This window comes from Dama dama, chromosome 29 (assembly GCF_033118175.1).
Source record: "Dama dama isolate Ldn47 chromosome 29, ASM3311817v1, whole genome shotgun sequence".
Lineage (NCBI taxonomy): Eukaryota > Metazoa > Chordata > Mammalia > Artiodactyla > Cervidae > Dama > Dama dama.
The window spans coordinates 33,886,687-35,040,119 of record NC_083709.1 but is presented as its reverse complement, the minus strand read 5'-3'; the positions used below and the strand labels follow the sequence as shown (position 1 = coordinate 35,040,119).

Sequence of the window (1,153,433 nt, the reverse complement as noted above, 5' to 3'; positions counted from 1 at the left end):
TTAATCATTTCAAATTGTTGGCTTAAGAAAAATGACATCTCTGCCTCTTCATAATGTCTAAGCTAGGATTACATGGAAGGCTAGCAACTAGTTAGTCCTTTTAAAATAAAGTGTTAATTTCTCAGTCGTGTCCAACTCTTTGTGACCCCATGGCCTGCAGCCCACCAGACTCCTCGGTCCATGGAATTCTATAGGCAAGAATACTGGAGTAGGTAGCCATTCCATTCTCCTGATCCAGGGATTGAACCCAGGTCTCCTGTGTTGAAGATGGATTCTTTACCATCTTAGCCATCTGGGAAACCCTTTAAAATAAAAGTACCTATAAATTACAAGGGTTAAATTAAATGACACATACAAATACTCAATGCTGTATATGCCATTATAGTAAGCACTTGATACAGGTTTTGTTGTTGTTGTTCAGCAGCTCACTTGTGTCTGATTCTTTGAGACCCCGTGGACTGCAGCATGCCAGGCTTCCCTGTTCTTCACTGTCTCCTAGAGTTTGCTCAGACTCATATCCATTGAGTTGGTGATGCCATCCAACCATCTCATCCTCTGTTATCCCCTTCTCCTCCTGCCTTCATTCTTTCCCAGTATTAGGCAGAGTCTTTTCCAGTGAGTCAGTTCTTTGCATCAGGTGGCCAAAGTATTGGAGCTTCCGCTTCAGCATCAGTCCTTCCAATGAATATTCAAGGCTGATTTCCTTTAGGACTGACTGGTTTGATCACTTTGCTGTCCAAAGGACTCTTAAGACTCTTCCCCAGCACCACAGTTCAAAGGCATCAATTCTTCAGCACTCACTCTTTTTTTTGTTGTTGTTGTTCAGCTCTCACACCCATACATGACTATACATAGACCATAGCTTTGACTCGACGGACCTTTGTCGGCAAAATAATGTCTCTGTTTTTAATATGCTGCTTGGGTTTATCATAGTAGCTTTTTTTCCAAAGAGCAAGAGTCTTAATTTCATTTCGACACAAGTTAGCTGTTGTTATTTGTATTATATTATGTTATTTTTGGAATGGGGGGGTTATTTAGCTACTAATGTCTATCAAGAAAAAGTTATATATTCAGCACACTTGAGGTCACCAGTTCTTGACTGTAAAATGGTTCTACCCTCTATTAGCCTGTGTCTAATCCTTTCTGTGGTTGGAACAGTCAGCATTCAAGTGCCCAGGTGTTGACATCTCTCATGCTGTCCTTCTGTATAACCTTGCCATTGATGGTAAGGATCAAGCCTGCCTTTGGAAAGGCATCCTGTGTGCCAGGCTATGTGCTAGATACTTTCACTCTCGTGGTTTCATTTCATCCCATCATCCTGACCACCTCATAAAATCAGGTCCTCATACCTTCATTTTAGGGATGAGGAACTAGAGACAAGGGACTGGGTGACTAATAAGTGGCAGGAGTGGAAATAAACTTAAGTTGTCTGATTCCAAGTTTCGTGCTACTTCTTAGGGTATGGTTGGAAGTTTAAAAAAATGGTTCCAAAAAATTAATGGTGCATTCACAAGGAGGAATTGCTTTTAGTGGTATTTTCTTTGGCCTTACGATCTCAAAAGAGCTGGTACTTGTTGATCTTTGTTTGATAGTTAAATCCATCACTGGAAGACAATTTCTGCACAAGCAAATGCCATGAGCCACAAGCCTTATTTGTAATGGGCATCAGGCATTAGCTTCACACTTGAAAACTTGTTTATTTCAATGCCATTTTAAGTTATTTCTATTTTCTTTGCTCAAATGGAAATCATGTGTTCATTCGGTAAGATGTTTAATAAATTAGGTATCTGGGTAAAGTGATTTTCTTCGTATCGTTCTCTCTTTATTCTTGGAAACTATTTTAGCTGATTGACATTGTCCCATGAAAAGTTAATACCATGTTTTTAAGCCTTAGGAAAAAAAGACTGGTCATATATCACTTTCTACTTTCTATTTAGGACCAATTAAATAGTTTGTATATTTTAGGAAATTGAATGTTGCATTCTCTGGATGGAAGTTTTGTAATAAAACTCAAATCCCAGGGATGTTGTCACTTATCCACAGCATAGAGCTTTAGTTCAGTTGTATGAAGTTAGAGTTCTCCAGATTTTATATTCCTTTTTCCACACCCCCTCTCAGGCCACTTTCTCTAAACTAAATCCAGTTGGCTGGGAAGTAGATGAGCTGCTGACGTGTGTAATTTAAGAAATAACATAAGTTAACTTGCATTTTAAGGTGTGTATGTGCATGTGCCTTGTTTTGTTCTTTGCCTTCTCATAGAAGAGTGTCTTTGAGTTAGAGTTCTGGGAAACTAAGCTCAGAGATATCAAAGGAATAGATGAATTCAAGCTCAGTTGTAGGAAGCTACACATTGAAGCCAACAAAACTGAGTAGCTGGGTCTCCTTAGAGATTCCTTGATAAAATTTTAGGAAAAGCAACCTAGTAGGACAGGGATGCAGATATCTGGGAATATGGAAAATAATCTGCATGAGTGATTCAGAGATGCTTTTGCTAAATCTAATTGCAAAAAGATTAGTGTACATTTAGCCTCAGTTTCCTCAATGGTCAAAATCTCTTTAATAATTACTCCCCCTAAAGAGTCTATACATGTCACTGAAATATTAGTTAGTGTTTATATATGTTACAATAACTGTTACTTTTATCCTGGGAAAGTATCTATCCTGATCAATAATGATCAAAAACCCATAAAAGTTATACCAAGGGAAACAAGCTCATAAACCTTTCTTGTTCTGTACTACTATAGCATTGAACTTAGCAGTAGCAAACATGGCTTTTGCACATATCACTTGACTTTGAGTCCTCTGCTATAGTAATTGCTCATACAGGTAGCAGACCTCTCATGATTTTGCTTTTCAGGGAAACAATGCAACATATACATAAATGTAAATTAATAGAGTACTACTTCAGAACATACTTTCTAAATGAATTATCTTTAAGTTGAAAACTTAGTCTAATGCATATTAAAAAATCACATATCTCTTTTTCCTCTTCTTCATGTGAGCCTAGCAATAGAATAAGAAGGTAAATAAAATAGAAGATTAATAAGATTGAACAGTCATGATGCCATCCTCTCTAAATGTACTTTTCTTATTCTCCAGGTGACCCTCAGAACCACATAAGTTACATGAATTAGAAACACAATTATGCTACCTCTAATGCTGGAGTCCTAGACTTCATTTCTGCTGATGTTTTTCAACACTGAGAAATTTAATCAAGCTATAAAATATTCAATCTGGAAAAGTTCCTGAGTGTATCACTCTGAAAGTTCTTTTATGTTGCTTGATGTACTATAACTTAAGATGACATTTTTACAAAAAGAAGGCATAGACAGTTTATCAGACAGTGTTTCAGAGTTTGAAGAAAGAAGCTGATTTCCCACAGAGAGTGAAATTTGGTCCAGAAATGAATTCAGCACATTGGCTTTATTAAGGAAATGCTTGGCTGTATCCATTTGGGAATCTCTTTGAGCAATAAATTTGATGATTTAGGCATGAACCTTCCAGTATGTCTACTATGTCTGATGATGTTATCTCTGACTAGGTGGAGCATGCATCATTATGCAACATTTCTTTCATCATTATTCATTTTTTAGCTGCTTTCGTGTGTTTTCTTGATATTTCTCATTAATAACCAAAGTCAACTCAGGTTTTGCCATGCATTTTTGAAAGAGTCCTCAGAATATTCCTCTTTCACTTTTTCTCTGCCCCCATTGTCCCTATTATGGTGGTAGTGGTTTAATCGCTAAGTCGTGTCCAATTCTTGTGACCCCATGGACTATAGCCCACCATGTTCCTCTGTCCATGGGATTCTCCAGGCAAGAATATTGGAGTGGGTTATCATTTCCTTCTCTAGGGTCCCTACTAAAGACTATACAATATTGCATCCTTAGAAGGAGCAGTGGATTCAAAACCTTTTGTTTTATTGAGATCAGAGCAAGAATTTAGGGAGTAGACTAGGACTTTGACTTTGTAAAAACCAAGTAAATAATAGAAAAGGTACCATTATTTCTAGTCTTGTTCTTATAGTGTAATATATAAGACAATGGGGCTTGGAATCTTGAAGACCTAAGGTTGAATTCTGGATCTACAACTTACTGCCTTTACACCTTTGCATATATTATCAGACTTACTGACCTTTAGTTTCTCAATCTGCAAACTAAGTGTAATAATATCCATATCTCTATTTTGCTTTGAGAATTTATTGTGAAAAATATAGACAAGGCAATTAGTATACATGACATGTATATATTTAACAGAAAGGGATTTTATCTTTTGTAAAAATCCTACATATTAAGATAATATACTTCCTAAAGGGAGAATTTTGTAAGAAAATCACTCAACATGATTTGCTATTGCCATTTTAGTCAGGACTGTGATTGTGTTCATTGTGCAATTTGTAGTGATTGTTATAGTATATGAGATGAGGTGGGTTATAATTAAATAGATAAAATCCATGTTGTTTCCAAGACAAACACAAAGTTAGAGAGGCAAAGTATGAATGTAGATTCTGATAGAGTTAAAGATGCTATTTCTAATATAAGCTACGCAAACAAGAGAAATTTAATTAAACAAGTTTATTTGGTCTTTAAAAGGACAAAAAAGATAAAGCTGTTCAAAACTCAAAGAATTGTTTTGAAGAGAATATGTCGCTAATACTTAAAACTAGTGTTTGGGGCTTAATATAAAACTCAGCTTATGTCCAAGTTCACTGTCCTCTCTTTACAAAGCAAGCATAGTATGGCCTTGTGGGATTCATAGGCAGCTTTGGAATCAAAGTCAGACTTGAATATAACCTGATCAGGAAAGAGCAGGGGAGGGTGGCCATCTGACACCTAGAGACCCTGACAGCCCCAGAGCCTTATGTCCCATAATAATTGAGTTTGTGTCTACCTGCTCCTATTGGGAGGCAGTACCCCTAGTTCCATTCAGGTATCTTTTAGACACTCTAGGAAGAACTCTTTTGAAATCGTTATCTGACAGTCTACTCATTTCTTACATCTATCCATCCATCCACCTGTCAACCCAACCCACTCAACAGGAGACTGAATGCCTATTCTGTGATAAACTTTGGAGACAAAAGCAGACTTGACCCTGAGATCCTCCAAGGAGTGGATTCCATCTTACAAAAGAATGAGGGGAGAATGAATAAGGGGAGAAAATTGTTACCAGTGCAAAGGCAGGGCTGTGTTCAGGATGTGGTAGAGACATAGAAGAGGAGTCATCCATTCTACCAGGAATCAGGAAAGGCTTTGTCTGGCTCTTGACAGGGGAGAGTGGGCATGCAGAGAAGCTTGGAAGACAGAATAACATTCCAGTGGGCAAGTGGGCTCAGAGCAGTAGATGAAGTCCAGTGATGGGGCCAACTTGAATAGAACTGGTATACAGTCCTACAAATGATGATCCTTAATATATCCTAATTATCTTTCAAGGTAGAAAAATATAAAATAATAGAAAATCAAGGATGGAGGAAAACACAGGCTATCCTGAATGACAAGTCTGCAGGAAATGAGCTGAGGATCACAGAATCTGAAGTAGTTAATGCAAGTGTGTCTCAGATTCAGTTCAAACTTCGCAGACAAACATTGTCAGTGAAAGAATCTGATCCAAAAGGAGTCTTTGCTCTATATTTATACATTAGAAATAGCGTTGAGAAAGAAAGAATGCCTCCTCCATGGTTGGCACATTAACAAAAAAAACAGCAGTGTAACTTACCTGAACTATTTCATAGATGTGAGCAGGAGAATCGGAGATACTGTCCTCTTTTTTGATCTGGGCACTAAGTATTATCTCTGATTCTTTTCATAAGAACCTGTAACAATACTGATAACACTCTTTAGGGTCCGCTGCAGAATAACTTCTCTTTGAATTTTCTCCAGTGTTCCTTAAGCGACCCTATGTGACAGATACAACAGGCATTTGAGAAAATGGAGAAATCTAGTGTCTTCTATGCTGAGCAAGTAGATGTACACAGATTCCTAGCTTCCCTGTCGCCATCTTACATACTGCTTCCAGAGAGACCTATCTGAACATCTATAGATTGATTTGCCAGAAACCTCCTATTGTTCAGCATGATGTATTTGGGTTCAACCAGAAATTTACAAGGGAGGAGACTCTGCTGGCTACAGTACAGCAAATGGTATCCAAAGTCAGCAATCCGATTGCCCTGAATGATAACTCCAACGTCAGACTTGAGAGGCACTCTCTGTTCAGACTTGTTTGTTTCTTCTAGAATAAGCTTGTGAGAGCATCTGTATCCATTTTAATGTACCTGTATTGTGATCCTGGTGAGGAGGAATGAGTATGATTGGGTTGATATTAGAATTGGGCATTTCAACAGGCAGAGTGCCACAGGCAGAGTTTTACCAAAGTTATATTTTGTAAGTTTCCCACAGACTGAGGAGGGTGGAGCCAGACCCACAGTGGGCCACTAACATGAGTTCGGAGTTGTGGGCTCACCCTGTGTCTTGTTGCAGGGTTCCCTTCCAAGGAGGGATCAAGCTCAGTGCTATCTTAAGGAGATCTGACAGAATTATTGCCTGGGGGCAGCATGTAAACACTGATTTTACTCTTTTAAAACAATTAAAAAGCCATCAAAGGACTTTAAGCATCTATTATAATTATATATACTATAATGCTCTTAGAAATACGACTTACCAGTCTAATTGATTTCAGAACCAGGAAAGGTAAAAATGAAAAAATACAGTGACTTCTTAGGAGATGATTTTTTACAGTTCTCAGAATTTGTTTTTCCTCAAACAAACATCTTTTATTGTTACTATTTTCAGTAAATACAATAATGGATTTATGACTTCCCTTTTTGTTTTGAGTTAGCCCCCCAAAAAACGTTCTACTGTCTTTTATATTTCATCTCTATTACATGATTTACAATTACTAGGCTTAATTCTCATGTCAGCCTTGAGGAGCCTGGGGCACAGAGAGGTCAGGAAACACGGTCAAGGTCCCACAGGGGAGAAAAATCACACAGATCTCTGGCCCCAAAGCCTGTTCTTGCCCCATACGCCATGCTCTTCTTCCCTGTGAATGTGTTCACCTCGTGTGGAGCAGGTAAACACTAGCAGTCTCTTCTGAAATCTTAGTCTCGCGACATTTGGAATCAAGAGGGTTCTTCAGAAAAGCCAAGTTCTCAAATTTTTATATGGGAACTTCCCAGCATTAGTTTTGTGATATCTTGATGTTCACTAAGGATCATGTGTTCATTGCAGAGGTCAAAAATTGGAACCTCTGGCCAAGAAGGTGTTCATTAGAAGCTGATACACCTTCCGTCCCTGCCTCCTGTCATCTTCTTTGATTTAAGGCATTTGCCAGTGTAAAGTGTCTAGTATACACTTGATTTAGATGCTCAGAACCCTGTAGGTGCTTGATGCGGAATCAAGGGAGCTGAGGATGCTGGCGTGTGTTTGCTGCCCACGACCCTACATTGCCTTCTTTCCTCCTACCTGTTTCTTCCTATCTTTCCGTCTTTCTTAAGTTACTTCTCTTGAAGTGCTTAGTAAAAACAAACAAAAACCCCCTTTTATTCTCTTTTGACTTTAACAAGTATGCTATTATAATTGTTCATTATTGTATGTGATCCTCTCATCTCCATGCTCCTGAAATACCCCATGCAGTTTCCTCGCCCTTCTTTCACTGTATTGTGTCCAGAGTTCAGTGCCTGTTTCCTTTAGTTTCTTTACTCTGTCTTATGTCCTCCGCTTGTAGGCATTAAAATGTCTATTTGTCCACTCCATGTTAAGAATATGAATTTCTTAAAACCAAAAGGCATGTCTATTTATTTTGCATCCTCACTTTTCTTTAGCTAGAACTTGGCTATCTTCAGGAGCACCTTAGACTTGATCCCTACAATATATAGCAATCTCTTGACCTGGATAGAATCAAGATAAATTATCTAGGGGATTGGCCAGAAAAGGAAGGAAAGTAAAAAGAAGGGAAAGAAGAAGGCAAGAGGGAGAGAAATAAAAGGTGAGAAGGAGGAAAAGATGCAGTTCAGTTGCTCAGTCATGTCCGACTCTTTACGACCCCATGGACTGCAGCACACCAGGCCTCACTGTTCATCACCAACTCCCAGAGCTCACTCAAACTCATGTCCATTGAGTCAGTGATGCCATCCAACCATCTCAACCTCTCTCGTCCCCTTCTCCTCCTGCCTTCAATCTTTCCCAGCATCAAGGTCTTTTCAAATGAGTCAGCTCTTCGCATCAGGTGGCCAAAGTATTGGAGTTTTTAGCTTCAACATCAGTCCTTCCAATGAATACCCAGGACTGATCTCCTTTAGGATGGACTGGTTGGACCTCCTTGTAGTCCAAGGGACTCTCAAGAGTCTTCTCCAACACCACAGTTCAAAAGCATCAATTCTTTGGCTCTCAGCTTTCGTTATAGTCCAACTCTCACATCCATACATGACTATTATCCTAATAACTAGTTAGCAATTACTGAGTTCTTATGTTATTTGTCAGATAGTATACTTTATAGTACGCCACTCATTTAGTGCTCTGAATCACCCTGTGAGATAAACATGGTTTTACAGGTGAAAAAGCTAAGTTAAAATCCCCCCGATAGTTAGTGGCCAAATTGAAATTAGGAGTCAGGTCTGCTTGGCTAATTAATGGTGGTTTTCGAATAGTTCAGCACTGCTGTATTCAACAGTAAGTTGTGTGTTCCTGGACCCACCTTCTGCCACATAATCTTAATGCTTCATGCTCCTCCCGCAGTAGAGGAGAAGGAGTTAATTCTTCATTGCTGATAGGAAGTTGAAGCATAGTCCAGTACTAGCCATTTTCACACACCTTTATTGCGTGTGTTTCATAGACTAACTTTTTATCTGGTTTCCACTCTTGTTTCTCTTTTCTGTTTTTCATCCTTTTAGAAAATTGATATTTGGTCCATATATTTGCATAAGGGGTCTCCAGTCCTTTTGGAACAAGGCAGAGCATAAAACGAAATAGGATCAGTTAGGTTTTGTCATAGGATAATGCAAGATAGGCTACATGAATATGGCACGATTTGGAGGAAGCACTGTATGATGTCAGGGGCAGGGCTTCTGGAGTCAGACAGCAGCTGTGAACCAACTAAATGTTGATTTTACAGCTTGCCATGTCTTTGGATAAATGGACTCTTTTGAGTTTTGCTTCTTAAATGGAGGTAATGATGCATACTTTGTAAGGAATTCAAACATGGTTGAAAACATCTAGGACATGTTATACATCTCATAGTTGCTCAGTAAGTGGCAGCTGTTATGTTCAACAAATTAAGATAGAAAAGAGTATGACTTCTTAAAATATACCATATAATTATCACCCCAGGCGGGAAGAAGGCTATGAGTCCCAAGTGGCAGAGTTCCTCCATGTCTTTGGATAGGACACTATGAAATTGCCCAATAAAAGGTAGAAAAGGAAGCTCCCCAACCCCTCGTGGCAGGATTCCTGGAGAGCATGCAGGCATCAGTGCTGGCAGTCCCGTCTTACTGCACCTGCTGCCCGTGAATCATCAGATACACGAGTCAGCAGACATCCACGTAGTGAACCAGGCATTTGGGGTCAGTGTTTCACTTGGGTATGCTGAAATTTGAAGAGTAGTATTCTCTTTACTAGGTGCCAGATACTGTTTTAAGTGATTCATAAATATTTTAATCCTTACGGCAATGCTTAGGATAGGGGATACTGTTATCTCAAATTTAGAGCTGGTGAAATAGGCACAGAGAAGTTAAGTAACTTGACTAAAAACACATAGCTAATAAGTGGTGTACTTGGGACTTTAATCCAGGGAGTATGAATTGCTTTCATCGCAATGGTGAACATGTCATTGTTTTTGTTTTACCTGAATGAGTTATGTTTAGAGAGTGAAACATGAAAATTGGAAACAGAAGAACTTAATTGATATATGACCTTGCCTCTTTTCAGTTCTGTGGCCACAAACCAGACTTCTAACCTTGATTTCTTCATCTGTAAGATGGGGGTGATAACAGTGAGTGACTTTATAAAATTGTGAGGAAGATGATGTACTCAGATATGTTGTATGAATTGTGAAATGCTGTCTAAAGGAAAGCATTACTTATTGCTTGTGGTTTAGGTTTATATTATGCCAGGATGCATGCATAAGTGTCTCAGCATGTTGCAAATTCAAATCTGTGTTACATGAGTTTGTAGGAACATTGTACAAGTTGCCTTTTTTTGCCTTTTGAAGTGTTATGTTTGCTTACAGTTGGAAAAAAAAAATCTTTGTGATGAAATTGAAACTCATGCCAGATAGACTTGATTGTGATGACTGCAAGAAACCGCTTGGGTTTATTATTATGTATTATATCATTGGTAGAATCTTCACTATTATTCTGCTGAATATGGCACATGTATGCATTTTATGTTACTGCTGGAATGTGTAGCAAATGCCTTTTTGTTATAGAATCAGTACCTTTTACTCAGAGTTATGTGAACTGTCATTTGAGACCTATTATAAATATTTAGACCATGGAACCGAAACCAAATTCTGCTCAAACTCTGTGTCCAGATTTGGTAAATGGAATTTAATTTTATAAAATTATAGGGAATCTCTGATTAACTTAATTTTGGAATTGAAATAAGCCACTTGAATTCTATTTAAGGATCTTAGCCATTCTAATTAACAGGTTGGTGGTGTTGAAGAAGTGCAAGTTTTAGCTTTACCGATGCCATTTTTTTTTCCTTAGTGAAAGATACCCTTGCTCCTTTAAACACACTTCCAATTGCTTTTTGCTAAATAATGCTGATAATCAGGGTTTCCCTGACAGCTCAAATGGTAAAGAATCCATCTACAGTACAGGAGACCTGGGTTTGATTCCTGGGTCAATAAGACACCCTGGAGAAGGGAGTGGTTACCCACTCCAGTATTCTTGCCTGGAGAATCCCATGGACAGAGGAGCCTGGTGGGCTACAGCCCATGGGGTTGATAAGAGTCATACACAACTAACACAACCAAGATAATACTGACTTCCATGTAGGAATTCTTCTGAACTCTATTTGAGTGACGTATCATAATGAATAATTAGTTAATATTGTTAGTAGTTGATTTTGGTGGGAACTGCATTGGACATATGCCTGTTTGCAGATAGAAAATGGAAAAAAAAAAATAGAACTTTCTCCTGAATCACCTCTGAACCTGTGTCAGGTCCTCTAGACTGTGGACTCTGAAAATGGAAAGCCTTGCCAGAATGTGTGGAAAGAACAGGTATTGGTTCCCACGTGTTATATTTTATTTAGACTTATGTCTCTGTTTACAACAAACTCTCTCTTGTAAAAGTGCTACATTGCTATCTCCTGTTAAGCTTATCAAATGGACCGTCTTTCTGATTGCTTCCTCTCTTCCTTTCATCAGTCTCTTCTCTTAATATAACCACAACTGGGTCACACCAGTCCTCAGCCATGGCCAAGTATCCTTTCCTGCTAGCCAAGGCTCCCTTTTCTTCCTTTCCTCTTTCCCCCCACTCCTATTAGAGTATAATTTTTTAAAGATGAAATCATGACTCTCATATAGTATAACTGGAGAAGACAATGGCAACCCACTCCAGTACTCTTGCCTGGAAAATCCCATGGATGGAGGAGCCTGGTAGGCTGCAGTCCATGGAGTCGCAAAGAGTCAGACACGACTGAATGACTTCACTTTCACTTTTCACTTTCATGCACTGAAGAAGGTAATGGCAACCCACTCCAGTGTTCTTGCCTGGAGAACCCCAGGGACGGTGGAGCCTGGTGGGCTGCCGTCTATGGGTCGCACAGAGTCGGACACGACTGAAGTGACTTAGCAGCGGCAGCAGCATACAATATAACATGAGCACATATCAAATATTTTTATAATATTAGTTTATGAGAGAAATGTGAACATTTTACAACTGGTTTAAAAAAAAAAAGAACTCAAAGATGACACCTATATAGGCAGTCAGGAATACTGAGATGAGCTTGTTAATAACGTAAACTAGTCAATATCCATGGGTATTAATCAGTTGCATATTCACCAAGACCACTTGCATTTCTATGGATGAGAATCATTTATATTACTTAGTTGCCTACAGTGTACAGGATTGAAAATGACTCATGCAGTGAACTGCTCAGAAAACACTGAAGGGTGTGCTGGACAGGAATGCCCCCTTGTCTTTTTGCCCATCTAAAGTCTTTCACCGTTTCTCCTGCCTCTCCAGTCCTTAAATGTGAATTTGCAGGCATTATGTAGCAATTAACAACAGAAGTGATACCTGACTATTGAGTTTAAAGTCTATTTAGAAACCAAGAGAGAAACAGAGGAACACGGATGAATATATAATTGTGACAAGTGCTAGAAAGGAAAGATGAAAGGCAGAATGAGAGACTGTAAATAGGGAAGCAGTGAGGAGGATCTGAGGGAGTGATGTTGAAGTCATTTTTGGTGCATCTGGTTGTACCAGAACTAGCTGGGCAGACAGAGGAAGACATCCGAGCTTCACAGATGGACGCTAGTTGAATAAATAATGTAGCCTGAAACCCATGAATACTATTGTGTGTGTGTGTGTTAGTCACTCAGTCATGTCCCACTCTTTTGCAACCCCATGAACTTTAGCCTGCCAGGCTCCTCTGTCCATGAAATTATCTCGGCAAGAATGCTGGAGTAGCTTGTCATTTCCCTCCTGAGGAGATCTTCCTGACCCAAAGATCAAACCCCGGTCTCCAGCACTGAAGGTGGATTCTTTACCATCTGAGCCCTGGGGAAGCCCAGATTGCTATTGAATGGTCCCAAATCTTTCAACCCTCTTCAGTTAATCTTCTGTCTCCTTTTCTCCAAAGCACTGAAGTTTTCATGTCACCACTCTCTCTTCATTCTTAAAATGTCTTCAAGTTTGTAATTCAGTGGCTTTTTGGTTAACTTCTATGTCAGCATGTTATCAAAAAATTTGTGACTGTGACCACTCATATAGTAAGAAATATGTTGCTCCCCGACTTCTCACATACACAAATTGAAATAGATATTTCACAAAATAACTCTTAATATGTGGGACATTCTCAGATATTTTCTCTCTGTTTCTGTTTTTTTTCCTATTTTGTTTTATTCTAAGAATGCCAGTCCTAAGGCCCACAAAATGAATTTCATAAGCCAAATGGGTAGAAGCTATTTCAAACATGAAAACCACTGTTCTCAAACAAATATTTTATTTATTTAACTTCAATATCTCTGTCATAGAATGTTTTATTAAAAAAAAAAACAACAAATAAAACAAAAACCCCTCTGGTTTTGGGATTGAGAATCTCCTAATCGATTTTTTTGTGAATGTCCTGCCTGGACTTCCAAACTGAATGTTCAATAGATATATGTCACAATTCTGGACTTGAGACTAAAAATCTAACCTTGATGCTAAAAGTCCCTCCTTTAACTTTTTTGGGGGCAGAGGAGAGATTCATTAACTTTATATTGAGTTATAAATTTATATCGAGTCTTCAAATTTATATAGTACATGGTTTTTCCTTTCATTTATTTATATCTACTTTTAAATTTTTAGCTATTTTTAATTGAAGTATAGTTAATTTACAATGTTCTGTTACTTTTGTGTGTAAAGTGATTCATATATATATACACACACACATACATGTGTGTGTATGTGTATATATATATATATGTACATACATACATATATATATATATATATATATATATATATATATATATATATATATATATATATATTCTTTTTCAGAATCCTCTTTAACTTCAGTTCCCAAGTATTACATTTACTCAAATGCCTGTGTGTTTGGGCATGCCCTTCCAACCTGTTGGACTCTCTCTACCTGTTATTCCACTGGATAACTCCTGTTCTATCCTTGAAGTTTCAGCTCAGAATGCTCTCCAAGCAAGACTGGGGCTTCCTCTTTGATGCTTCTTCTGTCCTATTGTAATAACTATGGCCCTCAGAGCAGCCTCAATCTTGTACCCAACATTGCCCATGGGAAAGTTGTCTCCCTGCTAGGAATTCAGGATTTGTGAGGCTGAGAATCAAATCTGTCTCCTACGATCATGGGTGAGTAGGGAGGAATGAAGGCCCCTCGGTCCAGCCCTCAGATGCTCAGAAACTTTCCCTAGTACCATCTTCTATTGTATGAAGTTCTATACACAGAGATACACTAAGAGAACTGAAAGATGTCCATTCTGTAACTGCAGATCTGTGTCCCTTTACTACATGTATAGTCGGTAGGGCACTATACAATAATTGTTTCATATACTATTCTGTAATTATCCTACAAATCGCATAATTACATTGTCAGTTTATGACTGTAATTTATGAAATGTAAAGATTTAAAATGCTCCACAGTACTGGCATTATTTTTTTTCACTTCTTCTTTTTTGAAAACAGAATGAGAAAGTTTAAAAAAATAGAAGTGAGCTGAGCCACTGTCCACCTCCTAACAGGGTAACTGAGGTTATTGTTGGTGAATGAATGATTCATAAATCACATCAGTCTGGTGTTGTTCAGGAAGCAAGGGTAATGGCAGGAATAAAGAAGCATTATTAATAATAATTTTCACCCTTTACCTTTATAGCAGCATTTCTGGGTACTGAGACTGTGATTTAACCTCCTGACCAGTGTTTCCTACATGATGTGACTAAATTCCACGTGTTCCCAAGATTTTAAATTTTGTATAGGTCATGTTTGGCAAAGGTATTTGTAACTAGTTCATGTTGACCAACCACCAAAAAAAACACACAAACCTTCATAGAAGTAATATTTTACCCAGCAGTTTTATCAAACACCAGGTTCATCTTGCTGGTCTTGAAGAAGATTGGAGCAATCAGGCTCAAGTATAATTTAAAAAGTTATTGTAATAACTTGGTACAATCTTCCCTTAGTAATTTTAACATAAGCAATTGCAAATAACTATGTAAATTGATGTTAGTCCTTTTTTAAGAAATGTACATATCAAAAATATAAGAAGCTACTAAATTATATATTTCCTGTAATGTGTAGTTTGTCTTCCATCCAAAGGCAAGACAACTTTTGGCTTGCAGCAGGTTCCACCTTTGTATTGTGGACAATGGCTCATAGGCAGTCAAGCAATGAATGCTGACACCAAGTGAGACATTTTTCAACATGAAAAAAGTTTTTACATCAGGCATAATGCTAAAAATATTCAGGACAGAATATCTGAAAGTCATATTTCCATTTGCCTTTATAAATAAAATTTGCAGCTCATGATTGTAAGTGCAAATTACTTGCCTTAGGATATTATCATATGAAACCTTATGTATTTATGGTAACAGTATTATGTATGACAGAATGATCTCTGTTCATTTCTAAGGCAAACCATTCACAGTAATCCAAGTAATCCATCACAGTAATCCAAGTCTATCCCCTACCAGTAACACTGAAGAAGCTGAAGTTGAACGGTTCTATGAAGACCTATATGACCTTCTAGAACTAACACCCAAAAAAGATGGCCTTTTCATTACAGGGGACTGGAATGCAAAAGTAGGAAGTCAAGAAACACCTGGAGTAACAGGCAAATTTGGCCTTGGAGTACAGAATGAAGCAGGGCAAAAGCTAACAGAGTTTTGCCAAGAGAATGCACTGGTCATTGCAAACACCCTCTTCCAACAACACAAGAGAAGACTCTACACATGGACATCACCAGATGGCCAACACCGAAATCAGATTGATTATACTCTTTGCAGCCGAAGATGGAGAAGCTTTGTACAGTCAGCAAAAACAAGACCAGGAGCTGACTGTGCTCAGATAATGAACTCCTTATTGCCAGATTCAGACTTAAATTGAAGAAAGTAGGGAAAACCAGTAGACCATTCAGGTATGACCTAAATCAAATCCCTTATGATCACACAGTGGACATAAAAAATAGGTTCAAGGGATTAGATCTGATAGAGTGCCTGAAGAACTATGGATGGAGGTTCCTGACATTGTACAAGAGGCAGTGATCAAGACCATCCCCAAGAAAATGAAATGCAAAAAGGCAAAATGGTTATCTGAGGAGGCCTTACAAATAGCTATGAAAAGAAGAGAAGCCAAAGGCAAAGGAGAAAAGGAAAGATTTACCCATGTGAATGCAGAGTTCCAAAGAATAGCAAGGAGAGATAAGAAAACCTTCCTCAGCGATCAATGCAAAGAAATAGAGGAAAACAAGAGAATGGGAAAGACTAGAGATCTCTTCAAGAAAATCAGAGATACCATGGGAACACTTCATGCAAAGGTGGGGTCAATAAAGGAGAGAAAAGGTATGGACCTAACTGAAACAGAAGATATTAAGAAGAGGTGACAAGAATACACAGAAGAACTATACAAAAAAGATATTCATGACCCAGATAATCACGATGGTGTGAGCACTCACCTAGAACCAGACATCCTGGAATGCAAAGTCAAGTGGGCCTTAGGAAACATTACTATGAACAAAGCAAGTGGAGGTGATGGAATTTTAGTTGAGAGCTATTTCAAATCCTAAAAGATGCTGCTGTGAAAGTGCTGCACTCAATATGCCAGCATATTTGGAAAACTCAGCAGTGGCCACAGGACTGGAAAACGTCAGTTTTCATTCCAATCCTAAAGAAAGGCAATGCCAAAGAATGCTCAAACTACCGCACAATTGTACTCATTGCACACACTAGCAAAGTAATGCTCAAATTTCTCCAAGCCAAGCTTCAACAGTACGTGAGCTGTGAACTTCCAGATGTTCAAGCTGGATTTAAAAAAGGCAGAGGAACCAGAGATCAAATTGCCAACATCTGTCGGATCATTGAAAAAGCAAGAGTTCCAGAAAAACATCTATTTCTGCTTTATTTACTATACCAAAGCCTTTGACTGTGTGGATCACAACAAACTGTGGAAAATTATCAAAGAGATGGGAATACGAGACCTCCTGACCTGCCTCCCGAGAAGTCTGTATGCAGGTCAAGAAGCAACATTTAGAACTGGACGTGAAACAACAAACTGGTTCCAGATTGGGAAAGGAGTATATCAAGGCTGTGTATTGTCACTCTGATTATTTAACTTATATGCAGAGTACATTATGTGAAATGCGGGACTGGATGAACCACAAGCTGGAATCAAGATTGCCAGGAGAAATATCAATAACCTCAGATATGCAGATGACCCCACATTTATGGCTGAAAGTGAGGAAGAACTAAAGAGCCTCTTGATGAAAATGAAAGAGAACAGTGAAAAAGTTGACTTAAAGCTCAACATTCAGAAAACAAAGATCATGGCATCCAGTCCCATCAGTTCGGTTCAGTTGCTCAGTCATGTCCGAATCTTTGCTACCCCATGAACTGCAGCACACCAGGCCTGCCTGTCCATTACCAACTCCTGGAGCCTATGCAAACTTCTGTTCATTGAGCCAGTGATGCCATTTAACCATTTCACCCTCTGTTGTCCCCTTCTCTCCTGCCCTCAATCTTTCCCAGCATCAGGGTCTTTTCAAACGAGTCAGCTCTTCCCATCAGATGGCCAAAGGATTGGAGTTTCATCACTTCATGGCAAATAGATGGAGAAACAGTGGAAACAGTGACAGACTTTATTTTCTTGGGCTCCAAAATCACTGCAGGTGGTGACTGCAGCTATCAAGTTAAAAGATACTTGCTCCTTGGAAGAAAAGCTATGACCAACCTAGACAGCGTATTAAAAAGCAGAGACATTTTGCCAAACAAGTTCCATCTAGTTAAAGCTATGGTTTTTCCAGCAGTAATGTATAGATGTGAGAGTTGGACTATAAAGAAAGCTGAGTGCTGAAGAATTGATGCTTCTGAACTGTGGTGTTGCTGACGACTCTTAAGAGTCCCTTGGACAGCAAGGAGATCCAACCAGTCCATCCTAAAGGAAATCAGTCCTGAATATTCATTGGAAGGACTGATTGTAAAGCTGAAACTCCAGTACTTTGGCCACCTGATGCAAAGAGCTGACTCATTTGAAAAGACCCTGATGCTGGGAAAGATTGATGGCTGGAGGAGAAGGGGACAAGAGAAGATGAGGTGGTTGGATGGCATCACCGACTCAATGGACATGAGTTTTAGTAAACTCCAGGAGTTGGTGTTGGACAGGGTGGCCTGGCGTGCTGCAGTCCTTAGGGTTGCAAAGAGTCGGACATGACTGAGTAACTGAACTAAACTATTATAAGGTCAACTCAGCCTGAGTTTAAATAATGCAGTACTTGACCATTAGCACCTGCTCTTAAAGGTAAGTTAATGTTTGATATTTCGGCAGAAATCCTCCTATACACACTCATCAGACCCAAAATTTACTAAGCGGCACAATTTGAGTGAAGGAACCTATAAGTTACCAGGTCTGTTCTTAAGCCTTTGCTCTCGTTCGGATCTGTTTAATATCTTTCTCACCTGCTTGGAGGATAGACTAGACTGTAGCCTACCTGCTGGAGCTGACAAGATGCTTGTTCTCTCTTCTTCTGAGGTCAAGCAAAATGTATTTATAGACTCATGATCTTATTTCATGGAGCTCTGATGGTTAAGGGACCTTCTTAGGGACTGAACTAAAGCTGTTGCCTGTCAGGTACAGCGCTGGGTGTTGCTGGCTGAATAGCCTTTAAGTTGCAAACTCCCGGCGCCCTCTTGTGGTACTTTGCCTCGGTGCTCCGCAAGAGGGGAAACTGCTGTAGTAGAAGAGCAATCTCCTCTGGCTGAAAAGGAGGTTGAGGTTAGAACTCTTGGAACCAGTGATTTGACAATAAGGCATGAAGATCTTTTTTTAATTTTCTGCTTCTCCATAGCTATAACTAGAAATTTAGGATATTTTCTGCCAAATTTTAAAAAATTCTAGTGAGTAAATCGGCAAGGTAGTACATGTGGGGATATCTAGGATAGAGGATATGGTACCTGGGAGACCTAGAAGATAGAATCTGCTTCCCAAGAATTTTAATTGCAGTTTTTAATTTATTTGCTGTATTAGGTTATATTACAAGATACATGGTTAAAAAAAAAAAGATACATGGTTAGCTCTTGAATGTAAGCTAGTTTTTTAGGGTCAAATTATCATCTCACATTTTCTTCTTCTCTTTCTAACAACCTTATGTCTCTGTTGTGTCCATCATTCTACCCAGAATCATGTTCACCAAAGTACATTTTAACTTTTCTTTTTTATTTGAAATATAATGTTGAACATAATTATACTATGTATTATCAGAAAAAATGCTCCAAAGTCAAGTATGATTTATTTCCAAGTAGCTGATTGAAAATTACTTAGTGTGTTTGTTACTAGAAGGTATAGATTCTAATGTGCTCATAGCCATGACATCCTTTGGAATAATCAGAGATTATGCACCATGTTTTTTTGGGTCTGTCCAAATATAAAACATCTTGATGAAACAAATATCAAAATTGACATTACAGCCACTACACCTGATGCCTGGCAATGGCAGCTCAATATTACCAAAACATTTAGATTAAATTTATAGAAGACATACTAGAACAGTTATGGGGCATCCCCAAAATGCATAAAGTAAAAAGTGAATCATGAAAAAAATAAAAGTGAATCATGGCCTTTTGCAGAAACTAATTTTGAATGTATGCTATACAGAATTAATTTAGTGCAACTCTTGCTCGATATTCATGTTTGCAGAAGTTTTATTTTATAAAATCTGCAAAATGTTAAAGTTTGTTTATTGCTACATTTGATAAAGGACTTAAAATATTTTGGGACTTTCCTGGTGGCTCAGATAGTAAAGAGTATGCTTGCAATGTGGAAAACCAGGTTTAAGCTCTGAGTTGGCAAGATCCTCTGGAGAAGAGAATGGCTACCCACTCCATATTTTTGCTGGAGAATTCCATGGACAGAGGAGCTTGGCAGACTACACTCCATAAGGTCTGTTCGCAGAGAGTTGGGCATGACTGAGTGACTAATACTTTTACTTTTTCACCTTTTTTTAAACTTCATTTGATAAAGGACTTAAAATATTTTATTGAGAAACAATCTTACTAAATAAAAATAAACTGGGAAGCTGCTTAACAAAAGTGGCACTCCAATAAATGTGATGAACATGCTGAAGTGAAGGATTTATGTTTATGTAGTCCTGAAACTAATTTCTGTCACCGTTATTTTCTGGCCACCATGGATCAAGGGGTAGTCTTAACTGTAAGATTTTTCTAAATTGAGAAACTTACTGCTGGCTTTGGTTTCTTTGTAATAACTCAGTACTGAAAAATTTGAAAGAAGAGAACCTAAATGCTTTATGGATGTAGATATTGCTTGAAGAGATAACGGAAGTTAAAAATGTGATGGTGTTTGAATGATGAAATTGTTGTTATATTTTCTACAAAAATGAAAAATTGTCATATCTGATTTTATTACAGTGTTTGAACATTAAAGCAATATATAAAACTAATGGAGCATTTAAAAATTCAATTTACATTAAGAATTTTATTGACAATTCCAAGTTATTGTCTCAGTAGAAAGAAATTTATCTGAAATAATAAAATGAATATAAGAAGTACCATGACTCAAGAAAGATGATTTAATTTAGCATTACTGTCAATATAAGAAAATCTATGTGAACATCTTAACCATAATTTCATATCATATTTTATAAAAATGGAGGCCAATAAAATGAAATTTTGTGCAATACACATATAATATCTATGAGTTATGTATGTGTTTATTTTATGACTCATCTCAGCATTGCTGACCCATCAACAGTTGGGACATACACAGTACTAATGAACATTAGTCATCTTTGATGTTCCACTGACTATCAGTCATTAAAAACATAGTTTTACACTTTTTCAATTTTGTTGTCATGGAGGTTTATTTATTGTGGTGGGGAGGTAGAATATTTTAATGGTTTATTAACTTGACTTAGAGCCTTTTAACCAAGTAGGTTTGTGGTGTGAGAACCCCTATGTGTTCCATGGGCCCTACTATTATAAATGCTAGAGTTGACCTGCAGAGGGAGCTTCTGACTTGCAGAGGGCAGGGCAACGGGCTCCTACTGTCCCCACAAATTCTGATTCACAGACGGAACAGCAGTCAAAGAGCAAGAGAGACACCTCAGGCAAGTTTTGTCAGTTCACTGAAAGTTCAGACTGTGCACTCTCTTCTTCCTGATTGGGAGACTCCATCACGAGAACAGAGTTAGGGTCTCAAACCCCATACTAAGAAAGGGTCTAAGGTAAAGTCATAGCAAACACCCTCTTCCAATATAGCAAACACCCAGGAAAAATCAGCGAAAAAGAGGGTCATAGCAAACACCTTCTTCCAACAACACAAGAGAAGATTCTACACATGGGGCATCACCAGATGGTCAATACCGAAATCAGATTGATTATATACTTTGCAGCCAAAGATGGAGAAGCTCTATACAGTCGGCAAAAACAAGACTGGTAGTTGACTGTGCTCAGATCATGAACTCATTATTGCCAAATTCAGATTTAAATTGAAGAAAGCATGGAAAACCACTAGACCATTCAGATATGACCTAAATCAAATCCCTTATGATCACACAGTGGAAGTGAGAAATAGGTTCAAGGGATTAGATCTGATAGACAGAGTGCCTGAAGAACTATGGATTGAGGTTCCTGACGTTGTACAGGAGGCAGGGACCAAGACCATCCCCAAGAACAAGAAATGCAAAAAGGCAAAATGGTTATCTGACAAGGCCTTACAAATAGCTGATTAAAGAGAAGTTTAAGGCAAAGAAGAAAAGGAAAGATATACCCATGTGAATGCAGAGTTCCAAAGAATAGCAAGGAGAGATAAGAAAGCCTTCCTCAGTGATCAGTGCAAAGAAATAGAGGAAAACAATAGAATGGGAAAGACTAGAGATCTCTTCAAGAAAATTTTAGATGCCAAGAGAACATTTCATGCAAAGATGAGCTCAATAAAGGACAGAAATGGTAGGGACCTAACAGAAGCAGAAGATGTTAAGAAGAGGTGGCAAGAATACACAGAAGAACTGTACAAAAAAGATCTTCATGACCCAGATAGCCACGATGGTGTGATCACTCACCTAGAACCAGACATTCTGGAATGCAAACTCAAGTGGGCCTTAGGAAACGTCACTACGAACAAAGCTAGTGGAGGTGATGGAATTCCTGTTGAACTATTTCAAATCCTAAAAGATGCTGCTGTGAAAGTGCTGCACTCAATATGTCAGCAAATTTGGAAAACTCAGCAGTGGCCACAGGACTGGAAAAGGTCAGCTTTCATTCCAATCCCAAAGGAAGGCAATGCCAAAAAATGTTCACACTACCGCACAATTGCACTCATCTCACATGATAACAAAGTAATGCTCAAAATTCTCCAAGCCAGGCTTCAAAAGTACATGAACCATGAACTTCCAGATATTCAAGATGGATTTACAAAAGGCAGGGGAATCAGAGATCAAATTGCCAACATCTGTTGGATCATCAAAAACATCTAGAAAAACATCATCCAGAAAAACATCTGCTTTGTTGACTATGCCAAAGCCTTTGACTGTAGATCACAACAAACTGTGGAAAATTCTTAAACAGATGGGAATACCAGACCACCTGACCTCCCTCCTGAGAAATCTGTATGCAGGTCAAGAAGCAACAGTTAGAACTGGAAATGGAACAACAGACTGGTTCCAAATAGGGAAAGGAATACATCAAGGCTGCATATTGTCACTCTGCTTATTTAACTTACATGCAGAGTACATCATGAAAAGTGCTGGGCTGGATGAAGCACAAGCTGGAATCAAGATTGCTGGGAGAAGTATCAATAACCTCAGAATGCAGATGAAGAACTTAAGAGCCTCTTGATGAGAATGAAAAAGTTGGCTTTAAAACTCAACATTTGGAAAACTAAAATCATGGCATCTGGTCCCATCACTTCATGGCAAATAGGTGGGGAAACAATGGGAACAATGAGAGACTATTTTTGGGGGCTCCCAAATCACTGCAGATGGTGACTGCAGCCATGAAATTAAAAGATGCTTTCTCCTCGGGAGAAAGGCTATGATCAACCTAGACAGCATATTAAAAGGCAGAGACATTACTTTGCCAACAAAGGTCCGCCTAGTCAAGGCTATGGTTTTTCCAGTAGTCATGTATGGATGTGAGAGTTGGACTGTAAAGAAAGCTGAGTGCCAAAGAATTGATGCTTTTGAACTGTGGTGTTGGAGAAGACTCTTGAGAGTCCCTTGGACTACTTAGGAGATCCAACCAGTCTATCTTAAAGGAAATTAATCCTGAATATTCATTGGAAAGACTTATGCTGAAGCTGAAATTCTAATACTTTGGGCACCTGATGCAAAGAACGGACTCACTGGAAAAGACCCTGATGCTGGGAAAGATTGACGGTGGGAAGAGAAGGGGACAACAGAGGATGAGATGGTTGGATGGCATCACTGACTCGATGGACATGAGTTTGAGTAAGCTCCCGGAGTTGGTTATGGACAGGGAGGCCTGGCATGCTGCAGTCCATGGGGTTGTAAAGAGTCGGACACAATTGAGTGACTGAACATAACTGAACTGATAATAAAATCCTCTGATAGTGCCTCTTAGAATTCCATGGCTTCTGGTTACACATATTAATTCATATTTAAATGCATTTTCACATGCATTCCATTGATTACTTGAATCAGGGTGTGTCTCTAAAGGATCCTCAAGGCAGCTACATCAAAAAAAATAAAACTAGGTTTGTGCTGAGTGAAAAAATGAGATCCAAGTTTTGTTGTTCCTTTTTAGGACTCCTTGCACACCCTCAGGCATGTCCTGTTTTGGAATAAAAAGTTGGCTTTAATCTGAGATTGGAACGCACCATGAAGTGTAGACATATATAGTATTTCATTTTAAGCAATTTGCAGGTAGGGCTGGAAGTAGAAACTCTTCCAGGTTATAGCTGTTGATCAGGCGGCTTTCATCACAACTAATTCTTTTGCACTTGCATAAGATGTCTCCAAAAGAAAAACATATAAGAGTATTAGCAGGAGAAGAATTTATCCTAAGCACGAGGGAAGCATGCACCATGACATTTGGAAGGTTGGCGGCAACATTGTATTCACTCTGACAGGTAAGCCCTTGAGCCAAAACAGGGAAGCCAGACACGCCAGCACTTCCCCAGGCTGATCTGGGCACGCAGCAGCAGTACTTATTTACACCCTCAGATGATCATCCTACGTGCTCTCCTTAAAAAAAAAAAATTATTGTTTTATTCCAAGAAGACAACCATTTCATAGTTCCTTTCCTTTCTCTGTTAGTCTTTTCCCATTCCTTTTTACTCCATCCTCGTGATGAATGATGAACCCAGATAATATTTTTGTTTTGTTATTTTCCATTTTTTATTCAAATTCGAGATCAAGTCTTAGAGCATAGGAGTTAAGAGCAAGGATGCTGGAGCCACACTGGCTGGGTTAACCCCTGACTTTATCTCTTACTTGCTGTGTGGCCTAAACGTTCCTTGAACTCAGCTTTCCCATCTGTAAAATGGGAGTATTGGTAGCACCACCTCTTTAGACTGTTGAGTGTTGAGGTAGGGCTATGAGGAAAACAAAAGGCCAAGAAGAGAATTATGGAAAATTACTCTAGGTAGATAATCAGGGAAGACTCTCCAAGGAAATATCATTTAACCTGGGCCCTAAAGGAGGAGAGAGGGGTCAGTTACTACTGTTCTGAGAGGTGTTTTTGTTAAGTTGTCTGTGTTTTCAATTAGAAAGATTAGTCATTGAGCTCCAGAGTAATGATAGCTATTAAGTTGCTTTCACATGTTGTATCTTTATACTATTTATTTTTCATAACAAGCCTGTGAAATTTAGACAAGGAAACTGAGATTCAGAGAAGTTCATTGTTTCGCTCATGTGTTGTTTATACAATCACTGTGGCTCCTCAGCGTATTTGCTCTTATGCAGATGCTTCCTTGAGCTTTGAAGAAGTAGCACTACCCTCACCCCCACCTACCTGGGGCTTTCCTGGTAGCTCAGTGGTGAAGAATCCTGAATCTGCAATTCAGGAGATGTGGGTTCTCTCCCTAGGTCGGGAAAGTGCCCTGGAGGAGGGCATGGCAACCCACTCCAGTATTCTTGCCTTGGAAATCCCATGGACAGAGGAGCCTGGTGGGCCACAGTCCATTGGGTCACAAGAGCAACTAAACCACCACCACTTACTCCACCTGCTCTCCTCCCTACCCCCCTTTCACTTCAGAAATCTTGGGATCTTGTATTTTCTTTCCTGCTTTCTGGAACCAGGGAAGGGCCCTATGACTTTCTCCTTTTAAAAGATTGGTGGTGGTTTAGTCACTAAGTCGTGTCTGACTCTTGTGACCCTCATGGACTGTAGCCCGCCAGGCTCCTCTGTCCATGGGATTCTCCAGGCAAGAATACTGGAACTCATCTCTCTACTTCTTATGTCTCTAAGGAGATGTGTGGATCACTGTGGACATGACTCATGCTGGCTAACATGTAGTTTGGGTTCCTATGCACTCAGCTCTTGTGTTAATTCGAAGGGCCATGCGTACCTGTCATTGTACCTCTTGATCTTAGCCAGGATGGATGCTGACTTCACCAGAAAAGTGAGGTTTTCCAGAAAATGTGACTGATGGCTGGATTCTTCACCACAGAAAGGCTTCTGTTTGATTTAGACTCAGGGCAGTGTTGTTTTTTCTCCTGTACCCTAAGGACACGCAGTGCTGAAAAGCATGTGGAGACCCTCAACTTCAAGGGGGAATAATTGCTGAGGGCTTGAATTTGAAGTTCTTTTTAGCACCCAACAACTTAAATCATTATCAGCTTTTATTATTCATGTGGAAGAAAAAAATACACTTCAAAGACATATGAAAAGTCAGAAAGTTTAATTGACTCTTTCCCAACATTTTCAAAATGCTTGCTTAGTATAAGTGAAAAAAAAGTTAAAAAATCTCTCCAGCTACAGCTGTCTTATACTTAGTCATGTTCAAAACTGAATCATAGGCTGAAGATCAATCTTATATGTTTATTCTCATTTTTTCCAACATGCCCAACTCTATAGAAAATACAAGTCCTACCAAATATCAGTGCCTTTCTTACAATCATATACACAACTTATCTGACATCACCATTGAAAAAGGCTTTTCATTTAAATCAATTTTAGATGTTAAATATATATTACTTAGCTGCTAATTTTTATTGTAAAGATTTTTTTCTGTCACAGATATATTGACTGTTCTTTCATTTTAATGATAAAACTAATCATTCCTTCAATTTTAAAAAAAGGCTCAAATGTTTACTTTTTATATTGCAGGCTATAGTATTAAATGCATACAAGCTTAGCATTGTATCATAAAACTTATATGTATCCTGTACCCTCTTTACGTCTAGTAATAATGTTGCCTTGAAGTGTGTTTTATTTTCCTTTTAAATAGCTATCTACAATTTATTTTTAGTGTTTTCTTGTTAAATTACACTGACCTTTAACTTACATTTTGTTTCCTTATTTTTAGAAGTGTCTCATATAGAGAATATAGTTAATTTTATTTTTTACTTTTCCTTTTATCTAGTCCAGTAAATCTTTTGTAAGTTTAGTCTTTTTATATTATTTTTATTTTATTATTGTCATTTTGACTCATTTATATTTTCTATTTTTTTCTGTTACTTTATATTTTTTTCCCATGCTTTCTTATCTTCTTATTTGCTTAATTCCTTCCATAGTTTGGAACTTAAAGTCTCTAGCCTTTTTTCTTTATTTAGTTATCTTGGAAAATGTAACATGTATATTTAAGTTCACAGGGTCTGGAGTTAATAACTTTAATCATCTCACAAACAAGGCCATTCAGAATGCTTTTCCTCCAGCCATCCCTCTCCCCATTTTTTTGCTGCTTTTGTCCAGTATCTTAGTTCTGTTTTGATTTTGTTTTTACTCCATGAATTAATTATTAGTATTATTATATAATACAGTCAGTGTTTCAGTTTATTCATGTACCTTTTTTTTTTTTTCCCCATGCCATTCCTTCTTTCTTCTTGATTCTGGTATTACTTTCCTTTTTCATGAAATAGTAAAAATTTCATGTATTGAAAATCTATGAAAGTGAAAGTGGCTCAGTCCTGTCTGACTCTTTGAGGCCCCATGGACTATACAGTCCATGGAATACTAGAGTGGGTAGCCTTTCCCTTCTCCAGGGGACCTTCCAAACCCAGGGATCGAACCCAGGTCTCCTGCATTGCAGGTGGATTCTTTATCAACTGAGCCACAAGGGAAGCCCATTGAACATGTATCAGAAATTACTAATAATACTTTCCTTATTTGTTTGCTTGCAAAGGTCTTTGTTTCACTCTGATTCTTGAAAAATTGCTTTCCTTGGTAGAGAAAGTAGGTTGACAATTATTTTCTCTCTGTCCGCTTTAGAATTTACAACAATGTGCTTTATCTCCCACTGTGGCTGCTGAGGATACAGCTGCTGGCTTAATTTTAGTTCCCTTAAAAATAATCTGTCTTTTCCCTCTGCTTTCAAGTCTTCTCTTTGTTATAGTTTCTTTGAAATCTCTCTGTGATGTATCTGGGTGAAGATTTCATTTTTATTCATTCTTTGTGGGATTTTTCTTTTTAGCTTCCAAAATTTGAAGATTTATTTTTAAAATAAATTCTGGAAAATTTTCAGCCAATATAGCTTCAAAATATTCCTGTTCACCAACATCTATATAGTCTTCTTTAAGAACTATGAGTATATAGATCAGAGCTTTTCATTTTATTTTCCATGTTCTTTTTTTTTTTTACCATATTTTTATTTTTTTCTGAGCCTTTGGTTTAATGTGCATTTATCTTTATTTCAGTTCATTAATCCTGTCCTCAACAATGTCTAATCTGGTCCTCAATCTGTAATTTGGATTTTTTAAAAAAATATTTATACTTTGCTCATTAGAAGTTCTTTTTGGCTATTTTTCAAATATGCTTGATCAATTCTGAACATATCTTGTTACTTAATACATTCAAGAGTTTTATTTCATTCCTTTCAATATATGAAACATTTCTGTTTTATATTTGTGCCTGAAAATTCTAATATATGCCGTGTGGCTGCTGCCGCTCTTCAGTTGCTAAGCCGTGTCCAGCCGTAGCCCACCAGCTCCTCCGTCCATGGGATTTCCCAGGCAAGACTAGTGGACTGGGTTGCCGTGTCCTTCTCCGGGGAGCTTCCTGACCCGGGGCTCAAACCCGTGTCTCCTGCTTGGCAGGTGGTGGATTCCTTACCGCTGAGCCACCTGGGAAGCCCAATATATGCAGTACATCTGACTTGAATTCCGTACATGTTATTTCTGACAACGCTCACTCATGGTGGCTTGTTTCCTCATAACTTCTGTGATTTTTTTCCACTCTGTGTTCATTTTCTTTTGAATTTATCGGTGAGGATTTTTTTGAAATCTAGTTTTAAAGTGCATCCCTCCACAGTGGTTCTGTATTTGCTTCCAAATCAGGGAGCGTTGCCATCCCAGGACTCTTTTGTGTTTTTTGATGTTGTTGTTTTGGTTTTTTTTTTTCCAGAATTTTGCGTTTTTGAACTCTTTTTTAAATTTTTATAGTGGAGTATAGTATTAATTTACAATGTTGTGTTGGTTTTAGGTATACAGCAATTTGATTCAGCTATACATATCTCACAGAGTTGGAAAGCAAACTTGCAGTTACCAAGACTCTTTTGTATTCATCTTTTTTTTTGTTTTAAGTCACAGAAGTATTACTAAGCCATGCTCCAAATCAGTGTGACTAAAAACTGTGTCCTACTTTTTTTTTCTTTTTCAACTCTTCCAAAGATGAGGCTAAGACTGAAGCATACCCTACGCACTCCTCAGAAGTAAGGTTTTTTTCCCTGGTTCATTTGTTAAGCAAACTCTAGGTGTCCATAGTTGGGTGAGGTTCTCCAGTTCTCTAGTTTATTTCCCTTGGGCCTCTGGCTTGGCCTTCGGTTATCAGAACAAATAGCTTAAAAAACAAAACAGTAACAGCAATGCACAAACACTCTCATGGCTATTAGCAGATACCTACATAATAAATACCAATTTCAGAACTTACTCCTCTTAGTTTGTGCTTTCTGAAGCTTCTGGTTTCTGGAAAATTCTCCTTTTTAAAGCCAGGTCAGCCTAACAATTAAAAAAAAAAGATTTATATGTATATGTGTGCGTGCTAATTCACTTCAGTCGTGTGTGACATTGTGGACGGTAGCCCGGCAGACTCCTCTGTCCATGGGATTCTCCAGGCATTTCCTTCTCCAGAGGATCTTCCCAATCCAGGTATTGAATGTAATACACACACACACACATTTGTCTAATACTTTCAGGCTTGCTGTACTAGGAGGGCATCACTAAACATTGTACTTAATTGCTCAGTCGTGTCTGACTCTTTGCGACCCCATGGACTGTGTAGCCTGCCACGCTCCTCTGTCTATGGGGATTCTCCAGGCGAGAACTCTAGAACATGTTACCATGTCCTCCTCCAGGCGATCTTCCTAACGCAGGGATCGAACCCAGGTCTCCCACATTGCAGACAGATTCTTTACCGTCCGAACCACCAGATGTCTACCAAATTGTTGGGAAGGGAAGTTCTACCCTCTTAAGTAGAATTACTCAGCACTGTTTGATCTTTTGTGTTGATACTTAGGGTTCCAATATAAATAATAGTTATGCTATTGCATCAAATACAGTGAGACACAGCACATAGTAGGAGCTCATTACATGACATTTGGATAAATGGCAGTCTCAAGATTGATTGATTTATGTAAACTACTTTCCACTATATTATATATATGCTTTCCTACTATTTATATATTACATTTCCAATACATTATATTGCCCTGGATTTCTATGAGTTTTGGATAAAATCAAATGCTTTTAATGCTTGTGGGCATGCCTACCTATATAGGAATACCCCACTCACTCCTTGACTCTAAAATTTACCAACCTTCCCTCATGTGTATGTTTAAAATAGTCTTGTATTCTATTTATAGAAGTAACACATTTTTAAAAGAGAATAGGTAGCCCTTGAAATTCCATCACCACTTATACTCAGATGACTTCCTGCACCCTTTCTGTTTATGTGTACCCCTTCTACATGTGATAGAACCTTTGGGCCATCAAAAGGGAAAGGAGAGTGCTTCACCCAGCGGGCTTTACCTGAGCTCCCATCAAGGGACAGAGGGAGGTGGAGCTTCTTCCCTTCCCAGAAAGCAAAACTGATGAAAAACCAGGTAGAACAACTCAGCTAAACAACTGCATTATTTATTTTTGTCATACAATTTATTAGTGGCGAAAAATATTTTAAACCTAGAGTAGACTCTTACACTGGCAGATTTCAAAGTACTTTTTATGTTTAATTCAAATTCTGCAGCTTCATTACATCATTCTTTGTAGTGTATATAAACTTCTCAGATCTTACCCTAAAATAGGCTACCAAGGACACAGTGGCCATTTCTCCAAATATTGCTTCATTGGCATATGGTTTTTCTATATTGTTTTCTATAATTTATTATAATACTAATGTCATAGGTGAGAGTAAAGTGCATGCATGGTTACATTCCTACCATTGGGCTTGAGATAGAGTTGATGTTTTGCAATACGTATAATCTTATAACCTACTTTTTTCATTTTACAACATATGATGTAAGAGTATCACAATATAATTATTTGAACAAATGTATAGCACTCTGCTGTATCGGTGTTCTGCAATTTATTTTCCTTTTTGGAAGGGGTTGATTTTTTTCCTAGTTGTTTACTGTTGCAAATATCTTATTATGAACCTCTTCCTGTATAAAGTTTAGAAAAGTTTCTGATCTTTTTAAAGCAAATGAAACTGTTCTGTAAATTACTCATTTGCTGCTTCTAACTACTCTGGGATAGGAAACCTGTAAAATAAGCTTATTAGAAGTAAACTTATGAGAAAAGGTAATAGGCTCCAAGGGAAGATTAAATCTATGGACCTTGTGACATTTTGATGTTATAAAAGCCATTTGTGGTTTTTTCCCTGCTTTCAGGCTGGTCCAGATGGTGAGTGTGGCCTAATCAATGCCTTCCTCCAAATATAAGGCACTGAATTTCTTTAGACTTAGCTGGAAAGCAGAGGATACTTTGCTCTATCTACTCTATGCTCAGTCATATCGGACTCTTTATAACTTCATGGACTGTACCTCACCAGACTCCTCTGTACATGGAATTTTCCTGGCAAGAATACTGGAGTAGGTTGCCATTTCCTACTCCAGGAGATTTTCCTGACCCAGTTGAATACAAGTCTCTTGTGTCTTTAAAACCCAAATAAGTTGTTAATTTAGTTTAGAAGAGGCAGAGATATAAAATAAAACTTCATTTCTGGTGATCCCATTAGGTCATTATATGTGTGTTTGTGTATATGTGTTTAATTATAATAGGCAAAATTTTACCTGTCCTAACAAGTGTCTCCATAATGAAAATAAATATTTTAAATGAGCTTAAGTATTTTTAAAATTTAACATTTGCAAAAGTGGCTCAGATGGTAAAGAATCTGCATGCAATGCAGGAGACCTGGGTTTGATCCCTGGTTTGGAATTATGGCAACCCACTCCAGTATTCTTCCCTGGAGAATTCCATTGACAGAGGAGCCTGGCAGGCTACAGTCCATGGAATTGCAAAAGGTCAGACACGACTGAGAGACTTTCACACAGACACACAATCATTTTTAAAATTTAGTATTTGCAAAAAGTGTATGTTTATTCAGTAGATACAACTTTGTTAACGGTTTCTACTAGGCAATTCCTTATTAGCACAGTTTGAATTATTCTTGGTATTTGAAAGCAATAAAAGCATACTTTATAAAATATTAAAAAATGCTGAACTGTGACCCATTCAGATGATCCTCAGTTATCCTAATTAAATGTTTACACTATTAGCTTGATAGAAATATTGCTTCATTTAGAAACACTTTTATTAATGCTGAGGATAATTAATGCCAATAAGAAAGAAAAATGAGTTTGGCTACTGGGCAGTTAGAATTAAATACTATCATATATAGAATAATTATTTTGTATAGTTTAGTGAAAATCTCTAGATACTTAATCTTGCTTAATTTTTGCCTGAGGAATACATTAAAGTAACAAGTCTTTGTGAATTGAAGCCATCTATTTTGGTTCTGTTTATGTCTGATTAATCTTCTTTCTCCCTTTTTCTAATTATTTGCTACACCAGATAAGTGGGTGCTGATTTTATGGTAAAGTGTGTATTTTGAGAGTAAAGATTTGTGTTAGGCACAGAGCTGTTTTCTTTAGTTGTGCCTTCCTTTTATCAAAGAGTGTGGAGAGTTCAAATTAGCAGCAGAGAGCTAAAGGGGGTGTCATTTTTAAGGCAGCCTTATATATAATATATTTAATAGTTTTTCTGACCTTGGAAATGTAATTTTACCATTCATCGTAGCAGACTGTCTCCGTCAAATCCACTCATCCTCTCCCCTTCTCTCTCTTGGACTTGCCATTCTTGTTGTCCCTCTGGTTTAAAAAGATAATTGTTTCTGAAGCTTCTACGCTTCCTCTCCCCACTCAATCTGGCTTCAGTTCTTGAGGTTCTATAATTTGTGTTCTTTTATAACTTGTCTATTCATCATAATCTCTACCAGCCAAGGGTCTTTTGCATTTTTCCTGGATGATTGCAAGCATATCCTAGTTGGTCCTTTTTATTTCCAGAACTTTCCATCTCTTTCTAGATATTTTCATATCTATCCTTTTTCTCTCATGACTCTCATCATGTCACTTGCCTACTTAAGTCTTTACTTGCCTTCTTTTGAGCTTAGTATAGCATTTGAGGGCCTCCTTTTTCAGTTTTAACCTGTCTTTCCAGGTTTATCTCCTCCTGCTCCATCTGTCCTGGGGCCACCTTACTCATACTGCTTAGTGCCTGAGCTACTTTTGGGGGGTCATGAAAAATGTTTTAATTGTAGCATGCTTTAAAATCAGAAGAGAAAAATGAATATAATGACAGTAATGATATTAATTATGATGCTAGGCTGCAAATATTTACCTTTATACCAACATAGTTATAAAATATAATTTTTCATGTGTTTCAGTGGAGAAAGGGGTCCACAAATGCAAAAATGCCTAGGGCTCAAGAAATGTATAATGCATTTCTGTTTGCATGCATTCCATTCCATCCTGATTTGATGTCTCTTTGTACCTTTCACACCTTTCCTGCTTCTTTGATTTCATCACTGTTTTTCTCTTTACCTAGAAGCTGTATCCAGAATTAACCCCTCCAGTTTTTTATAACAAAACCATACTCAGACTTCAAAGCACAAATGGCTATTTTTCCTCATCTTTTCTAATCTCCTTTATTTGCTCTTTTCCCCCTGATTTATTTTAATCCACCCCCAAACACTTATGCTCTGCACTGTTATCCATTTTTAACTCAGCAGTTATTTATTGAGTGTCTACTATGTCAGACTCTAAACAAGATGGTGGAGGCTAAGAAAAATTAGACGCTCACCTTTCAATGGATTCTCACCTTACTGGGAAAGCAAAGACAGGAAAGCAGATAACTATTAGACTGTCATGTGATAATGCTGTAGTAGAGCTTCATTCCAGGCGTACCTCTTATGTTGTGGAATTCGGAGTCGCAAAACACACGTTGGGGGACCCTCAAGACAGGGGGGTACAGTTTATTACGCCAGTGGGTCCAAGGGGGATCAGTTCCCAACAAGGACCCTGATGTTTCTGAGAGGCCCAGTTTTATACCCCCTACTGTGTGACTGGTTACATGTTAGCAACCTCTTTGTTGTATATGATTGAGTTTCACAACAAGTAGGTGCTAGGGGAACAAACAGGGTTAAAGGGGGGGAACAACGATTATTCATTAAGTGGGGATGTCTCCATGGTAATCTAACAGGGGCAGCCTGACCTCAACTACGATCTCCGTTTGTCATCTGTAGGGAGGAAAGTCTCTAGAATGGTTTTCACTAGCAACGGTTTCCTCACTCTTGGGCGGGGTTCAGGCCCAGTTCACATCCTGTCTTTAAGATGGATGACAGGCTTCAAGATGGAGTCTCTCTTGCTTTTCTCACACTGGCCCCGACACTTATGTTGTCTGTAGATTGTAAACTCGTGGGAAGCCACCCATCATACACATTAGTGAGCAGACAGTTATTACTGTAGAAAGGAGCTGTAGTCAACGTTACTTTTCAGCACTCACCTCATTTGCATACTAGACCCAACCCTAGGTAATGTGTCCATTTATCCCCTTATTTGGCAGCAAAAAAAATGCCTTGACATCAAACCTCTGTGTCTTTTTCATGTGAGAATATATGAAAACTCTTAGGTTCTTTGCTACCTATTGAAAATTTAGCTTGAAAATCTCTTTGAAATCTTCCCTAACACCCCAGGTAGCACTGACCATTTCGTCTCCTGTTTCTTATAGTGTGGTCTATGGGTGTATTAAAATGCGATATATCATAATTGTTTTAGAATGGGGAGCAAAAATGTGTGGTTGGTACTGTTTGTGGATACCTTTCCTTTCTCCCATTCCTTTCCTCCTTTCTCCATAGAGCCTGGTTTGTAGAGGGTACTCAAGTCATGTTTTGTACTTAGTAAGTTGCTCAAAGAATGATAAGATCAGTTGTTTGAAATTCAGAGTTTATTTTTCCATTTTGACATAGAAACATATTAATATTATATAAGGAGTTAGCTTTTCCAGTTCAGGTTACTCTTTAACCAATAATACAACTGCAAATCTAATAATCATATTCTATCTAAATACCATGGATTGAGAAACAGTGTTTCTAGGCGGGAGTCATTCAAAATGTCAGTGGGGAACACCAAAAGTCTCCTTTCTTAGAGAGAGGATATTGGCTTTAGCACTTTTATATTAAGTGAGATTTAAAAGGCTGAAGTTTACTAATGTGTTGAGGTAATTTCTTCCTGTTTCTAGTTTGTTGAGAGTTGTTAATCATGGAAAGGTGCTACATTTTGTCAAGGGCTTTTTCTGCATTTATTGAGGGGATCATACTGTTTGCATCCTTCATTTTGTTAATGTGATGTATCATGTTCATTGATGTTTCTATGTTGTTGAAATTTACTAAACTGTTAGACACAAATGTGTCCGACAGTCCCTCTTTGGGACATTTTCCTATTGTGCAACATACTTGTCCATTAAGTTATGATTTATCCAGATCAGGTCTACCTTGACTCCCAGGCAATTATTTTTTCTTCTCTTTGGGAAACTACTTGGAAACTGCCATTGCCTACCACACGTTCTGCCCACTTCTCTGTCCTTTTTGATACCAGCCCTTCCAAACATGTTCTATACTCACTGTTTTCATTTCTTCTCCTCTCTTTCTCTCTTAATCTCAGTTTAGTCGGGCTTTCAGCCCCACCTTCCCACCAAAACTGTCCTTGTTAAGGTCACCAATTATTTCCATGTTGTTAAAGCAGAAGGCCAGTTCTAGGTCCACATGTACTGTGACCTAGGGGTAGCATTTGACCAGTTGACTAATAATCTTTCCTCCCTGGAATCCTTTTGCACTTGCTTTCCAGGAAAACCATTGTTTTATTTTCTTACCCACCTCTCTGGCAATCCCTTCTAAGTTTCCTTTGCTTGTTCCTCCTTGTTTATAGGGCTCAGAACTTAGATCTTGTTCTTTACTCTGTATTCACGTGCTTGGGATCTTAACCAGTCTCCTGACTTTAAATGTAATCAGTGCACTGAAACTCCTAAAATTTCACTGTGCTCTGAATCCCCAATCTCCAGACTGGTCTATCTACTGCCTACATGATAAACACTTGGATATCTATCAGGGATCTCCTGCTGAACTGAACTCCTCATCTTCTCCCCGTGCCAGTTTTGGCCTTTCTATCCTGTTTGTTGTTGTTTAGTTGCTTGGTCGTGTCCAACTCTTTTGTGACCCCAGGGACTGTAGCGCCCCAGGCTCCTCTGTCCATGGGATTTCCCAGGCAAGAATACTAGAAAGTGAAAGTCGCTCAGTTGTATCTGACTCTGCGACCCCATGGACTGTTTAGTCCATGAAATTCTCCAGGCCAGAATACTGGAGTGGGTGGCCTTTCCCTTCTCCAGGGGCTCTTCCCAACCCGAGGAGTGCCCACATTGCAGACAGATTTTTTACCAGCTGAGCCACAAGGGAAGACCAAGAATTCTGGAGTAGGTAGCCTATCCCTTTTCCAGGGGATCTTCCTGACTCAGGAATCGAACCCATGTCTCCTGTATTGGCAGGCAGATTCTTTCCCGCTGAGCTCCCAGGTAAGCGCATCCTAACAGTTACTTAGGCCAATGTTTTTTCTAATTATCTTTGACTCCTCTTGGCCAGGCCTACAACACATCCTATTGTTTTACCTTTAAAGTATATGCTAAATCTTGTCATCATAACCTGAAGCACTACCACTTTGGTCTCAGCCAGTAGCACCTCTGCCGGCAGACAGTAACTGGTTTCTCCCAAATGGTTTCCACATTTCCATCCTTAGCCTTGCTGCTGAAGTTTGTTCTCAATACAAAAGCCAGAGTGTAACAGTATCCTATCAAAACACAAGTTGGGTCATGTCACCTTTGGATCTCCCATTTGACTCAGAGTAAAAGCCAAAGTCAAAACAGTGCCCTCAGGGCCCCATAGGAGCTACTGTCTTCTGTCCTCCCTGACCTTTTTTCTTCTTCTGTTTTTTCCCTGCTCACCATGTTCGAGTCCAGCTGGTTTCTTGGTTATTCCTAAATATTCTCCCGGGTCCTTTATATTTGCTGTCCCTTCTACTAAGACTATTTCTCACTAGATATCTGCATAGTTTGCTCCCTTGTGCAATTCAAATCTTCTTTGGTAAGTGGTCTTTTTGGTAAGGCTATCTCTGGCTACTATATTTAAATTGCAGCTTCTTACCCTGGGCTGCAATTCTCCATTTCCTTTTCTTCTTTTATAGTTCTCAATTCATCAGTTCACTCAGTCGTGTCCAAATCTTTGCGACCCCATGAATCGCAGCACGCCAGGCCTCCCTGTCCATCACCAACTCCCGGAGTTTACTCAAACTCACGTCCATGGAGTCGGTGATGCCATCCAGCCATCTCATCTTCTGTCATCCCCTTCTCCTCCTGCTCCCAATCCCTCCCAGCATCAGGGTCTTTTCCAATAAGTCAACTCTTCACATGAGGTGGCCAAAGTTTTGGAGCTTCAGCTTCAACATCAGTCCTTCCAATGAACACCCAGGACTGATCTCCTTTAGGATGGACTGGTTGGATCTCCTTGCAGTCCAAGGGACTCTCAAGAGTCTTCTCCAACACAACAGTTCAAAAACATCAATTTTTCGATGCTCAGCTTTCTTCACAGTTCAGCTCTCACATCCATACATGACTACTGGAAAAACCATAGCCTTGACTAGACGGACCTTTGTTGGCAAAGTAATGTCTCTGCTTTTTAAAATGCTATCTAGATTGGTCATAACTTTCCTTCCAAGGAGTAAGTGTCTTTTAATTTCATGGCTGCAGTCACCATCTGCAGTGATTTTTGATCCCCCCTAAAAAGAAAGTCTGACACCGTTTCCACTCTTTCCCCATCTATTTGCCATGAGGTGATGGGACCAGATGCCATGATCTTAGTTTTCTGAATGTTGAGCTTTAAGCCAACTTTTTCACTGTCCTCTTTCACTTTCATCAAGAGGCTTTTCAGTTCCTCTTCACTCTCTGCCATAAGGGTGGTGTCATCTGCATATCTGACGTTATTGATATTTCTCCCGGCAATCTTGATTCCAGCTTGTGTTTCTTCCAGCCCAGCATTTCTCATGGTATACTCTGCATATAAGTTAAATAAGCAGGGTGACAATATACAGGCTTGAAGTACTCCTTTTCCTATTTGGAACCAGTCTGTTGTTCCATGTCCAGTTCTAACTGTGTTGCTTCCTGACCTGCATATAGGTTTCTCAAGAGGCAGGTCAGGTGGTCTGCTATTCCCATCTCTTTCAGAATTTTCCACGGTTTATTGTGATCCACACAGTCAAAGGCTTTGGCATAGTCAATAAAGCAGAAATAGATGTTTTTCTGGAACTCTCTTGCTTTTTCGATGATCCAGCGGATGTTGGCAATTTGATCTCTGGTTCCTCTGCCTTTTCTAAAACCAGCTTGAACATCTGGAAGTTCACAGTTCATGTATTGCTGAAGCCTGGCTTGGAGAATTTTGAACATTACTTGCATGTGAGATGAGTGCAATTGTGCGGTAGTGTGATTTACTGTTATCTTGTTGATTCCATGAAGGTATTACATTTGTCCATTTGTTCATCACTGTATATCTAGAGCCCAGTTAAGTGTCTACCACAGAGTTGAAACTTACTAAATATTTGTTCATTGAATGAATTGGGTGAAATAGATGTTTGTAGTTATACCTGTAGGATATGATTCATTCACAGTCCTTCTTTATCAACTCTGAATCATCCTGCTAAAGAGGAAGTTTGGGTCACAAAAACCTTTGTTTCTGAATTTACATGATAGCAGTATCATTATTAACGTAATTGGGGGGCGGGGAGGAGATCTTTATTTAGAGAAATAGCGTCTTGCTCAAGTGTACGTAGCAATTGATAGAAAAGCCACATTGGATGTGGAGACAAGCTGCTTTCATATTTTGTTGTATTGATATATTTATAGGCAGAATATTTTCATCTCTTCTGAAAGGTTTTCGTAGCATACAGACCACACTAGAGGAGAATTATAACAACTAACTTTTTATGCTATTTTATAGTTCATCAAAGACAAAGATAGGGCAGTCATTATTATCATCATCCCTATTTCTCATCCAAGGAAATTCTGTAAGATTTCTGTTTGTCAAATATAGAGCGAGTCAGTGCTAAAATTAAAGCAATAACTTCAGACTGAAGAAACCATATATTTTACAGAATAAAATAACAAGAATCTCCTTAGATTGCAGCACACACTAAAAAGATTCACTTACCCAGAGAGTGCCTTATATTATTATCATGAATTCACTGTTTTCTATAGTTCAACATAAAATTTCTTTCCTAGCATGAATGTAATATTCATACTAGAGACATTTTAAAGTATAGAAATATGAGAAACAAAATCTAACTCCATCAATAAAAGGTAATAACCATAAGCATTTTAATAAATTTTGTCTTTTTAATTTACATGTATTTATCATATGCTTTATTTACATAGAATTAGGATCATGCCATGAGTCTGTATTTCTGTATTGCTTTTCAGGAGAATTGAAAGAAAGTTTATTTACCTATTCATGTATTAATTCATTCAATATGTTGGGCACCTGCGGTATGTCAGGCAGTTTTCTAGACACTGAGCTTGTATCAGTGAATAGAAAAACCCATTGTCTTCCCTCTAGAAGCTTAAAACAATTTTAAGGTTAGACAAACATCAAACAAGTAAAGAGATAAAGCATTATAAATTGTGAAAACTACTATAAAAAATGAACAGGGAACAATGAGAGAGAGGTAAACAACTCTTGAAAATGTTTTGGGAAGGGATGATAAGAGAAGCAGTCCATCTCTAGAGGTTGAGAAGCAGCCAGTTATGGGAGATGCTAGGGAAATAGCATTCCCAACAGAGGGGAGGGCACAGGAGGTTGAGAACAGTCCAGTGGCACTGGGTGGCCATGAGAGGAAGTGTGGGGTGCCGTGGTGCAGGGATTTAACTTCATCCTGAAAAGTCCTTGAACTCCGTTAAGAACGGGAATAGGACACATTGACGAATACTTTTCAAACTTCACTCTGCCCAGTATGTGGAAAATTGCAGAGACCTATAAAGGCATTAATTGCTCAAAATAGGCTGGAAGCAAGGCAGATAGAGAGAAGTGGACACGTCTGAGAAATATCTCACAGATGGGAAGGACAGGACTTGCTGCAGGATTGGATATGGCAGGCGAGAGTGAGAAAAAGGAAGGAATTGAGGACGACTCCTACACTTCTGGCTTGAGCAACTGGGTGTCAGGTGGGCTGGTGGTGCCATTTACAGAACCGGGTAAGTCTAGGAGAAAAACGTGTTGGCAGGGGAAGGGTGTGTGAGGGTGTAGGATGAGTCAGGAGTTTAGTTTGAAACCTGTTAAGTTGGAGATATATGGGAGATATCCAGGCAGAGATGTCAGAGAGGCAGTCAGATGGCAGCCGCTGAAAATAGAAGTGAAAAGGGAGGAAACTGACATTTCTCTAGCATCTGCAATGCTAGCTATTGTGCATATGTTGCTTAATACTGCCTGGAACCTTGAGAGATTCCTTGAGATAAACCTGTTTAACAGACAGAGTGGTGGAACTCACTTTTCCTAAATGGTAATAGTGTAAGGGCCAAGACTTGAATCCCAGTTTGCCTGGCTCAGGAGTCTTCTCTGTTTCCAGCCCACAAAGACTGACAATTGTTCTCATTGGACTGACATTTAACTGAGCTAGAATTGTCTAGACGGACATTCAACTAACCATGGTTTAGGAGTATTTAAGATGAGAGCAATATATTTACCATTTAATACAGCATAGTATAAAATATCAATCTGTGTATGATTGAGAAACAGATTTGTCCTCAGACAATCCCATCATTGCACTTGTCAGCCTTTTATGAAAGGTTCAAAAACATGCCACAATAGGTCAAGTACCAAATTTTCTATGGAACCTATTTTTACGTAAATATTTTGTTTCAGAACAGTTTTAGATTTATGAGAAAATTACAGTTAGTAAGGTTCCCATATACCCTGCTCATAGGCCTCTGTAGGTGACATCTTACATTGCTATGGTACATGTATCACGATTAAGGAACCATCATTGTTCCATAATTATTATTAATTAAATCTTAAGTTCTATTCAGATTTCACTAGGTTTCCCCTGATATCTTTTTTTCTGGTGCAGATTCCTACCTGGCATCCCCCAGTGTGTTCAGTCATCCTGTCTCCTAGACTCCTTTAGATGGTGACAGAATCTCAGACTTTCCTCATTTCTCATGACCTGGGCAGTTCTGAGGAGTACCAGATAGGATAGGCATTTTGGAGAATTTCTGCAATTTGTGTTTATCTGGTGCTTTTCAATTAATTAGAATGATGTTAGACTTCTTGGGAGGGAAGCGCCTTCTTCACCATGTCATGTCAGGGGTACCTGCTGTCAACAAAACTTACCACTGATGATGTTGACCTTAATCCCTTGGCTGTGGGGGTGTTTGCCAAGTTTCCCCACTGTAACATGACTACTTCTGTTGGAGCCTATTTTCATTGTCCCGGATTTCCTTCATGTGCTTCCAGAGTTGGTATGTTATGCCTACAAAGGTACTAGATCCAGTAATTAGCAGAATATTGAGTACTTACCAAGTTCCCAGCATTGGGCTTAGGGACTACCTTGAAATAATCCCATATGGAGTGTTAATAATATCTCTGATTTATCTGTGAGGAATAACACCTCTCCATGCTGAGAGAAGTTATGGAACTTGCCCATAGTTATCTGGTTGTCAGCTCCAGACAGTGGGACCCTGTGCATTTTTCAGGGGTGGAGCTGAGACTCCTGCTTGCCTCTCAGCACAGCCGAGGACCAAACAGAAAGGCCTTGCTGAAGGCCCTGCAGTCTTGCCATCCTCCCGCTGGGAGTTTCTCCCTGCCTTTGTTAAAGTCATTAGCTTTGATTTCTGTTCCTTTCCTTTAGCCTTGGTTGTTCATGACCACATTGCTAGAAACTAAGGAAAAAGCACTTTCATGGGGGGATATAGGACTTTTGCCTGATTTCTAGTCTGAGAAGAGAAGTCCAGGATCTTTCACTTTGATTTTCCTGACTAGCAGAAGTGAGTTTTTTTGGAAGCTCCCGTAGAGATTGTTGTCTTTCTATTTAAATTCCAAATAATGAGTACCCTCTTCCCAAATTAATCAGTGGTGTTCTGACTATGCCACTCACATTGTTGTGTCTAACTACCTCTGTGCATGTCAGATTCTAGGACCCAGTTAAATATCTTTGCCTGGAGAGACTCCTACTGTTCATATCAAATGCTGTTTCATCCTTGGCAGTACACAGACCTACTTCCCTTTCCTGTGATTATGATGGAAAATGTATGTTTGCACTTTTCATCAAAGTTCGGGAGAAATTGCATCCAGTTGTTATTTTTAGGTTGCTAAAAAAGATAAGCTACACGTCTGTCTACTAAATCTAATACCTATTCATACAGCCAAGATTAGATCTCTTTGGTTAATTTATTTCAGAAGCACAAGAATTAAATTAAAGCTTTGATATATTTTCAGGAGACTCTGAAGAAAAATACATATCTTATTCACATATGTTCTTTTGGAAAATGCAAAATGTAATGCAATGCAGACAATAGATATTCTTGACATTCCAGTGCTAGTCAGTTTCCCATAATGTAATACATATTTTATTTTCAAGAGTCATTAAGGATGTGGTTCAGAACACTTCCAGAGTTATGTGCCTCTAGAATTATAGAAGTAACTAGTTGTAAATATATTTTATTTTATGTAAATATATTTTACTCCAGTGTGAGGGGCTAAATCTTCATACAGTCTCTTTCAGAGACTGAAAGAGAGATGTATTTTGATCCTATGTATTTTTTTAAAAATATGTTGAAATATAGTTGATTTTTAAAAGTTCTGATTCAGATGTACAACAAAGTGATTCAGTTATACATTTATATATATGTATGTATAAATATATGTATTCCTTTTTAATATTCTCTTCCATTACAGGTTACTACAAGGTATTGAGTATAGTTCCCTATGCTATACAGTAGGGCCTTGCTGGTTATCTATTTTATATGTAGTTGTCCTATGTATTTTCAAACTTCTTAATATTTAGTGACATGTTTTGTATCTCCAAGTGAAAACAGATCCAGTTAACAAATAATCAATCACATTTTGATCATCTATACCCCCAACATATCCAAAAAGATGTCATGTGTCAGGACATGTGTCTTGCTGGGCAGACCATGAGCCCTCCCATGTGGGGGAAGGATCACCTGCCCGTTAGCCTCCCTGGAATTAGCACCTGTATCACCACACCCCTAAGTGGAGTGGTCTGCCGTGGCCTATCTGTTTACTAGCTCAGGAGTGACAACGTGGCATCGTGTTTACAGACAGGGGGCGCTGTGTGCAGAAGAGATGGGTTTACTTACTCCACACTGGCGCTTTTAGATTTGTTTACATCTACGTGTCTGCTCTTATTTTCGCACTGCTCTCATATTCTATGCTCTGCTGGTTACCTGACTTGCTGTTGGCATTTTGGGAAGCATTTGGCATTCTTTATGTGAATGTTTTGGATGAGGCATTTTGAGCTCTGCAGAGGAAAATCACTATAAAAAACAAATAACTCCAAAATCTTCCCTTGTACAGAAACATAACATAGACTGCCTCAAAGATACATATGCTTGATTGACGTCACAGAAGTGAAGAGTGGGTACTTGAAAAAAACCTAAACATAGGGGGCTTCCTACATGGCGATAGTGGTAAAGAGTCCACCTGCCAGTGAAGGAGAGGCAGGAGACCTGGGTGCGATCCCTGGGTCAGGAAGATCCCCTGGAGCAGGAAATGGCAACCTGCTCCGGTATTCTTGCCTGGAGAATGCCATGGGCAGAGGAACCTCCTGGTGGGCTACAGTCCATGGAGCTGCAGAGAATCAGACGACTGAGCAAGAGTACACACACACAAGGAAACACTGAATCGTCTCTGTTGCACCTTGATGCATTTGAAAAGATTCTGTATCCCTAATAAACTGTCCCATTCCATTTTACTCGGATCATCACCAAGTAATAGTACACTTCCTTCCTTTGTTAGAATTTTTAATTTTAAACTCTGTATTTGATGTATCCTTTAGTTAATACAAAGCAACATTAAATGTAATTATTCTGCTAAAGGTCTTTTTTTTTTTTTCTCATTTATTCTTTAAAACCTTCATGTACTAGCCCGTGAGCCAATCACACTGGAATATGTGTATGTGGAATTCCCAGGCTTGGCCATTGCTCGCACTTTATCGCCCTCTAGAGGCTTCCCTGAAGAACTGTGCACTTTTTATCTGGGCTCTAAATATTTGTCTGAAGAGAGCCACTTTTCATCTACAATTCTGATTTAGATTCAGAGGCCTAGATTCTGACTACAGCCCTCTATGAGAATAACTACCACACTATTTGCTTTAAGAGATTTAGAATGAATGAATTTTAGAATTGTGTGGAAAATCCCTGTGATGTTCAATATAATTTTGAAATGAGATAATTGCAAAAGAGAGAGAAATGAATTAGGACCCTGTCATTACACTTCCATCCTCTCTTGTCTGCAGTTAAGTGGATGGTTTATTCATCACACAGCGCCTTTGGGAGCAGGAAATGCCAGGTTTGAACCAGCCTCACTTGCAGGCAGCTGAGAATAGGTGGAAGGAACTGGGCTTTGGGGCTAGACCTGGGTGCAGATCTTGCCTCTGCCTTCCAGATATTAATATGAACACATTTCCCATCTGTAAAATTGGGATAGAATAGGATTATTAGGAATGTTAGATGAGATTAACCAACACAGTGCCTGATTTGTAACAGGTGCCCCAAAATGGATAATTCCCTTTTCTGACCCTTCTCTAATATTACAGAAAGAAGGGACGAGTCAAAGAAGAATGGTGATATAGCTCTAATGAAGAGAAATAAGGGGGAAAACATCCAAAAACCCTTTAAGAATCATCTGAAGTGTCAGGGAAATTAAAATGGAGGAAGTCTTGCCCAGGCTTCAGAAGCAGGAGACTAGGCCTCTGACACTGGACGCTGCCCAGATTCTGTGCCTGCCTGTAGGCACAGAAAGTCAGGAGGCACTTTAGATAAGAAAGGGAGTGGGTCTTGGAATTGTTGAGCCCTTTCTTCTATTATCTCCCCAGCCTAGGTGTATGAGTTATTTTCATTAGAGAGTCATTCCCAGCATTGTCTCCTTTTAGGAGATGTTAAAATTGCAAGGATACTAGTGGATATCATTACACTGATTTATGGTAAAGTGCTAATGCTGGTAAGGAATTTTCCAACTCACTTTCTTGTACAAACTGAGATTAGGATTGGGAGTGGTGGAGAAGAGAAACAGATCAAGTGTGATAAAGACATCAAATCAGGGAGTTGTAGAACAACAGACTGGCCTCCGTGTACTGTCAGATTGTTACCAATGATTTCTCTTCCTTATGCCTAATACGGTAACTACTAAGGAATAATTTTACTGGCAGTGAATTTTGTTGTTTTTTGTTCTGAATAACATAAATGTTTGACTTCAGTATTTTTTGTAAACAAAATATTTGGGAGAAGAAAAGAAGCCTTTTTTCTATAGTTTTAGTGAAGTGCTGTCTCAAACACTTTTTAAGTCACACAGTTACATTTTTAACACTCCTCCCTTTGAGAGCTATATAACAGTGTTGTTGGCATGAAAATGTGGGTGGGGGCTGATACTGAAATGAGCAGCAAAATAAAATACAATGGCGAAGGATAGACCATAGACATGTTGAATGAATATTGAAAGCTTTTTTCGTTCTAAGTTGTTACTTAATGTTGTATACAATAATTCAGTATCATGTGCATTCTATAAAAGTTCAGTGAACTGGTCTACCTCTGCCCTCAGCCTCAACATTGATGCCTATGTCATACATGTTTGTGCTTGCTAGTCACTTAACTCTGCTGTGTTCAGGGGTTCATGGTTGACCAATGGATGTGTGTGCAGTCAGGCTTTTTCACCTGATAGCCTGAATTGGACAGGCCCTGAACCAGGCTGAATGGCCAGAATGAGAGAACACTAGAGAATGATATTCCAGTAAGGAATAAACATGTTGCCCATGGTCTTATACCTTCTACATCAAAAGTATTGTGCAGTAATAATTGATAGTCACAATGATTTGGTCATTCATTAATTTGTATGTTCAACAAACATTCATCCCCTTTCTGTCTGCCAGGCTCTGAGATGGAGGGTGCAATTTAACAGCCTGAAGACTGAGGGTACTGGCCAGCTGACATTGCTTTGGACCCAGGTGGGCCTGGACTAGAGTCACAGTTCCCTAACTTATTTGGTGACTAATGATGAGTTGTTTACCTTCCCTGAGTTGCCACATATTCCGGTGTCTGTATTTTCTCTCTCTTTCCTCACTATTGGCTCAGAAGATCTGGCCTCTTCTAAGTTCACGCCACCAGTGTCCTTGATCACATTTCCTTAAGCTTCCTGAGTTTTGCTCCATCCATGATACCTTTTCCAGGTTATATTAATCTTGCCCTTTGCATCAAGGCCTTCCTTTCATCCTATGAATATACCCATTTCAAGTCTATTATAGACTACAAAAGTCAAAATACATTCCTTCTCTCTTGGAATTTTTTCAAAATAGTATTCCTTCTTCTGTTTTCTTTTGCTCATTGCTTTTATGCCCTTAATAATTAGCTCACTCCATTGTAGACTTGCTTGCATCTTTACCATCTCTAACTGAAAACTCTCCCAGAGATGACCAGTGATCCCCCAGTGAGCACATGTGGTTGTCATTTTACCACCTCTAATTATTCTGACTTTTGAAACAAAGTATCTCCTTAAAATTCTTCCCCCTCAGTCCCTATGGGACTCTATTAATTTTGTTCTCTCTGGGCCTCTGTGATCAGATGTGTGCTATACCCGCCCCTTCATCCTGCACACAAATGCTCTGAAATTCTCCCCTCACACCTTCCCATATAAGCCCATGTTTCCAATTCTGACTTCTAGGTAGAAGACTTTCCAGTCAAGTATATCTGACCCATCCTCTATCCACTGCCTCAGGACTACACATCCTAAAGCTTCCTGGGCTTATCTTTATAAATGATCCACGGCCACCTCATATGCAACAGGCCTACAACAAAGTTCATCATCTTTGGTGGAAAGACCATGAAAAGTCTTTCAACAAGCTTACAGTGAAACTTTTCATCTTGGATGGAAAGACCAGTCTTCAGGGGCAGCTCGGTTTCTATTGGTGGCACCAATACTATCCTTGTAAAGATGATAAGAATCCTTAGTACAATTATATTCCCTCTCTCTAATAAGATACTAGGTGTATGTATTCAGTCTCTGAGATGATTTTGTTTTTTTCCTCATCTGCCAACATTGCTACCACCCTAATTAAGGGTCATAACCCTTTTGCTAAATAAAACATAGAAAATCAGTTTTCTTCCATGTGCGAGTATATAGTATATAGTGAGTATAAAGCCCCACTGAGAAGAGTCCAGAGGTTACATCTGGGAAAGAATGTCATGATCAGCTGGCACTGTGTACCAGGAATGTGGAAGGGCGAATGACAACCTCTGTGGCACAGACTGTTCTCAGACTTTCCTAATTGATCTCTTCACTTCTAGCCTCTCTCATTTCACTTCAACTGTACGGCATGACTGTTCTCCCTAAAGCATAGCTATGGCGGCTCCCACTGTCAACCGCGCTAAGAATCCAGCCCAAAATCCAGTGTTCCCACATTCTTAGTCACAACCTTCACTACTCTCCGGTCTTTTGGCCCCTCTGCTGCAGCCAAACTCAATGACTCATTCTTCCCCAAGCATTCTTTACACCTTGCTGTCCTCTTCCTCTTTACCCCCAATACATGATCCTTCATTTTTCCACCCCAGCCTTCAAGCATGAGCTCATTTATCACTTTTTTCATAAGACTATTTCTGATGTCCCCACCTATCTGGATTTTCTCTCATTTCTAAATCCCTGTGGTCTCTTGTAACTTTCTGATGTAAACAAGTTATGGTGATGAATGGAGTGCTATGTAAGGACCACATCACCCAGGGAACTCATCTGCCTGTTGAATCATGCCTGTCTGCTTTGATTTGCCTGGAAGCTCATTGCTGACAGGGACTGCTCCTGAGCCCTACCCAGCTTCCTTATAGTCTATGCAGTGCCTCCCATCATTTCTGGTATGATAGGATCAGATAGAACTGTCACAAACAACTATGATAAAATAATGCTGCATATTGCTTTTCCTTTGCATTTCATTTAGAAGTTCTGAAATGGAGTACTTGTATCTGGCAAAGAGCCTGACCATCAAGGTGGGGGTGAAAAGGGGAGATCTGGTGAATTCCTGCTTCCTATCAAGGAAGCAAACATCCTTAAACCATCTGGAAAGCTGAAATCCAAAGTATCATTAAGGGAGCCTAGCACATCACTGTTTAATGGAAATATAATGCAAGCCACATATGTAATTTAAAATTTTCCAGTTGATAATGTTTTTAAAAAGGAACAATGAAATTAGTTGTAATAGATTTTCATTTTACCTCGTATGTTGAAAATATTGTTTTGACACTGAATCATTATTTTAAAGTGTTAGTGAGATATTTTATAATTTTTGTTGAAGTCTTAGACATCTAGTGTATATTTTACACTTACAGAACATCTGGATTTGGACCTCACGTATCAAATGCTTGGTAGCCACATGTGGCTGACAGCTCCCTTTTTGAGCAAAGCAAGCACACTGAAGGCACAGCCGGAGTTGAGAACTAGGAAGCCAGGAATGATGGGGATGAGAAAAAATGTGCCCGGATATAACTGGTACCCCAGTAGGGAAGTCAGGGCAGGAGAAGTGAATAAGGACCCATAGGCTCAGCTTTAAGTCATCTGTGTAAGTTTCTTCTAGAATTTGTATAGTGATCACATAAGCAGCTCATTCAAATTTTGAGAGCCAAGAAACCAAATTGACCCCAACCACTGATTCCAAAGTATCAGGCTCATGAACTCTATAGTATCTACGTTTTGTTGGAAGGTTAAAGAAATTCAGTAAGTGATTAGTTCAGTAAGTGAGCATTTTATTGGTTTGGAGAAACAGAACGAAAGACACTTGCAAAGGAACTGAACCCGATGTTTGATCAGGTTAGTTGAATTTTAAAGGAAAGGTTTGTCTGCTTATTTAAAGCATTTATTTTTTTTTTTGATATGTATTTATGTATGACTATAGGTCAGATTGGGCTTCCTAGGTAGCTCAGTGGTAAAGAATCTGCCTGCCAATGCAGGAGACAAGGGTTTGATCCCTGGGTCGAGAAGATCCCCTGGAGAAGGAAATGGCAACCCAGTCCAGTAATCTTGCCTGGGAAATCCCATGGACAGAGGAGCCGGGGCGGGTTACAGTCCATGGAATTGCAAGGAATCGGGCAGGACTTAGTGACTAAACAACAACAAAGTTAGATTAAAGGAAAAGAAATTTCATTAAAGGAAATGAAAAAGCAAAGCCTTCATTTTTCCTCGCTGGTATCCTTTTCTCCCTCTCACCCCCTCCCCTACAGGGGAATGAGGGTAGATTATGTTGCTTTCCAGGTGGTGCTAGTGGTAAAGAACCCACCTGCTAATGCAGGAAACCTAAGAGACATGGGTTTGATCCCTAGGTCAGGAAGATCCCCTGGAGGAGGAAATGTTAACCCACTCCAGTATTCTTGCCTGGAGAATCCCATGGAGGGCGGTGCCTGGTGGGCTACAACCCATGGAGTTGCAGAGAGTTGAACACGAGTGAGGCTACTTAGCATGCATGCACGCCCATCTGTTCTGTTCCCCATTGAGTCCCCAGAACCTAGAATAGTACCTGACACAAGTAAGCACACAACATTCTTTAAATGATTATTATTTGTTATTTTTTCACTGAAGGAGTAAAATAAAAGGGCAAAGGCATATGGTCTGATGTTCTTACTCAGCCCACATCTTGAGTAGCAGCATAATTTACCACTCTAAGTTTTTAAATTGAGCATCTACAAATACAATTTTACTGCTTTCATATCCTTGGACATCAACTAACCCCCACCTTAGAAATCCAATATCACCATTTCTCTTGTCTATTTGAAATCTTCCAATCTTTTTAGACAAATTAGCAGAGACTGTAGTTCTGAAAAGAATGGCAAATTGTTGCTATTACCATAAACTAAAATATATTTCACTCCTATAGCCCTCAATTGGTTGCTGTGGGTTACAGATACAGATTAGACACAGATTTTTGCCCTTGGGGGAACTATAAACAATCAGGACTCTTATTTTTTTAATAACCATGTCACCCTAGAGCCATCTGGTGTATATTTAAAGTAATGTAATTTCTACTCTTGCTTGGTGATACTGATGGTATGCAGCAAATATATTGCCATTTTGAAGAATAATTGAGTTAATGTCTGCTTATAATCCAACAATGATTTAATCTTTCATTCTGTGTGAACTGCAATAAATTGTGAATTAGTTCTATTTTTAGAAAAGTCATCAAAAGGCCAATGTATAGTTCTATGTGGAAACTCAAAATGACTTTTTAAATATGTTCATCTAGTACATTGGACTAAGGGTTCCCAAATAAAAGGGAGATGAAGACATCAGACCAAAAAAAAATGGTATCTAAGCAGGATTATAATAGTTATTTGCTCTGTGCTTACCTATGTCAGCTACATAGTACTGAAGAGATTTTACTTGTGTCTTCTTCTTTAATTTTTATAACAGTGCTCTAAGGTATATGCTATTTCCCTCCTTTTAAAGATAAGAAAAATGAATCAGAAACAAATTAAATTACATGCCTGTAGTCTAACAGCTGCAAGGCGACATAACTGATGCACAAACCAAGATTTCCCCCCTACTTTTTAATATGTTTTAATATGTGAGTCCTAGGGGAATGCATACACTTACACGCATATAAAACACATAAACCACTACTAACAACCACTATTGCCACCATCAACACGCATTAAAATGAAATATGTATTTCCAGAAAATGAATAGTTCAGTAGGTCCTATTTAAAGAATATACTGATGTGGAGAGAAAACTTTCTAATTAATAACTGCAAGACACCTACCTCTTTCTAGAGCTCAGTAACAGAAACATTTAACCGATCCTTGGTGACACTTAGGAGGGTTTATGAACCTGTCAATTTTCTAGAGAATTTAGGTGTTTCTGCATTTTCCTGGGTGTAGGATCCAATCAGATTCAACCAGACTCCCAAAGAGATAAAAGACAACAAAAAGGTTGAGATTGGCTGTTAACATATGCAAAGAATGGAGAGTGTTGCAGACATGAGCTGAATTGTGTAGCATTTTCTCCTCAAGTAATGAAGCATAATATCATTATCCCCATGTTCTAATATTAACAGTAACTAGTAATAGTATTAGAAACAGTAGTACTGACAGTTTGTTACCACCTATGACATGTATAAAATGCATTAGAGTGTCCTACTGAGGAGTGGGATGTAATCATTATCCTGTTGGCTCAAGTTTTGAAGAAACAGGAAGAAAGTGTCATTTATTCATTTTCTCCAACAATATTTCACTCACTTCGTGAATGAATACATATTGAGGGCTGGCGTTCTAGGTGTTGGGAACACAGGAGGACTCTTAGAGTCCTCCCTCCTGTAGAGTTTACCTTGACAGAAAGCCCAGATTAGAGAAGGAAACCCCTGAAGCTCTTTTGGCGGAAAGTGCTCAAACCGAAAGTGAGCAAGTGAAGTTCAGGGCCTGATGGCAGATGATGGTCTTGACTCGGTGGCCTGGGAAGTTCCCCCTGGTAAGGTGATAAGTGAGCAGAGACCTGGAGAAAGAGGGAAGGAACCGTGAGGATGAACAGCACAGATGGTGAGGGAGCCAGGGCAAGGAGAGAGAGGGAGGGGTGGAGGGAGGCACGATAGAAGAAAGAGGGCCTTGCTGAAGGGGCTTGCTGGCATGGTAGGAAATTAATATTTTCTACTAAAAAGGAAGGGGATGGAGAGTTTGTCCAGAAGAGTAACTGACCTGTCAGATGAGGTAGTGATTTTATTTTCCTTCTCCATTGATTGGGAAAGATATTCCAAAGCCAACTGTCTTATAATTTGAGGGCTGCAACTTTCAAAATTCTCTAGATACTGTCATTTCAATATTTTCAAAAGTAGTGAATCTGAGCACTCACAGTGCCCACTATGGATGGTAGTGTAACACGGAAGCTGTGATTCTAATACCTGGGAGGGTGGGGGCTGGCATATACCCCATCCCTTCTTTCTGAAAGCAGTGTCAGGTGAAATCAGCGATGCGACCATAGATTGTGGAGTATGTAAAAAGCGTGGCTTCCCACCCTGGTTCTTCCAGCCTGTTGCATAGGGACCTGTAAGCCAGGGTGTATCCAACCAGTTCAGGAGCCTCAGGGTGGTTTCCAAAACATGATTCTATCATATATTCAGAAATGCTAAGTCTGAATATTATGTAATGTCTTGAGTTCCTGACAGTGGTGACTTTTAGTATTAAAAAAAGGAACTAGTGGCAATTTAACTCAAAGAAAGAAAGAAAAGAAAATGAAGCTGTAGGATACAAATATCAGAGTCAGAAGATTTCAGAGCTACTGCAGGACCTGGACTCTTTCTAACATTCTGTTATATTCCTGAGCTGCAGCAAAAACATCTTCCTTTAGGGGGTCCCCTAACCCTGCTTTGGTCTGTGTGCCTTGGCGCTAAAGAGATTCCTATTCCTTCTCTCTCTTCCCTGCAGTTTCTCTCTTTCTCTCTCTCTTTTTGAATATCTATCTCCCTCACTCTAATTGAAAAATAGGGTGACAGTGTGTTCTGTGTCCATATTTTTTTTCCTGCATGGCTGTATAATTCCCATATTTGAACAAAGAAAATACAGTACAGTGTGAGACAGCAAGGAAAAATTATGAATGTGTCACCTTTATGTACACAGCCTGAGCGTTGACATACTTCTGCATACTTCTGTATGGATAGAGAGAGAATGAAACTGTGGAAAAGGAGCTTGGCTATTATAAGGACAGGACATGCTTGAGATTGCTAGGCATGGAAAGCTGTGTTGTGGTCGAGAGCCTTACTTACCTCCTTCATCTTCAGACCTGGAACAGGGAACCCAGCCAAGTGGTTGTCCCATTTACCCTGAGGTCAGAAGAGTGAGTCCTCAGCAAGAACTAAAAATTTCCTGAAGTATAGGCAGGAAAACACGGTCAAAAGACTTTCTCTTTGCTCACATCACAAAGTCACATTCTAGAATCGCCGAGTGGAAATTAACAGCTTATAAATGCATTTGTAACTGTTTGATTCTCAGTTTGTACTAGATCTGCTGAGAGTTATCAGTTCCATCAAGAAGAGTCTTTTGAATTTGAAATAAAATACTTCTAACCTGCAGAAGGGTATAGCGAGAGACATTACAAACACCAATGTGACCAAACCTAAATTTAACCAGTGCAATTTTTTTTGCCATATTTGCTTTATATTCTTTTTTAATGTGTTAAGGGTTTTTGTGTGTTTTTTTTTTAAAGAGTTTAGGCTACTTTGGACGACTGCTAATGTTTCATGCCTAGTTAGAAGATTTCACATTTAGTGGAAATTGTTATGTGATATTGCTAAGGCACTGTGAATCAAGAATAATCAAACATGATATTTCTTGAAAACCCTAAGGATGCATGGGTCTCAAGGCTCCTCATATTACCTTCACCAAAAGCCAAACCAAAAGGCATGCCTCAGAAACTATTAGACTGAAATATTCTTTGGAAGGAATAGCTCAGGCCAGAGAGGTTGGCCTGGACTCAGTGATTGACGAGGTTGTGAGTTAAGGTCAGGGAAGGGATTCTTTCAGGGGAAGTTGCTGTGCTGTTTGGAATCCCTGATATTGTCCCTGATGGGATCATATACGGTGAGGCTTCTCAAAAATGTATGCTTTCCACAAGTAAAATGGCATGTGCTGTGTGCTGAGTCGCTCAGTCGTGTCCGATCATTGCGACCCCATGGGCTGTAGCCCGCCAGGCTCCTCTGGCCATGGGATTCTCCAGGCAAGAACACTGGAGTGGGTTGCCACGCCCTCCTCCAGGGGATCTTCCCAACCCAGGGATCGAACCCAGGTCTCCCACATTGCAGGCAGATTCTTTACCATCTGAGCCACCAGGAAAGCCCACAAAATGGCATACCCATATTTATCTACATTAAATAGTGGGTTGGCCAAAAAGTTCATTCAGGTTTTTCTTTCACATCTTATGGAAATACCTGAACGAACTTTTTGGGCAACCCAGAGCTTCTTATCCAATCTTCAGTCCCTCTGTTCAGAAGTATGAAATAATGATGAAGTAGAAAAATGTTCCCAGCTTAACCGACATAAATTCTCACTCTGATTATCTGTGAATGGAAGATAAGTGTTTGACAGCAGCCCAGATGTCTACTGTTGGCTCTTTTCAAATCTAATAATGGGTCATGGGAGAAAATGATGGAACGCCTCTTCCTGCCTCCCTTTTCAGGAGGGGCTGCAGGGTACCTATGAGGCTGTGGTTCTCTTGGGTTTCCCAAGGACTAGGCAGGTAAAGAATGCTTATTCCTAGTGGCCAATGGGAACCTGAAGAAAGAAGCAAAGATTGCTGTTTTCCAAGGCAAAGCAAAGACCCAAACTTAGAAACTACAGTACCTTCTGAACCCTTGCGGTCCCGTCCCTGCAAACTGCTCCCCCCCACCTACCTGGTTACTCCACCTCACCTGGCTGGTAATACCAGAGGTGCCTCCGGCTAGAAGGTGACAGTGTTGCCAGGCCTTGTGAGTGGAAAAGGGGGTGCCTATCCTGGGGAGGCTGGGGGGCAGAGTGGCAATTCTATGTGTCACTCCTCAAAGGACTAACAGTTTCTGAACTAATTTACTATTAAATAGTAGTGGGCGAAACTCTTGTCTGCCCCCCCTGACTGGTTTCTCACTGCTGAAGAGCCTTTAGTAACCTGAGCTGAGAGTCCTGAAGGAATACAGAATCCCAGTCAGGAGGGAACATGACTCCCTGAAGAGAAATGCGATCTTGAGGGCATGGAGCCATCTAAGAACAGCAGGCCTCGACGAAGTACAACTAATGAGAGAAACAGGAGAGAACCCTAATCAAAATGACAGAGAAGTGTTGGGAAGATGTCATTCGGGCACCAAATTAAATTCTAAAACTAAAAAAATTACTACATAACCTGAACGGTAGAATGATTTGTGCTGAGAACTGAATTTGTCATGTCAAGGATCAAAAGGCAGAAATAGCCCAATCTGGAGTGAAGGCCTGAGGAAATTAAAGTCGTGAGAAAACAGGAGACTTGGAGAACATATTTAGAGGCATAACATGCAATCATAGAAAAATTCTGGGTTGAAAAAAATGAGACTAGAAGACAGATAATAAAAAACAATTTTCCTGAGCTAAAGAGCATGTTGAATCTCTAGACTAGAGAGAGTTATTGAGTCCTGAGAAAGAATGTACATTTCAGCATTTCCTAGTGACTTTCTAAACTCCGGAGTATGAAAAAAAAAAAAAATCTGCCTTCCAAACAGAAATCACAAGTTACTAACAATGGGCATTCCTTTATGGTGGGACATTTTGTAACTGTTATCCTTTTAAAAATTTTGCCTAATTGAATTCATTTTCCAGTAGACCATCAGTGGGCTTTTGCTTGTTGGTGGGAAGGGACTGTATAAAATAATTTCAAGACTCACATAGAAGAAAAAGAATGTGAGAAGAGCCAAGAAATTGATGGGAGAACAGTGGGGAAAACTTACTGGATGTCAAATGTTTCTTTTTTTTTTTTTTTCATTTATTTTTATTAGTTGGAGGCTAATTACTTTACAATATTGTAGTGGGTTTTGTCATACATTGACATGAATCAGCCATGGATTTACATGTATTCCCCATCCCGATCCCCCCTCCCAGCTACTGAAAATCAAACAGAATGGAACCAGCAAAGGCCTATACAGAGATGTTAGTGCTGCACGGTAAATGTCTGGAAATAGATACAAATAAATGTAAGAAATTACATTTGACAAAGGTGGCATTTAAATTTAGTGAGAAAAGTTTGGTTCAGCTAAACAAAAAATTGGATAGCATACTTGAGTATCCAGCATAGAAGAAAACAAACCAAAATAGCAAAGAAGAAAACTAAATACCAATCTGTTTTACAAAATGAATTCCAGATCAACTAAAGGTATAAATAAAAAATATGAAATAATGAAAATGTTAGAAAAACTTTCCTAGCAAGATAGACAACCATGAAACCCAAAGAAAAGATATATTAAACTGTGTAACTTTTTTAATTGGGTGGTAAAAGATATTATAGAAAGAAAAAATTGAGAGACTGGAGGAAAGTTTCAGTGGGTATGAAAAGCAAAGGGCTGAGATCCCTAATATTAAAATAATATTTAGAAATTTTTTAAAAAGACATGTAACCCAATAGAAAAACAGGCAAAGAATATAGATGTGAAATTCAAATAGACTATAGACAAGAACATATTCAATCTCATTTACTCATCATAGAATAAATGCAAATTGAAAATGAGACATTTCATCACATTGATAAAATTTAAGGAGTAAAAGTATCCATTACAGTTAAGAATATTAAGAAATGGTCAGTCTTACCCATTGCTGGTTGGATAGTCAGTTGTTACCATTTTTGCAAGTTATCTTGCAATGTCAAACAAAATGTAAAATGGTTTCCCTGGTGGCTCAGCAGTAAAGAATTCAGCTGCCATTGCAGAAGACGTAAATTTGATCCCTGAGTCAGGAAGATCCCCTGAAGAAGGCAATGGCAACCCTCTCCGGTATTCTTGCCTGGGAAGTCCCATGGACAGAGGAACCTGGCAGGCTACAGTTCATGGGGTCACAAAAGAGTCGCACATGACGGAGCAACTGAACAACGGCACCAATGCTTTGACTAAGGCAGAACAATATGTGTAGGGCATTTATTTATAAGACAAAACATCTTGCACATGTCTGGGAATAATGAAGACTGAGTAGATGGATATGACTTACTTTTCCTTTATACAACTTTTGATGATTTTACTGGTAGCAATAACCAAGCAGTAGTTTAGTAATAAATGACAAGAAAGTAAAAGAAAATAAAACTAGTTATCTAAGTTTATCAAAGACAATATAAAAAGTTGAGCCTTTGTTTCTTGTGTGAAGTCAGGGCTAAAACTCTGACACTCTCCATTATGACAGGAATTCCCTTGTCTCCAAGAACAGATGAGACTTGTACAGAGAAAAATCAAGTGTGTTCTCAATGATCTGGGCCATCATCTCAGATTGCTATACAGTACACTGAGAGAAAACACCTATTTCCAGAGGCCGTCAAGCTTCTCTGGAGTCAGGGCTCCAGTATTTTCAGCATGGGTTTAGCTGGCCTCTTGTTCCTAGCTAGAACTACTGTTCAATAATTTCTTTTTACCTGGATTTTATGCTTTTAAAAAAAATGCTAACTGGTAAGAGCAGCCCATAAATTCTACAGAGATCTCCCCTTAAATAACCTCCTCTTAAGTATCACATTAAGTAATCTCAACAGAGACTCTGATCTCAACAGAGCATTGTGAGGGTCTCAGCTATAGTTCAGAGGTGGTAGAATGAGGCAAGCACCAGTGGTACATAATGGCATCTGCTTGTCAAGGACAGTGTTGATACACAAATTCTCAAACACCTTACCATTCCCATCTTGGGTCCTTGGCAACAAAAGTACATGCCAGTTCATGTGCCCACCCATCTGTATCACCTTCCTCTGTAGATTTTAGTTCTACCACTGCATTTGCAAGATAGCTTACTCCAGAGTGATTCAGAGCAGGAGCCATAGTCAGACTTTCTGGGTTTAAATCTTTCTGCAGCCACCCCTGTCAGCTACATGGCTTTAGACTCGGTTTCCTTCCTCTTCTATAAAACACGGAAGCATATGCCCACCTCACTGGTTTGTTATGAGATCATTTCTGTAAAACTCCTTGCAGGAGACCTGACTTCGATCCCTGAGTTGGGAAGATCCCATGGAGAAGGCAATGGCAACCCACTCGAGTATTCTTGCCTGGAGAACTCCATGGACAGAGGAGCCTGGTGGGCTACAATCCATGGGGTGGCAAAGAGTCAGACATGACTAGTAACTAATGTGTTAGTTATCGTCATCAATATCATTATTATGTGGACATGAACATTTCTTGAGAGACAGCCAGCTTTTTTTTTTCACTAAGACCTTAAACAGCCATAGTTGTGGACTGACAGTTGACACGCTGATTAATAGACTTCTAATAAGGAGAAAGTACAGGAAGAAGGGAAATGTGAGAGCAGCATTTTTAAACCTACCAGGAGGCCTCGTTATTAAAAAAAAATATTGGAAGATGTAATGTTAACTAGCTATGTGACAAGAAGGGGAAAACTTGATCTTCTCTACTGATCTGGTGGTGGTTTAGTCGCTAAGCCGTGTCCGACTCCTATGACCCCACGGGCTGTAACCTGCCAGGTTCCTCTGTCCATGGGATTCTCCAGGCAAGAGTACTCGAGTGGGTTGCCATTTCCTTCTCTACTCTACTGATTTACTCTTTAATAAATTTAAATCTGATATAAAGGAACTAAATGTATCACATTATCTAGAGCAGGAATCAAATTAGTCAGCCCCCCTTATCCTGGCTCCAGGGACCCATTTTTTGAAAGCCAACTTACCTTCACCTGATAATGCATAGGTATATGTTGTTCCTGTATTGCAAATATTACTTTTTGTATGTGCAAGTAGCATTGCATTGATCTGCATCATAACTGTAAAAATTGCTAACTAAAATGTTTGACTGAAAGTTCCTAATTCTGATTTGCCTTCATTTTTCCTTTTGATAAAACTTCATATTGTTTGAGTTTTGGTAATTATCATGTTAACAAATCCAAGTTTTGGGGTTTGAGTGTTCAGTCAGTCTGGGGATGAGAATTGAAGGGTCTGATCGCGTCGCACGTTCCTGGACTGTAAATGGATACAGAAAGCGCTAGGGGGCGCTGCTATATTCTCTACCCAGAGCTGGGAATGTCAGTGTTGCTAGCATCTTTAAGCGTGATGTGTGCATGCACATACTTAGACAAAAAGAATGAGGCTTTCAGAGTAAAAACAGATGAAGCTCTCAGCAGGTTTCACATGTCAGTACTTCATTTCTGCAGAGTCAGAAAGAAGGCTTTGTTTTTTAGGCTGTACTCCTGTGACCAACTACTTATGTGAACTTCTCCTAGAAAAGCTTTGAGCTTTTCTGTGAATCCCCAGTGCATTTAGCATTTCCTATGTAATAAGAAATAGGCCTTTTACATTACAGGATATGTATGAATAAAGGTGTGAAATATGAACCAATCATAAATACTGTGGTTTCCTCTCCAAAGGAAATATCTGTGTTTGCAAATCCAAGGACAGGTGAAAATGAGGACTTTGTCTTTTCATACTCTGTTATTAAATCTTATTTATTTGGATGCAATTCATCGTCCTGTCAAAATCCTACTGTCTCTCTGCCCACTCTTTCCCACCTCCTGCCTCTTTCCTGGTCTCCCACAGGACTTTCATAAGCTTTGCCATCTACTCTATTTGCCAGCAGACCCATGGAGTCTTTTTGACAACAAAACTGAGAAGGAGAAATTATAATCTGTTTCTAAATCTGCTTGCGGGCTTGTTTGTCAGATGCCACTGACTTTGACTTCATCAAAAGACCCTTTGTTTGATCCTGTGTTTGATTTTTCCTGTCTGGTGACTGCAATACTACCTTCACCAGTATTTCTTGTTCCCTAACCTAAAATGTTCTTCCAGTCTAAAAGTATGATTTTTCATGTGCTTATCCCATGATTCCATTTCTTAAAACTTCCCTGGGGACACTGTATTTCTCTGAGCATTGTCTACATTCTGTACCTTTGCCCGGAAGATTCTGTCCCCAATTTCTAGCCTTCCTCAGCGTTCATGATACCTTGTACTTGGCCTTGAGATGGGACAAAGTTTTTGTAGAATTGGGACAAGGTCTAAGGGCACCATGCAGGTTGGGAGGTTTAGCTAGGCATGAGGAGCTTGATGATGAAGATGCTAGGCATGCAATAGATTGGTTATAATGAGGAGCAATGTGGACTCTTGAGATTTTGACGGGATTTCTGAGAGCTCCACAGAGGTAGGATGTGAATATAGGGAAAGAAGCCAAGTGCAAAATCTGATGGGCTCTAAGGTTGGAACATGTGGGTGCTTGTTGTTGTTTAATTACCAGCTTGTGTCCAACACTTTGGCAACCTTATGGACTGCATCCCATCAGGCTCCTCTGTCCATTGGATTTTCCAGGCAAGAACACTGGAGTGGGTAGCCATTTCCTTCTCCAGGGAATCTTCCTGACCCAGGGGTCGAAGCTGGGTCTCCTGCATTGGCAGGTGGATTCTTTAGCACCGAGCCACCTGGAAAGCCCTGTATAGGTGCTTCCAAAAGTTCATTGTAGACCTTCTCTGTCTAAAACACATTTCTAGATGATGGATAGTGTCCTAAAAACAAGGTAGGTATAGAAATGAGTAGAACATGATCCCTAATTTCCAAGGAGTTAACAAGCCAGTGGGGAAGACCAGAAGGTCAATAGAGGGGGAAGAGAGGGGTAGGGAGACTTGGAGCTAATTCTTGAAGCTACTAGCCTCAGGCAGTTTTACTTCTAGCCCCAGGATTCATTCTTACACGTGCTCCACAGGAGCCGGCCATGTTGCCCAGCAACCATAGTTATATACAGCCCCAGTGCTGTGATGGTGACATCCCCCTGTCAGCACTGCCTGTTCCCTGGGAGTATTTTCTTTGATTCATTTCCCAAGAAATTTCATTAAGGTATGTTCAAAGTAAAGGAGCTAAACCCCTACTGACTTTTAACCTTCTTCTGCCCTATACTTTATCTGCTGTGAGAAGTCCCAGAGACAGCTGTATCCCTGCCTCAACCTTTTGCTGATACATTTCATGAGACTGCATTTTTTATTCATTAAAAAGTATTTCTTGGTATCTATAACTTAGTTTTGAAATGTTCCTACAGAATAAGCTTGGCTGATAGACAGGAAGAAGGTTGGATAGATAATAGATAAGTATGAGGTTAAGTCAAATATATTAAAGTGTTAATTTGGAAGAATTATACTGCATTAAGTATAGTGATGTTCACAGTGTAATTCTTACCACTTTTCTGAATATATGAAAGTTTTTGTATCATCTTGGGGAAAAGAATCATTTCTTCATTCATTCATTTATTAATAGTACTTTACTATGGACTAAAGAGAATCTGAGAAGATACTACAAAAGACAAAGAGTTCCATAAATACAACCAAAACACTCAATTCAAAAAAGGGCATTGCAGATGTGTGCCTATGGTTGATTCATGTTGATGTTTGGTAGAAACCAACACAATTCTGTAAAGCAATTATCCTTCAATTAGAAAATAAATAATTTCTTTAAAACAGGGCAATGGACTTTAATAGACTTTCATCCAAAGATGATATACCAATGGCCAAGAAGCATGTGAAAAAGATGTTCAGCATCTTTAATCCTTAGAGAAATGCAAATCAAAACGACAATGACATGCTCCTCCACACTTATTACAATGGCTATTATCCAAAATAATAATAATAACCAAAAATAAAAAGTTTTGGTGAGAAAGTGGAGAAATTGGAACATTGCTGGTGGGAATATAAGGTATACAGCTACCATGGAAAATAGCAGTTTCTTAAAAAGTTAAACATAGAATTACCATAGGATCTAGCTACTCCTCTCCTCTATATATACCCAAAAGAATTGGAAGCAGACATTTAAGCATATAGTTGTACATCCATGCTATGGCAGCATCATTCACAATAGCCAAAAGGCAGACATAATCCAAGTGTCCATCAACAGATATGTAAATATACAGAATGTGATATATTCATACAGTGAACTATTATTTGACCATAAAAAGAAATAAATAAATTTCATCTCATTTCTAAAAAGAAATGAAATTCTGATACATGACACAAAATGGATAAGATTTGAAAACACACTAAATAACAGAAGCCATATATGAAAAGACAAGTATTATATGATTGCACTTATATGAGGTACCTAGATTAGCCAAATTCAGAGAGACAGAAGGGTGGTCACCAGGGTTGGGGTGGGGAAAAGGGCGAGTTTATGGGTACAGAGTTAATACTGTTTGGGGTGATGCAAATTTCTGATGGTGATGATGGATACACAGCACTGTGAATGAGTGTACTTAATGCCACTGAGTTTAATCACTTAAAAATGATTAAAATTACAAATTTCATATTATATATTTTACCACAATATTTTGAAAGGCAAGCAATTCCTTTCCCAAGTTGTATACCTAAGAAAAAATGAAAGGCAGTATGCTGTTATGCAAAATGACGTAAATGAGTATTTATCTGAAAGGACTGAGAGAAAATAAGCTGAAGGCAACACAGGAGCCAAAAAAACCCAGTGGGGGTTGTGGGTTCTGTGCCAGGCACCCAAGCGAGGGAACAGGACTGGGAGATGCAAGGAGCGATTTGCCACAAGAGCCTGACATCTGCAGCTCTGGAAGAGTTATCTGTTCTTTCCTTCATCTGCCCATCCTCACCTCTTGCCATCCTAAACAGAGCTCCCACCTAACGAAGGCAAAATTGCTGGTGTGTAGCTCGGACCTCTACACCTTCTTTAGGACCTGGGCCCCAGGAGATCCTCTCCCATCATCAGTATCTCCCTAGCTCTTGGATTCCTTCAACAATTCTTAAGTCTGCTTAGATCGTGCTCCAAATTAACAAACTAGTGAAGCCTGCAAACCTTTCCTGTGTACCCATATTTTTCCTCCTCTTCATAGCCAGGCATCTTCACTTGCCATCTACATTTCCTCATTTTTATGGCACCTTTAATTATTCTAATCTTGTTTCTCTCCGGACCATCCAGTAGAATTACCATGGCCCAGGTCAGCAGTGACCTTTATCTCACTAAGTCCAGTGAACACTTATCAATCCTTGTCTCATCAAAACTGCAAGAAGGATCAACACAATGTATGACTCCTTTCTCGAATATTCTCTGTCCTTGGCTTTCAGTAAAGCTGCCTGTTTTTCACTCTGTCTTCCTTACTAGCTTCTGTTTCTGCGTATTTCTCCTGATTGAATGTTATGTCCTCTTTACATTTCCTTCAGGGCCAATTTTATCTATTCACATCATTTAAAATACCATCCATATGCTTACCAAAGTCATAGTCCACTCCAAACTTTGCATCCAGAATATGAGCCCCAGGAGCCAAATTACCTATTACCCATCTCTATTTAAATTCTTTAGCTAGCATAGCAAGGTCAATGTGCTCTGCTGATGCAGGTTACAAGGTTAAGTGAGCACAGCCCTACCCTCTTTTCCTGACTCCTCCATCACACAAAAATACTTGGAGTAACAGTCAGCTTTGGCCTTGGAGTATGAAATGAAGCAGGGCAAAGGCTAACAGAGTTTTGCCAAGAGTGTATTTAGCTAACACACTGTTCCAACAATATAAGAGATCACTCTACACATGAATGTCACCAGATGGTCATTACTGATATCAGATTGATTACATTCTTTGCAGTCAAAGATGGAGAAGCTCTATACAATCAGTAAAAACAAGCCCAGAAGCTGCCTGTGGCTCAACTCATGAGCTCATTATTGCAAAATTCAGGCTTAAATTGAAAAAAATAGGGAAAAACCACTAGGTCATTTAGGTATGACCTAAATAAAAGCCCTTTGATTATACAGTGGAGGTAACAAAAAGATTCAAAGGATTTGATATGCTAGACAGAATGCCTGAAGAACTATGGACAGAGGTTCATAACATTGTATGTGAGGCAGTGACCAAAACCATCCCCAAGAAAAAGAAATGCAAGAAGGCAAAGAGGTTGTCTGAGGAGGCCTTACAAATAGCTGAGAAAAGAAGAGAAGTGAAAGGCAAAGAAAAAAGGGAAAGACATTCAACTGAATGCAGAGTTCCAAAGGATAGCAAGAACAGTAAAGAAAGCCTTCATAAGAGAACAATGCAAAGAAATAGAAGAAAACAATAGAATGGGAAAGATTAGAGATCTTTTCAAGAAAATTAAAAATATCAAGGGAACATTTCATGCAAAGATGGACACAATAAAGGACAGAAGCATCAAGGATCTAACAGAAGCAGAAGAGATCAAGATAGAGTGACAAGAATACATTAGAAGAACGGTATGAAAAAGGTCTTAATGACATGGATAACCACAACAGTGTGGTCACTCACCTAGAGCCAGACATACTGGAGTGTGAAATCAAGTGAGCCTTAAGAAGAATTACTATGAACAAAGCTAGTGGAGGTGATGGAATTCCAACTGAGCTATTTCAAATCCTAAAAGATGATGCTGTTAAAGTGCTGCATTCAGTATGCCAACAAATTTGGAAAACTTAGCAGTGGCCACAGGACAGGAAAAGGTGAGTTTTCATCCCAATCCCAAAGAAGGGCAATGCCAAAGAATGTTCAAACTACCACACAATTGCATTCATTTCACATGCTAGCAAACTAATCCTCAAAATCCTTCAAGCTAGGCTTCAGCAGTACATGACCCAAGAACTTCCAGATGTACAAGCTAGATTTAGAAAAGGCAGAGGAACCAGAGATCAAATTGCCGACATCCATTGGATCATAAAGAAAGCAAGGGAATTCCAGAAAAAACATATATTTCTGCTTCACTGACTACATGAAAGCCTTTGACTGTGTGGATCACAATAAACTGTGGAAAATTTAAGAGATGGGAATACCAGACCACCTTACCTTTCTCCTGAGAAACCTATATACAGGACAAGAAGCAATAGTTAGAACTGGATATGGAACAACAGACTGGTTCATAATTGGGAAAGGAGTATGTCAAGGCTGTATATTGTCTCCCTACTTATTTAACTTATATGCAGAGTACATGATGCAAAATGCCATCCTGGAGGACTCACAAGCTGGAATCATGATTGCTGGGAGAAATATCAACAACCTCAAATGCAGATGGTAACACTCTAATGTCAGAAAGCAAAGAGGAACTAAAGAGCCTCTTGAAGAGGGTGAAGGAGGAGAATGAAAAAACTGGCTTAAAACTCAGTATTCAAAAAATTAAGATCATGGCATCCAGTTCCATGACTTCATAGCAAAAAAATGGGGAAAAAGTGAAAACTTGGCAGATTTTATCTTCTTGGACTCTAAAATCACTGTAGACTGTGACTGCAGCCATGAAATTAAAAGATGCTCCTTGGAAGAAAAGCTACAACCAACAGAGACAGCATATTAAAAAGCAGAGACATTACTTTGCCAAAAAATGTCCATATAATCAAAGCTCTTGTTTTTCCAATAGTCATGTGTGGATGTGAGGGTTGGACCATAAAGAAGACTGAGTGCTGAAGAACTGATGCTTTCAAACTCTGATGCTGGTGAAGACTCTTAAGAGTCTTGGATAGCAAGAAGATCAAACCAGCCAATCCTAAAGGAAATCAGTCCTGAATATTCTTTGGAAGGACTGATGCTAAAGCTTAAGCTCTAATACTTTGGCCACCTGATGCAAGGAACCAACTCATTGGAAAAGACCCTGATGCTGGGAGAGATTGAAAGTAGGAGAAGGGGATGACAGAGGGTGAGATGGTTGGATGTCACCATAGACTCAATGGACATAAGTTTGAGCAAACTCCAGGAGATAGTGAAGGACAGGGAAGCCTGGCATGCGGCAGTCCATGGGTTGCAAAGAGTTGGACAGGACTTAGTGACTGAACAACCACCATCATACTACCTTTGCCTCACTGGGTTTCTGCCACCATATCCTTTCTGATTCTCAGATGTACCAAACTCATTTTCTCTGTAATTGGGGGTCTAATAATACCTAACCTCTATGATCTTTAAGCCAAAATTATATCTGAGATGCTTAGAGTAGGAAATATTACAATTTTTATTATCACTTATTATTCATGCTGGTCTGTTCAGATTAAAACACAAAGAAAAGCAAAACAATTAACATAGTAAATTCACAATTATGATTGTTTTCTAGTCACTGAGAGACAGGTATCTTGGATAACTGCTTGGTGTATTTTAGTCTTTAAAGGAGTTGGGAATAATTTGTTGATACTCCCTCCTCACTGGAAATCTTGGAAATCAATTTTTATCCATATTTTAACATTGAGAAACAGACTGGCAGTTAGGCCATCAAAGGGATCAGCTGATTCTGGGCAAATAGTCACACTATTATGTATTATTTAGCCTAGGGAAAAGCTTTAATTCCACTTCAACTTTCCAGCTAGCGATGCTGGCATTGTGCAGACACCAGCGTAGATGCTAAAAATGGGGACTAGCAAATTAAAGCCCCCTGCTGAGTCTTCCACCCACTGGACTGGATTCTTTACTCTTTCATGCAGCTCAAAGGAAGAATGTTTCAAGTACCAAATCATTTGGCAGTCTTCAGTGGCATGAAAAAACAACTATTTGTATAGCAAAATATTTTCCAGAACTAGAAGCCCATAAAGATTATTGCCGTCCTTTTAGTACACAGAAATATTCCACAAACATGACTCTCTCAGCTTTCTGCAATATGGTACCCAGGAGGGGGAAGATCCTCTCCTCCTCCCCTATGGCATTCTCTGTGGTGTCATCAGCTCTTGGGCTACCTGGGTCCAGCCTTCCATGGTACCTGATCACTCACGGCCTGTCCTCCCACCACTGGGACTGATTGCCATCCATCCCAGTTTAATGAGAGAGAACATCCAACTTGGCAAAGTCGGCCCCTCCCTCTGCTGGGGCCTTGGCATTGCTTGCACTGCCAGTCTGGTTGCTTCCTTGTTGCCTTTGGAAGCCTGCACTTTCTCTGTGGCTTTTGTGGTCGCTTCCATCCGCCAGTGTGGTCCCTCTTAGAGGCACTAGCGTGCCAGACCAGCCTATTTGAATGGGTGCCAGGCCACTTACTGGGGAGGTGAAGCCAAATCCCATATATTTAAAACTGTAATGCTTTGCTTGTCCACCTAGCTCCTGTCTCCTGAAGTCATTAGTTGTGGTTTTACTTTACTGTTAAAACACTCTTCTTTTTTTCCCCTTTCTCTCAGCTCTGGCTATTTTCAGCTCTATATATTTAGCAAGTTGTCTGTAGGTAGAGATTCTGCTCTTCTACTTAAATCCTTTTCGTTCTTTTCTTCTTCTTCTTCTTTTTTTTTTTTTGGTGTGTGTATCTGTATCTGTCTGTCTTACAGAAAGAGAATATGTTTCTTATTAAATGGGGGATGCTGGGGGGAGGGGGGAAGACAGAAAGTCCCGATATTTGACTAGAATAGAAAGTGAAGGAACAGTGGCAGCCTGTCTAGTAATACAGGAGTAGGAACGAGCCCATTTATGTGGCCTCAGGATGAATGTCATCCCTGATCTTAAATTTCTCCAGGAGAATAGACCTTTGGTTGCTGGAGAGAAGCCTTTTGTGCTCCGTTTTGCTTCACATATTGGAAGATCCTCACACTGTTATGGGATCCCCTTTGCATGATGCCATGTCCAAAGCTTTACAAAGATTGAGCATGATTGTACGACGTACAGCAGATAAATAATAACATTTCCACTCTGTAGCTGAGTGTAATGAAGTTAAGCCTTATTTGAAATCCCGCAGGAAGCTAGAGAACACATCTAAGAACACAAGCGTGCATTCTGAGTTGCAGACCTTTCACCCAGGGCTACACTGTCTGTCTCTATTTATTCTAGAATTCTGCACATATGTTTTTCAAGTAAATATTTGGTTCTGGGGAGATTTAGGATGGAACAATCTTCTAACCTTTGCCAGTTCAAGGTGCTGGATTAACAATGCTGTAGACTGAAGTCTGCCATTTATCAATACGTAACTACAATTTGAAAAGCAGCTGTCTCAGCACTCCTGGGGGGCTACACTGCAGTATTAACAGAATATACATTTACTAAAAGCAAAAAGAAAACTGTTGTCACTGTATTCATGTATTATGTGTTTTCTGGAAGTGGCCTAAATAAAATCAAGAATAGAACTCAGAGCATGGAAAAAATAGACTTCAACAGGTGACAGTGAAACAGCTTAGTAATGATTGGTAAATGTGAGTGCTCCATGAAAGAAGCAGGGGTTAATGAGTCTTTAACATAAAACCTCTGAAACTCATCCTTGGTAAAATATGTGAATTTCTCATCTGGCTTGAAAGACACAGTTATAATATAGATTATAGTTTTAAATGTGCTAGGATTTATAAAAAGTGAGAATTTGATTAAAGTATTGCATGACTGGTATAGCTGAGCAAGCCCTACAACTTCATTGTAGATGAGTCTCTCCAGAGTGAAGGTCACAAACCCAAATATTTTAAGAGCCCAATCGGATATGAAATGAGAATAATGACCAGCAGAGTATAAAGGAGCTGTGGGTTGCATGTTAGGAGTGGTAGAGAATGTGGCAAACCAGAGCACCTATGATGCTGGTAAAGGATGCAGGGCCAATGGCTCTAACCAGGGCTTGGCAGGCAGGATTGTGGTCAGATTGTCAGATTTTTCAAGAGAACATGGAAATCCAGATTTTTTTAATGCAAGAAATCCTGACTTTTAAGTGTTAGAAACTTTTTATTTTTTTAATTTACAATACAGTGTTGGCCAAAGAAAGCATATTCTACAAGACCTGTTCAATGGATAGGCTGCCAGTGAGTTTCTTTTACTCTTGAAGGTGACGATTTATGTGATGAAATACTGAAGCTTCTAGAGGGAGTGAGTGGAGAATCTGAGAACAGGGGGAGGAGTGAGATGATTTGGTACAAGTCAGAGATTCTCATAAGATACCTACAAGAGTTGTATTGGATGTTTAGTCACTCAATCATGTCTGATTCTCTGCGATCTCATGGACTGTAGCCTGCCAGGCTCCTCTGTTCATGGGATTCTCCAGGCAAAAATACTGGAGTGAGTAGCCATTCCCTTCTCCAGATAAGAGCTGTGTACTGATACACCAATAACAAGTCTACCAGAAATATTTCAAATAGGAGAGTGGAAGAAACCCAAGAGGGATCACTGGGGTATATGGGCCCTAAAAGATAAACTGGTTCTGGTCAAGAGGGGAAAGAGGGGAAAGAGACTATATGGATTATTTGGATGACTATGGAGAGAGTGCTTTCAACCAGAGTACACATGGATCCACATTAAAAGAGTATTTGATCAGATTAAGAGAAAAAATTAGAATTAGAAACTGAAAATATTTATAACTGCCTGCTACACATTTGATTAATGGTTAGACTGTGCCAGATTAGTTAGAACAAGGAGACTGCTTACAGGCCCTGAACCTTTGTGCTCAGGGCTTGTAGCCCAGAGCTCTCTGATGGCAGTAAAGTAAATGTTTCACTATTAAGACCTTGGAAGGCATATGTTGGAAGGGGACAGCATATGTTAGGGATCTTTTTCATCACTTCCCCTAGCCCAGTGGTTGGCACATGAGAAGCTCAGCAAATGATTACTCAATAAAGAAACCATAGCCATGGGATGGTGGCAAGTTGTGTTGAAGGGATGCAGGCTACTAATAACTCATTTGGTATTAGATCTAATAGGTATGTCTCACTGCACATTCTACTTAGAAAGGGGGTCTTAACATGATTCAATCTCCAGTCATCCTCTCCTTGAATCCCTCTCCTAGCATCCCTCTTGCCGGATCATACCTCTACCTTTCCATTTGTTTCCTTAATGTCCTGGCTCCTGCTGCTTCCTCCATGTGCTTGTTTAATTTGGCATTACCTGGAGTTCTAGAAGCCTTCTGCACTATCCTTTCTACAGTACTCTTCAGTAATCTCGTCAACATGAATTGGTTCAGCTCTCATTGATATGTTGACATTCTCTTTTCTAGCCTGAACTCAAATTCCAAACCAAAATCCCAGTTACTGGTGTGGACTGAATGTTTACCTCCCCATCCCCATCCCTTCATGTACTGATACCCTAACCCCTGTGTGGTTGTATTTGGAGATGGGGTCTCTAAGGAATTTAAGGTTAAATGAGGTCATAAGGGTCTCTGCTCTGATAGCATTAATGTCCTTATAAGAAGAGACATCAGAAAGAGTGCTTTCTCCCTCTCCCTTCTATTCCATCCCCAACCCCACACACCCATGCAAGAAAGGCCATGTGAGCGCACAGTGAGATGGTGGCCATGTGCAAGCCATGAAGAGTGCTCTAACCAGAGACCAAATTTGCTGGCACCATGATTGTGGACTTCTAGCCTCCAGATCTTCAAGGAAATATATGTCTGTTGTTTGAGCCACCTGGCCTGTCATATTTTATTGTGGCAGCCCAGGCCTCCTCATCTTTATTTCAGGATCTCATCATTTCTTGCCAGAGATTTCTCTAAATCGATCTCTGAGCTCATTCTCTACAGACTCATCTTCCACCTTTCCTCCAAAATTACTGCTCTAAAACACCTGATCATCTATCAGTCCTCATTAAAACACATGCATTCCTACCAAGTCTAAATTCCTGGGTGCAGTACAGGAGCACCCCCAGCTGAAGAGGTGAGTCATCCAGAAGAAGAGCCTATAGGGCTGGGAAATGATGTCCTCAGAGAAGCTGGGGAGGCATTCAGAAGCCAGGGGCACTGCCTAAGAAATCCCCTCCTGGCCTTCCCTTGCAGTCCAGTGGTTAAGACTCTGTGCTTCCAATGCAGGGGGCACAGCTTCAATCTCTAGTTGGGGAACTAAGATCCCTCATATTTTGTGTTGTAGCAAATAAAGAAAGAAAGATACCCTTTTCCAAGGCCCCTGAGGGAGCCAAGCAGCTCCTCATTTCCTTGGCCAGGAAGAATGAAGTGAAGGACATAAGAAAGTACAGTGTTCACCTGACATGATGAATTTCTATTTCCAATTTAATGACAGTATGTTTGAGAATTTTTTTAATGTTAATTTTTAACATTTGTTTCAAATAATTAAAATTATTCTTTAACATTAAAAAAGTATTTTATTGTGGTAAGAATTACTTAATATGAGATAATAATCCCTCTTAAATGCTTACATGTATAGGACAGTATTATTGACCACAGGCACAAGTTGTGGAGCATATCTAGAATTTATTCATCTTCTTCAACTGAAGCTTTATATTGATTTGACTGTGTTAGATATCTGACATAGTAGAATCATGCCGTATTTGTCCTTCTGTGACTTGCTTATTTCGCTGAACATGATGTTCCTGAAGTTCATCCCTATTGTTGCAAATTGCAGGATTTCCTGACTGAGTAGGATTCCATTGTATGTATAGACCACATTTTCTTTATTTACCCACTGATGGGCATTTGACCTAATGTTTATTATGGGTTATTTCTTGATTACTAGTGAACACACTTACCAACATTGATTTTGGTATACAAATGGTGGAAGTAGAAAAACTTTAAGTCTCTTTTACACATCAGTTCAGTTCAGTTTAGTCACTCAGTTGTGTCCGACTCTTTGCGACCCCATGAACCACAGCACGCCAGGCCTCCCTGTCCATCACCAACTCCTGGAGTCCACCCAAACCCATGTCTGTTTAGTCGGTGATGCCATCCAACCATCTCATCCTCTGTCGTCCCCTTCTCCTGCCCTTAATCTTTCCCAGCATCAGGGTCTTTTCAAATGAGTCAGCTCTTCACATCAGGTAGCCAAAGTATTAGAGTTTCAGCTTCAAAATCAGTCCTACCAATGAACACTCAGGACTGATCACCTTTAGGATGGACTGGTTGGATCTCCTTGCACTCCAAGGTACTCTCAAGAGTCTTCTCCAACACCACAGTTCTAAAGCATCAATTCTTTGGCACTCAGCTTTCTTTATAGTCCAACTCTCACATCCATACATGACCCCTGGAAGAACCATAGCCTTGACTAGACAGACCTTTGTTGACAAAGTTATGTCTCTGCTGTTTAATATGCTGTCTAGTTTGGTCATAACTTTCCTTCCAAGGAGTAACTGTCTTTTAATTTCATGGCTGCAGTTACCATCTGCAGTGATTTTGGAGCCCAGAAAAATAAAGTCAGCCACTATTTCCACTGTTTCCCCATCTATTTGCCATGAAGTGATGGGACCAGATGCAATGATCTTAGTTTTCTGAATGTTGAGCTTTAAGCCAACTTTTTCACTCTCCTCTTTCACTTTCATCAAGAGGCTCTTCAGTTCTTCTTAACTTTCTGCCATAAGGGTGGTGTCATCTGCATATCTGAGGTTATTGATATTTTTCCTGACAATCTTGATTCCAGCTTGCACTTCATCCAGCCCAGCATTTCTCATGATATACTCTGCATGTAAGTTAAATAAGCAGGGTGACAATATACAGCCTTGACATACTCCTTTTCCTATTTGGAACCAGTCTCTTGTTCCATGTCCAGTTCTAACTGTTGCTTCCTGACCTGCATACAGATTTCTCAAGAAGCAGGTCAGGTGGTCTGGTATTCCCATCTCTTTCAGAATTTTCCAGAGTTCGTTGTGGTCCACACAATCAAAGGCTTTGGCCTAGTCAATAAAGCAGAAATAGATGTCTTTCTGGAACTCTCTTGCTTTTTCAATGATCCAGCAGGTGTTGGCAATTTGATCTCTGGTTCCTCTGCCTTTTCTAAAACCAGCTTGAACATCTGGAAGATCACAGTTCATGTATTGCTGAAGCCTGGCTTGGAGAATTTTGAGCATTACTATACTAGCATGTGAGATGAGTGCAATTGTGCGGTAGTTTGAGCATTGTTTGGCATTGCCTTTCTTTGGAATTGCAATGAAAACTGACCTTTTCCAGTCCTGTGGCCACTGCTGAGTTTTCCAAATTTGCTGACATATTGAGTGCAGCACTTTCATAGCAGCATCTTTTAGGATTTGAAATAGCTCAACTGGAATTCCATCACCTCCACTAGCTTTGTTCATAGTGATGCTTACTAAGGCCCACTTGACTTCACATTCCAGGATGTCTGGCTCTAGGTGAGTGATCACACCATCGTGATTATCTGGGTTGTGAAGATCTTTTTTGTACAGTTCTTCTGTGTATTCTTGCCACCTCTTCTTAATATCTTCTGCTTCTGTTGGGTCCCTACCATTTCTGTCCTTTATTGAGCCCATCTTTGCATGAAATGTTCCCTTGGTATCTCTAATTATCTTGAAGAGATCTCTAGTCTTTCCCATTCTATTGCTTTCCTCTATTTCTTTGCACTGATCACTGAGGAAGGCTTTCTTATCTCTCCTTGCTATTCTTTGGAACTCTGCATTCAAATGGGTATATCTTTTCTTTTCTCCTTTGCTTTTCCCTTCCCTTCTGTTCACAGCTATTTGTAAGGCCTCCTCAGACAGCCATTTTGTTTTTTTGCATTTCTTGTTCTTGGGGATGGTCTTGATCCCTGCCTCCTGTACAATGTCACACGCCTCCATCCATAGTTCTTCAGGCTCTCTGTCTATCAGATCTGGACCCTTAAATCTATTTTTCACTTCCACTGTATAGTCATAAGGGATTTGATTTAGGTCATACCTGAATGGTCTAGTGATTTTCTCCACTTTCTTCAATACACATAGTCATACACATACAGAAGCATAGGGTATTGATTTGTATTGGAGGCTCTGTATTGAGATTCAAATGGCCTAGATTTAATGGCTCTACCACCCACAGTATACCACTGGATGAATGACTTTATTTTTCCAAGCCTTTGCTTCTCTTCTGCAAAATGGTTATAATAACTGTATGTTTTAATAATAATAGCTTGCTTTACAAGGTTGTTGTAAGGGTTAAATAAGGCAAAGTGCTTAGCACAGTGCCTGACTAAAAAGTCCTCAGTCATTTATACTGGTGTTACTGGTAGCCACTATTGTATTATTTTCTCATAATCTCATAGTAAAAATGTTAAAAAAAAAAAAAAAAAGAAGAAGAAGAAGAAGAAAGAAAGAAAGAAAAACAACCACTTTAGAATTCCAGGGATCAAGGAATCCAGTTTGAGAAACACTGACCTAGGCTTCATATACACTGATCTCCTCCAGCGCCCTGAATATACCAGGCCCATCCTACCTTGGGGCCTTTCTCCAGATACTGTTCTCTCAGGTATCTGCACATCTTGATCCTCAATTCATTCAGGTCTTCACTCATGACTCGTCTTCTTGGTGAGGTCTGCCTGACCAGCTCATCTGAGTGTCAGCATTGCCCTTACCCCCACTCCAGCGCCAAAGCTTTTTACCTCCCCTCCTATTTTATTTATTTTCTTGCATTCTTATCCCTAGCACATTTTTATTTTAATCATTCATCCTTTATTTTTGTCTTCTCCCACTACATGAAACCAAGGATTTTTTGTCTATTTTGTTTTCCATCACTAATAGGTTCTCAGTAAGTATATATTGAATAGTTGATTAAACAAGTTACAGTAAAATATTCCACTTATTCAATTCTGTGAACAAGCTGTGTTCATTTGACAGTCTGCAAAGATATGAATTTTTTACTATTCATTTTTTAAAAATAAATAGGGTATGTTAGCTACTGTATTTATATGAGCACTGGGAAGTTTTTACAAATGTGCCTTTTAAAATCATCTAAAACAGAATATTTTCACACACATGCTATACAGTTCTAAAGGGAAAGAGGATGCTTCACTGTTTAAGAAAATGAAATTATGGGAAAACCAGGCTGAACTACAATTTATTATTATAAATTTGCAGATATGAGAGAGGCAGGTTTATGTTACCTGAACTGTACCCATTATTCAGAGTGAAGACCTAGACTGTGCCAATAAGTACACTAGAGAGTTCACTGTTTTTAGAGTGCTATTTTTCACATTGAAGTCAAATACTTCAAATTTAAAATGGAAATAATTAAAATTTAAAGTAAAAATAGACTAATAACTTAAAAAACATTTAATTTTTTAAAAAATTACCACCTGGTTTGTAGCCTTATTAGGTATGGATATCCCTAGGGCTTCCTAGGTGGCACTAGTTGTAAAGAATCCTCCTGGCAATGCAAGAATCTCTCGGGTTCGATCCCTGGGTTGGGAAGATGCCCTGGAGGAGGGCATGGCAACTCATTCCAGTATTCTTGCTGGGAGAATTCATGAACAGAGGAGCCTTCTGGGCTACAGTCCATGGGGTCACAAAGAGTTAGGCATGACTGAGAGTCTGAACACAGCACAGCCCTAATATTTTGAAGGATAGCAGGAATCACTACTCTCTTTAATTGTGCACTTCTTATTGTCTTGCCTTTGCCTAAAAACCATTGATCATTTCCTCATTTGCATTCATTTTCTAGTATGACTTTTTCACCTGGGTAAATTGTGGTTTGAGAGAAAGGATGTTGTGACAAGGGAATGGGGGTCATCGAGGGGGCCATGAACTAACTCACTGTGAGCCAGTGTCAAGTTCTCAGTTTAAAAATAACTGTGTTGTTGGGACCACCCTGGTGGTCCAGTAGTTAAGACTCTCTGCCTCCAATCCAGGGGTGTGGATTCGATCCCTGGTCAGGGCACTAAGATCCCACATGCCACACAATGTGGCCAAAAGATTTAAATAAATACATAAAATGAATATGAGGAGGAAAACTTTTTCAAAAACTATGTAAAAGAATATTTTCTTAAACAAGCAAACTGTGTGGGATAATCCAAAGTCTATCATCCAAGAGAACTGAATGAGACTTACTGATCAAAGTGATTTAAGTAGTTAGAGGTAAATATGGGTATCCATTCATAATCAAAGATAATACATCATGAGTTTCTACTATTATATAAACTATCGTGTGACAGTGAGATATACTCTCCCTATATCTGGGAAAGCTGAAACTAGAATAAAAAGTTGTATTTGTTTATTGAGCTTATATATGTAAAGCCAGAATGGAGGAATCCAGGTGTCTGTAAGGGGTCACCCTCCAGAGAGATGATTTGTATCCATCTTCTTCACTAAGGTGGTGGTTTCACTTCAGGGACCATAGTGATTAACCCTGTTGACTACCCTTGGGTAAATGTGACTAACCTCTGATTCTGAAATTTTTCCATTGTGAGCCTCACATCAGTAATTCATGTTTTTATCTCATGTTTTATCTTGTCCTTTTCTCTGGACAAGTGAAATACAGTTAATGCGTCTTGGGCTTGCCAAACTGCAGTGACATTTCAGGCCCAGGGTCCTTGAGATGAATCCTCCTGGGTCCTCGCCATTGGAATTGGATGGCCTCCAATCTCTTCCGTTCCTACCTGCAGGCACTGTACACAGCAAGGCTGAGCTTACTCAGGCCCAGGGTGGATAGCAGCTGCAGTATCTTGCCACTGCTTGTTTTGATCTGATTTCGTTACCCTTTGCCTGAAGAATTGCAATGACCTTTAATGGCCTGCAGTGCGGGACCTTGCAAACATCAGTTTATACTAGTATTCTCCCAGGGGCACTGGAGCTATTTTGAATCATGTCTGGGCTCCCAAGGCCAAGTTAGGTGCGGTGTCGTTTGGGGACTATTTTTGGAGGCAATACAGTCAGTCATGCAGTGATTTCTTACCTCATTGTATGAGTATCAGCCAAGTTCAGTTCCAGATGGTATTTAAAAGGTAACATTTTGAGCTTTTATCTTTTATAGGTCTTTCAGGTGAGAGAGCTGGTAAACATGAGACCTGGGTCTTGCAAATGGCCAAATTGCATTCAGATTAGTTCTTACTCAGAAATTTATCAGAAACACATTTTTCTTGCCACCAGAAGAGAGGACAAATGGCAGGAAATGTAAAATTTGTGCATTACCCATACTTCAGCACGTGGCTTGCAGAAAGGAACCTGTCACTGTATTCAGTCCACAGGAGTTCTTAGTTAAGGGGTGAGCACTGTGAAAAGTAAAGAAAGAATAGACAGAATTCAATCTATTCAATCTGTAAATGTTCTAGATATAGAGAACTCGATCCCAAAACTACCTTTATATTTTTTAACTTTAGAAAAATAATAGGAAATTAGCTATGAGTTATAAGCACTTAAACTTTTCTTAACTTATTCAGGGGCTATCTCTCCCTTAAAATTTTTTAATCTTTTAAAGGTAGGACACTAATGAAAGTTTCCTTAGAAGTCTTCTTACCTTGAGTTCTAGTTTCTCATAATCTCACTCACTTTTCTCAAAGTAAACTCTAGAATCAATTTTATTTTTAAACATTTTGATCTAGCAATTTCTAAGTTGTATTTCACAAAATAAATGGTCAGATTTTTGAAACGCAAGCATTGCACTGAAGATTCATTTAAATAAGAAATAAATACTTCTTTATTAAATTTTTTAAAAGCCAGGAAGATGTGAACCTCTTGTTGGTTTAAATCACCACATTAAATTATGTGTCTTTTACCAGAAGCTTGGGAAGCTGAATCTTATGTCCAAATTTGGAATGCTTTTTCCTATATTCTTTTGGTCACTGTGTTTATTCTGATCTCTCTTTTTTCCCTTTCATCTATATTCTAGAGTCTGGGGTTGAAGTCACTGGTACCTGTATTGACTGTAACATTATAAATAAACAAAATAACCTCCCCTGGGTATTAGTCCCAAGACCAGTGGCTTATTTTCCCTTCTTGCCAGTTTCTTTCTAATTTGATTTAACTAATCCATTTTAAATTGCAGATCACAGCATCTCCACAAAAATACACATGATAAGGTTTCAGAATTGCTCTTATGTCATTTGGTCAGATATTAGTCATTTAAAAATATGTAGGGAAAGAGAGAGGAGTGGACATTAACAAGAAAATGATAAACGTGTCAAGCATTCCTATCCTCTCTGAGCTGACAATGCTTCCATTCATTTCTCTAGCCTTAGGGAATATGTTTTTCCTTTATTCCAGGAGTGTGGGTTGGCCAGAGAGAAAGTGGAAGAGAGAAGGGCAGTGGAATCCTTTTCAAATCATCAAATACCTTTTCAGCTGACAGACTGGCTCATTTTCATTATGTACTTTTAAAAGAAGGAAACCTGAAATAGGTTCTTTCTATACAGCACATAGTGATTCTTTTGCTAGTAATAATCTTTTGTCTATTCATGACATTGGAAAATAAGACTATTGAGTCATTCCTCACTGGGTTTTTTATGTTCTTTTTCTCCTATGGCATATAAAATTGAATACCCAACTCCTTCAGAAATGAACATATATCCCTCAATAAGCTCAATTTTCAGTAGCATTTAAAACTTCAAAGGATCCTAGAGAAAGAAGATAGTTGTCTAAAAAAAATGGTATTTCTTAGAGTTCTGAGATTCTATATAAAATGTTGTACATATCCTAGTCAGTCTATACTGTTACATAGCTATAGAAGAAGAAAATCAGGTATGTGTTAAAATGCTTTTGGTAAACATTTATAGAACAATAAATAATAATTCTTTTTGGATTCATACTGAAAAATAGTCTATGGAATGAGGGAATGTGATATGATATCATGCCCAATAAAGTATGTACACTCTTGCTTTATAGCTGCTTATATAAATATCTTCTTTCAGTTGAATGCCAGTAAAAACACCAAAAGGAGAATATGTAATTGTTTTCTAAGAACAGATCAATGTGGTCTCATTATTGGTAAATTTGGCAGTGGATTGCCATTAAAAGATAGGGACAATTAGAGCATAATCATCTTGGCCACTAATTGGTTTTTGTAAAAATGTCTCTTTTCATTTTATAACTGACCTACTTGAAAACATGATGAACCATAGAGTCATTTCCTTGGAAAAAAGTTTGGACAAGCCTCTTGCAGTTTTGTTTGGGTGCTGTTCAAAGCCATACCCTAAACTTTCCCCAGAACTGTAAACAAATTTAAGTGTTACCACAAACCAATGTGGGAAACTCCATAGAGAGATTGTTTCCTCTTCATCTTTGTGTGTGTGTGTGTGTGTGTGTGTGTATGTGTGTGTATCCCTACTGCTTTTTTAGATTTATCCTGTTTTCTCATGGGTGAGCATCTAGCTCTGTTCAGTGACATCTTAGGGACCAGGATTTTGGAAAAGCAACTTTTGGGAGATTTATAATCAAGTGTTGTCTGTAGAAGAGAAATTTCTAATGATACACTTCAATGGGAATAACAAAATCTTCAAAGACAGAATGATCTCACTGTCCTTCCTGAGAGCCAGAAAGCCTCTGTTGGAAGCTGAATTTCTGATAAGTTCTTTCTAGAATGATGATTGAGTGGAATGAATGCCAGCTGAGAAATGAGTATTAACTCAAAAGTGACTGATTCCTATGTAAGTCTTATTAATATTTCTATCATAATCCAATTGATCTATCGCTTTATTGAAACTTTTATCCAAAAATGCAAGATCATTTAGACATAATGACCCATATATATGTTTTTAGAGGTGCTGCAGGAGAAGTGTTTCCTTTACACAATGTTGAGTTGTCATGGGGAATTACCTGTCCAGCTAGGGACTCTATTTTCCAGCCTCCTTGCATCTAATTAGGACACTGTGACTGGGTATAGCCAAAGGACATATGAGTGGAAGTAGCAGGTCATTCTTTTTTGTTGTTGTTCAGTGGCTAAGTCTTGTCTGACTCTTTGTGGCCTCATGGACTGCAGCACACCAGGCGTCCCTGTCCTTCACTAACTCCTGGAGTTTGCTCAAACTCATGTCCATTGAGTCAATGATATCATCCAACCACCTCATCCTCTGTCACAGTCTAAGATCCTGGAAAGGAGTGGGACCACAAGATGGAAGGAGCCTGAGTTTCAGAACAATCAGGTGGTTGGTGGGAAGAAGGCCACCCAACTTGGAACATTTACATTAGTCTGTATTGTACGCAAGACAGAAATGTTTACTGTGTTAAGTTAATGAAATTTTGATGGTTCATCTGTTCCAGTATCTAGCCTCAGTTTAACAAATACAGGAGATAAATAAAAATGTCCTCAGCAAAGGTCATTGTAAAGTGGCTGATTTGTTACCATTCTCTGTTAATGCTTAAGTTTAGGATTTGTGCAATGAAGGTATCCTTTAAGAGTTGTATTAATATTGTAGGACTTAAACATGGAAAAGGCACACACATTCACCCCTTCCCCAAAATGGTTTTCCTAGACATCACTGAGGCCATCCTAGACCTCTATCTCTCTTTAATCTACTTGCCTCTTTCCTACCCATTTCCCACTCAATTCCCATCTCCTCCTTTAAGCTTTCTTTTACCACTACAGGTATCACTCCTTTCTTTGAACTCATGGCGATTAAACTCTGTACCAATCTTTGTTCTGTTTCATATGCTGTCCTAGTGAGAGCAGTCACATTGTTACATTATTTTTTAATGAGTAGAGGCATCATTTGTCTAAATTAAAAGGTAAAGGAATGAGAGAAGAATGTAATTTTAAAAACAGGATACTGAAAATAGACACACTTATTTTTGCCTTTAGGAAGATGATTATAGGGAGGAAAGGGTTCAGGATATGTACCTCACTGTAACATTGACCTTCACAGTAGAATATTTTTGGTGTTATATCTCAGAAATGATATATTAGTCACTGAGCCTTTCCTACAAAAATTAAGACATTTATTTATGAGCAGAGAAGTAGAAAATTAATCAAGTGCAGTGCAGACATCTCTGGTAATTTTGGTCATACAGGCCCTTTAACTGCAGTCATCTTCCACATTTGAGAGTGTATTTTCAGCTAATTTAGTTCTTGGCATCGTTTGCATTCTACCAGTGAGAATGTCATTGTGTACCGTTAGGATGGCATGTTTTTTGTGTTGATCCCACCTGAAAGTTGAAACCAGATTCATTCCACCCACAGTGCCAGCCATGTGATAAACCCCATCCCATTCCTTAGATGGGACCTAGATCTCAATGGACAAAATGTAATGTGAAGGCTTCACATCCTGTTGCTCAATTGTGAGTGATCAGTCCTCCATGGTTGAGTATCAAATGTCTGCATTTATCATACCAGATCTTAATCATTGTCAACTGTGCAGAAAGACCCTTAGAGATTTTTATATGCACTAAATTCAGGAAATTCTTATGTATGCTTCTCACAACAATGTAAGTCATGCCCCTTGGTGCACACATGCAAATCATATTTGAAAGACCTATTTAACATTTAGGCTTAAATAATTCAGAGGATGAATCCCAGATGAAATCATGGAAAAGAAACTTTAAATGAAAGGTTTAAGAATCTCACACATGCATTGCCAAAGTAAGAACTGTGAATTCTCTTCCTTGCAGTTTAGTCCAATAATTTCAAATATGTTATGGAAAAACCTGAATCATTAACACTCTCTAGACATGGTTTATTTGAGACATTTTAAAAAATGTACATGATATCTAGTGCTCTTTCCACCTATACTTTTTTCAGATTAACGTATGGTAATAATGTAACATTGTTTAATTGTGTAATTCTTCATATAGCAGGAAATATAGAGTACAAAAGCACACATGTGCAAACTCAGCTAATATTTCTTTCCCCAAAATAAATAACAGTTATTAATCTATTTAAATTTTTTTCAGACAGAAATTGATGTTGTCTTCATAGAGGGCACTAGTAGTTTAAAAAGAATCTTGCAATGTTTGAGTTATTTAGTAAAACAACAGGAGTGGGTAAAATGAAAAGAAAGTTTGTACTTGATGCAAAAAATAAAAGATTTTATTATGTCCATCTAGAGAGAATTTTCAGCACCAAGGTTAATTTTTATATATAAGTGCAATGAAATAAAGTATGGAAAAGACATGATCTTCAGTCACTTTTCTCACATAATTCTGCAGTAACAACAGAAACAAAAGTGAGTTGAATTGTTGCAAAGGAAGGAGACTATTATAAAAGATAGTAAGTGGATTTACCCACCATTTATTATATCATCCTGTTTGCAGCGCTACATTTGAGATTGTGTCAGCACTTCCATTATAAGCCTGAACTTTGAGGAATTTGAAATGTAGCCAATGAAAGATCATTCTGAACTAAAAGTTGGCACAGAAAATTTCCTCCCATGAGCAGAAGTTGTTTTCATTATTTCTTCTTCATTGTTGTCTTCTTCCCCCCCCCCTCCCCTTTACAAAATTCCATAAAACGTCATCTGGTTGCTTTTAAACTTGGATATCTGAAGTAAAAGTTAAGTACAAGAGAGCCAACCAAGTGGTTTGAAGACAATACATCTTTTGTCCATCTGGGCAGAATTTGTATTTGGTATTTTAGACGAAGGACCAATGTTATTCAGTTGGGAGTATTTAGAGAAAGAGTAAAAACTAATTTCAAAAGTCCTCTTAGTCATTGACTCTAATACTGAAGTTAAAAGTGATGAAATGAGGATAAGAGGGAGCTTGTTTGCTTATTCCCATTATTATGCACATTACTTTATAGCAATTTATAAAAACTGTTATTTACAGTGCTTCTGCATAGTTTCACACCTATTGATTTAGCAGTTTTATTGATGTATAATTTACAAATAATAAAATTAATTCAATTTAAGTGTACAGCTCTATGAGTTTGAATAAATACATGTAGTCATCCAGCTACCACCAACCACAATCAAGTTTCACAACGAGTCCATCACCATAAGCATTCTCTTATTTCATTAGCAGTTGACTCCCACCCCTAGCCTCAGGCGACTACTGATCTTTCTGTCACTATAGATTTGCCTTTTGTAGAATTTTAAATCAAGTCAGATGCTGTATAATTTCTGTTATTTCATTATTTCTAAGTCTGACTTCTTTGACATAGCATATTTTTGAGGGCTATTTATGTTCTTTCATGTATCAATAATCCATTCTTTTTTTTAAAATTCCTGAGTAGTATTCCATTGCATGGTTATACCAGTATTTGTTAATCCATCTCTGAGTCACGGATGTTTGAAGCTGTTTGCAGTTTGGGACTATGATTAATAAAACTGTGTTACATATTTGTGTACAGGTCTTTATGTAGGCATGTTTTCATTTCTTTTGGATAAATACATATGAGTAAGATTGCTAGATTTTATGATAAGTTCATGTTTAATTTTTATGTTGAACTGCTAAACTGTTTTCCAAGGTGCAGGCACTGTTTTTCATTTCCATCAACAGAGTATGAAAGTTCTGAATTGATCACATGCTCACTAAAAGTCATTTTCTTTGAGTTTTTCTGGTAGGTATGTACTGATATCTCATTGTGCTTACTGGCCATTTGTGTATTTTCTTTGGTGAGTTGTTTTTTTCAAAACTATCCTCCAACCCCTTTCTTATTGGGTATTTATGTTTTATTATTGAGCTATAAAATTTCTTTATATATTTTAGAAAATAATTCTTTGTCATATATATATATATATTTAGCAGGTGTTACCTTCCATTTACCTTTTCATTTTATTAATGATAGTTTTGATGAGCAAAATTTTCTGCTTGATGTCCAATATATAAGTATTTTTTTCTTTCATGATTCATTTATTTTCGTGTCCTAAGAAATCTTTGCCTAACTCAGTCTCTAAGATTTTTTCTGTCTGTTGAAAGTTCTATGATTTAAGCAGTTGAGTTTGGGCCTCTTAACCATTTCAAGTTAATGTTTATGGTATGAGGTGAAGATTGAAGTTTACACAGTTATGCCAGCAGCATTAATTAAAAAAGACTATCCTATCAATTACTTGGCACCTTTCTCAAGTAACGTTTCATATATCAAATCAAGTGTGAGTCCATTTTTTTATCTTAATTTTTGTTCCATTGATCTATGTATAGTCTCTTATTCTAAAATCACACTGACTTGATTATAGTAACTTTGTATAAACCTTTAAATCAGAAAGTGTAAGTCCCCTGGCTCTGTTCTTATTTTTAAAATTATTTTGGCTATTCTAGTCTTCTGAATCTCCATATTAATTTTATAGTCAGCTTTTCCATTTTACACACACATAAAAAGTCTATTGGACTTATATTGGGAGTGCATTGTATGTATAGAACAGTTTGGCAACGATTAACATCCAAACAATACTATCTTCCCATCTATGAACTTAGTATATATTTTAATTTATTTTAGTCTTCTTTTAATTTATCTCATCAATGATTAGTAGATTTTAGTGTTTGGTCTTCTATATCATTTTTTAAATTTATTCCTAAGTGTTTTGTTTGATTGTATTATTAATGTATTTTTAAATGTTATTATCAGATTAATCTTTGCTACCAAATAGAAATATGATGACCTTGCTAAACTCATTTTGTAATTCTAGTAGGTTTCTTTGGATTCCTTGAGACATTCTAATATAAAGATTTCAAGCAATAAATTTCTTCATAGGTACTACTTTAGCTGAATCCCACAGATTTTGATTAGGTATTTTGTTTTCTGTCAATTTAATATAGTTTCTTATTTCTTCTTTGACCCATGGGTTATTTTGAATTGTGGAAATATGTGGAAAATTTCCAGATTTATTTCTGTCATTAATTTCTAATTAAATTCTGTTGTTGTTGGAGAACGTAATTCCAGATTTTTAAAATATTTTCAGGCTTATTTTACGACCTAATATGTGGTCTATGGTGGTCATAAAATGAATAGAATTTTCTATATGTACTTTCAAAATGTATCTATTTATTATTGGAGCTTTCTATAGATGTCAGTTAGGTCAGATGAGTTATAAATATTTCAGTCTTCTGTAGTTCTATTTACTTTTCATCTATTTGTCCTAACAATTGCTTAGAGAGATGACAGTTTACATCCTTCATTTACAATCTGCTTGAAATTAACTGACTTCTGTTAAAATATAGGAACCGTATATCAGTATAGCTCTTTCTCTCCCTTTGCGTCTTTTTATTTTATACCTGTATAAGTTGTAAACCCAAAAGTACAATGTTAACCAATGTTAGCTTAAACAGCAATATATCTTTTAAAGTAATTAAAAGAAGCAAATAACACACACACATATGCATATACATATATACGCACATACACAGCCCATTTTTGTGGTTCTTCATTTTTACCTGTGAATCTAAGTTATAATCTGTTGTCACTTCCTTTATCTAAAGAAATTCCTTCAGCATTTCTTACAACATAGGTCTACTAGTGACAAATTCTCTTACATTTATATTTCACCTTCCTTTTCTAGGATATATTCAATGGATATCAAGTTCCTGGTTAACACTAGTTTTGTTCTTAAGCATTTTAATTATGTGATACAGTATCTTGCATCCTCTTGTGTCTGATGAAGAGTAAGCTGTTAGTCATGTCATTGTTCCTTGTATATGATATATTATTCTTCCCTTGATACTTTCAAGAACTTTTTTTGTAATTTTTGCTTTCAGCATTTTAGCTGAGATGTTGAACTAAGTGTGTCTTTCTTCAGCTTGTCCTCCTTGGGGTCTTTGAGCATCTTCAGTCAGTCAGTTCAGTTGCTCAGTTGTGTTCGACTCTTTGCGACCCAATGGACTGCAGCATGCCAGGCTTCCCTGTCCATCACCAACTCCCCGGGCTGGCTCAAACTCATGTCTATTGAGTCAGTGGTGCCATCCGACCATCTCATCCTCTGTTGCCCCCTTCTCCTCCTGCCTTCGATTTTCCCAGCATCAGGGTATTTTCCAAAGAGTCAGTACTTTGTATCAGGTAGCCAAAGTATTAGAGGTTCAGCTTCAGCATCAGCCCTCACAATGAATATTCAGGACTGGTTTCCTTTAAGATTGACTTATTTGATGTCCTTGTAGTCCAAAGGACTCTCAAGAGTCTTCTCCAACACCACAATTCAAAAGCATCAATTCTTTGGCACTCAGCTTTCTTTATAGTCCAATTCTCACATCCATACATGACTACTGGAAAAACCATAGCTTTGACTAGATGGACCTTTTTTGGCAAAGTAATGTCTCTGCTTTATAATGTACTGTCTAGGTTTGTCATAGCTTTTCTTCCAAGGAGCAAGCGTCTTTTAATTTCATGGCTGCAGTCACCATCCACAGTGATTTTGGGGCCCAAGAAAATAAAGTCTGTCACTGTTTCCATTGTTTCCCCATCTGTTTGCCATGAAGTGATGGGACCAGATGCCATGATCTTAGTTTTTTGAAAGTTGAATTTTAAGCCAGCATTTTCACTCTCCTCTTTCACTTTCATCAAGAGGCTCTTTAGTTTCTCTTTACTTTCTGCCTTATATAAGGGTGGTGTCATCTGCACATTTGAGGTTATTGATATTTCTCCTGGCAATCTTGATTCCAGCTTGCACTTCATCCAGTCCAGCATTTCACATGATGTACTCTTCATATAAGTTGAATAATCAGGATGACAATATAGAGCCTTGAGCATCTACAGTCGAGTTCAGTTCAGTTGCTCAGTCGTGTCTGCCTCTTTGTGACCCCATGAATCGCAGCACGCCAGGCCTCCCTGTCCATCACCAACTCCCGGAGTTCACTCAAACTCACATCCATCGAGTCAGTGATGCCATCCAGCCATCTCATCCTCTGTCGTCCCCTTCTCCTCCTGCCCCCAATCCCTCGCAGCATCAGGGTCTTTTCCAACGAGTCAACTCTTCGCATGAGGTGGCCAAAGTATTAGAGTTTCAGCTTCAGCATCAGTCCTTCCAATGAACACCCAGGACTTATCTCCTTCAGGATGGACTGGTTGCATCTCCTTGCAGTCCAAGAGACTCTTAAGAGTCTTCTCCAACACCACAGTTCAAAAGCATCAATTTTTCGGTGCTCAGCTTTCTTCACAGTCCAACTCTCACATCCATACATGACTACTGGGAAAACCATAGCTTTGACTAGATGAACCTTGGTCAGCAAAGTAATGTCTCTGCTTTTTAATACACTATGTTTGTCATAGCTTTTCTTCCAAAGAGCAAGCATCTTTTAATTTCATGGCTGCAGTCACCATCTGCAGTGATTTTGGAGCCCCCCCCAAAATAAAGTCTGACACTGTTTCCACTGTTTCCCCATCTGTTTGCCATGAAGTGATGGGACCAGATGCCATGATCTTAGTTTTCTGAATGTTGAGCTTTAAGCATCTTCATTAACATTAATTAACTTAACCAGTTAATATTGATTAATTTAATTAGTTGATTTAGTTCACAGTAGTTAATACAACAAATTTAGTAGGTTTTAGATATTATTTCTTTAAATATTTTTCTTCCTCTTTTTATATCTCTTCTCTTTTTGAGATTCCAATGGCATGCATGTTGGAATACCTCAGTTCTATGTTCATTTTCTTTAACATTTTTTCTCTGTGTCCTTCAAGTTGAAAACTTCCTATTGCTCTGTCTTCAGGTTTAATGATTCTTGTGCTTAGTTGCTCAGTCATGTCCGACTCTTTTCAACCCCATGGACTGTAGCCCACCAGGCTTCTCGGTCCATGGGGATTCTCTGGGCAAGTATACTGCAGTGGGTTGCCATGCCCTCCTCCAAGGGATCTTCCCAACCCAGGGATTAACCCTGGTTTCCCACATTGCAGGCAGATGCTTTACTGGCTAAGCCACCAGGAAAGCACTTAGTGATTCTTATTTCTTCTCAAATCTGTCAAGTTGATTTAGGTTCAGGTTTATGGTTTCTATTAGATTATTTCTCATTTCTATCTTTTGGTTTTAATCAAAAGTAAACACATTCTCTGTGTTTACTTAGTATATGTTTTCCTTAATTCTTTGGACATATTTTAAGTTTTAGTACATATTTATAATAGTTACTTTAAAGTTTTTGCTAACATATAGGCCAGGTGATGTCATTTTCTATTGAGCACATTATTCAATGAGTTTATGTTTTCTTTGAATATCTAGTTATTTTTGGTTGAAATGTGGACATTGAAGGCAATATGCTGTACCAATTCTGACTTTCATTGTGTATTAAGAGGAAACTTGTGGTTTTGTTTTGCTTTGTAGGTGATTAAATTTCCTGTGCTGAAATATGTATGAAAGAAATCTGTCACATTTATAATGAGCAGCCTCTCGTATCTCAGCTCAGCTTCCTTTTTTCCTGCTTCTTGTTTTTAGTATGACTTCCTAAGCATCTTCCTTGCACTTGTGTAATTTAGTGGCTATCCAGCCAATAATTAGGCATGGGTTATATTCAGACAGTCAAGCCAGTTTCCATTGTTGATATTAGGCTGTGTGGGGCTTGAAGACGTAAAGGCACAGCATGTTCTTATGTGTCCCCAGACTTTCAATTTTGGTCAGGCATGTATAGGTTAGCAGTCATCCAGCAGTGCATGGAGAATTTATTACCACAACACTTCTATAGCTTTCTCACTTCTAAAATCCCTTCTGCCTTAAATTCCTAGCTGCTCTATCCCCTAACCTAACTCAAGTCTATCATCTTCAACTGGTAAAGCTGTGGAGTTTTGCCATCTAAGCTTTAAGGGGATGGGAACACTCACAAGTAAGAAGGCTATTAATTCAGTTTTTAATCAAATACAGTAGCTGTTTTTCATGAATAAATACTTATCCAACTGTTGCCAATTTTTGGCTATTTCCACTTCTAAAACAGCTATATTGAATAATTTTATCCAGTTTTATACTTGTTTTCCACCAAGAGAAATTGCCCAAGTTCATTTCGCTACCCTTTTGCAGAGGCTGGACTTACACCTACTTTATAAGGTGAAGTAAAATAAGCTTATCCTTTCCTTGATATTCTTCAATAATCACTAGATGAAAACAGAGAAAGAAAAAAATACATAGTCTCGGATGAGGATGTAGGTAATAGGCACTGTTGTACATAATTTTGACAAGCTTTCTGAAGAGTGTCTTGGTTATAACCTTACAAAGATGTAAACCCCTTGATCCAGACTTTAAATTGTAAACATCCTTTGACCTAGCTATTATACTTCCAAGAATTATCCTGAAGAATAATTGGAAATGGTACCAAAATTACAAGTATAGACATACTTACTAAAGAAGTATTTATAAGAGTGGAAAATTGGATGGAACCCAAGTGTCCTACAATAAGATTTTCTGTGTATCTGTAAAATGAAATGCCATGTTGCCAGCGTAAGTAACAGTGTAGAGTAGTAGATGTACTTTAATTACTGTATGATGAAAGCAGAGCACAAAGCAATATAGCAATATAGTTCCACCATTCTCCTGCTTTTTAAATTTAGTGTAGATATATTATTTAAAAAATCTGTAAGTACATATATCAAAGTTTACCCTACATACTGAGTTTATAGGTAATTTTTGCTATTCTTTGTCTCTCATTTTATTTTTTATAATAAACATAATTTTAAGTATAAAGAAAAATGATGGCATTACTAGTTCTGTGATGAACCCTGTGGTTGTTAGATCTTATTAACTAATACATTTAAATGGAACCACTGTTGATTTCCCTATTGCATTGGGGACTAGAGTTGCTCTCTTTCTCGAAAGTAGCTCTGCTATAGAACAGGGTTTGCCAGGTGCTGCAGCAGGGTGGAGAACCTAGCAAGAGCAAGATGGCAAAACTGTGCTAAACAACAGCCAAGAGGAGTCCTGCATTCCCACAACTTGATGTGAGGAGGCCAAGTTCACCATTGATCACATGGACACCAAAGAAGATGGCTGGGGTTGAGCCATCTGGTAAGAATCTTTTCCCCTGTCATCCCTCTTCTCAAGCTACTAGCAGGGTAGAGGCTTGAGATAGGGTAAGGCAGAGGTCAAGCCTAAGATGAATCTCTCATATAGGGACTATGGAGTAAAAGGCCACAGTAGGATCTGCCCCAAAACTAACACATGTACTCTACAAAAGAATTAGGATTCAGAAATCAGCTACACACTTAGGTCCCATGCCATTCAATGTTAGACCCAGAAATGACAACAACCAAGTTATCACAGACAGTATTTTCCCTTTATCCTACTCCATCCTAGGGCTGTAAGAGTATAAGGTTGAAAGCTGACTTGTGAATTGGATGAGAGATCAAATTTTACCCCAGGTCATCTAGCCAGGGTGGTAGAGGAAGTGAGCAAGAGGATAAGAACAGAACTTAGAATTAAATTTGAGATTAAAGCTCTAAAATGAAACAGATTAAATTCTAATAACCAGAGTGAAGCTCTATGTCTACGCATTGAGAGTAGCTATTCAAAAATTAAAACTTATTCATATTTATACCTGAACAAGTTGAGACCCTTAAGTATCAAATGGTTCCTTGAGTGGCAGAAGACAGCATAAAAGCTAGAGGCTCTTATGCTATCATTCACTTATTTGTTCAACAAATATTTACTGAGCACCTATGTCAGCCATTGTTCTAGGTGAAGGTATAGCAGCCAATATGATCCTAGGGACTGTCTTTCCCAACCCACTATCTTAAAATATCTACTCCAGCCCCAATGAGCTTGAACCAGCACCATTTGTGGACTCCATGTTTCCTGTCTTTATACCTGCAGTTGATAAGCTATCTGCTGGATTCTTGCCACTATTAGGCTCAAAATCAAAAGACAACCTTCCCCATCCTCTGACACACAGACACTTCCATCTCCAAGGTAATCTCTTTAAATTCTCTTCCATTATCCAAAACACGTACCTGTAGATACTACAAATGACTTTGCCGTTTAGCTGAGACTTTTCCCCTTAATACAAGGATGTACCTTTACTCTTTACAGCCTATAAGTGTTGATCATACAAAATCTCACATTCATATTTCAATAATCATATACATAAGATAATGAGAACTGTGTGAGGTAGACTGTGGGCCCAGAGAAACTGGAACAAGTGGAAGAGAATGATACGACTGAGACTCAGAAGCAGGGCTTGGACCAGTCTGGGTCAGGCCAGCATTGGGCACACTGGAACATTACCCAAGTCAGGAACTAGTCATTTGATAAATGGGATATCAATCCCAAGAAAGATCTGGATTTAGATGATTAGTCCCTAGAGGAAGCTTCAGATAACTCCTGAAGAGCCATTAATGAGTGTGTGCTCAGTTGTTCAGTCATGTCCGACTCTTTTTGACCCTGTGGACTATAGTCCGCCACGTTCCTCTGTCCATGGGATTTTTCAGGCAAGAAGATTAGAGTGGGTTACCATGTCCCCCTCCAGGAGCTCTTCCCAACCCAGGGGTTGAAACTGTGTGTCCTGTGTCTCCTGAATTGCAGGCAGCTTCTTTACCCAGTGAGCCATCAGAGCCAAATTAATAAGAAATTTCAAATGAAGTTCAGATCCTAGACAGGGCTAGAGCACATGAACTCCAAGTAATCAGCAGAGCTGGTCCAGCTTGACATCTTGGTTGCTAGAGTTGCCTGAAAGAAATAGAGTGCAGAGCAATAGGATCAAATGGTAAGCAAAGCAGTCAATAAGAGACCAGGGTAGCAGGCATGTTCTCAGTCTTAGGGATTCAAGGCCAGTCATTATTGAGGATTTGGAAGTATCAGGAGTAGAATATAATTAGCTGAGAAGAATAGAAAACATATATATTGAGGGAGTATCCAGTCCCAGACATTCCCTCCTAACTTTTTTATTTTTATCTCTCAGAAACTTTGTAAAAAGATGCTACCTTCTTCCTTCATATACTTCCTCAAACATGATACAGTTATGCACCAAGCACTTTCTTTAGAGATGAACAAACTGTGCCCTAGGGAGGTTAATAACTAGCCAAAAGTCACACGGTCAAAAACTTATTAACCCTGAAATGCAATCCAGGTCTTTCTGACCCAAAAGTCAATGTCTCCCACTTCACCATTCTGCAAAGAGATGAAAACAGGAAATACCTGTCCGCTAGGCTCTTAGTCTGTGTGGATACAAATGGCATTAAGAAACTGGAGCCGGATAACGCTCTCAGTGAAGAGGTTCACAGGTATGCATGACCAGGTTATTATGTTTTCACACCAACCTTAGAAGGTGCCAATAGTTTCCTCTGTTGTAATCACTCCTTTAAGTTGGGATATGGCGAGTGGTACATAGATATGTTCATAAGGGGGATATACCAGTGAGAATGGAATCAATTGAAGTGACAAAATGCCAGATGGTTTGGTTCTGTACATCAAAAAGGAAGAAAGGAGTAGCTGTTATATAAATCAGGGTTGATCAGCAAGTTTGTTTTTTTTTTTTTTTCCTGTAACAGGCCAGAAAGTAGATATTTCAGGCTTTATAGGCCATGTGATACAATTTCCAACATAACTACTCATCACATTGTGGTATATAAGCAGTCGTAGTTTGTAAATAAACAGGTGTCCCAATAAAACTTTATTTAAAAAAACAAAACAAGCTATAAACTGGGCCTGGTCCACAGGTTTTAGTTTATAATCTCCTGGTCTAAAAAACCTCTAGTGTCCTCCACCAGCAGTGGAGTCATGTGTATTTAACTATAGACTTGTTAACTTATAAAACCAGGTTAACTGATCAGACAGACAGTCATCCACTTAAATAGGAAGTTGCCTGGACCAGCCCAGGGCAGTGTGGCTCCTGTTGACAAGGGGAACCCAGATTCATGCCTCAGAGGCAAACACTACAAGTCACACTTAAAGAGCTCTGTGGCTAAGAAGATGAACTCTGCTGTCCTCATGGTTTGTCTCAGGCTCTGCCAGAGTGAGCAAATGAACAATCGTGGGGAAGATCAGATTCTGAGAACCTCATATGGTCTTTGGACATTCCTCCCCTCTGCAGGTCTGTAATATGGACCCTGGCCCATAAAGGAAGGAGGATAAACTTCTGCTTAACTAGTTATTGTTGGGATGTATTACCTTCTGCCCAAGGAGCGGGTCTCCGTTTTAGACACTGCATGAGTTACTTATACAAATTCTACAATCAAAGGATTTGCAAATACTAAATAAGGGATATGGTGTTTCTAACCAGTCAAAAATGGGTTGGGGGCAGAGTGGAGGCGGAGGTGATATATTGTAATAGCCATATTAAACTGTACTAAACTTGAAATAACGGGGAAAATATTTCCTTAAAGCTAATAGGAAAAATCAGTTACCAGACTCAGAACCATGAATTTAAGTTGTCGTCCAGCTGCATGGGCTTACGGAGAGAGGTCCTGTGCTGAGGTTTTCATTATAAAACACAGAGGCATTATTGGGGGTAAATGAACCAATATGAATGGAATACCTGTAATTGCCAACCTGAAATTTCACGCCAAAAATCATCTGAATCCCAGGTTGATGTGGAGTGGTTTTTCTTAAAAGTTCAAAAAGACTCTGCTTTATTAGTGGAGGGGGATACTTAGCAGGAGTATGTTTATAAACCTGGATTCTTCAGGTTTCCTCTAATATTGGAAACAGAAGGAAAGGGAAGTTCTTCCTTGAATTGTTTTCTCTGAATCTACTTATTGGGGCCTTTTGCTTGATAGGCTAAAAATAACAATAATGGTGCAATAGTGCCCAATCAGTGGGGTGAAGGGAGCCAAGATCCTGCCAGGTTCTGGGGGCCAAGCCATGAGCCAATGAACTGTTTGCCCAGGATGGAGCCTGTGGTAATACTTGAAGCCTTTCTAGGGAAACCTCCAAGGAACATTCTGTGGGATCCAGAGAGGGAGCTGAACTGAGCCCTGCACCCCCTTCCCAGGAGCAGAACTTTGCACTATGAAGTCAGTGATAAATAAGACCCAATGGAAGACCAATGATAGGAGGAGGTTGACTAATCAAGTGTTTTAAGGGAATCCTCATGGGTTGTAAGAGGAGGAGGAAGGCCTATGCTGCTTCTCAGTTTTTCGTATTTGATAGATTTCTGTGCCCTTCTCTTCCCTTCCTGTCTCTTCCCTCCTCCTTTCCCCTTCTTCAGCATTCTCTGCTTCTCCCTTTCTTTTATCACTGCTGAGATCAGCTTAGATCACAGTATCTGTCTCTCTCCCTCTCTCATCTCCCCTCCTCTCATGAACTTCCTCTTCCTATTTCCCCTTGCTACACCTGCGTGTCATATTTCTGTTTCAATAAAGCTTTTAAAATGTCTTTATAAAGTACCAGTCTATATCAAAGTCATAATGGGAATGGGTCACACAGCTTTATGGTCCCAAAGTGATGAGTCCATTAATTATAGCAGTGAGGCCACACGTCAGTAAATCATCAGCTTTATTGAGAGGTTCCAGTGTAGGAAGCACCAACTTTCCCGAGGAAGAAGAAGAAAAAATGATGGTGTGTGTGCTCAGTTCCTCAGTCATATCCAGTTCTTTGCAACCCCATGGACTGTAGCCTGCCAGGCTCCTCTGTCTATGGAATTCTCCAGGCAAGACTACTGGAGTGGGTTGCCATTTCCTTCTCCCAAAATGGACGGTATTACAATATAATGCAAGGAGGAAGACTTTGATGTGCTAACACTGTTCCTGTCACCTTTGTGTCTTTATCCCCTTTGAAATTTGCATGGGTTTCATCACCCCTAGGCATAAGCATGTACATAACATTTTACAAGCAATTTCAAAGAGTTCATGTATATCCTCCAAGCTTATCCATGGGTCTGAGGTTAAAAATTCTTCAAGATGAAATGGTAATGATTTATACACAATATATTAAGTAACATCAAAATAGGCACAGATTTTTAAAAATGTAATAACAAAAAGGAGAAATGCACTTATCATGCAGAAATCAGTTCATTATCACCTTAATTAAACAATTAAACTTAGCATCACTAACAGTGGGCCAACCTGGCATTATGTGTCTCCTGATAAAGTTAAATGCATAATCATTGAAGTATGCCAGCCAAAATATGTTATTCATCTAAAAAAGCCTTTAGAACTAACTTCTAGTTGATAGAAAATTCAGGAACTAGAAAAATAAGCAAAATTATGTTTATTTCAAGGAAGCAATTGGACAAATTGAAAATACAAAACCTTCCAAGACAGCTAGTTTGGACCCTTGAGAAAGTCAAGATCTTTATAAACCAAACAAATAAACAAAACATTTGTGAGGACTGTTGTAAATTAAAAGAAACTATAGGGACATAACAACCAAATGCAAAATGTAAACTTTGATTGGATTCTGATTCAAATAAACAAACTAGATAAAAACAAACCAACAAATATTTTGATGATAATTAAGAAAAATTTAGTACAAGCTATAGTAGATGAAATTAGAGAATGATTGTCATTTGTATCAAATTAGAGAATAATTGTCAATTGTCATATATGTAATAGTATTTTACATATTTGATAGATATCAGTGTATATCAATATATATACATATAAATAAAGTATATATGGCAAAATCTTAATGTGCTATATCATTCTTTCAACTTTTCTCTATGCTTGAAATCTTCAAAATACAAATAGAAAAAAATGAATTAAATTTTTTTTAAGTAATAGCACAAGGACTTATGATTCTGAGTCATGTATTATATCAATTTATAACCTTTTGCTGAAATAGTTGGTTTTGAATAGCTTGGCCTCACAGAGCCAAGACCGAGCATTTTACAAAAGGTCATCCAGTACCAAGCTATCACAGTGAAGCTCTCTCTTTGTTTCTCCCATTAATACCAGAGGTAAACATGATTAAGAATCTGTGCTTTGAATACTAAAAAGACAGCATTGCTTTGAGGGACTTTGTATCTTGAAGGCTTCAATAATTCTTTCTGGCAAACGCTAAAGTTGAGTACTTTTTAAAAGAAAACATACCACAGCTGCCCCTGGCCACCACCTCCACCACCACCATGATCCTCTGATGTAATAAAAGGAGATACATAAAAGTTAAGGAAATGTTATCACCTGAGATCATATTTTCCAACTGGAATTCATTGAGAAATAACAAAGTTGGACTTACAGAGTCACGATAGGCCGGCATCCCCAAGTCTAATTAAGTCAGTCCATATTATCTCATGTCCCGTCCGGTGCAATACTATGTAATGCTTCAGATTACTGGGGATTGCCAAGGACTTACTGCACAGTATTAAATTGTATAGATAATGGCTTTTGGCATTTTTGTTAGAAGGGACTGGTTTCAATATGCAGTAAGGCAACATCGTACTTTCAGTGGTTAGTTCATCACCAACTTCTTTTTTTCTTTCTTTCTTTTTTTTAAGTCCTGAAAATAGCTTACCAAAGATTTGTCATTTCCTGCCTGGAGAAAGTTCTGGAGTATTTGTGTTTTTATAAATATCAGATGTGTAATCTCAGACATGAACTTATTATAACTAGCCCCAAGGCATCATGAGCTACAAGTTGCCACACGAAAATGAAAGGGGTCAAATTCAAAAGGGATGTGTGTCAGAAGGCTCTGGAAGAGGGCATGGGCTTAATAAGCACCCCTCAGATGAACTTGTGATTGCCACAGAGCCTGCCATCTGTCTTCTGCTGTTGGTTAGACTCCCAAATATCTTTTATAGTCCCCCAGTAGTGAATAGGGTCCCCTGGGCTCAATTGGAAGAAAAATATATTAAGTTGGCTCCTCTTAACTGAAGGGGAAGGGAGAGAAGTGTTTAAAAGACTTACTATCTCTTGGGCTCTATTTACTCTGTTAAAAAATATTGTACCTAGTATTTCAGAAATGGGAACTCTTTGAACCTCGGTAAAAGTCTTTTGGGGGTCATTTGGTATCGTTTTGGAGCAGGGGACTTGATGCTATTGTTTTATTGGCAGCATTTATCATTTAGTTCCACTTCCTCTTTTACCTTTTTCTTTAACGTGGAATGATAAAGTAGCATCATAAAAAGAGACCTGCAGGTTTGAATTAGTCTCCATTCTGCTAACCCATCGTTTCTCAATTGGAGTCGGCCACAACCAGACGTAGGTTCTCTGTGCTAGGATATAGTCCCAGGAGAGGAAAGAAAGCGGCTTAAACAAGTGGGATGAGGGCAGTGATTAGGAGAAAAAGGAAACTCCAGGGAGGCTAGAATTAAAGGCATGGAGAAGAGCAGGTACTTATATAAAAGAAAGTAGAGACCAAATCCCCAAAAGGCCAAAAAATGGTGTAAAAACAAAGAAATACATCCCATGAGTCGTAGAAAACAGATTCCTGTTTTATAATTGAAAGAGCTGCCAGAAAACAAAATCAGGTGACAAAAAAAGGTCATATCCACAATAAAAGGTGGGGAAAGTTACTCTGAATCCAGTAGCAGTAACCATGGGCCACAAGGCACTGAATTTTGATTCAGAGATATCATCTCCAGTGTGTGTGTGTTTATGTGTAGGTGGGTTGGGTGGGGGGTTGGGGGTGTGTGGGTAACTAACTCTTATTAAGTACTTAGTATACTGGTGCTGAGCTGAACTGTATGATCATTTAACCATTTGTTCTTCAAAATCACCCTGTGAAGCAAGCACTCAAGTATTCTCATTTTTCAAATGAAAAAAAAAAAAAAACAAGACTTGGGGTAAGCACTTTGCTCAGTCACAGAACTAGTGCCAGCCAAGAATAATAGTAGCTGGCATTTCTGCCAGGCAGCATGTATCCTTACTTCATTTAGTCCTCATAGTAACTGCATGGTATAAGCATTATTATTTTTATTGTCATTTGGTAGGTGAGGAAACTGAGGCTGAGAGGAGCTAGGTAAGTTTCTCAATATCTTGCAGCTAGGAGGTCGTTCAAACCTAGGAAGTTTGATGATAGTGCCTAGCCTCTGAGCTGCCACACTGTTCTGCCTTTTCATGTAGTTTTTGCTGTATACGTCTGAACTTTTTCCTCCTCGCTGTCCATCTATATCTTCTCCATTGGTTGAGAAAATGACCTGGTAGAAATAGTCTGATATGTCTCAAGTTAGGTTTTAAAGAAATGCCATAGAACAACTACTACTATCATCTGTTGAAATGGCAGTTAATGTTGCAGAGTAGATAAAGCTATTAATAGTCTCTCATACTGCTTAGAATTAGGTGTTCTGAATGCCATACATAAGAGGAACCTCAGAGACACAGCTCAAGAAACTGACTTATTTCTGAGTCCTGCCATGTTCTCTCTGAGGAAAACAATCATGGGACCAGGATACACACTTGCTATTTTCAAACATGGAATTCTTAGCTTGCATCCGAATTGGCTAAAAGCTGAAGATGAAAAACCTGAGTGATGAAGCAGAGAGTGGGTGTGAAAATTTTCAAGGGTCACAGGTAACTCACTGGAAATGGCAAACATAGATCTGGGGAATAAGAGCCAGAAAGAAACACGAGTCTGGAACCTGTAAAATGAAAAAGAAAAAAATAAATCTGCACCAAAGCATACTTTGACATTGATGAAATTTCAAAATCCCAAGGAAATTGGGGTAAGCCTAAAAATTTCCAGAGAACATGTCTTCTCATCAGTAAAATTGAAAACTAGAAGATAGTAGGACAATGCTTTCAAAATTCTAGATGAAAATGATTTCTAAGGAAATTCTTAGTGGGTGGTAACCACAAAACCAGAGATGAGATCCAGTGACCAGATGACCTAATAAAGGAGAAAGGCAAAGGAAACTTTTAAGGTGAAGACAGAGAACTAAATCCTGGGGTGACAGCTGAATAGCGAGCCTGAAGTACCCAGCCCAAAAGAGAGCAGAAGCATGCTGGGTTTCAGAGGGAAGTTTACAAAATTATTAAACTAAAGATTCCTTAATACTATGGGGCCATGTATAAAATTATATTGATAGACCTTTTACAGATATTTGGGGTAAATCAGCAATAGGTTAAAAAGAATTTTAATAACAAAAAATTAGACAGCTATGTCATTGTAAGTGAAAACTTGTAGAAGAAAAATATAATCAAGTTATTACTTAGCTCCACAGTATGTACTAATTTTGTAGTCATCATAATGAGGTAGGAATATGGATATAATACAAAATTGTTTTATCAGTCCGAGTTACCTTCAATTATAACATGCACCATTATCTTAGATACCCATAAGAAAGAAAGCAGAGTATACGACCCAAATTCATGACAAAGTGCCTATCAATTTCAGAGATATTAAAATGTATGAAAATAATGCAACTTAGAATTGATAAAATGCAGTTGACTAGAATAATTAGAAAGAAATATAAAAGAACTAAAATCCTCATGGAATATTCTCAGAAGCAAATATATGTTATTTTAATTTGGTGAATCGAGATATTACAAAACATATTTAGAAAAATAGGACAAAAAGCAGAAGAAATCACACAAAAAGTGATTATGTTATTTAGGGAAATTGGAGGACAAAGGAAACTGTGTTAGAGTCTCCAGATTTGGTTACAAATCTTTGAGCACTTTTTGTCTTTTTTGATGGTGTGCATACATTATTTTGATAAATATAAAAATTATTTAAATTTAACTGTTTCACATATTCCAAATATGTGAAAAAAGTTTCTCATTCTGTGCTAATGGCAGGCCCTCTAAACTTCAGACACATGATATGATCGTAGAGGCCTTAAGTTATATTCCACAGGAAAAGAATGGAAGATTGTACTCATTTGCAAAGAGTTAAGGCTATACCATCTTCTTTAAAAAAATTTTGTTTATTTATTTGGCTGCATCTCATCTTAGTTGTAGCATGCAGGATCTTTGTTGGGGCACATGGGCTCTAGAACACGTGGGCTTGGTAGTCTCCGCATGCAGGCTTAGTTGCCCCGCAGCATGTGTGGTCTTAGTTTCCCAACCGGGGATCGAAACCATGTCCCCTACCCTGGAAGGTGGATTCTTAACCACTGAACCACCAAGAAAGTCCCAAGGCTGTACCGTCTTTTAAAATTCAGTGGAAGTTCCATTTCACTGAAGCTCGTCCAAAGCTCTGATATTCAGTGACCTCCACCTTTTCTGAGTTTCTGCTGTACCTGAGCCACTCCAGAAACTCTCCAGGCCGGAGGAGAGGACAGAGTTTGGGCACAGGCACGTGAGTTTGAGCAAACTCCAGGAGATCATGGAGAACAGAGAAGCCTGGCGTGCTGCCGTCCATGGGGTCTCAAAGAGTCCAACACGACTTAGGGACTGAACCCCAACATCAAGAGAAAGCTCAGCCTGCTGGTGAGGACTATTATAACACCACACAAATGAGTTACTGATAGTAACAGTTTTCCAAGATAATACTCTCTACCTCATCAAGGCCCTGTTGCCTTGGGGCATTGCTATTATTACTGATGAAAGTATTATATATATATATATAATATATATTTTATATATTTATAAATATTTATATAAAATATATTATTTATTATTTATTAATTATTATAATTAAAATATTTATATATATTTTATATATATATATTTTATCGTGTTGGGACAAAAAAATTTGAGAGCCATACTACTTTGTTGTTCAGTCACTCAGTCATGTCTGACTCTTTGCGACATGGACTGCAGCACACCAGGCTTCCCTGTTCTTCACCAACTCCCAGAGTTTGTGCAAACTCTTGTCCATTGAGTTGGTGATACCATCCAACCATTTTACCCTCTGTTGTCCCCTTCTCCTCCTGCATTCAGTCTTTCCAGCCTCAGGGTCTTTTCTAATGTGTCAACTCTTCACATCAGGTAGCCAAAGTATTGGAGTTTCAGCTTCAGCATCAGTCCTTCCAAAGAGTAGTCAAGGTTGATTTCCTTTAGGATTGACTAGTTTGATCTCCTCCTAGCCCCAGGGAATCTCAAGACTCTTCTCCAACACCACAGTTCAAGAGCATCACTTTTTTAGTGCTCAGCCTTCTTTATGGTCCAGCTCTCACATCCACACATGACTACTGGAAAAACCATAGCTTTGACAATATGGATCTTGGTTGGCAAAGTAATGTCTCTGCTTTTTAAAACACTATGTTTGTCATAGCTTTTCTTTCAAGGAGCAAGCATCTTTTAATTTCATGGCTGCAGTCACCATCTGCAGTGATTTTGGAGCCCACAAAAATAAAGTCTCTCACTGTTTCCATTTTTTCCCATGTATTTGCCATGAAGTGATAGGACCTGATGCAATGATTTTAGTTTTTTTGAATGTTGAGTTTTAAGTCATCTTTTTCACTTTCCTCTTTCAGCTTCATCAAGAGGTTCTTTAGCTCCTCTTTGCTTTCTGCCATTAGGGTGGTGTCATCTGCATATCTGAGGTTGTTAATTTTTCTCCCAGCAATCTTGATTCCAGCTTGAGCTTCAGCCAGCCCAGCATTTTGTATAATGTACTCTGCATATTAGTTAAAAAAGCAGGGTGACAATAAACAGCTTTGACATACTCCTTTCCAAAATTTGAACCAGTCTTGTTATTCCATGTCTAGTTCTAACTGTTGCTTCTTGACCTGCATACAGGTTTCTCTGGAAACGTAAGGTGGTCTATATTGCCATCTCTTTAAGAATTTTCCACAGTTTGTTGTGATCCACATAGTCAAAGACTTTAGCGTAGTCAATGAAGCAGAAGTAGATATTTTTCTGGAATTCTCTTGCTTTTTCTATTTATTTCTCCCTTTTTTCCATATGTTTAGGTCTTGACTATAATAAAACTGTAAAATATTGAGGGTTTAGACTCCTAGTGTTCTTGTACTAAACAGAAAGAATATATGTATGTAAACAGTTTATCTAAATAGATAAATAGCTGGTACTCTATCAATATTTACTGGTTGATTTTATTATGATTTAAATGTTTTCCTTGCTTGAGGCTCCTGAGAGTTAATTGCATATATAACAGTCTAATAACTACTTACTTATATTTTCTTTTATGCCTAAGTATCAAATTTCTAACTAATAATTAATGAAGGCTTAGAGTTTTAGGCACCTTTTAAATGCTATACTTGTAATACTTATAATAAGAGAGTAGTCTTTGCAAAAGGCTATTTAATTTTTATTGTTAACAGATAGCCAAAGATATTTGTATCTTGGTTCCCACTTTTGGAATGAATGTGTGTAACTCAGAAAAAGGATCTGAGTTAATGAAATATCTTGGGCATGAAATGATCTGAACTTCATTCCCATGAGAGAATATTCAATTCACAAGGGTGATTTAATATATAAGGAAGGAGTCATAGAAACTCATACTTTTTTTCTTTTCATCAAATTTATCCAAACAATTAAAAAAGATAGAGTATGGGAAGGGTCTAGCATTGTCTAGGGAGTCAATCAGCACTTTTAAAAATTATCAACATAAATTTTTTTTTAATTTATTTATTTATTTGGCTGTGCCAGTTCTTCATTGCAGTATGCAGGATCTTTAGTTGATCTTTAGTTGTGGCATGTGGGATCTAGTTCCCTGATCAGAGATCAAACCCCCAACATATATAAATAGCTCATACAACTCAACATCAAAAAAAAAAAAAACCCAATTTAAAAAGGACAGAAGAACTGATAGACATTTTTTTCCAAGGAGAAAATGCAGATGGCCATCAGGCACATGAAAATATTCTCAATGTTGTTAATCATCAGAGAAATGCATATGAAAACCACAACGAGGTATATCACCTCACACCTCTCAGAATGGCTCCCATCAAAAAGAACACAGGTGACAAATGTCAGCGAGGATGTGAGAAAAGGGAACCCTCCTACACTGTTGGTGGGAATATAAACTGGTGAAGCCACTGTGGAAAACAGAGTGAGGGGTTCTCAAAAAGCTGAAAATATTTAGAACTACCATATGACCCAGCAATTTCGCTCTTGGGTATGTATCTGAATAAAACAAAAACACTAATTTGAAAAGATACATGCACCCTAATATTCATAGCAGCATTATTTACAATAGCCAAGATGAGGAAGCAACCTAAGTGTCCATCAACAGATGAACAGATAAAGAAGATGTGGTGTGGTATATGTATATGGTATATATATGTGGTGTATATACACACACACACACACACACACACATAGACCATGGAATACTATTTATCCATAAAAAGAATGAAATTTTGCCATTTGCAGCAACATGGATGGACTTGGAAGGCATTATACTAAGTGAGATAAGTCAGATGGAGAAAGAAAAATACTGTATGATATCACATACACCACATACAAGGAACACTGTAAGAATTAGTGAATATAGTAAAAAAAAGAAGCAGACTCACAAATACAGAGAACAAACTAGTGGTTACCAGGGAAGAGACAGAAGGGAAGAGTAGTATAGCAACAGGGGAGGAAGAGGTACAAATGATTAGGCGTAAAATAAACTAAGAGGATATACTGTAAAATGTGGGGAATATAGCCAGTATTTTACAATAACTTTAAACCTTTATAAGGGGAACCAATACAATACAAGTGTATTGTACACCTAAAACTATACTTCAATAAATAAATAAAATGTTTTCCTGGGGGTGGGGAGGGGGGGAAGGCATTAATAGGACTGTGAAATAACTGACATTCGAAACCAAAGAGAGGAAAGCAAAATCCTGTCTAATGAGGAAACGATGACATTTTTATGACCATGAATGGATTTAACAGCAAGAATTCACTTTTTCATCGTGATGGAGTCCATTTGCAGTTTTCACCTGGACTTAGACTATCCTGCAGTCCTCTTCTGCCCCCCCCCCCGCCCCCCACTAAGCTCACTTGCTTTCATCCTCCAGCCTTTGGTCTTCTTTCCTCTGGGGGCCTTCTCTGCTAGATCCGTGGGGAGATGACAGCTCTCTTCCCACAGCTCTCTACCAATTTAGACAGCTACATTGCTCCACACCAATAAAATACATTTAACCTTGGCCTGTGGGAGATGTAAATCTTTCAGGGTCTATTTAAGTGTCAGTTTAATATTTTTACTTTCCTGTCTGCGTGTCCTCTACATGTCTGTCACTGTTGTAAAACAGTGACTTTCAAACTTTTTTTTTCTGTTATAGAATAATTGGTTCAAATTTGTCTCACACAGAACCCAATTTGTCTGTAAAGCAACATGAACCTGGGCTTCTTGGATGTGAAGGTTGAAGGAAGGGGTCAGAAATTGGCCAGCTTCTCTCATTCCCATTCCTACCCCTAGCAGGTCCTGAGGGGTTTCAAGAAGCAGAATTTTGTAAAAACTACTTTCTAAAAAAAAAAGAAAGCATTATGAGCCCATGAACATTCAGTTCAGTTCAGTCACTTAGTTATAGCCAACTCTCCGCAACCTCATGGACTGCAGCGCGCCAGGCCTCCCTGTCTATCACCAACTCCTGGAGTCTATTCAAACCCATGTCCATTGAGTCAGTGATGCCATCCAACAGTCTCATCCTCTATCATCCCCTTCTCCTCCTGCCTTCACTCTTTCCCATCATTAGGGTCTTTTCATATGAGTAAGTTCTTAGCATCAAGTTACCAAAGTTTTGGAGTTTCAGCTTCAACATCAGTCTTTCCAATGAACACCCGGGTCTGATCTCCTTTAGGATGGACTTGTTGGATCTCCTTGCAGCCCAAGGGACTCTCGAGAGTCTTCTCTCCAAGACCACAATTCAAAAGCATCAATTCTTTGATACTCAGCTTTCTTTGTAGTCCAACTCTCACATCCATACATGACTACTGGAAAAACCATAACCTTGACTAGATGGACCTTTGTTGGCAAAGTAATGTGTTTGCTTTTTAATATGCTGTCTAAGTTGGTCATAACTTTTCTTCCAAGGAGCAAGTGTCTTTTAGTTTCATGGCTGCAGTCACCATCTGCAGTGATTTTGGAGCCCAAGAAAATAAAATCTGTCACTGTTTCCAGAAATGTCTATTTCATTTCCTCTGTCATATGTCTAGTGTTTGTTGTTGTGTGATATCAAGATAGCAAAACCTCAATTGGTATTTGGAATCAATAATCCTTCCCTGGTGGCTCAGTAGGTAAAGAATCCACCTGCAACGCAGGAGACCTGGGTTCCATCCCTGGGTTGAGAAGATACCCTGGAGAAAGAAAAGGCAACCCACTCCAGTATTCTTGCCTGGGAAATCCCATGGACAGAGGAGCCTGGTGGGCTATAGTCTATGGCATCAGTTATAACTTAGTGATTAACCACCACCACCAACCCTTCACAAAGCATACAAGCTCAAATTTATCTTTCATTAATACTATCAGTGAAACAAAGTATTTCCTCAGAAAAACACAATTATAAAAAAGTATAAGAAGGTTGTGTGCCTACATTGAGAAAATAAACTGCTTCCAAACACATTTAGAAAACGTGAGAGACATTACTTTGCCAACAAAGGTCCATCTAGTCAAGGCTATGGTTTTTCCAGTGGTCATGTATGGATGTGAGAGTTGGACTGTGAAGAAAGCTGAGCGCCAAAGAATCGATGCTTTTGAACTGTGGTGTTGGAGAAGTCTCTTGAGAGTCCCTTGGACTGCAAGGAGATCCAATCAGTCCATCCCTAAATGAGGTCAGTCCTGGGTGTTCATTGGAGGGACTGATGCTGAAGCTGAAACTCCAATACTTTGGCCACCTGATGTGAAGAGCTGACTCATGTGAAAAGAACCTGATGCTGGGAAAGAGTGAGGGCAGGAGGAAAAGGGGACGACAGAGGATGAGACGGTTGGATGGCATCACCAACTCAATGGACATGGGTTTGGGGGACTCTGGGAGTTGGTGACGGACAGGGAGGCCTGGCGTGCTGCAGTTCATGGGGTCGCAAATAGTCGGACACGACTGAGCAACTGAACTGAAACACATTCGGGGCTATTGATGTAGGCAAGCTTTGTAACAAAAGGGCCTAGGCTTTTGTGTGTGTGGTTTTTTTTGTTGTTGTTGTTTTTGAGGAAGCTTTAGTAGGCTAATTGTAAATCTTTTTTTCTAATCAATATTATGATTTCAAAAATGCCTTATCTCTCTAACTTGTATGGATTTTAGGACTATTCTATAATTCCTATTTGCATTAATCGAACAATCACTTTCTCATGAGTCTTAATTAGTGAAGTTTTACTGTAACTTAATTAAAAAAACATTTTTAAAGTTGGAGTATAACTGCTTTACAATGTTGTGTTAGTTGCTGCTGTAGACTGAAATGAATCATCTATACGTATACAGGGACTCCCCCACTTTCAGCTCCCTCCCAGTACAACCCCATCCCTCCACTCTAGGTCATCACTGTAAATTACTTTTATAAGAAAAATTCAGGAACACTTATAACACAGCTTGAATAAAGAGCGCCCTCCGCTTACGCTGGTAGTGGTGGTGGGGTGGGCTAGAAATTTGACCTAATGGCCAAGAAGGCATTTTCCATGGGGGATGTGAGCAGGCTTACATTCCAGGGACAGAATAGAATGGGGAAGGGCACAGGGAATTACATATTTAATCAATGCAGTGATCCAAAACAGCAAGTAAAACTAAGTACTAGTTCCCATGAAACTCATATCCTAATAGAATGAGAGAACTTGCAGTGTTCCGGTAATGGCCAGTCATTTAGTGTAATGAGGGGAAATCATGAAGATGAGACTGGTGAAACGGGTTAGTTCCCATCAGAAGGGTCTTGAAAGACAAACTCAGGAATCTGAACTTTCACCTGTAACATGGCTCCTCAGGGTGTTGACCAGTTGGCCTCTGGAGAGCAGGATGGATGATGACTTTCTGTGAATGAAATTAAAACCAGACAGCGTGCCTAAAAGTGCAACAGTGTTCATCTTGGCATTTGCTGGAGCAAAAGTCCTTGAGCTGGTTTCATAGGCTCCGTTGGGTGGGAATTGAAATGCCATACCATGGCATATAAGAAGATTTAAAGGGAAGAAAAATTGAAGTGAGAGAAGGAGTCACAGGAAATGGCTGCAAAGTGCACTGGCCTTGGACTTGAACCTGAATTCCTGTTGCCTGCCAGTGACTTGGAGTGAGCACATGGCTTCACCTGAGGTAGCCAGATGGATCACAGCAAATGCTATGCCAAGATGTTCCCACTGGGTACTTTAAAAATTCCTGGAACAACACAAGGCTTCTGTGCAAAGCCTGAAAATGGGTATTCTGGGAACCCATTTTTCACCCTCAGTTTGAAAACAGGAATCAAATCTGTTGATTCTTGTCTACCCCACAACCCTATCCACAACCTCTCCCACTGTCTTAAAGTTCCTTGAACGTGCTGCCATGCGACTTTCTGCAAAGATGATTGATCTCTCTCCCTTTTTTCCTAATGGCAGTCACACTAATAGCTTAGCCTATAATGGAAAGAGTGTTTTTAATGATATTTATATGAGTAATGTGCTGATTCTGGCCACCACTCGCTGAAGTGTACAATTCAGTTCTTTTGTGTGCTATGTAGCTTAAGTTGTATCCAAATCTCTGCAACCGCATGGACTGTAGCCCACCAAGCTTGCTGTGCATGGGATTCTCCAGACAAGAATACTGGAGTGGATTGTCATTTCCTTCTCCAGGGGATCTTCCCAACCCAGGGATCGAGCCGAAGTCCCCTGTGTCTCCTGCACTGCAGGCAGATACTTGACCACTGAGCCAGTTCTTTAGAACGGTAATAAGGGACACCGACCCTGCCTCTGACCAAAGGCCTTGGATTTAAAATAGGTCTGTAGCAGCAAACATCATCGCATGATGTTGATCTGACACAGCTTACTAATTGGTTTTCAATTTGGGGGTGGTTCTGAAATTTGGAGTGTATATCAGAATCAAATGAGACTTTTAAAAACACAGCTTGCTGACTTACACTCCAGAATTCCTGATTCAGCGGGTCTGGGTAGGGCCTGAGAATTTGCATTTTTTAAGGAGTTCTCAGGCTATGCTAATGCGACCCTGGATAACACCCTGAGAACCATTTATCTCGTATCCCAAATTTACCTGACCTACTGGAACAGAATCTGCAGGGGAGGGGTCCTCAGATGTTGATTTTTCCTTCTCCAAAAGGCCCAGATGATTTCATTCATCAGGGGAATTTAGACCATATTGTGACCATCGCCCAGGTGAATTATGTGATTGTTATATCTAATAACCTATTTTAACAATCATTTAGGGCAATAGTTCTCTTTACCCTAAATGCGTAGTAGGATCACTTGGAGAGGTTTTTAAAAATACTGATCTCTAGGTCATACTCCCAGAGATTCTGATTCAGCTGGTCAGTGTAAGCGCAGACATCTGTATTTCTTAAAAGCCTCTCTGGGTATTTCTCCTGTGCATCCAAGGTTTGGCTGAAAGCCTCTTAGAAGGCCCTCAGCCCCCTGCTTTCCCAGACTAATTACTTCAGCACCCGGCCTGATCCCACCTCAGGAAGGAAGGGTCCCTTACATGTCCACCCCCAGGCAGGGTGAAGTGCTCCTCCAACCTCCTTAAAATCAGCAGTTTCATTAAAACAGTGCTCACAATGTTTGCAATCATTGTGGACTTAATCAGTTGCTCCTATGAGAAGGTGAATTTCTTGAAGACAGACACCAGGTCTGAATTTTCTCTCAATCCCATGCCTGGAAAACAGGATGCAGTTGACTTTGGGCTTTGGAAGGAATGAATAGAACTCTTTCGGTTTTTTGTGGTGCTTCCTGAAATAGAGTAGAGGGCAAACCCAGCCTTGCCACTCACAGACTCTGGACATGTTATTTAGTCCAGTAGTCCCCAACCTTTCTGGCACCAGGGATTGGTTTCATGGAAGACGGTTTTCCTACGGACCAGGTTGTGGGGGATGGGATGGTTTAGGGATAATTCAAGCGTGTTACATTTATTGTGCACCATTTTTCTATTATTACATTGTGATGTATGATGAAATTATTATACAACTCACCATAATGCACAATCAGTGGGAGCTCAGATGGTCATGTGAACAGTGAGGGGTGGCTGTGAATACAGAAGATGCTCACTTGCCTCTTACTATGCTGCCTGGACCCCTGATTTAGTCTGTTTGAGCCTCTGTTTGCTTCTGTATAGAATGGATACCTCATGGGGGTTTTGTGAGATTTAGATCAGATGATCAATATAAAGCACATCTCACAATGCAATACATGTAGTCAGTCATTTGTCAAGGTCAGTGTCAATACTGATGTTCATTTGCACTGGTGAGTTCACTGCATGTTCTTCAACATCATTGCCTCTCAGGCAGGTCACAGTTCATCCAGACCCAGCAGTGCCTTTAAATGATGGTCCCAAAGTGTTCTTTATGGAGACACACCAGTTCTCTCATACTCAAGTTTCTAGACCAATAGTTCTCAAACTGTGGTCTTTACATGGATCAGCAGCATCAGCATCTCTTGGGAACATGTCAGACATGTACATTCTTGCCTCCTCCATCCCCACCCCATACTTACTGAATGAGAAACTCAGAATTATTCCCAGCTATCTGTGGTTCAACAAGCCCTTCAGATGATCTTAGTATACACAGAAGTTTGAGAAACATTGGTTTAGAAGAATAGCTGCTTGAAGAAAAACACTTTGAGTCTGCTACACATTCCTAAAATTGATTGAAACCACTGGTTCCTGAGCAGGGGAAAAGTTGTGTCTCCCCCTGCAGCATTGTGTCAATGCTTCCACGGGCATATGTGACCTGAAAAAGTGACCCAGAGGTTCTGATTCTCTAGAGAGTCTAGAGGCCATGGTGCCTGTAGTTGAAAAGTTTTTAAAAAAATATTTTTGTTTTTAGGCCATAATTTTAGGAGTGATTCAGATTCAGCCAACTCTTATTTAAAGGATATTATATTCCAAGTTCTATGCTAAGTTATTTTACTGAGTATAAACTATTGAAAGTATATTTTCATAACTTCATTATTAACACTTTACAAATAAAGGAAGAGGATCAAGGAATATAAGTTATTTGTCTTTGCTCACACTGTTAATAATGATAGAGTTGAGCTTTAAGCTTATTGTATCCTTAAACACTTGGATATTTTTCTTTAATTTTATATTCTATTTATACAGCAGTCTAAATAGTTAGTCTACTGATCTGTTGAGTGGATTTCCTTAAAAATGAAATCATGTTAATTGCCCTGTTATTATCATTTATTTCATGAACTGCAGCAATTTAGTATTTCTCTAACTTTTAAACTAAGGCAAGGGAAGGAGGAATTTCCAATCTGGCAGTAGTTGAGTCTCCTATGGCTAGCTATTTTGTTGTTCAGTTGCTAAGTTGTGTCCAACTCTTTGCAACCCCACGGACTGCAGCATACCAGGCTTCCCTATCCTTTACCATCTCCTGGAGCTTGCTCAAACTCATGTCCATTGAGTTGGTGATGCCATCCAACCATCTCATCCTCAATCTCATCACATGAACCTTTGAAATCAGAGTTTTCCAGCTGGAGTCAGAGAAAGAATGGAGAAGAGGCAAAGGGGATTTGATACTTGGAGGACTTAAACCCGCGCTGTGAGCTGGCTTTGAAGGGGGGAGTAAGAGGGCTCTAAGCCAAGGAATACAGAGGCTTCCAGAAGCTGAGAATGGCCCTCAACTGACAGTCAGCAAGGATAAAAAGGACCTTGGCCCTACAACTGCAAGGAACTAAATTGTGTCAGTGACCTGAATGAACAAGGAAATATACTGTCCCCAAAGCCTGCAGAGGAAGTGAAGCGGTGTCAATGCCCTGCTGCTGGTCTTGTGAGTCGCTAAGCAGAGGAACAGCTAATCCATGCTGTACTTGAACTTCTGACCTAAAGAACTGTGAAGTATATTTGTTTGGTTTTAAGCTACTGTTGGTAATAATTTTTACTGTAGCATTAAAAAAACTGATACTGAAGAAAATGTGTAAATATCTTTAAAGTCCTTTATAGGACTTGAAACTTCTCAGGTTTCCTTTATAGGAGAGTAAGTCCATGTATAGTTCTGTATCCAACAAAAATATCTTTTATATATGAAAGTGAAATAACCATATTTTCAGATAATGAAAACGGGTACAATTTGATGCCAGCAGACCTACACAATAAGAAATGCTAAAAGAGGTTCTTTAAGATGAAGGGAAATGATACCAGATGAAATTCCAGATTTAGAGGAAGAAATGGAAGAACACTAGAAATGGTAAATAAATGATAAATACAAAGACCGTTTTCTTAATTTCTTTAAAAGATAACTGATTTTAATACAAAATTCAAAAATTGCATTAGTTTATAAGTCAGTGGAAAAAATAAGTCAGCAGAAAATGTATAAAAATGATTATTACAGAATATGGGGGAGGTGTCTATAATTACATGTAGTATTTGCAAAATACTTATAGTATTCCACGTAAAATAATACAACATTAATTTTAAGTAAACTGATGATTTAAGGGAGTGTATGTAGAATTGATTAAAAAGCCTTTTGAGAAATTTAAATGGAATACTAAAAAAGGGTATCCAATAAGAAGATAAGAAGGAATATAAAAAAGAGGTGAAATAGAAAATAAATAACAAAAAAGTGGATATAATAAACTATCTATAATTACATTAAATGTTAGTTGACAAAATTCAGATTGACAGAATGAATAAAAAATAATGCTAATGTAGATTTATGAATTGTAACTCATGTACCATGCTGAGGGGGAAATGTTGGTAATGAGGTACCCTATGCCTATGTTGGGGAGGGAGTATGTGAGAGATCTCTGTAAGTTTGGCTCAATTTTGCTAGAACCTATAATTTCTGTAGTAAATCTGGTGGTTCAAATGGTAAAGAAACTCCCTGCAATGCAGGAGATCTGGGTTCAATGCCTGGGTCGGACGATCCATGGTGAAGGGAATGTCTACCTACTCCAGTATAAAGTCTCTTTGAAGAAAAAAAGTTACACTAAATTTTATGCTCTCTGCAAGAGACACACTTTAAATATAAAGCCACAGGTAAGTTTTAAGTAAAAGAAAAGAAAGAAGTAAAACTCTATTCACAGACAGCGTAGTTGTTTATCCTAAAGATTATACAAAACATTCATTATAATTAAGTGAAATTTAGCAGTCACAGGATACAAATTCAATACACAAACATCAATTATATTTCTAGATACCAATAACAAACAATTGGAAATTGAACTTAAAAAAACACTTTTATGATAGCATTAAACATGAAATACATAAGGAACGCATTTAACAAAATATGTGCAAAACCACATGCACAGCTCAGATAAATCAAATAAGGCTTAAATAAATGAAAAGATATGCCATGTGCCTGAATTGGAAGATTCAATATTGCTAAAGATGCCGGTTCTCCCCAATTTGACTTATAGATTCAGTGTCAATGCCATTTCAAATTGTAGCAGGCTTCTTTGTAGATACTGTCATGGTGATTCTTAAATTTACATCAAAATGCAAAAGGCCCAGAAGAGCCAAAAGAATTTTGAGAAAGAAGAAGAAGATTAAATAGGAAGCACACTACCTGATTTCAAGACTTAAAATAAAGGCACAATAATAAAAACAGTGTGGTGTTTGTACCAGGGTCGACATCTAGATAAATGAAACAGAATTGAGACCAGAAATAGACCCACACAGAAATGGACCTTTGACAGGTTTGCCAAGGTAGTGCAATGGGAAAGGCAAGTACTCCTACCGGGTATGCTGGAGCTCCTAGATAAATGTAAGGGGAAGCAAAGAACATCGATTACTGCCTCACAGTGCACACAAAATATAATTCAAAATGGACAATAGATCTAACCTTAAGAGGTAAAAATTGAAAGCTTCTAGTCACAGCATAGAAGAAAACCTTGAGTGTCTTTATAGCCTGAAATAGGTGAGGATTTTTTTAGAACGAACACATGAGTGCATGCTCAGTCACTTCAGTCATGTCTGACTCTTTGCAACCCTATGAACTATAGCCCACCAGGCTCCTCCGTTCATGGGATTCTCCAGGCAAGAATGCTGGAGTGGGAAGCCATGCCCTCCTCCAGGGGATCTTCCTGACCCAGGGATCGAACCTGCGTCTTCTGTGTCTCCTGCATTGCAGCTGCATTCTTTCACCCCTGAGCCACAGGGAAGCCCAAAGTGAACACTGCTGCTAAGTCGCTTCAGTCGTATCCAACTCTGTGCGACCCCATAGACGGCAGTCCACCAGGCATCCCCGTCCCTGGGATTCTCCAGGCAAGAACACTGGAGTGGGTTGCCATTTCCTTCTCCAGTGCATGAAAATGAAAAGTGAAAGTGAAGTCGCTCAGTCGTGTCCGACTCTTAGCCACCTCATGGACTACAGCCTGCCAGGCTCCTCTGTCCATGGGATTTTCCAGGCAAGAGCACTGGAGTGGGGTGCCATTGCCTTCTCTGAAAGTGAACACAAACAGTACTAAATGTAAAAAGAAATTACAGATTGTATCAAAATTTAGAATTCATCCTCATCAAAGGGTACTATTAAGAAACTGTAAAAGCAAGCCACATACTAGAAGGAAATGTTTCCAATCCATATATGACAAAACTGTTGTATCCAGAATATATGGGGAACTCCCACAAATAGATAATAAAGGGCAACTCAGTTTTTGTAATGGGCAAAAAGACTTGAAACGACACTTCACAGACGGAGAACTGCAAGTGGCCAATCAACACATGAAGTTCTCAATATCATTATCCTTGAAGGAAATTAAATTACAACCATATAAAGTTTACTACACATTCATAGAATGGATAAAATTTAAGACTTTGATGACACCAAGCATTGGCAAGAATGTGAGGCAACCACAGCAGCATCTTTTGATGATGACTGTGTGAACAGGTACAACCATTTTGCAGAAAGTTTGATGGTTTCTTACAAAGTCAAACCATATACATGCCCTGTGTCCCAGTAATCCTACTTCTGTGTATTCATCCAAAAGGAATGAAAACATGATTTCCACAAAAAAGGCATACACAGGAATGTTCACACCAGCTTTATTCAAGTTTGCCTCATTTTGGAATCATCCCAATTGTCCATCAGCAGTAGAATGGAGAACCGAGTTATGATGTTTTCATGCAAGCCAATACTACTTATCAGTTCAAAGAAGAACTAATATCACAACAGTATGGATGAATCTCATATTATATCAAGTGAAGGAAGTCAGATATCTACTAGTTCTATGATATACAACCATAGGCAAATCATATGTACAATGATAGAAATCAGTACTGGTTACCTCTGAGTGGAAGGCTTAACTAGAAGGAGACACAGGGAAATTTTCTAGGGTGATAGAAATTTGTATCAATTGTGGTGATTATATGGATGAATTCTTTTATCAAAATTTATCCAGTTACACACTAAATATGTGTGCCTTTTTCCTTCATGTAATTTTTCAACCTCAAGATAAAAGGAGCAATAATTTGAGGTTGGTTGCTAGATAATTACAGAAATTAGTCATAGTGTGTTTTGGATTTTCCTTACTCTAATAAAATTCATCTTATACATTGGATATTTAATTAAATTGGTCATCTTCTATATTAACCAAAAATTGATTCAGCGGTATTTAAGTATTAGCACATTTCTCCTGAGAAACTGGTATTCACACATTGGTCCTGCAGGGCCCCACTCACCCCCTCCACCATGGTAAATGAATGAAGGCTATTGAAACATTTTGAAGATCAGAGCTCTGGTTTCCATATACTTGACCTCTTTGTGGTAGTTCATTATTTCCCAGAATGCTTTTTTCCTTCTATGGAACTTTTATGTGACAATGTCTCTAACATAGGGCTGCCTGCCATTATTTAAGTGAAATATGACCTGTTGCTTACAATTGGATTTAAATGCAAAGTCAACCATGAGCAAAACATTGAGGCCAGTTAATTTTTTTTTCAAAAGCCTTATTTTTGCCAATACAAAGGAATAAAAAAAGAGCCAATAAATATATTCCAGATCTTTTTAGCAAACGAAGAGTGGTTTCTTGGTTTGGAATAGAGAAAACTTAGCAAAAGCTGATAAAAACCTCAAATTACTGATCTTCCACTTTTATTGAGTTTCACAGTAGGTCATTTTTAATTATATGCAGCTTCTTGCTAAATAGCAGTGACATTCCTGCTTTTGTAATAAGTGACTGGGCATAACCCTATGCTCTTCTAGTATTGCATTTTACCAAATTAACTGAAACATAGATGGAATTAGACTTATGGGTGTTTGGCATGATGTCATAGTGTGATTGTGTTTTTCTTGACTTAAATGACCTGCTCCAAAGAGTGAACTGAAGAGACCCGTTCATGAACCCATTTAGAGTCAGACCCTGTGGGCATATGTTCTCTTTTTATTTTGGGCATTTAATAACTGACCCTCTAATTTTAAACAAGAGTATTTGGGCTCTTTCCTCTGCAGAACTGAAAGTCAGTCAACCCATGTATGTGTTGATTCTCCCTTACCTATGGGAGATGGCAATACATCAGAAATTGCCTTCCCATTTCAAATGCACCTGCTAAAGAACAGAGCGGCAATTGGGTTTCTAAAGTCACAGTGTGAGGCAGAGAGGCAACAGTTACACCTCAGGTTTCCAAATCTTGTTTCAACATATTAATGTTCCTTTTGTTAGGCAAATGAATTGTGGTCTATTGATATGAATGCCTTTGGGCTAGTGTTAAAAATCACTACAAAAGATCTTGACCCAGAGATTAATATGTAAAGGAATAGAGGTATATTTTGTGTTCAGAGTAATCCTATGAGGAAAATACATGTTAGGAAGAAAAATAACTTGCTTACCAATCTTATGAACTTGGCTTCTCATTAATTTATTCAGTAAGTATTTTCAGCATGGTTTTTGATTGTGCGAGTTCCAAGATGTTTAAGATGATTTTCCTACTTTAAAGTAAATTAGGATCTAGTTGGAAGGGTAAGAAATACATGCTAGAAAACTTGAATTGAGTAACTGTACTAGACTCCAATAACAGAAGATATCTGTGAAAGAGGCATTATAACTCAATAAAAGTGTGAAAAAAGCATCATTGATTAAGATAACCCTGCAAGATTTGAGAAGGAAACTGAATATATAGGAAAAATTAAATCTTGTTTTAAGAAGGGCTTGCTTGGATGTCAGGTTAGCCAGTTAACCAGTTTGTTAGTTTTCACTGCTCTAGAGAGCAAATGCATGTCTGATCTCAGCAAAGTATCATCTCAAATTCACACAGTAGAAAGTGGTGAAGCTGGAATATGAATTCTTTCTTCAGAATCCAGTATCTAGTGACTCCCTACAGACAAAGTGATGAGATGGCTGGATGGCATCACGGACTCAATGGACATGAGTTTGACAAACTCCAGGAGACAATGAAGGACAGGGAAGCCTGGCATGCTGCAGTTCATGGGGTCGCAGAAAGTCAAACAGGACTTAGTGACTGAACAACAAACAAAATGAACAAGATAAATCCCAGCTGTAAAGAAATACAACCCTTAGGTGTAGCCCTAAGCAAGCAAATTGTTAGTGGCTATATTTTAAGAGATGCACGGCCTTCCTGGAAGCCAATTCATTAAATCACTGATTAACCAATATTTACTGAGCACCAGTTGCATGCTGGTGACTTCCTAGATGCTCAGTATTGGAGATGGGTAGGCATGCTCCTGTCCAAAGGCACTCATGTAAACGAGGAAGGGGAGTGAGGGGAATAGGAGGTGATTATGAATCTGAGGAAGAAATCATTAGTTCAGTCTAGATTGGGGATGGCACAGTCAGGGCATACTTTCTAAGCAGTTTTTACAGGCGGAGGAAGGAGAGGTGCATAAGAGATAAAAGTAAAAGGTATGACAAGGTGACAAATGTTTGAGAATACAGGAGTCAATTGAAGAGACTTCAGAAAAGAATGTGACAGATAGAGGAAAATAATCATGGAGAAGAATGAGGGATAAGGCTAAGGAAGGATGTTGGCGTGGGGCAAGATGGTAAGACATGTCTTTAATGCAAATACAAAAGCATCTGGACTTAGGTGTATAACTGATGAAGAGTCATGAAAAGTCTATGTTTTAAAATAATGACTGATCACAGATAGTTAGCTAAACTTATTGTGGTTATCTTTTTTGCAGTATAGACGTATCCCATACAAATCATCATGCTATACACCTTAAACTTGCACAGTGTTACATGTCAATTATATCTCAATAAAACTAGAAAAACAGAAAAATTAAAAAATGACTCTTGGTGTCGTTCAACCCCATCCTGTTAGCTATGGTTTCTAAGATACTACGGATCAAATCATGCCTTTCTCCTGGGTCGGCCATGGATAAAAGCTTGGTGTAACCCAATCTGAATGAACAATAGACACATAAGCGATATGAATGACTTATTGGGGTCCTTATGCTAATTGTATTGCTAATGTAGAGGTTGAACTATTCATTAAAACAGTCCTAGGAAGAAAACCAGGAATATCCCATTTACTACAAGACCCCAGATTTTCTTCCCTACTGCCATCTTTTCTTTCTATCGTGAGTTCTAGTTTAAGCTGTAACTTTCTTAAATCAAATGTTAAGAGTTTTAGGAGCTAAACGTCAGTAGCTCTGGCATGGCTTAGAGTCTTCCTCCATCCAGTCATGGAACTAAAATGAAAACGGAATTATAGAAAGGGCAGATGTAGTATCTTATATCACTTTTATTGCATTATATTTTAGCAGCTGAGACAGGAGGGGAGAATATTATAGAATCAGCTTGCTGCGGTCTCGCCTATAATTATATTTTTTCTTGATAAGGCATTGGCAAGGAGCCCACCAAAATATTGATGTGAAATTTGATCTCCCAGTGCTGTGGAATTTCTCCAGGCCTGGAATTGAGACTGAGAGGTTTTGGAAGTGTTTGGCAGCTGTAGTAAATTCAGGAGCTGGAGGCAAGGAACAATCCCTCTAGCACAAGCCCAAAGTCAATATATTATTTAACTACAAAAGGCACACTCCTCACTTTATGCTCATGGCTGGATCTCATCCAGCTCATGTATCCTACATAGGTGTAAACATACATTTTACACAATATCTGGGGGAAAGGCTGGGAGCCTTATAAAATGTTCATGGTTTTGTATTTAAAAATGAAAATATTACATATAAATAGAGATACTAGTTTTGAAGTTTTCCATAAACAAGCAGCAGGAAAAACCACATACCCCATGCTATCACATATTATAAGTTTTACTCTCTTGCTATCTTTTATTGATAAGCAGCAGGCCAGCTTTTCTTTTAAAAAAAGTTGTTGCAATATGAACATATAGCATGAGCATAGTTTGCTGACGACTACATACTTGTAAGTGAAATTACTTTAAGTTTTAAAATTTTTTTAATTAGAGGATAGTTGCTTTAGAATGTTGTGTTGGTTTCTGCTATACAACAGTGTGAATCAGCCTTAAGTATATATACCCCACCCCATCCCTCACCCCACCCCTCTAAATTAGAACCTATACATTTATTTCTATAGGCAAAGTTGAAAGGCAGTATGCTCTGGCCTGTTGGAGTACCTGAGTTCAGCATGACTCTATCAGGAGGCTGCTGGACAGAGTAAAAAGAATATAAGCTTAGGAATCAGACATACCTTAATTTAAAATCCCAACTCTGGGACTGATGAGGGTCCTGGGTTTAGTGATTACCAGAGTCTCTTTCATCATCTGTGAAGGTGTGAGGACTACAACGGAATTATGTACATGAAGCACCCAACCCAGCAGAAGCTTAATGATACATTATTTTTTCTCATATCTTCCTTTCTCTTTCCCATCTCAGAATGTAATTATTTGTGAGTGGACAGAATGCCTGGACATGTATATCACATTATCTGGCAAAGAAGGGATCTGGTTATGAAGGATTTTTAATGGCTTCAGGTGTGATTTTTTTTTTTTTTTATGTTGCCATCTATTTATTCCATGCCTTTCTTGCAAAAATGATTTCAGACAGCTTTCCAAATGAGACAAATGTAGTAACTATGTAAAAATGATAGTGGAGAGAAAAGATAAGGGAACAGGGACCAAATATTCTAACTCACTTGTTGTTGTTGTTGTTTAGGGGCTAAGTCACGTCCTATCCTCTGCAATGCCCTGGACTGAAGTACACCACGCTCCTCTGTCCTCCACTGTCTCCTGGAGTTGCTCAGATTCGTGTCCGTTGAGTTGGTGATGCTCTCGAACCATTTAATACTCTACTGCCCCATTCTACTTTTGCCTTTAGTCTTTCCCTCCATCATGGTCTTTTCCAATGAGTTGGTTTTTCACATCAGGTGGCCAAAGTATTGGAGTTTCAGGTTCAGCATCAGTCCTTCCAATGACTATTCCAGGTCAGTTTCCTTTAGAATTGACTGATTGGATCTGCTTGCAGTCCAAGGGACTCTTGAAGAGTCCTCTCCAGCACCACAATTCAAATGTATCAATTCTTTGGCGCTCAGCCTTCTTTATGGTCCAACTCTGACATCCATATTTGACTACTGGAAAACCCATAGCTTTGACTATTCAGACCTTTGTTGGCAAAGTGATATCTCTACTTTTTAATATGCTAAGTTTGCCACAGCTTTCCTTCCCAGGAACAAGCGTCTTCTAATTTTATGACTGCAGTCACTGTCTGTAGTGATTTTGGAGCCCCTCCAAAACAAAATCTGTCACTGCTTCCACTTTTTCGCCTTCTATTGCCCATGAAGTGATACAACCAGATGCCATGATCTTAGTTTTTCTGAATGTTGAGTTTCAAGCCAGCTTTTTTACTCTCCTCTTTCACCTTCATCAATTGGCTCTTTAGTTCCTCTTTATTTTTTGCCATTAAAATGGTATCATCTGCATGTCTGAGGTGGCTGATATTTCTCCCAGCAATCTCAATCTTGATACCAGCTTATGATTTAGCCAGCCCCGCATTTCACATGATGTACTGTACATATATGTTAAATAAGTAGGGTGACAATATATAGCCTTGTACTCCTTTCCCAATTTTGAACCAGTTTATTGTTCCATGTCTGGTTCTAACTGCTGCTTCTTGACCTGCACATAGGTTTCTCTGGAGACATGTAAGGTGGTTTCTGGTACTCCCATCTCTTTAAGAATTTTCCACAGTCTTCTTGTGATCCACAAATTCAAAGGTTTTAGTGTAGTCAATGAAGCAGAAGTATATGTTTTTCTGGAATACCCTTGCTATCTCCATGACCCAACGGATGTTGGCAATTTGATCTCTGGTTCCTCTGCCTCTTTGAAACCCAGCTTGTACATCTGGAATTTCTCATTTCACATACTGCTGAAGTGTAGCTTGAAGGATTTTGAGCATAATCTTATTAGCATATGAAATGAGTGCAATTGTACAGTAGTTTGAAAATTCTTTGGCATTGCTCTTCTTTGGGATTGGAATGAAAACTGATTTTTTTCTAGACCTGTGGCCATTGTTGAGTTTTCCAAATTTGCTAACATATTGAGTACAACACTTTAACAGCATCATCCTTTAGGATTTTAAATAGCCCAAGCGAAATTCAGTCACCTCCCCTAGTTTTGTTTTTAGTAATGTTTCCTAAGGCCTACTTGACTGCATACTCCAAAGTGTCTGGCTCTGGGTTAGTGACCATACCATTGTAGTTATTCAGGTCAGAAGACCTTTTTTGTGTAGTTCTTCTGTGTATTCTTGCCATCTCTCCTTAATCTCTTCTGCTTCTATTAGAGCTTTACCATTTCTGTCTTTTATTGTGCCCATCCTTGCATGAAATGTTTCCTTGATATCTCATTTTCTTGAAGAGATCTCTAGTCTTTCCCATTCTATTGTTTTCCTCTATTTCTTTGCACTGTTCATTGAAAAAAAAGGCCTTCTTATCTCTCCTTGCTATTCTCTGGAACTCTGCATTCAGTTGGGTACATCTTGCCCTTTCTCACTTGCCTTTTACTTCTCTTATTTTCTCAGCTATTTGTAAAGCATCTTCAGACAACCACTTTGCCTTCTTACATTTCTTTTTTTTTGGAATGGTTTTTGTCACCGCCTCCTGTATATTCTTATGAACCTCCATCCATATTTCTTTAGGTACTCTGTCTACCAGATCCAATCCCTTAAATCTATTTGTCACCTCCACTGTATAATCATAGGGGAATTGATTTAGGTCATATCTGAATGCCCTAGTGGTTTTCCCTACTTTCTTCAATTTAAACTTCAGTTTTGCCATAAGGAACTCATGATCTGAGCCAGTCAGCTCCATGTCTTGTTTTTGCTGACTGTATAGAGCTTCTTCATGTTTGGCTGCAAAGAACATAATCAATCTAATTTTGGTATTAACCATTTGGTTTTGACCACGTGTAGACTTGTCTCTTGGGTTATTGGAAAAGAGTGTTTGCTATGACTTCTGTGTTCTCTTGACAAAACTCTGTCAGTTTTTGCCCTGCTTCATTTTGTACTCCAAGGTCAAACATGCCTGTTATTCCAGGTCTCTCTTGACTGCCTACTTTTGGATTCCAATCCCCTATGATGAAAAAAATATCTTTTTTTTTTTGTCATTAGTTCTAGAAAGTGTTGTAGGTCTTCATAGAACCAGTCAACTTTAGCTACTTCAGCATCAATGGTTGGGGCATAGACTTGGATTACTATGATGTTGAGTGGTTTGCCTTGGAAATGAACTGAGATCATTCTGTCCTTTTTGAGATTGCACCCAAGTACTGCATTTTGGACTCTTTGGTAGACTGTGAAGGCTATTCCATTTCTTTTAAGGGATTCTTGCCCATAGTAGTATGTATATAATTTTCATCTCAATTAAATTTGCCTATTCTTGTCCATTTTAGTTCACTAATTCCTAAGATGTCAGTGTTCACTCTTGCCATCTCCTGTTTGACCACTTCTGATTTACCTTGATTCATGGACCTAACACTCCAGGTTCCTACGCAATATTGTTCTTTACAGCATCAGACTTTACCTTCACCACCAGAAACACCCACAGCTGAACATCCACTTTGGCCCTGTCACTTCATTCTTTCTGGAGCTGTTAGTAATTGCCCTTTGCTTTTCCCCAGTAGCATAGAGGACACCTTCTGACCTGGGGGGTGGTAATCTTCTGATGTCCTATCTTTTTGCCTTTTCATACTGTTCAGGGGATTCTCCTGGCAAGAATACCAGTGTGGTTTGCCATTTCTGCCTCTAGTGGACCACATTTTGTCAGAACTCTTCACTGTTACTCCTCTGTCCTGGGTAGCCCTGCATAGCATGGTTATGGCTGACTGAGTTACCCAAAGCCCTTTGCCACAACAAGGCTGTGATCCAGTTACTGTAAATGAGTATAATTTTTGGCCAAGAAAATTCTCACTCTATGTAGCTTTCAGTATAAGAGAGAGAAAAAAAAAAATAGCAATTCAGACAGAATTTTGCCTGGTATTCAAAAAAAGTTCTTCTTTTGGTGATTTCATTGGGACTGTGTAGAGACAGTATTTCTTTTATTATGATAGGTGATATTCTTAACTCATACCCTTGGGACTCCGACTAGTACAGTTAGTCCTGGCCAAGTGTGTTAGTGTTAGACACTCAGTTGTGTCCAACTCTTCATGATCCCATGGACTGTAGCCTGCCAGACTCCTCTGTCCATGGGATTCTCCAGGCAAGAGTACTGGAATGGATAGGCATTCCCTTCTCCAGAGGATCTTTCCAACCCAGGGATCAAACCCAGGTCTCCTGCTTTGCAGGTATGTTCTTTACCATCTGAGCTACCAGGGAAGCCCCAGTCCTGCCCAAGGCAGCAAGATGTACATAGTCTCTGGGCAGATCCTACATTGGAGGCCTTAACTCTGAGAATCAACTGGCTTCATAACCAACTCAGGGAAGACATTGGTAGAGCAGAGATTTCGTTGGCTTTGAAGTGAAGCTATCCTTGGTTCAATTTCAGCTCTATTACCTGCTGTCCCTTGAAGACTTGGGCAAATAGACTTAGGCTGTCAAATCATTGTTTAAAAAAAAAAAAAAAAAAAACAAGAGATAGTGATATTAATACCCATTTCTTAGAGAGTTAGTAAGCATTTCATGAAATAAAATATACAGAAAGGGAAAGAAGTGTGCCTAAACAGTCAATTTCAGGTCCCAGAAGTGCCATGTCATTCATTTTCTAAGCACGATACACATTTGTATTGTAAAGCTCTGACTTAGGTTTCATGCAGTCTTTTGCCCAGAGACTTCTCAGGAGAGATGCTTGTGAGCTATCACCTTCTTCATAAATGCTTGTGCATGTGTACACACACACACACACACACACACACACACACACATACATACACAAACATGCCTAGATTTAGTCCTTGTATAGTACTTTATGATTCATAAAAGATTATGCAGAAAGTTATTTCTCTCCTGCCTAAAGTGGTGCTATTTCCACTTTAATTCTGAAATTACATCATTGGCTAGTTTGTAAAGTTGAAGTTCATAGTCCTAATAGTGGTTTTATTCAGACAATATTTTCTTTGTTTTTTTTTAACATTTAACATACTTACAAATCATTTTCTAAATAAGCCAATTCATCTAGCTAATTTACACATTTCTTCCAAATTCATATGGTGGACAGAATAATCTTTAACAAATTAGAGTCTGTTATCAATTTAGGTCACAAGACTGAGGCTTGAGAAAAACAAATCCAATAGACTTAAAAGATTTCTCTCTTATTTATTTTCAATTTATTTTCATTTATTCTTATTTAAAACTACCACTGCTAAGTGTTCTATTCTCCAGTTCTTTATTCAGAACATTGTCTATTGTTCCATTAGCCAAGACAAATCCTCATGAATATAACCATCTATAGTTTTCAAAGAATTTTTAATGTATAATAAAAAGCTCTTGATAATTTAGATCTCTTAACCTGAATATTAAATAACACATTGTGAAATATGTCAGCATCTCAATATAATGACCCTCAGAGGGCTGATTGCCATAACAGACTTGTGGGAAAACGAAATATTCTTCTTATCCATGGGGCTCAAATTCAAATGCAAAGGGGCCTCAGATCTACACATATGTCTTTTGTATTAAAAAAATATTCCTGAAGTTGTTGGCTTAAGACAGTGAAACACAGTGAAAATATTCTAAGCAGATACTAAACTCATTTTTTTCCTGATTCTATATTTACTAACAACTAACAACCTACTGACCATTAATTAGTTCCAAACTGGGAAGGCAATATTCCAGTCTTCATAATGGAGTTACCACATGTTGTAATCTATACAGAGGTCTTTTGTGGGTTTGGTTAAAAATGTAACCAAATTTTCTGAACACAGATTACCCTGTAATAAAAAGAATAGATTCTGGACCTCCAGGTATTTCATACATTGTAAGGAAGGCCAATTTAAGACAATCTTACTATTCACTGTCACCATTAAATAACCTCATAGCTTTCCTATTTTAGAACCATGTATTCCAAAAAGCTTCAAAAATGAAAATCTGAACCATTTATACCATACCTATGTGAATTGGTATTAAAATATATTAATATCATTAGACTTTCAAAGTATTTGGATTTACTACCATACTTTAAAAGTTTTCTTTTTTTTCTTTAATACCTTCAGTGTTTCATAAAGTAGTAAGATAGTTGAAGATTTGAGGGTTTCCTGAATTGAATTTGGAAAATTGTTGAAATTTTTTCACAAAGAGAAAAGAAAATTCTGGCCCCCGATTTTAGCATCTGTGATCACGCTCAGTTGTTAAGTCATGTCTGACTCCTTGCTACCCCATGGACTGTAGCCCACCAGGCTCCTCTGTCTATGGAATTTTCCAGGCAAGAATATTAAGAGTGGGTTGCCATTGCCTCCTCAAAGGGATCTTCCTGACCCAGGGATCAAACCCGCATCTCCTGCATTTTCTGCATTGGCAGGTGGATTCTTTACCACTAAGATACCTGGGAAGCCTTGATTTTAGAATCTGTAAGAATGACTTAATTGACTATAGATGATAGTCTATAGGGGATACTGATAACCTAGTATAATGGGAGGGACTCTGAAGCGAGTCTTTAAGGCATATTCTTATTTGCATAAACAAGTCCAGGTTTTATTATACCATGTATAACATAATTACCTGGAATTTTACAATTTTACCTAAACTTTATACCTAAAATGTATGCCATAGAGTTCAAATAAATTCTAGTGAAATGCCTAAAGAGTTTGTGTTCCAGGTAGCTGGACCTAGAAAAAAACTTAGGGTTACTTTTGGAGAGGTATTTTTGTTTATAAGACAGACTGCAGGAAACTTTAAGCAACTTGTAAGGACTCGTAATGATCTTTAAACATTATGCTTTTAGGAAGTCATAATTTCACATTCTTTTTTTTTTTTTTTTTACTGCAGACACCAATTTCTCTACCCAAGAACTACCAGCCTTGTGCATTGATGAAAAGATCTAAGCTGAATTTTTTTTTTTAATGTTCTGGACATTTGAAATTATTCAATTAAGATGTTTATATATTTCATTTTTCTTAAGTGATAAAATTGCTCTAGAGTTGCCAGAGTAAAAGAGTATAATTTTCAAGAAATTATCTGCATGGTTAACTATTAAAAGCATGTGGTTTGTACCAAATTCTGCACATGATGCAGTTGTTTATTTTTTATTTATTTTATTGACATATAGTTGATATGCACAATATTGTGCTAGTTTTAAGTGTACAACAAATAGATTCAGTTTTATATCTGTAAATATACATATGTATATAAGTATCTATTTATATTCTTTTTTTGATTCTATTCCACCATACTTTATTACATAATGTTGAATATAGTTCCCTGTGCTATAGAATGAACTGGGTTTTTTATGTGGTAGAATTTTTAATTTTTAATGTAGCCTGATTTCTATGTTTATACCTAGGTGAAATTATTTGACCATACTTGCAAACAGAAGCAGATATTGGACTTTACTTGCCTTCCTCAAACTCTAAAGACACTTGAGATTTTTCTACATTGTTACTGGAACCTTTATATTTTTTGCTTTTAAAGTTAGGTCAGATTTTTCCAACATCACTAATTTTTTTGGTTTTATTCTGGTTTTCTGTTTGTTTTTTTCTCTTATTGACAGATAACTTTTTCTTTGCTTATTTCTGACAAACCAGCATTTCTCAGATTCTGTCATCAGCTACTTTTTCTTCTCGCTGTGCACATTTGGGTCCATTTTATCAAGGCCTTAAATAGTATCTAAATAAACTCTCTTCCCCTTGCCTGTGTTTCCTATAACCCAAGTATTCATCAGAGCTTCTCATTGGCTCAGTTGGTAAAGAATCTGCCTGCCAATAGAGGAGATGCCAGTTCAATCCCTGGGTCAGGAAGATCCCCTGGAGAAGGAAATGGCAACCCACTCCAGTGTTCTTGCCTGGGAAATCCCATGAACAGAGGAGCCTAGTGGGCTACAGTCCATGGGGTCACAAGAATCGGACACAACTTAGCGACTAAACCACACCACCAAATATTCATCAAGTTCTATCAAATTAACTTCCTTATCTCTCAGATCTGTCTATTTTTCCTTCATATCCACTGTCTCTGCTGTCATTACCCCAGACCAGACTCCCACCACCTTTCAAATGACTAACTACTAGTCTCCTAGCTGGTCGGCAGTGCTTACGTCTGTTCCAACAGACCTAAGCAGTCTTCTCCCTATCAGCAATATAATCTGTCTGAAGTACAAACTTGACCATTTCAGTTCTTATTTAGGTAAAATTTTATTCTATCATACTTCCCCCCTTGCTCACCAGTCCAATCCTATTCCCATTCCCTCCATTCCTATACATGTCTTTTTTTTAACCCCATTTTAGATACTTTGGACTTCCCAGGTGGCTCAGTGGTAAAGAATTTGCCTGCCAGTGCAGGAGCTACAGGAAACACGAGTTTGATCCCTGGGTTGGAAAGATCCCCTGGGGGAGGAAATGGCAACCCACTGCAGTATTCTTGCCTGAAAAAATCCCATGGACAGAGGGGATCTGGTCTCCAATGTAAAGAAGGCACAGGCCCAGTGAAGTTACAAGTTAATTACAACCTGGGAAAATTAGGATATTTTTTTTCTTCAATCTTCCTTTGAACCATTTTTATAACTGCTTAGGCAGTTCATAGATAATTTCCTTTAATTCTTTATTTCATTACTTATGTTGGTTTTGTAAGTTTCAGACAATATTCAAATGTATCACCTCAAATGGTAGAAGCCATTTGGCCTATAGAAATGGTGAAGAAGAATTAGACTAGCTTGGTATCATAAAAGGCACCATGAGGAGGACCCATTAGTTTTTGTAGCTCATCTTACTTTAGCTGCACCTCTCTATTTTAGATATAATATTAGAAAATACCATCCCTTTTTACTTATTAAATTACATGTATACAGTTTAATCTTTTAGACTTTACCTTTTAGCCTTTAAGCCTGATTATGGTTTAGTAAGATATTTTGTGTGGTAAGGAGGTGGCAAACATGGCCACTCTTGTCGAACCATTCTCTGTCCCAAGTGATTGTACCTATTTGGAGTAATCGAGGCCATTGAAAATGTGTGTGTTGATTTTTTTTCCCTGAGATTTGCATTAATTTAAAATACTTAAAGTTGTATCAAGCCTTGAGATACAAAAGAGTGCAGGACAGAGAAAGGTAGAACTCAGGATTTTCTACTCCAGGTTCTGCATCTAATATCTACTAAGGACCATATCTCTTACTGCCCTGTCCAATTAAAATAAATAAATAGATAAAAAAGAAAAGGAACTGGACTCAAGGAAGATTCCATCCCAAGCTTCTGATATCTTAACTTTTCCCTAGGAGCAAGCCCTTGCCTAGTGATCCTTCCTATAATAAGGTCACCAGTGGTGTACAGGTAACAAGCTACACTTTTATTTAGTGGAGGTGAATATAATTGTCACTAGACTGAATGTTTTTTCTTTTTAAAAAAAGTTTCTTCTTTAATATGTATATCAGTTAAGTTTTATAGGTCTTAGGGGTTTTAATTCTCTTTTAGGAAAGTTTCCCCTCCTCTTATATTTTTAAAGACTATTTCTACCTCCTTTCATTTTTCAAAACTAATCTTAAACCTTACTTCCTTGCTTTCTGTCACCTTCTCTCCTTTGCATGTTAATATCTATAAGTGAATTTCCCACTCCTTCATCTGAACCCCAGCAGAGATCAATAAAGAGAGTATCAGTTACAAACAGTCATGCAGCATGAGCTAGTTTGGCTTGAAATCAACCTTCTTTGGTAAACCAAGAGAATATATAATCCTGATTGATTGCTCCCAAAGAATATATTTATGTCATTGGTATTTGGTGCAATGGAACTAAAATAGTTCTCTAATTCTAAATCCTCCCTTAGATTTTTAACTTCTTACATGTCTATGCCACAGGTAAACAGTTGGGATGAAGAATGAGGAGGTGAAACCTTATTTCAAAGCTTTGTATGGTAGTGAATAGGTAATACAACCTAAGATCCTTAAGCTTCTTAGAATTTATCTTAGAAAATTAAAAAAAAAAAACAAACCTGTGATACATTTGATCTAGCCAAGGATTCCTGGGCATTCATGTTTGGGAATAAGAAATCTATTTATTGAGTCCTTGACTTTAATGCAGGAACTCCAAACTCAATCTGTTACCATTAATAAAAAAGCATTACCTCTAAAGAGTGTAATAGGCATATTTACTGTCTTGGGAAACAAATTTCATAATTCCTTATATGGAAGTCTCTCTTGAGGTCCAGTAGAATGTATCTTAATGGAATCAAACTTCATTTCTTCATGTTTAGTACAGAGTGCTAAACCATCCATTTCCCCCAAAAAATTACTTCATGTGTTTCAAGGAAACACTGGTAGTCTTAAAGAATGTCTGTGCAATGTACAACCTACTCTTCTTTTTTTTTTTGGATGATATTTATATTTTTTTTATTTTATTTTATTTTATTTTTTTAGTTGGAGGCTAATTACTTCACAACATTTCAGTGGGTTTTGTCATACATTGATATGAATCAGCCATGGATTTACACGTATTCCCCATCCCAATCCCCGCTCCCACCTCCCTCTCCACCCGATTCCTCTGGGTCTTCCCAGTGCACCAGGCCCGAGCACTTGTCTCATGCATCCCACCTGGGCTGGTGATCTGTTTCACCATACATAGTATACATGCTGTTCTTTTGAAATATCCCACCCTCACATTCTCCCACAGAGTTCAAAAGTCTGTTTTGTATTTCTGTGTCTCTTTTTCTGTTTTGCATATAGGGTTATCATTACCATCTTTCTAAATTCCATATATATGTGTTAGTATGCTGTAATGTTCTTTATCTTTCTGGCTTACTTCACTCTGTATAAGGGGCTCCAGTTTCATCCATCTCATTAGGACTGATTCAAATGAATTCTTTTTAATGGCTGAGTAATATTCCATGGTGTATATGTACCACAGCTTCCTTATCCATTCATCTGCTGATGGGCATCTAGGTTGCTTCCATGTCCTGGCTATTATAAACAGTGCTGTGATGAACACTGGGGTGCACGTGTCTCTTTCAGATCTGGTTTCCTCAGTGTGTATGCCCAGAAGTGGGATTGCTGGGTCATATGGCAGTTCTATTTCCAGTTTTTTAAGAAATCTCCACACTGTTTTCCATAGCGGCTGTACTAGTTTGCATTCCCACCAACACTGTAAGAGGGTTCCCTTTTCTCCACACCCTCTCCAGCATTTATTGCTTGTAGACTTTTGGATAGCAGCCATCCTGACTGGCGTGTAATGGTACCTCATTGTGGTTTTGATTTGCATTTCTCTAATAATGAGTGATGTTGAGCATCTTTTCATGTGTTTGTTAGCCATCTGTATGTCTTCTTTGGAGAAATGTCTGTTTAGTTCTCTGGCCCATTTTTTGATTGGGTCATTTATTTTTCTGGAATTGAGCTTCAGGAGTTGCTTGTATATTTTTGAGATTAATCCTTTGTCTGTTTCTTCATTTGCTATTATTTTCTCCCAATCTGAGGGCTGTCTTTTCACCTTACTTATAGTTTCCTTTGTAGTGCAAAAGCTTTTAAGTTTCATTAGGTCCCATTTGTTTAGTTTTGCTTTTATTTCCAATATTCTGGGAGGTGGAAACCTACTCTTCTTATCATGAGAGTAGAAAATGTATTAAGAACTAAAATGTAGGATTCCCACCCATGCTGAAATTCTTTTAACTGAAATATCTTAAACTGCAATTGATTTAATTTTCATTTATTCCCCATTTCCTTCTCATAATAACTATTTATATCCTCAAAGAGGTCATCTAACTTTTTCTGACTTTAGCTATTTGTAACATGTTAATTATTTCTATCAACATCTTTGGGACCATATCTATACTGTCTTTTAAATTTGGAAACTGAAGTGGCTGATACATATGTGAGATTCACAAATAGGTTTTGTTGATAGGAATGATAGAAGAAACTTTGGAATTCCATGCAGAAGGGACCCATCCTGAGTACTTGGGATGATGGGGAAAGGGGCGTTTAACCCCAGAGCTGCCTTTGGCCATTAACACTGATACAGAAGTAATAAGTTACAATCCTAGAAAAGGTGTAAGCAGATCCACAAGGCTGGGTAAATCAACTGCACTGAGGGAGGGGTGGGAACGACATGAATAGCGACAGGCGCCACGTCTGACCACACCACATACTTGCCATCTGAGCCTTGATCTGAATTCAGAGGCCAGGGGGCTTGGGAGGAAGCTCAGCAGGGGAGTTTGGAATCTCTCTAGTCATTCTGATGAAGCCATTTAAGTGGAGTTCTCCTTGGAGGGCCTCTTCTGAGGCCTGGTAGACATGTCTCCACTAAGCTCAAAGGTATGGTCCTGGCTTCTGACAGACATGATGAGAGTAGCCAGGTGACTCAGACCTTCCTGTTTCATTCCTGGAGCTGAGTCTTTTCACCCAGAAACAGTGCAGCACTTTCCTCATGAACAACTTCATTCTGATTTAGTTCCTCTATGAACCCAGTCCCCTGACAAGAGTATTACAGGTCAGACAGCACATCGACCACTGCCTAAATCAGGAAGACACACAAGTTCATGAGCCTGCATCTCAGAAGTGGAGGACCTGCTTCTGTGGTAGCTACCATTGGGTTCCACTTCACAGGTACCATGGCCACTACACAGAACTCCGAGCTAAGGAATTGGCCCTTCAGCATCTGGAAACCCAAGGGGCAGGTGACCCCAAATCAATGATAGAGAGGAGTAAGGAGACCCATTCAAGTATGATATGTCCAGAAAAAACAAACAAGCAAACACAAAACAAAACCACAGGTTAGGGACTGCAGATTATTTGATGGCAGTCAGCTGGCCCTCTCACTTCGCTCCTATTGTTGCTGCATTCTCCTGCCCCATTCCCAGCTTCCAATCCCTTCCAATCTGTAGCTCCCCTCTGGTTCCTTAAGACTACACATTCATTAGTCTTCTACTTCTTGAAGGTTCTTATTTATTTGAACTTGTATAACAAACACATCTATAGTTGTTATGTTGCGTGTATGCTCAGTCATGTTTGACTCTGACCCCATGGCCCACCAGGTTCCTCTGTCCGTGGGATTCTCCAGGCAAGAATACTGGAGTGGGTTGCCATTTCCTTCTCCAGGGGATTTTCCCCATCCCCACCCAGGGATCAAACCAGGTCTCTTGCATCTCCTGCATTGACAGGCGGATTCTTTTACCATTGACACCACCTGGAAAGTTTTTATGTTACTATATGCCATATACTGATCGAAGGACTTTACAAATCTTAAGTCTTGCATTTAAAAGGCAATCTCATTGTTACACTGCTTTGTAGATGAGTCTGTCCCTATCTGTGATTCTTCATGTTCCTGGACATGGCGTATGGATAGCCTGGTGGGGACCTGGGGTATTCCTGCAAATGGCTCCCTCTGAGCAGGTTGGACACTGGTCATTGTGTGGCAGCAAAACCACTTGAGCTTTGGGAGTAAGGACTGTTTGGGTTCCATGCCAGGCCTGTCACTTAACTAGTTTAGTGACTGTAAGCAAGTTAGAGTTTTCTCATCTGTAAAATAGGAATCATATCAACCTGAGAAGGCTCTGGGAGGTTAGAGACCACATAGGGAAAACTCTAACACAGTGCCTAGCACAGATATCATGTAAGAAATGGTAGCTACTGTAATTCACTCTGATTCAGCTAGGTATGTAGAAGTCCCACTTGATTAAATGCACCCAGCAGAAAGTTTAGAAATAAAGCAACCTTGTTGGTGAGTTGGATTCTCTCCTTTTCGAATGAGGAAACCGAAGTACAGAAAGCTTTAGATTTTCTTGAAATCTTCTAGCTAATTAACAAGAGGACGGGGAAAGAATCAAGGCTACCTGATTCCTACCTGAGTCTTTGGCAACCATCACACCTAGCTACCGCTGATGTACTGAGGGACTCAAGCCAACACTGACAGAGCTTGAGACTGGAGGTGATCTGTGAGGACCCAGTGGCCCTGGCACATTCTTCTACCTCCATTCATTTTCCCATAGAAGCGACTCCTCATCTCAGACTTCTCCTTTCAGGATCCTAGAATGAGAAAGCCATTGTTCAGAGGCAAACGCACAGAGCCCTTGCTGCAGAAGCCTGCTTTTCAGCCATGGTGGTTGTTTGACTCAGTTCTTCCAAGTTTTGTAGAGGTTCATCTTGTTTAAAACAGAAATACACCCCAGTCTCTTCTGCTTTTTTCTGCCCTATATATAAGTGGTTACCCCCTCTCTTCAAAAGGTACAATAGAGTACATTCAATAGAACATATTACTTTAGTTTATATCATATTTATTCTATCCTGATGATTTAGAGATTGAAATTTCCTACTTAGAGACAAGGAAATATCCTGGGTGTGGGGTGAAGTTAAACTATTTGATGTCTCTGGTAGCAGGAATTTGGTTGTGGTAATATTGTTACCATATGGATGGATGCATAACTATTGAAAACTGGGATGAGATTCCAGGGCAGTTTACTGGGACCACCAGGATGATGAATGACATATTTAAATCTAAAGAACTAAAGCAAAGAATTTCACATTTGAAATTGGAGTTATCATGTCAAAATGAAAACCTTTTTATAAATAAAAGAACATATATGAATAGGAACCAAGCCTTTTGAGCTCTGGGAAGGATCTATGGGACACCAACATAGTTAGAATGCTTCAGAATTACTTTAAAAAAAAAAACAACAGTGAATCAGCATGACTGTCACTGTCATTTATTCCTTTCTTTCTCTGTAATGTAGCACTGCTCTTTTTCTGCCACTAAATGAAAATCAGTTGTCCCTGCTTTGAAATATTGAACTCTTTGGGGGTTTTCAGGCCTCTTTTGCTCATGATATTTATCACTGAGGCCACTGATTGGTGAGCTGGATCCATCGTACTCTGAGTAGCTTTTTGTCTCAAGCCCTGCTTTGTTTTAGGTTAGGTGTTGAATGCAGCATCAAAGTTAGGCAAGCAGACATCCAGAGGCAGATGTGGGCACAGTCCCAAAAGTTCAGTGCCAAGGGCCTTGTGTTTCTTAACAGAGGTGACTTGGAAAGATTCCAAAAACAAGATGAAAAATACAAAGTTGAATTTAGTTAAAGGGAAGGAGAAAGGAAAGCATTGAAAGCTTGAGTCCCGTTAACTCGAAAAGTTGAGTTCTGGCCTTTTAAAAGCTTCCTTCCAAAACAGACCTGTGTTAGTTTAATCTCTGGCCATTTGTAGATTTAAATTGAGCTTCTCACACTTATTAATCTTTTTAGGAGTGAAAATGGCCATTGTGGCTAATAGGGAACTGATTTAGTATTTTCTGTTTATAATGGACTTTTACTCACTTGGGTGGTTAAAACAGAGACCATTGTTACTTCATTAATGGGTCCCCAGCTGAACACACTGGGAGCAGAGCCCAGTGATTAGTGCCAGCGCATGGAGTCAGTCAGACCCGATACAACTTCTGCACTGCCAGTTGGGAATTAGGATGGCAGGCAGGTTGCCTAATCCCTGTAAGTAAACCTCACTGACACCATCTGTAAAATGGGAATGTTTTTGTTACATTTAAGTAAGCAGATTCTTGTAAAGTATAATGCTTGCTACATAGGAAATAAATTCTCTATGTCATGGACACATTAAGTTGCAAATCCTTAAAAAGATCTAGAAATAGTATCAAGTATCAACAGCTTATTTCCTTTTACACTTGATAAACCTGAGATCAAAGAGGATCTCTCTCTCGTGGTATCATGACCCAAAAGCTGCAGAGCCAACGCAAGAACCCAGGTTCTTTTCTTCATCCAAGTCACTTCATATTAAGCTATTAGGCTGTTTTAAAGTAATTGTTGTTTAGTTGCTTAGTCATGTCCAGCTCTTTGTGACCCCATGGACTGTAGCCTTCCAGGCTGCTCTGTCCATGGGATTTCCCAGGCACAAAAACTGGAGTGGGTTGCTGTTCCTTCTCCAGGGGATCTTCCCACTCCAGGGATAGAACCCATGTCTCATCTTCTGCATTGCAGACAGATTGTTTACCGGTTGAGCCACCTGGGAAGTCCCATTTTAAAGTAGTTACTCTAAAATAATTATTTTATAGTTATATAAAATCACAATATTATACCTCTATATAGTAAAACAGTTCTGTAAAAGGATAGTCATCTTATTAAGCAAATATTGTTTTCCAGTCATTCTACTAAATCCTTACCTCTATTATCTCATTTAATCCTTGTAATGACCTTGTTCGGTAAGTACTACTATTGTACCTGTTTTTCAGAGTTGAGGAAAGTGAAGCACAGAGAACTTAAATAATTTGCTACAGTCCTACATTTTCCAGAGGCAGAGGCAAGGTTTGAAAGTAGGAAGCCTGTCCCTGGAATCAGCCTTCTTAACCAGCATTCTGACTGTATTTGTTGGTTGTACTCCTGAGTAAATAAGACACACATGATTCATGCCCCACTGTTATCTCCCTAGGCAACTTGAAAATTGATGCATGATACATGCTCAGGGCTGGTGCACTGGGATGACCCAGAGGGATGGGATGGGGAGGGAGGTAGGAGGGGGTGTCAGGATGGGGAACACATGTACACCCATGGCAGATTCAAGTCAATGTATGGCAAAACCAATACAATGTTGTAAAGTAAAATAAATAAATTAATTAATTAAAAAAAAAAAAAAGAGCACATCACGAAGAACTTTAAACTTGGACAGCTACATCCTGTTTATCACAGTATATGAATGTATTTAAATGAGTGCCCAGAGGCTACAGGTAGTTATGAAAGTGAAAGCGTTAATCACTCAGTCATGTCCAACTCTTTGCAACCCCATGGACTATAGCTCACCAGGCTCCTCTGTCCATGGGATTTCCCAGGCAAGAATACTAGAGTGGGTTGCCTCTAGCTAAAAGGAACTCATAAATTCAGGTGTCTGAAGCTCTGTATTCCGATCCTGCTTTTGTGTCTTTCTAGAAGGCTGCACTTTTGTCCTTACCTTGGTTGAGAACTGATTACCTGTTGTTGGTGGTGGTTTTTAATGAGAAGAGTGATCCTGAGGTATTTTTGTCTGGATTTAGTCAGGCATAAATGCAACTCCCTGGCGCATAAGAGGTCCCCAAAGGAGACCTCTGCCTCAGAGGAAAGTGGAGAGTGATGACTTGATATCCTTTCCTAGTGTCCTCTACCAGCTTCAGAAAAATCAAATCTAGGAACACATTTACTCATTTCCTCCACGTTAGAATACAATTGGGCTTCCCTGGTAGCTCAGCTGATAAAGAATCTGCCTGCAATGCAAGAGACCTGGGTTCAATCCCTGGGTTGGAAAGATCCCCTGGAGGAGGAAATGGCAACCTACTCCAGTATTCTTGCCTGGAGAATTCAATGGATGGATGAGCCTATAGGAGCCAGAGGAGAACATAATCATGGTAAAATTCAGCTATTCCTGTGTCAGCCTGCCCTGGGGCACAGACCCTGCAGAGAACTGTCGACCATGAACCACTCATGGGGCTGAGCTTAAAGGGGAGGATGGTTGCCCACCACCTCCTTGGTCCACATAGCTTTCAGAAAGACACTGGGCTCAAATGTAGTCTGAAGGAAGCTTTCTAACTTCCTTTCAGCCTAGACTCCTGAAGACAAAAAAAGAAAAAGAAGCCCACCACGGATGCTGTAACAGCCTGTAGTAACCTTGGACACAGCCCAAGTGGAAAAGACCCCCAAAGAGTTGGAAGAGAAGGAACAGATTTGAAAAGAGTTTTAACTAGTTGGCCAATGGTCCATCACACAGTCTCTTCTGTCCGCTTCTTTTGATACATCCCCACCTGGTCCCCAGGTGTGTAAGAACCACAGAATGCCGTTTGTGCTGCTGCGTGTGGCACAGTGGAAGCTGGGCTGCCCACCTTGGAACAACTGCTTTATTCTGTTAGGTGCCTGAAGAGAGGTCTGCTACTGTGAAAGGCAAGGGGAAAAAAGGCAGGGAGGGAAGGAAAGAGAGAGAAAAAGAAAGGCGGAAGGAAGGAAAGAAAGAAAAAGAAAAGAAATTCTACACTTGGAGGAATTCAGCCCCAATGAAAAACATCAGAAAGTAGGAAGAAATCCCTTGAAGAAAATGTGAAGCCATTTCTTCCCTCCTGCCTCCCCCACAACCCACACCCAATGTCTGAAATAAAGCTTAAGGTGAATTTGTTGCCTATTGAGAGAGGAGAGGAGCAGGGAGAACATGTATTTCTTCGAAAACCTAGGAGTTTAAATCTAGAAATACAAGACAGTTGCCAGAATGGAAAGTTGGGTGTGTTCTGGATTCCACATATGGATTTGGAGGAATAAAGAAAGCCCTGGAGAGTTTGTTTTGGCGTTAATTATCTCACACTGGAAGTCATCAAAATAAGATGGTAATTTCTGAAATTTCCACTTTTCCTTTACCTAAAGAGGATACAGGTTTACTTTTGGCCAGAGACCTCACATTATTAGAGATGTGAGTGGATTGGTAAGGAGTTTTTCATCTCACTCTTTTATGGAATTGGCAGGAAAACTTCATGGGTCTCAAGGCAAAATGCAGTCTGTGATAGTCTCAAAATTTTCTATAAGGAGAAAAGGTGGTGAGAACTTCATAGAATTGTGTCTGAGGAGCATTGGAAGAGCACCATATGACTGTGTGTATATTTGGAATTAATTTTCTTGTATGTACCTTTTAGCAATAGAGACACAAGTTGTATCTCACATGGGACTGGATTTCTTAGTCCATTTGTACCCACATTGCCTTGAAATAACTAAATTGAAGACATTAAATAATAAGCAGCCTGCCTAAACACAGATTGAAGCAAATACCTTGCATCGAGATTAATAAGGTGATGCAAGACACTACATCATCTGGCAGAGGAAGATTTAAAGCAGGTCAGGTTCCTTGGGAGGATTAAAAAAAAAACTTTCAAGATGAAAGACCAAAAAAAGTCTGTGTGTGGTCCAAACCTCTTCTTTTTTAAAAAACAATTTACAAAAGGTACTTAAGCTGCATGGTGGATGGTTTTCATAGAGTTTTAGTGATTCACTTGCAAGGCATGATTAGTCATATCTTTGACCAGAGGTGGAACACATAAATAAGAACTCTTTCATTTCATTAGTTTTTGATTCTAAAAGCATTGGGAAATATGATGAGAGAAGGTACACTTAGTAATACCAGTTCTCAAGCAGGGGCAAGGCAGTGTTGGCATGTTATAGCACGTTATATTTTTTAAATATAATTACAAATACTTAGTAAGTTTAGGCCAAAAGGGGAAAGAAGTCTGGCTGAAACAGAGGTTAGACCCCCCCAGAAAGCTTAAACTTGACCTTCCTTCTCCTCAGCTCCCTCTAGTTATAGACTTGGATATATAGGATCATACTTACTTACTGAACTAAGATTCAGTTAAATATTCTGAAGAAGAATATTTGCTGTATTAATAGTCCATTAAAAATATGTGTCCTAGTCTTCCTGACACCACATTCTTTAAAGCAACCAATGTAGTATAGAGTAACTTTGTGATAAGAAAATTAAGGAAATTTTTAAGAGAAAACATTTTATTTAAATATTCTTTTACATTTCACTTGGCAGTTAGGGGCGTGGACAATGGTTTCAAATGTCAAGGATGACCTAGTTGTTCAATTATAATCACTGTATTTGTAGCTTCTTTAAAAGCTGTGAGAAATAATAGATGGAATTTGTTGTCCTAGGACCTGTGTATTTGGTGGGATTTAACAAACTTTTTGTTTATTATGATGGCAAAAAACACTTAACATGAGACCTACTCTTATAACATTTTGAAGTGTATAAAACATTATTGTTGTCTTGTGGCTCAGATGGTTAAGAATACGCCTGCAATGTATTGCAGAGACCAGGGAGACCAGGGTTCAATCCCTCGGTCAGGAAGATACCCTGGAGAAGGGAAAGGCTACCCACTCCAGTATTTTTGCCTGGAGAATCCCCATGGACAGAGGAGTCTGGAAGCTTTCAGGTTAGGGATTATTTAAAATTTTTTCTTTTCTATATTCCAGTACTTAGGATAACTTCCTAAGTGTTCATGTCCCTCTACCTTTGTGCTTTGGTAATGTATCATTCTATTTGCCAGCCCCATCTAAAAATGTATACTGTATCAAGCAGTTTCAATGTATTCTGTATAAGAAACCATCAAAAGCTTTTATTTCATTTTTGATTAGTGATACAGACACAGGGTACACAAAATAAAAGTAACAAAAAGGTATGTAGGAAAAATGAAGTCAGCTTCCACCCCATTCCCTCGTCACCTAACTTCCCCAGCAGGATACAGCCTCTGTTGAACATCTTTCTTATGCCTGTCTAAAAGAGACATTCTTTGTATACAAAAGCAAATATATATATCTGGTAGGCTATGACCAGGCCTGCCATAGGCCCTTAATGAAGTGAGAAAGAAAATGTGGCCAGATGAAAATTCCTTATGTGATAATAGAGTAGACCCTTGAGTGTCAGCATGATGTGTTCAGCAGGCACTCCCAGAAGAGTAAGTCCTCCACTCTGGGTTCCTCCAATGTGGTGGCATCTCACTCGCTGCGGCTGTCCTTGACCACAGAGCATCAGATATGCCTGTATAAGGGAACGGGGAGGCACCAAGGAACTAATTTGTACTCTTTTCTCATGGATACCTTTGCAGGCTTCTTTATCTCAGATGTAAAAAGGTAGTTGTAGTACAGTGGTTAATACTCACATAACTTGGTGTGTACCAAATGTGGCTCCCAGGATGTACTTTTTCTAAACTCAAAAGTAACTGTAATTGTGCTCAGTTGTCAGTTGTGTCCAACTCTGTGCAACCCCATGGACTGTAGCCCACCAGACTCCTCTGTCCATGGCGATTCTCCAGGCCTGAATACCGGAGTGGGTTGCCATGTCCTCCTCCAGGGGATCTTCCCAACCCAGGGATCGAACCCAGGTCTCCCACACTGTAGGCAGATTCTTTACTGTCTGAGCCACTAGGGAAGCCCTGGTGAAATTAAAGTAAATCAGCCTTAATCCTGAACTTGTGTTCTTCTTCAGTGACCAAACCTGGAGCAGACATCAAGGCCTAAAATAGCTTGCTATGAGGAACTCACCTCCAAGTGAACAGGATTGATAGCTTTATGTAAGTTTTAGGTAAATTCAGGGACTTAGGTAATTGTTTATTGAGGATAAGTAGATGTTTCTTGTCTTAATCCACCAAATTAGGTTAGGATGAAATAGGCAAGCATTCCCTTGGTCATAAAGCTGGCTTTGATCTAACTTTGGATTCAAACATTTCGTGGGTTAAAATTAGCAGGTAAGGATACATGTAAAATTCTTACATTGCTCCACCAGGGGGCAATGGAAAGTCATAGTCATGGTTTCTGTTTTCACAGGTTATAAGACATAAACCTGTTGTTGCCATCTGTGTGTGTGTGTGTGTATAAAATTCAATTGCCTTTTCCTCCAAAATCAGAACAGCCTTATTATTTCTCCTGGTTATAAAAAGTAATATATGCCTTTTGCAAGAAAACTCAGAAGATGCTATCAAATATAAAGAAATATTGAAAAAGAGTCAAAATGTAATCTCATAAAAATATAAATTACTGCTAATAGTTTAAGGTATATTCTTCCAGACTTCTTCTATACCTTTATATAACTATAAATACTAATTTTCTTTTTTCGCTAAAATTCCACACAGTTTTCCTTCCACAATAAATATATCATGCACGTATGTTCCTGTTATAAATAAATATTTACATCACCTTTTAAAGTAGTTATATAGTATTCCCTTGTATGGATATACCATAGTTTAATTAACTAATCATCTATTGCTATACTTTTAGATACAGAGGTTTTGCTAGTATAAATAAATACTTAGTATACATATATCTTTGTCCATGCCTCTGGTTATGTTATATTCATTTCATTGTTAGGTTCTTTAGTAACTACTAACAACAAAATCCATAAATACATGTATGTCTTCATATGGAGAAATAGGTCAGACACTTTGTTGCTATGATGAATAGTCTGTTTATTTTAAATGAGAACTCATTTCCCTGACACAATGAGATCATTTGTATATTATAGATTCAAGATTTCATTATTCCTCTCTCCATTTTTAAAGAGGAAAATGGAAGATAAAACGTGATATTAGTGCAAAAAGGAAGCAATGCAGATGTAGAAGGTGGGAAGTAATGTGTGTCTAATGTGATTATGGGTTATAAATAAATATTTAGATTATGAAAGTGAAAGTGTTAGTCGCTCAGTCGTGTCTGACTCCTTGTGACCCCATGGACTATAGCCCGCCAGCTTTTTCTGTCTGTGGGATTCTCCAGGCAAGAATACTGGATTAGATAGCCATTCCCTTCTCCAGGGGATCTTCGCAACCCAGGGATCGAACCCAGGTCTCCTGTATTGCAGGCAGATTCTTTACCATCTGAACCACTGGGGAAGCCCATTTAAACTGTAGAAAGAGACAAATACCTTGATATTGCCCAGCTGTCCCTGCTGCATTCCATGGAGCTCCAGAAAGACTGAGTTTGGAAATCACTGGTTTAGAGGCCGGGTCTGGGAGACCCTCACTGATAAGGTTCCTGGGTCCTGCTGTTTCACCTCTTTGAGATGCTGCTTTCTTTGTAATATTGCCATCTTTCTCAGATGGTGCCATAAAAAATTAATCAAAACACGAGTCACTTGAAGATCCTTGAACTTCTAGAAGCAATTTTTAATGGAAGAAAGGTATAATATAAAGTATATAGAGATATATTTTGATTTCTATAGAAAGTCAAAAATAGTTTAATCAAATGACTTAGGATTTCTCAATATGTGTACTTTAGGAGTGCCAGTAGAACACTAAGCTGGCTCAAAAATTGGAGGTGGTGTTTTCATCCATCTCATTTGCTATTTCATAGCAAGAAAGATTCTTAAAATCTAAAAACCCCTTTTCAAATATAAATGAGAGTATTTCTAAAGCTATTCTGATGCATTTTTGTAGTTAGGGAAAGATACACAGTATCCAAAACTCCATTTTATTTTAGAGAAGTCTATGAATGTTTGGTCATGTATGGATGTGAGAGTTGGACTGTGAAGAAAGCTGAGTGCCAAAAAATGGATGCTTTTGAACTGTGGTGTTGGAGAAGACTCTTGAGAGTCCCTTGGACTGCAAGGAGATCCAACCAGTCCATCCTAAAGGAGATAAGTCCTGTGTGTTCATTGGAAGGACTGATGCTAAAGCTGAAACTCCCAATACCTCGACCACCTCATGCAAAGAGTTGACTCATTGGAAAAGACCCTGATGCTGGGAGGGATTGGGGGCAGGAGGAGAAGGGGGTGACAGAGGATGAGATGGCTGGATGGCATCACCGACTCGATGGGCATGAGTTTGAGTAAACTCTGGGAGTTGGTGATGGACAGGGATGCCTGGCATGCTGCGATTCATGGGGTTGCAAAGAGTCAGACACGACTGAGCGACTGAACTGAACTGATGAATATTCTTAAAGGGGGACTTGTTCCTGGACTTATTCAGTAAATGTTTAGAGTTTCCACGATCAGCCCAGACCTTAAAGGGTTGTTTGAATCAGGCTTAATTTTTTTTACTTTCCCTGACTAAGCTAAGTAATTACTCTTAACTGAAAAATTATTTTATCTCCACCCTAAAATTTTCATGCACCTACTCAATACTTGTGTGTGTGTGTGAGTGTCTGCGCTAAGTCATTTCATTCATATCCGACTCTTTGTGACCCCATGGACTGTAACCCACCAGCCTCCTCTGTCCATGGGAGTCTCCAGGCAAGCATACTGGAGTGGGTTTCCATGCCCTTCTTCAGAGGATCTTCCTGATCCAGGGATCGAATCCACGTCTCTCAGATCTCCTGCATTGGCAGGCGAATTCTTTACCACTAGCACTACCTGGGAAGCCCCTACTCAATATCTATTTCTCTTTAAAAAAGAGCATCTGTACTCCACTTTGCACTACTTCCTAGAAGATGTGAAAATGAATCAATAAAGTTGACACATTTCAGGAGGTAAGGAATAAGCTCCATCTTCAGAGAGATAAGGCAGCAAGAGGGGATCTGAGAGAATGAAGAATTTACTACAAGCTACTAATAGGCCTCACAGAGAAAGAAAGATTTGTAGCCCACTGATTCATGTTCCAAAAAGCATAAAAGTTTTCAGATACTACACACATTGAAGACCTCTGTGCTGAAATCTACTTTGACTTTAAAAGTCCACCACTCCCAGCACAACTTGCTCTGGTGATTCCTACAACTTCTTAGTAATATTTACATTAAGCTCTTTGAATACATATCAAACAATGTTATCCAAGCTGAGGGACCTTAAATTTGTCATTGACCCCATGTCCCCAGCCTACATACATGAGAGTCATACCAGGGCATTTTCTCTCCAAATTTCCAAGAAGTTATTGATGGTCTGAAATGTATAAGGGAATGTATTTTAATAGAAAGGGCCCTTGAGTATACATGCTTTAATGAGAAACCTCACCTTTGGGTGCTTTTGATCGAAAATATAAGTAGGGCCACTGTGCAATGTTTTTTTCCCCAGTTAATTCAGAAGAATCCTGCTGAGAAAACTGAAAACTTTGATTAAGACTTTAGTTAAAGATACATTGTGGCCCAACCGTTGGTAATTCCTTTGGTAGAAGTATTATTAACAAACTCTAGTTTACTTGAGCAGAAAGTTCATAAGGGATATGCCCATACCCATGGATTCCCAGAGGGCAAGAAGTTCTAGATCAGGGTTTTTCTAACTCAAGAATATCTCAAATGCTTCCTAGAGTTCTTTGCGTATTTTGTAACCAGAGATTCACCTTAAGGGTTCCTGTGACGTTGCTGGATTTTTTTTTTTTTTTTCACAATTTCAAGTTTCCATAAGGATAACATTTCAGAATATGAGTCTAATTCTCTTTCTTCATCTGAATTTTTTCCCTCAGTTATGTATTTGTTCCCAAGTAGAGTCAAATACAGTGCCAAAAGCACAGTTGTATAAGTATTGCCAGCTACAAGGTAGAATATGTATTTCATTTGTTTTTCCATAGCCTCAGAAAATGAAAATAAAGAAAAACATGAAAATGAAGAAGAGTTGTTATTCACTGCAATCTTGCAAGTTCATCTCTAAGTTTATTATTTTAGTAGAATGATCCTGATATCCTACTCCCCACACCTCTACCCCCCACACAGTGGATTAGACTCCAGAGAAGTAAATATTTTACTTCATTGTTGCTCAGTCTAAATCTCCTTTTCACACTGTTTTCCAAGGGGTTCAGTAGTGAATGAGGGTATTAGGCTTTGGGCTAAATAGACCTAAACAGGTCAAATCTTTCCTGTTCCATTTACTAGATGACATATGACTGTGGTCACATCAGTTCATCAGTTTTTTCATCTGTACAGTAAGGTTACCGGTAGCCTATTTAGGGTTGTTGTGAGAATTAAATGAGAAATACATGAGTCACGTTGCAGTGCCTGGCATGCAGAAGAGCTTAATCAGTTCAGTTGCTCAGTCGTGTCTGACTCTTTGCAACCCCATGGACTGCAGCACACCAAGCCTCCCTGACCATCACCAACTCCTGGGGCTTATTCAAACTCATGTCCATCGAGTCAGTGATGCCATCCAACCATCTCATCCTCCGTCATCCCCTTCACCTCCTGCCTTCAATCTTTCCCAGCATCAGGGTCTTTTCCAGTGAGTCAGTTCTTCACATCAGGTAGCTGAAGTATTGAAGTTTCAGCTTCAGCATCAATCCTTCCAATGAATATTCAGGACTGATTTCTTTGAGGAGAGCTTAAAGAATGCTAATTACCCTCAGAGCTATTTTTTCCCCATGTGTTGAAGAATAGAACATGGAAGAAATGATAGATGGCTTCAATGGTTTTTCCATTATTTGATCCCTCCATGGGAAAGTTAGGGACATTTGGGGGTAGTTTTTTAATAGAGCTAAAATTCATGAAAAACTCATGGTGTTAAGTATAAAATTCAGTGGTTTTTAGCATATCCAAAATGTTGCATAACCATCACCACGAATTCCAAAGCACTCTCATCACCCCCAAAAGAAACTCTATGACCATTAAGCAGTCCCTCTCAATTCCACCTCTCCCCCATTCCCTGGCAACTACTAATCTACTTTCTATCTCTGTGGGTTTGCCTATCCTGGATATTTCATATAAATGGAATCATATAACATGTGGCCTTTAGTGTTTAGCTTCTTTCACCTAGCATAGTGATTTCAAGGTTATCCATGTTATGTAATATATTATATACTTCATTCCTTTTTATACCTGAATACTACTCCCTTGCAGGACTATTAGGGCTAATGCTACTACAAATGTCCATGTATAAATTTTGGTGTGAACATGTTTTCAATTAGGATCATAAAGAATTTGATTCCCAATATCATGTGCTAAATAGTGCAGATTGTTGTCATCATCTAAAACAGGGATTTAGAGTCACAGCAGAGAGGAGGGGTTATTAAATTTTTGTGATTTCAGAAAATTTGAATCCTTCATTAGAGTACATGTCATAGTCAGATATACTGTCATGCTCTTAATCAATAAACTTTGGTAAATATCAACTCATTCAGTATTTCATTTTCATAGTAACTCTTCAATTACATGGCACACATACAAACACATCCATGCACCCCCTGGGCTGTAGGACTTTTCTAATACAAAATAAGGCTGGTCCTGGATGGAGTTGTTTAGGAGTTTTGTATGTGAAGTAACCCCCTTCCCTTCCCATTGGCCCTTCCTGGTTCCGTCATCCTCTATCTCTTCCATTCCTCTGCCTCCAGAGTCCAATGCTATTCTAAGAATGTTTGGCCTACTGTAATCTTTGATGAACAGTTATGTGATTAGATCATTCACTGGTGACCTGTGGTTTAATAATGTGCTATTTTTCCCCTAGAGATAGTTCCACATTAAAGAACAAAGAGTAAGGACAATGCTTAACATAAACATGGTCACTAAAGATGGTATTTTCCTTACAGGGATGCACTTGAATCAGAATCCTTGCCAGTATTCACAGCTTTTCATCAGGGAGGTGACTGCACCCTTTGCTTTCTTATGCACCAAAATCGGGTTTTCAGGTCTTTTCCTATCTTTGTGTGTTCAAACATTTTTGTCATGTATGATGTAGATTAAGCATGTGTGCATGTGTGCTAAGTCACTTCAGTGGTATCTGACTCTTTGCTACCCTATGGACTGTAGCCCACCAGGCCCCTCTGTCCATGGGATTCTCTGGCAAGAATACTGGAGTGGGTTGCCATGCCCTCCTCTAGGGGATCTTCCCAATCCAGGGATCAAACCCAGGTCTCCTGCATTGCAGGCAGATTCTTTACCAACTGAGCCACCAGGAAAGCCCAAGAATACAGGAGTGGATTGCCAGGCCCTCCTCCAGGGGATTAAGCATAATTCATACTATTTTGTGGCTTCCCTGGTGGCTCAGTGGTAAACAACCTACCTGCAGTGCAGTAGATTTGGGTTTGATCCATAGGTCAGGAAGATCCCCTGGAGAAGAAGATGGCAACCTACTCCAGTATTCTTGCCTGGGAAATCCCATGGACAAAGGAGTCTGGTGGGCTATGGTCCGTGGAGTCACAAGAGTCGGACATGACTTAGCAACTAAACCACCACCACCACATACTATTTTTAATCTGTCTAAGGGTGTTTCTCATAAAGTGTTGGCATCATACCAAAAGTCTCCACCCATCAGTGTTAATATCCACTACCCACCACAAACACACACACACACACACACACACACACACACACACACACACACACACACACACACACACACACACACACACACACACACACACACACACACACACACACACACACACACACCCTGCTTTGATATTAGATACATCTGGGCTGAAGTTTTAACTTAACCATCTGGGCCTCGGTTTTCTGAGCTCTAAAGCAATCATCATAATATAAATCCTCCAAATTATAGTAGGGGTTAAGATGAAAGCATCTAGCAGAGTATCTAGCACTTAATTAATGCTCAATAAGTGGTACTTTTATTATTGATGTTATTCCCAGTGAAGGGAAGTCAGAATGTGATTTCCCAGGCCTTGGGCAATCATGGATAGCTCATGTGTCTGTTGGAGCTTTCACAGGAAATGCTCCATCCTCCTGGTCCCTATGCATCTACCTTGTCTGCTCATCTCACTCAGTGGTTTTAAATCCAGATAGAACTGAGTTGAATTGAAAACAGTATGAAATAATAGTAAAGTTATATGATGTAGAAGCTACATAAAAACAAGTTGAAGGAATGATAAGGTGATTTCAAGAATCCTATCACAGTTTCTATGTATTGGTCTGTAGGAAGTCAGAAACCTGAGTTCCAGTTCTGGTTCTGTTATTTCATAGATATATGAGATATTCTGAGCAAGATTTTTAAACTCATTGATCTTCATTTCCCTCTTCTGTGAGATGGAACTTGTGGTATTTGCACTAATGATTTTGTGTTTTAGTGTAAACAAGTAAGATACTCTTTATTGATGGTGAGCAAAGAGCAGATGTGGGAAGATTGTAATTATCCCAATGACTGGGAGAGGGCATCACTGGCTAATTCAGGGTGTAGGAGCAGGGACACGCAGTACTCCACCATGTGGGACTTTCCCATACATCAAAGGACTAGCTCATTCAAAATGCCAATAGCACTACTATTTAGAAACATTGCACCTGATGAATATGTTTTGAAAAATCAAAGATCTGACATAAAAAGTTAGACAATACCCACTCATACTCATTAATTAATATGTGGGTTCAAATGGCAGGTGATGGGTCTCCTTTCGTATGTTCTATTACTAGCAAGTCTTGGACAGTGTCCTGATCTTTCTTTTCATTTTTTCCTTAGAAAAATGGATTAAAGGATATGTAATTTTACATTTCCCATATTTTGTCTTCTGTGCCACCAAATAAATCTGAATCTGAGTAAATCTCAGGGGTTAACAATTGGTAAAAACAAAAAAGTGATTTGAATGATGAAATGAGGAATCTTAAATGTGTGCTAGGCTCTTTGGAGTACAGGAGTTACATAAAATACAAGATGGTATTGCTTTCCCTGATTTGGGGGGCCTCTACAAGTCATTCTGTCGACAGGTTTACACTTACAGCAGTATGTGAATGGCATGAGAAGAAGCGAAACCATCTGTAAAGTATCTAGGGCTCTTTTCCAATAAATCTGTTTTTCTATTATAAAGAATATTAAACTTGCATTATAGAAAACTTAGAAAATAGAGAAAAGAAAAGAGAAATCATCTATAATCATTCCACTTCCCAAATAACCACTATTAAAATGTTGGTATATTTCCTTTTAGTAATTTTTTTTCACTTTATATAGTCTCAGTTGTTTACCAAGAGTTTCTTCATTGAACATTCCATCTAATATTTATATGACTCCTTTTGAAATTAGAAATAATTTTTCACTAAATGCCTTTGTGGTTGCAGGCTTTGGAGGGAATATTATAGATTCCCCCATTAAAATGATTTGAACTTAATGCTGCATTGTTTCTTGAAACTAATAACAAGAAAAATTCCATCTTCTTAGCATCTAGAGTTGTCTGTGTTCTAGTCCAAAGTTATTTCTCTTTTCCAACTTTTAATCCCCTAGAGTACTTCAAGGAGCATAACTGAAAAACAACATCAAACTGATTTTGTTTTCGTGTAGACAAGGGTTCTGGTACTGGATTCAGATATTTTTGTGAGCAAATAAAAGCTCCAGAGACTTTGTAGCTTAGCAAATAAAGGGTTGGCCTCTGACCAAACCCTGCTCAATGATTTTGGTGGTCTCAGCTGAGTTTCCAGCAAGTTTTAGCCTGTATTACAAATTCATCATACATAATTATGTTCAATTTGGCACAACTTCCAGTCCCTACTTAGGAGAAGCCCTCTGTTTTGAGGCTTAAGGAAAGAATAAAACACTTCTTGTTCCTAGTGGGAGCTGTTCTCTCAGATCAAGGTTGTATTACCTCTAGAAAGAGATGGGGTAGAACTATTGTCAATTACAATGACTCTGGTGATAAATGGATACTGGACATCATCTGTGCTTACCATTTGAAATTTCTCACTCTTAGAGACTTCATTCAAAGGATGTTGACAGTTCTAACACCAAGGTGCTCGTAGATTCTCTTCCAGCCACATTTGGCACAAGTGAGTTAAGATCCATGAAAATTTTCTATTCTCCTAACCTTGGAACATAGGGAAGGATACAAAATCAGTTTAGAAGGTAGTTAGGAAAAAATTCAGACTTGATGAGGTGCCTAATAAGTTGGAACAAATATATTATGAATCTCTAGAAATCTCAAATATGTCTAGTACTGCAGTAATGCACAATAATTATTTGATTGAACATAGGCCAACTCAGGAAATGAAAATTCTAGCAATTAACTTTTTCTTTCCATGGTCCATTCCTCTCACATTCCATATATTCAACTTGGATTTGTTTTAATTATTTAGAGAGAAGTATGCTGAATAGCAGAACGCTCCTTGCTTTGTGTTCTAATTCTTAAGGGGTTGGCATTTTATTGGCAAAATCATTGTGTGTACAACTAAATAATTTGACTCCTGCACAAATAATCATAACCCATTATCAGAGACTGGGCTGTAAGAATCCACTCAATGTCATTCACTAATGAAGCCTGGGTGGCAAGGTAAATCGAGCCTGGGAATTGTGCTATGGATAGATTGATATTTCTTTCTCTGAATGAGTCCCACATCAGTGGCTAAATTTATCAAAATATTGGAATTAGAGTTTGTTGGTAGTTGAAAAAAACCTAAAATAGTACCTAGTTATTGCTTTAGCACTAATTAAAACTTAATGAAAACCAACAAATTGTTGACTAATGTGAGCAAAGAAATCCAACCAAGTAGCCAAAGGCCAATTTGTATTATAAAAGCTTATTTGTATCTTAACTCTTTTCCCAAGAAACTGGCAGGGGTTTTAAACAGATTGTCTTTCTTATTAAGAACAAAAGGACCCAAGCTACTCAGACATCCTTGTGTTGGTAACAGAACTTCCTCTCTCTTCAGCCTCATACCTAAAAGCAATATTGGAGACAAAGCACCTGATGATGGGAATATCCCATCAAGAATATCCCAAGGCAGTTTGTTGAGTGGGAACTCCAGCCATCTTCCCCAGAATATCAGAGTCCTTCCCATCTAGATGAGGTGTTAAATGAGGGTCTCATACCACTCCCACCAATTCACCCATCAGGCATCCTGCCACAAATTTTTGGCAATAACTAATGTGATTCTTTTGAGGTCTGTCCTAAAGAGACAGTCATAAACTCAGCTGTGTAGGCAATCCAATATCTTATTTGCTTGTTATAAATTGACCAACATATACAGGAATTAATTAACTCAATTGGAAGGCAACATAGAAAGACCCTGGGCTTAGAAATCAGATTTAACATTCAGTTTTGATTTGCTATGTGACCTTAAATTACTCTAGGTTTTGTGGTTTGGCTTATTCATTCTTAAAATAGGAATAGATAATTCTTCATGCTTTTTGTAAGGAATGTTTATGAACCACTTAACATAGATTGACACACAGCTTCAATTACTAAAGATGATCTTTAAAATATTGCTGGTACTTGTGGTGAGTCTGTACTAGGGGTAAGGTAATGCATAACAAAGTTCCTCTGATTAATGTTTGAGGGAGGGGAAATCAGAGCTGCCTATTCCTCCCTTCTAACATGTTCCCGCTCTAAGTAATACCTGCTGCATTGGTTCAGGAGAAAAAAGAAATGAAAATTAAAGAAGTTATGAAGAAATTTAAAAAGAAAGATAAAGAGAAATCATAAATGGAGAAGTAGCAGAATTAAAACCACCAGAAATAGAAAAAGGAGTATAGTTGCTAGCAACATGGTGGTCTAGACATCCTGAATAGAACACATGAAGATACTGACTAAAATATTACAGTCACATTATTAAAGTATATCTGAGCTATAAATTAAAAGAAATTCTTAGAGGCTAATAATGAAGAAAAAGTGTGAATCCAGAGAGGAAAACATGGGCTAGAGCCATCTGTCAGGTCCTGACGGTGATATACTTTCTTGAACAAGAGACAAAGCCTAAGGACCAGAGAAGAGCAGGAGATGGAGTAGAAACTCCTTCATAAATCCAGGGCCTTGCCCATCTAAATAGCGGTACCTCCGCGGTACTCTCCATGGGAAAAACCACTTGTTAAAGGGACACCTTAATTCGCCGTGTCTTTGTTTGACTGTAAATAGAATGGGGAGAATCTAAGATGTATACTTACAAACACAAGTGTGGGGCCCCAGATAAAAACTCAGGTGACAATTCAAGTTAACGTGGGTCCATACTGATAATGCCACAGAATAGAAGCAAGCCCAACTAAAATTGAGTCTCTGACCTTAAAGTATTTCTGGAGAGAAAACTCCAAGAAATAGGAGTTCACAATCAAAGTTTATTAAACTCATGTATGTCTCTCTGAAAGGATTTCCCCCATGGCTCAGCAGTGAAGAATCCACTTGCAATGCAGCAGATGTGGGTTTGATTCCTGGGTCAGGAAGATCTCTTGGAGAAGGAAATGGCAACCCACTCCTGTATTCTTGCCTGAAAAATCCCATGAACAGAGGAGCCTGGTAAGCTACAGTTCATATGGTTGCAAAAGAGTTGGACTAAAGTGTAATAAGCAAAAACAATAAACTATATAAGCAGATCCTCAAAACCTACAGATATTGAAATTTTCAGATAACAGAATAACACGCCCATATTCTATGACATATACATACAAAGGCATGGCGTATACCCCCAGGAAATATGTATAAAACATCAATAGCAGGGATTTTCTTAATAGCTCCAAACTGGAATCAACCTAAAATTTCCATCAATAGTACACTAGATAGGTAAAGTATGGTGTATTTATTCAATGGAGGCCCTCAAAATTAAATAGTTAGATTATCAGCATGGTTATATGTCAAAAACAGTGAGGACAAAAAGTAAATCATAGAAAACTATATCAAGTACATTTCTACTAATATAAATTTCAAAAGCAACACATTATTTAGAGATGTATGCCAAAAAGAGCAATGGATTGATTAATACAAAATTCAGTGCCATGGAAGAAAATCTTGGAGAAGCCTAAAAGCTTGAATGGTGGCACAGAGGTATTTATTTTTTAAGCTCTATTCGAGATACATATGCATTGTATACATTCTTTGCATACATGGTAATTTCACAATAATAAACCGATGCAGATAGGAATTAGAAGAAAGAGGCAGAAGAAACAAGATTTAGGCTGAGGTAGAGGAGGTCGTGAATTGTAATTTGGAGATCTTGAAATGTACCAGATAAGAGTGAGAGAATGTGCACTGAGAGTATTGCTGCATATTTTGAGTATCATTTCCCTTTGACATTTTCTTGAGAGATAGTAATAATGATGTAAATTACTTTTTATTTATTTTTGGATGCCAGAGTGGAGTTTCTTTGAATGCACCCAAGGAAACAAGGCAGATCAAAGTTGTATGAGCTGTAGCCTTTCTTTTTGTGTTTGTTTGTATCTGTGTAAGTTTCTCATGGTAAGAAAAAATCAGACTTCTATCGGCTTTTTGTATATACATAACTCAAGTCATCACCATGCTCCATTTCATCATATTCCCTTACTTTCATCCCATTTCTATTTCCCATCCTCATTAGTCCCACATATCATAATTCTCCTTTATCATCACATACCATTTCCTTATTTCTGAGACACGCAGATTTTTCTTATTATTACTCTTCAGAAACTTGGAGGCATTGCAGAATTAGCACATACTTTCCTATGGTCTAGTAATTTTTCCTCCAAAAAACAAAAAAAGAGCAAGTTCTATTTTTAAAATGTGATGTCTCCTAAATCAACTATCATTAGAGTGGAAAAATATGAAAGTCAATAATTAACTCTTATACTTTTGTCTGATTCAGGTGTAGGTTCATATATTTTTCCCTCCTTGGATACAGTGAGTATTAAAATGGTAACATTTTCTCACTAAGCAGCTCTTTTGACATTTCCCTCTTTAATCCCCTCTGTTCATTATACTCAGAAAAACTCTCTTCACTGGCCAATGTAATCAGCTTATTTAAAGGTTTCTACCAACCTCCAAACTGACAGAGACAATAGCCAAAAAAATGAGATAAAATTGAGTTATAACATATATAACCATAGAATTTTTATTTATTTACTGTTTATGTACTAAAACAGAGAATTTTCTTTAAAAGAGACTGAATCCCCAGGAATGTGAAACTCATTCAAGCTTGTCCATTTATATGAATCATAATGATTTAGCTCTTGGAATTCAAATATTTTTGGATAGGTTCATTTTCAGATAATAGAAGATGAGTTTTCTTGTTTTCCAAAAAGATAGAAATACATAATAGGAATAATGAACTTGGACATGAAAAAAAAAAAAAACCTCCTGAGCCCCCAGGTCTAGGTTGCCATTTACAGTTTCTAGCTGAGAAACTCTGCTCAAGGGTTAGCATCTGGCTCTGTTTCTTTCTCTAACAATAACACTTTAAAACTTTAGTGATTTAATGAACTGCTAACCAGTTGTCTGCTGGGGCACAGAGATGCTCCCAGTGCATGACCAGGAGAAAAGGCAATGGAACTTTCATGTGTAGCCCAGGCACAACATGTTTCGCAGGGTGACCTTTTTACTATGTATTTTATTTAGAGTTTATTATCACCATTTCATACAATAGGAAATTGAGTCTCAGAGAAACTAAGAGATTTGCCCAGGGTCTCACAGTTCTTAGATGGCGTAGGTAGGATTGGAGCACAGAGTCAGTCAGCTGCTACTAGTTTATCTGAGCTCTTTATGTATCTGAGCTGCCTTCTGTGGTGAGACCAGGTCTGTGGATGGAAGGAGACATTCTGGAGGATAAATGTGTTTCATTCTATTAAAGATCAGTATATAAGCCATGATATGATCATTTCAGTAATATTCATTGATATAGCAGATATAATAAAATTGTGGACTTCAAGTAAGATAAAAAAAAAAAATTACTACTGAGACCTTAGGGAGTTACTGTTTGGCCTAAAATTTTGTAGGAAAAGCACAAAACAATATTTCATTAATGATTTAATCTAATATGTATTCTTTGTCCTTTAATTCTTGGTTAACTTTGTTTATGCCCAAAATAAGGCTTCTATTCAGGTGTTATTGGTCTTCAGTTAGAAAAAAAAATAGTCTAAATATGATATGATGAGAGAAATTAGAACTGTGTAATATTATAGGATAATTTAGACACTGATCAATTAACTGTAGTATATAGAAAAATGAGTTGCTAAATTTACTGTTTCTTAAAGGAGAGTTCACATTTTGGGTAAATATCATACTCTATTCACTAGGTAGTAGCTTGGGCTCCTGAGTCAGACTGCCATGGTGAACACACTTCTTAGCACTTACTATTCATGAGCTCTTGAGCAAGGTAATTAGCCTCACTAAGCCTTACATTTCTCATCTGTAAAATGGGTATAATAATGATATCTATTTTGTGAGGCTATTTATTAAATAATATAATTTATTTAAAGCACTTAGCATGTTACCTCATACATGCTAAAGAGTCAAGAAATGATAGCAGCTCATATCTATATCAATAAGGTAAATAACAGAAATTGCTATAGCTTTTATTTTACTTATTATTACTGCATATGAAAGCACTGTTTCCTTTTTGGGGTTGTATATGTGTTTTCATTTCACTTGTGAATAAGCTGTGTTTATAGAATGTCTTTATTTAAAAGAGAGCATAGCACTTTTACATTAAACTCAGTCACTATGAGCTAGACACAGTTTTCTAACAATTGGATGGAGATGGAGAAAAAAGATAATGATCTTGTGTGGTTTTTTTTAGGTGGATAAATTTGAGGGACTGTAATCTCACATAATTATGTCAACTCATAAAATTAGCATGTGAGTTCAGGGAAATATTTAGATGTAAATATTCTAGATAGAGCCATTTTTAAACATTGGCATGTGTTCTGACTGATACAAGATGCTACATTGAAAGCCATTGTTTAAAAGGGTAAATGCCTCTATAGGAATTCTTGGTTGACCTTTATGTCTGATTCTATTTTATTTGCTCTGTTTGGATAAAAACCTATCTAAATTTGGAAAGTGATTGCTTGCTTTAAGCAATGCATGTCTCAGATAGAATAAGGTCCTTGATTTTGCAGTGCTCATAGAAATTTTATTCATGTTCTAATGCTTTATATTTTGGGCCATGTATGTGTACATCCTGACCTTGTTAAAGGATCTCGATTTAGGTTTGTTTTTTGATATAAAACTCAGCATAGCTATCATGCATTCCATCATTAGAATAATACTTTATGACTATACACCAAATGTCTTTCCCCTGTAGTTGATATTTTACTAAGGGTGGGATACATCAGAAACTTATATCACGTTGCAAACTGCATGTTTTGCCAAACCTTAAAAATACACTAGGCACAAGAGAGAGGCTTTTCTTCTTAGTGGAATCTGATATTATCTGAGTTGCTTCTCTTCGGTTTACTAGTTATTTTTATGTGCTTTATAAATATATGTTTGCTGAAGCATAATAGTTTTATTATTGTGATATGTTTATGTAGTTCTTTAAACATACATTTTTAAACACAAAAGGAGAGTGAAATTATAATAAACAGGTTTTTAGAACCACAAATACATGACACTATAAAATGTATCAGCATGTTTATATGATGTCCTGAATTTTGAAAGTGTTTTTTGCAAACACAAATGTTGACATTAGGATGTAAAGAGGCAAATCTTATTCTAGTTTAGAATCTCTCTCTGGAACCAGATGTAGTCCTGATGAAACTTAGAACTCAAAAGGTATATATGTTGTGTAAATAAAGCTAAGCTCTTTCCACACAAGGGCCCTGGGCTCAGCTCTGGTGTTAGATCTCTGAATATGCATGACCTGTTCTTTCTCACCAGTGGGCACCACAGTGGGAATGATGCTCCAGGTAACTCCAAGACAAGCAAAATATCTGAACATTGTAGACAATGGAAATTTTTAATCAGTGCAAGAATAGGCCTGGACAGCAAAGCAACTTAAAAGTCAAATAGAGAATCCTCTAACTGCAATTCCCCATTTGATTTAGAGAACAAATCTGGGAACTTAGAAGTAGCAAAATAAGATGTGTCTGCCATTCAGCATTTAAAACAAGCGGGGATACATAATAAAAATAATCTGGAGCTAACTTTGAAATGGCAGCTCTCAGGACTAAATAACCAGCAAGAGAATCACTGAATATCATCACCAAGAGACATCGAGAAGGACACTCATGGACAATTAGAATGGTGAATAGCATTAAATGTTTTTTCTTTTAATTTTGGCTGCACTGGGTCTTTGTTGGCGTGCAAGGGCTTTCTCTACTTGCAGTGGCGCAAGGGGGCTTCTCTCATTGTGTGGCATGGACTTGAGAGCACTTGGCTCAATAATTACAGCATGCAGGTTTAGCTGCCCCATGGCATGTAGTATCTTTGTTCCCCAACCAGGGATCGAACTCACATCCCTTACGTTGGAAGGCGGACTCTCAACCCTTGGACCACCAGGAAAGTCCTAGCATTCAATGTTTGATTAGCTGTTACAGTTTGGTTGTTGGTTGTTTAGTCACTAAGTCATGCCCAACTGTTTTTCGACCCCATGATTGTCGGCCTCGAGATTTCTCTGTCCATGGGATTTCCCAGGCAAGAATACTGGAGTGGATTGCCATTTCCTTCTCCAGAGATCATCCTGACCCAGGGATGGAGTTCATGTCTCCTGCATTGGCAGGTGGATTCTTTCTCACTAAACCTGTTAGTGTTTACAAAACCCTTTAAAGTAAGTATCTGGTTTGATTGCCATGATCACCTTGGGAAAAGCAGAGCAAGAATCATCTACATTTTATAGCTGAGAAAAAGCTGAGGGGGAGGGAGAAGAATACAGGGTGGCCCAAAGTCTCAGTAGTGGACTTGGACTGAGGTCGTCAGACCCCTAGTCCAGGACTCTTTCCATTACCACACACCCGTATTCCAAATGTCACAAGTCTCATTTTCCTAGATTTAATGTGCATCCACCGACACTATAAAAACACATAATCACTAAACTCTATCATCGAGGACTTTTGGCTTGGCTCTTAATTGAAGGCTTACTCCCATCTATTACAGATATAATACAGTATTGGAGGATTTGGTTACATGTGGAGCTCTCTTAAATATATGCTTTCTGTGCACACAACCACTTCCTGATTCCATATTGAAATATGGGACAAAGCATAATAAAATCATAGCCATAGAAAAAGTAACAAAAATGAGACAAAGCAGCAAACTATGGAACCATTTCATTCACTTACTCACAGTGCTTGGGTGAGGTGGCGGGTGGAGGTGGGGGGAGTTGTGGAGAGAGGGTGGGTGACCATCTTATAAATAACATTTGCCGTCAACATATTGTGATTACTAAGTGAGAGTGGGCCAGGCTATCAGAAAGGCCTGGAGAAAGCTATCTGCATGATCCTCAGGGAATTCTTTATCTTCTGAAACTTGCTGCTGTGATTTCTAAAATTATACAGTTTAGTTGGATTGTTTCTAGACTCTCTTCACATCCAACTATAGTATTCAATGACCTTTAATTGAGCCTCCCAGTTCTAAAAAAATTTGATCATTAATCATTTTGACACACGATGACTTCTGAATCAACTATCTCAACTGTCATTTATTAAGAATTTACTCTAGGCTAAGCCCTGGCTAAAGAGTTTTCCATTTTTCCTGTGGGGTCTGGAATTTAGCCTAACACATACTTACTTGTAAAGAAAATGTAGTAGCCTCATTTTAGGAAATTATTTAATCTTGATTGTAAATACTGGATGGTTACTGGAGAAACTTCCACTTGCCTGATAATATTCTGTCTACTTTCAGTTTACAATCATCCTTTCAGATAATCTCTAATCCTTTTCTTCCCCAAGTAGTGCCTGAGTGCTTCGTGGTTTAATTTTGCCTTTGGGAGTCAGCAGAGGCATCAGAAATCTACCAGTCGGTTCTTGGCCCTTGTTTTCCTCTGTGATAATATTCCGTTAGACTTCTTGGCACTGCCAACAGGGAATCTTCTAGAAACAAGGAAGAATTTGGAGATCAAAACTTTCTACTCCATTTCACACTAAGGTGTGTATGGACAGCACAGCTATGAATTCCATCCCTGTGCTCATGAGATGAAGTGAACAGGATGTTTCTTAGCACACTGAGGCTGCTATGGGTACTCCCACCAGCACATTAGTCCTTGGTCTACAATGAGTCCCCTGAGTGATGGAGCATGAGATCATTGCTCTGAGAGAAAGAGCAATGCTTTCTTTTTCTTCTGAGCGAAAGAGTGGAGGGAGGAGGCAATAAAGATGGCTTTTCTTTACCCCTATTTGCTTGCTTGGCGTTATCTGTGTAAAGCCACTAGATGAAAGGAGAAGGGACCTATTTTAGTACTGCCTTTGGCCTAGGAAATAAGTCTTTAACCACATTAAAATGCAGGGGTGGTTATTTGAAGAATGAAGGAAATAATATCTGTGAAGCTAGGGATCTGGCACCTAGTAAACACAATATGAATGGTAACTCTTTTGAACTATTTTTTCGAAAAGTATTATGAGAGTCATTATACCTGATGCTGGTGTAATAAGACCCTGACGCTGGGGAAGATTGAAGGCAAAAGAAGAGGGTGGCAGAGGATGAGATGGTTGGATAGCATCACTGATTCAATGGACATGAACTTGGGTGAATTCTGGGAGATGGTGAGGGACAGGGAGGCCTGTCGTGGTGCAGTCCACAGGGTCACAAAGAGTAAGATACGACTTAGCAACTGAACCGCAGTAACAGTTAGAGTGAGCAAGCAGACACCTTGCCTATAGAAATCTTTCAAGATTCTGGTGGCAATACAGCCAGAGAGGGATGTCGGCTTGAGGGGTATTTTCAAATTTTGCTTGTTTTTACTTTTGTTTTAAAGATAGGGAGATGTAACTTAACTGAAGCCACGTCTCACACACTGAAAGTTTTCTAGTGTCACAGAAAAAGAAGCACATCCTAAGAGAAAAATGTGTCTTACTGACATCTCTTCCAGGATGCTGAAGTAGATCCACATCCAATCCCCTGGCTGGGTCCTGTTTCTCACTCCTCTCCTTCTTCAGAGCAAGACTCTCTCCTCCCTTACTTCTTGCCTTAAGACTTTTCCTCCCCTCACCCCACCCTCCTCCTTAATTACGTTCATTACCTTCATCTTGTTCATTAAGTTCTTTCCTTCCTCTCCCTCTTTGGTCATATCATTGTTAAAAGGTAAACTAAAGTATGCTAAAATTTTTAGAGAGTTCACTTGGGCAAAACTCCATTCAAATTGGGCAGTGTCAAACCAAAGAGGTTAGGAATGCTCTGTCAATAGGAGTCAGAGGAAGGAGAAAAAGCGCGGAAGCAAGAAAAGGAAGTGATTTGATTTGGCTATAGCCTAAAGCCTAGTTGGCTGTGATGGGTTGTCCTTGGGTTTCAATTTCTTAACTTTTAGCCATTTACAGGCTTAGGTTCTAATTTGTTTGTGTAGGTCACCAAAGAATTAGAGCCACTTCAGGCTAATGGCCTCCTTGTTTAATTAACAGCATCCTTTGACCAATCCCATATATATATGTGTGTGTGTGTGCGTGTGCGCATGTATATATTAATACATAAATATATATAGCACCACAAAGTCTAGTGGGATCAACACAGGAGTGGGACAGAAAATAATTGATGAGGTAGGGTGCTTAGAAAGGATGGGATTGCGAGTGCAAGTAAAAGAATTAGCTTTGGGCTATGAAACACTTGATCACAGAAGTGAGTGAGGTAGTAGATGCTCATGTGAATGTCGGAACTTGAGGGAGCTCCTGAGCAACGCCTCTACCTTTTTTTTTTCTATGAAGACAGAAGCAAAGTCATCTTCTGAGAGTAAGGATGATGGTTGTTGAGGTGAGAAGCTTGGTAGGGAAGAGCTGGGGCAACAGGACAGCTATGACTGGCATGAGTGAGGAAGCTGATGAGGCTGCCAGAGAATCTATAATTATCCTTAAAAGTTCAGAACAGGGACAGGGAAAAATGGATTTCTAAGAGGTGAGAGGATAAGAACATAAGCAACAGTGGATATGAGACTAAGGTAAGAAAAGGCATAAACTGAGTATCATGGAACAAAAAATAAAAGGCCTGGCTACTACAAAGAGGTGTAAATGTGAATAAGGGAATTAGGAAATGGGCAGCACTTCCCATATTTGCATTCTTGGGCCATTTCCTTTACTCCATCATCCCATTGGGGATTAAGTGCTTTCATGCAAGTCCCCTTTCCTGTTTTCTCATTCCATGGGCATAAAGAAATAAAGCATAGATTGAATGGGGGAGTTGAGTGTGGGGAGTACCTAGGGGCTTTTAAAATAAGAAATGTTGACTCTTTTCCTATTTTCTCTTTTTTCTCATGCTCTGTCTTTCCTTGCTGTTTCCTTTTCCTCCTGTGTTCTTATTTGTCACCCACTGCATCTGTTTTAAGATTTCTCACTATTTATTGTTGTAACAGCTTTTCCTCTGTTTTATTAATTCCTTAAGCTTCTCTTTTTACTTGACTTTGTTAGTATAAGAACTTAGAAAAAACAATATGAAGGAAGAAGGATAAAAAAACAGAAAAATACAAGAAACCCGAATTTATAAGAAAACTGAACTATAAATTTCTTCATTTATAAGAAATAAATGAGAACCTGAATGGTTCAGAAAGAATATGCAATTTATAAAACAGAAGGAAAGTATACAATAAGTGAGAGAAAAACAAAATGAATAGATATACAGGTGGAAGCAAAAAGTAAGGGAAGGAGAAAATTAAGGAGTATGTATAGTATTCTAAATGGATACTATAAAGCTAATTTGGATTTTCTATTCCCCCTATACCATACCAATAGCCCTAATAGTTATTTTGAGTTATAAATAATTTTTTACTGTTGACTTGACTCTTCTGGTCTTCTCTTCTGGGAGAAGAACATAAAATGCTGCTACTTTTAAACTGAAGCAAAGAGAAGTTTAATGAAAAACTTGGGGGAGGAAGAAAGTGAACGTTTTTATGAATAAACTTCCAAATGACTCAGTCAATCTGGAGAGTTCACATTTTATATATTAGCGCTTCATTTTTTAAAAAAAGAATTTTCATGTTTTTCTCATTAAGGCTGAACTTACCTCCATTTCTATCCATCTCATTTTCCTCACTTAGTCCAGTTCTTCAGGTAAATCCATGCCATAAATGAATGCACATGAGCCATTACAAAATGCAGTGAGAAGGGTGGGACATTTCCACCAGGGAGAGCCCTTTATTCTGAAATAGCATGGACCCTCCCGTCAGACGTGAGGGAAAACCCACATGGGTAGCAGGTGGTTCCTGCTAGTCTTTTCTCCCTTTCTCCTCAGCTCTTTTCTCCCACAAGGTGGGCTGACATGTTTACGTATTTATTTGCTTTTCTCTCATTTTCTCTAGATCTTTCAGTTCTCTTGGGTGAAGTCATGCAGGTGGAATGCATGCATCTGAATGGGTGAAAACAATTGAAATTAAATGTAATATTCATACACTGGACTGAAATAATGAAAGCTTACACTGATCTTAACATGGTTAAACTCTTTCTGGAGCTTGGCCTCCATGTCACCCCTTGACCCAAGGGAAATTAGACCTTCTTCAAGAAGTGGTTTTGATATGTGAAAAGGATAGAAAAAGTGTTTAGGTTAATCAGTAAAATGTTATTTCGGTTTGTCCATCCATCCATTCATTTTCCCCTCAAGTTTAAAGACTTACTTTGTTCCTGCTATGAAAAATTAGTAGCTTTTTGTATCTGTTTTCTTAAGGTGCAATAATAGTATTAATCATAGCTACCAATGATTGAGTGTACTGTTTCAGATATTTTACATTTAGTTTTTGAGCAGTTTTTGGAGGCAGATATAACTAGTCCCTGTTTACATATTGTGAAGCTGAGGCTTGGAAAAGTTAAGTTTCCTGCCCAGGATCATGCCTGTTTGGAATGGAGCCATATTTGAATCCAGGACCATGCACAGCACGCCGTCTCTCAATGTGGTATAATACCACGTTTCCTTGACAGTGGGAAGAGAGGGCGAAAGACTTCACTTGGAGAAAAAAGAATTGTCTTCTGCCTCATGGAGAATGAGAACTTTCCTTTAATGAAATGTGTGCAGAAATCTGGGATTTACACTTGATGACGGGCCATGGTGTCATTGACTCTGTAAAGAAGAAGGAAAAGAAAACTGACCTCCTTTTTAAACTCTACGAGAGCTTATTCAGAGCAGAGGAGGAGAGAACCAGACTTTGACTCTCTTCATATTCTCCCAGTGAAGTATTTCACCATAACCCATGAGAATCATTTTAAAGACAGCCGAAGGATGAAAGAGAAAAAAAAACACCAATGTTTGCACCTTTTATTTGAAGTATAGTGATTTTAGATGTTTCCTTTTTCCCTTCCATAGCCTGTAAAATACCGTTTCTAGACAGCTCAATGAAATATTTTTCCTATACTCTATCTTGGCTCCTTCCTGAGGATTTCTGCTTTTCCAATGACTGCTGGCATACAAAGGCAATAAACCAGGTTCCTGGTTTATTTACACAATGGTGTAGATTCTCAGCCTACTGCTGGAGATGTTTGCAGGTGGCAGGCAGTTTTCTCTTCCTTGCATAATGGCTTGGAAAAGGACTGGTTTTGAAAGCTAATAACTTTCCAAGATCAAGTGTGTGTTTTCTAGGCTAGCAAATAGAAAAGAGTAGCTCAAGATCAGAGATGGTTAAGTGTTTAAGAAGCTGATGGAGAAGCTTCCTTTCCTGCTCCAGTGATGTTCATATTGCCAGTTGCAAAGGCTCCTGCCACAAATCTCAGTCTTACCAGATGTGACTTTTTTCCCCAATTTTTTATTATTGAATGTTCTTTTATTTTTTTTAATTGAAGTATGGTTGATTTACAAGATTGTATTAGTTTCAAGGTTGTATTAGTTACATATATAAATATGTGTGTAATGCATATATTACATACATACATATATATATATATATATATTTTTTTTTTCCTGATTCTTTTCCCTTATAGGGTATCACAAAATATTGAGCATAGTTACCTGTGCTAAACAGTAGGTCCTTGTTGGTTACCTATCTGACTTTCTAATGCAGAATTGTTTGGAAATTTTGCCAGAGTCCTGGCAGGAGAGATGACGACAAAACTCGTGTCTAAATTTAGCCACTTTCCCTTTCAACTGTGGTAAGATGACTCTCTTCCTTTTTTAATAGTGAACAGTGCTTTAGATTGGGAAGAGTGAGAGGAATGTTTGTCTTGGAGAATGTCTGCAGGCACATGGAATCTTACAGTACAGAAAGGAAAGAAATATCAGTCTCTCCAAAGAAACAAAGGCGCCATAAAACCCAGAGTCTGTTTAGGGATATGTTAATAGCAGAAAGGAGACCTGTGCTTCAAGGATACATCCTGAATATGTGTGCAACTGCATTAGGAACAACATCACAGTGAGCTTCTTGTGGTTTCTTTGAAATTACCTCCCAGCCCTGCTGAACACCTGCTGGGGAGAGATTCCCTACTAACACAGTTCTAAGTTGTGATGAACAATGATCATTGTAACACAACTCTTCTAGGCTGGACCTCTTTATAGGATGGATTTCCAAAGGGTGGTCAGATGCCAAATAAAAGGATGGACGATATGTGGAGGGAGCGTGTGAAAATGGCCACAGGCCTGCACTGAAAAAGAACATTAAATGATGAGACAGAGCTGAGGGTAAATATGGATTAATAATGCTGTTGTTCTGTCCTTAGACATTTCCTTACATGAAGTAGAAATGGACAAATAGGCCAGATTCCATTTCTGGCCCCACCATATATATTCTGTCCCTGTGGGAAGTTCCTTAAATACCCTGAGATAAACTTTTCTAATCTGTTAATATCTTTATTACAAGGTGGTGGAGTTTTGTGTATGTGTGTGTGCCAAGTTGCTTCAGTCGTTTCTAACTCTTTGGGACCCCACGGACTGTAGCCTGCCAGGCTCCTCTGTCCGTGGGATTCTCTAGGAAAGCATACTAGAATGGGTTGCCATGCCCTTCTCCAGGGGATCTTTCCCTCTCAGGGATTGAACTTGAGTCCTTTATGTCTCTTGCATTGGCGGGTTCTTTACACTAGCACCACTTGGGAAACGCTTTTGTATGTATGTATGTGCATTAAATAGCTCATGTTAAGTTATAAATGTAATAGGTATTTTAAATTATTTGAAATGTTCCTTTCTACTTTCTCTTGCATTTCTGGCAGCTTGCTATACAAGCTGTTCTTGGCTGTAGAGAGAGCAGTGGGGAGAGCTGGTGAGAGGTCCTAATTCCCCTAGAACAAAGACATTGAGTATGTGTCTAAGGCCTTGAAATTCTGATTTTCATTGGCAAAAGTGGGGCCCAGGAGAGATCTTGCAGCTGTCAGCTGACCACAGAGATCAGTCAAACCAGTCTAGATTAGACACTGTCCAGCTGACCCAGAGAATTATCAGAAAATTTTCACAAGTGGTAGTTACTTTTAAGTCACTATATTTCAGGGTCATTTGTCACTGAGCAATAAATAATAGATGCGAGACTTCTGAGATGAGGGCACTGCTCTGATTGCTCTATTAGCTGAGACTGGATCTTGAAGGAATGACATATTGACCCCAGGAAGACACTGCCCCAACTGGAAGTGACACATGTAAATAGTCATTGTCCCCGCCAGATGGGAGCTTGAAGGTTTGTGATGAGGTCAAGTTCAGGTACGGAAGGATAAAGAATATTACACTCCTGTGCTTCAGGAAGTCTTTTAATGTAAATTTCAAATAGTACTTCTCTAGCTGTAGTGTGCATGCAAATTGCCTGAGGTCTAGTTAGATGCAGAGTCTTGTTTGAGTAGCTCTGGGTACCTAGATTAGGCTGCAGATGATGTGTTTCTACTGAGTTGCCAAGGAGTACCGAGGCTGCTGCCCTGTGGACCACACTCCTGAGTAGTGAGGCTTTGCATCATCAAATGCTTAGTAGCTGATCATGGGAGATGATGCTCTACACATGTCACTTCCTTCCTCCTTTGATGTCCTAATCTCTCACATCCCCAGGAAATCTCATATGAAGAGATTTGACTCTACAAAGCCCTCATATCAACTGGGAATGAACTGCCTTCACCACTGTAACATGTTTTCATTCCTAGTAGAGTACAGTACTACGTAGCCGATTGTGCTGGTTGGGTACCTAGGCTAAATTTGCTGGACTTACAAACAAATTGCATTTACAGATGTTCTCCAGAAACAGAACTTGTTCATATTTAGAGGACTTGTGTGTTTTCCGATTCTCCCTGTACTTGACATTTCTGCTCCGTATTTCACTGTTGACCATTTCTTTACTTTTGAACATACCTCCCTCTGTTCTGCTTATCGAGTTCCCTTGATTCTGCTTATACATCTCCTGGATCACGTTATTCTTTCCTCATCTGTTCTACCATCTCCCATACTCTTCCTATATTCCTTATAAACATTTTGCAAAGAACAAGTTCTAGGTACATCTTCTAAATCTATGCTTTGGGACTTTATCTCTCAGTGTTTTTGTCTCCTCAGAGATAAACTTTCCTTGATCTTCTATTTTGCCAGAATCACCAGGAATACACACATAAATCCTGCCTCCTAGCAGCACACAGCCAAATGGGGACAGGCTGCTGGCAAAATCTGGAGGGGCAGGGGCTTGAAATGATACTCTTATGGAGGCTCTGGGCAATTTTTCTCTTTTACCCATTGGAGAAAGTATGACCCAACAGCTTTTCCACCTAAATTCTTCCTCAGAGTTGACCTCTTGTCTACATTTCTTGGACACTTCCCTGGGCTTCTGGCTTTATCATCTCTCCAAATTCCCACACTAACCTCCAAGATGTACAGCTGCCAGATATCAGTTGAGGGCAGAAATGGTATGACTCATTCCATGGTGAAAAGCATTAAGTGTCTCCTTTGCAAGTAATGGGGAATTTACTTTTCGACAGGCTTAAAATATTTCACTTCATTTTTATGTTACTCCTTGAATTCACTTTGAATAATACCCTTGGTAAAATGACTTTATAAATATTTTACTTACCTTGAATTTGAAGACTATATAATAATAAAGAATAAAGCATCTTCCTAGCCCTTCCTTTTCCATTACCAAGTCCAAACAGGAATCCCCAAAGCTTAGTAATGTTAGCTGTAAAATGAATAGTAAGTTCTAATTTCAACAATGAAAAGAATAATTACCTACCTTTAAATTTTCAGCCCTCTTTTTTTTTAAAGCACAAAATTAATTTTTAAATCCTTGGTACATGATGAATTGTAGTTTTCACTATTCCAGTAGTATTTGGCTGAGATTTCATTTAATGCTTGTCACATTTATAGTCCCAAACTAGCAACACATGGTGCAGGAAGGGAAGTATAGGCAATTGGTGGCAGGATTTGTTTTAAATGATGTGAGAATATCATTTATTCACTCTTGTTTCTCAAGTAGCTTTCTCCCCACCTGCATCCTCTCTATTTCCCACTAAAATGATAGTAATAATTTTATGGCAGCACATAAATGCCAGTGAAGTCAAAGAATGTATAATAAAACCAGTATCCAAAAACCATTCATTCATGATATCTGTGCTTAACTATTATTTTTTTTTGAATCAGCAAAATATTATTATTTTAGTTCTGCTTCCCTCATTGTTGTAGGAATCGTTTTCTTTTAGGATTCCCTGTCTAAAATTGTTGTTTGATAAAGAGTGCTGAAAAATGTTCTTTTACACAAAGCTGAAAATACACTGTTGGTTCATGAAAAGCTATCACCAATTCTACCATTGCAAAATCATGGCAACAAAATAACAAATTGCTGAACCTTCCATTTGGCATGGTTCAGCTTTTCAGCTCTCCGAGATTCATGATTTTTCAACCATGCTGGTTAGTGGTGAGGTAATTATTGGAGCCAGGCATAATTGGGGACTGTATCACATTAAAGATGCTGAGACACTAGGCTTCAGAATTATTTCTCCATTCCAAGCTGACAGTATGCCTCCCTTCAAATTTGCTATCAGATTTCCCCAGACAAAATATTACAATATTTGTCTTTCTTCAGAAATTCCTTGGATTTTGCTTATTTAATAAGGAACTTCTCTTTTCCTTTCAAATTTCTCTTTATGGATGTTTACCTGTGCTCTTTCACTATTTTTGCTAACTGTATATGAAATTGCTTTTATTTCTTAGATGCTTAGCTCATAATATGATCCAGTTCAACATTTCTCCTTCACATTGAGACATTTTATTTTGAAGTATAGGGTATTCTGAACTTTTTCTGTATTTTCACTATTCTCCTTTTTTCTACTGTACCTATTTGGAAGTTAAATATTTTATTTCATTTTTGTTGTTGTTGGATAACATTAAATTTTAACACATATTTGATTTCAATAAGTTCAAAAACTAACATTTCTACATTTTTCCCAAGCAATACAAATAACTTAGACTTAGTTTTACCCCAATCACTTGTACTTCTACTTTTCTCTCTTTTTTTGAGAAACTGAAACAGAAATTTAAATTCTTTGCTTAATTACTGGAGTATAAAGGCCTTTTGAGGGCTGTATATTGGCTGTGTCAATAAATTATTCCAAGAATTGCTTTCTATGTATCTTCTAGGAAATGTAAATTGGTTAATGTACATAATCCAATTTCAATCCAGTCACTAAATTAAAATTTTGAAATGAGCATCAAGAATATTTCTAGAACTAACCAAGGTGTTCAGTGCATACTGAGGAATGTAAGGAAGCTGTTCATCTAGTTTCCTTTCTATCCTATCAAAATAGCTATCCTACACTCTAATTACTGAAATTATTTCACACCAACTTGGTTCAGCCAATTAGATTGTAGTTCTTAGGAATCTTGAGCTTCACAGTTCTTACATCTCTATCAGTATCCTAGATCCAAAGTCTTGAAGGTACACATTGCAATGCCTAGTAATAAAATTTGACAAGCCCATTGTAGAAAAAGTATATTTCAAATTATACATTCTTATCCATGTATTAAATTTTGAACACCAAATTTTAAATTTAGTAAGAGAGCAGGCTTCCCTTGTGATTCAGCTGATAAGAATCCACCTGCAATGAGGGAGACCTGGGTTTGATCCCTGGGTTGGGAAGATCCCCTGGAGAAGGGAATGACTACCCACTCCAGTATGCTGGCCTAGAAAATTCCATGGACTCTATAGTCCATGGGGTCGCAAAGAGTTGGACATGACTGAGCAACTTTCACTTTGCAAGTACAGGTACAGATGAGCACCATATTATCATTAAAATAAAAAGTAAAAAAGCATAAGGAAAAGAAATAATTGAAATTATAATCTTATATCAAATAGCTTTTAAGAGCATGTATTTCGAGACAGATGCAGCTGAAGACTTTCACGTGCGTGGGTGCTAAGTTGCTTTAGTCGTGTCTGGCTCTTTGTGACCCTGTGGACTGTATCCTGCCAGGTTCCTCTGTCCATGGGATTCTCTATGAAGAATACTGGAGTGGATTGCCATGTCCTCCTCCAGGGGATCTTCCCAACCCAAGGATTGAACCCACATCTCTTTTTTCTCCTGCACTGGCCCACGGGTTCTTTACCACCACTAGCGCCACCTGGGAAACCTGAAGACTCCCACAGAGAGATACAAATTGCTTGTTTACAGCAGTAGCTCTGATCTTACAGTCATGTGCAGTTTGCATCATTCCAAAAGAGCTTTAAATATATATACATATATATATTTAATGTACATATTATATGTAATGTGTATATAAATATATATATATTATTATAGGTTATATATAAATTAAAATATTTAATTTTATAAATTAAAATATAATACATATATATTTATATTATATTTTATTTTATTTATTTATTTTTTTTACATTGCTGGGCATAATGTTTATTTATTTATTTTTCTTTTTTTCTTTTTTAATTTTTATTATTATTATTTTTTTTTCCCAGTGGGTTTTGTCATACATTGATATGAATCAGCCATGGATTTACATGTATTCCCAATCCCGATCCCCCCTCCCACCTCCCTCTCCACCCGATTCCTCTGGGTCTTCCCAGTGCACCAGGCCCGAGCACTTGTCTCGTGCATCCCACCTGGGCTGGTGATCTGTTTCACCATAGATAGTATACATGCTGTTCTTTTGAAATATCCCACCCTCACATTCTCCCACAAAGTTCAAAAGTCTGTTCTGTGTTTCTGTGTCTCTTTTTCTGTTCTGCATATAGGGTTATCGTTATCACCTTTCTAAATTCCATATACATGTGTCAGTATGCTGTAATGTTCTTTATCTTTCTGGCTTACTTCACTCTGTATAATGGGCTCCAGCTTCATCCATCTCATTAGGACTGGTTCAAATGAATTCTTTTTAATGGCTGAGTAATATTCCATGGTGTATATGTACCACAGCTTCCTTATCCATTCATCTGCTGATGGGCATCTAGGTTGCTTCCATGTCCTGGCTATTATAAACAGTGCTGCGATGAACATTGGGGTGCACGTGTCTCTTTCAGATCTGGTTTCCTCAGTGTGTATGCCCAGAAGTGGGATTGCTGGGTCATATGGCAGTTCTATTTCCAGTTTTTTAAGGAATCTCCACACTGTTTTCCATAGCGGCTGTACTAGTTTGCATTCCCACCAACAGTGTAAGAGGGTTCCCTTTTCTCCACACCCTCTCCAGCATTTATTGCTTGTAGACTTTTGGATAGCAGCCATCCTGACTGGCGTGTAATGGTACCTCATTGTGGTTTTGATTTGCATTTCTCTAATAATGAGTGATGTTGAGCATCTTTTCATGTGTTTGTTAGCCATCTGTATGTCTTCTTTGGAGAAATGTCTGTTTAGTTCTTTGGCCCATTTTTTGATTGGGTCATTTATTTTTCTGGAATTGAGCTGCAGGAGTTGCTTGTATATTTTTGAGATTAATCCTTTGTCTGTTTCTTCATTTGCTATTATTTTCTCCCAATCTGAGGGCTGTCTTTTCACCTTACTTATAGTTTCCTTTGTAGTGCAAAAGCTTTTAAGTTTCATTAGGTCCCATTTGTTTAGTTTTGCTTTTATTTCCAATATTCTGGGAGGTGGGTCATAGAGGATCTTGCTTTGATTTATGTCGGAGAGTGTTTTGCCTATGTTCTCCTCTAGGAGTTTTATAGTTTCTGGTCTTACATTTAGATCTTTAATCCATTTTGAGTTTATTTTTGTGTATGGTGTTAGAAAGTGTTCTAGTTTCATTCTTTTACAAGTGGTTGACCAGTTTTCCCAGCACCACTTGTTAAAGAGGTTGTCTTTTTTCCATTGTATATCCTTGCCTCCTTTGTCAAAAATAAGGTGTCCATAGGTTCGTGGATTTATCTCTGGGCTTTCTATTCTGTTCCATTGATCTATATTTCCGTGTTTGTGCCAGTACCATACTGTCTTGATGACTGTGGCTTTGTAGTAGAGTCTGAAGTCAGGCAGGTTGATTCCTCCAGTTCCATTCTTCTTTCTCAAGATTACTTTGGCTATTCGAGGTTTTTTGTATTTCCATACAAATTGTGAAATTCTTTGGTCTAGTTCTGTGAAAAATACCGTTGGTAGCTTGATAGGGATTGCATTGAATCTATAGACTGCTTTGGGTAGAATAGCCATTTTGACAATATTAATTCTTCCAATCCATGAACACGGTATGTTTCTCCATCTGTTTGTGTCCTCTTTGATTTCTTTCATCAGTGTTTTATAGTTTTCTATGTATAGGTCCTTTGTTTCTTTAGGTAGATATACTCCTAAGTATTTTATTCTTTTTGTTGCAATGGTGAATGGTATTGTTTCCTTAATTTCTCTGTCTGTTTTTTCATTGTTAGTATATAGGAATGCAAGGGATTTCTGTGTGTTAATTTTATATCCTGCAACTTTACTATATTCATTGATTAGCTCTAGTAATTTTCTGGTAGAATCTTTAGGGTTTTCTATGTAGAGGATCATGTCATCTGCAAACAGTGAGAGTTTTACTTCTTCTTTTCCTATCTGGATTCCTTTTACTTCTTTTTCTGCTCTGATTGCTGTGGCCAGCACTTCCAACACTATGTTGAATAGTAGTGGTGAGAGTGGGCACCCTTGTCTTGTTCCTGATTTCAGGGGAAATGCCTTCAATTTTTCACCATTGAGGGTGATGCTTGCTGTGGGTTTGTCATATATAGCTTTTATTATGTTGAGGTATGTTCCTTCTATTCCTGCTTTTTGGAGAGTTTTAATCATAAATGAGTGTTGAATTTTGTCAAAGGCTTTCTCTGCATCTATTGAGATAATCATATGGTTTTTATCTTTCAATTTGTTAATGTGGTGTATTACATTGATTGATTTGCGGATATTAAAGAATCCTTGCATTCCTGGGATAAAGCCCACTTGGTCATGGTGTATGATTTTTTTAATATGTTGTTGGATTCTGTTTGCTAGAATTTTGTTAAGGATTTTTGCATCTATGTTCATCAGTGATATTGGCCTGTAGTTTTCTTTTTTTGTGGCATCTTTGTCTGGTTTTGGAATTAGGGTGATGGTGGCCTCATAGAATGAGTTTGGAAGCTTACCTTCTTCTGCAATTTTCTGGAAGAGTTTGAGTAAGATAGGTGTTAGCTCTTCTCTAAATTTTTGGTAGAATTCAGCTGTGAAGCCATCTGGTCCTGGGCTTTTGTTTGCTGGAAGATTTTTGATGACAGTTTCGATTTCCTTGCTTGTGATGGGTCTGTTAAGATCTTCTATTTCTTCCTGGTTCAGTTTTGGAAAGTTATACTTTTCTAAGAATTTGTCCATTTCTTCCAAGTTGTCCATTTTATTGGCATAGAGCTGCTGGTAGTAGTCTCTTATGATCCTTTGTATTTCAGTGTTGTCTGTTGTGATCTCTCCATTTTCATTTCTAATTTTGTTAATTTGGTTTTTCTCTCTTTGTTTCTTAATGAGTCTTGCTAATGGTTTGTCAATTTTGTTTATTTTCTCAAAAAACCAGCTTTTAGCTTTGTTGATTTTTGCTATGGTCTCTTTAGTTTCTTGTGCATTTATTTCTGCCCTGATTTTTAAGATTTCTTTCCTTCTGCTAACTCTGGGGTTCTTCATTTCTTCCTTCTCTAATTGCTTTAGGTGTAGAGTTAGGTTATTTAATTGGTTTTTTTCCTGTTTCTTGATGTAAGCCTGTAATGCTATGAACCTTCCCCTTAGCACTGCTTTTACAGTGTCCCATAGGTTTTGGGTTGTTGTGTTTTCATTTTCATTCATTTCTATACATATTTTGATTTCTTTTTTGATTTCTTCTATGATTTGTTGGTTATTCAGAAGCGTGTTATTTAGCCTCCATATGTTTGAAGTTTTAACAATTTTTTCCCTGTAATTGAGATCTAATCTTACTGCACTGTGGTCAGAAAAGATGACTGGAATGATTTCAATTTTTTTGAATTTTCCAAGACCAGATTTATGGCCCAGGATGTGATCTATTCTGGAGAATGTTCCGTGTGCACTTGAGAAAAAGGTGAAGTTGATTGTTTTGGGGTGAAATGTCCTATAGATATCAATTAGGTCTAGCTGGTCCATTGTGTCATTTAAGGTTTGTGTTTCCTTGTTAATTTTCTGTTTAGTTGATCTATCCATAGTTGTGAGTGGGGTATTAAAGTCTCCCACTATTATTGCGTTACTATTAATTTCCTCTTTCATACTTGTTAGCGTTTGCCGTACATATTGCGGTGCTCCTATGTTGGGTGCATATATATTTATAATTGTTATATCTTCTTCTTGGATTGATCCTTTGATCATTATGTAGTGTCCTTCTTTGTCTCTTTTCACTTCCTTTATTTGAAAGTCTATTTTATCTGATATGAGTATTGCGACTCCTGCTTTCTTTTGGTCTCCGTTTGCATGAAATACTTTTTTCCAGCCCTTCACTTTTAGTCTGTATGTGTCTCTTGTTTTGAGGTGGGTCTCTTGTAGACAGCATATATAGGGGTCTTGTTTTTGTATCCATTCAGCCAATCTTTGTCTTTTGGTTGGGGCATTCAACCCATTTACATTTAGGGTAATTATTGATATGTGTGGTCCCGTTGCCATTTACTTTGTTGTTTTGGGTTCACATTTATACAACCTTTCTGCATTTCCTGTCTAGAGAAGATCCTTTAGCATTTGTTGAAGAGCTGGTTTGGTGGTGCTGAATTCTCTCAGCTTTTGCTTATCTGTAAAGCTTTTGAATTCTCCTTCATATCTGAATGAGATCCTTGCTGGATACAGTAATCTAGGTTGTAGGTTATTCTCTTTCATTACTTTCAGTACGTCCTGCCATTCCCTTCTGGCCTGGAGGGTTTCTATTGATAGATCAGCTGTTATCCTTATGGGAATCCCTTTGTGTGTTATTTGTTGTTTTTCCCTTGCTGCTTTTAATATTTGTTCTTTGTGTTTGATCTTTGTTAATTTTATTAATATGTGTCTTGGGGTGTTTCGCCTTGGGTTTATCCTGTTTGGGACTCTCTGGGTTTCTTGGACTTGGGTGGCTATTTCCTTCCCCATTTTAGGGAAGTTTTCAGCTATTATCTCCTCGAGTATTTTCTCATGGCCTTTCTTTTTGTCTTCTTCTTCTGGAACTCCTATGATTCGAATGTTGGGGCGTTTCACAGTGTCCCAGAGGTCCCTGAGGTTGTCCTCATTTCTTTTGATCCTTTTTTCTTTTTTCCTCTCTGCTTCATTTATTTCCACCATTTTATCTTCTACCTCACTTATCCTATCTTCTGCCTCCGTTATTCTACTCTTGGTTCCCTCCAAAGTGTTTTTGATCTCATTCATTGCATTATTCATTTGTAATTGACTCTTTTTTATTTCTTCTAGGTCTTTATTAAACAGTTCTTGAATCTTTTCAATCTTTGTTTCCAGGCTATTTATCTGTAACTCCATTTTGTTCTCAAGATTTTGGATCATTTTTATTATCATTATTCTAAATTCTTTTTCAGGTAGATTCCCTATCTCCTCCTCTTTTGTTTGACTTGGTGGGCATTTTTCATGTTCCTTTACCTGTTGGGTATTTCTTTGCCTTTTCATCTTGTTTAGATTGCTGTATCTGGAGTGGGCTTTCTGTATTCTGGAGGTCTGTGGTTCCTTTTTGTTGTCGAGGATTAACCCAGTGGGTAGGGTTAGACGATTGGCTTGTCAAGGTTTCCTGGTTAGGGAAGCTTGCGTCAGTGTTCTGGTGCGTGGAACTTGATTTCTACTCTTTGGAGAGCAATGGAGTGCCCAGTAATGAGTTTTGAGATGGGTCTATGTGTTAGGTGTGACCTTGGGCAGCCTGTATGTTGATGTTCAGGGCTATGTTCCTGCGTTGCTGGAGAATTTGCGTGGTATGTCTTGCTCTGAAACTTATTGGCTCTTGTGTGGTGGTTGGTTTCAGTGTAGGTATGGAGGCTTTTGGACAGTCACTTATTACTTAAAGTTCCTTGTAGTCAGGAGTTTTCTGGTGTTCTCAGGTTTTGGGCTTAAGTCTCCTGCCTCTGGATTTCAGTTTTATTCTTCCTGTAGTCTCAGGACTTCTCCAACTATGCAGCCCTGATAAGAAAACTTCTAGGTTAATGGCTAAAAGATTCTCCCCCGTTAGGGACACCCAGAGAGGTTCACAGAGTCACATGAAGAAGAGGAGAGGGAGGAGGGAGATAGAGATGAACAGGAGGAGAAAAAGGGGGACTCAAGAGGAGAGAGACAGATCTACGCAGGTGTCTGTTCCCAGAGTGTTCTCCGTAGCCCAGTCACCTACAAAGATTCACAGAATTGGATTGGGAAGAGAAGGGGAAAGGAGGAAATAGAGGTGTTCTGAGGTAGAAAACAGAGAGTCAAGATTGGGAGAGAATAATCTTCGGTTTAAAAATAGGGCTTCTCTTCTTTTTTTTTTTTTTTTTTTGTAAGGTTATAGTGTATTGAAAATGAAAATTAAGGAGTAGTAGAGGAGTACTAGAGGACTTTAAAAGAAATAAGAGAAAAAGAAAAATAGAAAATAGAAGAGAAAAAGGAAAGAAAAAAAAAGAAAAAAAAAAGAAAAAAAAGGAAAAAAAAAAAGGAAAAAAAAAATTTTTTTTTTTCCCCCTAATTAAAAAATCGTAAAAGTCTATGGAAATGAAAGTTAAGGAGTAATGGGGGAGTAATAGGGGATTTTAAAGGAAAATAAAAGAGAAAAAATAAAAAAGAAAAAAGAAAAAAAGAAAAAAAAATTAAAAAAATAAAAAAAAGAGAAAAAAGTAAAATTATATCTAGGAGTTTCTCTGGAGCTGTTGCGGTCAGTGTGGGTTCGGCTCAGTTTCAGATAGCTCCTCGTTCCAGCTTACGCTTCTCGATATCTACAGGCTCCTCCGGTGTAGACAATGTTTCCTAGAGGGATTTTAATCTGTTGCACCAGTCCCTTCTGAAGCGGTTCCCTTTGTTTATTTGGCTTCTGTTTGCCGGTCTCTTCAGAGCCTCATTTCCGCCCTGACACAGGCGGGCGGAGGTGGACTCTTATTCAGGTAGCTAGTTCCGTCGCTCTGCGGGGAGAGGCTGGCACTGCGGGGCGGGGCTGGCGCTGCCGGGAGGGGCTGACGCTGCGGGGACGGGCTTGCGCCGCGGGGACGGGCTGGCGCTGCCGGGAGGGGCTGACGCTGCTTTCTCCGGCTGCGCCGCTCAGGCTCCCGGCTGTTCTATATGGAGCGCGCCCCGCGCTGCGCGAGGTTCCAGCCCTCGGGTGTTCCACAAAAGCGCGGAACGAAAAGCTGCGCCTGCTCTCTGTGCCTTCCCCGTCAGAGCGGTCCAGGCAGCCAGGGGCTTGGTGGGCGCACTCTCCCCAGGTGTGGCGCGCCCCCTCCCCTCCGCGGACCCAGTCTCAGTTTCCGCTGGCGCCAGTCGGGTGCGCGCGCCTTCTGCCCTCCGCGTCCCCAGCCCCAGTCCCCGCCCGCGCCGGTCGGGTGCCTGCGCCCTGGGTCTCGCCGCGACCTTCCCCTCCCCCCTGCCTCCTGCCTCCGGCGGGGCTGGGCCGGTCCGCAGCCTGCGAGCTCCTCTCTGGACCCTCTCGGTCTCTTTGTTCTGCAAACGGCCGGCAGTGTGTTCGGGCTGGTTAATTTACTCTCTCTCCTCTGGTCTCCCACAGTTCATGTTGGCAACTCACAGAAGCTCCCTCCGACTGTCCTCAGGGCACTCAGGCCCGGACCCTACCCCAAGCAATGCCGCCTAAGAGCTCCCGGGACGGATCTCCGTCCTTAGCTCTTTTGTCTCACTTTTTATCTTTTATATTTTGTCCTACCTCCTTTCGAAGACAATGGGCTGCTCTTCTGGGCGCCCGATGACCTCAGCCAGCGATCAGAAATTGCTTTGCGAAGTTTGCTCTGCGTTCAGTTATTCTTTTGATGAATTTGTAGGAGAGAAAGTGGTCTCCCCGTCCTACTCCTCCGCCATCCTATATTTTAATTTATATATATATAAAGGAAGACATGCAGTGACATAAAATAAAATATAAATAAGGTAGTAAAGTTTGAGTTGGTTCAAAATTGGAATATTTAAACCAGAATTTAGCAAAATATCTGTCTTGATGTCCTAAATGTGTATCAGAGGCTGGAAACAAATGCAGCTCTAGACTTCTTAGCAGCAAATGCAGAGAAGTTCGGAGGGGGTATCATTATAGGATTCATAGTGTCCATAAGATTAAAGAAAAGTGCTCAGGGAAACATACTATTTCTGGCACAGAGACTGGAAAGTAATTTCTTTTTCTAGGTAGACAGAACCCCTGAAATGTTAGACACAATTATCTCTATAACTAGCACAAAAAATTATGCTATGAGGTGCACAGGCATTTTTGGGGTAGACAAGTAGCTTCATAAAGTTCCCTGTGTTATTGTTCTCACTGTTGTTTTTTAGTTGCTCAGTCATGACTGACTTTTGCGACTCCATGGACTATAGCCCACAAGGCTCCTCTGTGCCTGGGATATTCCAGGCAAGAATAATGGAGTGAATTGCCATTTCCTTCTCCAGAGGATCTTCTTGACCCTGGGATCAAACCCACATCTCTTGTGGCTCCTGCATTAGCAGACAGATTCTTTACCACTGAGCCACCTGGGAAGCCCAGCTACTCGTGTGTGTGTGTGTGTGTGTGTGTGTGTGTGTGTGTGTGTGTGTCTGTGTATCTCAGTCCCTATCTCCCAATTCATTCTATCCCTTTAGTATCCATACATTTGTCCTCTACGTCTGTCTATTTCTGCATTGCAACTAGGTTTATCTGTACCATTTTTCTAGATTCCACATATGAAGTGAAGTGAAGTGAAAGTTGCTCAGTCGTGTCTGACTCTTTGCAACCCCATGGACTATAATCCATGGAATTCTACAGGCCAGAATACTGGAGTGGGAAGCTGTCCCCTTCTCTAGGGTATCTTCCCAATCCAGGGATCAAACCCAGGTCTCCTGCATTGCAGGAGGATTCTTTACCAGCTGAGCCACAAGGGAAGCCCTATAAAAGTGATATTATACGATATTTGTTTTTCTCTTTCTGACTTACTTCACTCTGTATGACGTCTCTAGGTCTGAATTTGTTGGACTATCCTTCAGGCAGCCTAAGCTTTCTTTTTCTTAATCAGTATTTTCTTTGGTACTGCCGGGCAAGTCAGCACGAGAGTCTTCACCCCGTGGCCAGCATCTGGAGCGCAGGCTGTTCTGCCTGTTAGTGACAGGGCGGAACCACCGGCTGTAACAATCATCTGCGCAGGGTCTGGCCAACATCCTCTCAGAAGTGTTGACAAATTCCCATCCAGAATATCTAAGGAGAAGCCTTTCCCTCTTCTCTCTGGACGAAAAACCATGATCTCTGTGTTTAGGACCAATGTTTCCTCAGGAAGCAACTTGGAGTTCACCTAAACACACAGACAAACATAGAAAAAAGACCTTGAAAGATTCACAGTGAAACGCACACAGAGCTCTAACCTTTACTAATGGAAGGAAGCCTATCCAAGGGAGCTCTCCAAGATAAACAGGGCTTCATAATGTATGCTGAGATAACTGGGGGTGTTAATTTGTTTATAGTTGTTAACTATAGGCTAGACATTGGGGTCATCTAGTGAAAATGATTGCTTTGGCTGTCAGATGAGTCATCTACACAAGCCCTTCTTGCTGGCAGGCGTAAAAAAGCTGAATCTCCTGTGGATCCACACCATTTCTAATTAATCACAGTAATAGCCTGCCCTGTTGGTGAGGATCTCATTTATTTTGTTGGATATGAAATATGGTGAACACTTTTGCCATTTAGATTTACTTTTTCAAAACTTTTCCCTATTAAAACTCTGATATTTTATTTATTTATTTAACTTTACAGCATTGTATTGGTTTTGCCATATATTGACTTGAATCTGCCATGGGTGTACATGTGTTCCCCATGCTGAATCCCCCTCCCAACTCCCTCCTCATCCCATCCCTCTGGGTCATCCCAATGCACCAGCCCCGAGCACCCTGTCTCATGCATCCAACCTGGACTGGCGATTCGTTTCACATGTGATAATTTACATGTTTCAATGCCATTCTCCCATGTCATCCCGCCCTCGCCCTCTCCCACAGAGTCCAAAAGACTGTTCAATACATCTGTGTCTCTCTTGCTGTCTCGCATACAGGGTTATCGTTACCATCTTTCTAAATTCCATATATATGCGTTAGTATACTGTATTGGTGTTTTTCTTTCTGGCTTACTTCACTCTGTATAATAGGCTCCAGTTTCATCTACCTCATTAGAACTGATTCAAATGTATTCTTTTTAATGGCTGAGTAATATTCCATTGTGTATATGTACCACAGCTTTCTTATCCATTCATCTACTGATGGGCATCTAGGTTGCTTCCATGTCCTGGCTAACAGTGCTGCGATGAACATTGGGGTACACATGTCTCTTTCAACTCTGGTTTCCTCGGTGTGTATGCCCAGCAGCGGGATTGCTGGGTCATATGGCAGTTCTATTTCCAGTTTTTTAAGGAATCTCAACACTGTTCTCCATAGTGGCTGCACTAGTTTGCATTCGAGGGTTCCCTTTTCTCCACACCCTCTCCAGCATTTATTGCTTGTAGACTTTTGGATAGCAGTCATCCTGACTGGCGTGTAATGGTACCTCATTGTGGTTTTGATTTGCATTTCTCTGATAATGAGTGATGTTGAGCATCTTTTCATGTGTTTGTTAGCCATCTGTATGTCTTCTTTGGAGAAATGTCTGTTTAATTCTTTGGCCCACTTTTTGATTGGGTCTTTTATTTTTCTGGAATTGAGCTGCAGGAGTTGCTTGTATATTTTTGAGATTAGTTCTTTGTTCATTGCTTCATTTGCTATTATTTTCTCCCATTCTGAAGGTTGTCTTTTCACTTTGCTTATAGTATCCTTTCTTGTGCAGAAGCTTTTAATTTTAATTAGGTCCCATTTGTTTATTCTTGCTTTTATCTCCAATATTCTGGGAGGTGGGTCATAGAGGATCCTGCTGTGGTTTATGTCGGAGAGTCAAAACTCTGATATTTTAAAATCTGTTTTCTTTGACCTTTCAGATTTAAAAAAAAATCTTTTCAATATAGTTCTTCAAAATTACTATATACAAAAATTTTACTGTGAATTATATTTGTATTACTATAGTTTGCTAAATATTATAGATTATATTGTATTCATTTACTCTAGAATCTCTCACTGAAGTTGTTAGTACTAAGCAAGATGTGCAGAGTAGTCTTTTTTTTTCCTAACATATTCTGAGTGTGGTTTTCTAACTCCCTAGGATAAATTATTTTTTGCATAATTCAGTGTCAACATTATCTTTACACTTAGATGAACAAAATGGTTAATTGGGGGCACCTCTAACAAGATATTTCTTTCTTTCACATATCACTGTTATGTTCATGAAACCTTAATCAGGGTACCCTCATGAGACAAATAGAAATACTCCATCATGTGTGTGCTGGAACCGGCCACTGAAACCTTTCATCATACTAGTTTTACTAAAAATTTTGACTTCATGGCCCTTAAGAAAGAAGTTTAAAACTCCAGGTTTCCTTTGCTTTAATAAAACCAGAAGTGTTTTCTTAGAAATATTTTAATTCCTTCCTAAACTTGAATACTAACAGGATTTCACTCAAATTTCCAGAAAGAAAAGTCATCCTTGGATGACTTGAATGGGAATGTTTGGAAATTTTCTGCAAGACAACCATATTAATAAGTCAGATATTAATACTTGAAATATGGGCTTCTCTGGCCATCATATTTATTGGCACAGGCATTATCCACATGCTTAATACCTCAAGCCTCATCCAAAATCAATGTTTAGGAGTACATTTCTGTCTTAAAACTGATTTTCTTTAGTTTTTAAAAAGAACCTTTAATTGAAAATGGGATATGGTTCAGCGGGGAAAAGACACTGACTAAAGACTCAAATGATTTTGAGTTGAAGTCCTAAGTCAACTACTTCCTAGCTTACTTTGGAGAAGTCACCCTAAACTATCTGAGTCTCCATTTATCAATAATAAATACAGTCATACCAGTTTCACTCTTAAAGTGTTGTTGTAAGGACTGAAATAATGTAATCCGTGTGAAAATATTTCATGCCGTCAACATGTTTCTATTAGTAGCATGTAGTCTGTGAGGTGGCATTAACCCAGATTTGCAGTACTGGAAAGAAATAGAACAGTGTAGTAAGTTGTTTTAAAAAAATAAAAAACCAACTTTTCTGCAAAAGTTTTAGGTTGACTTTTTATTTTATTGATGATTTTCTCTGCTGTGCAATAAATTTTTAATGTAATGTAGCCTCATCTGTTTATTTTTGATTTGTTGTTCTTGTCTCTGGTGTTGAACCTAGAAAAATATCACTAAGAGTGATGTCTATGATAATACTGCCTATGTTTTCTTCCAGCAGTTTTATGGTTTCAGGTCCTACATTCAAGTCTTTAATCCATTTTGAGTTTACTTTTGTATATAAAATAATGTTCTACTTTCATTCCTTTACATGTAACTATCCAGTCTCAAAATTATTTACTAAAAAGACTGCCTTTTCCCCATTGTATATTTTTACCATCTTGGTCATAGATTATTTGGCAGTATGTATGTGAAATGGCAACCCACTCCAGTATTCTTGCCTGGAAAATCTCATGAAGAGAAGAGCCTGGTAGGCTGCAGTCCATGGGGTCGCAAAGAGTCTGGCACGACTGTGTGACTAACACTTACGTGTGCATGCTAAATTGCTTCGGTTAGTCTGACTCTTTGTGACCCTATGGACTGTGGCCTGCCAGGTTCCTCTTCATGGGATTCTCAGGGAAGCATACTGGAATGGGTTGGCATGCCCTCCTCAGGGGATCTTTCCAACCCATCTATCAAACCCGTGTCTCTTATGTCTCATTCATTGGAAGGCAGGTTCTTTACCACTAGTGCCACCTGGGAAGCCCTATTGGCAATATATGTATGGGTTTATTTCTAGGATCTCTATTCTGTTCTGTTGATCTATGTGTCTTTTTTTGTGCCAGTACCATACTGTTTTAATTACTATACCTTTATAGTATAGTTTGATATTAGGGAGCATGATACATCCAGCTTTGTTCTTCTTTCTCAAGATTGCATTGGCTATTTGGAGTCTGTCATGGTACCATACAAATTTCAGAATTATTTATTCTAATTTTGTGAGAAATGCCGTTGGTAGTTTGATAGAGATCACATTGAATCTGTAGATTGGGTAGTGTGGATATTTTAACAGTGTTAATCCTTTCATTCCACAAACACAGTTTATCTTTTCATTTATTTGTGTTTTCTTAAATTTCTTAAATCAATGTCTTAGAGTTTTCAGAGTACAGATTTTTCATCTCTTTGGTTAAATTTATTCCCAAGCATTTTATTTTTTAAATGCAGTTGTTAATGGAACTGTTTTCTTAATTTCTCTTTCTGAAAATTCATCATGAATATATAGAAATATGACAGTTTCACATGTTAATTTTATTACCTGAAAATATGCTGAATTCATTTATTAGTTCTAACTGATGATTGCTTCAGCTTTAGAAGTACAACTGGAACAAATAATTTTCTAAAAGAAGAGGAAGGTGAAGTAATTGGATGGACAACTGAACAATCAAAATCAGCTGAGACTACATTATTTTAATCCCTCAAGTTGATTGGTAAAAAGAATAAAAACCTTTTAAAGACTATATGCCTGAACCACTACTGACTCCAATAACAAAATCTCTTCACAGCATTCTTTTTTAGTCCCATACCTCTTTAAGTTCTTTTTTTTCCTTTTTTTATCTTCAGATGTTATTTGTTGAATGGATATAATATCCCTGACAGTATAGATGTCAGAGCAGATCAACAAGAATAGAAATATAAATGAAGGGGATCATTCTGTGAGAGAGAGAGAGAAATTTGTGATAAACTATTCTGCTTTAAACTTACCACAGAAAGTCCATTTCATATTCTCAAGCTGCAAAGACAACAGGCTAAAATAATGGCCTTGAGGGTAGGTAAAAGAAACTGATTAGAAATTCAACATGAATTTAATTATTCATTTTGTGTCTCCAGATTACCCTCATCACAAAGGCACACCAACTCAGAAAATAGTTACTAAATCTCCATTTTCAACAGCATGAGACAATATGAGAACAGCAGGTCTGAAGCAAAAGAAAGCATTCTTTGCATTACACTGTTAAATGGAACACTTAATCAGCTCTTTTGCCAAGAGAGAACTTCCCATTATGTTAAGTTATAAATAGGGCTGTGGGGAAAGTATCTGCAAGCTGCAAGGATGTGGGCCTGTGTCTGTTGACTTTGGTTGTTTCATAAACTCTTGCAGAGGCAGCCTTTGTCAGAGAGAGTAATGCACAAAGACTGTTGGAAACCTTAGTTTTAAGTAGTTCTGTTTATCACTTAGTCTAAGGTTTGATGTACCAACTTGGTAAATAGTGCATTTTTCATGGCAGGTCTGTCATGAACTTTCCTCTTGCTCCTCTTTCAACCCGGCTTTCTCCTTAAGCCATTTCCAGGTGTGTGAGTATTATTTCAGCCTTCCTGTATTATGTCATGGAAAAGTAAGATTTGTAAACTGCATTTCCAAACAGTACTCACAGGAAACCAGACTGAATTTACTTAGGTTTTAAAAAGTGAGGCATATATTCAACCAGTGGTAGCTTTAAATCCTACTTTTTTCCAGTAGAGATAAAAAAAAAAAAAAAGAAAAAGAAAACCATGGGTATTGGTTGTTGCTAAGCCAGATCTTGACCTGAAGGGCATAGCAATTCAGGATAGAATTAAATTCCCATGCTTTATTCAATGGAAATGTCATCCATTGAGGAATGAGATCATTTAGCAACATGACTGGTGGAATATACCTGTTTTTTTCCTCCAAAGGAAGAACTTTGAAATTTTTACTTTAAGTGACATAATGGAAACTGACCCACTTTCTGACAGGGTACTTTATTTAAATTTGGCAATATTAAAAAATGGGTGGTTGGAGAGTCAATGCAGAAGAACCTGTAGTTTCTGGGGCATCCCTAAACCAAATTACATCTGTGTTGGATTCATCTGGACCTGTACATCTCAACTGTGAGTGGGCAAGGAGCTCTGAGCCTGTGAATCTGGAACTGAATAATGGTGGGAAGGGTAGTGAACCAGTCTCTATTCAGCCTGCTGTAAGTGGGACACATTTTAGTTTCTTAGGGTCTGTGACACAGATGCCTGTTGGGTGAGTGGTATGCTAAAAGCTAAACTAAAATTTACTAATGTGCCATTTCTCTGCAGCGGTGATTGTACATCAAAGAGGAAATGCACGATCCCTGTATGCTGTCTTCTGCGCTCCAGATGTTCCCCAAGTGACTCCCTTTCATACTGGCCTTTCTCGAAGAGGAAGCCTTTGATGCTAATCAACATTCGAGTTAGACAGTTGAGGTTGAATATTCCTAAAGCTGGGTCTTGTCTCTGAGAAAGTCTTTTGTAGATCTTCTCATGCAGCCTGTGAGGCAGGCAGGATTGTACTTTGTCCCATCTTGAAAGCACTCCTGTCCTTCTCATTAAGTTGGTGACTTGCTTCTCAGCTGTTTCTGACTTTACAGAGTCTCAGGTGATGCTAAGACAGTTGGTGCCCATGGATGAGAAAATGTAGCTCAACATGGAAGTAGTCAGGAGGTTGTAGGAGGTTGACTGAATCCCAGAATGTCAGGGTGAGTCCCTGGAAGAAACCAACCTGAAGTTAGATTCTGACTTAGATAGAAGAAGTCTGTTGTTACTCCTTAAAAGCTAGTCTCTTATGCTACAGTTATTGGTTTATGTTAACGTTATTTAGTAAAAATAAAAGACAAGCCTTTATCTACTTAAAGATTGTTCCCCTAAAGGAGACTGTACCTTTGTTTTGCCATGATAGTATTGATTGGCTCAGTTAAATCACTTTCTGGAAATTTTCAAATCCTCTTTTGTTAACTGTCATTTTTAGCTGTAAGCATCAGAACTCAGCACATTCATAAAGACGACCAGGTCCTAAGAAATATATGTATTGGTTCTATAGGCACTATGCCTCTTTGCATCTTAATAGTGATCTGACTCTTAACAGAATCTTTGATAATTATTTTTATTTTCCACCTCATGCCATTTAACGTGATCCTGGGATCTCTTTTACACTCATTTGCATATTGGACATTCTCACTGGGTTTGGGTTTGTTTAAATTTCTTATCCAATATTTCTTTCCTCTCTCTCTCGGCTGTCTTACTCATTCATAAATGGTGTTCTTGAATGATTTCCCAATGGTCTATAAACTTAAGTTATGAAGTTAGCCTTAGTTGAGAGTGCCTTGCTTCCTTTTCAATATGATATTATCATCCCAAAAGGAAATCCTGCCTTTTTGTATTACTCTTTCCTGGAGGAGAAAGGGGCAAATTCTCTGAGCTTTGTAAGTATTATATTTCTTGAATCCATAATACCTCGATGAAAAAGCACCATTGTTTTATGTGCACCCCCCAAAAGAAAAAAGTTCAAGACAAGGAATCTAATACAGTCTATAGTCTAGGAGAATCTAATAATATAAAAAACGTGTTGCACATGAGGGCTACACCCTTACTATATCAGTAAATGAAAAAACAAACAAACAAAACCACCATGAAGAAAAGGATAGCCAGAAAACGCATTTCTCAACATTAGCCCTGAGTAGAAGAAGAAAAAAACAAAGCCTCCCCTGATTATTTGAGCCAAAATCTAATACAAACACAGCTTTGCAGTTTGAATTCACAAAAGTGATTGTAAATCGTTATTGGATTATAAGACATATCTCAATTACAGAGACATTGATATGTGTAAGAAAAAGTTTGTTTTAGAAAGGAATTAATTTCAGTTGTTTTGAAGTTGGTGTTTATAGGTTCGCCTATATTTTCTTAAATTCTGAAATAGTAGGATAAGCATCTATACCTTATTGTTCTGTTCCAAACTGGATTTCCAGATGTCTTAAGGTCATTTATCACTGGATAAATCTCTCTGGGTTCAACGTGATGTTTTCTCCCAGCGTCCACCAAGATGGAAGATTTTAGAGGCTAATGTCCAAATGAGGTGTGTACATTTTAAAGACCCCTGGAGCAATGAAGTTTTGTCTTATGTTAAGGCAATGTGCATCAAAATGCAATTGTCAGATGTAAAATGACACTGAAAATATATTCAGTCTAACAGCTGGCTTTGTGGTATTGGTTTTCAACACTCTCTTTCCATCAGATACACAACAGACCGTCATCTCACTAAATTTCTCAAATTAAGTAGGATCAAACTTCTCATTCACATTGAATAGTTGACCCTCAAGAAATACCCTGATGCCTAATGCAACATATGTGCAGTTGAATGACTATTACTGACCTGTGTATCCTCCCATGGTGTCAGAGAAAATAATGTCATGATTGTAAAATAGAAGCATGAGATTGTATTGTGTTACAATAATTTAAGATGTTTCTCTTTACACTAAGAATGATGGAAACTTTTATATTTATCAGATACTAGATAAATGCAGGTTTTTCTCTATTTCGATTTGGATCAGGATTTTTTACTCTGGAACATTAGTCTAGTTAATGAATTATATCTGGAAAATTCTGCACACTCTGTTCCCCCCTTAAAAAGTCATGATACATAATTGAATATTAAATGCTCTGAGAAGCCCTGTTGTTAGGAAACCTAGTCAACATTTCCTAGACATTTTACCATGAAGCCATATCTTTCTCATAAAATCTGTTCTTCTTTGTGTTACAGTTAAGGTGCTGATCTGGATCACTATTATTCACTTTGACTCTATTAGCAGTGATTACAGACATAAGCAGGAGGCAGTTTGGATAGACTTGTTTTAAAGGGAATCCACTAAAGGGTTTTAAGTGAGGGAATAATCTAATATGACATGCCAAGAGGATAAAGAAATCAAACCTCCTTAATCAATAAAGTGTTCATTCCTTCATTGGTTCATTCTTTCAACAAATATTCAGTGAGTGTCTGTTATATGTCAGGCATCATGCTGGATGCTAAGAATGAGACTCAAGTGATAGAGTAGAGAGTAAATGTCAAATGATGAAATGATAGTCATCACCAGGGCCAGGATCTTAAGATAATATGTCAAAGGGGTGTCATGGTAGGAAAAGTCAATTCAGCACACATTCACTACACACTACCACTTACATGCTTGGTAACTATTCCCTCCAGGAGTTGCAGAGATGGATCTAGTACATTCCAGGCTGCTGGGGAGCCTATATGTTGGTGGTTGGAATTACAAGTGTCAGAAACATTTGTAGGGAAAGAACTGAAGAAACCATAGCAGTATTTTCTTTGCCCTGAGACAATTCATGAACTTAAAGATTAAAAGAGACTATACATTTCTATAGTTTCATTCTACACTTTAGCAACTGACCTAATATGTGTAAGTTCTCATTTTAGAATACACTGTGCCATAGCTTTACTAAGTAATATATTTTATTGTGAAAAATCATAGAAAAGCATGAAAATTCAGTGTAAGTAAACCATAATCATGGAGCTGGCTTGCTCTGTGACTGAGAGACCAAAGTTTCTAGGGATTGTATTGGTTCCTGACAGATTACTTGTTTTTGTTCCAGTCTACGTAAGTTCTTAAACTCCTTTATTATAGGAAGTAACTTGGGGAAGGGTCTCTGCTTTCAGTAACAGCAACCAAAAAGCCTAATTAGATGCATGATAGCACTATTTAATGGGACTTCTCAGGTGGTTCAGTGGTAAAGAATCCACCTGCCAATGAAGGAGACAAGAGATGCAAGTTTGATCCCTAAGTTGGGAAGATCCCCTGGAGGAGAAAGTGGCAACCCACTCCAGTATTCTTGCCTGGAAAATTCCATGGACAGAGGAGTGAGGAGCCTGGTGGGCTATAGTTCACGGAGTCTCAAAGAGTCAGACTCGACTGAGCACAAATGCAGTATATTGGTGATCAATAACAATGCTTTATTTGGAATATGTTTTTAGCTGTTGGTGCTAAAGGTGATATTTTCCACTGTGTTCTTGTACTTAAATCTAACCGTAACAATTCCTTTGTTTTCAAAGCCTTTGAGTTATGATATGTTTTCTGTGACAAAGAAATAACATTTTTAATTATTGACATACTTCTATAAAACTTTTTCTTAAATATGTGTCTGTACATTCTTAGATTATCCTATTGTATTTCAACAAATTAGTAATAATTTTTGTAGCAAGCTTAGCAATATAATTCAGTCTTTCCTCCAGTATGGTTGGTTAATCAAAACAATTTTATTGATGTTTTTAGAAGCTTCTTTTAACTGCACTTCTCAACATTGGTCATACCATTCTAGTTTTTAGGATTGTTGTCCAATTTAGAAAACCTTTATCCAGTTTCTTTCATAATATGCTCTTATGGAATACTTGCTGTTTGTGGAACTATGGTAAGTTTGTGCCTTCCAGACACAGGAATTCAAATAAATTCTATTTTGTACTCTCATAAAAATGTATGATGTTTATAATTATATACAGAATATGTTTCTTACAGGAGTGAATTTCCATTTTGACATGGTGTCAATGGAAACCAAATCCTCAGCTTAAAATTTTTATATGTCTAATGAATGGAAGAATTTTCCACAGACCAGAGTCTAGTTCCATACATTTCAAAACTTGTTTCTACTTATTATCCGCATACTTCTGGTGTTAAGTGCTCCATATATCAGGGTGAATTTCAATAGGACTTCTGGCCCTATACTTTTGTGTCATTGATACTGGGCAAGTCAACACAGTCAGAGTATTCCTGGAAGCCATTCATATACCAGAACAACTTGCAATGAGCAAACTGTAAACAATATAAATACACCTCCCTAAGTACAAACCGAATCTACCCCAATTTCAACTTCCCCTTAGCTGAATCTCAGAAATGCTCTTAATCACTCTAGTGAGACTTGACCAGAGAGAATATAACAAAGCCAAAATTGAAGTGACGAGAGACAGCAGGCTTAACAAGTTGTGGTTGAAATTTTATTTTTGCAATCTTATTTGTACAGGTTGTGCTCATATAAACACATTGGTAGGGCCCTTCCCAGGGTCTTAGAAAGGACTCATGCATTTGAGGAGTCTAAAGCTTAAACTTGTTTAGCTTTTTACCTCCGAGTTTCATTTTTCTCTTCTTTCCAGAGGACTTGGACTTCTTCTGTCCACACAGTACTATTTCTATTCTAGGCCTTCCTCTTACTCATAGATTCTCTTAATTCCCATGGAACCCAGTTCTACCTTCTAACTTCTTTTACTGTAGCCTTTCAGCTTAATCTCTCACTGCCTACTTTTTTCCCTCTAGGAATAGTTGCTTTTGGTTTGTACGAATACCTGGAATAGTTGCCTCTGATCACAGGGTTAGTGGGGGACAGTATTGAAAGTGAAAGTGTTAGTCGCTTAGTCGTGTCCAACTTTACGCGACCCCATATACTGTAGCCCACCAGGCTCCTCTGTTCATTGGAATCTCAGGAAAGAATACTGAAGTGGGTGGCCATTCCCTCCTCTTGGGGATCTTCCTGACCCAGGGATCAAACCTGGGTCAGTCTCCTGCATTGCAGGTGGACTTTTTACTGTCTGAGCCACCGGGGAAACCCTAGGGTACAGTATTACATGCTGTGAATAGGACTGCTCTGAGACACTTCCAGGTTCTAACATTAGAAAGTAGGAAAGTGAGTCAAGGAACTAGGCCAGCTTGGTTATGAGATTCCCCATACTCGCTTAATGATGGGGGGGGGGATTACATTTAAAGGAATTCCACCTCTTGATTACTAGGTTTCTCACAGTCTTTACATCACAGTGAATCCTTTTCAACAGAATAGTGATAAAAGTGTCTTTAAAATACTTACAAATACACCACTTTGGGAGAATGCATTCCGGGAGAGGAAGATCTCAGCTGTGATTCTGGGGGTTTCCTTTTAATGCAAAGTGCCATTTTCACACAAAGGGGGTTGGGGAGAAGTAGGATCCATGATGGCATTTCTGGGACAAATAAATATTTAAATATGAAATACACATTTATAATGTAGGATTTGTCATTTTGCAGAGTTAGTTATCTCTGAAGGAAAGTGGTATTATCGTGAGCTATCTGGTGACATGTGAAAGTTTATTTTCTTCTCAGTTTGCTCATTCCTGTGAATTATTTCCCAGATCTTTGCCTCCCCGCCAGATCGTCCTCCTCTGAGCTTCCCATGAAACTATCCAGAAGACCCATTTGTCTAAAACCAGAGTTATTCCAGATCTACTTTTGTTCTGTTATTTATTTTCACAGTAAATACCACCACTTTTTGGCCATACCAGCTGCCCATGACAATAAAGAACCCCTTTAAACATGACTTGTATATTGCCCTTCTCATTTAATTGGTCCATGAAAGTGAAAGTGTTACTCACTCAGTCGTATCCGACTCTTTGTGACCCCATGGACTGTAGCCCACCGGGCTCCTCTGTCCATAGAATTCTCCAGGCAAGAATACTGCAGTGGGTTGCCATTTCCTTCTCCAGGGAATCTTCCCAACCCAGGGATTGAACACAGATCTCCTGCATTGCAGGCAGAGTCTTTATCTACTGAGCCACCAGGTAAGACTAATTGGTCCATAAAATGTATCAATTATGAATCTGAAACATCTCTCAAATCCACCGACTTCTCTTAGGTCACCGCCACTGTCACTGATGTGGCCCTCAACATCTCATGATGAGTTAAGGCATCAGCCAACCCATTTTACCTCCCTCATTTCTGGCTTCAATTTTTAAAAATTACTACCTAAATCATCAATCTCTTATTGTCCTTTTTCTGTTGAGGATCTCAAGATAAAGTTCAGATTTCTTGGTATCCCTAAAATAGTTTTCAGCCCTTGCTTCCCACGTTTCTCCAGCTATTCTTTTTTTTTTTTTTTTTTAATAGCAAAGGCCACTGCTCTCCCCAGTGCCAACACACATGTCTATCTTAAAGTCCACTAACCGTGCCACGCTCTTTCTTATCCCTAGGTCTTCGCATCTTTTGGTTATTCTCTCCTGAAATACCTTTCTGTCCTTCATTATTCAGCTCAAGTAATATCTGTTCCAGAAAGCCTGCACTGACCTCACACTCTACCCAGCAGCCTGAATTAGAGATTCCAAATCTTCCATTGGACTATAATCACAAGTAGAATTGTTGTGGCTAATACTAACAAGAAGTAGACACTTATTGACTGCTAGTTTCTGTGCTTGATATGTGTTCTTTTATTTAATCCTCACAAAATGTTATAAAGTTGGCTTCATTAATTTACCATTTTACAGGTGAGGAAGCAGGGGTTTTAAGTTATTGACTTGCCCAAGATGACTCTGGTCATAAATAGTAAGGAGCAGAGATATGACTTTAGCCTGAGTTGATCTAATGGATTCCAAAGCTAATGATGTTCAATTTTGCCAGAAATTTCACTTTCAGGTTTGAAGGGTTTATTAACAAAGGAAACCACTGGTTACACACAAATAAACAATTTCAGTATTTAATAGAGGATTGAAAGTGAAAGTCACTCAGTCATGTCTGACTCTTTGCAACTTCATGGACTATACAGTCCATGGAATTCTCTAGGCCAGAATACTGGAGTGAGTAGCCTTTTCCTTATCCAGGGGATCTTCCCAACCCAGGGATAGAACCCAGGTTTCCAGCATTGCAGGTGGATTCTTTACCACCTGAGCTACCAGGGAAACCCAAGAATACTGGAATGGGTAGCCTATCCCTTCTCCAGCTGATCATCCCCATCCAGGAATCGAACCAGGGTCTCCTGAGTTGCAGGCAAATTCTTTACCAACTGAGCTATGAGGGAAGCCCTCATGAATAAATCCTCACAAATAGAGGATTATTTAACTTAATTTCAATATGCAGTCACTAAAAGAGAAGAGAGACAATAGAGAAGAGTAATAACATATACATCACCAAATTGGGCGAACCAGCATCCAGACTTAAATGGCATCCTGGGAAGTCTCACATTAACACAATCTGGAGTCCCAGTTGGGAGAAGGTCCTGGGTAGTGTGTCCACTCCATGGGTGAGACTTCAAATTGCAGTTTCAGTCGTTTGTGCTTATAATCCCAGGCCGCAAACTGATAGCATTATTAGGCTGTGCAAAAAAAAAAAATGCAGCTTTTTTTTTTTAAACTTGTACACTGCTGCTTACTTCTCTTTGTGAGTCATAGGATTTTGTTAGACTCCAAGGGTTGGGGGTGGGGGGTGGCCAAACCTCCAAGGGCTCAAGAATTCCAAGACCTTTCTTATCTAAAGTGTTACCTGACTTGCTGTGCCTGCTGACACAGAATCCGGGCAGTGTCCAGGCAGGTCAGAGGTCTGCTCTCCTGCTTCTGAAGCCTGAACAAGACTTTCTCCATTTTAATTTCCCTAATATTCAGCCTAATAGCCACTCATTCATCACAGTTGATTACAACCATCTTTAAAAATATTTTTATAATAGACTTTATTTTTTAGAGCAGTTTTAGGTCCACAGCCAAATTAAGGAGAATGTATAAAAATCTCCCATGTGCCCTCTGCCCCAACACATACTTAGCAGCCTCCATTATCAACAACCCTCACCAGAGTGGTACATTTGTCACAACTGATAAACCTACATTTATACACCTGTATCATCCAGAATACATAGTTTATATTTAGGTTCAGTCTTAGCGTTGCAGTCTCTGGGTTTGAACAAATGTCTAATGAAATATATTCATCATTATACTATCATACAGAATAGTTCTATTGCCATGAACATCCTCTGTTCTCTGCTTACTAAATGCTCTCACTCTCTGATTGTTTTACTGTCTTATTGTTTTGCCTTTTCCAGAATGTTATATAGTTGTAATCATACACTAGGTAGCCTTTTAAGATCAATTTCTTTCACTTTGTAAAATACAAAGTAATATACTTTGTAATATGTGATAAAAGACATTTCATCATGTCTTTTCCAGCTCATTTCTTTTTGGTACTGAATAATATTCCATTGTTTGAATATATCACAGTTTATTCACTCACCTACTGAAGGACATCTTGGTTGCTTCCGAGTTGTGACAGTATGGATAAATCTGCTATAAAAATCCATGTGCAGGTTTTTTTGTCAAAATAAGTTTAGCTTCATTAAGTAATTAAAAAGGAGTGCTCAATTGCTGGATTGTATGAGAATATGTTTAATTTTGTAAGAAGCTACTAAACTGACTGCTGAAGCAGCTGTACCATTTTGCATGCCCACCAGCAATAAATAACAGTTTATGTTACTCCATATTCTCATCAGCATATAGTGTTTTCAGTGTTTTGGGTTGGGACCATTCTGCTAGGTGTATGTATAGTGGTAAATTATTGTTGTTTCAATTTACAGTTCCCTAACGTCATATGAAACATCTTTTCACATGCTTGTTTTCTATCTGCATAACTTGTTTGGTGAAGTGTCTGGTAACATATTTGGGTCATTTTAAATTGATGATTCATTTTCTTGTTGTGTTTAAAGAATTCTTTGTGTATTTTTTGTAACAATCCTTTCCGAGATATGGCTTTCACAAATATTTTTTTTTCCATTCTGTAGCTTGTCTTTTCATTCTCTTGAAAATGTCTTTCACGGCAGAGCTTTTAAATTTTAATGAAGTTTGGCCTATCAGTTCTTTCTTTCATGGATCATGACTTTGGTGTTGTATCTCAAAAGCCATTCCTAAACCCAAGGTTATCTAGATATTCTCCTATGTTATCTTCCTCTGGTTTAATAGTTTTATATTTTGCATTCAGGTCTGTAATTCATTTTGAGTTAATTTTTGTGAAGAGTATAAGGTCTATACTTAGATTTATTTTTTTGTTTGTTTGTTTGTGGATGTCCAGTTGTTCCAGCACCATTTGTTGAAGAGACGGTCTTCTCTTCATTTTACGCCTTTGCTACTTTTTCAAAGATCAGCTGACTTGTATTTATGTGCCTGTTTCTGAGTTCTCTCTTCTTTCCATTGAACTATTTTTTTATTTTTTGTTTTTTTACCAATACCACATTGAGTTTGTAATCTATATCCTTTTCCTTCTCCCTGAAGAACTTCACAAATCATCTCCATTTTTGTTTGTCTAAGAAAATCTTTATTTCTCCTTCACTTTTGAAGGATAACTTTTGCAGTGTATGATATGCTAATGAGTGGTTTTTTTTTTCTCTCAACACTTTAAATATTTCACTCCATCGACAGATCTATGGACAAAGAAGAAGTGGTATATATATACATATACAGTGGGCTACTATTAAGTCATAAAAAAGAATGCAGTAATGACATTTGCAACAACATGGATGGACCTAGAGATTATTATACTAAGTGAAGTCAGACAGAGAAAGACAAATATCATATGATATCACATATATGGAATCTTAAAAAATAATGCAAATGATCTTATTTACAAAACAGAAACATTCATAGACACAGAAGAAAAAACTTGCGGCTACCAAAGGGGATAGGTGGAAGGGAGAGAAGTGATACATTAGGAATTTGGGATTAACATGTATACACTACTATATACAAAATAGATAACCAACAAGGACACACTGTGTAACTAAGGGAACTATACTCAATATTTTATAATAACCTATATGTGAGAATAATCTGAAAAAGAATATATGTATATATAGATTCAGTTATATGTATTGTTAATATGTATTGATAATATACACATTATTAATTATATATATATATATATATATATATATATAACTGAATCATTTTGCTATATGCCAGAAACTGACACAACATTGTAAATCAACTATACTTCAATAAAAAGTAAATAAATACTAAATAATTAACTCTCCCCTTGCTTTCACTGAATGATGAGAAATCTAATATAATCCTGATTTTTGCTCCTTTATAGATATTATTCCTTCTGGCTTTCTTCAGGATTTTTCCTTTACCTTTGTTTTTCTGCAATGTAAATATGGTGTGTCCACAGAGGTATCATTTTTATGCTTGTTTTGTGTTGTTCTTATTTATTTTTTTTAACATTTATCTTGCCTGACGTTTTTTGAGCTTCTTTCTGGCTCTGTGGTTTTGTGTCTGATTTGGGGACGACCTCAGTTACTATTGCTTCACATGTTGCCTCTTCCTTCTCCTCCTCCATTTCTGGTATTCCCATTATGCACGTGTTACATCTTTTATAGTTGTTCCACAGTTAATAGATATTTTATTCTGTTTTCCTCATTCTTATTTCCTTTTGCTTTTCAGCTTTGGTAGTTTATACTGGGATATCCTCAAGTTCAAAGATTCTTTTCTGAGCCATGTACAGTCTAGAATAAGCCCATTCAAGATATTTTTTATTTCTGTTCTAGTGTCTTTGATCTCTAGCATTTCTTTTTTCTTTCTTTCTTAGAATCTTCTTCCCTCTACTTACACTGCCCATCTTTTCTTGTATGCTATCTACTTTATCAGTTTTAGGTCTTAGCATATCCATCACTGTTGCTTTAAATTCCAGTATCCCTGCCATCTGATCTGGTTCTGATACTTGCTCTGTCTCTTCAGACTGTGTTTTTTGCCTTTTAGTATGCCTTGTAATTTTTTGTTAGAAGGCAGATCTGATGTACTGGGTAAAAGGGACTCCTCTACATAGTCCTTTAGTAACATAATAGTAAGATGTAGGGGAGAGGAAGCATTCAGCAGTCTCTGATGAGGTCTGAGCCTTTTAGTGAACATGTGCCTCTGAATTGTTAACTTCACATGCACTTTTCAGACCTCCCTTACCTCATGGGACAAGATGGCTACAGTAGGCTGGGGCCAGGTGTTTCCCTTCTTTCTGGTTAAGTTCTGTTAAAACCCTGGCAGATTAGGCTCTGGTTAAACAGTTTCTCCCAAGGGCAGACCTGGTTATATGAGAATAACAGAATGTTCTGGTGTATCTCAAAATGGTTCCTTTTCCTCTCCTCCTGCCAAAGCATGAGATACTTTTCTCTGCTATCTACTGTGAGAACCTGATTAAGCTCCTAGAGGTAAAACTCACTGATGCATAAGGAATGCCCTAGGTCTTCTTGACACTTTTTATTCTCCAAGTTGTTCACACAGAGCCTCTATCTACTCATCAATTACCGTGTAGGTTCTCCTACCCTGACACTACTTCCCATGGATGCCTCTTCTTGTGTATGTCTGTCCCAGTAACTGTGATACTCTATCTGCCTGTCTGTCTCTCCAATTTGGGGGAGAGATGTTTGTTTTGTGACTGTTCTCTTGGAGATCTGAGAAGAGTTGTTGATTTGTTCAGCTCTTCACTCGTTAGGATGGAGTGGTAACTTTCAAACTCCTTATTTTGAGCTAACTCCTCGAAAGAAGAGACTTGGCCTCTTGTCTCTGGGTCTCAGCGGCACTTAGCACAGAGCCTAATACACCGAAAGCCATCACTAAAAATGGGTTTATTGCCAGAGTGATGACTAAATTAATTAATGAGCTCGTGACATTCCATTGACACTGATTTTTTTGCTGTGGAGATCTGTAGTAGGTACAGTTCATGTCTCCTTAATCTATTGTCCCCTCTACCTCAAGCTTCTGTTTTCTAGCCAAATGGCACAATTTTGCCTCTAACAGCTTATGAAAAACCCAAATGAATTTTTTGGTCAACCCAATACTTCCTCTACCTGAAGTTTAAGAATATTTATTTTCACTCAATAAGAATTTAAATTCATATTTTATTATGTCTCTTTACACTTATTAGCTTTAAGTGCTTCTTTGTTTTTAGGGAGGGAGGGAGGAATTGTTGTAATATATGAATGAGCCTTTCATGTAAAAATAAACTTCCAAGGAATTTCTCAAATGTAGTTCCACCAGAAAAGATCAATAGAAAAAAATAATCATGAGGTTATGGCCTCCAGTTCCATCATTTTATGGCTTATAATAAAATAATGCTATATAATTTTTATAAGGGTAAGGTTATTTATTCTGTCTTTTCTCATAGAACATTTTTCAAGAACACCATTCTACGCTACCATGATATAGCTTCTCTAAATCTAAATCAACTAACCTTTATTTCAAGTATCTGAGATGAACTCAGGCATTTTTAAAGTCATTATCATTTTATAGAAACATTTTATCTTTTTGCCTCACCCTTCACTTTTTCATTAGCATGATTAACTCTCGAATACTTCAAAGCCTTTTTCCTTTTGTACCACCAAACAATGAAGCATAATCGTGGCAGTTAATAGTTGTAAAGGATTTTATGAATATTTGAATCTAAAAAGTCTCATTCTCCCTTTAGCTCAAAGAATGCAGATTTAATGGGTTTCTAGCTGCTTTGAACCCTCAGGAACGCAGATCTAAATCATATCGGGGTTTTGTTCACCAGGCTCATGTCAGCCTCTGAGGAGGTGCCCTGTTAATCTTGATCTCTTTCAGAATGGCCAGATGATGGATTCATCCAGGCTTTCCTTTTCAGCTATGTTTCTTTCAACCCACCTAAGCGTCTTTCAACAAATAGTCTGAGTATCTTAATCAGTTTTTCTCCTCTCTCGTCACCTCTCCTGTCAGAACCCTGGCACTGTGCCTGGTGGAAGAAAACAGTAAATTTCCATTTAAGCTCATCAGTGGGATTTCCGTTAGATTCCTAGGTGCCACCACTGAGAGCTCCCATTACAGAAGCTGAACAAACTAGGTGTTTTCAGCATTCCTGACTCCCTGGAATGGAAAACCATTACTCACCTCTTGATTACATTTTCTCCTTTTCCATATTGTTTCCCACTGCTCCGTGTACCCTGCTTTCCATCTTCTTTGATTCATCTCTCAGCCTCCCTCCCTTTGGGCCGTGGATTTAGCCTGCCATCAAGTCTGGCCAGCAATTTCCTCTTCCTTTCTTTCCAGAGCCCAGCTTCCACTCCAGCCCCTAAGTACCTTTAGTATTTGCCTCCCTCTGCTTCAAGACATGGGGTTCAACTTCCATAGCTGCAGCTCTTCCTTATGGTACCAGCTTCATCTAGAAACTGACCTCTGAGATATTGCAGATTCGGTTCCAGACCAGCATGATAAAGTGAGTAGGGCAGTCAAGGCGAGTTACGTATATCTTTTGGTTTTGTAGTGCACGTAAATTTATGCTTGCACTATACTATAGTCTATTAAGTGTTCAAAAGCATTATATCTGAGAAAAATCGTCTACCTTAATTAAAAAATACGTATTGCTGAAAAATATTAACCATAATCTGAACCTTCAGTGAATCATACAAGTGATATCAAAGATAACTGATCACAGATCACCATAGCAAATACAATCATGAAAAAGTTTGTACTATTTCTAGAATTACTAAAATGTGACTCAGAGACATAAAGCGAGCAAATGTGTTGGGAAAATGGTTCTAATAGACTTGTTTGATGTAGGGTTGCTGCAAACATTTTTCTTCTGAAGGCAAAGAATCTTTTGACTTTCTAACCCTGTCAGCTGCAGCAGACCCCTTTTTGTTCACCACCTTTAAGCATCTGCTCCTCACCCTCAACACATCTATGTTCTCTCCCCTTTCTTAGGTAGGCAGACAACTAGTTCAGTTCAGTCACTCAGTTGCATCTCACTCTTTGCGACCCCATGGACTACATGCAGCACACCAGGCCTCCCTGTCCATCACCAACTCCTGGAGCTTACTCAAATTCACGTCCATCGAGTCAGTGATGCCATCCAACCATCTCATCCTCTGTCGTCCCCTTCTCCTGCTTTCAATCTTTCCCAGCATCAGGGTCTTTTCAAATGAGTTAGCTCTTCACATCAGGTGACCAAAGTATTGGAGGTTCAGCTTCAGCATCAGTCCTTCCAATGAATATTCAGGACTGATTTCCTTTAGGATGGACTGGGTGGATCTCCTTGCAGTCCAAGGGACTCTCAAGAGACTTCTCCAACACCACAGTTCAAAAGCATCAATTCTTCGGCACTCAGCTTTCCGTATAGTCCAACTCTCACATCCATACATGACTACTGGAAAAATCATAGCTTTGACTGGATGGAACTTCATTGACAAAGTAATGTCTCTGCTTTTTAATATGCTCTCTAGGTTGGTCGTAGCTTTTCTTCCAAGGAGCAAGCATCTTTTAATTTGATGGCTGCAGTCACCATCTGCAGTGATTCTGGAGCCCCAAAAATAATGTTTCTCACTGTTTCCATTGTTTCCCCATCTATTTGCCATGACGTGATGAGACCAGATGTCATGATCTTAGTTTTCTGAAAGTTGAGCTTTAAGCCAACTTTTTCACTCTTCTCTTTCACTTTCATCAAGAGGTTCTTCAGTCCTTCTTTGCTTTCTGCCATAAGGGTGGTGTCATCTGCGTATCTGAGGTTATTGATATTTCTCCCGGCAAGCTTGATTCCAGCTTGTGCTTCATTCAGCCCAACATTTCTCATGATGTACTCTGCATATAAGTTAAATAAGCAGGCTGACAATATACAGCCTTGACGTACTCCTTTCCTGATTTGGAACCAGTCTGTTGTTCCATGTCCAGTTTTTTTTTTTTTTTTTTTTCCATGTCCAGTTTTAACTGTTGCTTCTTGACCTGCATACAAATTTCTCAGGAAGCAGGTAAGGACTGGTATTCCCATCTCTTTCAGAATTTTCCACAGTTTATTGTGATCCACACAGTCAAAGGCTTTGGCATAGTCAATAAAGCAGAAGTAGATGTTTTTCTGAACTCTCTTGCTTTTTCGATGATCCAATGGATGTTGGCAACTTGATCTCTGGTTCTGCCTTTTCTAAATCCTGCTTGAACATCTGGAAATTTACAGTTCACATACTATTAAAGGCAACCAACTAAGATGTCTCTAAACTCTGAATCTCTTGAGAGGATGGAAATGGAAGATGATAATGACGACACAGGATGGTCAGGCAGCAGATGACAAGGGCACCTTTCCAAACTACTATGAAAATCTACAGTTTAAATTCCAGAATTAACTTTACACATTAGGCCCTGGACCATCCTGTGTGCTGGAGATTGTAGATTCCAGTCAGGCCAATCTAAAGGTGAGATGAGAGTGGAAGATCCTTCTCAGATGAAGGAGAAAGGTCATGCCACCCTCGTGGTCCTCCAAGAGTTCCCTTTGGAGAGAAGAAAGGGGAAAATTTGGAAAAATAGGACAGGAAAAAGAGTTACATGTGACTCAATTATATTCAAAACTAGCCTAGTGATTCCAGTTAATTTGTAAATCATTTCTTGCTGTTGTTTAGTTGCAAGTCATGTTTGACACTTTTGTGGCCCCGTGGACTGTAGCTTGCCAGGCTCCTCTGTCCATGGGATTTCCCAGGTGAGAATACTGGAGTGGGTTACCATTTCCTTCTCCAGGGAAACTTCCCGACTCAGGGATTGAACCTGTGTCTCCTATATTGATAGGCAGATTCTTTTCCACCTAGCCACCTGAGAAGCCCATAAATTATTGCTAGCTAAAATTTTACAGAACAATGTATTATGTTTAGATAAAAGAGACTAAAAAGAGAGCATGAATGAGGCAAAATAACACTTGTGTCAGTTAATGTAATCTCATGGGTATTCCTCCTTGCCTGACGATGGCCCTGAATAGCTTGGTTTGGCTCTATTTCTTATTGAAAAGCAACTAATTTTGAAAAATGTTTCTGCTTTCTCTAAAGGATTATAAACAGAGAAGGTTACAGAGAAGTTACCCAAGTAATTTATCATAAATATCTTTAAATCTGTTGTTTAGCTATTGTTGGGAATGTTACGTCTTGAACAAATTTTATATCCATTATCAAATTGGTAAGACATGTAGGATGAAAACAATCTGCTCATGTTTTAGATATTCCCCAACACATCTTTTCTTTGCCAACTCATGAAGGTTTTGGTCTAAAGAACAATCCTATTTCCATTTCTGAAAACATGACCAATGAGAAGAATCACGTAGCCTTTGGTGAAGAATACACTGTTCAAAGAAATTACTATGAAAGTAGAAGGAAATGACAGGACTCATTTCTGTAAAAAACTTCCTCTTTAATGAAAAACTACTTATCTGTTTCTGTTAATCAGAAGCCTTTAACTGATTCAGAGAAGGAAAAGCTGTTGATATCAGTATCTGTTGTGTTCTACTCAAGCTGCCCAATTGTATTTTGCCCCAATAGAGTGACTAGAACCCTGGAGATAGAGTGAAGATTTGGGTTCATGCCCTTCATCTGCCATTTTCTACCAGTGCAGGAGATGCGGAAGACTTGGGTTCCATCCTAGTTGTGAAGATCCGCTGGAGTAGGAACTGGCAACCCACTCCAGTATTCTTGCCTAGAAAAGCCCATGGAGAGAGGAAGCTGGCAGGCTACAGTCCATGAGGTCACAAAGAGTTGGACATGACTGAGCAACTGAACACATGTGCACACACACACAATGTGGGAAAGTGCTGTTTTTTCCTCATTTGTAAAATAGGGGTCATAATAATCATATCTGCTTCTCAGTGAGACTATAAGAATTGACTTTGAGAATGAACATAAAAAGCAGGTTTAAAACAACAACACGAGATTTATTTATCCCCCCAACAAACAAATTTATTGAGCTCCTACTAGGCATCAAGCATTGTCCTAGGTACTAGGACTATAAAAATGGAAATTGAAAGCCATCTTTTGGGACTTTGCCATCCGTAGAGGTCAGATACAAACATTTAAACAATGAGATAATTGCTTTCATTAAGCTATATTCAAAGCGAACGAAGAGCAAAGAACTCAGATATGCCTGGGGGAGTGGGGGTGGGGGGTATTGAAAGGTGCTACACACTCCCTTCTTCAAAGGATCTTCCTGACCCAGGGATCTAACCTGGGTCTCCTGCATTGCAGGCAGATTCTTTACAGTCTAAGCCACCAAGGAATCCCAGAAATAAGGATTTGGGCTAATTGAAGGACATGTAAAATTTTTTCCAATGAACAAGCTGTGGGAATTGATCCAGGGAGAAGGAGAGAATGTATGCAGACACAAAAACAGGAGGGAACAAGGCACATTTATTTAGAAGATATCAACATATTAGGAACCGACTAAATCCAGGATTGAGAGGAGATGAGAGGTAAGGGTAGTTTCAGATGGATAAACGATAAGAAACCCATGTCACAGAATGAGAAGCAGCAGTGAGAGAAGTAGATGGAAAACCAGAGGAGAGTCATGATTTAGAAATTAGTAGGGGAAAGGATTGATTTTAAGAAGAATGGAATGGCAACAGTGAAATTATGCACAAGTGAGAGATCAAGCAAGAAAAAGGCTTAAATGTATCCACTGGATTAAAAAAAAAACCAAAAACCGGAAAGGCCTGAGAAGAGCAGAGGAGAGGGAATGAGCCCAGAACCCCCGGCAAAAAGGGTAACAGTTGTGACATCAGCGCGGCAGCAGGGGCTGCCCGAAGGTCGCTTCCAGTAATGGGGTAGAGAGTTTGGAGTAAACCATGCTCCCCTTTCGCTAGGCTCAACTTTCAGGTGTTTTTTGGTGTGTTTTAATAAGCTTCTACCAAAACTGGACATTGAGAGGAATGAACTTCACATGAGGGGCAGAAGAGAGGATGTAGGCAAGGCAGAGTGGCGTAGTTTCTTCTCAACCCTACAATCAGAAACGGGCTGGCACGCAGGGGAACACAACCACAGGCTGAGAAGAAAATCACCATGTCTTCTTGCCGAGTGGGGCTCCGTTTGGCTGCCTGTTTGTTAAACATTTCAGAAGCCAGAAAAAAGTACATTGTTGAGAACATAGCGAAAGCTGCTCTTCCTGAAGGAAATGGACAGAGACATCCTGAAGTATCAGTGCTTAATATATTTTCTGATCCGGAGTATAATAGATCAGTTATTACAATAGCAGCTTCTATTGAGGAGATAGGCAATTCCGTTCTGGCTGCCTGCTTGGAAGCCTTCCAGTCTATCGATATGGAGGTTCAGGAGGGGATCCATCCTTGCCTGGGAGCAGTGGACCTGATTCCCATTTACCCTCTCTCTGGTGTCGGAGTGGAAGAGTGTGGCGCTGTGGCCAGAAGCCTCGCTGAGAATCTGGTCCTGAGTATTCCTGGCTGCAGTGTGTTTCTCTTTGGTGAGGCTGACCTGCCCGAGAAGCGCCCCCTTGTCCAGAGAAGGAAGCAGCTGGGCTGGTTCACAAGGAGGGATTTCAGCGCTCTTAAGCCTGACCTGGGAGCTGCACCTGCCAGAAGATGTGGTTTGACGGGCATCGGCGCTAGCCCATACGTGATGAACTGCAATGTTACCATAGATTCTCAAGACTTGGCTCTGGGAAAAGAAATTGCTAGTGTCATTCGGGGCTCAAATGTGAATGGACTGAAGGGCGTCCAAACAATGGCTTTTCCTCATGAAGGGAAAATTGAGATAGCTTGCCATGTAGAGAGTTTTGAAGATCAAGAAGTTACAGAAACCTCTGAAGGCTCTCAATACATGGCTTACAGTGTCCTTGGGGACCATTTTTATTATGTATCTCCTCATTACATAGAAGCTCAAGATAAAAAATTGGAAAGTGATCGAGGAATCGGTACGATAGGGAGAGCATTAATTGGATTTACACCCCAAGAGTGCAAGAGCTGTGCTGAGTATGCAATAAAGGAAAGCATTGGGGAGTTCTGGAAGATACGTGGAGGTGTTTTCATGTGATCCAATCGAAGGTTTCATTGAAATTGTAAGAAAAAAATATCAGCCATTGCAAACTTTTCTTATCGGCCTGTGAAGACAAGGAGAAGATCCAAGAGCTTGGTTCCAGGTGTGAATTGGAAAACTAGAAGCATTCTCTGTCCAACGACAGCAACAGGTGTTTATAGATTGTAATTGCTTTATGATATTTCTAGTCATCGTTGAAACTTTGTGAAATCTTCCTCTGTATCAAGTTCATGCACTTGGGTGTACTAGAAGCCCCCCTGAATGAGCTGGATAAAATGGCCATCGTTACTGAATCATCTTTGATTATTGTGAACTCAACTAAAAACAGACTCCATTTGTTTGGTGTTCCTGAGCTCTTTATTCCAGAGTCCTGTATCCAACTCTCATTTTTTGAGTCATCATTTTTTTTAATGTGCACTTTTAAAAATCAAGTACTAAGTAACTAAAAAATGGGGAGAATTATAAATTAAAATTATCAAATAAAAGACTAATCATAAAAAAAAAACAAAAACAAAAACCAATGATCCTTTAATAACCTGATTGACAATCAAGGAAGAGATCAAGAAGCATTATCTCCATGTTTTGAGGTGTAAACAGCAAGTCCAAAGGTGACAGTAATAAGTAATTGCTCTCTTATTAGCTGAGAATAGAAAGAGAATAGAAAGGGTCTGAGAAGAAGGATCAAGGTGTCAAAGGTCTTAGGGAATGTTGATGCTTATCACCAGCAATTAGACCATGAAAAAAGGGAACTATATAGGGCTGTAGCCAGAGAAGACAATTATTGTCAAGGACATTTCAGTCCAAATAGAAAAGACTGGAACATATTTTTATGTTTTACATGTATATGTACATATGTACATATACATATGTATATATATATATAAAACATATGTATCCACGTAACTTAGAATTTTTTACTGAGTTCCTAGAGAATATCTTTTGATGGTTTAATCAATAAAATGTGAGTATGTTTATTGCAGGATATGGCTGAAAAATAAATTTGGGAAACATGGGTAATTTCCTTGAAGTTGAAGCTGGAACAGATAACCATACATCCTGTCATTTAAGAAGTATATTCAGCATCCACTATGTGTCTGTCACTGAATTAGGTCCTGGTGATACTTTTGTGGGCAAGGCAAACATAGTCCCTGCCATGCTAGAACTTATCAGTCTAACAGAGAAGGAAAACACCAAAGAAAAAAAATGTGGGAAACGATTATCAAAACATAACTGTGTTATATTCTTTCTTAGATGTGTGCCTCATGTTTCCACCTTTCAGCTTTCTCATATCAGAATTATCCCCATTACCAGCCACAAAGCTTTTACATTTTTATTACAATAGGTATTCATTGGGCATCAAATGTTGTCAAGCAATCAGGCATAAAAGGAAACAAGGATTTGCAAAACACATATCCTATCACATGTAGCTTATAACTAATTACGCAAACTGGACTGAAATCTTTCAAGAAATCCTTTCACATAATAAAGGATCACATATGATGTTTAAATAGAAATAAACACTTTTACAGGATTCTATTGGTTTGCTAGGCTATGCATAAAACATACATCTTAATTGCTCTTTTAATTAATGAAGTTCACATGACAGTAGGACTATTAAGAGATCCTAGCGATCAGGTAATCCATAATTTTACAGTTGAGAAAACTAAGAGCCAGCGAAATTAGAGACTTGACTAAGACCCACAGATGTAATTTAAAAATTGCAAGTCTAATCAAACACTCCTATTTGCATGCTATGCAGTCATTGATTAATGTTTAATGAAACAGGAAAATGTTTCTGGTCTAAGGATAAAGTTCTTTATTACCAATTCTCTGCAATATTTCTAGTCTGAACATGTTTTATTCCAGTACTCTCAGTACCTGTGGTAGCCAATTTTGGAGTTTTCTAAATAGACGTGGATAACATATACATATAATGAGATTTTCTTTCTTTCTTTCCAGTTTCTGTATTGTGCTCCTTTCACTCTTTTCAAATTATTCTGGCTGGGATGTGCATTGCAATAGAATACTGAAAACAGATATCCTTGTTTCCTTCCTGAGTTTAAATGCAATATTTTTAATATTTCAGTAGTAAAGATAATAATTATGTGCACTGTTTAGCTTCCCTCCATTACATTAAACACCTTTCCTTCTATCCTTGGTTGAAGTGTGTTAGTATGGAGAGCTGTTGAATTTATTAAATGATATTTCCTGAATCTAATGGGATCCCTAAATCTTTTCATCTATTCAAGCATTAAGTTACATTGGTAGATTTTCTAATGTAAAACAGACCTTAAAATGTTTTAATCACTTCAACTTGATTATAACATATTATCTCTTTATACTTTCTGGATTTGTTATCAGAATTTCCAAATATGCACTAAGAGAGAGAGAGTAGTAATATGCATCCTAATGCTATCATCACTGAGCCTCAAGAATTATTAACAATTTGCTCTTCTTGCTTTATCCATCCTTCTTTCAACCCAATTTTTTTAGGGTGGATTATTTAAAAGAAAATCTCAGACATCATGTCATTTCACCCATAAATAGTTCAGTATGCATCATTAACTGATAAAGGTATTGTTAAAATATGTAACAACCGTTTCAGTATTGCATCCAACAGAATTAATGGGAATTCCTTAGTATAATCTAATACCTATTTTATATTCGTATTGCCAGGAGAGTCTCAAAGGTATCTTTTTACATTATTTTGTTCCCCTCCAAATCATTATCTAAACGAGATCCATGCATTGCAAATTGCACATCATGATTATGTGTAAGTCTCCTTTATTCTATAACATTCTCCCCCATAAATACACACAAACACATGGTCCCTTTTTCAAGACATTTATTTGTTGAGAAATTTAGGTCATTTGTCCTAGAATATTCTATACTTTGGGCCTGGCTGTTTGACACATTCTTTATGGTGTCATTTCACTTACTCTTCTAGCCTCCACTTTTCCTGTTAACTAAAATTCAAATTTAGAAACATTATTGAATTTAGATGTATTTTTTAAGGCAAAAATACTTCATGGTGATGCCGTATCCTTCCTATTGCATCACATTGTGAGGTACAAACTAGCTGACTGTTCCATGCTTAGTGATGTTAAGATTGATCAGTGGACTCAGGTGGAGTCAATCTAATTCCTCCTTTGTGAATTTTCTTATCATCATTTATCTAATGATTTTAGCATCCATGATTCCTACCCACAGGTATTATTTCATTTGGTGTTACAAAAATAATGATCTAATTATCTCATTAATTTTGTATTTATTAAATGAATTCTTTTTCACAGAACTCTCTCATTGATTTTTTAGGTACAGTAAAATAGAGTCCATACAGAAAAGTAGGGGAAAATGTTTTATTCTTTCCCTCTATCAATTTTCAGACTATAAGGTTTTGTCCTGGCAACCACTACTGATTACCAGTGAAGTAGTTTTATTGTTTTGGGGATTTTAATGTCATTATTGTCCTCTGGATTTTATATTTTTGTTGTATTTTAGTTCTATATAGTTATTGTTTCTATTCTCAAATTGTCTCATCCTATACCAGTGGAAACCTGTTCAGACTTTATCCTGTACCCTTTTGGCATGATTCCACTCATGTTTAAAAGCCTCCTTCCTTTCTGACACAATATTTCCCAGATTAACCTTACTTATTTCCTTCACAAGATGTAGAATTATCCATTTCTCCAGGAAGCTTTGGTTCTTTCTTTTGGGTAAGATTTGCTAATATTTTGTATAGGATTTTTTTGCATCTTTGTTCAAGAATGACATTGGTTTTTTAGACACACACACACAGACATACACACACATGCTGTCTTGTTTCTTTATGATTTAGTAACCACACAGAAAATTTAAGGAGTGATTTCTCTTTTTTCCCATACTTGGAAAGAACTTGTATAAGAGAAGAGTGGAATTATTTGTTCATTAAGTGTTGAGCATATTTACTTTGTAAGCCTTTTCAGAACGGTGGTTTCTCTGTGAAAACATATCTGTCAACTGATTCCATCTCTTTACTAATTCATTTACCACCAGCTCAACTGTGATTTAAAGAAAGGAAGTAATTGTTAATATTTTCCATAGCATTTTTAGATGTTTTCTATTGGGAGGGTTATCTCAGCACATCTGGTACAATATATTGACTTATGATTTTTTTTAAGTGAAGGAAAGATGGAAGAAAAAGTTTCAATTACCCCAGAGCCCAACTCTTCATTCCCTTTTATTGTTGAATTGTTGTAGCTTCAAAGTATTGGTTGTAAAGTTTCTTTCCTCACACAACTTCCTGTCCCATTTTTCTTGCTTTCCATCATGGTAGAATTATTCAAGACATGTTTATGGGGTTTCCAACAGAGCTTTAAAATGGAAGATTGGCCACAGTATGATATCCTGGCTAAATTTTCAGTTTCTCAAATACTGGTAAAAAATGGCTTAATTCTGTCTAAACTACTAAATATTTCATAAAATTATAGGATCTGAATTGTTGGGGGATTATAGTGAGTGGCAATAAAGCAAAAGGAGTTGCCAGTTGATCGAGAGCAGTGAAGTGCTGGATACAGTTGGCATTTTTAATTGGTTCTACAAAAGATACTTTCTCAGCTGTTTAAGTATCAGTGCAATAAAGTCTAAAGCTTGTATCATAAAATTCTATCACTTCATCAGTTTTAAATTCTAATTCTTCAGAAGACATTTATGCTTCAAAGAAACTAAATCTGAGATGTCACATAAAATATGCTGATTAACACATTTATCAACTGGGATTTATAGAGTATTCTCCCTATTGATTGGTTCTAAAGATAGTCTGGAAATAGAACTGCCATATGACCCAGCAATCCCACTTCTGGGCATACACACTGAGAAAACCAGATCTGAAAGAGACACGTGCACCCCAATGTTCATCACAGCACTGTTTATAATAGCCAGGACATGGAAGCAACCTAGATGCCCATCAGCAGATGAATGGATAAGGAAGCTGTGGTACATATACACCATGGAATATTACTCAGCCATTAAAAAGAATTCATTTGAACCAGTCCTAATGAGATGGATGAAACTGGAGCCCCTTATACAGAGTGAAGTAAGCCAGAAAGATAAAGAACATTACAGCATACTAACACATATATATGGAATTTAGAAAGATGGTAACGATAACCCTATATGCAAAACAGAAAAAGAGACACAGAAATACAGAACAGACTTTTGAACTCTGTGGGAGAAGGTGAGGGTGGGATGTTTCAAAAGAACAGCATGTATACTATCTATGGTGAAACAGACCACCAGCCCAGGTGGGATGCGTGAGACAAGTGCTCGGGCCTGGTGCACTCGGAAGACCCAGAGGAATCGGGTGGAGAGGGAGGTGGGAGGGGGGATCGGGATGGGCAATACGTGTAAATCCATGGCTGATTCATATCAATGTATGACAAAACCCACTGCAATGTTGTGAAGTAATTAGTAGTAATAAAAAAAATAAATAAATAAATAAAAATAAAGATAGTCTGTATTTCAATATAATGAGAATATATAGTGAACATTTCTTCATTATGTTAGGATAATAGATTAATTTATTTGTGCATTTTTTCAACATCAGCAGCTTCTATTAAGCATTCAAATCAAGTTCAAAAAATAGAAAAAGAATAATACATTACAACCAAGTATAGCTTAATTCTGGATATGAAAGGCTGATACATTATTCCTTTCTAAAAATTAGAACAATCTACCACCTTAATAGTTTAAAGAATGAAGACTATAGGTTAATCCAGAAAAAAATTAACAAAATTCAACATCATTCATGATAGAATCCCTCAGCAAACTAGAAATAACAGGGAACTTTTACATAATAAGGGAAATCTTTAAAAAAAAAAAATCCTACAGGTAAAATCATACTTATTGTGAAAACCTGAATGTTTTCTCTCTAACATTGGGAACAAAGCCAGGCTGTACATTCCCATCACTCTTTCTTCAATGTACTGGCATCCTAGCCAGTGCTTGTATAAAATGAGAAGAAGAAATTTAAAAACATATATACCATAAAGGAAGCAATAAAATGATTTCTATTTGCAGAAGACATGATTATACTCATCTATGAAGAAAATCCAAAAGAATCTATTTTTAAAAACTTCCAAAAGTTTGTGAGCTTGTTAGCAAGGTCATAGGACACAAGGTGATCATACAACAATTAATAGTATTTCTGTATACTAGTCATGGAAAACTGCAAATTGAAATAAAAAACCAATAATATTTTAAATAATAGAGATAAGGAGTAAAAATGAAATGCAGTTAAATCTGATGAAATGTACAGCATCTGTTTGCAAAAATACTAAAAAATGCTGAATAAAATCAAATAAGGCCTAAGTAGATGGAGAAGAATTCCTTGTTCATGGATTGGAATACTTAATATAGTAAAGATATTATTTCTCCCTAAGTTGATTTATAGAGTTTATGCATTTCCAGTAATAAATCAAAGAGAATTGTTTGAATATATAGGCAAGCTGATTCTAAAATAATGTGTAAAGGAGAGAGAGTACCTGAAAAAATTGGGGGAAAAAAGGAAGTTGGAAAAATTACATTTGTTGGTTTCAATACTTGCTACAGTAATCAGGACACTATGGTACTGACAAAGAGAGAGACAGGTAGACCAATGGAACAATATAAAGTACAGAAATAGACCCGTAGTAATAAGACCAGTTGCTTTTTTGACAAAGTTACAAAGCAATTCAATGAAGAAAGCATACTCTTTCAACATATTCTGTTGAAAAAGTTTGACATTTACTAAATTGGGTTTCCCTTGTGGCTCAGCTGGTAAAGAATCTGCCTGCAATGTGGGAGACCTGGGTTCGATCCCTGGGTTGGGAAGATCCCCTGGAGAAGGGAGAGGCTACCCACTCCAGTATTGTGACCTAGAGAATTCCATGGGCTGCATAGTTCATGGGGTCACAAAGAGTCGGACACGACTAAGCGACTTTAGCTTAAATGTCAAAACCCACCTCAACTTTATACCTTATATAAAAGTTGACTTAAAATAGATGCTGTATCTAACTGTAAATTGTAAGACTATAAAACTTTTAAAAGAAACCAGGAGAAAATCCCTGTGACCTAGGACTAGGCAGAGTATTTAGACATGATACTGAAAGCACAGTCTGTTTTTAAGAAGGCTAATAAATGGACTTAATCAAAATGAAAGTAGCGCGTTGCTCTTATAAATACCCTTATCATGTAGCCTAGCAATTCCACTCCTGGGTATTTACACTAATGAAGTAAAAACTTTCATTTGCACAAAGACCTGGACTGGAATATTTATAGCAGCTTTATTCATAATTACCCCAAATTGCTCAGCAATAGAAAGAGACAGATTACTGATTCATGCAAAACTTTGATTGACATCAAAAGCATTATTCTGAGTTAAAGAGCTAGTCTCAAAAAATTACAGTCTATGATCCCATTTATTTCACATTCTTTCATAAAACATTATTGTGTTGGAGAACAGATCAGCAGTTACCAGAGGTTAGAAGTAAGGGGTGGAATTTGACCATAAATGAATAAGAATGAAGGACTATTGAACTAATGAAGAAAACGTTTTTTATCCTTAATGTGATGCTGACTATATAAATTTGTACATATATTAAAATTCACAGGACTGTAAGTCAGAAAGTCCTTTTTGATGTACAATAATTCAAAACAGGAAATTTTTAAAAAATAAAAATTAAAGAATAAATAAAATCCACCACTTTGAGGTAACCACTATTAATAGATTTTGGCCTATGTATGGTATACCCATTTTTTTTTTTTACAGAATAAATGAGTTCATAAAGTATAGATCATTTTATAATCTTATAACACAACAATTTCTTGCAAACATCTTTGAAGTGAAGTCATTCAGTCGTGTCCGACTCTTTGCGACCCTATGGACTGTAGCCTACCAGGCTCCTCAGTCCATGGAATTTTCCACGAAAGAGTACTGGAGTGGGTTGCCATTTCCTTCTCCAGGGGATCTTCCCAACCCAGGGATCGAACCCGGGTCTTCCACACTGCAGGCAGACGCTTTACCATCTGAGCCACCAGGGAACAGCAAAAAAATTGCAGAATAGATTAAAAATGTATAACATGTAAATGTACCTCATAAAGCTATTATAAAAAATAAATGACTAATACCACAGCTATGCTTACTGTAAGAAATATGCATGACTCAAAGAATGAGGCAATAACATTTTTATTCCCTCCCAAAGTGGATGGATCAGATGCAGCATGAAAATGGTACCTATCAAACTTCTGGGATGGGGGGTTCTTTATAATCAAGACAAGATGGTAGGCATGTGGTCCCTATTGAACTTCTGGAGGGGTGGGGTCTTTACAATTCAAAGCAAGATGGCAGGCATCGCATGATATGCTCACTTATGTGCACGTGTGGATGGAGGTGCAGAGAGAGGAAGGGAAGGGAAAGAGAAGACTAAAGAGGCTATTGTCATTGCAACTAAGAACTGAGGAGGAACAGAAGAAGAAATATCATGGATAAGTTGAATCAAGAAGGTTGAGACTTAAATTCCAAGTGATAAAATCTGAACTGCTTGCTGGGAAACCATTGGTTTAGGGGACAGAACCAGTGTTACAGAAGTAGTGTTTCAAGGCTAATCATCTGACCCTATGTCCATGTGTTTCATCCATTTAATAAATATTGAATCCTTAACCTATGGTAATTACAAGATGACCTGAAAAGTTGCAATTATCCATATGTGAGATGATAAGGACTTGAACGCAAATGGTGCCTTGACTATGACCATACCACTGTAACTCAAGATAAATTGGAAGTATGTGCGTCAGGCAAGGAATCGCTTATACAGTGAGTAGTAAGTAGGGTAGACTCCTGGGTGCTAACCTGGCTTCCCCTCATGCCTAGGTAAGAAAGGCAACAAGCCTACAGCTCTGAGTTTCTCTGACTTGGTGGCTGTCTTCTTCTTTGGCCGTCAGGACCTCCCAACTTTGGGCATGCCTCTGTGAGGAAGCTGGGGAATTGCATTCACTCACCTGTGTCATTGGGTGTGTATGCTTCTCATCCTCTGCTGGTATCATCGAAAGCTCAGACGTGTTGAGAGGGAGAGGGCTTGAGAGAGAGGGTGATACATTCAGCACGAGCACACAGAAAGTTCTTTACAGTTTGCTGAATGAAAAGAGCAGTGGAACTATTGAGTTACTTATAATGGTGTATTCCTTAGGGTGCTTCAGGAGAAAGGACCAGATCCAGAAAAACAAACAACTCTCGGCTCAAATGCCAACATCAGTTGAGTGATAAAGGTTGTTTGGAGCTCTGGGTTGAGTGGAAATTCGAGGTTGTATTCGTGGTTTAGAGAAAATGTAGTGGACATAATCACAAGTGTCTGCCTAGATCAAGGGAGAAAGAATGGCGGCAGGAGGTGAGAACGATAATGCAGCGGGAATTAAGGAAGAGGTCAGAATAGTAACTGGGACCTTATCAGCAGAGGTGAAAGGGGAAACCTCACCAAAAGATGAACACCTGGAAGAGGAAATGCAGATAGAGAGGTCAGCCACACTACCAGAATTCCTTCTCTGGTCCCATCTTGAACTCCCATCCATATTTGGGCTGAGCTGGATAGGAAACTTGGCTGTAGCTATTATATGTAGACACATTTAATATTCTAAGTAGAGATTGCCATTGATAACAGAAACAGCATGAACTTTGCAGTCCTAAGTCTGAATCCTGGCTCTCCCACTTACTAACTGTGTGATATTGGACAATTTTCTTAACCTCTCAAAGCTGGTTTTCTCACCTTTAAGAATAGAATCATAAAAACTGGTAAGACTTTTGCAATAATACAAATGAAATGTGTAGTAAAAGAGGTGTTCAGCAAATGGCAGTTATGACGAGTGTTGCACAGTTACTCAGACGCAATACTCTATTTACCAATGGAGTATTACTCTATAGTGGAAATAGATTATTATAAACAGTTAAGGGTTTAAGATTGTAGTATTTGCAAGATGTTTCTTTCCTCGGAATTTGCTCTCTAATGCTAAAGGAGTAGTTTTAGTATTAATTACCAGAATGTTGGAACTGGTGATAGCTTTGTGATATAGAACTAAGTAAAATAATGACAGCCATTTAAGTGTTATACTGCCTGTATCTGTTAAACAATGTCATAAAATTGACAGCTTATAACTATGCCTGGCTCATCTCCATTTCATTTCTCCCTAGTCTCCTATTAAGTTTCCCCAGTGGTTTTCTTCAGTTGAAGGTTCAATATATTCTGGCTATTGAATGAAATTTTATATACATACACAAGCAACCTTAAACACTGGAAGTGCATTTAGGATATCTGGCACTTTCTGGGTTTTGGTAAGGTCCATAAAATTTTTAGTCACGTCGCAACAATCTGTCTCTGATCTGATTATCTGGCATCCCCTGTGAATTGTTCATATACATTCACTGAATCCCCTTCTTCTAGATCAGGAAATGTACACTGACTTCTCTCTGAATAATGTTAAGCTGTGTTCCTATGACATTCAGATACATCCTCCCTGTGGTATTTGTGTGGTTTCTTTATCATCCCTCTCTTAACAAGATAAGCCATGATCTTGCCCCAGCTTCCCTGAACCTCATTTTTCATCCATGTCTACACTGTGTTCCAGCAACATCACTACTTGTTCTTCATATGCAGCATGTCCCTTGTTCCTCTCGGTCATTTCCTATCTTGCCCTACCACAAAGAATATCTTTTCCTGTCTGGTCCTCATAAACAACACAGTCGAGGCACACCCTGGGAATCCTGCCTGTGCGTCCATCAAAGAATGCAGAGCTTTCTTCCTTTCTGTTCCTCTAGCATCTGGTGTGATCTCTATCAATAAAGTCCTTATCGTATTCAGTAACTGGTTGCTTACCTGTTAATCTTCCCTAAACTCCATCTAAATAAAGACTTTATTTTCTTATTTTTGTATTCCAAACACTTACGACAGTGTCTTAAGCAGAACAAATAATACTTAAATGTATTTGAGTGACCAAATAAAATGGGCTTACCAGGTGGTGCTAGTGGTAAAGAACCTGCCTGCCAGTGCAGATGTAGAAGACTTGGATTTGATCCCTGGGTCGGGAAGATCCCCTGGTGGGAGGGTATGGCAACCCACTCCAGTATTCTTGCCTGAGACATTCCATGAACAGAGGAGCCTGGCAGGCTATAGTCCAGAGGGTTGCAAAGAGTCAGACACAACTGAAGTAACTTAGCATGCATGCATGCCTGACCAAATAAAATACCTTTCCCCTGCCCCCCAATATTCTTTTCTTTTTGACCACACCACCAACATGTAGACTTGTTAGTTCCTAGACCAGGGATCGAACACATAGCCCCTGCAGTGGAAGCACAAGTCTTAACCGCTATACCACCAGGGAAGTTCCCCACCCCTAATGTTCTTTCTCAGGGTTGACAGTTGTACTGAATTATTAAATAATGTTCATTGTTGAATCTTCTGGGAGGTCTGTGCTTTCCAGATTTTGGTGTGTCCTGCATTGTAAGACCTTTGCGTAGGATATAAAAACTCCTTCATGTTGAGGTAGCCAATTGCTTTAATTTCTTTCTCCTTCCTGGAAATCTCTTTAATTAAATTTTTCAGGTCCTTTTGCTAGTGACCTAAAGGTCTCCAGGGATTACATGTGTAGGAACTAACCTGGCTTCAAGCCTAAAAATGGTTTATTGCTTCAGAGAGAGAAATTACTTTCTGGACAATTTAAACTGGGTTTTCTTTCTATATATGTTTTAGATAATAATGGAAAAAATCATAAATTAACCAGAACTTAAGAAAGAGGGCCTTAAACTTGTTGTATGGCATAAGTCACCTGTGTAGGAAATGTGCATTTTAAGAGATGCCAACAAAGAATTGATTACCTTGTAGTCTGTGATCCAGTTGATACCCCTTTAGATCCTTACCCCCATTTCCATTAATAATCAACTTGTAAAATCATACATTCAGTCTTGCTCTTTTGTTGACATTTTTTTAGAGAGAAGTAGCTTACATGAATATATTATTTATTCATTCAACAAACCTTTATGGAGAATCTGCTAGAGGTGAGGCACTGTACTAGGAACTTGGAGAGATGAGAATATATTATCCTCAAGGAATCACAATTGGCAAGATGATGCACATCTGTAAACAAAGATATAAGTAGCATTACGCTTGATGAGAGGTATAGGGATGTGCGTTTAGAGAACAGAGGAAAGTGAAGGCACATTTTCCAGAGCTTCATTATAGAAGACTGGCTCTCGAAACCAAATCTTCTTGCAAAATGAATGTAGGATGGTTTCCATGGCCTTTGAGAAGAATTTAAAGATTTAAAATGTACACATATCTTCAGTCTTAAATTTCATGTCTTCATTTTTCCAGCATAGGGTTAAGATAAACATATCCCTTAATAGCATTTAGTAATATCCTCCAAGTCTTTATCCCTCAGGCTAATGGGTATGGTTTTGGTATGTAGATAATGCTTCTGAGGAAAGGGCAAAAATGTAGTTCAACATGAGAACATTTAAGCTAGTTCTTCAAAGATATGCTAAATTTAAGCCTCAAAGAAGTTATTACTTCATTGGTGTCTCTGAATGTCTTCTAAAATAAGATCAATTTTCCCCCTAGTCTGGGATGTTTTAGATATGGTCTTGCTTAATGGTGAGGAAGAGAACAAGAGGCTGAGCTATTAATGACTTGCCATTTTCAAAACTCTCTGATGAGCCTCCCAGCCAACCAAAGCACAAGCAAGAGAGGCTGAAGGCAATTGCCCTGTTGAACTTGTGCTATGAGAAAATTCTTGCCATACCCAGGAACGCATTCAGTGAGCCCTCGATACCAATGCTGTGCTAAGCTGAGGGACTGGAAAGATGGGTCTCAGACAGTCCCCACAACAGCACTCGTAGCCTAGTGGGACAACAGTGAATCTACACTACCTTAAGTCAAGACTTAATTTAATAGGCTTACATGACAAGTGACACAATTACTGTGAGGGGGGTAATTCTCCAGAAAATGTTGTACAGAAATGATGACACTTGAAATATCCCCTCATAAAGTGGTTGACCACTTATGGTTTGGACTCTTGTTGTTGTTCAGTCGCTGAACAACAGTCATGTCCAAGTCTCTGTGAACCCCCTGGACTGCAGTACACCAGGCTCCCCTGTCCTTCACTATCTCCCAGAGTTTGCTCGAATTCATGTCCATTGAATCAGTGATGCTATCTAACCATCTCATCCTCTGCTGGCCTCTTCTCTTTTAGTCTCCAATCTTTCCCAGCATCAGGGTCTTTTCCCATGAGTTGGCTCTTTGCATCGGGTGGCCAGACTATTGGAGCTTCAGCATTAGTTGGCAATTGCCTGAAAACAAGGCTGAACTACTAAAAGCTTTTTAATATTGAACTGTAGTTGATTTATAATATCATATTGGTTAGGGGTGGACAGCATTGTGATTTGGTGTTTTAACAGATTATACTCCTTTAGAAGTTATTTTCTTGCTGTTCAGTCACTCAGTGGTGTCTGACTCTGCAACCCCATGGACTGTCTCATGCCAGGCTTCCCTGTCCTTCACCATCTCCTGGAGCTTGCTCAAACTCATGTCCATTGAGTTGGTGATGCCATCCAACCATCTCGTCCTTTGTCATCCCCAAACTGTAATTCCCTTTGCTATATAGTATATCCTTGTTGCTTATCTATTTTATACATAGTAGTCTATATCTCTTAATCCCGTGCCCCTATCTTGCCCATTCCTCCTCAACTCTCCCCACTGGTAACCACTAGTTTGTTCCCTATATCTGTGAGTCTGCTTCTGTCTAGCTGTATGCATTTGTTTTATTTTTTTACATTCCACATTTAAATGACATCATACAGTATTTCTCTGTCTCTGATTTCATGAAGAATAATTTTCTCTAGGTCCATCTACATTGTGCAAGTGGTAGAATTGCGTTCTATTTTATGACTCAGTAATAGTCTACTAAAGTCTTTAATTACACTTTGTAAATGCTACTGAAAGTGCCAAGAGGAGGGATGGAGGTGGAAATTGGAAACTGATAATATCTGCATTGCAGTCTTGCTAATAGGGTTCCTGTGTGTATTTTCTCACTCTCTGACTCTCTCTCACTTTAAAAAGGATTTGTAAAATGATTGGCATTATGGGAGTTCCCATAGCAGAGTGGAACAACCTGGGCAAGATGTGTACTAAATGCACACATTCAGTCTTCTTAAAAATTTTTATTTTTGGCTGTGCTGGATCTTCATTGTTGCGTGGACTTCCCTCTAGTTGTGGTGATTGGGGGCTACTGTCTAGTTGCAGTATGCAGGCTTCTCTCCCGGTGGCTTCTCTTGTTGCAGAGCAGGCTCTAGGGCATGTGGGCTCAGTAGTTGCAGCAGGGGTTTAGTTTCTCCCTAGCATGTGGGATCTTCCCGGATCAGGGATCAAACTCATGTCTCCTGCATTGGCAGGCAGATTCTTTACCACTGAGCCACCAGGGAAACCTCACATTCTGTCTATGATAGCTATCCCTTAGCCAGATTTGCTACCTTGTCTAAGAATTCTCCCTCTCCACGTGGCCCCAAAATATACCCTTTAGCCAAACACCAGAAATTTATTAATCCCCAAATGTTGCTAAAGCATCCAAGAGAAATGCCAATGCCTGAGAGAATTTGGAAGGAAATAAAAGCCAACTTCTTACTTCACGATGGTTCTGACACAGATTGAATATAGTTATTAGTTTCACAGCAAAATTCATGTATGGATTGAAAAAGGAAACATTGTAGATTCTAAATAGTAAAGAGGTACAGGGAGTATTATTACTGAAAGAGGAGACAATAAAAAATTTCCCAAAAAAATTCTTACCCATCTGAGATAGCTCAAGCTTCAACATTTACTGTGGGGTATGTCTATTTTTTCCCATAATATGCTTAGTTTATCCCATCAAAGATGCTACTGAGATTCTAATTAGAACTCTTTAGCGGAGGGGCACTGACTCCTACATTTCTCAGAATCATAAATAGATCAGATGAGATAGCCCAATTCGTGGCACTACTCAATTAAGAACAAAAACCCAGGGCTGGGGGAAAGAATCTGTGCCAAGAGGTCAGTCTGCTGGCCAGCTGTGCTATGCCCAGGAAATCTCCATGACCCAGAGAGCAAAGGACTGGGGTAAAAGAAAAGTTGTTAGATAGCAGCTTTTAATTTTGCATTCAAGTTATGTCCCCTCGCTATAGGGACACCTGCATTTTCAACTTTTCTTAAAATAGATTGGCAAGTAATTCCCTGGGTGTAAGAAAAGAATGTGGTCAAAGGGCTATAAGAAACTCAGTATTTCTTTTGCATTTTGAGACTCAGTTCTTCTAGACTTCCTGATGGCAGTCATAATTATGAAATCATCTACTAATATAGTAGCTATTATTTATTGATTTCTTACAATGGTGAGAAGTTTTTCAAAGCATTTTAAACACACCTTCTGCTTCAGAGCTAATAACCCCTCAAAAGATGAGAATTTAGGTGACGTACCAATGGTCACAGAGTTCATGCAGGTACAGAGCTCTAAACCCAGGGATGTCCCACACTCAAATACAACATAATGCTGTCTCCTGTGAGGAAACTGAGGCCCAGAGACGTTTCTACTTGCTCAAGGTAACACAAGTTGGATACTTACTTGAGTCAGAATCCAAAGCCTGCATACTTCCTAAATTTCTGTTAGCCTGAAATGAACATCCATAGCCCTTAACCAAATGAAGAATAGAGAACAATTTACCTCTATTTTTTCCAAAGAGGCTATTCCTTAATAAATAGGTCAATATTATAAAAGGTTTTATTACTAGGCTTTGAGAATTGTAATATCTTGGAAGCATTTTTATCACTCAATGTGTATACCTCATATAAAACCTTGTTTTGAAATTATAGCTCTCTTGGAAGATTTTAAGCAGAATGACTATATTGATGCTTCTATGATTATTGTTCCCAAATGGCTTTTTCCACCTGCTTGTCTAGTCATCTAAGACATATTTTAAAACAAACTGGGAAAACTTAAAATTAAATCTAACTGAAGTCCAATACATACAATTCTTAGTTACTTAAGGACAAATTTGGTAGTTAACAGCTTTGGTTAGTAAGATTTAAGTTTATATTTGTATAATAATATATTTCCTTGACTTGCTGAATAGGGATATACTCAGTTAAATATACTTTCAATGGATTTTTCCATGAATCATTCTATATTTCAGAGATGAAAGCAAGTTGATAGATAGCAAAAACAGGTCCTCTGACTATTTTACAGATGTTGCTAAAATATTAGTTAGGTGAATTTTATAATGATTCACCATAAATGGATATTAAATGAAAGGAGGTAAATAAGACAGTAGGTGGTAAAGAGAAATCAAAACTTTTTTTTTAAATCTCAAAAGTTTTGTGCCTTACGACCCAATTTCCTTACAACTCTTTCTTCAGTGCAGTTTAACTTGAACTAGAGAAGCTGACTGGCCTTGTCCTCATTCTCTTCATTCATCTCTTAGAATCCTTAGAGATATTCTTGCTCAAGCAAGAGCCCAGGACCTGCCTTGACGTTTGAAGCTTCAAGAGGTAAGCACAAGGCCCTGCAGGTTATGTTTTCAAAAATCTTTCAATTAGATCAAAGGTTTTGCTTAAGCTTGTGGCTAAATGTTGGCTATTCATTCTCAAGCAGAGTCAGGGACTGCCATGACATTCACAATGAATTCAGAGATGATGAAACCCACTCAATCCCCACTCATTTCCCCATTTCCCCCTGACTGCCTTCAGGTGGATGTGGTTTGCACTGAGTACGTGGAAGAGAGCAGAGTCCCCGTCCTTCGTCTGTGGCTGGTCCAGATCTTTGATGTCTGATGTTGCAAAGTATTACAACGTTGAAGTTGTCAGGCAGTTTGCCACCCTCTTTCTATACCTACCCTGTTTCCCACCCCAAAAAAATGTTCTTTCTTGAGAGTTACCTTTTAAGATCTCACAGACATCCAAGCATAGTAAAGCAATTTTAGATCATTATACAGTTTTTCCACAAAATTCAGCAGGCTTTTATAAAATCTGTTATGTACCTGGTGTGGTACTTGGCAGTAAAGAGAACAGAAAAGATTGCAAAGATCTCTCTTGTTTGCAGAAAAAAAAATTATACAACAATTGCAAGACATTATAAGTCAGAGCACAGTAACACAGTAGCATGTACATAGGAGAGGAAAATTATGTTGTATATAAAAATGAGGTGACATACATGATTTTTGACGATTTCAACTGTATTTTTCTTTAATGTGTATAAATAAAAAGCCTCAGTTCTTTTGAATACCTTCTTTCTTACTCATTCTGATCTTTAGCATGTAATCCATAAAAGGCCATTGCTCCCTCCATAAATCTTCTTTAATTCAAAGCATAACTCTTAGAGTTCAAAAACTGAGCAGATTAGCTATTGCTGCCGCTCCTCACTGAAATCGTCGACATATAAACATCTCCCTGGAGTCACAACTACAGTCGGCGCAAAAATAAATCAAAAGTCAACTCTAAGTTCCAATGATTTATCAATGAGTTTTTTAATGATGTGTTTCTGAATTACAGCATTTTGCAAACCCCACTAGCAATTGCTATTTTCATTAGTTCATAACATTTTTCGAGTTTATGTATGTACATAAATATACATACACACATATGCATATTTGCATCTATAAATTTTGTGTTTCATAATGGCATATTCTTTGCCACAAGCTCACTGCACTATTTTTGGAAATATTACTCTCTTTACTTGGAAATCATAACCTTTTAGTCGATCTAAATATGACTTCATAACTTTTATAGCTTTCACCCCATGTTTTTGCAAAACCGTATTGTGATTGCAAAAGAGCTCTGTGTGGTTAAGGGGAAAAAAAGTTACTTGTCACGACGTACCCTAAAAAATGCTTTGGGTTTCTGTTTGGTGTTGGCATCTTAATGTGACTCATGAGTCTGTGTGCCAAGGAGAGCAGAAAATCTGAGAGGTTAAATACAGGAGCATTTTTTATTTGAACTGAAGCTTTGACTCTATTGCTTCTCTAGTCACTAATTAAATTAAAGTTGAATCACCCAGAACAATGCTTTCAGGGGTCTCTCTACTCTGAAGAAAAAATTAATGTTAATTTCAAATGCAGAACATCATTAATTTTATTCATTAGGCATAAGTAATTCTCTTACTAATTCATCATTCCCCTCTGGGGGTAGGGGTTCTAAAAGTTTTGTTTCTGCTTTTAAAACACAAAGGTTTTTTTTTTTTTTTCCATTAAGTGAAGTTTCATTTCAACTCTCAGTTGATCTGATCACAGTAAGTTTTAAAGCAGGACTTCTTAAGATTTAATACATATAGGCATCGTCGGAGGGTCTTGAACTGTGGGTATGGATTCAGAAGGTCGGGTGTAGGGCCTGAAATGCAACATCCTTAACAATCAACAGGTGACATGTTGCTGCCCCTGAGCTGCAGATGACACTTTGAAAGCACAGTATTAAAGGACCATAAGCAGGTGTTATTGCAAGCCTTCATCAGTAGTGTCATTTTTCGTCAATAATGTCATTTTTCACATCAATAGTGTGAACCCAAAGTTGCTTTCTAGGGTATATTTGCCTGAGGTCTCCTCCACATGCCAAGTTCAGTCTTTCTTCCTCTTTGCACTGCTTATGTTAAAGGTCACCAATCCTTAGGGACTTGGAATTGAGCTGGTTCTTACCTTTCTCCAGGTGTATGTTTGTAAAGAGTTTGAAAATGTGCTACCCTTGGGTAGAAAATGAAACTATGCTTTAGATGTATACATGTAACCGAGTTTAATGTGATGCCTGCAGTCCCATCCCAAACTTACCTTTACTCTTTCCCTGAGTCCCAAGCATCACAGATCTAAAAGCAGCTCTGTGAACTCCTCTCTACTACAGATACTAAGGCAAAGCCAATCCATCCTCTGTCAGCTGCTCTGGTCCCCAGAAAGCCCTGTGTACTAGGCTCACACCCCTCCAGCTGGAATGAAATTGTGTATCTCAAAATGGAAATAAAAGTTTACTGAATGACCTTGAATAGGAGGAACAATGATGCCACTTGTACTACTAACCAATACTACCTATAAGTACTTTAGCTGGGGTAAAGGGTAGATTAAAATTATCCACCCTGTGGTGGTTTAGCCATAAATTATCTACTGAGTGATAGAATAGCAGAATGAATGGGTCATGTAATATTTACATCTTTTAGGTCCCACAGAAATGGTAGGAAAGGGGTGCTAACCTGTCCAAGTGGATATGCTGAATGCCAAACAGACTGTATGTCCAGATATGCAGAATAGTTGTAACATGTACCCTACTAAGTGTACACGTGTGCCACACTATGCCACCAGCCCCTAGTCACCAAGAAAAGTAGATTTCAGTCAAGACTTAGGCGATCAAGTCAGTTTCAGAAATGCCCCAGAGGTGTTTTTATTTGTTGAGATGTTGAATTTCCAAGTCCAGAATATGAACTCAAAGGAATGCTGCTAGATGACTTCTAAGAACCTGGCACTGTCAGAAGCAAATCCCATAAAATATCCTATTTGTGGAAGAAGCTAAAAGAATATCAACGTGGCTCATTATTCACAAGTCTCTTTTAGACTAGCTTCTGCATGTTGGTTCTAGGTATTTTCACCATAAGAATTTTTGCCGCAAGCAGTTTTGCTGCACAACTAATTGGCTATAAGGCAGTTTTGCCATTAAAAGATAAAATAACAAAAAAAAAATTTTAAAGGGTCATTAAAAAGGACAAGATGGAACAGGAAAAATTGTTAAAAATTTAAGAAGCTTTTATTGTGAAAAAATGAAAATATTTGAATACATTTAAAATAGGTGTGGGTTCATGGTTATAGTTGTATTTGAATATATCTCAGAGAAAGCAATAACACTCCCTTTCTCCAAGTCAGTTACTAAAGATTCAGAGTCTAATGTAAGTTTATATATATATATATATAAGTTTATATATATATATATTCCATAAAAATTCCCAAAAAATCCAAAAAAAAGATTTATATTCCATAAATCTTTTCACCTTTCCCTAGAAATACAACACATAAAGGATGCTGATATTTCTTATCAATATATGTAATCCTTATAACTGGTAGTATATATCTGAACTACATTTAAATGTTCCATTATATGCACAGTCCTTATATTTTACCAAATCATCTAAATCTGATTCTGAGCCAAATACCAAAATTCTGTCCACATCTTGTTCTCTTCCATGTTTTGCCAAAAGTTTACTTTTGTTTTGGTTTGAAGGATTTGTTAACAAAAGAAACCACTCGTTACACACAAATAATTTCATCATCCACTATTTTAAGACCACTGCATCTACTGGTCACTGTATAGATGACTATATAACTTAAGATTTATATAACATAAAACCTATTTGGAAACTGTCAAACCAACCTGTCAACCAGTTATTTTGTCTTTTACAGCAAAATTGCCTTACAATCAGTAAGCTGTAAGGGAACCTGCTTCCTGCAAGGATAACAGAGAATACTGAACATGTTTATTCAGAGACAATTATGAACATCCTTTGAGATGTATAAAGACACAGATTCCTGAGATTTAGAACAAATTTCACAAGGTATAAGGATTTGTGCATAGAACACTATAGTAGAAATGCCAAATCTTAAGAGTTGGAAGCAATGTTAGAGGTCATTAGTCCAAACTCCCACTCGTAGCTGGAATCTTCTCTGCAGCATTCCTTGGTCATCCAGCCTCCATCTGAACATTTCCAGGGATGGGAAACACACCACTTTTCGAGATAACCCATCCCCTAATGACAATTCCAAATGTTGAAGCATTCTCCCTGACACAGAGTCCAAATATGCCTTTCTTAAATTTCCACTCATGAGTCCAATTTCTGCACATTGGAGCCATAAAGGATGTTTTCACCTTTTTCCACCTTGATGAAGATAAGCTCTCAGTTGCCCCAAAGTCTTCCCTGCCTCAATTTAATAGCCCCAATTCCTCCACCTCTTCTTCCATGACCAACCCTTAACTACCCAAATGAGCAGAAGATCAATACCCCCAAAATGTGATTCCCCAGAACTGAACACAATACTAATGTGATCAATCGATGCTGATACAGCAGAACTTTTGTCTCTATGTGCTAAAGTTTTATTTTTGTTCACGTGGCATAAAATTGCGCGCCTTTTTCACCAGTCACATGACCCTGCCGACTTTCACTGAGTTTACAAAAAACTAATAATCCACACATTTCCACATGAACAATGGATGGCCATGTTGGATGATAGAGATTCCCTTTTAACCTAAATTCAAAATCTAACATATATTATAGATCCTGGTAAGGCAGTTAACTCATTAATTTTGGTCTGTTATTTTAGCTCCTCAAAAGTTTTTTTAACTACTCATCTGAGCTAAGTTTTAAACACAGATTCCGTAAAAAATATCTCCCATGTTTTTAATCTAATCACTGATGAAAATGCCCTGACACTAATTTACTAGTTTCACAAGGCCTAGCAGGGAGCCCTAAGTACATGGTAATACAAAGTACATAGTAACTGCTCAATAAGTGTGTGTGGAATTGAATGTACAGGTTTTCTACCATCTGTTCAGCTAAAATCTCATGTGGTTCATATTCTTTCTTGCCCATTATATGTCACCAAAGATTATCAGATGCTTTGCTAAAACACAGTCATATAGTAGAAAAGAACACACTAGATTAAGTAGACCCAGATTTTAGTACTTGCTTGCTGTGAGTCTCAAATAGTCATTTTTAGTCTGTTTCCACTTTGTTTTTAACTGAGAATTATTATTATCTGGCCTGATACCCAAACAATTATTATAAGTAGCAACTGTAATAATATGCATGAAGATAGGCTATAAATTGGCAACTCCTAACTGCACAGTGTTAGCACTCATGATTGTGTTATGCCATTCTTCTGATCTACTTGTCAGTGTAGTATTGCTTAGGTCAAAGAAATAGGATTCAATTAATACCACTTGTCCCTAATGATGCCATAACGGATGCTAGTGATCATCACTTTATTTCTCTATGTGCTCACAAGGGACCCTCACCTATAGTAATTCTGAATCTGGGGCTTTTTGTTATTTTACCCTCGAGTCTAATTCTACTTCTAAAGCTTTTCTTCTTACGAGTCTTCCACTGATTTCCTTCACAGGTGTGAAACTGACACTTAATGTGTATATGAAATTGCTGAAGCAGTGTGAGAATGAGAGCCTGTTTTTGCTCTCCCATCATGCCCATCGTTCACAGCATTTTCAGTAGAATGCTTCTTCTAGAGTTAAAACTAATCAGAGCACCTTTAGTTGTGGATTTTGGTGTCTTCAGATACTAGCAGCTGTCCCTACCTTCTTTGTTTCCCATTTTGACTTAGCTTCCATAACCTTAACTATGTTGGAAAATTCAGTTTCTGATTGCATTTACTCAAACTCTGCAATGCTGTTTAGTGAATGGGAGTATAAGAATGTAAGTATATGAAAAAGTATAACATTTTCATCTCTGTCCTCCACTGTGGACACACACACTATTTTAAAACTTTAAAATAATTTTAGCCGGATTTTTTAAGCAACAAAACCTCCTATTAATTTTGTTTTAAAAAGGAGAGGAAAGCACAAATCATGCAAAATGGGGATAGTAGGGTAGGTCCTTATAAATCCTTACCATGCTGATTACAATGAAAAAGCCAAAACAAAAAACAAAAGCTTCATTTATGTGACTTCATCGCATGAAAGCTGTGAACAGTTTTAACAACCATGAATTGATTCTTTATATAACTCCCTTGACAGTCCATAATAATCAAAGAGGTATCAGTGTTTGTATTTCCCCTAGAAGGATGAATATCTTTATGAAATGAAATATAACAGCATTATTGCTTATCCCCTCTGGCCTGGAGAATTTTATCTATGGACTATAAAGAAATTATTGAAATTTCTCAGAAACTGTAATGAATTGATTTGATTTATTACTGCTATTTTTGTTTGTGTTCTTTTTTTTTTTTTAAAGAAAAGCATTTGAACTTCCCCCATGGTGCTAAAATTGGTGAATCCAAATCGCTTTTAATAGACTGGATCTGGATGTGTATAAAGATGGTGATACACCTCAGAAAAAACTGGGCTGCTACTCATACAGGTCAAATTAAAGGCACAATTTGAAAAGGAAGTCATGATTTTATAATCAGTTTTATAATAATCCCAGAGCAGAAAATTCAGTTTATTCACACAAAGCTAATTAAGCCTAAATACTGGCTAGAATCTAAACTATACATTTAATAGTAGACTAAGAGAACTTTCAAATAGTTCCACAAGTTTCAACAGAATAACTCATAACAAGTCTAACCGACCTGGTCCATAATTTGTGGATGTCCTGACAGAGAATGTGGAATTCCCACTGGATTCAACACAAAATATGTCCACATAATGCTTGGCTATTTAAGGGGATGTTAATTGCAATTCACATATCTTTCCACCATTCAAGGAAACGTTAGGAACTATAAACTTTACTGTTTCACACATTGGTTATGATTACAAGTTGTCTGGCAAAGAAATGCTGAAAGTTTATGTAATGTTTCCAACTCAGGAAAGGTAGCTGGTATATCATAGATTTAGTAGCTTAGAAAAGAACAATTACAGAGAGCAATACACATTTATATTTAGTCCCACTCTTAGTCCCATAAAGACAGAGCTATTAAAAGGTTTTCAAAAATCCCCTTGTTGAAAAGAGTGTCTTAAAAGCATCAGGCAAGGTCTTGTTAGCCCATTTTCATGGAAAAACTGGGAGACTCTGCTAAATTGGTAAAGAAGAATTATCATTCCCAGAATTCCAGGAACATGTCCCTCTGTGCAACCTCCCAACAACAAAAAATCAAATTCAATGTTGGCAAAATATTACAGACACTTGTTATGTGCCAGAAACAGTTCTATCCATTCTATAGGAAAGAAAGGGAGACAAAATTCCTGGCCTTCATGGGGCCTACATTCAACCACAGGAGGAGGCTGGGACGGAGAAGAACAGAAAATTAGAAAGAGGAAAGATGTACATTAGCGATAAAGGTTTTAATGAAAAAGAACACAAGGTGATCTGATGATGTGCCTGGGCGGTTGCTGTAGATTGAGGGAGTAGCCCCCAAATTCTGTGAGGTATGTCTCCTCTCCCATCCATTCTCCTCCCTGTAAACAGAGTGATACTTTGGAGATGTAGTTGGCTGATATCACTCCCACTCTGTCTCAAATGACTTTCCTTTGCTCAGAGGACCAAATCTACATCCTTAACATGACTGGATGGCCCTGAAAGGTCTGGCTCTACCTGCTTCTCTGTACCCTGCCTTCGTGTGCTACCTTCTCTATATTGGGTGTTCAGCTGACATGTCTTCATAATCAGTTGGAAATTTTCATCTATGGGCATGACTTCTGAGTCATCCAGTAGTAGACCAGAAGCCCCATGAGGATAGGGACCACACCTTTTCTTGCTCACCAGTGTTTCCTGAGCACCTGGCACAATTTCTGGGTACATGACAGATGCTAAACACAACTCTGGGAATGTCTGAATGCCTGAGAGAGCCATTTAGGGGTCTCAGATACCGATGTACAGCAGTTCCCAGTACCAGTCAGATCCATGACACAGGGGCTAGTGATTTTTTTCAAATATAGTTTAAAGCCTGTTGTTCCTCATCAAAGTATTTTGAGTAACTATTATGTACAGGGATTAATACTAGACATTGAAGAAATAAAAAGATGAGAATGCCCAGCTTCTGTCCTTGGGGAATTTGCATCTTGTTTAGTCTTTCCATAAGTCAGGTAATTCTTAGGTAGACTGTAGCAAGTATTCATTTATTTATCCAACCAAAGAAATGTTCCAGGAGGTACTCCATGAAGACCCTGCCTTTACACAGTCGTGGTCTAGTAGGGAAACCAGACTTGGTCCGATACTCACCGAAATATGTAAGTACCACTGTGGTATGTGTAGTGGGGTAAAGGACTGCTCTGAGACTATATAATGGGGCTTGGAGTGGGCATGTGATCTATATTTGGTGAACCTGGAGAACCGAAGTCCAGGAAAGGGTTCTGGAGGAGAGTGCGCTGTGTGCCAGGCAGAAGTGGATGTGAACTTCACCTCTAGGTTTACTTCGGAGACCTGAGGACAGGTCTCTATGGCCAGGACAAAGGCAAAAGAGGAATGTGTTAGATAGTATTTGACCTTCTACTTTAAAGAGCAGACAGAATTATGGTTTTCTCAGGGCATATGCCCAGTATTGGGTCATACGGTGGTTCTACTTTTTAAGGACCCTCATATGGTCATATGGTAGCTCTATTTTTAGATTTTTAAGGAACTTCCATACCGTTCTCCATAATGGCTGTATCAATTTACATTCCCACCAACAGAGCAAGAGGATTTCCTTTTCTCCACACCCTCTCCAGCATATACTGTTTGTAGATTTTTTTGATGACGGCCATTCTGATGTGTGGAATGGGGGCAGGGATGGGAGGGAGGCTAAGAAGGGAGGGGATGCATGTATACATTCAGCTGATCCACACTGTTGTACAAAGAAACTAGCACAACATTGTAAAGCAGTTATACTCCCCCCCCCCCCCCAAAAAAAAGGAGAGGTAGAAATTTAAGAACACATTACTCTGGGTAAATCCAGAAGGGCAGGCTAAGGAAATGGCAAGAAGAGGTCTAAGGGAATAGAATTGGGAGGGTCTGGAAGGGTTTGCAGTCTGGGTTGGTTTGAGAGTTTCAAGCCTGAAGGAGGTAGGAGGGCCACAAGGACAGAAATAGAAGTTGAAGAACCTTCTGCAAGACCGTAAGTGCTCAGAGATGGATGGATGCTCACCTTCTCCATCTCCAGCACACCTGTGACCACTATGTCAGAAAGACCAAGCCTGGATGGCATCCTACCCTCCCCTCAAACACATCTCTCTCCAGCAGCAGCAGCTGACTCTTTCCATTGGCTATTTTGCCTAAGGCGGTTCTTTTCTCTTCAAGGGGACTTGATCCTGTATCCTTCCCTAACGTCTACGATGTGGTCTCTCTTTATCTCTACAGACGGGTCTCCAAATGACAGTCTACATTGCCTCTGTCCACTTGCATGTGTTGCTTATTAAGGCTTCAACCCACTGCTACCTGTCTTCCAGGCACTATTGCTCCTTTGCACTGCCCTGGCCAAGGTTATCCATGACCCACCTCCTGGCTCTTCAGCATGCACTTTCCAGCCCTTATTTCACTCTACACCTGTCTGTGATGTTCAATACTACTGACTCCTATCTGCTCCCAGAAACTTCTTCTTTCATTAGTTTTCAGAACTCACATCTTTTCTCTTCTCTTAGCCGTCTTCATGGAATCCTTTTGCTCCAACCACATCCTCTCATACAGTGTCCCTGGAAACAGACTGGGCAAGGGGATGGGGGGCGGGTAGAGAGTTACCTGCAGAAGGTTTGTTGGGGAGGACCCTTGGGAGATGCACCCACAAGGAGGAAAGAAGACAGGCATGGGCAGAGGGGAAAAGCTGACCCACAGGGAGGCTGTAGCCAAGCCTGAGGGGAGCTCTAGAGCTGGAACAACCCTTGAGAGTTGTCCCAAACTGAGGCTAGGGGGTTGGACCTTTGTGTCAGCCAGTCACTGGCGATGCGCCACCGTCTGGGAGGGTTGTGGTGTTTGGCAAAGCGATTCCCTGGGCTGAGAGGGATTCCTGTTGAAGGACATTGGCCGCTATGAGGACCTCACACTCTGCACGTCAAAACTAAACTCACTACCTGTGCTCCAACACTCTTACAAACCTACTTCTTAATTTCCCATCTTTTTTAATGGCAGCAGCACTCACATGGCTGGATTTCTAGAGCCAGGCATGTTCCTCTCTTTCTCTTCATGTCCTGTTGCCAAATAATCACCTTGTCCTGTAAATTTTACCTTTTTAATACCTCTTGCATCTTTCCTTTCCCTCCATTATTACTGCTAACGCTTTGGTTTAGACCCTCATTTCTCACTGCCATTTCTCCTAATGGGCCCCTTTGTCCAGTCATGACAGACTGTAGTCTACGACTGTTTTGTACAAAGTTTAAAATCCCTTAACTGCCTTCTCACTGCTATGAGGTCAAGTCTAAACTTCTTGCATGCATGCATGCTAAGTCTCTAATTTGTGTCTGACTTTGTCACCCTATGGACTGTGGCCCACCAGCCTCCTCTGTCCATGGGATTCTCCAGGCAAGAATACTGGAGTGGGTTGCCATGCCCTCCTCCAGGGGATCTTCCCGACCTAGGGATAGAATCCTTAAGGTGTCACAAAAGTCATTTCGTGATCTGCCTTTCTTGTCATCTCCCTCCCTTTCTGAATTCCCCTTGAATACCGTTTTCCTAGCTAACTGACCCTCTAGAGTCTGATGAACACAGGCAACGCTTGAGGTTTTAGGAAGGCAACTCACACACCAGATCACATTATATTTGGAAGTGATTTCTTCTCAGTCAGAAACAAAGCCTTTGGCCCAGAGCAGTGATAAGCAAAGCATTTCATTATATGCTAGTATTAATCCCAGGGGGTCATGTGACCTTTGGAGCTGCCCAACCTTGGCAAGAAGACGACTCTTGCCTGCCTGCTGGGCTAATCTGAGACCAAATGTTGCCACTAAACCTTTATTGAGCATGACGTATGCACCCAGCTGTTAACACTGATATGTTCTCAATGCCACGATCAGGTACCATTCCCCGGGCATTTATACAGGCTGCACGCTGGGATAGACAAGAGAGAAGCAAGGTCACCCCCAAGTCGGCCGGGGGCACGGGGGACTCTTGTCACCATGTGCCTGGTGGCACTATGCTGTGCCCTGTTTATTCTCCACATCAGGCCAGATAACATCAAAAGCAGAATATAGACTCCCTTTATTGGTCTTATGTTACAGGAAGCATTCATTGCATATTTCTGGTCTTAATCGTGGGCAGAGAAAGAGCGGGTGAGAGAGACAGAATCAAAATAGGAATAATCAGAGACATAGAGGGAGAGAAGTACCCAAAACTTGTTATTTTTGAAAAATAACTTCTGGTGAAGGCAGAGCCTGCTCTCTGAAGAGTGCAAGCCAAGTTCTTCTTTAAGAGTAGCAAGTTCCCCTTTCGATCCTTGGTGGGGAACCCAACACCACCAGGACAGCCCCCAGCCGTGGACAGCTGATCTCAGCCTCCCAGCCCCTTGGGTGGTGAGGGATGTTTCTGCTTTGGCGTCAGCAGGACCTGACGGCAGGATTTTGGAACCACGGCTGGCTTTCTCCTCCTGTCCCCCCAGCCCAGTCCCCTCACTCGGATTTCAAGCCTGTCCCTCCTGGGCTGCCCTCTTACATGGGCTTTCTTCTGGCGCTCCTGAATGTTACCCTAGAGGGGGCTACAGCACCGCAGGCTTCCTCCTCGCCGCCACCATTTGCTGTTGTTGGCTCCAAGTCTCTTGCCTGGCGCCAGCTCTTCGGCAGTCAGCAAGGACCCTGCGCTCAGCTTATCCAAACAGACAAGCCAGCGCAGAGAGAATGTGGACACGCAGGGCAGCCCCCTCTCTCCCCAACCCCTGCCCCCGCCTCTGCATTCTGAATCTAGTCTGTGCATTTCACCAAATGTACATTTCACCAAATGTACATTTCACCAGGTAGGCGTGGTCTCTAGCGCCCAGGCAGTCAGAGCCCCCAGGGCTCCCTTCCGGAGCTGTTGTACCCCCTCCCGCATCCATGCACACTCCCCTGCTGTCCAGTGGTGATGAGGGTGCAGCTAGTCTTTTTCTTACTTATTCTTTTTAAATAATTTCATATTGATATTCAGCAGAGTTTCTTTTGGAAGCTCACTGTGCACTGCATTCAAGAAGATGATTAGGAAACAGAGCCTTCTTCCCTAGGTCATGACCGGACCACCCTGCCAGGGGCTTGCATAGCCAGCATTGGTAAATCCCTTGTCCCTTGGGCAGTGTGGTCCCCTCTGGTGCCTTTGTCTTCCTTTTCCTTGAAAAATGTGCTCTAACAATGCAGTAAAGAATACATAACTTCCTAACTGGATTTACTCTTTATTCCTTACTGGAGAGATTCAGTTTTTAGAAATACAGGGCAGATATGGGGAAATGAGAAACACCATCATAATGACCACATTTTTTGAAAAAATTGAATATTTACATTGTACTTTATTTGCAACTGTACCCTCAGTCTTCAGAGCCGTGAGTGCCTGGCTCCCAGACGCTTCATCAGTTCTCATTGAACAAATGCCAGGCAGTGTGCTAAGCACATTACATTATCATCTCATTTCATCTTCATTCAGTTTTGTCATTTGACAGATAATTAAATGGAGATGAAGAGGATGATCCGTGAGCCCCGGGTCGTATAATAAGAAAGTAGTCAACATTTTGACCTCCAGTGTGGTTTGAGCCTAGGCTCTTATTACATGACAGTGCTTCGTATCATCCAGTAACTTGTTATTTTTATTCAATTTTTAATCAACCCCTAAATCCTCAAGATCTCTTTTCTATAGTGTTGGCAAACTAACCACTTCAGATCACGCTTAGAATTTTCTTATATTCTCATGTAGTCCATTATACTTGGCATTATGCTTTTACATATCCAAGCATTTCTACTGTTGTTTGGTAGGCATTTTTGAAAAGGCTTTCATCCTGGGAAACATACAATAAAGCTAACAGGATTATAAGAAAATTAGATCGGGGCAGGCCATTCAACACTGGTGGAACTTGGGGAGTAGAACACCCACAAAAACAATAACAAACCTATAAAAACATTAGCACCATTTAAAGACTATGTTAGATTCCCAACAAATACCATGAGAAATATAGGACTTTACCTCCAAAACAAAAAGTAAAGGTAGCTTAATAGAAGGGGAGAAATGTTGGGTAATGGAGAAAGGAAAAAATGCACCAAGATGGGAGAACCAGCCACAAACATTTGCCAGCAGAGCACGTGGCCTGAGAACTGAGGGAGAAGATGGAGCGGGAGGTGTGGGGCAGAAGACCGCAGCCCTCCGCAGCTGGCCCAGGGTAGGTATGCGCTGTGTCCAACAAGAGGGGGGGGATTGTATGTCAACAACCAACCTTCTAATAATTCTGACTTCGTTCCTCCACCTCCAACATATAAACCATTCTGCAGTGGAGAAACAGGAGACTCTTCTTCCCCTAAGGAAGGTAAATTATTAAAGGGGCAAAGAACATTTTCTATCTCCCCACCACTCAACACTTTCCGTATCCCCAGCACCTGACGCTTAGTACACTTGCAAAGCATTAGTTTCCATCTCCCTCTCTTGTCAAAGAATGCATATGTGTACGTTACTACTATTTTTTTGTATAAAACCATATATATATGATTGACAGTATATCATTTATATAACTGACCCTGATAAATAATCAAGTCCTTGCTTCTGAAGGTATATAAGTGTTAGTAGTAGTAGATTTTTCTTAAATACACTTTGCTGCTGCTGCTGCTAAATTGCTTCAGTCCTGTCTGACTCTGTGCGGCCCCATGGACAGCAGCCCACCAGGCTCCTCTGTCCACAGGATTCTCTAGGCAAGAACACTGGAGTGGGTTGCCATGTCCTTCTCCATTAAATACCCTTTAGTTTTGTATTTTGTATATAGTATTGCTTAACATAAATGTGCAAACCATGACAAAATGGATCCTGTGATCAGTTTTATAGATTATTTAGTGTTAGAAAAGGAAATAGTTTGATTTCTGAATCAATATCCATCCTTCCATTCATTTATCTATCAACAAGCACCTATTCTGGACCAAACACCATGCTGAGAATTAGGTTATAGTGATCAGTCTAACAGAGTTAATTCATAAAATATTTTAGGTTAGATTTTTGGATGAATAAGAATGACACTGTATTTTAGTCAATAATAAACTGTTTCAAGTGTATATCGCTTCAATTCAAAGCCAAATATTTCTTATTTTATAAGTAACTTTTCTTAAAAATTGTCCCCAATTTAATATCTTGCATACCATCTGGAGAGATAATCATATTTTAGAGACTTTTCCATCAGAATTTCTTTTTTTCTAATGATCATTTTGAAAAGTAAAAATAGGAAAGGGGAAAATCAAAAGAAATATTGTTTTATTTACCAGAGTACTAGGAACTTCTTGCCTTCCAAATCTATTTGATTGAGCTCTTAATATTTTAGCATTTTATAATATTTTAGCCCTCAAGACTATTCTAAGACCTAAATTGGCAGCTTACCAAAGATGCGCAATAATTTATCATGGGCAATTGGAAAAGGAATTGTTAGGATACTATTCAACCAGAAAAAGGGATGTAGCATACTGATTATGCTACAACATGGATGAACCCTGAAAATATTATGCAAAGTGAAAGAAGCTAGACATAAAGGGAACATATTATATGATTCCATTTATATTTAGTGTCTAAAATAGGCAAATCCATGGTGACAGAAAGATTAATCAGTGTCAGGGGCTGGGTGGAGAGAGGAATGAAGAGTGACTGCTCATGGATATGGGGGTTTCTTTAGGGGGTGATGGGTATGTTTTGGTATTAAATGTTGATGAAAGTTGTACAACTTTGTGAATGTAGTTGATACTGAATTGCATACTGGAAAAGAGTAGATTTTGTAGCATGTCAATTAGGTCTCAATTTTTAAAAAGAAAGTGCTGACTCTATTCATTCTTCTACTATCTGATCTATTCTGTGGCGCAACCCAGACGAGAGAAAGATTCATATGGGCTGGCAAATATTAGTTCTTAATCACAAGGCTGCTCTAAAGTCTTAATTCTAATCGGTTTTAAAAATAGGACAGGATTTCAAATCCAGCCTTTTCCTTCTGGGGATAGAAGATCTGGGAAATTCACTGTAGACTAGCACAGGAAGGAAAAGAATTGACTACAGAAAATACAAACAAGCTAAAGCCTCATGTGTAATGTCAGAAGATGAAGAATGGCATGATGCCTCTTCAAAGATCTGCTGAGTTTGTAAAAGGAACTCATTTTTTTTCTATAATGGGAGATGCTAAGAAGAACAAAAAAAAAAAAAATCTTTAGATATGTGTGTCCCAGGAGGCTTAGAAATTAAAGAATTCAACCTGGGAGGGATAACATTTGAAATACAGTCTCTCCAAATGGTTGAACATAAAGTTTTGAGCTATGTTACCTGGAACAAAAGTCCTTAGTTAAATTTTTAAGAAAGTTTTTGGTGCTGTAAAAGTATACAAATATTTAAGAGGCAAAAAGTATGTGCCAAATCAAACCCAGTACATGGCTACTTTGGAATGGAAGGACTATAATGGCTATTACACTAGTATACACACACCGTTTGTGAATACAGTTTTGGCAATAGGGAAATAGCTGCTGGATTTTCACTGTGGCCTTGTGTGTTAGAAGCGGACACTTCTTTAACTCCCTTCATATGTAAGACTCAAAATATATGCTGAAGATGTCAGCTAGAGCTTTATTCTAAAACAGCCATTATATCCAAGAGCTTGATTTAAATTTCAAAGGTAGTGTTATACCTCCAAGTAACTTAGGATGTATTTAAAAATGTATATTTTTATCTACATAGCAGATCTTCAGCTTCAGTCTTTCAGTAGTCATATGTTGTAAGTGTGAGGAAAATATGAGAGAGAAAACAAAATATTCTATTCTCTGAAATTTTGCCAAGTATTTATTAAAGGTTTAACTTATATCTTGCATGGAGATTTTCCAGAGGGCATTATTCAAGTTCAAAGTTGAGAGACACTGCCTTCTAGATGGTTCCAGACAGACATTAACAGCTCAGCTGGATGTATGTCTTATGCTCTCTCAAAAAGGAAACAAACAAAAAATAAATCTGAGTCTTCAATTTAGTTCTTTTTTATTTAAAGCTTATTAAATCTCTTAAATGTGCTAGATATTTGTTTTTACAGTGCCAGAGGAGAAACTTAACTACAGGATTCTAAAACAGGTTTAATAACTCACCTCCAGCTGCTGTGATAAGGAGAAGAACCTGATACTTTATTCTTTTCCCTTTAAACTTTTTAATAAGATAGAGCTCAAGACAGGTGGCTTTGCCATCATGTTTTAATTTGGGAGGGCAAGAGGGTGCCATCTAGTGGCCATGCCGGTCATTGGGTCTGGGCCGTCCTCCAGGGGAGAGCCCAGTCAAGGAAAAGCGAATAGGAACTGAGTTTGTGTTCAGCTTTCTGCTACCCCACAAGGCAGCACAGTACCTGGTTTTACAGAACTGAACGGTGGTTCCGGCTCCCTCCCTGCCCAATCCCTCCCTAGTCACTGATGGTGTTAAGCAATCTTTACAAGCTTGTGCGTTCAGTTTCCAATCTTGCAGTTGCCCCTGCCATCTGCTTAAAATGAAGGCTTTGGGGGCCTGGATATACCTCTTTCCAAATGGCCAGCCATGCAGGGCTTTGAAAATCTAGCCTTTGATGTGTTTTATAGGGATAAGAAAACATATATTAAATTCAGCTCTGCTGTACACACTCAGCCACATAACCGAGTCAATCCTAAAGTTGTAATTTCATCTTCGGTTTTTTTGGAGCTTAACTGTTCTAGCTTTCCTGTTGCTGATGACATCATAGGAAGTCACTGATGAGCTGACAACCTTTTATGATCTAGCTGAGGATACATTACTTTTGTCTTTCTTTTTCAGTGTATAATGAATACCAGTGCCTGTGTAAATGTTAAAGAATTACCTGCAGAAGAAAACTGAAACTTCTTAGAAGTAGATCGAAAGGCAAAGCCAATGAGATGTTCTTTGAGGGTTTTATCTTTTGCCCCTTAATCAGCCATGAGAGTTATAGGAATAGAACTCATTCAAAGTTGAAAGGTGGAGGGGAGAGAAGGTTAGTAAGCAGATGAAAGCTGGAGATTATAGGAGAGAAAATTATTTCACCAACCAGCTTGGGGCGAATCAGAGGTCTGGTGAATCTGCAGTTCTTTCTCGCTGTAGACGTGTGCTATTTTTTAGTTTCTCAGTAAGGATGCGGAAGAACTCTGCTGTATATCTGTGGTCCAAATCGTGAATTCAGTGCGCATGCTTCACAGTTCCAGATCATCAGAGTTGGGAAGAAGGGGAACTACTATCTTAGAGGATGAAAGCTAGGACTTTTCTCTTAGTAGAGATTTTTAACATATTGCCAGTGTGCGTTTGGATAGATGGTTTATATATATATGCCACAAGCAGAAATGAATCTGGAGTGTAAAGTAACAAACCTTTTTTTGATCATAGAGGAAAAACAAGTGGTTGTGAAAGGGAGGGAGGTAATTTAGTGTTTTAATGACAGAGATGTAGATCATTTTCAAATTTAGGTAAGATGAAAAATTGTGTGGCCTCTACTATCAGAACACCATTGATATCATAGGTGAGTGTGTCCAGAAGCCACTTTATTTGGAGGATAAAATGGACAAAAGAAAGCTTGCAAGGGTTTACCATGGTATCAAGAATACAGGAGAATGGCTTCATGGTTTTAGAGAATTCTTCAAATCTTTTTTTTTTTTAATTGAGGTATAGTTGCTTCACAATGTTGTGTTAGTTTCTGCTCTACAATGAAGTGAATCAGCTCTATGTATACATATATCCTCTCCCTCTTGAGTTTCCCTCCTATCCTCTCCTCATCCCAGCTCTCTAGGTGACCACAGAGCACTGAGCTGACCTCCCTGACAATACGGCAGGCTCCCACTAGCTGTTCACACATGGCATTCATGTGTGGAATGAATTCATCCCACCCCTCCCCACATCCACACGTCTGTTTCCTACATCTGCATGCCTATTCCTACCCTGCAAATCAGTTCATCTGTACCATTTTTCTTGATTCCATATACATGTGATAATATACTATATTTGTTTTCCTCTTTCTGACTTACTTGACTCTGTATAACATACTCTAGGTGCATCCACATTTCTACAAATGACCCAAGTCTGTTCCTTTTAATGGCTGAATAACATTCCATTGTATATAGGTACCACATCTTCTTTATCCATTCATTTGTTGATGGACATTTACATTGCTTCCCTCTTCTGGCTATTATAAGTAGTGCCGCAATGAACATTGAGGTGCATGTGTCTTTTTGAATTATGGTTTTTTTCTGGATATATGCCTAGGAGTGGGATTGCTGGATCATAAGGTAGTTGTATTTTCAGTTTTTTTAAGGCATCTCCATACTGTTCTTCATAGTGGCTGTATCAATTTACATCCCCACCAACAGTGCAAGAGAATTCCCTTTTCTCCACACCCTCTCCAGCACTTATTGTTTGTAGATTGTTTCATGATGGCCATTCTGACCAGTGTGAGGTTATACCTCACTGTAGTTTTGATCTGCATGTTAGCTCAAAAGATCAATGTGAGAATTAAGTACCATTTGCAGAGCACTCAGCACAGTGACTGATCCTCTATAGGTTCTCAATAATTTTCCTTCCCCATTAGCTGCATATGCCAAGAACACTTAGGAGATTTAGAATAGTGATGTGAGTGAAGTGAGAGCCAAATGATGGTATGCAGTGATGAGGGTAGGCAAACAGCCTTAAAATTCTCATGCAAATATAAAAATGCCATATTTAATGTCTTACCTTCTATCAGTTAAAATAAAACATCTGTGAATTTTACCAAGGGACTAATAACATCAGCAACCACTAATGCTGAGCACTTTCTTTGTGCCAGATGCATCCTTTACACGTCTTATTTAATTTTCTCACAGTGATTCAGTAGGGTAGGTCCTGTGATTAGCTTCATTTCACAGGTGAAAAAACTGAAATTCAGGGCGTTTAGGCAGATTGTCTAAGATTAAATAGAATGTTCTGGATCCAGGATTCCAGTCCACTCATTTATATTCCAAACTTCAATTCTTGAACATTGTGCTGTCCTTCAGTCAAATAAATGCCTTGGTAGGAAAGGGTCCTTCTCAAGTTTGAAGTTCTCTTTGGGATTGTTCCAGCAGTGACAACCAGTTGTCTTCATAGTTCATCTAAATTCCTAAATATAAAAATGATGTCCTTGTCCTGCACCTTTAATCACAGTACGTGTACGTAAAATAGTTCTTCAGTCCTATTATTTATGAAATAGATAGTCAACAGTAATCTTTGGTATTTGTTTTATTCTAAGGTTTCAAAGTTTTTGTCATTCATTTTATCGATGGGGAAACTGAAGACATAAGAGATTCATGCTAAACAAAGAATTTTCCAAATGGATACCAAGAAAGAAAATACTAACCAAGACTCATATACAGAATATTAGAAGTATTTGACAATCTACTTGCTTGGAGACATCTTGAAAACTGTTTGCATTTTTTATAAACATCTTTGATTGCTCTTTTCTCCATGTATGTAGGAAGTCCAATTTTTTTAAACTACATTTTTAAAAAAATTTTAAAAATAACTCTTGTCAGAATAATCAGAACCAATGCTTACTATACACACTATACTGTATCAGGTGCTTTTTAGATATTGTTACATTTAATTCTTGGGTTTCCTTGGTGCCTCAGTCAGTAAAGAATCCACCTGCAATGCCGGAGACCTGGGTTCAATCCCTAGATTGAAGACCTAAACTAAATCTTACTTCCAAATTCTCGGTGGGAAGGTACGTACAAGGGAAGAAATGTTGATATACATATTAGTCTGGATTTGTGCTGGCAAAATGATTTTATGAAAGCCTTTAATAAGAACTAAAAATATTCTGTTGCTCTGGGTATATTTCTTTCTTTAAAATGCGAGAAATAAACTGGTACAGGGTTTATGTTAGTCGCTGAGTCATCTCTGCCTCTGTAATCTCCATGGACTGTAGCCCACCAGGCTACAGGTTTAGAGGTGAGATTTAAAGTCGGTCAAAAGTCTACCAAATTTCAAAAATATTAATCACAAAAAATCAAAGAGCAAGCATGCAGATGCAGGCAGTCCGGAGGGACGTTTATGTAAAGCTGGTCAAATGGGTCCATTTCAAGCCTGGACAATCTTTTACAGCCAATTAAGGTACTCAAGGCAGGCTGGTTCTAGAACTAAATGGAATCAGCAAAGTCAGTGCAACATATTTAAATATAGATAGAATGCATCTGAGTGCACCCATGTGTTTCTAACAGCATATGTTCTTACCTAGGTATTTACCTAAAATACAGCACTTGATGTTGCGGTAATACTATGTGTGTTAAAGCAGAATTAGGCCTCCCTTGGACTGTATTCAAAGAGGTTTGGATCCAAAAGTACCTTGAAAAGACTTCATTGTGAGGTGACTTCCCATAAAAGGCAACCACCAGAATAGACTAAAAGATAGCCCTAACGGGCAAAAAGTTGCTTGAAAATTTAAAATGGACCTGAACTTCTATAAAAAAAAGAAAATTTTCCTTTCGCTGGAAAGGGAGGTGAAGCAATCACAAGATCTGGGCCACACAATCACTCTGTGATTGTTTACATAGTTTGTGACTCGTTTGGAACAATCGTAGTAGAGAGTGTTTTGAACTCTGTTTACCACAAGGAACAAAAATCAAAATAAATATTCAGTTGGCTTCATAATGAAGCAAATATTTTCTGTATTATGTAGTAATAAAAGTCAGCGTGCACTGTAAATAAAGTTTGCTCACGGGCTTGTGAAAAAAAGCCAAATGTCGAATGACAGCCAGATTCTACTACAGAGCGAAGAGAGTTTAGAAATTAGTCGCAATCCCTGAAGCTGAAAGCTGCAGCATGTTGTGTTTGGTTTGGGCCTTTTTTCTTCTGTAGAAAGAGGAAAGTGTAAAGAGCCGGTGGGATTGGCTCTGTGCCCTGGGTGTCATTACTCATTGAATAATGGGGAAAATGAGTGCCAAACCTATGGGGAGGAGGGGAGGGGGGGACGCCACACAGACCTCAGCTCAGGGTTTTAAAGAAAGGGGGAGAAATAGAGCCATGAAAGAAAGTAAAGCAGTGGTATTGTCCTTCAGGTCGTTACTAGGGGGATCAGCCTGTTTGTTTCACCTGATGTAAAACAAAATATCCTGCAACTCTTAAGTGTATATTTGGGGAGTTAACAGTACATAGGGATAGGTGAGTTCTCCTGGATCATTTCACTAGACCCCCTTTGGATGCCTCTCTGTTCATTCTTTCTTAAAATAGACCACCTTCCTTCTGACAGCATGGCATACCCCTCTGCCACGTGAGTTTGCTCCCTTTCTTTACAGGCATGGCCCTGGAGGCCTGATAGCAGGAGCTCTTTTGAATGTTGAAGGGCACAAACTTTAATCTATTAAAAAAAAAAATGGCAGGTGTCAAGTACACAGGGCTCTGGACTTGTGGGATGTGAGCAGTACAGCTTGGTTTATAAATTTCTGTCCCAAGCTTTGAAGAGTTTGGAAAACACTTTTCAGGCCTCCAGCAAAACAAGAGATTTTCCAGGCTCTCTCTTGCGCTCTCTCTCTCACTTTTTCCCTCTCTCTCTCTCCCCATCCCTTTCTCCCTCTCTCCCTGCCTCCATCCCTTCCTCTCTCTGCTTGTTGCACCAAATATTTGTTTGACCAGAAAACAAGAGAGAACAAAAACCAATTAATAAACAAAACCTCAAGCCTCAATAATAAATCCTTTTAGAAATTTCTGAATACCCAGTTAAGAATCACTTTGAATGTTTAGTTCTTTTATGATGCTTTTGTTGAGCTGCGCAGAAAGAATGTCAAGGCTGAGCTCTGGAGAAAGGCGCTTGGCACGGACCACTAAAGGTCTGCTGCCAGCCAGCGTGGGAAGGACACGGGTTCTGGGTGAAGCCGTCATCCACTCAGTGTCCAGGGAAAATTATTGCCATTGTAATCGCACACTGAGGAGCTTAAAAACTAGAACAATGAAATCAGGGCCAAATGTCACAACTGCCAGGGAGAAAAGGGAAAGAATTATAAAGGTCATGACCTACCTTTCAAATTTTTTACTTTCAAACTCACTAAAAAAGAATTTAGAAAAATTGCCTACTAGAGGCATATTTTTAAAGTAATATTGAACATTTGTCACTGTAAGTTAAAATCATTGCAAAGGCTGTCCCTCTAGAGAATTATAAATATTGTCAATTGTAGCCGTTTCTACTGGAATCTTAACACTATACTAATTAGACACTTATAATTAGCCATTACAAATATGTACTGGACATTAGAGTTCATGTTATCTTAATACATTTTATGATTGAAAGTTTTCCTCCTTTAACATTTCAAAATAAAAAAGGACCAAATTATGATCACCAGCAAAAGGAAAACTAAGCCAAAAAGAAAGATGTGTATAAAATGAAACAATTTTTGTTGAATTTTCCATGTTCGCAAGTCTCTAGATTTGAAAAATGTCTTTCTGGGTGATATTATTTCAGTTATTATCAGTGTTCAAACAATAATACACATAATATAAATTTTGATAAGTAACGTGCTTTATTAATAATACTTCTCTAGATATATGATTCTTTTCTCGTTTCCTAAGTAGTCTGTCAGGGGATAAACATTACTTATTGCCAGAATGAGACAGGGTTACTCTTAAATCCTATTTCTTTTTTAAAAAAAGTATATCAGTGTATATTTATATATTTAAAACTTATTAAGTGTCTACCAGTAACTCTTCTAGGCTGTGGGGATACAAGTGTGAACAAAATAGACAATAATCCCTCCTTTCTGGGCTCACATTCTAGTGAAGGGTGGCAGAACATACAAAACTAAGTAAGCAAAACTATGTATCACGTGAGATGATGAGAAGTGCTATGAAATAACAGAACAGAAGAAGAATATTAATTGCCAAGAGCTGAGTGGAAGGAAAGCTACAGTATTCTAAATGTGGTCGTGGGAGGTTCGGATTAGGAAGGTGACCCTGGAACAAAGATCTGAAACAGAAAGAACAAGCCATGTATTGATTGGGGGAGTTGGGGACAGGGACATGATGGGAAGCAGGGAGGATGCAGGGAAGTGATCTTTTTAGGCAGAATGAAAAGCAAGTACAAAAGCTTGAGGTGGTACCATTTTCTTGCAGGTTTCATGAATAAGAGGCCAAAACAAGGAGGCCAATGCGGCTAGAGTGGAAGGATGGAGGATTAATAGGCAATAAGAATAGGAAGGTATTAAATCATATTTCTAATTTCACCATTATTTATATAAATGCTAAAAAGCATTGATTACATAAAGGGAATGAATTTGAGGGTTGAAGGGACAGATTTTGTAATAATGTAACTCAGTTCTTTGAACTCCTTCTGAGTTACATGTCAAAAAATCACTTAGTGATTACTCATCAAAATTTCTATTTAATAATTTATCAATTATTAATAATAGCTCAGTTATATCACTTAAAAGCAAAGAATTATAAATAGCTTGACCAGCAAAATGATTTGTAATGCAATCATTAGAACCACTTACCTTCTCTGTTTCTGGTTAACCAAGATGTATCAATTAACCATACCCGCTACTCTTTCTCTTTGAGGCACTTTGTTTAATTTAATATATTCAGGAAAAATTGGGAACATTGAAATATAGCCAATTAACTGTGCATGAGTGCATGCAAAGTCACTTTAGTCATGTCCAACTCTTTGTGACCCTATGGACTGTAGCCTGCCAGGCTCCTCTGTCCATGGGATTCTCCAAGCAAGAATACTGAAGTGGGTTGCCATGCCCTCCTTCAGAGGAGGTATCAAACAGACCCAGGTATCAAACAGAGGTCTCTATGTCTCCTGCATTGGCTGTGGGTTCTTTATCACTAGCACAACCTGAGAAGCCCCAACTTACTGTCCCTTTGCCAATATGTCTTGATAAAATGGTATTATCACATCCCATATTTAAAATAGACTTTTGTCAAAAACTTGAAATTGTGAAACACATCTGATAAAGAACTTATGTTTGGAATGTATCAATATAAGAACCTCTCACAACTCAGTGAGAAACAACCCCCCCAAAGTTGGACAAATGCTCTAAACAGACATTTCACTAGAGAATGGGGAAAGGTGGCAAGTTGTCACATGGAAAGATGTTCAGTATCATTCGTGATTGGGGAAAAGCATATTAAAAGCATAATGATCTACTACTTAATACCCTGTGGAATGACTAACATCTTAAAATTTGACAGTACCAAATGCTACAGGATGCAGAGAAACTGAAACTCTTATATGGTAGGAATGCAAAAAGGGACCACCACTTTGGACAACAGTTTGGCAGTTGCTTATATTAATAACACGAATTTACCATAAAATGCAACAATCTCCTTCCTAGGCAGTTACATGAGAAATGAATTATATGTACAGGGATGTTTGTAGCAGTTTTATTCATAATCACTAAATACTAAAAACAACCCAAATAGTCAACAACCAGTGAATAGATAAGCAAACTATAGTACATTCATACAATGGATGCATAGTCAGCAAAATAAAGTAGGGAGAAGGTTAACTACAAAGGGAACTTCATGGAGTGATGGAAATAATCTTGATTGTCATGATGTTTAGGCAACTGTATTATTTGTCTAAACTCATAGAACTGTATACCTAAAATGGATGAATTTTACTGTATACAAATTACACCTCAATAAACCTGATGTTTAAAAAACACAAATGCATTTTGTAGCTGCAGATTTCATGCCCTCAATTAATGGGAAAAATATTTGTCATGTACCTTAATAAGCAAAATCAGAAAAGATCTTACTTCACTTTTAATGAAAATGGATATGTTAATACTTAATTGCATGAAAATTATATCACTTTTTAATTCTAAGAAGACAGATTCATACATATATTTGTTCATACATAGATACGTGTATACATGCATATGGTAAAGAGTTTCCTGTGACCTGGATTAAAATAAGTCAGTGTCCCGTTAATATTCCTTACCAGAGTCTCTCTGTGTTGCTCTCATGCATGCCCTCTGGGATGATTCATTCTTTGATAATAGTTGGAGAATGGAAGAGGCAGTAACAATTGAATGAAAGTTGTTATCTCTCCCACTGCCCACTCTATCTGGATTCAGAATGGTTTTACATAGACCCAAATATTCTGTTCCTAAAGCCATGCTTTGTCTTTACAGAAAATTGCATAAAACAAAGGAAGACAGGAACTTTACTGTGGGTTGATAAGGCCTTAATTAAAGGAGGCTCCTCTGAAACCAATATTTTGAATCATTGTTTTGTTCAGTGCCCCTAGTTTTGGGATACTAGGCCAGTGTAAGTTTCAGGTACTTTTGAAAACCAAAAACATGTTTTCAAATTGGAGACTGGGATAGAAAGCCATCAGAACACTACAACTGCATGTGCAATGTCCCACAGTTTCAATTTTAGGGAAGAAATCTATATAGAAGTTAAGAATGTGGAGAGTCCTCCCCTTGAAACAATCATGTTTGTGTATTCCTTGGAAAGGCTTTGGGTGCCCTCATGCATACCTCAGTATGAAGATCATAGTAGTGCATCAATTTTTATGGCAAGAGAATCTGCTCTCATTTCATATATATATATTTTATCTGCTCTCATTTATATATATATAAAATTTTAACCTAGCTCACCATCAGTTTAGAGATGGTTTTATGTCTGTAATTTCCTATTTGATTTTATACCTGTAAGATCAAATACTATTTAAATGAGGCTCTTCATGTGTACCTACATTATGGTGATATGAATGGGTAGGAAAGAGGACTTATGTTACTGAAATCATTATTTGAGCAACTTTAAGAAAAGCTTATTGCCACTTACATAAGTAATAACTTAAAATTCATATGACTCAAACAGCTCTTGTGTAAATATATTTGTTTATCTTGCTACCCCAGAAATGAAACCTTATAATTTTCAGCTCCATGTGGTATTAATTTGCTGTATCTGAACTTTTCATTTTATTGCATGTAATTCTCCTTCAAGTCTGAAGAGGTTGGAGGCCAAAGATTTGATGTAAATGTCTCAAATATGCCCTAGATGTATGCACCTTTCACTGTTTTCACTCCGTCAACTCAGGCTCACGCTTTATGCTTCCAGTTGAAGAATCTAGAGAACAGAGTTCTAATTCAGTCTTCTCTCTCATTATTTCTGGTTCTGGTTTTCCTACTAGTTTGTATACTATTAATAAAAAAAAAAAAAAAAACAATAAAAAAAAATATATATGGATTACTGACTTAAACATAAAATATATTTGGAAATTAAATAAAAAATAAATAAATAAATAAAAAACAGAGTCAGAACAAAAGAGAATTTAAGATTTCATTGTGTTTTCATAAAATAATTGATTTATATTAAAAAAATGAAATGATTACTGGTGAGCAAATAAGAAAAAACAATGGCAAATTTATGCAAAATCAACCACATTGACTTTAAAGATACCTATGAGTTTTTTTGGACCTCATAAGCTTTCTACCTTTTATTATTGTTTCAAACATGGACATAAGAACGAAGTAGAATTTTGTGTTTTACCTGTTTCAGTGATGCTGCCATTTTTCTGTTTATATAACTCATAGGAGTGTGTGTGTATGTGTGTTATCTCTATGCCTGATTAATTAGGATTTTTATTAATCACTGCTTATGGATCTGTGAAATTTATACTATATTGAAAACTGTTTAATCCATCAAGTTAAAATGACTGTTCTTTGCAAAGTAAGCTTTAGGTATGAGAAATTTAATATGGAACCTGATAGCCTCCTACTTATAACATTATGATTTCTTTCAGTGTTTTACTGCTTGCTTATAAAAACATTTTTTGTTAAAACAGAATAGTGCATTCATAGTCACGATTGTATACAGGTACAAGTTGTTCACTTTTCTGAAACATTTGGAAGAAATACAAACAAAAACCATATGTTTTAAATATTCCACAGAATACCTTTCTCCCATTTGTTCCTATGTTGCAAACTTTTTTTAAGCTGGTACTATTCCTGAGACATACCACTAACTCTCCAGTTTTAAGACAAGTATCCCTATATATATTCATAAATGCATTTTTCACTTAAATGTGATTTTTAAAACTAAACATTAAACTCCCAATTTAAGAAAAATCTATACAGCAGTCATACATACAGGTCTCCAAGTCTCTTCAGCAGCTTATAAGATGCTAGGCAAACCTGAACAGGCATCTAGTCTACTCTCCTTCTTCAGACAAAGTGTTCTTCAGCTGATCCAAGCAGATGAGAATATAATTGATTTTTTAAAGCCATGATTTTTAAGCATTTTTAGGCATGAACACAATCTAATAAAAGTTATGAATCCTCTTCCCAGAAAAAAAAAAAATGTACATGTGCATACGTATACCCACAGCATTTTACATTGAACTTGGCAAGGATCACCAAACCCATCCATGTGAAAGGGGTCAAAATAGTCCCTATTTTAAAGAAAGAGACCCAACATTCTTGCTAGGTAACTCACTCTGTTTTGGATAGTTTATAATCCAAAAATTCTTATCTCTAACTAAAAGCCCTCCCATTTCAACTTGTTCTCTTCATAAAGGTCATAAAGAACAGTTAGTCACCATTACCTTTCATATTCTTGAAGGCCATATTAAGCCTTGGATATGTCTTCACCAAGATAAATAATCTTAGCTAAGCAATTCCAGTTTGGCTATTCCTTTTCTCAGAGGCCTCATTATTCAATTCTTAATCATCTTTGTTGACTTCCTCTGAATAGTCTTCAAATTTTCCATACTCCCCTGAGATTACTGAGCCTATACCTATTCTCAGACTGTGGTGAAGATCAACCTAAGAGGCCTTCGTGCTTAACAAACCCACTGTCCTGAGTTTGGTGGGTACATGCTTTTCCTGCCATGTTGGAAATCCCACCTTAACAAGTTGCTGCGAATTTCATCCGTGATACTCTTGATTGCTCAGTCGGCTAGATTTCCCTTTGGGGATACATGATAACTCTTCATCAGGCAAGCTGCACTGTTTAGGCATGCCATTTCCAGAACTCCAGGGGTATCATTAACAGCTTGTGCAGTGGTAAGTGGAGGCCCTTCCCTTAGTACTAATGGATTCATTTAAAATAAGCATCTCTGAACAACTTTTACTATCTAGATTTCTTTTCTTCAGTTAATACATCTCTGTTTCACTTTCTTTTCCATTCAAAAGATTTTTAAAATAATGGCTTACTAAATATCAGTGCTCACACCTACTTGCTTTAATCTCCCTGGAAACTCTTTGCTACCTCCTGGTTCATTGAGATATTGGTTCAAAGGTCAGTCAGTGATCAGTGAAATTCTGAAGTTCTGCACCCCAACTTCACCATGAGGTCACTTCTGCTTTTTCTTTATCATAGCAATTATCACTATCTGAAATTACCCTGTTCCTTTATTTGCTTAATATTTTTTCATACCTATCCCCCTGACTAGAGTAGGCACTGTAAAATCATGCATCTTATTTGCCTGTCTCATTCATCCTGTAGTATCTGAAACAGTCCCTGACATACCCTACACCTCCAGTAAACATGTATTTTGGGTGGTTTTCAATATAAACTGTCTCATCCCCTATTTGTCACACTTCACAGTCTTTAAATGCCATGTCCTTATGAAAAAATCTTTATTTTTCCACATACTTTATGTACATAATTACTTATTATTTTAGAGTGCTGTGGCCATCCAGTTATTGAGCTCACTTTGAGGTTTTACTTTTTAAAAAAACAGCAAAAAATGTTTTGATAAAAGGAGATGGGAATACTGCCTCATTACTTAAAATCAGATCACATGAAAACAAATTTTGATAGACATACACCTAGAAGAAAAGAAGACTTTCTAGATGAGGCATCTCCACTGCTGGAATACCCCTCCCCGCCCACCAGAAGCTGCTAGGGGTTCTGAGGAATCCCTTAGACAGAAATACAGAGTGCCAAAGGAGGAAGAGCAGTGGGAAAAAACTATAGTGCCTCTCCTTTTCCTCAGGACGAAGAACAAATTCCCATTTTCACTTTTCTGTGTGAATGTTATGCTTCCATCAAGTTGTTTTAAAAAATCCTTTGGCTGACCTAATCCCTGTCTTAATTACAGGCCCAATTACACTTAGGCATAACTAACATCCACCATCCACCAGAGCCAAAACAGGGGATGTGCCTGTGTGTCCAGTCAGATCCTTTAAATGGAAGACGTTGGTCTGTGACCTTGGCTTCTAGTGTTTAAAATCAGTGGGTCAGTTGGGTGCTTCTTTCCTCTGAGGAGAGAAATCCTTCTATGCAAACCCTGCCTCTTTTCCATGATTGCCAATGATGCCCATGAAATCTTTAGGATTTCCTAGAAGTAATTATATAGAGTATGAAGGGACTTCAAAAGGCTGTTTCCATTTCCATAGTTTTCAAACTACTTTCAATGTTTCCTACTGGAAGAAATACACTGTACATGGTCACCTAGTATGCATATGGCTACACTGAAACCTGCACGCACACACACACACACCCCCACACACACACACCCACCCCTCTGAAATTAAAGTTTCACCAAATAATGCTTACTCTCAGTACAGGAGATGTACTTAGTATTTTCTATTCTACTTTGATCTACTTCTTTTTTGCCTTTTATTTTTAATGCTGGTTGTTACACACTAAATTGATTTCATGACTTACTAGTGTGTTACTACCTCCAGCTGAAAACCCATGCTTTCACCATTCTGCAGTAAGGGCAGACATGAAATCTGATCACTGTACATAGTTTGGCCTTAACTTTCATGACATTTGGTGTCTTCTTTTCCTGGGGCATCAATTTCTGAACTCAATGATGGTTCACGTTAGGCTCTCCTCAGCTTATTTCAGAAGATTTCCAGAGCATCCTTAAAAGAGAAAGACTTTATCAAGGCTTAATATCCTATGAACAAGACTTGAGCCAGAATATGCTGAAGCAGTCTTCATTCAATGACAATGGAAATTCTGAGTGAATTACAAAGACACTGCTTCCTCATGGGTGTTTTTTGTTTTTTCTTCTTTAATCCAGAGTCATAAAATTTTAGAGCTGGAAGAGACTTTAGCAAATCTAGTCCAATCCTTTGATTTTAGGACTAAAACTTTTCCCATGCCCATTCTGAGGAGCTCAGAGCATGAGTCTCATTCCCTTATCAACAATATTTTTAAAAAACAGTTATTTACTGCCATGAGCAGATATATTTTAAGCAAATAGACTTTTTATGTTTTAAGAAAACAAAGGACTAAATTTGGGGGGTATTATAGAAATATTAGAAATAATCAATGAACTGTAGAGGCCATACTGTCACATTCTTGAGACAGTAATCTTCTGGGCCTGGATTTTCTGTTATTTAGACCTTCAACAAATATTATTTAAGAATGTAGTAGCTGAACTCAAGCAGCTTATATTATCATGAAATATAAAATGCTTGTTTTCTACACTACAAATTATGTTATCCAAGAATTCAGACATCATAAACAATATATCCTTTGTACTTCTTTGATCAGACTTTATTAGTTTTTTATTGGACATATTTGCTCTACTACTCTGGATCCTTGTTTCTTGGCATGGACTTACACCTTTTGACTTTACGTCCTCTGTTGCACTTTGGATCCTACCTCACTAGCTATTTTATTCATTGATTCAATAAATATGTATTGACTACCTTAGATATGTCAAGCATTTTCTAGACACTGAAGTTGCAGAAGTCAATAGGAAAAAACCAAGTCTTTGCACTTAGAGAATTTACATACCGGGGGTGGGGGGCCCATGATGAGTAGAGAAATCCCCCCTCACCCCCCATATCTGACTTAATTCATCAGACTCTTTAGGGAAGTATTGAATGGCATCAAAATTTTTAAAAAATTCCCAGATCTCCAACAGAACTAAGGAGACGAATATTTAAGAAGTTGAGTTCATTGGGTTATCTAAAAAGTTGTGAGCTCTTTAGCCCACGTTGCTGAGTGTTTTGAAGAGCAATCCCTGCATATGAGTCTCTCTGTTGATTTTAACCCCTCCAAGAATGATATTATTAACCAACAGTAATTGACAAAGAAACAAAAGGATGGAAGAGAGTGCTAGAAGGAATGTGGGAGGATATCAGGCTGTAGGGGAAGAACACATTCTGAAAATGGAAAAGCAAGCAAGTATCATATTCCAGCTTTGCCAAGAATATTTTTGGAGTCATGACTAGACATACTAACGAGCAAAGCTACTAAAGCTCCCAACTCTGATAGAGTTGGATCTAGCAGAAGTGGGGAGACTGCTGGCCCTCTCCTTCTAGAATTGCATTGTTTTGATGTTCTGACTCAAGTCTTAAGCATGACATTTCATGATTGACTAAGCCATGGAGCAACCACACCCTATTCTTGGCAAAAATATACATCATATTACATTACAAGGATAGCACAATGGAAAGTTTTAAAAATAATCAATAAACACCGTATCTTATTTGTAAATCTTGTCAAGATTTTCAAGGACTTGCCTAGCTCCCTGACGAAACCTCTTTTTGTTTGGTGAATAAGATGCGGCACGCAGAGTTACTGCTTCAAAAATAAGCTCCTTTTCAGTTTTAACTTCTTCAGCCCTAACCAAGGGGGGGACTCTCCTATTTAGTGGTAAAAGTAGGTCCAGGTTTTACAGCTGGAGAGAGTCCAGGGCAAAGTGAAGCAGACGGTTGTGAAGAATTATTTATGGCAGACTTTGTGATGCCTGTGTCGTACTTTGATTTAATAGGGGGGAAAATGAAATCTGAAGCAGAGTGAATTCAATTTCCAAATTTTACTAGGTGTACATGCCGGTTTTACACCAGGGTACTATCACTACCCCCAGCTTCTCTTCATGGCTTTCATTCTTTGCAGAAGTAAACTCTTCCTTAAAAAGACCTGTGAAAATACTGCATTGAATCATCCACAAAAGTCTCCAGAATAACACTTTGAAACCTTGACAGGGAACCTATTCAGCTATAAGACACGTGGTGGGTTACATCCTTATCATGATAAGCAAACTCACATTTCAGTGGAAATTACCCTCCAAAAGGAGAAATAAATACAGAGTCCTAAAGTTAATGGCAACACAGATCACTTTTGCCAGTTGTTCCTAAAAACTTGGTATTGGCCCATGAGTGGTAATATTGGCCATTTAAAGATTTCAAACATTGTCATTTTGCAATGAGAATGAAATACTTGTTTTCACTCTAATTTTTAGTAAGTATGACTTTTAAAATATTTTATTTTCCTGTATTTTCCAAAAAATGGCATAACAAGCAAACTAAACGTTTTTGATAAGAAAGATAATACATGAATGTGCAGGTTTTAATAAGTAGTGGCATCAAATTTTGTTAACTGTAAGATTTTAACCTATATTAAAATATATTATTATTGATAAAAATAATTTTCTCTTTAATTTGAAGAACAAATTATGTCGTTTTGGATCTTATCACTCAGTCAGTATGTGCTCAGTCGTGTCCGACTCTTTGTGACCCCGCTGGACTGTAGCCTGCCAGGCTCCTCTGTCCGTGGGATCCTCCAGGCAAGAATACTGGAGAGGGTTCCCATGTCCTCCTCCAGGGGATCTTCCCAATCCAGGGATCAAACTCGTCTCTTGTTTCTCCTGCATTGACAGGCAGATTCTTTTCCACTGTGCCACCCGGGAAGTCTTGGTTCTTATACCATTACTATAGATGTGTTTAGTGTATCATTTTTGTTTATATGTAAGGGCATCCCTGGTGGCTCAGAGAGTGAAGAATCTGCCTGCAATGCAGGACACTTGAGTTCGATTCCTGGATTGGGACAACCCCCTGGAGAAGGAAATGGCAACTCACTCCAGTATTCTTGCCTGGAGAATTCCATGGACAGAGGAGCCTAAAGAGCTGCAGTCCATGGGGTTGCAAAGAGTCAGACACGACTGAGTGACTAACACACACACCCGAGGTAGATGTAGATTAATTTCCCTTGCATTTTTATTAATCTACCAAACCACTATAATTATTAAACTGGTATCCTAGAACAAAACTTAAAGAAGAAATTGCATTTATTTGCAAAACAATGAGCTGTTTATCTTAACCTGTCAAACACAGATCTCAGGCTTGAGAGGAGAGAGAAATAGAACAAGATGCTGGAACACAATAATAGTCTTTTAAAATATATATATATATATTTAATTGGGGGTACAGATACTTTACAATGTGTTAGTTTTTACTATACAGCAAAGTGAATCAGTTGTATGTCTAAACATACCCCTCCCTCTGGACTTCCTTCCCCACCACCATCCCACCTATCTGGGTTACCACAGAGCTCTGAGCTGAGCTCCCTGCAGGTTCCCATTTGCTGTATGTTTTACGTATGGTAGTATATATACATCAAGCTTAGTCTCCCAATTCATCACACTCCCCCTTACCCCTCCTCATGTCCACGTGTCCATTCTCTATATCTGCGTCTCTATTCCTGCCCTGCAAATAGCTCATCTGTACCATTTTTCTAGATTCCACATATATGCATTAATATATGATATTTGTTTTTCTGTTTCTGACTGACTTCACTCCATATGACAGACTCTGAGCTCATCCTTGTCTCTACAAATGACCCAGAATCATTGCTTTTTATGGCTGAGTAATATTCCATAGTCTTTATGTACCACATCTTTATCCCTTCATCTGTTGATGGACATTTAGGTTGCTTCCATGTCCTGGCTATTGTAAATAGTAATGCAATGAATATTGGGATGCACATGTCGCTTTGAATTATGGTTTTGTTGAATACATTTATTTATTCAACAAGTACTTATTGAACTCTTATGTGCTAGACCCTGTACTAGATACTAGGATATGGTGGTTAACAAAACCAGCAAGGTTCCTGCCCTTATGGGACTTACAGTCTAATAAGGAAGAGAAAGACATTCAAATTGTAATCACACAAATAAATATAACTACAAATAAATAACTGTGAACTATGATAGATGCTGTGTAAGAAGCAAGAAGAGACAATTTAGATGGCCAGATATAGGAAGGCCGTTCTGTGGAACTTTTAAGATGAAAATGAGGCATTCAAGAAGCAGCAGGAAGAGTGCCCTGGGAGCCCAACCTCATTTACATTCAAACTGAGAGACCCAAATCTAAGCAATGTGAACACTTAGACCACAGACTACTTCCCTAATATTTGCTTTCCTTTACAGTGAAGGTGACATTTTGAAATAGCTCTGTAAAGCTTGTGCTTGCTTTGTTTTTTGAACTCATAGGAAACTTAATCATCAGGCATGGTTTACCATAACCATTATCACATTGAGTTCCAGTTATCTGGTACAAGGCTTCCCTGGTGGCTCAGTGGTAAAGAATCTGCCAGCAATGCTGGAGACCTTGGTTCGATCCCTGAGTCAGGAAGATCTCCTGGAGGAGGACATGGCAGTGCACTCCAATATTCTTGCCTGGAGAATTCCATGGACAGAGGAGCCTGGTGGGCTACAGTCCATGGGGTTGCAAAGAGTTGGACATGACATAACAACATTATTTGGCACGAGGATTTGGTATTTACATCAGAGCTTTAATTGGGATTGGTTTCACACAGGTAAATTACTTTTTATATTCTTTTTTCTCTTCTTTAAAAATTTTTATTGTAGTAAATATATATTGCCTAAAATTCACCATTTTAGCCACTTTAAAAGCATCGTCCTATAGCATTTGTTGTTTGTTGTTGTTTAGTCGTGTCCCACTCTTCTGCAACCCTATGGACTGTAGCCCACCAGGCTCCTCTGTCCGTGGGATTTCCCAGGCAAGAATACTGAAGTGATTGCCATTTCCTTCTAGAGGGGATCTTCCTGACTCAGTGATTGAACCTGCATCTCCTGCATTACAGGCAAATTCTTTACTACTGAACCACCAAGGAAGCCCTCCTGTAGCTTAAGTACATTCAAATTATTATGCAATTGTCACCACCATTCATCTCCAGAAATTTTTTAATTTTCTGCAACTGAAACTCTATACCATCATACAATATTAATTTCTCCACTTCATCCACCACCTCCCTCCTCCCAGCAACCACCATTCAACTTTATGAATTTGACTGCTCTATGTACCTCATACAAGTGGAATCATACATGTTCTCAACGTTTATCCTTTTTGTAGCTTGTGTCAAATTTCCTTCATTTTTATAGCTGCATAATATTTCATTGTATGTAGATAGTATGTATGTATGTAGATGCAGTGAAAAGAATATTTCATTTATCCATTTATCCTGGGTTGCTTCTACCTCTTAACCTATTGTGAATAAGACTGCTATGAACATAGGTGTGTGTATAAATGTTTGAGTCTCTGTGTTCACTTCTTTTGGGTATATATCTAGAAACAGAATTGCTGAGTCTTATAGTAATCCTGTGTTTACTTTTTTGAGGAATCAAACTTGTGCCTTTTGAATTCATACATTCAGCAAATATTTTTTTGACTCTTCCTGTGTGCCTAGTAGCCATACTGAAGTTGGGAATGAACTATGATGACACAGACATTGCCTTCAAGGCTTACAGTCTAATGTTTGAGTAATTTTTGTTCTTTCTTTTGATGGTGATGATGATTTTCAGTTGACTCATTGACTCTCTCCTGGTCTTCTTGAATTGGTAATATATTTGTACAATGTATAGCAAGAGTACCCTCGTGACTCCAAGTTTCACTAACTTGAGGCTCTGAGCAACTGAGTCAACCTTAGCCAGATGGAAACAGTACATCACCCAGTAAATCAGGTGATTCGGAACCTAGCCAACAATTCCCCTATATGCATTATGTGTAATAAGTAGCTTGAAGAGGAAATCAGTTTAGCTAAATCCAAAATTTGATTAATAGAACCTGCACAAATGAAATTGTAGTACTGTTTCATTTATTCTACTAAGGTATTAAATTTGATTTGGGGGAACTATTTTTTCCATTGAATGGCATTATACTAATGGAAGTAACATATAGGAAAGAATAATCCAGTTTGAGGAAGTTTTTTAATACAACTTTAAAGTTTCTCTAAATAACAAAGATAACAAAAGTTAGACTTTAGCGAAGGTAGGAGAGGCTTGAAAGCCTAAAAGCTCATGTCAGTAACAAAAATGAGTTTATTCACCTTAAGGGTAAGGAAAACAGTGTTTTTATCAGCACAAAATCACTCTTATTCCACCATCTCCTTCAGAGTGCTGCATAGCCAGCTTCCATTTTAAAATTACAGAGTTTTATTTCATATGTTTATGCCCAATCTTCTTCTAAACACATTGAAAAGTTGTTTAGAGTAAAATTGCAGTGCAAAGAGAAAAAAAAGAAAAACCACTTACATAAAATATCAAAAAGTAGGAAAATCAAGGAAAAAAGAATCAGGGAGTTTTAAAAAAAATCAGCTGAGGAAAGATTTAGCCCCTAAGCTCAAATTTTTATTTTGAGCTTCCTAGTAGCTAAAGCAAAGATGGAAACTCAGGGAGTTATATAAAAAATAAAACCTACCAGCCTGTTGGAAGAAATCTAAAAAAAAAAAAAAAAAAAAAAAGACATGCTTTTTGTATTTGACCATTATGTGCTGAGAATTTGCCATAGGAATTCTTATATAATTGAACTACAAAAGCAAAATTGTCCTAGATAAGTTTACAAGATCTCAAGAGCATTTCGCATACACACATTTCTATGTTGACCATTTTTCAAAGCCAGGGGCATAATGCTTATTCAGAGATCTATTAAGGCAGTTCTGCAAGAGGCCAGTATGAAATGGACCAGGCTTGTAGATTTCTGATGGTCTAAGCTGACAGAGGACTATATAGCTTGGCCTATATTTATTTGATAGTTTTGCATAGTCCTGCAACCCATAAATTATGTAAGAACATACAGGTTGGATTAAACACATTCTCTCATAGAAGTTTGGAGGTAGGCAGTCCAGGAGCATTGTAATCTTGCAGAGTATCAGGCAGCCAGGGCCTTTTCTCATGTGTATCATATCCACTCCAAGGTTATCTTAGTCTAAGATGGCTGCTCCAGCCTTCACATCGTCATTCCAACCACAAAAAGGAGGAAAGAGTGAAGCAGGAAATGCTCTTTTCTTTAAGGACATTACTTGGAATTGTACCCATGACTTCCACCTCCATCTCTTTAATGAGAATGTTGTCACGGTCCCAGAGAGCTGCAAGAGAGGCTCAGAAATGCCACTTTTGTGGGTGATGATGTATGTTCATTATCAAAGCAGAAAAGAGAATGGCAGATATTAGGAGACAGGTGATATTTCTGCCATAGATAGGTTATTTAAAATATCCTTTCCCTTTAAATGCAGGATAGTTTAAAAGCCAAGCTGACAAGAACAGAAAGTAAATGCGTAGGATTACCATAACTATTCTGCTTGCAAAGGCATTCTATTTATGATGCTACTGACAAGACCTTTTCTATCTCAGTACAAGTGATAGAAAGTGGCGGGGCAAAGAAGAAGTGGGCAAGGGGACAAAAGAAAGACATATAATAAAATACCAAAACAAAAAACTTAAGACTGTGTGACCATTTTGACTAGAATATACCTCTCTAGGATAGAGGCTTCCCAGGTGGTGCAGTGGTAAAGAATCCGCCTGTGGATGCAGGAGACCCAGGTTCCATCCCTGGGTTGGGAAGATCCCCTGGAGTAGGAAATGGTAACCCATGCCAGTGTTCTTGCCTAGAAAATCCCGTGGACAGAGGAGCCTAGTGGGCTACGCTCCATGTGGTCTTGGAGTCAGACATGACTGAGCATTCAATAACTCTAGAGTCAGTCAGTTCAGTCACTCAGTCGTGTCCGACTCTTGGCGACCCCATGAATCACAGCACGCCAGGCCTCCCTATCCATCACGAACTCCTGGAGTTTACTCAGACTCATGCCCATCGAGTCGGTGATGCCATCAGACCATGACAAAACCTCCCAGTCATGTGCCTTGGACCTCATTGCCTCTTTGCACATCCGAAATGTGCCCCCCTTGCTATTCCTCCTCAGAGTGCTCTCAGGTGACATGTAGCAATGCTCTTGGTGGCATTAAATGCAAGAAACCTCCAGGCTAGAACTTGTGTCCCTTCCAGACGCTTCCAAAGGCTTCCATGATTGGCTCCAACTCTACAATCATATCTAAGGAGAGGGGTTTTCCCCTTTATCCTTAGAACCCTGTAACTACTAGTTTCTGTGCTGAGAAACCGATACTGGACTTTAACTTCTAGGAAACGCACATGTAAAAAAGATAAATCTGTGAAGTCTTTTACTTGTTTCTGCCAATCACACCTCTTATTTGTCCCTCAGGACACCTGCATTTTAGTCATATTTTTGTTGTTGGCTTATTTTCAATTCTATATATTGTTATCCTTTTTTATTTTCCTCTGGCCATGCTTACCAAGTTCCATATTCCAAAGAAAGGCCCACCACATTTTCAAGTAGGAAAGATAAAGCAAACAGTTTTAACTACAAACCTCATGTCCTTTTCAGAAACTTAGAAAATAAAACTATTATATATTATTATTTTCAGTAAGAAGCTGATTTTTGGTATTTTACTTTGTCTTTGACATAGTATTTATCATATTTGTGATAAGAGATAATCTTTGTAACTTAACAGAGAAACTATTCATCTAGCTAGTGTTAGCAAATGTAACCAGCTTGTAACAGAAATAAAATTGAAGGCTACACAATGATCTATTTTAGAGGAAGATTTCTATGATTTTCCATGGTTTAATTGCTGTTCTGAAGTTCACATTTTATTTCAAATGTCATGTCATCTACAGTTTCTCTTAATGTTTGGAGACTATATTTTCTTTTCTTTTGTAATTTCTCTGCTTGCTTTTCTTCCTCTTGTTTTTATTTTTTCCTGCTATTTTATCTTTAAACAAAGCATAATGTTAATTAATGTCTGTATTAATTTTACAGATATTTGTCTGATGCCTATTATGTACAAGGCTTTGTGGAAGAGCTGACAATGTCTACACCTTTAGGAATAAAAAGGATTTTTAGGGAAGCAGAGGTGGGAAGAAGGAACTTCCAGGCAAAAGGGACAGGATGAACAAATGTACAGAAGCGGGAGGATTTGCGGAATTGGAGTAAAGCAGGTATTTCAGTTGGGCTGGAACATGAGTTTCTATTATCCTGGGACAGGAAGCAGATCAGGGAGGTCCTTGAATGCCATGCTGAGGAATTTGGCTTTTGCATTTTAATCCTGCTTTCTCTATTTTGTCTATAAATCTGTTCACACCCCTTCACCTTATTGTCTGGCTCTGGGATAATTATTTTATCTGCAGAGGATGATGTCATGGAAATAGTACTGAACTAAGAATCAAGGACCTTGGATTTATATATTACACTTGGGTTTAATATGTGAATATTACAACCATAATTCAAATCTTGAAGATTAAACTGGTATCTCCTTTTGTTAAAAAGGCTACAAAAGTCATTTTGCTGCTAGAATTCTCTATCATGCCTTGCACACAGTAGGTCCCTAGTACATGTTTTGTTGAATCTAATTCAGTAACGAGTCTCTGAGATCCATGACGTGAACCCCAGCAATGTAGAGAAAGGAGGATCAAGAACCACCAGTTTAAAAGTGATCGACAATTCTATCCTCCCAATGCAGTTCAGTGCTCTGTTAACAGTTTGCTTGCTTGTGTGTTCATTTGTTTTTTCAGGGGGTAGAATGTCCTCAAATAGAATGATTTTATCCCAGAATTTTATTAGAATTTTCAAGCACACAGAATATTCGAAAGATATGTACAATGGACACTTATATACATAGCACTGAACATGGTAAAAATTTATTGATTTCCTGTTTAGTACCAAGCTCTGAACCAGACTCTGCAAACCCCTCTCTCCACTGCCCACAAGAGCTCTGCAGTCTAGAGCTGTAGTCTCACCACTTAACAGCTCAGAATAAAAACCAAACAACAACAACAAAAAAGTGAGCTCAGGAACTTTTAGCAGTTTATGTCCTTAGAGTGCTTCTGTAGGAACTAGGACAGCTGGGACTGTCTGGTTCAAAAATCTGGGTTCTTTCCCCTCCACCAAGCAGCCACTAGAATTCTCTGCTACTGGCCAGGATCACAGGTTCCAGCCATGTCTCTGCAGTGTGAGAAGTCCTGAATTAAGTCTTGTAGAGATGTAAGCAGAGACCTGCTAGTGCTTCAGGAAGCTAGAGATGAGTCAAATCAGTTAAATTTTGTTGCATTCCTTCCATTTGTAACGTGCAGTGCTTGACATTTTGTAGGGAGAGATCACTGAGTATGAGATCTGAGACTATGGGACAGACAATTTTAAAAATATATCTTTCCCCTATAAGCAGCTTAAAATAGTGGATCAGAGTGAGTCAAGTCTGGGTCTCATGTGTTCCTGCTTTGTCTCCATTTACTAAGTTCTCATCACTTGCAAAGCCTTTTTTGCTTTGCATCCCTGAAAGTCTCCTTATATCTCAAAGTCTTTTTCAATTTCCATTTTTTTCTATTTGGATACTTACTCCTCACTGAGTCCTGAAACTAGTAATGATTCCTCCCTTCTCTGAACCCCTGTGGTCCTTTGTCTGCAAAAAGGCAGTGCTGTGTAGTGACTATAGACACAGATGACCTGGGTTCAGATCTTGAGTCTGGGAAATATAGTCTCTGAGTTTTAGGCCTCTGCGTTTCAAGAAGGCACTGGTTGATGAATTTTAATGGCTAATCTACCAGAAATAACATCCATATGAGGGTAATATGTACCTATTCGTAGAGTTGTGAGGATTATATGAAATCATAAATAGAAAGTACTCGGCACATGCCTGGCACATGGGGGCTCTCAGTAAATGTAACTATTTTCATCATCAACTTCTCAGAAAATTATCTAAGGAAAAGTCAAACCACTTTAGCTATAACTCTAATTTTCCACCTACATATAGGTAACTGTGATGAATCCACTTATCACGAGGGGTCCCAGTTTCCTCATATATAAATTGAATATAGAACTCATTCTCTACCTGATAAAATTTCTGTTCATATCACATTCAAGTCACATATGAAAGGTAATTTGAAAATGGTAGCAAATGCTCCAGTTGCTTGGATGTTAAATGGATATTAAGTGAAATGTACATATTTCTGCTCAAATCCCGTTCTGCCCTCTGATACTAGCAATTGGCTTCTGGTAGCTTTATCTCATTTACTTTGATTTTAAAGAAATTCAAAGAATTCATTAGCAAATTGTGTGTAACAACTACTTGTCACACAAAATAAGCAATTTCAATATTTAATAGAGGATTATTTGACTTAATTTCAATAAACAGTCTTTAAAACAAGAGAAATAGAAACAATAGAGAAAAGCAACAGCATATACCTACATCACCAAATTGGACTGACCAACATCCAGACTTAAAAGGTACTAGGACTGTCCCTTGTTAACAGCAACTGGGAGTCCCAGTTGGGAAAAGATGCTGGGCAGTGTGTCCACCCCACAAGTGAGACTTCAAATTGCAGTTTTGGGGGCTCTCGCTTATGATCCCAGGCCATGAACTGACATCATCAGTTTGTGCACAAAAAACACAGCTCTGGGTTTGTTTGTTATTTTTTTTAATGTTTATAATGTTGTTTGTTTCACCTTGTGAGTCACAGGTTTTTGTGACCTCCGGGGAAGGGGGGTGGGGCATTGGTCAGACCTCCAAGGGTTCAAGAATTTCAAGACCCACTCCTTTTCTTATCTAAGGTGCCACTTGCCTTGCTGTGCTTACAGACAGATGTGGAACCCAGGCAGTGCCCAGGCAAATTAGAAGCAGGTCAGAGGCTCTCCTGTTTCTGAAGCCTGAACAAGACTTCCTCCATTTTAATTTCTATAACACATCCCCACTCTGTTTTTTTCTTCCCTTTAATCTTCAGATCTAGACAGGGGAATCAAACCACTTTGACACATGCCCATGAAGATAGTAAGACTTGGGCACTGCCATAACCACCTCCTTCAAGGGGAGAGATGAGGCTCTACAGAGCTCGTCATCACTTCCTACCCCTGAGTTCTTTCCAGAAGGTCCCCTGCCCTGTCTTGACAACAGTCACTGCAACTAGAGGGCCAATGGAGGAGGCCCAGCCTCAGGGAGAGACAGGTGGCTCCGGAGTGAGCACTGTAAAGGCACTTTCCCCGGGGGGAGAAATTCCGAGAGTTGAGCTCACTCTTTCCTGCCATAAAGCACATTGAATGTTAACAGCTTGCTCCTGTCCAAGCTGGTGTTTTTTAAATTAAGTATTGTTAAATCCATACCATTTGGAATGATGCTTCAGACAGCTCTGACACTCTCTCTCTCTTGCTTCTGCTTTCATTTCACCTAATATATTGTGCAGGGGGCCCATAACCAGTATTACAGCAGCTGGGGCCCGCCGCCTCTGCTGCTGCAGCGGCTGCTGGTGCTCAGACGCTGGCAGATGGCTTTCATTTAGATACCTGGGGAGGAAAAAAGGAACGCAGCCAACGCCCTGCTCAGATGCCGTGAGAGGCTTTTCCCAGGCTGCTGCTAGTATGGATCTAAGTTACCTGGGGTTTTATGTTATTTTCCCTCAGCACTGAGAAAGATTTTAGAAACGACAAAGATGAGAGACCAAGGAGTTGGAGACTAAAATAAGGTCCTCTCTACTGTCAGGTAATATATACCCACCATCAAATCTGAGTAGCCTGCCTTCACTGCAGATGTCCATCTCTAGCCAGTAGGATATCAGTGCTGACATCTGCACACACACACACACACACACACACACACACACGCGCGCGCGTATACATACATGCCGACATACAGTGCAGGAGACATAAGAGACATGAGTTTGATCCCTGGGTCAGGAAGATCCCCTGAAGGAAGACATGGCAACCCACTCGGGTAGTCTTGCCTGAAGAATCCTATGGACTGAGGAGCCTGGCGGGTTCCGGTCCACAGGGTCGCAAAGAGTCGGACACAACTGAGGCGACTTAGCAAGCATGCAAGCATGCACACCTATATATTTACATATATGTATATGAAATGGAAGTGATTTACAGTCAGAAAACCTTGCTCAAAAGCTAGTTCTAATGGGTGGAGCACAAGGTAAGTCACTTAAGTTTTCTGAGCCTCAATTTTCAAATATATAAAATGGGGTGAGTTCTTAATCAATTTTGTGAGGAGTCAAAAAACCAAATGAGATTTTGAGTATAAAATCATTTTTTTAAACTTTGAAGATAGCACATAAACTTTATTATCAGAATGACCTCATCCCCCAAAACTAATCACCCTAACCCAAGTTAATTTTGTTCTTTTTCTGAAATTATAGTTAGCTGGTTGTTTGTCCTGCAGGGTATAATGCTTGACTGTATGTTTGCTTTTTCTATTTTCTCTGAGCAGCCACAGTGGGAAAGGAAATGTACTCACAGAGGGACCAGAATCATGATACTTTGTGGCAGGCATCCTCAGGGATTTCAACACATGACTGAGGGCTTAAATTAAAAATAATCATACTATTCAGTGACTTCATTGTGACCATCTTGCTGGACATTGACATGTTCATCAAAACTCTGAGGCAGAAATCTCTGACTCGAAATATCTAGCCAGCATATATTTCTAAAGCACAAAGGAATCTAGACTAGCATACAAGTGGCTATTGACTATCCGTTGACCATGGCAATTTTTTAAATCTGTTCTTCTACAAATGGTATTTTATCATAATCATTCTTGCTACTCTTCCTTTTCCCACCACCTATTCTTCCCTTTCGATCTTCCTGATGAGTGATGTTTACGTGCAGAAAGGGAGGAAGTGGTATTAGATAGAATATTCCATTTTTTAGAATGAGCTGAATCTCTTTAAGGTGTGACACTGATAGAAAAAAACACCCATAGCAGAAAGCTCCAATGCATACAGGAGAGATATATCACATAGCTTTATGAGTGAACGTTTATTTCAATCAAGCCATCTTTAATATGATCAGGATTTCAGATAATGCCAGTCAAGCATTTTTACATCTCCTTGTGAATACTCTTTAGCTTCTGAGCATTAGCTAGTTTTTGAGAGATTTGTAAAACTAATCTTTCTGAATGGGAAAAGCGTACATCGAGAATAGACCTCTTTGTTGTGGACTCATACTATCCATTTTCTTAAGTGATGGATCCTTGTATGCCCTGACTTTCCTAATAATTAGGTTGACACTGGGATGTTTTAAAGCTCTTCTGTCTTTCATTGATATTCCATATGAAATAAGGAATCTGAAGTTGAATAACCTGCTTTTCTCCACCTTTGTGAAGAGCAACACTACAGGTATGTAGAGAAGACCTGCCTGTATTCACATGCCTATTACAGCTTGTACAGATTTTCCCTATTTGTGTCTTTGATGCTTCTTGTCAGTATTTTTTTTTTTTTTACTAATGAAAGGAAAGAACATCAATTCTAAAAGTCTTCTACCTCCACCACCTATATTTCTATCAGGGCTATCAGGAGATCTACACGGGAAGAACTTCCTGGTGACACACCTATGGAAATGTAAGGTCAAGTTTGCTATTTCATTCTTTCAAAAATGCAATGATTTCCTTAACAGATAAGGTGAAAGGAGTCCCTGTTTGACATCTGACACTTTTCTAAAACTGTAATAAAACCCCCCTCTATTAGAATTCAATCTTGCTTGTTGGTGGTTTCACCAGACCAGAAACTTCCTGACCTCCTCTTTGCTGTTGCTGGCCTGGCCCTGTCATCATTTCAGCAGTCGTCAGTACTTCCTCCAGGGCTGCAGTGGACAGGAAAGGTCACCTCCTCGTCCAACGCTCACATAACAGCAGAAGGAAGAGGAGCTGAAACGCCCTTCAGCCCTCTCTGCTACCTTATAGCGGCTCCGATAAAGGCCATGGATAAGGAAAAGGCTGAAACTGTTGCTTAAAAGGTTTGGGAATTAATTGAGGATTTAATTCACCCTTTCTTTCTCTCCCCCTGCTAAAGCAGATAGTTGAGAGTTGGCACAGTGTCAAAACCAGGCTGTTTGTCAACCCGAATTTCAGCTCCATCCACAACATCTCAGTCTTTGTTAAGGGCTTCCTTTTAAACAGGGGACCTAAATTTCCACTTGTGCCTTGAGCTTTAGTAAACCTGGGCTACTTTAAATTGTCACTTTACAAAGAGGTAACCTGCTTTTTTTCTTCTTCTTCTTCATCTTCTTCACATCAAGTCCTGAGTACACAAAGTAACATGCCTCTGTCTAGGCTTAGTGAGGACCTTTCCACATTTTATACAGTCTCCCTTTTCTAAGTCAAGGAGGGAAGTAAAGAGGAACTTTATGGAAGAGGCATAAAGCAGTTGTACAGAACACGTTTAAAGGGCACGTTAAGTCCGTTTCTGTCTGTGGTTCTTTCCCTTTATGGCATATGTTATATATTGACAGGGATTAAGTTTCTCTCCTGAATGGAACAATACAGAGTCACAGGGCGCTACTGTACTTTAGAAAGCCCAGGCACCCTCACAGGCAAACAGCAAATAGAAACAAGCGTATCTCACAGCCTCTCACAAAGGACTAACCAAGTTAGTTCAGAGCACCGGGCTCTGCTTCATCTTTCGCAAGTCCGCATCTTTTGCATTTCCCTCCTGGCTCTGCCGCGGGCTGCTCCGCGCTCCTTTCTTTTTCGCCCTTTCCCCTCCCTCCCTCGCTCGCACTGTTACACTTTCTCGGTCCCCTCGGCTTTGTTATTCAGCATGTCTGATTAGCAGGAGCCTGATTGGCTGGCTGCCTGCTCCGAGAGAGATTCCATTCAGCTTACCCCCCACCCATCCACCCACCCACCCAGCCCTTGGTCAGGAAATGTGAGCGGGTCTGATGGAAGTTGATAGGCAGGGCTGGAAGTGAGCACCAGTCCTGGATGTGACAGCAAGCAGAGGAGCACTTTGCAGCTTATTCAGTGTCCGATTCGGATTCCGGCAAGAATCCAAGCATGGAATGCTGCCGTCGGGCAACTCCTGGCACACCGTTCCTCTTGCTGGCTTTCCTGCTCCTGGTAAATGCCTTTTCGTTTCAATACATCCTTAGTGGCCATTTAGTCTGGGGGCTGTTGGGGTGGTGTGGACGTGTGTGAGTGTGTTTCACTGTATCTTTCTCTTCAAACGCCAGGTAAAGTAATTTACATGGCTTAAAAAAAAAAAAAAAGTAAAAACTTTTTGCAGAAAGCTAACCCCAACTTCCCAAACAAAATAAAGTCTGCAAGACTGTGTGGGATTAGCTAGAGGCATATAGGATACCGAGACTTAAACTTTGGGATCTACTGCATGGAGTTTGTGTGCTGAGGGCTGTATAAATGGTGGTGTGCATGCTTGGAATTTAGGTAACAGACATCCTGAAATCCAACTCATTCAACTTATGGTGTTCCTGTAATTTGTTTGAAGGATGGGCTGTGAGGGGCTTTTCCCCCACTGCCTTTTATGAGTCCTCCTTCCTCTGTGCACATGTTCTAGGGAACCAGGTAAAAGAGGGAATTAAAGCCTCTCTATGGCCAACCCAGATTATAGTTCATAATTATGGCAAGTCATCTATGGATACAAGTTAATGCTAGTATTTATGAATTGAGGATTATGGTCTTTGATCTCAGATCTTCTCTTGAAGAAGGAAATGCTGACTTTGGGTTCGGCTGCTTTCCACAGTCACAGTGATAAGATGCTCTGCTCTGGAACGTCAGTACACACTGCATTTTTGACTCGAAGTAAATGTTCCGTTGTGACTCATACTTGGTTTTATGGGCAGAAAATGAACCTTTACTGTCCAAAAAAAATCGACACTGAAAATATTAATAGCAATGCACATTTTTTTAAACCAGAGTGTTCTGGGCAGGCAGCTTTGTAAACCTCATCTGCAGGTTTGATTCCAAAATTTGCACACACCGAGTCCAAACAAACGTGGTTGTAGCTCTCCTTGTCACATTTCTGGAGAGCCAGCCCTTCCTCAGAAGGTAACCAGGCAAGAAGGGAAAAGGGGGAAATTGTAACGCACCACACGTATAGGTCACATTGATTCATTGAAGATGAAGGAATGTTTGTTCTGATTAGACTCTGAAAAATTTGATCTGCACTGTAATTTTGAAGGAGGGAAGCAAGCTATTTAGCATAAATTTTAAAACTCCAGGAAGGCTCATCAGCTCATCAGACAGTGATTAAATATGTTAACATTCCCGCTTCTTATTTGCATCATTATAGCCAAGAAGTCATAATGCTACGTTGCAAAAGCTGTAAATACAGAAATATATTTTCAAGTGCTCATAGAAATTTAAAGGCAAACTGAATTTTAAGCATGAATGGACTGTAAGTTTGGGGCTGTTCTAAGGAATATAAAAAGCAGAATGTTTAGGTGTGCTTTATGACGAGTGGGGCAAGCAATTTATGAAAGGTGTCTCATTTTTTCCATATGGGACGTGTTACTTATATACACACCATTAGTTTGCCTCGTCTTTCCTTCTTTGTGATTTTTTGAAAGCATGGGTTATTTTCCCATTTAATTACATCATGAAGCAAAATTACCAGTACACAGTACTTTTTTGATATCTTCGTATAGAAGTATGATCTCATTATACTTTGGAAAAACTTGCCCATTCAGGAATAGATTGTTTTCACTGCCCACTTGGTAAAGTGCAGTATATTTCTCTTTGATATTTTTAATATTCATATATGTGTTTGAGCATCTAATGACACTTATGTGGATAAAAAGGAGTGTTTGCTTATTTCAGATTTGAAACATAACACATCTTTGGTTTAAATTACAATAATTATACTGTAAGGATAAAAGGAAATAAAACCCAGGCTTGTTTTATGCCTATATTTAAATCAGTTGGGATTCTGAAAGTTAGGCCAGAAAAGAAAGAACTGTCTGGTGAGTGCCAAGATATAACCCTGTACAGAGTAACAATGTTAGTAGTACCTGCCATATATTGTGTGTCTGAATGTGTCAAACACAAGGTCAGTTGTTTGAAAAGCATTGCAGTGAATTCTCACAATAATCTTGCAAATAAGGCATTGTTAAACCCATTCTGCAGATAAGGAAGCAAGTTCATATTTGAACTCAAAGGGGAAATAATGGAGAGAAAATGACTTGTTTGGTTTGTACTATGGTCACAAAATGTTTAGTAGTGATGGAAGCAATGACATAGGTTGGTCTCTAGTCTTTATTGGAGGTCTTTTTGCTTCACCTTGGCCACTAAAGATGTGCGCAACATTATGGGCACTTGTCACACTTGCTCATTCACTGTCCCATGTAGCTTTGGAGCCAAAAGTAAGTTATTGGCCCAAGAGAAAGTAACCTGGAACATGATCAGTAGTTGAACCGAAGTGTGACATTTTCAGCTCAACCTTCAGTCAGGATCTAGAAATGGAACTGGGTGGCTTATTTTTCTTATAACTGTTTGGTACATTTTAAGAGTCTGTCTAATCTTAGAATTAATTTAAGCACTTTTTAAAGCTCACTTTTTACTTAATGGAAAATAGTCTGTTTGTTTAGTGGCAGAGCCCAGTTTCTACTTCAAAACACAATGAAGTCCCTGTGTCATTTATTTCTATTTTTGGTTACCACCCACGTTTGCATGCAAAGCTCATACATCATAGACTGCTATTTTACTCTGCACACAGTAGGACAGTAGTGCTGGGCAAGAGATTTTATTCTGACATTCAGGTCAAATTAAGCCACAAAACTCCACGTCCCCCATCTCCCCACCCTGCTCCCCTTTCCCCACTCCCTCCTTTGTCCCAATTGTTTAGCTCAAAAGGAATGTGGGGGGAAAGCATGACCGGCCATTGACATATGTGTCCATCCAAACTTGAAGTCAAATCTCTTCTTGTCAGAAAGGCATTTAATCAAATTTGCATTTGCTTTTTGTTTCTTTTAAGTGGTTTTAAGCTTTTTCGCCTGCTATTGTGGGAGTTGCAAGGGTAACACTCAGAATTATAATAAAGTACATGTGTTTTTCTGTTGAATTTCTTTTTTTTCTCTGTACTAATTTATACATGGAAACCAGTCAAACACAATAGCCCATTCCCTTCGGTCGGTCTGGCACTCTCCTCCACTATTATCTAAGTGGATCTGTCTTGGATGGTGATAGCACCATTAGCTTGTGGAATGAATGTTAAGTCCCTTATTTATAGCAGACTGTGGCCTGCTCCAATAAAGTGTGTGTATGTGTGTATGCATGCATGCACAAGCACCTTTCTATAATTATTGACATCTATTTCTTACTATGATGCCTACATTGTCCTTAAATCAAACTTAAAGATATTTCAAGTAACCTGGAGAATGTAACGAGGCATTTCTTTAAACATTATTTACTTCATGTTTTTGAGTCGTTTCTTATCTAGACATAGTCAGCTTCATTTTTGTTTTCTCCTGTTTTAGCATTTCAATCTGTTTCAGAACCACTTTCCAGTCTCCATTATTATTTTCATGTGAACCAGTTCTAGAGCTTCATATAAGTTGAGAGAAGTGTGTCCAATAGTAGTCACTAGTGAACTAAAAACGAATCCTTTTACTCCAGGCAAGGTTTTCCTTGAAAAACTGTGGATATTTTAAAGACGTTTGAAAGAGAGAGAATGAATAAATAAATGTATTTGTGCATTCATAGGAGTGTTAAATACTCTTTACCTATATGTTGATTCCTCTTTACATATATATGTGGATAAAATGGAAAGCAAATCTCTAGCAGACCATGGAAGAGGCAATTACTCAAACTTAGGAGTGTACAGAGTTCATTCTTATATCTTTAAAACAAAATTAAAATCAGGGTATGTGTAGTTTTAATCAGTGAAATGTAGATAAACCCTGTTCTTGCTACTCATTTTTAAGCCCATTTTGTTGGCACATTTTGCACAGGATGTATGTTTGCATGGGACATGGTCTGCTATTTTGGTTCTCCCCTTTATTATGGCTTAATCAAAATATAATTTTAAACTCTTTCGGAAAAAAATGCAGTGTCCTGTGAATTTCTGCATGTCCTATAGTATCTACTAGGATATCTTGGATAGTACAGGCATTGTAACTGTTTGTGAACTAAGTTCAGAGAGCAAAGGATGCAAAGAGACTCATACAATTCTCCCTAATTCTCAATATATTCAGGGTTTCCTAACTTCATATATGTTGCCCAGTTTCTTTGGTGAAGTGACAGCTCTGCTTTTAATTTGTCTATTTCAGGTTCCAGGTCTCACTGGAAATAAGTTTCATTCTGCCCTTCTCTCATTGTGCATGTTCTATTGTTTCTTGCGGTCTCCTGAGTAGAGTGACTCGGAAGTAACCTCTTCGTAGCTGGAGGACCATAGTGTTTTCTTGAGTGAGAGCGTTCCTTAACTATAACCTACTGGTGAAGCATGTTGAGATACACACAGGAAAATGTGTCTAACTCCAGTTTGAGAGTCTTGCTGTTTGTACTGATTTTCTTCATCTAGAGAGCGGGCTTCAAACTTTGTGTTTTCACCAGAATGAGACAAGTTCATGTCATCTTCTGTCAGCGTCATAAAAGCCACACCATGTGGTTGAATTTTGGCTTGATTGGCAGGACAAGCTCATGAGCGGCTTAGGACTATGCTTAGGCATAGCAGAGGTGATGTAAGTCCGAAAGGATCTAATTGAAATAGGCCAGCGCAGCTGTGTGGGGAGCCTGCCTGTTAACTGGGTAAGCTGTTGCTATCAACCCCTTCTTTCCATGAACTCAAAAATAAATGACTAAATCTCCCCAATTCCCAGACTTCAAGGTGAAAAACTACATCAAATAAAGCTTAACTGTTCTGGTTCCTTCTCCCAGGGACTTTGCTAACTGGGAGCACCCAGCATGTCGAGCAGTTTTCTGGCCATGTCAAGAAGATGTCTCAATGGTAGTAGTCTGCAGCCAACAGTGACCTCTGGCTTTTTGTTCCTTGTATTTCCAGAAGCTCAGCATTTATAAATCAATTAGAATATTTTCCTATACTTGTTAAGAGTCTCTCTTCTAGTCATAGAAATATATCTTATCTCAGAAACCCCTGTAATCTTCATTTGAAGAAAAACTATAATTTCTTTTTAAAGTTGAAGATTCCAGTGTTTCTCTCAAGTATTTATTTTAATTGGAGGACAATCGCTTTATAATATTGTGCTGGTTTCTGCTATACAACAATGCGAATCAGCCATAAGTATGTGTGTGTGTGTATATATATATATATATGTGTGTGTGTGTGTGTGTGTGTGTGTGTATAAATCCTCTCCCCCTTGAGCCTCCCTCCCACACCCCCTCATCCCGTTGCTCTCGAGAAATGTGAGCTAAGCTTCCTGCACTTTACAGCAGCTTCCCATTAGCTGTCTATTGTATACAGGGTGGTGTATCTATATCAGTGCTACTCTCTCGATTCATCCCAGCCTCTATATTTTTTGTTTGACTACCCCACCCTAAATTCCATCAATGTATAGTCAGCATTTAGTAATTGCTTGTCAGAGGCATACGTAATTCATTGTATTCTCAATAGTATTTTAAAATGTAATTTCTTCTAGTCTTGTGCTTCCTTATATTTATTTCTGTCATTTGATTTCTTATATTGTACTTGTGTTTCCATCTCCATCAACAAACTTGTGGATGACAGCAGAAGTGACTTGTTCCTCCTACCTTTTTCAGAATAGCTGGTCTCAGTAAATGTTGTTGAATGAGCGAGTAAATGGATGAATAAGAATAATTTGGTAAGAAAATATGAGAAAAGGATACAGTACAAGTAGCAAGGGGAACATGTGAACGTTCATTTCACATGGGAGGAATTTCATCAATTCTGGTTTTAGTAAGACCAGATCCATAAACCTAATACATTCAAAAGAGAAGTTAAATATTTTGCTTTCTTTCTCTTCACACAATGAAAAACAATTGAATGACAGCCCTTTTTAGTGTTGTTAGAATGAAATTTGCACCTTTCATATCTTTTTGTAATCCATTTAGTTCTCAAGGAAAAAAAATGACACATTAGCCACAGTTTTATGAAACCAGAAGGTAGTTATAATTGCTCATTTTAGCACAGAAAATATCATGGAATCACCAAAATTCATTTCTTTTTACCTCTGGGCACAAAGATAAACTTTCTTTCCCAGCTTTGTCTGTAATTAGTTGTTCTATCATGATTGAGTTCTAGTCAATGGAATGTCATTCGAAGTGATATATGGCACTTCTCAGCTTGATGTCATCCACATAATCCTCTAAATAAGTAAGAACTCTCTTTATATACCTGCTGGATGCAGAGAATCAAGCAAAAACTTCAAGACTCTAGAAAACAGTAAAGGCACCAAATGTAAGGCCTCATCCCTGAATGACTACATGTGGCCGAGTCCTACAGTACCACTCTCACAGAACTGCATTTGTGAATGTTCATTTAACCTTGAGCAAGCAGTAAACCTTTGCTGTTTTAAACAGTGAGATTTGGGGCAATGTGTTGTTTGTTATACTGATAACCTTCTTAAACACCATATGCTTTATATTTAGATGGCATGCGTGCTTACAAATAGTACAAATATCACTTTCCATTTTTTTATATGGGAAAATTAAAATGAGGAGATGCCATGTCACCCTGATAGTGGTTTAATCTGTGTGGTTTGTGACTTTTACATACTTAGAGTCCTCTAAAATAGTTGAGGGTCTGTGGTAAAATAGGAAAATGGGTTCATGTCTTTTCTTCTTTAATTTAATTTATTATTTTTGGCTGCATTGGATCTTTCTTGCTGCGTGTGGGCTTTCTCTAGTTGTGGCGATTGGGGGTTACTTTTGTTACAGTATGTGGGCTTCTCATTGTGGTGACTTCTCTTGTTGTGGAGCACAAGCTCTAGGGTGCATGGGTTCAGTAGTTGTGGCACTCAGGCTTCAGTAGTTGCAGCACACAGGCTCTCAAACACAGGCTCAGTAATTGTGGCTCATGGGCTTTGTTACTGCACAGCATGTGGGATCTTCCCAGACCAGAGGTCGAACCTGTGTCCCTTTCATTGGCAGCTAGACTCCCAACCACTGGACCACCAGGAAAGTCCTCCATGTCCTTCTTCAAACAGGAGCGAATTGAGCAGTAAGAAATAAGGGGTGTGGGGAAGGCACAACTATGATAAACAGTTCAAATCTCATGGAACAGAACAGGATCACACACCCTGACCAAGAACACCGACCCTCACAGATGCAAGGCAAAGGCAAAGACTGAGGCACAGCTGATGTAGCTCCAAAGAGAGATGTCAGAAAATAAAGGAGTAGACGAGGACAGAACGGGGAACAGCCTCACACACACAAACACACACACACACACACACACACACACACACACACACAAAACATTTCACACAGTAACATAAAGTGAAACACACTTCTTGAGTACACCTAGCCTCAACCTACTTTGATACATTTTTATAGAAGGTGTCCAAGTGTCATGAAAGAGTCCATCCCACCTAACTCTCTAGGACACCGGGAGAGGAAAACAGAGCCCTGGGTGAAGTGTTTTTGTCATCTCCAAAGTAATATAAAACTTCAGGTGGTTACTTTCATTCATGTGAAAATCACTTATCTATCATCAGCTATATGCCCAACACAGAGCCAGGTTCCATGGAAGATAGTTTACAGCAGTCCTTGTAATGAGGAGCTTGTTAGTGTGTTGGACATTCTGTTGTCAGAGTTTTTTTTTTTGTTTTTTTTTTTAATTTTCAAAAAACTCTTCTGTAAGCAGAAGCTTTGTTATGGATATAATGATTTTCAGTTACCCCACAAGATGGTTCATTTTGCACTGCTCTCCCTACTTAGACACTGGCTGTTTAATCCCCTCATCCGGGTAAATGTGACTTATGACTTCCCACGGATTATCAATGTATTATCTTATGAATATTATCAGTCAGCATTTGACTTCAAACATAAAAAATTTTTGTCCAATTTCTGTAGTTCAGAATATGTACTTGTGTAGCAGTACGCACATAATAGTGTCTTAGTTAAGGTAAATTCCTTGGGAAAAAAAACTTTTCTCAAAGTAAGTTTTTATCATTGTGAAAATTATCAATAATTAAGTGTGACCAATACCTAAAGAGTTGCCATCTGCCCACTATCATTGGGGCATCATGATGACAGACTTCATTCTTATGTAGTTTTCACTCCATTGTGCTTATTTTATAGTAACCAAAATCCAGGCTAAAATAAGCATATTCCATTTGGAATTACATTTCTGTAAGTGCAATTAGTATAGTAGGTTACATCTCCCTATATCACTAGATTTTTATCTAAAGTTCCTATTAAAATAAGGTAATTACAACAAAATCCAAAAGGCCTCGTGCATAGAAGGGGGGGTGGATAGTTCAGAGAAAGGGAATAGCAGAGAAGTCACGTGTGAGCATATGCCATTTATAATTGGGAAGATTTATTCCACTTCTGAGGCAAGAAATTGCAGGACTCTAATAGTTTCACCACCTGTGAATTATTTGGGTGCACCCTCATAAGCGGGTTCTTTCTTCTGTTTGTTTAAAGAAATAAGTGGTATGTTCGCCAATTCTACACTACATTAATTTTCACAGAGTTTCCATTTTCATCTTCATTGCTTTTTCAGATTTTTTCCCAAAGCTTCTGCCATTCTCCAACTAAACCTTTGGGTATTTTCTCCTTCAATTTTCGTCTGGGGACTTTCTCTAAGTCAAGTCAGTCTGTTGGCATAAATGTTGCAACGAAGGAGGGAAGGAGTGCGATAACCTAAGACATCCTGGCATAAATCCCAAGAGCGCTAACGAAATGAGACAGGAAATTACGAGCAACCTATAATAAATTCAAACTGTCCAATAAAATAAATATACCTCACTTTGTTCCCTTAGTAAGGTATGGTAGGGTGTCTGATTTCTCAGCCTACACCGCCATTTGAAGTCTACCAGAGTGTTGTTCAAATATTGTACTTCATTGATAGAACCAGAAGTGAAAAAGGGTAATGGAAACGATAAGAACTCCTACTGTTCAGGTGCTGAAGTGAGATTTAGAGGAAAGCTTTTTTAGAAATAGTCTGGTTTTCTTGTTTTTTTCGTTCTAGTTATTATAACCATTTGGTATTGAGACTAGGTACCACATATATTTTTACTTTTACTTTGGGGCTTGTACCCAGTCTAAGATAACAAACATGCTTTGAAATTACTGTTACAGAGTGAATTTAACTGACAGTTGGATTCCCAGGACATATATTTATTGTGTTTTCAAGTTAAAAAGAATTTTTGAGGTAGCATAAAATTTGACCTCAGTTAACTGGGATCTCTTTGAAGGCAGGACTTTGGTTTTAGTATGTCTTGGATATCTTTATATCCCTAGTGTAAGACAAAGAGTTTGACATACACAAGGTGTTCAGTGTAAGTTTGCTGTTCAAATAAATGAATTAATAACCTATTACAGCTCTTTGATTTCACAGAATTGAATTTAAAATATAAATATTTGCAAAGAGGTTGGAGACTTATTTGCCAGGAACACCTAGTAGGTAGAATCCAGAGCTTGAAATCTGGATCTCTTTCCTTTGAGTCCATATACATTTGAATTTGAGGAAGAGGTCACTCTTTATTATACCGTATGACACTAGATGACCTTCATATGAGTCAGCTGAGCCAGCCTGGGTAGAGAAGTTGTGGTGTTGAAATGTCACCTCAGTAGATGTGAGGTGCAGTAGAAGCCAAGGAAGCCATGAAGCTGATGGAAAATAATTTTGAGTGAAAACTCAAGGATTGTTGTTGGTTTATATGTGTTGGGGTGACCTGGTGAGAAGAGGGGACTGAAGTTTGTTTCTTGCCCTAGTTGTACAACATACTGGGTTGGTCAAAAATTTCATTCAGCTTTTTCCATATCATCTCACAGAAAACCCAAATGAACTTTTTGGCCAACCCAATATCAATAAGATTCGTTTCTCTTTTTTTTCTTATTAATGAAAAATGTGAATGTGAAATACATAATGGTGATGTATATGTGAAAATAACTTCTTGGGGGACCTTGCACATAGAAGGTGTCCAAGAAGTTTTAGCTTCCTTCCAATCCCTCAGTGCAAAATACTATATTCATTGAGAGCCTGCTGTGTATGCCTGACTGTGCTGGGCACAGGGTATATTGTCTTGAACAAAACAGACATGGTTCTAAAGATGTGTCTTCTTACATGTAATATCAGAAAGGATTTGAGATTGGGAAGGAGGGCAGGAATTAACTGGCCAGTACATTCCATCGGTTTTATGTTGTTGTCATGGTATTATTTTCTTTAAACTGTATATTTAACTATTGCTGATGTAAGGAAGTCTCTGCCTAAAGAAATAGACACATCAATTCATTATTTATAGTGATTCCAAGAAAAATGTGTTAAAAAAAAAACTCTAAAACTCTAAAATTGTGTATTTAAGGTCACTTCTTGAGTTGTGCCTTCTGCCCCCGCCTTTTTTTTTTTGCTGCGATCTTCTTTTTCAGTCATACTGAAACCAAAACTTAATGAGTGTTTGACTTTGTCTTTGTTTATGTGGTCCATAAACACCTGTCTTTTCCATCTTAGAAATATGTTTAAGGAGGGAAACCTTTATACCAGCCCATCAATTCAAGTGAATAAAAGGCCAATCATAGCATATAGAGCACTAATGACAATAGGCTTCTTTCCTTAAAAGGTTTAGCTTGCTCTGTGGAAACCATTAGTGTGAAAGACCTTTAGAAATCTTCGAGCATTACCTGGTGACCACCCAGCATGTTCTCAGCTCTCTGTTAGTAGGGGTTCTGATTTTCTAGTACCTCTGCCAAGACTGGAAGCTGACTGTGGCACAGATCATGAACTCCTAATTGCCAAATTCAGACTTAAATTGAAGAAAGTAGGGAAAACCACTAGACCATTCAGGTTTGACCTAAGTCAAATCTCTTATGATTATACAGTGGAAGTGACAAATAGATTCAAGGGATTAGATCTGATAGACACAGTGCCTGAAGAACTATGGACAGAGGTTCGTGACATTGTACAGGAGGCAGAGATCAAGACCATCTCCAAGAAAATGAAATGAAAAAAGGCAAAATGGTTGTCTGAGGACAGCTTAAAAATAGTTGAGAAAAGAAGAGAAGTGAAAGGCAAAGGAGAAAAGGAAAGATATACCCATTTGAATGCAGAGTTCCAAAGAATAGCAAGGAGAGATAAGAAAGCCTTCCTTAGTGATCAATGCAAAGAAATAGAGGAAAATAATAGAATAGGAAAGGCTAGAGATCTCTTCAAGACAATTAGAGATACCAAGAGAACATCTCATGCAAAGATAGGCACAATAAAGGACAGAAATGGTAAGGACATTAAATAAAGGACAGAAATAGACCTAACAGAAGCAGAAGATATTAAGAAGAGGTGGCAAGAATACACAGAACTATACAAAAAGATCTTCATGACCCAGATAACCACAATGGTGTTATCACTCACCTAAAGCCAGACATCCTGGAATGCGAAGTCAAGTGGCCCTTAGGAAGCATCACTAAAGCTAATGGAGGTGATGGAATTCCATTTCAAATCCTGAAAGACGATGCTGTGAAAGTGCTGCACTCAATATGCCAGCAAATTTGGAAAACTCAGCAGTAGCCACAGGACTGGAAAATGTCAGTTTTCATTCCAATCCCAAAGAAAGGCAATGCCAAAATATGTTCAAGTACTACACAATTGCACTCATCTCACATGCTAGCAAAGTAATGCTCAAAATACTCCAAGCCAGGCTTCAAGGGTACACAAACCATGAACTTCCAGATGTTTAAGCTGGATTTAGAAAAGGCAGAGGAACCAGAGATTAAATAGCCAACATCCATTGGATCATAGAAAAAGCAAGAGAGTTCCAGAAAAACATCTACTTCTGCTTTATTGACTATGCCAAAGCCTTTGACTCTGTACATCACCACAAACTGTGGAAAATTCTGAAAGAGATGGGAATACAAGACCACCTGACCTGCCTTCTGAAAAAGCTGTATGCAGGTCAAGAAGCAACAGTTAGAATTGGACATGGAATGACAGACTGGCTCCAAATTGGGAAAGGAGTACATCAAGGCTGTATATTGTCCCTGCTTATTTAACTTATATGCAGAGTACATCATACAAAATGCTGGGCTGGGTGAAGCACAAGCTGGAATCAGGATTGCCAGGAAAAATATCAATAACCTCAGATATGCAGATGACACCACCCTTATGGCAGAAAGGGAAGAAGAACTAAAGAACCTCTTGATGAAAGTGAAAGAGGAGAGTGAAAAAGTTGGCTTAAAGCTCAACATTCAGAAAACTAAGATCATGGCATCTGGTCCCATTACTTCATGGCAAATAGATGGGGAAACAATAGAAATAGTGAGAGACCATTTTTTGGGGCTCCAAAATCGCTGCAGATGGTGATAGCAGCCATGAAATTAAAAGACGCTTGCTCTTTGGAAGAAAAGCTATGACCAACCTGGACAGCAGAGACATTACTTTGCTGACAAAGGTCCGTCTAGTCAAAGCTATGGTTTTTCCAGTAGTCACATATGGATGTGAGAGTTGGACTATAAGAAAAGCTGAGCGCCAAAGAATTGATGCTTTTGAACTGTGGTGTTGGAGAAGACTTTTGACAGTCCCTTGGACTGCAAAGAGATCCAACCAGTCCATCCTAAAGGAAATCAGTCCTGAATATTCATTGGAAGGACTGATGCTGAAGCTGAAACTCCAGTACTTTAGCCACCTGATGTGAAGACCTGACTCATTTGAAAAGACGCTGATGCTGGGAAAGATTGAAGGCAGGGGGAGAAGGGGATGGCAGAGGATGAGATGGTTGGATGGCATTACTGACTCAATGGACATGAGTTTAAGTAAGCTCTGGGAGTTGATGGACAGGGAAGCCTGACATGCTGCAGTCTGTGGGGTCGCACAGAGTTGGACACCACTAAATGACTGAGCTGAACTGAACTGCCATGTCCCTATGACCAGCCCCAACCTGCCTTAATCCAAGATGGGCCTTCTTGCCCCTGGTTGTTTGCTAATTGGTAACAAAGTTTTAAAAGGATAACAGACTGAGGCTGAGTGGAGGATAAAAGATGCTATGGGAGCAGGGATCTGGCATTTATAGTCTGCAATGCTCCAGTCTCTGTGCTAGGCAGAAAATCACTCTGACTTGAAGTGGATCAGTGAGGGTGACTAAAAGGCATTTGAAGTGAGTCGTGGGATGGGACTTCCCGGGTGGTTCACTGACTCCCTGCTTCCATTGCAGGGGGTGCAGGTCCAAGCTCTGGTCAGGGAACTAAGATCCCATATGCCACAAGGTACAGCCAAACAAACAAAAACAAAAAAGCTACTAAAGAAAGTGTTAGGAGATAATAGAAGTTCACCCGGTAGACAAGAGAGAGAAAGGGGCATTAGGCAGAGGGACCTGCGTGGACAGAGGCACAGCGGAAGGAAAAAGAAAGTTGAGTCTAAGGAGCAGTGAGTGAATCCCAGTGACTGAAACATAGCTGGTTCCTGCAAGGACTTGCATGCCATGCCCAGGAGCTTTGTCCCAGGATTGTGCTTTAGAAAGACAGCTATGCTGGCCACACAGAGTGGAGAGGCCCTGAAAATGGAGGCTGACAGGCCACTTGATTATGACACCACTCGTGAGAAGCCACGAAGACAGCAGTAACCCCAGTGATGGAAAAGAGGGGGGAAGATCCAGCTGTGTAGCAGAGCCCTGTGGTCCTCTGGACGCGGAGTGCTTGGGCTGTTTAGGTGCCCCTGCTCAGCAGACAGCCTGAGGCTGACGCTGAGTAGGTGCTCCATTGTGATACACAAGGCTTGTATGAAGGAGTGGATCATTTTATTCATGGCCTCCCTGTGCAAAATTGTGACCTACAGTCAGAGATTTTTTTTTTTCCTCCCTGTATTATAAAAGGACTTCCAGAGCAACAAACATCTCATTCTCTAAAACCTGAAGAACTTTCTGTCACTCTCTGAGGAAAGAGAGCTCAGGTCCACCCTTTCTGAAGAGATTGCCACACTGCTGTGACTTAACCCTTTATTCACTCTCAGTGAACCTTTCCAAACACATAGAGGCCATTTCAAAGGAGCACTCCTGCACTTCTTAGAAAGCTTTATGATCCTCCCTCGTGTAACACAAAGGTCATCATGAGGAGTCATTCTTGTACTTTGGGGTAATTATTGTTGTCCGAGATGGCAGTGTTGTCCCGTGTGTGGTTATTTATCTATTTTCTCACCAAACGGTGCCTCATTCAGCTCTTCAGATTCATGTCACAGTCATGAATCTTCCCATGGCAAGCCAGCAAATATCTCTTCCCCCTTTCTCGCAGCGCTCCACATTATCTAAAATGGGCTCCGCATGCAGAGTTCCCTTTGAAAGCAACTGAAACTCCAGTAAAAGATGCTACTTTCAGGGTCTAAATTTAAGTTAACTGCCCTGATGGAATAGTAATTATAATCTTCAGGAAAAAAAAAATCAAACCATATCTGAAATTCATCAATTCATCATTTTGTAATGTGACTGAAAAAAAAAAAACCCACAAGTTTTATTGAAGAAAGTGTGAGTTAAATGTCACGTAATTATATTCTTTCTATTTTTTTCTTTATGAATCCAGTTGCTAAGGCGTCAGATTTTTCATCAGGCATTGGAATTCTGTGGGTATATCATTTCTTCTTCTCCTAATTAGGAATAGTCTCCAATTTACTCAGCATTGGTACAGAATTGATTATAGCTTGGCCTCACCTCATAAAGTAGATTTGCTTTGGAACAGCATCAAACAGGTATTTATGTTTTAAATCATATGGTCCTTCTGACTTTAATTCTAATTTTCGACATTTACTACTTTTACTTTCCTTCCTCCTTCCCCCAACTTGAATGCAAACAGCATAGAAGTCTTGTCCTACTTAGCAAAGGGGGAAATGTGATTTTTCAGTGTCTTTCTATGTGCCAGGTACTGTGCTACTTGTTTCTATATGTCATCTCAGATATGTCTTACCACCTCTTTTATAGATAAGAAAACTGAGCACTAAAACCTAAATGGTGGTATGAATTCCTCTACTTGTAGTGTACGTGGACTCAATTCTTATAGCAAACAAATTATATTAAAATATGCAGCACAGACTCTTTTCCCTGTTGTTGGAACTATGTTATTTGGACTCTGTCAGCAGAAACCTCCCCAACTTGCCGAGTGATTTCCATGGTTTCAGCACCAAGTTTATTAGAGTTCACTGCTTGTACCGTATTTCATCAATCCTAAGACAACACAATTTTTTTCTGATTTCAGAAACTTTGAGTCTTATTTTTGATAGCAGGTCACAGTTTAATGGATTTGTCTTTTTCTTCTTAATGGTACATAAAATAGTGTGGCTTCAATCTGTGGCGTCTTGGAATCAGTGGTTTAGTGTACCAGGGTCTTTCCAGTATCTCATTGATGGGAGCGAAGCTTGAGATTCAGTTAAAGAAATAGGATTATAGACCCCACCCCCTTCCTGTTCACAGTCCTCCGAGGCAGATGGCTGCTATCTTTGTGTGCTAGTCTGAGACGCTGAGAGTTTGTACCCTGAACTCAACTTCCATCCTGTAAAAAGGTCAAAGCCCTCTTACCAAAGATCTCTTTTCTTCCTCATCGAAATGTACCTCAGTTTTCTTATCTGTAAGCAGTATAGTATTAGTATAACGCAGTAGCTGCTGATCTTTCTGCTCAATATCAGCATCAGCTGAGCACTTGTTAAAATTGAGAAGGCCCAGACTACTCCTACTTGAGTGGACCTGAGCCTCTGTCTATGTGTTTTAAGCTCTCCGGGTGATCCTGATAAACATGAGTGTGAAACCCACCGGTGTAATGTCGAGAGCAGGAACTCTTGAGGCCAGTTGCCTGCTTGGACTCAAATCCTGGCTCCACCAGTGCAACCTTTCTATTATTTTGTGTCTCAGATTCCGTATCTGTGAAACAGGGACAAACGATAGCGTCACCTCAAAGGATTATTGTGAAATTTAATCAAATGAGCCATGCAACCTACTTAGCCAATACCTAACACATGTAGCAAGTGCCCAATAAACATCAGAAGGTATCAATACTCCCTTCCTACAAGGCTGAAGTTTTCTATCTCTTTTTGAGAAACCGATCTTTTCTCTTTTCCTGGATTCAAAGCCACTGACAGCTTCACCTGGTAACCTGAGTCCTCCCATTGCAATCTCAAAGAAAGGGGCTGAGAAGGAGAGCTAGGATTTCTTTTTAATGAACAAGAGGAGATCTGGAGTCTGTTGAAACCAGGGAATATAAAACAGAACAAGGATAAAGTTTGTTTCAAAATATCCAAACTGTGAGTTCACTTGTAAATGCTTATACAGGAGGATTATAATTCAGGGTTCTATCCCTCTCCTACAACCAAATCACCCTAGGAACTGAGAACTAAAAATGTCTGGGCAGCCTCGATCTCCCTGCCACAAGAGATTCACATCAGGTGGTCTGGGTTCAGGTCCAGACATGGCAAGTTTTCTGGAACTCCCAGGTGATTTGAATATGCAATCAATTGATAGCCACTTATCCAATTGCATATTTAAAAGATTCTAAACACCTCTCACCTGTTAGGGGATTGTCTCTTAGTTAAAGATCCAGAACCCTCTCTACTTCAAAAAAAAAAAAAAGAAGAGGAAAACTTAGGAGCCCAAAATAAAGACACTGTACCAGTTCCAATAACTCACATAGTTGATATGAATGCACTTTTTAAATTGTGAATGCGTTTAGGCCACTTGATGCAAAGAGCCAGCTCAGAAAAGACCCTGATGCTGGGAAGGATTGAAGGCAGGAGAAGGGGACGACAGAGGTCGAGATGATTGGATGGCATCTCTGTCTCAATGGACATGAATTTGAGTAAACTCCAGGAGTTGGTGATGGACAGGAAAGCCTGGTGTGCTGCAGTCCATGGGGTCGCAAAGAGTCGGACACGACTGAGCGACTGCACAACAACATGTGTGTGTATGTGAGAGAGAGAGACAAAACCAGAAAGGGAGGATTGTGATGCATAATGAGAAGACAATTTTCCTATTATGTTAGGTAGCATGCACAAAGAGGCCTGGAACTCTTCCAGTTAATAGGATGTGGTGTAATCTGAAGTCTGACCTATCAGCCATTTGAATGCATAAACTTTTTATTTGAAAATAGGAACCATGCACCTTTTGTACAAGATAGAAATTAGAACCTTTCTGAGCCTGATATGAAGAAACAAAATAAAACAAAACAGATACCCTGAAGGTATCCAGTCTTCTGCCTATACTAGTCAACTAAACTTTTCTCTGTGTTTTTTCTGGATGGCCACTGTAATAGATTAAGTATTCATTCAGTCTTATATCTCCCAGATTTCCTTGAACAGCCAAGTTTAATTTCTGTTCAGATGACTGACTGACTCTTATTCACTGTTCTCCCCACTTATTTAATTAGCCATAAAGAGATTCTAAGGACTTCCCTGGTGGCTCAGTCAGTGAAGAATCCACCTGCAGTGCGGGAGACCTGGGTTCGATCCCTGGGTGGGGAAGATCCCCTGGCGGAGGGCATGGTAACCCACTCCAGTATTCTTGCCTGGAGAATTCTATAGACAGAGGAGCCTGGCAGGCTACAGTCCATGTGGTTGCAGAGTAGGATACAACTGAGTGACTAAGCACAAAGAGATTCTAAACAGAGAATCTAAACAGAGAATTCTAAACAGAGGAACCGATCTGCCAGACTAGCAGCAGCCTGAGGTACCAATTGTGTCTTATATAGCTGATATTAAGAAAAGCCCAGTTTAGGGGACCAGCAAGTGGAATGGAAAAAGGGGGTGGAAAGGAGACACATCATAAAAGTAAATTACTGATATAGGGTACAGGCAGTTGTTTGGATTTGTGTATATGGATAGGTGGCTTGGGCTAGGGTGAGATGGAGGATGGAGAAGCTGAAGGGAGATGTTTTACAGAAAAGTTGATGTGTTTGTAACTGGATTAAGAAGAAGGATTATTAAAGGAAGGATTGGGCCCCAAATGTTGTGTTTGGTTTTGGACTTGTTGCGTTTAAGATATTAGGGAGGCATCCAGTTGAGTGGAAACAGAAGCTTGGAGATTGAGGTAGGGATGTGTTTGTCTCTCATCTACAGAAGAGAAGTTTGCAAGCTAGGGAAAGTGGGTGAGATCGACCGGAGGGTAGCAGGAAGAGCAGGGGCCCAAGGAAAGAACCTTGAGGATTCCGGCATTTACTAGTCAGAATGAGTGAGAAAAGGCAGGGAGGAGCTGGCCAGGAGTCGCTGCCAAAGAAGCCAAAGGAGCATGTCCCACAAGAAGGTCGGGGGGGAAGGTCCTCAGATGTGGTAAGTTACAGGATCCCGATGAATTTCAGAGGAGCCATGTCACTCAAGGGGCCGCGCTGCAGCCAGATGATGAAGTGTTAAAGAATTTGGGGATATTGAGTGAGTGGGTGCTGTGGGTGTGGATTAGCCTTTTGAGAAGTTTAGAAGTGAAAGAAAAGGAGGCAGAAGACAATTTAGCTCTCACCACTAACAAAGTGGAAAGTGAAGGCAGGATAGCCCAAAGCTGGTGAGATAAAAGTGAGCTTGTTTTAATAAAAAGAGGAGAAAGTGCTTTCGTCTTAATAGCTCAAAGAATGCTGATAGCGGCCGTGTGTGAAATTGATTTCTGAGGCCCAGTGCCAGAGACAGAGAGGCTATGAGGCCAATGGGGTAGTAAACCATGATTTAGCACCTTCACTTTCTCCGCTTATTACAAAACAGGCTTTAAAAAGATGCCTGTGGTGCATCTCAGCAATCTTGATTTTGTATGTGGCCAAGATCCATTTTAATATATTCCTGAGGCATTTTAGTGATTATAACATTACTTGAAGCATCAGCCTATTAATTTTTCACATTACTGACCATGGTTAGTGCAATGAATATAGATACTATCCCTACCATTAAATAACATTAAATGATGCTAAGGGAAAAAAAATTCCTCTTCCTGAAAACCAAACAATGACATAGTCAAAATGCTTGCACATTGAAAGCAAAAGTTAAGCTTTATGAATTCTCAGAGAAGCCGTATTTGCTTTTACTTAATCAAGCATTGAGGGTCAGAGATGTGCTCATAAGAATCATAAAAACCATATTATGTTTCATATACTAATAAACATTTAAGAAAAGGTTTCACTAATGGCTCCTTGACATTGTCATTTAATTTACAGATGAATTGAAGACTGTATTTCTTCCCATATATACAATATTGAATTATATTTTTCGACTATGATTTCAAAATGCTATCAGGATAGGGAATTCAGCCAGCTTAAAAACATAAATACTTTTCATGAACTTGACTGGGAGATAGAGATAGCTGGTATATATGCCTTTAATCATCAATATTATATTCCATCTCAGTGTAAGTAGATCTGTTTTGTTTACAAATAATGATGACAAATTATAATTGACCAAGTAAGACAAGTCCTTTTAGAAACCCTCAGTCTTTCTTGCAGTGATTTAAAATAAAGGACTTATTCTACAGTCTACTTTGTACAATATTAAAGAAAAATTGTAGGCTATTTGTGAAATACCTTATCATTTCACTAAAGAATGTCTACTTTGCTGTAGTTAAGACAAAAACTAAGGCAACTGGGACTCTCAACTGTTACTGATAAAGTACTTAATAATATGTTGAAAACGAATCAAGAAATCAATGTTTTTAAAAATAACCACTAGAATTTTTACCCGTAGAGAACCACAGTAGCAATTTCTGTTTTGATACAAAATAAATTGTCATGAAAATTATTCACATAGTCATTAGTAGAAACAACATAAAATGAAAAACCATTATTCTTTAACACTTGGATTGGAAATAAGTCAATAATGAAAACCATCATATAAAGCCAACTTTTATCTCGTGATTTGGGAAATTTTTGCTTACAAGTACTTACTGATTTTTAAAGAATTAAGTAGTACATATTTATCAACAAAAATGTAGAATGTAATTTAGCGTGTTTTATTCAGGAGTCACTAGGATTTGATAGAAGTTTTGAATGCTGATAATTGTATTATAAAGGAAGAGTCCCCATTAATGGTTATTTCAAGAATTATTTAGAGTGATTCTTGCAGCTGATCATCTATCCTTGAATTTCACTTACCAATTTAGTACTGTGAACATTTTCATATTTTAGGACTTTTATTTTTTAAGTAATTTTTGTAGCAACCCTGAGTTAAATAGAGAAAATATTCATGTCTTATGACCAGGTTAGGAAATTGATTTGTAAATATGCTTGAGATGGACTCATTTAGAATTGTAGACATTTTTATAGCTAAGGATGTTTCAGAAAATATCTGGCCAAAAATTCCACAATGGCCAAGTCCTGACCTCCAGCTTGTGTCCGTATTTAGAAGTTTTGCCACCAGTATTATCCATAAATGTTCTCTGAAACATTTTAAAACTAAAGTTGTTCACAAAAATATCATTTAAACTGTACACATCCATTGAACATTGATCTCTGTATCAAGCCCTATGTTAGAAATTAGGGGTATCAAAGGGAATTCTCTGGCCACCCAGTTGCTAGGACTGCACCTCCACTCCAGGGGGCATGGGTTCAATCCCTGGTTGGGGATTGAACTAAGATTCTGCATTCCCATGGTGTAGCCAAAGAAATTAGGGATGTCAAGCTGAATATCACATAGCCCTTATCTTCAAAAGCTCCTATCAGTATTTTGCCTCCATTAATTTCTTTTAATTTCTCTGTGATTTGGCTTTTTAGAATTATTTTTACATGGAATCTAATAGAAATCTATTCTCCTCAGTCCAGAAACTTTACTTGAAAACTTGTATCAAAATTTGCTTCTATCAAATCATTTTTCCTAATTTGGCTAAACATTGAATTTTTCTGTCATCTATGGTTATATATACTATACTCATTCTTCCATTAATGAAAATACAATTCAATTAATCTTTCTTACTTTTTTACTGGTAGGAGCCTGTGCCTTTAATCAAGGCAGGACTCCCTCATCCACCCATCTTCATTCCCTCATCATCCACAAAGCACAGTTCCCAAGTGTTGCAGATGGACTGACTGTTGTTTGCTCAGTGATGAGAACTCTTTGGCAGATAGACATCTGGGAGTTGAATTAGACTAGATTAAGGCAAGATGTAACAGGTTAATCATCTTTCAGATTTTAACATTTTGGGTATATTTAAAGTTGGCATAAAAAGACATGTGAAGAAGCAGAAATGTGATCATCTTTTTCTTTCATGAGTCAGATTAATTTTATTCCTCTTCCATTCCCTTATCTGCAGCTTCTGCTTATATATTTTACCCCCTCTGTCTTTAGAGAATCTGAATGTATATAAATGAGAGCAAAGGCTGACAGCCGTTATAAATTAAGCACTCAACTACAACTTGTCCTGGCCTGCCTTGCATTAATTATTCATTCAATGAATATGCACTGAGGCGATTACATATCCGGAGTTCTAGGAGGCACTGGGGGTACAAAGGCATATTCATTTTTCCCTTATGAAACACACTGCCCATTCTTCAGGATAGATATGTAAATAAGTAACAAGTAAATAAATAAATACAGTACAGTGGCTGACAAATACTAAAATAGCCTTGGGTATCAAGTCCTAGCACTATGTTCAGAGTAGATAGGAGAGACAGTGATTGATTCTACCTGGAGATGAGAGGACATTTCACCAGAAGATGGCATGGGAGCCACAGGAGCAGAAGTACACATGTCAAAGAGAAAAATGCAAGGAATATGGAGAGGAAGGCAACTGAGGCAACAGCAGGCTCATGAACAGAATATCAGAGATGCCCAAGCAGCATGTCTGACTGTGCAACAGTGCTTTGTCACTGGAGCGTTGAGGACATTCATGATCAAGAGCAGCAAACATAAGTCTAGACCATTGGTTTAGGGTCAGGTTAGGAAGAGTTTATGTGACACCCAAATAGTTTGGACTTTGTCTTCTACCTTTGGAGACCATGATAAAAGTTATGAATCCTCTCTCCAGAAGCATGATAATAATACCCAAAGCATGATAATATTCACCCAAAATGTCACGTACAGTTTCTGAGTCCTCACAGCCCATCTGGAACCCATTACTGGATGCCACCAGCTCTAGGTAGGCGGTGTAACCACAGAACCCTCTTAGGGAGGACACAGTTTAGCTTTGCATTCTGAAAAGGTAGCTGGCAGCAGTGTGGAGGACAGGCTGGTGGGTGGAGAGGCTGGATGTAAAAAAAATCAGATGGGAAGCCTATTGTGAAATACCAGCATGAAATGTTGACACCATAATTAAGGCAGTGAGAGTAAGGTCTGGAGAGGAGGGAAATGGAAGAGACATTTCAGAAGGACAAGTGCCTGACCAAGTGTAGACAGGGTAGAACTGTCAAATGTTTTGTTGTTGTTTATCTTTATCTCACTTCCTCACTGGATTACAAAGCCTCTAAATGGTGTTGTGCATCAAGCTGGACTCCAGAGAGTCAGCAGAAGCAGAAACTTAAGCATACAGGATTAGAATTTAAGATTCACATGAAAGCAACAGGTCCCTTTGTGGGCCATGAGGCAGAGGGCTAAGGGGTAGTGGGCTCTGCTACTAGTTACTGGTCAACACTGAGAACCAAATAGGGAGCTGTTAAAAATGGTACACAGGGATAGAGACAATCATTTCAAAGCAACAAGTCAACTTGCTGGTTGCTACTTGTGCCTTACTGGCACAGAGCATTGAGTCAGCTATGAAGTCCATACCTGACTTCATACATGAAGCAGTTATGATGCTTCTGGATTTCTGGGATACTTGGTTGATTTGGTTTACATTGATGATGGAAAAGTATCATCAGGACCATAAAGTAGATCTCAAAATGATTTACTGCTGAACTGCGAGACTCGGGAAACTCTGCCAGTTATTCTGTTGTAGCCATGTGTTCTGGGAAACAAACTCACTCAGAAGGACAATGCAGATGTGCAGTGTAGTTTATTACACCAGTGGGCCCAAGGCAGAGTCTCCTCTTAGCCAAGGACCCTGACCAGTTTTTCTGAAAACCTTGTATACCCTAAGTGCCCAAACCCTCCAAATTCCCTGAAACTAGTCTGAACAAAGGAAAAGAAAGATACAGTCAAAGTTAACCCATGATTCATATGCCTTAAGCCTAGGTAGTTAATAGTGGACAATTATCAATAGGCCTGTGGTCATACCCCAATAAGCATAATAGAATGTATGATTCTATTCAGTTACACATATAATTACGGTATTCTTTTAGGCAACAGAGAGTCTAGGTATGAGCCCTGGGGCTCTTCCATCCAGAGGGCCTAGTTTTCCAGTTGGTATGTCGTTTTCACAGATACTGGGCATCTAGCTCAAAGTCCACAGTCTGGCCGAAAATGGAGTCCTGTTTTCAAGATAGAGCCTGTTCTGTCTGTTTCCTCCTTCATTCCCCACTCCTAAGGCTCTTAACTCATAGTATTGGCATCATTCATAGGGATATATTGCACCCTGACTCTCCGACCTCCAATTTGGGAGAACGACATCAACCTTTGTGTTACAAAGTTCATAATACATTGTAAAATAAAGGTTCCACAAAGCAGAACTATCAAGGCAAATATAACAATGGTAAATATAGTTTTCCACCAATCACCCTTCACCCAAGATAGGACCGAAGTCCAGAAAGGAAGATTATCATCAGACATAACTTTTACCTGACCTTTCATGTCATCTAGGGTGGCTGATATATAGCCAGATAAATCAGGAATATATACACAACTTTCAACTGTAATTATAGCCCAGGTCCCTCTTCGTACTGAAACTATGGTTAGTCTCAAGATGATACCAGCAAGGCCTTGTAGCAGCAGGGGGTTGTAGAGCTTCATCTCTTTTTCTTCTTTGAGATGATGTTGGTTTGCCGGGGATCCGTGGGGTCCTTTTGTGTAGTCCACTCGGCGTCCTCCAGGTCTGCGTGGTATGCGCTCTTCACCCTCGTGCGCTGGATCCGGGGGGTGACACCTGCAGCTTTAACTGCAGTAGGGCTGCTTAGAATAACAGTATGTGGGCCGACGAGTCGTGTTTCCAGTCCTTGACCACACCTGAACCCCGGGCACACATTTGTGAAGCTGTTCCCCAAGAGGGAATGGCACCCTTTCTTGTACAAACTTAGTAACCTGATTTATTGCCTTACCCAGTTGTTCCATCTGCTCTGAAATCTCATCTCCCCTTACCTGAGGCAAATTTGTTGACACCTGTTTTGTTATGGGAAGGGGCCTCCCGTACACAATTTTGTACGGAGAAGAACCATGGGAATGTGGGGTCATCCTGAGTCTGAGCAGAGCCGTCAGAAAAAAGTCCACCCAGGAGCAGTCAGTCTCTAAGACCCACTTGGAGAGTGTCTCTTTAACTGTCCGGTTGGTTCCTTCCACCATCCAGAACTCTGGGGCCTGTATGCGGTATGTAATTTCCACTTGACATTTAAAGTTTTGCTTACTTGTTATGCTAAATCCGCTCTGAAACCCAGGCCATTGTCCTATCCAATGCTGGTAGGGAATGCAAATCTGGGAACTATCTCCCTAAGCAAGTACCAGGCTACTTTCGATGCTCTTTCAATCCAAGTAGGAAAAACTTCTAACCATCCCGAGAATGCACATACTATGACCAGCAGGTAGTGGTAGTGTCGGTGAGGTTTCATTTTAGTGAAGTCCACTTCCAGGTGTTCAAAGGGCAGCGTGCCTTTGACCTGAATCCCTGGAGGTTTCTGCTGTGCCAAGAGGCAGCATTGACCTGTGAGCAGGCAGTGCAGTTCTGAGATTTTTGTCCTGCATAGGGAAGAGAGGCGGGGAACCAAGAAATATTTTCAAATTAGTTCTTCCAGTTTATCATGGCCTAGATGGGTTGCTTGGTGTGTGTGGCTTACCAGAGGGGGTGCCAGCTCCTCTGGTACCAATAATTTGCCACTTGGCAATTCCCACCGTCCCTTTTCAGATGGCCCCTTCTGCGTCGGCTAGTTGGTTTTGAGCATCAGTGTAGTTTGGAGAGTCTAGCATTAGCTCAGGTAGCTCCGCCAATATGAGAGCTTTAATCAGGGCTTCACTTGTCACCCCCAAGCCCTCGGCTACTTGTTTAGTGGTCTTATCTGCCAGTCTGTTCCCAGAGCCCGGGGGGTATCCTCTTTTTGACGTCCTCAGCAGTGTATGACTGCAACCCTTTCTGGTTCCCAGGCAGCATCTAATAGGGTCTTAATTTCTTCCTTATCTTTAATAACTTTTTCACTAGCTGTCAAAGGCCTCTCTCCTAATACAGAGCCCTGTAGTGTGACAAAAGCATACCTGGAGTCTCTGTAAATGTTTGTCTTCTTACCTTTTGACAGCTTGGAGGGCCTGGATGAGAGCATATAGTTCCACAAAGTCCCATTGAGTGGACCAGTGTGATGGCAGAGAGCTAGCCTCAACGATGGTTTCTTCCATGACTACTGCATATCCCGACAGTCACTGTCCTTGTTTCACCAGTCTGATGCCATTGGTGTACAGGACCAAATCTGGGTCCGGGATTGGCCAGTCTCTCAAGTCAGGTCTGCTGGCATATTTCCTTGCAATCATGTGAGGGTCCACCTCCTCCCACAAAAAAAGAGAGTGGCCAGATTCAGGGCCTGACAAGGCTCAGTAGTAACATGGTATTGAATAATCCGGGATGTTGACAGCCATTTATGGGGGTCCCCTCGCAGGAGAGGGTTGACCTCATGCGGGACTTTTATGAACAAATCTTGACCCAAAGTCAGCTTGGTTGCCTCCCGGACCAGTAAGGCAACTGCAGTAACTGCCCATAAGCATCCCAGCCACCCAGTGGCAACACCATCCAACTGATTAGAGATAAGTCACTGGTCTGTCTCATGTCCCCATAATTTGGGACAACACACCCGTAGCCACCTTGTCATTTTCAGCTGTGTAAAGAGTAAACAGCTTAGCAAGGTCTGGCAGGCCCAAGGCGGGTGCTGACTTAATTGTACCAGGTTTGAGTTCTATTACCAGTGGGACTTGTTTTGGAAGCCTTGGGGGGGGGGGGGGGGGGGGGCGGGGCGGCGGTGTTGTCTTCTGCCCAGGCCTCAGGGAATTGTTGAGTTAACTTTCTCTCTCTCCACTCTTTAGCCCGTCTGGTTTCCATGCTGGGAGGTTGTGCAACCTCCATTCATCCTGAGGGGTTACTGAGAGGAAGAGTAAATAGGTGGCTGAGCCCACTCAAACAGTGGGTCTTTCGTGGGGGGAAACGTCCCTTTGTGCCCGCAGTTTAGACAGCCAGTCTCTTCCTAACAAAGGTACTGGGCATTCAGGGATGTATAAAAATTCCTGAGTCACTTGATGTCCCCCCATCTGACATTTTCAGGGTAGGCTAGAGACACAAAGGCTGCATTTATCACCATCTGAGACCCAGCAGCCTCTGGCTGGGTCTATTGGCGTATTAAGTCTATAGGCCTCCCACAGTCTTTCGCAGAACTCAGAGGGTGGTGATTCGCTTTCCCTTTGAATCACTTCGGAGGGTTTTGCGATACTCAGCTTTTTGGTCCCCCCTGTTGAGACCTTGTAAAATAGCTGCCCGATATCTCCAGGTGGCCCTCCCTTCCTCTGTGTCACAGTCCCAATCAGGCCTCTCATCGGGGGTGGCTGGTTCTGCCCACCGCTGCAGGTTTGCAGTGCCCTCAGGTGCCATTTGTCTTAACCATTTTCTGGCCTCAGTTAGGATCCTGTGTCTTTCCTCAGCGCTGAAAAGGGAGACTAGTAGTTGGATTATGTCATCCTATGTAGGGCGGTGGGTTTGAACAATAGTCTCCATTAGCCTAATCCTGTCTTGTGGCTCCCTCGAGTATGGTGGAGCATGTCTCTGCCAGTTTAATACATCCGTAGAGGAAAATGGCTGGTAATAATAGGCTACAGGGGGCTGATGGTGGTGCCCCATGTGTCCTGGACTGGAGGATGCTGTAGCTCTCTGAGGGGCATCTGTAGTGGGATTCTTTCCCCCTGCTCCTTGGTGGAGCGCGGCCTGTGTCTTATTGCTGTGTTTTCTTCCCCCTTCCCATCAGTACTCACCAGGAGAGGTGGATACAATCTAGGAGGTCCAGCTGAGATGGAATTCTGGGGGCATTGACCAGAGGTCTCCATTGCTGGGATTGGAGCCTGCCGAAATGGCGGCTCTATGAACTCCGGGAGAGCTGGTGGAAGAGCAGTGGCTGCTGTAGGAACTTCACCCTGCTCTGGATCGGCCATTAAGGCGGCCTCCGGTCCTGGTGGAGCACTGGGAGGCAGGCTTGTCATTATCCAGTATGTGGGAGGAGTCAGGTCATCCCCATCCAAATCCTGTAGAATTTCCTTTTTAACCATCAGTCAATTTTTGTGCCATTAATATTTTTCCCTTTCCCTTCTGGATACAGAACCTTGTCCAAGTAGGAGGGTCTTGAGCTAACACTAGCCATGAGTCAATTTATGGATATTGATCCAGTTCTCCCGGCTCTCCTGTGACTACTGTATAGACTTCTTCCACTATTTTTAAGTTCCTGGTGTTCTCTGGTGGCCATCCTACTCCCATAGGGGGCCATTTGACCTCACAGAGTATGTGGAGGCAGTTAGGCTTCATCTTCACCCCATAGTCTCCCCCGAATCCCTTCTTTACATTTTTAATCATGCACTCCAATACAGTTGCCTTAGATTCACTCCCCCCATCTTGCTTACCTTCTCGGACCTTCTTCTACTTTTCCTTTTCGTTCTGTCTATGAAGTTCTCAGTACCCTATGTACTTCTGATGTTTCCACTCAATGACACTTACAATGCCATTCTGCCTCCTTCCTAACTGGGGAGAGAAGAGCCTTACCTGCCAGATCCCACAGGGAGAAGGGGGTTTGGTGTGTCTTCACCTGCTGGTCAGCACAGCCAAACCAGAACACCATGTGATCCAAGACTGTTGCTCTGTTCACTTTTAAAGTCCATTCTGTCTTGGTGGCCTGATCAGGTGGGGATGAAAATACAAATGGGTTAAATGTCCCATGTCCCAGGCTGTCTCCGGAAAAGCCAATTTGTACTCACTTATGTATCCCTCTCCTTCTAGCTTGGCAATTCTGCGGGGGTCAAGAACTTCATAGCAGACAGGACACCTCCTTAGGGAGGGCAGAATACGAGCACACAAAACCCAAGTTTCTTCTTCTAAAAACCCCCTGGCAATTGCTTGGTAATAATTTTCCCCAAGACAGCGTGGGCACCACCTCCTAAATGACCTTCACAAATTCGCTTCCTAAGCCCTAACATGCTTGTCAACCTGTGTACCAAGCAATCGTTGCCACCTGCCTATTCCAGGCTCCTGTGGGTCTGTGCCCCTTCTAATCCCTCCCAGGGGTGATCAGGCCCCCTCTTCCGCCCTACAGGCTGGGTTCCTCCTCACCTGAGCGCTCAGTTCTTCTGCTGTGGCCCACTAGCTGCTAACATGAAAGGTCCGGGCATTGAGAAGCGGAATCATTCCAGAAGGGCAAGGCGCCTTCCCTCCTCTAGAAGATTCGAGCCGCAAGGCCTTGCAGTAGTCCCAAATGGGACTTGTCTCCTCAAAGTGAGGAGTTTCCTGGCCCATGCACCAAATGTTGTAGCCACGTGTTCTGGGAAACAAACCCACTCAGAGGACAATGCAGATAGTGGAGTGCAGTTTATTACACCGGCGGGCCCAAGGCAGAGTCTCCTTTTAGCCAAGGACCCTGACTAGTTTTTCTGAAAACCTTGTATACCCTAAGTGTACATGCCCAAACCTACCTCTCCAAATTCCCTGAAACTAGTCTGAACAAAGGAAAAGAAAGATACAGTCAAAGTTACCCCGTGATTCATATGCCTTTAGCCTAGGTAGTTAACAGTGGACAATTATCAATAGGCCTGTGTTCATACCCCAATAAGCATAATAGAATGTATGATTCTATTCAGTTACACAGATAATTACAGTATTCTTTTAGGCAACAGAGAGTCTAGGTATGAGCCCTGGGGCTCTTCCATGCAGGGGGCCTGGTTTTCCAGTCGGTACGTTTTCACAGATACTGGGCATCTAGCTCAAAGTCCACAGTCCAGCCCAAGATGGAGTCCTACTTTCAAGATGGAGCCTGTTCTGTCTGTTTCCTCCTTCATTCCCCCCTCTTGATGCTCTTAACTCATAGTATTGGCATCATTCATAGGGATATATTGCACCCTGACTCTCCAACCTCCAATTTGGGAGAACAACATCAACCCTTGTGTTACAAAGTTCATAATACATTGTAAAATAAAGGTTCCACAAATCAGAACTATCAAGGCAAGTGTAACAATGATAAATATAGTTTTCCACCAATCACCCTTCACCCAAGATAGGACCGAAGTCCAGAAAGGAAGATTATCATCAGACATAACTTTTACCTGACCTTTCATGTCATCTAGGGTGGCTGATATATAGCCAGATAAATCAGGAATATATACACAACTTTCAACTGTAATTATAGCTCAGGTCCCTCTTCGTACTGAAACTATGGTTAGTCTCAAGATGATACCAGCAAGGCCTTGTAGCAGCAGGGGGTTGTAGAGCTTCATCTCTTTTTCTTCTTTGAGATGATGTTGGTTTGCCGGGGATCCGTGGGGTCCTTTTGTGTAGTCCACTCGGCGTCCTCCAGGTCTGCGTGGTATGCGCTCTTCACCCTCGTGCGCTGGATCCGGGGGGTGGCACCTGCAGCTTTAACTGCAGTAGGGCCGCTTAGAAATGTCTCTCTCTCTACCCCTACCCCACCCCACTCCTGTGGTTATCGCATATCCTATGTATTTTTTAAAGAAATAGATGACAAGTAAGCAAGCAATCTAGTATTTAAAACAAGACATACTTCCACAGCCTTTTATCCTGTCTTAATTATTTGTCCACATCTGTTACATTTTCTTCTAAAAAGCCTTTGTTCTTAACGTCGCTAAGTCGTGTCTGACTCTCTGTGACCTCACGGACTGGGGCATGCCAGGCATCCCTGTCTTTCAAACCAATATTTCCCAGGGTTTGCTCAATCTCATGTCCATTGAGTCAGTGATTCCATCCAACCACATCATCCTCTACAGCCCTCTTCTCCTTTTGCTTTCAATCTAAATGGCATGATTGGAATTATTGCGAAGCTAACTATCAGTTCAGTTCAGTTCAGTCGCTCAGTCGTGTTCGACTCTTTGTGACCGCGTGAATCGCAGCACGCCATCACAAACTGCCGGAGTTTACTCAAACTCATGTCCATCGAGTCAGTGATGCCCCAGCCATCTCATCCTCTGTCATCCCCTTCTCCTCCTGCCGCCAATCCCTCCCAGTATCAGGGTCTTTTCCAATGAGTCAACTCTTCGCATGAGGTGGCCAAAGTACTGGAGTTTCAGCTTCAGCATCAGTCCTTCCAATGAACACCCAGGACTGATCTCCTTTAGGATGGGCTGGTTGGATCCCCTTGCAGTCCAAGCTAAATATAGGTAGCTCAAAAATAGAAAGCATAATTCCCGCCTTCAGGGTGTTTACACTCTATCTGGGAAGATTATTGTTATGTAAAATGATCATCCTAAAGAGCTACAAAGTCTTATTTTCAGTTTCATATATTCTGTACTAATTCTTACAAATTGATAATGCCAGGATGGAACATCAAATAATTGCAGATTAAATAAAATTGAGATAGTAAGAGCCTATCATTCTAATATTTTTATGGATAAAGGGAATTTAATGTGAGCAAAAGTATAAAAAAGAATGTAGAAAAGAAGAAAACATAATATTGCATCAGAGAGAATGCTTTAGATTTCAATTCCAAACATTCATCCCGCAATACCTGAATGGCGCTCAAAAGAGAAAGCACCAAATCATGAGCTTTGGAAAGGAGCATAAATTACACACCCAGAGTCCTCTGGAGCTTCCTTCAGAACCATTTCAACAAATTTTCTTTCTTGGCTCAGATGGTACCATGATTGACCAAAGAAGAGTTAGGGAAGTTCTCCTAAAACCAAAGGCTTGATTATGGCAAGAAGTGAACTAGTCATTTCTTCCAGCTTCTCTATTATCAATTGTAGTTTGGGGTTTTTGTTCAGCAAACTTGAAGCCATATTAATTTATTAACTTTCCAGTTTCTTCAAGGAGTCACAAAATGAGCTTTTTCTCTGTCAGGAATTCTTTTGCCATGATTCCAAACCCCAAACATGTGCTTTCCAGAGTCACCGATGTTTCGTTCATTCTACAGATGTTTTGTAAATGCGTTTCAGCAAAATTTGCCAGTGCTGTAGAAAGTAGCTGTGGCTAATGGGAGTCTCAACTTGGATGGAGCGCAGGTTAGATGAGATGGAAATGGAAACTGAAGCTTCTGACTGGCTCACCAGGAAGTCAGGAATTCACAAAAAGAACAGAGAAGGAATTGCATTTGACGGGGTGTTTCATATATGTCTATTTTGGGGAGTGGAGGGGTGTGGACGTCCCAGGAGATAACTTGTCACTGTTTTCCTTGGTGCTTGGCCTATAGATTATTTTCCACTGGAGATTTTTTTCTTCCTTAGTATAGAAAAAATAGCAACCAAGAAGAGCAGTTTCATTTTTTAGAACTCCAGGTAAAAGGCTTAAGTTTCATACTTGAGGTAAAATAAAAGAAAGGCTTCAAAATATCCCTACAGTGCAAAGGCCAAGGAGGTTGCAACAGTCAGCACAAACATGGGAACAGATGAATTTTTTTGTAAATTACTGCAGTTTCTACAGCATACAATCCTCCTATTGTCCAATTTTCCTTTGTGAAAGAAATGGAATTACCAGTTTCAGCCTTCTACTCCTAATTGAGCAGCCCGTAGGTTTAGGAGTTTGGCTGCTACAGTTGTTATTAAAAAGAAAATTATTACAGTGGAAAAAAGAAACCAGACTGACAGACTCTTTCTAGTAGAAAATCTCTTTAAATCTTCCAGACCTTCTCTCAGAGTGTGTGCCTGGAAGATTCATATACATATATATATATATATACACACACATATATGTATATATACACACACACATATATATGTATCTGTGTATATACATAATCTACATATGTCTGTATGTATACACCAATATACGCACATTTATATATTTAGGTTTTCATCCAAACATTTGAAATCTCTCAGAAAAAAAGGTATATTAATATTTATGTTAATGTTCTATCAACATTACAACAAAACAGAGTTTTTCTATTTGTGAAGTTTATGCTTTTAAAGTGTAGAAACTGATAGTGATAGAATATTTTACCAGGTCGTTCCTTGAGATAAGCTGACTCAAAATGTTCCACGATCAGTCACAAATATCCTGAATGCTAATCTTTGCTCACATCAGCAAGTATTGATTTGATTTCAGCTGGCTGTGAAATTGTGTTCTGGTTGAGCCTCCCAAAGTGCCCAAAGGTTTCTCAGCAGTGTATGAGATGAGCTGTAATCTAGCCTGGGCCTTGGATGGAATACAAACAAATCAAGTTACTCTCACTCTGAAATGGAAATCTTCCTGAAGCATTTGACATTGAGCAGAGGCAGGCTCTCATTTCCTAAAAAGTAATGAAGCTGTCTTAATTCCACCTCCAAGTTGTTATTCCTAGATTGACAATGTATGCTGCGGACAAAATCATTTTTTTAACAAGACATGCAGCAACAGTAGTTCAGTAGTTCTTGTCATTCAATTTTTAAAAATCATGTACTGATAAATACTGTTTAAGATGGAAAGGAGGGTCAACATTTGAAGCCAGGCAGCACAAAAGATGGTCATATTATGGGTATAAAACCTGGTGCCACCAAGTACTATCTGTGTGACTTGGCAAGGGGAGAAAAGAATGGAGTGAGGGGGGCGAGGAGGTGCAGATATTTGTGGCCTGACTGGAAAGATGAAATAATTAATACCAACATGCTAGAAACTACGCTTAAACCTTACATGTGATTTCCCAGTTAATTTTCAACATCACCCTTGGAAGAGAAGCATTAATATTCCCATTTCACAGATGGGTGAAACTGAGACCCAAAGAGATCTGACAAAGGGCTCTAGTCAAGTTGACGTACATGACTAGGTAGGTCTGTCCCACGCCCAAGCCTGGGCTGTTTCTCCTGCACCATGATTCACGTTGCTCAACTTCTCTGACTCTTGATTTTTTTTTTTTTATCAGTGAAATAGGAAAAATGTTTCAAGTTGACATGGCTCTTCTTGAAGATTAAATGTGATAATTTGTGTAAATTCTAGCATACTTCCCAGCACATAGAGACTTGCTAAATCCCAGCATTTCTCCCTTCCAACCCCTACCCAGGTTTAGGTGCAGTTAAGTGCCTAGAAGCAGTGTGAAAGGGGTGCCTCTGTGTGTGCATGCCTGGACCGAGTGAAAGGAAAAGGAGGGGTGCCCAAAAGTCCTGCTGTGGCCTGGATAGCTTTTCCACCCTGTTATAGTACTGACTTTTCTCCTCAGTAGCAAGGGACAGGCTTCATGCAGTGGCCTCTGAAAGACCGTGCACTGTGTCACTGGCAGTTCATCATCTCCGCCAGCAGTGCAGCTGTGATAAGAACCAGATGATCTGAATTTCCTCAGCAAAGCCAGCAGCAAATATCTGGGAAGGTGCATGCCTCAGTATCCATCCATACATGCTGCTCTTTAAGAAAGTACATCAAAAAGCTAATGGACTTTTACAAGAGCCCAGTTACTGCTCAGCGTCTGTAAGCTCTCAGGAGCAGAGCATCACAACCCTGACCACGTACAGTTGGCAGCAGAACGCGTATTCCAAGTTGTTAAAGAAGCCAAGGATTAGATAAGATTTATAGGAACCTAATGGAGGGGGAGCTAAAAATGAAGTCTGCAGATTTGTTTCCAAAGCTTGGTACATGAACGGGACGTTCCTGTGTATGGACTTCTCCACTTTGCATGGGCACACTGCAGGAAAAATGGTTCTCTCATCACTGGAGGAGTTGCCCCCCCTTTTTAATTTTGAGGTGTGTGACATCCATTTAGTACAGTCACATACACAGATCCAGATGGCTTAAGCTAAATGCTCTCTGTCTGGGAGAAGAGGAAAACCAGACATTCAGGTGGTTCCTCACTGATCTTGAAAGAGTAAGAACCACTCTTCCAATTGGTCCTGTTACCCACTTTGCTACTTTTGAGACTCTGTTGGTGTCTGAAAAACACTTTGCTTATAATATAACTTCATCTGTTATATGACTTCAATTTTACAAAAAACCTATCATCTGTTTCCTCAGCACCTACTTTTGTTTTCATTTTGTTCTGTATAGTTTGACCCCTTCTTAAAACATTTGGAAAAAATATTTTCCAAATACCACATCTATATGTGTGTGTCTCAGAGCAAATATAACTCTTAAGTCTTCTTATTGCTAATTTGTTCTTCATTGTACAATACCTTTCCTAAGTCCTTGAACCTGTTCAGGTTCCAGTAAGAGGAAGGTTCTGGATAAGGAGGTATATAGAAGGTAATGTCTATTGGACTGTGAGGTACAGGGAAACTATTTCTTCGTGAGGTTACTCTAAGTGTATAACTACTTGTAGCTGTCACATTTAAACTTGTTCACCTGAGACTGTGTTGTTGAAGTTGCCTCTGAAATTAGCCACAAAATTATCAGATGAAAACCATGTTTAGATAAGTCACTGATGGTGAGAAAATGACACCTTTCTGAGGCTGATGGATTTAGAGATGTTCTTCTAATCTTTGAATATTCCTTCATTCGGTTCAATTCAGTTGCTCAGTCATGTCTGACTCTTTGTGACCCCATGGACTGTGGCACGCCAGGCCTCCCTGTCCATCACCAACTCCTGTTTACTCAAACTCATGTCCATAGAGTCAGTGATGCCATCTAACCGTCTCATTCTCTGTCATCCCCTTCTCCTCCTGCCCTCAATCTTTCCCAGCATCGGGGTGTTTTCCAATGAGTCAGTTCTTCACATCAGGTGGCCAAAGTATTGAAGTTTCAGCTTCAGCATCAGTCCTTCCAATGAATATTCAGGAGTGATTTCCTTTAGGATGGACTGGTTGGATTTCCTTGCTGTCCATGGGACTCTCAAGAGTCTTCTCCAACACCACAGTTCAAAAGCATCAATTCTTCAGCACTCAGCTTTCTTTATAGTATAGCTCTCACATCCATACATGACTACTGGAGAAACCATAGCTTTGACTAGATGGACCTTTGTTGGCAAAGTGATGTCTCTGCTTTTTAATATGCTGTCTAGCTTGGTCATAACTTTTCTTCCAAGGAGCAAGCATCTTTTAATTTCATGGCTGCAGTCACCATCTGCAGTGATTTTGGAGCCCCCAAAAATAAAGTCTGTCATTGTTTCCCCATCTATTTGCCATGAAGTGATGGGGCCAGATGCAATGATCTTAGTTTTCTGAATGTTGAGCTTTAAGCTAGCTTTTTCACTCTCCTCTTTCACTTTGATCAAGAGGCTCTTTAGTTCTTCTTCACTTTCTGCCATAAGGGTGGTATCATCTGCATAGCTGAGGTTATTGATATTTTTCCTGGCAATCTTGATTCTAGCTTGTGCTTCATCCAGTCCAGCATTTCTCATGATGTACTCTGCATATAAGTTAAATAAGCAGGGTGACAATGTACAGCCTTGATGTACTCCTTTCCCAATTTGGAGCCAGTCTGTTGTTCCATGTCCAGTTCTAACTGTTGCTTCTTGACTTGCATACAGATTTCTCAGGAGGCAGGTCAGGTGGTCTGGTATTCCCATCTCTTTCAGAATTTTCCACAGTTTGTTGTGATCCACACAGTCAAAGGCTTTGGCACAGTCAGTAAAGGAGAAATAGATGTATTTCTGGAACTCTCTTGCTTTTTCTATGATCCAATGGATGTTGGCAATTTGATGTCTGGTTCCTCTGCCTTTTCTAAAACCAGCTTGAACATCCAGAAGTTCATAGTTCATGTACTGTTGAAGCCTGGTTTGGAGGACTTTGAACATTGCTAGCGTGTGAGATGAGTGCAAATGTGTGGTAGTTTGAACATTCTTTGGCATTGTCTTTCTTTGGGATTGGAATGAAACTGAATTTTTCCAGTCCCGTGGCCACTGCTGAGTTTTAAATGTGCTGGCATATTGAGTGCAGCACTTTCACAGCATCATCTTTTAGGATTTGAAATAGTTGGGTGGTATATAATGGTGTCAGTCACAGACCATATTCCATGGAATTGGCATGGATAGCGGCTTGGAGACACTTAACTGACCAGGAACAAGGATGGATGGAGCCAGGGAGCTAATGGCTGAGTTTTCTAGCAAGAAAGTACAGTTGACCCTTAAACAACACAGGTTTGAACTGCACAGGTCCACTTATATTGCAAATTTTCAGTAGTAAGTAGTATAGTACTACATGGCCTGTGAATGTGGAGGAACTGCAAGGAGAGAGTGCTAGCCATAAATTATACTAGATTTTTGATTGAGTGCAGGGTTAGCACCCTTCACCTCTGAGTGTTAAAAGATCGACTGTAGTTGATTTAAGAATCATCCACAGTGCTACATTAGAAGGTCATCATGTAGCACCAAAGATCTAGAAATAGCTAGACTTTGTCTAAATTGAATAACTCAAGGGAAGTATTCAATTTCTATAGGATTATAGACCCAAGACTCAGGCCTTTCTCCTCTCAGTGTTCACTAGGTTTCTGAAATGTCAGGTACCAATTATTCATTCTAACCCTTCTAATGACTATATAGAAAAATAAGTGCTACACTAAGAAGGAGATTTATAATGAACTTCCCCCTCAAGTTCAATATCAGATGCAGTTTTGACCTTTCCTGATAAACCTATTGGTAAATCCTTGTCTCACATATAGAATTTAATGGCTGCTCTTTAGTTTTCTGTCTATCAGTAGCTAAAGATCATCCTTTCACCTGATACTGTCACTGAAATTTCCAGCAGTGGTCAGGAATGATCTCTTGATCACTCTGTTTCCATAGCATTCATGGCCTTGTTTCCAAGACACTGACATTAAAATATTAGGTTCAAGTGACGGAAATAAAATCGAGAAACATTGCTTAGAATGCAGGGGAAAAGCTTAGATTTTCTGTTTCAGAAACAAGCAGCATTGCTTGCTGACACCTCATTATTCCTGTTTTCTTCTGCCTCAGTTTTTCTTCCAAGATGCAAGGAGTTTTCAGTTTTAAAAAAATGCTACTGTGAAGTGAAGAATGCACATTCCGCAATGAGACAAAAATCTCACCTGGATAAGCACAAAAGTTATTTATCACAAAAGCTTTCTTAACAACTGGAATAGGCAAATGCTTCTAGGTCTTAAGTGACCTGCAAGGCATTGCTGAAATGTCATTTATGGTTATAGATGTAAAAATTTGGCACAGTTAAAGAGGAGGAAAATTACTTTCTCTGACATTAAACATGAATTCAGTTGAAATGAATTATGTTTATCCTGCTGGTTAAAAAAAAAGATTGGAGTTTGTTCCAGTTTGAAGAATAGGTCTGTGACTTGCTTCTGGACTAGCGTGCAATCTCCTTCAAAGAAATGTGGACACTTAATATGTCTAGTTGTGCTGAAACTTGTAGCTGGTGATGAGGTAAGATGTTTAGTCAGTGAGCCCTCACCTTAGAGCCATTTTAGTGCCTCCCCAGACAAGGCACTGTTTTGCCAAAAGTTTTCCCGTTGTTTTAAGTTTGAAGGATTCATTAACAAAAGAAACCACTCATCACACACAGTAAACAGTTTCAGTATTTAATAGAGGGTTGTTTGTTTGACTTAATTTCAATATGCAATCATTAAAAGAGGAGAAATAGAAACAACAGAGAAAAGTAATAGCACATTCATCACCAAATTGGGCTAACCAACATCCAGACTTAAACAGTGCTGAGAAGTCCCTTAATAACAGCAGTCTAGAGTCCCAGTTGGGAAAAGGTCCTGGGTAGTGTATCCACCCCATGGGTGATGACCTCCAGTTGCAGTTTTGGGGACTCCTGCTCAGGCCATGAACTGATATCATCAGTTTCCAAGAAAAATGCAGCTCTGTTTTGTTTTTTGGGGTTTTTTGGTCTTTTTTTTTTTTTTTTTTTTTTTTCGCTTTTACAATGCTGTTTCACCTGTGAGTCACAGCATTTCATTAGGCTCCGGGGTGGGGCTGGGGGGTTAGCCAGACCTCTAGGAGCTCAAGAATTCTAAGACCACTCCCTTTTGTGCTTGCAGACAGGCATGGAATCCAGGCAGTGTCCAGGCAGGTCAGAAGCAGGTCAGAGGCCTGTTTCTTCTGAAACCTAAACAAAACTTCCTCCATTTTAATTTCCCTAACAGTTGGCCTCAGGATTGTTTAGGCTGAAGAGCATAAGAATAAGGCAAAATAACATGAGCGGTCTTTTTAAATCTATAAGTCAAATAACAATTCCAGATAGTCAATAGAAATAAAGTGATCAAATAGACAAGTAGTGTATCAAACGATGCAGCAAACAATGTTCAGCAGTATGGGATTTAGTAAAGAAAACACCCACCATGAGTGAGAAGTATGTTTTTCTACATCAACTCTCACATCCATTAACTTATTGGCAGGAAGAGTAGTAACAGAGTGTTCTATCAAGGAACGTTTATCTGTGAAATTTTGTAACTGGTTCCTTGCAAAATCTTACATAAATGTTCTAAGAGGAAGCTAATGTTGGGAACAGAAAGTATAGGGAATAACATCTGAGTTCACAATACCTGAGTTCTCATGCGGGAGAAAGTAATGGATGATCCTGTTCCAATATAAATGATCAACATGTGTTAGGCATCCAGAAAAAGGAGTTCCTAACTGATATGTATAAGTATTTTCTACATCATTGGTTATAATACATACAAATTGAGGGGCTATTTCAAAAAACATAGCATTTAAGAAAGATAGTTCATTCACAGTGATTAATGGAATTCTCCAATAAGGCAGGTTCCCAAAGGCAAGACATTGGTCCACGTAGCAATCCCTTGGTAGCCTTGCCACAGTAAGTAGGTACAATGATTAAAATCCAAATAATTCCCAGTTCAGTGTGGCAACCAATACTCTTCTTCAAATACAGTGGGTAGCGCATGGAATTGGCATCTAATACTTATGTTATAATACTATGTTATAATTATATAAGGCTCCCTGGGACCAGGGTATCAGTGCCTTTGGTAATGCTTTTAGGGATTAATACCCAGTGATTGTTAGGAATCCATTCTCTAAATAATTTCTTCCATGCATATGCATTCGTAGACATTAAAATTCCTTGGGCCTTATACTTTTGAGCAAGGTCATATAACAGCTGCATGGAACAAACAGCCCAATGAAACATGTCAGTTAAGGATTCAGTTTGATGTAGCTGAAATGTTCTTGTTGTTTAATTGCTAAGTCATGTCCAACTCTTTTGTGACCCCATGGACTGTAGCCCACCATTCTCCTCTCTCCCTGAGATTTTCCAGGCAAGAATACTGGAGTGCGTTGTCATTTCCTTCTCCAGGAGATCTTCCCAACCCAAAGATCACACCTGTGTCTCCTGCATTGGCAGGGGGATTCTTTAGCACTGAGCCACCTGGGAATCCCAAGCTGAAATAGTTGTAACTGAGTTATTAAACAACTGCAAAAAGTTCTGCATCATATGTTAAGCTAAGTTAATGTTGGTTTAATGTTGTAGGGATCCATTTAGCATTAATGGTCAAGGCTTGAGCTATATCTTTACTAATATTATGTAATCTGGATGCTAAAATTTCTACATCAGTAGTATTTATCAGGTCCATTCCAGTGCCAGCAGTTCCTAATAGAGCATTAAACCATGCTCTCCTAATCCTACATTTAGGATGGGCTGGAAAGGTAATATTAAAATTTAATACAAATTTCTGATAATTTGGGGCTACCTGAGTACATTGTTAAATTCTAATAAGTGGGGAGTAACTTTTAGATGAGTCCCCCAAATTGTAAGGACATCTATCCCGGTACCTGTTCCAGTAATTTGAGAGTTATTGAAACATATTAACATAGGAACTTATGCTAAAGATACATTTTGTGTACATCTTCCACTATATGGTTTCAAAGTAGCATCACTTCTACAAGAGTTTATGATACTGTGCATTTGTTGGCCCACAGTCGGGCAAGAAGAAATTTCTGATATATTACAACACATTATGGAAGCACGAGGTTTTAGTTCTACTATCAAAGGGGAAGTGTTTGGAGATTGTACAAAAGCTCAATCCCAGAGGTTGTCAGGTCTTACTCCTGACCAGATAGAAATTTGGTCCATAGAAAGTCATAATTTAAGAAGGATAGGCCTCATTTACAGGGCAGGTGAAGTTATCCTGAGTTCAGTTATGGCTCCTATTTCTTCATCTGAATATTCCCCAATATTTTTTAAATTGTAGCATATTCTTGAAGGTTGAGGCATGAATGAAAATCCCCAATACAGTCAGGCTTCCAAGAATACTCTATTCATGAGAATAACAGTGGGTTAATAGCACATATTTCCATTTTTCCTGTCTGAGGATCGTCACTAATATGGTATTATCCTTCCTCTGTGCAATTACATCAAAAAATATGGGAGGACCATCAGGCTTCACCCAGACTTTAGTGTATTTCATTTGTGGATCTAAATCCTTCATTGTCCCTAACTGTGAATAAGGTGATAGGTTCTTATTTTTGTTCTTTGTCAGTTGCACCTGGCAAAATCAGCAACTGGGTAATTTGATCATGTTTATTAATAAACAAATCATCCTTTCCCTCATTTTGTAAAATTACTTGGATTTCTCCTTCGTGGTCTGGTTCTATAACTCCCCCACAGACACAGAGCCCTTTTAAGGCTAAGCAGAGACATTACTTTGCCAAAAAAGGTCCATCTAGTCAAGGCTATGGTTTTTCCAGTAGTCATGTATGGATGTGAGAGCTATACTATAAAGAAAGCTGAGTGCTGAAGAATTGATGCTTTTGAACTGTGGTGTTGGAGAAGACTTTTGAAAGTCCCTTGGACTGCAAGGAGATCTAACCAGTCCATCCTAAGGGAAATCAGTCCTGGGTGTTCATTGGAAAGACTGATGTTGAAGCTGAAACTCCAATACTTTGGCCACCTGATATGAAGAACTGACTCATTTGAAAAGATCCTGATGCTGGGAAAGATTGGAGGCAGGAGAAGAAGGGGACAACAGAGGATGAGATGGTTGGATGGCATCACCGACTCAATGGACATGAGTTTGAGTGGACTCCAGGAGTTGGTGATGGACAGGTAGGCCTGGGGTGCTGCAGTCCATGGGGTTGCAAAGAGTTGGACACAACTGGGCGACTGAACTGAACTGGAACATTCTTTGATTAATTCAAAGTGTCCAGGAGGGCATTTTAATTCTAATACTGGTTGAATTAACACATATCAATCTTTTAGTAAGTCTGTATTCAGATATAGAGTACAAATCCAGTCCAACAGCCTTAGGAGTAGCTCAGAAAAGAGCTAGTGCTCCTGGGCTAATTTATCAATACCCAGTTGTTTCAAGACTGAAGTCTGTTTTATGAATCTGTAAGTTTGAAATAGTCATTCTCATCAAAGGAATTTCTGATTTTCCTATAGGTCTATTACTTAAAATATTGAGGGCAGTATTCAAGTTAGTTCTCCAGTTTTTATAAGAGCCCTCTCCAAGTTTAATTAATTGCTGTTAAAGTGGATTATTCAATGGAAAAATCCATTGTGTATTATGTTCCGGGGCAAACTCTTGTATTAACTTACCTTTAAATTGTGACCCATTGTCACTCTGAATTTGAAGTGGGACACCATATTATAAATTATTTAGTTCTAGTAGTATTAGTCTGATTGGCTTTTCCAAAAGAAATGGCCACTAAATATCCAGAATAGGTGTCCACAGCAGTACATACATATTGGCATTCTTTATCTCAAATTAATGGACCAATATAATGAATTTCTCATATCTGCCCAGGCAGTTTGCCGGATGTCAATTGTCATTTGACTAGTTATAGCAAACTTCTATGCTTAATATGTTGCCAAATTGGATATTGTAAAATAACAGATTTAATGAGATCCATAGTTAAGGAAATACCTTGGTCCTGAGCCTGTGTGTTGCTTTTTCTCCCAGATGGCCATATTTTTGGTGTGCCCACAAAGTCAAACCTTTTAAGCTGATGGAGTAAGGATCAGTTTATACTGCTTGGATTCAGTTTTGTTCATCTGTAATAGAGTTATACCATCATTCCATAGAGTTCGGAACACTGTGAGCATCTACATGAAAGACTGAAACATTAGTGGTTTGAGCAATTTCCCTAATGTCAGACCATAATTCTTTACCCATAGCTCTTCGGAGTGAATTTGCCAGTTATTCTTTACCCGTTGGGGAGCCAAGTGGCCTATCCTTTGGCTACCAACCAAGATTCTGTGCATATATGGCATTCAGTTAAATCATCTTGCTTTAATACCTGATAAACAGCATGTGACTCAACAAATTGGCTACTTTAAGCTTCACCAGTAGTCAGCAATTCAGCAGAGACCGGATTATGTGCCACCACTTTCCAATAGTGCGTGGATCCTATATATGTAACTGATCTATCAGCAAACCATACATGTGGTTTTTCTTGTGCAGTTTAAGAGTCAAAAGGCTTTCGCCATTTTACAGGCGACTCAGTTATCTTGGACCTAATTTTAGCCTTGTTCAAGGCCTTCAATAGGAATTTCAGAAATCCTTTCATGTAAGGCAGCGACCCCACATGGCCCAGGTTTGGCTTGGTCTTGAATATATTATTTCTGTTTTATTATGCTGTGGGTTTTGGGCAAACTTTGTACCCACTGCATGATTGGCACTTGAGGGTTCAATATTAGGGTATGATCTACAGTCAGTTGTTCTGTGTCAGTCAAAGCCCAATAACAAGCCCATAACTGTTTTTCAAAGGTAGTATAATTTCTCCCAGCCTTTAGAAACTACTACTCTAGAAGCTCAAAGGCATTCTTTTGCCTTGATGTTTTTGCTGCAAGCTCCAATTAGCATACAAATCACTTATAAACACATACAATTCTGTCACTGGGTTGTAGTGGCATAGGTCTAAAGCATGCTATATTACACATTTAATAGCCTGTTGTTGCTCATAAGCCTATTGAAAGTCATATTTCTTCCTAGTTATTTTGTAAAGTGGACTCAATATCTGGCCCAAAGGTAGAGTATGCTATTGTCAGAAACCAAAGAGCCCTAATGACTTTCTGAGTCTTTCTTTTTTTCTGGGGAGTTTTATATTCCTATCTTTTGTTTAGCCTTAGGTAAAACTTTTCTGTGTCCTTTAGCCCATTGTATTCCAAAAATGTTGGGCAGGTTTCTGAATTTTGGAAAGATTAATCTCTCATCCTTTGTTTTTTAAGATACTAACACATGTTGGTTTAGGGTTTTAAACAATTTTTCCTTAGTTGGTCTTGTATCATAATATCATTGATATAATGAGATATTTGTACATCATCAGATATTTTATGTGATCTAAATGCTCAGCTACAAGTTGGTGACAAATAATAGGGCTGTGCACATAACCTTGTGGCAAGCAAGTAAAGGTATATTGTCACCCTCGCCATGAGAAAGCAAATCGATTCCATAATTGTTCTTTTGTGGGTATAGTAAAGAAAGCATAAGCCAGGTCATTTACTGCATACCATTGCCCCAGATGGCTCTGTATTCATTCTATTAAAGTTATCGTATCAGGAATTGCAGTGGTCAGAAGTGGAGTTACTTTGTTTAGTTCCTGGGAATCTACATTCTCCAAGAGCCATGGCTTTTCTTTACTGGCCATGCAGGGTTATTCCATTCAGTAGACATCAGTTCAGCTCAGTTCAGTTGCTCAGTCGTGTCCAGCTCCTTGCGATCCCATGGACTGCAGCATGCCAGGCCTCCCTGGCCATCACTAACTCCTATTTACTCAAACTCATGCCCATTGAGTCAGTGATGCCATCTAATGATTTCATCCTCTGTCGTCCTCTTCTCCTCCTGCCTTCATTTTTTCCAGCGTCAGGGTCTTTTCAAATGAGTCAGCTCTTCCCATCAGGTGGTCAAAGTAGTGGAATTTCAGCTTCAACATCAGTCCTTCTAATGAATATTCAGGACTGATTTCCTTTCGGATGGACTGGTTGGATCTTCTTGCAGTCCAAGGGACTCTCAAGAGTCTTCTCTAACACCACAATTCAAAAGCACCAATTCTTTGACACTCAGCTTTCTTTATAATGTAACTCTCACATCCATACATGACTACTGGAAAAACCATAGCCTTGACTAGATGAACCTTTGCTGGCAAAGTATTGTCTCTGCTTTTCAATATGCTATCTAAGTTGGTCATAACTTTCCTTCCAAGAAGTAAGTGTCTTTTAATTTCATGACTGCAATCACCATCTGCAGTGATTTTGGAGCCCCCCAAAATAAAGTCTGCCACTGTTTCCACTGTTTCCCCAACTATTTGCCATGAAGTGATGGGACCGGATGCCATGATCTTAGTTCTCTGAAAGTTGAGTTTTAAGCCAACTTTTTTACTCTCTTCTTTCACTTTCACCAACAGGCTTCTTAGTTCCTCTTCACTTTCTGCCATAAGAGTGGTGTCATCTGAATATCTGAGGTTATTGATATTTCTCCTGGCAAACTTGATTCCAGCTTGTGCTTCATCCAGCCTGGCATTTCACATGATGTACTCTGCATATAGATTAAATAAGCAGGGTGACAATATACAGCCTGTTGTTCCATGCTCAGTTCTTACTGTTGCTTCCTCACCTGTATACAGATTTCTCAAGAGGCAGGTTAGGTGGTCTGGTATTACCATCTCTTTAAGAATTTTCCACAGTCCGTTATGATCCACACAGTCAAAGGCTTTGGCATAGTCAATAAAGCAGAAATAGATGTCTTTCTGGAACTGTCTTGCTTTCTCAATGATCCATCGGATGTTGGCAATTTGATCTCTGGTTCCTCTGCCTTTTCTAAAACCAGCTTGAACATCTGGTAGTTCACAGTCCACATATTGTTGAAGCCTGGCTTGGAGGATTTTGAGCATACTTTACTAGCGTGTGAGATGAGTGCAAATGCGTGGAAGTTTGAGCATTCTCTGGCATTGCCTTTATTTGGGATTGGAATAAAAACTGACCTTTTCCTGTGGCCACTGCTGAGTATTCCAAATTTGCTGGCATACTGAGTGAAGCACTTTCACAGCATCATCTTTTAGGATTTGAAATAGCTCAACTGGAATTCCATCACTTCCACTAGCTTTGTTCGTAGTGATGCTTCCTAAGGCCCACTGGACTTCTTCCAGGATTTCTGGTCTAGGTGAGCAGTCACACTGTTGTGATTATCTGGGTCATGAAGATCTCTTTAATATAGTTCTTCTGTGTATTCTTGCCACCTCTTCTTAATATCTTCTGCTTCTGTTAGGTCCATACCATTTCTGTCCTTTATTAAGCTCATCTTTGCATGAAATGATCCCTTGGTATGTCTAATTTTTTTTAAGAGATATCTACTTTTTCCCCCATTCTATTGTTTTCCTCTATTTCTTTGCACTGATCACTGAGGAAGGCTTTCTTATCTCTCCTTGCTATTCTATGGAACTCTGCATTCAAATGGGTTTATCTTTCCTTTTCTCATTTGCTTTTCACTTCTCTTCTTTTCACAGATATTTGGAAGGCCTCCTCAGACAGCCATTTTGCTTTTTTGCATTTCGTTTTCTTGGGGATGGTCTTGATCCCTGTCTCATGTATAATATCACGAACCTCTGTCCATAGTTCATCAGGCATTCTGTCTATCAGATCTAGTCCTCTAAATCTATTTCTCACTTCCACTGTATAATTGTAAAGGATTTGATTTAGGTCATACCTGAATGGTCGAGTGGTTTTCCCTACTTTCTTCAATTTAAGTCTGAATTTGGCAATAAGGAGTGCATGATCTGAGCCACAGTCAGCTCCCAGTCTTGTTTTTGCTGACTGTATAGAACTTCTCCATCTTTGACTGCAAAGAATATAATCAGTCTGATTTCGGTGTTGACCATCTGGTGATGTCCATGTGTAGAGTCTTCTCTTGTGTTGTTGGAAGAGGGTGTTTGCTATGACCAGTGTGTTCTCTTCACAAAACTCTATCAGCCTTTGCCCTGCTTCATTCCGTACTCCAAGGCCAAATTTGCTTGTTACTCCAGGTGTTTCTTGACCTCCTACTTTTGCATTCCATTCCCCTGTAATGAAAAGGACATCTTTTTTGAGTGTTAGTTCTAGAAGGTCTTGTAGGTTGTCATAAAACCATTCAATTTCAGCTTCTTCAGCATTACTGGTTGGGGCATAGACTTGGATTACTGTGATATTGATGGTTTGCCTTAGAAATGAACAGAGATCATTCTGTGGTTTTTGAGAGTGTGCCCAAGTACTGCATTTCGGACTCTTTTGTTGACTATGATGGCTACTCCATTAAGGGATTCTTGCCCACAGTAGTAGATATAATGGTGATCTGAGTTAAATTCACCCTTTCCAGTCCATTTTAGTTTGCTGACTCCTAAAATGTTGACATTCATTCTTGCCATCCTCTATTGGAAAGTGAAGTTGCTCAGTCATGTCCGACTCTTTGTGACTCCGTGGACTGTAGCCCACCAGGCTCCTCAATCCATGGAATTTTCCAAGCAAGAATATTGGAGTGGGTTGCCATTCCTTCTCCGGGGAATCTTCCCTTCCCAGGGATCAAACCCGGGTCTCCCGCATTGCAGGAAGATGCTTTACCATCTGAGCCACCTGAACTATGAACTATGGTTATCCTCTGTTTAACCACTTCCAATTTGCCTTGGTTCACAGACCTAACATTCCAGGTTCCTATGCAATATTGCTCTTTATAGCATCAGACGTTGCTTCCATCACCAGTCACATCCACAACTGGGTGTTGTTTATGCTTTGACTCTGTCCCTTCATTCTTTCTGGAGTTGTTTCTCCACTGATCTCCAGTAGCATATTGGGCACCTATCGACCTGGGGACTTCATCCTTCAGTGTCCTATCTTTTTGCCTTTTCATACTATTCATGGGGTTCTCAAGGCAAGAATACTGAAGTGATTTGCCATTCCCTTCTCCGGTGGACCACGTTTTGTCAGAACTCTCCACCATGACCCGTTTGTCTTGGGTGGCCCTACATGGCATTGAGTTTCATTGAGTTAGACAAGGCTGTGGTCCATGTGATTAGATTGGTTAGTTTCCTGTGATTCTGGTTTTTAGTCTGTCTACCCTCTGATGGAGAAAGATAAGAGGTTTATGGAAGCTTCCTGACAGGAGAGACTGACTAAGGGGGAAACTGGGTCTTTTTCTGATGGGCAGGGCCATGCTCAGTAAATCTTTAATCCAGTTTTCTGTTGCTGGGTGGAGCTGTGTTCCCTCCCTGCTATTTACCTGGGGCCAAACTATGGTGGAGGTAATGAAGATAATGGTGACTTCCTGCAAAAGACTGCATGCAGGTACTGCTACACTCAGTGGCCCCAACCCTGCAGCAGGCCACCGCCGACCCACACCTCTGCTGGAGACTCCTGGACACTCACAGGCAAGTCTGGGTCAGTCTCTCGTGGGGTCACTGCTCCTTTCTCCTGGGTCCTGGTGCACAAGGTTCTGTTTGTGCCCTCCAAGAATCTACTTCCCAGTCCTGTGTAAGTTCTGTCAGCTCTATGGCGGGGTTAATGGCGATCTCCTCCAAGAGGGCTTATGCCGTACCCAAGTCTGTTGCACCCGCACTGCTGACCCATACCTCCACAGGAGACCCTCAAACATAGTTCTGTCTCAGTCTCTGTGGTGTCCCTGGGTCCTGGTGCAGACAGGGTTTGTGTGAGCCCTCTGATCATCTCTGTCGGGATATTTATTCTAAACGCAAATTCGCCTCTCCTACCATCTTGCTGGGGCTACTCCTTTGCCCTTGGACGTGGGGTACCCTCACAGCCACTCCAGCGCCTACCATCTTACTGGGGTTTCTCCGACCTTGGACTTGGGGTATCTCCTCACGACGGTCCAGCAAAGCGCAGCTGCCGCTCCTGACCTTGGATGTCAGGTAGCTCCTCTCGGCCACTCGCGGCTCCAGCGCCATACTGCATTCAGTAGACTTGGTAATTGATATTCCAGCCTCTAACAGATTTTGTATAGTTTTACAAATTTCAGCCTGTACCCCAGGAATTCAGTACTATTTCAGTTGAACTAATTTATTAGGGCCAGCAACTTTTTGGGGGTCATGCTTAACTTTCCCACAATTACAGGAGATGCCAACTTTAAAGCATGCACCCCAAATTGATATCTCCCCACTAAAGTATTCAGAGTCCTGCCAACCAAGTTATCAATCATAATTATATATTCTGGAACAGGAATGATCATTACTGAATAAATTCTTTGAGGTAATTGCCCTATTTTTAAATCAATTTTAGTTTGTATAGTTCCGATCCGTTTACCTCCAAGGCCAATTCCTATCACTTTCTGTTCTTTAAAATCCTTTGGATTCCATATTAACGAGGCCTCCACTCCAGTATCAGTTAATGCCCTCAGTCATTTGTGAGCTCTTTAAAAAAAAAAATCGTTACTTTAACATGAAGCCACATATCTTTTCTACCCCAACAATTTACCAGAGCTTGGCCACAACTCATTGTTTCATTTTATTTTTCCCCAAATCCTTCCAGGGATAAATTGGATTAGGAAAAAAATCTGAGTACTTAGATTCATCTTCACCACCATCATCCTAAATGTATTATTTCCTTTGGTCCCCTTTTTCCTTCCTCCTGTTCCTTATCCATAACAGTGTCCTGGGAAACCTTTCTTATATCTAATCCCTCCCTGCCATACATGTCCCATAATTCTGTAATAGTTACTCCATCAGTTTTCTCTCTAGGGCCTCCCTCTTTAAGGAAATTCCATCTCCTTTTTAGATACTCTGTTATTGATTTTATTCAGTTATCTATCCTCTGTCTTTTGGAAATTCACTTCTCCTAAGTCACCTAACTGCTGAACTTTATTAATTGCTTCATTAATGGGAGTGCCCATCTCATTTAACAAAAGGGTTAAAATGACATGCTTGTAGCTGGGAGGGGCTGTTTTAAAGATCTTTCTTGTTTGTACTGTTAAAGGCATTTGTGACATCTCATCGTCATGCTTCACATTTCATAGCCTCCTCCTCTAGTCTCTGAACACAGTCCTTTAAAGAATACCAAGAGCATTCACCCCCAGGTCATGTAGATTCTAAAGGTTATATCTTATCGCAGCCTTCAGCCACCACTTCTAGTAGATTTGAGTCTCTGGACTTTGACTTTTATTTCTAAAAGCTTGTTGCACAAAAGAATCATTACTGATGTACCAGATTTATTTGTGTTATCCTCATCTATGAGAATTCCAGCTACCTCAGTGTCATATATGCACCACTACTCAAGAAATAGGGGCTATCCAGACCTCTCAGTAAATGTGCTTAAAATGTCATTGATTTTGTGTAATCCTCAAGGGTATCTTTCCTTATGGTATTCCCCTGGGCATCCGTTTCCATTTTCCAATGCCATGCTGGCTGAGCGTATGGGTTTTGATTCCTCCTTGGCTTGCATAGAGCTAGGTTGTGCTCTCTAGTCTGCATTCTCATCTGCTTCTGTGTTCGAACTATCATTCCAGATATCCCCATCCCAAGCACTGGGGACCAAGTCTACCCCTGCTTTAGCTTTTGCCAGATGAACTTTCTTTTTGTTAACTTTGCCGTGCCACATTGCTGCTGATAATTTAGCTTGTGCAACCTCCACAGAAGCTTTTCTGGCTACCGACTGGAAAGTGGAGACTTGATCAGCTAAAATATAATTTTGACATTGGAACATGGACAATCATCCTTGCACATCACATGATTCTTTCTCTAATTCTGGCTTCCCTTCTGTTATTGCCATACCTTCAACTAATTTTAATTTAGCCTCATGCACCTCACTGTAGGCAAAGAGGAGGATCTAGCCTCTCCGAGCCTGCATGGTACATTCTTATTCTTTCTCATTTGGCATGACTTGCAAACATTTAATAACATCAAAAGCTTTGGCCCATTTTAATTTGGGATCCTAATTTTCACACAATCCAGTGGATATGCTCCATTCAGTAGCTAATGAGCAGTAAGGCAAATCTTCATATCAGGGAATAAAAACTTGATTAGTCTTAACCTCTTTGTTTTTAAAGAGTGGCATTTTGTTTCATGAACCCTGCTCAGAGTGCCAATTTCTGTTTTGCTGAAAGTTTTACTTTGGCTTTAGGTTCAAAGAATTTGTTAACAAAAGAAACCACTTGTCACACACAACAAGTTTCAATATTTAATAGAGGATTATTTGACTTATTTTCAATATGCAGTCATTAAAAGAAAAGAAATAGAAACAGTAGAGAAAAGTAGCAGCACATGCATCACCAAATTGGGCAGACCAACATCCATACTTAAACAGTGCTGGGAAGTCCTTCATTAACAGCAATCTGGAGTCCTAATGGGAAAAAGGTCCTAGGCAGTGTATCTGCTCCATGGGTGAAATTTCAAATTGCAGTTTTGGAGACTCCCACTTATAATCCCAGGCCACAAGCTGATACTATCATTATTAGTTTGTGTGCTGAAATGCAGTTCTGTTTTTTTCTTTTTAACTTTTACAATACTGTTTGTTTCACCTTGTGAGTCACAGGATTTCATTAGATCTTGAGGGGTTGGCCAGAATTCCAGGGTCTCAAGAATTCCAAGACCCATTCCCTTTCTTATCTAAAATGCCATCTTACTTGCTGTGCTTGCAGGCAGGCAGGGTATCTGGGCAGTGTCCAGGTCAGAAGCAGATAAGAGACCGGCTCTCCTTCTTCTGAAAGCTGAGCAAGACTTCCTCCATTTTAATTTCCCTACCAGGCACATGAAAACTACCAAGCAACTTTAGCACAGAGTCTGAAACAATTTCCTTCTCTAGAAAAGCCAGATTTCAACCAGACATTATTTTCTACATTTTTATTTATTTATTTATTTATTATTTCTTTTCTTTTTTTTTTATTAGTTGGAGGCTAATTACTTTACAATATTGTAGTGATTTTGCCATACATTGACATGAATTAGCCATGGATTTACATGTGTTCCCCATCCCGATCCCCCCTCCCAACCAGACATTATTTTCTAAATATCTTATCCAGAGAGCCACCAGGGAGAAATGACTCCAGGATTTGGCATTCATGTGTTCTTACCTCACATAAAAGAAGAGTTCACCTGTGAATACTGTGTGTGAATTTTTTTTTCAGTTGTGGTACCTGGATAGTATCATGATTTGTAACCACTCATTTTGCTTATTTTAATTACTTCATGCATGCTAGCATTTGTGACACTGGTTTTCATCTCAGATTGAATTTTAATAAAATAAAGGAAATTGCATTGTACAATGCATCTGTGCCACATAAATAATTGCTATATCAGTCAAATACACTCTCAACGGAACCATCTTCCAACCACACAGAGCAAACAAAAATGGAGTCAGGAGGTGCACAAAAACTTTTCACAAATCTAAGGAACGAACTTACTGGATGAGCAAGAGACTCAGTATGTATATTTCAATGCAAAGTGTCTTTTCTCTCTCACTAGGTAATTATGCTTGGAAAAAGAATATCCTGTATGATTAGAGATTGGTTTTATTAACCTTAAAAAACAGGCGTTGGAGCTCAGTAAATACTTTAGAAAGGACAGATTTGAGGGTAATCAATGGGTTTCTCTTTCACATTCTGTGCTGCATTTTATAGGAACCTCAAACTCCTGGCAGATCTTATCACCAGGTCAGTGTCATGTGACAGGTGACTGAAAGCTTTTGCTGTGGGAAAGTTGAAGTTTTAAGAAAGATGAAATTTACAGAGTGCAGTGTCTCAACTAAGCTCAGCAGAAAAAGAAAAAAGCATTGTTACCTTCTCATTGTACCTTTTAGATCCCATATGTATGCATAAATGATAATAATAATTAATATTAGATCAATAACAGTGGTATAAAATGCTTAAATAGTATTTATTATTTGGGGCTTATGAGTTTTTAAAAGTGTGCATATATGTTTATTTTTATTGTGGTATAGCATACATAACATAAAATATACCATCTTACTCATTTTTAAGTGTACAGTTCAATGGCATGAAGTACATTCACATTGTTATGTGGGCTATCACTAGCATCTAATTCCAGAATTATTTTCATCTTCTCAAATTGAAACTCTGTCCATTAAACAATAACTCCCCATTCTCTCCCTCCCCTCAGTCCCTAGGAATCACCATTTGACTTTCTGTCTCTTATTAATTTGACTACATACCTCCTGTAAGTGAATTCATGTAATAGTCATACTTTTGTATCTAGCTTATTTCATTTAGCATAATTTCCTCATTTATCCATGTCATAGCATGTGTCAGAATTTCCTGCCTTTTAAAAAAATGTTACTCTTTTTTATTTGGATATATTTGCTTTACATTGCTGTATTAGTCTCTTCTGTACAAAAAAGTGCGTTAGCTATATGTATACCTGTATTCTCTCCCTCTTGGACCTCCACCCCTCTAGGTCACCTCAGAGCATTGAACTGCAAGCTCCCTGCACTAATCAGCAGGATCCCACTAGCTATCTGTTTTACACGTGGAAGTGCCCATATGGCAATCCCAGTCTCCCAGTTCATTCTACCACCTCCACCCCGTGTCCACCCATCTGTTTTCTATGCCCGTGTCTCTATTCCTGCCCTGAAAAAGGGTTCATCTCTACCATTTTTCTAAACCCACATATATGCATTAATATATGATATTTACATTTCTCTTTCTGATTTCCTTCACTTTGTATGACAGATTATAGGTCCATCCACATTACAAATGACCCAATATCATTCCTCTTTATGTATGAGTAATATTCCATTGCATATATGTAGCACATCTTCTTTATCCATTCATCTGTTGATGGACATTTAGGTTGCTTCCATTGTCCTGGTTATTGTAAATAATGCTGCAAAGAACACTGAAGTGCATGGTGTCTTTTTGAATTACAGTTTTTTCAGGGTATGTGTCCACTAGTGGTATGACCGGGTCATATTGTAAGACTGAATAACATTCCGTTTTATGAATACAGCACGTTTTGTTTATCCATTCATCCTCTCATGGACATTTGGGTTGTTTCTGCCTTGTGTGCTTTTTATATATTAACTATTCTAATCCTCACAATGTCTCAGGAATATAGATAGCTTTATTCTTCCCAATCTATGATAAGAAAATGGAAGCATAAGTAAATTACAGCTGGGAAGCTCTAGAGCCAGTATTCCACTGTAGGCTAAGTAGGTCTACATTGTTATTTAGTCGCCAAGTCATGTCCAATTCTTTTGTGACCCCATGGACTATTGCTTGCCAGACTCCTCTGTCCATGTGATTTCCCAGGCGAGAATACTGGAGTGGGTTGCTATTTCCTTCTCCTGGGGACCTTCCCAACTCAGGGATCAAACCCATCTGTCCTACATTGTGAGGTGGATTCTTTACCACTCAGCCACCAGGGAAGCCCAAGTAGGTCTATGTCTCTGCTTTTAACCATTTCCCACTACTTATTTCAAATGATTCAGGAATGTAAATACAATATGTACCAGTTAGACATTCCTTGATATAATACTCTAAGGCCAAGTTTGTGACTTCATTTGTACAGGTTGTAAAAGTTCCAAGGAGTAGTCAGTTTGACAAATGAGTCCCATAGCTACATATTTGTAAAGAATCCCATTACTTCAAAATAAATAGTTTTCTAGGGGTGATACAATGTTCTTTGCCTTTTCAGGGACTCCTCCTAATTGGGTGATATAGCCTTGAGTATAACTAGATAGGGTGTGAGAAAGTCTTTAAAAATAATATTATTATTATTATTAAATAGAGCTACCATTTATACAGCCTACTATATGCTGGTCACTTTACCTGCATCATCTCAGGTTCTCACAATGCTTTAAAAGGTTGCCCTCCTGTTGCCTTTGTATTCCATGCTTTTTCTGCTTATGCTGTCTCCTCAGAGAAAACAAACTGAATGTGAAACCATCATATAGCCTATCATACACATTTTCTTTACAAATTGCTTTTTCCAAATATAGTTTTGAAATTTTAACATTTGTTATGTGTATGCCTTTGACATGAAATGATACCACCTTTATTATATGGATATCACCTGGTTTATTCAGTAAAGTAACTTGGCCACAGTTTCCGCTAGCTATTTGTAGAACTCCTGCTATGGACTGAGTATGTTCTCTCCAAATTCAAATGTTGAAACCCTCATGTTCAATGTGATGCTATTTGAAGATAGAGCCTTTAGGAGAGAATTAATTTAGATGAGATTGTAGGGGTGGGGCCCTCATGATGTGATTAATGCACTACCAACAAGAGACACCAGTGAGCTCACTCCCTCTCTTACTCACAGAAAGTGGAGGTCATATGACCACAAAGTGAACAGGCAGCCATCTGCAACCTAAGGGGAAAGTCTTCACTGGGAGCCAACCATGCTGGCATCCTGGTCTTGGACTTTGATTCCAGAATTGTGAAAAAATGAATTTCTGTTAAGACATCTAGTCTGCTAATTTGTCATGGCAGCATGAACAGACTAATACAACTGTGAACATACATAAAGACATGTTCTCAATTTATAATAACATAATAATCAGTAATATTTATTTGTGATTTACTCTGAAACTTGTCCTAAGTTTAGTTTATATAAGGAGTCTTTTTACAGTATGTGTGTGTGTGTGTGTGTGTGTGCGCGCAAGTGCGTGCACAGGGCCACACGTGGATATTGTGGCATGGTTATATTATCCCCATTTTATAGAAAGGAAAATTGAAATGTAGAGAGGTGGGAAATTACTTGTGCACAGACACATAATTAGTTAAAAAACAGAATCCATATCCAAACCCAGGCAGTTTCTAACTCCAAAATCTGTTCTGTTAACTATTATAAGACTGGCACCAATTTTCTCTTTAACTCTTCTAGGAAGTGTGAAGCACTACATGGACACCTACACATAATAGTTTTCCTTAGAGTATATGCAGATTTCACTAGGAAGTCTGTCAATAACTAGCAAATCTGTCTGTCTAGTCCTTGTATTACTACAGTTAATTCATAGAATTATTCTCATTGAGAAGTCTAAAAACCAAGAATGCTGCTGCTTCCCTAAAAAAAAAAAGTCCATTGTATAAAACAGTAAATTTTGGAAAGCAGTGACAGTATGCACATGTCAATTTTCTCAGAGCAGAAACATCTCTCGAGTGTAGCTTCTCTCTTCACAGAGCGGCGAAAAGTAGTCTCATGAAATTTTGACTTGAGTGCAGTTTACCTTCCTCTGACTGTTAGTTCTGGCCACCTTTTCCCATTCACTCCCATTCATGCAGGCCCTGGGCCTTTTTCAGTCACAGCCTGGGGCCCTTGCACTCAAATATTCCTCCGCCCAAACATAGGTACATGATTAAACTGGAAAGAATCTGAGACTCTGCGCTCAGCTTCGTCCTCCACAAGGCCCTCGTGTCCAGACACGCGGGCCCACCCACGGTTAGGACACACGCTTCCGGGTTCGCTGAGGACTCATACTGACCGCGCTCTCGTTCCTCGCAGAGCTCCAGGACCGCGCGCTCTGAGGAGGACCGCGACGGCCTGTGGGACGCCTGGGGCCCGTGGAGCGAGTGCTCGCGCACCTGCGGCGGAGGGGCCTCCTACTCGCTGAGACGCTGCCTCAGCAGCAAGTAAGTCCTGAACCCACAGGGTAAGGCTCCCTTGCAAGACCCCGCGGGAGCAGGTCGGAGCTGTACTTTGGGGGTAAAGCGGGGCGTTTTGTTGCACACAAATCCGGACTGAAGGAATGAAAGGCAGGCCCAAAGAATCAAATACGACCATCTCCTGCTAGGTATTTAGATACTCTTATGTGATAAGCTCCATAGAATTTATCTCATTCACCAAGCACATTTTCTCATCTGTTTTCATGTTAGAACTGGAAGGAAAATATATTATTAGAAATGAATTATCAAAAATGGATCTAGTATCTATAGCTCCATAATCTATTATACTTTTGGTACCATCCTAACAACTGTGGTGACTAATCACAATTATATTAACATTAGTAGCATATTATGTTGTATTCCAATGTTACCAGTAGTTTGAAAACGAAGGCTATATGATTTTTTAGACGTTGTAATGGTCAGAAGTTCCCCAAAGTCATTCAGTTTCCTGAATGGTGAGTTGTGCATATAAGGAGATTTGGAAGAATAGAAATGGCTGTGGAAATTCGGATGTGAATAGTGGGAGCGATGATGAAAGGGGAAGTAAGAGTGGCTCACAGTTCCTAAGCTGAAAGGAAAAGGCTTGAGGTGCTGGACTGGAAAGTTTTTACTTAGAATAATAATAAGTCAAAACTTCTTGAGTTGTGTAGTCTATGACTAGATTTTTCTCCAAACTATAAAACACAAAGTACTATGGTAATATTTTTAATGAAAGGTAATATTTTAATGAAATGTCAAATTTTATTTGACAGTGAAAAGTATTATATGTGGCAAGGAAGAGGTTTGATCAAAATTATTATATATTATAATATGTGAAACAGAGGAAGGGCAAGTTATGCATCTGCTGATTTGTCTAGACTTTTCATAAGCAACAGAAAGTGGTGAGAGGTAGTTTCAGGAAAACGTCAATTTATTCTGATTAGAGTGAGAATTTTTTGAAATCAGGGTCCAAGTCTTACTTTTTTCCGTATTCTCCAGGTCTGCGCAGAGTCTGAGAGATAGTGAAAGCTTCGATAGATGTTCCTCACTGGATCCATTGATACCTAGAGATCATTTTGGTTCCACAGAGGCCCCAGTGTAAATAACATACTCTGGGAAACATGACTAAAAGCTATATCTTGAAAGTTACCAGATCAGTTCTGGTATTTAGCCATTCTGGTATTTGGGTCTACTCTGAAGATGAGTCTGTTGGTTGAATCAACTAGTGAGTTCATCTGTCTTCTTTGGAGGCCAGCTTCATATCAAACCAGATCTGTGAGCTAAATAGAAAGAATAGATCTTTCATCCTTAGGAATTCACCTGTTCTCTTAATCTTGAATATCAAAACTTTGTAAATCTTCACTATATGTTGCTACATGGTGGTAACACTGTGAGACATAACTGAAAATAAATGTACACAGTAAAGTCAAAAGGTACAAATTTGGAATATTCCTATTATATAGTTTGCCCAGATTAGCATGCTGAAATATTCTATAGGGATGAGCCAAAACATGTGTCTCACAAAACTGGTAAGAAATGTATAGGAAATTTCATATTGGCTCAGTAATGTAAATGTTACATTGCGAGCATCTTGTACTGAGAGAGAGACTGAGAAACAGCTTCAGGAATGAATTAGAACCACAAGCAAAAGTCTGTCATTTGGCAAATCATCAAACATGGATGTCCTGTGAAATTCAGAACTACCATGTTTGTCACCTAGTATATTAAAACTCCAGTCATTAGGATTTTATTAAGATACTTCATTGTAAAGCAGAAACTAACACAACATTTTGCAAGGCACTCCAATTAAAAAAAAAACAAATTTCTTAAAGAGAAAGGGTGTGACCACTTTTCTTAAAAAAAAAAAAAGATACTATGAAAAATATTGGTTGTTGTCTACTTATAATGAACTGAAAAACCAGAATGAAAAGTATAAAATTTATAAACATATATGTCCTATTTGACTTTCAAATATTAAAAAAATGCATTCAATAAATACATACTGGGGTAGATAGGAAATAATAAAAAATAGGGAGAGGAGTGAACCACCTATTCTTTAGGGATTTGAAGAAGAAGAAAAAAGGTTTCAAACAAATGGCATTTCCAAATCTGGTAAGAATATAAAGAAATAGGAAAAAAAATGGACTGCAGAGCTGAATTCACCCCATGTGTTGTTTTTCTCAAGAGAATCAGAGTCAGTACAGTTCAGTATAAAGTCACTTCACAACACAAGCCCTATTGAAGAATGGTGTCCTACTGTATGTTGGGCACTGATAAATAGCTCTGTCATATTTTTTCTGAAGATGTACATTGACCAAAGTAAATTACCTGACCAAGTTCAAAGTCAGTGTGAGAGAGCAAAAATGTTACAAGGAAAGGCATTGATGCCAGGTTGGTAAAGAACTGGGACCAGTTTTGCAGTCTACCATAGATGGCCTTTTGTGGAAATTCATTAAAAAAAATCTTTTTTAATTATGAAACTATTATAACACATTTACAGGAGACGTTGAAAATACAGAACCAAGTTACATATAGTTGCACTATACATTACAATTATTTTTTAAGTAGATACATTAAGATTTTTAGTTGGTGTTTCAATATCAAACTCTAACAAATTAATAGAATGAGTATATAGAAAAATAGAAAGATACAGTAGACCTGAGAAGCACCATGAACCAATTCAACATAATTAAGATTTATACAGTTTCACACAACAGTAGAATACAAATTCTATTTAAGTTCCCATAGGCTGTAAACTAGGAGAGTCTAGAATATATCCAGGGACATAAAACAAAGTGCAAAAATTTAATGGTATAGAAATGAAATCATACAGAGTCTGTTCTCTTATCACTGTGGAATTATGTTAGAAATCAATGTCAAGATATTTGAAAATAACCCACATATTTTCAGGTGAAATGTGACATTTACCAAGAGAGATCTTTGACTTAGACATTGAAAGTCTCAATAAAGTTATTTTAGTGATATACGTTTAGTGTTAGTTGCTCAATCGTGTCTAACTCTTTGTGACCCCATGGACTGTAGCCCACCAGGCTCCTCTGTCCATGAAATTCTCCAGGAAAGAATGCTGGAGTGGATAACCATTCCTTTCCCCGGGGAATCTTCCTGGCCCAGGGATCAAACCTGGGTCTCCTGTATTACAGGCAGATCCTTTACTGTCTGAACCACCAGGGGAGCCCTTTCAATAAAATTCAAAGACTGAAAGGGTGATTGCAGCAAAGAAAGATTTTAAATGAGAAATTGATATCAAATAAAAAATTAATATCAAAGATACTTTAAAAACCTCATGTATTTGAAAATTAAATATCTAATTTTACTTGATGGGTATATCTAAGAATGTGGCAATTCATTTTTAACAGTTAACAGACTTACTGGGTTTTCTCTCATCTCTCCACTCCATATTTATACATCCAAGTTCAATTCAGTCACCTTATTAACTCTTGAGAAAGATCAGCAGTTATGAATGTATATGTCCTTATAGGCCCAGTAGGTAACTAGAATGTGTGTGGTAGTATAATGATCAGCATTCCAGTTCAGCCCAAGTAACTTCCATCCCCTGCTGCATTAATCCGCTAGGCTAATTTTCCAGTCCTAGTGATATGATGTCATTGTTCACATTAATGTCTGATATTTATAGTTTTAAATCTATCAGAAAACAATTATTCTATTCCCAATATTATAAAACTATAAAGGAAGCTAAAATGGATTTTATGGAATAGATGACGACTCTACTTCTGGAGTTAAATACTGTGTTCCCTGATGGACTAGAAGCTTGGAGGAGGCTTGGTTAACCCCCTGAGTGTAGAACATCTTCTCAAAGCGATCTTTTGAAAAAAAATCAGTGGAGAAAAAAACACAGTGAAATTATAAACAAGCATTACATATAAAACCCTTCATTCTCAATTGGCAGTGCTTAAGGCTGGGAAAGCAGCCCTGACCCGGAGAGATACTGAGCAGAATCACGTGCTTGGCTTCTCCCCTGTCTTTTCTCTACACTCAGAGAAAACAAGCAGTGCTTGATTTTCCCAGTTTCTGATATTGGAGCATTGATTATTGCATTTTGCTGTAAATCTTTTGTGACCTTTTTTTTTTTTTTTTAAGTTTTTCTAACCTTTTTTACTTTCTGAAATGCCAAATCAATCTCTAGACTAATTAACACTATGGATTAATAGATTAATAGAATAGATTATTTAATACATTTAGTATGAATACTTTATTAAATCCCAACTGATTAGATGAAAATCTTGTCAACTTCATAGATGGCCAAAGAACAAACAAAAGACATACCTATAAAGGTTGAAAACGCTTTTTAAAGTTAAAACATTTTGAATTGAATTCTTTTTTTTTAAAGTACTTATTTATTTATTTTTGGCTGCATTGATCTTAGTTAGAGCATGCTGGCTCTTTCTAGTTGTGGCTCACAGGATTAGTTGCTCCAGGGCATGTGGGATCTTAACTCCCCAGCCAGGACCAGGGATAGAACCTGCATCTCCTATATTGGAAGGCAGATTCTTAACCACTGGATCCATGAATTGAATTCTTGAGTTGAATACAATTTTTTTTGAGTTGAACAAAATTATTAAATGAACAAGAGATAAAAATCATCACACCATAGAGATGCCTAAAAAAATTAAGATTATGATATTATTCCAAAGGGATGTGGCTGCCAGAATGTTGTTAGTATAAACATAGAAAAATTAAAATAAATAGCCCCAAGGAGTCTTATCTCACGGGAATAAGGAAGATCATTCAACCTTGTCATTTCATAATAATCGTGCTAAGGGAAAATAAGCTAACTCCTCTGACTTTAATTGCAAACAGTTTTTCTCCCATAATAATGTTGATACTTACATGAATAGAAGCTTTAGTTATCAAATAATTTATAAACTTTATAATAATAAATACCAAAAGATATTTTTGATGTTAAGATTTGATGTGTAATAATACCAAAAGAAAAATTTTAATGTTAAGATATGGCTTCTTAAACAGAAATTTTCTCTCTTAAAAATTTCACCTCATCTCTGTCATAACATCCAATTAAGGTTCACAAGACTTGTTTTAAGAGGCTTTAGAACTTTCAGCCCAAATGAGCCCCAAAGCAAGATTTATCTGTTATTCCTCATCTAATGTTGTATGTTATCAGCCTTGTTTTTCTTGGACATGTCTGAGGTTTGTTTAACAGAAAGATACACAAATTCAGAAAGAGTCCGACTGGTCACGTCATTTATATTGAGGAGATTTCACATTTGGGGATATATATTTGAGAGTCTGTGGTTGCCTTCCTTTTACTTTTGGGTCAAAGCCTAGTCTAAATGTATTACCAGTACTTCTAATATTCCAGGTCATATATTTTAGAAGGATGTTTTGTTCCATGATCTGATCTTCCTTCAGGAGCAGAATATACTAAGGCCAATAACTGAATGTTTGGGGCCAATTTATGCCTGGTTTGTCCCATAAACCTGTTTGTTGTAATAAAAGATGGCTGGGAATGTGTTTGGTGTCCATAATCTTTACTAGCCATACTGGGACTCTGTTACTCCTGGCTGGCCTTTTCTGTTTATTTAAAAATTCCTTATTTGGTTAGTTCAATAGATTTTCTGAAGTTTTCATTTCTCCTCAGTTTTCTTTTTTTTAAAAAGCTAATTAATTGAGGTATTCTTGATACCTAAAAATAATATACATTTAAGGTGTACAACTTGATGTTTTGATAAATGAATACATCATGAAAAGATCACCACAGTCAAGCCAAGTAGTGTATCCATCCCTTCTATGTATTTAGAGTGTGTATGTGTTGAGAAGATTTAAATCTGTGTTCTTAGCAAATTTCAAGTATAAAATACAGCATTTTTAACTGTCATTATCATGCTGTACTTTAGATCTTCAAAACTCATTCATCTTGCCTAACTGAAACTTTATCCCCTTTCACCAACATTTCCATCTCCCCACCACCACCTGCCCCCCACCACACTTGGCAACCACTGTTCTGCTCTCTGCTTCAATGAATTTTACTATTTTAGATTCCACATATAAGCAAGATCATTTGGTATTTGTCTTTCTGTGTCTGGTTCATTTCAATCAGCATGATGTCCTTCAGGTTCACCTATGCTGCCACAAATCCTATGCTGGCAGGATCCCGATTTTTGTTAAGACTAAATAATATTCCATTGTATGTACATACCACATTTTCTTTATCCATTCATTCATCTAGGGACTTCTAAGTTGTTTTCATATCTTAACTATATTATGAATAATGCTACAATGGACATGAGTATATGCCTATTCAAGATTCAGATTTCATTTCCTTTGGATTTATACCTGGTAGTGAAATTGCTGGGTCATATGGTAGTTGTTTTTAATTTTACAAGGAATCCTCATACTGTTTTTCATAATGCCTTCACCAATTTACATTTCCATCAACAGTGCATAAGGCTCCCTTTTCTCTATATCTCCCACTTATCTTTTTGATGATAACCCTTCTAACAGATGTGAATGATGTCCCCTTGTGGTTTTGATTTGCATTTCTCTGATAGTTAGTGATGATGAACATATTTTCATGCATCTTTTGGCCACTTGTATGTCTTTTTTTTGTTTGTTTGTTTAAAAGGTCTACTCAGGTCATTTGACCATTTTTTTAATTGGGTTTTTTTTTTTTAACTCTTGAGTTATATGAGTTTTTAAATATATTTTGGATATTAACCCCTTATCAGACATATGGTTTGCAAATATTTTCTTCCACTAGGTAGGTTGACTTTTCACTCTGTTGATTGTTTCCTTTGTTGTATAGAAGCTCTTTAGTTTGATGCAACTTCACTTGTCAATGTTTGCCTTAGTTGTCTGTGAATTTGCTATTATGATCAATGAATTGTTGCTAAGATCAGTGTCAAGAAGCTTTATTCTCTGTGTTTTCTTCTAGCAGTTTTATAGTTCAATAAAGACATATTTAAGTCTTTCATCTGTTTTGAATTAATTTTTGTTACTTGGTATGAGATAAGGGTAGAATTTCATTCTTTTGCAAATGGCTATCTGATTTTCCTAATACCATTTATTGAAGAGACTACCTAGTCCCCATTGTGTTCTTGGCACTTTGTCAAAGCTTAGTTGACTGTATAGGCACAGGTATGGTTCCGGACTCTTTATTCTGTTCCATTGGTCTATATGCCTGTTTTTGTTCCAGTTCCATACTGTATGATTACTATAACTTTGTAATATAGTTTGAAACCAGGAAGTGTGATGCCTTAAGCTTTGTGTTTCTTGTTCAGGTTTTGAGTTTGAAAGTATTCCCTCTTGTCTTTTTGGAAGAATTTAAGAAAAACTGCATTAATTATTTGTAAAATGTTCTTTAGAATTCACCTGTGAAACCATCTGGTCCTGGACTTTCCTTTGTCATGAGGTTTTAAATTATTCCTTCAACATTTTTGTTTGTTATTGGTCTGAACTAGAAAATGGAACAAACTAAGCCCACATTTTAGCAGAGGAAAGAAATAAGAAGAATTAGGGCAAAAATAAATCAAATAGAATATAGAAAAACAATAGAAAAGATCAACCAAACCGAGAATTTGGTTTTTGGAAAAGATGAAATTGACAAACCCTTAGCTAGCCTGAGGGGAAAAAAAGAAAGAAGATGCAAATAAATAAAATCAGAAATGAAAGAGGAAACATTACACTATATGCTTCAGAAATTAAAAGGCTGATAGGGACTGTTATGAACCATTATGTGCCCAAAAAATAGGAAGACGTAGAAAAAAATGAATAAATTCTTAGAAACATATGACTTTTAAGACTGAGTCTCAGTTTTTATGCATTCAGTTAATATTTGTTGAACGTATTAGACAAGTTCCTAGGTATAACCTAGGATATAAAGTTCAAGGAACAGGCATTTGCTATTGAGAATTTATCATAATATTGAGTTTCTACTGCTTATAGTTGCAATGTATTTTAAGAACTAAGAGAATTTCTCCCATTTCTGTAAATAGGTAATACTCTGTGGGCTTCCTGGGTGGCTCAGTGGTAAAGAATCTGCCTGCTCATGCAGGAAACATGAGTTCAATTCCTGGATCAGGAAGATCCAGTGGAGAAGGAAATGGCAACCCACTCCAGTATTCTAGCCTGGGAAATCCCATGGATGAAGGAGCCTGGCAGGCCACAATCCAGGAAATCGAGAAAGAGTCAGACACCACTCAGAAACTAAACAACAGTAATCTGTAGCAGTGGTTCTTAACCCAGCTGTACTGTAGAGTCACCTGGAAAGCTTTATAAGTGATACAAATATCAGGGCTCCACCAAAGACCAATTAAAGTAGAATCTCTGGGGTTGGAGCCCTACTATCAGTAATTTTGTAAAAGCTCTCCTAGTAACTTGAATGTGTGTCCACTGTTAGAACTTCAGAACTGTTCTCTACTGAATGGCATGATAGTGAAATGATGACATTTGTCTCCAGCAATCTAAGAATTTAGAAGCTAGAGTAATGAAAAAAAAGAATATATTTTCTGGTAAAGAGATTTATTTATGTTTAACATTTCTCAGGTTTTTATGAAATGACTTAATCTGCAGTGTGGGAAAAAAAGTCATAGACACAAGCATGTCAGGATATAAAAGTAATGGTTTGCCACTGTACTCCTGTGAGCCATGGTGATAACCTTTCTGAGTAGTTCTCCAGTTGTCTGGTATTATTCAAAATCAAGAGAGCTTCCCTGGTGGTTCAGCGGTAAAGAATCTGTAGGAGACACGAGTTCAGTTCCTGGGTTAGGAAGATCCCCTGGAGAAGGAAATGACAACCTACTCCAGTATTCTTGCCTGGGTAAAAGCCATGGACAGAGCAGCCCAGCACGGCTGCAAAAGAATCAGACACTACTTAGCGACTAAAACCACCACCCTCTCAATATCAACCTTGCCCAGAGTGGTGAATAGACTTAGTATTTTCTCAAAAATTTTTCCATTCCATTATTCAGCCTATGGGTATGATTCTGTAAGCCTCCAGGTTTTTAGTGAATAACTAAGTTAATGCCCAGTAACTGGCGTGATTTATGCAAATTCTCTGAGATCAACTTTCCAAACTCAATTTTGTTAAAATTTCTTTCAGCAAATTTTTAAAATTTATTTTTAATTGGAGTATAATTGCTTTGCAATGTAGTGTTAGTTTCTGCTGTCCGACAACATGAATCAGCTCTAAGTATACATATATCCCCTCCATCTTGTGTCTGCCTCCCACCCAACTGTATCTCAGCCCTCTAGTCACAGAGCGCTGAGCTGAGCTCCCTGTGTTAATACATCTGCTTCCCACTAGCTGTCTGTTGTATACATGGCAGTGTATATATGTCATTGCTGCTCTCAATTAGCCCCACCCTCTCCTTCCCCTACCCATGTCCACAGGTTCGTTCACTACATCTTTGTCTCTATTCCTTCCCTGCCTACAGGCTCATTAAACTTCTCAATCATAGAGTTTAACTTTCCACCTTCAGTTCAGCATCTGTCATTATCCCTGTCCCCCACCAAAGACTTCCTTAATTCTGTTTCCTCTGTTTGAGCCCAGTTTGTACAACAGAAAAGGGGAGTTTACCTGTTCTGCTCCGTTTCAACCACTGAGTGTGGGGGGAGGGGAATAGAGGAAAGAAAGGGTGCGCGCGCGTGTGTGTGTGTGTGTGTGTGTGTGTGTGTTATTTATGTGCTTGTGAGAGAGATTTAAAGAAAAGGGGGCACCACATATGACCCAGCAATACCACTCCTGGGCATACACACTGAGGAAACCAGATCTGAAAGAGACACGTGCACCCCAGTGTTCATCACAGCACTGTTTATAATTGCCAGGACATGGAAGCAACCTAGATGCCCATCAGCAGATGAATGGATAAGGAAGCTGTGGTACATATACACCATGGAATATTACTCAGCCATTAAAAGGAATTAATTGGACTCAGTTCTAATGAGATGGATGAAACCGGAGCCCATTATACAGAGTGAAGTAAGCCAGAAAGATAAAGACCGATACAGTATACTAACGCATATATATGGAAGTTAAAAAGATGGTAACGATAACCCTATATGCAAAACAGAAAAAGAGACACAGATGTACAGAACAGACTCTGGGACTCTGTGGGAGAAGGCGAGGGTGGGATGTTCTGAGAGAACAGCATTGAAACAAGTATACTATCAAGGGTGAAACAGATCACCAGCCCAGATTGGATGCATGAGACAAGTGCTCAGGGCTGGTGCACTGGGAAGACCCAGAGGGATGGGATGGGGAGGGAGGCGGGAAGGGGGATCGGGAAGGGGAACACATGTAAATCCATGGCTGATTCGTGTCAATGTATGGCATAAACCACTACAATATTGTAAAGTAATTAGCCTTCAACTAATAAAAATAAATGAAAAAATTAAAAAAAAATTTTAAAAATAAAGAAAAGGGGGTACCAGATATTAAGAGCAGAAGAGAAACAAAGGGAGACATCAGAGTTACATACACTGGGGAATGAATTATTTACCTCGAGACAGGAAAAATAAGTATAGAACAATAAATAGCGTCATATTTATGTGTGATCATCAGCCGAAGCCCATAACTACATATGCCAAGTTCAAATAGCTTAAGAGCCAGCCTCTACCTTGCCTTTGGAGTGGGACTAAGTAGTCAAGATAAGAGATTGTTTCCTATGGGAAGCAGTCAACTACTTGGAAACCTGGATCTTAAAAAAAACAAAAAAAAACAATGTATTTCATTGTCTTTGTTAGAAGCTTTATCCTATTTTGTGAATTATCCTTTTTATTCTTTTATCAAACTACTAATTGTGACTCTTGGCCCTACTTTTTTCTAGCTGTATGACGTTGGATGTGGGATTTAGTGGCTCATCGATGATGTCTTGAGCTTCCCAGGTGATACTGGTGGTAAAGAACCTGCCTGCCAATGCAGGTAGATCTAAGAGACCTGGGTCAGGAAGACCCAGGAGGAGGGCCCTGGAGGAGGGCACAACAACCCACTCAAGTATTCTTGGCCTAGAGAATCTCATGGACAGAGGAGCCTGGCAGGCTACAGTCCATGGGGTTGCACAGAGTCAGACACGACTGAAGCGACTTAGCACACACACACTATCATGTCATGTGGGCAGTGCTTGGAACAGATTAGGTGTTCAATACATATTTATACTGAAAGAATGTCTAAGGTGCCTTTCAACTCCACATCAAATATGTGACCCACTTTGCTGTAAGACACGAAGAGGAGTAAAAACTGCTCTGAATATGAATAGTTTTCAAGAAAAATGTTGTGATTCTCCAGGCTCTCATTTTGCATCAGACATCTGGGTGATATGGGCGGATTGAAGAACTTTTGTCTCTAGCCAAAATAATTCATAAATTCCCAGCTCCAGGGTTGTATGGGGTGAGGTTGTGAGAGTCCTAGAGTTTCATAATATACATTTTCCTCATGGGAAAGATGGAAATGTTGGACTTGATGTTGCTAAAACACATTTGTTTTTATTCTCATTCTTTGCCTCTTTTGGCTACTGAGCAAGTGTAAGATCATTTGCAAACCTTATGGCATGTGTGTGTGTATTATAAAGAGCACGTCCTTCCTGCTGGTGGATCTCAAGCCAAAGGCAGCAGTCCCTCAGCCCCCACCCCTTGCCCTCTTTCCAAGGGGACAAATGCATTGCAGAGACAAATACAACTTTGAGTAAATATGTGAAAGTAAACATGTCTGTAGAAAAGAGCCAAAGTTTCTTTCCTTTGGTAGCTATTTAATTTCATTTTAAACTTTTTATCTTTAATTTATTTTAGAAAGATTTTAATTGGGTTTCAGGGTCAAAAATTAGATCAAACATGAGGCCAAAATTTCTTTGTGACCTGAAATTATCTGTATAGCATTTCCTTCTGTTCTACACCTTCATCCCTTATCTTCCTTCCTTCCTCTCTCCTTCCTTTCCTCTGTTCCTTCCTTTCTTCCCTCTCTCCTCTCTTCCCTCTTTTCTCTCTTCCTTCCCTCCCTCTCCTTCTCTCCCTCCTTCATTCCATTTTTCAAAAAAAGCTTGTGGAGTGCTAACGTGCTTCACTGGGCACTGGGGCTCAGAGATCACACAAATAAACTACAAAGCAGAAAAACAAATAGGCAAAAATACATTTAAAAAAAAAATTGTTTTCCGAAAGTGACAGGCATCCTGGGTGGCTGCAGATCTGTGTCCTGATCCTTTCAACTGGGGGCCACGCTACCAACTCTGTGCCTCTTCTGATGAGCCCTCTTCTTAAACGCCTCCCGCTGCCCCTGCGCACAAGCCCTCAGTTGTTTAAAGTTACTTCCAGCAGTGGCCCCCCCAGTCTCACTTTGCTGTATTTCTAAGGCATTGTTTTCACCATTTTTAGTGGCTTTTACATAGCTTGACTTGTGTTATAGCTATGTATAAGACCCTGTCCTCCACTAAACTATGAGCACCATGGGCACAGGTGGTATCTTGGCTTTCCTTTATAGCTTCCTATTTTGCACACAGTGGGTTCTCAGTCAAGACTGAATGAATTGACTGAATTGACTGAGTGCCAGAAACCTACTGCCATATTTTGAGAAGCTAGAGTAGGGAGGGAAGGCTGTTTAATTTTTTAATTAATTGATTAAATAATTTTTGGCTGTGCTGGGTCTTTACTGCTGTGAAAGGGCTTTCTCTTGCAGTGAGTTGCAGTAAATCGGGGCTTCTCTCTAGTTTTGGTGCAAGGTCTTCTCATGGTGGCGGCTTCTGTTGTTGTGGAGCACAGACTGTGGAGCACAGACTTCAGTAGTTGTGGCACATGGGCTCAGTAGTTGTGGCTCGCAGGCCAAGGCTGTTTCTTGAATTCTCCCTTCTCCCATCACCCTCTTGGGACTCAAATGGCCCATAATGACACCCCTCCTAAGACATCACCTTCATAGCTTACTTCTGTTTCTCATCAATTGGTCCCTCTGTGTTTCTCCGTATTTAGTTTCCCGACCATGCCCATTAGTTGCTGATCCTACATTGTACTGATATGTGTTCTATTTGGACTCATGGACTTCTTTACAACTAAATTATAGCTTTGAGAAGGGTCAGGGGAGTGCTCATTGTTGTACCTTTCACAATGCTTGGCTTAGTACTGGTTCCCATTGGATGCTCAATAAATGTGTGAAGTGACTATGAATCAGAAAGCATTCTACCAAAGCTCGTGAACCCAAGCATCTTGCCCAGGGGCTCATCTTCACTTTGAGATGGTGTGCTGTATATTGTCTCATTAGATTATCTGAGCAGTCTACTTGGAGCAGTTTCTGGTTTCATTAGAAGCTGGGCATGATCACTGTGGTTTCCAGTGTCATTGTTCTTGTGTTCTTCTCTTTTGATTACATGAGCACACTCCTCACTTTCATAACCCTAGCCCGTATTTGTGAGAACTTGATGCTTTGTTGTAGCATGTCTGCCTTTGAAGACCAGGCAGAGATATGTAAAATCATACTTGTTTGGGGAAAAAAGTTGGCACTTGTTTTTCTAGTCGTAATTTAGAACATACCAAACACTTATAATAGCGAATAAACCAGTTGTGAACTCACAGGACAAACTCCAAAATTCAGTCTATAATATCCTCATGGGTCTGACTTTTAATTGAACAGCTTTGCAGACTCTGAGCTGCTGCTCAAGAATCTGTAAAAGTATAAAGACACTTTCCTTACTTCCCTGGGGTCAAGAGAAGAGCAAATATCCAGAGATGTCATCTTAGACTGTTTTCCCTAAACCTACATGGTTTCCATTTATATTGAATTCAGTCTGCACATGAAGTTATAGTAACTGTCTCTGTATGCATAAATCAGAGTTTCCAAGCTGGCAGAGCCTTCAGAACGTTTTTATAATGAAAGATTAGCATAGAGCAGAAGTGTTGAATTGTAAAACTAAGGTTACAAAAATACATTACCTATGCCAAAGAAACACTTTCACATCGAGGACTCAATCTTATGGCACTGTTTTTCAGGGTGAGATTCCATTACCCCCTCTTCAGCTTAAAATTGTTTTCAAAATGCAGCTTTCGGGCGCACTCCTCTTTTGGTTCTTTAGGCCACATCAGAGTTCCTGGCAGATGGAGAAGAGCTGGTATGACACCAGGGCCATGTCTGTTCCCAGCCAGCTCACCTGATGGATGATGCCTGGCTGCATGCCTCCTTGTTGTTTGTTGTATTATTACAACAGAAAGCATTTTCAAAAGCTGCATTTATCAAGTTGTCATAATAGTTTGGCTTGTATATCTAGTTAGCCAGAAAAAAATAAAAAATAAAAATCTCTCCCTTAGCACTGATCTGTTTGAGCTACGTGATATATCACATGCAGGAGGCAGTGCAAAACAATGACATCCTTCGAGGGATTCAGGGACGTTTCAACTGAGTGCTTAATAGGGGAGATGTTTTTTATGTTTGCATTTGTATGTCTCATAGCACCAAAGACCTCTGTCTCCTTGTTTCAAAGGCCCTTTTCCACAGGAGGCTGTGTGTGTGTTGAGAATACATTACTCCTAGAATTTTGGTGGCTTTGTCTGATGAAGGAGCTTTAACCTTAAATGGGAGGGGGAGAAAATGAAGTTTGCTAGGAAGAAGGTCAGACACTGTTTTTTTAATATTTAAGATCAGTTTTTCATAGGCAAATGTTACCAGATTAAACATTATTTGTTATGGATACTCTTGTAAGTGAATTTCTTATTATTAGACAAAGGTGGTTGTCTGGGAGCACATGGCTGAGGGGGTTGGGTGCATAGAAGAGGATTCATATTCAGAGTCAATAAACATTCATTAATGTTTGTTAAAAATACTTGTATTAATATTGATAAACCACTAAGGATGCATACTAGAACATTTCTGTTATTTAGAGATATCGTATATCATGAATATACAATATAAGATAGTCATCTATAGATACTTTTTATTGGGTATAATTGACATAAAATGTTGTACAAGTTTAAGGTACACAAGTTGATTTAACTCATGATACATTGTTAATGTTTTCTATCATGTCACATAAATTATTGTTGCTTTTTTATATTGGAAACAATTAAGATCTAGTCTGTCAGCAGTTCTGAAGTTTATAATACAGACTTGTCTATCATCACTAAGCTGTTCTTTAGATCTCTAGGACTCATTTATCTACTAGTTGCAAGTTCATTCCCTTAAAAGACATCTCTCCAACTTCTCCACCTCCAGGATCCTGGTAACCCCCATTCTACTCTCTGTTTTTATGTAGATACTTTTTGAAGAAAGGACAGTGTTGAATTGACTCCTATTTGGACCAAGTGTCACACAAATTAAGTTTCTACATAAACAAGGCTCATTTTGATTCTCATGAAGGATATTCTGTTTTAAACATAGAATAAAACACAGAACATTAAAGAATGACTTTTTTAAGCACAAGAGTGAGACAGAGAGATCTAAGGGGAAAATGAGAACTTGAGACAGGAGAGTCACGGGGATGGCATGTCTTCTAACTCCTTTTCTCCCTCGTGCAAAGCAAGACCACTGCTAAACCTCTGCAGTGCATGCACCTCCAGTTCTAGTCCCTAGGTTTTATGCATCCAGCTTGACCCATGGATTAGGACAGTGAGCTTCTGAGGATAGCATTACACACAGTGTCCACAGGTTCATATAACTTCTTTTTTAATGGTCAAGTTCATTGGTATCAAATGTCAATTCCCAAAAGAAACACTTATGATAACGTGTCTATGGAACGCGAGGAGCAGCCCAACAGTGCATTTGCACTTGGTTCTCCTGGGTGTTCTCAGAATTTGTTATTCCTCTTGAGGTCTTTGTAAAAAGCCCCAGAAATGGAGAAGTATTTTAACTGGCTCCTAGGTGACCCGTTCCTGCTCTCTGGCTCCCGTGAACACTGAAAGTTTCACTTGAAGTGGAGGAGGAAAGCAGTGCTCTAGTACTCCATGAAGCCCTGGCTGGGGCTCTCAAACTGTTGGTCTTCTCCAAATCAGGGTCATTTTCGGCCCCACAATCTAAAGGACCCAGAGTTGTCCTGGCGTGAGTTGCTGACATGGTTTTAGGCCTGTTTTCTTGTAAAGAGCACATAGTTTCCTTTTGGATGATTAAAAAAGAGAGAGAGATAAGCAGATGAACACTCTTATTTCAAAATTCTTTGCCCATGAGTCCATATTTGAAAGGCAGGAGGTACTCAGAGAAATACAGTAACCTGTTCTTACTTAACGGCACTCTTTGGTTTTAGGTAATCAAAGGCAAAGCTTCACGAGCCTAATATAAGTGTTACTGTCCTTAAGAACTCTGGTATTGAAAGTACATAATTACCAGATTTTCTTGAAATGATACACTAACACCAAGGATGAGTCTGGTTATTCCACCAGAAGAATCTGTTTGCTTAGAGAAGAGATGAGAAGAATTTGTAATTTAAATAGATGTATTTTATCAGATTTTTAAAATTCTTAATGAGAGATAAATCAAATATACCTTCCTCTTTTAAAGACTTAAGAAAGCAGGGACAAAAAAAGCCAACAGATGGCTAAAGCCTAGAAAGGGAGCTTTTTAATTTTCTATGGCAAGTCATCTCTTCTAAGATTGTTAAGTTATGGTAATTGAAACTAGGATAACATCAGGATTTTAAGTACTGGAAGAGTTTGGATGGTTTGTTATGTGTTAATTGGAGACCAGTAAAGTATTCTTCAAGCCTATACTAATCTCATTATAAGTGAATTAAAGTTTGAATAATTCATAAGTAATAGCTTGTAATTGAGAAAAGGAACTTAAGTCAAAATTAATAAATGACTGGTTAGGAGTGAAGTGCTGATATCAATAAGGAAATCTCTGTTCAAATTTGGTTTCAAAATATACATTTTTTATATTTTGTTCTTTTATACTTGAACCAGTTTCTGATTCATTAATTGGTCCAATACTTAACTCACTAAATACAGTCCTGTAACTATTTCATAGTTTGCATTGAGCAGGCGTATTTACTTAAATCATTTGTTATTGATGGCCTATAACTTTCCTCGGAAACCATTTTGGACTGAAATTTCTAATGCTTATTTTCCTTTCCAGAGGTGAATTTTATTTTGTTAAAATGTGAAGAAAATCATTCAGCTGTTTTATATTAACAGACTATTTTTTAAAGAAGTTTTAAAAGGGAAGAAAATATTTTTTACTGCATAATTCTCACATGAGGCTTTTGTGCCCAGATAAATGCCTTGGATGAAGAAATTCATGCTTGGCAAGAATTAAAATCCTTGTGGTGAAATAGTCACTTTGTTACTTAAGTAAAATTTGTATTCAAATTTAATAAACTTGAACTTTTAAAAACTGCAAGTTTTTTTCACTAAAGTTCTTTCACACTACATTTTACTGAGGAGTGTGGTTCTCTTAGAGATGTTCTAAATGTACAGAGTGTATCTAGGTGTCATTTACTCTCTGGATTTCTCAGAATTGAGAAGCAGGTGATATACTGATGTGGAGAATAAGATGCAGTGAACCCCTCAGCTCAGCCTCCCAGATTTGATCTACTGTTAGTATTTTACACATCTTAAGTATATCTTGTTCCTTTTGTATTATTATTGTTTTATATACTTTGGCATTAGGCAAACCTGAGTTCCAATCCCTAGTTCTCTCTTTTTATGTATATGATTTTCAGCCTCCTAGTCTTTCTCAGCCTCAATTTTCTCACCTATTAAGTGGGAGTGATAAAACCTTCCAGTTGATGGAAGAGGTAGAAATAATGTGCACAGAATACCTAATACTGAACCAGATATCTATAGCACTCAGTATACATATAGGAGAGGTTAGTATTAATATTATTGTCCACAATTTGGTAATGTCTTTTAATAATAAAGACTTTTCCAAACTCAAATATTACTGCTTAAATATCATTGTTGTTCCGTCTCTCAGTCGTGTCTGACTCTTTGCGACCCGATGGCCTGTAGCCCACCAGGCTCTTCTGTCCATGGGATTTCCTAGGCAAAAATAATGGAGTGGGTTGCCATTTTCTTCTCAAGGGTTTAATATCATATTTCACTCAAATAATCTCTCACTCAAAAAGTAATATGATACAGTAAAAGGAAGACTTAATTTAGCAGCAGAATTAAATTATTTGCAAATCATTTTTAGGTGTTAGATAATTGCAGAATGTTCTTTAGAAATGATGGCAAGTGTTTTATTTACTGTCTTTGTTTTTGTTTTGCATTTGCTAAATGAAAAGCATTTAATTCAATCTTTTACATTGTATACTTATATCTCCTGTTATCTAAGGATGCCTTTTTAAAAAATTATTGAACTATAGTTGATTTACAATATTGTGTTAGTTTCGGTGTACAGCAAGGCATTCAGATATATATATATATATATAAGAGAGAGAGAGAGAGAGGTGTAGATATAGATGCTTTTCAGATTCTTTTCCATTATAGGTTATTAGAAGACACTGAATATAGTTCCCTGTGCTATACAGTAAATCCTTGTTTATTTTATATATAGTAGTGTATATCTGTTAATCCCGTATTCCTAATTTACCTTCCCTCTGCCTTTCCCCTTTGATACTCATCAGTGTGTTTTCTGTGTTTGTGAGTATGTTATGTTTTGTAATTTTTAGATTCTACATATAAGTGATATCATATATTTGTCTGTATCTGATTTACTTCACTTAGTACCATAATCTCTCATTCTATCTCAAGGATGCTTTTGAAACATGCATAGGTATTCATACTTTAAAATATCTAGGAAAAGGCTGATTTAAAGTATTGAAGTAGGTATTTTTCTGCTTTTTGGTGGGGTTTTTTATTTTTGTAAGCATTACCTCTATAATAACCCCTTGGTATTTGAATACAGCTTGTGTGAGTTATCTCGGTGATCACAGCTTTCAGCCAGTTTGGCTGCTCAGTCATATCTGACTCTGTTACCCCATGGACTGCAGCATACCAGACTTCCTTATCCATCACCAACTCCCAGAGCTTGCTCACTCATGTCCATTGAGTCGGTGATGCCATCCAACCATCTCATCCTCTGTCATCCCCTTCTCCTCTTGCCTTCAATCTTTCCCAGCATCAGGGTCTTTTCAAATGAGTCAGTTCTTCGCATCAGGTGGCCAAAGTATTGAAGTTTCAGTTTCAGTATCAGTCCTTCCAGTGAATATTCAGGACTGATTTCCCCCTTTAGGATGGACTGGTTTGATCTCCTTGCAGTCCAAGGGACTCTCAAGAGTCTTCTCCAACACCACAGTTCAAAAGCATCACAACTTTAGGCAGGGCCATTTCCAGATCCAGTGATATCTAGCTGACAGATGAGGAAGCAAAACCTGAGGGTCTGAGAGACTTATGCAAGGGAAAGAGCAAAATTTATGACTCACATCATCAAACTCCTAGTTCAGATGTGTTTCCATTATTCCTTTCAGGGAGATAAGGTTAGGAAAATAAAAGGAGGGTGAAAAACATAGCATTTTAAAGTCTTCATGATTAATGCCAGATTTCACAAGCAAGAAATCATCATTGGATCTCCTTGTTTTAACTGCCTCCGTGGGTCCCCTCTACCTACTGCAAAGTTCATGGCTAGAAGGCATTTTTATCTCCTGCAATTCCCTGTATACACCCAAAACTCCATAACTGCTTGAAAATATAGAAACATACCATATCTTTTCATTCCTCTGCATCTTTGCCTATGGTTTCTTCTCCACATATCTTTCATCTCTTTTAATATATATTATATTTTTACATCTTTTACACAATTACTTTGTTAAATGTCTACATAATGCTTCTATATGTGAAGCACTGTTTGAACTGCTTCACAAATATTAACTCGGTTACTCCTCATAATAATCCCAGGAGATGAGTACTATTATTCCATTTTAAAGATGACAGAACTGAGGTATAGAAACTAAGGAATAGGGGCAGGATTTCAGAAAGGAGACTCTGCTTTCACAGTGGTTACTTTTGACCACTACACTGTGTCACATATGCTCCAGGAATTTCAAAATCAAAAAACATACCACATTCAGCCAACACTGATGTCTACATGGCATGCTACTAAAGACCTCCAGGTCACAGAATTAATTACCATATAAAATTTATCATAAGCTGGAGCCTAGCTCTCATCTTTTTAAACTCAGAAACCTGATATATTTTTAGCAATCACACAAAGAACAGATCCTTCTCTTGGAGGTAGACTCACAGTGACTTGGCCTGTGAGATTAATATTTAATTAAAATGCTAATTTAATCACTTACAATGAAAATGATTTATTTACTTACATGTCCATAACATGAATCATACCCATTGCAGCATAACCAGCCCCTCTGCCTCTTAGCAGTCATATAAAAAAAGACTGCTTTTGGCAAATGGCTTAATCAACATAGTATTATAATGAGGGATGTTTCTGGAATAAGCAAAAAACTCACTGGCATCAGGTAGGTTGGAATAAGGCATCTGTGCTGTGATGGCAACAACCTGGCCAAGGGGATCAGGAGGATCATTGGACATTAGCCTGGGCCGTTGTTGGGCAGGGCACTGACAACCTAGTATCTCTTTCATTCTCCTTTTTTCTATGGTTCTGGCCAGCCTTGTCTTTCCTTGGTCCCATTCTGTTGTTGAGTGCATATTAATATAGTCAGTCTGGCTATAGTCAAGTCTTCAAGCCTAGGACCTTTCTATCTGTCTAAGATAGCCTTTGGGTAATTGTATTTTACCCAAAGGCTGAGTGCCAAAGAGTTGATGCTTTCAACTGGAGAAGACTCCAGTGCTGAAGACCCTTGTGAATTCCTTGGACAGCAAGGAGATCAAACCAGTCAATCCTAAAGGAAATCAACTTTGAAAATTCATTGGAAGGACTGATGCTGAAGCTGAAGCTCCAATACTTTGGCCCCCTGTTCCAAACAGCTGACTCATTGGAAAAGACTATGATGCTGGGAAAGAGAGAATGCAGGAGGAGAAGGGGACTACACAGAATGAGATGGTTGGATGGCATCACTGACTCAATGGACATGAGTTTGAGCAGACTCTGGGAGATGGTGAAGGACAGGGAAACCTGGCGTGCTGCAGTCCATGGAGTTGCAGAGTCAAACACAACTGAGCAACTGAACAACAGCAATCGTATTTTCAGATGACATTTTCTTTTTTGATAGTGTTCTGAAGACCTAACACAAATACTATCTAGCATTTCTTACACCAAGTCAGAATTGTATGAGTAATTTTCTTAACAGTGAAGACTAAGTCATACTCATTCTTCTTTGTATTCCCAGAGGTAAATGCATTGCCCACCTCAGAAGTTCAGTAGATGTGTGTTGAACAAACAAGTAAATTGGAACAGTGGGGCATCACAGTTACGTGTGTAAGCTTTGAATGGCTCAGTTTCAAATCTCAACTCTACTGTTTACTAGTTGTGTGATTTTGGCAAGTTACTTAAGCTCCATGATCTTATCCATAAAATGGATCCGATAATAGTACCCTGTCTCTTAGGGTTCTAATGTACAAAAAAACCTCAGAAATGTACCTGCAATTCCATAGTTATTTGTTATTAATATAATCATTCTCTCAGAATTTCATACTACATTTTACTTTTTTTTAAAAGTGTGACTTATTTTGAAAAGAGCAGAGTACTGCTGTTCTTATGCCATCATTGAATGATTCATCAAAAATTGATTGTTTCTGTTCACAAGAGTTCAGTAAAATGGAAACTCCCTTGTATTGCTGGTGGGAGTATATAGTAGTACAGCCTTTATGGAATACAATTTGTCTGTATTTATCAAGAGCCTTATAAAAGTTCATTTCTTTTAGTGTCATAATTCCACTTTTAGAAACTTATCTTTTCTAAAGACATAGTCAGAAACTTGGATAAAACATACATGGACATGATTTATCACACTATCATTTATCAACCTCTATGTTGGAAATTACTTAAATGACAAGAAATGAAAGAATGATTTTATAAGTTACACCACTTGATGGAATAGTATGTAGCTCTCAAAATGATGTTTTAAAAGTTACTTAGTAGTGTGAGAAATACTTCAAAAACTTTAAGTGGAAACAAAGCAGGCTATAAAATTGTAGAAGTACTGTTATTTCCTCTGAACTGGAAAGAAATTAATATATCAAAATAAGACTAATTATCTTTACATGAGACAACAATGGGAGTATAGGATTTTTTTCTTTGGAGTCATCTTTCATTTCTAAAACCTCTATAATGTGCATGTACTTTAGCACTGAAACTATTGCTCTAAGAATTATGGCTTTTTGTACCCTTAAATGTGTAATTTTAAGAAATACGTTGAATGTTAAGTCTAATTTTTATCATATCAAGACCTGAGATTTATCATATTAGTGAAATCTATCTTTAATTTTGTATCAGAAATAATTGAGATATTAAGAAATAATTAACATTAATATTTTTCAGGAAGTCTTACATTAAAATTAGATTAAATACATACTCACTGTAAGTACAGTGGACTTCCCTAGTGGCTCATTGGTAAAGAATTTACCTGTCAATGCAGGAGATGTGGGTTCGATCCCTGGGTTGAAAAGATCCCCTGAAGAAGGAAATGGCAACCCACTGCAGTGTTTTTGCCTGGGAAATCCTTTGGACAGAGGAGGCTGGCAGGCTACAGTCCTTGGTGGCACAGAGTTGGACACAACTTAGTGACTAAACAGCAACAAATAAGTACAGTAAGAGTCCCCTACATATAAGTAAGTTCTGTTCCCAGAGCACATTCATAAATCCAATTTGTTCATAAGCCAAACAAAGTTAGCTTAAGTGTCCAACTAACACAGTTGACTATATGGTACTGTACCATAAAAGGTTTATAATACTTTGCACACATATAATACACAAAAAAACAAACACAAGAAATAAAAAGTTTTTAATCTTACAGTGCAGTACCTTGAAAAGTACAATAGTACAGTACAACAGGTAGAATACAGGGCCTGGCATCTACTGAACAGGCAAGGAGAGTTATTGACCGGAGAGGGAGAAGAGGTGGGAGATAGGAGAGCCGAAGTGTCGTCAGTAATAGGAGATGGAGGGAAAGCTGCAATTTCAGTCGCCTGACATTGTTGGCACAAGTTCTGGTTCTTTGCTGGATTCAGTTCTATCTATCCTTTTGAAAGAAGACTCCAGTGATGTCTGGGTAGTAGTTCAGATGTGGTTTTTTCTCATCATAGATGACACAGTAGCACTGGATTGCATTCTGAATGACTGCTGCAACCTTTGTATATCATTCTATGTTCCAGTCCTGTGCCTCAAAAAACTAACAGTGCCTCCTCAGATAAAGAAAATCCCTTTGCCATTTACTCCATCATGACTCTGTCTGGTTCTTCAATTACTTCTTGTTCCACTTGTTTCTCTTTATCCTTTCTCTGGGCCTCCAGTTCCTGGTGCTTCTTAGCAGTACCAGCTACATCTCTGCTGTTTTTATGCTTCCTGACATCCTGGGCTTGAAATAAAGGTACTGTACTATTGTACTCTATACAGTACCATACAGTTAAGTACACAGAAGCACATGTGTAAAGGAGTCACACATGTGACAATGTGCACCAGACCCGTGAACTAACTTACACGATTGGCTGTGTGAACTCACGTTCGCATCTTTGCACGTGTTCAACTTGAAGGTTCGAATTTAGGGAACTTGCTGTACTTATTTTGACAACTTTTGAAGCAAGATTAATACTTAGTTTCAAGTCTAGTGGAGAAGTCAATCTGAGTATACAGCTTCTTTAGGTCTGCTCTATTTAGTATTTGATAGTAACTCCTACAAGGGCATACTCAAAAGAAGACAGAGGCTCTTATACTGGTATTAAAGAGGAAATTGACTTTCTAAGAAAACCATTGAAATTTGGGGCTTTTCATTGGTGGTAATGAGTTGTTTTTTTTCCCCTCCCCCAGGAGCTGTGAGGGAAGAAATATCCGATATAGAACATGCAGTAATGTGGTAAGCATTAACTTCTATGATTGTGATCATGTATTTTTTAAGCCCTGAATAATGCTAAGCAGTCTCATGTATCCTGAGCAGATATCAACTAATTAGTATATCACAAAGAGTTATTTATTTCATGGTATATGGAGTATATACATCAAAAAATAGGTATTTTTAACATTCCTCAAGACAAACTTTTAATCACTTGGCCAGATTGAAACTAACTACACTATTTAAAAATAAGAACTGTGTTTCCTCTCTGCTTTCTGGCTTCACGTCTAGGTCTCTTGAAAGCAAAAAGAGAAATGAGAAAAGGGAAACCACTTGGGAATCATGAAATAAACGTCAGTTCATCAGACTCAGATTTGATAAATTCACTTGTTTAACAAATACTGTTCAATACCAACTGTATGTGAGGCACTGAACTACTACAAGGATAAATAGCATGTGGTCGCTGTCTTAAAACATCTATGTAATGGTAAGGGATGTAGCAAGAGAAGACAGATGCTGACAAATGTAGAAAGAAAGGGATTAAGTTCTTATGGGTTAAAAGCAGAGAGAAATCTGAAGGTCCTTCTAGAAGGAGGTGATTTGACATAGGACTGAGAAGCCTAGAAAGGCTGTGATTGGCCCAGACTGGGTGGGGGGGGATGACAGCCAGTCCAAGTGGAGGAGACATAACAGGCAACTTTGGAGACAGGAATATTGAAGGTGTGTTCTGAACACGAATTTAAATAGGACTCTGCTTAGCAGTATCGAAGAGAAGAACTGTAAGATATTTTAAGGTTACACAATGAAGAGATTTGAATATTAAGCTTCCAAGTTTATATTCCTTCAGTGACTAATGGAGGGTCACCAGAAGTTGTAGAGTGAGAATAGGATATTGTTGAGTTCTGCTTTGGGAAGTTTAATTCTGTAATGGTATGAGGGATGCACTGGAACACGAAACAAGTGGAGAGCAAGAAGTAATGAGGGCTGAAAACAGGAGGAAATAGATATGAGAGATCAAAATTAAAGTCACTCTCTAAGGCTTCCCAAGTGATTTAATTAGAGTGAGGAGTTGGAGTGGGAGTAAAGGAATGTTTTACGTGCATGTTTAGAGCTCTAGTGCTTCTGAATCGCTTTCTTAAAGAAGTTCTTTTTTTTTTTATGTTCGCATGATGAGCATCTTCCTTATTCTGATCTCAGCTCAAATGCCACCTCTTCAAAGAGGTTTCCTTGACTACTTTATCTAATATAGTTGTCCCATTGCTTGGCCCCAACTCTCACAATAGTCAATCAATCATATTTAGCTTTTTTTTTTGACTGTGCAAGCTCTTTTTTGCAGAGTGTGGGCTTCTCTAGTTGTGGTGTGTGAGCTTAGTTGCCCCTAGGAATGTGGGATCTTAGCTCCCCAACCAGAAATCAAACCCATGTCTTCTGCATTGGCTGATGGACTTTTAACCACTGGACCACCAGGAAAGTCCCTGTGTTATTTGAGTACTTATTTATGTTCTGTTCCCCGACTCTGGAATGTAAATTCCTTAAGCATAGATAGAGCCTCATTTACCTTGTCCACTCCTTCATGCCCAGTGCCTAGAACTTATATATATATTAAGCATACAGTAGATATTTGTTGAATGCAAAATGAATACTGGTCTTCTAGAAGAATGGTGGATATCATTATCAAAAGTGTGAACACTGAGAGGTTTGAGAGAAAAGTGAAAGTGCAAGTCACTCAGTCATGTCCAATTCTTTGCAACCCCAGGCTCCTCTGTCCATGGAAGTCTCCAGGCCAGAAGCAGTTACTCTGGTGTATCAGGAATGAAATCAAGATGGCCGTACATAAAGCATATTAATAAAGAAGTGGAATCTATAGGTCTGTTGTTCTTATAAAGTGCTAACAGAGACACTTCATCATTTGTAGAGCCACAGAAGGGTGGGAGGATGTGGCGCTTTGTTTTGTTTGTTTAAATAAGAGAGCCCTGAGAGATGAGTTTGATCTGGAGGGCGAGCTTGATGATATTTGCAGGTAAGAGTAGACTTGATGCCACAGGTCCCAAAGCCAACACTGGGTGACAAGAAGAGAAGGAATCTTGATATAGGGAAAGGACATAAACTCTGTTCTTAAAAACAGACACAAATTGAGGATATAGAAAACTTTTGAAGACCACGTTGTTGTAGCAGAGTGGGTTCGACTGAGGTTAGAGACCTTGTTCTTACAGAGAACATGGTCCAGAGCGTGTTAGGTCTTAGTCTGGCAATACTGAGATGCCCCCAAAAAGTGGACAGTGGAGTCTACATATAAGCAATATCATACAATATTTGTCTTTCTCCGTCTGACTTACTTTACTTAATTTGGTAATCTCTAGGTCCATCCATGTTGCTGCAGATGGCATCATTTCATTCTCTTTTATGGTAAAGTAATATTCACTGTGTATATGTACCACATCTTTATCCAAATAGTACAAATGAACTTATTTACAAAGCAGGAATAAAGCAAACTTATAGTCAACAAAGGCAAAACAGAAGTAGAGGAGTAAATTAGGATTTGGGGATTAACATATACATATGACTATATATAAGATAACTAATAAGGACCTACAGTATAGCACAGAGAATTCTACTTAATACTCTGTAATAATCTATATGGGAAAAGGATCTAAAAAAGAGTGGATATATGTATAACTGGTTCACTTTGCTGTATGCTTGAAATTAACACATTGTAAATCAACTATACTTCAATAAATTTTTCTTGTAAAAAAACGAGATGGACAGTGGAGGTGACCCCTGGCCAGAAGACAAATAAGATGAAAAAGACTAAAATGAGTGAACAGTATCATTTTATATAAATGCCTGACCAGGAACATAAGTGACTAGAAGGCATGATAATTGGAAGCAGAAGCAATTGTTCAATAGAATATTTTGCCTAGTTCATTTCTCTATTTCCATTTAAGACACTAGTGACATATAACATAACCCATAGCATTGTCTTCTTCACCACACACACACCCCCTCACTCAACTGCTGATTAATTGAAAAGATCAAATAACTGTGGTGACTTTTGTTACATTTTTTAAAAATGGTATTGACAGTTTGTTGTAGTTACAGTATGAAAAAAGTTTGGTATAAATATGCTATAGCTCATTGGTTTTCTTTATGATCCTTTTTATTGTGGTGATATATATGTATACATATATATATATATATATATAAAATCATTTTAAAAGCACACACATAGAAAGCAAACTTATAGTTACCAAAGGAGGAGATGGGGAGGGATAAATAAGGAGTTTGGGTGTTAATATATATACACTACTATATTTAAAATAGACAATCAATGAGGACCTACTGTATAGCACAGGAAACTGTACTCAATATTTTATAAGTTGGAAAAGACCCTGATGCTGGGAGGGATTGGGGGCAGGAGGAGAAGGGGATGACAGAGGATGAGATGGCTGGATGGCATCACCGACTCGATGGGCATGAGTTTGGGGGAACTCCGGGAGTTGGTGATGGATAGGGAGGCCTGGCGTGCTGTGATTCACAGAGTCGCAAAGAGTCGGACACGACTGAGCGACTGAACGGAACTGAACTGATAAGGAAAAAGAATCTGCAAAAATAGTGATATACGTATGTATAACTGAATCATTCTGCTATACACCTGAAACTAACACAAAATGGTAAATCAACTGTACTCCAATTAAAAAAACACACAAAAGCAAACATAATGAAAACATTTTTTAATTAAATGAATTATAAAATATGAAAAACACACAGACATGATGTTTTTAAAGAAAACTCCTTAACTACCATTCCTTTTCTTTCCTGCTTTAAGGTTAATAGTAAGGGTCCAGACTATCCTAAGTAGATGTGAACGCTTAAAGCATCATGAGCAGATGTCTGCCTACTCTTTCCTTTAAGATCTTCAGAAACAGCCCAAAACTTCCTTGTTATCATTATGAGCATTTCCCTGGGCTAAGGCTGACCTAACATTACTTAAAATCAATAGCACGAGCCAACTCTTTGCAGCTTGTAGAATCAAACTGACACTGAATTTTTTATGAGAACCTAGAGTCTTCAAGTAATTCAATGCTTTTTTTCTGGCTTTTGGCCATGACAGAAGCAACACTGCCAAAAATACAAATGAAAAATTTCATAAGAAAGAATTTTTTCATAATCACATTCCAATTTTTTCAAACTAAGAAGTTCAGAACCATTCAATTAAATATTCCCCTTTTAGTTGCTTGTTTTGGAAAAACTTGAGGACCGCTTATTATTTAAGCCTCCGAGGTCACTTGTTAATCCCTGGACAGCTTCCTAGGCCTCTTCTGAGCCACTTCTCCTCCAGAGATTCACTCTCTATTTCTATTCTTTGTACTTGCTGTATACAGCATTTCTTGGGATTCTTGTTCCCCGAAACTGAGGAAGAGGAAAGATCTCCTTAGATTACCAGTTTTTCTGGCTCAACTGAATTATCAGCTCATGTGCTTTTAAGGTTTTATTGTTAATCACTGTATAGACAGAATATATCAATATAAGAAAGTTAAAGTGTCCATGAGATTCACATGGTTCTTGGAGTCATGGTACCTTCTTATATCATTTCTACCTGATCCAAGCAGGCTATTTTCATTCCTAAGGATGTAGTTCATCCAATTTTTCCCATTGGACAGTCCCTGCTCTTTTTAGGAAAAATGGCAAGGCTTTCTCTGAAAGAAAAAGCTAAGGATAGGGACTTCTCTGGCAGTTCAATAGTTAAGACAGTGCACTTCCAGTGGTTGGGGGGGCAGGTGGGCTCAATGCCTGATCGGGGAACTAGGATGCCACATGCCACACAGCACGGCCAAAAATAATTAAAAACAAACAAACGAACAAACAACTAAGGATCACATCAGGATAAACAGTGGGTGTAAACCCACCAGACCATTCAAGTGGGTTACTAGGTCTCAGATTGTCCCTGGATCCTCTCAAAGTTCTCCTTAGATCACATTTTCCTGTTTGTTCAAATAACCTCAAATCTGAACGCTTTGATCTTACTTATATGTTTAAAATTGACTTCCAAAGTGGTGAGAGGAATGCTACGTGTCTTATAAACCGTTTCTTCATCACTGTCCTTAATCTTCACTAGAACTGAGATTTAAGACATAGTGACCACAATTGGCATCCTATTAGGCCAAGGTGCCTGTAGTAGCTTATGGCACTCTAATGTTCTTATTGAGATTTTATTACTCCACTGCAACACTGTACTGTTCTTAAAAAATACCCTTGCAAGATTACAGTTGGTAAACCACATTTCCATATCTTTTCTAAAAACTCTCAGGGAACAATCAGAAGTAGGGGTGAGGTGGGTGGGCAGGGATTTCTGTCTTCTTAGGAATGGTTGAAATCATTAAAAGCCTTTTTAGCACATGGAGACAAAATGTTGTTCATTCCAAGAATAACTGACCATGAGAATTGTTCTCAGGACTGGGGTATATTGATGAATAGGACCAAAACCTAATTCTCCTGAAGCTTTCATTCTAATGGAGGAAACCAGAGACAAGTTATTTAAAGGAAACAATATCAGGTAGTGATCAGTGCTCTGCAGAGAATTAAATGATCAGTGGTGACTTCAGACTGTAAGGTTGGGGAAGTCCACTTGGGGACGGACATTTGAATGACAGGAAGAAATGAACTGTGGTAATATCAGAGGAAGAGTGAATCAGAGAGGAGGACCAGCTAGTACAGAGGCTCTAAAGGATGAAGAAATGTAGTGTGTTCAAGGAAAGAACAAAGTCAATGTAGAGACTAGTCTGCAAGGAGAAGCATTAGAAGATAAGAAAAATGAAGGTGCAGTTAGACAGGAGCTAGATCATGCTGGATGTCATAAAGCATTATAGTTTTAGAGCCAAGAGGAACTACTGAGACTTTTAGGGAGGGGAAAATAAAGTTGTACTCAGGATTTTAAAAAATAGGTTTGGCTGCAGGATCACTCCAGAGATAGAATGCACAAAAGAGATTGGAAGTGGACATTCCAGTTCAGAAATGATTCCAGTAGTTTCCATGAGTACTAATGGATGCTTGCAGTAAATGGACAATGGTAGGAAGATGTAGACTGTGTTTTAGAGGGAGAATGTCTTTTCCTAAGTCATTTGACTTTGTCCTCACTTGGATACAATCCACTTTTATGGTCTACAGCATCATTACTATGAAATGCCTTACATGCAGCATTTCAGCAAGAGACAAAGGCATCAGCTATAATGGTCAGATAGGACAGATTGGTACTGGGCAAGTTAATAACTTTGAAGGCTTCAGTTTCTGCACCTAAATAGCAAGAGGGTTGAACTAAGATTTCAAAGATCCCTTCCAGCTCTAAAATTCTGTAGTTCTTCAAAAATTTTATATCTGGGCTATAATATATTGGAGCTAAACAATGAAGATATCTGTATTGGTTTTGTGACTGACACTACTGCATTGAACAGATTTATCCAGCAATAAAGTAGGGTTAAATCAAAGTGAGCACACATGGACCGTAGAAGCAAAGTTCTTGTCTTTGCTGTAGACTGTGATAAGCCATCTTAACCAGTGATTCTCATCACTGAAGTTGTAAAGGTTCATGGCTTTCATAACATCCTTCATGTGGTTATTAATGATGAATCTAAAGTAAACTCCCATTTGATCCTGTGTCCATTTTTCTCACTGGGTCTTTGTACAGCATAAAGTAAGGGCACATTTGGTGCTTTATGTCAATAGTGGAATAGAAACTCATAGAAGGAAAGAACATTCTGCTATAGGACTTTCTTAGCCAGAATTTTCTTTTTTTTTTAATTTATTTATTTTAATTGGAGGCTAATTACTTTACAATATTGTGGTGGTTTTTGCCATGCATTCACATGAATCAGCCATGGGTGTACATGTGTTCCCCATCCTGAACCTCCCTCACACCTCCCTCCCCATTCCATCCCTCAGGGTCATCCCAGTGCACCAGCCTTGAGCACCCTTTCTCATGCATCAAACCTGGATTGGCGATCTATTTCACATGTGATATACATGTTTCAATGCTGTTCTCTCAAATCATCCCAACCTCACCTTCTCCCACAGAGTCCAAAAGTCTGTTCTTTACATCTGTGTCTCTTTTGCTGTCTCTCATATAGGGTCATTATTACCATCTTTCTAAATTCCATATATATGCATTAGTATACTGTATTAGTGTTTTTGTTTCTGACTTACTTCGCTCTGTATAATAAGCTCCAGTTTCATCCACCTCATTAGAATTGATTCAAATACATTCTTTTTAATAGCTGAGTAACATTCCATTGTGTATAGGTACCGCAGCTTTCTTATCCATTCATCTGCCGATGGACATCTAGGTTGCTTCCATGTCCTGGCTGTTGTAAACAGTGCTGCGATGAAAATTGGGCTACACGTGTCTCTTTCAATTCTGGTTTCCTTCGTGTATGCCCAGCAGTGGGATTGCTGGCTCATATGGCAATTCTATTTCCAGTTTTTTAAGGAATCTCCACACTGTTCTACATAGTGACTGTACTAGTTTGCATTTCCACTAACAGTGTAAGAGGGTTCCTTTTTCTCTGCACCCTCTCCAGCATTTATTGCTTGTAGACTTTTGGATAGCAACCATTCTGAGTGGGGTGAGATGGTACCTCATTGTGGTTTTGATTTGCATTTCTCTGATAATGAGTGATGTTGAGCATCTCTTCATGTGTTTGTTAGTCATCTGTATGTCTTCTTTGGAGAAATGTCTGTTTAGTTCTTTGGCCCATTTTTTGATTGGGTCATTTATTTTCCTGGAATTGAGCTGCAGGAGCTGCTTGTATATTTTTGAGATTAATTCTTTGTCCATTGCTTCATTTGCTATTATTTTCTCCCATTCTGAAGGCTGTCTTTTCACCTTGCTTATAGTTTCCTTTGTTGTGCAAAAGCTTTTAAGTTTAATTAGGTCCCATTTGTTTATGTTTTTTTTTATTTTCATTACTCTGGGAGGTGGATCATAGAGGATCCTGCTGTGAGAGTGTTTTGCCTATGTTTTCCTCCAGGAGGTTTTTAGTTTTTGGTCTTAATTTAGATCTTTAATCCATTTTGAGTTTATTTTGGTGTATGGTGTTAGAAAGTGTTCTAGTTTCATTTTTTAACAAGTGGTTGACCAGTTTCCCCAGCACCACTTGTTAAAGAGATTGTCTTTTCTCCATTGTATATTCTTGCCTCCTTTGTCAAAGATAAGGTGTCCATGGATACGTGTATTTATCTCTGGGCTTTCTAATTTGTTCCATTGATCTATATTTCTGTCTTTGTGCCAGTACCATGCTGTCTTGATGACTGTAGCTTTGTAGTATAGCCTGAAGTCAGGCAGGTTGATTCCATTCTTCTTTCTCAAGAGTGCTTTGACTGTTCAAGGTTTTTTGTATTTCTCTACAAATTGTGAAATTATTTGTTCTAGTTCTCTGAAAAATAACATTGGTAGCTTGATAGAGATTGCATTGAATCTAGAGATGGCTTTGGGTAGTATTTTCACTATATTGGTTCTTCTGATCCATGAACATGATATATTTCTCCATCTATTTGTGTCATCTTTGATTTCTTTCATCAACGTTTTCTAGTTTTCTATGTATAGGTCTTTTGTTTCTTTAGGTAGATTAATTCCTAAGTATTTTATTCTTTTCCTTGCAATGGTGAATGGAATTGTTTCCTTGATTTCTCTTTCTGTTTTCTCATTGTTAGTGTATAGGAATGCAAGGGATTTCTGTGTGTTAATTTTGTATCCTGCAACTATACTATATTCATTGATTAGCTCTAGTAATTTCCTGGTGGAGTCTTTAGGGTTTTCTATGTAGAGGATCATGTCATCTGCAAAAAGTGAGAGTTTTACTTCTTCTTTTCCAATCTGGATATTCCTTCCGCAATATGTAAGGCAAATGCTTTTATTTCTTTTTCTTCTCTGATTGCTGTGGCTAAAACTTTGAGTTTTCTCAAAGACTTTCTCTGTATCTATTGAGATAATCATATGGTTTCTATCTTTCAATTTGTTAATGTGGTGTATCACATTGATTGATTTGCAAATATTGAAGAATCCTTAAATCCCTGGGATAAAGGCCACTTGGTCGTGATGTATGATCTTTTTAATATGTTGTTGGATTCTGTTTGCTAGAATTTTGTCAAGGACTTTTGCATCTATGTTCATCAGTGATATTGGCCTGTAGTTTTCTTTTTATGAGGCATCTTTTGTCTGGTTTTGGTATTAGGGTGATGGTGGCCTCATAGAATGAGTTTGGAAGTTTACCTTCCTCTGAAATTTTTTGGGAGAGTTTGAGTAGGATAGGTGTTAGCTCTTCTCTAAATTTTTGGTAGAATTCAGCTGTGAAGCCATCGGGTCCTGGGCTTTTGTTTGCTGGAAGATTTCTGATTACAGTTTCAATTTCCATGCTTGTGTTGGGTCTGTTAAGATTTTCTATTTCTTCCTGATTCAGCTTTGGAAAGTTGTATCCTTCTAAGAATTTGTCCATTTCTTCCAAGTTGTCCATTTTATTGGCATATAGTTGCTGATAGTTATCTCTTATGTTCCTTTTATTTCTGTGTTGTCTGTTGTGATTTCTCCATTTTTCTAATTTTGTTGATTTGATTCTTCTCCCTTTTTTTCTTGATGAGTCTAATGGCTAATGGTTTGTCAATTATATTCATCTTCTCAAAGAACCAGCTTTTAGCTTTGTTGATTTTGGCTATGGTCTCCTTTGTTTCTTTTGCATTTATTTCTGCCCTAACCTTTATGATTCTTTCCTTCTGATAACCCTAGGATGCTACATTTCTTCTTTTTCTAGTTGCTTTAGGTGTAGAGTTAGGTTATTTATTTGATTTTTCTCCTGTTTCCTGAGGTAAGCTTGTATTGCTATGAACCTTCCCCTTAGCACTGCTTTTACTATGTCCCATAGGTTTGGGGTTGTTGTGTTTTCATTTTCATTCACTTCTATGCATTTTTTATTTCTTTTTTGATTTCTTCTGTGATTTGTTGGTTATTTATAAGTGTGTTGTTTAGCCTCCATATGTTTGTATTTTTAATAGTTTTTTTTCCTGTAGTTGACATCTAATCTTACCACATTGTGATCAGAAAAGATGCTTGAGATGATTTGAATTTTTTTGAATTTACCAAGGCTAGACTTATGGCCTAGGGTGTGATCTATCATGGCAAAAGTTCCATATGCACTTGAGAAAAATAGGTGAAATTCATTGTTTTAGGGTGAAATGTCTTATATATATCAATTAGGTCTAACTGGTCCATTGTATCATTTAAAGTTTGTGTTTCCTTGCTAATTTTCTATTTAGTTGATCTACCCATAGTGTGAGTGGGGTATTAAAGTCTCCCACTATAATTGTGTTACTGTTAATTTCCCCTTTCATACTTGTTAGCATTTGCCTTACATATTGCGGTGCTCCTATGTTGAGTGCATATATATTTATAATTGTTATATCTTCTTCTTAGATTGATCCTTTGATCATTATGTAGTGTCCTTCTTTGTCTCTTTTCACGGCCTTTATTTCAAAGTCTGTTTTATCTGATAAGAGTATTGCTACTCCTTTCTTTTGGTCTCCATTTGGGTGAAATATCTTTTTCCAGCCCTTCACTTTCAGTCTACATATATCCCTAGGTTTGAGGTGGGTCTCTAGTAGACAGTATATATAGGGGTCTTGTTTTTGTGTCCATTCAGCCAGGCTTTGTCTTTTGGTTGGGGAATTCAACCCATTTACATTTAAGGTAATTATTGATAGGTATGACCCCATTGCCATTTACTTTGTTGTTTTGGGTTCGAGTTTATAAACCTTTTCTTTGTTTCGTGTCTAGAGAAGATCCTTTAGCATTTGTTGAAGAGCTGGTTTGGTGGTGCTGAGTTCTCTGAGCTTTTGCTTGTCTATAAAGTTTTTTATTTCTCCTTCATATTTGAATGAAATCCTTGCTGGGTACAGTAATCTGGGTTGTAGGTTTTTCTCTTTCATCACTTTAAGTAAGTCCTGCCTTTCCCTTCTGGCTTGAAGAGTTTCTATTGAAAGATCAGCTGTTATCCTTATTGGAATCCCCTTTTGAGTTATTTGTTGTTTTTCCCTTGCTGCTTTTAATATTTGTTCTTTGTATTTGATCTTTGTTAATTTGATTAATATGTGTCTTGGGGTGTTTTGCCTTGGATTTATCCTGTTTGGGACTCTCTGGGTTTCTTGGACTTGGGTGGCTATTTCCTTCACGATTTTAGGAAAGTTTTCAACTATTATCTCCTCAAGTATTTTCTCATGGCCTTTCTTTTTGTCTTCTTCTTCTGGGACTCCTATGATTCGAATGTTGGGGCGTTTAACATTGTGCAGAGGCCTCTGAGGTTGTCCTCATTTCTTTTAATTCTTTTTTCTTTTTTCCTCTCTGCTTTATTTATTTCCACCATTCTATCTTCCACCTCACTTGTCCTATCTTCTGCCTCCATTATTCTATTGTTGGTTCTCCTCATACTGTTTTTTATCTCATTTATTGCATTATTCATTATTGATGGACTCTTTTTTATTTCTTCTAGGTCCTTGTTAAACTTTTCTTGCATCTTCTCAATCCTTGTCTCCAGACTGTTTATCTATAACTCCGTTTTGTTTTCAAGATTTTAGATCATTTTTACTATCATTATTCTGAATTCTTTTTCAGGTAGACTCCCTATCTCCTCCTGTTTTGTTTGGTTTGGTGGGCTTTTATCATGTTTCTTTACCTGCTGAATATTTCTCTGCCTTTTCATCTTGTTTATGTTGCTGTGTTTGGGGTGGCCTTTCTGGATGCTGGAAGCTTGTGGTTTCTCTTTATTGTGGAGGTTCCTCCTTGCGGATGGGGTTGGATAAGTGGCTTGTCAAGGTTTCTTGGTTAGGGAAGCTTGCGTTGGTGTTCTGGTAGGTGGAGCTGGATCTCTTCTCTCTGGAGTGCAATGAAGTGTACAGTAGTGAGTTTTGAGGTGTCTATGGGTTTGGTGTGACTTTTGGCCACCTGTATTTTTGTGCTCAGGGTTATTTTCCTGCGTTGGTGGTGAATTTGCCTGGTATGTCTTGCTCTGAAACTTGTTGGCTCTTGGGTGGAGCTTGGTTTCAGTGTAGGTTTGGAGGCTTTTGGATGAACTCTTGTCAATTACTGTTCCCTGGAGTCAGGAGTTTTCTGGTGTTCTCAGGTTTTGGATTTAAGCCTCCTCCCTCTGGCTTTCAGTCTTATTCTTACAGTAGCCTCAAGATTTCTCCATCCATACAGCACTGATGATAAAATATCTAGGTTAATGGTGAAAAGATTTCCATAGTGAGGGACACCCAGAGAGGTTCACAGAGTTACATGGAGAAGAGAAGAGGGAGGAGGGAGATAGGGCTGACCAGGAGGAGAAGAGGGGGAGTCAAAAGGGGGAGAGAACAATCTAGCCAGTAATCAATTCCCTATTTGCTCTCCACAGTCTGGAACACTCAGAGAAGTTCACAGAGCTCCATAGAGAAGAGAAGAGGAAGGAAGGAGATAGAGCTGACCAGGGGGAGAGGAGGGGAAGTCAAAAGAAGAGAGACCAATCTAGCCAATGATCAGTTCCCTAAGTGTTCTCCACAGCCTGGAACACCCAAAGAGGTTCATAGATTTAAGTAGAGAAGAGAAGGGGGAGAGAGAGGAGATAGAGGTGACCCATTTAGTGTCTCATGGCTCTGAAGGTCAGAAGTCCAGATGGGCTCAACTTGTTTTTCAGCTCAATCCAAAATGTCCAAAGTCCTCCATCTTCTAATAGGTTGCAGGGCACTCTCTTTGGGCTGTTTTTAAATATCAAGTCCACATTCAAAAGATAAAGGTTCAATTTCCAGTTGCAGTCAAGGTGGAGTAACAGGGCTTGGCTTATCTTCTCACTGCCAACCTGATGGCATCTTCCTCTCTCAGTCCTCCATACAAGAAAGGCCCAGAATTTTCTTTCATGAAAAAACTTTATCTGTTTATTAGTGATTGAATTGTAATTTGCTGAGAAACAAGGCTGAATTGTGTGTAAATACTGAATTATGATTTGCAGGTTTTGCCATCGAAAGAAACAGAATTGGTTCACTTAGGTGATATAAAGGTAGAAAATCAAGTTTGGGATGGAGAATTACAGAGAGTTTACTTTAAGACAAGGATAATTGGAAACCACTGCAGACTCAAATGGAGTTTTCAAGTATAAAGTTAGAGAAGTAGTATTGGAGCTGCTTGAAGGGGCTGAACTGGAGTTTAAAAATGGGAGTCATCAGTCCATAGGTAGAAGTTATAACTCCAGGAGTGAAGATATTGTCCATTCACTCATTTCAAATGAAGTATACATTTAAATTATTTTTTTTAATTGGAGTATAATTGCTTTACAATGTTGTGTTAGATCTTGCTGTAGAATGAAGTGAGTCAGTTACATGTATACATTTATCCCCTCCCTCTTGAGCCTCTCTCTCACCACCCTGCCCTGTCCTACCCCTCTAGGTCATCATAGAGCACCAAGCTGAGCAACCTTTATGTCAATACTATTCTCTTAGTTCCTTCCAATCTCTTCTTCCCCCCTGTGTCCACATGTCCTTCTCTACATCTGCATCAGTAAATCAGAAAGAGAAAAACAAATATCATATATTAATGCATATAAATGGAATCTAGAAAAATAGTAAAAAAAAAAAAAAATTAACCTATTTGCAAAGCAAGAATAGAGGCCAGAATTTTTTTTTTTTTTTTAATTTCTGGAACAACATTCAGATCTGTGAAATATCCTCTGGAGTCTAGACAAATGCTGTAGTAAATAACAAGAACTTTGGGCATCAGTCAGTGAGCCTGTGTCAGTTGGGCTATTTTCCAGCCAAGAGGCACATCTAAGATAAGAAAGAGGATCACTTTCTCATAATCAAGTCCTTATTCATTACCAGAAAATAAAAAAATTGTGCTGAGTGTCAGAGCCATTCATTTGTTCACTTATTCATTCTCTGGTTTAATCGTTCATTTATTTAGCCAACATTTATTGAGCACCCAACTGTTATTCTGTATTAGGGGTGTTAAAAGTCGGTACTATCAATAAAAAGACAGGGTACTTTCCTCGGGGAAGTCCAGAGTCTATTAGGAAAGACAGATACATAAACACATAATGAATTAATGTGTGGATAAACACTATTTGTGCGGAGGTAGATACAACATGCTAAGAGGTCATGGATGGACTATGCCTGGTTCTCTTACTGCTGCACATCCAGTACCTAAGATGAAGTGTAAGCACCATGTTTCTGATACTCTGTGCAGGGAACACAGCAAGTCCTCAGAGCTTCAGGGTGGTGTTTTAAATACTCAAGGGACAGCAACACTTGACATCTGATGGGCGCTGTACAAACTACCAGATCAAGTTTGGTTTTTCCCCTATGTCTTATCTTTGGAAAGTTGACATTTGCCTTGATAAAAAGTAAGTACTTTGAGAAAATCAACAAAGGACAGAAAATGAAGGTGGCATTTTCCAATCTGATTTCAGACTTTGAGAATATAGTGCCTAACAGCTGAATACATCCCATCAGTAAGAAAACATGGTTACTTATGATTGAAATAAAGGTTTTTTTGTAAAAATTACATGTATTATTTTTCCAATGACCACCAGGTTATTAGGACACAGATACTTATTAAGTTGCTTGGACTTAATTAATTAATAAATAGAACCAAAGGGTATTCCTTTTGGCCTAGAGGTACCATAGAAAAGATTACTGAGACTTTAAAAGGACTGTGAATAGATGAGGTTTGGCAACCTCTATCACATAGTAGACATTTAATATATATGGTGAATGAATGAATGAATGAATGACATCCTAAATAAGGTGACACTTGAGCTCAATCTTTCAAGATGATGGGCTCCAATGAGAAAGTGTTATGAAAAATGAGAATGGGATTCATTCAGCACTTTCTACCATGACCTACCATGTACCAGACACTTTTCCCTAAGTGCTGGGGTATCCTAGTGACAGAAAAAGATAAGGCTTCCGTTCTCACGAAGCTTATACTTTAGTGGGAGAAGGCATATGGTTAACAAGTAAATAGAAGTGTAACAGTTTCAGATAGTGAAAGACTATGAAGAAGAGAAAGCAGGGTAATGAGATAGTGACAGTGGGGAGATGACTTTTATGAGGCTGTCAGGAAATTCCCTCTGAGGTGATATTGGGGCCCAGGTGTACCTGTGAAGGGTGAGACATGACGTAGCTCAGCTTAGTTTAGGCTCTGCCAGGTCCTTTTATGAGGTGCAGTTCAAGGTACATTGTGGGGAAAGAGAGACTTATCTGTGCTAAAGAATCTGAACTTACCCCCAAATGTTATTTTGTGAGGGGCATTTTTGGCCTCTTACCAGAGCCTCATTGCTTGGGAGAGGAGCAGAGGCTGACAGAAAGCCAGTTGCTCTGACTACCCCACAGTGCACATGCCTCTTCTCCCAGAGTCAGTCAGCCCCTGACTAAAATATATGAAGGGCAGTAGAGGAACTTCTTAAGCTCAAGTTGAAGTGTCTTAAGTAGGAAAGTAATTCTGACCTGGGCCTCCTGGGTGGCTAACTACTCAACTCTGCGCAGCAGTGGACACAGAAAATGGACTTCTTGTCAGATCCATCCATAATTTCCTCCGTACTGACCCACCCAGCTGGAAGCAGAAATTTTCCTAAGTGTAATCTTCACTGAGAAGGAAAGTGCTCTCATTTTAAGGTCTGGTAGGACATATCTTTTCCAAGTTACTTTATTAGGACTTCATTTATTCTTTAATATGCATCAATTCACATAAAAAAATTGGGGCCAGGCTCTCCTGCTTTTTACATTCCACATGCATTTGTATCTGAGCAGACTCTAAGAGGCCATCAGGATGTATGGAGAAGTGCAGGGGTGAGAGATTCAGAGTGATTAAAAATTCAGATACCCTCTTCTTTTTTAATCCTGCATACATGGAGAACTAAAAACATCCAAATAGAGCAGAAAGAACATGGGCTTTTCTGAGTCTTGCCGCTTAGTAATAATGTACTTTTAAACAAAATTCATTAACCTGTTTCAATCTCATCTCTCCTACCTTTAAAAATATCCTCCTTGTATGTGTACAAAGAATGTTAATTTGATGTTTGTGGTAGTTTAAAAATTGGAAACAGATGGAGCCAGGGCTGGTTAAATAAATACATTGTGGTATATCCATACCATGGGACTGTATACAATCATTAAAAAGAATAGGGTAGATCTCCTGAGGAAATCAAAACTGAAAAAGACACATGTTCCCCAGTATTCACTGCAGCACTATTTACAGTGGCTAGAGCATGGAAGCAACCTAGATGTCCATCGACAGATGAATGGATAAAGAAGCTGTGGTACATTTATACAATGGAATCCTACTCAGCCATAAAAAGGAACACATTTGAATCTGTTCTAATGAGGTGGAAAAACTGGAACTCATTATACAGAGTGAAGTAAGTCAGAAAGAGAAATATAAATATCATATACTAATACATACATATGGAATCTGAACAGATGGCACTGATGAATTTATATTCAGGGCAGCAATGGAGAAACAGACAGAGGAGAAGGGGAGGAGGGAGAAGAGGAGATGTATGATAGAGTGACATAGAAAGTTACAACACCATGTGTAAAGCAGATAGCCAGTAGGAATTTGCTCTATGACTCAGGGAACTCAAACAGGGACTGGCTGAAGACGGGAGTAGGGAGGGAGATGGGAGGGAGGTCTAGAAGGGAGGAGACATGGGTGTGCCTGTGGCTGATTCTGGTTGATGTATGACAGAAAATCAGAAACTTCTATAAAGCAATTATCCTTTAATTAAAAAATTTTCAAAAAAGAATAGGATAGATCTCTAGGTAATAACCTAAAGTTCTTCCAGGATACAATAAATGTGACATAAAGCAAGTTGTGCAATAATATATTTAACATGATCTCAATCAGTTAAAAAAAAATCCTAAAACAGAAATGTACCTGGCATATCATAAATTTTGAAGGATACTCATCAAACTGATCACAGTGATTATTTGTGTATATAATGCAGAGAGAGAAAGAATTTGAGTGATTTAAGAGGGACTTTCCTTTTTTATTCTGCATACTTTTGTAGAGTTTTAGGTTTTTTACAGTGAGCATGTGTTCTATGATTGGTATAAATTTCAAACTACCTCCAAAAATGAGGTTGGGATAAAATATTTTAAGTCACTGAATATATATGTATTTTTGAAACGCTGAAAAAAATATCATCTCACAGAAGGTTTATGTGAGAAAATAGCTAAAATCAGGAGTGCCTGACTCAGTAATGTCAGGTTTGCCCTCCCTTAATCTTTTTTTTTTTTTTTAATCAACTTCCCCTTTTCTCTGGCAAAGTACCCTTTCCAGGAGAATATATTATTTTAAAAAGTGAAAATTTGATCACTTTAAATTTCTGAAAGTCAGCCTTATTCTTTGGTATCATGGGGGAACTTCTCCTGGTTATTTTGCTAAATAATAGGTTCCAGGTCTTTTACAACAAAAACATCAGACCTCATCTCTGGCAGAACTGTAGAATTATAATGCCTTTCTTTTGGAGAAACTATGGAAAACCAGACTTTCTCTTTTGCCCAGTCCTTAGGCTGGACAGTTAGGTCTCTGGCAGCTATAAAGCTTGGCTTTTCTTTGGCCAGACAAATACTTGGTTGGAATTGCTGTATATTCTCAGAAACATATACCAGGGGACCAATCAATATCACCCATAACGAGTCTAGCTTGCCACAAAGCTAGAACAAATGTGCACTGCAACTTAACTACTTGTAGAACTTTGTGGTTCTTGTGTGTGTTTTCCATTTTTAACATTGACAAGCATTGCCTCTGCTGAGACAAAAGGATATTCTCTAGGGAACGCATTTTCAAAAACATCCAAATTTCCCTGACTTGGGCCACAGTTCTTTCTGTTTATGCTGAAATTAGATAACAAAGGAAAATAACTTTTTAGGAAGTAAGAAATGATCGATGACTTTTATTGTTTCTCTGAGGACAGAGGTTCTCTCCAACCTATGCTAAGTGAGCTTTAGCCATCTTGCAGATGAACTCATCTCTAAATGCAAGTGTATAGCATGCCATGGGGATAACTGGAGATGGATTTTGGTACAAGACACCATTTCTTTCTCAATAGTGACGCACTGAGTATTCAGAATAATGGTTAAAAATATTTGCAGCAATTAATATGGGAAGGAAAAAATTTTCATGTTTTATGACTAACTGTTTTATCATTTGTGGCATAAAGAAATAAACATTTTTTTTATGATTCACAGATTCCTTCCTTTGGTGAATCTGGTGGATACAGTTCTCTCTGCCGTGCTCTTTGCCAGGCAACCAGCCAAGTTTTTTGGGTTTTTCCTCCCCAGCAGTTTCGGCCTTTCTGCTTTCCTTCTCCCCCAGGCCTTCTCCTGACTGCTGTACACATTTGTTTTATTTTTTTTTTTTTAATGCTTTCCTGACATGTCTTTATTGGACCCCTCCTAAGTCTCTCTGTTTTTCTTTTCTCCTTACTGTGTTCTTGACTTCTTATCCTCTTCCTCAACTGTTTTTTCTTTTTCAATTTATTTTTTATTTTATATTGGAGCATAGTTGATTTACAACGTTATGTTAGTTTCAGGTGTATAGCTAAGTGTGGAGGTTCCTTAAAAAAATAAAAATAGAACTACCATATGATTCAAAAACCACTCCTGAACATATACCCAGAGAAAACCGTAATGGAAAAAATGCATGCACCCCTGCTCTTAGAAAACTAGGGATAGAAGTGAGCTTATTCAACTTGATAAAGACTTCTTGTTTACTTGCTAGGCCATATCTGACTGTGCAGCCCCATGGACTATAGCCCACCAAGTTCCTCTGTCCATGGGATTTTCTAGGCAAGAATACTGGAGTGGGTTGCCGTTTCCTTCTCCAGGGATCTTCCTGACCCACGGATCAAACCCAAGTCTCCTTTATTGGCAGGTAGATTCTTTACTGCTCTCCCACCAGGAAAGCCCCTTGATAAAGAGTTGGTCAGTCACAAAGTCATGTCCTACTCTTTGCGACCCCATAAACCGCAGCATTCCAGGCTTCCCTGTCCATCACCATCTCCCAGAGTTTGCTCAAACTCATGTTCAATGAGTGGGTGATGCCATCCAACCATCTCATCCTCTGTCACCCCCTTCTCCTCCTACCTTCAACCTTTCCCAGCATCAGGGTCTTTTCCAATGAGTCAGCTCTTCGCATCAGGTGGCCAAAGTATTGGAACTTCAGCTTCAGTCCTTCCATTGAATATTCAGGATTAATTTCCTTTAGGGTTGACTGATTTGATTTCCTTGCTGTCTGAGGGACTCTCAAGAGTCATCTCCAGCACCACAGTTTGAAAAGCATCAATTCTTTGGTGCTCAGCCTTCTTTATGGTCCAACTCTCACATCCATACATGACTGCTAGAAAAACCATAGCTTTGACTAGATGGACTTTTGTCAGCAAAGTAATGTCTCTGCTTTTTAATACACTGTCTAGGTTTGTCATTACTTTTCTTCCAAGGAGCAAGCGTTTTTTAATTTCATGGCTGCAGACACCATCTGCAGTGATTTGGGATCCCAAGAAAATAAAATCCGTCACTGATTCCATTGTTTCCCCACGTATTTGCCATAAAGTGATGGGACCAGATGCCATGATCTTAGTTTTCTGAATGTTGAGCTTTAAGCCAACTTTTTCACTGTCCTTTTTCACCTTCATCAAGAAGATCTTTAGGTTCTCTTCACTTTCTGCCATTAGAGTGGTGTCATTTGCATATCTGAGGTTATTGATATTTATCCCGGCAGTCTTGATTCCAGCTTGTGCCTCATCCTGCCTGACATTTCTCATGATGTACTCTGCATATAAGTTAAATAAGCAGGGTGACAATATATAGCCTTGATGTACTCTTTTCTCAATTTTGAACCAGTCCATTGTTCCATGTCTGTTTCTAACTGTTGCCTTTTTATGCATACAGATTTCTCAGGAGGCAGGTAAGGTGGTCTTGTATTTCCATTTCTTTAAGAATTTTCTACAATTTGTTGTGATCCATACAGTCAAAGGCTTTAGCATACTCAATGAAGCAATAGATGTTTTTATGGAGTTCTCTTGCTTTTTCTATGATCCAACAGATGTTGGCAAAATTTGATCTTTGGTTCCTCTGCCTTTTCTAAATCCAACTTGTATATCTGGAATTTCTCAGTTCACATACTGTTGAAGCCTAGCTTGAAGGATATTGAGCATTACCTTGCTAGCATGTGAGATGAGTGCAGTTGTACTGTAGTTTGAACATTCTTTGGCATCACCTTTCTTTGGGATTGGAATGAAAACTGACCTTTTCCAGTAGTGTGGCCATTGTAATGATAAAGAGTAGCTACAAAGTAAATTACAGCTGTTGGTTTCACTTAAGGCAATAAGAAAACAGGACAATTCATGAGCAGATTAAAAATGTGTACCATAGAACTGTAGTTCTGAAGATATAGAATTTTTTTTAATGGGAGAGAGACTATTGTGAGATTATGAAACCTGGTTTATTTTCACAGGCTACAAAACCCCTCAAAATTATATCGATCAACAAAATTATCCCCAGTGTCACTTCTCAATCCCTTAAAGATGTTTTCTAGGATTACCTGTGATAAGATTTACAAGTGGTAATTTGTCATTACACGTTTAACTGTTTTGTGTTTATAAAACAATGCTGCAATAAAATTCGTGTTTTAGTAGCTAAAATAAAAAAAGACACATGCACCCCAATGTTCATTGAAGCACTATTTACAATTGCCTCAGCCTTTTATGCTGCAGGAGTCCTATGAGATAAGCTGTACTCTGTGGAGAGAAAACAGACTCAGGGCTCTGCTCCTCATTCCCTTTGTGGCTGGGCCAGCTCTTCGATTCCTCATCACCTCAGTTTCCTCAAGCAGGAAGTGGAAGCAAGAGTAATAGTCACTTTAGGGTCTTCTTTTCCAGGAATCAGTGTGATCGTGTAAATACAAGGGACATACTCAAGAAATTTTAGTTCTTTCTTCCACCATACTTTGACAAAGATAAGTAGGTGATGGTCTTACAGAAGACAGGGTTCCAATGAAACAGCTGCTCACAGCGTCACAACAACATTTAGCACTTTGTTCCAGAACAGCTGAATTCTCCCGCTGGGGACACTTGCCCTCTTGTCCATAACTCACGTTAATATGAAGAGTTCCAAATTTGGGGGAAATATACAAAGGGAGATATGTTGAGATGACTGACTTGGCATCCTTGGCTCCTTGGCATCCTTCCGGTATACTTAAAAGACCATGGGAGATTTTTGCCCCCCACTATGTTGATCATAGTTTTTTCTCCCCACTATGTCGATGATAGCTTTTTCTCCATCATCCCATGGAGACTATCAGATGCAGTGTTGGCACTACTTGTAAATGGCCTTTGAGGGATAGGAGCTGGCTCTTCTGACCTGAAGAATTGCACAAATTCCAGTTCACACATGTAATGCTGCCTGATAAGAAATCAAAGGGCCTCATATAGTTGCTATGCTCTTTTCATGTGGATCCATAGGCAGTGTGACACAGCTGCTTTCCTAAGACTGTTATTATGAACAGAAGGCCTACTTGGTCAACCCAGAGTTTGTTTACTTCAATATTGTCATGATCAATAACCATGTTGAAACTTTCTGAGAAAAAGTTCAGCTGGGTCTTTTGGAAGATGTGTGTATCATTATTAATGGCATGGTGCTGGCTTGATAGGTTTTTGAAGGAAAGAAAAATCCTTCATCAGTAACTGATGAAGAGGTTTGAAGGCTGAGTCCATCATTTTCTGTAGTGTTGGGACTTGTTATATTAGCAGAGAATAGCTGTTCTGAGCACCATTTTCCAGCAAGCCCCAGAACCTTGGGCAAACAGCTTTAACCTCTGTGTGCCACAATCTTCCTTATTGAAAGTGACTAGAACATTGATCATACACCTCAAGAGGGTCCTAGCAAAATCATAGACTTACAGGATGGTAGAATTAGAAAGAAGCTCATATACTTTGGGCATCTGACATGTGCCAGGCATGGTGCTAATGACTTTCCATTCCATAATTCTTTTAATTCTCACAACCACCTTGAAAAGTAAACATTACCCTGATTTTACAGATAAATTAGTTTGACTGTTTAAAGAAATGAAGTACTTTATCTAGGTCACACTAGGAGTGAGGCTGTGTGTTTTGAATAATGCCAAAGCCTATCATACAAGAGAGTATACAGATGATCTAGACTAACTCATTTAGCAAATAACAAAACCAAAATACAAAGAGTTTAAAAGCTCAAACATTTTTCCAACATGCTTTTTCTTTTAAGAAAACACATACTCAAAGAAGTTTACTATAGCAATTATCATCCTTTAAGGCTAGAAGTGTATGAACTGCTAAGAATTTTCAATGTGCAAATTAAATACAGCAGAAAAGGCAAACCCAAAAATGCTTGTTGAAAACATACCAAATTCCCTCCCCTTTGAGCTTCTCCGCCTGTCAAGAGGATATTAATTTATTGAGCCAATACTCCTTAAAATCTACTTTCCCAAGTCCCAGTTTCTGAATTGCATAAGATGTATGTTGGCCCCTGGTGACCCAGATAGAAGCTTGAAGCGGGAATTTGACAGTGACTTAAGAAAGAAATTACTACTGCGGCTCATCCATTGGCAGAGTGCCCCGTGGAATGAAAGGAAACAAGCTGCCATGCATAGATTGCTAAGCCTGCAAATACTTGTCTATGCTCAGCCTGGTTTTCATGAGACTAGATATGGTAAGCAGCAGCAAATCTTCCTGTTAATACCAAGTTGGGCTGAAACTCAAGCAATATAGATTCTTACGTGCTTTTTCCACCCAGAGATCACTCAGAGACCTTTGTGCTGAGTCCAATGAACTAGGGTCTTATTTCATTAGTTTTCTCTCTCTTGTATGCCATTGTCCTAGGAATCTTCTTCACATGCCTTTCTTTGCAGTTTAACCATTCTCCTCCTTTTCAAAGGAAATTGTGAAATTTAGGAAGGTTATCTTTCAGGTCCAGCTATATCTTCCTTTATCATCTTACTGTGAGGAGAAGTCTGCACATGGTTCTTACAGTCTGTCTGCTTTGGGTTTCAGATCCAGTTGAGAGTTTTGAGTGAAATATGGTCATCACAGAAAGAAGAGTAAAGAGACATTCTTTAGATTTCTTTTCCTTTGGATCTCAGGGGGAAAATATGCTTCAGAACTCATTTAGCACCAATATCCCAGCCTCCTTTTCCCAGGCCATTTTTCATTACAAAACCTCTTTTCCTCCTAAAACAGCAGTTTTAAAATGATGTATCGCTACTTTTCACAGAGGGTAATCTGTAACTTTTTAATTTTTCTTTTTCCCTCTTTATTTTTTTTCCCCTCTTTAAAATATTGCTGGGAGTTTGTTTGTTTGTTTTTTGCTTTGAATTGTTATGGAACTAATTCAGATCTCTCAATCCTTTTAGGGCTGTAGTTGGTAAAACAATTTTCTAACGAATTTCAGTGGAGCCACCTTGACATCTTTCCTGGGAGATGAAAGCTAAAGAGTCAGGTTTCTAGGTACATCACCCCTAATTTATCCGGAAGAGCTCTGTTATATCTGCTTTATTGATTAGCATCCTGAATAAAATTCTTTGGGGGGAAGAATAGTTATGCATAAAACAAAAAAGGGTACAAAAATTACTACTTTATAACAACCCTTCTAGATTCTGCCTGATTATTTATAGGGAAGAAAATTCTCCATGTTCTATATTTTTTGTGCAATGCTAATTGCCAGAAGGTTGTTTCTTAAAATAAGCCAATTCATACTTTCTTATTACTGTTTTATTCAAGAGATATTTCTTGACCATGTGAAAGGCAGTGCACTGGGAGTAATGGAACTGAAAAGATATATATGAGACAATTTCTACTCTCAAATGTTTGTTTTGAAATTGGAGGCAGAAAGACCAAAAAGACTCAAATACAGATATTTCTAATCCAATGTAGAATAAGATAAGTTGTAAAAGAAAAGTATGAGGAAAGAGCTAAGAGGATTTCTAATCAATCTGTTATTCCCTCTATCCCAAGACAACAAAGGTCCATCTAGACAAGGCTATGCTTTTTCCAGTGGTCATGTATGGATGTGAGAGTTGGACTATAAAGAAGGCTGAGCACTGAAGAATTGATGCTTTTGAACTGATGTGAAGAGCTGATTCATTTGAAAAGACCCTGATGCCGTGAAAGATTGAGGGCAGGAGGAGAAGGGGATGACAGAGGATGAAATGGTTGGATGTCATCACTGACTCGATGGACATGGGTTTGGGTGGACTCCGGGAGTTGGTAATGGACAGGGAGGCCTGGTTCATGGGGTCGCAAAGAGTTGGACACGACTGAGCGACTGAACTGAACTGAACTATTCCAAGACAAGCAGCAGTGTCAGATAAAATCTAAAGTGATAAAACAATGACACAGCCAGGTTCAAAAACAAGACCAAAATGTCCATGAATCAAAAACGAAGCAAAAAAGCAAGATGGTGGACCGGGCTGATATCAAAGGCTTTTTGGCTCTCTGCCTGGAAGTAAGCAAAGATTAGCAGTAGCTCAACTCCTGTGGGGTAACAGGAAGTAAACTTATTTTATAGAATAAGGGGCACTGAAGCCAGGTTGAGAACTCCATGTCAGGAGTTTGGAGGGCATGTCTGTGTGGAGAGAAGTTAAAGAATTAACTATATATATATATATATATAATGATTTACTGCTTTGGGTGAGAGCCTTATTTGAATCAGTGAGTCTAGAGAGATTGTTGGACATCTCAAATTGTGCTTGTCAGACTACATCTCTGTGACTAGACTTGAAATTTCCTCATTACAGATTAAAGCCCAAAATCCCAGTATTGAGATATAAACTGGGGACTGTGTGAACCACATGGGGAATAATCACAAAACTCTTAGAAGAGACAGAGACAGAGAAGCAAAGCTAAATCTTTCCTTTAAAAATAAGCCTACTTGAAAAATTCCAAAGTATGTACAAGAAACACAATACCAAAAAAACCAGCAAAATTAACACTCACTCCAGATAAAAGTATCTGAAACAGTTTGACAAAGACTTTAAAATGGGTACAGTTGATCCTCATCATTTGTGGGTTACAGTCATTGTGAATTCACCAGTGTTCAAATGTCCATCCATCCTCAGTTGTTTGCTGACAAGAGCAGAGCGGTCCAGATTTTCAGTTGCCAAGGAGCACTTTCCCAACTGAGGTGGAACAGGATGAGATGCTGTCTATATTTTTCAGCTCTCAGACTGTAAACAGGTATTCCTTTCTATTTAGTCTATTTAATGCCAAGTATTTCCCATCGTTCTGCTTTTTTTGTTGGTGATATAGCTCTTTAAAATAACCCCAGCCACAATGCTGAAGTGTGCCTGATATTTCTAGGTTCAGAAAGGCTGGTTAAGTGCTTATGGAGGAAATGAATGTTAGATAAACTTTAATCAGTTATCAGAGTGCTGTCAGCTATGAATTCAGTGTTAATGAATCATCATCATTGTATTTTAATTAAGAAGTCTTTAAATAGAAACACATAAAGCAAAGCTACATTATTGCCCTGTTGGCTAAAGTGTTGTGACCAGAAACAAAACCAACTGTATTCCTCCTAGGAGTAATGGTTCACAATTCACTAATTCATTGTTTGTGTCAACTTTGTCGTATATAACTACCACAAATAATAAGAATTGATTGGGTTTCCCTGGTAGCTCAGCTGATAGAGAATCCGCCTGTAATATGGGAGACCTGGGTTTAATCTCTGAGTTGGGAAGATCCCCTGGAGGAGGGCGTGGCAACTCACACTAGTATTCTTGCCTGGAGAATACCCATGGACAGAGGAGCCTGGCAGAGCCCATGGGGATCACAAAAAGTCAGACACTACTGAGTGACTAGGCACCGCACAGTGTGTTGAAAAGAAACTCGTTGAGACTTAGCTACTAAAAATAAAGAGTGAATGAGAGAGGAAAATTAGATAGAAATGAAATAATAGAAAACAAAAGACTATTAGAAATTTTGCAATAAAACATTGTAGTCACTGAAACAAAAATCTTAAGAGATAAATTGGTCACAAAGAGAAAAGAAATGAATTTAAAGATAGCAGTTAGAAATTTGTCTGAAATACAGCTCAGAATTCCAGAGAAACCAGACATGAAAGGGCCATTAAGAGAGAGACAGTGAATAAAAGCTTCTAACATGCATGTAAAAGGAGTTTCCAAAGAAGAGAATGGAGGTAACAACATTTAGAATATCCCAGAAAGAAAAAAAGAGACATGTGTCCTGAGACTAGAATTGCAATGAAAGTGTTGAGCAGAAAAAATACAAATATACACCCAAATATAACATAGTCCAGTATCAGAAGAATAGTCTATCATTAAAGAGGAAAATATTAAGAGCTATCAGAGAAACAACAGATGACCCACAAAGGAATGAAAATTAAATTAATGGCAGAAATTCTTAATCATAAGAGTCTGAAAGGTAATGAGCTAAATATCTTCAAAGTGGTTCCAGAAAGTAGCTCTCACTGTAGAATTTGGTACCTTCATCTATCAACCAAGAGTATAGGCAGAGGGACTTCCCTGTTAGTTCAGTGGTTAAGAATCTGCCTTAAGATACCGTATGCCTTGAAGAACAAAGCCCGCGTGCACAACTCCTGAGCCAACACACCCCAACTAGAGAATCTGTGTGCTGCAAAGATCCCACATGACCCAGCAAAGATCCCATCTGCCACAACTAATAGCCAATGCAGCCAAATAAATAAGTTTTTTTTTCAAATAGTATAGATAAAATCAAATCATGTTCTTATGTACAAAGACAAGAGAATTTACAACCTACAGATTTTCACTAAAATAATTAATGCAGGATGTGTTTCAGAAAGAAAAAGTTCAACCCCAAAACAGGTGGGCATAGAAGAAAACAGTGATGAGCCCAAAGTGGTGTGACAGTGTCTTGTCTATGCACACACATTACATTGCTGTTGTGCCCTAATATTCCCTGTTCTCCTTTTCTAATGAACATATGGGAGGAGTGAACTTTTCTAACCCCTTGAGGTTAGGCATGACCATATGAGCAGCTTTGGCCACTGAAATATGAGTTGGAGTGAGTGTATTACTTTCAGGATGAAAAGATCAAGGGTCAGTTTGATATTCTCTATGCTCTGTTCTTCCTTGTAGTACTGACCGAGGAGACTGTGTTCTGAAACTTGCCTTCTCAAAGGGTGGTTTAGGGACCAGCAGCATCAGCATTTGCTAGACTCCCATGAGAACTGGAGAATCAGGTTCTGTCTCAGGCTGAAGAGTCAGAATCTTGACTTTAACACAGCCCCCAGATGACTCATACGTACATTAAAGTTTGAGAAGCCCTGTTCTAACAGATAGTATTGGCTTGGTCAAAAAACGTTCATTTGATCTTACAGAGAAACCTAAATGACCTTTTTTGATCAACCTATTACATCCTCTGTCAGCCTGGATTACTCAGTTACCCTATAGATAACAACTGCTCTGGAGAGTCAGAGAGTGCTTGAGTAAAAAATAAATTTTGTGCCGTTGAACCAGAGGTTTGCATCTTTAGTCATCTGAGGTATCCTGACAGCTGTAGTCAGTGTAATCTGCTATGTTGTTGTTCAGTAGCTCAGTCGTGTCCAACTCTTTGCAGTCCCATAGACTGCAGCATGCCAGGCTTCTCTGTCCTTCACCATCTCACAGAGTTTGCTCAAACTCATGTCCATTGAGTCAGTGATGCCATCCAACCATCTCATCCATCTCATCCTCTGTCATCCCCTTCTCCTTCTACCCTCAGTCTTCCCCAGCATTAGGGTCTTTTCCAGTGAGTCAGCTTTTCACATCAGGTAGACAAGATATTGGAGCTTTGGCATCAGTCCTAACAATGAACATTCAGGGTTGATTTCCTTTAGGATCGATTCCTGGTTTGATCTCCTTGCTGTCTCAAGAGTCTCCTCCAGCACCACAGTTCAAAAGCATCAATTCTTTGGCGCTCAGCCTTCTTTATGGTCCAACTCTCACATCCATACATAACTACTCACAAAACCGTAGCTTTTACTATGATAGGCAGAATGGTCTCCCAAAGATATCCATGCCCTATTCCTGGAATCTGTGAATATGCATTATGTTACATAGTGAAAAGGAATTTGCCAATGTGATTGAGGTTACAGACCTTAAGACAGGAAAAGTAGCCTGGATTATCCAGGTGTGCTGACTCTAATCATGTGGAGACTTAAAAGCAGACAGCTTTCTATAGAGAGAGGCAGAAGAAATTAGACTCCAAGCCCAAGAAGCATTTCATGTGCTACTCATTACTGGCTCTGAGATACAGGAAGTGACAGCCAAGGACTAAAGAGAGACTTCCGGGAGCATGATGGCCTCTGGCTGACAGCCAGTAAGGAAAGAGGGACATCTGTCCCTCAGTACCATGTAACTGAACTTGGCCAACAACACAAATGAACTTGGAAGTGAACTTATCTCCAGATTCCAGAAAGGAACTTTGCCCTTCCAACACTGTGACTTTGACCTTGTGAAGGAAAGTTGAGCCACCATGTACCTGGATTTCTGTTTTACAGAATTGTGAGATAATCAACTTTTGTTTCAAACACCTAAGTTTATGGTAATTTGTTAAGACAGCAAGTAGAAAATGAATACAGTCAATAAACCAACTGTTGACCATTTGCTTTGTTTTTATTTCATATTTATATGTTACTGGAATTTCAGTATTTAGCGTATATTAAAATCCTTCCTTCCTTCAAGAAGATGATAGAGACATGAAATAAAGTTAGATTTTCAGAAACTTTAGATTTAATGTGTATTTAAAAAAGAAAATGCCTATTAAAAGACTAGAAGTATAATCACTAGTTTCCAAACTAGGAGAAGAAACACTTGAAAATCAGTTCAGTTCAGTTCAGTCACTCAGTCGTGTCCGACTCTTTGCAACCCCGTGAATCGCAGCACGCCAAGCCTCCCTGTCCTACACCAACTTCCAGAGTTTACTCAAACTCATGTCCATCATGTCGGTGATGCCTTCCAGCCATCTCATCCTCTGTCGTCCCCTTCTCCTCCTGCCTCCAATCCCTCCCAGCATCAGGGTCTTTTACAATGAATCAGCTCTTCGCATCAAGTGGCCAAAGTATTGGAGTTTCAGCTTCAGCATCAGTCCTTCCAATGAACACCCAGGACTGATCTCCTTTAGGATGGACTGGTTGGATCTCCTTGCAGTCCAAGGGACTCTCAAGAGTCTTCTCCAACACTATAGTTCAAAAGCATCAATTTTTCGGTGCTCAGCTTTCTTCACAGTCCAACTCTCATATCCATACATGACTACTGGAAAAACCATAGCCTTGACTAGACGGACCTTTGTTGGCAAAGTAATGTCTCTGCTTTTTAATATGCTGTCTAGGTTGGTCATAACTTTCCTTCCAAGGAGTAAGCGTCTTTTAATTTCATGGCTGCAGTCACCATCTGCAGTGATTCTGGAGCCCAGAAAAATAAAGTCTGACACTGTTTCCACTGTTACCCCATCTATTTGCCATGAAGTGATGGGACCAGATGTCATGATCTTAGTTTTCTGAATGTTGAGCTTTAAGCCAACTTTTTCACTCTCCTCTTTCACTTTCATCAAGAGGCTTTTTAGTGCCTCTTCAGTTTCTGCCATAAGGGTGGTGTCATCTGCATATCTGAGGTTATTGATATTTCTCCTGGCAATCTTGATTCCAGCTTGTGCTTCCTCCAGCCCAGCGTTTCTCATGATGTACTCTGCCTATAAGTTAAGCAAGCAGGGTGACAATATACAGCCTTGACGTACTCCTTTTCCTATTTGGATCCAGTCTGTTGTTCCATGTCCAGTTCAAACTGTTGCTTCCTAGAATCTTACTAATAAAAATTAGAGAAAAAATTTAAAAGGACAGTAAAGAAATACAAAAAAAACTAGTGCTTCTTCAGACTTTACAAGGTAATGCCAAAGTTTTTACAGTGATTGCTTCAATTCACACCCGTAACCAGAATTATATATGTTTTTGTTCCATATCCTTGCCAATGCTTGTATTATATGTCTTTTTAATTTGTGTCTAATCTTGTGGGTGTACTTCTGGAATATACCCAGCTTTGTCTTATTTATTTTTTACATAGCATCTGGTTTTGGTTTGCTAATATTTTGTTTAAGACTTTTGCATCTCTGTTTATGGGTAATTTTCTTTCTTACACAATCCTTATCTGGTTTTGATAGGATGAATTGGGAAGTGTTCTCTCTTTTTCTAGTCTATAAAAGACAAGACTTTTAAATTGACAAAACTTTTTTTTTTTTTAATTGACAATTGGCTTTTAAAAGGCAAGATTTAAATTTTAATCTTGCAGTTGTTTGTTCCTTACGTGTTTATTAAACTTTGCGTGTAAAATCAGGAGTGAATTTTTTTTGTAAGAAGATTTTTAAAGTATTGTATTTCTTTAATACAATACAATACAATATTGTATTTCTTTAATAATTTCTGATTGTATTTCTTTAAAGGCACACAAAATATAGCATAATGGACAAGAGGATGATCTTTGGAGCCAAGTTATCTAGATTCCATCTCAACTTTGATGTATTAGCTATGTAAAAGTCATTGAACTGCACTGTGCCTCAGTTTACTTATCTGTAAAATGGGACACATTGTTTTGAGGATTAAAGGAGTTGAAATATGTAAACAGTGTAGGAGACTGCCTGATATATAGTTAATTCTATGTACACATTTACTTTTATTGTTGTTATTTTTGTTCTTGAATCATTCCTTTTTTCTTGAATAATTTTTTTTCTGAGATGGGTTTTCAAATTGATTGGCTTAAAGCTGGCCATGTTTTTTCTGTTACTATCCTTTTAACTTTGTCTCGGGGGAGCTGCCTCCCTCAGCCTGATGATAAGGAGTTGTCAAAGAAGGAAACTAGGAAGTGATGTTGTTGTTTACTCGCTCAGTCGTGTCTGACTCTTTGCAGCCCCATGGACTGCAGCAAGCCAGGCCTCTCTGTCCCTCACCATCTCCTGAAGTTTGTCCAAGTTCATGTCCATTGCATTGGTGCTGCCATCCAGTCATCTTATCTTCTGATGCCCTCTTCTCCTTCTGCCCTCAATCTTTCCCAGCATCAGGGACTTTTCCAATAAGTCAGCTGTTCACATCAGATGACCAAAATACTGGAGTTTCAACTTCAGCATCACTCCTTCCAACAAGTATTCAGGATTGATTTCCCATAAGCTTGACTAGTTTGATCTCCTTGCTGTCCTAGGGACTCTCAGAAGTCTTCTCCAGCCCCATAGTCTGAAGGCATAGATTCTTTGGTGCTCCGCCTCATTTATAGGCCAGCTCTCACAACTGTACATGACCACTGGAGAGAGAAAGAAAAAAATAGAAAGTGACACTCAAGCTTTAAGGACTCAGCCAGGTAAAAACAGGGAGGCTATATTGGATAATGTCAGCCAAAGCAGCAAAGCCTTGAGGGGATAGATATTCTGATGGAAAGTGCGTGGTGGTTGAGGAAAAGCGGGAAGATCTGAGGCTATGGAACAGGCGAAGCTAGGTCAGCTCCCTGCAGAAACCTGCTGAGACATTTGTTGTGTTGTCACAGCATACAGACGAGAGAACACAGACTGAGCCTGTTGCAGTACTGAGGACATTCAGGGGGAGAAACAGTTTCAGCAGCCCCTTTCCTTCACTCCTTTTCCAGGTTCAGCCTTATAGGGAGACCAAATAAAAAGGGAGGTCACCTCTGTTCAAAATGTATCCTCCAGTTTTGAATTGTCTACCATTCTCCCCATAATTCTATCCTTAGAACAAAAGTTTGATTTATGGTCTCAACGTCTATCTTCCCCTTTTAAACAGTGAGCATCATTAAGGCAGAGAATATATCAGACCTTTCAGTATAGCCTAGTGTTTAGCTGCTGTCTCCATGCTTTGCGAATACATGAAATTAACAGCTATTGGGAGTGACTGTAATTCATCTAAATCTGACTGTAGATAACCTGAGTCAGTTTGCTTTCCTCTTTCATCTTCCCTAGTACAGTCCATGGAAGGAAATGGAAGTTTTCAGAGGAAGAGGAGAGGAAAATCAACTTGGGAACCTAGCACTCTTCAGCCCTCTGAGCTGGGGCTCAGAGGCTATGCTTTAAGTTTTAGAGGACAACCTGAAAATACTGGACTTCAGGGGTCAGGAAATATATTCCTCTAATTCTTTTTTGGTTTCTTAAAATATGTCCATAGTCCAAGATCAACAAACTAAGCAGCATGAGCGCAGATGAACAAAGTTGAGTGTTGTCATCCATTAAACTTATAACCCAGTAAATTTGGCACAGGATATTATTTGATTAGACTCATATGTTAAGACATTCATTCAAGTCCCTTTAATTAAAATTACATTTAAACAACTAAATAAAGTAGTTCTAGAAGCAGCAAGGCAATGGGGAAGGCAAAACTAGATGAAACAAGTACTGTCTCAGGCTCCTCTGAAGTCCCCAGGAGCTGTATAATTCTCCCCTCCATGGGATTGATAATAATAGTAATTTGTTGTTGTTGTTCCTTGTTCAGTTGCCAAGGCATGTCTGACTCTTTGCGACCCCATGGATTGCAACATGCCAGGCATCCCTGTCCCTCACCATCTCTCAGAATTTCCCAAGTTCATGTCCATTGACTTGGTGCTGTCATCCAATCATCTCATCTCCTGACACCCTCTTCTCCTTCTGCCTTCGATCTTTCCCAGCATCAGGGTCTTTTCCAATGAGTCTGCTGTTCGCATAAGGTAGCCAAAGTATTGAAGCTTCAGCTTCAGCATCAGCCTTTCCAAAAAAGTATTCAGACTTGATTTACTTTAAGATTGACCGGTTTGATCTCCTTGTTGTCCAAGGGACTCTCAAGAGAAATACCTTACATTTATTGAGTGTTTACTATGTGTCAATATTGATTTAAACATTTTACTGGTGCTAATTATTCATGTAGGTCCCATTTGTCTACAAAGCCAGCATATGACAGTACCAGTCACCCTTATGCAAGGGTGTAACTGAGATCCTTCAGAGAGATAGGCTTTGGGGCAGTTTTTTAGAAACTGACACCTTCCCCTATGTTCTGTAAAGAGTGTCCAGCAGTCCAATTAATAGCTGCAAATTAAGGAGCTGGTAAGAAAGGCATTAATGGATGACTGATGGACCCTTCCTCTCCTGCAGGGTGAAGAGATCTCAGATGTGAAAGAGCTAAGATGAGTGACGGCATATAGGTCCTAGGCTCCTAGGAATGGGGAAAATAAGGAAATTTAGAAAGAGAACAACAAACTAAGAAGCATGAACACATATGAATAACGTTGAGTGTTGTCAACCAGTAGACTTATAGTAAATTTAGCATAGGCTATTATTTGATTAGACTCATATGTTAAGACACTTGTTTAAGTCCCTTTAATTAAGAAAGAGACCAAAAAATTACTAGGTCCCACTTCATCACAGTAAAAGGAAGAGTAAACTCCTTCTGTATAAGGGAAGCTTTTACTCTACCCTACAGCAAACCTATGGTGGGACGGGTCTCCCTTCCACCCAGGGCCACTGCCTGACACCAACTGAAAAGAAACTCCACATCCTGCTTCCTTTACTTTCTCCTTTGTTCTGATTCCATGGCTATTCGATTTTCTAAGGTAATTCCATTTTCCATGATTTCCCTGTTTTCTCTGGTGTTGCCATGTATGTATTAGTCACTCAGTCATGTCTGACTCTTTCCAACCCCATGAACTGTAGCCCGCCAGGCTCCTCTGTCCATGGAATTCTCCAGGCAAGAATACTGGAGTGATTAGCCATTCCATTCTCCAGGGGATCTTCTTAACCCAGGGACTGAACCCAGCTCTCCTGCATTGCAGGCAGATTCTTTACCATCTGAGCCATCAGTTTGGTTCAGTCGCTCAGTCGTGTCCGACTCTTTGCAACCCCATGAATCGCAGCATGCCAGGCCTCCCTGTCCATCACCAACTCCCAGAGTTTACTCAAATTCATGTCCATCAACTCGGTGATGCCATCCAGCCATCTCATCCTCTGTCGTCCCCTTCTCCTCCTGCCCCCAGTCCCTCACAGCATCAGGGTCTTTTCCAACGAGTCAGCTGTTTGCATTAAGTGGCCAAAGTATTGGAGTTTCAGCTTCAGCATCAGTCCTTCCAACGAACACCCAGGACTGATCTCCTTTAGGATGGACTGGTTGGATCTCCTTGCAGTACAAGGGAATCTCAAGAGTCTTCTCCAACACCACAGTTCAAAAGCACCAATTTTTCGTCACTCAGCTTTCTTCACAGTCCAACTCTCATATCCATACATGACTACTGGGAATAGCCTTGACTAGACGGACCTTTGTTGGCAAAGTAATGTCTCTGCTTTTTAATATGCTGTCTAGGTTGGTCATAACTTTCCTTCCAAGGAGTAAGCGTCTTTTAATTTCATGGCTGCAGTCACCATTTGCAGTGATTTTGGAACCCAGAAAAATTAAGTCTGACTCTGTTTCCACTGTTACCCCACTGTTTACCATGAAGTGATGGGACCAGATGTCATGATCTTAGTTTTCTGAATGTTGAGCTTTAAGCCAAATTTTTCACTCTCCCCTTTCTCTTTCATCAAGAGGCTTTTTAGTCCCTCTTCACTATCTGCCATAAGGGTGGTGTCATCTGCATATCTGAGGTTATTGATAATTCTCCCAGCAGTTTTGATTCCAGCTGGTGCTTCCTCCTGCCCAGCATCTCTCATGATGTACTCTGCATATAAGTTAAATAAGCAGGGTGACAATATACAGCCTTGATGTACTCCTTTGCCAATTTGGAACCAGTCTGTTGTTCCATGTCCAGTTCTAACTGTTTCTTCCTCACCTGCATACAGGTTTCTCAAGAGGCAGGTCAGGTGGTCTGGTATTCCCATCTCTTTCAGAATTTTCCACAGGTTATTGTGATTCACACAGTCAAAGGCTTTGGCATAGTCGATAAAGCAGAAATAGATGTTTTTCTGGAACTCTATTGCTTTTTCGATGATCCAGTGGATGTGCTGGATAAGTATCCTCTAATTTATCAAGCATGAATTCTAACGTTCAGTATGGAATGTACTGTCACCATATTCATGACGAAGCTTCTAGCCAATTGAGGATACTTCTTTTAAGGATCAGTTTATATAGTAAATCATGAACTTGGGCTTCTAGAACTGGAATTCTGACCTAGAAGTTGGAAAGAGACGAGGGAAGGAAGAAAGAGAAAGTCATTAAACTCTTGATCATTTTATCTGTGGGAATTCATTTCACAGACTGTAAGGAAAGACCCAGCTAATGTTCACTGGTACCATGGATCATCTAAGGACATCTGATTTCCTCTCTTTGGAAAATATGATACAAGAGAGCATCTTGTCTCTTGCCAGGACTTCTTGTATTCTTGTAATCAGAGTTAGAACCTACCATCCAAAGAAGAATCTGGTTGAGAGGAGGCGCTATTCCATTCCACTGATTGGAGAAGAGATATCTATCTCCTCTACCTGTGGATCTGGAACATTTTCCAAATTGGGAAGCAGCTCTACTCCTAATATAAACTTCAGTGAACTGACTGTATAATAATTCAAATAGCAGGCTGATGTCAACTGTGTACAAACTAACATAGGAACCTTAAATTGTGTGCTACAAAAACTTACCTAAAGAGTGCCTAGAAGTATTTCAAGTACTCAAGTACAGAGGTATTTCAAGAAGTATTCATGGTACTGTATTACATAGCTCCAAAAAAGAACTTTGGTTAGATACAGTGCCAGGAAAACAGACAGCGGTCAGGATTCAATGACAGCTGAAAAGAGTTAAGCTTGCAGGCAACACTGGATACCTTGATATATAGACTGGGAGGTAGAGAACAGAAGAGAATAGTCTTCTCTGAATTGTCTAATGTGTGCTCCCTGTCCAAAAGTAGAGCATGACTGTGAAGCCTTTTCTAAGTTGAAATGGCATTAAATGAATAAGCAGTTACCTCAGGACACATCTTGCTCACAGATGGACAGAATAGAGATAAAGCACGATGCTCACAGTCACAGTAGGCTTGATGCTGAGGCTAGTTCCCAGGGAAGGGTAGTGCGACATTCCCTGCTTGGGGTGGGTGTCTAGGCTCGCTGCCAAATAAACACATTGCTTTTACCTTTTCTTGTAAAAGCAAAAATCCTCTTCAGGTTTCTTTCAGTTAGCGACAACAGAGGCAACAGAGGATGAGGTGGTGGATGACATCACTGACTCCATGGACATGAGTATGAGCAAAACCAGGGAGATAGTGAAGGACAGGGAAACCTGGAGTGGGGCTGCAGTTCATGGGGTTGCAAAGAGTCGGAGATGACCTAGCAACGAAACAACAACAGCATGTGTACCATCTTTTATAAAAGCAAAATGACATAAAGCAAACTTTGGATAAGTAGGGTATACCTGTCTTTATCTTTGAATTGCTCTGGATGGAGTCTTTTTCCAGTTTCCTTTAAGCAACTGGCATAAGCACCAGAAGACAACTTCAGTCGTCTGCCTTCACATTTGCTCTCTTGTCATGCGTCAAGCTTCATTACCTTTCAATTCAGGTCAATTCAGTCGCTCAGTCATGTCCGACTCTTTGCAACCCCAAGGACTGCAGCATGCCAGGCTTCCCTGTCCAACATCAAGTTGCTCAAACTCATGTCCATCGAGTCGTTGATGCCATCCAACCAGCTCATCCTCTGTCGTCCCCTTCTCCTCCTGCCTTCAATCTTTTCCAGCATCAGGGTCTTTTCCAATGAGTCAGTTCTTTGCATCAGGTGGCCAAAATGTTGGAGCTTCAGTCCTTCCAGTGAATATTCAAGACTGATTTCCTTTAGGATTGACTGGTTTCCACTTATAAATGGAAACATAATGAACTTGTGTACAACAGGCCCCAGTAGTTGTAACAGCTTAAGTATTTACATGCTAAAATGTTTCCTTTATAGGAGTCCTGCCTCTAACCCTACTCTCCACCACAAATATTTTGGTAAATACATTCTGAAAACAAACAATAAAAATCTTGTTGACTTGTAGGCCTTTAAAATGAAATTGTATGCCATGTTCCAAGAATGATTACTGATTATCACTTTAAATATGTTAATTTGGGGAGAGAGGAGAGTATTTATTTTAGACAAAAAATAGTGAAAAGTTAGAAATGCTGATTTAAGAAAAGATAGTGCTAAATTGTTGCTATTTCAGAGAAAGGGACTAAAAATAATAAAAGCCCTCAAGGAATGAATATTTTCAAAACTGAGAGAATTTAAGAGTCTAATATGACAAACAACAACCATTCCTACAAATACCTCTAGGGAATTGGATTCCAAAAGTCTGTATTGCTCAAAGGAGGGGAAAAGGAAAAATGCACAATAAAAGCTACCCATAGGGGGAAAAAATCCGAACTTTTAAAATAAAATGTTTTAAATGTTTTTACTTAGTTCAGCTCTCAAATGCCTGGAGACATTAAAAACTAGCCAAGCAGAGCATTTGTTTTCAGATAATAAGCTGTAATCGAGTAACTAGGGTGGGGTTAATGATTTTTTATGTCATACATTTTGACTCTCTTATGTCTGGACCAGGATAAACACATTTGGAGTAGTTTAGAGCTGTTTAATATACCTATAACCAGCATTCCCTTAAGTGGACCCAGAGTAGGACAGACCCAAAGCTTGAATAAGCTCAAGAGTTCCATATTATTTTATAGAATCACAAATCTGTAAAGATATTATTTTATTGGGTCCAAACGTGATCCATAGTCAGGCGTTAAAATGGATAATGATTAATTTTCATAGGCACTGATTTCCTTTAAATACATTCTTTTCCAGAAGCATTGATGGTTTGGAAGGAAAATAAAGAAAATCTGTAAATCTTTTACACCAGGAAAAAAGAGAACAAACCAAAGGACTCTTAAATGTGTCACATATACATGAAAACATAATATCCCAAGGACGTCTCTTGGTATTTTCAAATAGGAAGAAGAATGAGCCAAGAGTGGCATTTTCCTACTGTGGTACCACCCTCCAAAATCAACCCCATTTTCTGTTCTTTGCACTCATAGTGATGTGTTTGATATTTAAATATTATGCTCTTGAAATATAATAGAATTGTCTGCATACAGACTGTCTAGACAGGGCAGGGACTATGTTTAATTTCATTTTTCATAGCAGCTAGCAGTCTTGAACAAATAAATACTTTTGATGATGATGTTGATGTGAGTATAATAAGCAGGTGGCCAAAATGGGGGGATAAAGTTTGATATCTTAACGTTAGTGCTCTATAGTACATGCCTGTAACACTGAGTGCTATATAAAATTTATAAATCTCTAGCTATTTATGGAATAAGAAATTATTTTACCACATTTCATGTTTCATAATATTGCCTTGTTAAATTTGTTTACATGGAGAAAGAAATATCAGTCCACCTATTCAGAAAATAAGCAAGAATTCCTACTCACTTTTCCTACTGTCTGAAATGAAAAGTATTTTTATAAATCTGTGTTTTAAAGAAGAAAAGACAGATTATTCACAAGGTTTTGTAAGATTCCCTCATTAGGAAGCTATGAAGATTTAGATTTCCTGCAAGATTTTAAGAAAACAGAATAGGAGTTTCTACAATGAAAGACATGTGTTTCATTTAATCAATGTGTTAGTCATTCATTCTAAAAACTATTTGAGTACTGGTACATAACAGCAAGAAAGCCAAATAGTCAAGGGTCTTTATCCTCCTGGAGCTCATACTTTAGTGGAAAGGCACAGACCAAAATAAAAAAAAAATAAGTAATCATAATAAATAAATTATGTGATGTACTTGAAGGACATTAACTGTGATGGGGAAAAAAAAGTTGAGAGGATTAAAAGTAGTGGAAACTGCAATTTTGCGTAGAAAAGTCAGGGTAGGTCTCACTGAGAAGGTGATATTTGAGCAAGGACTTGATAGAGGTTGAGGTTAATTAGACTCTTGGAATCTGAGCAAAGAAAATTTCAGGCAACAGTGAATGTGTCGTGTAATAAGTATATTCTCGGAGTGTTCAAGGTGTAATGGGAATCCAGTGTGGCTGGAGCCTGGGGAAAAAGGAAGACAATATGAGATGATGGGGCCAGACTCTTAGCTCTGTCTGCGATGAGGGTTTTGGCTTTTAATCTGAGTGAAGCCATTGCAGTATCATAGCAGAGACGTGACACAATCTGCTTTCTGCTTTAATAAGATCATCGTGGCTGCTCTGACAGCAGTCTCTTGGAAAGCAATGGTGGTAGAAGGAAGATCAGTGAGGAGACTATTTAATAATGCTGGAAAGACATGATGGGGGCTTGGCTGAGATAGTGGTCAGCTTTTGTATACTTCTGTGGATAGAACCAGCCTTTCCTGACAGATTAGATGTGGGAGTCAAGGATTCTTCCAAGGCAGTGGTTCTCAAAGTGTGGTCATTAAATCAACAAAATATCCGCTTCACTGGGGAACCTGTTAAAAACATAAATTATTTTACTCCTGCCCCCCTCCAAATCTATTGACTCAGAAATTCTGGAGGGTGGAGCTCTAATAATCTGAGTTTTTAAAATTTACTTATCATCTATTTATTTATTTATTTATTTTTGGCCTCACCACGTGGCATGTGAGATCCTAGTTCCCAGACCAGGGATTGCATTCTCCTGAAGTGAGAAGCATAGAGTCCCAACCACTAAGCTACCAGGGAAGTCCCTGATCTGGTATTTCGATTAAGCCTTCTGAATGATTCTAATGTACACTCAAATGTAAGAACTGCTGCTTTAAGATATGGGGCCTGAAAAGGATGGAGTTGACATTGACTGGTATAGTAAAGGCTGAAGAGGATACAGGTTTGGGGGTGGGGGGCGAGGGGAATCGGGGATTTGGCTTTGGACATGATGAGCTTGTGATGTCTTAGACGTACAGGTGGTAAGGAGGCAGTTGTATATATGAGTCTGGCATTGGAAACTCATATATACAGGAGAGGGGAATCTGAGTTGGAAATAGAAAGTGAAACATTAATTATGTTTCTGAGCACAAAATATATTAGATTGGATAGCATCAGTGGATAATTACTGTTTAGTAGTTTCAGCTTAACTTCAAGTAAAAGAGACAGAAAGCCAAGTAATACAGCCAAATATATTTTTAAGGAAAGGTGTCTGCTTAAGGGTGCTAAGAGATTTGAGAACTTTCAGTTCAGTTCAGTCGCTCAGTCGTGTCTGACTCTTTGCAACCCCATGAATCGCAGCACGCCAGGCCTCCCTGTCCATCACCAACTCCCGGAGTTTACTCCGGGAACTTGAGGGGTATATTTTGAGAACTTTAGGGGGTATATTTTTCTGAGCTTCCATCTATTTTTTGTAGAGGAATCTTTTACAGTAATTTTTTCCCATTTTACCATCTGTACATTGAATTTTCCTAATGTTTTCAGGGTAAAACTCAGAACTACTAAAATTTTTCTAAAGTCATCAAGTAGCTGATGAATTTCTGTATACATTTTCATCATAGAATAGCAATCCCAAATTTCTAGAGGATAGCGTGGTGGTGGTGGTTTAGTTGCTAAGTCATGTCCGACTCTTGTGATCCCATGGACTGTACCCTGCCAGGCTCCTCTGTCCTTGGGATTCTCCAGGCAAGAATACTGGAGTGGGTTGCCATTTCCTTCTCCAGAGGATCTTCCCAACCCAGGAATCAAACCCAGGTCTCCTGCATTGCAGGCAGATTCTTTACCCACTGAGCTGTGATGGAAGTCCAGAGGATTGGGGAGACGCCTTATTAAGCAATGATAGTTTTCTTGCACAGTATCTTTTCTGGAGGGTAGGTGATTAGGGCAGGATGGAGGGGAGATCCAATATTCTGAGGAATATTTCAAGGTAGGGGATTGCAGTGAGAAGGATCAGTTTCTTTAGTTACCAAGTCCATGCAGTCACCTGCAATATAATTTCCAGGATTTTCTTGATACTGTCAGATATAAATATTGACTTTATGAATAACAAGCTTCCCCGGTGGCTCAGATGGTAAAGAATCTGCCTGCAATGCAAGAGATCCAGGTTCAATCCCTGGGTCATAAAGATCCCCTGGAGAAGGGAATGGCAACTCACTCCAGTATCCTTGCCTGGAGAAATCCCATGGGCAGAAGAACCTGGCCGACTACGCTCCACGGGGTCGCAAAGAGTCAGACACGACTGAGCAACTAACACTCTCTTTCACTTATATATAACACCATGGAATCAGAATATGGCATTTATATCATGCCACTCATGTAATACTTTAAACAGCAACATTAGCAGAAAAGGCCAACCACCAAATATTTAAGGATAGAGGTAAAACAGAAGGCCATCCCTCAGGAAGGTAAATGTCATCTTTAAAAAGAGAAAAAAATAAAAAGTCATGTTTTTCCTGACCCTAAATTGGTAAGCTGTATATTTTTTTCAAAACCATTTTAAAGGCCTTTCTGATGTTGCCACCTTAGCTGCTGCTATATAATCGTCCACATTTCACCCAGTGAATCAACTCTGGGAAGCCATACCCTCTCTTGTCCCACAGTGTAATCTGATCCACCTGTCATCATCAGGGGACATCTGGGATCCATCTTATCTTCCCCACTGGCTAGTTGATTAACCAGAAAATGTTTTGAATTGGATTCATATATGGCAGAACTCCACGAACTTTATGAATTATAATGGAAGCACATTAAAGGTCAGTTTGTATTTTTGTGCTTTTAAAGAAAAAGAAAAAACTCTGACGTGGTTAGAATTGAGTGCTTAAAACTTGGAGTGAAAAATATATTAAGTGGCTAAATACAGTAATTCATGGGATCATCCGACTATGTTAAATAAAATATTTTTCTTTTAGGGTGAGGAAGTTCTAGCTCAGTAGCCTAACACAGTTGTCAATATTCAGGCATTATAGTTAGTTGGAAAGAGACAGAAAGCCCAAAAAAATGTGTTCTTTTGCTCTCTCACACTCTAATTCTACTGGATGGTGTCTCTAGCTGAAAGCTGGTGATCTTTAGTCCAGAGTATCCTTCCCACACCATGCTTTTTGCCAGATTCTTGGTGGGGGATATATTTAGTTCAGATAGCTACTAGACTTCAGCAATTTTGCCTTAATCATTACTACCTATGAGATACTTCAAAGAGAATGCCCAGGATAGGATGTCAAAGCAGTTAGGGCATCAGTTTCTAAATCTGACTTTTAGGAGGATCAGAAATTATAGTGGTTTCATGGATCAAACTATAATTCAGAACTATAAATGATGTACATGATGAATCTGTATACAAGTAAGAGTTATTTTGCTGTAATTATTATTATGATACTATGGGACAAGAAACCATGATGACTTTGCTTGAGTTTCCACTCCTGCAGCTGGGTGATTCCAGATGCTTCAGGGGTTCAGTGAATGTCTTGAACTATGCTTGAGATGTTTTGGGTTCAACAAAAGAAGCTTTTGCCAAATCCTTCTTCCCTTAATTTTTAAACATGTGTATTTCAAGGGAAATTTGATTCATATGTTTCTGATTCATTTACACTTAAATCATCAAAATGTTATTTTGTAAGAGCTATTTGATGTCCAAGAAGCTTTCTGAACCTGTTTTATAAATCCTCTTAAGTCCTTTTTCTTAAAACAGGAAGTTGCATTTTGCCAAGTACAAATAAACTCAAACGTTAAAAAGGTTCAAGTTCAGTTTCCAATTCTGAACTCCAGGTTTTAAGTGCATTCTCAATTTAGCAAAATATATTTTCCCACCCCACAGAAGTAGGGGCAGGAGGAAAGACCGTAGTGATGAAAGTGAGTAGAGGTGTTCACAAACATTATTATTCTCAGAGGTATTTCCCTAGTTGTGAAAGTTTATAAAACCTGTGGCAGGTGTTCTTGGAGCTAGTAGATATAGGTGAATTGAGAACAGGAACATCTGTCTGCTTGTTGATTTTCTGTGATATGTTTAAATATGTCTACTTTTTGTCACAGAAAAGAAAACCTAGAAGTCTTAATAGTTTAACTTCACTTTTTAAAATTTTACCTTTGACTGACTTTCAGTCTTATTTATTTTAGTAAAGATGGGAAGACTCAAGACATTTTGTTGAGAAGGAGGGATTCATGAGACTCTATGTTTTATGTCTGTACTAAGGTGATGTAACTTCAATTTTAAAATGTTATTGACATTCTATTCTTAAAATTGGATAAATGCAGAAAATTATCTCAGGTTCATATTAAGAGGTCTCTTAACTATGTATTAGCCTTATAACTTAATGCAGAGGTGATTCAACCTGAACCTGAAATCCCCTTATGGCTGATTCACTTTCATTTATTAAAAGAAAGTAAGACCAATTATAATGGGGTTGGGGACAACTCTAAAACAGTTTGCTCGATATTCCACTTTATCACTATTTCTTATATTCAGTTCAGTTCAGTTGCTCAGTCGTGTCCAACTCTTGGCAACCCCATGGACCACAGCACGCCAGGCCTCCCTGTCTATTACCAACTCCCAGAGTTTACTGAAACTCATGTCCAATGAGTCACTGATGCCATCCAACCATCTCATCCTCTGTCATCCGCTTCTGCTCCTGTCCTCAATCTTTCCCAGGATCAGGGTCTTTTCAAAAGTCAGCTCTTCGCATCAGGTGGCCAAGGTATTGGAGTTTTAGCTTCAACATCAGTCCCTCCAATGAACACTCAGGACTGATCTCCTTTAGGATGGACTAGTTGGACCTCCTTGCAGTCCAAGGGACTCTCAAGAGTCTTCAGCACCACCACAATTCAAAAGCATCAATTTTTTGGTGCTCAGCTTTCTTCACAGTCCAACTCTCACATCCATACATGACCACTGGAAAAACCATAGCCTTGACTAGACGGACCTTTGTTAGCAAAGTAATGTCTCTGCTTTTTAATATGCTATCTAGGTTGGTCATAACTTTCCTTCCAAGGAGTATGTGTCTTTTAATTTCATGGCTGCAATCACCATCTGCAGTGATTTTGAACCCAAAAAGATAAAGTCTGCCACTGTTTCCACTGTTTCACTATCAATTTGCCATGAAGTGATGGGACCAGATGTCATGATCTTAGTTTTCTGAATGTTGAGCTTTAAGCCAAATTTTTCATTCTCCTCTTTCACTTTCATCAAGAGGCTTTTTAGTTCCTCTTCACTTTCTGCCGTAAGGGTGGTGTCATCTGCATATCTGAGGTTATTGATATTTCTCCTGGCAGTCTTGATTCCAGCTTGTGCTTCCTCCAGCCCAGTGTTTCTCATGATGTACTCTGCATATAAACTAAATAAACAGGGTGACAATATACAGCCTTGATGTACTCCTTTCCCAATTTGGAACCAGTCTGTTGTTCCGTGTCCAGTTCTAACTGTTGCTTCCTGAACTGCATACCGATTTCTCAAGAGGCAGGTCAGGTGGTCTGGTATTCCGATCTCTTGAAGAATTTTCCTCAGTTTGTGGTGATCCACACAGTCGAAGGCTTTGGCATAGTCAATAAAGCAGAAATAGATGTTTTTCTGAAACTCTCTTGCTTTTTTGATGATCCAGCAGATGTTGGCAATTTGATCTCTGGTTCCTCTACCTTTTCTAAAACCAGCTTGAACATCTGAAAGTTCATGGTTCACGTATTGCTAAAGCCTGGCTTGGAGAATTTTGAGCATTACTTTGCTAGTATGTAAGATGAGTGCCATTGTGCGGTAGTTTGCTCATTCTTTGGCATTGCCTTTCTATGGGATTGGAATGAAAACTGACCTTTTTCAGTCCTATGGCCACTGCTGAGTTTTCCAAATCTGCTGACATATTGAGTGCAGCACTTTCACAGCATCATCTTTCAGGATTTGAAATACCTCAACTGGAATTCCATAACCTCCACTAGCTTTGTTCGTAGTGATGCTTCCTAAGTCCCACTTGACTTAGCATTCTAGGATGTCTGGCTCTAGGTGAGTGATCACACCATCATGATTTTCTGGGTCATGAAGATCTTTTTTGTACAGTTCTTCTGTGTATTCTTACCACCTCTTCTTAATATCTTCTGCTTCTTTTAGGTCCATACCATTTCTGTTCTTTATTGAGCCCATCTTTTCATGAAATATTCCCTTGGTATCTCAAATTTCTTTGGAGAGTACTCTAGTCTTTCCCATTCTATTGTTTCCCTCTATCTCTTTGCATTGATCACTGAGGAAAGCTTTCTTATCTTTTCTTGCTATTCTTTGGGACTCTGGATTCAAATGAGTATATCTTTCCTTCTCTCCTTTGCTTTTTGTTTGTCTTCTTTTCAAGATATTTGAAAGGCCTCCTCAGACAGCCATATTGCTTTTTTGCATTTCTTTTTCTTGGGGATGGTCTTGATCCCTGTCTGCTGTACAATGTCACGAAGCTCCGTCTATAGTTCATCAGGCTCTCTGTCTGTCAGATCTAGTCCCTTAAATCTATTTCTCACTTCCACTGTATAATTGTAAGGGATTTGATTTAGGTCATACCTGAATGGTCTAGTGGTTTTCCCTACTTTCTTCAATTCAAGTCTGAATTTGGCAAACCGATTTCATGATCTGAGCCACGGTCCACTCCTGGTCTTGTTTTTGCTAACTGTATAGAGCTTCTCCATCTTTGGCTGCAAAGAATATAATCAATCTGATTTCGGTGTTGGCCATCTGGTGATGTCCATGTATAGTCTTCTCTTGTGTTGTTGAAAGAGGGCATTTGTTATGACCAGTGCGTTTTCTTGGCAAAACTCTATTAGCCTTTGCCCTGCTTCATTCTGTACTCCAAGGTCAAATTTGCCTGTTACTCCAGATGTTTCTTGACTTCCTAGTTTTGCTTTCCAGTCCCCTGTTATGAAAAGGACATCTTTTTTGGGTGTTAGTCCATCCATGGACCACATTATTTGGGTGTGGTCCGTTGACGGACCACATTTCTTCTATACTGCTGAGTAATTGATTCTTGGAATGACAGGTATTATGCAACTGAAAATGCTTTACTTAAAAATTATTAATTACACTCTCAGTTCAATCATGGAAGCCCCCTTGCAGCAGCCACCTTGGAAATATGTTAATTTTATAAAGCTGATTTTATTAAACTTGCTAAACAAGGGGAAAGAGCACCTTGACAGTCTAATTTCTCAAATGGGTAATTTAGGGAAGAAGATGTGCAGAGTTTAGGGGCCATAGTTAGTCACAGGATTGTTTCAGAATGGAAGCTAATTAATGAAGTCTAGTTGGAGAATGGTAGGATTTGTAAACTGGGCAAGTTGCGATATTGTTTTTGGAACATAAGTTCATGAATAATTAATATTAAATTAGTTTGTGCTCTTATCTTGGAACACATGGTTCTGAAAGGAGCTGGTGTTAAAACATTTAAGTTTAGAGAATTTGTGCTACATCATACTATCTATTGTTTTCTGACTTATAGCATAGGATTGCAGATTGTGAATTTTGTTTTATTTCTCACAACAAACTACCTATCACAACAAACAAAGTACAACACACACATATTGACTTGTTTAATGACCATTAACTTTTTTCATACAATATTCATAATCAATTAAGCCTTGTTGAGTACCTCTGTATCTATAAAATACAATAAAAGTTATCCTTTTCCTTTAATTCTACATCTTATTCACTCTCAGAATGTATATGATACTAACAATGAAATGCCTTTCAGAATTTATATTGTATTTTGAGCTAGTTTAATATCATCTGAAGTAAGTGTTTAGTTGTCTACACCCAGTTTTGCCTAGAAAGAATTTATGCCTTCTGAAATGTTAGAGCCTTATATGCTACTTAGTAGTAATGAGCGCTAGTGGTAAAGAACCCACTTGCCAACACAGGAGATGTAAGAGACGCGGGTTCGATCCCTGGATTGGGAAGATCCCCTGGAGGAGGGCATGGCAACCCACTCCAGTGTTCTTGCCTGGAGAATCCTATGGACAGAGGAGCCCAGTGGGTACAGCTCATACGGTAGTAAAGATTTAGACACAACTGAAGCAACTTAGCATGCTTGCAGTAACACTGAATTTTGAGAAAAAAGACAGTGTTCATTTTGTAAAATAGCATAATGCAATTCTCCCAATGCTTATTTACATGTAAATAGATTTTCAGAGGAAAAAACGTTGTTAAAGAGAACTCTTAAAAAGGATAATGAAGTAATCAGGTGTTGGCTCTGGTAAAGTATCTATCTGCAATGCAGAAGACACAGCTTTGATCCCTGGGTCAGGAAGATCCCTAGGAGTAGGAAATGACAGCCCACTTCAGTATTCTTGCCTGGAAAATCCCATGGACATTGGAGCCTGGCGGGCTAGTATCCATCAGATCTATTTCAAGCTGGTTTCTTTTCCATTTTACTTCTATCGGAAAATGTATTTCAAGCTGATGACTTTCTCAAATTTCTACATTTTGAGAGCCAAATAATCATATGACCTTTCAGATGCTATGGGAGGATCCACCTGTAGTGATAGAACATTTACTTTGTTTCCTATGACTTGGAGCATTCTGCTGCTCTAGGTTTCTGTTTGAGGCTTTTCTTTTAACCTATGTTTCTCCCACCCTTCTTTTTCTTCTCCAGGACTGTCCACCAGAAGCAGGTGATTTCCGAGCACAGCAGTGCTCAGCTCATAATGATGTCAAATACCATGGCCAGTTTTATGAATGGCTTCCTGTGTCTAATGACCCTGACAACCCATGTTCCCTCAAGTGTCAGGCCAAAGGAACAGCCCTGGTTGTTGAACTTGCACCTAAAGTCTTAGATGGGACTCGTTGCTACACAGAATCTTTGGATATGTGCATCAGTGGTTTGTGCCAAGTAAGTGCCAGCTTCTTTGCATTCTATTTTTCTGGAGGGATTTGTGTCAATAGCTTTTGTGTAGTCCTGCTATCTGAATAAACGTTTTCTAGCATTGATAAGCTATCTGAATTTCTAGCATTTCTAGCTATCTGAATTAACGTTTTCTAGCATTGATAAGTGATGACCCATTGGAAAATTGAGGTTCAACATCAGTTAAAACTATAAGAGCTTTATTTTATATTAAGGAAAAGTGGGCTAGAGTTTTTCTTTCTTTCCTGATGTCTCACTTGAATATAGTAGAATAAAACTTCAATATTGTGTATCACTTTTGTACTAGATTTTGAAATTACCTCTACTTTGGTTGTTCCTGAAATAATGGTGTGTGTGTGCGCGCGTGCGCATGCGCACGCATGTGCGTGTATGTGTATTTGTATTTGGAGGCATCAACTTTCATTTATTTGTAGCTTCAGAGTTTCTCAGGTAAGATTTCTTATAAAATGTCCAAGTATACTGTAGGAGAATTTGTTGTTTCTTTATCATGACTACAATTTTATTGAAAATTTAGACAACTGTAGGAAAAGGCAAGCCAGTGCCAACTTTCAGGTCAAAATTTCAGCCAGAAAAATCTTTTAAATGGAGATAGCAAAGAGATTTGATTTTTGGTGTAAATTTATCAATGTCTACTTTAGTGGAGGAGGATGGGGAGGCACTTATCTGGAGGCTCAGCAGTAAAAAATGCAGGAGACACAGAATCAGTCTCTGGGTTGGGAAGATACCCTGGAGAAGGAAATGACAACCCACTCCAGTATTCTTGCCTGGAGAATTCCATGGACAGAGGAACCTGGCAGACTACAGTCCATGGGGCCGCGAAGAGTCGGACATGACTTAGCAACTAAACTCCAACGACTTTAGTGGGGAGTTAGTAAGATGAGGGAGAGTTAGTACGTTTGCTGTCTTGATTTCAAAGTCTATGTTTTGGAGTAGGATGACAAGCCAAGTTTCAGGAACAAGCAATTGCTCCAGTGTCCCCTGTGCTATACTTCACCACATAATGTTATATTTCACAAAGTAGACATTTTGAGAATCTTTGCCTCTTCCAAGAAGACATTGTTTGAAATTTTTATGTCTTCAGAATTTCAGATATCACATTTAGCAATTTAGGAGTAAACTTAAAATGTGTTTCAGTAATTTGTTGTTTCAAATTCACGTTTCTTTAAAACCTAACTATTCAGACGTAAAAGGAGTAACTAGTGCAAATGACAAGAGATATGAGATGCCCTACGAGGTTCTGTGTATATGAGAGGGACACAGACATATTAAGCCTTCATGAGGTCTGGAATGATAAGGCAGGGAAATTTTGGCAAGTCCAAGCACTTCTTAGGTAACAAGATAGAGTGGTATTTACATATCTGAAGGTTTCATGTGAATTTCAGCTATGAATTTAAATATAGAATCTTACTGCTTTAAAGCTGGGAAAAACCCAAGAGGTGATCTAATCAACAACCTAAAAAGCGGTATATTTGAATATCATTTGTGATATTTGGTGTTAGTTTCTTGCTCTAAGACTCTCAGTTTCTGTTGAGATGGAGTTATGAAAGTTGCAAAAGCTTTGGGAATGACAGAATTGTAAACCAAATAGATACAGGAAAGAGACTGTGTTGTTGGGAATGGTAACTAATAATAATTTCTTTTGTATGTATACTGTTTGAACAAAACAAGACAGTTTTCCATTTTGTCAATGAGAAAAAATGAGGGATCAGAAAGTTTGTGTGATTTTCTGCAAGTTATATGCTTGGTCATGGCAGAAATTTCAGGCCCCTTTATATCTATTCCAAAGTTGTATGTCCTATATTACACTGATGAATGAACCAAAATAAACAAGATAGCCCGGCAAATTCGGTTTCATTTGTTTTTGTTGCATAGGAATTCAGCAGAGCCTCTTACTTTCCAGATTAATCCTGCCAACTGGCTTCATGTATGTTGGCAAATGAAGCAACAGTAAATATGCCTCCCCATTTTAGATTCTTAAAAGTATGACCTGTTAGATTTGGAGGCAAATGTAAATTACAGAATATCTGAAAAGAATGGTGGCTTATACATGGAAATTATAATCAGTTATTATTATTTACTTGTCTTGTTAGAGGCAATAGTAGGGTAAAGGAGATGGTAAAGTTCAGATTGTATCTAGGCACTAGCAAGTAGCAGAATATCCCCAGCTATACAGTAAAGAGAGAGAGAGGTATTTGGGGAGTAAATCATGTTGGCTTGAATGTTAGACAGGATTATGGGCAACAGTGGGTGGCCAAGAAAGAGTTTTGGTGGAAAATAGACAATCCAAGCTCTTTTTAGAAAGTTGAGTATAGCTACAGTTATAGGATGCTCAAAGTGGACCACTTACAGGAGCCTTGAGGTAAGGAGACCAGCTTGAAAAAGAGACTCTTAGAGCAGCCAAGATGAAGAAAAGCATGAGCCTGGACCAGGCCAGTGACAGCAGGAACAGAAGGGAAACAATGCCTAAAACCAGGAAGTTTTCATTTTGACTATGACAAGAGCAAGGGAATAGTTTTTTAAAAACAAAAAGAAATACATCAAATTAATCATGCTCAGGGAATCAAAAACTACCACTTTTATTATGAATTTATAAGGGATATCATTTTGGATCCTTGTTACCATTACCATAGTAGCCTGTGTTTTCATGATTAAAACCTACTTGGCTTTTATAAAAAGGAGGGAAGAAATAGAAAGAGACAACAATAAGAGAGGAATGTGATAGAAGCTTTCCCAAATGGTTAACAATCCTAAAAATGTGCATAACTTTGCAGATAAAAATTATAACATTATCCTTTGGTGGGGAAAACCCGTGGAGAAGGGAATGGCAATGCACTCCAGTATTTTTGCCTGGGAATTCCCATGGACAGAGAAGTCCATTCAGTCGCATAGAGTCAGACACAACTGAGCAATTAACACACACATGACATTATCAAAATGATGAAATAATTGTTTATCTACCCAAAGAAAAAATGATGATAGAGGAATAAAGATGGAATACTTAAATGCAGTATATACTCTTTCAGAAGAAGAGTGAAATTAGTCACCAAAAGAAAAGCCCTCACTGCTTCCTATAAAGAGTGGACATACATAAATTCTATTCTACTTAGAAAAAATTCCTTTATTCAGGCTGTAGCTGTATATTGGTGATTAGTATTTGTGATTTGTGGTAAGAAACATTCAGAAAAAAAATTTTCATAATTTTTAAAACACTGTCAAAAATCTTAATGCTTACTGAAATACACAGTTTTTATAAAGAGCTGCTCCTGGTTTCCTGAAAAATTCATCTCCTCTGCCCCATATTCCATTCTCCTCCATTTTTACCCCGTTTATTGGGAATTCTCAGCTCTATCTCTGACCTCATTGTTGTCTTCTTATCACTTTTTTTATTTTTTGGCCACACCGGCTCTTCACTGTCGCATGGACTTTCTCTGGTTGCAGCAAGTGGAGGCTGTTCTCTAGTTGCGGTGCACAGGCGTCTCACAGCACTGTGGCTTCTCCTGTTGCAGAGCACTGGTTTCTAGAGTGCGTGGGTTCAATAGTTGTGGCACATGGGTTTAGTTGCCCCATGACATATGGGTTCTCACTTCGCAGCTCAAACCCGTGTCCCTTGCATTGGCAGATGGATTCTTAACCATTGGGCCACAGGAGAGTCTTTTATTATCACTTTTTTTGTTTTTTGTAAGCTGCTTCAAATATTTTTGATGCTATTTGGTTTTTATAATTCAGATATGAATTATAAACTCCACAGAAGCAAATATCTAGCATTGGAGATCATCTTACCATGATAGAAAATAGCAGCATAACTAAGAGATTTTTCACTTTTAAATACCAGTTATTCCAGTTATGCCTGTCTAATACTCAACAAAAATCCACTTCCTCCAAACCATTTGAGACTTTCACTCAAATAAAATTGTGGCAATTTAGACTTCAAGAGATAAAAGCAATTTACAGATATTACTGTTCACAGAGGAGGGAACTGGGACCTGCCAGGAGTTCCAAAAGTCATAAATGAGGAGGTTTTCCATACTTGTAGTGAATTTGCTTCAGGAAAATGTTAGAATCATTGCTCCTTATAAGAGATACCTTAGACTTACTCAGTACTATCAAGCTTCGTATCAGGCAGTATATTCATTCTAATAGCATAGTAATATAAATATTAATCATCATAATAAAATATCTGCCATTTTTAGTAACTACCACATCTAGGCACTTTTCATGTATTTTACAGCTCTGCATATTAGATGACATTTTTCTCTTTTCACAGATGAAGGACGAGGCTCAGGTAGGTGATAGGACTCAATCAGAAATACCCAGCTCTGACTCTTAAGCCCCTGTTACTCCTGATAAAACTGAGTAGACAGTGGCAGTATTATGTTCAGTACTGGTCCCCAAACCTGACTGCCTTCCAGAATCACTTGGAGAGCTCTTAAAAGATGCAACTCTTAGGCTCTATCCTCCACAAATTCAGATTTATCCATTTGATGTTTTTAAAACATTCCCCTTATGACCCTAGTTGTTTGGCCAGATTTATGAATCACTTAAGAGCAGACAGGATTTAAAGTCAAAAGACACAGATTAGAATCTGAATTTTCTTTAATGATCTGTCTGTGTAATGTTGATCATGTTGCTTACCCTTCCTGAATTCTGTTTTTACTCTGGAAAATAAGATTGTCTCACAGACTGTAGAGCCGTGAGATAGTCGATGTGAAAATGCTTAATAAACTGCCAAATGCTATGACAAAGTGAAATACCCTGAACATTTTGCAAAATGTATTAACGTAGTGGTTCCCTGTGTGGAACTTCAGAACCTTGTAACAATTCAAAAAAAGTTTATAGAATGAGATAAAGTAACTTACTTCTTATTCTGCTAAGAACATTCCAGAAGAAAAGGAGACCTTCTATAATGTACTATCACCATCATCATTTCATAAATGAAATTTTAATAACAAGAAAGCAATAAGAAAAAAAAAAAAAGAAAGCAATAAGAACTTGCTTTCAGAATGAAGGATGATCCTTTAAATTTAGTCTGCCTTATGAGAAATTTACTACCCTGTACTTATTTTTTATCCTTTATCCAGAGCACAGAAATTGCTACTAACAGTGCCTCACAGCCCAGCATTTGGAAAGCACTGCCTTTTGAGATTATCTTGCCCAGCCCTGAGAAATATTGCTGCACGGGGTTATATGATTTTCCCAGGATCTACCAGCTACTTAATGGCAGGCTAGAGGTCATGGAATATGACTGTTTATCAGCATTTTTAAATTATGCCTTCTGTGTTATTTCTTCAGCCTCTCCCACTGGCCAAAACCTTGTCCAGCTTTAATTCCGTCATTTACACAAGAAAACAATCGGTTTGGTGAATCTCTTTTCAAACCACATGCTCCCCTTTCCATCCCCCCTAGAATCTGAGCATTTTCTGCAGTAGGAGTGGTCATGTTGGTGTCTCTCCCCACCTTGCATCTTGGACTGAGAAACACTGGGATTTCTGTTTGCTTATTATCTCTCTGAACTAGATGAAGTTGGAGATGAGGCAGAGCCAAGAAGGCAGTTGTCATCTATGAAGAGTTAAGAGCAAGTGCTCTGAAGTTGTACTGCCTGGGTTTGAATCTAAGCTCCACCACCCATTCATGTATGACTTTGAGCAAGTTCTTGAGCCTCAATTTTCTTATCTGCAAGATGAGGCTAATATCTGGAACTGCCTGATAGGAGCGACATGAGGATTATGTGATCAAATGCATTAAAGTGCTTACTGTGAGCTTGATCAGTACTAGCTTTTGGTAGGAGTAGTACTCAAGTTGTTTCTGTCTTTGACTTTTTCCTCTTTATGGCCTTTTTGAGCACATGGTTTAATGTGGTTATAATACTGAAAGGGATCCTAACTTCCCAGCGAATGAACAGACCTTCTGTTAATTTCCTATTGCGACCTTCTTTTGCTAATAGCTCCACATTGCACCATTATCAACTCCTGATCCAGGGCAGTGAATTGCGTCCTGTACAGAGTTAATGAGCCATCACAAATAGGATCAGCTCTATTAGTGCTGCTGTTATTCATTTATTTTCATTATCCAAATTACCCCATTTATATTTGTTATAAAGCACAAAGCCAGTTTCTGTTTTACATATAAAAAAAGAGTAGCATAAATTTACAGATAGAACATGTGCTGCTGTTAAAAGTAATTTTGAGGTTATTTTGAAGTCAAATTCAGAAGAGTGCATTTTATTTTCATAATTAATGAAATTCATCAGTTGATGTCTAATCTACATATATCAAAAGACAAAGTGCGATTATAAGCCAGCTCTTTTGTAATGAATGTGCATATTTATAATACTGCACAGTGCTCTTTCAGAAAACAAGGCATTTCATAAAGGAAAAGGAGAATTCCTTTCAAGTAGTACTTTATATAATGTTGTTGTAAAATGAATAATACAATAAAGAAATAAGCAATAACTTGGATCATGGAGTTTTGATGTCTATACTATGGTGACATAAAAATAAACCGTAGTTCTAACAAAGAAGTTCTTTCCATTTTTAATAATTCCTGTGGTGAGTAGTTGGAAATGAATTGAATGGAATGATTATTTCTCCATCTCTGTCTGTGACCTAAGTCACTAGTATCAAATGTCTACCAGTTATTCTAAAGGTGGTGATGTCAGAAACCTGGACTTGGCTGGTTTTCCTTCTGTTTTGTAACCTAATTCCACATGGAAGCATGGCATTGCTTTAGAGATTTAATGCACCACTTCTCTTTTTTTCCCCTTTGCGTGACACAGTAAAGTTGAACTATTTATTACCTACTAGTTGACTTTTAAGAAATTAATTTCTGATCATTATATATCTGTTCTCCTAATAGTCTGGTGGGTGCTGAGGTTATAGCATTAAATATCATCTCTCAGGAATGGTATCTTCTAGAGCTCTTGTGAAAAATTCAGTTCGTTTGTTTATTTAACAAATATTTACTTAGGAACTAGCAGTGTGCTAGATCCTGGAAATACAGGAATGGACAGGGAAAAAACACAGTCCCCTCCCTCAAAGAACTGACACTCAGAGGGGAGATGAACCAAGTGGACAGGAAAGTGTACAATTACCCTATATTGTATTCTCCTAACTGAACAGGAGTTTATAGTGAAAACAGGAGTGTTCTTTCTAAAATACAGATTTAACTTCATTTCTTGTCTGCTGGAAACATTCCAATTGCATTCTATCAATCACTTTCAAGAAGAAGAAAGCCCAAATTTCTTTACATGGCAGCTTTCTTTACTGGGTGGCTTGAAAAAATAGACATTTATTCTCCCACAATTCTGGAGGCTAGAAGTACGGAGCACTACTTTCTCTGAGGCTTTGGGTAGAATCTATCTTTGCCTCTCCCTAACTTCTAATGGTGGCTGTCGGTCTCTGTCTGTATCTTCACAAGGCCATCTCCCTTCTGCGTCTGTGTGTCTCTGTCTTTACATAGCACTTTCCTCCCCATGTCTTTGTTTTCTCTTCTTAAAAGGACATCAGTGATATTGGATTAGGGCCCATTCTAATTGAGTATGACCTCATTTTAACTTAATTACATCTGCCAAGGCACTATTTCCAAATAAGATCACACTCACAGGCACTGAGGGTTATAATTTCAACACATCTTTCCCTGGGGATACAATACAATCTGCAATAGCATAAATTCTTGTTTATTTTTACATAGTACAAATGTGTATATACATATATTCATATACATGCATGTCTATACACACACACACACACACACACACACATATAATTTGAATAGTTTTTAAGAACCACAGTGGGAGAAATTTAGACTGTGATAAATCAAAGGGATATTTGACCAAACATGGAATCAAGAAATGCTCAGAGGAAGAGGTAGCTGGAAACACCTAACTAGCACCTAGATTGGAAGAAATAAAGGGCTGGACATCAGGATCTATGTCATGAAGAGCTAAATAACCTATAGTACTGTATAATACTAAGAGCCAAAGAGTGCCAGGGAAGGAGTGCCAGTGCAAATGGAAAATAAAGTGAGATGTGTATTTTAGAAAGAGTACTCTATTTGCACAGAGGCAGTGGATTAGAACAGGCTCCAAATTAGTTGGATTAAAAGAAGAGATTTTAAAACAAATCAGGAGACAGATTCATTTAGACTTGGTGACTGGTGAAATATAATAGGAGAGAAAAATTGAGAGCTGAAGATGATGCTCGAGTTTCTAGTTTGTAGTTTAAGCAACATATGGTGCTGCTGTTCATTAGGGTAGAACATAGGAGAAAGGCAAGGGGCTGGTTTGGAGCAGAGATAAGGAGATGATATAATATGTGCAACGTGCTGTCTACCATGTGATGGTCACTCAGTGAATTCCTGTCCTTTCTTCCTCCCTCTTAACTCTGTCTTCTTAATTGTGATGGACACTTGTATTTCCAAGTTTGTATGATCACAGTCCTGTTTATGTATGTTTAAAAATCTGTCAGGGTAATCTTTTCTGTGACCACATGCCTGTTAGATAACAAGTCAAGTGTTTATCACTTTTAGGAAAAACTGAAGTGTACAGTGTATAGTATTTTGAAGTTCCTTGAGGTCTCTTCTATATTTGAGCAGGTAAGAGACAGGGAGGAGGAGGAAATAGCAACCCACTCCAGTATTCTTGCCTGGAGAATCCCATGGACAGAGGAGCCTGATGGGCTACTGTCCATAGAGTTGCACAGAGTTAGACATGACTGAAGTGACTTAGCATGCATGCATGCATTAGAGAAGGAAATGGCAACCCACTCCAGTGTTCTTGCCTGAAGAATCCCAGGGACAGATGAGCCTGGTGGGCTACTGTCGATAGGGTTGCACAGAGTTAGACCGACTAAAGTGACTTAGCAGCAGCAGCAGGAGACAAGGAAAGTGACACTCCACTGGGTTTCATTCTTCTCATAATATCTCCTACCTGCCACCCCAGTTGGGCTCTTTATTCATATATCATCTGAACTCATAGAAATAATTTCTTTGCTGTATCAGAAATTTTTTTCATCTTTATATATTCAGCTTCTTAGGTGGGAAATCCTTCTTTGCATAGCTTTCTTTAAAAATTTTTGAAAGTTTTATCCATCTCAGTTTTGCCTTGAAATTCAGTGTGGACTGGGAAAAATAGAATCATTGATTTTGTTTTCCCAAAGAGATTCAGTGAAGTTGATGAAGGCAGAGTGAATCTAATTACTTCAAAAAAGCTTTCAACTTTTATCATTTTTCATGCTGTGTAGTTCATGGAGTGCATCATATTGCATTGCTTCTTGTGCCAATTTGAGGGGGTATCTTTATTATTTCTTTATAATACCTTTATTATTTACATTTTATAAATGAGGAAATTGAGGCTCATAGAAGGTCATACAATTAGAAAAAAGGCAAAGCTATCACTTGAATCCTATTATTTCTATTATATGTTACCCTTTCCTCTGAGAAGATATTCTAATAATGAAGCAGAGTATCAGTATGCCCTGTGGAGGTGTGAGTTCGCTTAGTCATCTCCTACTCCTTGTGGCCCCATGACTGTAGCCCACCAGGCTCCTCTGTCCATGGAATTCCCCAGGCAAGAATACTGGAAGAAGGGTAGACATTCCCTTCTTCAGGGGATCTTCTTGACCCAGGACTCAAACTCAAGTCTCCTGCATTGCAGACAGATTTTTCACCATCTAAGCCATGTTGTTGATCGGGGTATGAGTTTTTATTCATCCTGTAATACTTTGTCTCATGAATGATTCTTTAGGCCACTTGTTTGTAGAAATGCTAAACATACTAAATTTTTTTTTCATTTATTTTTATTAGTTGGAGGCTAATTACTTTACAATATTGTAGTGGTTTTTGTCATACATTGACATGAATCAGCCATGGATTTACATGTATTCCCCATCCCGATCCCCCCTCCCACCTCCCTCTCCACCTGATTCCTCTGGGTCTTCCCAGTGCACCAGGCCCGAGCACTTGTCTCATGCATCCAGCCTGGGCTGGTGATCTGTTTCACCGTAGATAATATACATGTTTCGATGCTGTTCCCTCTAAACATCCCACCCTTGCCTTCTCCCACCGAGTCCAAAATTCTGTTCTGTACATCTGTGTCTCTTTTTCTGTTTTGCATATAAGGTTATCGTTACCATCTTTCTAAATTCCATATATATGTGTACTAAATTTTACCAAATCATCTTTAATAGTGTTTCAGCACTGTTAGTAACTACAAAGTTTGGGTTTCTACTTATTACCCTCACTTCTAACCCTAACTTCAAGTTGAGGCTCCTCAAGACTACTCTCAGGTTAGATAATTCGCTAGGAGGATTTATATAACTCACTTATACTCAGTTACAGTTTATTACAGCCAATGGATACTGATTAAAATCAGCCAAGGGAAGAGGTGCACAGAGCAGGGTCCAGAAGATTTCAAGTGCAGACCTTCTACTTGTCCTCTCCTGGAAGAGTGCTGTGAGTGGCACTTACTTCTCCCAGTAGCAGTGTGTGACAATACGCATGGGCTATTGACAACCAGGGAACTCCCCCAAGCCTTGGTATCCATAGGTTTTATTGAGGCTCCATCACATAGACTTGGTTGACCTCACGCATGGAGCTCTTTGATCTGGAGCCCCTCCAGAGCCTGAGTTGATACCACGTGGCCCAAAGCCCTCATCATAAATCACACTGCTAGCCTGGACTCTCTGGCGTGGCCCAAGGCCCCAGACAAGCAGAGACATCTTATTGGTCAGGAAATGACAAGAGCTTAGAAAGTGCCTCCCAGGAGCCAAGAGCAAAGATCAGACTCTTCGGGCAAAATTTGTCCTTAACCATGTAGGACTTTTTAAAGTTGTTTATTCATTCAATAAATATTTAATGATTATTGTTGGTCATTAGGCTATGCCCTGGGGTACATAGCAGTGAATGGAACTCAAGCCCTCCCCTCAAGGAACCCATGGCCTCAGCTTTCTGCAGCAATGGTAGCTGAAGAAAAACTGTGCCCTAGCTTTCCCTCATGTGCTATTTCTAACTTTGGAGAATCACTTTATTACCTACAAGAAGATTCCACAAAGATAATCACAACACTCACATTGACTAGACATTCTCTTTCTGTGTGGGTTGACTCTTGAAATGTGGTGCAGAATCATGCAGCTGCTTTGGAAGACAGCCTGGCAGTTCCTCAAAATGTTAAGCAGAGAGTTACCATGGGAACCAGCAATTCCACTCCTAGGCATATACCCACCAAAAAAAAAAAAAAAAACCTGTTCTCAGATGTTTATAGCAACAGTATTCATAATAGCCAAAAAGCAGAAACAACCTATCAACTGGTGAATGGATAAATGAAATGTGGTCTAATCATACTACGGAATATTATTCCACAATAAAAATTCATGAAATACTGATACATATTATAACATAAATGAACCTTCAAAACATGTTAAGTGAGAAAACCCAGTTGTAAAAGATTCCATATTCTGTTATCCCGTATATATGGAATGTGAGAATAGGCAAGACATTCCATATAAATGCAATAATAAAATATGTAAAAAAAAGTGAATTAGTGGTTGCCTAGAGCTGGAACTTAGAGTATAATAGGGGGTGACTGCTGATGGTTCAGGGTTTCTTTTGGGAGTGATGAAAATATTCTAAACAAATTTTAGTGATGTTTTCACAATTTATGAACTTATTAAAGCCATTGAATTTTATACTTTAAATGGGTGGATTTTAGAGTATGAGAATTACATCTCAAAGAAATATTTTTCAAATGTTCAAAGATTCAGAAATCTATACACTATAAATCTAAAGGCTATGTTAGCTGCAAGTGAGTGATCTTGCTCTTTGACAGAGTTAATAAACTCACCTATTAGTCTAGGTGGGTCTCCTCTTCATTTATTACTGTTCTAAGAAGTCATTTAGAATCCTAAGTATTCCTAGGTAGTAAAACTGCTTTGGAAACCAACAAAGAATATATTGTTAATAAATATATGCTAAATGAAAGTAATGAATTACTTTGCTGACAAAGATCCATCTAGTCAAAGCTATGGTTTTTCCAGTAGTCACATATGGATGTGAGAGTTGGACTATAAAGAAAGCTGAGTGCCGAAGAATCGATGCTTTTGAACTCTAGTGTTGGAGAAGACTCTTGCGAGTCCCTTGGACTCCAAGGAGATCCAACCTGTCCATCCTAAAGGCGATCAGTCCTGAGTATTCATTGGAAGGACTGATGCTGAAGCTGAAACTCCAACACTTTGGTCACCTGATGCAAAGAACTGACTCACTGGAAAAGACTCTGATGCTGGGAAAGATTGAAAACATGAGGAGAAGGGGACAACAGAGGATGAGATGGTTGGATGGCATCACCGACTCAATTGACATGCGTTTGAGGAAACTCCAGGAGATGGTGATGGATAGGGAAGCCTAGCATGCTGCAGTCCATGGCGTCTCAAAGAGTCAGACATGACTGAGCGACTGAACTGAACTGAATGGATAGTGGTATCAGTCTGGAAGTTTAACATCTTTCAAAATTTTTTTAGGGAAATAAGGTTGGATTTGAGAAGGTCTTTTCTTTAGTAAACTTCTAGGGTGGCTCAGCTGCCTGCAATGCAGGAGACCTGGGTTCAATCCCTGCGTTTGGAAGATCCCCTGGAGAAGGGCATGGCAACCCACTCCAGTATTCTTTCCTGGAGAATTCCATGGATGGAGGAGCCTGATGGGCTACTGTCCATGGGTTCCAAAGAGTTGGACACAGCTGAGCAACTAACACTTTTACTTTCTTTAATAAATTTTCAGCAAAGCATTATTCATTTAGCTACATTATGTATTAACTCTGCTACTGCATTCACTGAGGGAATTTGAAATCTTGCAGTTGAATCATTCCATTTTACATTTGAAGTCCAGAGAAGTTCAATCAGTTTTTAAGATATGACTGCCATGTGGTCCAGAATTAGGCTCTTGGAGAATATGAAAGTATGTGTCATAATCCCTGTCTTCAAGAAGCTTCCAGTCTATGGGTGATGAGGCTCAAACCCAGATAATGATAATCAGCAGCAGCATGAGACAAAAGGAGGAACTTTAGTTTGGGACTCAAGCAGATTGAAGTTTGAAGTCTGACTTCCAAATTTACTTTCTGTGTAATCACATGCTAATTTATTAGACTAATTAAGTCTCATATCTCATCAAAAATAGAGGTAATAGTACCCATGTTAGTAATAATAATGAGCTAATTTTTATTGAACACGTATGTGCCAGGCACTGTGCTATGTAAGCATTTAACATATATTATCCCCTTTAATCCTCACATGAACAAGTGGTCATGTTTTTACCATTTTAAAGAGGAGGGAAATAATGCTTAGAGAGATTAAGTACTGTTAATTTCATTCATTTAGTAAATTTTGATTGAGCATTAGCTGGGCATTATGCTAAACACTAGGAGTGCAGCTGTAAGTCCAAAATGCAGTGGGAGCAGGTTTTGTTTTTTTTTTTTTTACTATGTTTGTTTTCTTTTTCTTTTTTTCTTTTTTTTCTTTTTTTTATTAGTTGGAGGCTAATTACTTCACAGCATTGCAGTGGGTTTTGTCATACATTGACATGAATCAACCATGGAGTTACACGTATTCCCCATCCCGATCCCCCCTCCCACCTCCCTCTCCACCCGATTCCTCTGGGTCTTCCCAGTGCACCAGGCCCGAGCACTTGTTTCATGCATCCCACCTGGGCTGGTGATCTGTTTCACCATAGATAATATACATGCTGTTCTTTCGAAACATCCCACCCTCACCTTCTCCCACAGAGTTCAAAAGTCTGTTCTGTATTTCTGTGTCTCTTTTTCTGTTTTGCATATAGGGTTATCATTACCATCTTTCTAAATTCCATATATATGTGTTAGTATGCTGTAATGTTCTTTATGTTTCTGGCTTACTTCACTCTGTATAATGGGCTCCAGTTTCATCCATCTCATTAGAACTGGTTCAAATGAATTCTTTTTAACGGCTGAGTAATATTCCATGGTGTATATGTACCACAGCTTCCTTATCCATTTGGTTTAGTTGCTGAAAGGAGGAGCATTTGGAAGGAGCACTGTTATTCAGTTCTGGGCAGGTAGGAAGGCTTGGCAGCCTCAGGTCCCCTCTTTACCAACACCGACAGTCCCACAGTGAGATTCCACAGGGGAGCTGATACTCCCTCCCCTCTCTTGCACCTATTTTTCAGCTTATTTCCTTTGTCTTATATGAGTTTTCATAACCAACTAGCCCATAAGGTTGAGACCTCCTTACCGGCAGAGACTGTATCCTACTTACTCATCTTTAGTTTCTTTATATCGAGTTATTCAATGTAAGACTGTTGCATGGAATGATCAACGAATCAATAAATCTCTCTGTTGACTATTGCTGTCCCTTAATGACTGAGTCCTCTCTAAATCATGTAAATTATTCATCCTAAATGCCTTTTTTATCTTTTAATTTATTTGAGCCTTGTTCTCATTTCCTTCAGGCTGTCAAACAAAGTCCATTTATGTGAGTCTCAATTTTTTTGTTTTATGATACTAGGCTAGAAGTAATTTAGAATCTGAGGCCTCGTGCCATCTACTCTTTATTTACAATGGCTTAGAAGATGGCTCAGATCTACCCAGAACCTTCTCCATCAAGATAGCTGTTGGTTTCCTTCATATATCAACCAGATTCTCTGGATGAGCTCTCAGTGCTGAAGTCATTAGATCCTTCCCAGGATTAAACTCACAAAATGCTAACATTCCAAAGGCCATAAATATCAGTCAGGATTCCAGTGCTATATAGTTTCTTTCCCCAGTGTATATTAGAAAACAGGTCTGGAGATTGTTTGCTCCTACAGTATATTCCATGAGTAAATTAGATGATCTTCAGACATAACTCTAATTACTCCAACTCTTTGCATAACTAATATGGTTATCAAGTTTGGGGCCATAAAATGCTAATCTTCCCAAACTCCTGAAATGCAAGGTTTAAGTATGTCAGAAATTTGAAAGATTTGAAACTCTGCCTTATGTTTAAAAGAAATGTTTTAAATTTCCTTAAAAGTAGAATTGAGGAAGCCTTTTTGAAATTGAGTGTCTTAAGACACTGCATATAATTATTTTTAAATGTTATAGATTAAATCTAAATGTTGAACACAATTAGTAAGTAATTATCCTTTACCTGATTGGCATAGCTCCAAACCTATATCAAGTTAGCTAAAGGAATACTTTTTTAAAAGTGTTGTAGCTATTTTGTTTGTCAAATCCTTAATAAAAAACAATTTAAAGAATCAGGTACCTTCCAGATTTTGAACCATGAACATAACTTTACCCAAATTTTGTCATACTCATGGTTGCCAGACACCCTCTTGAAACATTCCTAGGAGGGGCCGCTTGCCAGCATCAGGAAAATCCACCCAAGTGTCTAAGGTTAGTGTAATAAACCCCACCTGTCCTTTCTGTCGCGTTCTGGGTTTGACTGCCCCTAAGGAATTCAAATCAAGAAGGAACAAAGTGTTATTGCTTTGGGCTAACTCCTTGTGATCCAAGAGAACACTTTAAGAATCTGCAAAATCTAGAGAGAAAGGCAAGAAATTATCTATGGTAGATAGCACACAGAGGCCAAAACAAATTCAGAGACTTGAGATATGTTGAATCTTTTTGCAAAGCTAATCACAAAACAGTGGCTTTGCAAAGAACCTTGGCAGTCACCAACTGAGTCTGCATTCTATTTCTGAGAACACAAAGTGTCAGAGTGCGTGGCACATGATTTTCCCAAGGTCTCCCAACTTGCAAGTGGCAGAGTCAAGAAGACTTGAAGCCAAGTCTTCCAGCTCCAGACCCAGTGCTTAATTTATATTAAGTGAAAATGCGTTTCATATGTGTGTTTCTCAAGAACCTTTAAGAGTTTAAAGTATTTTCTTTTGAGTTGGATTATTTACTCATTTGTTAGTCTCTTTCACCATCACTAAGTACATTTTGGTCCCTCAGCTAAATTTTCCTCCTGTATGGTCAAATTATCACAGAACATCCCATTCGCTTAAAAATAGTTGTACTATAAAAGAAAATACAAGTGGAAAACTTTGCCAACAATAAACATTCTAGAAAACTTAATGCACACCACTTTCATTCCTACAGAAATGCCAAGTAAAAACCCACAACACCTGCAAGCTGTAGCAACCACACAGTGGCCAAGAGCTGGTGGCTCGTTAGTCCTGTGAGCATTTAGGTTTACAATTGCCCTTGTGTACTCGTTTAGTTTCTTTGCCATCAGAATTATGGGTAATTTTAAGAAACAAACAGATACTTCAGGGGACAATGAGGGGGGAGGGAAGCTTGGGAAGAAGTAGCCAGATTCACATTAAAATGAAAGAACATAGCCAGTGTTTTGTTTTCTCAAGTTCTGAACTTTTCTTGACCGCTGTCCTTTCTCTGTCCTCTGGGATTCCCCTGGTGAGGGAGGAATTCCTCCCATTGGATGATTCTCAGCTTTTATGGCCAAAACCTCAGTATCACTGTTGATTGATAGGAGGATGGTTAATTTCTTGATTCATCCATCCAGGCAACAGTCTTTTACTGAGCAACACAGTATCTGTGCAGCCATTTCCACTCCTGATGTTATGAGAGCTGAGCCAGAGATAAAAGGTTTTTCTTTTTCTTCTTTTGACTAGAAATAGCAAGAATACCTTTTGTTTGGGTAAAAGATATAATTTGGTTAGTTAAGGCAAAGACGTACTCAATGGTGAAGGTGGGTACAGCTGTCCTGGCACTTAGCTTTTCCATCTCCAAGGTGGGCCCTGGGACAGGCATATATGGCAAGTGCTGAGGGGATGAGAGTTTAGAAGTGGGTAAGATCCCACCTGGCTAGAGGAGCTTAGTATCCTCACCCAGGTGCTTTTTTGTTAACTGGGAAAATATTTTTACATTTTGAGACATGCTCTCTTAGGCAGTGCGTATATGTAAAATGGTTTCATCAAGGCTTTGTCAGACCAGCCTATTTCCAAGTATTGTCCAAAGTTTCTCTTTATAGTTTGGCATACAGTTTTTTCATTTTCTCCCCAGATGGTTTTCATGGCTCTAAAGCAGAGGTTGGAAACTAGTAACCAAATATATCCCACTGGCAACTTTTGTTTGGTACACATAGTATGGTTTTGTGGAAATTTGAATTAGTTGCCAGGATTTAAATATATTGTTTCCAATAAAAATCCCAATGCACAACATAACCTTTAAGAACAATCAGATGTACTACATTTGGTCTGCACCCCAACATGGCGACCATTAGACAGAGCTGACTAGTTGCTGAGACCCCAAGATGGTGCCAACGCTTTCAAGTGTCCTTTGTTATCTACATAGCCTGAACCCTGTAGCTGTTTACATTCCTGACCCTTCCCCGAAGGATATGTAGGCTAGATATGTCTCAAAGAAAGGAATAAGAGTCAAAATCATCATCACAACTAGGAATAATTAAATCTACCTTATATATTGAATAGTAATCATGCCAGATACTTGGTTTTCTAGGTGGTGCTAGTGCTGAAGAATACACCTGCCAATGCAAGAGATGTAAGAGACTTGGGTTCGATTCCTGCTTTGGGAAGATCCCTGGAGGAGGGCACAGCAACCTACTCCAGTATTCTTGCCTGGAGAATCCCATGGACAGAGGAGCCTGGCAGGCTACAGTCCATATGGTCCAAAGAGTCAGACACAACTAAAGCAACTTAGCAGCAGCAGCATGCCAGACACTATGTAAAGCACTTGACATACCATTGAACTTCACAGGAACCCATTCTATAGCCCAGACATGCTGGTCTAGGGTCAGGCAGCTTGTGAGTTGCTTACCTGAGATTTTAAGTTAGGTCTGTTGGACCCTAAAATCTATGCTTTTCATGGTATCATAAAGCCTCTCAAAATCACTCCTGCCAGCCCAATTCCCTTACTGAATTTCAGGTTATGTAAGAATCCTAACTGGATGCCAAGGATTAGCTATCCTATTGGCCACTGGGTTTCGAGTTTCTATCAGGAAGAAAAAGGAAAACTTAGTGAGGTTTCTTCTGCTCAGATCTTACCCTTCAGTTAAGGAACAACTCTAGATACTAATGCATAGAGCTGTTCTCCTGGGTAAAAGGAACTATTGTGATGATGTATTCTAAGTCAATTTGAAACCACACGAAAGGCTTTTTAAAAAAACATTTAAATATCAGGTAAGGACCAACTAGACAGCATATTAAAAAGCAGAGACATTACTTTCCTGATAAAGGTCCATCTAGTCAAAGCTATGGTTTTTCCAGCAGTCATGTATGGATGTGAGAGTTGGACCATAAAAAAGGCTGAGTGCCAAATAATTGATATTTTCGCACTGTGGTGCTGGAGAAGACTCTTGAGAGTCCCTTGGACTGCAAGAAGATCAAACCAATCAATCCTAAAGGAAATCAATCCTGAATACTCATTGGAAGGACTGATGCTGAAGGTCCAATACTTTGGCCACCTGATGCAAACAGCCAATTCACTGGAAAAGACCCTGGGAAAGATTGAAGGCAGGAAGAGAAGGGGATGACAGAGGATGAGGTGGTTGGATGGCATCACTGACTCAATGAGCATTAAGTTTGAGCAAACTCCAGGAGATAGTGAAGGACAGGGAGGCCTGGTGTGTTGCAGTCCATCGGGTTACAAAGAGTTGGACATAACTTAGCAACTCAACAACAACAACAAGGAGCAGCAGAGATGGCGGATGAATAGGTGGACGTGGAGTGCCTCTCTCTCCATGGATACATCAGGAATACACCTTCAGACACAGAAGTACATGCAGAACACCAGCTGAGAGCAGAGGGTAGTACCTGCCCAGCGGAAAAGAATATATAGGACCACACAAAACTAGGTAGGACGAAGGAACTAGGGGAAAAATCAGGAGTGTTAGTGGGACAGGACCTGCCATCAGCGGGTAGGGGAACTGAAGCAGGGTTCACCACACTGGGGCAATTGCCTGAACAGAGAAGAAACATTTAAGGCTGAGAGTGGAACAGCTAATCTATGGCAGTCTAAATGGAATGAGAATCAGACAGTCCTTGCCACAACCATACATACCCTGGACAGGGAAGGAGGACACCTGGAAGGCACATCAGCTAGGAGATGTAGTTTAGGGATTGTGGAGCAATCCCAGGGCGAGGGCTGCTATCAACTCCAGAGACAGATTGAGGGGGTGTGAGGGAGGAGATTGTGGTGGGAAATGCCTGTGGAGGAAAGCCAGGCAGCCACGGAAGCAAGGTGATACTGCTGAGTCACGTGTAGGGGGTAGATCTATCACCATAGCCTCTCGCTCCCCACACGCCAGCATCGACTGCTGAACAATAGAGACATTGGTCCATCAAACACCTGACGCACTGAACTACAGAGTAGAACCCCACTCAAGGTGCTCCTTTAAGTGACTGAATCACAGAACTACAGGGTAAGACCCCACCCAGGATGCACCTTTAAGTGCCTGAAACACCCGATCTACAGAATAGGACCCCAGTCGGGGTGGGGGGCCCTGTATGTGCCTGATGCACCAAACAAGAGAAGGACCCCAGGCAAGGGAGCCCTCTAAGTGCCTGAACGAGTGGAGCTATGGAGAAAGACCGGCCAAAGAGGCCTTCTGATTGCCAGCTACAAGAGGCTCAAAGAAAGACCCTGATAGGGCCATAACTCCTGCGGCAGAGGTAGTCCATGTCCCTGCACACTTGCTGCCACCAGGGTCCCCTCAAGTCTAGCAGCTGCACCTTTCACACTCAACTCTCACTGGGGCAGAGCTGCCACAGGCAACTTTGGTCATGTCCAACTCTTTGCAACCCTATAGACTGTGGCCTGCCAGGCTTCTCTGTCGGGGGGTTCTCCAGGCAAGAATACTAGAGCGTATTGGCCAATACCGGTTGCCATACCCTTCTAGAGCACTATATTTCCTGCTTCCCTAGCCACCAACTCCCCTGAGTACCTAGTGCTGCCAGAACCCCTGTGACCCAAGCAGTTGTACCACCTCCACACCTGGCCCTCACAAACACAAGTCCTCCAGGGCAGCCTCAGGAGCAAACCCTAGTGGATGATCCACATGCAGAGGTGGAAATAAAACCACAATTGAAACCCAGGGGCAGCGTGGCTAAGGAATAAGACCCAAAACCTTCCCACCAGCTGTACAAGCTGCAGATTAAATCCACACAATCAACTAGGCAGACTCGTGTCTATGGAATATATAAAAAGACATTGAGAGCCCCAATGTCTTTTTTCCAATTTCTTTTGGAAAACACAAAAGAAAATGCACTAGTTTTCATAGCTGTGGACATTGGAGGCAAGAACACACAGGAGGAGGACCAGATTAGAATCTGAGCTGCCCCCACCCCAGGTCCAGAGATCAGCATGGAGTTGGAGGGCATCCTAGGAAGATGGACTGAATCACAGTAAGGGAAAGGATTCTGACAGCAGTAACTCAAGAAAAACATTTATTATTCTTATGTTTTGACTTGTTCTATGGATTCTTTTGGATTTTTTTTCTTTTTTTCCCCCCTTCTGTTGTCGATATTATTAGTACTATGAAATCTAATTAAGCTTTTAAGCTTTTTGGTTTTGTTACTCTCAGTCACATTCTCAATTGTTGTTATGAACCTTTGCCTCTACACTGGGCTTTTGCAGTTCTATGGAGTTTTCCTGTTTTTTTCCTTTTCTCTTTTTTTTAATTTTTAATTTTTTAAACCTATTCTTATTTTTTCAACATTTTTTCCTTTGTTTGCTTTTCCTACTATTCTTTTACCCTTGCAGTTAATCTTTAATGTATATAAATCTTTATCTATCTCTATTTAACTTTTCATATCTATTCTTTCTTTCTTTTCTTTCTTCCCTTTCCTCTCAACATATTTGTTAGTTTGTTTTCATTGCTTTATTCCCCACTTGGCACCTTGCTTTAGTTTTGTTTGCCAGTTTGTGCTTTTGTTAGTTTCGTTCTTAACTGATAAATATAAATTTTGATTTCGTTTGTTTGCCAGGTCAGTCTGCTATACTTTATTTTTGTTGGACTGCTTTGACTTCACTTATGGGTGTATATATATGTGTGTATATTCCATTAATTTAATTATTATTTGCCTGATTCCATGACTGCCATTTGTTTGGGGTTCATCTTTGGTTTCTCTATTTTGGGTGTTTGTTTTAATCTCACTTAATGCCACTTGTGTGGCAAACCACTTGTGGAATCTTCATTCCTGAACAGAGATCAAGCGTTGAGCCTTTTATGTGGATGAACTGACTCCAAGACCCTAAACTACCAGAGAACTAACCCTAGGGAGTATCAAATAGTCAGAACTCACACAAAGGAAACCTCTTCAATACAAGACCCAGCATCAGCCAACCACCAGTAGCACCCTGTGCAGGATGCCTCATCTAAACAACAAACAAAACAAAAATACAAACCCAATCATCAGCAAACAGGACTACCACCTCACTCAACCGTGTCCATCAAAGGAAGAGCAAACAAACAATAAAAAACTCAGCACAAATCTCACGCTATACAAAGCTTACACAAACCACTGCACCAACCTTAGGAGGGCAGAAACCAAAAGGAAGGAAGAATTCAACCTTGACATCTGGAAAAAGGAAACCTGAAACCCAATAAGTTAAAAAAAAAATAATGAAAGGGCAGAGAAATACTGCACAAATGAAGGAACAAACTGGAAACACAGAAGTCCAAATAAATGAAGAGGAAATAGGCAAACTACCTGAGAAAGAATTCAGAATGATGATAGTAAAGGTGATCAAAAACCTTTAAAACAAAATGGAGAAAATGCAAGAATCAGTTATCAGAGATTAGAAAAATTAAATAAACATACAAACAATACAATTACTGAAACTAAAATTATTCTAGAAAGAATCAATAGCAGAATATCTGAAGCTGAAGAACGAATCAGTGAGCTGGAAGATAAAATGGTGGAAATAACTTCTCAAGAGCAGAATAAAGTAAAAAGAATAAAAAGAACTGAGGATAGTCTCAGAGACCTCCAGAACAATATCAAATGCACCATTAGAATTATAGGGGTCCCAGAAGAAAAAGAGAAAAAGAAAGTGTATGAGAAAATTTTTGAAGAGATTGTAATTGAAAGGTTCCCCAACATGGAAAAGGAAAAGTCGATCAAGTCCAAGAGGCACAGAGAGTCCCAGAACAGGATAAACCCAAGTAGAATCATGCCAAGACACATACTAATCAAACCAACAAAGACTAAACACAGAGAAAGAATATTAAAAGCAGCAGGAGAAAAGCAACAAGTAACATACAAGGGAAACCCCGTGTGCTTAACAGCTGATCTTTCTGCAGAAACTCTGCCGGCCAGAGGGAATGGCAGGATATACTTAAAGTACTGAAAGAGGAAAATCTACAACCAAGATTACTGTACCCATCAAGGATCTCATTCAAAATTAATGGAGAAATAAAAGCTTTTCAGGCAAGCAAAAGTTAAGAGAATTCAGTACCACCAAACCAGCTTTACAACAAATGTTAAAGTGACTTATATAGTCAAGAAATACAAGAGAAGAAAAAAGATCTACAAAATCAATGCCAAACAATTAAGAAAGTGGCAATAGGAACATATATACAATAATTACTTTAAATGTAAATGGATTAAATGCTCCAACCAAAAGACACAGACCCATATATAATGCTGTCTACAAGAAACCCACTTCAGACCTCAAGACACATATAGACTGAAAGTGAGAGGTTGGAAAAATATATTCCATGCAAGTGGGAAGCAACAGAAAGCTGGAGTACCAATCCTCATATCAGACAAAATAGACCTTAAAATAAAGATTACAAGAGATGCGGAAGAAAACACTACATAATGATCAAGGGATCAATCCAAGAGGAAGATATAACAATTCTTAAATATCTATGCACTCAACATAAGAGCACCTCAATATATAAGACAAGCACTATCAGATATAAAAGGAGAAATTGACAGTAACACAATAAGAGTAGGAGACTTTAACACCCCACTCATACCAGTGGACAAATCATTAAAACAGAAAATTAATAAGTAAACGCAAGTCGTATATGATACATTAGATGAGATGGATCTCGTTGGTATATTCAGGACATTCCACCCAAAGGCAGAAGAATACACCTTCTTCTCAAGTGCACATGGAACATTCTCCAGGACAGACCACATCTTGGGTTACAAAGCAAACCTCAGTAAATTTAAGAAAATTGAAATTGTATCAAGCATTTTCTCCAACCACAATGCTGTGAGATGAGATATCAATTACAAGAAAAAACTGTAAGAAACACAAATACATGGAGATTAAGCAACACGTTTCTAAATAAACAACAGGTTACTGAAGAAATCAAAAGGGAAATCAAAAATTTCTGGAAACAAATGATAATGAGAATACAACTCAAAGCCTATGGGAGCAGCAAAAGCAGTTCTAAGAGGGAAGTTAATAGCAATACAATCCTACCTCAAGAAACAAGAAAAACAAATCGAATAGACAACCTAACTTTACATCTAGAACAACTGGAAAAAGAAGAACAAAAAAAGTCCAAAATTAGTGAAGGAAAGCAGTCATAAAGATCAGAGCAGAAATAAATGGAAAAGAAATGAAGGAAACAATGATAAAGGTTTATAAAACTAAAAGCTGGTTCTTTGAGAAGATAAACAAAATTGACAAACCTTTAGCCAGACTCATCAAGAACAAAAGAGAGAAGAATCAGATCAGCAAAATTAGAAATGAAAAAGGAGAGGTTACAACAGACAATGCAGAAATACAAAGGAATATAAGAGACTATTATGAACAGTTATATGGGAATAAAATAGATAACCTGGAAGAAATGGATAGAATCTTGGGAAAGTTCAACCTTCCAAGTCTGACCCAGGAAGAAATAGAAATGATGAACAACTGAGTTACAAGCACTAAAATTGAATCTGTGATCAAAAATCTCCCAAAAAACAAAAACCCAGGACCAGTTGGCTTCAAAGGAGAATTCTATCAGACATTAGAGAAGAGCTAATACCTATCCTTCTAAAACTCTTTCAGAAAGTAGCAGAGGAAGGAACACTTCCAAACTCGTTCTACAAGGCCAGCATCACACTGATACCAAAACCAGACAAAGACAACAACAACAAAAAGAAAACTACAGGCCAATATCACTGATGAACATAGATGAAAAAACCCTCAACAAAATTTTAGCAAACAGAATTCAGCAATACATCAAAAAGCTCATGCACCATGATCACGTTGGGTTTATTCCAGGGATGCAAGGATTCTTCAATATACACAAATCAATCAATGTGATATACCATATTAACAAATTGAAGGATAAAAGCCATATGATAATCTCAATAGATGCAGAAAAAGCATTTGACAAAACTCAGCACCCATTTATGGTTAAAACTCTTCCAAAAATGGGCATAGAAGTAACCTACCTCAGCATAGTAAAGGCCGTATATGATAAGCCTACAGGAAACCTTATTCTCAATGGTGAAAAACTGAAAGCATTCCCCCTAAGATCAGGAATAAGACAAGGGTGTCCACTTTCACCACTATTATTCAACATAGTTCTGGGAGTCCTAGCTATAGCAATCAGAAAAGAAAAAGAAATAAAAGGAATCCAGATTGGAAAAGAAGAAGTAAAGCTCTCACTGTCTGCAGATGACCTGATACTGTACATAGAAAGCCTTGAAGATAGTATCAGAAAATTACTAGAGCTAATTAGTGAATTTAGCAAGGTTGCAGGATGCAAAATCAATACACAGAAATCACTTTCATTTCTATATACTAACAATGAAAAATCAGAAAAATCAATCCCATTCACCACTGCAACAAAAAGAATTAAATATCTAGGAATAAACTTAACTAAGGAGACAAAAGAACTGTACACAGAAAATTATAAGACACTAATGAAAGAAATCAAAGATGACATAAACAGATGGAGAGATATTTCATGTTCCTGGGTAGGAAGAATCAATATTGTGAAAATGACTATACTACCCAATGCAATCTATAGGTTCAATGTGATCCCTATCAAATTACCAATGATATTTTTCACAGAACTAAAACAAAAAATTTCACAGTTCATATGGAAACATAAAAGATCCTGAATAGCCAAAGCAGTCTTGAGAAAGAAGAATGGAACTGGAGGAATCAACTTTCCTGACTTCATATTATACTACAAAGCTACACTCATCAAGACAGTATGGTACTGGCCCCAAAGCAGAAATATAGTCCAATGAAACAAGCTAGTAACTCATGCATTTGTGGGTACCTTATTTTTGACAAAAGAGTCAAGAATATGCAATGGGGCAAAGACAGCCTCTTCAAAAAATGGTGCTGGGAAAACTGGACAGCTACATGTAAAAGAATGAAATTAGAACACTTCCTAACACCATGCGCAAAGATAAACTCAAAATGGATTAAAGACCTAAATGTAAAGACCTAAAAGTGAATTAAAGACCAGAAACTATAAAACTCTTAGAGGAAAACATAGGCAGAACACCAATGTCATAAATCAAAGCAAGATCCTCTGTGACCCACCTCCTAAAGTAACAGAAATAAAAACAAAAGTAAACAAGTGGGCCTGATTAAACTTAAAAGCTTTTGCATAGCAAAGGTAATACAAGCAAGGTAAAAACACAACCTTTAGAATGGGAGAAGATAATAGCAAATGAAACAACTGACAAAGGATTAATTTCCAAAATATACAAGCAACTCATACAACTCAATACCAGAAAAACAAACAACCCAATCAAAAGGTGGGGAAAAGACCTAAACAGACATTTCTCCAAAGAAAGCATATAGATGGCAAACAAACACATGAAAAGATGCTCAACATCGCTCATTAGAGAAATGCAAATCAAAACTACAGTGAGATATCACCTCACACTGATCAGAATGGCCATCATCAAAAAATCTACAAACAATAAATGCTGGAAAGCATGTGGGGAAAAGGGATGCTCTTGCACTGTTGGTGGGAATGTAAATTGATACAGCCACTATGGAAGACAGTATGGAGATTCCTTAAAAAACTAGGAATAAAACCACCATATAACCCAGCAATCCTAGGCATATACCCTGAGGAAACCAAAATTGAAAAAGACACATGTATCCCATTGTTCATTGCAGCACTATTTACAATAGCTAGAACATGGAAGCAACCTAGACATCCATCGACAGATGAATGGATGAAGTTGTGGTACATATACACAATGGAGTATTACTCAGCCATAAAAAGGAATGTATTTGAGTCCATTCTAATGAGGTAGATGAATCTAGAACCTATTACGGAGTGAAGGGAGTCAGAAGAGAAAGACAAATATTGTATTCTAACGCATATATACAGAAGCCAGGAAAATGGTACTGAAGAATTTATTTACAGGGCTGCAATGGAGAAATAGACTTAGAGAATAGACTTATGAACATGGGGAGAGGAGAGGAGAGGGTGAGATGTATGGAAAGAGTAACGTGGAAACTTACATTACCGTATGTAAAATAGATAGCCAACAGGAATTTGCTATATGTCTCAGGAAACTCAAACAGGAATTCTGCAACAACCTAGAGGGCTGGGATGGGGAGGGAGATGGGACGGAGTTTCAAAAGGGAGGGGATATATGTATACCTATGGCTGATTCATGTTGAGGTTTGACAGAAAACAACAAAATTCTGTAAAGCAATTATCCTTCGATAAAAAATAAATTAATTTTTTTTAAAAAGGAGGAGCAGCTACTCAAATTTTTAAAAATTTTAAGATGTGAAAATACAATATCATAATCCATGTAGGTGGTTCCTTTTAAAGGAAAAAAGTAAAATTTCTTATTCTTGGAATGATATATTATCTTTCTCTCCTTTCTTTCCAATCTTGTACCATCTTTAAAGCCTACTGCTCTTCAAATCCAGAATAGTACAGATTTTCTGTTGCTTTCCTCTGTCATTATTCTCCATCACTTTTCTTTTGCTTCTGGATTTCTCAAAACCTTAAAATAATTTCTTTTGTTTTTCACTTTTTCCCTTTAAAAGTACTGAAAATATATACATCTTAAAGTTTCCTTCTACATATAATTATTAGCTCCAGGGTGGGAAAATAAATGCTCCTCCTGGCAAAATACATATGCTTGATGTTAAGGTTCTTTTGGTAACAACCAATAGAAACATACTTTTTTCAATCTGTATTCCAAGGAGAGGATTATTGAAAGGATAAAGGTCAGTGACAGGAACATAAACTTATTGAAATGGATACATGGAAATGTATGGCTGAGTCCCTTCACTATTCACCTGAATCTATCATAACATTGTTTGTCAATTGGCTATATCCCAATACAAAATAAAAAGCTGTTTAAAAAATAAAAATGACAGTGGGTGACTAGAAGCATAGAGCAAGCTGGAGGAACTGGCTCTGGAAGCATAGGAACCTGGGCAGGTTTGAGTCCTTAACCACACATGTGCGTCTATCTGGCAAAAGGTTAACTTAACTTAGCTCCAGCCATATCCTGTTTCCTTCTGTCTCCAGTCAGATTTTAAATTCTAGGGGACGACTGTCTGACTTCATCTGTATGTCTCTACTGTGGCACTGATGAGGTATATCCGGAGGATAGGGCAACTAACACAGCCATGGCCACTGGGAATGTCTTAGGGATGCTCTACCTAACTGTGGATATTGTCATTTTTTATTTTCTTATATGAGCTTCCCAGGTGGTGCAGTGGTAAAGAAACTGCCTGCCAATGCAGGAAACACAAGAGACATGGGTTTGATCCCTAAGTCAGGAAGATCTGCTGGAGTAGGAAATAGAAACCCACTCCAGTATCCTTGCCTGGAAAATGCCATGGACAGAGGAGCCTGGTGGACTATAGTCCATGGGGTTGCAAAGAGTTGGACATGACTGAGTACACACATGCATGTTCAGTTGCTCAGTCATGTCCAACTCTTTGCGACCCCATGGACTATAGCCCACCAGGCTCCTCTGTCCATGGGATTTCCCAGGCAAGGATACTGGAGTGGGTTGCCATTTCCTTCTCCACATACACACACATTTTCTTATTACATGTGTACACACATATGTGTGTACACACACACACACACATATTTTCTTATATGTTTATATCTAAATCAGGGCTTTCATCTACAAAAAAAGATTTGAATGAGTCTGTGTAGCTTCTGTAAAATATAGTGAAAGACCAAAGGCTCTTAGAACTTTTAACAGTCCAGCATTTTAGTTGTTTAGAGATTCACTCTGAGAATAGCCCAGATCTTTTTCTGTAATGGGACATAATTTATTAATAAGGCATTAGTTTTGCAAATCATATTAATATTCTTCCATCTTTATGATTATTCATAATAGTAACAGGATACTGAAGTGTGGACTTACGCATAAGAGATATCCTCCTGATTAGGAAATAGATATGATTTTGCTACTGCCTATGGGAGAACAGTTACACCTTGAATTTTCCTTCTGTTCCCTGGACTGTGAGGTACATCTTCCACCCATTGTTGGTTGAGTCTAATGGACTGGAGATGCTCAGAAGTTAATATTAATAGACCAGCTGTGGAAACCTCTGTCTTGTTTCACACTGAACTCTCTTTCTACTAGGACAAGATGAACTTCTGCTGCAAGCATGAGCATTCTCTCTTCTTTGGCCAAAAGTTCATCAGGGTTCAAATCATGTCTTAATGGATTCCAGCAAGATTTTCATAGGGCTGTAAGAAAGAAATTTCTGGTTTGCAGCCAGAAGGAATGTGTCTAGCAGGGTACCCGCACTGGAATCAGGACCCACCTGGATTCAAACCCCAGGCCAGCCTTCAAAGTCTGCTTCTGATTTGGGAAAGGGCAGGGGGCGGATTTGGCAGCCTGCCTTTATTGTTCCAAAGTGTGACTGCCATTCTTTAATTCACAGCTCACATCTCACCTCTTCCATCAACCCTTCCTGGACTGATGGGAAATCAGCCCCATCTGTACCCCCAAATCTAGTACAGAAGACCCTTTATTTTTCCTATTTAAACAAATACAGACAGACAATTCTCAGTTGTGAGTATTGATAAAGGAGTATGCTCCTGTAAATGATCTGTTACTATAGCTGGTCTGTCAAGACTTTTCTTCCTCATGGAGAGGTGTATGGCATGTGGAGATAAGTTGGTTGGATGCTGAGAAGCAGCAAGACTAGTAAGCTGACTAAGGGCACAACTAATGTATTTGTGATGATGAATTCTCTCTGAATTTTTGACATTTACATTGAATAACTCTATTTTTCTCCCTTATCTTAGATCGGTAGGCAACTTCTGAGAGGGCAAATTATGTCATTTGAATAATTATTTTTAATGTAAAATGAAGAGTTCCACTTTTGATTTTGAAAGAACAGTAGAGAGTAATTTTAAAAACACATATTAGCATCCACTTTCTTCCTTTTTCATTTCTTCAACTTCTAGAGTTGCTATAGTTAATAGTAGTAAGAGGTGCTCCTATTAGTGAACTCTGAGAGATTACCTTCTTAGAGTAATCCTCACAGCAGCTTTTGGAGGTGTGATTTGACTGGTACCATTTTATAGAAGAAGAAACCAAGGCATAATAGATGAAGTAACATGGACAAGATCAGTAAGTAAGAGCTTGTGTTCAAATTCAGATCCATTCTGCTCCAAAGCTGTTATACTACCCCATCTAATTGCAAACTATGTCACACTGTACTTTACCATACTGCCCTTGACAATATAGTGTGGTTATTCCATGTAGTTTGCTCAGTGATTCAACAAGGGGTGTAAGCACATGGGGCTTTGTCTGTGTCCAGGTAGAAAGAGACTATAGGATGAACTGAAGCTACAGCCATCAATAACAACAAACAAACATCATAGCATATGTTTACTTGTGTTTATGTGTTTCTTTACCCCATTCCATCTATATGCTCCTTGTGTTGATTACTTATGTCTGTTACTTTCCTACCTCCTATTTTTTTTGTTGTTGATGTGGTGGTGGTGGTAGTAAAACATACTTAAAATGTAGCATTATAACTATTTTTAGTTATATAGTTTACTGGCATTAAGTACATATATGTTATTGTGTAGCCATCACCCAGCTCTAGCACCTTTTCATCTTCCAAAACTGAAACTCTATACCCATTGAACAATAACTCTAATGAGGTAGATGAACTTAGAGCCTATTATACAGAGTAAAGTAAGTCAGAAAGGGAAAGACAGATAACAGATTTTAAGGCATATATATATGGAATCCAGAAAGATAGTGCTGATGATTCTATCTGTAGGGCAGCAGTGGAGATGTAGACACAGAGAACAGACTTGTGGACACAGTGGGGAAAGGAGAGAGTGGAACAAATTGAGCATTGAAACATGTAGCTTATCATATGTAAAATTAGATCGCCAGTGGGAACTTGCTGTATGGTGCAGGCAGCTCAAATCCAGTGCTCTGTGACAACCTAGAGGGGTAGGATAGGGTGGGAGATGGGAGGGAGTTTCAAGAGGGCGGGGACATACTTATGCCTATGGCTGATTCATGTTGATGTATGGCAGAAACCAGTACAATATTGTCAAGCAGTTATCCTCCAATTAAAAATAAATTTAAAGAAATAACAGTAACTCCTCCTCTCAGCCTCAGGTAACTATCTTTATACTTTCTCTCTCTTTGAATTTGACTGTATAATTGGGATCATACTATAATTGTCCTTCTGTGTCTTGTTTATTTCACTTAGCATAATGTCTTCAAGGTTGATCCCTGTTACATGATATGTCAGAATTTCCTTCCTTTTTATAGCTTGAATAATACTTCATTCTATGAGCTGTTAAAAGATAAATTTGAGAGATATTAAATATGCTGCAGTTTTTATTGAAGTATCGTTGATTTATAATGCGTTGGTTTCTGGTGGACAGTAGTGATTTATATATATATATATAGAGAGAGAGAGAGAGGGTGATTTATATACATATATAGAGTGATTCATATAGATATATGGGTCCTCTATATAACAAGGTCCTCTAAGTAGGACCTTGTTGTTTATCTGATTTATGTAAATTAGTGTGTATCTGTTAATCCCAAACTCCTAATTTATCCCTCCCTCCTTTCCCCATAAGTTTGTTTTCTATGTCTGTGACTTTGTTTCTGTTTTGTAAATAAGTTCACCTGTATCATTTTTTTAGATTCCACATATAAGTGATATACGATACTTGTCTCTCTCTGTCTGAATTACTTCATTTAGTACGATAATCTATAGGTCCATGCATGTTGCTGCAGAAGGCATTCTTTCATGCTTTTTCATGACTGAGTAATATTCCATCATGTACTTCCCTGGTGGCTCAATGGTAAAGACCCCACCTTCCAATTCAGGAGATGGGGGCTTGATCCTTGTATCAGGAAGATCCCCTGGAGAAGGAGATGACAACCTAGTCCAGCATTCCTGCCTGGGAAATCCCATGGACAGAGGAGTTGGCAGGATATAGTCCATAGGGTCACAAAAGGTTAAACATGACTTAGCAACTAAATAATAACAACAAATATTCCATTGTACATATGTACTATATTTTCTTTATCCAGTCATCTGTCAAGAGGCAGTTAGGTTGCTTATGTATTGGCTGTTGTAAATAGTACTGCTGTAAACATTGGGATGCATGTATCTTCTTGAATTAGAGTTTTCTCCAGATACCTGCCCAAGAGTGGGATGCTGAATCGTATGGTTACTCTATTTTTAGTTTTTTAAGGAACCTCCTTGCCACTGTCCATAATGGATGCACCAGTTTACATCCAAGCAACAGTGTAGGAGGGTTCCCTTTTCTCCACCCCTCTCCAGCATTTGTTATTTGTAGATAGACTTTTTGATGATGGTCATTTTGACTGGTACGAGGTTATACCTTATTGTTGTTTTGATTTGCATTTCTCTAGTAATTAGTGATGTTGAGCATCTTTTCATGTGCCTGTTGGTCATTTGTATGTATTCTTTGGAGAAATATCCATTTAGATCTTCTGCCCACTTTTTAATTGGGTTGTTGTTTTCTTCTTGAGTTACATGAGCTGTTTGTATGAGCTATTGTTGTATGAGCTGTTTGTGACCTTGTTGATCACATTGTTTACAAGTATTTTCTCCCAGTCTGTAGGTTATCTTTTCATTTTTGCTTATGGTTTCCTTTGCTGTGCAAAAGTTTATAAATTTGGTTAGGTCCCATTTATTTATTTTCGCTTTTGTTTTTTCTGTTGCTTTCAGAGACTGACCTAAGAAAACACTGGTATGATCTATGTCAGAGAATGTTCTCTTCTAGGAGTTTTATGGTACCCTGTCTTATATTTAATTCTTTAATCTTTTTTGAGTTTATTTTTGGTATGCTATGAGAGAGTGTTCTAAATTCATTGATTTACATTTGGCCATCCAGCTTTCTCAACACCACTTGCCAAAGAGCTTGTCTTTTCTCCACTGTATTGGGTTGGCCAAAAAGTTCATTTGAATTTTTCCATAATATCTCACAGAAAAAATTTGGACAATTTTTTTGGCCAACCCAAACAATATAGTCTTGCCTCCTTTGTTGAGAATTAATTGATTATAGGTATGTAGGCTTATTGCTGGACTTCCCCTTTTCTTCCATTGATTCATATGTTTGTTTTTTTGGCAGTACCATCCTGCTGTTTTGATTATTGCAGCTTTGATATTGTCTGAAGTCTAGGAGAGCTACACCTCCAGCTTTGTTCTTTTTCCTCAGGATTGCTTTGGCAATTCTGGGTGTTTTATGGTTTACATAAATTTTAGGATTATTTGTTCTAATTCTGTGAAAAATGCCATAGGTAATTTGATTGGAATCACATTATATCTGTAGATTATTTTTGATAGCGTAGCCATTTTAACAGTATTAAATCTTCCAATCCAAGAATTTGTGTCTTTTTATTTCTTTAAATCATCTGCAATTTCCTTTATCAGTGTTTTATAGTTCTCAGCTTATAAGTCCTTCATCTCTTTGGTCAGTTTTATTTTATTCTTTTTGATGCAATTTTAAAGGGGACTGTTGCTGTGGTTTTGTTTTTGTTTTTTTTTTTTACTTTCCCTTTCTGATATTTCATTGTTAGTGTAAAGAAATGCAACAGATTTTTGTGTGTTAATCTTGTATCCTGCTACTTTACTGAATTCAGTTGGACTATAAAGAAAGCTGAGCGCTGAAGAATTGATGGTTTTGAACTGTGGTGTTAGAGAAGATCTTGAGAGTCCCTTGGAAAGCAAAGAGATCCAACCAGTCCATCCTAAAGGAAATCAGTCCTGAATATTCATTGGAAGGACTGATGCTGAAGCTGAAACTCCAATACTTTGGCCCCCTGATGTGAAGAACTGACTCATTTGAAAAGACTCTGATGCTGGGAACGATTGAGGGCAGGAGGAGAAGGGGACAGCAGAGGATGAGATGGTTGGATGGCATCAGCGACTCAATGGACTTGAGTTTGAGTATACTCTGGGAGTGGGTGATGGACAGGGAGGGCTGGTGTGCTGCAGTCCATGGGGTCGCAAAGAGTCAGACACAACTGAGAAACTGAACTGAAAAGCATTTCTATGGAGTCTTTAGGGTTAGGGTTTTCTATACGTAGTATTACATCATCTGCCTATAATGACAGTTTTACCCCGTCCCTCCTAATTTGGATACCTTTTATTTCTTTGTCTTGTCTGATTGCTGTGACTGGGACTTATAGTCCTATATTGAATAGGAGTATAAGAACGATTATACTTGGTTTATCCTGAATTTTGCAGGATGACGTTCAGATATTCACTGTTGAATATTATGTTGGCTGTGGGTTTGTCATAAATAATTTCTATTATGGTGAGGTATGCTCCCTCTGTACCCACTTTGGTGAGGGTTTTTTATCATGAATTGGTGTTGAATTTTACTAAATGATTTTCCTGCATCTATTGAGATGATCCTGGGATTTTCGTCTTTTTGTTGTTGTTGATATGGTGTATCACATTGATTGATTTGCATATGTTGAACAATCCTTGTGACCGTGGGATGAATCCAACTTGATTATGCCATATGATTATCTTTATGTGTTGTTGGATTAGGTTTGTTAATATTTTGTTAAGGATTTTTGCATATATATCCCTCAAAGATCTTGCCCTATAATTTTCTTTTCTGGTAGTGTCTTTGTCTGATTTTGGTATCAGAGTGATGCTGGCTTTATAGAATGACTTTAGGGGTATTTCTTCCTCTTCAGTCTTTAGGAAGAGTTTGAGAAGGATCGGATAAGTCTTTCTTTGTATGTTTGGTGGAATTCTCCAGTGAAGCTCTCCAGTCCTGGACTTTTGTTTGTAGGGAAGGTTTTTGTTTTTTTTTAATTACAAATTCTGTTTCACTTATAGTGATCAGTCTATTCAAATTATTTATTTCTTCTTAAAAAACTAGTTTTTTTGAGCATTTATTGGTGAAGAATCAGGTAGCAACAAACCATATGTAGTTAGAGTGTTCCACTAACAGGAGCCAAGGGAAAGACTATGGAGAAAGTGCAGAAGCAAAGGAAGGACATTATTTGATTGGCTACAGTTTAAAGCCTAGTTGTCTATGATTGGTTGTCTTAGCTTTTTTATTTTGTAAGGTTGAGACATTTACTGACTTAGACTTTGGTTTGCTTACATAGTCTGCCATGATAGTAGAGCCATGTTAGTCTAATGACCTCCTTATTTAATTAATTTAACAGCATATACAATATTTTGTTTAACCTGTTGATAGACATTTGGGTTGTTTTCACGTTTTGCCTGTTGTGAATAACTCTGCTGTGAACATGGGCCTGAAAATATTGGTTCAAGTCCTTGCTTTCACTTTTTTACATATAGTCTCAGAACTAAAATTGCTGGGTCATATAGTAATTATATGTTTAGTTTTTTAAATAATCACCAAAATCTTTTCCATGTCAGCTGCACCATTTTTCATTCTTCCCAGCTCTGCCTCCTACTATTACATCCATACTTCTAGCTTCTAAAGCCCTCTAAAGCAGAGCTATGACTTTTTCAATCTTTTGTCCTTTAACAGTTCCTGTAATACTATTCCTATAAAAGGTGGTGAGTACAGGACTTGTTCATTGTGATGAAGATCAGGATTCTAAAACATGTTAAGCTTCTCTAGGCAATTTATAAATGTTTGGGTATGGAATTCCTCTAGCCCTTATTCTTCCCTATCGTTTTTCCTCTCTGCTGCTCCCAAGCTCAAATAACCATGAAAATATGAGATGCTGTCTGAAGGAAGGAAATAAAAGTGGAGCTGTGCCTCTTTTCATACCAATGAGGTATTTCGGAGTAGCATCCTGCTATGGATGGAGGTGTTGATTTAAGATAGTGAGTACCTGTTTGGCAGACTGAATCCACATTTGCAATTTAAATGACTGCTTACAAAATGGAAGCTTTTCTTCTTAACATCTAATTAGGCCCAAAGGTTAGCCTTGTTGTTGAGAAATTAGTTGTGTCTAAAACAAACTTCTAATCCCTTTGCAAAAGAAGTTATCACTTGTGGAACTGTCAGATAGGCACATGGTCTAGGAATATAAGCTTGACAGTGTATACGTTTTAACAATGCATGATTGTATTCAGCAGTGAATTCTGCTCTCACTTTAGAAAATTTGAATAGAAATGGGGGAGACCACTTTTGGCTCAGTCCTGGAGACAGTTGTGCCTTCAGGATTATATGTGGGATGTGATTTTCTCACATAACTCTCTCCATCTCACATAGATCATTCCTGCTACTGTAATCTTGAACATTGTTGGAGCTAAAACTATCAGTTTTTTTGCTTTGGGGAACTATGTGAGATTCCCAAATAAAAACGAATATGAAAATATTCCATTCCCTTGTTTCCAAATGTTTTTATTTGACCTTTGATGAAGGTCAGATAAGTGTAAAAATACTTCCATATTGGAATGTATTCTTGCCTCAAACCTTGGCCCTTGACCCAGGCTGGCTGGGGAAGGGAGGGCAGGTATTCAGTTGCTGTAGCATCAACAATGTGTCATTCTGGGTGTCCTCTTCCTTCCCAACACTGCGTTGCAAATCAAAAGTTCACATGAAGGTCTCCTTTGGCCACTGGCAGGGTTCGTGAGGTCTCTGACGGGTTAGGCCGCCCAGATGTAAGCCACGTTTGGGCTGAGTTCAGTGCATTTCCACTCTGTCACTCCTCACCCCTTCCTTCTTCCTTCTTCACAGTCTTGTCAGCTGCTACTGGAAATGTTTTTCCCTCTGTTCAAGGTAATACCTTACTAGTTAAGTGCTGAAGCCAGGCTAAAGGCAGCCTTGAAAATAAATTTACTGAAGACTGATTTTCATACTATTGGAGACAACCTTGGAATCTTTATGGAAGTTTTTGTTGCCTAAGAAATAGCCTTCCAAGAGCTTCTTTTCTCCCTTGAGTGCCCTTTGCTGGGTGCTGAGAAACAAACTTTAGGGACCATTATTGATACGTGGGATATACAGCTGACATACTATTGATGTACAGAGTGGTACATACATTCCCTTAGAACAGTGTATTCTCATGGGAGTAGCTGCTGCATACACATGATGCTACTCTACTGTTTTGAATATACACACCGTTGACTTAAAAGTCCTCTGGAATATCAAGTGACCCATAGTCGTAGGAACGGTGTGTTAGAGGTTGAAAATAACATAATATTGTAAGTCAGCAATATTTCAATAAACTTTTTTTAACTTTTAATACAATAAAAAGAAAGAGGTTGAAATTCAAATTCTGCCAATTTCCAGGTAGTGGCATAGGAAGTTGCTTGAGCTTTGTCACCTGTGTGGTCACAGAGTTTGTGTATAGACTTCATGAACTCTGCAAAAGCCTGTCAGTCCTTGGCCCAGAGTTGGTGTTTCCTAAGAATCTAGAGCCCTTCTCCCATCATGATTTATTTATTGTTGTGTCTTCTTGACATCAGAGATGGTAAGTGAGAATTATCCATTACCACAGCCTGTAATTATCTCATCTCTCTCTCTTCAGAATAATGGCAGCTGATGGCATTTGTTTTCTGCCTTCCTGCCAACTCAGATGCGACTGCCACTCACAAGCCACAGAGCAAGAGGCCTTTTGGGCTTCAGCCACGAGGACCACACCTCACTGAAACAAGCAGTCACTCTCATCTTAGAAAAGCCTATGTGTTCTTGCTTTTAACACATTCATTAGAAAGAATTCAAAACTCAAGGTTGGAAATCATCTTAGAACTCAATGCTCAGGTGTTCTGTGGAGCACCATGTTCAGGAAAATCTTCATATTTATACTAATAAATGTCTTCAGGTCGCAAAGTGTTGGACACAACTTGGCAACCGAACATCAACAACTCTTTGATAGATACCCCAGTAAGTGATTCCTTGTAACACATCTGCTCCTACAGAAAATAGTCTGAGTCATGTAAAATTGTAGTGTAGCAAAATGGCATGAAGACTAGGTCAAAACCAAGCCAAGAATCCATTTGAAAAAACACTTGAACATCTTAAAATTAGTGGTTAAATCATATTTTTTCAACAAATGTGGTGTTTGATAGACCCAGACTTGCAGAATCTGGGGGTTTTCCTAGTTGTATTCACATAGGTATATCGATAAAGATATACTGCATATTTTAAAAGTATGAACCAATTATCTCAAATTATATGCCTTGTATATTACATGCAGAAGAAATATTACTTGGTTTAGTATAGCAAAGTTATTATTGTTGCAAGTACCACAAACATTTCTTTTCTTCTTTACCCCTCATCCACCAGGAAGCAATAAGATGAGGGCAGTGAGGCAGGCGGGTCCTTTGGATACCTTTGGAGCAGTTAGAGGATAGTTTATACAGGGCTTCCCTGGTGGCTCAGGCGGTAAAGAATCCTCCTGCAATGCAGGACATCCATGTTTGATCCCTGGGTTGAGAAGATCCCCTGGAGAAGGAAATGGCAACCCCCTCCAGTATTCTTGCCTTGAGAACCCCATGGACAGAGGAGCCCAGTCCATGGGGTTACTAGGAGTCAGACACAACTGAGTGACTAATACTTTTCACTTTATATAGATAAGCTTTCACTATTAAGTTTTTAGGTAGTTTTTAAAAACTACCTTTAAAAATCAATTATAGCCATTATAAAATTTGAATTTTAAAATATTTCTAGATTAAAATGTGAATGTACTTTTTTCTCAAATTCGACATTTGCTGAGTGTTGAATTTTGTCAGATTTGAAATTTATAGATTTCAACTGGTTTTTTAAATTGGGCCTGCAATTAGGAAAGAGGCAGAATTATTTTTATGTATGTGAGTGAGTGGCTTGTGGAATTTTCTTAATCATTCTGAATGGGAAAAATGTATACAGTCTCTCTCTTTTTTTTTTTAATCTCAGGACCTTTGAATGAATTTGCTTTTGTCTAAAATGAAAAAAGCAGCAGTTCATTTTGCCATTGTCAATATTGCAGTGATACAGCAAAATGTTACTGCTTATCTCACACCCACAAGTCTGGAGTTTGAAAAGGATGGCCAGAATTGATCATACTCAGCCTTCTTCCAGCCCAGTCCAGCTGCTAACCTTTAGTCTGGCTCAGGAATTTTTTTGGCCCATTAAAAATCAGTCAGTCCACTTTTCTTGTAGGATGTTGTGACTGCTCTTTGATTTGTTGTTGTTAGGCCACTCAGTCATGTCCAACTCATTGTGACCCCATGGACTGCAGCACGTCAGGCTTTCCTGTCCTTCACAATCTCCCAGAGTTAGGTCAAACTCATGTCCATTGAGTTGGTGATGCCATCCCACCATTTTATCCCCTGTCGTCCCCTTCTCCTGCCCTCAATCTTTCCCAGCATCAGGGTCTTTCCAGTGAGTCAACTCTTCGTGTCAGGTGGCCAAAATATTGGGGCGTCAGCATCAGTCCTTCCAATGAATATTCAGAGTTGATTTCCTTTAGGATGGACTGGTTGGATCTCCTTGTAGTCCCAGCGACTCTCAAATGTCTTCTCCAACACCACAGTTAGAAAACATCAATTCTTTCGTGCTCAGCCTTCTTTATGGTCCAACTCTCACATCCATAGATGATGACTGGAAAAACCATAGCTTTGACTATACGGACCTTTGTCAGCAAAGTAATGTCTCTGCTTTTTAATATGCTGTCTAGCTTTTCTTCCCAGGAGCAAGTGTCTTTTAATTCCTCTTTGTTTTCTGCCATTACGGTGGAGTCATCTGCATGTCTGAGGTTATTGGTATTTCTCCTCGCATTCGTGATTCCAGCTTATGCTTCATCCAGCCTGGCATTCTGCATGATGTTCTCTGCATGTCAGTTAAATAAGCAGGGTGACAAATGCAGCCTTGATTTACTCCTTTCCCAATTTTGAACCAATCCATTGTTCCATGTCCGGTCCTAACTGTTGCTTCTTGACCAACATACAGGTTTTGCAGGAGGCAGGTAAGGTGGTCTGGTATTCCCATCTCTTTAAGAATTTTCCACAGTTTGTTGTGATCTACACAGTCAAAGGCTTTGGTGTAGTCAATAAAGCAGAAGTAGATGTTTTTCTGGAATTCTCTTGTTTTTTCTGTGATCCAGCAGATGTTGGCAATTTGATCTCTGGTTCCTCTGCCTTTTCTAAATCCAGCTTATACATCTAGAATTTCTTGGTTTATATCTGTTGAAGTCAAACTTGGAAAATTTTGAGCATTGCTTTGCTAGCATGTGAAATGAGTGCAATTGTGCAGTAGTTTGAACATTTTTTGGCATTACCTTTCTTTGGGATTGCTATGAAAACTGATCTTTTCCAGTCCTGTGGCCACTGCTGAGTTTTCCAAATTTGCTGGCATATTGAATGCAGCAGTTTAACAGCCTCATATTTTAGGATTTGAAATAGCTCAACTGGAATTCCATCACCTCCACCAGTTTTGTTCACAGTGATGCTTCCTAAGGCCCACTTGCTTGCACACTCCAAGATATCTGGCTCTAGTTGTTTGATTAGTTCATTGCTAATTCTGATTAATGAACAATTCAAATTCTCAGTTTCAGGAAGGCTACTTTTCCATTAAAAAAAATTAACTCACTTGTTTTTGGTTTTCACTTTCAGATTCATATTTCTTCCTATTCTAAAGAAATAGATTTTGAGTATTCCCTATACCAAGATGGATTTGCTGAGTACTTACTTTCTGTCATTAAACTCAGCTGTCACATAAACACATCCATATGAGTACAGGCTCCCATGGAGACAACAGGTCTCTGAGCTCTTACTCCAGCCCCTGGAAATGTACCTTTCCGTAGACTTCAGATTTCAAAAGAATGACTGTGAAAATCTCTGTTTTGTATTGTCATTTACATTTAATGACTATTAGTCACTTATTCAGGGCTTCCCAGGTGGCTCAGTGGTAATGAGTCCACCTGCCAATGCAGGAGGCACAGGAGACATGGGTGTGATCTCTGGGTTGTGAAGATACCCTGAAGAAGGGAGTGATGACTCACTCTAGTATACTTGCCTGGGAAATGCCGGGACAAAGGAGCCTGGTGGGCTACAGTCCGTGGGATTGCAAAGAGTTGGACACAACTGAACATACACACACATGCATGAATGCACATTTGAAAGAGGCCCTGGCAGTTGGTGATGGACAGGGAAGCCTGGCGTGCTGCGGTTCACGGGATCTCAAAGAGTCGGACACGACTGAGCAACTGAACTGAGCTGAACTGGATTAACTCCAGAGTAGAGGTCTGGAATAGAGATCTCAGGATCTTAAGAATTCTAAGCCTTCCCCTCTCATTTGAGTGTGCTGCAGAGGAGATGATATGCTACCCCACAGCAGTTCCAGAGAGGGTTTTTTTGTATCTATGAATCCTTAAAACTCTCAGAGATCATTTTCTAGAGAACCAAGCAGGCTTGTGGCTGGCTATTTCATCATCTACTTCAGCAGGCTAGAAGGAAGTTAAAAACCATCCTCCAATGAAGCTCCATCTATTCTGCCTGATAAAGGAGAATCTGTCCAGTATTAAGATTGTGACCTTACTTCATATGTACTATTGTCAAACCCAGAGGCTTGGAAATAAATCTGAGCTTCTACAAACTTGACCCTCTACATGGAGCTGTGGAACAACAGTACAGGTGCTCAAGTCACTAAGGAGTCCTTTACAGCTTTAGACACATTTTCACATGTAGGAGCAAATACCTCCTATTTGCACAATGACCTCATACCCACCCCCCCACCCTGCCAAAGTGACTAGGGCATATGGTCTTATAATTATGAGGACTATAAAATAGAAGATTTCAAAATAGAATTTTTAAAAAAAATTCCAGGGTGATTGATCAGAGTGGTTTATATGCTTGGCATCTTTTTATATAAGATATCACTTCAAATATCCTTACAAAAATATGAAGTAGATCTGATTATCCTCGGGAGAGAACTGAATCACACACTGAAGACATGTGATATCTACAAGCAGTTGATAATGGATCATCATATCCAGGTTGAGTCATTTATTCCACCCACAAGGTCATGCTGCCTTTTCTATGGTTAAGGGCTGTACAACGTGTAGATTCTTGGTTTAAGTAATGATGTTGCAAGGGTACGAAATGACTAGGGAAGTGAAAGCATGGCTAAAGGACTGAGATGGGACAGCATGAGCTGGTTGGCCTTTACAGAGGGAAAAAAGTACTTTGACTAACGGAAAGGCTCATGGTAGAGTTGAGGATTATGTCTCAGCCTCTATTTGTTCTGACAGAATTTTAAAAATTATATACTTTTTTTTTTCAATTAAAGAAGTTTGCCATCCCACCCAAATGTTTTGGGCTATGACTTATTCCTGTGAGATTAATAGCTTCTCAAGCTGATCTGAAATTTTTCTTCCTTGTATAAGTGTTAGAGTCACATGGGACAGAAATGTGGAGTTATTTTACAGATGGTATTGTTGCATCAACTGTTTTGGTCAATTTTCTGAGGTTTTACCTGAGATAGAAATCACAGTAGAGAAAACAGGAAAAGAAGAAAGAAATAAATGTATCACTTGATCATTTGAGGATATCTTTTTAGTTGGAGTATAATTGCTTTACAGTGTTATGTTAGCGTCTGATGTACAACAGCATGAATCAGCTATATGTATACATATCTTTGAAGGAGAATACTAATAGCACTGCCCGAGAGCTTAAAATTCGTATAAAGTAGTATGTTTGGGAAGTAACCAGGAATTAATTTGAAAGCCAAGGAATGCAAGCCCTCTTGACCAGGGACCTGAGCTACTTGAGCAGTTACAGTGGAGGAGAGCTATTTAGAGAGACAGATACATCTCTCCTTACCATTCCTTTTTCTTTACCTCCAGCCTCGACACACATATAGCCAGCATACTACTCTTTTTGGAATATTGACTTCAAATAACATATCCAGACATATAAATGAGAACTTTATCTTATGCAGAATTTTGCTGAGTTATGGCCCCTAGGTGGAATTTTGAACTCTGTAGATGTACATTTTTATTAAAGTTTCCAGAGCTATATGTGTGAGTACTAGTCATCATAGTTGAATGGCTACTTTGTGGTCACTTCCTAAACAGGCACATTCCAGTAAGATCCACATTTGTGCCAGGGCAGAAGACCAGCTGCTGTCCTTTCTTCTCAACAAAGGACTCTTGTGTTGGAACAAAAACTCTATACTGTGTGCCTAGCAGCAGAAGGGAGTCTGAGCAGTGATGTCAAAGTATACCATGATGTCACCACAGTTCACAAAGAATTATACTTAATGCCATGTGAAGTGAGGCCAAATTCAACACTTTCCCTCTTGGGTACTTCACAGTCTTTGAGACAGAAGCAGGGTCAGAGGTCAGGCCTTTGTATAATTTTGTTTTGCATTCTCCAGACACCCTAATTTTGGAAGTCGAGGAGGGAGAAGACAGCCTGCTAAAGAAAAGTTCTCTGACCATGTGTGGAGAATGAATTCTTGTGTCTGTATACACAGAGGTCTACATTAGGTTAATTCTTGGGATTTTTGCTGAAGACTAGTAGACAAACACATTTAACTAAAAACAATATGCTACTATATAGCACAGGGAACTATCCTCAATATTTTTAATAACCTATAAGGGAAAAGAATCTGAAGAAGAATATATATATATTAATATATGTATAACTGAATGACTTTGCTCTGCACCTGAAACTAATACAACATTGTAAATCAATTATACTTCAATTAAAAAATAAAAATAGCAGAAATAGAGAATTGGATTAGTATAATACCTAGGATCTCTTCCAGTTCCATGATTCTGTTAATAAAATAAAAGATATGCAGAAACATTTTTTTAAAAACCAACATGCCAAAAAAAAAAAAAAAGCCAAGATTCTTTTAGCCATAAATTTACACAAGAATTTTGCCCAGACCTTAAAATAAATAAGAAAGGAGCAAAGTAAAATCAGACTGGTAGCACCTGGGAAATTTAATAAATATTAGAAATAAGACTTAGTCATTCTTTTTTTTTTTTTCCCTTTCAGCGTGTTTATCCAGCCATTAGAGGGATCAGATTCTTAATCTTAAGAAAGGCAATACAGCAAAAACGCTTAAAAATGTTTATAATCTAATCAACTCGCTGCCCTTCCTATCAGCTGTTTCATACCTCTCACATTGACATCCCTCCATTTACTTTATAATATAAAGAGAAAAATACCACAGAACCAGTGGCAATCCCCCAACATCTCTAGAACCAGAGGGTAAGGAGGCTGTTAAGGAGCATGGGGGAATTGCAGCTCTTTATTTTTTTTTTAATTTATTTATTTTACTTTATAACATTGTATTGGTTTGCTCTTTATTTTTTTTTTTTTTTCTGAGTTGAGAAAGCTTTTATTCAGTTATTCAATGCAACAAAAGCCTAGAATGTTAACAAATGGAAATATACTATCTGTTATATTACTGAATATTTAGTATTTGCCCCCAAACTGCTTCCCACCATGGAAGCCCTGTTCATTGTCTGCTCTTTAAAAGAGCACCAAATCTCATTCCAAGGAAACCACGTCTTCCTTCAGACTTTAACTGCAGGGGAGGTTGAAGTCTGGACCTTGATGAGGGTAGGGGTGGATAGGTTGGAAGTGAAGAAGGACAGTGGCTCTGGTCCAGCCAGCCGAGCAGCCAAAGGGCTTGAGCTCACACAGAGAAATGGCAAGGGTCAGGCCGGGGGCTATGCAAGCTCACGTCCCTCCAGAAGAGCCAAGAATCAGACACTGCGGAGATCAAGTATGAAGTGAGCTTCCAGGTCCAGAGTTGGTGTCAGAGTGAGGGTGTGAAGCCCAGAGCACTGTGCCCAATGGAAAAGGGTCAGAGGAAGACTCACTCAAAAATAATAAGCATTCACAGCTCAAGGCCATTCCGGAATAGTGGATGAGAACAAAGCAGGTACAGTGACAAGTGGAAATTAAACTCACATATATGGTACTGTAAAATGATGCATCCATAGAGATCTTTTGTTTTTTGACCGAGAGCTTTTTGGTCTTTGTAAATAGTGGCAGAGAATATAAGTGATGGAAGCTGTTATTTTATTCCAGGTTAAGATGAAGAGGAAAGTTTTCTGAAACCACAATCTATGCCCATAGCCCATGGCCTTGCCTATATACTGAATTCATTCATTTGTTCAATAAATTGTATTAGTGGCTTATTATATCATTAGACACTATGACCTTGTGGTGTTACATTCTAGTAGGAGATAGAAAATAAGCAATACACTTATTATAAATAAGTAAATTATATTGTGCCATAATTATAAGTGCCATAGAATAAATACAAACAAAAATGGGACAGGGTAAGAGAACGTGGGTCGGGCGGGAGACAAAGGTTAAAATAGTCTGGCCAGGGTAGGCATTATTGAGAAGGTGAGAGTTTCCAGTAAAGACTTAAAGATGGCAAGACAGCTGTTCTAGAGATGTCTAAGGAAGAATGTTCCAGTCAGAGGCAACAACCAATGCTCTCCTAAGCTGAGAAAGTGCTTACAGTGTTTGAAGAACAGCAGGGATAAAGAGACAGAGAGAGATGAGGTCAGAGAGGTAACTCAGATGATTTTGTTACTGTTTCATTGCTTCAGTCATGTCTGACTCTTTGGACTATAGCCCACCAGGCTTCTCTGTCCATGGGATTTCCCAGACTAGAGTAGTGGAGCAGGTTGTCATTTCCTTCTCCAGGGTATCTTCCCAACCCAGGGATCAAACACATATCTCCTGCATCTGCTGCATTGGCATGCAGATTCTTTACCACTGAGCTACCAAGGAAGCCCAACTCAGATGATACAGGACCTTTTTTTTTTTATTTGAAGTCTAGTTGATTTACAATGGTGTATTAATTTCTGTTGCATAGCAAAGTGATTCAGTTATGCACATATATATTTAAATATTCTTTGTATTCTTTTCTGTTGTGATTCATCACGGGATATTGAATACAGTTCCCTGTGCTATACAGTATGACTTTGTTATTTACCCCTCATATATATACTAATTGCATCTACTAATCCAAAACTCCCATTCCTTTTCTCCCCTACTCACCCTTCCCACTGGCAATCACAAGTCTGTTCTCTATGTCATTGAGTCTTCTTCTGTTTCGTAGATAGGTTCAACTGTGTCATATTTTAGGTTGCACATATAAGTGGTATCATATGGTATTTGTCTTTTTCTGACTTATTTTGCTTAGGATCATAATCTGTAAGTCCATCCATGTTGCTACAAGTGGCATGACTGCATTCATTTTTTATTTGTTGTTCGGTCATTCAGTCGTGTCCAACTCTTTGTAACCCCATGGACTGCAGCATGCCAGGCTTCCCTGTCTTTCACAGCGTCCTCAAGTTTGCTCAAACACATATCCATTGAGTCAGTGATGCCATCCAACCATTTCATCCTCTGTCTTCCCCTTCTCTTTATTATGGCTGAGTAATATTCCCTTGTGTATACGTACCACATTTTTATCCATTCATCTGTCTGTGGACATTTAGGTTGTCTCTGTGTCTTGGCTATTATAAATAATGCTGCTGTGAACAAAGGAGTACATGTATCTTTTTGAATTAATGTTTTGTCTGGGTATGTGCCCAAGAGTGGGGTTCTGTATCATGTGGTAAGTCTGTTTTTAGTTTTTGAAGAAACCCCCGATACTGTTCTCCACAGTGACTGTATCAATTTATATTCCCACCCACAGTAGAGGAGGGTTCCCTTTTCTCCACACCTTCTCCAGCCTTTCTTTGTACACATTTTTCATGATGGCCATTCTGACTAGTGTGAGGTGGTATGTCACTGTAGTTTTGATTTGCACATCTCTAATTATTAGTGATGATAAGTATCTTTTCATGTGCTTGTTGGCCACCTGTATATTGACACAGAACCTTGCGGGCCATTGTAAGGACTCTTGTGAGTCCAGGAAGAAATTGAGAAGTCCAAGAAATGATTGGTAAACCCCAGAGAAGAGTGCTGTGTATGGGGAGATTCCCTTTGGAAAATCTTTGCTTAGAGGATAAAGAGTTAATGCCTTCACATAAACTTTTTCCAGATTGCGGTGTATTAGAGTGTAGGAGAGTTATGTCTTATCCATTTAGCTTGTATTTACCAGTATTTCCCAATAGCATCTGTGTATTGAACAAAAGCAACTAATTTTTAAAAATCAATTCAATTGCTCTCTCCGGAGAAGGCAATGGCACCCCACTCCAGTACTCTTGCCTGGGAAATCCCATGGATGGAGGAGCCTGGTAGGCTGCAGTCCATGGGGTCGCTAAGAGTCAGACACGACTGAGCGACTTCACTTTCACTTTTCACTTTCATGCATTGGAGAAGGAAATGGCAACCCACTCCAGTGCTCTTGCCTGGAGAATCCCAGGGATAGGGGAGCCTTGTGGGCTGCCGTCTATGGGGTCGCACAGAGTCGGACATGACTGAAGCAACTTAGCAGCAGTAGCAGCAGCAATCGCTCTCTCAAAAAAAAGAGATTCTGCTCATTAAATATATACTTTCTATTATACTATTAACACTAAATTTTACTTTTTTGCCTGGTGCATAAATTTTAGTGTTTACAGTGGTTGGTTGGTGTTTTTTTTGGCAATAAGGTTGTGGCTGAAGGAAACGCATTCCTCATTTTTCCTGTCTTTTCAGTGCCATTCTAACCCCTGAAAAGAACATTATACATCATAGAACAGAGGGGTCACTCATTGATTCATCTTTGACAACACCAGTTATAGTAATGCAATCTTGGGCAAATGGTTGAATCTTTCTGAGTCCAGTTTTATTTTTGTAAAATAGACATAAAGTTAGTTAATTTTAAAGGATACTGTGAGAATTAAGGAATGTTAACTAGACTCGTGGAAATCATTTTGCAGTATACACAAATAGCAAATCAGTATGATGTACACCTGAAATGAATGTAACATTAATATCAATTATATCTTAATTTTAAAAAATAATTAAATGAGACTATATTAATATATGTGGTATTAAATATAGCAAGTGTTTGCTACACACTCGTTTTCTTTACCTTTCTTAAGTGGCTTTTCCTTCTCTCTCCCTCCTCCTCCATACCGCTCTGACCTCAGTGTTCTCATTGTCTCAGTATTCTCATTCTCTTGCTGTTCTCACCTGTTTTGAGGAAATGATCTGATTAAACCCATTCACCCTAGATTGGGACCATGCCTATTACTTATGTGTATTCCCCACAGCATCATAATAGCCAGCATAATGCCATATGTTCAGTTGATTTGGTTTAATTTAAGCACAATCAACAACTTCATGTGTTACTCCTCCCAAGGGCATTTGAACAACAAACAAAGGGCTATACCAATGGTTCCCAACTTTTTGACACAAAAGGGTCCTTTATTATTTTTTTCATATGGGCCCTGTGTTTTGTAAGTTTCCATCAACTCAAAAAACTGCGTGTATTAAGCAATAATATGTTTTTACGTTTTATGCCTTAAAGACCTAAGTAAAATGTTAAAATAAGAACAATAAAGATCAGGATTTAGTTTATTTGCATGATGAGATGGTTGAGGTTTGGAGGACCTTATGTGGTTTTGTTTCAGGTAAAGTTATTTCCATTAGGCTTTTGGAAATATTAACCATAGCTTATGGACCACTATTAGCATCTTCATGAATGACCAGAGATGCTGTTTTCTTGTATTGGAGAGGTGTGGAACACAAGTGTAGATTATAAGTGGTTCCCATTTACTTCCTAAATATGCTGCCAAGTCATATACAGATGAAGCCTTCCATTCACCCCTACACATAAGTCTGGCTCTGGAGGCAATGATCTTGGTGAGTGAATGTTCAACCTTGTTATCACCACTGCCATTTTAAATACTGACTAGTGTATCTTTCCATGGTTCATTGGCATCCTAGTATAACTTATAATCAGTAATCCAAACTTGGAATTTTGGTTTTGTTAGTTACCACCAGCCATGTAAACTTAGGGAAGTTATTTTTCCTGAACCTCAGCATTAAAATCTGTCCTTGAAATCATTCATATTTTCCGAAAATGTTCATCATAAGAGAAATATTTGTGGAGATTATTGAAAAGATAGCCAATTCATTTCTCTAACTCTGGAATAGTAAATTGATTTGGTTGTCTTGCAAGACAGCCGCAGTCTAATGAATTTGGCTTCTAGATCACAGTATCATAGAGGATCATGGGCCACATATAAGTAGCAAAGAGCACTGCAGTTGGTTAGCAATATCTGCCACGGATCCTGCAAATAGGACAAATAGCTGCACATGTGCCGTATTTTACAGGCCATACTCTAAGTGTTGTGAAGTCTATCCTTAGATTAAGTCGACCATCACAGTGCTCTATACCTGGATGATTTGTTTTTGTTTCTTAAGAGTTGTTTTTAACAAACATTCCCTGACCATTAGGGTTCATCAGTAGTTACTGAAAAAACAATTTTATGAAACTTCTTGTATTTATCTGCTCAGATGTTCTTGGGACATTGTTACATGACATTGCCTTTCAGAAAATTCACAGCAGATACATATCTAGGGTTTCAGTACTTTGAGTTATTATGATTTTCCTATACCAGTTTGTCATTCATTCATTACACAAATATTTATTGAGTCCACTATAAATAGCATATTATCCTACACATTTTCTAAAAGATCCAGTAGATGCTATAACCCTTGTAACTGCTCATGTTTTCCTCTTTTCTAGGAAGGTCACATTCAGACCCATGACCCCTATCTAGAAAGTGTATAGGACTTAACAATGTGCATTTATGTGGTTCTCGTTTCTGGCTTTTTTATTATTATTAGAGGATAATTGCTTTACAAATTTGTGGTGATCTCTGCCATACATCAATGCAAATTTATCTCTGGCTTTTTGACCCTTATTTTTACCTTTGCCCTATTTTCTCTTTTTGTTTTAAATTTTATTGTGTTGTATCATATGTATGTGTGTGTGTGTGTGTGTGTGTGTGTGTGTGTGTGCTATAACATTTTATAAAAAGCTAAAGCATAAACCAATGTCTAAATCTTTTAAAGGCTAGGTTGGAGATCTACTATTTTCCCTATTGACATAGATAGATAGTAAATGAGTTATATGTAAAGCATACTCTTCTCCCCTAAAGGTCTATCCGAATTAAATAATTATAAATAAGAGCAGCTGTGATCAGATTTGCAGAGTTTCATTTTCCATATTTGTCTTTCCCAGTGCTGAAAATAAAGGGATTTAAAAATTTCTTACCTCATGGTGTTGGATCAAGAAAAGCTTGACATCACTGGCTCAGTATTTGATGCTAGAAGTTGAGGCCCTTACGGGAAACCATTTGAAATGGGGCCAGTATGAACCCATCAGAGCATGTCGTTCTGAGGAATGGTATCTGCTTATGGACTGTGTTTATTTACATTCTGCAAATTATCCATGCCGTGATCTCGCTTTCTCTTGTGGCTCCTAGTGAAGACATTTTATTATACATATTTCGGTGTCTAGAGAATTTCAGGCTTGTGTTCTGCCTGTTCACTTGCTATCAGCTATGTGAGGTGAGCAAAGAAGCATACTGTCACCACATACTGCAGGCTTGATGCCTAAAATCTGCATGTCATGCTCAAAGTCTGGTTGCCAACTTGGACTGGGTATTACAGTTCTAATTTTTTGTTCAGGAAGGGTTTTCTCCCCTCTCTGTAGTAAATCCTGAAAGAAAAAAAAATGAATAAAAACCAACAATGTTAAATGTATGTGTTCCCCTCAAGAGACGAAGAACTGTCTGTCTTCACGCATGTATATGCAGTGTCAGTCACTCAGTCATATCCAACTCTGTGTGATCCCATGGACTGTAGCCTACCAGGCTCCTCTGTCCATGGGATTCTCCAAGCAAGAATACTGGAGTGGGTAGCCATTCCCTTCTCCAGGGGATCTTCCCAACCCAGGGATTGAATCCAAGTCTCTTGCCTTGCAGGCAGATTCTTTACCATCTGAGCCACCAGGGAAGCCCGTGTTTACACAAGTGTATACAAAAAGCATGCATTCAAGACAGACAAACAAAAGGTGACGATGATGTCTAAACAACAAACACATCTGGAAGCTTCTTGCTTTTTATATCACCTGGGACAGAAGTTTTGTTTCTTTTGTTAAAGCAAAACTAGTCAATCATTTTGGATGGGGAAAAAGTTAGACCATGAAGCTGACACCTAGTAGCAGAATATCAACAAGCTGAATTAGGCCAAAATACTCAGTTTTCCACCCTTAACAAGATATTCCATGCAGTTGCCCAAAGTTATGAGTGGCCATTATCTCACTTTAATGTTTTGTCCAGAATGGGGTGGGTCTGGGAACTCAGTGACCTGAACGTTGCCTTCCATGACGTTTCATTAATAATGAGTGTAGGTGCACATGAGTCTCTTAAAAGTACTAGTCCTTCACAGTAATTATTGTTCATGCACCAGGACAGAGGTTAAGATTTAGTTTCTAGTTGTCATTTATAGTATGTCTGTTTCTCTGTATACACAGATATATGATAACACACATACATATATATACATTTTTGTATACATGTATGTCATCAGTGACTGCAGTCTAAGGTTGCTTATCTGTAAACTACACGAGAATTATGAGCAAACCATTATGTTTGATGCTGTGTGTTTCATTGATTCACTGACATTTATTGTGCATCACAAATGCCAAACGTTGTGCTAACCAGCAGAGATAGAAAGGTAATAAAACAGGGGCTCTCAGCACATGATCTGCTATGGAAACAGACGTGTTAATAGATTAAACTTAAAATGTTATACAATTGTTTGAATTGAGAATATATAAAAGAAACCCCCAATTAATAGTGGCTTAAACTCATAAAGGATTTACTCTCTCACCAAAAGAAAAAGAAAAAAAAATAGAAGTCAAAACATAATCTGTCCAGGGTGGGGTTCCATAACTGGGCTCGTTCTTTCTCTCTGCTCTGCCATCCTTTCATTCTCAAGGTTGTCTCATTTTTCAAGAAAGTGAAAGGCAGAAAGGCAGGCAGGCAGAAGGGTCCCTCTCCAACTAAGTCAGCTTCTTGTAAGGCAGCCTTTCCAGAAGTTCCACATAACATTCTCACTTTTATTTCACTAGTTGCAACTTGGTGATGTAGCCAATAAGAAATGTATTCTTTGAATTGGGTATCTGTGTGTGTATGCTCAATTGCTCAGTGGTGTCTGACTGTTTGTGACCCCATGGACTGTAGCCCACCAGGCTTCTCTATCCATGGGATTCTCCAAGCAAGAATACTGGAGTAGGTAGCCATTTCCTCCTCCAGGGGATCTTCCCAACCCAGGGATGAAATTTCACACGTCTCCTGCATTGCAGGCCAATTTGTTTACCGCTGAGCCACCAGGGAAGCCCATGGAATTATGAACAAAAGGCTGAGGAATCATAGACCATTAAGGTCCTTAACTCTGGAGTCTGCAAAAGGCCTTTTTGAGTAGGAGACAGCTAATTTGGGATTTGAAGGATGAATAGGAATTTGCCAAATGGAGAATTGGGAGAGCATGCCAGGCAGAAACAACAGTGTATGCAAAGTCACGGAGAAGTCTGGCATTATTTCTGCCAACTGAGCCTTTTCCTGTATTTCTGTTTATTTTATCTCTATTATTAATGATAGCACCTTTTAAAATTTATTTTTTAATTGAAGGAAAATTGCTTTACAATGTTGTGTTGGTTTATGTCATAATAGTTTTAATTAACAGTTACTCAGGATCAACAGATTGAGCTATGTCCACAATGATTTTCCTGATGCAACTGCAATTAATTTTCCACTTGGATCAAAATAAGAACATTTTATCTGATGATAAAGTATTCCACATCTTAAAAATAATTGAGTTAGAATATTTTGGCATCTTAAAAAGGAACTGCTACAGAAAGAAAAATAATATACTATTGTGTCAGAGAGATGTTTGTCTTTTCAATTCTGAAGTTAAACAAAGACCAGTTAGAACTGACTTGGTTCATATCATAGGGTCCATAAACCCACACTGGGAACACTGTTTGTGGTCTGGCCAAGTTACCCTTAAATATGTCACCTTCTATTTAGCTATTCCTAATATGACTGTTACTTTGGATCAATGAAGCTGGATTATACTTTTCTTAAAATGACTGTGGAACCAAAAGAAATCTTTAGTATTAGAGAGAGATTTTCATGATTATCTCCATTCTGGCTCCTTTAGAGATATCAAATCTCATTAAAAATTCTCCAGAGAAAGTAAATCCTTTGAGAAACCTGAAATTTCTTTGAGTACACCTCCTTAGATTTGAGATACCTGGGAATTTAAGTTTCCATGCCCACTGATCTTCCACAGAGCTGAGTATCTTATAAGATTAAGATTGTCTCTCTTCAACCCCAAACAAGAACACTAGGATCAATGATCCTTTGATTACTACATAAATTAAGGTTGCCATATTTTCTCAAAGGATTCAACCCTACTAAGGCAATCATATACTGTAGTCTTCTAATATCTTTTGAGATATAACTGACATAATATTATATTAATTTTAGGCATACAAAATACAAAATATTTGTATATACTGATAAATGTTCACCACAATAAGTTAATATCCATCACCACACATAGTTAAAAGTATTTTTTCTTATGATGAGAACTTTTAAGATTGACTCTCTTAGAAGCTTTCAAATATATGATGCAATATTATTAATTATAGTAATCATACTGTACATTGCATCCCTATGACTTATTTATTTTATATCTAGAAGTTTGTACCTTTTGATCACCTTCACCCATTTCACCTAGCCTCAACCTCCACCACTGGCAACTCCCAATCTAGCCTCCATATCTATGAGTTGCTTCTTCATTTGTTTGTTTGTTTTTGGATCCCATGTGTACATGAGGTCATATGATACTGCCTTTCTCTGTCTGCCTTATTTAAGGTAATGCCCTCAAGGTCCATTCATATTGTTGCAAATAACAGATTTCCTTCTTTTCAGGTAGATATCCATTCATCTGTCAACAGGCACTTAGATTAGTTTCATGTCTTGGCTGTTGTAAATAGTGCTGTGATGAAAAACGGGATGCAGATATCTTTTCAAGACAGCAATTTTGTTGCTTTTGGATAAATATCCAGAAGTGAAATTGCTGGTTCATATGATAGAACTATTTTTAATTTTTTGAGGAACCTCCATACTGTTTTCCATAGGGGCTACAAGAATTTACATTCTCATCAACAGTGCATGAGGGTTCCCTTTTCCTCCCCAAGACTTATGTATTGTATTTTTGATAGGTATGAGATGATATCTTATTTTGCCCTTGCTATGTGAATATTGTTGAGCATCGTTTCATGTGTTTTTTGCACACCTAGATATCTTCTTTGGAAAACTGCCTATTCAGATCCTCTGTTCATTTTTTCATTTGGTTGTTTGGTTTATTCTCTGTTGAGTTGCATGAGTTCTTTTATATTCTTGATATTAACCCTTTATCAGATACATGATTTACAGTTATTTTCTCCCATTCAATGGGAGAAAATGGGTTACCTTTTCATTCTGTTAATTGCTTCCTTTGCTGTGCATAAAATTTTTAGTTTGATGTAGCACCCCCCCCCCTTGTTTATTTTTATTTCTGTTGTCTTTGCTTTAGTTGTCAAATCCAATCTTGATTTTTTTTTTTTTTTTTTTTTGGCCAACTTTGATTTTTGCATATTTTTTATTTAGCTAGTATGTAGGCATAATGAAAAAGTGCAGTAAGCCTTATGGCAACACCTCCCCTTTGTCTAGTTAACTCTGACTCATTCAGTTCTCAGATCAAAAGACTTTTCCTCAGGAAAATCTTCTCTAGCCTTTGTTTCCTTGTTCTATTTTTGTTTTTGTGGAGCTTATAGGATCTTACTTCCCCAGCCAGGATTGAATCCAGGTCCATGGCCTTGAAAATCTGTGTCCTAACCACTAGACTGCCAGAGAATTCCTACTCTGGCCTTTCTAAACAGATCAAGTTATCCATATAACTTTATGCTCTCATAGTATCCTATTATTTGTGTCTTATAGATTTCATCATAATTATCACTCTGCCTTTACATTCTGCATGTGTGTGTTGATTTGCATAATATCTGCCTCCATCACTAAACTTTAAGTCCCATGAGGGTGGATCCATATGTCCTTCAACCCACCATTGGGTTTTGCTCCCAGAACAGTGCCTGGCTCAAAACAGAACTTCAATCACTATTGGCTGAATGGTTGAATAATTTTTATGTCTTTGTAAATAAGTTACTTCTGCACTCCATTTCACACTGTGCTTGAAATCTAAGAATCAAGGCAGAGTTGCTCCGCTCCTGTGTGGGTTCATTTACAGATAAGAATTTTGAAAATAATTTCACTGCGTTTATAGGAAAGCACATCAAAGAAGTCTTAAGCTGGGCTTTACATGCTGGGCTTTACATGGATGAAGTTGGCATAAATTCTGAAATGGCCTCACTGTAGCTTCTGAACATATTGAGGCCAATGCAGCTTGACCACAGTGAACACTCCAAAGATGGAACCAACTCCTTCACTCCCCACTTAAGAACTGGGCACTACATTTTCCTGACATCTTTACATTTCAAAACTGATAGAATTACTGAAGGAGTTGTTTTATTATCTATTTTTAAAGATGTCTGTATGATTTTAGGGAAGAGGTACACATAACTACATTTTTTAAATGTAGCACATAGACAGCACAGTATCACATAGTTGTGCTTTTCAAGCCTTTGCCTAAACATATGTTTGCAATTGTTAGTTGGAGTTACAAAAAAATAAAAATCAATCCTCAAAGAAAGTTCATGCTAACAACCAAACTTTGGAAAGACAGGATGGATTGTGGGGACATTGTGGAGATAAGCTCCTTCAAATGTCTCTACAGTTCTTATCTTATTTTGCCCATGACAGTAGTTGAAGTAGTTTAGGAGCAGGATAAGTCTTTTGGTATTAGATTTCACTAGAACTGTCAGGATACAACTGCTGTAGTTTAGTTTGGATTTGAATTTTTTTTTAACTTGAACATTGCCAAGAAAAGATTAAGGATACAAATGAGTTTGCCCACATAAGTGATGAAGACTTCTGACTTTGTTAAGCCTGATTTGGACATAGCACAAATGTTTTATTAGATGCATTTAGGACTCGGCTGCTTATTAGCTGAGTGACCTTGGTAAGATTCATGACCTCACCTATAAAACAGGAATAGCTTACATGATTGTCTTGAGAATGAATGAGATGTGTGTCTTGTGCCTGATACAGGACAGGGCCAGGCAACAGCAGGCACTCACTGTGGGCTATCTCTGCTGCCCTTTGGGTCAATCCTCGTCTTCCACCACACGCATGCACGCCAACCTTGTTTCTGTCTGCTGATTCTGTGCTTCTGTTTCTGTTTTCTTGGTTGAAGTGCTAGCTAGAAAAGGGAGTATGTTTAATTATCAGTTAGCAAACACTTATTGAAGTCCTATAATTTGCCAAGCACTGTTCTAGTTGCTTGGAAAACCCCAATGAAGCCAAGATACAGAACCCCACCTCTGTGCATCTTACATTCTGAGGAACTTATAGACTAACATAGAGATTATTCACAACATTTTTCCTGCTACATTTATCTCACAGTTGCATTTTTTTGTGATTTGGGTGAAGCATATTTACTGAAAGTAGAAATTATTTTGGAATTGAGGTTCTATAATATTAGTAGTTCAGGGTCTTCCTCTCTGCCTCTGCTTCTCTTCTTCCTCCCACCCACCATCCCTCCCTTTTGCCTCTGTCCCTCCCATCTTTCTTTCTCTTCGTATATTTCAGTATATTTGAACTATGAAAATGTCTTTACCCGTGCTACATTTTTGCCTTCTTTGCCTGATTCAAATTCCAGTTTGGTTTCTGTCATCGGAATGGATCTTCATCTCATCTTTATCTTCATCTCAAGGATGAAGGAGGCTGACTGAATGATGATGCGCCCCACCCTGCATCCCTTTAGCAGTAGGCACTGGGTTAAATTACACATCTCTCTTTTTTGTTAGATTGTTGGCTGCGATCATCAGCTGGGAAGCACCATCAAGGAGGATAACTGTGGAGTCTGCAACGGAGATGGGTCCACCTGCAGGCTGGTCCGCGGGCAGTATAAATCCCAGCTCACCACAACCAAACGTAAGACACTCCAGAGATGGGGCCATCTCTGGGCCTTCTGATTTGTTGTAGTCCCCTGGCTTAGCTCCTTGCAGCAATTAGGGAATGACATCTCCAACCAAATGAAGCCAAATATGAAAACCCTGTGGGAAGAGAGTTAGATTCTTTCTTTGTGGATTAGTTTAGGTAAGACAAGTCAGGTCACCCACTGCAATCCCACAGAGGAAACCTTTGCTTTAGAGGCACATTAGGAGGAAATTAGGCATAGATCTAGATATACTCAACAAGAAAGCCTGAGCTTTGCTATCCAGCATGAGGACAGGCTACATCCTGACCCTTCACTGATTCATAGCCTGGCGGAATAGCAGAGAGATTGGGCAGATTAGAACAAATGCTCTCCTGCCACTGTGAAATCACATGGTCTTCATTGACAAAGTGACCTTGGATCAGTGCTGATCACACGTGTCTCCAGAATGGATATTAGACAGTGATTATGTGAAGCCAGTTATAGACTGCTGTGTCCTAATCTGTCTGTAGCAGCTGAATACATGTGTGCCTGCTATACGTGTATGTGCGGGGAACTTTACATGATCATCTCATTTAATCCTTATAACAACTTTGTAGCAAGGTACTGTTTATCCCCATGTTATGAATGAGATAACTGAGGCTTAGACAGATTACATGACTTGCTCAGAGTTCCACAGCTATGAAGTATCAGAGCCAAGATGTCAGCCCAGAGTCTGATTCCAGAGCTTAAGCACTTATTTGTTCCTCTTGATTGTCCAAAACTCTGCTGTTTCCGGAGCATTTGTAAAGCAGTTAGATGGATCATGGTGAGGTACTTTAAGTGCCTGCCCAGCTGGGTCCTTCTAGGGTAGATGGTATATGTTCTCGAGATACTTGACCCAACAACAGACTCACCCAGCAAGCTAGATCATTTTACCATACATGATCCTCTGTGACTCACTGTTCTAGGCACTGCAGCAGATAGAGAGAGAAATAAAACAACCCTTGTACTCAAGACCGTGCACTTGTTAACATTTATTTATTTTTAATTGAAGGTTGATTGATTTACCGTATTGTGTTGGTTTCTACCAAACATCAACATGAATCAGCCATAGGTTTATCCATGTCCTCTTGTCCCTGAACATTCCTCCCATCTCCCTCCCCACCACACCATTTCTAGAATAACTTGACCTTTCTTGGCATATTTTCTCAATTTTGCCATTGTCTGGAATCCTCCAACAGATCCTTAATGAGGACTTCTTTGTACATGTCTTCTGTGATTTGGGAAACGAGAATGAATTTCTTTACTGACTATGGTTTTGTCCTCTTTACTTGTTGACTAGTTGGAGGAAAACACTTGATGTATGGGGGTTTTGTGGCTTTAAACTACAAGGGACTTGTAGTTCCGGGGGAAAAAAAAGAAAGCACTGTTTGCTGGAGAACTATTCCGAGAAGACAGGAAAAGGCAGCTTGCCCAAAGGACTAGGCTCTGGGGAAGAAGAGGAGGTGGGAAGAAAGACTAGGAACTTTTAAATGCATGAAACATCAGAGATGCCAGCTTAGGGAACTCGCCCCTTTCTAACACGCCTCAGGCAGTGAAAATGTGATTCTGAAGAAAAAAAAGAAAAAAGACCTGAGCAGGAAGAATGATGAAGGGCAAAGTAACTTAGACATTGATGTAGTATGTTCAGGTGAGATTTATTTTTCCTGTGGTCATGTGTTGGTTCTTCTATAAGATGAAAAATTAAACAATTTAGAAGATGAAAACCAGAGGAGGATAGAAGCATAATTCTTTTGTAAATCTCTGAAGTCATGGCGGGATATTTGCAGAAAAATAATTACATTTAAAAGGTACTTTGTGATTTTTTGAAGTATAGAATTTATTAAAACCCTAAAGTATTTCTTATTGAAAAATAAAAATAAAAGGTTACTTTGATAGAGCTCTTCAAGGAATACGAAAGAGTTGAAGTCTTTCTAATTATTGGTGTTAAATAATTGAATCAGTGTTTATTATCTAAGAATCTAAGGACTTCCATTAGGCACAAAAAGAGATGACAGACATTCGTGCAGTGACTGCTGTAGGGTAACTCCCAGGGACATGTTTTCATGATGAGAATCCTTCCTTTATTCCCTCTTCCTTTATTCCCTCACATCCCTCTGCCTTCCTGTCCTCATAGAAAAGCCTGCACACTCTGCTCAGATAGATATTCCCCCTACACTCCTGTTAAAGGGTGATCAGGGCCCTTTGGAGCCTGAATCACTGGAACAAAGTTGGAGAAGCCCTGAAAGGATGAACTGCAGCCAATTGAGAGCCATAAGTCATCTCTAGGTCTGCAGATAGATACCTCAGTGAACAGTGCTCTATTCAAACCAACAGTGGGTAAATCACATAAGACACAAGCCGATGATGATCCATAATGACCAAAGGCGACTGATTCGTTTGCCTTAGCACTGCCGATGCCTCATGACAAAATGATTTATATCAATAAAGCCCAGCCTATGCATGCACCTCACCACAATCTATAGCAGATGCTGAACAAGCTGCCTCATTTATATTTTCTCCACCCCCAGAAGAACCTTCCACCCTGTATTTACAGACTGTGAGATGACCCACAGGCAGGGGAGATGAAACTGCTCTGCGGAGCCCAGTGTACCGGCCAGGGGAGCAGCTCTGCACCCGTGAGGCCTGGAGGACTTCTGCAGGTCTCTCCCTATGCTCTGCCAAAAGGCACTAAAAGCCAGCCACACAATCTTTTCAAACTCCTTATATCCATACTCCCCACAATGAATTCATTTTCTTCTGAACTTATATCCAGATTTTCCCCGTATGTTATCAAACCTCAGGGGAATAAAGAAAAAAAGAGGAGAGTGGAGAAAGACCATGGTGGAAAGTTCCAGAAGGAAAAGGAGAAGTAGGAGAAGCTTATCAAGTGGCTGCCATTTGCTGATGAATAAAAAACAAACCATCTTTGTAATAAAAGACATTATTATTACCTAATACAAATGCAGAAAACAGATATAAGCTGGACCAAGGCACTCTTGCCCTCCTTTTGAAGGAAAAGGCTGTCTACTGAGAGCCTTCAGCCTTTCCACTTTTCCAGATCACTTTTTCCTACTTCCCCAACCCAATGAAAAAATTATCAAATTTAGCTTATATTAACTTACTTTTGATTTTTTAAATTAAAAACTCATTTTTTCTCAAATTTTTTGAACTTTTTATTTTGTATTGAAGTATAGCTGATTAACAATGTGATAGTTTCAGGTGGACATCAAAGAGACTCAGCCATGCATATGCATGTATTCATTCTCCCCCAAACTTTCTCCCATCCAGGCTACCACATAACATTGAGCAGAGTTCCATATGCTATATAGAACAACCTTGTTGGTTATCCATTTTAAACATAGCAGTGGGTACCTGTCCATACAATCAAAATATTACTGGTTTGTACTATATAGTGTATTCTCCATGTATACTCAGAATACACTTAGATCCAGAACCAGCCTATTTGGTATCAATCTGATGTCTCTAGTTTTGCAGACCTCTCAAGTGTATCTGCGTGTTTTGAAAATATCTTAGTATCTGTAAGTTCTCTTTCTATCTCCCTTGAGTGATGACAGCTAGGTAAACTAAATTATATCAAGATAAAATGAAGCTACTAATACCTAACTTTCTCTCTCAGACTCTGCTTATGCTGATTTATAATGGCTATAAGTAAATATATTCTGGGGTTATCATGCTGGCTCAAAGATATTGAGATAAAGGATATTTATAATAAAAGACAGGCCTAATATTGTCAAGTAAAAAATACATATGAATTTTTTTAGAAAAAGCACAAAACTCTAAAGAAATTTCACTTTGTATCTGACTTCAGGCTATACTCACAAGCCACTCATTCATTCATTCAGCAGCAATTCACTCATTCATTTATTCAGCACCAAATATTTCTTGGGTACCTGCTATGTACTGAGGAACTGTTACAGGTGCTGGAAACACAGGAAAGAGCAAAACAGACCAAAGTCTATTTTTCTCTTGGGGCTTACTTACTAGTGTTAAGGGAAGGCAAAGAGACTAAATGAATAATTAATTAAATGTATATGTGTCATGTGGTGATACATAGAAAAAAGTAAAACAGAGAAGGAAAAAAAGTAGAACATAGAAAAGTCATAGAAAAAAGTAAAACAGAGTAGGAGAAGAGTTAGAGATAGGGATGGACTGGCAGCCAAAGGTACTGGAGGGAATTGCAATTTTGCATAGGTTAGTAAGAAAACATTCGCTGATAAGATGGCGTTTTGAGCAAGGATCTGAGGGAAATACAGATAGAGTACCATGCACAAGGAAGGGGAAGAAAATTCTAGGCATAGACAAAAGCATGTGCAAAGGTCCTGAGGTAGAGACATTCTTGACATATTTCTTGACATGCAGAGAAGCTGATGTAACTGAAGTAAAGAGAGTTTAAAGAAGACTATAGGAAAAGAAGAAGATAGGACAACGGTGAGGTGGGATGAAGAATGGCACAGATGTTGTAGGATTTTATAGGGACTTTGGCTCTTAGTCTAAATAAGATGAGAAGTTACAGGAAGGTTTTGAGCAGACTTTTAATGACTTCATTTGATTTATGTTTTAAAGTATCACTCTATATGGTCTGTTGAAAATAGACTATAGTGGGTCTAACTGTGGATATAATAAGAGCAAGAAGTCTGGCTGGGTATGAGGATGACATGGACCATGGTAGTATATCCCATGCTGGGTAAACTGCATTTCTTTGAGTCCAAGACACCATTGATTGAAAGATGTGTCATTATCTTATGCAACATTAAGCGGGGGGAAAAAGCCTCTTGAAATTAAGAAACTATGACACAATGCCTTCTGACTACTTAGGGATTTTTGTTGTTCAATTGCTCAGATGGGTCCAATTCTTTGCAACTCCATGGACTGCAGCATGCCAGGCTTCCCTGTCCTTCACAGTCCCTCCCAGAGTTTGCTCAAACTCGTGTCTATTGAATCAGTGATGCCATCCAACCATCTCATCCTCTCTTGTCCCCTTCTCCTCCCGCCTTCAATCTTTCCCAGCATCAGGGTCTTCTCCAATGAGTCCACTCTTTGCATCAGGTGGCCAAAGTATTGGAGCTTCACCTTCAGCATCAGTCCTTCCAGTGAATATTCAGGGTTGATTTCCTTTAGGACTGACTGGTTTGATCTCCTTACTGTCCATAAGACTCTCAAGAGTCTTCTCCAGCACCACAGCTTGAAAACATCAATATTCTTCAGCACTCAGCCTTCTTTATGGTCCAACTCTCATATCCATGCATGACTACTGGAAAAACCACAGCTTTGACTAGACAGACCTTTGTCAGCAAAGTGATGTCTCTGCTTTTGAATACGCTGTCTAGTTTTGTCATAGCTTTTCTTCCAAGGAGCAAGTGTATTTAATTTCATGGCTGCAGTCACCATCCACAGTGATTTTGGAGCCAAGAAAATAAAGTCTGTCACTGTTTCCATTTTTCCCCCAACTATTTACCATAAAGTGATGGGACCAGATGCCATGATCTTATTTTTTTGAATGCTGAGTTTTAAGGCAGCTTTTTCACTCTCCTCTTTTACCTTCATCAAGAGGTTCTTTATTTCCTCTTGGTTTTCTGCCATAATGGTGGTGTCATCTGCATATTTGTGCTCTGCATTCTTGTCATCACTTGATATTGTCAGTATTTTTTATTTTAGCCATTCTGACTGGTGCGTACTGGTATTTCATCATTGTTTTAATCTGCATTATATATATATATGTGGATTTTTTATATATAAATAATGGCTTATGATTTTGAACATATTCTTAGGTTTTATTAGTTCCCAGTTGCTACTGTAACGAATTACCACAAACTTAGTGGCTTAAAGCAACACAATTATTTTATAGTTCTGGAGAGTCAGAAGTCTATAGTAGGTCTTGCTGGACTAAAATCAAGGTGTTATCAGGGCTGTATTTCTTCTGAAGGGTCCATTTTCTTCGATTTTTCAGCTTTTGAAGGCTGTCTACAAGCCTTGGCATCTTCAAAGCCAGTAACATAGCATCTTCAGATCTGTCTATGATTCTAACCACCTCTTTTTCCTCCCTCTTCCAGTTTAAAGAAATTTTGTGATTATATTAGGCCTACCTAGATAATCTAAGATGCTCTTTCTATTTTAAGGTGAGCTGATTAGCAACGTATTTCATCAGCAACCTTAATTCCCCCTTTTCATGTAACATATTCATAGGTTCTAGGGCTTAGGATATGGACGTCTTTGGCAAAAGGAAGGGTGAGGAATTATTCTGCTGGTCACACATGTGCTTATTTCCTCCTTGATGTAGTATTAATTAAAGTTACTTGCCAAGTTTTAAAACAAGCTTTTTGGTTTCCTGCTGTTGAGTGTTGAGAGTTTACATGTGCTGAGAACAAGTCCTTTGTTGGATTTGCAACTTAAAAATATTTACACCTTCTTTTTTCAAAGTTGCTCAACTTTATCTTTCACAAAGCAAAAGCTTTGAATTTTGATGAATACCCGTTTATTTCTTTCTTCCCATGAATGGTGCCTTTAATGTCATATCTAAGAACTCCTTGCCCAATCCCAAGTCACAAAACTTTCTTCTGTGTCTTCTTCTGAAAGAGTTATAGTTATATATTTTACCTTTAGATCTATGACCTCTTTTCAGTTAATTCTTATATAAAGTATAAGTTTTATGTGTAGGTTGAATTTTTTGTTTAAGGATGTCCAATTCTTTCAGCCATTTGTTGAAAAGTTGATCTTTTCTCCCTTGAATTGTTTTCAAAACTATCAGAAATTCATTGTCTCTTTCAGTGTGGGTCTATTTCTGGGCTCTCTCTTCTGATCTTTGTGCCAGTTCTTTCACCAATACTACATTGTCTTAGTTACTGTAACTTTAAGCCTTAAAATCAGGTAGTTTGATTTCTCTAATTTTATTCTCCCTTTCAAACTCATTTTTACTATTATATACTAATTCCTTTGACCTTCCATATAAATTTTACAATATGTCCATATATACAGAAAATCTTGCTGGGACTTTTAATTTTGTTAATTCTATAGGTTGATTTGGAGGGAATTGATATATTTTGTATGTGATGATAGCAACCTATGAGCACTTCATGTCTAGGCATTTATTTAGATCTTCTTTGATTGCTTCATTAGTCTTTTTTTAATTTTCAGCATATATTTTAGTTAGACTTACACCTCTTTCAACATTTTGCAGCTATTACAAAGGGCATCATATTTTCTATTTCAGTTTCCAGTTGTGTATTTCAGTTGTGTATTACTAGTTTATTTTGGCTATTTTGTGAACTTGCTAAACTCACTTAATAGTTCTGAGAGTTTTTTAATTTTCTGCATAAACAATCATGTTGTTTACAAATAAGGATGGCTTTAGTTTCTCCTTTTCTATTTGTAAACCACTTATTTATTTATGGCCTTATCATACTGGCAAGGATGTCCAATACAATGTTGAGCAGATATGGCAAGAATGGCTATTCTTAACTTACTGCCAATCTTAAGGGGGAAAGCATTCAGTTTTACACCATTGAGTATGGTGTTAGCTGTAGTTTTTTGGTAAATGCTCTTTATTACCTTGAAGAATTTCTGTTCTATTCCTAATCTGCTGAGCATTATTCTCTTGAATGGGTGTTCAATTTTGTCCAGTGCTTTTTCTACCTCGACTGATATGATCATGTGAAAGTTCCTTAAACTTTTATTATAATGGATAACATTAATTGATTTTCAGATAATCAACCTTGTATTCCTGAGATAAACTCAACTCAACTAAATCATGATGTGTTATTCTTTATACAAATTACTGAATTTGATTTTCCAGTATATTGTTTGTGAGTTTTTAACATCTTTGTTCATGAAAGATAGTTGTCCATTTTGTCCTTTTTTTATACCATCTTTGTCTGGTTTTGGTATCAGCATGTTGCTGACTTCATACCATGAATTGGGAAGTCTGTTCACTTCTCTTCTGTTTAGTGGAAGAGAATGTGTTTAGTGGAACAGATTGATGTTACTTCTTCTTCATGGGCTTGGTGGTATTTACCAGTGAAATTCTTTGGACCTGGAGTTTTTGTTGTTGTTATTGTTTTTACTTAAGCTTTTCGACATAAGGGATAAAGTTACAGTAACTGTTTTAATTGATTTATTTGTGTTTTCAAGTATGAGTGTATTTGAGGGAGTTTCTTTGAATGCTGGGTAATTTTTTACCTAATTTCAGACACTGCAAATTTTATCTTCTTGGATACTAGATATTTTCATATTCCTATAAATATTCCTGACTTTCACTCTAGAAGCAGTTACTTGTAATCAGTTTGATCCTTTTGGTTCTTAAAATTTGATAGAGGGACCAAAGCTACATTTGGATTAGTGGTAACTAACTAACTGAGACAAGACTCTTCTGAATACTCAATGTTCCATGAATTATTTAATTTTCCAGCCTGACTACTGGAAGAATATATTCTCAGTCGTAGAATTTGTGTTGGTTCTATTTTGTGTTTCCCTATTTGTGTAATTCTTTTCCTGGCCTCAGGTTGCTTTTACACATACATGTACTGAGTTTGTTTTTACACATACATGTACTGATTAGTATATTGATCACTGCTGGACACCTAAAAGGAATGGTCTTAAATCTCCAGAGTTGTCTATGTATTACTCTCTTCTCTCTGGACACAGAGGGATAACCTGTCCTTCAAACTCTAGTCACCTTGATGTCTTTGGACCCTTAGCTTTGTCTCCTTAACTCAGGGAAGCCTCCAAGCTCTATCCCAGTTCCCACTTCCATGGATGGCCTGGAAAAGTCTTTCAAGGCAGAATTCTGGCTGGGCAATGTTAAGGTTCTTCTCTTGTTTTCCTGAATCCCAGAAATTGCTGTCCTTTTTTTGCTTAATATTCAGAGTCTTGAAAGTCAATGTTTCATACAGTTTTCTTCTGACTTCTTGATTGTTTCAGACAGGAGGTTAAGCCTGGGCCCTGTTCCTTCATCTTGACAGGAAACAGAAGTTTTGACCCTGGGTTCTTGATTCAGTTTTGCAATTATGTAGAAATAGCCTGCTTTTGGCTCCCACTTTGGAAATGTTTTTAAGTGCTTTTGATTCCTTATCTCCTTACAACTCCCACAACAATTTGATTCCAAGAGGTTAAATACCGTCTTCCACTATTGTCTTGTCATCTTCTTCCAAGCTGCTGACATCCATTTTGCAAATTTGATGTATTGCCTGTTTTGATGTTGGTTGGTACCTGTGTAGGCAAAGATAACTGTGACAGGGATACTACCTCTGTGAGAGAGAATATAAATGCTATTGACGGTGCAGTGCATTCTGACTTTATATATATACATATGTCTATATTCTGATGTGAACAATTGTTCTTCTTAGAATCAATTAAATATGATATTTTGACTCTAGTAGCAATAGGACTTGGTAACTGATTAGAGGTAAAGGTGAATTCAAGGGTGTCTCCAAAGTTTTTGACCTAGGCATCTGTAGGGATGAAGTTCCTCAGCTGAAGAGAAGGCTACAGCTTCTCTGGTCTGTCCAGTATGCATGCTCCATTGTGCAAGAGCTGATAAACAGTGGGGGGGGAGAGGTTTTGAAAGACTCAAACCCTCAGTCTCACCTTAGTTTGTTGTACATATTTTAATAATAATAAAGTTGTCATGAAGAGAAAAAATAAGCCATTCAAATTTCCTCAAGATTGGCAGACTATTGGGAATTCCCTGGCAGTCCAGTGGTTAGGACTCCACACTACACTGCCAAGGGTGTGGGTTGGATCTCCCTGGTTGGGGAACTAAGATCCTGCATGCCATATGGTATGACTAAATATTTAAAAAAAGAAAAAAAAGATTGACAAACTATTGTTTTACTTAAGTATAGTTGATTTACAGTATAGTGTTAGTTTCTGGTATAGAGCAAAGTGATTCAGTTACACGTGTGTGTGTGTGTGCGCGTGCTGTGCTTAGCCGCTCAGTCGTGTCCAGCTCTTCGTGACCCTATGGACTGTAGCCCACCAGGCTCCTCTGTCCGTGGGGATTCTCCCAGCAAGAATACTGGAGTGGATTGCCATGCCCTCCTCCAGGGGATCTTCCCAACCCAGGGATTAAATCCAGGTCTCCCGCATTGCAGGTGGACTCTTTACATTTGAGCCCCCAGGGAAGCCTATATATGTATGTGTGTGTATATATAATATAAATATCATTTTATGTATGTGCATATATATTCTTTTTCATATTCTCTTCTATTATGGTTTATTACTGTATTGAATGTAGTTGCCTATGCTATACAGTAGGACCTTGCTGTTTATCTATTTTGTACATAGTAGTTTGTATCTGCTAATCCCAAACTCCTAATTTATCCCTCCCCCACCCCCTTTCCCCTCTGTTAACCATAAATTTGTTTTCTACATCTGTGAGTCTGTTTCTGTTTTATAAATAAGTTCATTTGTGTCATATTTTAGATTCCACATATAAGTGATATCATATGATATTTGCCTTTCTCTGTCTGACTTACTTTGCTTAGTATGATAATTTCGATATCCCTGCATATTGCTAAAAATGGCATTATTTCATTCTCTCTTATAGCGGTGTAGTATTGCATTGTTTTCATCTATATATTATACATCGTATTTATCCATTCATCTGTCAGTGGACATTTAGGTTGCTTCCATTAGCACATTATTTTCATCTGTAGCCAACTATATTAACAATGGCTCTTTCATTTAAAAAATAATAAGATTAACTATCAGCTTCATAAGCTTACAGAGAAGAAACTTTAAAAGCCTGAAACTTACCAACGGGTCTAAAAATAAGACAAGCTCAGATATCAGGATAGGAAATCCTGTCTTTTAAAAAATTATTATTGTCAATTTTTCTGATATAGCAATGGATCACATGAATAAATCCATATATGACAAAATTAAAAAATATATAAAATGTTTATTTTTTTTAATGTTTATTGAAAAATGTGAAACGTACATTCATTTGTAGATTTTTGAGGAAATATTTTAGGTAAAATTCTTGAGAACAGTTTTTTGAGAAAGCGATTTTACATCTTATAAATGTGAAATGACAGAATTTATGATTCCCATGGAAAAGTTGTCTCTTTAACTGAGAGAGATTATCTGATTTCTGAAGGAAGTCAGAATTGTTCACTAATAACCTAAAAATATGTTCCAATGATTGGCGTCATGGCTCTGTCAACAAAGCCAGAACAGATTAGAGCAGATTCATTTGATCGTAGGGCAGTGTGCCTTTGTGGGAAAGTCATCCAAAAAATGCACAGCACGGTAAGAAAGAATGTAGCCACCTACCTTACTAGCCATACCAACCAAATTAATTGTTGATGAGGCAGGTGATAAAATCAGCCTTCTCACACATTCTCCAGTGTCTTTTTTTAACCATTTTTAATTGAAGTATAGTTAATTTGCAGTGTTGTGTTAGTTTTATGTATATAGCAAGGTGATTCACTTATAGAGCAAAGTGATTCAGTTATACAAACACATACATATATATGTATTCTTTTTCAGATTATTTTCCATTATAGGTTATTGCAAGATATTGAATATAGCTCCCTGTGCTATGTAGTCCTTGTTGTTTATCTATTTTAAATATAGTAAGTGTGTATATATATATATATTAATCCCAAACTCCTAGTTTATCTCCCTCCCATACCTGCTATCCCCTTTGGTAATTATAAGTGTGTTTTCTGTACCTGTGAGTCTGTTTCTATTTCATAAATAAATTCATTTGTATTTTTTTTAAGATTCCATATAGAAGTGATATCACATGATGTTTGTCTGACTTATTTCACTTAGTATGATAATCTCTGGGTTCATCCATATTGCTGCAAATGGCATTATTTCATTATTTTTTATGGCCTAAGTAATAGTCCATTGTGCATTGGAATCTTCTTTATCCATTCATCTATTGACAGGCATTTAGTTGGCTTCCATGCTTTGGCTGTTGTAAATAGTGCTGCAGTGAATATTGAGTTGGTGGTGATTTGGTCACTAAGTCGTGTCCAACCCTTGTGACCCCACAGACCGTAGCCTGCCAGGCTCCTCTGTCCGTGGGTTTCTCCAGGCAAGAATACTAGAGTGGGTTGCCATTTCCTTCTTCAAGAACATTGAGTTGCATGTATCTTTTTGAATTTTGGTTTTCATTGGATATATGCTCAGGAGCAGAATAGCTGGATCATATGGAAGCTCTATTTTTAGTTTTTTAAGGAACCTCCATACTGTTCTCCATTGTGGCTGCACCAGTTTACTTTCCCACACAGTGGAGGAGGATTCCCTTTCCTCCACTCCCTCTTCTCCAGCCTCTTAAACACCTCTCTGTGCACCATACTGTATTAGACAGCAAGTAGAAGAATCTTCCAACTCATCCCTAATCATTGAGAATTTATCATCTAATGAGACAGTTATTAGTACAACTCAAAGACTGGCTTTTTATCAATATGTGGCAAATAAAATTAGTTTTTTTCCTATCTTGCTTTTTGCCAAATGAAGAGCACCATTTCTCAAAGTATATTCTGAGATGTATCAGCTAGTGTGAAGACGATACATAAAAAGTTTCCATGGGTAAACACATTGGGAACACACTAGTTAAACAGAGTGAAATGGAATTCTTTGGTTCAGGGATCTTAAGAAACTAATGTGCTTGGGAATTTCCATGATTGGACTGTGGTATGTGGTATTCCCCTGCATATTTTATCTTAGATCCCTTTTGTAGGAACCATAATGTAGGACTGATGGTTTGTCTTCTTTGTCACTGAATATGTGCCTGATATGTGGGCTTCCCTAATGACTCAGCAGTAAAGAGTTTGCTGCAATGCTGGAGATGCGACTTCTATCCCTGGGCTGGGAAGATCCCCTAAGGAAGGAAATGGCAACCCACTCCTGAATTTTCACCTGGGAAATCCCATGAACGGAGGAGCCTAGTATGCTTCAGTCCTTGGGGTCACAAAGATGCAGACACGACTTAGCAACTAAACAACATGAAGCCTGATACTAGGAGACACTCAAATAATATCTATGGAATAAAATAATGAATTTGGCAGTTGCCTGATGACCTCCTAGTTGTCTGCTCACCCTTTATAGCACCATAGGAGGATAAGTGAGGACTCTTCCTCCACCTGATGCTGGGTGCATTGCTGACTGTTCAAGCTGGCACTAGCCCAAGTTCTCTGTATTTCTCTTTGACATGGCAAGGGCAGAGGGCAATCTGGAGACATTCTATCTGGCCTGGTCTACTCTCTCCATCCTACCCTCTTCCCCCAACAACCTTCTAGGCTCTTCCCCATCTTCCTTGGGGAGTGTACAAAGGTGGCTGTGCCAGCCAAAAGCTTGGGTTAATTGGGTTAATGCCCCCGCATGTGGAAAGTGAGTCACTTCTCAACAGAACATGTGGGGGTCAGAAGCCCACTGCTGAGCACTGCAGGGCCAGAGAGCTTTCCTTTTACTTGCACTTTACTTGACCTGTGGATAAACAAAGACTTTCTATTTCTAGGAAGCCCATTGTTTTAACTGCTTTGAGTTTCTTTTATAAGCTTAAAAACCCATGGCTTAATGCAAGATGTTTAAAGGTCTATGGGCCCAGTCTCAACGTTTGTTTTCCTTTTCTGTATTCCCCTTAAGTATTTTGTTCTTCTGTGCCACAAACTCTTGGCTATCCAAAACCCAGCCTTTTCTTTAACAGTGCCTGGCATTAAAAAACAACTAAAAGGTTGTAATGTGTGTAGAATGTTCAGTATTGTAGAAAACTTGATAAATGTAACCTTTTAGGGAAGAAATTGAGAGCATATGATTCTTCTTTCTCATTCAGCTGGCTATGAGCTCTGGGCCTTGGAGCATTTAAAAACATCATCAAAGTAAACAGCATTTCAGTCGCTGTCCTTAAGGAGACTTGGAATAGACAGATAAAATGATATTTACAAAATACCTACTGTGTTCCAGACTATATGTCTGCTTAGTATACATATCTATAGTCATACTTACATCTGCTAACAGCAGTATTGTGAGTTAAGTGTTGGTTTCACTGTTTTACAAACAAAGAAACTAAGAGTCAGAGAAGTTAGAGAATGTCTGAAATTCATTTGTTGAAATTAAATTCTCCCAAAGACAGGATGATAATGTTAAGGTTCAGAGAAATTGGCTAGCTTTGGGGATTCTTTTACTTAAATGAAATTCTTTCAGTGATAGATAGGATGGTAATGTATAATGCTGGAAAGATGTGAAACAGAGAATCCCACAGAGTTTCTGAATATGCTGATGAGTTTGAAAATACCTGCCTTTCTGTTGTCTTCTGAAATGCCCTCCTGATCTTTGACCTTCCATTACTTAACTATACTTCTCAGAGGCCTCATTTCTTTGTCATCAAATCAGAATGGTAGCATCCTCTTTGCCCGTATTATAAGTTTGGGGTGATGGAATAGATAGTAAAGTTTAGGGGAAAGTGAAATTCTTCAGTGCCATGCAAATATAAAGGATTCATTTCACAAATAGAGTTCTAAATGAGCACGCCTATGATGTGTTTGGGATACATGTTATATTCCTCTAATTTTTTAGCAAATGTAGGTTTGGGGAGTGCTTCCACTGAATTGTGGCTCAGTTTTCAGATAGGATGAAAATCGAATAATTTCTAAAATAATCTCTAATTCAGTCAATTTCTAAAAATTTTCAAAATCAAGAGGAAATGTTGGGGGGATGTTAATAAACATTTATGGGACACTTATAAAATATAGTATTAGCTGTAGATAGTGTGAAGGATATTAAAGGATGGAAAGCATGATTTCTGACCTAGAAAGTTGAAAAAATACAAGATAGTGCCTTCTTATCTGTGGTACTCATCCAACATACTTTGCCCGAGGGAAATACAGATCAGATTTTAATATAATAAAATCTTTAGAGCATTAGAACTTACTTTCTTTTTGTAATTCTACACAATTGCTCCAGTTTAAAATATGAGGATGCAGGATCAGGTTTTAAAATTAGAAATGAACACTTGTAAATTCATTTTTCAATATGTCAAAATTCATGTATTTTTTTTCAAAGGCCAGATCCCCATGAATTAGCAAGTGACCAGCTTTTTCAACATATTTTATTTTGTAGAAAGTGGAAATTTTGATTCCCACATATTGGTGTTCAGATTTTAAACACATTTTTAAAAGATTGTCATTTGGGGGTGTTTGTAAATCAGTGCCTTACACAAGACACGATCAGTAATTTTGTATCAAATTATGTGCTTTAAGATTCTGCTTTGTTTCTCTCTAGTGGACAACACAGTGGTTGGTATTCCCTATGGAAGCAGACATATCCGTCTTGTCTTAAAAGGACCTGATCACCTGTGTAAGTAAACTCAGTTGTTGACTTTTGGATATGGGGAATTTTAGTCATTATTGTTCTGTTTTTTTTTCCCCCAGAAAAGATTAAGATTTAGGAATACAAATCTTAATTCTCTATCATAATATGATATTTTGAGTACTTCTATTTCTCTTTCAGTTACCTAGGAGATAGCAGAAACCTCTCTGGTAATTACCTCTAACCACAGTCATCCTGAAAGATACAAAATTGATGCTTCCAATAGATTGTTCCTGAGTTAAGCACATGTTTATGATTTTGTGAATGTTATTTCTCATTCTCTCTCTTCTTCCTCTTCAGTCAATCTCAGTCTTTTCCTTGCCTCACCTCTTGTTTTTCTTCTTCTTTCCAACCTTCTCTCCCTCTTCTTCATTCTTTTTAATTTCTACTGTCATGCTCCATTATGTCATCAACTCAGAGGAACATAGAAACTCCTCACAATCTTAACCCAATGGCATTTAAAGAGAACTATGTGGTCTCATTAAGCACACCAGGTAGAAAAGATAATGCAAGACCCTAACATCTTGAAGATAGCTTTTGGAATTCAGGATTGAAGGGTAATCATAACCCCAAAGATCAAATGGTAGCAGGGTCCCACCAGAGCCTGGGCAAGAATTGATCTCTAGTCATGCCAAGCCAGCAGTACATAGCCACATCTTTTTTTTTTTTTTTTTTGCCGTGTAGTGTTGTTTAGATGGAGACTTGTAAATCACAAGCAGAAAATTATAGGCTATAAACCCGGGAGAGAATAGGAGAGGATATGCCAGCATTCTCTGCAAAATTCACTTCCACTGAAAGACTTCTCTTCAGTTGGTCCCTTGAGCGTTTCTGATCTCCTCCACTGTGACTGTTCCTAGCTTCCTCCAGAGCCATCTATCATCTTCTGCTCTCTCTTCCCTCCCACACACTTGCCTAAGAAGCCAATTTAGGTAGCAAGCATTATCTTTTGGCAATTGGATTATAAATGAAATCATTCCAGAAAGACAAACAAGCGGGAGACAAATTGGAGCCTGTGAAAGTTCAGAGAGCCTACTGAAGTCTTTCTAAAAATAAAAATAATTGCATTTCATGGGAAAGGTGGGATGAGAGGTCATGTGACATAAAGGAATAAGTAAGGTACAGTCCAGGCAAAGTCAAAAGATTCTGGGAAACCACCTTATATGGATTCAAGTCCTTTTTTAACCCTGAACAACTCCCCAAAATATATTGTTCACATGTCCAAGGATGATATATGTTTGTACACTATTACCATTCAAATGATTTGTTTTTCCCCTTGAGAACGGGACAGAATTAACTGCTGGTATAACAACCTCAGTCAAAAAAAGTATTTTTCTGTGCAATGAGGGGCTAAAATAAAAAGTCTAGACCAGTCCATCGCCAAATGGGGGGACTTATTCCTCATTGCAGAAGAAAGGACCCACCCAAAGGAATAGATGTAAGAGGAAAATTCATTTTTGTAAATGTAGTGGCATCCCAGACTTCCTAATTATATGATTACTAAGAAGCTGAAGAACTGGCTTTGTTTGGTTTAATTACTCTAGAGATTGGATAGGTGAAGCTTCAGATGATAATCATAAATGATGAAAAGCAAAACAGAATCTGCTTTTTCTGCCAACAGGCATACTATTGATAGCATATGTATAACTAAGGAAGTTTTGGAATTTGGAATATAACTCAGTAAAATAAATGTGTGAATAAATGTTGCCCTGTTTTTCTTGCAAGCCTTTCATCCTTCAGTCCCAGAAGGTGGCCCAATGTGAGTCCAGTTGTAAATATTTAGGGGGCTTCCCTGGTGGCTCAGATGGTAAAGAATCTGCCTGCAATGCAGGAGACCCAGGTTCGATCCCTGAGTCAAAAAGATCCCCTGGAGAAGGGAATGGCTACTCACTGCAGTATTCTTGCCTGGAGAATTCCACAGAAAGAGGAGCCTAGCGGGCTACAGTCCATGGAATCGCAAAGAGTTGGATACAACTAAGTGACTAACACACACTCCAGGACATGAGTAGATAGTCTTTCCAGGCCCAGCCCATCTTTAGTCACAAGTATCTTGGGAAAGATAGCTGGGAGGCCTGGTGATGAAATTGAATCAGATACTCAGGCTTAGATCTTCATGAGTTTTCCAAAACTAAGTTAATTTATGTCCTGGAGATCCCTCCACAAATTAGCGAAGGCAGCTGGAGGAGGGAAGGCTAGGGAGAAGAGACACAGAGCTATTGCTTTCCTCTGATGATAACCACTATGCTTGTCCCCCTCCATGTTGTCTCATGTGCCTTATATTCTTCCATGAGGTCCTCCCTGCACTGGTGCCTGGGTGGAAGGCCAGACCTACTCCCAGAGAAGGGCTGCTTGACTTCATCTGGGACATGGGCATTAACTGGACACCATTTTCTACCCATTGCTATTCCTTCTGGTCGGAAACCTGAAGTAGGCAACATCTAGAGTAATTTAGTGTAACTATACTGGATATCTTAGTGCCTCCAGAGACCTCAAAACTGTCCTTAACTCCAAAACCTCAATCTGCAGAACATACAAGAGGGGAGTCATTCTGACTAAATGACCAGGGGACCCAGATCCCTACCCTACCAGGGGTTGTTTCTGCTAAACAACCCTGCCAAAAGCAAGGGTCTTTGTGCAAGTTTTAAAACCATTGTTAGTCCATCCATGTTTCTAGTGGAGGTCATGGAATTCCAGTTGAGCTATTTCAAATCCTAAAAGATGATGCTGTGAAAGTGCTGCACTCAATATGACAGCAAATTTGGAAAACTCAGCAGTGGCCACAGGACTGGAAAAGGTCAGTTTTCATTCCAATCCCATAGAAAGGCAATGCCAAAGAATGCTCAAACTACCGTACAATTGCACTCATCTCAAATGCTAGCAAAGTAATGCTCAAATTTCTCCAAGCCAGGCTTCAACAGTATGTGAACCGTGAACGTCCAGATATTCAAGGTAGATTTAGAAAAGGCAGAGGAACCAGAGACCAAATTGCCAACATCCATTGGATCATTGAAAAAACAAGAGATTTCCCAAAAAACATCTATTTCTGCTTTATTGACTATGCCAAAGCCTTTGACTGTATGCATCACAGCAAACTGAGGAAAATTCTTCAAGAGATCGGAATACCAGACCACCTGACCTGACTCTTGAGAAATCTGTATGCAGGTCAGGAAGCAAGGATTAGAACTGGACATGGAACACAGACTGGTTCCAAATCAGGAAAGCAGTGTGTCAAGCCTGTATATTGTCACCCTGCATATTTAACTTGTATGCAGAGTACATCATGAGAAACACTGGACTGGATGAAACACAAGCTGAAATCAAGATTGCCGGGAGAAATATCAATAACCTCAGATATGCAGATGACACCACCTTTACGGCAGAAAGCGAAGAAAAACTAAAGAGCCTCTTGATGAAAGTGAAGGAGGAGAGTGAAAAAGTTGGTTTAAAACTCAACTTTCAGAAAACTAAGATCATGGCATCTGGTCCCATCACTTCATGGCAAATAGATGGGGAAACAGTGGAAATAGTGACAGACTTTATTTTTCTGGGCTCCAAAATCACTGCAGAAGGTGACTGCAGTCATGAAATTAAAGATGCATACTCCTTGGAAGAAAAGTTATGACCAACCTAGACAGCATATAAAAAGCAGAGACATTACGTTGCCAACAAAGGTCCATCTAGCCAAAGCTATGATTTTTCCAGTAGTCATGTATGGATATGAGAGTTGGACTATAAGGAAAGCTGAGCACTGAAGAATTTGGTGCTTTTGAACTGTTGTGTTGGAGAAGTCTCTTGAGAGTCCCTTGGAAAGCAAGGGGCTCCAACCAGTCCATCCTAAAGGAAATCAGTCCTGAATATTCATTAGAAGGACTGATGTTGAAGCTGAAACTTCAATACTTTGGCCACCTGATGCGAAGAGCTGACTCATTGGAAAAGATTTTGATGCTGGGAAAGATTGAAGGTGGGAGGAGAAGGGGACGACAGAGGATGAGATGGTTGGATGGCATCACTGACTCAATGGACATGAGTTTGAGTCAACTCCGGGAGTTGGTGATGGACAGGGAGGCCTGGCCTGCTGCAGTCCATTGGAGTCTCAAAGAGTCGGACAGAACTGAGTGACTGAACTGACCGAACTGAACCATGTTTCTTCATGCAGCAGGCAATTATTCTTTTTTTTTTTTTTTTTTTTTTAATTTTTATTATTATTATTATTTTTTTTCCAGTGGGTTTTGTCATACATTGATATGAATCAGCCATGGATTTACATGTATTCCCAATCCCGATCCCCCCTCCCACCTCCCTCTCCACCCGATTCCTCTGGGTCTTCCCAGTGCACCAGGCCGGAGCACTTGTCTCATGCATCCCACCTGGGCTGGTGATCTGTTTCACCATAGATAGTATACATGCTGTTCTTTTGAAATATCCCACCCTCACATTCTCCCACAAAGTTCAAAAGTCTGTTCTGTATTTCTGTGTCTCTTTTTCTGTTCTGCATATAGGGTTATCGTTATCACCTTTCTAAATTCCATATACATGTGTCAGTATGCTGTAATGTTCTTTATCTTTCTGGCTTACTTCACTCTGTATAAGGGGCTCCAGCTTCATCCATCTCATTAGGACTGGTTCAAATGAATTCTTTTTAATGGCTGAGTAATATTCCATGGTGTATATGTACCACAGCTTCCTTATCCATTCATCTGCTGATGGGCATCTAGGTTGCTTCCATGTCCTGGCTATAATAAACAGTGCTGCGATGAACATTGGGGTGCACGTGTCTCTTTCAGATCTGGTTTCCTCAGTGTGTATGCCCAGAAGTGGGATTGCTGGGTCATATGGCAGTTCTATGTCCAGTTTTTTAAGAAATCTCCACACTGTTTTCCATAGCGGCTGTACTAGTTTGCATTCCCACCAACAGTGTAAGAGGGTTCCCTTTTCTCCACACCCTCTCCAGCATTTATTGCTTGTAGACTTTTGGATAGCAGCCATCCTGACTGGCGTGTAATGGTACCTCATTGTGGTTTTGATTTGCATTTCTCTAATAATGAGTGATGTTGAGCATCTTTTCATGTGTTTGTTAGCCATCTGTATGTCTTCTTTGGAGAAATGTCTGTTTAGTTCTTTGGCCCATTTTTTGATTGGGTCATTTATTTTTCTGGAATTGAGCTGCAGGAGTTGCTTGTATATTTTTGAGATTAATCCTTTGTCTGTTTCTTCATTTGCTATTATTTTTTCCCAATCTGAGGGCTGTCTTTTCACCTTACTTATAGTTTCCTTTGTAGTGCAAAAGCTTTTAAGTTTCATTAGGTCCCATTTGTTTAGTTTTGCTTTTATTTCCAATATTCTGGGAGGTGGGTCATAGAGGATCTTGCTTTGATTTATGTCGGAGAGTGTTTTGCCTATGTTCTCCTCTAGGAGTTTTATAGTTTCTGGTCTTACATTTAGATCTTTAATCCATTTTGAGTTTATTTTTGTGTATGGTGTTAGAAAGTGTTCTAGTTTCATTCTTTTACAAGTGGTTGACCAGTTTTCCCAGCACCACTTGTTAAAGAGGTTGTCTTTTTTCCATTGTATATCCTTGCCTCCTTTGTCAAAGATAAGGTGTCCATAGGTTCGTGGATTTATCTCTGGGCTTTCTATTCTGTTCCATTGATCTATATTTCTGTCTTTGTGCCAGTACCATACTGTCTTGATGACTGTGGCTTTGTAGTAGAGTCTGAAGTCAGGCAGGTTGATTCCTCCAGTTCCATTCTTCTTTCTCAAGATTACTTTGGCTATTCGAGGTTTTTTGTATTTCCATACAAATTGTGAAATTCTTTGGTCTAGTTCTGTGAAAAATACCGTTGGTAGCTTGATAGGGATTATTCTAAAATACTCAATCACATGAGAATTTAATCTGCTTTGAAATATATATCAAAATTACCCTCCTCCCTAGCATGCTCTGATTTCCTAAAACAAAAGATGCTGCCTAGGCTTTGTCACTGGGCAAATTCAGATTGGAATGCTCCAGGGATCCAGAAGTTCTTCTCTCCATCCTAAGTTCTTATGAGATGCCATATAAGTACCCAAGACTGAATTTAAAAAGGATTTTAAAAAGAAAGAAAAGAGGATAGTTAGTTTTCTGTCTTTAAGCCACTGTAGTTTTGTTTTTTTTTTTTTTTTCATTTTGAACAATAGCCCATGTGCAATAAGTAACCAGGAAGTATCAATAACTGCAAGGTAACTCATGAATATCAAATTACCCAGTGAGTGCTTAAGGAACTCAGAGAGGTACCCTGGGTCTCAGAGAGAAAAAAGAAAACTACTGGGTAAATTCAGGACTGAGGGCTGTAAAGACTGAAATCAATAAGATATATGGGGGATGAGATGGTTTAGTCCAAAGAATATGGTTGTGGTAAATTAGGGTACCCAAATGAAGTCATCCAGGGAATTGAAGATTTTTTGACAGGGAGCCCTGAATTCTTGGTTAATAAGTTTTAAAATAATTTCATTTGCTGCATCAATTCCTATGTGATCCAGCAGTGCCTATCTATTTTGTTTCTATCACATTTCAAATTTGTCAGCCATATAAAGAATGATACTTCTCCCTATTGTAGTTCTAGACATTGTATGGGATGTGCTTGCGTGTGGTCTGTGGTAGGCCTGGGAACATCTTTGTTACCTCTTCCTGTGTTTGATTATGTAGATCTGGAAACCAAAACCCTCCAGGGGGCTAAAGGTGAAAACAGTCTCAGCTCTACAGGCATCTTTCTTGTGGACAATTCTAGTGTGGACTTCCAGAAATTTCCAGACAAAGAGATACTGAGAATGGCTGGACCACTTACAGCAGATTTCATTGTCAAGGTGAGCCCATTTAGATACCTTGTTTTCAAGCCACATCTGAACTAGTATTACTTATAATCCCCTGAAGAAAGAGAGACTTTAGGCTTTGATGTAAATTTGGAAAGCTTGTTATCCAGGAAATGTTTAATTCAAGGGTGTTGAGCTACACCCTTGTTTAATTCAAGGTTTAATTCAAGGCACAGTGGTAAAGAATCTGCCTGCCAATGCAAGAGACTCAGGAGATGTGGGTTCAATCCCTGGATCAGGAAGATCCCCTGGAGTAGGAAATGGCATCCCACTACAGTATTCTTGCCTGGAAAATCACATGTACAGAGGATCCTGGTGGGCTACAGTCCTTGGGGTTGCAAAGACTCAGATGCAAATGAGCAAGCATGAGCTACTTTGTAAGAACATGCAATAAGAACATGGAATAATTTTAAGGTTCTAGGAAGAAAATATATACATACATAGTACATTTATATATATGTGTGTGTGTATAAGCTAGTAAAAAGACCTCCCCTCAAAAAGCCAGCATATGATTAGTTCAGGGATACGTACCATTTTTAAAACAAACTAGGATACAGTAATTGACTCATATAAGGTATCCTCAGTCAAAGACAAAGGGAAATTAATGATCCATAGACTTTATCATGCTTCCAATTACAAGTTGTTTTTTTTTTTTCCTCTTGTACTGGCAACAAAGCCAAGTTGTTTCCTTCTATCAGAGCTTCCCTGCTCTTCAAGGTAATATGAAACACATTGCTGGAAGCAACATACACATTCTATAGGGAAAATGTATATACTCAAAGAAATGTTTGGGAATCCCAATAAAATAAAACATATTTTCTTTCCTTCAGTAGGTCAGAAGGACTAGAAGGATTTCAGTTGTAAAGCTGTAAAACTTGTAATGTGTCCAGGACTCCATAAATTTTTCATCATGGGACCTGAAGCCAGAGGACATGTGATTTAAGCCAAGGCTTGATGACCCCATGGCAGCTGGAAGTAGGGATGCATTTAGGAAAATGTGATGGGCAATGGGATTGCATGAAAGAAGGGTTCCAGAGTTCTGTCCTCTGTCTCCATCTGTGGGGTAACCCTTTCTAATTCAGTCCAGACGCCAGCTACATGACCATGAACAAGCACCCACAAACCATCAGAGATAGCTCACAAAAGAAATGACGTTGTGGGTAGTTAAATAATTTCAGTTTAACAAACAAATACAGTAAAAGAATGAGAGCTATCTTAAGTTTTTGAAGCCCTTAGAATAAACCCCTTACACTAATTTACCTCGTGGCCTTGTAAGAGTTAATACACATACTGAAAATATAGAATTGAATTCAAGTAACATTATCCACATTGGAACAGTTCACAGAATTGTCAAATGCATTTCACATGGCCAGCTGCCTTCTGCACATCACCCACAGGGACAATGAGCTCAATGTGTCCAAAATTGGACTTGTTTAGCCCTAGAAACCTACTTTATCTTCTTTATTTCTTGTGGAATACCACACTGTTTACCCAGCCAAGTCAGAAACCTGTGATTCACACCATTTCCGTTCTCCTGTACACCCCTACTTAGACATTAAACTTTGTCAGCTCTACCTCCATGCCATCTCTCAAACTGTTCGTTCTCCGTTCTTGCCACCAGTCTCTTAATTTAGGTCTATGTGTTTCTCGCCTGAATTAATGTGATGGGCTCTGAATTAGTTTCCCAGCTGCTGAGCCATTGTCTATACTGCCTTCAGAGTGAGTTTTCTAAAAACCAGAGTGTTTTCCCTGTTCACGATCCTGCATTGCCCCTCACTTCCACTCATTGCTTTGGGACTAAAATGCAAAGCCATAGCCCAGCATGTGTAACTCTCAATAATCTGGATTCTGTCTACCTTTCCCACCTCAGCTTTGAGTTTCCCTCTCCTGTTTCAGTCAACTGTATGACTGACAAGTCCCCCAACATCTTGCACTCTTTACCTTCACGTAATGCTGTGTCCTTTATCTACAATGTTCTTTTCTTCTTGCATTCTCCTCCCTAACTCATATTTGTACCTCAGGACTTTCCCCTTCCAGAAGCATCTGTGACTCGACCCTAGATTCCAGTTTACATCACATCTCCCCTCTGTGTGTTTCTCAAAGACAGAATTATATCTGTCTTCATAGCTCCATGAAAAACCCAATAAGCACCAACAAGTGCTGGATGAATAAAGGACTTTCACCACACGGCAGTTGCTGAAGTGGGACAGAGGTGACATCTTCTTTCTGCCTGCAAGGACACTGAGCCTGAGGGAAGCTGAGTGATATTCCTTAGCTCAGGCCAATGACAAGCTGGGACCAAAGATCATGTCTCCTTACTTCCATCTCCAACTCTTTTTAGCCTTCTGCGTTGCTTCTGAGAGGGCTTCCCTGATGGCTCAGATGGTGAAGAATCCACCTGTGATGTGGGAGACTCGGGTTTGATCCCTGGGTCAGAAAGATGCCCTGGAGAAGGGAATGGCTAAGAGGGTATTTTTTTCCTCTCTGCGTATAAGTATATATTAAAGGAAAAATTAACTTTGGGGAACTTTGCAATAACTTCCCAGATCCTAGCAACCTGTAAATATCTTCTTTCAAAAACAGGCCAAGCTATCATTTTAGTGATTTTTTTCATTATATCCTGTTTGGTGACCTACCTTCAGGTTGCAGATGAGAGGAGATGAAAGTTTCATTAGAAAAGATCAGAATCAAATAAATGTAAAATTACTATAAAATAGATTATAGTTTTTAAAATCCTTTTACTCAAACTTGAAAATGAGCAAGATAATATAAGAAGATATAAATAAGAAGAAGAAAGTTACTTTTATTCCCAGTGATTTATAATGAAGCAACCTTTTCTTCCTTAATTTTCCCCAGGAAATAGCTGAAACTGCAAGATTACCTTTTGCTTATTTATCATCTTTCATGATTTCGATGCTTAAAAATTATATACACAGTTTGTAATTCAGTTTTTAGTGTCATTCAAAGTATAATCTCTTTTGCATTATACACTTATTTAAGCAACAACTTCCTTTCTGAATGAAATACATTGGGGTCAGAATGGTACTTTGTCAACATCTCCAAGGAAGTTTATTACCAAAATACCATTTTTGCTTTTTTAAAAGAAAAAGACTTTTTATGTGAAAGAAAGATTTTTCTCACAGTGAGAATTGCTATATATTATTTTTTGGAATCTCTTTTTCTGGCCACCTTTACAAATGGACTAAGCACCCATCTGTCTTCCTAGGGAAGCCATGTCTTCCAAAAATTTGTAATTCATACGTTGGCTGTACATTTTTGGCAATGCTAGTGTAGAAGGGTAAAAGAGGTAGACACTCTAAAATTGTGTATATTGTCCTGCTTACTGGAGGTGTGACCTTGAGTATGTTGTTTTACCTCCAAAACCTATTACTTATTTGAAAAATGGTAATAAAAATCTCTCCACATAGAGTCTTTGTAAGGAATTGAATGAGGTAGTGTGTATAAAAGCAAATTTAACTGAGTGACTTCCTTTCCATCTTTTCAAATGCTTTAACTTCTGGTCAAACTTTTTACAATACTCTCTGTACACCATGGCATACAACCACTTCTCTGAAGATGGTCAGAGGTTGGTTGATTTACAAGTGGTATACCCAGGAATAGTTTGGCAGGTGTAGCTATAAGACAAATGGATGTAGGCACACCTGTAATCACATTAATTGTTGAGGATGACTGGTTATTGGCTAGATAATTATCTAGCTTAGCATCCTTTTCTTCCCCTACCAGGCTATCTTTTCAGAAGCTACAGACCCAGTAAAAGATGAGGACCTTCCCAGATAGAAGAGGGGTTTTTTTAGTCACAGTCCATTCTTTTTCAGAACATTGAATTTAGCTCTTCTTGTGAAAGCAGCTAAAGATAAATATTCAGTTTGAACCATTTTTAAAATTTAAGAAAGCCATATTAGCAGAAGAAAAAAGTGATGAGTGAGTACTTAAGCCATCAAAGTAGCCAAAATACACTGCAGAATGGGCTTCCCAGATGGCACTAGTGGTAAAGAACCCACCTGCCAATGCAGGAGACGTAAGAGACGTGAGTTCAATCCCTGGGTCGGGAAGATCCCCTGGAGGAAGGCATGACAACCCACTCCAGTATTCTTGCTCCTCATGGACAGAGGAGCCTGGTGGGCTATGGTCCACATGGTCACAGAGTCGGACACAGCTGAAGTGACTTAGCACACACACACAGGCACTGCAGAATAGTAACCAATCCTCATACTCAGAACTAAGAACAAGAACACTGATTCACAATTCATATACTGACAACTAAAGAACAGTTATTTCCTAGAGAGGATAATTTTCTAAATGCATTACATTTTCATAGTTGGGGAATTTGATTAGGAAGATTGATAGCCTAATTTTTGCCTAAGTACTCTAAAGAATAAAAGGCTGGTGGTTTCTATTTGCAAAGTTAGGATATTTAAGCAGAGATGATACCTTCATATTTCTTTCTGGACAGACTTAATCATGAAAGTGAAAGTGAAAGTCACTCAGTCGTGTCTGACTCTTTGCAACCCCATAGACTATATAGTCCATGGAATTCTCCAGGCCAGAATATTGGAGTGGATAGCCATTCCCTTCTCCAGGGGATCTTTCCAACCCAGGGATTGAACCCAGGTCTTCCACGTTGCAGGCAGATTCTTTACCAGCTAAGCCACAAGAGAAGCCCAAGAATACTGGATTGGTAGCCTATCCCTTCTCCAGCAGATCTTCCTGATCCAAGAATCAAACCGGGATCTCCTGCATTACAGGCAGATTCCTTACCAACTGAGCTATCAGGGAAGCATAACCCCATACATAATAAAGCATCCCCCAAATTGGTTTTATTAAAGGCAAAACAATAGGTGGGGCTCCTAAGCAGAAATCACAAACACAAAGTTATGAGAGTTCACTTCATGAAGTAAGTTTACAGAACTTCCATGTGTATTCTTCTTTAAGGAGATACTTCATGCATGGGACAGCTTGACTTTGAAATATGGTATCCGCCCTTTCCTAGTTCATGATGCCATTTGAGAGAAAAAACACTGAATAGGAATTTTGAAATAGTGATGACTATAATTAAGTACCAAAATAAAATGAACAGATAGTAAAAGCTACAGATACTTGCTACAAGCTAATGTGATAAAGATAGACTTTGTGAAATTTGGGCAGCCTGTGAATCTCGGGTAGGATTGAAATCATCATTTCCTTTGTCTCGTGGAGGCTGAACTTTAGCAAATGTTTAAAAACAGATTGATTTCACCCTACCACCCAGCCTGTCTCTAGATGGCCACTCCATGCCTGTCCACCTATGTTCATACAAAAGGAAAATCATTTTTGTAAGCCAAACATTCTAGAGAGGAAAAGACTAAACTAACTATGGGGGAAAAGAAGAAGCATGTAATGAATAGTGATTCATTTTCCTACCCAACCGTTACAGGTAGTGATTCCTCCAATAAATATGCTCCTTTATAAAAGGCAGTCAATTCCAGGAGTTTAGAACTGAGCTAATTACTGTACACTGCATTTCTTGTTGAGTTCCCCACTTTGTTTTACCAGTGGTACAGCTAGATTGAAGACAGAGTCAGAGAACCAACTCCTCACCTTTCTCTGGCACTGAGAGTGGCAGGCCCCTGTCCAATTCTACCTCCTCTGGCTCCACTCTGCTCAGTTCTTCTCTGCCCTCCTTCTCTATAAGAGCACTGAGACCAGCCTTCCATTAGACCTTAGTTTGCCTGCCTCAGCATCTTAGTCCTGATACATTGCTTCCACCTCTTTGTTCCTTAGCCAACATTACAGTTATTATTTCCGAAGAAGCATCTCTGATCCACTACCCTACTCAAGTACTTTGGGCAGTAAATCCATAACCAACATCTCTCATGCAGCCCTGAGCCAAAGGCCTGTGGGCTGAACTGTTATCTGTATCTCCCAGTACTGAGGTCTGGCATTCTCGGAGGACTAGAAAACACTATAGGAAGTGTAAAAATAAAGTTGGGTGCTAACATTTTTTTTTTTCATTATTTTTACTGAATAACCTCAAATCTTAGCATTTCCAACTGTTAAAATAATGGAAAAATTGAGTCTATGTTTTATTCCAATAATAACTAGCATTTTTATAAGCCCTTTCTGCTACTATCCTGTTTAAAGCGATAGCTTTCATAGGAGGGCAAAAAGTACTATTGGGCAAGGGCTATGTTGTAACAATCTGCTTCTTTTTATGAATTATAATCAACATAATAAATTTTACCAACATTTTATCAATAAGAAATGATTGGCAAGATGTATGTAAAACGGTGACCTTTATTAAATGCCTTTGTGCTGTGCTTAGTCGCTCAGTCATGTCCGACTCTTTGTGACCCATGGACTGTAGCCCTCCAGGCTCCTCTGTCCATGGATTCTCCAGTCAAGAATACTGGAGTGGGTTGCAATGCCCTCCTCCAGGGGATCTTCCCAACCCAGGGATCTAACCCACATCTCCTGCATTGCAGGCAGATCCTTTACCGTTTGAGCCACCAGGGAAGCTCAAATGTCTCAGTCTACTATATTTTAATTTGGGGATGTTCTATCAGTTTGTGCTAAGTCGCCTCAGTCGTGTCCAACTCTTTGCAACGCCATGTACTGTAGACTTCTGTCCATAGGATTCTCCAGGCAAGAATACTGGAGTGGGTTGCCATGCCTGCCTCTAGAGGATCTTCCTGATCCAAGGATCAAAACTACATCTCTTATCTTTCCTGCATTGACAGATAGGTTCTTTACCACTCATGCCACCAAAATCTCAAGAAGCTGTAATGCTTCCAAGAATTTGTCACAGATAATAGTTTGCAATTCTGAAAATGCTTGAAAGGACCATAATCAGTATCATTCATTGGTTGGTTCATTCATACATTCATTCAGCAATTATTTGAATACCTGCTGTGTGCCAAGCACTGTGGATGATCCTGAAGAAAGAGGAGTTTGCAAGATGAATGATACTTGCTTTGCAGAATATGTAAGAGAAAGGCAATGGAATGACAACTATGTCAATATTATTTGTAGCCACCTAAGTGACTATTTTGGGGGGCTCCAAAATCACTGCAGATAGTGATTGCAGCCATGAAATTAAAAGACACTTACTCCTTGGAAGGAAAGTTATGACCAACCTAGACAGCATATTTTAAAGCAGAGACATTACTTTGTCAACAATGGTCCATCTAGTCAAGGCTATGGTTTTTCCAGTAGTCATGTATGGATGTGAGAGTTGGACTATAAAGAAAGCTGAGCACAGAAGAATTGATGCTTTTGAACTGTGGTGTTGGAGAAGACTCTGGAGAATCCCTTGGAATGCAAGGAGATCTAACCAGTCCATCCTAAAGGAGATCAGTCCTCGGTGTTCATTGGAAGAACTGATGTTGAAGCTGGAACTCCAACACTTTGGCCACCTGATGCGAAGAGCTGACTCATTGGAAAAGACCCTGATGCTGGGAAAGATTGAAGGCAGGAGGAGAAGGGGGTGACAGAGGATGAGATGGTTGGATGGCATCACCGACTCAATGGATATGAGTTTGGGTGAACTCTGGAAGTTGGTGATGAACAGGGAGGCCTGGTATGCTGCAGTTCATGGGGTCACAAAGAGTCAGACACAACTGAGTGAATGAACTGACTGACTGAAGTGCCGCAAAAAAGATCTTATTATCGTGGCATATTCTTGAAAGCCCACAAAAGCATTTAAAAATATTTTTACAGTTTCTTGAGGGTTTGCTATCACTGTCCACCACCAGAATAGCCCAAAATTAAAATATAGGAGACCAAGGCATTTAATAACCCTAACCTAACCTAACCCTAACCCTAACCTCTTTTCCATTTGATTCCCTTCCTAGACATACTGATTTATTTCCACCATTTCCAAACCCTCCTAAGTCATGACACCCCTGGCTGCCCTGAGAAGAGGTGACCAAGTTGAGCCCTGCTGTGGCTTCCGGCTCGTGGGTCTGCCCACAGCTCCCTTCTGCCCACCTCTCCTTATGCCAGAGCAACAACTCAACTGCAAGCAATGCGGGTGAGAGACCCGTGACTGACTGCCAGCTCCCCTGCTGGCCTTCTGGGGCAAAAGTTTCTACTACACCCAGAAGAGAAAGGAACCCAGTTGAGGAACATCCCAAGGTTCACAAATTACCTGTTTCCCAATGAGAAGGGAAAGTATGGCATTTCATAGTATGAAGAGCCTATGTGTACTTGATGTCTTCCATAGGTTTGTAATATCTCCTTGATTTTCACATGGGCTTAAAGCTCAGCAATTATCCATATACACATTTGTACTGCCCTGCAGCTCCATCATGACACCATCATCAATTCCTATGAAAAGTGACCAGTTTTTGTCTTCTCCTTGACTTCCAGTATGAGAAGTCATTAAATTGAGTTAGAAACACTAAATCATTGTAATTATAGGAGAAAAAAGTTGGTTCAGAACATTCTTCTTCCTTATTTACTTAAAGAGGTCAAAATTACATACACCAGATGATTTAGTTCCCTTAAACAAAATTCTAATGTGTCAAAATGACTCTTTCAATGTATACTTGAGAACCAAAATCTAATGTTGAGGATTTAGGGTTTATAAAGCTCTAGACCTAATGATAAAGAGTCCCAGTAGCCCAGAATTATTAAACCCAAGAAAAAGGGAACATTGTGGTTTATCTCTGTAAGCAACGATTAGGTCATAAAAATCAGACTTTCAGTCAGCCTCTTCTTTTTATTTAAAATATTTTTTTCTACTCTAAAGTGTAAATGTAAAATTAAGAAGATATTGAGAAGCATTACAAGGATACTACTAAAGAGGAAGGTCCATATCTTCACAATGCTAATAGGATTACTTGATACCATGAAGAGAATGGCAGCTTTAGAGCCAACCAGACCTGCATTCAAATCCCTGCTCTTCTGTTTCCTTGCTGTGTAGCCCTCAGCTACTCACTTCACCTCTAGGAGCCTTGTTTGTTTCATTGTAATGTAAATGTGGAAGGGAAGACAGAGTAGTTTTAAGATTCTATTTAAGGTAAATAAAATGTCCCTTCTTGGCCTTTAGGCTAAGATCAAGTGTGTGGGGTGGGGGTGGGGGTGGGGGGACTTCCTTGCTGGCTCAGTGGTAAAGAATCTTCTGCCCTTACAGAAGACTCATGTTTGATCCCTGCCAAGTCAAGAGATGCAGATTTGACCCCTGAGTAAGGAAGATCCCCTGGAGTAGGAGGAAATGGCAATCCACTCCGATATTCTCGCCTGGAAAGTTTCACGGGCAGAGGAGTCCATGGGGTCACAAAATCAGATGCAAATGAGCGATTGAGCTTGCACACACAAGATGTTTCCTGCACACAGTTAAGAATGTAGCACTGGTTGTTGTGGTAGTTGTAGCTGTTATTATTAAAAACCAAATGGCTGCTATTGAGAGGAGAGAAGCAGGAATGCTTTCAGGGTGAAAGGAACCAAGCAAGATAATGAGGTCAGAGATTTGGATGCACCATGATGGATTTCATCTATTTGAAATAAGACCTCCATGTTCTTTCCAGTGTCTTTTCATATCTAGGCAGAGAGTCTCCACATTTATGGTCATTGTCCATCATTTTCTTTGAACTCACTGAGAACAATATTCTTTCTAAGCTGCTGGCATTTTTCTCCCCTTCACCGTGGTATTTACCACCCTCTCTCTCAACACTAAAACTCCTTGTCATTCATGAGGTGGACATGAGGTGCTTTTATTGGTAATTCCCAGGGAGCTAAAAAAGGACCTGATCCACTTTTTTTTTTTTTTTTGCTTCTTTAAACAGACCAAAAGATAAGCCTGGACACTGTAGATGTCATAGAACAAGTTTTCTTCAAATATTTGGGTGTTATATTTCTCCTCATTTTGATCCCCTCCCCCCAACACACCCAGGGTTCCCAGGTGGCTCTGTGGTAAAGAATCGGAAGACATCGGAAGTGTTGGTTTGATCCCTGGGTCAAGAAGTTCCCCTGGAGGAGGAAATGGCAACCCACTCCAATATTCTTGCCTGGAAAATCACATGGACAGAAGAGCCTGACAGGCTACAATCCATGGGGCCACAAAGAGTCGGACACAACTGAGTGACTGGAACACACAGACACACACACTCCTAGACTTAGTTTAATTTCTAGCATCCTTAAAAGGACCTTAGCAAAATAATCTCTCTCCACATCTAAACAAACTTTCTGGCCTTTTCATTTTTTATGGAGCTTGTGTTCAAATGAAGTCCTCTTCTAATACCTTTCCAGCATGATAATCACACATCCCAAGAGAGCTATCAGTTTTTGTGACCTGGGGGAAGAAAAAAAGCTTTCCAAAGACTGTGATTAATACTCCCTCCCTAAACAAGCAATTAGATATCCTGTATCTGACACATAAGACTGAAAAATACTAATCTGTAGGCCATGCTCCCCTTCTGTGAAAGACATGGTATTGCTTCAGCTGTTTTTGCTTTAAAGTAGGGAATCGTATCACTGTTTATTCTAATTAGGAAAGACTGGGATGCTTCATGGGTCAGAATCCTAGCATAATGTGAGATATTCTATAGTTTTCCTCTCATCTTTGCCCTTTGCAATGCTTCCAGATTTTCTGAGGAACATCTCATGTTCTCATCCCAGTTCCAAAAACTGATATAGCAGTTAGCACCTGTTCCTTGTTTCTTTGTACCCGAGGTGTTTAATCGTTTCTAAACTCAGTAGGAAAAAAAAATAAAATAAGGCTATCTTAAAAAAAAAAAAAAACAAGCTGAAGCCCAAATCCATCAATTTCTCCTAGGTAAAGGGCACTTAGAACAATGCTAAGCTTGAAAACATTAGCGAAGACTTACGGCATGTGAATCTATGGACTCTTGCTTCCCGAACTGTCGCAATGGAGTTGGAATAATAGGTGGTCCTCCAGGCTGTCCATGGAACTTCCTTTAGTATAAGAAATAGCCCAAGCCTTGCCTTTGCCCAACTGTTCAAATATTGCATGTCATTTGTCTTTGTAAAAGCAATGCATTGTTCCTGTTGGACACTTTTCCTTCTCTTTCAGTTTGATTTTGTTTCCTCAACCTTGTACTTTTAAACTATTAAAGAATTATTAATAGTTTGAAAGAATTGCCTCACATTCCCCCCTTTTAAAAAAACAAAAGAGCTGTAATTCCCATAAACATATGTTTTATTTGAAGTAAATGCTTTTGTAATGTAAGTTGGTGCTTTTCAAAATTTGACTTCTGGACTCTCTACATTTGAATTGCCTGCATTTCTGGGCTTGAACTCAGGAATTTGCATTTCAGTGAGCTTCCCATTGGTAATTTTGCACATTAAGATCTATCAATCACTCAATTGCCAGGAAACTCCCAGTATGTCTTAGAGCGAGAGGAGCTCCTTAATTCTTTAGCTCTTTATTTCTCTGGACCAGTGACAGTATCTTTAGTTTTTTTGAAGCAGATCGCATTTATAATTTTCTTAGAACAAATTATCTATTTCTGAAGCTACACTGAAAAATTCGTATAATTTTACCTGTTGTACCAGAGAGGGTGAAAATAAAAGAGGGTGAGGGAGTCAGTGGCTTGGGATACAGTCTTGCTAGAATCACACGTTGAGACCTTGTCCTGTGGCTGCAGAACTGAAGTGATGATGCTGATGGTTTCTGCAAGGACCATTTACTGGTTAGATGGTAAGATGGGTGATGCTGCTATTGCCCCTTCTCTCCCAGTGCGGTCCTTGACACAACCTGAGACCATCATCACTACCACACATCCTTGTCCAAGCTACAAGGAGCCCAGAGGGCACCCCTCCGTCACACTAGTTCCTCTGCTTTGCCGTTGTCTCCTGCAGATCCGCAGCTCGGGGCCTGAGAACAGTACAGTCCAGTTCATCTTCTATCAGCCTATCATCCACCGATGGAGGGAGACGGACTTCTTTCCTTGCTCAGCAACCTGTGGAGGAGGTAATTCTGTTCACTTAGTCTAAAAGCTCTTGGCATCCCTGAGGGAAGACTCGGCTGCTTTAAGAATAGAGTTGCTTTAGCATATGCAAGTGCTGTGTGGACCAGATTCTTTCTTCTCAATGGGGCCAAATCCTGAAGCCTTCCCGTGAGGTGAGGTAGATACCTCACTCTAGATGCCCCATGCACATTTTCTGGCTGTAGAGTCCCATCAGAGGAAATAGTCTTACCTTCTTTCCTTGATTCATTAAAGTTCAGAACAAGCAATGTCATAGCCTGGCAACAACTTAGTCTGGAGGCAATTTTGTTCATCTGAGAACAAACTATTCCTCTGGCTGAATGAACTTATCTATTCAGGAAACAGGTGAAGACTGTCTGTAATCTTCTGCATAACACGATGTATCCAAGAAGATTCAGAGATTAATTTAAAGAAAATAGTTTATTACTAGAAAAAAAAAAAAATCACTGCACTGTAGACTTAGGCTCAGTTATTTTTTCAGCTCTACCCCGTCATCCATGCAATAAAAGGAATGCCACTTGCCTTATTTATACTTTAAAACACATCTCTCCTGAAAAGTCACCAGATGAATTCCCATCTCACTCCATCATGTCTGTAACATGAACAGTATTTTGTGTTACCGGAAAAGGTCCCCTCCCCACCTCTTTTCTTTAATGATTACTTAAATGGCTACATAATCATTTATTTTGATTATTTTATAATAATTTATTTAACTATATACTTACAGAAGATCATTCATTTCATTTAAACTTTTCTTTTATAATGTAATGAATAGCTTAATACCTAAGTATTTTTCTCCTTTCAAATTATTTCCTTGGACTAAACTCATAAGAGTTTCAGAATTTTTGTGGCTATTGGCATATGTTAACAGAATTCTTTCCAGAAGGGTAATCAGCAGTCTATGAATATTTTAGTTTCCTTGCCAAGTGAGCCAGTATTTGTGGAGTACCTTTTTGAAAATTTTGGTAATTTAATGGTTATAAAATTGTATGTCTATTCCTTTAAAAATGAGCACATAAATTGTAGCTCCATCTTCATGAAAACCTGTTAATTGGCACTGTTTAAGTAACTAATCCACACATGTATAACTGTATTATTTTGACAAGAAAAAAGGATAGAACCTCAAAATGAAGACAAATGACTCTCCATTAATTCTCAAAAAACTATAAGAACATATAAGTCATCTTTAGCTATGTTATCTATGTCTACATAATGTGAACAAACAGTTGAAAGTGAGGTTTTATAGAGCAGTGTTAGATTTTACCTTAAAAATAAGTGCTTTCCCTTGGTTGTTACATTATTATTAATTCAACGTTTTAAACATTTCAATAAAATAATGTTTCCAGTCGCTCTGTCTATGCTACATAGAAAATTTGTTTAAGAAAGTGCCAATTACTTTGATGTTTATGGGAATATGTTGTTTTGATACATCTGTTAATGACTAACACAGGAAGCACTTTCAAAAAAAGAAATCTAAGAAATTATTTTTCTTTCTTTCTTTTTTTTTAATAAAAGCCATGTTTTGAGAGAATAGCAGTTCAATAATAGGCCTGTTGTGACAATTTCACATAGGGCTGTTGTTGGAGTGCAATTACAGTAACCTTGATAATCATCTGGTCCCATCACTTCATGGGAAATAGATGGGGAGACAGTGGAAACCGTGTCAGACTTTATTTTTGGGGGCTCCAAAATCACTGCAGATGGTGACTGCAACCATGAAATTAAAAGACGCTTACTCCTTGGAAGGAAAGTTATGACCAACCTAGACAGCATATTAAAAAGCAGAGACATTACTTTGTCAACAAAGGTCTGCCTTGTCAAGGCTATGGTTTTTCCCGTAGTCAAGTATGGATGTGAGAGTTGGACTGTGAAGAAGGCTGAGCGCCGAAGAATTGATGCTTTTGAACTGTGGTGTTGGAGAAGACTCTGGAGAGTCTGTTGGACTGCAAGGAGATCCAACCAGTCCATCCTAAAGGAGATCAGTCCTGGGTGTTCATTGGAAGGACTGATGCTGAAGCTGAAGCTGAAACTCCAGTACTTTGGCCACCTCCTGTGAAGAGTTGACTCATTGGAAAAGACCCTGATGCTGGGAGGGATTGGGGGCAGGAGGAGAAGGGGATGACAGAGGATGAGATGACTGGATGGCATCACCGACTCGATGGGCATGAGTTTGAGTAAGCTCCGGGAGTTGGTGATGGACAGGGAGGCCTGGTGTGCTGCGATTCATGGGGTCGCAGAGAGTCGGACACGACTGAGTGACTGAACTGAACTGAACTGATTATCAGTTCATCAGTAAGCCATTATGGCTTACTATATAATAAGGCAATTAATGTTAGACTCATATATAAGTCAAACACTTTGGGCTTTATTTTCCTCACATCTAAGTGAAAAAGTAGAACCAGCAGCAGTTCACAAATGTGTTGAGCTCTCAAAGCCTTTCTTCAAAGGAAAATTGTATTAGGAAGCCAGATAAAGGAGCATTGCTCAGAGATCTGGAGGATGTAGAAACAAGCCTCTGGTTGCTCATACAGTAAAGAATCTGCCTGCAGTGCAGGAGACCCAGGTTCGATCCCTGGATCGTAAAGATCCCCTGGAGGAGGTAATGGTAACCCACTCAAGTATTCTTGCCTGGAGAATTCCATGGACAGAGGAGCCTGGTTGGCTAGAGAGTCGGACACAACTGGGCAACTAACACTTCCCTCACACTTCATGGACCATAGTTTGAAAATCTCTGAGGAAATGATCTCTGAATTCCTTTATATGTTTCTAGTTCCAGATTCAACTAGTTGAATATTTTGCTAAGTCTTAAGAATTGCTACATCAAATACCTTGTGAAACTTTAGAAAACACAATTACCTGACCATTTTGGTCTTTCATTTCATTTTTGTTCTAAGTTTTCATTTCACACACTCTAGAAGAGCTTCCCAGCTGCATTTTTAAGCTGACAAATTATGGTTTTTAAAAATCATAATCTCACATTCAGAGTTTACTTACTGCTTGTGCCCACATTTTACTACATGATAAAATTCTATCCTTAAGTAGAAATGGTTTTCTGGAAACCTTATAAAATAATTAGATTGTCATCAGATTATCTGCTTGAAGTATAATGTAATTGAAAAACAGAAGTATATTTACTTTTATAAAATATCGTTTTGCTTTTTGATTTTCTTATGAGACAAAAAATTAAGTGGAACATGTGTTTTTAGCCATTACTTTCCATACTTTTCATCCTTACAGTAAAGTTGTTAAAAGCTCTTTATTTAGGTCTTTAATGAACAATTAATTTTTGTGGGTGGTCTGAGAACACAGCCTCAAGTCAGGAAATCTGGTTTATAAGTCTCCCTCTGATTTCCTGAAATCTTTTGCAAGACTTTAAACCACTCTAAATCTGACTTTCTAACACATATTTAACAACAACAGTATTCAACCGCTGTCCAGGGGGAATACATTTTGGAGTTGATGAGGGTTAGACTGATACAAAAGCCCTAACTTTAAAAAATACTCCATCTACATTTACTTTTCACCCCAAGAATCTAAGTCTTCATCACCATACCACCAGAAATTCATAGGACAAAAAAGAGGCAGGTAGGAAAACTAATACATATTATGAGTAGAATTCAGTATTATTCAGCAGCATGATTTCTTTTTTTTTTTTTTAAACAGAGGATTTCTCTAAACAGTGGAAATTTGCACATGTAAATCAAGAAATATTGGCTACACATTTAGAAATGGCAAAGGATTTTGAAATAAAAATTGAACAGTAGGAAATTTTTGTTTTTGTTTTGGTTGTTTAGGAAAACTTGAGATTTCATGATGACCACTGTTTAGGTCTTAGTCATCAGTTTACATCCATTCAGTCCATTCAGGTTGAATTTAGGCAGTGGAAAACATGTGTTTCCAGGTAGGTAGCTGATTCTATATTATGGGTCACCACTGACCAAGAGGAACAGTGTTGGGATTTTTTTTTCTTTTAATTTAGGAGTTTATTCACCCTGATGCCCCAAGTACAAGGGAGGCAGTTTTGCACCCTCATATGAGATGGTTTGTAAATAAATATCTCTTGGATACAGAATTCTATGTTAGACTTTTAGATTATATAAAGCAAATTAATAAAAATAGTTCTTATGGTAGTCTTATAGCTTTACCCTTACGTAGTTCAAACCCGATGGTATCATTTAATTATTAAAAGTTGAGTGGAAAAACATAGCATTTGAGGCCTGTACAAATTAAAGAGCCTTCCATTTATCTCTCATTGGCCCTGGAAATGACTTGGAGACTGGGAAAGAATTTTCATTAATATGAGATGAACAAAATAGCCTAAGGGAATACATTGCATGGATGTATACATTGAAACTTGCCCAAATGGCTTGATACCACAGGTTACCAGCTGACATCGGCTGAGTGTTACGATCTTCGGAGCAACCGTGTGGTTGCTGACCAGTACTGTCACTATTACCCCGAGAACATCAAACCCAAGCCTAAGCTTCAGGAGTGCAACTTGGATCCTTGTCCAGCCAGGTCAGTCACATTTACCAGTTTGTTTACTGTAAACATAAATCAAGTTCAAATAAGCTTCTTGAATTAAAAAGTGTTTAGTTAAAAATAAGTAAGTACTGCTGCCCAGTGTCCATTCTTAGTCGTGGGTTGTTAGGACCCATGCCTCTTACTCTTGCTGCCGTAGAATGCCATCTCAGGGTCCATGGGTTTTCCATTGGTATTGCTGCAGGTAAAGCACTCTGCAGAGACATTTTCTCTTCTGATTTCATTTCATTCTGGTTACTTGTTTCTACTCTTAACAAAGTGATGGTACAGTGTTCTCAGGATTCTTTGAGATGATCAGAGCAGACCATATTTCAGGGTCACAGTTGACCCATTTTAGCCTGTGGTGGGCCACATCAATGAACCAGAATAAAAATCAGCCTTAGAACAGTTCTTCCACATTTGAATAAACTCAGCCTTTGTTAAATAGAAAGCAGGGCTTATTTCTAATAGATTTTTTTAAAGGTCTTTTTAATTAGAAGTCCTAAAGAAACACTTGACACTTTCCACATATGTTTACTTTGGAGAAACCATAGTTGGCCCTCAGTTATTTGCAGGATCAAGATTCAGACTGATGAATGAAATATTCCAGATGATAAGTAGTCATAGAAGTATGAGTCAGGAATATTTTCATGGTGAACATTTGTCTTTTTAATTTCAACACTTCCTGGTAATTCTCTTTGTTAATATGGCTTACTCATCCTCAACAAGTGGGAAAGGATGTATGAAAACTCTTCTCCTACAAAACTCATCATGTAGACCGAAAGAGAATCCTTTCTAAGAGCCTTGGATTTCTGAGGAACACCTCAGTTTGTTTGTTTTTTTAAATCATAGCTTACTAATTATATATTCATAAAACTTTGAATAGGTGAACTACTACATGAGCCAAGTGGATGAAAATTACTCTATCTTTGAATTGTAGGCAATTTGAGTTTTTTTTTTTTCTGCTGTTAATTTTCTAAAGTATATTTTCTTGTATTACTTCTGCCTCACATTCAGAAATTCTAAATTCTACTTGTGATGCGAAATTTCTAATGTTAATTTACTCATAGAAATCATATTATTCAGCTGGTAAAAGGGAGAAGGCAATGGCAACCCACGCCGGTACTCCTGCCTGGAAAATCCCATGGACGGTGGGCTGCAGTCCATGGGGTCGCTATGACTCAGACACGACTGAGCGACTTCACTTTCACTTTTCACTTTCATGCATTGGGGAAGGAAATGGCAACCCACTCCAGTGTTCTTGACTGGAATCCCAGGGACACGGGAGCCTGGCGGGCTGCCGTCTATGGGGTCGCACAGAGTCGGACACAACTTATGCAACTTAGCAGCAGCAGCAGCAGCAGCTGGTAAAAGTGAACTCAAAATAACAGGTTTTCATTAAAGAAATAGAAGAATAGATATTTTATAAATATATAATTTAGGTGAAGTTTAATTTTGCTTCATATTCCACCAGAAAATTACATTTTAAAGATTGGATATGGTATAAAAACTAAATGAGGTGTGAAAATTTTGTTTGGACCTCTTTATTTTGGAAATATTAAGGATATGAGGTATTTTAGCCAAGATAATTCTAGCTCATGCAATTCAACCCTAGTTTAAAGTTTTCTACTTATTATATGCATCTTTATCCATATCTATACCAGGAGGACCAGTGAGTGAAAAGCATAATTATCTCAATTCAAACAGGTTGACTTAGCCAAAGAGAGATTTTGAAGCTCTTATACATAGTTCCAAGAAAATTTATGTATGTATTTCTAGGAGAAATGAAGGATTCACTTCCCATAATTGCATGTAAAGCTTTTCCCTTCTACTAAAAAAAAAAAACTTCAGTGAAGAGATGGTCATGAAAAACAGCTGTGAAATAAAAGCATTTTTTAACAATTTTAAGAAACATGTTTATAGTCAGAAAAAAATCTACTCATTTTTTTCTGGCTTCTGATTTTTACTCATCTTTTCTGTTGGAGTAATATTTTTGGCCTATTTCTTATTATTCAAGAGCAAAAGGCTATTCTACATTGAAGGAATTTTGTAAAATTGATGCTTTTTCTATGTCTGTGTTATTTTAAAACATCTAATACAGCACATGTATAAATGTTAGGACAGGTGGCTATTAAAAAAGAGAGAAAAAGAAGTGGGAAAAGGAGAAAGGAAAAATAAGAAGTGAATGTCAGGATGCTGCTTTTTTATTACAGAGGTAATTAAAGAAAGCTGTAAAAATTAAGACTGAGCAGAAAGAGAAGTTTAAGAGAAAACTGCTTTAGGAAATGTAGATACTCTAGTCTGAGGGTAAGATAGTGCACAATTGCTATGAAATTCACTGAACTCATTTAAACACCTGGGATCAAAGCAACCTTTCTGAATTTCGAGAAAAAATAAGAAGTGAGAGTCTGAGGAAAGGAGTTAAAGAAAGTCAATAAGTCTGCCTTCCCATCAGACATAGCAGAATCAAACACTCAAAGAACTGTTTTCTAACTATAGATTTAACTGTCTAATAGTGACATTAAGGGCTTCCCTGGTGTCTCAGATGGTAAAGAATCTGCCTGCAATGTGGGAGACCCAGGTTCAATCCCTAGTTTGGGAAGATCCCCTGATGAAGGGAATGGCTACCTACTGCAGGTATCCTTGCCTGGAGAATCCCATAGAGTCTCCCATGGACAGAGCAACCTGGCAGGTTATAGTCCCTGGGGTCGCAAAGAGTTAAGACAGGACTGAGCGACTAACACTTTCGCTTTTCTAGTGACATTAAACCAACACCTTTATTGGTGACAATAAACTAAAATCTTTGTGTCCAAACTTAGAAGCCCCTAAAAGGGAAAACACAAGATGTATTTAGAACAGATATAAAGTCACATATTTTGGAATCAAAAGAAATTTATTAGTCATTGAGATAGTTCTTTACTTTTCCTGTATTAGACTAGGATTGTTAGCCTATTATTTGAAAGCAAATTCACATTTAGGTAGCCACATTTATTCCCTGTCAAGATTGGGAAGTACCATGGACAGCAAAAAGACCCTGCTAGACCTTATTTTTCTCACCCACTAGTGGGGGTGAGAAAGTTATTTGTTGCATTAAATTAGTGATTTTCCAACTGTGCCTATAAGCTGTTGTTCCATGGAGTTGCTTCATTAAATTTCATTTTATATATTTTGAAGTATCTTTAAACAATAACTCACAAAAACTATACTCAAACATAAACTAATTTTAACTTGTTCAGGCTAAGCTAAATTGTAAAAATTGTTGCAGCAATAGTAAAAATATTTCACTACCAAAGGAAATACTTTTTGCCCTCATTATTAAGTTCTTCTATTAGGATCTGTTTAATTGAAAAAAAATATCCTAAGATTAAGGTGAGCTATAAAAATTGTTAGCATTAGCAACTGCTTCTCTGGAATAAGAATTTTCTCATTACTACACATATAAAACCAAAATAACTCAGAAATAAACAGGATGTGATAACCATTACTATAACCCTTAACACCTGATTTTTCTGTTTATCAGAATAGCCTCACTGTCCTCATTAATTTGCTTTATAATTAGTAGATGTTATATATTTGAACTAATGAATGACATCACTTACTCATTTCGTTCACCAACAACATCCATAGGTCTCCCTGGTTGTAGATGGATTCATCTAGTCATTCTTGGGGCTAAAGATATGGTTGACATATAGTCTATTCTTTCCAAAATAATTTTTATGTTTTCATGGCTTTTTTCTGATCCTTCATGCACTAAATCAAAAATTTTGATAAGTTAAAAGACTATAATGAAAACAATAAAATTCACTAATAATTTCCAGTTGCCACAGATAATCACTATTAACGCTTTTGCTAGATTTCTTTCCAGTTTTATCTATAGCTCATAACATAGGTAAGGTCATTCTTATATGACAGATACTTAGAATTCAATGACTTAACATTCTTGGTTTCCATTATTCAAAAGCAAACCTGAATGTTTGTGACACGTAGTAACTTGACATTTTGCTGAGACAGGAATTTGAATTCCTCTCACTGTACAACCAACAATTGAGCTTACCTGGTGGCCAGCTGCTCCATCCCAGAAAAGCTGTATTGCTCTCTGCTGGTGTCGTTTATACACTTTAATGACGTGATAAAATACTTTGTTTCCAGGCCAAAGACAGTCTCTAAAAGGAAGCCAGAGCAATGCTTATAATGAGAAGGAAGAGAAAGTGAAGTTAAAAATTTAATGACATTTAGCTAAAATGAAGACTGTTTCTCACTGGTGCCTCAGAGCTATGGCATCTCATCATATTACTAATCTCATCAAATACTATATACACATATGCTATATGTTTTGGTAATGGTCCCTACATGGGCACTCCCAGAAGTCCAGAGGCATGTCACTTCTGGATATCAGAGATCTGGGCATGTTTAACTTGCAGGAGCCTGGTGGGCTACAGCCCATGGGTCTCAAAGAATCAGACACGACTGAGCACGCTGCTTCATTGATTGAACACTATAGTTCCTAAGATGCTTGTAATCTTATGAAATGTAAAATCCTTGTGCTTGTCATGCTATAATCATAGCTTCCATTTTACACAAGGGAAAATGTTGTTGTTGTTGTTGTTGTTGTTTAACACAGTGCCTGATGCTTTATGCAATAGTTTGTGTGATTGTTGCTTCTTGGTCGAAGGGTAAAGTCGATCAAGTGGCCAGAAAGTTTCCAAGTGTATGCCTGTGGTTCAGCAAAAACTAAAAAGACATAGTTTTAGTTCCACTAATAAGCACCTTATGTTTTCTGAGTGGCTTTCAGTGTAAAAAAGAAAATGCTACATTTGGCCATATGTATCTCAATCTAGGAGACTGGTGAGACTGTTAAGGCTGTCTGGGGTAAATTGTGCAAGACATTGTTTGTGAGAAGATCAGAGAACCACCTTTTCAGATTTTTTTTTTTTTTTTTTTTGGCACAGACTTCTGCTTTTCTCTCCAAGGCAGTAATGAAGGGGGCTTAAATTGGCAAGGGTTGTTCAAGCGAAAAATGCTCTCACTCATCACACTATCATGGTCACAGTCATTAGCAAACAAATCTGTTTTTTGCTGAAACTACATCCAGATTCTCCCTCCCCTCAAGGAATTCAGAGCAACAGTCCTGAGCAAATGCCCAAACTTGTATACCCCAAGCTGCAGTTCTTGGTTGAGTTCAACTGGACTTTTTTTGTCCAGCTCCATTTAATTTGACAGCAAATTGCGTAAGTCACCCCTGGCCATGGACCAAAGTGTGAACAAAAGCTCAGAATTGAATCCTAATGCAACTGAAATCCTGAGGCAAGAGAAATCTGCATCGTGAGTGGCAGTATGTGCAGTGGACGTGTAAAACCCACTTGTTAGTCCAGTGGTTATTACGGTACCATGGCGACTAGGAAGGCAGCTCTGGAGCGACACAGCTTGGCTTGAGATCCTGGCTCTGTCACTTACTGGTTTGAGTAGTCTTTGGTGAATTATTTATTCTCACTAAGCCTCAGTTTTCTCGTCCTCTGAAGTAAGGATAATAGCTACTTACCTCATAGAGTTGTCATGAGGAATAAATGGTGTAATACATTTAAAGAGCTTAGCAGAGTGCCTGACACATGATAAGCACTCAATAAATATTAGTGGCTGCAGCTATTATGGTTAAGATCACAGTTATGATAATGTTGATGTTACTTCAGAGAAACTCCTAAACTCACCAAAAAATCAGCTTTCTCCTCCATGGAAGGAGTTGGAACTCTAAAATTGTATATGGGTCTATAAGGGTAGTCCTTTGTTGTTGTTTTAGCAACAAGAGGCACAAATTCCTAGGAAGTACCTTCCTGAAAGCAATTCATAGTTATCAGATTTTTTAATAAACATGACCCTGAGAAATTAAGATAATTAGCAACTCCTAAAATCCCAATGTGTCATTATCTAAAATCCCCACTTAACCACTTAACCATCTGTGAGACATTGCCATTTAATCTGTGTGGGGTTTATGCCTTGTCTATCTCCAAAAAGGGAGAACTCAGTGTAAGGGCTAAAAAGCGGTTTTTTCAGTAAGCAGTTAAAGTATAATGAAATGTTTTCCTAGTCACGAAGCTCTTGTTTTATTAAAATAGGTAAATTATCTAGAGAAGTGACAACTTCCTTCTTTTCTCTCAGCCTCATTTAAATATACTACTTTAAGTAGCTAATGAATAAGCAATAAAAAATACCATTGTGAAATCTCATTTGCACTTTCATGCATTTATGATGAGATAAATAAAGCAGAGTTCTGTTGCTATTTAGAGAGCATCGTCATACCCTTCCCAAGTTTATAAACCTCATACCCATCATCAGACAATCCAGACAATCAGCTCTAACTCATTTATTGGGACAATTCAGTTATTCCACCAAGCCAGCTCATCACTAATAATAATGATCACTTTGTATATGTAAAGTATAATTATTTATGCAGTTCTTTTAATTAACTTGTAAGTGAATAGAACAGGTATTATCATTCTTCTCATTTTTAACTTCAATCTATCAGTTTGGCTTTATTGGCCTTACTAACTTTACTGAATTTCCCTAGGCCTTAGCTTTGCCATCTGTCAAATGAATGTAGTATACCTATCATAGAGTAACTATAAGGAGTAAATAGAATGATGCATGTAAAGCTCCTTGCAGGATGCCAAGCACTCAACAAAATTCAGTAATCGTTACTGAGAACCAATCCTACAAAATGGCTTCTTGCCAACGTTACTTCTACTTGAAGTGTCCACAGTATTTTCACAGCCTTTATCTCTATTCAGTTTTACCTTCTCTGGTGGGGGGGTTAGTATGACAAAGATAATCATTTATATTTCCAGACAAAAAACTAAAGCCCAAAGAGGTTATGAGACCCCCTCCAAGTCAGGGTGAGCAAAGAAAAGCTGGGTCATGAACCTAAGTGCCTCCAAATCCAGAGACGCTCCTGTATTACATGAACTCTGATCACCTGATTGCTGGTGTTGCATGATGCCTTCAGCAACCCATGAGATCTGGTTTAAGCCCACTATAGACCTCCACAGCCAGCAGAGCACTGCCAACCATATCAATGCAAAACTTGGTACCCTGGATCTTTGAATTGACCACATATGCCAATTAAGCAAGCCTCTCTTGTGTAAGTGTAAATACTGATATTTACTCAAATCAAACAATTAGCAAATCACTTAGGTCAGTATGAGAAGAGCTAAACAAAGTCCAAGGAAATATTAGTCCCTTTTATTTAAAAGCAATTATGAAATTACATTCGTTAATATCAAGAACATTTAACCATGGAAATATAGTTGTGAGGAAATTATGATATTTTGGATAAAATGATCAAAAACTCTCTATTAGTTGGTCCTATAGCAAGAAATTAATATATATGTTTAAAATGTTTTCAGATCCTGGACAATGAAGCAGGGTTCTTTTGGTCTGGTTCTTAAAGATAAATGAATGTTGACTGGTAGGTACCATGTTGAAAAAAGTTTTTAACCTATTTATAGAATGTTTCCTTGTTTTCTAGATCCTAATTTGCCTCTCTAAATGACAGGGAAACCTGCAGTGTTTCATAAATTTCAAATAGGAGAGCTTTTGAGTTAAGTACCTAGTTTAGTGGTTTTCAGCCTGTGGACCACAGAACTCTGAATTCTGTCCTCAGCAGCCAGTACAAACGGAACAGATAAGATAGAGCTCTGAGAGATAGGTTTCCAGGCACTTGTTCTTCATCATAAAACTCCTGACTTCATACAATACTTAGATTTTGCAGAAGACCAATGCAGAAATCCAAATGTAACGCACTCAAAGTCACTCAGAAAGATAATTAACAGAGTAGAGAACAGAGCTTGTATCTCCCAATTCCTCAGGGGGCCCCTGTCCTCATTACGCCATGCTATTTTGTATTCTGCCACTCATGAGAAAGCAGATGCTTGAGTCTCTTCCAACTTTTTATTACTTTTCTCCTCCCCCATTATAAACAGTTGCTTAGGAAGAGATTGGTTTCTATTGCCTTGTAGTTGTTGAGAGATTATTCTCTTCTGTGCCAGAACTGTTCCCACCACCCACAGTTTCATTCATCTTTTTACTGAGTACCAATCCTGTGCCAAGTTCTGTGCTTGGTACCATGGGGAAGGCAAAGTTAAGTCAGCCAGAATCTGGACCACAACACTGCCCAGAGGAAGTTGAGTTGTATGGTTACAAAACAGCATGCTCTCTGAAAAGACACATGAGACAAACAGGGAAGAGAAGATTGTTTTAAAAACTGTCATAGCTGTTTCTGGAAGATGCCCAACAGAAGAGATGTAGAGTCTAGCCAAGCAGCTTAGAAACACCATTGCCATTCATCTATCTTCCTCTGTCCCAGGTCGCCCAATCACCCCTACCTGCCAGAGCAGCCAAACCAGTCTCTAAAAGTCTGCCCTTCACACAGGTGACAGAGCTGGCAAAAAACAAGGAGTGGGACTAGAGATGTGCGTCATCTTTAGTGCAACTTGTTTAGGAGTTTTTTTTAACTCTTTTTTAACTCCTTTTAACTCTTGTTCATTTGCTTTCTTTCATTCAGGATGGTAGTTGTATTGCTTGCTTTTGTGTATGCACGTCAATGGCATGATTTCATTGGCTGATTATTTACTAATTGCCTCTGTGCAGAGAACTGTGTTAAAAGATAGAGTAAAGAACCAACATGGATTTTGTCCCATAGTGTTAAACTGAAGAAAACATTTTCATGGTTAAAAGTTAGTAGACAGTTAGAAGTGATGAGGGGAACTTGTGCTATGAGAGAGGAAGAGAGAATTGTCTGGCTACATGTTGAGAGGAAACATAAGGACAGGCTTTAGAACAGGTAGCACTTGATTTCACCAGGTGTTATGGACATCACTGGGAAATAAATTATCTGTTGCTATGACAACAGTGAGCTGGATTGGAGCAGGCAGTGCCTGCAGGCAGAGAAAGCTGTTAGGAGGATAATGCAAATGGGCCTAGATTCATGTCAGAGAGATATATTTGGCAGACATCACAACTGGAAGAACTCAGTGTCTGTAGGGAACATGGGAAAGAGAGGAAGCAACGATGTCCCACGGTACCCAGCCAGGGTGGATGGGAGAAGGGCAGTGTTCTGAACAGTAACAGTGATCACAGGAGAAGAGACAGTTTGCAGGGGAAGATAATGAATTGTCTGAAAACAGTGAGTTTGACAAAGTGAGAGCACATCCAGCTGTCAGAATGTCAGAAATGAGGCTCTGCAGCCCCAGAGAAGAGGCAAGAGGTTTTGAGAGAGGCATTGGAAGGGAGTGTTGAAGCCATGAAAGTGGCTCCTTATGATTCATTTCCAGAAGATCCCAGAACCTGGCAAATTAGATGCTCATGGAATTAATAGTTATATTAGGGCTTTTCTTGGAAAGAAAGATTTATCACAATAAGTAAATTTCACACCTGAATAGTGTGAGCCTGAATATGTCTTGATTTTTAAAGTCAAGAATATTGTTCTAAAATAGCTCCTGAGATGGTTTCAGGACACAGACTCAATCATCTTTAAATGACATGTGGGAATTGAGATGACAGCCTCATTTCATCCATTTATATCATGCTTTCAAATGTTTCTGTCTTTTGCTTTCTCAGAGTTTAATTTTGTTTTACTTAAATGTTCTAATTCCTGAAAATAGAGAAGCATAAAAAGGAAGAAAGGGAAGAAAACACTCTTAATCCAAACACCAGGAACTAACAACTGTTTTCAGTCCTTTTCTAATATATTTGTACAAACATACATATGCATATATATAGACTTTACAAAAATGATTATACAGACAATATATACATGAGTTTTCTTTATATTGTGGATTATATTGTCTATTCTATTTTGTACTGGATTTTTTCATTTGACATTGCATTTGAACATTTTCCATGTCATTAAAAATTGGTTGAAAAGGCTTCATGTTATATACTGCATACTATTTCTTTCTATGAATTTGTCATAACAGGAAGCATTCTAGTGTCATTGGACACAAGCTATGAAAGGATGATGTGCAAGTCTTTCTTCTACTTATACCACATGAGTCCATGGTGATCCCTTCTTCATCCTAATCCTCTCTTCCCATCACGACCCCTGATTTGGGGGACTTTAGATGGAATCGGATCACTGTCCTACATGACTCGAAAGTACATGAGCAGTCAGAATAGTGAAGGCAATGGAGAGAGCAGTCAGAATAGTGAAGGCAATGGAGAATGAATGGTTTTACCCCCAAACCAACTGTTCATTGTATTTTCCCTTGTGATCATTTTTTTAAAATTATTTTTGCCTCCTTCCCCACCCCCTCATATATTCAGACACATGTCTGAATACATACGTATATATGCATGCACACACACGCACGTGCAAAGCAAGACCTAAGCATGGAAGGAAGAACTTCTTAAAGTCCCTAAATGACATTCTTTTTCATCATTCTTCAGTAGGTACACTTTGTCTAAGAAAAAGATAAAGTGCCTTAAGAGTAAGCAATAGAAAGTTGAGTTTAGGCAGCACTGCCTGGCCCTCTGTGACAGTGTGGTGAAAGGCCAGGCCCATGGCATAAACCCCAAGAGAGAGCAGAGCCCATGCACATGAATATGCATCAACAGGACTGGACAGAGCACCATTGTTTTGATATCTTTCTGTTTTCACAGGTGCCATGGAGTCATTTTATGAGTCTTCACCATGACCTATGCCATAGAAAGACAAATATAGCTATAGTTTTGCTGAATCCAGATTTAAAGCTTCTTGTTCAAACAGAAACATAATTTCTGAATCAGTCCAATGTGAAGCCCAACATCTTGAATTCTATAACTCCCTTTTTTCCCCCTTCTTTTCTTCTAGCCTGTCTCCTTCAATATTACTACTTCCATTTTAAATCTCATCAGCTGGTAAATCAGTTGGCAGAGATCTGTAACAGTTCATTCTAATATTCAGAATGATAAATCATAACTATAAATCTTTCTAGGAAAGAAGGCTGCCATTCTACATTTAGATCTGGATATAGGCATGAGAAGAGATACTAGGGTTAGCAAAAGTATAACGGCAAAGTCAGTTCTATGCAGTCCTTAATTATCTATTATCAGACCTAGGTTATTAGAAGAACTTTGGAAGGTTGGAATTCTATCAAAAACAGTTCTTTTAGAAAAAAATTTTCCTTGATGATTAGGCAGAATTACTGGGAAGTGATCACATGATCCTAACAAAAGACAGGATTTACTTTTCACATCTGATTTCTTGTCAAAATAAGACCAAAACGAATAGGATGTTTCTATATCTTGGAAAAACATGGAGAAAAGTTTAATGTTACTTTTCATCCCATTCTTTTGTTCGTTAAGAGTCGAGGGATTTTGAGCTTCCTCAAAAGGCATCATTCATTTTCATGAACATTGTTACTGAAGGGTAGTGCACATAGATGTACCATGAAAATTTAATAATACAAGTGAATACCTTTAGTCATTCAGATCAGCTAAAGACAACTCAGTCATGTGAGATAACTAAATTAGTTCTCCAATGTTTGTACTTCTTGAGAAATCTACATTGAAAGATTTGTTTCCCATCTTCTCTCAAACTTGATTTTCCCTTACCTTTTAGTAATTTCTCCAGGAACTACTCTTTTTATTACTCCCTCTTTCCTCCTTGTCTGTCATGATGTCCACCCAGTACTATTTTTTTTTCTTTCTGTTCCATAATATACCTAGCTCACTGTTTCTACCCAAAAGCTTAGGTTTGCTGGTCATATTAAAATCACATGCTATATCATTCTGTATCAGAGGATAAGATCAAAGTGAGTCTTAATGTGTTCATTTTTATGTAATCATTTTACTGAATATGGATATATAAATATATACTCACCCATTCATACCAGATTGGAGAAGGAAATGGCAACCCACTCCAGTATTCTTGCCTAGAGAATCCTGTGGACAGAGGAGCCTGGTGGGCTGCCGTCTATGGGGTCGCACAGAGTCGGACACAATTGAAGCGACTTAGCATGCATGCATGCCTTGGAGAAGGAAATGGCAACCCACTCCAGTATTCTTGCCTGGAGAATCCTGTGGACAGAGGAGCCTGGTGGGCTGCCGTCTATGGGGTCGCACAGAGTCAGACACGACTGAAGCGACTTAGCAGCAGCAGCAGCATTCATCCCAGATTAGAATACATGAGTTCCTTCAGTTTTCAGAAGAGGAAGTTGCTGTCATTTGTCAGTTGTAAAATAAGTTCTCACGACCTACCATACTTTGCCCCAGCAAATACATGACATCCACGGATTGAGCTCAGTCTCCCACTCTTGATAGAGTCTGTTGTACTAGCCCTTCTATCTGAGATTCACGAGTCATAAATCTCCCACAAGTTAGGGGGCTCAGCAAGAAGAAAGTCTTGTCAATTGGAGGCTTTACTTGAAATCAGTGAGATAGGTTCATGTACTTTATTAGAGTCCTAAAGGCCTCCGAGGACTCCCACATAGCCTATAATATCATATCTTGTGAATCCATTAGCCATATAGCCTAAAATATCATTTCTTCTGGCTCCTTTAGTCTTTATCTCTAAATCTCACAGGTTTCCCAGGGCACCAGATATAGTAACAACAGTCAAAACAATTACAACCACCACCAGTTAACACCATATCACATTTTATAGACCACCAAAAAGATGTTTCATCTTTATTATCTCATTTTAACTGCCCTATCTTTGTTTTGGTAGGGAATGTGCTTTTGTTGATAGCTGCCTACTGTGTTCACTCGTTCCCCTTCCCTTTTTAATATAACCAAGTGGCTGCTCTCCAGATTTTACTCAGATCCTTAGATCTGCCAAAAGTGCATTACCTATTTGCTAATGCACGTTACATAGTATTGTCAGTCCCCAGGTACATACTCTTACATGTAGCTCTCTCTTTCATCAGGAGCAAGACAGTAACTATAAAATTGCTTGGTGAGCATCTGGAAATAACATTAATAATGATGATCATAATGACCTCATAGGATGTATAATTGGGGGGATTAAAGAACATTTATAAGCTTATTGTGTCATAGTTAATGATGAGGTGCCAAGTTTTCTTGCCACCACCCTTTCCCCTGGTATTTCCTGCTTGGATCAGAGAACTAATTATAGTAAATGGTGCCCTGTCAAAAGAACTTGCCCCATCCTCAAATGGATGCTAGCATAAAGATATTGAACTGTTTTAGTGTTGTTTTTTTAGAGACAATTTATTAATGTTATTTTGCATTTGTCTAAAAAATTGTTTAATGTAATCATTTAGTGTTTATTTTATTGTGTGTACCTTCTACTCAGAGGGTTGGCATTATTGTTCCTAACAGTGACGGATACAAGCAGATCATGCCCTATGACATCTACCATCCCCTTCCTCGGTACGTAAATCAATCATCCTGATGCTAGAATTAGTAACTCAGTCTTCTGCTTCTTATATATAATAGATTTTGTGTTTTTCTGTAAAAAAATTAAGATGGTAGATAGTATATTTTGCAATCCCTCCTGAACTTTGCTTTTGAATAACACTGGTCTGCTCAGACTGTAAGCTTGTCATTCAAAAACCGTTTTAAGATAGGATTGTATTACATTGCAGTGGACACAGTAATTCACTCTGATTAGATACAGTGTATGGGTTTATGTTATGTCTTTCTTTCACTCCCTTTGTCCTTTTCTGTGTTTCCTCTGCAATAGGACCCTAGTCATTAAAGCACTGTTGCTAACTGTTAAACAAACACTGCCTGAATTATTATCCCAATACCGCAAATGTGAAATTCCAGATGTGGTATTACTCTGCATAGGGGCTTTGAATATCCTTCTTTTTGTTCCAAAGAAATTATAATTAAATACAAAAAGGCAGTTTTTTCATATCCTTATTGTTCATAACATTTGATGGGGAGGGGAGTTTTGTTATTTTCCAAAACAGAAAATTCCATGCACTGCACTGCTTTTTTAAAGTACAGTATTTTCTAAAACTAGAAAATATCATTAAAGTGACTGAGAAACTTTTCAAAGAAGTTGTTCTCTTTATTAATATATTTATAAGAAAACTGGAGAAGCTGAAAAACATGCTAGCTACTGAGCATATTGCCTGCCACCTTAGAAACAGCGCCCCAGAGAGCAGAAATTAGACGGGTTTGAAGCCACCTCTGTGCTAAGCAAGACCTTTGCTCTGTTGTCCTCACTCACTGGGACTTCAGAGAGTCAGCTGCTGTTTAGAACCCAAGGTTTAAATCAGATCACAAATAATTGGAAATAATCCATGGTGGTTTGCTCCATCTCAAACTAAGCAAAGCCCCCAAAGTAATTGTATTTGGAACTGTAAAATAAAGCAGTTTGATTGAAAATCTTCAAATACTTTGAATTGAAGGACAAAAAGGGGACCTGGAGGTTTTTTAGTCCAGCTCCCAGTGATGCTTCTTTCTCCCACTCTTCACATCCACTCAGCGCACATGTGTAAACACATATATTTACACAAATAGGCATGAATGTGTATTTACTGCAGATGCTTCCCTCATAGCTCAGTTGATAAAGAATCTGCCTGCAATGCAGGAGACCCTGGTTCGATTCCTGGTTCAGGAACGTCCTCTGGAGAAGGGAAAGTCTGCCCACTCCAGTATTCTAGCCTGGAGAATTCCGTGGACTGTATAGCCCATGGGGTCACAAGGAGTCTGACACAACTGAGCAACTTTCACTCACTCACTGCAGATGCATTCCAACATGTGTCTACATACATACATATATGTACACACACACACACATGTACGTGGGCTTCACTGGTGGCTCAGCAATAAAGATTCTGCCTGAAAAAAAAAAAAAAAAAAAAAGATTCTGCCTGCAATGCAAGAGACTGGGGTTTGATCCCTGCATCAGTAAGATCCTCTAAAGGAGGGCATGGCAACCACTCCAGTATTCTTGCTTAGAGAATCCCATGGACAGAGGAGCCTGGCGGGCTACAATTCATAGTGTCACAAAGAGTCAGACATGACTGAGCGACTAAGCAGCAACATGCATACACACGCACACACATATAAACCAAGGCAAGGTTTATCCAGGCTCTACTTAAAAAAGTAGACTGGCATGAGACTTACTTTTCACCATTTTAATGGTAGCATAAAGAAAGGGGGCACTTGGTTAATGCTATATATAATTATTTAGGGATTTTTTTTTTAAGTGTTTTTCACTAAGGAGTTACTTCATTCATCAGCTCCCTCCCTTTTTCCTATGCCTATATTGATAAAGACAATAAATGACTTTAGAATGCTACTGTTGTATCATTTTGCTGGTTTGATCCAGAACCAAACATGAAAAAAAAAAATGGAATGAAAATAGAGAAATATCAATTTAACTGAACCAAGATTTAATTTCAACCCCCGTATCTGTAAAGTAAGTATTCATAGGACATATATATCTGGCTGTGCAAAGGCCATGTGATTCGAGATAAAGGCATAGTCGGGTGTCAGGGGTAAGAACATCAAGTTGATGTTTGTCCTGTAATGGCACTCCTCAATTTCTTTCATGTCTATGATCTCTCTATGTTTATATTTCTCTGGTGTGCCTAATCCCTGTCCTAAGTTAAACTTGATTTCTTATATATTCGAATGTCCCCCGAGTGCCTGAAGATTGGTATTCTCAATGACAGATTGAGATGAACCTGCTTGATGTTTGTTTGCGTCCTGTCTTATGCACACTGTGGCCTGTCCGTGCATCACAATGGGCAAAGACAACTAGACGATAAACAGACTATATTTCTTAGCCCATGCACTTCTGTTACTAAATTAATTCTGAAGTTAGATATTCTGCTTTACTGATAAAACCTTAGTAAATGGAAATTATTTCTATGAATATTTCCATGGATACTCTTCTTTCTTAAGAAGAATAAAGACTTAGAATGTTTCTCAGAGGGCAGCTACTTACTGATCAAGACTTTGCTTACTGAAATTATTTAAATGTGTTTAAGACCACAAGTATAGATACAAAACACAGTGAGTGAATTTTCAGATTGTTTTTTCTTGCTTTCAGTCTTTGACTATAATGCATATCTGAATATAATTTAAGAACACAGTCTGATTAATTATCTTTAATTTATAATTAATATTTGCAATTTTTCCACATAATCATTCATTTTGAGAATTTCTTAAACTAAATACACAATGGATTTTAAAAATTAAAAGCCAAAGGAGTTAAAATATATGACCTCATCTGTTATTCTTCTAGAGCAAGATTCTTGGATATAAATTTTTTTTTCCGAATCCTTACCTGGTCCCTGTTTTGAGATATCCTAACTGATGTCCTCTCTGAGCTTTTGTTATACTTTCTTTGAAGAACAGAGATGTTTTGCTTTGAAATTCCACATAATCCTATTATTACGCAAGGATTCGCATTATAGTTTTTCACATATAGAACTATAGTTAATCCTGGAACCATACTATAAATACCTGGAATAATATTAACATCATTTGTCTTTCCATGATCACTGACAGTGAAAAGGATACTTATTACTGTTTATGAAATTACACCATGGATCAGGTCCAAGTGTTAAGACAGAAATTAATCACTCTCTCTTCAGAAGGGTCAACTTTAGGGATGTTAGAGTACCAATTAGGAAATGTGCTCTTTTTATGGCATCTTAATGTTTTAAGAGATTAAATGTCCATTCAAAAGCAAATTCCCAGGTCACTGTCAAATCGAGTCTAATGTGAATTGGTACTTATACGTTTAGCTCAATTTTAGTCTGAATCAGACCTGTTACCCACTTCCAGCTCTCCAGAGATTTACATGGAGACAAATGAGAATTGGTCTCACCCTTTTGGAAGAGAAACTCTACAGAGCTGCTTCCTACTCTTGAAAGGGAGCAGAGATTCTCCAAAGGACTAACCAGAGGGCCTCAGTTTCCCCATAATAACATTTTCTTCTGTGTCTCCTGGGGAAATATGCAGAGGAAAATATTGTATTTGGCAGCATGTTTGGGCTGTTGGCAGTGGAGATAAGAGTTGTTGCCTAGACTTGAACAGTACAGAGAATTGTGGAGTAAGTGGGAAACACATGTTATCCAGGCTCATGCAAAAGAGAAATCAGGCTCACATGCACGTGAAATCCCATGTGGGGGATGGTTCGCATCTCCACGGCATGCCTCCGCAGTGTTTTTAGATTTAACTATTCAAGTGGATCAACTTGGTGACATTTTGTTTCTCTCTCATTAAAATGGTATCTCTCATAATTCTAAGAGAAATTCTTAGAGTTCCTTAGCAGTCCTCATAAACAAGCAGACTAGATAGGCAAGAAAGAAAAACTAGCTGCTGTGTTTCTGTTCTTACAAATTTGACATTCTCTAAACCTCCAAGAAGAATCGGGCAAAGATATCTCTCTGCCTCCAGTCTCAAATGCATCAAGCTGTGGAGAGAATTGAAAAATCAGTGAAATTCTCTTAAATGCTGTTGACAACATTGTTATTTTTCCCCTTACTTTACAGTAGATTCCAATGCCATGAGCTTTTGAACCAAAGCCAAACTTTTCACTGTTCCAGGAGTTCTTTATTGGAGGAGTGCTAACTGTCAGTACCTCACCCCAGCAACTAGGGAACATGTAGGTAACACCTATATTGACACTTTGGCTCCTTAATGATGATACAGTTTGAACATCAGAATTATACTGAATCCATGCAGTCCCAAAGTTGATGACCATAGAAGCAAGGGAGAAAGGGTGTTTAGTTTACCTTGATCTTTCATGAGCTCCTCATGTAAAAGTATCTAGAAGCTAAGTAATGAAGTATTGCCCTGAAATTGAAAAGTATTAGCCCAGGTACAAACTATTAGAGTTAACTGATTAACCAATTTTAGTCTTAAGATAGATATTTAGATACATACATGTTGGATAGATGCAAATATATATATTTATAAAATATAAAATAATATAAATATTATACATATATACACATATACCCACACAAATACACATACAGAGAGAATATATATTGAAACTATAAGGAAAAGTACTGAACAGCCCTCTTTTGAGTAGGTGATGGACCCCGCAGATAGCCTTGTACACAGTTCTCAGAGTAATTTCTTACATTTGTGTAGAGCTTCAAGGTTAACAGAGCACTTTTGCCAGCACTGAATCCTCTCTGACTCAGCAGACCTTGGGCAGTCGCTGGCTTTCGGTTCTCTGGAGCTCAGCCTCTCAGAAGCCGATTGCCCTGATGGGCACTGGGGAGGGAGTGGTGGGAAAGCTCACAGAGGAGGTGGGCAGTGTGTGGGTCTGGCCTAATGACTCCCCTTGCTTCTGTAGGTGGGAGGCCACCCCGTGGACCGCGTGCTCCTCCTCATGCGGGGGGGGCATCCAGAGCCGGGCAGTTTCCTGTGTGGAGGAGGACATCCAGGGGCATGTCAGCTCAGCGGAAGAGTGGAAATGCATGTACACCCCTAAGATGCCCACCGTGCAGCCCTGCAACATTTTTGACTGCCCTAAATGGCTGGCACAGGAGTGGTCTCCGGTAACTGCGCCCTCTTTCTTTGTTCATTAGGAGAGTAAGTCCATTCTTCCCTCTCCGCATCATCACCCCACCGGCCACTCTGTCCAGCTTCCCATTTCTGCATCTGAGGGGTCTAGATGCCTACCTGTGTAGACCCTGGAGTAGGCTTACCCCAAATCAAGTACAGCCAGAAGTAAATGAGTAGGAAAAAAAATATATATATATATAATATACATATGTATGTATATGTATATTTAGCATGCCATGCATGCATATACACACATATCTTTTTCTTCAAGTGACTTCAAGAAGCCACTATCACTCTCCATAATGCTCTCTTAAGTAACAAGGAGAGGCAAGTATCTGCCATGAGTGGCTGAGGCTGAATGAGCATGAAGCTATGTAAGCTTTTCTGATGGTTGAGCCCAGCAGACCAAAAGTTTGATTTCATTTTTTGTTTGTTATACTTTGTCTATGTCCAAAAAAGTGTCTTCAGTGGATTAAGATGAAAACTGTGTCTATTATTCATTGGGAAAAAAAGATGAAAATGGCAATGTAGTTAGAATGGAGGTGAAGCAGGATTAACTAAAATGAAAATAGTCTAGACGTTAGGAAAGACACTGCAGCAGCTTAAACATAAAACATTAATTGGGGGCGGGGGCGCTCCTGGATTCTAGTGCCAAAAGGTGTGAAGTGGCAAAGGAGATGGAAAGATGTGTCCTCAACCACATAGATGGCCACTGGTTACTCACATGGCCCTGTGGCTTTGTGGCTGCAGATTAGAGCTGTGATGTCTCTTTCTATCAGACTTGCTCCCAGGCATGTGGAACCACTGAAGGTGCTGTCTACATCTGGCCCTTGAATTAGTTCCTTTCAGCATTTTTTCCATGCCACTGTTATCAGTTGGATCAGCCATGCTGCAATATAAATTAGCTATGATGGAAGTTAAAAAAATTTAATGTCCACATGGGAGCTGGCATTTTTCATACTTTGGACCTAACAATCATTAGCAAAGTGACTGAATAAAATTAACATGCAGTCTTGGTAATCAAAATCAGGCACACTCTATCATTTCTTTTCTCCTTCTCTTTGCTGCTTGGTTTGGGACTTTGCACACAGTGTGTGCTTAAGAATGACTAACTGACTAATCCAAAGTGAAGAAACTGCAAATGATTTAATGTTCAGCTGCCCTCACCCCGAAATAGCCAAACAGAACAAAGATCCCATGACTAGTAAGAAGTGATATAAAGCCACCAGGAGTCCTTCTGTAAAAGCAGCCCTTTAAAGAGTCTCAGGTGGGAAATGAGGGACAGTAAGCAAGGCTTTGCCTATGAGTCTCCTTTCTTGCATTCTCTTTCCAGTGCACAGTGACGTGTGGCCAGGGCCTCAGGTACCGTGTGGTCCTCTGCATCGACCATCGGGAAATGCACACTGGAGGCTGTAGCCCCAAAACCAAGCCCCACATAAAAGAGGAATGCATCATACCCACTCCCTGCTATAAACCCAAAGGTAACTTGACAGGGGCTCTGTAACCAATCTTGTCATGGTCGTGAATATTCACTGCTGTTTTCAATTCCTTGGAATATTTTTAAGTATTCCGAGTGTTCTTTATAACTATTCTTCATAACTTAGACTCTACTAAATGGACTTAACTGTTTCTAAAAGTCTTTCCAATAGTTTTGCTTGCAAATTGTTTTTAGGCACTATGTATTGATGTAATTCTCTCCTGAGTAAGAAAATTAATGGAAGATTGCTGCTGGAAAAAAAAAAAAATCAGATCTACTTGAAGCAAGATATTATAAAGATATTATAGAAATATATGTGTGATTTACTATTCACATTGCTTGCTATTAAAAACAAGGCAGTAAGATTCATCAAGTAAAAAAGGGAGAGGGCTTAAATCAATTAATAAATGTGTGTATATATATATACATATATATATGTATGTATATCATTGAATCACCTTGCTATATACTTGAAACTGATACAACATTGTAAATTAACTACACCTTAGTTTAAAAAAACAAAAGCAGTGAATCCAAACTGTCTGCTTTGCTAAGCATGAAATATACCATACTTCAAACTAATAAAACAACAACAAAAAATTGTTGCTTTTTATATTGAAAGCTTTAAAATTAAAAATTAATATGAAACTGGATTCCAGAATCATAATTTGAAAGGAAAATTGGAATAAACCTACTGATGTCTACAACCCACTGCCTTGCCTGTTGTAAGTTTTCCAAGAATATTATCTTCAGCTCTTGAGTATCAGTAGCTTCCTCAAATATAGGAGGATCAGGGGCTACTGATACAACTGGCAGAGTCAATTCAAAAAGACAGTAAAATATTACAAGCCTGCTATTCATGCTAAGCTGAATGCTCATTATTGAAAACCAGGGATGGTTCAAGCAGTCATAGACACCTTCATTGACTGAGTTCCTTTATCTTGGAGAGGTGGGCTAGTTATAAAACTATGCATGTATATTTGGAACCATTTTGCCAGGTTCAAAATGTTAGCAAATCCTTTTGGCTTGGGGAGTTTTGTTTTCTAAATGGTTGTTGCACACAGAGGATAAAAAGTGATGCCCCAGGTTAAAATAATGCATTTTTTATTTGTTTGTCTTTACCCAGCCACTTCAGAGAAAGAAAAGCAGTTTGTGGGTAACTGTCAGGAGTAAAATCTGTATTTTCACAACTAGGTAGTGAGTCTGGCTCTCTAAACATCATTAAAATGCCATATATTTCTATGGTGTATGCATATATAGACATATTTCTTTCATCTTTATAATTATATGTTATAAAATGGTGATAGAGCTTCACTGGCTCATACTATAAAGGCAATATGCCTATAAATGACCCTAATAAATATGTCAAAGTGCAAATCTTGGCAGTTACTTATGTAGGAGCAGTTATAACCTCCCTCTTTCTTTTTCTCCACCACAGTTTTGTTTTTCTTTTTTCCAGGAAGTTGTTAGGAAGCTTATTTTGAATTGTTTGACCAAAGCTAGATAAATATGTGAAGCAAGCCAAATTATGGTTTGTGGACCCCAAGTTCCTCATATTCCAATTGTCAGTGAACCTCTGGTGGATATTGCATGAGTCAGGTGTCTAAAGCAACATTTTGAGAATTTCAGAGTGGCAGTTTTGTTAGTTTTTTTACATTATGGCATAGATCACACTTAGCCAAAAAGCAAAAGAAAAACAAGTTAGAATTTATGAAAATATCACAATATATTCCACTGTATTTTGTTTTAAAAGGTAAATAGTGCTCTATCTTTTCAAGAGGAAATAGTGAAAAGATACTTTGATGATTCTTTACATATGTATTGAGCTCCTAAAGTTATAACTTTCATAATAAAAAGACTTCACTCTTCAACATAATAAAGAGCACTCATACACAGAAATTAACCTGAAAACCTATTATTTACAGTTATCAACATCATAACTTTTAGGTAGTACAAACCTGAGAACTGGGGAGGAGAAAATAGCATTTCCTTGAAATCCTAAATTGGCTCTAACCTCTTCTTTTTTGTCTCTATGCGCTGAATTCTCAGAAAAACTTCCGGTAGAGGCCAAGCTGCCATGGTACAAACAAGCCCAAGAATTCGAAGAAGGAGGCGCTGTGTCAGAAGAGCCCTCGTAAGTTTTCAACCATGAGTTGTTTGGCTTTGGATGTCGATTGGTTTAAAGAAAGAGGTATCTCACCCAGGCTTTCATAGGTTCTGAACTAAGTGTACTCCTCTTACCAAGAGTAGAGTGAGGCTTTGGGGCTGTCAGATTGGAGATTTATCAAAGCATTTCTCAAAACATGACTGTTCTCTAAATCTTTTGAGTTATGAAAATGAAAATGTAGTGCCTACCCTCTTCTCCAAAATCTGACCTTCTCTTTTCTCTTGCCAAGAGGCTGAAGGTAAGAAAGTCCAGGCTGCATCTGATGATGTAGCATAGATTAGCCGTGAAAGCCTAGGAAGCTTGTTGTACTCCTTATCTCCCAGCTTTGCAGTGTAGCCACTCACAAAAATGAAAGGGGAAGTGAAATATATCTGAAAGCAAAGGAAACTCATTAGCTTTTCTTTCCCCTTTCTTGCTGGATCAGTAGTAGATGGATACCAGGTCTCTCCCCCACTGCTCAGTTTGATCAAGGCTGTGAAACCTGTAAGACCACTAGATACTTCACAAGAGAAAACAGGAATAGAGACAGATTGATCGATCAATAACTGCATACTGATTCTACTAGAATACACTGATAGGCCTCTCTGTTGCATCATTTTTAAAAATTCAGGAAAGCACTTTATTGATGAATTTCATCTATGCCCAAAGCAATTTCTCCAATTGATGATTGTCTAGTTTATTTAATACAAGCACTAGACTCAGTACTATGCATTAGTACATAAGACATGTTATGTGAGCTTCCAAGAGCTCACAGTATAGCGTTCAGGATACAAAATGGTTTCCAAATGTAGTTCTTGTTGTTCAGTTGCTAAGTCATGTCTGACTCTGCAACCCCATGAATTTCAGCATGCAAGGCTTCCCTATCCTTCACTGTCTCCCTGAGTTTGCTCAAACTCATGTCCACTAAGTCAATGATGCCATCCAACCATCTCATCCTCTGTCACCCACTTCTCTTCTTGCCTTCAATCTTTCCCAGCATCAAGGTCTTTTCCAAAGAGTTGGCTGTTTGCATTTAGTAGGCTTTACTAAATTTTACTAAATACATAAATTAACATTGTAATCTATATGTTTAATAGCAATTTAGACTCTCCTCTGAGTCATCCTGTTTGAATCAAAATCTAGTATTGTTTGCAAGAACACAAATTGTGTTCTGAATCACACCCTAAACATCAAGAGATTGAAAAAGAAACCCAAGATACAAATTGGTACAATGACCAAAGTTCATTTGTGAAGAAATGGTAGGTAGTCACTTGTTTCACAGAAAAATGGTTTATATATGAGCAAACAAATTTCTTAAAAGATAAGAAGCAAAACAGGTTATTTCTGTGTTATAGTTGCTGTAGCATTTTTTTTTCTACTTCTTTGAGGAAAGGTTTTAAGAAAAATCAACTAACCACTACAGAACTTTGGAGGAAACTCAGTGGTTAAACATTACAGTGCTACTTTTATGTGACTATATAAAGGCTTAAAACTTTTTGTTTCTCTCCTGCCAGTACCTGGCTTGACAGGCCTTCCTTTCCTGGAGAGGAAGGAAGCAGTTCATTTTAGAGGGATATTAACTCTTGAATCCACTAAGGTCCTATTTGAAACAGAAAGATTCCGTATAATTGGAGCTAGTTACTCCTTATATGTATTCTTAGGTTAATATACATTTAAAGCCAGTTAGGTTTTATTTTACCTAAATAAACTCTGCTCCCCTGTACATTAGATTCTGTCATGTGGTCTGAAGCATAATTCTGTATGTAATATTGCATTATGACCAATGTTAAGTAATATAGCAAAGTTTAAATTAGATCAAAACATCTTATACCAATAATTAGACACATTTCCCATTACTAGATACTTCTCAAATGAAAGCTCTAAATAAACTTTAATGCTTCTGCAAAAGCATTACATAGACCACAACATTATATATCCATATTTTGTAATGAGTGTTTTCCACTAAACTTCTGATTAAGATGCATTATGCTTAACTTTAATCCTAACAAATCCCTTAAGTAGTTAAACCCATAATTTTAACCATTGAAACTATAGCCATATATTAGATTATTAAATTTTACTCTTGGTATAATGGAATTGCCATCTTGGCATGATTAATCTGAACTGAAGTAGATTGTAATTAGAGTGCTAGTGCTGGGTAAAGGAAATGTGTACTATTAATATTATGCTCAGAACAATAATTACTTTTATACCAAAATGAAATAAATGACAGCTGTAGAATGCTGTAATGAAAGGTATATGGTTTCCACATTTTAATACACTTTACCTGTTTAATGCATTGAACCCTAGAAAGGTCCTATGTGTCACATTCTTTTTTTAATTGATTTTGAAATTTAAAAACATAATTTTGCATGGTCTTAATTCTTTTTTATGCCACATAGACTAGTTTCTAAGTGTATGGAGCAATCTATAATTATTTTCCATACTATAATGAAAAAATGATATACTGTCAGCAAGTCTTTCTTCTTCCCACAGAAGAGACACACATTGCTTAAATTAAACAGTAATGTTTAGAAGCTGCGGTTGTCACTTCTGAACTCATCAGAGAAGAGAAGCAGGAATAGTGGTCCAGGACTATTATCTCCTGCTTTGGCTCCAGTTAACATTCAGAGTTCTGTAGTAAAACAGCAAATATCATTTATTTCCCCTTGTGTAAAATAGAAAACATTATCACTAGCCTGTCTCATTGAATACTAGAAGAAAATCTGTAACTTTAAATCTTTAGTAGATGGGGATACCATTATTGAATAATAGATGCTTTTGGTAACCCCAAAATAGAAAAAAAAAATTTGGTTAGCGCTGTAGCCAAAAACATGTTGGAAAGCAACCACTCTAAGACATGTTTAGAAAAAACCTATAGTAAAGACTGAAAACTGAACTGCCAAAAAAATAACTAAATCTTTATAGACGTATATACCAGCATTGTTGTTCCACTAAACTAAATGCCCTGCAGAAGATACAAATACAGTTATAAGTTTCATAGAATAACTGAAATAAATATCAAAGTGGGTCACATGATGGTAATGTAATAGGCCAACCAAGAAAGTCATTTGGGTTTTCCCATATCATGTTATGGAACAATCTGAACAAACTTTTTGGCCAACCCAGTACATGGCTGTGGTGAGGTTTGTCTTATGAAGCTACAGCTTCATTTAGAAATGCATTTAGATGTTGCTGTTTGTTTTCTGCAGCAACAGACTGGTTTATTTATGATGTATTTGATTCATATAGTATGAGGGTAGGAATATCGCCTTGAGTCTATTTTCTTGATCTGCAGAAACTGATTTCCTAACCCACATGTAGAAATCTTGCTCTCTAAATTGACTTTTCACTGGTGGTCATAATTTGCCTTAATCCACACATAGGTTTTTATCAGGTTTCCCTGACAACCAACCTCAAAAATCTTTAAACAGCGTATGTTTATTTCTCTTGATTGAGCAGGACAACATGAACAAGATCCAACCCCAAACTGAAACTAAGAGATGGGGTTGGGGGCACTTTAGCTAGTGAAACTGATTAAGCACAGAAAACCTTATAAATTAATACAATAAAGTGAACTCGCTTCTGAGGATGTTGGCTAAGAAATCCATAGAAATCCTTGCTACCTAATTAATGCAGGAAAAAAAATATGATTTAAGAGAGACTTCTGCTAAAAGTAAAATTCTGGGAGAGTTGCATTTTTCTAAGGATAATAGCAGTGCCATTCTAGCACTGGAAAGGGGAAAATGGGAGAGGGACTTAGGGAATTCTCTTCCGCTTTTATTTAAATTATGTTTTTGCATTTGCTTTCAGTTGATGAGAGTATTATCAGGCTTGGGACACATCCTTGAAATGCCAGCTGATTGCTTCCACAAACAATATGTGGAAATAGCTTTCTAGATTTTTTTTAACCATCAAAATGTTACTTGTGTTTGGTGAGGGATCAGAACAAAACTGGTCATACAACTGTATTCATTAATTAGGTAGAGGCTAAAGAAATCACTTGACTTGATTTGCCGTCTCCTGCTTTTATACCTTCCTTTTAGTCTTTGTTGGGATGTGTGCATAAACAGCATGACCACCTCAAGCCACATACACCACATAGGCACTTTGACAGCTTAATTTCTTGAGCAAAAATGAAACGCTGGTGACTTCTGGGATCTATCAAGACAGCTCTCTGCTTCTGTTGTAGTTAATCAGCTGGCCTTAAAAATCCTAATCCGACTTGAAATAGGAAGGAAATTTTTCATTTTCTTAACTTCTTCAAGCCACTAATAAGCCACTCAATACCCTAGAGGGTATAATCTGTTAAGTGAGGGCTTAAGGCTTAAGTATGTGTGCTCAGTCATGTCCAACTCTTCCTGACCCCATGGACTATATAGCCTGCCAGGCTCCTCTGTCCATGGGATTCTCCAGGCAAGAAAACTAGAGTGGGTTGCCATTTCCTCCTCCACGGGATCTTCCAAACCCAAGGATCAAACCCGCATCTCTTGAGTCTCCTGCACTGGCAGGAGGGTTCTTTACCGCTGCACCACCTGGGAACCCCCAAGGCTTAAGAAAATGGTATGGCCCGGCAGCTCTTGATGCTTTGATTTTCTCTTTTTAGATTTTCTGCTTTCTGAACCCAGTCACCCCAGGAAGAAGAAGGCAAAACTAATTTGGCATCTAGGGAGCCAGGTATCCCCCCAGATTGATTTCAGTCACCACGAGTTCTGCTTGGATGGCTCAGAACAAGTGACAGGAGGCAGGTGGTTGGTTCCCTTAGATACCCCTTGACCAACATCACCATTTTAACCATCCATTCCTCCAGCTAACCCTGGCACATTCTGGCACACAGGTGGAGACCCTTACCAGTGTTTTGCTTCAAAGGTATGATTGGGTGGTCCTCTGTGCCTTGATCTTGCACTTAAAAAAGTCTTGACTTATCTTACTAGATTTTCATTGAACAGTTTGACTGCATGGTTTGGAAAACATTTTTTGGCTGCAACACAACACTCAAACCTTAAATATATTGCCATAAATAACCTTGGTGTGAGCCATTTTAAAAAGGAAGAAGGAAAGCAAGCAGGCAGAAAGCAGCGGTAATATCTGGATGCCAGATGGCATCAGCTTAGTGATGGGGCTGTTCAGAAAGAGGCAAAGAGGAATTCCTGTCATGCATCTGTGTGACGAGAACCCACAAGAAATTAAATACAGAAAGAAAAGCCAATAAGAGTCACCATGGTGATCCTGTAGTCATTAAACGGCTTGTTTACCTTGTTGAAAATAGTATTTAAATATATAATATTTAAGAATATGTTTACATTAGTCCATATTTATATCTAGTAAGTTGTCTGAGAATGTGGATGGCTTAACTCAGTGGTTAAGAATGTGAATTCATATTTTTTTTAAAGTGGTTAGAAATGTTAATTGGGTGACACATGTTTTTATATTTTCCCCCAAAGAATATTTAGGGAATCAAAAAATGGTAATGGAACCAGATAGTTTTGTTGTTCATACCCTTAATGTAAAATACCTCAAGTACATTCTCTTTGTGAATCTCGGGCCATAGAACACAAAAAGAAATATCTTAAGGGAGAAACAAATATATCTCTTAGGAATCAAGAGTCACCTAAGGTTAAGAATTGTAAACACTGTTTGCTGATCATTAAATCCTCCGAAAGGATGTTGAAGCAGAACATGACATTAGAATTAGACAGTAAAAACAGCACAACAGCATTTAATTTTGATTTGGCACCTGCAAAGTGAAAGCCTCCTACTGGCCAGAATGAATGAGCCCTGATTCCCATAACCATCATGACTTCCCTCCCTTCCAGCTCCTTCCTTTCTGGGCTCTTGGTCTACCCAGATTGCTCTCCTCCCTTATATCCTCTACAGAATGCTTAAATAAATTCTCTGGGTGATCATGTATTTTAGATAATATTCGACCTCCTAATTGTTCACATCTCCCAATGAAAGAAATTGAATTCACTCTTAAGTCACCTGCTCTAGGCCAAATTTTGTGCCAAGTGCAGGTTTTGTAAAAAGAAATCCAATAGTCCTTGCCTTCAAGAAACCTTGAGTGTGTGCTTACCACAGGCATGATAAGATTGTGACCAAAGTGTTGAGTATTGGCCAGTCATCCACAGATTGAACAAACGAGTCAGCTATTTGGAAGAAATGACATTTGGGGTTTGGGTATGCACAGCACAATCGTGTTAGTGATTTCACAAGAAGTGTAAGAGAATTTTTATTGAATTCCCGAACTCTCTCTAATCTTCTCTGTTCCTCTGAGCTCCAGTATCAGGATAGTTAAGCTAATACATGGTAAAAAGGCACAAATACAAGATATGAGAGAAAGAAGACTGTAATAAGAACCAAAGGTGTCGTGGGGGCGTAAATCTGGGGATTGGCCGATGATGATAAAATTTCTGTGTATCTGACTTTGACTCTAAAACTAGCACTTGAGGAAAGATTAGTTTATCTTTTTATATACCAAATGATTGGATATTTTATATCAGAAAATGTACCTCATTAATCTGTGTTAGGTATTGAAAAATATACTACCAAATTCCCAGATAATTTCCTGAAATTTGAAGTTTTTTCAGATACATCAGGTTGCCAACTATGTGAGTTGGTCAGGGGGGTGAGTCTCTGTATTTGTGTTCTCAAACAAGAAAACAGCCCTGCTGGAATCAAAGTAAAAAGCACTTTAACTATTGCTCACAGAGCAAGGTAACCCACTCCAGTATTCTTGCCTGGAGAATCCCTTGCACAGAGGAGCCTGATGGGCTATAGTCCATAGGGTCACAAAGAGTCGGACACCACTGAAGCGACAAAGCACCCACAAGCCTGGTAGCAGCATGCCCAGTGGTGGAAAGTGTGGGCTCCAGGGACAGACTCCTTGAATGTGAATCATGGATTCCCCCCAATAGTAACAGGGGACCCTGAAAAGTCACTTAACCCCATAGGCTTTAATTTTCTCATTTGAGAAATGAACATAATGGTATCTACATCATAAAGATACTGAGAGGATTAAGTTATGTGTAAAGTGCCTGATATGCAGGAAACTCTGTTTAAGTGTTAACTGTGGCTATGGTTCCACCTTTTCCAGTATCATTCATCTTTCTTGAAAACATTGAGAGCAAATATGTTTCATAATCATTCATTTACAAATGGAGAAATTGAGAGAGGTGGTACCTCTGCTTCATACATGTTATATCACATAGCATGTGAGACAACCACAAGTGACCACAAATACCCCCCAATTTCAGCTCATGGCTCTTAGCTAATACCACCTCTCTGCATCCCCTCTATGCTTTTGAGACTCTTTCAAGACTCACTTATAGGCATCTCACTTTGAATTTAGCCAGAAATTTATCCTAAAGGACAAGGGTTAGTTACCTTGATTTGAACAAAAAGAAATCTGTAACAAATGGCAAAAATAAGGAAAGTTTGGAATGTGCTCATCCTCTCTCAGCTCTGAGTTATATACAGTTGATCTCCCAAGCTTGCTCGCTGCATGCACTGAGACAAAAAAATCAATAACAAATTCAAGAGAGGAGACAGAGACATTTTTATGTAGTCACTAGAAAAGCCTTTCTTGCAAACCAATAAGTTTTAAATGTGTCAGCCCCTCCTACTGTCTCCACTTAATGCTTATTCTGTAGCTACTTTCAGACCTAAATCTGAACTGTTGCTCTGCTGAGCCCTAGAGAGTGGCAAAGACAAATTAACGGGATCCTCGTGTGCCAAAATAAAGTATGGACCCTGTCAGCACCAATATATGTTAAGTCCATTAAGGTCATTTTTAATGAACTGAACTTTTCATTGGAAAGCTTTGCCAAACTTGTTGAATTAAGGGGAAGAAACCTTTACAAAATTGCAAGATAAACTAATTCTGCTCTGTGTGAAGAAGAAATGGTTCATGACAAGTATTCTGAGTTTACAGTATTTTATATTTTTATCAAACTCAGGGAAAAGAATGTACATTAACATCTACATTCTGTTATTAAGCTAAGAACTCCAAATGCACTAATAGCATTGTATGCTCTGATGGCATTTTAGTCCCCGGGACCTGGTTTCTTAAATCATCAGACTAGCCTCAAGGAAAACCAAACTTTTAAATGATGTTCTGTTCACATAGGTCAGAAAAGCAGTGGAGAGAAAGATGGTCTGAAACAAGTGTCCTAGCTTCATTTTTCATTTGGGAAGAATGATTTGGCTCCATTTGTATCTGCAACAGTTAGAGGTCTATATTCTCTTTTCCCCAAATCTCTGTGTATAATGACTTTTAAAGAGGGGGCTTCTCTAACCTAGGAACACTTCCAGAATGCTCCAGAGTCTTCACTGATGGGTGGCTGGTTATAAAATAACCAGTGTTAGATCAGCATCATGTATAAATTACTGAAGGCAGCCTCTGGTTTAAAACTGCCCCCAAATCCTTTTATTCTATAAAATAGCATTTTTATTGAGATTTAACTGAAGTATGATAGACAAAGAATTTAAACTTGCTTCAAGCTGCATGATAACCCAAACCTCATCAAGATGAATTAAGGCCTCCCCATACTGCCCAAGGGCAGCTCTAAGAATATAAATAAGTCAGCCTATGATAGCCACTAAATCTGGGCACATTCACTTCTCGAAAGACCATAAGAAACTTCTAAATCAGGAAAGGTTTTTGGATTTTCCATGCCAATGCCTGGAAAGGTTTTAGGCTGTTAACTTTTTATCTAGCTTGGTTTCAATCTCTGGGGCCAAGAATAAACCCAATATCAAATCACTCATAACATCCATCTATAACCTCCTATTTATCCATTCACTCACTGATTATTTTTTAAGCGTATTTATTGAGCACCTGTCATGTGAAGTTCTATCTTCATGGAGGTTTAGTCTTAGGAAGAGAGTTATTCCATAAATAATAACACTTGATTATCAAAAACTGATCACTGTTATAAGAAAACGAATGAAGAAATACTCTTCATTTATTGGGGCTTTCAATAGGTCCAAGGTCAAGGATGTCTTCTTTGAGAAGGGACGTTTCAGCTGAGACCTGTAGGATGAATGGAAGTTATTCTAAACTGAGAGGAAGAGGAGATTCATCCAGGGAGTGACCCACACATTTCAAAACTTTGAGTCATGAAAGAACTACACACGTTTAAGCAAGTGAAGGAAGACTAGTACGTCTGGAAGCCAGTGATGAGGGGAGAATAGTAGGAGTTGAAGGTGGATAATGGTATAATGTAACCCTGGTAAGGAGTTTAGCTTTCATTCTGAATATAACAGGAACAATCAAAAGCTTTACATTTTAAGAACCTCCTGGCTACAGCATGAAGAATGAGTTAGTAAGGACTAACAGAGGAAGAAAACAGACCAGTGGCTATTGTGGAAGTTCAGGAGAGAGCAGATGTTAGCTTCAGTGATCTGGCTTATGTGGCAGTGTGAGAGCCAGGACAGTGAGTTGGTGAAGAGCACGGATTTTATAGTAAATGGCCATGGTTTAAATCTTGCCTCTGCCATTTATTTAGCAGTATGACCTTGGGAATATCTGTGTGTCAATTTTATTATCTAGAAGTGGGGATGAAAATATTGTTAAAATACAATCTTTAGAAAGTTAAAATCATGATTTCTGTTAATAAATATAAAATGAGCACATGTCAAATTTTTGTTTAACTCATGAATTATGAAGAAACCAGTAAAATGATAAAACAAGTTCTAATGTGAATTGGATTTAGAAAAGTTTGTATTTTCTATTGGGCAAAATTATTTCCATTGACATGAACAGAAAAATAATGTCCATCACTTTGAACTAAAAACATCTCCATCATTACAGGCCCCCTACAAGGAACCTTGCATCTCTATATAGTTGCAAAATAGACTAATTGCCTTAGAATTTGACAGCCCCTGTAAGTCTGCTAGACTTTCCATTGAAAGAAAGCCAGTAATCTTGTTTGCCCATTTAACAATGTTTCTGACAATACACATCTCCTAACAATGTTATAACAAGTTAATGTATAGAAATGCTTAAAACATATCAGTGAGCTGCTTGTGTATTTTGGAAATTAATCCTTTGTCAGTTGTTGCATTTGCTATTACTTTCTCCCATTCTGAAGGTTGTCTTTTCACCTTGCTTATAGTTTCCTTTGCTGTGCAAAAGCATTTAAGTTTAATCAGGTCCCACTTGTTTACTTTTGTTTTTATTTCCATTACTCTAGGACATAGGTCATAGAGAATCTTGCTTTGATATATGTCATTCAGCGTTCTGCCTGTTTTCCTCTAAGAGTTTTATAGTTTCTGGTCTTACATTTAGGTCTTTAATCCACTTTGAGTTTATCTTTGTGTATGGTGTTAGGAAGTGTTCCAATTTCATTCTTTTACATGTAACTGTCCAGTTTTCCCAGCACCATTTATTGAAGAGGCTCTCTTTGCCGGATGGTATATTCTTCCCTCCTTTGTCAAAAATAAGGTGCCTATAGGTGCATGGGTTTATTTCTGGGCTTTCTATCTTGTTCCACTGGTCTATGTTTCTGTTTCTGTGCCAGTACCATACTCTCTTGATGACTGTAGCTTTGTAGTATAATCTGAAGTCAGGCAGGTTGATTCCTCCAGCTCCATTCTTCTTTCTCAAGACTGCTTTGGCTATCCAGGGTCTTTTGTGTTTCCATATGAATTGTGAATTTTTTTGATATAGTTCTGTGAAAAATTCCATTGGCAATTTGATAGGGATCACATTGAATCTGTAGATTACATTTGGTAGTATAGTCATTTTCACAATATTGATTCTTCCTACCCAGGAACATGGAATATCTCTCCATCTGTTTATGTTGTCTTTGATTTCTTTCATTAGTGTCTTATAATTTTCTGTGTATAGTTCTTTTGTCTCCTTAGGTAAGTGTATTCCTAGATATTTAATTCTTTTTGTGGCAATGGTGAATGGGATTGATTCCTTAATTTCTCTTTCTGATTTTTCATCATTAGTGTACTGACAAAGGATTAATTTCCAAAATATACAAGCAGTTCATAGAACTCAATGCCAGAAAAACAAACAACCCAATCAAATAATGGGGAAAAGACTTAATCAGACATTTCTCCAAAGAAGACATACAGATGGCTAACAAACACATGAAAAGATGCTCAACATTGCTCATTATTAGAGAAATGCAAATCAAAACCACAATCAGAATGGTCATCATAAAAAGTCTACAAACAATAAATGCTGGAGAAGGTGTGGAGAAAAGGGAATGCTCTTGCACTGTTGGTGGGAATAAACATTGATACAGCCACTATGGAAGACGGTTTGGAGATTCCTTAAAAAACTAGGAATAAAACCACCACATGACCCAGCAATCCCACCCCTAGGCATATACCCTGAGGAAACCAAAATTGAAAAAGACACATGTATCCCATTGTTCATTGCAGCACTATTTATAATAGCTAGAACATGGAAGCATCCTAGGTGTCCATCAACAGATGAATGGATAAAGAAGTTGTATATATACACAATGGGATATTACTCAGCCATAAAAGGAATGCATTTGAGTCAGTTCTGATGAGGTGGATGAACCTATAACCTATTATACAGAGTGAAGTGAGTCAGAAAGAGAAAGATAAATATCATATCCCAATGCATATATACAGAATCTAGAAAAATGGTACTGAAGAATTTATTTACAGGGCAATAGTGGAGAAACAGACATAGAGAATAGACTTATGGACATGGGGAGTGGGGAGGAGAGGGTGAAATGTATGGAAAGAGTAACATGGAAAACTTACATTACCATATGTAAAGTAGATAGCCAATGGGAATTTTCTGTATTACTCAGGAAACTCAAACGGGACTCTGTATCAATCTAGAGGGGTCGGGGGGGAGGGAGATAGGAGGACGGTTCAAAAGGGAGCGGGTATATGCATACCTATGGCTGATTCATGTTGAGGTTTGACAGAAAACAACAAAATTCTGTAAAGCATTTATCCTTCACAAAAAAAAAATTTTTTTAAACATATCAGTGAATGTTAGCTGTTATTGTTGTAGTTGTTGCTGCTGTTATATCAAGGTAGATGTAGTGGAGATAGAAGTAAATGGATTTCAGATATATTTTCGAGGGAGAATTAGTAGAATTTGGAAATTGTTTGAAAGTGAGGAGTTAGGGAAAATGCAGGGTCAAGAGTAAATCCTAATTTTTCACGTGAGCAATTAGCTGTCCAGTTGAATCATTTGCTGTGATGAAGGTTGGAAGAGGAATCAGATGCTGAAGAGGGGACTCAAGAGTTCTATTTTGAACACTTTAAGTTGGAGATAACTGAAATATCCAAGTGAGCATGTCAATCAGGAGAGATGTCAATGTGTAGTGGTTAAGAGCATGAAACTCTTCTAGGTGTGTGGTTTATACCTGTTCCCTTATCTACATATTAAATGGAGATGATAATAATTCTTATCTCATTAGATTATTCTTGGGTTTTAACATTTATTTATAAAGCAGTTAGAAGTGAGACTTGTACCTAAGACACACTATTTAACTTTTTAAAACTTATTAAATATGTTAATGTTTATTCCTTTCAAAGAGTAAAAATGGCTCCCTATCCCAAATCTTAATTTAAAAAAAAAAAAGAACGTTTCAGTATGAAGCCCAGATAAAAGATCTAGACTGGAGAGTCAATACATAGAATTGCCTGAACTTTGGTGGTTTTTGAAACCAAGAATCACTGATGAGCACATCAGAAGACCACACCAAACTGAGCCTTCAGGCACTGCAATATTTAGTTTGAGGAGAGGAGGATTTAGAAAAGGAGTCTGAGAAGGAAGTGACCAGAAAACAAAAACAAGCAAAGTTTGATGCCTTGTGAGTTGAGGAGAAAGTAATTCAGGGAAAAAGGCACGATCAGGTGTCTCAGATGCTACTGGAAATAAGATAATTGAGGACTGGATATGTCAGGAATAGCAGAAATTTGGGGGCCAATACTCTGAAACGTATACTATCTACTGTCTTTCTCCTGGCTTTTCTCTTCTTGTTAAAGCAGAATAACATCCTGATGGTCAAGAGGGTCCCACTCTTAGTAAGATTCCTTCTAATGTCTTGTCTGGAACCACATCAGAGAATGCTGGCTCACACTCACAAGATGAGTTTAACAGAGTACTCAGATGTATGAGGTCCTAGACTTTGAAAGAGTCCAGTCATCTCTGGCTTCTTGGAACTTGGAGAGAGCTCTGATCTCCCACAGCATTTCCTTCTAGTACAAAGTCTCTTTGAAAAGAAAATGTGATTTTTAATGCAGTCAGCCTTTTTTCCCCTCCTTCCAGCACTGAGCATTTCTGCAAGAAAGCCATTGAGGCATTCTTGCAGAGGCCAGCTGCCTCTCAAAGAACTCAAAAGGGCATCATTATCATGAGAAAATGATGTCAACTACTTGGAAAATGCCACTAAAATAGCTTTCCCAGGATGCTTTAGAGAATTAGGGAACTGAGTCCTTTCTTCGCATCACTGGTTAGCACTACTAGACAGGGTAGTCACTGAGTTTTATTTCAAATAATCATACTGGTGACTGCACCAAAATTGTCATTTGTTTTGTCAGCTTAATTTCTAGAACCATTCTATTCTTGGTTATACTACTAGGCATTTTACACTGCTGAATACCCTCCCAATTCAGGCATGATATGGATGTGAAGAATCTATGACAAAAAAGTGGTGCTATTAGATGTTTTGTAGAGTGGTATCTTGGACATCTTTACAAAATTTTGCTTGGAGACTTCAGTATGCGTTGCATAACTAGCATGAATTATTTGCAGTTCCAGAAAGTTATAAGCTAACAGCAGCAGTTGAGAAATATTTTTATAATTCCACATGCAGATCAAGTATCCTTGACTAAAGAATTTTTACAATAAGTTAGATTATCATTTATTTGGAATGATTTAGGTATGGCTGTAAGTGAATGTAGAGGCATATCTTGGATAAGTATACTCTCAACACCTTAATGCTTTAGCTATATTTTTAAATAATCATTTTAAGTCTGTCTTAGTATGATGGATTTTATCTATAATTCTAAAACTCCTAAAGTGATACAGTTAAAGAATTGCCTTCCCTTTGTAGCATTCCCACATTTTATTTGTCTACTAGTTTGAAGGTTTTTATTAAAAAAGAAAAACAAACCTTTAACTTCCTAGAGACATTGAATAAATGATTAAGTAGATGAAAAAATGTGTTTCTATTTCCCTTTCTAACTTTCTTTCCCACCCAGCAGCAATGTTTTTTTCTTATAGATCCAAATGCCCAGCTAGATTTTAGGTAACTGTACCTTTTCCTAAAGATTTTACTCTCAAAGATTGTCCAAAATCAGAAGAACCAACTCTTTTAAGACTAAAGAAAAAGAAGAGAGAAAGACTGAGTTAAAAATAAGATGAAGTAACACAAAATACCATTTTTACCAATAACAAATAATGATTTTTTGGTCCCCAAATGACATATTTATGTAAAAGACTTTCTGGTTATTTTGGCATAGAATTACTTATACAATATTTTATTTTTCCAATACACTCTTCTCCAGATCCCTCTGTGGTCACTGTTAAATGAGAAAATTTTAGAAAGGGAATAATCATGAATCTCATGCAAATATAAAATAATCATCTGTCAAAGATTGTATTGACCTCAATAATTAATGAAGAAACTAGGAAGATGTTACAACCAATTCAAAGGAAATTTAAATGAGCCAAACAAATTCAGGCAAATAAGAATGCTGAAATGAATTTACAAGTAGATGCAAAATGGGTTTATCTACAGGACAACCAATTACATTCCACTAGACACAATTAATTCTCATTTCTATAAGCCTGAATCATTTTCATGATCAATTTTCTACAATTTATAGAGGAGTAAAGATAACTCATGGTTATTTTAAATCTCAGAGATTTTAAAATTTTGCAATAATCAGAAAGAATGCACTGAACAGAATATCCAGTAATATTTAGGGTCTGTTTTAAAGTTGTTATAATTTTTTCCTACACTATTAAATTTATTCCCTCCTCACCCTTCACCCTAAAACCACCAAAGAAAGAAGAAAAAGAAATCTATGGCCCCTATCAAATTATAATTCAAATGTTATAAGATTGAAAAGTAAACTAAAATTAAATATCTGTAACGTGATTTCCTGCAAGTTTCAGTTTGTATTTTGAAACTAGAGAATGAGCTGAGGCTCGTAACAGCATCAAAACAACACTCCAGAGCTACTATATTGTTCTACTCATATTTTGAATAATCCCAATGATTTTTTTAAACAAACACGCATGTGAAAGAAGGAGGGAGAAAAGAGGAAAAAAAAAAAGTTAAACATCAGACTGTGTGTATAAAACTAGAGCTAAGTGGTTAATACCTGAGGTGACATGAGACTTAAGAGTGAATTGTTTCTCCATAGCATCGTACAAATAAAGTGATAGTTTTTTTTATTTCAGTCCATGCTTCTGACTCCGTAATAGCCACTGATAAACTAAACTGCTTTGGGATTTTACAAGTGAATTTGATTATCACTTATCTATTTTGTAAATAGGGAATGTGGTTATACCTCTAATTAAAGGATAAGCATTTTGGCAGTGAAATGAACAATGAAACTTGCAAACAGAAGAAACATAAATAATTTATTTGCCAAGGTTCTGTTCATTTGTTTGTTTTATCCTGGAGATGGGAAAACTAAATGCAGAAATCATATCAATCAGTTCAGAAGCGTAAGCCCACCATTTAAAGAACTCGCTTATCCAAGCTGTTCCTCATTCTTCTGGCAGCAGTGCTGCTACCAAGAGAATAGTTAAGTTGCCTAAATTAAACTTCAATAAGACATTGTCCGTGTGTACATCCAGACAATTAACATGCAGATTTTTAAAAAGCACATTGACTCCATTTTAAAGGTCACACTTTAAACGTTCTAACTCAGCAAGAACTACTCAACTTCTAAACATTTCAGTTAAACCTCCAGGCTCATTTGACTGCCCGCTGCCTGACCTTTGTTCCTCCCACTTGTGGCCAGAAAGCTCAAGATAGTAAATACAGAGTTGGGAGATCCAGGGTTGTGGGGGAAGGTTTCATATGAAAAACAGTTATTATTCATTTGGCCATTTGCACTATTAGATATTTTTCTTTTGAAATACAATCTCCTGCCTTCAGTGAGAGAGAATATTATATCATCCAGTGTATGCACTAGAGAAATTAAACTGAGTGCCGAAAGACAGCACCACTTAAAGACCAAATTGTTCTTAATTGGTGTGAACTTGATGAAGACCTAAGGATAGTGGGTTGGGAGATATGCCAGTAAGGCTGTCTGACACTTGATAATGTTCTCACTTGGGAAACATAAAGTAGATTAACCCTAAGTATCCAAATAGTCAAAAATATACACATACCCACAACACACATAATTCTTTTTTCATTTAGATGCTGCTTTAAAATAAACAAGTCTCAATCATTGCAATGAATTCATGGGGCAGTGGCAACTCTTTCTACTTTCTGTGATTTTGGTGTATCTTCCCAGTCCTGGAGAGAGAACAAATGCAAAGTGATTGATGTTATAGGCAGGGAGAGCTGAGGGTTTCATTTGTGCCTCCTTCACATTCTAGATTGCATCTGGGACTCACTTTTAATCTAGGAGATAAAATATAAGTCAGTTTAGCTACTTGTCATTCTCATAAGTTTCTATATGTGGGAAAAGATGGAGACAGATGCCTAAAATCAGTTTTGAGAGAACTGATGAATCTCCATGTGCTTGACATGTCCACTAAATGTTCTATGGAAGGAGTTGGAAGACTACAACCCAATAGGCCAAATTTAGACCCTTCCATCTCCCTTCCCATTCCCCACCCCAGTTTTTATAAATAAAGTTTTATTGGAACACAGCCACACTCATTTTGTTTCATATTGCCTGTGGCTGCTTTCACAGAGTTAAGTTTTGCAACAACAAAAACCCACACACATAGCCCACAGAATCTAAAATCTTCCCTATCTGGCTCTTTACCAAAAAATCTATCTGATTCTTAGTCTTTTGTAATGGTCACTGAAAAGGGCTATTATAATCGACAGAGCAATAGTCCTTACTGGATTGGAAAAGCTAATAGGGTACTGTTCTTTCTGAGATCTTGTCATCTTTTTTATTTAAAAACAAAATTCTCAGAACCACATTATTAAAGAAGCAGTATTCATCACTGTTGTCAAAGTTTAAAGACTTATCACTTGCTTTGGGGTTTCTCTTATATATACAATAGCGTGGTATATATTTTCCTTTCTGTCCACACCTGGGTTGTAAAATTCAATGCTTGTATATTTGTTATGATTTTTATCCCAGGACTCAGGCAGACAGATGTGAATATATAATAAGAGGGTTAAAATTATTTTGATTGCAGAGTTTGGTTTTATATTCCTATAAGATGGCTACAGGTAGCATTATTTAAAGAGAAAGATATTTTAATCTTATTGCATGCATTTTCCCTACCACGTTCTAGAGGTGCCAGAAGATGGAGTCAGGAATTAAAAAATGAAAGGGGGAGGTGATCCTGTGATGAGAATTTCTTGGGAATAATTCTGAGTGATGCTTCCTCCTTAATCCACCTTCCTGACAAGATTGTGTATGACCCTCATCCTCCTCTCGGGCTTGGCTCTTCAAAGGTAGCAAGTGTCAAATCCTTACTCAGGGGACCCCTCCCTGCCTCAGACACTGTTGGCTCTGGGTCTCTGTTGCAGTCTCCCTGCCCAGGTTCAGACCACAACTTTGTTTTGCTTCTTTCAGTTTGAAAACTTGGATCAATTTCCTGTTAGAATTTCAGCTTCCCTAAACTAGATGGGAACTATTTTCACTTGCTGCGACTTAATGCTATAACCTTCTTATCACTTCTTTCCTTTTCTGCCAAAAGCAGGGTTAAACAGCCAGGTTTGCATGCCTCCTCAGCACGACTCCCAGTGCAAAAGCAGTAGGATCATAGAAAAAAATTTTTTTAAGATTTTTATTCCAAAGTCCTTTCTCCAGATTATTATACTAACTTTGTGAAAATATTAGTGGTGCCCTCAAGGCTTTTTTTTCCCTGGATACTTCTCAAGGTCATTTCAGATATGGCAATTGTTGATTAGTTGGAGGAAAACAGTCTTTTTATTTATTTATTTATTTATTTTTGGAATTTGGATATTGTCCTACCTTCTAGAGAAACTTAGGGACATTCTCGTTAATATGACTTTGCTCGGTGGGGAGGGACTGGAGGCTGTCAAACAAACATATATGGATGCAAAACCTCTCGTTTACAGTGAGATGCCTGTGGATTTAAATTTGTAGCAAGGGTTTTCTCTCAGATATAAAAAGAATCGCAGGCCAGACTAATTCAAAGAATGTGTGAGGAACAAGGCTTTGCTCCATTCTTGGAAACTTAAAAAAAAAAAAAAGAAAGAAAGAAAAAACCCTCTTTCTCTTTCTATATATAAATAAATCTTGGGAAGCACATTGAGCAAAAAAGCAAAGAAAGTTACAGAATCTGAAATCCAGACTAAAACAAAATATATATATATATACTTCCTTAAATATCTCTAAGGGCTTACTTTGTTATAGTTTTTAGCATCAGTATTAGTCTGCTGTAAGAATAGCCAACATCTCGCAGGAGGCACAAGGGCTGGAATTTAGATCAAGAGAGAAGAAATCAGTTCCCTGCTCTGAAGAGCCACCACTGTGGGTGCAAAGCTGGGAGAAAGCAGGTGGTCTGTGGCTGGAATATCTTCCAGCTGGGGGTTCATGTGACACTCACGAAGAAACCCATCCGGAGACTGGCAGATGAGCTCGTGAGCTGCCCTGAAGCACCCAGCACAGGCCAGGACAGGGTGGCAGAGCCCTGAGCACGTCCTGAGACGGCCCTGGGGCCCAGTGGCAGGGGGGATGCGGCCCCTCCCGGTGCCTGCGGTCTCCTGCCTGGGGCTTCTCATCCTGTCCTCTTGTTTGCTTGCGGACTGCAGGTTCATCCCAGAGGCCTGGTCGGCCTGCACGGTCACCTGTGGTGTGGGCACCCAGGTGCGAGTGGTCAGGTGCCAGGTGCTCCTGTCTTTCTCTCAGTCCGTGGCCGACCTGCCCGTTGACGAATGTGAAGGACCCAAGCCGGCGTCCCAGCGCCCCTGCTACGCAGGACCGTGCCACGGGGAGGCTCCCGAATTTAACCTGGAAGAGACAGATGGCCTCTTGGGTGGCCTGCAGGACTTTGACCAGCTCTACGACTGGGAGTATGAGGGCTTCACCAAGTGCTCTGAGTCGTGTGGAGGAGGTAAGAAGGGGGCTAGGCCTCAGATCCGTGCCGTCCTCTTGGCCTTTCGCTGTAGCTTCTCTCTCTGCGGGCAGTTGTGTCACGTGATTGTCTCTAGTCCAAGAAGGCTAAGTAGGGGGAAGAAACCCTTCTAAACGTAAAGCAGACTGAATGAAACATAGAGGTATTTCTCTCTGGGCCTGTCTCTCTTAGACTGTCAGCTGTGAGTAGCTAACACAAGGAATGCTTTTACTTTTACTTGTCCTTCTGATATTTTACACTACATCTCAGTATATCTGACCGAGAAACTCTGTTGACATGGGCCTGGCAATGCTCTTGACATTCACTTTTGTTTGTCTATGCCCTTGCCTCAGTGCCTGTGGTGTGAACCCAGATCAAAGACGACAAAACCGTCTGTTGTTCCCAAGGACGGAGTATGCCACCTCTGACTTTCTCAGCTGGTCTCCAAAGTAATATCTGTTGACAAAGGGAAAGAATGTATAATAACAGTTAACACTGAGGTTACCTGGAACTGGAAAGGAGTTTAAAGATTAAAGCCTGATCCCACTGCCATTTTATCAATGCGAAAACTGAGATACAGGGAGCTGAGTGATTTTTTTCAAGATCACACATCTAGTCGGTGAAATTGGGACTAGGCCTGCTGTTTATTTCTCTGTCTAGGGTCCTTGCATCATACCTCACTTCTTTAAACACTTAGAGACTTCTTGAAGCTTTATCATTGAATGAATGTTATTTAAATAATATTCAATGTTTCCATGTATATTAATCTGGTTTTCTTAGGTCTAGTCCATGGTGATAAGAGATTCAGTCATTTTTCTATTTCAGGTGTTAGTGATGAAACCATAGTGGGAGAAGAAGGTATTTAAGTCAACAATTAATTCTTTAAGATTATGATCTTTTGTACTACTGTAGAAAATACATTAGATGCATATGGTCACTGGGGTTCCCTGGTGGCTCAGTTGGTAAAGAATCCTCCTGCAATGCAGGAGATTCTGGTTCAACCCTGGGTCAGGAAGATCCCCTGGAGAAGGAAATGGCTGCCCACTCTAGTGTTCTTGCCCAGAAAATCCCATGGATAGAGGAGCCTGGCAGGCTGCAGTCCATGGGGGTCACAAAGAGTTGGACACAACTTAACGACTAAACCACCACCATATGGCTACTAACTCCCATATATACTCCCAAGAGAGATTTTGATAGGCAAGGAAAGGCTGGCTGATTTCCCGTCAAATCTCCCTCCATAGCTATCAATAACCCCTCTTGTCACGTTAAGGATCTGCATTCCCAGCAAAGTTTCTTTCTTAACTGGTATAAAAATATCTATATTAAAATGATTTCCCAAACTGTCTTCTAAACCATGACATCTTGGAAACTCTTTTATAAAAGCATCTTTTGTCATTACTGGGAATGTAAAAATATATGTGCCCAAATTGTTCATGTGTAGTTGAAAAGGAATGGATAGTGGAACAAGTACAAGCAGAGAATCAATTTTCTCTATCAGGTCACTTTGTAAGCATTTAATAGTCTTGACCTTGAGGTTCTCTTTTGTTTCTAAATCTTCCAATTTCAGACCATGGAGTTCTTAAGTGTTTTCATGGAGAGTCTGTTACTTTGAAACCTAAAATTTTCCATCTGGTTCTGGAAGACAGTTTCTTGGAACTCTACTCATCCATGTTGCTGGGGGCGCCTGCCACTCACAATGAGGACATCTTTTCTCCCATGTTTAATGAGGGAGAAGCGTTGAGTAAGCTTTGATGATCTCTGGGCCCAGGCAAGTTAAAAGGTCAGATGGAAAGGACATAGCCAGTGGCTGCAGTTGCTTCATTGTAATATAAGAAACCACTCAGGATTTCGGATGGTATGTTTTTATCCCCAGTTTCCATGATCATCTGAATTGAATGATCATGATCTTTTGTCTGAAACAAATGTGCCTTGAAAAAAATTATTTCTGCCCTCTATTACGATTCTCTAAGTCAAGTGGAACTTTATGAGCAGATGGGGAATATGTAAATAACCAGATACCTTTATCTTTAAGATTCTAACCATTCTGCTAACCAGGGGTATAAAATTCAAATCACTGACAGTGTGTAGACTGTTTATCATTTAAACTGTTTTCAGAATATATTGATTTGGAAATAATATTTTGTATGCTTCATATACAATTGATCTATGCTTATAGGAACTGAGGAGATATTTGTATAACATAAAGTGTACATCATTTATATCCAAGGCAGGGAAAGTTCCTGAAATGTCTTAGGTCTTTAACTGTCAACAACTGCGCATGCTTACCTATAGTTGTGTCACTGTACCAAGGTAATATATCTATGCCTAAAATGTTCAAAGTTGAGAATGCCAAAGTAGTGAAAAATATGCTTGGATCATATGATCCATATGATGCCCAGACACACTAAAAAATTATTTCAGTATACAAGACATGTATATTTAAATTTTTTTTAATTCATTTATTTTTAATTGGAGGATGATTGCTTTCCAATATTGTGTTGGTTCCTGCCATACATCAACATGAATCAGCCATAGGTGTACATATGTTTCCTCCCTCTTGAACCTTCCTCCCACCTCCCACGCATCCCACCCCTCTAGGTCACAGAGCACCAGTCTGAGCTCCCAAAGTCATTCAGCAAATTCCCGCTGGCTATCTATTTTACATATGGTAGTGTAATGTTTCCATGCTACTGTCTCCATCCGTCCCACCCTCTCCTTCCCCACTGTGCCCACAAGTCTGTCTCTATGTCTGCATCTCTGCATCTCTATGTCTGCTCTGCAGATAGGTTCATCAGTACCATCTTTATAGATTCCATATATATGTGTCAGTATACGATATTTATTTCTCTCTTTCTGATTTACTTCATTCTATAAAAGGCTCTAGGTTCATCCGCCTCATTAGAACTGACTCAAATGTGTTCCTTCTTATGGCTGAGTAATATTCCATTGTATACATGTATTACAACTTCTTTATCCATTCATCTGTCAGTGGACAATCTAGGTTGTTTCCGGGTACAGGACATGTATATTTTGAAATCATTGTTTGGCAGTAACATTTTATGGTATTGTCACCTTTGATCTTACATCAACATATAACCCACAAGGCTGAAGATTTTTTTAATCATTCTGCTGAAATCAATCAAAAATGTGCAGAATTAACAGCTTTTAAATCAATTTGAGGTTATTCTAATTTTATTGTTTTTGCCATCTCAGAAGATGAAATTGGATAGACACAGAAGATGCCTTTCACCCAGCAGAAGTAGTGACCAGAAGGAACCCGTTAGTAATTTAGGCTGTAGCTGGTGGCTGCAATTCCCTGAGTTCTCATCAAGTATTAGATAGCAGTTATGCTATTTTGGGAGATATAAACAATGAAAACTCCATTTTCTGGAAGATTGAAAGTGAGCCTAATCTGTTCAGACCTGTGTCCTGGGTCCCACTATCATCTCCTGGTTATATTTTAATTTCCCATATGTGAATGGATAGGTGTAGTCAAGGAGAACAGATCTGAACCTGAACAGCTTTATTATGTTGATCTCTTAAATGGTAAAATTGATATTAAAGTCTAGCTGAGGGAAGACTTGAAGCTGACATCAGTAAGCATTAATATTAAAAGGTCAAATCCTTTCCCTCTTGCTCCCTTTTCCTTATCAATCCTCTCCTTTTGCTCTGTCAAGAAAGAAAACTCAGATTCAGAAAGGATCTTAGGTACATGTGTGTTCTTTGTTGGTTTACAATGTCCTTCTGGGTGAGTAAGTTATCCCATTGGAAAAGAGTACACACTTGATGAGTTAACTTCTCTCAAGCCTGACTGCCCTGAGCCAAGTATACTGTGAGCTCAAGTAAAGTCTTCAGACATCTTCCCTCTTCACCTTCCCACACCGCCATCCCCAGGCTGCTCTCTCATGCTTCCTCCAGGCCTGCTTTCCTACCACCTTGGCCCAAATTGCGCACTGTGCTTTGGAATACCCTGTCCTTTAGGCATCTCATTCGTTCATGCCACAAAAATGTCTTGTTGTGTTGACCGCAGGGCTGGTCCCAGATCCTCCTTCATTACACAGAGCTCTGCCCTTAGGCTCCACCACCCTAGGCCCCACCCAGGAATGCTATGACTACAGACCCCTGAACCATCATGAGGCATCCTTCTAGAAGAAGGTAGTAACTCTGGAATGCTTCCTAATCTCAACAATTACTTACCCCAAAGGTGATTTTTAACCTGAGCTAGGATTATTGGGTGAAGTCATGTAAACATGTTCCATGTGTCTCAGAAGATTTCCTGTATAGAGACTTTAACCCTTGCAACCCCATTCCATGCAGGCTTGGAAGGACCTCAGTTCTACAAACCAGGGCTTCACAAAGGGGAAACGGGTCACATCACTTAATATACCCCTCCACACATGACCCTCCTCACAAAGCAAGCCCTTTCATATGAGGCAGGAGACAAAAGCTGTATAATCACTTCCTCCTTCAGGTACTGTTAACTCAAATTCATGAGCTTTTCGATAGCTGACTAAAGCCAAAATATCTTTTATTTTAGAGCAACATTTCGAATCTCTGAACTACTACCAGGTCGGCAAATGAATTGAAACCTTAATTTCTAACAGAATCACAGCTCTAGATTCTGTATGGAGTAGTTCGCCTTGTCCACACCTTGTCGTCATGACTTTAATAATGCCAGACTATTCCAGTGGGAAGTATCATCGATGATACCAATAATTTCTTATGAAATGTTTTGCGATATTATCATACCATGAATTTCAAATGGCTCATCCCAGCTGCAACCAGGAAAACACCCTGGAGTCAGCATTCCAAAGTATGATGGAATATCTTTAATGTCTAGCATAAATCTCCAATGCTCCACCCTGAACTGGCTGTGATATATTTAAATTAAATTTTTAAAGCTCATAAAATGGCTTAGAAAAAAGAAAACTGACATTCACAGCTACAGGGTAAATACTGTGACAATTTTTTTATGTTTGATTTGTCAGACTTAATCGAAAAAAAAAAAAAGCCAGTTCTGATTCTGACTTTAAAATGTCACTTTTTAAATGATGGTCTTGGTGAGTGACCTTTCTAAGTCAGTGTAACATCACCTTGGGAAGCATGCACCTGTGATCGGAGTGATAACTTCTTGGGGGAACATAGGATAGATAGGAGGAAGAGAGTAACAGGCCTGATAAGTGATAGGTCAGTTGTACTATAGTTAGGTACTAACTAATGAAGCAATGCAGAAAATTTTAAAAAGAAAATGTATGTGTATTTATATATATAAAAACTAATTTTATGGATTGCACATACTCTCCCATAACTATATACAAATGTTTAACAATAGATATCTTTATCTGAATATATATATATATATATATATATGCTTATACAAACACACACATGTGGCTATAAATGACTTACAGCAAACTATCAAGAATGTCCTGTTTCTCTTCTTTCAACTGAATTCTGCTGAAATGATTCCAGAGAAATGTCTAGGTTATTCCTGAAGATCTCCAGCAGATATAACAGCCTCATAGTATTTTTAAATGTCAATATTTTCAATCATTAAAGCTCCAGTGCTAAAGCACAGCCAGTGCCGCTTCATTGTCTATCAACTGTAAGCTTAGCAAGTCTTTTCACCCTTCTCAGTCTCAGTTTCCTTATCTGTAAAATGGGGATAAAGTAGAGTCTTGTGGAGTTATTGAGAAGATTAAATGGGGCATGTCAAGCTCCCTGCCTCAATACTTAACTAATAATGTGCACTCTATGAATTTTTCCTATTGCTGTCATGACTGTGGGAAGCAGGGTGAAATGTCTTGACACTGTATTACCAGGTTACATGTGTCCCTGCCCCATGAAAACCCACCAATTGACTGTATGCCAGTCACTCCTCAAACTCCTATTTTACTAGCTCTGTGGTCAGGGGTGTGTGGATAGTGGTAGGAACATTGTCTTCCATGAATGCCATCATTAGATGTCTTGTTCTCTCTCTCCGCTCCAACTTCCCAAGTGGCCCTGTGTTAGTTGCTTAGTCATGTCCAACTCTTTGTGTCCATGTGAACAGTAGCCCACCAGGCTCCTGTGTCCATGGGATCCTCCAGGCAAGAATATTGGAGTGGGTTGCCGTGTCCCCTCCTCTGGGGGATCTTCCTGACTCAGGGATGGAACTCAGGTCTGCTGCAAGGCAGGCAGATTCTTTGCCATCTGAGCCACCAGGGAAGCCCCCCAAACAGCTCTAGGTCACTAAAGAAATGAACCAAAATCAATAGGAAACCAGAAAAGCGCTGGATGCAAGGCCCCAGAAGCATAGCAGTTTACAGAATGCTGGCTATTCCAATGTGGCTCTGGGCCTGCCTTCCAAGTACAGTCATCTCCTGTTGATTAAAATACAATGTGTGAAGTCTTGGGGTCATTATTTTGGTCACCCTGCTCTCCTTCTGCTTTAAATTATCCTGTTTCAGCATGGGCAGCTGCATAACTGGGTGGTAGTTTTTCAAGCATTTCAGCAGTCCTGGTAGCAGCCTCGCCCCCATGGGGGAGCTGCCCTCCTTAAGGGGCACAAACTCCTGAGTGCTTTCTCCAGATAGACTGATACCTGACGAGATGGGCAGTCCCAAGCTTTCAACTGCCCGACACGCGGCTAGTCCTCCCAGTCTCAGAGACCTCCCACCAGCTGCCTGTCTACACTTGCTCAGCCCCCGCACGCCTGCTCTGGCCTTGATGGTGTCATCTGTACACAGGTGTCCAGGAGGCTGTGGTGAGCTGCCTGAACAAACAAACCCGGGAACCCGCGGACGAGAACCTGTGCGTGACCAGCCGGCGGCCCCCCCAGCTTCTGAAATCCTGCAGTTTGGATCCCTGCCCAGCAAGGTAAGGGGTGCGCCAGCCGCCCTGCTGCCCAGGAGCGTGATCAGAACGGGGCTTGTGTGTCTGTCCGTGGGCAGGATCAGAACGCTTATTGTTACCCAGTGTTTTGAAAACCAATTAGCATCAGTTCAAACTCTTAGTCAAATCCACTTAAAGTTAATTGAAACCAGGGCTTTGGAATTCTAGCCCAGTGATCATGCTCAGGGTCCAGAAGGCTCCGTGCACAGAGGAAAAGCCCTGTGGTGTGGCCGGAATGTGCCCGGGCCCCACTGATGCTTTCTCCCCAGGGGAATGTGAACTGACCACAGGAGGCAGGGTCTTTGCCACCTCTCAGCCTGTGTCCCAAGCCTTCCCACCCTCATAACAGATGGGCTTGTGGGTTGCAGGAACTGAAGGATCTGGGTGGTATCACTGAGCCACCATGAAATCCCTCTGCACACAGCATGAAGATTCATTATAGCATGCTCTGGAGTGTGTCATTTCACACGCAGAAAATCAATTCGAGCATTTCATTGTTCAGCCCTGCCTGGGTCTCATTATTAACCAACCTTGAGTTTTAGTTCATCAGTGCAGTCACTGCTTCAGTCCACACAAGTTTATGGTGTCTTGGGAGACTCGCCTTCAGATACTTGTTGAGAGCCAGTCTCTGTTAGAAGCTCAACCATCTCATCTATGATTCTGGTTTCCAAGGGGAGACATTTAAAGAACCAAAGCCAGTCTTGCAAGTCTGCTGATGGGATGAGGAATGTTCCCCGATCAAATCCTAGATGAGAAGGAGGTTGTTATTACTGAAGGATATTTCTTGTGTTTCAACAGAGTATCACACAAGAAGCAATGTGTTGCCTCTAGGAATTAATGATAGGTTTCTGGTCAAGCTAATACTGCTTATCTTACTTCTCAGTCAATTAGATGCCTTTCTTTGGGATTTAGAAGATACAGGTTGCAGGCCTCGTCAGATTATTTCAGGGCACACAATCCCACAGTGACACTCTCCTACTCATCGCCAGAGTTGCTCTGTCTGTTGATCTGAAAAGTTGTTCTGTCTATTGATCCCTCTTTAAGTGCAGAAGTGAAGGGGACCATTAATGCCATATCCTCTAAGGCAATCAGAAAATCAGCCAGCCACTGCTTGGAGCAGCACCTCACCCACGAGAACAGCAGCTGGTAAAATAGAGTCAAGGGCTGGGTCACAAAAAGCCTAGATCCAGTGCATGGAATTCTGAGAAAACTCTTTTTCTATGCCTGCCCACTTCTGTGTCCTGACCTCACTGTTTATCAGTGGACCCAAGACCTAACTGCATGGGCAAGAAGTCCAGACCCCCTCTATTTGACTACAGCCTCCTATATAGGAAGAAGCAGAAGGGATATAGGAAGAACGGCCTCTGGGGGCCTTGGCTACCAGATCAGGAAGCTCTGGTTCTCGTTTTAGCTCTGCCACCCACTAGCTGTGTGGCATTGAGCAAGATGCCTGCCCCTTCTGTGTCCACATCTGCAAAATGAGCTAGCTATACAAAATGATCTGAGGTCACGGTCCTGTTCAAATAATCCCATGGTTCTCCATGGTTCTTGTGCTGATAATCGATATCAGTGCTATTCTGCTTGTTTACCAACACTTTAAAAACAAGCATGAGGGTCTTTCTAACCACATCCCAGTGGTGTGATGACATCCAAATTCTGTGATGACCTGAGGCAAGCCCAAGAAGTCAGTACCTGGGACAAACTGAAAATCTTCTGGGATTTTCAGCCACTAAACCCCTGCCTTCCTGGGACAGCAGAAGAAATAGGACACAAGATGTTACTTCCCATCCTCCAAGTACAGACTACAGTTAAATTAGATAAGCTTACTTTACTCTATGACCTTTTTTTTACTGACTGGAAAACAAAGACTTTTGTTGGGCTTAACATTGTTTCATTTGCTCCAGTTCAACCCAGGGCTTTAATTTCCACCAGCAAACCATCAGACTGAAGGGCAGAACGTCTTACTGGGCACGGCCAGGGTTTTCTTCGGCCAACTGTACACAGCTGAGCTTTTGTGGAATGATGCTAGTTAAAACAACAAAGGGGGCCAGAATGGCCTGATATGACTCGCTCTCTTCACCTCCTGTCCAAGAGCCAAAGCAGAGTTTCATCTTAAAATAAGAACTGTGTAGAGGTGTATCTCCTGTGGAATATTTCAGTCTGACATGAGGAACAAAAAACCTCTCCTGCTGAATGTTTATGTCAGATGTATGTGAAAATGTGTTTAGTAGGGGTGTAGCAGTGTGTTGTTTTCCCAAGCACCTTCTATTCATTTGGGACTAATTTAAATCATTGATTCACAATTCTTCGTCTGCATGGATCAGCATTCCCTGCACAGTTTGAGGTATTCCCTGATGGGCTCCAAGTGTTTATACCCTGTCTTTTAGGCTCTTGACTCATGCTGATGTCCATGTATTCAAAATAGAAAAATCCATAGCATTTTTGGTGGGATATACAGAAGTGATGTTCAAGTCTTGGTCATTGGGCTTATGACTCTTAGAGGTGGTGCTGGTTAAGAGAAGTAGCTTTTCTAGGAAGTTATTTGTCTTATTGAGCACCAGGTAGGAAGCCACTTTTCTTCTCGTGTATGGTCGGAGTTATCTGATCACACAGAGAATACCAAAGGCCTAGGAGGCATGTCCCATCTGGGCTGTCTCTCTGAGATGAAACTCGCCATCTGATTTCCTCTGTGTGATTAGAGCTGGTATCAGAAGTACATTTCCAACTTTCACTAGGTTGAGGCAAATAAATTCTCATGCCTGACTGTGTTCTCAAGTAGGAGGTATTCCGATTGCTCCAATTTGTATGTGCGCACATGTGCACAGACTGCCTGGAGGACACTTAAAAAATTGTTAAGTCGCTAAGTCACGTCCAGCTCTTTTTCGACCCCATGGATTGTAGCCTGTCGGGTTCCTCAGTCCATGGGATTTCGCAGGCAAGAATATTGGAGTCAGTATTCTTCAAAAGTCATTGCCTTTTGAAGGGGATCTTCCTGACCCAGGGAAGATCCCAATGTTTTTCCTACATTGGCAGGCAGAATTCTTTACTGCTGAGCTACCAAGAAAGCTCACTTAAAAAAATAGTAGCTGTCTATTGGAGAGGACTAGGGTTTTTTTTTTTTTTTTCAATGCAAATTTAATTTTTTATTGAAGTGTAGTCAATGGCACCCCACTCCAGTACTCTTGCCTGGAAAATCCCATGGACGGAGGAGCCTGGTAGGCTGCAGTCCATGGGGTCACTAAGAGTCAGACATGACTGAGCAACTTCACTTTCACTTTTCACTTTCATGCTCTGGAGAAGGAAATGGCAGCCCACTCCAGTATTCTTGCCTGGAGAATCCCAGGGACGGGAACCTGATAGGATGCCGTCTGTGGGGTCACACAGAGTTGGACACGACTGACATGACTTAGCAGCAGTTAATTTACAATGTTATGTTAGCTTCAAGTGTATAGCAAAATGATTCAGTTATTTTATATATATATATGTTCTTTTCTATATGTTATTATAAGATTTGAGCATAGTTCCCTGTGCTATACAGTAGGTCCTTGTTGTTTATCTATTTTATGTACAGTATTGTACATCTCTATTTTCTGTATAGTAGTTGTTGTTCAGTCACTCAGGAATGTCCAATTCTTTGCGACTGCAGCATGCCAGACTTCCCTGTCCTTCACCATCTCCTGGAACTTGCTAAAACTCATGTCCACTGACTCAGTGATACCATCCAACGATCTTATGCTCTGTCATCCCTGTCTCCTCTTGCCTTCAATCTTTCCCACCATCAGGGATTTTTCTAATGAGTCAGCTCTTCGCATCAGGTGGCCAAAGCGTTGGAACTTCAGCTTCAGCATCGGTCCTTCCAATGAGTACTCAGGGTTGATTTCCTTTAGGATTGATTAGTTTGATTTCTCAAGAGTCTTCTGTAACACCACAGTTTAAAAGCATCAATTCTTTGGTGCTAAGCTTTCTTTATGGTCCAACTCTCACATCCATACATGATTATTGGAAAAACCATAGCTTTGACTACATGGATCTTTGTCAGCAAAGTGATGTCTCTTCTTTTTAATATGCTGTCTAGGCTGGTCATAGCTTTTCTAGCAAGGAGCAAGCATCTTTTAGTTTCATGGCTGCAGTCACCATTTGCAGTGATTTTGGAGCCCAAAAAGATAAAGTTTGTTACTGTTTCCATTGTTTCCCCATGATATGACCGGATGCCATGATCTTCGTTTTTTGAATGTTGAGTTTTAAGCCAGTTTTTTCACTCTCCTCTTTCACCTTCATCAAGAAGCTCTTTAGTTCCTCTTGGCTTTCTGCCATAGGGTGGTGTCATTGTATATATTAATCCCAAATTCCCAATTTATCTCTGCCCACCCTTTCCCCTTTGGTAACCATACGCTTGTTTCCTATGTCTGTGAGTCTATTTCTGTTTTGTAAATAAGCTCATCTGTATCATTTTTTAGCTACCACACATAAGTGTTATCATATGGTATTTGTCTTTCTCTATCTGACTTAGTTAACTTAGTATGATAATTTCCCAGTCTATTCATGATACTGCAAATGGCATCATTTCACAGCTGAACAATATTCTATCATATTTGTATACCACATATTCTTTATCTATTCATCTGTTGAAGGACATTTTAGGTTGCTTCCATGTCCTAGCTATTGTAAATAGTGCTGCTATGAATATTGGGGTGCATGTATATTTTTGAATTAGAGTTTTCTGTAGATACATGGCCAGGAATAGGATTGCTGGATGATATGGTAGTTCTATTTTTAATTTTTAAAGGAACCTCCATACTGCATTCTGTAGTAGTCATACAAGTTTATATTCCCACCAACAATACAGAAGTGTTCCCTTTTTTCCACACCTCCTTCATCACTAATTATTGCAGACATTTTAATGGTGGTTATTCTGAGTGGTGTGAAATGTACATCACTGTAGTTTTCATTCCCTTTCTCTAATAATTAGTGATATTGGGCATCTTTTTATGTGCCTCTTGGCCATCTGTATGGAAGAGGACTAGATTTTAAAGTCCTTGCTATCAGCAACATGTTTTAATCCTCCTTTGTATTCACTTTTCTAGAACCTAGAAGGTACAGTTTCTAGAACCTAGAATAATGTCTGACATATAGTAGATGCATATTAAGTGCTTATTGACGGGACTTCCCTGGAAGTCCAGTGGTTGAGATCGCCTTCCAATGCAAGGAGTACATTTTCAATCCCTGGTCAGAAAGCTAAGATTTCACTTGCCTGGCGAACAAGGAACCAAGACATAAAATAGAAACAATATTGTAATAAATTCAATAGAGACTTTGAAGATGGTTCACATTAAAAAAAAGTGCTTATTGAATAAATTAGTATAAGGATTAGGACTAAATTTTTACACAGTAAAAATTTGTTGTTGTTTAGTTGCTATGTCATGTTCAGCTCTTTTGCTTCCCCATGGACAGTAGCCTGCCAGGCGCCTCTGTCCATGGGACTTCCCAGGGAAGAATACTAGAGGGGGTTACCATTTCTTTCTCCCAGGGATCTTCCTGACCCAGGGATTGGACCCATGTCTCTTGCACTACAGGTGGATTCTTTATCACTGAGCCCCCGGAAAGCCCATAGTAATGCTTAGATCCTGATAATAGCTGGACCCCATTGCACTCTCTCCTCTCTATCCCTCCTATCCTGTCTCTCCCACCCACCAGGTAGTGCTAAAAATGCTATTATTAGTCTCTTCTTTATGTTTAAGGCTTTACAACTTAAAACATAAATAACCTTAGTATAAGTAACCCTTTAGGGTAGCAGCTATGTATGGCAAAATATCCCCAAAGTTAAGAATATGAAGATAAGCTTTATCAGAGGAGAGAGTGGACACGATGGAGTTTGAGTGCATGGTTAGCATTACCCAGGGAGGGGTGTGATTGTCAGGAGAATTAGAAGATAGTACAGCATGGACTGGTATTAACTCCTTAACAACCTGGCCTACAATTGGCCGGAAGAAATTAGGACCATTTTTGCCTGTGAGCTGACACCTGTGAGAATTTTGCATCCAAGTTGGTAGCAAGGAAGGTATCAATACAAGGAATAAAAATTATTTTAGATGTCTTTACCATCCTGTCAGTAGTGTGTGTCTAGAAGGCCATAGTCCACCACCACCACCCGCAACCCTGCCCACCTTCTCTGATAGGTTAGACCTGCTTAAGGGAGAAATATGCAAACAGGAACCAAGATCAGTCTTTAGGAAAGACATCTGCCCCCTGTTCCTAATTAAAAAGCTAAGTATTCGAATTATATAAGTATTTCATGAATATTCTCATTCTTTGACCATCAAACACTACAGAAGTAATCTAGAAATAAAGGCACATGCTGCCCTTTCACCACCATGCTCTGCAGCACCACACCCTTCTTCTCCCCAGAGATCATCACTGTTCATGGTTTGGTACCTTTCCAGACCTTTTTCTATGCATTTGTATACATACATGAACATATACAAATATATAAGATTCTTTTCCCTTTGTAAATGCGATCATATTACATGTATTGTTTGGCAACTTGATTTTTCCTTAATAACACGTACCAAACATCTTCTCCATCCCTAAGACCACCAAAATAAAACCCCACAGGTAGATTAAGACCTCTGTTCAAATCCTGCTATGTCATGGTTAGCTATGTGACCTTCAAGAGGTCATATATCTTTTTGGGTTCTCAAATTCTTCATCTCTAAACTAGGATCATAGTAGGCACTCAGAAAAATTAATCTTCTCTTTCCCTTTCGTTTTTATTAAGAAATATTTTTAGTTTGCCTTCAGGACTTCACCTCAAGTTTGATGTGCTTTACTTTCTTATTCAGTTGTCTTAATAATTAAGCTCTACTGACCATCTCCCCAGTTTATAATAGCTATGACATAAGCAGCCCAAAGAAAGGCAGAAAGCACTCCCTTAAAAGAAAAAAAAAAAAAAAGTAGTCTGACTGTTATTAATTATAAGCATTTGATAGCTCAGCCAGCGTGTGTTGAAAAGATTTGGTAAACGTACGTGGAGGAGGGGGGAGACGTCCACAATGAAAGCCAGATGGCTGAAAATGAAGGAAATTCCAGGCAATTTCTGCAGCTTTGTTCTAACATACTTTTTAAACTAAACTTTTATTTCTCTGCAACAGAGAACAGCTGAGTGGTGTGGAATAGATAAACAGTGAAGAGGGGAAAAAAGCTCATAATTCCAGGAACAGTACTTGGTTTCTGTCCCCCACCCCAACCCCATTCCCTTTTCTCAGACCTAGGGTGGTTCTGAGGATTGGCAAGAACCATGAAAGAAGTTTAAGGATCCTAAACTGAAATGAGAAAGTTAAGAAAAATCATCTTCAAGGTCACAGAGTCTCCCCTTTAAAAGCAAACTTGAGAATGCCTATTTTATTGCGCACTAACAAAATCCACACGGATGAGCCGCAAATGATTTCCAATGTCTAATTTTCTTTTACGTTAGCCTGAAATGGCTATAGCAGAAGGTGTTGCCACAACCACGTTATAATTTACATCATGGAACTTTCAAAGCTTTACAGGGACTGTCCCCTTAGACAACTTGCCTTAAAGGTTTCTGCTTCCACATGCTCTCCAAGTATTGGTTTATCTTCTGCTGAGTTCCCAAAGTTTCCATATGCTGCCTTTTGGCTGTGTCCATACTAACTTTTAAGTACTTACAGCAAAAGCACACCAAAGCTCACTGGCGTCCACAGAAATTGAGTCCAGATTTGGAGGCCATATTTAGGCGCCTTTAGAGAGCTAATACTATTACTATTGTCATCCTCTTTGGTAAATCCAGATGTATGATTATACTGTCTCTCTCTTTTCTTCCATTGATGGACAAGTTACAACAGAAGAATCTGCCAAGACCTGTTTCTTAGCAGTTGAGCCTGATTGGCCCAGTGGCAGTCTCTGCTACTTCCCTACCCAGGAATGTGTTGGCTTAGTGATCAGATTTGTCCCCAGCAGCACTTTGAGATCAGCAAGGGTAAGCATCCCATGTATGCTTGCCTTGGGGCGTAAATCTTCATTTTTCCTAATGAGAGCCCTCTCTCTGGTTACGCATCCCCTGTGATATCAGCAGCAAACCTTTGTGAAATGAGCTTTGCTGGTACTAGAAGTTATTCTATAAGAATAGATGTAGTTTTTGCATGAATATGGGGTAAAAATCAAGGGAATGGATCTACCTTCTCATCTTGTCACCAAAAAGCACAAATGGCTAATTCCATAAAGATAGAACCTCAGCCTTAGGAAAAATCCATTCAGTTAAGACAGGAGAGGGAAGCGTTCCTGGTTTCTTAACATCAGTGTGGTTGCACAGCCTTTTAGACCACATAATTCTGCCTGGACTCTGGCAAAATCCTTATACAAACCATTGACTGAAATTAACCTTCTGCCTAAAAAAATATGGCAGAAAGCATTTCACATCTCAATTCAGTAAAACAAAAAAAATGCACTAGGTATCTTCATGCATAGCAGTCTGCTTGTATTTGGTCCTCAGAAATGACTAGAAGACCCAAATCTCTTCTGAAGGAGTTACCAGTTATTGGAGGAAGATTTCAAAACAGTAACTGCTGTGATGGGGCAAACACAGGGTTCTGTAGGTGCAAGAGGCTGAAGGGAAGGCTTCCTGGAGGAGGCATTGCCCATGCTGAATCATAACACATAAGCAAGAGCTACCCAGGTGAAGAAGAGAGGGGAGAGATGTTACAGGCAGAAAGAAAATCATGGACACAAAGGAAAGAACAAGAATTGGAAGTTAGTGTTACAGAGTGGGCAGGGGCCAGCTCCAGGATAGCCCTATATGCTAAGTTGTTTAGACTTCTATGTCATACAGGCAGCAGAGAGCCATTAAGGAGAGTGAAATGGGAGGGAGACAAGACAGATTTGCTTGGAGAAAGATGGCTCTGGCTCTTCATCCAACAGAGCTAAAGTAGTAACAGTGGCTAGCTTTTATTATCTAATAGTCATCTGCTCTTTTTCTCACTCAGTATCTTAAATAAGTAGTGTGCTCTGCATCATTTTATTTTCATCAAAAGTAATAAAGACCTCTTGTCCTAGGTGTGTTAGCATTTTGTATCCTCCACATTCAACCCAGTGTGATGTGGGCTCAGCCTGTCTACCTGGCAGGAGAATAAAGCCTTAAGGAAGGGTGTCCCCAAAAGAGAGAACGAGAGGTACAGCCAGCTGATCCTTGAGGCCCTTCCAGTTCTGACATTCTGTGGTTCCTTGAGGGTTATGATAATTATCCACAGAACTGAAGCTTTTCAAGAAAGAAAGAAAAAGCGAATTGTATTAGGAAAATTACATTAAGTCCCCAAGACAAAGCACCTCTATTAGTCGCAAGACAGGAACTGGCTTTAACTATAAATGAAGGAGCCATAAGAAGTCTACTGGGAAACAAGAATTGGATTTCCGTAAGAAAAATGTAGCTGAGAGCATTCAGGCAGCAAGGATGGTGAAACACTGAAATGAATGTTTGTAGAATTCCTTAGGGCTTCCCTGGTGGCTCAGACGGTAAAGAATCTGCCTACAATTCAGGAGACCCAGGTTCAATCCCCTGGAGAAGGGCATGGCAATCCACACCAGTATTCTTTCCTGGAGAATTCCATGGGCACAAGCAGATTGGTGCACTACTGTCCATGGGGTTGCAAAGAGTCAGACATGACTGAGAGACTTTCACTCACTCACTCACTCACTTGTAGAATTCCTTAATGTTGCTTGTCCATATGTAAAAGAATACAAAATGTTCTTCATCCCTGGATTTAGAATTTTATAGCGCTCTTTACTGTAGTGCTTTGTAACTAGAACTTCTCTTCATTCAACGTGCACTAAACAAATATTTATTGATTGCCTACTTTGTGCTGGGCATTGTGCTGGGGAAACAGGGATGAACAAACCCACTTTGTTCCCTGAAGCAGGTACAGCCAGAGTTTGAGGAATGGTCCTGGAGAAGCCATTACATTTTTTTCATCTTGGGTACTTTAAGTGCTACCCTTCTAAAGATAGTTATTAAACTAAACTAGTGCCTGCGTTCTTCACTGCTTTAAGAGCTGACCTATTTGAACCAGTCATCCATCCCATTGCTCATAAGTACCATGGGGATGGAAATATCACCACCACATAGCTTTCTGCTGTGGATGTGGTGATGAAACATGGGAGTTTTACAGTTCACAAACCTTCCAGCTTACAAATCAATCAGCAGAAGAGTGGAGACTCTCAGAGCAAATCTTTTCTATTATTTTTTTTTCTGCCTTCCTCTATAATCCAGTGTTTCTAACATCCTGAAGTAACAATTTAAAGGCAAGCAACGATTCAGCCAAAGCTTTGAAATGAGAATTATTGCTGCCTAAGTGTACCCAATGCCTTCTTTGGAAATTTTGAAAGAAGGCCTCACGCAATTTGAGATGAAGAGCTTTTCTATGACCTTAGAGTTAGAAATCTGCTCTGTTGCTATGTTTCTTAAACTGGGAAAACAAAGAAGTAGGGAAAAGACTGGAGAAAGAGATAGAGAAAATGAGACATTTAGACGTAAAAATGAGGAATTGACGGGCTCCCCAGGTGCCTCAGCAGTAAAGAATCCGCCTGTGAGTGCAGGTGCCACGGGAGGTGCAGGTTCGGTCCCTGGGTTGGGAAGATCCCCTGGAGGAGGAAATGGCAACCTGACCCAGTATTCTTGCCTGGAACATTCCATCAACGAAGGAATCTGGCGGGCTACAGTCCTTGAGGTCACCTAGAGTCATAGGCAACTGAGCACAGATGGCTGCAGGGTTAATGCCTTCACACGCAAGAATAAACAATGAGGGCGTGAAAAAGAGAACGCTCTGATGTGTACCCAGTAAATCTGGAGGATACCATTCGGAAACAGTTTGTTACTCTGGAAATAGTATTCCCATCATGGCGCCAGTCCAAGGTCAGGAAGTTCTTGGGTTGTCTGCCACAATCACAGAAGATCTGTCCAAAGCAGAGTCCTGCTAACATACTACTTTTCCTGTGGTGAATTAGTATTCTTTTTTTTTTTTTTTTTTTCTTCATCACCATGCCTAATTATCTCTGCCAGGACTACAAGGAATTTTGATTGGTGTTTGTGTTAGTGACACAGAAAAGCCTAGAATGATTGTCACTGGTTTAACACAGATCCCAGTCACACCAAATGCTCATTGCTTTTTCATGAGGCTTCTAGGGTTTTTTTGTTGTTGTTGGAAGGGGTTGGGTTTTGTTTTTTTGTTTGGTTTTTTTTTTTGACGTTTGAAAGTATTCTTTTTAAATTTTATTTTTAACTGACAGTGTTGTGTCAGTACCAGGTGTACTGCAAAGGGAATCAGTTATACTTATATCCACTCTTTTTTTTAGATTCTATTCCCATGCAGGCCCTTACAGAGTATTGAGTAGGGCTTCTAGTTTTACTAGTGGAATCACTATCCATGGGGCCTAGACACACACAGACACAAGCGATTGGCTGTATATTAGAACCTTGGAAGGTGGTGCATTCTCTGTCACTTACTGCTGTCAACTCTGATTCCCAAGTGGTAGACACAACTACCTTTCTGGCCCATCATAGGTCACTGCTCACGTCATTCAAAGAGCCACAATGGACCCTTTACCCAGGTCACATAGAATTGACCCTTATTCCACTTTTCAGCAGTGGTGTTAAATAACAAAGCCATGGTTTGCTGTGATGGTATGTGCCTCTGGTAACTTATTATCATCTTAGCATGACTTCTTTTTTTTTTATCAGACACCATATTTTTCCTTATAGAAATCTTGAGAGTACTTGGGACGACTTCCGGATAAGAACCATAGGAGACTTGGCAGTGCCAGAGTTAAATATTCCCTACCAGGGATAGGGAGAAATCATGAGTTTTGAGGTCAGATAGATGTTGGCTCCCTTATTTGCTCTGTGGCCTTAGGTCAGCTCCTTTAACCTCTCCAAGACTCCATTGTCCTCAGCTGTAAAGCAGATATAATTGTCTGAACCAGAGTGGGGAGGAGTTGTGAGGATGGTCACGCTTGTAAAACCCTCAGCTAATTCTTACCTCATAAAATAGATGCTCAAAAAATAAGGGTTTGCCATCCCTCTTAGTTCCCTATTTGGGAAAGCATATGATATAAAAAGACCTTCATGTTTATTTCATAGCCATTGCAGTTTATTCCTACATTAAACCAGCTAGTATGGGAGCAGAGTAAGGTAGAGGGTATGGATAGAGCCAGGCTTTAAGGCATCTTTTGGTACAGCCCTCGCCCCATCTCTTGGTCATTATCTAGAACAGAAAACACAACAGCTGGTTCTCATGGTTTCTACTGCTCCTGCAAAAGGTAGCAATTATTGGGATATTCCACTTTATTTTAACACCTAATCCATTAAGATGTGTTCTGTAAGAACAGCAATGAGCTGATGAAGTGGGAGTGGAGGAGGCAGAGTCCAAATGTCCCTAAAAAGTTAATATCCTGTGTGACATGACTGAAGGAAGTAAGGCCCGTGGGCAAGTGAGGTGTGAGTCCTGGAAATGAGCAGCTGTGTCCTGGCGGTCACAAAAGCCTGTGAGAAGTCAGGGAGAAATCAGAGAGTTTAGGTAAATAGTGTTGTTTCCACCCAGCTGTCTCCTCAAATACTTGTGGGAGAGAGAAGGAAAGAAGTAAAATCCAGTCCAGGGTACAGAGAAGTTAAGGACATCTTGCCCCCACATCCTTGTTAATCTTCACAGGCCATCTTTGAGCAAGGTAGGGTTGCCCTAATAGCTTCCACTTATTGGGAGTTTGCAGTTTGTCAGGCACTGTGTTCGTCACTTTATATACATTATTTTGTTTAATTTTCCCCACAGTTTTATGAGGATTTACTATTCCTGTCCTGACTTTACAGCTGGGGAAACTGGGTCTTTAGAAGGATCATGTAACTAGCTGGTGGCAGGTTCATATTGGAGCAAAATTTAGTTCCGAAGTTGTTACAAAAGAGCTGTGATTCAGTCTTTGCCTCTGTTAATGATGTTTACATCCCCCATTCCTCCCTTCATTTCCCCATCCAGGCCCTCCATCCTTGCCTTCCTCCCATCGCTTTATCTAACCATCCCCTGTCTTATTCTAGGCATTAAGCTCCAGGCACGAAAGTTGACATGGTGAAGAGAACCAGTCCTCCTCACCCCATAGTATTGAATAGATTAAAGCATAGTGAAGATCACAGGCAAATTTACAGTCCCATCTTTCTTTATCTGCAACAGATAGCTTTCATCTCAGAGTCTCGGTTGCCAAGGGTAGAACTAGACTGTTGGTAAAAGCTAGCGCTTAAGGGATAGTGAAAAATTCTTTCAAGCACACATGTCTCAGGACATACAGGAAATGAACCATGTTAAAAGAAAGATCAAGTAGACCTAAAGTGAGTGTCTTAAAACCCAGCACTAAGTCATTAGGTAAAGCACTCAGTTCCTAAGAAAACACTTTTACAAAGAAATACTAAGTCATCCAGAGAGATTCAGCCTGGACATATGAATCTGGGAGACATCAGTGGCTCCCTTGGAGCTTTTGCATCTTTGCTGTGCCACAGGAACAGCCACTGGCTTAGCTTATGCTTAACTTATGGCCTATTTGTCTTGTAAATTGCCAACACCCTTACTCTCTTACAAACACACATACTTCTCTTTCCCCAGTGTCCTCTGTACAACCCTGGGTCCCCGTCTCCTTTTCTGTGCCACTGTCTTCTCTGCATCTCTTTCCTAGTACCTCTTCCTTCTCTCCCCCAGAGACTTAATCCTAATCACCTTGCCCTCTTAGCACCAAAATTCCCTAATGACCTTTCTCAACCACTCGTGCCAGGACCCCAGTTCTTTCAAGTCTTTTGCTCCCTGTGTCTGTGCAAGCCAAGTTGCTTCAGTCATGTCCAACTCTTGCGACCCTGTGGACCGTAGCCCACAAGGCTCCTCTGTCCATGGGGTTCTAGAGTGTTTTGCCATGCCCTCCTTTAGGAGATCTTCCTGACCTAGGAATCGAACCCACATCTCCTGCAGCTCCTGCATTGGCGGGTGGATTCTTTACCACTGAGCCACTTGGGAAGCTAACTGGGAGGCCAGTACACAAATGCATGCATAGGATCATGACAATGCACAGTCATAACAGCCATAGCAAAGGTGTGAAGACTGTCCTCGGGAACACTGAGAAGGGTCATCTAATCCAGATTGGGGAGGGTGACCCAGAGAAGGTGACCACGGAGCTCACTGAGTCTCATTCTTATAGATATCAAAGTATTTTCTCTAAAATTCTAGTCAAACAAACATATTACTGATATACTACTTCGATATTGCCCTTAAAGTCCTAATCCAGGTACTTCAGAAGCCATTTGGGCAGCTTTATGTCTTCCCTTCTGTCCCTTTCAGTCTTCTGGATGAGCCTGAAAGTGCTTGATTCCCCTGTCTTATCTCATTATTGAATAACTGTTAGTCGCTCAGTCATGTCTGACTCTTTGCGACCCAACGGAATGTAGCCCATCAGGCTCCACTGTCCATGGGATTCTCCAGGCAAAAATACTGAAGTGGGTTGCCATTTCCTTGTCTACATTATTGACTAAAGACATATGCTGTTGACTTGAGACATTTCAGTGCTCACATAACAGATCACCAGCCACAGGCATTAGTTTCTGAACAAGTTCCCTGGTCAGTAATGTGTTACTAGAGTATTTCTGGTTGCTCTCAATTAACAGGAAACTGACATAACAATGTAATACAGTAACAACTATTCCAACTATTTAAAATAGGTCAGATTATTTACTACCAGCTTTGTCGGATCACTGTCCCCGTGGGTAACACAGGAACTTGAACTTGATCATTTTTCTGTAATTTCCCTATCTTCTCCAAGGTACCATGATTCAGGAGATGCAAGAGAGGACCCAAGAACATAGAGCAATGTATTTGTGTTGCATCTTCAGGCAATGGTAGACAACTCTGAAAAACAGATGGATCACTAATGCCCTGCCATTTCCTTCAGCTGTAAACCCAGGGTCAAGAGCTCTTGGATTATACAGTTTTCCTAATTTCTCTGAATTCTGTGTAACTTAGGGTCATGTAAATACAAGATACTGAATATTTCTCTTTATTTCATCTTAATTTAAGCCACCTCTTCCTCTTTTGCCCTGTGAGATACTCCAAGCGTTGGTTTTCAGGGTCCCGCTATCTAATCCGTCATCCAGATACTTGCTTACTGTGCAGATGTCATTGGAAGATTGGCTTAATACACAGAAACAGCAATATCACAGAGAAATCTTGGTCTGGGAACTGACACTCGAGCTGTTTTGAGGTTTAAGGAGTAAACAAAAACAAGATGTGTACTCTGGCCTTGGCAGAACCCTACATGCTAGACACGGATTTCTCTTTTATTTCAGTCAAAAAGTGTTTGGGGGTGGACTCTGTAGATCATTGTCGAATGCATTCAGGATGCTTTTAGAGAAATTGAGTTAAGAATAATAGAAAATGAAGCTTGTGCATCACTGATACATTTGCTGGGGAAGTTTCCTGGAATCAAAAAAACCTCTGTGTGTGGTCTATCACCCATTCCAGCCCTAACTCCACTCCCAGCCAGGGACCATGCTTCAACTGCCTCAACTCCTTCTGCAGACAAGCAAGGCGGCAAAATCAAAGATTGCAATGCCCAGAGCTTGTACAATGGTAAGCTTCATCAAGCTATGGAAAATTCACAGAAGGAAGCTGTTATAAGCAAGGTATTTATTGATGTAAAACCCACCACAACTAGACAGATACCATTTATCAATGCTCTTTTTGTGAGGAAAATGATGCCAAAATTACAGTGTAGGGGAGAGGCTGATAATGGAGCCGAAGATGCTCCCCTCTGTCAGGTTAGATTTCATGGCTTTTTCTTTTTGGCACTAATGGTTGGCTATTTGTTTGCAACTGGGGGGAGACAGTAAGATGACAGTTTGGGGGCCCGGGGCGCTTCCATTTTTCTCCTATTTCTCCTATGTTACCTACTTGCTGCTTCCACAGGCCTTTTGACAGCCCATCCTTGGCACACCTATAAAGGCCTTCTGTGGAAATGGGCAATGTCCCGCCCTTCATCTTTCATTTAATGGAGGCCGACGATGTAACTGACCCATGGTGGTGTGAAGCAAAACCACCTGTGGGCTGGATTGACCCTCCCTTGATCTAGAAAAGAAAAGGGCTGTTTTCCAGCTCACCCCTGCATGCTTAACTCCTTCAGGAGGGTTGTTGTGCAGAACAAGGTGGGTAAGATGTGGACTACTTTTCACCACACGTGACCGTGCTGCAGCTGTGTATGTAGGTGTAGAAAGTGAGTCCATGGATTGTATTCCTCTTTCTTGATACACAGGCAGGTGGTGTATTGCTATCTTATATACTTGGTCACAACATCTTCCTGCGTCTTTTCATCCTTATATGTGTCAGATTCCCTGAGCATAGGTAATGTGGTGTAAACCTGTCCTGACATATATGCCGATTAGATAATTGTTTCATTATTTGCTTCTTATTGCATTTGGGAACCCCAAATCCTTCCCTATGGAAAGACCAGTCTCTGAAATGGATGGGTTTTCTGAACATCAAATGCACCTATTTGTTCACAAAGAACTCTCTCTTCCTGAAAAGCCAGTTGCAACGGTGATACGTGGGATGGGTTTCCAGTACAAATTCTCATGCCCAGATCCTTGGCAGATAATGCTGATGGATCGAGTCCACCTTCTTCAGGTATTATTGGGAGTCCTTGTGTGTTGTGGACAATTTTGCCAACCAGTTACTGGAAGCTGGATTCTTTCACTTCCGGTGACTGAGGCATCACGTCACATGAAGAGCTTGGTGGACATTGAATCCTCATCACTTCCCTGTCGGCTCCGTCAGTGTCAGCACCAAGAAATCACAGGGTTTTATTCGTCACACTCTAAAAAGCCAGAGAGTGGTAAGGTGTTTGGTTGACAGACTCGTCTAGAATCTAAAAATTTGGCAAATGAGTTTCTGTTAGTGACTGGGGTTGTACAATCCCAGAATGTAATCTTTTTTCGTCTTATCTGCGAAGGAAGACAGGTCAAAGGCGACTTGCCCAAGTAGTCGTGGCTAGCAGAGCTCAAACTAAAAGCCTGAAAATGTAATGAATGCTTCTTGACTTCGAGTTCAGTGTGTATCATAAACAGGTGGACTCCAGAAACTCATATAGTAGGTCAAAATGTATGGTCGAGAGCCAGGCTTCTAAGTTCAAATCCTGATTCTGCCACTTATCAACTATGTGCCCTTGAGTGAGTCACTTAACCCTTCTCTGTCCTTGCTTCCTTGTCTGTAAGATAAGAATGAAATAATACCTGTCTCAGTGGAGTTCTGTGCATATTAATGGGTTAATTTATGTAAGGTCCTTATAAGAGGGCCTGGTTGTAGGCCCTGGATAAGTTTTCCAGTGCTCAAAATGCACTAGAGCTGGAATCAGGTAACAAGAGTAAGAGACCCCAAAGGTCGAAGGTGAACAAATATACTCCTCACTACAATACGAAAGGATTTTCTCACCAAACTATTTTTTTCTTAATTAATTTGTTTATTTGGCTGTGTCGGGTCTGAGGTGCCACATGGGGGGACCTCCGGTGCACCGTGCAAGATGTTTTGTTGGGGCACACAGACTCTAGTTGGGGCACACAGGGCTAGTTGCTATGCAGCATGTGGAATTTTAGTTCCCTGACAAAAGATCCAACCTATATCCTCTGCATTGCAGGATGGATTTTTAACTACTGAACCACCAGGGACGTCCCCTCACCAAAATATTGAAATAAGTTTTTATTATTTCTCTCTACCTCCTGAACATGATAGAAATGAATTGAGTTGTTTGCATTTGGCTAAAAAGATACCGGTTACCTCGGAGAGAAATCTTTTATCCTTCCCAAAGAAAGCATATCGACCCATAAGAAAAGTATTCCTTACTCCCCGAGAGTGAAGAATAAGAGTTAAGTGGAAAATGAAAGGGAAAGGAAGAAAATATAGCTGCGTTCACAGAGCATGGCATTTTTCTAGTAATTTAGTATGAATGAATGATAGTCCACAATTAGGAACTCAGTTGGCCTCCATGTGAAATGGAGTAGAAATCCTCCCCATGGTTTTTTTGAAAGTCACATGGATTCTACTGTTTTGCTCAGAACTTAATTATTAGGTTGTCTCAAGTTCCTATTTTTTAACTGGAAAATATGTAATATTTTCTGAGGATCAGGGAGCTGCTAGAAAGTTCTCTGTGGCCTGGGGGATGTTGAGCTACCTGAAACCAAACTGTTATATTTATTGTAAATGTGCAATAAAGCAAGCACAATTGAATACCAAAGAGTTGCTCTGATTTGGGTATATTAGCAGTCAATTCAAGGAACAACGAATAGGCAAAAAGGAAAAAAAGAATACTAAATACCCTTTCTTCCTATTGGCCTCTCTTGTGTCAGACAAATTATATTATGAAAATAATAATAGTGATGACAGCTATCATGTGGTGTTGTGTTCCCAGCACCTGCACAAGCTAGAGGCCAGCAGGTAAGAACACAGTTAAAACTGGAAACCACTTAGGATTGAATCCTGGATCTCTACTGACTAGCTGTGTGACCTTGGTCCCATTACTTCAGTTAACCCATATATAAAGGGACATAATCATAGTCTGTCCGTCTTAGGTCGCCATGAGGATTAATGAGTTAGTAAATGTGAAGGTCTTACAATAGTATGTATGTGTAGGTGTGTGTCACTCAGTCATGATCAACTCTTTGTGACCCTATGGACTGTAGCCCACCAGGCTCCTCAGTCCATGGGACTCTCCAGGCAAGAATACTGGAGTGGGTTGCCATTCCCTTCTCCAGGGGACCTTCCCAGCCCAGGAATTAAACCTGCATCTCTTGTGTCTCCTGCATTGACAAGTGGATTCTTTACCAGTGCGCCACCTGGGAAGTCCATTCCTAGTACATGATGAGCATCCAATAAATCCTGAAAGCTATCATCACAGTTGCTGTCCCATTTTACAAATAAAGAAATTGACATTCAAAGTGGGTTACTTGCCCAAAGTTATAAAGTACAAGTGGAAGTAGGTTCCGTCCCTGACTTGCTGGAATCCAAAGTTCTAGATCAGTCTAATGCACGTGTGTCTCCTGCTTGGTGACCATTACTCAGGAATTCAGGGCAATTCATTAGTGCTATTCAGATCCCAGTGTGTTTAAAAATAGTGTTCCAGGGATAAAAGTGCTAGCAATAAATGAACATCATGGATAATCAAGAACAAATGATGGACTTAATAAGCCAAAATAAATCCTAATAGGAGGGTTTAAATTTATTCAGACTTCAGTCTGATAATAATCCTTTAACTCACCCTGAGATAACAAAACATCAAAGAGTAAAATGTGCATTCTACTTGAAGAGGTCTTTGAACCTCACTTGAAAAACAACTTTAGATCATTTTTGTGTTATCAAATATGAGAATATTTGTGCGTGGTCTCCCTCTTTCTCCTCAAGTAGACACCCCTCAGGGCTGGAGAGTGCACAAGCTGCCGTGTGAATAAAAATAGCCTTGGTTTGCAAAGAGCAGGTGCTGCCTGTCGCAGTGTGTGTGTGTGTTTATGTGTCCCCGTGCTGATGGATTTTATCACACCCTGCATCCATAGCTAGCTACTTATCCTGATTCCTCACGTTATCAAATTCTGGAGACTGAGCCAGAGACATCTCTCCAGAGGAGATTGCTCTATCTTTTGTTTCCCTCTTCCAAACCAGGTTTGAAATGAATTTCTGGTCTGATCAGACATGACAGAGGGCCTACTTGAAGTCCTGCATCGTTCTGTGCTGTGGGCCTGTTGGGATTCTCACCAAGGCTCAGCACCCCTTGGGATGAATGGAAAGGGAGTGTGCTGGGCATTTGGCTCTCTGCTGATGAAACGTGTGCTAGAGTGTTGGGGGCTGTGAGTTTGAACTGTAGTGAGCTTAGACCATATTTATCACTGGGGCTTTGGCTGCCCACTGTGCCTGTTTCCCAGGCTCCCTTACCCACTGTAACTATATCAAGGAAAACAGAGAGGAGTGAAAACCAGAATTTCCCAAGCATTTACTAGGCTTTCCAGTAAATATTCTTTCTAGCCCTGAGCATGAAAAGAGATAAACTGAAATTCTCCAAATGTATCACGCTTTCTTACAAATCACTCTACCTAGAATGCTTTCTCTTTACTTCTGCCTTTGCCTGGACACCTCTTATTCACCCTTCGAGATTCAGCCCACATGTCACTGATTCCAGGAAGCCTTCCATGACTATCACTAACTTTTTGATCCCCAATCTGTATTTTTATGCTTCCGTTTTTCTCATGGACTGAACTGTGAGTCCCATGAAATAAGGTCTATGTTTCTCTCCTCTACCACTCTGTCCATTCACATAGAGCCTGGCCACATAAAGTGCTCAACAAATGCTAGTTGAATAAATAAATAAATAGCACTTATTACAGTGTCTTATAGTTGTCTCTGAAAGCCGTTAAAGTCAAGAAATTTTTTAATCTCTGTATCCCCATCATTCAGCATAATACTTGGTACATAGTAGGTTTTTATCCAATGAATGTATGGTTATAGGCACATAATATATGTATATGAATGGCTGAATACATGGATGGAAGAAAAAATTTTAAATATGAAAGCTATTATGATGCAAGGGAAGAGGGGGGAGAATCTTGCAGGAGATAATAGAAGCAGATCTGTGGATGCTGACATAAAGGACTAACCTTCCCAAGCATTTAAGAGAAAACCCATGAATATAAATGGCCAGAAAGGTTTCCATTTACAACATAAATAAAAAAATTAAAAACTGCTCGGAGAGAACTAACTCCAGCAAGTGTATTAGTTTGCAAGGGCTACCATAACAGAGTACCATAAACTGGTGTCTTCGTAAGGTAGAGATTTATTCTCTCTTACTTCTGGAGGCTAGAATTCTGAAATCGTGTGAACAGGGCCATGCTCTCTCTGCAGTCTGTAGGGGAAGGAGGCTTCCTTGCCTCTTCCTAGCTTTAGCTGGTTTGTCAGCAATCTTTGGTGTTCATTAGCTTGTAGATGCCTCTCTCTCTAATCCTCCATCTTCCTGTGGTCACTTTGCCTGTCTATCTCCAGTTTTCTGTTTTTATAAAGACACCAGTCATAATGGATTAGGACCCACCCTCATGACCTCAGTTTAACTTGATCATCACTATAAAGACCCTATTTCCAAATGAGGTCACATTCTGCAGTACCAGGAGTTAAAATTTCAACATATCTTTTGGGGAGGACATCATCAACCCATAACAAGGAGAATTCTTAGGCTTTTAGGATTTAAGTGAGGAATGCCACCTGCAAGTCATTGAATAGATGGTGATCTTTATAACCTGATTTGATGGATGCCAAGCAATGCTCTTAACTCCAAAATACTTGGTCCTGAATCTTAAAAGCCTTATATTTTACTTGGGATGATAACTAGAGAAAAATACTTATGTAAATAGAATTATGTCAAATAAAATACTCTAGCCTTGGCTTAGAACAGCATCTTGGTCCATGTTACAGAACATAAACAAGGACCAAATGACAGTAAGTCCACAAAGACGGTGTAGTTGTTCTTGTTCAGTTGTTCAGTCTTGTCCAACTCTTGGTGACCCCGTGGACTGCAGCACACCAAACTTCCCTGTCCTTCACTATCTATTGGAGTTTGCTCAAACACATGTCCATTAAGTCAATGATGCCATTCAACCACCTTTAGCCCCTGTTGCCCTCTTCTCCTTTCCCGCATGAGAGTCTTTTCCAGTGAGTTGGCTCTTCACATCAGGTGGCCAAAGTATTGGAGCTTCTGCTTCAGTCACAGTCCTTCCAATGAATATTTAAGGTTGATTTTGACTGGTTTGATCTCCTTGCTTCCAAGGGACTCTTAAGAGTCTTCTCCAGCATCAAAATTTGAAAGCACCAATTCTTCAGTGCTCAGCCTTCCTTGTGATCTAACTCTCACATCTGTACATGATTACTGGAAAAATCACAGCTTTGACTGTTCACACCTTTGTTGGCAAAGTGATGTCTCTGCTTTTCAGTACTCTATCTAGGTTTGTCATAGCGTTCCTTCCAAGGAGCAAGTATCTTTTAATTTTGTGGATGCAGTCACCATTCACAGTGATTTTAGAGCCCAAGAAAATAAAATCTGTCAGTGTTTCCACTTCCTCCTCATCTGCTTGCCAGGAAGTGATGGGACTGGATGCCATGATCTTAGTCAGGTTCGATGCATGAGACAGGGTGCTCAGGGCTGGTGCACTGGGATAACCCAGAGGGATGGGATGGGGAGGGAGGTGGGAGGAGGATTCAGGATGGGGTACACATGTACACCCATGGCTGATTCATGTCAATGTATGGCAAAACCCACTACAATATTGTAAAGTAATTATCCTCCAATTAAAATAAACAAATAAAATGAAAAAAAAAATGTTGAGTTTTAAGCCAGCCTTTTCACTCTCCTGTTTCACCTTCATCAAGAGGCTCTTTCGTTCCTCTTTCCTTTCTGCCATAAGGGTGGTGTCATCTGCATATCTGAGGTTGTTGGTATTTCTCTTGGCAGTCTTAATTCCAGCTTGTGATTCATCCAGCCTGGCATTTCACATGATATACTCTGCATATAAATTAAATAAGCAGGGTGACAATATGCAGCTTGATGTACTCCTTTCCCAGTTTTGACCAGTCCGTTGTTCCATATCTGGTTCTAACTGTTGCTTCTTGACCCACATACAGATTTCTCAGGAGTCAGGTAAGGTGCTCTCTGCTACTCCCATCTCTTTAGGAATTTTCCACAGTCCATAGGCCAACCCTGCTACTATCTTTAATAGAAAATTTCCACCTAGAATTCTAAGCAACCCAGTTTGAAATCTCAAACTGCTAAAGGCACAGGTGATTTGGCAGACCATCTACCTCCCTAACCTGTGTTTCAGAAATCCTATCTGAAACATAACAGGCAACAGAAATTCTATCTCATTTTGATGTACTGTCCCCCAGAAAACAGGGCAATCAGAGAATGGGAGGCAGAGCTTAGAAGTTTTCTTTGAACTGAGCTGTCCATGGTAAATAGGCACATGGTGTTTCTTAGACAATGGGATGCCAGAGACAAGTTTCGGGGAGTGTTGGAGGGAGGGTCGGAGATGCACTGCACAACTGGGTCTAGTTTTGGGGCCCTTGTACTGTTTGACATCCCTGTGAAGGAAGTAGTTATTAAAAAAACAAAAGTGTGCTTGTAATGAGAAAGTAAATATATATCTTGCTGCAAGTGCTTTTTTTTTCAAGAGCTATTCATTAATCTGTTTTTTAAATAGAAAAAAAAAAAAAAGTACCAAAGAGGTTATTTACAATGTTGAAATCTTGATAGCCTTGATTTCTTTTTTTTAAAGAGATGATTTAGAAGGTGAGGTAAGCTGACATGGCCAGAGTTGTCACTTCCACCACACTGTTCTCCGATGGAAATAAGTACTTTGCAATCTCAGGTGTTTGGAAAACTTTATTATAAGTATTTTTATGGAGCCAAAGCCTCATGCCAAGCAGGCTGACTTCCAAGAGAAGCGTGGATCTATCTCCTGTTTTCTGAGCCACACAAGTTCCTCTTTTACAGGGAGCCCTGATTTTCACAATGCTATTTATCATATATGCTTTTGATTAATTTTTGGCCTTCAAAGAATATTTGTGCTCTCTATTGTCTAACATCTCCTTTGATCTTTTATTTTATTTTTCCTAGGCCCCTTTAAGCAGCTTTTTAAAACACAGAGGTTGCAGCAGATCCATCTGCCCCGGAGTATAAGTGTTTTTCTAAATGCGTCTTCCTCTCTGACCCTTCATGACTGCCTCCTCTATTGTTAGTGACTCCTCAGGATAGAAGTAATCTCAGTTCCCTTCCGAACTTTGGGGAAAGCACTGGAACCCTAACTTGCTGATCTGTAAAATGGAGGTAGTGATGCCTCCTTTGCTTTAGTTCCAAGTTAGGTGGATCGAGTGAGACAGTGTCGATGAACAGACTTTGTGATTTGTAGTCAGTCATATAAATGCAAGTCTTATGAGCACCACACTGCCTATCTTCTGAAATTCTATAGTGTTTATGCTTCAGCCTAGACGTTTAGCAATGAGCTCATTCCTCTTATCTAACAATGTTTGCTGGGTCTCCTGGGTGTTTGTCAGTTCTTTCTATCTTTGCTGCAATCATGTTGAAGGTGGCGAGCACATCCCCTACCTCTGTATTTGTCGCCGGGCTTAGCCAGCTATGCTTAAATGCTAAATTAATGTGGGCAGTCACAAATGTCCTTGTCCTCTGTTTCCATAACCTAGGGCAACTTTGACTCACTCCAGGAAGAATTCTCACTCTACTCATTAAACTCTCTTCCCTCAATCATCATCCATGCATTTACCAAATGTTTACTGAGCACTCAGCAAGAACTGTTCATATTAGCTAATGTTTATAGAGCCCATCCTCTGCGCCAGGCACTTTACTTAAGCCCTTTACATAGATGTGTTCACTTAAACCTCCTAACAGCCCTTTGAAGGGAGTATTGTTATTATTCCTATTTTACATGACTAAACTGTTGAGTAACTTGCCCTAGCTTGTGCAGTTAGAGAGTTGCAGAGCACAGGTCATTCATGCTGCATCCAATTCCAGATCCAAAGATCTTCTTCCTTAGGCTGTGATGCCTGGGCATCCTCGATGTGCCAGGCACGATAGTAGGTGCTGGAGATAGTAAGATGAATAAGTCTGGGCCATTAGGGTCTAGTAAGAGAGACAAATAAGTAGGTAAATGACTACACTATGATGAAAATGAGATTGAGGGGAGAAAAGAATGCCACCAGAGGAGAGACACAGTAGTGTGCTGCAGAGAAAAAGCGCTAGCTTCACCTTGTGGGAGGGGCGTTGGAAAAGTGTTTAGAGATACAGATGATGTTCATGATCTAACCTGAGAGGAAGAGGAGTCTGCCAGTCGAAAAGAGCAGTACCCCTCTGCTGGCTACTCAGCAAAGCTGATTATGGGGGTGACCACAGAGTATACCAGAAAGGTAAACTCAGACTTCTTTGGTAAGTACACTATGGGCCAGTTAAGGACTGGACCCTTGGCCTGTGGGTAACAGGGTGTTACCTGTTACCTGAAAAATGGATGGTTTTTTATAACTTCTATTGATAGAATTTCAGGGTTTGTTTTAGGTTGCAAAAATAAAACACAGAACTTCCTTTATACCTGTCCCCTCAGTTCTCTAGTTGTTAACATTTGGGGACCATTTGAGAATAATTTTAGGTATGTATCCCATATGCATCCTAACACTTGGGTGTTTATTGCCTAAAAACTAGGATGTTGTCATAAATACCCACAGTGTAACTAACCATCAATCAAGAAACAGCTGAATTCAGTAACACCATCTCATGCGCAAACTCCTCTCACATTTTGCCTGTTGTCCCAGAAATGCCCTTTTTAGATGCAAGGTTGAATCTGGGGTCTTGTATTTGGCTGTCATTTCTTCTACTTCCATCTGGATAGTCTCTTCCTGCCATTCATACCTTGGACATTTTTGAAGAGTACAGGCCAGTTACTTTGTAAAATGTCACTCTGTTTGGGTTTGCTTAATGTTCCCTATGAATTTTGACTTTTGCCAGAAGGATGCTGTATTCTTCTTAGTGCATTGTATCAGGAGACGTTGAAAGATGCCTCATTCCATTCGTTACTGTTGATGTTCACCTCGTGATTTGGTTAAGATGATGCTGGCCGGGTTTTCCACTGTAAAATTTGTAAGTAGGTTGATCATATTAATAGTAAGTAACAAGTATTTTATTGGGAGATAATCTAAAACTAAGTGAATACCCTGTTCCTCACCAAATTTTCACCCAGGGTTAATATTCATTGATGAGTCTTGCCTGAATCAGTTGTTATTGTTGCAGTTATTGTTGCCAAATGGTGACTTTCTAAACTCTTATCAATCCTTCTAAATTACTAGTGGGCATTCTACTGTTGAGTAGAGATTTCTCTTCATTTGTTTACCTTGAATATCTATTTTACTCAGAGGATTAAAATTCGTTACTATCAAGTTGTCCCAGACATGACCAGTGGGAATCCCTTCAAACTTACCTCTGTGTCCTTTTGATTTTTACCCCATCCGTCTTTGAGTACTTCCCAGTTTTCTATACAAGATATTTCAAGTTCATTTTTTATTTTCCCAGCTCCTTCTCCAGAACCATTTTTATAGGAACTGGCTCCTTAGTGGAGAATGATATTTACAAACTAAGATCTGGGCACTTTAGACTTGATACAGTTAGGATGACATTGCTTCCAGACCTTTTAGCAGAGAGAGCTAGGAAATATTGTAAACATATACATATGTACATTTGTATACACTCATGTATATCTGTTGACATATCTTTATCTAGCTATCTGTCAATTAAATATCATGAGTTCACATTGGTTTCAATACCAAATTTATATGATTTACTCTGGTCTTCCCCCTTTTCATGTGTGTAACCCCTCTCTCTGATAAGAAGAAGTCTGGCTCTCATTCTCCATAATGTATTTATATATTTGTTCAATCCTCCCTGAATGTTTGGTTCTCAGGTATCCTTGCCCAGTGGTGAGCCCAGTCCCATGCCTATGGACCACTCCCTACCAAACCTCAGGCTTAAGTTCACTCCTACAAAGTGGAAGAGGGAGGAAAGGTAGGAAAGCTAATTAGAAAGTACAGCTGCAGGCTGTACCTCCACTTTGCCCCCACTGGGTGGGTGCACTGGACCAAAACTGAACCCTGGACACACGGGTCCCCCTCCCCTGAAAGCTCAGCTCAGACCCCAGTGAAAGCTTATAATCAGAGGAAGTCAAGTGTGCAAATTCACATTTCAGATGTCATTTTGGAAGTTTCAGGCTATGGGTAGATTGGAAACTGGACGATGGGGAGATAAATTCAGAGCCACTAATAATAGTCCAAGAACCTTAAAGTGGGACAAGGTCATAGTGTCCCTGGTGAAGTGAGGATTCTCTCTATCCTACCTTAGGATTTCTAGAGCTGGCCATGCTCCATGGTGTCTGAGTTATTATTGCTGTCTTGCTGTGTACCTCCTGACCTCAGAGGCATTCTAAAGAAAGCAAATATCTTTAAGGGACCTTTCAAAAAAATCACAGGATAGAAATGTTGAACAAAAATGTTAGAGGATTATACACAAGTGTAAAGAATGAATCTGACAAGCAAGCAAAGTTCATAACGGTTTTTTGCCTCCCAATAAAATCTGCATTTTTAGTTTTGAACAGGAAACAGAGAAATAAACCAAGAGCCAAGCCAAGGTAAGAGGAGGTTCTCCCAATAATAGCTTGTGGCAGGGAGTCTGCCGTTAGAAATTACACATATTTTACCAGCAGCAAACAGTGAGTTGCCTTGCTGGGGGCCTCTCTGAAAGGTAGGGGAGCAAAACCACTCACATAATGTGCTCTTGTCTAAAGGAAGGCCAGAATTCCTCCCTTGTGTAGCAAATACACACACGAGCAGCTAAGAAGCGCCAACCTCTGTGGGTCCTGATTACCCAAACTGTCTCTGATGGCCACCTTCACATGCACTTGGAGGACCCACACTCTGTCTTTGCCCTTCAGCTGCCAGGTCACACTGCAGCTTCTCTGAAAAACAACCGCAAGTGTGTCCAGGACCGTTGGCGACATTGGTGTGGTTGATTCTGTGACTTAGCTATCGATCTGTCATTTTGTCATTTGTCATTTTCTGAAGTGGAAAGCATCAGGGACCCAGGAATTTACATCTCAAATCCAGTGTGTCCTGCTGTCTTCATTATTCTGGCCCTCAGAAGCATTTCCCGGGATGCCTGGATTTGATTGCTGATTCCCTCGTCATTTGTTTTGTTGTGTTGTTTGTTTGTTTGTTTTAGTAATATATTTATTTGTTTCATTGGGTCTTCTTTGTGTGCAGGCTTTCTCTAGTTGCCGTGAGTGGGGGCTACTCTTTATTGCGGTGGCTTCTCTTGTTGCGGAGAATGGGCTCTAAGTGCAGAGGCTTCAGTGGTTGCAGCACATGGGCTCATTAGTTCTGGCTCATGGGCCCCAGAGTGCTGGCTCTGTAGTTGTGGCGCATGGACTTTATCATCCCATGGCATGCGGAATCTTCCGGACCAGGGGTCGAACCCACGTCCCCTGCATTGGCCAGTGGATTTTTATCCACTCTTACCACCAGGGAAGTCCTCCCTTGTTTACTAGCTGTGTAAGTTTGGATAAGTTGCTTGGCTGGTCAGAGCCTCTGATGTATCACCTTGTAAAATGGGAGAACTGATAGTACCATCTTCATCGGGTTGATATAAGTAATGCATAAATTTAAGTATGTATCCCACACCTGGAGGGACCTTAGCCCTGAGTTCTGCTGGGATAATGCAGAGCTGGGGCTTCTAATATCGACAGTGCTGGCCTCTGTCATAGGGAACAGCCCCATTCTCAGCACCCACGTGTCCCAGTCATGGGAGACTTGGATGTGATACAAGTGGCACTGACATCAGTGTGAGGCCTGGGAGGGGACACTCTAGGCCACAACTAATTAATCATTGAATTTCTGCATGCCTCAGCTCCTTGCTGTTAAAATGCAAATAATAATAGTACCTCTTTCACAGGGCTGTGGAGAGGCTTAAAGGAGGCAACTCATTTAAAGCCACTAGCACAGTATCTGGCTCATTATAAACACTGGTAATATTAGCATCACTCTTGTTATTGGCAGTAATAGGTGATATCAGCTGGATATGTCGCTGTCACATCATGGTATGTGGCTCATGGCAAAGGGTCACTGCTCTGCCCGAGGCCAAGAACTAACCAGATACAGGCAGAGAGACAAGACCACATTCCAATAAGTTGGACTTTGGGCGGGACTCCAGCACCATCAGAAAAACAAAGCAGGAATTGGGAAACCAAGCCTAAAATTTTAAATCCGTTTATAAACATAGGGCCACCCAAATACACATGATGCTGGACAGAGGGCAAGAAGCCTGCTTCCAGCTTTGCAGAGGGCGAAGTGACCTTCTGTCTCTTGCCTACCCTTGATCAGGAGTAACTTGGCAAGGTCCAGCCTGAAGCTACAGGGCATCACTGTCATCTGTCAACTGCCGATGCCTTCCCTGCAAGCATGTTTTGGCAGAAAGAAATAGGACTGTGGAGAAGAAAGGTTCAGAGGGAAGAAAATAGTGTAGAAAGAGAATTCAAGGGGACCTGTCTCCCTAACATTTTGGCCATGAGCCCAACCATGAAGCCAACACCTGAAGCCCAGAAACAGAAACAAACCATAGTGCTCATATTTACCATTCTCTGTGTACAGAACCATAGATCCTTTAGCACAAACCACTGGGGCAGGTGTGTTTTGGAATTCAGAATTTGGAACGTTTTAGAAATATGTTATGATTACTAATACATTAAGTATATAACATCTGCAGTAAGTCCTGGTGAGGGGTGGAGGGTGGGGAGGGGTACCATAATCCAATAGGCTAATATGGCTGCAGTAAACTGTAAATGTTTACATCAAGTGAGATGTGGCCTGTCAAAGCATCATGTCTGTCCAGGTGCAGCTTTGTCACCAAAGAATTTGTACCACCCTGAAGAAAACCTAGAGCTTTGGGGACTCTGAAATTGGGGTGGGTGGTTTTTAGAGGATACAACGGGGATTCCATTAAATGTGAGTCCCCTCATTCTTCCGGAGCATCTGCTGTTTCAGGCACCATTCTAGGTACTGAGATCACAGTGGTGTATTGGTTTCCCAGGGTTGCCGTACCAAAGTACCACAAGTGGGGTGACTTAAAACAGCAGAAAAGTATTCCCTCACAGTTCTTGAGGCAAAAACCAAGTCCAAAATTATGAAGCCAATTATGAAGCAGAGCCATGGTCCCCAAAATATGTGAGGGAGAATCCTTTCCTGCCTCTTCTAGCTTCTGGAGGTTACCACAGTCCTCGACATTCTTTGGCTTGTGGATACTTCACTGCCGTCTCTTGTCTGTGTCATGACATGGCATTCTCCCTGAGTGTCTCCCTCCCTTCTTATAGGGATACCTGTTATATAAGAATCCACCCTACTCTAATATGACCTTGTCTTAAATGATTACATCTACAACGACTGTACTTTCAAATAAGGTCACATTTTGAGGTACTGGAAGTTCAAACTCCAACATATCTTTTAGTGGGGTACAATACAACCCATAATGAGTGGTAAGCCAAAATAGGCATAGCCCTGTGCTCTCACCAAGGTAATAGTCAAGTAGGATAGTCAGATTACAGGTATGTCCTAAAGAAGACATACAAATGGCCAACAGATATATGAAGAATGCTCAGTGTTGCTAATCATCAGGGAAATGCAAATGAAAACTACAATGAGATATCATCTCAGACCTGTCAGGATGGCTCTCATCAAAAAACCAAAGGCCACAAATCTTGGCAAGGATGTAGAGAAATTGGAACCCTTGCATGCTGCTGGGGGAAGTAAAAAATGGCGCAGCCACTGTGGAAGACAGTATGGTGGTTCCTCCAAAAATTAAAAATAGAACCATCACTCAATTCAGTTGAGTCACTCAGTCATGTCCGACTATTTGCAACCCCATGAACCACAGCACGCCAGGCCTCCCTGTCCATCACCAACTGCCCAAGTCTACCCAAACTCATGTTCACTGAGTCGGTGATGCCATCCAACCATCTAATTGTCTGTCATCCCCTTCTCCTCCTGCCTTCAATCTTTCCCAGCATCAGGGTCTTTGCAAATGAGTCAGCTCGTCTCATCAGGTGGCCAGAATATTGGAGTTTCAGCTTTAACATCAGTCCTTCCAATGAACACCCAGGACTGATTTCCCTTAGGATGGACTAGTTGGATCTCCTTGAAGTCCAAGGGACTCTCAAGAGTCTTCTCCAACACCACAGTTCAAAAGCATCAATTCTTCTGTGCTCAGCTTTCTCACATCCATACATGACTACTGATAAAACCATAGCCTTGACTGACGGACTTTTGTTGGCAAAGTAATGTCTCTGCTTTTTAATATGCTGTCTAGATTGGTCATAACTTTCCTTCCAAGGAGTAAGCGTATTTTAATTTCATGACTGCGGTCACCATCTGCAGTGATTTTAGAGGCCCTCCCCCAAAGAAAAACAAAGTCAGCCACTCTTTCCCCATCTATTTGCCATGAAGTGATGGGACCGGATGCCATGATCTTAGCTGTCTGAATGTTGAGCTTTAAGCCAACTTTTTCACTCTCCTCTTTCACTTTCATCAAGAGGCTCTTTAGTTCTTCTTCACTTTCTGACATAAGGGTGGTGTCATCTGCATATCTGAGGTTATTGATATTTCTCCCGGCAGTCTTGATTCCAGCTTGTGCTTCATCCAGCCCAGCATTTCTCATGATGTACTCTGCATATAAGTTAAATAAGCAGGGTGACAATATACAGCCTTGATGTACTCCTTTTCCTATTTGGAACCAGTCTGTTGTTCCATGTCCAGTTCTAACTGCTGCTTCCTGACCTGCATACAGATTTCTCAAGAGGCGGGTCAGGTAGTCTGGTATTCCCATCTCTTTCAGAATTTTCCAGTTTGTTGTGATCCACACAGGCAAAGGCTCTGGCATAGTCAAGAAAGCAGAAATAGATGTTTTTCTGGAACTCTCTTGCTTTTTCGATGATCCAGCGGATGTTGGCAATTTGATCTCTGGTTCCTCTGCCTTTTCTAAAACCAGCTTGAACATCTGGACGTTCACGGTTCACGTATCGCTGAAGCCTGGCTTGGAGAATTTTGAGCATTACTTTACTAGCATGTGAGATGCATGCAATTGTGCGGTAGTTTGAGCATTCTTTGGCATTGCCTTTCTTTGCGACTGGAATGAAAACTGACCTTTTCCAGTCCTGTGGCCACTGCTGAGTTTCCCATATTTGCTGACATATTGAGTGCAGCACTTTCACAGCATCATCTTTTAGGATTTGAAATAGCTCAACTGCAATTCCATCACCTCCACTAGCTTTGTTCGTAGTGATGCTTCCTGAGGCCCACTTGACTTCACATTCCAGGATGTCTGGCTCTAGGTGAGTGATCACACCATCGTGATTATCTGGGTCATGAAGATCTTTTTTATACAGTTCTTCTGTGTATTCTTGCCACCTCTTCTTAATATCTTCTGCTTCTGTTAGGTCCATACCATTTCTGTCCTTTATCGAACCCATCTTTGCATGAAATGTTCCCTTGGTATCTCTAATTTTCTTGAAGAGATCTCTAGTCTTTCCCATTCTGTTGTTTTCCTCTATTTCTTTGCATTGATCGCTGAGGAAGGCTTTCTTATCTCTCCTGGCTATTCTTTGAAACTCTGCATTCAAATGGGTGTCTTTCCTTTTATCCTTTGCTTTTCACTCCCCTTCTTTTCACAGCTACTTGTAAGGCCTTCTCAGACAGCCAGTTTGCTTTTTTGCATTTCTTTTTCTTGGGGATGGTCTTGATCCCTGCTTCCTGTACAATGTCTCAAACCTCCATCCATAGTTCATCAGGCACTCTGTCTATCATATGATCCTGCAATCCCACTTCTGGGCATTTATCCAGAAGAATTGAAATCAGGGCCTTGAATGGATACTCAGTTCAGTTCAGTTCAGTCACTCAGTCATGTCCGATTCTTTGCAACCCCATGAATCACAGCACGCCAGGCCTCCCTGTCCATCACAAACTCCCGGAGTTTACTCAAACTCATGTCCATCGAGTCAGTGATGCCATCCAGCCATCTCATCCTCTCTCGAACCCCTCCCAGAATCAGGGTCTTTTCCAATGAGTCAACTCTTCGCATGAGGTGGCCAAAGTTTTGGAGTTTCAGCTTCAGTCTAGCATCCTCATATGAATTCACTGTAGCACTAAGTATTCTCAGTAGCTGATTCCAAGATTGAAAACAGCCTAAACAACCATAAAAGATGTGATGTATACTTTTAAATAGAATATTATTCAGCCTTAGAAAAGAAAGAAATTCTGCAGTATGTAACAACATGGATGAACCTTAAAAGCTTTACGCTAGGTTAAATAAACCAGTCACAGAAGGACAAATACTCCATGGTGCCACTTATACAAGGTACCTAAAATAGTCACAGAATCATAGAAATAATAATTCATAGAATCAAAGAGTGGAATGGTGGTTGTCAGGAGCTCAGAAGAAGAGGAAATGGGAATTGCGATCAACAAGTGTAATGTTTCAGTTAAGCAAGATGAGTGTGAGATTTTTTGTACAACAGTGTACCTAGAGACAATAATACTGTGCATAGCACACTTAAAATTTTGTTAAGAGAATGCTTTTTCCACAATAAAACAAAAAATCAAGTGTGTTGAGAATTTCCAAATAGAGAACTATGCATGGAGCCATATCCTAGAGGAGAATTTCACCTAGTCGAGGGCTTCCTCCCTGAGGAGGTAATATTTTCGATGAAGATGAAAAGATGAGTTAAAGTCAGCCAGAAAAAGTAGAGAGGAAAAGCATGAATGCCCTCTCCCTCTGATGTCCAGAGCCCCAGTCCTCCTTAGCACTGGAATTAAGGGAAGCCAGAACCCAGAATCCCAGCGAAGGCCTTGTCTTTGTCTCCCAGGCTGCCAGCTACAGCTTGCCTGCAGGCTGGCTCCCAGGGGCCTACAGTCCCTCCCTCAGAAACAGCCAATGGCACGGAATCCAGGGAGGCAGCTACTGGCAGCCAGTGAAACCCAGTGCTCACAGCTGAAGCCCCCGTGCAGAGGAGGAGTAGCGGGGTCATCTCTCTGCTTTCCCTCTTTGGTCCTAACTTGATGAAAAATACTTGGACCCAGAATCAGCAAAGTGCTGAATGCACAGATAGCTTCTGCTGCCCTCCTTCCTTGAAGATGTACGAGTAAGCAGATATGTCTGTTTTGTGAGTTTTTCCAGCAGCATTGAAGTGGCCTCCTGGCTGCCAGATGCCTCTGCTTCAAGCTCCCAGTGACTGATTTTCTGCCAGAGGTGAGGGCAGGAGTGGGGCAGCCAGCAGTGTGGAGACTGTATTGGAGCAAATTTTACCCTTGGAACAGTGCTCACTGTGTAGGCAGCTCCTTTATGAGACACACATAGAGTGGTCATCAGCTTTGGGGATGGTGGTTGTATTTTACACCCACAGCATTTTAGTATTTCTCTTGAAAGTGGTTGGGTGGAGGGTGAAGAACATCCTTTTTTGAAGCATAACAAATGCAAAGAAACATGCACACATTCTGCATGTATGGCCTGGTGATTTTCACAAAGTGGGTGCACATCCAGCACCCAGATCAAGATAACATCCCAGAAACCCTCCCTCTCCCCCCACCATACCCTGTTTCTAGTTACTACCCACCAAGGGCATCCACCCTCCCCCCCCCCCCCCCCCCACTTCTAACATTGTAGACTAGTTTTGGTTTTTGAGTTTTAGTAAATGAAATCACACTATGAATTTTTGTAGCTGTGGCTTTGTTCACTCAATTTTCTGTTTGTGACATTCAGTCATGTTCCTTGTTGTTCTAGTTTATTCTCATTTGATAAAGCTTTATATGAATATATAATCATTATTTGTCCAATTACCTGTTGATGAGCATTTAAGTTGTTTTCCATCTGGGCTCTTAGGAATAGTGCTTCTGTGAACATTGATTTTTTAAAAGGAAGTATCTTTCGTTTCTATTGGCTGTGTTGGGTCTTCATTGCTGCTCGCAATGAAGCGTCTTGCAGCGAGTGCATGCTGCTCTGCAGTTACAGTGTGGGCTCCCCATCGAGGTGGATTCTCTTGGTGTGGAGCACAGGCTCTAGGGCACACTGGCTTCAGGAGTCATAGCTCGCAGGTTCTAGGGCACAGGCTCATTATTGTGGCACACAGACTCACTTGCCCTGCAGCATGTGAGATCTTCCCGGACCAGGGATCAAACCTGTGTCTCTTGCATTTCAAGGTGGATTCTTAACCACTGGACCACCAGGGACGCCCTGAACATTCTTGCATATGTCTTTTGATGAACATATACAACTTTTGGGGGAGGATATATACTTGTATTGCATGCATGCTAAGTTGCTTCAGTCATGTCCATCTCTTTGTGACCCCGTGGACTGTAGCCTTCCAGGCTCCTCTGTCCTTGGGATTCTCCAGGCAAGAATCCTGGAGTGGGTTGCTATGCCCTCCTCCAGGTGATCTTCCCAACCCAGGGATCAAACCCACTTCTCTTATGTCTCCTGAGTTGCCAGGGGGGTTCTTTACCATTTGTGCCATGTGGGAAGCCCAATTATATATATTTCAAGTGTACAACATGTGCTTTGAGATACATAATTAGTTTTCTGTTGTTCCACAGTAAATTTTCCCCACAAGTAAGAGCTCACAACAAAAATAAACATTTATTACTTCTTGCAGTTAAATGAATGAGAAATTTGGGAGCAGTTTGGAAAGACAGTTCAGGCTCAGGATCTCTTAGGAGGTTGGAATCATCTGAAGGCTGTACCTAGTCCAGTAGGACTGCTTTCAAGGTAGCTCACCCCTATCACTGGCAGGTTGATCCTGACTGTTGGTGAGCAGCCCGATTTCCTTTGCATATGGACTTTTCTCCACATTGTCTCGGGGTCCTCATGACATGCTGGCTGGCGTCCCCCAGAGTGGGCAGTCAGAGAGAGCCATGTAGAAACAATATCCTTTTTCTAATTTAGCCTTGGAAGTCACATAGAACCCCTTCTGCCTCATTGTATTCCTTACAAGTGAGCCAGTAAGTCCAGCCCATACTCACGACTCCATTTAGAATGGGGAAGAGGCAAAGATTGTGTGGACATATTTTTTAAACCAGTAGCCCTTTAATATTTTAAAGCTTGGAATTTACCCAAACTGGGAATCTAAAAATAAGTTTACAGACATTCATAAAAGGATCTAAAAGAAATATATTCAACTCAGCCTCTCCTCTTTTATTCATTTAAAATTCTGTGAATATTTATAGGGCAGTTTTCAAGGTATTTCCTAAAAATAAGATGGCATAATAGAAAGTACAAAGGCTTCAGAGCCAGACATACCCAAGTTTGAATCCTGGGTTCACTACTTACTAATTACGGGTATTTGGGCAAGCAACCTCTTAGATTCTCAGATTCCTTCAACTTTAAAATAGGGAAAATCAATACAGCCTATCTCATAGTGTTCTGGAAGTAATTAAATGAGATAATGTGTATACAGTGCCCACTATGGTGGTAGATCCCTTCCATTTGTTCATTTATTTTAAAAAGTAGTAACCATATATATTAACTGTTTAAAAGGAGCTATGATGAACCCTGTGAGAGACACAAGTATATATTATTCTACAAGTATATATTCTCATAGGGCCCTTGACAGGCAGAATAACTGTAATACTACTGAGAAAATATTTAGTGTCTGGAACAAATATAGATACAATTTATTTACAACTAAATAGGGATTAAGTTTGGATATATGGAAATGGAAGAAATTTTGAGGGGCAAGGAAAAGACCAGAAGTATTACAGATTAGGAGTAATCACTTGAGTAAAGATAGAGCTAGAAAACCAGGGGGCCTGAACTGAGAACAAGAAAGAACTTCATTACTGATGTGGCTTGAATCCAGGGTAGGAAAGGAAGTTGTGGAAATAGGAATTGGAAAGATAATTACCCTAACAGAGTACCTGGAAAGGATTGAGAGAGCTCCATTCAGCTTTACACTCTGATGAGAAACTTTAAAGCCAGTGACTTTTTTTTTTTTTAATTGGAGTAAAGTTGCTTTACAATGTTGTATTCATTTCTGCTCTACAGCAGAGTGAATCAGCTATGTGCGTACATATACCTCCTCTATTTTGGATATCCTTCCCCATTTAGATTACCACAGAGCATTAGGCAGAGTTCCCTATATTATATAGTAGGTTCTCACTAGTTACCTGTTTTATACATACTAGTGTATATATGTCAGTCCCAGTCTTCAAGTTCATCCCACTCTCCCCTTCCCCGTTTAGTGTCTCTACATTTGTTCTCTACATCCATGTCTCTATTTCTGCCTTGCAAATAGATTGATCTGTACCATTTTTCTGGATTCCATGTGTATGCCTTTAATGTAAAATATGTGTTTTTCTCTCTCTGGTTTACTTCACTCTGTATGACAGACTCTAGGTCCATAAAGTCAGAGACTTTTAAACCAGTTTTCAGGGCTGGCTACAAAAGTTAGGCAGTCCTAGCTACTGAAGGGTCTACTTGCCATGCTTTTCTTGGCTGGCTCCTGTAGAACCTTTGTGTCTCACTTTGTAAACAGAACTTTCTAAAACTGATCATTAAAGAACACTTGTCACTCTAAACCCAAGAAACTCAGTTTTTTATTTGGTATTCCCATTTTGGAGGCTGCATCAACAGGGAAACTGTTTTTATAGGCCCTTAGCTCACTATAAATGTACTTGTCAAGACTTGGCCAATTGGAATGGCCAGTTTATGCACTTAACTCATCTCTGTGTTTGACTTCCTCTTCCAGATAATAAGCTGTCCTCTCCACTTATTCCTCCTCAAGAAGGATGATATGTTTAGCAACTTTCACTTTTGTTACATTCTCCAGTCCCAGACAGTGATGATATTTATACATAAGACAGGGACATTTCTATGCTATGATGGCAGCTTGAAGGAAGTTGGAACTGGCAACCTTTCATTTTGAAGCCAAAGAAAAATAAACATGAATGTTTCAGTCTTGCTGAGAATGGAGGCTAGAGAGAGAAGCAGAAAGCCTTCTTCTAGACCTGCCATTCACTATATGGTGTCCAAAGTCTTTATGTGCACAACTTATATCTTATCTAACATACCCTCTTATTTTGATGACACTTACATGTTTCATCAAAATAGACATAGAAAGTGAAAAAAAGGTAGGGATTCCCTGATGGCTCAGATGGTAAAGAATCTGCCTGCAATGCAGGAGACCCAGGTTCAATCCCTGGGTCGGGAATATCCCCTGGAGAAGGGAATGGCTACTCACTCCAGAATTCTTGCATGGAGAAGTCCATAAACAGAGGAGCATGGCGGGCTCTAGTCCATGGGGTCACGAAGAGTCAGGCACAAGTGAGCAACTAATGCTTCCATCAAAATAGGCATGATTGTGACCATTTCTGGTGATTTTGTGGTAAAAATTGGATGTTTCATTTTATCACCCTCTTAGTTTACTCTAAATAGATTCTTGAACATGAAGAGAAAAGATGAGTTCTTGGCTTGGGATAGAATTCCCAGCCAAGCTTGGGCTGGACCTTCCGAAATAGCCACATAGGTGTTTTCACTCCATTAGGATAACACTTGGCGTCAAGGGAACTGTTCAGTGCACGGGTTCTCAGTGTATTCTCTTCCTCTGCTTTCTTCACAGGTGGGAAATTGGCAAGTGGAGTCCTTGCAGTCTCACCTGTGGGGTTGGGCTGCAGACCAGAGATGTCTTCTGCTCCCACCTGCTTTCCAGAGAGATAAATGAAACAGTAATCCTGGCTGATGAGCTGTGTCGCCAGCCCAAGCCTACCACGGTGCAAGCTTGTAACCGCTTCAACTGCCCCCCAGCCTGGTACCCAGCACAGTGGCAGCCGGTGAGTTCTGGGGTTACACAGTGTTGGAGCTTGTGTTTGCAGCAGGAGCCCAGGACAGGGGACTGTGTTGTCTGAGAGTGTTGTCCCATTAAAGGAACGTTCAAGATCTGCTCAGTCATGTCCGACTCTGCGACCTTGTGGACTGTAGCCCACCAGGCTCCTCTGTCCATGGAATTCTCCAGGCAAGAATACTGGCGTGGGTAGCCTTTCCCTTCTCCGGGGGATCTTCCCAACCCAGGGACTGAACCCTTGCCTTCTGCATCCCCTACATTGGCAGAGGGATTCTTTACCTCTTGAGTCACTGGGGCTTCCCAGTCCTCCTACAACCTTATTCAATTCAGATATTTTCATTACAAATAGCAAGCTCTTTCTATTCTACCACCCACAGTGATCTCCAAAAGCAACTCAAATGACCCATCTCTTAACCTGAAGATATTCCTGACAAAGTTTCCACTGAGCTAAAGAAAAATTTTTTAAATAAGGACTGTGTGGTGGGTAAATTTCCTTAAAGCTAACTTTTCTGAATGTGTGCTCTTTCTAGTTTTTTTTTTTTTCTGTTTAAAATTCTAAGAGATAAAGATACCAGGAGATGGGTTTTGTTTTCTTTTTTTTTTTTAAACATAATTCCTTAGCAAAATAAGATGTTAGAAATCAAGTCAATTCCAGACTTTTAAAATTTTCCTGATCCATGGGGAATTGTCATTTTAAAGCAAGGGCTGGCAAACTGCTGCCCAAAACCAAACCCAGTTCATGACCAATTATTGTAAATACCGGTTTTTTGGAATACAGCCATACTCTTGCACTACATGGGCATAACTGCTTGGTTGTGACAGAAACTATATGGTCCCCAAAAGCTAAAGCATTTACTCTACCTCTTTACAGAATAGATGGCTGACCCCACTCTAAAGCATTTATTATAATAATAAAAACACAATTATTTTATCCTCATATCCTATCTAAAATTAATATATATTTATCAAACTAAAGTTAAGTAACTTTTTTTGCATGCCTTTAAAAAACATAGGATTTTTTTTTTTAACAAAAACACTTTTAATCTTACAGTGCAGTACCTTGAAAAGTACAGTAGTACAGTACAACAGCTGGTATACAGGGGCCAGATTCAGGAGAATAGGCAAGAAGAGTTACTGACAGAGGAGGGAGAGAAGGTAGAAGATGGGAGAGCTGAAGGGTCGTCAGCAATAGGAAATGGACAGCAAACTGCAATTTCACTCACACCTTATGAAAAGACACAAGATTTTAGATTAATTACTTGGATAAAATCTTACTGTGCAATTGCCTTCCTATTAGAATATCCCTCATAGTTTTAAAGTGACAAAAAAAAAAGGTCATAGAAAATAAGCCTGAAAGGTGAGGGAGACATACATCCCAGTTTTACTGAAACAGTTTTTACTCTCAGAAGTGGCCCAATTAGAATGATAAATGATGTAGTCAGTCATCAGACTGAGAAGGAGAGAGAAGGCAGTTTTGATGATGAGACAAGGAGCTGCCATTTCCACACATCCTCTGTGCTTCTTCAAACCAGTGGACAGGACCCCTTCCTTCCTCCTTCCCTTTCCTGGTTCAGTCCCCAAAGAATCAAATAGTAATAAGTGAGCAAAAGACTAGGTGTAAAGCATCTAGAAGCAGGCATGGACACTATACTGTCCATGTCCGCTTGGATAAATATCCTTTTAGAACCTAAATGTATATGATTAAGTTCATAACTTCCATGCTACTGTGTCATGTGGAAATCAAGAGAATATTATGTACTTTGAACACTTTGTATACCATTGTTCTGTTGAGAAATATATATTATTATACACCTAATTGAAGTTAATCCTCATAACAGGCCAGTGATAAGGAGATTTTATTGTCTTCATTTTAGTTTTGAGGAAGCTGAGGCTCATAGAACTAGCAAACTTAGGAGTGGACATCAGCCCAGTTTTATGTGATCCTTCCCACGGTACCCCATTGTTGGAAACCACTGTGGCAGAAAAGGCCCTCAAGGGATTACATAGAAGCCCCCTTGTTTTATGGATGATGTAACTGAGACCAAGATATAGTTTTGCCCAAAATCACAAAGCCTAATCCAGAACGATGCTGAAGCTGAAACTCTAGTACTTTGGCCACCTCATGCAAAGAGTTGACTCAGTGGACAAAGCCCTGATGCTGGGAGGGATTAGAGGCAGGAAGAGAAGGGGACAGCAGAGGATGAGATGGTTGTATGGCATCACCAACTCGATGGACATGGGTTTGAGTAAACTCTGGGAGTTGGTGATGGACAGGGAGGCCTGGTGTGCTGCGATTCATGGGGTCGCAAAGAGTCAGACACGACTGAGCGACTGAACTGAACTGAATTCAGAACCCAGGTCTCCTGATTTCTGGTGCATTTATACTTTTACCTTTAACTATACTCCGGCTCCATACTGCACCACTAACTTATGGCCACACTAAGAAAGGATGAGGAATCAGCCTAGATCAACCTCTACTGTTGAAACTAAGCCCTGTATTTTTAGTTTGTGTTGCCATTAATTACCTAATAAGTTCTGGGTAAAATGTTTATTGAATAATAAAATGAATGAACAGATCAATAGTACCACCCACAAACCCTGAAATGTTTTTTACTTTATATCCCACTGATGGGTTTGTTTCATGATTGTAGGTCATAATATTGATGATGAAAGTCAGTGAGGCACAGCCTTTTTCAGTAGTTGCACATGATGCTGAGTAATGTCAGGGACCTATGCTGTTCTTTCAGTTTTTACAGCACATCCATATACATGGTCTCTTTTGGTCTATTGCCAACATTACCACCCCCATGCCCAGCGGTCCTATTGAATCAGTGGATTTCTAAAGAGTCAATTATTCTTCCATTGTCCATTGACCTTGGGCCTTTTAAGATATGTATTTATTTTGAAAGCTTTCTATTTCATTTCATTAGGAAGAAGCCTTTGAGATAAGTTGGATTTAAATTCACTTTTCAGATCAAGGAAGTAATAGTAAAGAACTCTTTGAAGTCTAGCCAATGAACCACTGACTATACTTTATCAGGACCTTTAAAAAGGTCTTGTTTCAAACCCAATACATAATCGTTGTGAAAAATATTCAATCATAATGAATAAAGAGCATAGAAAGTGAAAGCCTCTAGGGATTCTGTCTTCCACGGGAAAATTCCTGTTAAACACTTGATACATGGGAATCCTTGGTCACTTTTAGGAACCTCTCTGAACCTAGAGAAAACAATAGACTATTCTTCTTATATTATTTCTTAGGATCTTACATCTTTAGTTTTTTAGGCAAAATCAGCTACCACTGACCACTTACTCGGAGAAAGGAAGTCATTGTTTATGCTTATGGAATAAGTCAGGAATAATTTAAACATCTCCAGTCTAATTAGCAGTTGTCCTCAGACACCACTTGGTTGAGATATCAGCTATTGACTATCCATTTGCCTGGTCCCTTGGCAACCCTTGCTGGGACAGGGGACCCTGTAGTACACAGAAATGTCTTTTCTATTCAGCTGCCTAGATGCACCAGGAGAGAGGGCTGAGGTCTTTCATCCTTCAACAGCCAATGTACAGTTTTTTTTCTTACAAAAGAAAAGGAGAGGGTAGATAACTGCTTCATTTAAAGGAAGACAGATTACATCCTGATGAACACTGGCCTGTCTGAGGGGAGAAAGTCCCCCTCCTTGCTCTTTGAATATTGGGCTACCACTGACCTCATGCATATTGCATATGCTTTTCTTTCTGGGGGAAAAAAAACATAAATTATGTTAAGTTGTCATTTACCAACTAGGAATGCAACCTCCTTTGTCCTTCATAGAGCATTTACTAACAAGTAATATGTAGCCAATATTTACACGTTCTACAGGTCTGAGAAGTCCAAGGATTTATGTTAATATTTTAGTTTAGAAATAGTTATGCCAAAATGAAGCACAAATCTAATTCCTAATTCTAGCTTTGGTTTTTAGGGTTCCATCTTTATTTCATTTCTACCTCTTAGTCCCTACTGCATCTCTTGGTTTTCATCTTTGGTCTTGTGTGAAGGACTCAATATTTATCAATTTAGCTATAATGGCTCGTTGAGGTTTTATGGTTGACTTGGGCCCCAGTCCATGAGGTCGCAGAGAGTCGGACATGACTGAGCGATTAACATTTTCACTTTTGAAACACTTACACATTTCGTGCATTAGTCTCCTGAATCCTTTATAATTTATTAAACATGCACCCACACTCCTGCTTCTTCTCCTCCTCCTCATCTTTCATGTTGACTATATATATTACTTCTAATTCTTTTTATTGAATTATAGTTAATTTACAATGCTGCATTAGTTTCTGGTATACAGCAAAGTGGTTCAGTTTTTTTTTTTTTTTCAGATTCTTTTTCATTATATGTTATTACAAGGTAGTCCCCTGTGCTATACCATAGGTCCTTGTGTATGTATCTGCTAATCTCAAAGTCCTAGTTTATCTCTCCTCTAAACCCTGCTATCTACTTCAGTAACCATAAATTTGTTTTCTATGTCTGAGGCTATTTCTCAGTTTTGTAAATAAGTTCATTTGTATCACTTTTTGGATTCCATATATTAGTGATATCATATGGAGAAGGCAATGGCACCCCACTCCAGTACTCTTGCCTGGAAAATCCCCTGAATGGAGGAGCCTGGTAGGCTACAGTCCAAACTAAGTGACTTCACTTTTACTTTTCAGTTTCACGCATTGGAGAAGAAAATGGCAACCCACTCCAGTGTTCTTGCCTGGAGAATCCCAGGGATGGGGGAGCCTGGTGGGCTGCCGTCTATGGGGGTCGCACAGAGTCGGACACGACTGAAGAGACGCAGCAGCAGCAGTGATATTATATGATATATATCTTTGACTTCCTTCACTTAATATGATAACCTCTAAGTCCATCTATGTATATTAATTGCTTTTTATATATCTCATGAGAGATCATTTTCACATGTATGTTACACCACCATGATTGAGAACCTTTGATATATATATGCACGAGTAAGTGTGAGACACCTTGATCATGACAGTCTTCTGTGAGGATTTTTTTCTTTGACTCTCCATCAGTTCAGTTCAGTCACTCAGTCGTGTCTGACTCTTTGCAACCCCATCAATCACAGCACGCCAGGCCTCCCTGTCCATCACCAACTCCCGGAGTTTACTCAAACTCATGTCCATCGAGTCAGTGATGCCATCCAGCCATCTCATCCTCTGTCGTCCTCTTCTCCTCCTGCCTCCAGTCCGTCCCAGCATCAGGGTCTTTTCCAATGAGTCAACTCTTCGCATGAGGAGGCCAAAGTATTGGAGTTTCAGCTTCAACATCAGTCCTTCCAATGAACACCCAGGACTGATCTCCTTTAGGATGGACTGGTTGGATCTCCTTTCAGTCCAAGGGACTCTCAAGAGTCTTCTCCAACACCACAGTTCAAAAGCATCAATTCTCCTGTGCTCAGCTTTCTTTATAGTCCAACTCTCACATCCATACATGACTACTGGAAAAACCATAGCTTTGACTAGATGGACCTTTGTTGACAAAGTAATGTCTCTGCTTTAAAATATGCTATCTAGGTTGGTCATAACTTTCCTCCCAAGGAATAAGTGTCTTTTAATTTCATGGCTGTAGTTACCATCTGCAGTGATTTTGGAGCCCAAAAAGTAAAGTCTGACACTGTTTCCCCTGTTTCCCCATCTATTTGCCATGAAGTGATGGGACCAGATGCCATGATCTTAGTTGTCTGAATGTTGAGCTTTAAGCCAACTTTTTCACTCTCCTCTTTCACTGTCATCAAGAGCCTTTTTAGTTCTTCTTCACTTTCCTCCATAAGAGTGGTGTCATCTGCATATCTGAGGTTATTGATATTTCTCCCGGCAATCTTGATGACTCTCCATGGTCATATCATAAAGCCAAATGGCTTAGTCAGGCCGTCATTCCTCCGCATGTCTGCCCCTTCACATCTCTGACTCTGGTTCTCCCATCCCTGCTTGTACATTGCTTCTGCCCACATTTCTCTCTGCCTACCCGCAGTTTTCCTCCTGTCTACCTGTCAGAGCCCCCAGGAGTCCCACCTCTCCCGCCAACACTCCTCTCCTGTCCTGCTCTGCAGCCACATGCCGTTCAAGGTCAGTGCTGCTCATTTAACAGTGAGATCGCACAGTGCTTGGGCAGGTGAAGCATAGAGAAGGATGCAAAAAAGTACATGGCACGTGTGCCTGTTCATTTATTGAGCACTTGGTACATTTCAGAAGCTTCTTATTCTAATAAGAGCAGCACTTACTATGTATCAAGTGCAGTATCAAGGCACTTAATTTTATACTCAACTCATATAGTCCTCAGTAGCTTTAATGGGATAGTTACTACTATGATCCCCATTTTACAGATGAGGAAACTGAAGCACTGTGAGATTAATGTGAATTCAGGTTTTATGTAGTAGAGTTCATTCTACTGAGCTTCATTTTCTCTTTTAAATTTTTTGTTTGTTTGTTTGTTTTTGGCTGTGCTGGGTCTTCATTGCTGCACGCAGGCCTTCTCCGGTTGCAACGAATGGGGGCCGCTCTCTAGTCTTCTCATCGCGGAGCTTTCTCTGGTTGCGCTCACAGGCTCTAGAGCACTGGCTTTAGTAGTTGTGGCACATGGGCTCAGTTGCCCCTGTAGCATGTGAAATCTTCCTGGATCCAGATGGAACCTGTGTCCCCCCACGTTAGCAGGCAGACTCTAAACCACTGGAGTCCCAGGGAAGTCCTTCATTTTCTCTCTTAATCCTTATAGCAACCCCCTGAGTAAACAAGGCTCAGAGAAGCTGTGCTTGCCCCAGCTCACACAGCCCGTAAATGCAAGAGAAGTCTGTGTGCTTCAAAACCCGTTCTCTTTTCCACTGTGCTGTGCATCATTCCCAGAATGTCCTTGCTGTTTGCTCTAAAGTATTAAAGCGTGAGGAAATCTGATATCAGCCCTAGTATCAGTTTAGGTAAAAGTCAGGATTTGTTACCTTACCCAGAGTTGTTCATCTGCGTATGGCTCCTACTGCTGCTATAACAAATTACCACACACTCAATGGCTTAGAACACCATGAATTTATTATCTTACTTCTTGGGAGGTCAGAAGTCTGAAATCAGTTCCTACTGGCTAAAATCAAGGTGCTGATTTTAAAATCAGGTCTTCATTCCTTCTTGAAGCTCTACGGGAAGATGTGTCATCTTGCTTCTTCCAGCTTCTAGAGGATCCTGGCTTCCTTGGCTCATGGCCCCTTTCTCCAGCTTCAAAGCACTTCACTCCAACCTCAGATTCTGTCCTTATATCCTCTCTGTCTGACTCTGATCCTCCTGCCACCCTCTTATACCATCAAGACTACATCAGGCTCACTGTGATAACCCAGGTAATCGCCATGTCTCAAGAGAGTTAACTGAATCCCATCTACAAAGTCCCTTTTACCAGGTCAGGTCACATGTTCATGGGTTTCAGTGATAAGAATATAGGTATCTCTGGGGTCATGACTCAGCCTACTATAGTCTGCTAGACTGTGGGCTGACAAGGCCTATTAGTCTCCATTAGCGCAAGGTCCTTGAGATTCAAAGTTTGCTTTCTACTGCTCTTCCTCTTGTCACTGTTTTTGAGCCTTATATGCATCAATCTTCTTTGCTTTTATTCTAAAAAATAACTTTAAAACAGAAGTGAGAAAAAAAGAGAAAGATGCAGGAAAGATTAAACTGCCACGAGAAACTCCACTCTGAAGCATCGTTTATATTTATCTATATTACTTGTGTTTTATGTGCAGGATTGTATCCACCCACTGTACATACATATTGCACACATCTGTGTAGAGACTGAAAAGTCACCACAACCCCTATTTTCCTCCCTTGCTTAAAACTGTGAGTATGTGGTGATTTCCCTGTAAACCTTTTCTTTTTCTTTCTTTTTTTTTAATCAGGGTTACAATTCAAAATGCCTGTAGTTTAGCTATGTAAAAAGACATATGAGAGAAGAGGCCCTGCTGGTAATATTCAGGAAGAAAAGAGAGACTTTTAATGATAACCATAAATGCTTGTGAATTAAATTTTTCATTTTCTAGATCTAAACACACCACACAGAGAAGAATAACTTTGGTCTGGATTAGAGGGCTGAATTCTGGCAAAAAGAGTCAATGTGGTCATCAGTTTTGTTATATACCAGTGACTAAGATGTAAATCCTCATGAATCAGAGACATCTTGATTTAAAATGTTGTATCCAGAAAGGAAAACAAAAAAGCCTATTGGAATATTTATCTTATTTTTAGTAGTGTACTTCATAAAGAAATGGGTGTATGATACCTGGTAGCTCAGTGGTTTAAAAAAAAAAAAAACCTGTGCCAATGCAGGAGATGCTTGTTTGATCCCTGGGTCCAGAAGAGGACCCCTGGAAGAGGAAGTGGCGACCTACTCCAGTATTCTTGCCTGGGAAATTCCATGAACAGAGGAGCCTGGTGGGCTACATTCCAGGGGGTCACAAACTGTCAAACACAAGTTGCAACTAACAGCAAATGCTATCCATGCTCCACGTGGTAACAGGACTATTAAACCCAGAAGATGCCCTGCACACTCCTTGTACTTCCAAGATTAAGAAAGCTTAATTCATATTAGATGACCAAGATAATTTTAATTCACAAAATGATCCAGATAGAAATTCTGTTTTTATTTAATAATTTTATTTAGTAAGTGAGATTCCAGTCCTCATGTTCTTTGTTTTTCTGAGCCCTCCTGCAGTTTGACTCAGTTTTGACCCCTGTTATATACTAAGCGCTCTCCCTAACTGCCCTCTGAGCCTCTCAGTCTCATATATCACCAAGTTACCTCCAACTACAAAGGTCTAACACCAATCTTGATAACACACCTACCTGCCACCTTCCCCAGCAGACCTGATCTTCCCTCATGAGCCTGGTACTGTGAGTGACACCGCTGTCTAGCCTATCCTTTCGTGAGAACCTGGAGCTATCTCAGCCTCATTTGTCCTTCACGCTCATTCAACACACGAGTCCTGTTGATTCTACTTCCTGTATCTCCCCAGCCCCCATTGCTCTCTTCCTCTCACATCCTTCTTTCACTGCCTTGGTTTCAGTCCTCACGACTGGCCAGACCATTATAAAACATCCTTGTACTTGGTGTCCCTGTTCAGTCTTGCCTAACTCTGCTCCAATGCTTCATAACCTGGTATCATTGGTTTTTTACTATAGGCCCTCTGTAAAGCCTTTAAAATATTAACATGTGCCCGGAATCCCCAAATAAGGGAATGGCATGCACAGATGTTTTGACTTATTTTGGACCAGGTAACCTTGCACACCTGTGACTGTCTCACAGGGCAGTACTCGTTGGAACCCATTGGCCTTTGCTGCCTGAATTAATTTCTACAAATTAAATCATGTTACCTCCTGCTTTAAAACCCTTAATGACACCCCAGAGTCTTAAAAGTATATCCAATTATGTCCAAGGTCCTTCACTTTCGGCTGCTACTCAGTCTTGTTTCCCAACTACACATCCCTGTGAACTCTAACCTCTGTCTTCTCAGGACTGCTCAAAGTGTGAATATGCCATGTTCCTTCACAGACTATCTGCACACACATGGTCCGACTCTGCCAGCACTCCTGTTTCCCTGGCCATCCACTCCTATGTCACTTCCTCCGCAAAGCCTTCCATATTTTCCATAAAGACTGGGTTGCACTCTCCTCTTTTGTAAAACTGATCACATGCATGCTGCATGCTAAATTGCTTCAGCCGTGTCCAACTCTTTGTGACCCTATGGACTTGTGGCCCACCAGGCTCCTCTGTCCATGGGATTCTCCATCAAGAGTACTGGAGTGGGTTGCCTTGCCCTCCTTCGGGGTATCTTCCCAACCCAGAAATTGAACCCACATCTCTTACATCTCCTGCATTGGCAAGTGGGTTCTTTAACACTACTGCCACCTTGGAGGCCCAAAACTAATCTCACTTTATGGTAAAGTACAGTGACTGAACTGCAGATACCTGAAGCAAAGTGACCATCTCACAGTCATCTGTAGTCCCTAGCACCTAAGACAGTGCCTGGCAATCAGCAAGTACTCAGGAAATGTTTGAGGAAAGAATGGATGAGCAAATGAAGAAAGGCATGAAATGAATTAGAATCTATTAGCAGAGCACATTATATTAAAACTGGAAAGTTGACCTTAGAAACAGAATGTGGATATCACTTGTGTTGGGCTCAATAATGTGACTTGAGGTGCCAAGGAAATAAACTCAGCTCCCAGTGAATTGAACTACCAAGATAAAACCAAAAATGTCAAAGGAGGCAGAATTTATGACTGTGCTGATCATAGGGAAATCTTTAAAAATTATGGACATTGTATTTTTGTATAGAAACATAACTTTTAAATATTCCTCATATTGTATTGTTTTTACTTTTCTTATAAAACTAATGAATCCATGACCTTGTATCATGAAATATGCATGGCAACAAGGATAAGCAATATAAATGCTATTTTGGGTTATTTATTCTGTTTATGGCATATATTTTAAAATAATACCCATTACCAGAGATCTGCTTCTTCATACCACAATATTATTTTCAATGATGATTCATAAAGCAAACATTTTTCATTTTGTTTTATTAAATTTCTCTTGCCACTCCTTTTTAAATACTTTTCTGCTTTGCATTCTGCCTGTCACATCAGGACTGTCAGCCTCACCAGGTAACCTTGATCTGTTCACAAAGTCACCACAGACTTTGGAAGCTTTATTAATTTGAAATTTCATCTTCTACAATTTTTTTAAAAATTTGAAAACCACCTTTTCATCAGTGTACACACCAGAGAAGCTTTTTGAGCAAAGATGAGACAAGTATTTAAAAGCCAAATCCCTGATGACATTAACCCAGCCAGAGGGTTGTCTGCCATCCCTGGAGGGTCACAGTTCCCAGAAGAGCACTCAGTGCATCTGGCTGAAACCCATCAATGACTGATGTAGAAGGAGCATCTGGCTGATGATAAAACAGTCTGATAAAAGGTGGATATTCAGCCCATCAGCTGAATGTTTGTTTTACATCTTTTCAACATCTGGCTTTTTGGCTCTTTTGTTCATCCAATCATCAGTTCAACAAACATTTATGAAGAGTACACTCTTTGCCAGATGCAATAGTAGGCACTGGGGAATAGAAAAATGAGTGTGTTCCCTTTCCTCAAAGTCACATAATCCTGTGTACATGTAGGGAGGTGGAGGGAAAGATCAGGGCCATAAACGACCAGCCCTAACTGGGGAGGTGCAGCACCCTTCCAGATCAAGGTGGGGTAGGAGGTGACATCATACCATGAAGCAGAGGGGTTAGAAGAGGCTTTCCTGAAGCAGTGGCCTGTGAGCTGGACCTTCAAGGGTGTCCTGGAAATTTCTGGCTGGACAGAGAAGTGAAGGGCATTGCTCCCATAATGAACAATGTGTTCAAAGGCCATAGCACAGGAGGTATCTGTGTGCCCAGAGAAGGGCAGATTGTCCACCACAGCTAAGGCAGAGGCATGGCAGGCCGGCAAGACATGTGCTCGGGAAGCTCAACACAGATGAGAGTGTGAGGGCCCTGAAGGACATTCTCACCAGTCTGACTTTATCTTCAAGTGTTGAGACTTCCTGCAAGCTGTCTATATAGCATGCACGCTAAGTCACTTCAGTCATATCCCACTCTTTGTGACCCCATGGACTGTAGCCCACCAGGCTCTTCTGTCCATGGCATTCTCCAGGCAAGAATACTATAATGGTTGTCATGCCCTCCTCCAGGAGATCTGCCCGACCCAGGGATCAAACACGCATCTCCCTCGTTTCCTGCATTCACAGGCGGGTTCTTTATCACTAGTGACACCTGGGAAAGCCCATTTCTATCCAAATTAAACTTCAAAATAACAAGCTGATTGTTTTCTTTTGTTTGTTTGTTTTTACTTTTCTTGCAGGTATTTTGTCATCCAATTATCACGGAATTCCGTACAGTGTTAGGGGGAGTCTTCTGAGGGTTTGGCCCTTAAATTAGGTCCTATCTGAAAAGTGATATCCCAGCTCTGATATTTTGAGTGGTTACACTCTATATACATTTTATTACATCTCCACCCTTAAAATGAAGCCAGTTATCTTCATCCACTTCCTTAGTTGGAGAGAGAGAAAGTTTACCTGCGTCTTTTCCTTATCGTCGCATTCACTAAGATGCTTAAGTCTGAGAGCGGTTCTCATTCCGGCACCTGTTTATTTTGGAAGCATTTAGTCAAATTGAAAGAACCCCCATACACCTTATGTGATACTCCAAACAACCAGTGGTTCTAACAGAAGCTGCTCTGGGTGTCAGGTCCCCACGCCTGCCCTGTCTACCCCATGTTTATTTTATTCCCATTGGAAATGGTAGAGAGGCATTCATTTAGAGTGATGTTTCTGAGTCCTTGTTCAGACGCTATGATGTATCCAACTCTTTGTGACCCCATGAACTGCAGCATGCTAGGCTTCCCTGTCCTTCACTGTCTCTCAGCATCAGGGTCTTTTCCAGTGAGTCAGCTCCTTGCATCAGGTAGCCAAAGTTTTGGAGCTTCAGTTTCAGCATCAGTCCTTCCAATAAATATTCAGGATTGATTTCCTTTAGGATTGACTCGTTTGATTTCCTTGCAGTCCAAGGGACTCTCAAGAGTCTTCTCTAGCACCACAGTTCAAAAGCATCAATTCTTCAGAGCTCAGCCTTCTTTATGGTCCAACTCTCACATTTGTACATGACTGCTGAAAAAACCATAGCTTTGACTATAAGGATCTTTGTTGGCAAAGTGATGTCTCTGCTTTTTAATATGCTGTCTAAGTTTGTCATAGCTTTTCTTCCAAGGAGCAAGCATCTTTTAATTTTGTGGCTACAGTCAAGTCCACAGTGATTTTGGAGCCCAAGGAAATAAAATCTGTCACTGTTTCCACTTTTTCCCCTTCTGTTTGCCATGAAGTGATGGGACCAGATACCATGATCTTAGATTTTGAATGTTGAGTTTTAAGTTCACTTTTTCACCTTCCTCTTTCACCATCATCAAGAGGCTGTCAATCCTGGTCATACAGAATTACCTGGGAAGTTTTAAATTTTTTCTAAATTTAAAAAATTAATGTCTGGGACATATTTCCCAGAGTTTAATATATATGAAATGGGGCCCAGGACTCAGGACTTTTTAAAAGCTCCCAGGTGGCTTTAAAGTATATCAGGATTGGGAGCATTGAGTAAGAGAGTGACATCTGGGCCACAGCAGCATTCTGACTCTACTCAAGGACATTGTATCACCATCCTAACCTTGACTCTGGGCACACATCCCTCTTAGAGTTCTGAGTCCAGCCCACTGAGTACAGACCCCCATGAGTTCTGAGTGGCCACTGCTGCAACAGGAAAAGCTCCTATGGCACAAACACCCAGCCCTAAATTTTCAACAAGCACAAGGGCAGCTGATTCAAGAAAAGGGACTCTTCTTGAAGAAAACGGAGCTCTCCTTAGAGTTTTTACAATAAAATTACCCCAGCACAGAATAGTAATGATTGGTATATTATTTAAGGTTAGATTTTTTTTTCTTGTTTCTGTTTCTTAGCATTTGTGTCTATACCTCCTGTAAAATTTTTTATACAATTTTTAAAGTTTACTTGCCACTTACAGTACATGTTGTTCCATACATTCTTGAGCCTGCATTACACCCAGTAGTTGCTATCTCCCACTCCCCCACCTGTATATTGCCCCATCCCCCCCACAACAACTATTTTGTTTTCTATGAGTCTTTTTTGTTGTATTCGCTAGTTTGTTATATTTTTTATATTCCACATATAAGTGATTTCCTACAGTATTTGTCTTTCTAATTAGGGTTCAGTTCAGTTCAGTTGCTCAGTATGTCTGACTCTTTGCAACCCCATGGACTGCAGCACGACAGGCCTGTCCATCACCAACTCCAGGAGTTTACTCAAACTCATGTCCATTGAGTCGGTGATACCATTCATCCAACAATCTCATCCGCTGTCGTCCCCTTCTCCTCCTGCCTTTAATCTTTCCCAGCATCAGGGTCTTTTCAGATGAATCAGCTCTTTACATCAGGTGGCCAAAGTATTGAAGTTTCAGCTTCAGCATCAGTCCTTCCAATGAACATTCAGGACTGATTTCCTTTAGGATCGACGGGTTGGACAGATTAAAAAGAATAAGAAACCCAAAGTCACAATAGCTTAAGTAAGAGAGAAAAGCGTTTTTCTCTTATACACACACAGGCCATCCAGGGCCAGTATGGTGTCACCACCAGGAAGTTAGGCTGCTTCCATCTTTTTGCCTATCACTATCCAAGATGGAAGGTTAAATTTTAGACAACATGTTCATGTTGCATCCAGCAAGAAGGAGAAGGGGAGGGACAAATGCCACACTCTCTTCTTGTGTGTTTTTCCGTGAAGCTGCACACAACCTTCCATGTACATACCTTTGCCCAACACTTAGTCACATGGCACCTTCAAGGGAGGTCAGCAAATATAGTCTGTATGCCAAAGGGTCATGTGCCCAGCTAAAAACTGAGCATTTCTGTACTACTGCAAAGGAGGAGTCAAAATCTTAGAATAACAGCTTCCTGCCCCACCCCTACAAACAACTGGATGATATTCATTCAGTTACATGTAAATGACCTGTTTGATTGGGGGCCTGTTGAAAACCACTAAAATGGGGAGATTTTTCTTGTATCCCAAATTTCCATGGCTTTTGCTCCAACTGCCCAGAAAAAAAACACCAATCCTATAAGAAACATATTACAGGAAGTTCAAAAAACTAAGCCTCAGACCTGCTACCCCTCCAATAGGTTAGAGAGGATGGGCTCTCTACATGGAGAGAGGAAGGGCTGCCTTTTCTGCAGATTAATTCCTCCAGATTTACATAGATGCCAGGAGCTCTCTCTCCTTTATTCTAGAAGAAGCACAGATTATTTTCACTGCATTGTAAATATGTTTAACACTCTATTATATCACCTGTTAAACCAGTTGTCTTGGGTGACTGCAAATCATAGTTTAGAAACAACTCTCTAAGATTTAAAGGCTCTCAGAATTCCTGGATGCTCTAGTTAAATGTTTAAGATTAAGAGTAGAGGATATAGACCTTGCTACAAAATTCATTTCAAGGTGCGGAAACAATCTCCTTTGGGTTGGTTCCTGGGTTTTCTTCCCTATTTATTTATTTTTTCTTTTCTCACTCTGCAGTAAGCCAAGGCTAAGGTAAGGATTGGATTGGCAGTCAAACGTGCTACTGTCTTATGCAGAGTCTGCTTTCTCTTCCTCCCCCAGTGTTCCAGGACCTGCGGCGGGGGCATCCAGAAACGCGAGGTTCTTTGCAAACAGCGCATGGCTGATGGGAGCTTCCTGGAGCTTCCCGAGACCTTCTGTTCAGCCCCCAAACTGGCCTCCCAGCAAGCCTGCAAGAAAGATGACTGTCCCAGTGAGTGGCTGCTCTCCGACTGGACAGAGGTACGTGTGCTCCTCAGAAGGAGATAACAAAAGAGGCATAAAGAGGAGAAGGCACCCAGACTTACAGATACAGAAGGAGAGAACAGAACAAAAGAATCCTCCTGGCACTGTGGAACAGAGTTGTGGGGGGTGAGGAGTGTTGTTGTTTTGTTTTTTAAACTTATTTTCTGGGTGTCTTGGGTCTTAGTTGTGTCATGCGAGATCTTTCATTGTAACACACAGACTCTCAAGTTATGGCACATGGGCTTAGTTGCTCTGCAGCATTTGGGATCTTAGTTCCCCAACCAGGGATCTAACGTGTGTTCCCTGCATTGCAAAGTGACTTGTTAACCAGTGGACCATCAGGGAAGTCCCTGAGTTGTTGTTGTTGTTGTTGTTGTTGAATCTTCTTTGCAGTGTAGGTGATTTACAGTGTGGGGTTACTTTCAGGTGTAGAGCAAAGTGAATCAGTTATACGTGGAACAGAGTTTTTCTAAGCGTTGATACCATAGTGTGTAACTAGCTTTTAACTAGGCTGCAGGGATGGGAGTTGTTAAGCAACCAGCCCTCACTCAACAATCAGGAGCAGAGAATTGAAAATAGGCCCTTCATGGAACAAACCAGGCTGCGTTTGTACTATTTGGATCCAGGATTTTACTGAGAACACCGGGTCCCTCCGCTCCATTCACTCCCACCTTCCTGACATTCCCCCCTCCCCCTGCCGCCCGCCCCACATCTCTTACTCCCAGATGTTTCTAGTCTCTCCTCAGGAAAGGCAAAGCCTCTCTAGTTCTTCTCATCCAAGTTACTGGACAATGAGGCATATGATTTATTAGGAAAAGAAGGCCAAGGAAATCCTGCCTCCTTCCTGTCAGTTTCCTGGATCCAAAACGTCAACAGCTTCCCAACAGGAGAAGTTGATTTCCCCCGATGCCCTGCATCTGGGGAGATGACCACATCAGCATTACCATTCCTGACTTACCTCATCAGTTAAGGATAGACCCCCGACTAACCTGCTTCTCTAAATCATTCCTACTTCAACACTCTCCTGAACTAACTCATCGACACCCAGCTCCAACTTGTTTTCAGCCTCTACTCCTTCTTTGACTTGCGTGCAACTCCCCCAGCTTCATAGGCCCCGCGTCTTTCATAGAAACCACCCCCACCAAAAGTCTCGCCTCGCAAGTAGATTCAGCCAAGAACGGAATTGCGAGGCCTGAAGTGAAAATCTCAGGGCCCAAACCAGATTCAAAACCCTTCTCTTTCTTGCCTAGAAGCCTCTGGATTGGCCTTGTCAATCTCACTGCCTCCTTTGTAGACCATCCAACTCACAGGGCAGAGCCGCTGCTGCTGCTTGAAATCCATCACAGAGGTCCTTGCTGCCCCAGAGGGGAATGCAGCTGCCTCTAAAAATGAAGATGCCACGTTGTTCAGCCTGTGTTCTGAGAATTCTCGCCCCGTGTTTTATTAGCCCATGCAGAGGTCCATCAGATGACACGTTCTGAGTACACTGCAGTTGAGATTTAACCTATGTCATCATAGGTTTTGCAGTTTGGCAGTAAAATTTGGTCTTCTGATGGTAGTTCCCTGCAAATGTCTCAGAACAGAAGGGGGAATGATTTTTATCATCTTTTAGAAGTAATTTTGTTTCAGAAGGATGAAGGATTTAATGTGTGGGATGAGCGTATGTGCATGTGTGAACATGTTCAGTTCAGTTCAGTCGCTCAGTCGTGTCTGACTCCTTGCGACTCCATGAATCACAGCACGCCAGGCCCCCCTGTCCATCACAAACTCCTGAAGTTTACTCAAACTCATGTCCATTGAGTCGGTGATGCCATCCAGCCATCTCATCCTCTGTCGTCCCCTTCTCCTCCTGCCCCTAAACCCCTCCCAGCATCAGGGTCTTTTCCAATGAGTCAACTCTTCACATCAGGTGGCCAAAGTACTGGAGTTTCAGCTTCTGCATCAGTTCCTTTCAATGAACACCCGGGACTGATCTCCTTTAGGATGGACTGGTTGGATCTCCTTGCAGTCCAAGGGACTCTCAAGAGTCTTCTCCAACACCACAGTTCAAAAGCATCCATTTTTCGGCACTCAGCTTTCTTCACAGTCCAACTCTCACATCCATACATGACCACTGGAAAAACCATACCCTTGACTAGATGGACCTTTGTTGGCAAAGTAAAGTCTCTGCTTTTTAATATGCTGTCTAGGTTGGTCATAACTTTCCTTCCAAGGAGTAAGCGTCTTTTAATTTCATGGCTGAAGTCACCATCTGCACTGACTCTGGAGCCCAAAAAAATAAAGTCTGACGCTGTTTCCACTGTTTCCCCATCTATTTGCCATGAAGTGATGGGACCAGATGCCGTGATCTTAGTTTTCTGAATGTTGAGCTTTAAGCCAACTTTTTCACTCTCCTCCTTCACTTTCATCAAGAGGCTTTTTAGTTACTCTTCATTTTCTGCCGTAAGGGTGGTGTCATCTGCATATCTGAGGTTATTGATATTTCTCCCAGCAGTCTTCATTCTAGCTTGTGCTTCATCCAGCCCAGCATTTCTCATGATGTACTCTGCATATAAGTTAAATAATCAGGGTGATAATATACAGCCTTGACATACTCATTTTCCTATTTGGAACCGGTCTGTGGTTCCATGTCCAGTTCTAACTGCTGCTTCCTGACCTGCATACAGGTTTCTCAAGAGATAGGTCAGATGATCTGGTATTCCCATCTCTTTCAGAATTTTCCACAGTGTATTGTGATCCACACAGGCAAAGGCTTTGGCATAGTCAATAAAGCAGAAATAGATGTTTTTCTGGAACTCTCTTGCTTTTTCGATGATCCAGCGGATATTGGCAATTTGATCTCTGGTTCCCCTCCCTTTTCTAAAACCAGCTTGAACATCTGGAGGTTCACAGTTCATGTATTGCAGAAGCCTGGCTTGGAGAATGTTGAGCAGTACTTTACTAGCATGTGAGATGAGTGCAATTGTGCCGTAGTTCAAGCATTCTTTGGCATTGCCTTTCTTTGGGATTGGAATGAAAACTGACCTTTTCCAGTCCTGTGGCCACTGCTGAGTTTTCCACATTTGCTGGCATATTGAGTGGAGCACTTTTATACCATCATCTTTCAGGATTTGAAATAGTTCAAGTGGAATTCCACCTCCTCCACTAGCATCAGAGTGATGCTTCCTAAGGCCCAATTGACTTCTCATTCCAGGATGTCTGGCTCTAGGTGAGTGATCACACCATCATGATTATCTGGATCATGAAGATCTTTTTTGTACAGTTCTTCTGTGTATTCTTGCCACCTCTTCTTAATATCTTCTGCTTCTGTTAGGTCCATACCATTTTTTTATTGAACCCATCTTTGCATGAAATGTTCCCTTGGTATCTCTAATTTTCTTGAAGAGATCTCTAGTCTTTCCCATTCTGTTGTTTTCCTCTATTTCTTTGCATTGATCACTGAGGAAGGCTTGAACATGTTAGTGACAGTTTTTCTGTGGAATATTGATTTGGGGTTTAGTATCATATAGGAAATATAGATCAATGGAACAAGATAGAAAACCCCGAGTTAAACCCACATACCTATGGGCACCTTGTGTGTGTGTGTGTGCACACATGCGTGCTCAGTTGCAAAGTCATGTCCAACTCTTTGCCACCCCATGGGCTGTAGCCTGACAGACTCCTCTATCCATGGGATTTTCCAGGCAAGAATACTGGAGGGGGTTGCTATTTCCTCTTCCAGGGAATCTTCCCAACCCAGGGATCAAACCCATGTCTCCTGCAGCTCCTGCATTGGCAGGTGGATTCTTTACACCTGAGCCACCTGGGCAAGAGAAGATGAAATGGTTAGATAGCATCACCGACTCAATGGATATAAATTTGAGCCAACTCCAGGACATAGTGGAGCATAGAAGAGCCCAGTGTGCTGCAGTCCATGGGGTCACAATGAGTCAGACATGACTTAGCAACTAAACAACAACAACAATCATGTATGAAAAATCATTACCAGCAGTGCAGATGAGAGCACTGATGTATTAGCCGAGTAAGTGGCTCTGGATGAAGGCTGCCTCCCAGGGTTGTATTGCAAAAAGCATTGCTCTTCTAAGCCTGTCAGTGGCGGTCTTCCATGAGTGGGATGCCAAGAAGGGGACTTGTGTATATTAGAGTTGTCCTTCCAAGTTCCTGGAGTTTGTGACCTCTGAGCACATAGAACTCAGAGAGGATCTAAAGGAAGGATTCTTGTGGTTAGGCACTAAGGTGCCAGTAAGTAAAGGAGACCTGTAGTATCATGTGTACTTGAGAGTTCAGACTCACAGACAGGCAAACAGGTTCAAATCCTGACTCTGCTACTTATTGGCTGTGTAACCTTGGGCTGGTTACTTGACCCTTCTAGGCTTTAGTTTGCTGAACTTGAATATTGGCGATGATAATTGTGTCCACTAACATGGTTATCAGTTATAAACGATGCATATAAAGTACTCTGTGCCTAGTAAAAGTTAACCCTTATCATGGTTGTGATTTTCTTCTATCCCTCCTTATTGTTAGGAAAAGGAACAGAAATAAAAGAAAGCTCATAACTTGACTGTCTGGACCCAGGATTATGATCAAGACCTCCCACAGACTCTGCTGGTCTTCCTAGGAGGCAGAAGTTACATTTTTAGAACTAGGACTAGTTAGCCCTTATCCAAGGATTGTTACCAGGTTCTGCACTATCTAGGTTGATGAATGGAGATTCCAAACATTGAGATGGGGCTGGGAGTGGTGGGATTTTAACCCCTGTTCACTGGGGATAAACTCAGTATGGCTGGTGCCATACAACAGTGCTCCTGGGGGTGTTCACAAAGGCTTCATTTGGCCCTGTTATCCCCACAACCCTTCCTTTGGCCCTCTGGCTAGGATAAGACATGCATTCCACATACCCCACATGACTCCCTTTGGAGAAAGGAAGACCTGGATAATCTATGGGTGTTTTTCATCCTCAACTATCTGGGCTTAATCTCACGGTTACTGCACAGAATCCCTTAGAGACAGAATTAAGCCAAAGTTTTAAACACTTCAAGTAAAATTACTTTCAGATTCTATTCTGAGAAAAGGTCTCTCAAAAGACCTTACTTCTTTTCTTTAAAAGAAATACTTGGATCTCTTGAAAGAGTTGGCTATTCAATATTTTTAAGTCATATTTTTATGGAAATTCCTTCCTCCCCCAAGCATAAAAGAAATTAAAGTCAGAGCAGTCAATTTTAAAGCTAGAAAGAACTTAGGAGATCTTATAGTCTAGTGGTTCTTTAAAAAATTAAAGCCACAAAACCCTTTTTTTCCATTGAAATGTTTCAATGAAGTCAGAAATCTAAAACAGAACGAATCAGAGTTATTTGGTGGAAGTGTGGGTAAGGGTCCCAGGTCCCCAAATGGTTGGGTCTGTAGATCACCTGAGAAGCCCCTAAATCACATCCTCAACATAGTTAAAGAACACACTTTGAAAATCCCTGCTCGAGTGTAGTTTCCCTGTTTCAGAAATGTGGAAATTGAGCCTAGAGAAAGAACTAGATTTGACCAGAATCATAAACTGATCTTCCAACACTTGGTCCATTTTTCCATTTCTGTACTTGGCAACACTCAGATGACCAGGCTTTTAAAATTTCCAGGCTCTCTACCCCCATTCCACCTGAGCCCTGGATTTGGTGCTGTCATTTACAATAAAATAAGGGGTGGGTGGAATCTGGAATCCACATTCTTCAGGGAACAAAAGCAATGGGCTTGATTCTCATCTCCATTTTTTGCATCTTAAATGTCTTTTAGGGTGGTGGATATCTCAGTGTATTGCATAGAATAGTTCATTTCCATGGGCTAGCATATGAAACTTGGAAACCTAAGATACTATTTTTTGGTTTCTACTGTCATTTTTCAAGTTAACGTGGCATGCTGCCATGACCCTAGTTCAGGCCTTTATCATCTCAACCCTGGACTACTGTGGCAGCCTCCTTAACTGACATCCTTGCCTCCCATCCATCTCCTACTCCTATCCCTCCCAGACACTGTTGCCAGATTAACCTTCTCAAAACACCTCCTTCATCATTTCACTCCTCCCTTAAATGGCTCCTTATTGCCTTATGGACCAATTCCAAACCTTCCGTCTGAAAATTAAGTCTCCAACATCTGGCCCCAAACTACCTCTTGAGCTCCTGACACTCTCCACTTGGCCTCTCTCTTCAGTCAAACTGGTTCAGCTCTGTCCCTAAGCCTGCCTTGGCCTTGAGCACTGAACTCTTCCACCTTGATTCTGGATAGTTCCCTGACTGCCATGCTTACTCTGGGTTCTCTAAACCCATCCAGACTCCAACCATCTTCCAGACTAGGCCAGGAAATCACTGGTATACCATGAGCATTCACCAACTGTTAGCATTCATTTTATGATATCAATACTTCACTTACAATCTTGTATTTTTACTAAGTTCTTTTATTGCTATTTCTTTAAACAGCTTTCAGTTCAGTTTAGTCGCTCAGTTGTATCCGACTGTTTGCGACCCCATAAACCGCAGCATGCCAGGCCTCCCTGTCCATCACCAACTCCCAGAGTCCACCCAAACCCATGTCCATTGAGTCAGTGATGCCACCCAACCATCTCATCCTCTGTCGTCCCCTTCTCCTCTTGCCCTCAATCTTTCCCAGCATCAGGGTCTTTTCAAATGAGTCAGCTCTTCGCATCAGGTGGTCAAAGTATTGGAGTTTCAGCTTCAGCATCAGTCCTTCCAATGAACACCTAGGACTGATCTCCTTTAGGATGGACTGGTTGGATCTCCTTGCAGTCCAAGTGACTCTCAAGAGTCTTCTCCAACACCACAGTTCAAAAGCATTAATTCTTCTGTGCTCAGCTTTCTTTATAGTCCAACTCTCTCATCCATACATAAATCTATTGTTTTGCAGGCAGAAGACCTGGGTTTGATCCCTGGGTTGGGAAGATCCCCTGGAGAAGGGAATGGCTCCCGATTCCAGTATTCTTTCCCAAACAAGTCCATGGACAGATGAGCCTGGTGGGCTACAGTTCATAGGGTTGCAAAGAGTTGAACATGACTGAGCAACTAACACACACATGATAAATATATGTTTCTTAACTTTTTACGAAACCATCAAACTTTTTCTAAAAGGGCTGTATTTTACATTCCCAGCAGCATTACAGGAAGGCTCTAATTTTTCCACATCCTCACTTATGATAATAACACTTATTATTGTCATTTTGATTACTAAAATTCTAGTGAATATAGAGTGCTATTTCATTGTGGTTTTAATTTCCATGTTCCATAATATACCATTTCATTTTAATAATGCATTTGGATTTCTTCTCATTATTTGATAACATCCCTTTGAGGTTAGGAATCGCCTTACACATCTTTGTCCCATAGCATTTAGCATCCCATCTCAAACAAAGTAGATACATAAGAATTATCTGATACTTGACATTAAAATATTATAATTAATTTGTAAAGGAAGGAGAAAGGAATTAGCATTAGTTGAATGTCATTTCTGTGTGTGAAGTTTTAAAATATATTATCATTGAATTCCCAGCCTTGCCAAGTAAGTTATAAGAAGTGGAAACAGAGTTTAAGTGACTTGCCAACTAGTGACAAGCAGTACTGAGCTGGAATTTGAACAGTGGACTCTATAACTCTAACTCTAAAGCCCAGACCATAAAAGTAAAAATAGGTGAAATGTCCACAGGAGACCTGAGACCAGAAAAGAGTGTGGCTACAATATGGATGTGTCTTTTCATACTGTAACATAATTAATTTCTCTCTTTCTCAGTTGCTATTGCTTTTCCAAGCAATTTTTCTCATATTTTGGTGAGTTTGAGAGTCCATACAAAATCCATTAGCCTCCAGTTCTCAGCATTTACATGCATTTGGCCTTTCTTCCCCCACCAGTGTTCCACGAGCTGCGGGGAGGGCACCCAGACACGAAGTGCCGTTTGCCGGAAGGTGCTGAAAACCGGTGTCTCAGCAATTGTCAATTCCTCCCTGTGCCCGCCCCTGCCATTCTCTTCATCCATCAGGCCCTGTATGCTGGCCACCTGTGCAAGTGAGTACGGCAGTGCTCTGGGATGGGGAGAGAGCAAGAGCGGTAGCTGACCCTGAGCCCGAGAGCAGTAGGGATGGTCAGGCAGTAAAGCCCTCAGAGGGCATCAGGCTGGTGATCTCAGCTAGAGATGGGAAAGGAATCTTAATTACACGTGGCCAGGCAGAAGGCTCTTCTCCACTGGGGGGAAACCAGTTTGCAGGAGGTAAGGCAAAGTGCACTTGCTGGCATAGGGAGATCTGGAGGCTGGAGTCAATATATTACTAATGAAGTCTAATGTGACCCACTCCAGGATTTTACACTTAACAGTGTGTTCTGTTTACTAGTAACCCCTAGAGGTATAACACTTCTGAGGTCTTCTCTTCATGTATATGGGGGCCGTGATGCTCTGTAGGACCCAAAAGGGAGACATTCTCCTTCTCTTTGTCCTCTGCCTCTTTTTATGATTCTGATTTCTTTCTTTTTAAAAATTTTTTTTAAATTATTTATTTTAATTGGAGGCTAATTACTTTATAATATTGTAGTGGTTTTTGCCATACATTGACATGAATCAGCCATTGGGTGTACATCCCCCGTCCTGAACCCACCTCCCTCCCCATCCCATCCCTCAGGGTTGTCCCAGTGCACCGGCTTTGAATGCCATTTCATGCATCAATCTTGGGCTACCGATCTATTTCACATATGGTAATATACATGTTTCAATGCTATTCTCTCAAATCATCCCACCCTCGCCTTCTCCCACAGAGTCTAAAAGTCTGTTCTTTATATCTGTGTCTCTTTTGCTGTCTCACATATAGGGTCATCGTTACCATCTTTCTAAATTCCACATATATGCATTCCATATATATATATACTGTATTAGTGTTTTTCTTTCTGACTTACTTCACTGTATAATAGGCTCCAGTTTCATCCATTTCACTAGAACTGATTCAAATGTGTTCTTTTTAATAGCTGAGTAATATTTCTTTTTTTAAAAAAGTCCTTTTAAAGAGAGGAACTGTCTTTCTCCTGGAATCCCCCTCCATCTAGAACCCTTCCTCTCAGTTTCTAGGGGTAGAAAGCCCCAAGAGAGTGATCGCAGGTTGCCCAGCTGCACCTCCTTAGCTCTCCCGTGCTTGATTGTGGCAGCAGCTTGATGGTCCACAGTTGGTAGCCAGCTCCTCCCTTAAAACAAGTCAGGAAATGAAGGCCCTGACCAAAGCAAACTCTGAAGCGCTTTCCCTCTTCTTTCTTTGGTCCCCCATCTCTCTTTTTTCTCTCCACCCTGACCTCTTCCCCTCTCTCTTGTCGCTGCTCCTCACTCTACCTTTTCTCCACTCTCTGCTTCTCTTTCTCCATCTGTCTGCTTCCGTTGCTTTCATTCCAGGGCCCGGGCGGCCATCCACGAAGCATAGTCCTCACATCGCGGCAGCAAGGAAGGTCTACATCCAGACGCGCCGGCAGAGGAAGCTGCACTTCGTGGTGGGGGGCTTCGCCTACTTGCTCCCCAAGACCGCGGTGGTGCTGCGCTGTCCCACGCGGCGCTTCCGCAAGCCCCTCATCACCTGGGAGAAGGACGGCCAGCACCTCATCAGCTCTGCCCACGTCACTGTGGCCCCCTTTGGGTACCTAAAGATCCACCGCCTCAAGCCCTCTGATGCGGGAATCTACACCTGCTCGGCCGGACCAGCCCGGGAGCAGTTTGTGATTAAGCTCATCGGAGGCAACAGGAAGTTGGTGGCCAGGCCCTTGAGCCTGAGGAGCGAGGAGGAGGCCCTCGCGGTGAGGAAGGCCAGCCCCAAGGAGGCCCTGCAGACGCACAAACACCAGAACGGCATCTTCTCCAACGGCAGCAAGGCCGAGAAGCGGGGCCTCCCCGCCGACACCGGGGGCCGCTATGACGACCTGGTCTCGCGGCTGCTGGAGCAGGGGGGCTGGCCGGGAGAGCTGCTGGCGTCGTGGGAGCTGCAGGACTCCACGGAAAGGAACGCGTCTTCAGAGGAGGACCAGAACGCCGAGCAGGCCCTCCTGCGTATGCCCTTCACCATGGTGACGGAGCAGCAGCGCTTGGACGACATCCTCCGAAACCTCTCGCAGCAACCCGAGGAGCTCCGCGACGTCTACAGCAAGCATCTGGTGGCGCAGCTGGCGCAGGAGATCTTCCGCAGCCACCTGGAGCACCAGGACGCGCTCCTCAAGCCGTCGGAGCGGAGGGGCCCCCCGGTGGCCATCCCTCCCCATAAGCACGTGTCTGGCTTCAGCAGCTTCTCCCGGATCTTGTCCACTGGGGAGGGCGGGGGCGGCTCCCGCCGGCCGTACCGCAAGCCTGTCATCCTGCGCAAGATATCCGCCGCCCAGCAGCTCTCTGCCTCCGAGGTGGTCACCCATCTCGGGCAGACGGTGGCCCTGGCCAGCGGGACACTGAGCGTGCTTCTGCACTGTGAGGCCATTGGCAACCCGAGGCCCACCATCAGCTGGTCCAGGAATGGAGAAGAGGTTCAGTTCAGCGACAGGTGAGTTCTGCAGTTACCTGGTCTGGGAAGAGCTGCGGGGAAGGGGTCACCTTGTGTGGGAGGCACCCTGTTCATTCTTCCTTCAAGGTGTTTGCAAGGGTAGAGCTTAGAGTACTGGGCCTCAGGGACCGCTCTCACCCTGGGTTTCAAGCTCTCTCCATACTGATGGACTGTTAAAGCAAAGACAAAGTATTTAATTTCTCTAAACTGTATGCTCTCATCTTTGTAAGATAATATTAAGAATACCTACAACCCTCAAGCCCCATAGGATCGCTGAGATTAATGAGATTCTCTCCGGATAGCTCTGAACCTTTGGCAGGAAGCTATCATTCCAGACCAGAGCATTATTGCATTACCGTTTTTGTGAGATAAACCGCTGAAAAGCTTGTACACCAGGATACTGTCTCTGTGTGTGTGGTCCCCCAGGGTTGGGGACAGAGTGCAGCCAGCACCTGCTGCTCCCAGTGGGTGAGCCCATCCTCTGTCTGCGCTGGACAAGGCTGTTTGTTCAGAAAGCTTTTATTCCCGGTTGAATCTGTGATTAATTATCCTATTATTTCTTGGTGTCTCTGTTTTGATGTGCCTTTACTGGGATGACAGCATGCCTTTGCTGGTTTTCTTGGGCCATGGCCATTCACAATGTAGAATCAATAGTGATAGAAGAGGTAATAATAGTATTTTTTTTAGTACTACATGTGTGCCAAAAACATGCCATGCTTCCTACACACCTCCTCTGTAATCTTTATAAACAGCCTTGTCCAGCCCTTACAACAAATAGAGCCGGCATTGACTGAGTAGTAAGTGTCTTCGAGGCCGGTGTAAATGCTCTTTGTGCTTTATCTCACTAAATTCTAACAGCAGCCCTAAGAGGCAGTATAATTTTTATCCACACTTTACAGAAGAGAAAACCAAGCCTAGTAACTTACTAAAGATCACATTTATTAGGTGGCAGAGCCAAGATATGTGACAGAAATAAGAAAGGCAGCCAATGGAAGAATCATGGTCTATGGATGAGAGAGGAACTTTAAGGTCTGTGCTTCAGAGTTCTCGTTTTAACTTATTATCTTCACTGAGTTCATGAAGCATGCTCTTTTCATTAAATGTCCTTTTAAATACTGTTGTTCAGTTAATCCTCTTTGCTGGCCTGCTTATGAGTAAGGAAGGAAAGAAGGCAAGATATATTATGTCAGGCAGTGTGCCAGGTTTATTTATGTCACTACATTTGTTCTTCTGACAGTCAAGCCACTAGATTGACATTATCCTCCAGTTTCGCATAAGAAATTGAGGTTCGGCAGCTCACTCACGGTCACACTTTAGGAAAGGCCTGATTAAAGGATTCAATATCAAGTTTATTGGATTCCAAAGAATAGTTCTGTCTGCTCTTCCGAAACTTGATGAACAAACATGACTTTGTCCATCCTGCCTACACCTTTTGTGTTTTTGAAATGTCGTCAATATTGCTTCTCAACCTGAGCTCTTACAGATCAAATAGCTTTAATAACAACACTAAGCATTTTCTCTGTGACACTCTGCTCAATGCTTTAAAGGTATTATCTTGTTTAATCTTCAAAAAAAAAAAAAGCCTTATGAGATAAGTACCATTATTGTTACAACGTCAGTAATAAAAAAGCTAAGGCACAGTTGTTGGACCCACACAGAAGCACTGGAGACAAGGATTGAATGCAGACAGTTTGTTCAGAGAGCCTATGATGGTAACCTCTCCTCTTGTTTGCTTCTTGATCCTCCCCAGCATAGACTTTCCTTGATGAGCTTTTCTGCTATGATCCCTGCAGTTCTTTCCATAAATCTTTGTAGGGAGTTTGTGGGCTAGGCTAAAGTTGCAGTAAATCCCATTGAGGTCATTGGGTCTCAGGGGGCAGTTCCAGCCTCAGACCCCCAGAAGGATGGGTGCTGACTGAAACTTGTGCCCTGGTACTCAGGTGGGTGGTGCACTGGGACTGCCTCTGTCATTGCCCCTGTCACACCCATTATGCCCAAATCGTGCCATGCCTGCCATCAGCCAGTCAGTTCCTATTTTATTCATATCCTCTGGGCCTGTTGCCCGAAACTGGTGTTATTGAGATCAAAGGGAGTAGCAGTTGGCTGTGTGAGGGAAAAGATGGGAATTAACATTTCTCGGCTAACTCCAGCTACTGTATCCGCATGCCAGCAACTTCCACAGACATCATCTCTTAATGTCCACTGCCAGGTATAACATATGTGCTGATAGCCCTATTTCAGAGATGAGGAAACCAAGGTTCACAGTAGTTAAGGAAGCTGACCCCTGTTAAATAGCTAGTAAATAGCAGAATCAAGAAAATAAATTAAAATTCAGTTCTGCCCAACACAAGCTCATGCTGTTTTGAGTGATTAAGTTCATGTTTTCATGCATCTCCTATATTTGACTCAGGATACCAAGTTGCCTCAAGACCCCTGCTGTTTTCTCCTAGCCTTTTCCAGAGTCCCTTCCTTTGAATAGTGACTACTTCCTCCTAAAGGGTGTACAATGATGTAGGCCACTGAGATGGGGAAGGGGATGATCAGAACTCTGTTCTGCCTGGAACTGCAGGGAGAATATTGAGGCCATGGCTTAGTCGGGGGTCCCGACAACTTCCTTGAGTTCTAGAGTTTATGAAATCCAAGGATCATGCCTCAGTCTTGGTCACTGGTGACTGCAGGAAAAATGTGGGAGGAATTAGAAGGACTGAGGTCTTTGGGCTGGTCTTGCCAAGGCCTTTCACTTTCCATGGCCTTAGTCCCTTCATTTAAAAAGTGAGGGAGCTTGTAGCAAATCATCTCGGATCTACCATCTTAATTCCTTGATAGAAGGTCACAGAAGGTTAAAACCCACATGTTGATGGAGAATGGGGAGAGCCTTGAGCATGTCACTTCAAAATTTGCCCTACAAGTTATCTTCCAAGTGGTTCATAGATAGAGAGGTTCACTGATCACATGAGTTTGGGATATGCTCGCTTAAAGTTAAACATATGTATTTACTGCTGGACTTTCTTTTATTTTTTAATATAGTATTTGATTTTTTCTTTTTTTATAAAAATAGTGAAAAGGCTATAAAACAATTCAAATAATACCTGAATCTATAAAGTAAAAATTCAGATCTCTTTCATGCCCCCAATTCTATTCCCCAGAGGCTGTTAGTATACACCCATTTGGAATTTTTATATATTTTACTGTATTATATATTATATATGTCACATACACACATAAGATTTGTGTTTTTTTAATGCAATGTTATGTTTACAAATTTGACTTAATTTCTATTCAATGACATGTCCAGGAGGCATTTAAGAATAGTATGTAGAGGTCGATATCACCTTTTTTAACCACTGATTACTGGTCTTGAATGTATTTAACTAACCCTCAAGGGAAATTATTTTGGTTTTTCCATTTTCAACTCCTATAAGCATTCCAACATGTATAGCATGCAGTGTTTTCCAAGTATTTCTTTGATCAATGAATAATTTTTTGGTCTAATAATCTCAAGGACATCAATAATTCTTAAAAATACTACTTTTGCCTTTTAATTTTTACCTTAATGGGCATTAGGAGTCTAATGGCTTTAAGGTGAAGAGTCGTCAACAAACAGAATCTTGCTAAAAAAAGAAATGTGGCAGCCAGTTGCTCAAGATGAAAAGTTGTAGGCCTAGGACAGAAGAGAGCAAATTCTAGGTCATGAGTCACCAGGACATTGGTGGGAACAGGGGATAACATTAAGAAGGAAAGCCCAGGGACTTACCTGTGCTTAAGGAATGTACTTCCACTGGTTAAGACTTCTCTTTCCATTGCAGGGTGTGTGGGTTCGATCCCTGGTTGGGGAGCTAAGATCCTGCATGCCTTGTGGCCAACAACACAAAGCATAAAACAGAAGCAATATTGTAACAAATTCAATAAAGACTTTTAAGAAATGGTCCACATTAAAAAGAAGAAGAAAAAAAAAACCACATGGGGGTCATGAGCAGACAGTATTACAGTTTTTGCCACTATCAAGATATTTTTTTCCAGATCTAGCCTTAACAGAACTGTTTAATGCAAGTTAATGGCATGCAGTAGGGAAAAATAAGAGATTTCCGTTTCTGATCCTTGACATCATAATTTTTCCATTTTTCTTAGCTAGCCAGTAAGAAATATGGCTGGAGCTTAGTGTTTTATGCAGTTTTCCAAGTGCTGTTTGAGAAAATAAAATGGTTGCATCTGTACAGAACACACAGGAGGCACAGAACTGCCATTGGGACTGCTCTGCTATGGCTGTTGGTGACCTCTTTTGTGTTGGATTTCATTGCTTGTCATCATTCCTGTGTCTGGTAGCGCTTCAGAAATGCTCATTTATTTTTAAAGAGAGAAGTGCTGAAATGCTCAGTGTTAGAGTTCACTTAGTCTGTTTTTGCTTAGTACCCAAATCCATCTCTCCGAAAGAGTCTGCAAACTTCAGCCGGCTGTTGGTCTGAAGGACTTTGCAGATATATTCAAGTACACTCTGAATAGCCTGAGCCACCAAGAAAGTGACTGAAGTCTGTTATGTCTTGGCTTTTAAATATGCCAAAGCTTGACTTAAAAGAAACTGGCTTTCAGAAAGAATCACTAACAATTCAGATACTACTGCATCTCATCAGGTGTATAACTTACTAGTTAAAAGGAATTCACATCATTCTTAGAAGCACATGTCAGCTTCTTAAGCAATCATTTACAGGATGTCCCTCGGTGTATTAAAACATTCTGGTTCTTCCTAATTACTACTTCTTCCTTTATTTCACATACATTCCCATGCTTACTCTGAAGCAGACCCCATGTTAGATATGAGGGATGGAGGGAAAAGAGGCTCATTCCCTGTGAGGGCAACTCAAAGCCTAGTTTGGAAACCAGAGAAGTAAATGCAGGGTGTAAATGCTAAGTGAAAGGAAGGCATATTTCTTTATCTCATAAGTATTCCTCTATCTGTCATATACCAGAGACGCACCTACTTGCTGAGAGTATTGTGGTGAATGAAACACAAGTCTGTGTTCTCTTGCACTTCATGTGCATTTAGATATCTGCTCAAATGGCACACGTCGGAAAGATCTTCCCAGCTCATTCTGTCTAAAAGAGCACTCCTTATCATTCTCTGACCCTTTAACTCTATTTGACTCACAGAATTTTATCATCCTCTGACATATTGTATATGGATGTGTTGGTTTCCTGTCCATGATGGTAGAAATTTTCTTTACTGCTGTGTCCCCAGTGCTGGAAAGAGTACCTGGCACTAAACAGGTACTAAATAAACAGTGAGTGAATTAATGAGTGAGTGTGAAGCAAGACTGTAAACACAGAAAAGGATACAAGAAAAATATCAGATGGTGATGAGTGCTGGGCAGAAAATGAAACAGGGCTTTGAGAAGGAATGATCTGGTGACCTCAGTAGGTGAGTTACTCTGAAGAGGTGACCTGAAAGCCGAGAGCTGAATGATGACCAGGGTCCAGCAATAGAACATCAGAAGGAAGAGCCTTCCTGGGCAAGAGAGAAGCAGTGCAAAACTCCCAAAGGGAAGATGAGTTTATTGTGTTGGAAGAACTCAAAAGAAGGTCATTTGGCTGGAGTGTGGCAGGCTGAAAGAAGAGGTGATATGGGATGCCATGGCGGCAACCAGAGACCTGGATGAGAAGTTGGGGTTTCGATCTGAGCACCACAGGGAGATTTTAGAGGCTATTAATCAGGAAAGTAAAATGATCTGATTTCCATTTTTGTTGACCCACACTGGCTACTTTGTGGTGAGTGGATTATAGCCAAGCATGAGTAGAAGCTGGGGAGCGATCAGGGGGCCCTTTGCATTGTCCCTTCAACTCCCTGAGTATCTCTGTTGGCCATTTGGTAGTGATAGGTGCCAGAGAATGAGATCATAAGTAAGGAAATGTCCCTGCTCTCCAGAAACGGAGATACACTGGAGGGCTACTAGAGAATACTACACTCCAGTGGTTTGAAAACAGTAATATTATCACTCTCAAGTAGCTAATTTATAACTTGGAAATATTTCACACACAGAAGACTATCTTAGGTCCCCCACCAAGGTTGTTAATTATTAGTTTTTAAAATCCTTACCTGATATTTCCACTCAGTTCATGATGAAGTTGTCTTCTATTTGCCCACCTTGCATTCTGAGGCCACATGCAACATAGAACATACACTCCTCTTGTGTAAAGCCTCCTCCCCCACAAAAAGTTTATTTCACGTTTGTTCAAAAAGAAGAAAGTTGTCTCACAAAACATGCCTTATCTAATCTGAACTCTCAACAACATTCTACACAGGCTGAAACCATCTTTCTAAAAACACTCTCTTACTACTTTGGAAGCCACATGTACTTGGCTTGCTTCCTACTTCTCTGGTTATTCTATCGCAGCATCTTTGGGATTCTTCTTTCTCTACCCGCCTATTAGCTACCCGCTTAGAAGTCTCACTCTGTATACACTAGTGACCCCTTGGCTCCGGGACCCCTCTGTATGCTGATTCTCCCGTATCTAGCACAGAGTACACCTTTCTTCTGATTCAGATGTAAAATTGTCTGCTAGACATCCTAACCCAGATGCCCCACAAAAGGTCAACTCAGTATCTCTAAGGGCTTCCCAGGTGGTGCTAGTGGAAAAGAACCTACCTGCCAATGCAGGATGTGGGTTCGATCCCTGGGTTGGGAAGATCCCCTGGAGGAGGGCATGGCAACCCACTCCAGTATTCTTACCTGGAGAATCCCATAGACAGAGGAGCCTGGTGGGCTACAACCCATGGGGGTCACTAAGAGTTGGACACAGACTGAAGCAACTGAACTCACATGCACATTATCTCTAAAACTAAACCCCTCAGTCCTTATCTCAGTAAAGAATACCTCCAGCCATCCAGCTTTCCAAGCCAAAATATAGGTATGCCTTGGAGATACTGCAGGTTCAGCTCCAGATCACAATAAAGCCAATATCACAATAAAGCTAGTCAATAATTTTTGGTTTCCCAGAATATATAAAAGTTATGTTTATACTACACTGTAGAGTGCAAAAGCATTATGTCTTAAATACCAATCTGTATTCCTTAATCTAAAAATATTTTCTTGCTATCATCTGAATCCTCACAGAGTCACAGGAGTAACATCAAAGATCACCAATCACAGATCACCATAACAAATATAATAATGATGAAAAAGTTTGAAATATTGCAAAAACTACCAAAATTTGACACAGAGGTGTGAAGTGAGCAAATGCTATTAGAAAAATAGTACCAATACAGCCTAGATATGAGCGGAGTTTGGTGGAGAACGGATACACGTAGATGTCTGGCTGAGTCTCTTTGCTATTCACTCGAAACTATAACAACATTCTTAATCTATTTTTGTTCAGTCACTAAGTCGTGTCTGACTCTGCAACTCCATGGACTGCAGCACACGAGGCTTCCCTGTCTTTCACTATCTCCTGGAGTTTGCTCAAACTCATGTTCACTGAGTCAGTGATGTCATCCAACCATCTCATCCTCTGTCATCCCCACCTCCTCCTGCTCTCATTCTTGCCCAGCATTAGGGTCTTTTCCAGTGAGTCGACTGTTTGTATCAGATGGCCTTAGCATCAGTCCTTCCAATGAATATTCAGGATTGATTTCCTTTAGGATTGACTGGTTTGATCTCCTTGCTGTCCAAGGAATTCTCAAAAGTCTTCAGAAAGCATCAAAGTCTTCAGAAAGTTCAAAAGCATCCATTCTTTGACTATACTGATCTTTGTTGGCAAAGTGATATCTCTGCTTTGTAATACATTGTCTAGGTTTGTCATAGCCTTTCTTCCAAGGAGCAAGTGTCTTTTAATTTCATGGCTGTAGTCACTGTCTACAGTGATTTTGGTGCCCCAAAAAATAAAATCTGCCACTGTTTCCATTGTTTCCCCATCTATTTGCCATGAAGTAATAGGACTGAATGCCACTGTCTTCATTTTTTGAATGTTGAGTTTTAAGCCAGCCTTTACACTCTCTTCTTTTACATTCATCAAGAGGCTCTTTAGTTCCTCTTTACTTTCTGCCATTAGGGTGGTGTCATCTGCATATCTGAGGTTATTGATATTTCTCTTGACAGTCTTGATTCCAGCTTATGATTCATCCACCCTGGCATTTCGCATGATATACTCTGCATATAAGTTGAATAAGCAGGGTGACAATATACAACTTTGATATACTCCTTTCCCTATTTTGAACCAGTCTGTTGTTCTCTGTCCAGTTCTAACTGTCACTTCTTGACCTGCATACAGGTTTCTCAGGAGGTAGGTAAGGTAGAGATGGTATTCCCATCTCTTTATGAATTTTCCACAGTTTGTTGTGATCCACACAGTCAAAGGCTTTTGTGTAGTCAATGAAGTAAAAGCGGTTGTTTTTCTGGTGATCCAGTGGATGTTGGCAATATTTTTAGTTAATTTATTTTTTAATTGAAGGATAATTGCTTTACAGAATTTTGCTGTTTTCTGTCAAACCTCAACATGAATCAGCCATAAGTATACATATATCCCTCCCTTTTGAACCTCCCTCCCATCTCCTACCCCATCCCATCCCTCTGGATGTTGACAGTTTGATCTCTGGTTCCTCTGCTTTTTCTAAATCCAGCTTATACATCTGTAAATTCTCAGTTCACATACTGTTGAAGCCTAGCATGAAGGATTTTGAGCGTTATCTTGCTAACATTTGAAATGAGGGCAATTGTATGGTAGTTTGAACATTTGCCCTTTCTTTGGTATTGGAATGAACACTGACCTTTTCCAGTTCTGTGGCCACTGCTGAGTATTCCAAATTTGATGGCATATTGAGTACAGCACTTTCACAGCATCATCTTTTAGGATTTTCAATAGCTCAGCTAGAACTCCATCACCTCCCCTTGGTTTGTTCATAGTAATGCTTCCTAAGGCCCACTTGACTTTACAACAACAGGGGTGAATCTGACTCTAGGGAAGTGACCACTCCATCGTGGTTATCTGGTTCATGAAGATCTTTTTTGTATAGTTCTTTGTATTCTTGCCACCTCTTCTTAATCTCTTCTGCTTCTGTTAGGTCCTTGCTATTTCTGTCCTTTGTTGTGCTCATCTTCGCATGAAATGTTCCCTTGGTATCTATCATTTTCTTGAAAAGATGTCTAGTCTTTCCCATTCTATTTTTTCCTCTATTTCTTTGCATTGTTCACTTAAGAAGGCTTTCTTATCTCTCCTTGCTGTTCTTTGGAACTCTGCATTCAGTTGTGTATATCTTTCCCTTCCTTGTTTCTCTTCCTTTCTCAGCTATTTGTAAGGCCTCCCCAGACAACCATTGTGCCTTCTTGCATTTCTTTTTCTTCGGGATATTTTGGTCATCACCTCCTGGACAGTGTTTACACACCTCCATCCATAGTTCTTCAGGCACTCTGTCTACATATCTAATCCCTTGAATCTATTTGTTACTTTCATTGTATACCCCAAAACAACATAAAAAGTTTTTAAAATGTTCAATAGAATCCACTGGATCCTAAGGAAAAGAAAACAAACAAGGAAAAATAGCACCAATAGGCTTGTCCCATGCAGAGTTGCCACAAACCTTCAGTTTATTTAAAAAGAAAAAAAATTAGTATCTCTGAAGCACAAGAAAGTGAAGTGCAATAAAATGAGGTCTGCCTGTATTTCTAGACTGTTCTAGTTCTTCAGTGGCTCTTTCACCCTCCGCTGGTCTCCATTCTCACTGCCTGTCCTTGGCTTACGTGTCAGCTGTCAATGATTGCAGCAGCCTCTTAACTCTATATTTGCCTTCTCAAGACGAGGGATTGGCAAATTCCAGCTAGTGGCTTTACATTTTTTAAAGGGCGTGTTAAGAATGGCTTTTAAAGGATTATTAAAAGAGCCATTGAAATTGAGCCCAGAGCTGTTTAATTAACTTGCTTAAGATCCCTCATTTAATAAGTCGTGGAGCTGGGATTTGAACCCAGGTAACTTAAAGGATTATGAAAGGAATGGCTTTTGTATTTTTAAAGGATTGTTAAAGACAAATAAAAAGTGGAATATACAACAGAGACCATAGGCGGCCCTGAAAGTCTAATGTATTTGCTATATGTCCCTTTAGAGTAAATGGATTCTCACTTCTGCCCTAGATCATTGACATGCTACTGCCAGAGCACCTTTCTAGCAGTTGTCCGTGATGCTCCCAGGCTTAAAATTTTTCCCTTGGCCTGCCAGCATTTGAGGGTAATTTCCAAATGCCCTAGCATGATATACAGTGTCCTTTATCCTCTGACATCCACCTACCTTTCTGGCTTCATCTCTTACCAGACCCCTCACTTCACCCCACTGAGCTCTGCCCTTCCACAATACCCAGTTACTTGCTGTTTATGAGTTTGTCTGGGAACTTCCAGCCACTAGAAGTGAGTAAGAGCAAAGAGTCAATATCTTGTGGTGCCTTAATCGCCCATCACGTCCAGGCCAATGGAGAAATCCTCCTCATCATGGCCATCATTGCTAACAGTTATTGAACACTTGCTTTGAGCTACAAGATGTTCTCAGTGTTTTATAGATGTCCATTTATTTTGTTGTTATTGTTTAGTTGCTAAGTCGTGTCTAACTCTTTGCCACCCTATAGACTATAGCCCACCAGGCTCCTCTGTCCATGGGATCTCCCAGGCAAGAATACTGGAGTGGGTAACCATTTCCCTCTCCAGGGGATCTTACCAACCCAGGGATTGAACCCGCATCTCTTGCATTGTCAGGTAGATTCCCTACCATTGAGCTGCCAGGGAAGCCCGCCATTTATTCCTAGAATAACCCTTTCAGGTTACTATTCCAATTTTACAAATATTAAAATTGAAGCACAGAGATTGTTAGATTCAGTCTGGCTCCAGGGACCCTGTTTCTTTGTATTGATTTTAACCTTAGTTGAATACATGGGCTTGCCCCTGTTTTAGAAAGAAGCCACTGGGGTCAGCTGAACATAGCGTAATCCAGCATTCTGTCCTCTAGCCAACTGGCTTCCAGTTTGTGAGGCTTTGGTTTTTATTGTGGCATATCTGTTTCAGGGAAAGACTTTTCTTCTCTGTCTCTCTGCCTTTACATGTACACACCCAGCTGTGAATACGCACAGTGCTCGGCACATAATGGGCACTCAGTAAACATTATTATTGTCACATCTGTGTTTGTGTCTCTAATCATGTATGTTTACAGCACTGACAGCCTGTGCATATATGTGTTTAGATACCTCGACCACAAACAAGATGAAACTGAACCATTTCTTGCTTTTCAGTCATTCTGATAAATATTGAACACTACCTCGGGCCTTTCTATTCTGCACCACACTTTGAGTTGAGATTCAGGCAAAAGCTGAATTTGCATTTGGAGATGGGGCATGCTAGCTGAAAAATCTTGTAACTCCACCCCACATCTAATAGCAGGAGGCTTATGTCATTATGGACAAATATATGTCCAGTATTCCTCCATCTGAATCCAACTCCAGAAACAATACCTATAAGGATGTTCAGATTCTCCCAAATTGCCACAGGGAGCTGGGTTACCAAACTGAAAAGGAAGGCTGCATGAAGATTGATCTTTTCCTCTGAGAAAGATCTACGTACTGCTGATAGTCCCACACTGGCAAGGAAGCCGCCACTTCCTACCCAACACCTTTGGTCTAAGAGTGAGCCTGTAGTCACATACTCGTCGTAGCTCAGCTGATCGAAGTCTTAAAGCATTTAAACAAGACTTTCCTAAAGGTCATGTGACTTTTCAGAGGAATGCAGATGAACATAAAGACAAATATGAAATTAGAGACTTGGGAGAAAATACTGATTCCTTCTTCAGTTCAGTCGCTTGGTCCTGTCTGACTCTTTGCAACCCATGGACTGCAGCGTGCCAGGCTTCCCTGTCCATCACCAACTCCTGGAGCTTGCTCAAATTCATGTCATCGAGTCAGTGATGCCATCCAGCCATCTCATCCTCTGTTGTCCCGTTCTCCTCCCCTTCTTAGGGATGGAGAAACAGCTCAGAGGTGCCATTCCATCTATATGGAGCCCTAGGGAACAGGCTAATGCCAAAGAGTCTCTGCCTTTTGATCCCTAAGCCAGTCCCTGCTTTCTTTCTGTTGTGGGTCTGGGTGCACCCACCTCACTCCACCATCCCTTTGGTCAGGAGGAGCAAGCTAATGGTACAGCAATTAACCCTGAGGACAGCCCACAATGGTAGCGAACCGGAAGCCTAGAATCATAGCATCTTAGTTCTGCTGCTTAATAACCACAGGAGTCTAACAGCTCTGAACCCTTGTTTTCTCATTAGTTAAAATCATCATAACCACCCTGCAGAAAAGCGAAGGAGTAAAGAAGAGAAATATCTGTAGTATGCCTGGCACACAGTGGATACACATTTGATAGTATGATCATTGTTCTTAGAGATGAGGCCAGTGTACCACACACCATCTTCCAGGATGTCACAACATCAGGAGCATTACTCTTATTTTGAGGAACCCCTGGGCAGTTGTTGGAAGACTAGCACTAGAAAGGTGTCTAGGAAAACACAGTGTGGTGGAGAATTGTCAGCCTGTATCCAGACAACAGGAGAGTGTCTTATACTCTATGGACAGTTTTTTCTGATGTTTTTGATCTGGTAGGATAGAGAGAGATGTATGCTCTAAATGTTTATACTTCCCAGAAAGCTCTGGACAGTGTTCCAAAGTGGTGTTGAATAGAAGATGAATTAAGGAGTATTTGGAAGGCTTTAGCTCGGGCAACACAGAGTATCCACAGATGGAAACTTATTCGAATGGAAGAGAGAATCAGATGGAAAATGCCTCCAGGGTCAATTTCAGAACCACAGTTGTGAATAATGCTATATGTAAAAGTCATAAGCACATGAAATGCAGTTTCTAAGTTTGTAGATCATATAAAAACTGGAGGCTGGGCAGATAGTGAGAGAAGAAGAAACCAGTTTCAATTTGGTTTGGCTTGTTTCCTTTTAGAACCAAAGGAAATGGAGATGACAAATGTTTTTCTCAGTTGAAAAGTATAAGAAAAGCAAGTCAGAGAAAAAGGAGCCATCTCAGTAAACAGGTAAAGCTTAGCCAAAAAAAAAAAAAAAAAGATAGATCAGTGCAAGGTCACAGAAGTGACCGGCATGAATCAGAGAACATTAGAGGACACAAGACAATTAGTGACAACCAGTCACTGTTTACTCTCCGAAAAGCTGGAGAGTCTCCAAAGATCCCCCTAACAGTTAATTTATTCTTCCTAGAAAAGTGGTCCTAGCAAATAGCATTTCTGAAAAAATGGTTAACATTTTAGTATAAATGAGGAAGACACCAGAACAAACCAGAAATGAAAGTGCTTCCGTGTTCTAGGTTGGGGTCAGCAAACTTTTCTTGCAAAAGGCCAAACAGCAAACATTTTAGCTTTGCGGGCTATCCCATCTGTCTCAACTATTCAGTTCTGCCAATGGAGCATAAAAGCAGCCATAGATTCTTAATCTGCTATGGCTGAGTGCCAATAAAACTTTATTTACAAAAGCAGGTGACAGCTGGCTACAGTTTGATGATCTCTATTCAAAGTAAATAGGAAATCCAGTCAGTCGTTTCATGCAGAGGTCTGCAGTTTGAAATGAATTACCTGGCAGGAAGATAGAACTACTCATATTAGCAAATTCAAGACTTTATGAATTTGTTAAGAGAAGGAAGCTTAAGGGTTTGGCAGAAAGTATTAGGACAGACTTAAGAATGTGTGGTCAGTTGACCTTTCCCATTCCAAAAATATTTTCTATACTTCCACCTGGAGCAGTCATATGGAGCTTCCAGCATTAAGTTAAGTAACTTTTAGTTGGCAATTAAATTAAAAGCAGACAAAGTTAAAAAAAAAAAAAAAAAAAGTTGCCCTTGCCAAATGGTGATACAAAAACTCTTCATGAACCTCAAGTCTGTTCCCCAAAATGTCTGTACAAAATAAAACTCTCCCTTGCAAGTGTCTGGGCTACTATAATTTTTGGTTTCAGAAAAACATTCTTGCAGTGTCTTCTCACAATATTCTTTCTGTCCTCTAGCTTCAAGCTGCTTAAAATCTAGAAAATTCTTGTTCTCAATTGTCCATTTCCCTGAGTAACAACAAACCTTGGCACAAATTACCCCCCAACAAAATTGAGGCCAAACCACATGCCTTCCAGCTATTTAAAATCCAGAATATTCTTATTAGTGATTGTCCATGTCCCTGAGAAACATTGGCATATATTACACTCAGCCAAAAATAAAGCCAAACCACATGCCTTCTTACTAGGCCCCAGTGGATGTTTGAATAGAGTCAGTTTTTTTAAGGTCAAAGGTCATTCCCCATTCCCAATTCCCTGCACCAACTGAGCAAGTTACTTCTCAGAGCTTTTTGTGTCCTCTCTAAAATATGATAATGTCAGACCAGTAACAGGAATGAAATTGTATGAAGCTCGTACACTTGTCTACTAAGTACCTGTTTCCACTCTCCCTTTGTGGTAGATTTGATTATCCTAATCTTAGGAATCCCTAAGCAGAAAAAAAGTCTGCATTTCAGGGTAAGGCAAAGACCTCAACACCACCTCCTTGGAGTTGTGAGCTAATATTCTTTGCACAATATTCTTTAATTGCTTCTAAGCTCACTTTTTCCCAATTCTTATTCTTTTACTCATTTTTTTTTTTTTTTGCAATTGCAGAATTTTGGCATTTTTAAAAGTGTTCTAAAATATCAGTATCTGGTCAATAGTGTTAAAACAGTTATGGAAATAACTAGTTGTCTTTATTCCGAGATTCCTGAGTCAAGAATAGAATGGAGGCTGTTGCCAAGCCAGTGTGCCACGTGGCCTCGGTCCTCCGCTTGTCTTTCCCACCCGCAGGGCTTCCACCAAGATAAACACACTGTGGCCCGCACCCTGCTCGCTCACACAGCAGACCCCTCACCTCTTCCCCCGTGGCCCTGATTTATGTGTTTTTTTCTTGAAAACTGTTCATTTCTCAGTCATTTACCCATGTCTAAGCAGCTCATCACAACATCCAGATTACATAGGCTCAGAAATGAAGAGTGAATGATGATGGCAATGGTAATGTTAATGTTGTTCAGTCGCTTAGTTGTGTCTGACTCTGTGACTTCATGGACTACAGCACATCAAGCTCCTCTGTCTTCCACGGTCTTCTGGAGTTTGCTCAGGTTCATGTCCACTGAGTCAATGAAGCTACCTCATCTATCTCATCCTCTGTCGCTCCCTTCTCCTTTGGCCTTCAGTCTTTCCCAGCATCAGGTTCTTTTCCAATGAGTCAGCACTTCACGTCAGGTAGTCAATTTTCTAATGAATAGTCAGGGTTGATTTCCTTTAGGATTGACTGGTTTTATCTTCTTGCTGTGCAAAGGACTCTCAAGACGCTTCTCTAGCACCACAGTGCGAAAACATCAATTCCTTGGCACTTAGCCTTCTTTATGGTCCAATTCTAGCATCCGTAGGACTACTAGAAAACCCATAGCTTTGACTATATGGATCTTGTCAGCAAAGTGATGTGTCTGCTTTTTAGTACAGTAGGTTTGTCATAGCTCTCATTCCAAGGGGCAAGTGTCTTTTAATTTTATGGTTGTGGTCACCATCCTCAGTGATTTTGGAGCCCAGGAAAAATAAAGTCTGTGAGATTCTATTTTCTTGGTTATATCAAAAACAACCACTAAATATTAATAATAACCTGTACTTCCCTAGTATTTACTACTTGTCACAACTTTTCTATGTTTTTGAAATACTTGGGCTCAACATAGAATATTCACAACACCCCTCAGTTGGTGTAGTAATGCTCCTCATTCTGTGGTTGAGAAAACTTTGCCACTCAGAAGTAAATTACTTGTGCTAGGTTACAGAGATACTGAGTGGGACAACTGGGGGTTGGGGCCTAGTCCCTCTGGCTCTGGAGTCTGTGCTCTTATCCACTGTGCTATATTGTCAAAATGATCATTTTCAGCTCCACTGCTTGGAAGGTCATTAAACAAGTGTTTTGGCTTCCTTGGTAGCTCAGATAGTAAAGAATCCACCTGCCATGAGGGTGACCTGGGTTTGATCCCTGGGTTGCGAAGATCCCCTGGAGGAGGGCATGGCAACCCACTCCAGTATTCTTGCCTGGAGAATCCCCATAGACAGAGGAGCCTGGCGGGCTACAGTCCACGGGGTTGCAAAGAGTCAGACATGGCTGAGCGACTCAGCACAGCACAAATGTGTTTATTAAGTACCCATTCATTGTGTGTGCATGCTCAGTCCTGTTAGACTCTTTGCAAACCCATGGACTGTAGCATGCCAGGCTCTTCTTTCCGTTGAATTTTCTAGGCAAGAATACTAGAGTGGGTTGCCATTTCCTACTCCAGGGGATCTTCTCGACCAGGGATCAAACCCAGGTCTCTTGCATCTCCTGCATTGCCAGGCAGATTCTTTACCAGCTGGGAATCCCCACTTATTTAGTATGTCAGCACTACACTGAATACTGAAGTGACAACTATAAAAAGGAATCCTTGAAGTATTTTTTTATTTATTTTTAATTGGAGGATAATTGCTTTATGGTATTGTGTTGGTTTCTACCATATATCAACATGAATCAGCCATAGGTATATGTATGTCCCCTTCCTCTCGAACCTCCCTCCCACCTCCCACCCCATCCTACCCCTCTAGGTTGTCACAGAACACCAGATTAGAGCTCCCTACATCATACAGTAAATTCCCACTGGCTATCTAATTTTACATGTGGTAATGTGTATGTTTCAATGCTGCTCTCTCAATTCATCCCATCCTCGCCATTTCACCCTGTGTCCACGAGTTTATTCTTTATGTCCCTTATCTCCACTGCTGCCCTACAGATAGGTTTATCAGTACCATCTTTCTAGATTCCATATATATGCGTTAATATATGATATTTTTCTTTCTCTTTCTGACCTACTTCATTCTGTATAATAGGTTCTAGGTTCATCCACCTCACTAGAACTGAGTCAAATGCATTCATTTTTATGGCTGAATAATATTCCAATGTGTATATGTGCCACAACTTTTGAGGTATTTGTTTACAATCTAACTGAAGGGATGAGATGTGGTAGAGTGAAAGGACTTCATAGTACAAGGTAAAACAACTCTGTAATGTCAAGAAAAGAAGGGATTTTTGTGGACTGTGGGAAAACAGAAGGTTGAACTAGAACTTGTTCTTTAGGGATGAGGAGAATTTGAAAGAATCAACAGGAGGAGGAAGAAAATGAACACTGCTCAAAACTAATGACAAGGAGAGTGAACAAGGCCATATTGAATGGAAAGATAAGTTTGTGCTAGAATGCGGGACAGATAAGTTTGAAAAGATGAAGAAGACACTATTCTAAAGAGAAAGGATGTACCTATAATTTCCAAGTTCTAGTTGAGAAAATGGGTTTAAGAATGATTTGTTAGGATGAGAGTCTTGAGATGGTACATCATGGTCCGTGTAGCAAATGAGTATTTCTGTGTCTAGAGCTTGAAATTTTCCTCTGACAACTGGAAATTCCAAAGAGGAATTTCAAAATGGAAATGTAGATTACCCCTACCTGTACCACTAAAAATTACTAATTTATTAGCTGTATCTGGTGCTTAAGCTGATGCCTTTTTACTTAGAAAATAGTGAGAAACTACTTCTTAGAAATAGTTTTCCAAAATTGTAGGCTCACTCCTTTGTTTGATCCTCACAAGATCTCTCTGAGGTATTCTGCTCAATATGCAGAAGGAACATAGAGACTCACAGAGCTAAAACACTTGCCCAAGACTACCACCTAAGTCCAGGTCTCTTGACTGTAGTTGGGAATCCTTTTCCCCCCACTGCAGTTTCACATGGTTGGTTGTGGACATGACTTTGAGAAGTGGGTAGTTACATACAGTGGTGTCCCCACTGGGCCAAGGATTTTGAAGGCATCATGATACCACCCCACACACAAGATTTCTAGACCTTTCCTCAAGACACCCAGAGAAACCTCCTTGCAAATGCAGAAGAGAGAACTCCACCTCCAGCAGCTTGTGCTTGGTAGGACTGGTCCAGGAGCACTTTGTCCATAACCTGCTCATTTGGACAATGAAGGCTTGTGTAACTGAAGCAATTATTTGTACTCTCACAGGTGGTCTTTAATTGTAGAATGCTTGAGAAGGCAAGCTGTCACCTTTACAAGTAAAGGTCACCAAAAAAAGCAAAACTGCTCTTTCATTTCCTAGCTAAAAATAATGGGCAAAGAAATTAAGCAATAAGTTTTAACCCAGTAAACCAAAAGGGAATGTAGGTGTAGAAGGAAAGCAATGAGTAGTAATATACCTAATATGACCACAGCGCCATTTGCTATGTAGGTCTCAATTATGCCCTATTCCATGTCCCCTCGTCCTCTAATTCCATAAATTCCAAAACAACCCCAGAGAAATCTTTCTGGTTTTGTTTGGAAAGCAACACTATGTTTCTGTGCCTGTGCATTCTAAAACAGGTCTGTCAAATCTGAAACCTAAATACAAACTGACAGAAATCAGCTACCAACAAATTAAGTTAAATTAATAGAGGAGATGCCTGAAATACAAAGGAAGTGTTTTTCCCCCAGGAGTCTCTCTCTCTCTAGATGCCAGACTAAATAGATTAAAGTAAACCTCAATCTCCAGCAAGCCCTTTTCTTTGCCTTGTCACATTTCCTAGAGAGTCCTGCATGGGGGCCCTCTCCAGAAGTATTGCGCCCCCTAGTGGCAGCCTCCAAACTCCCATCTACCAATTTTATGGGCGTATTAAAAACGTGACTGAAAAAAAGTACTGGACCAAGAAACTTTATTTCAAATCCTGACTTTGATGCCAAATAGCTATGTACCTCCTTGAGCTAAAGAGTTTAATTTTATGACTATAAGCAATTTCTAAGTATATGCAGTAAACAAGAAATTCAGATTCATCCCGTGTAGATTTTGTCTTAAGACAACATTTAAGACTGTTTTATGACGGCAAATACTTCAGTTTCTTTATCTTTGTATGCAGTCTGTGGAATAGAAGACTATATGAATGCCAAATATTCAGATCTAGATTCTCTTGTTTTTCCATTCCCATTATTCCCATCTTAGTTCACACCCTTATGGCTTTGTATCCAGTGTAATCGATCGCCCCACTTCTCTTCACCAACTTTGTGGGAGTTCTTTTCCAGGCTTATATAGTCGGGAAGCATCATGGCTCACTCAGTAGCCTGGAGGAACTGATACATGTATAAAAGCTTACCTCCACTTTACAAGAGTAAGTTAGGTCAGGCCCAGTGTGAGAGTAGAGTTTACAGTCTCTGCATGAGATCAGGCAGGTACAGTAGTTCTATGGGAAGGAACAAAATGATCTGACTATAGAAGCTAATAAATTACCTGGGGGTTGGGGGTAGGGGGGGATTGGTCAGTATCATGAACCCCTCTCTCTTCCTTCCTCACAATCTTTTCACCCCCTGTCCTTCCTCGGTTTTAATTCTCTATCTCAGTGTGCAGCATTACCAATGGAAGGGTCACTGGATATACCAAGAGGAGGTCTGCAGCTTCCTTATATACCTCATTTTAACAGTTCCCTCTGCTGGATAGGAAAACATACTTCAACTGGGTTTTAGAAATTGATATGCTGAAATGTAGAAAAATAAAGGGATATGCCAATGGTAGCTACATAAATCTTAGAAACAAAATCAAATTCGGAAGACCTATCTTCTAATCTCCTTCTCTATATATTCTCTTCAAGAACCCCTTCTGATAGAACTCTGATAGAGAAGCAACTACCCCAACAGACTTGGGAATTTAGCAAATCTTCATCCCTGCCTTTTGAGGATGGTAAAACTGAATAATGATCCACTGAGTCCAGGAGATAGCAGAGGACAGAGGAGAGTGGCGTGCAATAGTCCATGGGATTGCAAAGAGTTGGACAGGACATAGAAACTGAACAACAGTAACAAGTTCAGTCATCTTAAGTGATCAGTTTGTTAAGCCTGCTTTGATTATTCCTGTTTGGAAATTGGTTTGGAGGCATCCATATTCCTGAGAGATCATAAAAATTTAAATCATCAAGTCAGCGTTTCATTTTTTTAATCTAAAACAGCCTGAATACATGAAAAGATTTAGCAATAATACCATGCTGCATCTATTAAGATTCCTACTTAAAAAAAAAAAAAAGGATATTACCTAAAATATTGTATGGCTTAGCAAAGATAAGCAAATTATACAATCATCTTTCTCTTATTATCTCTTTGAAATAAACTAACCAATTAGAGTGTAATTGTTGATTTTGAGAGAAAACACCTAACTTGGGTGGATGAGTGAATGAATGAGTGGATGAGTTCAATCATAGTGTCTCATAGCCTCTCTGTCATCCCTCACAAAGTTTCAGCTCTCCTTCAATGCCACGGAAGCCAGACTGTTCCTGTAATAGCAGTGATGATCTAAAATGGCAATGAATCAAACACAGTCATCCAGAAATTTCCCTTTAGCTAAGGTTTTCAGTTTCCTTCCTCATTGTCACGAGAACTGCCCATACACAGTGAGATTGGAGAAGGATTGATGCAAGCCCTGATTTTCCTCTCTCCTGCCTTTCCTCCAACAGGAGGTAAGAAAAAGCAGTGCAGTACGTCCAAGGCCGAGAACAGATTTGAGAAGGCCTGATTCATTGCCAGACTAGTCACCCACTTCAGAATAATTAAGAGCTGACTAGAAGCGATGCCAAACTACACATACCAGTAGAGTCTGGAGAGGCCCCAGCAGAGACTTAGTGAAGAAAAAGAAGTGTGTGGTGGGAGACTGCCAGTGGGACAGGAGATCTGATTCCTAGTCTTAATTTTATCATTAAATCTTGTTTTCTGCCCTACCTGAAAAGCAACCCCTTACCTGCTTGACTCCCATGGATGGATGCCAACATATGAGGTTTTGGAAATTAATAAGGGGTGGAAAGAATCACAAAGATGGAAGTGACTAACTCCAGGAATCGCAAAGCCACCACTCACTAATTTCCATGCTGTTGAATGAAGTATTGACCTAAGGCCTGGTCAGGTCCAGCACTGGACCTCTAAAGTTCCCATCCAGTCCTCCCCCAACTCGTCTAGATTTCCCACCTCCACATACACACTCCAGTTATCAGCCTCACCATGACATCAGCTTAAAGTCATCATTAGTCATTCATCTGCTTAACTACCATAAAAGGTACTTCTTAGAAATGGCATCCATCTAGAAAAGAAAAAAATAGACTGAGATAGGTGTGGATTTTGAAGCTCATAGTATGTACTCACCATTTGATTCTCATAATTCCTTTCAGGTAAAGCAAAGTATATGAACTCCATGGTGATTATTCTAGAATTATCTCTACCATGACCCTGTAGGGCAGGCTTTCCCTTCATTATTCTGGCATCTTCTCTACAGAGGGCCCTCTGCCAAGAATTGTGGGAAATGAAACAATAAGTAAGATCTAATTTTTATGCCCAGTTATATTTATCGACTGATGAAGACAATAGAATTGAGACATGGTTACACATACAGCTTCCTTCAGCATCCTCTCGTCAGCAGTCACTTTCTGACTTCCTCTCTCCCACCTCCAAGCCTTAACAGATGCCTTTCTCCATATCTGGAAGCTCTGCCTACTCTCCACCATCCAGAGCATTAATAACTCTTCCTTTATAACTTTGCCTTTTCCTGAAGCCTTCCCCAAATCCCTCTGCACCATTCATTCTAACGTCTCCTCTCACCCCCAGTGTATGTGTTATGTGTATTCAGTGTCCATACGCTGTCTGCTCCAACTATCAGCATTTAGCCCAAGCAGTCAACAAACTGTGTCAGCAATCCAAAACTGCCTTAGTTGGGCTCGCTTCCAGAATCACACTCAACAAAGTGGCAAAAGAGGCTGGTTTCCCGTATGTCACTGTGGCTAGTTTGTGCCTGTTGTTAAACAGGGTTCTGTCTAATATCGCCTGGGGTTCCTTCCAGCTTTACCCATGTCCGGTGCCAAAAAGGAGTCAACTGACCTGACCAGGTCTACATTTCTTTTCTGTTGCTCCAGGATTCTTCTGCAGCCAGATGATTCCTTACAGATCCTGGCACCTGTGGAAGCTGATGTGGGTTTCTACACTTGTAATGCCTCAAATGCCTTGGGATATGACTCTGTCTCCATTGCCGTCACATTAGCAGGTAATGTGGAAACCCCTGTTCAGTTTGGAAACTGCTGAGTCGGTGCCTACAGCGTGCTCAGTGGGGTCAGGGAGACAGACATAAATGAGATCCATTCCCTGCCTTTGGAAGTTTGTGACCTATAATTGTAATTAAATAAAGAGAGCATGTAATATGAGATAGAATGAATGAAATAAGTTTTGATAACCGAAGAGGGTGCAGTTTCATTCTACCTGAGAGGTCTTAGACTTGGGGTAGAATTTTGATAACAGAGGTGCAGGGAAGAACATGAGCATGGGTATATACAAGGAAGTAGTCTATGGGGGAACATGACTCATGACCTAAGGTCATCAAATGATCTCTTCGTTTCTCCTCCCACCTATTACAAAGGGAACTTTAAGACCCTTGGGTAGTTGGAATTCTGTGACTGTGGGCTAGAGCACAAGTGTTCTTCTCTCCGACTGTTTATTTCAACCTTTTGCTCTAATGCACCTGCCAGTACTTCAGCTTTATTCATAGAGCTTAGGCAAACCATTCTATATGTGGCCACTTCAGAAAATTGCAATTCAGAGTGCACTGCCTCCCAAAGTTGCAATTTGGGATTTTTTTTTAATTATTAAAAAATTTTTATTTTATGTTGAGGTATAGCCAATTAACAGTGTTGTAATAGTTTCAGGTGAATAGCAAAGGAACTCAGCCATACATTTGCACATATGCATTCTCCCCCAAACTCCCCTCGCATCCAGGCTGCCACGTAACATTGAGCAGAGTTCCCTGTGCTATACAGTAGGTCCTCATTGGTTATCCATTTTAAACATAGCAGTGTGTATATGTTAATCCCAAATTCCCTTACTATCCATTCTCCCACCCTTCCCCCTGGTAAGGTTGTGGTCGTACAGTAAAGCACTTTTATAAAACCTTCCTTACATAGGACGGATCCTTGCCTTTAAAACTAAGAGACCTTAGACACCAGCTGAACGCTGAACCAGGGCCCACAGTTCTTAGGGACCAGGCAACCTGAGGTCACACAGCCACTCAGCTGGTGGCAGAGAGAAGGAAACTGAGGTCTCCTAACCTCCAGATCATTGTCCCCTCATCTCCCCACTGATGCTTTCAATCTGGGCTCCCTTTCCTCAGGTCTGGGCCATGCAGCCTTTGTGGCAATGTGTTGCATGTGTTTGTATTTATTCTTTTCAATTGCCGCTCCCATGAGATGATTCAATCGTTGCTAGAAAAGCCGACATCACCCCACACTGACCTCATCCATCCACGCCGGGATTATGTTGTCACACTGTTTTCCAGTCACACATGCTACTCCCTTGCATATCTGTTTGGCAACAATATTTCTACCCCCATGACCTAAGGCTGATTTGGGAAGGGACCCTGAGCAGGACGCTCTGAAGAGAGGATGAAAGTCACCAGAGTGAGGCCAGCTGAGGGGCCCTGAGGTGGATTACAGACTATTATTAATGCCTATTTTTTTGTGAATAGAACATTTGCTTTGCTCCTAATGTATTCCAGTCATAATCTTTATGCCTCTCTTTGTACAGAGTCCAGATGCTTGGCACCCATCTGGTTAATTCTCTTCTGCCTTACCTGCCCCCCAACACAGTCTGCCTTGTTCAGGGCAGCACAGACACCCTTCCAACTCTTACAGGATTAAGTCTCTTGTTTATATTTATCCAGATACGGTTCAGCTCTGTCACAGACTAAATACCCTTTGTTCACCTGAATTTAATACAATTCATGGAAACCTGTCTGGGATTAAGCAAAGCAATTGTAACATCAGGCTTGTCTTCAGCTCTTTGAAGAGGAGCTATTGGAGGCTGCCAAAAAGTTCAAAGCCAGGAAAGAGAGAGAGCAGCCAAAGAGGCACCGGGGAAGAAGGAGGAAAGGAGCTGAGCGATGAAGTAGTTCACGGACACCACACCCAGAGCTTAGGGAGCTGTGTCTTTGTCTTCGGTGGTGGGGTTTGTTCAGGTCTGCTGGCAAGTCTGTCAGACAATCCCTCTGAAAGTTAAGGATCAAAATAGAGATGTTGCTCTAATATTGTATTTGTATCCTTACCTGGGATTATCACCTAGCCCGACGTCAACATCTACACTCACAGTTTTAAAGTGACTCACCAGCTACTGTTCTGAGCATATCCTCTGCCAAGTATTATCAGTGTGGAGCAGTAAGTTAGACCTGAGTTTTGTGATCTGTGATGCTTACAGACTAGTGAAGGCAATAGATGTATACATGACCACCTAGAATCAAGAGAGAGAGTTTCCTTCAAATGTACCCATTAAGACCCTGCGTAGCCATGTATAAGATACAACGCAAATACCATGTAAGTGGTGGTGGGAGGGGCACTTTGCAGGGGGGGAGATGTGAGGCATTTCTAAAGGATACAGTTCTACTGTTCGTTAGCTCTGTGACCTTGAACAAAGGGTATAAGCTCACTGAATCTTCCTTCTCATCTGTAAGAGTGAAATTAATCATATTTTACAGGATTGTTGTGAGGGTAAATAAGATTGCACATGTGAAAAAGCCCTGAGCCCAATGCCAGGCACATAGTTCACACCTAATAAATATTTCTCTTTCTTTCTCTAGCTCTTCTAAGATGAAACATCCTGAAATCAATTCTGAAATGTGTAAAACATCAGCCCAACTTTGCATCCATGCGTTTTTTCAGTGTACATCTTCACACGGAAAATTTGCAAGTATTGGGTTGGCCACAGAGTTCATTTGGGTTTTTCCAGAACTCAAACCCAAATGAACTTTCTGGCCTAATCAATACTTTATAAGTGTTAGTTGCTCAGTCATGTGCAACTCTTTGCGACCCCATGGACTGTAGCCCACCAGGCTCCTCTGTCCATGGGCTTCTCCAGGCAAGAGTACTGGAGTGGGTTTGCCATTCCCTCCTCCAGGGGATCTTCCTGAGCTAGGGCTTGAACACAGGTCTCCTGCATGGCAGGCAGATTCCTTACCCTCTGAGCCATCAGAGAAGCCCATTAGGAGCTAATTCAGCTCTTTGTGCTCATGCTCAGTTCAGCCACGTCCAACTCTTTGGAACCCCCTGGACGGCATAGCCTGCCAGCTCACTTTTGATCAGACCCTCATGGTAAACCTCAGTACCTCTCTGCTTTAAAAGACATTGTAGAGTGGTGGGTTTTGTTTTTTGTTTTTCACCTCGACTTCAGTATAAATGTAGGCCCCCCCCAAAAAAGGATTTTATTTGAGGCTCAAAGCACTCAGGTGTCCCCTTGACATTAGCAAGACTTGGGTCTTGCTAATGCACCTGAATTGACCAGATGTGGGGAAATTTGTTCATAGTAATTCACGAGAGCAAGCATAGTATGGCAGTTAAGCCCGCAGGCTCCAGAGCCTCCCAGTCTGCATTTGAATCCTGACTCTGTCACGTCCAAGCTACATATTCCTGAGCAGCTTCTTCATACTCTCTGACTCAGTTTCTTTATTTGACTTATGGTGATAATAATAGTGTTTGACTCAGAAGGTTCTTGTAGAGATTAAATGCCTTCCTTCATGTAAAATGCTTGTAAGTATGCCTGGCATGTAGCAAGCACTCAATACCTGTTCACTCTTATTATTATTACTGTGAAGATAAAGCAAAAGCCAGGTTATTTTTACAGTAGGGGAGATTCCTTTTCAGAGACTGGAACGCTCACAAACCCTTTGTAGAGCACCTCTGTCTAATATCTCAACGTCTCAATGTCAAGGGGAGAGCTGAATTCGCTATCTGAAAAGTGGTTTGAGTGTGCCTGGATTCAGAGCAAGGGAGGTGGCTACACGAGGACTATTTCACATGGGAGAGGAAGGGAGAGCTGGTGAACCCTCCTTGGCCCATACTTAGAACATTCCTATTCCCCCATCCTCTGAGTTGAGTATGTTGTCAGTTCTGCTGCTCAGATCTATGGTAGGTTCATTGGTACTCTCTACAGTTTTTGTTTAAATATAGAAACACCATTTAGTTTTAGATATACCAAACCTTCCTACTCTGCCCTATTTAAGCCTGTAAAGTATTGTCTTTAGAGCCCTTTGCTTCTCTCTAAACTCATCAGTATGTGTTGATTTTATCTTTTAAGTCCCAAAGGTTTTGAGAGTACTTTACGAGTGCCTCTCAGGGTGGAGATGCCTAAGGTTTCCCTACCTACCTCCCTGGTTCCAGAAACTCACAGCCATGTAGACCCAGTGGCACAAAACTTTCTGTCCTAAACTCGACTCAACTGGATGCTTCACTGGATGTTTCACTGCTCAGAAGGTAGATGGGAGGGTAGCAGCGGCTAGGGAGGAGTTTAAGAATGTCACCAAAGTGTCACATACCTAACATGTTGAAGGACAGTTGACTGTGTGCATTTGTAGCCATAGGTAAAGGAGAATCTCTGGTGTGCGCGAAAATGAGGCACGGAGATTGGAGAGCCGTCTTGACTAGTGAGATTCCGCATTCAGCCAACATTGCTCAGAAAACTGCCAGATCCGAATGCTGTAGGCAGCATTGTGAAGGAAAGCAGTGGTTTCCTGGTAAATTGCTTCAGTCTGGAGGGGAGCTCTGCTCACCAATGCAGATGAGGCCCGTCCAGGTGTAGCCCAATGATGAGGTCATAGCCACAAGGGAAACGCTTTTGGTTGTCATTGATTTTATAAGATCACAAAAGAGATACTGTAAGGCCTGCTTGACATCATCAATGGAAAATGAGAAGAAGATGGGGGCTGAGGGATGAGTGTATCTTTCATTGAAAGGAGAGAACACAGATGAGCTCATCCCAAGTGTTCACAGGAAGAAAGAGACAGAAAATATTTCTCCTTTCCTGGCATGTTTTTCTGCTTTTCTATGAGTTGAATAGCTGACACATATTGTGTCTAACAAAGAGATCACAGAAACCTCACTGGGAAAATAAAAATAAAAGGCAGTTGGGTTGGTTTTTTTTAATTCTCCTGTCTCAGCCCCCTCCTCATTATGATTTAGTAGCTGCAATAAAGACAAGCCGTTTTGTAAGCTTTTCATAATGTAAGTCATTTCGAATTGGCATTTCTGAATTCTTCATCCAGCAACTCTGTTCACCAGGGGAGGGTTCTGCTTCATAGAGAGTTGGGCTCAGAGAGGACTTTGTCACCGTGGTGACAACCAGCAATGAAAGATTTGCCCCAGTGCACCAGATCAGAGGGAAAAGCACAGAAGTTTACCTTTGTTCCTAGTGATGCTCTGAGCACCAGGGTAATGGCCATTGATTCATTCAAGCTGCTATCAAGGGATTTCATTATCTGTTACAATACTGAGTAACCAAGATTCTAAAGTTTTCCTCAGTATGTATAGATGTGTAGCATGCCCACTGAGGAAGCCTAGCTTTCATAGAATTCAGATGAAAGGGATGAGAGTACAGCAAGAGAATTCAACTTTCTCTGCTCCCCAGCAGAATAGAGGAAGCAAACAAGAAAATGATCTAGTCTAGCCCATCTCACATCCTGAGAAAACAATTCTCACATCTGTTCAATGGAATGAAGGAAGCATGGGTGCTGAGACAGGTTCAGTTCAATTCAGTTGCTCAGTCGTGTCCGACTCTTTGCAACCCCATGAATCTCAGCATGCCAGGCCTCCCTGTCCATCACAAACTCCCGGAGTTTACTCAAACTCATGTCCATCGAGTCGGTGATACCATCCAGCCATCTCATCCTCTGTCATCCCCTTCTCCTCCTGCCCCCAATCCATCTCAGCATCAGGGTCTTTTCCAATGAGTCAACTCTTCGCATGAGGTGGCCAAAGTACTGGCATTTCAGCTTCAACATCAGTCCTTCCAATGAACACCCAGGACTGATCTCCTGTAGGATAGACTGGTTGGATCTCCTTGCAGTCCAAGAGACTCTCAAGAATCTTCTCCAGCACCATAGTTCAAAAGCATCAATTTTTTGATGCTCAGCTTTCTTCACAGTCCAACTCTCACATCCATACATGACCACTGGAAAAACCATAGCCTTGACTAAACGGACCTTTGTTGGCAAAGTAATGTCTCTGCTTTAAAATATGCTATCTAGGTTGGTCATAACCTTCCTTCCAAGGAGTAAGTATCTTTTAATTTCATGGCTGAAGTCACCATCTGCACTGACTCTGGAGCCCAAAAAAATAAAGTCTGACACCTCTTCCACTGTTTCCCCATCTATTTGCCGTGAAGTGATGGGACTGGATGCCATGATCTTAGTTTTCTGAATGTTGAGCTTTAAGCCAACTTTTTCACTCTCCTCTTTCACTTTCATCAAGAGGCTTTTTAGTTACTCTTCATTTTCTGCCATAAGGGTGGTGTCATCTGCATATCTGAAGTTATTGATATTTCTCCCGGCAATCTTGATTCCAGCTTGTTCTTCATCCAGCCCAGCATTTCTCATGATTTACTCTGCATGTAAGTTAAATAAGCAGGGTGACAATATACAGCCTTGACGTACTCCTTTCCCTATTTGGAACCAGTCTGTTGTTCCATGTCCAGTTCTAACTGTTGCTTCCTGACCTGAATATAGGTTTCTCAAGAGGCAGGTCAGGTGGTCTGGTATTCCCATCTCTTTCAGAATTTTCCACAGTGTATTGTGATCCACACAGTCAAAGGCTTTGGCATAGTCAAGAAAGCAGAAATAGATGTTTTTCTGGAACTCTGTTGCTTTTTTGATGATCCAGCGGATATTGGCAGTTTGATCTCTGGTTCCTCTGACTTTTCTAAAACCAGCTTGAACATCTGGAAGTTCACAGTTCACGTATTGCTGAAGCCTGGCTTGGAGAATTTTGAGTATTACTTTACTAGCGTGTGAGATGAGTGCAATTATGTGGTAGTTTGAGCATTCTTTAGGATTGCCTTTCTTAGGGATTGGAATGAAAACTGACCTTTTCCAGTCCTGTGGCCACTGCTGAGTTTTCCACATTTGCTGGCATATTGAGTGCAGTGCTTTCACAGCATCATCTTTCAGGTTTTGAAATAGCTCAACAGGAATTCCATCACCTCCACTAGCTTTGTTCATAGTGATGCTTTCTAAGGCCCACTTGACTTCACATTCCAGGATGTCTGGCTCTAGATAAGTGATCACACTATCATGATTATCTGGGTCATGAAGATCTTTTTTATACAGTTCTTCTGTGTATTCTTGCCACCTCTTCTTAATATCTTCTGCTTCTGTTAGGTCCATACCATTTTTTTATTGAGCCCATCTTTGCATGAAATGTTCCCTTGGTATCTCTAATTTTCTTGAAGAGATGTCTAGTCTTTCCCATTCTGTTGTTTTCCTGTATTTCTTTGCATTGATTGCTGAGGAAGGCTTTCTTATCTCTCCTTGCTATTCTTTGGAATTCTGCATTCAAATGGGAATATCTTTCCTTTTCTCCTTTGCTTTTTGCTTCTCTTCTTTTCACAGCTATTTGTAAGGCCTCCTCAGACAACCATTTTGCCTTTTTGCATTTCTTTTCCATGGGGATGGTCTTGATCCCTGTCTCCTCTACAATGTCACGAACCTCTGTCCATAGTTCATCAGGCACTCAGTCTAGACAGGTAGTGGGTACCATATCCTTCGAGTGTTGTTCCTTGAAGAGGCTGTAGCATCATGCAGCTGTCCTGGGTATGGGGTCCGTCTTCTAGGACTCTGCAGTGGAACATGCTAAAGAAGTTGCTGCCTTAGTGTCCTGGAGAGTTGTTAACTTCAAATGAATAATCTGTAGAGGTAATGGTAGTAATCTGACATACTGGCATTGGTAAAAAAAAAATATGTTTAGGGAATGATGATTGAAGCAAGGGAGGAAAAAGAAGCCAGGCAGCCTGGGGATATGTAAGTAAGGATAGTCTAAGCCCTAGACTTCCTTAGATCCTAGTATTAGTCACTCAGCCATATCTGACTCTTGAGACCCCAGGGGATCTTCCCAACCCAGGGATCGAACCTAGGTCTCCCACATTGCAGGTGGATTCTTTACCATCTGAGCCATCAGGGAAGCCCTTGGACCCTAAGGGCCCTGCAATATTGATACCAAAGGCACACCAACTAAACAGAATCGCAAAGGCAAAGAAATACCAAGTCCTTCTTATTTTTTGTGTAAGATAATTAATTAGTAGTCACACTGTTGACCCTGACTCCTCAAGAAAAGGTTAAATTAGATTTAAATTGTTTTATCAATTTTCTGGAGCCATAATTTACATCCCATAATATCCACCCGTTATAAGTGTTCAATTCAGTGATATTTTAGCAAATTTTTTAAGTTGTATAACCATGATCACAACAAACTAAGATTGTTGTTTTCTTAAAAACACTGTTGAAGTGTAATTCACATACTGTACAAGTCAACTGTTTAAAGTATACAATTCAGTAGCTGTTAGTACATTCAGAGTTGTACATTCATCACCAGACTCAAATATTTAGAACATTTTCACTGTCCCGAAATAAATTCCACACCTCTTAGCCATCACTTCCCAATCCCCTCATTTCCTGGAGGCCTCAGTAACTACGAGTGTACTGTATCTTCATAGACCTGCCTATTCCAGATACTTTAAAAAAGTGGGGTCCTACATGGTCCTTTGTTAGTGACTTAGCATAACGTGTTCAGGATTGACCCATGTTGTGACATGTATGCTGCATTCCTTTTTGTGGTGGAGTAATACTATTCCATTGTATGAATATACCACATTTTCTTCCATTCACTAGTTGATGGACATTGGGCTTATTTCCAGTTTTTTGGCTATCATGAATAGTGTTGAAGTGACCATTCATGTGCAAGCTTTTGTGTGGACATCTTTTCATTTCTCTTGGGTGTATATACCGAAAAGTAGAATTGCTGGGTTGTATGGCACATTTACGTGTAACTTTTTAAAAAACTGTCAACTGTGTTTCCATCAGTAGTATAAGGATTTCAGTATCTACATCCTCACCACATCTGTTATTGTCTATTTTTTTTAATCATAGCCATCCTCATGGATGTCAAATGATCATTTATTGTGACTTTAATTTACATTTCCCTGGTGACTAACAATGTTGAGCATCTTTTCTCCTGCTGATTACTCGTTTATATGTCTTCTTTGTCAAAGTAGTAACTTTGGTGATATAAGCAGTGTGTATGGCCTGCAGATTATTCTTTTATTTTTCCCTAACAAATTTACCACAAACTTAGAGTCCTAAAACACAAATATTTTGTTTTAGAGTTCTGTAGGCCAAAAGTCCAGTACAGTCTTACCAGGATAAAACCAAGGTGTCAAAGGGGTGCACTCCTTTCTATAAACTCCAGGAGAAAAAGCTTTTCCTGTTCATTTGCATTGTGGGCAGAATTTAGGTCACTGTGACCTAGGACTGAGATCCTGATTTCTTGCTGGCTGTAGACTGAGTGTCATTCGCAAATTCTAGAGGCTGTTGCATTCCTTAGTTTTTGGCCCTCTTCCTCCATCTCAAAGCTAGCAGTTGGAGATTGAGTCTTTCTCATATTGCCTCTCTCTGACAAGCTCTCTAGTATCCCTCTTTCAATTTTAGGAGCTCAAATAATTAGACTGGCCCACCTAGAGTAATCTCACTATCTTACTGTCCATTCATTAGCAATCTTAATTGCAACTGCAACTTTAATTCCTTTTGTCATGTAATACAACATAGTGACAGATCCCAAGGATTAGAGTATGGACAGCACCATACCCTATCTGAAGGGCACAACTCGTTTTTATCTTTCTATTGCCAAAGAAAATCACAAATCTAATGTTGGTAGACCTTCCAGTTTTTCCATATAAGCCAAATCAAAACACACACACACATACACACACACTTTTTTTTTTTTTTAATTTCTCCTTTCTTTCTTTTTTTAACTGAGTCCAGCAAGTTCAAATTTTTAAAAAATTCTTTCCAGACCAAACATGTGAGTGGACTGAACATAGCCTGGAGGCTACAGTGCCCTCTGGTTCAATCATCCATTTTCTATATTCTCTGCTCAAATATTACACCTCATTTTCCAGCATAGTCAGAGTGTCACTGAAGTATAATAATTTATTTTATTAGATTACACTAAGTAAAACCATATAATGATTTGGATGGGAGAGAAACATTTACTTTTTTTCACTACTACTAAAAGGGAGACTTATTGTAACAATAGAATAGGTAAGATTTTAGGGTATTTGTCTCATTACAAAACTTAGAGCAGATTTAGAACTATAAACCTGTGTCCTTATTGTAAACAGAGGAGTTTTAAATAGATGCACTCTTGGGTCTTTTTTAGACCTAAAAGTCCTATGAATCTCTTATATACAAATAAAGTACAGTAGTCTCCACCCACCACTACCAGCTATAAACTCCCCTTACTTAAAATTCTAACATTTGCAAATTTATTTCCTTTATCTTTTGGAGACTGGAAAACTAGATGGCAAAAAAGGATAGCTTTTACAATGAAATCTAGGGAAAATTGCAGATGAAGGGGAAAAGTATCAGAGAATTGGTGAAGAGAAAGGGTGTGGAGTTGACCGAAATGACAAACACTGATTCAGGAGACAGGAAGTAGAAGTGAAGGAGACCTTGCAAGAGAGACAGCAGGACAGGAAGGAGTTAAAAATTCCTGAGCTATAAAATGTGAAAGGCACTTGGAAGGAGACCCAGACTAAAGAAAATATCATGCATTTTAATATGACTGTTATCCGTAACAAAGAAACTCTTGTTGAAACTGCCAGGTAGCCAGATCCTGAAAAGTTTCTGGACAGCAGGAGATGGTAACTGGACATTAACAATCAGGATCCAGCACTACCGATGTCAAAGGTACAAGATGGTGTTGGTGTTTTGAGAAAAGCTTTCATAGGTTCATGTGGATTGTGGTCCCTTAAATTTTGACTCATGAGTTCTTCAGTTCTTCAACTGAGAATTCTCATTTCAGGGAATTTTCACAGATTTCACTCTGGTGGCCCTTCTGAGAAACCTATGATCATTGCAGTGTAAGCAGAGGCTAATATTCCTTAAAGCATTCTCACTAATTACAAGGCATTATGCATTGATTAAATCTGGAAAAATACAGCTTGCTTAGTGTTAGAAAGTGAAAGCAGGTGAGATTTATAACACCTTACTGCTGTGTATGCAAATATTTTAATTATTTGGCATCACTGCCTTATTCACTTTTCTCTTGAATTAAGATTTGGGTCTTTGTGGATCTGACTACAATTTTCTCGAATAGAGTCATGAGGGCACCAGCAAGTTACCCTGGCATGCATTATTTCACCATTTCTCTGGAAGTAGTTACTTTCTGAGGTCTCCAGTATGTGACTTGACACCGTCTGTCCAGAGACTAATACTACTTTCAGGAGAAGCCAAGTGAAAGTCGCTCAGTCATGTCTGACTCTTTGCAGCCCCATGGGCTGTATATTCTCCAGGCCAGAATACCGGAGTGGGTAGCGTTTCCCTTCTCCAGGGGATCTTCCCAACCCAGAGATCAAACCCAGATCTCCTGCATTGCAGGAGAATTCTTTACCAGCTGAGCCGCAAGGGAAGCCCTAGGAGAAAATAATTTCTTCTGGTTAGCCTGAAACCCTCACAGTTCTTCAAAATAGAGACACCTGAGTTCCTTCTCACTAAAAGATTTGTTCCCTCTCCTCTTTCTTGTTTTTCCCTTTCTTTCTTTACACTTGTCCTTTCTGTGTGTTTTCTTGGTTTATCAAAAGTCCCAGACACTGTTCCTCAGTGTTTTCTCCCTGTATCATACCAGGGATCATGCTGATGATAGCTAGCATATATTCAGACCTCATGTTGTGCAAACAACTTTACAAGCATTACTGCTTTCAGCAACCATAGAAGTAGAAAACGAAGGTATACAGAGACTAAATAACTCTCCCGAGGCCACTCAGCTATCGAGGGATGGAGTCTGAACACCTGCCATGTAGGCACCACTTCCTACACCCATGCCCCCTGGAAGCATCATGATTTATCACATTCTTTTGCTGCTGTTCAGTCTTCCTGGGTGTGTCTTCCTGGGTAACTCAGTGGTAAAGAACTAGCCTGCCAATGCAGGAACCACAGGAGACAGGGGTTCGATCCCTGGCCTGGGAATATCCCCTGGAGGAGGAAATAACATCTCACTCCAGCAATCTTGCCTGGAGAATCCCATGGACAAAGGAGCCTGGCAGGCTACAGTCCATGGGGTCCCAAAGAGACTGAGTGGTAAAACATGCATCCCCTCCTGGATGTAACCCAGAATCTCTATCTGAGCAGTGTTCCATCTTCTCAAACCTATTTGCCATTTTTACATCCTTCCCAGAGCTCTTGTGTTGTCTCCAAACCTGCCTCCTGCAGTCCTGGTTTCCAATATTGCCGAGGTTCCCAGTCACCTTTAGCAAGTCTTCTCATTCTCCTTGCTAATGAATATACATGCACACTTCCTGGGGTAGATTGCCTCTTACTCAACAGTGAGAATCTGAAGGGTTCAAAGTACAATTCATTCTTTCCTCTTCATTTTTCAATTTTTATTTTTTTACTGAAGTATAGTTGCCCTACAATGTTTTGGGTGTACCACAAAGTGATTCAGTTATATTTATAGAGAGAGAAATGTATTCTTTTTCAGGCTTTTCCATTATAAGTTATTACGAGATATTGAATATAGTTCCCTGCGCTATACAGTAGGTCCTTGTTATTTTTGATGGCTAATGATTGTAGAGAACCATTTTCAAATGCCATTTGTGACTCATAATATTAGAAGAGGGGAAAGAAGATTAAACATGGAATAATTAGCATGTGCGCTTACTAGGCACTTTTTTCTATTTGCCTGCTTAACAAACCAAACCATAAGTATATGATAGCTAAAATAGATTTTTTTTTTTTTCTCACTCACCTAACATCTAAAACAAATTATTTCACAAGAGGGTTTTTGTGGTTTGGGTCAAGAAATGGCACAGTTGACTTCTGCTCACATTTCATCTGCTAGAGACCAGCACCCTGCCCACATCTCACTGCAGAGAGGCTGACAAATGGCCTAACTGTGTGCCCAGGAAGGAAAAGAAAAGGATCTGGTTGATAACAGATCTGTCTCTGCCATCCTGCTATTGAAAACAAAGTTGCTGTTAGCAGAGACCTGGACTTCGGACCTGAGAAAAAGTTGCTTTCAATGCTCTCTGTTCTTGGCTGCGCTCAAAAAGAGAAACCTTCATCTCCTCTGGCTCCTCTCTCCATCACCTTTATACTGGGCCAAAGATATTTTTCAAGCACATATGTTCAGATTTTTTCCCATTGGATTTTGATTTTACCCAGAGTCACACATGAGGGAAAGAGGCGTGAGCCAGAGCCCAGACTATGCACAGGAATGTATTAATGGTTCCAAGCATTTGCTCCCAGGGCTGCTCATCCGTCCCTGCCTGTCTCTCCCGCTGCCTGTCCTCCCAGGTCAGGACAGTGCCTATTTGGTCGAATGCCTCTACTGTGAAGGCAGCCCAAGGTGGCACTCCCCCCCATCACTGGATATTGATTGACAGGCAAGTATTAGCTAACCCAGGTTCATCCTGTGCCCGGGCTGCCCTTGCTTACCACTGAGGCTCTGGAACCCCTGTTCCATCTCATTTCAACAGGAGCCATGATCCAAAAGCTAAGCAGTTTCATGAGGTCTACAGGAAATGATTCTCTTAATGCTCCTATTTCTGACTCTTGAAGAGGCTTGCTTCCTTATATTGGTTGTGATAAATTGAAACGCTTGCCTTTGTTTCTATTTCCTTGTTCTTCCTGTATTTGTATATATGACCAGTTTGCAGATTCAGTGACAGAGTGATCTATAAACCCTGACAGTTTCCAAAAATCAACACACATGTAATCTGCTAGCTGATGCTGACCTGCAGAGATGACCGGACTACAGGTGAATGTGGTCCTGACAGTGAGGCTCCACCCACACTGCAGAGGCTCCATGATTACATTCAGCCTCTTTTTTTTTTAATTTAGGGTAATGTTTTTGTTTATTGGAAGGAAAGCATTGGCCCTTGTCCTGTCCATGCCTCCTGTCACTTCTCTGGATCTGGCCAGAAACATTGGTGGCTGCCCCCTCCCTCAGGTGGCCCCATCAGCTCCAACAGTCAGGGTGTGTGCCCCATGCTATGGGAACAGAGAGTTCCAGCCCAGGGTCTGCTCAGGTATATCTACACCAGCTCTCTGAATCAGTCTCTTTTTTTGTTTTGTTTTGCCCGTTGTAAAAGTCTTTTTGGTCAGACCTTTTTTAACATTGTCTTAGTACAAATACATAATTTATCATCTCACTCCCTCTCTGCATCTCTCTTCTTTTTCTTCTAATTAACTTCCATAATTAAAGTAATACTAGCTGATGGGATTGTAATCAAGCACAAACACAGGCGTGGCATTTCTCAGCAGTACTCACCTCACTAGGTGACTATCTAGGTGATCAAAAGTGGACTTAAATTATTTTTCCTTTGTTTTTCTTTTTTTTAATTTTTATTGAAATACAGTTGATTTACAATGTTGTATTAGTTTCAGGTATACAGCGAAGTGAATCAGTTATACATGTCTGTGTATGTGTGTTACCTACTCATTTCCCTCCCTGTCTCCCCTTTGTTATCCTTAACTTGATTACAAGATCTATGAGTCTGTTTCTGTTTTGTAAATACGTTCACTTTTTTTTAGATTCCACATATAAGTTATATCATATGATGTTCATCTGTCTTGACTTATTCCACTTAGTATAATGATCTCTAGGCCCATCCATGTTGCTGCAAATGCCATTTTTTCCTTTTTCATGGCCGAGTAATATTCTGTCATAATATGTACCACATCATCTTTGTCCATGCCTCTGTTGAGAGACACTTAGGTTGCTTCCATGCCTTGGCTGTTGTAAATAGTGCTGCAGTGAACTTTGGGGTGCATGTTTCCAACCTGAAATTTTCTAATATTGAACTAGTGGGCTTTCAAAAAAACTTCAGCTCTCACCAGGACTCAAGAAAAAGTAACACAGTGTAATTCATTAATGAACAAACCTGCCTACGTGTCAGAATTGCCTCAAAATTTGTTCAAAATAGAAACTAGAGCTTCCATCCCACCACCTGAGAGTCAGGTTTAGGAGGTCTCACTGTATGACTCAATAATATGTACAAGCTTTTCTAATAGATGTAGGAGGGTCAACTGATTAAGAAGAACCGTGTGTTCAATATAAACTTCTATTAATTGTAAATGCTTTGGTAACTGTGCTTTTTCTGATAGATGTAAGAGGGTCAATTGATTAAGAAGAATCGTGTTTAATATAAACTTCTGTAAACTGTAAATGCTTCAGTAACTCTGTGCTTTGTCTTTATAATGAAGGTAATAACACCTAAGTAGCCTGTGCTAACAAAAGTGCCTCTCGTGACAGGATGCACAGTTGTTACTTTCAGCAAAACTCAATGTAATTAATTAAGGGCTGGTTTTAATTCGGTGACATTTGAATTTTATAGCTATACACTTGCAGCTATAAAACCACCTTTATTATTAAAATTCCTGTAGGAAAAATAACTTGGTAATTGTGAGTCTGAAACTCTCTGGTCCCTAACCTGCTTTTCCCCATTGGCACAGTTGTTTTTATTACATAGTGAGACAGCTATATTATATACAGCAGGACAGATTATGTTTTTAACAGGTGTCCTGGGGGTTCTGAGGCAGCCAGTCCACAGACAAGGATTTGGGATCTCTGGTTACAAGGACCGAACTTGAGGTCAGAGTTCTGGGATCCAGTTCAGCCCTACTCTTTGCTTGCTTTCTGGCCTTGGGCAAACCCTGGGGCCTTTCTGAGCCTAAGTTCCTTGCATGTGTGAGTGCTAAGTCACTTCAGTCGCGTCCAATTCCTTGAGACCCTATGGACTCTATCCTGCCAGACTCCTCTAGCCATGGAATTCTCCAGGCAAGAATACTGGAGTGGGTTGCCATGCCCTCCTCCAGGGGATCTTCCCAACCCAGGGACTGAACTTGTGTTTCATGTCTCCTGCATTGGCAGGGAGGTTCTTTACCACTAGCGCCACCTGGGAAGCCCTTATCTATATAAAAGATGGAAATTCTTTACCTGCCTCTCAGGGTTATTCTGACAACAAAAACAAATTCAGGTAATGTACATACTATCCTATATGCACATATATATTCATTTACTAGATATTTATCAAGGACCTACAGTGTGCCAGGACTAAGTGGTAGGAATAAAGACGAGAACAGAGGGATGTGATCCCTGATTTTACGGAATTTACATGATGAGGAGTGGGAGGCAGAGAACACACAAGTAAGATGATTTTAGGTAGTTCTCGTGCTTAGGAAGAAAATAAAATTGGCAGTGAGCTATGTAATGACAGGCAGGAGAGGGGTGGCATGCATGCTTTAGATGGCGTGGTTGGGAAAGGCCCCAGTAGGAGGAGACATTTGTGTAGAGACATGAATGACCAGAAGATAACTGTGCAGAAGTCTTCAGGTGGAGGATGTCGGGGAAAGGGAACAGCTGGGACAAGTGGGCTGATGTTCCGGAGGAAGGGACTGAAGGCCAGTGTGGCCAGAGCCACAGCAATCCATGGGGAGTGTGACCTCAGTGAGGTAAGGAGCTGGGATGTAGGCAGCTGGCCTGAACACCTAGAGGATTGTAGGTCGTGAAAGGAGGCTTGAAGTTTTGTTCTAACTACACTGAAAAGTACTAGATAGTCTAAGCAGAGGCACTGTGTGATCTGATTCATGTTTTAGAAAGATCACCCTCAGTTGAGTTCAGTTCAGTTCAGTCACTTAGTCGTATGTGACTCTTTGTGACCGCATAGACTGCAGCACGCCAGGCCTCTCTATCCATCACCAACTCCTGGAGTCCACCCAAACTCATGTCCATTGAGTGAGTGATGCCATCCAACCATCTCATCCTCTGTCATCCCCTTCTCCTCCTACCCTCAATCTTTCCCAGCATCAGGGTCGTCGCAAATGAGTCAGCTCTTGCATCAGGTGGCCAAAGTATTGGAGTTTCAGCTTCAACATCAGTCCTTCCAATGAACACCTAGGACTGATCTCCTTCAGGATGGACTGGTTGTATCTCCTTGCAGTCCAAGGGACTCTCAAGAGTCTTCTCCAACACCACAGTTCAAAAGCATCAATTCTTCGGCGCTCAGCTTTCTTTATAGTTCAACTCTCACATCCTTACATGACTACTGGAAAAACCATAGATTTGACTAGATGGACCTTTGTTGGCAAAGTAATATCACTGCTTTTTAATATGCTGTCTAGGTTGGTTATAACTTCCTTCCAAGGAGTAAGCATCTTTTAATTTCATGCCGGCAGTCACCATCTGCAGTGATTTTGGATCCCAAAAAAATAAAGTCTATCACTATTTCCATTGTTTCCCCATCTATTTGCCATGAAGTGATGGGACCAGATGCCATGATCTTAGTTTTCTGAATGTTGAGCTTTAAGCCAACTTTTTCACTCTCCTCTCTCACTTTCATCAAGAGGCTCTTTAGTTCTTCTTCACTTTCTGCCATAAGGGTGGTGTCATCTGCATATCTGAGGTTATGGATGTTTCTCCCGGCAATCTGGATTCCAGCTTGAGCTTCATCCAGTCCAGCATTTCTCAGATGTACTCTGCATATCAGTTAAATAAGCAGGGTGACAATATACAGCGTTGACATGCTCCTTCTCCTATTTGCAACCAGTCTGTTGTTCCAGGTCCAGTTCTAACTGTTACTTCCTGACCTGCATACAGATTTCTCTAGAGGCAGGTCAGCTGGTCTGGTATTCCCATCTCTTGAAGAATTTTCCACAGTTTATTGTGATCCACACAGGCATAGGCTTTGGCATAGTCAATAAAGCAGAAATAGATGTTTTTCTGGAACTCTCTTGCTTTTTGATGGTCCAGCGGATGTTGGCAATTTGATCTCTGGTTCCTCTGCCTTTTCTAAAACCAGCTTGAACATCTGGAAGTTCATGGTTCATGTACTGTTGAAGCCTGGCTTGGAGAATTTTGAGCATTACTTTACTAGCATGCGAGATGAATACAATTGTGCGGTAGTTTGAGCATTCTTTGGCATTGCCTTTCTTTGGGATTGGAATGAAAACTGACCTTTTCCAGTCCTGTGGCCACTGCTGAGTTTCCCATATTTGCTGGCATAGTGACTGCAGCACTTTCACAGCATCATCTTTTAGGATTTGAAATAGCTCAACTGCAATTCCATCACCTCCACTAGCTTTGTTCGTAGTGATGCTTCCTGAGGCCCACTTGACTTCACATTCCAGGATGTCTGGCTCTAGGTGAGTGTGAGTGAGCATACCATCATGATTATCTGGGTCATGAAGAACTTTTTTGTACAGTTCTTCTGTGTATTCTTGCCACCTCTTCTTAATATCTTCTGCTTCTGTTAGGTCCATACCATTTCTGTCCTTTATCGAACCCATCTTTGCATGAAATGTTCCCTTGGTATCTCTAATTTTCTTGAAGAGATCTCTAGTCTTTCCCATTCTATTATTTTCCTCTATTTCTTTGCACTGATCACTGAGGTAGGCTTTCTTATCTCTCCTTGCTATTCTTTGGAACTCTGCATTCAAATGGGTATATCCTTCCTTTTCTCCTTTGCTTTTTGCTTCTCTTCTTTTCACAACTATTTGTAAGGCCTCCTCAGACAACCATTTTGCCTTTTTGCATTTCTTTTTCTTGGGGATGGTCATAATCCCTATCTTCTGTACAATGTCATGAACCTCCGTCCATAGTTTATCAAGCACTCTAGCAGATCTAGTCCCTTAAATCTATTTCTCACTTCCACTGTATAATCGTAAGTGATTTGATTTAGGTCATACCTGAATGGTCTAGTGGTTTTCCCTACTTTTCTTCAATTTAAGCCTGAATTTGGCAATAAGGAGTGCATGATCTGAGCCACAGTCCACTCCCAGTCTTGTTTTTGCTGACTGTATAGAGCTTCTCCATCTTTGGCTGCAAAGAATATAATCAATCTGATTTCAGTGTTGACCATCTGGTGATGTCCATGTGTAGAGTCTTCTCTTGTGTTGATCAAAGAGGGTGTTTGCTGTCACCAGTGTGTTCTCTTGGCAAAACTCTATTAGCCTTTGCCCTGCTTCATTCTGTACTCCAAGGCCAAATTTGCCTGTTACTCCAGGTGTTTCTTGACTTCCTACTTTTGCATTCCAGTCACCTGTAATGAAAAGGACGTCTTTTTTGGGTGTTAGTTCTAAAAGGTCTTGTAGGTCTTCATAGAACCGTTCAACTTCAGCTTCTTCAGCATTCCTGGTCGGGGCATAGACTTGGATTACCATGATATTGAATGGTTTGCCTTGGAAACAAACAGAGATCATTCTGTTGTTTTTGAGATTGCATCCAAGTACTGCATTTCAGACTATTTTGTTGACCATAATGGCTACTCCATTTCTTCTAAGGGATTCTTGCCCACAGTAGTAGATATAATGGTCATCTGAGTTAAATTCACACATTCCAGTTCATTTTAGTTTGCTAATTCCTAAAATGTCTGTATTCACTCTTGCCATCTCCTTTTTGACCACTTCCAATTTGCCTTGATTCATGGACCTAACATTCCAGGTGCCTATGCAATATTGCTCTTTACAGCATCCGACCTTGCTTCTGTCACCAGTGACATTCACAACTGGGTGGTGTTTTTCCTCTGGCTCCATCTCTTCAGTCTTTCTGGAGTTATTTCTCTACTGATCTCTAGTAGCATATTGGGCAGCTACCGACCTGGGGAGTTCCTCTTTCAGTATCTTATCATCTTGCCTTCTCATACTGTTCATGGGGTTCTCAAGGTAGAAATACTGAATTGGTTTGCCATTCCCTTCTCCAGTGGACCACATTCTGTCAGACCTCTCCACCATGACCCGTCTGTCTTGGGTGGCCCCACAGGGCATGGCTTAGTTTCACTGAGTTAGACATGGCTGTGGTCTGTGTGATTAGAATGGTTAGTTTTTTGTGAACCTGTGTTACTTTTCTGAAGATCACCCTGGCTGTCACCAGAAGAGACTTAATATGAAGGGGCAGTCAGAGCAAGGAAACCAGTCAGGCTGACTGACCAGACTGACTGGTAGAGTGGTCCAGCCAGAGAACATGGCAACATCAGATTATAGCAGCGGAGGGGCTGGTGAGATTCAAGGTACTTTTAATGTTAGGGCCAGGAGCCTCTTAGTGTCAGGAGGTAAAGTCAGTAGGCCCATATTAATTCAGTATCATTCCCACTGCATTCTCTGATTATCAACATGCATTAATTAGTCTCAGCATTAAGTATGAAATCACTTATCTTCACATCAGGTCATAAATAATCTCAAACATATTGAATACCAGTTAAATAAGGGAAAAGGCACATACATAATCTCAAACACATTGAATATAAGTGAAATAAGGGGAAAAAGTGCCTAAACAATCAGAACAGAGAGAGCCTGTGCATATATTCAAAGGTGAACTTCTCAGAACATTCTCAAGTTTCTGTCCTTAGACATAATCCCAATAAGCTGATAACCTATGCCTAGAAGGCAATTAAAAGGAAGGAAGAGGAGAAAAAAGAATGGCTTCTGATATGAGGCCATGTGGTAGTATACACAGGAAGGAAAGGTAAATAGTTGATGAAGAAAACAAAACATGAAAAGCAGGTGTGAGACTCTGAAGGGCATTGGAGAATTATGGTTTTCTTCACAGTTAATGAAGGCACAGAGGAGTAAATGCCATTGTAGATTGTCTTGCCTATAAAATCGATGAAGGAAAATTAAATCCATTTCACTTACAAAAGTTAAGCTTTGAGTATATGAAAATGATCTCACGTAGACCCTTATTTCCCCAAGGTGCTCAATAAATGTATCTTTTCATTGTGTTTAATGATCATATACATGAAGTGCTATATTGTTAGCCCCACCTGATAAAGGCCTATTAAAGTATAACGTACACAGAACTGCTACATCTGGGAAGATGGTATAGATATATTTTCCCCTATTCTTCCTGGTAAATGCAAGTAAAATCCAGACATTCTATACAAAACATAAGAAGACTGAAAGTGGAGAGAAATAAGCAGACTGGCTAGGGTCCATGGGTACTGAGGAAGAACACAAGTGTGACTTCACTGGGTTGGGGGGTGGCTTGTTTGTGTGTTTGTTTGTATCATAAATCTCAAACTTGGAGCTGAAGAAGGTGGCTGTCAGGAAATACACAGAAACAGAAAAAAAAAAAGTCCCCACTAAAGCTTGCTCCCTCTACCCAAAAGACCAGGAAAGGGACAGCCTCGCAGGGCAGTGAACTCTTAGAAAATGTTGCTCTATTTCAAACACCACAGAAAACCGTGTGGTCCACCACTACCTATACCAGCAAAGCCTGAATGGAAAGATTGGACTCCTCATCAGACGGGAGCGTGGTTCCCCAAGACCCCTGGACAGAGAAGATGGATTTAATCCCCACAGGGTGCAATGTGGAGATCACACGGGGGCCTGGGGCCTCTCCTCTCACCCTGCAGTGCCCCTTCCCTCTGGGTAGAGGAAGCCTCCTGGAGAGTTAGGACTTCAGCCCACCACCAGCAGCAACAACACCCTTCTGGCAGCAGAGTCGGTGGGAAGCCAGAAGCTCCGCCCAGGCCCAGCAGTTAAGAGGCGCCCCCACATAGGTCACAGAGGAGGCCAAGGGGAGAACGTGGACTTCTGCCTCCACTGGGGGGTAGCCAGGTGGCACCTCCGTCTCCCCCACCCGAGTGGTTTCAGAGAACAGCCGCTAAAACAGATTTTAATAAGGTCCAAAGTTGCAGAGCATGATATGAAAATGTCCAGATTCCAAATGAAAAATCACTCATCATACTAATATCCCACTTTTACCAACACTTTTTATTCAACATAGTGATGGAAGTTCTATCTAATGAAATAATCTGAGAAAAGGAAATAAAAGGCATATACATCAAAGGGAAGGACTAAAATTGTTTGCAGAGACATGATTGCCTTCTAAGAAAATACCAGAAATTCTAAAAAGAAAAAGTTACAGAACTAACATATATTAGTAAGGTTACATGCTGTGTAAAACTCAACTGTTTCTATATACTAGCAATGAACATATAAACACTGAAATTAAAAATACAGTATCATTTACCATCCCTTGAAAAAAGAATAATTGGGTATAAATCTAACAATATGCAAGACTTGTGTACTGGAAACTACAGAACTCGGATGAAAGAAAGGAGATATAAATAAATCGACACACAATGTTCATGGATTGGAAGACTCAACACAGTAAAGATGTCAATTATCTCTAAAATGATAGATGTTTATGTATTTCCTATCAAAATCACAGCAAAATTTTATAGCTGTAGATAATATTATTTTAAGATGTATGTAGAAAGGCAAAGAAACTAGAATAGCAAAGAAGAATAAAGTGGGAAGAATCAGATTCAAGAATAAATTTCAAGATAATTATATAATTACAGTAATTAAGACTGTGTGGTACTGGTATCTTGAAATTGGTTGGAACAGAAGGAGAATGCAGAAGTAGAACCACAGAAATATACCCAGATGATTTTGACAAACATGCAAAAGCAATTCAGTGGAAGAAAGATAGCTTGTTCAATTAATGATCATGGAACAATTGTGTATCCATAGGCAAAAAACAAACTTTGACCTAAATCTCACACCTTACACAAAAATTAACTCAGAATATATCATAGACCCTGCATGTATTTGTATGGCTGAGTCCCTTAGCTGTCCACCTGAAACTATCACATTGCTAACTGACTTTACTCCAACATAAAATTAAAAGTTCAAAAATAAAAATAAAGGTAAAACTCAAATGCTGACAAGAATGCAGAAAAACCACATCACTTACATATTACTGGTGGAAATGTTAAATGATACAGCCACTTGGGGAAACAGTTCAGCAGTTCCTTAAAAATCTAAACATGTAACTACCATGTGACCTAGCAATTACACTCCTGGGCATTTTTCCCAGAGGAAATGAAGACAAATGTTCACACAAAAACTTGGAGAGGAATGTTTTTATATGCTTTATTTGAATAGCCAAAATGTGGACACAACCCACGTGTCCTTCAGTAAGTAAATGGCTGAACATACTTGGTACATCCATCCCATGGACTACTCCTCAGCAATAGAAGGGAACAAAGTGCTGATACATGCCACCATACTATGTCAGACCTGGAAGAATCTCCTGAGAGTCATTCTGAGTGAAAAAAAGCCAATCAAGAAAAGTTACATACTGTATGATTCCACTTATGTAACATCCTTGAAATGACAAAAGTGTAAGAAATAGAGAACAGATTAATGGTTGCCAAAGGATTAAGGCAGGGCTGGGATCAATATGAGGGATCCTTGTAGCGATGGAAATGTAGTATCGATGTCCTAGTCATGATATCATAAGATACCAGTAAGATACTGCCATTGGAAGAAACTGGGTAAAGCGTACACAGTATTGCTCTATGTTATTTCTTATAACTGAATGTGACTCTGCAACTATCTAAAAATAAAAATTTAATTCCATGAAAATGGAATCTACTAAACCTTGGTAGTTTAATGGTAAGATGTACAATCATCCCAACTGTTGCCTTGCTCCGGCCTCAGATTCTTCAATCCTTGTTCTTTTCTGACAATTCTGTAGTAGCTAGATAAGCAGATGGGTGGATGGTTTTTATAGTTACAGTTAGAAAAGGAAAACATGGTCAGTGGAAAAAGATGGGTATATCCCTTGTTCATTGTCGATCATGTTTCAAGGGAGTGTCCAAAGCCCCCCATCTAATAAAATGCCACATTCTGTCTCACCCTCAGGAAAGCCACTAGTGAAAACATCCCGAGAGATGGTGATCAACACGGAGGAGCCTGCAATCACAGTTGATGTAGGAAGCACTATCAAAACAGTACAAGGCGTGAATGTGACTATTAACTGCCAAGTTGCAGGTAAGAGATGCATTCATTTGTTAATTCATTTGTTCAGATATTAATGGAGCCCTGTGCTAGGTTGGGGGCTGAAAAGATAGCACAAATTCTGCTCTCAGGGAATTGGGGCTACTAGAGCAAGTCAAGCACACTCAGTCACTCTGAAAGTGGAAAGTGCTACTGAAGCTGATCAGAGGAAAACTGGGATAAATGTGGGGGAAAAGGTGGTTTTTATCTCCATCCCACATACTGATAGAACATGAGCATGCAAGGATGGGGACAAAGGGTGTTCCAGTGGCTTAAAGAATGTGAGAAAAATCATTTAAGTAGGGGAGCTGCAGGACTTCAAGGGAAATGTGACTGCTTTGGTCTAGTGGGAACACGGAGCTCAAAGATGGGGTGGGTAGAGGGGCTTAAACTTTAGTCACGTGGGTTGCAACTGTGCCATGGGAGACTCTGAACACTTAGATGAGGCATTCAGACAAAGCAGGTTGGAAGTGGCATTAGGGGTTGTGCAGTGTATAAAATAGGTTGAAGAAAAAAAAAAATACTGAGAGGGGCCAGTTAAGAAGCCATCATAGTTTAGGGACTTCCCCAATGGACCACTGATTGGGAATTTGCCTTGCAATGCAGGGGACATGGGTCTGATCCTTGGTCAGAAAACTAAGACCCCACATTTTTGTGGGGCAACTGAGCCCACATGCCACAATGAAGACTTTGTGCAGCCAAATATATATATATAAAAGAACCCACAGTAGTTTAGATGGAACAGTGGTAAAGAATCTGCCTGCCCAGCAGGAGACATGAGCTCTACCCCAGGGTGGGGAAGATCCCCTGAAGAAGGAAATGGCAACCCACTCCAGTATTCTTGCCTTCCCAGGGAAGAATACTTAGTGTAGACAATAGCGATGAACAGCAGTAGTTGAGAGCAGAGGTACCGGGGGCCTAAACTCAGGACAGTGGTGGGGGAAAGTTCAGGAGTGGATGGCAGGGGTAAGAACAACAGCAACCTGGAGCTTACATTCGAAATGGGTGGGTGGTGGTGGTTTAGTGTCTGACTCTTATAACCTCATGGACTGTAGCCCACCAGGCTCCTCTGTCCATGGGATTTCCCAGCCAAGGGTACTGGAGTGGGTTACCATTTCCTGCTCCAGGGGATCTTCCAGACCCAAGGATCAAACCCAGGTCTCCTACCTTGCAGGCAGAGTCTTCACTGCTGAGTCAGCAGGGAAGCTCCTTTCAGAAGTGTGTAGGAGTTGTTTATGAAAACAGCCACTGCCCTTGGACGTGTGATATAGATGTTGCCTTTGGGTAGCTCTTGTAAACTCAGAGGCCTCTAGGGACCAGGAAGTCAGAAAGTGGAGGAGGGGTAGACCAGAGGAGGTGGTAGTATGCCCTTCATAAAGGCATTTACGTTCAATTTAAAACAGAAAACACCCACATAGAATGACACAAAGCTTAGCTACCAATCTCCCTTCCTGTGAACTGCTGGCCTGTCTGCCCTAAGGGTTTTCACTGCCGCGACACAAAGGGGAAATAGATGACTCCCATGCCAGGGCCCAGCAACAGTCCCCTGATTGCTGTCCTCCTCAGATATACCCTCCCATGGCACCCCAACCAAGTTTCCCACGTCATACCCTGTCTGAAAAGAGGACAGGCATTGGCAGCCCCTGTTCTGGGTGTTTCTTCATCTTAGATCTCAGCCCCAGCTTTGGAAAGTTTACCTCCACCTGTGATTTATAAGGCCAGAGAGAATCCATTTTAGAAGAAGTAGGAGGAAGATCTTCATCTAGAGCATGTTGTTTCCTAAGAACAGGGAGGTCTGGTTTTCCCTGAAGTGTTCTGGTAGCTCTAGGAAGCCCAAAATATAAGTCTCTCTCTGTCATAATACATTAGCTTCTTCTTGGTAAAGCTTCCCTTGGCCTGTGCATCCAGCCGCCTCAGTGAAAGCCTGTAGAACTAAATCCCTTCAAGCTCTATAGTCTCAATCAGGGTGTCCCATGAATGAGTTGCCCCTCTGTACACAGACTGATGGCGAAGGCCAGATCCTTTATGCAGGACCATCACTCCCCATCTGATCGCTAGGAACATGTGCCTTGAAGACAGAACACCAACTGGAGATAAGATGGGTCTCCCAATATAATGGACCATATTGGGTCTCCTCTTGAGTGTTGGGAGTGGTAGGACTAAAAGAGTGGGAAGCAAAGGGCAGCAAAACCAGGACTTGAGCATCTGAAGGAGGTTGAAAAAACCAGAATTCAGGTGGAAAAGTATTTATCACAGGAAAACTAGAAAAGTCAAAACAGCTTTGGTCAGCTCTTCTGGGCCACCCAGCGCCATGTCTCCAACTTCATCCAGAGATTCACTCTTGGTAACTGATAGTGAAATCCTAGGTTGTAAGGTCCAGTTTTTGCCTGGCCATGCACATTGCATTACTAAAAACTTAGTTTTATTCATAGGACCGTTTGTATTAATCATAGTTAAATAAAATAAATTTGTGTCTCTGTCACTATGCCTTTTATTAAATAAAGTTTTTATTCAACATGGGCTTCCCTTGTAGCTCAGTTGGTAAAGAATCTGTCTACAATGTGGGAGACCTGGGTTCAATCCCTGGATTGGGAAGATCTCCTGGAGAAGGGAAAGGCTTCCCACTCCAGTATTCTGGCCTGAAGAATTCCATGGACATGTATAGACCATGGGGTCACAAAGGATTGGACATGACTGAGTGACTTTCACTTTCACTTTCACTTTTACTCAACATAGATGGGAAAGAGCCTGCTTTTGATTAAACTGTTGGTCTGTGAATTTACTGGACAAAGAAATCATTCTTGAGCTGAGTCTCCAGTCGAAATACTGACAGCTATAATACCAAATAGCAGAAGAAACTATTTTTACTTTGATGCTACAAGTGGCTTTTATGACTCTCTTGTGATATAATTTTAATGGCTATATAATAGTATATTTTAAGAATATCACATAATTTACATAGAATAACTCATGTCCTTACATGTTTGAGTTGTTAGCAGTTTTTCATTAAATAGCTTTTGCACATGTATGCTTTCAACATGTAAAATGCAGACTCACAAATTATTCCCAACCCTTAAACATAAAAACCATTAAACAACAAGTCTGATGAGGCTTTTTCTTGACAAGTGATTCAGTCTCCTATACCACTCCCATACTTGTTCTCTATTGGAGAAGAATTCAGAAAACTGAATGTGAGATAAGGGGTTAGAGGAGGAGGAAGAGTTTCAGTCATTGGGAATAGGATGTGCAAAGGGCCTGAGAAAAAGTATGTTGCATTTAAAGAAGTGAAATGTGGCTGGCTTGGCTGTAAGATGGAGAGGCTAGAAGACAGTAGGGTGACTTGTGGTTGAGAGGTGGGGGATAGTAGGCAGGAGCTAAATCTTATGCTTTCCTAGGTTATGGTACATTTTGGAACAGGGGAAGCTTTTGAAGACCTACTTAGGATATAAAATTGTCAGGACTAGTCATGTAGAAATAAATAGTTGAGGAGTCAATGATGGGCAGTGTATTAGCCAGGAAGGCTAGCCTATGGTAACAGGTAGACCCCCAAATGTATAATGATGACTCAAACACAATAGAAGTTTATTACTTGCCTACCTAGGAGTCCAAAGAGTGGTCCTGGTCAGCTGGAGGGGAAGGGATCTGCCCCCAACAGTCCTTCAGTATCCCTGGACACTGGTGGTTCTATTTTCCTGAATACATGCCTTCCAAGGTCTCCCCAGAGGTTCTTTCTACCCTGTGAATAAGACAAGGGGAAAACAAAGTGTAGAGGATGGTTGAAATGGTTTTAAGGGAGATACTTGGCAAACCAGAACAAACTTTTTTTGGCCAAGCCAGTAGCACACATTACTGCTTCTCAGATTCCTTCTTAGTCACATGGCCACTCACAGTTGCCAAGGGCTGTTGGGGAATGTTGCCAGGCTGAGGAGGAGGAGGTATTAGTCGCTCAGTTGTGTCCGCCGCTTTATGATCCCATGTACTGTAGCCCGCCAGGCTCCTCTGTCTGTGGGATTCTCTAGGCAAGAATATTGGAGTAGGTTGCCATTCCCTTCCCCAGGGGATCTTCCCAACCTAGGAATTGAACCCAGGTCTCCTTTCATTGCAAGCAGATTCCTTACCATCTGAGCTACCAGGGAAGCCCAGGCTGGGTACCCAGGAAAAAGAAGGAATAGCTGTCAGCATCTGCCACAGTTAGTGTGAAGAAATGTGGAAGACTAAAAGCCTCCTTATGAGACTGCCATGGTTCTTTAGAATTGCTCAGATTGACATTTAAGTTACTATATTCTTTCCTTGTCTTGCACCAAGCCTTTAAAGAAACTTCTAGAACTTATCATGTCAAGGTGTGCTTTTCAGTGGATGCCCCACCTCAAGATGTTGACAAGGTGTCATGGTGCAGGCAGCCTTCCAAGTATAACAAGTGGTCTAGTTAACAAGCATATCCTATCTGGGATTTTTAAAAAAAGATTATTATAGCATCACCCTACCTGGCAGCTCAGTGGATATTAAAAGCACTAATCCTCATAATCAAATCAAGTTACAGCCCATTATGACTACACTCATTTATTGATCCTTTCAAGCAGCAGGGAGACCACTGTGTTGTTGATAAGATATGCCACAAAGCAGGAAAAGTAAAAGCAGGTCCTTTTACTTCCTATTTTAGACACAGATCATACCAGGGAGTCCAGAGTGTGGAGCCAATCCAACTAACTTGTCAACAGTATAGCTTTGGACTTTGCTCTGCAGTAGAGTGTGTTTTTTGTCATTTTTCAAACATTTCTTTCTGTAGAATGTGCTGTCATATCACAACAGGCTAGGGAAAAAATCATCTTCTACAACCTGATATGCTTCTCACCAAGTGAGAAGTGCACCAAGTGTACTAACAATGGATTCTAGAAACTTCCCCCCTAACAATAATCTTGATGTTACAATTACAGTAGAAAGGTTAATTCCAAAAGCAGAGAGTGTTTAAGGATTGTCACCAGAAATAACATACAGCAATTCAGAGCTTCTCAAAGGAGGCAGTCTCGTATGATGGCAGACAGTGTCATGTACTTGTTAGAATGGGGTTTCATGGCATCAAATGTACTGAGTTTGGATCCCCTGGGACCATTCGTAGGTCCCTGATTGGTGGCAAAGTAGAGATGGACTCTGTTCTCATGTAATCATTCGGGAATCCAAACTAATGTCTCTTTGGGCAGATTTCATAATCTTTTTGAGTCCCAATTTCCTCATCAGTAAACTGGGGTTAATAATAATGCTTCATGGTAACTCTGTGATTATGTATGATATGTTTATTAAATGTTTGGCTTATAGTAAATATTCAGTTAATGTTCTTTCTCCCTCTGATGTGTTCAGGATATGTATAGCTTCTGACCTCAGTGCATTCCTGATGTCTTAGTATTCTAAACATCAGGGTTAGGCGTGTATATATAGTACCTTTTCAAGGGACTCTGGCGTGTATGAGGGCTGATGATATTTTCTGAGGCATCATTGTCATGTCTTGAGAGAAAAAGAAAAAAGATGCCTCATTTTTCTTTTCCCTGTTCCCTTGTTCCAACTTTGTAATACATCACAATCAGTCATGGCAGGGCTGGCTGTCATTCCAAAGCATCTTTTTCGTGTCATTCTCTTTAAAGCACACAGTCCCAGGCAGGAATCCTTCAAAATGTGACACCAGCAGCATTGGTAAATTATTGATGCAGGTCTGTGTTTGAATGAGTCTAAGAGAGGTTTGCTAATCTGTCTATCACAGAATGATCCTTATAATATTTGGCTTCCCTCAGCACTGCTGTCTCTCTGTGGTCCCAGTTTTAGAGATTGGAAGTCCCTTCCATCTACCTTCATTATCCTGAACATGTCCTTTTCTCCCATGAACTCCCCTGCTCTCAATTGAGGGATTCAGCCCTATTGGTAAAGACTCTGTTTTGTCCTGTTAAACAGACTTGATTTCATAAGGACATGAGGCCAAGAGTGATGACAAAAATGGAAGAAGCTTACCCCCACTTCCTGGAAACATGAGAAATGGCTGCATCCCTGGGTCATCTCTCTCCCTCCTCCTCCTTCTCTTTCTCACCATCCCTGTCTCTCTCCCTGGCTACCCTGACCAAAGAAGGTCACACAGGGGGGCTGCAAGTCTGGCTGTGGCAGCTGACCATGTAAACACAATGTTGGCCCTGGAGGCACACAAGTCATGGCCTATGGGCACCATCATGGAGACAGAGCATTCACCCCTACCATCTGCTTGTGGAACTGACAGCCCACTAGTCCATGTCTCTTACTCTGCCTCCTCGCTCTAGAACAGCCTCAGTTCCTATCAGGGACTGTGCGCTTGCTGCCCACAGACCTCCTCCAAGGCAGGTGCCATTGACAGGTACTATGTGTGAGCAGTTTATGGTGACAGGAAAAGGGTGAATATTTGCAGAAGCTGGTTTGTAGAACCTCATTTTTCCTTGCACTTTCAGGAGAGAATTGATGTGGGGGCGGGGGGGGGGGGGTTGTTTTCAACTTACTTTACAAAGGCTTTCTCCTAAAGGGTATGGATTTTTTTTCCCCCAACATGAAATCGGAGCTCAGAGTCCACAGTCTAAACTGGCATGGTGGGGCATTGTGATGCTCTTGCTCTCTCTAGTGGTGTTGCAGTGAAAAATCAGCCTTCCTGCCTCTCACCTGCATCTTTACTCCAGGTGTGTTTAGAGACAATAATACCAGCCTGGCCCCTCTCATGCACCTGAGCATCAAGTTTCACAGTGTGTGCACCTCTCTGATGGATCAGGGCTGCGGTACCCAAGTCTCTCCCTCTTTTAACAGACCTGCCTCCTTCCTCCAGCCAGTCCACCAGCCCCTAGGGATCCACAGTGAATTATGGGTAATCTGCGCCTTGACAGAAAAAGAGGACCAGAGAGTCACTCTCCTGTTCCTTATAGACAGGGAGAGAAAAGCTCTATAGCTTGGCCAAACGCTTGGGCCGCCCACCATAGGCGACCATTCCACCACTGGAAACCATGCCTGAAGCAGCAGGGCAGCCAGGACACCAGTGAATTCATGCAGAATAATTCATTGTTAATGAGGCAACAAGAGAGCAGTCTCCCACACAGCCCCACTTCCTGCCATTGGGATCCCGGGAGCAGCAAGTGCTCCAGGGCTCAGGATGAGAGCTGGCTGTTACAGAGGAGACACTGAGTACATTTTATTCATCAGAGACAAGCAGTGGGCACACAGGTGATGCCACGACGGTGTCTGCATTCTCAGCTGTAGGCTGCCCACGAAGGGTAAGGCTGCCCCTGCCCCAAGGGCAAAATCCATCCCCAACTCTGAGAAAGTAGAGGACTAAAATTCCGGCTCTGCCTATTCTGGGTTTTGACCCCGTTTACCTGATTTGACTTTCTAAACATGCCCTGGATACATGTCCACAAGTTTCATGAGCAAACATTGTGAGATGGGTCAATAAGCTAAAAAGTACAAAAGCGGAGCTGTCCATTCCCTGGAGACTGAATTCACGCCACATCATTCCTGTCTCTCAGCTCACTAGAGCCGGGCTTGCCCTGGAGCCTCCTATGGAGACCATCTCAGCAGGCTTGTCCTAAACTGAGGACTGCTTGCAGGCATGCCACCCGCAGGGAAACGCCCTCAGGAATGAAAGCCATTCCCTTGTCTCAGTCACTCAGGCTGCTGTAACAAAATGCCACAGATTGTGCAGCTTAAACCACAGAAGTTTGTTTCTCATGGTTCTGGAGGCCGAGAATTCCGAAATCAAGGTGCCAGCCCATTCAGTTCCTGAGGAGGACTCTTCCTGGCTTGTAGATAGCTATCTTCTTGCTGTGTCCTCACATGATGGAGGGAGGGAAAGAGAGAAAAAAGGGAAGAAAAAAGAAAGAGAAAGAGAGGGCCTCTTCTTATAAGGGCACTGATGCCATCACAATGGACATTCCCTTCAGGAGGACTTCATCTGAACCTAAAAATTTCCAAGTCCTCATCTCCTACCACCGTCACACTGAGGTTGGTTAGGACGCCAACATGTGCATTTGTAGAGGTCACAAAGACCGAGTGCATAACAGCCCTTGAGAACAGAGCCTAACTTCCGAAGACTGGAACCCCACCCCAGTTCAGATGTGCGCACTCTCCCCAGCTCTCTCACAATAATAAACTTGAACTGAGGAGAGAGCAGAGAGCTCCCTTTTTGTCTCTCTTTTTTTCTGTGGTGATGAACCTCATGCCATGGTTCCATCTTCTCTTTTTCTAAGAAAATACTTAGGCCTCAAAAAATACACCCTTGTTTTCTACATAGAGTGCCAACTCTGGTAAGGATCTAGCAGCTTTCATTTGTCTGGCTCATGAATATATTAATATTCTATAGATTTTACCTTTCTTGTTCAGTCGCTCAGGCATGTCCAACTCTTTGTGACCCTATGGACCCCATTTAACTTTCTACTGAGGTATAATATTTATACTGAAAAGTGCATATATTGTAAAGGCCCCAAGCCCACCAAACATAGCCCCCAAGTCAAAAAGCAACTACTAGCAGCCAGGTTCTTTGTGCCTACTCTCAGGGACAGCACCTCCCTTCCATCCCAGTCCCTCAGAGGAACCCCCCATTCTGATTGCTGACAACAGGGCCTGACGTTACCAGTTTTTCTTTTCTATGTTCAGAAAGGAAATCATACAGTGTATGCTGTTTCGAGTCTGCCTTCTCTTATTCTGCATTAGGTTTGTTTCATTTGGTTCTCAAGTTATTCATTTTCACTGATACATAGATTTCATTCTTGGGTGTTTTCTCCAAAGGCTTTTGGTTCACTCCTTCCACCCTGGCTAGTGCCTTTCTCAGCTGCCCTCTTCCTCTTCTTTTAACCAGTCTTTCTCTTCCTGCCTTATCTCTGGAAGCTTTTAAAGGCAAAAGATCTCAAGACAGCTGAGAGGTCAGAGACCTTATTTAGTTTGGCCGAAGGAGCATAGAAGACGCCCAGGCAGATGCTTCCTGCAGAGCAGCCCTGGGGCGGGTCCACCAAGAGGCTATAAGTATCTCCAGGTCACCTGAATGTGGTGGCTGATGCATTTATTTTATTTTATTTTTTCCTCCTAGGTGTCCCTGAAGCTGAAGTCACCTGGTTCAGAAATAAAAGCAAACTGGCCTCATCTCCCCCTCTGCAGGAGGGCGCCTTGGTGCTTACAGCCGTGTCCTCCTTGGATCAGGGCCGGTACTCCTGCAAGGCGGCCAATCTGCACGGGGAGCTGACTGAGAGCAGCGAGCTCTTCATCCTAGGTAAACACCGTGAGGCTGGCTGCCCCTGGTGGGCCCCACTGGGGTGACTGTCTGACCCACCCTCACCACCTCCTGCCCTGATCCAATTAAATGCATGAAGGTAAAATCGACATCCCTTCCCTTCTCCCCACCTTAGGGCCTCCCAGTGGAGAGAACACAAACCGAGGGGCCAAGAAACCAAGCAGAGGTCAGCTAGAACCCTGGGTCTACATTGTGTGACCTTGGGCAATCACTTAACCTTGCTAAGCCTTAGATCCTGGTCTCTGTGTAGAAAACAAGATTGCCCATCGTGGGCGGGCAGGGGAGGTACAAATAGAGGTAACAGGCAGTTTTTCTTAACTCCTTCTATATTAAGGACTGCTTTGAGATTCAGACAAAAACTACAGACTACCTTGTTGAGAAAAATTCATAAGTACAAAATTTCTCATATAATTTTAGGAAGTTCGTATATACTCTAGTCCACCTTAAGTCCACATGTGTACCCCTCTTCTTAGTCCGGTCCAGCTGCTATAGGAAAGCAGCCACAGATTGGGTGACTTACGTGGAGAAGGAAATGGCACACTCCAGTATTCTTGCCTGGGAAATCCCATGGACAGAGGAGCCTGGCAGGCTACAGTCCATGGGGTCACAGAGAGTCAGACAGGACTGCCCAACTGAGCGCAGGTGGCTTTTAGACAACAGCAGTTTGTTCCTCACCTGTCTGGAGACCAGAAGTCTAGAATCCAAGTGCCGTCATGGTCAGACTGGTGAAGGCCTTCTCCATGGCAGCAGAATGGTGGCTTCTTACTGCACCCTCGTATAGCAGAAGGGACAAGCAAGCTCTCGGGGGTCTCTGTTATAAGGATCCTAATGTCAATCAGGACTTCCCTTGGTGGCTCAGACGGTAAAGCGCCCACCTGCAATGCGGGAGACCCAGGTTTGATCCCTGGGTCAGGAAGATCCCCTGGAGAAGGAAATGGCACCCCACTCCAGTACTCTTGCGTGGAAAATCCCATGGACAGAGGAGCCTGGTAGGCTACAGTTCACGGGGTCGCAAAGAGTCGGACACGATTGAGCGACTTCACTTCTCTTCACTTCACTTCAATGTCAATCATGAGCGCTCCGCCTTCCTGACATAATCATCTCCCAAAGGTACTCTTATCATTACCTTGAAGGGATTAGGATTTCAACATATGAATTTAGGGGACACAAACATTCAGACAGTAGCACCACCAGACACAAGGACCCCTGATTAAAGAGTCTAACACAGTTCCTGGCATAAAATAGTTATTTAAAAATAATAGAAATTGCCAGGACACCATCCAGCATTCACTGACGCCCAGGGCTGGACTCAGTCATGTTGCATCTACACCTCTTTGGTTTCCTGAGATTCAGACTCTATACTTCTCTTCCCAGCAGAGTCTGGGAATTGTTGGGGGGGGGGGGGGGTGGCGGGGGATAAAGAAGCTTGTTTTTGTCTTTCTTTTTTTTAAAGGCAGTTATTAGAGGGGACTTCCCTGATGGCCCAGTAGTTAGGACTTCACCTTCCCGTGCAGAGGGTGCAGGTTCGATCCCTGGTCAGGGACCTCAGATCCCACATGCCTTGCAGTCAAAAAACCAAAATGTAAAACAGAAGCAATGTTGTAACAAATTCAAGAAAGACTTTAAAAATGGCCCACATCAAAAAAAAACTTTTAAAAAAAGGCAATTATTAGAGCATGTATGCTAGTTATCTCACTAAGAGAGAGCTATTATTCTTGGGGGGTGAGGAAAAGATGAGAAATATGAATAATTACATACCGCACATACATATATTATGGCCTTCCACAGGGGAAAGTAAGTAAACTTTATTCATATTTTCACACCCCAGTGATGATATAGCAAAGCATAGAGTCTACCCCTGCCCACTCAGATTTCACAGAGACCCACGTGGGTCTTCATCTCAACAGTGGCTGCATAAACCTCCAGTCATATTAGGAAGCCACAGAAAATCAGCTCCGTGAAGGATGTCATTTGTTTTGTGTTGGGTTTTTTCTGGCTGAGCTGCTCGTCTGGAGCCTGGGGCCCCAGACTGTTGCCCCACACTGAGTTATGGTGCTTACTGTGGGGATTTCCTCTCTAATAACCTTCCTGATCACCTCTGCTAACAGAGATGAACGTGTAGGAAGTGTGGCTGCTAATGTAGCTCTGCCTATGAAGTGTGTATGCTCTGGGAGCCAAATCTGCAGCATTCCAACGCTAATTCAGTATGACCATGAACGCGGAGTTTGAAGAGCATGAAGTCTTCCCATTTTAATCAACCTGGATGGGGGAAAAAAAAAAAAAAAACACTATTTAGATTCTTAACTTCCTCAATTAGAAGTCCTGTTTATTCATCAAAGTTTGTTAGTTTTTATGGAGATAGGAATGGTATTTCCTATTATGTTTGGTCCTTTATGGATATAGGAGTAGTATTTCTCTTTTTTTTTAATCAGCCTCAAATGTGGCTTAATGTTTAAATGAGGGATTTCATGTGTAAAGCTGAGGTTTCATGAGGCCCATGGCTTAACCTGTATTGTGGAGGATTGCATTGTCATGAGGCCAACTTTCATTCATGGGTTCATATAGCCACTGAATGGCTGTTCATTAAGTGTTGCCACTGAGTCCCATGTAGAGCTTTAGGATAAACACAAGAGGTGACTTCTGTCCTTGGGGAATTGACAGTTCCCTCAAAAGATTAGCTGGACATTCCCTGAAGAAGTAAACTATGACAGAAGCTGTAAGGACATTAGGAGGGACTGACATTTGGCCCAGAAAGATCAATGGGTTTAAAGATGGGCCATAACCTCCCCTTTTGGCTATTAATAAATAAGCAAAGCCTTCTTGAATTATAACACTCTTGAAGGAATATTCCATTTCTGTATTATTGAGGGAACTCCATTTCCCTCAATATTCAATTTCAATGTTTTTGAAAGAATATTAAAAAGGATGAGAGAGAGAGTCTAATTTTGAAGAAACTATCAGTATCAATTCCTAAAACCATGGTATATCAGAGTAGAAAGAGACCTTGGAAATGATGAGGGTTATTTTTTTTTTTTTAATCATTTTTAGATGAAGAAACTAAAGCTTAGAGGGATTGTGACTTGCCCAAGTTAGTGAATGAAAGAGCCATGGCTCAAATCGAGTTCCTGAATCCAATCATGATGTTTTTACCCTATACGACATAAAGAATATTTTCAACTTATATAGACTATATATAGTGTCTTTATAATGTTGTATTTTTATATATAAATATGTAAGCTCATCACTGTTTTCTGTATGTGATGGTCTTTGCAGTCAAAGGCAGGTTTCTGAAGTAGATCCAGGCCCCACTGTGACTCACTTATTTACCATTTCTAACAAGTACTGAACACGGTGACAAGCACACAGCAGGCCCTTTCTGAACACTGCTCAAATGACCATCAATTACAAGGACAACCTTTCTGCTTCTCTTTCCACTCCAACAAGTGCTCTAGAGAAAAAGGTGGGAGTTGGCGTTGGAGTGTGAATTGCCGTGCGCCAGGAGACTCGGGAGGAGCGGGGAGCAGAGTTCTGCTTCTTTCCCAGCAGAATCTGGGATCATCCTACCACTGCATTTAGCAGCTGCTTGCCTCTTTATTTGCTCAAGGAAATTAATAAGCACGCCACTGTGCTTCCCTTTCTGTCACATTTAGCTCTGGTTAACTGATTCCTGGTTACATCAGCCCTGACTCATTACAAGATTTTCACTAACACATCATCCCTGAACTGCTTCTCTGGTCTTACTTAGACATAAAAATCCAGATCCCAAAGTGAATCCCTTGCCTCACAACTGTACCCCTTCCTTCCCAGAAAAAAGCCACTCACATGATCTTAGAAATAAGAAATTCATGTAACTTATCCCTGCCTGTGGGGACAATAACAAAGTTCTTCCCTCTAAAGGTCGTTTTAAGAGTTAAATGAAACAAGGAATGAAAATTATTTTAGCACAGGACTTGGCATATAGTTCTGAAGAAACTTTGGCTTTTTCAAAGTGTCTTTTTAATATAGTTTCATTTAGCTATGTGTTTATAGAGCACCTGTGGTAGAAAGTGGTATACAGTAAGGAAGGAACTCCAGAAATCAACATGCCTGATTCTTATCACTGACTGTACAGTTTCGGACATCAAATATTGTGTTTGAAATTCAGACTCACCTTGATGGGAACACCTTCTCTCTAGGCAAAGTGATGTTAGAGGTAATAACAGTAACACCTGCCTTACACATGGACACACTTCCATGCATGGCTGCCTCTCCCTCTCCCCTTAAAGCCTTTATGCTTTAACCTGCCTGATGCCCCGTCCTCCTTCTCACAGAATCCCCCCACGTCCCCACACGGTTGGACGACATCCGGGCCCTGCTCTCAGCCACTGGACCGAACCTTCCTTCAGTGCTGACGTCTCCACTGGGAACACAGCTGGTCCTGGATCCTGGGAATTCCGCTCTTCTTGGTGAGTCCAACCCTCTGGAACACTGGGCAGAAATCCAGGGCTGGACAGGATTTATGGATGGGTGACTACTCGCAGGTGGGAGGGAGGCAGCAGTGGGGGGTGGCCAACAGGAAATCACTAAATTGTGTACAGAATCCAGATTTACCAGTGGAAACTTGGCTGACTTTCCGTATGAGGTGAATTCAGTTCTTAGTTTGGACCTGAGCCTGTCCAGAGTCCAAAAGGGCTCCTCTCTGAATCCTCTTGGGCTGGTGCCACAGTCCAGATCCACTCAATCAGACTGATGGTGCTGGACTTAGAGAACAGATACAGCAGTGGAAAACAGTTCCTGCCTCTCTTCTCCCCATCACCAGCTGTATCCCAGTGCTCCATGACCCCTTCTTACCTCAATAGAGCTATAACCAGCTTTCAATGAGAAAACTGCAGTATCAGTACCTCCCTTAACCCAGGCAATCTACTTAAACCTCCTTCTGTAGATGGGGCCTAAAAACAACCCAGACAGACTCCTCAAGGCAAGTGTTTCAGTAACCCCACTAGGTGCACTTTCCCTGTTGTCTGTCGTTGGGAGCCTACACCCAGTTATTGCCCATGAGGTTGGCACCTTCTTGTAGCAGAAACTTGCTCTAGGGCATCCACGTTCTGGGCCCCTCACTCCAGAGCCTTGGAGATGCCAGAGCAACCTCCACCCCCAGCATGACCCCTAGATATGGTCAAGACGGAAAAGAATTCTTCTGCCTTCAAAGGCCTGGGGAAAACAGGCCTACAAAATGGAAGAAGTCTCCATGCTCACTGTATGTGGCCCCAGATGTCGGTCATGGCAACTAGAATTCTTCCCTTGACTCAATGTTGAAGTTTCCTCTGCTCTTCTCTGTGCCAGCTAACAAGGGATAGGAAGCCAGTGGTTTCTCAGTAATATTGATCATAACTTATCAGCATGGCCACAAGGCTTGGTATCTTTAGGGTTATAGCACAGAAAGATTACCTTCAGTTTTTTGTTAACATCTAAAATTAGCAAAGAATGCATACAGGCATATGGCAAAAGCTTCTGGTTTTTCTGTTTCTGATCTGGATAAAACTAAAGCATAGATATAGTAATGAGTAGCCCTATTCTGTTTCTCATAACAAACTTGGTATTGAATTTTTTCCACATCACGTTGATCAGAATTCATAGGCATTTAAACCTGCTTCTGTTTTTTTATCTTGGCATTATGAATGGTAAGTTTATTCCAGATTAAATGTGTGCATTGTAAACTTTTATTTTAGGTTCATCACCATGGGAGAGTGTCATAACTTACTATCATTGCCCAGTCATTAGCAGGGTGTACAGCAATTGCTTATTTTCAAGTACAATAACTCTTGGATTGCTCAGGTGCCATTCAGCATGCTGGAAAAGTTAACCTGCTCATATTTTTCCATGATAGCTTTACTTTCTTTCTCCCTTATTCTGGAATAATATTTTGTGTCATTTTCGCCATGGGCAGTAAGAATTTATTGTGCTTTAAGCTGCTGAATTCCATTCCTAGTTTGTGGTGCTTTGTTGCCTTAGACTGGTATTTAAATCTAATGGTTAAGAGACACCTTAATGTCCTCGTTCACATTTAGACCACTCAACCTGAATAGATCTCAGAGGCAGTATCCATAAAGTCCCTGAGTGTAACTGCATGGGCAATATAGACTTGGGAACACCATAGAACTAGGAGAGATCCATGTGGAATTGTGGAGATGAGTTAGGGAATGGTGTCAGGTATCAAGACCCTGAGAAACAGGTCGCTGGAGACAGGCCAGAGCCTCATTGTTCTGCTTTGATGCTGAGCACTGAAGGATGGGGGTGGGGATTCAAATAGACACAAAGGGAAAAAAACAGGCCCTGAAGTGAGGAAGATGCCATGAACCCAGAGATTAAAACGTGTGGGATATGCATCAGGTGTCTGTTCAAGAACAGCTGTAAGACCCTACTGCTTTAAGGCAGCTCAACTGGGATAGAAGCTAGGCCTTCACACAGAGCAAGCCTCAGCCAGAGCTTGTCCACACAGGTGTGACTCCAACCCTTACCACAACAGCCTCCCGTCCATCATAGGCCTCCCTGGCTGACTAGTGACTCAGCATGATCTGTTCACCCATATGTTCCCCTTTGATCTAGCTCCCATCCCTAGCTCCTGTTGCTGGCTCTTTCTGACCAGAGTGTGTATTCTGGGTATAGGAAATAAGCCAGAGGCCAGAGAGGGTATTCTGTGAAGGGTTGCTCAGAGTGATAAATAGCATCAAATTATGGAGGACCTTAATTATTAGGGGCTTCCCTGGTGGATCAGACGGTAAAGAATCTGCCTGTGATGCAGGAGACCCAGGTTCAATCCTGAGTCGGGAAGATCCCCTGGAGAAGGAATGGCAACTCACTCCAGTATTTATTCTTGCCTGGAGAATTCCATGGACAGAGGAGCCTGGCGGTCCACAGTCCATGGGGTCACAAAGATTCAGACACAACTGAGCTACTAACCGTGTAATTATTAGATTATTAGATATAGGGGGTAAATTTTCTAGGTGAGAAATGAGGAGAGAACTTTAGAGTTTTTTTAAGTAAGAAGATGATAAAGTAATATTTGAAATAATTAATCTGACATTCTGTAAGAGTGAGTTAATCAATAGTGGGAGAGACTTAATGAAGAAACACTAGGTTGAGGGTAACAGATTTTCTAGATCAAGATGGAAATATGTGGTAAAGATATTTGTTAATCACCCCTTCCATAGCCCAGACACCTCTAATCAATCATGACACTCACTCAGTCCAGGCTCTGCCTTGGAATTCGTTTTAACATTCCAACCAAGCGTGTGGCGATTGATATATAGGATAAAAGCATTTGCTAACCCCATCATAGCCAGTAAATGTGGAGATTCATGTGTATGTAGTTCTCCCAACTACAATCTGCTGCAACAGATTCAAAGAACTCCATGGTTCTGTGACTCAGGGACAGTAACTCATGGGCTGGATTCTCGTGTTTTCACGAGAGGAAGGGGAGAAGGGAGATTTGGGGGTTTTAAAGCCATATGTCAGCATCAACTCTTCTCCATAACAGTTTGAGTGCTAAGATTCCCAGAGGGTGAGTCTGCTCCAGAAATGGCTGTTTTGGTTTTCAGATAGTCTAGCATTGATTTCACTTCAAGCCACTGTTAGAGCTTTCAAGAAGGAATGTTGATTGAGTGATAGGGCAATGAGCTCATTTGAGCCTCACTTTCTATAACTGTAAATGAAGTCTTCGGACGAGCGGGTCCCTTGCTGCCCTCACACTCTTCGCTGTCTGACCCTGACGTGGAAAATGTCCAATGGAGGCTTGACCGAGCAGAGTTGACCCAGTCTAACTGAATCCCTTGTCCCAAGCAAGGCAGATGCTAAATTTTTTGTCCTTGTTTTTCATCTGTTCTTTGTGCAGGGAGGCCTAAAGTGCCAACTGTTCTGGGAGGCAAGGCCAGCACCCCAGCCACCACCTGTGATGGTCAGACCCAAGCAGTAGCCTACAGGGTTCCATTTTCAGAGCAGCAGCGTCTCAGGCCTCTCCACAGCACCTAAACCCTTTTGCAGCCTTCTGTTAAATATTTCTTTTGGCCACTAAGGCCCAAGACTAATATTCCTCACAGTATCATTTATAGGGCATTAGCATCGATATTTTTTGAAAACTAACTTTTGTTGGAGTTTTTATTATATCCGTGATACATCTTCATTGTAGAGCAATTAAAAAATAGAAGCAAAAAGAAGAAAATGAGCATCATCTATAATTACCTAGCCCAGAAGTAACCAGCACAAGTATCTTTTCCCTAGTCATTAATATATACATTATATAGTTTTATCTAAAATGAAACTGTACTCTAAGTACTGTTTGCAACATATTTCACTTAATGGTGTTTATACATAGTAATTTGTACCTCTTAATCCCCTGGTGGTGGTTTAGTCACTAAGTCCTATGTGACTATTGAGACCCCTTGAATTTTAGCCTGGCAGACTCTTCTATCCATGGGATTCTCCAGGCAAGAATACTGGAGTAGGTTGCTGTTTCTTTCTCCAGGGGATATGTGCGTGCGTGAAGTTGCTCAGTCGTGTCCGACTCTTTGCAGCCCCATGGATTGTAGCCTACCAGGCTCCTCAGTCCATGGAATTTTCCAGGCAAGAGTACTGGAGTGGGTTGCCGTTTCCTTCTCCAGGGGATTGTCCCAACCCAGGGACTGAACCCAGGTCTCCCTCATTGCAGGCAGATGCTTTACCTTCTGAGCCACCAGGGAAGCCCTCCAGGGGATATTCCCAACAAATTATCACATTCCTTTCTGTGAACCTAGAGAACCAAACGTATACACAAACAGGTGCATGCTAAGTCACTTCAGTCATGCCCGCCTTTTTTCGACCCTGTGGGCTGTAGCCCACCAGGCTCCTCTGTCCATGGGATTCTCCAGGCAAGAATACTAGAATAGGTTGCCATTTCCTCCCCCAGGGGATCTTCCCAACCCAGGGATGAACCCAGGTCTCCTTTGTCCCCTGCACTGGAAAGTGGGTTCTTTACCACTAGCGCCACCTATAATCCCCTACTCCTATCTTGTCCCTCCCCTCCACACTCTCCCCATTGGTAACCACTAGTTTGTTCTTTATATCTGTGAGTCTGTTTCTGTTTTTTTATATTCACTTTTGTAAGAGATAACATACAATATTTGTCTTTGACCCATTTCACTAAGCATATTGTCCTTCAGGTCCATACATGTTGTTGCAAATGGCAAAAATGCATTCTTCTTTGTGGCTGGCTAATATTCCATTGTATAGACATACAATATTTTCTTTATCCATTCATCTGTTGAGGGACACTTAGGTTGCTTCCATGTCTTGTCAATTGTAAATAATAATGCTGTAAACACTGGGGTATGACATATAAGTTTTTTAATAACCTTCTTAAGAGATAATAGACATATAATAAGTGATACATATATAAAGTCTAAAATTTGATGTTTTGATATATGGATGCACCTATGAAGGTGCATTGTTCTCTAAAGTTACCTTGTGCCCCTTTGTAACTGTTCTTTCACACCCCTAGCCAGCCCCAAATATCTACTCATCTGCTGTCAGTATAGATTAGATTGTTATTTTAAAAAAAGGAATCATACTTTGGGGAATTTGGCTTCTTTCACTCAGGACAATTATTTGGACATTCACCCACATTGTAACTTGCATCAATAGCACATTTCCTTCTATTGTTGATTAGCGACCGTTGAACAAATACACTGCAGCTTGTTCAACCACTCACCTGTGGGAGGACAGAACAGTAATTTCCCATTTCTGGGTATTACAAATGAAGCTGCTGAATGTATTAAAGGGCTAGTTTTTGTATGGACACATGCTTTCATCTCTCTTGATTAAATACTTGAGAGTAAAATGGCTGCATTATATGGTCAGTGTAAGTTTAACATATTAAGAAACAGCCACACTGTTTTCCAGAGTGGTTGCCTACTTTACGTTCCTCTCAGACGTGTATGATGGTTCCAGTTTCTCCACATCCTTACCTACACACAGTATGTGAAAATCGCTCAGTTCTGTCTGACTCTTCACAACCCCATGGACTATAGCCTGCCAGACTCCTCTGTCCATGGAATTCTCCAAGCAAGAATACTGGAGTGGGTAGCCATTCCCTTCTCCAGGGGATCTTCCCGACCCAGGGATCAAACCCAGGTCTCCTACATTGTAGCAGGCAGAGAGTATAGTTGGCCATTTTAATTTTAGACATTCTGCTAAGTTTATAGTAGTTTCTTCTTGTAGTTTTAATTTGTCTTTTCCTAATGACTGATAGTGTTGAGCTTTGTATGTGCATATTTGCCATCCTGATTTCTTCTTTGGTAAAATGTCTCTTTAATTTTGCCCTGTTTATTTTTTTTAAGTTGAGTTTTTTTTATTTAATTATTATTGAGTGTTGAGCGCTCTTTTTATATATTGGATATGTGTCTTTTATCAGAAATATGATTTTGGTCAATGGCTGTCTTTTCAGTTCAGTTCAGTCGCTCAGTCATGTCCGGCTCTTTGCGACCCCATGAATCCCAGCACACCAGGCCTCCCTGTCCATCACCAACTCCCGGAGTTTACTCAAACTCATGCCCGTTGAGTCGGTGATGCCATCCAGCCATCTCATCCTCTGTCGTCCCCTTCTCCTCCTGCCCCCAATCCCTCTCAGCATCAGGGTCTTTTCCAGTGAGTCAACTCTTCACATGAGGTGGCCAAAGTACTGGAGTTTCAGCTTCGGCATCAGTCCTTCCAATGAACACCCAGGACTGATCTCCTTCAGGATGGACTGGTTGGATCTCCTTGCAGTCCAAGGGACTCTCAAGAGTCTTCTCCAACACCACAGTTCAAAAGCATCCATTTTTCAGCACTCAGCTTTCTTCACAGTCCAACTCTCACATCCATACATGACCACTGGAAAAAACCATACCCTTGACGAGACAGACCTTTGTTGGCAAAGTAATGTCTCTGCTTTTCAATATACTATCTAGGTTGGTCATAACTTTCCTTCCAAGGAGTAAGCGTCTTTTAATTTCATGGCTGCAGTCACCATCCACAGTGATTTTGGAGCCCAGAAACATAAGGTCTGGCACTGTTTCCACTGTCTCCCCATCCATTTCCCATGAGGTGATGGGACCAGATGCCATGATCTTAGTTTTCTGAATGTTAAGCTTTAAGCCAGCTTTTTCGCTCTCCTCTTTCACTTTCATCAAGAGCCTTTTTAGTTCTTCTTCACTTTCTGCCATATCAGTGGTGTCATCTGCGTATCTGAGGTGATTGATATTTCTCCCGGCAATCTTCATTCCAGCTTGTGCTTCATCCAGCCCAGCGTTTCTCATGATGTACTCTGCCTATAACTTAAGCAAGCAGGGTGACAATATACAGCCTTGACGTACTCCTTTTCCTATTTGGAACCAGTCTGTTGTTCCATGTCCAGTTCTAACTGTTGCTTCCTGACCTGCATACAGGTTTCTCTGGAGGCAGGTCAGGTGGTCTGGTATTCCCATCTCCTTCAGAATATTCCACAGTGTATTGTGATCCACACAGTCAAAGGCTTTGGCATAGTCAATAAAGCAGAAATGGATGTTTTTCTGGAACTCTCTTGCTTTTTCGATGATCCAGTGGATACTGGCAATTTGATCTCTGGTTCCTCTGCCTTTTCTAAAACCAGCTTGAACATCTGGAAGTTTACTGTTCACGTATTGCTGAAGCCTGGCTTGGAGAATTTTAAGCATTACTTTACTAGTGTGTGAGATGAGTGCAATTGTACGATAGTTTGAGCATTCTTTTGGGATTGCCTTTCTTAGGGATTGGAATGAAAACTGACCTTTTCCAGTCCAGTGGCCACTGCTAAGTTTTCCAAATTTGCTGGCATATTGAGTACAGCACTTTCATAGCATCATCTTTTAGCATTTGAAATAGCTCAACTGGAATTCCATCACCTCCACTAGCTTTGTTTGTAGTGATGCTTTCGAAGGCCCACTTGACTTCACATTCCAGGATGTCTGGCTCCAGATGAGCGATCACAGCATTGTGATTATCTGGGGCATGAAGATCTTTTTTGTACAGTTCTTCTGTGTATTCTTGCCACCTCTTCTTAGTATCTTCTGCTTCTGTTAGGTCCATACCATTTCTGTCCTTTATTGAGCCCATCTTTGCATGAAATGTTCCCTTGGTATCTCTAATTTTCTTGAAGAGATGTCTAGTCTTTCCCATTCTGTTGTTTTCCTCTATTTCTTTGCACTGATCACTGAAGAAGGCTTTCTTATCTCTCCTTGCTATTCTTTGGAACTCCACATTCAAATGGGAATATCGTTCCTTTTCTCCTTTGCTTTTTGCTTCTCTTCTTTTCACAGCTATTTGTAAGGCCTCCTCAGACAGCCATTGTGCCTTTTTGCATTTCTTTTCCATGGGGATGGTCTTGATCCCTGTCTCCTGTACAATGTCACGAACCTCCATCCATGAACCTCCAACTGAGAGTTCATCAGGCTCTCAGTCTTTTAGTGTCTTTCAAAGGGAAGAAGATTTTAATTTTGATGAAGTTTAGCTTAATATTTTTCTTTTATAGATGGTTCTTTTGGTGTTATATTTTAAAATATTTACCTACTCCAAGGTTTCAAGGTATTTTCTTCTAAAAGTTTTCTTTTACAGTTTTACAGAGAAGAAACATAACTTACAGGAGTAGACTTCTTCAGGAAGGCCAGAAAAGAGAATTTTATTTTAAAGTCCCTGGATTTTTGTCTGAATTAGATGACCTTAGATGCCTCCAGTAACAAAATAACAACATATAGTTATATGTGGCTTGAGAACAGCAGTTCATACCTTCTTTAGGTCCAGAACCTGTTAGAATTTCTTATAGGGTATACATAAGGTTTGGTCCTTTGTGAATGAGTAAGCTCCATAGCCCAGTCAGAGAGACTCCCTATGGCATCTCTGCTGGAAGTCATGTCATGCCAGCCCCACAGAGAGTCACTCTACACAAGCCTTTTCTCATGACTTGCGATTTACCAGGAAGAAAGTAATTCAGGGCCTAAAGAAGACAGTATCTCACAGATAGATGTACTTAACTCATTTATTCAGTATTTGTTGAGAGCCTGTTATGTGTTAATTTGAATTCTAGTGGTGAAGAAAATAATTCAAGTTAAGAAGACTATGATAAAAGGGGGAAGAACTGGGTGCTTTGTGGGGCCTGTGACAGGATAGCACCCCAGTCTGAGGTGTAGACAAGGCTTCTCTGAGGAGGGGATATTTGGGCTGAGGTTGGGAGAGTGGGTGGAAGCTCTCCAAGTGAAGACAGGGCATTTCAGACAAAGGAATTCCAGAGCATTTCAAACAGAGGGACCAGCAGAGGTTTTGAAGCAATAAAACCAAAAGTATTTGAGGAACTGTCATAAGAATAACTAGGGGCTTCCCTGATAGCTCAGTGGGTAAAGAATCTGCCTGTAATGCAGGAGACCCCGGTTCGATTTCTGAGTCGGGAAGATCTGCTGGAGAAGGGATAGGCTACCCACTCCAGTATTCTTGGGCTTCCCTTGTGGCTCAGCTGGTAAAGAATCCGCCTGCAATGCAGGAGACCTGAGTTTGATCCCTGGGCTGGGAAGATCCCCTGGAGAAGGGAAAGGCTACCCACTCCAATATTCTGGCCTGGAGAATTCCATGGATGGTATAGTCCATGGGGTCTGAGAGTCAGACATGACCGAGCGACTTTCACTTTCACTTTCCTAGGTGGCGCTAGTGGTAAAGAACACGCCTGCCAATGCAGGAGATGTAAGAGACACGGATTCAGTCCCTGGGTTAGGGAGATCCCCTGGAGGAGGGCATGATAACCCACTGCAGTATTCTTGCCTGGGGAATCCCATGGGCATAGGAGCCTGGTGGGCTGTAGTCCATGGGGTCACAAAGAGTCTGACACGACTAGATTGACTTAGAGTGCACAGGAATAACTAAACAGAGCGGCCTGAGATGAGTCTGAAGAGGATGCACTAAGCCATGGTAATGATACCAACCAGGGCTCTTGGCCTTCCCCAATCAATAGAAATTGACTAGAGGCCAGAGAAGAAATTCCAGCAGGGCTTTATTGGGACCCCTGCTGCCGCAGGAGGGAGCAAGAACAACAGGTTCCCTTGTTTGCTCATTGCTGAGTGGGGAGTGAGCTGGTTCCTTACATGGGGTGAGGGTAGGAGTATGTCCAGGTGTTGGGCTGGAGAGGTAGCTTACATGTTTTGCCCATCCCTCTGGTGGTGGTGAGTGCAGAGGGCATGCTCAGTACCCTGCTTTTGCTCCCAACACCCTGTTTTTGCTCCAGGCTCTTTAGAAGTGGCAGATGGGTTTTGTGGTCTCTTTGTATCTTTTGTTGAGAATTTGCTCTAACTGCTGCATGTATGTAGTTATTTTTAGTCCCAGACAGTTTCTTTATATTTTGCTGCTGAAGGAGAGGTTTGTCCAGGTGCAAGCATTACAGCACTGCAGCAAAGACTCCCAGATCCCAGCCTGTTTCAGTAAAACCTTGACACTTTGCTCCAAATGTGACGGGAAGTCTCTGAATGGTTTAAGAGTTGGAGCGAGACATCCTCTGATTTGTGTTTCTGAAAGCTTGTTCTGGCCACTGTGTGGAGGGTGGATTCTGGGAGAAGAGACTAGATAGAGTACACCATACCACTTAGGAAGTGGTTACAGTTTTGTAAGTAAGAGATTGCCATGGCTTAGATTAGAGAACTGGAGAGAACAGAAAGAGTGAATGAATTCAAGAATGTGTAGGAAGTAATGTGGACAGGACTTGGTCAATAGATTATCGTAGGAAGGGAAAGATAATCCATACAACCAATAGATTCTCAAGCATCTGATTCTTTAGGCTTTTCTCACTGCAACTCATGTACCTCCCATGTGGTGAGGACTTCTCAGACAATTCAAGTCAAAATGTTCAAATAAAATGGCGAACTACATAGGCATAGAGCTGCAGAAAGTGCAGTTACATATGGGATGGTCCAAAGCTTCTGTTGCTCAATCCTGATTTATTTCCTTAACAGATATCAGTCCAGCCTCCATTGATGCTAGGTCCTCTGCCTCCTCCCAGCCTTGGAGAAGCTCAGAAGTAGAAGGAGAGACAGAAAAACTTTAAAGAGTTGCAGAAGAAATCTGAGGGAAGAGAGGAGGGAAGTCTCCTTCTTTGGGAAAGGGGAAATTGAGAAGGCTTAACAGAGAACTTTATAAACTTAGCCCTGAAGGATAAGCATTCCAAGCACTGTTGTCATGAACATGTACTTACTGAATTCCTTCTATGCTCCGGGCACCATTGAAGACACTGGGGATGCAGCAGAGAACAAAATAGATAAAAACCCTTTCTCTCATACTTCTTACATTACAGTAGGGGAAACAGAAAACAAACAGAATGAAGTGAATGGCATAGTATGTTAGAAGGTGGTAAGTGCCATAAGGAAAAAATAAAAGCAGGGGATGAAGGATAGATAATGCCTATATGGGAAAGAGGATACAGTATTAAAATAGATGGTTGGGAGAGGACTCACTGAGACCGTTCTCCTTGAGCGGAGACTTGAATATGAACTTGAGCCTTGTGTATGTCTGGAGGAAAAGAAGACAAGAGCATACCACACAGGAAAAGCATGAGCTTGGGGTCCTTGAGACAGGCACATGTGCTCAGGAGCAACAAGGAGGCTGTTGAGAGGTGGCAGGAGCAGAGTCATCAGGGTTGTGGGTAGAGAGAGATCAGAGGCAACAAGGTCGAGGGGAAATTGTGTAAGGCCTTGTAAATATTCACATTAAAGTAACAGAGAGAGAAAAATCTATAAATGCCCAAATTTATAAACAGACTCAATATTGCATCAAGCACCATAGGCTTTTCCAGGATTAGGCAAGGGCGGGCAGAAGTGTTTTCTTTTATTGGCAACCATGTGGCCAACTGAATGTTATAGCACGGACTCTAGTAAAACCTGGGCTTATCGGGCTGGCCCTGCTACAAGCCATTATTACTGGCTTAATTTGTCGTACATGTGTTGTGCACCTGCTCCATCTACCTGGCCCTGAGTTGGGCTTCTGCAGGCACGTGCCTGGCCATTTCCTCCATCGAGGGAGGGGTTCCCAACTGCACAATAGAGACACCTGGGAAGTATAAAGTTCCACCTGAAACCAATTTTGACAAAATCTCTGGGGGTGGAGTTAGGCATCAGTACTTTTAAAAATGGATTCTCAGAGCGTGAATGGAATTTAAAAGTCACTTCTTGATCCTCTTTCACCCATGGAAGAGGCTGGTGTGGGGAAATGGTATGTTTCATCAATTAGAATATTTTATCCTAGCATCCAAGGCATTGTGCTATTCAGACTTAGCCTCTATATCCATCCTTCCATCTTATTCCTATCTCAAATATAGTTGACCTTTGAACAACACAGGTTTGAACTGCACAGGATCCACTTTTCATTTTGATAAATATATCATTGGTCCTATTCACTGGTTTCACACCCACAGATTCAACCAACCACAGATCAAGATTTCCATCTGCGGTTGGTTGACTCCCTAGATGGGGAATCCAAGACATGGCTGGCTGGCTGTGCCATCCCATTTTACCTAAGGAACTAGAGCCTTGCGGACAGTGGGTTAGGGGGATCCTGCAACCATTCCAATGTGGATACAGAGAGCTGACGAGAGTCCCTCTATTCCAGGCAAACTTTTCCCTAGTAATTGCTGCGGTCTTGAGCCTTCCTGGCCTGGAATACTGTCTCCTGTGCCCCTTCCTCTCTAGCTCAGTCCTAGATGTCTTCAAGGCACAGTCAAGCCCTTCTGTGCAGCCTCTCGGTAGCAAACCAGCCTGCGTGACCTGTCCCTGCCTACTTCCTGAGGCACCTGCTCTAGAGCAAGGTTGGGCAGGTTCTGCTGGTAAAGGGCCAGATAAGAAACTCTTTATGTGTTGAGGGCCACATGTGTTCCAGAGACTCAAGTCTGCCCTTGTGGAGTATAGCACCACAGACAGTAAGTAAACAAATGGATGTGCCCATGGACTAGTAAAACTTTATTTACAGAAACAGGGCTGGACTTGGTATTCAGGCTAGGGTTTGTTGACCCCTGCTGTAGATCACTGATGAGAATCTTAACCTACTATACCCTGGATTTTTTTTTAAAGAATTGCTTATTTATTTACTTATGGCTGTGCTGGGTCTTTGTGACTCTGCGTGGACTTTTCTCTAGTTGCTGCAAGCAGGGCTTACCCTCTAGTTGTGGTGCATGGGCTTCTCATTGTGGTGGCTTCTCGTTGCAGAGCACAGGCTCTAGGGCATGCAGACTCAGTAGTTGCGGCGCACAGGCTTTGTTGTTCCGAGGCATGTGGAATCTTCCCAGACCAGGGATCAAACCCAAGTCCCCTGCATTGGCAGCGGATTCTCAACCACTGGACCACCAGGGAAGTCCCATACCTTGGATTATTAAAGGTATTTCTCACCCGTGTCATGTCTACCGGTTAGATTCTAGGTCTGGGGGAGAAGAAAGGGCTGCATAGATATTCTCAGGTGATTTGGAACAGGGCTAAGGTAGCAGAGCCTTGGCTTGATGTCCTCTTGAGTCATTTCCATCTCTCATTTCTATTATAACCATAGCTTTATTATCTGTTCCACGTACTTCCACCCTCACCCCACCCTGTGCACTTCCTGATTCTTCTGGTAGAAACTGGATCGGGCACTTCCTGAACCCAGTTATAAGGAAATTCACATGGCAAGGGTCAGCAAATACCCTAGGCCACATCTGTTGGGAAAGCACTTTCCATGTGACAGTTCGGAAGACTAAGATCGTCACTACTTCCCCTCTATAGATAGTTGTGACAACAGCAAATTCTGATGGTCAAAGGTTAGGTAAAAATTAATCCACAGTGGGGGCCACACCCCAGCAGAAATTGCAGGTGTGGCAAGGAAAGTGATGTAGAGGAAAGACCAAGAAAAAAGAAAAAACGTGGAGAAGAAGGCTAGCATACTTGATGAGGAAAGGGAAAAAAGAACTTATCCTGACCTTTTTCAAAGAGACATAAGTTGGCATCTGTTTCCTCATTTATACTGGAAGCCTGAGGTTTTATGTCACATGGAAAATGCTTTTGAATTTCTATAGCTTTGCCCACAAAGAGAATATGCTTTGCTATTAAGAAAGAGGGTCAGCATTTTGAGGTTGTTTATGGCACATGTTTATGTACTCTTGTGTTTTTTCTTTTTAATAAAACCCAAAGTAGAAAACAGAGCCCCATAGGAAGTGCAGAAAGTGCTATAGCACATACAGTGTAAAACTAAATCAGTATTTCAGAGGGCATTTATGAGGAAGCCACAGGAAGGAGTAGAGCAGTTCTTTGGACTGGAGTGAACATCCATAAATTTAAAAAGACACCAGAGCATAAGTGACCCTTAAAATAGTTGGACACAAGAAGCAAGGCAGTAAATCCCCCTGCCTAGCCACTGTTCCAAGCCGCAGCAAGCATTCAGGCATGGTCTTAGTTTAAGACTCCAAATAGTCAGGAAATGGGGACCTTGAAACACTCCCTCACCCTCGCCCCTGCCCTTTCCTGGCACCAGGACACCATTCCCAGGCTCATGTGCCCTCCTCACCATGTTTAACAAGAATCACTTGAATGAGTTGGACGCCCCTGAAATAGACAGGTATTAAAAGTCCATCAGTGGGAAAATGAGGAACTCTACACTTTCCCTAATAAATCCTTCCTCAACCCTGAACCGGCTCTTGAAAACATCCATGCTGGTTCTGTGCCACCTTGTGTCTGGAGGCAGATTTACAGCAGTCTCAGGACCCAGGGGAACATGGCACAAAGGAAGGCAGCATCAGGACCGAAGACCTCCTACCTTGGTTCCCAGGACACTTTGTCGAGCAAAGGAGAGGGTGCCTCAACCAAAAGACCCATTTTCAAATGCTTAGCATCTGCTTCCTCTTTTATAAATAACTGTCTCAGTCTGCTTGGGCTGCTGTAACAAATGCCACAGAGGGGTAGCTTGTAAACAGCAGAAATTTATTTCTCACATTTCTGGAGTCTGAAAGTTCAGGATGGTGGCGCCTGCATGGTCGAGTTCCAGTGAAGATCCCCTTTCTGGTTCATAGCCCACACCTTCTGGTTGCATCTTCGCAGGGATCTCTGTGGAGTCTCTCATAAAAACTCTAGCCTGTTCATGAGGGTGCCACCCATATGACCCTAAGCAAAGGTCCCGCCTCCTAATACCATCACATTGGGCATTAAGATTTCAACATATGAATTTGGGGAGACCCCAACAGTCCGTTCAGTTCAGTCGCCCAGTTGTGTTCGACTCTTTTCGACCTCATGGACTGCAGCATGCCAGGCCTCCCTGTCCATCACGAACTCCCAGAGCCTACTCAAACTCATGTCCATTGCATCAGTGATGTCATCCAACCATCTCATCCTCTGTCATCCCCTTCTCCTCCCACCTTAAATCTTTCCCAGCATCGGGGTCTTTTCCAAATGAGTCAGTTCTTCATATCAAGTAGCCAAAGTATTGGAGTTTCAGCTTCAACATCAGTCCTTCCAATGAACACCCAGGACTGATCTCCTTTAGAATGAAGTGGTTGGATCTCCGTGCAGTCCAAGGGACTCTCAAGAGTCTTCTCCAACACCACAGTTCAAAAGTAGCAAATTCTTCAGCGCTCAGCTTTCTTTATAGTCCAGCTCTCACATCCATACATGACTACTGGAAAAACCATAGCCTTGACTAGACAGACCTTTGTTGGCAAAGTAATGTCTCTGCTTTTTAACACGCTGCCTAGGTTGGTCATAGCTTTTCTTCCAAAGAGCAAGTGTCTTTTAATTTCATGGCTGCAGTCACCATCTGCAGTGATTTTGGAGCCCAAAAAAATGAAGTCTATCACTGTTTCCACTGTTCCCCCATCTATTTGCCATGAAGTGATGGGACCAGATGCCATGATCTTAGTTTTCTGAATGTTGAATTTAAACCAACTTTTTCATTCTCCTTTTTCACTTTCATCAAGAGGCCCTGTAGTTCTTCTTCACTTTCTGCCATATGGGTGGTGTCATCTGCGTATCTGAGGTTATTGATATTTCTCATGGCAATCTCGATTCCAGCTTGTGCTTCATCCAGCCCAGCATTTCGTGTGATCTACTCTGTAAATAAGTTAAATAAGCAGCATGACAATATTCAGCCTTTCCTGATTTGGAACCAGTCTGTTGTTCCAAATTCTAACTGTTCCAGTTCTGTTACTTCTTGACCTGCATACAGATTTCTCAGGAGGCAGGTCAGGTGGTCTGATATTTCCATCTCTTTAAGAATTTTCCACAGTTTGTTGTGATCCACACAGTCAAAGGTTTTGGCATAGTTAATAAAGCAGAAGTAGATGTTTTTCTGGAACTCTCTTGCTTTTTCGATGATCCAGCAATTTGATGGCAATTTGATCTCTGGTTCCTCTGCCTTTTCTAAATCCAGAACATAGCAATAATGCCCATGTCACCAAATTAATTAATGAGATTCCATTTGCAACCTGCCCGGTTTAGTGCTTGATCTAAAGTGGATCCTAATATTTATTCACTCCTTGCCTCTGTCCCTTACATTCCTGTTGAATCTGTGAACCAAGAAGTCCATTCTCTTCTTCACTATGATCTGCCACAAGTTCTTCCTTATAGGATCAGAACTTTTTGCTGTTGCAAGTGTAAATTACTGGTGAGAATCCTGTAGGAGACAGGTGCCCTGTTGAAGGGTTCAGCCTGTACCAGGTTCTTAGTCGGAGCAGAGAAGCATAGAGGGGTGACCCCTGAAGTCAAGGAACTTCTTATCTAGTTTAAAGAAAAACATTGACATAGAAAGAATGGTGAGATAGCAGTATGAAGTAGATGAGGAGAAAGAACAACTCTGAAAGAACATCCTTGACATACTCCTTTCCCAATTTTGAACCAGTCCATTGTTCCATGTCCAGTTCTAACTGTTACTTCTTGTCCTGCATACAGGTTTCTCAGAAGGCAGGTAATGTGATCTGGTATTCCCATTTCTTTAAGAATTTTTCACAGTTTGCTGTGATCCATACAGTCAAAGGCTTTAGCATAGTCAGTGAAGCAAAAGAAAATTTTTTTTTGGAATTCCCTTGCTTTTTCTATGATCCAGCATACATTGGTAATTTGATCTCTGGTTCCTCTGCCTTTTCTAAATCCAGCTTGTACATCTGGAAGTTCTCAGTTCATGTACTGTTGAAGCCTAGCTTGAAGGATTTTGAACATAATCTTACTAGCATGTGAAATGAGTGCAATTGTACGGTGGTTTGAACATTCTTTATCATTGCCTTCCTTTGGGATTGGAATGAAAACTGACCTTTTCCAGACACCTACCCCAAAAGAGAGACAAAAAAGGAGTAGGTGTCCCTTTTGTTACTTTAAAATTTTGAATCATTTATTAACTGTTCAAGAATAAATGAATAAAATCAGGATTGGAGACTGGCTTAATTCCACTTTGTCCTAAGAACTTCATGATTTCTTAACCATCGCAGAGCTTATGGTCTGGGCCTCCCATCTCAGGCAAATATAGGGCTAACCACTTGGGAAACCTTCCTTCCTTTGCTGGCAGAAAGGAGAGCAGGGGAGGGAGCCAGAATTGCATTTCAGCACCCTTAAAATCCCAATAATAAGGATCACATTGGTAGAGCTGGGTTTTACTTTCCTTTCAGTGTTTTCATGAGCATCCTGAGACAGACTATGCCAGGACACCCCCCAAGCTAGGAATACAGGTAACATTCCTGAAAACGGAGAAGAATTTGCACTGTTTTTGAAAACATGTACAGCTTAAAAAGGATTTTGTCTACCATCTGCTATTCCCTACCCACCTGAGCCTATGAAAGCACATTTTAGAAAGTGGATCAGGCTGGAGAGAGGTTAGGCCAAAGGAAAAAATGATGATAACAATAATTGTACTCTTATTCTAGAAACATAACCTAGTCATATGTCTGTATCTGTTTGAAAGTTCAAACTCTCTTTTATCCTTCACCTCTAATACTTTATCTCTGAGAGGTATGTAGAAAGACAAGTTTCATTCCAAAACCATCATTCTTTCAAGCATCTTTTTATGTGAAAATCCATTATGATTATGGAATTCTGCATTTCTCTGGTGGCAGTGTCTGCTCAGAAATAATGAGCTCCCTATAACTTTTGTTGCCAAGGAGATAAGACCAAGAATTCATTCAAGGCCCCTTCTGGAGCATGGCAGGGACTCTTGTATCTAATGTGTGATGCTTTGAAATGGTATCAAGAGCGATAAGCCAGCACAAGACTGTGTCTGTTGTCCTGCCAGCTTCCTGAGCCCAGAAAAAGAATTAGGCGCACAAGAAAATGACTACAGTGTTCCTATATGCATAATAAACACTGTACCTCCTCTTAATTCTTCTCCTTGTAATCCTGCTGTTCTCGACTTTAATGAATTTTTGCAGCATCTCAGATCCTTGCTGAAAGCCACAGTTCAGACTGACTCATCATTAGGAGTCAGTCTAACAGGGAGATACAGAATGCCTGGAGACTTTGCTGAATATTTATCTTTCTTTTTTATTTTTTTAAATTATGAACATATTATAACATATTTACCGGATGAATATTAATCTGTTAAGCCCACTAAAAACATTCCTAAAATGGTGTGGTTGCAGTGAGAAAAAATATTATACAAAGTTAAATTAGAGGTAAAATAAAGTAAAACAAAGGGTTTTTCTGGTGGCTCGGAGGCTAAAGAGTCTGCCTGCAATGCAGGAGACCCGGGTTTTATCCCTGGGTAGTGAAAATCCCCTGGAGATGGGGTGGCAACTCACCTCAATATTCTTGCCTGGAGAATGCCATGGACAGAGAAGCCTGGTGGTCACACAGGTTCACAAAGAGGCGGACATGACTGAGTGACTAACACTTTCACTTCACTTTCGAAGTAAAACAAAATGTGCTAAGCAGGCTTTACAGAGCTTTAAATATGAACTTTTTATATCTTAAAAATGCCAACAAATACATCCTATTCCATGACTTTTTTTTCCTGTTTGAGGGTTTTTTTCCATTCATTGTTATTGGAGTATAGTTGTTTTACAACGTTGTGTTCATCTCTACTGCACAGCAAAGCGAATCGGCCACACATATACTTTTCATATGTCCTCTGCCTTCTGGACTTCTTTTCAATCAGCCCATCACAGAGCATTGAGTAGAGTTCCCTGTGCTACACAGTAGGTTCTCCTTAGTTATCTATTTCATATGTAGTATCTATAGTGCAGACGTGTCAATCCCAATCTTCCAGTTCCTCCCACCACCAGCCCCCCTTCCATGACTTTTGAAAGATTTTCCCTCTCTTCTCCACCTAATTTCTCTTCTGAAAATGGTTCCTCTCTCACCATTAAACACCACAGACAACTCAACGTCTGTAACATAGTATCTGTTTTATTCAAATGCTGATGATTTCTTCTCAAGTCTTAAAAAAAATTAAAATCTGATTAAACATGTATAAAATGAAACTCTAACAAGCTCATTTTCTGAGTTACCAATAATTTTGCTGCTTTGAATGTTCACATTTATCAACTGCCAATGCTGTAAATCCTAAGGTCTTGGCGGATAAAGCAGGTTTTTCTCTCTCCTCTCCCATGGTGTTTTATTTCTTGATTTGGTATAACAATTTCTTTTGTCGTTGTTTAGTCCCTAAGTCATGTCCAACTTTTTTTGCAACCCCATGGACTATAGCCCACCAGGCTCTTCTGTCCATGGGATTTCCCAGGCAAGTAGGAGTAGTAACTGGAGTAGGTTACCATTTCCTTCTCCATCTTTTTCCATCACCATACTTTTATTTTGAAATAATCTCAACTTTATGAAAAAAGTTGGAAGTGCAATACAAAGAACTCTTTCTACCTGATCCATTTGGGAGTGAATTGATGACATGATACCCCATCACCAGTGTATATTTCCTTCAAGTTTTGCCAGTTGTCCCGAGAATGTCTCTGATAGCAAAAGCAGCCAGTCCCTAATTACACACTGCGTTTAGTTGTCATGTCTCTTAAGTCTTTTTCAGTCTGAAGAAGTTCCTCAAGCTACCCTAGACTTTCACGACCTTAACCATTCTGAAGATTATGGGCCTGTTGTTTTAAAATATGTTCCTCAATTGGCATTTGTCTCATATTTCCTTAACAACTATATTCAAGTTGGGCATCTTTGACAGGAACACGATAGAAGTGATGCTGATTTCTTGTTGCCCCTAATCCCATGACCATGATTGCCACTGTACCATTACAGCTGGTATTAGTTCCAGTTGCTTGATTGAGGTGGTATCTGCCAAGCTTTTCCATCATAAAGTTACTTTTCCCTTGTAATGAGTATTTTGTGAAAGGGTGCTTGGAGACTATGGTGAATACCTTATTTCTTGCTGAACTTACAGTGTATTCATTTGTTTATCTGCATGCACTCATGGATTGCTGTCATATCCAGTGGGCTATAATCTATTGATACCCTTTTACTATTTTGATGTAAAAAAATTTTTTTTCCAGATTTGGTCCTTTAAAATGACTCCTATGTCTTTTGGCATGTCCATATCATTCTTTTGATAACTTCATTGCTTTCTGGCCTAATAAGATATTCCAGACTCATCTTGAACTTTCCCTGCCCCAATCTTAGGGAATAGTATTTAGGAACCAAGATTTCAAGGTCAGGTCTATTCATTGTTATTGCAGCATCACTAACCTCAAGCCCTCTCAGTGCACAGAAGTAAAGAATATTTAAGTATGGATTTGCATACACACATGCTCACCCTACATTTCTGTGTTTATCTATACATTGGACCCATGAGTCCTTTCTTGTATCACCAATTCTTATCCGACACCACAGAGTTTATTCTATCTTTTACCCTTTCCATATTTGTAAATCTCTGGCTCCCATCTTCCTTAATGTGTTTACTTATTTAATCAAGCCCTCTCTATATAGCCAGTCTCCTATCACCACTGACTTGAACTCCACACAGTGCTGTTGTGAGAATTTCTAAAGAGCAACCAAATTGCTTTCAGACTTAGAAGCTAAAGAATGAAACAGGTGGAAAGCAAGAGGAGTGCCCAGCCTTCATACTTCGTGCTCTATGAAGGCTCAGCTTGACCGGGTTCCTTGGCTACCCTCTAAAAGGCCACTTGTGCTTAGTCCAAACTGACTCTTTGCAGCCGCATGGACTGTAGCCTGACAGGCTCCTCTGTGCATGGAATTTCTCAGGCAAGAATATGGCAGTGGGTTGCCATTTCCTCCTCCAGGGGATCTTCCCAACCCAGGGATCGAACCCATGTCTCTTGCATTGGTAGGCAGATTCTTTAACACTGTGCCCCAGGGAAGACCATCTACCCTCTAAGTTCAGTTTAGTCACTCAGTCATGTCTAACTCTTTGCAACCCCATGGACTGCAGCACGCCAGGCCTCCCTGTCCATCACCAACTCCCAGAGTCCACCCAAACCCATGTTCATTGAGTTGGTGAGGCCATCCAACCATCTCATCCTCTGTCATCCCCTTCTCCTCCTTCCCTCAATCTTTCCCAGCATGAGAGTCTTTTCCAATGAGTCAGCTCTTCACATCAGGTGGCCAAGGTATTGGAGTTTCAGCTTCAACATCAGTCCTTCCAGTGAACACCCAGGTCTGATCTCCTTTAGGATGGACTGGTTGGATGTCCTTGTAGTCCAAGGGACTCTCAAGAGTCTTGTCTTGAGAAGTTCAAAAACAGCAATTTGTCAGCACTCAGCTTTCTTTATAGTCCAACTCTCACATCCATACATGACCACTGGAAAAACCATAGATTTGACTAGATGGACCTTTGTTGGCAAAGTAATGTCTCTGCTTTTTAATATGCTATCTAGGTTGGTCATAACTTTTCTTCCAAGGAGTAAGCGTCTTTTTTATTTCATGGCTGCAGTCACCATCTGTAGTGATTTTGGAGCCCAAAAAAATTAAATCAGCCACTGTTTTCACTGTTTCCCCATCTATTTACCATGAAATGATGGGACCAGATGCCATGATCTTAGTTTTCTGAATTTTGAGCTTTAAACCAATATTTTCACTCTCCTCCTTCACTTTCATCAAGAGGCCCTTTAGTTCTTCTTGCCTTTCTGCCATAAGGGTGGTGTCATCTGCATATCTGAGGTTATTGATATTTCTCCCAGCAATCTTCATTCCAGCTTGACCTTCATCCAGCCCAGCATTTCTCATGATATACTCTGCATATAAGTGAAATAAGCAGGGTGACAATATACAGGCTTGACGTACTCCTTTTCCTATTTGGAACCAGTCTGTTGTTCCATGTCCAGTTCTAACTGTTGCTTCCTGACCTGCATACAGATTTCTCAGGAGGCAGGTCCGGTGATCTGGTGTTCCCATCTCTTGAAGAATTTTCCACAGTTTATTGTGATCCACACAGTCAAAGGCTTTGGCATAGTCAATAAAGCAGAAATAGATGTTTTTCTGGAACTCTCTTGATTTTTCAATGATCCAGCGGATACTGGCAATTTGATCGCTGGTTCCTCTGCCTTTTCTAAAACCAGCTTGAACATCTGGAAGTTCACGGTTCACGTATTGTTGAAGCCTGGCTTGGAGAATTTTGAGCATTACTTTGCTAGCATGTGAGATGAGTTCAATTGTGCAGTAGTTTGAGCATTCTTGGATATTGCCTTTCTTTGGGATTGGAATGAAAACTGACCTTTTCCAGTCCCATGGCCACTGCTGAGTTTTCCAAATTTGCTGGCATATTGAGTACAGCACTTTCACAGTATCATCTTTTAGGATTTGAAATAGCTCAACTGGAATTCCATCACCTCCACTAGCTTTGTTCGTAGTGATGCTTTCTAAGGCCCACTTGACTTCACATTCCAGGATGTCTGGCTCTAGGTGAGTGATCACACCATTGTGACTATCTGGGTTGTACAGATCATTTTTGTATAGTTCTTTTGTGTATTCTTGCCACCTCTTCTTAATATCTTCTGCTTCTGTTAGGTCCATACCATTTCTGTCCTTTATTGAGCCCATCTTTGCATGAAATGTTCCCTTGGTATCTCTAATTTTCTTGAAGAGATCTCTAGTCTTTCCCATTCTATTATTTTCCTCTATTTCTTTGCACTGATCACTGAAGAAGGCTCTTATCTATCCTTGCTATTCTTTGGAATTCTGCATTCAAATCGCTATATAATATTTCCTTTTCTCCTTTGCTCTTCGCTTCTCTTCTTTTCACAGCTATTTGTAAGGCCTCCTCAGACAGCCATTTTGCCTTTTTGCATTTCTTTTTCTTGGGGATGGTCTTGCTCCCTGTCTCCTGTACAGTGTCACGAACCTCCGTCCATAGTTCATCAGGCACTCTGTGTATCAGATCTAGTCCCTTAAATCTACTTCTCACTTCCACTGTATAATTATAAGGGATTTGATTTAGGTCATACCTGAGTGGTCTAGTGGTTTTCCCTACTTTCTTCAGTTTAAGTCTGAATTTGGCAATAAGGAGTTCATGATCTGAGCCACAGTCCACTCCCAGTCTTGTTTTTGCTGACTGTATAGAGCTTCTCCATCTTTGGCTGCAAAGAATATAATCAATGGTTACCGCTCACTGGTCTACCCACTAAGCCAGGCATCTAATCTCATCTGGCCAGAGAATGCTATTATGTTTCATGTTTCTGACTTTGAATGAGAGATTGCTATCCCTGAGACCCCTTTCCCTCTGTTCTCTAGCTCAGGAGTTCATAACCTGGGGTCCATGAACTCTGGGGACTCTATAAGCCCCCAGTGTATGTGCAAAATGTGCTTCTCCCTGGTGACAGATTACAGCTTTCTTGAGAGTCTTAGAGAGATCCATGACCCAGGAACATTAACTATTTGCTGTACACCCAAAGGTTAAAAACAGATTCCATCTTACTAATAATCAAAGAAAATAAAAATGAGATTTGTTGATAGAAAATTGGTAAAGATAAAAAATATTTATGAAATCTGTATTAGTTTTTTATTGCTGCTATAACAAAGTACCACAAATTGAGTGGCTTAAACACCACAAATTTATTCTTATAGTTGTGGAAGTCAGAAGTCTAAAGGAGTCTTACTGGGCTAAACTCAAGGTCGGTCAAGTGAGTTTCTTCTGGAGACTCTAGGGGGAAAGCCATTTTCTTGCTTTTTCCAGCTTCCAGAGCCACCAGCATCCTTTGCCCCATCTTCTGTCTTCAAGACCAACAACTGCTATCTTCACACCTCTCTCTGATTCTGATCCTCTATTCTCTCAATTGTTAGGACCCTTGTGATTACATTGGGCCTCCCTTGATTGGACAATCAAGGACAGTCTCCCATCTCACCATCCTTTCTTATCACATCTGCAAAGTCTCTTTTGCCATGTAAGGTAACAGATTCATAGGTTTCAGAGATTAGCATGTGGACATCTTTAAGAGGCTATTCATTATACTTCCCACCAACCACAATAGCCAAGAATTGGTTGACATGTACTATCATGCATTTTTACCTAAAACATGAATTAGTGTAGCATTTCTGGAGGGCAGCTTACCAATATATACTAGTATTTTTTTTTTATTTTATTGAAGTATAGTTGATTTACAATGCTGTGTCAGTTTCAGATATACAGAAAAGTGATTCAGCTGTGTCTATATATAGATTGTATCTATCTATATATATAACTTGTCACAGAATATTGAGGAGAGTTCCTTGTGCTGTATAGTATATCCTTGTTGGTTATCTGTCTTATATGCAGCAGTGCATGTATGTTCATCTCAAGCTCCCGATTTATCCCTCCCCCTCGTGTTTCCCCTTCGGTAACCATTAGTTTGTTTTCTGTCGGTCTGTTTCTGTTTTGTAAATAAGTTCATTTTATCAGGTTTTTTTTAAAAGGAAGGCTTAACAGCTAAATTCCCTGTCCTGTTAGGTTCCACATATAAGTGCTATCATATGCTATTTGTCTCTCTCTGTCTGACTTCCTTCATTTAGTATGACAGTTTCTAGGTCTATCCATGTTGCTGCAAGTGGTATTGTTTCATTCCTTCTTGTGGCTAAGTAATATTCCATTGTCTGTACGTACCACATCTTCTTTACCCATCTGCCTCTTGATGGATATTTAGGTTGTTTCCATGTCTTGGCTATGTGTACCAATATTTTTAAATGATACTCATTAGCCCAGTAATATCACTTCAGTAATGTAACCTAAGGAGATTTTTGGATACAGAGATGTATATACTAAAAAATGTCACCATACCATAGTTTATAATGCTGAAAAACTGAAACTGCAGTCATTTATAAATAGGGAATTGAACAAATAAAAGTTCTGCTACACTCATGTATAGAATCTTAAGCAGCAATTTAAAAGGATGATAATATATTTCCATTCATTATTGAGACTAGCCAAAATTTTTCAGTCTGTCCAGTGATGTGTGCATGTATATTTGGAAGCAACACTCCTAAAGGTTAAGATTTTTTTAATATTTATACTTTTCTGAACTTTTAATCTATCATGAACATGCACTGGTATTTTTTTAAGACAAGTTGAGCCTATTAAAAGGCAAAAAGGTTCCGGATTTATCTGCCTTCTCTTATGAAAATGGCATTTGTCTTTGGAGGTAAAAACATATCCTGCACAGGCATTTAGTGATTTTATTACACTTTGTACTCACAGTGTACAGAAACTGTAACGATCTCTTACCCTAGACCAGGGGTTGGCCCTTGGGCCTAGTCTAGTTACCACTTGTCTATAAGTAAAGCTTTATCTGTGCACAGCCATACCCATTTCATTGATATATTGTCTGTGACTGCTTTCAAGTTACAATGGCAGAGCTGAGTAGCTGTGACAGAGACCATATGCCCCATAATGTCTAAAATATTTACTATGTGACCTTTCACTAAAAACGTTTGCCAACTCCTGCTCTAGGCTTCCTTACTGACGACAATGGCAAAGGTCTTTCTACCGCTTCATTTTTAAACAACTTTTTGTTTATTTACTTATTTGGCTGTGCTGGGTCTTTGTTGCTGCACAGGCTTTTCTGTAGTTGTGGCGAGCAGGGGTCCTCTAGCTGTGTTGCACAGGCTTCTCTTGTGGCGCACAGGGCATTTGGGCTTCAGTAGTTGCAGCGCCTGGGCTCTGTACATGTGGCGCATGGGCTTGGTTGTCCCCTGGCATGAGGGATCTTTCCAGACCAGGAGTCAAACCCATGTCTCCTGCATTGGCAGGCTGATTCTTTACCACTGAACCACCAGGGAAGCCCCTCTACTGCTTCATCTTTAAGAAATTTTTTTATCAAGGAGTTAGACAATAATATGTGAGCGCCTTCCTGTAAGCACTCTTATTTCCTGCTACCCCTCCAAAGTCAGAAATGCATTTTAGGGGGAAGAAACCTCCTTACTTTAGGAAAAAGTTATCTTTCCTTCTCTGTTTTCTGAAGTTTCCCAGTTTTAGTCTTTCAAACAGCTCTAGGAGAAAACCTCTTGTGGAATGCTAATTGCACGTTGTAAAATAGAGTACAAATTACTGCATGTGGTACATAACCCCACCCCACTACTGAGCACCCTTGCTCTGCCCAAGCCTGGACATCAAGGCTTTCATCTCTGATGACCCTGGGATGCCTTGGAGAAGTTTAATGGGAACATCACTTCTCACTTCCATCAGTTTTCAAGAGGTTAGGTAAATGACCCTGTTTCAAAAGGCATTTTCCTTTCTAGATCCTCTACCTTCCCCCAGTATAAGTATTCTGGAGAATGTGGAAGCCCCCCAAAAAGAAAAAATTTGAGCAAGAAGTGATCTGTTCCCAACAGAACACCATGTGTTCTGCCTCACCCGTTCAGGCCTAGATGGCCCTGAATCCTGGGTTTCCTAAGGAAACTGCATTGGTTTTGGGGGGTCTCGAAAATCAGATGATTCTCCCAAAGATCCAAATTGGCCCCGGAGGTCTGACCCATACTCCTTCTCCCTTACACCTTTATGGAGCTCACTAAATGCTCCAAGGGGAGTCTCCAGATATACACAGAACCAAAGCACTGGGAACCAAATGCAGAGAGGATTAGGATCCAGAGCAAGTCAATGTAGGAATGTTCCAAAGCAAAGAGGAAGCATTTGGATAGCTCCTCCCTCCTCTTTAGATGCAAGTGACATGGCTGTCATGGCTTTTCCTGTTAGGATAGTAGGTTTCTGGTCTCTTCTTCAGAGGACACCTCTATTTATGGGCCCTTGACAAACCACACCCTCTTCAGGCTCACCTGCCAAAGGCCAGACATCACCCGCTAGAACCTACGATTACCCCAGCAGAGTCAGCCAGCAGCATCCTCACCGACACTCAGCAACAACACCTCGCCTCACCCTTCCTCTCCAGGGCTCCTGTCCCTACTTCAGCTTGCCTGCTTCACCCCCACCTTTTTCACTTCACTCACACTGTTTATTATTTTCTTTGCTAAGCTGAGAAGTTTCTGGAGCCTTGACACCCAGGAGACGTATACGGGGATAATAAATTCAGGAGAGGTCTCTGTGCTCGCCCAGCCACCCCACCCCTGCCGCTGGCCCTGGAATTCCTCGTCAGCAGTTGCTCCTTCCTGTGACTCGCCGCTGAACTCTGCGGCGTGCCCCAGTGAGGCCTCTCAGGATACCTGCTATGAATATTAGCCATTCTTCATCTCCACTGCTGTTCTGTGGCTTTGTTTCAACAGAAGAGAGCTGAAATGGGGTGTGTACAAGGCCATGAGCGAAGGCTCTTTTTTTTTCTTTTCTTTTTTTTTTTTTTTTGAGTGTGTGGGGTTTTATTTCTTTTACAAAGGCTCTGGCCCATAAACAGAGCCAAACCTAGGCTGAGTTCATGAAGGCATGTTGGCTCTGAGCTGCTGCTGGCTTTTCCACCACCTCCCCCCAAACTAATCTGGATATTTTCTAGCTTGCCTGCCATTGGCTGGAGTGAGGGGGTAAGTCGGTTATATTACTTCAGGGAAGAGAATAAATATTCATAGAGTCCACAACTTTTACCCTGAAACCGTCCTTCTCACAACAGTAGCACCGTGATAACACAGAGCACTTCTTCAAGTCCTGAAATATTGACCAAATGTGAACCATCAGTCTCCTTATTCACAGAATCTAGACTCGGTGGGTGTCATCAGTAAACATTCACAGAGAGGGGAGTTCTGTCTTAGAACCGTCCTTGGAAGTATGGTATGACCCAAGTATGATCCACGTTCTAGGGTTCATTCAACGGTCATCATATCAGTAGATTGAAACTCCTTCCTCAACCCCAGGCAGCCTGCAGTCAGGCCTCCTCTGGGGTCATCCCCATCTTCCTTCCCGCAGGCCAGGTAGCACCTGCCAGCAGCCTGAGGGTAGATACAACCAGGGACTTATAAACCCAGAAATCTGAAACTTTAAAAAAAAAAAAATGCTGATGTATTTTTAAAGGCGTTTTTTATGCCAAGAGCCTGCTGACAGAGGAGGACACCTGGGAACTCTGTGTATTATACACTTAAGATAGCCTCAATCCCAGTGAACACTACTGAGAATTTAAAAGAAACTGGGCCGGTTTCCCAGAGCCCCCTGCCCCCACGGTGGCCCAGGCAGCCCTGGATAAGCTCGTGGCCCAGCACTGCCAGACTCAGACCACGCGGTCATACTCTCTCAGCCAAGACTGTATGTACATGCACATACTAGGTGGCACCTCAGCTTCCTTACCTCTAAGAGAATAATCAGGTCCTAAGGTATGGATGAGGGCAGTGACCAAGTAATAAGCAAATCATTTTGGAGAAGCCAGGACCTTACTCAGGTTACTAATCTGGATGGTGCTGCTTTTCATGCTGAGAAATATAATAGGTTCTTCTACCAGATGCCCAGGGACCATGGAGACATTAGCATGCCCCCTGCCAATGGAAACCCAAAGCTTGCCCTAAGGGTAAAAAAGACATTTTGGGGAATGGAAAACGGGCTTGTGTTTTTCCTTTTTTCCAGGAATGTTTTAATGTTCGTTTTCTTTGGGCAAATGTACATGGGAATAGTCTTGGCCTGGTTACTTTACCAGCTTATTGGGAGGTCCCAGAAATCAGAGTGAAAATTGAAGTCACTTGTCTTCTCCCACAGCCTTCTGGGGTCCAGCTGACAAATGGGGAGTGAGGAAGGGAGCTTTTTTGCAACGTGAATTATTTATGTCTCAGCCTGCTGCCCACTCCCATTCATTCAGTGGGAGCTGCTTCAGAGACCAGCTCTGTCACCCAGTGGGGATACCACACCTGAAAGGAGAGGGAGCCAGGAAATGCAGTGAGGCCCACCCCGGCCCCAACCCTATACCAGGCACAGAATGGAGATCAGCCACCAGTGGTAAATGGCTGAGTGAGCGTTTTCCAGTGGTGCAAAATTAAATTAAGGAAAGGACTCTCAGATTGGCTCCACTACGTGCCAAGTTTCATCCCAGCACACATCATTTCTATAGTAAGTTTTAACTCGTCGAAAAACTACAGGATTATTACGGAAATGCTGACAGGCATGGAGCCAGCCTGTGAAGTCATAATGCCACGTCTCTAATATTCTTACACAGCATGTCCTAATCTGCCACAGCTTTCTTCTCCTTTAGACAGCAATCCAGTAAATGAAAATTCTTAGAGCACCGCTTCCCTTTCCTCCTCCTTTACGTGGTATAGCCCCATTTTCCAGCCATCCTTCCTTGGGAACCTCTTTCAGTCTATTTACACCTTCTGTATAATCAGTGCGTCAAGCTCAGCTGCCTTTTTCTGAGCTGTTCGGCTGTGTGGGGAGAAGAGGAGGGAGAATATGCAAGTCTGAACTCTTGCCTTCTGCTCATTAGGGCTAAGAATTCATGAAAATAAACTCCGGATGTGTAACTCACATAAGTGACAGCCAGCTAATGAAGGCCTGGATCAGCTTGAGCTATCCTACAAGGAGGTCCACAAATCAAGCTGCTTGCAGGCCAGAAATCCTGTTGATTTTCAGCCTTTCCACAGAAAGGTCCAGTGAGTGATGACCATCATGAGTTCAGAGCTTCTTTCTAGACAGGAAACTCAAAGGCGGCCCTGTCCCGCCTCCTGTGAGGTGAGCCAGGCTCTTTCACGTACGGTGCAAGGAGGCTGAGGTCAGGGGCCACCAGTCCTCCCGCTTTTCCATCTCCCCTGTTTCCCTCACCTGTTGAACTCAAGCTGTTTCCCTGAGCGAGGCTATTTTAGTTCCAGAAACTCATGTGAAATAGGAGACAATGGTGAGGAAAGTCAGTGAGGTCAATTTGACTTAATCGGGGATATCAATGCATGGCAGCTGACAGCTCCACTGACTCCCAGCTGATACAATTTCATATATAATTTGATTTCTTAATGCACACATCTCCCCCGTTCCAAACTTTTATCCTTCTCCTCTTAATGTGGTTGGGGGGGAAAAAAAGAAACAGAAAAATAGGTGAACCTAGGAGGAAACCCTCACATATGTGAATCCCACTGGGCTCTGGCTCAGCGTGGACCCGCAGCAGGCTCAGGAATGGAGGCCTAAGCACGGTATTCTCTTTCACTGGTTAAGAAGGGTTGATAGGGGCTTCCTGTTGCCAGAACTCTTAGGATCCAGGCAGCCTTCCCAAGCACTGCTTCCTCCTCAGCCACCTACCCAACCCAAGACCTGTGCGAACTGAGGTCTGCAGAGAGAGAGCACTGCCCTTCCCTGGTGATGGACTATTTCCTGGGCTGGACATTGAGGTTGGGAGGATGGAAATGGTCAGTGTTCGTGTAGCTGGGAGGGAAACAGAAGAAGAGATGCCAGCCCCTGTGGAAGATGCTGTTAATGTGCCCATGAAAGCCAAGGGGGAGGAGGCATGGCTCCTAATTGAGCCTCTCTAGAAGTGGGGAGTGCAGTTGCATACCACATGCAAGGGGTGTCCTTGCAGATGTCACCCGGAGAGATTGCTCACTTTCAAAGAATGATTGATATGCCTCTTACTTTAACAAATGAGAAATGTCCGTGACAGAAAGGAACCCCTGTGACAAGCCAGGTTTTCTCATTAGCAGTGAAACATGGATAATTATTCACTGTGAACATACACAGTGGGAATTCATGTGAGATTCCTTCTTTTGACTCTTGCTGCTGGCAAACCTCAGAGACCACTGTGTACACACAGAGACAAGCACATAAATGTGTACATAAAAGCACACGGGCTTGCACTCCATGTGTGCTGAGGGGATACCAATCCTGAGTACAAAGGAAGTTTTTAAGGAGTTATGTGTTTGGTTAAAAGCATTGAAAGACAGATATGTGATGGAAAAGACAGGTGACCTGCAATATGAGTCATTCACTTTAGTTATAATTAGTTTATTTTGGTCTTTACTTTCCCTTTCCTAATGAAAGTAGACTTTCCTAAGAGCATTTTCAATCCAAGAGGAGTCATTACACACATTCTCTGTGGTCAGTGTCCAGATGTGAAGGGAAATAGAACACCCTATCTAGCAGATGGAGACTGCCCCAGCAAGGAAAGAATATTTAGGACTGTCATAATTAGGATATACATTTAGCAACCTACAGCAAAGATCCAGCTGATACAATACAAAGAGAACAAGAGAGGAATATAGTCCTATCTCACATAGAAGTCCAGAAAATAATGTCCCAGGCATTGTGGCAAGTTACCATGTCACCTAATGACCCAGGCCAAAAAAAAAAAAAATCACTTTAAATCCTGTTGCTCTACCATCCTAGAATGTTGCCCTCATTGACCTAAGCCAGCCAGTTCACTCCACGTACATGCTGTCAATAGCAGGATGGAGAAAGGGGTAAGAAAGGCAGGTCTTTTCTTTGAAAGCCATGTCCCAGAAGGTATACATATCACTTTCCTTCTCATGTCACTGAATGGAATCACACGGCCCACATTTTATTTCAAGGGGTGACGGGAAATGTCTCTCTTCCATGCAGGTATGTCCCTACCTAGAAACCAAGGGTTCATTTACACTAAGAAGGAAAGGGCAGATATGAGGGGATAACTAGCCGTTTCTGCCATACAGAGCAACCACACTGAAGTTGTTGCAGTCGAGGGTGACATAAGCACAGGGAAAATGATGTCTGACTGCAAGGGAGGTAAATGAATGAAGGAATGAATGAAACTACTAGCAGGAAGTGTTTTTTTTTTTGTACTTTTTTTTACAAAAAAAAGTTTTGTTTTTTTTTAAGTATAGTTGATTTGTAGTGTTATGTTAATGCTGTACAATGAAGTGATTCAATTTTATATATATATATATATATATATATATACACATTCTTTTTCACAATGGTTTATCATAGGATATTAAATTTAGTTCTTGTCCTGTATAGTAGAATCTTGTTATTTATCCATCCTATAAGCTTATGTCAGCTAACCCCAACCTCCCACTCCATCTGTTCCTCATAGCCACCACCAGTCTGTTCTCTGTCCATGTTTCTGTTTCATAGATAGGTTCATTTATATTGATTTTAGATTCCACATATAAGTGATATCATATAGAAATTCTTTCTCTTTCTGACTTACTTCATTTGGTATGATAATCCCTAGGTCCATCCATGTTGTTTCAAATGACATCATTTCACTCGTTTTTATGGCTGAGTAGTAGTCCATTGTATATATGTACCACATATTCTTTATCCATCCATCTGTCAATGGACATTTAGGTTTTTTTCCATGTCTTAGCTATCATGAAGAGTGCTGCTATGAACATTGGGGTGCATGTATCTATTTGAATTATAGTTTTGTTGAGATATAGGCCCAGGAGTGGAATTGCTAGATCATATGGTAATTCTTTTTTAGTTTCCTGAGGAACCTCCATACTGTTTTCCACAGTGGCTGCACACCAACAAAATTGGAGGGTTCCATTTTCTCCACACTCTGTCCAGCGTTTGTAACTTTTTGTAGACTTTTTAATGATGGTCATTCTGACTAGTGTGAAGTGGTCCCTCATTATAGTTTTGACTTGCATTTCTCTAATATGTAGTGATGTTGAGCATCTTTTCAAGTGCCTATTGGCCATCTATATGTCTTCCTTGGAGAAATGTCTATTTAGGGCTTCTGCCCATTTTCAGATTAGGTCTTTGTTTTTTGTTGTTGAGTTGTATGAGCTATTTACGTATTTTAGAAATTAAACCTATGTCAGTTACATCATTTGCAAATATTTTCTCCTGTAGGTTCTCTTTTCATTTTCTTTTATCATTTCCTTTGCTGTGCAACAGCTTGTAAGTTTACTAGGTCCTGTTTGTTTATTTTTGTTTTCATTCCTATTGCCTTGGGAGACGGATGTAAGAAAACATGTGTATGATTTATGTCAGAGAATGTTTTGCCTATGTTCTCTTCTAGGAGTTTTATGCTGTCACATCTAATGTTTAAGTCTTTAAGCCATTTTGAGTTTATTTTTGTGTGGGGTGTGAGGGTATGTTCTGACTTCACTGATTTACATGTGGCTGTCCTGCTTTCCCAACACCACTTAATGAAGAGACTATCTTTTCTCCATTATATATTCTTGCCTCCTTTGTTGAGGATCAATTGACTCTAGGTGTGAATATATGAAAAGCAGTATTTTTGAACACTGAGCCATTTCTGATGATCAATAATTTCATGTTTTTTTCTCTTTTTTATGGGTAATTTCATATACATACAAAGTAAACAGAGCAGCGTAATGAACCCCAGACACTTGTCACCCAGCTTTAGCAAACAATATCCTGCCATTCCTATTTTGTTTTTACTTCCATGAACTTCCCACCACCCCCGTACCAACTAATTTTCTTTTAGGTAAAATTTACATTTATTAAAATGCCCAAATTTTAGCCATTCAGTTTTTGCAGATATACCTGTATAACCACATCCTTGACTAATATATGTTTGACCACTTGATTTGTTTTTCAGTCTTTTTTCTCTCTTTGCTTCATTCTGGATAATTTCTACTACTACATCTTCAATATCACAAATCTTTTTTCCATAATATTTAATCTTCTAATCCTGACTAGTGAAATTTTCATTTTATAAAATATGCTTCATTTCTAGAAGTGTATTTGATTCTTTTTAAAACTTCCATTTTCTTACTATGTATATATTTTCCTTTAAATATTTATTTTTAATACCCTGCTTTAATATCTTTGTCTACTAATTTCATCATCCCTGTTGTTTCTAGATCTGTTCCCACTGAATGATTTTTATCTTGATTATGGGTCACATTTTCCTGCTTCTTGACTTATGCAAGTAATATTTGATTGAAAGCTACACAATGTAAATTTTATACCAGGTGTTTAGATTTTGTTGTCTTCTAGCAATTGTTGGATTTTCTTCTCTTAAGCAGTTAAGTTATTCAAAGTTTAATTTGATCTTTTTGAAGTTTGTTCTGAAGTTTGATTAGGAGCTAGTCTATAGTAGGCTTTACCCTGGGGCTCTTCTAGGATCTCTATTGAGTTCCTCTCATGGTGAACAAGGATGTTGCACTCTGGCTGGTCAGAACTTAAAGCCCTTCTAGCCCTTCTGGAGCTTTGGGAAATAGTAAACTCACAGCTCTCTGGTTGATCTTGAGTCAGTGTAGAGTTTTACTCTATAGGTGCATACATCTTTATTTGGGCAAAGACTCAAAAGGAATTTATGCATATTTCTGGAGCTCTTTTTCTACATAACACTCTCATTTCCAGAATTCTGCTCAACTTCCAGATGCCTCAACCTCACTGAACTCTGTTTTTTGTCTCATTCATTAGTCCAAATTGTCATGCTCTGCCTGGGATAGTCCTTTTGAATTGTAGCCCCTCAAAAGTTGCTGAAATCTCTAACCCTCAGTACCTGTGAATGTGACCTTATTTGGAAATAGAGTCTGGGCAGATGATCAAGTTAAAACGGTGTCATTAGGATAGGCCCTAATCTAATTTGACTGGTGTCATTATAAAGAGGAGAAAAATTGTACACAGAGACAGGCATGCACTCAAGGGAGAAATCCATGCAAACATGAATGAAGAGATTGGAGTGATGTATCTACAAGCCAAGGAACACCAAAGGTTGCCAGGAAACCACCAGACGCTAAAACAGACAGAACAGACTACCCCCTCACAGCCCTCAGAAGTAACTAACACTGTTGACACTTTGATCTCAAACTTCTAGACTCCAGAACTGTCAGACAATAAATTTTTGTCATTTAAGTCTACTAGTCTGTGGTACTTTGTTCTGGCAACCCTGGGGAATGATTACATCCTCCCTACCCTGCAGCTCAGAAGGTCCCTCCAAGCAGGAAGGCAGGGAATTCATTGGGTTCACTAACCTATTTCTTTGCTTTCAGGAATCACAGCTATCTACTGTCTGTTATCTAATGTCCAAAAACAGTCGTTTCATATATTTTTGTCCAGTTTTCTAGGTGTTTATGGCAAGAGAATGAACCCAGTCCTTATTACTCTACCATGCTTTCAAGATTTTTTTTTAGTATACTAATTTCATCACTTTGAGTATGATGTTTCTAGGTGGTTTGTTAACCTTATTGAAACTTTAAGGTTCTCTAAGTTTGGGAGATTTGTTATTTTTCTTTCTTCTGTTTGTCTCATTTTTTCTTTCCTTATTGGGCTTCAGTTACACATATACTAGACTTCTTTTTCCACAGGTCAGTGGAGCTCTGGTTTTTCTTTTCCTTCTATCTTTTTTCCCTCTGTTCTTCATGTTGGATAATTTCTGCTGAACTATCTTCATGTTCATTGACACTTTCTCCTGCCATCTCCAATTTTCTGTTAGGCCCATCAGATGAAATATCATTTCATTTTTGTTGTTGTTTCAGCTCTAGAATTAGTTTTCATAGTTTCTACTTCTTTATTGAGATACTCCATCTTTTCATTATTATGAGCAGACTTTTCTCTAAGTCCTTAAACGTATTTATAATTGCTGCTTTAAAGTCACTGTCTGCTTGTTACAACACTTGCATCATCTCAGGATTGGTTTCTTTTGACTGCTATTTTTCTTGAGGATGGGCTACATTTTTATCTTACATAGTGGTTTTTAACTGTATAATGAAAATCATAGATGATATACTAGAAAGACTTTAGATTCTGTTATATTCCTCTGAAGAGTGTTTGGTTTTGTTCTAAAAGGCAGTTAAATTGGCTGGACTCAACCTCTGTCTTCCCTGCTGTGGGAGCTGAATTCTCCACTCATGTCAGCTTCTGGCTGCTGCCCTTTTGCTGGGATCCTCTGGGGTCTGCTAAAAAGAATTTGGACAGGATTTATACAAATTTTAAGGTTTATCTTTAAAGGATTTTACCCCTTAATGTTCCAGGTATTCTAACAGTCCCCAGACACTATCCTCTGACATCTCAAGACAATAAAGTTATACATTTTCCAGCAACCTGGGTCATATGGGGATTGAGAAATTTCCTCAGCAAAAAGCCATTAAATAGCAAATCACTCCTGTTGCAGTTCCTGGGTTTCTAGGACAGACTCCTCTTTTGTTTCTGCCACTGCTTTTGGTTACTCTTCAGTGCTCTCTGAGAGTTGTTGTTTTGTGTATTTTGCTGTTGTTGTTTAAGTTTTAAGATAGTCCAACCAAGTTATTCACCATTTTTTGGATGCTACAGTCCCTAGTCAGTCCCTTGTTTTGAGAGTTTTCTGGCCAAGATCTATTCCATTCCTGTCTTGCAACATTCAAAGCATTCTCATTCACCCTCTTCTTTAATCCTTTATCTTCTTAATAACACAGTTGTTGGTATACTTCTAAAGATTCAAGGCCCAGAGGTAAATTCTGTCTTTAAAAAAATATGTGTACATAGCACTGAATGGGATGTTTTGACTTTGCAGAACACTTTTATTTCCAGTTGCACTAACTTGGAATTCCTGATCATTATTAAAACAGGAGTTGGAATGAAGTTTACCTTTTGTTAGTTTACTTTTGTTACCTGGGCTCAGAGTGTGGATATGTTTGGTTTGTTGTTTTCATTTGGAGAAAAAAAAAAAAAAATGAAATCACTCATTCATTCCACAAGCTCTTGTATAACTCAGTTATTTGCTAGCAACTTGTTTCTTTAATCCCTTTCCTTTCTGGATTCCCATGACATCACATGGTCTCAATTTTTCTCTTATCTCATAGACCCCTTTAATGCCTCCTCTCCCTTCTTCAATCAATGAACATTAGAGTTCTCCCACTGTCTTCTACTGAGACCTGGCCTCTTTTCACTGAAGACTTCTTCCACACATCTATGAGACTGGTTCCCAAAATCTGTCTGCAGTTCTTACCGCTGACTTCCATTTTAATCATGTCAATGAATTTTTCCATCCTTTGATTCTGTCACAACCTTTAAAGTCAATATGCTTAAAACTGAATTTATCCATTGCTAGGGGTGGAAATAAGGAATAGTTTCTTTTCCTGATTTGCTTGCTTCTGTTAACAATTCCACTAGTGTTCCAGTCTCTTCAGCTTCTCTTCTTTGTCTCCATCCACTTCCACTCACATCCTGTCAGAGCTACCTTTGCAAATATGTCTCATTTCTTGCCATCCCTAAACTGATATCCAGGATTCTTTCACCCAAGCCAGTACATCTTAGAAAGAACCATGTTAATGATTCTTCTAAAGCCAGCCTAGATCACCCCTCTCTTCAGAAACCTGTAAGGGTTCCCAAAAGACCGTATTTTGTCCTTTAAGATCCTGTCTATTGCAACTCCTACCACCATGCCAGCATCATCTTTGTTCCCCATGTTCCAATCAAGTCAACGTAGTTTTTTCTCTAAGACACATCACCAGTTTTTTCATCTTTGTACCTTTGCTCATACTGTCTCTTCTAGACTGCACGCCTCTCCTACTATCCATGATCTCTGTTTTTCTTAGCCCTCAATAACCTCCATATGTAACTTCCCTTCCAGGAGCCTTTCATCAGCATAGTTCAATTTTACTACATATTGATCTAAGCAATATAGACTGACTAATTCTTCTTTGCCCTTTACACTGGTATATCTGAGAAGAGGGGTAAGAACAATGAGTTTGAGATGATGTTGAGAACCTAAAAGCACCTTAAAAATCTCCTAATTCACTGGTTACCAATAAAAGAATCTTCTTATGCAGAAGTCCAATATATTAATTCTGCTGTAATTGAAATGAGGATCAGTCACTTCAGTTCAGTCACTCAGTCGTGTCCGACTCTTTGCGACCCCGTGAATCACAGAAAGCCAGGCCTCCCTGTCCATCACAAACTCCTGCAGTTTACTCAGTCTCATGCCCATCGAGTCAATGATGCCGTCCAGCCATCTCTTCCTCTGTCGTCCCCTTCTCCTCCTGCCCCCAATCCCTCCAAGCATCAGGGTCTTTTCCAGTGAGTCAACACTTCGCATGAAGTGGCCTAAGTATTGGAGTTTCAGCTTCAGCTTCATTCCTTCCAATGAACGCCCAGGACTTATCTCCTTCAGGATGGACTGGTTGGATCTCCTTTCAGTCCAAGGGACTCTCAAGAGTCTTCACCAACACCACAGTTCAAAAGCAATTTTTCAGCACTCAGCTTTCTTCACAGTCCAACTCTCACATCCATTACATGACTACTGGAAAAACCATACCTTTGACCAGACGGACCTTTGTTGGCAAAGTAATGTCTCTGCTTTTTAATATGCTCTCTAGGTTGGTCATAGCTTTCCTTCCAAGGAGTAAGTGTCTTTTAATTTCATGGCTGCAATCACCATCTGCAGTGATTTTGGAGCCCAAAAAAATAAAGTCTGACACTGTTTCCACTGTCTCCCCATCTATTTCCCATGAGGTGATGGGACCAGATGCCATAATCTTAGTTTTCTGAATGTTGAGCATTAAGCCAACTTTTTCACTCTCCTCTTTCACTTTCATCAAGAGGCTTTTTAGTTCCTCTTCACTTTCTGCCATAAGGGTGGTGTCATCTGCATATCTGAGGTTATTGATATTTCTCCCAGCAATCTTGATTCCAGCTTGTGCTTCTTCCAGCCCAGCGTTTCTCATGATGTACTCTGCATATAAGTGAAATAAGCAGGGTGACGATATACAGCCTTGACGTACTCCTTTTCCTATTTGGAACCAGTCTCTTGTTCCATGTCCAGTTCTAACTGTTGCTTCCTGACCTGCATACAGGTTTCTCAAGAGGCAGGTCAGGTGGTCTGGTATTCCCATCTCCTTCAGAATTTTCCACAGTTTATTGTATTCCACACAGTCGAAGGCTTTGGCGTAGTCAATGAAGCAGAAATAGATGTTTTTTTGGAACTCTCTTGCGGATATTGGAACCCCAGCGGATATTGGCAATTTGATCTCTGGTTCCTCTGTCTTTTCTAAAACCAGCTTGAACATCTGGAAGTTCTCAGTTCATGTATTGTTGAAGCCTGGCTTGGAGAATTTTGAGCATTACTCCCAAACCCCATCTAGAAAACCCAGATTCCCTATCAAGTTTCCTCAACCCTCTCCCCCTCCCCATACCTCTGCAAAACCTTAGGGCCCCAAGGAACACCAATTTGAAAAGTGTTCATTAAATCAAAAGCTCTCATTTATAGATTGGAAAACAGAAACCAGAGAACCTTATCAAAATCTAGAGTTCTCTTTTAAGAGTCATGTATCTGTGTAACTACATGTGAAAATAACAAAACTGCTTTTCCTTTCAAAACTTCCTACAAAACAGATCTTCACCCTGATAGGTTTCAGAGTGAGGCATTACTGTGAAGGTAGCTTCTCAAATACTCAAAGTCTTAGTCACTGCTCCTCAAGAGTCTTTCTCACGTTCAGTTTCAAAAACTCCACATCCATTTGAATCAGTTCTAATGAGATGGATGAAACTGGAGCCCATTATACAGAGTGAAGTAAGCCAGAAAGATAAAGACCATTACAGTATACTAACGCATATATATGGAATTTAGAAAGAAGGTAACGATAACCCTATATGCAAAACTGAAAAAAAGACACAGATGTACAGAACAGAATTTTGGACTCTGTGGGAGAAGGCGAGGGTGGGATGTTTCGAGAGAACAGCATCGAAACATGTATATTATCTAGGGTGAAACAGATCACCAGCCCAGGCTGGATGCATGAGACAAGTGCTCGGGCCTGGTGCACTGGGAAGACCCAGAGGAATTGGGTAGAGAGGGAGGTGAGGGGGGGATCGGGATGGGGAATACTTGTAAATGTGTGGCTGATTCACATCAATGTATGACAAAACCCACTACAATATTGTAAAGTAATTAGCCTCCAACTAATAAAAATAAATGAAAAAAAATAAATAAAAAAGAAGTAAACTTAGGAGAAACTGGAAAAAAAAAAAAAACTCCACATCCATGGCAGCCCTCATGCTCACTAGGAGCACCAAGCTGAAAGGCCCTAGAAATGGGTCCTACATGCAGGACCCAGATGGGCTAAGAGAGAGAGCCTGGCTGTACAGTCTGACCTCTGATTCCAGGAAAGAAAAAGGATTTTAAATGTAACTGTTATGCAAATGTGCCATTTAGCTGACTAAGATTTCTGGCTCCTGGATAAGTAACTTTATCAGCCATAGAAAACAGCCTGTGGCTGCTACCACTCCTTTCCCTGCCTAAATGGTCTCTCAGAAAACTAATCCTAATGGAGTTGGAAAAATGAAGATTAGAGCTAAATTGAGAGGTTCCCTGGCCAAATATCTCCTGTTTCCTTGAGAAGAGCAAGGTTCTTATTTTTCAATTTGGAATCTAGTCAGCCTCACCGCACTCTGTCCACAACAATCAAATGAAGCAGTTATTGCAGCCAGCATCTCAACAGCATATGGCACCTTTTCATCTTTAAAGCAAATGGGATAGGAAGACATAGATCTGTAGATCTGTCTGTTTCAGTAAGTCAAAGAAGCTGTACTTGTTTCAAACTTCAGTTTTGAAATCATGCTATTTGCCTGAACAAACATACAGCTTCCCTGCCTTTTATTAGAAAATTAAACCAACGTCTGACTCCAGAAGACATTTGGGACTGGAGGGAGTGGGTGCTGCTGGGTCCCTAGAGGTCCCCAATGGCTTGATCTCTCTGCACCTCTCCCCAAGGCCATTCACACCCTCATTTCATAACAGGGGTACAGTGACACCGCCATGAACCTCATGGCATATAGATGCCTAGATGCTACCAGAAGCATGTGGGGAGCCTGCTCCTCTGAGATGGTGATCCAGGTCAGGTGAGAGCTGGGTCAGCACAACAGGTAGAAACTCCATCCTACTGGATGCCTTGGATCCACGGGTGATCTGGAAGCCCCTGTTCCCTAAATGTATCAGTTACCTCACCCCACCCCTGAAGATGCATTAAAATAAACCCCCAAGACACAGTGGCTTAAAATAACAATCATTTATTCTTACTGATCTTCCTTAGTTCGGCTGATCTAAACTGGGTTTGGCTAGAGTGACTTGGCTCTTCTCCACATTTCTCTCATCTTCCCCTTGGGACCATCAGGCCAGTCCAGGCATGTTCTTCTGCAGTGATGCCAAAGGCACAAGAGCACGAGCAGAAACTCACCAGGTCTCTCGAGGTCTGGGATTGAAACCGACACCCAGCACATCTGCCGCCTCAGTTATTTTATTATGGAAAAATACACGGAATTTCCAACTTTAACCATTTTTAAGTGTAGGACTCAGTGTCATGAATTACACTCTTACTGTTGTACAATCTCACACTATCCATCTCCAGAACTTCATCATCATCTTAAACGTAAACCCAAACGGTTTAATAATAATACTCCATGGCCTCCTTCCTCCAGCCCCTGGTAATTACAATTCACTTTCTGTTTCTACAGATTTGGCTCCTCTAGGCATCTCATGTAAGGGGAGTCACACAATATTTGCCCTATGCTATCTGACTTCCTTTACTTAATGTTTTCAAGTTTAATCCATGTTGTCACATGTATCAGAATTTTATTCCCTTTTAAGGCTGAATAATATTCATCATATATATTGATCACATTTGCTTATCAGTCCATCTGTTGATGGCCCTCTGAGTTGTTTTCACCATTTGGCTATCATGAATAATGCTGCCGTGGACACTGGTGTACAAATACCTATTGAAGTCATGCTTTCACATCTTTTGGATATGTAGCCAGAAGTAGAATAGTTCAGTTCAATTCAGTTGCTCAGTCATGTCTGACTCTTTGCAACCCCATGAACCGCAGCACACCAGGCCTCTCTGTCCATCACCAACTGCCAGAGTCTACCCAAACCCATGTCCATTGAGTTGGTGATGCCATCCAACCATCTCATCCTCTGTCATCCCCTTCTCCTCCCACCTTCAATCTTTCCCAGCATTGGGGTCTTTTCCAATGAGTCAGTGCCTCGCATGAGGTGGCCAAAGTATTGGAGTTTCAGCTTCAGCATCAGTCCTTCCAATGAACGCCCAGGACTGATCTCCTTCAGGATGGATTGGTTGGATCTCCTTGCAGTCCAAGGGACTCTCAAGAGTCTTCTCCAACACCATAATTCAAAAGCATCAATTTTTCGGCACTCAGCTTTCTTTATAGTCCAACTCTCACATCCATTACATGACTACTGGAAAAACCATACCCTTGACTAGACGGACCTTTGTTGGCAAAGTAATGTCTCTGCTTTTTAATATGCTGTCTAGGTTGGTCATAACTTTCCTTCCAAGGAGTAAGCATCTTTTAATTTCATGGCTGCAATCACCATCTGCAGTGATTTTGGAGCCCCCAAAAATAAAGTCAGCCACTGTTTCCACTGTTTCCCCATCTATTTCCCATGAGGTGATGGGACCAGATGCCATGATCTTAGTTTTCTGAATGTTGAGCTTTAAGCCAACTTTTTCACTCTCCTCCTTCATTTTCATCAAGAGGCCCTTTAGTTCTTCTTCCCTTTCTGCCATAAGGGTGGTGTCATCTGCATATCTGAGGTTATTGATATTTCTCCCAGCAATCTTCATTCCAGCTTGACCTTCATCCAGCCCAGCATTTCTCATGATGTACTCTGCATATAAGTTAAATAAGCAGGGTGACAATATACAGCCTTGATGTACTCCTTTCCCTATTTGGAACCAGTCTCTTGTTCCATGTCCAGTTCTAACTGTTGCTTCCTGACCTGCATACAGGTTTCTCAGGAGGCAAGTCAGGTGGTTTGGTATTCCCATCTCTTGAAGAATTTTCCACAGTTTATTATGATCCACACAGTCAAAGGCTTTGGCGTACTCAATAAAGAAGAAATAGATGTTTTTTCTGGAACTCACTTGCTTTTTCGTTGATCCAGTGGATGTTGGCAATTTGATCTCTGGTTCCTCTGCCTTTTCTAAAAACCAGCTTGAACATCTGGAAGTTCATGGTTCACATATTGCTGAAGCCTGGCTTGGAGAATTTTGAGCATTACTTTGCTAGCGTGTGAGATGAGTAGAGAAGTAGAATAACTGCTGAGTAATTCTAAATATTTTTTAGGAATTTTGATATTGTTTTCCACAGTGGCTGCACCATTTTACATTTCCACCAATAATACACAAGCATAATAATTTTCCCACATCTTCATCAACTCATTAATTTTTTTCTCATTTTTAAATAATAGCCATCCTAATGGTCATAAAGTGGTATCTCATTGTAGTTTTGATTTGTGTTTCTGTAGCAATTAGTGATGCTGAGCATCTTTTCATGTACTTACTAACATTTGCCTATCTTTGAAAAATGTCTATTCAAGTATTTTGCTCATTTTTAAATTTGGTTGGTGGTTTTTGTTGAGTTGTAGGAATTCTTTCTATATTCTTTATATATTAATCTCTTAGCAGATCTGATTTGTAAATATTTTCTCCATTTGTGTGAGTCACCTTTTCACTCTGTTATATCCTTTCATTCATTCATGTTTTTCTTTATTTTAGCAGTGTTTTGTAATTTTCAGTGTACAGGTCTTTTGCCTACTTGGTTTAGTTTATCCTTAAGTATTTTATTCTTTTTGATAGTCGTATAAGTGGAATTGTTTTCTTTTTAAATGCTATTTATTATTTTGTCTGCTCTGCATCTTTGTAGCTGCACATGGACTTTCTCTAGGTTATGGCAAGCAGGAGCTACTCTCCACTAGAGAGTACTCTAGTAGTCTCTAGCTACTCTCTACTCTCTAGTTGCAGTGTGCAGGCTTCTCATTGTCGTTTCTCTTGTTGCAGAGCATGTGCTCTAGGAGCATGGGCTCAGTTTAGCTGTGGTACAGGGGCTTAGCTGTCCTGCAGCATGTGAAATCCTCCCAGACCAGGGATTGAACCTGTGCCCCTTGTATTGGCAGGCATATTCTTAACCACAGGACCACCAGGGAAATCCTGGAATCGTTGTCTTAATTTCCTTCTCAGATTTTTCATTTCTAGTGTTTGTTAGTAGCCATTTTATCAGCCAGAGTAGTCACATGGCCAAAACTAAAGTCAGGAGGAGGGGAAGTACAGTCCACCCATCATGGGAGGACCCTGCAAAATTACGCTGCAGAATGAGTCCACATAGGGAGGAGTGAAAAATTGGGTCCTGTAATGATATTCCAGACTGAACTTCTGAAGGTCAATTTTAGCGTTGTTTTTCCAGGGCCCTTCTGCAAAGCAGTCTGTTGCTACTACTTCAACCTACACAACCACAGTGAAAATGTAAAAAGGTGAGGAAATAAAGGGAGTAAGCAGACAACGGAAGGAGGTATCAAAGTGCCTAAGTACTGAGTTGGCCAAACACTCAGACAAACTTTTTGGCCAACCGAATAAATTGCTGGGGCCCAGCCAGACAAGTAGTAGGTATGGAGGAAAGAACAGAAAGCAATGAGTCAGATAGAAGGTTTGGCTTTGATCTTGGAATGGTCTCTTAACACTTCTTAACATCGCTGGGCCTCCGGCAGTAAGCTAGATCATTTCTTTAAAGACCTTTGCTGTGTTAACACTGCCATCTTATAAAAATCCTAACAGTGCTGCCCCCAGAACACAGGACAAGTCAACGTCAGGAAATCCATTCTCCATACAGATCCATAAGGACACACATCCATGCACATGACCATTTGTGTGTCTCACTGATCCCATCTTCTGCCTACATCTCAGCTTTATTGGTGTGCTATTTTGCATCCCATACCAGTTGAGAGCTCCTTGAAAAAGAGAAGACAGTCATAACTTACTTAACTGTCCCCAGAACACTAGGCATCAGATACATATTTTTTAAGTGAACTGTGCAGTCCATGGGGTTGCAAAGAGTCGGACATGACTGAGCAACTGAACTGAGCTGAGTAAAAAACTTCTAATATCTTTATTTTGAATGATTTATCTTGTGTTTTGAAATTTTCAAATAATTTTTCTCTGGAAGCTAAATTTCTGGAGTCATAACAGCAAATTCAGCAAGTACAAATTTAGAGGTAATGAGTTTTCTCTCACAATTGCAGTTTATTTGACTAATTTTATGCTGCTAAACAGACACCATATCTCAGTTTAATATTTCAGAATTTTAATGTAACAAAGTAAGTTAAATGACTATGTAATAAGTATGACATTGTACATGTCCAATGCAGGCTTAGTTGTCAGAAGAGCTGTCAAAATACCAAAGTTCCTGACTTACAGAGAAATGAGATCAGTGTTTAAAATTGTTTTTCTAGTCTCTGTTGAAAATTTGGGGCTTGAAGTTTGGATGCATGAGACAAGTGCTCGGGCCTGATGCACTGGGAAGACCCAGAGGGATTGGGTAGAGAGGGAGGTGGGAGTGGGGATCGGGATGGGGAATACATGTAAATCCATGGCTGATTCATGTCAATGTATGACAAAACCCACTACAATACTGTAAAGTAATTAGCCTCCAACTAATAAAAATAAATGAAAAAAAAAGAAAATTTGGGGCTTGAAAATCACATAAAGAGTAAAATGGAGGCAAACATTAGACATTTACCAATTAAAGTTTGATTCTTAATCATCACTATTTAGTACATGGGGTTTTTCCCCAAAACATTGCATTTGAAGAAGTGACTTCTTTTAGTATAAGAGCATGTTATACAAAGTGAAGTAAGTCAAAAGGAGAAAGACAAGTATTGTATATTAACATGTGTACAGAATCTAGAAAGATGGTACTGATGAACCTATTTGCAGGGCAGCAATGGAGATGCAGACGTGGAGAACAGCCTTGTGGACACAGTGGGGGAAGGAGTGGGTGGAATGAATGGAGAGAGTAGCATTGAAACATAATATTACCATATGTAAAACAGACAGCCAGTGGAAATGTGTTCTTATGACACAGGGAGCTCAACCCACTTCTCTGTGACAACCTAGAGGGGTGGGAGATGGGAGGCGGGCTCAGGAGAGAGGGGACATATGTATACCTGTGGCTGATTCATGTTGATTTATGGCAGAGGCCAACATAATATTGTAAAGCAATTATCCTACAATTTTTAAAAATGGCATAGGAACTAATTAATCTGTGAGATCACATTTAATGAGTAAATCTAAATTGCTTCATTTTTTTTAAATTATTACTGGGACATAGATTAAAATAGGTACTTCATGTTCCCCAGGATTTTTTCCTTTAGTTTAATGAGTAATAGTCACTTTCCCAGTATCCCAGAAAACGGAAATATCTCCTATTTGCTTGGGAATGTCCTAGGGAAGCGACACTGAATGTATGGCCTCAAAATCCATGGACACAGTCAAGCAGCTTATCAGGAATGTGTCCTTTTTGGCTGTATCCATGACTTAACCTCTCCTCTGCTCTCCTTCTAGGCTGCCCTGTCAAAGGTGACCCTACTCCCAATATTACCTGGTTCCACGGTGAGCAGCCAGTGGCCAACGTCACAGGACTGATGTATCATATCTTGGCAGCTGGACAGATTCTCCAGGTTGCAAATCTCAGTGGCGGATCTCACTGGGACTTCAGCTGCCTTGCTCAGAATGAGGCAGGAATGCTCGTTCAGAAGGCCTCTTTAGTGATCCAAGGTAAGAAACCCTTCAGGACCTGGACGCCAGGCTTGCTTCTTGAAAAAGAAAGTCTACTTGGGAATCTAATTCTCTAGCAGAACAAAGTGATTTCTGATCCCCAGTGGTTCTTAAGAGTGTGAAAATGGAAACCCAACCACGTTGTCATACCATGAGGCTCTCTCCAGTTTTCTGCATCTCACTTGTCTGCATCTCAGCAGAACCTGGAAAAGTCAGTGCTACTTTCATAGATGTGCCCTTCTGCTCATCATGTTACTGCTGCTTAGGACCATGGAGATAGCACCATATAGGAGAGCAGACGTTTCTTTTATGCTGGCCCAACCACTAAAGAACACACACACTTGCCTGTTAGGAAAATACAAGTTTTCTCTGTTGGGTTGGTTTAAAATTTCCTCTTGATGTGAACCATATGGTTACTGCCCCCTGCCTTGGAGAGCGGGGCTGGCACCAGGACTGGTGGGTCATGCAGAAGTCTTCGCTGCAGTCACATGCCGAGTGCTCGCCTGGCCCCCGCCCTGTGGTCTGTCCACGCGCAGACTGAGGAGTCTGTGTAGCTCACACATTCACGTGCCAGGCACACGGGCGGGTCCGAGAGCCTTTGGATGGGGCCTGCATTCGCGGCCCCAAGAAAGGGTAGCAAATGAGCCCAGAAGAGTGGGAAGGGAGCCCAGACTGGCCTTGTTATAGAAACTTAAGTGAGGCCTTTGAGTTTTTCATAGGCTGGTCCTACCTGTGGCCTGTATGTAATACTTAGAAGGAAAGCAAAATTCTGCTGCACATATCCTAAAATGGAGGTTTCCGTGGGAAGGGCCAGAGTTCGTTCCACAATAGCACATAAGGATGGAGATTTTTCTGAGTCTGTAGGTTTTCCCCTTAAACACCCTCCACCATCATTTGGCCTTCCAGATAGGAAAGCCAGTGTTGCGTTTTCTTGTCAGCCAGCCAGTCTCTGCTAAAAACCAGAAGGCAGTGTCCATCTGCAAGTTTTCTAAAACACAACTGTACAAATAAGCACTCAAAATTTACCAGCCCACAGTTATTTTTAACAGTTCTCTTACCAGTGAGTCCCAGACCCCCCAGTAGAAAACCCAAAGACTGACTGACGTCATAGTCTCCATAAATGAATATTCTCTGAATAGACTATTTTTCTGTAACATATACAAAGTCCAGCTCCAATATCATTGTTGAGTACCTCGTACTTTTATATCTCTTTGTTGAAAAATAAAGTCACCTTCTGGTAAACCAACAGGGGGAATAAAAGTACTTTAGGAAGTAGGTTTAAAGATACGAGCGCTATAGCCACTGATGAAGTTCTATGTGCCAGGTCCCGGGCTAGACCCCGTGCTTCATGCATGCTCAATTGCTTCAGTCATGTCTGACATTTTGCAACCCCATGGACTGTAGCCCACCAGATTCCTCTGTCCATGGGATTCTCCAGGCAAGAATAGAGTGGGTTTCCATGCCCTCCTTCAGAGGATCTTCCTGACCAAGGGATCAAACTCACATCCCTTATGTCTCCTGCATTGGCAGGCGGGTTCTTTACCACTGGCACCAGCTGGGAGGCCCAGGGTTAGGCCCTGAACTTTCTTTATATCCTGTTCTCCAGTAGCATGATGAGATAAGCGAACTGTACCCACTTTATGGATGAGCCAGCTGAGGCCCTTGGAGACCGTGTGACTTGCCCAGATCTGTTGGGAATGGAGCCCACTGAGGGGCACTTTTTTTTAATCACTAAGTCATGTATCCAACTCTTTGCAACCCCATGGATGTAGCCCATCAGGCTCCTCTCTCCATGGGATTTCCCAGGCAAGACTACTAGAGTGGGTTGTCAGGAGATCTTCCTGACCCAGGGATCAAACCTGCATCTCCTACATTGGCAGGTGGATTCTTGACCACTGCACCACAGGAAGCATCATGGGGCACAGCCTCATTCATAACAGCATCTCGTACCCTCCCTGCCCCACCCCTGCTCAGAAGAAACAGCATGAGCATTGATGCTACCTTCTTTTCACCTCTGATTCTCCTCCTGTGACAGATTACTGGTGGTCTGTGGACAGACTGGCAACCTGCTCGGCCTCCTGTGGTAACAGGGGGGTTCAGCAGCCCCGCCTGCGGTGTCTCCTAAACAGCACGGAGGTGGACCCCACTCATTGCGCAGGGAAGGTGCGCCCTGCTGCACAGCCTATCGCCTGCAACCGGAGAGACTGCCCTTCCCGGTGAGTGCACCAGCCCCTCCCCAGGATGGGCCTGGACTTGCAGCCAGGCTCATGGCCAGCCCTGGTTACGCACTGTGAGCGTGAGAGATATTGAGTGCCAGTGAGGGAGCCTGATGGCCGAGGAGCCACGTTTTCTGTCGGCCCCGGCCCACCAGACTTCCTACTGCACAGAAAACATCCCCCAGGACAAGCCTCCTTTCTCGGTTGTTTGTCCCCTCATCACTCAGTTAAAGCTGCCTGGGCTTCCCAAGGGCCTGAAAAGGTCAGTTTAAGGGCTGAGAACATCCCAGGCCCTGGCAAGAGAGAGTTCCCATCCTGCAGCAAGAAGGCTGGTTTTAAGAGGAAAAACAACATGTTGCAGTTGAAGTGCTTAGGGGATAGCGATCACCTGTCTGTACCCCAACCCCTCCCCTTTCTTCTAACTATATACCTTTGCTCATCCATTTTAGCTGAGGAAATCTTTCCCTCTCTTCTACAAAGGCTTGCTTCTTGCTAACGTTGAAATAAATTTTCATTTCCCATATTTGCTTCAACTTTGGGTTTACAGTTGACCCTTGAGCTCCACAGAGGTTAGGGACGGTGACCTTGAGCAGTCAAAAATCCATCCATAACTATACAGTTGGTGCTCCCAACTATAGATGGTGTAGTACTCTAATAGGTATTTAGTGAAAGAAATCTGAGTACAAGTGTACCCATGTGGTTCATACCTGTGTTGTTCAGGGGCCAACTGTACATTCTCTGCATTTGAGTTCCTTATATAACCCAGAACAACACCCACAGTCTCTGCCTCTTCCACCTTCCTTGAGCTTTGAGCAGCCGTGAGTCCCACTGAGCCGTGCCCTTCCCCCCTACCATGTCAGGCAGCAGCTAAAGGAATAATGGGTGGGCTTGGAGTTGGCACCTACATGGCGCCCTGAGCCTGGGGAGACTTGGCTGAGCCCTGAAACACCCCTTCACTGCCTATCTGTGGGATGTTCACCCACTCCTTAGGCAACCACTTTGTGTTTTTCCAGCTGAGTCATAAGGAGCAGCTGAAACCAGGAGAGCCTCAATGAAATATGAAACACACTCATTAATATCAGCAGTTTGACTTGCTGACGGGAAGGTTTCCACGGGAATGATTAATGTCCTTTTATACCCTTCCTGAACTGTAACATAGCCCGTAGCTCTCCTTTCTTAAAGCCCCCACCCCAGCTCCTGAAAAATTGCTGAAATGTATATTTGGAAATAAAAGTTGATTGAAAGGCAGGCCTGACATTCACCAGGGATACGAGAGGCTGGAAGACTGCCTTTGCCAAGCTGTGTGAAATGAAGAAGAGGTCATGGACATGCCAGGGACATTTTGATTTGCTGTGGTGATAGTCAGAGTCAATCAGCCTCATTTACTTCTGCAGATGAAATAATGGCCGGGTCTGCTTGGGTTTCAGCACCCTCAGGGGCTTTAAAACACCTTCTGTCTGCTTCCTAAGTGGCTCTGCTCCTGTGGGTTAGGAATCTGCACACAGTCATCTCTCTCCAAGGCGAACAGAGCAGAGAAGTTCCACCAAACTAAATAAGTCACAGATCCAGATTCAGGAGAAATTTGCTCCCTGTTCCTACTACTTACCTCTCCTGAAAGCCAGATGTGGCACCATTGGACTAGGAAGTGGCCACAGGCTCATCTTTGACTGGTTTCCCCACCAGGCTTCCTGGGCATGTCAACCCCCTCCTCTGCACACAAACAAGTGTGGCCCTGGTTGTCTTTTTGAATCACACTATGAAGTCACACTTTGTCCCAGGTAGCTGTGTCAGCCACTTCATTTAAATCATTTCCCCCCCAAAGCAATAAAGTAAAAATGATTATTCTAGGTTGAATGAAATGGCTGGAAAGAACCAAATCTTTTCCCCAAACTACACCTCCTTCCCCTTCTCTTTGAGAATTAGCACAGGGTACACACATCCAAAAAGAACCCCTCCATATCTGTATACAGTCCAAGGATTTCAGAGTGTTTCCCAGCTTATAGCTTGGCTTTATGAGGAAAGCTATTTGTCACAGTCCTGGTCAGTCTCACTTCTGAGGATCCAAATTGCAGCTGGAACCTAACATCCTGAGAACAACTACTGTCACCACATAAACCACCCTCTGAGAGGTATAAGACCTATGGACTGTGACTCATGGAGGTGGGAAATTGCTCCAGAAAGCTGGAAGGAACTTTGTAGGCTTCTGGGGGATTAAACAAATCAAATGAGACGTGGTTTAAGGCGAGGTAGGAACAACAGTGAGTACTAGCAGACAAAACTTGGCTTAACTGAGACCCAGACTGCCTCTGGGGTCAGGAGGCGACCCAGGTTTGGATCTGATCTTCCCTGGAAAACAGGCCCTTCTCTGCCCCACACTTGAATGCCTTTAGGAAGAATCAGAACTGCAGTGCAGTGTAACCGGTTAAAGGACTGCCTTCCCTGAGGGTTTCATCTGCAAGCTCACAGCTTTGGGGGCCAATATTAAGATAAAGTAACTGATCTTAACAAAGCTCTTTCACAGTCTGCCTTTTTAATCAGTTTCCAAAGGGTATTTATTTCCTGTAGCTGCCATAGCAAATTACCACAAACATGGTTGCTTAAAATGATAGACTTTTATTCTCCTAATTATGGAGGCCAGAAGTCCAAAATCAAGATGTCGGCAGGGCTGCACATCCCCTCCATAGACTCCAGGAGAGAATCAGTTCCTGGGGCCTTGTAGCTTCTGGTGGCTGCAGGCATCCCTTGGCTTGTGGCCACAGCACTCCAACCTCTGCCTTTGTGGTCACCCTGTCCTCTCCTCTTCCACGTCAGAGCTCCTTCTGCCTTTCTCTTACGAGAACACGTCATGGTATTTAATGCCTAACCAGATAATGCAGGACAAGCTCATCTCAAATTCTTTAACTCTTATCTATAAGCACTCTTTGTCCAAATAAGGTAACATTCACATGCTTCCAGGGATGATTTCATGTAGCTATCTGGGAGGGGTGGGGGTGGCATTTTTAGCCTACCACCCCAGGTATATTCTGTGAAAAGAGACACGGCCCCACAGTTAGCTGCTCTGTGGTAAGAACAGGAGGGTGCCATGGGGCTCCTTTCCTGAGTGTGTATGGCATCATTTCTTTGCTCACGGCTTGGCCCTCTGCACTCACCCTCCTTCCTATTCCAGGTGGATGGTGACCTCCTGGTCGGCCTGTACCCGGAGCTGTGGGGGAGGCGTCCAGACCCGCCGGGTGACCTGCCAGAAGCTGAGAGCCTCGGGGGTCTCCACTCCTGTGTCCAGTGACATGTGCACCCAGCTTGCCAAGCGGCCAGTCGACACCCAGGCCTGTAACCAGCATTTGTGTGTGGAGTGGGCCTTCTCCAGCTGGAGCCAGGTAAGACAGCTTTGTTTTCTTAATTTTTATTTTGTATTGACATATAGTTGATTTGTGGAGTTCATAGTATATAGCAAAGTGATTCAGTTGTGCTTATATATTCTTTTTCAGACTCTTTTCTATTATGGGTTATTGCAAAATATTGAGCATATTACCTTGTGCTATGCAGTAGGTCCTTGCTCATCTATTATATATATAGTAATCTATATCTTTTAATTCCAACTATATCCCTACCCCTTCTTTCCCCTTTGGTAACCATAAGTTTATTTTTCAGGTCTTGTGAGTCTGTTTCTGTTTTGTAAATAAGTTCATTTGTATCATTTTTTTAGATTCCACATATAAGTGATATCATATGGTATTTGTCTTTCTCTTTTTGACTTTCTTCACTTAGAATGATCATCTCTAGTTGCATTCATGTTGCTGCAAATGGCATTATTTTGTTCTTTTTTATGGCTGAGTAGTATTCCATTGTATATACATACCACACCTTCTATACCCATTCATCTATAGTGGATATTTAGATTATCTCCATGTGTGGCTATTCTAAAGAGTGCTGCTATAAACATAGGGGTGCATGTACTTTGCGGGTCTTTTTAATTAATTTTTATTGGAGTATATTAGATTTACAATGTTGTGCCGCTTTCTGCCATACAGGAAAGTGAATCAGCTACACATATACATACACCCTTTCTTTCTTAGTCTTTTCCCTTATAGGTCATTGCCTGATTTTGAGTAGAGTTTGCTATGCTATACAGCACGTTCTTATTAGCTAGCTATTGATGTTTTATATATAGTAGTGTATATATGTCAATCCCCAACCTCGCAATCTATCCTCCTCCCCCTTTTCCCTGTGGTTACCACAAGCTTGTTCTCCACATCTGTGACTCCATTTCTGGTCTACAAACAAGTTTATCTGTACCATTCTTTTAAATTCCACAAATAAGCAATATAATATATTTGTCTTTTTCTGTCTGACTTACTTCACTCAGTATGAAAATCTCTAGATCCATCCATGTCACTGCAAATGGCATTATTTCATTCTTTTTTATAGCTGAGTACTATTCCATTGTATATACGTGCAACATCTTCTTTATCCATTCATCTGTTGATGACATTTAGGTTGCTTCCATGTCCTGATTATTGTAAACAGTGTTGCAGTGAACATTGGGGTCCCTGTATCTTTCTGAATTATGGTTTTCTCCAGATATGTACCTAGGAATGGGATTTCTCAATCACATAGTAATCCTATTTTTAGTTTTCTGAAGAATGTCTATACTACTTTCCATAGTGACTGCAAGGACGGTTCCCTTTTCTCCACACCCTCTCCAGCATTTCTTACTTTGTAGACTTTTTCATGGTGGCCATTCTGACTAGTGTGAGGTGGTACCTCATTGTATTTTGATTTGCATTTCTCTTATATTTAGTGACATTGAGCATCTTTTCATGTGCTTATTGGCAACCTGTATTTCTTTAGAGAAATGTCTATTTAGGTCTTCTGCCAATCTTTGGATTGGGTTGTTTGTTTTTTGTGGCTGTATGAGCTGTTCGTATATTTTGGAGATTAATCCTTTATCAGTTGCATTGTTTGCAAATATTTTCTCCCATTCTGTAGGTATCTTTTCATTTTGTTTATCATTTCTTTTGCTGTGTAAAAGCTTGTAAGTTTGATTAGGTCCCATTTGTTTATTTTTGTTTCTATTTCTAGTGCCTTGAGAGTAAGAAAACATTTGACAATTTATATCAGAGAATGTTGTGCCTGCATTCTCTTCTAGGAGTTTTATGGTTTCATGTCTTATAAGTCTTCAGGGCTTCCCTGGTGCTCAGCCATGCTTGCTCCTTGGAAGAAAAGCTATGACCAATCTAGACAGTGTTTTAAAAAGCAGAGACATTACTTTGCCAACAAAGATCCATCTAGTCAAAGCTATGGTTTTTCCAGTAGTCATGTATGGATGTGAGAGTTGGACTATAAAGAAAACTGAGTGCTAAAGAATTGATGCTTTTGAACTGTGGTATCAGAGAAGACTCTTGTTGGAGAGTCACTTAAACTGCAAGGAGATCCAACCAGTCAATCCTAAAGGAATTCAGTCCTGAATATTCACTGGAAGGACTGATGCTAAAGCTGAAACTCCAATACTTTGGCCACCTGATATGAAGAACTGACTTATTGGAAAAGACCCTGATGCTGGGAAAGATTGAAGGTGGGAGGAGAAGGGGACGACAGAGGATGAGATGGTTGGATGGCATCACCAATGTGATGGACATGAGTTTGAGTAAGCTCCGGGAGTTGGTGATGGACAAGGAAGCCTGGCATGCTGCAGTCTGTGGGGTCGCAAAGGGTTGGACATGACTGAGTCACTGAACTGAACTGGTAGCTCAGACAGTAAAGCATCTGCATGCAATGCAGGAGACCCAGGCTTAACCCCTGGGTCAGGGGAGGAAGGAAATGAGAAGCAAATGGCAACCCACTCCAGTACTCTTGCCTGGAAAAATCCCATGGACAGAGGAGCCTGGTAGGCTACAATCCATGGGGTCGCAAAGAGTCAGACACAACTGAGTGACTTCACAAGCCATTTTGAATTTATTTTTTGTATGATGAGGGGGTTTGTTCTAACTTCACTGATTTACATGTAGCTGTCCAACTTTCCCAATACCACTTGTGAAGAGATTATCTTTTTCTCATTGTATATTCTTAGATTCTTTGTTGAAGATTAATTGACCATAGGTGTGTAGGTTCGTTTCTGGGCTCTCTATTCTATTCCATTGATCTATACGTCTATTTTTATGCCAATACCATGCTGTTTTGATTACTGTTGCTTTGTAGTATTGTGTGAAGTCTAGAAGGGTTATGCCTCCTGCTTTGTACTTTTTCTTCAGGACTGCTTTGGCAATTCTAGGTCTTTGATGGTCCCATATAAATTTTAGGGTCATCTGTTCTTGTTCTGTGAAAAATACTATGAGTTATTTGATGTAGATCTCATTAAATCTGTAGATTGCTTTGGGTAGTATGCCATTTTAACAATATTAATTCTTCCAATCCAAGAGCATGGGTTATCTTTGCATTTCTTTGAATCATCTTCAGTTTACTTTATTAATGTTTTATAGGTCTCAGTGTATAAGTCTTTCACATCCTTGGTGAAGTTTATTCCTAAATACTTTATTTGGGGGTTGTGATTTTAAAAGATTTTGTTTTACATTCCCTTTCTGATATTTTGTTGTTGGTATAAAGAAGTACAACATTTTCTGTATGTTAATCTTGTATCCTGCTACCTTGCTGAATTTATTTATCAGTGCTAATAGCTTTTGTGTAGAGTCTTTTGTAGATAATTTGTGTAGATATTTTTCTATATACAGTATCATATCATGTGCATATAAAGACAATTTTACTTCTTCTCTTCCAATCTGGATACTTTTTATTTCTCTTTCTTGTCTGACGGTTGTGGTTAGGACTTCCAGTACTATGTTGAATGGAAGAGGTGAGAGTGGGCATCCTTGTTCAGATTTTAGTGGGAAGTCTTTCAATTTTTCACCATTGAGTGTTATATTGGCTGTCGATTTGTCATAAATAGCTTGTGTTATCTTGAGATATGTTCCCTCTGTACTCACTTTGGTGATATTTATCATGAATTGATGTTGAATTTTGTCAGATGCTTTTTCTACACCTATTGAGATGATTCATGTGTCTTTTGTCTTTTGTTTATCTTGTGCATCACATTGATTGGTTTGTGTATGCTAAACTATCCTTGTGAACTTGGAATGAATCCCAGTTGGTCATGGTGCATGATATTTTTTATGTGTTGTTGGATTTGGTTTGCTAATATTTTATTGAGAATTTTTGCATCTATATTCATCAGATATTGGCCTGTAATTTTCTTTTTTGGTGGTGTCTTTGCTGGACATTGGTCTTAAAGAAATTTCTCCAGTGATTCTAAGTCAGTTTTGTTCAGGAGTGGGATCTAAGCATGAACATATTTTAGAAGCCACCGAAGTGATTCTGATGTGCAGTCCATTGTTCCAAGCCAGGAAGAGTTGAAGTCTAGCTGGTACCAGCAACTCCTTTCTTAATTCTTTGCTGGAGGTTAACCAAAAAAGTTCCAGGTTAGCTCAGCAGAGCAGAAATGGGGGCTCAGCTGGATGTAGGGAGAAATCACATTGACTCTCCATTTGGAAAGGAAATTTTATGTTTAATTATAACTTAAAAAGAAAGACCAACACAGATAGTGACACACATCAGGCCATGACAGATGCAGCCCAGGGCTGTGGGGTGCTGACAGTGACTTCACCACTGTCATCATTTCTGGTGAGACTGAGGACAAGTCAGGAACTCCCATTTGTAATTAGAGCCTAGGTTTTCCCCAGTGCTGGTAGATAGGGCCTCTGTTTAGACAAAGTGTAGTTGTCCTACTCATCTGACCCCTTCTATGATTTAGAATGTTGTTAGCAGCCCTGCCCTGCTACAAAAAATGTCTGGTGTGCCACTTGAGAGAAATGATAATAATTGTATATGCTGTTTCTCCTAAAGTCTGTGTTCAAAACCTGCTGGAGACATTGCTGTTGTTGCTGCTGTTTGGTCACTCAGTCATGTCCGATTCTTTTGTGACCTCATGGACTGTAGCCCACCAGGCTCCTCTGTTCACGGGACTTCCCAGGCAAGAATTCTGGAGTGGATTGCCATTTCATTCACCAGGAGGACTTCCCGACCCAGGGATTCAACCCATGTCTCCTGCACTGGCAGGCAGATTCCTTACCTCTGAGTCACCAGGGAAGCACTGGAGACCTACTGAGCCTCTAAGAGCTGCCTGCAAAGACAGATAATCAGCTGCGACCTACCAGCTAGGCAGGAACAACGGCTGTGGTTTGTCAAAAGCCAGTGCTAACTGGTAGGATGACCATTCTGATTGATCAGGTATAGTTTCTGAATGGTCAGTATCTGAAACATACCATTACGCTTGGCCTGCAAGGACATCCCAAAGCACCCACATGGCTCTTAATTCTTTGCATTAACTGTATGAACAAGCATGATCAAATGTTTGGGGGCAGTTAACAACTTGAACTTATTGGAACTGGCATCTACATGTCACTGCATTTGTCTTCCTTCATCCCCACCCTTAGGTGTGTTCTTTGGAAAATAATCACTTGGAACTTCCTATTAAGTTAATACACTGTGGCCATCTCTGATGAAGATGAAATGTTATTTGGAGGAAATGTGGCCACAGAATTTCTTTGCAACTGAAAAGCCATTTGTGTCCAGGTGAGCCCAGGGATAATGCTCCATGCTAGCAAATCAACACACTCAGCCAGAGGCTCCTTTCTGGGGCCTCTACCAACCCCCCTTATTTTCAGTGACCTAATACATGTAGTTCATAATCAAAGAGGCATGAGCTCCCCCTTGCTCCCATGCCTGGGGGATATCATCTTTCTCTTACCTGGAAAAGCCCCTTCTGATAGCTCTCATTCCACCCAAGGTAGCTCTGCCTGTAGGCCCTCAAGGCTTATTGGCAGTTTGCGAAACTACAATTGGGAACAGACCTGGCTACACATGGGAGATGTTTCTGCATGTATCACAGAGGTCACTCAAGGGCATATACATGCACATTGATCATGCTCAGTGATTATTTTTCCTAAGAGACAGAAAAATAGGTCTTTGCCCCATTCCTTCCTCTCAAATACTCTCACCACCTTCTTTCTTCTAAACCCCTGTAGGCAAATATGTCTCTAGCTTTAATGTGAATCACTTGCAAGTCTTATTAAAAATGCAAATTCTCGTTGAGGTTTGATAGAAAACAACAAAATTCTGTAAAGCAATTATCCTTCAATAAAAAATAAATAAATTTTAAAAAAGAAAAAAAGTGCAAATTCTCATCTAGGATGTCCAGAGTAGAGTTTTGGATGCTGAATTTTTTTAATGCATGTAGAGTTGATTTACAATGTTGTGTTAGTTTCAGATGTACAGCAAAGTGATTCAAGTATACATTTTTTCAGATTATTTTCCTTTATAGGTTATTACAAAATATTGAGTATAGTTCCCTGTGCTATACAGTAGGTTGTTGTTGGTTATCTATTTTACATATAGTTTATCTTTATGTTAATATCAAATTTCTAATGTATCCTTCCCCCCTGCTCCTTTCCCCTTTGTTAACCACAAGTTCATTGTCTATGTCTGTGGGTCTATTTCTATTTTGCATATAAGTTCCTCTGTATCATTTTTTCATATTTCACATATAAGCAATATCACATATTTGTCATTCTCTGCCTGGCATACTTCATTTAGTATGATACACTTTAGGTCCATCTACGTTGCTACAAATGGCATTATTTCATTCTTCTTATGGCTGAGTAATATTCCACTGTATAAATATACCACATCTTTTCCATTCCTCTGTCAATAGACATTTAGGTTTAGACATTTAGGCTTCCAGATCTTGGCTATTGTAAATAATGCTTCAATGGACATTGAGATGCATGTGTCTTTTCCACCTATGGTTTTCTGCAGATACATGCCTAAGAGTGGGATTGCAGGATCATATGGAAGCTCTGTTTTTAATTTTTTAAGGAACCTCCATACCGTTCTCCATAATGGCTTCATCAGTTCACATTCCCACCAACAGGATAGGAGGCTTCCTTATTCTCCTTCTCCACCATTTATTATTTGTAGACTTTTTGATGATGGCCGTTCTGACCACTGTGGTGTGATACCTCATTGTAGTTTTTGTTTGGCTGCGCTGGGTCTTCATTGGTGAGTGGGCTTTTCTCTAGCTGCAGCACGCAGGGGCTACTCTCTAGTTGTGTGCAGGCTTCTCACTGCAGTGGCTTCGCTTGTTGTGGAGCATGGGCTCTAGGGCTTGCAGGCTTCAGCAGGTGTGGTAGACAGCCTCTGTAGTTGCAGCTTGCGGAATCTAGGGCACCAGCTCAGTAGCTGTGGTACACAGGCTTGTTGCTCTGTGGCATGCGGGAGCTTCTCGGATCAGGGATTGAATTTGTGTCTCCTGCATTGGCAGGCAGATTCTTATCCACTGTGCCACCAGGGAAGCCCCCTCATTGTAGCTTTGATTTCCATTTCTCTAATAATTAGTGATGTTGCTCATCCTTTCATGTGCTTTTAGCCATTCTGTATGTCTTCATTGGAGAAATATCTATTTAGATCTCCTGTCCAGTTTTGTGATTCGGTGGTTTGTTTTTTTGATGTTGAGCTGTATGAGCTGTTTGTATATTTTGGAGATTAACCCCCTGTCAGTTGCATCATTTGCAGACATTTTCCCCCATTCTGTAGGTTGTTATTTCATTTTACTTATGGTTTCCTTTGCTGTCAAGAATATTTTAAGATTAATTAGGTCCCATTTATTTTTATTTCCATTACTCTAGACAGTGACAGACAGTGAAAGTCGCTCAGTCGTGTCAGACTCTATGCGACCCCATGGACTATACGTGCATGGAATTCTCCAGGCCAGAATACTGGAGTGGGGAGCTGTTCCCTTCTCCAGGGGATCTTCACAACCTAGGGATCGAACCCAGGTCTCCCGCATTGTAAGCAAATTCTTTACCAGCTGAGCCACCAGGGAAGCCCATTACTCTAGAAGGTGTATCCAAAAACATATTGCTTCAATTTATGTCAGAGTGTTCTGCCTATGTTTTCCTCTAGTGATTTTCTTGTAGCTGTCCAGTTTTCTTAGCACCACTTACTGAGGAGACAGTCTTTTCTCCATTATATAGTTTGCATCATTTGTCATATATTAATTGACCATGGGGTTGTGGATTTATTTGGGAGCTTTTTATCCTGTTCCATTGATCTATATTTTTGTTTTAATGCCAGCACCATTCTATTTTGATTGCTGTTAGCTTTGCAGTATAGTCTGAAGTCAGGGAGCTTAATTCCTCCATTGAATGCTGAATTTTTAATGGAAGTATAATTCATAAAATATTATACTAGTTTCAGGAGTACAACATAACTTGATATTTGTATATATTTCAAAATGATCACTACAATAAGCCTAATTAATATCCTTCACTATACAGTTACCAAAAATATTTTTTTCTGATGAGAACTTATAAGATCTATTCAACTTCTGAATATGCAGTACAGTATTAACTATAGTCATCATGCCGTATATTAAAATCTACATAACTTACTAATTTTATAACTTGAAGCTTGTACCTTTTGATTCCCTTCACTATCTCACCCACCCCTTAACTATGGCAACCACCAATCTGTTCTCTGTATCTATTTTGCTTTTTGGTTTTGTTTCAGTTCCATATGTAAGTGAGACTGTATGGTATTTGTCTTTCTCTGTCTGACACATTTTACTTACTTAGCATGATGTCTTAAGGTCCATAAGTGTTGACACAAATGGCAAGACTTTATCCTTTTTTATTGATTAATACTCCTCTATATATGTGTATGTGTATATACGTGTTTGTGCATGTGTATATATGCACACCTACCACTGTAAGTGGTATATACACATACAGCATACATATCACATCTTTATCACTTTATCCTTGGATGGACAGTTAGGTTGTCTCCATATCTTGGCTATTATAAATAATGCTGTAATGAACATGGAGGTGCATATATCATTTCAAATTAGTGTTTTCATTTTCTTTAGATAAATACCTAGAAGTGGAATTGCTGGTTCTGTTTTTAATTTTTTCAGACCCCTCCGTACTGTTTTTTAAAGTGATTGCACCAGTTTACATTGCCACCAGCAGTTCACAAAGGTTTCCTTTTCTCCACATCCTCACCAACACTTACTTCTTGTCTTTCTGATAATAGCCATCCTAACAGGTATGAAGTGATAGTTCACTGTGGTTTTGATATGCATTTCTCTGATGATTAGTGATGTTGAGTATCTTTCTTTTTATCATGTACCTGTTTGCCATTTGTATGTCTTCTTCAAAAAAAATGTCTATTAAGATCCTCTGCCCCTTTTTAAATTGCCTTTTTTTCTATTGAGTTATATGAGTTCCTTATATGTTTTAGATATTAAACCTTTATCAGAAATATGATTTGAAAATATTTTCTCCCATTCAGCAATTTGCCTTCTCATTTAATTGAAGGACTTCTTTGCTGTGCAGAAGTGTCTGGATTTAATGTAGTCCCACTTTTTTGTTTTAAAAATAATCATCCCAAAATAATGACAAGGAACCTACCACCTATGTTTTCTTCTAAGAGTTTTCTGGTTTCAGGCCTTCTGTCAAGTCTTTAATCCATTTTGAGTTAATTTTTGTGTATGGAGTAAGGTAGTGGTCCAGTTTCATTCTTTTGCATGTGACTGTCACATTTTTCCAGCATTAATTGAAGAGACTGTCTTTTCCTCACTGTATATTCCTGGTTCCTTTGTTGTAAATTAATTGACCATATATGCATGGGTTTACTTCTGGGCTATTCTTTTCCACTGACCTGTGTGTCTGTTTTTATGGAAAACTACTCTGTGTTCATTGCTATAATTTTGTAATATAATTTAAAATCAGTGATGCCTCCAGATTTTTCATTCTAAAGCATGCCTTGGCTATTTGGAGTCTTTTGTGATTTCATACACATTTTAGAATTATTCTGTTTCTGTGAAAAATGCCATTGGAATTCTGATAGAGTTGGTAGTGAAACTGTAGATTTCTTTGAATAATATGGACATTTTAACAATATTGATTCTTTCAATCCATGAGCATGGGATATCTTTAATTTACTTTTGTCATCTTCAATTCTTTCATCAATGTCTTATAATTTTCAGTGTATAGGTCTTTCATCTCCTTCATTAATTTATTTTGGGGTATTCTTTTTGGTGCAACTGTTTTCTTAATTTCCCTTTCTGATAGTTTGTTATTAATCTATAGAAATACAATAGATTTCTGTATGTTGATTTTGTATTCTGCAAATTTGATTAATTTATTAGTTCTAATGGACTGTTTTGGTGGAGTCTTTAGGAGTTTCTATAAATAGTATGTCATGTGCAAAAACTGACAGTTTTACTTCTTTCCTTCCAGTCCGGATGCCTTTTTCTTCTTGCCTAATTACTCCTGCAAAGACTTACAATACGATGTTGAATAAAAATGGCAAGAGTGAGCATCCTTGTCTTGTTCTTGATGTCAGGGGAAAAGCTTTCAGCTTTCCACCTTTGAGTATAATGTTAGTTGTGGACTTATCATATATGACCTTTATTACATTAAGGTAGTTTCCATCTACACACACTTTGTTGAAAATTTTTATCACAAACAGTTTTTGAATTTTACCAAATGCTTTTTCTCTGTCTATTAAGATGATCATGGCACGTATCCTTCCTTTTAATGTATTACATTGATTGCTTTGTGGATATTGAACCATCATTGCATTTCGGGGACTAAATCTCATTTGATCCTTTTACTGTAATACTGTTGAATTTGGTTTGCTAATATTTTGTTGAGGATTTTTGCATCCATGTTCATCAAGAATATTGGTCTGTAATTTCCTTTTTTGTGTCATTCTTGTCTGTTTTTTTGTTGCTATTGTTCATTCACTCAGTTGTGTCTGAGTCTTTGCAACCCCATGGACTGCAACACACCATGTTTCCCTGTCCTTCATTATCTCCCGGAGTTTGTTCAAATTCATGTCCACTGAGTCAGTGATGCCAACCAACCATCTGGTCCTCTGTCATCCCCTTCTCCTCCTGCCTTCAGTCTTTCCTAGCACCAGGGTCTTTTCCAGTGAGCCAGCTCTTTGCATCAGGTGGCTGAAGTATTGGAGTTTCAGCTTCAGCATCAGTGCTTCCAATGAATATTGAGGATTGATTCTCTTTAGGATTGACTGGTTTGATCTCCTTACAGTCCAAGGGACTCTCAAGAATCTTTTCCAACACCACAGCTCAAAAGCATCAATTCTTCAGTGCTCACCCTTCCTTATGGTCCAGTTCTTAGATCTGTACATGACTACTGAAAAAACCATAGCTTTGAGTAGACAAACCTTTGTCAGCAAAGTATTGTCTCTGCTTTTTAACAGGCTATCTAGGTTTGTCAGCGTTTCTTCCAAGGAGCAAGCATCTTAATTTTGTGGCTGCAGTCACCATCCACATTGATTTTAGAGCCCAAGAAAATAAAGAATATCACTGTTTCCATTGTTTTCCATCTATTTGCCATGAAGTGATGGGACCAGATGCCATAATCTTTGTTTTTTGAGTGTTGTTTTAAGTCAGCTTTTTCACTCTCCTCTTTCACTTTCATCAAGAGACTCTTTAGTTCCTCTTCACTTTCTGCCATAAGAGTGGTGTCATCTGCATATCTAAGGTTATTGATATTTCTCCCAGAAATCTTGATTCCAGCTTGTGCTTCATCCAGCCTGGCATTTCGCCTAATGTACTCGGCATATAAGTTAAATAAACAGGGTGACAACATACAGCCTTTACGTACTCCTTTCCCAATTTTGAACTAGTCCGTCATTCCATGTCCGATTATAAGGGAGTGACAAATAGATTTAAGGGATTAGATCTGATAGAGTGCCTTAAGAATTAAGGACAGAGGTTTGTAACATTGTATAGGAGGTGATGGTCAAAACCATCCCCAAGAAAAAGAAATGCAAAAAGGCAAAATGGGTTGCCTGAGGAGGCCTTACAAATAGATCAGAAAAGAAGAGAAGCAAAAGGCAAAGGAGAAAAGGAAAGATATATCCATCTGAATGCAGAGTTTGAAGAATGGTAAGGAGAGATAAGAAAGCCTTCCTAAGTGAACAATGCAAAGAAATAGAGGAAACAATAGAATGGGAAAGACTAGAGATCTCTTCAAGACAATTAGAGATACCAAGGAAACATTTCCCTGGTGGCTTAGAGGGTAAAGCGTCTGCCTGCAATGCAGGAGACCTGGGTTTGATCCCTGGGTCGGGAAGATCCCCTGGAGAAGGAAATGGCAACCCACTCCAGTACTCTTGCCTGGAAAATCTCATGGACGGAGGAGCCTCGTGGGCTACAGTCCATGGTGTCACAAAGAGTTGGACACGACTAAGCGACAACACACATGTATAATCATAAGTGATTTGATTTAGGTCATACCTGAATGGCCTAGTGGTTTTTCCTGCTTTATTCAGTTAAGTCTGAATTTGGCAATAAGGTCTCGTGATCTGAGCCACAGTCAGCTCCTGGTCTTGTATTTGCTCACTGTATAGAGCTTCTCCAGTTTCAGCTGCAAAGAAAGAGGCAGGGACAGGGACAGGGAGACCATCACCAGATGGTCAATACCAAAATCGGATTGATTATACAATCTGATTTTGGTAAGACCATCTGGTGATGTCCATGTGTAGGGTCATCTCTTGTGTTGTTTGAAGAGGGTGTTTGCTATGACCAGTGCGTTATCGTGGCAAAACTCTTTGTTAGTCTTTGCCTTGCTTCATTTTGTACTCCAAGGCCCAACCTGCCTGTTACTCCAGGTATCTCTTGACTTCCTACTTTTGTATTTCCAGTCCCCTATGATGGAAAGGACATCTTTTTTTTTTTTTTTTGGTGTTAGTTCTAGAAGATCTTGTAGGTCGTGATAAAACCGTTCAACTTCAGCTTCTTTGTCATTAGTGGTTGGAACACAGACTTGGATTACTGTGATGTTGAATAGTTTGCCTTGGAAACAAACCGAGATCATTCTGTTGTTTTAGAGATTGTATACAAGTACTGCATTTCAGACTCTTCTGTTGACTATGAGGGCTACTCCATTTCTTCTAAGGGATTCTTGCCCACAGTAGTGATATAATGGTTATCTGAATTAAATTCACCCATTCCCATCCATTTTAGTTCACTGATTACTAAAATGTCGGTGTTCACTTTTGCCATCACATGTTTGACTGCTTCCAATTTACCTTGATTCATGGACCTAACATTCCAGGTTCCTATGCCATACTGTTCTTTACTGCATCGGACTTTACTTTCACCACCAGATGCATCCACAACTGTACGTTGTTTCCACTTTGACTCAGTCTCTTGGTTCCTTCTGGAGCTATTTCTCTGCTCTTCTCCAGTAGCATATTGGGTGCCTACCAACCTGGGGAGTTCATCGTTCAGGGTCATATCTTTTTACCTTTTCATACTGTTCACGAAGTCCTGATGAGGGTCTGGTTTTTAGTTTCAGGGCAATGCTGGCCTCATTAAATGAATTTGGAGAAGTTCCCTCCTCTTGTATTTTTTGGAAGAGTTTGAGATGGATTGATATTAATTCTTCTTTGAATGCTTTGAAGAATTCACAAGTCAAGCTGTCTGATCCTGGATTTTTGTTTGTAGGGTGATTTTTGATTACTGATTCAATCTTCTAACTTTTATTGGTCTGTTCAGATTTTCTATTTCATCATGATTCAGTTTGGATAGGTTATATATTTCTAGGAATTTATCCATTTCTTCTAGGTTGTCTAATTTATTGGTGTATAATTGTTCAGAGTAGTCTCTATGATCCTTTGTATTTCTGTGGTATCAGCTGTAATATCTTCTCTTCCATTTCTGATTTTATTTGAATCCTGTGTGTCTCTTGCTTGGTAAATCTGGCAAAGGCTTGTCAATTTTGTTCATCATTTCAAAGAATCAACTGTTGGTTTCATTGATCTTTTCTATGGCTTTTTAAAAAACTAATTTATTTGTTTTAATTGAAGGCTAATTACTTTACAATATTGTAGTGGTTTTTGCCATACGTAGACATGAATCAGCCATGGGTATACATGTGTTGCCCATCCTGAACCCACCTCCCTCCCTGTCCCATTCCCTCAGCGTCATCCCAGCACACCAGCCCTGAGCACCCTGTCTCATGCATAGACCCTGGCCTGGGTCTATTTCACATATGGTAATATATATGCTTCAATGCTATTCTCTCAAATCATCCCACTCTCACCTTCTCCTAGAGTCCACAAGTCTGTCCTTTAAATCTGTGTCTCTTTTGCTGTCCCTCGTATAGGGTCATTGTTACCATCTTTCTAAATTCCATATATATGCGTTAATATGCTGTATTGGTGTTTTTCTTTCTGACTTAATTCACTCTGTATAATAGGCTCCAGTTTCATCCACCTCATTAGAACTGGTTCAAATGCACCCTTTTTAATAGCTGAGTAATATTCCATTGTGTATATGTACCACAGCTTTCTTATCCATTCATCTGCCAATGGACATCTAGGTTGCTTTCATGTCCTAGCTATTGTAAATCAGTGCTGCAGTGAACATTGGGGTACATGCATCTCTTTCAATTCTGGTTTCCTCGGTGTATATGCCCACCAGTGAGATTGCTGGGTCATATGGCAGTTCTATTTCCAGTTTTTTAAGGAATCTCCACACTGTTCTCCATAGTGGCTGTACTAGTTTGCATTCCCACCAACAGTGTAAGAGGGTTCCCTTCTCTCCACACCCTCTCCAGCATTTATTGTTTGTAGACTTTTTGATAGCAGCCATTCTGACCAATGTGAGATGGTACCTCATTGTGGTTTTTATTTGCATTTCTCTGATAATGAGTGATGTTGAGCATCTTTTCATGTGTTTGTTATCCATCTGTATGTCTTCTTTGGAGAAATGTCTGTTTTGTTCTTTGGCCCATTTTTTGATTGGGTCGTTTATTTTTCTGGAATTGAGCTGCATGAGCTGTTTGTATATTTTTGAGATTAATTCTTTGTCCGTTGCTTCATTTGCTATTATTTTCTCCCATTCTGAAGGCTGTCTTTTCTATGGATTTTTAATCTCGATTTCTGCCCTAATTTTTGTAATTTTTTTCCCTTCTACTAATTTCGACCTGCCGGGGTCCAGCCCCAGCAGGATCCAGGGGGTTCCCTTAGGATGAACGGCGTCGGCGAGTGATAGAAGACACGTGAGACCAGCCTTGATAGGGCCAATTCTGTCTGTATTTTTTGACAACAGTTTTTATACCGTCACTCAGAGTGTATCCAGGATACAAGATGCTCACTCATGTCTATACAGGGTTAGTTTACATTACGTCAGTTTGTCCTTAAGGAAGAACAAGATGCTTTCTGTATTTTGTTTCTATAATAAATCTTTACACATTATCTTTTGGCCTTAGGGCTTATTAACATTTTATGTAAGTCAGGTGAGTGTAGACCTGTTTTCTGTTTCTGTGGTGACCTTAACAGAAAAGTTACAGTCTCATAGGGCAACAGTACAGCATGTCACAACATAATAAAAATATGACCCCATTAATACCAACATCAATTCTTCTGCAAAAGTTGTCAATTAAATTTATCTAAAAGTTTTACCCCATACAGACTTTGTGGCTGTAATAAGACGGCCTCTGCCTAGCACTCCTGGCTAATAATTAACTATTTCATTGTTACAATACTAGGGCTAAGCTCTTATTTTTCTAGATCTATAACTATATTAACAATGATTACCATAGCACAACCTTAGCACACTAAAAGCAAAAACACAGCAAGCAAACATTAACCCAATAACCACTTTTATAATAATTTTTCTTATATTTTTTAATTAAACTCCTTTATCCCTCAAAAATGCTCTATATCTATTAGGGCTTTTATATAATCAGGTTCTTTATACTATTCTATGATTAAAATATCATAAGCAATCATGCATATTAGTACCAAGGGCATAAATGCATTTGACTAACAAACTACCAGCAAAGGAGCTCAAATTAAAACACTCCTTTCACCCTAAATAATCTCATAAAATACCACCACCTAAAAAACTTATTGATTAAAGTTCTAAATTGATTCTTATTTGGGAAGAGATCGGGGAAGGCCTTCCTGCCTGTGTCAGAGAAATTAGGGAGTAGTCCATTGAGGCAGGCATCAGAAAGACAGACATCATCTTTAAGGTGAGTGCCGGGGGCAGCTTTGGGGCAGCTTTTCGGAATCCCTGAAAACCTGATCCGCCTTGCCCATCAGGTTTTCTCCCTCATGACTTTGTCATGGGTAGGATCTCGTGTGCTGGCTCCCGGCATTGACCTTCATTTATCTTTCTTTTTATATTTCTTTCAGGAAATATATAGTTAGGTTATTTGAGACTTTTCTTGTTTCTTGAGGTAGTCATTTATCACTATGAACTTCCCTCTTAGAAGTGTTTTTGCTGTACCCCACAAGTCTTGGTATGTAATATTCCCATTTTCATTTGTCTCAAGATATTTCTCCTTTGACCCATTGATTGTTTGGTATAATGTATAATCTATACATATTTGCAAATTCTCCAGTTTTCTTCTTGAATTTGATTTCTAACTTTATACTCTTGTGGTCAGAGATGATGCTTAATATATGATTTCAGTCTATAAGGATGTGCCAAGACCTGTCAGTGTCCCTAATTCTTAAGATTTGTTTTGTGGCGTATCACATGATCTGTCCTAGGAGCTGTTCCATGTTCACCTACGAAAAATGTGTAGAGTTGCTATTGGATGGAATGTCAAATCATCGGGTCTTACATACTGTTTAAGCCTGATGTTTCTTTATTGATTCTCTGTCTGGATGATCTATCCATTGATATAAGTAGGATGTTAAAGCCCCCTGCCATTTTTGTATTGCTGTCTATTTCTCCTGTTAGGTGTGTTAATAGTTGACTTTATATATTTAAGTGCTCCTATAGGGGAGCATAAATATTTATAAACATTATACCCTCTTGTGGACTGAACTCTTTATCATTACTTCTTAGTCTCTTATACTAGATAAATTATACCTTTTTAACAAAGACTGTCATAAAAATATAGCTACCTTCAGTTTCTTTTGGGATCCACTTGCATGAAATATATTTTTGCATCTTTTCATTTTCAGTTTGTGTATTCTTACATCTAGAAGGGAGTCTCTTCTGAGCAGTGTATACATGTTTTTTTTTTAATTCATTATTCAACTATTCCATTCAACTATTTTGTCTTTTGAATTGCGAATTTAGTCTATTTACATTTAAAGATATATTGGTAGGTATGTACCTATTGCCATTTGCTAATGCTTTCTGACTTTTGTAGTTCCTCTCTGTTCCTTTTTTCTGCTCCTGCTCTCTTCCTTTGTGATTTGATGACTTTCTTAAATGGTATACGTATATTCTTTTATTTTTTGTGACTATATTTTTGCTTTCTGGTTACAATGAGGCTAACATATTATAGAGTATATCCCTAACAATCTATTTTAGATTGATAAAAACTTATTTGTTCTAAACTTGAACCACTGTAAAGCTCAAAATTTTTAGTCTTCCCCCTTCCCCATGTTTTAAAATTTTAATGTCACATTTTGTATCTTTCCATCTTGTGTATCCTTAATTATTGTAAGCATAGTTAACTTTTACCACATATGTATTCTTACCTTCATATTAGCTTTATAAGTGATTAATCTACTACGTATTCTGTATGTTTTCCTTTCCATTGAGGTTTATGTTTTCTTGTTACTAATTAGTGCCCTTTCTCTTCAGCCTAAAAAAGTCCCTTTAACATTTCTTGTAAGGCCAGTTTAGTAGTGATGAACTCCTTAGACTTTTGCTTATCTGGAAAACTCTTTATGTCTCCTTCAATTCTGAATGATAACTTTGCTGGGTAGAGTAGCTTTTGGTTGAAAGTTTTTTTTCTTTCAGCATTTCAAATATACTTTGCTGCTCTCTTCTAGCCAACCAATTCTGCTGAAAAATTTTGTTTATAGTCTTATGGGGGTTCCCTTGTACCTAAAAAGTTGTTTTTCTCATGCTGCTTTTGAAATTCTCTCCTTGTCTTCAACTTTGGACATTTTAATTATAATATGTGTTTAACTATAATGTCTCCTTAGGGCTTATTTTACATTCTGGGCTTTCTGGAATTAGATTTCCATTTCCATTCATTTCCATTTCCTTTCAGGTTAGGAAAGCTTTTAGCCATTGTTTCTTCAAATAAGTTTTCTGCTCCTTTCTATGCTCTATCCTGTGATCCCTGTGGTCTGAATGTTAGTGTGTTTGCTGTTGTCCCACAAGCCCCTTAAGCCGTCTTCACTTGTTTCTCTTCTTGTGGGAGGGGGTTGGGGGGATGGGAGCAGGGCTGCTCTAATTGGATGAGTTGGGTGAGTTCCACTGCCTCGTCTTTGAGTTGACTGACACTTTCTTCTGCTTCATCTAGTCTGCTGTTGAACCCCACTAGTGTATTTTTCAGTTCAACAATTGTTTTCTTCAGCTCTGTGACTTCTATGGTACTTTTTTTTATATATTTTCAAACTCTTTGTTGACGTTCTCACTGTACTTATCCATTTTTCTCCCTAGTTTTGTGAGAATCTTTATGACCACTATTTTGAACTCTTTTTCAGGTAAATAACAGCATTATTTCATTGAGGTCTTCCTCCCACCCCACTGTACCCTGAAGAGTTTATGTCTTTAATCTGGAACACATTTCTTCATTTTGCGTAACTCTCTATTGGTTTCCATACTTTAGATGAAACCACCATCTCCCCCAGTCTTGAAACAGTGGCTCCTGTAGAAGTGAACCTTGACTTTCAACCCTGTCCCAGCTCTGTTATCACCAAAACCTTTGTACTTGTCCAAGCAGCCTATTATATTTTTAAAAGCTCCCAGTGGTTGAGGATATGCCAAGACCTGTCAGTGTCCCTAAGGAGAGGATCTCAGCATCTAGGTTCATATTGTTTTATCTTTTTTTAATTATTTATTTTAATTGGAGGCTAATTACACTATTGCAGTAGTTTTTGCCATACATTGAAATGAATTAGCCATGAGTGTACATGTGTTAAAAGCTGCTGCAGGAGAACTTGACTTCCAAGGTACACAGATATATATAGTCTTATGGGACTGAAAGTGTAAGCTCCACTGGCCAGGTGATGGGGTAGTAGTCCTTGAACAGCAGTTGCACATGTTGAAGCTCTAGATGAGAGTATAAGCTCTTTCCTGGGAGATACTGGAGCAATGCAGAGGGACTGTCATGTCAAAGACAGCATCCACACCCTACGTTCCTTGAGAAAAGTCTTGTAGTCCACTGGATGTGTGCCAAACCTGGAACCTGCCCCTCAAGCCAGAGTTCCAGTACAGACAGAAAGCCAAAGGGATGTGCCATAGCTTGCTGTCTGCGCAGTGCCCTAGGGGTGGCAGCCTGCCAAGAACTAGGTATCTGATTGCCACAGTCCCATGGGACACAGGAATGCAAGCTTCCCTGACCACCCAAGTCAGGCAACCAAGGGGCATCCCTGGAGTGGCCACTGCAAAAACTAGGACACTAGACATAAAAGTCACGGAGCCAGCTGCATGTAAACTCCACTCCAGAAAACATGTGCTCTGGGGCAAAGCAGAGAGAGGGTGCAAGTTCAGTGCCTACCCTCTGAGGTCTCTGGAAAGTCTCTAGAAAATTATAGTCAGTCTTTAGATGCAAGTTTAATTAGAAGTCTACCACTCAGGCTGTAGCCATGATGATTAGCTAAGAGGCCTCCTTCACAGAAATACCAAGCTTCTATGTTTTTTACCTCCTCCTGAGCCCTAGGAGGGGGTGATAGCTGTTTAAGAATCCTTTTCTCCATTGGTTATAATCCTGTAGGACCTGCAAGCATAAGGCTCCACTGGCTTCCAGAGTTGGCTATGTAGTTATGTCTCCTAGCAGCAACTGAAAAAAATCAGGGCCACAGAGAGGGGTATGGGCTCCTTGCTGATTTTTACACCCCCTTGAGACCAAGAATTCAAACTCCCCTAGCCTCCAGAACCAAGCAGTCAAGAGGCCTCCTCTGGGCAGCAACCACAGAGACTAAGGCACCAAATGCATGTGAAAACTCCCTTCTAGGAGACACTGGTGCTCTGGAGGACGGCAAAAGGGCTATGTGACATTGGTGCCCGTGATGCTCAGTCCTGGAAAATGCTCCAGCAGGCTTCTAGGTTTGTGTTTTAAGTGAGATGTCTGCTTTCAGTCCGATGCTTTAATACAGCAGGTGAGCTTCCTTTTCTTTGAGTATGACCAGCTGTCTCAGAGTCCTGGGACGTAAGCCATGAGCCCCATTAGGGTTTCAAGTTAGATGTTTGGGGGGCTCGTCTCTCAGATACAGGTTCCAAAAGTTAAGGTGTCCAGTGTGGAGTCTGAACCCTTCGCTCCTTAGGGAGAGGCTCTAAGTATTGAGTTTTATCCGGGTTTATGGCAAGATTATGTCTCAGTTCCTCCTACCTGCTTTGATGTAGTTCTCTCATTGGCCTGATGTGTAGTTGTAACTCAGGCAGCCTTTAGGAATTTTTTTAGAAGTAATTTTTCCATATGTAGCTGTAGACTGCATATATCTGTGGGAGGAGGTGAGTTCAGGATTTTCCTATATCACCATTTTTAACTGGAACCCTAAATCTTGTGGTTATTGACATTTTTTTACCAAGAGGCTCCAGGTTTCATCAGATGTTTGGAGAGCTTTGAAGGATATGAACCAGTGAAGGAGAAGGATATTAGGTAAAAGCAGTCCTCTTAGGTCAGGTAACTATGTCCATAGCCAGTTACTGTTGCTCCTGCTATGGCCAAATATACTAAAGTCTCGCCAACCACATCTGTTTGAGCAGGTGATGCTAGAAAGTGTGAACTCAGAAGATAAAGAGTAAGGCTTTGAGGCTCCAATGCAACACTACTATTCACAAACACACAAGGGTAGGAAAATATAAAAATATCCCCTTGACACTGACAGCTGAAAATCCTTTTTTTAACTATTGTGATAAAATATACATAACAATATTCTCAATTCAGTGACATTAAGTACATTTGTATGGTTATTCAACTATCACCACTATGCATCTTCAAAAACTGTTTCATCATCCCAAGCTAAACTCTGTACCCATTAAACAATAATTCCCCATTATCCCTTTCTCCCAGTCCCTGGTTGCCACTATTCTACTTTATTTCTATGAATTTGACTATACTTGTCAAATCATACAGTATTTGTCCCTTTGTATCTGCCTTGTGTCATTTTTATTAATGTTTTCAAGGTTCATCTATGTTGTAGTATGTATCAGAATTTCATTCCCTTTTAAGGCTGAATAATCATTCAGCATTAAGTATATACCACATTTTGTTTATGCATACATCTGTCATTGGATGTATGGGTTTGGTTCCATCTTTTGGCTGTTATGAATAACACTAGTTTGAATATGCATGTATAAATATGTATTCAGGTGTCTTCTTTCATTCTTTTGAGTAAATACCCAGAAATGGAATTGTTAAATCATATGGTAATTCTGTGTTTAAGTTTTTAAGGAACTGCCATACTGTATTCTATAGCAGCTATATCATTTTACATTCTCACCAACAGTGCACAAAAGTTTCAATTTTTCCACATTTTCAATGATTGTTATGTTCTGGGTTTTTAATGATAGACATCCTGGTGGATGTGAAGTAGTATCTCATTGTGGTTTTGATTTGCATTTCCCTAATTACTAGGGATGTTGAATATAGTTTCATGTGTATGTTGGCCATTCATAGATCTTCTTTAGAGAATAGTCTGTTTAAGGCTTTGTGTTTTGTTGAATTGTACTTGTTGATGTTTTCTGAATATTAATCCTTTATCAGATTTTTCTCCTATTCTGTAGGTTACCTTTTCACTCTGTTGATAGTGTCCTTTGATAAAGAGCTTTTAGTTTTGATGATATCCAATTTATCTAATTTTTGTTGTTTTCTATGCTTTCAGTGTCATATTCAAGAAATGATTGCCAAATCCAGTAACATGAAGCTCTTCCTCCTCTGTTTTCTTCAGTTTTATACTTAACTCTTACATTTAAGTCTGTGATTCATTTTGAGTTCATTTTTATATAGTGTAAAGTAAGGCTCCAACTTCATTCTTTTTTATGTGGATATTCCGTTTTATCAGAACCATTTGTCAAAAAGACTGTCCTTTTCCCATTGAAAGCCCTTGGCATACTTCATCTGACCATACATGCAAGAATTTGTTTCTAGGCTCTCTATTCCATTCCATTGGTCTATATATCTTTCTGCAAGCTAGTACTACTGTTTTGACTACTCCAAATTTATAGTAAGTTTTGAAATCATGAAGTATAAAACCTCCAACTTTGTTGTTTTTTTCGCAGAATGTTCCAGCTATGTGACTAATTTCTTTTTGTAGTTTTCCATGTGTAAGTCTTTCACCTCTTGATTTATTCTTAGGTATTTTATTCTTCTTAGTGCTATTAAAAATGGGATTGTTCTCTTAATTTCCTTTTCAGATTGTTCATCAATCATGTATAGAAATGCACCTGGTTTTTTAAATGTTGATTTTTGTATCCTTCAACTTTGAGTTCATTTATTGGGATTTTAAGAGTTTTTATGTATCTTTGTAAACTGAACAGAGGTCATTTTGCTGCTTCTCCTTGCCTAATTGCTCTGAACTTCCAATAATATGCACAAGAATGCTGAATGTTGCATTCTTGTTCATCTTAGGGGGAAAGTTTTTTAGTCTTTACTATTGAGGAGGATGTTAGTTGTGGGTTTCTCATGTATGGTCTTTATTATTTTAAGGTAGTTTCTTTCTACTCCTAGTTTTTTATGTTTTATTATGAAAAGCTGTTGGATTTTGTCATGTGCTTTTTCCCTTCATTATGCTAATATGGTATTATAGACCAGTGACTGATTTTCATATGTTGAATCATCCTTTCATTCCAAAAATAAATCCTATGACTTCCTGGCATATAATGCTTTTATTATGCTAAATTTGGTTAGCTAGTATTTTGTTCAGGATTTCATCATCAATAGAAGGGCTATTGTTCTTGAGTTTTATTATAGTGTTTTGGCATCAGGGTAATACTGGCCTCATAGAATGAATTAGGCAGTGTTAGTATTCCCTCCCCTTCCGTTTTCTTGAAGAGTTTGACAAGAATTGGTATGAATTATTTTTTTACTACCAGGTAGAATTACTAGTGAAGCTTTCTGATACAGCGCTTTTCTTTGTTGGGAGGTCTTTAATTACTGAGTCAATCTCATTACTAGTCATAGACCTAGATCTAGTCATACTTTTAGTTCTTCATGATTCACTCTTGGTGGGTTGTATGTTTCTAGAAAATTGTCCACTACACCTAGGTTACCCAATTTGTTGGTGTACAATTGGTCATAGTACTCTTTTCATCTTTATTTCTATAAAATCAGTAGTAATGTTGTTACCACTTTCATTTCAGATTTTAATAATTTGAGTCCTCTTTTTTGTAGTCAGTGTAGCTAAAAGTTGTCTATTTTGTAGATCTTTAGAGAGAGCAAACATTTGACTTCACTGATTTTCTCTATTCCCTTTTCTCCATTCTAGTCTTTATCATTTCCTTCCTTCTGCTAGCTTTGGATTTAGTTTGCCCTTCTTATTTTGGTTCCTTAAGGCCTGAGGTTCGGTTCTTTGAAATCTTCCTTTTTAATTTTTATTTTATATTGGAGTATAGTTGATTTACAGTATGATGTTAGTTCAGCTGTACAGAAAGTGATTCAGTTATAAATAATCTGTATATGTTAATCCCAGCCTCCTAGTTTATCTCCCCCGCCTTTCCCCTTTGATATACATGTTTGTCTTTGAAAATAAGTCCATTTTGTATCTTTTTTAGATTCCACAGCAAGCAATATCATATAATATTTGTATTTCTCTCTCTGACTGACTTCATTTAGTAAGATAAATTCTAGGTCCATCCATGAATGATATTATTTCCTTCTTTTTGTAGCTTTTTATACCTTCTTTTTAATCCATTCCTCTGTCAGTGGCCATTCATGATGCTTCTGTGTCTTGGCGACTGTAAGTACTGCTGCAATGAACAATGGGATGTATGTATCTTTTTGAGTTATGGCTTTCTACAAATATATGCCCAGGAGTGAGATTACAGTATAATATGGTGGTTCTACTTCTAGTTTTTTAAGAAATCCCCATACTGTTCTCTATAATGCTTGTACCAATTTATATTCCTACCAACAGTATAGAAGGCTTCCTTTTCTCCTCACCCTCTCCAGCATTTATTTTTTGTGGATTTTATATGATAATCATTTTGCTAAAGTGATCTCTCATTGTAGATCTGCACTTCTGTAATAATTAGCAGTGTTGAGCATCTTTTCATGTGCTTTTTGGCCAGCTGTATTTCTTCTGTGGAGAAATGTCTAACTAGAGCTGCCAGTTTTTTGATTGAGCTGTTTGTGTGTTTTGGAGATGAATCCCTTGTTGGATGCATTGTTTACGAATATTTCCTCCCATTCTATGGGTTGTCTTTTCATTTTGGCTATGGTTTTCTTTGTTGCACAAAAACATTTAATTAGGAACTACTAGGAATTAGCCCAACATTTAGTGGGCTTCCCTGGCAGCTTTGATGGTAAAGAATCTGCCCACAATGTGGGAGACCTGGATTTGATCCCTGGGTTGGGAAGATTCCCTGGAGAATCCCAATGGACAGAGTGGGCTACAGTCCATGGGGTCACAAACAGTTGGACATGACTGAGCAACTAAGCACATTTTTATTTTCGTTGCTCCTGAAGGTAGATCCAAAAAGATATTGCTGCAATTTATGTTAGATTTTTGCCTATGTTTTCCTCTGAGAGTTTTATAGTATCCAAGCTTTTTTCACATGTAACTGTCCAGTACCATTTATAGAAGAAGCTGTCGCTTCTCCATTGTATAATCTTGCCTCCTTTGTCATTGACTAATCAACCATAGGTGCATGGGTTTATTTCTGGGCTTTCTATCCTATTCCACTGATCTATATTTGTTTTTGTGCCACTACCATATTCTTTTGTACTCTGTGAAGTCGCCCAGTCGTGTCCGACTCTGCAACCCCGTGGACTGTAGCCTACCAAGCTCCTCCGTCCATGTGATTCTCCAGACAAGAATACTGGAGTGGGTTGCAATTTCCTTCTCCAGGGGATCTTCCCGACCCAGGGATCGAACCCGGGTATCCCTCATTGGAGGCAGATGCTTTAACCTCTGAGCCACCAGGGAAGCATCCTTTGTATTAATGGTATAATCTGAAGACAGAAAGCCTGATTCCTCCAACTCTGTTTTTTTCTTTCAAATGACTGCTTCAGCTATTCAGAGTCTTTTGTGTCTTCATGCAGATTTTAAGATTTTTTGTTCTAGTTTTGTGAAAAATGCCATTGCAATGTAATTTGATAGGGACTGCATTGAATCTTAGCAGATTGCCTTGTAGATCTGCAATGGCAGTCTTACTTCTTTCCCAATTTGAATTCCTTTTATTTCTTTTTCTTCTCTGATTGCCATGGCTAGACTTCAAAAACCATGTTGAATAAAAGTGGCAAGAGTGGACATCCTTGCCTTCTTTGTGATCTTAGAGGAAATGTTTTCAGTTTTTTGAAACTGTCACTGTGTGCAGGTAACATACTATACATAGACAATTCTAAAGATGTCACCAGAAAAGTACTAGAGCTAATCAATGAATTTAGTAAAGCTACAGAATACAAAATTCCTATACACTAACAACAAAAAATCAGAAAGAGAAATTAAGGAAACAATCCTATTCACCATTGCAACTCAAAGAATAAAATACTTAGGAATAAACCTACCTAAAGAGACAAAAGACTTGTATGCAGAAAACTATAAAAAAAAAAAAAAAAAGATGAAAACTATAAGAAAAATGACACAAACGGAGAGATATAGCATGTTCATAGATGGAAAAATCAATTTGTGAAAATGACTACAGTACCCGAAGCAATCTACAGATTCAATGCAAATTACCAATGGCATTTTTCACAGAACTAGAACAAAAAGTTCTTTTCAGTTTGTATGGAAACACAAAAGACCTCGAATACTCAAAGCAGTCTTGAAAAATAAAAACAGGGCTGGAGGAATCAAGCTCCCCGACTTCACACTATATACTACAAAGCTACAGTAATCAAGATAGTATGGTACTGGTGCAAAACAAAAATACAGATCAATGGAACATGATAGAAAACCCAAAGATAAACCCAAGCACCCAAGGGCACCTTACCTTTGACAAAGGAGGCAAGAATATACAGTGGAGACAAGACAGCTTCTTCAGTAAGTGGTGCTGGGAAAACCGGACAGCTACATGTGAAAAAATAAAATTAGAACACTTCCTAACACCATACACAAAAGTAAACCCAAAATGGCCTAAAGACCTAAATGTAGGCCAGAAACTATCAAACTCTTAGAGGAAAACATAGCTAGAATACTTTCTGACATAAATAATAGCAATATTCTTTTTGACCAGCTTCTAGAGTAATGAAAATAAAAACAAAAATAAGCAAATGAGACCTAATTAAGCAAGACAAAAAACAATCCTCAGAATGGGAGAAAATACTTGCAAATGAAGCAACTGACAAAGGATTAATCTCCAAAACATACAGACAGCTCATGCAGCTCAGTATCACAAAAACAACACAATCAAAAAATGGACAGAAGACCTGAATAGACATTTCTCCAAAGAAGACATACAGATGGCCAACAAACACAAGAAAAGATGATCAACATCGCTAGCTATTAGAGAAATGCAAATCAAAACAACGAGATCTCACCTCACACCGGTCAGAATGGCCATCATCAAAAAAATCTACAAACAATAAATGCTGGAGAGGGTGTGGCAGAAAGGGAACCCTCTTTCTGGGAATGTAAAATGATACAACCACTATGGAGAAGAGCATGGAGGTTCCTTAAAAAACTAAAAATAAAACCATATGACCCAGCAATCGCACTACGGGGCATACACTCCGAGAAAACCATAATTTGAAGATACATGCACCTTAGTGTTCATTGCAGCACTATTTACAATAGCCAGGACATGGAAGCAACCCAAATGACCATCAGTAGAGGAATGGATAAAGAAGATGTGGTACATATATACAATGGAATAGTACTCAGCCATTAATATTCTGAGTACAAAATATTACTCTAGAACAAAGCTGGGTCATTTGTAGTGATGCGGATGGACCTAGCATAAGTCAGAAAGAGAAAAACAAATATCATATATTAACATATATATATGGAATTTAGACAAATGGTACTGATGAACCTATATGCAGGGCAGGAATAGAGACACGGACATTGTGGACACAGGGAAGGCGATGGTAAGATGAACTGGGAGAGTAGGACTGACATATATACCCTCCCATGTGTAAAGCAGATGGCCAGTGAGAAGCTACTGTATAATCAGGGAGCTCAGCTCAGTGCTCTGATGACCTGGGGTGGGGGGCGATATGTGTGTGTGTGTATCTGATTCACACTGTGTATAGCAGAAACTAACATGACATTGTAAAGCAATTATACTCCAACTGTAGAAAGTAATAGATAGATAACCAACAGGACCCACTGTATAGCACAGGGAACCCTGCTCAGAGCTCTGTAATAACCTAAATGGGAAAAAACTTTGAAAAAGGATAGATAAATATATATGGATCCCTGAATCACTTTGCTGTACACCAGTAACTAACACAACATTGTTAATCAGCCATGTGAATGTGAAATATATAGTTGGTGTACAACATTATATAAAGTTACAGATGTATAATAGTGATTCACAACTTCCAAAGGCTATACTCCATTGATATTTATCACAAAACATTGGCTATATTCCCTGTGTTATACAGTATATTCTCATAGCTTATTCTCCATAATAGTTGCTATCTCTAAATTCCCTACCCCCATCTTGTCCCTTCCCCTTCACTCATCTGACTGGTAATCAGGAGTTTGCTCTGTAAATCTGTGAGTCCGTTTCTTTTTTGTTATATTCACTAGTTTCTTATATTTTTCAGATTCCACATATAAGTGATATCATACAGTATTTGTCTTTCTCTGTCTGACTTATTTCACTTAGCATAATACCCTCCAAGTCCATCTCTGTTGTTTTATTGCTTCAAATGATGTGTCTTGATGTGGACCTCTTTGGGTCCATTATGTGTGAGAATTTCTTCAATTTCAAGAAGTTTTCAGCCATAATTTCACCAAATATATTTGTAACGCTTTCCTCTCTCTTCTCCTTCTAAAAATGAGAGAAAAATGAAAGTGTTAGTCACTCAGTCGTGTCCAATTCTTTGCAACCATGGACTGTAGCCCACCTGATTGCTCTGTCCATGGAATTCTCCAGGTAAGAATACTAGAGTGGGTAGTCATTCCCTTCTCCAGGGATTGAACCTGGGTCTCCTGAACTGCAGGCAGATTCTTTACCATCTGAGCCACCAGGAACCCATATCCAATATAAATAAAAATTTCAACTAATTTTAAAAATAGATGAAGGACCTACAGTATAGTACAGGGAGCTATAGTCAATATCTTGTAACAACCTATGATGAAAATATGAAATATATAATATACAACACATGTATGAATCATTTTGCTATATACCAGAAGCACAACACTGTAATTTTCAAAATTATATTAAATAGTGGCTTGTAGATAGATTGCCAACCTGTGCCTTTTGATTGGAGAGGTTTGTTTTCTCCATTTAAAATAATTATTGATAAGGAAGAACTTACTTTTGCCACTGTTCTTTGTTTTAGGTGTCTTATAGCTTCTCCTACTCAGTTTCATTACTGCCTTTTTTTGTGTTTAGGTGATGTTTTTTTATTCTTTTTGTTGTTGGAATACAGTCTACAAATATTTTATTTGTGGTTGCTCTTGGACTTACGTATAGCATTCTAAAGTTATAACAACCTAATTTTGATTTATAGCAACTTCAAGCACACACAAACTATTCCTATAGAACCTTTCCCCTTTGTTAATAATATAAGTTACATCTTTTTACATTGTATATCAACTAACAGATTTATAATCATTTTTAATGCATTTTGTCATTTAAATCCTATAGAAAATAGTGCAGTTACATAACAAAAGTATAATACCAATTTTTATATTTCAGCATGTCTTTATATTTGCTGGCCATGTCATATGGTTTAGAGTTACTATCTCACATCTTTTCATTTCAACCTAAGGATCTCTCATGTATCTTACTTTCAAGTAAAGTGGTTAATGAACTCCCTCTGATCTTATTTGGGAATATCTTAACTTTACCCTCATTTTTGAATGACAGTTTCACTGGATATAGAATTCTAAGTACATAGTTTTTTTTTTTTTTTTCTTTCAGCACTTTAAGGATATAACTCTATTACCTTCAGGCCTGCAGGGTTTCTGCTGAGAAATCATCTGCTAAGCTTGTTGAGAGGATCCCTTATACCTGATGAGTCTATCTTGTTGATTTCAAAATTCTTTGCAAGACAATTTTATTATAATGTCTCAGATTTGCAGTTCTCATCAAATTTGGGGGTTTTTCAACAATTATTTCTTCAAATGACTTCTCTGCCCCTTTCTCTCTCTCCTCCTTCTAGGACTCATAGAGAGAGAGAGATAAAATCTGTAATACATTGGTCCCATTTTCTTAATTTTCTTTCTTTGAGCTCCTAAGACTCAACAGCATCAATTGAACTGTTTTCAGGCTTGCTAATTGTTTTTTCAGTCTCCTGAAGCCTGCTATAGAACTCTTTTAGTGAAATTTTCAATTCAGATAAGTATTTTTTAGTTCCAAATGTTTTTATAATTTGACTTTGTCAATATCCTCATTTTGTTCACATAACGTTTTTCTGATTTCCTTTATTCATGTTTTGCTTTAGATCTCTGAACATGTTTATGACAGTTGTGTTAAAGTCTTTGTTTAATACATGTGATGCTCTGTTGCTTTAGGGCTGGTTCTGCCACTTTACTTTCTTCCTTGAATGGGCCATGATTTCCTATTTCTTTGAAGTGCTTATGACTTATTATGGGAAACTGGGCATTGAAAAAAACAGACATCCCTCCCAGTCTTTGAATACCCTTTCTCTGTGCCTGTGCACGGATTAGCTGGGTGTTCTCTGAACCTAGGGATCAGCCTGAGATGAAAGCTTAAGGCCTTCTGAGGTCTTTTCTGAGCATATGTCTTACCTGGGCCTGCTTCTGGCTTTCAGAATTCCTCTTTATGTACAGCTGCTCTTGAACATCTTAATTTCCAAGATGGTCTCACCTCAGGTTGTCCTCAGGGCCTTAGGTGGTCTAGTGCATGTCTCTATCTGTGATCTCTTGCCCCAAGCGTCCCCAGTCTCCTTGCAGCTTTCACACGTGGAGGATGGCACTTGATGCCTGAGTTAGGAGAGACACAGACCAGTCCTTCAGGTAGCCCTTTGATAGGTTAGAACCCTGCACACTGCAGATAGGATCTTCTCTGCTCCCTACAGATGGTGGAAGAAAAATGGGCTGCTGCTACTACGTCTAGACCAAAACTGCCTTGCTGGGATTTGGGCACAGGAAAAGACAGACATCCCTCCCAGTCCTTGAATACACTTTCTCTGTGCCTATGCACACATTCACTGATTTCACTGGGTGTTCTTTCAAAACTCCACAATTTTTCCTAGTGTTTTGAAGACGGATTTTTCTTTATTGGGTATTTCTAAGTTGCTGTAGGCCTTTAACTTTTTCAGAATTCCTGTGAGATTAGTTTAGCCAGTTTCTGGCAGCTTTTTGATGTTTGTGTGCAAAGGAAGACTTAGAGCTACCTACCCTGACATTTTGCTGACATCCTCACAATCGGGAATTCTTGAAGGAGTGCTGTCTCTCTAAGAGCCCTATTGCCTCCTCTCTCATTTGTATCTCTATTCATTGCTGGTTTGACTTCAATGCCAACTGCCACATTGAAACAGCCCTTTCCAGGATCACCAGTGCAGCCTATAAGTTCCACTGGGTCCTGGCCACTTCTTTGTTCTTGTTGATGCATTTTGATTTTGATACCACTGACCCCCTTTCCTTTCTGGAAACTCCTTTACTGGTCTCTGAATACATTTTCTATGTTCTCTTTTTCTCCTCTTCCCGCAGTTTAATTAGTGTCCCTTGCAGTTCTGCCCTAAGCCTTTTCTCCATCTCATGCTTTCCCCGACCTTGGGTTATACTACTTGTGACTCCTAGCCACTACTTGTCCACTGATGACTTTCAAATGGATAGTGCTCAGTACAGCTCAAATTTTAAGTCACAGATCTATATACCCACCTGCTTAATGAACATACATATTTGCATATGTCACAAACATCTCATACAAAACATCTTCAAAACAAATTCTTATCTAGTTGTTCAGTCCTTCAACCTGAGACTCAGCTGGCTCCCTGTCTGTTACTGAGAGTCAAGCAACACTGAAGCCAAGCGAATAATACTTCTGTAGAATCACCTCTCCATTTCCACTGCCCTCATTTTGGTCAGCACAATTTGTTGCCTAGATTTCTTTCTCCAGACTTTTCAACTCAATTACTATACTGCTGACAGAATAATCTTTTTAAAGAGTAACTCTGATCATGACCCTCGCACTTTTTTTTTTTTTTTTTTTGACACTCCCACTTAAAAACCATTTTAGGTACCTCCCCTCCCCCACCCCAACAAAGTAGCATTCATAAGAAAATTCAAACTCCTCAGACAGCATACAGTACTTCTCATGATGTCGCACATGTTTTACAGCCACATTTATAATTCTACCTCTCATATAATTCTCCTGTAAACATTCCAGGGCTGTTTTTGCCATCATTCCTTCACACATGCTTTTATGGAACACATTCCCTATCCACGACAGGTGCCTCATAAATTTGTTGGATAAAAAGAGTAAAGTTGAATTATACATGAAGCCAGGTTGTTAGAACTGAGAAGGTGGTCTTAGTTCTACTTTGACTAAAACCAGCATGGTTTTCACAGACTTCAAAGAGATAGGAAAATGAAGGAATAGATCTTTGCATGACACTATTTCAAAAGAACTTTCTTGTCAGAAACTCACCATTTTCATTCTTACAGGAGAAGAATATGGAGGTTTGGTGGGACTTTATGGTTTGAAGCCAATCCAAACAATATCACCAATGCAAAAATACTAAAAAGATCTTGAGATCAAGCAGTTCCCTATTCTTTGTAATGCCGTAAGCCTTGTTACTGTTTAACATGAGGTTCATGGACCAATGATATTGGCATCACCTGAGAGCTTTTAGAAATTCAGCATGGGTGAATAAAAAGATGTGTGAACAGAATGAGAAATTCAACCAAATGATAGAAAATATAAGAAGGTACCAAATAGAAGTCACAGAGCTGAAGAACACATTAACTAAAAATTATATTAGAGGTGTTCAACAACAGACTAGATGAAGCAAAGGATCAGTAAATGTGAAGTCAGGGCAGAAGAACTCATCCAATCAGAGCAGGAAAGAAAGTTAAGCTAAAGGGCTTGTATTATATAGGTCCCAGAAAAAAAGGAGCAGAAATCCTGTTTTAAGATATAATACTGAAAAATTTCTAAACCTGGGGAAAGAAACAGACATCCAGGCTCAGGAAACCCACGGGGTTCTAAGTAAAATGAAGGCAAAGCAATCAGAAATAGTTCCACAAATATATGATCAATTAATTTACAACAACGGAGCGAAGAACATATGATGGGGAAAGGACAGCCTCTTAAATAAATGTAGTCTGGAAAATTGGACCACTACCTTACACCGTATACAAAAATTAACTAAAAATGGAGTAAAGACTTGAATGTAAGGCCTGAAACCATAAAGTTCCTAGAAGAAAACATAGGTGGTATGCTTCTTGACATCAGTGTTGGTGTTGATTTTTTAAAATCTGACACCAAAATCAAAAGTAACAAAAGCAAAAGTGAAGCTACATCATACTTAAAGTTTCTGCACAGGAAAGGAAATATCAATGAAATGAAAAAATAACCTACTAAATGAGAAAAGAGTTGCACATCATATATCCAATAGGGTTTAATATCCAAAATAGATAAAGAACTGATATAATTCCACAGCAAAAAAAAAAAATTTTCCATTTTAAATAAGCAGATTTGAATATATATTTTTTCAAAGACATACACATGGCCAAAAGGTACATTAAAAGGTGCTCAACATCAATTATCAGAGAAATACTAATCAGAAACACGTTGAGATATAGCTTCATACCTGTCAAATGGTTATTATTGAAAAGCCAAGAAGTAACAAGTGTTGGTGAGGATGTGGAAAAAAAGGAGGCCTCCCACACTGTTGTTAAGAATGTAAATTGGGGCAGCCACTATGAAAAACAATATGAAGATTCCTCAAAAAATTAAAACTACCCTATGATTCAGCAATTCCACTCCTGGGTATTTACCTAAAGAAAATGAAAATGCTAAGTTGAAAATGTATCTGCACCTTCATATTTTACTGCAGCATAATTTACAATAGCCAACATATAGAAACCACCTAAGTGTCCATTGTTGGCTGAATGGATAAAGACAACATATGTATATATATATATGTTTGTGTTGTGTGTGTGTGTATATATATGTGTGTATGTGTGTATACACACATCATCTTTATATATATATACACACACACACAATGGAATTTTATTCAGCTATAAAAAAGACTAAAATCTTGCCGTTTGTGACAATATGGATGGACCTCAAGGGCATGCTAAGTTAAATAAGTCATACAGAGAATAATTAGGAAATGGCAACCCACTCCAGGATTCTTGCCTGGAAGATTCCCATGGACAGAGGAGCCTGGTGGGCTACAGTCCATGGAGTCACAAAAATTGCATGATGGCGCATGCATGCACACACACACACATACACAGAAAGATAAATACCATATGATCTCTCTCATATATGGAATATAGTTTTTTAAAAAAGCAAGCTCACAGATACAAAGAACAGATTGGTGGTTGCCAGAGGCAGCGGGTGGAGTGTGGAAATAATGGGTGAGGAGGTCAAAGACTAAAAAGAAAAAATAAAATTTAAAATAAAACAGGATTTCCGCTTGTAATTTTAAGGGTTAACAGCTCCCCTGTGAATCCCTAGGAGTCCAGATACTTTCAAGTTAAGAGCCTTTGTTCTAAAATGACTTCCAAGGGGGTATCTGTCCCCTTACCCTACTCAAATAGCAGATGTTGGCTAAGGGCCTGCTGCTTTCTCATTGTACAGACATCGCTGTTGGTGGGAATATTTACCATGATAGGCTGGCTCTGCCAACCCTGGGAAAAGCTTAACCATCTCCATGAGCGTGGACTAACTATACACACTTAAGTCTACTTTTGCTCCAGCACCTTTGGTTTATCCTAGAGGAAATGAAACCAGAGAAAGGAAAGAAATGATCATTACTTTAATGAATTCAGCAAGAAAATAATAAACCAGATTACCCTCTGGACTGAAGGAGGGAAGGGGGCCTTGTTTAGAGGTCTTCAGCTCTCAAGTTTACCACGACATCCCTAGTACATGGTGTCAAGTCAGCTTGCATATGGTTCCTCTGGGAGGCGGCTGACATCTCTGACCACCTCCACACTACCATTAGCCAATTGCTCAGTGGTAAAGAATCCATCTGCCAATGCAAGAGACAAAGGTTCAATCCCTAGGTTGGAAAGATTCCCTGGAGGAGGAAATGGCAACCCACTCCAGTATTCTGGCTTGGGAAATCCAATGGACAGGATCTTGGTGGGCTACAGTCCATGGGGTTGCACAAGAGGCAGACATGACTTACCAACCAAACAGCAACAACGATGTGAGAATGCTCACAGAATTCAGCAGAGCCAACCATCCCACTGTGGCACTAAGAAAAGGAAATGTGATGGATAACCTTTAAACTGGCCTAAAGAGAGGCAGAATCAGTGACCTGATGACCTCGAACAAGCCCCTGCACAGGGATCTTCTGCCCCACGCAGCCTGGGTGTGGCAGCCTGTCCCATGACTGGCTAACATCTATGTCACCTTTCTCTGCTTCCCAGTGCAACGGGCCTTGCATCGGGCCTCGCCTCGCGGTGCAACACAGACAAGTCTTCTGCCAGACGCTGGATGGCATCACCTTGGCATCAGAGCAGTGCAGCGCCCTTCCGAGGTAAGGGAGAGCCACGGACTACCCCTTCCCCAGCCCTTGTGTCAACAGCGCGGAAAGACGACGGCGAGTGAACGTGTCTCCTCCAACCTCCCACGGTCCCAGCGGTCAGACACTCTCCCCTTTCACCTCCACCCTCTCCAGACCATTGGACTCCTAAAGGTAGACAGCTCAGGGTGGCCTCATGCTTACTGGATGGATCAGGCTGGGCTTTCCTCATTCAGAGATGAGAGCACAAGAGGGTGCTGCTCTTCTGAGGAGACTAGCTGGCACAGAGACTGGCTCTGGCCCCAGGGTGGACAGGAGATCAGGTCCACAAAGGGGACACCAGACCTCAAGGGTTCCACCAGCCTCACTCTTGTCCACTTCCCTTTAGAAGTTACACTGAGACCCTTGTCTCCGGGTCTCCACCTACCATTCCTACCCAGCCCCCAGCCCCTCTCCTCCTTCCTTCCCTGGGGGTGAGGGCTCATCACCCCCCTCCGCAAGGTCCCAGGCCCTGAGTGCAGCTCTGCTGGCCCCAGCCTGGTGGAGCTCATTCTCAATTCCTGCAGTGACAGAGACGCTGTAGGGATGAGCAGACGGAGGCCCAGTTAGAGGAAGGGGTCTTCTGAGACCCTGCAGCCGTTCAAAAAAAGAGATCAGAACCCAGGGCTAGCAGCACTGGAAGTTCTTGATGGATGCCTGACAGTCTTGGGTTTATAGCAGTGTGTTCACATCTGCCTCCCCTGATCCGGCCCCCAGAGGCGCAGACCCTAACCCTGCCACTCCCCCTCCCCTGGCACAGGCCTGTGAGCACCCAGAACTGCTGGTCAGAAGCCTGCAACGTACACTGGAGGGTCAGCCTGTGGACCCTGTGCACGGCGACCTGCGGCAGCTACGGTTTCCAGTCCCGGCGCGTGGAGTGCGTGCACACCCGCACCAACAAGGCAGTGCCCGACCACCTGTGCTCCTGGGGACCTCGGCCCGCCAACTGGCAGCGCTGCAACATCACCCCCTGTGAAAACAGTAGGTTCCAACCCCACAGAGCCATCTGCAAACTCCCCGCCAGGCGTCGGGTGCAACGGGCAGTCCCAGGGACCGAGCCTGAACACAGGGCAGTAGTCCCACCTTCCCAGGGATCCTGAGCCAGGGCCGGAGTCAGGTATTTTCAGAGGGGTGCAGGCGTGCGAGGATGTGGATACATGTGTCGAGGCCACAGAGGATGGCTGGGTGTGGCCCAAGGGCTCCATACTGGCCCCTGAGAGGGCCAGGTGCATTTGACTAAGCGCTGGATGCAATCAGCCTCCAGCTCACCTACAGTAGTTTGGCTACGAGTACTCCCTCGATGGCTTAGATGGTCAAGAGTCTGCCTGCAGTGAGGGAGACCCGGGTTCCATCCCTGGGTCAGAAAGATCCCCTGAAGAAGGGAATGACAACCCACTCCAGTATTGTTGCCTGGAAAATTCCATGGACAAAGGAGCCTGGGGCCTGGCAGGCTACAGTCCATGGGTCACAAAGAGTCGGACACGACTGAGTGACTAATACACACACACAGACACTCAGAGAGGACGACGAAACCGTGGCTCTTGGGGAGAAAGCACTGTTTATACCCGAGCAGTGAACAGCACTCCTCCCACTCAGCCAACACTGCAGCCCTCGCGGCTCTGCTTCCCACAGAACAAGGACCTGCCGACCCGTGCCCTCCCCCGCCCCGTGTACACCCAGCTGGTTGTGCAAGAGCCACACCCAGGGTCTGATACTCATTCCCTCCCTCAAGTTTGGAGCCTCCTCCTCAGCGCAACACCACATTTGTATCCCAGTTGGGTGGGGGACATATGTTTTCTTCCTTTGGACCCAAAATACATTGGAGGTGCTTCCTCCCAAGGACAGAGACACAGCATGAGGCCAAGAATAGGAAATTTTTAAGTCTTGCTGTGCAGTTTCTCCTCAGTCAGGGCCTCACTGAGTCTCAGATTCCCCCTGCTGAAGAGATACCCTCTAGACAGACAGTCCCGTTGCTTCTTCTACATGAGCAGGGATTACCTATGTCCTCCTGTGTGGTGCTGACCCATCTTTGCCAGCTCCCACACTCGGGGCCACTGTTTTCCATGAAAATAGTTCAGACTTAGCACGTTAACCACCGATGTGCACAGCCCCAATCCACATCAGTACTGAAGAACCATGTAGCCGGTTCTGTACTGAACTAGGACGCCACGGTGTAGGTGAAGAGTAGAGAGGCTGGCGGGAGATTATAGCAAAAAAGCTTCACAGGGAAGGGAAGATTCACATTTCAGGGATGAGGCCACCACAGGCAGGCCTCACTTGCATGCCCCCCGCCCCGAAGTGGAGCAGAACTTAGTCCTCCTGGGAACCATCTCAAGGAGGAAGAGCTTCAGGTACTCAAATGCCATGGGAAAAGGGCACCTTGCCTAGGAGGTGAGGCGGTCCCGACCACCCGCAGGAAGGAAGGGGGCTGTCAGAAAGGCCGCAGAGCCCCAGCATTCATGCCCAGCTGCAGCCTGGGGAGCAGATGGCCAAGTTCTGCCAGAGCAAGGCCATTTCAGAGGTGCCGGGCAGCGGTGGCCCTTCCAGCACAAGAGTCTGACCCCAGAAGGCACCTGGTGGCCACGGCCATGACTGAGTCTGTGTTTCACATCTCCTTTCTGCCCCCTTTCCCAGCGGAATGCAGAGACACCACCAGGTACTGTGAGAAGGTGAAACAGCTGAAACTCTGCCAGCTTAACCAGTTCAAATCTCGCTGCTGTGGAACCTGTGGCAAAGCTTGAAGACAGGGCGAGGCGAGACTACCCTGGCCGCACAGAGGACTCATGCAACCACCTCGGGCAGAACTTAAGCTTTCTTCGTTTTATTTATTTATTTTCCCCTCCCCACCCCTACACACACAACCCTCTTCGACCTCCTTCCTTGCCCCCTCCCCAGATGTGAGGCCCCAGCTGTCTGCTCTCAGCTGGCTGGAGGACAGAATGAGGGGACAGGACAAGGACGGAGGTCTGAAGGAGGCTGCAGAGCAGAACGGGCCAGACAGCAGAGCCCCCTGGCCAGCCGGCTCCCTCCCAAACCTGGGTCCCAGAGAGACCCAGGAAGAGGCCAGCGTAGGCCCCAGGACAGCAGGGAGCCAGAGCCAACAGCAGACGAAAGAGAGGGGCAGAAGGGTAGGTGCCTGAGAGTTTGTAAAGCATCGGTATTGACTCTGGACAACCAAGGCGCCTCTCCTAGCCAGGGATGGTCAAGACCGGGGAGAGGGGACATCAGCCATGCTAAAGACCCAGCCCAGAACTCAGCTCTTCCACTGGAGGAAGGGGGCTTCAGAGAAACAAGAACTCAAAACACTGTAGGGGTAAAGGGAAGCCAATCCAAGTAGCTGAAGTGGACGGTGATGCAGAAAATGAAGTAGGCAGGGCAGGGACAGAAGCACAAAGAAAGTGGTGTGTGTTCCTGAGAGGAGGGGACAGCAGGGAATGAGCAGACAGCTGGTGAGGTTCTGAACCCCAAGCTCACATGCCTGGTGGACCTCGGTGGGGTCAGGGGAGGCCCTGGGGCTCCGAGCTTTCTGCCCTTGGGCCCAGGCTGCATGCAGGAGCCATGCCCTCCCCAGGGTGGAGAGGAGTCCCCGAGGCAGCTCCGTGAACTTTCTGCCCACACCCCAGGGCAGAGCTGGTGAGACAGCAGGGCCTAGCTGTGCAGTCATGCCACCCCTGACGTCTCTTCTAAATCAAGAGTCCCCCAGCCCGGAGCTAACTGCTCACACAGGCCAAGGTGTTTTGATCTGAATAGACTGGGTTTCCTACCTATAAGGTTTTTAATGCGTCACTGAAGGGCCAGGGACTAGGGTCAGCTTGTCAAAAATCAAGCCATTAATCGACTTGTCAGAGCATCCATCAGATCAGAGCAACCACTTCCTTCCAGAGCTGACCAGGTGTGGGTGGGGCCAAGGGGCACAGCAGCAAAGCTGAAGGGTAACTAAAGCTTCCCAGAAGGTCCTTGAACGCTTTTCAACCATACCCTCCATACAGTGAAATATGATATACTCTACCAGAATTAACATACCTCGGTTTTGCTAATTCAGTGTGGGCAAAGCAGCATACACACCTAGTCATGCCATCAGCTATGGTAGAGAGGCTGTAGCAAGTCCAGTGGCAAAACTGAAAATCTGGGACATTTTGGCAAATTGCTCGTTCAGCAGAGTGGTTTTGGGCGAGTGATTGTGTCCGCCCCCCACCACATGGCCCCCATTTAGTAGAAGCTAGAGCAGAGCCGAGTGGCCAGAGTCACTCACCCCTCACACAGACTGCCCCCGGCCACGTATACAGACTCGCAAAATGCCACTCACCTCAGAGGCCACCACTGACATCAGGGCTGCATTTTCCAGCCAGCCTGGAAATACAAGTTGGGGTGGGGGGAAGACATTAAGCTTTGTGTCCGCCCCAGGTGAGCTGTGGACAGTTAAGGCGGTTTCCTCACCATAGTAATGGGCTCTGAGAAATCATGTTACTAAAAATCAGTGTAATTTTTATTTAAAATAAAAGAGAATGTTTTCTATGTCTGTATATCTTTTGTGAATATTTATTAGGATTTCTTGTATAAAAAAGTGCAATATTAATAATTGTACATTGTCTTCCAGAAAAAAAAATAAAATATTTGGGGGACTTTTTATTAACTTCCTGCAGTTGTGTTCCTGTAAACTCAGTGGCGATTATTGTATTGTTCCTATTTTTAGATGAAGCTGATGTTTAACTCTGGATCCACCCACTGTGTACAGAATACATTGTAATAGTCGGCACGGGATGATGGGGCAATAAGAGGGGATTCGTTTGTGACACAACAGTCATGCACGGAATGCAGAAGACGGATTCCATACTGGTACTAATGCAGTTGGTTCTTTCTAGTTCAATAGTTCTAGAAACCCAGTGGCCAATATTTACAGTTCCTGAACAGTGGAGGTCCTCTAGCTTGTCCACGTGTCAGGGTGTAGCAGGTGAAGATGGCTTTCAGAGCGAGCCCAGAGGACCGAGGTTTGGGGTGGGAAACAGCGTGCTCCTTCCATGAGATGAATGTACATTTACTGTTTGTTCTGTGAATCATGACTCAGCAGCACCACAAGATTATTAGGGCTGCTGAAGAATGTGGGAGGAGGCACCTCCTCCTCTAAAACACAAAACTGTATTTATATATTTTTTTTGTACAGATAATACAGCTTATTTATTTAAATCTTGTCGTCCGAGTCTCTATTAAGTTCAGCCTTCCTATCTTGTTTTGGGCAGGAGGGGAGGGGGTGAGGCTGGTTCCCAGCAACTAATGTGAGTTTGGCCAAAATGGATGAATTGCAGTTTGGGGCTTTGCCTAGAAAGCTGGGGGGCCCATGCCTGGAAGAGTCAGTCCTGTAAGTGAACCCGGAGGAGCTAAATATCCACAAATTGAGACAAGTGCTGCCTTTCACGATCAGCTCATTTACAGCCCTATGGATAGGTATACCTCAGAGATTTAGGATTTTGTTCCAGACCACTGCAATAAAGCAAATATCACAAAAAAAAGGAATTCCCATTAATTATTTGGTTTCCCAGTGCATATAAAAGTTATATTTATGCCATCCTGTAGTCAATGAAGTGTATAGTAGCATTATATCTTTAAAAACAATGTACACACCTTAATGATAAATCTGTTTTTGCTAGAAAATGCTAAAGATCACGTGAGCCTTCAGCAAGTCATAGTAGCAACAAAGATCACTGATCACAGAGCACCATAACAAGTAATGATGAAAATTCTGAAACATGGTGAGAATTACCAAAACGTAACACAAAGACGCAAAGTGAGCAACTGTTTGAAAACTGGTGCCAACAGGCCTGCTCAGGGTGGGGTTGCCACAGACCTTCAATTCTAAAACACAGAGTATCTGCAAACCACAATAGACCAAAGCACGATAAAGCACGGTATGTGTGAGAGGGAAGACGGGAGCCACGGCACCTTCAGGAAGAAGAGCAAGCGCAGGCATCTCTGGGGTGTATGCAGACTTGGGTGCAGGAGGAGCCTCACTCCCGGTCAGGCTTCCCGCCCCCAGGGGCATGCACCCTGGGTGTACACCCTCATCAGGGCTCCATCTAAAGATCATTACCACATTTCAATCCTCACATGAACCCTATGATTATCTCCACTGACTTACGGGTAGACAGAGGCCCAGAGAAGCCCAAGGTCACCCAGGATTCAAACCTGAGCAGTTTGGCTTTTTAGCCAGAGCCCTGCCCTTCCCTCGGAGGCCAGCCGCAGCTCCTCTGTGCAATAGCCAACATGTGTGGCCACTCTGGTGTGGGCATCGTTCTCTCCTGCTGCTTGGAGGTTGGCAGAAGCCAATGGTGCGACTTTTAAAAGAGACGTTGCTTTTGCACCCTCTAAAACCAATGCTCCTGGCATTCAAGGACTCCTAGCTCCCCCTCTTTTTTAAAGCATTTTAATAAAGCTACTAGAGAAAGTGCAAAAGAAAACAAAAGCCTGCTTGTAGAGTTCTTTATAAACAGGCTCTGGTGAAAGAGCAGCGTGTCCCCAGGCCCAGAAGACACCCACACAGGGACCTTTGTGAGAGACACTCCAGGGGACCCCAGCCTGCAAGCCCAGCTCCAGCCTCTTTCAGCCACTCAACCTAGCATGTGACAATCTGTTCTGCAGCATAAAAGTATGCCAGCAAGCTCTTCTTGAAATTCCAATTATTTTCTAAGGAGTTGTGGGTTTCGCTTTAAAGAGAAGACCAATGCTAGCGCAATAAATACTCACATACCAGCAACCAAACAATGTCCCCCAGAGACCCCCATGGAGGGTGGGGGGAAGGAGAGACGCCAGAGAGAAAACCTAGGACGGCTCAAAGAGTGGGGAGGCCTCAGACAGAATGTATGGAAAATTTTCCAGCCAAAATCACAACGCTCAGCAGGGGGAAATGAAGAGATCCTGACCAAGATGCCACCAACGACAGTGTAAGAGTTTAGAATCTTAACCACGGGCCAGTCCTGGGATTGTGACTCCTCATGTGAGGGTCCCCTGCTTGGCCTCAGAAGTGTCCATCTTTGACAGGATAAGCTGAGAAAATCTGTGGACCCATCGAGTCCAGGATGATCAACAATCATCAGAACTCTCTTGTACCCCAGCTTCCTCACCTTTAAAAGAAGATACCTCACGTGACAGGTTGTTGTAAGGAACTGGTTAATTCCTGTTGAGGAAACGGGTGCCTCGCCTATCACTGACACATTCCTTGAATGTTAACTGCTATTACCATCATCCAGGCTACCTTAGAGAAACGCAGAGATGAAGGGCAGGGCTGGCAGAAGGTTTATCTCACATTACTTCCCATTGTCAGTTTTCAAAGACTCTTGCCTATGTTTTCATTTTCAACTGAGAAAGACATCAGCCATTCCTTCAAAGTTCAATACCAGCCAATAGTGTAAACGAGAGGTATTAGGAACCAAGCTCTTCATCATGGAAGAAAACCGATCCCTCCATGTAGCAAACTCAATGATTCACCAAAATACTGACAAGCTCCCAGAAAAACATCCCAAGACAGATATGATTTTATAATCCCAATGGACAACCTAGTCTCAATTCAAAATACTCAAATGTGCACATAATTGCCATTTCCTTCAGTTTAAAAAGATGGAGAGATAGTCATTCATGAGCAAATATACAAGTTAAAGTAAAAGCTAAAATTAAGGATATCTTACTTACCAAGTTGAGGGCCATAAACAGCATGGTATTATCCTCTCACTTCATCCTGCAAATAAGATCAAAGGAAATAATCCAATTTTATTAATGCTTTTCAGCTAAAATGAGACAAGACAGACCTAAATAACTTGTGAGACTCCCCCAAATAGGCAAATTCATCTACAAAGGGCAAGGGAAGATTGAGGTAGAGAGAAGGATGAAGCTTTGGGGAAATAACCCAATGAAAAGCTTGATCTGTTTGGCAAAATAACCCACAGAAGAATAAAAGAGGAAACAAAACAAGGTGACACCCCCTTGATGTTTTCTGTCTGTGTCCCTCATTTTGTTCAATGAATGAGCTGTGATTTAAGGACTTCAAGATTCAGAGTCAGAGTGCATTAAATGTGAGTGAAATCAGGGTAGGTTACGTATCCATGTCCTATACTGCCAATTAGGAAAACATCAGTGTTGATGCAAGCCTTGAAATAAATAGTGAACAGTTGAATACCCAATGAGTTCTACCAACCCTCTGAGGTTAATCTAAAATTATTGTCTGCCCCTCACATACCCCTCCTATCCACCTGAAGATGCTTTCACAGGTCACATTTGTGTGAGCTGATGAGCCAAACCTTAGCTTCTTCCTCATAGCACCCCAAGGTTTTCAACTGTTGCCACCCCCAAAACTGGAAGGCAGGTATTTGCAAACAAGCCTCTGCTAAGAAGAACTGAGCCGTCACCTCCTCCATCGGCGAGAGGTTTACAGCTTCAATCAGATGGATTCCGTGAAGCACCTGGACCCCATCAACCACGTGCGTCACGCTTCTGATAACACAATATACAGATGTCACTCACCTCTGCGTTTTCCAAAGGCAAAATCCATCTTCAACCGACCATATCCCAGGCTGCTCCTACAGATGTGGTTTATATATGGATAAACAGAAATTAAATGTGTAGTTTTTATGTGAGTGAAGAGAAAGCAGACAGTGGGGAATGGTTCTCCTGCTGAACATAAATAATGTTTGCTTAAGCAGAATGTTTAGGAGGGCCTGAGAGAGATCGCACGGTCAGCGTCCAGACCAGAAAGCATGCCTGGGAAACCTGCCCGCCTCTCCAAGACGACATAAACAGCTTTCCTCCAGGCCTCTGTGATGGCCAGGGGTGACCTCGTTCCAAATCCCACAAAGGAGAGTAGACAAGCTGTGAACTGGTTGCCAGGTGAGCAACTCTAGGAAAGCTTGAATGGTCAAGGCAGGGAGGCGAAGTGAGTCAGGAGCTTGGTTTTCTTCCCTCAATCCCCACCACCATTTTTAAAATAACAATGAAAGGGCCAGGAAATGACTTAGCGGAGGTCAGTTGGAGGATGATGAAGTTGGTCATCAGTCATCCAGGTGGCCCGGTCCCACAGCCAGAGCCCAGCACATCACAGTGGCAGACACACAGAGGTGCCACGTTCATGGCCCAGTCACTCCTGAATTGCCTTTCTTCCCCTGCACTGGCCCTCCCTACAGGAGCAAAAACAGTCAAGGTCACCACCGGAGAACAAACCCCCTCGACTTGGATCCTTCTGCACCATGAAGTTCCTGGGCTCCACTGGGATGGAAAACCATCGACCTGTCCATCCAGGCCTAGTGGGCCTCACTCTGCAAGCCCCCACCAGGCAGTCCTCCATCTCTTCTCATCTCATCTCCTTCTCCCTCATCTCTTTTCCTGTTACATACCTTTCCTTTTCTTCAGAGTCTGACCAACTCTGGCTATGCACCAGCTCTGTGCCAGGCCCAGGCTGAGCCCTGAAAACACAGGGGTGAAAGCCTTCTCCCTGTCTTGAGCCCCAAGGAGTTCAGAGTCCAACCAGGAAAGCAGATACACCCCACCACAGACGCCAGTGCGTCCTGCTCCTCCACGTTTGGGGAAATCTCCAGTCCAGTGTTCTTCCTCATTTGGTTCTTTCCACAGTCAGCAGGCATGAGTTTCTTCTTTTATTCCTGACTCTCTCCCACTGGGGCTTTTGCAAAGGTATCCTGACTGGACTCCTTAAATCTGTCCTGTCTCCTCCAATTCACTTCCCATATAGCAGCCAGAACTAATGTAATATTGCCTGCAAACACATCAATGTAAACTGATGGCTGTGGGCGAAATAGACTTAAATCACACCCTAGGGCCAGCTAGCTAATATTTAATTATCTAATCATAAATCTACTCTCCAAAAGTGACCACTGCAAGCATTTCAACTATTGTTAACTTAATCTGCACCAGAGGGTCTGTTAATTACACAAGGTTCATTAATTACACATCAGTGAAATTAGTTGTATGGGCAGATCGGAAAGGGCACACAAGCACCACAGCCCTTGTCCAAATAGTCTAGGTATCCAGCAAACCCAACAGCCTGGAGCTCCAAGTCTACCCCCCAGCTCCCACCCAACTCTTGCTTGATCTAACTGGAGAAGGCTTTGGCTGATCTTACCATAAGAACATCCACCTTGGAATAACTCTCAGAGTGACTAGGGCTGGAACAACAGGACTTATTCAAGTTCACAGAGCACTGGGCCAGTTTGTGGGCATTTTATGCTCATACCTGATATGCTTCCCTGGTGGCTCAGATGGTAAAGAATCCGCCTGAAATCAGGGTCTGACCCCTGGGTTAGGAAGATCCCTGGAAAAGGAAGTGGCTACCCACTCCAGTATTCTTGCCTGGGGAATTCCATGGACAGAGGAGCCTGGCAGGCTACAGTCCATGGGGTCACAGAGTCAGACACGACTGAGAGACTGACACACAAGCCTAATATCAGAATTTGGCGTGAGACTGTTTCCACTGAAACACACCACCTTAAGGAATGAGGCGGTGTAGGTGGAAACTCAGAGCTCCAGCCTTTTTTTTTTTTTATAATTTTATTTTTAGCTGAGCTGGGTCTTTGTTACTTCACGGGCTTTTCTCTAGTTGCGATGCTCGAGCGTCTCATTGCAGTGGCTTCTCTTGTTGCTGAGAACTGGCTCTAGGACATGTGGGCTCAGTAGTTGCAGCTCCCAGGCTCAAGAGCACAGGCTCAACAGTTGTGGTGCACGGGTGCTGAGAACTGGCTCTAGGACATGTGGGCTCAGTAGTTGCAGCTCCCAGGCTCAAGAGAACAGGCTCAACAGTTGTGGTGCACGGGCTTAGCTGCTCCATGGCATGTGGGATCTTCCCAGATCAGGGATCGAACCCGTGTCTCCTGCATTGGCAGGTGGATTCTTTACCAGTGAACCACTAGGGAAGCCCTCCAGCCTCTCCTGATGGAGCTCCTATTTTCCCAAGATAGCCTGGAAAGTATTGGTCAGCCAAAATGGCTTAAATTCATTCACCAAGAAATCTCAAAAGACAAAAGGGTTATACCAGTCCTCTGTTCTAAAGCCTTCTACACCTTCCCACTGTTATCAGGATAAGGAACAGACTCGGTGAAATGCCCCAAGGCACCCTGCAATAGCACCGCCTCATCTCTACGTGACTGACCTCAGCTCCCTAGAGACTCCATGTTCCATCTTCCTTCCCCTTCTCACCTTCCATGAGCCATGGAATGCCAACCACCACAGCCACCACCACTTTTCACTTGTGAGTTGTCTTGGCACCCAGGGCAGGGAAAACATGGAGGCTTTAAGATGTTTGCTTCTTAAAGATTTCCTAATTTCACAGCACTTTCCCCCACTGCCTTGCAGCCAAGGTAGAAAACTGAGGCTCTCAGTCCTTCACCAGCCCACAGAGATACAAAGTCAAGGCCAAAGGTAGGAAACCCTGTGTTCACAAAGCATCTCTTCCCCCTCTGCCCCTCTTCTCCTCCCTCGTTGCACACATCCACTTATTTCAGGGCCAAGTTTGAACTTGGCTCCTGCAAGTGGCTGAAAAAAATGAAATGATGATTATTTATCATACCCCCTCTTCTAAATAGAGTAGCTGCCCACAAATGCTTCTTGTTTCACTGAAAAGATGATGGGTGAAAATAAAGAAGACCACAACCAAGAGAAGACGACACTGTGTAACCCTATAAAAGGATGAAGAAATCCTGAAAGACAAGATCTGGGTGACTGTGGCTGGAGAGGCTGGGGAAGGGGAGACAGAGGAGCGAAGTGGGAAGGTGAGGGGAGTCGCCTATCATATCAAGATAGTCACAACCTCCAGGGAGCCATCACCATCTTCCAAGCTGATCCCCATCCTCCTCCTCCCCCCTCACAGCACCCAACACAATTATAATTACCTGTCCAATCCTGGTGCCTGGGAACTCAGAAGATCTTTCCTTCTGTACTTCAGGAAAGAACCCAATCTCCCTAAAGTTGTAGCGGAGAAAGGAGAAACAGAAAGAGGACACATTTCTAGAAAACCCTAGGATGCTCGGGTCACCCCTGGGCCATACTGGGTCCACAGTGGTGAGTGGAAGTGCCAGGCCTGCCTGGCTGCAAGAGCCCCACTACACCCCACTGGCCATGTGAACGATGGTCCCGCACTCAGACGGCCCAGCCCAACTCTCCTTGACCTCAGTGGATGGCAGCTCCATCCTTCCAGCCACTCAGACCGAAGGTTCTGGAGTCATGCTTGATTCCCTCTTCATCTCACTCTACCATCAGCCAGAACGTGCCAGGATGGGCCACTTTTCTCACTGCCCCCAACTCCACCGGCCAGGCATCTTTCTCTAGGTAAGAAGCCCCCTACCAAGCCCTGCTTTTACCCTGGCCCACTGCTGCCCCCTTATAGCACGCGACAGGGCAACCAGAGCAACAGCCGTAATGGAAACCTGATCCGGCACTTCCCAGTTGCAAGTGTAGCGCTGGCTCGCCCTGGAGTAAAAGCCAAATTCCTGGCAGTGGTCTCTGCACTGGCCTGGCAGTGGCCTCAGGACCACTCCCTGGACACACCTGGACCGAAATATGCTCATGTCAGGGCCTGTGCTCCAGCTATTCCTAAACACCCTCTCTCTTCCTTTGAGACTCTCCAATCTCCCTTTCTCAGGGAGGCCCACCCTGACTACTCCTTTCAAGACACCCTGGGCCTCCCAGAACTCCCAGGTCCTCTTTGATGACTTTTTCCTTTTTCCATGGCTCTTATCACCGTCTAAGTTACCATACATATGATACTTTTTATCATGTGTTTATTATTACATTTATATTATATATTATTAGATACACTTATATATTTGTTGTCGTTTAGTCACTAAATCTGGAGAAGGCAATGGCACCCCACTCCAGTACTCTTACCTGGAAAATCCCATGGACGGAGGAACCCGGTAGGCTGCAGGCCATGGGGTCGCAAAGAGTCAGACATGACTGAGCGACTTCACTTTCACTTTTCACCTTTATGCATTGGAGAAGGAAATGGCAACCCACTCCAGTGTTTTTGCCTGGAGAATCCCAGGGACGGGGTCGCACAGAGTCGGACATGACTGAAGTGACTTAGCAGTAGCTGCAGCAGCAGTCACTAAGTCGTGTCCAACTCTGTTGCAACCCCCGTGGACTATAGCCTGCCAGGCTCCTCTGTCCATGGGGTTTCCCAGGCAAGAATTCTAGAGTGGGTTGTCATTTTCTTCTCCAGGGAAACTTCCCAACCCAGAGGTCAAACCCACATCACCTACACTGGCTGGCAGATTCTGTACCAGTGAGCCACCATGGAAGCACATGTTAGCTGTACAGTATATTTATTATTGAGTGTTTGTCTCTCCCCGACTAGACAATAAGCCCCACGAAGGGTAGGATCTGCATCTGCTCTGTTTACTGATTAGCCTAAAGCATCTAATAAATATTTTCTGAAGGAATGAATAAATCTATATGTGCATGTATTTACAGATGGCAGGAAGAGGAGGAGAAGTGTGGCCAATGCTGTGACAGATGGTGCGTCCTGTCCCTCCTGGTGCTGGGGCTGAGACAGCGGTTGTGGGGCGGAGGGGAAAGAGAGGCGTATCTAGGGAGAGGCACACAGGATGCGCGGTGTGGAGGGAGAAGGCAAGCTTCCTGAGCAACCACCCACCAGACAAGGGACTCACTGGACGCAAACTCGTTGAGAAACTGGAGAACGCCTACAGGCTGTCTGGATGGGTCCCCTAGAGGTGCCCCCGGGGCAGGAGGGTGGTGAGAACTGTCGCTGACCCAGGAGTCTGGGCAAAGGGCTGCACAAACCCTGTCATAACCTCAAGTCCGATGGAGCCCGGGGCAGCCGGGAGAGCAGAGGTAGGACACACAGCAATCACCGGAGCCCAGGACACTGCCTCCCTTTGAGAGCTTGTAACAAAACCAACACAGTAGACGGGCTGTATGTTAGCAGATCACAAGGTGAAATTATCTTTTTCCTTGAAAAATCCCAAGGGATCCTTTTCTAGAGGCTAAAGTGATTATTTTAGACCGAAAGCTTAAAATGTAAAAATCTCTGCAAACAATCTTTATCTCTGGATGTAATCATTCCTTTATATATATATGACTTGTAAAGCAAGCAAGCATCATGGAAAGAAGCCCTATTGCAACTTAATCAATATTTTTATATCTGTGTGTGTGTGTGTGTGTGTGTGTGTGTGTGTGTGTGTGTGTGTGTGTGTGTGTGTGTGTGTGTGTGTGTGTGTGTGTGTGTGGTGTGTGTGTCCAGGAGTAATTCATAAGTCTGAATGCTAACTCAGTACTAGGTACAGTGAAGAATCACTCATACAGACATAGTTCTTTCAACCTTATTATTTCAGAAGCCACACCTGCAAACTGAATGGCCCCTTAAAAACATTCCAGGGACCTCCCTGGCAGTCCAGTGGTCGTGATTCCTCACTTCCAACGCGAGGAGCATGAATTCAATCCCTGGTAAGGGAACTAAGGTCCCACATGCTACACAGTGCGGGCAAATAAAAACTTTTTTTACATAAAGCATTCCAAATTGTGTTCTTTTCTCTCAACCTCCAGAGTCTCCTACCTCTAGCTAGCTAGCATCCTCCTTCCTCCAAATCCAAGGCATCATTCAAAAACATCTTTGCTGTTCACAAGATTTGTTTTACAAATGTCATTTCCTCCAATGTCCTGAGCAAGGCTGTGAGTAACTCGCCAAGTTGCTTTACCTCTCTGAGCCTCAGCTCCCTGCCTGGACAGGAGAATAACACACACAGAAGGGTTGCATGTGGATAAAATGAGGTGGTGTGTGCTGGTGCTGTGGGAAATTGACACAGGAGATAGGGAAACTTTCCCAGGCGCCTTGGGCCTTGCACTTAGCTGTGCCAGAACCTCCCATTTATCAAGAAGCCAAACAACATCAGTGGATGGTGAGTAGGATGTTTCAGCACTCAGAGCTGACCCCGAGGCCCGGCAGAATCCACTGGGTTTCTGCATCATCAAAGAAAGGTCCAACCACATGTTTGCATGCGTGTGTTTTACTACATTCTAAACTTCTTTGGAAAAAAATGTGCAATGATCTCTTGGCAGTGTTTCTCCATGTACGCGCCAATGAGTCTTGCAAAACAAAAGGACTCTGCTGTCAGAGTTGGAAACTGTTGTTTCCTGCTCAGCATCCATCCCTTCCTTCCTTGGAAACCACGTCCCACTTTTCTCTGGGGCAGCCCCCTCACCCCAGCCTCCTACAGTTCATGTAGTTTGCATGGGATTGACCCCACATGTATATACACTGCTCAGTCCAGGGGTGTCTGGGTGATCCTGGCCCAGAGAATGAGTATTTTCCATCTCCCTGGCCAGGGCCATCAGTTCGGGGATCAGCAATGAGACTCAGTCAAGCAAGAGAAACTCAATTCAGGGATGTTTACTGGAACCACTGGAAAGGAGAAGCACTTTAGCTAAAAGGATGCTGTAAACTCACAATTGCTGTAAACTACCATTTAGAAAGGGCCTGCTTGAGATGGCAATGCAGAGAAAAGGAAGCGCCTATCACAGCATCCAAGCCTCTGGATCCAGCTACGCCTGAAGGCCACAGACAAAGCTCTGGTCTGCTCAACCGCCTGAACCAACAGCTACTCTTTTTCAGTTTGAGTACTTGGAATTACTAGAATGCTAATTCACGGCCTGGAATAAACAAAGTTAAACAAGGTGCCTTTACTATAGGGCTCCACAAAGACTTCAAAGGATCAAAATGCATCACACATCTCCAACAGGAGGATATAACAGGCAGCCTCTCCCTGATCTACATGTCCAGTGACCATATCCCATATCCCAGGGCTGGTATTCCACAGACATTGGGCTGATACACATTACCTGTAGGTTAACCTTATATTAAAATACTCCAAATCCCCATTCCCTTATTATTCTGAGACAAACGGGAATTTATTTTTCCAACACTGTTGATGCATTTACCCAGACTTTAAAAATGTGTATGATTTTTTCTTCTTAATAGCACAAACTGTGGTATATTTTCCAGACTCAATAAAATATGTATGCACATACGTGTGTGTGTGTGTGTGTATTATACTGGGATGATTCATGAGCTGCCATGCTTTTGAATACTGCATTTTTTAATAGTCTTCTTTTTTTTTTTTTTTTGGCCTCTAATCCCAGTGCCAAGCTATTAGTTGTCAGTGCTTTCTGTTCTAAATGTGTCAAACTAGCAGCAGTCTCTCTTACTCTTCTGAGGGCTAATAAACAGGGAAAAAAGCTCATTGGAAATCTGTGTTTAAAAAAAAAAAAGTGGAGGAGAGGGGCCAATATGCTGAGAGTGAGCGCTGTGTGAAGTACCTGAGTTTCCACACATGAAATGCATGTCAATGACTTTGGCAGCTTACAAGATGCTTATTTCCAGGTCTTGCCTCAGATTTGGACAGCTGAAGTTTCCAAATAATTGACCTCTGAATATAAGAGGTGTTATAATGCTTAGCCAAGAAAAGAGTCCCTCCAAGTCAACAGTAAGCATTGTGCCCTGCTTAGAAACTTTCAAGTGAAAAGTTTTGTTGTTTTTTTAAGCCCAAGAGAGCCTATTGTCCAAAAAATTCCATTTCTTAGTTTATAAGTCATCCACTGGCATAGATGTGTCAAACTGCAGTCATTTTACAGGTATTTTGTCTGCCTTAAGTAGCTGCTTGCCTGTTTAAAGGGTGTTTGTAGGCTCCTTCATTTTCTGCTCCTATAACATGAAATGGCCTTCCCAGGTGGCACTAGTGGTAAAGAACCTGCCTGCTAATGTGGGAGACACAAGAGATTCTGGTTCGATCCCCGAGTCGGGAAGATCCCTGGAGGAGTGCATGGCAACCCACTCCCGTATTCTTGCCTAGCCTGGCAGGCTACAGTCTATGGGGTCGCAGAGAGTTGGACATGACTGAAGTCAAGTAACACGCATGCATTGCGGTCACATGTAAGAAACCAAGCTTCACCCCATCATTGAAAGAACAACCTTGGTCCTGATGAGGTAGGCAGGTCACAGGTATACAGGCAGGCTGTCTGGTTTGGGCAGTAAAAGCCCAAGAAAATCAGTGTTTCAGATTCAACCACAGGAGTGGAAAGTTCCTGAATCCTTTCAGTTAGCATCAAGCTGTGTTTGCTGCCACACCTCAAGACCTAACAAGGAAAAGCCATCAGTACATCTCATATCAGCATCCGAGGACCCAGAGGCAGGGACCCAGGCACCTGTGGCCCAGAAGTGTGACTTAAAGAGGAGCCCAGCTTAGCACTACCTTGATGCCTTTTCCAGAATCCAGAGCACATGTTCTAAAAGGTTCACAGGCTCCTAGGCTCCCCCAGGGCACCCTCCAAGTGGGAAGGAGACCAGCACCTGCTCAGCCAGCCATGTGGAAACTCTGAGCTTGTCCGGCCAAAGAAAACACCTCTGCTGGCCTCCACCCCCAGCGCTTATGCTCAGAAGGGCCTCTGTCCTCCGCTTCAAGGTCTGAGGACCAGATGTGGGCCTGGGGGATGGCCTGGCAGGTCTGAGAAGCCAGGGGGCCATTTAATCCTCCATTAGGACCTGTACACACCCCGCCAGTCCAGCTACTTCCTCACAACAGCTGCACAGCTGAAAAGCCCTTTTGGAGAATCTGGATCACTCAGTACATCTTCAGGCCCTAAATGACCAGATCCCCAAAAGAGAGCACCCCTATGGGAAGGATCTGTTGTGCTGATCCTATTGCCTTTGAGCAATCTGCTTCCCTCCTGCGTTACAGGTAGAAGTGTGGAAGAGGGTGGGGAGGACAACTGCACTGTGTACATTACTGCAAACACTTTTAGGGCAGTGTGACTACAAATGAAAAGGTATTTGGAGACACAGCAGGGAGGACTGGCTCCCTCGCCACCCCCAAGCAAGGCCCCAGCCAGGACTGATCCTCCTGGTGTCAGGACTAGGCTGTGGTTTCTGCTTCAATAGACGGCTCTCTCTGAGCCCCCAGACCCTCCTCCATGAAACCGCTGGTGATGTCTGAAAGGGGTAAGGAGGACAGCAGTTGAGGCCCGAGGATGGAGTGGGAAAATGCTATCCAAAGCCACATGCACAGCCTTGGGGAACAGCCTAGGGTTTAGAAGGCAGTGGCCCAAGATCCAGGACTCTCTTCACTGCAAACACTAGTTGACCTGGTACTTATTCCATGCTGACTGCCCACGTTTGCCTTTCAGTCCCTTCAGGGGAAAAAGTCACCCTCCGGGTGTGCTTCCCAGTGGAAAAGACCCCAAGAAAGTCCATTAGTCTTGCTCCACCTTCAGTGGGCTCTCTGCCCAGGCAAGTGGTGCCAACTCAAGCTCATCTCCAGCCTGCCCCCTCATATACACCATTCAACTCTTTTAAGCAATACTGAAATTATAAAATACCGTAGTGAAGAAGATGGGAGGAGGGTCATCAGTGAACGAGGGTTTTCAAGAAAATGGAAGAAGACAGGAGAGAGATAGTAGAACAATGACTGACAAGCATGGAGCAGACAAGCCCAGAATAAAAATACCACAAGAATGCTGGGGCTGATAAGGAGTGGGTCTGACAGGCAGAATCTGGCAGGAGCTCAGGATCTGAAATAGCAGGTACCACAGAGAGCAGAGTGACAAATGGTGCTAAAAGTGGGAACTGCTGAAAGAATCACTGACAACGGGCCCTGCCTTCCCCAGCCTCTAGTCACTGCCTGGCCTAAGATCGTGGAGCCAAGGCCTAAAAAGGGAGGCCCATCTTCAAAGACATTGACTCCTGTGAAAATGCAACAAGCGGTATATTGGAGATTTTTCAAGCTACCCTTGGTGCTGTGTTTTGATCATAATTGGGAAGCCAACTGGAAGCGGGGGGGGCAGTCCTGACCTTCAAAAAATACAAGTGATGTGCCAGAGTCTTTAACCACACAGGCAGCCCTCATTGTAAGGTGAACCAGGGAATGAGAGGTGCCCTGGCTATCTAGGCTGCTGACACAAGGCTGCCCTCTGCAAAGCACGGGCAGGAAGACACCGTCACTGGGAGTGGCACATCCCAGTAGATGCCCCCGGTCACCATAGCACAAACCAGCAGGCCACACTACTCCACCAGAGTCTCCACACCAACTAACCCCACCACCTCCAGGCCATCAGCCTCACCCTGAGATCCCACTTTCTTTGAGCAGAATAGAGCTTTCCCATCTTTGAACTTTAAAAACCCCACCTGTTTGCATCTCCAGAGCCTCATCCCAGAGCATATTGGATTCTGCACTGGAGCAGGTTCCCTGCTTGGCCATACTTTTTTGTTTGCATTTGATTTCTGGTCTCTAATAATTTTTCTTTTATAACGTGCTGAAAGCCTTGGAAACCCTGGAATGTGGTAGGTGATTAAGCTCCCACTTCATTCCCACAAGTGAGAAAGGCATGAAATAAATAATGTGTGTGTGTTTCTAGACAAGACAACACGTTTGAAGTCTTTCACCATCAGAGTTTGTTAAATAGGATGCTATGGGGTCTTAAAGCAGTGTGTGCACACATGTACATGGGTTTTCGTAACTGTAAAAGAATTTTTCTCCAACAGTCTTTTATAGGGGAGCCCAATACATAGAACTGACTACAAGAAGCTGCCATGGGAGAACAGGGGAGGGGAATCAAGGCCCCATCAGCTCAGATCACTGTCTTTTTCCATTCTTGTGACCCAAGTAATGCTCTTAAATGACATTTCCAGGGAGCACAGTTATCAACCCCAACTCAGAACAACTAAAAGTAAATGAACTATAAGAAAAAAGGAGGTATTTAAAACTACATAAAATACACAAAATTTAAAATATGAGCAGTGGGACTTTCCTGGCGGTCCAATAGTTAAGAATCCACCTGCCAGTGCAGAGGACAGAGGTTCTATCCCTGGTCCGGGAAGATCCCACATGCTGCAGAGCAACTGAGCCCATGAGCCACAACTACTGGGTCTGTACTCTAAAGTCCACGCTCCACAACAAGAGAAACTGCGGCAATGAGAAGTCCGAGCACCACAACTAGAGGGTAGAGCCTGCTCGCTGCAACTAGAGAAAGCCCATGTGCAGCAATGAAGATCCAAGGCAGCCAAAAATAAATAAATATTTTTAAAATGAGTAAATAAAACACGAGCAGTTGTCCTTACCTGCACACTTGTGAACACTGACCAATAAAATCACAGGTAGTTTCAGCGGCAGAATCCAGCAATCTTCATCATCATGATCACCACCATTGTTGTCATCCTCATCTACATTTAATAAGTTAAAGATAAGCCATGCCTAAGTGATTGATATATACTCAATCATTCAATCCAAACCACAAAACCATGAGACCAGTATTATCCACATTGTAAAGAATTTGACCAAGGCCCCATAGCTAGTGGGTGACAAGGACCAAGATGCAAACCCAGGTCTGCTGGACTCTCCTCGTATGCTCTTAGCCATTGTGTTCCACTAGCACCCATAAAAGCCACTTGTGTCCTTCTTTATGTATTTTATGAATTTATTTGTATTAACTACTGTCATAAGAAGAACTAAGAGTAGGGGAGAGGCAATTCCTCAAGTCCTAGAGAGATAGATAAGGCAGAGATGCCCTGGGTGGGTCATCAAGCCTGGAGTCACCGTGGAGATGATTCCAAATGTCACAAAGAAAGGGCTCAAAGGAAATTTCTCACCCCAAGGGGACTCAGTGCTCCTAAAACAGTCAGATCTATCAATCTTTCTTCAGTTTCTTCCCTTCCTACCCATCAGAAAAGCTTGTTAGTTTTGACATTACTACACACTCTCATATAACTATATTAAGAAGGGGGAGGGAAGGAATTAAAAGAATTAAAGAATTAAATGTAAAAGATTAAAATACCTAATTTACCAAAACAGACTAGGTCTAAAATCAATGAGTCAGCAGACACCAGTACACACACACACACACACAGACACTATTATAGGGGGGCTTTCCTGGTGGCTCAGAAGGTGAAGAATCCGCCTGCAATGCAGGAGACTCGGGTTTGATCCCTGGGTTGGGAAGATCCCCTGGAAAAGGGAATGGCTACCCTCTCCAGTATTCTTTCCTGGAGAATTCCATTGACAGAGGAGTTTGGCAGGCTACAGTCCACGGGCTCACAAAGAGACACCACTGAGCGATTTTCACTTTCATACTAATATATTAGTATATATACTATGGACTTCCCTGGTGGCTCAATGGTAAAGAATATGTCTCCCAAGAAGGAGATGCAAGTTCAATTCCTGGGTTGGGAAGATCCTCTAGAGGAGGAAATGGAAATCCACTCCAGTATTTTTGTCTAGGAAATCCCATGGACAGAAGAGCCTGGTGGGCTACAGTCCATGGGGTCACAAGAGAGTTAGACACAACTTAGCAACTAAAACAACATTATTAAGGAATTTGAGGGAAAATATTAGTAGAAACAGATCCAATTATTTACAATTGTTCTCTGGGGAAGTTATAATAGAGACGAAGGGGTGGCTGCTTAAGAGACTGCTGCCGTTTTATAAGCATTTTAATACCATTTGGTTTTTCAAATCAAGTGCCAATATTCCTTTGATCTGTGAAAAATGATGAAACAAAAATAATAAAACCTACCCTCCTAAGTGGACTCCTTTAGCTTAATGGCCTCCAGAAAGGAGTTCAAACAGAGATAGTACAATTTGATGCGGTTGCTGGAGCCATGAGATCTGAGCCACTGCAGATGGGAGGTGCCTGGTGTTGAGTCAAGAGCCCTGGATCTGGAAACAGAAGACCTGGGTTCCAGTCTTGGCCTTGGTGCTCCAAGCTCTGTGGCCTTAGGCAAGGTGCATCATCTCTCTGAGCTTCTTTATCCCATAAGGGCAGTCATCCACACCTGATACAACCAAGATGATTAAATGCCATAAATACCAATCCAGTGATGCAAACTAACCTCACGGTAAGAAGACAATGAGTGGGGACCTGAAAGTCTGGGCCAGGGAGGTGAGAGCCATGGAAAGATAGACTTGAATAAGAGATACAGGCTTCTCGCCCATGAACCAGGCACTGAACTGAAATTTCCTCTCCCCTCCATGCTCTTCCCCAGTTCCCTGATACCATGGAGTATATTTTAAGGTTCTACAGACTCAAAAGAGAGGCAGATAACCGAAGTGTCAATCTGCATCCCCCTGGATGAGGCTCACACAGACCTTGAACCCAGCTGATCCTGGCCTGGGCCCTCTTGAACAAAGTCCCTCCTTGATTCTTCCTAAAAACAAAACAAAAAAAACCTCCAAATTACTTAACCTTAGGATCAAACCTTAGGCCCCAAAGAGGAACCTCCAACCCTTTCTCCATTATCACTATATCATACTTTATGAGAGGCCTGGTCATAGCTGTCATTTTAGGACAAGCGGATCCAGGCTTCCCAGGAATCAGCCCAATGTGCAGCCATTTTTTCCAGGTTCTGAGCATTTAGAAGTGCTCACAGCTTAAGAGCCAGCTGCCAACTGCCTGGTTGCCGAGGGCTCCCTTTCTCCCCGCTCCGCCCCTCCTCTCCCTGGACTCAGAGCCTGCACTGGTTTGGGAATGAGAGAGGTCTGGCCGTCCATGCTTTCCTAGGACTGCCATAGAACTTTGTCCTTTCCCTCCATCTGCCTCTGTTTTGAGTCGGTAGAACCCGAAAATACACTCCATGGTATCAGAGAACTGGGGAAGAGCACGGAGGGGAGAGGAAATTTCAGTTCAGTGCCTGGTTCATGGGCAAGACTCGTGACGAGACTCATACCCCATCAGACAACACTGTTGTTACTGGTATGTTGTGATGTGAAGAGGTAGAAAGATGCCCTGTGAAGCAGCCCTGTGTAGAGAGGCCCCAAAACAAGACTCCAGATCAGGCCTGAGGCACCCCTACCAGGATGAGGAAGCAACGAGAGAGTTAGGCTGAAATATCCCCAGAGGTCGCAAGAAACATGGCCTGCTCTCTGCATAGACAGCACGTGGGGTGAACAAACAGACCTGCAGATTCAATCCCCCCAAAATGAAGTTTATTCTTTGGCACTTCATTCTTGGCAAGGGATGATCATGATGTCAATTTATACAATGATTAAACTAGTAAAATACATCTGGATGGGAAGGAAACCTCAGAGACCAGCTTTGATTCCATGAGCACAAGATAAAGGGCCCAAGAGGGGGAGACAGAAGAGGGAGGGTTAGGGGACTAATTAGCCAGTGATTAAATGTCATTTTCCTTGAGTCAAGTGATTCTCATTTTATTCAAGTGTCCAGGAAACGACGATGAAATTTTTTTTTTTCATTTTTGGGGAATTCCTTTTTTTTTTCTTTTTTGGTCCAATGAATAGCTCAACCATATGATTTTATAAGTATTGTGCAATTTCTAAATTACAATCTTTAAAAATCAGGCTGACACTGTCAATTCCTGCTGGTTGGGATTTTCTGAATCACCTACAGAAAAACGGCTGCTCCGCCGAGAGCCTGTCTGAGAAATGGGCCTGTATATCCTGTGCCCCAAAGCATCTATTTCCTCAAAGATGTAGCCAGGAGGCTCAGGGTACGAAGCCAGGCATCTGCTCATTTCCTTAGGAGTAAAGCTGATGGTATATGTGGTCTGGCCCTCCACAGGGATATTTCCTTGGGGCCCAGACCAGAGGGGCTTGCAGCTTTTGGTCATCATGGGCAGGTGGGGCACATAGTGGGCTCGTGTGGTGGTCAGGCAGTCCAAGGGCTCAGAGGGAAGGTTCAGCTGGGGGATGGGCTTGACCGGCTCTGTCCGCATGCTGGCCCACTGCTTGTAGTCCTCTTTGGTCGTGGTGGAGCCTTCAAAGCGGCCACCCTTCTTGACCGAGGGCACGGGTCGGCAGGACTCAGCCGGGGCGCCCTTAGGGAACGTGTAGTGGGCCTGCACTGTTGTCAAAAGGTCCATCTTCTCTTCAGGAGGGACATACATGGCAGGAGGTTTGGAGAACACCTGGGGCGTTGGCCAGGCTTGGTACTTATCTCGAAACTCAGTGGTGTTGGAGAAGGGCAAGAGCCCGCAAGGCCTAGCAGGAGGTTTCAAACTCTTGGCTGGCTCCCCCATCAGACCGCGGTATGACTCCTTGTGGGTGGTGAGGCTTTCAAAGGGGATTTCACAGGGCCTGAACTTCTCTGACTCATGCACAAAGCGCTTCTCCAAGGGGTGGGCCACGTAGCTCATCTTGTAGTTCGTCAGATCCTCCAGGGGGATGTTACAGAGCTTGGGCACAGCTGGAGGCTTACAGCTCCTGGTGTTCACCAGGCCCTTCATGGAATAGTCATCCTGCTGTGTAGTGCGACTATCAAACTTGGTCGATGCCGGCCGGTAGTGGTGAGGAGGACGAAGCAACTCTCGTCTTGGTTGGTTCCAGGGTAAATAGTCAGCTGAAAAAAAAGCAGAAGTGGTGATTATTCATAAATCCAATCACTCAACCTGCATGTATTCCCAGAAGCCCCAAAGCCACAGGCCAGACTTCAGGGAGATGTTACAGGAGACAGAGGAAAACCAGACTAGATCCCTGCCACCACCTCAACCAAGGGCCTGATGTTTCAACTTTGTGGTATTTGCAGGTCATTGTGCAGCAGAAGGCTTCCCAAGTGGTGCTAGTGATAAAGAACCCCCCTGCCAAGGCAGGAGATGTAAGAGATGCAGGTTCAATCCCTGGGTCAGGAAGATCTCCTGGAGGAGGGCATGGCAGCCCACTCCAGTTTTCTTGCCTGGAGAATCCCCACGGACAGAGGAGCCTGGTGGGCTACAGTCCAATAGATCACAAAGAGTCAGATACAACTGAAGTGACAGCACACACACACATGCAGAAGAGACTAATTTATAGGAGTCTCATCACACCCACAATGCTGCATGTGGGGATTTTAGAGGGTCCATGGCCATGAGTGGACCCACGGAATGGATTCCAACAGAGGAGTCCAACTGCTGCTGCTGCTAAGTCACTTCAGTTGTGTCTGACTCTGTGCAACCCCATGGGCTGTAGCCTACCAGGCTCCTCTGTCCACGGGATTTTCCAGGCAAGAGTACTGGAGTGGGGTGCCATTGCCTTCTCCAGTCCAACTACTGCTTTTCCCTTATCCAAGAACAGCTCCATTCCTCTAAGGGAAGGTGTCCTCTGTGAATCATCAAAGAGTGACTGGGAAGGTATATGCAGAGCAGTGAGACCAAGGATTCATAACCCAGCCCTACTGGGCCACCAGCTAGACCTACCAGGCCTCCCTTGGTCATCCATGGGGTAATCGCCATTATGTTCCTATCATCACACATACAATCCACATACATCAAATATGGCACTCCAGGGGAATAAGGGGGACTATGTTGGCTAACCAACTCTGAATCCACAGGGAATTCTCTTGCCTACAACTTTACAAAAAGAACAAAAGCAGTCTTTGAGGTATATAGCCAATACCAGTGGAGTCCACAGGCACACGTTTTAAACAGCTTTCTTGAGGTATAATTTGTATAAATATAAAATGCATCATCTTACACACATAATTTAATAACTTTTACAGAGTTGTGCAACAATCTATAATCAAAATCTAGTTACGCTGAATCACCTTGCTGTACCACATAAATTAACAAAACATTGTAAATCAACTATACTTCAATAAAAAAAAATTTTTTTTAATCTAGTTATAAAACATTTCCATCACCACCCTAAAAATTTAATCAAGCCAACTTGCAATCTTCATTCTCATCCCTGGGCAATAATTAATCATTTCTTGGTCACTATAAATGTGCCTTTTCTGGACATTTTCTATAAATAGAATTGCACAATATATAGTGTTTTGTATTGGCTTCATCCACTAAGCACAATGTAAAGAAGGCTCATCCTGTCACAGCATGTATCAGTCCACTCCCTTTTATTGTTGAATAGTACTAGGGTAAATTTTGTTTATCCATTCATCATTTGATGGGCATTTGGATTGTTTTCATCATTTGGTTATTATGAAAATTTCTGCTAGGAACATTTATAGACAAGTGTTTGTGAGGATATATCTTTTCATCTTTCTTAGGTAGATACCAAGAAGCAAAATTGTAAGTTATATGTTTAATTTATGTTTAACTTTTCAACATACCGCAAAATTGTCCAAAGTGGGTGTGCCACTTCATGTTCCTACCAGCAATGTATGAAAGTTCTCATTTCTCCACATCTTCAAAACTTGTTATTACAAATTGTTTTTTAATTATAGGCATTCTATAGTGGGTGTTTAATGGTATCTCATTGTATTTTTTTTTCATTTATTTTTATTAGTTGGAGGCTAATTACTTTACAATATTGTAGTGGTTTTTGTCATACACTGACATCAATCAGCCATGGATTTACATGTATTCCCCATCCTGATCCCCCCTCCCACCTCCCTCTCTATATTTTAATTTACATTTCCCTGATGATGAAAGTGAAAGAGGAGAGTGGAAAAGTTGGCTTAAAGCTCAACATTCAGAAAACTAAGATCATGGCATCTGGTCCCATCACTTTATGGGAAATAGATGGGGAAACAGTGTCAGACTTTATTTTTTTGGGTTCCAAAATCACTGCAGATGGTGATTGCAGCCATGAAATTAAAAGGCGCTTACTCCTTGGAAGCAAAGTTATGACCAACCTAGACAGCATATTAAAAAGCAGAGACATTACTTTGCCAGCAAAGGTCCGTCTAGTCAAGGCTATGGTTTTTCCAGTGGTCACGTATGGATGTGAGAGTTGGACTGTGAAGAAAGCTGAGCACCGAAAAATGGATGCTTTTGAAGTGTGGTGTTGGAGAAGACTCTTGAGAGTCCCTTGGACTGCAAAGAGATCCAACCAGTCCATCCTGAAGGAGATTAGTCCTGGGTGTTCATTGGAAGGACTGATGCTGAAGCTGAAACTTCAATACTTTGGCCACCTCATGCGAAGAGTTGACTCATTAGAAAAGACCCTGATGTTGGGAGGGATTGGGGGCAGGAGGAGAAGGGGATGACAGAGGATGAGATGGCTGGATGGCATCACTGACTCAGTGGACATGAGTTTGAGTAAACTCTGGGAGTTGGTGATGGACAGGGAGGCCTGGCGTGCTGCGATTCATGGGGTCGCAAAGAGTCGGACACGACTGAGAGACTGAACTGAACTGAACTGCACCTTAAACTGCATTGAATCTTCAATCTACAAACATGGATTCTCACTACCTATTTTGATATTATTTCTCATTCTACAAGGCTACCATCACCCTGATAACCAGATAACCAAAACCAAAGTTATTACCAAAAAAGGAAATTACAGGCCAATATCACTGATAAACATAGATGCTAAAATCCTCAACAAAATACTAGCAGACTCCAACAACACATTAAAAGGATCATACACCATTGTCAAGTGAGGTTTATCCCAGGGATGCAATGCATATACTGATTCTTCAGTATATGAAAACCTATCAATGTGACGCACCACATTAACAAACTAAAGGATAAAAACCATATGATAATCTCAATCGATGTAGAAAACAATTTCAACAAAATTAAACCAATTTATGATTTAAAAAAACTTTCCAGAAAGTAGGCATGGGGGAACCTATCTCAACATAATAAAGGCCAGATACAACAAACCCACAGCAAACATTATTTTCAATTTTTAAAAAACTGAAAGCATTTCTTTAACATCAGGAACAAGATGAGGGTGCCCACTCTCACCACTATTATTCAACATAGTTTTGGAAATTCTATCCACAGCAATCAAAGAAAAAGAAATAAAGGCAATCCAAATTGGAAAAGAAGAGGTAAAACTCTCACTGTTTGCAGATGACATGATACTATACATAGAAAATCCTAAAGATGCCACCAGAAAACTACTAGATCTATCTCAATAAAGAATTTGTTAAAGTCACAAAACAAAAAATTAATACACAGAAATCTCTTGCATACTTATACACTAACAACAAAAAAATCAGAAAGAGAAGTTAAGGAAACAATCCCATTTACCATTGCAACAAAAAGAGTAAAATACCTGGGAATAAACCTACCTAAGACAAAAGAGCTGTACATAGAAAACTATAAGACGCTGATGAGAGAAATCAAAGATGACACAAATGGATGGAGAGAAATACCACGTTCTTAGACTGGAAAAATCAATATTATGACAATTATTATACTACCCAAAGCAATTTACAGATTCAATGCAATCCCTAGCAAAATTACCAGTGGTATTTTTCACAGAGCTGGAACAAAAAATTTTATAATTTGTATGGAAACACAAAAGACCCCAAACAGCCAAAGCAATCTTGAGAAAGAAAAATGGAGCTGGAGGAATCAGGCTCCCTGACTTCAGACTGTGGTTATTGCTTGGTTTCTAAGTCATATCCAAATCTTTGTGACCCCGTGGACTGTAGCCCACCAGGCTTTTCTGTCCACGGGATTTTCCAGGCAAGAATACTGGAGTGGGTTGCCATGCCCTCCTCCAGGGGATCTTCCCAACCCAGGGATCAAACTCATGTCTCTTATGTCTCCTGCATTGGCAGGAGGGTTCTTTACCAATAGAGCCACCTAGGAAGCCTTCAGACTATACTACAAAGCTACAGTAATCACTATAGTATTGTACTGGCAGTTTTTTCTTTTTAATTTATCTTACTTTTAGGCCTAGATTCCTAAGAGCTACCCTCTATCACAGCATAGTTTAGTAATCAGCCTCTGATTAACCAGAAGTTATACATAAGCACCCTCCTCCTAGTGGCTCAGATGGTAAAGAATCCACCTGCAACGTGGGAGACCTGAGTTCAATCCCTGGGTTGGAAAGATCCCCTGGTGGAAGGCACGGCAACCCACTCTGGTATTCTTGCCCAGAGAATTCCCATGGACCGAGGAGCCTGGTGGGCTACAGTCCATGAGATCACAGACTTGGACACTAATGAGTGACTAAGCACATATACTTAGGCACCTTAAGCCACTAAGGTTTTCACCATTTGCCAATGAATCTGTGTGTGAGTTGGAGAATACAGTCAAAGATCGTACAGCTTACAACTTTTCCCCAGCTTTTATTTTCTACCAGGCTGTCTCATATCTCCTCTGCATATGCACCAGGCATCATATTCAGCCAGGAAAGATGAGTAAATAACTAGACCCTTTCTCTGATCTCTTGAGCCTGCACACTGCCTTGCCCATATGCACAGTCTTTAAGACCATCAGGAATATATATGAGCTTATCAAGGCCCACCTCTGAGTCTGTCTCATTCTCTGAGTCTCTTTGGTCAATTTCTCACTGATCTGCTGGTCTGTTGCTTGTTTCAAGTAGTACTGCAACCTCAAACTAACCGCAGAAACTGTCTTCCCTAATTTTTTTGCCATTAATGTCACTATTGTTTTTACTGAATTGCCTGAGTGTGCACTTTTCTCCAATCAGCCCTCACTGGCAGCAAAGTTTCTGGTTTTCGCAGCCTAGCCTGCCCAAGCAGAACTACCACACAGATGGAACTTGAGGGAGGGGTGATGGAAGCAGCCCCAGGATAAAACACCACACACTCCCACTGTTCATAACATGGTTTAGTAGTTTTTCTTGAATAAATGGTTCTCAATTTGTTGTACCCCTTTGGTTGAGTTCCAGAGTCCTAAAATGGTTGGTTTTTACTATTTTGTCCAGTTTTATTGTTGCTTTTTTGGGGAGAGAATTTGTCAAGTTCCTCACTCTGCCACGCTGTAAGTCCTGACATCCCCACCCCCAGGCACACTCTTAAGCTTAGTTCAAGCTAATAATACTACCAACTATTTATTTTAAATTGGCTTCATTTTAATTGAAAATCTAATCTCTCTCCAAGAGCTATTAATGGCTCTATCAGCATCTTGAAAGCATTAGGGGGCCTTAGAGGGAACCATCTTGCTGAATATAAACCACATGTTTCCCCCTCAGACTTCAAGCCTCACTGAAATGGGGGCATCTACCTGTAGATGCCTACACACTGCCTCAAGGTATAAGGGGGTGGGTAGGACAGGGTTTTCTGGCCCTCTCCTGTGATGGATGGAGTGTTAAGAAAACAGGTTCCTAAACTGAGAGTTGCCTCATGTGATTTCTGATACCCAACAATACAGTGGAAACCACATTATTATCCAACCTCCTAACTTCCTCCACCCAGCGTATATTACAAAAAAACCTCAGAATTCCACATGACAAACTATTCACATGCCTGAAAAGTCATCAGTAAAAGCCCTTCAGGGCCAGGGTGTCATGTGCGTAATTGGCAAGAACCATTTTAAAAGAGATTCCATTCAATAATGTGTCTTAAAAAAAAAAAAAAAAGCTAAACCTAAAGCTGAGCATCAAGTAATTACACTCTCAATCTTTCCAATTGCACAGTGTTTTGAAAATGTCAAAATTACAACCAAATGCTGCTGGAGCAAATTTTACTAGTGGTTTTCTGGAGGCCAGTAAAGGCACTGGCCATAAGAGTAGTAAGAGAAAAGTTTGCATATTTTTCCTATGCAACAATAGCAAGCAGAGCATATAGACATAATATAGATGCACCCGTTGAAATACATCTATTTAATGACCTTGATCTTTGGTTTCTACCCCACCTTCCCTTTGGAAGGAGAATCAATGTATAGACACAAAACCATAAACACTGCTACAGAAGACTTATTAAAGACTTATTAAGTATTAAAGCAATACTATTTCCATAAGAGAAACAAGTCATCACATGAGCGATAAGCCAACTGATAAGGCAAGGATGTGGCCCCTCAAATATGCATGAGGTTGTGCAGGATGCAAAGAGCAAATGTCCTGGGCCTTCCCCAGGCTTCATTCTTGCCCTTGCCCTGCACCCACCGAGTAACAGACCTGGTGGGGATATGTGCAACTCTAATGCCAAACTATGGCACCGGGAGCCCTCGTAAATAGAGATCTAGAACTACTCGTTCATTTATTACCTCACTAAACACATCTTCACTGCAGCATCCCCTGTGCTAAAAGTGGAAAATAAATGTTTGGCATTTAAGGCCAAGTTTTGGAAGCCACTATACCCTAGAGGAGTAATGGAAAAAATTAACCACTGAGATTATATGATATGGTAAGTATTATTCAAAAAACTAGGTTACACATAGGTTACAACTGACACCGAATGACAGATGTTTTCTTTGACTACAAACCGAATTGATTTTAAACCTGAATTTCAGAGGAGAACTATGAAACCTACCCTCAGGTACATATGTAGCCAGAATAAAACCAAAAGGTCTAAGCATGCCTGGTTCAGAACAGTTCTGTTAAGTCTGTGTAAGTACACTTTTGGTAGGAATGTAAACTGGGGCAGCCACTATGAAGAACAGTATGGAGGTTCCTTAAAAAACTAAAAACAGGGCTTCCCTGGTGGCTCAGTGGTAAAGAATCTGCCGGCCAATGCAATAGACATGGGTTCGATCCCAGATCTGGGAAGATCCCACATGCCTCTGAGCAATTAAGACTGTGTGCCAAAATTACTGAGCCTGTGCTCTAGAGCCTGAGAGCCGCAACTGCTGAAGCCCAAGGGCCCTACAGCCCATGCTCCACAACAAGAGAAGCCACTGCAATTAGAAGCCCACACATTGAACTGGAGAGCAGCCCCTACTTGCTGCAACTAGAGAAAAGCCTGCATAGCAATGAAGACCCAGAACAGTCAAAAATAAATAAATAAAATTATTTTTTTTTAAAAGAATGAGAACAAATCTTTTGGGGAAAAAAAAAAACTAAACTAAAAACAGAGCTACCATTTGATCCAGCAATCCCACTACTGAGCATATATCTGGGGGAAAAAACCAATTTAAAAAGATACATGCACCCTCAATGTTCATCGCACCACTATTTACAATAACCAGGTCATGGAAGCAACCTAAATGTCCATCAACAGAGAAGTGGATAAAGAAGATGTGGTACATATATACAGTGGAATATTACTCAGCCATAAAAAGGACAAAATAATGCCAATTGCGGCAACATGGATGGACCTAGAGATGATCATACTAAGTGAAGAAAGTCAGACAGAGACCATATGATATCATTTATATGTGGAATCTAAAGAAAAGCATACAAACAAACTCATCTATAAAATAGAAATAGAATTACAGATGTAGAAAATAAACTTTGTTACCAGGGGGACAGAGGGAAGGAATAAACTGGAATATTGGGATTGACATATATACACTATTATATATAAAACAGATAACAAAGAAGGACCTACTTTACAGCACAGGGAACTCTTACTCAATACTCGGTGATGGCTTATATGGGAAAAGAATCTAAAAAAGAGTGGAGTCGATATATAACTGATTCACTTTGCTCTATAGCAGAAACTAATACAACAGTGTAAATCAACCATACTTCAATTTTAAAAAAATTTTAGGTCTGTGTCAGCAGACAAATTTCTGGTGCCTATTGACTGCTTTAAAAAAAAAAAAGAAAGAAAGAAAATAGGGTTTTCTCAATATTAACTTTTTCAGTAAGGCAAAGTCAGCCACGACTCAGTTTTAACAGCAGAATACTATTCTCTGGTTTGCAGAGGGCAATTTGAGATGTAAATGTTTGGAGAAGGGGAAGAATACTGCAGAGATTAAAGCTTAAGTATTAGATTTTTTTTTCTGTGTGTTGATTTTGGGGGGGATTATTTTGTGGGGAGTGGAGGGAGATGTCCTTTTAAATAATACCACTGGAAAACTCCATCCTTGCCAACCACTAAGGAAAGCAGGGAGTATTTCTCAGCCCTAGATCTCTCCTTGCACCCAGGGCAAGGTGGAGAGGGGAAGTTGAGCTGAGCAGACAGCTGCTCTGAGGAGCCTCTAACTCTGTCAAGACTTGTAAATCAGGAAGCCCACAGGGAGGATGTAGAGAGGAGAGGATGCAGTCGGATGAGCCCTACCAGAAGCCCTGCCTCCTCACCGTCAAAGGGAAGTGCTCATTTGGGCTCTGTTCTTTTCTGCGTGCTCAGTGTCCATTTTTTGCCCTCCTATAAACACTGGATGAAAAGGGAAACAGAGGAGCCCTGCAGAGGCCAAGTACCACCCCATAACATGCCTCGTTGGGCTGACTCCTTAGTACAACATCTGCTATGGTGCCTACCTTGTTGAGGGTAACAGACAAAGAAAAAGGCAGACCCTTGCTCTCTTGTAGCCTGCGATCTAGCCAAAGAGACAAATGTTAAACTAAATTACAAAATGAATTATGAAACAAGGTGGGACAAGTCAGCCTTCAAGCACCTTACGGGATGTGTCTGGTCTGGCACGGGGCAAGGTCTGGGGCACCTTTGGAAGGTGTGATGCTTCTGCCCTTCGCAGAAGGATGAGCACTGGAGAGGGGACGGGAGGATGGCTCTCTAACGAGGGAAGGGCAGTGCAACCTGCCCTGAGACAGAAAAGGGGAGCAAAGCAACTGAAAGAAGCTCCTGTGGTCAGAGCAGAGGGGCCCAGAGAGGAGGAGCCCCAATCTTCAAGGCAGCAGAGTGGGCAAAGGTGGGGGAGTTTATCCTGAGAACTGGAGTGATTATTTGAGGAGTTTTAGGTAAAGACGAGGTCAGGTGAGATTTCTGTTTTCAAAAGATCTCTCTGCTTGCTTTCTGTGGCCAACAGAGATGAGCTGATAAGGTTGGAGGGATGTGCAGCTGGGCATCCAGTGGTAGACATGGAGAAGGCAGGGTTTGGTTGTTACCAGGAGGATGCAACAGAAGGACAGAAGAAAGAGGGAGTTAAGAGAGGGGCTGCAGTGATACAACGTGGAATAAGCTGCATGGGAACAGACACAGGAGAGGCTGATGATGATGAGAAGGAAGGTTGAGGCATCAGTGGGCTGGAGGTCCCAGTGAGGCCAAGGACTGTCACGGTGGGAGTAAATACGAGAGCCAAAAGGACCGGATGGTGGAGGGCACGAAGGTGGAGCTGTTTGGGGATTTGACGATGTCCAGAATGTGGCTTGGCAGAAGGTGGCTATGGAAGAGTAAAAGATAATAGGTGACACTAAAGAAAGTAAAAGGACAAAAAAAAAGCAAAAGCAGAGATACTCAGCCACATTTAGAATCTTCCAGAATGACAGATTAAGAGCTCCTGGAAGGGCTTCAGGAACATTCCTACATCCCCTCAAGCCTCTCCACCTCCCCATGGCCAAGTGTTAAGCTTGACTAAATAAGAGCCACTACTGGGGACTTCCCTGGTGGTCCAATGGTTAAGACTCCATGCTTCCAATGCAGGGCTGCAGGTTAGATCACTGGTTAGTGAACTAAGAGGCTTCCCTGATAGCTCAATTGGTAAAGAATCCACCTGCAATGCAGGAGACCCCAGTTTGATTCCTGGGTTGGGAAGATTCACTGGAGAAGGGATAGGCTACCCACTCCAGTATTCTTAGGCTTGCCTTGTGGATCAGCTAGTAGAGAATTTGCCTGCAATGCAGGAGACCAGGGTTCAATCCCTGGGTTGGGAAGATCCCCTGGAGAAGGGAAAGGCTACCCACTCCAGTATTCTGGCCTGGAGAATTCCATAGACTGTATAGTCCATGGGGTTACAGAGTGGGATGCGACTGAGCAACTTTCACTTTCACAGGGAACTAAGATCCCATGTGCTGCATGATGCAGCCAGATTTTTAAAATAATAATAATTTTAGAAAGCCACCATCACCACAGGCATGCAGACATCCACAGACATGTGACAGGGACAGTTCTGCACATTTTCTTAGGACAACCATGTACACCACAAGCAGCGCAGTTACTGATCACAAACCTGGCCTCCATCCCCATGGCGTCAGTCCTGTGGTTCATGCTCCATAGAGTAGAGTGACTGCTACCTGGCACACACACCACTTGATAATCCTGTCTCTCCTACCAGACTACAAACTCAAGGGCAGGTCATTATGCTTCCTTCACGCGTCCTAATACCATGCCTGGAATGCAGAAAATGCCCAGTAAAGAAGGAACCCATCTCAATAAAATGAAGTTCAAAACTAGCAAAACTAATTTACAAAGTCAAGAGTCAGCACAGTGGTTCTCTCCTGGGTGGGGACGGTAACTAGAAGGGAGTATCAATGCTATACATTTCAATCTGCATCCTCTTTCCATGCCTATTCACTCACAATTCATTGGTCTAATCTGCCTTTGTACTGTCAGCTATCTGGCAAGTCACCAAGGGATTCTCACTTTCCTCTAGAACTTTCCTAAAACTTTTGCAGTCCAATGGGAATTAAAGATGAACAGGTCCTCACTGGTTATCTATTCTACCTATAGCAAATACAGCACAAGGAACTCTACTCAATATTTTATAATAACCTAAATGGGAAAAAAAATTGAAAAAGGATATATGTATACATATAACTGAATCACTTTTCCATACACCTGAAGCTAACACAGCATTGTTAATCAACTGCACTCCAATATAAATAAAAAAAATTTTAAAGATTAAAAGGATTGATGTATATAGCAAAATAGTTATTCAGGGGGAGGTACTCAGCCCATTAAAAAATAATACAATTTTTAAAAATCACCAGTCTCTATCATTATATATTTGCACATTTTTCTGTATGTTACATTTCCATAGTTTTTTAACAAATGAATGAATCAATCAGTGGTGAAACCCAACTTGGCTTAAACTTGAACTGCTTGCCCAATACAGGACGGGAATGGCAAGCTGAGGCAGGCAACTAGCAAATATTTTTTTGTAGGAGGCCAGATATTAAATGTCTTAGGCCTTGCATGCCATATGATTTCTGCCACAGCTATTCAACTTTGCTGCCGAAGCACAAACTTAGCCATAGATAATATAGAAAACCAATGGAAGTGGCCGTGTTCCAACAAAACATACTTATGACACTGAACTCTGAATTTAATATTCACATACCCTAATGTAATAGTCTTTCTCATTTTTTTTTAATCATTCAAAAATTTAAAAACCATCCTTACCTCTCTAGCTGCACAGAAACAGGCTGAAGGCCAGATCTGGCCGCAGAAAAGACTGCCCAGCCTGTGCACTGAGGGCGTGTGTGCATAAAACCCACTTCCCAGTCAGCACCTAGGCTCAGCCCGTCGCCCCCAGCCCTGCCCCTCCAGCCTTCTCCCACCTTTGTAAGTAGGCAGACTCTCCATCTTGTCCCCACAAGGGTATTTACTGTCCCGAGGTTTGATGGGATCCACTCGACAGAGGGGGTAAGGGTTGTAATCTTGTTTATACGTGGTCTGCAGATCCATGTTCTCTTCACTTGGGACGAACGGATTGGGCTGGTGGATCTTCACTGGTAACACTTTGTGAGGCCCAAAGTCTCTCCTGTAGGAAAATAAGCAGAAGCCTTGGGAGCCCTTGCCTCAGAATAAGGCTCATGGTTTCCATTCAACCCAATTCTATAGGCGCTGGCTGAGAAGTCATCCTCCCCTCTCTGCCTTCACTGCTCTGCCTCCTGTTTCCCACTTCTGACAAAGACATGGCCATTCACGTCTCACTCAAGTTACACGCCGTCAAGGGCCAGCCATTCACCAAGTGCGTGCTCCCTACCTCCACGCTGCAGCTCATCAGTTCCTCTTTCCTCCTCAGTTCAGACCCTGGCCATTTCTCATGTGGGTCATGTTATAACCTACAACCTGGGCTTCCTGCATGATTGCCACCACCTGCCACTCTCCTATCCTGGAGAGCCAAAATCAACTCTATAAACCCAAAATCTTACCCTTTTACTCCCTGGCTTTAAAATCTTCCAGATAAAGCCCAACTTTCTAGCACAGGATATAAACCTTCCTGCACCTGCCTCGGCCTTCCCTCCCTGGCCGCGCCCCCCTCCCCCTCATTCCCACCCCCATCCCACTGCAGCCACCCAGGACCACTGAGAAGGCCTCTCCTGTGCTTGCTGTCTCCACCTTCCTCCCCCAACCTGTTCACGGTGGAGCTGACTTCTATTTTTCCGGTCCCGCCACCTCCTTCTCTGTGCTCCCAATAGTTCATGCTAAGATTCATCTCCTTCCTCTATTTAACTGCATAGAAAACCCAGAAGAAAAGGCCAATAAATGCAGACAATGAACCTTTCACTTCTCAGCTCTCTGGCATCAGCACTCCCATCATTTCAGGGTATATGGAAACAATGGAATAGAAAAATGAAGACATTTTATGAAAAACAAATGCATATATATAGAATCTAGAAAAATGGTACAGATGAACCTATTTGCAGGGCAGGAATAAAGTCCACTAACTTAGAAAGCAGATATGTGGACACAGGGCAGAGAGAGAAGCGGAGGTGGGGGGGCACGAACTGGGAGAGCAGCGCTGACCTATACATAGTGTGTGTGTGTAAGTCTCTGTCATGTTTGACTCTTTGCAACCCCGTGAACTGTAGCCTGCCAGGCTCCTCTGTCCATGGAATTTCCGAGGCAAGAATACTGACGTGGGTTGCCATTCCCTTCTCCAAGGGATCTTCCCAACCCAGGGATTGAACCTGGGTCTCCTACACTGCAGGCGGATTCTTTAACTTCTGAGCCACCAGGGGAACCCACGTGTAAAACAGATAGCGAGTGAGAAGCTGGGGGTGTCACAGCAATGAGCTCAGCTTGACGCTCTGTGATGATGTAGACGGGTGGGATGGGCAGACAGAAGCTCGAGAAGGAGGCGATAAATGTATACATATAGTTGATTCACTTTGTGGTACAGTAGAAACTAAATACAACATTGTAAAGCAATTTATACTCCCAACTTAAAAGAAAGAAAAGAAAAAGCATGACACTTTTTACTATACACTCTCTTCCCAAAGCACCCCAGTTCTACAAAGACCAAGACACTGTGGCATCGCTACCAGCACGAAGTACCCTGGCTCAGCCCGGGCGCCCACTGCCCACCAGCTGCCCAGGGCAAACTCTCTTCAGCATACCTTCCCCCCTTCCTCCGAGAACTTCTGCTTCACACAACGGGCTGTTCTTGCCTGAAACTCATTTATCTAACTGGACAGGGGGAAAGTGGCTTTTCCCTAACGGCACTTCCAAAACGACCTCACCAAGGGAAGGGGAAGGCTTCCAGACAGGAAGACGTTGGGCCCAAACACCAGTAAAAACCTACTTCCCCGCCAAAATCTGGAGCAGTGTTACTGAGCCATGCTTGACTAGCAGAGGCAACACGCTCCACTGTAGCCTGTCTTGCATGAATTATACATATGGTTGTCAATAAACCCAAACCAGGGACTGAAAGCGCTTGGTGGGAGGGGAGGAAGGAGTTAGGAAGCCAGAGAATTAGTCTCCCTAGGGCTCCAAGGGGGAAACAGGAGATGCTTCAGTTGAACTCCCTGTAACACCCTCTGGGTAGGTTTAAAAATACATCTCAGCAGCAGTTACCGGGCCTGCAGCCTGGGCTCTGTCCCCAGGGGCCCCATGTTGGCAAATAGCAAGAGGAAGCCAAAAGACCTGAGGCAGCTGTTTGCTGACAGTGTAAGTCAGGGTTTATGGAGGGAATGGGCGGAATAAGGACCCAGGGACCAGTCCGCGCTCCTACCCTTCTACGTGTGCAAGTACCTCACACTGATGTCTGTTCAAAGCTAAACCAGCTGCAGCAGGGAACTAGGACAGTCAGGCCTCTAGGCTGCCAAGAGAAATGGGAAGGCCCAGAAAACACTGGCTGATAACCGGTTAACTGCAAAGTCGCTTTCATCAGAAAGTTTGTATTCTCAAGGAGGGCTCCCAAGGGGAGGTGGCTTTCCTCACTCCCCAGGGGGCTGGAGTGGGGTTGGAGGCAGCCTGAGACCCTACAGCTCCATACAAATCTGTGGTTGACTAATGGCTACCCAAGAGTTCAGCCCTGTTCACTTCCAAGAATGTGTATCAGAAGATACCAGGCGGCAGGTGATGAGGAACAAAGCCGAATGCCCACACTGCCCCGCAGAGCCCTCCCAAGCCCAGAGCAGCCAGGGCTGCCTTCCTGTCATGGGCCCATCACACCCTGGAACCTGCACACAGGACACGAGACATTCTCTTCTGCTGTTACTTCTACTGAGGGAACCAACTTCCCCTCAGAGATGCTGTGAAAACCTTCCTACAAGGGCGGCCAGGCTCTATGATAACTAAAATGTGCTTAATGCCCCCATTTCCTGCTGCTACAAGATAAAAAAAAAAAAACAGGACTTCCCTGGTGGCGCAGCGGATAAGAGTCCACGGGACGACAGAGAGGGTACAGGTTCAATCCCTGGTCCAGGAACTAAGCCCTCAGCAACTGGCCTCAGCAACTAAGCCCATGCACCACAACTAACTGAAGCCCTTGCTTTCCAGAGCTGATGCTCTGCAACAAGAGAAAGCCTGTGCATGGCAACGAGGACCCAACACAGCCAAAAATAAAAAATTTTTAAACAGAAAAGCACAGATGACTGCCTACAACTAACCGTATCAATTCATGGACTTTTCCTGAAATTGGTTTCTCAATAGCAAAAGGTGATGTGGCAAAATCCTCATTTACCATGTTCAAGGAACGAAATTCTTAACCGAATCTTCCTCTCCAACACAAAATTCAAGACAGTTTATGAAAGAACATCAATGGATTGAATTTACTGATCAGTTATAACCAAGACAAATGATCTTGGGGAGGGGAGCAGTGATCTACCTCTGAAGAGAGGAAAGTAGTTTAAATTTTAATTCATTTATCCTCCACCCAAAATTATTTATCATGGCTTAAGAATGAATTGAATCAGAATTTATATGTTTCCTCATTATGTTTTTTATGTTCAGAACATTTACTGAAATCTATCGTTAACCACAACATAACTACAGGTCCCCAACCTCTCATAATCTTACAGCCCTTAAGTTCACGTAAAAGAAAACTATTTTATCCTTCCCAGAAATTGCTCAAATTTAGTAGGTTGTTTTTTTAATAAAACTCCCTTCTCTTCCTGGGGTACATATCCTAGCTCCTGGTGCCCATTTTGACTCTGAACCAAGGAAAAAAAATGGTCAAAGATGCCAAGTTTCTTTTAGGTGCATAGTCATAAAAGTTATCTGGTATGGAAAGTCCTGAGTTAAACTCTGAAGTAAAGGTTAAAGAGAACCTGCTGGGAAGCCAAAACAATTTGACTTCCCATCATTAGGCAAAGTTAAAGGAAGGCATTTGACAAGAGTCTGGCAAAAGGAAAGAAGCTATAACGTAACAGCTAACCAGGGTCATGAGCCTGGAAGAGGGAAAAGGATATTTTCATTATGATAAAGGGGCTACACAATACTTGGTTCAATCTATTTTTAATTTTTAAAAAATGCTTAATATTTGTATAACCTTGGCATGCTAGAGAATTTTTTTTTAATCTGGCCATCCCACTCGGCATGTGGGATCCCAACCAGGGATCAAACCTGTAGCCCCCATCTTGGAAAAGTAGAGTCTTAACCACTGGACTGCTAAGAAGTCCCTATTTTTAATATTTAGCTGGACAAACTTCAGAATTTGTTAGTATGCCCAATCATATTAATAAGCAGAAATAATTTTAAGAGCTCCTGCCCAGAAATTAACCCATGCACTTATGATCAATTAATCTACAACAAAGGAACCCAGGATATATACAATGAAGAAAAGACAGTCTCTTCAGTAAGTGGTACTGGGAAAACTGGACACACACATATAAAAGAATGAAGTTAGAACATTCTCTAACAATAATACAAAAATAAACTCAAAATGGATTAAAGACCTAAATGTAAGACCAGAAACCGTAACATCCTAGAAGAAAACAGAATATTCTGACATAAATCATACTAATTGTTTTTTTCAATATGTTTTCAATCTCTCCTAAGGCAAAGGAAATAAAAACAGAAATAAACAAATGGGACCTAAATAAAGTTGAAAGCTTTTATACAGTACAATGAAATGAAAAGACAACCTACAATATGGGAGATAATATTTGCAAACAATATGAGCAGTAAGAGGTTAATATCCAACATATATAAACAACTCATACAACATAAAAAAATTGATTATAAAACAGAAGAGCTGAACAGTCAAAATTTTTCCAAAGAAGACATGCAGATGGCCAACAGGCACAGAGAAATATGCTCAACATTGCTAATGATCAGGAAAACACAAATAAAAACCACAATGAGATATCACGTCAAAATGACTATTATCAAAAAGAACACAGATAACAAATGTTGGAGAAGAAGTAGATAAAAGCGAGCTCTCCTACACTGTTGGTAGGAATGCAAATTGGTGCAGCCAATACTGTGGAAAACAGTATATAGGCTTCTCAAAAAGCTAAAAACAGAACTACCATATGACCCAGCAAATCCACTCCTGGGTATATATCTGAAAGAAACAAAAACCCTAATTCAAAATGATACATGCACTTCTAGGTTCATTGCAGCACCACTTACACAACTGGCAAGATATGGAAGCAACCGAAGTGTTCATTAACTAATGAATAGAAATTGTGTGGCGTGTGTACACCACACCTTTTCTGATACACACACACACACACACAATGGAATACTACTCAAACATAAAAAAGAATAAAAGTTTTGCCATTTGCAACAACATGGACAGACTTGGAGGCTATTATTCTAAGAGAAATAAAACAGAAAAAGAGAAATACTGTGTGATATCACGTACATGTAGAATCTAAAAAATACAAACTAGTGAACATAACAAAAAAGCAGCAGACTCAAACCAATGATTACCAGTGGCGAGGAGGAGGGAGGAGCAATGTAAATAAAAAGTAGGGGATTACATTATAAATAAAAAATAGGGGATTAAGAGGCATAAACTATTATGCATAGAAATCTACAAGGATATACTGTACAAAATAGTAAAGCTAATATTTTACAATAGCTATAATGAAGTATAACCTTTAAAAGTTGTGAATCACACTTCCCTGGTGGTCCAGGGGTTAAGAATCTGCCCTTCGCTGCAGGGGACACAGGTTCTGTCCCTGGTCCTGGAAGATCTCACATGCCTCGGAGCAACGAAGCCTCTGTGCCACAACTACTGGGTCCTCACTCTAGAGCTTGTGCTCTGCAACAAGAGAAGCCACTCAATAAGAAAGCCACACACCACAACTAGAGTGGACCCCATTCACCACAACTAGAGAAAAGCCCCACACAGCAATGAAGACAGTGCAGCCAAATAAATATATAATTTTTTTAAAGTTGTGAATCACTACATAGCACACTCATAACCTATATAATAGTATACATCAACTATACTTCCATTCAGGGGAAAAAACAGCTCCTCCTCTTGGCCCAAAGGCAATCCTCACACCCCGCCCTAAATCTCCTCCCTCTTCCTCAAGGATCAGTGGTTTCACCTTTTCCTCTTACTGGCTGCTTTCTGTCAGTATTTAAACATGCTTCAGTCTTCCCCATTTTCAAAGAAAAACCGCAAACAACAACCCTCACTGCAGTCCACTCCGCGTCTCTCCTCTAGAAAGTTATCATTGTTGGTTAGTTGCTAAATCCTGTCCAATCTTTAGCAACCCCAATGCAAAATTCAAGTTAGTTTGTGAAAGAACATCTATGGATTGAATTTACTGATTAGTTATAACCAAGACAAATCATCTTGGGGAGGGGGGCAGTGATCTACCTCTGAAGAGAGGAAAGAAGCTTAAAGTTTAATTCATTTATCCTCCACCCAAAAATATTTACTGTGGCTTTAGAGTGAATTGAATTAGAATTTATATGTTTCCTCATTATGTTTTTATGTTCGGAACATTTACTGAAACCTATTACTAACCACAACATAACTGCAGGTTATGTTCCAAGGCATGTGAGGTTTTTTCCAATCAAAGATTGAGTCCATGTCTCCTGCATTAGCAGGCAGATTCTTTATTGCTGAGTCACCAGGGAAGACCCCTCTAGAGAAATGTTGTTCAGTTGCCTAGTCATGTCCAACTCTTTGTGACCCTAGAGAGGCAGCCAGGCCTCCCTGTCCCTCACCATCTCCTGGAGTTTGCCCAAGTTCATGTTCATTGCATTGGTGATGCCTTCCAGCCATCTCACCCTCTGATGCCCTCTTCTCCTTCTGCCCTCAATCTTTCCCAGCATCAGGGACTTTTCTAATGAGTCGTCTGTTTACATCAGATGACCAAAATACTGGAGTTTTGGCATCAGTCCTCCCATGAGTATTCAGGGTTGATCTCCCTTAAGACTGACTGGTTTGATCTCCTAGTGGTCTAAGGGACTTTCAAGAGTCTTCTCCAGCACCAAGTTCAAAAGCATCAATTCTTTGATGTTCTGCCTTCTTTACAGTTCAGCTCTCACAACCATGTGTGACTACTGGGAAGACCATAGCCTTGACTATATGGATCTTTGTCAGCAGCGTAATGTCTCTGCTTTTCAACACACTGTCTAGGTTTGTCATCACTTTTCTGCCAAGAAGCAATCGTCTTCTGATTTCATGGCTACAGACACCATCTGCAGGGATTTTGGAGCCCAAGAATAGGAAATCCGTCACTACTTCTACCTTTTCCCCTTCAATTTGCCATCCACTAATGGTGTCGGATGCCATGATCTTAGTTTTTTAAATTCTTAGCCTTAAGTTGGCTCTTTCACTTTCCTCCTTCACCCTCAAGAGGCTCTTTAGTTCCTCTTTGCTTTCTGCCATTAGAGTGGTATCATCCACATATCTGAGGTTGTTGATGTTTCTCCCACTTATCTTGATTCCAGCTTGTAACTCATCCTGCCCAGCATTTCTCATATTGTGCTCAGCATGTAAGTTAAACAAACAGGGCGACAGCAGACAGCCCTTTCATACTCCTTTCTTGATCTTGAACCAATCAGTTGTTCCATACCAGGTTCTAACTGTTGCTTCTTCACCCACATACAGGTTTCTCAGGAGACAGGTAAGATGGTCTGGAATTCCCATCTCTTTAAGAGCTTTCCACAGTTTGCCATGATCCACACAGTCAAAGGCTTTAGTATAGTCGATGAAACAGAGATAGATGATTTTCTAAAATTTCCTTGCTTTTTCTATAATCCAGAAAATGCTGGCAATTTGATCTCTAGTTCCTCTATCTTTTCTAAACCCATCTTGGACATCTGGAAGCTCTTGGTTCACATCATGCTGAAGCCTAGCATGCAAGATTTTAAGCATGACCTTAGTAGCCTGGGAAATGAGTGCAAGTGTCCAATGGTTAGTACATTCTTTGGTACTACCCTTCTTGGGAAGTGGAAGGAGGATTGACCTTTTCCAGCCCTGTGGCCACTCCTGGGTCTTCCAGATTTGCTGACATAATGAATGCAAAACCTTGATGATATCCTCCTTTAGGGATTTGAATAGTTCTGCTGGAATTTCATTGCATCCACTAACTTTATTGACAGCAGGGCTTCTTAAGGCCCAATTGACTTCATACTCCGGAATCTCTGGCTCTGGGTGACTGACCACACCATTGTAGTAATCCAGTTCATTAAGATCTTTTCTATATAGTTCTTCCATGTATTCTTTCCATCTCTTCTTGATCTCTTCAGCATCTACTAGGTCTCTACCATTTTCACCCCTTAATTGTGCCCATCTTTGAGCTGAATGCTCCCTCGATGTTTCCAATTCTCCTGAAGAGAGCTCTAGTCTTTCCCCTTTTGTTGCTTTCTTCTGTTATTAAACACTGTTCGTTGAAGAAGGCCTTCTTGTCTCTTCTAGCTCTTCTTTAAAACTATGCATTTAATTGGGTGTACCTTTCCCTCTCTCCCTTGCTTTTCACTTCTCTTCATTCTTCTGCTATGTGTAAAGCCTCCTCAGATAACCACTTTGCCTTCTAGCTTTTCTTTTCCTTTGGGATAGTTTTGTTTACCACCTCCTGTACAATATTATGGACCTCTGTCCATAGTTCTTCAGGCATACTGTTATCTAGATCTAGTCCCTTGAATCTATTTGTTACCTCTACTGTGAATTCATATGGGATTTAAGTCATACCTGGCTGGTCTAGCATTTTTCCAGTTTTGTTTAGTTTAAGCCTCTAGAGAAGGGGCTGTCTACAAATACAGGCTTGCCTTCCTCACACCCTACTCAGGCTCCGCCCATCAAATCACTCCTTGCTTGAGCCAAGGCCTTCAAAGCCCCACCTTATTTCTCCAGGCCTTTATCCTTATGCCACCAGATACTCTGGCCACCTGATGCAAAGAACTGACTCATTAGAAAAGACCCTGATGCTGGGAAAGACTGAAGGCAGGAGAAGGGGATGACAGAGGATGACATGGTTGGATGGCATCACCAACTCAATGGACATGAGTTTGAGCAAGCTCCAGGGGTTGGTGATGGACAGGAAATTCTGGAGTGCTGCAGTCCATGGGGTCACAGAGAGTTGGATGATACTGAGTGACTGAACTGAACTTATCCTTATGCAGCATCTCCATGGCATCCATTCTCTCCTTCAATTTTGTAGTAATCTCTCCCTCGACTCCTTTGATACCTCTCCTCATCATTTGACCTCTTAATTGCTTCTATGGGGTTTTGTTCTTTGTCAAGTAATTTGATTTCATTATTTCTGCATGTAGTTCTGAAACTCCTGGCATACAGGAGCCCTCTGAGGAAAACATAATGTCTCCGCAGGCAGATCAGGTAGGCCATTCCAGCCCACTGAGAAAGACCCCTAGGCTGGGTCACAGGGCTTGATTCGTGCCCTTACCCTGGTAAAGACACACTAAGCCCACGTTATCTTTGCTACAACAGACCAGATTCCAAGAATATGCCTCTAGTACAGAGATTCCTTGGTATCCATTATTCGTGGAGGATCACCCCCAGCCCACGGATACCGAAATCTGTGGATACTCAAGTTCCTTGTATAAAAGGGTGTAGTATTTGCATATAATCTATGTACATCTTCTTGTATACTTTGTATCATCTCTAGATTACTTATAATACCCAACATTATGTAGTTTCTAGTGCATGGGAAATTCAAATTTAGCTTTAGGGAACTTTCTGGAATTTTTAAAGATATTTTTAATGCACAGATGTGGAACCCACCGATATGGCTGTACCTATCTACTCCTCTACTCACTCATCTCCTCAAACCCAACCAAAGCTGAGGGTAACATCTGTTATTGCCTCACATAAAGTCTGGACAAAATATAAAAATCAACTACCTGTGAGCACTAAAGGGCAACCAAAACAGGAAGATTCTAGAGCAGAAGCAACAGGTGGAAGAAGGGAATGATACTGGATGAGCCTATGCATCAACTTCCCTTCTTTTTCCAACATTTCCAGTCTGTAGGCAGGCTCCAGTCTGTGCCAGGTAGGGCACATCTTCTTGACTGAAAAACCAGAAGGCAAAATTTGAAGCAACCACAAATGCTGGGAAGTGAGAAAGGAATCCTGAAAAGGGGAGACCGGAAACAGTAAGGCTTAAATTCTGTTTGTAAACTGGGCCCTTATCTCTGGCTGACATTGCCTGCGTGGGACAGACTTCAAGCAATTGTGCTAAAGATAAGTGAACGGAGGTGAGAATTGCCACACAAAACACAAGTTTGCATTTTGAGTCCAATCAACTTGTGGTGGTGGTCCTTTAGTCACTAAGCTGTGTCTGACTCTTGCAACTCCATGGACTGTAGCTCGCCAGGCTCCTCTGTCCATGGGATTTGCCAGGCAAGAGTACTGGAGTGGGTTGCCATTTCTTCCTCCAGGGGATCCTCTCAACTCTCCTGAATTACAGGTGGTCTCCTGCATTGTAGACAAATTCTTTACCACTGAGCCACCTACTGTTTGCTTTAAAACCACATTCTTCAGAGGAATGTAATAAAATCTAGATCTTCCACAACATAACATTAACAATGCACAGGATCAATCCAAATTTACTGACATACATAGAGAAAACGTGACCCATTATCAAGGGGGAAAAAAGAAGATAATCATGAAGACCAGCCCCAAGCAGTCCCAGATTCTGCAATTAGCAGAGAAAGATTATAAAGTAGCTATTTTAGCTATGCTTACTTACAAAATGGAAAACAAGATCACAATAAATTAAAAAAAGGAAATCACAGAAGAAGAATAGAAACTATATATAAAAATAACTACATGTAATTTCTAAAACTAAAAAACATAATATCTAAAATGAAACACTCACTGGATGGGTATCAGCAGAATGAAGACAGAGGAAGAAAGACAGACTTAGCAAACCTGAAAACAGATGAATATAAGCTGTCCAATCTGAAAGACAGAGAGAAAAAAAGACTGGGTGAAAGAAGTGAACAAAGCCTCAGGGGCAGAAAAAATACTTAAAGGCCAAAATGTCCCCAAATTTAAACAAAGACGCCCTGATATCTCAGTCGGTAAAGAATCTGCCAGCAATGCGGGAGACCCCGGTTCGATTGCCAGGTTGGGAGATCTGCTGGAGAAGAGATAGGCTACCCACTCCAGTGTTCTTGGGCTTCCCTTGTGGCTCAGCTGGTAAAGAATCTGCCAGCAATGCGGGAAACCTTGGTTCGATCCCTAGGTTGGGAAGATCCCCTGGAGAAGGGAAAGGCTGCCCACTCCAGTATGCTGGCCTGGAGAATTCCACGGACTGTATAGTCCATAGAGTCACAAAGACTCAGACACGATCAAGTGACTTTCACTATCACTTCACAGAAAGGCTCTTAAACTACCCAGGCACATCTAGCACCGAGATCTATTATAGCATGTCTTCACTAATCCTTAGATCCAGTCTATCAGTTCAGTTCAGTTCAGTTGCTCAATTGTATCTGACTCTCTGCAACCCCATGGACTGCAGCATGCCAGGCTTCCCTGTCCATCACCAACTCCTGGAGATTGCTCAAACACATGTCCATCGAGTTGGTGATGCCATCTGACCATCTCATCCTCTGTCATCCTCTTCTCCTCCTGCCTTCAATTTTTCCCAGCATCAGGGTCTTTTCCAATGAGTCAGTTCTTCGCATCAGGTGGCCAAAGCAATATATTGGGAGTTTCAGCTTCAGCATCAGTCCTCCCAATGAATATTCAGGACTGATTTCCTCTAGGATTGACTGGCTGGGCTGCAGTCCAAGAGACTCTCAAGAGTCTTCTCCAACACTAGTTCAAAACCATCAATTCTTCAGTGCTTAGCTTTCTTTATAGTCCAACTCTCACATCCATACATGACTACTGGAAAAACCATAGCTTTGACTAGATGGACCTTTGACAATAAAGTAATGTCTCTGCCTTTTAATATGCTGTCTAGGTTGGTCATAACCTTTCTTCCAAGGAGTAAGAGTCTGTTAATTGGCTGCAGTCACCATCTGCAGTGATTTTGGAGCCCAAGAAAATAAAGTCACTGTTTCCATCGTTTCCCCATCTATTTGCCATGCAGTGATGGGACCGGACGCCATGATCTTCATTTTTTGAATGTTGAGTTTTAAGCCAGCTTTTTCACTCTCCTCTTTCACTTTCATCAAGAGGCTCTTCAGTTCTTCTTCACTATCTGCCATAAGGGTGGTGTTATCTGCATATCTGAGGTTATTGATATTTCTCCTGGCAATCTTGATTCCAGCGTGTGCTTCATCCAGCCTGGCATTTCGCATGATGTACTCTGCATGTAAGTTAAATAAGCAGGGTGACAGTATACAGCCCCGACGTACTCCTTTTTCAATTTTGAACCAGTCTGTTGTTCCATGTCCAGTTCTAACTGTTGCTTCCTGACCTGCATACAGATTTCTCAGGAGGCAGGTTAGGTGGTATTCCCATCTCTTTCAGAATTTTCCACAGTTTGTGGTGATCCACACAGTCAAAGGCTTTGGTATAGTCAATAAAGCAGAAATAGATATTTTTCTGAAACTCTCTTGCTTATTCTATGATCCAACAGATACTGACAATTTGATCTCTGGTTTCTCTGCCTTTTCTAAATCCTACTTGAACATCTGGAAGTTCACGGTTCACACACTGTTTAAGCCTGGCTTGGAGGATTTTGAGCATTACTTTGCTAGCTTGTGAAATGAGTTCAATTGTGCAGTAGTTTGAACATTATCTGGCATTGCCCTTCTTTGGGATTGGAATGAAAACTGACCTTTTCCAGTCCTGTGGCCACTGCTGAGTTTTCCAAATTTGCTGGCATATTGAGTGCAGCACTTTCACAGCATCATCTTTTAGGATTTGAAACAGCTCAACTGGAATTCCATCACCTCCACTAGCTTTGTTTGTAGTGATGCTTCCTAAGGCCCATTTGACTTCACATTCCAGGTGTCTGGCCTTAGGTGAGTGATCACACCATCATGCGTATCTGGGTCATAAAGATCTTTTTTGCACAGTTCTTCTATGTATTCTTGCCACCTGTTCTTAATATCTTCTGCTTCTGTTAGGTCCAAACCATTTCTGTCCTTTATTGTGCCCATCTTTGCATGAAATGTTCCCTTGGTATCTAAATTTTCTTGAAGAGATCTCTAGTCTTTCCCATTCTATTGTTTTCCTCTATTTCTTTGCACTGATCCCTGAAGAAGGCCTTCTTATCTCTCCTCGCTATTCTTTGGAACTTTGCATTCAAATGGGTGTATCTTTTGTCTATAGAGGTGAGACAGTGTATCCCCACTGGGACAACTCTGAGTAAAGAAATAAGTATTTGAACAGGAAGTGTGTAATCAATTGGTAGACACAAGCCTACTACCAACTTTATTGCTTCTCTCCTGGCTCTTTGGAACAGATTCCAAAAACCCTTCCCTGGACTTCCCTAGTGGCACAATGGATAAGAATCTACCTGCTAGTGCAGGGGACATGGGTTAGATCCCTGGTCCGGGAAGATCCCACATGCCGCGGAACAACTAGGCCCAGGTGCCACGACCACCGAGCCCATGTGCCTAGAGCCTGTGCGCCACAGCAAGAGAAGCCACCGCAATGAGAAGCCCACGCGTCACAACGAGAGTAGCCCCCGGTCCCTGAAACTAGAGAAAGCCCGCACATAGCAACAAAGCCCCAGTGCTATCAAAAGTAAGTAAACACAAGATCTCTCCCTTTTAGCTCTTTCTCTTTACTCTTCCACTTACTAAGGAGTCTTGTCAGTAAACAAAGGAATCCGTGCCACTTCCTACCCTTTTCGCTGCAGCCAAATTCATCACATGAACCCAATTTCACCCACCCCCTTGCACCTCTATCTCCCCCTACCCACAGCCTCACTCCCTTTAGAATAAAGGTCTAACACCATTGTAAAGACTCACCTCTTTTTTCTGAGGCTATTCACTTTGCTCATCTTCAGGGATTGCACTTAGCTAACAAAACAATGTCCAAAAATGGGGCCCAAGTGTCTAACGTGGTGACAGGCCTAAGAGGAAACAAGGCTTGAAGCACAAACCTTTTGCTCATAAATTGATCTCAGGTCTATCCAGACTAAAGGCAGATCCTCTGTGAGAGAACTACCAAAGGGCTGCAAGAAACCACTCAATATCAAGAAGGGCTGAAAAGCACAAGCGAATATTCGCCTCGTGGCACCTGCTGTAAATCCCCAAGACTTACAGTCAGTAAGAGCGGCGTGCAGCTGCGATCATGCCTCATGCTGGGATGATAGCTGTTCTAGAAACCAGGTGTTTTTCGTGTCTGGGATTCATCACCAGACCCAGCCAAGCCTCGGGCCATGTGACTCTGTCATGCAGCAGGTGGCATGTCAAGCAGTCCCACATCCAACCTCAGAAACTAAGCCAGGTCCTCCTTTACATAGCGAAGTGGGTCGGACATTCTGACCACCAGATTCCACGGGCAGAAGGATGATGACCTGCATGGACACAGAGGTGTGCAGACACAAGGCCGACCCACCCCTTCCTCACCAACCTCTGGTGGAGCGCCTAGATGACAGCATCTCTACAGTTCCCTATGGGGAATGGTTTTATGTATTCAGAGATATGGACCAGAGTCTCTGCTGAGTTTACAAGGTTCAGAAAAGATGGTTAGTAAAAATCTTGATTTTTGTTGATTTATGTCAGTAAAATCCCACCAAAGCTAAAAGAAAAAAAAAAAGGCATCCTGATAGTGGCATGGTTGTTTTGTTTGTTTTTTTCATTCTACAAAAATGTGCCCAGCAGGGCAGGCATGGGACTGAGAAATGATGAAACTGAGGGACGGGGGAGAGAAGAGATGCCTTCTGCTCATCTCCCCTTAGTCCTCTTTTTGGGGAAGAAAATAAAGGAGAGGAGAGAGGTATTTCTGTTCTTTTTCCTTCCCATGGGTAACCGTGATCCTGCCACTTCTTGTTTTTAAGGCCTGTATGATCATTAATAAGTTATTTTGGAAATTCTTTTACTATCTGCATTCCTCCGCTTTGGCCACAACTTAACATGAATGATTTTATTATTCTGGCCTTGCCAGGGACAGAGAGGATTTCTGGGTGATATGTTTATTGTTGTAAGTAACACAAGGCAAGGATAATTTAGAACAGGTCAAAGGGCTGGTTTTTGTTTTGCAAAGAGGGAGAGCATATGGGGAAGGCAGGCATGATGGGGAGGAGAGAGGGAATGTGGGGCTCCATTGGGGGCTCATAGCTCAGGGATGGGGCAGGACTACTGCTCCAGAGAAAAGGTTTGTCTTCATTTGTCCTGAGCTTGCGGGTAACAAACAAAAAGCATCCTTCAACATCCAGCCCTCCAAGGATTCAAATATTTCCAGAACAATATCTGAAGCCACGCTGCACTCTACATTCCATGAGGCGCTCTATATACTTGGGTATAAAGAGAAGTGCAGACTAGTATCTTAAAACCAAATGTGATATGCACAAGCCATTTCTCCATACTGCTCTTATCCTTTCCTACCAACTACATGTCTGTTATACACAAGCCTCGTTCTTTTCATGAGTATCGACCGTAGTTTCTTCAAACGAAAAGCAACATTCGAGAATGATCCACTTCTCTCTCTTGTTGAGGTCTTTAGATTCTTAGAAACAAAGGATGCTGTTTTCTTGGTAAAATGAAGCCCAAACCTTAAGGTTTATATTGTTTAGTAAGTCATAGGTTGAAAAGCAGGTTGCATAGATTACGTTTTTTTCATGAATCAGGACCCAGAAACCCTGTGCTTAAATCAAATCATTTAATAGAACTACTCAGCATAAAGGTGGCCTGATTCAAGAATCAGATAGAACCCTTGACTCCCCCCCATTCTCAAACTGCCTCTGTCCACCAGTTCCCACTAAGTCCAGCAATCACTTGGCTTCTACCTTGCCTTGTGGGTCTTTTCTACCCCATCACCCAGACATGGACTTCTTCCTTTGGATATACAAGATTAGCAGCATTTAGTACATGACTCCAACCCATGTTCTCAACAGAGGATGTTTCCAGGCCTATCCTGGAGGAAACCCAGAGGCAGAAGCAATGGTGTTCTGCTTAGTCTGGGCCATCTGGGACCTTTATCAGAAAAGCATAAAATTGCAAGGCAACGGTGGGGGCAGCATGCAATAGGAAGAAAATTTACCAGATCTTGAAAACCTATAATATGTGGGCATCATACTAGGACTATTTCCTCTCCACTGCACAGCAATCCTGCCCCTTAGGGATGAGGATCATCAGAGGCAGAGAAGGCATCCAGCTCTCAGGTCTTATCTGGGAACTAAGCTATACAGCCTGAAACACCGCCCAAGTAACTCCAAGGTATTGGTACTCCTCTTGGTCATCAGGCACAGGACAGAAGTCACTCACTGAATTGTCAACAACCCAATTCTGTGAGAGCCTTGCAACGCAACGTGTAGAACAATCCTGGGATTGACCATGTGTCCCCACCCCCTCAATACAGATAACGCTGCAGCCCTGATGTGTTGACTCATCAGGGACTCAGTCTCTGTACAGAGCTGGACCTCAAGAATCAGAGTTTCTAAGTCAAGAGTAACTTAAAAGGAAATATTCTTTGCTTACATTCTTGATGTATGTTCAAGGGGACCTCAATTCAAAATCTACAGCATAACTTCAAAAACGCTCAAGTTCTCTTTCACCACTACCAACATCACTAACACCACCCAAGCTGACCTGGAGCTTATGTGCAAAAGCCCAAAACTCTTTTTTCTGCAGCAGCCCTCACCCCTTTCAAGTTATTATTTCCCTTTAATACTTTAAGCCTTTCCATGTAGATCAATTTGCAATTCCTGCCCCACGGCCCCACCCTTGCCCCAAGCCCCAAGCAAGAATCCTTTCTTGCTAAAAGAGGGCTGGGGAAAACTAAACTGGCTAATAAATGCAGGATTTTCTTTCAGAGATTCTCTGAGTAAATTAAGGCATTAATAGCACATATTGATAGTGCACATTAATGTAATATTGAACATTAACTTAATGTACATTACTCCATCAGTGTTGTACACTCCTACATTTACACCACACCCTCACCTCGATGTGGTCAGGCCTTCCATCGGCGTGCACGCTCTCTGGTAATCCATCTTGGGCTTGAAGGACTCTCTGGGTAGGTAAGAGTGATGGACAGGGTAGTTCTCGGTATATTCGGAGAGAAGACATGGTTTCTCTGTTTTATCATAAATCTTGGTAGGGAGGTGTGGACAATGATGTCGCCTAGTTAAAAAAGAAAAATGGAACATGAGGTTGGTTACCTTCTTGCAAAGAATACATTCAGCCTGCTACCTACTCAAAATGTGACCCAGAGTATAGAATCATGACAGCCAACATTGAAAGCAGGAGTTTAACCCTTCTTTTTCTCTACTGAACTATATAAAGTGGCCAGAATTTTTTAAATGATCTGTAACTGCAATTGGTTAACTGTCAAAATTCCTTGGATCATAAAGTTACAAAAGCATAGCTGACAACCAGCCCTCACATGCATCACGCTTCTCATTTAAATACTGAAACACTCCCATACTGTAGCGAAATGGTTGTAGCCACGGAGGCATCTGAGTGCCAACCCAGTCCCTCCCAAGACCTTCCTGCACCTCCCAGTCGCCCAGCAATCAAGGGCTTAATATCTGACCTAATAGGGGGCTCCAAGGCTGTGCTCAAGGGCCAGGTTATTATCTTTCCTCATTGGTTCCTGGGTAAATTAAGAATACCACCCTCACACACAAGCGGCATCACATAGAGCAGAACCACCCCAGTTTTGAGTATACACCGCTGACGACGTGAAAACATTTTTGCATTGAAAGTCTGGTTCCTTCATTCTTTCAGGTCTCATTTCAAGTGTTGCCTCCTTAGACTTCCGCTGATCATCTTAACCTAAAAGACACCCCACCAGCCCCTCCCATCACTCACAGAGTTTCTCTCATCACATGGATGACTTTCCCATCACTTCCTATTATCTGTAACTTGCACTTTTGTTGATGAGTTTATTATCCATCAAGCTCAGCACCATTTTCTGTCTTGTTCACTGCTACATCTCTAGTACCTCTCATATCCTGCCTGCCATATAGCAGGCACTCAAAAAAACATTTACTAAGTAAATACTGGGGCTTCCATGGTGGCTCAGCAGTAAAGAATCGCCTGCCAATGCAGGAGACATGGGTTCAATCCCTGGTCCGGGAAGATCCCACATGCTGTGGAGCAACTAAGCTGATGCACCACAACAACTTGGCCTATGCTCTAGAGCCCAGGAGCCGCAACAGGAGAAGCCACTGCAATGAAAAGCCCGTGGGCCACAGCTAGAGAGCAGCCCTCGCTCTCCCCAACGAGAGAAAAGCCCACACAGCAATGAAGACCCAACACAGTCAAAAATAAATTAAAAAAGTTTAAACACAAATATTGAACATATGAATGAATTATTAAATAAAGTTTACCCAGGTTGATGACTAATAGACAATAACTTGAATTTATAGTGTATAGTGAGTTTTTCCATTTATTATCATTTCCATTTATAGTTTATAGTGACTTATTCTATTACCATAAGCACGGTAATAAACAACCTTATTATTCTACTTACAGGTGAATAAAGGGCAGCTATTTGAGCTGTCAAAGCTAAGCAGTATATCAATTATTTGTACACCCACACACAATCCTTACAAACCAGCTGGGTATCTCTATCATCAGACACCAGCACATCAACAAAGCTCCGTATTAGTGATCTCCAACTTAGAGATCAGAAATGACACCCAGAATGTATATCCAGAAATGACACTGAATTTTTTTAATGACTTTTTTATACTAAACCAATTCTAAGATCAAGGCATCTGGTCCCATCACTTCATGGCAAATAAATGGGGAAACAGAGGAAACAGTGACAGACTATTTTGGGGGGCTCCAAAATCACTGCAGATGGTGACTGCAGCCATGAAATTAAAAGACGCTTACTCCTTGGAAGAAAAGTTATGACCAACCTAGACAGCATATTAAAAAGCAGAGATATTGCTTTGTCAACCAAGGTCCGTCTAGTCAACACTATGGTTTTTCCAGTAGTCATGTATGGATGTGAGAGTTGGACTATAAAGAAAGCTGAGCGCCGAAGAATCGATGCTTTTGAACTGTGGTGTTGGAGAAGACTCTTGAGAGTCCCTTGGACTGCAAGGAGATCCAACCAGTCCATCCTGAAGGAGATCAGTCCTGAATATTCATTGGAAGAACTGATGTTGAAGCTGAAACTCCAGTACTTTGGCCACCTGATGTGAAGAACTGACTCACTGGAAAAGATTGAAGGTGGGAGGAGAAGGGGATGACAGAGGATGAGATGGTTAGACGGCATCACTGACTCAATGGACATGAGTTTGAGTAAACTCCGGGAATTGGTGATGGACAGGGAGGCCTGGCAAGCTGCAGTCCATGGGGTCGCAAAGTCAGACACGACTGAACGATTAAACTGAATTCTAATAACAGAAACTAAAATACACATACTCTGGGGCATCACATCAGAGAAAAAAGAAACAGACATACAGAGAACTCATCACTGCTCCAACCAAAAGCTGGTTTCCAGGCAACAGTTAGCATGCTGCTCCTGTTGTTAATAAGTTCAACCCTCTACATAAACATTGCTGCCATCACTATAGCTACTATGTGCCTCTCTTCAACCTCTAACCCCCAGGGAAAATGATCAACACCTGTATTGTTTATATGGCTAGAACTGCACATGGACACGTGTCTCTAGAAATATCCCTATTTTCATTTCACATGTAGATTTGTCTATCAGATTAGGATTCCCTCAAACCTCAAATCAAAAGCCAAGAAGTGCGGGTTACGCAAAAATACCTCTGCAGATATATTTTATTCACCCGCACTCTGAGGGAAAAAATCAAGATATTACTAAGGGTAACTTAAGAGGGTACAAACTTACCATATTTACTTTTCACTTCTGTTATAAAAGTACTATTGGTTCTAAAAGATGCTTGTTCCTTGGAAGAAAAACTATGACCAACCTAGACAGCATATTAAAAAGCAGAGACATTACTTTGCTGACAAAGGTCTGTATAGTCAAAGCTATGGCTTTTCCAGGAGTCGTGTATGGATGTGAGAGTAGGACTATAAAGAAAGTTGAGCACCGAAGAAGTGATGCTTTTGAACTGTGGTGTTGGAGAAGACTCTTGAGAGTCCCTTGAACTGCAAGGAGATCAAACCAGTCCATCCTAAAGGAAATCAGTCCTGAATATTCATTGGAAGGACTGACGCTGAAGCTGAACTCCATATTTTGGCCACCTGATTTGAAGAACTGACTCACTGGAAGAGACCCTGATGCTGCGAAAGATTGAGGGCAGGAGGAGAAGTGGACGACAAAGGATGAGATGGTTTGGTGGATGGCATCACCAGCTCGATGGACAGGAGTTTGAGGAAGCTCCGGGAGTTGGTGATGGATGGGGAGGCCTGACGTGCTGCAGTCCATGGGGTCACAAAGAGTCGGACATGACTGAGTGACTGAACTGAACTGATAGTATGAGTATCTGAATTTCAGTGTTAAATACATTCAAAAGTTTTTCTTTTTAATTAATTTATTTATTTTGGCTGCACTGGGTCCTTGTTGCTTTGTACTGCTTTTTCCTAGTTGCGGAGAGCAGGGCCATTCTTCACTGTAGTTCGAGGGCTTCTCATTGCTGTGGCTACTCTTCTTGTGGAGCACAAGCTTTAGGCATGCAGGCATTAGTTGTTGCAACTCAAAGACTCAATAGTTGTGGCACATGGGCTTAGTTGCTCTGCAGTATGTGGAATCTTCCCGAAATCAGGGTTTGAACTTGTGTCTACTGCATTGGCAGGCAGATTCTTACCCACTGTGCCACCTGAAAAGTCTCCAAAGTTTCCTCTTTTAAAAATGTACAGTATTGGCATTTAACATATGAAGATGCATATTTATATTTTATATATATTTAATAAGGCTTCCCTGATAGCTCAGAGGGTAAAGAATCTGCAGTTATCTCCTAAGTGTTGGCACAAAAATGATTGCTCTATTTTGTTTTGTTTACTATGAAACATTTCCCACAGTATATGTTAGATATCGTTAGCATTGCTAGGCTCAGAATCAGTCCAATTATCTGAGATTTCAATTTGAGCCAATTAGTACCCTATCATTTTGGGATTCCTACAAACCTCAAATCAAAAGCCAAGAAGTGTTGGCTACCCAAAAATACCTCTGCAGATATATTTTATTCACCCACACTTTGGAGAGAAAAATCAAGATTTTATTAAGGGTTACTTTATTGCAAGTGCCTGAATCTAACTCCAGACTTAAAAAGGATTTTCCCTCTCTAGTGTTCTTGCTTTTTAAACCAGTAAAACTTTGCTTTTATATAACCTCCTTTACATATTGTTACTTTTTCAAATTGTAACATGTTATAAAGGTTCATTACTACAGAAAAATAAATGTAATGGCAAAAAATACATTATAGCTGGCATCATGAGAGAGGATTTCGGTATAGCAATACACTTGCCTCCAGGCATTGATGTTCCATTAAATGGACTTTACATATATATTTACAGGGAAGATTTTATTTATTTGAGATGTTGCTAGTTAACTAGAACTTCCCTGGTGGCTTAGACGATAAAGCATCTGCCTACAATGGGGGAGACCAGGGTTCAATCCCTGGGTCAGGAAGATCCTCTGGAGAAGGAAATGGCAACCCACTACAGCACTCTTGCCTGGAAAATCCCATGGACAGAGGAGCATGGTAGGCCACAGTCCATGGGGTCACAAGAGTCAGACACGACTGAGAGACTTCACTTTCACTTTCTTTAGTTAACTAAGACCTTGTTTCACTTTGAAATATCAAAGACTCGCAGAAACTCAATGTTTCATCACCTGAGTGTGCTCATGGAGGGACCTTCTTTTCTCATCTGTACCCACCCCAAACTGAAAGTCCCTCTCAAGACCCCAAGTACTGTGTCTCCACCTTATTGATGTTTATCCAGGAGTTCCTCAGGGATAAAAACCAAGTCTTACACATCTGTGTTCTGGAAACTAGCTAGCCTGATATTTCATATATTTTAATAGCTGGATGGACAATGTATAGGAGGATAAACTACTGGAGAAAGATATGGACAAAGAGATGACTGATTTGTGCTAATATTAGTAGAGCCAAAAGGGAAAAGGCAGAGCAGATTCTTTTTTTATGGACCTAGTGTCTAAATACAGAGTGTGGGATCACTATGCACGGTGTATTTGAAAGTGGTCTTAATAGTCATGGACCAAAGAAACATGACTCTTCGTTCCAGCTCTCTGATACCTGTTCCAGTTACCTCAGTCACCCAGCTCAGGAGCACATTCAAACAAGCCTAGATGGGCCAGCAGACCAAGAAAAGAGAGAAAGAGTAAGATCTCCTTAATCTATCAGAACTCTGAAGTTTTTCCACTCCAAGCATTACTAAAGGACCAGCAATAAAAGGAAATAATCCTAACATATTCTGCATTGGTAAAGGGACAATAGAGACCTTTCAGCAGAATCCAGAAAAAAAGTTGTTAACAACAGTTGATTCCAAATTAGAATTACAGAATTTTAAAATTTTTAAATGGAAAACATCTGATCCAACATCCCTGCTATGCAGATGAAAAATCTGAAGCTCAGAGAACTATGCATGTAACCTAGCCACAGACCTAACCTAGACAGCATATTAAAAAGCAGACACATTACTTTACCAACAAAGGTCTATCTAGTCAAAGCTATGGTTTTTCCAGTAGTCATGTATGGATGTGAGAGTTCGACTATAAAGAAAGCTAAGTGCCAAAGAATTGATGCTTTTGAACTGTGGTGTTGGAGAAGACTCTTGAGAGTCCCTTGGACTGCAAGGAGATCAAACCAATCCATCCAAAAGGAAATCAGTCCTGAATATTCATTGGAAGGACTGATGTTGAAGCTGAAACTCCAATACTTTGGCCACCTGGTGCAAAGAACTGACTCATTGGAAAAGACCCTGATGCTGGGAAAGATTGAAGGTAGGAGGAGAAGGGGACGACAGAGGATAAGATGGTTGGATGGCATCACTGACTCAATGGCATGAGTTTGAGCAAGCTCCAGGAGTTGGTGATGGACAGGGAAGCCTGGCGTGCTGCAGTCCATGGGGTCAAAAGAGTTGGACATGACTGAGTGACTGAACTGAACTCTTACTACATTCTCAAAATCTAATGTGTGTCTCACATTGACAGCACATATCAGGACCACCACATTTCCAGGGCTCAAGCCACATGTGGTGGCTTCCCTGCTGAGAAGGGCAGGCCTAGAATCTGAAAGTACAGACAAAAGAACTGCAAGCACGTGGGTGCTGAAAGCTCTCCCAACAAATGCTTAGAAATACTTTTGTTGACAAATAGGGTATTTTGCCTCTTAGACTCTCTGGCCTGCCTTCATGTAACACAATCCAAGGCATATATTAAAAGACATGAAAAATTAGTAGGCGGATTTTTTCATCATCTCCTCACTCCACAGAGCCATCTTCAGTTTTCAGCACCCTAAGTTAACTTCTTTCCTGCCGCCTCCACTTTTTCAAAATGTTCCCCTTCCTTCAAGGCCAATCATGAATGCCACTTCTACCACCATCACCACCGCCACCACAGGGAGCTACTGATGATCCCACTGCACTCTCTTGCTGGCCATCACTTTCCTTCTCTGTGCCTGGCGTTGTGTCCCTACCTCTTTGAGGACCCCATTACTGTCTGCTCTGCCTTCCATGTTTCTCTACTTATAAATTTTGACGTTAAGAATTTTCATGGTTGCAAACGAAGCTGTTCATGAGGGAGAAAGTATGGTAATTCTTCTTGCCACCAAGAGGCAGCATGATATTCAAAGTGGATAACCAACAAGAACCTAGTGTATGGCACAGGGAACTCTACTCAATGTAATATCTCAGCCTGGACGGGAGGGGGGTGGTTGGGAGAATGGATATATGTATAGGCATGGCTGAACCCCATTGCTGTCCTCCTGGAACTACCACAACATTGTTAATCGGCTATACCTCAACACAAAATAAAAAGCTTCAAGTTTGAAAAAAGAAAGAGAGGCAGCATGAATAGTAGCTGCTATAACTTTAGACTTTTCAAACAAATGAACTTCTAACAGTTCTTTAGAACCCAGTCTATTTGTAAGCAGGACAGCATTTAGTGGGTATCAGCGACTCATCTGGCCTCTACCGTGGTCTTTTAGAATCCCTCGCTAAACCCTGTGGGCAGTGAGGAGGACTCTCTACTCCAAGGTGCAGACAGCATGGCAGAAAGGGACTTTGCAAGGAAGATTGTTTTCCAGTCCTAGCTCTGTCATTGACTGCTTCTATAAAGTTGAGGAAATTACTTAACTCTTCTGCACTTTGATTTCCTCCTCTATGGTGTGAGGATAACAACTTCTACTTAGTGTCATTGTGTGGATTAAAACAGATAGCTGGAGGGAAAATGTCTAGCCCAGACTAAGGCAAGCACTCTGTGATTAGTAGGCTATGTTAATTGAGCAATTATTATACATCACATGGGCTAAGAGCTCTACATCTCATCCTGTCTAATCCTCACAGCAGTGCCATAATGGAAGCCCTCTTATTTTCCCCATTTTACAAACATAAAAATTGAGGCATATCTCACTCAAGGTCACAGAGCCAGAAGGTAACAAAGTCAGGACTAGAACTTCAAGCCTTCTGCCTGGTTCCAAAGCCTGTACTCTTAACCACAGCCATACACACTGTGTGGCTTAATGGGATGCCAGCCTATACCAAACACCTGTTTCCTGGCTGCTCTGCCCCTGCCCTGTTGTCTTAGCTACACTCGGCCTTCCAAGAAAGAATGCACTCCCCTTTCCTAAGGATCCCAAAACCTTTCAAATACAAACCAAAAAGACGCAATTCCAAGTACTTTTTAAGACTCTGATCTCTCAACTTTTTTTTTTTTTACTGTCTAAAAAAACAGTCTCATTACATAAAATAATAGTAACCACCAGGAAAACAAAGAACACGGAATGCTGGGTCTAAAAGGACGCTTGAGATCAGCCAACCCCTTTGGCTTCATCAGTCAGATGTGGCTACTGAGACCAAGACACACCGAGCTTCTGACCCACGTCACACAGCCAGTCAGCAGCAATATCCGCCCCAGGTCACATATCAACTCCCACATCATTGACTTCCATTTACAACCCGATTTAAAACTCGAAGTGCAGGCTCTTAAAGGATTTGCAGCACATTTTCCCTTTTGCCCAGTAGTTGGGAGCCTGTGACCTGTCATAGCTGCTGTGCGAGGGAGGAAATGCTTTGAGCAGAAAATGCATTCTTGGTCTAGAAGAGGGGAAGGTGCTAACCATCACCAAATCTCAAGTCAAAAAGTCCTCATTCTATACCAATGATTTAGAATTATTCCAAGGTAGAGTAAACTCCAGGAGATGGTGAAGGACAGGGAAGCCTGGCGTGCTGCAGTCCATGGGGTCACAAAGAGTCAGACGTGACTTAGCGGCTGAACAACAAGATATCTAGAGTTAACAAGAACTCTGAGACCCTAGAGGCAGGGTCTTCTCAGAAGAGGACCTACATCTCTGAATGGTCTTCTCCTGGACAGTTCACAAAGCCAACCCAATTAGCCTCCAAGCATGGACAAGGCCAGTGCTTTTACCAAAGTGCACCTGTATCTGCTTGCAGTGGTTTATAAACTTTTAAAATATTTTATAAAATTTGTTCTCTCATATCTATAAAATACCTGGATCCAAAGGGAGAAGTGAGAATGCTTTTATGAACTGAAAAATAAGACCACTGTTGAACATACATATATTTCATACCAATCTTAAGATGACTTACATTTCCCCTACCTACCTCTTCTACATAGATCTTTAAAGAACATAGCGGTGGGAGAAATCTGAATTACTCGAGCTTTTATCCTGCCTGTGGTGCTAGGGAACTGAACAGTGATTATAAACTAAACCTTTGGTAATGACTAATACCAAGGGAAAATTTCATGCAAAGACAGGCTCAATAAAGGACAGAAATGGTATGGCCCTAACAGAAGCAGAAGATATTAAGAACAGGTGGCAAGAATACACAGAAGAACTATACAAAAAAGATCTTCATGACCCAGATAATCATGATGGTATGATCACTCACCTAGAGCCAGACATCCTAAAATGCAAAGTCAAGTGGGTCTTAGGAAGCATCACTATGAACAAAGCTAGTGGAGGTGATGGAATTCCAGTTGAGCTATTTCAAATCCTAAAAGATGATGCCGTGAAAGTGCCACACTCAATATGTCAGCAAATTTGGAAAACTCAGCAGTGGCCACAGGACTGGAAAAGGTCAGTTTTCATTCCAATCCCAAAGAAAGGCAATGCCAAATAATGTTCTAGTTAAACTACCGAATAATTGCACTCATCTCACATGCTAGTAAAATAAAGCTCAAAATTCTCCAAGCCAGGCTTCAGCAGTACATGAAGTGAACTTCCAGATGTTCAAGCTGGTTTTAGAAAAGGCAGAGGAACCAGAGATCAAATTGCCAACATCCGCTGGATTATCAAAAAAGCAAGAGAAACATCTATCTCTGCTTTATTGACTATGCCAAAGCTACTGACTGTGTGGATCACCATAAACTGTGGAAAATTCTTCAAGAGATGGGAATAACAGACCACCTGACCTGCCTCTTCAGAAATCTGTATGCAGGTCAAGAAGCAACAGTTAGAACCGGACATGGAACAACAGACTGGTTCCAAATAGGAAAAGGAGTAAGTCAAGGCTGTATATTGTCACCCTGCTTGCTTAAGTTATAGGCAGAGTACATCATGAGAAACGCTGGGCTGGATGAAGCACAAGCTGGAATCAAGATTGCCAGGAGAAATATCAATAACTTCAGATATTCAGATGACACCACCCTTATGGCAGAAAGTGAAGAAGAACTGAAGAGCCTCTTGATGAAAGTGAAAGAGGAGAGTGAAAAAGTTGGCTTAAAGCCCAACATTCAGAAAACTAAGATCACGGCATCTGGTCCCATCACTTCATGGCAAATAGATGGGGAAACAGTGGGAACAGTGGCTGACTATTTTTGGCGGCTCCAAAATCACTGCAGATGGTGACTGCAGCCATGTAATTAAAAGATGCTTACTCCTTGGAAAGAAAGTTATGACCAACCTAGACAGCATATTAAAAAGCAGACACATTACTTTGCCAACAAAGGTCCATCTAGTCAAGGTTATGGTTTTTCCAGTAGTCATGTATGGATGTGAGAGTTGGACTATTAAGAAAGCTGAGCACTGAAGAATTGATGCTTTTGAACTGTGGTGTTGGAGAAGACTCTTGAGAGTCCCTTGGACTGCAAGGAGACCCAACCAGTCCATCCTAAAGGAGATCAGTCCTGGGTGCTCATTGGAAGGACTGATGTTGAAGCTGAAACTCCAATACTTTGGCCACCTGATGTGAAGAACTGACTCATTTGAAAAGACTCTGATGCTGGGAAAGATTGAAGGCAGGAGGAGAAGGAGATGACCGAGGATGAGATGACTGGAGGGCATCACTGACTCAATGGACGTGAGTTTGAGTAAACTCTGGGAGTTGGTGATGGACAGGGAAACCTGGCATGCTGCAGTCCATGGGGTCACAAAGAGTCGGACACGACTGAGCGACTGAACTGAATCCTTCAGGGGACCAGATTCTCGGTAAGAGAAAGCAGGGCCGTCTGGTACAAATACGACGAATAGATACAACTGATGTACCAACTAGCAGTGGCTACCTGGGAGCCACAATAAAAAACTATACGTCTCAACCAACTGAGTGAGAATGACCATCTTGACAGACAGCCATGTCTGTCAAGGGTACTGAGTTAGGGAAGTGGGGGTAGGGGATAAATGTATGAATGAACCTATCAACAAAAAGGAAGGAAAGAAAGGGAAAGAATTCTGGTTGAAATGTCCACCAACTGTTGAAAATGGTGACATACAGGAATCAAACTTTGGAAGACATCTAGAAACAACAAAGCCATACAAATATGAAAGGAGTTGCCAAGATGAAAAAAGAGGACTAAAAACAAGGCCAACGTTTTGAAGAACACCAAATTTAGGATGCAAGATAAAGTTTAGGAGGAAAACACTGACAAAAAGAAGATAATTCAGGGGCAGGTCAAATAAAGGATTTTAAATGTTCAGCAGTTAAATACCACAGAAAAATCTCTTATGGTGACTAGAAAGCAGCTTTAGTAGAGCATTTGGGCAGGAACCCAGAAATGGATGCTGCTGACGAAGTGGAGGAGGGCAGAGAGGCCATATTGAAAAATCTGGTGACAAAACCAACAAAAAAGTCCATTAGGAGAGACATGATTACAGCAGATATGATTAAGGTTGGGGGGGGGGGGGTTGTGCCCAGAGGGGACATGGGTGGGGATCAAGGGACAATTTGGTTTTGTTTTTTTTTTTTTAATTTAAATTATTTACTTATTTTACTTTACAACATTGTATTGGTTTTTCCATACATTGACTTGAATCCTCCATGGGTATACATGTATTCCCCATCCTGAACCCCGCTCCCATCTCCCTCTCCATCCCATCCCTCTGGGTCACCCCAGTGCACCAGCCCCAAGATCCTGTCTCATGCATTGAACCTGGACTGGCAATGATTCGTTTCACATATGATAATTTACATGTTTCAATGCCATTCTCCCATATCATCCCACCCTCGCCCTCTCCCACAGAGTCCAAAAGACTGTCCAATACATCTGTGTCTCTCTTGCTGTCTCACATACAGGGTTACCGTTACCATCTTTCTAAATTCCATATATATGCGTTAGTATAATGTATTGGTGTTTTTCTTTTTGGCTTACTTCACTCTGTATAATAGGCTCCAGTTTCATCCACCTCATTAGAACTGATTCAAATATATTCTTTTTAAAGGCTGAGTAATATTCCATTGTGTATATGTACCACAGCTTCCTTATCCATTCATCTGCTGATGGACATCTAGGTTGCTTCCATGTCCTGGCTATTATAAACAGTGCTGCCATGAACACTGGAGTACACGAGTCTCTTTCAATTCTGGTTTCCTCAGTGTGTATGCCCAGCAGCAGGATGGCTGGGTCATATGGCAGTTCTATTTCCAGTTTTTCAAGGAATCTCCACACTGTTCTCCATAGTGGCTGTACTAGCTTGCATTCCCACCAACAGTGTAAGAGGGTTCCTCAAGGGACAATTTGAAAGGAGAGATGTGAATCTGAGCAGCACCAGTCTGGAGGCCTTGATGCAAGGCACAAAGGCATCAAGACAAAGCAAACAGAGGAGGTGGAAGGCTCAAAGCATGCACAGGGCATTCTAGGGAGAGCGTTGAAGCGGCAACTAGAAAGGATGCAGGCTTGATTCCGAGGACTAGTGATGCCAAGGGAGAAAGGCCCAACCAGGATGGTGTAGCAAGGTTCAGAAGCTCTGGGGTAAGATACTCCGCTTCCGCAGAGTGGGAGGCAGAGGGTTTGTGGGGTGGCAGGCACCAACGAGAGGAGGTCTGCTGGGATGTGCAGCCACCAGGCTGAGTGGGCAGGAAGGCGGTCGGCGAGAACCAGTGGTCCATGGGGAAATCAAGAGCCTGGAGAGAGGGGCAGAGAATACGTTCAGAGCCATGGAGGGGATCCCAGAGGCTCTCCTCACCCATTCCTCCTTGGCAGACAAAAGAAAGAAGAGTTTCTTTTATGGAAAAAAATGTTAGATGAATTGAGGAAATCCCTTCAATAAGGTGCAGTTGGAGCCTAGAGCCTGTTATACAGAGTGAAATCAGTCAGAAAGAGAAAAACAAGTATTGTATATTAATGAATATATATGGAATCTAGGGAAATGGTACTCATGAACCTATTTACAAGGCAGAAATAGAGACTCATACATAGAGAACAGGCTTAAGACACAGCAGGGGCAGGAGAGGGTGGGAAAAATTGAGAGTAGCACTGAAATATATACATTACCATAAATAAAATAGATAGCTAATGGGAATTTGCTATATAACACAGGGAGCTCTAACCCAGTGCTCTGTGACAACCTAGAGGGCTGGGAGGTAGAAGGGAGGGAACATATGCACACCTAAGGCTGATTCTTGTTGTTGTATGGCAGAAACCAACATCACATTGTAAAGCAATTATCCTCCAATTAAAAATAATGTTTTTAAAAAATAAAATAAAATATCAAAAAAAAAAAAAAAGGAGGAGGAGGTACAATTGGTTAAGGCATCATCCACAAGAGATGTAGGGCAGTCATTTCAGCAATGGCCCCAACTGAGTCTTGAAGAGACATGCAGAAATAAGCATGCCAGTCAGCAGGGCACCTTCTCTTTCCATTTCTTTAACAACCAACCCTCCGGGGGAAGGCAGATGCCACCTGAGCTGTTCTAACTTGGCACATCTCCTCCCCATCAGCTCTGGCAACAGTGCCAAGACCCTATTCCCACCTAACCCCCTTCACGTCCTTCAGATTTCAGCTCAAAAATCTCTCCTGCAGAGGACTTCCCAGATCCCTGATCAGATCATGTTCACTCTGCTCCTCGCCCCATTCACGAATCACATGCTGGCAGCGTCCTGTTCAGTTTGACACCCTGACAGGCGAACCTTGGCTGTCATTGCCTCAGTGCCCAGCACACGGTGGACATTCAATATACGATTGCTGAAAGAAGGCAAGAAGAACAGGCATAAGTCCTCCATGTGGCTAAACTGTGTCCACTATGGTCTGACCCAGCAGACCACTTATAAACTGTTTAAAAAAAAAAACAAAAAACAGCAGCTTAGACTCATATTTTAGCAGTTTAGCCATGTCCCGTGGCACTTTCTAGGTAAACAAAGCCTAGAAACTTATTTAAAAAAACAAAAAAAACAAACCCAATCTCAAGTCACATATATACATAATTTAAGATGGATCACAACAAACCTTAATGTGAAAACTAGAATTATAAAGTTCTTAGAGGAAAACACAGGGTAATGCCTTTTGTAGAGTAGAAGGCAGATTTCTTAGGTAACAGGAAATAATAACCATAAAGGAAGGAATTGGTTAAGTTATTCAGACAAAGTCAAAAGCTTCTGCTCATCAAAAGATACAACTAAGAAAATAAGCAAGCCACACATTTGTAAGTAATACTTGCAAAACAGATATCCAGCAAAGGACTGGTAGCCAGGATATATAAAGATCATCAATAACTCAATAAGAAAGACACAAAAATAACAGACAAAAATCTGAACAAATACAAATGGTCAATAAACACATACAAAAGTGCTTAACATCATGAAGGAGGGCATGGCAACCCACTCCAGTATTCTTGCCTGGAGGATCCCGTGGATAGAGAAGCCCAGCAAGCTACAGTGCATAGGGTTGCAAAGAGTCAGATATGACTGAAGTGATTTAGCATTACAAGAGATACCACTCTACACACACAAGAACAGCTGAAATTAAAAAGACTAACAAAACCTACTGTTGGTTGTTGGAATAACTAGCACTGTCATTCACTGTTGGTAAGACTGTAAAAAAGTCCAAACCAATTTGGCAAAAGCTATGGCAGTTTCTACATGCTGATCTACCTACTAGTCCAGCAATTTCATTCCTAGGAATTTATCCAAAGAAATAACAGCCATTCATTCACCCAGAAAAAAAAAATTGGACAAGAATTTTCATAGGAGCTAATTCATATAAACAAAAAAGTAGAAACAGCACAGGTGTCCAGCAATGAGAGAATAGATAAATCATGGTAGCATCATTTAATGGAATACTACTCAGCAATAAAAAGATAAACTACTTGCAGCCACAGAGTAGCAGTCACATAACATGAATGAAGCCCATGAACACTTTTGCTGAGCAAGCAAATTCAAGAGTACATACTTTATGATTCCATTTATATGAAATTCTAGAACATAAGGAACTAACCTCTACTAGGAAAAAAAATCCATTCAGTGGTTACCACAAGCAGACAGAAAGAAGGGAATGACTGGGGAGGAGTATTCAGGAATTTGCCAGAGTGCAAGTATGGTTCTACAGTTTGTTAGTGATTGAACCCACCAGGCTCCTTTGTGCATGGAACTCTCCAGGCAAGAATACTGGAGTGGGTTGTCCATTCCCTTCTCCAGGGGATCTTCCTGACCCGGGGATCAAACCCAGGTCTCTTGAATTGCAGGCAGATTCTTTACCATCTGAGCCACACCAGGAAGCCCTGGAGTTACACAGACACATGAATTTGTCACAATTAAGCCAACATCTCAAGATGTGTGCATCTCATTATAAATTTATCTCAAAAGAAAAAGTTAATCAATATTGAACTGTTAGTGATATGAATCTTTAACTATTTAGGGGAGAGGTTTACTGATGTGTGTGAGTTACTTTGAAATACATAAAAAAGATGGATGGATAGATGGTCAGAGGGGTAACAGGAAGACCAGATGGAGAGATGCGTCAAAGTGGATGAGAGCACCTAGGCAGCAGATAAATAGACGTGCATATTAAATTCTCAACTTTGTCACATGCTCAAAATTTTTCATCAACAAATGTTGGAAAGTGAAAGAGCAAGAAAAAGTTCCTAAAAATCCTCTGCTTTCAGATGTAATCACGCATTATGGTAACATAATAAAGTGTCCACAAACTTAGAGAAGCATAGTGAAGTACACAGGGGTAAAATGACAAGACACCTGGAGTCGATGGATGAACCAAACATGACAAAACCTTTACAATCATTGATGCTAGGAGACAATTATTGACAGGGAGGGGTTCATCACGCTTCTCTTTTTTGCAGTTATAATTTTTTTTCTAATTAAGGAAATATTAGACACATCCCTAAGAGGCAGGGCCTGCATGAAACAAGCATGTATCTGCTTCAGCAAGAGCTCCCCCGAGGCCAACAAGGCTTTAGTCCAACCACCTGGGACCAAACAGGATCTTGATTTAGGCTGATGATAAGTGCAGAGCCAGCAACCACAGGCAGCTTCCCTTCTCACACTCTGAAGTTTGTGTCAGCTGCACCGGGCTTGTTCCCACACGGCCTTTTAGTGTCCTCCAGCCAAAAAGCAGTGAGCACACATACCTAACCAGAGTTTCATTCTCTTCTCAAGAAATCAAGTGAGCATCCCGTGCATTTCGGATGAGATCCGACAGCTGTGCTCAACAAATCTTCCCAAGGCACTCATCCAGGCATTGCAAAAAAAAAAAAAAAAGCCTCTTTAATCCCTATTTTAAAACAATAACTGTCTCTGACCCACCACCTCACCCCTAACCCAAGATTGCATTACCGCCAGAGCTCTGTGTAATTATTCTTATCACAGTATTTAATCAATGGTATTTTTAAAAAATGCTTGTTTTTGCCCAGACTATGCTTCTTGGTGTGAGGACAGGGAGGGTATCTTGTTCACTATTATATAACCAGCTAAGCTATGCTCGGAACACCTACATGCTTGCTAAAACCGTTTTGGGCAGCTGGGTGAACAGTTGTAAAACACATAGAGTTTACACAGCCTCTCCATTCAGTCTCCTTCCTCCTGCAAACCTAAAAGCTAAGGAGGACAGAAATGATCCCTCTCTCAAAATATCCTTGCAGATGAAGGAGCAAGGCCAAGAGGGTGCTCAAGACGTGCTTCAATCTCACAGAACAACCAGTGGTAAAAGCAGGACCAGGGCTGGTTCCGCTAACTGCCCAAGATGCTCTCTCCATCATATCAAATTCCTTTCTGAGGAAAAACCAAGCAGATCACTCAGAAGACCAGACATTTCTCTACCCACCAAAGAGCTCAGAGTTAGGGATCGTGTGGACAGGACCCAATGAGCATGGCTCTTCCTCAGAAAGCAGGCAGAATAAATAGCTGGATAAACTCCACTACCCATAAAAATCCAGATGTTTGGCTTGATGTTTCAACATGATAAATGTCTCATACAATTAATTAAGGTAAAAGAACAACAGTGACGCTCTCCACCATGTTAATTTCCACCAGCCAGCTGACATCAACTGCTCAACATGCATTAATTTGTTGCATAATTTCTCCTGCCAAACATGCCCTTTCCCTCATTTTGCATAAATAACAACCAAGTGCTGTCTTCACAGCCCCTCTGGAAGGATCAGGAGCTGGTTAAGATTACCCTGAGCTGTCACCTTTGAGGTCAAACTACCCCCAAGCACTGTTAGTTCATACAAGACTTGTCCTCCTCTCTTAACTTCAAGCTGGGGGAAAGAACTGGAAGTTCTGGTGGGTCTATAAATAAAGCTGGCCATCCACCTCAGCACGCCCTTCCCAAACCCATCCATGCACACATACACTGCAGTCCAGGATTTGAGTTTGAGTTTCAGCAGGTGAACTGGCAACAACTTGCACAGGAACAAGGGTCCAAAGGGCAGATCTCCAGGCACAGCCTCGCTCCCTCCCCTTCAGAAAAGCAGCCCAACATCCCGTCACCAGGACTCAGCATGCCCTTTATGCCCTATACAGTGTTACTATATGGAACAACAGACTGGTTCCAAATCGGGAAAGGAGTACGTCAAGGCTGTATATTGTCACCCTGCTTATTTAACTTATATGCAGAGTACATCATGAGAAATGCTGGACTGGATGAAGCACAAGCTGGAATCAAGATTGCCAGGAGAAATATCAATAACCTCAGATATTCAGATGACACCACCCTTACGGCAGAAAGTGAAGAAGAACTAAAGAGCCTCTTGATGAAAGTGAAAGAGGAGAGTGAAAAAGTTGGCTTAAAGCTCAACATCGAGAAAACTAGGCTCATGGCATCTGGTTCCATCACTTCATGGCAAATAGATGAGGAAACAATGGAAAATAGACTTTATTTTGGGGGGGCTCCAAAATCACTGCAGATGATGAAATTAAATTCATCAGGCATGAAATTAAAGCCTACAGCCATGAAACTAAAAGATGCTTGCTCCTTGGAAGAAAAGCTATGACCAACCTAGACAGCATATTAAAAAGCAGAGACATTACTTTAACAACAAAGGTCCATCTAGTCAAAGCTATGGTTTTTCCAGTAGTCATGTATGGATGTGAGAGTTGGACTATAAAGAAAGCTGAGCACTGAAAAATTGATGCTTTTGAACTGTGGTGTTGGAGAAGACTCTTGAGAGTCCCTTGAACTACAAGCAGATCCAACCAGTCCATCCTAGAGGAAATTTTGAATATTCACTGGAAGGATTGATGTTGAAGCTGAAACTCTAATACTTTGGCCACCTGATGTGAAGAACTGACTCACTGGAAGAGACCCTGATGCTGGGAAAGATTGAAGGTGGGAGGAGAAGGGGACGACAAAGGATGAGATGGTTGGATGGCATCACCAATGTGATGGACATGAGTTGAGTAGGCTCCGGGAGCCGGTGATGGACAGGGAGGCCTGGCATGCTGCAATCCATGGGGTCTCAGAGAGTCGGACACAACTGAGCAACTGAATTGAACTGCACAGAGTTACCAACAGGCCTGGGAACTGTCAAGGGCCTTGTGAATTACTGTGGAATTACCAGGCACTTCACTGTATTTATCGATGTCCCATTGCCTTGGGCTCCAAAACTTGGTACTGAAGAATCAGCCTCCACCTGACTTTCAATGTCAAGGTCCTGCTGTGTCAAGATTCCTGGAAACCTTCCCTTCTATAAATGTGGACCTGTCCCATGCTGTGGGTAATGAGGAGGAAACAGCTCCCACCATCTCTTGCCAGCCCCAGCCTTCCTCCCGAGCTGGGCCTTCCCAGGTGGCTCAGTGGGAAAAAGAATATGCCTGACGACGCAGGAGCCGCAGGAGATAGGAGTTCGATCTTTGGGTTGGGAAGATCCTGGAGGAGGAAATTGCCACCTACTCCAGTATTCTTGCTTGGGAAACCCCATGGACAGAAGAACCTGGTGGGCTATAGTCCATGGGGTCACAGAGAGTCTGACACAACTGAACAACTGAGCATCCACTGCCCACCTCCCCAATACTGTTGCCCACCTCCCCAATACTGCTTCCCACCTGAGCAGTCACAGAAAAGAGCACTTTCGTCCTTCACAGCAGCACGTGGCCAAGCACATGCAGACAGAGCAGATCTGAATCTAGTAGCCAATGCCCAATTTCAACAGTGAGAATTTTCTCCACTGCTTATTTGTAAGCTACTGGCTTTACCCTCATAAACTGAGCATTCCCCAAGCCCCACTGCTGCTTGCTTCAGTGCTGGGAACCTTTGGTATTTCAACTGATACTGAAATTTCAACAACTGTTATATCCTCCATCAAAAAAGATTTACCAATGCTAATCTATGCTTTTTTCCCTCTGCCTCTAAGGAGCTTTTCAAAATTTGAGCCAGATCTTCTAAAATGTCATTAAAGTGAAAGAAACATAATTTAAACAATGAGGGGAATAATTTTAGAAAAATAGCCTTATTGCATTATATTTATTCCTTTGAGTACCATAAATATTTTTAAACAAGCATCTGATTCTTAGGGACTGAAGTCAGTGTTACAAGACACCCCCCTACCCCAAAAAAGCAGAAGGCTGAATTTCTAGTTTAATTATGACTACAGCTGAGCAGCTGGAATGAAATTACTTCACTCTGCTGTGTGTTCATAATTCATCTGTCCAAGTGATCTCTGACTTCATTAATGATTTTTCTCTACTTCTACTCAGATGTTTAGCTTAAAGGGAAGTTTTTTAAATTACCTCTTTCCAAATGTACTTTTTCAATATACTTGTCTCTCTGGAAATTTAAGTTCACTGATATTAACTTTATACCGATGGTGTGAAACCCACCCCTTCAATAAAAAAACATGACCTTATAAATGTTAAAGGCAACCCACTCTTATCTCTGAACAAATATCCTGCTTTATATCAACTGCCCAATAGCCAATAACAAAAGATCCAGGTTTTATTATACTTTTACTTGACAAACACACAAAAGATTTCTGGCATAAAGAACCGAGTTACAGAAATTGTATTTTTTTTTTCTTTTTTGGTTTATATGTTTTAGCTAAAATCAGAACTTGTTAAACCCCTTGGGCTTCTGGAAGAATGCAGAGGATTTAAAGAGCATTTCTTACTGGACCTCCCAGATGCTGGCAAAGTCCTAGGGAATGAGGAGGTGTTAGGAGAGAACAGGCAGATATACACACGCAATGGGTGTTAATTCCGTTCTTGATTTCTGGTAGAACACAGTGCTTCACCAAAAAAAAAAAAAAGAGAAATTCACAAAAATAAAATTCTTGGCTATCATCTCTGCAAAGTGACCACCTCTTTCTCTTCTCAAATCACTAAAGAAATAAACACCATACATTTCCATTAGCCCAGATGAAATCTCTTCTCCATGGGGCCCTCGGCTTTTCATAAAGGTAGAAAGTCTGTCCATTGGTAGATTTGTACACCCTCAAAAAAAAGGTAACGATATGAATACTCAACACTGAGAGAGCACTGACTATATACGGGGCGCAGCTCTTAACTCTGTATCTGTATTATCTCAAACTTCACAATAGTCCTTAGATGGAAAGGCTTACAAAGGGCTCAGATCCTCGGGCTGAGAGCCCTGGGCTGCAAAGGGGACCAGCTCCACACAAAAAGCACAAAGGCATGAATGAGGAAGTGGACCCGAGTGTCCACCTCTGAAACTCCAAGAAGCCTAAGGTGCTGAGGGCCCTCCTCCAGTTTCCTTGAGACCCCATCCCTTTCCTCATTCTCTCCCTTATGCTCTTCCCCTCGCTCTTCTCCTCTTGGTGCCCACGCAGTACTCCAAACCTTGAATCCTTCAGGCTGAAAGCCAGAGCCCATTCCCAACCCAGAGGACACTCTGGCAGGCAAAGACCGCTAAGAGAACACGGTATCAGCAGCCCTAAGTACTTAGGAATCCAGCCCTCTCCAACCAGATAAAAGAAGAGTGAAAGACACTTCCTGTAAAACTTTCACTAACTGGAATCAGGTCATAAACCACACCCAGTGGCAAGGGAAGCTGCGAAGTCAAGGGTCAGGCTTCTTCAGTCACCACAGTGGGCCACAAACCAAAGAGAGAGGGATAACTGCGAGTGGTCACCCAACAGAATCTGTGGTCAAAGTGATTCTAACAAAATAAGGCCTTTTCACAAACTGTCATGTAGTACATGCAGGTACCATGTAAGAGCTAGTGAAAACTAATGAAAGGGTAATGAGTTTCAAGTATTCACAAAACTAGTATTATGCACATTTACTTACAGTTGCAGGCTATCAGAGAGCATTCTAAAGTACTAGCATCTTTACACCAGCAACTGGTTAGCAAACGTCCCAATGCATGCTCAGTCATGTCTCTTTGCTACCCTTCGTGGATTATAGCCTGCAAGGCTCCTCTGTCCATGGGATTCTCTAAACAAGAATACTGGAGTGGGTTGCCATTTCCTCCTCCAGGGGATCGTCCCGATCCAGGGATCAAACCCATGTCTCCTACCCTTGGCAGGTATATTCTTTACTGTTGAGCTACCTGGGAAGCCTGCAGATCCCAATAGAGTTGGACAAAAATGACATAAAACACTGCAAGCTCAATAGAATTTCAGGACACACATAAATGAGCAGGAACTATTTACTCTGGGTGCTGCCTTGTATTAGCTCTAACACACAATCACACTTACACACATGAATCTCAAATAAAATGAAGCAGCCTAAAGATCTAAATGTAAGACCAGAAACTATAAAACTCCTAGAGGATAACATAGCCAAAACACTCTCCGACATAAATCACAGCAGGATCCTCTATGACCCACCTCCCAGAATATTGGAAATAAAAGCAAAAATAAACAAATGGGACCTAATGAAACTTAAAAGCTTTTGCACAACAAAGGAAACTATAAGCAAGGTGAAAAGACAGCCTTCAGAATGGGAGAAAATAATAGCAACGATGCAACAGACAAAGGATTAATCTCAAAAATATACAAGCAACTCCTGCAGCTCAATTCCAGAAAAATAAATGACCCAATCAAAAAATGGGCCAAAGAACTATACAGACATTTCTCCAAAGAAGACACACAGATGGCTAACAAACACATGAAAAGATGCTCAACATCACTCATCATCAGAGAAATGCAAATCAAAACCACAATGAGGTACCATTACACGCCAGTCAGGATGGCTGCTATCCAAAAGTCTACAAGCAATAAACGCTGGAGAGGGTGTGGAGAAAAGGGAACCCTCTTACACTGTTGGTGGGAATGCAAACTAGTACAGCCACTATGGAGAACAGTGTGGAGATTCCTTAAAAAACTGGAAATAGAACTGCCATATGACCCAGCAATCCCACTCCTGGGCATACACACTGAGGAAACCAGATCTGAAAGAGACACGTGCACCCCAATGTTCATCACAGCACTGCATATAATTGCCAGGACATGGAAGCAACCTAGACGCCCATCAGTAGATGAATGGATAAGGAAGCTGTGGTACATATACACAATGGAATATTACTCAGCCATTAAAAAGAACTCCTTTGAATCAGTTCTAATGAGATGGATGAAACTGGAGCCCATTATACAGAGTGAAGTAAGCCAGAAAGATAAAGACCAATACAGCATACTAATGCATATATATGGAATTTTAAAAGATGGTAACGATAACCCTATATGCAAAACAGAAAAAGAGACACAGATGTACAGAACAAACTTTTAGATTCTGTGGGAGAAGGCAAGGGTGGGATGTTCTGAGAGAATAGCATTGAAACAAGTATACTATCAAGGGTGAAACAGATCACCAGCCCAGGTTGGATGCATAAGACAAGTGCTCAGGGCTGGTGCACTGGGAAGACCCAGAGGGTTGGGATGGGGAGGGAGGCGGGAGGGGGGATCAGGATGGGGAACACATGTAAATCCATGGCTGATTCATGTCAATGTATGGCAAAAACCACTACAATATTGTAAAGTAATTAGCCTCCAACTAATAAAAATATATGATAAATAAATAAATAAATAAAAGGTAAAAGAAATAAATAAATAAAATGAAGCAGCCAAAGTTTAGACTGTTTCTTGCACTTGTTCCCATAACTGTATCTCCTGGTTAAAGGGGTCCCTGAAGCTGTGCTGGATACAAAGATAAGCTGGTGGCCTCATCTGTCAACTGACTCCAGAGTTTCATTCAGCTCCTCTGGCTCCTTGAGCAGGTATTCCCAAATCTGCCCCTTCCCCCTCCCTCACCCCACCCCCCGACCTTAGTCTTGCAAAGGTGAAGGGACAAAAATGTCCCTAGACAGAGAAGATGCTTTAGTCTTACCTATCCTGTTCTCATCCTGATAATCCCAACGTAACATCCACAAGTTAAACAATGAACAATCGCAGAGGAAAATCGTTTACTCTCTAATTTGTTCATTGGTTCATTTATCTATTCCTTCATACAGCATTCATAAATCTCCTATTATGTCATGTACCATGTTGGATGGTGAAAAGAGAAGGCACATATCTCCTGCCTAAAAGCACATATCCATTACTTCTTATCTCCACTTCTTGACATTGGTGCTCAGATTCAAAAACATGGGGAGACAAAAGAAGCCTTTATGCCTTATGAAGACATTGGTGCAATGTCCCCCCAAGGGTCAAGGAAGCAGGCAGGAAGAGGTTGGATACAGAGGTGGCAGACAAGAGAGGCAGCCAGAGTAGTCAGGAAGCCTGGTGACACTGAACAGATATGTCAATCTAGTGAGAATAAAAGGAGTGAGATTTCCCGCTCTGAGACTTCTCAATATGGAAAGAAGGTTGGAAAGACCTCTGAGATGTAGGACTGGAATTAGGAGTATTGGTATGAAGTGATGGGTTTTTAAATAAGAATTGGCTAAAATATTTATTTTCTCTATTTGTGAGTGTCTCATATTTGTATGTATAGCTGTGTGTGTGCATACAGAAGCTATGAGCACAGTGAATAATCAAATTTTGGTTTGCAAATATCATCCTCCACGAAAATGAATCAGAACACTTTGAAGAGAAGTTGATTTCAGGGCTGGAGAAGAGAAAATACAAGATGATTCTGGAACATCTTGTATTGGAACATAAGGAAGTGCTTAACAGATGATGGGCATCTGTGAAGAGGACGTAGGAACACCTTGAAAATAATCAGGAACAATCTGAGGATTAAAATTCTAGTTAACAGATTATAATCCATTGTTTAAAATAGAACCATAAGTCCATACTTTACATATATAAACAGAGGAGAAGGGAACCCTCTTACAGTAGAAAGCCAAGTAATGAATGTAGAAACGGTGGAAACAGATCACTGCCATTCAGCATCCATGGTAAGGGTGGATGCAGGTGGGACTCACCCATTAAGCTAAGGTTCTTGGGTGATATTTTGAGGAGGAACAGGATATTAGTATAACACTATATACCACAGTGATGGAACAGTGGTCAAATACAAAGGGATATGACAACTCTACAGTAGAGACACCTGGCCAACCCCATCGTGATCAAGGTAAACGTCACCAGGGATAAGATGGGTCATCATGTGTCTCTTGACGGGATACACCCAGAAGAGCTCACATCATGGCCTGAGTCTAATCATGGAGGAAGCACTGGACAGATCCGAGTGAAAGGCTGTCCTATAGAATGAAAGGCCTATCAAGGGCATGAGTCACAGGAAAAGACTGAGAAATGTTTCCAGGTTAAAGGATCCTGATGCAGTTAGATAATTAAACAGAATGCATGTTCCTAGATAGGACCCTGGACTAGAAAAGAGAAAGGTCATTTTCATAGTGCTTGGATAAGTCTGAATGGAGTCTGTGGGCCATGTTATCGTTGCTGTTCAGTCACTAAGCCATGTCCGACTCCTTGCGACCACAAGAACTGCAGCATGCCAGGCTTCCCTGTCCTACATTACTCAAACTCAAGTCCATCGAGTCAGTGATATCATCCAACCATCTCACCCTCTGTTGTCCCCTTCTCCTCCTGCCCTCAGTCCCTCCCAGCATCAGGGTCTTTTCCAGTGAGTTGGTTCTTCGCATCAGGAGGCCAAAGGATTGGAGCTTCAGCTTTAGTCCTTCCAATGAATATTCAGGACTGATTTTCTTTACGATTAACTGGTTTGATCTCCTTGCAGTCCAAGGAACTCTCAAGAGTTGTCCCCAACACCACAGTTTAAAAGCATCAATTCTTTGGCACTCAGCCTTCTTTATGGTCCAACTCTCACATCCGTACGTGACCACTTGAAAAACCAAAGCTTTGACTAGACAGACTTTTGTTAGCAAAGCAATGTGTCTGCTTTTTAATATGCTGTCTAGGTTAATCATAGCTTTTCTTCCAAGTAGCAGGCATCTTTTAATTTCATGGCTGCAGTCACCATCTGCAGTGATTTTGCTGTCACTCTTTCCATCCTTTCCCCATCTATTTGCCATGAAGTAGTGGGACCGGATGCCATAATCTTATAGTTTTTTAAATGTTGAGTTTTAAGCTAGCTTTTTCACTCTCCTCTTTCACCTTCATCAAGAGGCTCTTTAGTTCCTCTTCGCTTTCTGCCATTAGAGTGGTGTCATCTGCATTATCTCAGGTTAGTTATTTCTCCTGATAATCTTGATTCCAGTTTGTGCTTCTTGCAGCCCAGCGTTTCTCATGATGTACTCTGCATATAAGTTAAATAAGCAGGGTGACAATATACAGCCTTGACGCACTTCTTTCCCAATTTTGAACCAGTCCATTTTTCCATGTCTGGTTCTAACTGTTGCTTCTTAACCTGCATACAGGTTTCTCAGGAGGCAGGTAAGGTGGTCTGGTATTCCTATCTCTTTAAAGAATTTTCCACAGTTCATTGTGATCCATACAAAGGCTTTAGTGTAGTCAATGAAGCAGAAGTAGATGCTTCTTCTGGAATTCCCTTGCTTTTTCTGTGATCCAACAGATGTTGACAATTTGATCTCTGATTCCTCTGCCTTTTCTAAATCCAGCTTGAATATCTGAAAGTTCTCAGCTCATGTAGCTTGAAGGATTTTGAGCATTACTTTGCTCATATGTGAGATGAGTGCAATTGTGCAGTAGTTTTAACATTCTTTGGCATTGCCCTTCTTTGGGATTGGAATGAAAACTGACCTTTTCCAGTCCTGTGGCCACTGGTGAGTTTTCCAAATTTGCTGGCATATTGAATGCAGCACTTAAACAGCATCATCTTTTAGAATTTGAAATAGCTCAACTGGAATTCCATAAGCTCCACTATCTTTGTTCATAGTAATGCTTCGTAAGATCCACTTGACATCACATTCCAGGATGTCTGGCTCTAGGTGAGTGACCACACCATTATGGTTATCTGGGTCATTAAGACTGTACAGTGAGTATTGTGGTATTGATGCTAATCTCCTGATTGGGATGCTTGTATGGGAGAATGCAGGAGGAGAGGTCCTTGTTTAGGGCAACATTAGTGGTGATCAGCATGTGAGAAAAAAGATGCACGTCATGTGGCCACATGCACGTGTAGAAACCAAGAGAGAGTGACCAAAAATTGAGGTGAAATATTAAAATCTAGGTGAGATGGAGGGGATACAGAATCCATTGTACTGTTTTTACATTTTTTGTTATGTTTGGGTCCATTGCCAATTTTCTTATAAAATCAGATGATATAAGACAATGGACACTGGCCCTGACATCACTAGGATCTGAGTTTAAATTCTAACTCAGTAATATATTTGATTTATGACTCTAAGGAAATAATTTGAAGTTCAGTTACAGTATTTAAAATTAATTCCTACTGTGCCTCACAAAATTGAAATTAAAGTAGATAACCAATTATAGTCACCATTTACTGAGGACTTACTGTATGCTCACATTTTAGAAATACTATTTCTAAACCACTCAACAACCTGACATAGTGTTATGATTCCCAGTTTACAACATGAATAGCCTAAGACTCAGAGAAATGGCATGCAAAAAAGGAGGGCTCAAGCCAGGAAACCAGCTTCAACATCCCACCCTCATTCTGCTCCACTGGGCTTTTCAGACAGGCAGCTCTTCTTCCCAGTGTCTTTAGGACACTGAAGGAGCTCAATCAACATTCATTTTCCCACCAACCACCTAGTAGAAGAGCAGATAGATGACTAAATGATCATAGCATAAAGTGTTAATGCTGAATGCAATGAGTAACTAAAGAAAGAACAAGGTGATCTTGTGCAATCTGGTTATGTGGCAAAAAGGAGAGGAGGCTTCTAAGGCAGTAATAGTTGAACTGGGTGTTAAAGAATGAGGAGGCAATGGAGAAACAAGAGGTAAGGGATCTCAGGCAGAAGTTCGGCACATGCAAAGCCATGTTGGTGTGTGAGCAGGGGTGCTGGGGAAGCAGCACATGAAGGGAGGAGGCAGCTTGGGGAGGGGTCAGCGACAGGTGGGCAGAAACCAGATCAGGGAAAGTCTGATGTGTCCTGTTTAGAAGTTGACATAGGACTTTTCTGGCTGTCCAGTGGATAAGAATCCACCCGCCAATGCAGAGGATACGGGTTCAATCCCTGGTCCAGGAAGATAAAGATTCCACATGCTGCAGAGTAACTAAACTCATGTGCCACAACTATTGAGCTTGTGCTCAAGAGCCCAGGAGCTGCAGCTACTGAGCCCCTCTGCAACAATACTGAAGCCCGCGTGCCCTGAAGCCTGTGCTCTGCAACAAGAGAAGCCACCGCAGGGAGAAACCTGCATACCACCACTAGAGAAGGCCCACATGCAGCAGTGAAGACCCAGTGCAGCCAAAAATAATAAATTAATTTTTAAAAAGGAAGCCGACACGTGGTTCTCCTGGCTAGAGAGGACACGGCACGTCTGCTCCCAATGCCTCTCCCCACACTTGTGAGACATTACAAATCACAGCGCTTTATGACACTTCGGACAGCCTGCACTTCAGAAGGCCACTACCTAACCTGAATTGGCACCCTCCTGCTGTAGGCAATGGGGAGGCATACAAGGGTTTTAACAGGTAGCTGGTAGGATTGGCTCTGGTGTTAACAGACTACAACCAGCACAGCAGTGAGGACTGGCCAGGAACCAGACTGCAGACCTCATGACCCGTGAAAAGGCTGCCACCACCGTCCTGTGCGATGTATAAAGGCAAGGGGCACCTCCAAGCGAAGTCAGGATTGGGTCAAACTCCAGGCTTTTCTCCAGGCACTGTCACAAAGCATATTATGGTGGAGGAAGCATGCAAAGTGGTCTACAAACAACAAAATCCAGGGCAAGTTGGAAGTTATGCTCAGGAGACAGTGAGACTCAGGAAACAGACTACAGTAGGATTGGAAGCAGGCAGACCAAGAGAGATGCAAGTTTCACTACCCTTGACAGTCCACATAAACGTGGTTGCAAAGCGGCCACAGCAGTACTGCAACACCTATGTGGTATCGGTACTACTGGACAACCAGTTATTCCCTGCAACACTAAGGTGCTCAGCGAAAGGATGCACGTTGCTGCTCAGTCGCTAAGTCGTGTCCAACTCTTAGTGACCCCATGGACTGCAGCACACCAGGCTCCCTCGTCCTTCACTATCTCCTGGAGTTTGCTCAAATTCATGTCTATCAAAAGACAATCACACTTTCTGTATCTTGAGGGGAAGAAACATGATACTTGAGCACTTAAAACACACATGCACAAATAAAGCCCGGTGTGCACAGAGACCTAGAATACAATGAGCAAGCATTTCGACGCAGGATGTGGGTGAGAACCTGGCTTAAGTTTGAGAAGCAGTGGAGCGCTGGGTAGAACTGGGTTTCATCTCTTCTCAGGACCTCGGTTTCCCCGGCTGACAAATGAGAGGATAGAAGTATAATCTCTTCACACATAATAATGCTGACTCTGAACTCTCCTCTTAGAATGAGAAGAGCAAGGAAGTTTGGGAGAGTGTTCTTGCAACAAGCACAAGAATGTCGGGCTAAATCCTCCTGAGTGCCTGCGAATCTGGTGAAGGTAGCAACTCATACCACATCCAGAAACCCGGTAATATGATTGAGAAAACGGGAAACATGTTGCAAGTGAAAGCCTGGGGAGCGCACTACATGCTGCTTTAAGATGCTGACTGTTTTTGAAATAAAACTTTAAAACACGCTGTAAAAGGCAACTATTCCTCTGGGGAAAGAGTGGCCTAAAGTGTCTTTGATTGTAACTGTGGGAAAGGCTTTCATCTGTGCTCTTTACGAGGTTAATTGTAACTCTCCCCCAAGCTCAGAAACCCCTTTCTGAATCTTGTGGTTGTAATCTTACACTCTGTATGATAAATCTTCATTTTCAACAGGCACATTCCAAAATGTTCAAACTCGTGGCTCAGAAAGCAGTCAAATGTGGGAAGGCTGATAAAAAGGAGCTCTGTTCTTGATAGCCTGCACACACATGTGCCCACGTGTGTGCACACACACAGCCTGCTGACCTCCAGCTACACCCAGCGGCAGTGCTTTATCTTTGACTTCTGCTCTTCTAAGTGATCAAATTTTATCAGAAAGACACCACAACCCACGCAAATGTGAGGTACAAGGCAAGCCCTCCACAGCTCCTGTTATCATGTATCCTTCTTTTCCTTCATTATTGCTGATGGATTATAGCACTAAGCATTTAGCAGTCATTGAGAGAGTTATTCCCTACAATGAGGCCATCTTCAAGGAGTATATAGTCACAGAAACACCCCTGTGGAATGCTGTTGTGGTTGCCTTCTTTTACTAATGGACAGAAGACAGTTACCATAAACGTGTTGTTTATATAGCAGACAAAACCCACCATGTTGTTTTTCACATTCTTTTATATACAAACACCTCAACTGAAAACTATGGTTCATATTTTCCTCACAGATGCTACAGGAATTTATCTCCTGCTATATTTTCATGACTCCCTTCTATCAATAACAGGCTCACTAGTAATAATTACGTGTTAACATTTATAGAGCATTTGCCACATGCTAGGCATTGTACTGATTATTTTGTTTATTATTTCATCTTCACTGCAACCCCATGAGATGCTGCTGTTATTTCCATCTATGTGAGATGTCTGAGGCTTAGAAAGGTTGAGCTATTCAAGATCATTCTTCAGTGAGACACATAGCTGGCAAAGGGGTGGAACCAAACTCAAACCAGGTGTTTCTGAACCCAGTGTCTATGCTAATGTTTTACACAAGACTGTAATTACTAAATAAAGGGTTCTTAACTTAGGTTCCTTAAATGAACTTCAAGAGACCCATGAGCCAGCCCCTTGGAACCGTATGTAAAATGGTATGTGTATGCATGCATTTTCCTCGGAGAAAGTTCAAAACTTTTACCGTATTTCCAAAACAGTCCAGGACTCAAAAAAATATTTTTTTTAAACAGCCCAGACGCAGGTGGGACTACATCTTACCATCTTTATATTCTGGACCATCATTCCTCTCACTGCCCTCAGCACCCAAAAATAGTGCCTAGTACATGACAGGTTATCCAATTGACCCCATTCTCTTCTCTGGTCCTTTCTTAGTCTTTCCCCCCATGGAGATGCAATCAGAGTGATTTTTTTTTTTTTTTTTTTTTTTACAGTTCTGTTTTTTAAGCCATGCACATGTGAGAGCTGCATTAGCATAGTTCCAGGGCCCAGGCTGTCACACTATTGCCCTTCACAGCCATGTGCTCTGAAAGAGCACACAGCACCCCCATTCTGCCTTCTCATCCCAGAAAACCGACATCTGCCTGCTCCGGCCTGGAGGGCACACCTGCAGAGGAGGAAAAGCCCAGCAGTGCAGAGCAGCACACCTGGCCCTTCTGTGTGAGCTCCAGCCTCATTTTCAGGGTCAGCTGTCAAGTAATCCTCTGCTTTATAAACAATCTCACATTTTTAATAAAAGCCACTGTGCACGGTGAGCTCTTGAAATATGTAAAGTTGGTTTGCAGTCTGCAGCTGCACTTAACAGATGCCCCAATTTCTAACTGAACTGTGTGTAACGGCCAGGAAAATGATGACCCATCACTGCACTTTGGGCATGCCTGTGTGCCAGGCTCTCTTCTAGATGCTTCCATCCATCATTCTGCCATCCTCACAATAGCTTAGGTAGACAATATCAACATTTTGCAGATGGAGAACCTGAAGTTCTATCAGAAAGGTTCAATAAGTTCTCAGGAGCCAAGATCTGACCCCGTGTTGGGCCAACACGAAAACCCTTACACATCCCTATCCCTCCATGGTCCTGTCTTCTCATGGAAGCATTATTACTTTTTTTTTTTTTTTTTAAGAAAGTTCACTCAAGTTGGGAAGTAGCAAAGATATCCAGGCCTCAATATCTTCAGCAGCTACAGAACTATCATTTCACAGCACCATACTAAAATGGGTTAGTATAGAATGTTTTCCATGCTTCATGAGTAGGAGTATATTTAGCATATTTCTTAAGTCTATTGTAGATGCCTCATTAAAAGTCATCTTTGATTCTTGTTATTCAGTTATCCAATGATTCATTCATAATACATTCAACAAAGAGAGGAGGTTCAAGGCACTCAGCTAAAGAGTATGAAGAAACCCCAAAGAGTAAGGGAGTCTTGGCCCCTCCATGGATCTTCCAATCAACTGAGCAGACTACTCCCCATATTGTTTAATGTATTACTAAAGCAAGAGAGCAACAATTTCCTAGCAAGCTAATAAGACCTTAACAGAAGGAAATAAGGATGCGTTTGCTGTCCTGGGGGTGGGTTGAGGGAAGGAAGGGGTGTGATAAGTACAGAATTCACAAGGAGACAGCATCCAAGCTGAGAAGAAGCAGGCTTTGGCATGTGAGGGATGTGTGGACTCACGTGAAGGGGGGTGTGTGAACAAACGCTCAGGGAGAAGGCACAGGCCCTTGACGGGACTAGCCACAGCCACCCCTGCCAGCAGTGCCTGGCCTGGAGGTGGCCAGCAGGCTGGGAGCTGCACTGGGAAGGTCTCGACGACCTGCTGCACTCAGAGACAGCAACGGAGCTCAGTGAAGGTTCTGGGTTGGGAGTCACCCAATCGGCTCTATTTTCCATAAAAGACTGACCTGGCCAAAGTATACAGAGTGAAGACAGATTAGAAGCGGGGAGACCAACTACAGCCGTCTAGTGATGAGACGATGAGGCCTCAACTAGGATGTAGAAGCAAGGAAGCAAGGAGTTAAGTGGCAGCTCTATTGGAGGAATGCGAGGAAATTCCCCACCGGAGAAACAGTCTGAAATGGGGTGCTTAGAAAGGAAGTCTTGCCTGAGAAAGGGAAGAATTTCTGGTTTTTAACAGCCTGATTCTGATTGTTTCAAGTATTTGCACTTTAGGATTAACCATTTAGAATAATTTCAAAGTTTAATTTGTGCAGAGGCCTGAAAACAGGGTTATTCTTGGGTCACTTTCATGCCCTGAGGTTGCTGAGCTCTTTCATAGAGCTGTTTTCTGGCACCTTTGGGCTCAAATTCTCTAAACCAACAGTAGGAACAGAGGTGCTGCTTGGGAGTGTGTGTTTAAGCAAACGAATTCAAAGTCCAGTGGGAGGTGGCACATGTGGCTGTGGCAGGTCGCATTTGGGATCTGTCGTTTGAAAGGAGGCTTCAGGAGAGGAAGACGGGGACTTTTAGCCGCTCGTTAATCCTCCAGACCCACTGAAACTGGTATGTGAGGCTCACCAAACACCCTGCTCTCACAAGGACAGGCTGGCCTGGGGAGGAGCCTGGTGGCCTCTGCCCAGGTTCAGAGCAGCTGCTCGGATGATGGAAGGAGCCCTGTGCTGGCTCTTGAGGGAAGTCTCCAACTGGCTGGGCCCAGCTTGCCTCTGGGGGCCCTCTGGTCCTCTTCAGTTGTGTGTGTGTGTGTGTGTGTGTGTGTTTATATAAGTCACTTAGTTATGTCCAGCTCTTTGTGATCCCATGGACTGTGGCCAACCAAACTTCTCTGTCCAAGGGATCCTCTAGGCAAGAATACTGGAATGGGCTGCCATTCCCTTCTCCAGAAGATCTCCCCAACCCAGGGATAGAACCCAGGTCTCCTACACTGCAAGCAGATTCGTTTCCATCTGAGCCATCAGGGAAGCTAACGTGTAATGGTGAATCACTAACTTTCCAAATCCCTAACTTTCTAATCTTAAATAGCACTATATTCAATTTGTGTGAGGAGATACATATATTTTTTGGATTGCCAAAGCAAAACTCATTCTTGAATGGTTGCCAAGTACAAAAGGATAGAAACGGGGGGAAAAAAAAAAAAACTCATTGAGAACTCTACTAAGAGCCATCAGTCAACATTTTGATACATTACCTTCCAGTCTGTTCCACCTGCATTTTTAACATAGCAAAGAGATTTTCACCTTACAAAATGTGTTTTTCCTGCAGAGCATCATCTAAGAGCTGAAAAACAAATTGACTCACGGACTTGTGAAACACATCTGACCAGTGCCCAGCCCAGCGTCTGACAGCAGAGCAGGCGTTGAGTGTTAAACCAGCTTCAAAGTCTCTCCTAAGAACCTCTGGAAATAAATATGATGACATCAATGGACAACTGCTTTAACAGAAATGCTTCTCCCCCATGCTTCTAGGTTATTTCTTTGTGGCTGTAATAATTAAACAGCTTCCTAATGGAAGGAAGGGAGAGAGAGCCGACAAGACTGGCCCCACTCACTCTCATTCTCAGTCATAAGATACCCCGTGGTGTTCTCGTAATGACACTTGCACATCTACATTATTTGCTATTATGTCTACAAAGATCGTGGGAGGTGAGCAAGGCTGGTCCTCACCAGCTTCCAAGAGAGTTTGGAAATTGAGGCAAATGGAGGGCAAGTGGCTCACCAGAGGTCATACAGGTGGTTGGGGGCAAAGCCTGAACAGAACTCAGGCAACGTGCCCCCTCCACCCTTTCCAGAGGGGCCCCTGAGCAGATCCTCTGGAGAAGGGAGCAGAGGGAAGCTCCTCATGCAGCCAGGAGCCCCCCCTGAGCCAGCATGTTACTAGTCTCTGCAGTCATCTCACTACTCCAGTGTGCGAAACCCAGTCACTCTCCCTTTCTTCACCACCATGGACTTCTCAAATGTACTGCAAGAGTAGATACTTGCAATCAGGAGTAATAACCTCTGAGCTCCTGACAGGTATCACATTTCCTCTCACAAGAACCCACAAGGAGCCTGAGCCCTATTTTATAAGTGTTAAAAACCCAACTTGTCCAAAGTCCTGGAGTAAGTTCCAGAAACAGGATTCTTAGTGCAGCTCTGCACAGCTCTGCATTTTGCCGCACTCTGGAAGTTTCAAGGCATCCAGCTCCCAGAGGCTGGGTGAGCCGGACCCTGTCACCAGGGGAAGAGGAAAACCCCATCCCAACAGCAGTTCCCTGGTCCACGTGCCTCTCAGATCTCACCAGGGCCAGCACCGGGACAGCCCCCTCTCAGGCATCACCCATGTCCCCACTGTGGCCAGGCAGGGCTTCCTTCTAAGGACTGAAGACCCTCATTCCCAAGGGAGGCCTGCCAGATGGAGACACAGAGCCCTTGCCACCTCGCTCAGCCAAAACTGGTAATCTTTTTACCTTGGTAAATCTTTCCTTCCTTCATTCACGGGGCTTCTATCTACCCAGTCTGACGGTTTAGGGAGATATGAATTAAAAGCTATGATCTTCAACCTCAAGCAGCTCCAAGTCCAGTCAAGTTCAACAAGTATTTATGCTTTGAGGCAACTGCTTTGATGGCTGTATTTACATAAAGCTCAAAGGGAAAACAGAATGCTGAGAACCTGAATCAGGACAGGAAATCAGGGAGGGCTTCCAAAATGAGGTGGCATGGGGCTAAGGAGAGTCAGCCAGACCAACCGTTCACAGGGAGGACATCCAAGGAAGAAAGAGCAAAGGTATGAGAAGAGTGAGAGAGCAAGGTATATTTCTAGGGACTTCCCTGATGGTCTAGTGGTTAAGAATCCACCTTCCAAAGCAGGAAAAGCAGGTTTGATCCCTGGTCAGGGAACTAGGATCCCACGTGCCTCGGAGCAATTTTGTCGACATGCCAGAACTAGATGAGAAGTCCACACACCACAACTAAGACCTGATGTAGCCAAAAATAAATACATACTTTAAAAAGGTATTTTCCATGGCAACCCACTCCAGCATTCTTGCCTGGGAAATCCCATGGACAGAGGAGCCTGGCAGGCTATAGTCCATGGGGTCGCAAAAGAGTTGGACACAACTTAGTGACTAAACAACATGTATACAGCACAGTAATTTTACTTTCATCTGAAAGGAGATCAGTCCTGGGTATTCATTGGAAGGACTGATGCTGAGGCTGAAACTCCAATACTTTGGCCACCTCATGCGAAGGGTTGACTCATTGGAAAAGACCCTAGTGATGGGAGGGATTGGGGGCAGGAGGAGAAGGGGACGACAGAGGATGAGATGGCTGGATGGCATCACCGACTCGATGGACCTGAGTTTGAGTAAACTCCAGGAGTTGGTGGTGATGGACAGGGAGGCCTGGCATGCTGTGATTCATGGGGTCACAAAGAGTAGGACACGACTGAGTGACTGAACTGAACTGAATTTTACTTCTGCTGACTCTGCTTTTGTTGTTTTGTCAGTTCAGAAATAGTTGAATAAAGTATCATTTATCCACATGACAGATAACAATGCAACCATTAAAATGTTTACAATAGCAAATGCTTCTTGTAAACAAAAACAAAATATAAAAATATTTATATATAATCCAATTACACATGTAAGAAAGTAGAGAATAATAAAAACCCAAGAAGAAAGCCACCAAATATTATTTTTTTGGTATTGAAAAAGAAAAAAAAGGTCTTTTACAAAATTATCATCAGTCCTATATTCCTAGAGCAAAAAATGACAGGTGAGAAAGATTGGGAGATCAGGCTGGACAAGGCAGCAGAAGCCCCACCTTGAAGGGCCTTCAACAACAGGCAAAGGAGTTTTCATTATATGCTGGAGGTGGAAGACTGGGAGAAAATATTTGCAAATTATGTGACTGATAAGGGATTAGTCTCCAAAATTTACAAAGAGCTCATGACGCTTAACACATCATCAAAACAAAGAACTCACTCAAAAAAGGGCAGAAAACCTAGACATTTCTCCAAAGAAGACATACAGATGGCACATGAAAAGATGTTCAACATCATTATTAGAGAAATACAAAACTATAATGAGATTACCACCTCACACCAGTCAGAATGGCTATCATCAAAAAATACACAAACAATAAATACTAGAGAACCCTCCTACACTGTTGGTGGGAATGTCAATTGGCACAGCCACTATGGAGAACAGTATAGAGGTTCCTTAAAAAACTAAAAATAGAGTTACCATATGACCCTATATTCCCACTCCGGCATATATCCAGACAAAAACATGATCCTAAAGGACACATGCACCCCAATGTTCATTGCAGCACTGTTTACAATAGCCAAGACATGGATGCAACCTAAATGTCCATCAACAGAGGAATGGTTAAAGAAGATGTGGTACATATATACATGGACTATTACTCAGCCATTAAAATGAATGAGATAATGCCATTTGCAACATCATGGATGCACCTAGAGTGTCCTACAGAGTGAAGTAAGACAGGCAGCAAAGGAGAAATATCCTATGACATCCCTTATGTGCGCAGGCTCAGTCACTTCAGTCATGTTTGATTCCTTGAGACCCCATGGACTGTAGCCTGCTGGGCTCCTCTGTCCATGGGATTCTCCAGAAAAGAATGCTGGAGTGGGTAGCCATTCCCTTCTCCAGGGGATCTTCCCGACCCACGTGATCTTCCTGAACCATGTCTCCTGCATTGCAGGCAGATTCTTTACCACTGGGGGAAAGCCCATGACATTCCTTGTATGTGGAATCTAAAATTAAATGATACAAAGGAACCTACAAAACAGAGACAGACTCAGACTTAGAAAAAGTGAAAGTCGCTCAGTCATGTCCGACTCTGCGTGACCCCACGGACTGGAACCCGCCAGGCTCCTCCGTCCATGGAATTCTCCAGGCAAGAATACTGGCGTGGGTTGCCATTCCCTCCTCCAGGGGATCTCCTGACCCAGGAGTTAAACTTGGGCCTCCTGCATAGCAGGCAGATTCTTTACCATCTGAGCTACCGAAGAACCCCACAGACTTAGAGAATGAGCTTAATGGTGGATAAGGGGAAGCATGAGGGGAAGGGATTGTTAGGGAGCTTGGGATGGACATGTACACATTGTTATATTTAAAATGGATAACCAACAAGGACCTACTGTATAGCACATGGAACTCTGCTCAATGTTATGTGGCAGCCTGGATGGGAGGGGAGTTTGGGGAAGAATGGATACTTGTCTATATACGGCTGAGTCCCTTCATCGTTCACCTGAAACTATCACAACGTTGTAATCAGCTCTACTCCCAATATAAAATTAAAAGTTAAAAAAAATAAAATATGCTCAAAAAAAAAGGTATATTTCCAAAACCATCATCAGTCCTACATTCCTGGAGCATAAAATGACAGATGAGAAAGGTTGGGAGATCAAGCTGGACAAGGTGACAGAGGCCACACCTCAAAGGGCCTTCAACAACACGGAGAGGAGTTATCATCATATGCTGGAGGTGACAGAGACCCCAAATGAGCCCTGAGCAGGGAAGAGAAGGTCACAGGTCTTTAAAAGATCTCTCCAGTTAGGGCATACTGGCGAGCCCAGGGAGGCCTACCCAGAAGGTCCTGCACAGGTTTCAAGCAGGATTCATGGGATGCTGAGGCAGGCAGGGGGTCTCTCCAGCACAGAACAGAAACGTTAGCAAGTAAAACTGTCAGGACTTGGAATGTGGGGACACTCTTCAGTGCTCCGGCTGTTAATGAACCCAGGCAGGCCTCGGGCCTAGCGGGTATTTCCAGCAGAAACCCCAGTGTTGGATGTTTAATTACACACAGTATGACGATAGTAGCTGGATTGCAGAGAGGAGAGATGCATTTTGTTATTCGATTTGTCAGCAACACAGAGCAGGGCTCCCTGACCACACCTTCTGGCACAGCGGCCCAGGGGACAGCCAGGCTCCTGCAGCTCAGAATAGAGCCTTGAGGTCTCCTGCCAGCAGCGCCGAGCGTATTCGTGGCCACCGCTCCATCTCTGCCTCCCCTGCCCCTTCTGTTCCGGCAGCTGCCTTCCAAAGACTAATGAGAACAAGGTGCAACCCGGTTCAACAGCTCTGATACATTCCTTAGCAAAACCTAATTTCTTTCAAAACATATCGACTGCTTTACAGTGACTCCATCAGGCAAGACACATGTCAGGGGGGAAAGCAAGAGAAAATTTGGCAGGTACGTGTAACGTGTCAATAAATTAAACGAAGTTTATTTTCACAAAACCAAATGGTCAGACTTGCTCGTGGTTTCCTACCGAGCTCTAAAAATTACTCCCTAGAGAGAGTAATCAAAGCACAATTAGGGCAGTCCTGGAATTTTTTTTTAAACATACCATCCTTTCTTCACACATGGCTGCTCCTGCATTTGTAGCAAGGGTCCTTAACTCAGAGAAATGGGCTTTTCTAGGTTTGGGTCCTTCTGTGATAATATGCAGTCATAAAACTGGTTTTCTGTTGTTATTTTTTACAAAAGCAATTGGTTTACAGTTAAGACTAAATGTCCTCCACAATGTATCCATTCATTCGTTCATTTAACAAATAATAGCACTGCCTGTTGGGTTGCTCTATTTCAAATCCTGGAAAACAGAAAATCTATTTTCCTAATAATGGCAATAATTTTTAGCCCCTGGGCAGGAATTTTATCACTCTGAGGATATTTCATTAAAGTCCTAAATTATTTCAATAAAAGAGACTATTGTACCGGAGTGACTCTGTATTTTCAAAATGCAGCAAGTGGTCAAAGAACAAAGAAACCATCAATGGAGGAAAGTAAATATAGTTTTAAAACAAATCAGACTAAAAACAGTTGATATGTGTCTCAGAAAATGGCATAGAGACTTGGCCTCATGAATAGAAGTGACACTTTTAGAGTCATAGACTTAGAAAACGAAATTATGGTTGCCAGGGGAGAAGGGATACTTAGGGAATTTGGGATGGACATGTACACACTGCTACATTTTAAATGAATAAGCAACAGGGGCCTCCTGTATAGCACATGGAACTCCACTCAATGTTATGTGGCAGTCTAGATGCAAGAGGGGGCTTAAGGGAGGATGGGTACATGTGTATGTATGACTGAGTCCCTTCTCCGTTCACCTGAAACTAGCACAAATATTGCTAATTGGCTCTACCCCAATACAAAGTTCAAAGTTCAAAAGAAAATTTTTAAAAATAACCTTAAACAAAATGAAGAAGCGACACTTTTTTTCCCCCCTGTGGCCTAACAGAACTGAAATTATCTTCTTCCAAAACAGAATATCCTTCCAGGTTTACAAAGATTTTAAAGCTTCTTACCGAGAAATATCTGTGGAATTTCAATAAGATTCATTAGTAAGAGGCAAGGGGAACAAAGACTGCTATACACAGTTATACAGGTCTTGTACTGCACAAGGGTGACATCTAAGAGGGCACTGTCACTTCGGAGACATTGTCAATTTGTGTAGTTAAACAGTTTTTCAGGAGATAGTAATGGAGGGTATTGCTCTGAAACCCAGCATGACAATATTCTGATAAGTGGAAGTAAAACACACTGAGGAAGCCATGTCTGTTTCTAATTTGCACAAAGGCTACAGCGGATAACAGTGGCTCTGCTGGTGAAGTTATGATTTGTAGATGACACCATTCAAGTGATTCTTTGGAATGAACTGCTGCTTTGAGTCAACTTTCCAACCTAGTGACTTGCACACAGCACTCCATAAACATTTACTAAATAAGCCATCAGCATGATTGTCAGGTATGCTCAGCTCGGGTGATTGACCAGGATGTTAACACAAAGACAGTGTCATGATTCAGCTGCTAAAGAAGCCATCATCTCAACACAGAGAATTGCTCTTCCTGTGGAGAGCATGAAACTGCTCTCCACATCTCTTTTTTATTTTTTAACTCCACACCTCTTAACCCAGGAGCAGCCACGTTGCCTCCTCCTTCTCCTCAAACCTGGAAACGAGGAACTCCAAGATCGCAAAGCAGCAGCATGGCAGCAGTCCTGATCTCTAGTCACTACACAGAAAAGAGCCTCCAACTTTGACAAACCTTTGTCATAACTAATGAGATCGCAGATCACTGCAGCACTGGCTATATTACTTGACTAATACACTAAGGCAAAGACACGGGACCCATTTCCATGTGCTTCCCTCAGGCAGTCCCCCTGCCCAGCCCGCTGTGAACACCTGTGTTCAGTAATGCTATGGGAGAGGGCGAGGGAGAAAAGAGAGCAAAGACTGAAGAGTCTCTTCCTCTCTGAACCCTCACAGCCGAAATCTCCTCTGAAGCCTCCGCGCTTGCAGACACTAACAGTTCCCCCTTTGAGAGTGAACCCAGATTTAAACATTGCTCTAGGATCCCTGAAATAATCTCGATACCATCTGCTTATCCCAAGGAAAAGTGTCAGGACCTCACGATGTATTTGAAAGAGTGCAGAAGGAGGAATTAGGAAGAATGGATTTTAGTGCGGGTTTTACAATTTCCTAGCAACACCGACGCTGAAAGCACCACTGATCCCTGATCATCACTTCTTCAAAAGGGAGCTAATGGAAGCCTCTCTTAAAAGGTGAAAATGAGGACACCAAACACATGTGAAAAGAACACTTGCAACAAAGCACACAAGCAAAGGAATATTAACAAAAGAGGAAAAGCATGCACTCAAACTTCCCCACATAACCTAGCTCAAGAGTCACTTAAACCCCCAAATGTCCTTCCAAATTCTAAGGAGAACAAAAATATTCCTAACTAGACATTTAGGAATGTCTTATTGCACGTGTATGATGTTAGGCTATATGCACAAGGCTAATAAAATTTCAGCTTACATCTGTATAGCACCCTATAGTTTATTAAGCTCTTTCATATACATGAAATCATGGCAGAGCTGTGCATTTTATATGCTGAATGCCTGTTTTATAAAGCACTTGGGCCTTTGGATAATCAGTGTATATACTATACGCATGCCCGTTGTATGTAACTAGGAGTATAATATTATTTAAACTATTACACAATGTATATTGTTGTATCTTTACTTTTACAACATATTAGTGGCAATATGTATGATTTATACCATGCTGAGCACTTTGTGAGGAATAAAACCCCTAATTAAAACTAGACTCCTGTGGGAAAACATGAATTGCTTTTATGATGATTCATTTTACCCTGATTTCCAGATCATATAACTACTCAAACCAAGGTCTTACCTGAACATAGTTTGTGAAAATAATTAGCAAAAGGGGGTATTAAAACCTCTGGAAATTTCCTCTGTGTCTTGTACTTTCCCCTGTGGAATTTGTTAGTATTTTTATTTTTAAAAGGAAGTAAGATCATTCAATTTCAAGTGCACTAAAAGTAGTTACAGAACAAAGTTATATTGATTATAATAAGACATGGATAACCTCTCTCCCATCATCTATCATTACTTTGCTGGAAAATGACAAAGAACCCACATCTTTATAATGAAATCATCTGAGAATGGCCTTGAGACTAGAAAATTAATAAAACAAATAAAGCGATTCCAAAACCTAACCTTCTATGCCTCTCTCTTCCCCTACCCCATTGCTTTTTAAGTGAAACTAGAGAGTAGACTCTTCATCTGATACCAGAGGACTAATTCAATTAAGCTTAAACTGAAGTTCTGTTTTATATGGATATTAATACAGTCTGCATTGATGTTTATAAAAAGCTTTTTAGGTTATTGATGTTATCTGAACCCTAAGTGCTCAAATAGCCATAGTTAATAATGCAGATTTATCTTAGAGAACTTCAAAAATATACATTTAATTTCTGGAGATAACCAATTCATAATTAAAGAATACTGGCTATAGGAAAATGTACTTTTTTAGCCATCATGCACACACACACACACACCCCTGTTTCATGATACCGCATTCCTCAAATGTTTAGTACTTTCTGACTTTTTTAAAAAATAAGCAACTCAAAAGTTATGTCACCAAAAGAAGAATATCAAATTCACTGTGCACCATGCTGAAATAAAGTTTTACATCTGAATTATGTCACTCCAAGTTTCTCAGCATGGAAGTGGTGGGCAGCTTTCTGCAGAATATAATTGAAGAAAAACAATGAGCTCTATCCCAAAGCCACCTCCACATCATGCCTGGAGCCAGCAACAGGTGAGCGACTGACAGCTGAGGAGTGGGGAAGAGGCAAAGAAAGGAACTTTGGGATAGTATGTACCACATAGAGGAGGCATTTCTTTACCTACATTATCTTCTTTAAACCTTAAAACAGCCACTTGGCAGGTAGCATCAGTGGATGCCCAGAAAGAGTAAGTAACTGGCCCAAGGACACACACAGGTACAAGCATCCGACTGAAGCCCACATCTGATTTCAGATGTCAGCCAACCACACACTGAGAAGGATTTTAATTCACAGATTTTAATGTTTTTCTTCTAAATATCACCAAATAATCCAGGCCTTACTTCCTATGACCTACAATGTTGTTTTGTTGCTAAGCCATGCCTGACTCTTTTGTGACCCCATAGACAGTAGCCTGCCAATCTTCTCTGTCCATGGGATTCCCCAGCAAGAATACTGGAGTAGGTTACCAGTTCCTTCTCCAGGGGATCTTTCTGACCCAGGGATTGAACCTGCATCTCCTGCATTTTCTGTATTAGAAGGTGGATTCTCTACCTCTGTGCCACCAGGGAAGCCCTATAAAGACCGGGATTCAAAAGTAAGACAATCAATCAATAGGTACGTAAAGGTTATAGGTACTAAAGGAAATCATTCCTGAATATTCACTGGAAGGACTGATGCTGAAGCTCCAATACTTCGGTCACCTGATGTAAAGAACTGACTCATAGAAAAAGACCCTGATGCTGGGAAAGATTGAAGGCAGGAGGAGAAAGGACAACAGAGGATGAGACGGTTGGAAGGCATCACTGACTCAATGGACATGAGTTTGAGCAAGCTCCGGGAGATGATGGACAAGGAAGCCTTTTGTGCTGCAGTCCATGGGCTCACAAAGAGTTGGACATGACTGAAGAGACTGAAAGGTTATCATATAATATAACAAAGACTCTCAGATATAATGGTTAACAGGGAAGGGTCTCAGCCTGTTAACACATACTAACCTCTTAGGATGGGATAGTTTTGCAGATTATCTGTAGCTGAGCATATTGTCAGGAAATAAAACCCCTAATTAAACTAGATTCCCACAGGAAAAAATGATTTGCTTAACATTAAGTTTTCTAGATATTCTGGCCACAGAAACTAGAACCCAGCTCGACAGCTTCTGAAAAAATGCAAATTTAAAAGTGGCCCAAGGCTGAGGAAGTCTGGGAATTGGTGGAAGAACAGCAAAGGGATACCGTCAATAAACATCTTTTCAAAATGCCAGGGGCTCAGGAAGATCACCTGAAAGAGGCTGTGGCAACCCATGCCAGCATTCGTGCCTGGAGAATCCCGTGGACAGAGAAGACTGGTGGGCTGCAATCCATGGGGAAGCACAGAGTCAGACACGACTCAAGCAACTTAGCTTGCAGGCACACAGACGCTATTTAACCCTCAGAAGAATCCTATGAGGTAGGTATGATTTGCCACAGCATCCTGTTCTACAGGTAAGGAAATAAGGCTGAAAAGTTGAGCAAACTTGACTGCTTCACATAATATATTTGTTCCCTCCAGAACAAAGTACCACACTCTGGGTGGCTTAAACAACAGAAACTGTCTCACAGTTCTCGAGGTCCAACATCAAGGTGGTGGCAGAGTAGTTCCTTCTTACGCCTGTGAGGCAGAATCTGTTTGTTGCAGGCCTCTCTCCTGGTTGCTGGCAGCCTCAAGCATTCCTTGGCTTCTAGATGTTCTTTCTGTGCCTTCCCACCATCTTCCCTCTGCATGTGCCTGCCTCTGTCCAGATCTCCCCTTTTAAAAAGGACACCAGTCATGCTGGATTAGCGCCCACCCTAATGACTTCATGTGACCTTGATTTCCTCTGTAAAGACCCTATTTCAAATAAGGGCACATTCTGAGCACTAGGGGTTAGGACTCTGACATCTTTGGGGCGGGAAGACACAGTCCCACTCATAACACACAGCTATTAGGCAGTCAGGCTGGCTCCCTTTAACCACTCATCTATAACCCCTCCTTGAGGAGCCATGTCTGCTCAGGGGACAGAGCAGAGCCTTCCAAGTAAGAGGGCTGCAGAGAGAGATGGGCGGCAGGAAGCAGCAAGGATGAGGAAGACAGGGACCACCTCTTGAACTCCCTACACATCCGTTGAAAGCTTATCCAAGATCCCACCTGCTGTGTGTGCCATGCGCGTTAATGTCCTGTAGGAAATGCAGGGCTCGGTGAGATCTCAGCCTCTGTCCTCAGAGAGTCTTCATTCAGCAACTCAGCCAGAGCAGGGGAAGTGGGGACATACGCGGACAACTCCCCTGTAATCACCGCACTGAGACATCACATCCAGGACCACGTGGGAGGGGCGGAAGGTACAGTGCATTATGGAAACACAGCAGTGAGCCTTCATTCCAACTGGGGACGGCTCCATGAGAGGACAGGCTTTGCTATTGGCTAGTTTCAACAAGAGGAGATAAGAAGACATGTAGAAGGCAAACAGAGCCAACGCCTGCTGCAAGTTTAGATGGAAGGCCTATGCTGGGGGAAGCTGACACCCTCCATCTTTACAATAGCCTATGCAATGGATATTCTCCCCAGTTTACAGGTGAAGAAGCTGAAGCCTGCAGATTTCAGGGAGGGGAAGAAGGCCAGGATCCTAACCTCCAATGCATCTAGAAACCCAAGGATCTTAGCACAGGACTCAGCTGGCTCTCAAGAGCTATAAAAGCAAAGAATGAGTAAAGCGAGGCTTCCCTGGTGGCTCAGTGGTCAACCAGTAAGGAGACATGGGTTCATTCTCTGGTCCAGGAAGATCCCACGTGCTTTGGAGCAACTAAGCCCATGAACCACAACTGCTGAGCCCACATGCTACAACTGCATGCCCTAGAGCCCGTGCTCCACAGCAAAGAGCAGTCACTGCAATGATAAGCCCACTCACCATGACTAGAGTAGCCCCGCTTAGCCACAGGCTGGGGAAAACCCTGGGCGGCAACAAAGACCCAGCACAGCCAAAATAAATTATTTTTTTTAATGAGTAAAGCCAATTCATCATCTTGTTTCTGATTCCAAAACAAAAGCAAAAGTACAGTTCAGCATGCAAAAATCAGAGGGATTTTATTTCAAAAACACCAAGTCTGCTCAAATTCACTACAGTATAAAATAAGATTATTTCCTGTAGCAAAGGTAGAAAAAAATTCAGAAAGTTGTAAAACTGGTGATTTCTAATAACAGAAGTGATCATATAGCCAGCTAGGGCAGCTACATGCATATGTGGGTGTGTTTGTGTATGTGTGTTTTTATGTGTACATTTTTTTCCTTTAAGCCATTAGAACTTTGGAAAATTTTATGACAACAATGTGTCATGTACGTGAAAGACGGATGGGTTAAAGTTACTGTTTTCTTAGGATCTGTCTGGAGTTTGACAGCCATGCACCGGTGCACTATCTGGAAAGATTTAAGACCTCTGCTGTAAAATTATTTATTAGTTGTTATTTATACTACGTGCTCACTAGCAGACCACCCAGTGCTGTAACAACAAAGGCAGTCACGCTGTGTCTCTCCAAAACAAGCAAGAGACCACAGGGGCCACCTCTGGGTGTCACCGCTGAAAGATGTGGCTTCCGGCAGGGAAGTAGGTTCTATATTTGAAGGTGCTGCCGTGCTAACAGAGATCGAGAAAATGGAAAACGCCAGGCTCAGCACGAGAGGGCTCGGGCTAAGCCACCCCTTTAGAGGTCTCCGTTCTGTCATCTGTAAAAGGAAGGGCTGCTTCGCTTTTTGCCTGAAACTACAACAACATTGTTAAACCCAATACAAAATTAAAAGTTTAAAGTGTGGGGGGAAAAGTGTTTTTAAATAAAATGAAGAAAAACACACAAAAATAAATAAGAAAGAAACTAAAGGAAGGGCTGCACCAAAAGTCTCTCAGTTCCCGTCCCCTCTGAACCCTGGATTTTAGGAAGATAAATCTGTGAGCAGTTGCATGCTAACCCTGGGGTGTGATCTGGGGCTAATCTCAGTGCCTGGAGCCTCAGGATCCAACAGGCTGCCCCCTCCATCCTTCTGACCCCCCACTTTGGCTTGAGTAAGCTAACAAGGCATATCTGAACATTCTTAAAGGCCTCAAAAGAAAAGCTCTTTGTTTAATGCTTAATTGGGACATATTAAATATGTCAAGATGTGGTTCCACTAGACCAAGAAGAGATCGAGTTTTTCTTTTTAATATAGGAAGTAATTGTTTCTACCACTTATAGTGAATTAGTAAATATAAAAATAAATGAATAGTGCTCGCTTCGGCAGCACATATACTAAAATTGGAACGATACAGAGAAGATTAGCATGGCCCCTGCGCAAGGATGACACGCAAATTCGTGAAGCGTTCCATATTTTTTAAAAAGAAAAAAAATAAATAAATAAATAAATGAATAAAGCAAGCATCTCTCCCCAAACCCCCACCCCACCCAAAAAAACAATCCTTTGGTAACTTGTAGTTTTTTTCCTTTCGAGATATTTGTCTAAAATTTAATCAACCAAATACACAAATATCTTCTTCAGTACAAGGAATTAATCCCCTCAGTGGTCAATTAATCCCCTTTAGTGGTCAATATCTCTCTCTCAGGCTGAAGCTCACATCAGGCAAAGTTTCATCATGTAATAACTCATTCAGGGAGCTCATTACTGGTATAGTTCAGTCTTCCTATTTTTTCCAAGAGTCAAGTTCAACCAAAGTCATCTACGGCTATGAACTGAAATGGAACTTCTAATTCTAAGCCCTGTTCTCTTCCCATTAAAGCAAGAAATCCTCTAGGCTGAAGGGCTCCCATGCCCGAGTTCTGAAGTCTTGCTCACATTTAATGATTCCCAAACCTGGCTCCACAGAAATCATTTCTGGGGATTAAGTCCCAAGTGTTCACAAGAATCATGGAATATTACTCAGCTATCAAAAAGAATGCATCTGAATCGGTTCTAATGAGGTGGATGAAACTGGAGCTTATTATACAGAGCGAAGTTAAGTCAGAAAGAGAAATACCAAAACAGTTAATATACTGTATTATAACAATGCATTAATATACACATACATATGGAATTTAGAAAGATGGTAACGATGACCCTATATGCGAGACAGCAAAAGAGACACAGATGTAAAGAACAGACTTTTGGACTCTGTGGGAGAAGGCGAGGGTGGGATGATTTGAGAGAACAGCATTGAAACATGTATATTATCATATGTGAACTAGATCGCCAGTCCAGTTTCAATGCATGAGACAGGGTGCTCAGGGCTGGTGCAGTGGGATGACCCTGAGGGATGGGATGGGGAGGGAGGTGGGAGGGAGGGTGAGGATGGGGAACACATGTACACCCATGGCTGATTCATGTGAATGTATGGCAAAAAACACCACAATATTGTAAAGTAATTAACCTCCAATTAAAATAAATTAAAAAAAAAAAAAGAATCACCTTTACTGACTTCTAGAGGAAAGAAGAGCACTTTAGGCAAGAGTGAGACTCTTAAAAACAGAAAAACTGTTAACAGATTCTTCTTCTACCTTGGGAAAAGGCAAAAGCATAATATATCTGGATGTTACAAAAGCACAGAGTATACCCTAAAAACAAGGGGAAAGTGAAAGTAATCAAAACAATAATGACTTTAAGTAGAAATTTAGTAAATGAGGGCATTAAATAATTTAAAATTAAGTAATTTAAAACAGTCCTTTAAGATTGACTGGTTTGATCTCCTTGATGTCCAAAGGACTCAAGAGTCTTCTCCAGAAACACAGTCCAAAAGCATCAATTCCTCAGCCCTCAGCTTTCTTTATGGTCCAATTCTCACATCCATACATGACTACTGGAAAAACTACAGCACTGACTAGACGGACCTTTGTCGACAAAGTAACGTCTCTGCTTTTTAATATGCTGTCTAGGTTGGTCATAGCTTTTCTTCCAAGAAGCAAGTGTTTACTAAAAAGTAGAAATAATCATTTAATAAATCTGCAAAGCATCATCCATTCTCCACAACTATCCAGATTTTGCCACACTTCAAATCTCATTTTTTTGCTTAAGTATTTTAAAGTAAATGTCAGACATTACTCTTGTATATTTCAATATGCATGCCTACAGAAAAGGCTTTTCATAAAATTCAACATCCCTTCTTGATTAAAAAAAAAAAAACTAAGACCAGAAGGAAACTTCTACAACATGATAAAGGCCATATATGAAAAAACTCATAGCCAACATGATACTCAACAACGAAAGATGAAAGGCTTTTGCCCTAAGATTAGGGAAAAGACAAAGATGTCTACTTTTACCACTTTTGTTCAATATAGTATTAGAAATCCTAGCCAGAGAATTAGTCAAGAAAAAGAAATGTACCCAAATCTAAAAGAAGTTAAATTACTTCTGTTTGTAGATGATATAATCTCATATGTGAAAACACTAAAAAAATTGTGTTCACTGTCAGATCTAATAAACTCCACAAAATTGCAGGGTAAAAAGATAAAAACAAAAATCAACTGAATTTCAATACACTAACAATAAATAATCCAAAAAGGAAATGCAAATTGGTAAAGATTTTGCCTGCAATGCAGGAGGCCCTGGTTTGATTCCTGGGTTGGGAAGATCCCCTGCAGAAGGGAAAGGCTACCCACTCCAGTATTCTGGCCTAGAGAATTCCATGGACTGTATATCCATGGGGTCACAAACAGTCAGACACAACTGAGCGACTTTCACTTTCACTTTTCATTCTAAATGGGAAAACGATCCCATTTAGAATAGCGTCAAAATAAGAAAAATATTTAGGAATAAATTAACAAAGGTGACAAAAGACTTGTACACTAAAAACAAAACTGCCTGGAAATAAATTAAAGACAACACAAATAAATGGAAAGATACTTCCATTTCTATGTTCATTATTTGGAAGATTTTAATATTACTAAGATAGAAATAGTATACAAAGCCATCCACAAATTCAAGGCAATCCCTATCAAAATCCCTGGCATTTTCTGCAGAAATAGAAAAACTCATCCTGAAGTTAATATGGAATCTCAAGGGTCTCTAAACAGCCAAAATAATCTCAATAAATAAGAATGAAACATTCACATTTCCTGATTTTTAAACTTTATACAACAGTAATCAAAAGTGTGGTACTGGCAATAAGAACACACATATAAACCAATGGAACAGAATACAGCACTCAGAAATAGACCATCATATACACAACCAAATGATTTTCAAAGGTTATCAGGACTACTGATGGTCCTCAGAAAAATGGCACTAGGCAAACTGGACATCCATATGCAAAGGAATTAAACTGGACAATTACATCATATAGAAAACTTAACTCAGTTCAGTCGCTCAGTCGTGTCCAACTCTTTGCCACCCCAAGAAACACAGCACACCAGGCCTCCCTGTCCATCACCGACTCCCAAAGTTCACCCAAACCCATGTCCATTGAGTTGGTGATGCCATCCAACCATCTCATCCTCTGTCGTCCCCTTCTCCTCCTGCCCTCAATCTTTCCCAGCATCAGGGTCTTTTCAAATGAGTCAGCTCTTCGCATCAGGTGGCCAAAGTATTGGAGTTTCAGCTTCAGCATCAGTCCTTCCAATGAGCACCCAGGACTGATCTCCTTTAGGATGGACTGGTTAGATCTCCTTGCAGTCCAAGGGACTCTCAAGAGTCTTCTCCAACACCACCGTTCAAAACCATCAATTCTTCAGCACTCAGCTTTCTTTATAGTCCAACTCTCACATCCATACATGACTACTGGAAAACCTATAGCCTTGACTAGATGGATCTTTGTGGACAAAGTAATGTGTCTGCTTTTTAATATGCTATCTAGGTTGGTCATAACTTTCCTTCCAAGGAGTAAGCATCTTAATTTCATGGCTGCAATCACCATCTGCAGTGATTTTAGAGTCCAGAAAAATAAAGTCAGCCACTGTTTCCACATCTATTTGCCATGAAGTGATGGGACCAGATGCCATGATCTTAGTTTTCTGAATGTTGAGTTTTAAGCCAACTTTTTCCACTCTCCTCTTTCACTTTCATCAAGAGGCTCCTAGTGCTTCTTCATTTTCTGCCATAAGGGTGGTGTCATCTGCATATCTGAGGTTCTTGATAATTCTCCTGGCAATTTTGATTCCAGCTTGTGCTTCCTCCTGCCCAGCATTTCTCATGATGTACTCTGCATATAAGTTAAATAAGCAGGATGACAATATACAGCCTTGATGTACTCCTTTTCCTGTTTGGAACCAGTCTGTTGTTCCATGTCCAGTTCTAACTGTTGCTTACTGACCTGCATACAAGTTTCTCAAGAGGCAGGTCACGTGGTCTGGGATTTCCATCTCCTTCAGAATTTTCCACAATTTATTGTGATGCACACAAAGGCTTTGGCATAGTCAATAAAGCAGAAATAGATGTTTTTCTGGAACTCTCTTGCTTTTTCGATGATCCAGCAGATGCTGGCAATTTGATCTCTGGTTCCTCTGCCTTTTCTAAATCCTACTTGAACATCTGGAAGTTCACAGTTCATGTATTGCTGAAGCCTGGCTTGGAGAATTTTGAGCATTACTTTACTAGTGTGTGAGATGAGTGCAATTGTGCGATAGTTTGAGCATTCTTTAGCATTGCCTTTCTTTGGGATTAGAATGAAAACTGAGCTTTTCCAGTCCTGTGGCCACTGCTGAATTTTCCAAATTTGCTGACATATTTAGTGCAGCATTTTCACAACATCATCTTTTAGGATTTGAAATAGCTCAACTGGAATTCCATCACCTCCACTAGCTTTGTTCGTAGTGATGCTTCCTAAGGCCCACTTGACTTCACATTCCAGGATGTCTCTAGGTGAGTGTGAGTGATCACATCATCGTGATTATCTGGGTCATGAAGATCTTTTTTGTATAGTTCTTCTGTGTATTCTTGCCACCTCTTCTTAATATCTTCTGCTTCTGTTAGGTCCATACCATTTCTGTGCTTTATTGAGCCCATCTTTGCATGAAATGTTCCCTTGGTATCTCTAATTTTCTTAAGGAGATCTCTAGTCTTTCCCATTCTATTGTTTTCCTCTATTTCTTTGCACTGGTCGCTGAAGGCGGCTTTCTTATCTCTCCTTGCTATTCTTTGGAACTCTGCATTCAAATGGGAATATCCTTCCTTTTCTCCTTTGCTTTTCACTTCCCTTCTTTTCACAGCTATATGTAAGGCCTCCTCAGACAGCCATTTTGCTTTTTTGCATTTCTTTTTCTTGGGGCTGGTCTTGATCCCTGTCTCCTGTACAATGTCACAAACCTCTGTCCATAGTTCATCAGGCACTCTGTCTATCAGATCTAGTCCCTTATATCTATTTCTTACTCCCACTGTATAGTCATAAGGGATTTGATTTAGGTCATACCTGAATGGTCTAGTGGTTTTCCCCACTTTCTTCAATTTAAGTGAATTTGGCAATAAAGAGGAGCTCATGATCTGAGCCACAGTCAGCTCCTGGTCTTGTTTTTGCTGACTGCATAGAGCTTCTCCATCTTTGGCTGCAAAGAATATAATCAATCTGATTTCAGTCTTGACCATCTGGTGATGTCCATGTGTAGAGTCTTCTCTTGTGTTGTTGGAAGAGGGTGTTTGCTATGACCAGTGCATTCTCTTGGCAAAACTCTATTAGCCTTTGCCCTGCTTCATTCTGTACTCCAAGGCCAAATTTGCCTGTTACTCCAGGTGTTTCTTGACTTCCTACTTTTGCATTCCAGTCCCCTATAATGAAAAGGGCATCTTTTGGGGGTGTTAGTTCTAGAAGGTCCTGTAGGTCTTCATAGAACCATTCAACTTCAGTTTCTTCAGTGTTCCTGTTCGGGGCATAGACTTGGATTACCATGATTTTGAATGGTTTGCCTTGGAAACGAACAGAGATCATTCTGTCATTTTTGTGATTGCATCCAAGTACTGCATTACAGACTCTTTTGTTGACTATGATGGCTACTCCATTTCTTCTAAGGGATTCCTGCCCAGAGTAGTAGATATAATGGTCATCTGAGTTAAATTAGACTTTATCAAAATTAGAAACTTTTGTCATCAAAATACACTGTCAAGGTGAAGAGAGAGCTCACAAAATGAGAGAAAACATTTGCAAATCAAAAATCTGATAAGGAATTAAAATCCAAAATATATAAAAGAACTTCTACAACTCAACTACAACAACAAAGAAAAACACAATTGTAAAATTAGCATAGAAAAAAAATAAAATAAAATTGGCATAGGACTTAAATAGGTATCTTGCAAAGGATTTATATAAAATGATCAATAAGCAAATGAAAAGATGCTCAATATCATCAGTCATTAGAAAATGCAAATCTAAACCACAATAAGATGCTACTTCATGCCCAATAAGATGGTTATTATATAAAAAAATATTTTAATGACAAGCATTGGTGAAGACGTGAACAAATTGGAACCTTTGTGCATCACTAATGGGAATGTCACTGCAGATGGTGACGGCGTCCACGAAATCAAAAGATGCTTGCTCCTTGGAAGAAAAGCTATGACAAACCTAGGCAGCATATTTAAAAAGCAGAGACATTACTTTGTTGACAAAGGTCCATCTAGACAAAGCTATGGTTTTCCCAGTAGTCATGTATGGATGTGAGAGTTGGACCATAAAGAAAGCTGAGCACTGAAGAATTGATGCTTTGGAACTGTGGTGTTGAAGAAGACTCTTGAGCATCCCTTGGACTGCAAGGAGATCCAACCAGTCAATCCTAAAGGAAATCAGTCCTGAATACTCATTGGAAGGACTGATGCTGAAGCTAAAACTCCAATACTTTGGTGACCTGATGCAAAGAACTGACTCATTGGAAAAGATCCTGATGCTGGGAAAGATTGAAGGCGGAGGAGAAGGGGATGACAGAGGATGAGATGGTTGGATGGCATCACTGACTAGATGGACATGAGTTTGAGCAAGCTCTGGGAGCTGGTGATGGACAGGGAAGGCTGGAGTACTACAGTTCATGGGGTCACGAAGAGTAGGACATGATTGAGCAACTGAACTCAACTGAATGGGAATGTAAAAAGAACTACAGTCTCTGTGGAAAACAGTATGGAGGTTCCCTAAAAAGTTAAACACAGAATTACCATTCAATCTAGCAACTGCACTTTCAGGTATATAAACTAAAGAACTGAAGTAGGAGATCAAATCATATTTGCACACCAATGTTCAAAGCAGCATTATTCACAATAGCCAAAAACTGGAGACAACCCAATATCCATCAAGAGATGGATGAGCGAGCACCTTGAAAAGGAATGAAATTCTGAGGCGTGCCACAACATAGGTAAATCCTGAGGATATTACGCTAAGTGAAATGAGCCAGGTAAAAAAGGACAAATAGTGTATGATTCCACTTATGTGGGACTTAAAATAGGCAAATTCTCAGTGACAGAAAATAGAAGTTATAAGACACTAAGGAGTTGGGATAGTGGGGAGTTATAATTTCACAGGTACAGAGTTTCTGTAGGGGATGATGAAAATTTTGTAGACCTGGACAATGATAATGTTTGAATGTGTTTTATGTCACTGAATTAAGCACTTAAAAAATGGCTAAAATGAAACTTTATGTTACATTTTGTCATACTAAAAAACAATGCATGTCTTTGAAATATGGTTATTGTCCTAATCTAGCAATCTATTTTTAAGCATTTTAAAATATATGGCCCCGGGGGAGGCCGGAAGTTGCACCCTCACTAGTCACCGTTTCAAAATGCTGCTAAGACCTTAGGGACAGTTGAGTGACGCCCCCTCACCCCCGGGCTCGGCGGAAAGCGACTCATGGAACGGCCGTGAGACTTCACATCACTTCACTGCCAAAATGACATCATTTTCCACCTCTGCCCAGTGTTCAGCACCTGACAGTGCTTGCAGGATCTCTCCAGAACAAACCAATCAGGTACAACCAAAACTGCCTCTTTTGAAGATTTTGCAAGCAGCAGGTGCACAAGGTGAAATGTTCACTGTTAAAGAGGTTATGCATTATCTAGGCCAGTATATAATGGTGAAGCAGCTTTATGATCAGCAGGAGCAGCATATGGTATATTGTGGTGGAGATCTTTTGGGAGAACTACTGGGTTGTCAGAGCTTCTCTGTGAAAGATCCAAGCCCTCTCTATGATATGCTAAGAAAGAATCTTGTCACACTAGCTACTGCTACTACAGATGCTGCTCAGACTCTCGCTATCGCACAGGAGCACAGTATGGATATTCCAAGTCAAGACCAACCAAAGCAAAGTGTAGAGGAAAGCCCCAGTTCCAGGAAAAGAACTGAAGAAGGCAATATTCCCACACTGCCTACCTCACAGTATAAATGCAGAAGTTCTAGGGCAGATGAAGACTTGGTAGCAAATTTAACTCAAGAAGAGATGTCAAGACTGGATCTCGGGTTTGAGGAGTGGGATGTAGCTGGCTTGCCTTGGTGGTTTTTGGGAAACTTGAGAAATAACTATACACCTAGAAGTAATGGCTCAACTGATTTACAGACAAATCAGGATATAGGTACTGCCATTGTTTCAGACACCACAGATGACTTGTGGTTTTTGAATGAATCAATGTCAGAGCAATTCGGTGTTGGGATAAAAGTTGAAGCTGCTGATCCTGAACAAACAAGTGAAGAAGTAGGGAAAGTGAGAGACAAAAAGGTGGTTGACATGGGAAAAAATGATGACCTGGAGGACCCTGAATCCATAAGTGATGATACCGACACAGAAGTTACCTCTGAGGATGAGTGGCAGTGTACTGAGTGCAAGAAATTTAACTCTCCAAGCAAGAGGTACTGTTTTCGTTGCTGGGCCTTGAGGAAGGATTGGTACTCAGATTGTTCCAAGTTAACCCATTCTCTCTCCACATCTGCTATCACTGCCATACCTGAAAAGCAAGAAAGTGAAGGAATTGATGTCCCTGACTGCAGAAGAACTGTATCAGCTCCAGTTGTTAGACCTAAAGATATTTACATAAAGGAAGAAAACTCTGAACATTTTGATCCTTGCAACTCGGTGGAATTCTTGGATTTGGCTCATAGTTCTGAAAGCCAAGAGACTGTATCAAGCATGGTAGAACAATCAGGTAACCTTTTTGAACAGAGAAAAGATACAGAAAACATGGAGGATTGCCAGAATCTTTTGAAGCCATGTAGTCTGTGTGAGAAAAGACCACGAGACGGAAACATCATTCACGGGAGGACAGGCCATCTTGTCACTTGTTTTCATTGTGCTAGAAGACTAAAGAAGGCTGGGGCTTCTTGTCCTATTTGCAAGAAAGAGATTCAGTTGGTTATTAAGGTTTTTGTAGCATAGCTGAATCGGTGAATTACAGACACATATTAACAGAGCTGGTCATGTATCCAAATATCAGTATTGAGCATCTCTACGCAGGGTGACTCATTTCATACTTTCATTTATTCTTGTAAACTTTTATGTTCTAAGCCATTTTTACCTCTAAACTTATAGAATTTGAGAATAAGTTCTTTAGAACTACATTATCAGCATGGAGACTATTAACATTAAAAGAGAAGTTAATCATTCTGTCTTCAAAGATGAGGCTCTGGGAGGGAGCAGTACAAATAGAAATACATTCATTCTTTCATTTACCAAATTAAAAAAAATAAATAAATAAAAAATAAAATATATGGCCCCAAAACTTTGTCAATTTTTCTAAGTACTTTTAGATTCCCCATCCCCCTGCACCATTCTTAAATCTCACCGTAGTTGACCAACTTCTATCTCGAACAGCAAAACATTGCTTTCTTTTCTTAGAGCTTATTTATAACAATCATCATCTAAATTGGAAATCAGCATACTATAGCCTTGGAGTCAAATTGGGCTCACCACCTGTTTCTGTACAGCATTAGAGCTAAAAATGAATTTTACATTTTAAAATAGTTAAGAAAATTAAGACAAATATTTCATGACACATGAAAAATATATGACTCAAATTTCAGTGATAATAAAGTTTCAATGGAACACAGCCATGCTCATTCTTCTGTGTACTGTCCACAGCTGCTTTCATACAACAAAGGCAGAGTTCAATAGTTACAACACAGAAGCTATGTCTGGCGAAGCCCCAAATATTTACCATCTGGTCCTTTGCAGGAAAACTTTGCCAATACCTGATCTAAATGATTGATTCACAAAAGGCCAAATGGCTACATCTAACCAGACTGAATTTTCCACTGAGCTAATACAGCACTTGGTCATTTTTTTTTAATAGATCTGACATGGCCATTTTCAGACTGAACTGATCTTTACTTTCACAAATCAAAGATTTCTGAAAGAAGCACAAAAGTTATTTTGAAAACTATGATGAAGAAGATACTGGTGCAGGGAGAGAGTCACTATATTTGAAGAGCTGAATGTGGCAGAAAATGCTAGCTACCTACCTTGTTACCTATATTTCCCTTCTTCTGCGGTAACAGAACCCCCATTTTTAGCTGCACCAGTCTTGTGTGACACCTCTGTGAGGCATACATGATTTGGGGGTTAGGAGAGACTACTCTTTCTTGCTTCCTAGAATATGGATGCAATGGCTGGAGGTTAAGCAGCCATGCTGGATTATGAGGCAAAGCACGAGAGGGTTAGTCATCAAGCCAGAAAGTACCTGGGTCCCTGACATTGTGAGCTGCCCTACCAGCTCTGGACTTCTCTTAGGGGAAACACATTTTCTAACACATGTGGTCAAACTTTATCCTAAATATCACAGAGGTATAAAAGAAATAATGGTAAAGTTAACCCTAGAGCACAATTCTGAATGAGATGAATTTTAAGGACAAGTATATTAGGGGATGGCTGAGAGGGAGTAGTCAGGAGGCCACAGGCTTCCCTGGTGGTTCAGATGATAAAGAATCTGCCTGCAATGCAGGAGACCTGGGTTTGATCCCTGGGTCAGGAAGATCCCCTGGAGAAGGAAAGAGTGACCCACCTCCCTTGTGGATCAGCTGGTAAAGAATCTGCCTGCAATGTGGGAGACCTGGGTTTGATCCCTGGGTTGGGAAGATTCCCTGGAGAAGGGAAAGGCTACCCACTCCAGTATTCTGGCCTGGAGAATTCCATGGACTGTATAGTCCATGGGGTCACAGAGTTGGACACAATTTTGAGCAACTTTCACTTCACTTCAGTATTCTTGCCTGGAAAATTCCATGGACAGAGGAGCCTGGCAGGCTACAGTCCATGGGATCACAAAGAATCGGACACGACTGAGTGACTAACTCTTTCACTTTACATTAACAGAGGATAAGAAAATAGGCATATTATCTGTCATAGCATGTTAAAAAGTAGGCTGCACAAAAGAGATACACATGTAAAGAGCAGACTTTTGGACTCTGGGAGAAGGCGAGGGTGGGATGATTTGAGAGAATACCATTGAAACATGTATATTACCATATGTAAAATAGATGACCAATGCAAGTTCGATGCATGAATCAGGGCGCTCAAAGCCAGTACTCTGGGACAACCCAGAGGGATGGGATGAGGAGGGAGGTGGGAAGGAGGTTCGGGATGCAGGAACACATGTGCACACGCAGCTGACTCATATTGATGTATGGTTTGCCACCACAGTATTGTAAAGTAATTATCCTCCAATTAAAATAAATTAATTTATTTTAAAGTAGGCTGCAATCTATACATATCCTTGTATATTTATAGAAACTCTCAGAAAAGATATATAAGAAACCAAAAACAGTGGGGCCTTAAATAAAGGGAACTGGGGGCACTATTTAAACTTTTTAACCATGAACTTGTATTTCCTTTAAAAATTTTTTCTTAAATTTTAAATTTTTGAAAAATAGAACATTAATGGCACGAATGCTGCAAACTCAAGCCTCAGTTCCCTAGAATGCTTGAAATGATAATGACAAAAGATGTGGGGCAGTCATTTGTATTTTAAAACAGATTAGTTTAGTCAGATTGCTTTCCATCAATAGACTAAAATAATTATTCATTTATTCATGCAAATACTTATTAAAAGGCTATTATGTGCCACTGTCCTAGGATATATAACAATAAGCCAATCACCAAACAATTAAAATCCAAATTGCAAATAATAGAAGGCAGTTTCGAAGTCAGGAAAGAAAGGAGAAGTAATGGCAGCACCAAGGACAGAGGGGAAGGCAGGCCTGGGCCTCAGGGTGGGTTTTTGCCACAGGACACTGAACTTGAACTCCTGAGGGGTAGGATAGCAGACAGTTAGGAGGCAGATGTGATGGAAGGACCTCAGGGGCTTCAAGAAATGTTCTCAGGTCTCATGTCCAACCTCTCACCTCCTGTCAATCTGTCAATCCAATGACAGTCAGCCCATCTGTGGTGTCATGGGGTGAAGAATGGGACACATGTGGGGTGAGAGGGAGATTTAAATGGAATCCTGCAGGGAGGTTCCTCAAAAAGTTAAAATAGACCTACCATATGATCCAGCAATTTCACTACATCCAAAGAAAATGAAAACAGGATATCGAAGATATCCACACATCAAGATTCACGACAGCATTATTCACAATATCCAAGGCATCAAAACAACCTGTGTCCATCAAGAAATAAATGGACAAAGAAAATGTCATATCAATATACAGTAGACTATTACTCAGCCATGAGAAAAAGGGAAACCCTGCCATTCAAGACAATGTGGATGGACCTTGCAGGTGTTATGGTCAGAGAAGTAAGCCAGGTATAGAATAAGAAATAACGCTTATAACATGTGGAACAACAAAGTCAAACATCAAACTCATAGAAACAGAGTAAAGAAGTGGTTGCCAGGAATGGGAGGTGTGAAAAATAGGGAAAGGTCCAAACCTCCAGCTATGGAACGAATAAGTCCTGAGGAGCTCAAGTATAACATTATGACTATAGTTGATAGCACTGCATTGTGTATTGAAATTTGCTAAAAGTGGAATGCAATGTTTTACAAAAAATAAATATGTGAGATGATGGCTATATTAATTAATTAGATGGGAGGAATCCTTTCACAATGTGTTATCAAACCGTCATGATGTATACATACTTCATATATCTCAGTTTTGTCAATTATACTTCAATAAAGTTGGGGGGGGAAAACTATAAAAAGAAAAACATCTCTTTGGAAAAGATGGGGGAGTGCTGGGCACAGGACATGGCACCCCACCCACTGCAGAGACTTTCTCAAGGACAGACCAGCTCTCTGGAAGAACTTTTGAGCACATGTGCAACTTAGCCCCTCAGCCAGGTGAATGCTGATCAAGACCCAAAATTCAAAAATCCCAAAATCAAAAGCAATTCATAAACCAGCTGACTGATAGATCAATGTAGTAAAAATGGCCAAATTTCATACATGCAAACTTAGCTCCAAACAAAAATCCATATTTTACCTTCAGATAAACAAAAATGCTTCATTTTCATCAGTACCACACAGCTCTGGCATAGGGAACTGAATCTATCTTCACTGCCTGTCCTTTTCCTGTCTTCAGAGAATAAAAGACTGAAGCTAACACAGCTACACTAAGGCTGTTTTCTGTATCTTCAGAGGAAAAAATAATCTTTATATTTTTAACATCTTCCAAGTTTACTAAAAAGAAAAAAAAAAAAATCCCAGCAGAGATCAGAAAGGTCAAAGGGTATTTTCAAAAGTAAGTCACCCCAAATCAGTCACAGTTGAAAACTTTCCAAGATGAGGTTGGTTTTTAAGCACGGGGAGACCCGCCACTTCTAAGATTCCAGCTTCAGTTGAAACTAAAAACTCAATGATGACATAAACAGCTCACAAAGAAGTCCCCAGTTCTAAGATGTGGCAGAAGAGGGGAAACGGCAGATGCTTTTTTGGCTCTGTGCAAACTCCTGAGACCCCAGGTGGAAACTGTGAAGTCAGAGAAGCAGTTTGGTATTTAAATCTGTGAGGAGAGGAGTACACAGAATAAAATGGAACAAATATCAGGGGAAAAAAAATCAAGATTTCTTGCAGTGTTATTCCCCAAATGCAAGCCCTCTGCCTACTAAAACAGCTGTGAGAAACCCAGACTTTCTTACACTCTTTCATTCCCAAAGCTGGTCAGATTTTCCTTTACTTGCGCAATTTCTGTCACCTTCAAAAGAGAAAATTCACTCTTTCAAGAAGCAAAGTCCATTAAAGCTTGCTGGGGTTGAGGTTGGGGGGTTAAAGGGGCACTGTTTCCTTAAAAATAAACATTATTAACCTAAACAAAAAAATCTTATATGAGGTTGAGACCTAGTAAGTTGCTTTTCACTCACTCTGCACCTTACTCTTCCCAGGAGAGTCTGGAGACCTTTGGTAGCTCTGAGACCACCTTGGGCAGCAGAAACTGAATTCCTGGAGAGGGGACCCTGACAGCATGAGGAAGTCATAAATTCCCTGCTGTGAATCAGGTTTTCCATCACACTCATGTCACATGGGAAATAAGGATGATCCAGGAGCCACTCACTGTTTCTTTGCATTCCTGGTCCTACTAAACAAACACTCCACGTGGTCAGGTTCCACACTTCCAGAACCCTAAAAAGCATGGCCAAGAAGGTGGGGACAAAGAGAGTACCCCCAACCCTGGAGAAGCCCCAGAGTTGACTTATGAGGCCCCCTGCAGGCCCTCTTCTTGACTCCTTTGTATACATCGTTTGCTTAATTCACTCTTCAGAATAGAAGCGGTTTATTTAAAAAATTTTTTAAAAAAAGGAATTTTTTTTTTAAGGGACTTTCTCTGGTGGTCCAGTGGTTAAGAGTCTGTCTTCCAATGCAGGGGACTCGGGTTCAATCCCTGGTCTAGGAAGATCCTACATGCCACAGGGCATCTAAGTGAGTGTGCCACAACTAAGACCCAATGCAGCCAAATAATTTTTTTTGGAAAAAAAGTCATTGTAGGCAGGCACACTGACTGCAAGCAATATACGTTTTAAGAAAAGATCAATGGATTCATACTTCTACCAGAAAACAGTTTTTATTAAAGAAATCAAAATGGTATATAGTAGTATTTTAAGGAATTTTCTTTCAGAGTAATTTATCTAAGCACTAATATGGAAATATGGAAATACAGTTTTATCAATAAAACTGTAAAAAAGACCATTTTATTAGACCCAATTACTATGATTATCTACCAAATACTGAACCTTTAACCATACGCAGGCTCTGGGCTAAATACTCTACATACACTATGTCATATAATCTTTTTTTCCATATAATCTTCACCATACCAAGGAACTAAGGCTTAGAAAGGATAAAAACAAATGCAGGTCTGTCTACCCCAGAACCCCTACCCTGGTCACTACACTTCATCATCCTGCATTGCTCTCACATCATTTTAGGTACATGCCCAATTACATCCATTTTAAACTCTGTCAAAACAGGAATTAGGTCTTCCACTTATCTACACAGTACCATGAAACTCAAGCACAGGTCAGAGCATTAAAAAGCATTTAAATTCATGCTGACTAAACTTCAGTACCAAATAATTCATTGTTTAACAGGCCTATCTCTGCAAATGCTATAGAACTTCGTAAGGAGGCATTTGAGCCCATGGCCACCCTTTTCTGACGAGGGAGACGGGATGGGGACAGCCACACATGTGTCTCCTCCCCGCTTTGCAAGGAGAACCCAAGGCCCATGAGTAATTCTAACAGCAAATGAACTGAAGACACACCCCGGAGCCTGCGGAGATGCCCCCTCACCTGAGCACAGGCATGAAAACAAAAATGTTTCCGGGAAAGCATTCATGTTTGTCATGTGTCCAGAATTAAGTCTTAGATTGTAAGACCTGAGGCTTGGTCAACATCCTTTCTGACTGAAGACAAATTAGTGGAAACTAAAGTAAAAAATAGGATTCATAGGCTAGTATGTATGTATCTTTAATTCAGTATTAACTTTATCTAATGTTATGTGACTATTTATTCAACCCAAACTGACACAGAAAAAAAATTTACAAATTTAACAACCAATCCAATTATAGACCTAAGACCTAATTATTCCATTTATGCTCTCTTCCCTCAACTTTCCATAATTCCACATTCTTATTAAACAATTTCAAATCTTACCAGTATTAAGGATGGATAAAAAAGAAATGAGAAGGGAAAATGAGGCAAAGATGAGCCATCTTGTTGTTTTAACCAAAGGCAAGCAAAGAGAAGAAAGCCAATAGAGAAAGTGAGATTTAGAACCTTTGTTTCCACTTATCTGTACTTAGTCACCATGTGCAGTTAAGAGCCAGTTTTATTTTCTTAAACCTTTTTGATGTCTTCAGGCACAGTCAAAAGTGCTAAGGGGCCTCACCTCTAACATCCCCCCTAAATACTCAGGCCTAAAGTTATTAAAATCATCTGTAATAGATAAAATGTAAACAGTACCTAAAGTGAAAAATGGAACATGTGAATGTAATCTAATGATTTATGGCATTATCCACTGACTTGTAAGTCTGGCATGGACAACAGGGAGCAGGGCAGGGACCAAGTCAAAGGCACACCAGGAAGGCGCCCACCGCATTGCTCCCGTTAGGCAGCAGGGCACTTTCTCCTCCCAGCCAGCCCCTCACCGCAGGCAGGGGCGTCAGAACATCACAACGGACCTCCAAACCCGCGATTCATTGCACTCTCCTTGCTCAGAACTCATACAAGCAACCTGGCAACTATATGTTGGCTCCTACTCTTAATTTTTCTAAAAGAAAAGTACACTCTGGCCAGCAAAAGTGAGTTTCTAGGCCTCCTCAGCAGATGTGTCTCATTCTAAACTGAGAAACAGACATTTTGGTTAACACACCAGTCTCCCTTGGCCTGGTTAGAGCTAAGGCACGCCCAGGGGTGACGGCTCTACTCTTGGGGTGCTGACAAGCAAGATCCTCTGCCAGCGAGACGCACTGCCACAGAAAGCAATGCTGTCTCTACGAATCAGGCATTTTCCCAGAAACAATGCTGTCCCATCAGCCTCCATCAGACTTCCAAAACCTCCACCTAGGCTGAAAGGTGGCTCCAGAAGCTAACTGTAGGTCCTGCCTGCACACGGTTTAGCTCAAACTGGCTTTCAGATGAGCTAAGATCTGGAGACAACAGTGTTTGTGACAGTGTGAGGAGCACACAGCCCATTCAGCATGCAAAACACAGGCGGGCACCCAAAGAACTGTACAACAGTAATGCCCAGGCTAGTAGCTTTTGCAACTTTAATCCCTTTCACTTTTTGAGAGACTATATTGCCCTCTTGTGGGAAATGGGAAGGTAAAGTTTCACGAAGTCTCCTTTATCCAAGGATACCACGGAGAGAACAAGCCCCCGTTTGGGGCAGGAGCAGATGGTCACCACTCAAATGTGGGCAATGGTAACTGTCACATCTTTTCACTTTTCTACAGAAACAAGTCCAGACTTCTTAAAAATCAGGAAATATCACATGCTAGCAATCAACTCCTTTTTAGATTTCTTTTATAATGTGGATCATTTTTTTAAGTCTTTCTTGAATTTGCTACAATATTGCTCCTGCTTTATGTTTTGGATTTTTGGTCCCAAGGCGCGTGAGATCTTAGCTCCCCACCCAGGGATCAAATCCGCAACCCCTGCATTGTGAGGCGAAGTCTTAGCCACTGGGCTGCCAGCAAAGTCCCACCCAATTCTTTTTTGAGGGAAATATTTGGCAAGCTCCCCATTTGTGAACTGGGTATTGCACACTCGTTTGTAGAATAGTCTGGTGAGCCTGGAATACAGGCTGGTAGAATCATTAGCACACCAAGGATAGTTAGTGTACCGGTGTCAGCACAGCATGGGGAGCTTGGAACTCAGGGTGCAGGTAGGGAATAGCTGGAAAGGCAGGGTGGGCTCTTGAGTGATAGTTCGTCCTTTATTGATGGACAACTATCAAAGTCTTTGAATGAAAGCCACAGCATGATCCGAGTTGTAGAAAAACTGCTGTTGGAAATAGCACTGTGACTAGTCCTAGCTACAGCAGAAGTGAAGACAAAACCAAGGAGCTCAAGTAGGCACCATCTCCCCACCTCCACCCCAGACACGGTAGGATGCTGTATCCGTGGGTGGAATCGTCTTGCTCAGACTTAAGGCTTCCTGAGAGAAGAGCACAGAGGTTCAGGAAGCCCACAGCGCTGTCTCAGGTATTACCAGATGTCTCCTCCACCCACAATCAGAATATGAGACCTCCCACCATGGAGCCTCCACAGGGGAAGTGAAGCCAGTGATGCTGACTGTGCTCCTGCGGAGGTGAGGGCCTCCGTGAACAAGACCACGAGACAGACCAGGGAGACCTGGAAAGCATTAAAACCTCCCAGCAAGATTTGACTCACACTTAAGGAGGGGCCAGGAGGGAGGCAGGGAAGAGGGGCTGAAGTGAAAGGTCCTGTCCCAAGGGGGACTGAGAGGCAAGGCAGAGCTCCAAACAGAAGACACTTCTTGCTGATGGTGATGAAGGCTGATGAGTGCCGGCATCACGTGTCAAGGCGGGTCCAAACAACCCTTGCCAAAAAACTCCTGGAAGAACAGACCACATCTTTACCTTGCTTCTTTTTAATCAATGACTGGAAAGATCTGAAAGGCTCAAAACCATGTCTCCTCTCCTTAAAGAAACACATGCCTTTTGTTTTTGAGGCCAATTCGCCACGAAGGAGCTGTATGTTTCTTAACGTGTACTCTACAGCCCACCTGCATCAGAGTCGTGAAGGTTTAGTGTTAAAACTTGCAGATTCCAGGACCTCAGTCCCACAGAGTCAAACTATATGGAGGCAGGGCCCAGGAATTCATGTCTTTCAAAGAGCTCTCCAGCTGATTCTTAAGCACACTTAAGCTGGAGAGCACTGAAATTTCAGACCTTCGCATGCAAGGGAAAGGCACCAGGTGGGGAAAGCTGTGGGTCTCTCCAAGGACAATAGTATAAGATCCATCCTGTGATGCAGCCATCACTGCAAGGCGATCAAGTCATAATCCGTGGTTTGAGAATGCCTCTAGCCAAGGGATTCTCAACTGGAGTGATTTTACCACTCACCCCGCCCAGCAAACATGTAGAAATATCTGAAAACATTTTTTATTGTTCCCCACTGGGCTGGTACCACTGGTATCTAGTGGTTAGAGGCCAGGATTCCAGCTAAACATCCAACCATGCACAGGACAGGCCTCCACATCAAAAATGCCAAAATGGGCCACAGCTGAGAAAAGGGAAAATGTTAGCCGCTCGGTCGTGTCCGCCTCTTTGCAATCCCACGGACTGTAGCCCACCAGGCTCCTCTCTCCATGGGATTCTCCAGGCAAGAATACTGGAGTGGGTAGTCATTCCCTTCTCCAGGGGATCTTCCCAACTCAGGGATTGAACCCACATCTCCTGCATTGCAGGCAGATTCTTAACTGTCTGAGCTACCAGGGAATCCCTGCTCTAATTTTATTTTACTATGTTGGTACAGAAATGTAAACAAACTAATTTGCAGCAATTTTTTTTTAACTGACTAACATCTGACACCCTTCCTTTGAGAGATTCCCAATGATGTTCACCTCGTGAGTGGTACCCACCTCCAGAAACCAAAGAGTAAAACATCCTTCCCAGCCCTCAACTCCACAGAGAGGCCTGAGCACGTGACCACAGCACAGCACATCAGAAATTCCCATCTGGGGACTTGCAGGGTGGTCCGGTAGTTAAGTATCCACCTTACAATGCAGGGGATGCAGGTTCAGTCCGTGGTCAGGGAACTAAGATCCCACGTGACATGAGGCAACACTGCTGCAATTGCGAGCCCGCTGGCTCCAGCGCCCACGCGACACAACTAGGGAGTCTGTGCCTGACAATGAAAGATCCCACAACGAAGACCAGACACAACGAAATGAATAAATAAATATTTTTTAAAAAGAAAGAAACTTCAATCTGGAAATTTTAATGTAGAAAAAGTGATGCAAAAAATAAGTAAAAAGCGGAGTTAAAGTGAAGAACTTGTTCCAAAGGAGGGGCGGTGACAGGGCAGGACTGTGTCCGGGGCAGTGGCTACACCAGCAGCGTCCTCACCAGGTGGTTTCTGGAGAGTGATTTGGGCTGTGGCTCTGACCTCCTGGCCTCTTTCCCTACCTTCCCATCTGCCATCCGAGGCTCTTCACTCTTCCCAGTTATTTATTCTGTTTCACTGCACTATAGCTTTTGTTTAAACCTGCTTAAACCAGCCTATGCCCATTTCCATTGCTTCAACCGGGAATTCTGTACACTAAAACCATTCTAAAAGCTCTTGTTGGTACCAACAGCATCACTAAAAGAGGATGGAATCACACCAAGTTCCTACACCTCAGGCAGAGACTAGAAGCTCCAGAAGCAAAAGGCAGCAGAACAGAAAGCCTCAATCTGCACACGATGATGACTCCGAGCAGGCACCATGGGGATGGAAGACCTGGACCTAGTCACTGAGGCTTGCTTTATTGTACTGTATTATGTGAGGTTATTTAAGATTTTTCACGTTCCTTTTGGAGAAGAAAGCATCTTAATAAAACCTATTTCTAGACTGAGCAGTGGAAGCGAAACAGGAAGGCTTGAGTCATGCAAGTGTCAGAATTTCAGGAACTGCCATCATTGGCAGCAAACAGCAAGAAGAGCTTTCAAGCCCACAGCCCAGCTTAGAAAAGGCCTGGAGGTGGCGTGCAATGGAACGTCACAAGACAAGAGACACATGGATCACCCTAGCGCAGGAATGAAACACATCTCAAGAGTCCATCTGCTGGGACTTCCCTGGTGGTCCAGTGGTTAAGAATCCACTTGCCAATGCAGGGGACTCAGGTTCGATCCCTGGCTCAGGAAGATTCCATATGCCATGGGGCAACGAGGCACCTGGCCACAACGACCGAGCCTGTGCTCTTCAACAAGAGAAGCCACTGTAATCAAAAGACCTCGCACCATAACTGGAGAGTTGCCCCCACCCGCTGCATCCAGAGAAAGCCTACACACAGCAACAAAGACCCAGCACATTCAAAAAAAATTTTTTTTAATTCCATATACTGGCTGTTAGACTTGAAATACATTTCCCATAGAAGTATTTCTTCACATGGAGGCTAGAGTCCCAGACTAGCCCACATAAGCCTCCCATACATGCACTCCTATATGTGGACATAACCAGGGAAAGTTATGGAAGTGAACGACGAAGCTTCTTTATATATTACCCGAAGGTTATCAGAGGGCTCTCAGAAAACCAGGGGTACCAAGTACAGAGGCAGGTGCAGTGGATGAGGACAGGAGGCGCAAGCATACTGCACCGATGCTTTAAGCATTAAATATAAATGCCTTAACTGTCTCAACTTCCTTGGTTTTCCAGGCACATGTGGATCTCAGCTTATTCTTCATATCACATACACCCATCGTTCTTTCCTCTGCAGTAGTCTTTCAAGTTCAATCATCATATTAAAATAAATGCTATTCTCCCCTTCCAGAAATCTGGGTTTTCCATGCTGAAAGGGACCCTAGAGATCCCTTCATCAAAGCTCCTAAACCCTTTCGACAGGACCCCAACAGGTACATGCCCAGCTCAAGGGCCAAAGACTGTTCCCTTCAGGTCCCTAAGGTTCTAACTGCTGCAAAATTCTTCTCTGTATTGACCCCAGTTCAGCTGTCCTGAAGTGACCACACAGTGATCTTAAGTCCACCCTCCGAACAACCCAGAACAAGCCTAAATGACTATCTATCCACCCCTGATCTTGTTAAGTTCAAGTTCTCTCACTTCCAGAATGTATGAACTCCCCATAACCTGACCTTCATGATCACTTATTGGTATTATTAAAAAAATACAGTGCCCAAATGGACAAGCGGCCTTCAGTTGCCGTCTGATCAAGCCCAAGTCCAATGACGTAATTACATCTGCTGACCTGGACACCCTACTGCCATTCGACTTGAAACAAAGTTAACATTTCTTATCAGTCACATCACACCATTAAGATCATACTAAATGTGGAACTTCCCTGGTGGTCCAGGGGCTAAGACGCTGCACTCCCAGTGCAGGGGGCCCTGGTTTCATCCCTCATTAGGGAACTAGATCCCACATGTCACAACTGAGAGTTCCCACGCCACAACTAGAGATCCCGAACGCCGCAATGAAGATCGAAGATCCCGTGTGCTGCAATTAAGACCTGGCACAGCCAAATAAATAAATTTTTTCTTTTAAATAAATATTTTTTAAAGGATCATATTTAATTGTGGTTAAGCAAAACCCCCAGGACCTTTTCACAAACTATGGCCAAGATAAACGTCTCCCATTATGAATACATAGAACTGATTTTTCATCCCAACTGTAGACCTTCATGTTTACTCTTATTAAGTCTCAGCTTGGTTTTGGGCCCTGCATTCCAGCCTGTCAAGATAAGTTTGAATCTTGATTCTGTCGTCTATCACTTGCTCTCTTCTTCTCATTTTGTGTTTTCAGTACATTTGATAAGGATGACTTCTATGTCTTCATCCAAGTTTTGATAAAAGTGTTGGACAGAGCTAATGACAGAGTCCTGTGGCATGCTGCTAGTGATGCTGTTCCAAGTAGGCAAAAAGCCATCAGTCAACACTCTAATGGGCCTGCTTGTTCAATGAGCTAGGAATCCACCTCGTTATACTATCATCTAATCCATCTTTCACCAACTTTATCTACAAGGATAACTTGGCAAGAGGCCAATCATTTCTCCTATCATTTTTTTCCTTCCCCTACCTTCTTACACAAAATAGCCCCTTCCTCTAACTGCTCAGTTTAGATCATGTAACTCCCACAACTCAACTGATTGGACCAAGGGTAAGGACCCCGGATGCCAGAGGAACCAGGTCATAGGCCAATCCAACCAGGCCCTCTTCCCCTTGAAATGTGGAGACAGTACACTGAACTCTTGGTAGCCTCTTTGGTTAACGAAAATGGTAAGCAATGCAAAGTTAGGGCTAGGCAGCTACACATACTTCAGACATACCCCCAAGACCAAACATCATGAGGCCTGAGAAGGACACTTAATCATTCTAAGCAGCTACTCAGGAAGTGTTGGCAAAGTCTAGAGGACATCTATCCACCCTCAGCTCTGTGACACATCTCCACTTTCCCCTCATTTCTCCAAGATCACCAACAGAGGCACCAGGAGACCTCTGCACATGCCTTCAGAACCCCGAGACGTTTTTCTAGACAGGCCTAGAAAAAAAGCTATTATGGGCAAAAGGGACTACTTCATTGTCTGATGATCACTAACTTTTTTTATTTTAGTTTTATTGTGGTAAGAACACTTAACATGAGCTCTATCCTAATTTTCAGTGCACAATGACAAATCCATTCATCTTATACAACTGAACAACGTGTGCTGATTAGTAAACTCCCCATCTCCCCCTTCCCTCACCCCCGGGGCAACCATCATTCCACCCTGATTCTATGAATTCACAACTATTTTAGACAAAAGGATGAATACAATCACATCTGTCTTTCTATGACTACCTTATTTTACTTAGCATAACATCCTTGAAGTTCGTCCCTGTTGTCCATATTACAGCATTTCCTCATTTTTTTAAACTAAAGAATATTTTCCTGTGTGTATATACAACATATTCTTTACCCATTCATCCATCAATGGACATTCAGATTGCTTCCACACCTTGGTTATTGTGAATAATGCTGCAACAAACAAGAGGGTGCTGAGAGCTCTTCGAGATCCTGATATCAACTCTTGTGGATTAAAACCTAGAACTGGGATTGATGGATCATACAAGTAGCTCTACTTTTGCTCTTTCAGGAACCCACCATACTGTTTTCCATGGTGGCTGCACCATTTTGCATTCCCACCAACAACATGAAAAGGCAACCTACAGAATGGGATAACATATGTCCAATAAGGGGTTCAGTTCCGAAACATCTAAGGAACTCATCTAACTCAACAGCAAAAAGAAAAGTTTGATTTTAAAATGGGCCTAGGACTTTCCATAGGCTTATGGAAAAAATGTCCACTATAGCAAATCATCAGGGAAATGCTCAAAGCTACAATGAGATACCCCCTTCACACTATTATTAACAAACAAAACTGATGATCACTGACTTGGAGAAGTTCAAAGATGATAAAGGACCTGAACAACTTCACAAACCTCATCATTCATCAAAACCAGGACTAGAATTCAAACATACTGCCTCATTGTCTCTAATTCTTTCCCTATCACTATCCCCTGCCTTCCCATTTGAAGCAAGATACAAAACAAACAGGGGATTCGATCAATGCTTTGCTTTTCATCTTGAGCTCTTGTTCTCAGATATTATATAGACTTTATTTGGAAAACACAGTTAAAGTATACTTGAAGGAGAAAATGGACAGTTTAAGGGGGAAAATTCTGTTGTTGTTGTTGTTTTTAATGATACTGTTTTTAAAATTAACTGACCAGTACAAGCAGAAATTTAAGGTATTCCTTATCTTACAACTTAATTTGATTAAGCATGAGGGACACGGAACTTTCCTGGTGATCCAGCAGTTGGGAATCCGCCAATCCGAGGGACACGGGTTTGATCCCTGGTCTGGGAAGATCCCATGTGCTGTGGAGCAACTAAGCCTATGTGCTGCAACTACTGAGCCCACATGCCAAGGGCCCATGCGCTGCAATGAGAAGCAGTGCAATGGCTGAAGCCACTGCCTCTGCACCACAGTGAAGAGCGGCCCCCATTCACTGCAACCAGAGAAAGCTGGTACACAGCATTGAAGAACCAGCACAGCCGATAAATAAATAATAAATAAAAGAATAAGGGACTTTTGGGTACCTGGATATCTAAACTACGTGGATAGATTTGGCTAAGTGGTTAACTTGACAGCCATTCAGAAACACTGCCATTTCCTTTTAGAGACACAATCACAGATGCTTCAAAGTTATTCCGAACCAGCCCATAAAGAAAACTCCAGAATAGAATGGTAGAGAATGTTACACAATAAGGATGCCTTTAATGCCCGGGTCATTGAACTTAAGGCTTGGAAAGCTCTAAACCGAACAGAAACTTAACCTTAAAGTTTGTTAACGTCAGTTGGAACTTGAGAAGTACAGTCATTGCTGGACTCAAGTGTAGACAGCCCTGCAAGGGCTGAGAGCCTCCCAGCTGTGTCAAGGGTAGATTCGATCTTTGCAGACGATCCTTATCTTCCACATTTAATCGAGTTTCCCAAGAACTTCAGCACATCACTCAGTTTTCATTCTCTGCAGAGCATTTAAGTACCTACCAGTTAACAAGGACTTCCCAGGTGGCTCAGTGGTAAAGAACCTGCTTGCCAATGCAGGAGACATAGGTTCAATCCCCAGGTCAAGAAGATCCCCTGGAGAAGGAAAGAGCAATCCGCTCCAGTATTCTTGCCTGACAAATCCCATGGACAGAGGAGCCTAGTGGGCTACAGTCCATGGAGTCGCAAAGAGTCAGACACGACTGAGCAACTAAACAACCAGTTAATAAACAAAATTAACACTCTCTTCTAGAGTGCAAGCTCTCCATGAGAGAAGAGATCTTGTTCACACTTCTCAGCGCCTCACAACCTGGCACACAGACTGACATCTTATTTATATTTATAGAATAACACTTATCTGTGCTCTTTACAATGTATGCCAGGCCTTGTTCTGTTTGCTTAATAAAGACACAATCCTCACAAAAACCCTCTGAGGCAGGCTCTGTTGTCATCTGCATTTTTTTTTTCTGGCCAAACCATGCAGCATGTGGGATCTTAGTTCCCCGCGCAGGGATCTAAGGCATGTCCCCTGCACTGGGAGAGCAGAGTCTTACCCTATCGTCACCTGCATTTTACAGATGCGGACACGGCAGCACACAGGAGGGAACTATGCTGTCAGATGGTTCAACAGGACACCGCTGCTGAGCGGAAAGGCTGGGAATTGAACCCACGGGGTTTGGCTTCACAATCTCTGCTAAGTCCCGCACGTGGCTGGCTCTCACAGTAAATCATCCTAAGTTATTTGGTGAATTTCAAAAAATGCCAAGAATGGAACGGAGACTACACACTTTAAAAATATGTATATTAACAACTATAAATCCACTCAGCTCTAACTGAATAACAGGCTTAAGTGTGGCCTGATTCAGATACTGGATATTTATTTTAACAGAAAAAAGAAGAGGAAAATGCTCCTCCTTTAAGTACTTCTTTGAGGGAGAAGAGTGTTTTATCTGTTATTTGCCTGTTCCAATCCATCAACAGCTCTCTCTGCCCTGAGAGCTCACGTTCTGAGGCCCTGACAGGCCCCCGAGCGCTCCGTGTGGGTGTGATGCTCCACATCTCTGTCTCCCAGGCTCCTGGTGCAGACATCCCCCCGCCACCAGAGCTCAGCAGAGCCCGTCATACCATGCCAGGCCTGTTAACACAGTTTTCACCCCTGTCTTCCACTTGCACAGGCTTCCCTGATAGCTCAGTGGTAAACAATCTGCCCTCAATGCAGGAGACACAGGAGACTCCGGTTCGATCCCTGGGTTGGGAAGATCCCCTGCAGGAGGAAATGGCAACCCATTCCAGTGTTCTTGCCTGGAGAATCCCATGGATAGAGGAGCCTGGCGGGCTACAGTCCACGGGGTCACAAAGAGCTGGACACGACTGAGCACATTCCACTTGCACAAGCTTCCACAGCTCAAAGCAGCAGAGTCAGGATTCAAAACCAGGCCGTCTGACTCTGGCACTGACCCTCCTGACCACCCCAGGAAAGCAATCTCCCCTTCCTAGAGCTTGCATGGCACCCCTCCCAGGGATCTGTCCCCCTCTGCCGTCCTGCATCACTCACTTTATTCATCCTGTGCATTTGTGGCTTAGCTACTCCCACCCCTCCCCCCAAGAGATACTTCATTTCCTCAAATGAACTTTATCATCTGAAGGCCAGTCTGAAATATTTGTTACCGATGGAGGGAACAGTGCTTAAAACTACCCAGGGCATGATGGAATTGGAGCACAGTTTCTCTAAACTCATCCACTTAGAAACTCTTAAGACTGAGTAGATCATTTTAACTACTGTAATTTGAATTACCATGAAGTTGTACTCGGCAATTTCCTAATATCTGAAATTTGACTAATAATACATATTGACTTATAAGATTAAAGGTATTTATGAACAAACACTAATTCCGATATGACAAAAATACCATTATTTTTAAACAGGATATAACATTTGAATGCATAAGGTCTATAACAAAAATAATTCAATGTTAAAGGTTCCACCCCCACCCCCCCACTCTTGGCTTCTCTATCTGGATTCTGTTAAAGATAAAAAGCCACCAGCAAGCATCTATTAAAAGCTGCTCTTTGTCTTCTTTTCTTAATAAGAATTTATGAAGTCAATTTTATTTAAATTAAAAACAAGAATTCTTCTTGAAACATGTAATATCAAACCAACTCCTCGATTTTTTTTCCCCCTTCCTCTTAATTTGTAACAGAGACTCTAAGAAAATAAAATCTAAGGTTAAGGAAATTTCCATCGATGTGAAGAAAATATTTTCCAAAATTAAAATAACAAGTTCCTCCCTGGTTAACATAACTGATTTAAGTTGCAGATACATGGCTGCCCCTGAGATCACCTTCCTCCCCAGCCCCTTGCAAGGGCCAAATCCACATCCTTTTCAGCAATTTGCAAGTCCTCTATGGGACTACCTTTTTTATGAAATGCTGCACATACTACCATTGCTACATAAATATTTCATGATACATTACCCAGGCCTGGAATTTCCTGCAAGATTGCATGAAGTCTTTAAAACAGTGCACTGCAAGTCATAAAATAATCAGATATAAAAGTAAGCTGGATCAATCCCTTGATTAACCACAATTTAACAAGAATTTCAGAAAAAATAGTGTTACTACAACTTAATCTCAGGAGAGAGATTTGCTATTTATATTACTTTACTAAAAGGCTTTTAGAATTATACTCTTTTAACATCAGGTAATATTTCTCAACTGGACAGGAGCCTTCCCATTATCATCTACAGTCAAAAATGATCCAGTGTGACTTGAACCCAGATGGCAGACTGAATTGTAACATCCAGCAGTCTGATACACAGTAAAAGATGAATAAAATTTAATTGTTGACCTAATTGTCCTTTAATCTTAATAAAATATGTTCTCGGATATTAAAATTAATGCTTCAAATTCCTTGTCGGTAAAATAAAAGCTAGGAACAATTAAGATCCCTTCTAGCTTTAAAAAGCTGATTAACAATTTATTTTATCCTCAGCCCTCCCCCACCCCTTGCCCCAGAATCCTTTAGTCCCCACCCCCAGTTGCAAATTTAGTCATCTGGGGCAAGAACATCTCTGTAAACAGAAAACACCCCCAGGGAAAATGAAGGCTAAGATCAAGGAATTGAATTTCCAAACTAAGCAACGCTCCCTTTGTTGAGAGACAAAGGTAATAATGTATGAGAAAATGGTTTTAAAATTTTTAAATTTTCAAAACACTACAGAAATGTAAGGTGGTCTAATACTGAAGACTGTGAAAGTTTGGCATTTTTTTCAGGAACAGGAAGTGCTGAGAACATTCAGGCAATCTTAGTATGTACAAAAGTAGGGTCTCTACACTCAAACACTCAGACACTTCAATGTAGCCATCACAAGAAAAGTGATGAGATGGTTAGAAACAATTTTTAAATGCTTACCTTGCTGTATATTTCCACATCGCATGAATATGTTTGGTTATCTGGCATTGACTGTATTGAAAAAGAAATTATAACACTTCATGGTAAGAAACCAATTGTCAGATTTTTTGTTGCCAGATTTTGGGGTACTGTTGTGGACAGAAAACCTTGGGCTTAATTCAGGAAATGTGTCTGGTTTTTTAAAACCAGCAAAGCTCATTAAAAAGTTTTATGAGGGGTTGGAGTCTCCAGATTTAGATACTTGCAACACCTCCTGGATCATCGAAAAAACTAGAAAATTCCAGAAAAACATCTACTTCTGCTTCATTGACTACGCCATAGCCTTTGACTGTGTAGATCACAACAAACTATGGAAAATTCTTCAAGAGATGGGAATACCAGACCACCTGACCTACCTTCTGAGAAATCTGTATGCAGGTCAAGACCAGTTAGAACTGGACATGGAACAACAGATTGGTTCCAAATCGGGAAAGGAATACAAGGCTGTATATTGTCACCCTGTTTATTTAACTTATAAGCAGAGTACATCATGAGAAATGCTGGACTGGATGAGGTACAAGCTGGAATCAAGATTGCTGGGAGAAATATCAATAACCTCAGATATGCAGATGACACCATCCTTATGGCAGAAGGCAAAGAAGAACTAAAGGGCCTCTTGATGAATGTGAAAGAGAAGAGTGAAAAAGATGGCTTAAAACTCAACATTCAGAAAACTAAGATCATGGCGTCTGGTCCCATCACTTCATGGCAAATAGATGAGGAAACAATGGAAACACTGAGAGACTATTTTTTTGGACTCCAAAATCACTGCAGATAGTGACTGAAGCCATGAAATTAAAAGACGCTTGCTCCTTGGAAGGGAAGTTATGACCAACCTAGACAGCATATTAAAAAGCAGAGACATTACTTTGCCAACAAAGGTCCATCTAGTCAAAGCGATGGTTTTTCCAGTAGTCATGTATGGATGTGAGAGTTGGACTATAAAGAAAGCTGAGTGCCAAAGAATTAATGCTTTTGAACTATGATGTTGGAGAAGACTCTTGAGAGTCCCTTGGACTGAAGGAGATCCAACCAGTCCATCCTAAAGGAGATCAGTCCTGAATATTTATTGGAAGGACTGATGCTGAAGCTGAAACTCCAATACTTTGGCCACCCGATGAGGACTGACTCACTGGAAAAGATTCTGATGCTGGGAAAGATTAAAGGTGGGAGGAGAAGGGGATGACAGAGGATGAGATGGTTGGATGGCATCACTGACTCAATGGACATGAGTTTGAGCAGGCTCCGGGAGTTGGTGATGGACAGGGAAGCCTGGTGCAGTCCATGGGGTCCCAAAGAGTCGGACATGAATGAGCAACTGAACTGAATACTTTCTCCTTGTCATCTGTGATCTACCCTTCAAGGTCTACCACTTCCTGAGCTCTGCTGGATCCTAAACTCTAACTGCTCATTTTAGAAAACGTAAGGTAAATCTCTTTTTAAAAAAAGAAAACAAAAACCCAGAACAAGGTATTGCCGTCCTTTTACGCTGATCTGGCAGAGTTGGTCGGGAGAAGGCTGCCATCTTGTGGCTAAAAGTAAGAACTGCCTCCAAGAGTTCCATTCCTCCAGCCTGCGGCAGTGGCTCCCACGGAAGTCCACCTGTCCAGGGGGGAAGCCTACCCACCCAGGGCTCCACGTACATCCTGAGCCTCCCCAATAAGAACAAAGTGTTCAAAAATCAAAGCTTAAAGGACATTAAAGGACAATTTGCTCAAACAAAGCCTTAGGAGGAAAAGCAGAAGAGGAAAGAAGAGATAGGGGCTTCCCTCCCTGGCTGGCAGGCCCACGGGCCTCCACAAGCCTCCTGATTTCAAAAACATGGGGGAACTGAAGCCATGGGAGGGCAGGTGACTCACTCAGAATCAAGGCCGCCCTCTCCCACTGAAATGCTGTCTCATCTGACCATAGGGTTCGTCTTCATCAATGAATTTGGTAATGTTGCAGAATACAAAATTAATACACAGAAATCTCTTGAAGCCCTATGCACTAACAATGAAAGATCAGAAAGAGGAATTAAGGAAATCCCATTTACCATGACACCAGAAAGAATAAAATATCAAGGGATAAACCTACCTAAGAAGGCAAAAGACCTGTACTCAGAAAACTATAAAATGAAAGAAATCAAAGATGACACAAACAGAGAGAGATACCATGTTCTTCGACTAAAAGAATCAACATTGTCAAAATGACAATACCCCCCAAAGTAATACACAGATGCAATGCAATCCCTATCAAATTAATGATAGCATTTTCCACAGAATTAAACCAAAACTTTTACAATATGTATGAAAGTACAAAAGACCCCAAATAGCCAAAGCAAACTTAAGAAAGAAAAATGGAGCTGGAGGAATCAGGCTCCCTGACTTCAGACTGTACTATAAAGGTGCCTCAAAACAGTATGGTACCAGCACAAAAAACAGAACTATAGCTCAATGGAATCGGATAGAAAGTCCAGCGATAAACCCATGCATCTATGGTCCCTAATCTACGATGAAGGAGACAAGAACATACAATGGAGAAAAGAGAGTTTCTTCAATAAGTGATGCTAGGAAAACTGGACAGTTACATGTAGAAGAATGAAATCAGAACACTCACACTATACACACACACACACACACACACCTCAAAATGGATTAAAGACCTAAATGCAAGACTGGAAACCATAAGACTCCTAGAAGAAAACACAGGCAGAACACTGACATAAGTCACAGCAAGATCTTTTTTGATCCACCTCTTAGAGTAATGAAAATTAAAATAAATAAATAATAAACAAGTGGAACTTAATTAAACTCAAAAACTTTTTGCACAGCAAAGGAAACCATAAACAAAAAAAGACAACCCACAAAATGGGAGAAAATAATTGCAAATGAAGAGACCAACAAGGGATTAATCTCCAAAATTACAAATAGCCTATGCAGTTCAATATTAAAAAAAACAAACACCCAATCAAAAAACAGGAAGATCTAAATAGACATTTCTCTAAAGAAGACACACACAGGTGGCCAAAAAGCACATGACAAGATGCTCAACATCACTAATTATTAGGGAAATACGAATCAAAACTACAATGAGGAATCATCTCATACCAGTCAGAATGGCCATCACCAAAAAAATCTAAAAACAATAAATGCTGGAGAGGGTGCGGAGAAAAGGGAAACCTCCTACACTGTTGATGACAATGTATGTTGGTGTGGTTGCTATGGAGAACAGTAAGGAGGTGCCTTAAAAAACTAAAAATAGGGCTACCATATAATTCAGCAACCCCACTCCTGGGCTTATATCTGAAGGAAACCATAATTCAGAGAGATATGTGTACCTCAGTGACCACCGCAGCACTGCCTACAATAGCCAGGACATAGAGGCAACCTAAACGTCCATCTACAGAGGAATGGATAAAGACGATGTGGTACATATATATACGACAGAACATTACTCAGCCATTAAAAAAAAGGACATTTGCAGCAACATGAATGGATCTAGAGATTGTCATACTGAGTGAAGTCAGCCAAGCAAAGACAAATATCATGATACTGCTTGTATGCGAAATCTTTAAAAAGTGGTACGAATGAATGTATTTACAAAATGGGAATAGCGTCACCAACATAGAAAACAAACTTAACGGTTCCCACGGGAGGAAAGAGGACATTGGGTTTGACATAGACACACTACTACACATAAAGTAGATAATAAAAATCTACTGTATGTATCACAGGGAACTCTACTTAATACTCTATAATGCCCTATATGGGAAAAGGATCTAAAAAGAGTGGATATATGTGTAACTGATTAACTCTGCCGTACAACAGAAACAATACTGTAAATCAACTATACGCCAGTAAAAAGTAAATTTAAAAAAATAAAACCAGTGTAAATGGACCATCTATGGCAACATTAATGGGGCAGATACTGGGAGAGGGGGATCATGCCGACTGTTAAAAGCTGAGGTTGATGAAATAAAGAGATGAACCAACAAGCACTCTGAGAACTGAAATGAGACTAAAAGAAGAGAAAGGCTGATGGATGTGAGAGTCAAACCAGAGCCCCCTGACTGAAATCCGAGTGGAAGGGTAGGTACAGGAGCAGGAGGAAGGAAAGGAGAGGCCCACGGACGGACTCTGCATCTGATGGGAAATAAGCTATTTTCAGGGACAGAAGAGAAACAGAGAAGGAATATCCCCTACGACAGAATTAGGACAGAGACTTCTCTCTGCATATCCTCTGCACCTCTTAAATGAACATTCCTGCCTTCCTAACTGGAATGGATACTGTGCAAAGACGGAGATTGTATCAGATATTTCAATCCCAACAGCCACAAGAGAACAAATTAAGCCCCAGTCCTAACTGAATAACTCAGTATCTTAAGAGAAGATGAGAGAGTATGTAAAGGGCCCCGGGAGAGGGTGTCGTAGAGGTTTTCCCTCACTAGTGTGGAAAATTAGCCCCAGATTACAACACTGCTCTGGATCTGCCTAACAAAGCTTAAAAACAAGACCCATGCTTCTACTTGATCTAGCTCAGCGGTTCCCAATCCTGGCAAATGGGAAAATTGCCAAAAGACTGCTGGTGATTTAACAGCCTGGGCAACCAGTATTGTTTTAAGCTCCCCAGGTGACTCTTGTGAGCAGCCGAGGTTGAGAACCACCCACTGATGCCCGAGATGTGTAAGGCTGCTAACCCAGTTTCTAGAATCCCTTTTAAATCTCCCCAATCCTGATGCCATTTTTAATATTCAAGTAACATAGCTGGCAAACACCTATTGCAGCTTCCAACATGATAACACATTTCTAGCACAATCCAGTGTCTCACACACACTTTCTCATTGAAACCTTAGAGAATCCTGGAGAAGATGGGTTACCTGCCCAAGACCCCACAGTTAGCAACCATCCAGGAGGGCTGACCCCAGGGCCGCCCCTCTTTGCTGTTGCTCCTCTGTTGTTCTCAAGCACGGCAATTTCTAAGATGTCCTTGGGAAGCCGGTGAAAGAAGCCACCTTAGGCATTGTGAGACATAGGAAAGAAATCAACAACTCTGACTAAAACCCACAATCTCTCCAAGACCACGAGCTTCATCCAAGTATGGTTCTTAAAGGCAATGGCCAGGAGAGAACAGTGAAAAAATAGCTTCTTTTCCTCATTCTTGTTCAACTCTACACCACTGTGAACACGAGTTTTAGAAATACCTTACACTTCTAAGTAGCGACAATGTCTCTGAGTGAGAAACTCCAGTTACATGAAAGGATTCCTCTTCCCCATCATAGACTCTTCCAAAAGGAAACCAACAAAAGATGGAAGACTTTACCCGACCTGGCCAGGGGTTTTCTAACCTCGCCCAACATGCCCTGGGCTGCAGCGGGGTGCACACAAACTCTACAGATCCGTGCCCACTTTCAGCCTCCATGCAGTTCTGCGTGGCAGGACCACAGAGACGCCCTGAGGACCAGCCACCGTCACTGGGACTCACTCATCGCGACCGCGGTAACTGCTAGTTGGCAACACGACAGTCTACAGGACAGCAACAAGAGGACGCACCCACCATGGTGCTACCGGAGCCCAGGGTCAGGTCTCACTCGACTTTCGGAGTCTGAAAATCCAGGCTCGTGGGCCCTGGGCGCGCAGCAGCCTTACCCGCAGGAGCACAGTTCGCACACACATTTCCCCTTCGTGGGGGCCATCCTGAGGCCTGGGAGTCCACGCCGAGCATCCGCCGCCGCCACCGCCGCCGCCGCCGCCGCGACCCCGACTGCCTCGCAGGGAGCGTGCCAAGTTTCGAGGGCCTTGGCAAATACTCTGAATACTGACCCCAAAGACAACGTAAGCGGCCCTTTTGCCAAGTCCGGTCTTGCGTTTCCTTCCCTGAGCGGGCCTCGCACGGGAGCAGCACCGGGCGTGGACCGCGCCGGCCGGGCGACCTCCAGCAGCCCGGGCCTCCGCCCGCCCCACCCACGCACAGGCCGAGCATCCCGGCCGCGGGGCCTCTGTGACATCAGCCGGCTAGGGAGGGACACCGGTGGGTGGCAGTGATGACACAAGCACCCGCGCCTGTGAGGTCAGGAAGCTTCCCGCAGCTTACCTGGGGGCCCAGGACCAAGGTCCCCCACCGGGCCTTGTTGAAATCTCAGGAAAAGCGAAGGATAGAGGACTTGGAAAAGTTTCTGGGTGTGCAAGTCCTCAAGCAGCCTGCTCACTTGGACAAAAAAAAAAAAAAAAAAAAAGCTGAAAACCCCACTGTCATCACACTAGGTGGCATTTTTTATCTCTAGAACCTATGGTGCCCCTAGGTATAGAAAGGCACCCACTGATTTCCAGAAGGCTGGACGAAAATACCATTTCCAGATCTCTCTTGTGGAAATCATGCCTGCAGCTCCCCCCATAGACCTTGCTCTCTGAGAACAAAGCAGTTACAGGGCACCTGGGGCTTAACTGCTCACTGGGTGCTCAGTCACTCCCCCAGGTGCTAGTAATGATGCTGGGCCGTGGTCCTCAAGTTTGAGCCTGCATCAGAATCACCTGGCTTGATGAAAGCCAGATTGCCCAACCCACCCCCAAGTTTCTGATTCAGTAGGTCTCAGTTCAGTTCAGTCGCTCAGTCATGTCTGACTCTTTGCAACCTGCAGCATGCCAGGCCTTCCTGTCCATCACCAACTCTTGGAGTTTACTCAAACTCATGTCCATTGAGTCAGTGATGCCATCTAACTATCTCATCCTCTGTCATCCCCTTCTCCCACCTGTAATCTTTCCCAGCATCGGGGTCTTTTCTAATGAGTCAGTTCTTCGCATTAGGTGCCCAAAGTATTGGAGTTTCAGCTTTAGCATCAGTCATTCCAATGCATATCAGGACTGATCTCCTTTAGGATGGACTGGTTGGATCTCCTTGCAGTCCAAGGGACTCTCAAGAATCTTCTCCAACACCACAGTTCAAAAGCATCAATTCTTCGGCGCTCAATTTTCTTTATAGTCCAACTCTCACATCCATACATGACTACTGGAAAAACCATAGTGTTGACTAGATGGACCTTTGTTGGCAAAGTAATGTCTCTGCTTTTTAATATGCTGTCTAGGTTGGTCATAACTTTTCTTCAGGAGCAAGCGTCTTGTACTTTCATGGCTGCAGGCACCATTTGCAGTGATTTTGGAGCCCCCCAAAATTAAGTCTGTCACTTTCCCCATCTATTTTCCATGAAGTGATGGGACCAGATGCCATGATCTTAGTTTTCTGAATGTTGAGTTTTAAGCCAACTTTTTCACTCTCTCACTTTCATCAAGAGGCCATTTAGTTCTTCTTTGCTTTCTGCCATAAGGGTGGTGTCATCTGAGTAGCTGAGGTTATTGATATTTCTCCCAGCAGTAGGTCTGGGGTGAGCCTAACAAGATCTGAGCCACACAGATGCTGCTAGGCCAGGGACCACACTTTTTGTGTGAAGCACAGTTTGGGAGATTATTTTGCGCTCTCTATAACTAGTCAGCCCCTGGTATGGTGTTTCTTCAGCTATCCTCACCCTGAGAACCACTACAGATCCTGCCCAGAAGCCACTGGTATCAGACTTTCTAACCTGGGACCCTAGTTTCAACAAGAAGCCTGGTGATTTGGATCAGAAGCAAGCTGCAGAGGCACTGCTCTAGCAGCTGGTATGGAAAGAAGCATGCTTTTCCAGTTAGGAGACATGAGAGCTTGAAGTATTGACAATCCCATGCTTTTCTTCCCCACACTTCCTAACTCTTGCATTAGTTGTTTGGGTTTTTTGTTTGTTTATTTATTTGTTTGGCTGCACTGGGTCTTGGTTGGGAGCACTAGGCATCTTTGATGTCGTTGTAGCGTAAGAACTCTTAGTTGTGGCATGTTGGATCTATTCCCTGACCAGGGATGGAACTCAGGCCCCCTACATTAGGAGCACAGTCTTAGCCATTGGACCACCACGGAGGTCCCACCACCACCACCATTAGTTTTTATGAAAGACTGCTTCAGTATGTCAGAGGCGTTTTAGACTGCAGAAGACTTCAGAGTGTTTTTGGATTTTTTTCTTTCATGTAAGGCTCTAGAATGTGTGTGCTAAGTCGCTTCAGTCATGTCCAACGCTTTGCAACCCTGTGGACTATAGCCCACCAGACTCCTCTGTCCATGGGATTCTTCAGGCAAGAATACTGGAGTGGGTTTCTTTGCCCTCCTCCAGGAGATTTTCCCAACCCAGGGATCAAACCTATGTCTCATGTCTCTTGCATTGGCAGGCAGGTTCTTTACCACTAGCGCTATCTGGAAAGCCCCAAAACTCCAGAATAGAGGTCAGCAAACTATTTCCAACAGGCCAAATTCAGCCTGCCACCTGTCTTTGTATGACCAGCAAATCAAGAAAATTTTTTTACATTTTTTAATAATAGTTATGTATTTATTTATTCACTGGGTGTTAGTTGTAGCACATGGGATCTTCTATCTTCATTTCAGCATGTAGGATCTTCAATTGCAGCATGTGCAATTTTTTAGTTGCAGCCTATGAACACTTAGTTGCAGCATATGGGATCTAATACCCTGACCAGGGGTCGAACCCGGGCCTCCTGCATTGGGAGTTCAGAGTCTTAGCCACTGGACCACCATGGAAGTCACCCTCATTAGTTTCTGTGAAAGAGTGCATTAGTAAGTCAGAGGCATTTTAGACTGCAGAAGACTTCAGAGTTTTTGTGGATTTTTTTTCTTTCATGTAAAGCTCCAGAATAGAGGTCAGCAAGCTATTGCCAACAGGCCAAATTCAGGCAGCCACATGTCTTTGTATGGCCAGCAAACAAAGAATGTTTTATATATATATATATATATATATATATATATATATATTTTAAATAGTTACATATTTTCTTACTCATTTTGCTGTGTTGGGTCTTAGTTGCAGCATATGAACTCTTACTTGTGGCATGTGGGATCTAATTCCCTGACCAGGGGTCTGGGTCCCCTGCATTGGGAGTACAGAGTCTTAGCCACTGGATCACCTGGATCACCAGGGAAGTCCCTCCATTTTTTTAATGGTTGAGAAAAATTGAAAGAATATTATATGACCCATGAAACTAACATGACCCACTAAACTATAAAATTGAGTTTCAGCATCTATAAATTAAATTTTGAATTTTGTCCAAAAATTTGTGGAAATATTCCTGATTTTTGCCTCTTGGCCCATGAAGGCTAAAATATTTACTGTAAGACTTCTTACAGAGAAAATTTGCTGACCCCAGTTCTAAAAAGTCAAAGCGGGAGATCCAGAGGGGAGCAAAGCTTACCCATCATTCTTTTTTTTTTTTTAGCTGATTTACTTTGTATTTGTCTCCAAATCACATGCTCCTTAATAGTGTTTCAGTTTTAGGTATTTTCTTTTGAATTTCCATCATGGAAGGGCTTTCTTTCACCTCCCTCTCCTCTGCACACACTTCCATCTCTCCATCCTCCCAATATTCTTTCAATTTGGTTGCATCAGTATTCATTGTTTGGTATTATGACTGTAAGTGCTACTCACAGCTTTATCACATTGTGTACTGTGGTGACTTTCTGTATAAAATGTATTTTTTGTGCATTTCAAATTTGTCTTTTCTGCACGGGGCTGTGGGGACATTGATTTTGTATATTTTATTGCTAACCTGTAACCAACCCTTCTCCCAGCTGTGTAACCTTCTCTCGGTATTCAGGCGCATTGCTGCAGCTGCTGCTGCTAAGTCGCTTTCAGTCGTGTCCGACTCTGTGCGATCCCATAGACGGGCCCACCAGACTCCGCCGTCCCTGGGATTCTCCAGGCAAGAACGCTGGAGTGGGTTGCCATTAAAGCTTACCCATCACTCTTAAACAGGGAAGTGGAAGCTGCTCCTTGCCTTCTCAGTAGGAGGTCAGGTCCTGAAAGGGGAGGGTGGAAACCTGAGGGGACAAGATGGAAGTGTGGGAGATATTGGAAGCCAGGGAAAGCCTGCATGCCATCCCTTGTCATTAACAGAGAACATCACATGGGCCTTACAGAGGAACTACAGGGATGAACACCAGCCTTCCCTTGGTGCTTAAAGATTATCTATGAATCTTCCAGAAGAAGAATGGCATACTCATGCCCCCAACCCCCATTCAGGCCACCCTTACAGGTAGCAACTCTGTCAATAACCCATGGCCCTCCCAACCTCCCCCATCCCTGCTCTCAACAGAGGGTGGAGATCTTAAAAGATGAAGATGGTAAGGATAAAACTGGCCTCAGCACCAGTACTTCTGGAGAGCTGGTGCTGTTACAAGACCACCTTTCCTCCCCCTCCTTGTGACATTACTGCTCATGTTTCATCGGTTCCAGCCAACGCAGCCCTAACTTGTATAAACACCTCTCTAACCATGTTCCCAAATGTCCCTTCCTATGAAGAATTTACAGTCACTTGCTATGCATTATCACCTTTGTGTTCTTTCCCATAAGTTCTCTTGTCTGTCTTTAAAACTGACATAAATCTATCATACCCATGTTACAATTAAGGAAACTGAAGCTCGGTGGTAAACTCACCCAAGATAACACAGCTAGAAAGTACTAGGGTTGAGATTCAAGCCCTTGAATCCTTCTTTTCATACTTTTACACCCAGGAAAAAGAATGAATGGGTAACCTGGCGATCTTAAGGACCACTGCAAATGGTATTTTATTTTAAAATTTTGTATTTACTTCTTAATATTGAAGCAGAGAGGAATATATGGTCCTTGCCCACTGCCACCCACCCTACCCCCTCACACCATGTCCTCTGCCTGCCTTTTGTCTGTGGAAAACTTTAGTCAAAGAATAAGTTTAATCAGAGAAGTGAGAAATGCAGAAACAAAGGGAAACAGTCAAAAGAGACTAAATAATAATAATGTAGTCACTAAGCATAGTTGAGGACCTTTGGTTCCTTCTCACGCACTATAGATAATATTCTGAGCCATATCCTGTGAGCTGTCTTACAGATACTAAAACACCAGGTGGAGATGTTAACTACATAAGGACCAGACTGTACCCAGGACATGAGCTGCCACAGTTCCAAGAATTGGCCTCAAGGAAGTGGGAACAAACTGACCTTGGAACTGAAAGTTAACTGTACCTAAAACTGCCCAGATGACCAACTGGAAGATGACTGTCAGAGCCATGTGCTGTTTCTGCATGAAGTCCCACTAGAAAGTAGCCCCCACTCACCACAACCAAAGAAATGCCCACGCACAGCAATGAAGACCCAGAACAGCCAAAAATAAGTGAATTCATTTCTTTTTAAAAGAAGGGCGATTCCTCAACCTGATAAAGAACATCTGCAAAAAAGTTACAACTCACATCATGCTTAGCAGTAAGGCAGAGAGCTTAGTTGCCCCACTGAGATGCAAGGCTCTTTTAACATCTGAAAATTAGTCAGTGTGATACACCACATTAAAATGAAACATCAGAATCACATGTTTATCTCAACAGGTGCAGAAGAAGCATTTGACAACGTTCAACTTCCATTCATAATAAAAATTTTCAACAAAGTAGATGCAAAAGGAAATTTCCTCAACATAATAAGGCCATTTATGAAAAGTCACAGCCAATATCATAAACAATGGGGAGAAAACAGAAAACTTTTTTTCTAAGATTCGATACAAGGCAAGAATACTCACTCTTGCCACTTCTATTTAACACAGTACTAGAAATACTGTAAATATCAATCAGACAAAAAAAAGGGATAAAAGGCATCCAAATCAGAAAGGAGGAAGTAAAATTCTCACTGTACAGTGACATGATCTTATACATCGAAAACCCTAAACACGCATACACACACACACACACATACACACATATCTTAGGACTATTAAACAAATTCAGTAAAGTTGCAGGATGCAAAATTCATGCATAAGAAGCAGTTATGCTTCCAAAAGCAGACACGCAGATCAACGGAACAGAAAAGAGAGCCCAGAAATAAATCCATGCACTAAGACAAAGGAGGAAAGAATAAAAAAAGGAGAAAAATCAGCCTCCTCAATAAGTGGGTGCTGGGGAATCTGAACAGCTATTTGTAAAAGAATGAAATTAACATTATATATGAAACTAACACCATATACAAAAATAAACTCAGACTGAATTAAAGACCTAAATGTAAGACTGACTAGAAACCATAAAACTCCTAGAAGAAAATAAAGGTAGAACAAACACCTTGGACATAAATAGTAGCATAAATAGTAGCAATATTTTTTTGGATCTAATTCCTAAAAGCAAAGGAAATAAAAGCAAAACTAAACAAAAAAACTCAAAAGCTTTTGTATAGCAAAGTGAAAGTGAAAATCGCTTAGTCGCTTGTCTGACTCTTTGGGACCCATGGCCTATACAGTCCATGGAATTCTCCAGGTCAGAATACTGGAGTAGGTAGCCTTTCCCATCTCCAGGAGATCTTCCCAACCCAGGGATGAAACCCAGGTCTCTGGCATTGCAGGCAGATTCTTTAGCAGTTGAGCAAAGGAAACCATCAATAAAACAAAAAGGCAACCATTTGCAAATGATATGATTGATAAGGGGTTAATACCCAAAATACTAACCCCTTATGTTAAGCTCATACAACTTAACATAAAAAAAAAAAACCTAATTTTTAAAATGGGGCAGAAGACCTAAATAGATATGTTCCCAAAGAAGACATACAGATGGCCGACAGACATATGAAAAGATGCTCAACATCGTTAATCATCAGAGAAATACATAGTAAAACTATAATGAGATATCACCTTACAATGACTATCATTAGAAAAACCACAAATATCAAATGTTGGTGAGGATGCAGAGAAAAGGAACCCTTGTACTGTTGATGGAAATGTAAATCAGTGCAGCCACCGTGGAAAACATTATCGAGGTTCTTCAAAAAATTGAATATGGAAATTGTCGTATAATTCAGAAATTCTGCTTCTAGGTATATAGTAAAAGGATAGAAAATCACTATCTCAAAAAGGTATCTGCACCCTCATGTCCACTGCAAGATTATTTACAATAGCCAAGAAGTGAGAATCAGGGACTTTCTGGCAGTCCAGTGGTTAAGACTCTGCACTCCCAATGCAGGGACATAGGTTCAGTCCCTGATCAGGGCACTAAGATCCCTCATGCCATGCAACTTGTCAAAGAAGGAAAAAAGAGGTGGAATCAACCCAAGTGTCCACTGATGGATGAATGGATAAAGAAAATATGGTTGACATTAATATACCAATAAACATCAAGGAGAGGAAATTCATCCATAAAGATGAAGAAAATCCTGCCTTTTGCAATAACAAGGATAGACCTTAAAGGCTTTATATTAAGTTAAATAAGTCAGACACATGATCTCATCTATATGTGGAATCTAAAAATCCAAACTCATAGACACATATTGGTTGTTGCCAGAGGTGGGGTTTTAGGAGGTGGGAAAAATGGGTGAAAGTGGTCTAAAGGTACAAACTCCCAGTCATACATAAATAAGTCTGGGCATGTAACGCATTGTTAACTAAATAGTTATAGTCAATCATGGTGACTATAATTAACAATATTGTATTGTATATTTGAAATTTGCTAAAAGGAATAGATCTTAAAAGCTATTATCACAAGAAAAAAAATATAACTATGTGAGGGGATGGGTGTTAACTAAACTTACTGTGGTAATCAGTTGGTAAGATATACATATATCAAATTATTGTTTGTATAGCTAAAATGAATATCAATGTCATATCTCAATAACACTGTGGAAAGGGGGTGAGGGGAGTCACCATAATCCAATGTAAGTACTAGAAGAACTTAAATAAACTGAATACTAAAACCTCAGATATGCAGATGACACCACCCTTATGGCAGAAAGTGAAGAACTAAAGAGCCTCTTGATGGAAGTGAAAGAGGAGAGTGAAAAAGCTGGCTTAAAGCTCAACATTCAGAAAACTAAGATCATGGCATCTAGTCCCATCACTTCATGGCAAATAGATGGGGAAACAGTGGAAGCAGTGTCAGACTTTATTTTTGTGGGCTCCAAAATCACTGCAGATGGTGATTGCAGCCATGAAATTAAAAGACGCTTACTCCTTGAAAGGAAAGTTATGACCAACCTAGACAGCATATTAAAAAGCAGAGACATTACTTTGCCAACAAAGGTCCGTCTAGTCAAAGCTATGGTTTTTCCAGTAGTCATGTATGGATGTGAGAGTAGGACTATAAAGAAAGTTGAGCACCGAAGAATTGATGCTTTTGAACTGTGGTGTTGGAGAAGACTCTTGAGAGTCCCTTGGACTGCAAGGAGATCCAACCAGTCCATCCTAAGGGAGATCAGTCCTGGGTGTTCATTGGTGGGACTGATGTTGAAGCTGAAACTCCAATACTTTGGCCACCTGATGTGAAGAGCTGACTCATTTGGGAAGACTCTGATGCTGGGAAAGATTGAGGGCAGGAGGAGAAGGGGAAGACAGAGGATGAGATGATTGGATGGCATCACCGACTCAATGGACATGGGTTTGGGTGAACTTTGGGAGTTGGTGATGGACAGGGAGGCCTGGCATGCTGCAGTTCATAGGGTTGCAAAGAGTTGGACACGACTGAGCGACTGAACTGAAAACCCCAAAATGTCCAACTTCCAGCAGGAATTCTTTTTTTGATATATTTTAACTAAAATATATGTCACTATCCACTTGTAGAATATGGTGTTAGAAAATACTCTTGTTGGTTCAGAAAATGAAGATATGTTGTTTTAAACATAAAAACAAAAGAAAAATGTTTACGTTGAAAAATAAAAAAGCAGAAATGGTGATTTACATATGTACAACGGGAATACTACTCAGTCTTTAAAACGAAGATCCTGTCATTTGCAACACCAGGGATGAAAGTGGAGGGCATCAGCCTCGAGTGAAACAAGCCAGACATAAAAAGGAAAAAACTTTGCATAATCTCACTTATCTTTAAAATCTAAAAATGTCAAACACATAATAGCAGAAAGGAGAATAGTTATTACCAGGAAGAGGAAACGAGGGTGATGGGGAGATAATAGTCAAAGGATACAAAGCTGCAGTTACGCAGGAAACTCAGTAAGTCTAGAGATCTAAACACGATGACTAACAGCACTGTACTGAATGCTGGAAATTTACTAAGAGAGTAGATTTAAGGTACTCTCACCACATTGGTTTTTTTTTTTTAGTCCATCAGTCGCGTCCGACTCTTTTGCGACCCCAACGACTGTGTAGCCCTCCAGGCTCCTCTGTCCATGGGACTTTCCAGGCAAGAATACTGGAGTGGGTTGCCATTTCCTACTCCACGGGAGGTTGCTAAGTCACTTCAGGGGAGGTTAAAACCACCCAAAAGCACACCGCGCATAGTGGTGTGCTGTGTTTTTTCGGCCACGAGGTGGCAGCAACTCTCCCAACTGCCCACGCACGTACAATTTTGCTACCGTAAGCTCAGTTTAAATAGGAGAACAGAACACCCGAGTCCTATGTTCCCCTTCCAATTTCTCTTTCGGGTGGGCTGTACTGGGTCTTATTAATAGAGCGGTTTTTCAAAGCTCTTCCGGCAGCGACGATCGAGAGCGCGGGTTCTCGCGAGATCGCCGCCGGAAGTGGGTGGCTGCGGAGGCTCAGAGACTCATCTCCCCGGAAGCCGTTCGTTTCTTCGGAGCTGCTGCAGCGGTCCGCCCCGTGGCGCTCTACCCAGAGAAAGAGCTCACCGGACGCGGCCCTTCCCAGCGCCGAGCTCGCTCCTTCGGCTTCCCCAGCTGTACAAAGGCGCGGCCCAGCCGACAGAGCCGCCGAAATCCCCGGCTCCTCCCTCCCTCCGTCTGCGCTGCAGTTAGGCCGCGCCCAGAGGCCCAGTCCGCGGCAGCTCCGGCGTGTAATGCCAAATACAGCCATGAAGAAAAAGGTGCTGTTAATGGGGAAGAGCGGGTCGGGGAAGACCAGCATGAGATCGATTATCTTTGCCAATTACATCGCTCGCGACACCCGGCGCCTGGGTGCCACCATTGATGTGGAGCACTCCCACGTCCGATTCCTGGGCAACCTAGTGCTGAATCTGTGGGACTGTGGCGGTCAGGACACCTTCATGGAAAATTACTTTACCAGCCAGCGAGACAACATCTTCCGTAATGTCGAGGTTCTGATTTATGTGTTCGACGTGGAGAGCCGCGAACTGGAAAAGGACATGCATTATTACCAGTCGTGTCTGGAGGCCATCCTCCAGAACTCTCCTGATGCCAAAATCTTCTGCCTGGTGCACAAGATGGATCTGGTTCAGGAAGATCAGCGTGACCTGATTTTTAAAGAGCGAGAGGAAGACCTGAGGCGTTTGTCTCGCCCGCTGGAGTGTGCTTGTTTTCGAACATCCATCTGGGATGAAACGCTCTACAAAGCCTGGTCCAGTATTGTCTATCAGCTGATTCCCAATGTCCAGCAGCTGGAGATGAATCTCAGGAATTTTGCCCAGATTATTGAGGCCGATGAAGTTCTGCTGTTCGAGAGAGCCACGTTCTTGGTCATCTCCCATTACCAGTGCAAAGAGCAGCGTGATGTCCACCGATTCGAGAAGATCAGCAACATTATTAAGCAGTTCAAGCTGAGCTGCAGTAAATTGGCCGCTTCTTTCCAGAGCATGGAAGTTAGGAATTCTAACTTCGCTGCTTTCATCGACATCTTCACATCAAACACGTACGTGATGGTGGTTATGTCGGATCCGTCGATCCCTTCTGCGGCTACTCTGATCAACATTCGCAATGCCAGGAAACACTTTGAGAAGCTGGAGAGAGTGGATGGTCCCAAGCACAGCCTCCTTATGCGTTGAATATTGCCAAAATGCGCTCTCAGAAAATGCTCAATTGCCTTTCTCCTCTTTTTTTTTTAATATTCATAATGTCGTGTGCTTATAAGTGGGCTTTGAAATGTGTGCTGCTTATCATTTTCATCTCTTTCTTCCCTTCTCCCCAGTCTTTTGGACGCTATTTACTCAGTTATCCAGTAGAGCTTTAAGATGGCCTTTCTGAAAAGTTGGTATGGGGTAACACTAAAGTAGGTGGTGGTGTATGTGTGTATGTGTGTTCTGATTACCTGGTTATAGTAGATATACACATCAAAGCCTTTACAATATCTTCTGTATTCCTTACAAGGTTGCAAAGACGGAATGTTATTTTATCAGCAAGGTATTAAAATGCATTTATAAATTCTTCCTGGCTTCAATTGTGAATAAACATTTGCTGTTAGCAGTTTAAAATATGGTCTTATTTGAAATAATTTTAAGGTGGTGAATATTAAAGCTGTAGATTCTGACTGCCCACAGGTATTGCTTAACTGGTAAATTTGATTGTGTGATCTTGGCTCCCCCATTGCCTTAAGGGTGTTACTTAGCAACTGCAGCAGTGTGGTTAAGAGAATGATCTCTGGAGCTAGATCACCTGAGCTGAGTTAGTATTCTAGTATTAGTATTCTGAGTTAGTATTCTAGCACTAGTATTCAAGGGCCTTCACTTTAACTATCTCCATGAACTGAGCAAAGTACTTAATTTTACTGTGTTTGTTCCCTTATTTGTAAAATGGGGTTAAGAATAGCACTGCTTCCCTGGATTAAAACAATAAGGAAAGCATTTAGAATAGGGCCTGGCACAGACTAACGAGTCAGCTGTCAATACCACCTACTGAGCCATTCTTCCCCCCCACTGCTAAATTACTGGATGTGAACCCTAGCAAAATATGAGCTACCTACTAAATCCCAGGTATTCTTAAATACTTAATGTGCATTTTCTTATCTAACCTTCATAATTGGTGAGGCAGATTACTTTTATCTCTGTTAACAGATGAGAAAACTGCCATGACCTTATTAAGGTCATACAGCTGCAACTTAGGCAGTGAAATTGCAGATCCTCCCCCCTTACATGTCACTACTTCCTCCATTGACAGAAAAGTTAAATTGCAGATCCTCCCCCCTTACATGTCACTACTTCCTCCATTGACAGAAAAGTTTAGCTATACATTATTCCTTCATATAATTTCTCAAATTTCATAGATTGTGTAAACTGAAGCCTAGTAAGTTAAGTGACTTCTCTTAAAGAATAGTGTTTCACCTTGGCAAGATCATTTTCCCATCTGTATTTATCTGGAAATTGAATAATTTTTGATCCAATTCTTAGATTACATACTTTCAGGGAAGAATTCTAAGGTTCCTGTTTTGAGTTGGCAATGTGATATAGTGAAATAAAAAAGACCTAAAATGCCCTGTTTCAGCTGCCTCATATATTGTTTTAAATGAAATCTAAGTATCTTAGAGACAAAACACCTCTTCTCACCTCTCATTTTACAAATGAGGCATTATATATACAGACATGAAATATAAGTGATAGGGAATTTCCAAACCTTTATAAAGTTATTTAACATTTATTAAATCCTTTATAGCAGTAACTGGATAATAAGGTCCCTACCTATGAAGAGCAAGAAGCTATTCAGACACATTATTAAACTAATAGAGAGTACAGATGTACTTTTAAGTCATTTTAAATTCCACATTTAATAATCTAGAGCTAGGTGGTGGTAATAATGTTTATTCAAGACTGCAGTATGTAAAACATTTACAAATAGTCCCATGGAGGACTCACAGATACTTTAAATTTAGGATGTGGCTTTGACATTGACAGTGCATAAGGAGAAAGGTATATCAACTATATATTGGCAACAATGTGAAAAAGAATTCTACTTTAGCAAATACTTTTACATTAAGGAAAATGTCCTTAAAACATATTTCATTTTAGTATACTTAGGGGAAAAAATAGTGATTCCTTCTATATAGTTCTCAAGGATTAAGTAAATTTACTCCAAAGATCATGGTTAAGAAATACATGGTAAAGAATGGTTTCAAAATACTTGTATTTTTGTTTTCAATTAAATTCCCCCAAATTGATTTTCTTTAACATGATATAGTATTTATTCCACTTGATAACAGTTTTCATGTTGAGCAATATTATATGCTTGTCCTCTTTAAGCATTTAAAATAATTAGGACATGTAGGCATTATCTTAAGTTTCATACTAATACGGAAGTCAGTTTATACACCTTCATCTTACGAATAGTGAATAAAAGTACATTCTGTTGTAAACATAATGAGAACAAGTACTCTTACAGCAATAAAGTAGCCCTCCCTCTTTACCATTACTTTAATTCCATCATACAGAAGGCAAAGGAAGCAATTCCAACACTTCAGTATCAGTTAAGAAGGTATGTATGGACACACCCCACACACACATCTACATAGGTATATGTGTATTTAATCAATACAACTGGAGAAATCACAACCACGAAAAAATATGATAAAAGCAATAAATGAAAAATACTAAGTGAACAAAAATTAGCATAAGCTATAGGGGATTTTAGAGGGACAGGACCATGGATAAGGAAAGAGATATGACTTCAAGGTGAATGTGAGATTTGTTCTGAACCTTAAAAGACAAAGGGCTTCCCTGGTGGCTCAGCTGGTAAAGAATCCGCCTGCCATGAGGGAGACGTGGGTTCAATCCCTGGGTTGGGAAGATCCCCTGAAGAAGGAAACAGCTACCCACTTCGGTATTCTGGCCTGGAGAATTCCATGGGCTATATAGTCCATGGGGTCCCAAAGAGTCAGACAAGACTGAGCAACTTTCACTTTGTAAAGGACAAATATAATTGTGATAAGCTGGGAGATGAAACTAGGATATTTCAGCTTCAAAATTGTGAATTAAGACTTTTAAAAAGACATGCTGACCAAAGCACTTCAGTTATAAAACAGAAAATAGAGGGGAGACTATACTGGAAGAGGAAATAGAGGAATCTATGGAGGGAACCTTGTATGCCTTTAAATTTGAACTCAATTCTGGAATTAAAACAAAATGATATGATCAAAGCAGTCCCTTAAGGACAAAAGGCATGTATGCAGGCAATAAGGGACAAGGAAGAGACTGAAAGCAGTAAGTCATAATCAAATTGTTTACGAGAAAGTGACATTTAATACACTTTTGTTTATACAACTAGCATACAAAGGACAGGGAAGAATGCCAAAAACTCTCAGCCTATCCCAGGTATGACTCGTTTAACAATGTGGTTTTTGTAAATCCATTACTATCTAGAGATATTTGATCTTCGGATTCTCAGCAATTTAGGGCCTACACTTACTGTTAAGCTTCAGCTTCCTTTCAGTTCAGTTCAGTCACGCAGTTGTGTCCGACCCTTTGCAACCTCACAGACTGCATGCACCACGCCAGGCTTCCCTGTCCATCACCAGCTCCTGGAGCCTCCTCAAACTCATGTTCATTGAGTCGGTGATGCCATCCAATCACCTCATCCTCTGTCATCCCCTTCTCCTCCCACCTTCAATCTTTCCCAGCATCAGGATCTGTTCCAATGAGTCAGCTCTTCACATCAGGTGGCCAAAGTATTGGAGTTTCAGCTTTAGCATCAGTCCTTCCAATGCATATTCAGGACTGATCTTATAGGATGGACTGGTTGGATCTCCCTGCTGTCCAAGGGACTCTCAAGAGTCTTCTCCAACACCACAGTTCAAAAGCATCAATTCTTCGGCACTCAGCTTTCTTGATAGTCCAACTCTCACATCCATACATGACTACTGGAAAAACCATAGCCTTGACTAGACAGACCTTTGTTGGCAAAGTAAAGTCTCTGCTTTTTAATATGCTGTCTAGGTTGGTCATAGTTTTTCTTCCAAGGAGCAAGCATCTTTTAATTTCATGGCTGCAGTCACCATCTACAGTGATTTTGGAGCCCAAAAAAATAAAGTCGGTCACTGTTTCCATTGTTTCCCCATCTATTTGCCATGAAGTGATGGGACCAGATGCCATGATCCTAGTTTTCTGAATGTTGAGTTTTAAGCCAACTTTTTCACTCTCCTCTTTCACTTTCATCAAGAGGCTCTTTAGTTCTTCACTTTCTGCCAAACAGCTTCCTTATCAAACAGCTAAGATCTATAAAGCAGTATGGTGTGAATAGTGTATCTAGCTTCTTTAAGATACCCCAGGACTAAAGGTGAACCTACATCCCCTGGCACTGACTCTCAAGCTTCTTATTAAGCCTAACAATTACCAGGGAAGCATATTTAAAAGTGGAAATTTCTAATCCTCATTTTAGACCTACAGAATCCACATTTTTTAAGATGTATCCTAGGTAATTTCTTGAGTCCATCTTAGACAAGTCATTTAAAGAAGGTCCCTAGCTTAGGTATCATTATAAAATAAGTACAATATCACTATCTTACACAGGTTTAAGAATTAAATGATATAATTTGTATTATTAAGTATCTAATACATATTATTAGGTATCTGGGCTTCCCAGGTGATGCTAGTGGTAAAGAACCCACCTGCCAATGCAGAGGACATGAGAGACTCGGGTTCAATCCCTGGGTGCGGAAGATCGCCTGGAGGAGGGAATGGCAATCCACTCCGGTATTCTTGCCTGGAGAATCCCACAGACAGAGAAGCCTGATGGGCTGCAGACCATAGGGTCACAGGAGTCTGATATGACTGAAGCAACTTAACATGCACACATATGAAGTATCTAGGAACGGCCCTGGCAATTTGTAGATGCTAGTATGATAGCTGCACCTTCTCCTTAACATGTTAATTTTGAGCTTACCAGTACTGGGTTTCTTAAGACTAGAGAACAGTTTCCTAGTAGACCTGCAGAGTCCCTATTTGTTCTATTAACTAATAAAAGAATATGGCACCTGAGGAGAAGCTTTTCTCTTCCACTTTCTTTTCCACTGCTAATAAAGTAATTGTAGGTACTTTTCTTCTGTCTTTTCTCTCTCACACACACACATGACTGGCCTTCAAACTTGGATCAAACAAGCAACACAAAAGAAAATAAGCCAAGATGAGTAATGAAAGATGAACTATTAAGCCCATCTACTTCCAGAACTCTCTCCTTCAACTTTTCTCCTCTTCTGGCCAATTTCTTGGCAAATGGACAAAGCTGTGATGGTTAAGAGCTGGCGTTAGACACAGGGGTGCTGTAGGTGCTATAACTCTTCCAGCATGTACTTAACCTCCTGGTTCACAGAGGGTAATGGCATGTATTCACCTGAATGCTAAATACAAGCCTTTCTCTCGGCTGCAAGGCCTGACTAAATCAGGCAGGACACTGTACAAGAGACCTCACATCTGACTCCCATTTAGAGTCCAAAAGGCCCACTCCTGCAGCCATATCCTACACCTTGGCCTTTTAGTTCTGAGAGGTCTTGTTGGTTTATTAAGGAAGGAAAATAGGGTCAAACCCTAGCTTCATCACTGACTTAGCTGTATAACACTGAACAAGTTATTTAACCCCACATTCAGTTTTTTCAAGTTAATTTGAAGCTGTTCTATAGGCAGTTGGGGAACTTATGGTTTTTGAGGAGGAAAGTAACAATACAAATTAGCTCCCCCCAAAATGGTGCCCCTCCAAAAATATAAACACAAACTAATTTTTTAATTTTTTCTGTTAAAATAAAAAACTAGAGTTAAATTCTTAAAGTCTAAATTAGACTAAACATAAAACAGCTATACAACCCACTGAATGGATTTATAGTTATTGTCCCTCAAAAATATCTAGTCATCTTCCACCTTTTTCTTTTTTTCTAAATTCATTCTACCCCAGTTTTCACTATTATCACATGCACTTTATTCCATCAAACATCATTTTCAGGATCAACCTACTTGAATAATCATTAAGCCTCTTTAGAGCTTTCCCAAACTTAAACTTTGTCATTTTGACTATACATTACTCTCCTCACTTAATAAAAGTTATTTCCCTAAAAAGAAAGATCAGTATACCTAATAGCTATTAAGTTAACCACTTGATAAAATTACATCAAAAACTACTCATCTTTATGTTAATTAACTGAATTAGGACATAATAAATTAGCCTACTACCTTGTCATTTACTTCATGCTTACAATATTACTCGGGCTTCCTGGGTAGCTCAAATGATAAAGAATCTCAAGATTAGTCAAGAAACCAAAATGGCTTCACATAACTTGATATTTGCTTTCCAATACTTCACATTTCAACCCCCTATCCATACAAAGAAAGAAAATCCAAACACACTCTCCTTACCTAAAAACAGTAGAAAAGGCTAACAGGTGTTATTTAAGACTTTTTAGACCTTGAAAAACAGTTACACTTCCCATGTGTATTTAAACTGCAAATTAGTTTTTATTTTGTGACATTGCTTCAACTTGTGCATCATAGTTAAACTGACTGGACTACTGCTTCATCTTGTCGAGTCAGATGGAGATACTTTTGCATCAAGGCTCTTATTCAAGATTTCTTCTTCTGCAAAATTGATTTTAAAAAGAGAAAAAAAGGATAAACATTATAAAGAAAAAGTATGTCAAATTCCATGTAATAGCAAACTTCAGTCTTCAGAAAAAGTTCACAGGCATATACGTAACTGTGATAAAATTACCATTATTCTCACTGAGGTACCTCTTTGCCAGAGGTACATCTCTCCTAGAATACTTTTAAACACACTAGTCTTTAATTATCATGGGCAAATCAGAATGATTTATAATCTCTCTTACCAGATCTATATCTGTTCTAGCATGCTTTAAGAGCAGTTTTTGTTTTGTTGAAGTACAGGTGATTTACAATATTGTATTAGATGTAGGTGGACAAAGTGATTTATATATTTCTTACTACCTATATTATATTGATTTTCTATTTTTATAACATATACATTATACATATTTTATACTATATTACATATTTTTATTATTTCCCATTATAGGTTATTATAAGATATTGAATACAGTTCCAAGAGCAATTGTTTTTAACTTTTTATGATGAGCCAAACTTCTCTGCCATCCAGCTTAAATAATTATTAATACTAATTGTTACAAGTTGAACTGTGTCCTTTCCAAAAGAAGTTCTAACTTCTGTACCTCATGTTGAGGTACAAGTTCTGTACCTGATGTTGAAGTTCTAACCCCTGTACCTCAGAATATGGCTTTATTTGGAAATCGGGTCACTGCAGATATATTCAGTTAAGAGTAGGATGGGAGCACAATGGGCTGTTAGTCTATATGACGAGTATCCTTATAGGAAGGTACATAGAACACAAGGGGAGAATGCCATGTGCAGATGGAGGCAGAGATGAACTATGCTGCCACAAGCTAAAGAACACCTGGGAGTATCAGAAGCTAGAAAAGTCAAGGATCATCCTCTGTGATCTCAGAGGGAACATGGTCATGCCAACACCATGAGCCTGAATACCACCCTCCAAAACTCGTTTCCTCCAGAGACAAAAAAATTTCTGTTGTCTTAAGCCACCAAGTTTGTGGTACTTTGTTATGGCAGTCCTAGGAAAGTAGTACACTGACCCATCTTGTCACCACACCCCCATCAAATTACTTCAAAGCAAATCATAGATACTGTAAGTTTTGAGATATTTCTCAACATTTTTCGAACCATCTTCCATTAGCAAAGATTTTGACATGATCTATTTTCAGTAGTTTGTATTACAAAAGCAATAGGTTCCAGGTTTTTGGTTTTGTTTTCCATCCCTGTCCCATAGCAGTTGTAAGCTATATACATCATCTCATCACAAGAGATTCTGAAAGTACCCATAAAAATGATGGGTTCACTTTTCTCATCCTGACTGAAGGAATAAGGAATATATTCTGTCACATTAACAAGATCGTGTCACATTCATAGAATACTATTTTTACAAGAAACTGAGAGAAAACTTTCAGCAGGTCAATATGCCCACATCTAGTTAAATCTTACCTGTTAAATTAGGTAGAAGTTCTCCAAGGTTACATGGTATTGTGGTCTTCAACCTTTGTTCCACTGGAGAAAACTTAATTAGTGGTGAAAGAGACCGTTTTCTTTCACCAAGGGACATGCGTGAAGATGGTTTTGTATAGTCAATGTGCAAATCATGAATGCCCAAAAAATTAAGCATATCATCAGTCTGCATGTTTTGGGGAGTAAGGTTCAATTCTGGTTTGTGTCTTTCAAGTATTTCAGGATTAGAGAGGTAAATTTCCTCCCTTTGCTTGGACGGAGAATTCTTCAGAGCCTCATATCCACTGCAAGTAGCCTGTAAACTGAAGTCTGATTCTGGAGTAGTCTGTCTTTCTCCCACAACATCTTCTGTGAAAATGCCACTGTGAATAGGACTATTTGGTTCCAGTTCAAAAGTGGCCTCTGTACTACTGGGGCTAATAAGACTTATGTGACCAACTTCTGGAAGAGTTTCATGTAATATGCCAAAATCACCATCTTTAAAACTGGAACTAATTCCACTTGATACCTGAAAACAGTTCCATAACATACTGTTATGCATGGAAAAGTCTTCGTAAGAAGCTTTCGATTGGTCTAATATTTTAATATTATCTTCTGCACTGCTACCTAACACATTTCTTCTATTGCCTACAGCAGGGGAAAAGGTCTCTATTTGTCTAGTTTCTAAAAGTTTGTTCTGTAAAGTTGTACAGTCCAAATCTCGTATACAAATTATATCCTGATTTAACAAATCTGATGGATCTTGTGTTGTTTGTTCACCTATGCAAGTGGTCACCACAGGTTTCTGAGGCACACACTCGAGACAATCTGAAACAACTTTCTCTTCAGGCAAATGAGAATGACTAGAATCGGATACAGTGGCTGCTGACAAGAAACTGGCCATGCTAAACTCTTTTTGATTATGCACCACAGGTAAAGATTCTGGCAATTCTTCTCTATGTTCAGTATCCACTTGAATTGGTTCTGTACTTCTGTTATCTTCTGTTTCAACAGCTTTTCTCCATGAGCTCCGAATTTCACTTACTAATTAAATGAAGAGGGAAATAACACAAGTTGCTAATAAATTCCCAAATAGAACATGCAATTAAACATTTCATTTCTAGTGCTCACGATAAAGCTGCTGACTCAGTATATGTTCATAGGTACGCCAGCTGAATGACAAGACTCCACAATATACCAAAGCCCAACAACCTCAAAGAACCCCATCTCCAAATGATCACACAAAAAACAAAAGCTGTTCCTGAAATATGTATATACTTTCACACAGCACACACAAATTACATGTGTTAAAAAGATATTTTCTTGTCCATCTAGGCCAGGGCTCAGCAAACTTTTTCTATAAAGGGCCAAATAGTAATACATCAGGTTTTGCACAGCATCTTGTCAGTGGCAACTCTTCAGTTCTGTCACTGTTGTGTGTGCGAAAGCAGCCATAAAAGATATGCTGACAAATGAACAAAGAAACAAAGAAAGTGAAGTCGCTCAATCGTATCCGACTCTTTGCAACCCCATGGACTATAGCCCACCAGGCTTCTCCGTCCATGGGATTCTCCAGGCAAGAATACTGGAGTGGGTTGCCATTTCCTTCTCCAGGGGATCTTCCCAACCCAGGGATCGAACCCAGGTCTCCCGCATTGCAGGCAGATGCTTTAACCTCTGAGCCACCCGGGAAGCCCAGCAAATGAACAAGGTTGTGTTCAAAACAACTTTATTTATAAAAACATACAGTGGGCCAATGCAGTTTGCAAGATGTAGTTTGCCAAACACCAACCTATACAGTGGCTAGGTTCAACCTGAACTGAATCCATTTAACTTTCAATATGTCATTTCTAGTAGTATAATGGAAATTACACTTACTCACTCAGGATGATGTGCCTACATGAGGACAGGAATATCAGAACTTTGCCCACACAACACAGGTTGTTAAGAAGAGACTACTGGAGTCTGCCTAGCTCGGGAGCAGTAGATGGGATCTCTGTACACACAGTTTTTGGCTGATGCTGCTGGTTGTTGACTAGAAGAATATAGCCTCCATACTCTCTAAGTGGGCTTCCCAAGTGACTCAGTGGTAAAGAATCTGCCAATGCAGGAGACACAGGTTTGATCCCAGGTCAAGGAGATCCCCTGGAGAAGGAAATGGCAACCTACTCCAGTATCCTTGCCTGGGAGATCCCATGGACAGAGGAGCCTAGCAGGCAACAGTCCAGAGGTCACACAAAAGAGTCAGACACCACTTAGCAACTAAACACCTCTATAAATGTTGATCACAAATCAGATGTGGAGGCAGAGGATTTTTTTTAAGTAATCAACTAAAATATTTTCCAGGAAAAAGCCAAGTAAAACAACAAAAAACAAAACTGTATAGTTATCAGGGCAAAATAATACTGCTGAAGGACCGCCATATAAGTGACAGTGCTCACAGTATTTCAATAAAAGTCCCCCACATCAAAACAAACAGAGCCAATGCCACTAAACTGAAAGATACAGAAAACAAGTTTAAAGTGAATTTCAGCAGATCTGTCAAACCATGGTTCTAACAATAGTATATCTAAGAAAGAAAAATAACCAAAAGCATTATTAACTTACTCAAGTTTTCTGGAGTTCGAGGAATTTGACTCCTTGTTATGAATGGGTTAGATATTAGAGAGTCAACTAGTTCCTCTAATTTTACTTCTTTTCCTTCAGAGAGCTGTGGTGAATTAGATAAAACTGCCCTTGCAACCTAAAACAGAAAAGAAAAAGTAAAGCAAAAATATAAAGCCCACTGGTAGACTACAACAAAAGCCATAATAACAGCAACATGCACAAAAATAAGCTCAACAATGTAGCTCCCAGACACCATAAAGACTATATAGGCACAATCCTATAAGGTGAAATCAAACCCCAAACCCATTTCCTCCTTTCTTATCTTAAGTGAATATCCTGTTACACTGAGAAAAAGATAAATGTTTATACCTAGAAAGATTTAGACAGAGATAGTTCTGACTGCAGTGATCTGAGCTATCTGCCACACTTATGAGCTTCACAATTCCATATCTGCTAAAATGACTAGTTCTAAAGCATACAGGTTCTTCTTAAAGTCCACTGAACAGTAGCATCTCTATTAACAGAGTACATTATGGTGACAACATACTTCTTTCCCAGAACCTCATCATCAGACATAAATTAGTGAACAAAACATAGGAATATATTTTTAAAATAAAGAAAAGTACAATATGAAAATAGCACTCTATACTAAATTTTAATAAAACCAGAAAACAAAAATAAGCAAAATAAAATCTCTGTGCCCTGAGATCCCTAAAAAAGAAACTGCCTACAACCATAATCAAACTGACTCCAGTTCACCCTCCTCCCTGAAAACAGATGGCTTCTCAGAATTCTAACACTAAATATTCCTTGTCTTAAATACCACAATGGTTGTTGTTTAGTCACTAAGTTGTGTCTGACTCTTCTGCAACCCCCTGGACTGTAGCCCACCAGGCTCCTCTATCCGTGCGATTTCCCGAGCAAGAATACTAGAGTGGGTTGTCATTTTCTTCTCCAGGGGATCTTCCCAATCCAGAGATTGAACCCGCGTCTCCTGCATCGGCAGGCAGATTCTTTACCACTGAGACACCAGGGAAGCCCTGTCATAAACACTATTAGAAGTAATTTCACTTCTCAGAGCTTTATGAGATGTTAGGACTCTCCTCTTCCATCCCTTCTCATACCACTGCTACTATCAATTCCTTTAGCCAAAAAATGTGCCTTTCCTCCCACATTAGGAAAGAAAAAAAGAATGACTAACCATCTTTTCTTTAGTACAGAGTCAATCATCTAATACAGAGAAACAACAGAATTTTAGAGATTTAAAAATATTTAGAGACCATGAAACAATGAATGAATCAATATGCACTAAACCAAAATTTTCTTTCAGTTGCTCAGGAATGTAAAATAGCTGATATACTTTCTGTCTGTTTATCCAAATTCAAATAATGGGAAATATGTAACAAAAATAACATTAAAGAATAGCCTAGCCATTTAATTTATGTAAACTGAGTTCTAATACTCAGCATTAGTAGTATTATATGGTCACTTACCAGTGAAAAGTAGAAAAGTATTAAGGAACAGAGCTAGTTAAGAAAACTGAGATCATAAACAATCATGTATTTATTCACTTCTGAAATATTTGAAAAGCAGAACAAAACCTTTGCTTAGTGATAATATATACTGTATAGCCTTTGTTCTAAAATTCAAAAACAGACGAAGCTCAGCTAAGAAAGAGATAACAGAGTATTTTAATAAAGTATAATCATCAGGTGTTATCTATCCAATAATTTACATAATGATTAATTCAAAAAATATTATACATGTATTATTTTTACACTTTTGAATAGTTATAGAATGGAACATTCTATACCATGCATGTAATCTTAACTAAGTAAGTTTACTTCATTATATCTTTCCTACTTTAGGAGAGGACAAACTTTGCTTTTTTTATTATCTGTGACCTCCTTTCCAAAAATACCCCCAGTAAATCAGTAATTAACTATACTTCACTTACAATTCCAACACCATCAAGAAAATAACATATTTCAGTATACTTATTACAATCTTTTTCTAACCTCTTCTACCAGATGATCTTGCTCTTTCTGGAATGGATTGCTTTTTTTAGCTGGCAGAGACCTTCCACATGCACTACTATCTGTATTCTTTGCAATATTTGATGATGAAGAGTATTCCACTTTAAATTCTGGTGTTTTCTTAGGAACTGTTTCATTTTTCTCTCTAGGAGTTATCAACTTCGTGTCCTGAAAAAGATAGATGTGTAATGTTAAAAACTTAATAATGGTACCTGATCTTGATTAGAGGTTCTAGAGTTATCATGAACCTATAAAAAGTTGTTAACGTTACTATAAAAACTATGTTCACTAATACAATTTAAAAATTCCAATATTCCCATTTAGAAGTAATAAAAAATGTATAAATAGGAATGGTACATAATGTTCACAAACAGGGAAGTGTGAAAACAGAAATTTAATTTGAGAGATCAACAAAAGTAAATAATATTTTATCGTAAATAATTATGGTCAGAATTAATTTTAAATTGTTTTAAAACATACCTTTGCAAGTAACGTAACAATGTCTCCACCTAATGGTGAAACCGGCTGTAACAGAAAAGAAGCAGGGCTAAAAGGAAAAATATTATTAAATCCAAGTTATGAATAAGAAAGAATTCCATTCACTTGATATATCTGAATATTCTAAAGAAACTGTCTGCCCCGTATCTGTCCGTTACGATTTCTCTCAATTCGTCCCGGTCATCAAAAGGCAGTGTGTTATTCTAGGGAGGTATAGTGACAATTAGAGCAGTACTTCAGCCCAATTTGTGTATCAGCCTCCCAAATTTGAACATTTTCCTTACCCATTATGTATTTTAAGTCAATAGCATTTTTTACACAGGTTAGATGACTTGATGAACACTCAGAAACTTGAGTACAGGGTAAAAACAAATTCAGTTAACTAGAATCACATTATTACCATGTCCTCAGGTTTCAGATAACAGAAGGATTGTAGCAGAGACTGTAAGCTTCTTTGGATATTTCAGGTCCAAAAGCAATTTCTCTTATGTTGAATTTTCTGTGGCAAATGTATTATAGTAAAGTCATAAAACCTTAATTTGTGACATTCTACACTTGTGTGCATGCTAAGTTGCTTCAATTGGATCCAACTCTTTGTGACCCCGTGGACTGTAGCCTGCCAGGCTCCTCTGTCCACGGGATTCTCCAGGCAAGAATACTGGAGTGGGTTGCCATGCCCTCCTCCAGAGGGATCTTACCAACCCAGGGATCAAACCAGCATCTCTTAATGTCTTCTGCATTGGCAGGTGAGTTCTTTACCACCGAGCCACTTGGGAAGTCCTATTCTACACATTTTGGCTTGTCTCAGGTCAGATTTGGAGAAGGAAATGGCAACCCACTCCTGTATTCTTGCCTGGAGAATCCCATGGACAGAGGAACCTGACAGGTCATGGCCCATAGGGTTGCAGAGAGTTGGACACAGCTGAAGCGACTAAGCATGCAAGCACTCATTCTACACATAGTGTTCCTTAATCTCTTAGATTCTCTTGCTCCTTTTGGTAAACATGAAAACCTTCCGTATCTTTTCACTATAATTACAAAAGAGGGTATTAAATATTTTTTAAGCCTTCAAAGTAATGATAACTTTAATCATTTATCTTCATCTTGAAAGTGCTTTCAAATTCAATCATGGCTTGGGTCTGCTCACTGACCAAAAGCTTTACAGGTAAAATGAAAGGTAGGATTACCACTTTCAATATCAAGCATGCTAATTTTTTCCTTTCTGTTCATAGAAAAGGACAAAACTAACAGCTTTGCAAATATTTTACAAAATAGCAAATATACCTTTCAAACTTTTTCAAATGTGCCCTTCTCGAAATCTACCTTCCAAACATAATTCAAAAATCACTGAAATTGCTCAAGCTTCAACTTTGTCTTGACAGGATATAATCTAGATATCTAGAGCAAAAGATGAGTAATTACTATCTAGTGTGACTTCATCCAAATTCTTCACCAAACTTGACATGAAAATGATCAGAAAGCCCTTTAAAGCATGGCCAGCAAGTTATGGACAAACACCACTAAGATGCCACCAAAAGACTGGTGAGCTCCTTGAGGACAACGACTATGTCTTACCAAAGGCTATTCCCAAGTCCTAACATAGTGCCTGGCACTTGGTAGTACCACACATACTTGTAACTGATTAATGGATGGATTGATCAATGAATAAATGCCACTTGAAGATGAGGTTCTATAGATGCCACCAAATTTTTCTACTTGAATCATTCTTGCAGAGTCTCATAATAGAGAAAAATGGAACCACATTCTACACCTCCTCTCTCTGATTTCTGAAGTGGCAACATGCTGTTAGTCTTGCTAATACCTCAATTCAACTTTAAATTGAATTGAGCCCTGGCTCAGTCCTTACTCTCTACCCACTTGCAATGCCAAAAGTGAGGCCCAAGAAATCCAGATAAAAAGCGTACTGACCCCGTTGTGGAAATTTACCCTAAAAGCACTTCCAAAAGAAAAAAGACACACTTTTTAAAGGAAAACCTAAAGTCTAAAAATAAATGAAATATTACAAAGCTATTTTAAGTGGTTATACAATGTTAAGCACATACACAAACTTTAAAAAATGCATTTATGCTATGATAATGTTGAGAAAATTTTGTATTTTAGAATACAAGACTATATTCATGCTTTGATTAGAACTAAAATTATAAGTGAAGTCTAAAAAGAACTTGGGAAAGAATCTGAAAAGTGATTTGTTAGAAATTTTAGCTGGTTTTTTAAAATTTTCATTTGTTGTTGTTATTCCAATATGTCTACAATTAACAGAGAAATAACTAAAGAAGAAAATAATAAAATGAGATTAGAATTCAATTTCTAACTCTAAGGATGTTCATTTGAAATGCATGCAATATCACACTGCCCTATCTTTGAAATGCAATAAAGGAAAAACTCTAGAGGTTAATGGTCTAGAAGAACTGCATCACCACCACTAGAAATATCATGGAAACCTCCTTTCCAGAAACCATTGCAAAGAAAGATACTACCCACAGTGTGCAGCAAAGGCATCACCAATTATTGAATTCTGATTGTAGGTATAGTGAAGCCTCCATCACTCTGATCAAAACCAAGCCAGGAGATTCATGGAGAGACTCCTTATATTTTAGTACTTGTGAAAAGTCAAACAACACACTTACTCTAAAAACTGCATTCATTTCATGTTTTTTAAGTGATAGCTTAACCATTTTCACATATGAATTTCCCAATTAACTACATTGACATTGATGTAAGATGATGCCTCTATAAATATTTAGTGTAACAGCTGTTCTCTATGCCCAAAAGGGATATTTCTTTAAGTGCAATCTACCCTCATTACACATGAAACATTTTATTACAAAATACCTTTTTTAATAAACAATCTTCTGAGAAGAAATTTTACTTCTACATCTCAGTAACTCAACTCTTCACCTCTCTTCTGTTCCTCTCTTAAGCAGTAATAAACTTTCATTTCCCATTAAGCATTTATCCTTCATCACCAAAAGCCTTCCTCTACCTTCTTTTAATATCCCAACCTATAAGTAAAATTAAGTATCACAAGACAGTTAAAAGCTCCAGTAGCTTGAAAGAGGATAAATGAGGAACTGAAAATTATTTAAAACAACTTTTTCCTATTTTAAGAGAATTCTATTTGAATCAAATTTTTAAGGGCTAAGTGTCTGGCTCCTGTAGAATTCTGATAGTACATCTTAGTACAAAATTCTACCTCAAGAAAGAATTTTAAGGTTCATGTTGTTCAAAAATAAAATCAGATTTGTAAATTAATCTACTAACTCCATAATCTTTAAGTCCAGCAAGAGACATTAATCAAAATTAATTTGCTCAAGAAAAGACACGAAAAAAATAACAGACTGGGAGCACCAACTATTTCCCTCTAAGAGGCATGCTTTAGAACAATTGTGATAAGAGGATAAAATTAGCAAGCCCAATAACTTCAGTTTCTTCAATACCAGGTCTTCACTGAATATTTCATTATATTTCATTAGGTACTTAGAAAATCAACATCACATCCATATGTAAAAACAAAAATAAAATTCTTTCACAAGTAGCCCTGACCTTCTATGAACAGAAAATTACTGCAGAGGAAACTGCCAATAGCATAATTTCACATTTAAGTTTTGACTCTGGTTATGGTGTTTTCTTTGACTGCGTGGATCACAATAAACTGTGGAAAATTCTGAAGGAGATGGGAATACCAGACCATCTGACCTGCCTCTTAAGAAACCTGTATGCAGGTCAGGAAGCAACAGTTAGAATTGGACATGGAACAACAGACTGGTTCCAAATAAGAAAAGGAGTACGTCAAAGCTGTATACTGTCACCCTGCTTATTTAACTTATATGCAGAGTACATCATGAGAAACGCTGGGCTGGAAGAAGCACGAGCTGGAATCAAGATTGCCAGGACAAATATCAATAACCTCAGATATGCAGATGACACCACCCTTATGGCAGAAAGTGAAGAGGAACTGAAGAGCCTCTTGATTGAAGTGAAAGAGGAGAGTGAAAATGCTGGCTTAAAGCTCAACATTCAGAAAACTAAGATCATGGCATCTGATCCCATCATTTCAAGGGAAATAGATGGGGAAACAGTGGAAACAGTGGCTGACTATTTTTGGGGGCTCCAAAATCACTGCAGATAGTGACTGCAGCCATGAAATTAAAAGACGCTGACTCCTTGGAAGGAAAGTTATGACCAACCTAGATAGCATATTAGAAAGCAGAGACGTTACTTTGCCAACAAAGGTCCGTCTAGTCAAGGCTATGGTTTTTCCAGTGGTCATGTACAGATGTGAGAGTTGGACTGTGAAGAAAGCTGAGCGCCGAAAAATGGATGCTTTTGAACTGTGGTGTTGGAGAAGACTCTTGAGAGTCCCTTGGACTGCAAGGAGATCCAACCAGTCCATCCTAAAGGAGATCAGTCCTGGGTGTTCATTGGAAGGACTGATGCTGAAGCTGAAACTCCAATCCTTTGGCCACCTCATGCAAAGAGTTGACTCATTGGAAAAGACCCTGATGCTGGGAGGGATTGGGGGCAGGAGGAGAAGGGGACGACAGAGGATGAGATGGCTGGGGCATCACCGACTCAATGGACATGAGTTTGAGTAAACTCCAGGAGTTGGTGATGGACAGGGAGGCCTGGGGTGCTGTGATTCATGGGGTCGCAAAGAGCTGGACACGACTGAGCAACTGAACTGAACAGATGGTGTTTTTGAACTGAGAGTCCCTTGGATGGCAAGGAGATCAAACCAGTCAATCCTAAAGGAAATCAGTCCTGAATATTCACTGAAAGGACTGATGCTGAAGCTGAAACTCCAGTACTTTGGCCACCTGATGCGAAGAACTGAAAAGACCCTGATGCTGGGAAAGACTGAAGGCAGAAGGAGAAGGGGACGACAGAGGATGAGATGGCTGGATGGCATCACCGACTTGATGGACACGAGTTTGAGCAAGTTCCGGGAGTTGGTAATGGACAGGGAAACCTGGCCTGCTGCAATCCATGGGGTCGCAAAGAGTCAGACACGACTGCACAACTGAACTGATGGTGTTTTAATTTATTATAACTTACTAAGAGCATACAAAATGCAGGAGGCCTGAAGTCACTTAAAATTTAGAATCTTATTTTTAGAATTATTCTAAGTATTTTGTTTCCGTACCTGTGCCTCATTAATATGGGGAAAGTGAACTAAAAGACACCCATTTAAATCAAATGGTAATCAGAAAAACAATAAAAAAGGAATCTGTCTAGCATGTCTATGTTTGACTACTAGTTAATAATGTTTATTAAAGGAGAAACATATACACATTTAGAGATTTTTGCTTTTATAATCTGACGTCAGTTTATTTAAGGGCAAAAATAGAATAATACAGAAAAAAGGCGATAAATAAAATAAGACTACTACTAGTTAGCTACAATAAACTAACTAGGTTCAGCTTAATCATGCTAAACTTGGGGATTAGATTAAATCAGAAGTCTTCCCCCCAAAAAAAATTTTTAAGCATAGAACTCTTTTTATCAAATGGCATATAAAACCCCAATATACAATACAGATAAGAGTAAGCTGCTCAGGTTGAAGTGGCAAAGGATGGAAAAGCCACAGACTAAGTCTGACTCATCCTTAGCATCAGAGGGCGCTGCAGAACACAGACTGAAAACCACCAACCAGGTAATTTCAGAAGTCCCTAAACACTTGGATTTAGTCAACAGTCACAAGTGATTTCAAAGTTCACAGACACAAAAATGCAAAAATTCCCAAACTTGTATTAGATAATTTTCATATATATCTTTCTCTTCAAAAATTAGGTAATCCCCATGAGTCTCAACATTTAGATAAGAATAGAAAAGGAAAAAATGCCCATGCATCAGAAATGTTGACTCTGTCCAGAAAAAGGGGCTCCACAGTGGGAAAACACCGTCTGATTAAGAGAAGAAAGTTATAAGCTATCCCATACTAGCGAAGCTTGAAAACTGGCTGAAGATGGAACTAAAACTAATGAAGATGAAAAAAATCAATACGAAAATCAAATCTGTTTTACCTGTTGGCTGGATCAGATTTAGTTTCCAGGGTATCACTTGCTCTTCTGCAATTATTTTCCTGGATATGTTGCTTAGGTGTAACTAAAGGAATAGAAAAATTAATTACTCTTTAATTACACTTGTACATTCTAATATTTAGAGCTTTCTTAAAGTTCTAAACAGAAGAAAACAAAAAAATATATAAATGTTAATAGGAAAAGATAATTATTCAATTATTAACTATAAAGTAATACACATGACAGTGATGGAGAATATGTACAATAGGCTCTCCTAAAAATATAGCTCAAAGTATCCCCAAAAGGGACAATCCTCAACTCTTTAGTGTTATATATAGCCATGTTTCATGTTTAAGTACACAAACAATGCACTTATCAAATAAACCAGTCAAAAAGTTACAATACTTAGCACATTTTAGCCCAGCACCTACAACATCAACTGCTATGTATTTATTCTACAACATACCATTTAATAACTATGTCACTGCAGTACTAACAATGGGGAAAAAAATTTTTTTAATGGAGACCTGCCTTCAAGAAATCAGTAGAGGAGAGACTATTGATAAGAAAAGCATTATGACATACTGTTACAGTATTATAACACAAGTATGCACAGAATGCAAGAAGGCAGAAAGGCACCTGGTCCAGAGTAGGGAACATGAAGAAGCCACGAAAGTACCAGGAGAATAAGGTGCCCGTTTGGTGTACCAGAGCATAGCATATATCTAGTGGAGAAGCATGACAGGAAATAAAATTGAAGGAAGTCATGGCTATATTTCAGAGGATTAGATATTCCAGAAGCTCCTCTTCTTTCAACATGTTTGATTCTGAAAGATTATACATGTCCAAAGTGTTATTGTATAAGAGACCAATGTGTATTGTAAAGTTTTCTTTTAATTCATCATAATGCCACCTTTTAACATTTTCAATATCCTAAGCTTTTGAACTTACTAATGATGATGTAGTTTCTGTTATTTATAAAACATTCCAGGGTTTCCCTGGTGGTTCAGCAGTTAAGAATCTGCCTTCCAATGCAGGGGACATTGGTTTGAGCCCTGGTCTAGGAAGATCCCTGGTCCAGGAAGATCCTACATGTTGTGAGGTAACTAAGCCTGTGTGCCACAACTACTAAACCCACCCTCTAGAGCCCATGAGCAACAACTGCTGAGATAATGTGCTGCAACCACTGAAACCCACATGCCCTATGGCCTGTGCTCCACAACAAAGAGTAGCCCCCGTTCACTGTAACTGGAGAAAGCCAACACAGCAACAAAGACCAAATGCAGCCATAAATAAATAAACAGACAGCTAGAAAACTCTTTTAAAAAATAAATAAATGAAAGTCTTAAAAGCAACCAGAGATCAAAAATTACCTACAAATGAATGACAATTAGACTGACAGCAAATGTTTCAAACAGAAGGCATTAAGTAATGATGGCATATTATCAAAGTCTCAAGGAAAAATTAGTCCCTGATCTTGAATCCTATAACCGATCTATCATTCCTGAGTAAGCAAAGACCTTTCTCCAAAGAAGACATAAAGATAGTCAATAGACACATGAAAAGATGCTCGACATTGCTAATTATTAGAGAAATGCAAATTAAAACAACAATATCAACCTCACACTGGTTAGAATGGCTACCATAAAAAAATCTACAAATAATAAATGCTGGAGAGGATGTGGACACAAAGGAACCCTCCTACACAGGGGAATGTAAACTGGTGCAGCGACTATAGAAAACATATGGAGATTCCTTACAAATCTAAAAGCAAAACTACCATTTGATCCAGCAACTCCACTCCTGGATATATATGCAGAAAAAACAAAAATTCTAATTTGAAAAAACACATGCACTTCAATGTTCATAGCAGCACTATTTATAATAATTAAGACACGGAAGCAAACCAAGTGTCCATCAACAGATTGCTGGCTTAAGAAGTGGTATAAATGTGCATATATATGTATATATGTGTGTGTGTGTGTGTATGTATATATATGTATATATACATGTATAGTGGATATTTTGGACTTCCCCAGTGGCTCAGCAGTAAAGAATCCGCCTGCAAAGCAAGAGCCGCAGGAGACTCAGGTTCATATCCTGGGTGGGGAAGATCCCCTGGAGGAGGGCATGGCAACCCACTCCAGTATTCTTGCCTGGAGAATCCCATGGACAGAGGAGCCTGGCAAGCTACAGCCCATAGTGCTGCAGAGTCAGGCACAACTGAAGCAACACAGCACACACGCAGACATAATGGATATTTATATGAATATTTCTCAGCCATAAAAGAGTAAAACATTGCCATTTCCACAACATGGATGGACCTAAAGAATATTAGGTTTAGTAAAATTAGTCAGAGAAAGACAAATACTATATACTATTACTTATATGTGATTTCTAAAAAGTAATGGAAATTTCATCTAACTCAATGAAACTATGACCCATGCCGTGTGGGGCCATACCACTGGAGAAGGGAATGCAAATCACTTCAGTATTCTTGCCTTGAGAACCCCATGAACAGTATGAAAAGGCAAAAAGATACAACACTGAAGGATGAACTCTGCAGGTCAGTAAACGCCCACAGAAGTGTGGAGAATAACACCAGAAAGAATGAAGAGACAGAGACAAAGCAAAAACAACACCCAGTTGTGGATGTGACTGGTGATGGGAGAAAAGTCCAATGCTGTAAAAAACAATATTGCATAGGAACCTGGAATGTTAGATCCATGAATCAAGGTAAATTGGAAGTGGTCAAACAGAAGATGGCAAGAGTAAACATCATTTTAGAAATCAGAGAACTAAAATGGACTGGAATGGGCGAATTTAACTTAGATGACCATTGTATCTACTACTGTGGGCAAGAATCCCTTAGAAGAAATGGAGTAGCCATCATAGTCAATAAAAGAGTCCAAAATGCAGTCCTTGGGTGCACTCTCAAAAACCACAGAATGATCTCTGTTCATTTCCAAGGCAAACCTTAAATGTCACATTAATCCAAGTCTATGCCCCAACCAGTAACGCTGAAGAAGCTGAAATTAAACAGTTCTATGAAGACCTACAAGACCTTCTAGAACTAACAACCAAAACAGATGTCCTTTTCATTATAGGGACTGGAATGCAAATTAGTAAGTCAAGAGATACCTGGTGTAACAGGCAAATTTGGCCTTAAAGTACAACATGAAGCAGGGCAAAGGCTAACAGAGTTTTGCCAAGAGAATGCACTGGTCACAGCAAACACCCTCTTCCAACAACACAAGAGACAACTCTACACATGGACATCACCAGATGCTCAATACTGAAATCAGATTCATTCTATTCTTTGCAGCCGAAGATGGAGAAACTCTATACAGTCAACAAAAACAAGACTGGGAGCTGACTGTGGCTCATATCATGAACTCCTTATTGCCAAATTCAGACTGAAATTGAACAAAGGGAAAACCACTAGACCATTCAGGTATGACCTAAATCAAATCCCTTATGATTATACAGTGGAAATGACAAATGGATCAAGGGATTAGATCTGATAGAGTATCTGAAGAACTAAGGATGGAGGTTCGTGACATTGTATAGGAGGCAGTGATCAAGATCATTTCCAAGAAAAAGAAACGTAAAAAGGCAAAATGGTTGTCTGGGGAAGCCTTAAAAATAGCTGAGAAAAGAAGAGAAGCCAAAGGCAAAGGAGAAAAGTAAAGATATACCCATCTGAATGCAGAGTTCCAAAGAATAGCAAGGAGATAAGAAAGTCTTCCTCAGCGATCAATGCAACGAAATAGAGGAAAAACAACAGAATGGCAAAGACTAGAGATCTCTTCAAAAAAATTAGAGATAGCAAGGGAACATTTCATGCAAAGATGGGCTCAATAAAGGACAGAAATGGTATGGTCCTAACAGAAGCAGAAGATATTAAGAGGCGTCAAGAATACTCAGAAGAACTATACAAAAAAGATCTTCATGACCCAGATAACCACGATGGTGTGATCATTCACCTAGAGCCAGACATCCTGGAATGCGAAGTCAAGTGGGCCTTAGGAAGCAACACTATGAACAAAGCTAGTGGAGGTGGTGGAATTCTAGTTGAGCTATTTCAAATCCTAAAAGATGATGCTTTTAAAGTGCTGCGTTCAATATGACAGTAAAGTTGGTAAACTCAGCAGTGGCCACAGGACTGGAAAAGGTCAGTTTTCATTCCAATCCCAAAGAAAGACAATGCCAAAGAATGCTCAAACTATTGCACAATTGCACTCATCTCACACACTAGCAAAGTAAGACTCAAAATTCTCCAAGCCAGGCCTCAACAGTATGTGAACTTCCAGGTGTTCAAGCTGGACTTAGAAAAGGCAGAGGAACCTGAAATCAAATTGCCAACAACTGCTGGGTCACAGAAAAAGCAAGAGAGTTCCAGAAAAACATCTATTTCTGCTTTATTGACTACACCAAATCCTTTGACTGTGTGGATCACAACAAACTGTGGAAAATTCTTAAAGAGATGGGAATACCAGACCACCTGACCTGCCTCCTGAGAAATGTGTATGCAGGTCAAGAAGCAACAGCTAGAACAGGACATGAAACAACAGACTGGTTCAAAACTGGGAAAGAAGTACATTAAGGCTGTATATTGTCACCCTGCTTATTTAATTTATATGCAGAGTACATCATGCAAAATGTCAGTGTGGATGAAACACAAGCTGGAATCAAGATTGCCAGGAGAAATATCAATAACCTTAGATAGGCAGATGACACTACCCTTATGGCAGAAAGCAAAGAAGAACTAAAGAGCCTCTTGATGAAAGTGAAAGAGGAGAGTGAAAAAGCTGTCTGAAAACTGAACATTCAAAAAACAAATATCATGGCATCCAGTCCCATCACTGCATGGCAAATAGGTAGGGAAACAATGGAAACAGTGGCTGACTTTATTTTCTTGGGTTCCAAAATCTCTGCAGATGGTAACTACAGCCATGAAATTAAAAGACGCTTGCTCCTTGTAAGAAAAGCTATGACCCTCCTAGACAGCATATTAAAAAGCAGAGACATTACTTTGCCAACAAAGGTCTGTCTAGTCAAAGCTATGGTTTTTCCAGTGGTCAAGTATGGATGTGAGAGCTGGACCATAAAGAAAGCTGAGTGCCGAAGAACTGATTATTTTGAACTGTGGTGCTGGAGAGGACTCTTGAGCGTCCCTTGGACTGTAAGGAGATTAAACCATCAATCCTAAAGGAAATCAGTCCTGAATATTCATTGGAAGGAATGATGCTGAAGCTAAAGCTCCAATACTTTGGCCACCTGATGCAAAGACCTGACTCACTGGAAAAGACCCTGATGCTGGGAAAGATTGAAGGCAGGAGGAAAAGGAGACGAGGGAGGATGAGATGGTTGGATAGCATCATCAACTCAATGGACATGAGTTTGAGCAGGCTCTGGGAGTTGGTGATGGATAGAGAAGCCTGGCATGCTGTAGTTCATGGGGTCGCAAAAAGTTGGACACGACTGTACAACTTTCACTCAAACTAAGTATGCTGAGAGTAAAAAGGCCCTTTCCAAGCTGAAGTGAGAACATAATGCCAACCAAATATGTCAAGAACTATCAAAGTAATTCTGTCGTCATGAATAATGCTCTGAATCTGAAAGTCTTTATTCATCAAACTATGAAGTCTTTTCTGTCTACACTTCTGCTGGCTCCTATCCTTGACCCATGCTCTCTGGTCTATGATGTTTCCCAATTAGTGTCCTCCTCACATACACCTGACTCTCAAACAAATCACCTATGCTAGTTGTGGTTATCCTTTTCTTCCTAAGTCCTGTGCTGATTGCTGCCATGATCGAATAGCTGCCTGAACTCCCCTGTGACCTACTCCTCACTGGCTACATATTTCAACGTTTTTTTATACACTTATTCCTCTACCTATCTATCTTACATTCACTGAACCCAGTAACAATTTCTTGTACACAAGCAGCAGACAACTGGGGAGACTAAGTATGAAATGGCTATTAGATATTGCAGAGAAATTAACTTTGAGGTGTGACAATGGTATGATATTTGAGGAAACTGGATAAGATATTATAGAACTATTATTAATTTGAAGTATAAAATTAATGGTAATTAAACAGGAAAAAGTCATTATTTTCATGGGAGTGCATGCTAAAACACTTAAGAGTCAAGTGTTAACATTTCAAATGGTTTAGCAAAGAAAAATACATATTTAAAGCAAAAATCTCAACTGTAGAAACAGGCAATGGTTAGGTATTCAAGTAATTACTGAACTATTCTTTCATGTTAAAAAACTGTGGGCTTCTACACAAAAACTTATAAACGACTATTAATAGCAGCATTACTCATAGTAGCCAAATGGTGGAAACAATACAAATGTCCATCAAAAGACAAATGGATAAACAAAATACAATTAAATCATACAAAAGAATGCATTCACACATAGTAATGAAGTATAGATAAATGCTACAACTTGGATGAACCTTGAAAACATTGTGCAAAGTAAAAAACTGTGCAAGTAAAGAAAGGAGACACAATAAGCCTCCTATTATATGATGTTCTTTACATGAAATATCCAGAATAGGCAAATTCACAGAGACTGGAAGTATTTAGTCATTGTCAGGGCCTGGGAGAGGGGAAAATGAGGAGTGATGGCACAATAGGTACCAAGTTTTCTTTTGAGGTAATAAAAATCCTCAGAATTAATTAGTGGTAATGGTTGCACACTTTTGCGAATTTACTAAATGCCACCGAGTTGGACACTTTGCAATGACCGAAATGCTATATGCATTTCATCACAAAATATAACTGGGAAAAAAACATGAAAGAATATGTAAGAACTATTATTATAGTGAGAAACATTAATGAGAGGCAAGTTTAAAAGAGAAAAAAAGTAAAAAACCAACCTGGAAGTGAAGCAGGATACTGTAAAAGAATGCTCCTCGCATATGCTTCTTCTGAGGCAGGGTCAAACGAAAGTGGAGACATAGGCGGTAAAAGATCCACAGCCTCAAAACAAAGAATTTGTTATTTTGAAATATACACATTTTACTCAGTACCACAATAACAATACTAAATTAACCTATGAAAGGATGATTTTTTTTCCATAATAAAGATAGAATTACCAAACATACAAATTATACTATAACTGTTTCAAACTAAAGAATACAATATTAGGAATAAGAAGACTCTTTGTCCTCCAACTATGCCTCAAATGTAACAGAATCTAACATAAAGAGAAATGTCTCATTTTCTTTTTAACACAATCCATTGAATCTAAAAATATTAACCATATCATAACAACACCTTGATGAACATTCTAATATGTATTTAGAAAAATCAGAGAAACCAAAATATTTGAAATTTAGGCTCAGATGCAAAGCATACACACATACTGCATTTCTAAGTCACTTGTTACATGATAAATCAAGAGATTACAAGAGATTAAACTATTCTCCAAAAGGCAAGTCAATACTACTTACTGGAGTAGAACTCTTAATTATACTGAAAGGAGATAGGCCGAGAAACTCTTTCCACTTTTTATGCCATTTTTCTTGTTTTTCAACAATAGAATGTCTTATAGTTTTGAGATCTTCTGTTATTTTATACCTATGACGGAATAAAAAATAACTTCATTCAAAACATAAATATATAAAAAGAAGGACTAAGAAAAAGTACTGAAATAAGAATTTGTGGTGTATCTGGGAAACCTCTGTAACTTCTCCTCAGTTTTGCTGTGAACCTTAAACTCTTCTTTAAAAACCTCAATCTAAAAAATTTAAGAGCCAATTTTAAAAATCGAAAAAAATGAACAAAAATAAAAAAGAATACAGTGGGGCATTCCAGGTGACACAGTGATAAAGAATCCACCTAATAATGCAAGAGGCGCAAGAGACGCAGGTTCGATCGATCCCTGGGTCGGGATGATCCCGGGGAGTAAAAAATGGCAACCTGCTCCACTAATCTTGTCTGGGAAATCCCAAGGACAGAGGAGCCTGGCGGGCTACAGTCCATGGGATGGCAAAAGAGTCAGACACAACTTAGTGACTAAATACCACACCACCACCACAAAACAAAGCTAGAGAAAAGCTTAAATTATTTCATTAAGAATTATCATTCAGCGCAAGTATTATACACCAGACAAAAGAAAACTATATTAATTTTCCTTTCTACTTCATGTGTCTCTCTAGGAGTTGATGATATGGTTTTTGAGTACCAGTAAAATTTTCACATTTGTTTGCCAAAGCTACAGAGGTGTTAACTAGAGTTGTGCTGAGAAATTATCAAAACCACCCTACTCTTCCCCAAATGAAATGACAGGTCTTTTTAGTGTACCTCATATGCTTCAGATCTGACAGTCTTTCTCTCTGAAATCTGGTCTCTTTTTCAAGGAAGTGTAGGTCTACTGTCAGTCTTGCTTGGTCAGTCTGACAACATTCACATTTCATTACTTTCAACACTTCATTTAATAACCAAAAAACTGTTAAGATGTTCAATTTTCCAGCCTCATAAATATTTCCTATGTGCGACTAAGGATTCAGAAAGGAAAAAAAGTGGTGAATTATAGATTCTTAAAATAATAAAATGCTATAAGAACATATTTATGTCTTTCACTAATATATAAAAAAGCTACAAGAGTGAAAAAAAAAGCTATACAAAAATGAAATTAGTAAATACTTCTGATCCAAAGAAAACTACTGTGGAAGAATTAACACACTGTTTTTTATATCATGCAAAAAAAGTTGAAAACTAGAATAAAAGAAATGCAAAGAAATGGAAAGTAAAAGAAAGATTGAGAAAGATAAAGCTTAGATAAAGATAATAAATTCATGTTTTAACAAAAGTTGCAAAATTGAAGGGCCCCTAAAGACTGATTCCAAACTTAGACATTTTTATTTGGCTTGCACAGTTCCAAAGTTTTAAAATCATTTGAATTAGTTACCAATATTTCTAAAAAAGACTTCATCATTTCCTGGTGCTTCCCTGGTGGCTCAGTGGTTAAGAATCCGCTTGCCAATGCAAGAGACACAGGTTTGATCCCTGGGTCGGGAAGATCCCCTGGAGAAGGAAATGGCAACCCACTCTGGTATAATTGCCTGGAGAACCCCATGGACAGAGTAGCCTGGTGGGCTACAGTCCATGGGGTTGCAAAAGAGCCAGACATGACTTAGCAACTATACAACAACTTATATAAATTTATATAAATTATATATAAATATATAATTTTTATATATTTATAATATATATGTTATATATTATAATATATTATAATATATAATTATAATACATATTATATAATATATAAACTTATACATAAATATATATAAACTTATATAAATTTAACTTTATCCCTATTGTTACACATAATTTTGTACTTAATTTATATATTACCTGCCTAGCCCCTATAGGAATCTGTGTTTACAGATCCTAATTTTTTATGTACTCTGAATTTGAAGTGCCTGACATATTACCCGTTAAAGTTCTTCAGGGTCACAATATTTTATCTTTATATCCCCTTGTTGTGTTGTTTAATCGCTAAGTTATGTCCAACTCTTTGCAACCCCATGGACTGTAGCCTGCCAGGCTCCTCTGTCAAGGGGATTTCCCAGGCAAGAATATTGGAGTGGGTTGCCATTTCCTTTTCCAGGGGATCTTTCCAATCCAGGGATCGAACCCAAGTCTTCTGCATTGGCTGGAGGGTTCCTTACCACTGAGTCACCTGGGAAGCCCTTATATCCGCTACATGACAATAAAGTCAATGCTTAATAAATTTTAATTTACTAAGAAAAAAAAAAGTAGTGATTCAGATGTAAATGTCCTATAAGCAAGTGGAAAAATTTGATACAGTTTGCATTGAAGGGGAGGGACTGGAAATAACAATTTGGTAATATTATTGTACAGGAGGCTGATGAGACCATGGAACTGGGTAAGAATTTACAGATGAATTTATAACATGAGGAAGAAATGAGAGCATTAAAGGAATAATAGGGAACACATTCACTTAAAAGTGAGAGAAAAAGAAACCACTGGAAAAATGGAAACAGTAGTCTGAAACACCATAGGAGGGCACCGACACTAGGGTCACAAAAGCTAAAAAAAAAGACTTTAAAATAACAGAATCAAGATCAAAGGAAAATAAGAAAATGGAGAGTTTTTAAAAAGAAATTTTTAAAGAATTCATTTGAATCAGTTCTAATGAGATGGATGAAACTGGAGCCCATTATACAGAGTGAAGTAAGCCAGAAAGATAAAGACCATTACAGTATACTAACACATATATATGGAATTTAGAAAGATGGTAACGATAACCCTATATGCAAAACAGAAAAAGAGACACAGATGTACAGAACAGACTTTTGGACTCTGTGGGAGAAGGTGAGGGTGGGATGTTTTGAGATAATAGCATCGAAACATGTATATTATCTATGGTGAAACAGATCACCAGCCCAGGTTGGGTGCATGAGACAAGTGCTCGGGCCTGGTGCACTGGGAAGACCCAGAGGGATTGGGTACAGAGGGAGGTGGGAGGGGGGATAGGGATGGGGAATACATGTAAATCCATGGCTGATTCATGTCAATGTATGACAAAAACCATTACAATATTGTAAAATAATTAGCCTCCAACTAATAAAAATAAATGAAAAAAAAAATTTAACAAACTAGTGAATAAAAAAAATAGAAATTTTTCAAAAAAATAAATAAAAAGAAATTTAGCTATCAGAGATCATTATTGCTCTCTTTGAGAATTTAGAAAGAATTATGTACCATATCATCTTCCTATTAAGTACCTCCTACTCTCTACACTGTACAATGTAGTACCATAAAGTGAAAGTGAAGTCGCTCAGTCGTATCCGACTCATTGCGACCCCGTGGACTGTAGCCCACCAGGCTCTCCGTCCATGGGATTCTCCAGGCAAGAATACTGGAGTGGGTTGCCATCTCCTTCTCCAAGTACCATAAAAGGTATGGACAATTAATAAAAGTTGATAGATATAAATATACACACCCTTAACAGTACCCCTCATTATGAAAGATTCACCAGATACACGCACAAAAGTAAATTCTGAAGACAGTAGAAAAAGACTGTAAGAAAAATCATACACAATACATAAAATAATTAAGTGAAAGGAGTTTTCTCAAAAGCTTCCTTAATTATCAAATGCTTACCTGACACACTTGTTTCTCAATTTTATCAAGTAAGAGGCTTGGAATATTGATAGCAATGTTAGTTCCATCTAAAGTATAATTGTTATCAAGACTAAGGACTGAACTAACAATTTCTCTCTCTTTTTCCAAAAATCTAAGTGTTTCATTCACTGAAGTCCACAAAGACCGAACCTTTGAAAACAGAGACAAACAAATATTAAAGTCTACATATAATCAGTCTATACATACATTAAAGAAATGTAAAACACAAATATATGTTTTTTCCCAGGAACAAATGAAATATTCCTGGAATGGCTTCTGATAAAAAAATTAACTATTTTAACAGTCCAAAAGCACTGATACTACTTTCAACATCACTTTAAAGAATTTCTAAGGAGAATCTAGACCATTATGATTTGGGAAATATACCTAAGAAACCTTACATTATCAAGATGCAATTAGCATTTCCTGTATTCTGATATGCCATCAATCTAAAGGAGATTTTTCAAGAAGAGTCGAAGATTTTCAGGAGAAAAAAGAAAACACTATATATCAACTTTTAAGAGTCATTCAAGTTTCAAAGAGTTAAAATGTCAAAAACTATGTATTAACCTATGTTTATTAAATTAATTATAAGAATGTTCATAGCACTCATTTGTAATAGTCAAAAACTGTAATAAATTCAAAGAATTACCTTGAGTAAAAAGAGTATGTTTTGCTATACTCATAAAAGAGAAAATTAGACAGCAAAGAGAATGAACACATACAACAGCATGGATAAAACAGCATTAAGTGAAAGAAGCTGAATACAAAAGAATGTATTTTATACACGCCCATTTATGGGTCAAACAGGCAAAACTAATCTTTAGTGTAAGAAGTGAGGACAGCCGTTTATTCTTGGAAGGAAACAGCCGTGAATGAAAGAGGGTTCAATGATCCTGGGATGATGGTAACATTCTGTTCCTTAAGTTAAATGCTGGTTACATGGATGTGTTTCGCTTTGCAAAATTTTGTCAAGCTACATACAACGATTTTTGCACGTTTTTGCATGTATGTTATTATGCCTTAAAAGAATTTACAAAAGTAGAGAGGAGGAGGGAAAATATAATAATTATATTTGTGTTAGTGTCTGTGTCTTCTCACAGCACAAAGAAAAGCTGTTCCACAAAGGAAGTCTCATTGACTGGCCAACTAGAGATCTCACAGGATGGCATTTTCTTGGTGAATGTACAAAGATCCAGGATCCGGGTCTCAGATTTTTCAAGTCTAAAAATTTTATCTTGTCAATGGCTCAAAGTTGACTCAGGGAAACTAAATATTACCTAAAGTCAAGAGAGATAGCTGTGAATTTAAGACTCTGCACTCCCAATACAGGACCCCAGGTTCAATCCCTGGTCAGGGAGCTAGATATCATAAGCCACAACTAAAGATTTTACATTCCACAACTAAGACAAATAAATATATAAATTTTTTTGCTATGAAAACTCTTAATGGATTTCATACCAACCAAACCTATTAAGCTTACAATCAAATATACTACATTCAACAACAGGAATATTCATATTCACTGAACTAGAAGCTCCATAAAGGAAGTGACTCTGCCTGTTTTCTTCAATGCTCCAGCCCATAATATCTAGAAGAATGTCTAGCAAGTGATCAATAAATAGTCACTGAATTAATGAATAATTATTTCCTATTGTTGTTTAGTCACTAAGTTGTGTCTGACTCTGCAATTCCATGGACTGCAGCACGCCAGGCTTCCCTGTCCTTCACTATCACTGGAGTTTCCTCGGATTCATGTCCATTGAGTCAGAGATGCCACCCCAGTCTCCTCTGCCATCAATCTTTCCCAGCATCAGAGTCTTTTCCAGTGAGTCAGCTCTTTGCACTATGGGGTCAAATTACTGGAGCTTCAGCTTCAGTCCTTCCAGTGAATATTCAGAGTTGATTTCCCTCAGGATTGACTAACTTGATCTCCTTGTAGTCCAAGGGACTCTCAAGAGTCTTCTCCAACATCACAGTTCAAAAGCATCAATTCTTCAGCGCTCAGCCTTCTTTATCCTCCAACTCTCACATCCATACATGACTACTGGAAAAACCACAGCTTTGACTATCCAAACCTGTGTTGGCAAAGTAATGTCTCTGCTTTTTAATATACTGTCTAGGTTTATCATAGCTTTTCTTCCAAGGAGCAAGTGTCTTAATTTCATGGCTGCAGTCACCATCTGCAGTGATTTTGAAGCCCAAGAAAATAAAATCTGACACTGCTTCCACTTTTCCCCCGTCTATTTGCCATGAAGTGATGGGACCAGATTCATGATCCCGAGGAGGGCACTCACCTCTTCAAATGAAAAACTGCCTAAAAAGTCAAATCAATACTCCAAAGCAGCTTGGTGACCACAGAATAAGAACAAAGAGCTTGGGAGAGATTTCATCCAAATACAAAGACCTAAGAAAACACTCCTACCGCACATTTGTTAAAGCCAACCTCTGAAAGCCTCAGATCATCTATATCTACCAGATTCCTCATGCCAGTCTCAATGTGACTTCTCATTTTTCTTCCAAACTTACCACTATCCTCCTTCAAATCAAGTATTTTTTGTTTAGATAAATATTACTGATTAAGTTACAATCAAACTGAACCTTCCTTGCTAGAGTGAAGATTTTAAATTAACCAAATTTAAAACTGTGTTGTATACGTTTAGTCTGATTGATTATAAGCTAATTTTTTCCATTATATTCAAGTGTCTGAAAAGCACCTGATACTTTTATGTCCATACAACTTATGAGTTAAAAAAAAGTATAACGCTGTTACAAAAAGACACATACATGAGTTCAGTTAAGTAAGTAAACACTGCATATCACAAAAGCAAGATTAAATTTCTCCCTTCAAAAGTTGTCTCACCTTTTGAATTTTCTCTTGTATATTACTTTGGTCATCACAGGGTTCCATTCTAGTTAAAAATTAAATAATCTCATTAGTCAATTAAAAAAATAATGGTAACTTACCACCCAAAGAGCTAATTAATCTGCAAACCCAGCCACTAACCACCATTCCTATTGAAAGCAAAAATAAAACTCAACCTCAAAGCTACCATAATTTATTAGAAGAACTGGACTAGGAATCTATGTTTTTGTCTTATTATCAACTAGGTATTGAAATGTTATTTTAACTAATCTCATTTTTTTTTTTAACCTATAACATGCAGGAGGTTAAACTAATACTTCAGGCAACTTTCAGTTCTAGAAGTCACTTACTTGTTTATTTGGTTTTGCAGTCCCATACATTCTGATCTCAAATTTCGTACCTGTTTAACTGACAATCTGCAACAAAACATACAAAATGACAGCTATAATTCTACTACAGCAGTATAGCCCACTTTGATATTTCCCCCCATTTCATATCTTTACTCAAGGCCTCTAAGGGCTACTCTTTCAAATATACTAGTAACTAGTCTTAAAGGGGCTCTAGACTCCCTTTAAGAATTACAAGAGTGATTTAACATATAGGCAGGACTATTGAGATAAACCAGAACTTCTTGGTTCATAAACTCTGGCTTCAGGTAAAAATGCTGGAGGTCAGACTACTCTGCTCTCTTATCACATTCTTAGGGGATAAATTTAAATGTTACCTAAGGGAGGCAACATTGCAGTTTTAAGGAGATTTAAAAGGATTTTTTAGCTTTCATAATAGATAAGACAGCATTTAAAAAGCTATCTTACTACAGCTGTTTACAATTATTAAAAATCTGACATAATCTATGTCTTGGGAGTAAGAACCTTGCCTCTTTGTTTAATGCTGTAGAACCAGTGTATAACCAATATCTGGCACACAGAGGTACAAATAAAAAAAAAGTGCTGAATAAATGAATATAAATAAATATAAGACAATATAAAATGGCTAAAGAAACCAGTATACCTTCTCAACAGATGCTAAGTAGACATTAAAAGTAATACATTAAAGCAATATGGAAAAATTTACAGAATAAAATATCAAGAGAAAGGAGGATACAAATTAGAATGAGCACTATAATTACAGCTTAAAATTTTATTTCCACATTTAAAAGAAAAAACATCTGAAGAAACTGAATTTTTGAACAAAAATGATACCGTCCTTTTCTCTAAACTTTGACTTACAGCATGCCTGAAGTACTTTATTCAGAAGTGATCAGGCTTTAAAATGGAAAGATAAAAGGTAGTTGCCAAGAGGTTTCGAGGTATTCATGAATTACAGCCACCGAAGGGATACTGATGGCATTTGTTCAAAAAGAAAGGAATTTTCATTTTCTAACTATCAAAGTATTACTTACTGTGCATTTTCTTGATATTTTCGGGTAACACAATCTTCTCTTTGCAAAACTTGTAAAAATCTATTACGTGCTACAAGGCATCTGGCAAGGCATATGTGCAAATCTTGTGGTTTCACATTTAATGTCTCTGTAAAACGTATAGAAGAATCTACATGGAAGATAAAATACAGAAAACTTAGACTTGTGCTGTGCTGTGCTTAGTTGCTCAGCCATGTCTGACTCTGCAACACATGGACTGTAGCCCGCCAGGCTCCTCTGTCCATGGGGATTCTCCATGCAAGAATACTCAAGTGGGTTGCCATGCCTTCCTCCAGGGGAGCTCCCCAACCCAGGGATCGAATCCAGGTCTCCAACATTACAGGCAGATTTTTTACCATCTGAGCCACAAGGAAAGCCCAAACTTAGACTTACAAACTAATAAATATAAAAAATGTGAGACTGTTGAGAAATTAACAACCTCACTTAACTAACAACTCCTTAACAGCTGGTATGACAATACACACAAAGATACAACTCATTTCAATAAAAGCAAGGATGACCTGTTTTTTAAAGAAGGCAACTAAAAAAGGATTGGGGACTTCCCAGATGGTACAGTGGTAAAGAATCTGCCTGCCAATGCACAAGATATAAGAGAGAAGAGTCCCTGGGTCAGGAAGATCACCTGGTGTAGGAAATGGCAACCCATTCCAGTATTTTTGCCTGGAAAATTCCATGGACAGAAAGAGCCTGGCAGACTATGGTCTGTGGGGTCGCAAAGAGTGTGACATAACTAAATGACTGAACATACACAAAAAAGGATTATCTGAAGTTGAGTTATTTTACATAACTAAAAATTTTTAGAATCCATCTGCCCAAAATAATTCTTATTATCACAGCACAAAACATCCATGAACAAATATGCTGTTACACGTAAGCAACTTCTTAACACACCTTTTAACAACAAAGGAAGAAAATTAGAAGGGATGAGATGAGATCCCATCACCTTCATTGCTGCCATCAGCCTACTTTTCTTCCTAGTAAGACCAACAGGACAAGACAACCAAATAAAACCAATCTCCATTTCTCAAGTAATTCTTGGCTATGTTACTAATGATCAAAGTAGACCCTGAGAAAAATCCATCCAAACATTTTAGAGTTAGGGTTTTCACATGCAATAAAATGTAATAAATCCTACTTTAAGATGGCTAATACAATAAAGATAGGTATGCTGGAAAACAATGGCCTCACACCATACTTAACATGACAAATCCATGTGCTAGATCACCCACAAAAAATAATCAAAAATTCTAAATATTTAACAGGAGATGAGTTTATTGGATATAGAAGTCATCCATAAACTGAATATGATCAATGAAACTGCTTTAAATAAGAAATCGGATAACCCATGCCTAAAAGGTTTATGTACAATAAACTCTTGCCAAATCCAAATACACATGATTCATATAAAATAGTTTGGGTTACATGTAACTAAAAAGAATCATCTAATAGAAAAACTGGTAAAGTGCTCATGCCACATTAAATTTAAAATATGCAAATACTTATAAAATGAGATCACATGTACATGTTTTAAAAAACCATGCAGGGAAGATAAACTAGAAAAAATGTACTGTACATATATATATATATATACACAAATACATATACGCACAAACACAATATGTACTTTGAACACACACAAAATGATATATGTATAAAGTTTGTCATTGTACAATTGTTTTTATAGCAAAATATTGGGGGGGGGGGAAGCCAAATACACTATGACACACCCATTCAAATACCCAGGTATTTGAAGTTCCAAATACATTGTATTTGGAAAGATACAATGAGAGAAAAAGAATAAGATCTATGAACTGATATGTGATGATCTCCAATATACACTGTTACATAAAAAACACAAGACTGAAAACCATCACCATTTAGGGTTTAAAAAGAATATATACATATTTGCCAGAATTACTGATTCCAGTGGCTGTTTCTGAAAAGGGTATCCAGGTAACCTAGATTATAGATAGCACCTCTATAGATATCACTAGACAGTCAGAGGTGCAAGACACTTTTCACTTTCTGAATTTTGAATCATGAGAATGTATTACTTACTCAAAATAATTAAAATGTACAATATGACACTAAAAAAACAAACAACAAAAACAAACACCTAAAAGAAATCAAAATGTCAGCAGTGGTTATCTCTAGAAACTGGAAGATGGGATTGTACTGTACCAACGTTTTCATCTTTTTCCTCCCATGTTTTAAGAGCATAACTCAATTAAACAGAGCAGCTTATTTAATAAGCTACAAATGGCATTAAGTCTTAGCGTAAAAATCCAGTATTTTGTTTCTAAGATTTAGCAAATAGATAAAATCCCTTTAAAACATAATTTCAAACCAAAATATTCCAACACATTGCCAGTAGCCAAACTAAATCTCTAACAAATTCAATACAGCATTTAATACAATGTATTATAGGCAAACTATAACCTGTAGGTCTAACGTGGCCCATTTTTGTGAGGTCAGCAAACTAGGCCTGCTTTCTACATTTTTAAAGAGTTATATTACAAAAAAAATTTTTTTTAATTCACAGAGAGGTGTATGTTACAGAGACTCTTATGCGGTCCACAAAGTGTAAAATATTCACTGTCAGATCTCACATAGAAAATGTTCCCCAACCCTGTATTAGAACATAATAATCCATATTGCTACTTATGTTCATTATGACAGGATTTCAAACTGCAGTTCCAATAAAATATTAACTATTTGCCTTTTGAGATAAAGTAATATCTTTATCTTCCCTTATTTTATTAAACTCTCTTGATGATTTACAAATTATAAGAAATAATAAAAACCAAGAATCAAAGTGAAAAAAAAAATCTTACCATAAGCTTAACTTACTTTTAGAATGGGTTTTTATATATTTTACTGCAACAAATCTTGCAAAGTGATACATTATATGAATAAACTTAGGACCAACCGGAAATAGAAATAGTGAACCAACAACTTGAGGAAAGCTACTTCCACATTCGGCCTATGATAAAAGGAAATAAGACAATTTGAAGACATTATCAACGATAACCTTTATATTTACATCATACTGTTTTTGAAGCACAACAGGATTTATCAGAATTATTCCATTTGAACCACAAGTTAAATTTTTGAATCTTTCTAAGCTCTTGGTAGATTCAGTCACAAAAAGTAATTAAAATTTAAAGTCACAATTATTGATACTATTTGGGGACACAAGCTAAAATAATCTACAGTCAAAATTATTTCTTTAAATAAAAACTGTTATATAAATTCCTAAGAACTCAAAAACCTATTTCCAAGGCACTTAGTCAAAAAACTGGTTTCCCAGAAACAGAGTCCCAATCAAAACCACCAGAAAGTATTATTCTGATATTTCTTATTTATACTGTTAGCATAAAAGCATTAAGAAGACTTCACCTTTAAAAAAATTAATGTACCTCAATAAAGCCAGACCAAAAATTGCAGTTTTCCACTGCTCAAAAGTTTGCATCTTTTATGGAGAAGGAAACGGCAACCCACTCCAGTATTCTTGCCTGTAAAAGTCCATGGACAGAGGAGCCTGGCAGGCTGCAGTCCATGGGGTTACATGACTGAGCATGTGTGCATGAGGGTGGAGGGAGATGGGTTGGTAGCAATAAACTGGTAGAACTTAAAAAAGAAAAAGTTTGCATCTTTTAGAAACAGAATACTTACAGAAATCTTTTTTAACCATTCACAGAAAAGTTTTCGGAATTCAACATCACGTTTTTGATCAAATGGAGGCCAACAATGTCTTTAAACAAAAATAAAAATTAGAATTATGAACAAAAAAACAAACTCAGCAAAACTTTAAAATATCAAATTTATCTCCTAGCTCAGCTGATAAAGAATCTGCCTGCAATGCAGGAGATCCTGGTTCAAGTCCTGGGTCAGGAAGATCCACTGAAAAAGGGATAGGCTACTGACTCCAGTATTCTTGGGCTTCCCTGGTGGCTCAGCTGGTAAAGAATCCACCTGCAATGTGGGAGACCTGGGTTTGATCCCTGGATTGGGAAGATCCCCTGGAGAAGGGAATGGCCACCCACTTCAGTATTCTTGCCTAGAGAATTACATGGACTACAGTCCATGGGTTACAAAGAGTCAGACACAACTGAGTGACTTTCACTCACTCACTCACTAGAAACATTATTGCTAAATCAAGGTTAACATTGTTGGCTTAAAACTCAACATTCAGAAAACAAAAGATCATGGCATCCTGTCCCATTACTTCATGGCAAATAGATAGGAAAACAACGGCAACAGTGACAGACTTTATTTTCTTGGGCTCCAAAATCACTACAGATAGTTACTACAGCCATGAAATTAAAAGACACTGCTCCTTGGAAGAAAAGCTATGACCAACCTAGACAGCATATTAAAAAGCAGAGACATTACTTTACCAACATAGGGCCATCCAGTCACAGCTATGGTTTTTCCAATAGTCATGTATGGATGTAAGAGTTGGACAATAAAGAAAGTTGAGTGCCAAAGAATAGATGCTTTTGAACTATGGTGTTGGAGAAGACTCTTGAAAGTCCCTTGGACTGCAAGGAGATCCAACCAGTCAATCCTAAAAGAAATCAGTACTGAATATTCATTGGAAGGACTGATACTGAAGCTGAAACTCCAATACTTTGGCCACCTGAGGCGAAGAACTGACTCACTGGAAAAAAACCCTGATGCTGGGAGGGATTGGGGGCAGGAGGAGAAGGGGACGACAGAGGATGAGACAGTTGGATGGCATCACCAACTCGATGGACATGAGTTTGAGCAGGCTCCAGGAGTTGGTGATGGACAGGGAAGCCTGGCATGCTGCAGTCCATGGGGTCATAAAGAGTCAGACACGACTGCATGACTGAATTGAACTGAAGGCTAACATTTCATAAATTTCAACTAAAGAGAGACAAACCTGTAAGAAATGAGGTCTTTTTCTTTATAAACATCTACAGGGTTAAACTCCGTTTAGTGTGAATAATCAATGAATACATAGGGATGAATACAGGAATGAATCACTATTAAAATTACTGAAAATTAGTTAAAGAAGACAACATGCTCAATGAATTTAGTAGGCTAACACATAAAGATAGTGTAAATAAATTAGTATGTTAAGCCTGGGGCAAAAGAAAGAAACATAATGGTTACACATGAAAAGCACAAGAAGAATGGCCTAAGAGATCATGACCCCTAGGGATAACCCATATCACAGTCAGCAAGTGCTACTGTTTTGTGGACAAACAAGATATAAAATTATTTAAAATTCAGTTTTAGTAGAAAATAATGGATTTTAAAATTTGCCTTTTGCTTCCCACTGATAATCAGTTTTATCTAAATTTTTATCCTGAGGCGTAATTATTTGCTGAGGGTCCCATATTTTTCATATTTCTATAGCATAACATACCTTGTGTATTCACAGAAAAAAAATTAAGTATGCATAGAAAAAAGATTAAAAGGCTGAAATAACAACAGTGATATTCTCTAGTTGGGTTTAAGAATGATTTTTACTTCTTTAACTTTTTCTGTATTTGCTGAATTGCTTTAAATAAGCTCTATTTTGTTTATAATGAGGAAAAAAATTCAAAAATCTATTTTTATCTGAGCAGGGGAAGCCCTATAACTTAGCAATGCCTGAATGCCTGCTAAGTTGCTTCAGTTGTGTCTGACTCTTTATAACCCTCTGGACTATAGCCTGCCAGGCTCCTCTGTCCATGGATTCTCCAGGCAAGAATACTGGAGTGGGTTGCCATGCCCTCCTCCAGGGGATCTTCTCAACCCAGGGATTGAATCCCCATCTCCTGCATTGCAGTCAGATTCTTTACTGCTAAACCACCACGGAAGCCCATAACATAGTGATAGGGATTTCCAAAATATGTTTCAAATATACTTGTTCTCTTGGTCACTCAAAACTTTAACTGAAGGCAAGACTATTAAATTATCATAAATAAAAACAATGGTCTTACTATTTAAGAGAATGATGATGCAACATAAATATTAAAACAAATCTGAACATTTTTTACAACAGATGAAACCCACCTACAAAATAACTTGGAATCAAGGTTAGTGATTATTCATTTTTATCTCTTCTTATACTATTTAATATACAACAGTATAGGACAATAGGCTAAACTTAATAGGAATGATCTTTGTCTATAGCACTTGACACTTCTTTATATCATGACAAAAATAATAACGATTTACAGAGATTTTAGGAAATAAAAACAAGACAAAATAAACAATACTGCCTATTAAAAAAAGGAGTAAAGGAGTAAACAGCAAAAGGAGTAAACAACAAAAATTAAAACATAATTAAGTGCATGTCTAGATTAGTATCAATTAAGTATTCTAATAATTAAGACTATGAAGAAGTTAGGAATTATATATGTATAAAATGAAATCCATGTTACTTATGAAATCTACCATGAATTCAAGTACTGAAAAAAAGGACTCAGATTAATAAAGGTTAAGTACTAAATCTGTAAGACCCAAACCTAACTTTTTTAACATACATTAAATAGTTGAAAGCCAAAGTTGAAATTCTCACCGTATCAAGTGATAATCCCTTTTTTAAGTCCCTTACAAAAATAAAATGAAATAACTTTTACTCACTTGAAAACTTCTTTGGTGAGAGACTTGTCAAGTGTTTGAAACAAAAAATAAGAAACTATGTGAAAGGCATCACGGTTCAGCTTGTCAAACATGTTCCTATGGTTTAAAAGGAAATAAAGGCAGGAAAAAAGAAAAGGTTAATAAAACTAAGTATCACAAAAAGCTGTGTAAGAGTTTGACACAAATTAGTTTTCATTCTGTTCAGAGGTCAAAACAAATTAATTTTTCTATTTCATGTATACATTTATAACCAATTAAGAAACACATGCAAGTTTTTATATTTTGGTTCTGAAAATAATGATCAAATAGAAGAAAACTGGTAGAACTTTATTTCAATGAACATTCTACAAAAAGAAAAGGAAAGTCTAATTAGGCGAAGAGAAAACCATGGCTAAGATAAGTGAAGATGTGATACCAACCAACATTTTCTGAAAATAAAAGACTTAAAATTTATTGACTTTATTAGTCAGGTATTATTTTAACTAAGCCTTTTACAAGCAGTAACTCAGCTAATCTCCACTAGTCATATGAAGTTACTAACTGTACTTGCAGTTTTAACATGAAGTATTTTATTTAATCTCAACAACATTAGAAAGTAGTTTGATTTTCCTCATAATACAGATGACATAACAAATAGATTTAAGTACCTCGGTGAACACAAAAAGCTATTTTCCTGAAATAAACTTTTTAAGTTGAAAAAATGTTCACATTAAAATTCCCACGCTTAACATTTTGTCAAACAACTCTTATCCTTGGAATGTTTCTATTCCTCAAAAAAATACAAATAAAGTTCCTACCTCCTTATCATCTCTCAAACCTGTTATTTTTTTTTCCACATAGTACCCTGTTCTCTTCAACACTTCTAATTTTTAAAAAGATAACCTTTAAAGAAAGGTTTGTTCACCCACTAGACTAAAATTTTATAAGGTAAAAGTTTATGTTTGCTCTGTTCACCACTGTATACCCAGGTCCAATACTGTGTTCAATTAATATCTGTTGAGTAAACAAGTGAATGAATCACTTTTTCTTTCCATTCCCACTGCCTTCCGTAGTTTAGGTCCACCTAACTGCAAAGCCATTCTAATCCATTCTCTGTAATGCAACCAGCATGATTTTTCCAAAATGCAAATCTCTGGGGCAAATATCTAGCAATGGAATTACTTGATCATATGTTAAGTGTACATTTAACTTTACAAGCAAAGTGACTATGCAATTCCATGCTCACAGAAACTAGGAACACATAAAATTTTGCACCAACATATATAAGTGAATCTGGGACTTCCCTGATGGTCCAGTGATTAAGACTCCACACCCCACTGCACAGGGTGTGAGTTCAATTCCTGGCCAGGAAACTAAGATCCCTGCATGCTTCATGATACACACAGCACAGCCTCTATATGGATGTGTGTGTGTATGTGTGTGTGTGCGCGCGCGCACGCGCACATACATGCATATTAAAAAGCAAAGACATTACTTTGCTAACAAAGTTCCATCTAGTCAAAGCTATGGCTTTTTCCAGTAGTCATGTATGAATGTGAGAGTTGGACTATAAAGAAAGCTAAGTGGCAAAGAATTGATGCTTTTGAACTGTGGTGTTGGATAAGACTCTTGAGAGTCCTTTGGATGGTATGGAGATCAAACCAGTCAATCCTAAAGGAAATCAGTCCTGAATATTCATTGAAAGGACTGATGCTAAAGCTGAAACTCCAATACTCTGGTCACCTGATGAGAAGATCTGACCCTGACCCTAATGCTAGGAAAGACTGAAGGCAGGAGGAGAAGGGGACGACAAGAGGATGAGATGGTTGGATGGCATCACCGACTCAATGGACATGAGTTTGAGCAAGCTCTGGGAGTTGGTGATGGATAGGGAAGCCTGGCACACTACAGTCCATGGGGTCACAAAGAGTTGAACACGACTGAGTGACTGGACTGAACTGAACTGACATGTGTGCGCGAGAATCAAATAAGTGAATCAAATTTTTTTAAATTTGCTTTAAAGCAAATTTGATGCCACATTCATGCTTAAAGAATTTTAAAGGGGATGTCTGTTTCAAAAGAGTAGATTCCTCCCACTAACCAACTGAGATGACTCTAAAGACATGGTGGGGGAGGTGGGGGGTGGAGATCTATGACAATGTTTTAAAAAAAAAAAGATCATCACTGAACCAAAACTTGACTGATTTTAGTTAATTTTCAAAGGCAGAAAGCAGACTGCAATTGTATAAACCAGAACAGAGAAAAAAACTAAGATTGCCAAAAGAATAGAGAGGATACACTGACAATGGGAATCATTCTCAGTGGAGGCCTCAAGAAGATTTAAACTCCTCTGCCATATTTTGGGGCATCAAATCATGTGAGATAAATGGAACATTTATTAATACATAATCATAACTTGATAAATGCTACCCAATGGATGTCAATTTTTAGGCTAGAGGAAGCATTTCTATATATAAATAGTAGTAACTTCTAAACAAATAGTTCCCAAGCAAAACTATTATAATTACAGCTCTAAACCTTGACAGCAGGTGCTCACTTGTATCCCACCAACTGGAGCCCTGTCAGGCTCCTCTGTCCATGGGACTCTCCAGGCAAGAAGGCTGGAGTGGGTTGCCATTTCCTTCTCCAGGGGATCTTTCCCACCCAGGGTTCCAACCAGTGTCTCTTACATTGGCAGGCAGACTCTTTACCACTGAGCCACCAGGGAAGCCCTACACCCATTTTACTGATGAGGAAACTAAGGCACAGAGAGGTTAGGAGTCCCTAAACCTTGACAGTAAAACAATTTTAATACAGCTGAAAAAGTCAAGAAAAGGGAGAAGGCAAAAGAGGGAAGGTAAGTGTAGATGAATCAATTTTCGTATAAAGAAAAAGCTACCTTCATTGTGAAATTACTTAGCGGGAAATCAAGAGATATTTTTAAGATTAATACATCAAGAAATAGAGGACTAAGCACATTATTTAAATATTGACACAAGAAGGATAGAAATAACGTAATTACAAAAGTCAAGAAGATTGAGAATAGGAAATAGTCTACGTATCCCAAATTTTCGTTGGCCTTCAGTGGGAAAGATAATACTGGGTAAAGTTGCTAAGACACAGAAATATAAACAAAGTTTCTTTTTATAATGAGACTGTAATATTTGTAGCAGAGTAGGAAGGAGCGTTTACTTTTCAGCTTAGTACCACTCTTCACCGTTTTTTTGCTAACTGTGGCGTCCTTCAGTCTAATCCAAGAAGTAAAAAGTATAAACTAAAGAGCAACTAATTTAAAAGGCCGCCTTGAGTCCTAACGGCGTTTCTATACAATGGAAGGCGTTGGCTCTCCGTTACCAAATCGCCACCTCTCCCTCGACTTAACAGACCAACCAGCTTCACGACCAAACCAGGCCTAAGCCGCCCCTGCAGTTTCGCCCCAGCTGCAGACTCTACTCCCTACAAAGTGCTCCCGGCAAGGTTCCATAACGGTCAGTCCCTGCCACCAGGTCAGCTGCCGCTGGGAGCAGAGGCTTTGTAGCCAGTGCCGGGCCACAGTAGCCGACTACTTAATTATCAACCCGCCGGTCGCAACAGGGCGGGCTGCGCCAACGGAACCAGTCTCAGACTCCCCCGCCGCCAGCCCAGTCCTCCTTACACTCCGAAGTGCGCGTGTGACACGGTATTTCCACAGGCTATGGTCTCCAGACAAGGCTCGAAGCCGAGCGCCTGCAGGTACATCCACAGACGCGCCTTTTCGAAAGAAGTGACCCAGGCCGAGCTCATCTTCGCGGTAGGCAGGGCCCGGCAAAGGAAGAAAGCACAGGCTCCAGAGACTGAGAGGCCCTTCAGGCTTCTTCCCTATGGGCAGCCTAAGGTGGCGGCGGCCCCTCCATTGCCACCACTTGATCCTCGCTCGTTCGGAGCCATTTCGCCTCAAATGGCCTCAAGTAGCCTGAAATTCTAAAGTCTCGGGAAAATAGAACCTCTAACTGTAATACCGCACAGCGGCCAGAGCGAAGACACCACAAACCGAGCGTCCCGCGCTTCCGGAAGACGCCGCCTGGCTGCCAGGGGAGGACGGGCTTCCTGGGAGGATTGTATCTCCCGCCATGCAATGCGCCCTCCCCTCGGTCTTTTCCGCGCAAGACCGGCGGAGAACAACAAGACCCACAAGGCTTTGCGGGGCTGGCGAACTTTCTCGGGCTTGCACGGCATTCTTTGGCTTCGCGCTTTCTGACTCTTTTTGTCTGAGCTCTGTGGTTCCTTTTGCTCGTATATGCCTACTACGTCAGATAAAAACCACAAGCCGTAAAAAAAAAAAAACAAAAAAAAAACCACAGGCCGTTATTCAGTGTAGTAGAAAAAGCATTGGATTTCTTCCTCAGCTATTCTCAGTATATGTGTAACCCTGAGCATGTCGCCTTATTTCTGAGCGTCGGGTGTATTATTAACAAAATCTTCTATGCCCTAAAGTGCTGAATGTTCCTTTCAGCTCCTTGCTTTAAGAAATCTGGCTCTCCCCTACGCATATACCTTTCCACTGCAGCCCTGTCAATTGATGATTGCTTTCTCCTCTATATGCCATATATCAATACAACGGGACCTGGAAATGGGTTGGGTATCCTACTTATTTCTCATCACCAGTTTAGGCATTATTGCCTCACTAAAATCACCAGCTTATCTGAAATGTATGCTGTCACCCTCAACTCTTCCTTGTGGAGGTCAAGTATAAGATCTCCAGGTTGCTGGACCTCGTTCTGAAATTTCGCATTTAATTCTGTCTCTCCAATGTTACTACTGTATAATTTTTGATGATTTCAGTATACATGTAGGTGACCTTTCCAATGCCCTGGCCTCTCAGTTTCTTGACCTCTTCTCAGCACCCTCGCCCCCTTCTCTTTGCCAGGTTTATCTGGCAGAAAACAAATCGCTGTTAAATCAGTTTTCCGCCTACTCCATATCTAAAGTTTAGCAGTTAAATGCAATCATGATGCCTGGTGCCATCCAAAATTCATGACAACTGAAGTAGACTCTTAGGCCTGCCCGCTCCACCCTACTATTTTCCCCAAATCTCACTCTCCATACAATTATACCTATATTCTTCCCTCTCTTAATCTTCCAGTAACCTTCTTCCTCCTCACTCTCAATGATGAACTTTGTTCTTAGTTGATAGATGCTTCCCAAAAAGAACCTCCATCAACAATTTACCAGTCTGCCTATATCTATGCGCATATAGACTTCCTTGTCTCATTAATCTGGGTGATTCAGGGTGTAGCTACCTAAGACCAAGCCACTCCTCATTCGATATGCTGTATTCCTTTTCTCACACTCAAGGAATTTGCTCCAGTATTTGTCCTCTACTCTCTCCCGCATCATCAGTTCTCCCCTCAGTATATAAACATGCTGTTAATATCTTTCATCATTTAAAAAAAAATTTCCTTTGACCTCAGTGGCTTTCAAGCTGCCAGTCCATTTCTTATCACAGTGAAATGTCTTCAAAAAGTTACCTATATGCACCTCACTGCTAGTGGTAAGTTACAAAAGCCACTTGAATCAATTAGTGTTCTTTTGCTGCAGGCAGCAAAAATGACTCTGAAGGGGTTTTATTGGGGGAATATTGAAGAGCATATATAAAGAATGGAAAGACCAAATATTAATAAGGCTCAGGAAATGGCAGGCCCATGTGTCACTTCAGTCAAGATTTATATCCCAGGCAGTCCAATTTACTTTTTAAAAATAGTTTAATGTGTTTATATAGGTGAACATCCTCATAAATCAAATGAGAAATAAATGTTTTCCATCTATTCCAGAAACTTCTCCTTTCCTGAAAAGTCATCACTATCCTCATTTTTTAAATAATAACTTCCTAGCATTTTCTTGTAGTTTGACTGTTCATCCTTCCCTAGACACTATAATTCAGTCTCGCTTTTTTTAATTTGTCTTGCCTTTTTTTAAAATGAGTCTTTCCAGGGTTTTCTGTTTTAAATTTTTATTGGATTATAGTTGATTTACATTGTTGTGTTAGTTTCAGATATTCAGCTAAGTGATTCAGTTATACATATACATATATCCATTGTTTTTCTTAGATTCTTTTCTTTTTTTTTTTTTTAGATTCTTTTCTCATATAGGCCATTACAGAGTATCGAATAGAGTTCCCTCTGCTGTACAACAGGTTTTTATTAGCTACCTATTTTATATATAAGGGCTTCCCCTTGTGGCTCAAGCAGGAGATGCAGGTTTGACCCACGGGTCCAGACGATCCCCTGGAAAAGGAAATGGCAACCCTCTTCAGTTTTCTTGCCTGGGAAATCCCGTGGACAGAGGAGCCTAGTGGGCTACAGACTATGAAGTTGCAAAGAGTCGGACATGACTTAGTGACAGACTTTCACTGTCACTTTTCACTTAATTTTATATATCAGTTCAGTTCAATTCAGTCGCTCAGTCCTGTCCAACTCTTTTCGACCCCATGAATCGCAGCATGCCAGGCCTCCCTGTCCATCACCAACTCCCAGAGTTTACTCAACCTCATGTCCATCAAGTCGGTGATGCCATCCAGCCATCTCATCCTCTGCTGTCCCCTTCTCCTCCTGCCCCCAATCCCTCCCAGCATCAGGGTTTTTCCAATGAGTCAACTCTTCGCATGAGGTGGTCAAAGTATTGGAGTTTCAGCTTCAGCATCAGTCCTTCCAATGAACACCCAGGACTGATCTCCTTTAGGATGGACTGGTTGGATCTCATTGCAGTCCAGGGGACTCTCAAGAATCTTGTCCAACACCACAGTTCAAAAGCATCAATTCTTCAGTGCTCAGCTTTCTTCACAGTCCAATTTTCACATCCATACATGACCACTGGAAAAACCATAGATTTGACTAGACAGACCTTTGTTGGCAAGGTAATGTCTCTGCTTTTTAATATGCTGTCTAGGTTGGTCATAACTTTCCTTCCAAGGAGTAAGCGTCTTAATTTCATGGCTGCAATCACCATCTGCAGTGATTTTGGAGCCCAAAAAAATAAAGTCTGGCACTGTTTCCACTGTTTCCCCATCTGTTTGCCATGAAGTGATGGGACCAGATGCCATGATCTTAGTTTTCTGAATGTTGAGCTTTAAGCCAACTTTTTCACTCTCCTCTTTCACTTTCATCAAAAGGTTCCTCTTCTCTTTCTGCCATAAGTGTGGTGTCATCTGCATATCTGAGGTTATTGATATTTCTCCCGGCAATCTTGATTCCAGCTTGTGCTTCCTCCAGCCGAGCATTTCTCATGATGTACTCTGCATATAAGTTAAATAAGCAGGGTGACAATATACAGCCTTGATGTACTCCTTTTCCTGTTTGGAACCAGTCTGTTGTTCCATGTCCAGTTCTAACTGTTGCTTCCTGACCTGCATGCAGGTTTCTCAAGAGGCAGATCAGGTGGTCTGGTACTCCCATCTCTTTCAGAATTTTCCACAGTTTACTGTGATCCACACAGTCGAAGGCTTTGGCATAGTCAATAAAGCAGAAATAGATGTTTTTCTGGAACTCTCTTGCTTTTTCGATGATCCAGCGGATGTTGGCAATTTGATCTCTGGTTCCTCGGCCTTTTCTAAAACCAGCTTGAACATCTGGAAGTTCACGGTTCACGTATTGCTGAAGCCTAGTTTGGAGAATTTTGAGCATTACTTTACTAGCATGTGAGATGAATGCAATTGCGCGGTAGTTTGAGCATTCTTGGGGCTTGCCTTTCTTTGGGAATTTTATATATAGGTGTGTATATTTCAGTCCCAGTCTCCCAGTTTATCCCACCCCTCCCTTGTCCCCTGGTAACTACACGTTTCTTTTCTACATCTGTGAGTCTACTTCTGCTCTGTAAGTAAGTTCATTTGTAGTCTTTTTTTTTAGGGTTCATATATGTGATATCATATGGTATTTGTATCTGACTTATTTAATATGACAATCTCTAGGTCCATCCATGTTGCTGCAAATGGCATTATACTGTTCTTTTTTTGTGACTAATATTCCATTGTATATATGTACATCTTCTTTATCCATTCCCCTGTAAATGGACATTTAGGTTGCCTCCATGTTCTGGCTACTGAAAGTTGGGATGCATGTATCTTTTTGTTTTTAGTAATACAATTTCTTTTAAATTTGCAAGTCCTTTTATTCTTAATTATTTGGCTGTACCTGGTCTCAGCTGCAGCATGTGAGATCTAGTTCCCTGACCAGGACTAGAACCCAGGGTCCCTGCACTGGAAGCATGGAGTCCTAGCCACTGGACACCCAGGAAAATCCCTGTTTTTAATAATATAATTTAATTGCAGGTTTTTCTCATTTTCCCTCCTCTTTTTCTTACAAGTAATCTGTTGAAGAAGCAGGGCTACTTGACCTGAGTGACTTTCCCTGGTCTGGATTTCACTGATTGCATCCTCATGATACAGTTCAATATGTCCCACTGTCCCTGTCCTCCGTATTTCCTTCAAATTGACACCTGGCTCCAGAGGATTGACCAGACTCATGTATGATGCCTTTGGTAGGACTAGATGATGGTTGGAGTAGGCTTCTTCATTGGAAGTATGTAATATCTGTTTATGCCATTAACAGGCATTAATGCTAAGTGCCTAGATCCATAATTCACAGATGGTTGCAAAATGTTGAAATTCTAATTTACCATTTGTTATGAGCTGAATGTTTGTGTCCCCCTGCCAAAAATGTGTATGTTCAAACCCTGTTGCTCAATGTGATAGTATTAGAAGGTTGGGTCTTTGGGATGTAATTAGGATTAGATGCAGTCATAAGGGTAAAGCCCTCATGAATGGAACTACAAGAGGGTTTGTTTCCTGTCTCTGCTCTTCCCACTACATAATACACCGAGAAGTCAACTCTCTGCAATCCAGAAGGGTCTTCACCAAAACCTGACTCTGCTGCACCCTGATCTCAGACTTCCAGCCTCCAGAACTGTGGGAAATAAATGTTTGTTGTTTCAACCACTCAGTCTAAGGTAATTGGTAATAGCAGTCCCAACTAAGATACCATTTCTTTTTCATTTGTCAGAGGGAATAGGAATACTTTCATGAGAGACGTTTTCCCTCATTTACTATTTATTTACCTAGGAGTAAAGACATAAATAAGGATAAATTCTTGATTCTTTCATTTACCAGTTTTCAAGATAATGGGTTGGTTTGCTATCATTCCCCGAAAGTGACCAATTAGGTTATTAGGTTGTGTGTGTGTATATATAATGATATCTTTGAATCCCATCAAATGTGAGCACCATCAAATATTCAATCTACTGCAATTATTCTTATTGAAATTCAGATTGTTCCATCTTTAGTCAATGGGAACTTCTTCAAATCAGCTTCTTTTCTACCTGAAATAGCAAGAAGTTCAAGGCTCATTTTGTACATTTCCTGCCCCAGACCTGGAATCAGCCATTTCTCCAAGACACACTGCTTTCTCTTAGTGGGAAAAGGTATTTCAGAATTGCAATCTAGGCACTAGGGATGTTCCTCAATACTGGGCTAGCCATTGTTTGTACAATTTACTTAACTAATACTTATGTAATGCTGTTCTGTGCCAGGCATTGCTCTAAGGTTTTGCAAAGGTTTATGCTTCATAATAAACCTACAATTATCCTTACTATTGTCCTTATAGATGAGGAACTTGAGGTACAGAGAAACTAAGTTTAAGGTCATATAGCTAGTAAGTGACAGGGCCAAGATTAGAACCCAGAGTCTGAGCCTTTACCCATCATGATATGCTTCCTCTCATTTGACCTGTTTTTGGTCATATGCCTACCCCCAGGCCAGGGGAAAACAAAAAAAACCTTGACTAACAGACCCACTGAGACAACCCCTTCTCCTCCTGCCAAAAGACATAAAGGTGCTGTTACCAGAAGAAACAGGAATGAATCCGAGGAGGAAAAGAAAACAGTCCAATATATCAGTTTGAAAAAAAATAAAAACCACTCTGATTCAAGAGCCCATTTTTTATTATAGGCATTTTGATGATTACACTTTGAAGAATTATATAAAATATATAATGCAGAACTAGAATCTGTTACAAAAGATTGGGTCAATCAGGGTTTCATTACAATTAAGACCAAGTAGTCAAAAAAAGAGATTAACCCCTAACAATCAATCCCTAAAGTCACAGGAATGAACAAAAGCAAACACGAAGTTTAATGTGACACAAACTGTGTATTCAGCAAATGGAGATTTTTCTTGTTAGTTATTCAACATTTTGCCCTGAGAAGGCTCAGGGCCATTAGCATGAGAATGATTTGGTCCATCCTCCTCTTCCAAAGCTATAATATCTGGAATTTCATCAGTCTCAGATGTCAAGTCTGTGATACTGAAATCAAGTGCCTGTAAAAAAAGAATCTTGGATATTAAACCAAACACTAAAGAAATGAGCTGTCAATTCCAGGTGAGCTCTTAGAAACACAAATTAATACATGAACTTTACTTTCTCAATAACTATACTTTCTTCAAGATGTTTATAGTCTTATCCCCACAATTCATTCATATTATAACTAAGAAACATCTCTTTAAAAGGAAACCAACTAGTGGTAAAACATATGAAAGTTTTTGAAATTACAAGCTATAAAGCATTTCTGGCTATTCATCTTTCTATTATTCTCTTAAAAACAGTAATATTCCACTTTTCCATATTCTGATTTCCAATACTATAAACAGTTTGGAAAATGTCTAGGAACTGAGGAAGCAAAAGGTCTTTGAACAGTTTAAATAGCTCTCACAAAGCCCTAGCTCTTGTCTGCATAGAGAAGGCTTTTAGAGATAAGAAGTTCGATTAACTCTTACTTTACATACAATTATGATAAGCAAAGTAATATTTCTTAACTAACAGATGACTAGAAGCAGAAAAGGTATAGTAAGTTCAGTTCAGTCGCTCAGTCGTGTCCGACTCTTTGCGACCCCATGAATCGCAGCACGCCAGGCCTCCCTGTCCATCACAAACTCCCGGGGTTTACTCAAACTCATGCCCATCGAGTCGGTGGTGCCATCCAGCCATCTCATTCTCTGTCTGAAGGCTAAATCTTGATAGCAGAGGAAAAAAGCTAGCTGATTACCTAATAGAGACAAAATAACTACCAACAACAACAAAAACCCATCAAAAAACAGATGGAAGGGAGAATGAGGAGTTATTGCCTAATGGGTACAACGTTTATGCTTGGGATAATGATATAGTTCTGGAAATGGGGAGTGGTGATGGCTGCAGAACACTGCAAATGTACTTAATACCAATGAACTGTACACTTAAGAATGGCTAAAATGGTAAACTTGATGGTATGTATGCATGTGTGCTAAGTCACTTCAGTTGTGTCCAACTCCATGCAAACCAATAGACCCTTTAGCCCATCAGGGTCCTCTGTCCATGGAATTCTGCAGGCAAGAATACTGGAGTGGGTTGCCATGTCCTCTTCCAGGGGATCTTCCTGACCCAGCAATTGAACTCAAGTCTCTTAGGTCTCATGCATTGGCAGACAGTTTCCTTACTGCTAGCACCACCTGGGAAGCCCTATGTTATATATATTTTGCCACAATATTTTTTAAAATAGTTTTTAAAAATACATGAAGAGAGAATCTTTCTTTTTATTGGATCTCTTACCTGGCTGTCTGTGGCCTGTACTACACTTTTCCCTAAAAACCCAGGTGCTCAGATGACAATCCAGACTGAGGTAAGAAGACTTCCACTATTTATTCCTGAGGCTATTTGGGGAAATCAAACTACATTCCAGATCTTCATGAATTTTCACTTTGCAAAGATTATACCCAACCTGACATCCATAAAAGCCAACAACAATGATACACTGATGATGACAACGACTGATAAACTGATGCGGGGCGTCAACCAGGCAGGTCAATGACTGCAATTTTATTCTTTCTAGGTTAAAAGATGTACCTTGCTCAGCTCTCTCTTCTGATCTATTTCTATTAAATGTATATTTTAATATCCACTATCAGTATTTTTAATAAATGTAGAATAGAACAGGAAGCTACAACACAAGAAAATAGAGAGGGATTTTTTGAGTCCTAAGCAAGCAGGAGTTTTCTCCTATCAGAGACTAGATTGCTAGAATAGAAAAAACAAGCACTTTGACATCAGTAACACATTGGACTAAATCCCTACTCTGCCACTTGTCTGTTTTCAACCTCAGTTTTCTCACCTGTCAAGTGAGGAAAATTCCTAATTGATTGTGTTGACAAGTGAGGAGTAAAGATAGTATGGGCCTAGCTTGTAAAAGGTACTCAATAAATAGTAGCTTTAATTCTCTTTGGTTTCTTAAATACCACCCTGTCACACATATAAACCTCCAAAGTCACCTACAGATCAGGAACTACTGGCCTAAGGTAGAGTTCTTTGCAGAAGATTGGAGATTCCACACTTGTGGGTTAGGAAAAAAGCCTCCACCACCACCAAAAAGGGGGCTCTAGTCCGTGAGATGTTCTGGGAGAACCATATGAATAATCCACCTTCCATATATCCAGAATGAGTCAGAGTATTTAATTTTCATTATTCTCGACCATCACCAAAACCTATTTGGCGGGCTTGGGGAAGAAAAGGGTGGGGCAGTTAAGAGGGAGCCATAGTCTATCAAGTTTATTCAGTGAGTTTAATTTAAAATGAGGTGGTTGGGACTGCCCTGGTGGTCCCGTGGCTAAGACACTGTGCTTCCACTGCAAGGGACTCAGGTTTGATCCCACATGACACATGGAGCGGCCAAAAATTTTTTTTAATTAAAAGAATGTAGTGATTGTGCTTGACCATCTTCATAGGGTTTTTATAAATGTGGAACAAGAGAAATCACTTTGCAGATTTATAAATTCCTTTTCACTGACATAAAAAACTATAGTTTGGAAGAAGGAGTGTGAGGAGACTCTTGCCCATCAGGCATTCTGAGGCCAAACTCAGAATAACACGCTTACTATGAAACAAATGAGATAATAAGTCTCTCCCTGCAAAGACATTCAAGAAAATGAAGTGACCGTGCCAGGGTTCCAGGGAGTTACATCATTTTTGCAGGTTGTTGGGCTTCCCTGGTGGCTCAGAGGTTAAAGCGTCTGCCTGCGGGAGACCAGGGTTCGATCCCGGGGTCTGGAAGATCCCCTGGAGAAGGAAATGGCAACCCACTCCAGCATTCTTGCCTGGAGAATACCATGGACAGAGGAGCCTGATGGGCTACAGCCCACAGGGTCGCAAAAAGTCGCAAACGACTGAGCGACTTCACTATCACTATCACTATCACCATACAACCATAAGAGGGCACCCTTCATTCATAAACCTGCTTGACTTCTGTATTTACAATGATAATTTTCCAGAAGGTGGCGCTGTAGGTGGGGCTACTGCAGAAATAAAAACAACATCTGAGGGAATTTTACTTAGTGGTAAATGAGTATGTACAGGCAGTGCTCATAAACATGACAGAGTCAGGAAAACAGACTGATTTTGAACTAGAAAATAATCGTGGCTCAGATGTAAAGAGTCTGCCTGCAATGCAGGAGACCCAGGTTCAATCACTGGGTAGAGAAGTTCCCCTGAAGAAGGAAATGGCAACCCACTCCAGTATTCTTGTCTGGAGAATTCCATGGATGGAAGAACCTGGTGGGCTACAGTCCATGGGTTGCAATGAGTCGGACACAACTGAGTGACTAACACACATGCCTATGTTTCCCTGACATCAGTCTTAGTATTACTTTCTTTGATCCGTCTCTTTAGGCAAGGACAACAAAAGTAAACAAATGGGATCAAATCAAACTAAAAAAGCTTTTGCATAGTGAAGGAAACTTTCAACAAAATTTAAACAAAATTAAAAAGCAACCTGTTGAATGGGAGAAGATACCGGGTTGGCCAAAATGTTCATTTGAGTTTTTCTGTAACATCTAGGCTTAGTCATTTTTTTTCCCTCAAAATAATTGCCCTCCTTGGGGCAAAGTCTGTTAAACTAAAACTGCTAGTTTATCCAACAATAAAGCAAGGAAACCATGCGTTTTGAGACATGTAGACAACCAAGGGACATGCATGTAGGCACAAACTTGAGACACAGACAGATAAAAGCATGACTCATGGTAAAAAGCAGGGTGTGCTCATGGTAAAAGCAAAGTCAGGGGTAGTCTTCCAGAAGCTAAGAGAAGTCTGCTTTATATTCTGTCTTGCTCACTTAGAACAGCTTTGAGATCTGTCTCCTTTTCATAAGCAATTCAGTAGGTACAATCACTCTTAGGAACAGGAAACAGCAAGTTTACGTTCAGTATAAGGAAGTCTGTGTACAGCTGTAGTAAATGAACTTTCTAACCAATCACAATCAGCCATAAAATACCACCCTTGAAGTTCTGAGGCAAATGTCAGCAGGGTCCTGTCCAATTTGGACTAAAAAAGAAAAAAATTTTAAGAGGTAGAGTCTCTAGAAAAGCCACTCACCAGGGACAGGCAGGTGAAGGCATGGATTGGCTCTACCCTGGAACCCCATCAATCATGACAGTCCACTTTTCCAGAAACCAGAAGCTCCTTCACTTCAAGTATCTCAGGGAGTCCCTCTAACTGAGCTCACGTCTACTGACTCCTGGAGTTACCTCAAGGGGAAAAAAATTAGTTCTCTGACTTAGTAAGGTTTGATAGCTCATTCACTAGTGCATGTAAAGTTGTATGCTGCTTCCTTGTTTTCACGGGGAGACAGTGGCGAAGCAGGGTAGAAAAAGGAGACACATTTGACTTAGACTTCAGTTCTGCTGAAGGGCAGGTCAGGCCTTCAGTACTTAGCTCTACTTCAAAGTTCTAAGATTGGGTTTTTTTGAAAAGGTTTGGCATACTGCAGCTTTGTCATGCTGCTGCTGCTAAGTCACTTCAGTCGTGTCTGACTCTGTGCGACCCCATAGACGGCAGCCCACCAGGCTCCCCCATCCCTGGGATTCTCCCGGCAAGAATACTAGAGTGGGTTGCCATTTCCTTCTCCAATGTAAGAAAGTGCAAAGTGAAAGTGAAGTCGCTCAGTCGTGTCTGACTCTTAGGAACCCCACGGACTGCAGCCTACCAGGCTCCTCCTTCCATGGGATTTTCCAGGCAAGGGTACTGGAGTGGGCTTTGTTATGAGGAGGTCCATATTCCCTACATAATCAACTCATGCTAAGTGGATTAGAAGCCTAAACACCCTAGGCAGGAGGTAGTAGGAACTCCTTTCTACAGGGGATCCAAAGTCTTTTTTTTTTTTTTTTCCGAATTATCTTCATGCAGTCTTCTAAAGGTACCTCACCCACCACTGAGGTTAGTGCCTCTCTACCAAAGTGACAACATGGTACATTAAGTCCAGCTGGGACTGGACCCTGAACAATCTCATTCCTTACATGTGAGATGGCCCCTTAGCAAGAAATGCTGCTACTTTTACATGAGACTGATGCAACAGTCACTCATGTGCTTCCTCTCAGCTGATTTCTCCTCAGCAAGGCAGTCAGGTACTTACGTACCTCCTACTGGTTTAAGAATGTGCTTTCAGGGGTCCAGTAAACAGTCAAATGAAAGGAACCAAAACCACCCCCTAATACCATTCTTAAAGGAACATTAGCTTTTGTTATCAAACATTCCATTTTTAACATTAGTCTTCCAATGTCTGTACAAACTGCCCCCTGCCCCCAGGCCATTTGAATTTATATGTATTAAAAACCCTGTCAAGGAGGCGAAGCAGTTCCGAGAAAGCCACACAAAAAGCACATGTAACACAGAGCATAAAACCGATCTATTCTGCAGTGAGTTTTATTGAATTCAAAGGAGGCACTCCTTTATGAAAAAATTAAAAAACCCAGGGTACACAAGCATGCATTGTGAGACAAACCAGAGTTGAGGCCTGCTCAGAGCAGACCCCAATTCATACAACAGCCTACATGAAGGTGTTTTTATTCAGTACAAACAGCAACAGTAGCAAAAGAATGAGGCCATAAAACGCCCTGAAACATGTGCGAGTTCTGGACAGGCTGTGACCACTCTATTATTCTTTTCTTTCCAGCCAGGTAAGTAACAGAACTTATGCACTAATGCAGAAACTTTATAGCTCTTATGTCAGCTGGAAATGACTGAAGTGGAGACCTTTTTGCCTCATTAGCTGCCTGCCTACTTTGGAGCCGTCTAGCTCAAGAGGAGCTGTCATCTGGCTGGCTGCCCTGTGCATTGCTGACAGGGACGGGTTTAGGGTGTTTTGTACTCCGCCTGCCAGGCCTCCTGGCTGTACCTGGGGCCTGAGCACTCTCAGACTCGGTCACCTGGGGATAAAAGGGACCTACCAGCCAGTTGAGGGGTGTGTTGTTAACAAGATAATCCATCACATCATCTAAAGACTCCTTCATTTTCTGCAGCTGCCCCTTGCTGGAAGCGAGGAGGCCATCAGACACTTCTTTAAAGGAGGCAGCATTGCGAAACACAGCGTAGATGTCACCAGCCATCACCCCCAAGTGCTTGGCCCGATCTTGAATGTTCTGTGGTAACCCCTGGATGTTGGACAGGAGGGTGTGGCACGTGGTCTGGAGCTGCTGAGTCAGGTTCCGGGCAATAGCAAGAGTACGTGACTCAATGTGCTGAAAGTAAGACAAGTTTAAGAATGAGCAGTGGATTCAACAGTGGTATGTGTGACTTAGTTCACGTACATTCAGCTGGGATATGTCCACCACACATGTGGATTCTTTAACTTTTTAAAATTCTCACAACATCCCTGAGTGCAGCAGTTATTATTTCACATTTCATAGGCACAACATAGGGCTTCCGGGGGTAACTCAACTGATAAAGAATCTGCCTGCAATGCAGGAGACCCTGGTTCGATTCCTGGGTGGGGAAGTTCCCCTGGAGAAGGGATAAGCAACCCACTCCAGTATTCTTGGGCTTCCCTTGTGGCTCAGACGGTAAAGAATCTGCCGGCAATGCAGGAGACCTGGGTTCAATCCCTGGGTTGGAAAGATCCCCTGGAGGAGGGCATGGCAACACAGTCCAATATTCTTGCCTGGAGAATCCCCATGGACAGAGGAGTCTGGTGGGCCACAGTCCATGGGGTCGCAGAGTTGGACTTGACTGAGTGACTAGGTACAGCACAGGTAGAACATAAGCTAAGCCCCAGATAACAGCTGGAAAATGGCTGAGTTGGGATTTGAACTAGTGCCTGAGTCTTTGAAGTTCATGGTCTTAAGCAGAAGAAACATAACAGGGGAGACCAGACAGAAAGAAAATACCCTCCATGTTAGTAGGGCAACTGGGATGTTCTTTCTTCAAGTGAGATATGATATAAATAAATAACTAATGTTACTTTCAAGGGCAAGTGTATATTAGCTTCTGGAAGATAAAGAACCGTTTTCTAGGACTACAATATGATATTTCTTCTGTCTGGAACACTCACCCCTTTAATGCCCTTTCACCTAGTTTATTCACCCCTTAGGTCTCAACTGACCACTCATCTCTTCCAGCAAACCATCTGACTCACTCATCCTTACTCCAAGGTTGAGTTAGTACCCTTCCTACAAAGCATTCTCACAGCAACTCTATTTATACTATCAAAAAACCCCACTATGGCAGTAAAGATACCTGTATTCACTTAGCTTGTACCTTTCATGAGGGAAATGCCTGTTCCTCAGGTAGTTGTGTCCTGACTGAGGCAATATAGCTGCCGGTAAGTTGTTAAAGTCACTGCACAGTTTTGCTTCTATCATATAACAAGCAACTTAAGTACCCTGTATTGTTCAACTTTTGCTAGAGAAGAGTATTCTAAGAGGAATAATAAGAACACTGCGATGCCTGGTAGGAATTTCTACACAATCTTTGGTGGATGACCCTGTCCCAGTTGTCTCACCTCAGCACAGTGGGATTCATCTGTATCATCGTAGCCGATGCTTCTCTTCCACTCCAGCCAGGACAGATAGAGCTTATCCTGAGCATCCTGAATTTTCTGGTTGGCATTATGCACATTCTTCCTGGCAAGTTCAATCTAGAACATGTTGGAAGAAGACAAAGAACAAACTATTAACAGATATTCATATTAGCCTGTTTTCAGGTCTATGATGTAAACCAGCCATCATCAATTCTTACAGAAAGTCTTGGTATTTAAGGAGATATCTCTGATAGCCTATCAGAGATAGCATTGTTCTGTTTTGCCCTGTGTTAGTTGCTCAATCGTGTCGGACTATTTAAGACCCTGTGAACTGTAGCCTGCTGGCTTCCTCTATCCATGGGATTTTCCAGGCAAAAATACTAGAGTGGGTTGCCATTCCCTACTCCAGGGGATATTCCCAACCCAGGGATTGAACCTGGGTCTCCTGTATTGCAAACAGATTCTTTACCATCTGAGACACCAGGGAACCCCAAGAGCATTGTTACTTGTTATCAATATGTGTAAGTCAGCCAAGCAGTCATAGGACTTTACTGCCTCTTATTTATTAAACCACTATCTCCAATTTCCCTCCAGTTTAACACAGGTACAGCAACTGAAATTTAACGTGTGTATAAAATTATAAAAGAGAAAGGAACTTAAACTTCCTCTTCCCTATTGCCAGCCACCTACTTCCCCTTCCAAGAGTAAACTGGTCTCTAATGGCCGAACAACGCATACTGTTCTGTAACTTGGCAATCCTTCAAGGCTACTCAGTAGTCTTTTGTGATGTATCAATGGAATCAGTCTATTAGTTGATGTGCATTGTTTACACTCTTTTGCAACTCTGAATGAATATACATTTCTAGAAGAAAAGCTGCTCCAGGCATAGGGGTGTCTCTAACTTTCCTATTTCCCTTGAATCCTCCAAAAGTGCAAAAACACAAGTATATCTCTCCTCTACACCATCGCCCACAGAATCTAGCTTTGCAAATGCCACCAGACAGGAAAGGAAATCAGTAATCTGACCACTCAGAGTAAGATTAACACCGCTTCATGTATTCAGCTAATTATATACTTCCTTTTCTGTGAGTTTTCTATATACTCTTGGCCCATTTTTCTACTGGATTGTTCATAAGGTAAGATTAAAATTCTTGGATTTTATGATTACGTTTATCCTAATCCTGGAGATAAATGAACTCACTTCAGCTGCCTTTAAATGAAGTTGTACTCACCAGGTTGACGGTGGAATGGAGCTGAGAAATGGTCTCCTGGCCTTTTTGCTTAGCTTCTTCAACCCTGCCGAGGGCCTGCTGGTAGGCCCGTGAGCGCAGCTTGGTGGACAGAGATCCCAGTCTAACATAGTAACTTGGCTTCTGAACCATATCGAATCCTTCCACTTTTTTGGCTTCTTTTTCTGAAGTTATAAAGAAGGGGGAAAAAAAAAGAAGTCTTAGGGATCACAGCTCTAAGTGCTCTAAGTGACGAGGCCTAAACTCTTAACTTGGATCTCGTCTTTGTTGATTCCACCCACCCATCTGGTAATTGTGCACCCCTTTGCCCAAGATGGCTCCTATCTGCTGCTGGGCTTGGCAACCCAGAACACATCACTGTGACACGTCATCTACACAGGTCTCTTCCCATCACAGTGTCTTACCTGGCACACAGTAAGCACTGAATATTTAATAATCCCATACAGTAGCCTACAAAGGGCAATCCATTTGTAGAAAGTATTTCTTTAGGTTAATTTCTCTGGAAGTTTCAAAACTTACTATGTACAAAAGAATCTGCCTGCAATGCAGGAGACCCGGGTTTGATCCCTGGGTTGAGAAGATCCCCTGGAGAAGGGAAGGGCAACCCACTCCAGTATTCTTGCCTAGAGAATCCCATCATCAGAGGAGCCTAATGGGCTACAGTCCATGGGGTCACAAAGCATTGGACACAACACATGCAGACAGAGGGGGTGGGATGGGGGAATGGAGACTGACTGTCAACAGGCATGAAAGATCATGAACTTTACTCTTTGGGGGTGACAGAACTTTTATCTTTGGGGGTGATAAAAATATTCTACAACTGGATTGTGGTGAGGCTCATGCAACCAAAAATGTAGAAGGAAAACAGGTGAATTTTTTTGGTATATAAAAGTATATCTCAAGGAAGCTGTTTAGAAAAACTGCTTAAAGATATAAAACACTGAAAGAAGTTCCTTGGTGGCCTCATAATTACGGTTCTGGACTTTCACTGCCATGGCCCGGGTTTGATTCTTGGTCAGGGAACTGAAATCCCATAAGCTGCATGGCATGGCAAAAAAGGAAAGATACAAAACATTATTTCAAGGCAAAAATCCAATTACCTAGTTCATCCTTGGTAAGAGGAAGGTACTGGTCTACCAGCAACTCCGACTTGGTGAGTGCATTTTCCACTCCACTGCTCATCAGCTGCATCACCCGACTTCCCATGACTGTGTGAATGCTGCCATTGACCACAGACTTGGTCTTCTCCACACTACCAGTCACAGCTCCCTTGGTCCTGTCCACCACCCCAGTGATTGTGCTGGCCACAGAATCCCTGGCCCCAGTCACAGTAGTCGTCACAGCATCTCTTGCCCCCGTCATAGCCCCTTTGGCATTGGCCACAACCTATGGGGAAAAAAAGCAGGCCATCTGGCTGGTGAGAAACATGGGCATAGACACCTATATAAAGGTCTTAACTAAGGCAGCACAGTTGAAGAGTTAAAGGATGAATCAGGCCCTTTTACTTTCTAGTCATGGGTCTTGGACAAGCACATGAGAGTTGATGAGCTTCAATTTCCTTAACAGGTATAAACGCCCTACCTGCCACCACCCAAAGGTTGTCGGAAGACCAAAAAAGGGAAATGGATAAAAAAATTTGTCCAAGTTTTTTCTTTCTTTGTTTTAAACTAGATGTACCTGCAGCAAGGCACAAGTGGAACCCTAGAGAAAAATGGCATTTTCCATTGACGTGCTTCTACTGAGCACCTCATACACGCACAGACACAGGTACCCATGCACGCTACCCCAGGCTGACACACAGGCAGATGTACCAGTTCTCCACTCCACTGGCTGTGCTCTCAGATACCGAGCAAGAAAAGGTTCTATTCACCACCTCTGCATTCATCCAATACCACATAGGACTCGGTGATTTAACAAAGCAATTTCACCTGCAGAGATGAAGCCACACATTTAACAGAGATCAGACTAAAGTCTGGCCCAAAGGTGGATAGCTCGTCTCTGCTTCCCAAGACAACCTAACAACAGTTCAGGAAGTAAGAGAGTGGTCATTACTCTTTCAAAAATATATCCAAGGTTGGAACAAATAAGTACTGCCTGTTTGTGACCTGCAACAGTCTGTATGAAACAGATAAAACTTAAAAAATGTGCGGTGGCAAGCCTCAGCACTCTTGTCCCAAGCTCACCTGGTTTGTTGGCTGATTCAGAATAGGCAGCTTCTCCTCAATCTTGTCTAGCCCCTTACAAGCATAGGTATTGGCAACAGCAACTAGAAGAATCACAAATGGTGAAAATGTCAATAGTCTGGTAAGAGTGAACACGTAACTTGAACCTTTATTCTTACTATGGAAAAACAGCAAAAACTATTTAATTTACCACACCATGCTTTGTCTGGTTTCTCTAGTTCAGAAAGGAGATCCTTGCCAGATTTCCAGCAGCTTCCTTCTACTGACAGGGAAATAAGGATGCGTATGTGTGTGGTGGGGGTGGGGGAGCAGCAAGCTGAGGCAGTGAGAAGCCAAGAAGGAAAGTGGACAGGGAGCCTCTTCCTCATCAGTTGTCCCCTAAGGTTAAGAGAAGCCAGGCTTCACCAGAATCCTCATTCAAGGAATGAGGTATCTGAAAATCCTCAAAATTTGCATTTCCATGCTTGTTTAATCTCTGCTGCTTCCAAGTCGCTTCAGTTGTGTCTGACTCTGTGCGACCCCATAGACGGCAGCCCACCAGGCTCTGCCGTCCCTGGGATTCTCCAGGCAAGAATACTGGAGTGGGTTGCCATTTCCTTCTCCAAGTCTAATCTCTACCTACACTTAATTCAGTAGGTGACAATATATTTGGGGTTATCACCAGGAAACAGTGTGCTAACAGGACCCTGGATCTCCCTAACAAGACCCAGATTTTAGTCCAAGCTCCCCCACCAACTCCCAACATTTGGGGAGTAGCAGAGTTGGAAAGCTGATTTCTAAAAGGCTCCCCATAATCCTGAAAGTCCATGATGTAATAATTTGAGAGAATGATTTAATCCCTTATTCCAAAGCAGATAATAATGCGGAGAAACTGAAAATTCCACTCCTAGGTATATATATGAAAGAACATATGTCCACACAAAAACTTACGTACAAGTGTTCGCATTAGCATTCATTGATCATGACAGGCAAAAGTTAGAAGCAACCCAAACATCAACTGATGCATGAAAATGACACCCACACAACAGAATATTAAATTATTCCATATTAAAAAGAAATGAAATACTGAGATGATGCTACTATTTGGATGAAATTTGGAAACATTATGCTAAGTGAAAACTAGCCAATCACAAAAGACCACATGTTTTATGATTCCATTTATATTACATGTCCAGGATATGCAAATCTATAAAGAGAAAATAGATTACTAGTTGCCTAAGGTTGGGGAAGGGGGGGTTGGTGGAGTGATTGAGAATGAGTATAAGGTTTCTCTTTAAAAAGAAAAAAAAATGGTAAAATATACAAAACAAATGTCACCATTTAAACTATTTTTAGGTGTACAATTCACTGGGACTCACAATACTGTTCATTCAGAATATTGTGCAACCATTACCACTCTCATTTCCAGGACTTCTTCCTCATACCAAACAGAAAGTGGTATGAGGTTTCTTTCTGGAGAGATGACAATGTTCGACAATTGATCATGGTGATGCCTAAACAACACTGCGAATATACTAAAAGCCACTGAATGGTACACTTTAAGTGGGCTATTTGTATATTGATTTCTTTTAAAAGCAGTTCATGTCTATGTGTAGTCCCAAGGAAGTCAGTTATTTCAGTTTACTCACTGATTCCCCCTTTGATCTCACTTGCCAACACAGAAACATCTCTGGGGAATTTTCTTTTCTTTTAATATCATATTTGCCATTGCTCTGAAGCAGGCCTTCTATAACCATGAGCATCACTTGGCAGTTCTCAGAAAAGGCAGTATGTGTCTCAGGAAAGGCTGAGGATTCCCTGACTGATGAAAGCTCAGGGTGTAAGGCTAGCCTTCATTATTCAAACCAGCTTTGGGCTCACTCGCAATGACTATATGGGACTAAATTTTGAGGCCAAAATGAAAACTCACTTTGTGGCTCTAGCTTTTGGATGATTGGCAGTGCGCTGGTCACAGCCACAGAAGTGATGGTCTTCATGCCCTTCTCTGCCATCTCACACAGAGACTTCAAGTAAGGATACTGATCCTTTGTACTGATGTAAGCCGAGGAGACCAGATCACACGTGGAGCTCACCAAGGGGAGGCTGGCCACCCTGGTCACCACACTCTGCAATCAACAGGGAAGGAGGGGTTAACTTCTACAAAGCAGGGCGGGTGGGGAAAGGAATCAAGAATCGGCTATTTATAAATCATACCAGTTGTGGTTCAACTGAAACAGATGCCATCTTTCTTGATGGAGAAAGAAGAAATCTGCAGAAGAGAAGCTTATTTCAGAACACTGTGATAAGATCCCCAGATTAATTCTCCAACCCCAGGTTTCAAGTGAGCAAAATTCAAGGTACAGTCAGTGGAATCTGCATTGCTCCCACCTTCTGGCTCTCAGAGGTCTCCCCTGTGCAAATAAGTCTTGAAAGAAGGCTTCAGAGCTCACAGGTACAATATACCAACTTGGAAGTGTTCAATTCAATGCTTTCCCCACCAGGACATTACAGACGCCTTTTGAAGTAAAAGACCTATCCACAAAAAATGCTAACCAGGTAACATCCATGTAAAAATTAGCGAGAGATTTCAAGGAAAAGATATCTTGGGCAGTCAGGCCGATCAAGATGGAGCACTTCGGGGTGGGGGTTGGGGGAGTCAAACTTTTCTTGTCAAAGAACCGAAACTAGTTCAGGGGACATTAAGCACAGGGGGTAAGGAGGTACTCCGACGATCGAGAAACTTTTCAAGGAGTTTTTAAATGTCACTTTAGTGTCCCCAACGACCCACACCTACACAAAACAGCCTCACTGGTAAGCAGCAGGGCTGGGAAGGCAAGAACCCACCCCTTCGGAGCCATTCTGCGGCCGAGGGTCCCAATTTTACAAGAAATGAGAAAGAACCACGCCAAAGGCGGAAATCAGGCGCCACTTATCAATAGCCCGTCTGCGTACCCCACAAAATTCTGCTTTAAGACGATTTTCTCAGGCGTTTCCTTTTAACTAACGTCCTTTGGGGTCGATTGGAAACTGTTAGCCCCAACCCAACCAAGAAGCTACAAACGCACTAAGGCAGCGAGCAGAAAAGCAAGCCTCGATCAAGGAACAAAAGCGAGGGTGGAAACGCAGGCCCCAGACACCGCCCCTTCCCAGCCGGGGCCCCGAAACCGCCGCGAGGCCGCGAGCGTCCGGCCCGAAGCCCGCGTGGGCCGAGCCACAGGGGCCGCTGAGGATCGCGCACCCACCCGCAAGCAGATACCAGAGGGCGAGGGTCCGGCGAGTCTGTGCGGCGTTCACAGCTCACCGCCCGGCGCGCCGGAATATATACCCGCCCCGCCCCCGCCCGCCCCCGTGCCACGTGACCCCCGGCCCGCGGGGCTTGGGGGGCGGCCCTGCAAGGATCAGGAGTGCTGGGGATGCCCGTGCAAAAATGCGGCGGGTGCCCACGCTGGCTTTGTAGTTTCGTAAAAGGAAGTGGGGCCCCGGTGGCTCAGCTGTAAAGAATCCGCCTCTAATTCAGAAGATTCGGGTTCAATCCCTGGGTCGGGAAGATGCCCTGGAGAAGGAAATGGCAGCCCACTCCAGTGTTCTTGCCTGGAGAATCCCATGGACAGAGGAGCCTGGCGGGCTACAGTCTGTGGTGTCACAAAGAGTCGGACACGAGTAAACGACTCAGCCACCAAAAGGCAGCGGAGGAGTTGCCGCGAGGGACTCACCGTAACTAACCTGTTGATTTCCACCATTTCTGGGAATAGAATTGTCTTTAAAAATGGAAACAATGGCGTTTGGACTGCTATTTATAGCCAACAAATAACTTCCAACGTTTTGTGAAATTCTAAAGGATGACAGACCTGTTGGGAGGGCTGTCCTGTTGCTATTTTGACTTTAAAGTCAGTTTCTCCAACATCTGTCTAATTTAAAGTTGAATTGGAATTTCCAGAAAGGTCTTGAGAATATACTCTTCCAGCAAGACTAAAACCCTGCGGTCTGATAGGTACCTACGTTTACTATGCAAAATAGCTTTTTGTTTTTAATTAAAGGATAATTGCTTTACAATATTGGGCTGGTTTCTGCCCTACATCAACATGAATCAGCCATAGGTACACACAAGCCCCATCCCTCTTGAACCTCACTCCCCAAAATGGCTTTTTTTTTTAAGTTGAGAGATAAGGGCTCTTTTTTGTTTGTTTTTGTTTGGGGGTATGCAGAGTACATCATGAGAAACGCTGGGCTGGAGGAAGCACAAGCTGGGATCAAGATTGCTGGGAGAAATATCAATAACCTCAGATATGCAGATGACACCACCCTTATGGCAGAAAGTGAAGAGGAACTAAGGAGCCTCTTGGTGAAAGTGAAAGAAGAGAGTGAAAAAGTTGGCTTAAAGCTCAACATTCAGAAAACTAAGATCATGGCGTCCGGTCCCATCACTTCATGGAAAATAGTGGGCTCCAAAATCACTGCAGATGGTGATTGCAGCCATGAAATTAAAAGACGCTTACTCCTTGGAAGGAAAGCTATGACCAACCTAGACAGCATATTAAAAAGCAGAGACATTACATTGCCAAAAAAGGTCTGACTAGTCAAGGCTATGGTTTTTCCAGTGGTCATGTATGGATGTGAGAGTTGGACTGTGAAGAAAGCTGAGCGCTGAAGAATTGATGCTTTTGAACTGTGGTGTTGGAGAAGACTCTTGAGAGTCCCTTGGACTGCAAGGAGATCCAACCACTCCATCCTAAAGGAGATCAGTCCAGGGTGTTCATTGGAAGGACTGATGTTGAAGCTGAAACTCCAATACTTTGGCCACTTCATGCGAAGAGTTGACTCATTGGAAAAGACCCTGATGCTGGGAGGAATTGGGGGCAGGAGGAGAAGGGGATGGCAGAGGATGAGATGGTTGGATGGCATCACAGACTCAATGGACATGGGTTTGGGTAGACTCCGGGAGTTGGTGATGGACAGGGAGGCCTGACGTGCTGGGATTCATGGGGTCACAAAGAGTCGGACACGACTGAGCGACTGAACTCAACTTGTTTGGGGGAGTACTTTGCCTTTTTGGTTTTTTTTTAAGAAACAAATCTTCAACATCTGAGTCCTGGTGTTTTCTTGTGTAAAAAGCAAGGACTTGAATCATGATGTGAGTGCGCAACTGCCCCAAGCCGGGTAGGGGGTTGGTTCTCTGGACCTTTCCCGGAGTGAGTGGGCTGGTATCTGATGACATCGCCGGAGGTCTCAGCCTCCCAGTTCTTTCCCAGGGAAGATATAGGAGAAAGGAGAGGTGGGAGGTGCGAGGGAGAGCTGGGGCCAGGTCCCTGGCCTCTGGAATCTAGAGCAAGAGGAGGCGGCTGGTGAGTACGCAAGAGCCTGGAGGCATGCTGTGTTTGTCAAGCTCCAGAGTTTGAACTGTGGGAAACACTCAAAGGCATTTACCTTAATTACTTAACTGATGTTACAGGTACAGAGATACTGTGCATATTTAAAGTTCCAAACCGATCCATGGAAAAAATGTATCCCTCATACAGGACTGAAGACATGGAGAGGCCCCCAGCAAGAAAAACTAAATATTGTGTCTTCTTTCCCCTCCTACACACACCAGGTCATTCAAAACAAAATACAGTACTACCATAAAATAACCATTAGGAAGTCCAAAATTTTTATGTCCCCCTCTTCCCTGCTGTATTGACATTTTCAATGCTTCAGTCAGTTCGTTCAGTTCAGTCGCTGAGTCTTGTCCGACTCTTTGCGACCCCATGGACTGCAGCACACCAGGCCTCCCTGTCCATCACCAACTCCTGGAGTTTCGTTAAACTCATGTCCATTTAGTTGGTAATGCCATCCAACCATCTCATCCTCTGTCATCCCCTTCTCCTCCCGCCTTCAATCTTTCCCAGCATCAGGGTCTTTTCAGATGAGTCAGTTCTTCACATCAGGTGGCCAAAGGATTGGAGTTTGAGCTTTAGCATCAGTCCTTCTAATGAATATTCAGGACTGATTTCCTTTAGGATGGATTGGTTGGATCTCCTTGCTGTCCAAGGGACTCTCAAGAATCTTCTCCAACACCACAGTTCAAAAGCATCAATTCTTTGGTGCTCCGCTTTCTTAATAGTCCAACTCTCACATCCATACATGACTACTGGAAAAACCATAGCTTTGACTAGACGGACTTTTGTTGGCAAAGTAATGTCTCTGCTTTTTAATATGCTGGCTAGGTTGGTCATAACTTTCCTTCCAAGGAGCAAGCGCCTTTTAATTTCATGACTGCAATCACCATCTGCAGTGATTTTGGAGCCCCAAAAATAAAGTCTTTCACTGTTCGCACTGTTCCCCCATCTATTTGTTATGAAGTGATGGGACTGGATGCTGTGATCTTAGTTTTCTGAATGTTGAGTTTTAAGCCAGCTTTTTCACTCTCCTCTTTCACTGCTTTAAGCACTCAACTTATCTTTTTCTTTTCTTTTTGCTGTTCCATTTTTGTTGGTGCGCTAAGCAGATGCTTAGTGTTCTTCTTGTTAATCTATCCCCATCCTGATGTAAAAACAGCAGAAATCTGTGTGATGATGGTGAGGTGTTTTTTTGTGTTTGTTTTTTACTTCTCACTAGTCTGAGCTCTTATTTTGCAACAGAAGACTTTTGCCCTTTCACCTACATATGCCTCCATCTTTCTTTAATTTTATTTTTAATTGGAGGATAACTGCTTTACAATATTGTTGGTTTCTGCCATACATCAACATGAATGAGCCATAGATATACATATGTCCCCTCCCTCCCACCTCCTACCCTGTTTGTTTTAAACCTGGGAGTCACTTGCCCTCTTAAAGGATAAGCTTTTCTGTACCTGAGAAGGAGAGGGCTTGAGAGACTAATGTTGGGGGCAAGACTCTTCAAGTTCCCAGAGGATAAAGCACACCAAATTCTGCACCTGCTACTCTTTCATCTTCATGAGTCTGGGAGAACATGGAGCTATGGGCAATAATAACACCCAGGTCCTCTAGGTGATTCTGATAGTCTCTGGAAGTTTGAGAACCTTTGTTTTATAGAAGTGGTTTTCACAGTTGGTCTCAGACTAGTGCATCAGAATTACTTAGGGTGCTTGTTAAATGTTCTGTCACCTACACAAGGTCTACTGAGTCAGGAGCTACAGTGGGGAGGCCCAGGAGTCTATATTTTTAAAAATACTTTTTTTTAGTAACACCACTTTATACTTCACAAAGTGCTTTCATATGTTCCTTATTGCTTGAGCCTCACAACAATCTGGCAACTCAGTGCAATGGGTATAATTACTTCCATTTTATTAATGAGGAAGAGTCTCAGAAAAGTTACCTGATTTTGCCCACAGTCATGACTGACTAAGTAGCAAGGTAAGTAAGACAAATCCCAGGGAAATAATCTGAACCAGTTACCTAATTGCTCTTTGCCTTAGTTCCTTCATTTATAAAATAAATATTATCCACCAATTTGAGAAAATAAACAGGCCTGTAACTACATGCCATGTTAGTGAAAGAAGCTGCATACAAATAATACTATACAAAACAAATTAAGTTGTCAGAAGTAAGGCTGGTAGTTGCTTTGGGGAGTGGGGAGGGCTAGTGACTGGATGGGGCTTTGAGGGGGCCTTTCATGTGCAGGTAATTTTCTTGTTCTGGGTACTAGTTACGTATGTCTGTTCTTGTGAAAATTCATTAACTGAACATTTTATTTTTTAAATGCTATACTTCTATTCTTTAAAGTTTTGAGAAGTTGAGAAAAGAAAAAAGTAGTGGTTCTTACTTCATAAGATTTTTGTGAGGATTACATGAATTGATACATTCAACAGAATAATGCCAGGTACATGGAAATGGCAGTTGTTATTACTGTTTTCTAACCCACCCAGAGCCTCTCTGCCCAAGAAAGCTTTGCTCACAGGGGAGGCAGAAGGGGCTCCAGGGAACCAGTAATATCCCAGGTCCCACCTAATCTTTTTTTTTCCTGGACTAGGAAGTACAAGAGACTTTGCTGAAGGAGACACATTTCTTAGAGTTTGTAGCAACTCAACCTGTGTGTATTAATGATACAAAATAATAGTAAAAAAGAAGGAAAAAGAACATCTGCCTTGAAGTTTCCTTTTCCAGAAGTGGGGCAACTGCCTCCTTCCCCACGCTAGCTCTTGCAGCCACCTGTATCCCCCACTCCCTGCTGCACTCTCCCCCTCACAGACCTCTTTCTCTCTCTCTGGACAAACCCTCGTTCCCTCTGCCTGGAGTGGTTGCCCATCTGGCAAGCTCTTCTCTGTACCACTCAGCTCTTTACTTCCATGAGGCCCTCAGCCCCAAGGTTACTAACTAGTGAGCAGTAGAACTGGGTCTCACACTAGGTATGTCTGACTGTAGGATTGACACTTAATCATTACTTGGTGTGTGCTTAGGCAGTAAATACACTTGACCCTCAATGCCTGTAAGATGTAGGAGTTAGATGACATCTAGGGTTCCTTTCAGCTGTCCAAAAACTAACAATACCTTACCTTGTTTATAGCTTTATAATGTCCTTCGATAAACATCTCAACCCAGACAGGTGCCTTTTCCTATTCCCTTGTCACAAGACAGCCTCATCCAAACACAGGGGAAACATTACTCTGTTCATTTCTTCTTTTTACCTGAGCTTGAAATTAGATAAAACTACCTTTCTCATTGTGGCTTCCCTGGTGGCTGAGACGGTGAAGAATCTGCCTGCGATGCAGGAGACCTGGGTTTGATCCCTGGGTTGGGGCAATCCCCTGGAGAAAGGAATGGAAACCCACTCCAGTATTCTTGCCTGGAGAATCCCCATGGACAGAGGAGCCTGGCAGGCTACAGTCCATGGGGTCGCAAAGAATCGGACACAACTGAACGACTAAGCACACCTTTCTCATAGCCCAGAGACAAAGATAGTGGGTCACAAGTAATGAGTAATGAAGGCAGATGATTTCTATTTCAAACAGTTCAAACTCCATGCAATCCGGTCACCAACAGGAAGTTACTTGGATGACCCAATTAATCTACCTTCTTACTCACCCCTGAACTTGATACTCCACCATCCTTTATTCTCCTCCAAGTACCTTTGGGTGGAAAACGCAATTCCTTTTTCACATGGACTTCATCCTGAGTTGGTTTCCAAACAGACCACCCTTCTCCTCCTGCCCAACTGAACACATCTTTTAGCCTGCCAGGGTCCTTTCCCTGTTCTCCCTTAAATAGGTAACTCAAGAAGAAGCAAGAAGGTTGATCAAATTTCAAGTCTATTTCTCATCTAACTTATTTATTTCCCCCTCCATCTTGTATCTCCTTATAGGTTTGAGAGTTTATAAATGGAAATTATCCTGGGATGTCACAATTTCAAGCATTCTTATTCCCTTTCAGTGAATATAATTAAGTGAATTTAGAGTATAGCTTACTTTCTGTTTTGTATTTATATCCAGTTTACTCCCCACCACACACAAAGGACATAAATTGCCTTACAAATTTCATAAAATACAGGAAGAATACATTTCAAATAAGTAAAAAAAATTATAATATTAAGGCAAACAGAAATTAAGATGAAGCTTCTTGCTTTTATTTTATCTTTATATCAGGTAATTAATGCTTATATTAGGAAAAACTCAGTGATTCCCCACAAGTGAAGAAATGGTTTCCAAGATAGTAATCTATTGTATGGGGAGCTTATCAGTTACAATAAGCTCTTTTGTATACAGCATGATACCGTGGGGAAAAAACATTGAATTCAGAATCCCATCTTTTTTGTTTTCAATGTTACTGAGATACTATAAACATATAACATTGTTTAAGTTTAAAGTATACAATGTAGTGATTTTATATATGTATATACTGAAAAAGAATTACCACAATAAGGTTAGTTAATACTGAAAAAGAATTACCACAATAAGGTTAGTTAATATATCTGTCACCTCATATAGTTAGAATTTCTGTGTTGAGAAATTTTTTTTTTTTTGGCTTTACCTCACAGCACGTGGGATCTTAGTTGCTGGATCAGACCAGTGCTGGAACCCCTGCCCCCTGCAGTAGAAGTGCAGAATTTTAACCACTGGACCACCAGGGAATTCCCAAGAACTTAAAAAATCTATAGTAGGGGAGCAAAATTTACCACACCAAAACATGTTTATTTGTCATGAGGACTGATTTAGGCTGATTTTTTCTTTTTTTGCCTGATTATTTTTAAGACTCAGAATACTCAGAAGACTCACTCTTGTTTTACCTCTCCCTTCTGTGAAGTCACTCAGTTGTGTGTGACTCTTGGCGACCCCATGGACTATAGCCTACCAGGCTACTCAGTCCGTGGGATTTTCCAGGCAAGACTACTGGAGTGGGTTGCCATCTGCCTCTCCCTTAGCTGCCTATAAAGAAAGCTGAGCACTAAAGAATTGATGCTTTTGAACTGTGGTGTTGGAGAAGATTCTTGAGAGTCCCTTGGACAGCAAGGAGATCAAACCTGTCAAACCTAAAGGAAATCAGTCCTGAGTATTCATTGGAAAGACTGATGCTGAAGCTGAAACTCCAATACTTGGGCCACCTGATGCAAAGAACTGACTGATTGGAAAAAACCCTGATGCTGGGAAAGATTGAAGGCGGGAGGAGAAGGGGATGACAGAGGATGAGATGGTTGGATGGCATCACTAATTTGATGGACATGAGTTTGAGTAAGCTCTGGGAGTTGGTGATGGACAGAGAAGCCTGGCAGGCTACAGTCCAGGGGTCACAAAGAGTCAGACATGATGGAACAGCTAAACAACAACAAATATATATATATATATATATATATATATATATATACATACATACATATATATAAATGCTCAGTCACTGAGAAAGTCACTCAACTTCTCACTCAAAGAAAGTCAGTTCCCAACTTCAAGGCCTAATAACCCCAAGAACATACAATTTGGGAGTTTCGAGAGTATGGCAGTTTGCTTTGCAGAATGAGTGCCCTCTGTCCTTGTTAACCTAAGTAGCTCTGCTTGGAGGCCATGATCCACTGTGTATTCAGGTCAGAAACAGTCAGAGCTTGACCACAGGAAGATAAAAGCAGGTGAATTATTTTCTGTGGGCCCCCCACCTACTCTTTGAACCCCTTTTCTCCTCCTGAGAGAATCCTCCTTTCCCTGGGTGCTTGGAGTCTCCCTTCTGTAGTATCCTCCCCAATACACACTCCAATCCTAACAAGCCTGTGCTCTCAACTGAAAATTCAAATGCATTTTATTTTCAAAAAAGTTTTTATCTCATTTATTTATTATTTATTTATTTGGCTGCTTGGGTTCTTCATTACAACCCAAGGGATCTTTGATCTTCATTGCAGCATGCGGGATCTTTAGCTGCAGCATGTGAACTCTTAATTTCGGCACATGAGATCTAGTTCTGACCAGGGATTGAACCCAGGCCCGTTGCACTGGGAGTGTGGAGTCTTAGCCACTGGACTACCAGGGAAATTCCCTCAAATGCATTTTGTAAATGTATTCAAACTTAAATTCTAAAGACTAATTTATTAAGTGCCCTCTCCTAGGGGCATTTACAAGTTAATAAAAATCTATTTTTTTAAACAATTTACAAAATATGTTCTCATGTAAAGTAGGAAGGACATGCTGTTCCTATTCTGTGCTCTGACTCAGAGTCACTTGTCCAAGTTTACTCAGTTTGTATGCAATAGAATTAAGTCATAGATCCTGTCTACAACCTTGTGGCTATATCATGCTATCTCTGAAGGATAAATGTGTAAAGGTCTCCAGTGTTTGTTAAATGAATATTAAAATAAAGAACAAGAGGGAATGAGATAGTAAGAAAGAAAGAAGGAAAAGAAAAACAAAAGAGAGATCAGGGGCATTTCTTTAAGGGACTAGAAAGGAATTGTTTTTGGTAAATGGGGAAGCAGGCTATGTGAAATTATGAAAGTCTGCCCCCAATACACATACACACACTTCCATATACTATCTATGTGTCAGGCCTCAGGCTTGAGCAGTTCCCAAAGAACATCAAGCCTATGGATAAAATGTTTATTTCTCCTTTGCTCTTTCTCAGGAATTAAGAATCATAGGCCATTTTAACTTTGGATCATCAAGTCCAGATGATAAACCTAGAATTTTATTTTCTTCATTTTTAAAATAACTTTAGAATGTTTTTTATTTGTTCATTTATATTTTTTGGCCTCACTGCACTGGAGGTAGGATCTTAGTTCCCTGACCAGGGACTGAACCTGCACTCCCTGCAGTGGAAGCACAGAATCTTAACCACAGGACCACCAGGGAAGTCCCAACCCTAGAACTTTAGAGTAGGAAGAGATTCTACTGATCCAGTGGGTCTATGTGCAATAGCTTGGGGTACAGGTCTTTAACCAAGCACCTTTCCCTGGGGTGGCTCCTTCATCAGTTTTGTTGGAGGCAAAAGGTGTGGGGCCAGCTTCCCTTGGAAAGTGGTCCTTTGGGCCTGGCTTCATCTTTGTAAAGATGTCTGATCCTTCCATTTCTTTGAGTTCTCTGTTGGTTGAGAGCAGGGAGGGAAGTAAAGTAGGAAAGGAGTGGTTTTGTGTTTTGTTTACATATGCTAATTTTGGAAAGATGACTGAGCCAAAAGTTTTGGGAGTAACAGTTACTATATTTAGGGTCAACCTCCACATTCCAGTTCTAGAATTAGATTTGGCAAAGATGCTTTTCCTAGGTTGGCTTTTGACAGAGCCAACATGAGCAGTCCTTAATGACTCAACAAACAACTGAGGAAATTGTGGGGAAGATGGCTTTACCAGCCAGGGCCGCTGCCATTTCCAGAATCCCCACACTCTGAGCTGCAGAATGAAACCCACAAGATCAGGATCCATTTTGTCAGCCAACTACGAGTCATTTCTTTTATCTGAGCCAATTAATCAAAGTTCCGCATTTCATTTAATATTTCTTTACAGAAAAATCCAAAAAGCTTCACTGAGTAAAGACAGGATATATCATGATCCAAAGTTCAGCCAACATGCACAGCTACACTACTATAAATGTTACAAAATCCATCAAGGATTCAAAACTGATCTTTGAAAATTTAAGACCACACTGATAGGAGTAGTCCTGATATTATTTTAATAGATTTGTAAAAAAGAAATAATAATAAGAATAAAGCAATCTGTCTTTGATGATCTTTACATGTTAGAATACTGAAATTAAAAAAAAAAAGAAAAAAGGAAAATAGACATGTGACCCAAAGTTATGCTGTTGAGAATCACATCTGTGGTAGCAACATCACTTTTCCAATACTCTAGAAATTTTCATTTCTGGCTTTAGCAAACTGAAATCACTCTAGTCTACAGTCCAAGGAGAAGAAAAGTGAAAGTGAAATCGCTCAGTCGTGTCTGACTCTTTTCTATCCCATGGAATAGTCAATGGAATTCTCCAGGCCAGAATACTGGAGTGGGTAGCCATTCCCTTCTCCAGAGGATCTTCCCAACCCAGGGATTGAACCCAGGTCTACCACATTGCAGGCAGATTCCTTACCAGCTGAGCCACTGGGGAAGACCAGGAGAAGAAAAGGAAGGCCATTTTTCTGAAACTGAAATACAGATCAGCTAGCTACTGCCACCCACCCTAAACCCTTACACTGATCTCTTAAATTTTGATTAGATATAAAAGGAAGATATAAATGGATTCAAAACTGTCCCCACTCCCTAGGTTAAGGAGCTTCAGGCTGGCTTTACAGGTCATAATATATAACCTTGGAAATATATGTATGTCGGTAATACAGAGCTAAATTAAATTGAATGTCATACATATAAGACATGCTGGTTTTTTATTCCTCTTCCCACTCAAGTTTCCTCAAAAAATGTAAGTAAAAAAGAATATCATTTGACAGAATGTTCCTTTAAATAAGCAAAGCAAACTAATTTATTATCTCCTCAATCTGTAGTTAACAGAATGTATTTTCATATTTTCATAAAGAAACCTCATAGCTCTATGTTTGTTTATACAGAAGATAAGGACTACAGATATCTAAAACCGTCAAGCTTGCCAAGAAGATTGAATAAAAATAATTCACGGTCAAATGTTTTTGAAAAACACAGATGATAGAGTATTTCTGTGAAGAAAAAAGAAAAACATCATAGCTAGCCCTAAGTTGAAATAAAAGGAGAAAGGAAAACTTTCTCAAACAACTATATGATATCTATTTAATGAAAGTTTATTAAAGTAAGAGGATTTAAGAGGAAAATATGCCTGCCTGCCAATACAGGCGATGCAGGAATCTTGGGTTTGATCCCTGGGTGGGGAAGATGCCCTGGAAAAGGAAATGGCAACCTGCTCCAGTATTCTTGCCTGGGAAATCTCATGGACAGAGGAGCCTGGCAGGCTACAGTCCATGGGGTTGCAAAGAGTCAGACACTACTGAGCAACCCGGGCACACAAACACACACCAAAATGTTAATTATATGTATCATTTATAGGAGGACTATAGCTCATCTTTTCTTAGTATTGCTCTGTATTCTCTCAAATGAATATTACTTGTGGCAGAAAAAGCTTTTTTTTGTAGTAAGTTTTTCATCAGGCTATACTTAATGCTTAAAAACAAAACAATCAGCCAGAAGAGTCATTAATGATGGCTAAATTTTACCTAGCAACTGGATTACAGAAACTTAATAATTGAATACAACTTACTTGTTCCAGAAAATTCAACTGTGAGCTTTTATACTCATAGATGAGTCAGAAACTCCCACAGCTCCTTAGAGATGGCCAGTTAAGGAGTTTCAAAATTACGACATATTCTCTGAAATGTTCTGGAAAAGTGTGGGTGTGGATGTGGGAACACAGCCACAGGATCACAGGACCCCTTCCTAGAGGAGACTTAGGCCTTTAAACCTACCTTTTCCAAGCAACATGTATCCCCAGTTACCCAGCATCAGTTTCTGGAACTTCTTGGTGGATGGTGCATTCCTAAAGGCCCATGGCTTCATGTCCATGAAGGCGTCCAAGTTAAAACTGCAGGTTCCTAAACAATCATTTACAAAAGGACTTCTTCTCAAGCCATCATTCCAGGATGTATTTGCTAAGCATCTAGGATATAGCCCCTTCCTTTATGTGCTCCTAAGAATTTCAGGTATCCTTGCGTAGAAATCACATCTAAGCCACCATGTTCTTGATAGCTCTTCAACAGGTAAGCACTTATCATAGCTCATAACTATTCCATTCATTCCTTCATGTTTGGGGGATAATTCTGATTGAAGCATTCTGTGACTGAACTAAATTTTAACACATTCATGCAAAATAAATGATTGTTGTTCCGTCAGTAAGTCTTTTCAGCACCATGGCCTGCAGTATGCCAGGTTCCCCTGTCCCTGTCCAGGTGGGTTCTTCACAAGTGCCACCTGGAAAGTCCGAATTCATAACACAGTTTCTTATGAAAGATAAAAATCAAGAACTAAAGAGCATTTCCCAGAAATGGAGCAGGGCCGATTTTATCACATTTATTCCAGTTGGCTGTCTCTGTCTTTCACATACAAACATACACAGTCTGGTTACATATCCCCAGGAATCTCAGTTTATAGTGGGTGCAATTTGGCAGGGGGGCGGGGGCGATGGTCAGAGACATTGTGTATTAAGACACAATCTGTCAGGGAAAGATGAATTCTGTATGGTATCACATACATGTGGAACCTAAAAAATACAAGAAACTAGTGAATGTTAGAAAAATGAAACAGACTCACAGATATAGAGAACAAATTGGTGGTTACCATAGTGAAGAGGGGAGATGCAATATTGGGATAGGGGATTAAAAGCTACAAACTACTATGTATAAAATAAACCACAAGGATATATTGTACAACACAGGGAATATAGTCAATATTTTATAACTATGAGTGGTATAGTGAGTTCGTGCTCAGTCATGTCTGACTCTTTGCAACCACATGGACTGTAGCCCACCAGGCTCCTCTGTCCATGGGATTTCTTAGGCAAAAATACTGGAGTGGGTTGCTGTTTCCTTCTCTAGGGGATCTTCCCAGCCCAGGGATCAAACCCATGTATCCTGCATTGTCAGGTGAATTCTTTACCATTAGTGACACCTGGGAAGCCTGTAAGTGATAAATAACCTTTAAAAATTATAAATTACTATATTGTACACCTCTGACATATAATATTGTACATTAAATATACTTCAATAAAAATGAAAAACAAATTATCAAAATTAAAAAAAATTGTTACAAAAACTAGAACATAGGGGAAAAAACACACAAGATGCTTTAAAATCACAAAGTATATTATCTTCAGAAACATACCAAACAACTGCCAATGGCAATTTGCAGTAGGCATGAAGAGATTGTAAAAAAAAAAAAAAAAAAAATTCTATTTTCATATATATTTATTACAACATTTAAAAATGTTTAATGAGCTGTATTTCCATCTTTGTAAACAAAAAACATAAAATAGAAAATTTAAAAACAAAATCATCATACACAGTGTGGGAAACTTGAAGCTTTCCCACCAAGATCAGATACAAGACAAAGATGTTCCCTTTCACCCATCTTTCTCAACACACAATGAAAGTTTTAACTAATGCAATAAAAGAAGAAAAGGAAAGAAAATGTATACAGATTGAGAAGGAAGAAATAAAACCATCTTTGTTCACAGACAACATGATAGTCTGGTAGAAAATTGGTAAGAATGGATAAAAAAATTGCTGGAACTAATAAGTATATAATAATAGCTAAGATTATTGCAGGATACAAGGTTAATATACAAAAAAGCAATATGCATATCCCTTAATAATAGATAACACATCATCACCACTAGCTTCAGACCAGTCTTTCTTGTGACCATACAGCCTATCATTGAGAATCCTTAATATAATCTCCAAGCAGTTGTAGAAGTCCCTAAGACTTGGCAGCTTCTTCCCTATCATGTGGTTAGGTAGGAAACTCTGCAGATACAAATCTTGGAAAAAGTCGAAGTCCCCTGGGCTTCCTCTTCCTGTGAGTCCTTCTCTTGAGTCTGTAGGCTCTGTCTTCACCCATCAGAATGGGCAGCTTCCTTTCAGGGCCTTGCCACCAACCTCTCCTCCCCTACCTTGTGTTTACATCTGATTCTCCAAGCTACTCAGAAAATGGCTAGTGGCCACAAGGGTTTAATCTAGTACGGACTCTTGGAAGCAACAAACTATGCTTAGTCAAAGACGGGTGTTAGAACTGGACTGTTAGGTAGAGCTCTCAAAATGTGCGGATGAAGAATGCTGGAAGTGAGGTGAGGAACGTATGTGCTTTTAGATATGCAAATCATTTAGCCCAGTGCACGCTGCCAGGAAGCCAAGAACCCATTTCCCATGATGCCCGAAGTACAATACACTGTATTCAAGGAGGCCCTGCCATGCAACAGACATACCAGAGGGAAAATTCATGCCTCCCGTTCTTGAAGAAACAAACCTAAATAGTTAATGTCTGAGGGTTCTGACTATTGGAAAGGGGCAAGGTAATGTCGTTCCTTCTGTTTCTTTCATTCTCTCTCGCTCTGAGCACTCCTACACATAGGGTACCGATTCCTGTTAGCCACCCGTCTGCTTACAAACATACACAGTTCCTTAACAACATTCTTCATTTCTTCACCAGATCACGTACTGCTGCTCAAACTCTCTCTTTTTGCCGTTCTGAGTTTGGCATCCTCCTCCTCTCCAGCCACTCTTCCTGTTGCCACAGGGGCACGTGAGCAGGAGATGAGCATTAACAATGCTCCAGTCTGCTGCCTCTGGGGCTTGCTTCCATCAGACTCAGTTTTTTCCAGCTTCTTCAGAATCCTCTCCACCATCCTTACTCTGTAGCCCTTCTTCTGTGCATCATGCCAGGGTCAAACACTCCAAGAATATTGGCCCCTGAGGGGCTCCTTCTTTCTTTCCTAGTCAAGCACACACAAAAGGAAGCCCTAATTATTCTGACAAAAGATTCTCTGCATTCAGAATAAACTCTTGATGGAGTCCTAGAAACTTGTGCAGACAGCTAGCCAGACTACTTACTGCCAGTCAATTCCAGGAAGAACCAAGTAAGAGTCTGCCAGTTCCTCTGCCTCCTCATTCCTTCCCCTTCCATGTTAAATGGCCTCCTGCCAACAGCTTACAACGTCCCCATTCTCCTGGTGACACCATTTCAAGAGACTTAAACAACTTCCTCCTTATACTAGCATCTATGTGTTTATTATATTCCCTGCCAAGCCATAAGGGCAGCCAGCAAATTGTAGGTAGTTCTTCAGGCCTGCAGAAATTCTGAGAATTTCTAGGCTGGCCATCATAAACAAACCTCAGAGCGTTAATAAAGGGCAACGAGAAGTGGAGATAGAGAATGGTAGGAAACAAATCATTTCCAAAAGAACAGCTAAAGAAACCTCATGTGTGATGTCACTTTAGTCTCGTGTCTGACCCTTTGCAGCCCTATGGACCATAGCCCACCAGCCTATTCTGCCCATGGGATTCTCCAGGCAAGAATACTGAAGTGGGTTGCTGTGCCCTCCTCTAGTGGACCTTCCCCACCCAGGGATCAAATCCGAGACTCCTGCATCTCCTGCAGAGCAAGCAGATTCTTTACTGCTGAGCCACTGGGGAAGCCCAAAGAAACCTCAAAATCTGCATATAAACCAATCAGAAAGTTTTGTTCATTTACAGCCTATGTGATATGCCAGATAATCACACATATATAAATATTTTAATAATAAAAGTATGAAATATGACAGCAAATTGATAGGAAGAAGGATGTGCCCATTTAGTGACTCAAATTGAAATAAATTTCATGAAAAGAAAGACAACATAGTGCACTGATTAGAAGCACAGCCTGGAATCACCCAGATCTATGTTTGATGCCAAAAAGCATTAAACTTTCAGGAAATGCCTCTAGGAGAAAATGGGAGGGAGCTAGGAGAGGCTGGGAGAGCCATGAGCCTGTGATGCAGGCTGCCCAGGAGTGAAGAAGTGAAGGAAGAAAGGCTGCCACAAAACATGTTAGATTGCAATGTACTAAAAGGAAAGTTCGGCAAGGCTGCTGGGTCCACTCAAGCCATCAGAGTCCCAAAGAATGAGCCTGCCTTGATATCACTGCTGCACTTAACTACTGGCTGTGAGCAGCCCATGGAAAGCATGGGCTCAACTCAAACATGCAGATGAATTTCAGAACCCAGGAGGGGGCCCTTGGTCAGTTACTTCTTGCAGTTGGAAAGATATCTGAGAGGTGAATCTTATGGCCACTGTACTTAGTTTCCGCTTCAGTTAAAATAGGACAAAATCCATGCCTACTCATCTTGTAGGGGCGTTGTGTAGCTCAGAGGAAGTGATGTTTATGAACACTTTGTAAAGTATGGAATATGCAGACAGTTATTTACACAGGACTATGCCCCTGTCATCAGTTGTAATTCTTCACCCCTGCAGCAGTGGGGTCCACCATCCCTCCAGTCTGCCTCTGAACCCCTCCTTCTTCAGAGCTACCCAACCGAGTTACTTCCTCAGCTCAGGCCCATCTGGGAAGCAGGAATGGAAAAGGCAGTCCTTTGTGCTAAAAATGTCCTCAGACAGAGCCCGCTGGTTGCTGTTGGACTGGTCTAGTCCACTTCATGAAGCTGGACGTTGACTTTGCTAACTAAGAGCCATACACAGCAAGTTGTGTTTATTTTACATTTATTCTATTACTTTGAAAAAAGGCAGACTATTAGACTCTGAGAGCTTTATATTTTTAATTTATTTTTGAATAGGTATTGTTTTCGTTGTTCAGTCCCTCAGTTGTGTCCAACTCTTTGTGACCTCATGGACTGTGGCACGCCAGGCTTCCCTGTCCTTCACCATCTCCCGGAGCTTGCTCAAACTCATGTCCATTGAGTCAGTGATGCCATCCAACCATCTTATCCTCTGTCATCCCCTTCTCCTCCTGACTTCAATCATTCCCAGCATTGGAGTCTTTTCTAATGAGTCAGCTCTTCGCATTAGGTGGCCAAAGTATAGGTGTTACATACATTCAATCTGATATTCAAAACTTAAAAAAGAGAATTTAAGAAAGTCTCCCTTCTATTCTTGTCCTCTAGCCACAGAGTTTCCCCTCCTTGGAGGAAATGCTATTATTTCCTGGTGTATCCTTCCATGAGATATTTTATGAGTAGTTATGCTTATAAAATAATTTCCAACTTTGTTAAGAGAAACTCCCTCAGAGAGGGACGGATGGTTCAGACTAGGCTAATGCTATTTAGCTATATCTACTGTATTCTAATTGTCCCATTTCTACATTTTGGAAACTCTTAGAGGTAGGAAGCAAGAGGTCTTTCAACTTTATTTTTTTTTTGGCTGTGCCATAGTCACTTGTGGAATCTCAGTTCTCTGATTAGGGATGAATCTGGGCCACAACAGGGAAAGCCTAGAATCCTAACCAGTAGCCCACCAACATTTTCAACATTTTATTATGAAGATTTTCAACATTTTATTATGAAGATTTTCAAAGATAGGAAGTTGAAAGAATTGTTCAATGAATACCCACCACCTAAATTCTACCATTAATAATTTGCTATATTTGCTGTAGTTATTATTCCCATTATATTGCCAGGAAACTGTGTCAGATGGTATAGGTACTTTAACTAGTCACTCAGGTGACACTGTGTACAGTGCTTTTTCCAACTCATCACACTACTTCACTAGGGGATAAAGGTATTAATAGTTTGTTGCAAAGGCCCTATGTGCTCTCTTGCCCTTCATTTACTTCTATTCTATTCCAGCATTTCAGGCAGGATCCAAAGAGATACAAGTTCCCTGAAAAAAACTGAAGTCCAGTTTCTTGTGTCTGAATATGATCTGCAGAAAAGCCACAGAGAACAGATGTCCTCTTTTTTACTTGTAATCTCCCTACCCACTTTGGCCCTCTCATCCAATGTGGTGCTGCTTTCCCTAACAGACTTTAGCCTCCCTTAGCTGACCTCATTCTTCTCAAAAATTCAGGACTTTTTAGATATGTGAGGGACGCAGACCAGGCAGCCTAGCAGATCCATTCATCCTTCTTTACCCCAATAGCCTTGGATAACCACCTTGCTACTCACAGCGTGGTTCAGGGACCAGGAGCATCAGTACCACCCTCACAGACCAGCAGCATGACATCATAAATGTCCAATCTCAGGCCCACCCAGACCTACTGAATGAAAGCTTGCATTTTACTGGATCCCCAGGTGATTCCTATGCACATGCCAGATGACTACACTCTCACTTCAGTTATTGTTAAAAGCAAGGCCAATGTGAGGAGCAGGATAAATTCCAGGTGGAAAAAAAAATAGCAATTAAAGACATTTATCCTAAGAACTACATTCTCCTGGGTTTTTTGTTTGTTTGTTTGTTTTTAAATTTATTTGGCCAAGCCAGGTCTTAGTTGCGGTATGTGGAATCTCCATTGTGGTGTGTGGGATTAGTTCCCAGAGCAGGGATGCAACCCGGTCCCCCTTGCATTGGGAGCATGGAATCTTAACCACTAGACTGCCAGGGAAGTTCCCCTCTTGATTTTTTGTTGGTTTTTTTTTTCTGCCTCTTCACTCCCCCTTCTTCATAACCTATACCACTTGTTGAGCCCTTATTCTGTACCAGAGACATTATTTCTAAACTTCAAAAAATATTTTTATTCTTAACATGCATATGAGGCTTAGAAGGTTAGAAATCTACCCAAAGTTAAGTGGTTGTACATTTGAAACATAAGTGCATTCCTTTCCAAGGCCCACTGCCCTCTTCCCACTTCACGACAGTGTCTCTCAAAACCCCAGCAGATGCCTCAGTCCAGACCTTGCCCACCTGAGCCAGAGGTCTTAGGTTTGCCTGTCACCCGGGCTTCTGGACTTGTTTGCTCCTCTCAATCTGATCTGTATGTCCTTTCACTGATAGTTTTTCTGGATCTTGTTCTCTCAGCTCCCAAGTATCAGTCAGGTCCTCTTATCATCTAAGAATGATGGGAAAAAAAAAAAAAGAATCATGGGAGTCACCCGTGCGCTGTTAACTGTGGTCTTCCGCAGGCAATGGGGGAGGGAGAAGTGAGAGGATGGGAGGCCAGTGAAGAAGTGTTTGGGCAAGTAGGATGCACTCTGTCAGGGCATGCCCTGTTTTAATCCCAATAAAGAGATCAAAAGGTTCCTAAGGATGGTTGTGCCTGCGTGGGCTAGAAAGATCCCTAAAATGTGATTCCTTCCCTTAAGGAACATTCTAGCAGGGGAGCTGGAACCAGAACACAAAAGCCCCATGAACAACATACATCAGGATATAGACAAGACTGCTTCTGGGTGATGAAGTTACAGGTGATTCCTCAGAGCAAGTAGCATTTGCAAATAACCCAGTGGGAAGATGAGAGGGAGAAGGCATCCAGGCAAGGGGAGAACATGCAGAAGGACAGAAGGAAAAGCATCTTTGGGGAATGTCATACATAGAGTCCTGTGTGGCTAATCTAGAAGGTATATTTGAAGCCGGTAGTGGAGAGATTAAGGAGGTAGGTTGGGAAAGGAATCACTGAATTCTGAGAAGTGATTAGGTCTGAAGTGGGCACTTGTATCACTATTTTGCAAAGAAGATGGATCAGAGGAGACGGTGACCAGAGTGAGCAAGGTGACAGATGACCCTGAGAATGAACCTGAGAGAACATGGAGATGTGTGCGTGCTAAATCGCTTCAGTCATACCTGACTCTTTGCAACCCTGAGGACTGTAGCCTGGCTGGCTCCTCTGTCCACGGGATTCTCCAGGCAAGAATACTGGAGTGGCTTGTGACGCCCTCCTCCAGGGGAACCTTCCCAACCCAGGGATCAAACCTAGGTCTCCAGCATTGCAGGCAGATTCTTCACCATCTGAGCCACCAGGAAGCCCCTGAAGTATTCTACTCTCCTTCAAATGCCTTGAAAAGTTCACATCTTAGCAATCCAGAATGTATATTGTCTTGCTTCTCACTGTACACAGTGTCCCTGTAGAAACCCCTCTTTGCCTTCTTGCGAGCAGTGTTTGAAGCCATTACTATTTATTCTTAAAATGCAAACTCCTCTCTAAGAAGAAATGTATATGATGATGTGTTTATCAGATGTCTGGAAGCATATGGTCAATTCCTTCTCTCATTTAAAGGCATATCCTCCTTTTTTGAGGGGGAGGGTAGGCAGGCTGCATGTTTTACAGGGTTGCAGGATCCCAGTTTCCCAACCAGGAATTGAATCTGGGCCCCCAGCAGTGGAAGCACAGAGTCCTCATCACTGGACTGCCAGGAATTCTCCATATCCTACTTTTTAACTTGACATACATGACAGGAAAATTTCCATCCAACTCAAGGAATGAGCACCCTTTTACAATCCCAGCTTTTATATGCCTATCTGCAGACAATCTCTTTCTTTCTTCCTTCAGGGTCTGTGCATGACAGACAGAAAGAGCTCAGAGTGAACTGGAAATCCATAGTTGCCTGTGTTACTGGTTTATAAGAAATAATTTTGTCCAAGTGTACCTCTGGAATTGCTTTTTTGACTCATTTTAACTTCTTGATAGATTTTTTTTTTTTTGAAGTGTCAAGATGATGAGCTGAAATAAGAGTTGGCCTTTTGGTGGGACCAATTTTCTAAGATTAAAAATAAATAAATATGTATTTTATTTTGTATATCTTTATTTGTTTTTTTACTCTATATATTTTGGAAAAGGCCTAGGGAGATCTACTTTTAACAACTGTTGCCTTAAGATACAGCATTCTGATTCCTAAGATCTTCCTCAAAGCAATTTTCTAACATGTTTTACTAAATGCTTCTTTCTTCTTTCTCTTCTATCACTGAGTCACTGTCCAAATGTTAAACATTCCAAAGGTAAAGCATTAACAAATAGTCTTCAAGATGATGTTACTATCAGTGTTATTCTAACATCTCACAAGAATAGCTTTTTTAACATATATATTCATATATAAATATATCACTATCTCCTGGAGTTCACTCAGATCCATGTCTATTGAGTCGGTGATGCCATCCAACCATCTCACCCTCTGCCACCCCCTTCTCCTCCTGTCCTCAATCTTTCCCAACATCGGGGCCTTTTCCAGTGAGTCAGCTCTTTGCCAACGTATTGGAGCCTCAGCTTCAGCATCAGTCCTTCCAATGAATATTCAGGGTTAATTTCCTTTAGGATTGACTGGTTTGATCTCCATGCTGTCCAAGGAACTCTCAAGAGTCTTCTCCAGCACAATAATTTGGCCACCTGATTGGAAGAGCCAACTCACTGGAAAAGACCCTGATGCTGAGAAAGACTGAAGACAGGAGAAGGGGATGACAGAGGATGAGATGGTTGGATGGCATCACCGACTAATGAGTTTGAGCAAACTCCAGGAGGTGGTGATAGACAGGGAAGCCTGGTGTGCTGCAGTCCATGGAGTCACAAAGAGTTAGACACAACTGAGCAACAACAACAAATTGAGAAAAAATAATTTTTAGGTAAACTCTTTCTTACAGACATAAATTAGTTTCTCCAGATTTTGGTAAATGAAATTAAATGAAGTCAAATGAAGAGAATTCTTTGACTATCTGGGTCATTTCAAATAGGATAAAATAGTGGAACTTTAATTTCTGGATGGGTGTAAGTTAACCACCCTTGCCTTCTTAGGAGAGGAAGGCTAAATCAAAAGTTTCCAATCAGGAAATGCACAATTACTTGCTTCTTGGTTTTTACCAGAGATTAAGGTTTTTAAGGGCTAAAGTTATAATCAGTCATAACTCTAGTTATTGTAACCAAGTTTCTTCATTGACTACATTGTAATCAGGTGCTTAACTGTGACTTTTTAAGTCTTTTGTCATTTACAGGCAATTTTTGTTGTACTCTGATGCTTTTGCAAAAGTGCTTCATCTTCAAGAAGATTAGCAGGAATAACCTTTGGACAGTGACAGGTCTCTGATAAATTTGATTATACTGCCGAACAGTGTAAAAAATAAAGGAATCCTAATGGAAAACCGTTGGGGATAGGGATGGGGAGACAATGGAAACAGTGAGAGACTTTATTTTGGGGGGATCCAAAATCACTGCAGATGGTGACTGCAGCCATGAAATTAAGACTCTTCTAAGCTTTTCTTGGAAGAAAAACTATGACCAACCTAGACAGCCTATTAGAAAGCAGAGACATTACTTTGCCAACAAAGGTCCATCTAGTCAAAGCTATGGTTTTCGCAGTAGTCACGTATGGATGTGAGAGTTGGACTAAAAAGAAAGATGAGTGCCAAAGAATTGATGCTTTTGAACTGTGGCGTTGGAGAAGACTCTTGAGAGTCCCTTGGACGCAAGGAGATCCAACCAGTCCATCCTAAAGGAGATCAGTCCTGAATATTCATTGGAAGGACTGATGCTGAAGCTGAAACTCCAATACTTTGGCCACCAGATGCAAAGAACTGACTCATTGGAAAAGACCCTTGTGCTAAGATTGAAGGCGGGAGGAGAAGGGGATGACAGAGGATGAGATGGTTGGATGGCATCACTGACTCAATGGACATGAGTCTGAGCAAGCTCTGGGAGTTGTTGATGGACAGGGAAGCCTGGTGTGCTGCAGTCCATGGGGTCGCAAAGAGTCGGACACAACTGAGCAATTGAACTGAACTAAACGGGAAACCTGATGGTTTCATAAAAAAGATATCGAAAGGATTGGCTACTGAGTGAACTGGTGAATGTAGTTATAATTTGCATGGGTTTTGTCTGGAATATTACTGGTTTTTATCTCTATTTTCCAGATAGAGGGAAGCCCTTCCCCTTAAGTTGGTTATGATTTATTTTTTTTTTTATTTTTTAAGTTGGTATTGATTTATAACAATTTGGCAAACTACACCTGTAGAAATGAAACATTTTTCTTTTCTTACTGCCTGGTCCTTCCAGAAATTGAGGTCTCTTAGGTTCTGAGCATACTTTCAGATGAATGGGAAAGACTGTCTTCTGGGATGGGACAGGATCTCAGTATCTGGCAGACTGAGAAATCCACTCAGGCAAAGCCTGATAGCAGGCCTTGGGCATGATTTTCCTGGCCCTGAGGAACCTGTTGGGAAATCAGTCTGGACTCCTTCTGCAGAGTTCCCCCTCAGCCAGTTTGGAGGAACCTATACAGTCAACTGACAGACTTGTTTTGCAAACAAATGAGTCTTAATTTGGCTGTGTTTGGATCTAGTGAAATTGCCACAGAGTGTACTCTTGCCTGGAAAAATCCCATGGACGTAGGAGCCTGGTGGGCTGCAGTCAATGGGGTTGCTAAGAGTCGGACAGGACTGAGCGACTTCACTTTCACTTTTCAGTTTCGTGGATTAGAGAAGGAAATGGCAACCCAATCCAGTGTTCTTGCCTGGAGAATCCCAGGGACGGGGGAGCCTGGTGGGCTGCTGTCTATGGGGTCGCACAGAGTCGGACATGACTAACGCGACTTAGCAGCAGCAGCAGCAGCATACTCATGAAGTGTGACTCTGCTTGCTTTAAGTCTGCTGTTAAAAACACATGTACAATGCTCGTGTGACAATTGGGTATAAGTGATAAAATGTATAGCTTATAAAGTATTTTTCCATTGACATACCTCTGAGTCTGTTCATGAAATCTGAGTAATCTTTCCTCAACATGAATGACTAGGTGAATATAAAGGAGGCCTAGCATCAAGGGACATGATCTGAACCTGGGGTAGGAGTCAACACCCCAGCATGGATGCTTTGATCATCAGTGGAAAAGGAAATGGCAACCCACTCCACTGTTCTTGCCTGGGAAATCCCATGGACAGAGGAGCCTGCCGGGCTACAGTCCAGAGAGTTGCAAGAGTCGGATATGACTTAGCGACGAAATCATCAAAGGGCTGATATTAACACCTAGCATGTAGTAAGGGTTCAATAAGTATTATCATTATTACCACAGGATGAAAAAAATAGGCAAGGGTCATTTCCTAATGCTGAGATGGAAGAATGGTTTTAACTTTAAACCTATGTGTTACTATTTATGATGTATTTAGTGATCTCAAATATCAATACATTAAAAAGAATTATTAGGCTCACTGCAATACTAGTAATGATTTCAGGCAATCAGGTGTCTAGGTGAAAGTTCACAGAGGAGTAAGTTTTGTTGCAACACAAACTAGGCCAGAGTTCAGAGCTACAGTTGCAAAGCTTTTGATTCATCTTATCACACTACCAGTAAAACTTTTAGCACCACAAAGTGGACACAAAGTTCAACAGAAAACGACTCAAATCTAGAACAAAGTTCATCCCATGAACAATGAAAAGTTGTACAAGGCCAAAAGGATGCTGTTGAGGGCCACACAGGATATGACGATATACTGCTCAAGATACTCATGGGCAATCAGTCTTGGCAAGAGTCACATCATCCTCTCACTTTAGAAAAGCTTTTCCACTTGCCCTAGATAATTTTATTCTCTGGGCTACTTCCCCAAGTATGTTTCCCTTTAAACCAACAAGGAAAGGAAAAATGTTTCAAGGGCTCTGAGTTTATTATTCCCTTTTTCTAGAATCTGTCATCAGGGTCTAGCCTACTGTGTTCCCTCCTTGCCTGGCAAAGAAACAAAGCCATTCTTTCTTTCTCCTCCATAACTCTGCCTCTGTATTTCTGTCCTGCATCAATGCACAGAGAGCCAAGATTTTGGCATCAGTTGGTGGTAATTAGAACTTCAAAGTATTTAAGGAAACCTATTTGTGTGTTTCCTCTAAATGTTCTTCACATTGATCAACATATAGTAAAGACCAGCAGAAAGGAAAATGATGGGGGAGCCACAGGAAAAAATAGCAGGTCTTCCAAGGATAGAGTGTGATAACAGGGATAAAAATAAGGGCAGCCAAGTAAACAACAGAGAGAAGGAGTGGGAGTCAGGCAAAATGTGGGCTATAGGAAGGAAAAAGGCAGGAAGAATGGGAAGCCACTTAAAATGAAAGCTTAATGAGGTGTCAGGCCTACAATAGTGCCTGACACAAAGGGTGCATAGTATCCAAATATATTTATTAACTAGAAAGCAAGAGGAAAATTAAACAAGGGAATTCCCTGGAGGTCTGTGCTACCACTGGAAGGGGCACAGGTTCAATCTCTGGTGATCAGATCCTGCAAGCTGCCCAGGGTGGCCAAAAAAGAAAAGGGAAATTAAAGGAAAGGCCAGATATTCAATGTTTCCCTCTTTTTTTTTTTCCCAGTAACTGTTTCTTAAATATGTAGCTGCTCTGATGACATATAAAAAAAATCCGTTGCAGGTATTCTGAGCTAAATTCACATTGCATTTTTTTCATAATTCTATTTTATTTTAGCCTGCTATTGTTCTAGGTCTAGCAGCAAGGAATTTCAGGATGTAATTGAGTTTCTCATTTTCTGGCAATGATCATATGAGAGGCAAATGAGAGCCTTTTACTGAAGGACTTTCTTAATGTGCAAAAATGATAAAAAATATTAAGAGGATTAAGTAATTCATAGCAGTTAAATAAAAATTGCAGTGTGGAAATTCATTCTTCATCTGATGAAACCAAAGTTCACTGTGAAACCAGGATTATACGTGAGGTTCTATACTGAATTGTGGCATTAGGCCAGAATGCTTACTTCATGGTTGAGTCTTGGACTGTGCCTCAGTTCCCCTGTGCTGGTTGTGAAATACACAACCAATGAAAAGTGATTTCAAAGCACTTCTTGGGAATTCCCTGGTTGTTCAGTGGTTAGGACTTGGTGCTTTTGCTGCCAGGGCTGGGTTCAATCCCTGGTGGGGAAATAAGATCCTGACAAGCTTCATGGCGGAGCCAAAAAAAAAAAAAAAAACTAAAGCATTTCTCAAGAAAGATAAGAACCGGGGTGGTGAATGCCAGGACTTTTTTTTTGCAAGTGGAGAAAGAAATGTGACAGAGGATGCCAATATAATGCTCAAGAAGTCACCTGCTGTGGGGATGGTGGGAATCACCGACGGGTCTCAGGCATGTAAGTGGGCCTTTGATCACCCACCTGCCCGCTGTCATACTCAGCACCACCCATCCTCTCAGGCCAATGTTCCCCTTCCCCTATTCAGGTCAGCCAAAAATGCATCATGCCACTGTTACTCCTCCTCCTTCCAAATCTTAACAGTTTGTTAACTTATGACCTATTAATCATTGATCAGGCAAGAACTTTTCTTCCCTTGGGTATCTGGATGTGTGTCCTACTCTATCCCTAGTAAAGCTTTCAGTGGAGTTTTCTGGAAAGCCCATCTTTAGCTGTTGTATGTCAATAAAACAGAATTGTTAGTGATGAATGTAAATCATTTCTGAAAGTGCTTTGTGTATAAATTGCTAACTTCTCAGAGTTATCAGCTTTTTTGTACTATGACATCACAAAGATATGAAGAAGAGATATGATGAAGGAGGGAGGAATGAAAATGTCAGGAACATAAAAATAAATTTAAATAATTTTGTTGGCAACTCTCTTAGCAAGAAACAGATATAGCTGACAAATCTACAGTGTATTAAGGTGGTATAAGACCAGAAAACTTTTTGTATTATTATAAGACCCCGATGCTGGCAAAGACAGAAGGCAGGAGAAGAAGCGGGGGACGACAGAGGATGAGATGGTTGGATGGCATCACTGACTCAATGGACATGAGTTTGAGAAAGCTCTGGGAGATGGTGAAGGACAGGGAAGCCTGGCGTGCTGCAGTCCATGGGGTCACAAAGAGTCAGACACGACTCAGCGACTAAATAACCAGAAAATAAACTCACATAAAGATTATATCAGGTCGTAGCTAATCTGTCAATTAACACATACACATTATGAGTTTTTGGTAAAAACTATATGGTTTTTATTTTGGTCATGTCACACAGCTTGTAGGATCTCTGTTTCCCGAACAGGGATTGAACCGGGGCCACAGCAGTGAAAGCCTGGAATCCTAACCACTAGACCACCAGTGAACTCCCTGAAACTATATGTTTTTTTTTTTGCTAAATTAACCAGTCTCAAGTATTTAGAGAAAGAATTCTTAACACAATAAAATAATGTGTCAACTAGGAAACTATGTTCTCCTGAGACCTGTGTCAGAAGACACAATGCTCCCTGTGAAATTCTTTTTAAAGTAAGACTTGCTATTGTTTTTTTGTTTTTTTTTAAAAAAGGGTTTTGAGAGTGATTCTTAATGCCAACTTCTCATTTGAATCACCTGGGAAGTTTTGAAAACAATGTCAGCGCCAGGGCCCTTCTCTCAGATTGTCACCTACTTGATGTTAAAATGGGCACAGGGAAGAGTATTTTTAAGAGTTTCCAGGCGATTTTAATATTCAACCAAGGCTGAGAACCACTTGTGTAGAATGGGAAAAAAAAAAACTCTCCCTTTTCAAACGCAGCAGAATTCTATGGTCTTTGCCCCCTCCCCACCCGACTCCAGAGTCCTCTGCCTGCCTTTTGTCTGCAGAAAACTTTAGTCAAAGAATAAGTTTAATCAGAGAAATAAGAATTAAAAAAAAAAAAAAAAGAAAACAGTCAAAGGAAACCAAATAATAATAATGTAATCATTGAGCATGGTCAAGGACCTTTTAGTTCTTTCTCAAGGGCTATAGATGATATTCTGAGCCACATCCTGTGAGCTGTCTTATAGTTACTAAACACCAGGGTGAAGAAGTTAACATCCTATGAGCTGTCTTATAGTTACTAAAACACCAGGGTGATGACCAGACAGTACCCACGACTTAAGCTGCCACATTCTAAGAACTGGCTTCAAAGAAATGGGAACAAAAGGATCCTAGAACTAAAGATTAACTATACCTAAAATAACCAAGATGATGCTGGTCAGACCACCAACGATCAATTTGAAGATGACCGTCAGAGCCAACTGTGCTGTTTCTGCATGTAGCCCCCTCCTTCTGTCTGTAAACGCTCTAGCCCCACTGGTTCCTGGGCCAGGAGTCAGCCTTTGGACAGATGTCCGCCCTTCCTCCAGTTGCCAGCATCTGAAATAAAGCAAACCTTCCTTTCCACCAACCTGGCCTGTTTATTGGTTTCTGGGCAGTGAGCAGCTGGACCTCACAAACTCTTTCGGTAACACTTTAACCCTTTGAACCACTGGCCCTCAATTCTCCTGCCAGAGGCAGCCACTGCTGCCAGGCTGTTATGAAATCCTTGTGGTGCCTATACACACCCTACCTTTAAGAAATATGGCACCTATATGTATATCCCAATGGCAACTCCCTCCAGCATTCTTGCCAGGAGAATCCCATGGACAGAGGAGCCTGGCGGGCTACAGCCCATGGGGTTGCAAAGATTTGGACATGACTGAGTGAAGCACGTTGGCACATTGGCCCATAAACGAGGTATGGTGATTAAGAGCAAAGGCCATGAAATCCAGACTACTGATTTACGTATCAATTTTTCCAAGCAGTAGCTAAAATTTGGACAAATGATTTAACTTCTCTCAGCCTGTTTGCTCATCTATACCTTGGTGATAAGTACCTACCTCTGAGGGTTTTTAGGAAGGTGAAATGAGAAACTCCATTTTAAAGTGCTCAACAAATATTAACCGCTACAACTTCCTTCGCTTTTCTGCACCTAGCAGTTTTCTAATAACTTATCTTCCAGATAATTTTGTATCAGTTCCTATAAACATACTCCTTTCTTTTAATAGCTGCTGTAATTCACTGCAAGATGTGAAAATTTAATCAGTGCCTGTTGACTGGCCTTTAGGTCACTTCTAGTCTTTTGCTACCACCAACAATTGTTCAGTGAGTATCTCCTTACACAGATAATTGTGCATGTGTGCAAGTACCCTTGTAGTTCAGTAGCTAAGTTCCACGTTCCCAATGCAGGGGGCCCAGGTTCAAGCCCTGGTCAGGGAATTAGATCCCACACGCAACTAAGACCCAGAGCAGCCAAATAAATAAATATTTTGAGCTTCCCTCACGACTCAGACGGTAAAGAATCTGCCTTGTTGCAGGAGACCCAGGTTCAATCCCTGAGTCAGGAAGATCCCCTGGAGAAGGGAATGGCTACCCACTTCAGTATTCTTGCCTGGAGAAATCCAGGGACAGAGGAGCCTGGCGGGCTACAGTCCACAGGGTTGCAGAGTCGGACACAACTGAGCAACTAATATGAAAGCTGAAAGTATTATACATCTTCAGGAAAAATGTCTAGGAGAATAACTGCTGTGTTTAAAATTTGACAGATTTCCAAACTGTCTTTCCAGAAAGTATAAACAAGTGTACACTTCCAATAAGAATGTATAAGAATGCCTACTACCCTGAACCTACTATCAAATTCAATAAGAATGCCTACTACCCTGAACCTACTATCAAATTCATGAATATCTGCTAATCTCCTAAATGAAAATAGCTTTCTTTGTAGTTTTAGTGTGCATTTCTTTTATTAAGAAGATTCTGTATCTTTTCTAGAATTTGGGGATACATTTGTAAACAAGCACGATACAAAAGTATCGTGACAGAGATGTGCCTACAATGCTCCAGGTTAAGGAAGAGAGGGTCAGATAAAGCGCCACAGAGCAGGTGGCATTTGAAGGAGGCCTTGAAGGATGAATGGGAATTCTGCCATGTGAGGGCTTTGATCCTGGTACATCATAAACAAAAGGCTTAACTACTGCATGTTGACTTAACTGGCAAAATTACGACATTCGCAGAATACATGTTTTGGATAGCTGAGATATCTGATGACATAAGGCAAGAAAACTAATGCACAAATACCAATACAAGACTAAGCAAACCACAGGTTCAGACAGTGAGACATGGCAGGCCCTGGAGTTCCAACCAGGAGCTTTATAATTCACAGCTGGTTTCTTATACTTCCTGCATGTTGAGCGACACCTAATGGCCAAATAGAAAAAAGTCTATTTCCAGTATTTCATTTTCAAGAAAAAAATCCCTTTTAGTAACATGAACATAATGAAAAAACAAACAAAACACTTTACTTCCAGATTTATGGAAAGACAAAGTCTTATTTTTCCCTTTGAACAGAGAGGGAAGATGAACAAAAATTAATTTGCTTGATATGGTGCACCAAATGATACTGGGTGTGGAGGGGAAGACATTAGAATTAGAAGATATCTTAGACCTGAATTCAAGGTTTTCATTTTATCAATGAAGAAATTTACTTCCAGAAAAAAATTATTTGTCCAAAGCTATGCAGCTAGTGAGTTATTGGTGCTCTAATATAGTTATGATTTGGGTACAACAAAGTGAATAATAGTGAATAACTACCAATCCATTTGCAAAGCATAAGATGAAAAAGACAAACACTTTTCATTACACTAACACCTACTAATCCATAGTATAGGCATGTGTGGGATTTAGAGCTATCTGTAACATTTGAGATAATGAAGTAGTCAGTTATTGGTATTTGGTTTTTCAGACCATTTTTTTAGATCAAAAATAGTCAAGTTCCTATGGATGCCAGACTATATTTCAAAAAATCCAAGTAAAAATTTGACCTCCAGGGACTTCCCTAGTGGTCCAGTGGTTAGAATTCCATGCTTCCAATGTAGGGGGTGCAGGTTCAATCCCTGGCTGGGGATCTAGGATTCCCCCCCGCCATGCTGTGGGATGTGGCCAGAAAGGAAAAACAAACAAACAAAAAAACCCAGCAGGAAGACAGGCAAAGTTGAGTGAGGAAATGAGGATCAACCCACAACATACAATCAGTCAATCTCTAACATTTATTGACCCCTTGTGTGGGGCCACCATCATAGAGATGTTGAGGAACACAACACTCTACAGAGCAAAGAACAAGTCACAGCAAACTCACTTCTCAAACCTGTTGATCTGAGTTAAGTAAAAGGCAGCTTAAAGATGGAAAAATTCACAACACTATTTTATAACCACAACCCTGGGAAATTCACCGATTATTTATTGAATGAGTATTTATTGCGTATCCACTATGTACTAGCGTAGGATACTGCAGGAAGCAAGACCCAAACTCTCAGGTAGCTTGTAACATGGTCATTATATGCTCACACCTATGACAAGTTCTACTAAGAGAAAGTACAAGTGCCATAATTACAAAACATTGATGATTTACTGAGTGCTTGCTATGTACCATGTGCTACTCTTGGTATTTTACACCTTAAGTCTTTTAATATTCACAAGCAATCTTATAACACAAGTTCTTTATCCTCATTTTATGGATGAGAAAACTGAGAAACAGAGAAGCTTGTTTAACTTGCTCAAGGATACACAGATGGGGCAAGTGTATCCTTGACTGTGTATTCTTGGACAAAAAGAAAATATCGTGGAGATTTAACCTAGTCACGAGAATTCAGGTGTATGTAAAGAAGAAGCGTAATTACTATCCATTGGAGATACATCCACTTCAGAACTCTGCTGAGCTCCAGATCCATAAATGCCTACAGACCAACTCCATCTGGATGTCCAATAAATAGGCAGCTCAAATCAATATATCCAACATTAAAGTCTTCCCCTCCATGTAGGCTATTCTTCCTATGTTTCCTATTTCAATAAATTCACTTAGTTACCTGGGCCGTCAATTTTACCCAACATTGATTTTGAACAAGGGGAACAAAAATCAACACATGAAAAAGACAAATAAAATCTTTGTTTTATTATAAAAACATTTTCAATATTACAAACCTCCTGAAAATTCTGAGACCCCATGGGTTCAGAGACTACACTTTGAAAACTGCTGTTCTAGCTGTGAAATCTCCTGTTAGTTGTGGACATTGCAAATGTCTTTCTTTTCCGGTCTATCTTTGCCCCAGGAAATTAAACAAGTGATATCTTAATGCATCCCCTGATAAGTTTGCTTTAGAATGGGGAGAAGGGGAGATTTGCATTTTTAACAACTTTTGAGGAGGATTTCTAAGTATTCTGGTCCATTGTTTTCTAAAATCAATCCTTTTAGAAATGCTTATTTTTAAGGTGTTGATGAAATCACTTTTTCTTCTTCGTTTGGGCTAAGTAGCTTGTTAGGGAATACCAGGATTACAAATAACTTGAATCTGGCATTGGAGCCCTGCTTCTGGCCAAAGTGAAAGTGAAGTCCCTCAGTGGTGTCCGAGTCTTTGCGACCTCATGGATTGTAGCCTACTAGGTTCCTCCGTCTGTGGGATTTTTAAGGCAAGAATACTGGAGTGGGTTGCCATTTCCTTCTCCAGGAGATCTTCCCAACCCAGGGATTGAACCCAGGTCTCCAGCATTGTAGGCAGACACTTTACCGTCTGAGCCACCGGGGGAGTCCAACGGTGGGACAATGCTGAGAAAGCCCTGGATGTACTGCATCGGCCATCTAGATCAGCCTGTCTCCTTTTTCTTCCATTTGGCCATGTTGGGAGTCTGATCTCTCATGTTCCCAGCACAGGCCAGGGAACTGTGGACAGAGAATGTTGTCTGGCATTCCAATGAACAAAGAATGTTGCCTACCATCCAGTTCTACAAGGATCAAGCCATTGGCCACTGTAGCTAACCACCAAGGACAGTGCGCCCCATGAGGAATTCAAGATACAGAAAAACAGGAAGTATTCTGTGCTTTGGATCCTGGCCCTAGATAGTTAAGATGCATACCTAAGAAATAATTTTAATGAACCCAGATCCTTGTATCTTCTCATACATGTATACCTAGAAAAGCACTAAAATCATTAACTTGAGATGTCTGTTGAGATTAGCAAAATCTTTTGAGGTTCAACCACATTTTTTTTCCCAGAAAAAAAAAAAAAGAAACCCCCTAAATATCCTGGCTCCCCCTTTACTTCTTGGGAGCAGTTCCTCAGAATTATCCAAGAAACAGTCTCCCAGGCTACAGTCCTCAGTAAGATCCAGGAATAAAACTTAACTTGCAACTTTTAGATTATGAGGTTTTTCTTCAGTCAACAGAACCATTCCCACACTAGCACAATCGAGGGAGAACATGGCTATTTCCTTAGCTCTTCTTTCCTCTCTTTCCTTCTATAATGACCATTCAATGTTTTCAGAAATGGCATTTTGGCAGGGATAGAAGGAAAAAGAGAGGTAAAAACAGGGCAGGCATTAGCAAAAACCCTCTTCCCCAGGACTGTCTCCTTTGGTGTTACCAGTGAAGGCTTGTGAATTCCAACTTAGCTGAGTTAATTTCATGCATAAAAATGAGTTATAGGAGAAAAGGGAACCCTCTGGCACTCTTTGTGGAAATGTAAACTGGTATAGTCATTATGGAGAACAGTATGGAGGTGTCTTAAAAAAAAAAAAAAACTACCATATGACCCAGCAATCCCACTCTTGGGCAAATATCTGGAGAAAACCGTAGTTTAAAAAGACAATTGTACCCCAGTGTTCACTGCAGCACTATTTACAATAGCCGGGATGTGGAAGCAACCTAAATGTCCATCAACAGATGAACAGATGAAGATATGGTACATCTGTATATATGTGATACATATATACAAAGGAATAGTACTTAGGCATAAAAAGGAATAAAATTGGTCATTTGTAGTGATGGGGTTGGACCTAGAGTTTGTCATACAGAGTGAAGTAAGTCAGAAAGAGTAAAACAAATATTGTATATTAACGCATATGTACGGAATCTGGAAAGATGGGTTCAGATGAGCCTGTTTGCAGGGAGGGATAGAGACACAGCAGTAGAGGATGGTCATGTGGACATGGGAGGGAAGAGGAAAATGAGACTAATTGGGAGAGTAGAACTGACATATAAACACTACGGTGTATAAAACGGAGAGCTAGTGGGAAGCGTCTGTAGGGCATAGGTAGCATAGCTTGGTGCTCTGTGATGACCTAGACAAGTAGGAGTGGGGAGCAGGGGAAGGGACGTTTGAGAGAGAAGGGACATGTGTATACATATAGCTGATTCACTTCACCATATAGCAGAAACTAACATAACATTTTAAACCAATTATACTCCAATAAAAATAAAAACGAGTTGTGTGTGTTGAAATGCTTGTTAAAAATCACAGACTATTGGATCCTTCCCTAGCACTAATGATTCCTTAACCTTCATGATTCTAATGTAGGTGGCCCTCAGGCCACACTTTGGGAAACAATGGCTTAAACCTGGCCAAGAAAAACTGCATGAAACTGTGAGGACATGTGGTCTCTTTTGAAATCTAGTGGTTGGTGACTGAATATTGATAGCTTTGTTTTCCCAATTAGTGGAAATTATCCCTGCTGGAAGGAACTGATTCATTTTGGAAAGAGGGTGTTCAGTAATCTTTGAAGCACAGAAACATTTTTTCCATTCTTTGTGTGCAAACAGATTGTTGGCCTTCTTCAGGGGCGCAGGCCCAGACAACATCTCGGCAGGCCCTTTCGGATGGCATTTTTTCACAGATGAAATTAGGTCAAGGAGAAAATTCAGAGCAGTTTGAAGCAGGAGAGAAAAAAAAAAAAACAAATCCAGAAATGCACCATAAAGCTGAGGGCCGCCGGAGATTTCCACCTGCTTTGTTTGCCCTGGTGAAGGCCAATGGTTTGTCACATGAATCTCAGGCCTTCCTGTTCTCGGCAGCTGCCTTCTGAGTCACTGCGGGTGACCAGGGAGGGTGCCCTAACTGTCAGAGAACATAAGGCCAGCCGACTGACCGTATGACTTTTAGGTGAGGCCATTGTGTCAGGCCAATTTTGAAATTAAAGAGCAACTGCATCATCGCCTATTCTCATTCAAGAATTTCTTTAGTCTAGATTTGTCTATGACTGCAAATCAGCAGACGGCACAAAAAACGAGCTGCTAAGTGGAATTTGCATCTGGTAAGTGAGAACTGGTTCCAGTCCTATTAGTCACTAAGATCATTTAAGGGTGGAGTTCACTAGCAGGATAAACATTAAACCAAAAGCAACACTTCCTTATAACAGTTGGTGTTTCCTAAGAAGTCTGTAAAATGAAAACCCAGATGCCTAGGTAGGCAATACTATAGTTAGAAAAGCCAACCTTTACTTTTCTTTTTCCTCTGGCTTCAGCTCTTGCAGAATAGTGTTGAGTATATTATGCGTGCTCAGTCACTCAGCTGTGTCTGACTCTTTGTGAATCCATGGCTTGTAATCTGCCAGGCTCCTCTGTTCATGGCATTTTTCAGGCAAGAATACTGGAGTGGGTTGCCATTTCCTCCTCCAGGGGATCTTTCCGATCCAGGGATCAAACCAGCTTCCCCTGTGGCTCCTCCATTGGCAGATGGATTCTTTACCACTTGAGCCAACTGGGAAGCTATGGGTATATTATACTCATGAATCAAGATTTCTCTATTAATCACATTTACATTGTATGAAAGCCTCCCCCAAACTAACCAAGATACAATACATTTGAGCATAGAGTCCTGTCTCTATCCCTCAACCCAATACCTGGATGTAAGGGGTGATTAATAAAGCCCTGACTGTGTGATCCACTTATTAGTTATACAACAGAGTCATAATAATTGATTCACTTCTCTGAGCCTCCATTTTCATTTCTGTAATCAGGAAGGAAACCTTCTGTCTTGTCTACCTTGCACAATTTTTGTGAGGATCAAATAAAATAGTAAGTACTGAAGATTTGCTTTCTTATAGCAGAAAAATGCACTAAGTATCACTGAAACGCTAGATAAGAAACTGTGACTAGTGGTTATCTCTGGGAGACAGAACACAGACAGGGGTCAAGGCTAGGCAAAAGATTTTATTGTATATACAGTATTTTCCATTGCATAAAAACAATGCATATGTAAGAATGATTAGTATGAAATTTAGGCTTTAATAAAATCTTTATGAAAATCCAGAGGCATGTTATTTCATTTACACTCAGATCCATTGTTTTGACTGCAATGCCTTGTAACAGAGTCAGAGAATTAAAATTGCACAATAGAAAGTTGCATATCTTTTAGAGTTACATTTCTCTTCCTTTTGTTTTTCAATTAAAGCATAGTTGCTTTACAATATTGTGTTAGTTTCAGATATATAGCAAAGTGATTCAGTTATACATATACATACATTTTTTTTTCAGATTCTTTTCCATTATAGGTTATTATAAGATATTGAATACACTTCCCTGTGCTTTACAATAAATCCTGGTAGTTTATTTTATATATACTGGTATGTATCTGTTAGTCCCATACTCCTACTAATTTATCCACCCTCCCTTCCCCTTTGGTAGCCATAAGTTTGCTTTCTGCATTTGTGGGTCTGTTTCTGTTTTATAAATAAATTCATCTGTATTACGTTTAAGATTCAACATTTTAGTGATATCATGTAATTCTCTTTTTCTGTCTGACTTATTTCACTAAGCCTAATACTCTCTAGGGCCATGTTCCTGTAAATGGCAATATGTTACTCTTTTATGGCTGAGTAATATTCCATTGGGATATATATATATTAATATATGCACACCACATCTTCTTAAGCCAATAAGCTGCTGATGGGCACTTAGGTTGATGGGCATTTGACTATTGTAAATAGTGTTGCTATGAACATTGGGGTGGAGTTACATTTCTTATCTGATGAAAATCAATGCCCTTTAACTTTCTTATACAATAGAACATTAGTTCAAAGACTCTTGAAAAAGCAAAATTGAAAGAACAGCATGGAATTTATATACTGGAATTTGATACAGTCAGTACATATAAATCATTGGACCATAAAGAAAGCTGAGCACTGAAGAATTGATGCTTTTAAACTGTGGTGTTGGAGAAGACTCTTAAGAGTCCCTTGGACTGCAAGGAGATCCAACCAGTTCCTCCTAAAGGAGATCAGTCCTGGATGTTCTTTAGAAGGACTGATGTTGAAGCTGAAACTCCAGTACTTTGGCCATCTAATGCAAAGAGCTGACTCATTTGAAAAGACCCCGAAGCTGGGAAAGATTGAAGGCGAGAGGAGAAGGGGACAACAGAGGATGATATGGTTGGATGGCAAAACCGACTCAATGGACATGAGTTTGAGTAAACTCTGGGAGTTTACTCAAATAAACAGGGAGGCCAGGCATGCTGCAGTCCGTGGGGTTGCAAAGAGTCAGACACGACTCAGCGACTGAACTGAACTGAAGCACTTTTTATCCTGAGAAAGTCTGAACAGAAAACAAGACTATTGCAGTAACTTAATCCAATGGAAAACATATCATAAGCTTATTGTGTACCAACAAAATTTGCTTATTTAATATTTTTATATACTTACAAACTTTTTTGATTAGACCATTGAAATTGGGGTAAGATCTCTGAAAATTAGAACTATATCAGAGAATTGCATCTGAAATATACAAATCCTCGCCTGGCTATTTCAATAGTATGGCAATAACTACTCTATAATCTTTTAAATCTGAATAGAAGTGATGGTCAATATACAGTACTACATATAAAATAGATAACTAATAAGGACCTACTATATAGTACAGGGAACTCTACTCAATACCCTATAATGGCCTACATGGGAAAATAATCTAAAAAAGAGTGGATATATGTTTATGTATAACTGATTCACTTTGTTGTAGACCTGAAACTAACACAACATTGTAAATCAACTATACCCCACTTAAAAAGTCTTAAAAACGAAGTGATGGTAAAATGTCTCCTTAAATTTCTCTTTTCCAGTAAACTTTAATTCAGCACTTTGAATCTTTAGTTACCCAGAAAAGGACTGGGTAATAAATGTAGCAATCACAGACTAGTCATCGGCACTGTTAAGGAGAATAAGCATTCCTTAAACAACTAAAGAGGAAACTAAGAAGGAAAAAGGCACCATCTGTTTCCTCATAAGGAAGATACAAGAACATCCATAACCATTACTGAATCTTTATTATTTGAGTATCTCCTTCCCATTAACCTCAAAAGATTATCATGTCTCTTCCTTAAGGTCAGGAGACCTTAGGGTTCTGTCCTGCCTCTGTGCCTAAAGTCACAAGTTGATGTTATCCTCAAAACTTTAAAATCCTTGTCTTTATTTTGAAATAATAAGAATAACAATAGGGGAACACAGTGTGCTTGTTGCAAAACCATAGAATCTTGAACTGAAAGAAGCTTAAAGATGATTTCAATACGTAGTTACTAAATTTTTTTTGCAGAACTCTTTTACTCAAACAAAAATATAAATAAGATGAAAGCTAAACAGCTTTGGTAGAAGGAAGGTAAGTGTTTGAATGCCTGCCTACCGGTCTCCTATCCTCTCCCTTGCAGTCCTTCAGAGGAGCACTAGGACTCCACAGTGTAACTTGAACACTGACTGAATCCAACCTCATTTCACACATGGGGAAAACTCAGGAACTTTCTGAGTTCATTGCAAATTAATAGCAGATTCAGGGGTTTCTCTGGTAGCTCAGTGGTAAAGAATATGCCTACCAAGGGAGGAGACACAGGTTCGATCCCTGATCCTGGAAGATCCCACATGCCATGGAGCAACTAAGCCCATGCGCCTCAAGTATTGAGCCTGTGCTCTAGAGCCCTGGAACCACAACTACTGAGCTCCCAAGCCACTACTACTGAAGCTCATGATAACTGAAGCTTGTGCTCTGCCACAAGAGAAGTCACTGCAGTGAGAAGCCCAATGAGCACCGCAACTAGAGAAAGTAGCCCCCGCTCAATGCAACTAGAGAAAAGCCTGAGCAGCATGGAAGACCCAGAACAGCCAAAAATGAATCAAATAAAATGAAAAAACAGCAGACTCAGGACCCCTTATTCATTGTTATATCTTTGTAATCACAACATTTATTGAGTGATATATTTGAGCTTAATACAGCTTTAAATTTTTCACTTGCATTATTTCATTTATTCCTTACAATAACAATCTGAGGTACTGCTAAGATTTATCTATTTTAATTGAAGTATAGATGATTTACCATTTTTTGGTATATATATACATACACACATTCTTTTTCAGATTCTTTTCCATTAGAGGTTATTATAAGATATTGAATATACTTTCCTGTGCCATACAGTAAACCCTTGTTACTTATCTGTGTTATGTAATAGTGGTATGTATCTGTTAATTCCATACTTTTAATTTACCCTCCTCCCCCTCCCCCTCTGGTAACCATAAGTTTGTTTTCTATGTCTGTGAGTCTATTTCTGTTTTGCAAATAAGTTTGTGTCATTTTTTTTTAGATTCCATATGTAAGTGATATCATATGATATTTGCCTTTGTCTGATTTACTTCACTCAGTATGATAATCTCTAGGTTCATCCATATTGATATAAATGACATTATTTCATTCTTTTTATGGCTGAGTAATATTCCATTGTGTGTTCCCATCTTCTCTAGATATTCATCTGTTGATCGACATTTAGGTTGCTTCCATGTCTTGGCTATTGTAAATAGTGCTGATAAGAACACTAGCATGCACATATCTTTCCAACTGAGAGCTTTTATCTTTTCCAGACAGTTACCCAGGAGTGGGATTGCTGGATCATATGGCAATTCTATTTTTAGTTTTTTAAGGAACCTCCATGCTGTTCTCCATAGTAGCTGCACTAATTTATTCATTTTTTGCTGCAGCAATTTATAATCCCACCAACAGTATAAGAGGGTTTCCCTTTTGTCCACACTCTAAGATCGATTTAATAGATAAGAAGAGTGAAGCAAGAGAAAATAAGTAAATTGCCCAAGGTCTCAGGGATACTATGTTGTCTTCCTAGACTTGAGTTTCTTCATCTGTAAGGAGCTGGATAATTTCTGAAATGCAGGCTAGTGTGTACCTCTAACATTCCATTGTTTTAGGATTCCAAGTTGTGAGACAGGTTCTTCCACCATAAATTGTTCCTTGAGAAGGAATTACATTCTTTTGAGACTTAAATGTCTGATGTGTACAGAGGGAAATTTAAAACGTTCTTTACTGATTGATTTATTTTGGGCTGTGTTAGGTTTTTATTTCTGTGTGTGGGCTTTCTCTGCTTGTGGCAAGTGGGAGCTACTCTAGTTTTAGTGCTGGGCTTCTCATTGTGTGGCTTCTCTTGTTGCAGGGTGTGGTCTCCAGAGCACAGGCTCAGCAGTTGTGGTGTATGGGCTTAGTTGCCCAGAGGCAAGTGGAATCTTCCTGAAACAGGGACTGAAACCACGTCCCCTGCACTGGCAGGCAGATTCTTAGGCACAGGACCACCAGGGAAGTCCAACAGAGGAACATTTTAAGATGCAATTGTTTCAATTCATCAGTCTAATAACCTTTCACCTGTGATCAAGTACTGCCATTGACCCAGGGTCTGTTGATGCAGTAAATGCTATACAGGTTGGGGGGTGCTTTGTAGTTAGAAAACAATGAGCTGGTAGGAAGAGGTGAGACAAAACCTTTCTTTCAGAAGATTATTTAGTAGTAGTAAAAAGATGCTGATTGTGCCTGTTAAACTTCTATGAGTTTGAAAACAGGCAAGTGGCAGCGACAGCATAATCTGATTGAGTCAATATGATAATGGCAAATCTGCAGCAATTTTTGCTATGCAAATGGCATAAATCTATTAAGACTATGCAAGGTTTTATTTTATGATCAACTTGGTTAAAAGCATAACTTTTTGCATCAGAAACAAAACGTTAGCCAAATAACTCTGGACCCATTGAGAAGACCTTGTAAACAGAAGAGCAGTATTTTTATAAAGATAACAACTTCTTGAACTTTGACCATACATACATAGACCAATCATACATACATAGACCAACTTTGACAAATCATACATAAAGATGATTACATCTGACATCAAAGTTCCATGACTCATTAATCTTCCTTATATTACTGTTTCAAATAACATTTAAACTCAAGAATAGTTCACTACTTCCCTCGGCTTGAATCTCCTACACACAGTGTTAGATTTCTTACTTCTCTTATGTATACATCTCAATCTAAAGAACATGTTTCTCAGTCAAACATTTGACTGAGTCAAGAATTCTTGACTAATCAGTCAAGAATTTGACTGAGAATCAAAATTACTGTGATTTGTTTAAAATATGAATTATAATTTTGTTCTGCCTCTGAACTTACCCTGCCTTCCAGCCTCATCTTCTCCCCCATTTACAGTGTATCCTTTGCTCCAGTAATTTCCAATTTCTTATTGTTCTCTAATATTAAACTTTTCACATCTCTATACTTCGGTACTTGCTGTTTCCTCTAACTGGAAAACCTTCTTCTCTTTCTATTCTTTGCCCAAAAGGCCTGGTTAATCCATATTCACCTTTTACTACTCAGCTTATATATCTCTTCCTCTTGGAAACCTTTACTATTATAAAACTTCAATGAATATCCTTGTATATGTCTCTCTTTTTTTCTTGTACATATCTTTGCACACATTTGTCACTGTGCCCTTAGTGGAAATTATTAGAGGTGGAGTTACTATGACAAAGATTATTCACTTGAGAGTTTCCTGGTAGTCTAGTGGTAGTCTAAGATTCTGGGCTTTCACTGCTGTGGCCAGGGTTCAATCCCTGGTCAGGGAACTGAGCTCCCACAAGCCACGTGGTGTGGCCAAAAAAAAAGAAAGAAAGGAAGGAAGATTATTCGCTTGTACATCTTTATATACATCAAAGCTTTTTCTCTTAAAATAGTCAGGTATGATAAAATGTTTATGAAGTCAATCAATTCCTGACTTGCAAATGACAGCACAAACAACCGGCCCTTCTGCTTCACCCTTCCTGCGCCCGAGCTCCCCTGGTGCTGATATTGCTTCCTTTGCATAAATGGCCTGGTTTCTGTTTCAGGGGGAGCCTGTAAGGATCTGGCCTGCCTTCTTTCCTTGTGCTGGACACCTTTCTTTCTTCCACTCTGGTGCCTTACCATCTCCTACCACTCACGCTCCAGGCTGTAGAATATGTTTGTGTGTGTGCCTGCTAAGTCACTTCAGTCATGTTTTACTCTTTGCGACCCTATGGACTGTAGTCCTCCAGGTTCCTCTGTCCATGGGATTCTCCAAGCAAGAATATTGGAGTGGGTTGTCATGCCCTCCTCCAGGGGATCTTCCCAATCCCGAGAGCGAACCGTCATCTCATGTCTCGTGCCTTGGCAGGCGGGTTCTTTACCACTAGCGCCACCTGGGAAGCCCAGAATATAAGTTTAAGAGGAGCCAAATAGTCAGATTTTAGAGGCTTAGAGGCCCTGGTGCTATGATTTACTATATCAGTGGCTTTCAAGGTAACGCCCTAGGGTTTTCAGAGATGCTCTAAAGGCCTCTAAAGGGAGACAGGGAAGGAGGAAAAGGCCAAAACCAAAGCTCCAGGTGCCCTGTCCTGCACATCGACCAGGGTCCAGTTTGTCTATTTTATATGTATTGTGCTCAGGTAAGTTTTCATTTAAAGAAAAAACAAACAAATCAAAAAATTCCAATGCTTAAAAACAGTTTTAACATGATTTATGATCTTGCCAATCTTTGGTGGACTGGACTAGTAACCTCACCTCACCATAAAGTTTCAACTTTGGTCTCTTGGAAAATGCATTCATTCATCTATTCCTAATGTAACCATTTGCCCTGGTTTATCTGAGACTTTCTAGGTTTTAGCACTGAAATTTCTATGTCCTGGGAACCTCACTGATCCCAGGCAATGTTACCTTATTCCATTTATTCTTTCCACCCACTTATTAAAAAAATCACTGAGCAGTTACCATCTGTTGGGCAATGTACTAAGCACTGTTACAGTCTTCTTAGCCCAGGTGTGAGACGCAGGAGTGAAGAAACTTACAGAAAATTCCATTCTAAGTCACCATATAACAGATCCCGAATGAGAACCACCCAGGGAGCTTAGTCATCCCCCCAAACTTTGGACGATGACACTGAGGAGTTGTTTTAAGTTATAAAGGCTTAAGGTGGTTGGTAACACAACCGTAAGTGATTGGAATGATACTTCACAGATGAGAAACGGAGACTGCTTAAGTAACTTGTCCAAATCAAAAAGAGCTAGGTGCTTCCCTGGTGGTCTAGTGGTTAGGAGTCCACCTGCCAATGCAGCAAACATGCGTTCTAATCTTTGGTCCAGGAAGATATGAGAGAGGCCATCTCTTAGATGAATTCAGTATTTTGATAGTTTGGTTGACCGGTTGAAACTTCACCTGCAACTCAATGATGCTTCAAGAATTAGTGCATCACCGCTTCTCTGAAGATAAACAGGTGTTCAAAGCAAAACGAGTATTGAGAACAGAGGTACAGACCAAAGAAGTCAGAGGACCGAATTGCTACAGAGTTTCTAAAAACACAGATACCAAGGCCAGTTCAGTTCAGGTCAGTCGCTCAGTCGTGTCCGACTCTTTGCCACCCCATGAATCGCAGCACCCCAGGCCTCCCTGTCCATCACCAACTGCCGGAGTTCACTCAAACTCATACCCATCGAGTCAGTGATGCCATCCAGCCATCTCATCCTCTGTCGTCCCCTTCTCCTCCTGCCCCCAATCCCTCCCAGCATCAGGGTCTTTTCCAACGAGTCAACTCTTCGCATGAGGTGGCCAAAGTCTTGGTGTTTCAGCTTCAGCATCAGTCCTTCCAGTGAACACCCAGGACTGATCTCCTTTAGGATGGACTGGTTGGATCTCCTTGCAGTCCAAGGGACTCTCAAGAGTCTTCTCCAACACCACAGTTCAAAAGCATCAATTCTTCAGCGCTCAGCTTTCTTCACAGTCCAACTCTCACATCTGTACATGACCACTGGAAAAACCATAGCCTTGACCAGACAGACCTTTGTTGGCAAAGTAATGTCTCTGCTTTTAATATGCTACTTAGGTTGGTCATAACTTTCCTTCCAAGGAGTAAGCGTCTTTTAATTTCATGGCTGCAATCACCATCTGCAGTGATTTTGGAGCCCCAAAAATAAAGTCTGACAGTTTCCACTGTCTCCCCATCTATTTCCCATGAGGTGATGGGACCAGATGCCATGATCTTAGTTTTCTGAATGTTGAGCTTTAAGCCAACTTCTTCACTCTCCTCTTTCACTTTCATCAAGAGACTTTTTAGTTCCTCTTCACTTTCTGCCATAAGGGTGGTGTCCAAGGCCAAACCCTCCTTAATCAGAATTCCTTGGGATAGCACTTGGGAATTTGTGCTTTTATAAAGTTCCCCAGATAACTCTGCTTGGCCAAGCTGAAGAACTACCACTCTGAGGGTTCTTCATTGCCTCTTTATTCATTAAAGGTTGATATTTCCCAAAAGGTCTATCCCCAGTTGTCTTCTCATCCTATGCTCCCTGTCTGGACCATCTCATTAATTTCAACAACTTCAACTATCATCTGAACACTAAGGAGTTCCACAAGAAACCCAGATCTTTCTTCTGAGTTTTATCCTATATTTCTACCGTTAGCCTGAACATCTCTACTGGGATATGCGCTGGCATTAGAGAAATAGCTAAAACCTCAAATAACATCATACTTAATGGTAAAAGAATGCTTGTGCCCTAACACCAGGAGTAAGAGAAGGATTTGCACGTTAGCTACTGTTATTCTTTCGTACTGCTCGTCTCGCAGGATCTTAATTTCTCAACTAGGGATTAAACCTCGGCCCTCAGCAATGAGAGCACCATTGGACTGCCAGGGAATTTCTTTGCCACTGCTATTCAACATTGCATTGGAGGTTCCAGCAAGGGCAATTAGGCTATAAAAAGAAAAAAAGTAACACAATTTCTGTTTGCTGATGACCTAATCTTACATATAGAAAATCCTAAGAAATCCACTGCAAAAACTATTAATATTAGAACTAATAAGTTCATCACAGTTGTAGGGGTCAAGATCAATTTTAAAAATAACATGTCTATACACTAGCAGAGAACAATCCAAAAATGAAATTAAGAAAACAATTGCATTTACAATAGCATCAAAAAATAAAATCCTTAGGAATACATTTAACAAAAGAAATGCAAATCATGTACTCTGAAGACTACAAACATTGTTGAAATATATGTTAAAAGACCCAAATGAATGGAAAGACACCCATGTTCATAGACTGGAAGACTTAATATTGTCAAGATGGCAATACTCCCCAAGCTGATCTACACATTCAACACGACTCCTATCAAATCCTCAAGCGTCTTCTTCACAGAAATAAAAAAGACGATCCTAAAAAAAAGTATGGAAATGCAAGGGATCCAGAAAAGCCAAAACAACCTGGAAAAAGAAGAACAAATTTGGATGACTCATACATCCTGATTTCAAAACTTAATATAAAACTATAATAATCCAGACAGTGGGATACTGGCATAAGGATAGGCACTTAAATCAATGGAAAAAAACTGAGAGTCTAGAAACCCTGACATTTACAGTGAACTGATATTTAACAAGGATGCCAGACAATTCAATAGAGAAAGAAGAGTCTTTTCAACAAGTGATGTTGGAACAAATAGATGTCACATGCAAAAGAATAAAGTTGGACCTTTACCTAACAATATATACAATAATTAACTCCAAATGGATCACAGACCTAATCATAAGACCTGAATAAAACTCTTAGAAGAAAATATACGTGTAAAATTTTCAGGACCTTGGATTAGGCTATGTTTTTTTTTTAGATATGACACCAAAAGCACAACAACTTAAGAAAAAATGTATTAGATATTACAAAATGTATAACTTTTTTGCTTTGAAAGACAACTTCAAGAAAGTGAAAAAACAAAGATAAGCAACAAGGATTGTAGTGTATAACACAGGGAAATACAGCCATTATTTTGTAATAACCTATAAAATAACCTAAATAATGAATAAAATAACCTGCAAAAATACTGAATCACTATGCTGTACATCTGAAACTAATATAATATTGTAAATCGACTATACTTCAATTTAGAAAAGAAAGTGAAAAGATAAATGATAGAAAGAGAAAATACTTGAAAATCTTATTAATAAGGGCATTCTTTATATATTCTAGATATATGACAAGAATGGAGAAAAACTGGAATTCTTGTACATAACTACTGGAGATGTAAAATGATGGAGCCACTGTGGAAAACAGTTTGCTAGTTCCTCTAAATGTTAAAGAGAGACTTATCATATGACCTAGCAATTCTGAAAGTGAAGTGAAAGGGAAAGTCGTTCAGTCGTGTCTGACTCCTTGTGACCCCATGGACTATACAGTCCACGGAATTCTCCAGGCCAGAATATTGGAGTGGGTAGCCTTTCCCTTCTCCAGGGGATCTTCCCAACCCAGGGATCGAACCCAGGTCTCCTGCATTGCAGGAGGATTCTTTACCAGCTGAGCCACAAAGGAAGTCCAAGAATACTGGATGGGTAGATAATCCCTTCTCCAGGGGATCTTCCTGACTCAGGAATTGAACTGGGGTCTCCTGAACTGCAGACAGATTCTTTACCAACTGAGCTATCAGGGAAGCCCTACTTGTAGGTATATACCCAAAGAACTGAAAACTAGTACTCACACAAATACTTACATGACATTGTTAATAGCAGTAGCACTCAGATTAGCCAAAAGGTGGAAACAAATGTCCACCAACAGATGAAGAGATAAAAAAAATTAGGTATATCCACACAGTAGAATACAATTCAGCCACCAAAAGGAATGAAATATGGATAAATGCTACAACGTAGATGAACCTTGAAAACATGCTAAGTGAAAGAAGCCAGACACAATATGCAAAAGGTTGCATATTGCACTTATATGAAACAACCAAAGGAGGCAATCCACAGAGACAGGAAGTAGATTAGTAGTTCCCAAGGGTTGGGGGAAAGGGGAACAGGGAGTAATTGGAATACAGGGTGTCTTTTTGGGGTGATGAAAATGTTCTGAAATTAGATAGTGATGATGGTTACACAACTCTGTGAATAAACTAAAAGTCATGAGTTGTATACTTTGAATTGGTGAATTACATGGTGCTTTAATCAGGATTCTCCAGAGAAAAAGAATAGGATATATTCATAGATATACAAAGGAGGAAATTTATTATAGGAATTGGCTTATGTAGTTACAAAGGCTGAGAAGTCTCATATCTGCTATCTGCAAGCTGGAGAACCAGGAAAGCCAGTGGTATTATTCAGTCTGAGTCTGAAGGCCTGAGAATCAGGGGAGTCGGTGGTGTAGTTCCTAGTGAGGACATCCCAGCTCAAGAGAAAGGGAAATCACCCTTTCCTCCTCTATTTATTTATATATATATATGTATATATATACTTTTTTTTTTTCTTTTTTTGGTTGCCCTGGGTCTTCATTGCCGCACTCAAGCTTTCTCTAGTTGAGGCAACTAAGGGCTATGTTCTAGTTGTAATGCACAGGCTTCTCACTGCAGTGGCTTCTCCTGCTGCCAAGCACAGGCTTTAGAATGTGCGGGCTCAGTAGTTGTGGCACAGAAGCTTAGTTGCCCTGCAGCATGTGCAATCTTCCCTGACCAGAGATCGAACCTGTGTCGCCTGCATTGGCAGGCGGACTCTGGACCACCAGGGAAGTCCCTTTCCTCCTCTTTGTGTTCTATTCTGGATCTCAACCTTTTGCATGATGCCCACCCACATTGCTAAGGGCAGATCTTTTCTCAGTCTACTGAATCTAATGCTAATCTCTTCCAGAAACACCCTACAGACACACCCAGAAATGTTTTGCCAGCTATCTAGGCATCCTTTAGCCCAGTTATTGATGCATAAAATTAACCATATGGTGAGTGAAATTTGGGCTTCCCTGGTGGCTCAGTGGTAAAGAATCCTGCCAATGTAGGAGACACAGGTTCGAGTCCTGATCTGGGAAGATCCCACATGCCATAGAGCAACTAAGTCCAGGAGCCACAACTGCAGAACCCACGTGCTACAATTCCTGAAGCCTGCTTGCCCTAGAACCCATGGACTACAACAAGAGAAGCCATTGCAACTAGAGAGCAGCGCCTGCTTGCCTCAACTAGAGAAAAGGTCAAGGAGCAACGAAGACCCAGCATACACACACAGACACACACGGCAATGAAGACCCAGAAGAGCTAAAAATAAATAAATAATTTTTTAAAATAACAAAAGCTGTTAAATTTAACAAGATTTGAGTGAACATTGTCATTAGCTTCTCAGGTGGTGCTAGTGGTAAAGAACCCACCGACAAATAAAGGAGACACAAAAGACATGGGTTCAGTCCATAGGTCAGGAAGATCCCCTGGAGAAGGGAATGGCAACCCATTCTTACCTGGAGAACTCTATGGACAGAAGAGTCTGGTGGGCTACAGGTCATGGGGTCAGAGTCAGACATGACTGAGCAACTGAGCACAGACTGTACAGACTGTCAATGGCTACATACAATTTCCAAGGGTTGGGAAAGTATCAAGAAAATATCACAGAGATTGGATGATGCATGTTCTATCTTTCTAAGTGTAAATTTCATATTTTCATAGCATGAGTTGATGACTAACATAAAATTCCACTATTAAGGAGTACTTATTATATTTAAATATTCTAAGTGAAACAGGAGAGCAGGGAGCAGGGCTCAACCTTTGAAGGAATGACTTAGTCCAAGGATATGACATAAACTGGCTTGAACCAAGCAGGTCCAAGATGGCAGATGAGTCAACTTCCACTAGACCTTGAGCTTCAGTACAGGCTCACTGTAACACATCAGCAAGCTAAGTGACATGCCCACAGGCACCATGACAGTTCTAAGATCAAACATAGAGGTAAAAAAGTGGGTGGTGGCCCAACTACTGGAGGTCCCCACCCCTTCCCACAAATAGCTGGAATACTCCTCCCACTCATTCAGTTCAGTTCAGTTCAGTTCAGTTGCTCACTCGCGTCCGACTCTTTGCGACCCCATGGACTGCAGCATGCCAGGCTTCCCTGTCCAACTCCCGGAGACTGCTCAAACTCATGTCCATCGATTGGTGATGCCATCCAACCATCTCATCCTCTGTCGTCCCCTTTTCCTCCTGCCTTCAGTCTTGTGCAGCATCAGGGTCTTTTCAAATGAGTCAGCTCTTTGTATCAAGAGGCCAAAGTATTGGAGTTTCAGCTTCAGTATCAGTCCTTCCAATGAACAGTCAAGACTGATCTCCTTTAGGATGGACTGGTTGGATCTCCTTGCAGTCCAAGGGACGCTCAAGAGTCTTCTCCAACACCACAGTTCAAAAGCATCAATTCTTCAGTGCTCAGCTTTCTTTATAGTCCAACTCTCACATCCATACATGACTACTGGAAAAAACATAACCTTGACTAGACGGGCCTTTGTTGGCAAAGTAATGTCTCTGCTTCTAAATATGCTCTCTAGGTTGGTCATAGCTTATCTTCCAAGGAGTAAGCGTCTTTTAATTTCATGGCTGCACTCACCATCTGCAGTATTTTGGAGCCTCCAAAAATAAAGTCTGTCACTGTTTCCACTGTTTCCCCATCTATTTGCCATGAAGTGATGGGACCAGATGCCATGATCTTAGTTTTTTGAATGTTGAGTTTTAAGCCAACTGTTTCACTCTCCTCTTTCACTTTCATCAAGAGGTTCTTTAGTTCTTCACTTTCTGCCATAAGGGTGGTGTCATCTGCATATCTGAGGTTATTGATATTTCTCCCAGCAATCTTGATTCCAGCTTGTGCTTCTTTCAGTCCAGCGTTTCTCATGATGTACTCTGCATATAAGTTAAATAAGCAGGGTGACAATATACAGCCTTGATGTACTCCTTTCCCAATTTGGAACCAGTCTGTTGTTCCATGTTCAGTTCTAACTGTTGTTTCTTGGCCTGCATACAGATTTCTCAGGAGGCAGGTCAGGTAGTCTGGTATTCCCATCTCTTTCAGAATTTTCCACAGTTTGTTGTGATCCACACAGTCAAATGCTTTGGCATAGTCAATAAAGCAGATGTTTTTTTGGAACTCTCTTGCTTCTTTGATGATCCAACGGATGTTGGCAATTTGATCTGTATAATCATAAGGGATTTGATTTAGGTCATACCCAAATGGTCCAGTGGTTTTCCCTATTTTCTTCAATTTAAGTCTGAATTGTGCAATAAGGAGTTCATGATCTGAGCCACAGTCAGCTCCCAGTCTTGTTTCTGCTGACTGTAGCCTATGAAATTTCTCACCCCTATAAAAACTGATGACTCCATACCCTAGGGCTGCTCTTACCTTCTGAGATGCTCACACTCTGTGGAGTGTGTTTCTCTTCATACCTATCACTTTGTCTTTCACTGAATTCTTTCTGTGATGAGACATCAAGAACGTACATCTCAGACTTCCCCGGTGGTATGGTGGAAAAGAATCTGCCTGCCAATGCAGGGGACACAGCTTCAATCCCTGGTCCAGGAAGATTCCACATGCTATGGGCAACTAAATCCCATGCCCAGAACTACTGAGCCCATGTGCCTAGAGCCTGTGTTCTGCAACAGAAGACACCACAGTGAGAAGCCTGTGCACTGCAGTTAAGAGTAGCCCCTGCTCACTGCAAACTAAAGAAAGCCTATGCAAAGCAATGAAGACCCAGCACAAACAAACAAACAAAAAGACCCTGAGCTTCATTGAGTCCTGAGAAGCAGATGTGGAAGCAGGTGTGATCTCAGTTAAAAGACTGTGGGTTCAGTCTGGGTTTTGGCTGGGTTTGAGTCCCAATCTGAGTTGCATGGTCTCATAAGTGTCAGACTTCCTTTCCTTAGCTTTTCCACAGATGTAGAATTTCAGCTCTGGCTTACACTCTTCAATTAAATGAAAACAAAAATATGACTGTGAATTAAGATTAATTTGCAGGCAGCATGGTGAAATAGAATGATTTAAAATTTTTTGTGCATAATACAACTCATTCTTCAAATAAGATATAAACTGGAAACTTAACATGTGGAACAAATGCAGGTATTATAAATAGAGCTCCTTCGATAGAGGAATGGAGGGAAGAAAGCCTTTTCCTCCTCTCCTCCAAACAAAAGCAACTCAGCACAGCTTAAATGGTGTGGGGACTCCACATCCCAGTCTTTGGCAAGGTACAGAAACTCCACGGGCTTCTATTTCCTATCTGTCAGATGAAGGGGTTGTCCTGAAACTTGAAAGCCCCTTACTATTCTCAAAGTCCACAATCACGTGACCCTAAAACAATTAACACCAAGTCTAGTAGCTCTTGGTTTCTAAGATGTTTACCAGTCACCCAAGAGCTTAAGGAATGAGATCAAAACAGGACTTGAGTTAAACAGACTTTTCCCAAACCTGTAAAATAAATAGCAAACTCTGGATGAAAATAGCAGGGCTTATATCAAAGCCAGTGAAAAAGTCTGAATAAAGGGCAGCTGGTTTCCACTGATCTTTCTTATCTTTTAGATAAAAGTAGTTAATGGGCCATAACTACAAACAAAGGATCTGCCTCTCCCAAGGAGGAAGGCAGTACAGAACTCCCTTCCAGGTGCAGCATCTCATGGAAAAGCAGAATGGGGCTTCTACGAGACAAGGAACCGGCTGCTAGTCAGAACCAGTATGGGACAGGATAAGTACACACTATGCAAACTCTTAGTTGCAGCGTAGGGGATCTAGGCTCCTAACCAGGTATCGAACTCAGGCGCCCTGCATTCAGAGCACGGTTTTAGCCACTGGACCACTGGGGAAGTTCCTCAGTTAAGCATGCTGCTAAGTCACTTCAGTCGTGTCTGACTCTGTGTGACCCCATAGACGGCAGCCCACCAGGCTCCCCCGTCCCTGGGAGTCTCCAGGCAAGAACACTGGAGTGGGTTGCTATTTCCTTCTCCAATGCATGAAAGTGAAAAGTGAAAGTGAAGTCACTCAGTCATGTCCGGGGGTGCCATTGCTAAGCATAGGTTAATCTGAATTAATCCTGGCATGTGATAGGTAAAGATGATATATGATTAACCAATGCTAAGAGTTCTCATCAAGGAAAAAAGTTCTCTTTTTCTTTGCTTTCTTCTTTTTTGTATCTATATGAGATAGTAGATACTAACTAAATTCACTGTGGTTATCTGCTATACACCTTAAACATATGCAGTGATATATGTCAGTATCTCAATAAAACTGGGAGAAAAAAGATTATTCAGTGTAAATGAAGAAGTGGAATTCTAGCATTCTTCAGTTCAGTTCAATCACCCAGTCATGTCTGACTCTTTGCAACCCCATAGACTGCAGCACACCAGGCTTCCCTGTCCATCACCAACTCCTCGAGCTTGCTCAAACTCATGTCCATCGATTGGTGATGCCATCCAACCATCTCATCCTTTGTCATTCCCTTCTCCTCCTGCCTTTAATCCTTCAATTCTTACTATCCGGTAAATCTTACTTGTAAGACTCTTAAGGGCTGGGTCTATATCTATTTCACTTATCTAATACACTGCCTTACTGTAAAGGGAAGGGAAATCGCTCAGTCATGTCCGACTCTTTGCGACCCCAAGGGCTGTAGCCTACCAGGCTCCTCCGTCCATGGAATTTGCCAGGCAAGAGTACTGGAGTGGGTTGCCATTTCCTTTTCCAGGGGATCTTCCCAACCCAGGGATCGAACCCAGGTCTCCCACATCGCAGGCAGACGCTTTAGCATCTGAGCTACCAGGGAAGCCCTTACTGTAACTAGCACTAAATAAATAGTTGAATAAGTGAAAGAAGACACAATTAGTACTTTAAAGATAAATTTTATGAAATGTGGATTATACTTCAAAAAATCCCACCAAAAACCTACAATATAATTTCTAAGGGTGGCATGTCAGAAACACCATACTTAAGCTCCATGAGGGCAGGGCCCATGTCTGGTTTGTTCACCACAATATCCCTAGTAGCATATGTCTAGCACATTGCTCAGAAATACAGGAATAAATGAATGGATGAGTACATGACTGGAAGACATAATTTCCACGAATATACCTGAAAATGAAATAGACAATTAGCTACCCTTGGAGGAAACTACCCCTTCTTTAATCCTTGGATTCTCATGAAATCAAAGATGAATTTACCTGTCATTGAAAAGGAGCATTAATCTGATGTGAGTTAGTATGGTATGATGCTTATCCTCACAACTCTGAGTCGAATTTAAACTTTACCATAAAATGGGGTGAAGTTTAGCCTAAGATGAGTCTGTCTTACACATTCTAAAGTTTCTTTTAGAATGCAACTTATATAGCAGCATAATCTATAAAGAATTCCTTCTGCATGAATCCTGTCATGGCAGTCTTGGGCAATACTAAGAAAATAAGGAGTTTATATTTGACCCTTTCAGAATTTTTTAAACTTTAAAAAGTATTTTAGTGTGACATTTCATACATACAAAAAAATATGTGTTATAAGAATTTCTGTTCTGCTTAAAAACAAGAACATTATCAAGATTTACTTCCTTTGGGATCATATACTAATTTCTGAAGGAGTTTGGCTTCTAGCTACCTAATATTAATGTAGAAGGTTTGAGAAATACATATTCAACTAGGTGCTACCTGATGAAAATAGTTTTAAAATTTTACCATCCTTGGGTGCATAAACATTAAAATTTTTTTTGCATAAACATTTTTATAGCATTTTTTCCGATAATAAAAGTATATGTATTCAACATAGAAATTTTGGGAAATAGGGAAACATATAAGGAAATAAAAATAGCTAACAATAATCCGACTGTCTCCAGGTAACTGTTAACATTTTAAAAATACACAGGCTTGCACACACACACATACACACATATTTTATTAGGCATCTTGAATTCCTTTCAACGATTTAAAGAAATGAGTCCTTAAGTGGAATTTCACGCTTCGTGGCAGTCTGGTGGGAAACTTAAGGTTTTAAAGTTTCCTCAAATTGTACCAAAGAAAACATTTGCATTTCTAAAATGATAGCATTATAGTGATACTCTCAGATATTCAGTTATTAAGTAATCCAAATAGCTCTAGGCCCATGATATGAAAGAAGTGAAAAGTTGCTCAGTCGTGTCTGACTGTTTGCAACCCCGTGGACTGTAGCCTGCTAGGCTCCTCTGGGAGGAGTCCATGGGATTCTCCAGGCAAGAATACTGGAGTAGGTTGCCATTACCTTCTCCAGGGGATTTTTCCAACCTAGGGATCAAACCCAGGTGTCCTAAATGAAGGCAGATTCTTTACTTTCTGAGCCACCAGAGAAGCCTGGCCCATGATATGGGTATTAATAATTTAATATTATAATTCAAACAAACTGGCATCAAATTCATATACTCACAATAAGCTAAGAGTGTTCAGCCAAATTCATGCCAAGTAATGTACCTGATGCCATGTACACATTCACAGATACACATTTATCTGGACTGATGGGCAGAAGACAGTGAAATGATACCAGAATAGAACTAAGGTACAAGGTAACCTTAGCTCCTTCTAATAAACCATGTACCAGACAAGCTGTGTAGGCTAATGTGTCTATTGGGAGAGTAAATGAGCAGATGAGTATTGAACGTAAGACAGACAGGCTTTGAGTGTGTATCATAAATGTCTTTTCTAACAGAATGATGGCAACTAGTACAACAGGTTGTTCTTGTCCCCTTGGGGGAAAAGACTGTACAAACAGATAATTCTTGCACAGTGCTTCTTGAATTAACAAATTTTGGTGAGGACCCTCCACCTAAGAGGAGATCACATCTAGAGACTAAGAAAGATGCCTTTCAAGCTGAGTTAACATTTCCCCTGCGGTTTCAGTCTCAGTTTAAGAGATGTGTGGGTGGAACTTGTGGGGGGTGTTGAGTTCAGGAATTTGAATTACAGCTCAGGAAGAAACAAAAGTGAAAAAATATGACAAAGGTAGGATCCAAAATATGAGGAGCCAAAAGAAACTAAAATCAGAATCTGAGGCTAAGGTCATAAATCACAGTGCCAAGGCTAAAGACACCAACAGTAAAATTCAGGCTACAAAGAAATCACAGGAAGACTGGTATCAAATAGTAAGGTTTGTGTATTTTGCTAAAGAGAGTTAAAAATGTAAACAATTGCCCACATGAGTGGATCTGGCAAGCTTAGAGGGAGATGAGGTCACTTCATCTCTTTTTTTTTTAGTTCTACCAGTTTATTGCTACCAACCCATCTCCCTCCACCCTCGTGCACACATGCTCAGTCATGTAATCCCATGGACTTCAGCCGGCCAGACTCCTCTGTCCATGGATTTTTCCAGGCAAGAATAGTCACTTCATCTCTTATGAAGTCAAAGGTTCATATTTGATGGTCAACCTTGATAGCTGACTATGTTATGGATGTTACGGATTAAATCAACCAGTATAGGTATCCAGTAAACAATGTTAAGCAAATAAATAAGTAGGGTTTACATTTGTTTACATTATTATATTGAGGAGGAAGTCTCAAGAATTAATTTTCAGTTGTGATGTCTATAGATAGAAAAGACTGTATGATTCACTTGAAAGAGGTCTTCACTTCTAGATTTATCAGAGAATTACCATTTGTATGCTATAAGCTACTGCCGAAAATCTGAACATAACAGCTCAACCTTGCAAAAGCCACTTGCCCACTAATCATGTATGTGCTTAATAGTTTTGCTGGGTTTGATATTCCCACTATAGCTTTAGGTTTCAAATTCAACATTCTGGTCATAGGTTGTTCCTTTGCTTCATGGCTATAAACTGACGTTTCATGTTATGTTGATTACATGAACGTAGTCCAAAAACTGGACTTCGGGACCAGGGATGATTAACCAAGAGGTAGATCAACACATTTTTTACATCCCTCTTCTCTCTAATATGAAAGTATTTAATACATAGAGGGCTCTTGTTAAACACTAAGCTTAGTCTAAATAATATCCCTATCAGGCAAGATTTTACTGAAAGCATACACATAAGCTAAATGTAATACTTTTACCACATTTCAAAATATATCACATTTTGGTTTTATGCCCAGACCAAGTGGAAAGGCTTCTTTCTAACTGATCCTGAGTATAAGTCTTATAAAAGGGTCTCCTCCCGACAAGATGGTTCCCACACTTCAGGCCAAATTAGTCTCAAAATTCCTCTGGTGACAAGAGTTCAGTGGGTTTTTCTCCAGCTTAATGAAGTCCATACTATTTTCTTGCTACACAAAATTACTGCAAGAGTTAATTGAGGTTTAGTTTTCTTAGTACCCCCTACCCTCCAAATCAGTTAAAGGTCCTTTATCAGTTTCTTCCTACTGCTTTGTTCTCTTTTCATTTGGTTTGAGAATTAAGAATAAAAGAGAGGATAGTCTCAAAGAGAATAAAGAGAGAATACAACCTTATACAGCAGAGGGTCATTCACTGTCCTCTTAAAAAGAGAGCACACCTCCCTTACCAATAGCAATCCAGATGTTCTCTGTTTGCTTCTGTTTCCTTCACAGTCTAATTCTGATAGACTGTTTTATTTTTAACATGTGCTTCATTTAAACATTTTATAGCTTTTGTCAGATGACTGTAATACCTGCTCATTGAAAATACAGTTAAGCACAGCTGAAGAAAATAAATTCTCCATGACCTCAGTGGCAGTGTTTTTCTATATATATGTGTATGCATATGTATATTCACACTAATTTAAAAAGCAATCCTCTGTGCATTCTATTTTTTTGGCCTGCACTTTTCCATATAAAAATATATTTTCAACATCATTTTTAGTGTGCTGCATAGGAGTCCATCTCATTGATGTTGTTCAATTCAGTAGTTGAATATTTATTATTTTAAAGTATTTTTAAGTTATTGGACTTAAACAATCTCATAATTACCTCAAGTAAAAGTAAGCTGTAGCCTTATTTTTTTCATTAAAGTTTCTGCAAATAGACTCACTGGATAAAAGTTATACATGGTTTGAAGCTATTTAATAAACACTGGCAAATCATGCTGCTAAAAATACTATGAACGAATACTTCTCTTTTAGTTTATAAAAGAGAAGCCTTTTTCCCTGAAACCCCCATTTCCCCATTTTTAAATTCTTTTTACCCCCTATTCTTTGCTGATATGCTGGATGAAAGGCAATAGCTCACTCTTTTAATCTGTGTTTTCCCCTTTTACTAGGAAACACATATATTTATTTGCCATCTATTTGTATATATTGATTTGTCTTTTGTATTCTGTCTGAATTGTCTTGCATTGCTTTTGTCCATTTTTCTCTATATAAATATATTTTATGTTATTTCTTATGTAAATTTGATGCTTATGTTTTTTATTATTGATTTGAAAAAGCTGGTTATATTAAAATAGTTTACTTTCATATATTTATCAGAACTTTCTCTATAAGAAAGTTTCCCAGGTTAGAAAAATCCAAAATATACATTAGTAAGTGACTGACTAAATACATTATCATTCATTCATATAATGGAATATACAAGGCAGATGTTAAAAACAGTAAAGTAGCTCTAGATGTGCTGATGAGGAAAGATGCCCAGATACAGTGCTCACAGAGAAAGACTGGATGCAAAATATAACTAAGAATGATTCTTGTTTTGAAAAACTTACATATTTAGATACTCACACTATATGTGTATATATATATTGATGAAAGTCTGGAAATATATAATACACATTATTAAAAGTAGTTACCCATGAAGTGAGGGATTGAAGAAAAGGAGATACTAATAATTATTTTATACAACTCTGTACTGTTTGATGTTTTTTACATTTTACACTGAATTCACAATGAACTACTTTCACAATTGAAAAATGCTAAAGAAAAATGAAACACATTTTTAAGTTTTGTGTAAACATCTTTTCCTGTATGTTTTTTACCTTTGGCATCAGGCCTAAAATGATTTTTCTTGTGCCATGATTATAAAATTTTCATTTTACCATTTTTATGGCTTTACTTTTTGACATTTACACCTTTAATCAATTACAAATTATTTTGCTGTGGTGTGAGTCACAAAGCAACACTAACAAAAATTCATCAGTTTTCAACTTTATCTTAATGTAAATAATTTTGTATCCTTAACAAAATCTTGAGTTAAATATTCTGTTTCACTGATTCCTCTTCCTAGTTGAACACTGATATCACGCTTGTTTTAGTCTTCATAACTTTAAACAGATTTTAATGTCTGACAGGTAAACAAAAATAATCTATGGTCTAAAGTGGGAGAAGGCGAGGGTGGGATGTTTCGAGAGATCAGCATCGAAACATGTATAATATCTAGGGTGAAACAGATCACCAGCCCAGGTTGGATGCATGAGACAAGTGCTCGGGCCTGGTGCACTGGGAAAACCCAGAAGGATCGGGTAGAGAGGGAGGTGGGAGGGGGGATCAGGATGGGGAATACATGTAAATCCATGGCTGATTCATGTCAATGTATGACAAAAACCACTACAATACTGTAAAGTAATTAGCCTCCAACTAATAAAAATTTAAAAAAAAATAAAAAATAAAGTGAAACTATTTACAACATATTTAATGAAAAGCGGTAAAAATTCCTAACATGTCAAGAATTTCTTTAAGATGCCTTAGCTGCAAGTATCAGAAACTTATCTTAAAAGGCTTTAAAAAGAAGGAATTTTACTGACTCACATAAATGGAAGTCCAGAGGTAGACAGGGCTCTAGGCTCAGCTCAGTCACATGCTGGCTCTATTTGCCTGTGAATTTCTCTGCTTTTCCCCTTGTAAGTTGGCTTTGTCTTCAAAGGTCAGCTTCTCCTATATCACAGGATGGCTTCCAGCACACACTAGGGTGTGTTTCCACCCAAACCCTTCCCTTCAGGCCACTGTGCCAATTCTGGCAATTTGCCAGCCATGGGCCAAAAATGGTGTCCAGGGTTAATACTCTATGATGATGAATTGAGCAGGAATTACTCCCTGGCCCTTTATTCCCATCCTTAGTTATTTCCCTATAGAATTCTCATATCTTGGACACTTAAGACGCAACTCTTCTTTCATGCAGTACTTTTTGTGAGAATTCTTTTCTCTGCAGAAATCATCTCTTCATGGCCTACTTGATTTGGAACTCTGTAGAAAAGAATACAGCTCAGTTTTATGATAGAGCTGCTTTATTTCACTGTGGTATTTTTGTAACACTTTTGTTTTTATGGCTAAATTTTAGTAATGTGATCTACTGACATCAAGAAAGCAGATATATTTATTGACAGTTTCCCTTTGTATACTGTGTGTGTTAGTCTCAGTCCTGTCCAACTCTTTGTGACTCTGGAGACTATAGTCCACCAGGCTTTTCTGTCCATGGGATTTCCCAGGCAAGAATACTAGAGTGGGTTGCCATTTCCTTCTCCAGGGGATCTTCCGAGCCAGGGATTGAACCCGGGTCTCCTGCATTGCAGGTAGATTCTTTACCATCTAATCCAACAGGGAAGTCCTTGTATACTGTAGTCAATGTTTAAAAACATAGTTTTATTTAAAGGCCCAAGTTGAGGGAACATCAATTAATACTGGCCAACATACTACAGTTCTGAGCCATGAATGACTATCAAATGAAATCTATTCAGCATATCATTTGAAATTTAATTGGGGGTAAGAAAAAAAAAACACTTCTACACTAACTGAAAAAAACAGTGAAAAATTTTAACTGTAGAATATTTCATGCAATTTTAGAATTTTTGTCTGTGTTCAGTAATCTGGAATTAATAAACTGCTATTTAATAATTACCTGCAAGAGAAAAGATAAGTATCTTTATATACTAAAATATGAAGTGAAACATAAATCCAAATGAAATAAATTAGAATAGTGTTATCAAAAGTACTTTAGGCATAATACTCTTGGACAATATTATGAAGGCAAAAACTATGTTACAATGAAGTTGAATTTTAGGTTTTTTTGACAGCAGTTTGCATATACTATTCAAATAGGCTTTTAACAAATGACCTTCTGAGATGAGAAGGACATATTGAGAACTCTCTTGTGAACAAAAATACAATTGTTCAGGATTAATGAATATTCACTTGTTACATAAATTACAACTAATAATATTTTTAATTTAAGCAAGGCGTGGCAGCTCTAGGTGTACAAACTTTGGGATAGATGGGAGTCACTGGAGATAATCTGCTCACGATCCTTGCTTTCACACAAAACATACCAAACTATCCCCAAATCTCTTGTCAGTTTCTTCTGTAAGTGTTTAGCCACCTCAAATGAGAACGTTCTTTCCTAAGAAAGCAGTAATGATAATGTGCCAGGCAGAGTCAGATAGACCTGAAATCAAATTTAGGCTCAAGGGCCATGCTCTAGAACCTGCGAGCCAGAACTACCGAGCCCGCATGCCCCAACTTCTGAAGTCCATGTGCTTAGGGCCTGTGGTCTGCAGCAGGAGAAGCCACAGCAATGCGAAGCCCAAGCATAGCAACTAGACTAGCCCCCACTCGCCACAACTAGAGAAAGTCCATGAGCAGCAACGAAGACCCAGTGCAACCAAAATAAAATGAATAAAGACTGCATTAAAAGTTAAAAAAAAACACAAAACTTAGGCTCAAGTTATTTAATCTCACTGAATTCCAGATTGGTGATGGTTTAGTCCATAAGTCATGTCCAACTCTTGCGACCCCATGGACTGTTGACCGTCAGGCTCCTCTGTCAATGGGATTTCCCAGGCAAGAATACTGGAGTGGGTTGCCATTTGTTTCTCCAAGGGAATCGTCCCTGACCTAGGAATCGGGTCTCCTGCATTACAGGGCTTCCCTTGTAGTTCAGGTGGTAAAGAATCTGCCTGCAATGTGGGAGACCTGGGTTCAATCCCTGGATTGGGAAGATCCCCTGGAGAAGCAAAAGGCTACCCACTGTAGCATTCTGGCCTGGAGAATTCCATGGACTATACAGTTTGTGGGGTTGCAAGGAGTTGGACATGACTTTTACTTTTCACTTTCTTTCTCCTGCATTGCAGGTAGATTCTTTACTGACTGAGCCACCAGGGAAGCTGGAATTCCAGGTTCCCCATCTATAAAATAAAAGAAATAACAGTACCTTCTTCATGGGGTACTTATAAGTCTTAACTGGGTTAATATATATAAGGCATTTATTAAACCACCTGGCAGCTATTATAATTAATTATCATTATTTACCAAGATTTTATTCATGTGTAATACCATCATCACAAAAAAAAGTTGCCCTAAATTGATCTTAAATATTCTAGTTTTCTAAAGATATTCCAATTTTAATAAAAACTGATATTAACTTATGCAAATTAATCTTTTCTACATTTAAAAATCCACTTTGATGTAAATTATAAATATATGCAAAGAGTTTGACACATGCTCCTACTGAAAAACATTCTTGGAGACCGAAGAGCCATGTAAATCAGTCATAATACCCATATTCTGTTTATCATACACAAAACCCAGTTTAGTAGTCTTAGCCATGAATATTTACTTCCTGAAAAAAAAGGGAAGCTGTATTTCATCTAGGTTTATGTAATTAATGACTTGCATTGATTGAAAAGAATAAGAATCACAGCACTTTAGAGATTCTCAGCTGAGGACCTAATTCTAGCTGCCTAGGTAGGTAAGGTAGTGGCATAACTAGTACCCCAAACCCAAAACTCCTGACTCATTTCTTTCCAGGACACAAATGCTATACCTCAAATGGAAAGAAATTCTAGGGTGGATTCAATGATCAGTTTAACTGCAAAAGCAAAAGTTATGGGAATTTTGCTTTTATATGGCTTCCATTTCTGGATCTCACCAGAATCATCAGGCTCAAAACGTAAGCAAAGATAGTTCTAACACTTTCCCCCCTCTTTTCACTTTTTTTTTTTTTTCTCTTTTCACTTTAATTGGGTAAATTAAAAGTAACTGGCATGGGATACGTGGTAGTGGAGGTTAAGAAGACAGGGAAGGCAAGGGATGAAATAATATTCTCACTATGCATAAGGTCTTAAGTAATCAGATAACTGGGCAAGCTACCACCAGTCCCAATTCCTGTCTCTTGGAACCTTCTTCAAACTTCCAGCTAAGTGTCCTGTAATCCCCAAAGCATTTTAAAGAATAATTAGGGTGTTCAAAGCTGATTGAGCCCTTGTTAAGAACTGTAAATACCCAGTCCCCAACAGCCCCCTTTTCCATTTTCAGCGTAATTTTTCTTCTTACATTTACAACTTCTATCATATTATGTATTTTCCTATTTATCTTGTTTATTGTCTGTCTTCCCCCACTTGAATATAAGCTCCTCATAGGCAGGAATTTTTGTGAGTTTTGTCTTGCTGTATCCTCAGTGCCCAGTACAGTGGAGGCATATAGATAGATATTCAATAAATACTGAATGAGTGAACAATTACAGGCCCGTTGCCTTTCTTTTACTTACTATGAATGTTAAGTTAGATGGGTTTTCTGGCTGACTTACATACACAATTGTGGGTCTTTCTCTAAAAGTAAAATCTTTTTCTAACATTTCAGCTCAAAAACCTTATTTTCAGCACACCAGAACATCATTACTAATAGTGCTGTGATTTTTTTAGGTGTCTTCTGAGAAAACCAGTCTGTAAGTCCAGTTCTAAAATAACTTTCATATGCTTAAAAAATTAAAGAACTGAAGAAAATCAGGATCAAAGTGAAACAGAAAATAAGAATTAATTGAACTTAATCTAAGTAGGTAAAGTTAAAAATGCTTCTTAGTTTTGTCCCCAAATAGGATGGAATTTCAGAAGAGTTACCCTAAGATATCGACTCTATCAATGTTAAACTAGTTTGAACTCTGCTTAAAAATCCTGGAGATGGAAAGGCTTATAAACACTGAATGATAAAAAACTTAGTAGAGATGAGAGTATATATTAATGAGTCAGAACTCCCCTGAAACAAAACTGCAGGTGGTTCCTTCTTTGTTTATTTTTTTATACTTTCCAGAAATCTCAATCCTTTTACATCACTTTCCCGAAATGAGAAAAAATATTTTGAAAGATGATGTTATCTAAAGAAAAAGCAAGAGCATATCAAAAAACAAGATTAAGAACTTCGGACAGCATGGTTTCACTTTCTTTTTAACCACAGAAATATTTCAAATTACCTTTCTATAATCCGGCCTTCTGACTGCTGTAATTCCAATAGGTTAAAGAATAAAAACAACTTGATTGATAAACATCGCTGGCTACCCATAGTTAGAGGATTGATGCTGTAAGGCCTGCTCACTCCTGGCCTACAAAGTTTATAGCTCAGACCACCGTCTTCATCAGGCCACTGACTCTCCTAGCACCTGAGCTAGAGCAAACGCACAATAAGAATCCTTTTGAAATTGTGAAGCCAGATGATTCCGCCATGCTTATCATTCCTGCCATCATCTTCAATCACTGTTCAAAATCTAAGTCCTTTTTGTCACGGCTTTTTGTGCTGCCCATATTTTTGCTTCCTTTTCCCGCTCCCAACCCCCCAATGGCAGAGAGCGCCTATGGGCATTAGGGAGCAGCTTCAGATCTCCTAGAAGCTCCTTCAGTTACGCCGATTCATCAGTATGGGTAAGGGACAGTTTTCTCAACCAGGGATACTCCTAGGTTCCTTCTGTTATAAACATTCTAGGGCCACCACTGCTCTTTGCTCTTCCCTTATAAATCTTTCCACTCTGCCTCCTGAGATTTTCGATGGTAAACAGATTTCTGCTCTGCATCCTTAATCTATTCACTGAGGACTTTCTATCTGGCTTTCTGATGAGGAGTCTAATTCTTCCCAGAGCATGTTGCTTGCTACTTTCTGTATTGGAGGCTCCTCACTCTGCAGTAGGCAATGTATCTGGAAGTCACAAATTAGGGTCTCTGTTCACATCCATTTCTGCTATTCTTCCTTCTTCTTCTTTTTTTTTTTGGTAAAAACCTTTGTATCAAAAAAAAAAAATCTTTGCATCTTTGAAATTCATGACCCACTCTCTAGCCCTGCTTGACTGCTTTATTTTTCTGGCCTCCTGTTTAGATAAAAAGTGCATCTGAGATTAGCCTGGTGGTCTAGTGGTTAAGACTCTGTGCTTCCAACGCAGGGGGCATGGGTTTGATTCCAGGGGAACTAAGATCCCATATGCTGCACAGCAAGATCAAAAGAATAAAAAAAAAAGTACATCAAACTAACTTTAGTTGGTCTTCTGGCACAGGAGTTGGTGAACTTTCCTGTAAAGGATCAGATAGCAAATATTTTTGTCTTGTGGGCCATATGGCCTCTGTCACAACTCTTAATTTCTGCCATTATAGTGCAAAAGCAGCCACAGACAGCAGTAAACAAATGGGCATGCCTGTTCCAACAAAACTTAATTCACAAAAACAGGCATCAGGCTGGATTTGGCCCAAGGATTGTAGTATGCCAACCCTTGTCCAAGTATACGTCAGTTACTATGACAGAGGCTTTACATACATTATATCATGAGTAACCACAACGACAATTCCCCTATAACGTTAGGGAGTAGACAAGGGAAGTTAAGCACTTAGCATAGTGACTGGCCTATGGTAGATGACTGATAAATAGTTGTTGCAAATGATAATTAATCTTATAGGACTCTGCAAGATGGATTATTTCGTGCATGGGGAAATAGGGCCATGAAATAACTTGCCCAGGGAATAAGGGAAAATACTAGGAACTTATTTACAAAACAGAAACAGACTCACAGAAGGCCGAGAGGCATGTGTGGAGCCTTGGTTCTGCCCACGGAGAGGCCCAAATAGCTTCCAGGCAGAAAACAGAGAGTGCTGGCAGAGATGACAGGGTTCCACCTCAGCAGAGAGGTCCTGGGCCCGCCTGGGCAGGGTTGCAGTGACCCAGCTTACCATCAAAGCCCAGCCCATTCTCTCTGACCAGCCCCTCAAATTTATGGTTTCCACTTCAGGCAAAAAGGTTTTGGGTCTGCCTACCTCTACCCCCACAAAGAGTGTGCCTCCCTGAACTGCCCCCAAATGGCCCAGGTGGTAGGAGTTCTGGACAGGATGACTGCCCTGGCGAGTGGCTGTGGGTGGGCAAGGAACCTCAAATGCCAGCTCCCTCTTTGCCACTAAGACAGCCCCAGAGGGAGAGGGATCCAGGCTGCATCGAGCATCGAAATAGTATTAAAATAGCAAAAACCTTTATGATTAAAGTAAACACAAATATAATTTTTCTTTTGGCACGCTCAAAATGCTCTAAGTATTACTAGAGCACTGCGCAGCCTGCAGGATCTTGGTTCCCTGGTCGGAGATTGAACCTGGGACCACGGCAGTGGAAGCGCAGAGTCCTAACCACTAGACCACCACAGAATTCATGCTAATAACTCTTGAAGGTAGCAGTCATCAGTAAATAGCCATTTGAGAATTAACATGGCATTCAAGTCAGTTAAGATGGAATCTACTAACTTGCTCTTCACTTTTGGGCATAAGTCAGTTAATGGTTATTGCTATTAGAGAATTGTTTACAATCATATTGAATGCTCTGGACCCAACTCAAAGAACCTTCTTACATAAATTGCGCACAGGGAAGAAATGTGGATAGTAAGAGTCCCAGAGATTTCAGACATGCTCAGGCACATTTACAGGATTGGAGAGGGGAGGCCAGCTGGTATTTACAGCTAGGGTTTCAGCAATTTAAAGGACAGAAAGACGACCAGAAACACAAAGGCTTAAAATTGATGGAGAGAACAGACTCCGAAAAGGGTTGCTTAATTATGTGAACAACTCAGCATCAAATATTTAAGGAAATTACTACTGCTCTAGGTAAAAAGATAATAAAATAAAAGTTTAATGAAGGAAAATAAAGTTCCTATCCTTAAGGAGCTTATATACTGGTAGGGAAGGTAGTAAACACATAGATAGATAGGAAATGTCACTGACCAGAGTATGAGGAATATTTAAAACAGGGCAGGATGGTATAACAAGATGGTATAACCCTGGTCTAAATAGGGTAAGCAGAGAATACTGAATTAGCAAACGCAACCATTGTTCCTAGTGGAAATAACTGTTAGGTTTCTGAGAGCCTCTATTTGCAACATTTGTGTCAATCGACATTTGTGTCAAACACTTGTGTTAGGTGTCTTGCTGCTTAAAAACACCATATGTAATATCACTGATTCATTAACGTTGAACTCATGGTCAACAACACTGTAACTCCTCCTTATCTAACACAGCTTATCTAACAAGTGTTTTCTCTGTAAGGTGGTGGCTTTATCTTTGCCCAGTCCCTCCCAAGTGTTAATGGTAAGGTTTTTCCTTCTGTACTACCACTGCTCCTATGGGTGTCGAGTTACCCTGGCCTGGATCCTGAAAAACTAAAAAGGGGTAGTTGTTCACATGGACAATGTGGTTAGGGGTTCAAGTCTCAGGACACAGGTTTGCACTCCCTTACTCAAGAACCACAGTCATGAGCAGGCTGCTGTCAATGGAAGGCCCACACCCTTCAACCACCAGTCACACAGCTAAGGTGCAACTTTACAAGACTGCATGTTATGTACCCCTGAATGGCAGTCAATGATCTGTAGACATTGGTCCTTGTGTGGTTCCCTGGAACTGTCCCTGAAAGTGCTGGACAGTTTCATAGTGCTGACCCCTGCCCCATTTCTCTTCTAGCATGCCAAATGATGTCCTCCTTAACTTCCAGTTCAGCTGATCCACCTTTGGATCTGGTGATTAAGGAAGATATCATTTGGTAAGAGATGAGACGGTGGTATTATATAGTGAAATGAGGTAGCTTAAAAAGGAATAGTTCTGGGGTGGGAGGTGATGCAAGACAGGAAGAGAAATAAGAACTGTATCTTGAACATGTACAGTGTGAGATGCCATTTGGACACTGGAGGTAGTTTGATGGTTAAATCTACAGCTTAGGGAAAACGGGAGCTAGAGCAGTAAATCTGGGAGTGAACAACACGCAGATAATGCCACTGAGCTGAATGAGATCACAAAAGATGAAGAAGAGCTTAAACCTAGAACAACAGAAAGGGGTTGAAATAATTATTTTCTATTGATCCTTTAAAGAGATGGCTTCTGGAATTTAGTTCATTTTCTCCTTTTCTGTGTGAAAGGAACTATAAAACTACAAGGAAATTTGAATTGGTATTAAAGGGTATCAGCATCAGATCCCCAGTCTTTTTTATTGGGGGGGGGGGTTCAGTTCAATTCAGTTTAGCCACTCAGTTGTGTCCGACTCTTTGCGACCCCATGAACTGCAACATGCCAGGCCTCCAAGTCCATCACCAACTCCAGGAGTTTACTGAAACTCATGTCAGTCGAGTTGGTGATGCCATCCAGCCATCTCATCCTCTGTCGTCCCCCTTCTCCTCCTGCCCCCAATCCCTCCCAGCATCAGGGTCTTTTCTGATGAGTCATCTCTTTGCATGAGGTGGCCAAAGTACTGGAGTTTCAGCTTCAGCATCATTCCTTCCAATGAATACCCAGGAGTGATCTCCTTTTTTTGGGTTAGGGCATGTCAAGCCTTACTTAGCCTATTGCACTCAGATTAAATGTAAATTGGAGATGATCATTTTTGAGATTTTTAGGCAGTCTCTGATTCTTAAGTATTATAGAGTTTTTGAACTGGATAATGAATCACCTTTGAGGGGAAAATCTGAAAGGAAAGAATCCCTACCCTATATTCTCTGAAGCATGGAGGGAGCTAGAAAAAAAGCTGGGACTGGGAAATAATATTCTAGTGCACCAATTAAAAAGGAGTATGGCAAACTCAACCCCTCTGGGCAGAAGTTGTATCCAAGGGACTAGATCCACAAGTAGGAAGGGGTGAGAGAAGGTGCAATATCAACATGGTAAGGTTCTTGGTCATTAAAAACATTAACAAAATATTTACTAAAATAAAATATCAATTAAAAAAAAATTTTAGGGCTTCCCTGGTGATCCAGTGGTAAAGAATCCACCTTCCAATGCAGGGGATACAGCTTTGATCCCTGGTTGGGGAACTAAGATTCCACATGCCATGGGGCAACTAAGCCCATATGCTGCAACTGCTATGCCCACACTCTAGAGCATGTGCTTATTCTCTTGTTGCAATAAGAGAAGCCACCGCAACTAGAGAGAAGCCTCTGCTTCCTGCAACCAGAGAAAGCCTGTGTATAACAATGAAAACCAAGTGGAATCAAAAAAGACAGAAAAAGTTAAAAGAAAAATTACTTTTTAAGGGCAAAAATGGCATTGTGGGTATGGTTTTTAAAAAGTCCTTATCAAAAGAAAAATAAAATAAAATAAAATAAAAAGTCCTTATCTTTATCTTATCCACAAAAATGGCGTGTGGGCATGGTTTTTAAAAAGTCCTTAGCAAAAGAAAAAAAAAAAATAAAAAAAATAAAATAAAAAGTCCTTATCTTTATCTTATCCACAAAAACGGCGTGTGGGCATGGTTTTTAAAAAGTCCTTACGGTTATGCTGAAATACTTAACAGGTGAAACACAATGTTGAGTATTTGCTTCAAGATGCTCAGAAGAAAGGAGTCAGAAGGGCATACATTATACAAGATTAATTATGAGTTGAGCCAGGCTTCAGCAATATGTGAACCATGAACTTCCAGATGTTCAAGCAGGATTTAGAAAAGGCAGAGGAACCAGAGATCAAATTGCCAACATCCGCTGGATCATTGAAAAAGCAAGAGAGTTCCAGAAAAACATCTATTTCTGCTTTACTGACTATGCCAAAGCCTTTGACTATGTGGATCACAATAAACTGTGGAAAATTCTGAAAGAGGTGGGCATACCAGACCACCTGATCTGCCTCTTGAGAAACCTGTGTGCAGGTCAGGAAGCAACAGTTAGAACTGGACCTGAAACAACAGACTGGTTCCAAATAGGAAAAGGAGTACATCAAGGCTGTATATTGTCACTCTGCTTATTTAACTGACATGCAGAGTACATCATAAGAAACTCTGGGCTGGAGGAAGCACAACCTGGAATCAAGAATGCCAGGAGAAATATTAATAACCTCAGATATGGAGATGACACCACCCTTATGGCAGAAAGTGAAGAGGAACTAAAGAGTCTTTTTTTTTTTTTTGAAGTTTGCAAATTCTTTATATTTCCAGCTGTTGAGACAATATTTCTGAGAGCTGAGGTTACCTCTAGCGGCGAAACCTAGAGCCAGCTATTAAGCAGCCAGAATGCTACAGTAATTGAATACATGACCATTTCTCTTTTAGCCCGTTCTTTGTTCTCCTCTTCCAGAAGTTGTAGACGTCTATTTAGTTTGATTATCTGTCGTCTTAATGAAGCTGCATCTACAACCGTCATGTCTTCTGAAGTTCCTTCAATCATTGCATCTATATTTGAAATGCCATACCTGACATTGTCATGATGAGGATTAGAAGTGGTGGCAGGAGACCCACCACCCAACACAGGTACGGAGTCAGTTTTGACCAGCCGTCCATTTTGGTGAACAGCGTTTTTCACTCATACAGCGTTCTTTTTTTAGCCTGCCAACTGCACGGATTTCTTCATTTTGAGGGGTTGGAGCAGGTCTTTCTAAATCCAGAAAATCTAGCGGTCTTTCACTCAGTGTGAGCACACGAGGTGCTGTTTTTGGAGCCAGAGCCTTAAAGGGAGTTGACTGTATAAGGTCAAGATCTGCTGGTCTTGAAAATGGAATGTCTTCATTATTTCCTGCTACCACAATTCTCTCTGGAACTTGGATAATCACACTAGCGTTTGAAACTCCTTGAAATCCTTGTTCCAGGTCAGCATTTGGTGGTGCTACCTTTAATTTTTCCGGGACCCTCATTTGCTGACTAATACCTTCGGTGTATTCCATTTCATACTGAATTCGACTAATTTCCGCCATCTCAGCAGCAGTGGGAGAAGGAAAGGCTGCCCCACTCACTAAATGTGTACCAATTACTGCTTGTTCTTTGGCGTTATCTGCTTCTGTGCTTCAGAGTAAATCCATTAACTTGCCTCAGTAGGCACGGGCTGGATTGAGGCACTTTTGACCCACTGGGCCCGCTGCAGGGTCCCCGGAGAGGGCCGCCGCCCGCGGCTCCTAAAGAGTCTCTTAATGAAAGTGAAAGAGGAGAGTGAAAAAGTTGGCTTAAAGCTCAACATTCAGAAAACTAAGATCATGGCATCTGGTCCCATCAATTCATGGCAAATAGATGGGGAAACAGAGGAAACAGTGGCTGACTTTATTTTTGGGGCTCCAAAATCACTGCAGATAGTGATTGCAGCCATGAAATTAAAAGACGCTTACCCCTTGGAAGGAAAGTGATGACCAACCTAGACAGCATATTAAAAAGCAAAGACATTACTTTGTCAACAAAGGTCCTTTTCTGGTCAAGGCTACGGTTTATTCCAGTGGTCATGTACGGATGTGAGAGTTGGACTGTAAAGAAAGCTGAGTGCTGAAGAATTGATGCTTTTGAACTGTGGTGTTGGAGAAGACTCTTGAGAGTCCCTTGGACTGCAAGGAGATCCAACCAGTCCATCCTAAAGGAGACCAGTCCTGGGTGTTCATTGGTAGGACTGATGCTGAAGCTGAAACTCCAATACTTTGGCCACCTGATGTGAAGAGCTGACTCATTGGAAAAGACTCTGACGCTGGGAAAGATTGAGGGCAGGCGGAGAAGGGGATGACAGAGGATGAGATGGTTGGATGGCATCACTGACTTAATGGACACCGGTTTGGGTGGACTCCGGGAGTTGGTGATGGATAGGGAGGCCTGGCGTGCATGGGGTCACAAAGAGTCGGACGCGACTGAACTGAACTGAACTGATGGGTACAGAGGCTTCATTACACTCCTATTTTTGTTTGTATTTTATAATTTCCATTGTTTTCTATAATAAAATGCTTTTTAAAATTAATTTTTGAATAAAGAATACATCTATTTTTTTGATCAGTGGTCAGGACAATTTGTTAGGAATATCAGTCATGTTTGGGGAGAGTTATATAAAGAATGTGCTGAGTAACTCCAAAAGACTCTAGATGAGCCTTTACTGATAAAGTTGAGACAGAGTCTCCAGCCAGATAAGATACTGGAGTGGAGAACAAAGAGAAGAGTGTGCTGGGGCTCCCTGTGGAGAGTGGAACACACTGAGTCATTTAGATATCATATGAATAAAGCAGATGTAGTGTTTGTTGATGTCATTCTTACTAAAAACTCTTTCTAAAACAATAAACTAAGAGTGCTTACAGGCACCAGGCCTTCAAACACCATGTTTTTGAGAATTCATTATGAGGGGCTGGAATGAAATAATTTGTTAATCTACAAAGTATGGATTATAGAAAATCTGGAGGAAGTTATTCTGTTTGGGAAAATAAAGAGCCATGAATTTAGTACTGTTGACCCCTGACCAACACACGGGTTAGTGGTGTCAATCCCCTTGTGCAGTCTAAAACCTGCATAAAACTTTACAGTCAGTCCTTCATACCTGCAACTCCACAACCGAGGATTCAACCCACTGGCAGATCTCATAGTGTTGTAGCAAGCACTTATTGGAAAAAATCCCCATACCAGTAAATCTGCACAGTTCAAACCCACAATTCAAACTGCAGTTGTTTGTCAACCGCAGTTCCTACTCAACTATGAAATCACCAAAACTGAGCCTGGGAGACTTCTATTAACAAGTAAGTTAAGAAACTTTGCTAGGCCTTAGTTTTCCCATCTATTAAATGAGTTAATTAGACTAGACAATCTCTATAGGGATTCCCTTCAGTTCTTTTCATCTCTGAAATTCCATGAAATAATTAAAACAACTTTTTTAATATAAAATTTCAAAATGACATAAAATGCAGAGAACATAAAGAAACCTCAAGTACCAATCATTGCACTTCAACATAATGTCCAATTTTATTTTACCTCAACCCCTACTCACCTTCCTGCTCCCACTATTATTTTGAAGCAAATTCTAGACATCATATGAAATATATTTTAATGATTCTCTTGAAGCAGATAGTTTATAAACAACATATCACACAAGTTAGTCTCCCCACTTTTCCAAGATACCTTCTCTTACTGCAACTGTAAACATTGTCATTTAACTTGGCATTGCAGAATGCTAAGGTTCACATGCTTAACCCAGATACACTCAGTAAAGGAGTTACCTTTTTTTTTTTCTTTTGCCCTGCAGGTGTAGCTTATGGGATTTTAGCTTCCCCACCAGGGATTGAAGCCAGGCCCTTGGCAGTGAAAGCATGGATTTCCTAACCACAGATCCACCAGGTAAGTGCCTAGTATGGAAGGACAAGAAGTTCACAAGCTAATTCTGAAGTATTAGTTCCTTTGTAAACGTTTGACCAGATAATCACTGTCAATGACTGGTTACCACTAGGCTCAAAATGACTCCAACCTAGTATTAAATAAGACATTTTTATTGCTGTGCATTTCTACTGAATCAACTCTTACTGCTAACATGGTCAGGGAGATAGTTTCTGCACCCCATACATGCAATAAACGTTGGAAATAAATTGTCAATATGGCCCTCATGACCAAAGTTTAATCTCATACTTTTCAGCAAAAAAAAAAAAAGTCAAAAAACAGATTTAATAAGGAGAAAGTAATTTTTTGGAAAATGATTACTGTGTGTGTGAATACTTATTAGATATACACAAATCTTGTCAATTCTAATTCTGACCTGCCACGGAATCTATGAAGTCACTGGCCACTTTTTTTTTTTTTGTCCATAAGATAAAAATGTTCTCCCAATTTGTTTTAAACCATTTGCTTCTTCCTGAATAACTAGCTGCTATTTTTCATGCATATATAATTGCATATACATAATTATTTCAGGATGTAGTCTACAACATTTCATATAATTTGCATTAAGGGAACCGATCATGCATGCAGCCGAATATATATGGAGGCTACACTTACTTAGGAGGCAGGAGTGGGCTGATTATCTAAACGAGAGATTTCCAAGATCCGAGTTCTCATCCCCTAATCTCAGCCGAGGCAGCGACACCAAGCGCGGTCTAAGACTCTCCAGGGGCGCTGCAGCCGGGAAGGGCTTGGGGAAGCCACAGTCGGTGGGGCTCTCTCCTGTCCGGGAGGGCCCCAGTCAAACGTGGGAATTCCAACTCCCACCCCGAGAAGGAAGCTTTCGACAGTGTTCTCAGTGACTTTGAGCGACTCGGCGTCACTTTCCCCGCCTGTGAAAAGCCCGAAAGGAGCAGCCGCCACCTGCCCGAGGCCAAGGCAATAAAGCCACACCGAACTGCGAGTCTGAGCCCCGCAGGAAGGGGTGCGAAGCGGTGCCTTGAGCCTCTTCTCCCTGACTAGTTTCAGCTCGGGATGCGCAGGACGGACGCGGCGGAGGTGCTCTCTCAGGGTGGCGACAGTGGGACCGGGCACCCCGCGGGGGTCGCGGGTGGGGGAGGGGAGCAGCGGCCCCGCGGCCTCGGCCCTCTCCGGGGGCGGGGCTCGGGCGCTGCCCCGCCCCCCCGCGCCCTCCTTTTCCCCGCCCCTCCCCACGCCCTTTTCTGCCGCCCCCGCAGTAGGAAAGGGAGCGGGAGTGGGGGGGAAGGAAAGTGCTGTTCTATGGAAAGGGGCGGAAGGAGGCGGAGGAAAGGAGAAAAAGGGAACAGAAACATGGCCGTCAGCTGTCGGGGCGGCAGTGCAGCGCGCCGCTCCTAGGCAACCCGCAGCCCGCACGGCCGACCTCCGGTGAGCCGAGGCGCCGGCGCGAGCTCGCGCTCCCGGCCGTTACCCCTCGCTGCAGGAGGCGCCCCTGGAGACCCAGCCCGGGAGCCGGCGCAGGCGCAGACCAGGCGGCGGTGGCCGCCGGAGCCAGTCCCCCGCCCTGCTCTGCCGAGAGAGACCAGGCCCGAAGCCGGCGCTTTCATGCCCCAGGAAGGGACTGTGCCCGGGTGGCGCTGAAGGAAGATCGGGCAGCAGGTGAGCGTGCGGCAGACGACCTTTGGCGGAGGAACCCTGCGCCGCGCCTCGGCCGGTCAGAGTTCCGGGCCGGGAGGGCGCTGGGCAGGTAGCGACTCGGAGGGCTGAGTTCCGACGGCCGGCCTGCGGGGGGTCGCCCGGGAGGCGGAGAGTGGCGGGGGCTGGCATTCCTGGCCTAGTTTCTCTGCGGTTTGCGGGGGCGGGGTGTCCCCAGGAGCCTGCGGGGTATGATGCGCGGAGAGGCCCCGCCTGGAAGAGCCTCCCCGCGCAGCCGCCCGGGCTTCGGGGAGCCACTGCTGTGGAAGGGAGCGCGAGGGGTCTGGGCCCTGGGGACCGCCAAGGGGACCCCGCCTGGGTGGGGGCGGGGGGAAGGGGCGGGGACGAGGGTTCTCGAGCGCTTTGGGGCGGAGTGGGTGAAGAGCCGAGATCCGGGGTCTGGAGAGGGGTCTGGGGCCAGGTCGGGGGGAGAACTCGGGACCTGGGCAGGTGTCGCAGGTGAATTGAGGACATCTCCGCCTTACTGTGGCGGATCCTCAGGGCTTCTTTGTTGGCGATGACTTTTAGGAAAGTGACTAAACACAAATAAAACCAACTAATGAGCCCCTAATGCTGACTCTTGTAAAGAGCTGTAACTTTTCTACATTGAAGATGCTATCATCTATCTGCCCTCCCATTCCCCCGGCTTTCTGCTTCATAGACTTTTCCCTCTGAAAGATGGTGCCTCGTCAGGATAAATAAATGACCCAGTTTTTAAACAATGCGGACCCCCCCCCCCATTACCTGTTTGTTTAACTGGAATATTTAGGTCAGTTACCGAAGTTATTTGTGCAAACATGAGGAAAAGAGTCATCTCCAGTAATAAGCCCTCGGCTGTCTGTGTTTTTGCTTCTGAGAAATTGTCAAGTCTTGTAGTTGGGGTAATTGATTTACTGAACCAGCTTAATTGTGCGCGAACTCGCGTTAAGAAGTTCTCGCTAGACCCTAATTTAAGATAGGAGTAGGTTTTCCCTTCCGGTCTCTTGGTTTAGAAGATGAAGGGTGTGGTAAGGAGAGAATGTTAGTGCTAAGGCGCTAACTTTTCAATAAATGTTACATTTGAGGTGATCATGTGTATTAAGCTTTCCGAAATTAAGAGAATTGTAGGATTTTTATGTGTACACGTGACACGAGCAAAACTCAAGGAAAACTTCATCTCAGCACTGAAGGATACCTATTCTTTATCAGTCTTACCATGACAAAAAAAACCCTCGCTTTTATTTTTTGCCCTGTATTACTGTTGAAAATTTGATAAGCTGCTTCTTGGTGTGAGACTGGAACTCAAAAATGAACTTAGATTTGTATTCATGAGCTTAATCTGCTTCTCATTTAAACTTGCTTTGACTCGTTTTTCTAGTAATGTCAAACTCGATCCACACTTTCCCCCATTGGTATCTCCTGTGGCCATTTTGCCGAATAGTTGATTAGGATTATATTATTTACCGATAATATGGCAGTTCACTTTCGCCGTAGTACCTCACTTACTGTACTACTGTTTAGACTTGTATGATGGAAAAGCTACGACGTTAGAAAGTTTGAAGCTGTAAGGTTGGAGTCATTTACTCGTGTGTAATTTGTAAATGAGTGCATTATGTTGTTGAGAGTAAATATAGTATTTTGTAGTTTAAACTTGAGCTTTCAGCTGGGGAGATTGGCAGTAGAATTGGTGTGTGGAGACTGATTTTAAAACGCAAATGTTTTAAATTACAAGGGACTGCAGTGGTGTGTGTAAGCTGTAACAATTCATAGTGCCAGATTTGGAAGGTTATTTGGTTGAGGCAGCGCTGTAAGGAAACATGTTAAGTATCTGCAATAAAAGCCAGTTTGTAGCTATAGACAAGGGATTTTGCATGGTAAGTAATAACCCAAGGAGGCACCTTTCCTCTGCCAGTTGAGACCAAAACATCTCGTGTTTTCATTGGAGTTTCCTGCTAAGACAGATACTGATTTTGCATTGAATTTGCTGCTCAGTTTGAAAGTTAGGTTTCAGTCTTATCCTTGCAACTTAAGTACAGGTTGTAAAGTAAAAAAGAAACTGAGTTAGCAGCAGGTTGTCTTATTTCGTCTTCTTGATTTGCAGATGGAATTTGTTTTAATTTGTATTTCCAATATAATCTATTTTCTGAAACTTAGATAGTAAGGGTAAATAAGCTTTCATAGTACATGAATTAAAATTTTGTCTTCTGTATGCTGGTACCAGAAGTTGTACCTCCTCTTTAAAATTGTCAGTTTGTAATAAATAAATAAATAAATAAATTGTCAGTTTGACATACTTGCAGTAATGGGACACCTTGTTGGAACTGGAGAAACCTTTGAAAGAATTAAAACTTGGGGAATGAGTTTGTATAGTATAGCTGGTATAAAATGGTAAGTCTTTAGCATCAGATTGTAGGAAATTCCAAAATCCAATAACTTCATATTTGAAATTTAAAACTTAAATTTTAATTAATAGATTTATTTATTGTTATTTGTGGGGGGAAATTAGGTAGTTTTTAAACTTCAAATTTTTTCTAAATTTATGTCAGTATGTAATACATATGAGTAAATGTAATAGAATTCTCTTTGTGTGGTATTTGAAAACTAACATGGTGCTACATACTGCTATATTTTATGGTTTTGTATAGTGGTAGTCCAAAGTTTACTATCATAGTTTATTTAACCAGTATTCTGTCTTTTTAATATTTTAGTAATTCCACCTTTTCCATCTTAAAGTAATGCTATAATGAAATCTTTTTGCTAGTATGATGGTCCAGTCCACATTAAACGTTTGAAAATGTAGTCATTCTTTGTAGTACTTCCTTTGCAGTAGATCCTGAGGGCTCTTACGATACGGTATTTGATTGAGGAATGAAAGCAAGGTGAAAACTGTAGATGTGCATCTGTGACTTGAATTTGTTGGGTAGAGATCAAAATATAAATTTGTAAGTCTCTGTTACTGATTTGCTGCAAGTTTCTGTAATAATTCTGTTTTATTTTTCAATATAATAAAATTCTTATAAAATTCTTAACTCTCATGGTAATATTGTGGGGCATAAATATTTCTAACTGGACCTCATTTCAGCCAAATTTAATATTTGCGAATACAGATTTATAATCATTTGACTTACAGAATAGTCATTTTATGGGTTTTTTTTAACTCTTTGAAATATTTAAAAGGATTCTTTGACTCTCATTTGTCATTGTGTACGTGTGGTTCCTTTGTCTCTTAATTTAGGGATGCTTAGATTCTGAAAGCATACATGTTAGGAGTCTCTGTTGTTTAATTGTAGAAACAAGTCTCTATTAAATAGGTACTATGCTATCTGCTAGGGATAAAAACATGAATAACATACAGTCTGCCTATTAAAGTCTAGCAGGATAAACATCCTAGTCTTGTCGACAAGCATCTACATCATGACAAATCCGGAACAGAGAAAACGGTGCTGTTGTAGCAGAGAGAAATACCTAGGCGTTTTTGGTGTGAATTAAATATAGTTTACATAGAAGGCATTTGACTTAAAACTCAAAGATGTGAAAGGCACCAAGTAATGAAAGAATGTGATGGGCTTTATTAAAATGCAAGTAACTTAGTGTTGGGGCACGGGTTATTTTGAAGGGAAGTGGGGAGTAAGCTAGAGGGGTAAGGAGGGACTATGTCATGAAGAGTATTGAAAGTCAGATAGGAAATTAAGACCATAGACACCGTAGGGGACAGGGAGTCATTTAATGATTTTAAGGTGTTCAGTATCTGGCTCAATAGTGAAGGGAAAGCAGCTTGAGTGAGGCTGCATGTTCATCAGCTAGAAGATCTTGTAGGCATCTACATGAGAATTGAGAACAGCAGTGGTGGGGATGAAAGAAAGTGGGTAGAACTGAAAATATGCAGACATTTTCCTCTGCTTGAGGAGCCCTGCTTCTGTACTTGCCTATGGGGCACCTGTCACACCAGCCTACTTTTAGATTCCTTCCCTCAGAGCCTTTGTATGTACTATTCCATTTACCTGTTCCTTTTCTGAGAGGGCTTTTCCATTTCTTTTCTCTTCTTTTGGCCATGCAGAATGGCTTATGGGATCTTAGTTCCCTGACCAGGAGTTTAATTCGGGCTCACAGCAGTGAAAGCGCTCAGTCTTAACCACTGGACTGCCAGGGCATTCTCCTGAGAGGTCTTTTCTGATTACACTGTCTAGTTAGATCAAGAGAGATCAGTTATTATCTTAGCACCTTGTTATTTTATTCTGTAGAGTTTAATTTTTCTTCCTTCCTCCCCTCCCTCCCTTGCTTCATATTGGTCCCTCTTACTAGTTTGGAGGTTATGTGCAGTCTGATTTCCTTTCTAATTTTTTTTTTTTTTTTGACTGTGGGTCTGTTTCTGGTCTTTTCTGTTCCTTTGGTCTAAATGTCTGTCCTTATACCATTACTGTATTGTCTTCATTGCTCTTTCTTTATAGCAAATCTTGCAATCAGTATTTGTTTTTCACCATTTTTTTTTTCTTATCAAAATTGTTTTGGTTACTTTATATGCTTAGCATTTTCTTATAAGTTGTAGAATAAGCATGTCAGTTTCTACAAAACGCCCTGATGGGGAGAATTGATGTCTCAATAATAGTCTTCTGGTACTTTAAAAAAAATTATTATTATTTTTTTCTTCTGGTACTTTAACATGGCATAACTTTTCTTTATTTAAATATCTTTAGTTTTTTTTTTTTTCAGTGTTTTATGATTTTCATTTTATAGGTCATGCTCATATTTTGTTCATTTTATCCCCAGATATTTCTTGTTTTTCGATACTATTGTCAATGATACTGTATTTTAAAATTTCTTTTTCCAGTTGTTTGATGGTATATAAAAATGCAATATAAAGTTAACTTTGTAGTCTGTCTTACTAAATTAACTTAAAATTTTTTTTTAATTTATTTTTGGCTGCGCCGGGTCTTTGTTGCTTTGCAGGGGCTTTTCTCTTAATTGCTGTGAGTGGGGGCTACTCTTCATTGTGTTGTGTGGGCTTCTCACTATGCTGGCTCCTCATGTTGTGGAGCACAGGCTCTAGGCACATGGGCTTCAGTAGTTGCAGCACACAGGCTCAGTAGTTGTAGCTTGATGACCCTGGAGTGCACAGGCTTTGGTAGTTGTCACGCATGGGCATAGTTGCTCCGAGGCAGATGGAATCTTCCTGGACGAGGGATTGAACCCATGTCCCCTGCACTGGCAGGCAGATTCTCATCCACTGCACTACTGGGAAGTCTGTAAATTAACTTTTTAGTTCTAGTAGCTTTTGTGTATATTCCTTAGGATTTTCTTTTCTTAAAATAATGTTATTTCATTTTTGGCTGTGCTTGGTCTTCATTGTTGCACAGGCTTTTCTCTAGTTGCAGAGAGTGGGGGCTGCTCCTTGTTGCAGTGCGTGGGCTTCTCCTTGTGGTGGCTTCTCTTGTTGTGGAGCAGGGGCTCTAGGACATGTGGCTTTCAGTAGTTTCAGTTCCCAGGCTCTAGAGCACAGGCTCAATAGTTATGGTGCACAGGCTTAGTTGCTCCATGGCATGTGGGATCTTCCTGGATCAGGGATCGAACCTGTGTCTCCTGCATTGGCAGGCAGATTCTTTACCACTGAGCCACCAGGGAAGCCCCCTTAAGATTTTCTTAGTATATAATCATAATGTCTGCAGAGAAAATCAGTTTTGCTTCTTCATTTCCAATCAGTGTTCCTTTAGTTTTTTCTTGCCTTATTGCAGTAGCTAGATTAGAGATGTTCACTAAAAATAATGTAAGCCATGAGTATAATTTTAAGTTTTCTAGTAGCTCCACACTAAGACGTAACAAAAACTGTCATTAAATTTAATAACATTTTTTATTCCACTGTGTCCAGAATGTTAACATGTGTAGTAGTTTCCCTAGAGTAGCCATAATAACCACAAACCATGTGATTTAATTAGCAGGTTTATTCTTTCACAGTTTTGGAAAATCTTAAGTCTAAATTCAAGGTGTTGGCAGGGACATGCTTCCTCTCGTGACTCAAGAAAGAATCCTTCCTTGCCTTTTGCTACTTTGGTGGTTGTTGGCAAGTCATAGATATTGGACTGTTTGGATTTTCTGTTTCTTCTTATGTCAATTTTGGTAACGTGTGTCTTGAAAAAGTTGTCCTTTTCATCTATGTTGAATTTATTGGCATGAAAGTGTTTATAACTTTCTCTTGTTATTTTTTAAATGTCTAATGATTTGCTTTCTTTCATTGTAATGATCATTTCTCATTGATAATTTCTGCTTCCTGATTTTTTCCTGACTTAGAGGCTTTGATATCTATTGCCTGTCCATTTTCAATTTTGTTGATTTCTCCTCTTTTTATTTTTTCCTCTACATACTCTTGATTTAATTTGCTTTTCTTTTTCTAGCATCATAAGGTGGACACTTAGATTACTGATTGAAAAACTTTCCTCTTTTGTAATATAATTAGTAAAATAGGTAAAATTTAGAAGAATTTTCTTTTTTCTTTTTAATTAAAATTTTTATTCATTTATTTACTTATTTTTTGCTCTGCTGGGTCTTTGTTGCTGTGCATGGTTTTTCTCTAGCTTCGACGAGTGGGGCCTGTCCTGTAGTTCGGTGTACAGGCTTCTCATTGCAATGGCTTCTCTTGTGGAGTTTGAGCTCTAGGGTTTGGGAGATCAGTAGTGGCAGCTCACAGTTTCGAGAGTACAGGCTCAGTGGTTGTGGCACACAGGGCTTAGTTGCCCTGTGACTTGTGAAATCTTCCCAGATCAGGGATGGAACCCATGTGCCCTACATTGGCAGGTGGATTTTTAACCACTGGACCACCAGAGAAGTCCAAGAATTTCCTTTTAAACACTGCTTTAGCTTCATCTCACAAATTGATTTCTGTTATTTTCATTTGGGCTTCCCAGGTGGCGCTAGTGGTAAAGAATCTGCCTGCCAGTTCAGGAGACACAAGAGACGTGGGTTCAATCCTTGGGTTGGAAAGAACTCCTGGAGTAGGAAATCATACCCCATTCCAGTATTCTTGCCTGGAAAATAGTATAGGCAGATAGCCTGGCAGGCTACAGTCTGTGCAGTTGCAAAGAGTCGAACACAGCTAAGGGACTGATGAACACATGCACATTTTCATTTAGTTCAAAATACTTTCTAATTTCTCTTACAGTTTCTTTTTTGATTCATCGATTTATTGATGACGTAGAAGAGTGTTGTTTGGTTTTGAAATTTGATTCCATATTCTGTGTGTTTCATATGGGCTTCCCTGGTGGCTCAGCAGTAAAGAATCTGCCCGCACTGTAGGAGATTCGGGTTCAATTCCTGGGTCAGGAAGACCTCTGGAGGAGGAAATGGCAACCCACCTTAGTATTCTCACGTGAAAGTTTCATAGACAGAGGAGCTACAGTCCATTAGGTCACAAAGAGTTGGACATGACTGAGCAATGACAGTGACTCTGTATGTTTTATAATATTTTCAGATTGATCCAGGCTTGTTTTATGGGCCAGCATATGGTTTATCTTAGTGAATGTTCTATATGTACTTGAAGCGATTTTGGATTTTGCTGTTGTTGGAGTATTCTATAAATACTAACTGTGTGAAGTTAGTTGATAGTGTTCTTCAAATTCAAGTATCTTTCTGATTTTCTGTGTACCTGTTATATGCATTACTGAATGAGGAGTGTTGAATCCTCTTTAATTATGAATCTGTTTATTTCTTCTTTAACTTCTGTCAGTTTTTGCTCCATGTACTTTAATGCTCTCTTGTGAGACATGTACATGTTTAGGATTGTAATGTCTTGATGATTTAACTTTTAGTGTTACTATGAAATATTTCTTTTTATCTCTGCTCCCAAGTCTGCCTGTTGTTAGTATGGCCACTCTGGCTTTCTTGTGATTAAAATGAACATGATACATATTTTTGCATCCTTTAAAAAATACTTTATTTTTAAGAACAGTTTTACATTTACAGAGAGTTCTCTATATCCCAGACCCAGTTTCTTAACATCTTATATTAGTATATTGTATTTGTTACAATAAATGAGCCAGTATTGACACATTATTACTAACTAAAGTCTCTAGTTTATTCAGATTTCCCCAGTTTTTAACTAATGTCCTTTTTTTCTGTTCCAGAATCCCACCCAAATACATTTAGTTGTGTCTCCAGACTACTTTTGAGTATAGCAGTTTCTTAGATTTTCCTTGTTGTTGATGACTATGACACATTTGCCAAGTACTGGTCAAACATTTTGTAGGATGTCCCTCTATTGGAGTTGTTCTGATTTTTTTTTTCAAGGTTAGATTGAGGTTATATGTTTTTGTGAGGAAGGTTGCATAGATAAAGCCCCATTACAACATCTCAAGAGTACATATTATCAACATGATTTCTTTCATTTTTAGAGAGTTTACTTTTTTCTTTTTAAAAATATTTTTATTTGTTTATTTGACTCTGCTGGTCTTAACTGGAGCACATGGGACTTTGGTCTTCACTGCCACGTGCATGATCTTTTAGTTGTGGCACGTGAACTGTTAGTTGTGGCATGAGGAATCTAGTTTCCTGACCAGCGGCTGAACCCGGGCCCCCTCCATTGGGAGCATGGAGTCTCTCAGCCAGCGGACCATCCGAGAAGCACCTTGACATGGGATTTTGATGTCGGTCATAACTGCTTGGCTGATGTAGTGTTGGTCATGTTCTCCACTGCAAAGTTACTCTCTTCCCCACTTCCATTCTGTACTCTTACAAGAAGTCACTAAGCTCCTCCCACACATAAGGAGCAGGGGATCACACACTCTTTGAGGACAGAGTATTTGCTCCAGTTATTTAGAATTTTTTGCATTGAGAGAGTGGTCTCTTTTCCTTCATTTATTTATTCATATCAATTTGTATCAGGATGGACTTACAGGTGCTTATTTTATACTTTGGGTTATAATGCAGTCTTACCTTATTTGCTCAAATTGTTCTGACCCTGGCAATTGGGAGCTCTCTTAGTTGACTTCAGTTGGCTCCTGTGCTCCTTTGACACACACCCTTAAATGTGGGTTTGCTGTTGCTGTTGTCTGTTTGCATGTTTGTTAATTCTGGTGCTAAGTAAATGCTCCAGATTCATTTTTTTTCCCCACCTTGTTTTTTAAATTTTTTGCTCAAAAATTTTCAACTGAAATATAATTGATTTGTAGTGTTGTATTAGTTTTCAGTGTAGAGCAAAATAATTCAGTTGTGTGTGTGTGTATACACTGTATACATACATATATATATATTCTTTTTCAGATTCTTTTCTCTTATATAGGTTTTTACAAAATATTGATTATAGTTCTCTGTGCTATGCAGTAGATCCTTGTTGGTTATCTGTTTTATATATTGTTGTATATAAAGTCCTTTATTTTATATTTAGTAATGTGCATATATTGGGGCTTCCCTCGTAGCTCAGATGGTAAAGAATCTGCCTGCAATGTAGGAGACTCGTGTTTGATCCCTAGAGAAGGGAATGGGTACCCACTCCAGTATTCTTGCCTAAAGAATTCTATGGACAGAGGAGCCCTGATGAGCCACAGTCCATGGGGTCGCAAAGAACCGGACACAGTTGAGTGACTAACACTTCATTTCACTTGAATTCAGTGCGTATATGCTCATCCCAAACTCTTAATGTATCACTCCACCCCCTCTGCCACCTTTGGTAACCATAAGTTTATTTTCTGTGTCTGTGCAGGCTAATTTTGTGTAAAGGTTTCCTCTGCTTTATGAAAGTAGAGTGTACCTATGAAACCTTTCATAAACCAGTACGGTGTAAAGCAAAGAAACAGTTACCCTAGGACACATCTTGCTAACGGTTATGCACAATAAATTTAGATGAAGCACAGATGCTTTTAGACACAGTTCAAAGCTATGTCAGCTTGATGCTGATATGCTGAGTGTAGTTACTGGGGAGGGAGTTTGGTTACGCTTTTCTCCCTCCTCTGCTTGGGGTGCCTGCTGCCTTTAAAACTGCTTGCTGCAAAACAAATGCCATCCTATTTTTGCCTTTCACCTTTTTCCATAAAAGTGGTTTGTTTGTTTTTTCCAGATTTCTTTTGCATTAGCAAAAACCAGGTGCTTATATAGGTCTTTTGTAAAAGTGAAGTGGCATAAAGCAAACTTTTGAAAAGCAAGGGATACCTGTATTTCCTGTTCCAATCCTATAATTAATCATTTCTTCAAGAAGCCTTGGCTCCTTCTATTGGAAAATAGCGTTAGAAATCAAGATCCAGGTGCTAGGTGTGCTGATGGCTACTGGGGTGGCCTTAATTCTAGGTCTTCTTAGTTGATTGAGCAAGGAAATATACTTGTGTATATTAACCTATTATACACCTATGTCTGTAACTCTACCTATATGTCACAATCTGTATTTATATTAAACTAAATGAGTTCATAGTGAGCTCCCACTTTAATCCATTATTACATGGATACTCCTCCCCTTGTCTCTCTGTAAATTCCTAGTTAGTGAAAAAACGTGGCTCCCACCATCTGTCATCCATTTATGTAATTGTTCAGTACCAGTATACATGTATAACAGTGTCAGAGCTGTTAGCTCATAGCCCTGTGTGAAACCGTTTTATCAGCTAGAGTGCCTGTTTGCAGTTCCTGTTGCTTTTAAAGGCTGTACTCATTTCTAAAGTTAGTTTGGCTAGCATCTTGCCCTCCACATCCCCCAACCCTAACCCCTTCAGTGAAATTGTTTCATACATTTGTAATGTTCTCATGACCTACTTCATATTCCTTCAGGGTATCCCATGACATCCTCACTGGATTTAATAATTTTGCATACATTAAAATTCACTCTCTGTGCTCTGAAGTTCTGTGAATGTTGGCAAATGCTTAATGTCAGTATCTACCGTTACAGTATCAGATTGAATAGTTTTACATCTGTAAGAATCCCACACTTCAACTCTTCAACCCTCTGCCAAAACCCCACAGCCCTGGAAACCGCTGATCTCTTTACTCATTCTGTAGTTTTGACTTTTCCAGAATGTCATATAAAAAGGGTCATATAAAAAACAGCCTTTTCAGACTGGCTTCTTTCCCTTTGCAATATGCACTTAAGGTTCCTCCAAGTCTTTTTGTGGCTTGATAGCTCATTTATCACTGAATGTATCAGGTTTTTGTTTGTTTTGTTTTTTAATCTATTCACCTGTTGAAGGACTTTTTCTTTGCTTCCAGTTTTTGGTGATTATGACTAAAGCTGCTGTCAACATTATATGTAGGTTTTATATGGATGTATGTTTTCAAATCAGTTACGTAAGTACCTAGGAGTGTGATTGCTGGTACAATCACACTCCTTAGAAGGAGTTTACAGGGATTGTCAGCTTATGTCTAGCTTTCTAAGAAACTGTTAAACTGTCTTTCAGAGTGGCTGTTCCATTTTACTTTCCCATGAGCAATGATTGGAAGTTTCTGTTCGACATCCCTTTCAGCATTCAGTATTGTCAATTTAAAAAAAATTGTTAGCCATTTTAATGAAAGTGAAAGTCACTCAGTCATGTCCAACTCTTTGCGACTCCATGGACTGTAGCCTGCCAGGCTCCTTTGTCCATGGAATATTCAGGCAAGAATACTTTAGTGGGTAGCCTTTCCCTTCTCCTAGGGATCTTGCCAACCCAGGGATTGAACCCTGTCTCTCTCATTGCAGGCAGTTTCTTTACTGTCTGAGCCACCTGGGAAGCCCATTTTAATACGTCTGTATTATTGCATCTCATTATTTCAACTTGCATTTCTCTAATGACTAAATATGTTGAGCATTTTTTCATATACATATTTGCCATGTGTATGTATTCTTTGATAACGTGTATGTGCGGATCTTTCACCCATTTCCTAATTGGATTGTCTGTTTTCTTACTGTTTAGATCTCTCTGTGTTTTTGCTATGTTTCGGATATCAGCTCTTTATCAGATATGTCTTTTGCAAATATTTTATCTCTTTGGCTTGTCTTTTCATTCTCTTTGTCTTTAGCTGAGCATAGGTTTTTAGTAGAGTCTATCTTGTCTGTTTTTTTTCTTGGATTGTGCTTTTGCTATTGTATGTAAAAATTCATTGTCAAACCTGAGATCTCATAGAGATTTTTCGCCTGTATTTTCTTCTACAAGTTTTATAGTATTGCATTTTACATTTGGTCTGTGATTCATTTTGAATTATTCTTATAGCAAGTATAAGGTCTCAGCCTTGTTGTGTATGGAAATCTAACTTTTCCACTTGTACTTGTTGAGGCTGTCTTTTCTCCATTTGTCTTTGCTCCTTTGTCCAGTCAGTCACTTTTTTAATGGTACTTTTAATGCATTCGTGTCTTTGTATTTAAAGCATATTTCCTGTAGATAGCTTAGAGTTGAGTCTTTTTTTTTTTTTTTCTTTTTTTTTTTTAGAGTTGAGTCTTACATTTTTATATCTGGTCTAATAATTTCTGCCTTTATTTAGGAGTGTTTAGACCATTTGATAATTTGCTTTTCAAAATAGCCTTTATTGAGATATAACTTATACGCCATAAAATTCACCTATTTAAAAGGTTCAATTCAGTTGTTCTTAGAATATTTAGAGTTTTACAGCCATTGGCATAATCTTATTTAGAGCATTTTCATCACAGTGGAAATAAATCTTTGTCCATTCATGGTCATGATCCAGCTCTCCTCTCTCCCACCCCAGCCCTAGGCAACCACTAGTCTATTTTTTGTCTCTGTAGATTTGCTTATTCTGAACATTTCATATAAATAAAGTCATATAGTATGTGATTTTTTATGAATGGCTTCATTACAGGATAATATTTTTGAGGTTCTTGTTGTTATATATATCGGTATTTCCTTTAAAAAAAAAATTGTGGTGAAACTTGCCTGGTGATCCAGGGGCTCAGACTCCAAGCTCCCAGTACAGAAGGCTCAGGTTCAATCCCTGGTCAGGGAACTAGATCCTACGTTCCACAACTGAAAAAAAAGATCCTGGGCCACACAACAAAAGATTCTGCATGCCTCAGGGAAGAGCAGAGATACTGAGTGCCACAACCAAGACTTGATGCAGCCAAATAAGTAAATAAATAAGTAAAAATATTTTCTTAGAAATTATTTAAAAATTGTGTCGTAACTCCCATCATGTAAAATTCATATTAACAACTTAAAAATCTATTAATACAATGCAGTGGCATTTACTACATCCTCAAGGATATGCAACTGTTATCACTGTCTAGCTCCAGAGTGTTTTTATCACTCTGAAAGGAAACCCTTTTCCCTTTAAGCAGTCACTCCCCATTCCCTTTTCCCCTCCGTCCTCTTCCTGACAACCGTTAGTCTTGCTTCCTCTGTAGATTTGCTTGTTCTGGATAGTTATTGTAAATGGAATAGTACAATGCGTGACTTCTGTGTCTGGGCTTTTTTCGCTTAGCATAATACCTTCTAGATTAATCCACGTCACAGCATGACTCAGTAGTACTTCATTCCTTGTATGGCTGAATAGTACTCCATTGCATGGAAATTCCACATCATGACTTGATGGACATTTGGGTTGTTTCTACATTTTGGCTATTTTGAGTAGTGTTGTGATGAATATTTGTATCCAGGTTTTTATACGGACTTTTTTTTTAGATTTATATGTATTTTTTGAAATTGAGGTATAGATGATGTCTTAAGTTTCAGGTTACAATGTAGTGATTCACAATTTTTAAAAGTTATCCTCCATTTATAGTTATAAAATACTGGCTATGTTCCCTAGGCTGTGTAGTATATATCCTTGTAGCGTATTTATTTTATACATAGTAGCTTGTACCTTTTAATCCCCAACCCCTATCTTGTCCCTCCCCTCTTCCCTCTTCCTTTTGGTCACCACTAGTTTGTTTTCTCCATCTGTGAGTCTGTTTCTTTTTTGTTATATTCACTAGTTTGTTTTATTTTCTAGATTTCGCATATAATGCCATACAGAATTTGTCTTTCTCTATCTAACTTGTTTCACTAAACCTAATATCCTCAAGTCTGTCCACATTGTTGCAAATGGCAAAATTTCATTCTTCTTACATAGTTAAGTAGTATTCCATTTTGTGTATGTATGCATGTATCATCTGTTGATGGACATTTAGGTTGCTTCCATATCTTGGCTATCAAAAATAATGCTGCTGAAAACATTGGGGTGCATATATCTCTTCAAATTAGGGTTTTCCTTTTTTTCCCCCAAGTATTTGCCCAGCATTGGAATTGCTGGGTTATATGGTAGTCCTGTTTTAGTTTTTTGAGGAACTGCCATACTGTTTTCCACAGTGGAGGCACCAGTTTACACTGCCACCAATTTACACCGCCACCAATTTACACCGCCACCAATTCACACCGCCACCAATTCACACCGCCACCAATTTACACTGCCACCAACAGTGCAGTTCCCTGGTTTCCACATCCTTACCAGCACTTGTTACTTGTGTTCTTTTTGAAGCTAGCCATTCCGACAGGTGTGAGGTCATATCTCATTGTGGTTTTGATTTGTGTTTCTCTGATGACTAGCAGTGTTGAGCATCCTTTCAAGTATTATGGACATACATTTTCATTTGTCTTGGTGTAGATTGCTTAGATTTAGTGAAATTATTGATACAGTTGGGTTTGCATGCATTATCTTGCTATCTGTTTTTAATGTCCTGTTATTTGTTTCTTTTTGGATTGAGTCTATTTTAGTATTCCATTTATCACCACATTGATTTATTAACTATACATCCTTTTTTTTTTTAAGTAGTTGGCTTAAAATTTATTACATGCATCTTTAGCTTTCAATAGTTTGCCTTCAAATAGTATTATACTACTTCATGTACAACCTAGGACTTTTAATTTTGTGTATTTCATTCTCTTCCATTCTTCTTCATCATCAAAAGAGGATAATACTAGTTACACCTTGTTGGGTTTTTAGGAGTATGAAATGAGATAATGCATGTAAAATATTTAGAGTATCGCTCATGCTTTTATTTATTTTGAGAATAATAGAAGACGACTGACTTCATTTGAAGTTCTTGAATCTGCAGATTGCAAGTTTCTTTTTAGGTTGCTTCAACTACCCATTTCCTTGATCACACCCAAGATTATTGGTTCTCAGTTCTAACTGTATATTATGGTTAACTGGGCCTCTTAAAATTTTTTGATGGGAGGATGCCACCCTTAGAAATTCTTACTTCCTTGGTCTGATTTTTTTTTTTTTTTTTTTAAGTATTCCAGCAGGCTCCAGTGTTTAGATAGAATAGAGAACCATTGCCCTAGACTTTATCATCATGATGTATAACTTAAAATATTTTCAGCATCTAATTCTGACTTCTGTCTCTCTTTTGCTAGCTTGTACTTTAATACCCTGTTTTGATATTTCTTTGGAGAAGGAAATGGCAACCCACTCCAGTATTCTTGCCTGGAAAATCCCATGGATAGAGGAGCCTGGCAGACTACAGTCCATGGGGTCGCAAAGAGTTGGACACGACTGAGCGACTTCACTTTGATGTTTCTTGGATTCTATCCAGACCACCAGGCCATTGTTCACACCACTTTTTTCACTGTCCCTCATCCCCCTGATACAGTAACTTCTTTCCTTACCCAATTACATTGATTCATTGAAAAAATAAAAAGTTAATGCCTACTAATGTTCTGTACTATTTTGTGAGGTCAAGTTACCATCTCTTGTTTCCTGCTTCCTTCACTGTAATTAGGGTAAAACTTCAGCACCGATAAAACACAGTCCTTTGCAAACTTTGTGTTCCCTTAAACCTGAGCAGTAGAGTGTGACTAAAGAAAACAAACAGCAATGCTGTCTCTCTTTAAGCTTATGGCCATAAATGCCATCAGCATTACGTAGCCATTTATGCTTCTGCTTTGATTACTAAACAGAGTACTTAATCTCTTTTCTTCCTTTACTTTTCTCTCTCCCTCTACTGCATCCTCCATCTGTGCTGCATCTCCTCACCTAATAAGAATTTAGCTCCTGCTGTTATCTTTTGTCTCCCCTGCATCACCCTTCTTTCCTTCTGAATCATATTTGCTAGCATAAAAACATGCTGTAACATCTCAAATCTCTCTCTGTCATATATACACACACCCCTTTTTGTTTCATGTATAGCAAAATTTGTTGAAAAGACTTGCTTGTATTGTCTCTATTTTCTTTCTTTGCATTTTCTCTCCAACGTGCTTGAGGCTGACTCTTCATCTTCATCTGCTGAACCCGCTCTGGTCAGTGTTCTCAGTCTTAAAGCCACTCTACCTCTCATCAGCATTTGACACGATTGATGAGTCCCTGTGTTTGGAATAATCTCACTTATTTTCTGGATGCCATATCATCCTGATTATTTCCTGATTTATGGCAGTTCCTTCTCCGTCAGTTGTGTTTTCTAGCTTCTCTTACCTTACCTCAAAGTTGGAATGCCCTAGGCTTAGGCCTTAGACCTTTTCTACATCAGTATAGATATCTTACTTAATACTGTGATTATTTTATCATCAGTTCGCTGCTGACTGTGGCCTTGATATTTTTATCAAACTCCACACTGTTGGACTGCCTTCTCTAATTTGTATGTTTTAGTAGGCATCTGAAACTTGTCTGATACAGACTTTGGGTTTATTTACTCAAACTCACTTTTTTTCGCACTCTCGATGTCTGGCATCAGCCATTCACCCGCTCAGTTAGGCCCCACGCTGGCTGTCCTTAGTTTCTGTGTTTTGCCTCTTACCTCCAATTCATCAGTAGCAGTTTTATCTTTAACCTGTATCTCAAATCCTGCCATCTCTTATCACTCCCTCCGTAATATGTCATTATTATCTCTTCCTGCACTGCTGAAGATACCTTCTAACTCTTTCCCTGCTTCTGCTCTGTTCTCCCTCTGTGTACAGCAGCTGCTGTGATTTTTTAAAAGACATAAATAATAGCACATCACCCTCATCTGGAGGCTGCTGGTCACTTCCCAGCACACTTAGAGTAAAATCTAAAGACCTTACCTAACTTGAAAGGTGCTGTATGATTTCCCCCTTCACTGACTTCATCTTTGTACTCCCTAAGTTCCAGAGCCATCTCCTTCTTGCTGTTCCTCAAAGATAAAGGAATTGACCTGCCCTTAGGCTTTTATTTTTTATTTCTTTTTCCTTGCAGTGTTTTCTATCATCATATGATTTACTCTTTCCTATTACTTCAACCTCTGCTCAGATTTTACTTCCTTAACTTCTTCAAAGAGATCTTCCTTGATTGGACTATAAAAAGCACTTCAGTATAAGCACTTCATATAAACACTTCAATATAATTTTCTTACTCTGCTTTATTTTTTATTCACAGCATGTTTGCTTTCTGAAATTATTTATAAGTCTATACTTGTTTACGGAATATTTCCCAACTGTAATGTAAGCTCCATAAAGATATGGCCTTTTGTATTTTCATTGCTTTAATTCCCCTCATTTAGAACAAGGAGTGAGATTCAGTCATAGGTTGTTGATGTACCAGCAGTGATTGTTTGGCAAACATAAAAGCTCCTTCCCGTTAGCCGCAAAACTGTAAAATAATTATGAATAATCTAAACAAACAATCTGGAGGACATGGATGGAGAAAATCATGAGACTTTACTTACAGGCTATTAACAGCAACAAAAAAAGACCTGAATAAAAAGGAAAGCCATACCATACTCACTTGACTGGAGAACTTAATGTAAGGATGCTTGTTTTCCTTAAATCTGAGTTTTAGACCTGTTCCTAACAAAGATCTCTACTTTCTTCCTCCCAAAACTTAAGAAGCTTGGATGAATAAACCTGGATTTTTTTTTTTTTTTTTCACTTTTCCAATGAGTATTTATTCTTAGTTAAGCCAGCCATGATTCAGGATCCCAGGGTGCGGATCACCCCAGGTGCCCCTTGATTGCCCTGAGAAGGATGGAGGACAGAAGAGGTGAGGAGGAGCCAGTTCGGATCTTCCCAGGAAATGTGCCTTCTGCCTGGCGATCGTCCCAGGCTGATAGCCAGGATATAGGGTGGAGGGACTTGTACACACACCAATATCATTCACACATGGGGACATCACCCCCTTTAGCAGGCATTGCCTCCTCACAGCTGTGGAAGTCCAGTTTTGCCAGCAGTTCCTGGTTTGGTTCTTGTTGGAGAAGCGGCTGTTAAAAGGAGCAGGCTGGTAGATTTTTATTTTGATTTTGATGTTTTCTGCCATAGTGCTGGCTCCTAAAGATACCCCTGAAGCCACTATGTGATCCTCATCAAAGACACCAGTCAAGTTTTTAAAACGGAAAAGTTTTAAAAAAAGGTGAAGAGGGAGTTTATTTACCAGATCAAAAAACATGCAGAACTATTACAGTTAACTGTGGGTGGTACTAGCTTGGAAGTTGGCTAATGAAACAAAATAGAAGTTAAGTTTTTGTTTTTAAGATTATATGGAATTTTAGTATTTATGATTTTAGTATTTAGTATGTAGATAAAAGTGAGAGAAGAATGTAAGTTAACCTTTCCATTATAAGTAGATGACATGATTATAAATACTATAGAGCATTTGTAAAGCTGTGATACCCTGTAGATATATTTGAGGTGTGTGGAGCTCTTACAGTTTGGGATCTAATTAACTATGCCTTTGGGTCATCTTCTGTTTCATAAACTATTTCCCTCACTCCTTGACAACTTTAATTTTTTGATCTGATAGTGTGCTTACCTCTTTTCCTTTTAATTTGTTATTATTTTCACTGTGTATTTAGTAGTCAAATGAACTTAATAGAGTTTTTTCATAAGCTATCATTAAATAGACTGTGAATGAGACTGAAATGCATTAAGCATATATGTTTTGCTGCTTTGTGATACCTATTGCTGTTCTTTTTTTAAATTTATATATTTGGCTGTTTTGAGTTTTGGTTGCAGCGCACAGGCTAAAAGTTGCCCTGTGGCATGTGGAATTTTCCCAGACCAGGGATTGAACCCATATCTGCTGCATTGGCAGGAGAATTCTTAACCACTGGACCACCAGGGAAATTCGTATCTATCTTTTTGAATCAGTGCTTTTGTTTTCTTCCAGTAAATACCCAGGAGTAGAATTGTTGGATTGTTATGATAGTTTTATTCTTAATTTTTTGTGGAGTGTCCATATTGTTTTGCATACAGTTTCCCATTAAATAGCTGGTCTTTTTGTCTTCTTGATTGTTTCCTTTACTGTGCAAAAGCTTTTGAGTTTGATGCAGTCCCAATTGTTTATTTTGTTCCCTTGCCTGAGGAGATATATCCAAAAAAATATTACCAAGACTGTTGTTAAATAGTGTGCTGCCTATATTTTATTCTAGAAGTTTTGTGGTTTCCGGTTTTATATTTAAGTCTTTAATCCATTTTGAACTTATTTTTGTGCATGATGTGAGAAAGTAGTTCAGTTTGTTTCTTTTGCATGTAACTTTATAGTTTCCCAGTGCCATTTATTGAAGAGGCTGTGTTTCCTCCACTGTGTATTCTTGACTCCTTTGTCATAGGTTAATTGCCCATAAAAACAGATTCGTTTTGGCACACTTTATTCTATTTCATTGATCTGTGTATCTGTGTTTGTTCCAGTGCCATGCTGTTTTGATCACTGTAGCTTTATAGTATAGTTTGAAATCAGCTCATGTGGTACCTTCAGCTTTGTCTTCCTTTCTCAAGATTATTTTGGCTTCCTTTCTCAAGATTTGGGGTTTTTTTGTGTTTCCATACAAATTTTAGAATTATTTGTCCTAGTTCTGTGAAATATGCCATCGATATTTTGATAGAGACTAGCATGAATCCCTAGATTGCCTTGGATAGTACATTAGTTCATCTAGTCCATGAGAACGGTATATCTTTCCATCTGTTTTGTCTTCAGTTTCTTTCATCAGTTTTGCAAATACAGATCTTCCACTTCCTTAGTTGAATTTATTCCTAGATACTTGTTTTTGATGTAGCTGTAAATATATTCTTAATTTATCTTTCTGATCATTAATTGTTAATGTATAGAAATGCAGCAATTTCTGTATATTCATTTTGTATTCTGCAATTTTGCCGAATTCAGTGATGAGTTCTCATTGCTTTTTTATTTGGCTGTGCTGGTTCTTTGTTGCTTTGCAGACTTTTCTCTAGTGGGGGCTACTCTTCCTTGCAATGTGTGGGCTTCTCATTGGAGGGGCTTCTCTTGTTGCAGAGCACGGATTCTAGGGCACTTGGGCTTCAGTAGTTGCTGCATGTGGGCTCAGTAATTGTCATTCCTGAATTCTAGACCACAGGCTTAATAGTTGTGGCACGTGAGTTTAGTTGTCCCATGGCATGTGGGATCTCTCTGGACCAGGGATTGAACCCATGACTCCTGCATTGGCTGGTGAATTCTTTACCACTGAGCAACCAGGGAAGTGCCTCCCCCCATCCCCACCCCATCCCTTTGTTTTTTTCTCTTTTAGCCATACTGTGTGGCTTGTGGGATCTTAGTTCCCCAACCAGGGAAACTATTGAACCCATGTCCTCAGCCATGAAAGGATGGAGTTCTAACCACTGGACCACCAGGGAATTCCCTCAGGATTTTCTATGTATAGTATCATGTCTTCTGCACACAGTGAGTTTTATTTCTTCCTTTCCAAATTTGATTCCCCTTTTGTTTCTTTGATTTGCTATGGCTGGAACTTTCAATACTATGTTTAATAAAAGTGGTAAGAGGTGGGTATCCTTGTCTTTTTCCTGATCTTAGAGGAAATGCTTTCAGCTTTTCACTATTGAGTATGATTTTTTAATGTGGTGTATTACGTTGATTGATTTGTGTATCTTGAACCATCCTTGCATCCCAGGAATAAATCCCACTTGATTATGATGTATGATCTGTTTAATGTATTGTTGAATTTGGTTTGCTAATATTTTGTTGAGGATTTTTACATCTGTATTTATCAGTGATATTGGCTGGCCTGTATTTGTGTGTGTGTGTGATACTCTCTGGTTTTGGTGTGGGGTGATTCTGGCCTCGTAGAATGAGTTTGGAAGTGCTTGTTCTTCTGCAATTCTTTGGAATAGTTTTGAGAAGGTTAGGTGTTTTTCTTCTCTAAATGTTTGGTAGAATTTATATGTGAAGTTATCTGGCCCTGGACTTTGGTTTGTTGGGAGGTTTTTTTTTTTTAATTGCTGATTAAGTTTTATTACTGGTAATCTGTTTATATTTACTGTTTCTTTCTGATATAACTTTGGAGATTGTACATTTCTAGGAATTTGTTCGTTTCTTCTAGGTTGTCCATTCTATTGTCATATGATTGTTCATAGTAATCTCTTATAATAATTTGTATTTCTGTGGTGTGGGTTGTAACCTCTTCATTTCATTTTCTATATTATTTATTTGGGCCCTTTTTTTTCATGATGTGTCTGGCTAAATGTTTATCAGTTCTGGTTATCTTTTCAAAGAATCAGTTCTTAGTTTCACTGATCTATTCTTTTTTTTTTGCCTCTATTTCTTTTATTTCTGCTCTGATCTTTATGATTTCTTTTCCTCTACTAACTTTGGGTTTGATTGCTCTTCTTTTTCTCATTCCTTTATTTATTTTTCTTTTTTTCCCCTCATTCCTTTAGCTATAAGTTTAGGTTATTTATTTGAGATTTTTCTTGTTTTCTGAGGTAGGTTTGGGTAAGGTAAGCTTGTGTAGGTAAGCTTCCTTCTTAGAACTGCTTTTCCTACATTATCATAGATTTTTGATTGCTATATTTTAATTTCTTCTTTTTGACATCATATTTTATATTTTTTTGTTTTCTGTATCCCTTAACTACTTACTGCAGATGTAAATGATTTTACTACATTGGTCTTTTAATCTTCCTTTGTAAGTGGTTGATTTACTACCTTTACTTTATATCTGCCTTTATCAATGAGATTTTTCCTTTTGTAACATTTATTTTTCTAGTTGTAACCTTTTATTTTCCACATGAGAGAAGTCTCTTTAACATTTTTTCTAAAAATACTAGGTCTTGAGCCCTTGGTGAAAGTAGCTGGGTCTTGAGGCAGATAGGGTGGGTGTCGTTAGCTGGCTGGGCCACAGATTGGTAGGGCCTGGGTAGCCACACGGCTTGAGGTGTCCCAGTACTGGCACTGACTGGGACAGGTCAGTGAGCTGGGACAAGGTCCCAGTGCTAATAAGTTAGAAGATTCCAAAATGACATTTGCCAGCCCCAGTGTGTTCATGGTGTATGAGCTCCCAAAATGGTTGCTGCCAGTATCTGTGTCCACAGGGTAAGCTCCAGTTGCCTTCTGCTGTTCAAGAGATTCTCCAAGATTAGCAGGTAGGTCTAACCCAGGTTTCTTTCAAATTACTGCTTATGCCCTGGCTCTCAGTGTGTGAGATTTTGAGTGTGCCCTTTTAAAAGTTGAGTCTTTATTTCCTAGAGTCCTTTGACTCTCCTGAAAGTAAGCCTCAGCGGCCCTCACAGCCAAACATTGTAGGCGCTCATCTTCCTGTTTGCAGTCTCTGGGTTAGGGAGCCTGATGTGGGGCACCCTGGGGAGTTACTTCTGCATTTGTAATTATCCTGTTTGTGGTTCCCACCTGGAGGTGTGGTTCTCTACCATATCCTGTCTCTAGCCCTCTTGTTTGTTTCATTGTTACTTTGTATTTTCAGTTGTAGAGCATCTTTTCTGCTAGTTTTCAGGTCTTACCAGTGTTCCTCTGTAAATAGTTGTGACTTTGGTGTGCCCTTGGGAGGAGGTGGGCTCCCTGGTGGCTCAGCTGGTACAGAATCCTCCTGCAATGTGGGGACCAGGGTGCGATCCCTGGGTTGGCAAGATCCCTTGGAGAAGGGAACAGCTACCCACTCCAGTATTTTGGCCTGGAGAATTCCATGGACTGTATATCCATGGGGTCATAGTAAAGAGTCGGACATGACTCTGCAACTTTCACCTTCACTTCACTTGGGAAGAGGTAAGCTCAAGGTCTTTCTATTCTGCCATCTTGACCACTTTTTTATCCAGTCGTTTTAGCATTCATTTGATGATTCTTTCTTGAATCTGAATCTGAATACTGTGATGCTTGTAAAATGGCTTTTAATAATTTCTTATGTGTTTATTATGTTATATTCTGTTTTGAAGAGTCTTCCTTTGCTTCTTTCACTTTTATTCATTTATTTTATAATATCAGCAGTGTGGACTCAAGGCCTAAAAAAAAGTCAGTGTTTTATTAGTCCATTACTGTCACTCATTTTGATGCTCAACTTGTTCCCAGATTGGCCAGTGGGAGACTCTTCAAGCAGTTTCAGTCCCCTTTTGATAGAACCCCCCGTTAGTCTTTGAGTAGTGCTTTCCCCCGCCCTTGTATAAAATATTCTAGGTGTATCCTGTGTTATTTTTTTTATAACAATTTTTAAAAATTGTTTTTTTTTAAAAATAACAATTCCTGCCTTGGAATTGGCCATTTCTCCAAGGAGCTCTTGGAGCTCTTGACTGGAAATGTCATAAAGAAACAAAGATTTAGGTGCTGGGCTTGTTTGTTGCTGGTGGAGTGACACAGCTTCTGGGTTTTTGTTTTTTTTAATAGCAGAAAGGAGGAGGAGATACACTGACTCACACATACATATTTTACAGTTTTATTGAGCTGTGATTTATACACCACACAGTTCATCTGTTTAAAATATATAATTTACTGATTTTTAGTGTAGTCACAGATTGCTCAACTATCACCACAAACAATTTTAGAACATTTTTATTCCCTCAAAGAAACCCCCTACCCATTATCAGTCTTCCCTATTTCCCCTCACCCTCAGGCCTAGCAGCCAACCACTTTTTCTATGGATTTGCCTGTGCTGCATCATATAAGTGGAATCATACTATCGGTCTTTGGTGACTGACTTCTTCCACTTAGCATGTTTTAAGGGTTCATCCATGTTGTGGCATGTATTACTACTTAATTTTTTTATTGCTGAACAATAATAGTTCATTGTATGAATATACTATATTTATCTCTATCAGTTGATGGACATTTGGACTGTTACCATTTTTTGTAACCAATAATGTTCACACACATGTATTGAAACATTTTTATTTTTGAATTATTTTAGGTTTACAGAAAGGTTGAAAAAATAGCACAGAGAATTCCTGTATTTTTCTATGGCTGACATTTTATATTACCGTGATACATTTTTCAAAACTAAGACATCAATACTGTTAAATTGTTGTTAACTGAAATCCAGATTTTATTTTAATTTGACTAATTTTTACATTAATAAAAGATTTCTGTGATCCAGTTCAAGGTGCACATGCCTTCAGTGTATATATATTTTAAAATTGTGAGTTCATACCGATACCTCTTAATTCCATTCTCAAATAGAGATTCTTACTTGTCTTATCCCATCCCTTAGTTATATCTCCCTTTTCTCATAGCAAAAACTCTGGCTTCCAACAATTATGCCGTTGTAGAGTTCATATTGAATAATTTCAGAATTGTTACAAACATACCAGTATTAAAAAAACAAGCCTTCTAAGTTAAGGTTAAGATTTATTTTCAGTTCTTCATGTTAAATTGTCCAAACTTTACTTGGATTAGTTTTCCTTTTTCATTCTCTTCTATGTGATTACATTATCAGTTTGATATACACTTAGGTTCATTGGCTCACATAAATTTCATGATGAAGTTGGGTATTTAACCAGGTCAGTACTTTAAAATGAAATTTAGAAATTGTTTTTTTAATAGATATTTAATCTTTAGAGTGAATATAGCCTGCTTATGCATTTTATTTGTATGGTATTTAAGGATTTTTAATGAGTGGCTAATGTTAAAACTTGGTGATTTAAATAAAAATTTGTATTATTCCAGTGCTCAACTCTGTGTTGTCAGGGTAGAGTTGGAAAGGAACTATCCGGGCTCTCTACAGCCCAGGCAGTCACACTTGGCGTGGGAGGTAGATGACACATGGTTTGGTCACAAGAGCTCTGCCCTGGAATATTGGAGGTGTGTGGTGGGGAGCGGGGGTGGGATCTGGATTATTTCTGCTTTCTCTTGAAAATACAAGAAGGAAGTTCTGATTTTACCAAATCCATTTGGCAGTAGTTGGATGAATTTGACCAGTAGTCACTGCCTGTGTTCTCTCTCTAGTTCTGACAGCTCATATCTTCTATGACTCCTTTAAAGCGTTTGTGTTTTCAGCCTTTCTTTATATCCCTTCTTCCTTACAAAACTGTCAGTTGCAGGTGCAACAGTGGGGAATTACACTGTTTTGTTTTCTTAAAAAGAAGCAGAGTTTATCTGAAATGAGATACTTTTTTGATTTTGTAATTCCAGGAATCAGCCAGCATAACTGATGTTGATAATACTTTTTATGTGGAATCACTAAGGCCTTAATTGTAGCAGATAACTTTGATAATGCATTACTTTCATTGTGGTTTAAACAATGTTCATTTTTCATTCTCTATGGTTTGGAATGCCAGGGAACACAGATATTTTTGAAACTTTAAAAAATTTTTTATTTCAGTGACAGGAATTTTGTAAATTACATTTAGTCTTGTAAATTGAAGTTAATAATATTTTGTTGCTATTAAGAGTATTTATTTATTAAAATGTATGCCATTCTAAATAGTAAGGTGAAAAGAAATTGATTCTGAAAGGGTATCTTGACTATAGTTGGAAAATGAAGTCTAATTATTTAACCGTATATCTAAGTTTTAATAAATATTTTAATACTTTTCAAACATTTTTGTTAATACAGACTAATTTTTACCGGAGATAAAGCATATCATAATGATAAAGGGGTCAGTTCATCAAGAGGACATAGTAATTCTAGATAGTTATGTCTGCAGAGCTTTAAATTACATGAAGCAAAAACTGATAGAACCGAAGGAGAGACATCAACAGATGTATAATTATAGTCAGATTTCAATAACACTCTGTTAATAATTAAACAAGTGGGCAGAAAATTAGCAAGGATATATAGATTTGAATAATACTAATAACCTTCTTGGCCTCTCTCCAGCAAAAATAGAACATACATTCCACTAAAATGTACATTGTATTTATCAGAGACTATATTCTTAGCTGTAAAACTAATCTCAATAAAGATAAAAGACTGTAAGTCATATGTAGTATATCCTCCAAGCATAGTATATTTAAGTTAGAAATTGGTAACCGAAAGATTCTTGGAAAATTTCCAGGTACAAAATTTGGAAACTGAAAAACATACTGTATGTAGCCCATTGGTTAAAGAAAATACTTTAAGAAAGAGAAATTTTAAAATATGTTGAACTGAGTAAGAAGAAGACATAACTGAGTTCATGAGATGCCACGAAGACGATAATGGAGAGGAACATTTTGGCTCTGAATTCATACATTAGAAAAGAAAGATCTCAGTGACCTCAGCTCTGACCTTAAGAAACTAGAAATAGAGCAAATTAAATTCTACATAAACAGAGGAAAGAAAGTTATAAAGTTCAAAATAGAAGCCAATGAAATAGACAAGCAAGAAAGAGAAAAACCAGTGAAACTGAAAGCTGGTTCTTAGAGAAGATCAATAAAATTGACAGTTTTCTAGCCAGACTGATCAGGATAAAAAGAAGGCACAGACTTGATTGGTATCATAAATGAGAAATGTGACATCACTACGTATTCTACAGATACTAAAAGAATAAGGGGATATTATGAAAAACTTTATACAAGTAAATTACACAACTTAGTAAATGGACAAATTCCTGGCCATATGCCCTCTCCCACTTCTTCATTTATTCATTTATTTATTTTAATTTTTGGCTGCTTTGGGTCTTGCTTGCGGCCTGATGCTCCGCTGTCCCGCGGCTTGTGGGATCTTAGTTCCTGGACCAGGAATTGAACGTGCGTCCCTTGCATTGGAAGGCAAATTCTTAACCACTGGACCACTGGGAAGTCCCCCCAATTCTTACATTAAAATGTAACCCCCAATGTGATGGTATATGGAAGTAGGGCTTTGGGAGGTGTTTTGGTCTTGTGGATGCAACCCTCATCAGTGGCTTTAGTGTCTTTCTCAAAGAGACTCCAGGAAGACTCTTTGCTCCTTTCCACCCTGAGAGGTTACAGTGAAAAGACAGCCTTCTGTGACCTAGGAAGCCAGCCATTACTAGACACTGAATCTGCCAGTGCCTTGATCTTGAATTTCCCAGCTTCAAGAAATAAATTTTTTGTTGTTTGTAAATCACCCAACCTATGATATTCTGGTATAGCAACCTGAATGGACTAAGACTGATACAAACTCTGAAACTACAGAATATGAAAGTTTACTCAAGAAGAAATAGGTAACCTGAATTGCCCTACATGTTAAAAAAAAATGGACTTATAGTTTACGATATACTCTCAAAGTAAACTCTATACCTGGATGATGGAAAAAATTAACAACAATTCTATAAAAATTCTTGAAAACTGAAGGAGAAAGTTTTTCCAAGTCATTCTGTGAGAGTATCACATTCAGTTCAGTTCAGTTCAGTCACTCAGTCATGTCCGACTCTTTGTGACCCCATGGACTTCAGCATGCCAGGCCTCCTGGTCTATCACCAACTCGGGAGTTTACCCAAACTCATGTCCATTGAATCAGTGATGCCATCCAACCATCCCATCCTCTGTTGTCCCCTTCTCCTCCTGCCCTCTGGAGAAGGCAATGGCAACCCACTCCAGTACTCCTGCCTGGGAAATTCCATGGATGGAGGAGCCTGGTAGGCTACAGTCCATGGGGTCCTGAAGAGTTGGACTCGACTGAGCAAGTTCACTTTCACTTTTCACTTTCATGCACTGGAGAAGGAAATGACAAGCCAGTCCAGTATTCTTGCCTGGAAAATCCCAGAGACGGGAGCCTGGTGGGCTGCTGTCTGTGGGGTCACACAGAGTCGGACACAACTGATGTGACTTAGCAGCAGCAGCCTCCTGCCCTCAATCTTTCCCAGCTTCAGAGTCTTTTTAAATGAGTCAGCTTTTCGCATCAGGTGGCCAAAATATTGGAGTTTCAGCTTCAACATAAGTACTGTCACATTATCTTGATATCAAAATCAGTTAAAGATAGTATAAGGGGGGAAAAAAAGAACTATATCCCTCATTAACATATGTAAACTTTCAAACAAAATTTTAGCAAGTAGAATCCAATAATACATGAAAAGGATAATATATGGATGGAGACTAAGCACATGAAAAGGTTTTCAACATCACCAGTTATTCAGTTCAGTTCAGTCGCTCAGTTGTGTCCGACTCTTTACGACCCCATGAATCGCAGCACCCCAGGCCTCCCTGTCCATCACCAACTCCCGGAGTTTACTCAAACTCATGTCCATCGAGTTGGTGATGCTATCCAGCCATCTCATCCTCTGTCGTCCCCTTCTCCTCCTGCCCCCAATCCCTCCCAGCATCAGGGTCTTTTCCAATGAGTCAACTCTTCGCATGAGGTGGCCAAAGGATTGGAGTTTCAGCTTCAGCATCAGTCCTTCAATGAACACCCAGGACTGATCTCCTTTAGGATGGACTGGTTGGATCTCCTTGCAGTCCAAGGGACTCTCAAGAGTCTTCTCCAACACCACAGTTCAAAGGCATCAATTCTTTGGCGCTCATCTTTCTTCACATTCCAACTCTCACATCCATACATGACCACTGGAAAAACCATAGCCTTGACTAGACAGACCTTGGTTGGCAAAGTAATGTCTCTGCTTTTTAATATGCTGTCTAGGTTGGTCATAACTTTCCTTCCAAGGAGTAAGCGTCTTTTAATTTCATGGCTGCAGTCACTGTCTGCAGTGATTTTGGAGCCCCCAAAAATAAAGTCTGACACTGTTTCCACTGTGCAAATTACATCTATAGCTAAGTATCACTATAGGCATAATAGAATGTAGTCTAAATTAAAAAGACTGACCTTCTAAAGTGTTGGAAAGGATGTGGAACGACTGGAACTCTCAAATACTGATGATAGGAATGTAAAATGATATAATCATTCTAGAAAACTTTTTGGCACTTTTTTAGAATTGCATATACCCACCAGGTGATCCATTCATTCCATCTTACAATTTGACTAAGATAAATGAAAGTGTATGTCTGTTAGGCTTGTACATGGATATTCATGTAAGCTTTCTTTATATAAATAATAGCTCCAAGCTGAAAATAGCCCATATGTTTATTAATGTAGGTGAATGGATAAACATCTTGTGGTATATTCGGACATGGAATTGTTGTTAATCGTTTAGTCGGTAAGCCATGTCTGACACTTTTCGACCCCACAGACTGTAGCCTGCCAGGGGAATACTGCTCAGCAATAAAAAGGAATGAACTGTTGATATAAATAGTAACATGGATGAATCTCACAATAATTACATAAATGAGTGAAAGAATCCAGACCAAAAAAGAATACACTGTGTGGTTTGATGTATATCAATTCTAGAAAGTAATCTATAATGACACAAAGCCGGTCACTCATTGTCTGGGGAGGGGAGGGATGATGAAGGGGTACAAGAGTATTTTGGATGTCAATGAATGTATTCTCTGTCTTGATTTGTGATATGGTTTCATGGGTGTATACATTTGTGAAAACTTACCAAATTGTACACTTTAAATATGTACATTTTATTATATGTAAATTATACCTTAATAAAGTTTTTTTAAGAAACACATAAAATCCATAGAAATATTTAAGATCTCAGAAGCTTAACTTTATTTTTGGTGTTGCTGAGTTTAAAGATAATGGAAATCTTGACTCAGCATTCATGTTCTAGATTTCTACCATATATTACCTAAGTGTCTTTTAATATGTGTTTTATATAATTTTGTCTTTTTTGGTTATTTTTTTATGCTGTATCTGGTATTTATATATGAAATAGTTAATGACCCCTAAACACACTTAGTTTTGACCCTTAAACACTCTTAGTTTACCCGGTGTTTACTCAGTTTTTTAACTGTACGGGCATATTCCTGATTGAATTAAGAGACTGGTTTAATTATCTTTATTGCCTTTTGTTGTTGTTTAGTTGCTAAGTCCTGTCCAACTATTTGTGACTCTCATGGCTCTGTCCATGAGATTTCCCAGGCAAAAACACTGGAGTGGGCTGCCATTTCCTTTTCCATGGAATCTTCCCCATGCAGGGATTGAACCTGGGTCTCTTGCGTTGCAGGAGGGTTCTTTACCACTGAGCCACCAGGGGCGCCCAGTTGTATTTATTACTAGTATCTTTATTTTTTTTCCTGTTAGACCTTGAATAATTCATGATGAACTCAATTCATTTGTTTAAATGTAAAGTTTAGCTCTAAGAATTCTGTAACTTAAAAGAAAATGATTTTTTAAAAATAGTATGCATTTTGTTCGTGTGTGTGTATGCATTTTGCTGAAAGGAAAGCACCATGGCCCTCTTCCAATAGTTTGATTATCCTTAACAGGGCCTTAGGCATATGATAGAATCATAGTTGTCTTACAGATGAATTCGTGCTGTAAACTTCTACTTTGTAGGAGGTAAAAATTGATTAAATGCCATCATAACAAGCTTCTTCTACAGAATGACAACAGTTTGTAAATCCAACTGGGAAGTATGCTGGTTAATTATTGTTAACTCAGGAATATTTTAATTTAGTGAATTAGGGTAAGGCATTTCATTTAATCGATGTATTTTTTTTTCTCTCTCTCTCTCTCCCAGGAAATCTAGTAGCAGCCATGATAGAAAACAAAGGGCCCAGAGTGGTGGACTACTTTGTTGTGGCAGGTCTCACTGATACATCTACTCTTCTGGATCAAGAAATAAATCGTTTAGATACTAAGTCACCTGGACCTAAAGCTCCAATTACAGACATTGCAGTTATTAACAAATCATCTGGGGAAACAGTACCTGAAGGTTACACCTGTGTTGAAGTCACTCCATCCGGTCTCCAGGCAAACTTGAACTATGGAAGTCTGAAAAGCCCAGAACTGTTTCTCTGTTACAAGAGAGGAAGAGAGAAACCACCCCTTACTGACATTGGGTATGGTGACTTTCTTTTGCTGTAGTGAAGGGAATAAAATTTATTTAAGGTGCACAGGAATAGAAATTTTAAAATCCTTGATGGTTCTATTATTTGTTACTTGAAGATCAAGTGTACTAAGATATGAGATAGTACATACTTCTGTCCATCCTTACTGAATTTCTCTGCCTTGTACTGAGTCATTAGATTATTTCCTTTCAAAAGAATATTCAAATGAAGGCATTAGAGCCTGAAATGTGATTTCATTTCTGTTTATATTTAGCAGGTAAGTTTACTAAACATAAAAGAACAAAAAGCTATAGTGAAAATATATTTTTAAGGAGCTAGTTAGGTTATGTGATCAGGGTTTGTGAAGCCCTGAACTCATTTAAGAAGAGCAGGCAGCAGCAGCTAGGATTTAGATCATAATTGTGTTGACCCTGTAGATACGTTTGCAGAAAGTTGATATCTAACCAATACTAAGTCATCTTTTCCATGACCATGAGATAACGTTTTATTTATTGTTGTTGTTGATTATCACTGAGTCGTGTCCGATTCTTTGTGAACCCACTGACTGTAGCCTGCTAGGCTTCTCTGTCCCTGGTGTTTCCCAGGTATACTAGAGTGGGTTGCCATTTCCTACTCCAGGGGATCATCCCAACCCAGGGATTGAACCTGCATTTCCTGCATTGCAGGCTCTGTACTGCTGAGCCATCAGGGAAAGCCCTTTTTATTTATTAGCTCATGTGTAATTTCTTTAAACAGTGTTTTATAGTTTCAGTCGAGGAATTTTTAAAGGGAAAATTTTGAGGAGAATTTTGAAAGTAAGTTTTGTGAAAGCATCTGAATATTAGATAAAACTTCTAAGAATTGACCTGAGGATGGTTGGAGTATTGCCTGTCTTTTGTTTCATGTTTCTTATAATCAATTAAAAAAAAATTGTTTGATCCTATTTACACTTCTGAAATTGTGTTCTAACTGTTAAAAAAATAGTAGTTAAGAGATTTATAATTCCCAAAGTAATAATTTTAGTTTTGGTTTGTAATTAAGTTTTGGGAAACAACAGGGGAGACCAAAAAAAAAATGTATTTTGTTATCAAGGAGAAAAAACTAGTGTTAACCTGACATAAGTTTACTTGTCAATTTTTTTTCTTCCCTCCCATACAGAGTTTTATATGATGGGAAAGAAAGGCTTATTCCAGGATGTGAAGTGATCCAAGCCACACCCTATGGTCGCTGTGCCAATGTCAACAATAGTTCAACTACTTCACAAAGAATCTTTATCACTTATCGAAGGGCTCCTTTAATTCGGCCCCAGAATTCTTTGGCTGTAACTGACATCTGTGTTATTGTAACCAGTAAGGGAGAAACCCCTCCCCATACTTTCTGCAAAGTTGATAAAAACTTAAATTGTGGAATGGTAAGAATAAAGTTTCATTTCTGAAATTTCATATGAAAATTAAGAAAAATTTTTTGGATTCCTCTTTATCATTTGGTTCATTATTTACTCTCAGTTTATATTGTCATGATTTAAAAAAAAAATTTAGCCTTCTGATTTTCATGGTTCATTGTAACTTAAAAAATCCTTAGCTGTCTGATGTTTTAGAATAATTTCATCCAGAAAATAGATACCTAAAGTAAGGGATTTTTTTTTTCCCCTTGGTATGTGCTAATACATCACACTAATGTACAGATTTTACTGGCTTTTGGGTTTCAGTGTTGTCTGCAAGGACAACTTCAGGGAGACTGGGTTGAGATACTGCATGTATTTATTTAATTATCTTAGATATTGTAGTTTTCATCCTTATTTTAAAAGGGTTGTAGTGAAAAAGAAAAATACAACATATGCATTGGATTTATAGTTTTTTATGACCCTAAAGTTATATTTCTTTTGAGTTGTGTTTATGTTGAGTTATGTTTATTTTGAAAAATATTTTAAATCAGACTGAAAGCCTAAATGATATAGTCAGAGCTGACCGATGCACCCAAGGCTCTTTGTCAAGACCAGTTTGACTCTGGAGATAATGACTTCATAGCCTCTAGTGGCCCCAGTCTTCCCTAGTTTGGGCTCAGCATCCCCTCCATTTTGTGCTGTTTCTTTCAAATAGAGGCAGCCTCTGCATGATTACAGAGTTCTGAACTTTTTGAAACAAACCTCACATCAGTTTAATTTTTGTGGCAATGTTTTTTTATTACTCCTTTTCTTTTAGTGTTTTCCGTTTCATACTTTGTTATATTGTATACTATATAGTCTGCTTGATAAACATGTTTTAAATAGACTTCCCTGAAGAAATAATCAAAATCTTTAGAAGACATTCGACAAAATCAATTGATTTTCACTCTTTTGTCTTTTTATTTATTTTTTCATTTTTCTTTTCTTTGGTCTTTTTAAAACCTAACTTATATTTTACAGTGGGGTTCCAGTGTGTTTCTGTGTTATAAGAAGTCTGTGCCTGCTTCTAATGCTATAGCATATAAAGCTGGTAAGTAAATTTGGGGGGAAAAAAAAAAGGTTTCTATTTCTATAAGAATTGTTACACACTAACATTTGGTTAGAAGAGACAGTGTTTGCTCCCTTATACAGTTTGTGGAACTGATCATAAATTGAGTTAATTATAACTTTAGCATGTAAAGACATTAAGTTTTCTTAAGTTCATACTACAGGATATATTAATATTACCCCTTACCAACAAAAATACACTATTAATTGAACAGAAAATTTTATTCCAAACAAGCATTTGTGGAATAAACATTCAAACTGTTAGTCTACTCTAATAGATTTAATAGTTGAGTAGAAAATGTGTACTCTCTGACCTTTTTATATTTTGACAATCAGAAAGGTGTCAAACTGCATCTTTGCTTCTTATATATCTCCTTCTCTTATTTCTGTGTGTCTGATTTGAAACCACATGTTACTTGCCATGAGAGGTGGACTTGCTTCCTTTTTCCCTTGTTGCAAAGAATCAGCTATATGGAAGAGAGGAGGGCCTGAGAACCTTTTCTGCCATGAAGTGTTTGAGAAATCTATCGTCACATTCTTACTGCACAGTAAAGTGTCAAGGGCTGTAAAGATTTAAGTGTGACCTCTTCATCCCACTGGTATGGTGGGATAAAAACTGAAAATACAGGTATGCTCCAGCTGTAAATAGAAGAGATACTGGAATTCTTCTTGGTGAACAGAAGCAGTGTCATTACTTTTTGTCATGCACAATTTTTGGAATAAGGTTTTACTTCAGGGAAGTCAGGCAGATCCATATATGAGAAATCTTAATTGTCCTCATAAAGACATCCATATTAATGAATCAAACCATTTAATTTATAATATGAAAATAAAGGCAGCAACTGACAGTTATAAATTTCAGTATCACTTTAAAATGTAATGCTGTTAATATTGCTGTAGTGTGTTGATTATATGCGGTTTCCTTAAAAAAATTCTTTTTTGAGGTGTTAAGTGTCACTTAAACTTACAGAATTAACTTATAGAAACAAATTTTGTGAAACTGTTTAGGCATTTGATATAAGATATACATATTAGAATAAAGAGTTTTGGAGACTGAATTTGGACTTAAAATTCAGCTACTGATTTTCAAATGTTTAACCTAGAAGTGTCTGTGTATTAGAGATATTAGAGATGCCATGTAGCTGTTTTATTCTGAGGAGGCTTTGTTTGGCTTCTGAGAGTGCCCCCCTCCTCCTGCTTCCTTGATCTCTCATACTTTGTACTTAGTCACAAGAGTTTCTATCTCATTTACTTTTCATCTTGCATTCATTTTACTGCTGCTCATTCAAAATAAGTTTAGGGGCTAAGATAATTTCTGCTGCCTTAGCTATACTGTCCCTTCCCTGAGTTTTTTTTTTTTTTTAATAGGAGGCTAACCGAAATAGTTGGTAAATTTCCTTGAATGTTTCTTGCATTCTCTAAGATGTTGGCAGTATGCAGGAGAAATAAATTAATGGTTCTGTTAAATAGAGTTTTAACTAGTATATTTAATACATTTTAGTGTTATAGTGAACTCTAAGTCCATGAGTAAAAATAAATGTTAAATTTGTTATTCTCATTTCTGATATGGCAAGAGAAGAGTTGATCTTGAAATTTCACACATAAATATTTCACATATAAAATTTGCTATTAAAATGTCTTATTAGTATGTTTTACATATTAATAACTATTTAAAAGTAACAGTTTAAAAAAGATTGTCGCGTTGCCTGGTAGTGCAGTGGTTAGGACTCTGCACTTGCACTGCTGTGGGCCTGGGTTGACTCGCTGACCCGGGAACTGAGATCCCACAAGTTGTGCAGTGCAGCCAAAGAATGAAAAATAAAAAGAATAAATAAAATAAGGAATCAATGGATAAATAAATTATCATTATCTTCTTTCTCCAAAAGGTTTAATTTTTAGATATCCAGAAGAGGACTATGAGTCATTTCCACTCTCAGAATGTGTCCCTCTCTTCTGCCTTCCGATGGGAGCTACTATTGAATGTTGGGATCCCCAAAGCAAATACCCACTACCAGTTTTCTCAACTTTTGTTCTCACAGCTTCTTCTGCTGAAAAGGTATATGTTTTCCTTTTATTAAACCAGTTTTGCCCATGTTTTTAATCCACAGACTGTTTAATATGAGATGTCTCATTGAATGTTAGGATCCTATTCAGACACAATACATTTTTTATTTAAATTTTGTACTATAATGCCCAAAGTGAGAAGTCAACATGAAAATTGGAATCAGGATACTGATACCACTTGAGTGTTCTTAGGAGCAAATATAAAGTCTCTGGAGAGATACAGCCAACACCCAGGACTCAAGATGAGTTTCTAGTAAAAGATAGAAGACAAAGGTACCATAGGAAGAATCAATAAGACACAGACCTAGATTATACCTTTAAGATATTGAAATGATAGAATGATAATATCAAAGATACTGTAAATTGAATATATAGTCGAAATATTTAAGACCTAAGAGAGAAGCTCAACACATCAAAGAAAGAACATGATATTTTGAAAACTGAATAGACAGGTTGGAAAAAGAAGTGTCTAGAAATGAAAAATGTGTTCCTTAAAACTAAAAATTTAATCAGTGGCCTAAACAGCAGGTAAGTCATGCATGAAGGAAGAATTAATGAAGTGGAAAATAAGTTACCTCGAATGTGGCACAGGAAAACATAAAAGGAATTTAAAAATGTAGAGAATAGAATCAAAAAGACCAATAGATACTTAATAATCCAGAAGGAGAGATTAGAAAGAGTACAGGCAGCATTTTAAGAGCTAATGGTTGGTTGAAAGTTTTCCAGGGTTGATGAAAAATTGAGTTTTCAGGTTAAAGATGTACTCTGAATCTTAAGGAGAAAAAAAAAAAACCATATATATATAGAACCACTTATTTCATGTTATAATAAAACCATGGAATACCAAAGACAGAAAATATCCAGAAAGGAAAGACATAGCACTAGCCATGAAAGAAAAGGTGAATAATAGGACCTTATTGAAGTTAAGGACACCTGTTCATTCAAAGGTACCATTAAGAAGGTGAAAAAGGAAAAAAAAAGGTGGAAAAGGAGAAAGTAATGTGATATAGTATGTGTTCCACAAGGGTCTTGTATTCAGAATATTTAAATAACCTCTACGTTGTCAACAGGATAAGAGATAACTCTGTGGCCCAACATTTATACACCTGAGCGTATCCCAGGAGAGATGAATGTATGTATTCTCCAAAGCACATGTGCATTTGTAGGTTCCAAAAACTCAAAACATGTATAAACAGTAATAATGACAAAGAATAATCATTTAAAATAAAAAAGAAATGGCAAAAAAATTAGGAAATAAAAAGTAAATAAAGCTACAGATCTAGTGGAAATTTAAAAATTGAAACCTTTCATAGGATATTTGATAAAATACTCAGTTTTATTGAAAAGTGTGACTGACAGAGGCTGACTTTTGTGAAGCAAACAAAAATGCATCTGTGTCCATGAGCAACCTTCATGTTTTCAACCACTGTAAGATGATTAACTAAGGTTAAGTGTCCAGCAGTGTCTGGAACATAGTAAAATTCTCAGTGAATGAAGGCCAATACTGTATTGACTGGATTGCTTACAAGTAAGCTAACTCTAGCTTAATAATCATTTGTAGTTTCTCACTTTGAAAGCAGTAAATATAAATGAATTTTTAAAGATCTTCAAACACTTGAGTTACCGAATATACCTTGACTAGGAGAGAACAACAGAGCCTCTTTGAGATGCTTTTGTTATATTGCTTGTTAAAAACCCTTGAGATGACTTTGAAATAATTGTATCCAAGAGTGTTGTTTGTATTTGTAAATTCAAGGGTAAATATAATTCACACAGACATACATATGACATATATACACATGTATATACATACACACACATATATAGTGTTAGAAGATTTATAAAAGTGTCATTTACCTGTTTTCAGTTATAAGACTTATAAAAGTATCACTTATCCGTTTTCACAACCTTTTCATCACTTGAAACAGAAGCTGCTTCTAATCCTACCGTATGTCCCTCTCTTCTACTCTCTGTCTCTACCAGTTTGTCTATTCTAGGTAGCGTATATAAACGGAATCATATAATATTTGTTTTCCTGTGTCTGGCTTGTTTCACTTAGCATAATGTTGTCAAGGTTTGTCTGTGTTGCAGTATTTTTCAGAATTTGATTCCTGTTAGGAGTGAATAATACATGAGTATATGACTGTATGTGAGTGTATATACAGTCAGCCCGCTGTATCTGTGGATGCCAAACCTGTGGATCTGGAGGGCTGATTGTACTACTCGTACATTTTGTATAAGGAACTTGAGCATTCATGGATCTTGGTATCCGTGGGGGGTTCTGGAATCAACCACCCTTGAATACTGAAGGACGACTGTACCACATTTTGTGTATCTGTTCATTTGTTGGTGGACGTTTGGGTGGTTTCCATTTTTTTGGTTATTGTGAATAATGCTGCTATGAACACTGGTGTACAAATATTTGTTTCAGTCCCTGCTTTCGATTGTTTTGGGTATATACGTAGGTGAATAATATGGTAATTGTTTAACTTTTGGAGGAGCTGCCAACTGTTTTCCACCATAGCTGCAACCATTTTATATTCCCATCAGCAGTGCTTGAGATTTTTTTTTTCATTTTATCTGTCATATGTACTCTAAGAAAATAGTTCTTTTGGAATAGAGGAGAGAAATTAAGTTTTAAAAAACACTCAAATTTTATCATGAAATTCTTTTACTCTGTAGGTATATGGAGCTGCAATCCAGTTTTATGAGCCTTATTCTCGAGAACTTCTAACAGAAAAACAGCTTATGCAGCTGGGCCTGTTGACACCTGTGGAGAGGAAAATGGTCTCTAAATCCATCAATTCGAACAAATGCATTTGTTTACTCTCGCGCTGGCCTTTTTTTGAAGCTTTTAGAAAATTTCTCATGTTTATCTACAAACTTTCTGTGTCTGGACCACATCCTCTTCCCATTGAGAAGTATGTATAATGATTTGAAGGGTGTCTGATGGAAAAATTGGATGTATATATGTACATTTCATTGTTTACTTAACTTTAAGCATAAAGAGTTGAAAGGGAAGGAGAATCACAGTCATCCTGCTTTTTACTTGCTCGCTTCTTCACAGAATCCATGACTTCGAATTTAGAACTAAGGAGTGGTGGTGAGAATGATCACATAAAAATGTGAGAATTCTTTTTGAGAATTCAGCTAAGGAAGAAACATACACGTTGCATTGTGTGTGTTCTTCATGCTTATTCTCAAATAACCAAGAGAAAAATAGCTGTTGGTGCACACATACCCCAACCAATCCAAATGACCATTTCAAGTTAAAACATCTCTAAACTGATGGAGAAATTAAGGGTGAGGTAATTGAGACTTCCCTGGTGGCTCAGATGGTAAAAGCGTCTGCCTACAATGTGGGAGACCCAGGTTTGATCCCTGGGTTGGGCAGATCCCCTGGAGAAGGAAATGGCAACCTACTCCAGTATTCTTACTGGGAAAATCCCATGGACAGAGAAGCCTGGTAGGCTACAATCCGTGGGGTCGAAAAGAGTTGGACAGGACTGAGCGACTTCACTTTCACTTTCTTTAATACTAAAGTAAGGTTTTGATTTTAGTGTTGACTGACCTCTACATGTTTTCCCTTCAATTTGTAATTCTCTTTGTCATGGAAATGTTTTAAGAACCAGAAAAATAGATGTGGAGTCACTGTCTTTTTAAAATCACGTCTTTTCTGACTTCTAATGGCACATTGACTTTTGTTTATTAAGTTTTAGGTAAGTGGCTTTGTCAAATTCGGGATGATCAATTATATTTAAGATCTGTTAAAATCCATGAAGTATTTTAGAAAAGTAATTGTCTTTATTTCAAAATTTTTTCTAGGCACATTTCACATTTTATGCAAAACATCCCTTTTCCTTCACCTCAAAGACCAAGAATCCTGGTACAGGTAATCAAAAAAGAGTATGTTTGAGGGGAGGGTGGCATATGTTCATTCCAGTCATTGCAGTGTGGACTCTATGGCCCTTTGGGTTTGAGGTGGAGCAAGATGCATCCATTATGTCCTTGAATTCTTATATTTTGTATCTTTAGCGAATACTCTTTTGTACTTTTTTTTGAATTTAGGGTATACAGAATTGGAATAATTATAATACTTGTTCATGACATCATCATTGGTCCATTTGTGGCCTAACTTTATGTAGCTGATTTTAATAACATAAAACCCAGAATTATGTTGAGGGCAAGTTTTTAATATCAGAGTGACTTAATAAATATTAAATGTGAAATCAGTTATGGTTGGAGGGCATAAGTAAAGGTGTCTGTAATAGTGCTCTTCAAACTGTCTTTGTTAAAGGACCAGTTTCTTTTTATTTCCAGTCGATGGCAGACCTGTATAAGCATATAGCTTATAACATAAGCAGTCAGTGTAGACATGAACAGGTCTATACCCTGTCCAAAGACATGAGTTCACTGATAATGTAATTGGATATGAGAGCAATGTCAAATTGCCATAAAAGTTTCTAAATCACTTTCTCTCTATATACTATTTCTTCCTAGACCGATAACAGTTTGTAGACTGGCACTTTGAGTAGAGGCAAGCTATTTAACCATTTTTTTAAGATAGTTACCAACCTTATATAGGATAATCAGGTATTGTTAATCTTGAATGTATTTTTATTTTATTTATTTATTTAGAATGTATTTTAGTTCAGCAAGTATTAATACACATTAAGTAGTTGCCAAATACAAAATAAATATTTGTAAGGCTTTTAAAAAGCAGTTACTCTTTTTAAACAGGTGTATTTTAATTGACTAACTGAATCAAAATTCATTTGATTTAATCATTTATAAAGAACTATATACTTCTAAGTAAATACAGCTGTTGTTTTATATTTTAGTACATGGTTCCAAAACTGTATCAGTATGCATGTTAAACAGTTTTCCATTTTACCCTTGATATAAATATTTAGGTTTCAAATTTGGCTTCGTTAATTTATCTTTCTTTTTCTTTTTTTAAGCTGTCAGTCCACGATGCATTAATATTATCACAACCAGTTTCTACACCTTTACCACTAAGGTAATTAATGGTATATAAAATAATACGTTTATTCACTTGGATCAGAATGCTTTAATATATTTTAAGAGTTAGTATGATAGAACTGTGCTATTTTTACAAATGGAGAATAACCTTAATGTTTCAAAGTTTGATAGCTGGTTGTATGGTAGGGGTCATTCACCATTTTAAAAATGAAACACTTAAAGAGAGTTGCAAGATCAGATGTAGGGAGTATCTCCCTCTTCCTCTTATCTCCCCTCCCCATATCCAGTTTATTACTAAATATTTCAGGTGAACTGCCTTTACCTCCTAAAATGCCTTGAATCTCTTAGCTTCTCTTCGTCTGCGTGGCTGGTCCAGGCTCTGTACGGCCTTCACCTGAGCTGTTTCGTTATGAACCTCTTCACTGGCACCCTTTTGCTCTTGTTTTCCAGTTTTTTATTCACACTGCAATGTGCCTTTTTGAGGATGCTAATATAAAATTGTTGGAGAATGCAAATATTTTTATTTGGGGCATAATCTCTTACTGTATTCACCTCTTCCTTTCCTGTGCTTTAGTCACAATATGTTTATTTCAATTTCTTGAACATGGCAGATGGTTTTTCCTGCCTCAGGAACTTTGCAAATGTTGTCTCCCCACCAGCCTCTACCTTCTTTCTTTTGAGCTTGGCTCAAACGGCTGTTCTTTAGGGAGATCTTTCCTGATAAATGCCCCCTTTGTTTCCGAAGGATGAGTTTGAATCATTTTCTTGCACCATCTCATTAACTTTGCTAGTTTGCAGTGATGACTAAATCAGGACTTGAGGTTAATGTTATATTCTCAATGTATCAATATTCAGAAAATAATAAGCAAAGCTTAGTACCTTTTGGTGAAATAGTTGATAATCTTTCTCTCCTTTTCTAGTGGAGCGAACTTCAGCACCTTGTTAATGAACCTGGGTCCTGAGAATTGTGCAACGCTGCTGCTCTTCGTTTTACTCGAGAGTAAGATCTTGCTGCATTCTCTCAGGCCAGCTGTTTTGACTGGGGTAGCTGAAGCTGTTGTAGCTGTAAGTATAGAATTTTCTTTTTAGTACAGAATTCTTGAGAGAATTTTTACTCTGAAGGGAAATTTCCTTCAGTGAAAGCAACTTTGAAATTACCACTAAATGTTTAACATAAAGTAATAGAGTGGCAAAGAGATAATATAAAGAAAAAAAGTAATTTGTATTGAGAGAAAATTTCAGTTTCTAATTTTTCGTATCTTGGAGTTCTTCAGAGAAGTTATATGATTACATAAAAATAGAACTTGTGAATGGAGTTTACTGTGTTAAATGAGAAGCTCTAGTCAATTTCAGCTGCCCTAAATTGTGGGCATGACTTTCTCCCAATTTGAACCTTTAATCATTGTGGGCCAGTAACATACACGAAAATCTAGGTGATTGTAAAATTGAACAATGTACAAATGCTTTGCTGTTGTGAAAAGCATAAATAAAAATTCAAGTCCCCTCCGGTTTTAAAACCTCTTGATGGCATCCCATTGCAGTTAGAAAGAGGTCTGATCATTAGGGCTTTATAGGTCCATAGTGTTGAATTTTGGATGTTCCATTTCTCTATCTTCCATTATTTGTTTAATTTAAAATAGTTGACTCTCCTTTCTTCCCTTCCCCATTTTACTGACATGGAGGTAGGGATCTAGGTCTCTTTTCCACTCCTGTGTCCTCAGCACTTATTACAGTTAAATAGCATGGAGTAAACACTCAGTAAATACTTGCTGAATGACAAATGGGGTATGTCTCCAAGATCTTAATCTGGTCAAAGAAATGCTGCTAGGATTGAAAACACTAATAGCTATTTGAGATGGTTCATGGGGGACAAAGATCCTAGTTATATACTAATTATTCCAAACCTCCCCAGTTGCATGTGAAAGCAAAAGTAGTTATAATGTGAAAATATTTGTTAATAAACTGACTAGTTTTAGAAAGTTCCCACTCAAATATTCCTTCCTATAAAACTTTAGGGATTATCTACTGCCCTCTCTCTGAATCTTTGTAGTTTAGTCTCTTACAATGTGAACTTGGAAATCTTATTAAAATGCAAGATTGCTTGAAATTTATGTAACCGATGTTGCTTGCAAGACTGTTGATAAATGAGGATTTGATAGTAAGGCAACTTAGCATTTAAAGAGAAGAAAATTGAAAAGAATGGTGACAGGATAAATTCTGCAAAAGGAGAATGATTTTGATATCAAAAAATATTGAGGAGTTAATGGAGCCTTGTAGCAAGAATTGGTGGAACCAGTGAATATTTTTGTGAAATTGACTATATTTTTGATTGTGCTGTGAAAGTCAAAGATGAAAATAAGGATGTTGTATTTTGTTGTTCAGTAGTTTTATTGTGAAATTTCTTACATAGTTGGAGGTATAACATACCTTTTGTTGAATGGAAGATGGTCAGTTTTTACTGGAGGAACTCTGGAGTCCTTGCAAGGTCTTTTGCAAGCAGTTCTGTACCTCTGCTCTCTGATCTCATTTTCCACTTCTCTGCCTTTTGCTCACCCTGCTCCGCCTGTGCTACCCCTGGAGCATATTAGGCAGTCCTCACACCATACGGTCTTTGGCCTGGCTGTTCCTTTTCTTCAAAACGCTGTTCTCCTAGATATCCCCTTGACTAAATCCCTTACCACCTTCAAGTTTCAGCCCAGTGTCTCTTTCTTAATGAGGACTACCCGCTTTAGCCTGTTTAATACTATAGCCTACTTTCCCTCTTTCCTCTCTGCTGTTCTAAACTCTAGTACCTTTTACTTGGCTTTACTGTTTTTTTTTTTTTTCTCATAGCACTTAGCACTCTCTCACATGGCATATAGTCTGTTTATTACGTCTTCTTTTTGTTTTCTCTCTCCCTGCTAGACCAGGTGTTTGAGTAAAATCCTGGCTGCCGCTTGTTTTTTTAAAATATGTTTTACTGGAACCTAGGCCATTTATTTATATATTTCCTGTGCTTTCATCCATGAAGGCAGAGTTATTTGTGACAGACGCATTATGGTTTGCAAGCCATAAAATATTCTGTATATTTTACAGAAAAAGTTTGCTGACTCTTATGCTGTACTATAAACTTCATGAGGGCATGGAGCTTTGTTTTATACACTGTTAGAGCCCCGTCGTATAGAACAGTCTTTGGTACATATTAAGTGCTCAATTGTCAGAAAGCAAGTAAATGATTGAAGACAGAATTCCAATTCTATATAACCATCTGGAATAACTGGCAGAGGTAGTAAATGTTATAGGTAATTATTTGGGGTGAGTAATGATGGGTAAGGCGACAGTTGAACTAGACCTTGAAAGATAGCAAAGATTTTTATAATAGAAGAAAGATTTTGTCATCAGTGATTAAAATTTTAATATTAGTTGAAGTGGAACATTTTATGTTTATTTGGGCAGTTAGGAAGATTTTTTGTTGAAATTTTTAGTTGACTGTTACTATTCCCAAGATAATCGTTTAAATTTTTTGTTTTGTTTAGTTCTTGGTGTTCTTAGTTGAATTTTAATCAGAGGTTATCTTGAAATTTAATAGATGGATGAAATGCATCAGTTAAAAATCATGAATTTGTTTTATAAAATTTCCATCAATTTTTTCCCTTCTCTCACTTTCTCCATAAAGTAGGAATGTGGATTTTCTATAGACATTAGAATTAATGTTCAAAGAGCTGTTAGCATTTTAATTGTGCTTATGATCATTGTCATGCCTAAAGGTTTTAATCACAGTGCTTCATAGGATTAACCTGTAATGTTTTATAGTCATTTATATTTTGGAATGAAGTTTAAAGTGAAAGAAACTAGACTTTAACTGCTTTTTAACGGTCCCTTTCAATAATATTAGTTAATTACGTAATTCTTATTGCAAATTTAAAAGTTGGTTAATTTTTTAAAACTTTTTTCCCAGATGATCTTTCCATTTCAGTGGCAATGCCCATATATTCCCCTTTGTCCTCTGTCACTGGCGGCAGTGCTCAGTGCACCTTTACCGTTTATAGTTGGAGTTGACTCAAGGTACTTTGATCTTCATGACCCACCACAAGATGTTGTTTGCATTGACTTGGATACAAACATGTTATATCTGTAAGTTGATTCTTTTTGTATTATGTCCCTTTATATTTTTCTCCACATGTAATTGTAGCTCATCGAAAGCATATACAAATTGCTACTTTTAAAAGTTGTTAATAAGTCTTCATCTTCAATTCAGTGATTCTCAATCAGGACAGGTATCAGAGTCCTGGAATGTTACATAGTTTGAAAAAGAATGTGTTCAGTATTATAATAGTTTATATTGGATAATAATGTTAATGGTAGACAGGAGATGTTTATATTTATCAGAAGATAATATGGATTCTTAAAAAGAAAAAGGGTAAACCCTGCTTTCAGAGCTCAAGAAATATGATGTCTAGGTTTAATTCAGAATCCATGTGTAAGTCACAACATAGTGACCTTATCACAATATAGGGTAATATTATGCTGTTTCCTTAGTTCAAGATTTGAATTTTACGGGGATTGTAGAGAAATTGATACTAAAAATCAATCACAGTTTGTGTTTAGGTGATAAATTTGTATAGCAGTGGTGTAACTGAGGGTTCAGAGAGAGTACCACACTCGTAAAAGCAGCTTCATCCATCCAGTTCTAGATGGATGTTTAGGCGCTCCCTCCACACCCCATCCCCAACGACAAGAGCAGCAAAGTGGGAAAGAGCGGTAAATAGTGAAAGTTCCCTAGTGTAAGTGTCAAATTCCAGGTCCTGGGGTGCTTTTATTCTTTCCTGTTTGATATCGGTAGAAAATGAATAGAGAAAGAATTTGGGATGAGACTTCGGTGGTTACAACAGTCGAATTGGTTGGGGAAAATAGGCTTGCGTGAACCCAAAGAATAATTTAAGGAAGGAAGAAAACATTTGATGTACCTTAAAAAATAATTTTGAAATGAATCTACCATTGTATTTTGAAAACTGTAATTGTGGTATTGTTGTAGCTCCATACTATGTTTGTTTATTTATTTGAGCTTTCAATACTTTTTAAGAATTGAAGTATAGTTGATTTACAAAATTACACTATTTTCAGGTGTATAGCATAGTGATGTAGTCTTTTTATAGCTTATATTCCAGTAAAGGTTATAAAAGCTGATGGCTATAATTCTTTGTGCTATGCAGCAGTGGTCCCCAGCCTTGGCGGTACCAGGGACCAGTTTCTTGGAAGATAATTTTTCCATGGACTGGGGGTGGGTGGAATGGTTTGGGGATGGTTTGAGCAACATTACATTTATTGTACACTTTATTTCTAATCTAATACTGCCATTAAAGTACCTGTCTATGGCCCAGAGGTTGAGGACCCCTGCTATACAGTATATGCTTGTTGCTTATTTATTTTGTATATAGTAGTCTGTGTCTTTTAATCCTATACCCTTATCTTGCCCCTCTCCCCTTTCTTCTCTCTACTGGTAACCATTAGTTTGTTTTCTGTAAATGTGAGTGTGTTTTGCTGTCCCTTTTTTTTGTTTTGTATTTTAGATTCTACATATAAATGATAGCACATAGTATTTATCTTTGTCTGACCCATTTTACTAGGCATGATATTCTCTAGACCATCCATGATGCTGCAGATGTTAGCATTTCACTCTTTTTTTGTCAATCAGTTCAGTTCAATCACTCAGTTGTGTCCAACTCTGCGACCCCATGAACTGCAGCACGCCAGACTTTCCTGTCCATCACCAACTCCTCGAGCTTGCTTAAACTCATTGTCCATTGAGTCCATGATGCTATCCAACTGTCCCATCTGCTGTCGTCCCCTTCTCCTCCTGCCTTCAATCTTTCCCAGCATCAGGATCTTTTCCAATGAGTCAGTTCTTTGCATCAGGCAGCCAAACTATTGGAGCTTCAACTTCGGCATCAGTCTTTCCAATGAATATTCAGGACTGATTTCTGTTAGGAAGGACTGGCTTGGATCTCCTTGCAGTCCCAAGGGACTCTCAAGAGTCTTCTCCAATCCCACAGTTCAAAAGCAGCAATTCTTCTGCGCTCAGCTTTCTTTATAGTCCAACTCTCAGATCCACACATGACTACTGAAAAACCATAGTTTTGACTAGACAGACCTTTGTTGGTAATGTCTCTGCTTTTTAATATGCTGTCTAGGCTGGTTATAACTTTTCTTCCAAGGAGCAAGCGTCTTTTAATTTCATGGCTGCAGTCACCATCTGCAGTGATTTTGGAGCCCCCCAAGATAAAGTCTGTCACTGTTTCCATTGTTTCCCCATCTATTTGCCATAAAGTGATGGGACCAGATGCCATGATCTTAGTTTTCTGAATGTTGAGTTTTAAGCCAACTTTGTCACTGTCCTCTTTCACTTTCATTAAGAGGCTCTTTAGTTCTTCTTTGCTTTCTGCCATAAGGGTGGTGTCATCTGCATATCTGAGATTATTGCTATTTCTCCCAGCAGTCTTGATTCCAGCTTGTGCTTCATCCAGCCCAGCATTTCTCATGATGTACTCTACATATAAGTTAAATAAGCAGGGTGACAATATACAGCCTTGACGTACTCCTTACCCTATTTGGAACCAGACTGTTAATAGTATTTATTCATTTATCTGTTGATGAACACAGGTTGCTTCCGTGTTTTGGCAATTGTAAATAGTGCTGCCATGAATAATGGGGTGCATATATCTTTTTACATTAGTGTTTTCTTTTTTTCTGGACATATACCCAGGAGTGGAATTGCTGGGTCTTATGGTAATTCTATTTTTAGCTTTTTGAGGAACCTCCGTACATTTTTCCACAGTGCCACTACCAATTTACATTTCTACCAACAGTGTATGAGTGTTCTCTTTTCTCCACATCATTGCCAACATTTGTTAATTGTCTTCTTTTTGATGATAGCCATTCTGGCAGATGTGAGGTGACATTTCAAAATTGTTTTGACTTGCATTTCTGTAGTAATTAGTGATATTGAGCAGCTTTTCATGTGCCTGTTAGCCATCTGTATGTCTTTGGGAAAATGTCTCTTGAGTTCTTTCTGCCCATTTTTTTTATTGCATTGTTTGCTTTTTTGATAATAAGTTGTATGAGCCGATAATGAGTTGTATTGTTTGCTTTTTTGATACTGAGTTGTAGGAGATGTTTTGGGTGTTAATTCCTTGTTGGTCATATCATTTGCAGGTATTTTCTTCTATTCCATAGGTTATCATTTTGATTTGTTGATGATTTCCTTTGCTGTTCAAAAGCTTTTAAGTTTAATTAATTCTCATCTGTTTATTTTTGCTTTTATTTATTTTGCCTTAGGGGAGTGATCCAAAAAATACTGCTTTGATTTATATCAAAGGGTGTCCTGCTATTGTTCTCTTTCTCTTAGAGTTTTATGGTTTCAGGTCATCTATTTAGGTCTTTAATCCATTTTGAATTTGTCTAGATATTTGGTGTGAGGGAATGTTCTAATCTCATTTGTTTTACCTGTAGCCCTCCAGTTTTCCCAGCACCAATTGTTGAAAAAACTCTTTTCTTCATTGTAAATCTTGCCTCCTTTATCATAGACTAATAGATTGTAGGTGCATGGGTTTATTTCTGGGCTTTCTGTGTAGTTCAGTTGACCTATGTGTGTGGTGTTTTGCCAGACATAAAATATGCTGTTGCTGGTTTTTTTTTTTTGCTGTTGCTGTTTTGATCACTGTAACTTTGTAGTACAGTAGAAATCGGGGATGTGATGCTTTCAGCTTTGTTCTTTCTCCTCAGGATTGCTTTGGTAATTTGAGGTCTTTAGTGATTGTTCATGAATTTTAGGATTACTTGTTCTATTTCTGTGAAGAATGTCATGAGTATTTTGATGGGGGTTGTATTAAATCTGTAGCTTTGAGTAACATGACCATTTTAGTGATACTAATTCTTTCAGTACAAGATGAGCAAGGGATATCTTTCCATTTCTTTGTATCACCTCCACTTTCCTTCTATGACTTTTCAGAGTGTAGGTCTCTCACATTCTTGGTTAAGTTTATTTCTGGATATTTTATTCTTTTTGATACAGCTTTTAATGGGGTTTATTAAAAAAAACTTTCTGATAATTCATTATTGCTGTATAGAAAAGCAACAGATTTCTGTCTGTTAATCATGTATCCTGCAAGCTTGCTGAATTCATTGATTAGTTCTAATAGTTTTTGTGTGGAGACTTTAGGGTTTTCTTCAGAATTTATTTTTAATTGAAGTGTAGTTGATTTACAATGTTGTGCCGGTTGCTGCTGTACGGTATAGTGGCTCAGTGATACACAAACATACATTCCTTTTTAATATTCTTTTCCACTGCGGTATATCACAGGATATTGAACACAGTTCCCTGTGCTGTATGTTAGGGTTTGTTTATCCATTCTGGATGTAATAGTTTGTATCTTCCAACTTCAAACTCCCAGTCCATCTGTCTCCCTCCCCTGTTCGCCCTTGTCACCCACCAGTCTGTTCTCTGTGTCTCTGAATCTCTTTCTGTTTTATAGGTAAGTTCATCTGTGTTGTTCTTCTAGGGTTTTCTATATAAAGTATCATGTCATCTATAAAGAGTAACAGTTTGAGATCTTCCCTTCCAATTTAGATGCTTAATTTAACGGGAAGGATGTCTGCTTTTCACCATTGAATATGATGTTAGCTGTGAACTGTCATATGTGGCCTTTATTATGTTGAGATTTGTTCCCTCTGTAGCCACTTTATTGAGAGTTTTTAGATGAGTGGTGGTTGAATTTTATCAGTTGCTTCTACAGTGTCCGTTGAGATGATCACGTGGTTTTCCCCTTTCCTTTTGTTAATGTGGTGTGTCACTTTGATTGATTTTTTTTATATTTAACCATCCTTGTGTTGCTAGAGGAAGTCTAACTTGATTGTGGTGTATGATCCTTTTTATATATTGTTGGATTTGATTTGCTAATATTTTGATGAGAATTTTTGCATCTATATTCAAAGATATTGGCCTGTAATTGTCTTTTTTGTAGTGCCTTTGTCTGGTTTTGATAACAGGGTATTGGTGGTCTTGTGATGAATTTGGGAGTGTTTCATCCTCTTTAATAATTTGGAGTACTGTTAGAGAAGTTTGGTAGAATTTCCCAAGGAACTGCCTGACCCTGGACTTTGTTTTCTGGGAATTTTTTAAGTTACAAATTCAATTTTAGTACCAGTGATTGGTCTGTTCAAAGTGTCTGTTTTTCTTTTGCTGCCTTTAGAATTTGCTGTTTACCTTTAAATTCTGCCATTTTAAGTATAGTATCTCTTGGTGCGGGTTTGTTTGGGTTCATCTTGTTTGGGATCCTCTGTGCTTCCTTTATCTGGTTCTCTGTTTCTTTTCTCAGGTTTGGGGAGTTTTTAGCTATAACCTCCTTAAATACATTTTTGATCCCCTTTTCTGTTTTCTGGTACCCCTCCCTATAAGGTGAATATTGGTACATTTAATGTTATTCTTGAGAGCTCTTAAACTGTTTCCATTTTGAAAAATTTGTTTTTCTTTTACCTCTTATTAGTCCCAGCAGTTCTCTAAACAGGCTTATCTCCCCTGCATAGGATTCCTAGACTGGGGTGCCCTGCATTTGTCTCTCACTGCTCCCTCCCATGACTGGGTGTCCACCTTATAATCTTTTTCCTCTGAGTCCCCTCCATGGACACAGGTCCCAACTCAAATCACTTTTCTTTCCTTCCGTGTGTATCTGTCTTATTGACTTGGTGGTACAGTAGTTCACCTGCCAGTTTTCAGTTAGTTTTTCATGAGAATTGTTCCATGTGTTGAGGTATTTTCTGATGTGTTGATGGGGGGAAGTGAGCTCCATATCCTGTTTGTCTACCTACTTGATCCCTACTGTGAACATTTAGATTTACTTACCGCCTGGAAACAATGAACTGCTTGTAAGCCCTAAATATTTCTTGTAGTACAGATTTTGTTATTTTTTAGTTAACTATCCCTGAAAAAGTTGTTTCAAGGTTGCATATATTGTGGTGCTTTGGAAATTATTTTGAAGTTGTAACTCAAAGATTTACCCCATTTTATTTGCTATTCTGAATAAGATAATACAGAGATTGTTAATTTTGCTCAGATTTAAATAACTTCTGTATAATTTCTATAGATCAAAACACTATTTCTAAAATAGTTTTGAATGTTTAATTGTACAATTATTAAATGTTTTAGGTACCAAAGAATTATAGAGAATAATGTGAATAATTTGCATGAATCTTCCACTTAATACACATTATATTTATACTAGTATAAATGATATTTTGTTTTGCATGCTTTAAAAGCTTTTACGTTTGTCTAGTTTTCTGATTTGCTATTTTACTTAGCATTTTCTATGAGGTTCACTTACGTTGATACATGTAGCTCTCCTTTGTTTTCAATATTTACCAGTGTTGATGGCTTTTTAGATTGCAGTTAAATTTTAAAGTATGAATAAAGCCTCTCTGATCATTATTACGCATATTTCTTTGAGTATATGGTTAATATACTCAAAAATATCCCTGAAATATATACCTAGGAATTTAAGATTCTAGCATTGATGTTCATAAGTGATATTGGCTTGATACATAGCATTAGCGCCAACTCATGGTTGGCATATAGTGCTTTCATCTTTGTAGACTTTGTTACTGTTTGTGACATACAGACTCTGTATGTTACTGACTCTGATATTTGTTGATAGGTACTTTGAAGTCTCAAGTCAGTTAAGTTTGACACTTAAAATATTATAATTCTAAAATGTAACTCTGATACAAGACTTGTCTTGTATTCATGACTCCAGTTAATGAAAGTCTGTGTTGGAGGGTTAGAATGAGATGACCAGATTTGGCTGAGGTTGACTGAAATGAAAAGAGAACTTGGAAGTCCCTTAAGAATTTAAGTGATCATTTAAGAATGCAGATTCTTAAATTGTAACATCAGTATAAATACCCTTTCCATTTTCTTTTTTAATTTGACATAAGAATTTTGTTTAAGTAAAGACAGATTATAACAGACTTTATTAATGATGTTGTTATTTAATAGATCAGATGAAAAGAAGAGCATGAACTGGAAGCAGCTTCCCAAAAAGCCGTGCAAAAGTCTGATTAGCACCTTGAAGAAATTGTATCCCCAGCTGTTCTCAGGTAAATGTGAGGAAAAAAGATGGGATTTTTTTTTGTTTAACTTTGTGTTTTATGTTGGAGTGTAGCCGATGAACAATACTGTGACAGTTCCAGGAGAACAGCAGAAGGACTCAGCCATATGTATACATGTATCACTCCCCCAAGTTCTCCTGCCATCCAGGCTGCCACATAACTTTGAGCAGATTTCTCTGTGCTATATAATAGGTCCTTGTTTGTTATCCATTTTAAATATAGCAGTGTGTACATGTCGATCCCAAACTCTCTAACTGTAAAAAGGGATATTTTTAATGAAAGAATGTATATAAAAAAATTCTTGTTAAATTTAAACATAATTTTGCTGTGTTTCATGGGAGTCTCATTACAAAACAAATTCCAGTAGTAAGAAATAACTATTGTGGTTCATGGTGTTTTGGGCATGTTTTCTGTGCCTCCCTGTTTGCCTCTGCCAATGATCCCTTCACATTAATGAGGAGAGGATTTTCAAGAAGTCATGGGCTTTATTTTGACAATTCCCTTAATTGTTATTATATATGTATAACTATGTATTTTTTATATGTATAACATTATGTATTAATGTCATTTATTTCTCTTTCTTGTTTTGTCAGTTCACCGAAAAACTCAAGAAGGTTCAGCAATTGAGATGACTCCAATTGAAGCAGATTTCTCTTGGCAAAAGAAGATGACCCAACTTGAGATGGAAATTCAAGAGGCATTTTTGCGCTTTATGGCATCGATTTTAAAGGGTTACAGAACATATCTCAGACCAATCACAGAGGCTCCTTCAAATAAAGCTACAGCTGCTGATTCATTGTTTGACCGACAGGGTGAGTAGCATTGAAAATATAAATACTTTTTATTTTAAATGAAAAAATTTTCTATTTGGTAGTACTACCAAGAAACATTTACTATATAAGGTCTTAGAATTTTATATTAAAATATGGTGATCTTCTGTGTATTTGTAATCTAGTTCTATGAATAGAATTTCTTTTTAACTTTTATACCTTATTTTTTTTCCTGAGAAATTTGAAATTGGAGGTGTTTAATTATGAAATGTCTAAGATGTTGTTTATATTTATAGTATTCTATGATCAGTTATCTCAGTAGAATGAAGCTGGTCGTTTGCTTTTAGGTGTTTTCTCAACTTTGTATAATTTTTGACCTTATACATTCTAGGCTTTACAGTATTCTCTAACAAATAGTTCTTGGAATAAAGCCACAAGTTTTTAAAATTTTTTGAAAAGTACAGCGTTGTTCCAGGGGAAAATACCATACTCATTCTCTTTAGTATTTGTAGTTTTAGGAAATTACAAAGATTTGTGTTGCTATTCAGCAGCTCTTATATATATATAGTGGCAAACTTAACAGATACATCAGTATTCATAACGACAATTATTTTACATATCTATAGTTTGGCCCTGCAGTTTTGTTTTTTTTTTTAATCTGTATTTTCCCAATAATCCTTTTATCTTTTCTCATTTCTGGTTTAGGATGACTTATCTCTCAAATATTTAGTTACCACTTACTAAGTCCAATTAGTTATTATTTAGGGATATAGAGGAGTATAAAATCTAGCTCCTTGGGATACCCAATGGAAAATAATTTAACATGTTTTAAGAAATAGAACAAATACTCAAGAAAAAGATTTTACATTATCATTCAGTGAGAGGGCATAAACATTCAGAAAAAGGAAACATTCTTAAAGATGAGTATTTTGGAAGACTTCGTGGAAGGAAGAGCATGACTTTAAAGAATGGATATAATTGCTATGATCAACCTAGACAACATATTAAAAAGCGGAGACATTACTTTACCAGCAAAGGTCCATCTAGTCAAAGTTATGGTTTTTCCAGTAGTCATGTATGGATGTGAGAGTTGGACTATAAAGAAAGCTAAGCACTGAGGAATTGATGGTTTTGAACTGGTGTTGGAGAAGACTCTTGAGAGTCCCTTGGACTGCAAGGAGATCCAACCAGTCCATCTTAAAGGAAATCAGTCCTGCTATTCATTGGAAGGACTGATGCTAAAGCTGAAACTTCAATCCTTTGGCCACCTGATGTGAAAAACTGACTCATTGGAAAAGACCCAAAGCTGGGAAGGATTGAAGGCGGGAGGAGAAGGGGACGACAGAGGATGAGATGGTTGGATGGCATCACCGACTCAATGGACATGAGTTTGAGTAAACTCTAGGAGTTGGTGATGGACAGGGAGGCCTGGCATGCTGCAGTCCATGGGGTTGTAAAGAGTCAGACATGACTGAACGACTGAACTGAACTTAACAATTATATTCAGATTCAGTTTTCTTGGCAAGTGGTGCTCACATGAGGCTCACTACTTCTTATTGCAAATCTGCATGTGTACCATTTTTAGTACTCCTAAGATGGATCCATGGATTCAAGTGTTGTCAGACTCATTCATTCATTATAATTTCCCCACCAGCCTTTCATTCAGTTGTATTAGTAGCCTTTGCTGATCATTGCCTAGATCCATTAGAAGAAAAGACTTCTTGTTACTGCTTGGCAAGAATAATTTATTTCTGTTTTATTGGAGCCTTTCTCAACTAAGTAATATTTCAAGGTGATCTAGTAAGGACAACAGCATGTGGAATGCCCTGAAGCATAACAGAAAGGCTGGAGGAAAAACTGACCTTAAAAACCGTGCTTGAAGTGGTGGATGAAAGCCAGATCATGTTGGCTCTTTTAGGAACAATGAAGGATTTCATTGTTAATTCCAAGAGTAATCGCAAGTCAGTGAGGGATATTTAAGTAGGTAATAGGATCAGGGTTGCATTTGTAAAACAAACAAACAAAAAAACCTCTTTGACTTCTCTGCAGAGATTCAATTGGAGGCACCCAAAGTATGGATCTACTTATTAGTTGATTAGTGCCTTGGTTCAAATGAAGTGACCTGGATTATTTGATAGCATGAATAGAAAAGTGATTTTTTAGGATGTAAATTCAATAGAGCTTGGCAGTTGAATATGGGATGTAAGAGGGAGATGTCAAGAACAACTTAGAGCTTCATGTCTTTAACAACCAAGTGGATGGTTTATTGTTTATTTAAGTGCCCTTTATTGAGAAGAGAAATGGCAGAAAGGGGAAGGATCTAATTATTTATTAAGGAAGAGTTTTTCATTTTATTTATTTTATTGACATCTAATTGATGTGCAGCCTTTATATGTCACAGGTGTACAACACAGCATTGTAATTCATAATATTTGCAGGCTATACTCCATTTATGGGGGCTTCCCAGGTGGCGCTAGTGGTAAAGAACCCACCTGCTAGTGCAGGAGATGTAAGAGATGCATGTTCAGCCCCTGGGCTGGGAAGATTCCCTGGAGGAAGGGATAGCAACCCACTCCAGCTTCTTGCTTAGAGAATCCCATAGACAGAGGAGCTTGGCAGGCTTCGGACAGGATTGAAGCAACTTAGCGCACACGCACGCACGCCCTCCATTTATAGTTATTATAAAGTAGTGACTCTATTCCCTGTGCTGTGGGTCCTCACAGCTTACTTCTTCTACGCATGACAGTTTGTACTTCTTAGTCCCCTGCCCCTATCTAACCCCTCCCTGCTTCCATCTCCCCACTGGTAGCCACTAGTTTGTTTTCTATATCTGTGAATCTGTTCTTTTTTTTATATTATATTTACTGATTTGTTTTATTTTTTAGATTCCATTTATAAGTGATGATATAGAGAGTATTTTTCTATGTTTGACTGGTTTCACTAAGCATTAAAGTCAACTGGGTTGTTGGAAATGGCAGAATTTCATTCTTCTTTATGAATGAGTAATAGTCCATTATGTGTATGCATGTGTGTGTGTGTGTGTGTGTATCACAACTTCTTTATCCATCCAACCTAACCTTTGACTAGTTAGGTTACTTCCTTGTCTTGATTATTATAAATAGTGCAGCTATGAATATTGGGGTGCATATATCTTTTTGAATTAGTGTTTTTGTTTTTTCTGGATATATATCCTGGAGTGTAGAATTGCTGGATCATATGGTAGTTCTATTTTTAGTTTTCTGAGAAACTCCATACTGTTTTCCACAGTGGTGCCATCAATTTACATTTCCACCAACAGTGTATGAGGGTTTGCTTTTCTCCACCTCCTCGCTGACATTTGTTATTTTTGTCCTTTTTGATGATAGCCATTCTGAAAGGTATGAGATGATGACTCATTGTGGTTTTGATTTGTATATCTCTAATGATTAATGGTATTGAGCATCTTTTTATGTTCTTATTGGCCCTCTGAATGTCCTCTTTGGGGAAATGTTTGAGGAAAGATTTTTAAAATGAGGGAGACCTGAGTATACTGGTTACTAGCTAATAGAATTTTCCAGAGAACACTGAAAGAGCTCTATCCCAGGCGTTAGATAGGAGGAGGGTCATACTCACTGTAACACATGGTCAGGAATAAATGACAGCAGAAAGAGTCATAGATTTTATAGTGAGATAATGTAGTTCTCACTTAATGATATTCATTTTCTCTGCAACATAAAGTACTACCATTCAGGGGTGAGGGAGAGAACATGGAGGGAGAACATTTAAACACTGAAAATAACTGTGAAAACATGAGTAAAGGAAAGTTCAGATTCCAGAAATGTAGTGTGATTACTGGTCAGGGATAAAGGTGTAAGTTAAGCGGTTTTGATTCACCTAGTTACGTAACTCCATCGCCCCTCCCACCCTCACCCCCACAACAACTTGCATTCAGCCACACTGCTGCAGATCCAGAGAAAGCAGACAATGTATTGCTCCAGAGCTAGGTTATACTAGATGAGTTTGACAAAAAAGACAAAAGGGCATAAAAATTGAGAGTGTTGACAAGAAAATAATTAAAATGGACATGGAATCAATGTTAGATAAAGACGTGAAGATAGGAGGGTGTATATAGAATGTAAAAGGGTGAATGGATTGCAGATTACCCCTCACAAAAGGCTTGGTAGGAAGAACTTAAGCATACCAGATAGACAGGAATAACAGTCAGAGAGTAATTTGTAAATTAGAGATTTGGGAGGCAAAGCTGTTTATAGTGCTACCAAGAAAAGTCCAGGGAGTATGAAACTATGTATAGAAGTTGGTGATTGAGGTGGAGTAGACCATAAATTATTGAAAGTTAAGGAATTAAAAACTCTTTGAAATGTTGGATGGTTGGTGTTATGGGTGTTGAAGAATGATGATGGGAGGAGTTGGAGAGAAGACTTTGAATTAAGTGCCCTGCTCTTCAGTGGATGAAGGAGTGTTTCTAAAGTCAACAGCTGTCTACAGTTAATCGAGAAATGGATTAAATAATAGCCAGAAGAGCAGAAGTTTCTAGAAGATGATAACATAAGTAATTGTCTGGTAGCATTGCAGAGGAAAGATCTGACCCTTCCTGCTTAAGAGTATGTAGAGTATCAGAAATTTTCTACTTGAGATCTGTAGGGCTAGAGACTCCTTATAGGAAATTCAGATTTCAGTGAAAAGGTTAATGGTATAAGTTAAGGGTTTTCATGGTTGAATTAGGCAGAAGGGACTATGGTCCCTTTATATATGTATGTATATAAAGATAAAATAATATATATAGAAGTTTAAAAATAATACATCTAGTTCTGCTTTGAAATTTGAATTTAATTCTAATTTTATTTTCTTCAGGATTTTTAAAAAGTCGAGATCGTGCCTATACAAAATTCTACACCCTTTTATCCAAAACACAGATTTTTATTCGTTTCATTGAAGAATGTAGTTTTGTAAGTGATAAAGATACTGGATTGGCTTTTTTTGATGACTGCATAGAAAAGGTAAAAGTTTGTCCTGTAAACCAGTATTAAAGAAAAGCTTTAATAATTTGTTTATCTTTATAATCATTATTGTTTTATTAGCCCAAATGATATGAGGAAAGCATTAAAGTTCTGGTGTTTGTGTGTGTGTGTTTGTGTACATGCGTACACATGCAAATGTTCAGTGCTACGCTTAATATAAGAATTGTTTTCCTTTGTGGCATCTAATACTACCAAACATAGCTGATTTTTCCCTTTGAACCTCACTTTCGTTTGTATTAAGTACTAAGAACATCACTGAAACTCCTGAATCTTTTTTTTTTCACATGACTAAGATAAGATTCAGTAGTTCATTAAAAAATGTTTAGTTTTGGGAATTCCCTGGTGGTCCAGTGATTAGGACACCTCACTTTCACTGCCAAGGGCGCAGGTTTAGTCACTGTTCAGGGAACTAAGATTCCACAAGCCACACAGGGCAGCTATAAAGAAAACCCCAAAAAACAAACCAAAAAAAAAAGGTTAGTTTTGTGTGTAATGGAAATCCTGTGGGTTTTGTTTGTGTCTTTCCAGATACTTTTGCTAATATATTTCTTTTTTTTTTTTTTCATTTATTTTTATTAGTTGGAGGCTAATTATTTTACAATATTGTAGTGGTTATTGCCGTACATTGACATGAATCATTGTCCTGATGGAAACTATTTGGAAATATGTTAAAGCTTTACTCACTCATAAAAAGTTTAAGTTGACTTTTAAAACTTTATTTTTGGCTGTGATGAAGGGCAGCATGAGGCATTCATGCTACATGCAGGCTTTTTCTGGGTGCTGAGCGCAGGGGCCACTCTAGTTGCGGTGTGAGGGCTTCTCTTTGCAGTGGCTTCTTGTGTTTCGGAGTATGGACTCGAGGGTGCGAGGGGTTCCATACTTAAAGTACTCAGGCTCAGTAGTTGTGGCGCATGGGCTTAGTTGCCCCACGGCATGTGGAACCTTCCCAGACCAGGGATCAAACCCGTGTTCTGTGCATTGACAGGCAGATTCTTAACCACTGGACCACCATGGTAGTCCTGAGTTGATTTCTGACGGTGATAACTCACATATTTTTTCTCATTTTTTGTAGAGCTCTTATTTTTGCTAGGTGGGTTGTAGGATTTATTGTTTATGCAAACTATATTTATAAAATTAGAGATTGTATCAAAAAAAGATAGAATATTATGACATTGTAATTTTATAGGCTCCTAATGATTTGTGTATCTTAGAAGACTTGCATAATTTTCTCCCATTACATCAGTGTTATCTGAAACTCTAGGAATACGATTTAAACTTTTCAACATTTTTGTTTACTTAAATATTGATAGTCCAATATCATTCAGTTAGAGAAGCTGGGATATTGTCAATCACCACTCCAGTATGCTTGTCTGGAAAATTCCATGGACTGAAGAGCCTTCAGACTGCAGTCCATGAGGTCGCAAAGAGTTGGACGTGACTGAGCAACTAAGCACAGATATTATCAATCATTAATGCAGGAGTTTGTTAATAATGAAATTTTTGGTTTGAGAAACCAGGTTCTTGTGATTGCCCATCTTTTCCTTCTAAAGAGGGATATATGAACAAACTAGTCAAGATGAATTGTTTTCTATCCTAATAGTCAAAAGAGAAGTATTATACAAGTATGGGGTCCACCAAATACATTGTGAAGTGTTTCATATCTACCTGGTATTAAAAAAGGATGATTTTTTAAATTTGAATTTAAGGTAATCTCTATTAAATTCACAGTAGACATTTTCACTGAGAATTCTCTTTTTTCCCTAGTTGTTTCCTGATAAAGGCACAGAGAAAACAGATAAGGTATATTTTTTTCTTAAATACAAGTTTCAGCATTTTAGAATCAGGTCTTGTTTATATGCAAATTAACTGAAGAAAATACTTATTTTTAGGTTGACTTTGATTCAGCAGAAGATACCAAATTGATAGAGCTAGATGATTCACAGAAAAGTGAGCACACTGTATTCATAATGCCACCCGAGCCACCTCCTGATGACGGAAAGGATCTGTCACCAAAGTACAGGTACCAGGAATGATTCTGAAGTTGTTTGGGTACAATTTTAATAGTTTGATCTTTTGCAACTATTAGTAGATATATCTATATTGATCATTTGTAAAGGTCATTTTCAAAATGTATTCTGTGAACTGGTGGAGATGGATATCCTATGGAGATACCACCAGGGATTGTAATTTAAGAACCGGACAGCCCTGTTTGAAGGGAAGCCAGATGCCGATCACTATTAACCTAAACATTTACCACATTTTAATCTTTAAAATTTTCATTTCTGAAGAAGAAAAGTATTTGTGAGGATCCCCTCCCTTTGGGGTGTTTTGTTGTCAGTGAAAAACTGAAATTCTTACGCATTAGTAAGCTGTCACTTAAAAGTAGAGGGCCAGGAATCACTCTTTACTAAAATAAACTTAGAGAATTTGGATGGGAATCTTTTAAGAAATTAAAAAGCTTGTTTATTATTATGATCATGGTAATACTTAATACATTCAGAAAACCACACAAAAATACTTAGCACATAATTTTAGCACCAATACTTAATGTTTGTTAACAATCGTATGTATATCTTTTTGTCTTTTTTGTACATAGATTTGAATTTACTTAAAACAAATATTAGTTCATCTTGCCCATATTTGTTGTGATGTGTGTTTACCTTTAATGGTCTGAACGTTTTTCCATGCCAATAAATACTTTTGTGCCATATCATTTTGAATAACTACATTGCATGCCTTTGAACTAGTTTCCTGTGGAATTTATTTGTAGTTCTCTGCTATCTATATCTTTGTGTGTACACACAGTTATTTTCTTAGGCTGTATTCATAAAAGAATTTCTAGGGCAATGGGAATATAAAAGAACTGTTTTCTAAAAATAAAATTAATATATAATCTCACTAGGACTACATAAGAATGAAGAATGTATACCTGAGATGAGTGATTTAACTAAGTACTGTTTTGATTGCATGTCAATTATAGAAGGAGAGTTCTTTTTTTATTTTGGCTTTAATCATTATACATTGGAATGCAGGTATTGACAAATAAGTAAATCAGGTATTGACAGATAAGTAAATCAAATAGGAAAGGTAATATATTTCAGAAGAAAATTGGCCAAAGGAAATAAGTAGGCAGTTTCTGAGAAGAAATGCTAATAGTCAATAATATGAAAGTATGTTAAGCTTTTCTAGTATTTAAAAAAATGCAGATCAAATGATGAGTAGAAGCATTTTTATTCTATCAGTTTGAGGATAGGCTTTCCTACTAGAGTGTATTTTGGAGAGTATATGAGTATAACCTCTCTGGAAATAATTTGACAGTGATTATAATAATTTTTATTTTCTTGATAGACATTTACCATAGAAAACTCTTATAGGGTCTTATTCTAAGAAATTAAGCGAAATATTCACAAAGATAGATGTACAAAGATACTTAATTGCAAAAGTTGAGAAATAATCCACAAATGTCCAACAGTAAAGAATTTGTTAAATTATGTCATGTCCCTAATATAAAAATGTTATGGCATTTTTCCTTTTATATGAATACAAGGTATTTTTATAAAGAAAAATAAAATTGCACAGTATATATACTAAATGTTTTAATATAAATTATCATTGAATACATGTGTTCTGTTGAAAGAGTTATTAATTCTTTAGTCAAAATATCAGGGTTTTCTGTGTTCTAGGAATTGGTTGAAAATAACATATAGGATGGGGAGGAGCCAAAGTTTCCATGTAGATAGTCTGCTTATCTTATTAATTACATCATCTTACCTATTTGAAAAAGAAATGTGTATACAAGGATTTTGGAGAATAATGTTGGTTACATTTGAGGTTTAGAAATATGCACCTAAATTCTGAAATAATATGAAGAGTTAATGTATTTTAAATCAGCAGTTCTATTTTTGCTTTTTATTTTAGTTACAAATACTTTCCAAGACTGGACCTTAAGCTTTTTGACAGACCACAGGAGTTGAAACTTTGTTTTAGTAGACACCCTACTGGGAGTAGCATTACAAACAGTCCAGCTCTCATGGCTAAGAGAACTAAACAGGTCAGATATTCTTTATCTAATTTAAAATGTAAACTATGTATATGTGATATGTAGCTCATAGTTTAGACTTATCACCCACAGAAATTATTTGAAGATCCACTATGGTTGTTAATGAATTAAAATTAATTTCTTGCAACCCTACTTGTAATTTGAGGGTGAAGGTTTTGAATGCTTATGTTTATGTTCTAAGAGAAACTTGGCAACTAAATACAGTTTTAGAAAACTGTATTGAAATATAATTCACATGCCACACAATTCACTCATTTAAGTACACTCTCTGGCTTTCAGTACATTCAAGGGTTGTGCAGCTACCACCACAGCCAATTATAGAACATTTTCATCACCCTAAAGAGAAAGCCCACACCCCTAAGCTGTTAACCCCCCTAGTTCCTCCATCTTTCATAGCCCCAGGCAATCATTAATCTGTTTTCTGTCTCTATAGTTTTGCCTATTCTGGGCATTTCATAAAAATGGAATTGTACAGTTTGTGGTCTTTTGTGACTGGCTTCTTTCACTTAGCATAATGTTTTTAAGGTTCATCAGTGTTGCAGAATGTATCAGTATTTCACATATTTTTATTGCTGAATAATATTCCATTGTGTGGAATATTTTATCCATTCATGTACATGTGGTTGGTTCTTACTTTTTGGCTGTTATGCATAGTAGTCCTGTAAACATTTGTTTACAAATGTTTATGTGGTTATGTTTTCATTTCTTTGGGTATATGCCTAAGTAGAATTGCTGTGTCATATAGTTACACTGTGTTTAACCTTCTGAGAAATTGTCAGACTATTTTCCAAAGTGGGCATACCATTTAAAATTCCTACCAGCAGTGGGAATTTCACCACATTCTTGTTATCGTCTGTCTTTTTGGGTTTAGCCATCTAGTGCATATGAAGTGGTATCTCATTGTGATTTTACTTTTTCATCATGGTTAGTATAAATATATTTTATACTGAATATTACATTATAAAAGGAGTTAACTTAGGACAACCTAGACGTCTTGCTTTAATACTGTATTTGATTTAGGTATAAAGAGTTAAACTATGGTTAGGTGCGAGTTAAATCAAACATCCTTTATATATATATATATACACATGTATATACTGATATTTGGGGTATCTCCAAAACATGGACAATTTCAGAATGAAATTCTTAGTTCAGGTTTTATCAGTTCGAGTACAGTCCCTCAAATCCTAGAGGTAACTTGAGGTGGTCTGTAATCTCATATAGTACACAGTTCTCTCAGTGTGTCTGAGGGGAATTTTTTTTAACATTATATACTTTTATCAGCTTAATAAAAGGCAAGTTTTTTAAAATGGGAGAATTTTGGTACTAAGTCTCTAGATTGCATTTGCCCGAGAATCTTTCCAGGCACATCTCTTGGAAGCTCATAACAATATGTTCAGTTAGAACACATCCAGCAGAGGGATCTGTAGTGCAGGGCTGACAGTGTCAGTCTGACGTGTGGAGGGCTCTGTAGTTTCTGAATGTCTGTAGAGTTCGATAAAGCTCAGCAGTTTTGATGCCTTTTCTTTCTTCCACCTAAATCAGAATGAAAATCAGAAGTAGAAAATATACCTATCAAATTATTAGGTGGGGACATCTGTGATCTTTCTCAGAATATGTTGCCTGCAGAGGAGTAGGTGATTTGAAAGAAGCTGTGACGAAATTAACACAGAAGGTAGGATAGAAATCTTGGGAAATAACTCAGAGCACTCAGAACATCTTAAACTTTTTAGTTGGGAGAAGAGTGAGAAGGCTCTAACTTTTCAAGAATGATATTATAGAACTCATAAGCTATGAATGACTAAATCACTTTCATTCATCACACATTTGAGTGCCATATATGTGAAGAGCACTTAATTACCTATTATATTATTATAACATGAATGATGTCCACTTTTAAGGAATTTCTTGTCTCTTAGGAGACACATGCTTGCCAAAAAAAATAGTTAAAAATACAGTATAAAGTGCTCCTATAAAAAGAACCATGTGGCACTAAGTAGGAAGCCATTCACAAAAGCAAAAATATGAAATGCTTGATTGCAGAGTCACATTTTACATTAAATTATTCTCTCCCTTTTACTTTTCACTTTTCCTGTCATCCTAATAAATTTTAATGAATGTCATAATTTTTTATTTATTCTCTTTCTAGGAGATAAAAACAGCTCATAAGTTGGCGAAGAGATGTTACACAAATCCACCACAATGGGCCAAGTGTCTCTTCAGTCATTGTTACAGTTTATGGTTTATTTGTCTCCCTGCCTATGTTAGAGTTTCTCATCCTAAGGTCAGAGCACTTCAACAGGCATATGATGTGCTTATTAAGATGAGGAAAACAGATGTGGATCCTCTAGATGAGGCAAGTATAACACTGAGTTGTTACTAAGATAAATTCTATTTGTATTTTTAAGAAAATTTAGGTTTCAGTTGCTTTCAGTAACCTCAGGTATTTTCATTAAACTGTTACCCTGTTTCATAGAGCTAATACCTATTGTTTATTTTTAAATACATTTATTTAAAAGTTATTGCTTTGAAAAAATAAAAGTTATTGCTTTGAAATTCAGCGAGGATTGACTTACTTGGACCAGATTACCCTTGATAGATAGAAAAAATAGTGATTTAATTTTATTCTTGAGATAACTTTACTAAGAAGCAAATAGGCTTTTAGTAAGTGGCTTCCCACTTAGGACCTGTGTCATAGGTGGATTACATAACCTATCTGTGATTCAGATATTATGTATCTGAAGCTGGAGATCTGAGTTGCTCAGCCTTGGCACTGTTGACATTTTAGCCCACATAATTATTTATTGTGAGGTCCTTTCCTGTACATCTAGAATGTTTAGCAGTATCCTTGCCTCCACCCACTAGATGCCAGTAGCTCCATGTAATGAGGAATGTCTGCAGGATAATGATATTTAGTTCCTTTCCTCAAATGGTTAATTTGATAGTTAAATCTGTTAATGTACATGTGTCTAGACGAGTGCCTGATAGTAAGTGCTCACTGAACAATGTGCTGAGTCTCTTCAGGCTCAGAATCATCCTCAGAGATAGGCAGTGGTATTATCCGACAGACAGCTGAAGAAACTGAGTTACTGATTTAGTTCTCCTCTTTGCTGTGTTTCCCTTTAAAAATTATTTTTGTGTTAAAATAACTGTAAATGATATTAGAACCAGATTAGAATTTAAAATATAGTTGGAATAAAAATTCAGAGTAATGGGTATTTGGGAAGAAGGAGACAGCACAAGATTTGAAGAGAAATATAATTGAAGAGGAGCACATGATAGGCTAATTTTTATGTTTAACTAATTTTTTCCTCTTTTAAAATAAAAAAGATCTGAAACTAGTACAGCATGTACCTTATTAAGGTTTAATAATGCTTGTAACCACACTAAACTTGTTTTTCTCGAAGTATTATATGTATGTTATAAAAAACTTTTCAAACATAGAGTTACAGAACAAATACTAACATATCCATTCTCACATTTGATTACATATTCTCTCATCTGATGTTTATAAAACTGTTCGGAAATTAAAAGTGTTTGATCAGTATTAGTGTTTTGTACCTCATATGTTTTAATGTTATAAAAATTTATTCTGAGTTAGTTTTTGTATCTAAGATATATTTTAGGATATATTTCAGCTATGTGACAGCATATCATATTTTTAAAGTGCTGTAAAATATGCTCCATGAGAGAGCTAGTATTAATTGTTACTACACTGTAAAGTCAAAGCACATTACTTGGTTAAGTTTCTTTGGTAAGTTCACAAGACAAATTTCCTGAAAAGTTGTTTCCTCTGTATGTATGTATTAAGGTTCTACGGTACTTACAAGTGATTACATTTCTTGTTTTCTAACATGCAGCGGATACGACTAGTAAGCTAAAAAATGTTTTTATATTATTTTCCCAATAAACATTCTGATAGGAGGCTTAACATTTGGAGGTTAATTTGTTGTATTCCTATTTCTAACAAGTTATACTGACAGATTTGTAGTCACCTGAAATAATTATATCTTTCCAACTGGAAGAAAGAAGTGTTTGTTTTAAAACTTTAAGGATGTATATTTGCTTGGCATATTTGATGCATTTTATTTATTGATTACACATAGGGTTGCACATTAAAATTTTCACAGTATTTTTATGTAGTCATTTCCTTTGGTATTCCCAGCAACTCTTTGAGGCAATTATATATTATAATGTTACATTTTACAAAGAAAGAAAATTTGAAATTTAGATGAATGACACATATATAAGGCCACCTAGCAAGTAAGTGGTTTTGATTTTTAGGTTTATACTCCATTAGAAACCACTGTCTCATTCATATGCTTAATGTTTGTTTTAATTTGACAGCTTTGTGATCTATATGTTATGTTTGTAAAACTTGTAATAATGTAGATTTTTAAATAAAACTCATAGAAACCCAGAAATAGCATATGCCATGTAGGCTAAATTCAAGTTAAAATGCATAACATGTTTTGCTTTTAATACCATTTATTGAATTTTTAATGGAAATGAAATGTTTGTGTCAAGCTCTTTCTTACATGCTGGTCTGATTTTGAAGGTTCAAGATAGCTTAACTCAAATACCAGCCTAGGTACTTTGGCAAGGTTATCTGGAAAACCAGGCTCAGATGGACCCCTCTTCCTCCATATGAGTCTCAGACCCCTCCATGTGATACTTGGGCTTTTCCTGTGATAACGTAGCACTCCAAGAGCATGTGTTTCAAGAGAGAGAAGTAGAAACTGACCTTTCTTAAGGCTTAAACCAGGAAACTGGTACAGTTGTCACTTCAGGCAAATCCTGTTGGTCATGCAATCTCAGAGGCTTTCCCCCTTAAGGTGAAGGGACAGAGCCCTCTCAATGGGAGGAGTAGTAAAGAGTTTGTGGCCATCTTTCATCTACCGTAGATATCCAAAAGGTATCATGTTGTAGGCAACAACATACTACAATTAAAAAATTATATCCCTCACATTTTTACTGTTTCTTTAGTTTGGTGTCTGCCTCTTATACAAGTGAGCCTGGAAGTTTGAAGGAATACTTTGTCGACTTCAGAATAAATTGTTGAGAATGGTTTTGGAAAATCCAGATTAATCCCAATTTGACACAGAAAGTGATTTATTTCTTCATGACTCAGAATCTTAGAGTCGAATAGAACTTGAAGATATTTTAGTAAAACTTGAACGTAAAACCTGAGATGTTGGAAGTCTGTAACATATGGGACCTTGTCTGTGCTTGAACTGGCTCTATTAGAAAGTGTATTTTATGCTGAGTTCAGTTCCACCTCCTTATGGCTTTTTGCAGAAGTCGTCAGTGAAGTGACAACACTTCAGATATTTGAAGAACTCTCTTGTGCCACCTTGTTCTTAATCATGGCATACATCTTTTATATAGTAAGAGTTTTCTTTAACTTAGTCATTTGTGAAGTTGCTCTGATAATTTCTGCACTCTTCTGCTTCTGAATTAAATTCTTCATTTCTAGCTGTACATCTCTTTCCCTCCTTCATCTCTTGAGTTAAATATCCTTTCTCAATTCTTTTTTCTCTTCCCTTTTAAGAGGCCACAAGTTAGCTTTATGGTACTGTTCACAGTTGTTAAACAACTCTGTTATAAATAGAGACATTTTACAAATCCCAAGAAGAGTAGCTTTTTCTTTATATTTTCTTATTCCCAAATTAAGCTATAGTAGTTTTTGGCTGCTGTGTTCACTGCTCTTGCAAGCTGGCTAGCCTCTTTGCCAGGGATCCTTACAATTACTGTCTCATTCTTCATGGTTTCTACTGTTGTCTTCCAAATGTGAGATTCTAAACTTTAGGAGTTGCCAGTTGAATGATTGTCCTCTTATGATCAATTCTACCCCTCTTCACTAAGCACATATTCTCAGAAAAGCCTTTGCTAATAGTATTACAGTGTTTTTTTACTTTCTTCTTTTTTAAGACATAGGTTTATAGAATTCTTTTTGTTATGTAGGCATCCTAGAGATGCTGCTTTTAATTCCTTTAGCATAAAATATAAAACATGATTTGGGAGAGAACCATTTTAATCATGTGCAATTTTAAAAATGAATTCCTCCTCAAATTATGGAAAATAATAATAATTGGTCTCTTTGTATAAATTTAGTTACTGAAACCAATGGTATGTGTGCCCATAGGTCTTATATGGAAAAGTTAATAGTGCTGGTACTTCCATTGATGAATAGGTTTTTAGAATAGTTTACCAAGACTCTCAAACCAGAACGAAGGACAAAAGAGTAATGACTATTGCTTGATAACTTTGACAGGAATTGAGTGAAGTCATTTAAAGTCATTTACAAGTCACAGACTAATGCTCTGATGTTATTTTTTGTTAGGTGTGCTATCGAGTAGTGATGCAACTTTGTGGACTTTGGGGTCATCCTGTTTTAGCAGTGAGAGTTTTATTTGAAATGAAAACTGCTAAAATAAAGCCAAATGCTATTACTTATGGCTATTATAATAAGGTAAGTAGGATTGACATTAGGCAGTATATGCTGTTTATTAAGACTGATAAATTTCTATACATTTTATTATTTAGAAAACTTAGAGGTTTGGCAGTAGTATTCTTTTTGTATATATTATATGTGTGTGCATTTAAAAATTCAAATATTCCTAATAATCATTATTTTAATCATTATTTTACCTTTAGGTAGTTTTGGAGAGCCCGTGGCCTAGCAGTACCCGCAGTGGTATCTTCTTGTGGACGAAGGTACGGAATGTGGTACGTGGCTTGGCACAGTTTAGGCAGCCGCTTAAAAATACCGTGCAAAAGTCACAGGTCTCCTCAATATCAGGTAATACATGTGATTGGAAAGATAACTTTCTTGCTGAACCATAAATTTTATAGGCATATGAATTTTTAATTATATGAGGCAGAAAACAGAGGTAAAATTCTAGTTGATATTTTCATATACTACTAAAGATAGAGGTTGCCTTGGCCCAAAATTATTTTCTTCTCTCACAGATTTAGAAAGTATTCTGCAAGTTTAAAAGAACTGTGAGTCACTCATGTTTAGTTTCAGAGATTACCAGTGAATGAGTTACTGAATTGCTGTTGTGCTTATCTTCAGCTCCCCAGAATGCCACAGGCGGAAGTGATGGGGACACGGTGAGCCACGGTAGCGTGGATAGTTCTAATGATGCTAACAGTGGGGAGCACACAGTCTTCGTCAGAGATTTAATCAGGCTTGATTCCACTGACAATCACTCTAGCACAGGTACTAAAATCTGGATTCACTAACCCTTCACTTAACTCTCATGTTAAGTCTTCCATTTTGTAAAAAAGCTTTTACCTTCCTCTTTCAAGTTTGTGCAGTACGATTACCTTAAAAATACCATGTATAAATAAGGGGAGAAAGTACACCTCTGACTGCAGATCATGTCTCTTTATTTCCTGCAGTATAAAATTAACTTTGAATTGCTCTACAAAAGTCTCTCAATGGTACTTTGTGTTTGTTCATCATTAATTTGTGCAAGTATATGATATAATTGTTAGGAATTATATAATAGGTCTTTTGTTTTAAGTATTGTGAGCTGAGAAAGTTGATGCTAGTAATAGAAATTGCAAGTCCTTTTTTCATTAAGTGGATAATAGTCATTAAATATTTGAATTATGAATATTAAAAAGGAACGAAAAGAAGTCACACACCGTGAGAAAAAAGTATTCTTTGCTTGGTCACTACCTTAAATGACACTTTAAAATCTGCAAAACTGCTGAAGTTTTGTAGTTTTACATACAAAGCCATGGGCATTCAAAGCTCTATCCTCTGAAGTTAGAAATAAGCTTAATTAAAGTAGCATATTTTGCATGTGTGTTGCACATCCTTCTTGTGTTTTTTCTTTTTGTTGTTAACTGTTAGTATCTCAAGCTTTCCTTTATAAAGAACTCTGAGTCTGAATCCCTGTGCTGCATCTGATGAACTCGTCTCGGTGACTGAAGTTTCCTTTTCTCTGCTCTCTGTTGCTCTGCTTGATGCTCTGTGCTGTTTCTGGGTGCTGCGTTTGTCCTTGGCTGTTATGGTGTGGGGTGCAGACAGACTTGTATGACGTGAAGCTATGGATACACGTGTGCATTAATTCTGCCCTTGAATGTTAACCACTTCAGGTAATTTCCCGTTTATTAGGTTAAACTTTGCTGACATGCATGGGTGGGGGAGAGGCCTTTTGTTTTAAGTACCTTTACAAGTAGAAAGCAATTTTAGTTTTCTTGGCTTTTTCTCCTGTATAATCATATATGTACTACTGAAAATGCCCCGGTAACTTTATGATTAATTTGCAAAGCATATTTGTTATCTTATTTGAAAATATGCTATGCCTGTCTACAGTTCTTATTTTGAGGGTGATTTGTAGCATCACTGTGTCAAATAGTTTTATGGGCATTAAAGATTTCAGTAGGTTTTGGTTGCTGAAACTGATCTGCTGATTCTTGTGCTGGAAACTACCCCCATGATTACAGAAGCAGGTATAAGTTGGTGAAAGTCAACATAAAACTATAAGTTAGAATCCTGTTTGTAAATTAAATTTCTTTCACCATGTAGGAATTTTCATGAGACTTTAATTTGAAAACCACCTTATTTTATTTCCTCATATATTTTTTCCTTGTACTTACAGAATAAACTGATTTCATTTGTGAAAAACCAAGAAAATAATTTGTGGTATGAAACCATTTCACCACTTAGAATAATAATTATTATTTATAGTAAGCACTCTCCTTCTCCCCCTAGATTTTTAAGTTGGTCTCCTTTAAGGGGAAAAAAAAGATCTAATACTGGGAAACTGCATGAAGATTGTGTATTCCCCAATTGGGGAAGAAACTTCAGGTCGCTTTTTCATATATTTCTTTTCAGTTACATTTCAAATGACTGAAGCTCTAGTATTGAAGTTACTGTGATTATGTCTCTGTACAGAGTTTCTGGTGATGTCATCTGATACTTTTGGAAACCTCCAGCCCAGATGCTTAAGTTACTCTTTTCATGAAGGATTATCTCATAGAATCTTTCCATTTGGTACCTGATACTGAGTCAGTTAGCTTATTAAAGGCATATCTGAGTTTAATCAGTTTACTCAGTTCCCAGTCCAGTGTCCGTTTCGTGGCACCATCATGTTTTACCAGACTTTCTGAGGGGCCAATAAAAAAATGACTGAACGTAGTCATTCTTAATAGCGTATTTTTTATAAAATTTTTTTAAAAAATTGAAGTACAGTAGACTTACAATATTGTGTTAATTTCAGATGTGATTTAGTTATATATATATATATATATATATATGTATGTATATATTCTTTTTGAGATTCTTTTCCCTTATAGGTTATTAAAAAAATACTGAGTATTGTTCCCTGTGCTATACAGTGGGTCCTTGTTGGTGATCTAAATAGCAAGTTTTTAAAGTTTGATTCTTTTGTTTTTGGCAAACCCATAGTTTCAATGGTACTTTAAAGAGCAACAGAAAGTGAAAAAAATAAAAAATAAAAAGTGGTAGACAGTGGAAGTCACTGTATTTTTCATTTTATGTGTTTTTCATTGGCATCCTTAATAATGTTTCCCTAGTAACTTGCCTTTATTTCCTGAAATTTATTTTATTTCCTTAAAATGATGGAACATTAAAGGCAAAGTAGACTTTTAAAAAACTATTTTGAAATCATTTTAAGCTTGTTAAATGTTTCAAGAGTACTACAAAGAACTCTTGAATAACTTTTATCTAGCTTCATTCACTTTTAGGTTAACACCTGTATCATTTTCTTTCTGTATGCATGCACACATTTTCTCCCTAAATTATGTGAGAGCAGATTGCATACATCTTGCCCTCTTACCTCTTAATACTACAGTAGCGTTTGCTCTTACATGACTGCAGTAGAGTTTACTAATTCAGGGAAACATTTATCTACCACTTTAATGTATGGTTGTTATTCCAGTGTTGTCAGTTGTAATGTCCTTTGTGGTATTTAACTCCTTCTCTTTAGTCACCCTTAACCAGCATAGTTGCTCACCTTTTCTTTGTCTTTCATGACATCGACCTTTTTGAAGAGTAAGTCATTTTGTTTGTTTGACAAATTTGAGTTTGTCTGATGTTTCCCTGTGATTAAATTAGATTATGCATTCATGGCTTTTCTACCAAAATGCTGTTATAGGCTTCTGAGATGGTCACATCTCAGAGGCCACAGTTTTGTCTGTTCCTTGTTGGTGGTGTTGATTTTGGTCACTTGGTGTCAGTGTTTGGTTTCTGTTAGTTACTACTAGCCCTCCTGCAGATAATAAGCCACTTGTGAAGAGATACTCTGAGACTATGCAATAATACCTGCTTTTTCATCACACTTTCCCTTTTAAGTTTAGCATCCATTGATGATTCTTGCCTGGACCAGTCTTTACTCCTGTGATGGTTGTAAGGTGGTGAATGTCCTTTAGAAATGTCCTCTTGTGTTTTTGAGCACTTGCTTTCTTACATTACAAAGTGTTCCTGGCTCATTCTTGTACCTTCCCCTGCCTGAGCTCTGGAATCAGCCATTTCTTCAAGGATCTCAGCTTCCTTTTAATGGGCGATAGATTTTAGAAACCAAGATCTGGGCCCTAGATATGCTTACTCCCTCCAGGGTGGTGGTCTAGACTGTTTCAGCAGAGCTGGAAAAAATTTTTATGTTATTTTAGAAATACTTCTAATTCCAACTCAGTTACACAAGTTTTTCTTTGCCTTTCTGCATGTCATTTTTTTTTCTTTTGTAAAAAATCTCTCTCTTCTTCCACAGTCAGAATCTTGGTTCCCAACATCATCACATTTACTCAGTCGCTCAGTCTTCCAGTACACATAATACACTTTCAACACTGCTACACACATTTCCCTGTGAGGAACAAACTGAAGGAGTTCAGAATTTGGCTACTATCCCTCAGGCTTAGGGTGTATATTCAAAATAATGTATTAAAAGTTACTTGGATTAGTCCTGTCCCATCCTTTAAGTGTGGTTATGTTACTCATAAACAATTGATTTCTTTTGTTTCTGTGTACATTCAGTTTTAGTTACATCCCCATCCTTGGTTTTGCTGATTTAATTTTTGAATATATAGAAATTACTACATTTCAAAAAATAAAAAAGCAATATGATAATCGTAGTTAGATAAATTTCCTCTCTATCCCTTCCATCCTATTTTCCCACACCTGTTGGTGACCAGTTTTGTTGTTTTATGGTTTATTATTCTTGCATTTCTTTTTGCAGAAATAAGCAGGTGTATGTTTTATTTCTACTTCTGTCTTAACACAAAAGGTAGCATTTTATAAATACACTCCAAAATAAACTTTCAAAGCATCCAAATCTACTAATTTATACATGAGGAAATTAAGATTCATTGCTTTCAAGTATGTAATGGTTTTTAGTTTTGAAATTCCTTTCTACTGTTCTTTGCTTCTTATCTTTGTTATAAAATGTTTTCTGCGCTTTGTGAGCTGTTGTCTCTTCTTTCTTTTTAGAAGTTGAATTGCATAAGTTGGTGGAATTTTCTTTTGACATTTTATAGCTGGACTGTAAATATATGAAAACATATGTCAGTCTTTATTCTTTTTTAACAGGTGGTCAGTCTGACCAAGGCTATGGGTCTAAGGATGAACTTTTAAAGGATGATGCAGAAATTCATGTGCCTGAAGAACAAATATCAGGAGACTTAATAACTAAAACAGAAGGTTAAGTACTGATATTTGCTTAGCTTTACTTAGTGAGTTACCTCTATTATTTAAAAGTCTTATTTGATAATTTTGGTGATAATGTTCAGAAATGTAAAGTCTGGGCTTTATAAGATATTATATACTGTCATCTGTGGGTTTCTCAGGTGGTGCTAGTGGTAAAGAACCTGCCTGCCAATGCAGGAGACCAACAGAGGCACATTCGATCCCTGGGTCAGGAAGATCCCCTGGGAGAAGGGCATGGCAACCCACTCCAGTATTCTTGCCTGGAGAATTGCATGGACAGAGGACCCTGGTGGGCTACAGTCCATAGGGTTGCACTGAGTTGGACATGACTGCCATATATGATAGATTTTTGGTAATCTCTGAATTTAAGAATTTAAGAGATTTTTAGAGACTCTGTAGGTCAACCCTCAATTTTGTAGGAAAGTGCAACCCATTATGGTATTCATTTGCCAATGTAAAGTAACTATTTTGTGATAGAACCGGGACTAAACTTTGAGTCATCAAACTTGTATTCCAGCGTACCTTTTATTTTAAAATGCTCTTTCACTAGAAGTCCTTTGGATATCTAAGTTGACATTTTTCATTTGTAAGTTCCAATATAGTCTGTGTAGTTTTTCTTCTTTTAGGGTACTCACTGAGATAGAAATGTTTTCTAGTAATCACTTGAAGAAAATACGGAGAAATATTTGGCTTTATGACAACACAATGTTGTTCTTGTCCTCTTACACAAAAGTTCCCTTTCTTTAATGATGTCACTTATTTTATGCTCCAGAATTATACAGAAGCAAGCCACTCTCCTGCTTGAGATGTGATGAGGAATGTGACGAAAGGCCAGTCTTAATTGATTCACTCAGGAATGCTCAAGTTAGAATTATGAATGCTAAAATAAAGCATTTATTTCAGTCAATACTGGCAGCATTTATGGCATAAAATAAATCAGAATAAATCAGTAATAAAATAATCATGTATTCATCTCCACATAGAAAAAAAAAAAGTCCATAAGATATGTTTAAAAGTACTGTTTCTGTTCAGTACTGGCAAAAATAAGAATGATAACGTCCAAATATTTTTTCCCAGAGGTGTGCAATGTCTCTGCTGTTGTGGCCAAACATTCTCAACCTACTGCAGAGCCCCAGAGTCCCGCTGAACCTCCTGCATGGGGTGGCAGTATTGTGAAAGTTCCATCTGGTATATTTGATGTCAATGGCAGAAAAAGTAGCACTGGTAAGTCTTTACATTTAAATGATTAAATATTTTTTTTTTACTTATTATTTTTTGGCTGCACTGGGTCTTTGTTGCTGCATGCAGACTTTCTCTAGTTGTGGCGAGCTGGACACGACTCTCTAGTTGTGCATAGGCTTCTTATTGTTGTAGCTTCTCTTGTTGCTAAGAACAGGCTCTAGGACGTGGGCCTCAGTAGTTGCAGCTCCTGGGCTCTAAAGTGTGGGCTCAATAGTTGCAGTGCATGGACTTAGTTGCTCCTCGGCATGTGGGATCTTCCCGGACCATGCATTGAACCCGTGTCTCCTGCCTTACAAGGCAGATTCTTAACCACTGGACCACCAGGGAAGTCCAACACTTTTGTTATTAAGTGTTTAAAACATACTTCTGTAGGTCCATGTGTGTCTTTAGTGACATTATAAATTGCTAACTTAATTGTAATGAACATGCTCAAGAATCAAAAGTAATAAGCTGAATTCTGTAAATGGGCTAAAGAGGAAATTAAAATCGTTATTTAAAAATACTTTATTTTTAAAAAGAAGAGTATTAAGTGTGTTTAGATGTTATTTGGAAAGCCTTTTTTAAAAAATAAGACTGCATTCATGTATTCTGTAATTTTAAAAATTTTAATTCATTTATGGCTGCATTGGGTCTTCATTGCTGTGTGCAGCCTTTCTCTAGTTGCGGTGAGCCGAAGCTACTCTTGTGATGTGTGGGCATCTTCTTGTAGCGGCTTCTCTTGTTGCAGAGCACAGACTCTACTGCTTATAACCTTTCAAAACGGGCTCAGTAGTGGTGCATGAATTTGGTTGCTCTGCAGCATATGGGATCTTCTCGGACCAGAGATCGAACCTGTCTCTCCTGCTTTGACAGGTGGATTCTTAACCCTGGACTACTGGGGAAGTCCTGGAATACTTTTCTTATTGTCGTGTCTGTTCTGAGTTCTGTCCACCTTTCTTACGGTTGATAATGAGAGAGGAACTGTAGGATGGGCCTCATACTCATCCTGAACAGAGAGGCAATTATGTGGTCAAATTCCAAAGGGCTTGTGCATAGCAAGGTAATTCCTATACCTGAAAGGAAATGGAAGAAAAAGATTCATATCACTTAGATTCTACACAAAAGTGCCAGCGGGTCTTTAATTTTTGCCCAATCATTATAGGTACCCTGAGCGACTTCTTATTTATGATTAAGTTGTTCAGTCACAATGTTAGTTGCTTAGTTGTGTCAGACTCTTTGCAATCACATGGACTGTAGCCCACCAGGCTCCTCTGTCCCTGGAATTCTCCAGGCAAGAGGACTGGAGTTGGTTGCCACTCCCTTCTCCAGGGTATCAGTATTTGTAATGAGTAACTCTATTGCGTGTAACTCAAATAAATTGGAGTTTACTACTGTCGATTATGTTGTAGCCCTCCCAAATACCCTTAAGGCAAACATTTAAGTGTATGATTTTAAAAGACAATGAGATTGGCCTGTGTTATTTGCGCTTTGTTCATAGCAGCTACAGTTCACGTCCCTAAAGTCAGTTGTCTTATCTTTTTTTTTTTTTTTCGGGTTTTATGCTTTTATTACCACAAACAAAATGTGCACATGAGCTGTCTTATCTTTAAGTGTATCTGTTTGTGACTTCATAGACATTAATTTGCTTAGCTTTTTAACATGGAAATATTTCTTATTCCTAAAGTTTTTTGGTTTTTATTTTTTTTTTGGATACCAATTTCCATTATTTTGCAGGGGGTGAGGGGTTTTGTTCAATAGGTGGAACTAAATGTTTTTTTGAAAGAGTAATATATATATTCTTAATCCTATTTTCCCAACGTATTGATAGCAGATTAAAAAGAAAAAAGGAGGGCAAGAGTTTTCTTCATCAAATGTTAAGAATCTTCTCAGAATATTGAAATGGACATAGTTTGGGGACTGGTGTGTTTTTCCCTCTTTTTATTGATCTTATTTCCATGTTACATTTTGATGTAGAGTTATTCTATTAAGAAAGGAGAAAATGGAATGAGGCTTTTGCCAGTATGTTAAACATTTTAATTTATTTTAAATATGTCACACATATTTTAACATATTTTAAGTCAAAGTTAATTTAAAATTGAACAAAATGTGCCACTAAACTAGAAATAAGAACCAGTTTGCAAAGATCTCTTCTAAAATATTGGTAAAATTTTTTTGAAGCAGGTACAAACTTCGGAGTTACAAAACAGGCTAGTTTAATTCCCCTAAAAGCTTTAAAAAATATCTCTAAATGCTTATTATTAGTTCTCTTTAGTTGATTATGATTATTAGATACCAATATGGACTATTAAAAAGAATCTTGAAATTAATTTGAAAGATTTTAAAAAAAGATTTTATCAAAGGCAACTTTTGCCCCAAACTCTAAGGTTCTTACCCTTTTTAAAAAACCAATGAGAATCCTAAATATGAATGCTTAGACTTAAGTTCTGCTAATCCCAGTGAGTCAGTGGTAAAGAATCCACCTGCAATGCAGGAGACCCTGGTTTGATCCCTGGGTCGGGAAGATCCCCTGGAGGAGGGCATGCTGCCTAGAGAATCCCATGGCCAGAGAAGCCTAGTGGGGCTACAGTTCATAGGGTCACACATGACTGAAGTGACTCAGCATGCACGCAGTGATGCAACTAGAGATAATTTTTGGTCTTGGCGTAGAAAAAATTGCATGGTAGCAAGGAATTAATGACTGCCTGCATCACCTAAAGCTGGGAGAGGTTCCTATAGACACTTGATGAAACATGATTGATCTCTGTGAAGGCTGGGATTATGTCTGTTTTATTCTCCATTGTATTAGCACTTCATGTAGTGGGTACTTAGTAGGCATTCAGATACTTGTTGAAGGAATAAACAGAAAAAATTTTGGCTATTCAGATTTTATTAGGCTTCTTATCATTTGCTGATTCTAAGCACTTCATTCTAGATCCTTTTATTCAGTACTTTGGAGAAGTAAAACTTTGGCTATAGCAAATATGTAATCTATGACTATGAGTTTGCTTTGTGCAAAGTAGACTTCTGGTAAGAATTGTTGAATTAGGTATATGAAATCTAGGATAGAAGAGATTATTTCTTTTTCTGCCTCTTTAGCTGCTAAGTCATGTCTAACTCTGCGACCCCACGGACTGTGGTGTGCCAGGCTTCCCTGTCCTTCACTATCTCCTGGAATTTACTCAAACTCAAGTCCATTGAGTCTGTGATGCCATCTAATCATCACACCCTCTATCACCCCTTCCTTCTCCTGCCCTCAGTCTCTCCCAGCATCAGGATCTTTTCCAGTGAGTCACCTCTTCTCATCAGGTAGCCAAAGTATTGGAGCTTCAGCTTCAGCCTCAGTCCTTCCAATGAATATTCAGGGTTGATTTCTTTAGGACTGATGATTTGATCTCCTTGCTGTCCAAGGGATTCTCAAGAGTCTTCTCCAGCACCACAATTAGAAAGCATCAATTCCTTGGCATTCAGCCTTCTTTATGGTTCAGCTCTCATATCTGTACATGGCTACTGGAAATAGTTTGCTTTGACTATATGGATCTTTGTTGGCAAAGTGATGTCTCTGCTTTAGCTGTCTAGGTTTGTCATAGCTTTTCTTCCAAAGAGCAAACATTTTTTAATTTTGTGGCTGCAGTCACCGTCCGCAGTGATTTTGGAGCCCAAGGAAATAAAGTCTGTCACTATTTCCATTGTTTCTCCATCTATTTGCCATGAAATGATGGGACCAGATGCCATGATCTTTGTTTTTTGAATGTTGCATTTTAAGCCAGCTTTTTCACTCTCCTCTTTCATCCTCATTAAGAGGCTCTTGAGTTCCTCTTCACTTTCTGCCATTCAAGTGGTATCATCTGCATATCTGAAGTTGTTGGTATTTCTCCTGGCAGTCTTGATTCCAGCTTGTGATTCACCCATCCTGGCATTTTGCATGATGTACTCTGCATGTAAGTTAAATAAGCAGGGTGACAATATACAGCCTTGACATACTCCTCTCCCAATTTTGAACCATTCCTTTGTTCCATGTCCGGTTCTAACTGTTGATTCTTGCCCTGCATACAGCTCTGCTGTTTCTTTTTAGGTCTGCTGTTTAACACAGAATATATTTCTTAAGTTGAATATAAAACTCTTAAAATATAAAACATGTTTATAGATTATATTTATTGATAGGTATGATATCTGTCAGTGAACAATACAGGTTTATACAGTATATATTGCATGATCTCTTCTTAAAATATGTATGTATATGCATAGAGAATAAAAGGCATATTAGACATTAAAATGTTTTTAAGACACAGGGTTAAGCAGTGTTTTGGACATTTTCTGTATACCATCTAACCTTAATCTTTTACTCTGAGTATGTCTCACTTTCAAAAATCAGAGAAAAATATTCTTTTAATAAAAGTTACATCAGAAAATAGATGTATTTTTAATATTGTACTTTCTCTTTTTAGGCAGTACATCAAATGTATTATTTTCTAGTCAAGATCCAGTTGAAGATGCTGTCTTTGGTGAAGTTATTAATCTCAAGAAGAATGGTGACAGAGGAGAAAAAAGACAAAAGCATTTTCCAGAGAGAAGCTGTAGTTTTAGTTCTGAAAGTCGAGCAGGAATGTTACTTAAGAAGAGCAGTTTGGATTTGAATTCAAGTGAAGTGGCTATCATGATGGGAGCAGATGCCAAGATTCTCACAGCACTGACGACAAGTCCTAAAACTTCTCCACTTCATAATTCAAGAACCCATAGTTTTGAGAGTATTAGCTGTCATCCAGCTGACGCTAGGACTCGTGTGTCTGAAAGCACTTGGGATTCGGAGCACCGATCATTGATTTTAGAGATGCTTGAGGAAAGCCAAGAGTTGATCGAACCTGTGGTTGATGAAAATGTAGCTAAAGCTACTATGACAAAGGATACATGTGACAGTCTACAAAATGATAGTAATCAGTCCAGAGACTCGAAAGCAGGATCCAGAGATCTAGCAAATAAAAGAAATAGCTTATATGGTGTTGCTAAAGCTGTCGAGAGGGAAGATGTTGAAACTGGACTAGATCCTTTGTCACTTTTAGCCACTGAATGTATAGGAGAAAAAACTGATTCAGAAGAGAAGCTGTTTTCTCCAGTTATTGCACGTAATCTGGCTGATGAAATCGAAAGCTATATGAATCTAAAGAGTCCCTTAGGTAGCAAGTCTTCTAGTATGGAACTACATGGAGAGGGAAACAGAGAGTCTGGTGCTACCAGTGCATTTATTCACTCTTTAGAGAGGAGATCAAGCCTACCTTTAGATCATGGTTCGCCAGCACAGGAGAGTCCTGAAAGTGAAAAGGGCTCCCCTGCAGTGACCAGGTCTAAAACTTTTACGGGGCGTCTCAAGCAACAGACTCCCTCCCGAAGTCCTAAGGAACGTTCAACTTCTTTATCAGCACTGGTCCGTTCTTCACCACAAGGCTCATTGGGTTCTGTGGTCAATTCTTTGTCAGGGCTAAAGCTGGACAATATCCTCTCAGGACCCAAGATGGATGTGCTAAAATCTAGTATGAAACAAGCAGCAACAGTAGCCAGTAAGATGTGGGGAGCCGTAGCGTCTGCCTACAGCTACTCAGATGATGAGGTGAGAGTGCTTTATGTGTGCCAGCCATCTGATGTTGGAATGTTTGGAGTATTTTTTTAATATATGAATTATTATTTAGATTTTTCTGGTAATTTTGTTTTTTATATCTTAAAACATGCATATCCTACTTCTTCCTTGAAATGACATAAGTATACATGTAAGGAATTTAATAATGAAGAAATAGAATATCAGGACTACTTTACAATTCCACAGCTCAGTCTGAACTAACACATTGTCTATTTAGTTGAAAGAATTAATGATTAATGTTTGATCTAATAATAATGCCATGTTGTATTTGCATATCACTTTTTTAAGTGGAGGATAATTGCTTTATAATGTGGTGGTGGTCTCTGCTGTACATCGTTGTGAGTCATTGCATTTTTTTATATATATATTTATTTGGGCTTCCCTGATAGCTCAGTTGGTAAAGAATCCGGCCTGCAATGCAGGAGAGCCCGGTTCGATTCCTGGGTCGGGAAGATCCACTGGAGAAGGGATTATCTACCCATCCAGTATTCTTGGGCTTCTTTTATGGCTCAGCTGGTAAAGAACCACCTACAATGCAGAAGACCTGGGTTTGATCCCTGGGTTGGGAGGATCCCCTGAAGAAGGGAAAGGCTACCCACTCCAGGATTCTGCCCTGGAGAATTCCGTGGACTACATACAGTCCATGGGGTTGCAAAGAGTCAGACACGACTGAGTGACTTTCACTTCACATATATATGTGTGTGTATATATATATATAGCTAGCAAGAAGCTGATAGATGACACATTTATATATATATTTTATGTATTTATATAATATATATATATATCTCCCTTCCGTCTTGAGCCTCCCCCTGCTCCCCACCTCTGGGTTGTCACAGACTTCCAGGCTGGCTCCCTGTGCCATTTGGCAGCTTCCTGCTAGTTACATTTTGCACATGATAGTGTATATATGCCAGTGCTACTTTCTCAATTTGCCCTACCCTCTCCTTCCCCCACTGTGTCCACCAGTCTGTTCTACATTTGTCACTCCACTTTTTAAATAACTTTGACCTGTTATTTCTTTAAGATACATGAATCACTCTACAGCTCAATTGATAGATTTTATACTGCGTAAGTGAAGCTAAGTTTTTGTTGAAGTTAGGTTGATTTTATAATCCTATATTAGTTGGTTTTATAATCCTGTATTACTTTTAGGTGTACAGCATGGTACACATTATATTCTATTATAGGTTATTACAAGATATTGGGTATAATTCTGTTACAGTAAATTCTTTTTGTTGTTTTTCTTTTAATTTTTGCATACTTTGTAGACTATTACATTTTTTTAGTTGTGAAGATATCATAACACATTTACAGGAGACTTGGAATATACAAAACAAAGTTATATATAGTTATATATATAGTTCCACCGTATATTACAATTATTTTTAGGTAGATAAATTAAGATTTTTATATGGAGTTTCAGTATCAAACTCTCAAAAATTAATAGAATGAATAGAAAAGTAGAAGGGAAGAGTAGACCTGAAAAGCACTATGAGCCAATCAAAGATAATTAAGATTTCTACAGTTTTCACACAACAGCAGGATACAAATTCTGTTCAAGTTCTCATAGATTATAAACCAGGAGACTCTGGAACATACCCAGCAACATCAAACAAGGTATAGACATTTCACGGCCTCACGTGACTGCAGTCAGACAGACTCTGTTCTCTCTCAGCTCAGTCCTCAGTCGTGTCTGACTTCCTGCGACCCCATGAACCGCAGCACGCCAGGCCTCCCCGTCCATCATCAACTGCCAGAGTCCACCCAAACCCATGGCCATTGGGTCGATGATGCCATCCAACCATCTCATCCTCTGTCGTCCCCTTCTCTTCCTGCCTTCAATCTTTCCCAGCATCAGAGTCTTTTCCAGTGAGTCAGCTCTTCACATCAGGTGGCCCAAGTATTGGAATTTCAGCTTCAGCATCAGTCCTTCCAATGAACACCCAGGACTGATCTCCTTTAAGATGGACTGGTTGGATCTCCTTGCAGTCCAAGGGACTCTCAAGCGTCTTCTCCAACACCACAGTTCAAAAGCATCAATTCTTCAGTGTTCAGCCTTCTTTATAGTCCAACTCTCACATCCATACATGATTACTGGAAAAACCGTAGCCTTGACTAGACGGACCTTTGTTGGCAAAGTTAATGTCTCTGCTTTTTAATATGCTGTCTAGGTTGGTCATAACTTTCCTTCCAAGGAGCAAGTGTCTTTTAATTTCATGGCTGCAGTCACCATCTGCAGTGATTTTGGAGCCCCAAAAAATAAAGTCAGCCACTGTTTCCCCATCTATTTGCCATGAAGTGATGGGACCGGATGCCATGATCTTAGTTTCTGAATGTTGAGCTTTAAGCCAACTTTTTCACTCTCCTCTTTTTCATCAAGAGGCTCTTTCGTTCTTCTTTACTTTCTGCCATAAGGGTGGTATCATCTGCCTATCTGAGGTTATTAATATTTCTCCCAGAAATCTTGATTCTAGCTTGTGCTTCCTCCAGCCCAGCGTTTCTCATGATGTACTCTGCGTATAAGTTAAATAAGCAGGGTGACAATATACAGCCTTGACGTACTCCTTTTCCTATTTGAAACCAGTCTCTTGTTGCATGTCCAGTTCTAACTGTTGCTTCCTGACATGTATACAGATTTCTCAAGAGGCAGGTCAGGTGGTCTGGTATTCCCATCTCCTTCAGAATTTTCCACAGTTTATTGTGATCCACACAGTCAGAGATTTTGGCATAGTCAATAAAGCAGAAATAGATGTTCTGACCCAGCGAATATTGGCAATTTGATCTCTGGTTCTTCTGCCTTTTCTAAAACCAGCTTGAACATCTGGAAGTTCTCAGTTCACATACTGTTGAAGCCTGGCTTGGAGAATTTTGAGCATTACTTTACTAGTGTGTAAGATGAGTGCTGTTGTATGGTAGTTTGAGCATTCTTTGGCATTGCCCTTCTTTGGGATTGGAATGAAAACTGACCTTTTCCAGTCCTGTGGCCACTGCTGAGTTTTCCAAATTTGCTGACATATTGAGTGAAGCACTTTCACAGCATCATCTTTTGGGATTTGAAATAGCTCAACTGGAATTCCATCATCTCTACTAGCTTTGTTCATACTGATGCTTGCTAAGGCCCACTTGACTTCACATTCCAGGATGTCTGGCTCTAGGTGAGTGATCACACCATCGTGATTATCTGGGTCGTGAAGATCTTTTTTGTACAGTTCTTCTGTGTATTCTTGCCACCTCTTCTTAATATCTTCTGTTTCTGTTAGGTCCATACCATTTCTGTCCTTTATTGAGCCCATCTTTGTATGAAATGTTCCCTTGGTATCTCAGATTTTCTTGAAGAGATCTCTAGTCTTTCCCATTCTATTGTTTTCCTCTATTTCTTTGCATTGATTGCTGAGGAAGGGTTTATTCTCTCTCCTTGCTATTCTCTTACCACCTGTTCTTTTACTGTTATGGAATTATGTTAGAAATCCATATCAAAAGGTATTTGAAAATACCCTACATATTTTCAAGTGCAATGTGACATTTACCAAGAGAGATCTTTGACTTAGCCATTGAAAACCTCAGTAAAGTTAAAAGACTAAAAAAATACAGGAGTGATTGCAGAGAAAAAAGCATTTAAATGAGAATATTATTATAAAAATGAGAAATATCAAAGATACTTTATAAACCTGTGTAATTAGAAATTTAATGTCTGCTTTTAAATGATGGGTGTATCAAAGAAGCCATAATAAGGAAAATTAGAAAATGTTTGTAACATAATAAAAAATAAAAGAGAGTTTACCAGAATTTGTTGCATGCAGCTGAAGCTGTTCAGTGCAACTAAATACAATGTGGAATCTTGAATAAGGTGTGAAAACAAATAATAGACACTAGCATAAAATTTTGTGACATTTGATCAAAGTCTGTACTTTAGTTAATACTGTATCACATGTTAATTTCCTGAGTTTTTTTAAACCACATACTATTTCTTAGACAGTAAATTCTTGTTGCTTATCTATTTTACGTAAAGTAGTTTGTATCTGTTAAATCCATAACCCTGATTTGTCCCTCTCCCCTTACTCTTTGATAACTGCAAGTTTGTTTTCTGTTTCTGTGAGTCTGTTTCTGTTTTGTATATACATTAATTTGTGTTACTTTATAGGTTCCACATGAATGATATACAGTATTGATCTTTCTCTTACTTATTTCACTAGTCATAATATTAAGTCCATCCATGTTGCTGCAGATGGCAATTTTCCATTTATTTTAAATGGCTGAGTAACACTCCATTGTGTGTGTGTGTTTTTATCACATCTGCATGATCCCGTCATCTGTTGATAAGCACTTGGGTTGCTTCCATGTCTTGGCTATTTTATATATAGTGCTGCTCTGAGCATTGTGGTGCACGTCTCTTTTTGAATTAGTGTTTCTGTTTTTTCTGGATGAATACCCAGAAGTAGTTTTATAATAAGGAAGACATATAAGTCTTCTTTAAAGCAAAAATTCAAAAGGAAACTGCTTAGTGAAATGTTTTCTATCTTAAAGTATCAACAGTCAGTTAAAGCATTACAGTCACTGTAATCAGCAGTTACAGTGTTCAGAATTTTGTTCATGTTTTACTCCTCTAATAATGATGGTTGTTTTCAGAATAATCATATTGCCAGCAAAAATTCTCACAATTATCTGGTTTTAATGTACTCATACTATCCACATTTTTCAGATCACATAATTAAAAGGGAAGTTAAGTCGTTTCTGTAGGATCGTTTCTGTAGTATCACAGGATGTAATGGGGGACCAAGATCACAGTCTGGCTCTCCTGACTCTTAAGCCCCTACTCTGTTTGTGCTGGGGTCTCGGATTACATTGGACACAGTGAGCTCCTAGAGTTCCTTCATTTTATAGTTTGAATATTGGGATAAACCCCACAGTCCTAATATACACTAGGGGCACAGCATGATCTTAAAGCATAGGTCATTGCTTGAATGTCTTAAGAGTATGGAAGAGAAATTCCAAATAATAGAGGTCAAGGTTTCAGAACATATGGTGATGAGAAAAGGATAGAGTGAATATATTCTCATTGGAGAAGATCTTATGTATGTATGTGGGATTTTATTTTTTCCAATTAAAGGAGGAAACAAATAGAGATTACAGTTTCCCAGCTGGCCTTGAAGACCATATTTTGGGAGAGAATCTATCACCTAATACGAGTATCTCAGGGTTGGTCCCCAGTGAACTCACCCAGAGCAACACAAGCCTCGGCAGTAGCAGCAGCAGTGGAGATGTAGGGAAACTGCATTACTCACCAGGTAAGGGGGAGGGTTGTCCTCTCTTCTGACTTACACGCCTGTAATTCTTACCCCTGTACCACACACACAGTAAGCCCCGTCTATTGAGATGATAGCCACACCATATTACCACTGTTATTTTATAAGATCTTAAAGTACTGTGTGGAATCAGACTGTGGCTTCCCTGGTGGCTGAGTGGTAAAGAATCTGCCTGCAGTGCCGGAAATGTGGGTTCAATTCCTGGGTTGGGAAGATCCCTTGGAGAAGGAAATGGCAACCCACTCCAGTATTCTTGCCTGGGAAATCCACTGAGTTTATTTTTATTTGTGTATATTTGTGAATTGTATCATTAGTTCTCAAACTTTGGTGTGTCTCAAAATCACCTGGGGTATTTGTTTATAAGTATATACAAATATCCAAGCCCTAGGCTAAAACTTTTGAGACTTAATCTGTGAAATGGAACTTTAAGAATATATATTTTTGACCAGCTTTCCAGGCGAATCAGATACTTACTAGAGTTTGAGAATTTCTTTGCTATATTACTGAAATCTCCTAGTTCTGTTATTTTTTTAATTGTAATTTTATTCATTTTCTCCAACTTTTTATTAGGAAAAATTTCCAATACCTTAAAAAGTTGAATCATGTAGTGAACAATCATATATTCTCCACCTAGATTTGATTAACTATTGTTAAATGTACATAAGTAGATTTTGATACTAAACTGTTTGAGAATAAATTGCAGACTTCATGGTATTTCCCCCTACATATGCGTTTCCAAAGAATAAGGACATTTTCATACATAATGTGTTATGATGTTTACTTCTCTCTAGGTGAACTTCCATTTCTAAGAGGCATAAAAGGGCAGGAATTTGAAAAGTCAGATCATGGTTCTTCTCAAAACACCAGCATGTCCAGCATCTATCAGAATTGTGCAATGGAGGTAAAAGTTCTATATTCAGCCCATAATAAAGTGGCAGTAAGCATTTTCATTTCAGATTGGCATTTTAACAGAATTCTATGATACCTTCATGGACAGAATAATAAAATAAGTCATTTTGTTGAATTTCCTTGGTGTCTTATGTAAATAAGGCAATAAGCCAGTAGTTTTACCTATAAAGTAAATGTTCCGTTATTAATTTCAAATGTGATCCACAGAATAAATACAATTCTATGTTTGTCTCAAGAGGATGGACTATTAAGACCTATTAAGACCACTGTTCACTGTGGTGGTTTTCAGTATGTGCATTTTTCTGCTCTTAGGTTTTGATGTCAAGTTGTTCACAGTGCAGAGTTTGTGGAGCTTTAGTTTATGATGAAGAAATTATGGCTGGATGGACGGCAGATGATTCAAATTTGAATACAGCCTGTCCCTTCTGTAAAAGCAACTTCTTGCCTCTTCTCAATATAGAGTTTAAAGACTTAAGAGGCTCTGCAAGGTTAGTATTATAAAAGCTCCCTTAGAGAGGTAAGTGCCCTCTAAAAGGCATGACTTCTGGTGGAAGAGTGAAGTAGTCATGGTGTGTTCCAGATGTTCCTTTCCTTGCCCTCCTTCATTTTCAATATTTGAGAGAAAATACTAATATTGTAGGAGGCTGTTCTTCCAGTTATTTAACAAATGATTATTATTAATAGTTAATTTTTGGAGCTAAACTTTATAGGTTATATAAGTATATCAGTTATTATAAATTCAAAATTCTAACATTAGTTATTATTTTGATACTTCCGCCTTAATGACCTTGATTACGTGCTCTGGAGCCTCCCCCCCCCGCCCCAAAAAAAAAAAAAAAAGATGAAGGGGACTTTAGCTCTTTTCTTAACTTGTTGCCCTTTATGGTGGTGCTCTGTAATGTGAAATGAGTGAATTCTAGGCATTGGAAAAGAGATTAACTGATCTATAATCAGTCATTAAGTAATTGAGAGTTTGGTAACTGTTTGCTGACTTAAATACTTATAATTTTTTTTTTCTTCTTGTGGTGATTGTAAATGAGATTGTTTCCTCAATTCCACTTTCTGCTAGCTCATTAGTATATAGAAATACAACAGGTTTTTATTGATTTTTGTACCCTGCAACTTCACTAGATTCATTTATTACTACTAATAGTTTTTTTGGTGGATTCTTTAGGGTTTTCTAGATATAAAATCATGTCACCTGCAAACAGTTTTACTTATTCCTTTCTAAACTGGATGCCTTTTTTTTCTCTTTTTTGCCTAATTTCTGTGGCTAGGACTTCTGTGTTATGTTTCAGCTTTTCACCTCTGATAGTGATGTTAGCTGGGGACTTGTCATATATAAGCTTTATTATGTTGAGGTATATTCTGTCTATATCCACTTTGTGGAGAGTTTTTATTATAAATGGATGATTGGTCTTATCAACTGCTTTTTCTGCACCTGTTGAGATGATCATATTTTTGTCCTTCATTTTGTTAATGTATGTATCACATTGATTGATTTGCAGATGTTGAACCATCCTTGCATCCCATGGACAAATTCTACTTGAGCACGGTATATGATTCTTTTAATGTATTGTTGCATTTGGTTTGCTGGTATTTGGTTGAGGATTTTTGCATCTTTGTACATCAGAGATACCAACCTATGGTTTTCTTACTTTGTGTGGTCTTTATGTGGTTTTGGCATCTGGGTGATGTTGGTCTTGTAAAATGAGTTACGTGTTCCCTCCTCTTGAATTGTTCAGTATAGTTTGGAAACGATAGGCATTAAATCTATAGATGTTTGGTAGAGTTTACTTGTGATGCTGCCTGGTCCTGGCCATTTGTTTTTTAGAGGCTTTTTGATTACTGCTTCAGACTGTACTAACAATGAATCAATTCAAATCTCTTCATGATTCAGTCTTGGAAGGTTGTACAAGTCCAAGAATTTGTACATTTCTTCTAGGTTGTCCTGTTTGTTGGTATATAGCTGGTTTTTAAAATATTCTTATAATTCTTTGTATTCCTCTGGTGCCCTTTGTTATTTTCTTTTTGTTTCTGATTGTATTTATCAGAGCCTTCTCTCTTAGTCTAGCTAAAGATTTGTCTATTGTGTTTATCTCTTTAAAAACCAGCTTTTAGTTCCACTGATCTTTTCTGTTGTCATTTTAGTCTCATTCATTTATTTCTACTCTGATCATTATTATTTATTTCTTACCTTCTACTGACTTTGGGGTTTGTTTGTTCTTCTCACATTATTTTTGGCTGTGCCCCGTGACTTGTGGGGTCTTAGTTCCCTGACTAGGCATCCAACTTGGGGCCCTAGCAGTGAAAGCGAGTCCTTTCCGTTGGACCACCAGGGAACTCCGTTTTCTTTTTCTAGTTCCTTTATGTGTAAGGTGGTTTACTTCAGATTTTTCTTGTTTCTGGAAGTAGGCCTGTATTACTCTAAACTTCCCTGTTAGTACTGTTTTTGCAGCATCCCATAGATGTTGGTATGTCATATTTTCATTTGTCTTCAGGTAATTTTTTGTTTCTCTTTTGATTTCTTCATTGAACCAGTGTTTCAGTAGCTTATTGTTCATTAGCCACATATTTGTGATTTTTTTCAGCTTTCTTGTAGTTGATTTCCAGTTCCATACCACTGTGATTAGAGAAGGTAACTTTATATGATTTCAGTCTTTTATTTATTAAGCTTTATTTACTTATTGAGCATTGTTTTCTGTCTCAACATATGGTACATCCTTGAGAAAGTTCCATGTATACTTGAGAAGAATGTGTATTCTGATGCATTTGCATGGAATGTTCTATATAAATTTATCAAATTCATCTGATCTTAGGTTTCATTTAAGGCTGCTTTCCTTTCTCTCTGATCTATCCATTGATGTAAATGAGATATTAAAAAGTCTCTTATTATGTTAGTCAATTTCTCTCTTTAGATCTGTTATTTTTTAATGTATTTTGATATTTTTGTATTAGGTGCATATATATTAATAATATGTCTTCTTGATGAATATTATTTATCATTAATAAGTGATAAATATTTATCATTATTTACTATCCATTTTTGTCCTTTATTGCCTTTTTTGGTTTGAAGTCTGTTTTGTCTGATAAGGGTAGGACTGTACCCACTTTCTTTTGGCAGCAGTTTTCTTGGAGTATCATATTCTTTTCCTTCACATGTAGTCTACATTTGTCCTTGGAGCTGAGGTGAGTCTTCTGGAGACAACAAGTCATTGGGTATTGTTTTATGTAGGAGTTTTGCTTTTCTTTTTTATTATTATTATTTTTATACAATTTTTATTTTCCATTTACAGTTACTACAGAATATTGGCTGTACTCCTCATGTTGTATAATACATCCTTGAGCCTATCTTATACCCAGTCATCCCAGATAGTCTTTGTTTTATAGAGTATTCTCTCTGTTTAGTAATATCACTTCTGAGATTGAACTGCCCGAGTTTCCTTTTAGCTTACTGAGTTTCTTTATGACAGCTATTTTGCATTATGTTAATCAGTTAGATTGCAGTATTTATAGCTTTAAGTTTGGGTTCTGGGGGAGTGTAATTTTTTTGTGTGGGGAGGATACATGTAACTGTGGTGTTCATGATGCTTGATGAGTTGTTCCCATTGCCAACATATTTGAAGTACTGAACACCTTTCTGCTTGATTCTGACAATTCAACTGGTCAAAAAATAGAGGTCTCTTGTTTTCTGGTAGGTGGTGATATATTAATAGCACAGGTCTTTGGTTCCTCTTACCTGAGCTGCCTCTATTATATTTGAGTTTGCACTTTCCACACTCCACTGCCTCTGTCAGAGATGTGGCCGTGTGACCTCGTTACTGCTTTCTGGGCCTTGGGGTCATTGGTGCTTGCTGCCGCCACTGTGGCTGGGGTCTTCCGACCCGGTGCGTTGGGATGGTGGGCTCTTCCCTCTTGTCTGGACTCCCCTGGGTTGCAGGCTCTGCCACTGCTGGTAGTGGTCATCTGATTTTCTAAGGTTCGTGGGCTCCACTGGCGTGGGACGGCGGGGCAGGGGGCCAGAGTTGTGGGTTCCTCAGCGGCCAGAGGGGTGAGGTCCCAGGCCCCTTTGCCCCTCAGTTAGCTGTCGTGACAGCTGCTGCTGCTTCTGGGAAGCTGGAGCTGTGTGCACTTGCCTGCACTGCTGCTCAGTTTTCTGAGGCTTGCCAGAGCTTGCCAGAGCAGAAGGCTGAAACTGGAGGCTGGACTTGTGCTGCTCCTTCCGTTTCGCCGCCTCTGTGTGTTCTAGTCCATCCCCCTTAGGTGGACAGGTGTGTGGGAATCTCCAGTGTATCAGGCAGAGGTACCTTTGTTGCATTGTGGATGTTTAACTGCTTGTAAATTGAAGGGGCGAGATAAAGGTAACTTTGCACCGTGCCGCCTTGCAGATGTCACTCCTTTACTCATTTTTGTATTTAGTTTTCTTTTTCTTGTTGATCTGTCTTGACTATTCTTTTTTTTTTTTTCTTAGCTGCACCATGCCACTTGTGGGATCTTAGTTCCCTCACCAGGGATGGAACCCAGGCCCTAGGCAGTGAGAGTACAGAGTCCTAACTATTAGACTGGCAGGGAATTCCTGTCTTTAATATTCTTGATATTAATTCCTTGAAGAGAAATGACCAGTTTTGATGTTATTATGCATTAATTTTCCACCTTATGATTTGTGTATTTGAAATCTTCTTTTTAAATAAGATTCCAAAGATTCCCATCTGTAGTAGATGAAAATCTTTTCCTAATGTTCTTCTGTTACCTTTCTATTTTCCCCGTGGTATTTAGGTTTTAAATACATCTGTAGTCTACCTTTGTGTATGATCATAGAGATCCAGGTTTATTTTTCTCCATATAATGAGCCAGTTTTACATCCTTCCTTCATTAATATTATATGTAGTATCACCTTTACCATATATCAAGTTCCTGTGTATACCTCACTCTGATTCTGTGTTCTGTCAATACTGTATTATTTTTATTACTATATTTATGTTATGTCTGGTTGGTAAGGTAAGTTCCCCCTTTGGAAATTTTTTATAATTATTTGATTATGCATATAAAACTTTAGAGTAACTTTGAGTCCTCCCCCACAGAAAAAGTCCACCCTAAGTTTTCATGGGATTCAAATAGATTTGTAGGTTAATTTGGGGGAAATGGACATCTTTAATGTTATTCTCCTATGAGCATGGTATATATCTCCCTGTTTTAGATCTTCTTTTAATAGAGTTTTAAATTATTCTCCATAAATTTTGTACTTTTTTGTTAATTGTGTTTCTTAAGCTTTTGTGGTATATTTTCTAATTGAATATAAACCAGCATTATTAATCTTCCTCCCCAGTATGTCATTATGGAAAATTTCCTACTTATGGCCAAGTTTAATTAAAGATTTTTTTTTTTACAGTACACCCAAATATCCACCCCTGTATTCTTCAGTTAAGGTTTACATTGCTTGCTTTATCACCTATCTATTCTTCCATCCATCCACCAATCCATCTTATATTTTTCTTTGTTTAAAATAAGATGTAGATGGGGAGGGAAATTCCCTGGCAGTCCAGTGGTTAGGGCTCTGTGCTTTGCCGGAGACACAGGTTCAACCCTGGTCAGGAAACTAAAATCCTGCATGCTTCACAATGTGGCCTATTAGTAATAATAATATGTAGTAATAATATTACTACTAATATGTAGTAGTATTATATTAATAAAAATAATAATACCTTTCCCCCCCAAAATTGAGCTTTTGTATCATTAACTAGAGTTCAGTATTTATTTACAGATTTTTTTTCATTTAAGGTATATTTGATTTCTGCAAATCAAGATACAGAACATTATTATGACTTCAAAAAGTGCTTCTTTATGTCCCTTGCAAGGCAAAGCTCTCACCCCATCCCCACCCAGAAGGAGAAAAAGAGAAGATGAAAATAAATTACTGAATTAATAGAGGGGAGAGAGAATGCCTAAAGACAAAAATGGAAATTCTTAAGTGGGGGAAAGGGTATTATAAATAGTTATAGGTTAATACATGTTAAAATGCTGTTCTTTATTTTTTTTTTAACTAAGAAAATTAATGAAATATTTTGCTTTCCAACTTCCCTCATAGCTTTCTTTAGTGTCTCTCAAAAACTGAAGGGATCTTGTATTGAACTATAGTGACCTGCTCTGGATCTTTTCATTTGAAAAGTTTCAGACAAGAGAAGAGAGAATGAAAGCAAGAGTGTGTGTATGTGTGTGTTTGAAATAGGCAGTATTTCTATGGATTTGTGTAATTCATTAATGAGTATTTTACTATACAGTGATTATAAATATGATGACATTTGGAGGATTCTAGGATTTTTATAGACTTTTTTATACTTCCTTTTTTTTTTTGAACGGATCCATATTTAGCTTTTTCTTGAAACCAAGTACCTCTGGTGACAGTTTACAAAGTGGCAGCATTCCATTGGCAAGTGAACCTTTGGAGCACAAACCCATATCCAGTTCAGCAGAACCTGACCTGATCAACTTTATGGATTTGCCAAAACATAACCAGACCATTACTGAAGAAACAAGCTCTGCAGTTGAATCAAGGTACCACAGAATTCAGAGAACTCTTCATAAAAATTGGGTGCCCCTATAAAAATTTCATCTTTAAATACAACCTGGCTGACATAGACATAAGTTCTGGCATTTTAAGAATGTAACTTTAAAGGCTACCCACTCCTGTATTCTGGCCTGGAGAATTCCATGGAATACAGTCCATTGGATTGCAAAGAGTCAGACATGACTGAGTGATTTTCATGTTGTTTAAATATCTAATGAAGGAATATGGTGATAAACCATTTTTAATACTGTTTAATGTTTTACAGTGGTCTTTATAAAAAATGAACTTTCCAAAAGAAAAAAGTATTTTCCCCTTCAGTGTAGTCATTGCCAGTTTCCAGATACATACTCTCTTTACAGTCAAGTATACCTTTAACTCTTAAATATTTACTCAAACATTTATTGAGAGCCTATTGTATGCTCAGCATTATGCTAAACACTAAAAATAAAAAAGTAAATAAAATCTGACCTCTGTTCTTAGGTGGGTCATGGCTTGAAAGTGAAAGTCACTCAGTCTTGTCCTGCTCTTTGCGACCCCATGAACTATACATTCCATGGAATTCTCCAGGCCAGAATACTGGAGTGGGTAGCCTTTCTCTTCTCCAGGGGATCTTCCTAACCCAGGGATCAAACCTAGGTCTTCCGCATTGCAGGCAGATTCTTTACCACTGAGCCACAAGGGAAACCCAGGTCATGGCCTTGTAGAGATTAAATACTTGACAGTGAATCTACATTACTTACTTGGATGCATTATACATACTTCCAGGTGATTTTGTTTAATAAAGGTGAGATAATGCTTGAATAGAGCACATGAATGGGCACTCAGTCTTTTAAAAATAATACCATAATACTTACCATATACCGTCTTCCTACCCTTCATCAGATCATCCACTCCATCCTGTTTTTCTGACTGATTTTACAGAAATACCTGAAGAAAAGTTAATTCCTATAAGGCAGTACTGACTCTTCTCAGATACATTCAGTACATTCAAAATTTATTGTAGAAAATACTCTAGCTCTACAGATTTGGACTGTTTAAACCAATCTAACCACAGCATTTCTCCTTCATTTTTTTAAGTGATGAAATAATGAAAGCCAGCGGAGATGTCCAAACTGTGAAAATTTCACCTATGCCTAATAGTTTATCAAAACGAAATGTGTCTTTGACTAGAAGTCACAGTGTTGGAGGTCCCTTGCAAAATATGGACTTTTCCCAGCGACCGTTTCATGGCATTTCAACAGTTAGTCTTCCAAACAGTCTGCAGGAGGTTGTGGTATGTAACAGTATTATAATTATACTGTGTGTTCATGTAAGTATTTTGATAAATAGCATCTTCTTCTGTAGTAAGTTTTTTTTATCACATGAAAAATGATACATTTTCATAAGCAGGCCAAGAAATTTCAAATTTCAAAAATATATACAAATAAAGAATACAGTGAGTCCTTTTGTTGCACCATCCAGCTTCAGTAATTTTCAACTTACAACATTTTTGTCATGCATACCCCAATTCAGTTCTCTTGTAGATCCATTTGAAGCAAATTTCAAACATATACTCCATTTGTCAATATTTCAGTATTTATCTATAAGAGATAAGGACTCTTAAAAATGTAATGCTGTTGGTTCAGTCGTTAAGATTCCACACTCCCAATGCAAGGGGTGCAGGTCAGTCCCTGGTCAGGTAATTAGTATCTCACTTGCCACATGGTGCGGCCAAAAGTCAAACAAACAAAAAAGTGCCATTATCAGACCCAGGAAATAACAAACAATATCAGGGTCATTCAGTCTTCGTTCGAATTCCTAGTGGTTTCAAAAATGTCAAGTATGTGTGTTTTGCAGTTTGAGGAATCAGGATCAAATAATGCTTTGTAATTGGTGATCTGTTTTCTAGTCTTTTTAAATCTATAGACTCTTTTCTTCCCTTGTAATTTATTTGTTGAATGCAGCCGTATAAGTTGGTAATTGCAGCTTGAAGCTTGATCAGATTCAGGTTTTTTGTTGTTTTGTTCATTTGTTTATTTTTACAAAACAACTTCATCAGTAGTGGTATGTCTTGAGGGACATGAACTATCTCTGTGGGGTTCAGTTCAGTTCAGTCACTCAGTCATGTCCGACTCTTTGCGACCCCATGAACTGCAGCACGCCAGGCCTCCCTGTCCATCACCAACTCCTGGAGTCCACCCAAACACATGCCCATTGTGTCGGTGATGCCATCCAACCATCTCATCCTCTGTCATCCCCCTCTCCTCCTGCCCTCAATCTTTTCCAGCATCAGGGTCTTTTCAAATGAGTCAGCTCTCTGCATCAGGTGGCCAAAGTATTGGAGTTTCAGCTTCAACATCCGTCCCTCCAATGAACACCCAGGACCGATCTCCTTTAGGATGGACTGGTTGGATCTGCTTGCAGTTCAAGTGACTCTCAAGAGCCTTCTCTCCAACACCACAGTTCAAAAGCATCACTTCTTCTGCGCTCAGCTTTCTTTATAGTCCAACTCTCACACCCATACATGATTACTGGAAAAACCATAGCCTTGACTAGACAGACCTTTGTTGGCAAAGTAATGTCTCTGCTTTTTAATATGCTGTCTAGGTTGGTCATAACTTTCCTTCCAAGGAGCAAGCGTCTTAATTTCATGGCTGCAATCACCATCCATAGTGATTTTGGAGCCCAGAAAAATAAAGTCAGCCACTGTTTCCACTGTTTCCCCATCTATTTGCCACGAAGTGATGGGACCAGATGCCATGATCTAGTTTTCTGAATGTTGAGCTTTAAGCCAACTTTTTCACTCTCCTCTTTTGCCTAGATAAGTTATCCATTTGGAGCTATAAAATGACGATAGTCTAATTCTGTCATATTCTTTATTATATGAAATATATTTATAAAGAGAAACTTATCCCATGGCTTTTGTCTGATTTTCTCCAAAGATGTAGTTTATGTTGGAAAAGCAAGATAAATGTTTGATTTTCTTTTTTCCTTTTGTTTATCAAACTTCACAGTGAAAAAAGAAAAAAAAAACAACTTCACAGTGACAGGTTGGGTTCCTAGCATTCTCCAAGGTGATCCATTATCTGGGGGCATAGAGTATCATTATGAACTCATGGGTTTAAACATTTATGTTTATATCCATTGCTGTTGTTACCCGTATTGATGCTTGTTTTATTCCTTCTTTGGTCAGCTAGAAGCCTCTACATGTTGGTGCCTTATTCCTTTTGACACAACTCTAGTAGCTTTTGTGGGGCTTCCCTGATCACTCAGTTGGTAAAGAATGTGCCTGCCATGCAGGAGATCTGGGTTTGATCCCTGGGTTGGGAAGATCCCCTGGAGAAGGGTAAGGCTACTCACTCCAGTATTTTGACCTGTAGAATTCCATGAACTAGTCCATGGGGTCACAAAGAGTCAGACACGACTAAGTGACTTTCACCTTTGTATAAGTTTTTTTAACATTTCCTTGCTTTCTTGTATTATAAGATGTTTGATGCTCAAGTATTACATATTTCCTTCTTCAGACCTCGAATCAGTCATTTCTTTAAGAAACATTCCTTTTAGAGAAAAACAGTATTTGGAGATCTCAATCTGGGCACCATGGGTGCTTGTTAATATTGGTCATAAACATTTAATTCTAATTGTGCACAACTTACAAAGTCTAGGTTGGGTTTCTTTTTTCATTCACTATTTCATTTGATTTATAAAATTGCTCTTTAGTTTTTATTGCAGTCAAATGTATAAATAAGTTAGAATATTTTAAAGACTCATCAAATATTAACACGAAAAATGGCCTCATCTGTTTAGTTTTATGTGGAAGATAAAGTCAGATTTTTTTGGTATCATCAGAATACCAAAATACATCAGAATATCATTTGAAACATCAGAAATGCAAATATTTCTTGTAAAAAGTTGAAAAGGAAAAATCAGTCATACATACGGCATTGCTGTTAATGTGATAAGAGAAACTCATGTTTAAAATAGGGCCTGAAAAAATAAAATAGGGCCTGGTATATGGATTAATAATTTTTGTTCATAATCATTTAACAAGGGTATTTATGATTCAATACTTTTTCTTCTTTTATGTTTTCTTTAGGGTGTTCTACTACATGTAGTAATGGCCCTGAAATAAGTTTGAAAGGACAGGAAAGTATGCTGTCATTGAGACACGCTCTGAAGCATACATACTAAAACTGATCGTGCCTACTTTCTCTCTCTTTCTGTCTTTAAGGATCCTTTAGGAAAAAGACCCAACCCTTCCCCTGTCTCTGTGCCTTACTTGAGTCCTCTAGTGCTTCGCAAAGAACTTGAATCTTTGCTAGAAAATGAAGGCGATCAGGTGATTCACACGTCCTCATTCATCAATCAACATCCAATCATTTTCTGGAACCTCGTTTGGTATTTCAGGCGTTTGGATCTTCCTAGTAACTTGCCGGGTCTTATCCTCACTTCTGAACACTGCAATGGAGGCGTGCAGGTAGGGAACCAACTTCTGTACGTATACTATATTCATGTTGGTTAGGATGAGGCTTAACTTCAGGTATTAGGAAGTATACGATAGTAGTGTTAAGTCATAGGGTATTTCTCTCTCACTTAAAAATTTAGATAGGTGGTCCAGGGATGGTATAATGCTAGAGACTTGAGAGCCTTCTATCTTTTTTGCTTGCAGTGTGGCCTCCCATTTCCAAGTTTTATACCTGGTCTAGGGTAGCTGTACTCTACTTCCAAGCTACCACATCCATATTCTAGTCAGCAGTAAGAAGAAAAGTGGATGGAGAATATATTCTTTATTTAGGGATAGTTCCTAGATTTGCATGTAATCTTTTCATACATATTTGTTTGGCCTAAATTTAGTTATATGATCATTTCTAGTGGCAGGGGTAGCTAGAAAAGTAGTTTTTATTCTGAAATATAATATTCCCAGCTGTGAGGGGTGTTTGGGGGAGAATGGATACATGTATATGTATGGTTGAGTCACTTCGCTGTCTACCTGAAACTGTCACAACATCGTTAATCAACTATACTCCAATATAAAATAAAAATTTTTTTTAAAAAGATATTCCCAGCTGAAATTCTCACAACTTTATTTTAAAGGATTTGTATTAGCCATATTTTTCAGATATAATTAAAAACTAAAGTTATTTTGCTAGGTCACATACTGAATAAGTGATGGGGGGCAAAGACCACAGTCTGGCTCTCTGACTCTGTTTGAGCTGGCATCCTTGACTCCCAGGGAGACAGTAAGCTTATGATACTGAATATGGAGAGATAACCCCCACCCCAAACATACATCAGAGGCACAATAAACTTTTAGAGTCCTGTACACGGTTTTGACTCATTTATGTACTAGTCAGTACAACGAGATAGCAGTAACTGCTGTACTTTTCGTACCTTAAAACTTGTTGTGATGGAGGTTAATCATTCACGTAACTGCTGTGCCAGTTACCAAGCTGTCACTCAGCCCTTGAAAGTCAGATGAGAATCGTGCACCTCAGAAAATAATAACATTTGTACTTAGATATAAATAAAAATTAAAATTTTTCTTCTGAGTTTTAGGTCTAGAATTTTATTTTATTTTTTTACAAACCCTGATGTCGAGGGCTGACTTTCAGCAGATCACAGCGAGGGAGCTGCTCTGCCATGTACTAAATCTCTACCCAGAGGCGAGCCACCTGCGAGTGGTCTAGCACCAGATTCCCCAGGCACGGGCCGTGTGTGACGGGCAAGGGGGCGGCTGCCTCTCCAGCCGCACCGTGTCCCAGGAGGGAGGGCTCTCCACCATGCCGCGCTCCAGGTCTAGAATTCTAAAAAGGACTCATCTGTTTTATATAATCAAGCTTCGCTAGGTCCACTGATAATTACTATTATGCTTAGTTATTACCATGCTTAGGGTACTAATACTTTCTGTTGATCTTTTTTTAGCTTCCCCTGTCATCTCTGTCTCAGGATAGCAAACTCGTTTATATTCAGCTGTTATGGGATAATATCAACCTTCATCAGGAACCAGGAGAACCTCTGTATGTTGCATGGAGAAATTTTAGTAAGTAAAATAAAGACATAAGACTCAAACTGGAAACAACCAAATATCCATCCACAAGTGAATGCATAAGCAAGTTACTGTGCAGTCCATCCACACCGCAGAATACTGTTTAGCAATAAATAAAAATGGATGCCTGAGGGAAAAATAGAATTAAGGAGATGAGATTAATTATTTTGCTTTGTTTTTAAATCTTTCATTCACTTTTAGTATCTCCTCAGGCTTTTTTCCATTTTATTTCAAATTTATTTGTTGTACCAACCTGTTTATTAGATGTCCAGTTGAGCTGAAGAGTGGCTTTTTTGTGTGATTCTTACGGTTTATCTGTCAAATATTAATTTGGTAAGGTATTTGGAGAGTAAATTCTGTATAGCAAATGTGTTTGTGTAGATCATAATTTCAATTATATGGGTACAAGCCTCAAAAGATTTTGGCTTTATTTGCAGTTTTTTATATATAGAACATATTTTTACAAGGGGTTTAAATGGTTATCCAATATTCAGAAGCCTTGTGAATCTGTAAGAAACCACAGACAATCCAATAGGTCAATGGGTAAATGGTATCAGTAGGCAGTTTCTGGAAGAAACATTAAAATGCTCTGTTCTGTAGATATACAGTGTACAAAGCTGTCGTTAAAACAGTGCTTCCCAAAAGATTATAATAATGAAAAACTTAATACCTAACAAGAGAGTTGTGATAAATCCACATTTTGAAATGTTGGCAAATAAGAAAAGGAAGGAGTTATTTCTATATAGATTCCTGAAAGTTTGGATGCCCATTATATTAAGTGGAAAAAAAAAGGCAAGTTGTAGAACAGTACATTCTGCAGGAAAACAAAACCAAAATATTTTATTACTATTTATTGATTTTTGGCTGTGCTGGGTCTTCGTTGCTGCACGGGCTTTTCTCTGGTTGTGGTGGGTGGTGGGCTGCTCTCTCGTTGTGGTGCAGGGGCTTCTCATTCAATGGCCTCCCTTGTTGCGGAGCACAGGCGCTAGGGCATGCGGGCTTCAGGGGTTGTGGCTCCCAGGCCCTAGAGCCCAGGCTCAGTAGTTGTGGCACATGGGCTTAATTGCTCTGCAGCATGTGGGATCCTCCCGGATCAGGGATCAAACCCACGACTCCTGCACTGGCGGGCAGATTCTTTACCACAGAGCCACCAGGGAAGCCCCTGTATGTTTTTAATGTATGCATAGAAAAAGGTCTAAAACTATATATGTCCCGAGCTGTTAGCAGTACCTGCTCAGAAGAGAAAAGGGATTGTATTTTTTCCTACAGTCTTTTACTACTTAACATTTTAATTTGAATTAAAACTGCAATTTCTTTAGTTGTTTCCCCTCATATCTTGAAATAGATAAGTGTTTTCAAATGTTCTCTAATTTGTGGTAGGAACAAAATTTAGAATTCCCAAGAATAGCTTTGTTTCTTTACTTGGTTTCTTTAAATGAAGAATTGGCACATAAATAAAATTATAAGACATAATAGAATTGAGTGGTGACTTTTGGAAAAGCAGTATGGGGAGCTGCACAGTCCCACTTCCCAGCAAAACAACATGACTGGTGAAAGTTATTAAAGACAAAAAAATGTATCTCTCTGTCTATGACTATAGAGGAAAATGAAGAAACATTTATTTAAGAAAATATATATTAAATTGCAGTAAAAGCAGTGATTTCTGTAGCACTTGGGATACAACTTGCTGCTCCCCACCAGCCCCCAGTCAAGGGCTACAGCATCTCCCTGGGAAAGACCCATTGTCAGCAGTTCTCATCCTCCCAGCTCTATAGCACAGAGGCTCAGTTCCTCCACTCAGCCCCCATTCATCGCCTGTTTCGGCAACCCTTGAATACTGGGGCTCTGATTGTTCTCACAGCATGTTGCTCATAAGGGAGAGGTTTTATGCCTTTTGAGGCAAGCTAAAGAATCAGAGGCAATGGCATCCCTCCAGTGCCCCACTCACAAAGTAGGGGAATCATTCTAAGAGAAAGGCCACAGTTCCCAGCCCTGGCTCCAGAGCAATGGCCGAGAGATAGGCCATAAGAACAGAGAGTTCAAAAATTCTCCCCAAAGGGAATGATCTTATTTGGAACAGACTAGAGAAGTTCAAGCCTAAAAGCACTCTTGGAAAAAGTGGAGATTTTGGTGAGAGGGCCAATATTACCCTGATAAAAAAACCAAAGACATCACAGGAAATAAAAACAAAAATCTGTATCACTTATGAATATAGACATAAGGATCCTCAGCAAAATACTATAAACCAAATCCAGCAATTTATAAAGGTCACTGTATATCATGACCAGTGCTGTTACCCCAGACATGCTGTGTTGATTTGAAAATCACTTACTATAATACACCGTGTATCAGTCAGAATAAAGGACAGAATCCACATGATCATCTGAATGGGCACAACTAAAGCATTTCACAAAATCTCTTGTCCTTTGTTAAAAACACACAACAAGCTAGGAATAGAAAGAAACCTCCACAGCCTGATTATGAATATTGGAAAACCCACAACTGGTCTCATACTTAGTGGAGAAGGACTAAATACTTTCCCTCTAAGCACAGGAACAAGACAAAGATGGCTGTTTTCATTATTTCAACATTGTACTGGAGGTTCTTGTTAGAGCAATTAGATGGGAAAATAAAAGGCATCTAAATTAGAAATGAAAAACTATCCCTATTTGCAGGTTCTGTGATCTTATATATGGAAAATCTTAAATTAGAAAATCCTAAGGAAATAAACACACACACAGAAAAAGACAAATGGATAAGTTCAGCAGAGTTACAGGATATATGATCAATATATAGAAATCAACTGTATTTCTATATACTTTCAATTAATAATCCAGAAATTAAGAAAATAACTCCCATTTATAATAGCATTAAAAATAATAAAATACTTATGAATAAATTCAATAAAAGAAGTTAAGAAAATAAAAACCACCTAAATAAATGGAAAGAAATCCCATGTTCATGGACTAGAAAAGTTAATATTGTTAAGATGGCAGTACTCCCAAATTGATCTATAGATTCAGTACAATCTATATCAGAATTCCAGGTGGGTTTTAATAGAAATTGGCAAGCCTGTCCTAAAATTCATATGGGTTTTCAAGGGACCTAGAATAGTCAAAATAAGTTGTTGGACTCATACTTCTTGACTTGAAAACTTACTGCAAAGCTACAGTAATCAAAAAAGTGGAAAACTGGCATAGGATAGATACATAGGTCAATGGAATAAAGTTGAGTTTCCAGAAATAAACCCACACATGTTAATTGCCTTTCAACAAGAGTGCCAAGGATCATTCATTGGGGAATGAATAGTCACAACTGGAACAACATGCAGAAAAGATAAAGTTGGATTTCTTTCTCACATCATACATAAAAATGAACTCAAAATGGATCATATACCTAAATGTAAGAGCTAATACTATAAAACTCTTTAAAGAAAACATTGGAATATATTTTTTCATGACCTTTTATAGGACCAGGCCTTCTTAAATACCCCCACAGAGGTGACAAAAGAAAAAGTAGATAAATTGGACTTAAAAACATCTGTGCTGAAAAATTAACCATTAAAAAGTGAAATGTCAACCCACAGAGTGGGGGGAGATATTTGCAAAACATAAAAAGTATCTTAAGGATTTGTATTCATAATATATAAAGAAGTTTTAAAGCTCATCACAAAGAAGAAAACTCACCTAAAAATTGGGCAGAAGATCTGTCTTAATTAGTTCAGGCTGCTGTAACTAAATAGTACAAACTGAGTAGCTTACTAAAAAGTGTACTTACTATTACTTTATTAGCTTATAAAAATTTTATTTCTCACAGTTCTGGAGGCTGGAAGTCCCAACGCCAGGTTGCTGGCATGATCAGTGAGGGCCCTCTTCTGCATGGCAGACATACGCCCTCAGGCAGTACAAGGGATGAGGGATCTCGCTGGTGCCCCCTTTTTAAGGGGTGCTAAACTAATCCATTCATGAGGACTCTGCCCTCATGATCTTACCACCCACTGATGGTCTCACCTCCCAATACCATTTAGTAAGCATTCCTTTTCAACATATGAATTTTGGGGTGACAGAGACATTTAGATCCTAGCAGGATCCTGAATTGACAGATCTCTAAAAAAGACATGCAGATGGCCAGAAACAAATGAAAGGATGCTCATTATCACTAGTGGTCAAGGACATGTAAGTCAAAACCACAAAGAGATACCACTTCACACTCACTAGATTGGCTTTAACCAAAAGGGCAGATATTAAGTTGTGGTGAGGATATAGAGAACCCAAGTTCCTTGCTAATTGGGATAAAAAACAGTTCTGTTGCTTTGGTATAAATAGTTTCACAGTTCCTCAAAATGGTAAACACCGTATCTGACACAGCAGTTGCACTCTTAGGTATACACCCAAGAGAAATAAAGGCACACATCCACATTAAAACTTGTACACTGTTCTCAGCAATAAATTTTCCTAATATCCAAGTAGTGGAAGCAGTCTAAATGTTCATATTAACTGATAAGAGGAAAGTATGGTATATCCATACAATGGAATATTATGTGGCAATAAAAAGTAGTGAATACTGATATGTTACAAAATTAATGAATTTTAAAATATTACAGAAGAAGCCAGACACAAGAGTATTTTATATGAAACAATCAGAAAAGGCAAATCTGTAGAGATAAAATTAGATTAGTGGTTGCCTAGGGCTGCGGGGGTGGGAAGATAGAGAAGTAACTGCTAATAGATAGATTTGGAAGTGATAAAAATGTTCTAAAATTGGTGATGGTTGCACAACTCCATGAATTAAGGAGCAGCAGTGAAATTGCATATTATCTTTGAGTTGAATGCCCTAAAATCATAGCATACAATGAAATTAAATCTGTTCAGCAGTAGAAAAACTAGGATTAAAACGCATAGAGGTTGTCTTTTTTCCGTTGTATATCCTTGCCTCCTTTGTCGAAGATAAGGTGTCCATAGGTTCATGGATTTATCTCTGGGCTTTCTATTCTGTTCCATTCTGTCTTTGTGCCAGTACCATACTGTCTTGATGACTGTGGCTTTGTAGTATAGTCTGAAGACAACCTCTTTAACAAGTGGTGCTGGGAAAACTGGTCAACCACTTGTAAAAGAATGAAACTAGAACACTTTCTAACACCATACACAAAAATAAACTCAAAATGGATTAAAGATCTAAATGTAAGACCAGAAACTGTAAAACTCCTAGAGGAGAACATAGGCAAAACACTCTCCGACATAAATCACAGCAGGATCCTCTATGACCCACCTCCCAGAATATTGGAAATAAAAGCAAAAATAAACAAATGGGACCTAATGAAACTTAAAAGCTTTTGCACAACAAAGGAAACTATAAGCAAGGTGAAGAGACAGCCCTCAGATGGGGAGAAAATAATAGCAAACGAAGCAACAGACAAAGGATTAATCTCAAAAATATACAAGCAACTCCTGCAGCTCAATTCCAGAAAAATAAATGACCCAATCAAAAAATGGGCCAAAGAACTAAACAGACATTTCTCCAAAGAAGACATACAGATGGCTAACAAACACATGAAAAGATGCTCAACATCACTCATTATCAGAGAAATGCAAGTCAAAACCACAATGAGGTACCATTACACGCCAGTCAGGATGGCTGCTATCCAAAAGTCTACAAGCAATAAATGCTGGAGAGGGTGTGGAGAAAAGGGAACCCTCTTACACTGTTGGTGGGAATGCAAACTAGTACAGCCACTTTGGAGAACAGTGTGGAGATTTCTTAAAAAACTGGAAATAGAACTGCCATATGATATGACCCAGCAATCCCACTTCTGGGCATCCACACTGAGGAAACCAGATCTGAAAGAGACACGTGCACCCCACTGTTCATCGCAGCACTGTTTATAATAGCCAGGACATGGAAGCAACCTAGATGCCCATCAGCAGATGAATGGATAAGGAAGCTGTGGTACATATACACCATGGAATATTACTCAGCCATTAAAAAGAATTCATTTGAATCAGTTCTAATGAGATGGATGAAACTGGAGCCCATTATACAGAGTGAAGAGTCAGAAAGATAAAGACCATTACAGTATACTAACACATATATATGGAGTTTAGAAAGATGGTAACGATAATCCTATATGCAAAACAGAAAAAGAGACACAGATGTGCAGAACAGACTTTTGGACTCTGGGAGAAGGCGAGGGTGGGATGTTTCGAGAGAACAGCATCGAAACATGTAGATTATCTAGGGTGAAAACAGATCACCAGCCCAGGTTGGATGTATGAGACAAATGCTTGGGCCTGGTGCACTGGGAAGACCCAGAGGAATTGGGTGGAGAGGGAGGTGGGAGGGGGGATCGGGATGGGGAATACATGTAAATCCATGGCTGATTCATGTCAATGTATGGCAAAACCCACTACAATATTGTAAAGTAATTAGCCTCCAACTAATAAAAATAAATGGGAAAAAAAATTTAAAAAGAAAAAAAAACCCATAGAGGGCCTCCCTTGGTGGCTCACTGGTAGAGAATCTGCCTACCAGTGCAGGAGACAGAGGTTCAATCCTTGGTCTGGGAAGATACCACATGTCATGGAACAACGAAGCCTGTGTGCCACAAATACTGAGCCTGTGCTCTAGAGCCCGGGAACAAAACTAGCGAGCCCATGTGCTGCAGCTGCTGAAGCCGGCGCACTCAATAGCCTGCGCACCATGACTACGGAGCAGCCCACCCTCACCGCAGCCGGAAGAAAGCCTGGGCAGCAGCAGAGACCCAGTACAGCCAAAAATAAGTCTAATTTTTACAAAACATAAACCCATGGCAGCCAGCATTTCCTCTTGTAACAGAGAACTTTGCTTTTTGGTTCAACACAAAGGAAATATTACTAGTTACCTTTATTAAGGGGCTGGGTTGTATGCAAATTAAATAGCTTGCTTTATGACAGATGCTCAAAAGGAGGCTGACTGGGCAACTTTTGGATACACAGTTCCATCTCAGCTGATGTGGGTATAATAAAACTGTATGGTTGCTGGGACTACGTCCAGTATTAAGTTTACCCTTTTTCTGGGCCAAGCTTACATTGTTGATTTGGTGTATTTTTAATGTTAACTGTGATTCAGTTCAAATATGCCACTGAAGCACTTTTATAACATATAAAATTGGTATAAGTATTTTTTCTTAATAATTCAGGAATTACTCTTGTATCAGGATTATACTCTACTGTATTTAATAGAAAATGACAGAATCTTAAACAGGTAAAGATGATTCTCTCACGTGAAGAATTTATGTAGATACTCCAGGACTGGTAAGCAGTTCCTCTGTCAGCAGGGGCCTAGACTCCTTGTACTTTGTCTGCTTTCCCATCTGTAAAGACTCATGGTCATAGGATGGCTGCTGGAGTACCAGCCATCACATCCCAGCCTCAAGCACAAAGCCCTTAAGTGCAGGGAAAGGAAAAAGGGACAGGCCTCTGCTATCTGAAGAAAGCATTAACTGGTTACATTGCTGCATAATTGTGAAGATGGAAAGAAATAACTTCTTTAATAGATTGAATAAGTGTATTCTTTATTACTGTGTTCATATCGTTAGATTCTGAAAAGAAATCATATCTCCTGTCAGAGGAACAACAAGCAACAAGCACTTTAGTAGAAACCATCAGGCAGAGTATTCAACATAATGATGTTCTTAAACCCATCAGCCTACTTTCACAACAAATGAAGGGAGATGTGAAAAGACAAAGGTAATAATTCAGTATTTTTTACTTGATGTCACTGGAAATAATTTCATGATTTTTAAAAAATTACTTTCAAAACTATCTCCAGTTGTAAAAGAAACATACTCATTATGGAACATCTGATTCTTTTTTAAAGTGCTACCCAAATGTATAGTCATACTTCAGCACAAACATAATAAAAATGTCTGATGAATAAATTTTAGTAAGTGATGCATTCATGTCTAAAATACACTCAGTCTTTGGGAAACACTACTTCTATTCACTGGAAACCTATAACTATGTTTAACATCCATGTTAAACATACCTACTGCTTGTTCAGGCCATGTCACACAGCGTATTTTGTGAGATGTAAAAAAATATATATGGGTTTAGTAGTAGAACCAACTTAAGAAAATGATGGAAGCAGTGAATCACAAAGGATATGGAGCTATCCTGATCCTCTTACTATTTATTATCTGCTAACACAGTTGGATAAGTACTCACCCCGGTCTCAGCCTAAGTGAATTTTGTGATATAAGCTTCAGAAAAAGGGACATAGTATCTTCTATCAAACATAAACAATGTTTCCAGGTGCTCTTCAAGTTTGTAGTCATGGCATCTTTGAAGACAGTCTCAGAAGTAATAGGACAATAATTCATGATGGAAATCGATAGATCCTTTTATAATTTTAGCAGTTGATATGGAGATTATCTCCTTTACAGGCTAAAGAGTAGCCTGTTACAAGCATCTGATTTAAGGGCAGGGAAGGAATATGAGAAATGATACAGCTTCTGAAGCTTTTAAAGAAAGCTGCATGGAGCATCATCAGAATCAGCATTACAAATTTTTTTTTCTGTGTAAATAAATACTCAGAAGTCAGTTCCTAAATTCCCCCGTTTTTTCCAACAACTGAGGCATGAATTTGATTTTTAAGATTTGTCTTGCTTTTATGTTCGCAAATCAGATAAAGGTGATTTTACCTTTACTGTTGGGTTAAATTACTAGTAAGAGACCACAGAACCTGTTTGTGTCTAAGGGTTTAGACCCCTAACTTACTTAGAAACTAATTTCTTACTTTGTCGTGTAGCAAAAAATTGCCTTTGTAAGTATGTATTAGAAAGTAGAATTGCAAGTTACCTATTGCATTATTAAATATAAATAATTTTAATAGCTAAAATAAGCCATTTTTGTTTTGAACATGAAGCTTTATGCCCATTAACTTTAAACTTTTTAATTTGAAATAGAAGTTTGCAGGAAATTGCAAAGAAAGTATCTGTGGACCCTCTACCCAGCTTCTCCCAAAGGTGACACCTTAAAACTGCAGTGTAGTCAAAACTGTGACACTGACATAGATGAATACACAAAACCTAATCTTTTTTTAAAGTATAGCTGACTTACAGTGCTGTTAGTTTCAGGTGTTTTTTTCACTATTTAAAAAATCTTCTTAGCATATTTTTATGCTTTTCACCCATTAACTTTAACATATTTCTTTTATAGGAGTTTATACAGAGAAATCCTCTTCTTATCATTAGTATCTCTTGGAAGAGAGAATATTGATATTGGTAAGTTGGTCAAATGGGGATTACTAAAGGTGATTTAGTCTTATTCTCATAAGTAATTTTAAAAATTCTAACTGATATGGGTAAATACTCCATTTGCCTTTTAAAAGATTTCTATCTTTAAATGTGCAGTTTATATATATACAAAATGATTTGACTACCATTTTTAAATGCATAGCTTTCGTCTTATTAAATTCCAACTACATTTTTGAAAATATCTTTCAGAGGCTTTTGACAATGAGTATGGACTTGCATACAACAGTCTATCTCCAGAGATTCTTGAAAAGTTGCAGAAAATTGATGCCCCACCAAGTATCAGTGTGGAATGGTGCAGGAAGTGTTTTGGAGCACCTCTCATTTAAATAACAGATTCACTAGATTCTTGACACAGTGCTGGGGGAAGAGATTCAATCTGGAGACATTTAAGGTTTGTTTCACATTACAAATTGGCGAAAACTGAAATGAAGTTCCTCTTGGGACAGTATTTATGATGAAATCATACCGAATCATCTCAGTGTAAAAATGCCATTAAAATGCCCCAAGGTTTACTGAAGATTTACAATTTCTGAGCTGTTTATATCTGCTGAAAATTGGTGTCGCATTTCTCAGTATTTCTAGTAGTTTGATAATGGAAAACCATATTTGCTCTTGGCATTTTGTTTGTTTGAAGCTATTGAGTTTGGGGAATGGCAAATTAATGTAAACTTGCCTAACCCCCAAGCAAATGAAATCTCAATTATAAGAGCAACTATTTGTGTATTGTGTATATATGTGTGGCTGTGTAGGTGTCTATTCAGCCATATTATATTTATTAAAATTCTTAAATTGCATGTTGCAATAGTTTTTTGAAAGGGGTTTCCAACTATTAAAATGAGTACTCTATGTAGTCATTTTAAGTTCAAAATTACCTGAAAATCTGATGAAAACTGCCATGCCTTTGACTTCAAAATTAATATATTATTTTTAACCTATATGCTATATATTAGCTCCCTTAACAGGTTATATTTCGAATATCCAGTTCCTTCATCCTCTTCCCAATACCATGTTAATTTGCAACAGCTTTAAAATGGAATAAATGAGCCAAATAGTTTAAATGAAATTAGATCAGCTTCATAATTTACAAAATTAAAATTCTTGTGTATGTCTTTGGGTCTGAAATTGTTCAGGCACATAAATTGTTGCTATTGTTCACTTTTAAAAACCTGTGGAATAACTTGCACTGCACAGAATTCTATTCTTGTATAATACTTAGATTTGTATGCTTATTTGTGCATTTGTAAATACGGTTTTTTAGGATGAATCAATTAAGTCTTAAAACATTAAAGCTTATTAAGCTTGTTGCTGGTAGGTTTAAGAAAATCATGACCTCACATGCCTCACTGACATTCATGCTTTTCATTAAACCATCCCTTAAGGATAGTAAACTTCGTCTTCCTTACCTTTGTATGCATGGTTTGAAAAACCAATGATTATGTGTGCTTCCTTTTATAGAATAATTATGCAGATGACTAAATCACAGTTGATAACTATTTCCAGATGGTACAGTTAACAGCCCACACTGTTACTATACCAATCTTCCAAGATTTCAGGGTTATTAAGACCTATGCAGAATCCTTATTTCAATTTATGGTTAAAGTGCTGAGTGAAAGAACTTTAGAATTCTCATTGCCTTAAAAATGAGTCTTTTGCACTGTCTCAGAGTGTATATATTTGCAACTTAAGACTTGGTACTAGTTTTAATACTTTTAACACTTACTGCCCCAACAGAAAGTTTGGAATTACCTTTCATATAAAAAAAATTGAGGTTGAATAAAGTGAAAACTTCACAAGTTTGCTGTTCTCGTCTCTTACATTTTTAAGGCTCCTGAAATGTGCACAGTAGTTCAAGCTCTTGTGGTGTTCAGAATCCCAGTACTGTGTTCCCACTTTTCTGTGGTTTTCAATAATTTGAACTAATTAACAAAGCACTTCCCACTAAAAAAATACTCATGTATTCCAAATCTTACACATTTAGGAGTATGTGAATTTTACAGTTAACTTTCACTATTAATCTAAAAAACAGCCAATATAAAGCTTAGCCTATTTAGAAATAAGTCTGATTTGTATTAAAGCTGCTTAAAGGCCTTTTCTGGCACCTACCACAGGGCAGTAGAAATTTACAGCAAAAACAAAGACAAAACATCGAATCATTGAGACTTCAATCTCCTTTTTAAAAAATGCTCCAAGTTAACTTCTCTGTCAATTGCCAATTGAAGTTTTGTAACTCTTAGCAGCTATTGGTCCTATCCAGCAAAAAGTAACAACACTGTAAATCACCTGCACCCCAATTTTAAAAAGACCGGTGGGCATCCCCTCTACAAATCTTGCTTCTCATAGTGCACAGTGCCCCCAAACTATCCAATCATCATCCACTTTTTAGCCAGATCCTTGGGTGATTCTTCTGCACAGTCTTAACTGAAGCACTTCTTCAGTCTCTACACGCCAAAGCCACTTGAAAATTTTACTCACCTGTGTTAATACATACTCCAGAAAAGGAGCACCTTTTAAAGCCTAATGTACCTTCTCTCAAGACCCTCTCACCTGTTAATGGTTTGAATAAAGGTTCTAACTGCAGTTACTATAGAAAGCAGACATGGTATCTATAGAGAGAAAAAAAAAATACCCTTTGGGAATTCCCTGGTGGTCCAGTGGTTAGGAGTATGCTCTGCCTGCCACGGGTCTGGGTTTAATCCCTCATCGGGGAGCTAAGAGCCTACACCCGTATATCAAACAGCACAAGGTATGCTTTCTGTGCACATCCTTCATAGATGCAAGTGTCTAAAAACAGGTACAGTCAAGTCCCCTGCAGAGTGTGAAATATAAAAACGTAAATCCACTTGAGTTGAAAAGGTTTCTGTTAATGTATTAAATCTGCACTGTTTTTAAAAGCTTTGTAAAACTGTTCTAAAATGGTATCCATTAACTGTGTTTTCCACAAGTTATTCTTTTTACGTATGACAATGTCCATCTTCACAAGGGCACTTTTCATATATCGTGTAGAAGCTATATTCCTTAAAATAAAGTCTATCAAAGATTAATAGTCCTAAGTCATTTATTTCCCCCATCTTGTCCCATGCGTTGCTGAAAAGTCAATCAATGTAAGAATTCTGAGACACCCACTAAAAGAAACTGTTCTGGCCATTTCTTCCACTATCATATATAGACTGTTTCTGAATTTGAAGGACTGTCACTCTCAAGTATCTCTTGTAGACCTAATCCACTGCTAGATTATACAGTACCTGCTTTTCCATAAGAGTTTGTGGGCCTTCATTTATCTATTTGATCTCAATTAAAAGTCAAGAAGGGAGATTTGATGTCTGATCTTATTTATTTGTTCCTCTTAGAACATCTCATTTTTGACTGGACTCAGACTTAGAAGTAGAAGCTCTCAGAGAGGACAGCCTCCGTCTCTTGGCAATCTGTTCCTGCCGTTTTTCTTTGGCCTCCTAAACAAAAAACAAAGTGCGGTTAAAGCTTATCTGGATTAAAAACTGCAAATCCCATAATTCCTATTTCCCCCTGAGATTTACCTTCATTCTCTTGGCCAAAAGTTTAGCATATTCTGCAGCCTCTTCTTTGTTTTTCTTAGTACGCTGTTTCTTCAGAGCAATACGCCGGCGTTTGTGTTGCAGAACTCGTGGAGTCACGAGACGCTGAATCTTGGGTGCTTTAGTCCTAGGTTTCTTACCTAAAAATTTAGATGATGACTCAATCACTTCAATACCCTTGCTCAACAGGACCCACATTTACATTTTTAAAACATCAGAGATTCAAACTTAGTAGCACATTTAATCCTCTAACAGCTCACTAAACCATACCAATAGTTTAGATATCAAGTTAAAGGTCATACATAAATTTATATTATTTAGTTGAACAGATGGAAGTCCTATCTTAATTTTTACTACTCACTTTGATGTCCCTTCCATAATTACATTGTCTTGGTAGGGTACTGTGTGTCTATATCATAAGACATGTGAGCATTATTTTAAAACAGTATTTAATTTGTCATGAAAACTTAAGTAAAGCATTAACTGCATCACTATCCCACCCACCATGCTTTGAAGTCCCAATTTGTTCTCAAATTTCTATTTTCCAAGACAGGACCTGCTTATCTGCTTCTGAGGAGTAAAACCATCAACATTCATTAATTTCTTTCGCAATGCTGTGCTGCTTGTAGGAACTTAGTTCCCCAACCAAGATTTGAATCTAGGCCACCACAGTAAAGGCAGAGTCCTAATCACTGGACCACCAGCAAATTCCTAAAGTATCTTCATTGAACCCGTCTGGATTATAAATCCGCTTCAGAGCAGGAGTCTTTTCAGATGTAATGGTTTTAGTTTGTGGACCCCTGTGAGAGCAATAAACACTCCATATAAATATAGTCTAAGACTAAATGCTCAATTTTCCAGGTTCTGCTAAATGATAAAGGAGTTATAAAGAAACAAGAACCATCTTATAAATACTATGAACTAGCACTTACTAATGTTATTTCCAGGAGTGCGACTACAATTACTTTTTAAAGTGTATGATCTTCATGAGGATAATCGCGTTATTTATACCATATCTTCAGTACATAATAGAACCTAGCACAGAGACTTTTTAAAGTGTATGATCTTCATGAGGATAATCGTGTATTTATACCATATCTTCAGTACATAATAGAACCTAGCACAGAGAAGGTTTCCAAATATTTGGAATGAGTGACCAATAAGCACTTAACACACGCCAGGTATTAATTAGCTTATTTAAGCCCACAGTCCTGGACACCAATACCCCAATTTTTTCTGATTTGTCAGGAAAACTCAACCTGAAACTAACATGTTATTTATGATGATGTGTTATGTTGACTAATGAACAATATACCTGCTTAAAATATAAAACACCAAGTTTTCTTGAAAAAACTAAAAATTTGAGTTTCCATATGATCCAACAATCTCACTCCAAGGCATATATCCAGACACGACTGTAATTCAGAAAGATACATGCACCCCTAAGTTCACAGCAGCACTACTCCCAATCGCCAAGACAGGAAAACAACGTCCATGTCCACCGACAGACGAATGGACATCATACATACATACATACAGTGAAACAGGAAGCTACAAAGAATGAGTGTCATCTGCAGCAACATGGATGAACCTAGATGATCACACCGCGTGAAGCCACAGTTAAGACAAATACCCTATCACTTATATGTGGATTCTAAAATACAACACAAACTCTACAAAACAGACTCACTGACACAGAGAACAGACTTGTGGTTGCCAAGAGAGGTTGGGTGTGGAGGGATGGATTTGGAGTTAGGGATTCTCAGATGCAAATTATTACACATGGAATAAAGTCCTACTCATATCATAGCACAGGGAACTATATTCAATAACCTGAGATAAATCATAACGGAGAAGATTTTACATATAACAATCACTTTGCTGTACAACAAAATTAACTTTAACAAAACATTTTTATAGTTAAGTCAACTATACTTCAACATAATAGTTATATATATATATAAAATGTTCCCTGGTATCTTGAATGGTTTTCTAATTCGCAAAGCTATCGCTATCCACATTCAGAAGTTAAAGCAACCTACGTTAATGAAAGCATCAGCTTAACTTTATCCACTTCAGTAAACAAAAAATTAGAACCACTGATATGTTAAGAAAGCAAGTGTGTGACCGTGAGAGCATATTCAATCACAATCCCAGACCTTTCTCCTGACCCCAAAGCAATGAACTTAAAACATCTGAGAAGTTATCTTTCAATGAACTCATACAATGACTCAAAAGCAAATTTCCAAGAAAAATTCTAACACTATAGGGCACTAGTTATAATGAGGATTAATTCCAATTGCATATCTTGACCCTTTTCCACACTTAATTTCCTAAAAACGCATATTCTAGGTAAATAGTAGGCAGAGATTGGCTTCCAACATGCATACAGAATGGTACAACTAATGAAATTAAGAAAGCCTTATATTGCGTAATCTTTCATACCTTCTTTGTTTAGGGGCTTTCGCACAACATACTGGCGGACGTCATCTTCTTTAGAGAGATTGAAAAGTTTACGGATTCTGCTAGCTCTTTTGGGACCCAGGCGACGAGGCACTGTAGTATCAGTGAGTCCAGGAATATCCTTCTCCCCTAAAAGAAAAAAGTGAACAGACATTTTTAATTCAACAACTTCCTTAAAAACAAGAACCCTAATCTGTTCAGGCATTGCCAAAGCCAAGTCCACTTTCAAAGACAGATTTAAGTCAGTGTTGACAAAAATAAACTCCAGAATAAAAGGCTCACCTTTTTTCACGATGACCAAGTTGAGAACACTCAGATTGGCATCCACAATGCAACCCCGTACAGATTTGCGCTTTCTCTCTCCAGTCCTCCTTGGTCTGTAACAGGAATGCCCCTTACTCAGTAGCAGGCGAACTCGGCCATGGGTCAAGACACCCTGCTTCATGGGGAAACCCTGCTTATCGTTCCCGCCACTGATTCGGACCACATAACCCTGCAAGAGAACACGATGACACATTTAAAACAAAGGATTGTGGCCTCAGAGAAGTACACCCTTAATTCTACTTAGTACCATTCATTAAGACCGATTTGACACTTTAGTTTCCTCCAGTCACTAAATTTTGTCTGTACTTCCAGTTTCCCAAGTTAGATTAGCAAAATCTTTTCAATCAAGTCATATTTCTAGCCTATATTTTACCAGAGTTAACAACTCTTAGGGTATAAAGAGTGTGTTATGAAACCGAAGTATTAAGGAACCACAAATCAGAAACCACCCTTCTTGGCACTTTTGAAGATCCCTTTGGAGACCTTTAGCTTGCAGGTCAAGAACGATATATTTTCATTTGATCTACATAAACACAACCCTGCCGGGTGATAGCGCCACCTTATAAAATGACATTTAGAACTAAAGTTGGGAAACAGAACCCGAGTGTGAAGCCCATTACATTTATGAATTACCAACAGCGTTTACCACCTCTCTTAAATAGAGCTAACAATTCAACTCGACAGTCAACTTTTACCTTCCATTCTTCACCCAGAGCGTCAGCAGCAACTTCTGTGGCCATACGCTTCTCGTAGAAGGTACGAAGTTTTCGTTCATCGTCCACTTCAATGAGCTTCTGGCAGCCAGTGGCCGGGAAAGAGATGTTCAGCTAAAAATTGTAAACGACGGGGAAAAGAACTTCATGAAAATCGCAGAACCACTAGATAGGTTATTCCATAGCAAAAAGCCTTTCCTGTCACCCCCACACAACAGAAAATTTGATTATATTCACCAAAGGACACGTGCAAGGAGCCACAAACACGGCACTAAAAATAGGACCCATCTTGCAAGGCTTGAGGAATGCCGCCACGGACAATTACGGCCCACAGTCGTTCACTCTCAGATCAAGGAGCCTGACCTACTTGCCGTCAGCCCGGCCGCCTCTGTCCTGCCTGGGAGTCAAGACGCCACCATGGCGCTCCCCGACCGGCGTAGCTCCAGCTGCAATCGCTCGCCATCCGCTCTCCCATGGAGATCCGGCCCCAGAAGACCGACCCTTCTCCTGCCTCAGACCCTTCTCCATCCAGGGCCAGGATTTTGGAGCGCAACGACACATCGTGGGGCTTGATCCACGTTCCACAAGCCTACCCGACCACCCGCCACTAGTTCCTACCTTCATTCTGAAGTGGCCGACAGCCTCCGAGGCGCCACGAAAAAGAGACCCAACTTCCGCTTAGCCCAGGTCACATAGGCTCTTCCAGTTCTCGCGAGATGTGCAGACGCCTGGGATAGTAGACGTAAGTATTGGTAGGCAGTACTTCCGGGGTGGGGCTAATCAGCGGTTGGGAGATAAGAGTCGGTGGGCGGGGCATGCGAAGCGGCACAGGTTTAATACGGGAGATTAGTCTTTCTACTTCTTGTTATTTCCCGTACGATTCTGGGTTAGGGAGCAACTCTGCTCGGTCCCGGACACTGCTTCTGATGATACCAAGGAAGGAGGCGGGATCGGAGTTCGACTGTCCTGCGCTCTCCTGTACCTCAGGCTCTATCCGAAGATTTCCAGTTTAGGAGCGTGCCCTGCCCTGGTTCCGGTCTTGAAAAATTGCGCTTTGTTTTTCCTTAAATACTTGATCACCCACTTGTCCTTTAACCGCTTTGCAGTCATCGTTCTGTCACGTGCGTGCGTGCTAAGTCCCTTGGGTCGTGTCCGACTCTTGCGACCCCATGGAATGAAGCCCTCCAGGCTCCTCTGTCCATGTGATTCTCCAGGCAAGAATACTGGAGTGGGTTGCCATGCCCTCCTCCAGGTGATCTCCCCGACCCAGGGATGGAAGCCGCATTCCTTCTGTCTCCTGAATTGGCAGGCGGGTTCTTTACTACACTAGCGCCACCTGCAGTTCTACCACAGAATGATGCATTCAGCCAGCCTGTCTTGCAAGCCGTTTAACGTAACCATAGTTACTCCGAGTCCTGGTGCCTGTTAAAGAGCCTCTCTGCTTTCTGCCTTTTCCCTGCGATCTTTTTAAAACGCGAAGTTCTGGAGAAGCGCAATTTATCTCCCACTGCAATTAAATACTTTCCAAACTTCTTAACCTACTTTCATATATTTTCCACAGTCCAAAGTTCAGCTATTGCCATTTGTTAATGCCATGCAAGGCGGAGAAGGAAATGGCAACCCACTCCAGTATTCTTGCCTGGAGAATCGCAGGGACGGAAGCCTGGTGGGCTGCCGTTTATGGGGTCGCACAGAGTCGGACACCACTGACGTGACTTAGCAGCAGCAGCAGTCCTTGCTAAGAGAAGCCTCTGCTGACCACACAACCAGAAATTGTATTCCTCTCCTCTAGTGTAGCACTATTTTCCTTTATTTAATCATGATACATAAATGGTTTGCTTATGGTCTATCTGCATACTAGATGGTAAATTAGGCTAGGTCTCATAACTTCACTATGGTATACAGGAAGCAGTAAAATGCATGGCACTTAATAAGTAAGGCTCAATAATATTATGTGATCATAACCCTAGTTTTGATATGTATTAGTCTTTCAGAGTGTGGTGGTATGGAGCCAGCCAGCAGAGGAAGAATAAGTTGAGTGTATTACAGTAAATTTTGAATCAGCAATAATTCAGCTCTTAATAGAACAGAAAGATGTGAAGAAAACAGGGTGCCTTTGATAGTCCTCCAGAACATTGTTGGGAGAATGAGAATCCAGATGATCTAACTTTGAAACCCACAGTACCCTGAAGAATGGAACACTTACTATCTATTACATATTTACTCCATATTTTTTCCTCAAGAAAAAAAACCCTGCGTTTAAAAGAAATGTTTACTTTCCAAGATTATCACATCCATCTTCTGCTTCAGTATCACAAAGTTTTGAGTTTAGGTCCGCTTCACATTCAAAGCTGAAAGATTCTACTAAACCCTATTTGTGTGGTAAGTCACTTCAGTTGTGTCCAACTCTTTGCAACCTTGTGGACTGTAGCCCATCAGGCTCCTCTGTCCATGGGATTCTCCAGGCAAAAATACTGGAGTGGATTGTCATGCCCAACTCCAGGAGATCTTCTTGACCCAGGGATTGAACCCGCCACTCTTATATCTCCTGCATTGGCAGTTAGGTTCTTTACACTAGCGCCACCCGGGAGGCCCAAATCCTGTTTGATCATCTGATATTAATGTGAAAAATGTGCCCAAATGATGCATTTAAATTCAGTATATGTAGTTTTTGTTGTTAAGGTGAAATTGACATAGCATAAAGCCATTCATTTTTGTGTGAACAGTTCAGTGGCGTTTAGCTCTCACAGTGTTGTACAGTCAGCACCTCTATCTGGTGCCAAGACAGTTTCATCTCCCCAAAAGGAAACCTTGTATCCATTAAGCAATTGCTCCCCATTCCCCTCTTCCACCAGCCCCTGGTAGCCACAATCTGTGCGCTGTCTATATGGATTTACTTAAACTATATATTTCATATAAATGAAATTATACAGTATGTGATCTCTGTGTCTGCCTTCTAATTTTTTTTTTAACAGTCATCCACATTGTAGTATGTATCTGTTTTTTAATTTCTTTTAATGATTGAATAATAGCACTTTGTACATATAGGTCACAATTTGTTTATCCATTCATCCACCGATAGACATTTGGGCTGTTGTCAGCTTTTTTAAGTTTATTTTTGGCTGCACTGGGTCTTCATTGCTGTGCTTTCTCCAGTTGTGGCAAATGAGGGCCACTCTCTAGTTGCAGCTTCTCAGCGTGGTGGCTTCTCCTGTTGTGGAGCATGAGCTCCAGGGTAGGTGGGCTTCAGGAGTTGTGATGCAGGGGCTTAGTTTCCCCACAGCATATGAAATCTTCCTGGACCAGGGATCAAACCCGTGTCCCCTGTGTTGGCAGGCAGATTCTTAACCACTGGACCACCAGGAAAGAGGTGGTGATTGCACAACACTGTGAGAGCTAAATGCCACTGAACTATTCACATAAAAATGAATGGTTTTATGCCATGTCAATTTCACCTTAACAACAAAAATCACATACACTGAATTTAAATGCATCATTTGGGCACACTTTTTACATTATCAGATGATCAAACAGGATTTCGGCCTCCCAGGTGGCGCTAGAAGTCCTGTTTCCAACTTCTGACTGTCCTAAATAGTGCTGGTATGTTGAGTACCTATTTTTAGTCCTTTGGAGTATATAGGAGGAATTGCTGGGTCTTGTGGTAAATCTGTGCCTCCTAGGAGAACTGCTAAACTGTTCAGTTTCATTTTCATTCTCCTCAGAAATGTATGCATTTGTTATTTTGTTACTTTATCTCTCCTTTTAAATTATAGTCATCCTAGTGGGTGTGAAGTGGTACCTCAGTGTGGTCTTGATTTTCATTTCCCTAATGACTAATGAGCATCTTGGCCATTTGTATATTTCCTGTAGAGAAATGTTTATTCAAGCCCTTTGCCCTTTTTTTTAAGCTCTATTTTTATTGAAGTAGTAGTAGTGAGTTAATAAGAGGCAAACAGTAAAATCCAGGACTATTCCTCAGGTTTTTTTTCTTTTCTAATGCATTTTTTATTGTGGTAAAAGACATGAAATTTACTGTCTTAACAATTTTTAAGTATGCAGTTCAGTAGGGTTAAATATATTCATGTTGTAAAACTATCTCCAGAACTATTTCTTCTTGCAAAACTAGAACTCTGGACTCATAAATCAGCCCCCTTTCCCCCCTCTCCTCATCCCTGGTAACCACCAGTCTTATGTATCTATGAATTTGACTACTTTAGGTAATTGATACAATTGGAATCATACAGTACATGTCTTCTTGTGGCTGGTTTATTTCACTAAACACGATGTCCTCAAGATTCATCCATATTGTAGTGTGTGATAAGATTTCCTTCCTTTTTAAGACTGAAAAATATTTCATTGTATTTATATACCACATTTTATTTATCCATTTGTCTGTTGGTGAACATTTGGATTATTTCCACTTCTTAGCTGTTGTGAATTCTGGTATTAACATAGACATGCATATGTCTCTTGAAGACCCTGTTTTCAATTCCTTTGGATGTATATCTAGAAGTGAGATTGCTGGATTATATGGTAATTCAATTTTTAATTTTTTACTTTCTACTAATTCCCATAGGAGTTGCACCATTTCATAATCCCACAAGGGCTTCTTTTCATATATTTGAATTGTCTTGTTTTCTTATTGAATTATAAAATTTCTTTATATATTCTGAATATATATATTCAGAATATATATATATATTCTATACCCTTATTAGATACATAATATGCAAATATTTTTTCCCATTTTATAGGTATATTTCCACTTTCTTGATAAAGTCCATTGATGTACAATGGTTTTAAATTTTGATATAGTCCAGTTATCTAATTTGTCTGTTGTTGATTGTGCTTACATTCTCATATCTGAGACAATCCATTGCCAAATCCAAAATCCCTATATTCTCCAATAATTTTATGGTTTGAGTTCTTGTATTTAGGTTGTTGATCCATTTTGAGTTATTTTGTTGATATGGTTTGCAGTTGGGAACACAACTCCATTCTTTTGCACATAGACATCCAGTTGTCCTACCACCATTTGTTGAAGAGGATATCCTTTCCCTCCTTGGCACTTCTGTTGAAAATCAATTGGCCACAGATGTACAAGTTCATTTCTGGCCTCTCAAGTCTGCTCCATTGGTTTATACATATCTGTCTTTATGCCAATACCAAACTGCTTTGATGTGTAGCTTTGCAGTAGGTTTCAAAATCAGGAACTGGAGTCCTTGACTTTTTTGAGGTTTTTTTTTTTTTTTTTTTTTAGTTCTTTGGGATCCCATATGAATTTTATACTCCTATATGCAATGGATGCTCTTGGAATTTTGATAGGGATTGCATTTAACCCATAGATCATTTTGGGGAGTATTGCCATTTTTATGACATTGTCTTTCACCTCATGAACATGATGTGTCTCTCCATGTATTTAGGTCATCTTTAGTTTTTTTCAGTACTGTTTTGTGGTTTTCAGTATGTAAGTCTTTTCCCTGCTTGACTAAGTTTATTCCTAGGTATTTTGTTCTTGTGGATAACATATGATATATATTATACATATATATATATGCACGCATATACTATTTTTTCTAAGCCGTTTGAAATTCAGAAGCATTTCAGTTCTGAATACTTGGGGATATATTCTAAGAACACAGCTATTTTGCTACATAGCCTCAATATTGTTATCCCATCTAAAACTTATTATTTACATAATACTTTCTACTATACAGCCCATATTTAAATTTTACTGATTATCCACAAATCTCTTTAGTTTTTCCCTCAAACCTATTAGCTCGAGGGCCTGGCCCCACCCATCAGCAGGTGGGTACCAGCCCCAGGATCCCCTGGACCATGTAACCAGCAGACACTGCATGAGATAGGGCCTAGTAGCTAATCAGACTGTTGGCCAGCCCCACCTACCAACGTATCCAAACAAAAGAACAAGACAAAACTCCAGAAGAAGAATTAAACAAAGTGGTAATAAGCGGTTTACCTGATAATAATGTCCATAAAGATTCTCAGTGAACTTCGGAAAAGACTGGATGAACACAGTGAGAAATTTAATAGAGTAAAAATATATAAAGAAGAACCAAGCAGAGCCAAAGAATACAATAATGGAAATAAAAAATACATTAGAAAGGATCAATAAATCAATTCATACTATACAAGGCAATCTACAGATTTAATGCAGTTTCTATCAAAATGCCAAAGTCAGTGAATTCCTTGGCAATCCACTGGTTAGAACTCCATGCTCTCACTGCCTAGGTTCAATCCCTGATCAGGAAACTAAGATCCCACAATTTGGCACTGAAACCCAATTTCTTTTAAAAAGTCATTTTTCACAAAACTAAAACATATAATTCTAAAATTTGTATGAAAACATAAAAGACTCCAAATGGTCAAAACAAAACTAGAGGCATCATGCTCCCTGATTTTAAAATATAATGAAGTTATAGTAATCAAAACAGTATGTTACTGGCATAGAAACAGACATATGGATCAATGGGACGGAATAGAGGGCCCAGAAATAAACCCACACTTACATGGTCAATCTATGACAAAGGAGGCAAGAATATGAAATGGGAAAAATAGTGTTGGGGAAACAGGACAGCTACGTGCAAAAGAAACTGGACTGCTTTGTCACACCATAGACAAAAACAAACTCAAAATAAATTAAAACTTAACACAATATTGTAAAGTAATTAGCCTCCAATTAAAATAAATAAATTTAAAAAATTAAAAAAGATCCTACATTTTGCAATTAAGATCTGGCACAGACAAAACGAAAAACAAAACAAAACAATAGAAGTAATTCTTAGCAGTCTAGTCCACAGGCTAGAGTAGTTTGTCTCTTGTAACTGAACCCTGACTGAATATAACCATTTTAGCCCTTCAGTCTTTCAAGTTGTCATCTTTCAAAGCAAGTATAGTACCCAAAGTTAAAGGCTTCAAGCTAACTCATAAGGTCCACAATCTGGTAAAATTCTAGGTAAGGCAAATAACTTTATGCTGTTTCCTTTAATTTCCTGGTAAATTAATTAAGAAGGATATGGTTTTTGTTTTTTTTTTTTTTTCTCAATTATTCATTCACTCATTCAATCAGTATTATTGAGTGCCTTAGGGCATTCCAAATACTGCTGCTACTGCTAAGTCACTTCAGTCGTGTCCGACTCTGTGCAACCCCATCCCTGGGATTCTCTAGGCAAGAACACTGGAGTGGGTTGCCATTTCCTTCTCCAAGAAGGAATATGGTTTTATCCGCTCTTCTTAATAAATTTATATACCTTCTTATTAAATTTATATACCATTAAAAAAAAAATTTAAGTACAAGATCTGAGACCTCTTAGAAAAGAAAAAACAAAGGCAGTACGCTCTTTGATATTGGCCTTACCAATATTTTTCTTTTTGATGTGTCTACTCAGGCAAGGGAAACAAAAGTAAAAATAAATATTGCACCAAACTAAAAAAACTTCTGTGCAGTGAAGGAAGCTATCAACAAAGTGGAAAATCTGCCTATGAATGGGAAAAGATATTTGCAAACAATATATCCCATAATAGGTTAATATCCAAAATATACAAAGAACTTGTTTACTCAAAAAAAAAAAAGGATGAAAAACGGCGAGATGACATGAATAGACATTTTTCCAGAGAAGTCATATAAGTGGTCAACAGGCAAAGGAAAAGATACTCAGCATCACTAATCACCAAGGAAATGCAAATTCCAGGAGATGATGAGATGATGAGGATGATGAGATATGTCATCCTTCATAAAAGGAATATTCAAAATAACATCAGCAAGATGGCTGAATACTTTCTTGCTCCTACCCCTCTCATCAAAGACAATAATTCAGCATCCATCAGGGAGGAAAGTGCCTTTGTGGCAGCTTTGGGACCCAAGTTGATTGTGAAACCTTAATCCAGTCCCAGACCAGGGAGAGAGATTTTGTGAAGGCAGTCCTGAATCCAGGGTGCTGACTTCACTGGTCACAGACTTGAAACAGGTCCATATCTGAGGACTCAGCTACAGCACCATTTGGCTTTGGTTCTGTCACCAGTACTGTTCACTAAGGGACCCAGAAGGTGTCACGCCTACCCGTGCATTTGACAACAGGTACTCAGACCTCAGTCTTGCTGTAGATTCTGAAGTGGCTTATGAACAGGGTCTAGCCAGTCTTGCCTGTGATCTGGGAATCCTTGCATATATCCCTCCTAACTCAGTCAAACTGTAGATTTTAAAATAACCTTTAACTGGGATTCAGTCTATCGTAGTCACAGTTAGCAAATGGCCCTGCTGATGGAAGGACCCAGCAGCAGACGCTCTAAACCCTAAAATGGCCCTATACTTGGTTCCAGCCCCTCTGATCGTGGCTGTGAAGCAGTCCAGCCCACCCAGGGACTTGGTGGGAGACCCTCCAATCCACACCTCCAGACCCAGGTCTGCAGACCTTACTCTTGCCTGTGAAACCTGAAATAACCATGGGCCTCAGTTTCACCCCTTCTCAGCCACAGTCCAGAATCAGTCCTGCCTGTCCAGGGATTCATCCAATTACCAGGTCCTCCCAGGGACCTGGTGGGAACTACCTCCATGTACCTGCTAATAGGCTGCTGCCTGAGGACCCAGCTGTGGAAACTGAAGCAGATCCTTCTCCCAACACCAGAATATTGAACAAAGTACTAGAGGTAGTCCCATACCAGACACACCAGATCAGACAGAATCTACACCTGCCCAAACCTCTGGTAACATCCCTGCCAGCTAGGGAGTCTGCCCACTCCCACAGACCCAGAAACATCACATAACTGGCTCTCATCCAGCAAGACTGCAATTCTGAAAGTAACCCATATCCCAGGGAACTGACAGGACCTCTCAGAGATATCTGCACCCCTATATTTATTGCAGCTTTATTCACAATAAGCAAGACATGAAGACAACCCAAGTGTCCACTAACAGATGAATGAATAAAGAAAATATGGGGAATTCCCTGATGGTCCAGGTCTTAGGACTTGGCACTCTCACTGCAGGGTCCCTGGGTTCGATCCCTGCTAGAGGAACTGCTGCTGCTGCTGCTAAGTCACTTCAGTTGTGTCCGACTCTGTGCGACCCCATAGACGGCAGCCAACGAGGCTCCCCCATCCCTGGGATTCTCCAGGCAAGAACAGTGGAGTGGGTTGCCATTTCCTTCTCCAATGCGTGAAAGTGAAAAGTGAAAGTGCAGTTGCTCAGTTGTGTCTGACTCTTAGTGACCCCATGGACTGCAGCCTGCCAGGCTCCTCCATCCATGGGATTTTCCATGCAAGAATACTGGAGTGGGTTGCCAGTACCTTCTCCAGCTAGGGGAACTAATATCCTACAAAAAAAAAGAAAAAGAAAATTTGGTATCTATCTATCTGTAATGGAATAGTATTCATCCATTTTTTAAAAACTGCTATTTGCAATAACAGGGACAGCTCTTGAGGGCATTATGCTGAGGGAAATAAATCAGATAGAAGGCAAAATACTGTATGGCCTCACTGATTTGTGGAATCTAAAAATAAAAAAAGCAGAACTCATAGAAATAGGGTTAGAATGGTGGTTGTCAGGGCTGAGAGGTGGTAGAAATGGGGACACATTAGGTGTTAATCGTTGATGGGATATACAAGCAGAGATATCCAGGTACTGTTAGGTACATAGGCATGAAGGCTGAATGTTTGACTCAAGTGAAAAAGGTGGGTTTGGAGTGGGGGGCCTGTATTAACATGCTGGGGATGCCATAACAAAATACCACAAACGAGGTGACTAAAGAACAGAAATAAAGTTTCTCACAATTCTGGATGGAGCTAGAAGTCTGAGACCAAGGTGTCAGCAGGATTGGTTTCTTCTGAGGCCTCTTCTTGGCTTGTAGCTGGCCATGTTCTCTCTCACATCCACGTGGCCTTTCCACTGTGTGTGTCTGGGTCCCAGTCTCCTCTTCCTCTAAGGATACCAGTCATATTGAGTTAGAGCCCTGCCCAATAGTATCATTTTAACTGAATTACCTCTTTAAAGACCCCCATCTTCAAAATACAGTTATATTCTGAAATACTGGGGATAGGACTTATACATGAGAATTTGTGGGGTATACAGTCCAACTCCTAACAAGGACCAAAGGTCAAGTCTCTCGACTA

General features: G+C 39.8%; 10 protein-coding genes, 2 non-coding genes and 1 pseudogene across 16 annotated transcripts; 7 read left to right on the top strand and 6 right to left on the bottom strand.

Moving 5' to 3' along the window:
* Positions 1-200,057: 200,057 nt before the first annotated feature.
* Positions 200,058-201,122, top strand: LOC133048755 (formimidoyltransferase-cyclodeaminase-like). The gene has a single exon (XM_061132521.1). The coding sequence runs from the start codon at positions 200,136-200,138 to the stop codon at positions 201,120-201,122; it is 987 nt and encodes a 328-aa protein (XP_060988504.1). The 5' UTR covers positions 200,058-200,135.
* Positions 201,123-263,642: 62,520 nt separating this feature from the next.
* Positions 263,643-534,345, top strand: LOC133048525 (ADAMTS-like protein 1). The gene is made up of 15 exons (XM_061132223.1): positions 263,643-263,823; positions 319,231-319,358; positions 343,210-343,255; positions 390,765-391,001; positions 447,335-447,461; positions 462,739-462,813; positions 469,505-469,662; positions 481,489-481,600; positions 485,996-486,134; positions 499,449-499,499; positions 504,406-504,610; positions 505,951-506,098; positions 508,144-508,228; positions 527,182-527,483; positions 534,212-534,345. Exons 1-15 carry the CDS (start codon positions 263,761-263,763, stop codon positions 534,343-534,345), a joined length of 2,010 nt encoding a protein of 669 aa, XP_060988206.1. The 5' UTR covers positions 263,643-263,760.
* Positions 534,223-750,325, top strand: LOC133048526 (ADAMTS-like protein 1). Its single transcript, XM_061132224.1, has 13 exons — positions 534,223-534,341; positions 572,659-572,869; positions 588,167-588,346; positions 620,897-621,024; positions 644,707-644,835; positions 653,918-654,097; positions 658,429-658,563; positions 704,650-704,862; positions 706,898-707,078; positions 710,245-710,452; positions 745,008-745,117; positions 745,902-746,122; positions 747,776-750,325. The coding sequence occupies exons 2-13, from the start codon at positions 572,778-572,780 to the stop codon at positions 747,880-747,882; spliced, it is 1,884 nt and encodes a 627-aa protein (XP_060988207.1). The 5' UTR covers positions 534,223-534,341; positions 572,659-572,777; the 3' UTR covers positions 747,883-750,325.
* An 18,160-nt stretch (positions 750,326-768,485) lies between these two features.
* Positions 768,486-842,031, bottom strand: SAXO1 (stabilizer of axonemal microtubules 1). The gene is made up of 4 exons (XM_061132520.1): positions 841,820-842,031; positions 798,239-798,418; positions 781,126-781,328; positions 768,486-769,486 (listed from the first exon to the last, which is right to left on the bottom strand). The coding sequence occupies exons 1-4, from the start codon at positions 842,029-842,031 to the stop codon at positions 768,486-768,488; spliced, it is 1,596 nt and encodes a 531-aa protein (XP_060988503.1).
* A 2,457-nt stretch (positions 842,032-844,488) lies between these two features.
* Positions 844,489-844,595, top strand: LOC133049027 (U6 spliceosomal RNA). Its single transcript, XR_009691186.1, has one exon. It is a non-coding gene; the product is annotated as a U6 spliceosomal RNA (small nuclear RNA).
* A 7,366-nt stretch (positions 844,596-851,961) lies between these two features.
* LOC133048948 (protein Mdm4-like) lies at positions 851,962-853,626 on the top strand. The gene has a single exon (XM_061132920.1). The coding sequence runs from the start codon at positions 852,052-852,054 to the stop codon at positions 853,525-853,527; it is 1,476 nt and encodes a 491-aa protein (XP_060988903.1). The 5' UTR covers positions 851,962-852,051; the 3' UTR covers positions 853,528-853,626.
* Positions 853,627-888,334: 34,708 nt separating this feature from the next.
* On the top strand, positions 888,335-889,965 carry RRAGA (Ras related GTP binding A). Its single transcript, XM_061132546.1, has one exon. The coding sequence runs from the start codon at positions 888,598-888,600 to the stop codon at positions 889,537-889,539; it is 942 nt and encodes a 313-aa protein (XP_060988529.1). The 5' UTR covers positions 888,335-888,597; the 3' UTR covers positions 889,540-889,965.
* Positions 889,966-895,897: 5,932 nt separating this feature from the next.
* On the bottom strand, positions 895,898-934,815 carry HAUS6 (HAUS augmin like complex subunit 6). The gene is made up of 17 exons (XM_061132545.1): positions 934,389-934,815; positions 930,755-930,850; positions 927,827-927,905; positions 927,002-927,134; positions 924,113-924,260; positions 923,061-923,126; positions 922,708-922,756; positions 919,824-919,994; positions 916,992-917,185; positions 916,139-916,265; positions 915,563-915,665; positions 908,675-908,756; positions 902,613-902,679; positions 902,115-902,300; positions 900,097-900,232; positions 897,490-898,533; positions 895,898-896,037 (listed from the first exon to the last, which is right to left on the bottom strand). The coding sequence occupies exons 1-17, from the start codon at positions 934,514-934,516 to the stop codon at positions 895,976-895,978; spliced, it is 2,871 nt and encodes a 956-aa protein (XP_060988528.1). The 5' UTR covers positions 934,517-934,815; the 3' UTR covers positions 895,898-895,975.
* Positions 902,761-902,894, bottom strand: LOC133049007 (small Cajal body-specific RNA 8). The gene has a single exon (XR_009691172.1). It is a non-coding gene; the product is annotated as a small Cajal body-specific RNA 8 (non-coding RNA).
* A 5,865-nt stretch (positions 934,816-940,680) lies between the features above and the next one.
* Positions 940,681-955,330, bottom strand: PLIN2 (perilipin 2). 3 transcript variants are annotated; one of them, XM_061132885.1, is made up of 9 exons: positions 955,226-955,312; positions 954,198-954,252; positions 953,914-954,109; positions 952,005-952,087; positions 950,922-951,207; positions 949,804-949,985; positions 948,554-948,688; positions 947,004-947,294; positions 940,681-941,078 (listed from the first exon to the last, which is right to left on the bottom strand). In XM_061132885.1, exons 2-9 carry the CDS (start codon positions 954,225-954,227, stop codon positions 940,938-940,940), a joined length of 1,344 nt encoding a protein of 447 aa, XP_060988868.1. In that variant the 5' UTR covers positions 954,228-954,252; positions 955,226-955,312; the 3' UTR covers positions 940,681-940,937. The 3 variants fall into 3 exon arrangements, with proteins under 3 accessions (XP_060988868.1, XP_060988867.1, XP_060988866.1); XM_061132884.1 differs by lacking the exon at positions 940,681-941,078 and having other exon boundaries at positions 946,464-947,294; positions 955,240-955,330; XM_061132883.1 differs by lacking the exon at positions 940,681-941,078 and having other exon boundaries at positions 946,464-947,294.
* A 67,922-nt stretch (positions 955,331-1,023,252) lies between these two features.
* On the bottom strand, positions 1,023,253-1,024,229 carry LOC133048700 (mitochondrial fission factor-like; annotated as a pseudogene).
* A 3,693-nt stretch (positions 1,024,230-1,027,922) lies between these two features.
* Positions 1,027,923-1,139,295, top strand: DENND4C (DENN domain containing 4C). 3 transcript variants are annotated; one of them, XM_061132123.1, is made up of 33 exons: positions 1,027,923-1,028,244; positions 1,058,793-1,059,114; positions 1,060,261-1,060,513; positions 1,061,507-1,061,576; positions 1,063,480-1,063,649; positions 1,066,340-1,066,578; positions 1,067,483-1,067,549; positions 1,068,619-1,068,677; positions 1,069,561-1,069,705; positions 1,072,578-1,072,753; positions 1,079,667-1,079,767; positions 1,080,373-1,080,591; positions 1,085,401-1,085,546; positions 1,087,332-1,087,367; positions 1,087,457-1,087,587; positions 1,089,486-1,089,618; positions 1,091,777-1,091,983; positions 1,095,971-1,096,099; positions 1,096,285-1,096,429; positions 1,096,706-1,096,852; positions 1,101,191-1,101,301; positions 1,102,385-1,102,531; positions 1,106,974-1,108,130; positions 1,113,268-1,113,445; positions 1,114,255-1,114,364; positions 1,114,685-1,114,860; positions 1,120,742-1,120,924; positions 1,122,015-1,122,210; positions 1,125,148-1,125,393; positions 1,126,839-1,126,956; positions 1,134,536-1,134,686; positions 1,136,157-1,136,221; positions 1,136,444-1,139,295. In XM_061132123.1, the coding sequence occupies exons 2-33, from the start codon at positions 1,058,810-1,058,812 to the stop codon at positions 1,136,578-1,136,580; spliced, it is 5,853 nt and encodes a 1,950-aa protein (XP_060988106.1). In that variant the 5' UTR covers positions 1,027,923-1,028,244; positions 1,058,793-1,058,809; the 3' UTR covers positions 1,136,581-1,139,295. The 3 variants fall into 3 exon arrangements, with proteins under 3 accessions (XP_060988106.1, XP_060988107.1, XP_060988105.1); XM_061132122.1 differs by lacking the exon at positions 1,027,923-1,028,244 and adding an exon at positions 1,048,667-1,048,773; XM_061132124.1 differs by lacking the exons at positions 1,027,923-1,028,244; positions 1,096,706-1,096,852 and adding an exon at positions 1,048,666-1,048,773.
* Positions 1,139,292-1,144,042, bottom strand: RPS6 (ribosomal protein S6). The gene is made up of 6 exons (XM_061132125.1): positions 1,143,924-1,144,042; positions 1,143,288-1,143,419; positions 1,142,551-1,142,761; positions 1,142,251-1,142,397; positions 1,139,788-1,139,945; positions 1,139,292-1,139,703 (listed from the first exon to the last, which is right to left on the bottom strand). Exons 1-6 carry the CDS (start codon positions 1,143,927-1,143,929, stop codon positions 1,139,608-1,139,610), a joined length of 750 nt encoding a protein of 249 aa, XP_060988108.1. The 5' UTR covers positions 1,143,930-1,144,042; the 3' UTR covers positions 1,139,292-1,139,607.
* Positions 1,144,043-1,153,433: the final 9,391 nt, after the last annotated feature.

What these genes read in the sequence shown, in the direction of transcription:
- LOC133048755 (XM_061132521.1), top strand. Translation starts at nt 200,136, where the DNA reads ATGTCTTCTTGCCGAGTGGGGCTCCGTTTGGCTGCCTGTTTGTTAAAC.
- LOC133048525 (XM_061132223.1), top strand. Translation starts at nt 263,761, where the DNA reads ATGGAATGCTGCCGTCGGGCAACTCCTGGCACACCGTTCCTCTTGCTG. An exon ending in ATAGAACATGCAGTAATGTG is followed by an intron (nt 343,256 to 390,764) that starts GTAAGCATTAAC and finishes TTTCTTCTCCAG; the next exon opens with GACTGTCCACCAGAAGCAGG. An exon ending in CAGCAGATTTCATTGTCAAG is followed by an intron (nt 469,663 to 481,488) that starts GTGAGCCCATTT and finishes TGTCTCCTGCAG; the next exon opens with ATCCGCAGCTCGGGGCCTGA.
- LOC133048526 (XM_061132224.1), top strand. Translation starts at nt 572,778, where the DNA reads ATGAGCTGTGTCGCCAGCCCAAGCCTACCACGGTGCAAGCTTGTAACC. An exon ending in TGCTCTCCGACTGGACAGAG is followed by an intron (nt 588,347 to 620,896) that starts GTACGTGTGCTC and finishes CTGTTGCTCCAG; the next exon opens with GATTCTTCTGCAGCCAGATG. An exon ending in GGCCTCTTTAGTGATCCAAG is followed by an intron (nt 704,863 to 706,897) that starts GTAAGAAACCCT and finishes CTCCTGTGACAG; the next exon opens with ATTACTGGTGGTCTGTGGAC.
- SAXO1 (XM_061132520.1), bottom strand. Translation starts at nt 842,031, where the DNA reads ATGACTGGTGTCCTTTTTAAAAGGGGAGATCTGGACAGAGGCAGGCAC. An exon ending in GATGTTGGACCTCGAGAACT is followed by an intron (nt 798,419 to 841,819) that starts GTGAGACAGTTT and finishes TTTTTTAACTAG; the next exon opens with GCGACATCATTGTCCACACC. An exon ending in GAAGGCCTGACCACATCGAG is followed by an intron (nt 781,329 to 798,238) that starts GTGAGGGTGTGG and finishes ATTTTCCTACAG; the next exon opens with GAGAGACTTTGGGCCTCACA.
- LOC133048948 (XM_061132920.1), top strand. Translation starts at nt 852,052, where the DNA reads ATGACATCATTTTCCACCTCTGCCCAGTGTTCAGCACCTGACAGTGCT.
- RRAGA (XM_061132546.1), top strand. Translation starts at nt 888,598, where the DNA reads ATGCCAAATACAGCCATGAAGAAAAAGGTGCTGTTAATGGGGAAGAGC.
- HAUS6 (XM_061132545.1), bottom strand. Translation starts at nt 934,516, where the DNA reads ATGAGCTCGGCCTGGGTCACTTCTTTCGAAAAGGCGCGTCTGTGGATG. An exon ending in AAATCTGATCCAGCCAACAG is followed by an intron (nt 902,680 to 908,674) that starts GTAAAACAGATT and finishes TTTTCCTTTTAG; the next exon opens with CCCTGCTTCTTTTCTGTTAC. An exon ending in AAGATCATCTGGTAGAAGAG is followed by an intron (nt 900,233 to 902,114) that starts GTTAGAAAAAGA and finishes TTTCTGTTTTAG; the next exon opens with GTTGCAAGGGCAGTTTTATC.
- PLIN2 (XM_061132884.1), bottom strand. Translation starts at nt 954,227, where the DNA reads ATGGCATCTGTTTCAGTTGAACCACAACTG. An exon ending in CCAAAAGCTAGAGCCACAAA is followed by an intron (nt 952,088 to 953,913) that starts GTGAGTTTTCAT and finishes TGATTCTTCTAG; the next exon opens with TTGCTGTTGCCAATACCTAT. An exon ending in TGAATCAGCCAACAAACCAG is followed by an intron (nt 951,208 to 952,004) that starts GTGAGCTTGGGA and finishes TTTTCCCCATAG; the next exon opens with GTTGTGGCCAATGCCAAAGG.
- DENND4C (XM_061132122.1), top strand. Translation starts at nt 1,048,746, where the DNA reads ATGTATAGTATCATGTCTTCTGCACACA. An exon ending in GATCTGTCACCAAAGTACAG is followed by an intron (nt 1,087,588 to 1,089,485) that starts GTACCAGGAATG and finishes TTTTTATTTTAG; the next exon opens with TTACAAATACTTTCCAAGAC. An exon ending in TGACAATCACTCTAGCACAG is followed by an intron (nt 1,096,853 to 1,101,190) that starts GTACTAAAATCT and finishes CTTTTTTAACAG; the next exon opens with GTGGTCAGTCTGACCAAGGC.
- RPS6 (XM_061132125.1), bottom strand. An exon ending in CTTGGTCATCGTGAAAAAAG is followed by an intron (nt 1,142,398 to 1,142,550) that starts GTGAGCCTTTTA and finishes TTTTTCTTTTAG; the next exon opens with GGGAGAAGGATATTCCTGGA. An exon ending in TTTTGGCCAAGAGAATGAAG is followed by an intron (nt 1,139,704 to 1,139,787) that starts GTAAATCTCAGG and finishes TTTTTTGTTTAG; the next exon opens with GAGGCCAAAGAAAAACGGCA.